The sequence below is a fragment of the Diorhabda sublineata genome, chromosome 3 (genome assembly GCF_026230105.1).
Source record: "Diorhabda sublineata isolate icDioSubl1.1 chromosome 3, icDioSubl1.1, whole genome shotgun sequence".
Taxonomy (NCBI): Eukaryota; Metazoa; Arthropoda; class Insecta; order Coleoptera; family Chrysomelidae; genus Diorhabda; species Diorhabda sublineata.
This window is the reverse complement of record NC_079476.1, coordinates 20,917,881-21,936,921: the sequence shown is the minus strand read 5'-3', so window position 1 is coordinate 21,936,921 and position 1,019,041 is coordinate 20,917,881. Positions and strand designations below refer to the sequence as shown.

The window sequence follows — 1,019,041 nt, the reverse complement described above, 5'->3', positions numbered from 1 at the left end:
ATAATGTATACTAGTATTTTATGCATGTTGTGGCATTCCACATCTTGTTTAATAAGTAATTAGGAAATCAACGTAACTCTCACTAATAATATTTGTTGTTGTTTTGACATCAATTTTGAAGACAATATCTTGTTGATGTGATTGAGTGCGACCAATTAAAAATTACGAGCTAATCTATATATTCTATAATGACAACAGTTCTTCAACGCTTTTACCATTGTACCATTCAACCATGAGTAACATAAGTCACAATTAATGCAGCTAAATGTTTTAATTCATCTAGTATAACAAAAACAACTGCTTAGCATCACTCATTTTAAAAGGATTATTTTTCTTGAAACTTCTTTCTCTATTTGGGTATAGTTTGCAATGATATGGTGGACATATAACCACCGTCATTCGACGATTTTATGCAATTTCATATTTTTTGAATTCCTCTTTTTGAAGTTCAAAGAATACATTCCCTTTCTTACTGAATCAGGATGGAATTTAATAATAAAAAATATTTCTTGTTTGGTGTCTCATTTCTTTTATCTTTCCTAGGTAATTTCTTCTTCATACTACAATATCGTTTCTTTCTATTAAAATATGCTTTCTGGTATGCTTTTTCCAGCGAAAAACTGTTTCTCATTCTTTCAAATGTTTTTCTATTTGAAATTTTGGTTTGCTTTGAGCTCTACGTTCTGTTTGAAACTCACAACATCTTTCTTCTTAAATAATTCCCTGAATCGTAGATTTCTCAACACCAAGCGTGCTACTAACTAATTTCACAGTGTCACCAACACTTTTACATCAATATTTGTCTCTAAATTATTTAAAACATTTCAATATTATTGTTTTTTTTTTCAATAAATTTATCAAGAAAGAAAAAACCAAGGTCTATAGAAAGTTAAGGTCTTTGGGAATGTGTTGCGCTTAAATTTGCTGATATTTTCGACAAATAATATCCTGGTTTACATTCTCCAGTATATTTTGTTAACTTTTTCACATCGGCAAAGTTGATGTATGAACTTACATAATTTTAGAACAGGAACAATTAGAGAGAACAGAACTATGAAACGTAAATTAGTCGATTCAATAATAACGAAAAAAGGGATACGAGGCAGACAATTTTCATCTTAGATTTCACTAACCAAAAATTCCTGAACCAAAAAGGGCTAATTTGTGGACAGGCGAGAAGAAGACGCTCCCTGTGTTATCTTTATTTCCATAAGTACCCAGGAGATCGTTAACGACCCACGATAAACATTATAAACTACAATTCAAATGTTTTTGAACATTTACTCTACAACATATAATCATGGATTGGATTCTTAACAAAGCAGAGGAACAGAAGTTAGATATACAGGAAAGAAAAATACTTAGAAGGATACTAGGCGGTAAAAGAAAATGCCAGATTTTAGAGTAACAAAAAACAAGATTAAAAGGAAGACCAAGGAATAGATGGAACGCAAAGATGATGGAAGACCTAAAAGAGAGAGAGAAATTCAGGAATGGAAAACGAAAGGAAAAAATAGGAAAGAGTGGAAGGGAATCACTTCCATGCTATGGGCCTAAAAGGTCTGCGGGAAGCACCTATATATATGAACATATAATCGAGGAAAAAATATTCATTTCTGAGTGGTTTAAGAAATATGTATTAACGTTACTCGTTTTCTTTGCTAAAAATAAGGATTTTAAACCATTCTAGGTGAAAATAATCAAGGCTGAAATGTAACTTATATGATTGTGAGCTAATTTCAGAGTTTAGTAAAAGCAGCAAAAGATGAATAGCCTACAGACGGCAAATCTGTAAATCCACCACTGATAGAGTGCAATTCTGCTGGAATAGAAGCGATCATTTCATCATCTACAAATTTTATAACGAACGGTTTTTTTGACATTTTGAAACATTTGAGAAAATTTTCAGAACAATCACGATAATTTTATATTTACAGATTGTAAGTAGATGTAGGTCAGAGAGTTATCAATGTTTTTGTATGTGTAGAAAAACTAACGTTATACTAAGTACTGTTCAGGTTTAATGAAGTATAAAATAGATACACAGACACATGTCAGGGAATAATCTCAAGGCTTTTTTTCTAATTATATCAATAATGAGTATGAAAATATGTTATAGGTTATATTGCTTACTTCTGTTTATTTATAAGGTGGGTCCAAATAATTCAAAATAATTTCGAAAGCTGACAGTACAATAAAAGTACTGCAACATATTTTCGTTTGTCTATTGCGATCTGCACTTTATTTATTCAAGTACAAATCAGAGTTTTGTTTGTTTATTATTCATATGCATAGAATTTCTACTTATTTTCGGACCAGTATTTTTGAGATTTTTAGAACAGTATACATCTAGAGCCTAATAAACATTATACACCTTTTGTCTATAAAAGGTACAACCCTAGAAGGATCAATTGAAGACCTTTTTTATCAAACATCCACTAAACCGTTTTAATTACAGCGTTATTATGTAACATTGGTTTGACACACACGCCGTATCCATTAAAAACATTTCCTAATCCTGTCCGGATTACCACAAAGATGCGACTATGGAATCTTTTAAAAAATTGTTCACCTATCAGATCCTACCAAGCATTCCGCCAAATTTAGTCAAAATTTTCAAAACCAATTTTGAAAAAGATGAGATATTAATATTTATGAAACATAAGAGTAAATATTCCTAAAAAGATTCCCACAACAAAGAAGTTGCTTCAAATTACCAAAAGCTAGAATTTTAAAAATGAATATGTTGTTAATAGTATTTGCAATACTCAAGTACATACTTGAATAAGACTGTCACTGTATAATTGTGTTCAATCCTATAGAAATGGTGCATTAAAAAAAATAACGTAAATCTAATTGTGTGCGATAGATTTAAAACAAGAGTGAAGTTCAAAGTATAGGAAATGAAAATTCGAGGTTTGCGTGGATTTGCAAAGCCGGAAAAATGTTTAAAGAATTTAATTATTAAAAAAATCGAGTCAAGCAAGCCTTTTTTAAAGTGTGTGATGACGTACGTAACATGATTCTTTTTATTTTGTTCGTTTTAATGTCTACTTTAAGATTAACTTGGTTTACGGGTTGAGAAACGGCCGGAAATATCCAACAAATAAGTTGGAACTCGTGTTCGAGAAATAGAATTATAGTCAATGAATATAATCTAATCTAATCTATTTTACATTCATCACTCCATTGTCCTATTCATATAAGCACGTGTTGGAATGACAATTCCAGCCACGGTGAAATTGGTTTCTGTAGCTACCAAAATTATAGTAAAATTTCACTTTAGTTAAAGATGACATGATTGGAAAAGAATAAACAGAATGTAGACCAGCTCTATTTAATATTTTAACTTAATTTTACTATCTTTGGTTAATAATTTACTAATATAGTATATTTTTGAAGAATAAACATTACTTCTCTTACAGAGTAATATACCATCACTAAGGAATCAGTCACGATTCATACCACCAGAAGTCCAATAACAAACTAAAGAGAAACAATAGAAACTACTTACTATCAAATATATTATAATGCTATTTTAATAATAAACTCTGGTAATAGAAATAGAAACGAGGCTGACGGTATACGATTTTTCTATAAAATCAATCATTATTCTGTCAACGTTTTTCCGACATCATGGTTTCCGAAAAGCCCTTAAGAGTGATCTTATAGTAGCAGTTTTCGGAAACTATGATCGGGTTAACTCGATCTGAATGTTTGTAGATTAACCCGGATTACTTTCGCTGTGGTTCTGAAACTGGGTTATGGAAACACGTGTCAGACAGTGTAATTGTGAGTGTTGGTGTAAACAGTGTATTTAGTATCAAAATTGCGGACTCACAACAAACAATGACGCAAAGTTAAGAAAAGAATGTATTCACCTGTCACGTAATACAATAAAATAATTATAATTATAAAAAAACTTGTAATTATAAGTAGAAACTTAATAAAAAACCATACTTAGTCTCTGTATATTTTCCTTTCTTGTGTGAATTAAACTTATTCAATAGGATGTCAAGGTTTACAGTTCAAAAGTTATCATTTTTTAATCTATTAAGAAGGTATCTAGAGATACAATGTATCCAGTTACTTTTCTGTGTCAATATAATGAATAGAGATATGGAATTCATATGCCACATTTTGATAATACATATTATCAAAACTATTATACTTAGCGATATTAGAAATGTTACACCCACAAAGAATAACTGGTCATCCTTAATTATTTGGTAGTGCGGTGAATCTATAGCTTCTTTCAAAAGTGTGGCAATAAAAATTTTGTTTTAAATAATCCCATAGTGGAAAATCATTTGGATATAAATTTGGGATACAACTTGATCACACATAATCCAATTATTAAAAGTTTTTTTAAAGAATTTTGAACATCACGTTTACCTATTGTTAGCAGGAAAAGTGACTTTTTTTTGGAAATTTGATTTTGTATAAGTTCCAAATATCTATATACCATCAATCCAGAAGAATTACTCGTCCAAACTTAATTTTTTGAGAATATTCACTCCTTATAGCAATTCTCAAATATTTATTTTATATCTTGAGAGACATCTTAAATGCACAATATATTACAAACATAAATTCATTTATATACAATGTTTGTCACAAAATGTTCGTTTTTCATTTGATTTTCAATAAAAATTTCATATAAATCAAGATTTGTTGGTATGTTAAAGTGATGGTAACCATTATTCCAAGCAGTTCTATTACTTAACGACACATTTCTCTTTAGCCAAATTTTATTAGTGTCACCTATGACCTATAATAGATTACTAATTTTGCATTTTGTACATTTTTGAATACAATTACATTTTCAAATTTTTGAATGATGCGACTAATAGTAGATTGTGTAGGAAAAGGCCTTTCTGCATAAGCACAAAGAAAAAAATTAAACACTCATACCAATGAATGATTAATTTTTTTCTATGATTATATGTATGTACCAGGTGGACATACATATAATCCGTTTCTAAAAACGGCCGTCTGCAATATCTCAGTAACGGATTATATTACAACTTCAAATTATAATAAAAGTGGTCCACATGGAAATCATTTTCATAATTTTGATCCCACATCTAGAGGTATATGAAAATATAAAACTGAAAAAGAAATAATAGTGTTTATAATAATGTAATAAAATTATCCAACTTTCTGTTTACTATTCAGACAATAAATCTTAATATAATGGGGGTATTTCTCATGAGATTTAATTTTAATACTTTATTAATAAATTAAATGTTGAAAGTATTATTACTTCCAATTTTAAAAAAGTATTTTATATTTATACCATCAAATTTCTATTTACATTTTCCATAATTATAAATTCTGGATTAAATTATTTTTTAATACTTATCAATCTTGAAATTTAATTTTTTTATTAGGGGCTGGTACATTTTCACCATCTTTGTGACTAATTCCATGTTTTATGAATCTCCCGGCCACTGCTTGATTTAATTTAGGTCTAATAGTATTTCTTTCGTTCGCCTATAACATAAGATTTAGAAATATATAAATTCTCATTATACTCAACTGATAAAAAATATGAATATAATGAAATAATTCATACCATGTAGGTATCATTGATAGTATAAAGAATAGAAAATTAATGGTTCAATTTCAAATACCTGTTTGGCTTTAAGCATGTATTCCTTAACCCTATTTAATTGATTTTTTACGTCATTTTTATTTGGATCTTCATTTTTAATTCGCAAATAGAGCCAATACAATGTATTTAAGGTGTATGCTATAAAGAGATCATAATCAACTTTTTGTTTTAGAGATAACTGTTCATATATGTCTGCAGTGCGAAGTTTTTCAAGCATTATTTCAATTTTTTCCACACTATTGTGAAGATTTGACAATTTTTCTTGGATATTTTTATCATTATCCAAATCGCCAAAATCTATTGACATTTTTTAGAATTCTTTTTAAAGTACACTAAAATCCAAATACAAATCATGCAAGTGAATTAGTGAGAAGATAGTGAAAGATAATTTAGGTTATGTTTAAATTATGACAATTGACAACTACCAAAGACTAACTACCGATATTGACATGCCACTCGTATGTGTGCTCCATGGTATTCCATAAAAATTAAGCTTCAACATATTTCATTGCTCAAGTGTTAGGTTGAATTCTACAATATTTCTGAGTTTCTTTCACATTTTTGTTCTCTAATTTGGTTCACATAATTGGATATGAGATAAGATTGTCTCAGTTATGGAGTGTAGAGAAGGAGTAACATCTCTTATGGACGGTACGTTTAAAATATAGTCTGAATTCTGTAGGGATAATACGTGGCGCTGATTGTACTATGGGATTGAGATCTGATGTTAAACACTTACTGTATAAGAAATTATCAAAGTTGTGACTAATGTTTGATTATATTCATGTGAAAAGCTGTACAATCCTTAATATCTTATTAGATTTTTATTTTTTATTAAGAACTTGATATATTTCTGTACCTGCTTGCATAAGCTAATTACCAATAATATTTTAACAAAACTATAATTATTATATTTGTTGCGGATAGAGTTCAATATTTTATTTCTATGAACCAAAATGTTTTATTTTCAATTATTTTATTATTCTTATTGATATTTTTATATGACTATAACTATTATATTAGTTGCTAATGAAGTTCAATATTTTATTTTAATCAACCAAAATGTTTTTTTTATACTATTTCATTATTGTTACATGATTCTATTTTTTTTCATATTAGAATATATGTATTATCTAAACCAAATAAATAGCTAAATAATAAAGTTAATTTAACGAGATTCTGTTTTGTTAATCGTTTCATTATTTTAATACTACTAGTTTCATTATCACGGTGCATTATTTAAAGCATTACTATACAGTTATTTTCAAATCAGCGCGTAAAATTCAAACGAATACCCTCTATAATCAGCGCCACCTATTTACCCACCAAAAATCAGCTCACATTTTTTAACCCAGAGAGTCTCTGGCAGAGACGTTCCTCCTTCTCTACACTCCATAGTCTCAGTAATGATATTTTGAAATATTGTTCCATAGATATTTATTTGACAAATCGTTGGTTAAAGATATAGAGGGCTCTCTAGATTATGTCATAATTGTCAATGCAATGGAAATTGTGAGAAACTGTTTATGTTTTATAAAAACAAAGTTTTAATAAGTTTAGATAGGCATTGACAGAAGGTATTGGAATGGCTGATAAAGACAAAACCAAAACACCTCAAACTAAACATATACCGAAAGATGGACAAGTTATAATGGCGATAATGAAGGAAATGGGTATCACTGATTACGAGCCTAAAACAATAGTTCAACTCACAGAATTTGTTTACAGGTAGTACAAGAAAACATTTTCTATGAAAAATAGTTTTTTTTTTATTTCAAAATCATTTCTATTAACAGGTATGCCACTTCTATTTTAGAAGAAGCTCGTATGTATACAAATAATTCGAAACAGAAATTTCTGGGTGTTGATGATGTTCGTTTGGCTTTGCAATTAACCTGCGAATCTACATTCACTACTCCTCCACCAAGGGAAGTCTTGATGGAATTGGCACATGTTAAAAATTACTCTGTCTTACCACAAGTCAAACCCCACTGTGGTTTGCGATTGCCACCTGATAGATATTGTTTATCATCATGCAATTATACCCTAAGAAGTATGAAGAAATCTTCAAGGCCTAATTTTGGAATGCCTGGTACTCCAACATTGAAAATTACTCCAAAAACAAACATTCAATTTCTCAAACGGTCAACTCCAACTATTGCAAAACAAACAGTTACAATACCAAAAGCAGTGACTAAAGTCATTACTAACCAACCTCAGAAAACCATACTAAAACCAAAAATAGAGATTACACAAAATTTGCAATTGACTCCTTCAAATAATAGTAATGAAATGGACTTTGAAATATTAGGGAGTTTGAAACGTAAAAGAGAAGATGAACATGAACCCATGCAAATGTAAAATAGTTAGTCAAAAGTGTGTTAATTTTTTTGCTATATTTTTACTCAGTTTAATAATTTTTGTTTTAAATAAAATTGAATTGCAAATTGTTCTTAGGTTAATAAATAAACTGTAATGCTTATAGTTTTTTATTGTGAGTTTAATAACAGAAATTATTAGAAATGTCGACACCGAAAAAATGGAATATAATGCAATTAGTTTGACAAGATATGAGGATAAAACTTTACAAATAAAAATGATAACTTTCTCCTGATTACTTGTAAAATACTTGATTCAAAATTTACACGTTACTGCAAGCTAATTCCATTATCAATTTTTATAGAAGATAGAATGAGTTTAATAAGCTTTCTTTAAAAGATGAAGTAATCAACCTATGAGGAACTCTGTAAAAAAATTTATAGCAGCTAGTGCTCTCACATGGCCGGACCATTTGTGTAAAACGTCCATAAAATAGGTAGTTTGTGAGTTCGTTGCTCAGTCACAAGGGAAACCAAAAAATCCTGAGAGTACGATTGAATTTTTAGCTAGATGATAAAACTTTCTCACAAAAATTATGATTAAAATCGAGTTCAGCACAATAAACCTCATAAAGTTCAAACTATGGAAGTTAGGCTAAGGTAAGCTTTCTTCCAAAGTTACAGAGAAGTGTCCATTCGAATATATCAAGATGAGGAAAAAACAATTTTTGATATTCAAACAGGTGATAATCCTAATACCACCATGCATTATTTTGGTTACACCATTATATTTCAACCAATTTATCCAAAACCTCAATAAACCAGATAGTACTTAAGTGTTTTTATGAATCACTATATTTTTTATAACTCCATTAGAATCGGTGCTTGGGAGAACTTTGGTTTATTTTATAAAGTAGTAATATCAGTATAAGCTATATGATTAGAAGTTATTTTACAATAATCAAGATTTCAGAGATTGTTACCTGTCACTTTGACAATCAAAAATATTAGTTACATTATCAATTAATGAAATTTAGGAATAAGAGGTAAGTGAATATTAGATACCTTTTTTAAATGCCAATATGAATGTATAACTGAAAATTTTGCTGCAGTCATTAGATTTCTATATTGTTAAAATCAATGAAATAATTCTTCTATTAATTTAGAGCAGAATACACTAACCTAAAAGTGTTGTGTAGAAATACTCTATTACGTCACATTTATTCCTTCAAACAAATATTTTCTGTCATATACCCCACTTGAATTTCGTCATCTCGTACTTAACGTCCACTAACTCGTTTCAAATTTTGTTAAAATGTCTAGTGGAAAGTGCAAACAAAGTTATGATCGTTTTTATTATGTTTGTGCAGAGTGTATATTTGCAAATACCCATCGTAGATTCTTTAAAAAATGCAATTTTCATCATTGTGGATTTCCTATTGCAAACCAAGATTAAAATTGGATACCACAGATATTTCGTGAAAGCTGTAGAATTGTTTTACTGAAATAATCAGCCGGAGAAAATAATAACTTTCATTACCAGGTGGAATTACCAAAATACTCTTGTTTCTTTTGTCAATGGCACAGCATGGTCGGATAGTATCATTATGTAAAAAAGCATGGCCTATTCGAAACGAGTATTCTCCAAGCCAAATCACCATAAATCGTTAATAGATCCAAAAAACATTATTCAACTTCCATTACATATTAAACTGGGGCATATATAAAGTTTTTGAAGGTCTTATTTGTTGCAAGGAAAATAATTATCACCATATCTTCTGTAAACTCCGTTCTGAGGTACAGAAACCAAATTTGGACTCGTTCGTGAAAATTACATTACCTCAATTTACATTCCTGTTCGTATGTTCTCCTTCTGATCTTAGCCTAGTTACACGGTGTTTCCTGGTCAATTGAAGAGCAGTGTCAGTTAATCAGGATCTAACTCTAGCATTTCTTAAAAAGTTTTTCACGGTTTGTAAAGTTACTGTTACATTTCGCGCTTCAGGTAAATCTTTTCGAAGCTGTCTTGTCGTTACATGTCTTCTTCGTAAAGCTTGCTGTTTCAAAATTCTATGATCTGCAGATGTAGTTGCCGAAGGTCGACCATGCACTGGCCTTTTATAATATCTCTCGATATCTCGCAACTACCTGGGACACAGTTGAGTGATTTATTGATTAATTTCCAGTATAATGGTAATCTCTCTGTACCCTCTTCAATAAGAGACATTATTCTAATAATTTATTCCTTTGTTCAATTTAAATGTCTGTTTACACGCTCCCCTATAGTCAATATTAGTTTAAAAATGCCCAATAAAACACAAACCGTGTACTGTGTACTCTCGATCTGTGCTGAGCAAAAACTGATAAGCAAAATCCAATTAACATTTCTTTAATTTTTTTTTTTTGAAAATTAAACTAATTGATACTTCTCTTGCCTTATTTTTTCTATTTTTGTTAGTTTGTAGAAGTGTAACAATTTTAACATTCCACTGACGCTGATTTTGTAAGCAATGTGGCCATTTTTAAGAGTGATGCGATATATTTTTGGTGGAATTTATTACAGAAGAAGGAATATCTTTTGGCCCATAGATCCTTAAAGTTAAAAAAGATCTTTAGTTTGAAAGTATTTTATTTGTCGATAAAAAAGCTGATATCAGAAATAAGTTCATATAAAAAAAATATATGTAACTGTAAGGTGAAGATTGGCAACGTCGAAGCTATTAGTAATCTAAGCATGCACCAATTTCTTTGTAAAATCTTCGGTTTTATAGGAATTTACACCCGACTTTCATAAATGTCCTGCATGCTACTTATGTTAATTTTTGTAGATATTCTCCCTATTTTTAAATACGTTCCATTATTTATAATTTTTTCTAGTTTTAATTTTTCGGTAGATATAAACACCCACCAAAAATTTAATTAAAGAGTAGATTCGTAATGTATTTTTGCAAAAATTATGAATTATATTTACTTTGATCGAAGTTTTTTTTAGATAAAATGAAAATTTCGGTTATCTTTCAGTAGCAACCATCCTCATACAGTTTTCTACGGTTGTTTTGAAGAATAATTAATATAATTATTATTAAACTACTTCGTTAAAATTTTTCACTTGTACTCTTATTCATCCAATAGCATTCAATAGGCAATGATACTGTGCAGCCTTCCGTTTATTGATTGAATCTCAAATTTACCAAAAAATTCATTTTACTATTATCGAGGATTTGAACAGGTAGCAATACATACGAGGGAGTTTCTTTTGCTTCTAAAAGTAGAATGCGTGGTGATAGGAAGCTGATTTACGATTAGTGAACTTTCCACAGAATATTTAGACATTTCACGATCTTCCCTATATAAAAATGTGATCACTGAGCTAATACGAACCTAATCTCAGTGAAGTTGACTTAACTAGGAAATCTTTTAAACCACTTTCGATTCAACCAAATTAAAACACATCACTATTTTATTGTCTAGCCTTTTCAGGTGCTTACTGCTTCTGTTCGTCTTGATTTACTATCAATTAAAGTTTGGCAATAATGTGGGACAACTGTTTTAAATATCTGGGTGTCCTCTTTATATTATGCCACAAGTTTCAATCAATTGAAGATCTGAACTATTGGTCATCCATTTTAAAACAAATATTGTTTTTATTTATTACTCGAAGGATCCAAGCAGGCTACCATAAATTCCGGCTTCTAATGCTATGTAGAAAAATCAGTAGACGTACTAAAATGAGAATCTACAGAACAGCAATAAGGCCAACAGTAATCTATGGAGGAGAAACTATGAATCTAACAAAACTTGATTAAGATAAACTCAACACCTTGGAGAGAAAAATGAATATATAGTCCAAAAAAGGTAGGTGACGGACAATCCTAGAATTGGAGAAATTTTTAATAAAGATACTATTACCAGATTTGGAAAATCGTAGCGAAAAAACCAAAACATTCAAGGAACTTTTGTTTAAAAAAAGGAAAATGATTAGAATGTGGATTGACTCACCACAAGAAAAGAGTTTCTTGATCAGCGATTACTATTTCGTTTGGGGTGTTATTTTGAAGCTCATCAAGGTACTTTTCAGCATTAATCATACCTTCCACGATGTGGTGATATGGATTTCCAAATCATAACAGAAGAAACTCAACTTTCGTTTAGAGACAGTAATTTTGAAACGCATATTGTTTATTTCTTATGATACGACTTCTGCTATCACGAACGCATACTTCAAATATGGATTCATCATTCCAAATAATGGAGTTTGATTGATTCCGAGATCATAATTTTTGTTATTTGGTTCACTTTAGACTTTTTTCTTCTGAATTTTTATTAGTAAAGCTTTTCTTTTGCGTATGAAATACTAATTCCAACAGAAAGAACCATGTAACAAATTTGTTGTGGTGATGGCCGTGATTTGAGTCCCCCTATTACTTTTTGTTTCTATACGTAAATTAATATCTTGGTAAAAGTCGTTTTCCCATCAAAAATCCCTCGTATATTTGGCATACTTAAAAAACACCACCTTTAGTGAGAACTATCGAAAAATTTAATGCATTTTATAAAAATCTAAGATCAAGGGATATTTCAGAGGATTTATCAACGTTTCTTTCCATATTATCATTTTAGGTGGCGGTTTGGATTTGTGTCGTCCTCGGAAGCGGTGGTGGAGAGTTCGGGCGCCGTCGTTACATCAACCCCCCATACTTCGCCTATCACAAGTCACATAATCGATAGAAGTTTCGCTGGTGCCTTTAGTGGAGTTGATGGCGACGTCGGGAGTTTCAGCTACGACGACGGAAGTTGTAGTGAACGCGTTGTGAATGATTGCCCTTCGAAATTGTGTAACACGGAGCAAACGATGCAGCCGCCACCAAGAAAGGTTGGCCTTATTTATTTCTATTCATTACATTGCTCAGATTAAGGGTTGATAAATTGCTTCTCACATTTGGGTTATGTGCTATAAGCGTTTGGTTCATACAATTATAGTGTTTTATATACTAGCACAAATGCACACCATTCTATGCGAAAGTATGTCAAATAACAGTCACTATTTATAGGTTATAATTTTTATATTAAACTTTCTTTTAAAGTCTTTTTCGAATCTTTTTTCACATGCTTTTCTCACCCAGTTCCAGGGGCAAAACTTTGCCATGCTTTTTTTTTAAACTACTATCTAATATTTAACGTACTATTTATCATCTAACTTCATGATACTGATTTTAATTTTTAACTTGTTTCATAGTTTTTATTTAAACTACCAATTATGGGAAACTATTTCAATTTATATCTTATCAAATCAATATCAGACTTTTATGGACTTACGATTAATTGAGATGGAAACGTTATAATTAATGTTCAAAATCATGTCAGTAGTCTGTTATCTTTTTTTCACACTTGGTGGCGATGAATTTGGAGATTTAAAGTAATAACTACAGTAAATAACTTTGAATTTTGCAAATTGTTTGTTCAAACTCCTTCTCAATTGAGTATCTGGAACTCGCTTAAATTTTATAACCACAAGAGGCAGATTTTCAATATTTATCGTTCATTTTTATTTCTTCCTCGCCCCACTGTCAACGAAGTCTCAAATGGAGCCTCAGAAGATCGAATAGAGCCAAAGTCTGTCATCAAATTGTGTTTAGTAATAGATTTTGCTTTTGGGCCAATGATGATCATAAGAGGGTCAAAAGAACTTACTAAATAAGTGATGGTATGTTATAGTAGAAAATCATCTTGGTTTTCATTAAGATAACGTTCGTTTGTTTAGATTTAGATATCATTTGAGAGACTCAAAACTGAAGTATTAGCAGTTTCTTGAATAAATTTAAGAAGACAGAAGAAGAAACGATTAGAATTTTTCATTATTTTCATCTTTTTAAAATCAGTCTCATCTATCGCAAATTGGAAAAAATGGATGAAGGTAGACTGAAAACTGCAATAACAATACTCAGATGCTCGAAAGGACATAAGGAGTTCTAGAAAAGAAGAAAATATTCATCATAATACTCTGCGTCCTTAAACGTGTCTATTCACTGATTTGATTACTACCTATCGGACAATTTTAGTACTTGCCTTCTTCCAATCCGATTAAGTTAAGAAAAAACGATTCGCTTTGATTTTTAGAATTCTTTTGACATATTCTGTGGTAGATCCACTGGATATTTGTCTTTGCCCTTTATATTATTTGTCTCGATGTTAACCGTTTGGATACAGCCGTAGAATTTTTTCGGCCCTGTGCAGCTTTGGAAATGAGACAGATTTTTAAAATCTGAATTAACTAGAAATCATTTGATGAGAAGTATAATACCTAGAATGTCAATGTCATCTTTTTCTCGTTCATTTTTATATCTTTTATGTTCCTTACTCCACCGTTGAGTAGTCTAAAATGGAGCCACGGAAGAGCGAATTGGGCAGATTAAACACGCGGTGTATATAAAGTATATCTAATAGAGTAAACTAATTAACTTTCCTGTTCAATCCAAAAATTTCTAGAAGTTTCTCGAACATTCTAAATCGATCATAATAAATTGCACTCATTTTGGAACTTTTTAGATCATTTGGGAAATTTCTAGAACTTTTTAGAACGTTCTAAATCGATTATAATAGTTTAGAATTTTCTAAACCATTCCAGAAATTTTGAGATCTATTTAGACGTCCTCATGCGCTGGAAAAGAGCAGAAATATATGTTTTCACTGTTTCGCTACCCATAATCACCCATTTCCACACACCGCGACCCAACTCTCTTACTATAACCTGGAGACAATGGTGTATTTACCAGTTGGTTGGGGCTGGTGGTGATAGAGAAAACCGCGTCCTTACGTGTTAAGCATTTTATATACATAATTTTAAATTATAGCTTAAAAAATTAGTATTATTACTATAAATGTTACAAGGCATTACTAAAAAATCATGAAATAAACTTTAAGACAACAAACGAAAATGTTTTGTTGAGTTTTTTTACTTGCAAATATAGAAAAAAAAATATAAAACAATCCTACCAAATTAACCAGAACATTCTGACAATTTTGACGAAAATATAAAAAACGCTGGTAACGTAAATTGAAAAATGTACAAAACTAATTGAAAATCGGCATCTTAGAAATAAAATAGGTTAGATAGACATAAGAGTTTCTCGACTCTCTGTATATTTCGATCATAAATGATTATTGGAAAGTAATCACGATTAATCGAGAATAATAGGAAACTATTTATCAGTTTATCTTCGACTGAAGATGTCCGATAAGATTCATTTATCTGAATTAAAGATTATTTTTCATAAGCTGGTATAATAGAACAGATTTTTTTTAGTGCGATAAACATTTTTCTCTCATGGCGCATCAAATGGTATGTTTAGGATTAGTTCATATCCATAACAGAGGAAAATGCAAAAGTTTGCGTTATAGAACCCATTGCTACCATGTATGTAAAGTTTTAATAACTATTTATTTTGTTACAGGGCAATTACGCGAAATTTTTGAAGAATCTCCACTCGGAACAAATCAACAAACTGATTTTAAAGAATCAACACGAGTGCGATCTATTGGAAGATATTAGAACATTTATTATAAAAAGATCGGCAATAGAAAAGTCCTATTCGGAAGTAAGAATTTGTTTAATATGACGATTTATAAATATTAATTGATTGAGAGAAATTTTTCTTTTAGGCACTACTTAAAATATCGTCAGCTTATTTGAATAAAAAGATTCCTAATATTCCTGATATAAAATTAGAGGGGGGAGAGGAAAAATGGTGAGTGTTTATATTTTTTCTTTTATTATTCAACTTTGGTTTTACAGACTTTGGTGGCGATTCATCAATTGACATTCTAGTAATTAAATTTTTTTTCAAACTAAGTAAGTTGCCATCTTATCCGACACATCAGTTTCAGATGGCCATATTATTTCTTCATCCTTTTTCCTTTTCATTTCCTCTTTTTTTTTCATTTTCCACATGTAATTGGGATTCATAAGAAAATTATGTCATTGATAAGTTGTTAATTTATCTTCTATTGCTAGTCTGTATATTAGTAAACTCATTTCTGAAATATTTATACCATCTATTTGTTGCTGTATGTTACATAGATAGCCTAGTTGCAAAAGCCTGTAAGTGCGAAAACTAAAAATGTCCAGGAGGCTAATAAAACTGCATATTTTATAAACTTAACATTTTATGTTCTATTTTTATTGCAAGCTCAAGACTAAGATGGAATGTTTTAAGTAAAATTTTTGGTTTTTACTTCTGTGAAATAAGATTTAAACCCAATTTCACAACAGGTACTTACCTATGACTTACATGGTTCTTACAGGCTTTTGTCCTCATAGGAAAATGGGGAGTAGTTATGTAAAACTTTGTCTGCTTTTTCCAGCCTCTTTGCGATTTCGCAGATTTGCTGGTTTGTCAACATCTACCAATTACGAAACTAGCGTTCTTTTAGCTTTCAATGTTTTCCAAAATATTGAATGGATTCTCTCCCGGAATTTCCCGTCACTGAAGAGTTTTCCCCACTAAACTCATTTTTCGAAAGCAGGGAAGTTTTAATTGTTGTGATGGTCTTTCAATGCTGTAGTTCCATTTACCACTCTCATCTTTATTTCGCTTGATACCGAGGTAAGCCTCTCCGATTTCTCGTTTTCTTTTTTGACTCAACCTCATGTATTCAGTTTCTTTGAAAATTCTCCTCTTCTTGTACGTTTTCCCCCTGATAATCCATTCTCAGTGCACTCAACTTCATTTCCATTCCTTTATTCTTCATATCTTATCGGCTCACCGTCTCTTTAATTTTGGATAACTTTTTCAGTTGGTTCTTCTCTATTTTGAATGATTTCATTCCCTGAAATTTAATTGATTTCTCCTACCTCTTCAATGTACGAATCGTTACTCTCACTGCCAGGGAAATATTCATCATCGTCTTGACCATCCATCATATCGGAATCGTCCTCAGCAAACTTTACGGTTTCATCACTGGATGGTGCACCCTTGATGGTAAGATGTGAAGAATTTTCACCACTATAGCCGTCAAAAATCATTTCTTCGATGTTCCAAATACCTTCAATGGGTAGGTTTATAAAATTCTACTTACGGGCTTTAGCAGTGTGGCTGTCGATATATAATATTCTAGATATACTTTATATTGTATGATAATATATATTTCTACAATCTTAGAATAATATTAAACAAGCTTATCCACTGTTACAGGAATATGTGGAACGTATGGAGAACCGTGTTGGAGGAAAACGAGAAATTAGCGAGAGCAAGACTGGCGGCCGTCGAAATATTCCAGCAACAAATTGCTGACGATGCCAAAATACTCCGGGCGCATAAATTACAAACAGCGAAAAAGGTGGGAATTAAATGTTCGTTATTATATAATGCGTTTATAGGAAAATTTCGATTGATACGATTCTTTTAGAAGATGAAAAATTCTCGATGTAAATTTCCATGTTTATAGTACGGCCCTGCTTGGTTACAGACTAATTTTATGTTTAACATATTAAGTAATTGGAAAATTTTAAAATGCCTATTTTTCTTCGCAATAAGTGCCTGTTCTGGGGCAAATACAACAAAAACTTATTGATATGTTCTAAATAATCAAAATGCTAAATGTGGAGCGTCGCGGAAACCAACTAGAATTGATATACGGGATGAGGCAGTCGCATTTCAGTCGTCATGTGGTCCAAACTAAATCGAGCGTTTTACCGAACCCGTAGGCTATGTAGCTACGTACTCATTTTGAAGTTAATCGCAGAACGAGATACATTTGAACTTCTGAGAATGTTGAACGCGTGAGAGTTGCTGTAGGAAGAAGCCCGCGAAGGTCGTTGCGTCGACAAGTCTGTCCGAAGGATCTTTTATGGTCAGATTTCCACCATCACCTTTACAACATTCAAATGATTCAGGCATGGAACGATTTTGCTGTCCGAACGGCAATTCTGCGAAACGTTTTTGGGCATGGTTGAAGAAAATGAGGAGCTTGTTCGCAACCAATGGATTAGTAACGAGGAATTTGTGAAAAAACAAGGTCTCAGGTCCAAATTCCTCAGAGTATGCTTCATGACGTGATGGGTAATTTCAGAAATCACCTGCAAGACTGCAATAATCAGAAAGGACCTCATCTGGTCGATGTTATTTCCAAATTTTGATTAATTAAACTTCCTTAAAGCAGGACTGACTGCTGCAGCCTGTATTAGATAATAGGAAGAAAAAATAGTCCTATAATGTTTCCAGTTTTAGGGGTGGAAGAAGCGTCTACAGATTTTCAAAATTGTGAAAAAAACAGTGACATGGAAATACTCGAGCGCGTCATATTTTGATATTTTTCATGCTCCAACATGTCGAGGGATATACCTAAACTGGCATTTTTGCATGGAATGTAGCACTGAAGTGTGAAAATATACGTTTTCATACTTAACTACAATCATGAGGCCTCAAAGGCTGTAAATAGGCCACGAGAAAATGGCTTGAATGGTATTCATGGCCTTTAAGAAAAAATAACTAAATCATTTGAATGGAACGAAGCTCTTCGTTATATTATAATACGTCGAATCGTAGAATGTAGTTGAATTAAATATTTTTCTATTATTATGTCAATTTTTGTGATAAGTTTGTAGAAACAATATAATATTAATGGTATTTTTGGTCGTAACCATTTTTTTCGTATCACAACAAACTGAACCGTGGTACATATAACAAAAAAATTTGTCCAAAATGTAGAGCTTTCTTACTTGCCAAGTGTTCGTTCGAAGTCTCCTCAAAAATATGTTTTTTCTTCACAAAATGTCGAAAACTGCTTTCAAACACATTTCTGGTTTTGAGTTTGTGCAAAGGCGTTTAAGATCCAAACTATTCGAAGCGATTCATTCCTATTTTAATACGTTTTTGAAAAACTTCCTCAATCGCTTATGTATAAGCGTAACCATATGAATAATTCGTGATTTCTATTGACTAGTTTTGCCATGAATTATATAATCGCAATTATAGGTGAATTAGCCTGTAACAAATTACAGTGTTCAGCATTCTATTATTCTCTAATAGAAACTAGAAAAAGGTCGTGCATACTATAAATCAGACTTATAAGTTTCATGGATATTGTTCAATGTTTTTTCATGATCGGATATAATATTGAGTTAATAACCTTAAAATGAGGGGCTATTTTAATTTTAAATTAGTGTGATTGAATTATAGTGCATAGAGATAAATTGTTTCATATGTAGTAATAATTGTATATTGCATCGATATACGAATGTATTTAAATATAATTACATCGTTTGCCTCTGATATGAGAAAACAACTACTTTTGTAGTTAATGTTGCGATGAATATTAAATTACATCTCCTCCGAAGAACGTGACGTCTATCGACCTTCTTGTCAACCGGTTTCGATGTTATTGCACCTCAACATCGGAGTCTCTAGTCTAATTGATTACAGTTTATTCAGAATTTTAGCGCTTTCATTTATTTTTAAGTATTGAGCGATATCAGAACAAAGAATTTTTTCGAACACAGTCGTTTTAAACGTTGCCTCACAAGAATCCACAAGTGTTTATTATGTTCAGAGTGCAAATAAATGCAATCTATCGCCAACTAGTTGAGGTCGAGTGAATATTACATCATATAGGTCGAACACGAAGAGCCACAGACACAGGACGAGTGAGCAGGGCAACACAAAGGTAATATCGTCGCCTGAGGTTATTAAATCTAAGACATATATCAACAAGTGTAAGATCGACTCATTAGTTTGCAAAACACAGCAGGGTCCATAAAATGCGAGCAGTATATAGACACATAAAAAAGTTTGGATTTTTTCGTACCAACTTCAGTTGGTTTTCTTAGTAGAACCGAGTAAATCCACAATGGAGTTAATAATGACGTGAAATCAGGAATTAAACAAGATTGTCTCCATAGATCAATCTTGGTTATGTTTAGACATACATGATGGTCGAAATGAGATGAGACGCAAGTTATAATCCCCTATATTTGTTAACGATATGTACATTGCAATGTTGGAATTATGGCATGGGCTGCCATTCCTCATAACTTAACGTCTTCTGTAGGGATAATATGAATGCACATCAGTACATTCAAGAAATATTGGAACCTTATCCTTTCCTCGCCTCAGAACACTTTTGGACTACATACAGCCAAACAAATCTACAACTTCAACAACAACTTCCGTCAGGCTCAGATTCATCTACCTTTGTTTCCAAGATTCTCGAATTCATCAATTGAACATATTTGTGACATAACCGGGGTTAATAAATTTGCAGCACCCTAGTACAACTCTGTCGACTTTTCGAGATGAGATAGGATAGAGGTGGTACGGAATGAGATAACAGAGAATATGTTTAGAGATCGCAAACAATTAAGTGCTGCACCACAACTACACGTTGAGTGTGAAGCAGTTTCTAGTTTCCAGAAACATTCCAGTGTCACCATAGCTACTCTTTTTGCTGGATCTACCACCCTGATCTTTTTCAAAACTACCAACACTATAAAAGGAAAATATATTGATTCGATTGAGGACATCCGAACAACTTTGAGTTTTTTCGAAGGTTCCAGTCAAAGATTATTTAAATTTCTACAAAAGCTGGAAATACCTCGTATTAACTTACAATGAAATTCCAGTGAGCCAAATGTTGTGTTTATTAACCAGATATTTTAATTGCAAAATCATATTCATACTGAATAATGTGTTTCATATAATTTGTATGTACGAATACAAATTGTTTTACATAACTTTGGCAAAAAAGACGTGTGCCAATGATATATTTAGGTTTATTACAAAATATAATATAATGAATTGAATTTATTATGTACAGACATTACTTTTTCTTTTTGATGGGTTCCAAACAATATATGCAACTAATGTCAATTTTTCAGTGTGTGGATCAATTAGCGCTGGTACAAAAAGAATTACAATTGTGTGTACAGGATGTAGATAAAACGAAAAAATTATATTTCGATGAAGAACATGGAGCTCATGAAGTTAGAGATAAAGCTAGGGACATTGAAGAGAAGTAAGTAAAATATAATAAATTGCAAGAAAAATACCGAAAAGAAACAGATTTCATAATACATACTTCTATGCGAAATCACATACTTGTCTATGTCGCCAAGCCACCCCTGTTTAATAGCACAATAATGTTTTTTAAGAGGGTTCTTAAATTGAATGTTTTAGATTAAAGTTCATAATGAGGGTTGCTACTCAGGTTTTGAGATATGGCCACACTGATGTGAATAACTAAATTTTGACATTTTTAATGGTGAACGTACTTCAGAATCGGCTGTTGTACAAGATAACAATGATTCCGTGCGTAACCAATCGACAGTATGGGTCTTTTAAGACGAACTAAATCCAACAAAAGTTGTTAGCAGACGAAGCACTTCAGTACACCAGAATTTGTTTGCAAAAATGTTCGAGAAAATCAGGGGAACCAATCACAGAAAGCGAATCATTCTCCACCGCGACAATGCGAGTTCTTGCACATCAATTCGAAAAAAAAAACGTTATTAAAAAGTCAAAACATTGAATTGATGGGTCATCCACTATATAGTCCTTGTTTGACACCCCATGAATTCTTCCTATTCCCGCAGATCAAAAATTAATTGCGAGGTCAACATTTTCTTCACCTGAAGAAGCAATTGATGCGATAAAATCACATGTTTTGGAGGTACCTTAATCGGAATGGAAAAAATATCTACTTTCTGTATTACTAGTAATTCTGCCTTTTTCTCTTGCAACGTATTGAAATCTTAACGTTTACTGGAAAGTGGAAGATGAATTTTTAATTTAACAGTGATTTGTAAGTGAGCTTGTTCCATATTTGCGTCTACAATCATCGTTTTTGTTGATTGTAAAAAATTAAATAATTCTGATTATAAAAAATATACACCTATTGAGACATTAAGAATATATTTAAAAATCTCTATATTTGGAACCAAATTGATTCATTTGAAATTATTGAATGAAATCAGTGGAAAAACAATGGGGATTTTTATTTTAGTATTGCTTTTATTGCTAGTATGCTTTAGTATTGCTATAGATTTTTTTTATTTGATTTTTTGGATCTGTGATAAACATACTCCCTTCAGAATTGCTTATTTTTATTTCTATAAGAATATTGAAGGAGTGTACAGAATTTGATTGATTTTAATAATTCCAAGAAGAAAATTACCTATCACCTACCTATCAAAAAGTCTTAAAGGACTATAGGATTCGAGAACACTGAAACTGTTGCCGAAAGATGAAGAACTGCAGAGTAACAACCGTCGTTATCTGGAATTTGCGGCTCGGAGAAATACCTACGGAATTTTGGGCAGAAGATTTTTTTATTACTGTATCAATTCAAGATTCAGGCGTCTTTTAAGGACTTTTAAAGAAAGTACTACCTGCGCAACAAAGATAAACTAGAGGATTGGAACACCAACGATCTTTAAAATGAGTCTAGTTACGGATTGCTTTCAAAAAGTAGAAGAGAACGAATTTAGATAAATCCAGCGCCTTTACATTAACGATCTGTCTAAGAAATTCATCCCTTTGGTGAAGATAAAAATATAACTTGGGTAGGATTTTATTCTAATGAATCGGTGACTTAGATACTTTCACAATTTCAAACCGCTGTAGGCCCTCAGTTCATTTTGATTGATGATAACGCGAGACCATATCAAGCTGCAAAATATTCATGAAAAATAGAAATCAATGTTTTATTCATCTATAGTTTCTACCCAGGTCGCCAAATCTAAATTCCATTGACTGTGTTTCCGATCAGTTGTTGTTTATTATTTATTAAATTAAATTACTGGGTTTCATTACATATTGACACTTTATTTAATTTTCAGTGCTCTAAGATAAGAAAAAAAAATTTATGATTCGTTTTTGGCATTTAACAGTTGACACAGTTAGGAAACGCTATTAAATTTTTTGTTCGAGCTTTTAAAAGAGAATTTAATCAATATCCGTGGTATCAATAACCTTCAAGTTTGAATAGCTGTTTATTTACTAGAAAAATCAAATTATAGTTGTTTCAATGATTCTTGTCGTCTTCTAGAAAATTCAATCCAACAAAATTCGATTTACATGTTGTTAGTTAATCTACAATTTCTTTATTGGGTGTTATACTGTCTAATAAATTGTTGAGCTTGATGGAAATGTTCACAACCTGCTAGTTTCTTGAAAGTACCAACCTCCAGCTCAAATATAATTTGAGAATTCTGATGGGTGCAAATGGTTCATATAAATATTTGCACCTGTGCTGTCGAGACACTTTACACTGAATAAAAAACTAATTAGAATTTAAGTTTATTTCCTAAATGCCCATCATATAATATAAGTTCCGGTTATTTTCTCTGGTATTCATGAATCTTAGTTGTTATAAATTCATAAAGGTTGGGATTGTTTTCAGTTTGTTCCAATTAATGCAATCATTTTACTTTAACTGACGCCGCTTCTTCAAGAGTATTTGACAGCTGGGGACCTTTAAGTTTACCATTGTCAACTTTTTATAAATTCCTTCAGCGTTACTATCATGTCAGTTATAGAGTTACGGAAAACAAAATTTGACAAATTTACGTGAAGACATACGACACAAACGGTCTGGTATGTCGAATGAAAGTGCCATAATCATGCGAGACAATATAAGACCCATACTGATAGAGTTATTAGAGAAATTTTAGGTGAGATATCATCCATACAGCCAACATTGTACACCCAGTGACCATTTTCTGTTTCTAAGCTGAAAGAGTACTTAGTCAATACACATTTGTCAGCTCACATTGTTGTGCGAACTCTTTCGAATCCTGGCTCAATGGATTTGGTCCTGATTTCTTTGTTTTGCTTTTTTTGATAATCCCTTCTATTGAACTTCTATTTTTGCCATTTCAACAAGGGTTGAATCACAAAGTATTGAATATGTTAACATGGAATTTATTTTTTATTAATTTAATAATCGAAAATCAGAACAACGAAAAAATAAACATTAAATGAACTACCCTTTTGTACTTGTAATTCTGTTTACATGGGACTAAAAATCCATCAATACATACATTACCTCATTTCAACGTTTTTCTTTTGATCTTTCTTTATATATTGCATTTTCAGACTCAAAAAGAAAAAAGGTTCATTTTTCCAGTCAATCACCTCATTACAGAAGAATAGCGCTAAGGTATCTTCAAAACGGGATCAGCTGGAAGAAAAGTCAACAGGAGCAAGGAACGATTACCTTTTGTGCCTCGCTGCCGCAAACGCACACCAAAACAGGTTAATATAAATGAAATCAAATAACAGTAATTATTTTCATCACTATTTACATAAAATATGTATACTAATCGCATTTTTTCTTTATAGATATTTCGTAGTTGACCTTCAACTCTGCATGACAACAATGGAGAGCGGAGTTTACGATAAAGTTGCTGAATATTTGTCATTGATGGGTCGAACTGAACTATTAACATGTTCAGCTATGCAGAATTCGTTCAGGTATTTATAATCCAATATAAAGAATTGAGAAAATTCCAGTTAGAGCTCACTACATCAACATTGTCTGACTCGCGTTGTTTCAATAACCAAGTTATCGTCCTCAGAGACCGAAGGAAATGTGTTTAGTTTACCTTCGATAAAATTTTGTTATTTTTATGGCTATTTTTATGTGGTGTATAAAATTGTACATAATAAACATCAAATTTGTATCCTTTATCAATTTCGATTGAAAAAAAAATGTTAAATAGTTATTTTCCAAACAAGTGCGGAAAGTGATATTTTCCCGCACGCGACTGCAGTTGTCCCGAACGACGCGGAGCGGAGTTCGGGCAAGCGGTCAAGCGGAAAGACACTTTACGCATTAGTTAGGAACATTATTTTTTCTACGACCGTATATACAACGAACCATTTTTCAAAAACTATTTTATTCCAACAAACATAATAATATACAAAACTTTAACTAAAAACTACTAATTATTATAAATATTAATATTGAAAACACAATTTGTTGTATTCTATAGACTAGTAAGAATTGCCGGTCCAGTGGAGTTATTTGGTTTAATTTAGAAGAAGGTTGTACTTCGGTCACTTCCAAGACGTTTTGAATAACTTTGACGTTTAACAACAATTACACGCCTGGGTTGTCATAGCAACTGCTATCAAACCCGGGTGGTTTGATAGTTGTTTTGTGACACTCCTTTGAAGAATGTACAAGGTTATATGAAAAATATCTTTATTATTTTATATTTTCGAAAAATTAAAAATGCTACAAAAAGCTAGAAAAGGTTTAAATTTTATTTCATGGACTATTTCGTAAATATTTATTTACCTGTACATGTACAATATTTATAACCTCCGAAGTAAAAAGGCCAAAATTTGCATAATTCTACTTTCCCGCACTAGTGCGGGAAAGTGACACTTTCAAAACTAAAATGCGTGCGGGAAAGTGAGTTAAAACGCACGGTCGTAGAAAAATAGTTTTTTTACCTATTAGCAGAGTCGGTTCTTTTGAAAAAATCGTTTAATCAACAGAATTGCACAACATCGAGGGTTTATAAATTATTGAATATAGAAATAGAGCTAGAATGAAACAGGGTAAAGCATTTATTCAGAAAAAAATCTCAAAGTTGTGTAAGTAAAATAAAAATACGATGAAAAAAATTTGGGTAAATAAATAAACATCCAGGAGGATATTATAGAATCAATATTCTTCAATAAAGCTCAATATTTTGAATTCTTGCAATACATGCCCTGAATAGAGATATCTAGTTTATACAGGGAATATATAGAAACGACAACAATTAATTGATAGAATTATACTTTTCTGTAATACAATGTCTTGATTAGACATATTGTTAATATATCAATTTCATTGTTACTGGAAAAAAAAACATTTTTTCACTTTCAGTACTATCCGTGACCAAGCTAAGCAACTTACTCGCGACTACAATCTCCAATGCTGTTATCTGTATTATCCCGTATTAAAGCAGCATATACACTACGAATTCGATCCGTGTGACAATGATCCTGTGGATCAAATAACCGCCGATCACGATTCGTCAGCGGCGACTTTAAGTAAAGAAGCGCGTCGATGGGCCACTAAAATAGCCAGAGAAAATAATAACGTAAGAGAAAGCGTTAGAAAGCTGCAGTTATATCACGCCCTTAAAGAGTCGGGACAGAAGGTGAGAAAAATAGACAATATTCAATTTGTGTCTTTATTTAGTTATTATTATGTTTGTTTTTTTGTTCTTACAAGCTTTTGTCTACAAATTGTATCAATTTTTTGACAATAGAGAATTTCTCTCTCTCTCTCACACCAATGTCTAAAACGCATTTCAAAACGCTTCTCCCGATATGTCATTTCGTAACTCGCATATTGAGCAATCTAACGAATTGTCAAAATCAGATGATGCTCATTTAAAAACGCCTGTCGTGGGGTAAACAAATGCTTCTACTATAAATTTTTGTATGGTTTGTGAATTCACTACATGGAATTTAGACCTTATTATTTCCATTTCGATTGCGAAATATCTTCTTGAAGAGCTGCTATCTAAAGAAGGATTAATTTTTTTACCGGGAACGTGGTTTTATCGGTTTTTTTTCCGCTAAGCAGTGTTATGCTTAGTGTAGGTAAGCGTTATCTAAAATCCGAAAAGTAAGTTTATTGGAAACTTGTGGAAAATGAGCAGGATTCGTACTAAATCCATTTTTATTGAGGTTAACTTCACTTAACGCTTGAGTTTGCCCTTGTATTTATTTCGAAAATTGCTTGAAAACTTACTTGCAGACTGACTAAAAAACTGCAAAAATATTTAGTTTCACTGAAACAGATCAAAGAAGTATCTTTGAACTCCTGTTAACGCCAAAGCAAGAAATGCTAGCATACGAGAAAATCAATTGCTTACCCCACGGCCACCATTTCGACGTGGATCAACTGTTTTTTTTAAATTTCCTATTTCAATAAAAAAATTAAGACACTTCTATAAATATTACTAAAAAGATTTTCAAATATGCAGAACACGTTATCCGTACAAATATGATATTGGATAAATCTCTATCAAATGTTGTTTATCTTGGAATATTTCTTTTCTTTTAGGTAGATCCAAATGATCCGAACGGTCATGATTTGGAAACGAAAATAGAAGAAATGAAGCAAGCCATTAGACGAGCTGAAACTTCCAAAGCAAAAGCAGAGGCGAGAATCGAATGTTTACGAGCAGGTGGCGTCAACGTCGATGAATGGTTACAAGAAGCGGAAACTCTGAACGTACAAGATATTCAAAGATCTACTAGTTCGTTATCGGTAAGAAAAATAGCTCTTTTTAGATTTTTTGGTTTTAAATTCTATTATTTTGTTTAAGGACCATCCTAGTTCGGATTCTTTCTACGATAGCGATTTTGCTGAGGGCGAACCGACGTCAGGTCCGATAGAAACAAGAGTGGAAATGGAAAGTAAAGACGAAGAACGGAGGGAGAGCCAGTCGGATCATTACGAAGCCGCTGAAGTCGACGGTGAGTGGAGTAGGCAGGAAATATGCAAAAGAATATGCAATAGAAAAACGAACTCACGAAGATTTGTTAACAATATTAACGTCTAAAGACTTTTCACCTTCGATTCGTTCATAATATCTGCGATTACTTTCAGTAATTCCTTCATTTCCCTACAGCTATTTAAAACTAACTAACTGCGTTTACAAAAATCATTTATATACCTAAATAAGCTACGAAGCTCTAAAGCAAAAAGAAATAGACTTTCCTAGAAATTATTTAAAAGAAATACTGTAACCGCCCGCTATAATAAAAAGTTCTAAAAGGAAACATCAAAAGCCGCCGCCATTTATAAAAAATGTGAAAGACACCGCGCGAATTCGCCGAATTTTTAAAATTCCATAACAGCTGGACAGTGCCGGCGTAAGGAACTATTTTGCGAACTTGTTCGTAACAATATATTCGAGTCACTTCCTTGTCAATTATTGTTTTGTTCAAAGTCGTTTATTTTTTCTCAAAAAATTATAAGCTACCAAATAATATACAATAATTTCCGAAAACTAAATCAGAGATCAAAAAAAAATTACCATTGTAATAATTATAAACATTTTTGTTAATTTTGTTAATTTTTTAATTGTACAATGCGAATATTTTCAAATCAGAGCCACTAAAAGATTTGTTACATTGACCTAACCTTATTTTGTTGATACCTAGGAAAAATATAAATCGTGGATGAATTTATAAACGGGTCACACAACTCTCATGTTTACCGTTAGTAGTTTCTGGATAAAGATCAATTTGATCGACTGTAGGTATCAATAAAACCTATATTTTGAATTGATATTTCATTTTAGGCAATAAAAATAATTTTCAAAATTATGTAGTGTTTCTTTTGAGATGGTATCAACGACGTCTATAAGTCAATTTTCTTTGCAGTCATGCTAGAGCAGGAACGACAAAGAATAGAACAGTTGACTGCTGGATGGGATGACCCGATTCAGGTTGATTGGGGTACTGAGGAAAACGTCGAGGAGGGCGAAGGATTTGTCAGGCAGGAAAAAACTCCTTCAGTGCCGTTGCTCAAGTGTACCGCTTTGTATTCCTATACGGTATGTTTTTACTTTTTGATTTCAAGCAATGAGTTTAGTTATTTATTTAAATGAGAGTGGAAATATGAAGAATTTGTGTTATAATTTATTTAGAATTCACACTTACATCTTATAGCTTTTTCTATACTTATCTTTTTTAATTATTTTAAGGAAAGATACTCGAAAGTTCGAAATTTAATAAATTTATTTTATACATAATTAAGAAGGTCACTTTTTATAATTTGGAATGAATTCAATAATGCAGAGGGTTTAAATGACAACTAATTTTGGTTATTTTTATAGGTTATGTAAAATTGTACAAAACTACCAATTATTAGAAGTGGCAAAGTTATGAAAATATATTATCAATTGAATTTGATCAATTAATTTATCAAGCAAATAGTGAGTTTTAAGTTAAAACCATCAATAATTTACAAAAACATAAACCCGATAGAAATTCCTTTATAACATGAAAAACGAAATGAATATACTCATTTCTTAACCTCAAAATTTTTCGGTTTTATCATAAAAACTTTTGTTCTCATGTACCCGCATTAAAAGTCCGAAGGCTGAGATCTGGAGATCCAGATTGCCATTCAATAGGTCCTCTCTGCATATTAATCATATTGTCTGGAAATACAGCCTCGAATTATCGCGAAATAGCTAGATATCTCCAATCAGAACCTCGATTTGTAATTCTTGTAAGAATTCCAAATACGAGGTGTATCTAAAAAGTTCGGTTAATGAACCGACATCTCGAAGATGTGCTTCGCTTGACGATTCACAGTCTAATCGTGCGATAGAACGTTAAGTTTTATTACAAATTGAGAAAAACTGCTACGGAGACACATGAAATGTTGGTGAATGCGTACGGACGGATGCCGTCACCAGAAAATGTGTTTGCTTCAAACTTCAAACGGCGGAAAGGAAACAATTGAGGATGAGCTAATGTCGGGTCGACCGTTAACAAATAGAAAACCAGACATAACTGAACGTTAACAAAAACACGATTCGCACCATCGTCCACGAAGACGATCATGAAGCAAAAAGGATAAAGACCGTTGGATCTTTCAGGAACACGCGTTATCGTGATTCATCCGTTCCACGAACCATCTCCACAGGAGATAAGACCTAGTGCTACCAGTTAATCCTAACCTATGCTTTCAACATCTTTCATCAAGCCTTCATCGACCAAGGAAAAATTTCAGGTGTAAGAAGAGATGAAAGCAAGGTTCTACGGAGGATGATCAAACACGTCTTTGCCAAATTCCTGTGGGATTTTTTTAGCTTCGCAGTGGGAGCTCATGCATTATAATGGAAAAATAAACAACACCTTTTGATAGTAATCCTCGGCGCTTGTTCCGCGCGATGCTATTCCTTAATAATCTCGCAGTAAACAAGTACATTAAATGTTTCAATCAATCAGCAAAAAATAGTACACGATTTTGAGGTGTTAAGATTTACTTAGGATTAACTTTCGTTAGGGACGAATTGTACTTCCATTCCATTGATTGCCGTTTAGTTTCTGGGATGTCGTAGAATATCTAAAAAAGAAAATCATCACTGTCTTCAATATAGCGTGTCAAAAACTGAAGTGTCTTATCCATCCGTCGTTTTTTGTGTTGTTCAGAAAAAATTTTTAATAACCAACTAACAATATATTCGAAATTTCAGTGTTTCAGTAACAATTTCTTGATCGTGAGTTTGCGAAATTCTATAACAAAAGTACTTATTTTAAACTTACGGTTCCGTTAAGCGTCCTTCAATTGCGTGAGCCAGTTCATCAGTAAGCAACGACAAGCGTCCAAATCGTTCTTCATCGTTCACTTGATCACGTCATTAATTAAACTAGGTGACCAATCTAATCATTGAACCACTCATAGCATTTTGCCGCGGCATTTTCATTTGAGGCTGACATAATAAAGAAGCACTACTAAAAGCACGATGGAAGCAACGATCTGAAAATGACCTACATTGCTTCTGATCGAATCAGAGTAACTGCCGCACATGCTCTGAATTGCTGCTGATAGAAACAAAACCGGAACTTATTTTATGAATATACCTCGTATTCCTACAGTTATTAAAAGTTACAGGTGGTTTTTCTTTGCCATAAGCATTACTTTCTGTGTTAGTTGTACTTGAAGACACTTTGTATGAAACGGCGTTTCTTGTTAATAACTTCTACATTTGTTCTTACTCGTTTAACTTGTTATGTGGGTTGCTGTAGATGTAACCTTAGGCACTGCGATTGATGTTCATCCTACTAGTTTTTCAAAGGAGTTATGTCAGCGCCCCCGCCGACACAAATAGGTAGGTGCCGATATATCGACGAAATGAATTAATGACCCGTGTAAATCTCAGGATATTTACTACTTGCGTCAAAATACTGTATTACGATTTAACAGTGATATGACAATTGAATTATATTATTCCATCCAATTGTCAATATTATCGAGTTGAAATATATTTTAGATGAAAACAAAATACCAATGTTACAGATTTGATATCAATACAATAATAATTTGATAAACACTTTCTTAGTACAACAAATGAAAATCATACTGTTTTATTATATAATCAATAGTGGAATTTTTAACAAGATTGATAACCGTATTTAACACACTCTTTTGACGTTAACTAATTGCAGTTTTTGTTAATAAATCCTGTAAATTCAACCGAGCGAAAATTTCAAAAGGATAAAAGGGTTTTATTCGAATTTCTAACAACGAAATATTTAATGTGCTTTCTCTTGCAGCTTTTTACATATCTTCTATATTTTCACCCGATTTTTTCATCATTTGAATTCTTTTGTTGAGAAGAAGTGTATTCAAAACGTGATAATACATTACTGAGATTAGTTTATTCGAATATAATGTGATTTTCACACAGGAATAGAGAAAAGAAAAGATACAGAAGAAATGCGAGTTGTGGTAAACGATTTTTAGATTTGGTATTCGTAGAAAACGTTTACACAGTTTTTTAAATAGAAAAAGTTGCAACAAGATATGCATTTGTATAAATCCTGATACTGTAATGTAATTTCCTAATTTATTTAAACTGTTTTTCAACGGTAATCTATACACACTGTCTTTTACTGCCTAGAATTATTTGAACATTTACACTACACTTAACTAACAATAAAATAATAATAATAATAATAATATATAATATAATAATATATATAATAATAATAAAATAATAATTAACTTATCGCTTTTCTATTTCGTTTCGTTCACCCTGATTTTTAATTATAAACTAAACACTAGTTGCTAAAGAAACTAGTTTATATACTCAAAACGAATTTCGAAAAAATTCTAGGAAATAATCAAATAAACAATTCCTAGAAATTAGTTTGAAAAAAAGTAATCGTCGCTGTGATAAAAACCATATCAAAGACGCCACCGCATTCGGCGTATTTGCCAAAGTTTTTATTTCTTATAACCCGACAGGACCAACTTCACGGTCCCTGTCGTGGAAAAGTTCGTATTAATAAATTTTAAATGAATATGCACCTTAACCACACACGCAACTATGTTACTTCCCCTTGCTGACCCACCTCAAAAAGTTTTACTACCACCACTTCAAATCCAACTTGACATTAAACAAAGAAGGAAATTGTTGTAAATACTTGTATGAAATATTTTCGAAAATATCAGAGTGCTTTTACTTCCCCTTGCTGACCCACCTCAAAAAGTTTTACTACCACCACTTCAAATCCAACTTGACGTTAAACAAAGAAGGAAATTGTTGTAAATACTTGTATGAAATATTTTCGAAAATATCAGAGTGCTTTCAAAGTGGTAGGAAATGATAAAGATCCAAACTATGTTGAAATCGTTGATTCTGAAAAAGTTTTGTATTCTTGGCTGTAATTTGAAATGGAAATGAAAGCTCAGTCGAACTTAAATCTGCGACTTTTTGACTACACGACGAAGTATATGAAATTTGTCATAATTGTTCGGAATACTGACTCTGATATTTTTTGCAGGCTCAAAATCCAGACGAACTGACAATCGTTGAAAATGAGCAGCTGGAAGTTGTAGGTGAAGGAGATGGTGATGGTTGGTTGAGGGCAAGAAATTATAGAGGGGAAGAAGGTTATGTCCCGCAAAATTACTTAGATATAGGTGAGAATTGCTTTCGTGTAATAATTTGTTATTATATGTCTTCTATTAAAAAGTAGAACGCTAAAGATTGTTCGAACATTTCATTGAAAAGCTAGTAATATCGCACACCGGGATGAATAGTGTCATAACTCAAAAAACAAATTTTACAGGAGAAGCAAAAAATGAATTTCAGTTTTTCTTTCAAACAAATAAGATACCTTTTGCAACCAGAGGTCAATTATTTTTCCGATTTTTTATAAACCGTGTCTTAAAGATACATTCCTGAGTTTTTCATTGAATTCGGCTTTTGGAAAGGTTTAGAAAAATGGTTAGGTTAGGTTAGGTTAAGTTAGGTTAAGTTTTTGCAGTTGCGACACTTTAAGTCGGAATTTATTATGTTTTTTTAGTTATAACATAACCTGCTGTTTCATATTGAAAACAGAGACTGCACTGATCTTTCTTTGGCTTAAAAAAGGATATGTTGAACTCCCGATTAAATATATCACTATACATGTGATAATTGGCAGACGGCATTTTATCTAAAATACATTGGTTTTGGTAGTCTTTGTGCAAACCAGCAAGAGTTTTTCCTCCATCTATAAACTCTTTACTAGTTTGTGCTCGTAAGTAATGGCTTTCCACTTTTGGAATAGAATTTATGTGGTCTCTTACTTAATATTGTCATCAATTCTTCTATGATTTTTGTGTTTTCCTCTTTGATTATCTGTGATCACTCCAAAATCAGTTTTTTTTAATAGTTTGAATATTTCTATCGTTAATATCTAATGTATTTTTGAAAAAACTTTTGCACACTCTAATTTTCGTTTCATTTTTCAACTGAAAATAGAATGCAATATTTAGTCCTCTTTGGCTATCTTGAAACGTCGTATTACCATCAAGTTCTGTTTCATGTTAAAAAAAGTATAAAACCTGTCTATGTTGATTTGTCTTCAGACAGTGGTGTCTGTTTCGTGATAATACGTGCTCGTCGAGTAGACGCGCTTTCACAATAAATAACTGATACAAGTTGAAATATGTTTACCGAATTTCAACAACAATTTCTAAACTCGCCCCTACCAAATCTTTTAACAGAGTGGAAGACGTACCAAAAAATCGGGCTCTGTTGCCGACGCAACGAACTGTCTAGTTCGGTCTTTTTAAACATATATTCTAAGAGAGTTATGAAACGTCGGACGCCTGTTTCTATCTTAAACCGATCTGTTTCGACGTGCTGATATATGTGGCGTAGTATAGCGGTTGTCTATACTATAGCTATAGCTTTAAACAATTCATGGTGTTTTATGCCTTTTCATAGTCGACGAATACTAAGATTATGGGCTTGTTGTATTCTACACTTTGTTCTATTAATGATTGTTATCACCATGAGATGGTCATTTGTTCCATATTCAACTCGGAAGCCGGAAGAAACGATTCCACAATTATTTGTAGCAGTTTTTAGATAAAATTAATAATAGAAGTATAATTGTTATTATTATTTTCAGAACGTGAACAATCAGTTACCACTCCCGGTCTACAAACGCAAATATCCTTTTCTTCCGTTGATTACACAGTTGATAACGAAGAAGAGAATGCACAACAGGCAACTGAAACCACTCAGTCTCCCGAACAAATTTCGGTTATATCTATACCACAAAAAACTCCGGACGGATCTATACCTGAATATTGTATAGCATTGTATGATTACGAAGGTGAAGGTAAGAGTAGTATAAAATATATTAATGAATGTTTCTATGTTCGTGTTGGCAATAAAAAAAACTAAGCATCATTCTTTAATATTTTAAAAATGCTACATACAAATATGAAAAAAATATTACGCAACTTTAAAAAAAATTGTATTATTGAGTCAAATAATGTGTTTTTATAGGTGGTGAAGAATTAACCTTCGAAGAAGGTCAAATAATAAAAATATTGAGTAAATGTGCTCACAGTATAGACGACGGATGGTGGCAAGGTGAATTGGACGGTCACATAGGAAACTTCCCTTCTTTAGTGGTAGAAGAATGCGACGAATACGGAGAACCGCTTATTAACCAATGGGATGAAACACCTCCGCCTTCAGCTCCACCTATTTTCACTCCACCAAACGTGCCCGATTATTTACCAGACAATGAGGAAGGTAATTTCCACATCTAGTATGCGCTACTGAAAACAAATATCTTTGAATGTTCACAAAGAGAATTCAAATGTATTTGTTTTGAGTGAGTAAGTTTTCAATTGAAATTTCACTTAAAACCTAAAACTGGTACCAAAAATCTTCGAGCTCTAGTTACCGCTCGGTATGATCGTATATAATACGAAGGTTGCTACTTAAGTTTTGAAATAGGCAAAGAAAAACAAATATGATAACTGGATATGGCTTTACAGTTTGTCAAAATATTCTCCATCGAGATTCATGAACCTTTGCATGCGTTTGAAACATTTGTCGAGGCATTTTGTCTTCTGTCTTCTGGTGTATAAAAACGTTGACACTGCAAACCTAACCTAACCTAACATAAATTGCTATATTGATTTGTAAGTCTGAAAAGCTTCATATTAACCGTTATTACTTAACAGGCGACGAAGTGACGATATCTTCACCACCTCTCCAGCCTCCTCCAGCTCCGCCTGTAGAAAAACTAGACGAAACAATCAACGAAAACGGTGAATTATACGAAAACGAAACCGTCGAGGAGGAGGGAGACGCAGTAGAAGCAAAAAGCTCTACTAAATCGTGTAAAAAAAACTTTGCAATGTCGCTGTCTCGGGACCAACAATACCAATACGGAAGTCAATTTAACGAATCGTCCGACACTCCTGTACCGAGTAAGTTATTAATAGACAAAAAATCGTGTCCGTTAATTACATTTTTGTCTCGAATTAACGATCATTATTTTCATTGCTGCTTCTAGCGATTGACGTGCCTACGGTTGAAATTTTTGACGAGGTATGATTGCATGCGAAGAAATATTTGAATCAAAAATTAAACTTCTAAGAGACAGAATGCATCACGATTACTATTAATAAATCAATAGAAAAAATATTAGAAATTGGCATTGTAATTTCAATGACAGCTAATTACAAAATGACATTTCATTTATTATTTCCTGATTAAAATTTTTCGTCAAGCTTCGAGTTACTTTTCACAGTTTTCATTGCGGTAATTATATTTGTAGTTTCCGCCATGTTTCTGATGTCATCTGTCAAACTATCACAAAGATTAGTTCTAATACTCACAGTTATCGTTTTCGAGTCAACATGGAGGAACATCCGGGACCGTCTCTAGCTACCCCAGAATTGGTTGATTGAATCCGTGCCAATGTAATTGATGATCGTCAAATGAAAATACGTGAGATAGATAACGGAGTAAACATGTTAATATTCGCATGAAGGGTTACGTAAGAAATAGGAGTTCCGCGATTGCTTAATCCTGATGAAAAGCTCACTATGCCCGATCGATGACATACCTTGGGTAAACTATTATATATCAGAAACAAAATAAAGGCAAATTAATGGGTTTCATCCGAGAAAAACGCTCCCAAGAAAGCAGTAATCGTTTTTTCGGCCAATTAACTCATGTCCACTGTATTTTGGGATTTCCAACGTGGCAGATAATGATAGAGACAACCACGTTTGTGCAATCCACTAGATTTTACGTATCAATAAGACCGTGGTGTGAAAGTGTGAATATTACTATTTGTTATCAAGAAATTTATATGGGAAAGAAAACAATTAAGAACGGGTGTCGTCATGAATAGAATGTCGAACATCTTTCTTCGAACCTGTTATTTCACTACAGCTGATAATAAATCATCAATATACTTACTATATCTAAGTTAAAATCTAATCATTAAGGAAAACTTTAACGTTATCCAAATTGTCATAGTTTATTTGCTAAAAACGAAGCGGTGAAAACGAAGATGAAATAAACAGATTTCTTCGGGACATCCCATAAGTCCAACGTTATGTCATGCACAACCGATTTTCATTGAAAAAACGATTTTATATTATTAAATGTTATTATCAATCAATTTATATTATTTCACATAATCGTGAAGCATTCTAAATAATTTGATAATATATTTTACTTCCCTTTATAATATTACTCAACAAATCTTTAGAATTCCCAAGAGGTATGCCAGGACGAAGGACAAACTGATAGCGATTATGGTTTGTGTGCAGCCCAAATCGTCATAACGGCTGCTACTCCTATGATCGAAGAGGCTGCCACTCCCTTCCCACCTCCAGAAGAATCGACAGATAACCACAAAGATGAGACTGAAGAACCAACGCCGATTCCGGAAGAAGAATCGGACGGATCGAAGCAAGCCACGCAAAATCCATTGTCTGATGAAATAAATTCACGACAAGAAGCAATAGAAGATATGGAGGAGGTGTTCGACGACCACCATGCCGACACTCCTTTTGTTGTAAGTGTACTCATTATTCGATTATGATTCTTATGAGCTTGTTTTGAACAAAGTTACAAAATCTGTGACGACTACGCTATAGTTCTTACTATCTGTGTACAAAAAAAACCATTAAATATGTTTTGTACTCGTGAGCTTTATTCAGCTTCTCTAGGAGGCTAAGCAAGAAAAAATTTTCTGCGTTTTGGAATAATAGGTATGGCTATTAAACATCAAGGATATAAACTATTTCAGTTCTTTCAGGTCGCGTACTGACTTTTCTTTCGCAGCTTCTTCGGATTCAAATCTTTTTCCTCTTAAGGCAGATTTTATCTTAGGAGACAGATTAATATTGCATAGTTCAAGATCTGGTGAATAGGGCGGATGCTTTAGTACTGAGATGCTGAATTTGCTTGTGAAACTGTTGAAAATGATGATGAAATTACCGTAAATAACTCACGATTACGAATTAAGCTAATGAAAATGGTTAAAAACAATGCTTGTCAAAATATTTAAAATGCTCATAGAATATGAAAAATGCTTGTGAAACTATTGAAAATACTTACAAACATTTTGAAAATGCTTCCAGAATAAGTAAAAAGCTATGAACCTATCGGAAATATCTCTAGGTTACCAAAAATGCTTGTGCAAGTATTGAGAATACTCCTAGGATATGGAAAATGCTTGTAAAACTATCTATTGGGCTCGCAAACTTTCTAAAAATGCTCCAAGCTGGAAACCTCTCATCAGGCAATGCGGAATATACGACGGAATGATTTGATGAAGAATCTTATCGAACAGTTTATCTATTCCAGGATTTTGTCGATCTCTGTGTGTGATGAATCCAGAGTTGTCAAATTCAATGTCAGTTTACTAAAAAGTAGAGATGGGTATCGATGGTTCGATGTTATCAAAACATCGATGTTTTTTCAATCGATGATTTTCTTTCGATGTTTTGCAGTTATCGATGGTTTTAAATAAACATCGATGTTGTGGTAATATCAATAATTCCTAGTTGTTGAAAAGCTACTTCAGTTAATAAATTTCAAATTAGCCAAGACTAATTATTTGAATCCCCTCCCATAAATAAAGAAGGTTGTGGAACACGGGTGTACGTTTTGAGTGAATTCAGAACGCACGGCAAAAAAAGAAACAATCGATAGATAAATCAATGCCCGAAGAACTTTCATTATACTCAAATTCCCGAAACGATAATATTCAGCAAAACCCTCTAGCTTTCTGGAGAATTATGAAGGACACTTACCCTACTATTTTTCAAGTAGTATTCAAATATGTGCCTGTAATCGTCACTTCCGTTCCATCTGAGCGTCTATTCTCCCAAGCAGGTCTGACTTTGAACTCTCTCAGAAATCGCCTCGAGAATATGGCTGCGAAACTTATCTTTCTGCATGAACTAGATGACGAATTTTGGGAAATTTAATACCCAATATTTTTATTTCATAATTTTTATCTTTTTAATATCAATTGTTCTATATTGTTTTTTTTTTTGTTTTTAGTTATTATTACGACTTAAATTGTAAAATTTATTTCTTTTTAATAAAGTTTGTTTTGAAGCACATAATCATGTTTTTCTCCTAATTATTTTTGTGTAATAATGAGTGAAAAATTACAGATTTTTAATTGGGTAATATAGCTAAATACACATTAAAAATAACTGGATTTCGTTTTCGACTTTCAGGATTTTATTTACCAATGAATTTTAGAGAAAAAAAACTTGTATTTACCTATCAGCTATTACGCAAAATAAGTTAATTTACAAACAGAAAAATTAGTTTTTTCATATTTTCATGAAAATACGATCTTGATTGTTTTTTATTCCTTTTTGTTCTTTTAGGAAAACATCGATGTTTCAAAACATCGATGATTTTCTTCCGATGATTATCAACCATCGACGTTCATTAAATGAATGAATGGCAAACATCGATGTTTTGACTACCGATACCCATCCCTACTAAGAAGTAACTTGATTCTATTGACTTAAAAGTCTATATCGTAATGAAAATCTGTATTATTAAACTTGACTTGAAAAGACGATGTGGTTTTATTTTTAGGTGAGCAGTAGTACTGGGAGTGACGGTGAAACTACGGGACCGAGTACAGCAGAAAATTCTGTCAGCCAAGCTCCTCCAATCGATACCGAACCGAAACAAGTAGTGGGAGGAAGGGCAAGCATTCCAGACGAATTAGAGCCACACCAGTTGGCTCGACTTCAAGATCTCAAAGAATCCAATGCCTAGATAATATGTTAAGTCAATGCGGTTTTTTTTCGATGAAAAAAATATTTGAGTATCAATTTTTGAGGAAGTCATAGATTTACATGTGCTTCACAATATAAAAACGCAACTCGTTATCGTCATCAGATTCGATCGCATTAAAAATATGTAATTGGATCAAATATATCAAAGTTCAGTGAAAGTGACGATCTATTAATGTAATCAACGTTTCCGTTAATTTTTGTTTGACATTTATCGCTTCCAGTTGATTTCAAAACAGCAAAAAAATATCATCAAAATTTAATATTAGAATATTAACGATTTTTAATTACATATTCTATCGATCAAATAAAATGATTAATGGGACTGTTGAATATAATGAGAAATAGAATTTGGAAAGTGAATTACATATTTTTATTCGACGTTGATTTAATTGTATTTTAGGTATGATGAATCGCGCGTAAATTTGTACCTACTTTGTTACCTATTTGTTAGTGTTGACGATATTTTCCTGTTAGGAAATGATACTATATATTTAACTAGTTGATTCGATTGAGTTCTCCTTTTACATTATGGATCAAATTGATTCGAATTGAGATATCGTTTCTTACATGCATTACTTAACAACTGAGGAGTATTAGGAAGTGACCTAAACCTGGGCAATCACATAAAACTTTCCATCGACTCAACTATTGCGTTAAAATCGAAAGACGTCGACGATTTCACCTGGACTCAACTATTTAGTTGTTAGTACACACAATAAGATCTCGATCATTCCTTATTCTTCTCTTCTTTAACCGGCGCTACGGTCCTTTGAGAACCAGCGTCTCCTCAACAATCGACTCCCAATCCTTTATGTCTTTACCATGGTGCCTCCAACGGCGAACCCCTAGCTGGATCAGGTTCGCCTCTACGTCCCCCAATCAACGAAGGAGCGGTCTTCCTCCAGGAACTTTGTACATAGCTCTGCGCGGGTATCGACCAGAAGGCATTCTCTACACATGTCCCAGCCACTTCAGAGGCGCCACCAAATCTGGCTTACCATGCATCTGTCTCAGCTCAGCATTCCTCCGAATCCTCCACGCAAAAATCTTTCATTATTGAAAATCAGCTCACTTGTCATCGTTGTAGTCCATGTCTCACATCATTTTGTGACTACGGGGCGGATTATCATCTTGTAAATTATTTGCTTTGACCTTCGTGCTCTCTGGACTGCCCAGAAGCATCTGTTTCCCGCAGCAACTCTTGCCTTGATCTCTGTTGTCACTTCATTATCTTCAGTTATCAAGGCACCAAGATATTTGAATTGGTGGAACACAGGGAAGCGATGTTCCCTTTCCTTATTAATATAGCAAAATGATCAATCGAAGAGCTCTGGCTGGTGCTCTCCTTTATATAGAGGATAAAAATAGGAAAAGAAAACGAAGATACTGGGTTCTGTACTAAATGAAAACTTACACACATTACATGGTAACTTGAAGAATTATCATGGAAAAAATTTCAGAGCTTTACAGAATGGGCGGAAGAAGTTTCAACGAAATCATTTCATTATCTATGAAGACAGATCTCGTCATTTCAAGAGTACTTTAGCTTCGTCCAAAAACGTTAAAACACAACTGATCTAAATAGTGAACACACTGTTTACACTACCACTACACCATAATTCACAATTACACTGTCTGACGTACGTAGGTAAACTAAGTTGGTTATCGAAACACGCGTCAGACAGAGTAGTTGTGAATGTCGGTGTAGTGGTAGTGTAAACAGTGTGTTCAGTATGAATAGCAGGTTCCAAAATTTCCAACTTCGTTCGATATGAATAGATCGTCGGACTGTATAGTTGGCTGTATGCGCACTCCTATTTGATTTTATAGACTTTTCACAAACAACTAAATAGTTTTGTATCAGAAGTTGTATGTATGCGCCTAGCCTAATCTCAAAGTTGATTATTATAACTTAATCAATTTCACGGAATGAAAACAATAAAGATTGATTGATGCTTTAAAATTTTTTGTTCTGATCAAATATTTTTGGAAAGTTGGTTAGCTCTTTATTTTGTTTTCTTTGTCTTTGAATCATTTTTATATCTATACGTATTTCTTGCTTCTCTTGTCATCTTCCCAGCACTACACCATAGCACTACATCTAAATTTCCCAATAAATATATGCTTCCACTTCGATGTCACTTATTTGTACCTGTTTTTTTGTACCCTATACAACTGAGAAAGTGCCCATTCTTCCTTCCAGAGATAAAAACGCGGCAGCTTTTTAGGTTTTTTGGAACACTTTAATTTGTACAGTGGAATCTATTTAACCGAGCCTTATATATCTGAGAAACCTCAGTTATTGATAATTATACTAAGGTAGGTAGCGACACTTTTTCATGAAACATTTCTGTAACTGGAAATTTCGAGACGAGACGAAAAACTCAGTGACGACATTATTTCTGAATTTTTAGAAAGCATGCAGAAAACGTTTATTAAGTACTTTAGAGAGAGTGTATTAAAGTGTGACGCATAAAAAGCCTTAGACATCAATGGTTGATGATATATCTGAGCAAATTTATAAACATCTTAAGCAACTAATAATCTAATCAAACTAAAATAACTGATTTTTCAAGATAATAGTTGTTCAATACAACATAGGTATATATTTCCTTTACATATGATTTTTTCGGAAACTGGGTTAATGAAAGACCTCTATAAGTGTGAAATAAGTCCTTTAGAATTCCAGTTAAATAATTTTCACTGAATTTATTTTTGGTTTTGTTCCTTTTTGTATTGTTTTGAGTTTCATTATAATCAATTTGACGTAAGAGACAATTCATTTCAAGGCAATTTGGTTTGTTGTTAGTTTTCGTAAAAATAAATTAGAAAAAATTCGTGATAATTATCAGAATTAATGGTTCCGACAACGTAGCATTGTAAAAAACGACAAATAGATGAAAAATATCAGAAAAACTATTTATAGCGTAAACGCCGTGGTTAGAGGTTTTTGTTGGTATAGACAAAAGAGGGCAGATTATCATTTAAAACGAAAAATATTATTATATATATTATATTCAATAATTTTGGTCGATTTAAAACTAATTTTAAAATATTTGAATTCTACTGTTAAAACTATCACTATCTTATGTTTTCTTTAACATACTGTAACGTTTCTTGGTTAAAAGGTCGTCAATGAAATTGTTCAAGTTAATTTAATACTTCATTTCACCGTACTATCACACTAATTACTTACGATTTAGTAGCTATCTCTTCACTTTATATATCAATTGATACCACCCAGACTGTTTTGTATCATTAACCATTTATAGTATTCACTTTTTTTTCTAAGTAAGTACTAGCATTAAATTTTAGTCCGTCTCGTCTTTGAAAAACAAAAATCAAATTGTTGCTAATCTACATGGTGGTTCGGCTAGAAAAAAAATGATTCCAGATTTTTTTCGATTCTCGAGACATTTTTACAATAAACAATTTTCATAACTATCGCTATTGACCTCTGAGCAATAGATCTCGAGATATATGTGAAAAACTGATTTTTGTGACCTTTTGACCTTTATAATTTTTTTAGCCGGCAGCATATCAATGTCGACTTTTGACATCTTCATTACAACCCCTTAATTAAGGTGCACACAAAAATTAAGCTCATTTTTCTGCAGAAGGGGGTTTAAAATGCCTAAAATGACTGGGCTATATTGTCATACTGGATAAACAACGATTTTCTTTCCTTTTTATATAGAAAATTGATTATTTACAGTGCTTATTCTTTAAAATAAATATATTTCGCCGAAAAAATGAAAATAAAACACCACTACTAATAACAATTTTATTGTAAATAACACAATGTTTGTCCCCAACACAATATGGCGGTTGGTTGTGATTTCATCTCTAAATGACTGAATGAGTTGCTATTAACATGAATATTTTTCTTACTCTAATACAGCACTTTTTGACTGCTCATCGTAGCAATAACTGTGCTCTTTTGGCTAAACCAGTGTGTTTTTAGGAAGGCTTCTCGTTTAATTTAGTCGAATCTACATAGATTTTAGATTATGAAGATAGACTGATGGCAGTTGCAATAATGGGTACCGGTGCATTCCACCATAATTTGTTGATTTCAATGTTTCTTTCGACAAATTACCTAAATTATCTACAGTTGTTTTGTATTTTGTATGTCTATTTATTATAATTTTATTATTTATTGATAGCATGAACAATTGAAATGGCAGCATATCTCAAAAATATAGTTTTTTGACGTAAATTTTATCCAAAAATTTATAAATACAAAAATTGGAATTAAAACGATAGAAATAATATAAGCCGTTAATGAGAAATGGATGTTATAAATTCTATCATATTATTGTTTCATATGTATAAACACGTGTGAAAAATAAAAAAGTCAATGAACTATGAGAAGTTGGTGTAGGTCAGTTTGAATGAATGACTTGCTTTTTTATTGGTCTCTTTTATATTCTAAGAATGACAGAGAGTTAACAAAATATTTTGAAAATAATTTCATTATAAACAAATTTATTCAGTAAACTGTAGACAACTAACAACATCGATTGAAAACATTAAATTTAAATTAAATTAAACGTATTTTTCCAAACTACTAGGTAAATATCATCTTTTGTTTGTATTTACAGCCTTGGGTCTTGAGATAAGAATTAATCTGAATGAAGTAGTTAAATATAAGAAATTCATTTGTATATACACGAAACTACCAAAAAGATGCACAAGAATTTTATTGGCCATATTAATAAGATTTTTAATAACTCGTACATTTGTAACACTACAACTTTTACCCACGTTTTTATTGTTTTCGAAATACACCTTATAGATGTGTGGTTGTTTTATCTTAGAAAAGCATTTTAAACAGGTATATTATTATACTATTCAGATTAAAATTTCGAATAACACTTTTTATTGTTTATAAAACAACAAAACTTGTATTCTGGGTTTATTGTTCACCTCTATTGAAGTTTGAAAGAAAATCAACAGATGTCGCTTACTTCGTAATTTTCGCGAATATCGCACGTTTATATGTATTAGGGGGCGTCTATTAATCACGTCTATTAATCACGTGAGGCGGTTTTGGACATTTTTTTCAGCTAAACCCCTTACGTAAATAATGGCCGCCCCCTTACATATATAGAGAAAAGAAGAAGATTAGGTCATAATATGCACAACTGCTCCGTTTCATTTGTATTGTATACTTTCACCCCATTTAGTTCACGTACTGTTTTATTACGAATTATATTTAAAAAATATTTTAAATAAGTGTTTTTCTTCAATTTAAAAGTGGAATATAAATAATTATGGAGTGTTTTATGTGCGACACTTTGCGTAAAAATGATAATTTTCGTCAGAAAAGAAAGCAAATTAAAATATTTACACAAGAAATTTTCAAATCATGAAAGTCTTAGTTGAGAGCAAGATAGTATCATAGACATAAATACAGCAACGTTGTGCTACACATTAACCAGTTTTTAAACGTCTCAAATTTATTGATAAAAATATTTTCACCTAATCAAAAGTTACCTACTGTGTTTACAATATGCTACCATTTCAAATAATCATTCTATTTGAGTCAGTTCAAAAGAGTTGTTTTCTATTCGATTAACCTCTGGTATTATATTATCTTAGTATCTAATATTTGTATTATCTTTAGCAATAAATGTCATCATTTGTAAATATGTTAATCTATTTAACTAATTTTAAATTATATGTTTTATTAGATGCGTGTATAAACAGCATAAAGTCATTATTAATTTATTTTAGAATTAACATTTCCACCTACTATATTGGGACGTCTAATTGGCCACTAAAAGAGATATTTCATATTATTTTTGTTTTAATGTCTGTAATGGCAAATTTAGAAAGATCTTGAAACATATAAAAAACAAAAATGATTGAATAATATTGTACATACTAGGAATTTTACTTTACTAAAAATTTTGACGCTTCTATAAATTAATCCAATCCTGTTCTTTATAAAAATGGCGCTGATGTAGACAAAGGGAATGGTATGAATGTAGCTCAAGCAGTTCATTATTAAAAATTTTAACGGCTTGCGCTGTACAAAATAATGCAGTAAAAAAATTTACCCTGATGCTAATGTGACACCACCCTTATTTAAGGCATTTCAACGGGCACATTATTACAATGTATACTGCAACAATTTGACTTTTATTTATATTCTTCATTTCTCCTGTAACTTGGCCTTTGAAACCTTACGGGCTGCGGATTATCTATAAAAGTAGTATAAAATAGGAGAAGTTGGCAATTTTTGATAGATTGTAGAAAAACATCAAAATTTTAATAGAAAATTATAAACGTGAATAATATAAATTCCGGCGTAATTGTACAATATTATTTAAAAAAACTGTTGCACGTGAAATAATTTCCAAATCATTAATAACACAGCCACAATTTTACGTTATATTGATTTTTTATGAAACAATATTTCCTTGAGGATGTTAAAAGATGGCACATAAATTGTTCTATAAATTTTATTTTATAATATGCGAGGGAAAAAGTTGAGCCTTAAAAAGGTTCTGGGTAGATTAACCACCTTGTATATAATTAGAAAAAAATATTTTATAACAAATGGCATCAATCCACATATTTCACACAATCAGCAATGAACTGAAGTAAAAAACTCCAAGAAGGTAACACAATCACTATACATATAATTTAAATAATAAAATGAATTAATGAGATTTTGTCTATTGACATTTGAAAATTTATTGATTTGTTGATTCGTTGTTGTTCGTTTAAATTGTTTTTTTTTCATTTATTAATCGCCCCTCACTGCTAAATATCATTATAATCAATCTCTCTACTTTATTGTATTGAGAATTTTTGAATAAATATTTTTTGCTGTTGCATAAATATTGAATACATTTTTTAGTTCAATATCGGTTTTCCCTCCAAGCCACCACGTCTATATAGTTTTTTTTTCAGTTCTAATTACTCCTATTCTCAAGTACTTCTGCTGATATCATCTTACTTTTCATTAGTTGAATGAATATTTGAATTTTTCAAATAATTTAACAGAAATATTTTATGATTCCTGTAAGATGTTTTTAGTGGTCTAGATTCTCCTGTGCTACCAGTTGTTAGAATCAGATTCATAAAATTCCACAAATATCAATGTAATTTGCAGTCCAACTCGATGTGATTCAGCAGCTTTAAATAAATTTATATTCAACATCTTCATTATATTAATTTAGTAAGTACAGTAGGAAGACAAGGATCCGTACAATTTAAACGCAATGATGATTGCTTCGGATTTTCGACGTTCCACTGTATTATAATTATTAGCAACATAAAAAAAGTTTTTATTTGTGGCATTTTTTTAATCAATGTTATCCTAACGTCTGTCGTCAATTTAGAAGACTACAAGCTGTTTTATGCGATTGTATTGAATTTCCCGTCTTCTTTCAGCGGTGCCTTCTCATTATAATCTTCGATCTTTCACCTGTAGATATTATGTGATTATTGTTTAACCCATAAAAAATAACTCAAAAATCGAATATAAATAAATCATCCATTATGTGTAATAAATATATTAAATAAATTTATGCAGCTAACCTTATTGTATTTAATTATCCTTTAATCCCATATCAAACATATTTGCTCTTCTTAGTGATTACTAAGAGAAATATCAATACTCGATGACTTAAAGGTATTGTAACACACTGGAGAGTAAATTTAATAATAAATTTAAAACATTAGCAAACCTACTACTTGAAATTTTAACGTTTTTATAAATTCTGACTATTTCTGTCTGATTTATAAATTAGCTAGAATATTTCCAGAATAACTTGGAAAAAAGGAAAAACATATTAAAACAAAATAGTGACTCAAATGATGAAAAGCGATACTACACTGGTATAGCCATGAACATCAACAAACCACAACATTCTCTTTATAGGATTATTCACTTTTAATTGTTACTATTTACTATGAATTACAAACCTTTTTATATATACAATAAATTAAACTTAAATATAACACGTGGCAGTAAATTAACACCCACGTGGTTTTAAAACCATATGTCACCAGCACCATCTTCGTCTGGGAGAGTTTCTTGATTTTCCTGTGGAATGTTCGTACCTTCGTCATCACTTTCACTAACAGCTAGATCATCATGAATTTTCATAGCAGTTTCTTGTTGAAGTTCACTTTCATCGACTTTGCGAAGAGGAAGACCAGACATTAAAAAGTCTGATGGATCATAATTGGGATCGACATCTATACTTTCCTCTGTAATAAAGGAGTTGAAATAAATATTACATATGACAAACAAATAATGTTTTTAATAAATTATCTTGATTTTAAATTTATTTTAATTAACAACGAAGTTTTTTATAGAAAAAATCTACCCTATCAAATTATTATTTAATACTGATAACTCAGAAACATAAACAGACTTAACTATAAAGGCTACTACTTTAAGTTTCAAGTGTACATACCTTTGTACATAAAGGCTTCTGCATTGTCTGCTTCGGGACCCTCGTTTGGAGGATAATATCCCATTGTTCCTAACTGTACCATAGCTTCAGCAGCCTGCTGACTATCATCATCAGCAACGACACCTTAAAAAAAAGGAATATTAAATAAGAATTAATTTAAACCACTTCGAATGTAGATTTATTGTTGTATTACAACATTCAATCAGAATCTGTCACAACAGTTGATATGGTTATTATTTTATCTAAAAACAATTTTAGATGCAGGCGGATACTACTAAACCAAAGTTAGAGTTTAAACAATCTATGAAAACATAATTTTTATACTGACAAAGACGTATTCAAAGAAGATATACCTTCCATTGGCATCTCCGCTGAAATAAGGATCCCCTTAGTATCATCTTCAAATTCATGTAGAGGAACTTCATCCAGCTCTTCTTCGCTTGAAAATTGAAGGTCTTCCTCCAAAGTATGTATTTCTTCCTTTTTAGGATTTTTCTTTTGCTGTTTCGGAGGAGGAGGTAACAATGAGTTTTCGAGTGCCTGCATTCCTTCTCCTTCAACATCTATGAGGTCGAATTCGTCTACCTGTGATTTTACAGACGATAGATGATCAGGTGAGCTTGTTTGACTCTAAAAGAATATGATCAATGTTATTTAAATATTTTAATGAATAATCAAAATCTCAAAATTTGGAAGTAGTAGACTTATCAAATTTCTCATTATTTACATGAAATTAACAATTTAACTAAAAGAACAAAAACTTCAAATATTCTCCTTGTTTGAAAACACAAATATAAGTATCTAAAACAATGACATATTTTTGTTGCTTTCATTTCAATTATAAACAAATAAAAATATCAGATAATTTAAATAAATTTGAATTGCTAGAACTTACACTTCGATCTGGTTCAGCGATAGTGTAATTTTCTTCGTCTCCACCTATCCAAGATTGATCATCATCCAGCATGGCCCTTTCTTGAGCTAAACTCAATCTACTTTCAAGTTGTGTAAGGTGCTCATCATACTAAAAATGTGATCAATATATTGGCATTGTTTGATATTATACTTTTATTAATTTTTTAATAAAATCAATTAAAATGATATACATCATTTTAAGATTTCAATAACAATTTTGTGTTACGGTACTATGACACTTCAAACCCACTTTAAAAAGTATTATTTTGTGAGAATATTTAGTGCAAGATGTACTTTACCTCATCTAAAGTTTCCTTACAAGCTTTGACTAAAATTTCTGCTTTCTCAGTGAAAGTAGAATCTTTACCATTGTACAAAATGCAGTTTTCTAATATTTGTTCGACATCTAGTAAGTATTCATGCCTACTATGGTATTTATGAGCTAAAAAAGAGTGAAATCATTGTAATAAAAAATTTTTTTCTATCTATAAAACAGACATCTGTACAAAACCAGAAACCACTGAGAAATAGACTAACTCTGACCAAGACTTTTTTCATGATATAGAAATACTGGATGATACGAAAAATGTCATAATATAAGACAATAAAGTAAACGAGAGTGATAAATATCAAAGTTAAAATATAATTAATTACAAACTTCTCTTTCAATTTATTTGTTCGATGTTAATTTCTAAATACTTATAATAATTATATTGAATGAAGTACTACAGGCTCGAAATCTAAAAAGAAAAAATATTCATGGTTACAGTTTACAAATATGCTGTTATTTGACAAAAAGTTTTAATGAAAGAACTTCACGTTTCTCTCATTGTCTCAATTTCATAATGCCCAATATTTTGAATTCTTTTTTTAATATTGATTACAACTTATTAATAATTTTTGCTGCCAAGCAAAACAAATAAACTTATTAGAATATATTTTAAAATCTTCTTGTCTAAATAAGGAAAATTATATTAACCACAACCACACACTTAATTTCAAATTAATGACATCCCTGTGCAGATGTAGAAAAGTATCTAGGAATAAGCCTTGCCATGGGAATATGATGGTCCATGTAATACTAACATATTGTAACCATTTAGGTTATGGGGAGGCAATTTGAATATGAATCAAGTCTTCAAGACTGCACAACTTTCAGCTCAATTACATGGATAATTGGATAGTAATTACATGTTCTAAGAATGAGAGGAGCAAATTCCTTTCTCCAAGTGAGAAGCGTCAAATAAAATAAGGACATGCTGTGTACTTACACAATTTCGGTTTTAAATTTGCATCCAACAAGTTCTAGACTTATTTAGATTTGAATTATAACATAAATAATAATTACCTGCCACTTTCTTTGATATAGTTTCCAAATCCATTGGTCTCTTAACAATACTGTAATAATCCTTAACTAACTTCTTATTTACAGGTTTAAGGAACGGCCATGATTCAGACATTGTTTTCAATTTTGCATTGGTCACATTTTCTAAAATGAATGTCAAAGCTACCTGATCATTATCATCTAGTAATGGGTTGATAGCTTTTTCTAATCTCATAAGTCGATCTTCTTTTTCTCCTAAACGTTCTACGCATTTGTTGAGCATTCTTTGAGCGGCTATTGTGAGACTACTTTTTGCTCCTAAAAGAATACAAATCTATTCAAGTACACTCAGAATGATAGTATTGTTAGATCAAATATCAATGAATAAAAGTAAGACTAAGGAAAGCGAAAAATATAAAAAATGATACAAGATTAAAGAATACAATCTTCCTCTATGCACAAATTAAATCTAACTAAACAAATTTAATATCTTTTTCTTGTTGGCATATTATTTTCAATCAATCATTTACAGGTTCTTACCATTATACATAGTTGAGTTCTCCACAATTTGATTAACATCTGCCAAAAATTCTTCTCTGCTCTGGTATTTTTTCTGTCTCAAATTTTCTCGTATTGTTTGTAAATCCATAGGTCTTTGAACTATCTTATAATAATCTAAAACTAACTACAACAAATATATATTTATTAATAAATCGTACTAGTAATATAAAACGAGAAATGATTGCAAACAACTATTTATTTAACAATAACGGGTTATGCATGATTAAAAGTATTTTAATTCCAGTAAAACCTAAATACACCTTACCAATAGATTCTTTACAAGATACTACTGTCTCGGGATGCACTTGATGAAGTTATATTTAGCAAAAACCGAATGTAGTTTTGTAGAGAAAGGAAAAAACACCAGTTTATATTAAAATGCCTCATAGTTGCAGGCATACAGAAGGGATTTTGCATAAGAAACTTGTAGAATCGAAGCATATGCTCCAATAAAGGGCACAATAATGTAATCCCTAATCCTAAAGCTTACTGAAAGTTTGTCTTCACATATTTTTCTAAGAAAAGTATTGAAATGTGAAATAGATTAAATATTTCATATAGAGAAATTGCAGATGAATACTGAAACTTGAAAATAGACAAAATGCAATAAAAAATCCATATATTGTCAAATTTCAGATTATACTATGATGCCAAATTGTTTAACCAAACGTTAGAAATCAAATTTTGAGTTGAAATATAGCAAAACTACTTACCTTTTGATTAACGGGAAACAAAAATGGCTGTACATCTGGTAAGTTTCTCATTTCATTAAGAATATTTTCTAGTATAGTGGACAGAACGACAACAGGATCAGTTCGCCTTCTATTTGCAGGCCTGTTGTGTCTTTTTAGATAATCACAATGTAAATCTTGAACACCTCTTCGTCTCTTTTTACCGAGTGCATCCTTTGGAACTTTCAACATCAAACTCTTACGTTTGATTTCTTCTGCATGCTGGAAATAATTCTTTGAAATAATACATGAGCAACAATTGAAATAAAATCGAATCTATAAAAAAATGGATATAAAAATATTATACATTCCTCACCAAAATGATTTTGATTTTTTTAAGCTTAAAATTATTGAACGAAATAACTATATAGAAGTGGAATTAAAACTTAACAAACATATATTATATTTTTCAATTTCAACCACCATTGTAAGAAATAGAAATATATCAAAAAATGGTTTAAACAAAACCTAGAAAACCGTGAAAATCAAGAGCATTCCACATGTCAATAAATCTAAGAAATAGAAGGAGGTGTATTGAATAAAGCTCATGAATCCCAAGAAGCAACGTTAATGAAGATAAATATGTAAACAACGTTTGAGTTATAATGTATCATAGATTAAATATAAAAGATCGAAACCTTGGCATTTTAAAAAACTCTTGGATACTTTTATTTTGAGTTTTCAACCCGCAACACCATTTGAAATCACATACTAGAAAGGACAATAATATCTACAATGAAATTATAAATATATGTAAAATTTCAATAACTTACAAACAATAATTGTCATCTAACCAAGCATTATTCAAGATTCCAAAGAATAAACCACTTGATAAGATTTTAAGGACACAAAATATATTGTAGACATTCTTAAAATCAACAAATGGAGAGTTTCCAACAAGTTATATATCAACTTTAGATCATTGAATATCAATCACAGTTTTAATAGTTACTTACTTTCAATAACTTGCCAGATAATTTCACTTTTGTACCATCAACATTAACAAGATCTTCATCATCGGTATTGAGTTGCTTTTCGATATCTTCTTCTTGTTCCTCTGTCATTGCTACATTTATGGGAGGATTTAGTTCTGTTGTATTTTGGTATAAGGGGCAAGCTTTATTTGTCCTAAAAATAATTCAAATATTTTAATTATAAATTGTTTGTCGGAGTAAATTTTGTAATTTTAATTATACATTAAGATTAACATAAAATCCATATTCGTGAATAAATAGTCTTGATTCTATAAATTTTATGTTTCTAAACGAGTAATGTATTTTTTTAGAAGACATTTTTGAAATTAAACAAAATATTATGAGCTTCTGTTATATTTTTATTAAACTATGAAGATATGTAATATAATTAGTTGAAAAGGATTGATTCCATAATACCAACTAACTAAAATAATTATATTACCTCATATGACCAACATTTCCGCAAGCTCCACATTTCAATTTCAAATCTGGTTTGAACTTTGTTTTCCTTCTAGGTTTTGAAGGTGAAGATGTAATTGTCTTATTAGAAGTTGGAGTTATGGGAGTTGAAATAGCTAAAAACAAAAATAATAATAAAACACTACTTTGGATAAATGAAATAAAGAAATAAAATGGAAGTTTTTAAATTCTGAATTTACTTTGTTTATTATGTATGCAGAAAAATAAAAAGAATGTTATGTACTGAGTTTTAAGGAGAAATAAAGATTCATATAGTAAAAACACGTAACAGACTATGAGTTAGAACATGAAAAACGAAGCACCATAGGATGCAGTAGATGGGAAGATAGAAGTAATTCGAGAAAGTAGATTAGCGCCAATACCCATTTCTCTATCTAATACAGTTCTGTGTTTATGAAAGTTCAAAAAAACATCGATTGTTTGATCTATTTACTGCATTGTCTAAATTTCTTAAAGTATAAAAATTAGCGAATGCATCCTAATAATTCTTCTGATTTTTTTAGAAATTGTAATGGTCAATGGTCTTGAAATTTTGTATACTAAGATAAATTTTGAACAGTATCTATTATGAGAAATGTTTAAAAATACTGAATGCGCTAATTTTAAAAAATAATCCTTAGCATTGTGACTTACATTCGCTAGGATTTGGCAACTTTTCAACAGTAGTTCCTGCAGGAGGAACAATGGGAGAACTTTGAATCTGAGAATGACTTCCCCCCATCTTCTCTTTTTCTTGATTCCTTTTTATTCTTCTGAGTTGTTCTTGTATCCTTCTTTTTTCTCTCTTCATTTCTTCTTTTTGTGCCTCATCGAGAGTCGCGAACTGCCTTATGAATTCTTCATCTTTGGTGGTACGGATTTTAACATATGCGTCTATCACAACGGGTTTTCTAACTAATTCAACTCTAGTATATTCTCCACCTTGGGGATTTCTAAATGTTCTAATTATCTTCAATATCCTTCCTAAAATAATGATAAGGTATATTTTTTTATTGTAAATTCATTAGTAGTAATTACCTTGGTTATAATTTTGATCTTCACTTTCATCTTCATTCTTCTTTTTTTCTTTCTCTTTTTTCTCACCTTCTAATATCATCTTTCTTAGCTCTTGTCTTTCTTGTTCTTCCCTTTCTAATGACAACTAAATGATAAAGTATGTATAATAAAAACATTTATAAGAACCTTCAACAAATAATTTACCTGAGAACTAGTTTTCTTATTTGCTAACATGTTTTCAATGTTTTTACCCATTTCTTCAATATCTTCATCACTTTCGTCTTCAGAACTTTCCCCTTCGTCTGTACTTAAAACTTCAGCACTAGCAAGTACTCGATTTTGTAGGTCAAATATTCTTTGACATTCCTCTTTGTATCGTTCTTGATGCTCAGCTATGGAGAACCTGTTTCCTCGAGAAAACTTATCCATGCCTTCTTCTCCAGCTTTTGCCTTTTCTGTAGACAAAGTTCTGACGACATCAATGACTTCCCATCTTGATAGTTTTTTTATCTAAGAATATAAAAAATATATATAATTCCTTATAATCTTTATTGTTTTGTATAATATTTATACACCTGGGTAATAAACAGCAAAACATCAAAAATTTGAGTATTGTTCACAGAGACGAGATACAAGCATTTTTCTGATACCCAGGCCCAAAAATTGGAAAAAAGTACAGAATTGGTGGTGTTTTATGGAAATATTATTGAGCAGATTTACATGCTATAATAATATATATAACATTAACAATGTTATATATATTCACATCTTACAAGAGTATTCGAATAGTCTTTCTTCTTGGTATCCCAGATTTGGCACTGTCCCCTATATCATCTATTGCTATAAGCAACTTAACGATGATATTGAAAAGATGCTGAATATTCACTTTGATAACACTTTTCAGAGCTATTCCAGTTAAGGAGTCATACAATAACAATAAATATAAATATGTGATAACACAGTGGAGGGAATTTCCATTTAGAATTAAAAGAATGTACTGTGAAAATTAAATATTTGTAACAATTTTTATCAATCGAAGCTTTATCATTTAGTAAAATTTTTTTAATGATCATCTTTGATAAGATATTAACTTTGTGCATTATAATACCCAATGAAAAAACAGTACCGATTTAACTAACCTCGTCTTCTGGAACTCCAAATTTTCTTAATAAAGCTTTGGCATTATTTAGAGATAACCTTCTCAAATCTGCATCAGTACCAGTTACAGTTCTCTTGGGTTGTGACTCTTGTTCTTCTTTACTTTGTGTAGGTTTGTTAGGTACGCGAACATAGCTGAAACCTTCTCCACAACCTGTTGGATCTGCAGGACCAGTAAGTTGTAGTAAGCATTTTCCCTTCATAGCTTGGATATATGCTCTTGTTGTATTCCAAGGGGCTACTTTTACTTCGTCGTCCATTTTTAATTGCATTTCTTCGTCATCGTCTTCAGCGGGAGTGAAAAGAAATTTTTCTCCGTATCCAGCATCCTATAAAAAATTATTTCATACAAATAATATGTTTCATTTTATTAAAAATTATTATGTACCTTCAAACGCTGTTCAGCAGCTACCATACTAAAGTAAGCACAACATTGCTCTGGAGATACCATAGCCCTGATTTCTTCTTCTGTTGGTAGACGAAATTCTGGTTTGATAACCCACCAGTTAGAATCCATTCCTAATGTGGAAATACAAGCAATATTTAGTAAGGAGATAAAGGCAACAAAGACCTAATGAATTGAACGAAGGAAAGAAACTATGAATAACAAGTTGTATAATGTATATTGCAGGTGGATTTTGGTACAGAGTGAATGATCAAGAGGACTATGAGTGGTCATTGACAAAACCTAAGATTGAAGATCATGTATAACATAACTGAAAATGAAATAGTAATGACCACAAATATGAGGAGTAAAATCCAAGCGGCAGAATGAAAATAAATGTGGTGAAACGTGGAAATTCAACAAACTCTTAATAGCAAATAGTTTAAATCAAAAAAAGGACTGGTATTTGAAGAACCACCATTTAAATTAAATATACAACTTACAGAAAGTTTTTTATAACTAATTAAAAAAAGCTAATTTGAGAATGTTTTTATAAATTAGAAAAACAAAATTATTCATTATTTTTTGAAAATGAATAGCCTTACCTGTTCTTTTGAAGTCTGCACACAATTTCAAACGTTTCCTTATGCTACTTTCAGAATGAGACGGGAAAGCCTTTTTAATATCGTCCATTTTTATTCGTCTGGGGTTATGCTTACTTTTCCAGAATAAACGATATATGAATACCTAAACAAAAATATTAAAACTGCTATAATTATAACATATTGTTTAACCTATAGAGGAATAAAAATTCTTTGGGTACATCTAATTTTACTACAAGTACCAATAGTGGTACTTGTAGACCACCCTAAGCTACTCTTATATAGTAAATTACTACTTCTCCTTTTACTTACCTGCAGAAAATCCCTAACGAAATTATTAGCCCTTTTGGAATTAGGACCTGGAACTTCGTACAAAGGACACTCTTGACCTGCTACATAAAGGGCATCTACTTCTCTTATATAATATTGACTGCGAGTCCTTATAATGAGGAAATCAGTTTCTGGTGGTGTATGTTCATAAATCGGGGCCCTACAACCATAATGAATTTTCAAGTGTAATAAGATATATTACAATGTTTCACTATCATAATTTCAATTAAGAAATAACTAATTTTTGAACTAATTTGTACATTCTTAGAAAAATTGGTTTGCTGAAGTTCACTTCATATGATGAACCAGTTTGAACAACTTACTAATTGTAGTACAGTGAATAAGTGAACTTGTACTACATATAATATTGATAATTTAACAAAACAAATGTGAACCGAATTTAGAACCTCACTGACACATTTCAATTATACCTGTAAAATGGAATAATTTATTTTACTTTCTATTTAAATTCATTTTGGTAGATTGGAGTTAGATTGGTTAACAATGTCTCATTGATATTCTTAAATAGGTTAAATTCTTTTCAAGTCTGTATATTACTGTTCCCTCTATTGAAGTGCTGTGAATTATTCTAGATGGTGTATAACAATATAAGAGCTAAAGACATAGATGGAAAATAACTTCAGAAAAACATTAAAATTACTAAATGATAAACTATGAGGGTGAAATCCAACCCATTTTCCTTCATTATGAAATTACCCAAAACAACCAAAAGTTTTATATATACCTGTACATATTATTTTCAATTGCTTGAATAGACTGCCCGGGATGCAAAATACCCAAAAATGGCGATGTATGAGCATATGCTGTCTCGCCATATCTATAAGTTGGCGGTCCTGAATCTTTAGCAGCTTTTCGTTTGTAATAGTTCTTTATTTTAGAACACATTCCAACCTTAAATTAAAAAAGAAGTATGTATTACCTTATTAATTAATAAAGGGTTAGAAATATTAACATGCACCTACTTGATTCATCAATGGTGGATGTTCCTCACAAAATTCAACGAGAATTAAGTCTCCATCACGACCAGTTAGATCTTCTGGTGTTCTCATAAAGAAAACATCTCCTCCACCTGACGCCATTCTTTCTGCCTCTCGTTGCTATAAAAAGTATTATACCAGAATAAACAAATAGTCAATCGAATTTTTTGAAAATAGCTCAGATTACATACCTTTGCCTTTTTCTTGATATGTTTTACTAAAGGCATAACACTATTTGGACCAGGCTCAAAAAGAGGACCATGTGAAAATCGTTTTATAGGAGGTCTGTGGAAATTTCTTAATCTCATTTGACCCATATGAGTTTGAATGAATGGAGCTCTTAATTCCACAACTGGCGTTGAATGCTGGATTAAGTTACCACCTCCAACTTTCAACCTCAATGTGGTCTCGGAAGTTCTCGGTTGATAATATCTAAAATAATCACAAATTTTTCATTTCCCCTCAAACTATGTAATTGGCTAGTTAGGTAAGTCAAGACTTACATATCATTTGATATATTGAATGGATCTCTGTCAGGCGATTTTGGTGGAGGAGGAGGTGTATCTTCTTGTAAAACATTAATTACACCAGCTTTGCCAAGTAAAATCTTTGACTTCTTTACATGAGGATGAGGTATTTTAACTTTTACAGGAGTTGCTTGTCCTAAAGTTAAAATATATATAAAACAACAAATTAAAACTTCTCTTCAAGAATAGTCATTTTTATCATTTACAGCCATACTTTAATGTATGTATAAAATTTATGCTCCTTTCACAAATGTTCTACCTACCAGCAATTTGTTTTGATGGATCAATGTCATCTGGAATACCCAAAATAATATTTTCATCGTTTGGATCTAAGGTTAATATAGATGGTTTTGGAATAGATTTCATATTCTCAGTATCCCAAATAACATCATCTTCCCATCTTCCATAAACTAGATCTTCGTTTTCAACTGGAAATATTGAATACCAAGTGTCATCTTGTTCTGGATCTTGCCTGGGTTTCAGCCTAAATCATATTTAAAAGAGTTATTTCTTCAAATTCTCTCTACAATTCATAATCAATTAATCAAATAATTCTTTACTAATGCATTCCAAGGTAAAACGATAATTCATACTGTTTATTGTTTAGTGCCACTATACTATATGCGATTCAATCACCAAATTATTATCTATAAGGGTCAAAGGTGAACTTGCCATATTGTAAGATTGTATCAGGTATCAGACAATGTAATCGTGATTGTATGTTAGAGATAGTTAACAGTATGTTCAACCAAAATTTTCTTCAGATATGAAAATTATCATCATATTTGAACTTAACAAATAATTTGAACAATAATATTACTCACATTTGTGGTTTAGATTTTAATCCAGGGAGAGGGGGATTAGGTACAGGTGGAAGTCTTACAGCTGTTCCCACTTTTCCAGGTTGGCTAAAAGCCTGGGCTGTTCTGTTTCCACTACTAGGCACCCAGCCAGCAGCATTTGTTTTAGAGCTCAATTTTTGTTGTACCTAGAAAAAAAGATCAAATAAAACAGAAATAAAATGTTATATTTCATCTTAGAAAAATTTTCTTATTACAATTTTTATTTTAATTTTGAGGTACTTGAACACCTCAAATTCAATTCAAACTTAAAACACCTACTTAAAATGCATTTTTTATCTTCTAAGCTCCATAATAATTAATTAAAATAAGCACTATAATTTCCATATGAGAATTGATATTTTTGCATAAATACATACTTTCGAGGCTTAATATTAAGTCTTTTACATTTGATATTTAATATTTCATTTAATTTGGATTAATTTAAATTTGTGGTGAATTCAATTTATTTAATTGACATATTGAAAGAAAATAATGTTAAAAAATTCGTTGCTGTCAGTTGATCATCAAAAAAATTTGTTACAAGTTTCACATTGATTATGGGCAACAATGACCTACATTATTTAATAGAGTACAAAAAAAATTAATTCAAAAGTTTTGGTTCACGTTTTTATACTATTTTAGAAATTTTAATACAACTGCATGTAACCAGTCACTCAATATTTTTTTAATATAAATTCCTTAATTTGGTTTTTTGTAAGTGTGACAAAATGTGTCAAGAACAAAAAGTGATTACCATTTATTCTTGTACTTACTTTGTGCTTTATATCATTACCATCCCACACAACATCATCTTCCCAATGTAACTGAGTCACCATTAAAAATGCATCATCTGGAAAGCCTTCTTCTTTATTTTCTTTATTATCTTCCTTCTTATGTAATAAAAAAACAATAAGTAGTTGAAATATTAAATCACTTTTATGTGAAGTTATTTTAATATACCTATTTAAGAGATAGTGGATTTATTTAAGAAGTATTTTAGAGTTATAAATACCATTTACCTCACTCTCAGTATTTTGATTCCCAACCTTGAACCCATAATTGAAGCCATCTCCAGTTTCAGGTACTTCAAGCATATCATACCAAATTTGAGCTGGCCCGAAACGCCAGTCTGCAGCTTTTGGACCAGTCTCATCTTTTTTTTCAGAATCATGTTTATTATCTTCATTAGGAACCTCAGCTGGTTTCAAAAATAACTCCTAAAATTAATTAGATACTTCAATAGTTTACAACATTACACAATTGCTAACCTCATCATCGTGCATAGTATTCTCAGGTTTTGCTTGACCATAGTCAAAGAACCATCCCCTGTTCTTAGGTTTTTCATCATCAGAATTTGAATCAGTGTCATGTTGATTCATACTTTCCTTGTGTTTACGTTTCTTTCTCTTTTTTCTTACATTTTTCCAAATATTTGGCAAACTACTTGGTTTACCGGGCCCAAACAACCTTGAAAACCTTAAAACCTAACGGAAACTATAACATTATCAAATTTTAGGATTTTGATCAACTTACCTTTCCATGCCTAAAATCTGGAAACAATTCAGTAACATCCACATTTGCATATTTTGATGGTAACATAGCAGCCAATGGGGTTTCTAATTTTTTTCTTTCCATCTCCCCCACTTGTTGGTGTACTTCTTGTACTTTTGACTCCTTACTTGCAGGTACAGGAGGAGGAGGCATAAGTTTCTCATCAATTTGTACTCTTTCATCATCAGCATCATATGAATCGTTAGCACCTTGAGACTAAAAATATATTTTTTTGTTATAAACTGTTTGAGCGTATTCCATCAGTAATATATTTAAACTTGTCAGATCGCCTGTTGTTTAGAAAAAAATTAAAATAACTGTTTCTTAACATTCATCTCTAATAATGTTTTCAACATTTCTATTGGATATTGAAATACCTATCTGAATTTTTTAAGGAAGGTAAATTGTAAATAATTTCTGAATTGTGTGGAATATTTTGGAAGTAATTAATTGCTGAACCAATCAAAAGTGCTCTCAAATTCTCACAATAATTTACTACACCAAACATTTTTGTTTGCCTTTAAAGCATTCTGATAAGGATATTAAACGAAAAATATTTAACAGTACTGACACTAGTGCAACCTGAATCATGAACAGCACCTAAGGCACAAAGTCCTAAGCATTATATAAAAATGAGGTGAATAATTGCTGCCCATTTACTGCAATGACCCATTTGGAAAGTGCCTTTTCAACGTTTAATGAGCAAAAATACTTACCCTTATACCAATCTTTAAAGTTCAAATAAGTACACATTTTTTGCAAATTTCAAATTACAATGAAGTACTCACATCTTCTTCAGCTAGTTCATTAATATCAAAGAAATCTTCTGCAGAAGGTGACTTTGTATCAATGTTAAAATTATCAAATTCCTGACTATTTTGAGAATAATAAGCACTATCTTGTGACAGTTTGAGTAATTCTGAAGATTCATTTCTTGAGGAGAAATTTGTGTTTTCAGGATCACTATCAATATCTTCTTTTATGATTTCTTTAACAAATGAACCAAATCCTAACCTAAAATGGAAAAAATCAACTGTAATTTTTATAATGCACATTAAAATGCCGTCTTCTTACTTTCCGAGAGAAGCAAGATGTTTTTGTTCGGAAGAATCGAAAACATCACTTTCCAAGTTCCCACACTCGTCAATATTACCAAAAAGTATTCCTGTAAGGATACCTTCGTCGTCACTCTCACCCATGTTTATTCATCTATTTAATTTTTATAACAACTCAAGTATTGAGATTTAGTACTACTGGTTAGTTCTGATCAATTTATCTGATCTCCTTGTTGATGTAGAATATCAAAGATAACTTAGTAACAATCATTAACAAACGACTACTTAAAGAAAAATCATTTTAAATAAATAACAATGTCTACAACATTCAATGTTTGATATAAATTGTCGAATTTGATATTTATATTTAGAAATTATTACTTTTGGCCACCACTCAACTCGTTCTCCAACTACAACTGACTGTACACAAATATCATAGATAAATGATTAGTTAATGGTTTAGAGGGATACTACGCTGGACATAAAAGAAGAAAATATAAACCGTCAATCCAAAATGGCAACGATTCATATAAATAGCGGGAAAAATAATTTAGATTGTAATAAAAAAAATAGTAATATTCAAAGTTTACCATTTAAAATTCATGCAGATTGTGATGCCAAAGTTGAAAGATATTTCAATAGAAATATCAGCACCAAAAATTATGGAAGTAAGTACTGACTACTAATTTTTGTATTAATAAATTCACATCACCATTGTTTCAGCCTTGCATGCTTCCTTTAGAGGATACCCTTTATCTGGAAAAATAATAGATCTACCAGATGGATATGTCGGAATTGTTTTACACGAAAGTCTACGACCCGAAACTGACAAATGTGAAAGGAAATTTCATGTTACCAACAAGTTTTTACAAATCACTCATTGGAATTGGGATAAAGAGCCTAGCGATAATGATATTATAACTCAAGCACTTCAATGGGTTGATATAGCAGAAGTTGTAAGTTAAATAATTCAAATCTCCAGTAGAATGAATATGATTAAAAATATGAGTAATTGTTTTTCCCAATTTAACATAGAATTTTTATCTCGAACCTTTTATATGATCAATGTACTCAGAAGAAGAATATCATTTTCAGGTTGAATATAAAGCAAAATGAATTAAGCAATTAGTTTAATTTCTAAGTAAATACACTATTCTGTACTTGTTCCAGCTGCACAGCCCAATAATAGAAGAATGAAAGGAAGATGGATCAAAACTAGCTGTTTTGATTCAATTTCAGATTCAAATGTGCCTTAGAAATGTAAATTTTTTTAGATAATCTAGTTTAAAAAAGGTCAAAAATGTAAAATAAACCAAATATAAAAAGTACATTAGGTATCATAAATTAACTTTCTGAATTTATAACTTCCTACTTTATTCATGTTTAATTAATATTCTGTTTAATTGAAAATAAAAAATTTATTAATTAAATAGTCATTTATTATTCTACAAGAGTTGAGAACTTAAGTTCCCAGTAAATCTTAATTCTTTACTCTCAAGTTCTAAATTTATTATTAGTTTATTCTAATATATTTTGTACTTACTCACTTACTTGTAAAAGAAATCTTGTTGGGTTGTTGTACTTACTGATTAAATAGACTTTTAAATTCCTCTGTAATCTATTAGCCTATTGAATAATTCATTATTTAGTTTACCTGGTACCTTATATTATATATAGTTGAACATACAATGTTCTCTAGGAATTTTTGTGTTATCAATAATAAATTGAAATAGAATCATAGCTATTTATTATGCATCAAAATTGTATAAATAGAATATTTATATGACTAGATAGTTTTCAAACACAAATTTATAGGTATATATAAATAATTGTATAATTATTTTCTCACTCATTCAATAATGTGGTAGCAGGATAACCAAATAAAAATATGGTAACCAAATAATAAACAATTCTGTAATAAAATGGGTGGTATAATTAAATTACCATCAGAACACTACAACAATAATCTTGATAACGATAATAACTTTTTGTTTGCTACATTGTTTATTTGAGTCACCTGTAAAACAACTACCAAAAAGCTTTATTTTCCTACCGAAAAACAAATTCTAGGAAGCATAAAAAATTTTATAACCAAACAGTATGTACAAACTGAACCAAAAATTTCATTACATGAAGTTACAAAGGATATATGGTGTAGATTCAGGAGAGTATTAAACTCCAATTCATCTTGTTCTAGAAACCCAAACTCAAAGGGTGCTTTAGCAAGAATGAAGATCTAACTTAATTAAATATAGCGCAGATACTGGAATACAATGGAACTCTGCAACTGGATAGCAATAGATGTCGAAAACAACTCTGATAGAGAGCAAAATGATTCTCAAGATTGCGGTGTAACACCTAGGTAAATCTAAATATCTTTAAAGACCATAGCTTGTTAAATATTTTACAAGCAACTAGTCTAAGCTTCCTGTAATGATACCATATCCAGTTCAGCTAAATTTCCAGTATGGAGAGGAAACATGGAGGTTACAAGAACTTAACAAAAAAATGGAATCTACATGCAGAAAGATAGCAATTAGAGTCTGCAGTGGTATAAAGTGCAGTACATACCGCTTTATCTCCACTGTCAGAATAGGAGTATTTGAAAACACCCTCATGCTTGGATGACAACAGCGGTGGGAAAAAACAAACAATTAGACAAGAACAGTTATTCAAAACTTTCTTGAGGGGATGAACAGAGCAAATTGACTTTTAATAAAGGTACATACCTAAGAATTCAACAGTAACATATTATTAATATATTAGACAACCTGAACTTTTGAAGTAATGCTTATGCGGTCCCAAAGGTTTAGAAAGGTGGAAACAGAAAGAGGTGGGGTTTTAGTAGGTAGGGTGTCCTTAGATAAACGAGGCGAGAGTCTAAAAAATAGTTCCACAACTTTCAAACAAATTAACAGGTCCAATATTCAAGTAACATATTTTAACAGTGGGCAGATGTTAAAACCGAAATATTGGATTTTACGTCAGTTTAAGTTAAATAGAATATTCATTGCCATATTAAAAAGGTAATTTTATAGACAGATATTCACTGCCACAGTAGGAGAAAGGAAAATTACAAAACAGAAGCAAAGAAAACTAAAGAAACTATATGAATTAATATTACACCCGACACCCACAAAGGATATACATGGGTTTAGGATTATATACATAAATCAATATAAGCCAGCATGTTTTAAAAAATAACTCGATTAATCAGTTTTGTCTATTGGGAATACACGAAAACCTACCTATTAAGTAGGTAGTATAGAATATGTTTAGGCTGAACTGTTCAACATGTGGATGTATATTTATCATTGCCTTAACCGATGGCACTTGCATGTCAAGAGTTATAACAAAGCTTGGCACAAACCATGGACTATTTACAATAATTCTTAGGATTCTCTAGGATTTCAATATTGAATTAGGATTATCTTTTAGATTACTATTTTTTTTCACAGATAGAATTTTCTATGTATTAATCAGAATAAATCCTTTAGTTTCAAGCCTAATTGTTTGCGTTTATCATTATCATTAATATGGCTTAATTTTTTAAATGACTTTATTTGGAAGTAATCAAATGAAAGTCGATAATTAGTTCAACAAAATGTATTGATGAAATTTCCAGAGATGCAACTCTAACTGTGAGTTTTTGATTTCTACCGTTTCATATTTTTATTTGATTATTGCTACCAATAAAAAACAAAACATTTTGTAAACAGATCACTGAAATTATGCGTTTAAAAATGGCATCATCACAACATACATGACATTCTAATTCTAGTTTATTGAGTATATCTATTGAAACTATCTTAAAATTTGGCATTATAGAAAATGGCAGGTTTATTCCAGGTTATACATTGAAAAAAATTTGATAAATTTTACACGTATGATATTAAAAAATGGTCAAAAACGATAGTTTTTAGTCAAAAATATATTTATACAGAATCCATTAAAAGTTATGTGTATTTGTACAAATTGGAAATAAGTTGTGCTGTTAGCTATTGTATATATTAATGTTGATTATTGTTGAAAGGTGTTTGCAAAAGGTAAAGTATTTGTTACACTTTTTTACCTCATTCTAAAAAAAGAACAGAGCCTTTTGTATTTATAAATGTTCTTGATTTTAGCTATCTATTAATGATGAATGTATTAATATTTCGAACTAATTCAGTCTTTATTATTATATAATCTGAAAATTTTGTCTTTGGTTGTCACATATATTCCATTTTATTCACATTTTATGCATTCTGTATCTTGACCTTCTTAAATAGTTTAGAATTTTTTAAAGTATAGTCAATTACTGTAATATTAAATGGTCTTACTGTATAAAACTTTGTTTTTGTTTAATTAAAATATCGAATGAATGTTTTTTTTTTCATCAACTTAGTATGAAGAATATTCAGGATGTAAAAATGATATTTTGAGCCATAAAAGAGCACCAGAAACATTCTTAAATATCAATTATTTACATTGGATATACTTATTTTCTAAAAAGTAATTACCCCTTATAAAGTGAGCGTACCTTAGAGATATATTACTATTTTCAAAATCTTACAAAGTAAATTAAATAATAATTATTAATAAAGGTATGTTATGCATCTAATATATTTTTCTATATTAGATGTTTGATATGAATTCACATTGTTGAATAGGAGGAGAAATAGGAGAAAAATATTTTGTCAAATCTAATTTAACTGCACATTTAAGAGTTTAAACGTTTTACAATTATAAAGCATTTTTACCAAATATGAAAAATGTTTCTTGCTATTGTAATATGATGTTCTTTTTGTGATAAAATATTTTGTTAATACAAAATTACAATTTACCTACCTTAATTGATTATAAAATTAGAGACATTGGCTTGGGAGTTTTATTTCTGTAATGCATAATTCAAGAAATGAATTGATGAAAATATAACGAATAGAGTTTTCGATTGTGATGATATATAAAACTTTCGATTATTACAAAAACACCTTTTTTCAAAAAAAGTCCAAGAAAACAAAATAATTTCTTTACCTACGATCCCAATTCACAATATTTAATAACCGTTCTTTCTAAACATCCCTCACAATTAAGGGAACGTTACTTTTGACACTAAGGAAAAAGGTGATTCGTTGTGTGGAGTAGGCAGATTGAGACTATGAAATTGGATCACTTCTTACCAATGAAAGAATAATCGGGTCTCCATCCTTCTCTTGATAATGGCTCCGGGGGCCTAAACGTCGAGAATTTTAAAAATTCAAATGCGGTTCAACCTTTGATCCTTGTTCTTTTGTTCATAATGCCCTTATAGATGTACTATCAACTCTATAAATTAATGTAACCACATATGAGAATAAATAGTATTTTAGATGAAAGTAAGAAATATATTAGTCAACATGTATATCTGATTTAATATGTAAATATAAGACCTTTTCCTAATTAAAAACTTTAAATATCTAAGCAATTGCTTTGAACATTAATTATAATGTATAATAATTAATAAGAAATCGCTGCCATTGAAGAAGTTATAAGAATTAAAAAGTCATACTTAATACATGATATCACCTAATAAATAGTGGCAATAGTAATTTTTTTATTCAAATCTCAGAATAATAATTATTTATAAATTTGTTGTCAACATGTAATAAACGATCTATGTAATGGAATATGCAATTATTGCTTTTGAGATATGTGTTTAATTGAACAATTTCTGGACGTAAATAATCTCCAAGGTACTCATTAATATTAACATACAGGGTATACAGATATCCTCCTAATGATGCTAAGCACTTTAAACATTTTTGGTACAAATAAACCCACTAACTGCTAACATTGTATAAGCCTGCAGTGATAAATTCAATGCTTGGAAATACCTTATAGTTTTCGAAATTACTATAGTTTGTTGAAAAACTTACTTTATCAAAATTATCAGTTAGTGTCATGATTAGAAGGGGATAGCTACCCTCTTTTAAAATTCTAATAAAGGAGATTAAGTGGACATAGAATCACATCAAATATCGGTAATTTGCATTTGACAGGAGAATTTCTGGACGCCCTATATATCACTATACAAGTTTAATATATTGTTTTACAATAATGTGCTATTTACACACGGCAATTTAAAAAATTGGATATGAATAGATTGAGACCAATTTATTAAGAGGTTTTGTATTTACCAGTAAGAATTTTGTCCATTATTTCCCAGATTGGATTTTGTTCTGCAAAAGCCCCTCAGTTACTCCATAATTTCATTACCGAGAAAAAGGGATAGTAAATGATAAAAATGATGAATTTAACTATGAATACAACTTTATCATTGATAACATTTAAATGGTAAATTTTAACGAAAAAAACATTCAGATCTTATTGATTGAGCGTTAAATTTCCTCCAAGAAATAGCTATTCAAATATTTTTAACTACATTTGTTTCAGTGGAAAAAATTAACTGCAAAAATCTCATATTATTTAAATGGGAAATGTATTATGATTTAGGCACGGTTTAATGTGAATATTGAGGGCTGGTTTGAGTCTGATAATTTGTTTAGGTCATAACTTAAAAATTTGAGGGGCCTTTGCAGAACAAAATGCAATTTTGGAAATAACAGACACCCTAATATGCAGGTACAGGTTCCTTATTCTCTAACTACAGCAAAAAAATTTAATATGTTAGCGACAAAAAGAGTAATTATCTGTAATGTGCATTTTTTGGCATGTTTTAATAAAAAAATTCAGATTTAAAACAAAATTTGGAATATTAAATATAAAAATGACTTCCAAAAAGTAAAAAAAGCACAATTAGACAATTTGGAATTGGAAAATAAACATGTAGTGATTTATACGATACTCTTTTTTTCTGAAGGGTTTGTTTTGTTGAAATAAAAAATTATTACATTTTGCAATATCCACAAGATTTTACATATAGTTAACAGTAACATAAGGCAGGTAATTAAAAACTTTCATTTTATGAAGTTTTGTAATTGGAAAAACTAAAAATTGAAATGTTTGAACAAGATGTTCACACTCTTCTGTAGTTACCTTATACATCATAGGTGTAAATTTTATTTATACTATTGCCGATATTGTTTTCCTTGTTATAATAAGAATATTTTAGTTTTCAAATTTTGTATTCTTTTATAAACTGGTCTGTCATGGATTAAAACTAATCTCACATTTTTCCTTAACCTAGTTCATATCTCCTTCCCCCCTTCTTTGTTCGGCCCTAAGTCTTTTCTGATTCTCTTGTTTTATAAACAAGCTCAGTCTATCCAGTAAAAATTGTTTATCGTGTCCTTCAAGAACCAACTGATTTTTTAAAACTGACACCAAATGTCTGTTAGCAGAGTTCACTCCCATGTAATAGTAAAGAATCAGAGTTAAAACTATAATACACGGAACGCCAAACCCTGCAGTACCCAAAAAGAAAATAATACTTTGTATCCATTGGGGTGTTCTTAAAAACAAACTTACAGCTAAATTCCATACAGTGGATCGGTCCCTAAAAGGTCCGCATGACCTCGATGGGTGTAGATCAGAGAAAGAAATACCCAAAGGAAAAGCGGCAAATGCAAAAGAGATCAAAAGAACTAACATAAACATGGAATTGGATCTGGAAGCTCTGTATATTACAGGACTTGGTCTGCAGTTGTAAACGCAAGCGAATTTTTTTATATAGAAGATGAAGAAAAACATTCCTGTACCTATTAGAGATATAAGAGGTGTATAAAATATTCCGAACCATATCAAAGTTTGAGAATATACAACATCCAAAGCATGTCTGGGTAAATCAAAGGTTTGTTCACAGAAAAGCTTAACAAACCTATTACTAATATGACGGGCTATAACAGCTCTAGGTACGTTTATTATAAACGTCATTATTATTTGTATAGCGAAATCGGTAAGCAACAACTTATATATTTGTTGTCCCACATAAGATTCCCAGCAAGTGGGTGCCTTTGGGCAGCGTACGCAAGAAAGTTCATTTTCATTGGTACATTTAATCTTTGACCAAAGAGAGGCATACAAAACAATCAAAGCAGAAAGTCGCAAAAATACCGTACGCATAAGCGAAAATTTGAGAGCTGTAAGAGGTTTATATTTTTCAAAAGTAAGTAAGAATTTAAACAGTATCGGAACGACAATATTCATTCCGACAATAGTCAAAGCCGGTAGAAATTCAAAAAAAAGATTGATATAATTATTTTCGCTCACTTGATCTCTCCCAGTAGAAATCATGAAGACCAAATATATGATATACCCACAACAAGCCAAAATACAAAACACCACCGTATTTACAATGAATCTGCAAAAATAAATTTTGTATTTCTCCTGCGTTGTTCTACTTTGGATTTCTTCATTCAACCTCTCCGTTTCTACGTTTGCTTTGAATTCGTTATAAATCAATTTCTGTTTTATTTTTGCCGATTTCTCATTATCTATACAGAAATCCCAACCGCCAAACACCATGTTGCAGTAATGGTAAAACTGTCCTTCTCCTTCTATGAGACGTTCTCTGAAACCATTGGCCGCTGAGGTGAGTATTGAAAATACAGACAAACCGAAACATATAATTACTACAAACATATATGCAACCGGAACGTTATAGTACAGTCTGATACCCCCAACAGCATATTCAAGAATTTCATTTGTATAAAAACCGTAAAATAATAAAGTTTTTTCTAAAAAACCTGTACCTTGCACAAAATCAATCAGGACGTTATTTTCCGAAGTAGTTTCATTGAAATATTCTTGAGCACAACAAGAAGTATTCGGTGAATTTGTGCAAGTGATATTTTTCTTAAAATCCAATAAAATTGTCGGTAAATTTATAAATAAGAATACCAAACAAAAAATGAACAAATTTAGAATAAACAACCATCTTACAAATAAAAAATATGCTACTACTCCTGTTCCAAAATTTCCCTCGATGTATTTCATAGAACCCCTCCACAGCTCCAAGTTTTGTAATGATTCCTGCAACCGGGATTTAAGCTGATCCCACATTTTTCTCCTTTTCCATTTGAATTGTTCATAACCTTGCAGTCGTAAGTTCGGCTCATTCTAAAAAATACTTAATTACGTAAGTATACATTCAATTTTATTAAGAAGAGTAGAGAAATGGAATTTCAATTTTTTTATTTCTACTGCAATACTTGAACAAAAAAGTTATGGGAGGGGAATAAAAAACATAAAATGTATTTTTAATCCCAATCCATTACCATTGTGATGGAAAAGCGTATTAGGAAGTAAATGGAGGTAAAAAACTTTATGTAGAAAGTAAAAACATTGAAAATAAATATTTTCATTGGTATAAAATATAATCACTTAAACTGTCGATAACTCAAATCAATAACGAATAAAATTAAATTAGCAACAAATTGTTATCAGGAAAATCGAATAGTACTTTCAAAAATAAGAGTTGTGTTTCAAGATAATTTATAAATACTGAATAATAATGTAGATACAACTCTTTACAGGGTTGAATTTAGAACTTTATTTTGTTTAATATAAAATTTCTAATTAAAAAGTGCTCTTATAATGATTGCATAATTATATAGACTATTACAGAACTGCCTTGTATGCATTAAAAAGTTCACATACATTTTAATCTTAAGGCTGGACATATGGAGTTTAAATCTGGGCAACTGCAAGCGAATCTATTATGCGAATATGCAGTCAAAAGTATTAAGGCGGCAAATCTACAATGCCCCTTGATACATTCTTAACAATATATTACATACAGACTGTCAGAACAGACTACAAGACCATCCCAATACACTAGCAAACAATTTTCTAACTCCGCTACAAACCAGAAGTCTAAAAAGACTAGTCACACTGGACTTTAATGTCCTGACGTTGTCTAATGATCATTTGCTATTGTTAGTCTTCCTTTCTTAGTCCTCCTATTTCTTTCTAGTCTTTTCTCTATAACTTGTAGTGCCAACTATATCAATCACCATTATTAAGCAATTATACTTTTTTATATAAAATACATTACAGTAACACAAAATATGAATAAAATCACAACAATTATTGTAATAGTATATTCTCGATCCAAATTATCTCTAGAAAAATATATTCTGTTCTTTTGCAATATGTTGTGGTTAAAGGATAGATGTAGGACCTCTAAACCTAAATCTTATTGATAGCAACACATAAAATCTTGGCGAAGCATCGTAGACAAAATATTCTTTTGTCTCAGCACTTGAAGTTGAAGCTTCAAAGTTACAGTTAATTTATAAGTTAAATTACAGAGGTAGATAACTTTGTTAGTAAATTGTTAGTAAATTTTAATGTTTGCAAAGAGGTGAAAAGTATTGATAAACAATTAACTTTATTTCAGGTAGAATATTGAATAAAATTATGCCTGTAAAAGAAATCTAGAGTTATTCAATCTTTTAACCATATAACAAATGCATAAATTTGGCTAGAAAGTGTAGATCAAAATAAGCTTAAAAATATAACTAATCTAACCATAGATCATTATTACCAATTTCAAGAGAATGTAAACTAAAATTTAGCAGAAATGCAATTTTTTGAGATGATAATGAATATCAAAAAGATATTGCATGTAGGTATCGTATTCACGAATAATCGTCGGGATTCCGTTAAATACAGTTTTTCCTGTCACTTAGAGAATTAGTGTTATCAGTTAATACCCTGTATCATAGACAAATATTGATACAGATAATAAATTACTTATAAACACTCTATACCATTGTGATGAAAAAGTGCATTAGGAAGTAAATGTAGATAAAGAACTTTATATAGAAAATAAAAACATTAAAAATAAAGATTTTCATCAGTTGAAAGAAAACTGATATACATATATCTTAAATCAATAATGAATCAAATTAAATAAAAAAATTGTCATTATCTTTGTTAGAAAAAAAATTGATAGAAACGTTAATTTGAATGAATATACAAGGTGATTCACTATTACTTTTAGAACTAATAGTAAATTCAAAAATAAGGGTACTGTTTTGAGTATATTTTTTTAATACCGAGTAAAAGGTACATTCACAAGGATGAAATGAAAATCTTTCAGGGTTATTATGTAACGTTCTTAACACTTTAGTAAACAGAAAGGTGGTCATCTAGTGATTTGATAATTATCATCACTTTAAATTGATTTGAAAAACATGTATATAGAAAAATGAAAATGATCAGAGGTTTCCAAAGAGCAATAAACAATATTTACTATCCAAGGGTTCCAAATTCATTCAATGTTTTATTCTCATTCGTTTAGTTGAGTAATGATACGTTAAGTTATTTTCTATTTGAATTGAAAAATGGTTATTTAAAAAAATATTTTATATAAGTTGAAAAGTTCATGAATTGTAATCAAAACCATATCACAGATTTATAAAAAAAAATAATGTTTCCAACTCCTTATTCCGTTTTATAAAAACAAAGTTGACATCAATAAATACCCTTATTTTTAGGTATACCATCAGCTCTAGAAATTATGTAAGTACATAATCAAGATCACCTTGTATAATATGCTGGTATATAGCATATCAAAATCTTTTAACCTTTAAAGATGTAACTTCCTGCAGATTATGACTTCCTTGTTTTTAAATAATGCTAATTAGTAACTAAACATTCAAGGTTTATAAAATTTTATAACAAAACAATTAAAACCTTAGTTTTTCAATAAAAAATATTGTTCTTATCAATTCTAAGATTAATAAAAATAAATAATTGAATCTACTTTTTATTAATTATATTCCAAGATACCTTTATCAAAAAAATATAGCCCTAACTATTGGTTTTTTCAATAACTTTGAGGGATTTTAGTAATTATAGGGTGATAAACTTCTATTTTGTTATGCATTAAAAAAATCTTTCCCTTAATAAGCAGCTATAATACTTATTTGAAACTTATAAGTTAAAGATTCAAATTCAAAAATAAATTAAACCTGAAAGAGTTAATTCATTGTGTAGATATCTGAATACTATCAACAAAATTGTGAAAGTAATCAAAAATCTATTCAGTTAAAATTTTCTTAAGTATCATTGATTTTTAACCTAACACAAGGAAAAAAATATTATAAACACATAAGGCAACTAATAGTTGCTACCGACAAGCAAAAACTAGTTTATTGTAGACAATTAACATTAATAGTCATTATATTTGAATATATCATCAAAAATAAAAACTATATAACCCAAGGTATCATTTTAATTTACACAAACAAAATAACTGTTATAGTTTTTATATAATCAACAAAATTTGAAATCTAGTTTTTTAAAAAGATACCAGAATTAAAAAAGTCTTCAACTCTAGTTATACAATTTTGAAATTTCCACACAAATATTTTAATATATTTATTTGAGAATTGCATCGGCTCTGGTCCTGTCCTGATAATGAATCTAATCAAAATTTCTGATTACATGTAAAATATGAAATCCTAATAAACCTACCAAAATTTTAGCCTTCATCTCTTTCTTCTCGGACATTGGAATGGGTAAAGATTTGATCTGCATTATTTCCTCCCAAGCAGTTTGTTCATTCGATCTCATTTCGGATAAATCAGGTAGCATGGAAACCTTTAAAAAATAACAGTAACAAATAGATGTTTACTGCAAAATCGTAATTTGATTTTATTTTGATAATAAATGTAGTGGAAATACTAATATCTGAGACACAAATAATAATATTATTATATAAAGATCAACCTGTACTTCTCCAGCTGTAGAAGTCCTACGATGGACTGTAGATTCCCTCCGAGATCTCGTGGCAGTGTGTCGTCGTATTGTTCTGTTATTTGTTCGGTAGTCATTTGTCTTGATACGAATTGTAGCAGCTGTTCAAAAAATAAAATAACGAAAAAAAAGTCACATTAATGTTCTTAAATAAATTCCATTTTGCATTTGAACATTACAATTCTATGTTATTTTTTTAAATAAAATATGGAACTATATCATAGTAAAAGTCAGAGAAGAGGATTAGTATGGACTAATGGGATAAATTACTAGAAAAACATAAAATCGTCAATAAACTTATAGAAATTGATTGTTATTAAGCGGTGTCAGGAGTTTGTTGTGTCTACACATAAAAGACATAAATGTTCAACAACTTCAAAGTGAAAAATGGTACCACTAGTAGTATTTATGATTGAAAGACATAGTGAAATTATGCAGCCATTCTAAAGAGGTGTCCAACATGGGGGTACATTAGATAATGGAATAATAATCAAGGGGGAAAGGCAATTTGCTTAAAACTCTTTGTAATTATCAAATTATATTTCACTACTTTGTGAAATTATTGAAAAAAATTAACTCACACATTTTTGAAAACTTGAGGACACAGATAAATAATTGTTTTGAAATAGAAATGTAAACTATATGTTTAAAAACATTTATTGGGATAATAGCACCTTACAAATGTTTGGAGTTAAAAGCTCAATTTTGCAACACGTCATTGCGATTAGTTGGATTAAACTAATTGATTAAAATGAAAAATACTATTAATCTTTTCTAATATGGATGAAAGGATTTCCTGTACATGTGATAAATGATATATATTATTTTTGTTATTATCAAAGAATATATTTGGAAAATAGTTGTAACCTCAATTAAATTAAAAAGTATTATGAATGAACATTGAAACTAATCAAAATTTTAGAAGTTGTAGTATTCAAAACAGCAAATTTTTTATAATAATTTTTGTGCAAATTCCACAAGAATTTGCATTTTCTTAATCAAATGCTTTACATTGAAAAACACGACATTATTAATTCAAATGCAACTGATGTTACTGTGGAAGTATTGTATTTGCTAATATTTATCTAAATAATTTTGTTTTATATCTACTTAATATCAGAATAATTGATCTTATCTAAATGATTACTATGTAGAGCATAAGTCTACAAATTCGGGCCAACTATTTAACACGAGCAGATGATTTAATGCCCTGAAGTCAGCACTTCAATTCACATATCTATATGGTAACAGTACTGCACTCTTATAACTGCAATCAGCTGACTTCGTTGCATTAAACATCACCTGAAACTTGTTTTTGTGCTATGCTTTTGGTGTTGAACATGAAAAAATGCAGAAATAATGTTGCAAAATCAATTCAAAGCTTTTTTCTTCTGTTGTGAATGTTATTTTCCACGAACATGGTAGAATCATGACAAATGCTCTCAATATATAATTTGCAGTACTTCATTTTTGATGTAGTATACAATGCCAAGCCATAGGTCCAATTTTTTTTATTCCATGTATGAATAATGATTCATCCCCTATTTGTCTAGATATAAGTGCAAAAAATACCCTAAGAACTTTGCGGTACATTAATGGAAACGTTCTGACCTCATAAAACACGTTCAAAAACTAAAAATGATTTGGAATAAGCCCACCCAATATTATAAATTTAGTTTCTCACATATATTGGTGTAATTATTATTATTATACCTATTTAATTAAACTGCCTGCATTAATGTCACTAGAACATTACATCATTCATAAATTTCAAAATTACATTACATTTTACATTTGAAAGAAGGATATAGCAAATGTGAAAAATATGGTAAAAAACCTACTTCTTAAATTTCTTTGTTTTTCTTTTTTACAATTACTTTTGAGTATGAAGAATAATATAAAACACAAACACATCCTGTGATGGATTACAATTTATTGTTCACTTTTCAAATGATATGTAAAAATAATTCATTCTATAAAATAAGTTATTAAATTGATTTAGAACAATAAGCTATTTAATTTAAAACTTTATCAAAAAATTATTTTAATTAAAAACTTACTATAATTGGATTTGTTCACACTAAACTGATATTTTTTGAAACTTTATAGTAAAAATCCTAACTATATATATATATATATATATATAAAAGAATATCAAATAAATTTAAATTATGCGGATACATTCTTCATATATGTATAATTTCAATAAAATTGTTTTATTTTTTCACCATCTTCATAAAAAAAATTATCAGTATTTAATTTAAAATTAAACAAAAATTTTAAATACTGCATGATTACATTAATTCAGAAAGGTTGTAACTGAATTAAATGAGTAGTAAGATATTATAAACTAAATCGAGAATAATAACTATTATAAACTTACCTCCCCTATTAAGTTTACTAGGTAAAAGAGTATGTAGGTGTTTTGGATCTCTTTGCAAAGCCTCAATTTCCGAATCAGCAGGGTAACTTTCTTGATAAAACTCGGATCCTGCTTCTTCCCAGCCCTGTGAACGGGTAGTTTTTTTTCTGTTTGCGCCCCCAGACATATTAATTGTTCCGGCTTATTTTCTTTGTGGGAGTACAATCATGTCCATAAGTAAAAGAAGACACTCTCTTTAATCACATCTGATAAACTAATGCGGTACTTTTTATCGTTCCAATTATTAGTAAACGTTATCTCTGAACATTATAATAAATTGTTAATCAAGTTACTGATGTTACCGATGTTACTGACTCATGACGACAAACACACGTAAAAATAACAGTATATTTATCGGTATCAAAGAGTGACATCATTCTTCTTCGTTACTCATGTGATAAATTGGAAACAAAGTTTTGGTAATTTAGCATGATTAATTTTACATTTCTTATTTATAGCCATGGTTTAGATATCATGTGCTGTATATCATTAGCATGTTCCAAGATAGAAACTCCATTTACAATAAATCATGATATGGCTAGCGATTGAACAGGGCCAGGTGGTTTTCAATTAATCGATTAACGTTTACCAAAACATAACCTTTGTTTTTAACAAAACGTATGTTTTGGTAAATGTTATCTGCGAACACAAGCTTCTTAACATGCCACCCAATAAACTTAAGCTACATAAAACTACAGGAAAAAATACATCAATATTACAAAAAACTATAGAAAATACACCGGGATATCAAGCCAGCTCATCAAATGTAGAGATATCAAATGAAGAAAAATTCGAGATAGAATTATACTGGTGTGTGCAACAATTGCAAAAAGCTCTAAGTTCTGGAAAATTGAATAATAAACAAGGTATAACTGTTATGTAAATTGACTAAATTAATTTCATGTATAACATTTATGTTTCTAGTTCAAGATCATACCAAATCTTTAAATATTTTAATGAGTAACACAGCACCTGTAATTAAGAAGAGGCAGGTAATGAGGATGGCATTTGGAGATTATAGAGAAAAAATGGCAACAGAGGAAAAAAAATTGTCAAAAAGTGAATATTTAAAGAAATTTGTTAGTCTAATCAATTTATTCTTATTTTACTTGTAGGTGCAACTAATATGAAACTAAAACCTGCTACAGCTAATAAAAAAACAGTATTTTTAAAGAAAAGTGTATTTACATCAAACTTGGACAATAGTTTTAAATTCAATTTTAATATAGATGACAGTAACAGTGAAGAAATAGAAAAAGTTAATGCCAATGGTGAAGAGCAAAAACATATTTCAAATGATAATACTAAAAACTTTCATTTTGTACCTTCAAATAATAGTTTTAGGTTCGGTTTCAATGTTGAAGATGAATTATAATTTTGAAACACAAATGTTTTTTTTCTCATCAATTCATTTAAATAGTTAATTTCAATATGACAAGATTGGGTTTTTATGGCAAAATTTACTTATGCTGCTTCTATATCAACTAGTATGTCACATTACATCTTGTGTTACAAAAAATCAGTGATAAGTTTGCACCTTTTTCTGACTTGTCAGTTTACCCCTATAGCTTCTTTAATGAAATTATGTTTGTGGTGAAACATTGGATTTAAATTATGCTTTAACAATGAATTTGATTTCAAGTTGTAAAACAGTGCAAAAGACATTCATAAAATGTTGACACCTACCTATGGTATAAGATTTTAGAAGTGGAAATAACTCAGTTGAGATAGAGGTATGGTCAGGATTTCTGTCACTATTCCTGAAATCGAGAAGGTCACGACTTCGGGCTTGACAGAAGACCTATGTGCTTAACAATCCTTGGCTGCCTACTATCCTACTGTTGAACCACTGAGACCTTCAGTCATGGATTCAAAGTTGAGATAAGTGCATTGCTAGGCTAGAGCAATGTTTTGGAAGAGATTAATGATAATAATAAGTTTGCTTACCATTTTAAACAATTGTTTTTAATAAAATAATCTACCATATTTTCTATCTAACATTCTATTTTTTTTTAATTAGTTAAACTAGATCATCATTTGATATACCATTCTATGAACTAATAGTCAGTAAAATGAAGTGATGAGAACTGTTTCCACTCTCTGGTTGATTAGAAAAGAGTTTTATTTTCTCCTTATTCTTTGATAACTCCTTCAACAAGTGCTATACCAAGATCTTGCGAAAATTGTCATTTAATATGTATCTTGGCGCATCTGATACCTCTCAGTCGATTTGACTTTTTTGAGAAATGGATGCTTTCAATTTCCTAAAAGATACTAAAAAAACTACCTTCTTCACGTTCTGATTAGTTCCATGTCACCTTTCTTGATTAATACCTTATATAGTTTATATTTCCTTCTAAGGAGAATGAATAATTTTCTAAATCTTAGGTATGTATGTGAATCTAAATGTTGAGTGATGTTAGATGGGTATTCAAGCTTTGTCAATTTCAGTTATAAATAGCAACTTTATCACAAATTCTTGCTCAATTTTTAAAATCTGTTTCTGTTGCTAATGGAGGTTTAAAGAAGACATATGTTTGTTTTAATTCTAGTACTCAATGTCTGTCACTTGGGTATGATTAAAGTTAAATGATAAAAGAAAGGAGATCTTTGTGTCAAGGTTTTCCTCATGTCAAGGAATTTTTTCTCAAGTCGATCTTGCTTACACCTAAATGGAGGTTAATACAACATATTTTTAGAAACGTATCAATTTTTCGGTCACTGAAAATGTAATATATACTTTTCCAGGATCATGCTTGTGAAAATGAAACAATTTTTTGTGTTAGTAAAATATATTATAAAAAATTATTTGTTTGATATAAATTGAATTTTTCTGCTTAATCTATTTGTTATATACGCTGGGTAATACAAATTTAGTACCATTTTAGCCTCTCTTATCATGTGTTCAACTTTTTGGAGAAAAGCTCTGAAACAAAAATTAGAAGTTAATATATATACACATATACAGGTTGTAATCAATACTATGGTGAATTCTTCTATTAAATCCGATATAAAATTTGAATTATTCTTCTTAAAAGTACTGCATTAAGCTAGTAGTGCCCTTATTCCAATGTTGAATCTAAAACCATTTCTAGAAGTGCTGTTTTGGAACGGTATTTATCTTCTCTGTGATGGCCTGCTTAATTGCAAGAATGATCTCAAAACGTTTCCCTTGTGGCATTAAATTTTGTGATTATGAATAAGAAAGCTGTTGGCCAATTTTTCACATGCCATTTCGCAAATTACCCCAATCGCCTATTTTTTCATCACCATTGACAACTTTCAACATTTCAATTTTCTCAACTTTGCTATATATTCATTAAAATGACAATACCTCAACTTACAACCTTCAACTTTGAATTAATAAGAGCAAGTGTACGCTAGCAAAAATCCTCACACATTTTCCCTGCACTGGTAAAGTGGAGTGTGAATACAAATACACCGTTGATTTCATTATAATTAACATGATGTTGTATTAAAATTTACTCTGGTAGACTGGAAGTATAAGTTGGTTACATTGACATTCATATGTTCACCAAATTATTTTTTCCAATCCTGTCTAAATAATAATCACTTTCAAACAATTATTAAAAGCAAAAATATAGTGAATAAAACTACGAGTCAAAAACTTTTAATTATCGAAATAAGCTAAGAAGGTAAAAAAATTTGTAGTTAATGAGCATTTTCTATTTTTCTAAAAAACTTACAACTAAGCTGTCATTTTTGATATACCTTGGTGGAATATCAAAGAATTTTATAACATTTAATACTTTATAATAGATTACATGTATCTTTAACACATGAATAGTGAGGGAATGTTGCTTACTTTAAATTCGTACAATTCTTAGGGTTCCCATTTTGAAGACAGTGCAAAATGGCTAAAGCAGCTTCATAAAGTTTTGTACCAATCCCTCGCGAATTATTACCTCTTCTAGCTTTCTCATTCTCTAACCATAAATGGAAATACTTGAACATATTTTCAGCATTCCCTAAAAAATATAGAAATAATCAAACGTATAAATAATCACATATAATTCAAAATTACCTGATTCTACATAGTAGCTGTAAAGTCTATAGTAAACTTCTTCGAAATCTTTGTGGTGCTTATAAAGTATTTTTTCTCTTATTTTCAAACATTTGATTAAAAGTTCAAGTTGGTTGATATCATCATCTGTAAAAAAATTACTAATTTGAAGCTTTGTTGTGGTTTCAAAATATTTCGTAAGAATCTTAATTTTTTTAATAGCTAACAGGGTAATGAATTATCAAGCATAAAAATAAAATCGCACCTCCGCTCAAATAGTCAAAAAAAACTATCGTTAATGAACATTTTAATTTTATTTTTCAGTTTTCGGATGATAATTCAAACACTGACAGTTACCTCAAACATTTACACAATATTTGAGATAAGAGTTTATTAGCACTAATAAAAGAGATTCCTTCAAAACGGTACGAGCTTAAACAGTCTTATTTAATGTATTCAAAAAAATGTCTTTCAAAACATTCACTATAAAAGTAGATTTTGAGCTCAATATAGTATCACCGGATAATAAAATTTCAAATTTTCATTATAGAGATATGAGCAATTTTTTGACTTATGACACTATTTGAGCGGAGGTACGAAATGTTTGCTTCAAAACGGCACAAGCTTAAACAGCCCTAATTAATGGACTCAAATTCCTTCCAAAACATCTACCATAAAAGTAGATTTTGTGCTCAATCTAGTATCGCTGGAAAGAACTTTCAAATTATATATATATATATATATATATATATATATATATATATATATATATATATATATATATATATATATATATATACTAACCATTACCATTGGTAATGTGAAGATGGGTCCTTATTGCATAAAATCCCCAAAAGGCAATATCGGAACTAACTTGCATTGAATTAAACTAACTAAATGAAATTGCTATAATCCAAAATTCTGATAAAAAACTCTACTTATACAATCTGTATGATTAATTGCAGAACTTTGTAATTTTAGTGTCAAATAGAGGCCCTACTAACCAACCTTAATTTGTTTAAAAGAAATTCCAACAACTCTGGCAAATATGGAAATATTGGTGAAATATTTTAGTAAAAAGCTTAAAGAATCTGAATTAATTTCCTTCAATGACTTATCCGAACCTCAAAAGCGACTTGCAACACAACGGGTTGTCATGATGAAAAACAAATGTGTTTTTCCATGTTTCCGAATTAAAGGTTGTTCCTTTTGCACCGAACTATGAACGTATTACATCCTCACAATGGAAGAAAACCAAAACCTTAAAGCTAATGGACTTTTTCAAATGGAAATAAATAATTGAGTTTACATTGAGAAGTATGAATTTTGTTTCATGGTCATGTAGCTATAAAGCCAACGTCCATCTCCAGGAATAATTTTAGCAATGAAATCCGGTTCTTTCATGCTAATTACAATAGGATTTTCTTTTTGTTCATCGATCAAAAGACTCAAAACAAATTTGGAATTATCTCATTTGCAATGGCAACATTAACCAGTATGTTATTTTTTCAACACTGTATGAAATATTATTAAATTAGTTCTTGGATAACTCAATGAATTGAAACATGAATTCATTTGCCATTTCCCTCTCCTGTAACATTTGAAGTACTACAGTTGGCAGATATTAAACGCATAATGATGATAAGCGAAAAACAAACTCTTACTTTGAAGGTATTTCTGAGCTTCGTTATTTATTTTTCTAAACGGTTTTATGGAATACTTCTCACCACAATTGAGGCAAAAACCAAATGTAGCATTTTGTAATTCTGGAATCAAACCTTTACATTTTGGACATAGATAACTATCCAGCATTTCCTGAAAATCAAAAATTGATATTAGTTGAATCAAACGCAAACTAGGACGCTTTAACCTTTGCACTGCTATTATTATTTCATCAATAACTACTGAAATCCAATAGAATGGGTTTGTGGGCTTATTTTAATCGGTTGCATCAGTCTTTAAGGGTAGTCCGGTATCACGGAACATTCGTTTAGACCTACTGAAATGGGACAAATCAGGGAAAGCTTCACCTACCCAACTATAGGAGTGCGTAGCAGTGAAAAGGTTAATAGGGTTCAAAGTTAAACGAAAAATTTGATCTTACCACTTCTTTCAAAGGATCGCTGCATATTACGCATTTACATTCGAAATGATACAGAGTTCTACAAGCAATTTGCCTTTGCTCCCTGTTCATACCGCGGTAGTCAATACCGTAACAATTAAATACTTCTTCGTTTTCCTTTATATCTTCCAAAGCTTTTACAACAATCGTATCACAGATAAAACTGAAAACCATAAGTTATGAAAAATTAGTAAAAGCAACTTTCAATCAACCAAAACACGTAATTACATTAACTAACTTGCTTTTCGATTACAAAGTTATCATCTTCAGACACCAATTTAAGGTAAAGCAAATTCAACTTTATATGGAGAGCAGACGAAGTTACAGTAGTCTTATCAATACTACAGTGAATAAGGTGAAATAATAAAGACAATGGAATGTACAGAAATCAAATTTAATTTACTTAATTCATCAATTGTTGACGTTGTTTGTATAAGCTAAGCGTACAATCTATCGGGGAATCACAGCAGTATACTTACAAATTCGTTACATTTGGTCGGCACGAGTGATTCATAATACTAACAGACGGAAACATTCCACAAGCAATCGTTATAAGGATATCAGGAAAAAGTAAATCGGTGGACGAATAAGTCCAATGTTCAATAATGCTAGAATTACAGGATAGCTGGGCGATATGTTTGGTAATTAAACCTCCTATGTATTGAACTAGCACACTGAGATCGTTTCGAGGACAATTTTTTTGTTTAAGAAACCACATGAAAAAATCTGTGTACTTCTTTAAATATGTTACTACTATAGCTGCCATCTGAAAAATAAACGTTTATCATTAGTTTTTCATTGGAATATAATATGTATATTGCAACATGCCATTAGGCTTGTTACGTTTTTCTTCAAAAATTTTGAATATACCTTTGTTCGCGTATTGCGGTATAGTAGTCACTTCTAATTTATTTCAATTCTGACATTCGAGTTTTTAAAGAAATTAATTTGCTATCGACCTCAATCGAGAAGTTCGATAAAACCTCGGAATGTATTCTAAATCGTCCTCTATCTGTCTACACTTTAGAAGTATATGTGTGGTGATTGGATTCTTTATATTCGCTGGTGTGTTCAAAAAATTTCAGTTTCCTTTTGTTTAAGAAAATTTTGTATGATAGTTTTCATATAAATTCGTATTTTCTATAGAACAAATAGAATAGAACAAATTCTTATTTGGTCATATTTATAAAAATATAAGTTTTTTCGTAATAATCAGAACTCGCACATGGCTAAATCAGGTGAATAGGGGCCATCCATAAAAAACGTCACACGTTAATGGGGAGGGAGGGTATCACCGAAGTGTGACATCGTGTGACAAGGGGCATGGGGGGTCAATAGTTTTGTGACGTCATATGTTAAAATTTAAAATACTAACACGCAAAGTTTGGATGTGAATTGAAAATTTAAAAAAATTTATGAAATGTTGGACTTTATGTTGATTTTATTAGATTATTATTTAATAAAAATTAGTAAAAAATGAAAATAGCTGTTTTCTCTCGATTATTTTTAAATACATACATAAATTTAAAAAATGTCTGATGTCACATCTGGAGGGGGAGTTATAAAAATGTGACAACCTGTGACAAGGACGGGGGGAGATGTTCAAAAGTCCTAAAATTCGTGTGACGTACTTTATGGATGGCCCCTAATGACGCAAAAACTCAACTGTCTACTGTGCAACATTAACCTGCCAATATTGACAGACCTCATAAAATGTATATTAACAAAAAATATAAATATATGGATAAACATTAAACAATATATACACTTACCAAAATATATGGAGCTGCATTTTTACCCTTATAAATATTAGATACCAATCTATTAAAATATGGATAATTATCAGTTTTATCGCCAAATTTTTTCAAGTCTTCTCCAAAATCACCTTTGATAGTTCGAAAACCAGATTTCACTCCCTTTAAAACCGCTTTGAAGGCGGGAAATGCTATGCCTAAGTCGTACCAAATATTAGCTTGCATACCTTTGCATTCCCATTTGTGACATTCATTCCAGGAGGTCGTCCTACATTTTTCGTTGCAATATACACATAGTGTACAACTAGCACATCTGAAAAATAAGTGGTAAACAATGAACAGTGAAAATCAAATTAAAACAAACAAAGGCGTCTAGCACAATAGTGGTGGTATTACAACGAGGGTCGATTCAGGGAGATCCAAGTCAACCATCTGGGTACGAAAAAAAGAAAAATCAAAGACTCAACCTCAGCTTAAACTAATATTGTTATGTTAATAATATATGATGACCTTTTTTTAAAATTCTTGGCTGTCTCTTTCCTCAACTGGATCTGCAGAATTAGACAAAGAAAACATAAAAAATCTCATCTAGTTTGGAAAGGAAAAAATGAAACGGTGATTAGTTAGTTAACCGAGTTTCCAAATTGTGGAAAATAAAAAGTCGTATGCCTCCAAGTGAAAGACCAATAAATGTATAAAAAATAATATAAAGAAAAGTTATATTCGATTTAGTAGTGAAATTTCTAAAAATATATTTGTAACTTCTACTTACGGAACACTGCTGATGATATCTTTCAAGCAACTGTAACACTTGAACGAATAAAATTCTTTATTTTCTTTAAAAACTGGGGCGAATATAAATGCCTTTTCCACAAAGAGGACGTCGCCTTTACTAATATTTTTTGTTGCTACTACGTGTCTACCTCGAGTTTTGTCATACCTAAACATAACAAATAATGAGATTAATTATTTTATTAGCAACAAGAGAAGTTCAAAAGATAAAAAAACTGATTAGCTATGAAATTTTCTTGTTTTTTCAAGAGAAGAAATTTATTTTTAGTTTACTATTACCCACTGGGTATCGGTTAGCAATATTTATATTGGAATTGCTTTTTTAGTTACTAATTTTTGAAGATATACACTATTTTTTTTTTCAAATTTTATTTTTATTCTATGCCTATGGTTCCCAGATCCTTTATGGCACTGTTTAGTTACCTTTTTCTTGTCCGAAGCAGCACACATTTTATATTACGAATATCTTTGTGTTCCTGCAACCGCTACCCATAAAAATTATAATTTGTTAAATAATAAGTTATAACTAAGGAAATCCAGATATGCAAAGTGCATATTTTACATATTATATATATATATTTTAATATTTCTACCCATAGATCTTTGTAAATAGCATATTTTGCACAATTGTACAATTTTTGAAAGTTGTGCTGCTTGGGCAGGCGTTTCAAGATAAAAAAAATTATAAATCTGCTATTTTGAAACAATTACTTTCATTGTAATTCTTAAGAAACTAATCTTGAAGTGGGTAGTCAGATGGTTTAAAGAAATTGTATTACTAGTTTGTAATTCAAAATAAGTGGTTTTAAAACCCCAGGCTCCAAGATATTTGAATTGGTGACACACGGGGAAGCGGTGTTCTCTGACTTGGAACGTGGTTTGGGAGGTCGGGGTTCCCCTTGAGGTTCTCATGTATTGCAAGTACAACGTACTAAGTGAATCAACACTACGATCAAACGAAGTTAGTTCTTTATATTCGGAGGTAATTGAGGAAACATTTTTACACATCTAATGATGAAATTACAAATGAAATGTCTGTTTATTTTAAAATGAATCAATAAATTGATGTACAAGATTTTTTTTGCATATTTCCATGATGTTTGTTCAAATTTTGACTAAACTATTTGCATAATATTTTGGGGGTATCCATTTGTATATTCGGGTATCTTTAGTTATAACTAAAAAATTTGAACTAACCCCATTTTAATTTTTGAAGAAGCATAGGCAAAACTGCTGTTTTCTCCTTCGCTAAATTCTGGAAGATCATTGAAATTATCTCTTTGTACTTCTACGTTGTTACATTTTATCTTTGACTTCTTTATTTGTTCTAATTTTTCCAAATGCTTATCTGGAAATAAAAACATAAAAAAATACACTACCATGTATAAAGATATTCAATAGTCTTTACTTTTATCACCTTAGGTGTTACACTTCTTAACAAAATAGAAGCCGCAGATTCAAATGTACTCTTATGATCGCGATTAGACGGAAAAGTAATTTTTCAGACTACAGTATTAGAATCCGCTTGGTTCTAACATCATCTGTCAAAATTCTAAATTAATTTTAAGAAAAAACGACCGCATTTATTAAGGAAAAGAGTTTTAAAACAATTGTTCCACCACAACAATGTGCCTGCCCGTATTTTTGCAGAAAAATTAACGAATCGCATTAAGATGTATTGCTGCATCCGCCATATTCACCTGATCTAGTTCCAATCGATTACTCATCCCAATCCCCGAAAACCAATTTTTTAATAGTTTCAAAAAATTGGAAACTTCTTGAATAAAGACATTATGTTGAAAAATAGATTTTTTTTACAATAAAGTTTCTTTTTAATCAAAAAGTCAAATCGCCCTCGTATACTGCTAAGACGGATTTATTTAAGAGCAAGTTACAAGAATATTGGATATACACTACAGGCCAAAAGTTTTTACCCACCCCATAAAATCCATTCTTTATATTTCAAAATAATACACATAATAATAATATCAGTTATTTCTTCAATTTATAGAGGGCATGTTTATATTTTATCGGTGAGTACGACTAGTTAAGACTTGCAAGTACCGGCTGATTTATTTATTATTCTTTAATTGTGAATTATTTCTTCGGTGTAGTTTAGTTTGGAGCAAGACATATTTTTGTGAAATTCGTATACGAATTGTTTTCTTTCTGGTAAATTCAGACTCGTAAGTTTTATAATGGGTAAAACCAAAAAACTATTGGTTGAAACTCGTGCATTAATCGCAAGTCTTTCACAGTCTTAGCAAAAATATCCGTACTTTTGATGAAGAATTAAAAACACTGTGGACTACAACGTGAAAAAAAAATGTCTCCTCCTGTAGTTTTAGCGATAGAAAACGTTCGTGGGACTTCGAAAAACCACAACCGATGAAGATGAAGATAAAACGTATTTTATCGATCAGTAAACATGACCGACAACTCACGGGCCCAGAAATAGCAGCTGAGATCAATGAATATAGAGATTTGCCTTTGAGAAGCTGGCCTTTTTGGAAGGGGGGCTATGAAGAAACTTTTTTTAGACTTCAAAATAAAATTATGAGGTTACAGTGCTCGAACGAACATAAAAATTGGACGCAAGTAGAGTGGGAGAGAAATGTTGCAGAATATCCACAAAGCGGTACTGGATGATCGCATATTAACTGAAAATTTGAACATGAGAAAGCTGGGCGCAAAATGGATGCCGCGTTTGCTCGTGAAGATGTTTTCATCGAGTCGGGAGAACCGGTTGCAAGAAGACAAAAACCGCTCCAACTGCAGGCAATGTCACGGCGTCGGTTTTTTGGGATGCACGAGGGATAATTTTCATTGACTATCTTGAACAAGGAAAACGGCGAACTTATTGCTAAGTTTGAGCGAAGAAATTAAGCAAAAACGGCCGCATTTAGCTAAGAAGAAAGTGTTGTTTCGTCAAGACAATGCACCAACCCACACAACCGTTATTTTAATGGCCAAAATGAATGAATTAAAGTTTGAATTGTACCCTAGTCGCCAGATTTAGCCCTCTCAGATTATTTTCTGTTTTCAGACTTAAAAAAATACCTCGGTGGTAAAAGATTTTCAAACAGTAAAGAGATGATGTCGGCTATTTCTAGGAGCTTAACTATAAAAAGTGTATAGAACTTATTGAACATCGCTGGGGAAAGGATATAGAGCTAAAAGGAGATTACGTTAAGAACTAAATATATTTTTTTCCAATATTTTTGTGTTTTATTTTGTTAGGCCAGGTATTTCTGGAACCATCCTCGTAATAAAAGCAAACGGGGATTACATGGATGAATTAAAAATTAAATATGTAGTAATTACATATGTTCTTTGAAATAAAAATACCAAAATCAATTTGATACACGCTGTATATCGTTGGAAATATGTCCTCTCCTCTTTGTATTGAAATACGAGAATAGGCTCGTCATACTGTACTATAAAATATCTATTTCAGAAGGAGTATAAGTTCTAAAAATAAATATTAATACTCTCAGGAAAAACTAATAAACGAAGAAGCCATGCAATAAGGGGAAACTGTTTATAATTTGTATTAAACTACTTCTTGAAATATGTAGATTGTACTAAAAATACCCGTTTAAAGAAAGATAATTTTTTAATAATATCAAACCTAGCATTTTTTGGTTAAATTAAGAAAAAAACCTTTGATATAGTGAAGGTGTTACGAATCGAAGTCGTCAATTATCGCTGACGAACAAGTAACAGGTGACAACTAAACAGTATGCACAGAATATAATAAAAAACATTATATGTTTTAATTTTTTCGCAATGTACCGGGTGTGCAACTAAAAACGGCCGTCGGCGATATCAAAGACGATGGAATTAAACACGGTGTACGAATATTTTAACTCTAAAGATGCACATATTATTATATCTTGGACCGTACTACGTATTATTTCGATAATTCACACTATTCTATAAATTCTATGAACATTTTTGTAACTTCACTATTATTTTTAGGGCTAATTTGACCTGACTAATTATTTCATGTTCAATTAAAAGTGAACATCAAAAAATTAGTATAAGACAACACTTACCTCTGTCGTCTACTAAAGTTATAGACAGAAATCTTTGAATTTCTTCAATACATTTGTCGAAATCGTCCTTTCGTCCAGATTCATAGTAACAATCTGCTTTTCTAAAGTAAATTTTTGGTATAAGATCAACTGGATAATCTGTGTTAAAACACAGATCGATATCTTTCAAACAGTTCTAAAACATTGATAAATTTTATAGTTAGACCATTTTTTATTAATTTTTTAATTATCGTGTTTATATATGATTTATTTAACACTGAATAGCACATTTTTCATAATCCAAATATAACATCATAGATCAGAGACGGAGAGTTTCTTAAATAAACTGTTTTCCATTATTTGTTTTCCTAAAATTTATGAAAATACTATCGAGTGAAAAAATTTTTATCTAAAAGAAAAAATAAATAAACTGGAACCTTAAACTTAAAACCAAATTTGTTTCAGGTACTACTTTTGTCAATTAGAAAGTACCAAGCAAACTACACAGCGTATGACAAAACAACTCTATTATCTTTTACGCGTACAAACAAAAATTTAATAATTACATAAAACCAGCAGGGTTTACAAATCAATTTGTTTTATTATTGCCAAAAAAACGATAAATTTATTATGAAATTCCATATTATGAACAATAAATTTGTTATTGACTCATTAATTCTTAGACTGGAGCTGTCCTAAGGGGCCTATCTCATAGGCTATGCCAATGATGTGTATGTCAACAATGATGTCAATATGTCGAATTTGACATTGCTGTTATAAAGTTTGACAATTTTAATGGTGAACATACTCAGAATGTGTTGTTATACGATTGCTATTTGAGGCGTTTTATCTTTGTCAAAATATAGAATTAAATCGCTAACGTGCGATGATTTTCTATGACTTTCTATGTGGATTAAAATAACAGCAGTGTGCAGATCAACTCATTTGGACTTTTAGGGATGAAGCACCCTCTCGAGCCACTGTTTTGAACTGGTTTTCGTAAAGGTCATCCAAAATCAGCTATTGTGTCAGAAAACATCGATGCTGTGCGTAAACTGATATTGCAATATCGTCATGTGACATACAGTGATATTGAGACATACTTGGGCATTAGCTCCACTTACAAACATTCAATATTGCATGAACATTTGGCTATCAAAAATATTTGTTCGCATTGCATATCCCAAATTTGATAATCGCTCAAAAAAATCTTGTGTCGATTGTACCTAAGTAACAACTATCGTAGCAAGCTGATCAACATGTGCGTAGAATCTACAATTCGCAATTCACTATAAATTTGTTGTAGTACTTTATTTTCAATCAACAATATAATTTCTTCATTGGTTGTTTTAGACAAATACCCTACCAGGGCGCGCATAAAATTTTAATGTTGAGATAAAAATGGATCAAATTCAGCAAGAAACTCTACTGTTCCTAAAAATTCCCATTACGGGGATATCCAATTCGTTCTTTACTTTTTTCCGCCTCTAAAATTCTGGCATTAAAAAAATTATGCCAGCGTAAGGCCCGGGGATGATAAATTAGTTTGCGTTATTTGTTTGAAGACACAAAAAAGCCGTTGAAAGTAAGTTGAAGTACGGTAACAATTAATGATACGAGTATTTAATATCTACATTATTATATTTTTAAATTTATTATAATAATTTCAATTAATGTATATAAATGAGGGGTAGATATGGACCGTTCATTACGAAAGTTATGTAAGTCTATTTGCTTTTCTTTCGAGGAATTTCAAGGTTAAAATATCTGTTAAATAATAAATTGTATGTCAGTCAATTTTTGCAATGTTTCTACTGGTTGACCAATAGATAATCTGGTTATATGATTTTTTTGGGTCAATTACAATTTTGAAAAATTAAATATTACTCAATGTTAAACCAATTTTGTTTACAAATACGCTTATATATATACTGTGTCGTCAAATACATGAAATGATTCTTGTAACAGATAAATAATCATCGATGTAAATTTTCAAATGTAAGAGTCCAGCCCTGGTTCGTTAAAGACTAATTTCTAATTTTAGTTTTGGAATTTTTTTGTGGCAAATACGACAAAAAGTTACTGAAATAAATATAAATACTGTTGTTTAGAATCAACATTCAGATCGCTATACCAAACTTGTAAATTATTTGCCAACTAAATTTTTTGTTCAATTCACACATCAAATTAATCAGTTGAAATGAACTACTTTTATTAGACGTTTTAAATACAATGTTAACCTAATAGGGAAGTTTTACTTCTGTTTTTAAATAATGCAATGATAAAAAATACTGCTTGGCGTTTGATTTTTTACGTTTTGATTTGGTTTACCCCACGGCCACCATTTTGGCATAGATCAGCGTATACTTTGATTGCCTAATAGAGTACGGGAGTGCTGACGTCACACGCCCGCCATTGTTAGGGCAGGTCAGGGATCAGTTTCCAAAGTTTTAACTGCGTTGACGATCGTATATGTGTTAAGTGATTTGATAAATTTTGCATAAACATATCTTCTGACACAAAACTTCATCGTATACAACAGTAAATTAATTAAACACTTTCTAAATAACTTTAAGAACACACACTACCTCACAAATTTTGTTTGGAAACTGAACTATAACCTAGAGTAACAATATGATTGTCTATGTCACTATCTTATGTCAAGACAAGTGTTACATAACAGACACATCTGCTAAGCCACTTACCTCTGTCAATTGGATTCAAATAATTGATGATGAATTTGACAAAATTAACATTCAACTGAAAATGAATTACACGATACATCATTTTTTCAAAAAAGGACTAGTATCACTTTCAAAATAAACAGTCCATATGTTTTTACAATGACAAAAGTTGATTTCTATTCAATTCGGATATAACAATATACAATATGTCATATCTAGAGATGGAATATGAACGTTTAAATTAGATGGTTTAAAAAATGTACAATTAAAACAGAAAAATGCTGTTAAATAATATAATTAAACTTTGAAGACATATACGATTATTTAAAGACCACTTTGTATAAATAAAACATGCATAAAATTCATGATGATATACAGATAATTCTTAATAAACTACTCTACAAATAGAGTAGGGATCCACCAATACTGATGCTAATCCAATATAAAAAAAATATATTGGATATCAAAATTTTTGTCAGTATTAGTCGATAGTGAAAGTTAGTATTAAATATTTGAGACTTATTTCGTAGAGATAATACTGAAGAGTATTTTTTATTCACAGAATCAGGGTATCGGTTTACTATACATATAAAGTATCTGTATATTCATCTTTTGTATAAATGAAAATGATGCTATAAATAATGATTAATACAATGTTTTAAAAATTATATATATATATATAACACTAAATAAATAAATTTTATCTACTTGTTAACTAGATTTTAAATAATCTATTTTTTTAATAAATTTTATTTTTACGTTAATTTTATTTACCACCGGAACAAACTGATATTCTTCACATAAGTGACATCTACCTAACCAATTTTTTATAAATAAATTCTAGTATTACTATTTAAATAACTGACCAGTACTTCTAATGATCCATGCCTGCTTTCATTATGAGAAATTTTACAAGGTGTCCCAATAAATTTAATAACACAACAGTAAGGAACTACTGAGCATTTTTGTACTTCATAAATTCGTCTAAGAATACCTTAAATCTAATTTTTAACATAATAGTATTAAACTAATATTTTGCACTTTTTGTTGGAGTACTATAAAATTCGTTATGGTGTCAATTTTAAAGCATATATTCTAGTTTGTTGTGATTGTGAAATATGTGCAGTATATTTATCCTAAGTATTTTGCAAATAAAAAGAGATATCAAGCATTATGATATGTTACAAACCAAATAAATTTCAATTTATTATATTTATATATAACAATTAAATGTTAGCCTGGTCATCACATCAATCACAATTATTATTTAGGTATGTTACATGTAGATGCATTTCAATATTTTCCACATAAGAAAAAATGTTATTTAACTATCACAAATATTGAAAAATATCAATCATTCACTGTTTCTAAGAATATTAAATGGCAATTAGGCATGGTTTTTTAATAATCTGTTGAATTTTTTCAATATAAGAGTTAGGTTAGTAAAAAGTAATTAGTATAATAAAATTTGTAGTCACATAAAATTTACTTCAAGGTAATGATAAAAATAAAGTATTGAAACATGAAATATGATTAAAAAATATTGAAATATTTGTTTCATGATACAATCTGCATAATTCATTTTTTTTATTACTTTTAAATGGATTATTGATTAAAAATTAAAAGGTACTATATGTAATTTTATATCCATCTAACCTAATTTATGTTTATCCTAAAGTACTCCAAGTAGGAGCTTTTACCTTTTTAAAAACAACACTGTTAATTCAGTTTTTTAGTCATCACTCAAGAAAATCGTTAATTACAAACTTGATATTTAAGCTTAGAATTTACTATAAACCAGCATTTTTTATTGCCATCACAAGCATTGAAAATGGGATTTGACTTTTTATAAAACTTTTTTCACACAAATTACAACTAAAAAAAAGTACTCATGCTATTATACAGTTTTTAACAAAGATAAATCACTACTAGAGGTTACTCACAATCTTAAGTTTACGCTATTCAAATAAAAAAATTGTATTCATTTTCAGAATTATTTCAAGAGTTAAAAAACTGAAAGGAACAATTTATGTCATGCAACCACTGGTCTTAATATAGATAATATGTTTTAAAATGTAATAATATTCTAATTCTTTCAGAAACAGAAATGAATTATAGAAAAATGATGCATAATAGAGAATTTAAAGAGTACTTTTTTTGAATTGACACTAAAATTTATCAAGAAATTAATACACAAAAAATTCCTGTCTCATATAAAAAGGTTTAAAGTGATTAGTTCATTGTTGCAAACTTAATCAATGTATCAAGTTCATACAGCAGTTTTTTGAGATATATTTAAAAATCTAATGTTTAGCCAGATAATTTTTGCACCCTGTATATAATTTTTGACCTAATTTGGCATAAATTATTTTTCATAAAAGTATAATTTGATATAGAACAATAAATTCGTTTGAACTATGATTTATTTAATAAATTTGATGACCTACATTGAACCAGTCTCACAATTTTTTATAGAAATGATCAGTAGCTCTGAATAATTGACTTGGGACAACCTGCATACACATACTCCCTTCATATATAAAGATTATATAAGAATCTTCAAACCAAGTCATAGTGTAATTTAACTATTTAGAACTAAAAGTATATTAAAAACGCCTAATAGGTCAATATGCTGATATTTCAGCATTCGAATTATCTACATCGACAAAAATTACATCGGTCGATCCCTACAATAGAGTGAAGTATTTTAGATTTTAGACAAGTGTAAATGTAACATTCTAGCACGAATAAACTATCTAACTACTAACTAAGCTATACCAGATGCTGCTGCTGCTTGGATAGTTGATGATGAATCTGTTTCTTGATTTGCAGATGATGCCGAATTTTCTTGGGAATTGCCAGCCAAGTCTGCTCTACCTCTTGGCAACAGAGTACTGTTCAATTGTGGTTGAATATTCAATTCATGTTCGGTGAAATTGAATAAAGGTGGCAAATCATTTCCATTGGGTAAGCGAGTATTTGGCTCCCTAAGTTCGTTGAAAAAAGTATGTGCACAAGCCTGCAATGGGCTAATACGTGAAGAAGGTGTGTATTCTAATAACCTTGCTACCAATTCTATTGCTTCTGGTGGCGTCCGTGCTCTAAAAACTTGTTGCCAAGGATGAGATTTTATTTGTGGAAATTTGAATTCTGTATAATTTGGATTCATCTCTTTAATTTGCTCTTTGGTTGGAGTTCCCAATACTTTGATAATCTCCACTAACTGATCTACTCCAGAGTCTCCAGGAAAAATTGGTTGTCCCAACAAAAGCTCTGCTAAAACACAGCCTGCACTCCATACATCAATTTTGGTAGTGTAATCAATGGCACCAAAAATCAATTCAGGTGCCCTATAATATCTACTGCATATATAAGATACATTGGGTTCACCTTTGACAAGGTGTTTTGCACTTCCAAAATCACATAATTTTAACACACCAGTCTCTGGATCTAACAATAAGTTCTGTGGCTTTATGTCCCTATGACATATACCTAACGAATGAATGTAGGCTAATGAACGGAACAATTGGTACATATATAATTTTATGTAACTGATGGGTATTGTTTGCTTCGACTTACTGTAATGTCTGGCAACTTTATATACTGTCTCAGGGATGTATTCCAAAACCAAATTCAGGTACACCTCGTCTTTTTTATCTCCACTAGAGTAAAAGAAATATTTAAGTTTAACTATATTGCAATGTTCTAGCTTTTGCATAATTTGCAATTCTCGATTTTTAAACCTTTTATCTTGCAATACCTTTTTGATTGCTACTAGTTCTGAAGTCTCACACAATTTAGCTTGATAGACCACACCAAAACTTCCATTTCCAATAACTTTTGTATCTGTATAAGACACTTCTTGAGGTCTGTCTGGTCCTTGGCCAGGTCTTGCCACAACAGTGGTCACTTTACTTCCATCTTTCCCAATGTATCCACCAGAACTAATTTTCATATCTCCTAACGGTGGATTTAAAGCTTGTTTATTACCCTCTGCAAAAGAGGTAGTTCTAGGTCGGCCACTCATATTTTGTCCGACTTTTCAAATAAGAAATTAATTATATCATATTTCTCGTTGATAGACTTTTTCAATTAAATGATCACTTTTTACACTTATATGGTCATCTGTCGGACTAATAATACCTCCTGGTTCAATTAGTTAAGGTCTTCAGAGCGTAAACATTTGTTAGAAATCAAACATAAAGCACTTTTTTTCACAAAATCACTTTGTTACAGCATTTTTTAGTTTGAAATGGGCTTCACCTCACCATTAATTTTCTGATCGACCATCGACCTTTGTCGTCACTGCTACGACTCGCTCAACTCTATATGATTTATCATACTTGCACATATAAACCTTTTCGTGCATTATTTGCTAAATGCACAAATTTGATTATTTATTTGAAATTTTATGTAGTAATTTATAATTAGTACACCTTTTTTCCATTTAGAATTAAAGCATAGAAGGTTAACTGAGTCATCTGAGATCAATTTGCATATTTTTCTTCTTTTTTTAGAATTCTGTCCTCAGATATTTGGCAGGCCGGTCAGGTTATGTCATTAGACAGAACTAAATTTTAGGACTTTTACTTTATCTATTAATTATTTTTATATACTATTTACACCAATTTAATAAACACGATTTAATACAAATAGAAAAACATTTATATATACATAAGTAATGACTGCTTTAATATTCACTTCATAAACAAAAAATCAAGTTATCGCTTTTATAATTATCATCCCAAACAAAATAATTTGGAAAAATTTATAAAATTTATAGATTTATATACTGTTTTAAATAAATCTAATATTTTGAGGAAAATTTTCATTTTACAAATATTGCGCACATGCATCTTTGAGTCTGCGCCATATAAGCTTCGATCGAATGTCTAGTTTCTCCTTTTTTCTTATCTTTCTTGTATTGAAATTGATAGAAAATTTGGAAAATTAAAAATATCGATAAAGCCGAGCAACAAAGTAAATTGTTTATAATAAATTAATGTTTATTCGATTTTTTTAGTAATAATTTAAAGCACACCTTTTGGTTACTGTTTAGTATTCGCCTTTAAAATGCCAGGTGTGTATTAATTTTATTTACACACTTTTCTTTAATTGAAAGTCAATACTTTCTGTTTTTATTTGTGAAATGAATTCGGACATTGTAATAGTACAAAAAAATAAAACCATTATCAGTTAAAACATGTTTTATTGAAAAGAGGTTTTTTTCTTTATATTATAGAAATCAGGCGAATGTAGGAAACTTTTTCTGCGATCGGATAATAATAATTGTATGGCAAAAAAATATTTAAAACGTCTTGTGTCATTTTAAAGATAATTGAAAAAAGGCATGGGAAGAGTAATTTACAGGATGGGTCAAAGTATGTGCCATATATATATTTTTGGAATTATAATACATCCATAGAAACAATCTTAAATGATTATGAAGAAAATATAGTTGATAAAAATAACCATTATGTCCAAAATTTAAATAAACTAACATGGATGGAAGAGAAAACGTGAGAAAAGGAGAAATGCTCAAGAGATTCACAAAATGACGGGAATTGAAAACTTTTTGTAAGACATTCTTGATTCCCTTTTAAATCCAATTCCAGATGATAACAGGGAATAAAAAGTCTAAAACCAAGAAATTTTAAAGGAAAAGACGAAATGATTTTTCATTTAACAAATAAATTGTTTCAGAAATGTTCATTAGAAAAATATTAGAATTAGGAAAATTTGATAATGTATGTATAACAGGGGAAATAATTTGCACCTTCTCATAAAAAAATATTTACATTAATACTTATATCTATAATAAGATCATGACACAGATAGAAAATATGTCATTTAATTTAAAATTACTCATATTGGTGTTATCTACATGATGTTCCCAAGTGTGCCTTATGTTCAGTTGACTTTGCTATCTTGTCCTTTGACTTATTAGGTGATTCGTAAATCAAGATAGTCAAATGACATACCTCTTCTATAATTTGTTCCCTGGAGCACATTAAGCACAAGTTATTTGAAATGACGAGGGTTTGGATTTATGTCAAAGAAGATAATCATCTAGAATTGCCTACCAAGCATACTAGGATTTGAAATAATGGGCTCTGTCTCAATATTATGCTACAGTTTTTTAATTTTCTCTAAAATTTTGATGGATATAAGAAATTATTTCAAGATTTTTATTTTAAATTTATATTTAGGGTTATTTAAAAATAAGATTTTTTGCAAAGATTATGCACCACAATAATAAAAGATTGGAGTATTGCTACGGAGTACGAAGTAATTTTTTAAATGATACATACTGTCTAATATCTTCCCAGTAACGTAGTGGCCAATCAGGAGCTTTGGCTTGAACCTTTTGATTTCATTAGGTAATAATTTGGAATTTCATTCTCCTCCAGAGACACTCCGGATCGTCTATGATGGCTATGGTATGGAGATGGCATCTTAGATAAATGTATCCAGTTAAAAGTTCAGTCAGTAGTTGTAGCAGAAAGGCTATCTATGTGTGCCTTCTTTTGTCTTATTCCCAGTGTCTCTATTGTTCTCTGCCGATGCCGCTTTTCAAGCAGACTGTTGACAAGACGCAATAGCAAAACTTTTTGCTAGACCAAAAATAGGTTCTGGGCCCATTGGTGAGTTTGCCGGTCCCAGTAGGGCTTCGTCATTGCTCGAGTGATCAGGTACCCAAACGATCTGGATCTTGCAGCTATCATTCACCAGTTCTTGTAGGACTGTCTTACGTCCCAGCACTATACTAGAGCACATGGTCATTATGGCTTATATGGCAGCTCTGCCATCTGAGTCTATTGAGATTAGGGTGTTCCTGTGGTGTTGATTGATAATCGAGTGTCCACATTCCATCACAGAGAATCCTCAGCTTGGAAGACGGTAGTGTTTCCAAGTAAAAAAAATTGGATCATTTTGACATGACCTACATAGAAACTTGCTCCGACCAAGCCATTCATCTTAGAGTGTCTAATATCTTATGATGCTACTTTTACTATTTCTCAATGTTTCAATTTTCATTAATAAGTTTGTATTTATATCAAAATCTTATTAACTTATATAAAAATATTTACTAGTATTAATATCTTATTTCTAGAGAATTTGATTCATTAGTATGAAGTTATTTATTATCTTTACTCAATTTACCAATAACATACCAATAGACAATTACATTTATTTTTGTACTATTTTTATGAAATTGTACCTATACTAGAAATCTATGAGTAGTTTATTGATCTACAGTAGTGATGACATAGTTGAAATTCAAGTAAATTTAAAAACTGATAGAATTTTATTGCATTTTAATGTTCCAATTATGTCATTTGACCTACTTCAAAGTGCAAGTTATTCATAAATAAATTTTCACATTTAGATATGCTATCTTGACCCGACATTAAAATATTTTGATAATCTGGCTATGCTCCTCTGTAAAGTAAAGACCTAATATAAGGCCATAATATTTTTGTGGTACAGAGTACCCTCATTTAATAACTTCAAATGATATATATAAAATTTTATCAATATTTTACTAAATACCATTGTTATTATGTCTTATTAACTATTAATTTCAGTCAATCTTAGTTAGATAACAATTGTTAGGATTATAATTCATATTCAAGTCACATGAGTACATGTAATAATTTGTTTTCAATAAATTTAAATATATTAATATTAAATGAATGTGCCTACCTCATATTCTTTCATTTCAAAAGTAACTGCTGATCTGTTGGCCAAAGCAAGGCCATACTCCCTACTTCCAGGCGTGGCAGTACACAAACTCTTTGTGTAAAACTCCAAACTTTTGAGCAAATTTTTTTGGGCATAGCACTTGTTCCCTTCTTTCCTGTAAAATAATGAAAGTCCATCATCTTTCACAACCTTGTTTTTAAATTGATTCTCTAGCCAAGAGTGCACAGGAGTTCTAAAAATAAATTCTATCATTTATGAACCTATGGTTTTTTTTTATATAATTCTCACAGATCAAGATTGTAAAACTTTGCGAAAACTTCGAAGATATTTCCATCTATTTTTGTGAATTTTTCATTATAGTATGCAAGCAAACAGTCCATTGTTGATGCCTATAAAAAAAGACGACAGTCAGAATAAACAGCCAAATATAATAAAAAAATTTGAAAACAAATTAATTGCTTCAAGAGACATATTATCGAATTGAATTATACACACCTCTATGATGAATCATAAAGCTCTATTTTATTGTGATTCCATTATTTAAAAGAAAATTGACAATTTTATTTAATAAACTAGGTTAGACAGCATAGACACATATAAATGACAAATCGCCTCTATCCTTGAATCTGTTTATGGCATGAATTTAGAGCTACCGCACATCTGTATATCTAACCTACAGTGCATTCGACCTATTAACTTTTCTTGAGGGTATTTATTGTATGATCAATCCAGATTGGATAGAGTTGATATTCCAACTGTAACATTACTAGGAATACGAAATTTGACAACTATTTAAAGATGAAGATAAGTTATGTCTTTTTCTTCAAATAGTAATACTCATGTAGACGAAACAATGAATTGCCCATGTGCTGCATGCAATAACAGGATGTGGCAGTGTATCAACTACCTTTGAACAAGGAAAAATTAAAATATCAAATAATTTCAAAGAAAACTAGGATTCAATACCGCATGCACAAAAATTGTGAGAACGTGAGTTATCTATTGACGAATGAGTTGAAAATGGTTGTCAACAAGACTTCCAATCTTTCCATTATTTTTGTCTTTTCTGTTAAAATTCTACCATTCTCATCCTTTATGTATATTTAGTTTTGTTTTCTACTCTTTATTAAAGATTTTGTTGTTTGTTTTGTGGTTACCTTTGCCATCTTTTTCCAGTTTGTTACCAAAGTCTGTCAAACTCAATTTCTTTGCTTTAGCTACCACATATTTTACTTTCTTTGTTCCTTGTATTTTTTATAATTTTCTATTCTTCTGCTTGCAAGGGTAATTTTTACTTATTAAACTTATTGTTTTTTGTTGTAATTATAAGCAATTGTAGTAAAAAAAGCATTTGTTAAAATCCATTTATTTAAAAGAAAAAATTATAAAATATGCTAAAAAATAGTAGAACACATATGCAAAAAGTTCAGTAAAACTATAGTGCACAAAATTGTGTTTTTTTACAGATTGAATATTTTTTGGCAAATTTAACAAAATTTTAATCAAATTATTAAAATATTCAAACTTTTATATATCAATTGGTATTTTTGCTAAATCTCTATCAACGGAAAAATGTTTTCGAAATTTTTACAAGGTATAATAAAAACAACACGAAAAGAGGAAGAAATGGAGTTATAAACAAAAATCTAGCTTGCAATTTATAAAACTTAAAATTTATTAATACTATTATAAATTTTGGATAGCACTGTTCTACTTAATTAATTCTTGTAAATAAAATTAGGTTGTAAGAATAGAAACAGAACTTTTTATTTATCCCAAACTCCAATATTCGTTAATAGAGATTTACAACTCCTCACCATATATTAGAATAATTTACAAACTATTCAAACTGTTTGTACATCAATCCATACACTCTCACTTTTATTATTTTTATCACTAGCTACTTTAATATCAAAATTACTATTATTAATATTGTCCAAGCTACAACTTTGTAAAAACACAGCCATGGATCGGTAGTACCCTTGTAGAAGCCAAGTTTCGTTGTGGGTACCTGCAGGTACTTGAAGAAGTTGTTTCCTAGCGCTACCGCATCTATTATGGAGTTCTGCCATCATTCGGGGAGGGACTAAAGAGTCTGCTGTTCCTGATATGAATAAAGTTGGAATTCGAAGATTTTTCACTTTTTGATATGATAAAAACTGAAATAAAAAAAGGAATAAATCCATCTACATTAATAATTGAAGTTAATTTTTTCCAATATTTGATTGCCTAACAAGGCAAACAAATAAACTAAAAAACACTACCTACTATATAAAACAATACTGGAACATAAAAATATAGATATAAACGTGGAAATGAAAATATGTAACACAATAATAGAATACAGCAGTCTGAAACTTACTTTATTCTTATAGAAAAATAATGGAAAATACTGAAGTATTCTCCATCCAAGTAAAACTTTTCCCATATCAGGTATACTTGTGAAAGTATTTTCTACAATTAAACACCAAATTTTTCCTAAATATTCCTCTCTTGTTGCTAAATCTACAGCAACAGCACCACCTGTAAAAAAAGGTAATTCTTAATGACTACTTTAAAGACTTTAATTTGTCCTGGTTCCTTTCAATCCTGTTTGTCTGGTAAGAGTAGTATCTATGAAATAAGCTATAGTGATTATGACAGGAAGTATGTTGGGCAGACTAAGATATCTGTTAATGTATGGTTTAAAGAGCACATAGCTCATTTTAATAACCAAGCATGTTGCCAGTCATAATCATGAAATAAATATAAATAATGTACAATGGTTAAAAAACATCAGATAATAAAGTTAGATGTATTCGTAAGCATTGACATTATTAAATGCAAGAATAGTTTAAATAGAGTTAAGGGGCCTATTTCTTACAGCTCACTCTAGAGTTTAGTGGTTAAGGAACTAGGTTTTCCTGCTGGGATTCTTAAAGCACATCAGACAGTGTAATTGTAATGTAAATTGTTTGTTCAGTAAGGAAATAAATAACATTATTTTCCTTCATATTTTGAATACTTATTAGCTTAATATAAATTTCAACTTACCCAAAGATCTTCCAAAAATTATAATTTGTGAATGATTTATATCATTCCTACTAATTAAATAATCAAGGCTTGTTTTAGCATCAATGTAAAGACCTTCTTCTGATGGTACTCCTTCAGATAATCCATATCCCCTATATTCAACTAATAAGATATTACAATGTAAATTATGGTATAAGCCTACACAATTTTGTAAACGATGACCTATGTTTCCTGCATTTCCATGAAAAAATAATATTGTTGGTGAGTTCTTCCCTTTTTCTTTTGGTTGGTAGATGAAATACATATGAATTTGTATCCCATCTGAAGTATTTGTTGTAATACTTTCGTAAGGAAGATTAAATGTAGATGGGATCGGTACATAGACTCGTGAATGTGTAGGCAATTCTGAATTATATAATAAACTGTCTTGAATATGATATAATATACCTTAAAAAACAAGATAGTTGAAGCAGTGTAATTCATTGAAATTACCTTACCTGTGACGGCAAAAAATAATAATATAACAGCAAACATTCCTCCATACATATAATAAATCAAACAACAAAATACTAGAACAAGTCCAGAATATGCCCAGACTCTTAAAAGCATCTTAAATAATATTGTTGTTATTCTCGCAAATGGTACATAACCTCCCATGATTGTATATTTGAAATTTAATTGTAAATTATTGATAGCAAAGAAAACAAACTAAAACTTTACATTTTTGAATAAACTGTAATATAGAAATTCTTGGTTACTTTAATAAACAAGGTTTAAAACAAACATGACATATTTATCATTGTTATAATGACATTACAGGTTTGTTCCAACCTGCTAATCTGGACCGTTCTCGGAACGGTTATTAGAATCGTTTAAATTATATTATCTGCGCCATCTCCAGTTATGTACTATTCTTGTATCAGTACTTGCTATCAACCAAGGCACAACCGATAGTCAAGCCGGTTCGAACATAAAACAGAATCATTCATATAACGGTAATAGCCTTGTTGGAACACGTAATCTCTATTGTGCAGAATCGTCACCGTACCAAGGACGGTTTTTTGATGGGTTGTAACAAGATTATATACATCTACTTTCCACATTGGTTACAAATCGCTTAAATAGGTGGATGAAAAAATGAACTAACGCTGTAGTTCTTTTGCAATTTCCCTAATAGAGAAACACAGACGATTTCAGTTTTTGGTATAATGAAATAGTGTATTCTCCTGATAAGAATAATTTATTAAAAGCATTGACGATCAGTTTATATAGCTGATAAACCTATTAGCAAAGAAAAAAGTATATCTAATTTAAATACAATATTTTTTAAATGTTTTCACTAAATCAGTACTAAATGGAGAGTAAGTAATCAAAATATAAAATATCTATTTTTTTTATATCTTTAATGTCTTTTTTAGCACAACTTAAGGTGGAACTTTGCATCTTATTTATAATATTGGTAATTGCAAGACTACTCTTTTTAATTCACAAAATTACAACAGGTCACAGCAAATATGCTTCTAATAAGAGAATAGAACCTTGTAAAACAATAATATGTATTGGATCTGGGGGGCACACAACTGAAATGATATCTTTATTATCTACATTAGATTTCAGGAAGTATTCTCCTAGATACTATATTATTGCTACAACTGACACTACTAGTTTAACAAAAGTTGAATCACTTGAAACAAGTAAATCTACACAACTTAGGGAGAAGGATTATTTCATTAAAAAAATTCCGAGAAGCAGAGTTGTACAGCAATCATACTTTACTTCAATTTTCACAACAATATTTTCAATACTCTATAGCATTCCACTTGTATTAAAAATTAGGCCTGATCTTGTATTGTGTAATGGCCCTGGTACTTGTATTCCTATATGTGTTATAGGATTTCTGCTCAAATCTTTTTTTATTACTGATACCAAGATCGTTTTTATCGAAAGTTTTTGTCGAACAAAAACATTATCTTTAACTGGTAAAATTTTAGTTTATTTAGCCGATAATTTCATAGTTCAGTGGCCAAATTTGAGAAAAAAGCTGAAAAGAGCTGATTACATTGGTCAGTTAATGTAAAAAATTATGGATGCCTAAGAAGTACCTAATAAATTTCAGTTTTTTTTTTGAAAGAATATTCTGGAACTGATTGACATAATAGTTCTATTTGAACATTTCTAACTGAAGAATATTTTCTTATTCATACCATGCCACTAAATTAACATATTCTAAAAATGGAAAGAAATCTTTATAATTACTTTCAAACGGATGCCAATGAGGCAAAAGGATTATTATATAGCTAGAATCTTGTAAACAATTATGATACATTATTTAATCCTGTGTATTGCCTCTCCTTTCTTAGATTACTATTTCACATCCTCAGTGCATCATGTTTCTAATTGTATCTTGATCTTTCTGATCCCATATCTTTTCAAACTTTCATGAAAGGTTACTTAGGCTTCCAGGTCAAGGCAGTAACAATATAAACCTACAATCCTTGTCATCTTGCAAGTGTTCAATCAGGACTTCTTGTGGACTAAGTTATAGTTGCAATTACCACTTCCTCTAGGTAATAATTCTGTACCACTCTAGCCATAAGCAGGAGTCCATCTGTTATGTGTCCAGCAGATGGGAGATGAACTCTCAATTAAAACTACCTCTGCGCTAGCCTCAAATAAATGCCAGCCCAATTCGTGACACATCTCCTATAATAACATAATATTCCAATAATTTTTTATTAGAGATATTACTCTCCAGGATGTCGATAGATTAACATGGGGAGGTTGCTTCACAAGTTTTGATGTTCTTGAGCAAATTGAGGATATAGCCTTCGATGATCTGGAGTTAAAAGAGAGTCAGTTTCTGTTCAATGTGGTGTAAGTTTGACTTCTATCAACTTCCTTTGCACTGTATCTTGACTAAATTGTTACTTATACCTACAGGATAATTATTTCTGTACTGCTTGTAACAAAGATATTTGCATAATGAATTATAAATATTAACAAACTGTGAAATTTTGTTGAATAATAAAACGGTCTCTGTGTATTAATTTTTTTGTAAATTTCATTTGCATATGGAAATAATTGAAATGAATAGGCATACATTAGATTATTGGTTTGGATTAATTTACAATACACCTTTGAAGCTGCCTTCTAAGGTATAAACCTGGCTTTTGACAAAATCTGCCACCGGTACCTGCTGTATAAACTAATAAAAAAGAACTACCTTATACAGTATATTTTGATTTACTATAATCCACCAAAAAATCAAGAAACTGTTTTTAAGAGTCCTTGCTAAAAAATTGATTAATGATACTTAAAGCAGAAGTCTTGTAGGGTAATGTATTCATACAGTCATTATCTTTTATATTAAACACGTCATCGTGAGCAATGAAAATATTCTATATTATTCAAATCCAAACAAATATTGTACAACCGAATATACAAATCCCATTAGACAACAGAATTGAAAAATATAAATAAATCCTTACAAATATTTCTTATAACATATAGACAGTATTTCTAAATGAGACAAGTTTCTTAATTACATGGTCAGATATTTACATAAACAACGTACACTCAATAATTTCTTTCTAATTTATTAAACATTTTGTGCACGAAACCATAGATGAACCACCACGAAACCCATCCATGAGCCTGGCACATAAGAATCAATTGGAACAAATTTCAGTGGGTGCATTTCAATAAGCGTTCACGGCGGCTGAAATACTCTTTTGGGCGTTCCACATTGCGACTACGATCGTTGTGGTCTCAGCGAGAACGTCACTCAAAACGTTATGAGTAACGTTCACGACGACTCTTGTCAAGAGGTGGGTCGAAGTGAGCATTGAAAGAATTAACGGAATAATCAAGACTCAAGCAACGCAGATTGCAACCATAAGAATATATCTCATTATTTGATGGTATGGTATATTATAAGCACTTTCGAAGCATTCTTGTGACGCACCACCAAATATTTTACTAACGCCACAGAAGATATTTTGATTTTACTTCAATGTAAATCAGTTAACCACTTCACTAAAAAATTCAATATCTTACGAATTATAACATAATCTTTTAAAGCTTTCGCTTTGTTTTTTGTTTTGAAATTCATTATTATTAATCTCATAGCTCAAAACACCTCGTAATCTATTCCATTTGGGTTTACCATTATAACGCTCGGAACTAAGTAGAACGGGAAAGTTCGTGAATGTGATTATCGTAAGTGCTTAGTGGAATGCACCAGCCGTCATCTATAATTTATTTAAATATACCCTTTGATTTACTTGTCTATCCCGTGATCAGGATGAATCGTTTATACACACTTTAATCATGAGAATGTTCGAAAAATCTAATTTGTCGTGAACATTTGAAAATGCTTTATTTGAAATAGATTCTATAAAAACATAAAATAAGTTTATAAAACAATGTGAAGAAATTGCCTATGGTCCTTCTGGAAATTGTACTATGCGCATCCGCCAAACTTTAATTTCTATCAACATAATAGAACAGGGCCTGCTTCACTGTTTACGTTAGTGGACGAGTTCGTGACTTATATGAAACAATTTCATCTTTGAGAGAGAAATATCAACTTAAGATTAAATTTAATTTCGATAACATATTATCAATGATATTTAATATTCAGTTTTGATTGTAAGTGCATAAAATTTCAATGGGCAACCTAAACTAACCAAAACTGTAAATGAAACAAGAACATAATTTGTTGTCCCCAATAAAATTTTTAACGTTTTATATAGAATATAATAATGCAATACCAGGGGTGAGTACCCCTTATTGGAAAATTTCTGTTACTTAATAATTACGCTTTTCTGCATTTATTTTCAAAATAACTAAGTACTTGCCAAACTTATGAAAATAGTTATTGTTGAAAAAACACTGATAACAGTAAAAACGTTTATTACAAATAGTTGTAGATAAAAATTTATTAGCACAATAAGTAATTCAAATTAATTTTCACATTTAAAATCCATATTTAGCCCTACTGGCAAATTTATTATTTTTACTAATAGCCCATTGATTCTTCAGTTCTTGTTCATTAGCTTTAGCTTGTTGAGCTAAATACGTAATATGGTGCTTCTTTCTTCTAGTTGGATCCACCGGGTTCTCTATTACAGGTTTTGGAGCTAATTCAGGATCTGTAAGACTCTTTGCCATCCAAATATCTTTATCAGGTAAAATTTCTTCTTCGTTTATATCAATTAATTTGATGTTACCTATAGGCCTTCGCGATTTTCCAACTAAGTGTTTGAATGCTTGATTATCAAGACCTTCATATGGTTTTTCTGGTTCTGGAGCTATATCAATTATCTCTTGTGTTTGTGGTTCTTCTATTTCTTTAATAATTGGTTTATTTTTAGGTCTCCCACATATCTTTTCCCACATCTCATCATCATATGTTTCTGGTACATCTAAATCATCGTCACTCTCTGCATCACTCAAAACTACCTTATTTTTTTCATTAATCACTTTGGTTTTAATGTTTCTCTTACTTTCCGCCTGCTTTCTAATAACATTAGGTACCAAGGTATTAGAGGTTGAATTTGACATTGGTTTAGTTTGATTAACCACTACTTTAGGAATAAAACTAGTATTAGTCTTAACACTTCCTTTGACTGGTGGTAATAAAGCTAACAGTCCACTACTTTTAACAGTTGATTTGATTTTTTTTGCTTCAGGTTCTTCGGTATCATCTTCAAACTGTGATAATGATGGAATAGTTATTTTTACCTTTTGTTTTTCCTTTTTCGTAGAAATAGGCGCAGGTTTTGGAATAAAGTCTTCAATCTTATCCTCTACAACTTCTTGAATAATCTTTTTGGTTTCGGGAAGAATAGAGAACAAACTTTTCTGTTTTGTATCATTTTCAATATTTGAATGGGATTTTAAATACCCAACGTTTAGTTCCACTTCTTCATCCGAAATATCAGTATCATTTTTCTCTAATTTAGAATCTTCTGAAGTATTTATTTTTATAGAATTTCGTTTACTGACATCAGCTGAATTCGTGCAGTCCTCTTCTTCATTTTCACTGGCACTGTCGTAATCATACGCTACAAGCGCCATTCCTAAAAATTTAATCTACATTAACCTCATTCATATTAATGAGCGTTTTTTAGGTTTGTAAATATGATAATTCAAATATAACCTTTAAACCTTTTATGCCAATGCTTTCGTTCAACAAACTAGTGTAATCAGCAGACGTATTAATAGCCAGTAACTTGAATGGAAACAAGTATATTTCGTATTTCATACAAACAAGTTAAACCATATATAAGTTTACTATGATCAAGGTAAGTTTATGTCGAACACTATATATTTTAAGTTTTGTTTTTACACAAAATAACTAAAATTTAATGTTTTATGAATGTTTTGGATTTTATTCTTTTCATTACAGTAAAAATATGAAATATTTAGATTTTAAAACTAATATGATTATCAAAGTACTTAGTACAATTTTCATAATGGTTGTTACTAAGCAACCAATGTGTCGGTAACTAAAATCTGGAACCTAAGATGTTCCTAAAAAATGATTTTATTAGATTATTGATGAGTTAGTATTCAGCAAATTATGAACATATTTTTAGTTATAATAGTCATTTATTTAAGGGAGCAGTTAGTTTGGTAACTGGGGGTGCATCTGGATTGGGGAAGGCGACAGTGGAACGTTTAGTTCAGCAAGGTTCTAGAGTTGTACTTTGTGACTTACCTGCTTCTAAAGGCAAAGAAATAGCAAGTACTTATGGTGAAGATAAAGTGCTATTCACACCAGTAAACGTAAATTATTGTATATGTTTCTGTTATAAAAAAAAAATAAATTGCTTGTTTGTTTTGTAGGTAACTTCAGAAGATGATGTTAAAAATGCCCTAACAGCAGCTAAAGACAAATTTGGAAAATTGAATAATGTTATTAATTGTGCTGGTATTGGTGTAGCTTTTAAGACTTACAATTTTAAGAAAAAATTACCTCATTCTTTAGAAGACTTTACTAAAGTTTTAAGTGTAAGTATATTTAAGAGATGTAACAAATTTAAAAAATTCAATTAAGTATAGGATCAACTTAATTTTTTTAATATGTTGAATAAGTTTTAAATAATGATTACCAGTGGTGGATTCATCGAAAGGCTGGAGTAGGCTGTAGCCTGTAGCGACAGCTTTCAAGATGCAGCAAATTTTCCTTAAAATTTTTTTGTTTCGATTTACAGAATTACAAAAAATTGATTGTTCACACAGAGAGGAAAGTAATTTAACAAGTAGTGTAGTATTATATGCAGTATACTAAATAATTAAACGTCATTCATGAACAATTGCTTAAGACTTTATAAAATATACTACTAGGATGATGAATATTCAGAATATTGCAATAGTAACCTGATATTACAATTGAAATTAAGCTACTTTTAAAACTTATTTATTTTTAACTTTGACTAATTTTTCTTTATATCCTATACCCCTAATATCCCTGACAAATATCCCAAGCAATCTACAATCTCTCAAATAATCAAGGAGCTCACATAAAACCTTAGTTTTCATAATTTTGAACTAAGGTATCGAATTTCAAAGGTGAATAGAGGCGGCTAATCTGTAAATCCGCCACTGATGATTACATTAATAATTGTGTGAATAATTAATCTTTTAATGTACACAATTTTTCATATTGAAGAATTATTTAGATAGAAATGGAATTTTAGGTGAATACTATTGGAACTTTTAACGTAATCAGGTTAGCCGTAGGACTAATAGGTGAAAACGAACCAGACGATAACGGTTGCAGGGGTGTAATTGTTAATACAGCTAGTATAGCAGCATTCGATGGTCAAATGGGTCAAGCAGCTTATGCGGCTAGTAAAGGAGGAATTGTTGGAATGACTTTGCCCCTAGCAAGAGATTTTTCAAGTCAGGGAATACGTGTTGTGACTATTGCTCCAGGTAAAATTATTTCTTCAACCATTAATTTGGTTTTTGTTTGTTGAATATTTCCTTTTTTAGGTTTATTCAAAACACCCCTGTTTGATGCTTTACCAGATAAAGTAGTCCAGTTTCTATCTAAATCTGTTCCTTTTCCGCAAAGGTTGGGTAATCCAAATGAATTTGCACAACTGGTTGAAAGTATAATTGAAAATCCTATGTTAAATGGGGAAGTAATAAGACTCGATGGAGCTCTAAGGATGCAACCTTAATTTTTCCCAATATTCATTTTTATTCTATTTAATGTAGTGCCTTCTAATAATAATAATTTCAAAATATAATTGTTTTTCTTGGACACTGTTTGAAATACGTAGAAAAACATCCAACGGCCGACTATACACATTTTTCAATAAAACCAAGTCCAATAAGTGTCTTTGATTTTTTACCCATGCAGTGCATGCTCATGTTAATAAAAGCGTTAAAAGGCGTTTCACTCCAATTTTTCAGCAAAATGAAATTTAAAAATAATAGTTTTTGAGTAAATATAAAATTATTAATCGATATTTCAATATATACAGGAGTTGAGGAAAACGTTAAACGGCTATTTAGACACTGCTAAGTTCACTAAAACAAAATTGAATAATGTCCGTAATTTAAATTTAGAATTAATAATTTAATTTAGTTTGTGAATTGGAATTTACAACTTAAATTCTATTTATTATTACATGAAAAATACATACAAAACTGGTATCTGGCTGGATGAGAAACTGGTAAGAGTCCACTGTTACCTACAGGCAGAATAAGAATTTGACTGGCAATGGTGGGTCTGGTAGGACACATAGACCTATTAAAGGGTACGGATCCGCCTTACCTATTTTTTCACAAGTAGTTCCGAGGTGCCAACATTATTAAAAGAAGGTCGAGATAGAACCAAAGAGGACAAAAAGTCATGCTATTATGTAAAATATAAATAGGACTATCAGAAATACTATATTTGATTTAAAATGACACTGTCAAAAATTTTAGATTGAATATTAATTAACACTTAATATTCTTCGCAAGTGATATTTTAATTGGTTTAATTAATGAGTGATATATAAATAAAATAATCTATGAGTAGAAGAAATTTGAAATAGATTGAAGAGACGAGGTAACAAGATATTCTTATATCTAATATTACCACTATACAGGGTGGTTTACAACAATAATAAAAACTTATTTTCTTTAACGATAATGACTTTATACTCAATGATAATAGTGTATATAAGATGACTAAATCTAATACTGTAATCAAAAACAGAAAGAACTTTTCCTGCTTTTAAAACCCTATTCCCTAGTAGATTAAATTCAAAGTCTTTCTTGATGAATTGTTATTCACAAATCACTGTATAGTCACTTGGCTTAAAATTGTCTCTTCTTATAGGCAATAGCCATTTATTCCTAGGGTCGGAGTATTTTGGTTACTTAAAATAAAGATTCATAATCATTTTGGATTACAATGATTAGAAAAGTTTAATTTCTATTGGGAGAAAAAGAATTATTACTGATGTTAAGATTCTTATTTGAAAATTTTCAGACAAGAGTACTTAAAAGATCCTTTAGGAACTCAAAGATGAAGTATCGTAATTAAACATAGACAAACGTAATAAACTCCAAATATAAATTTCTTTTATTTTGGCTTCTTTAGCTCCATCCTTTTTATGCTGTCCCTCTTATACTAACATCGATTTATATCGTTTGGGCTAGTTCATAACCTCTAATTAGTCTAATATAAACGTATAAGAGCCAATTATATACTTCCATTCATCGCTAAAACAAAACTCAATAATAAGTCACGCAAATTTGATTTTAGTATTACTAATAAAATTTAATTCAGTTTGAAACTGTTTATTGAAAACTACAATCAAATTTCATCTGTTATTACAAGAATACTAATTTTAATAACTGGTAGTTGGCTGAATGACAAACCAGTGAGAGCCTATTGTTCCGAATAGACAGAATAAGAATTTGATTTGTAAAAGTGTATGCACAAAACCATAGACCACTTAGTTATCTGTGGGTATGTTTTGCATTTGTATATAAGATTATTAATATTTGTATAAAAACAGCATTTTGTCCATTGTTTGGGTATCTGACAATCTTACAAAAAGATAGTTTAATCTATTATAATGTCTGAAGGTACTAGTAAGGAACCACAAAAAACTCCAATGGTTTACATTTGTGGAGGTTTGTAAAAATTAACTTTTTCAACAATTTTCGGCCAATAATAATAATTGTTATTTTAGAGTGCCACAATGAAAACGAAATTAGACCTAGAGATCCAATTAGGTGCAGAGAATGTGGTTACAGAATAATGTATAAAAAACGAACCAAAAGATGTATCCTTTTGTATCAAACATGTGTTAAATTTAATCTGACTAATTCTAGTTTATACATTGGTCCTTCCAAATTGTTAATTCACTTATGAAATTAAAATTTATTCTATATTGCAGTTTATATTACAATTTTTGTGCTCTTTGATATAAAAATTGTTTGATATTAAAAATTGGTGTTGAATCTTTGTTGAAAAATTGCAGCTACCTGTCCAACAAAAATTATTTAACACCTAAAATTTATGGTTAGGGACCCTAATAAGTTAATTGCTTTTCTATCTGATCTAGAAATATAGTTTTTAATGCAAACTATTATTTACACTTGTATTACTCCAATGGAACCATATGATGAAATATTTACAATAAAGTTTAAAATTATTTCAACACATTTTCCTTAATATGATACAGTGGTGGTCTTTGATGCAAGATGAACATCCCCATAAAACACATGTATATAGTTATTAGTTGACTTATTTAGTATTTTTTAACAAATATAAATTGGATTGTTTGATTGCCATTCCTTTATAATAAAAAATTTACAACTAACATTTTTGTTTATTTTTTCAAGTATTAAGAGTTTATTATATTATGAAAGAATCTAAAAAGTGAAATCTAAGAAAAATATGTACACATTGAATTGGCATTACACTGAATTATAATGAGATTTAAGGAAATAGTATCATAAGAATTAGTAGTTTTGCTTTTATTCATGTACAACTACTGGTTCATGAAGTGATTGTTTTGTTTAGGTCATAAACAAAATAAAGTGGAGAACAAGTACAGAAATTGGATGATTCATACTTACATTACAAACTAATAAATCATGCACTGCAGATAAATTTAGAGTACAAGACCTGCCAAAACTGCATAATTCATTTTTTTGCTACAAGGTGATAAACCAGAAACTACAGATGAGTGGTTCATTATCTTGTTACACAAGAATGAATCTTGTTTTCACTTTGTCATATTGCTATGGAATTACAACACAATTTTATTTTTCTGTATATACTTTATATAATTAACTGAAAGGATGCATTATCATTCAATTCTTTAATATAAACAACAACAAATAAAGCTCAAAATCAAACTTCCAAGATATTATATTCAATTGATAGAAGAGGCCAAAGAAAATTTTCTGTTAATACTAAAGCCGATTTCTGAAATTCCACTTTGAATGTTGAAGAAATGAATTATTAATTATTGTAAGAGGTTCATTCTTGTATTCATTACAGTATTCATTAACTTAAAGGAGGAGACAATAAATTTGTATGAATACTACATATTCTGTCTTCTATTGTTCATTTCCGGTAATTGTTAACATAATAGTCAGTGACGGATTTACAGATTCGCTACCTATTCATCCTTTGTCGCCTCTACTGACCTCTGAAATTCAATAAGTTCAGAATTATTAAGATTATATTTTTTATCAATAAAATTACAATTTTACGATTTGAGAACTAAGGTTATGTATAAGGTACCTGACTATTTTCAGGTCAAAGAATTGTTGAAAGACAGGAAATAGAACATTACAATATATTTTGTAGACCTTTGATTTAGCGAAATCATTAATTATATCGTATGAAATTTTATTAATTAGTTCTGACTCTATGTATAAAATACGTATAGCGTTTGGCTTTTCTTGATTTCTAAGTCGATCTTGAATGGTTCTTTACTCTTTTTAAGCAAAAAAATCTCTCTCGCCTGACGCCTCACAATTTTTCACTAGACATACCGAGTGATACGAAGAGCTATATCAAAGTTTGAATAAATGTTCCCTAATTTTTTTACTAGAACTTGGTTTCATTAAAATTATTTCCGATAAAAGGTAGATTTGAAAGCGTATGCATTCTTAAACTAATTCTTCTTCTAAATCATTAGGGTACATTTGTTCCAGGTAACTAGCTTTTTTCATTAGACCTGATGGTAACAACTAAACTTTTGAACAAAACTTGTCGCCCTAGACTACAGCCTGCTGGTTAATCCACCCCTGATAATAATATACAACAAACACATGTATCAACCAAAAAGATGAAAAATATAAAAATGAAATTACACAGAAATAGTTGATCAAAGAACAATGTGAGCCATAAAATAAGAAAAATAAAAATTCTGAAATCCATTACACCAGATGATATTTTGGGGTATCTATTAATTATATTAATATTATTTTAAATAATATTAATTGCTTGGTCATAGTTTAACACTAGCTCTCCTGTCTGGATCTGTCTGGAGAATCGATACATCGGCAACTGGCCAGTACTCTTTGTCGCAAGGTCCGGGACCTCCAATTTTCAAGGTTGATGCGCAAGGGCGCTGTTTGGAATTACAAGGAGGCTCGTCTTTAGTATGAAATTTTCAAGGTCGCACATTTATAATCGATAAAACTACCTTATGTTGATGTTTGACACTGCGTACGCGCAACTCAAACTATATACGTGCATCACCAAGATATCTATTGGGAGATGACGGGTCCAGGTAAATAAAACGCATTTAAAACAAGAATTGAACTTTATTACTGTGACATTGTCATATTTGGACTAAGTGTCAAATGATTTTTCGTTGATGTTTTCTCTTCTGAACTCTGTGCACCACGTGTTTGTGAGTGAAGAGAAAGCAGTCTGCAAGTTGAGAGATTATTGCGTATGCAATTGGCGGGAGACAGGGTAATGTATGTAAATTCATGTGTTACAGCAACTAAAATATGATTGTACACTGTTAGTACGAATGTCAAATTTTATTTAAACGCTATTCACGGAGATAAGTAATAATGTTTTTATGTTATTTGTACATATTTTTAAGTGTGATTAATTATTTAATCCATATTCAGTTTTTAAAGTAAATGCAGTTCAACTGAATTTAAATATTATAGGTGAGTACGCAGGTTGGATCGTTTAAACTTGGCAGTTTTCTTTATAATACAAACGAATTTATAACCTGGGATATTAAATATTTGATAATCTGTAATAAGATTTTAACTTTCATCTTCTAGAAAATAATAAATAACGTAGTTACCAATTGTCTATCGATCCCGTTTTGAATCAAATAAATTTCAAAATTATGTCATTACTGTGTTTACTTACTTCCAATCGATTTACTTTGATTAGAGTGATATTATGCGTCGTTTAATGTGTTTATTTGAAAGGTAATAAATACATATAAATTCTTAAAAGAGTGATAGATGATTTCACACTAGTTTCAATGTACAAAAATTTCATAGAATATTGTTCTTGGTAATTCAAAGACAAAAATTAAATTCTCTTATAAAAACTATTTAGTAGCAAACGTTTTTTATAAATCCACCAAAAGTTTGATCTTTTTAAAAAAAATAAGATTTAGACTTTAACATTTAAATTGTGCTGCTTTAAAGAATTAACATGAAAGTAATAACCTAACCTAATTATGATGAAAAAGTGAAACATTTCAAATGAATTGTACTGATAAACAATGAAAATAAATTAAAAAGTAACTTACGTCAAATAAAAGATATTTGATAATAAAATCAGATTCTGGCTACATCGAAGGGTCTACCAAATAGAGCAGTACAATCTAGTTTGCTTTAATTTCGAAATGTATATTAATATACTGGTCAGTGGTAATGACGTTATGAATCCGCCATTATTTCGTACTGGTATGCAGCCATGCTGTACTGTTCAGAAAAGTGCAAAATAGCGACTTGCCGAGCTTTTCAATATACTTTTTGTATTATTAATTATTTGAATTAATGGCATATTAACAAATTATTTAATTACTTGTTGTAATTGGGTTAGTTGTATTCTAATGGAACATCCCTTCGCCAGTATTTTTTTTCAATAACATAACCTAACCTAATCAGACACCTTCATATATCACTCTCAATCTACAGCTACGGCTGTAGTATTTCCTATCGAGGGTCGTTTGGCTGGTGAACGGGTACACTAGTTTACAGAAAAACCGCTGAAAACCTGCAACACTCTCGATAACATTTATCTAGAATTTATATCTCTTTATATTATTACGCCTTCCTCCCCAGTTCCAAGTTCAGTCAGTATACTTATTTCGAATCAACAGAAAGGCATCCTTACCACCAGCCAGTATATTTGAATAGGAGCTTGATTTAATACATTTATCGGTAGATGTACGTCCAATTGGACCAATTTATAAACTCAATACAACAGCGTAGTACTTTCAGATTTTCGACGTTGTCGAGCATTTTTTTGATAGAAAACTTCTCACACATACCTCGTAGTTTAGGTTTCAAAAGTTTCTATATTTCTAATTTTTTGTTCAAATTAATAATAGTTGCAAAACATTATACAATTTGAAATCACTTATAGCAGACGTTTTTAAAATTAAAATAAATACAGACGGTAACCTGCTAATTTAATTTTACGAGAGTATAGGATTTAAAATCACTGCTAAAACAAGTTATTGTTCATGAAATGTTAAGCAAACTAAGTATACTACTCAGTATTTTTAAATTTACGCTCGTTAACCTTTAATTATGGTGGAATTGTAAACGTTAATATTTTTTCTGATTGCAGTCATCAGCCTTTACAAAAATAATTTCAAGGCTACCTGTAGAATGGTTTTTATAGGTGGATATTTCGTGTTCGACCATGACCATCGTCTTAAAATGAAAACAGGTGGTCTACTCCATCAGTGACGATAGACACGTGTCTTATAGCCGAACGCGGCATTGCCAACAATATGAGAAAATTAAATAATAAAACAAACTATCCCCATGAATATATCAGCAAGTGAGGGGAACAGATACCAAAATAAAATAATTCCTTTTCGCAATAGACTGGAAGGAAAAAGAAACATCAGTAAATTTTAAATGGTTGAATTTCACGAACAATAACACACAATACATTGATAAAATAATTTCATTTACTACATATCAAAAGTAATACATTTATCTAGATTCGTATTCTACACGTGTATAATTGTTCTATATTTTTAAAATATATGCAATTCTAAAGAGCGTAAACTTGGCAACAGTGATTAAATATGTTTGAAATCATACGAAATGCATAATAATAGTCTAGGGTTTTATCGAACATTTTTACATTTTTTTTAGAGCTTATCTTGATTGAAAATAAAATGTTTGGGATAGTTATCGTTTTAAATACTCTAAATACTTTAAATTTATATAACAAATACTCATGTGCAATATTTGAAATAACGATGAGATTTGGGAAAAACTAAAAAATATCGTTTAACACTGACGAAAAGACCTTATTGCATTAGAGAGTAACCAAAAATAAGAAGCCTGATCCTCTCTAACCAAGTACATTCCATAGGTGAAGTTTTCCAATAGAGAAACAAGAAAAAGCCCAATACCACTGTGATGTAGGAAACTATAAGAAAATTTAATCAATTTGTATCTGTAGAAGTCTTACAGATTTATTCAGATGATATATTTTGTAGAGATTATTTGCTGCTGGGTAGCTGGTCTTTCAGTGGTTGCAACATCCAGTTGGACCTGTTTTTTAGAAATTTTAAAGTATACACACACACACACACATCTATAATTTTTTAAAGGATTTAAGAGAGTAAAATTATTTCACCTTTATTGGTTTATGTCGTATAATTTTACAATAAAAAGTAAACAAGTAAAAAAGTCGTGGCACTCTCAGTGCGAGATTCTATAGTAAGTTTTTTTACCGTTAGCAATCCGTGAATATTAAGCAAAATCTTCATTCATAAAACGAAGTTTCCATGAAAAGTAAAACCGCGGGTAACTTACGCATGCATTTTTCTTCAGTTTATGGCAAATGTGCTCTTTTAATATGCCTATATCCTCTTCTATCTCTCAAACCTTAATTCTAGGGGTGAACATTTTCGTTGATATCGCTAGTTGTCTCTAATTTTGGCCGTCGCTAACGCTTTTCGTTAGTCAAGCGGATATGGACACATGTGAATTCAGCTACCTACAATTTTACTCACTCATATGATTCTCAAATTGATTGAAATTTTACTCCCTCAACGCATGCGCTAATATATTACCGAATTAAATTGATATGTGTTACAATTTTAAGTTGAGGTAGGAAAGTTTTTAGACGACCACACTAGAAGTTAAAGTAGACAATTGAACAGAACCACTCCGAACTGTCAGCGATATTCCTATGCGTTTCCTGTCAACTGTCAATTTGTGCATCTTTCTGTATCATAATATCTATACTTGGAAAATAATTTTAGTTTTCAGTTATTGGAAAATCTTCTTTTCAAAAACTGAATGATTTCAATCATTTAATTACTCGGATGCTAGACAACCCATTAAAATTTTTTGGTGCAAATAGTACCCTAGTTCAATAGAGCTGCGTTTATATAGCTTAGTCCCTTTACTGCAAATATTTGTGAAAACAAACCTTGTGGTTGTCATAAATTGTGGATTATATGAATGATGTGACTAGATTTTATTAATGCATTCATATTTATAGTCCTAGAAGGAGGCGACTAGATTTATTCATGTTTATACTATACTTTCACTCATTCTACAGCAAAGAAATCTATAAATATAAATCGTTCTGTAATTATGAAAAGTTATAGAAAACATATTGTGTATATTCAATGAAATTTTTATTCCCCCTTCACTCACATTTATCGCTAAATGAATTTGTTTATTAATCTCCTATACTAATGCGCAAGCGCGTTGACAATATTGCAAAAAATCCAAGACCGATTGTTATCCAAACAAGATCAGTGCGACATTCATATAAATTTCGTGTTTTGAAAACAATGTAAAAGTGACATGAACTCAATTTTTTTATGGTAGTGTTGTTTCGCCGTAGTTATCCCTAATTGTCTATTGTGTTTGTGAAGTAAATATTAAAAGTTGTGTAGATACGTAGTTTATTATAAAGTACCATGATATTTTCCCGGTAGATAACCTTGAATTATTCCAAGATTTGTTATCCTAGGACCGAATTTTTAGTTGTAATAAAATTGTAAGTAATACACGTATAATTTTCGCTTTGAAAAATATTTTTTTATTTGGTTAAATGTTGATATGACATACTAATGTAAAAATATTTTTTATTAATTAAGCTGATATGAAAAATGAGGAACTAAGTTCGATATAAAGAATTTTTTAAACTGATAATTCATTTTCCTGGAAATAATTGCGGTCTTGGGGGGTTTATCTATTTAACGGTAGGTTTCATTTTTTTGATAACAACATATCCATTATAACATTTATAAAGGATATCTACCTTACATGATAATCTTTTATATCGTCTTACCAGGCCCTTAATTTGATTAATATATACATAATTAAAAAATTATCAATATAAACATGCTATTTATATAACTATGCAACTAATACGTTTCCAATGTAAGGAAGTTGCTCTAACCTGTAGTACCATAAACTCAAATAGATACCTAAAATTAAAATATAAAATACTAGGCCTTTTATTATTACTTCATAAATTTGGAGTATTTTTATTTGTGAAAGAGGAATATTCTCATGTAGGGTACGGTTTATCCCAAAAATCACCCAGCCATGGGGAAAATTTTTTCCCTGCAGAGCTAGAGTTGTGATAAATTTTTGGAAAGGGTTATTTCCGTGGTTATCAGCTCACTGCATGCATGACAGTGCATACTGTCCAGCGTGAAATTAGTTTTGATAGTAACTAAAAAGTTGTCTCGACGAACCAAACGGCTTTCGGAAAGTGTGCTGCGGCTGTTGAATGAATTCACCAAGCTACATGGAAACCGCAGAGAACCTGCAACATCGACGAGCTCTCGTTCATATATCAAAAACCGTTTATAGTACATCTGCGTAAAAAGTGAAAACAATTGTGGTATCGAAAGAAACCTGAAAGTTATTTTTAAATTTGTATGTCTACCGGTAGGGGGCGTAAACAAACGAATTTGAAAATTTTCTGAAATTAACCTGATTAACGGACAACAAAAATAATAATCATATTTTATTTAAATTTTGCATATTGGAAATAACAAGTTTCAGTCTATCTGTGGTAGAAATAATTTGAAGCCAGACTTATTTTGAAATCCTCGTAGACCATGTAATTGTTTTTTTTTCTCTATATAACAATTACCAAAAAACACACATGATCCTAAGAATAGTATGCAACAAAGATTGAATTACGTAAAAATACGAGGATGGTCCCAGAAGTACCTATCCCAATAAAGAAAACACAAAAATTTCGGGAGAAAATATATTTTTCAACGTAATCTCCTTTTCCCAGTTCAACAAGTTCAAGGTTAAGAGTCATGTTGACAGAAAATATATTTATCAATGAACAGGTTGAGTGTGTTTAAAGATGTCGAGAAGAGAAAGAGGACATTGCGTTTACTGTGTTCACACTAGACTTTCATCTTTGCTTTATTCATCAAGAAATTAATATCATTACGCGGGTATATTTTGCTTCTTCTTTTGCGGAAATTCTTAGTCGTTTCCACGAGCTATGACAGGGATTCTCAACCTTTTCAACACTGCGATCCTCTTTTGAAGTTGAGAATTCTGGCGACCCTCTTGTACAGTCTATTTTTATGAATGAGATAATAATAAAATAATAAAGCATTCGTAATCAAGTAAAAAAAAATGATAAAAAAACTAATTCGTTTCAAATATTTCGAGTAGTTTCGACGCGCATGTACCCACTTGTTTTGATACTCGATTTCGATTCTAATAAGTGAGGTACTCAAGTGAAGTAGGAATCTAGTGAAACGGTTTAGTTTTATTTATATGTTACTGATTTTTGGTTTCAATTTGGCAAAAATTCATATTTACACTTTTAGAGTTAGTTGTACTAAATTAAAAAATAAATAATAGTATAGAAAACTTTAGCTATTATAAAACTGAAAAGTAAAAGATAATTATTGAGATAATAGCTCGTTGCGCACAACGTAACTACTGCAATGGAAAGATATTCAACCTCAGATAGCAGAGCACAATTGAGCACATACTGTAACAATTGAAAATATTTCTTTCCTATTCCATCAATTGGTCTCAAAAGACATATATATGTCTCGACGAACCAAACGGCTTTCGGAAAGTGTGCTGCGGCTGTTGAATGAATTCACCAAGCTACATGGAAACCGCAGAGAACCTGCAACATCGACGAGCTCTCGTTCATATATCAAAAACCGTTTATAGTACATCTGCGTAAAAAGTGAAAACAATTGTGGTATCGAAAGAAACCTGAAAGTTATTTTTAAATTTGTATGTCTACCGGTAGGGGGCGTAAACAAACGAATTTGAAAATTTTCTGAAATTAACCTGATTAACGGACAACAAAAATAATAATCATATTTTATTTAAATTTTGCATATTGGAAATAACAAGTTTCAGTCTATCTGTGGTAGAAATAATTTGAAGCCAGACTTATTTTGAAATCCTCGTAGACCATGTAATTGTTTTTTTTTCTCTATATAACAATTACCAAAAAACACACATGATCCTAAGAATAGTATGCAACAAAGATTGAATTACGTAAAAATACGAGGATGGTCCCAGAAGTACCTATCCCAATAAAGAAAACACAAAAATTTCGGGAGAAAATATATTTTTCAACGTAATCTCCTTTTCCCAGTTCAACAAGTTCAAGGTTAAGAGTCATGTTGACAGAAAATATATTTATCAATGAACAGGTTGAGTGTGTTTAAAGATGTCGAGAAGAGAAAGAGGACATTGCGTTTACTGTGTTCACACTAGACTTTCATCTTTGCTTTATTCATCAAGAAATTAATATCATTACGCGGGTATATTTTGCTTCTTCTTTTGCGGAAATTCTTAGTCGTTTCCACGAGCTATGACAGGGATTCTCAACCTTTTCAACACTGCGATCCTCTTTTGAAGTTGAGAATTCTGGCGACCCTCTTGTACAGTCTATTTTTATGAATGAGATAATAATAAAATAATAAAGCATTCGTAATCAAGTAAAAAAAAATGATAAAAAAACTAATTCGTTTCAAATATTTCGAGTAGTTTCGACGCGCATGTACCCACTTGTTTTGATACTCGATTTCGATTCTAATAAGTGAGGTACTCAAGTGAAGTAGGAATCTAGTGAAACGGTTTAGTTTTATTTATATGTTACTGATTTTTGGTTTCAATTTGGCAAAAATTCATATTTACACTTTTAGAGTTAGTTGTACTAAATTAAAAAATAAATAATAGTATAGAAAACTTTAGCTATTATAAAACTGAAAAGTAAAAGATAATTATTGAGATAATAGCTCGTTGCGCACAACGTAACTACTGCAATGGAAAGATATTCAACCTCAGATAGCAGAGCACAATTGAGCACATACTGTAACAATTGAAAATATTTCTTTCCTATTCCATCAATTGGTCTCAAAAGACATATATATGTCTTTTGAGACCAATTGATGGAATAGGAAAGAAATATTTATATATATATATATATATATATATATATATATATATATATATATATATATATATATATATATATATATATATATATATATATATATGTTGAGCAAAGACGAGCCAAAAGAGTTACTGGTATGTTTATTGGACATTCTCCAGTGGACCGGAGACTACGGTACTTATAATCAAGCTTTTTGAAGCCAGAAGAGGTAAACCGTATAGACCCCGTACTGGTAGCTCCCTTTACAAAGTCCTTATTACCTGACTGGTGAATAGTCGAGTCTATACAATAGATCAATAGGTCAAATTGTTAGCGAGGTGGATTCGCGTCTTTACGCCCTAGCTCATCTGATCTAATCTACTATCGAGTTTGATTATTATTCAAAACGTGTTTTCATTTTCCAAGTGAATTATTTAAAATGAGCGAAAGTACCTGGATCAAACGGTCTTGAACTAATGAAATATTTATTATTCTCTCTCTAGCGACGTTCTCTTAGTAGATTGTTGTATCTTAATTGACAAACATTAGTTGTCGTTTATGAGTGTTAGGTTAGGTTAGGTTCTGGAGTATACATGTTAATGTTGAATGTGAAACCAATTAAATAACCTTTGAAATTTTCTTAAAGGTACATGAACCATGTCTGCGGAGACTGAGCTGACAATGCAGACAGGGCTCTCGCCAGTCCTACTGCCAGATATGACAGCTCTTAGTCTTATCGGTCATAGAACACAGGCAACGCATCTTGCAGCTCATCCACAACCTCCACAACATCCCAGTATGCAGCAAAATCCCAACCGTAAGTTAAAACTAGTTTAAACATTCTTAATTGATATAAATATTGAGTTTTACGAGCCAGAAATACTATTGAAGAAAATAAAATTCGTAAATGACGGTCCCGGACGATCCGCAACATCCTTGTTCATATGGCCACTTTTAAAGCAGAAGATTACTTCGAAGCATTCCACGGGACGTAGCACTTTCAGAATAATGTTGACGTAACTTTTTTTCGGTTTTTTTGTTATATCACATAAATAATGTTTGAACAACATTCGAAATTCTTTTTTCACCATATTTACCCAACTACTCAAAAACTATTATTATATGAGATTGAAACTAAAATATCTGTATAATAGAGATACATATTTTCGTTATTAGAATCAATCCGCATATTTAAATGAAGTTTTTCATTTTAAAAACATTGGATGAGATGATATCATCATGACGTAATCATGACGTCATCATAAATGAATTTACACTTGGACGAATCTCTTCATTTTTTGTCTTCCCTCTACTTCTTGGATTCTCTGTTATAAACATTGTTGTAATATCAATTTGTATTATTATAAAATATAATTATTAGTGTTTTTTAAAAATTTATATACAAAAAATAAATCCAATATTATTCTAAGATAGTGGATTTAGTCAAGCTATAAACTTACTTTGGTTATTATTTTTCTTATTGGGCAACCATGAACTAAGTTAGGTATTGTGATTGAAAATAGAAATGCTTTAATACATTTCTAGCCTGTTAGAGCTTGTTTTATCAATGAAAATATAATTATAAAATATACTGATGATGTCATTGAATGACATCATCAGTATATTTTATAATTGAATGATTCTTAAATATAGAATGCATAGTATGTATAATTTAAAAATTCCATATTATCTATGTATCATAACGATATTATTTTGATTACAAAACAAATCAAGAATCTTATCTAATTAATAAGATTTATTAAACATTTTAAGCTGAGGTAAACAATTTTAGGTTTTATATATGACTTCCTTAAAAAAATCGACGCCTCCGCCCGTGATTGGCATTTTGTTGCTTCTCCAGCATACCATGTCACGGAATCGATCGCGTCGTTTAAAAATACAACGTTGTCAAGTTATAATTTAATCTGTAAAAAAAACAAATTTAGTAATTTGTTTTTAAAATATGTAGCAATAACCTGAATTAAATCGAGTATCTAATTAATTAATGATTTTGATCTTATAATACATATTTTAAAAACAGATCTTTCTACTTTTTACTGATCTAATATTATAGCAACAACATATTTATATAGTTTTAAAAATATTTATTAAATAATTGTAATGAGCCGAATCGTTTTTTTTTTGTAACTATTGAAAATACTTATCTCGTAAATATTTTTTTATAAGAACATCACATTGTTATTAGTGTGATGGCTTTATTGTTTCTCAGAATATTCTCTTCCCAATTTTTTGGACCCATTTTTAAAATGCTTTTTCCACTTGAATAGGAATGAAAAGGAACGCAAAATCAGAACTGAACTGTGAGTTGTTTGATCAACAGTTATAGGAGAATGGTTGAAAATGTCAAACTTTCATAATAAAACATTAGAAGACGGTAACATTAATGGTTACCTAGACAAAAAAATTAAGTGAAAACTCTATTACTTTTAGGATAGTTTATTGTCTATATTTGACAACGTTGTCCGTTGTCCAACACGGAGCACTCGCAGCTCATGTTGACGTCATGATTGCAAATGGCTGTCGTCTTTTGTAACTAGATAGACAATCTCTTCAAACAAATAATAGTGGTGTGTTTAGTGTGCTTGTGTATTTAATTTATTTACAATATATAGAATAAAAAATGTATCCCGGATCTGGAGGCCGTAAGTAAAATTCAATATTTTAATAATATAAATAGTAATTCTAAGCGTTAGTGTTTGTTGTCATAAACGAGGTCTACATAGACTAAATTCTTTGTTTGAATGTTTTATCGTAAATTTCTGCTATATTTTCTTGAATTTTCCGTAATTTTACCTACTTTCCACTGGAATAAAATAACTTCTAGGGAGAAAATTCGTTGGAATTAAGCGAGTTAGATATTTAACTTAACCTATCAAACCAGGCTCTTTAATATCGAGTTTGAAATAAGGTCATTGAATTTTTCTAATTCGATTATATAGTGGAAGTTAGGTAAAAAATTCCGTCGTAGTTGCGATTGCGACCTTTCTAATACTAATTCAAAACGGAAATCGACCTGATATTCTATTTATTTTTGGAAATTTGGTTCAACAAACATAAACAAAACATTTTTTATTATTATAATCAAGTAAAATATATAATCTTTGAATTTATAGACCTCTTCAAATATATGTTACTGCGTTATAACTTGAATCATTTAATTTATGTATCATATTGATAAAAATATAGTTAAATATTCAACTAATGGCTATTGAAATGATTCATCAGTAATTTCTAATTACTTTATTTTTTATACATTCCAAACAGGAAATTTTTAGTTGCTATTACAAAGTTAAATCACTAATTCTTTAAAATCCAAGTGCATGTAAGGTCGTTGACCTTATAGCGCATAGAGTTCTTGAGACTATTGATTAGGATCTAGTTATTGCAAGATGAAGAAATTATGTAATTTATTTATTTTGCTTTGTTATTAGATATAATTCTTCACTATCCTTTGTTCTTAAAATACTTTCCAATTTGAGTTATGCCTACTAATTTATTATATTGTTAAAATATAACAAATTTAATGGATTGTGCGCTGTAAGTTCTGGTTTTTCTGTTGTAAATCATTATATACTTTTTGTAAAATAGACTGAACTCCTATTCAATACAAATTTCCTATTTCACATTGCCATTGACATTCCCATTAAAATTCCAGGAATTGTGAAATCCAGATGTCTCAAAATGCACATTTGAATGAATTTTTGCTAAGAAAGGTTCATTTTTTTTGTGAATGTTGGCTTAATATGCCTGTTACAGGTTGTCATAAAAGAAAATTGACAATTTTAGTAGCTAAAACCTCATTTTTGTATTTGATAATGTTTCTTTTGATATGCAATTCAAATATAGCATATTCTAAACCAATGGATAATATGAAGGATTTTTATAATTTTGGTATGCATTACAAAAAGTGCAATGTAAGTTCTATGAAGTTTACATTTTTTTAGGGACGTGATCCTTGAATTAGTCGGTAATGACAAATTTGACTTGGACCCTACTCCTTGATATTAATAGTATTGCATATGCAGTATTTATATTGTTGTGTTTGTTTTATTTGCATTGGTCAACAAATATTATACACATCTATTGACAAAGATCTGCGATCCTGTCGACCCTTATGGTAATACTGGATGATGATATTCATTTTTTTTAATACACATATATTTTACCATACCGAAATTACCATTTATTTTAGATGAATTTTCTTAAATAAGTAAACTTGCAATTTTGGTAAAAAGTCCTGTATCTTGAAGGGCGCTTTCAAGATTGAGGTATAGAGATGATATGAGGTAAAATTAGAACAATGTTGGTGGGCTTTCATAATAGTATGAAGATTGAGGAAATATGAAACAATCTTATGTTCATATTTAATATCATGAAAATATGTTGCATTTAATTCATATATTCCAGATTTGGATATATTAAAATTGTTCCACTCATTTTAAATCATTTCTTTTAGAATGTATACATAATGAACTTATTTCCTCTGTTTTTATCAACAAATAACAAATTTATGAAGTTTTATTTCATTTAACATTCATGAATATCTACAAAATAGATAATGTAGCATATTGCAACTTTTTACTCCTATACAAAAAGTTTAGTTATTATATATAGGCAATCAGTTTGTTCTTAAAAGAGCAACTTTAACAATGCAACAAAATTAAACTGAGTGTAAACAAAACCAATTTTACATTGTCTGACAAACACACACAAAATTGTTAATTCAAGTATCTAAGGAGTAGGTGACACTTATATATCTTTAAAAATTAAAATAACTGTGTAAAGTATTTATATATATTACATACAAGTGTTCATTGTGTCCAAAATAATATAGAAATTGTACTCTTCAACAAGTAATTGAACTAATAGTTTGAAATTCTGAAAGTATACATATTGAACGTGAATCTGCAGAATAGAAGGGTTACTGTTGGTATATAGTTTATAAACTATTATCATAAATATGCTAATTCAAAACCATAACTTTTTTATGGATTTTTAACTGATTCTAGATACACTATAAAACTACACTGATCATTTTTTCAAACTGGAATTTTCAAGAAAACTAAAAAAATACATTGCTTCAAAAAATCATTCCATTTTTTAAAAATAGTCTCAAAAATATTACATTAACACGGAAACAAAAAATACAGAAAGTTTCTGGTTGCTTTAATAAAAATTAAATGGTTTAGTTGAAGCAGTGTATATTGGAAAATCTGGTACTTTTCGAATCTGTACATGGTGTGCATGACATAATAAAAGTTGATTCAGTTGATGGACATTTTTAAGAACAAAAATCCAATAAAAAGTTTTTTCATAGAAGCTTGGCAGACCAGTCCTCCTAGACAGACAAGCCCTACCTCACAAACCACATTTGCAGAATCATTGGCAGGTAAATTTTGTGTTTTGAGTAGATTTTTTTGTAGTCTTGTTTATTTTTCGGGAGTCTTGTGTGGTTTGCATTTAAATTATTACAATTTTGGCGTTAAAAGTGGCCATATTTGGCGAACCAGAATATATTGAAGGACGGCCGCTACTTGATTCATTTAAATTAATAGTATTCGACATATAACAAATTTTTAATAAAAAATAGTCACAACGTACTGTACAATTTCTCTTATTCTTCTTGATTAACTTGATGTGGTTTGGGCATTGTATGTTTTTTCAAGAAGGAAAAGGGGAGATACATTCCATATTTAAGAATTATCTGATGGTACAAAAGTTAAAATCGTCATATTTAGGAAATACAATTCATAAAAATTCACTTAATATTTATCACCCTGATTTAAAATACATCATAATCTTTGTAACCAATGAATTAAGTTGCTGAGTGAAGTTAACTTCTGTATATTGCCTTTTGATAAAGGTTTTCTTAAAATTTTTAGCAATTTGTCAGGATAATTCCCTTGTTGTTTATAATGGTTTACAGCTCCATAACTGATGATTTTTGTTATAGCGGGTGCATCAGGAACCTCTTTGGGCGCCACAAGTACTGCTGTTGCAGTTCCTGGCACAACCGGAGCTGTTGCTGCAGTATCACCGCCAGTAGAGCCCCCGGTCTTTCAATGTCCGAGAAGGCCAAATTTAGGACGAGAAGGTCGACCTATAGGACTCAAGGCCAACCATTTTCAAATCACAATGCCTAGGGGCTTCGTACATCACTATGACGTTAATATTCAACCTGACAAATGTCCTCGAAAGGTCAGTAAATTAAACCATCCAACTAACACATACAACATGGTAATCAATACTCTGGACCTAAAATATACTTTTACAAAAATCAAGTTCATAGTATGTAACATACTTATAATTATTTCAGGTAAATAGAGAAATAATTGAAACCATGGTAAAAGCATACGGCAAGATATTCGGCAACCTCAAACCAGTATTTGATGGTCGAAATAATCTATATACAAGAGATCCATTACCTATCGGTAACTCGCGTGAAGAACTGGAGGTAACCCTACCAGGCGAAGGTAAAGACAGACTTTTTCGGGTGTCCATCAAATGGGTTGCTCAAGTGTCTCTTTATGGTTTGGAGGAAGCTCTAGAAGGCAGAACGAGGCAGATACCATTTGAAGCTATTTTGGCTTTGGATGTAGTTATGAGGCATTTACCTTCAATGAGCTATACACCTGTAGGGAGAAGTTTCTTTAGTAGTCCTGAAGGATATTACCATCCTTTAGGTAAGCAAATTAAGAACTAAACAGATATTCAAGAGATATGTTTTCAATGCAGATTTGTAACTATATGTTTAATATGTATATTGTTATGTAGGTGGTGGTAGAGAGGTCTGGTTTGGATTCCATCAATCAGTGAGACCTAGTCAATGGAAAATGATGCTCAATATTGACGGTAAGTGTATTTATGTATCATGATCGATTTATTTGATCTGTTTAGCCATACTTATGACAACTTTTTCATGTAATTGAATTAGGAAATGTATCAGCTAATGAAATATTTCCTTAGTCAAACTCTATTTATGATCTGTCATTGAATATATTTGTTGATTATTATATTTTTTTTAGTATCTGCAACTGCATTTTATAAAGCGCAACCTGTGATAGAATTTATGTGTGAGGTTCTCGATATACGAGATATAAACGAACAAAGAAAACCTCTCACCGATAGCCAACGCGTTAAATTCACAAAAGAAATTAAAGGATTAAAAATCGAAATAACCCATTGTGGAGCTATGAGGAGAAAATATAGGGTGTGTAACGTTACTAGGAGGCCTGCACAAATGCAATCGTAAGTAGAAACATAATAATACAGATATCTTATCTTATAAAGCCGAATTTAATTTTGTTTTGAAGCCAAAAAGTACCAAAGCTGCAAATCTCAGCATACTGTCAATTATGATTTTCATAACAATTAAGTTTATATGTGGAATTAATGTTGAAAGTTCAAAGAATTAAAAACAAATATACCATTAGGTGATCATATTTATCCACTGATATTACTGGACCATTCACTTTGTTCAGTTTTCGAACGCTAATGAAAATGATGTGGATTACTTTCCAAATGTTCAGATCATAATCGGATCAAGTCAATCATAGTTTTGGAAAGCCTTTTAATAACAGTAGTTTGTTTGCCAAAGAAGGTTTTGGCTTTTTCTATACAGAATGCCTCTGCGTTTTGTGGTACTTGATTCTGTTATATCTATTATATCCTGAAAATCACAATAATTTTGTCTCTTACTGATACCTGTAATGACATGTCGCTTTTTACTCCATGCTAATTTTAAATTGGAGATACAGTAGAGACGCAGAAGAACCAAAAAGCCTTTTGGTTGATTCCAAGGCCTCAATCTGCCTACTTCCTGTAATATTGTATATATGTATTATATGTAAATTTTATCATTAGTAAGAAGGGAATTGAATAATGATCAAACAGTTCTGAGTAAAGGAAAATCCTCGTGTAAATAAAGGTAGACATCCATTCAACTGAGTGCCAGAGAATTGGGTTTTCACTGTAAGTTGAATTAATGTGTGAGTTTTTGTTATTTTTTCAGTTTTCCACTTCAGTTAGAAAATGGTCAAACTGTAGAATGTACAGTGGCTAAATATTTCTTGGACAAATATAAAATGAAATTGAGATATCCACATTTGCCATGCCTCCAGGTTGGCCAAGAACACAAGCACACATACTTACCATTAGAGGTATGCAACATTGTTGCTGGACAAAGGTGTATAAAAAAATTAACGGACATGCAAACGTCAACAATGATCAAGGCAACCGCTAGGTAATTGTTACAAAAATTTGTAGTTCTATAAACGGGATATGTTTTTTTTTGTTAATTTTCAGATCTGCACCAGATAGAGAACGAGAAATAAACAACTTGGTTCGTCGAGCTGATTTTAATAACGACGAGTACGTACAAGAATTCGGCCTGACCATCAGCAACAACATGATGGAGGTCAGAGGGAGGGTTTTACCTCCGCCAAAATTACAATATGGCGGTAGGGTAGCCTCCCTCAGCGGACAGGTGGGCTGGCACGTTAGTTTCCAGTTGTATTTTATTTTATTTTTAGCTTAGCTTGTTTTGAGGGAGATTGCAGGCAATCCTGAAAAGAGGAAACAAACAATCTACAATTGTTTTTAGTTCTGTATCACTAGTTTTCAAAATGTGTCAATTTTATTATTGATCAATTGATATAGGATTCTCCTTATTTCAATTAAAGAGTTCCGTACAAGTAAGTAGTCTGATACTGACATAATCTACCCACACAAAAATAATACAATTTTTTGTTGTATCAAGTGGAATAATATTCTGGTATACATTTCAAGTTTCGAAAATAGCTCTTCACAAAAATGTCTAAAAGAAATTGTTAAAGCCGAAAACAACCTGTAATGTTAAAATTTAAATAACCATAATTATTAATCAAGTAAACTTTTATGATTCCAAAGAAGCTCCAACTAAAATTTGTTTGAGAAAAACGTACAGTGTTGTTTTTAATTAATTTTATATTGTAAATGAAAACCTTTGTTTGGGTTATGTTAGTACAGCTTTATTCATAAATAACATAAGTAGATGAAATTTTAAAGCACATTTTTCAATAAACCTGCAATCTTCAAATTGTTCACCTTAATTTGCCTTTTTACAAGTAGTGATAAATTGGGGTTGCACAATTGTGTATTTTTTAAATTATTTTCTGCCTGAGATGTTGGTAGCACATTTTCCTCTCATATTTTGCAAAATAAATAAAAAATACTGTGTTCTCTTGTAATGATTGTTCTAGTTGATTGTCAAAGCATTAAACCTCACACTATTTATAAAATATTTATAAGTTATAGACAGAAATGGATAAAAAACAGTTTTATTTTCATCTTTTTGATGTCCAATGAATTTGCCACGTTTGTTAAATTTTCATTGAGACATCTTCATTTTGAATGCAATTTTACAATACAATAATTTTATATAACTTTAAATATGAAAAATTCGATACCTGCAGAATATTTTCTAATTTGTATTATGAACTCGGAGAGGGTTAATGCTGAATAAAAGTTTTCGTATTTATGAATTGTAGTATTTGTAGCATGTTTGATGTGTATCGTGTATGTTTATTAAAACGAGAAATCAATACGCATCAAAATTATTTCAAATATTTGAACCAGAAGCACAGTAGTTTAATATGCTACCGATCAGGGAGATTAATACATTTCACTTTATCCTCGAAAGTTCTTTCCCTGAGTACTTTCATTATTTATTTGCTGAGATTTACAATATATTCTATTTAAATGGTATTTTATGAATAAACTAGGAATAAATATAATCATCATTCATATGTGTCTAGTTAATATCATTTTCCTCTTGTAAACTAATTTTTTGTCGAGTCTTGGTGTAAGCTCAAGGATGTATTTCTTTTGAACAGTAAATTACATAAAATAGATTTGATATTTTTCCTTTTTCTTGAATCTATTGTATTTTACTTCACTAAAAATCTATATATTCACAACTGCAATTTTGAGGTCCAATTTTTATCAGTATTTCATGTGCTAATATGTTATTTTCCAAACTGGTTTAAATTTTAATTACACATTTTTTTAATTGTGCAGTTTGTTGATTGGGTTTTATATTTTTATTAAGATTAGATTGTAAAATATGCTTATTTATAATTTTGCCAAATGTAGGAATGTGTGTTATTCGCCATATTATTTCAGTTAATTGTTACAGAGCAAACAGCAAGCAATGCCAAATCAAGGTGTATGGGATATGCGCGGTAAGCAATTCTTTACTGGTGTTGAAATAAGAGTTTGGGCTATTGCCTGCTTCGCCCCTCAACGTACCGTCCGGGAGGATGCCTTAAGGTAAGTAATGATGAATGACATGTTCACATTTTACCTGCACTGTCTGTAATATATCATTAATTATCAAATATCAATCCAAAACCATAAACAATTTGATTTAATCTACCATTGTAAATTTCAATTAATGTCTCATCACTGTTTTACAAATTTTAAAAAATAATCTGCCTCTAAACAATATCCAAATCTATTACACAGAGATAGATTCCTTCATTTTGAGCTGCATCGACCATAAAGTTGAATTACTTTTTCTTTACTTCACTGTTTGTAAACATTTAATAAACAGGAAATGTGCAACATCTCTTAGTTTTATAATTTGTATATTTTAGTGCTGTTTGATCCAAGTATGCACAATTTAGTTTTTCTCCTGTACAGAAACCAACCCTAGTATTTTTTTTATTGATTTATTTCAGAAATTTTACTCAACAACTCCAAAAGATATCAAATGATGCAGGTATGCCTATAATTGGTCAGCCATGTTTCTGTAAATATGCTACAGGACCAGATCAAGTTGAACCAATGTTCCGTTATTTAAAGTCCACCTTCCAGTCATTGCAGCTTGTTGTAGTAGTTCTGCCAGGAAAGACACCAGTATATGGTAAGTTAATAAATGTAGATAACATTTCGAAAACTTCAATTATTTTCTGTTTAATGATATATTTTGTGTTATTGTGTTCATTTGCTTTAGAGCAGTGATATTGTTTTCTATTTTTTTCACAATTTTGGTTGTAGATCTTTGTAGTAAATATTCCATACTCTAAGTTACGATTATTGAGAGTATTAGCATCACCATCTGCAGATTCTTAGCGTTCTGTTTAGTATCAGCATTAACTGCTACTAGGCAAAATAGGGCAAGAGATCAAAAGCCAATCCAATATCACAAGATTTGGATTGCACAGCATATAAGCTGTGCTGAAAATGTATTAAAAACAAATAAAAAAATTACAAACTACTTCAATAATTTAATAATAGTGCAGAAATAATTGAATACGATTTAATAATTCCTCAATTTATCTCAATTATAAATTTTTTATTAAGTATATAGAGCAGTAGCCGTGACACAAATCCAAAATTTATAGATTTATTGGAATCTTTCAAGAACAGCACATGAGAATCAAACTAGTATAATTTGTTTTGAACCAACAATGTATTACTGATCTGATAAAATCAGCATTTAGTGGTTCAGTAATCATTTGTCATTATTAAATGACAGATCAAAAAATAAAATGAGTTTATAAAAATAAAGTGTACTGATTTTTTAAATACAAACATAGAAGTTCAAAGACAAAAATTCAATAACCTATCATTTATTTCTAGTACATATGCTACATCCCATTAAATATTAATTATGTGATAACATGAATATTTATTATAAAATAAATACATAACTTGATATAAAAGATTTCCAAAAATTAACGCCAGATTTGAACTTAAAAATCATTATGTAATAAAATGTTGGCAACATCATTACATCAAATAGCACGGAGTCCTATTTTTAGGTTAATCACATAATTGTACCCTAATTTTAAAGGATGAAACTAGCCAACCAATATTCTCTCTAAATAGAATCATCTTTGTAGGGGAAGATCAAACACTGGTTTTAAAATAAAAAAATGAATTTCTGTCTGTAATGTTTCATTCCGCTATAAGAAAAATCGTAATATAAGGGTACAGATGTACGAAACCAAATTTCAGATACCAATTCCTTGTGGATTATTACATGACATGTAATAACATTGTGTGAATATGTATTTACAGTCTTAATAAAAAATAATTTTTAATTAATTCAAATGTATAAATAATTTAATATTTGAAAGTGATAATAACTGTTCAAACATTACATTTTGTTTAAAGCTGAAGTAAAGAGAGTGGGTGATACTGTATTAGGGATGGCCACCCAATGTGTTCAAGCCAAAAATGTCAATAAAACTTCTCCACAAACACTGTCCAATTTATGCCTGAAGATTAATGTTAAGTTGGGAGGTATTAACAGTATTTTAGTGCCATCGATTAGACCAAAGGTAAGATATATTCATTGAAAATAATATGACTATTACAATATATTCGTTAGTATATTAAATATAGGAATTACCATATATTTGAAATTTCTAGTTCATTGAGAAGAAAGAAATAAGAAATTTGAAAAAATTACAAATATATAGATTCTAAAAAATGTTCATATGTTTCGTTTAGATTTTTAACGAACCCGTCATTTTCCTTGGCGCCGACGTCACTCATCCGCCTGCTGGTGACAACAAAAAGCCATCGATTGCAGCTGTTGTTGGTTCTATGGATGCCCACCCATCAAGGTATGCAGCTACAGTAAGAGTGCAGCAGCATCGACAAGAAATTATACAAGAATTGAGTTCGATGGTCAGAGAGCTCCTTATTATGTTTTATAAATCGACAGGTGTGTAATCATTATCACATAACACATTGATATCATAGATGATTTTTTTGTTTAGATAAGAAATATGTGCACTTTCAACAACTCTAGTTAATTTAAATAAAATTTAGTAATAGCAATAAGTATACAAGTGAAGATAATGTTAATTATTGTTTGTAAATATTAGCTATCACTTAATGATGACTTTTCAAAACGAATTATGATTTTTTAAATTATTTGCAGGTGGTTATAAACCGCATCGTATTATTTTATATAGAGATGGTGTTTCCGAAGGACAATTCCTGCAACTATTGCAACATGAACTTACTGCTATTCGAGAGGTAAGTGTTGTTTCTATTTTCAATAATACATGAGATGAAAGGAAATATAAACAATAACTTGAAACAACTTAAAAATAATGTATATAAGACATTAAGATAGAACTGGAAAAAAACATTTTACAAAAAGGGCTAGAAACCACATACATTTCAATAAAACTTCCAAAATACGAAAAAGTGAAAATAAATGTTCCAAAGAACTTTAAACCACAAACAGTGGCAAAAAATGTCATCTAAATCAATTACAAGATAGAAAAATTAATGGCTCTAAAATCTTAATATAACATTAACTTAAATCTGTTTTGTACAACAGTTTTGAAAATAAAATTAGCTTTAACAGCATTCCTAATAAAATATTTATATTTGTTTTAGGCTTGTATAAAATTAGAATCGGATTATAAACCAGGTATAACGTTCATTGTAGTACAAAAAAGGCATCACACAAGACTTTTCTGTTCGGACAAAAAGGAACAGAGTGGCAAGAGTGGTAACATTCCTGCAGGAACAACTGTCGATGTCGGTATTACACATCCAACAGAATTTGATTTTTACCTTTGTAGTCACCAAGGTATCCAGGTAAGACTGATAAATTACATTTTTATTAACGAATGTCTCATTTTTGGAATGTCTCATTTTTTTCCGATTTAAAAAATATTATGAATGTCGAAAAAACAAAGTGTAATGAATATTTTCTAATGCAGGGTACATCAAGGCCGTCACATTACCACGTCTTATGGGATGATTCCCATTTAGACTCTGATGAGTTACAATGTTTGACATATCAGTTATGTCATACATACGTTAGATGTACTAGATCAGTATCAATTCCCGCACCTGCTTATTACGCACACTTGGTAGCGTTTAGAGCACGTTATCATCTAGTGGAAAAGGAACACGACAGGTATGTAAATATTTTTTTTTTCTTGTATTTAAGTAATTAAAAATGCAATATAATATTTATAAATCTTATTGAGTGAGAACCTATTTTATTTTTCTCAAATTACTCTTTGCTGTAATTCTTGTGCTAAATCAAACATTGGCCTTTGTGTTTGATAATGATTGAAGAGAACAAATAAATGTTTATATGCATGTGATGAATTATTTTTCTTCCTCCATATGGTTTATCAGGCGTTGGATTGAGGTTCCACGTCCTCTTCTACGTTTATTCACGGCAAATACTTCCATTTCCTCCAGAATTTTCGTACTGTTTTTTAGCCCATACCAACTTAGGCTTCAAAGTGGCTATAAAAGAAGGGCAAGACAGGAGATGACGAACTTTTAGAAAAAAACGTAAAACATCTATGTAGAATGTAACAAAAATCAGTCATTGAAACCGTAGTGCTGCCCTATGATCATGCGATTTTTATGCTCTAAACTATGTTTTTTTTATGCAAATAGGAAGAAAATGTGCACCTGCACCATCAGAGGCTATACGAGAGTAACAGGTGTGTGGGGCGGTACTTGTACGACCCAATAACACCTTTCCTCTTTAATCTAAACCTCTTTGAGGTTCCCATCCTGGACCCGCGTTATCATTCCACAGAATGGATATTCTTCACTTTGTGTTTGCTATGTTCCTTCATTGTGTTGTAATATTTTCAGCTGTTGATTGGTGTGATTTGGTCATCGACGAAACTGTCCCAGTTCTCTTCTTTCACGATCATAATCACTACGATATTCTCGGGAGTGAATTTTCCGATCTTTTTTTCAGTATTACGCGTTGTAATTGAAAATGAAACCATTTTTATTATACAAACTCACTCCGTTTTTCTCGATAAAAAACTTTTATTGATTAATGCCTGACATTATTCAAATCAAATGAAAAATTCCACTTTTGTTCATTATCATGATTTTAAGTGTTGATAGTTAATAGATTGTTTAATAAGACAAAAATTACTGAATGGCTTCTCTTAAGATAATGTATTATTCTGCAGGTAGTTTCTTGAATAGTTCTGCTTATTTTACTATTTGTTAATTGCATATTTTTCAATCGTGTTATTCCTTTATATTATTGTTTTTTTTTTATTAATAGAGAGAGTGTTTGTTGCAGCGGTGAAGGGTCTCATCAGTCAGGTTCATCTGAAGACAGAACGCCAGGGGCGATGGCGAGAGCCATAACGGTACATGCAGATACCAAAAAAGTTATGTATTTTGCCTAGAGAGGTGATCCATGCCAAATTTTCGAATAGTGTAATTTATGTATTCAAACCACATTGAATTGATTTTTTTTACCAAATCGTATTGTATGTATTAAGTGTGGTAATCAAACGGAGGGTTACAAATATTTACGTAATATTTATATATTTCTTTTTTCATCATTGTTTCAACTTCCATCTAATTAATAGTGTTCCAAATTTTCTCCATAAGTTTTAAAATTTTGATCATTTTTATTATTTATATATATTTATCTAAAATTGTGAGAGAATAGAGCATTAACTTGAAGTACTGTTTTATCATTTTAATTATATCAGATGTACCATACTTTGATCTATTACCTTTGATCCAACCAGTGACAATAGATATCAAATTCACTGGTTAACACAATATTTATTCAAGAAATGAGACCAAAATGATACACCAATATTGGATCACTTTTTTATAATTTTATTCAAAGGTAATAAATATCAAGAATTTATGGAGTATTTGGTACGTATCTGAAATTTGAGCTTTTTTTATAATTAAATTTGGAACACTTTCTATCTACTTATAGAATTGTGTTGATGTAATTGATTTTGCTAATGCAGCACTAAACAGCAGCTTGTTAATCAAGGGTAATCTTTAATCGAACAAATAAGAATATATTTAAAATGTGATTTTTTTATCACTTCCTCATTTTTAATAAATACTTTCTAATTTGTTAGATTAATAGTTGTATGTGTGTGCTTACATTCACCGAATGTATTTTATAAATATTATGGATTCACCTATGATTTTTTTCCTTTTTACATGTTTATGTATCATGTATATTCCAGTAATACCAAAGCTGTTGGTAACTCTTGTTTTTACCAAAAAAAACCTGGTGTGAAAACATTTCAATCGTTAATTGTTCAATTATATTTATAATTAGTATTAATATTTTTTTCTAGGTCCAATCATTCTAGAATTGATAATACTTTTCACATCTCAGCATTAAAGAAAAAAATTGCTTTTATTATAAGATTCCAAAATACTGCACAGTTTTATTAAATATGCTAAATTACCATTTTTGGTAGCAATTTGAATCGTTCCAAAAGATCTACTTTGTAATTATTTCACTGTACATGTCGAAATTAAAAAAATTCGTTGAATATAGTTGAATTTCGTTCCATAACTTCATAATAATTGTCTAAAATTATCTTATTCAAACCGCTTCATAAGAAAATTTGTATAATATACTCTCTTTTGAAAAAATTTCTAGGAATAATACAATTTTAGTCAAATTTCAAGAGAAACACTAATTTGCTTGTAGTTCAGAAAACCAGAAGTAAGAAATAAAATCTATATAATTTAATAGGTCTTATTGTAGAAGCGCTTGATCTTCAACTCTAACAAAATGACTTTCATCTCTGTTTGAATTTTCAGCTCCATCAGAGTATAAAGATTCTCTTAGTCTTGATGTCTAAAATTGTCCGATGTCCGATAAGGATCAATTTTTTATTCACAATCGCTCAACCTTTGTGTTTTCTCCTTAACTCATTTATATTTACTGATTGATATAAGTCGCCTTAGCAAAAGTTTTTTCTTGTGAAAAATTCTAGATAGATTGGTCTGTGCGAGCTATCTCTTAATACACTCAACAATAATTCCAAAACGGCAGGTGAACTGCTTGTCAAATGAAGCTTTAAACTTAGTTAAGTCTTTCAAGTTACTTCTGCAAACAGAAACTTGGTAATGGGCTCTTTGGATGTCAAAAATAATTATCAGGGTGCCGTAAAAAGACTGGAGGGTTGAAGAAAGCACAAAATATTATTTATTAAAGATTAGCTATCGGGCAGCTGTGAAAATCGTGAACCAATAATGTGCCTTTTTAAAAAATACTTAGCAAAGGGAAAAAACAAAATAAATTTTTTAGTTACTCGATTTACTTTTTTGGAAAATTTCAGTACTTTATATAATCATAACAAATTTTATTTGTTCTTGCGATTACCAAATACTGTTTGTAGATTTTAACATTGTTGCAGCCAATCATAAGCTGTTATAGCATAGGTTATAATATTCGTGTGTAAATTTTATTCCAAGAAAAAAATTTCCCTATAAATATTAACCAAGATCACAAAATAATATCGAAGTTAAATACCTATTTTTTAGTGACATGACAATGAATAAATTATAAAATGATACATTTCCATAGAACGTGTTCATTATTACATATATATGACTATACATTCCCCATGACAACTGTATGTAGGCTCAACCTCTCTTTAATCCTTTTGTTGTATAGGAATCAATCATTTATCTAGATCCTAATTTGGATTAGTTTTTTCTGCTATTATCTGCCACAACCATTTGTGTTTTACTTTCCTCTTTGTATTTGTTTTTTACGCTGGTGTTAATTCTGTTATTTCAATAGTGTATTCTCTTTACTTTTCATATTAACGTGGCTGTACCAGCCCAGTATGAGTATTTTTATGAACTTCCTCTGCATGATTTTTTGCACATGTTTATAATTCATTATTCACATTTCTCCCTCTCCTGATTTTGCCAGTAGTACCTATATCTTTCTCTCGAATGTACTTAATTTGTTTTCTTTTTCTTATTGGATTCGAAATCTCAGCGCTATAAGTCACCACTACTTTATATATTTTTGTTTTTTTGTGCCAACTTTTTTATCGTATTTTGCATGTTTTATTTGTATATGAATTCTATCCTTATTTCATTTTTAAAAGATTCCTATATACCTGAAACTTTCTCTTGATAAAATCGTTTCTTATGTAACTCTTAATTCTGATTAACTCTTTTCAGCTTAAAGGGGGCTTCATACGCTACGATAAATCAAAACAATGTGATTAGTCGATTTATTTCTCTAACAAATCGTAAGTCTCGAGCTCTGTTTACACGCTACGATGAATTGTAATGATTTTTTGTCACTTTCAACTTTCAAAAGTTCTTTCTTATACACTGTAACATATTATTTTTTTTTCACAACAGTGTTTTTATCTCCCGACTGATCAAACTCCTTGAACTTTTTAACTAGATCAATAGGTCTTTTTTATTCTTCGATCTTAACGAGCCACAAACATGTAAAACTTCTATAGAGTTCATAAAATTTCGAGAAGTTGTAACAATCTTTCACAACGATAAATTGTAACAATCTTATCTTTACGATAAGTTGCTACAGCTTATCATAGCGTGTAAAGCCTCCTTTAAATATCAAAGTGTTGAAAATGTCTTTGACCTGTTTTTTATTAGCTAAAATTTGTATTAGTTTTATTATTGTGGCTCCTTTTAAACCATTAACTCAGATCTAATGGTACATTAAAAGAGTTATATTAATTTTTAAATTCATATTCTTTTGCTTGCCCTTCCTTTTTTTTTCATTAGTTTTCTATTGATTTCTTGAGCCCCTTCTATTAAGAAAATTTCAGTTATTGCCAAATATGGTAACTATGAAAACTGCCCGGTAGGAAGATTTTCGAAAACATTGAGAAGTAACTCAGGTATTCTTTTAAAGAACTTGGTATTCTGCCATTTTATAATTTAAAAATTTTTCAGATTAAACAAAAATTACTTGTCAACTTTGATAGGTTTCTCATAAGAAAAATATTGGAGAAAATTTAATGTACTATTAAATGGGTACTTTATTTTGTTCTGTATAGTCTCAAAATCTGGTTATTATTTATGGGGATGGTTACGTTTTTCTAATAGAAAATTGTGTGCAGTTGTTGATTGATGTATATTTCTTTTTAAGTGACAACAAATCTTAGTCCCTAATATCAAATAATGATGAATATTTGGTGCTTAAACACATTACTTGAGGTAATTCTCGAAAGAGTCATTCAAATTTATTAAGAAAATCTCGATATTACATATTATTTATTCATATCGTTATCAATTCAAGTACTTTGAAAGAAAAAAAAATAATTAAACAATAACTGTTAGTAATAGAGAAAAAATATACAGAATCTTTCCTGGATTTTATTACAAATTAACGCGGACCTAAATAACTTGAGATTGTCTATATTTTTGTACTAAACCGAATTTATATTTTTAAAAAAGTATACAAATTTAGATTTATCTAAAGTCTGTCTTACAAATTTTATGAGAGCTAACTGTAGACGTCTTTTTTCTTTATTATTTACACAAAAAAAATTAAACTAAATCTACTGTTGGTTCTTTCCTTATTATTAGAAGACAAACATTTCGGGCTTTAAGTTACCAAATCTTGGACGGATTCAGTATATTTCAGACAGTCTAGACAATAATCAAACTAAAAAAGTTTAGACGACATTCCAAAAGCACAATAAAAGCAGAAATGTTTTTTCTTTATATATTATCTCAATCCTTTGTAAATTGATCTCATGACTTAGCCATCAACTTTTATATCAAAGACAGGTAGATTTCACAACATGGTCTGATTGCGATGTTGCATCGATGCATATTCACGTGAAACATAAAGCAACAATAATTAGGTTTAAAACTTACCTGTTTTGTTAGTTGAAGTTAGCACCAACATTTACAAATTAAATTTCTCAAAATACGAAAGTTGTGACCTATGACATATTCTCTGAATATTAAAAATTCAAACTAATCATGTATTTTTATGGGACGTTATGCGAAGTCTAAGGTCTATTATATTCCTTTCTACCTCTAGCTCGCCTACCATTTCTAAATATCCAATAAACGCCAGTATAAGTGCTGTCAAAAACGTTGTTTGCGTGTACTTGCAATGGTGAGGAACTTCACAATTAGATGATTAGGAGTTTCTGCTTCTTCCTCACATCACTTAAATCGTCAGTTACTGCTAGATCATCATAAATTCACTGAGAATTTTCAGACTTCAAATCATATATACGATAGACTTAACAATATTCAAGTTTCAAATTCTCTTCCCTTCTAAAAGTCTTTTAGGTGCATGCTACCATAAATGTATTTCCAGATCAGATTTGAACCGATGATGTAGGAGATGCTTTGATAATAGTATGACCTTCAATATGGCCTATTTCTAGGTTTATTCTTCCTTAAAAGTCAGGATGAATAAACATATAAAGAATATTGATTAAGAGTTTGAATTAGAAATCTGACGTTAGAGTTCAAAAATCAAATATTTTTTAGTGCTCATTGATACCTGTTACCTTCTTCTGATAATAATTAAACTGCGGCTCAGTGAAAATCTATGATGATGAGAAATTTCCAATTTCCAATTATTAAAAGCATGTTTGACATTGTAATATATAATGTTTCAATATGTGGATAATTGTGATAATATATATCGAAAAAACATTTTCTGTTAATTTTAATAAACCACATTGTACTATAACTGTTGTAAAGTGGATCTTAATAATTTATTGTATTAAGTTTAGAAAGGCATACCTACCTAAATAACAAAGATGTTAGTATATAGGCGTCCTTGGTCGATGACGTCGTGTTAACATTTTAAAAGATAAAATGAAATTCATTTGTTTAGTCAGTACGTAGTTGATGAATTCCATTTTTTAAAAGAATGATAGCACGCGAATTACTTTATTATAAGATTTTACTATTACAAATTTATCGAATTTATTCTTCGATTGCAACAAATTTTTTTATGGGTTGAGAAAAATGGGACGTCGATTTTGTAAATTAAATTGTTGCTAATGGGCGCAGTGAACTTCAAAGTATCATGCATTATCGATTAAATTGTTTATTTTTAAAAATATTACTAAACAAAATTTCTGTCAAAATAAATTGAAAATATTCTGGATACACACCGTTAATGGGGTTTTGTTCAATATATTATCTAGTACAAAATTAACCCACAGATACTCTAGCAACCGTGATGCAAAGATTTTAAACAACTTTGAAGCCAGTTTGTTGTTTATATAATCTGTGCATCTTCTTATTCAGTCTTGATGCGAAGTGGTTAAAGAAGGTATTTCCAAGTTGCCTGTAATCTCTGGTTATTGTCCCTTATGTTCAAACAGTTTGGATGTTTATAAATGATCTGATCAATATGAAAAGTATAAACAGATGATCTTTATATATTTACACAGAAATTTAACCAGTAGTTTTCATTATTATTTTTGGCTTCGCATAGTTCTCTAAAGGGTTGGAAAATATATAATTGTGAAGTTCACTGTACTTTTTAAGCCTTTTTGTGGAGAAATGATAAAGTTTAATCCTTATATCGACAGCCTATTTTCATAATCTGTCAATATTGATGCGATACTGGTTTATATATTCAAGTGTGATGTTGCCAAATAATATTAAAAATCATTGTGAGGGAACATTTGTGTAGAAATTTTCACACTTATTCCGTCGAAATACGCTTAATTACACCTAAAATGGGGATAGGGTGATGAATTGTTCTTGAATGATCTCGAATCTTATAATTTTCCTCTATCTCACAAAATTCTCTATGATATTTATGCAATTTTTTATTGTTTTTTTTTGTGACCGTCATTGACATAGGATATGAATAATGCCGAGAATGTATCTAGTTTTTAAGAAAAAAAATAAGCCGGGATAACCTTATGTGGAGGAAATATAACGGAAAAATTTTACGTATCATAAGCATATTAGATAATAATATTTTAGCAATGCGATGGTAATTTGAATGGATTTTTTAAATTGAATTTTCGAGTAACACTTGTTATGTCATTTTTCATTTTAATGATGTTTCATTAAATTTTTTTAAGAAATCAACATCAAAACAACCACATACATCTATTATTGTTTATGGTATTAATTTTCTAAATATCACTTTTTACACATATTTTTTATTATATACAATTTACATATAATTATTATGTAATTGATAACTTTTTATTATATTCAGTTATATACACAATTGCAACTATAATAAGAATAAAATTATTTTTTATTTTAATTTTTCCCCTGAAGAGTACAAAAATGTGTTAGTTGTTTGAATGTTTTCTCAACTATTTATGTTTTTACCAACGTTCGAATACCTACAAAATCAAATAACCGACGTGTTCTTTCTTGGTCAAACAGAATGATGTCTGCTAACCAAGACGATCTGAGTTCAATCTCTAATCAGTTCAACATCGAAAAGAAAAAATCAGAAAGTAAGGCAATCATCGACAGGCTATTCCCATCACGCCTAAGCAGAAGGATAACCACATAGTAGTTGGCCAATACTAAAGAAGATACATGAGAATAAAATAGAACAAGCCCTCTTCTTATACCACGCGATACTCCATTGAAATTTGTTTCCATTCGTCGTTCTCCTCTTAATATTTATGTGGTTACCATAAAGTAATAAAGTAATCCAGAAAACTTGTACATAAATTGTTGAAATCATATCATGTACATCGTACGTCAAAGCTTTGATAAGTCAAAATGTGTGGGTTTAAATTAATTTGCTGATTCTGTGAAATTATATATTCTATTATTTTCTTGATAATCTAGTCAACAAGTTGATTTTTTTTATAATGTAATCCAGTGAAATGGATTTATGAACATTTCTATCTATCTACAAAAAAAATATCTGAAATGTGCTATTACGAGTCCAATTTATAAAACTAGTCAATGTTTTTGTTTTCATTTTTTAATTATAATTTTGAAAAGTGACGAAACAAATACGCTCAAATGATTCCCGATGCCCTTTAAAACCAAACCAAACGAATTGCCATTATTAGATATAAGTTTTTAATTTTTTTGAAAAATCCATTTATTACATTCGACTTGCGATAGTAACAAACAATTGTAATTAGACCTTTATAAAATTATTATAATTTCATTCATTAAAAACACCTGTACATTATTCTGTCGAGCATGAAATTTAGCTGCAGAACTTCTACATTATGTGGAGTAGACGTAAACGAACTATGTTTATAAGTGTATATAAAAATACCAGTAGCGAAACGTTTAATTAAGATAAAATATATATAAGGACCAATAATACCAAAAGTAAATAAAAGTAGGATAGTTGTTTTTAGTTTACCGCCCAAACCAATTCAAGTGTCCAGGAAACTTTCTTTTTTTTTACTATATTCGTTGTTTTTTGCAAATGAAATATAACAAATATTTTTAAAGATTGGAAATTGAATATTTTTCAAAAATAGGGTGAATGAAAGAGGTAAATTTCTAGTCAAAATTAATTGGAACCGTTAACATTTTTAATACGCTTTTATTAGCTTTACCTGTATGTGGGTTTGTTTGTAACTGTTCTTTGAACTAAGAGTAATTGGCTTATTACCGTTACTATATCCTACCACTTTAATTGCGTCGTCCGTGTATATTCTGTTGGAGATTTACAATACTAATGACTAGATCTTGAAGAAATATTTTATTTTTGACTATAAGTCAAACTAAATAGTGGAAATTAAATATGGTTTAAGGGGATATTCTGATCTAGAACATTAAATTTTAGGCATTTTTGAAAATAACGTGAAAAAAATGAGAAACATTTTTACTATCCATTTTTTAATATGATATGTATTGACTTTTTAAGAATATAAAAAAAAAAATGTAAAAGAAAATCAGAATTTCAATAAATTACAGGCCAGTAAAATGAGGGCTACAAAACAACGGTGCACCCTTAACATGATTCCAGCTCTTGTAGTGATCTGGAATAAAAAAAATTGAAAAATTCTTAATCTGTAAGGATGTAGCTATCGCATTTACCTTAGCAAAAAAATCACAAAATGGCGTCGATATGAAATATCAATTATTCTTTGACCATTTCGAATTTTTTAAAAATATTCCAACTTGAGATATCATGTCAACCACTTTTCCAGTAGAATAACTTCAAATTACTGCAACTCTAGACTTGCTCGAATTGTTTAACAAATATATTTTGTTGGATTCATATATTTATGACAATCTGTAAACTATTTTAAAATAATATATATGGTTGTACAAATTATTTTACAATTGTTTGTTACTATAAATTTAGTATAGGAAATATTTTTGCCAACTATTTTAGCTAGTTGTTATTAAGTGGTATTATGTTTTTATTATTAATTTTTGTTACGGTACACTCCATAAGTTGGTGCAAAAAAATTATAAAAAGATTCGCAAACATAGGTTATAAATATATTTAGTCGTCTTTTCTGCATATCATAAAATAAAACGGGGTAATTTTAATAATTTCATTGGTATCCTAGTTTGCTGCTTGTGTTTTCGAATTACTTTTTTACTCTTAGAAATCAATTAATATTGAGAATATTTATATTAGATTTTTTGTTAGGGCTTTATAATTCAAGATTGTATTTTAATTAAATTATTAATTAGTTATCCGTTACATGTCTGTTTTATTTTTATTTACCCTCATCAACCGATTTATCAAACAATATCATTGTTTCAAATCTATTTATACTATAAAAACTTTTTTTAACAACTCTATAGGCAAAGGATGCGTTGGTCACAAATTCGTATAACAATTTTCGAATTTATGAAATTTTAATTTATATTTTCCGCCCTCTTATATTGACAAAATAATATTATTAATGAAGATAGGAATCAGATTTTTTATTTTTAATTGAAAAGAAATTGTAAAATTACCATTAGAGTTAAAAATAATTTTTATCTATAGTTTGACGTTGCTAGTTAATGGGGTTGGAAATGACGTTTGGATTATTTTTTTATAGAAAGTTACAATTTCTATCTCAAATTTACCATTTTAGATGATAGGATATTTGACAGTGGTGGAAAATAACCTGACGCTAAAAGTCTCAAAAATTCGAGATTATCTGTGGGAGGTTAACATTTTCGCAGTCCCAACTTTGGCGTCTTCTATAATATGATGTTGAAAAAAAAATTGAAAAAATCTTTTATGTAATACTTTATTATCAAAAAATAATAAAACAAAAGTTTTATATGGAATTATAATAAACAAAACAAGAAAAAAATCTTTAAGTATGCGTCATTTTTTACCCTTATAACCGGTACTAGTCCCTTAAGAGTATACAAGAGAAACTTAGGAATCCCTACCTAAAAAAATCCACTCAGCAGTACGATATTGCATATACCAATTTCCTAGCCTGGTGTAAATTGAAAAGTGTAAAAGGGAACTGTAGTGAACCTTAGAGTTTTTACAAGAATCCAAAAATTTATATTTATTCATTGATTATTATTAACAGCGTGCTCGCCAATTCTTATTTTTCTGTTGGTACTTTCTAAACCGAAAATTATTCGACCTCCTAGTTTACCCAGTATACTTTCTGTCACAATTATTACGGCTAACTCTATGAGTACCACTGTTTTCCAAATCTAGTATTTTATCCTTGGGATTACCTAACAACTGTTTTGAATTTTTGTTGCATTTATAAACTACTTATATAAAAGGATTAGATAATATTTTTAACAAACGAGATCTCTTCTGTTTTTCGTTTTGATTTTGGAAAGAGGTTTAATGGAGATATTTCATAACTGTTTCACTATTAATCAACTCATCTACAATTTTCCCGTAATGATCATAAGTACAGCTCCATTTTCAATCAAGTATTTTTCTCATTCTAGTTTTTCTAGGTTAGAATTTGAAGTATTAATAATAAACACCGTTACATGTAGGCACACGACGATATCCAACACAAAATAGCCGGTATCAATTTTTCTGATGAATCTTTTTATTAATTACCCACTTAAAATTGAAAGGAAAATACTTAGATTGAATATATAGCTGTATTTGACGGTTATGATAGGAAAAATGAGGTTAAGTTCATAGAGAGGTTTCGTCAAACCACCATTTCCCAAAATCAAAGCGAAAACAGTAGAAATTTGTATTGTGACATTCTAATCCTGTTTATAAGCAAGGACCAGAAAATATTTTTGAGTACATTTGAAAATATATACATAAATCCATCAATACGTACTTTAAAACAAATTTTGGTAATCCTAAGGATAAAATATTGGTTTGGAAACTGTTAAGGTACATGAGTAATCAAATAAATCACTCGTAATAAAAAAGGCTTTATTGCCTGTTAATAAAAACAATAAAAGAGGCATCTGTACGATACAACATCTCACATAGAACTGGGGCCTGTATATAATCTTAGCCTGTTAAGGCACACGTCGTGCGGATAAACTCTTCCTCACATGCGCTCTCCGTACAACGTGACACGTACAAATATAGATGTAGTACTCTCAATAGAGACATTAGATTTTTAATAAATCAAAAACAGTTATGAGAGCAATTTTGAAATAATTTAACATTTTTGAAAATACGTCGTCACCTATATTTATATGTATAAACTAATTAACCCAATATCTTAAATTTACTCCCAGAATATGAATTCCGTTATTAAATCATTTGGCAGAAATTTGATAATAAAGTTTACCCCTTCGTACCTTGTATACTAAACGTTTTATTTCAATTGACAATCTTATTCTAAAAATAACAAAATAAAAATACTCATTCGCGAAACAAACAAAACTTTCGTTGCGTCGTAATGTGATCTTATTAATTTTGACAACGCCATCCATTACTTATCTAGACTCTGCAGAGTTCGCGGTAGAACCGTCTTCGGGGCATTCTTTTGGTGAAACCTGATGGTGTTTGGGGGGACAACTTGACCCACAATCAATGTCGCGCCAATAGGCATCTCAAACCCCAGTCCGAGTCTTGACTCAAACGCGTCAACATTGAAGCACGTCGAACTTTCTATTTGTAAAGATCGCTGACGTATCTACGGTCAATATTTTTCAAAACTGCATCGACCCAATGTTATCCTATTAAGTGACTTGATAAATTGTGGAAAAAAGTGATTGTACCATAAAATTTCTATTTTAAATTTATTTTGACTATAAGGTAAGATAATATGCTAGCAGTATTTTGATCGGGGCCTACTTTTCGCGAGTTCTACTTTAGATTAAAGATAACTGTAAATTATTTAATGAGTGAAGTTAAAAAAAATTGTAAATTTAAGTAATTTTTTCTTTAAAAACAAGTTTAAATCAGTAGGATTCATTGAAACCAGATTCAGTTCTTATTTCATTATTTAGAAGAGTAGTTAAGTTAGTTTTAAAAATATAACGGTTTATTTATTTTTGCAATGTTTATAAACTAACGAACATATACGAAATAGTTTACAACAGCAGTTTTGCATTATTATATAAAAGGAATATGAATCTAATCAAGTATAGTTTTTATTAAAACAAGAAATAGTCCTCTATATTAATTGAGATAGTCCGAGAAATTTTAAATTAACTAGAGGAGTGGAAAGATGTTTCTCGTTGAAATATATTATTTAAACATGAGTTTGAAGATTCCTTAAAGTAACTGTCAAGAAATGAACAATAGAAAATGCGCGGTCACTGACTCTATTATTTCGAATGTTTGTGTAGAATAAATACAATCTTCCTTTTCAAGAAATACCACTTTTAACACATATGAAGAAGAGTTTAACAAAAAAAATGATTTATAAAAACGCAGCTATATAATAATAATTATATTTTCAATTTTGATATTGCCCTTATATGAGTATTATCTAATTTCATAATTAGTGAAATATACGAATTAATTATACATATTGAGCCAGGGACGTCTCTCCAACTTTGAAGATATTTTAATAAATAACAAAGAAATGTTTCACGTAACTTCATTGCGGTATCTAAAGATTGCAGCTCGAAATTAATTTTAATAATAAATAATTTTCACATTTTCCAGTCCCCAAAACTTGAGAATCTTTTTGAATGACTTTCAAGTAACTTCTCCGTTAAGAGACTTTCAAACTGAGGATCTTTTATAACTTTACGGATCTCTGGGATTACAAATATTCCCTCTTTTAGTTTTCCTTCTGTACTAATTAGCATGCATCACAATTCTTGTTTAGCGTCTTCACAGAGCTTTTCATCTTTATTGTAGCCATTCTTTTTCCACATAATTATGTTCTCTGATCCTGCTGTCCCACAATGGAAAAAATAATATTTGGTACATCTACATTGTAAACCAATAATAAATAATGATATATGACTCTCCCGAATTGGGGCTTCTACTGTAGCTACACTAAAATAGATTCAAACTCGTTAGTTATAATGTCACGTAAAGATAAAGAATCAGATCAGAGTTGGTACGTTTTATGTGCGCTAGTCTGAGTGTCGAGGGTAGTCGAGAGACCGTACAATAAACAAAGTTCGATAACTTAATTTTACAACAAAATATTAACAAATTTTTATACATCGAAAGATTAAACTAAGTCGCGGTCTTAAGACAGAATGAATTTCTGCACGATTCTAAACGCCTCGCCTGGGTTCGTGTAAGTATGGAACGAAAAGCAGGTTTTCCCAAAGTCAGGTATATTGGGGAGGATGAATTTAATTGTATGCTATTTGGAAATTAAGAAGGTTACTTGGAATTTCCTGGGTCAAGTATTGACTAGTCAGGTGTGGACAGATTATCGTTTTATTGAGAAAATTTGTTCTGTACTATATCAAGTGATTATAAATGCAAAGTCACATGGCGTGGTCGCCACAATTTATTGCATGAGAGAAGTAAAACATTGTGTGTTCCATGCGCATGTAGCGGGTGGTATATTTCACTGATTATGTTTCAAAATTTGACTATACTATTTCAAAATTTAACTAACCGGGCGTTGGCATCTACGTAGAAGTTCCCAATATATTGACATTTTCTTAGGTCTAAGCAAGTAGTAAGCATTATCGGCAATAGTTAATAATAACTTGCAGTTGTAAGGAATTTAGTTACGTAGTATCTAGTTCACATCTTCAAAGTCCTATCCTCCACTCTTTTCTTTCTTTACCCTTCTTGGTCAAATCATCTTAACTACGCTTCTTCTACTTTATTATCTATATTATGTCTCCTCTTTCCTTCTATATTCCTTAGATACCTCATCTCCATGCTCTGTTTCTTATTTCTTTGTCTTTGCAATGTACCTCATGTTGCTTCTCTGAAAACGAGTAGAAGAGTGACTACTTTTTTGAAAATTTGTGTTTTTATTTCTTTCAATATCTCTTTCTTTACCAGGAATGTATTTTCAATGCTTTCAAAGAGTCTTCCTGCTGCCTTGGTTTACTCCTTTATTTCCTCTTCGATTTTTCCATCTTCCGTTATTTTTAGGTGCCTAGGTGCTCAAAGCTTATAATCAACGTCTTTGTTTTCTTCTCATTTATCGTCATACTTTCAAAACTTGCATAACATTCTTCAGTTTTTGTTAATGGTTCTTTCGTCCTTAGCCTTTACTACCAAATCATCTCCAAAGGCTATTTCCAATATCAAAAACAACCGAGAAGAGCATTGGGCTTAGTTCACATCCTTGTATCAATCCTCTCGTTGTCTTGAATGTTTTTGATATTTCGTATCTTGTTGATTATCGTTGTTTCGTTTTCTTCTTTATTTTTTAGGATCCTCCATATGACGTAACATCTATAATAACAGTAAATATCAAATTTCTTAAGTGCAATCTGGCCTTGATCTCCTTGATCGAATCAAAAGGAGAAATACTAATTATCTACCAGTCTTTTTGACTAAAGGTGAAACGGGGTCAAAAGTACTATTAAAGAACTATCTTATTGAATTTTGAACATGTTTCGCATGCATTATAATTGTTTACAGTTACGTATATTATATTTCTAAACGAAAATATTGGTTAGTATAACTAAACATTAAAAAATATTAATTAACAATATTTAGCAAATTATGTAACGTGATATCTGGTGTCTAAATAAAGAAAGTAGTTTTAGAAGAATCTATATTCACTGATAACACGCAATTTATATTGTATAGATTGCTCGAAAAATGTTTAGATTAATTTCGATTTGATTTGTGTTATATTGGTAAAGAAACCTTGTTTATAATGGAATTTATATTTTTTGTCTACTATTGAAACACATATTTAAAATAGGAGTAAAGTAGTCATAGAATATCTAGAGTAAAGTTTTTAATCAATTTGGACCGTTAATCCGATGACCTAGATAAAAAATCCAAAGAAAATATGCAAAGTCGTTTGAAAAAATATGTATATTGAGATTCCATCCTATGCGAAAAACCTTGAAATATAGACTGCAACTTGGTCTTAGCCGTATCAGATCACGAAAGCTATTCGGGACAGTTCAAGAAAATTAGAAATCTGTAAAGTTGAAATAAATAACTAAAACAAATAATTACCATTTGCTTAGATTTCGGAGAATGGTTTGAAAGCAAGACATGAATAATATGGATAGATTAGATATTATATATAGATTATAATGTTCTTAAGTGCACCGGAATATCTGCGAATAAATACAATTGAAACACTTTAGTTAACGTACTATCCCCATTAAGCTAGGTAGCTTAAGAAAAGTTAAATTTAAGGAAAGTACCAACGAATATGATTCTTACTAAATGTTTATTAAAAATCATGTTGATATCTCCTTTCTCCAGTTTTTCATAACTTAAGTACAATTAACGAATCAAATGGTCCTAATTCAAAACCATTAGCTTACAACTTAATTATTGATTTGTTTTTTATTATTTCTTTTGTTTTACAAAGTACGATCATTTTTCATATTTTTACATAAAAGTTCAATTACTTCTACTAATATGTTTAATTTTTTCATTTAAAAGAATTGAGTAGACTTTGTTGTATTTCGGGCACAATACATGAAATTATCATTTCAAAAATCCTAACTAAAATTAAAAATCTACGGGTATGAACTATTTTATGAACACACTGTATCCTCCAGAAACCTGTACCAATTATAAAGTGTAAACCACAGGCGGTAGATAATTTTTTTTTTGTTATTGTCACATATTGTACACGAGAGGCCTCCTGATGATTTGAAAAAGGCTTTTCTACACATATCATCAACTGGAAACATCTTTCACTGTGTACGGAGTATTACTTTTTGAATTCGTTACTAACCTTTATGGTTTAGTGACCACTTTTAAAACGTAACAGTCCGAATCACATTTTACACATCTTGTTTTTCTCAAGATTGTTATGAATATTCCCTTTCCATATCCAGGAAAGTTTGCAAGAAATATTCTTTTAGGCTGCAGTCAAGTTCCAGGGAGACTTCGAATAAGAATAAAAACTTTGTGGGAATATATAATTTGATCATTTTAAAAGGTGATTATCAGGAAAATGCCGTCCCATGCTTTACCGTCATCATCTATTATGTAAACAGTGAATGGATGATCTACGATTCCAATGCTTTTGTAGTTGTCCGGGGTCACTGGTCTTCCATTACGGGTGGTATCAGAAATATCGAAAACGGGCGAACTACTCGTACACACGATGATCATTGCTTGATCCTTATAAATATGTACTAACATCACATGCATTTCTTCCAGTGTATTAATTGGAAACCCACGCACCAAATAAGCACTTCATTAAACTTACATAGAACGCAAACTACGCATTCTACTTTCATTATTTGAAATTTATAGTTAGAAGCTGTATAATGTTATGGAAATTTCATATTTTTAAAATATTTAATATAAAGAAGGTTGATCTCAGAAACGTAATTGTAATTTCAGCATCCGTGGATTGTTTTTCATAACAGTATCAGTATTAAATCGATGCTGATTATTATTAGACGAAAAGAGTTATATCTCAAGCTCAATATATCAATTTCTAGATATAGATCACATAAACAACAATTATGTTCAAAAATAAATCAAAATCATATCAACATATCATAGATATGAAATAAAAAATAAAAACAAGACTGATATATTTTATTTCAGTAACTTAATATCGATATCTGCTGATATTGTTCTGAAAGAATCAGCAACAACATCCGTTGATACAGTGGAAACCTGAATTACCGATAACCCTGATACACCGTCAAGTATAGAACCGAATTGAATCCACTTTTGTGAATTCTAAGTGCTCTTATAAACTTAATACGTAAAGATGAAAAAACAAATAATTTGAATAAGAAAACACCAACATTTAAATACGGATGCTACTATACGAGAATGTAAAGTATGACGCATAAGGAAAACCCACTAAACGAGATCGAAGGTGTCCTTATTTTAAGTAGATACGTTGTACTCTTCAATAAACATAACAACAATGTTATTTTAGCGAGAGTCGTACTTTCTAACTTACCATCACTCAGGTTGTATACCATTTCAATTTTATAGAAAATATTCCGTTTTGTATCCATCGGAATCGCTTTTTAGAGTTTATTAGAATGACATTTCAGAAGTTCTGTGTGCATTGCGATTGCCAGAACGCGTTGTGGCTGTTTAACATGACCAGAACCCGAATGAAATTATTTTATATTTAGAAGATGTCAGCTCACATAATATAATGCTGCTTATTAATAATCATTGGGTAACAAAATAGAACAACACTCATTATTTGAATAAATGATTAATTACAACGTTTTTATATCCATATAGTCAATAGTTAATATAAGTTTATACAGTCGATTTAATATTAAAAAGTATATTACTAAAATCAATCTTCACTGCAGTCCACCTATTTGTTTTTGCATGAGAAATTGTGGTGGCATTTTGAGGTTAGGTTAGGTTAGTTGTATTAACTATTGACCATAGGACCATAAAACATATATGAAAACGTTGTCATTAAACATTTATTCAAATAATTAGTGTTGTACTAATTTGTTACAAAATGATTATTAATAAGCAGCATTATATTGAGTGACCTGACGTCTTCTAAATCTAAAATAATTTCATTCGGGTCCTGGTTAAATCAGAATAGCCACTGGCCGTTTTCGGTCTTTGAGCTTAACTCAGGCAGAAGAAGTTGTTATTCATCAAATGAGTAATGACTATTACAGCAAATTGAATAATATATTTTATCTGCGATTATAAAAATGATACTAAGATATAAATACAGATACAAAACTTTATTCATAAATTCTGTTAATTACCCAAATCAATGTTATAAAAATTTCAAATGCAATTACTCATTTTCTTTATTAATAAACATTGAATAAACATTACACTGAATATGTGGGATTGAATTGAGAACGTTTATTGGTGCTTTTTGAGTTTTTGCCTATATTTTGATATACTAACTGTTTATATTATTTACAGTATCTGTCTCATTCTTCTCGGAATCACCCTAAGGTACAGTAGTTGATCGCCACAAGATGGCATTTCAGTGCAGTTACCATTACCCAATAAGTCGTGTGACTAACTCAGAAAAACACTTTTTTGCCAAAAATCTCCTTCGTTAGTAATACAATCATTCCAACGCTTCTCTAACTTCTCGATGCCGTGCTTGTCTTTTGCTTCAAAATAGACTTCAGTTTCATCAATTGCTTCTTCATTTGAGCTGGAGTCAAGATCTGAACTATACTGTGGATGTGAGTGCAATTCGAAGTGTAATTCGTTCAATTTAATCATAGTTACCATCGATTTGTGTATCAATTCATAGTCTTGGTGAAACTGTTTCGTATTTTCGTATTTCGTTTACTTTTTCGCTACTTTGATTCCATAATTTCAAGACCACAGTCCAATAATAAATTAAATTGAGCAATACCCCTATTTCCAACTATTATTAAGAACCAGGAATTTAAAAAAAAAATACTCTATATTTTTAAGACGATGGTTATAATTTATGAATATTAACCTTAGTTTTATTGCTTTCATTCAAGTAAAATTATTTTGCAAACTAAATGAATGAAATTTGCTTCACGCTGATTCGAATCACCAATTTCCTATTTATAAGATTTAAATCATACGACAATTTTTATATACCATGTATGTATATCAATGAGTTTATTCTAAGAAATACTAAAGTTAATTACGATAATTTAATGTCAAAGTTTATAAAGTTTATTGTTTCTAGTCTCTTTTCTCCCTCTCAGAAATCTCATCAGATGGTATCGTTATTGCTAGATACAAGGTAAAACTTAATTAGAATGAAATAAAGTTCTGTTACTTCCTGGCAATTTAATTCAGTTTATTAAATTGTGAGTATAAAGGCGAGGTATATAACAAACCGACTTAATACCGAATACGTTCATGAGTCATATTAGGTAACAGTAATTTTTACTGTGAGTATGAAGAAGCACTTCCGCTTTTTGATTTGTATAACTGGAAAATGAGCCACATGTATATCGTAAATATAATAATTGTTCTGTGAGAATTCAAATTGCTCAAGTTTCCATAACTGAATCGATTACTTTGATAAGAAAATTACAAAACAAATTGAGACTCTTAACAAAAAGTATACAAATAAACATGGGAAATCTGAAAAGAATTGAAACAATTTTTGTTAATTTGCCTAACAGAATTCAATATCGAATACGTAGGTATATTAGATTAAGTTGGTTTTATCATCAATGAAAATTGTGAAACTTAAATATTTAACTAATTCCACTTTGTTCAGAGATAGGTTTGATAACAAAGTAATTCGAATGATATACCGTTTAAATAAATTAAAGAAAAAATAACCAGTAACTCCAAGTGAAAACTACACAGAAATAAAATTGACAGAAATAAAAACGGGTGGTTAGCGAACGTTCTACAAGTAGAAAGTGCGCATGCGATAGTTTCCTTAACTGATTCGAATCAGACTCGCAAACAGCTATTGATACTAGTACTATGTCTATGATTGAATCCAATAAGTTTTAGGCAACACCTTAAACACCAAAGTCAACCCGATGTCTAACTATAGATTAAGACAGGGCTTCTTAAACTGTGGGTCGCGAGACTACTGAAAAAGGGTCGCAAAGATCTGAAACTTTTCAATCATTATAAATAAAATTTTAAAATTAGTATACACACTACGTACAAATATAAATACAAATAAAAATCATACAAAATACTATTGCAGTTTTATTATAACTATTTTTTGAAAAAAGTGGCAATGCAAAACTGTTATGTAGGGCCTATAAATGAAAATATGGAAGTAGCATTTAAAATAATAAATACAACGCGCTCCTCGATTTTCAACTGAGCGTTTATATGGAGGAGGGGGTCGTTTAAAATTTCCTAAGCTTGAAGGGGGTCGCTCTATATAAAAAAGTTTAAGAAGCCCTGGATTAGGATACAAGTTACACGATTTATTAGAAGAAAATTGATAACGTGATATTTATGGACTGTAAAGGTAAAAAGAGTGTATAAAAAAGTTTTCGTTGAAAGGAAGGAAATTAAGTTGGTGATTTATTAGCAAGTGGAAAAATTTTAAAAACAGCGTGAGAAATAGCAGGATAGTAAATTAAATTCTTATTTGAAAGTCTCTAACTATTTTAACAACAATAAAGTCTATAATGATGAATAATTTTAATTTATCTAATATTTTCATAAAATAACAATGCTTATGCTATAGAAACCGGTCAAAGTTGTCCATAATTTCATGCGGAAAGCATCGAATTAAATTCAAGAATAAATTCTGTGGAAAGGTTAAAAAAATTACTACTTTAACATTCTCTTCTCTTAGTTAAGTGAATTAAATTCGCTCCAAAATAAAACTAGCCCTAATTAATGTGAGGTGTTTAAATACCACAAAATTCAAATAAAAATTGTGATCAGCGATCGCGGATTCACTCAAAACAAGCAACGGAGCAAAGTCAAGGATAAAATGTGAATTAGCATTTGTATATATACTGTTAATAATTACAGTTATCAAAAACAGAAAAAAATATTGTCAAAAGCCATTTGAACATCGATTAAATGCATTCTATGCAAATTGTTATAAAGAAAAGAGGTTTTGTTAAATAGAAAATAATGTTTGTTAGTTTCTTACGAGCATTGCATCAATGTGGAATGAGGAAACACTGTTTTTATAAATTATATCACGCATATATGTCGATAATGTATTTACGAAACAGTTAGACAACTTTCCTTATAAATGTTAGTCTTTGTTTTTAGTGCGTCGATTTAGAATTGCTTATAAGTACATTGACGCAAGCATTTTTTTAAATATAAACTCTATTAACGATATGAATTATTCATTCATGCAGAATTTATAGTGTGTTTAGTATATCTATTCAGACCTTTCAGATACTGATAGAAGAAATAATTTACTTACTCACTTAATCATCAGCCTTTTTACCCTTGCGGGTATAAGGCGCAAGAAATAATTATGAATCTATTTAAGTATACTTACCTAAGTAGGAAAATCTGCTATGTAGAGGACGAAATCTCTTAACACATTCTTTAGAAATGTGAAAAACTACGGAACTCCAAAGCACTACACATAGGGACGTATGAAATAGAAAATGAATAACCTTTGGCAGATGAAGCCATACCACATCTTGTTGTTGTTGAGTTGTAACCTCTGAACATCCCCAGTGCCACAGCAAGAAAAGAGAATAGATCTTTTGGGGTATATGAGACCCTAAACTACATATACAAAGGAGGTTTCAGAAAATGGGCTGTATTAGACGTCTCTTATACTTATATTTATGTATATTTTCTAAATTATACATTCGAATATTATGAATTTTTAATGGATGATTACGTATGTCCAAGCAGCGTGACGGAATAAATAATTCTACACTACTATCTGAATGCCAGGGAGAATTTGTACAATCTAAAGATAACAAAAACACATTTTTTAATCGATTTTTTAACAAAAAGGTACTCTTTATTCAACTAGATAAAATTTATGGCTTAAGAGATGTGTAGATTTTTAGATCTTTGTACATGCCAACGAAACCAACCGTTCGTTATAAAAAGACATTCTGAAAAAATTATCATAAAAAGTAATTATTTATTAAAAAAACTGACAGGAGGTATTAAAACACAATTAAAGATCTCTTGGAGAACTAATAAATAAATAAATAAACATTTGTACTTCAAACTATGGAAAATCATCAACAACGAACTATACAAACACCAGCTTTGGAGCAAAATGCTTTAAATGTAGTTGATGCCGATCCCACAACTAGCGTACGCAAAATGTTACTACAATTTAAGGCATCAATGACAACTATTTATAGGATTCTCCAGGAGAAACTTCTTCACACCTTTCTCAGAAAGTGCATACCATGCCATGGAAATAGAGGATTATCCAGCAAGACTGACTTACGCTCGTTAGATAAACAACGAGTTGATAATACATATGTTGGAAAAATACTGTTAACTGATGAAGCTGGTTTCACACGAGATTTATTAATTCCTCTAATTTACATTTATGGGCAGATGGAAATCCTCATGGTACAATTCAAACAATGAATTAGCATCGATTTTGTGTTAATGTGTGGGCAGGAATAGCGGGTAATAATTCATTAGATCCATATTTTTTTGATAATAACCTAAATGGTTAGCGATATTTAAACTTTCTCCATAATGATTTCCCACCCATGTTAAGTGATATTCCTCTAAAAATTCGCAGATAAATGTGATTCATGCACGATGGAGGCCTCTCTACTTCCAAAATGATGTAGAAAATCATCCTAATAAAATTTTTACTAATGAGTGGATTGCTCGGGGAGGTCCACTCACATGGCCACCATGTTCCTTGAATTAAATATGATGGATTAATTTTTTTGGGGATACCTTGAAAGCTTGGTATGTATATGCAACAGTGATGAATACAAGAAACGAAAAAATGATCGATAAAATGAACTTGAGATGCTATAGGGCATCTTGGAATACTTTTCCAAGTTCAAAGAAATATCCTCCGTAGATTCCGGAAGTGTGTAGAAGTGTAAGGTGCCCACTTCAAACGTTAATTATAATTTTTTCTTTATTTGGCAAGTTATAGGTTAACCAACTAAATTTTTCTACATTTAAATTTTTTCCTTATGTAAGTAACACGATGTTCGACAGTAGACAGTTGTTAGAAATGTTTAATTACTGTATTTTCAATGAATAATTTTCTTTAGAATGTCTCTTTATGGCGAACGGTTCCCTTGTTCCCTACAACCATCTAAAAATCTACATATCTCTTGAACCATTAATTTGATCGAGTTAATCAAAGAGTACCTTTTTCTTAAAAAACGATTGAAAATAGTCGAATGTATAATTTAGAAAATATACTTAAATAAAAGCTCTAATTTAGCAGCTTTAAAGGTCTATAACTCAGAAATGAGAGGTCGTATGAGAAAATTTTTTATGTCACAGATTTTCAATTATCTACTCACTCCGAACACCCTGTATACATTTGTGGTATCCTAATTGTCAAATGAACAAGCCTCAAAAGTATGTATTTGTGCAAAAACTATTCATTTTTAAGTGGAAATTATATTGCTTTTGTTAATTGATCTTTGTGTCTAAAAAATCAGCATTTTTCTTCAAAATAGTACATTAGAAACCAAGAAATAGAAGGAGTTTTTTAAGTTTGACAGTGAGAAAAGAATGTACCACAATCACTTATAGTGAAACATTTATTTCAAAATTTACCTGTTATTGTTATAAAAATTATTAAGCATGTGTCTATCATCTTCTTGTACAAATTTGTACGTACTTCTAAATTTAAAACTTGGATCATTTCAGGCGTTATTTATATTTTCCAAAATAAGGGAACGAACAGCTTTATTACATAATAAGTTGTTTTCACACATGTGCATTAGCACTTAGTTTTTATTTGAACCTTTTTTCGTGATGAGGATTTTTTATTGACATACAGACACGTGTTCATAATTTCTTAATAACATAATTTAAGATGTGACCCTGTTCATGGACGTTTTCAATTCGGTCGGTAGCCACATATTTACGCTACAACCAGCCCAGCTTTTCACTTTTATTTACGTTTCAAGGTTTTAAATCTCACCGATGCAATGACATCTTGCACTTGGAAGGTTGAAGAAAACTATGATGAGTTCAATACTGAACACAAAGACGTACGGATTTTTTCCAAAGTAATAACTGATGATATAAAATATTTTATTCCAATATTCCAATAATATGTTAATTATTTATTTTCATCTTCAAAATATATCTCTTCCCTATCCCTAAATTTCTCGCATACGAATATTCCATTATTCGAAACAGTGTAGGAAGTCTTTTTTTGTCAGTTCCTTCAGAATTCGCGACGCTTTTTCTTTCACAGCTGCAACAAACTCAAATCTTGTTCTTTTAAACGCCGATTTGACCTTAGGAAAGATGAAAGAATTCGCACGGTGCAAGATCCGGCGAATAAGGTGGGCGGTATAGCACTGAGATGTTGTACTTGGCAAGAAATCTCTTGAAGGACAGTGTGGAATGAGGCATAACTTTGCACACACTTTTCGCATGTTAAATGATGTTCAGATCGAACAAGATCGATATTTTCAGCCGTTTTTGATATAGAAGGGCGACCTGAACGTGAATCATCTTCAACATCTTCTCGCTTAAACCACTCAAAAAGTTTCATGTGAAACATTGACGAAGGTTGCGGCTACACTGGTTCGTCTATAGACACAATAGATATCTTATTCGAGTAGGTTTCAGGCTAAACAGTTGACAGTCGTTAATCTTTGGTGCATGCGTACTTTTTCTGTAATTAGTCTGGTTACTTAATAGCCACACCTCGTATATAAAATTATTACATAAATTTTGAAAATAACAACAATTTGTCTCGTGATATGAAAATACCTATCAGGGAATGAAACGTTGCAAAATATGTCTGTCGACATTGTTTATAATAGTTCGATAATTTAGAATATTGAAATAACATTATCGAACTTTTTGATTTGATATGAAATAATTTCATCTAATATTACGGCGGTAAAACAATCAGTTGCTACGGAGGCCGGTTTTTTGAAGCAAAAAACGACAATAAGAATCTTGATAATCCCTAACATGACTTTATACGAGGGTTGTTCATAAAATAAGGTTTTCATGGAGCTGTGGATAGTAGGAACGCTGTTAGGCGGGATTTGGCGAGACTGGCGTGAAGCTTGATTCCAATTCCTACCCTAGCGAGCTATCTACAATGTCCATTTTTGTCTTCGTTGCCTTTAAAGATGGAGCTTCTATTTGATTCTCATGCCAGGTAAGAATTACGCTATGTGATTCGTTTTTTGTGTGCAAAAAACGTTCCTCCGATAGACATTCATTCCTAACAAGATGAAATGATCATCATTTTGGCCGGCCATCGTTTTAGGACGAAATAATTTCGAAAGTTGAAGAAGCAATGCAAGAAGATCAAAGGGTGATGGTTCGTTACCTCAGTGAGGTAGTCCTTGATGTCATCAAGTCCTCAACATTTTGAGAAACCGTTTGGGATATCACAACCGACGAAAAACTGAGAGAAGACGATTGAAGCAATTCTACGACTCAGGCAAAAACGGCAATTATGTAGAAAAATAGAGGGAAATCTAAGCTTTCCAAACATGTTTCATTCAATACCAATTAACATGTAGAAATATAACCTAAGTGTTATATTTCTACGTCTCTGAAAAAAAAATATTTACACGTATCTACAGTTTTAAAAGGCATTCAAGATGTAATAAATTGTTTGGAAACTTTCACATGCATTGAGAGTTGAAAGAATTCGGTAATAACCTCTAGGCAACACGTCTGAATGGCGCTTAGAAAATGCATATCCGCCTGATCATTAATTTAGGAATCCTATAATTAAATCGAATTTATTATCGATGGGTTTGCGTATAAAAAAAAATTAATTACTTTTCAGAAGCTCGTTACGCGAGTATATAAATTTCTGCTACATATATTTTTTTTATATCAGTAACAGATTTTTTGTTAATGAGATTACTTGCAATTCCAATATATGAAACATTCTACAACTATCGAAGTTTAAAAATTGGTATAAAATTAATACATTCTTCGCAAATAATAATATATGAAGATAATAATGCATGTATCAGCATAGCAAATAATCCAGCAAATCAAAATGACAAAACATATTGATCTTAAGTACCATTAATCATTTAGTAGCCTGCCTCGTCTCCTGCTGGACATAGCTCTTAACCTAAACCATTTTGTTCAGTTCGGGTCATCTCGGATCCAGTTGGAAGTTGGGATGCGATTCTAGTATTCTATTCGTCCAACTTGCTACATGGCCAACCCAGTTCCATTTTAAATGTTTGACCCTTTCAATTGCATCCGTCATTTTTGTTCTTTGTATCTGTTTTTATCTTCAAATGTCACTACTAACGTGAACCACTCCATCACTACTGAGAGGACGCATTGGTCAAACACTTTTAGTTTGAGATGTTATATCGGACTTTAATACATGTCCCAGCTCACCAAATGCAGCCAATGTCTGTCCCATCCTCCTTTTTAGTCTCTTCCAATTCGCATCTCATGTCCCAGATATTTATAGGATGTTTCTTTCCATTCTGATGTCATTTCCCACATTCGATTTCTTTTCTTTCTTAGGTTAAAACTGGGTACTTACTTTCTGAGTGCTATTTTGGGATCTGCATCTATTGAATTCAAAGTAACGGTTCCATCGGAAGCTTTCATATATTTTTTCTGGTAATGAATGTGTAGTAAGGAATCTTTTGATCGAACGCCAAGCCATACTTTAATTCTTTACAGTATTTGGATACCTTGCACTGGATAAAGCAATAACCATATTTATTGATCATTCGCCGGTTCCATAATACTGAATCGCATAAACTTTTTCCTCTAACCTTAACATCGTATTTAAACACATTTTGAATTTAATGAAATGTGTTTGACATTCTACAAACTCGTCCGTGAACCGTGAAGCCGGTCCTGGTCGGTTATGGTGGAGTCTAAAATTGATGAGGCGCGCAAAATTTCTCGGAAAGCGTTTGGTTTTGTTTTCCTACATCTTTTTATGTATACAGTGGCGATTTTTTCATATTATTTTTAGAACCAATTTCTAGAAAGGCTTTTTTACTTTTTTACGTATATTTTTCTTCGTTTACTTTATAGAATCGAGAATTTCTTTTGTGTATAAATAGTGCATTTTTAGTAGCGGTATCGTGTCATCCCGAACACATCGGGATAGACAAGTGAACAGTGTGTTTACATAAATTAATATGTTAAGTATTTGATAAGTGTAGTAAGAATTTTTAGTGTATAGTTTAGTGATTAGTAAATAGTTTAAGTGTAAGCGTACAATTACATTAAGTAACTAAGTAAGAAACATTGTGTATAAATCCACCGTTAAAAGCAGTTAAATCAAATAAATGAGAAAAACTTTTCATTTTAAGAGATTAATAATGTTGTAGATAGAACTTAGTTTTACAAAGGCAGGCTTTGTTGAAAATATTAGTATTTGTGGAATACACTGAAGGTTTAAAAAAAAATATCCAAAGATTTCATTTTTCAAAACTAAAATTTCATAAGAGTCGTAATAGTTTTTTGCCTCTCAATGGTTCATCTAGACGTAGCATGATTTTGTGCTCACAAAATCCATAGAGTGATTTCAAATTTCTTATTTAGGTATAAAACATTTCGTTGTTCACTTCTGTGCAAGTTCTCCATCGTACCGTGGTCTTCAAATTTATGGAAGTATGATGTAAAATATGAGGTTTGTAGCTTAGTAGCTGAAGTCTCATGGTAAAAAAGGTTGTTTCGGCGTTTTTTCTTGAGTTACCGATCAAACAATAATTGTTTAAACCCACCAGCATAGTTTTATCTTTCGGCGAATAAAAAAACGCAATGAAGTTGGTGTGTATTTTGTTAAAAATGAAAATACAGTTAAAAGAATAAATTGAAATTAAAATATTAGAATAACGTTGATCAATCTATTGTATTCTTATCAAATATTATGAGAGTAAATAATGATAATTTTGGTTTATAAATATACAATTTCACAATGCTCGCAGTTATTTTAAACTCTTTATTAGACAAATTACTAAATTACTATAGACTTTTTGCGCACAACGCATGTGTAGATGAATGTTAGAAGTAAATAAATTGAGTCGTTCGGTCAAAATAATTCGATAGCTTTTTAATTTATTTAAATTCCGGTTTGTGGCCGGTCATTTGCGGACATTAATTTCGGGTCGTATCATAATTTGTGTTAATAGATAGTTTTTTTAATCGTGAAATTGTTTCAAGAAAAAGTGTCGATATTGTGAGTATTTTAATTAGATTTATAATTTTTGTTAAAAAAATTTATAAAATCTATTCTAAGTTTTGTGATATAAAGGCGTAGGGGTATATAATTTGTTTATAATAGAACTACTAAAAGAATGATCTGTTATATTTATAAGTTTTAAATGATTTAAAATTGGTTAGATACAATACTTTTATTATATAGCCAAAACAATGCCATTAATTACTTTCAATCTCACAAAATAACATTTTTTAATTGCTTATTTCATCCTGCTAAAAATCCACGTTTCTTGTGTTTTTATAAGACATATACAGAAGAAAAAAGATTTTTTGGTATTTCACTTCCAGGCGGAAAAATTGTGTTTTTTAAATAGAAAATTCAACTTAGACAAAGGAAAATATTTATTTCATCTAGGCCTGCAAAAACTACACTGTGTTTTTTCATGTACGTTACATATAGTCTTGTTATGCTTGGTGGTGCTGTGCTAGGCTAGCTTTCCTTGTAAACGGTTCCGTGATGGTTCACCGAAGACATCTGGTTGGATATCTTTGCGGTTCACTAATATATAGACGCGTATCAGAAGGTTCACATGTTGTTGGAATCGTTCCGTATCCGTGTTGCGACCGTGGAAGTCGACAGGGTTTGGAATTTCCGTTAAGGCGGCCTATCGCACACTAGAATATTATGTTCTTCCAATATCAATTACAGAAGACAGATAGGCGAGGAACAATCAATATTTCACAAATTCGCACGACACTCATACCAAATTAAGAAATGAAAAATAATGTTAACTCTCCGTATAAAATTCGGTAAACATCTAACAAACCTTCAGTCCACGTGGATTCATCATCTCCACTGTTTACCAATGAAAACATCGAATCGTAAACATAAATGCAGTGGCGTGGCTAGGTGAGATTTGTGTAATACATAATTAATAAATAAAGACAAAATTTAATAATAAATATTTAGATATTCGTGTGAAACATCGACATCCGTATAAACGGCAACCGTCGATGTGTGAAGAGTGCCTAACGCAGAACGCTTTCCTGTTTACACAGACCGTCAGTCGTAGAAAAATTGGAAAAAGTAATTTGATTGAAATTTCAGATGGTTTGTGGAAAAATTCTCATGTATTTTTTTGGAAACGAAAGTTACATAATTCAGATATATTGATCTAGTTTTTTAACTACTAGTAATATATGTCAGTTCACTAAAATCTCAATAATAGGTGCTTAAAACTACATTAATGTTAAGATGCACATAACCTTAATTACTTTTAAACTTTTCCAGATCATACTAAATTATTACTCATATTAGGTGAACTGAAAAGTTCTTACGGTGACAGATAGATGGACCCACGAATATTAAACTTTTTAAAAGACACGCTTATAAATTTGACAGTTGTCGTACTATTAGTTTGTAAGTTGTAGCATTTGGAAGGAAGTAACTTTTGTTAGTTTGAAATAATTGATAAAAAGGAATGTCGTGTGTTAATAAAGCATTGCTTTGACAGGAAACAATACTATTGAAGACAATGCTTGGCTTGATAAACGTTATTTAGGCTTTGCCCCAGAACAATCCATAGCAGAGCTAGTAAGGTTGTGTTATCATTATTTTGGGATACGTATGCTACATTATTCATCGATTGTGTTAAACAGCGACTATTAAGTAGCTTTATTGGAGCATTTGAACGACGAAATCGTGTTCTATTTGAAGAAGAACGAAATGCTGCTATCTTAAACTAAGAGTGTAGAGGAGGTGGAAGCTTATGTCAAAATGCGCGCTGGTCTGTACAAAGTTGTGTACCTGTGACAGACTTTCATTCCACCAAACCACCCTCCTCGTTTTATAGGAGCAAGTTGAAAAAAAGTTTGTCTTCGTATGTCGACGGTTTTGGTTCGCCCAGGATTCCTCCGGTACCTACCACTAATAGCTGAGAGGCGTTTCCCTATCCGCCACCTGGGGAAATTCCTAGTATTAGACCAGTAGTTCACTCTATCACCTAACGTAACCTAACCCAAATTAATTTGAACTAATATAACCGTACATAACCTAACCTTATTTGTACTGATCCCTTCTCTGAGACGTTTTTGATTTTCTCCATAATCTCGCAAGAAAGCTATGACCGGTTAGCAATGTTTTATGCAGTTATTATCTGTTTCTTTCCAAAAGTTTACGCTCTCGAATGAGAAAGTTCAGCTCACATTCTAATGCGTCTTTTAGCATTATAAGGGCTCCCAAGATAAACATACGAACTCAAGAAGTGATCGAAACGAGTTTTGGGGATCTAATCTTCGATAGAGGAAGAGTCGCTACGAGACTGACGATATTAAAAGAATACGGACAAATTGAGTAGCAACCGCTCAGAGCCGAGAAAACTGGAAGCATTTGGAGGAGGCCTATGTCCAGCAGTGGACGAGATAAAGCTGAATAATGATGATGAATATATAACATTTTCGCAAGCTGACATATTTTTGTCAAGCAAGCAATCTCCGGATGTACAAAGAAGGGCATCCTCAAGAGAATCGGTTGTTGGTATTTTTGCGAAGATTAGACGTTTCCTCCAAATATAATATGTTTCTCTTTTAATATTTCGGATATATTCTTGTTAAAGTTCGACGATACGACGTGATTCCGTTCCAGGTATTAAGGTTTTTACGTTTAAAATCATCTATTAAAACACAGGGATGTATTTCTAAACATTAATAGTCATAAGCAGCGCACGTGAGAAGTTTGCTCTAAATCATGTCCAATGTTGCCACTAAATTGGATTTACAAAAGTAATAAACTCGTCTTATATTATATTTAATATATATTAATTAATATATAATAAACGTTTACCTCAAAGGGTCGCCATAAAGTCTAGATGAATTCAAATGTTTAATCATTTTGAAAACAAAATACCAAAATCGCAAGCTGAACTAAGGTCCGAAAAATAAATTAAAATAATTATAGCATGCATTGTTTACTTCCTTCGAGCAAATGGTTGCTATAAGCGCTTTTTCATAACATGCCCCGGTATATCAATTTTGCGATCTGAGCTCTTTGATACATTCTATAGACCTTCAAGTAAGGCGCTAAAACTCTTCCTGCCTGGCCACATCAATCTTATATACCAGATTTAGTACTACGCGACTATATGTATTACAAGAAAAAGTTTTGGATAATATTCCTCACAATATTCAACATTTTGAACAGTTATAATTAAAAAACGTTGACAAAGTGATTTTTACTTTTGCGTACATTTTATTTATAAGGATGCTCCAAACATTCGTACTAATTCTGAGGTTAATAGGAATTGTTTTAAATCTATTTTCACGTATTAGATGACCATATTATATGGTTTTGTAAAATTAATATTAAAAGAAAGTCTTTCTGGACTCTCTATAAATATGTTGTAAATTGATATCCTCGACAATTTCACTACAATTCACTACGAAATGAAATAACAGCTACGCGTGAAATTCCTTCTTCTTTCAATTAATAAAATATAAAAAGCGAAATAATTGACAGAGAAATCATAAATTGTGTTTTGATAATGTCGTGTACGATAGCTATTTATCAGTATTTGCGTATCGCAGGCGGTATAATAATGAAAAGAAAGTACTTTTCTATGTACATACAATAATGAGTTGGTAATAAATAACAATTACCTGGCTACACTATAATATTCTAGAAATCATTTTTTCAGTGTGTATTTTTTCATTTTGAATGATTTTTTAGTGGAAAATACAATTTTTTTCCGTAATTGTCTATCCTGAATATTTTCTTTAAAAATGTTTTTTTATGGAGGTGTCTTCATTTATATTTTACATTTTTCAAGTTACAAAAAATTTCTATTGAATTAATAAAAGGTGAAACTATTATATTAATTTACATATTTTCAAGAAAGAGTACTATCAAAATAATTTGGTAGACTATTCAAACAAAACTTTAGAAAAATGGTAAATTGAATTAAAAAAATCTGGTTCTATTTAAAACAAAGACATGCTCGACAGCGTCCGATTGAAAATGAAATTATTGAAGTAGTTATTCTTGGTAATTTTCTTATGCATAATATGCAATCATTGACAAAAATCGCTGATGTATCTGAAGTATCAAAAGATTATCCGGATCAAATTTACAGTTTTGCGAGAAATTCACTCGGCAGATGATGAAGCAGGTTCACTTTACAAAATGTTACTTTACAGGCTTGTCTTTCGGATGGTAATTTAAATCCTCATTTAATTGGACTAAACCTAAGACATAGTCGCAACGCAGATTATCGTTTAACTTATAATCCATGCTGTACTGCAGATGCAATACGTGTGTGTGACCGCCTCATTAATAACAACCTAACCAAATTTGATTATACGATGAAAGTATGTACAAACGCCCCAAAAATTAAACGCTAAGACCAATTTTTTTAGATGGGAATTTGATTGGTTACATTTACTTGGACTTATTAAAATGTATCCTGCAATAAACATTGAAAAATGAATTTAATCTTCACAAAAATCTACATTTCTCAACAAGATGAAGGACCTTTGCAATTTGCATTACAACTTCACAACTTAGATGCTTGTTTTCATGGGCAATAGATAGATCATGAAGGTATCCAATATGGATTTGTTTGAGGGCTAGTTTGAAGTTTATTTGAATTCAAATGAAGAGAAAAAACGAAACAATACGCCGCAATTAGAGGTGAAATCCTGTCGCCATTTTTAAATATCTGGGTTTCAAACAATTCAACAATATTATTAATTTCCATTTAATGATAGAAGAATGTACGAACCCATTTTTGATAACTTCTTCAGTAATTAGTCTCATTTAATGACAAATTCTATTTCACAAGTCTGTAATGGTGTATTCTGTATTTTTTCCAAAAAAACTTATCTCAGGAAAGGTTTGTCCTATTTGTCAAATTTCCTCTTTATCGGGTTCGGCACTGGATTGTTTTTATTATACTACAGAGATCGGCATAAGTCAGGCAACGAGACGAAAATACAGCGTTAAAATGAACTTCTTAAAAGAAATTCCAAAAGGTCTTCCAAGAAGGGTTACTGTAAGCGATCAAATTGATGCCCATCTTGATCAATGCATTTATGGCAACGTTTCTCAACGAATAGACATGCTTTCGGCAAAAACGCGCTTTTTGAGAAGGCCCCACAAAAAGAAATTTCACTGTGCGGGCCACCTAACAAATCTTTAGCGCCTATTCATTTTCCAAAATGAACATTAAGGTACTTTCGTATACATGTTCGCGAGTGTAATCCTCAAAAAAGTAAGGACTCATGAGACCTCCCTGATTTATGCCCATCTCTGTATATTAATAAAACTTAAACAGATTTAACACTACCAGTAAATTGAACTTGTTGAGAAATGGTTGGTTGGTTGATCCTAATGACACTTATTCTATCCAATCATAAGATAAATTATAAAGTTCAAAAAATTAATTCCGATTTAAAATGTGTTCTATATAAAGATCTTTATATCATAAGCATTTTCAGTCAGATCTAACGCAAGTTACTATTTCATGTTGAAATAATTGACAACAATGAATTGGCGTAAACTAGAACTTTATGATTGGCGCAAATATTATTATCTATCTTTATGTCCACCATATTCGTATGAATATTCATAAAATTTCTTGATATTTATTAAAAGCAACTTACATACTGCACAAAATACCACAGACTCTAATATATTTTATTGCTATTCAGTCCACATCGTCACAAAGATCTAGAGAGTTCGGAAGTTCCCAAAAAAAGCCATTTTCTTAGTACAATTGTTAAATAGTTTAATCACGCCAATATTATAGACCACCGGGATTATAACGTGGGTCATTTTAGAGAATGGAAAGACTTCAACAGCGAGAATCGGAAAGTAACTAATAAGCCAATAATTCTCCAAAATGTATTCTTACTAGGAATGAAAAACGTTGAACAAATATCTTTCTAATAATAATAGAACTATCAACATCGAACACACTATGTTTCACGTTCCATGGGACTTATGCTGGTTGAAAACACAACAAAAGAGTATTACATATCATTGTTTGATAATAAAGAAAGAAATTGCAAAAAAACAACTGCATTGAAAGAAAAAGAAAGTGATTTTTTTATCTAAATTTCTCAATCTAAGCTCACAATCAACCACAATTTAACTTAATTGTCTGCAATTGCTGGCCAAATTCGCGGTAAGAATCGAAGTATTAGTTTTCGTGCAGTGAATATTTTATTTCAGATTGCACCTGTTTATAATATTATTATTATAAACAGGTGCAGATTTTAAGAACATAATTAGTTTTTTAAGTATTGATGTTTTCTTCTTCTAATTTGAATCACATTATGTAGATGCACCCATTTGAACCCACAAGGTCAAAAAATTCGGCAATGTGGTACCGAAATGTTATTACAAAACTAATGTGTATTAATCTGCCGTTTGTTGAAATATTTTTTGGAAAGAATACAGATAAGACTGATAGAAATAAAAAAAAGATTCAATTAAATTTAACAAATATTTTAGAAACTTTTAAAAATAGCTTAGTCATTCATATCAAAAGGAATGAAATTTGGTTGTTTGGATAATATGATTTCAAAATTGAAAAAAAAAATTAATTGAATCATAAAACATATTGAAAAATTAAACGTATAATTCATAAAAATATACAGAAGAAACTATGAAAACACATTTCTATTGACAACAGGTTGGAAAGAAAAGAGATTCAATTTGAAAAATTTCCGAATGCCCTGATGTGGAGCAAAAAAATGTATAATGTAATGATATCAACCTGTTCACGAAATAAACAAAATGAAATAAGGAAAAACTTACTTTATAATGCACTAAAATGGAATTTTCTAACTTAAATCTTGATACAATTGGTCTTAAACATTAAAAAAGAATATATATATGTACCGAAATGTAAAGGAAAGTTGACCATAAAGGAAATATTGCTTTATAATAATTAGCAGCAATATCTGCTGTTGAGTGAAGTTAAAATTCCTTATCAAGGATAATAACGTTCAATGTGATGAAGATCAAATTATTAAAAATCATTTCACTGATCCCTAACTCACTGTATACATCAAACTTTCGTTCCATGTAGATTAATTTGATTAGTAATTAATTATTTTAACATTATAGAAGGAAAATGCATGCAAAACACACAAGCATGCGTGTCAAAATGATATGAAAAATCAAGTTAGGTTCATTCATTCTGAACAGAAAAAAGATGTTGAGTATGGGAAATATTTAATAACATATTTTTACCTATATGACAGATACCTCGAGTGCTATTTCTGGGACAGTAATATCACCCGAAGCTTTCAAAATCATCTAACATTCCAAGGATTTTTAATAAAACTAAAGGAAGAGTTAAGGAAGAACTTTGCTAATCAACCAACAGCAATGAAATTTCTCTGACAGAAGATTTAATAAATCTGTCTCAAAGACCTAATAAATTTCCATAGCAATAATACGAGAAAGTGCTATAATAGAGGGCTTCATAATCGATATAAAAGCAAATAAGAAAAGCTTTTTCTCAGAACAAGCTTTAACAACTAGAAGGACCATTAGGATCCACTGTCAAAGCAAAGAGACCGCATTACCTAGCTAAGGCAGTGCTGAACATCCAAAAAGAAAAAAATATAAAATTTTTCCAGCAAGCAACTAAATATTTTCTCTAAAAACATTCTACTTTTGAAATTGATTTGGAAATTATTATATTCAATAATTTTCGTGGAGAAAATAAATATTTATGATTTTTATTTAGATTAAAATAAAACTCCAAAAATTTGGGTGAAATTGATTGGCTTCATTAGTTACTGGGATGCTATATTTCTTATCAGCAGTTGAAATAATGATAAACGGAGTTAAACATTCTAGAAATAGATCGACCGTTGCGTAATATTGCGAAATTTACTTGAGTAGATTTATAGTTTTGCGTTTTATTAAGCTTTGGTATTTATTATAATCTATTGGAAAAAGCCAATTAAGCAGCTCGAATTTTTTCGGAGACGAGCTCGTCAACGCAATTCTGCAACGAAAAATCGATCCAACTGCAAAATCAGGACGTGGACAAAAGTACCTACGTAAGTGAATGAATGCAAATTTGGTGGTTATGTTGGAAAATTAAGGTGATGACGATTTGGTGATACAGTTGGCGCTTGAAAGTAATGATTGGAATACTTTCAAAAAAATATAAGACGAAGGTATTTACGAGATATTAGTTTTAAAAAAATTGTTGGCAATTAAGGGTAGCCACTATAAACCATGAACTCATAAGATCCTTCCGCTTACTTTCGATGTGTAGTGTTTATACTAGCGAACTATACAGCATCCTTCAAGCATCTACCAAACATTCATTGCTCATGATATAACTGTCTTTCTAATATGGATACATTCAAAGAAGCCACCAAAAACAAATCCTAGTTAAACTTGATAATGATCTCAAGACTTAGGTACTCATCAACCTCATCCAAAAATCTTGAGTGGTATATGTACGACAGCAATATACAACAACCGTGCTTCTACTTCACACCTACCCCTAAATTTTTTGAATAGAAGAGAAGATGTGACAATCAGAAGACTCCGTATTAACCACAAAAACCTTAAGGTTGTTTAATTTTGTCAGAGAATCTTACTGTCTCTGAAAATTGTCACGTTCCTATGTGCATCAAACACATCCTCAACGATTGCAGACAAAACTCTACCGTATACAAGAAGTTTAAATTGAAACCTAATCTTACACTTAAGATAAACATCATGGAAGTCTTGGAGTTTCTGAAAGTTACCAAGCTGTATCAGAAAATATAATTAATGTATTTGTGTCTTGTAATAGATTTTGTAAAGACCTCTATGTGATTTTTATAAAGAAAAAATTAAGAAATTCTTTCGCTTAACATTCTATTTATTTAAGGAACTAAATTAAAAACAAGATATAGACAAACAACTTCTTACAAATAACTTAAGCCCATATTACTAGAAGAAAAACTGTATTTAACATTTAGCTGAGAGCAGAATTGATTAGTATGGGTGTGTTGGAATACTGGGAATAATTTTCAAGCATATCTTTACCAATGTCTGTTACTTGTGACATTGAAATGTTTTAGGTTGCTGTAGTCAATCAAACGTTCATCCTTTACTGAAAATGACAACTTACAGTTTCAAAAGCATTTTAGTATCTTTATATATTTGTTAACTACACACCAAACAAAAACTGTCACAAAATATTCTAGTGTAATTCCCACGGAATTCCTTCAAAGGATCATCGTGTCCACTCGAGAAATTTCAGGCCGAAGTTCAATAGAACCTATGCTCTATAGATCAAATACGAACGAAATCGTCGTCAAAAAATCGTGCTACCGGAATTTTCGGTAATGGAATTTAATAAAAACCAAAACTATACCTACAAGGTTCGAACCGTACTGATCCTAGGATGTAAAGGAAGCCGTACGGGGTTTGAAACGACTTGTTGAAGTGTTGATCTAAAATTAGAATTTAAGACTTTGTAATTGAAGATGTTGTTCGAAGTATTTGTTTCACAATTCTATTTGTTTTCGTTAGCTTGAGCCAACAGTCAATCAAAATTATATGTTTTCTATTTGTTTCAGATTTATTATGTTGAAGTTGCTACTACTGACAATATGTACAATAGGCAATATAATTTCCATACAAGGTAAGTAATTTTTATAAGCTTCAAATTAGTTTCACTTGTATTAGTCTATCTAACGGAATCGTTTTCACCCACTTGAACATATTTGAACGACTTGTATACTTGTGAATGAAAATTGACAATACAATCATTTCATAAATTTGCACTAGATACTGATAGATACTAAATATAGTGCTAGTTGTTACTTACACAGTATGAAATTATCAATTATAATTACAATGATTCAATATTGATAGTATACAGGGTGGACCAAACTTCTTTATATGGGTTATTCTATGAGACATCAAAAATGTCACTGAGGGAAATAATAGATATGTTTAAGGGCAAATTTATGATAATTCACGAAGAATGCAATATGTTGTCTGATAATGAATGTTTCTCGCCGCGCAAATGCAGTTCTAGACACTGCCGAAACCACACCACGATTCTCTATAATCAAATTGCAAAGTCAAAACTCGATCCTAAACAGAAACCTAGACTGTCATCAATGATGTTGATGAAGATTATAATATCATCTTATCGCATAACCATCACCTTCGAATTTAGAAAATGAAATTGATCTAGCCGCCGTACTGAATAGGTATCAGTATCAAACCAGCATCTGTTGTCCATTTACTTAAACATGAATATGTTTTTGCTACACCACAATTTCGCGATTCCGCATGATTGATGGCTATATTTCCGCAAATTTACGGAATTGAGATTTCATTTCAGCATTGGATTTTCTGTTCGAAACCATTGAAGCCCCACAATACTTGATGTGTTGGAGATTATTTATCATTACAGAAATATAATATGATCAACATACCAGGATTGTTTTTTATCAACCCTCGATGGGCTGTCAAAAAGGATGGGTTAATATACAAAAAACATTTTATTACAAAAAGTGATGCTTTTCAATACCTTGTTCAACACATATAGCCGCCAATGATTGAAAGTAAGTTATGACGGTTTCTTGGAATTCCACATCAGTTTGGAAGCGCCTTCCTCCAAGCTACTGCTTGAGTTCAGTTCACTCGGTTACATATCGGGACTGTATGGTGGGTGTTCAAAAATGTCTTATTAAAATTGCTGAAGCAGTCGTTGGGTTATACAAGCTCTATGGGGACGAGCATTGTCATGGATTAAAACAATTTCAGATGTCAGCATGCCTTTTTGTTTTGAGTAGCTTTCAAAAAATGAACCTGTATTAACTAGAATGCGTACGCTCCATAAGCAACATACCTTTTTGGTCAAAAAAAAACGTTCGTTTGAATTTGTATGTATCGTTATTCAGAAACCATATCTCATCATCTGTCCCAATGGATTTCAAAAAATCTTCTTCATCAATAATGTAACTGTCAAGGAACTTCTACTTTCGGCGATTTTTGTGGTTATCAGTCGACGTATTTGGGAACCAGCGAGTGCAAACTTTTCTGTAGCGCATTGTTCAATAACGATAGAATACAGGATAGATATTGAAAATTCTGGAAATTTTATCGATAATTCACTTATGGTGAACTTTCTATTCACCATTTAGCACCCACTCCATCAAAGGTTTTTCCGTACACTTGACTCATTCTTCAATGAATTTCCCTTACAAGAAACGAATAATAATAATAATAATAATAATTCACACTTGGTGGCAGAAATTGAGTTTTAATTTTTTTTAGCTTTTCCATACGTAAGAAAACAATCGAATATTTTCACAATAACAGCGGACGATCCCGACCCAGATACGGAAGAATTATACACGGACGATTGGGATTATAAATTAAAGCAAAACCGAATACCAATTTTGACAAATTTGTACAGGAATCATACACTCCCACCGACAGCCAATGGCAGTGTAAGTATGTATTCCATTTTGTCAATTTTTATAATGGCGATTAAAATATATTTATGAATTAGAAACAAATAATTCAGAAATAGGGAGAAAATTGATACTAATGATTTAGCTGTTCAGAAAATATTTGTGATAATTTCAATGATACTTCCTATAATGAGAATTTGACAATCGAGATCGACTCGTATTTTACGGAACGTCAATGTCAATGGCGTCTTTGGAATGATACGACAAAATTCAAAACTTTCCCATTGCAACGGGGATCTGTAATTGGGTGCGTCATCCTGATGCAAGATGCACTCCCTGATTTTTTCCTTTATTGCCTCACGTGATTTCGGAACTAAATTGGTATGTTAACCACTCACACATGTGGATCTCTTTTGCAGGTAACATAATAAAATTACACCTTCAGTATACCAAAATATGGTTAGCATCACCTTCCCTGCTGAAAGTTGCATCTTGAATTTATTCGTTGCTCAGTTCGACATGTGATGGACCATTATCTTCATCTTCCTCCTTTTGAAGAGAAACATCTCTGTTATAATAATTTATGCCACTCATGTCCTCCAAACACAACACGATAAGTTTTTCATTATCTATGGTGAAGGGCCATATTGTATGAAAGAGAATTGGTTTAAAAGCTCAAATAGTTCGATTCTGTCGACGTCATGCATGTTCTGAAGTACTCTCAATCGAAAACAAGCATTTTATTATTACGAGGAATTCGTCAGAACTTGCCCGAACATATTTTCGTTAGAATTCAAATAAACTTATTAATCCTTGTTTCATACCTCGTACAAATTAGTCTTATCTGTCTATTGTTTGTTTCTTTTTGCTTTTACTATGATTAACTGTTGATATCTCACTGTATTTAATAGACTTTTTCATACAGGGCCGTCTTCTGTGGGAATTGGACCAAGAAAAATCCACGCATCTGCCGCAATTCTTTGACAAAGCGTTAAAGTTGCTGAATTTAAAACAAGTAGCGTATGAAATTGAAAATTCTGTTATGAGTAAAGTTTCGTGTACAGCTTGTAAAGCAGGTACGTTTAAATTTTCATTCAATTTACATTTTTGTAATCTAATAAATTGATTTTAATACAGGAGCAGGTTTGTTACAACATTATATTAAAACAGGAAGATCCGAGAAGGATATTAAAAAAACCATTTACCATTTTTGTGTGAATTTGAAGATACAATCACCTAGGGTGTGTGAAGGAATCACAGAGTTATTTGCAGGAGAAGTAATTTACGTACTGGGGAAAGTAAAGATGGGTAAGTGAATAATCATGATAATATTCAAAAACTAGAAGAAGATAACCAATAATTATTGATTTATGAACAGGATTACTTAAAATATGGTAAATTCAGTACCAGGACGATTTTTTCATATGTCTGGTACTTAAAAAGTAATTTCAATGATCTCTGCCTTCGATATTTCTATTTTGATTCCTTGGGCCAATTGTATTCATTCTAATATTTCATTTTCAGGTCCTGACGAAGTGTGCAGTTTCGTTATAGGCGACGCTTGTGGAGATATATATAATCCTTACCATGAATGGGAAGTTCTATTTCCTCCTGTACCAAAACCAACAGTAGCTGAAACAAAGATACCTGAGGTATGAATCTCAAACTTTACTTGGGATTTTGATTTAATTTTCTATTGGTTTTATTCAGGCTAATGCTCCTACTTTCAAAGTTCTACATCTTTCGGATACCCATTATGATCCTTATTATATGGAAGGAAGTAATGCAGATTGCGCCGAGCCTCTTTGTTGTAGACTAACAAATGGATTAGCTTCTTCGAAGGAAACGGCGGCTGGAAAGTGAGTAATGAGAATATTTATAAAGTAAGTTTGCTGATGACGTGATGAAATCATTTCTCACAAATTCTCTATAGTTAGAAGAATGTAATGAATACAATTTACATAGCAAGAGCTGCATTGAAGAGATTTCGGCTAGTTGAGATTTCAAGTTTTTCAAAATCAGTTTGCCAAGTTGTTTTGGCAAGAAGGGTTTGATTCCAAGTCTTCCAGCATTCACTTGTTTGACTCACAGTTTTCATTTTTGTTTAGATCATGTGTTTCAGTAAAAATGTGTAAATGATACTTACTTTTTAGTAATTTATTTTCCATAGCTTATAGATATGAAACTACGTGAATATTTGTAAGAGTACAAATTGTGAATAGACGGTATTACGAACGTAGATATCATAAAGAAAATGGTTCGCAATACTTCTTTGATAATATCTATTCTATAAACGATTCCTTCTCCTTTTCAATTTATGTCCGTCATAGAAAGCAAAATATTATAGAGTTCTTAGTTGCATAAAGAATGGAACTTTTTAAAAAAGAATTGGTGAGGTAAAGAACATGAATTCTCAATTGGATTATAGCAAGAACGAACCAAAGTTGCTCTTGATCAACCAGGAAAAAATTTATGGAAGGAATATGTCTCGTAGAAAAAGAGCATCTTTACTGAGAAAACTAAGTTAATGATTCAGGCAGACAACCAGTCAGTCAACTTTCCAGATGCGAATGAAAAATAGCATTTTAAAACGTATACCTTACATAGCTAAAAATTAGATGAATGAATAAAAAAGTTATAATTCTTCCTTTTATTTTTAGGTGGGGAGACTACAGAAAATGTGATACCCCGAAAATAACAGTAGATAACATGTTACAGCATATTCAAGAAACGCACTCGGTAAGTTGAGTTTCCTTGTCTATAGGGCTCACAATTACGGATTTTATATATTTACAGGACATAGATTACATTCTTTGGACTGGAGACTTACCCCCACACGATATCTGGAATCAAACAAGAGAAGAGAATTTGAAAACTTTGAAAGATACGGTAAATCAAATGTCAAGTATGTTTCCGGGAATACCAATATTTCCAGCATTAGGCAATCATGAATCTGCTCCTGTTAATAGGTAATTTAGAAAAACAATAATTTTCATTTATAAAAGAAATAATAACTAATAACTTCAGAAATTTATGAAAAGTCCAAATCTTGGGGTCTAGGGCTCAATCAGATGCTGCAGAACGGAGAGAGCCAGTCAGCATCTCTTATTACGAATGAAGGTTAATGGCTGCAAAGCTTAACGATTCTTATTATAAAAAGGGTATCGAACTTATTGAACATCGTTGGAAAAAGTCTAAAAGTATTATAGACTTCTAAAATGAGATTAAGAATTTGTTTCAAGATCAACTCTGTTTGCAATTGGCACTTTTATATATTAGCACTCATTATTCCATACACAAATAATACACCGAACAACAAAATACAAACTGAATATGATGTGGCGTTTGGCACGTTCTGGCCACGCGCTGGATGCGGAATTCAGTGACGCCTTGTGAAGGTGTTAATTGGCTCCCACCTATAATAGTGACGCACGTCATTCCTCATCGTCTGATTGAACCCTAATGGTATTGAAACATAAACAATAAAAGCAAATTAGTAGTATGTATTAAATTAATATAATCTACAACGATAAATTCTCGGATTTTTGAGTTTAGAAATTAGAATTTGCCGTGGTTGCTTTCGTTTATATATTACAATCGGGTACTTTGTTTTCCGTCGTATGTAATATTTAACTAATTTCAGTCTTTCAGCAGTCACTTCTGTTGTGTAGTTACTTTCAATACTGAAAACAGATTCGTCCACATCATTTTGAATATTTTTAAATAACATCATAAAATTTCAAATATTTGTCTAAATTAGTATTTTGAAATATTTTCTGACACGTGCTACTCTACTGCTGCTAGATTACGGCAAAATTTCATATCGATTGGGTCTGGGAGAAACTTAAGATTAAAAATTTTATTAATCTAACGGTCACTTTAAGTAGTAAGCTGATAAATCTCGAATGAAGATTGATAATAAACAAGGTAACGGTTGCTAATGTCACCTCCTAATAATGTAATAGGAATAATCAAGAAGTACCGGTGGTTAGTGGTGGTTATTTTTAGACAAATTTACAAAAAAATAAAACCCCGAAGTCAGTGAGCTAAAACACATTTTATTATAGGAAACATATAATTCTTTTCCCGTTTGAATAGATTCATATTCAATAAACATAACATTTCTAAAACTTTTGATTCCAGGATTGATTCTGAAACTTGTTACAAAGTCAATTCATTTTCCAGCTTTTTCACTTTATTACAGAGGAATATCAGTTGTGTATACTTTAACTAAATCGATTACCACTCTCCAATTCCAATTTTTAGTAAATTTTAACATTCACTTCTGTGAAAATTTAACTATAGAATTCATTATAATTTTAGTTTTCCTCCACCATATGTAACCACACCAGAAAGTTCTATATCTTGGCTGTATGACGAATTGGATGTACACTGGAGGAAATGGCTACCTAGTTCAGTTAGTAACACAGTCAGAAGAGGAGCTTTTTATTCAGTTCTTATTAGACCAGGATTTCGACTTATCTCCTTAAATATGAACTATTGTAATAACAAAAATTGGTAAGGATATATTTATTTCACTCGTTGTTACTGATAATGCAGAAATATACTTTTCGATTTTTAGTATTTTGGTCTTTGAGGATCTAGTGCAAATAATTTTTATACCATAGTAAGCAGAATCAAAGTACCTTGAAAGCCCCTCTGTTCTAAAGAATGAATGTAAATTGATCCTAATCAAATTTGAAATCTTAATCGCTTAACTTATTGCAATATGCAGTATGAAAAAAGGTATTGAGGAAAAATTAGTACATCACTAAACAAAACTGCACAATTATGTTTGTTGCTCAACTAAAACCGTTCAAAATGGCTTCTCGTTATTTAGTACAGAAAGAAAAAATGATAATTATCCAATATTATGCTGATTTGCTCTCATGTTTTGAAATGTTTGTCATTTCAAAGATAATAAACCCATGATATCTGTTTTCGTTTGAATTATTTATAAATTTTTACAAAACTCTGGAACATTCAGATACGGTTTTAAGCTACTTGGCTCATACAAGACACTTTCATTTTTTCCTATATATTACAATTTTTAGCAATGTTTTGTATGAAATCCTATAGCTGCGACCGAGCTTTCCAATATTCCCTCTTGATGTAATTTTTGATGCATTTTTATTTTAAATTGCTGCTTGACCAATATTTTACAGCGTTTGGAAGTTCTAGTACTTTATTACCTTTAGAATTTTCCAGGTGGTTACTACTGAACAGCACAGATCCAGCAACGGAACTTCAATGGTTCATATACGAACTTCAGTCAGCGGAATTCAATGGAGAAAAGGTGCATGTAATAGGTAAGTGATTACAGCAGAAATGAATAAAGAAAACAAAAGAATTACAGTTTTTGTTATTAATAAGTGATGGAGAATCTGTTTAAACCTAAAAATTATTGTTTAATAATGTATAAATACGAAAAATGTGTACACTAACTGTCTTGGAGTTAGTCCAATTTCTTCAGTTAATACCTTTAGATAATTTAAAATTTAAATGTTATGACTTAACTACGATTATATGAAAATTAACTCGAAAAATACTCGCAGCATAGTTTTAGATACGAAAATACTGGAAGCAAACGCCTTGGACAGGTGACAGGTGGACATACATTAGACGAATTTGAAATTGATCAAGTCATCAGTCATTGTATTTGTTAAACACGTGTAATCTAAAAATGAGTGATATCAGATTCAGCTTCAGGCACAGTACAACAGGTTTTGCAGGTCTACAGAGAGAATGTTTTAGGAAGTACCCAAGTATTTTGGTGGCTTAAGATATTTTCAAAAAGAAAAGAGTCGGACTTCAGATATTCTTCAAATATTTAGAATATTCCTTTGTTTATTTATTTTGGCACAGTAGAGTAACTTCTATTTTAACTATAACGTTCAAATTTTCGAGGAAATTAATTTGTTATTGACCTTCCACGCCATTCGTAGTTTTAATGAAATCTCGGTATCTATTGTATTCTAAATCCTCCTTTATCTACATATAGTCGCTGGTAAGTTTTTCAAATATTAGATATTCATCATTTCAGAAATCATACGTTGTGATTCCACACGAAATAGTCTGAAACCATACTTTCCTATTTATCTTTTGGAAACATATAATAATGAGATACTACATGTGAGGTGGAACTTAATATTACTACAGCCAAACATTGTTCAAACTGGCCGGCAACAGTATGGACCCAGTACACGTCTTTATTCACAGTAGTAGCCACAGATGGCAATAGAAGAGGGCAAAAAATAATCGATAAATATTGTCGATAGTTTGATTAAACTTCGTATTATTTATGAATTTCACTTTTTGTCGTGATATTTTGCTCAGATAATGTATAAATGAATTGATTGATTCAAACCAGAAAATGCGAGCTTTATCATAAGTGCTGATAATAAAAAAACACGAGACCTATTTTTTTTCTTGGTCCCTTACACGAAGCAAATTAAGTGACGTTAAGCTTAACGATTCTTATTTCAAACTTGTTTTCCCGAGAGACGTATCAAATAAATCTATTGACCAGTGCCTGTTAAAGATGTTTTACTAAAATAAATCGACGAAATACTTTCTCTCTGAAACCAACATTTTTCTCAGTAATTACAATATTAGAACCATAGTGCTAACGTCTTCAGTTTATGCCTTCAATTAACGTGTCACATACACGCTCTGAGCAAAAACATAGAGGACGTGATTTTCCAGAATCTAGGCAATTCAAAAAGCAAAACCTAATTAGTCAATGATTTGATTTATATGAAATATTATCTCTCAGCACAAATAGAGCAGAAGTTATAGTGGTGTGCCTGATGAACTTTTGAACTACTTGTCGATTACTAGTAGAAATAAAATCTTATCCAATAGAGTTCTGGACGAATTGTGGGCATTTTAAGCCGATTCTATCTAAGATCGCTTTGAAGTATTTGAACTGACATATATAATACACACATAATATCGAAACGATTTATGTTTTTCTTTCTTCCTAGACTACTTGAACTCCAAGTGCCGTAGATGGCACTTGGAGTTTAAGTATTTAGCGTTACAGGTAATTTATACTTAGAATATAAAGTAGTACTGTATGTTCTGAGAATTAATAACAATCAATATATTATTTAATTTCAGGTCATATTCCACCTGGTCATTCCGATTGCCTGAAAGTCTGGTCAAGGAATTATTATGCTATCGTCAACAGATACGAAACAACTATAACTGCCCAATTTTTCGGGCACACCCATTATGATGAATTCGAAGTGTTTTACGATAAAAAAGATTTATGTAAGATTGATTTTCACCTGATAATTGAGATGATTAATTGCATACGTATGAATTTTTGCAGCTAGAGCAATCAGTATTGCCTATGTAGGACCATCGGTTACTCCTTATTATGATTTGAATCCAGGGTACAGAATATATTACGTAGATGGTGATCATGATAAATCTACTAGAGTAAGAAATTTGTTATTTAGTTATTCTAATGGTTTTAGCATTAAAAATGGAGCGATAAAAATTGTACTTCTCTCAGACATCCGTAGCTTTTTGTTGTCATCAAAGGTCTGCGTAAATACCCAGCTCTTCATTATTGTGAATAAATGAAAATTAGTAGGTGCAACTTCCTTTTCAAATAAATTGAATACGCCATTTCCCGCGTGAGGTTGGTTATTGTCATGCAATCACACAACTTTCGTCGGCGTTTGATTTGGTCAGTTCACAAAAGGTGGCACCAAGTTTGCAGTACTGCGTAAAGTTTATTATAGCAACCACGAGAAAAGAGAAGTACATCATAAAAAAGCTTATTTTGGAATTTTCTTTGCCCTCACTTCATTGACTTTTGTCACGCAATTAACATGTCTCGTTAGTTATGATCAAATGTCAAAATTGCTACTATTCGCTCATCTTTATCGCGGTCTGTAAGTAATGTTAGCACCCATTTTGTATATACGAATATATGTTGATAATTTCAAAGAAAAAAGTCCCTGGAACTTTTGGAAAAATAAGCAAAAACTCCGTTATCGTCAAATGGCAGTTGTCACGAATCGTTTCACAAATTTTAGAAACCAGTTCGGGTATCAACTCCTCTCTTTATCTTGAACGTTATTTCGGCACTTTTAAAACACATTATTTGCGGATGAAATTTCCATTTATTACGTTGACAATAAATTTCCGTTTTTCCACCAAGAAACTGAGAGAATTTCCAATTACAGCGCACAATCTAAGATTGGTATTGTTTCCGTTGTGGTAGCTGGCCGCCAACTGAGAAAGTTTTTTGATTGATTCTTATCTAAATTTGACAACGTCTAATTATTTTTTGTTTGTAATTTTGTTTTTTATTTTTTATTTGTTTTTTATCCCACATCTGGGATAGCAGAGAATTAATAAATGTGATAGTATTGAGGGAAATGTGTAACGAATAACATAAGTAGAACATCTGGTAGTACAAAAATGCTTTAAATCCGTCTCTGTGATAAGAGATAAGAATATTTGTTTCATAAATGAAGAATTTTTCCAAGTACAATGTATCACTGTTTCAAACAAACATCTATGTTTGTATGACATGAAGAAAGAATTAAAAAATATTACTTTAAAAGCTAGGATATGGGAAAATATTTGAATGTAAATAAATTTATTACTTACTCTTACAAACTTTCTACGACTATTGGTCGTAATTATTAATTGTGCATTTTTCACAATTATTACTGTAGCTGTTACTAAACGTGCTATTTCTAACAAGTAGGCTGAAAAGTTCGTCGGTTAGCATACAAAAACTTTTTTTAATAGAATTTGGTTTTATTAATCAATATAGTTACCCTACGAGAGTAATACAATAATTATAGCGGTTATACAATTTTTCGATATCACTTTTACAGTACGATTTGTCTTTAGTTTCAAAATAGGATTCATTTTCGGCGATTATTTCCTAATCGTCGCAAAATTTCTATCCAGTGAAAATTCTCAGCAATCAGTTTTAGTTTATGGTTATTCAAAATTATTTTGTAGACTTTTTTTATGTTTTCGTCGGTGCTTTAATAACACACGAAATTCCTTTTCAAAATTTGCTTTGCTCCAAATGCTATACCAACTATTAGTATGTTGTTTGTTGGATGGTGATATTATTCTTGATGCTTATTTTGTTTAAAAAATTGTTCAATTTCGTTTTTATTAAGGCTGTTGTGGACCACGAAACGTGGACAATGAATCTTCGTGAAGCGAATGTTTATGGATATCCACTGTGGTTTAAGCTTTACACTGCAAGACAAGCTTTTGGTTTAGATGCGTTAAGACCCCAAGATTGGGACGAACTTGTTACCAAAATGACCAATGATCCTAAGTTATTTGAATTATTTTATAAGTAAGTATGTTCAAATGATTTTTACTACGACAGAATCTCGCTTAATTAGGATTATTGTGTAATTGCCGGTTTTATCTGTATGTTTTTTGAAAAATACGTTATAAAAAATGTAATCTTAAATATTACGACAGTTTTGTATGAATATGACCAATTTTGAAATTAGAGAGAACCATGCACAATTCATTCAATGGAACGTAGAACTTCCAGGATGAAATTTACGTAAATTTTCTTCGGTTTCTTTAATTGTAAAAAATAATTTAAAATTAACAGAAATTCTTTGTTCTCTATATTCAACCAACTAGGCACACATCTGTCATATAAATATATGAAGAAACATTTATTTATCAGAAAATTGAAATATGAACAAATTACAAATCAAATTGAAAATAAATTTCTTTCTCCATACTTATAAACGAAAAACATCCAAATTTAAAATAACCTAATCTCAATATTTTCATATTGATTCAATTTATATTTAATCGTGAGCCATCAAGACAATATTTAGAGTAATTATCTAATATATATATAAAAACAAGAGGTAATTAAAATGCTATTTTGTTTGGTTCCCGGACATTTAAAAATTTCGATGTGATCACTAATGCGAAGTATTAAACTGTACGCCTATTGTTGTTTACATTTCAAAGAGATCAGCTCTACTCTTTCTTACAACATTTTCAAAACAATAAGAGTCCTCAATGTTCTGAAAAGAATATTGGGTCTCTATGTATAAATATTTTTGTAATAAAATCCTTCCTTAAATCGTCAATCTTCTAAAACATTTAACACTGATATTTCATTATTCGATTTACGCGAAGCTTTAGTTCTCTCTCCACTTAAATTTTTGTCATTATATTAGCTTTCCAATCATTTTTTCAGGTATTATTACAAAGCAAGTCCGGTAAGACCGAGTTGTGATATCGCGTGTAAAAAGAAAATATTATGTGATCTACATTCGGGTCGATCACATGATAGAAAAAATTTGTGTGAAAATATTGAGTCAAGAATAGATTCTACCTCCAACGTTAGCTGGAGGGAATGGTTCTATAACACCATATCAGTTTCGTGAGTATAAGATTTTGTAAATGCATTTATTCAAGGTGGTAGGATGTGTAAATATTATGAAACTAACAAAAAAAATAGAAATCGCACTATTCTACCATAGTACTAGATTTCAAAATTTTACCAAAGCTAGTAGTGTATGTAGTAAGTGTAGTCTTATTAATTAGGAACTCAATATAAATAAAATAGTTATATAAATTATATAAATAATTTCAGTTTACTAAAGATATTTAATTGAATTTCTTAGAAAGAAAGTTCTCTTGGAACTACATAATTTTCAATAAATCAATTTTTCTTCGATGGTTCTTTTTATTCTTCTTAAACTAATCATAACTGTAAGTTAATTTAAAAATGTAACACTCTCTATAGAAATACAATAGAAAGACAAAATAATTTCGTTCTAAAGAGTTATACAGTTTCCAATGCCAAAATCCAGTAATTTCAGACATATTTGCATCAGTTTATCTAGTACAAAGATCGATAACTGTTAATTTTCTAAATTGAAGAAAAGGGCTTATTTGGTATACGGATGAATCCAAAACACAATTAGTAGAAGAAGAGGAGCAGTTTATTGTACCGACGGGTATATGCAATTTGGGCCTCTCCTGGATACTTAATTAAGCAGTCACTCGCGACGGCAGTTATCACAGGTGGCGGAAACCACCGATATCCGATACACCAGAATGCATGCATTCAACCCGAAAGAACTCAGCTCAAGATCAATGTCCAAAAACCTTGTACCCTCATTGAAAATATAGAAGGAAAATACTGGTTTTTTGGATGGCTGAGGTACAATGGACAAAAGATCCAGGACAATTTTTCCCCCAACCGCACCTCGTCTCTTTTATTAATATTATTCATGCCATATTAATGGATGGATGGATGAATTTATATCAGCATTCATTAGATACCACTAGTTGAATCCAAATCTGGCTTTATAAATATTTCACAACTATGCCAATCAAATTATTACACCATCTCCTCATCAATAGACAAATTATTGATATTAATTTTTGACACGGAACTATACCTAGAAAATATAAAGGTGAGTATGAATGAAGTAGAAACAAATCAACGCAAGATAACATGGGATTTGTTAGAATTAAAAAAATAGTTGCAGGAGACAACAACAATTATGAAAAAGTCCGTGATAATGGCCCATGAGTACGCGTATCTATTAACCAATAACTTTGTTAAGAGGTGGAAGTTGGTATTGATATATTTTCTTCATATTGTGTTTGATTTCTATTCAGACTCATGATCTTTAATTTTAATAATCTAACAATAACTGTTGGTTGTAATTCAAGGAGTATTGCTTGGTGGTGGTAGATAGTTATTATTTCTTCAAACTCTTCTTTTTCATTTTATATTGCATAGGAAATGGGTTTCGAGAATTTTTCCATGGATTTGAAGAATTGCAGTAGACATTTCTACATCTGGATATCAGGTACATCGACAATAATTGAAAGACGTGTATGTTGTTCTTATTGTCAATTATCTAAGAATAATAATTGAGATTTGTTAGGATCTAAAACGTGTTATGTTCAAAATTACCATTAAGTGGAATTATGAAAAAAAATTTTATAATGAATTATAAATAAGGACTCCTCGGTATTTATCGATTACTTCAAAACATTTTATTCAAAGATAATTACGCCTTACAAAAAAAGTATTAAACCTTAAAGAAAAACCAGATTATTGTACCGCACGTTATATTGTTTTAAAAATTTCAGCTCTTGCATAATATCTCATTTGGTTGCTCGGTATTTGACAGTCACCTAATAACGTACTTATTGAATTGTTGGCAAACATGGAACACGTGTTTGCATTATAAAATTGTCGGTTGTTGGAGAGATTCGACAGCCATCATCGCCAAAGCAAGTCTAGTTGAACCCGAAGAAAACATTTCGCATATTTTCATCATTTTTTGAGATAGGAGGATTTTCCCACCTTTATACGTCCTAAATCGACTTATTTCTACTTTTAAAATACTGATACTATTTGTAAAGTCTTTAAAGTCACTATATTTTCACCATAGACAAATTTTATTAATTCGAGAACGTCTTTAGAACTTTTTTCAACAACAGCCGGGATGGGTGATTGTGGTGATGAATTTATCAATTCTTAAAATAGAATCCTGTTGAATTTAAGTGATTTTTTTTTGAAAATTATCAATTACAATTGATTAATTGAAGCGTATAGGTTATTTAATTGACATTACTTCAAGTTTATTACTAGTGTTATCAGAAAAATACCCAATCGATCAAAAAAGAGAGACTTTTTTTTATAATTATTTTTATAATAGCCTCCTTGAGTCATGAGGATCACCGAAGTGTGAGAAGCTGCATTGTCCTGGCCGAAAAATACTTTTTCCTTCATTAAAGGCGTCTCCCTTTACCCTTTAAAACTATAATGCGCAATCTTCTCTTTTTGAAGATAGTTGTTGAACACAACCCCATTACTATCCCAAAAAACCGTCGCCATCACTTTTCCGGATATCCGACTCATTTTGCTATTTTGCTTAAACCGAGTGAATAAGGCTTGCAAATTGTTCATTCAAATGCGCTTTTGGTCCAAAGTGTTCTTTTGATATGCCGATAGCTTCTTCTATTCCTTTAACCTTGATACGACGATCATCCAGTCACATTTGGTGAAAATTTTTGATACCGCTGGTTGTTGCAGTTTTTAACTGTCCCGAATGCTCGTCATTAGTCAAATTGATACGGCTATGTTTGAATTCAGCTGACATTTTAAGGTTTTTATTGATGGTGAATTGTCTCACAGTGTCATTTGCATAGGCGTATTGTCTTAAAAAAATTCATGACAGTTCGATACTCAATTTTTAGGAAAATGTTCACTTATACGATTGTCAGGAACTAAACGTTCAAAATGGCTGAAATTTTGATGATAATCTCGCATGTGCAAGTATATTTCTTAATGATATGGATAAGTAATAAAGATAAGATAACTTTCCAGAAAACTCTCGTATTTACAAAAAACAATCTCCTTTAAAATGAAATTATTACAATAATCATGTTTATATGGCTCTTTGAAATATTTGAGAGAGAATAGTTTCACTAAAAACTCTTTATGACGAATCAAATCTGATTTTTTCATTTATAGTTTTGCCTGTAATTAGTAATAAACATTTTTCTAAACTGTAGATATTTTTAGTTAGAGAAATGGAAAATTGATTTTTCCGAATATACTTATGGTAAATATAGTTGTGTAAATAGTTGTACTATAAAATTATTTTCTGCAATTACGAAAGCATATCAAATTTGACATTACACACATACTAACTCATACAAAGTACATTAGTATTGCAGAAGTATTTTTAGTGCAAATAAGTGGTTGTGGAAAGAAATAAATGTATTTATATGTTTTTCTTGTAGAGAGGTATAAGGGTGGAACAAACTACTAAGAGCATTTGTATATAACTTATAGGTAGGTAATTTTCTTTTCTTTACTATTTAATTTATTAAAATAAAACTTCAAGAAATCAACTTCTTACCATTTCCAAAAATATTCAATTAACCTGAAAATTCATTAGTAAATTGTATAAAATATGTACATTATTCTTAGTTTTTGATTTAATAACAGCGTTATAAATACACATGTATACAGAATTTGCAACCTGTAATTTATAGACCAGGAGTGATAATTTTTTAAGCCAAAAAAATAATAGTAGGATGCAACCCATTGGAAAAGAGGAGAATATGATAAAAATAATAGGAGAAATAATTTACGGGTGTTCTAAGGTCGGGAAGGAAAAAGGGGTGAGTTTTTAAGGGTAAAAAATGTTTATCTCGATTTCCAGCAAAACTACAGGTCTTATGAAAAAAAGTCAAATAGCAAAGTTGTAGGTTATGAGAAGATCTACAACTTTTGTATATACATTTTTTTCACATAACCTCAAAATTCATGAGAAAAATTCAAAAAACTAAGTTTTTCGTTTGTAATTTTCATCTTTTACAAAAAAAAATTGGTGGGTTTTTTTTTCGTTGAAATCTCTACTTCCTATTGGTGGAAAAAATATTAACATCACCTTGGTAAATTTTCTCAGAAAAGGCAAAAAATAAGACAAAAAAACTCGCATTCGATTTTTTTAATCATTATGTACAATTTTTAGTTATTCATTAAATTTTTTCACTCTCATTACACGAAAACTTTGATAAACATAATTAAGTAACTAGTAATTATAGTCTAAAATTTTAATAAATATCTAAAAAATTTTACATAAAGAAATTTTCGGATGCGAATTTTTTTTCTTTTTTTGCCTTTTCTGAGAAAGTTTACCGTGGAAATGGTATTTTTTCACATTATCGAAAAGTAAAGATTTCAATGAATAGAAATCTAACCGACTTTTTAGAAGAAGATGATATTTTAACGGGAGAATTTTCTTTCTAAAATTGGGGTACTTTTACGATATTATTTCAAAATAGCGTAAAAAAATAAATATTTCAATTGAAATGAATTACAGTATATTTGGGACATAAGAACATAAGTTTTCATCAAATTTCGTGAAAAAAAATCTTGTTCGTAAAAGATCAAAATTAAAATCTTGGTTTTTTGAATTTTTCACACGAATTTTGAGTTTATGTGAAAACAGTGAAAATACAAAAGTTGTAGATCTTCTTATTACCTACAACTTTACTATTTGCCTTTTTTTCCATAGGACTTGTAGTTTTGCTAGAAATCGAGATAAACCCTTAAAAACTCACCTCCTTTCCCTTCCTGACATCAGATCTCCCGTAAACTATTTTTCCTTTCATTTTTATTATAGTCTTCCCCTTTCCATTCTACTATAATTTTTTTTTCACTCATAAAGATCATTATTTATAATGAGAAAAGATTTTTAATAATATATATTGTTTCTTTTTATATTTTCACAGCGTGTCAATGTTGATGTCTATCCCAAGACTAACCATACAACTACCAAAATACGTGTTGGGACTCGGATAAAATGGTTAAACTAGTTTTTAAATGGATTTCTAAAAGTGATTCAAGTCGTGGTGGAATGAGTGAAAAACAAAAAGAAATTATTTATTATTATAATTATTTACTTAGATAATGTTGAAGAAGTTAAAGCTTAAGGTATAATTCAGTTAGTTACACTGTTTTATTTGTTTTTATTGTGACAACAGTCGACACTCTTTCACTTTTTCAAACATATAAAGGCGGTTCAGTAAGTTTTTTTTCAACCTATGAGCTCTACTAAGGGCGGTTCAGTAAGTTTTTTTCAACCTTTGGGCTCTACATATATCAAATGTCTGTCTAACTGTATAATAAAAAAAACAGATTTGTTGAAATCATCAAATTAGGTATTATTATTAGGTATTATTTGATTGTAACATAATTTTTTTGTAAGTCTTCAGATTTGTAGACAAGTAATAATCGGGGCTGAGTCCTATTCGAATGGAAGACGACCTAATTTTTTGCTTAATACAACGCCTTTTAATATAAAAACTGCACGTGTATGCACCTTTGCATTCCACCTGTACGAACTTTTTTTGCCAAATGCAGTTATTAGGTATCTGGATCAAAGCAAAACAATTCAAGATGCCACATGATTGCGTTTCTTGTCGATCATGATCAAACGCAGAAAGATTTATCGAATCCAAGTCATTACTCAAAATTTGAACCACTGAGTAATGTCGTCGTAATGGCTTCCATAATTTCTTGTACTTGTCTGATCGGTCAATACCATATCGTATTTTTTTAAATAGTTGTGAGTTAACTGGACATTTGAATTGAACACAGAAAACCAAGCTTAGGTTTTGGGCAATGGTTTATTTTTACAAACAAAATGAGTACACGAAAGTTACTTCTTTCCACTATCTCCTCAAATCACGATGTAAGTCTACTAACACTAATATTGATACTGTTGCTTATGTAATGTTCATCTGTCTGTAAATGTTTATAAGAACGAATTGATATGAATTTTTAATGTTGGACGGATCAGATTAACTCGACAATGATTGAAAATACAGTTGCAATAACCAATTGAATTTCTGAATTAAATAGTTTGCTTTTAAAGTCTTCAATAAAATTATCTGCCATGAGCTGATTCAATCATAAAATGAAAATGTGTAGATATTGAAAACTAGCCGTTATTTCAATCAGAATAATATAGGAATGCTTGTTTTTTCAGTAAACTTTATCATGAACTTAAAAAATATAAATCATATAACATAATGTTTCGGACACTATCCCGATTGCAAGATATTAAAATCTGAGTGTAAAGGATTGAAAATTATGCGGATAAATTCTAATCAAGGGGGGAAATAGTTTTTGATAAATAATTTTTTTTATAATAAATTGTGAGAGGTTTAATATACTTCAAAGTACATTTTTAATATCTGAACTATACCTTAGGCTAAAATTCTGTAATAAGTGGTCTATAAACATTCAAATTACATCTGACTCATAATTTTTTGTTTTTATAAGTTGATTCTCACAATACTATTGTCCTAATGCTTCAAGGTACGTCCGGAGCAAAGTGCTAAAGCAAACATTGACTTTATTCATCATCGTAGTTTTCATTAATTATTCCTATCCAATGTATGAGATCTACAAATAACATGAATAATAAATATTTTTTTACTGTTATTATGTATCACTTTATACAATCTAATGTTTCTCAACGAAAAGGGGCCCCATAATTCTGGGTGGATGGCACCAGGTCTTCTAAATGAGAAAAACTATAATTACCATGAACATAATTTGTGTGGTCCCCTTGGATAAGTTCCGTCCTGAATTTTTTATGAAAATGTCTCGTTAAAAATCACTAAGGGACATTTTGTAGTCATCTCGACGACGAAATGTAATTATTAACAGAATTGATTTCTCAGAAATGTTATTTCTATTGCATGCGAAAAGCAAAAAAACACCGTTTTGATAATGAGACGATGTGCATAGGTTGACGTATTTTGACCTTTAGTGGTCAAAGTTCCTCAGGAAGGATCTAAAATGCTTATGACCGGATAAGATAACGTTTGGAGCGTTATGAAAGTTTAGATGTTATAGTTTTAAATTGTAAAGACCACTTAGTACGTCACTAATACATTTCACTTAAATATATTCTATATTTCTATATTTAAGTTCAATATTACTTCAGAAACAATAAGTTTACACTGAAAGATCGCTGGTATAATCCTTAAAAAATTGTGTTATCCGGAAAAAAATTCTACAAATTATCTCAATGTTTATTACGACCACCTGTTAAGGTAACAGCTGATCTAGCATTAAACTGATTTTTATACCACTCGCTAATTTTGTAGTACAATATTAAAAAATATTATCTTTAAATATAATACCCCCTAGGGGTGAACATTGATCATGCTATCTCCTTAGAATTACAGATAACAACTACTAACCTTGATGTTAGATTTCTATTGAGAGGATTTTATACAGGAAGATTGTTTTTTCATCTTGGGATCATAATCACAGACCTAACTGTCATTTCCATTGATTTTTGAGTATTTTCCTTTGTATATCTTTTTGGAACCGTTCTAATATCCCGTAGGGGTGAACATTGATTATGCTATCCACACAGAATATCATAAAACAACCACTAAGACCATGATGTTAAATTTTTATTAACAGGAGTTCTTAGAGGAAGATTGGGCATTGGTTTTCTATCTTAGGGTCATAATCATACACCCAACTGTCCTAATTTCGAAAATAACTACTTCATAAGATATTTTAAGTTCTTTAATATGAGTTTTATGAGCTTCTATGACCCTTTTTTCAACTTGAAACATAATTTAATGTCAATATGTATATCAATCCATGTTTCACTGCACTATAGTACCTATATTAACAGTCCTACAAGCCAAAATCAGTACAATCTGCTTGTCTTAACACTTCTTTTGCCTTTTTTACATCTTGGAATAAAATTTAGTGTTGATACATGTTTCAAAACTTATTTTATTGTAGAAACTGTGTTAAAATGGCTGCATTAGCAAATTCACAACTTGGAATAGGTTTTAGCACATTTTATGAGCTGCTTTCAACGTGGGACATAATTTAATGTCAATATGTATGTTAATCCAAGCTTCATTGTCCTAAAGTAGCCATATTATTAGCAGACCTGCAAGCATATGTCACTGACGAAACTTCCACTAAGCTTCAGACATGAAATAAATACAGATGAGCTGAATGACAATTGTGGGATTCATTGATGTAATGAGAAGATTCAAAAGAATTTCAAAGTCCGAGTTTATTACTGAAGTGCCACACTGAACCAAAACTGTATAATTCAACCTAGTACTCGTGACTTTCACATTGATTTTGTATTTGAATAATGAATAAACTTTGTGACCAAACCAAACTGCTTGGATCTTTAGCTCAAGCCTCTTCTATATAGATTGTTTTTTTACCCAATATCATATCTAGTTTTCGTCTATCTAAATCTTACTCTTTATTATTCAGTGGTCTTCTTACTATAATTCTAGCTTAATAAATTAATTTATATTCTTCCTTTTACCGCATATTTACATTTCGTCTCTGTACTCAGTATTTCAATTCAAGGTTTTTATATAATTTATGTTTCTGTCAGTATTTATTATGGAGATAGTGAAATTTTTTTTGGTACATACGTTTTTGCTTTAAAATACGTTTTTTTCTACAGAAGAGATTTGTATTTACTTTTATAAATAAATAATCGGTCTTTCAGTGTATCAATTTTATTTAAATTTCTAAAGGTTATGTAAATTGTGTGAACATTGAAGGCTGTGTATTTTTGACATGATCAAAATACCAACATATATGTCTGATATTTTTCTGAATAAAGACACAATTATTTATTTTTCTTATAATTATAGTGAATAGTAGAAGTAGAGCATTTCACTACTAATTTTTGATCTGACAATCATTTCGGTGCTGAGTAGTAAATGTTGACTTTCAACTATTTCTTAGTTAAAACATGTACATATTATTCTACAAATAAACATTAAAAATATCATTGTATTGTTTTTTTATAAATGTACCTAAATTTTCAATTCCAAACGAATAGCACTTTCTTTTTCGACTTGCATAATAATATGAGAAGTTTCGTATTTCGAGGTTAAGAATTTGATACATTTCACGCACTTATCGTTTTGTTTACTTAAAGTTACTGTGGATTGATCAAATTGACAGTTGACCCGACCTATCCCAACCTTGACCCTATACTTACCTCACACTATTTTGTTTTATATTGAGTAAAAGCTGGTAACCATGTTCATATTAATTTTAATTTAGTTAAGTTGGCAGATGATATGGCACTTTTTGATATGTTCAAGTGACAGTGAAAAAGGGAAATGAAATGGCGACAGGCAAGCGTGCTCCAATTTGTAATCTCAAGAATTGTTAAGTATTAAGAAACAATCCGACGATTGTTTAGCAAGAGTTTTGTTAATCAAAACGAGTATTGTCGGTTAAAAAGGTACTTTTGAAAACTCTGTTCAATAAACTGAACATTTTGTTAACTTTGGACTTCATAATTTCTTAACAAAGAACCCAAGCCCACTGAAAATAACAACAGTTACAGATCGTCCTTGGCGGTTTTTCTTGTGTTGAATTCTAAACATAAATTAAAAATTTTAAAATTTGCAACATCGACTTATCATTTATTCCTCGTTTCTCACTAGATGACTATAAAAAGTTTTTCAAAATATTGCTTAATTGTTATAGAGGTTGTTGGGTCGCTTTGGTGACTTTGGTCCTTTGTAACTTATCCTATCGTACAATTGGTCTAACTGTAATCGAGAATATTCGATAAAATCATATTAGCTACAATAGGAAAAAACAATAAAAATTTTAAGCAGAAAATTATTAACCGCGATGTCTGGTAATAAAATACTTAATGCTTTGTCTTTAAGAGCAAGAAACTGAAAGAATTCTTGATGGCGGAGCTCAATTAGGGGCTGGAAAAGAAGGAAGTATTTGATGAACATGGATTGTAAGAAATTAGGTTATTGAACCAATATTCTTTGATTAAACTTAATTATGTAATTAAGTATGTTACTTGGTAGGTATTGTAGAAAAAAAATTGAAATGATTCCTTAAAATATCCCGAATAGACTCTTCCAATAGATCATAACGATTAATATAGTGAAGTACTTGATTTCAATTGATCTCAACAAAATAAAAAATACATTAAACGTGAATTTTATGTTATTTTTATGGTGAAATTTAATTAAGATGAAGTGAAAAATATTACCAAATGAAAAAATGAACGAAATGCATAAATACTAAAAAAACAAATCGGAGAAAAAATTTATAAAACTAATATAATTACTAAAATTACAGAAACAAATATCAAAATTTTGTCATTTATAGTAGTATTATATTATTATTTTTTACATAAGAACATTCATTTTATTGAACACTAGAAAATATTAGATTTCAATAGACGATTCATTACTTATAGATAATCTTTTGTATTAGATTTTGCGAGTCACTCTCAATTTACTGGATAATAATGTATTTGTATATGGCCAACACAAAAATCGTGAATTGACCATTTATCATTTCCCTTTCTATGAAAATTATGATCATCGATTCGGTTAGTTAGTCGTTGTTTTTAAAAAGCTATAGAGAACACTCTGTTAAATTGTCATACATAAATCATCAATAATCTAGCGCGAATTCGTGGTTTTTATGGCAGGAATCTCTGCAAGCCATCAGTCAGAATATGTATAGATTTAATACCATATACCATAGGTGGGGAACCTTTTTACCATTAGAGGCCACATTTAAATTAGGCAGCAATAAGAGAGGCCGCATAAGCTGATTGACCCAAGAAAGTGACTTTTGTGAAATTATTATAGTTTTTCTATAGATTTAACAATTTATTGCATTATATAGAAAAAATAAAATATAATACTACAAAATTCTAAATATAATATACATATAAAATAATAGAAAAATATTATAAAAAAATACAATAAAAGATATTTTTTTATTCACTAAGTTAGTTGGCTTTGCTTTTTGTTTGACAGTAATTGTATATTTGGATCAAGCTTCGTAACACACAGCTTTAATTATTGATCCTCTAAATGTGCATCTATAATTTGCGTTCTTAAATTTGTTTTTATTTTTGATATGAGAGAAAAAGTTGTCTCGCAACAGTAGGTACTTCCGAAGCAGGAAAGTAAACGGCGAGCATATTCTCGAAGGCATGGATATTCAACAGCATTTTTCCAGATTTCTATGAGATCCTTTTTAGCGTTAAAAAGGGATTTGATGATACTATCTTCCCCTAAATCAATTAACTCCATATGTAGTTCTGCAGGAGCCTCGGATATATCTATTAAATGTGGTTCAAATGTCAGTTTCATAGCAGGAGTGTGCTCGTCAAAATCAGAAAATCTATTAGTATATTTTTTATTTTCACAGTTATGCTCATTTAACATTTTAGCTAGCTCCGGGAAGTGTTCTGCAGATATTTCCGATCGACAAAAAAAAATGATAAATTTTTTCTAAACGTTTGGATCTTTTGCCACATTTCATAAATATACCTCGTTTCACCTTGCAGGCAAATATTTAAATTGTTTTGTTTAGTCATCATATCAGACAAAAATGCAAGGTTTCTGAGAAATACTTCATCTCATAGATCACAATGTTTTCCTTGTTGATGATAAAAGTTTGTCAAAGACAAAACCTGACCTGTTGATAGCCAGCGAACCTTGCAGTAGTACTGTAGGTCAACACTATAAGTTTCCTCATCTAAAGAGAGCGTCTGCCGAAATTCACGATGACGCATTGCAATTACGCGAATATAGTTGACAATGGCAATGGTTCTATCCAGAGTGTCTTGCAAAATGGTAGATTTTGCGCAAAGATTTTGCTGATGCAAAATGCAGTGAGTTTAAATGAAGTTTAAATTTTCCTTTTTTAACAAAGCAACGAATCCTTCTTTTTTGCCTCTCATGGAAGGTGCGCCATCGGTGCAGACACTGACTAAATTACTGACATTCAATTGTAATTTATTACATACTTCTTTGAAGTTTTCGAAAATATCGGCTCCGCGAGTGGTTCCAGTTAGTGTACCCAACGCAAGTAGTTCTTCGTAACATTGAAAATCTTCAGTTATAGCAGGAATAAAATATAAAACTTGTGCCGAATCTGTTTTATCAGTGCTTTCATCTGAAGCAATTGAAAAATAAACATCTTCATTTTGTATAATTGTATGAAGTTGCTGTATTACATTTTGCGCTAATTCGAGCTGTCGATCTGTTACAGTCTTTCTGGAAAGAGGTAATTGTTTGTATTTGTCGACATTTCTTGGATCTAGCATACTCACTGCTTCAACAATGTCACTAAATTGTTTACCCCTTTTTCCAAGTATATGTGATATTTTATACGTAACAGTAACTGCAGCGGAATTTTGATTTACAAAGGCACTAAAAGATGCCTGCTGATGATGCTTCTCATTTTTCAACTTTTGAAGAGCAGCTTTTCGTGATTCACCTTCTAAATTGAAATATTTATATTCTTTACGAGTCATGTAGTGTTTATTTGCATTCGCTTTTTTCAAAGTACTTAAAACTGTATTGCACAACAAACCCATCATTTTATCTTTCTCAGCAGTAAAGAAAAAATCTAACTCCTATTCTACATTAAATGTTCTGTTTTCATCACCTAATTTTCTTCTCTTGATATTTGACATGATGGATAAAAAAACGAATATCAAATAATATCCTTAACAAAGTGTATACTTTCTAGAAATACAATAAAACCGTGTAACTGTTATAAGCACGCACTGTTAACTACAGTTTGCTGAAGATCGCAACAGGGAAGCGTTGAGAGATGTGAGTCAGAGAAGCCAAAGCAAAGTGTGACACTCAAATGGGAGATCTGAAACCGAGTTTTGTTTACTTCTTAGACAAGGTAGTTGGCGCTGCTACATAGAACATCATTAGTTTCTTTTAGATATGCAATTTGCATAAACAATGTGGAATTTTCAGTAAAGTGAAAAATTATTTATTTTGATATAAAACCAACATTTCGAAAAAAGCATAATTGATTTCTGAAATTCTGAAATCTCCGAATAAATAATTTTTCAATTACCTCACAATTCTACAATTTTTTAATTTCTTTTTAATATTCCTTCTAAATAAAAAAAGAAAAAAATAAGAAAAAACACACACACACACACATAAGCCGGCTTTTTTTTCATTTAGTTCATTCTTAACATTGAGTGTCCAAGTCTGAAATGGATGGTCTGTGAGCCAGAGCTTCGTTCATGCGTGTTAGCATCCGTTTCAGACTAGTACGCCATCTTACAATATGACTGTCTTTGGCGGGATTTTTCGCGCAACTGTTATGGCGTTGATGTGCAATAATTGTTTGAAACGAACTCTACCATTTTGTACTAGGTGGCACCTATGCCATATACTCTTCAAATAATGCAATAACGACAACCCCGTGGAAACATTTCATGTAATTATCTTAGCTTAAGAAAACAAATGTTTTATTACAATTAGATTGCCTTACTTTGTTAGTTATTCAACAAATGACATGACATATTCCATCAAACCAATCCATAACAGACCTCACAGAATCCATTACAGCACCGTTTGGTATTGTTCAAAAATGGTAGCATCATTCAGCCTTATTTTTTCAAAAATAAAACCAACGCTTGTGTCACGGTTAATGCAGATGATTGCCGCTTCATGCTTAATGATTTTTTGTTTGACAATATGTATGGCATTGATCCGGTTGTCATACGATTTCAAATTGGAGAAATTTTGTCAGTTTGCTTTGAAGGTCGAATGATATGACAACTCATTTCATCGGGACCACGTGAAGCCGAATGTTTACACAACAATTCATGTTATTCGTGATATATGACCAAGAAAAAGGCCATAATGCGGTTCTTTAAAAACAGCCGTGATAGCCATATGGTCGACAAGGTTTTTGATTGTTATGCTCGCTCTAGATTCTCGCGATATTTCTACCGGAAACGCATATAAATGATGTTTTTTTCTTCCTCAGATGCCCTCTAAAAGTCATTCCACAAGAAGTAGAAAATCTCTACCCAACCATGTGTTATTCACTTTATTTTCATCCTTATGTCCTTTGTAACACGCCCGAAAAGTGACACGTATCGGAGCGACAGAGAAAAGAGCCAAGAGAAGGCGAGATAATACGAGCGCATCGTCCACTTTACTCACTCGCGTTCCCTCGTATAGCATTGTGTAGATTTGGATCAGACTCAAATGCTATTTATGTATTAAACTATTTATTATTATAATTCCATTGTTGCTATATTTTTCACAATTTTGACTTTCACTGGTCGGTAGCATTCATATTCAGTTTCTTAAAGGGTCAATCATTGTACTGGTTTCAGCAATTTTTTATGAATATGTAAAAGATGATTAATATTATCATATTTTCGGTACAGTTTTATTTTTTTCGTTTGCATTAAAATGAAAATTGATTAATATTACAGTTTCAGTGATAATTTCTAAAACGCATTTAATTTCTCATATTCTATCGAATTAATTGAGAACGAAGTTGTTGTGTCGCCCATCATTGAAATCCTACCAAACCGGAAATGATACAAACACCAGTCTTCAACCCTTTCTAATTAACCGCCAAAAACTGAAGGGGAGTCCAATGTCAAAGAAACACAAATACAAACAAAATGCCCTCCTCGAGTACTTTCATTCAAAAAATAAGCAAAAATGATCGCAGTGTGTGTCATACGGTATACAGATCTACTGCTACGACCTCCAACCAATAGTAAGTAATTTTTACGTCCAGCCGACTCAACGGGTTTCCACCGTGAAATCAATGACGTAGAGGAAAGTTGGCAGTCAGGATATTTTTATATTTCATAGGTACTAGTAATTTATGTACTTTTATTAATTGATTTCTAGTCTAATGACAGAAATTCTTAACAGGACTATTGAAATGGAAAGACACTTTAAGATTGGTATCGTTCAAATAAATTTATAAATTAACAACAGTATTATCCCATCAAAATTCTTTATTAAATATTTACTTATAACAGTGTACTTCATCCAGTTTTCAATCTAAAACAAGCTATTAACCAATTCTGACATATACAAGCATTCTGCTCAGTTTTTGAAACTTCATCAAACCAAATGTACCAATAAAATCTAACAAATTAAAAACAAAATTAGTCAGTGGCATTATCAGCCCATGAAGCGTCAGCAGCAGGGGAATCGGAACTATTATAGTAGGAGTATATAGGAATGTTTGGGAGTTTGATATTTTGGTATTTCATTATTTGAGAGTTGAGGGTTAATTTTCGATTATTGATTGCCAAGTGCTGATTTTCGATCATGTATTGTCGAATGTTGATTGTTGATTTTTGATAATATCACTACATCAACATTCATAAGATTGTGTAATTGTGAATGTTGTTGTAATGGCAGTGTAGACAGTGTATTAAATATGAACATCATCAACTGTTCCAGAAATTCCAACTTAATCAAATGGTTGGTATCAATAAATTTGAATCATGTCTTTGAGATATGCGTTTCGGTGTACATCCGCTACCAATATGGCTACCAGCTATTGCGGCTGGTGAAGTTGAAGAAGCCATTAGCAATAAGTGGAATATTTCAGTAAAGTATAAAAAATACAGTACCGACTGTATTTTTCACATGAACAAAAATTGTAACAAAAGTACTGAATGCACTCAATAGTTAACGGGAACAAAATTTCAAAATTTTTGTTCGACAACTACACGTGTCTCCAGATTATACCAATCTTTGTTAGAAAAGAACATTAACCTAAAACAAAATTATTGTTTACAAATATTGTTATAAACATTTCCGAAATATAAGCGGGACATGAATGATAAACACAAAAGGTCAAAAACCATGATGTAATTGATGGAAACATTATATTAAACTGTCGGTAGATAAATGATAAAAATATTTATAAATTTTTGAGGATTTAAGGTTATTATATCATGATATCAATGATATGCACTTTGAAGTTTTCATGTGAGAAAAACGTTCGCAATTGTATAGAGAATTATCTATCGTATATTTTGGACAAAAGACTCATTTGCCAAAATCAACTGATACTTCAGACCCCCATAGCAAAATTACATTTATAATCGTATCTCGTATCGATTGATATAAAATACTTATACAATTTAAAAATCTTACAGTTTGATTCCACGAAAGAAACTCCAAATTTCAACATCAGAATGTAACGAAATAAATATACAACATCTCATACAAAAACTTACAATTCTTACCTGCAAAATCCTGCAACACTATAAAATACCAGATAGATGGCGAACCAGTACAAGTATACTCATGTTTCAAAAAAAGAGATAAACAAGAAACGGCTAACGACAGAATTAACTTGATCACAACAATAGAAGACAACCAACAAGGATTCAGATAAGGAACATCCTGCGTAGATGTAGTATTTATCCTACAAGTAGTTGAGAAATCCATAGAAAATAACAAATCAGCATTCCTATGCTTTATTGACCTAACAAAAGCGCTTAACTGTATTAACTCGAAGATGTTTTTTAACTATTTTACAAGGAAAACATACCAATATACTCAGAATATCGAGTACATATACTCGGTCAATGAAGTTGAGACTAGCATTAATAGTAAATCTGAAATCAAAAAAAAAGGCGACGACTGCGGACTACAGAAAAATCAATAAACAGTGCTATGTCGATGACGCCATGATATGTGCCGTATATTACGATGATCTACAAAGATTAGTAAATCTACATTGGATGGAAATTAGAGCTAGGAGGTCAAATAATACAACCGAGTAGTTATGAAGACGAGGTAAGAGGTTATGCAGCCAGAACAAATAATGTCGCGCATGCGTTCAGAGCGTAGTATGGCAACTTTATCACCTAAGGCCAGAAAAATCAAATACGAAACAACAATTGGAGGCCACAGATATGAAAATTCATGAATCGATCATGTGACATAGATAATATTAACAAATGGGTACCATAGCGTAAGAAATTGAAATCAACATATGATTCGAAGGACGGGCAATAGATTGGTAAAAATAGAGATGGAGTGACAACCTAGAGCCAGGATGAGGAATGATGTCAAAAAACGAAAAGACGATTGAGCTATTATATAAAAAGGAAGGAGAATAATAGAGAAAAATAGACATAAAATTCAATAAATTTTAAATGAACCTAATGACTATTACTCGAAAAAAAATGTTTTTCTTCAATTTCAGTTTAACTTGCGTCGACAGCGCTGATCATTGTCACAGAAACAGAAAATATTAACTTTACATAAAGGGATAAAATATATTACTACATAAATTTCATATATGAGTTTTAGATACAACTTGGTTACTTTGAGGAAATTCATGACTTTCTTGATTTCTATGGTGTAAACAAGTGTCTTCGTTGAACTTCCTCATAGTGGACGGCTAAGGAACGTTGTGTCTGATAAGCCCGTTATGCCCCATTCAAAAATACCAAAGATAGATGTCCTTTTAAAAAGAAAATTCGCGTCTTAAACCTTTTAACTTCACTAGCCCAACTCTAAGGTTTGAAGCTCGAATACTGGACCATCAGCGATGACGTGGTCTGCAATTTCTCTCTCTTCCTTGCAAACCGTATCTTCTGTGATTCTTATAGTATTGATATCGAGTCTTTGATGACGGCATACGGTTAAAAGGCCTGTCACCAGTCGAGTTTCTAGACTTTGCAGCCATCACTCGTCAGGTCTTGCAGGACTTTTTTGCAGTAAGCCGTTATGGATTTTATAGCAGCTTGGACGTCTGAGCAATTGGAAATGACTGCGTTCCTATGGCGCCAATTAAGTTTAAGGCTTGGAAGACGGTAAACATGTTCGAGGTGTCCTCCGGAGAAACCAGCTTCGGCAAAGCCATTTATCCTGAAACCATCTTTATACGAGGCTTCACACTTATTTAGTATTGCGGCCTCAGAGTTACCATTTAATCTTAACTTTTTTTCATACATTACAACTAATTTGTAGTTTTGTACGTTGTAATTATTAGAAATTAGCTGTCACCAGATTTTTTGACATTTCTAATTTTTTTCGTTGGATTAAAGAAAATTTAATAGTTGCGCTAGTGTCTGGAGCACGCTCACCGTAAACTGACTCGGTTCTGAATTTTCAGCCGTTCAGTGCTTCAGTTTACCTTGAACGCTGATTCGAACGCGGTGCGTTTGTAAGGAAGTAGTAAGAGTTGACGGTTACCTGTTAGTTTGGCGTGTAACGGCGTATGTGTTGTCATCCGATTTTGGCGGTTTGTTTTTGAATATTTTGGTGTTTAAAAGTGTCCAAAAAGGATTTATTGCCATCAAACACGATTCTAATGTAGGTATTCATTAATTTAAAGTTAATTGATTCAATATAATTTTTTGTTTTGGTTGTGTAAGGTGCAACTAATGATTCTGAATTATTACAAATTTCTATTATGTAAACTTAGTTATTGGTTACTGACACTGGTCATTTATTTAACCAGAATTGTCTATCTGTATTTTTTCCTAAAAAAATGAGTTATTATATAATTTTCAGTTCATTTTAAATATTACAACATAGCGTTTGGTGATAGATACCAAATTTTGTGATCTTAAACTTCCGGTAATTGTTAAGAAATATGTGATAAAACTTATAAACAATATTCTACTCACAATGTACTATGGATGGGCTTAGGCTTTAACTTTGTGCTTATTTTTATATTTTGTATACATAAACATTACTAAATACAAATTTTGTTTCCTATTGAATAAAATTATGGTGCTATAGCATTTGAGGTTGGGAATTGATTAATATACTTTTCATTTTTTGAATTGAATATCCGCGATGTGCTGCCTTTTGAAATTATTCACAAAAATTAATTTACCCCCTTTAATCATATTTGTAATCCTTGAAAAGTTTACTCCTGAGCATTATTTGATCTTATATAGGGTGAGTGTGAAAGCTAACTAATGACATATTCATTTTTTTCCTGAAAAATCATCTTGATAGCTCTCTATAGAAAATTATTAAAAATTGACGTTTCGAGCGAATTCGGTCTGTACCAATTTACATAATTATATTAATCAATAGATTACCTAAAACATGAATATCAAAATAATAATCAATTCTATCCATAGAATATAATTTTTCCTTATTTGTTATGTGACGAAAATATGTACCTACAGCCATAATTTAAATTATTCCTAGTTGTATCAAAATGATTTCCATAAAAAATATGATATTAGTCATAAAGGACATAATTCATTATCCAAATATATTCTCTAAACTAAAATCTAAAACACCCAAAAACAAAAGATTTATATATTATTGTGACGCCGTTTACATAGGCCAGACATCTGAGTATTTGGAAAATAGATTAAAAGATCATCAATACGAGCAAAAAAAATTAAACTGCATTAATTAACCAAGAGATATCAAAAAAACCTACATTCAATTATAAAAATTGAACAATTTTAGAAACTGAATCAAATATAAGGAAACGAGAATTTTTAGAATCTGTTCACATACATAGGAACAAGAAAGCTGTCGGTAGTAAAAAAGACCTAAATAATTTGAATAAAATTTTATTTTAGAAGTTTTGATGCAATTACTAATAATTTAATATCTGCTACATATTTTTGAAATGTAACAACTGAAGAAAAATTATTTCTTAAGGTTAAAACGGATTTTTATTATGTCTTTATCATATATTATATTAAATATTCATGTGGGAGGTGATCTATTATGGATTAAAAATAATTTTGAAAGTTGTCAATTCCAAGTCTTCTTTGATAAAGACCGAAACAAGTTGAAACGTGAATTTTTATCTGTTGGTGAAATTATTTTCCTATAATAAGAGATATAAAATCAAAACTATTTATCAAGAAACATATAAGAATATCAAAAAAGTAAAACGTAGAAGCAAAAAATATTGATTTTGCGAGTTTCCAATTTTTTCAAACCATTGAAAATATGATCGTTCCAATGACTCAAGTTTAATATCAAAAGTGTTAGCAAATCGGTATAATATTGATGATAACACGATTTCACATTTCACATTTCCTACCTGATGTTCTGTTCTAGTTGGGTTAAATTGATTGATGTATCCTCATAAAAAATCAAGAGGTCTAAGGTCCTGGCTTCTGGAAGGCTATCTGGAGTTATTTAAATGTAAAATAACCTTTTCAGAAGATAAGTTGATGACAATTGTTTGATTTGATATATGCCAAGTGACCGGTACTTCTCCATTGTGACTAAATCTCCTCAAAAATGATACCCTCCCCATGTCCCACCGCCATTCCGAATCAGTTTTAGCGCTAAAACAAATATCCGATACATTCTTTAGGTAAAAGTCTGACACAACCGAGTTAATATTTTTTCTTTATCCAACTACTATTGGTTTTATTAGTTTAATAATAATGATTTTCATCATACAATAAGAGTATTTTGAATAGATGTGCATGTTATTATACGCACCTGCTGGCCTTTCAAGACTAACGTATAAACCTGTTCCGTTAATTCACCATACAAAACACGCAACACGCATTCGGATTAAATTTGAAATCATCTACATTTATTAACAGCAAAAATTGACCAGGCAATAGCAATTGAAACTCGTTTTATCCGTTATTTTTTTTTCTGAGTGACATAAAAGGAAAGTGTTGTGGGTGTCATTTAAACAAACTCCCATTTAACACTTAAAATTATTGACGTTTCAATCTTAATGTATTTGTTTTTTTCTTTTGATTTTCTCAAATCTCAATTTTCGACCACTTCGACCTTCGACTTGTCATTTGAGCGCATTCGAATTATCATTTCCCGAGCCTTATTGACGCTATTATAGCAAAATGAGTCGGATACTTCGCATAATAATTGTAGATGAAACCAGGATCCACCATACACTCTTGAAACGGAAAAATAGTGGACTGCAAAAGGTTTCTCACACTTCGGTGATTGCCATGGTTGTCCCCTCATTATATGACCGAAGCACTGTAATTTGCGGGCTTCTATGGTAGTCAATAATTCTCATTGTGTTGCCATTATGCGTAAAGCTTCTTTATTTGTGATTCTATCTGTCCATGATATTCGTAGTATTCTTCTCAATATCCACATTTCAAAGGCTTCCAGTTTTTTTATTATTGCTTTGTTTAAACCAGCTTTGTCCATTCCGTACAGAAGAATCAAGTATATATAACATTTTATCATTCTCTTTTTCAATTCGTTATTCAAGGTTTCACATTGAAAGAAGTTTTTCATTTTATAATATGCGAGCAATTTCAATTCTTACTTTTATCTCTTCAGTGCTGTAATTTTACGAATTAATCATCAAATCATTTTCAATCTGTAACTGTGCATTCTGATCTTGCATTTTTGAGAAAGGCATGTATTTAGTTTTATTTAAATTCATGTGTAGCCCTTACTGCTCACTGACTCTTCTTACCTTTTCTGTAATTATTTGAAGGTCTTCTATATTAAGACAGTGTCATCAGCGTATCTTATGTTATTAAGAATTATTAAGGTATAGTGTTCAATTTATAGTGCTTAATTTATGGAATGTTTTGTCGTTTAATGAGCAAAATCGTTAGCATATTGTGTGTGAAGGTATTCAGAAGCATTACAAATCCTTAGTTGGTCATGGTAGTAGCACCAGGTACCAGAAATACAGAATAAAGTACTCACCTTGTTTAAATATGGAAACTTCTATATTTTTTCATATTCATCCATATCATTACAAGAAATTTCATTTTTGATTTGTATTTACAGTTGTAAAATAATTTCGCTTCTTTATTATACATAAATAATTACTTGTATCCTTGAATAATAATTTCAAAAGGGTTATATTCGGCACAATATAAACATCAAACAAAATATTGTGTTTCTACGCTTGAATAACCCGGAATGGTTGTGATGTAAAAGATAAAACTTTTGTTGGTTCACCTGCAAAGTATCTTTAGTAAGATATATAATCTACCTGTTACCTTTTCCCGAGTTTATATTGAATATTTAAAATATATGTATACCTTCTAAAATAAATGTATTATAAATTTGACCTTTAAATATAATACCTTGTTGAAATTTAATGAATATTATAAATACTCATTCATTAATATTCACTACGTTTTTTACATATATTATGTATATTTATCAACGTTTAATACAGGTTGTCCAAAAACACTTTTGCTGAATATAAAATACCGTTGCTAGTTGTGATTTTACGAGTATGTCCATATAACCTCATTTATCTTTATTAAAAAAGTCTTCCAATGAAATTAGCATCGTGATAACATTGTTTAATCAGTATTTTGAAAATATCCCAATAATGTTGTAGATTAGAGATAAGTGAGATTAATTAACTCCAATTGAATCAATAAATATACCAGGACATGTTAAATAGAAAGATATTCGAAATTGAATATTCGAAATGACCTGAAACACCAGATTTTGCAGCCTCTTCTACTTCAAAAGATTTTCACCTTGTCTTCAATCATCTCTATTTCTAGTTCTATCCTGTCGAATTTTCTTCCAGTTTTTGTCCTGGCATCTTTTTTTATATATTCATTACTGCCAGTATTCCGTATTTACAAATTTACAGGATACATCCTCAGATCATCTAACCATCGCCATTTTTAACACTGGTTGTTTATTTCACTTGTTTCAACGCACCGCACAATCAATTTAGTGGATAAAGTAAGCCTAATATATGGGTTCAAACTACTCAATAACAACAAGTTAACAAATTAATTTATAAAAACGTCCAACGTTTTGTAAATTTTTAAATCTATAAACAAATAGTTTATTACCATTTATTAGTGTGAGGTTGTTTTTAGAAGTTATGGAATCAAGGGAATTATTGATTACGTAGCTCAGAACTGAAAGAGCGAGAATTGGAGCAAAGTATGTGATGTCCCGTTGATACTTTCGGGCGTATTAGTTGCATAAGACCAATCTCCTTAGAGGTATGTGGACGAAACTTAATCCGATTGTCGTCTAGCACCGTTTAGTTTAGTGAACCTTTTCATTGTTATCAGTTACCCAAAATTCGTAAAAAGGTCGTAAATGATAGAGCAGAGTCTCCGTACAAAGTGTCTAACTCCTTTTTTAATGGTTGGCGTGTTTCCGTTCAAAACAAATACTTACTGACATATCGATACTAACTTTTTCCATTTTCAAACTAAACATCCAAACTGGCTGAAATTTCAGAGAAAATCTGTCAACGTATGCGCAAATGTTATTCACAAGGTTGAGGTCGGAAATTTTTGAAACAACCCTCGTATACTAAAATTTATTTGTGGCAATTTCTCAGTTAAGTCAAATTCATTTTGATACTAAACGGTTTTTTTGTTGGTAATCAGTTATCAAGGCTTAATAATTGGACAAACTTCACTTCAATTACTAGAAGTGAAGTAATTTTGAACGTTGTATTATTTTCTATATTTTTAAATGGTGATGGTGTAAGTACCGCATCAAAATTCGTTTTGTTTTTATTTCTTCAGATGCCATTCACTGGTTTCGTTACCGCATTAGAAAGCTTTCATCCCAACGCTATAATAATAACTTGTAGACTCATTTTTGTATTTCAAGCGTACTAAAAATAACATTTCTCTATAGATTACGGTGTTGAATTCGGTTAATAAATATCGGTGATTTCAGATCAGGAATTGTAGGTATTCCGTTCAATTTGTTTTAACTGTGTTAGAGCAATCGTGACTATTAGGTATGTGGTTGTTGTAGACTTATAAATATTCCTTCAAGTTTTATAAATAGAAAATAACTTTTGTTGTTTTTTTGAATATCTTATATTAATCGCTATTTAAATCTTCAAACTGGATTAAGAGTGAAAAAAAATCACATGCATATAGTTTGGCATATCTAGACTTTTCTCCATATTTATACTATAGAGCAACCATGAAATCCTGGATTTGTGCAAAATTCCAATCGTCTACAGATTTTTCTAATTTCGACCTGTAGGAGCAGTTTCGTTGAAATTCAAATTTCTCATGGACTAGGAGCTTCCCACTTAAAGAACACGTAACACGGTTGTAGACTGAAATTTGCAAAAGTTTACTTATTGTTAAATGAAACTTTCTTTTTACAAAATGGGGGCTCTGGAAAATGGCTACCAGGTAAAGGAAATGCAAATTGATGCAACGTATTTGCGCACGAAGCACTTTGAAGCAAAAGATTGGAATAACTAGACATCCATTCCGTTAAAGCAAAGTAAAACGGTGAATTCTGAAGTGTCCAGTAGCATTTGTTGGTCAGAAATATTCGAAAAAATTAGGGAAACTAATCGCAGAAGACGAATCATTCTAATCTGTGGTGGGATCAGTTCCAACAAAAAAGTTTTTGAAGAGTCAAAGTATTGACTTGATGAGCCATCCGCCGTACAGTCCTAGTTTGGCACCCAATGATTTCTTCTTGTTCTCTAAGAAAATAAATTTCGATGTAAACTTTTTTCTCTGCCTGAAGTACCGGTTGGTTAGGTAAAATCACATGTTTTGTCTTATCCTATCTCAAAACTTAAGTATCCACCTTCTTACTTGATAGAATCACGTAAAAAAGCTTTTTCAAACTATGCAATAGCTTCAAATCTACGAACAGTTTCATTGAACTCAGCCAATTTAAAATACTACTTCCGTATATTTGTTAGTTAATAATTGATTAATCAGTTTTGTATTTCCGAAACAATGGTACAAGTTACGTGCAAATTGAAGGTTTCCTTTTTGGCAAAAATACATACATTTCATAATATATTATCAAAATATAACAAAATATCTAGATATAGCGACAGTTTCTTTTCTTGGCATCACGTCAGTTTTTATGATAAAATCCAGATTGAATAGTTGTGAAACTTGATATAACAAAAACTAGTTTTCTGTTGATATAATTACGTGTACTTTTATTTTTGGATCCAATATAAAACGAGCATAAACTTTCAATGTTTGTAAAGTTATTTGCATCAACAATTTTTCTTAAAACAATAAATATATGACAAACAAGCTATTGTGGAAACCGTAATATTTCTCAACTTTCGCAAGTTCGCAGAATAGACTTAAAACAAACCTAAATTCGATCCTCAAGCTGTCTCTGCAACAAGAGTGAACTAGACTTTTAGAGAATATGTATCAACAACAAATGAACATTTAAGACAATATTTTCAGTCTAAATTTAATTAGATAAACTCATTAATTGAATATTAAGAATAATTAACAACTGTATATTAACAAATTTCATTTTTATATTGTATTAGTATTACGATCCATGTGCATTTCTACCGTAAGTTGTTTTCACTCACTGTTACTGATCCGTAAATATAAGTGGAACATTCCATAATTCAATTTTCTTGGGCTGGAGGAAGATTCAAGAGATCGTGGACTAGACCGCCAGGAGAAGATTCGATAAACTGAGGATCCTCCTCGACATCCAGCTGAAGGAGCTGATATATTATGCAAGGAATCCAAACTCGAGCTGGACCACAACTAGCAGAGATCACAATAACAAAAATAAAGAAGACATATCAGTTATTATAGGGCCCACTAGTTGGAAAATGGATTAATTCGTTTTTACTGGTAATAGGTCAACTTTGTTTTTGAATTTACCAAATATTGTATTAGCAACTTATATAAAAGCAACTTTCCGTCCATGTAGGGTTTCCAATATTTGGCAATAACCTTGAAAACGCGGGATGACAGTTTGGTTCCTGACCAGTTGATTGTCAGGCATTTAGTTGAGATTTCATTTGCTTTCAATCCATTGTGAAATGACACACAACATTACCTTCCTTTCCAACTGAGACACACACGTTACAAAGCCGATTTATCGTTCACTTGCATGAAAAAGTAATCGCTTTCCTAATCTGCATGAGAATGATATGTTTTTGACTTGAATAAACCATACCAAAAGCCAAAAAAAGAGCTTAAACGTGAACGTATTAATTGAACACACACGGCATGGACATAACCTCACTCGATACAACCATAACTGTGGGTACAGCCAGATCACCAGGAACTTGGAGTTGCCAACACGAACGAAGCCGTAGCTACCCAAAATTACCGATAGCTTAATCGACTGTTTGACTATATAGTATGTTGTAAATGATATTTTGATGCTGTAAAAATATAAATTAACAAATTAGTGTAGGAAAATTTAATACTATGTCTTCTTTTTATGCACTATGTACATTGTTTTTTTGAAAGAAATTGCTCTTGTTCAATATTATCTAAATGACTCGCAGATTTGAATTATAGTTATTTGCATTATTGCCAGATGTTTTTGTATAATTTTTTATTCGCTGTCTAAGATTTAGTGATAATTACTACTTATGAATGTGAAATATATTCGAAATTACGTAATATGAATCAGCTACCGGCGCCACAGACAAATGAACTACGCTTTCGTGCATCTACAGCCATTCTTTTGTTTGTAGAATCCTATATTTATCCGGATCATAACCCTTTTAACATTACACAACGTTAAAATGTTTTTTACAGTTTCGAGATTTCAACATTATATACAGATATTTAGAGACTAACGAAAGATGTTATTTTTAATTACATTAAAGTTTTCTACCACCTGTTCTTTTCTTTCCCTATTCTTTAGTTCGTTTCATTTTTTATAACAAGAGCTTATATAGCGTGAGAAGACTTTCGTGAACGAAAGTTTATATTTCTCGAACTTTTTTAATATCTCTTCTGAAACCTGTTTACCTGTGAGGTAACTTATTTCATTTTGTTAACAGTGGCGTGGAATAGAACAGGGTATAATACATTGAAAGTTTACCAGGAGCTTCTTTCAATTAAAATATTTTCAATTTTCTACACCTTTCCGGTATACCGGAATTGATTTAAATTGCATATTCGGATTTACGATTTAATATAACTTCATATATGTAAAAGGTTCCAGTTTCAGATTATTCCAAGTTTTTTGTAAATTTAAACAGATGCAGCCTTTCAACAAATATTTTCTATGGAACTTCTTAAATGTTTAAACACTTTCCCAAACAATACGTTGTAGTTGAGGTTATGTTGAACATTATACAATTTATGCCGGAAGTGACAATGACAGTCTGAATTACTCAGTGTTGCCAAGTGAAGAATTTAAATAGCAACCTCTATTATTAGTACTCTAGCGAGTAGTTATTCTAAATCATAAATTTTACAATAAATAAGTAAAGTAATTATAAAAAGTAAGAACAAGTTTAGTTTCAAATAATTCCCATTCTCAAAGTACGCCAATGAACATCAATTATGATTCGCATGATTTTGAAAAATAGTAGTCTTATTACCGAATCACTGAGGTAAATTCGCCATTACGTTTATAATAACATCGACATATAATTCATAATTTAGTCATTTTCTTATTTAATTGTCGTTGACCTCAACCTTGGACTTAACTAATTCGCTCTTTATGTTTATAAATGTAGTAATTTAAGAAGGTATTTGCAATGTACGTCACGTACATATTAATTTATAAATACTGTAAAATTCAGTGAAATTTTATACAAGGATCGCCTCTTTGAAAATCAAATTCATCAATTTCTACAGAACCACAGAGAACCTATATTTAGAGCAGTATTTCTCAACCTTTTTGATGTAATGCCCGACCCAATCCCTTTTTATTTTATTTAGTGCGCATAGAGCTTTATGTTAGGTTCCATTTTGGTTAGCTACAGTCAGAAGTTTCTGCGTTATGTTAGATCTAGGGGATTCCTTTTTTTTCACCAGCATTTCAGCTGAATATGAAGATGGAAACATTTTCTTGAACATTGAACAATAAGTTTTAACTGACTCATCATTTTGCATTTCTGTAGATTCTTTTTGATGCTGTATATTATATAAATATATAAGACAAATCCATTAATATTGACTGCAATATCTCTGCGAACTTCTTTTTGTTATAGGCATCATCGGGCTTCAGATTTTTAACGAGTCGCCTAGCTTACCTTCTTTGATTCAGATGGAAACAACTGTTGATATTTTGATCTCGTAAAACGAATTTATAATATTTATTAACCGCAATTATTTGAGAATTGAGAATAAAGGGAGAATATATTGAAAAATAATCCAAGCTTTTTTTATTTACGGCTTTTCTTTTTATGTTGGGCTAAGAACTCAAGGACCGCACTACGTACTTGACTTACAACATATTCAGAAATATTCACAGTACTTCACAAGTACTTGTGAAGTATTTTTTGAGTGATTAAATACTTGATATAGATAGACTATTAATATACTTTCAAGACCTCACTCGACGATGAATTTAATTGTTGAGCTTTAATTCAAAGAATAAAAAACTGCAATGATAATGGAACTCTCTCTTTTTTTGTTCTCAGATCACAAGAGTATATCACTTGAAACTCGTTCCTTTCTGTCAACTGAACTAATTTCTACAAATTGCACTCAGTACTGTTATGCATTTTACGTATTTCATACTTTGCAGATATATTTATAAAGTACGGGGGTCATCCTGAGAACTTATGGGTACACTACAAGATTATTTTGCAAAAAAGATTATTTTTCAACATGAATTTATCGGTTAATAAATGGCACCCATTATGCGTGCTGTTGCCGATTCAATCCATTAAGACTTCTCGATTTCGTCATTTGATATTCGCTGTGTCCTTACATCCTTAATATTTTCTATGAAAATGTGTCAATAAAGTTTGTTAATCAAGAAGAAATGAGAGAAAGTTCAGACTCATAGGCGAAGGATTAAATGATAAAAAATGGTCTACGAAACAAATTAAGAACTGAACGGCGTATATATCGATATATATATTCTTCTTCTTCCATTTTAACACAAAATTCATCAAATTCCGTTTGTAAATCAAGATCTTATCCCGAATATAAATTTCCAGCTCGACCCTCGTAACGTATGGGTTCAAGTAGCATGAAGTCGTTTACGAAAAAAGTAATTGCGCACTGTTTGCACCAAGAATCAAGTTATTAGACTGTTTCTAATGAAGTTTACGTTTTCAATAAAGAATTTTGCGAAAAATGTCAAATTTAAATTAGATTTTACAATATCAATAGAAAAAATTAATTGGTAAATGAATCACAAGTATAAAATTTAAGTTAAATTTCATTGCTTCACTTATTTATGTTGGAAATTAGCATAAAATTCACAATTTTGTTATTTTTAAAATATTTGTTTCATAGAGAATGAAACATTCTGTTATACAAAATGGTAATCCTTCACAGAAATTAATAATACCCTATATTATTATTAGTATTATTATGAGTGGTAATGTAGGTTCTAACTTACGCAAATGAAGAACTCATCTGCGTGCAATATGACAATTACTGTAAGTTGATTATTATTATTATAAGTTATATTCTTGTTGTTAAATCGTAGCCGATGCCATGTAAATGTATTCTTTCAATATTTCTGGTATCTTTTCAGAGAAAAAATAAGTTTTGACATGCTTAAGTATTGCTCTTGCTATTTCCAATGTCTGGGGCGTAAAACATTAAGCTTAGAAGTTGATGGCAGCTGGCATATTCAGCGACATCTGACACCTGTCTCGACAGCACGAGTACATAAAGGGCAAAAGAGTGTGTAGTAAATTATAATGCAATTTATAAAAAACACATGGGGGTTAATTTATTTTTTAGCTGGAATTATACTTGGACATTATTGTGATTAAATCTCTGAAATTACCTATGCATAATATCGAATTATAGGATTATTCAATGTTTACGTTTTCTAAATAATTTCAAATTCTACTCAATACAGTAAAAAAGTCCAGTTACATCTAAATTTTTGAACACAATTAACGCACCACTTATATTTGTGTTTTCACTCTTTATTTAACGTTGAATACCTGTACCACAAAAAGGTCATGAACCTTGTTTAACAGTTGTTATTGCATTACCTATGACAATAAATAATTCGTGGTAAATGTTTTTTAAATTTGAAACTTCAAATAATTTCTCAAATAGGGATGATTATAGCAAAAATGTATATAACATATGAACATTTAATTTTATTTGATCTTGATACAGCTTCATTTGTGAGTATGCCAAAGAAGAATAATGAATCGTCAGGAAATTTTGTTATTGGAGGAGGTCTCGCGAACATCGACTCACTTAAAAAAAGCACATTCATTACGATAGGTTGCTCCTAGCATCAGCCGTAAAGAATTTTGTACGAATCAAATTAAAAATCATGCTCTCCAGAAATCTGCTATTCATGAAGCAAAAATGACAGGCTAAAATGCCTTAATTTACTCTTTGCCTCTTGCTGTGCTTCTCGTTGCTTACGCCGATGATGTGATAGTTGTTATTACCGAAAAATCTGCAGAAGTAGCTGATGTTACTAACACGGAGTGACCTTGGATACGATTATGTCTTTCTGGCCCCATATACAGACGACAGCTGAAAAGGCGACCGAGAGGACAGCATATTTGAGCCGCTTAATGGCTGCTGATGGCGACAACTCACTCAATTCTTCAAGCGGAGGTCTGGTCAGATGCCCTGAGAATAAAGAAATACTTGAAAGCGATAACGATTTTACAGAAACAAGATGCACTGAGACTTTCTCTGCTCAGGCTGTCATAGTGGTGGTGGTTATAATCATTGTGAACCTCCTGGCTTTCGAGCGTAAAAGGATAAAAGGATACATACAGAAGCAGCTCAGATATATCACGACATTAAGCAGCAACCATCGAACGCACTAGAACAATACAGATGTGACAAGAACAATGGACATAATGAAAATTAGGTGCATTCGGAGTCGGAAGTCGGTAACACCACAAAATGAAGAATGTACAAACACCTAAGTGTAGGTATTGCGAACACGACTCAGATAACGACGAACACACGTTCTTCGTGTGTAACCACTGGAGGGGCTTGAGAGAGGAAGTAGAGAAGACTGTCGGCATCATAAACACTGAAAATATCGTCCAGGTGATGCTCCACAAGGTAGAATGGTAATCGGTTGCTACCTACACAAAAAAATGTAGACTGTTGCCTGATATAACGACTTTATAGTAACGTAACAACATACACGGACAGACCCGCCAAGCACAATAGTTACTGTTTGGGCTGAAATGACAGAAGATGGCGGTTTAGTGGATAGGCTACGGGAGTCGTAAATATCCAATAGCTCTCCTGGGAAAATCCTTTACTTGTATCCCGCATCCTCTTGGAAAAATATCTAGAATCTATTATAAAACTAAATAGATATCATAGAAGAATTAACTCACAAAAACAGTAATAAAAACTAAAAGTTCTTGTAGATTATGTTTTAAATTTGAAATTTCCACAGGAAATCGAACGCGACGTTCGGAAACTGTGATAGGTGATCTACCTGAACCCAGGTTTTAGTTTCGGAGGGAATAACATTCATACAAACATAGCATACATCTTATTTTTATGTAGTCAAAACAGCGAAAATGGGCACGATTATCATCTCACATTATATGTTCTAAACTATTAGAATATTTGTAAATTAAACAACTGATATACCTGATACATTTCTACCTGTTACTAGGGAAGTAATAACGTTTCAGTATCGATATAATAGATAACGAAGAATTTTATCGCACTGGAATGTAAATAAAATCAATTTTTGTTTACTTCATTTATTATTTTGTGATTATGAATTTTATTGATTAGATTGATTCTTTGTTCCTTATCTTTAGCTAGGTACCTATATTGAATCATTAGATATCGACATGTGGTGAAAAGTCAGCTATAAGCATTAAATGCAATTAACAGGTTTGAACTTTTCTTTTATTTATGTTTTTATTTGAAAAATTCACCATAATCTTGATGCCACCCTCGTGGATAAATAACTAGTTTGTGGACATACACAGTTGTCATTTCTTGTAATAGATTTTTGACTTCAACTGATCGATTGCGAACTTACCCAATTTTTTGAAATGCTGAGCATGCTGTTGAATAAGGTTATTGAAAAGTGCGAAAAAAATGGAAACTAACTATGCTCTAATTTTTCTTTAATAGGAAAATGGAAAAAAATCTTATTAATCAAAAAAATTACAAATATTTCCTTCACTATTGATATCGACAGATGAATTAACAGATGTTTGAAAATATCTCATACACTTCTCTGAAAAGCTTGGAATTTCGAACAGCTTCAGTCGCTTTGTTACTTGATTCCACTCTAATTCTGTTTTTTAGATCTTGATTATTAGTTAGCCTATTTTGAGAAATTTTTTTGTCCAATTCAGTGTCCGACAAACATTTTATCGAGATATATTATGAAAATAATACATGTAGGACAACATAACACCAAAATAAATTACTAATTGAAGTTCAGTTATGAGGCCGCTCTTTATACGCTTTAAATATCCAGCGTGGAATCTCCTATAGTATATAGTCATCTTCCAAAAGCTCTTGGATTTAATATGCCTTATATGGGTGGAATTCTATTTGCAAAAACTTCCCACTGACAACGTGAGTTTTTTTACAGAGATAAGGAAATATCCAACATTTTATCTTCGTCTAAAATATATGTCACTTCTGGACAAGGCCACTACTAATTCATCTTACTAATAGAATCTTGTGAAATGTGATTTTTCGGATATTTTGCATTAAAAAAACTTTGGTAAAATTAGATTTTCGTGAACTTTCCAATTATCCTACACACGACAATCATTTCCATTTAAAAAAAAGTTGAATAAACTTTCAGCTGAGGTAGTATGTGTTTCAGCTTTTTTTAAGTTGCAGGATGAACAATAATAAGCTTATTCCAACAACTCTTTATAATTAATCATAGTCGAAATAATTGAATTTTCAAGAAATAATGAATGACCAAAATTATAGCTCCATCGTAAATTTATTACAATTTATAAAATAATAATTCATAAAATGCTGGGTTTATGGTATTATGAAGTTATCGTATATTAAAATGGTAAATTTAATTTCACATGCAATAAATCAGTTGAGGATACTCCAAATAATGAAAGCACCATCTAAGTGAAAACTCGAAACACTCCAAAAAATAGTTTGTAAGCAAAATAACACTTGAATGTCAATAGCTATAAGCATTACTACCTTGTATAGGTGCTTAACCTTGTTCTGAACGTGAAACCTTTGTATTTAAAATAGGAAATCTTTTTTTCATAGTCGAACAGATTGTAAAACGTATAATGAAACTTTTCATACGAAAATGAAATCGACTAATAACTACATACAGTGTGAGTTGCCAGTATTTATTGCAATTAATTACCGCGACGACCAAAATTATTTACATCCATAGAGGATGTTCCAAAAGTAGTTGAATATACGAATTATGTGTGAAATATAATGAAAATGGCGACGTTAGGCTCATTGGCCTGAGCTACACCCGTTTAATTCATCCTCGGAATATCAAAGACATTATTTTTGATAGTTATGTCAAGGTTTTTGTTGTATATTCCAAAAATTGAGCTTCGGAATTTAAAGCAATTTTGTGTATTCAAGTGTTAAACTTGGTGAACCCACGAGTAGGATTTATGAAGAATTTAAACAAGCCTATGAGGAAAATTGTTCATTAAGAGCAAAAGTCTACCGCGGGTACAAATAATTACTGGGAGAATCTGAAAGATGTGAACCTGTGGAAGACTTCGGAAAACTGACGAAAACGATAAACTAATTAAAGCTCTTATGAGAGTAGATTATCGTTCAACAATAGTGATAATCAGTATAATTGAAAATCTTTCACCAAAAATCAATAGATCAATTTATAGAAGATTTGAACGTGCGAACATTTGTGTCAAAATTATCTCTAAAAATAATAAGAGAAATGTGTGCGTAGATGTTCTGGAGACAATTCTTATTGACTTCTTATTGAATCCTTAATTGAGTTCTTATTAGTATTCTTGAAATTGAAACATGTTTTTGAACAAAGTCATTTTGTAAATCTGGAGCGCATTCGAAACACTGTAACCGAACACTCAAAAGTCATACCAATTGGAGACTTCCAGCGTTGCTCATTATTTATCTCACACTCTTTATAAACACGGTCAACTAATTTGTATATTCTCAGTAGTATTTTTGGTACGATGGAAGAAAGTGATGAAAGCAGCGCTTACTTATGGAAATCAAAAGACCACTCGCATTGAAAAATAAATGGAATGTTTGGATATCTTCAAACCCAGGAGGAACGTGCTTCTAAGGAAGTTTTTCCGGTCGATCAGCTGATAGTCACAATATTTTGGAATTTTAAACGTATAGATTATTGGAGACAAAAAATAACTAGTCAATATCATGCTGACTTGCTGTCACCTCGTATCAAATTTTACGATGTTTGACAAAATTTCCTTTTTACATAGTAATTCTATGAAAAAGTTTTTGTGGAAATGACGAGTTGAAGTAAAAGCTTAATTCCGATGAATCTAGTGGCTCATGAACTTTGAGGAAGAGTATTTCATATGGGAGGAAAGTTGAAAAAGTGTCCGGCTGTATACGATAAATAACAGTTCAAAAACTTTCCAAAATGGCGCTGGTGTAGATAAATGGTATGGTATGAATGTAGCAGTTATGGATGAGTCTAGTTGTACAAAAGTGTGAGAAGTTGTCGAGGGCGTAAATATTATTTGGCGCTTCCTTTAAAATTTAATCTGACACAACAAAATACTAATGGAATGCACCTCGAAACTGGCATTGACCATTGACATTGACAATTGATGTAAGTATCATAAAAATGTGTCCCCATTAGAAAAAAATCTATCACGTGTTCCAGCATTTTCTTAAAATCAAATGAATACTGCTAAATATCGGGGTTGACTGCTTTCCATGACTCATTTTATCCAATACAGGAAGATCTAGAAATATGTGCATTGAGTTTAGTGCAAATGCGATTGTTGTTTTTTTGAAAGAGGTTTTTCTAATCATATTTAAGGTCTTTGTTTGATGGGCGTAAAGATAATTGAGGAATTTTTCTTTCTATATGAATTGTTATTTTTATGACAAAAAAAATCTCTGTTCCTATGGTGTATTTGTATACTATTAATATAATTTACTTCAGTACCATGACGAGATTGCTGATTCTGGATATTTGATATAAAAACATTATATTGAGTAATATACAATGTTGCCAAGATTCGACTATAAAATATTCTTGGCAAAATATACACCCAGACGAACAAAAAACAACGTTCGAAATTATAAATTCACTAATGCGTGAATTCAATTATTATTAAAAGTAAATTGAATCTAGATCAAATACAAAACAATCAGGACTCTCTATTTATCCATAGACCCGACAACAATGTATCAATGTGTTTTATATAATGAGATTTAGATCCCTGCTTCTAAATGCAAGCTTTTTATACCGCGTCACACAAAGGAATCCACTTAATTCAGGCAATTTGCGTATTTTCAAAGGAAGTCAAGTTGAGAGAAAAAAAATGAAGAATATTAGCGGCGTGTCTTTAACATAACAGATAATAAGCAACTGCTGGTTTCACAGAGTGTATCTTAAAAGAGAATAATCAAAAATAATCTATAAGAAAGACAGGAGCAGCTTGTCTGTAGTTTATTTTTCTCAAATTGAATTATTCATATTTTGTTTGGATTTCATACCCTCTTTGGTTTATTTGGATATGCATTAATTTTTCTATTAAGACTTTGATGTTTTTTTATTGAAAAATATGTTCTATATTATTTTCAATCTTATTATTAAGAGGAAGTCCACCGATATAGACCGTGAAGCCGGTCCTGTTCCAAGATGTAATTAGTTAAAGTATGGCGGGTACATTTTATTTTTATGTACTATTTACTTCACCTTTTTAGTAACCAGTTTACATCATTTTATGACTGTTTTTATAAAAACAATTTCTAACAAAGCCTTTTTATTTGTTTATGGCAAATTAAAGATTTCCAGGAAATTGAAGATTCTATAATGTGATGATAGTAAATATAAAATAAGACTTCAGTACCAGGAACAATTTGATGTCTTCGATATAGTGAAAAGTGTTAGTGAATGGTTCAGTGTGTTAAGTGTTAGTTGATAATTAAGTGTGTAAGTATGAATAATTAATTGTAATTGTAAAAATAAAAAGAACATTTCATCATCAATATATTCATCTATGACGTGTTTATTACTTTTAATTCCAAATATTAAGATGCTCGCACTTTTCAAGAAGTAAAATAAAATGGGAATTTTCAGGAAACATTGTTTTTCCAAGTTCATTTTTTTTTAAATTGAGCACACAACCGTAATGTAATATAATCCTGGAAATCTTCTTTCTATGTTGTATAGATAAGGGAGTAAGTGTAAATAAAAGATAATAAAATACCATGAACCAAACCCAAATTTATTGACTTCCGAAGGATATTTAGGTCATACTCTGATTAGATAATAAATTATTCGTCTGAATAGCTGAGAATGCACTTTTGATTTAATTTTTTAATAAAGTTTTCATGGAAAACTTTTCAATTCCAGTTGTCTCCTTATATTAAGCTGCATTTTGAATCATCACATCGGAATCAGCAGATGATGCTAATAGATTACATCAATAAAACATTTCAAATTGTTGTTTTGTATTTTTAAATGACAATGCATTTGTTAACACCAAAACATTGGCCTATAATAATTTATTTATTCTTTTAAAAACATCATTCGAGTTAATAGAGAAAAAGGCAACGTTCACTGCACAGCTATATCAATCGTCTTGCATAATTAACGACTGAAATTGGTCAGCTTTATATTACACGAAGACTTGTAGTTCGGTTTGCGAAGAAATATTAGAACGGAAATGTTTTCAGGACACTGACTCGTTTAGTCCATATTAGAAAAAAACTAAATACTCTCAATAGTTGAAAATAAAATGACTAGAAATTATTAGTTTTTTGACACTAGTTTTTATACTGAATATAGTTCAATAAAATATTTTTTACTGGATTAACATAAAAAAAAATAGTATATCACTAGTATTAGAAAGGAAGCACATTAGGTTTATTCCAGCGGACTGTAGGAACTTTATATGGAATTTCCTCACCCTTCCAATAATATTTGTCTAGTCTTTTACATTCTTAAGAATCTCTTGATTTATTAGATTCTGGGGGTCCAAATTTTTGTTTTAACATCGTATATTTGTTTCACTGCTTTCTATAATAAAAAACAAATTTGTAAATATCAGTTTATAGTTTGTAATGACTAATTTATTCTAGGAACTTAGGTCGGATTATAGACGTGCGTGTCTGGTATGTATAGTTGTTTTGTGTAAGGAAGTTAACACAAAAATTGTTACGGTTATAACATTCCAATTAAACGGAAGATTAACAGTCTCGTAAATTCACGTAATGCATATTTAACCCGGAATAGATAGCAAATTTATTTATAATATCAAAAGAATGTTTAATAACAAATAATATAAGAGTAGGAATAGTTTTGATTAAATTCGTTCAATATGGTTTTGCTAAATTACAAACCATTTAATCAGCAAAAACTATAATAATCACGGCCTCGTAGGTTTATTTAAATGCGATGCCATCGAACTTAGAATCTCCGTTCATTTTTAAATTAAATTAACCAATTAAATCAATCCAAAAGCATTCTTCCCTCCTTGTGGTTGTCATAATTTGGAATATTATTTTATTAGATGCAGCCCATCACACCATCCATTACTAAAGTGTTTGCCTTCAAAAAATATATGTCCGTTTTTCCAAATCCAGCAATAGATGGAAGTTAGTACAAGAAATGTCGATTTGCTTCAGTTTTATATTTATTTTCTTCATTGTATTCATTATATTCATCATTCTTCATGCTTCATTTATATTATTTGATGATATTATCGATTGAATGAATAATTTGCAAAATCAATCTTATGTTATAGATACTCTCTGCGGTTGCCAAGCAAAAATTTGTACAATTTTTGTAACTGGATCCACAAATTTCGAGAAACATGCTGTAATGAGTATACTGAAAAAGCTTACGATTCTTAGAAAATAGGAGTTGTGACATTTCAATGACTATTAAAGAGAAAAGGTCTCACAAAAAAAATCTTTAATTATGAAGCTATAATCGTAGATGAGACTATTAATTCTGCTGAAAGTAGATTCAGAATGGTTGACGGCGATACAAGACATTAACACAAGATTCACTAAACAATTATTATGTACGACATAAATAATTTAAAATCTTTGCATAATATACAGCTTTTGAAGCACTGTAATGATTTAGGTCTAGTTCTTCAAGATGAAGAAAGCAAACACAAAGAATCTTATGAGTTTTACGAAGAACTACAACTTTTAGTGGCTAATCTACCAAACTCCATAAAATACCCCAGTTAAATGATTCAATAAATAATTACAAATGAACTGCAAGATATTTATCCTAATATTTATATTGCTATTAGAATTATGTTGACCATGCCTGTAAGTACAGTTTCCACAGAAAGAAGTTTTTCTAAGTTAAAAATTCTTAAAAACCATTTAAAAAACAATATAAAACAGTAGCGATTATCTGGTTTAGTAATACTCTCAATTGAAGTAAATTTAACAGCAAAAATTAAATACAAATCCTTGTTAGAGGAATTCAGTAAAGCAAAAAGACGAAGAACATTATTTGTAAAAAATTCACTCAAGTTAAAAAATAAAACCTTTTATCCAATCTATATGCTTTTCTATAAGTTCTATATAAAGTTCTGTGAGAGAATAGAGAGACTCCTATTAGGGAAAAGGATTTGAAAAAAAACAAGTTACTCATCGATAAACTGCCCTTAGGGAAGTTATAAAAATTAATGTACAATTATTTGATCGGAAAAATCGTTATATTTCTACTAGGCAAATATCTAATTTAATGAGCATAAGATTAAAACTTTACAAATTAATAATACTTGAAAAAGTACTGGAGAATGATCACGTTATGACAACAAACTGTTAGAAAAGAAATTTTAGTAGAGATCGTTCTAAGTTCTGAGATTCCACGTGTAAAAGTTTCTATACTCGCTAGATAAGGGAAGTCGATACTCAATGACCAGGAAAAATTTATTCTTGTACAGAAATTTTTAAGTATCTTAAAAAAATAAAAAAGTAATGATCATTCAGTTTTTCCATCATGTAATAAAATACAAACCGACCCTTATAGATCTCAAAAATTGCGTGTCACTTTGAAGAATGCACGTCCGTCTTAACTAAATTTCTCCATTTGATCCAGTCCTGTGGCTCCCCTTCACTTCTTTCTTGTTATTCGGTTTCAATCACTGTTGATTCTCATATACTTTTTCACTATTATTTCAATCCTTTTCAACAATAATAATCTTGATGATGATTAATATACTCTATCGAAGTAATAAATGATACTTGTAAATGAAAGAAAGTTTTTAATGTTCACCATATTGCAAGTGGGAATACCTTTATAAAGAAACACGACTATAAATTTATTGATCTCTATCGCGGTATTATATTAGAGCAAGATGGTAAGATGGTAATGAAAGTTTTACATCCTATTTATAAATCAAACAAACTTGAATAATAACACCTACGGGGGAATGAAGTAGTGAAATCGTAGAAGTAATTATTAGTCATATTTATTCAGTTGTTCCAATTTTACGAAAGGTAGAAATAGCCAAAACATTGGTTAGTATGTTGAATAAAAATGATATACTACTCCATAAATTCGATAAATATCATACTATGACATTATCAGATTGTTCTAGAAAGAATAATGATAGGAAATGAGTGAAAATCTGAAGTTTTCGACAGCATACAGTTCAGAAATAACTATAGCAATTTTATTGCTAATTTCCGGCATATTCCTGTTGTCATCTGACAAGTTTCAATATTCATATTAGGTCGTTTCATGAACCAGCTGAAGAAACCGACGAAAAATTCCGTAAATATTATACTATTTGAATTTTTATGGTAAACAAATTTTACCAAAAAAAATCAAGCAATAATTGTGGACCATAAGATTATTTACAACTGTTCTCATACTTGTTTATCTCACAATCACATTTTTGAGTTGTCTAAATTTTTAAAAAGTTACTTTATACATAATAGGCTTACATTTGCACGCTGGTAGGTTATGGTAAAATGTTATGGTATATTATACTTTAATTTATATTATAATCTATAGGTCATCCGAAGTATAACTGGTAATAATCACTCTTTTCTGGTAATCAAAAATTTTCTTAATCGCGGTATTGACGGCCAATTTTATCCCCAGTGTTGGACTTCAGAGAGAATTTAGAGCTATTGCCATGATATTTAGCATTAGCAGTACCTCAATCGTACTGAAAATCAAAGCGTGTTCCAACAACTTTTACCTCGTCATTGAAACAAGCTTGAGCCTCTATCAAAATTGTTTATTTGAAAGAAAAAGTAATAAAAGTTTCCATCTCATAGCATTATATGAAAATAATAATTATTATTATTTGGATGGTTTGGATTTCTGGATATTTTTTATATTAAATTAACCTTTTCAATAAAGAAATAATCTTTCGTCAAATATCTCTCGTATAACCAGAAATGTGCAATAATTTGAAAGTACAACTTTTCAATGAAATTCTTTGATTTCAAATATAAACTTAGATTATGGTTAACGAGTTCATAGTTTAGGATTCTTATAATGATAATGTTTAAATTTTATTGCTGCAAACAAGTTAAATGTTTGTTGGCAGGATATCAAGAGTTCGGTAATTACAAAATTTTATTTCTTTCTGCTTCAGAAATAGATTAGTATGTGGAATGTCAAACAATAGAAAAGAAATAGTCTTTGATTTATTGACAGGTTTTTAAAGTTTTAACATTTCCTGTTTAAAAAAATCGCAGACATACAATTTCCTTAATAATTTTCTTCATTCCAAAACCTCACGAATGTACGTATCAACCTTTTTTGAAAAGATAACACCTGAGTTCTACTGGTAAAGATTTGTTTTTGAAGTAATTTTCTACACAAAATGCAAATAAATTCTGAAATCGCAAACTGTATTAAGAAAATCTTTTGTTTTTTCGTCGCTCAAATTTTGTTACCTAGAAATTTTGTTGCAGCTTATGTCCCAATTGACAAGGTTGCTGTTCGATGTTGTTTTGAGGTCTGCGGACTTCTTGGTTTGATGTTGTCTTAGGATATACATGGGCTTAGTAATTGTGGATTTTCAATACAATTATTTGTTTTATAGCTTCAAGAGAAAAAACCAAAAGAAAAAATGCTTGCTTTTGTTGTAGTTTTATATAGACGAATAGATTTGCGCTTGGGCTGGATTTAGATTGAGTTCTTTAATATACTAAAGGTTAAGGTCCAAGACAATGCTACTTGTGGTTTCATCAAGTTCACTATTTCGAATAAATTTCGATACTAAATAATGAGTTTCCACAAAAATTTGCTTTTTTACTTCACTCTTTACTTTCATAATTATCAGTCAAACTAAAATATGAATATTATTTTGTATAAGAAAATCTCATTCTTCTTTTGTATGCCCTAAAGAGTTTTGTCCAGTTGTTTCTATAGGTATTGTCTGGCTTTTGGAAATATATCTGAATTTCAAAAGTATTATTTCCACAAAAAGTTCTTTTGGTACAGCATTTTAGTCGTATTAAGATCAACAAAATCGTATAGATTGAAAACTTTCTAACAAATTGACTGCCTCCTTTCATCCAATCCTTCGTTTTCCATAAGTTTTGTAAATAATTGACTAATTACTTAACCAATTAAGCATGATGACCATTTAGTTCCGTGAGACTAGACGAACGTTATCCATTGAGTTTATTGAGCTGCTTCCAAGCAACCAAACGGTCAATTCTGTTTAATGTCAACAATTAATGAATCTGGATGAAGCAATCAAACAAAAATGGCCAGAATTGTCAAATCGAACTTTAGTGTTCGACCATGACATTGCAAGCCTTACATATCTTTGGCAACTCGTGGGAAACTATTGGAGCTTGGCTGTGAAGTGACGCCACATTTCCAATACAGCCCTGATATGGCACCATCTTATTACCATTTATTTAGTAGAATTCTTTGAATAGTCAAACGTTCACAAATGACGTTGATCTTGAATCGCACCTGGTTCAGTTTTTTGCTGATAAGAACCAGAAATTTTAAGAGCGCGGGATCATGAAGCTGAAAGAAAAATGGCAAAAGGTAATTGAGCAAGATGAAAAGTATATAATTGCTTAAAAACTATTCTTTGTTAAAAAAGTGTTTTAATTTATACTACCGAAATTACTTTGTCGTCAACCCAATAATAGGTAGCGGTTTTTCTAATATATGACGAGCTATTTTGGAAGAACGCCAATTTCATTAGCGGCTTAGGGGATGAGGAGAATTAGAATGTGCTTAGCGTCTATAAGGTAGATTACGTTTGACATTTGGCATGGAACGTAAACAAAAGTATTACTTCAACTTCAAAACAAACAAATAATTCACCACATATAAACCACAAGAAATTTTTCAATTGGGTTATGTTGTATTTTGCACACATGTGCTAGAGAAACAACTCACAACTATAATAGCGCCCTCAACTGATGAAGGGAGTACTAACCAAAATATTTGGTCTTGGTTTTGAAATTCAACGTTTTGGTTTATATCGTTAATATGAGTATGATAATTTTATCTTGGTATTAATATTGATTTTTTATATTAACATTTAGAACATTTAATATGTGTGTAATCAACAATTTTAAATAATATTCCTGTACTATTAGTGCAAGAGTCAATAAAATGATTATTCATCCACCTGTCTCCATCCTATATATCATTAATCCACGACTTCCCTACTAGTCACAAACCGAAGACTTGCAAGAACACATCGAAAGGCTTCTGCCATCGTTTAATCGACTTTACGACTATCTTTTAGTTCAATGACTCTTCAATTGAGTTATGATATTAATAGTATTTCTAAAGCCGATTATTAGATCGAATTTGGATATGTCATAATATTAACGGAAATATCATGTAAATTAACTTGAACATTCCTGTATTGTGTCTCTTCTATCTTTCTAGCTTAATAACTATTTTAATTAATTCTTATCAAATTAAGTTACTTGGTCATCGCTTCAAGCAATTGTCACAATTCTTTCCAACAGAAAGTCGTGATAAATTGCAAAGAACTTATCGCTTCTTCTGTATTCCAAATTCACTATTTAAGAATCTAAATAGATCAACATCATAACAAGAGCGGGGTGGAGTATATAGAAAACTGCTCTGAATATTTTTATGGAAAAAACGAGAGAATATTTGGTAGAGATACAAATCTCGACGGATTTTTCTAGCCTGGTCCAATTGGACCCAAAAATGGTCAAAAATAACGTCCCATAGAGGTGAATTTTAGTGAAGACCTCGAGTTTACCATTAGGAAAAATTATCACAAATCTCTATCGGTAAAAGATAGATTGGGGTTTCTTTAGATCATAAACTTATCAATCAAAACTGTTATTTTCGCTATTAATGACCATTTCTTTATCGTGATGCTAAAAATATTACATTGTATCCTAATGTATTAAACAAAGTTTGGTTTCTTTGAACACATTGTTGTATCGCTCTCCGTCTCGATAGCTATCACAAGAATGGAAAATTGACTTAAAAATAAAAGAAAAAAACAAAAGGTTCATGGGTTTCACAACTCAAAAATTTAATATTCTTTCCATCGATACGGCGAACTCCATTTTCCAAACTAAAAAACAGATTGAAATAAAGGTTTCGAATCTACAGTATTTGTATAATGGCGTATTTCATATTTTTAAATATTAAATGACAGTAAAGAAAAAATGATTTATTTTTCCTGGATGAGTTTAATGGAACTGAAAATTGAAACATTGAAACATGTAACATTGCAAAACATTCTGCAAAAGAAATTTTTTGTTATTTGACATATCTACTTTGAACGGACTAATATCTGTATTTGAATATTGTTTGGCTAGAAGGGTGGATTATTTGGGATCTTATTGCGATATCTTTTATTTCATATAGATTTTTACCTTAATTTAATTCATTTTTTTGGAATTCAAAACAAAGAAACCTGAAATCCCATATCTTTTACTCATATATCTACTGTTATTTAAATTGCTCTATTTTTTTAATTCTTCATAAGGTCAATATTTACAATATTTTACAAATGTTCATCTCTCGTAAAATTTCTATTACAAATGGAACCTCGATTTATGAAAAAGTGTATAAGTATTGAAGTGAATTCTAAAGCGGTGGAGGATCTGCCTCTCTGGTAGATAGCTGTCCACTATACACCTCGGAATTTATAGCTAGACCATCTGAAATGATTCTCCATGCTCCATTTTGCATCGTAAGTAACAATGCTTCTAATAACACGATCATCTTCCGGTTGAACACACTTCTACTCGATGTTTCGCTTTAATCTCAGTTAGTTCATTTGGCACAATTCGACTAGGTACTGTAATAGATTTTAACTTTGATTTTAAATGGTGAAGTATAGTATCTTGAGAATGTTTTAGGAAGTCAGGTACTAGGTTGATTTTCTACCGTTCCAAAACGATTAAATCAACATTGTGCTTTCGTTCCCAATAACACCTTGACAATCCACGAATTTCATATTTATTACATACCATGCTATTTATTATAAAAGTGGCATTAAACAAAGAAATATTGATTTGGAAGAAGTAAAGCAATTGTACTCTCCATAAAATTGTAATCTAGTTTTAACAAGTTCAATTGATGCGTAGAAAAAAACCGAAAGTACTTATAGACCTCCTTTGTACAATGGATGTAATTTATAAATTAAGAATGAAGGGTAGCTACCACAGGAATGTCAAATAAAATACTGCTATTCGAAGCAGTTTTTTTTAATAAGTTGGATAATATTGCCTTTATACGTATATCCAACACAATCTTACCTGTACTATCTATATAATTATATACAAGGTCATCAGGTACCAATCAACCTGATCTACAAAGATTTTTTTTTTCATTGCAATACGCGTACGTAGCTCAACAGTGCATGTAAAGTAACTTTCTTAAAACAAAAACAAAACTACGGATATTTAGATGAAAGAGTGAAGTAATGACTGTAATAACAAGACTTGTATTATTTTAATTATCTGTATAACGTCCTGCGGATATTCCTGTAACGTGTAATTTTCTTTAGGTTTCCAGAAATTATCATATTTTTTTAAATCTGCGTTATGTTTTCTATTTGTTGACGTTATTATCACATCCTGTTCAAAGTATTAGATTTAAAGAAAATCAAGAATTATATGTAACAACAAAATAATTAGACTACTAACTACTCTTCTGGGACGAAAAAAAAAACATTTATGACAGTGGATTGCAAAGGATAAATCTGCTCCAAAAAAGGCAGAGATGGTTTCATCGGCAAAGAAAGGGATGGCAACCGTTTTTTGGGATAATCATCGATTTTGTTAATCGATTATCTTCAAAAAGATAAAACAATAATAAAATAATAGTACGCTTTATTTCTAAATAAGGGTGAAATTGTACACACGCGGCCGCATTGAAATAAAAAGAACCACCAGGACAAAGCTTCTTGTCACACTTCGGTGACTAAAATTCACGAATTGCACACCGAATTGGTTGACCACCATCGTATTCATCAGATATAGTTCCTAGCGACTTTTTCCTGTTTTCTAACTGTTGGTTGGTTTAAATAAGTGGACTGTATACGATTGTTTATTTTATATAAGCAAAACTGAATTTTAAATTTTAAAAAAATTTCTACTAAATATAACAACCGTTTCTCGTCTGGTTTTTCTCGCTAACATTCGTCTCTTGCGCCGGCGCCGTTGAATCTCCACTCTATGACAGAGCCGGAATAACGAGAGAGTAAATTTTCACTTGATTTTAAACGAGGACGTACTACGTATACACGAGACAACACGGTACGAAAGACGACACCTATTATTTGAAAAAGTTGCAAAGCTTAGAGCGTCACTGAAAAAAATTATTAGACTTACAAGAAGACTATATTGAAAAATAAAAATGATTATCGATAAAAAAATGTCTTGTTTCTTTGCGAGGTCGAAAAATTTTCAGACCACCCTCGAATATCGTCGATAGTCAACAACTTCGACATTTCTTGGAAACCTTAAAAAAATATTACTTCTGTTCTGTACAAGTGCGATATCAGTGGAGATGGTTTTTGAACTGGAATAAACATTTTTCTATTTTGCAAAAAGAAAATCGAAGTGGAATAAACATCAAATTCATCAAAAGTATTATGATTTTGACAGAAATAGAGACTTTGTAGATGGTAGAGGCAGCCGACAAGATTTGAGCATAACCTAAAAATTTCAGCTGTCATTGTGAACTTTTTCGTGCGTGTATGATAAGTTATTGTAAATTTCGAAGCAAATTATTTATGGTCTCTTCTGTCACGTAATTATGGACGTGTGCAATTAAATTCTTAACCTCGTTTTTAACCCATTTTCTTGTAATTTTGAGAAAAACATGGAATTATTTATATGTCAACAAATAAAAATTTAAAACTTCGGATTGTTCATATAGTTTTTTTTATCAGTGTTACCACCTAATTTTAAATACCACAATTTTCCTAGAAGATTGTTCAAACAACTTCCAAACAATTCAAAATAGAAAATAGGTGTAAAACAGAAAGAAATTGTACTACACTTGATTTATAAAACAATCGTACTCGTTGCTTGATAGCACTTTTCGCAGCCTCGTCGTACTCTAAAAAACGCGCACGACAAAATATTTATAATTCGCCTAGGTGGGATACACCATAGTTTAGTTGGGGCTTTGCCCAACCTGCCCCTCCCTTAGCTACTCGCCCTTGTTTCAATACTGATCGATTTCGATTCTAATACGTAAGGTACTCAAAGAGTAAAGTTCAATGACATGTGTACATTATAAAAAGAAGCGTTAAGATACAATTATTTCTTCAAACTCGAATCTTTTTTAGAATATTAACGTTACGTTGTAAATATACTACAAGATATACATTTGTCGACAACTTAGTTATCTCACAAATTAAAGAGAAAGTGGAAGAATATGAAATTAATATAACACCTCGTAAATCACCGAATATCTCAAGCGTGTGTCTACGAAATATGTGAACACTTTTTTATCACTACAGCGTTCGTTGACAAGAAAAAAGATCCATGTAGATGTGAATAAATTTCTTGAGTAAACGTCGTTATATGCATGAGAAAGAATATAAAACAGAGACGGCTTCAATATATATGTTTTAGTGTATTGCAGAAAAGAAAAATGAACTTTTAATCTAATTACACCGTTGAAACTCCCATTTACTTTGCGATGTAGACGTTTGGCATAGAATTAATCAACTTGTATTGTCGATTTGATGATTTCTTTCTTGAATATGATAACATGCTGAAGTTGCCAGATAGCACTAACCATGTTGTTGAGCTCGGCATCTTTTTCTTCTTCTGCTACCTCCAAGCTTGATCATAAACGATCTCTCCAATTACTACTGATAGAAAGGACCGTATTATGTTGAAAGGTTATCTATTCATTATTCTTATCGGTGGTTTGTCATTGGCTTCCAAGTGGCACACCAAATTTTTAATTGTAGATGTTGTTTGGACCCGGATTTGAACCCCGGACGACTTAGCACCATTCCACCATTTTACTGCTCCATCCTCATGTTTTTATTAGTCTTTCCATTTTCCTCGATACCTCAATGGTACAGTTATCAAAAGGTTGTTCAAAGTCTAAAAATAGTATTATATATATATTGACTTTCGTTTCCAAAATAAATTCTGATAATTGAGTATTTATCTCCCTTATTTCTTATCCTTTTATTTGAAGAAGTTTGTTCAAAATTCTATTCATCTAATAACGAGCGTGTTTGTTTGCCATTTATCATGCATATTTTCTTTTTTTTCATTTTCTTTCTGTAATTTGAAAACGGTTTCCTCGTTTCTTTATAAACTCTTTATTAACTTCATTACCTCCTGAAGTTTATCATCTTTCATATTGTATTCATCATCTTTGTGATGAATACACTTGTCTTATTTTTTTTGCTAGTGTTTTGGTTTTACTGTGTACCACATATTCGTCAAATGATCAACTCGTAAATTTATCAACTCAATTTTGGATGAAACAGCCATCCCGAACGTTTGTCGTTATTCAAGCTGATGTGATCACGTTTGAATTCAACTGCCTAAAATTTTTTGTTTTGTGCTCCAACCAACTTAGGTATCGTTTGGGAACCGTTTTCGGGACGGTCATTTTGCTACTTGGTTGATAGCAAGTAATGTTACAAGAACCGTGCATAGCCGGAGATTGCACAGAAAATATCGGTCAAACGCTTCCAATAACTGAACCATCCAGATTAGCAAGTTGGAACAAAACTTATATGTTTTCACATTCTTCGCCAAACTAGTCATATTAATCAATATTTTATGTAGTCAATAAAAATTTCAAAGTACATCGTAACAGTCGTGATAAATATTTTAATACATCGTATAAAACATTCTTGCGTATTTTTCCAAGTTATATTATTTAGAGCTGATATAAGGGTAAGAATGTAGAGGCTGCAAACTGTCGAAGAGAAATCCCTAGGGCCATTCAAGGTCGATACGAAAACGGCGAGACGCGACGCCATAAAAATTCATATCTTTTCTCCTCTTATTTTAACGAAATATCGGAGAATGTGAACCGAGGGATGTTTTCTGTCGAGTAGGGTGAGAAAATATTGGTCAAGTTTTTATTGGAAAATGATTTATGAGGGTGTGTGTAGCAAAGTGGATAAAAGTTTTAGAAATGCCGCTGTAGTTTCACACTGGGAATTACTGGTTTCACTGATAAACAAAGTAAATCACTTCTGTGTTTTATTATTTAATTAAAAACAGCACTAAAAAGAAACTAAATATCAGTAGAAATATCAGAGATTATGTCCAACCTTTCCAATTGCTAATATTGAACCGAAAAACATTTTTTTTTCAAACTGCGTGTTAGATGCTAGCGAATATTTTATGTATAAAATAGAATCTGCAGATTCTGATTTAATTACAGCAAAACCAAGCACTTTGAGAACTACTTTATCCAATTGATAATACTGCTTTCAAATAAGGAAAAGTCCTAAAATCTGCAGAATACAAACAGAGAACTCAGCTGTTTAAATGATAACAGTACCCCATTATTTTTGTAGAGTCGGTGACACAAGTTAGGTGATCAGTCAGATTTCGGTGCTACCGAAATTTTATCAACAATTTTATGGTGTCAAAATACGTCTAAGATTTTTTTTGTTAATATAGTGGTAAAGTGGACTATTATTCTGTGTTCTGAAATAGACAAAAAAGACCACTAGAGCACAGAACCAAAACTAAAACGAACGTAAAAATAACTGATTCTAATATTTTTTATCTGTCATTGAAGAACAATTTTGATTTTTTCTCAGCGTTTTTTAAAGAGGAAAGTTTGTACGAAACAAATTCGTTTATTCAAACAGTAAAATGATTTGATGAACATTTAATCAAATTATTAACAATTTTTTCAATACAAATTAGAATGTAAATTGATTAAAAAACATTGAAATCAAAATCAAGTTAAGATAATGACAAAAAATTTGAAGGGCAATAGGGAAGGGGGTTGTTGAAAAGATCAACACTTCGAGAAGTATTATTAGACTACAGCAGTAATTCAATCAATTTAAAAATTGTTAACAATAATTATCAATTGCTTGTTAATTTTAAATATTAAATAACAGAATCCAGTGGTAATATAACAAAACAAATTATTGAAACCGCATTTTAGTCAAAATTCTATGAGTTCTTCCATCATTTGTAAATGGATACCTCTTCAATAACCGATAAATCACAATATTCATCAAATCTTCAATATATATTGTCAATCATTGGTCCGTTTTCCATAAATTTTTGTTCAAACCGTTTCGTGTGATCACAAGTTTTTTCATTTTTTCTACTTTTCTTCAGCGAATTACTTAAAAAAATTATCAAAAACCTTACAAGTGAAAAGATCATCAATTTTAAAGTCTTGTACTTTTCATGAGGGCGTATAGTTCTGGTTTGTACTTTTTTAACTATACCTGCATAATAGTTTTTCTTGTTGCCGAGTGTAGTAACATCTCTTTTAATTTATTAAGTATTATTAATTACTACAATTCCGGTTTGTGAACTAGGTATTAATTTTTCAATTACCTATTTTTTGTTGTTATTGGAATTCATATCATTGTGATAATCGCCAGTTCTACAGCTTGAATCCAACCTACCCTATGATTTTGGTATGAAACCTGTGTCACCTCCAGCAACAACTAAAGTTGGTATGTACTTTTTTGTAGTGTGAAAATATATGATTATTCATCAAAAGCAACTTCCAATTTTCTCTAGTTCCTGTTTTTATTTATTAGTTGTTATAAACATCTCCATCTCACCTTCACCATCAACCTTGTTGTCTCCAAATTTAATTCCCTAAATAGTTTTAATATGCACACTAGTGGCCGTAGCAACACCTTCAAGAACCTTAAAAACATTTAAATTTTATATACTGAAATATTAAGAAGTGAAGCCTTAGGGTTAATAAAAGGTTTAGAACTAAATATAGAAACTGAACATACCTTAGGGATTTTAAATTGTTTATAATTTCACGACTTTAACCTGTTAAAATACATTTTTCTTTGAAACGTCAATTTGTTTGGCAGAATATTATTTCGAATTTCTACGACGCACACAATTATAAGGAAGAGTTTTTGTAATTACACCTAGCATTCAAACTTGATAAAGAAACAATATACTATTCACAATGACTACACTCAAAACAAATTACAACTCTTTGCAGGAATAGACAGAGGCTTTCACGAAAATTAGAAAGGAACAGATCTCGACACGCAAAATACCGATTCACATCACTTTAAGGTAATCTCTGACTGTAAATTCTAACTAGAGAAAAGAGACAATCCATGGATGGTAGAAAAATATGATAAATGGAGTGTATAAAATTCTAGAAAACTTAAATTTTACACTTATAGATATTTCAAATTATACTTACCAAGTCAATGCTATTTTGTAATTGGCAAAAAGGTATGTCGGAACAAGAACTTGTTGAAATAAAAGCAATTTCATCGAATTTCCCTCACAATTAATGAAGAAAACAAAATATAAAAAGATTATTTTGAATGGCGTCAAATTCAGAAATTATCTTAACATTGTTGAATATATATAGTTGATAGCTCAAACTCATCGTCTACAGCCATTAGTTAACAGTCAACAGTCCACAGTTGGCAATTGGTAGTAAACAATTATAAGCCAATAGACATCAGTCAACAGACAATAGCCAACACTCAATAGTCTACAGTAAATAGACAACATTCGATCGTCTTCTGTTAACAGTAAACTGTCAACGGTCAACTCAACACTAAATAAATGATGTATTATTGTAAGTCATTCATTATTTATAATAGTAGAGATTACAAGTTTTGAAGTAATCACTACGGGCTACAGTCTCCTAATTTTTCGCAGATTACGTTTCATTACCTCATTACTACTCATGAAATAATAGTTTCTTTCCGAAGCTCTTATGATATCATAACTAATATGACGATTTTGATATCAATAAAATTGTTAAGTCACTTTATAGAAAGCTGTCAGACCTGGTTATCATATTAAAACAGAATAGAAAACTTCTCCAATATCTTGACTTGATTAGTATCATAAAGAATACAAAACTGTTACTCAAGCTAACTTAGCTTGGTTATTAACAACTTCTACCATTCTGAAATTTTGGTCATCTTATGAACAGATTGCTCCAAGACATATCTAGGAGAAGGAACGCTTTTATAGCTACTGGCCGACAACGGAAGAGACTCGGTCCATCGGCTACAATCTTTCAAGCAATAATTTCTGCAATTTAGACAGGAATGAACACGTCTATACCTGGGTGGTATTCATTGGGACGGTGTCGGTGATTGACTATGTTTAGCTTGTGTGAAGCCTTGGATACTCTGGTGATCAAAAAGTATTAATACTGGTCTCCGTAATTACCTTACCCGTAAGTTTCATCAAAATTCTAATATACAGAAAAGCTGGAGACAGTTTTTTGAATAGGTGGCTGGAGATTATTGCCATAAGACATACCAAAACCCTCGTCGGAGAGCAATCCAAGGCACTAGGAGGGAATCTAATCTAACTAGAAAAAAATCTGTGGGCTGATTACCGGCAAATGAGGAGGAACTCGGGAGAATACATTGAAATCAATATATATATATATATATATATATATATATATATATATATATATATATATATATATATATACATATATAGAACCCGAATACAATGACTGAATTACTGAGCGTCAGCTCAAACAGAATACAGTTGCAATTATTTCTGGGAGAAGGCTTACGGAGAGATCAGTTTGCAAGAGCTCTGTAAAGATAGTTATAAATACATTTCTGTCAGATTACTACAACAAGAATACATCAAAAACACATATCCCTTTGTACGAATCGTAAAAGGACTCCTTAGAAAACTATCTTTAACTATTGTTTTACTCTGTTTTCATCAACTTTCGACTTCATTATCCACCAGCTTAATTAAGATTCGAGTTTTGGTTCCATGTTTTAGTGGAAAGCTGGATAAATCTTGTTCTCTAATTTTTTCGTATTATCATATATATTAATATATATAATGCCTTTGAGAAAAAGAAACAATAAAAATTAAGAAATATGGATTCTTTTAAGTCTCCAATAACAAAGGGGAACGATACGCACACTTTATTCCACCTGCGTCGACAGGAAGAGCCGAAGAGTTGTTTCCGTTTATACTCTGTGGAAAGAAGATAATGAAATTCTTTTGTTTAGTCATTGTAAGATGTTTGCGCAGTCATTCGTGAGGGTAAAACGAAACATAATACATATCTACCGTCTGCTTATAACGTAAATTGGAGTGATGTCGGTTATAGCCACTATACATAATATGTAAATATATAACTGCGGAGGTTTCATGGAAAATGTCTTTATGTGATTTTATAACAAGTATATATTAATACATTTTATAATAAAATAAGTAATTCAGAATTATATTTATTTAAAACGTAATTTCCTGGAAAATATATAAAGGGTTTTTTTATTTAAATCCATATCCAATGTAGTTATTCATCATGACTGAACTAAGCGACAATATTGTGCCGGTTGGTTGCCTCGAACCCTCGTAAGTTTCAATTTGTATGAACAAAGACATTTACCTGTTCATTCTACACGCATTTTCATACATTGAGAATGATAAAATTTGAAATATTTCATATATGAAATGGCAACTGCCTCAACATCTCCTCTGAAGAGAGTGATGTCAATCTATTTTTTTAACGATGTTAATATCCGCAATGGGCAAGGAGAGGTTGTAATTATTGACTAGTTTCAACTTGATCACATCTCATCAGAGCAGTTTAACAAGCCTCGTTCGGGCTTGAGGCCCGAACTGAGATAACGTCAAAAGCGTCGCCATTTGGTTCTTATGGTAAAACATTCCCCAGCGAACGCTAATTGGCGCCATCTTTCAACTGCGAACCACTGGTTAGGTGGATAATATTGATTCCGATGGTAAATGAGGTGTGTGAAATGTATCAAAATAAACGATTGCAACTATCAACCTATGAAATAATTTCGAAATTTAATATTTCGAAAATATATTCTGCCGTTCTTTAAAGGAGAAATCAACTACTTTCCTGACTAATACCTCGACGAATATTGAATTATATCTCCTCTGAAGAGCGTGATGTCCATATTAACATCACCAATGGCTCGCAGTTACAAGGAGGGGTTTGTAACCACTGACTAGTTTCGACGTTATTACGTCTGATCAGAGTGGTTTAACAACCCTTGTTCTGGCTTAAGATCCGAACTGAAGACAACGTCAAAGAGCGTCCCTATTTGACAAGCTGGTACCTACTTATTGAAAAAATCTTAAGAAACGTCTATTTAATCTTTAATACGCTAGACTTTTTGGCATTTAAAAACCTTCTTCTATTGGTCGGTACAGCTTATTTGAAAAGATCAATAAAAGACGGAAAATTTGTATTAGTTCAGGTACATTCATGAAAATTTCAGGAAATATTTGGATCATTCAGTAATAATATTCTGACGCAGGTTTCGATAACTAAGTTAACGTCTTCAGAGACTGAGGGTAAACAACGTAATTGTGAGTGTTGATGTAGCCTAAATAATGTGTTCAGTATAAATATCCTCAATGGCTTCAGGTATTATAGATAAGTCTAATAAAGTAACATATTAAAATTTGAATTAGTTTGGAATTATGGATTATTATGTCAAAATTATAGTATTATTGTGATAAAAATTACGAAATGGTCATATATAAACGAATACAAAGTACGTTACTGAATTTCATCTTCATGACCGACATACTTACCATCGCCATTGATGCTGATTTACGAACCGAGATCCGTTAACATGACATTCACCTACCTAAAGATGAAACGACTGCCAAACGCCCTAAGGGTACAACGACGGAATTATTTTGAATGTTTAATTATAAAAAATCGATTGTATTTGGATAGAAACAGCGAAAAAGTAAAGTTATCCAATAGTAGGTTGTTGCCAAATTTATTTACGCCTTATTTGATATTAAATCTAGTGTATTTTGGTAATTTTCGTTTAATTATACAACATCTATTTTATATGAAGGTATATTAGCGAAAATTCAGATTTATCTTAATTAATACTAAATAGTTGGTAACTACATTTTGTCATATTTATTTGTAGCCCAATTTTATATTGAATTTGTCGTATTTTGGTAATTTTCGAACCTATTTTCAATATAATATAATGATAGAGCTAATGGTGAAGTTTCAAGTAAATTACCAGCTAGCAGTGGTGTACCTTAGGGTTCAGTTTTGGGTCTAGTTCTTTTTTTTTCTTCTTCGCAGTGTAACCTGGAGTGGTCCAAATATACAAGCTTTACGTTCTACAATAGGCAAAGATCTCATTACTATTAAGTCCTGGTCTCTGTTTAAACACTGAAAGTATCCTATAAAGGAGCGTTATCAGCTTTAAAACTCAACAGTGACTTAATACGATCGTCGAATTCTCGTACAGCTCGATTCTCGTACAACTCCAACAACTTACTACTCGTTGTTCGAATCGTATCTTTGCTATGGTTTGCCTTTCTGGAGGTCTTGTAGTTTGCACCTCTTCGAATCTATCTTCAAATTACAAAAAAGAGCTATTCGTTAATTTTTTTCAGTGTGAACGGGATTTGAACCCACGACTAGGCGGATTCGGAGGCTGACGTTTTAGCCCGCTCGGCTAACGAACGCAAATAAAGTGTTGGAGTACAGTAATAAGCCATAAAGGAGAGTTAGAAGCAAACATGCTCACGAACAAACCTAAATATAGTAGAAGCTGACATAAGCGTATCATAGAAAAAGCTTCTCGAATATGAAGAAAAAATCCTGGTATCAATTATAAACAAAAACAGGTTTTCATTCTATTCTAATAACATTTCTCCTAAAGTCGATATTGAAATATTTGTGGTGGTTTGTCTCGTTTTAAAGCAATCTGACTGAGAAAATTTGATCAATATATGATTTGAACCAGAAATGAGGGCAAAATTGAATCTAAATACATGCACACACTATTCAATTGGTTCTAGTTGAATAAATCAGATTTATTAACGGATATTTACACTGTAGAAATTCTCTCAAACTGTGAAGAAATGTATGTACACTCAATGCGCTGCTTTTCGTCGTTGTTTCTGATAAAAGTATAAGAGTTCCTGATTTAGTATTAATCACTAAAGATGCAAAGACTATGAACAAAAATTTAGAACATATAATACAAGCTTTGAAAACATCAACAATTAACATGAAGATAAGTAAGAAGGGAACAGAGCCAGTAGGAAGATTCTTTGAAAGTATCAAAAATACTTTTTTGTCAAAGAATAAGATGCCGAAATAAATAAAAACACAAATTTCTAAAAAAGTGGTAACTCCCATACTCACTTTCGGACCACAACGCAAAAATAAAGAAATAAGATACAGAGCTTAGAGATGAGATATCTAAGGTAGATGGTTTGAACAAGTTACAAAAATGGGAAAAAGGAACACAAAGAAAACCATGGAATGAGAAAGCTAATGGCCGAAAAATAATAGATAGAAAAGAATGGAGGAGACTTTGGAAGGAAGCTTAGGATTAAGTAGGTATAAAATAAATGTTCTACTACAGTCGAAATTTTCGCGGTCATGAGCGAACTTTTTGAAGAAAGAAGCTACGTAAAGTAAACGGTTTACACAAGTAACGATATGGATTATTGATACTAAGAGAGTTTTCGAATCCCAGAATTATTTACAGTACCTGCTACGATGTATCAATATTTTTTAAACAGCTATAATTATCAATTTTTAATCGATATTGTTAGTTGAAAATACATCGATTTATCTATGAATTACTATCATTCATCTAAACAAGGGAGTTTAGCTTGTTTGAAATTTAGTTTTCTATTTTTCAAAATCGTAGTGTTCCACGGAGATTCCTTGCCACCTTTTTTATTTTCATAAACATCTACGGCTTCACTAGATAATAACTGGACGACAGAGAGGCCATCCGGTTATCGATTGAAAAGAGATAAATCATTTAAATGCATGGATGGCTTTTGTTTTGTCGCTCCATGGCTTGTGGCGTGGTTCCTTAGTTCATGGTTCCCCTTTCTCTCGTGTCGTGGTTTTTTGTTTGGTGGGTATTCACTGATTTTCGTCAAAATAAAATAATTGTTTCATAATTGATTGAGAAATTGTATGTCTAATGCATTTTGTTGTTTTATCTGTATCTGTAAAATTACTGTGGAAACTGTCACTTTCATAAGCTCAAGCTACAATTCGAGATATTGGCACTGTGAAAGCCAGTACCTACGTATGTATCTAATAGCTTTGTACTTTGGAATGCTCCACGTGTATAACCGTTTTCTGGAACTACAACATCTGACAATAAAGTTGGAGAAATCAGAACGGCTACTCTGGTAACATCGGCCAAACAAGACACTGCACGTGCAGTAATGTAATACAGTTGAGCGTTGATAGTATTTCTGATGTAACCATTAGTGTAAAGGGCGGGTTGATATTGTTAAGGAGTTTATTTTCTTTGATTTAGCTTGATAAAATGGCACTCAATATTTTATATTAAGAATGAAGACACTGGATTTTAATTTATTATGGTTGGGTAATGGTTGTACCACATTAAGATAGACCCAATCCGACAGCTAGTTCTGATTCTGGAACAAACAATTTACAAGAAAAAGTAGAAAATTCTCGGAAAACAGAATTTTTGATAAATATGGTAAATTAAAATATTATTTAAACCGATATGTACCTAACTGCATTCATTTATTTAAATATCATAAATAGAAAGAATAAACGGCATACGTACTTAAGTAGTTAACGGTTTCTTGTGCGCAATTTTTTATAAAATGACTTTTTTGGGAAGGAGAACTGAGAATATATCGACAATTTATCAATGGAAAACATAATCAGTACCGCACTAGGCTAAAATTCAACAATATTTAGTGTATTACAAAATATTGAATATCCGAATGTTCTTATTTATATAAACAGCATTTAGGTACTCACAAAACATGGGGGAGAGGAGGAATTTGTACATACGGTCAATGTACTAAGACTAAAATGACATGTTTTCTATTGCTACTTGCGATCTGGAAACTACCGGGCTAGAGCGAAAAAGTTTTCTAAAACTCGAATTGCACACTAAATTTACAGAAAGTACAGTTTTTTTCGCATACTTCAAAACTCTTAAAACAATACTCACATCTTTTTGTAATAATTTGATTAATACACTATTTATTTCAACAAAATAATAACAGGAAATAACAAAATATTTTTCTGAATTTAATCGCAGCATCAACTGTCGGGATAAACTGAGAATTAAAGAAAATATTTTTGAATATTCGAAAATGCGTTCGTAGTGCAGTCTACCGGATCCAATTCTAAGATCAACAACAATTTATTATTAATTAAATAAATAAACATAATCGATTGGACCGAATTGTGAATCTAAACTATTTTAACATCCTCTGGAGTAGACACAAAAAATTTCATTAAAATCTCTTCAGCTGCTTAGAAGTTTAGTTACCTAAACAAAGATTTATAAATATAAAGATATATAATTTTTTATTTAGGGATTGAAATATGATGAACTTAATAATAATCATATTTTATAATATAAAACGTTATTATTTACTGTGATTTCAATTCAAATTGTGTATAATCTTATTTTCTAATAACAGATCGTGAATCATAACAAATATCTGTCCTCATTTGCTGAATAATATCATGTTCTGAAGTAGAATTTGGTTTACTTACATCAAATATATCCTACCTATAAAAAATAATTAATTCTTCTAATAGAAAAACGAGAATTTCTGGTTTAAATAATTTGAGTAGTCCGTACGGTTCTGTTATTTAAAAGTGTGTCGTTAGAACGTGCTAGAGATGGTCACAGAATGCAAAATTCAAAATAAATTATTACCCATTTTGGACATTAAATATGATATTCTATAAACCAGCACTATTAGAATTCTTTGAAATAATTTAGTACTGAAACAGAACAAAGACAATCTTCTAAATTTTATATCACTGTGGTTCAAGAAGACCATAGGTTAAAGTTATAAAACGTCGCAGATTTGAAATTATTAACATATTTTAAAACAAAAATTAATGAACTTGATTATCTTTGGAATATTTAAACTATATTCTATATAGATTACGTCGAAGCAAGGATATAAAACTTGATTAAGGAAGGTTCTGCAAACTGTTGTACTATAAAAACTGTTCAGCTATTCAACGATGATGGTTCCAGAAGTACCTGGCCTAACCTAGAGATCGAAAATACCACTGTATTAGAAAGGGCGCAAACTATACAGCATACGTTTCAAGGTTGAAGACGCCACATTGTATACTATTTGTTCGACAGCTGTCAATAGTGAAAGTTTTTAGTGAATTTGTAAACATGGAAAAAATTGGTCAACGTTATGAGGTACAATTCTTTTATTTGAAGACCTTAGCCCAACCAATATAAAAGCTGAACTAGATTCTACTTTTTGTGAGACTATTCCTTCGTTATCAACAGTAAAATATTGGGTAGGAGAGTTTAAATGAGTTTGTATGACCTGCAAAGACCAGCATCGCAGTGGTCGACCAAATGAGTTGACGACTCCAGAAATGTTGAAGAAACCGGTACTGGATGATGGTCGACTGGGAGTGCGCGAGCTAGCAGTTCAATATAAACAAAAATAATTTTTGAATTTCTTGATGTCTCAGCGTGTTTAGTTCCAGGAATTTGTGGAATCTTCAATTCGTGCTTGTAAATTAGGGAATGCTATACCGCTTAATCGAATTTAATCAACGCATAAATCCCAATGTGAATCTATTTTATCTAAATTTTACTCAATAAGTTTTACGTATTTGAGTTTTTTGTTAAACACAATCAAAAAATGGTTGTTTTGGATTATCTAATTATTGTTTCTGACATGGGAAGATTCTCAAAATTTTGTACATTTGTTTTTTATCCAACCTAAAAAAGCCCAGAAGCTTCTTCTCTGTTTCACGACAAAATGTATTTTTCTTTGACAAATTTTTTATGTTAAATCTTTTGCGGATGTTTGTTTAGTGTTTCATATATCTCGATATATTTTATCTTTTTATCTAGATATGACTTTGTTTATTAAACTTCAGAATGATAAAAGAAATCTTTCCTTCTAACATTAGTAAAGTAACAAAATCTATTTTTATTTGTGAAATCTTTTTATATAAATTTGAGATGTATTTTAGTTTTCAATATTCAATATTCTTGATATTTAGTGCTTCGTTCATTTCACAATGTTTTGACTTTTTATTAAGATTTCCTCTGGAAGTTAAGGATTTTCAACGTTTTATACGTTTGGCATTGTGTCATGCGATTGTATTAAACTTAAAAGTGATCTAGAAACCTTCTTTCAACATTAAAAACAATTTTTTGTCAAATGTTTTAGTACAAATTAAGGTTGTTCCTTTGGTTTTTAGTAAATTGTTTAAAAATTTTTAGTATTCTCCTTTTTGTTTAAATTAAAATTACCAAGCAATATTTTTCTTTCAAAATTAGCAACCAGAATCATTAAACTTCCATTAAAATTCTTCTTAATTAGTTTTCTTGTGTTGTAGATTTGGAATTGGATTTTTTGTAAATTTTGTAAATATATATTGTACAATGCATTTCTATATCATTTAAAAGTAATTCAAATTTTCTTTTTTGTCAAATTTCGTCATATTTCACTTCCAATTTAAAATTTTTCGATGTTTTTCAGTTTCTCTTTCAACAATTGTAACTATTGGAAACTCTTTAATGGTTTTCAATAATCAAATATTGAAATTTTATAAAACTTTAAGAGAGTGAATCTCATATTTTTAATAGGACCTTGAAGGAAATGTATCTTAGTGGGCTTCATTCTGCGTGATTTAAGAAAACTACTATTCTAATTTGTCCATGTTTCAGGTGAGTTATACTCTTCAAGGTTATCCAAATATGGGTTCCTTTGTACGACAGTGAATCATTAAACTAAATGGATGCAAAAAATTTGCAACACGTGAAATATGATCCAAAATATAAAATAAAACATTGCAAAAGAAGAAAAAGTCAAAACAAGTTAGATTGTAGGCACGATTTATGTGTGTAATATGATTCATGGATTATAGTAATTTGACTACAAGGTATTCTAGATGTGTAAACAGACTCACTTTATATGAAAAATAGTTTAAATAATACGAGGTACGACACACAAATCAGCAAAAAGAATAGATATTATAATTTGTCCAATTTCAGTTTGTCACTGATACGCACAAACAAAAAGGTGACCTTAATAATAGTATATTACACTACATGGAACGAAAGTTAATTTTCAGCCCTTCGTCATTATTCCCGTGTAGTATATACAATTTTTCTTCGTAGCCGGTCGAAAGAACGTTGTTAATTTTATATTTTTCAAGTTACAGGGAGTCCCTTCTACTAGGGACAAACGTACGTATTTTCGAGGTATGATGGTCTAAAAATGAATTCGAAGGAGCTTTTCTCAAGCCTTATTGACGCGGTTTAAGCAAAATGCGTCGGACTTTTGTGTCGATTGATAACTGTAGATGATACCTGGATTCACCACTACAATTCTGAAATGAAAAAAAACAGTTTTTTTGGGATAGATAACCTTCTAATACATCGTTGGTCGCAATTACTAACATTAACAAATTGTTTGACCACCCATTATAGTGATCAGATATGGCCCAGCGACTTAGAAGCGTGGACTATGTTGAACAATTAACATTTGTTAGGTCGGAAACTTTCAAATATCTTTTGAGTATTCTAATTTCAATATTTTCAATTAAAAAACCTGAGAATAAATGGATAAATATATCTATTTTTATAATAATTATATGTCATATTTTTGAAACTTTATAACTGAAAGTTGGTATGAATTAGAGTAGCCGTCTTCTTAAAGCCTATGAATATTCAAATCATTTGTCTGTAATGAAAAAAGTCGAAGCATTTTTTGAAATTTATAGATGAGAAATCTAAATCATATGAAAAGCAATTAGATTGTTCATTACAAAAATAATATCCTATAATATTATTTCGTTCGGTCGATGCAAAAGGGTTTGTTTTAAAAGGTTTAACATGACTGCTGTTTATAAAACGATTCGTACAACCTATCGTTAAATGGTGGCAGAATTGTTAGCCACAAATTTAGTTACCTAAAAAACTATTAAAAAAAGAAAAAGAGTCGTAGTCATAACATTTAAGGCATTTTGGTACATACAAATATTTGTACGTTGTTTTCTGAATGAATAAAACATATAAAATAAGACTGTTGGTTATAAATCAATCCATAGAACCTATCCTTAAAAGATATAGAACTGTTATCTATAAATTTAGTGCCCTCTGTAGGTTATAGAAAAAACAGAAGAGGAAGTTAATTGTAGTTATAACGTTCAACGAACGTTATAGTTATCTAGTTATCCTAGACCAGTTCCATGCATAAACAAAATATTGCGTTACCATAACAACAAACAATAACTTATTAGAAGTGTCAGTGTGAAGTTTGACGTCAAAAAAGTAAACCAGAGTTTACATCATCAAGTACTACCTGTATTTTAAAAGGTTAAGAGGTAAGCAGATTTACGAAGATATGCTTAATACCCTTGGTGATCAATGTCCTTTGTATGCGACCGTGAAAAATTCGACTGCAAGCTTCAAAAGAGGCAAATTTTCCATTGAAGATGATGACCAATCAGGAAGACCAGTTTCTGTGTCAGTCCCTGAAAATATCGATGCAGTTCATGACATGATTTTATCAGTCCATCGAAATGGGCTAAAACGAACGCGTTCATCATATAGTTCACGTCAATTTGGAAAAATTGCTGCAAAATGGATCCCCAAATGTTTGAATGTTGACCAAAAGTGTACAAGGGTAGAAGCATTGCGTTCGATCTGTGCTCGATTTAAAAACGATGTAGACTTCTTAAACCGAATTGTTACTATGGATTAGAATTGGGCACATTTCCACGATCCATAAACAGAGCAACAATCGATGGAATGGCGACACTCTGGTTCTCCAAGACCTAAGAAGTTCCGTGTCCAAAAATCTGCTGGAAAAGTTCTTGCTTCAGTTATTTGGGATTGCCATGAAATAATCATGATCAATTTTTTGGATAAGGGTAGAAAAATAACTGGAGATCACTATTCGACATTACTGACCACTCTACGGGAAAAATTAAGGAAAAAAGACGCGGAAAGCTATCCAAAGATGTTTTGTCATGCAAAAAATTCGTGATTTAGGGTTTGAATTACTAGAACACCCCCCTTATTCACCAGATTTGGCTCCGTCCGACTATCATCTCTTACCTCAACTGAAAAAAGTTTAAAAGGTCGTAAATTTTCTTCCAACGAGGAGGTAATAAAAGCTGTGGAGGTCTGGTTTGCAGAGCAAGAAGAAACATTTTTTTGGAAGGGTCTAGAGACGTTGTAGATTCGCTGTAATAAATGTTTCCAATTAAGAGAAGAATATGTTGAGTGATAAAATATTTTGACATTGAAATTTTGTTTGGTTTTGTAGTAGGCTAAGAATTTTTTAATATATCCTCGTACATTCAATTTCTATAAATTAACATAAGTTGATTGTTTTCACTCTCAGAAATTACTAAATTATCATGAAGTAGGTACTGGATGTGTATAAACCGGTAGGGTACTTGTACTATACACTGTCTTTTAATTTCTAGATGTATTTAACATTGACTATTTTTTCAATCTATCAATAAAGAACTATTTAATTGCATATAACAAACAGCAAGACATATTACTATGCAAAAGACACCGTTATTGTTTTCATTTGATATTACGCGGTACTCATATGCTTATATTCAAGGTATTTCTTGTGTGTTAATGAATCAGTGTATTTACAGTGACGTACTTAAAATTTTAAAATACAACAAACTCAGTAATATAACTTATGAACAAAAAAATTATTGGGTACCCAACCTAACCTACCATATTTATAAGATTTGGCGTGATGGCTGATTCCGACGACAGATTTGATTTATGCTCCTTCTGTTCACTTAAACAAAATTATATTGAACTTTTCCTATTCATAATTCGGAGTATCCTTGAACACAATATGACTTGTGAAACTATTTCACATTTGAGGCTTCAATTGATTGTAGAATCATATAAATGATTTATTTTAGGATGATTTAGTTAAAAATATTATATTATATAACAACAAAAACTCAATCATAAACCAATAAACTTGAAATTATTGTGATAAAAACAAGCAAATAAAGTTCCACACAAAAGTTTATTATCGATCTTCACTATATTGTCCATTAACCTTTTCACTACTAGTATTATTTTATCGAGAATTTTTTGCAATCCATAAAAATGTGTTTATAGGCCTATTTTAGTCGGTAGTAGAAATCAAATGTTGAAAATCTTGCACCCGACTTTAGGGGTGATCCGAAAGTATGAAATATTCGTCTAGATTCATAACAGATCTAGATCAGAATTATCTTTAATTGACATCTTAGCTTTTGTTGAAAGTTTCCCACCCATTTCTAGTTACTGGCTCGGGTCAAACACAAATGTTCACTTCTGATCTAAATTAATGATCTGTTTTCTCCAGCTTATATCATCGCTCTGAATACAGCACAATAAATTCTTGCAAAAGAAATTGTTTGGTTCAGGAGTAAAAACTTTTAGCACACTTTTTCTCATGTTTAAATCGGCTTGTGATGATTAGACGCCAGCCGACATTCGCGTAGTATGAGTGGTAAATTTTCATTCGTATCGTCTTCTACCAATGATTTAACAACTTCCGTTGACACAATCGTGTTTTTACATTTATTTGTCTTCACGAATTAACTGCAATTTGCGTATTATTTTCGAGGGGTTTTTTGAACATATTTCCGTACAAATTGAATCCCCACACGTTGCTTGTTATTCTCACGACACAGTGCTATCAACGTCAGGCTTGGACTAAAACAGGCAGGATTCTGTAATCGTCATATTTTTACATAAAAACATTGTTTCCCCTCCACAATTGAGGACTTGGCGAATGCTATTCCAAACAACGGACCATAGTAAAATCATTCAATTCTAAACTATCGATTAGGAAATTATCTTCAGATTGAAGTTTTAATTACATACTTGATAAATGCATTCACAGAAAATGTGATTTTAGTTAATTATGCAGCATAATGATGATAATCCATCCAAGTGTGTTATAATTATGCAGTTGCATACAATACTTCTTCGACAAGGTAAAGTATATCACCAAGTTACTATTTTATAAACTGTTTGGGTAACACAGTACCAGTTCTTCTCTTTACTCTTTGCTCCTGAAAAACATCACTATCTCCATTACACTTTATTTGCCGCTCCGATTTTCTCCGCCACGTCTATAGTTCTATTATTTGCCTCGCTTATTGTCACCCAAATACTTTACATCTTACACTCTTTGTAATTGGTATCCTCCCAGAATAATTTCCCATTTACCACTTTGAACTAAATGGTTTGAAGAGTTGCGTCCGTTTGATTAGGGCATAATTTGACGTCCATGAAATTGGAAGGTTCAAATGGGCAAAATTTTTCGATTATTGATAAGTAAACTAATAACAAATAATAGACGTAAATATTTATTATTATTTTGAAGTATGTTTTTGGACCAAATGAATTAAATATTTCACGAAAAAGTTATTATATCGCATTGCTCGATTAAGCAATACCCTGAAGATGAATATACAGTTATTCGGAAGCTTGGAATATATATTAAAAAAAGCATTGATGTTATTCGGTGTTTGATTTTCACGTCCCACATCACACAACAATCATGTGAAAATTAACAACGAATCAATAGCAACCAGAATCAATAAGTTTAATATTTATATTGAAGCGTGAATTTGAATATTAATTTTTTTGAATTTACCTAATAATATATAATCAAATAAAACATTGTTCGCCGACAATGGAATCCTCCTTCCCGTATAGTTAACGACGACAGACTACGCAACCCAGGTGAGAATTCGCGGGCGGATGATGAGTCACGTCAAGAATTTTATTCTCACTGCATTAAAACTAAAACTTTGCTATATCAAATTTGTCGCGAATACCTTCACCAATAAAGCGCAAATAGCTTTTCCTATGACGCGATTCAATTTAAAAGGTAGCAAGTGTAATAATACTGTAATAATCCTTTTAAAGATATCTTGCGTACAATTTATTTTTTCACACTTTTTGGTTTGAAAGAAAATCATCTATTTGAAAAAACTGAAACAATTCGCTTTATCAGAAAACCGAATCGAAAAATGTACTTAACACATTTTCCTGCCATGTTTATAATATATTAGTTTCATTATTTACATAGTAAGAAGTTTGGCGGTATAAGGAAAACCATTTGAAGGAAGGGAGGTTAAGTTACGTAAATGATAATCCTAAACGTGCAAGAATGAAAAATTCATTGGATTCTACTCATGAGTTAAGTTTTCATTGGATATTTGACAGTTGACGAAACTTGAGTACAGTCAAAACCATGGATTTCACTCGATAAACGTGTAACGTGTAACCAATAAGGTCATTTTTCGTCGAAAACTCACTCTTCCATCAAACCTCCCTGGTAATAAGTAAAAAAAGCCAACAAAAGTAATCTATTTCCAACGGATATTTGTTAATTTATCATTATATAGAATAACAATCGAAAATTTGATAATATCCTTTTTCACTTAATAGAAACAATTGCATTAAGCAAGTTCCGATTTATTGTAGTCACACGACATGTCTCGAATCAATTTAAGTACCAGCTAAACAATAATACATTTTCTTAATATTATCTCATAAACTTCCATTCTAATTAGTGTTTTTTTTTTGTTACAGATTAAATCCAAATCGCTAAAACCAATAAAAAAACTGTAGTAAAAACAATTTGAAACTGATGTCACCTATCAAACAAGAATTAAATTTCTGCACGTGTTAAAAACTACAAAATCATCAGTGCAATAGTAATGAAATTCTTGTATACAATCGTAGTACATTAGGCAACACAGTTTGCATGCGTGAGTTCGAGTCGCGGAGCGCTAACGACATCGGTCGCGATGAAATGGTGTCGGTATCGCCCTCTCGCGTCGGGATGACCGATTGGGAGGGAATGTGGATTAGATCTCTAGCTAAACCACCGACATGCAGATCTCTACAAGATCTACAAGTTATTTATTACGGACTTAGCGGCTTGGAGGCGTTGCAAACATTGAGAGATTCAAGTTTGCGCGCTTTATGTAAAATTGTTCGTTACGAAAAACATTTGGCCAATGATGTGCTCTATTAGTAAGTTAATTCATATAATAATATAATTCAGCGACCAACTATAGATTATTTAACATGAAATTACAACAAATGGAATTTTGAAATTTGTTTCTCAACTATATTAGTAGATTTTAACATCTTTGTTTTTGTAATTAGGTATCAACTATGTACAATGAATCGTTTAAAAATTGTTTTCTATTCTCCTTAAACAGGAAATGTTTAAATTGATATAGTTAGGTGCATTATTTTCTAGTTGTAGGTTTGATTAAAGTTTCATTTAAACGACCTTGCGGGGAAATGTAATTGATACAGATGATGATCACGCATTGTTGTACTCAAAACATAGTTGCCATTCTTGCAACTTTTAGATTTATAATTCAATCATTTTCTAACTTGTTGCTAAATAATTGTAATAAGGACAATGATGATTCGGTGAAAAGAATAATGATGAAATTTATTTTCAAAAAATTGTACCGAACATACTAATAGGGTTAAAAATTTTTGACCCTTCAGTATTCGATATAATCATAAATGGAAAATAGAATTTTGAAAAATTAATGGGGAAAATCCCCACTGGATTCATTCAGAACACACCAAGCGCGAGGAAGATTTATTGGTCCTTATTTCTTTCGTAGGAATTTATCAACATTCCGGATCTAAATAATAGGGAAAACTTGGATCCTAGAATTTGGTTCCAACTAGACGGTCCACCACCACTTTATTGTCTTAATGTTCCAAGGTTTCAAGGTAACCAATTCGAAGGAAGGTGGATTGAAAGATGTGGCCACCTAGTTCACCTGATCTTATCCTTCCTCAGTTTTTTGTGGAGTGGGGTCTACGTCTATCGACCAGACAATTTAGAAGACTTGGCAGACAAATATTTAGAATACTTCTGCTTAAATCAAAAATTTTCAATAATATTAGTAGGGAATGGTTAGAGGAAATATTAGATCTAAACGACATGAAAGTATTGTTTGAATGTACCGTATCTAACTAATGGAGTTGTTTTACCTCGGAATGACAGTCGTAAACTCCTTATATACTTTTAATTTGGCATTTTATGAAATGAAATGTGAAATTATCTCACATATCTCATAAACTTTTGGGTTTGCTTCGTAAGTTAATTGTGATTAATAAAATAAAATAAAATCTCTACTCACTAACTTAATATAATATATTGTTCATGGTTGATCTTACATTTGAAAACTGATTGGAAATTTAGTATTATTAACTTCAGTTTTATAATGTTCATTATGTTAACTTTGATTTCAATCAACATATTTTTTAGCACTGGCGAGCTATCAACATGCTGGTATATTCTGTTATCCGGATCGGTCTTCATCGATGGATCCATGTTTTTGCCACGATCAAGGTGAGTTTTTCCACAAATATACTAAACATATAGTTTATATACCCAGTGGCTCTGATTGATACGAGTATAATATTACTTTTCATCAAGGAATGAGACAAATGTGGGTAATTTTAGCATGCTTCAGTTTTGACACTAATTTTCTGTCATCCAAGTTGTTGGTTTGCTTGAGTAGCAAAAGTCGGAATACATTTTGACCTTGTTTTACACAGTCCCTAAAGCTGTAAATTCTTTATCATGGGAAGGTTCGGTTTTGACTGTACGTTCTTGTCTGATTCTCATATACATTTGCTTCTGATTGTTTTTAATAGTTCATTAAAGCTTTCTGTGAATTAAGGAATCTATTATTATGTATTACGAATCTTTGATGTTCAAAATTTTGGAAAAGTGAACAACAATTTCTTTATTATTTTCCGCCAAAATAAGTAAACTGTGTTTACTTTTGTGTCAGTCAGGTTTTGGTCACGATTGAGTCTGCTGTGTGTGCAGACACATGTCACTAATCATTTGGCAACCAATTGGTGACTTCAGTCACTTTTCATTTGCTCTGTTTGTATTGGGATTCAAAATCTTAGATATATGTATGTTTGAATGGACTCATATAATCAAAAATGCGGGCTTACATTTCAAATGATCAATTTTAATCTATATTTGGACCGAAAGAGTTGGTTATGATTTTTAATGCCGCTTATTTGTTCACTATTCTTCATCATACGTGTAAATATGATTGTGTGGATATAATGACTATTAAATGACGGATTACTAATCAATTTACCACCCATGCTAATTTTCTCGACCTGTTTTTAGCTAAGTTGTATTTTACTTTGTAATATCGCAATGATTATTATCAACTATACCAATAAGTAAACGGTCGTCTAATTAAGGAAATTTAAACCCACTTCAATAACTGGTATGTTTTTATTTTCAAGAAACAGAAGCCTACTTAAAGAGCGCGAAGCCATAAAAGTCGTCGAGCACGTGGGATTCGGTTTACGACATTTTATTTTGTGGGAAAAAGTTAATTTTCTAAATGTTGCACGAGACTCTGATCAATAATATATTGTGGTAAAAGTCTCTAAATGTTATTTCGTCTCATTTTATACATTTCCTAGTTAAAGACAATAAAAAACTGAGGTGATGAAGAACAGCTACACTCGATCTACCCCGACAAATCAAAAGTAGTCCCCTTTACAAGGATAAAAAAGCAAATATACGCGAACTTACTCTTAAATAACTCAATTAACACTTTCTAATGAAGAAAACTATCTAGGAGTCAACGTGGATCAAGGTCTTAGTCAATCATCTAGATAAGATAATCTCAAAAGCCACTGCGGTTATATGGACTTGTAGCAAGTTTTTTGGCATGTGATGGGGAGTAAGATGGTATACTGGGTATACCAAACAGTCATATATATATATATATATATATATATATATATATATATATATATATATATATATTAATCGGGTTAAAACGTTCTTCGCCGTCTTCCGATTCCCAGTTTCCATTTTTCCCGATCTTCCCAAAGATCTTCTTCCAATCCTCTCTCTCGAATATCCTTCTCGATACCTTCTCTCCAACTTAATCTTGGTCTTCCTCTCTTTCTTCTTCCTTGTGGTGCCCAATTTAAAATTTGTTTGGGTATGCGGTCTTCAGGCATTCTTTGGACATGTCCGTACCATCTTAACTGATTCACCCTAATGTCTTCCGTAATCGTGTGTTGCACCTTCATGATCTCCCTGATTCTGTCGTTTCTTATTTTTTCCAGTCTTGATATTCCTGCCGCACGTCTCCAATAATCCATTTCTGTGGCTTCAAGCATTTTGACTGTTTTTTCTTTTAGAGGCCAGACTTCGCTACTATATGTTGTCATACTTTTTATTATGCTATTGTATATTCGATGTTTGTTTTGCTTGGATATTTATTTGTCCCACAATACACTATTTAGTTGTCTTATTGGTTGTCTTCCTTGGTTATTTCTTTGTGCTATTGCTTCATCTAATCTTCCATCATTCCATCACTTGTTTGGGGGTCGAAAACTGAACAAATAAACAACAGATTGAAAAATTAAAGCCAGGTAATTTGACAGGTTACCTTGAAATTCTAGAATTGATAAAGCTAGAAAGCAGGGACAAACCAATGGACCAAATATATAGAATGATAAATACAGATATCGCAACATAAGTGGTAATCAATGACGGACAATTATGGGTCAATAATGGTTGAAACGGGTTATTTTGACATTCATCTTGTACGAGTAGTAAGTTGTCAATGTTGAATCATATTTTGATAAAGAACGAAATAGGTAGAAACGTTAATTTTCTTAAATGTTTTAAAATCTAATATATGATTATCATATTTATAATTAAATAACTTATCTAGCCAACATGTAAATATTATAACAGAAGTTTTTACTTTTCATATTTCTTGTTTATGTTTTTATCACACGCTTCATGAAGAATTATTAATATAATATGCACCTTCATATTCAATTATATACGGTTACACCATATAAATAAATAATCAAAAAATATGAATCTCGTACAGCGAACATTCATTTACTACTTTCAAAATAGTATGGTAACTTACTTTATATTTTCCTATTCATAATGAAGTCAAAACAGATTTAAAATAAACAAATTAATTATTTTTCTGCAATATATTCAGATAATATTGTAGTAGTAAAATAATTTTTTATTTGTAACCAAATTTTATAATTCTTTTCCTCATTAACGACCGTTAGACCAGGGTTGATATTTTTGAAACAAAAACAAAATATTAGTAGGATGAAATTCATTGGAAAGAGAAGATAATGTAATAAAAATTAAAGGAAAAATAATTTACGAGCGATGTGAGGTCAAAAAATTGAAGAGGATAAAGATTTAGAACTTTTATAAGAACACTTTTTTCATATAACTTCAAAATTTATATAAATAATTCTCATGAACAACTTTTTGTTTTTTTTTATTTTCATCTTCTACAAATAAATATTTTTTCACAACATTCGGTGCAAACTTACCTTTTCAAGTGCCAAACATACCGTATTTTTTTAAATTGAAATATTTTTTTATATTATTTTGACTTAATATCGAAAAACCACCCTAATATTGAATCGAAAATTCTCTCGTCAAAATATAGACTTTATGAAAAAATCTATACAATACGAAAATTGCACAGAAATGCGAATATAATTGTTCAAAATAATAAAGACACGGTTTAAAGGGGATTTCATCTAAAACATGTGACGGCTGCAATTTTCTTGGTGGATATATTAAATTATGTTATATAAAATCACGTTAATACATGTAAATCATGTTATTAAATTCAAAACTTTATAGTGATTACAGTATTCATTATAATATTTTTAAAAGTATTGTTATTTACAAATACCTTATATTGATTTCTAATCACTTATTCATTCGTTTGTCTCTTTGATGGCATTTCTTTTTCTTCAGATTCGGCAAATCTTCCAGTATATCTTCGAATTTTTCAAGACGAATACCGTCTTCGTCTCCAATATTATTTCCAATCTCCATTGATTTTGCATTTTCAATTTCATCTGAATTATTAACTTCCTCATAGGTTTTTTCTCTTCCTTATTGGAGCAATCTTCAGAACCATGACGGTTTTAGCATAAATTTGTGCATTTTCAAATTTTAAAAGGTTACATCGAGTTTCACGGCTGGAGTAAATAGTTTTGTGCAATATTTCCTTTTTTGTAAATTTGTTTTCAGCATCTATCTTTTGTTGTACATTTTTATTTGCAGTTTTTATTTTTATTGATACATGGAATCTCACGTTTTTTGTCAAAGTGTAAAATTTGAATAAAAGTGTACATAATGTTAAGGAAAATTTTTCGGATTGGAGTTTTTTAACATTTCCTGAATAAATGTACCATAGTAATGTAGATTTTTTGACACCTTCAGAAAGTAAAGATTTCAACGAACATAAAACAATCCGACTTTTTCGAAAAAACCAATATTTTCGATTGAAAATTAGGGCGGTTTTTCGATATTAAGTCCAACTAAAAATAAATATTTTCTGTCAAAAAAACTCCAGGGCATTTGGGAATAAAATGGTGAATTTTCATTGAATGTCGTGAAAACATATATATTTTTTCAGAACATAAAAATGAAAAACTTTGAATTTTTTAATTTTTCACATAAATTTTGAGTTTCTGTAAAAACCGTCTAAATACAAAAGTCGAACGTCTTTCTATTACCTATAACTTTTTTCCATAGTTTCGCCGAAAATTGTCACTATTTTCACCATTTTAAAATTTAGCACAGGTCTATATTTAATATCAGCCTTTTAAAACGTTGTACAATCGCCCGTCCTATAAAGGCCGAATGGTGAAATTCCTCTTCCGAAGTGTAGCCGATCGGTCTGATCTTATCTTGTTACCCTCTAGTTCTTGTGTTGTTTGCATTCTCCGTCGGCGCGCTGTTGTCGTTTTGTAACAAATTGCTGCATTCGTGTCTGTTGAATGGACGTATATCGTAGACGATTCATTCTGATTTTCATTCGCTGTCAAATCTAGGACGTTGTTTATGTTTTTATCGAAATTTGCGGAAGTAACTTCATAAGATTAGTGATTGTGTGAATAATGTTTTCGAAAGTGATTAGAGATCTCTATTTTGATATGATTTAATGGTTTATAGTGAAATATGTCGTCAAAAAACTGAACTTTCCCCAGTTACCTGTGACTAGACTTAACCACAATCTTGTGAGTGAGCTGTAAAAGATTTTTGTGTTGACCCGAGGTCGCGTTCTGTGTCTTTATTTTGTTTTTTGTGACTCATTACGCTATTTCAATTTTTTGTTTTGGATTTTTTTTCTCATACAATGGGTAGGTACTATCTACATTTTAGGTTAATATGTTTTCGAAATAGTCGCGCTTGCTAATTTATTCGATTTTAATGGAAAATCTAAAGTAATTACACTATTGTTGGGTATTTAAAAGTTAGTACTGGTTAATTAGTATGATGAATTCAATGTTTTATGTAGTTATTTTTTGTACTGAAAATAATTGTGTTTCTTAAAGTCTATGTTTTCAAATAAGACACGTTCACCATTATTATTAGGTAGGTATGTATTAAATAAGCATCGCAACATTCGCAACACTTTTCAATTGAATATTTTTGTTATGGGGAAATTTTCATTATATAAATTCCAAGGTTTTCTTTCAAGTTGACATCAAAATAAAACTAGAACTAAACATAAATATTCACAACTTATTGATAAGGTGTATTATTCCTATGATTGGATCCTTTTCTGTGGTTATATCGATTTCACTTCCCTCCTGCTGAGTGGTTTAAATTTCTTTCTTAGAATATGGATTAGAAATCTTTGCGAAACTTTAAAATTCAAGAATAATATTTATCACAAATTGCCTTGTACGTTATCAAATTTCATTTCCATTATTATCTTTTAATTTATAATTTCAGTCAATGACTTATTGCATGAATGGAATTCGCTGTTGTTACAGTAATTTTCCCTGTGACCTTACCTGTATCTACAGTGGGGTCACACCAATGTTGACCTTCACAAATATATTTATTCATCCAAATTTACCCACGTAATTGCCATGGTAAATTAATTCCCTGACACACCTGATGATGATGTTTGCGTTTCAGCTTTTATTTATGTTGATGGTTGATCTTATTTAAGCAAAAATAATTCGGTTGACGTTTATATACCTGTCTGACGTAACAGTAAACTATAGTCCATTCATTTGGCTGCTAACCTGACTGAAAGCAATAACAATAAGTCTCTGTAGTGTGTCCTTTAAAATGAATGTATACTCGCTGACAAGACAACCCGCTTGTATTAATTTGTAAGCATGGAGTGAAAAATATCAAAATGATTAAAACAACTTCAGTTTTTGAGTAACAACTTTATTTTAATATTAAAAGTCTAAAATGCAGAATGTCAGTTTGACCATTTTCAAAAATTTGTTGCATACCAAAGTTTTTCGCATGCATTTCACTACATTTCTTATTGTTTGATAATTATTATAAATTACAAATAAGATAAATTACCTTAACACAATATCAATCAGACATAATGGTAGTATCCTCCAGGAAATCATCAAATTGCATCGAGACAGTGTTTAACCTCTTCGTCTGCTATTATTAATAATTATGATTTTAAATGAACTGAATCTAATTATACATATTTATTTCAATTTTCTGAGTAATCTCATTTGGTTTTTTGTTGTAGAATGGATTTTTTTAATTGAATGACCCTCAAACATGGATAAATGCTCAATAATTTCATAACAACTTTCTCAAGCTTGTTGCCTATAGGACAACAAGCTTTCGAAATCTGTTATAAAATATTTTCGAACAATTATCAATGCCCTTGGGTTACTACAACTAATAACAAACCAGGTTCTGAAGAAAGCTCTATACAGCAAAAAACAAGATATGGAACATTTCAGTCTTTGGGTACATATGTAATCATGCCAAATATAAGTTGTACTCTGAAGATTAATTTATTGGTAGATATCGAGTGAATTTCAAGTTTAACTTCTTCACACCTTCTCTTAGTATTTCAAATGTCTTGACCTCATGTTCAAGCTAAACATGTATCTCCTTCTAAGCTCTATGGTACCTATAATTTTGATTTATTTCCTGGATATTTTATCATTTTTATTCGTGTTTATTACCACTTTGTTGGTTTTCCAACATGATTTTCACTCCTTTTTCAAGTTTTTTGTTGTAACGGTCTTTTTTGAACGTCCTGTTCGGACTCATTGATCTGTGGTATGTTTATATGAAGTATTTACTTACCTTGTTCTACATTTGTTTTATTTCATACCTCTAATTCACCAACCATCTTTCTATCGATTTGATCCGTTTGTGATCAGTAGATTGTGAGTTTAAATGGCGGTTAGTAACGTTCGGTTGTTGTTCAACGAACTGAAATAGTCCATCGGCTTGAAAATGTTGTCCCTCATGACAAATTCTCAAAGGCAATTATGGAAATTTATACATAAAATTGTGGTTTAGGATCAAAGCGAAACTGACTTCATGTATCGGTTGATCACATAAACAGATGCCGTCATTAATTTTAACGGTATATCGTTGCCTAAGTCGTGTTAATATATAAGGTGTTGCAATTAAATTCAGGGAAATGGCGTGAAGGAATCTTCATTTCAGATTTACTTCAAACCTAACGTTTATAGCACATTTGCCTTGTAGGTATTTTCCTGAAGAAACTGTTTAGTGTCTCATATTACAAGTCGTGTGTCAGGGTTCAATTTTTATTGAAATACTTCGCGAATTACAGTTTCTTTGTGACAGACAAGTATACGTCTAAAGCAAATGACTTTTGATGATCGTACTGGTTCAAATATGTCCAAGTTGCCACAGCAGGCTATGTTCATCGTTCATCTTTTCTGCCGTGAATATGTTAAAGCTGACTTACAAGCTTATATCTTATTGTACAAGGGCATACGTTTTGTCTAGTATATACATATCACGCGTTTACTCTTTCGTTGTTGTCTTGGTCCATTTTTCACTTACTACAAACACTTTTATATATTCCAAAGAAAATCGTGGATGCGTTTTGACGTTAAGTTTTTTGGGTAACAAAGATGCGAACTGGTGCTGAACATAAGTCTACATGTTTCTTTATATCCTATCAGTTCTCGCAAAATGATGCTTCTTCAATCAGTTCTTCGACGTACGTTTTGCTGTTTACACGTTAAGTTTTATAGGATAGAATTTGTCATGTCCCACATAATATACGTAGCGTGTAAACCGACTTGGGGTCTCATATACACTGCGACTCAAAGAATCTAATGTGTCCCCCTTTCTTGCTGCTATACTGGAGAACCCAGTATAGCAGCTGATCCATCAAACCCACTACTTTTAAAAAGTCTAGAATGTGGGATGGCTTTAATTGACTTTCGTCTTCGTGCATCCGGGTGTAGTGTTCTGGAGTTTCTCAGTGTTTCACTAATATGGATAGAGGTTTCGTCCTCTGTGCCCCGATAGAACTCCTATTAGTATTTATAGATTGTTCTTACTTAGATTGATATATTCAGCAGATCTACTCTAGTTATAGTTTCCCAGAAGAGTATTTGCTTCTCTCAGCCCCTGTAGGTTGTCACAATAATTGGTTTTGCTTCTATCTACCTTATTTTCCAATGCTTTTTCGATTGTTCTGTATTTGATACCACAGAAGGGTTCGGATCCCGTGAAGTTTTGATTTCATGATATTGAAGCTGAGAGCTCTAACGATTGCTTGACTATCGGACATAATGATGATGATCTCCCGTTTGCGATAATTCCTTTTTAGATTGAACTGAATATATTTTTCAATTGCATAGGCTTTCAGAGTATTTGGTTTTGGGCCCGTACATTTCAAGTCACACGCTGTATCTTGCCACATTGGTTTGTTACAGCCAGTGTGACTACATGAGAGTGGCGGTCATGTTTAACCCAAACTACGACACAAAATAAATTGATAAGTTGAAAAGTTTTCGATCGAGTACTTGAGAATATAAATAACGATTTTATAAGAGTTTTATGTGGCCAGATTGTCTATCAAGTTACTGTAGATCTTGCAACACAATTTTTTTTCCGAAAATGAAATCACATCTCAAAGGAAGTCGTAATGGTGGTTTAGAGGTGGTTAAAAAAGCTGCAATTTTTTAATTCAGAAGTTTACCAATAATACTTGGATTCGTGGATGTAACTTTCTAAACTTCAATGGAAACTTTATTTACTCATTTTATATTTAAAAATTCCAGATCTGTAGAAATCTAAATCTACGTTTAGCGAACTATTCAACCAACTTTTTTTAGTGAGCTACCAAAAAATCACTTTTCATTTCAACACCGGTATAATAATAAAATTCTAGTTCGACTGTTGTAACATCATGCTATTAAAAAATTCAGACATTTGTCTTTGGTTTACTTTTTTTCTAATCCAAAATAAATGTTATGACTTGGTTGCACGTGTTTCTCATTGAAGCGAAAACTGTTCCGCAGGGGCAGATAGTAAAGATTCCCGACAAAAACTGAACGTGCTCTTTAATACACGGGGGAATTGTTCCAATTATAAAGCTGGAATTTGCGATAAAAAACAAGAATTCTGAAATGAAAATATTCCTTTGTTAGCACGTTGTTTGAGAAAAAATCAGAATGTAATAATAATTTCGTGTTAGACTCTGTTTTCAGTCCCCATAGGACATTTGCGATCTCTCTACCCGTTTTGTCTTATTCAGTTACTATTGAACGAACGTCTATTTTAAAAGACTAAACTACATGTATCACTATCGGTATTTTGCCGATGCATTGCGGCAGGTATTGTTCAGTTCATTCTAAAAAATATCTCTATCTCAAGTGATTTTTGAAATGTTCCGTTCCACTTTTACGTTAAATGTTATATTACTGGATTGAAGTACGGAATATTTGTTGGGTCATACCAGCACTCCAAGAAAAACATATTTCGTCAACAACCTTGAAGACATAACCACCAATGCTTACCGTACTTTCTTGTTGGTTGGGAATCGTGTTGCTAGTAGTTTTCATGTACTATTACACTAATTATCGTTAATTACTAATCTCATTCTTGCTGCTTGTGCTATAAAGTTGTCAAACGATTCTTCAATTGCTTTTTGAGTACGTCCGTCGAGGTATCATCTGCAAAGCCCATTAATTCAACTAAAACCTTCACGCTGCGTTGTTTCAATCCGTTATTGAAAGCAAATCAAACTCATCCTGCACCTTAATACGACATCTAGCACCGTCGAGTGTCGCTCTTAGCAATACGATAAATTTCTTTCGTTTGTTACTTCGCCTAAAATAATTCTTTACGTTTGGTCTGATCATACGCCTACTTAAGGTCTATACAAATATGGAATATCTATATTGAGCATTAGACGACCATTGAATATTTGATCAGATGTAGAGCAGTTTCGAAATGCGAAGTCTAGTGGTAGAGCACTTCAACAAACATTTTATAAACAGTGTATATTTTCAAAACTAGTTGGAAAGCACACCAGCTATTTTCCTACTTCTAATTTCCAGCAATTAAGCTGGTATGGACCTGTTGCGTTGTTGATTTTGAATAACACTCGAGACTTCTCTATGAGTTGGAGGCGACATCAGTTTCTTGAATCGGTTCATACATCCTGCTGAAGTTTTGACGCTGGTTGCAAATGTTCTAGGACTTGCAGGTGTTAGTACATCGCAGTTTTTAGAGCTCAAGCAGCGACCAGTTTTGAAGCTTCTTTTTTTGTTCGTGAGACTATTTTTCTTTCTTGTAGAGTGTTTTGTAGCGTTCCGTTGCTGTTTGCTTTTGATTTCTCGTTTTTATCATTTATGCGATGACCTAACCAAATAAAAGATAGTACCACGACATCACGAAAGCAATGTCCGGCAGTGCCTTATTTCTAAAACAGTAGATGAAGAGGCGACGATCAATATAATCACCATCGTGATTACCTGATCTTCAGATCTCACTTTTATCTTATATTTGTATAACTATTAGGTTAATTTTTCACGTTTTATTTATTTCATTCAAGTATTATACTTTTATATAGAATTGTCCTAACCTTTCTTAAATTTACAAACGGAATACCAGATATCTTAAGATAACGTCTTCGGTTGCATATAAGAATGCAAAATAAAATAAAAACTATAAATAAGTAGAACATTCTCAGTACAATCCTTTGGAGGTTTGCCGACAATCCGAGCGCTTATTCGACCGTGCAATTTGCATAAAATAAGTACATTCGCAGGGATGTACTCCGTACATTTCTAAAAAATCTTCAACTCATTTTTGTCGCTGAACTGAACTAATAGAGTGTAATTGATCGAGATAGGAAATATAAAAGTTATTTACCGATTTTAACCATTTTTTTTTCACATTTTCTATACGGCACACTATGATACTTTACCGAAGTCGAAAATAGGAAATTAATATTAATAATTACGACATAACGTTAAAGGTAATGGGGATCTTTAGAAATAAATGCTTAAAAAACAAATTAAAAGTATTTTATTCATTGAATATGTTGGACACATCTGACATGAAACACTGTCATCCAAGAGGAAGAAACTGCTGCAGAGCATGCTATAGGTGAGTGCCTAGCACCCACACGTGCGAGGTTTAGATACATGGGCAAGCTTTGTAGTTTGACCGGTGAGGTTTTGGAAGATTCATATCAAGAGAGTTTCTGACCCATTCTGCGAATTAATGAGATAATCATTTCTTAAAAGACAACAGTCAACCTCGATATTATGAAAACCGGGCGCTTAGAGATGAAGCTGAAAATTGACACACTTACAGTGGATTAAATGCATTTTTGGGAAAAAGGCGTTAAGAGAAAAGTCCTCCCAGTCCTGACTTATGGCGCGGAGACCCTGACATTAACTAGAAGATCAATACTTAAATTGCAAATTACACAGCGTAAAATGGAAAGGTCTATTCTCGGCATATGAGGGATGGAATAAGGAATGACGAATTGCGCAGACGATCTGAAGATATCATAGAAAATACTGAGATGGGCGGTGGGCAGGACATGTTGCAAGGATACAAGATAACCAATGGACAAAAAGAATTTTAGATTGGAGACCAAGAACAGACAGACGAAATCCAGGAGGACCTCCTACGAGATGGACTGACGATATTAAAAGAATACGGACAAATTGGGTAGCAACCGCTCAGAGCAGAGAAAACTGGAAGCATTTGAAGGAGGCCTATGTCCAGCAGAGGTCGAGATAAGGCTGAATGATGATGGGAAAAATTATTATCGAAAAAGGTTAGCGGATCACAATAAAATTTTGATGCAAAATAAGAAAATGCATTTTTGATTATATTTTGAAAATATGAATACTTGAAAAGAAACTGTTCTTACAGAATGTAAATGTATTAAATTTGCTTCAAAAATCATTTTTTGCACTTTTCGCGTACAGTTAGTCGTTTTCTCACAAAACGTGATTAAAAGGAAAAAAATAAAACTTATCCGGAAACGCCACCTTAGACCTGGTTTTAACCAGAGTTTCCTACATTTTGAAACTAATACTACAATTATTATTATAGAACGTACCTATGAAAAGTTACATGAGAAGGAGCTTTATTTATTATAGTACTATCACTAAAAATAAATATTGAACCATTTTTATATTGAAAACTGAAAATTAAATGTCTTTACAATATATTACCATAAGTTAACCATTTTCAGGCTTTGTCAATCTACGGTTCAAGTGCTTCCATTCTCTCATACTTCCATGTATAATTAAAATAAAGTTAAATTAGTGTTGTGACATCAGTATACCTCTCATTGTCTTGAAAATTGAAACAAATAATTACGAATATTAACAATACTTTCTCACACTTTTCTACATCATTACTAGACAACGTTAGTTTGTATAATAAAGCAGTCTTCTGTTGTACTCATGTGCATCCAGCTGAATTTAACAAAAACGTCCCTTCGTTTACATCCGGTCATTCGAAGAAAAATTAATTTAAATATACCCTACTTCGTTATTGTTTTTATTTCTGTGATAATATCTAACGTCATAGTCCTCGCAAACTAGAATACATTAAAGTGGTCTACAAATTTTTTGTTAATACGAGGTGTGGTAAAAAAATTTAGTGAATAAGCTTTTATAGAGATACTGTGATAACTATAAATACTGATTACAAGATGTAAGGGGAACATGGTTAAATAATAAACAGTCCTTCGATAAAAAAAATATGAAAATGTGTAGATAGCTGATTGACTATGCGGGAAATTCGCTAAACGATGTGCGAAGATCGGTTTTCTTCTTTATCGTGATAACGAGCTTCCAATTCGCACATTCAGCCTCTTCTCAAAAGAAATAAGTGTTGAAGGGGAAACGACGATATGTCTATCATTAAGAAACTACGACAGAATACATGAAATGCTATCACGGATTATCTTTTCACTTTATTTTGATATATTCACTATATGTTTCTTGTATTATAACAAAAATCACAAAAAGCTATAAATATGTTTGTCATAGAAATACGGAAACCTACTTTAAAAGGATCCCTTCGGGTAGCAAAGCTGAACTCCCAGGTTGATTCGGATAGACGCGATAAAAATTTTCAGACAAGGCAACGTTTTGTGTAAGTAATGCAGTAAATCGACACATTTGTCGCTAGTGGGGTCGGGAAATCCCCATTGGATCCAGGCAAAACCCCCATAAAATATTTAGGTAGGAATCGTTTAGCAGAAGTTTCATTGTTCCTTCTTCCTTTCGCAGAAATTTAACAGCAGATTAATATTTTTAACACCTTTTTAAAGCAGTGATTGCGACATTTCCGAATCCAAATAATCAGGAAAACTTTGATCCCAGTGTTTGGTTTCAACAAGAAGGTACACCACCACATTATGGTCTTAACGTTTCTGGATAATCAGTGTGAAGGAAAGCGATTTGGAAGACATGGATCAATGGAGTGGCCACTAGGTCACCCTCTTTTTTTTCTACGCAGTATTTAAAAAGTCGGGTCTATGTTAACCGACCAGACTATTTAGAAGTCTTATCAGGAAAACTCTGTAAAGTCTACAATCGTCTTAGCCTGTCAGATAATGAACGGGACACAGAGCCAATTGAAATTAGAAGGGAAGGGATCTGGAATATGATTGTAAATAAAACTTAACAAATTATTTTCTTTGTTGGCGCGCGTTATTGAATTCTTCTCTTGAACCTGTAAGTGATTACGAATTTTATGAGATCGAAATACCGCATCGATACATGCATTATTTCATATTAATTGTATATGTGCGTTTAATATAATGGGCAATTATGATTTCGTTTTCTGTTGAGCCATCATGTTTATCAATGTATGCAACCATACAGAACAGTCTACATAACGGATTTCGTAGTTCGTTATCCAGTCAGATGTTATGTACTTGTTCATTTGTCATGGTTAATGGCTACCATAAAGAAAGTAATCGAAGCTACACTTTATACTTTCTATACCTTGTTAATAATATTGATAACATGTATACAAGGCGTTTAAAGTAAATTTCGCACCGCACAACCTAGATTTCAGATTCAGGGAAAAATTATATTTTTAAGAAGATTAGATTATTGTAAACAAAATTACAGTAGATCAAGCATTCTAATTTTATCGAGTGCGAACTTTCATACAATTGTACTGCATATTTTCAAATGCTTCTCTTACTTTTCGCATTATTTTTGGAATTAAATAGCATTGTGTGATGATTTTATATCGAAGATATTCAAATGGTGCTACATAAATTCACATAATCTATCAGTGTTTGGATCAACAAGGTTTTCTAATGAGTCCCAAGTTAATATTACTAGTCAAATTGACATTATGAAACAGTGCTCATTCTGACTATCTGCTCAAACATTCAATTTTTGGAGCTTTTGTTATGATGTTTTGACCTGTATGGGTTAACATTGCTCCAATAATAACTATGCCTGTTGCTTTCATAGTTCAATGTAAAAACAAATATAATGCTCTGCATGAATTTTTCGCAAAAATGTATACGTACTTGGAATTTCTGGAAACATCAACTAGCTTCGAGTTTTGTTGATGAAGCACTATCTGGTGGCACCGTATTTCGCTGGTTTTCTAAATTAAATCGTGGTCGCACTTCACTACAGGATGAATTCTAAAGTCGGCTAGTGTGCTAGAACACATTGATGCTATGCGTAAACTGATGTTGCGAGATCCTCATGTGACATTCCGTGAGATTAAGGCATACTTAGGCATTAATTCCATTCGCATACATTATTATTACATGAACATTTGGCTGTCAAAAAAATCTGCCCGCGTTGGATCCCGCATAATTTGACAATCGCTCGAAAAAAGCTAGTTTCGATTGGTGTAAAGAAATGCTCGAAAAATTCAATTGCGGTGCTTCAAAAGGCATCTATAAGATAATCGACTGTATGGGTCTTTCAAAACGAACCAAATCCAACAAAACTTGTTCGTGTACGAAGCTCTTTGAGCTGTCAATTCTGAATGGTTTACCAGCATTTGTTTGCCAGAAGTGTTCCGTAGTAAGTCTGTAAGGGATGGAGCAAAAATATAATGACTTCATTAGATACTGGCAATTTCTAAGTAAGTCTCATTTCAATGATATAGGACATCGTAAGTACTTACCTGTACTAGTTTATATTTACTTTTCGACATTTAAACTTCCGTTCAAATATTGCCAATATATCTATCGATTGGTATGTTTACTTATCGTTTTTCTTGAAGGTGATTCAGGGTCGTATAAAACAAAAACGACGTTAGGTATTGCAAGAATATTTCTTCGTGAATTTTTTTGAATATATAAAGAGGGAATTTCAATTCTTTGTTTCGAGCTAAAACATCGACAACATCCTAGGAAATCACCTTATCAATATTTTGTGAAATTGTTACTATTCGTGAAAAATTATCACCACTTCTTCTTCTTCCTCTTTCAATAGGACCAGGTCCTGTTCAATCCTGTACGTTTGGCCCTCTTCCTGGGTCTTCCTGAGAAGCTGAACTCCAGCTCTCGTACTACCTCTTTGGTGGTCTGCCTACAGGTCTGCGTGTGTTCTATCTCTGAGGTTTAGCCCACTTTACCCATCTGTCTTCTGGCATTCTTTCTACGTGGCCCCTCCAGAATCTTTTTCGTGCTCTCACCCACCTCACTACATCCTTTACGCCCAATTCTTCCCTTAAGTCATCACTCCTTATTCGGTCCCCGAGGCTCTGGTTTCTGAGGCATATGTGAGAATAGGTCTCACACACGTTTTATAGATTCTGGTCTTGCTCTGTGAGCTCATCGCTTTGTTTCTCCACACTATTTCTCTCAGACAGCCGCTGACTTTTGATGCTTTCATCGCTTGTGTTCGTGCCTCCTCTGTTCTGTTTCCGAGCCCAAAGTATCGGTTCTTTGAGCAGTGTAGGATTTTCTAAAAGGCAGGTTGTTAACCTCACCCTCTTCCTTTATACGGGCTTGGGACCGGGAACGGAGCCTTCGGACTACTCGATCCATCCAACGACTCTGTAGGCGGAGTTAATGATCACTTAATTTTTAAAATGAACAGTTTCCCTGAAATAAATTTATGAGTACGCCATAGATCGAGATCTTTAGGTTGGTTAATCATTAGATGTGTTCAACAGAGTCGCAGTCCAGAGAAACCTTTCCAATTTATCTATGCTAAATGCTATCAGAATTTGTGCTGACGCAAGTACATTGAGACAATCTATTTCTGTACTGTAATGGAAACATTTAAATTGCTTCAGTTGGCAGCTATTGTAACTGTAACGAGCTCCAATTGGGGACAGTGTAATTGTGAAGTTAGAAATAGAAAACAAACTAACATACCCTAAAATAAAATGGTCAAGTTTAGGTATGAATGTGTCTGAGCTCTGATTAAATATGGACAAGTATTTTTCGGCCCTTGATACCATGAATTAACTGTAGGAAAATAATTAGACAAATATGTCGACGACACCGTCCCCAGCTCGTTCTAACATAAACCGATCACTAAAATTCTAGAGAGCTTTCTATCCAAACACTCCTAAGTACATATGCTCATTACTAGCAATTCTACCTGGAAAATAGAGAGTTATTTTCATAGTTATATAGAGAGCTTACATTTTGATCCAAAAATGTCCATTCCAGCTCCTCGCGCTAGCTTCGAATCATATGAATACCAGATAGATGCATTTCGAGCTTTATTGATCCATGATACGTATTCAGTCCGTATATTGCTCACTCCTTTCTAGTTTTATCAATTCTAGAATCCTTAGGTGACTCAAAAATGGTTACACAAGAAGCGTTAAGAACGTGGCATGATTATTATCGAGTAGCCATTCGTGACATACATTTCATATAATTTCTTTATTCGTTTGTTAATTAAGCAACTAAGGAATTCTAAAGGAAATTATATAATATATTTTTCAATTTATGGTATTTAGCAATTAAAACGATAACTGTTCCCGTTTTGCAATTAATTGATTTATGGATGTTTTACATGTCTATATCCTCTTAAAACTAAAACTAACCTAGTTACTTTTAGTTACTACTTTTGTTTATTCGTTCTTACTTTGTACACCATAATATTTATAGCAGTGGCGACCCGTGATTTTAATAGAAGGTTGTGCCAAAAATCTAATAAGATACAAAACCGATCTACATTTTTTATCTTTGAAAAATGTCTAGTATATGGTGACCGATTAAGCAGAATTGACGAGAAGCAACTGACCTATTATTATTTGAAAGTAGCTTGTATCATAGACAAAAGCTTCCAGACAATAAGTACCTCAAATTTTCGGTTTTGAAATTCTCATCGATTTCCTCAAGGAAGGTTTAATTTCTACTTATCGAGAAACAGCATTGAATCTTTGATGTGACTGAAAATTGTGTGAGTTTCAATGTCTTTTGGACAATAATACAAGTTTCGTAATGAAAAGGCAAGGGTAAAAACGAAAAGACAACAGAAACATCTCCGATATCTCTTTCATACCTAATTTTAAATTCTGTTTTTTGTCCATTTTAACAAAAAGTGGATAACATTTTATTCCAATCAACATATCATCTAGATTTTTTTGTCATATTCTGTAAATGTCTGAATGTTAAATATGTTGGTAACTACCAGGTGTCCTGTAAAAAAGAATTTCAATCGTATTTGTACATTAATAGTATCACAAACTTCTTTCTAAAGATTAAAACTTCTTCAGCACGCTTGACTTGAGGTGTCAGCTGGTGAATGTGTGACGCGAACTTTATGAAAAGTGTGATCTGGCGAGGCGAACGGAAGTTGAAAAGTAGATATAAAGCTGGGTTCAGAGAGTAATTTTGTCAGGTAACGAGTAATTAAGTTAAGTTGTTAGTATCTACTAATCATTTTTCATTTAGACTAGTTTAGTGCAAGCGTTAAATAGTGGTCCAGGTGTGACTAGAATTTTCAAGGAGAGTGAAAAAGAAATATCTGAACAATCAAAGCGCGTGCTCAGACTGGACTTAGTGACAGTTTAGTAGTCAACTGCAGGAGCAGGGAGGCTGTATTCGATCGTAAAAATAGAATCCAATCTATCCATTTGATTAAGCTACTATACTAAACTATTCTACTAATTTTAACTGTTCACACGCACTAAATTCTTCCCATCCTACTAAATTACTCAGCTGTAGTGCCTGGAACCATCAATGCTGTGCGTAAACTGATATTGCAAGATCGTCAAGTGACATACCGTAAGATTGAGGCACACTTGGGCATTAATTCCACTCACATACCAATATTCATGAAAATTTGGATGTCAAAAATATTTGTTCGCGTTGGATATCGCTTAATTTAACAATGGCTCGATTGGTGCAAAGAAATCTTGAAAAAATTAAATCGCAGTGCTTCGTGAAAGGCGACGAATCGTGGGTCTTTGCATACAAACAATCTACTGAAAGGGTCTTTCAACAAAAGTTGTTCGCGTATGAAGCATTTCGTAGCAATTGGTCGCCTATTTTTCGAAATAACTGGATATGTCGCCACCGTTCCATTAGAGCAACGTAGAACGGTCAATTCTGAAAGGTACACCAGCTTTTTTTTGCCAGAAGTATTCGGAATAATCTGGGATATCAATCGCAGAAGACGAATCATTCTACACCACGACAATGCGAGCTGTTTCACATCAGTTCAAACAAAAACGTTTTTGGAAAGTCAAAATATCGAATTAATGGGTCATCCGCCGTACAGTCTCTTGTTTGGCACCCAATGATTTTTTCTTATTTCCGCAGATCAAAAATAAATTGCGAGGTCTACATTTTTATACACATGAAGAAGCGGTTGATAGTACTATGGAAATCAATACAGTCATATCCAATTGTAAATTTTTCTTGAGTTTTGTTCTGACGAATAAATGAAAATTTTGAAATTTTTCATATGATAGATGTGGTTATATATTCGCGCCAATAATTATAACAATCGATATGATATCTAACTGTGGTTGACTAACGTTTAACTACCGATAGGTGGCCTATAAACTAATTCGTGTCAACTCTGAGCTAGCCCGAACTTAATTTATTTTGATTGCTTAGAATACGAAATAATAATGTGAATATAAGTAAAATCACTGTTTTAAATTGTTAATTATAAAAGTCTAGTGATATTTTCGCAGGTAAAAATGTCCAAAAATAAGAAGAAGCAAAATATATATTTTAATTTTTGGAATAATGGTAGTACTGCACTTAACAAGCCGCCACTGATTTATAGAGTATCCAAATGGATACAGACCTATCAAACGTTTTTCTCTTTTAACACAGTTTTTATGTTAGCGTGAAAGGGATCTATAAAATTAAATTGTTACTATAAAACCCGGTCCAGATCGTCATTATGAGAGAGTATTGCGAACACACGTGAAATTTATTACCGTTTAATTCTAAACGTTGAAATATTTGCTCTACAAACTCGACATTTTTTGGCTTTCATTTGATAGCGTAACTTATTAATAACCACGTTATCGTTTATTTGAAAATGCATAATAGCACTGTTTTCTGACAAAGGATTGTACGACAAAGAAAAAAGTAAACATTGATACCCTCTTATCTGAATCTCCACTAGATTTTAGCAACACTACCCTGATAAACCTCGACTCAGCGTGTTTAATACAATATAAAATGTAAATTAACTAACTCTAAGGTATTAAATAATAATATACCTTACTGAAAGGGAATTTAAAACGATGTTAGTGAACTGTCAAGTATTAGTCGAAGAAATATAGCAACAAAAAAGGGAAAACCTAGGAATTTATGAGTGGTAAGACGGATCAAGATGCAACAAATTGCATTCGATTCGGGAGAGCCTCAGGAAACTTTTTAAACAAAAATTATTAATAAGACATTTGTGTTTTGAAGGTTGCTGACCACTAATTTTACCACACAAGATCTGCGAGGTACCTGGTCGCTGAAGACGAATATAGACGAAAAATAGTGAAAAAACAATTCAATCGTCATTTTTCTGCTGAATTATAGCTCTGTGTCTTCATTTCCATCATGTCTCATTCCATTTCCTTTGTCTGCTCAGCTTCAGTTAGATTACGAGCGTTTTCGTGGTGGGATTGTGGCAAAATTAAACACCAAAGTGTACTAAGTCTAATATATTTCCCAAATTTCAAATACGTATATATTTATCGTCTGGGCAATGATTAGTTATTATTGAGGTTATTGATATTGATCCATATTTTATCGTGCTTTTTATCATGGTGAAATATTCTCATTTTCCTTTGTGTGTCTCTGTACTCCATATAATTTTACAAAATAATTTTAATATCTGTGTTTTCGTCTTGTTTATTCTCGATTTCATTTCGACGTCATCCGTCCCATCTTTATTAAAATTTATGCCTAAATATTGATTGCTATTACATTTTTTCATTACTGGCGACCGTTTTTGGTAGTTGAGTATTCTAGGTATATATCTTTAAAAGTAATCTTGACACGTGTTTTACACTAATACAGTTTCGTCGTAAAGCTAAACTGTTTTTTAGGGACCACCCATTGAAATGTTACATCAGTGATAAGGAAAAAGTTCAGCCTAAATTATTTATTTCCTGTATGACTTCTTTCATCTACTCTATTTACTTTGAATACAAAAGGGCTTAAACTCATAAAAAATTTTATCACTACAAGATATAAATGAAAGAAAATTGTGTGTGTTCTAAAAATCTGATAAAATCAGTATTTTGTGCGTGGCTTGGCAACCTTACAAAGGTTATATGATATGGAAAATTATTGTCCCCTGTAATAACTTCCTGGATTAGCATAACGTTTAATTTGGTACAGGAGTGGATTTCAAATTTTGTATTGTAAGGTTTAATTATAAAAATTAAATAGTTATTAGATAATAAATCAATTGTAGGATTGTGGCAATCAACCTCAAAGTGTATTCTTGTTAATATATATTCCGAGCTTTCGAAAACTTATATATTTATCATCGGAGACTGAATATATGGTACAATTTTGTATAAATTATTTAATTATGAGATTCAAAATACAAACATTCGAAATACTTGATTGATGATTGATTTAAATATGGAGTTTGTTGCTTCTTGTTGCCATTACGTCGTCCCGGATGATGTTGAATTTTTATATGTTAGATTACGAATAACATTAAACATTTATATTTATATGAGGTTAGGTCGTTTCGAAGGAATTTTTATAGTTTAGGAAGTTGCTGATAACATATTTTTTATAGACTTTGTCTTTTTAAAATCTGAAAAATACGCAAAGATCACATTAGGTTATTTAAATAAGTTTTTTCATTAATACAATGATTATTTTGAGCTGAGTTATTTTCAGTTGTCAACATTTTGGTAACTTTATAATCCATAGAATTACCTTTATGATAAACGAGCTTTGCAAGTGAGCATCTGTCAGGGTATATTTTGCTGTTACGTTTCAAAGAGGTGAGCGACCTCTTAGATTGACCAAAATAATTTTTATCATAATTTAATGAAGGGATTTCATAAACTATATCAGTCAACCTATTGTTCACAATGTTCACTTGAATATTTCTCCAACAGCTCTCCAACACAAATGTAGTTATATAAGTATAAACTGTAAACAAGAAACTCTATGAGAATTAATAACATTTACCAACAAATCTTTGGAACACTAATGGGCTCATCAATATCCCCTATACTAGCAGATTTTGAAATCGGTTGTTTTCTGCTTTGTTATATCTATTATATTTTAAATTTTTGCCTTTACTTTGGGTAGTAGTGGAAAAGAAACGGGATATAATCTCGGTCCTCGGTCAATAATAACAGTCTTCACCATCTTGGTGGTCGGTCAGTAATAATAGTCTTCACCATCTTGGTGTATAATATACTTTTAATGGACACAGACAAGAGGAAATAATATAATATAATATGTTTAGATACACGGTCCAAACTCCTGTTTGAAAGCATAAAATCTAAAATTAGACATTATACATGTACATTACAGGAAAATTTTCACAATCGACGATGAATTCGCACTGATTTGTTTGATTTTCTTGTTTAGACGTAGTTATATAACATTTCGATTGCTTACAAATGAATTTTAGTTTACAAATTCAATTAAACTTTTGTATTGAATATATATTACGTAATTAGAACGTTGTGTTTCTAGTATTTTGGTTTGATCATTTTTAAAAATGCTTTAATCACCTTATTGTTTTCGTGATGGAAATTTACAATCAAAACCAAATTCCAATTAATTTATTCTATATGAGATATTCACAAAACAATCGATTATTTATTGATAATTGATCAACTATTGTGTCAAGTTTGTTTACTTTACCAACAGCCGCGAAATAGTATTTCTATTAGGGGATATTTTTTGTCCTCTTTTGTGAAACTGGCTGACAGATCCTTCGTCGTCCTCCTCTTTCCCTCTTGATGTTATAGAATCGGTATCTTTCTCATACGCGGAAAGAAGTAAAAGTTACACGGAGACAAGAATGATTAATTTGACATCGCACAATCGAAGCTAGATGAAATTTGGACATTAAGTTTCTTTCACAACTTTAAATCCCGCTAAGAAAGGGTAGAGGGGTGAAAATGTCAATTTTAAATCTAGAATCTTCCAATTTAACTAAAATTAATACGTATATCATGATTTTTAATGATTTTAGCCCCTGAGTTACCTAAATTGTATATGAAGTCACTCAATTTTAATTTATTAATGACACGACATTAATTTAGCTCATGATTGAATATTTCTCTTTGTACTTTATAGTTACGCCTGTATCACTTACGCAGAGCGTCGAGGGCTTAGTCAAAACAGTTTTTCATATATTAATCAGTATATTTACTTCCACTGAATTTAGTAACATAATGGTGAATGTTGGAAACTTAAGGAAAAAGTATAAAATGTACAGAAATGTTCTTCAAATTCTTTTCCAGAACAGTCGGCTACTTCTTAGTGATTATTTAGGTGTAGGAATATGATTTTTGTATATAGAAATTATGTGACAAAAAATTTTCAATAAAATTTATAATTAACTAATGTTTTTTTGTTTCAGGTAGGTAATTCTGATCTTTTTTGGATAATCCTGTTGGTGAGTTCTTGCATATGCGAATAATTGTAATGTTTCCAGCTTTCACTATCTCCTGTATCTCCAAGGCCGTCTCGTTATTTTCAGTTATGAGAGAGCCAAGGTATTCGAAGTTTCCAATACGCCCTAAGGTGTAGTTATCTACCGTAAACGCTGCCGTGTCTACGTGGTTTCGACTGCGCGACATGAGCATATATTTCGTTTTAGCTTCGTTCATACTGAGACCTGTTCGTTTGGATACATCACTGAATGTCCGGAAGACCTCTTTAAGCTTATTTCCACTCTGCTTAGCAGGTCAACATTATCTGAGTACTCCACTTTCTGTCTTAATCAGTTGAGTAAAGCTGCTAAATATTCTTCCCAAGGTCAGGTCGAACAGAATACAAGAAAGAGCATCCCGTTACTTCAGACCTCTTCGGATGTTTGTGATGTATAGGGTCATGACCACCAGTCTTATTAGCTTGTCTGTACACCAAGTATATTCAGCGTTTCATAAATTTAGCTTCTGTTTACGCTGTCATAAGCCTGCCGGTAGTTTTGAAAGTTCTATCAAAATCTATCAAAATGTATAATGTTATAACCGCAAAAAATTGGTTAGATTATGGAGAAATAATTTATGTGTTAAGCGAAGAAACCTTCAGCACTTGGATGTTTCGAGACAAACCTGCGAGCCACGGATAGCGTTGATGGCAAATTTATACTAGCTCTAAAATTTAAAAAGCGCGTACTGAGGATTAGATTCAAATACTGCCTATTTAGAAAGAGATTAAAGGCTTGATCTGCAATAAGCAACTATTAAATGACAGTTTAATACATATCAAATTCAATATCTACAGTCTCCGATGCCAAGCCATCTCTGTTACGCTGTTTTATACTGATAGACCGACTATTCAATTATTTTGAATGTTTCTCATCTCCGTTAGCTCCATTGTATTTGGTTGCCATTGTATTCAACTTTCCCGATTCAAAACTAAATTTGAAATTCGAGCAACATCTGCTTATGATAACCCTAACTTATTTCCGGATATACTGATATTCCTCTTTCCCTGTATATATCCATTCTTCGTATACCACGTTGATATACGTGAAGTTCTATTCAGCGAGGCAGATCGGGCGGAAAATTGTAAATTTGTTACGGAATTTTTTTGTTATATTTATAGCCTCGATGTTTGGGTGATTATCGATTTTGAAACGTTTTTATATTCATTAAAATTTGGGAAAATGATTTACTTAAGTACTCAAATTTTGAAGGGAGAACTAATGGATATAAAGGGATATTATTAGGGTCACAATTAATATAACAAAAAGTATTCATGCGATTCATTGATGTTTTGATTGCTTATATAAAATTATGATAAATCTTTCATGTAATAAAATTTCCTCTGCCTCTTGATGTAATTAATTATATTATGAAATGAAATTATTATTTCAAATTCCAGAACCAATATTGAATTATTTCTCCTTCGAACAACGTGGCGACATTTTTGTCGACATCTACATTTCCAATGGCTCGTAATTGGAACGAGAGAGGCGTAATTTGCTAACCGGTTACGATGATGTTGTAGCATCTCATCAGACTGATGTAACACCTTCTCGTTCGAAGTCTCTCTGACGCTATTCTCAGTTCTAATTGCGAACCATCAGTCATGTAAAAACAAACAAAACCCGCTGTATACTTAGAGTTCAAAATATCATCAATATCATAAGTCTTGTCCCTAGGTTTATGTTCTCCTATAAGGGCGTATGCTTATAGTTCCTTCATTTCTTAATCGAATAGAATGTTTAAAGACATTAACTATTCCTGCAAAATGGTTTTTTTTTGTCGCAAAGGTTGGTAATGTTTCTTACAATTTATTCTGATAAGGCACATTATCACTAATAACTACACCAGTTTGTAAATTAAATGAGAAAGGAAAGGATGTGAATGATGGAAAGAGAAAAGAAAATAAATAATTTACAATAAATCATTTGTTTATTTAAAAAATTCATCACACTGCTGTTGGTTTAATCCACGTCGAAAGTTCTAGGAATTTAATTCCATATTTAGACCAACATGAATGTTTCAAGTATTTGTAAACAAATCAAATAGCACTCGTATGATAACACGTTCTGAGGACATTCACCATTAAAAATGTCAAAATTTATGTTGACAATGTCAGATTTGACATATTCACATCTGTGTTGCCATATCTCAAAACTTAGGTAATAAAATATTGTGTATCGTGGTTGTGTGCTAGTATAGCAGATCAAAAAAATCTGACCGCGAACTTTCATATCTTTGGGAAGTCGAGCAGTTCTGGGAGTATGTCTAATATGATATATACAATTTTACCTTTGGAAATAAATTGAAATTAAATTGAAAACATGATTACCCTTGAACTGTATATAGATAGAATTGGAGTGTGAACTGTATTTGAAAGATTCACAATTGATCGAATGCTGTTGGTGATAATGTACTAGGTAAATTAGTTCAATGTTAGTAGTTGCGTCATCGCAAATAATTAGTAGGTTATATATTATTGAATGGACGTCAATGTCGGAGCTAGAATATATACATCGTGATTTGATATTCAATTTAAATAACAACAAACATTCCAAGTAAACAAATATCCATTTTGAGCCTTTTATTCAACTGTTTTCATTTTCTCTATTCTTAAAACTGAAATAGTTATTTGCGGAAAGTGCGGAAAGTGATACTTTCCCGCACGCGACTGCAGTTGTCCCGAACGACGCGGAGCGGAGTTCGGGCAAGTGGTCAAGTGCGGGAAAGATACTTTACGCATGAGTTAGGAACATGATTTTTTCTACGGCCGTATATAGAAAAAAAGTATACCAATCCCTTTTTCTAGAATTATTTTATTCCAAAAAACATAATAATATACAAAACTTTAACTAAAATCCACTAATTATTATAAATATTAATATTGAAAACACAATTTGTTGTATTCTGTAGACTAGTAAGAATTGCCGATTCAGTGGAGTTATTTGGTTTTAACTGGAAGGTAGATGGCAGGGAACAGCTCGGAATTAGTTTCATTTGCAGCCTTCAAAATGGCTTCGGGAAGTTCTTCGTCGGATGAATCCATCAATATTATTGTATCGGATTCGGTTTAATGTGGTTTAATATAGAAGAAGATTGCACTTATTCGGTCACTTCCAAGACGCTTTGAACAACTTTGACGTTTTAGTAACAATTACATGGTGATATAAAAAACATCTGTATTATTTTATATTTTGAAAAAATTAAGAATGCTACAAAAAGCTAGAAAAGGTTTAAATTTTATTTGATGGACTATTTCGTAAATATTTATTTACCTGTAGTAACAATAGTTATAATCTCAGAAGTAAAAAACTATCTAATAAAGTCAAAATTTGCACAATTTTACAAGTGACACTTTCAAAACTAAAATGCGTGCGGGAAAGTGGGTTAAAACGCACGGTCGTAGAAAAAATATTTTCAATTAATAATAGTTCCAGAGACGTCACAATTGAAAACCCTGTGTTGGTAGAATTGAAAAAATTTTATGCAGACCGTCCATAAAGTAACGCATAAATTATTAGTTAATATTAAAAAGTACTGAGATAAATCGATTTTTTATTCTAATTTATCATTTCTACAAATTATAATCTAATATATAATGTGAACCGGATTTCCCTTGATGTATAACACATTGCTTCAAATTGGGACATGGAAAGCAAAAATACAAAAGGAATTTTGAATCATTATTCCGTTACGGATTGTAATTAGTAGTTCTAGTCTTTAACTTGGCATCTTCAGCAGCTTCCCATTGTTAAAATAACTGAGTTGTCCACACTCGCTTTGGTCATAAAGAAATGAAATGTTTGGAAGTTTCTTACTTTCCGAGAAATCAACTGAACATCAAATTTTATCGCGAAGTACTATTATAGATTACAAAAAAGGGTTAATAAAGTGCGACCATACATCGCGAACAATTGGGTGCTGTATGGACTCTACCACTTCTCGTTTTTCGTCTTCAGAAATATTACAGTATCACCATCACCGCCGAATTCATCGGATCTATCTCCCTGAGATTGTTTCCTCTTTCCTAAAGTAAAAAAAGTGTTAAAAAGAACGAATTTGGATTGGTTGAGAACATCCAAACAACTGTGACAGAGGTGTTGTGAGAAGTTCGACATCATTGGAATGCTCATGCTTGAAACAAGGGAAACTGCTATAACTGATTCGTAATCAGTTTAGAAGTTGGTATAGACAAAAATTCATAAAAACTGTTGATTTCTGTTCTGCCTATATAATCTACTATTTTCCAAATTTGTTTTTTTATCCTTTATCATTTGGTATTTTATCAAGGATATTTTGACCGAATTATTGCATTTTCGTTAATCTTTGACTAGTATACGTATAAGTTTAAATTAAATTTGATCGCTCAAAGTATAGCAAAATCAAGGATAAAAAATAATTTACAAACATACAGGGGAAATTAATAGAATCTTTTCAACAGTCGTTTTCTTTGTTTTTCGTCTTACGTATGAACTATATATTTTTGTTTAAACATTTCTTTAGTTTTTCTTTGTCATTATAATGTAAATTCTTAATCTTGTCATTGTTGTATACCTTTTCATATGACTTTCACTGTAGTAATGACTTATTATTGAAATTATTATTAAATTGATAGTACGTTTTTCTGATTTGCGTATTGTACTCCTCCAAGGTACTAATTAACAAGAAATTAATCTTTTCATTCCATTTCAGGCAGTAGTGAATAATTTCCTATATGAAAGATTCCAGGATCATTACTTAAATTACCCATAATTATAATCAGAAATAATTGAGGTTCTTCATCTACAATAGAAAGTAATTAATGATGAGATCTAACATTCTTTCCTCACTACCGAAATCAAAAACATTATTTAGTATCGTTATTAATGAATATTCAGTGTAAATACAGGGCGCGTCAGGTCAATAATTTATATCGCAAAGGTTTAAATACAAATTTTCTGTAACCTTCTAACTTTGCGAAATACTAAGAAAATCTTATTAAAAAATCCTGGTTATTAAAAATAAATTAAGATCAGTGAACGTACGATCGAGTTTTCAAATTTGAATATAAAATATTTGTTATAAACTACGGGGACCACAATTTATTTCTAAAACGAAAATTTTATTAAATAATAGATTATCTAATAAGTATTTTACTATTTTTACAATGAAAGCTTTTGGTGATGCTGTTTAGACAACCGCCAGTCCGAGTGAACCAACTTTATGCGCGATTAATATGCAGAATTTTAAATTATATTTTTTGCAGAAACTTTTATGATAACTATTTGAAAACGAGTGAAATTTCTTAAGAAATACTCTTTGATACTTTTCACTATTAAAAAGGCTTACTGTGTCACAAAAATGCAGAGAAATTTGATATGTTTATGGTGAGGATGCTTTAGCTTAGAAGTTCTAATTTTTTTTCTTTTCAAATTATTACTGACTCTGTAGACTACTACAATCAGTGCCGATCCTATATGGTCAGCCGCGAATTATTTTATCAATATTCTTTTTACGAGTGTATTTTTCTCAATTTTTCCCAGCATTGTTGTTTAACAGAAAAATTAAGACATCACAATGTCAACTTAATTATCGTATCTCTTTTTCTGTTATCATAAGTATAACAAGAACTTTATAGTTGGTCTGGTGTCATCCGTAGGTCCACATTTGCTCTAAGGTCAAGGTTAGTAACAAACTTTGTATATTTCTCATATATTTTTGATTTTTTTATTACTATTTAATCCAATTATACAGATAATTTCAACGTTGTCAATTAATTAAACTTGACTTCTCTCCATAAGGAATATTGCGGCCCTAATTTAAAACATATCGACCTACGGTCATTTTCATAAATTTTCTAATAAATTCCGCTGGAACTTGCGACGCAGATGCAAGTACAGCTTAGCGCAATCGAAAATCTACTCTTTCGCTGATGACTCTTTCATTTTTGCTCGCGAAAAAAAATGTAGACAACAAAATTATAGGAAACCTTATACCCTATAACAGTAAATAAGTAGATTTCGAAAAAAAAAATTCAACCCTTGATTTTACCAAAATTGTTACAGTTTATTTTATGTAGGAGACATGACTAAAACCTAATTTCTAATTTAAATAATAATCTAAATATTTCGTAAAATTTTCATGAATGTACCTGTATTTTCGGTATTTTATAACCATAAGCTGTACAGGACAATAGAAATAGGTTTGGACAGGCCAGATGTCCTGTGTATTAGAGATTACATAGCCGTATCGTAAAAATTTGTTTCAATAAGTACCTATTTGCCAATAAAAGTTTTGTTTTATTTTAATTCGAAGAATCTATTCCCGAAAAATTTCTCCGAAATTACGATTTTATGTATTTTGTGCAATGGTGCAAGATAACTTGCAAGAAATTGCATACAGTTTCTTAAGTCCACTTAACATAATGCAATACAACGTGCAAGAAATTGCATGCAAGTCTCAGTAAAAGTAAACAAATTCCTAACCGCAAATTTTATCTAATATTTTGTACCTAGCTTAACAATGAAAATAACAAAGTCAAGTTTCATGACAGTCAGCTGATCTGTAGTAACTCGATGGCAACTTGCATGCAATAAAAATGCCACAAAACCGATAATGTCAAGATCTTGCAGGAAACAATCAGAGGAACTACATCTGCGCATGCTTTTGATCAAGAAATATTGCGTCGTGCATTGCATTGCATCATGTCAAGCGGCCTTTACAATATTTCTTAACATTATGCGAGTCTGTTGCCATTGCATCACGGTTGCCACTAACAAAAATTCAATTAGAAAAACTAAACATATACCTAACCTCAAATTTTGTTTAATATTTTGTGACGGGTTTAAAAATAAGAATAACAAACCTAAGTAAGTAAATGTGTAAAGTAAACAGAAAAAAGTTATCATTCGATCATTGTTAATAATTAAACCGATAATGCTGCAAGTTAGAGATCTTGCATGAAAAAATCAGATCAACTTTATCTGCGCACGCTTTTTATAAATAAATATTGCGTCTTGCATAGCCCTTTATATTGCATCATATCAAGTGGCCTTAACAGTTTAGTTGCAACTTGCAAGGTGCAGTCTGCAATCTATTGTGTATTGTATAGTGATTATGGGGAATTTGGAAGGGCAGTATAAACGTCCGAAAGTCGGTTCATGTAAAGATCTTGTGCATACAAACATTTATGTAACAGTGTTGATGACACAGCGTCAACCGAAGTTTGTTCACGTTGATCATCTTCGATTAATTCGCGTCTCTTAATCACTAGTGATTTTGTAATATACCGACGGTAGTTTGCGAAGGATTTCCGAAGATTTTTCGCCAGATTGCACTAAACAGTTTCTTTAGTACGTTTTTTATTTTTCATTTACATTCATTACTACGAAAAAAATACTTTAGGCGGTTCACTGTATATGTCTACGTAACTATAAAACCATTTTTGAAAACAAAATATTTACAAGGCGCCTATTCTATCAACTGAATATAGTTTACACAATTGACAAGTTTCAGATGTTCTGAAGATAATAAAAATTTGAGACTAATAACAATAGAGGAAAAATAAACATGACGTTGTTGCACGTAAAATAATGGAAATGTGATACAGGGTGGTTTCCTGTACAACAGATTAGCCGATAATTCGTTGAATACGATGAAATTCGAAATAATAGTTTCTATTGCTCATTTTATCACCAAACAGTGCAAATTTTGATAAGTAGTAGATTTTGTTCTAAATATTCTTTTGTCATCATTTTACCATTCTTCTATCGTGCGAGTTCTTTCTTCCTGTGCTATTCTCACCCCAAATACTTCATCCCGAATACTTCAGCCTTTCTCAGGTCTATTGCTAATTTTACCAAAGAGAAAAGTTTCACCAGAATGACTCCCGGGCCGCTTTTCTCTGCATCTGTGCTAGTTTTTTTTTTTTCAATACTTCTGTATTCTCATATTATCATTAGTTCCGTTTACTATCGATAGTTATTCGAAGATATTTGGCAGTACCTTTTGTTTTAAGTTGCTCATCCTCTACTCGAATAGAATAGATGTTATTGATCATCTTTTTTGTAAGAATGAAAACCTCGGTCTTGTTCAGGGCCAACGACATTTAACAACATTTTCTCCTAATTCTCTCATAAGTGGAGATTCTTCTTATGTATTGGTGGTCGCTAACGGTGTTTTCCTCGAATACGTGCCATCATTCCACACGTTGTGTCAGTGTCTCTGACACAAAGGAAATATCCTAAATCGTATCTGTATATCCTGGCCGCCGTAAAGATATGCTATTCTAAACATTGAGGACTCATAAACCACTTCTGAAAACCATGTCCATTACATACCTACCTCGAGAATTTAGATGATGCATTCTACAGCTCGTGCGTTGAAGTCACCAGCCTGGAGTATCCGACCTCCGGAGAATCTATATTCGACCGCAATGCCTGAATACTTTCGATGAGTGTGAGATAACAATTGAGGAATGTATTATCATTGCACTCAATCCAAACGAAGCCAGCATGTTTTCATTATTCGCTCATAAATATACTGCGAGAATGAGGGGCCACTGCCGCTGCCGTACCAAGAGGGTCGGAATACCAAGGAGACGAATCCCTTTACCGATACTATTAGATGAGCAAAATGAAGACATCGTTTTTCTCATGGATAATCTGCTCGAATACATCACTGGCTATTTAACAACTGCTTACATTTGCTTGTAAGAGAGGTAACATTTTCGATTTCCACGTGCCTTTCCTAGAACGTCCTTCATCACACGCACCTAAAAATTTAGTGCTATTGACCTCATGGGTCTTGAAAATTGTGCTATCATTCATATTCAAATGAACTATACCATATATCGCTTTCTCTAATTAATCTACATGTTTGATTAATTGAATAGAAGCTGTCCATAACTATTATTGAATTCGATACGTCGGTAATGACGAATCAATTTAATATGATGTTGTCTTGTCTCTGTTTATCGTATTACCGAGACATATCATCATCATAGCATGTTGTATATATATCTAATTATCGATTTATGTAAATAAAATATTTGAATAATTACTTATTAGTATAAAGTTGTACAAATAACCTTGAACAACGTTTATTTTTTTCACTTGAGAATGTTGAAAAGTCTCAACACCCTCTTGTGAATTAATGTAATAGTAATTCCTTTGTTGACAATTTTCCTCACAGCACGAAATTCATCTAATTAGTAAAGTTGTTTAATGTCGAGTGTACACGGGAGCCCCAATTAACATTTTTCTAACATATATTTTCATCTAGCGATAGGATAAGTATAATATTTGAGGGGAAAAGTATACGGGAGTTGATTATGCAAAGATAAACGGCAATAAATGGAGATGTTCGATATAAAACACGGGAATTCAATATACCATAAAACATGTGTATCATCATTAAAATTAAAAGAATCGAAAACTACAGGAATGTCTCATGAGTCGGGGAAAATGGTATATATTTGTCAGCCGAATGTATGAAAGACAAGACAATGCAGTGGTATTGAAGTCCTACTACATCCAGCATCTAGTCCGGACCTTGCACCGTCTGATTACTATTCATTCAGATCCATAGTGAAATTTTTACGTGGGAAAAAATTGAATCCAAAGGAGATGTCGAAAATGGAGTGCGACAATTTTTTGCATCTAATTCCAAAGAATGGTTTTACCAAGGTTTCAAAGGATTTGCTGAGCGTTGAAACTATAGAATACGAAGATATTTCAAATATCAAGACTTTCTTTTTGTATGGATTATGATAATCAAATTAAATGTTGGAAATCGACATTTTTCATGAGACACTCTTTATAGAATCATTGGAAACGCTTTTGGATTCATTTGGAGTCATTAGACGCAACCAAGGGAATATAGAATCGTGCTTAGTCGTCCAGGATCCTCTTAACGGTAGTCCTCTTAGAAATTACGACATTCTCTACTACAAAGTAGCTTCCGCATCCGTAATAATCAGTGTCGATGTACCACACTTTGCGAGACTTCTGTAGGTGACAGTTAAAGAGAATTTACGATGTCAAGGGCCGCATCGTCTTATCTCTGAAAAATTATCAAAAATCAATGCATCCAAAAGAGATAAGTTTATTCGAAAGCTTGAGTAAAAAAAGCAATTATTTATAACAAAGAGCACAGTAGGCCTTAAAGGCCCGTGGATTGAAGTATCTTCACTGCTTTTCTTCAACTCCTTTTGTTCACAGCTGCATTGTGCCAGTTCGATCTCCCTAACTTCTGTAAGTCTTTCTTCATGCATCTAACCATTTTTTACGTGGACGCTCTCTTCAATTTCGTCCCCGCATCTGTTATCGTCACTTGCAGATATTCAAACTCTTGTACTCTATCAAACCATATAATTTCATCATAAAAAAGTATTAATTAGTTTTCTGGTACTATCCTGGAGGCATTGTTTAAGCGATTCTACCGACGAAAAAACAAAAAATGGTGAAGATCCCAACTCAAGTCAACGCGTAGGTATATTACTTTTTATTAACTATAATACTCCAATTTTCAACTTAGTTTATTAAATAATTAATAAAAATTTCGAAAACAGGATGTTATTATTTTATTTCTGCACTCGTATAAAAGATTTTAACTTCACCAACAGTTGTGAGCCTTCACAAATCCACAATCGCATCCGCGGATGGGAAAAAGTATGTATATTTTCCCTTCGATCCCCCAAACGTCAGTGTTAAAAATATGAGTCAATTCATACAATGTTTTGAAAAAGAGCCAAGTAGAATTTATTCCACTTCTTCCATATATAGGGATACAAAATATACTATTGTAAAGTTGAATGGACTAGCCTGACACAATGGAAACACCATTAAAAGGTATTTCTAAACTGCTCGTCGTCTGTCTCTCATTATTTGATTAAAGCATTGAAGAGGTTCCATAATAGAATAATTCTTTCTAAATTCAATTACGAAGTGTCAGCGGAAAACTTTTTCGGAACGAAAATGGATCGAGATTTATGAGATTCGAGCACGCGAAATCTTTTTCTTTAATTATTATTTTCGGTTATTCGTAATGTTTCTCGAATTGAAACGAATGTATTCAAAGAAAATGGAGTGGAGATTTTTTATTATCATTATTTTGAACAATGTATGATGGAGTGTATTTATAAGGGCATAATAGCATAGTAAAAGTTTTATATACAGGATTATAAAGTAGAAAACAAGTAAAAACTGACACCTTGTTAATGAATTTTCACTTGATTTTACTATAACCACTCCGAAAATTCTCCCGAAAATTTTATTATTTCTATGCTCAATTTTGGCATTTTTTGTATTCCAAAGATATGTAGGACACTGCTTTCGATTTCCCTGTCCAATTTGTCTTACAACTCAATCGGGTTGGAGTTAGGTTAAGTTAGGTTTTGAATTCTTTCAAATACTCCTTGCACAGCTTTGAAGAAAGCTTGTAATCATTGACATGCTAGAATACAAATTTACTGTCGATAAGGTACAGGCAAGAAAATACTACATCTAATATACCTAAAAAGAAAGAAAATAATATTGAAAAGCAAGTACCCTTGTAATGATTAAAACGCTGTTTACATAGAACAAACATCTCAGTATTTAGAGAATAGATTAAAAGGTTGTCAATACGAGAAAAAAATAAAATCATTAAAAAACCGTGAATTATCAAAAAAATATATATTCAATTATAAAACTTATTTAAACGGAATCAAATACAAGAAAAGATAATTTTTAGATATTGTTCATATACATAAGAACGAAAAAGCTGCCAATAATAAAATAGATCTCAATAATTTGTTTAAAGTTCTGTATTAGAAATTTTAATGAAACTACGAATATTTCAATTGAAGACAGCTACATATTTTTGCAAAGTAACTACTAAAGAAATTTTTTTTCTGTGTTGATTAATATAATTACGCAAATTGTCAAATTTTGAAAAAGACTGAAATAGGTCGAACCGTCAATTTTTACTAGAGTTCTGAAACTAATTTTCTATCACCAGATACCTAAAATCAAAATATTTATGAAGAAAAACATATACAAAGGTCAAAGAAGTAAGAAGTTGAAGAAAAATATAAATATAAATTAGAAAATTATAATTCCGGTCTTCCTAATATATTTTTCCAAAAAAATATGTATACAACCCAAGATCTCTTGATCCCTGGAAGGATATCATCTATATATGGAGTAGATAACAAAATATTTTCTTTATATTATGCCAGAAAAAAATTAATGTTTACGCACTCGCCTTGTTTACGCACTTACCCCACCTCACCACTTGCAGTTAAATATCAATCAATAACACGGTTGGTTCGCTCGTAGACCCTAACAAAATTTAATTAAAATCCTCATTCTTCACCTCATAAATTCTCTCCCTTGTAATTTGTAGAATTAGTTTTTTTTTAATATCATTCCTAATTCTAGTATAAGCCGTTTTCTTGCAATTAGGTTTCCATTTCCAGTTCTCCGAATAATTACATCTACTTAATTACCCCTATTAAACTTTCTGTTCATTTTATCATCTTTCCCTTTTCTATTCGAATTGATATATAGATATTGATTTATGCAAGTTGTGGATCTACAAATGAGATGTTGAAAACAATGAAAACAAAACTAGAAAATATCAAAAGCTTGTATACGGCATATATTTAATTATAACCATAAAATGTAAGTGAGCAAACCCCAAGGCATCATCTAATAATTACCTTAGTGCTAGGAACATGACATTACTTAATTAATATTTACATACATACAATATAAAAATAATTCCGAATCCTGTTTACAACCGGCATAAGGAAAACATCTTTCGATCAACCCTCGTTGAAGTGCAAAAACTTGTCCAACATTAACGATCTTTTAAGATCTAACTTTTCTTGAAATTCTATTTAGAAGGAGGAAACTTTTCCCATAACATGTTATTCCCAGGGGTAGTTTTTTGACGCGCTGGTAAAACTTCGGTCACATAAAAAAATGTTTGTTTTCCGATGTAGACAAAAGAAATTCACCCTTGTCCTTGAGAAGATTTGTTGAAGTATAAAAAGAATATTGGGGAAAATAGATTAAAAAAAAAAGATTATTTTATACAACTCCTGGCATAGAAATTAGATCTGAATTGTTTTTTTCATCAATATTCGTAAACCATGGCATTTTTCATCCATTTTTCAACCTAAAAGTTTGATTTTTATAACAGATATTATAGATAATGATAAGAACAAATATGAAGCTGCAAGCAACGAAATGTTACAACGGAGTTCTTATCAATTTACCTGTCGCCAAAACAAAGACGTCTAGTTTGCTTAACGTATCACGTTAATTTTATATACAGAGGTCATTTCGTCGTTTATCGACAACTTGTGCTAGTAGGGGGGTGGTGACATCACAGTTGTGAAATAACTGGAAGGTGGAAATCATTAGCAGATAACATTAACATCGAAGACATCATAAACAACAAGTTCGAATATAGAAGAAAAATTGAGGTGATTAACTAGAAAAACTGTATTAGTTAAGTGTTAATAATATTACTAGTACAAGTACCATAGGAAGTACTACTCTTTGCCTGTAGGGCTCACTTAACACCCCATCTAAAAATCTAGCGGGTTGAGTTAATTTTTATCATTTTCCTCCTCTCCCGAATAACCACCGCTACGAAAAATGAAAAATATCAAAATCTGACGAGCTCGAGTAGTTCCATGTCAGTATTTTTCGAAAATTTGTAGACAGTTTCCCCACCGCTAAATTGGAAACATTATGGCAAGATTTCTACGACGTTCTAGTAAATCCTTATTATAATGTTGAAAAAATTATGAATATATTCTGTTTTGTTATAGATAAAATATAGTATTCTATCCATTAGTAATGACTATTACTCATCCAGACTCGCTATGCTTCAGGTGCACAAATCATCCTCATCAGTAATAGAAATCAATACTTGGTGAATAACTTACTATTATTAACGCGGAGAGCGTTAGTAAAAATGATTACAGTCCCTTTACGTTCCTTAATTCCGTATTATAATTTCTATACCTTCACAAATTAAATTAAGAAACAAACCCTAAGAACAAATTCTAATCAAATTTCCCCATCCCTCGACATATTGAACTAATGTGTACAGCTCCTTCAAAAGTTGGGGCTGCTCCCTTTTTTTCGTGCTTTTCTAATGCAACATCAATACCCCACACACGCACCAATGACGAATAATCCTGTAAGTGCAAAAGGGCATTTATTTTACGAGAATATTTGAGAAGAGTTCTTTTTTATTATAGTTTATTGGTATTCGTATTCTGATCATAAGTACTAGGTTTAAAAAAAATAATTATCCTCAACTTTTTACTTGTTTTTCTTGATAAATCGTCTGGATTTTAGGTCATTTTTAATAGGAAACAAATGCCGTATTTTTGAAACTATTTTTCTATCTAAAGAGATTTAAATCAAGACGATTTATCAAGAAAAAAAATTAAATACAGTGCCAGTATCATCGTTGATTCTAGAAACATTAAACACATTACACATTCTACACAGACACATTCTAGACACATATTTTAGATTACTTCTGTATATGATTGACAACTAACGTTAGGCAGTCGTGTGGTGTAAAACCAAATTTCTTGGAATTATTAATTTTGGAACGTTTTTTTGGGGGATTTGGTCTCATTGAGTCAGTAAATTTTAATCGGCGATTGATCTGACATCCAATCTTTTCCTTTTTAAACCGTAAGACAAGCAGCACTATATTCTTGGAAAATACATTTTTGAAACGAATGTCTTCAATTTTAGATATTCAATTATTTCATAACTAATAATATCTTCTACGAAATATTGCATGTTTTCTGCGGTTTCGATAGAGAATAGTGCAACCGCAGCTGTACCCGCCAGCCCCTTCATTTAAGATTTTAAAAAAGCAAACCAAAAAAAATCCCCAAACCGAGGAAAACCGTTTCTACTTGCAATAGCTCTCTTTTCGTTTTCTTCTGGCAAATGTCGCTCGCTTTTTCTCATTTCTAGCCAGGACAGCAAACACAACCCCAGCCCTGCAAAGGAGCAACTCCTACATCAAGGCTAACTTCAACAAACCTTCCTCTCATAAGAAATTTATCAAATCAGATCCTCAAATCATAAAAGACTTTTTAAGACAGTCATTTTTATTAGCTTCTTTAGTTCTTATAACACGATTCCTACAAACACCAATGCATAGTCTATTTCCATCTGAATTTTTGCCAATGAAGAAATAAAATAAAAATACTTTCAAATGTCGAAGACAATATCATAAGAGCCCATTAACTGCAAATTAGAATTAAAAGGTTCCATTTTACAACATAGAAAGATATTTAAATACCTTGGAAATTTATAGAGACGTAGAAAACTGGCTAGAGAGCAATTAAGGCCGCGGATGTCATCAGAACGTAATATGACGAAACAAACATCTAAGCCAGTAACTCAAGAAACTCTTTATCACCGATACAAAAATCTCAGGGAATCACTACTAGACCGAGAAAGTAACGAAAACATCAGACGTTCATTTGATGTAGATAACATTAACTAATGAGTACCACAGTGTAGAAACAATGGAACCAACATATATAATATCAAGTTATATGGACCATAGACTGGTAAAAATAGTAAGCGATACATGTCCAATTGGAATACGAAATAGAGATCGACTACGAAAGAATTGGAAAGACAACCTAGAGCCAGGATGACGAAAAATATCGAAAAAGGAACAGGCGTTTTCGAACTCAACTTTGTGGCTGCTCTGTATTGTTGCTTTTGCAAAAAAGGTTTGTGGTTGCATAATTCCATAATTCCTTTTGATAATCGAACCGATATTCCTTGATAACCGTTGTTAACGTTCAAGATGATTTTGAGATCATCTTCTAGTTCTTGGTTATTGAACTATCCATCCCGTATTTTTTTATAATGTTTCGAACGGTATATCTCGACTTATAACACTGATTTGGGAAACCTATTTATTTTTAAAATGCAAACGAATAATCAATTCATTTATTTCATCAAAAAAATATTTACCAAGTGACAGTCAAATATTTGTTTTATACAGCATAGCTCGCTTAGTGGTAATGAAAGAATATGATGGAACCCACGTTACTATGAATTGTGATAGAAATAATAGCTACAGAATAGAATAAGGTGTTTCAACAAGTGCCTTTATAAAACACCGCACTCTGTAAAGCTGAAGAGTTCTTCTTTGGTTATTCAGAGTAAGTAAGCTAAGTTTAGTATAAATAGTATTAGTCCCAGAATACCACAAGTAACAATTTTTTTAATTGCTGACTTTTTCGTTTACACTGACAGATTGTTTCCCTAGCATTCAAATAGCTTATATATAATACATAGTGAAGAATGGTTTACGGTATCAAATGCCTTCGATAGATCTAGGAATATGTACAGGAAAGACTTTCCCTCTTCTATCGCACATTGGAGTTTTGATTTTATGTCTTATTCTGGGTGGATATTGTCAAATTCCAATTGTGTGTCAGAAATCAGTTTCCAAAAAGTTGGTTAGCCAATTCACAACAATTTTTTCAAATGTAGGTAATTTCCTGGTCTCTTCCCAATTACCAACTCGGGGAACCAAAAGTATTAAATTACAATTATAATTTGTTTTTTTTTTAATAAATTCCAAAATATTATATTTTGGTAAAACAGAACCGTACTTAATATTTTTATACAACAAAAAGCGAGAAATCGAATACTAGTGAAATATCTTTAATTTCATATGGAATGTGATACTTTTTTGAAGGAGTGTACCGATATATTGTGAATGTTTCCACCCTTATGAAAGTAATTTATCAAAACAGTACTCTGACAGTTACTGTAACGGCTTATGAAAACAAGAAACTTTATACGGGATACCAATCAAATATAAATTGAACAGTCATCCTTGAGTCTATAGAAACTTGGTGGTAATTGACTTTATTTTTGATATAATCGTGAGAACGAACGATATTTGTGTGGAAGGTTCAGATCTTTAAGGGGTAGATTTTTTACACCAAAAGTCGACAATATCAGTAATTTACTCAATTTATACCAAAGTTATGAAAGTTTCCTACCAGTCAAATAATCTATTAATGGGCTATAGATACAACGTGAATTATTTTGATTTTTTTATGTGTCGCTAATTAAAGAATGAGACATTTCTATCATAGAATAGTTTTTTTGAAAGAGTATTTTTAATTATTATTATTACATATGTCAAAAGTTGCAATTTGTTTTTCATTATTCGTTTCATTGTTTAAATGTTTAATAAATTAAGTTATTACTTTCGTCTTTAAATATAAATTGCGATATACCACACTAATTATCTTAATTAGTTAGTAGTTCAAGCATTCTTACTATCCAAAAGTAACACCAGGCGACTTAGTAAAACGTTGCTCAATACTCCTACGTCTTTTTTCGCAAAAAAATAAATATCTTAAGAACCGCAAAACTTAGGTATATGAATCCTCAATCAAAGTTGATCTAATTTTCCATCTAGAACTCGCCCACTGGTATAAACCGTGAAGCCGGTCCTGTTCTAATATTTTATTAAAACTTAAGCTCGGCAAACTATTTGTGACTTCTCTATTTCAGTTTTTATGCCGGTTGTATAGAGAAAATTTCTGATAAGGTATTTTTATTTATTTACGGTGATCTCGAGGCTTCGAAAGTTCTAGAAAAGATTTTAATATATAAAGCAGAACTTTAGCAACTGCAATTTTATGTCATAGTAAAATCACCGGGACAGTGACATGTGAACTGAAATGTGTATTTAGAGCAAATGTTAAATTTGTACATAAATATGAGTTAATAATTAACCGTGTAAGTATCCGTAATAGTATAAATAAATTACGTAAATAAAATACAGTGTGTAATAGTGTTTATAAATTCATCCCATTGTTTTTTTTTATTGAAAAATGATACATAAATAAGAAGATTCGATCAACCACTTTTGGCACATCTTATAAAGCTGGTGAAAAAGGTAGCCGAAATTGATGTGGATATAGCTACGAAAAAAAAGGAAAAATGTCGCTTACTAAGACTATATAAATACTCACCACTATATAAACAGTGATCTAATGAACAGTAATGTTGACTATCCATATACGTATTGAAGAAAGCGATAGTCCATGTAGAAAAGTAAGTCAAAATACAAAATATTTCTTAATCGACCGATCAAAATGTACAAACGTAAGTTTTAATGCATTAATTGGCTTTTCTTTTCATTTTATCAGGCTCGAAGTTTTCTATAGTCATTGACTATGATTATAAAAAGTTTGATAAGAAAATGTTTTTTTTAGCTACATTTTCAATATTAAAAATTGAATTATTAGTTTCTGATGATACATCGAACTATTTATTCCCACACAGAACTATCGAAATATTGTTAACGACCTCCCAATTTGCTAATATTTATAGCCACTCATAAACACAAACGATATTAGGGTTGTTCGAACCTCCCCGTTTGTGGTATCATAAATAATATTGTCACTACTGGTATAAATTTTTCAGTTTAACGTGGCTGGTGTGTGTTGAGCAACGCGGTTGTGGAATTGCGATTTCGGTCCCTCCTCTCTGTAGAATTATGAGCTTTAGTTTATAATATCGCGAATTCCCTTACGAATATAACGATTGTTGTATAAATTGAACTAAAATTAAGTTCGGTGTTTCCTGCTTTAACTGAGATTCATTTCAAATCTTACTAGCAATCGAAACATGAATTTAAAATGAGTTCATACTGCACTGCCGCTAAAACAAAAGCCAAAGGACAAAGAAGTTGTTTATCTGAATACTTCCCAACGTGAAAAAAAGCGAATTTTAGTTTTGTTGCCAATTCGTTTGTTGGGTGTTGAGGTTGGAAGCAATACGTCTTGCCAGTCACGTGACCGATTTACCCAAGGCAGCTTTACAAAAACTTGGAGCCCTCTTTAGAATATTGCTCGCATATTTGGAGCTCGGCTCCCAAGCATACCCTGAGGAGGCTGGACTCAATACAGAAGAGAGCATTTCGACTTATAAGCGATCCAGAGTTGACCAGAAACTTGATCATAGAAGAAAGATCGCCGACTTGACACGCAAATGCTCTTTCAGCTGTCTAGCAAAGTCCCGTATCTCTATATAGAATCAAATTTCATATTTTTTCATCTATTTCTCAAAAAAGGAAAAAATTGACAATTCAGGAAGCTCCAGCATCAAGTTTAGCGAAATCGAACCAAAAAGTTCAGCCCGAGTTTGTACGGAAAAAACAATTGAATTTGTAAGCGTGAAGTTTTGTTTTGTTTTCCATGTGTTTTGTTTGGTAGCGAAGTAATGAGGCCTGACTAGATTTAAGACAATCTAAGAAAAAAAGGAAAGTCCTGAAAGATCGGAACAACACATAAATAATGTATTTAATTACTCAATATTGAGAAAAAATTTTGACACCTTTAACAGGTGGGCTGGAAAGTTCGTAGGCTAGCATAGCAAAAATATTTTTTGTTAGAGTTTTATTATTCAATATAGTTGGTTTCAATGACCGAACAACGATTATAGTGGTCACACAATTGTTCGATAACATTTCTTGAGGTATGAGAACAGGAAAAAATCGCTATGGGCCATATCTGGAGAATAAGGGAAATGCGAAAGTAATTTTTTCATCGTTTTCATTGATTTGTGACACGGTGCATAGTGTTGATGGAACAGCACTTTCTGTTTCTTCAAGTGGCGTGATATAAATGTCTGTTTCCTCAATTATATGATGCATGCCTATTTGAAATCAAAACTGTATCAATAGTAGCTGTAATGTGAATTGAGTGTTACCAATTTGAACAAGTCACACTGTATAACACAAGTGAAGGATATGATAATAATTCTCTCTTTGAATGCTTGATCCAGGACGTCAATTTAAGAAGGATCCCAAAGGACAGTAAACGTAATAAAACTTTTCCAGTGTATATACAAAAGTAAACAGTTTCGAAGCGTTGTACTTTTTACGTCTATTTTACTACCGTCAACGCAGGTGCTCCTGTCAAAAAATGCTATAAAACCGAAAGTGTCGACCTTCACGTAAGACTTAAAACCCAACTTGTGTTCTCGAATAACTCACCCTTAATTTTTAAAAAAGCAACTATCCCTAATCCCCGACCATAAACTTGATTTAGAGGTCTCTAAGAGCAACAGCACTGAGTCTCCCTACAAACTTCACCCTCTGTTGAACATATGTGGGCAAAACATCCATTTTACTCTAATGGTGGTAATAGTTTAGGTAGATCTATTGATGCAGGACGGTAATCAGGAGTTGTTTTTAATTAATTAACCCAAACGAAAGATTCGAAACTAAGTGTTTCCAAATTGTTCATATTTTCACGATATTATAAAGGGTTTTTGGTATAATAAAGAAAAATTCGACGAAGATAATGAAGAAATTATCAATATTGTCGACGCACCGAAAAACAAAAAGTTATTCGTCCCTGAGCAAATCTTCAAATTATCCCACTTATTTTTTAATTTTTTTTTGCTTCTATCCAAAAACGTTTCTTTGTGTTTCTTCGCAAGGTTAACCAAAAGCGCTACTTTATTGTTAGAGAAATTGCAATTGCAAATTATTCTTTGTTCATTTTTATTTATACAAATTTCTTATTCAAATCAACTTTAAAACCAATATCTCCTATATCACCCTAGGTTGAAAAATGGACCCTGATTGGCTACATATTGCAAATATGTACAATTTTAGGTACAAAATTTGTCGAAAGAGCATGTATTCATACCTAAAGATCTATTTTCTTTCCAATTTTCCTAACGAAATATATTTAAAAACGAACTAGTAAGAACTATTAAACTACAAATAGTATAAAACACAATTCATTGATACAAATAGTAATTTCAAAAATATAATTTTTGAAATAGGTTTGATTTAGTGATTTCCAATACTCACACCTCGTATTGTTGTCCCTTTAGCTATAAATAAAAAATTAGGGTAGGGAAAACCACGCGACGTTTTCAAATTAGTTCTACTCTGCAGGGGGTTTCACCGCAAAAGTGCGCTAGTAATAGCCATACATAATTTTCAGTATGCTTTCTCCAGGGAGTCATAGTAAACTATTAACCAACCCCATCAACGAGATAAATGTTCAACTTTATAGTAATGAATAGCAAAATGGTGAATGGTAAAGTGATTTGTCTAAGGGGGTGGTTGAGTTTCGAAAAGTCGACATCTGCGATAACAATAAACGAAATTAGTGGTAAACGTTTTGTGTTTCTGAATACTTTGGAAACGTTCTAAATTTTGGAATGGTTAAACTTTTATTAGATTGAACTAAATAGTGATACGAGAGTTCCAACTTTCAATAGAAGCAAAAGCATTTAAATTTCCAACTTATCTCAATCGATTACTTTCAAAGTTTTTCAAAATCCCGTGTGTATGTGAACAGTCTAAGGACCATTCAAGATTCAAAGGGCGGTATCTAGTCAGAAATTTCCAACTTAACGCTTGCTATGCTTGAAAGAACAAAACATTAGATATATACCTACATTGTACCAAACTTTCTAATTTATGCTATAGCAACTACTATATACATATCTTTTGATCCTTGTATTGAGTTTGTAGAGAATTGTACAAAAGATTGTTTCAGTTATTATTGGTTTTAAAAAATCACGCATACTTTTCAGAAAACTATGCAACAATCGTCCGCAGCAAAAGGGTAAGGATTGTTAAATAAAACTTCACTATTAAATATCAAATTACAATTGTTCATTCATCATTATCATTCATCGTCATAGAGTTCACAGTGGAGCAAAGGACACCTGTAGGTGTTTCTGCAGTACACACTTCAACCAGTAAACTATGCGCGTGCAAACGAAGCCTGTAGTGTAGTGAAGGGTATTAAATATTTAAATAACTTACTTATCTAAGAAGATAGATGAGATGAGAAGAAGCTTAATTTATTATTGCACTATTACTAAAACACATCAAAACTGTAACTTACAAGAAATGATCTGTACGAACACTTGATCAAGTCTAATACGCTTAGTTATATCTCACCATAAGTTAACCATACTTCAGGCTTCTCTACAGTTGAAGTACTTGTTCCTCTCCATTCATATTATGTTTACGATAATAATAACTATGACGACCCTATACTTATGCTGGTAATTGACTGTAGTAGTATAATTTATTTTTACGTAATTAGTGTTTGTATTGAAGTAATTGAATATTACAAAATAAACTTTCAACATTATAAATTCGGACAAGTGGAATTCGAATATTCTTAATTAGATTTATGTAGTATGTTCAACCGTCCAAATTAGATAACCTTGTTGAACGTCATGTTACCGCGAACAAATTATATAAATTTAATAAACGAAATATGCCTGGCTGAATTCATATCACTTTCAGTAAAAGTGAAATTGCATCATGTAGGTCATCAATTTTTTTATTGCGATAATTTGAACTGCAAATTTATAAGATATTTTAAATTTTTGATTCAAAGCAGTCAAAAGAACGAGGTATAGCCGGGAAGGAAGGTTTCTGTCGATGAGAACGAAGTAGTTAGTTGAGTAAACAAACTTTGGTAGCAAATGTAATAGATAAAAATCATGATTCAGTAATCAGTAAACTAATCAGTCAATATAAAGACCTAAATAGGTCGATACATCATATTTTAATAATTTTAAGAAGAAGAAGGGATCTAAAATTTAGATAATTAAGCAACGAAAACATATGAAAGGATCTAATAAATAAGAAACGGAAGAAATTGCTTTACTTGTATTGATATAAACCGCCTTGATCAGTGTTTTTGAGACATACAATTGCATAACGTCAAAAACATTCAAGAAGGTGAGATAAATCTGCATCAGAAAGATATCATGAAGAATTTGCAAACCTGGTGGCTGATAAAGGATACAAATTTGACAAAATCAAAATCATCAAACCACTAATACTTTGAGGATCGTTGAATCCTCGTACTTTAAAAAAATGACAAACATGGACGATTTGGCGAGCTGATAAGAAACTGTAGGTAACAAGTTCTATTTTTTGTGACTACTTCCGAAATTGTTTCTGAATAGATCTTATTTTGAGAAAAAATGGACTTTAAAGCAGTTCTAGTCTTGGACTGCACCAGATCATCTTCGTGAACTTGAAACTATATATCTAAATATAAAAGTGAAATTTTCACCTCCCAACAAGACATACTTTAAGCTATTAGACGAACCGTCACACAATTTGACATAGCAGAATTGTTATAATTTCCAGTCGATTGTACTACATTGCTAACGATTTCCACCGCTCATTAAATCGTTTGTACCTTCAGGGGGTAGAAAACATGGAGGTCTAAAAATATTGTCACCAACACTTTCAACTGGAAGAGAATCGTTTATACTAGATTTTACCAGAAACTCGTGAAACAATGGATTGTTTGAAAAGTTTCCGACCTCAATCTGAAGATGTCAAAACTCATCAATATATGTTGAGAAATATATTTTCGAATATGTAGAGAGGTTCTCACTAGAATTTCGGCCATTTTTGACGCTTAATTTTTGTTTGACTATCATATAAATGAGACGTTGTGGAAGTTTTTTTGAAAATGCAAAAATTGAGTATTGAGCTGTTATTAAATATTTGTGTCTGAAATAAACGAGCAGCTAGACACTGTGTACGGAGACTCGCACAATCATTCAAGACTCCAAAATTTCGTGCAGGTGATTTCAAACGTGCTTGATTGTTGATGAGCGTTCGAGACGGCAAAAAACTGCGACAACCAGCGATATCATTGAGAAATTTCACCAAATAATAATGGACGACCGTCGAATTAGAGAGCTAGAAAAGGCTATAGACAAATTATCTTATTCACTAAATTTTGTTCTCAGCCCCGTTTCCCTGTTTCCCTAACCCAGGAGATTCACGTCCAGAAGAGAGGATTTTGAGTGGAAAGATGGCAACTATTACTTGGAATTGGTCAAATGGTTAGGTAGGAAACTTTATAGACAACTCTCTAGAATCATCAAACTAGTAAAAAAATGAATTTCTAAGTGATTTTAATGTCCCTGAAACCGAGGTAAGAACGAAATACTTGGGTACAAACAACTAGAAACTAATTCGTATTCGCAAAGTTCCCTTAAATTGTGGAATAGTCTAGAAAATTGAAAATTATGTATGGTAATTGATCAAATGAGTGCCCAGAAGACGAATATCTCCCAGGAATCCATTTACAATCCAGATACAAACCGATTTATATTCATAAAAACCGGTATAAATCTCGTACATATCAATGGAAGTCATGAACATCATTGTTTACCGACATAGGTCCTGTTGAGACTGAAAAATGACGAGGAATCTTTGCAAATTAAACTTAACAGTAAATGTTGCCAATATTAATTGAATAGAATGGGATGGTTTCGAATAGATTACAACAAGTGCAATCCAGGAGTTACTTGAAACCCAAGAAGATTTAACTTGGAGGAAATGGTAAATTTTAACAAACTATCGTCTTCAGAGACGTGTTAGTGTAGTGCATTTGGTATTCTAAAATTCTGGTTTAAATGTTAATTCTTGCGATATATACCCGATTCGATATGTTTAGTAAAATCAATTGGATTCTCGTTGAAATTCCTTTTTGTGACCGCATATTGGGAAATCACGCAAATCCCTATCTGTCCTAGGTTGAGCAATACCGATTCGACTCTAATCGGTATTTCCTATACTTACACTATAATATTCTAAAATCACATTAATCTCAATAGTAACCAGCAATGAATAAAAAAATATAGGAAAATTAAACCTAATCGTGCGTTCCGAATCTTTAGGAACAACGTAGTTCTTCTGAGATCTAGGCGTTTCAGATGTTGCTCGCTTCGCTGTCCAGTGAAAAGTTTTTTACAGTTCGATCCACTGTACTATCTGGGTTTGTGTAGATAGATAGAAACAGCGTGGAGGGTATAAGGACGTAGATATGCTGGTTTTCCCTTAAAAACTTCCTACCAGATTTATCGAAGAGGATTAAGTTAATTGCATGCTATTAGGAGATTTAAGAAGGTTAAAAAAGTTGAGAAGGTAAAAGAAAGGGGACTTGGAATCCACAAACGAACGTAGCTTGAAATTCCCTAGGTCGCAACAGACCAATCGCGAAAAGTTACTTTTTTTTATTTTATTTGGTTGAACGTGGGTTCCAATTGAAAAATCTAATCATAATTGATTTTTTCTTCGGCTGGGATCCTACTTGGGTTTAGCATGTGGGGCAAATCTAATTTAGTCACAATAAGATGTAAATGTATATTCTGGGTAATCCCACACGAATTACTTTGATTATTGAACTATTGAATTTTTTCAATTTAATACTACCTTCTATTTATAATACGAACCAATAAAAAATGAATGAATTCTTATTTAATTGTATCTACGCAATACGCCTCCCACCGTCCTCTTTTAAATTTGGTTACATCCTGTACATTCATTGAACAACATTAGCTTCCGTTGTTTAACAAATAATTTTTTTGGTAGTCGGTAATAATTGGCGTCGTTATCTAAATATATGCATTTTCATCGCAAATGTCATTGTCAAGGTCGAATAGAAGCAGCAGCTACATAAAAGGTGACATGACACTACCATTAATTTATTGGTAATCAAATTCTGACCTTGCTCACGAGACCAACGGAGACGTTTGCGCTCATGTGGTACATGTGCACGCGCTATCCGAACGCGACTTTCTTAAAAAGGAAACTGGAAACTTAAACTAATAAAAGGTACCTACTTTAGAAGTGAAAATTTTACAGTCATACTGTATTTGACAGAAAGTTGCTATCAAGGTCGCAAAGATTCAAATCAAATGCAATATTAAATTTGAGAAAAAAAACAATTTTCTACAATAATAGACTAATCAAACAGCGCTTAAAAAAATAAACATCTCTGCAAGGAGAAATTGTCTGTTCTAAAATTTTGTTTTTCTGGTAGTTATGTTTCTCTTGACATATCATATATTAGAAAAAAACTATTCAATAGCCATGATGTTTTGAAATAACGCGCAAAAATTAAGATAACGTAAGTAAGTAAAGTCTCTTCTGTATCAAAATTAGTTTTTTTAAATAAGTTTTGAAAGATAGATAAAAAATCTAATTTTGAAATGGAAGAGACCAAAAATCAAGAATATTTAGAAACATAAACATATCAAAAGGTCTAAGAAATAAGAAATTAAAGAAATTTATATTGTACATTTAATAAAGTAAGAAATAAAAATTTTATTTAAACGCGTGTAATAAACTGTAGGATCCAGTAAAAGCAAAATTGCAAAATCCAACGTATATCCTGATCTTCTTCGGCTCCTCCAATCGCTCATAGCTTACAATTTCCAGAACCTGAACCTCAGAGTTCAATTACATATATTGAGATGAAGAATTTGTACTGTTACAGAAACCACAAAAATTCGCATAAGAGTAAAGCAGAGGTTTTGGATTCTCGTTTGAAGCAATGAAATTTGTTTATTAGTTGGACAAAATTAAGTGGAAGAAATTTATACTTGTGTTTTTACAAAATGTTGTCCGATGTCCAATTGCCACTCTTTCTTGCCGCTGCAGTTCGTATCGTTCATACTTCGTACACTTATTGAATTTCTTATTTCATTTATCCATGGTAATCTTGGTCTTCCTCTCCTTTTGTTCTCATGTGGGATCCATTTCATTATATTTATTGGCAATCTTTCTTTCCTCATCCACAGCATGTATTCGAATCAAATCAACTGTTCTATCATTGTTTTTTCATGTTCATTTGCTCTTTATTGTGTCTCTTCGGACCTATTTTATTTGCTTTTCTTAAGGCGTCAATTTTTAACTACCAAAAATAGACAGGATATCCATGACAACATCAAAAGAGTTTCTTAGATTTCAATTAGAACTAGAAAGTCAAATAGTGCAACGAAGAATGAAATTCAAGTACATTGGAAGAGTCATAACCAGTTATGGAGACGTAAAGGTAAAAGGACAAGTATCTAGAGCAAATAAGGTCGCAGGATGTCGTCAAAATGTAGTATGGCGAAACAAACACCTAAGACAAGAAACTAAGACACAAGTTTACAAAGTAACAGACCTATACTTATAACTGTAACCTAACGTTGAAAAAAAGGTTGGACTTTTGTGATAGCACGAAATTTACAAACATAGTTTCTATCTTTACATAAATGTGAGAATGATAAATAAGAACTCAGTTTCACTGATCAACTTGTGGAAATGCAGAGATAAAGAAATTTTATTATAGAAAAAACCATAACAAGATTATAATTTCATAAGGACAATCATCTTTTGAATTTTGTTGCATAAAATCACAAACACCTTGTATATTTTCACAATTATGTGATTATTACATCGCTTTATCATACCAAAACGTAAACAAAAAAATTTCGCTTCCATATAATAAGCCCCGTACATTCACGAAAATCTGGAAATAAACTTCCTGACGCCACCATTTTGGTAATTAAAAAAATGTTCGATCAGGTATCGAATGCGAATCAACATATACTGCCATAACTTCAACAATTATTAATTTTTTTGTTTCAACTTTCAGTGTAGTCAAAAAACATGATGTAATAAAGCTATATTTTCACTTTTGGATAATAAAATAATTTGGTGGCAAAAATATTTTTTCATGTTTCTGAATCACCCTAACCTCTTAATGCACATTTATAATGAAAAGTCAAATCTACTCGATTCTAAATATTTCAACATTTTCCATTAGTAGTAACGCTTCATTTATCTAATTCCGTATTAACGTAATTCTGTCACAAGGTCATTCAATAAATCTCCTTGAGGATTATGCGTTACAAAGACTGAAATCTGCTGCATTGACCCTGGCCTGTTAAGCTTAGATACTTGGCACTCAAATCAGACAAAAGGGCGGGCTAGTGTTATTATTGTAAGAGATCGAAATCCTCAGTTCGTTCTCTCTTGTTTTATTTCGGGCTTTGAAATCCAGAAGGGAACGATGCGGAATTTTGCGTGTTGAATTTGATCGTGAATGCGGATGTTTTTTCGATTTAGGTTGTGATACTGGCAACTAACTATTCTTCTACACGGTCGATCAGTTTTTAACTAGAAAAAAAGTTTCCAATAAAAGCAAAGCAACTCTTAAATGTTAACTAAGGACTTGATCTAGCGTCCCATGCTTATTGCGAATTCCGAACTGATGGTCTGGTATTATTTTCTTTTATTATCTTGTTGAATCTATTAACATAAAGTTTCCAGATGTTTTTGAGCGAAATAGAAGTAAACTTATGGGTAGATACTCTTAGGACTTTTCTCCGGTTTGAGATCATTTTTATTCGTGCAACTTTCGAAAGAAGTTATTCTCAACTTGGTATCAAGGATGTAAAATATAACTAATAAGTATAATATAATTTTTTATAATAATTTTCATTAGAATTCAACCACAAACATAGGAAATACCTTTAATTTTTCATTTCAATCACAACATAAAACTGACAAGCTTAAGCTTTGGTGTAAAATTAAAATATCCGCTTGTTAATTTATTATTTCAAAGCGGTATTCACCTACTTAACAAATATAACGAGAAAAATAACTCGACGATAGGCACGGGTTACAAATACCATGATCCTGAGGTAATTGTGACCGATATATTTTATTATTAAATCTTTCGTTCTGTATTAACATAATATCTTACTAAAATATCATATCATTGGTTAGAAAATCTTTTCATCCGTTATATTTCACGAAATCTTATCTAACCGATTCATCCCAATAACAGCCATCATCAGTAAACTGTACTTCACCAAACACTAACAGAAAATTACGGTTTTCTGATAAAGAATTCTCTACACGTCTAATAATTTCTCTGGAATCCAATATACAGTTAGTTATTTGGAGATTGGAGGCAGAAATCAGAAATAGTTGGTAGTATTCGACTGTGAAAGGCAAGCATTCAAACACGACTTGAATGTTGATGATCGTGAACATATCTAAGGAAAATTCAAACACCGTGTCATTGATAATTCAAAATATATTTATGCACTATTATATAACTAGATGCAAATAGTTTTAAATTAAATTAAATAAAATTGATGAATAATATATTTAAAAAAAATAAATTTATGTTTTTTAATTATCGCTTAAATTTAGAAACCTCTTGAAATGAATATTTTATTTTATTTATCAAAAATTTTAATAAAATAAATTCAAACTTTTTGTCATGTGATTAGAAACACACTTCGCACCCTTAATCTGCGAAAGAAAATATAGGATATGCCACAGAACATATCCTAGGAAGAAATGTAAACTTAGTTGTTATTCAGTACAAACAACATGGCGGATTTTCGATTCCAGCGCCATTGATGGTACGTGACAGAACTAATTTATTTTCGCGGTTCATTTAAATTTACAACACAGAATATCTACTGTATTCTGTTTTTCATTTCCATCCAGTTGGCTGGGAACCGGGTTCGCTCACTTCAGACCAAAAGCGCAATCGAATAGGCATGGCATTAGAGTCATATCTTCATCGCAAAAAAGCGATGGCATGGAAGGAAAAATTGAGTGCCTTTAAACCACTGGAAGGAAAAATGTATCCAAACGAAGACGTTACAACATACGTAATCGCCTATTTGGAGTGAAAAATTGGCAACTATTAATTAGAATTGCTAAAGAGGTTAGAGCTTCACTATATATTGTATGGACTTTAAAGGAAACTATTCACATATCCCTCGTACTTATACAAATATATTAGAATCCATTTTCTTTTATTATCGCTATCGCTAGACAGGATTCAATGATTCAACATGATAGTGTTCAATAAAGAAACGAAACAATAGATAACCGCAATCCTAAGAAAAAGAAAATCGTGCGTGTTCCATCAATATAAACATACTGTAGAGAATGCACAAAGGTGTGGCACAGACGTACAGGTCACGTTAATTGATATACAGTACGGTTCGACGCAGTAACGTTTATTTAATTCATTAATATTACTTAGTTTTTCTTTTTTGTTACTAATAAAAATTTTGCAATTTTTTCTAAATATTGAAAAAAATAACTCTTTCACTTCTCGACAAGGTAATTTTTTGTTATTTGGGAAAAGAAACTGATCAGAGGGAACCATATCAGTGAATATGGCGTATGGTGTAATAAATCGTAACGTAGCTAGACTAATTTTTGTACAGCAATAGAGGGCGATTGAGGAAATGCATTGTCGTATTGGAATATAACTCTTTTCTCCAACAAATGTGGTAGTGTCTCTTAATATTGTCATCAAAACGTGTCAGCAAATATTACTTCTTAGAAATCTGAAATCTTGTTTTCTTCGTAACGCGCTTCAATTTCCGATTTTATGAATTCACTCCCACCAGCTTTTATATTGTTTTGTACTAATGATATTGTTCCACGTACTTCTTTCAGTACGTTTTGCAGAATTTAGATGTAAAAAAGAGAACTTTTGAAAAATTACTGCATTATTTTTGAGAATGGAGAGGTGTTGTCGATTATTTTTGCTTGTACGCCACAACGCATGTAGGGAGAACCGCCAAACAACCGACAGACCGAATCAGCATCTCTGTGTCTATGATAATAGAGTTACTGTTGCGCTTTGGAAAGGCCTATGTCTTTGCCTTTTCTTTACTCACCTATATTATCGTAGTCTAAGGGACTTGTCACAAAATGAATGAAATGAAAAGTTTATTATCATTGCAGCCAAACCACTGAACGTATGTCAATATTTTTTATCTTCTCCAAACTTGGCCGTGTATTCGACAATTTCATTGCTCTCGAGCCATAGCAGCCAACTCGACAATCTTGTAGCATTCCTTAATCAGCTTTGATTCGATGGACATGCAATGTTATTAATGCCGCTGCACTGTCTATGCAGATGTTTTCAATATAATTGTTGTAGAAGTATTAGTGGTTATTTAAAAAATAAATGCTTTGAATTTGTAGCAGTTAAATGAATCTTACCAAAAAAAAAATAGAAATAATTTTTGTTTTGGTCCAATTCATTCATATACGTCTGGTTGAGTATTCTTTCTATATAGAAACAATAATTAGAAATCCACTTTCGTTAATGCTCTTGTAAATTACGACTCAAATGGTTTTCGGTCGGCATTAAAATCAGACGTAATTAAGATTGATGTTTTGCGGAGATCGTTATTTCAAAAAGTACATTCAAGAAAGTAAGCCTAAAAAACAATTGCCACATTATGGTAGATTAATTTAACCGCAAGAGGAGCTTATTTAAAATTTCTGCTGTTTCAAGTAACGTAATAGTTGTATAAGAATAATCTTAGTAATGATTTAAAGTTAATTCCTAAAATTGACTTATTCAGTTACTAATCAAAAATCAATATGAAAAATTTCATATATTCAAATAAATACTAGAAAAAGAAAACCATAAATTTATATAGGTTCTAATTTTACGACAAAGGTCGGTATATTGATTATATAAAAAATATTATCAAGAAAAATATATGTGGGATCTATACAATTCGTTAACAACCTAACATGATTTTTTTCTATGAAAAAGCCAATTCTAAGGATTTTTAATGCTATGGAGAGAGTCCTTTAAGAGATATGGCCCCATATGTACAATTATTTAGAATTGGATATCTTCAAAGGAGTAGAAAATGATAACAGAAGGTCATCATAAAACGAGGTGTGCTGTTTATGATTTTTTTCCTATGCCCGTAACATCACTTTAATTTAACTAATCCTCTCCTGATGAAAAAATCTAGCACTTTTCCCGTCGCTTTAATAGTCCCTTTTTTTTCATCTTCATCCATTCAGATGATGGGTTCATTCCAGAATCATCCTGAAATAGTTGTTTTAAACGCGTGTAATAAACTGTAGGATCCAGTAAAAGCAAAATTGCAAAATCCAACGTATATCCTGATCTTCTTCGGCTCCAATCGCTCATAGCTTACAATTTCCAGAACCTGAACCTCAGAGTTCAATTACATATATTGAGATGAAGAATTTGTACTGTTACAGAAACCACAAAAATTTGCCTAAGAGTAAAGCAGAGGTTTTGGATTCTCGTTTGAAGCAATGAAATTTGTTTATTAGTTAGACAAAATTAAGTGGAAGAAATTTATACTTGTGTTTTTACAAAATGGGAGATGTATCAACACTTGATCAAGGATAATACGCTCTATTAAATCTTACCATAAGTTAGCCAAAGTCTTCTCTTTATTGGAGTTCGACATTGTCCGATGTCGAATTGCCACTCTTTCTTGCCGCTGCAGTTCTTATCGTTCAGACTTCGTACACTTATTGAATTTCTTATTTCATTTATCCATGGTAATCTTGGTCTTCCTCTCCTTTTGTTCTCATGTGGGATCCATTTCATTATATTTACTGGCAATCTTTCTTTCCTCATCCACAGCATGTATTCGAATCAAATCAACTGTTCTATCATTGTTTTTTCATGTTCATTTGCTCTTTATTGTGTCTCTTCGGACCTATTTTATTTGCTTTTCTTAAGGCGTCAATTTTTAACTACCAAAAATAGACAGGATATCCATGACAACATCAAAAGAGTTTCTTAGATTTCAATTAGAACTAGAAAGTCAAATAGTCCCTTTTTTTTCATCTTCATCCATTCAGATGATAGGTTCATTCCAGAATCATCCTGAAATAGTTGTTTTGTATAATCTGCAGAAATGTTTTGTTACGGCAGTCAATATGGGCATCGTTGCAGTTTTGCTTTTAATTTCTCTTTAGATGCACTCTCGAACCCGACATGCTTCTATTCACATCGCTCTGATGTATTATGTTGAATACGTAATCCACCAATATATCCTCGTATAATTAAAAATTAGGATGGATTTTTCTCACGTTTACGTTCCAAACAGTTACGGCCATTCGAATTAACACGACAGTGTACATTATTACTTCACGTGAAGTAAATTCACAATAGATGCAATACAGTTAAATAAACAGTTATTGAAAAAAATCAAACCCAGATCGATACTGAAATGCTGTTTATCGATTTCCAACAAGAAGTCAAATCAATAGAAAAAAGATAACTAAAGGATGCGAATGAAATTGAGGTGACTTCGTGAATCAAAAGCAAGTCTACTGCCAGTAAAAGAGAAAGTGAAGCATTTCTAATTAATAAAGGACTAAGACCATATGACTCACTATCTGCAACATTATTCAATCTATCATTGAAGCATGTACTAAGACATATAAAGGATTCTTGAAAAACAGCGGGATCCAATAATAGTATTTGAAGACGACATGGTCCTGAATACAAAAAGGAGAAACATAATAGAAAGTATGCTGAAGAAATTGATAACATAGGAGAAGAAATAGTTTAAGAATAAATGAAGCTGAAACAAAAATTATGAGGGATGGCAAGCAATGTGGAAAAAAGATCCAGAAGAAAAGAAAAAATAATAGCAACTAATAGAGCATATCATGAAAATAAGAGGACCAATATTAAATAACAGTGCAAAAACAATTGGCGCAAAAGGGAATTGAGAATAGCAGAAAAAAATAATAAAAGCAATATTAAAACCATACTAGATGAAAATGAAAGCAGATAACTTAGATGAAATAAAGGAGGAACTTTAAAGAGAAGATATAGTTGAAATCACAAAAAAAGAATCACTTGGTGGAGAGCAATTTAAATTATAACAAATAATATACCCGGACAGATGTTCTGTTAAACACGTATTTTATTGAAGGCATTCATGGGATTATAAATCTACCATAGAAAATTACAACCAAAAACCAATGTTTATATTTTTACATCATATTTTAACAATAATTTCAGTCCCTGATGATGAATACATAGTCATTCGAAATCTTATTATGATTAGTTTTAAAGAATAAATCCGTAAGAACCTTCTTTTGATCGACATAAATTAAAATACGTCATAAAATATTTCTAATCGAATTAATTTACTGAAAAAAGCTTCATAACGAAATGCATACTGCGTTTGACATAAATAAACATTATTTATATTTCGTCACATAGCTCCATTGTATTTCAAATATCTACCACATTCAAATTTGCAAGTAGGGGAAACTGGGTATTTATATTATACATCGAAAGTACGACCAAGAGTTCAAGGTCTCTGTTTTCCGGGACCTAAATACGTTGAAACCGGTTGCACTTCTTCTTGCTGTAGCAGCCACCTACTATATACATACATCATATTTATAACTATCCTTCACAATCGATGGATAGCATCTGCAGGTATGAACCTGAGTTGACTGTTCTTGTCTTAAGATAACAGATGTCGAAATTGGTTGCATTTCGTCTTGCTGTCGATCGATGTTAGTAAGGGCATATCATTTTTATATTTAACAACAACTCTATATCTGCCTTTCGTATTTGCCACATAGGATCTGCTGGTACGATTGTTATTGTTTTCAGATGAGAATCCTGTTCTAACAGGGACCAAATAGACCAAAACTTGTCAACAGAATATGCATATTTGCTCTAATTTTTATGAGGTATAGGAATGTCGATATCGGAAAAAATTCGATCGATGTTACATTCTTCGAAGATGTGATTCAATATTTGTGGCGGCAAATTATTATTGTGGGACAACAACTCGTTGTCAACGAATTCTGGATATTTTGTTACACATTAGTGATATCGAAAATTTTCGTTACTAAATCCGCGTTTTCAATTTTTTTATTATTGTGATGTATACACTTTTTAATTTGATGTCTATTGTGAATTGCGAAGATCTAAATTGCAATTTTTGATGTAGTAGAAACGATGAATCGAATATCTTCTGGGCTATGCCAGTTTTGTTACTAATAACGTCTTCTATATATCCTTATGCAACATTAAAGCTTTTCCAGCCACCACGTCGTTTCAATTGGATTAAATTAGCGCCTGAATTGAAAGAGTAGCTGATGTTCGTCTGAAGTAGTGACCAGGGTATAATTCAGGGTTTGTTTCATTTAGATATGTAGATGTCTGTGCGAATTTTTGCAATAGAATTCATCTCTACAACTTGATTATGGCAAAGACCTTTTATATATTTTAGAAAAAAATGGCGTGTGGCTGAAGTCGGTGAACTTTGTAGTTGCAATATTTTCTATACTTTGATCAATAACTATAGAATCAGTTTTAGTTGATCTATCATCTACAGCATTAGCTCTCCTCTATCAACATTTGATTCATCGTCTAATCGATAGAGATAAAGGCATACCTGAGATAATAACAATGACTTTTGGCGAATTAATAAAGCTTATAAAAATGAATAAGTATAAATTAAGCATTATCTGGTGACTTCTAAATTTAATGAAATGAGCGAGTGAAAAAGATTTTCTTCTAGAGCGTAAAGTAACAATTCTTGGAAATTAGCGACTTTACGATATCATTTGAATATAGTAATCAGTCAATTTACAGGCGTGTAGAAGTAAAATCAATGTACGCAAAAAATAATTTATTGATTTACGCTACTTATCCCTAGCAACACCTTTGAGAGTATCAACCATACGCGCTTTTAGCGGAAGTAATTGACTTATCGAGAGAAAATGGTGCAGTTCCTTTTAAAGGAAAGTGATAGACGGGCAGACGTTGTAACAGGTAAACTCTCTCTTTGCTTCTCTCGTGTATCGGAAACAAACGTAATTTAATATTAGCCTGATTAGCACAACCTAATGACCTAGAAAATATTCTGTAGCAATGTTTTTGTCATCCAATATACAAGTTTCTCTTGAAATTTTTATTTACTTACCGAAAGGGGATATTGATATGAATTACAAGTATTTTAAATAAATCTACAAATTTACAAAAACCTAATACCAATAACTTATCCACTTGTTCGATAAATGAAAATGTTAGCAATTCTGATATTATGTTATATACGACGATGGTCCCAGAAGTATCTGGTCTGATGTAGAGATGGAGGTGATGAAACTTAGGAAATCAATTTTACAAGGCATTCCTGACAGCAATCTCCAATATACCACATACACAACCAACTTTCACAATTTTTGCAAAAATAACGTGTTTTGCGCCTCTTCCAATATTTTAAATTTCCTCTTTTGCCTGGGAGGGGATATGGAGTATCTTCTTCAGTGACACCAGTAAACCGTATAGAGGAAGCTTTTGAGCGCTCTTTTTTTTAGATTCTCCTGTAGTAATTTTAGCGCCATTTTTTGCTTGGTTATAGAATATAATGATTTCAGGTTTTCTCATATGATCAGTCTCAACATCATTATTATCGTCTTGGTACAAAGAAGAAACGAGAATTACATTTCTTCCAGAACCATTTTACAAACAGCAAGAATCCGTTCCGACGTCTGGCATATATGTTGTAACCTTGAGCATATTTTTTGTTAGAATTTCGTACGGGTGGGGCTTATCAGGACAACATATTAATTGTTTTTACTAATCTATGTTGCACATTACCAATTCATAAGTTTTAATTGATCTGAAAGGTATTTTTTATGGATTTTTGTTATGACATGGACTGGTAAACCACAGTCGTGGAACGGAGTGTTAATATAAAGTTTAGTTTTTAGTTTTGGTTTGGCCGATAACGTGCCAACGACGTACCACGAGCCTGCTTTTGCTTTCCTCGTATCTATCTTCGAAATAAATAGACTAAATAAATGTTAGTACTTAACCTTATAAATATTGAAATTCGTGATTTTCACAATGTCCTTAATGTGAATGGTATCGAGTAAGACACGAAAACCGAGATTAAAACACATCACTTTCTGTACATGAGAAGGCGTATCCCATGCAAAGAACTTTATTATCATCTCTCGTGGGAAAGTCGGCATGATATCCGTATGATTTTATATAAAAACATACTTGATAAGTGATGGTCAAAAGTAACAACCATTTAATGAGTGTGAGAACATACACGGTGGTTACTAAAATAATTTAGTGTTTTTACACATATAATCTTGTACTATAACTATGTTTCTGATATCCTTCAAAACATCTTTTGAAATTTTTATTATTTCATTTTAACTTTTGTGAAAATATTTATATAAATAAAAATATCCCTTGATTGAATAAATTTGAGACGAAAAAGACCTTTTATTGCTACCAAACAGGTGCTGTAGCAGAGAGCTAATCAAACATTCAGTGCCAGTGATACCAAGCTGTTTATTCAGGCTTGCTCATCCCATAATAAATTTCAAAATAATAAACACAAATTTCTCTCTTATTTTGTAGTTGTTTTCGTTCTCGTAAATTCAGACTTGTAAGATTCAAAATGAGTAAAACCAAGGAAATATCGTTTGGAATTAGTGTCAAGTCTTCATAACCTAGGCAAAAGTAATAGTACCATTGCGATAAAATTAGAAATACCTCTATGACCTTGGGCTGCAACGTAAAAATAGTAACGTAAATATGGATCCACCAAAAGCGTTCGCGGCCTCAAAAAACCGTAACCGCTGAAAATAAACGTCTCGTATCGATCAGAGAGTGAGAAAAATTTATGTAATGTTGAGTCAACGTATGGTATGGGGATGATTTGGAGGAAGGGCGACTGGAGACCTGGTTAAAATTGAAGGGATTAATCGTTCAGCATGACAACGATCCCAAGCATTCCTCGGAAGAGTATTAGAAATAATAGGAAAGGAAAAATGTACTGGAAGTAATAATTTAGCCGTTATAGTCGCCAGACCTAAACCTTATTCAGTTGTTGTGGAACAAATAGAACAGGGAAGTCAAAAAGCAGTGTCCTATTTCCACTTCCCATCCTTGGAATATCCTGATTGGAACCAAATAGACGACGAATATTTGTTGAAATTGTATTTCAAATATAACTATATTCTTATCTTCATATTTCTTTATAATATAAACATCAAAATTGATCTAGGTTGGACAAAAACTTCAGGGAAGGATCGTATTTTAGAGTAATTGTTATATTTAATTGTCTACATAAAGTTCATACACCCATCGATACTCTTTTTCGAATACAAAACGGCTAGAAATAAAATTGCATGCAACACGATACAAAAGTGATTTCATGGCATATGCAGAAAGTTCCGAGTCATCATTATCGGGATCTGTTACCTAACTTATTATTTTTTAATTCGACCAATCTTGAATTTCTACAAAAATAGTTTTTCTTAAAGAATCACGCTGTAAATAAATTGTTTCCATTCGAAAGAGAAAGCATCTTAAATTTATAAAAGTACTAGAAAGGTGATTAGTAAATCATTGTACATTTTTCGATACTGTTAACTTCGTTTAACGTAAATATCAAGATAAAGAATAATTGTTGTCTTCAGGCTGATTCGTTAATAAAGGAGAAAGTAATTTTTATTTAGACAGATGTTTAAATGTAATTCATTTTAATGAATTAAAAAAAAACTTCTTTTTCATGTGAAAGCGAAATTGTTTTGAATTTAATCATAACATTCCGATGGCAATATGTTTTCTGAAGAGTATGAAATCATCACTAGGTAACGGTCCGAAGATGCTTTTCACATATTTTTAATCCGTTGAGATAAGAATGCGCCATCTCGGAACGAAGATATTTCAGGTAAACGAAAAGGTAGTCCGACTACATAATACAACTTATGATGGAATCATTAATAGTATTACGTTAGATTAGGTTACCTAAATTAAATTCATAATTTCATGAAAATACACATCTTTTAAAAACTGACTGAAGAGAATATTTTCTATTGGACAATGGTTCATCTAATAACATAATTACATTTGGATCTGAAATGAATTGTTTCAAAAACTCAGCAACATTTTACATAATTTGCACTTTTAAATACTGTCCAAAGTACTTTTTCCAGTTGTTCATCATGGCGTTTACAGTGAATATTATATTCCGTTAATCTTTTGCCTTTTACCAAATAAACTTCCATCAACGTACATAATTAAAATCCCGAACTGCATAATCTTCTGTCATGAGTTGTCTAATCTTCATGACAACCAAGATCACGAATTAGCACATTGTAACAGAAGGTAACATTTTTTAGAGGGTATTAAAATCACGAGTTGGCGTACGCCCGTTTGGATATCTTAGTAGCATGAAATCAGTTTACTAGTCAAGCTTAATAATGAAAGGGTAGAAATATTACAAAAAAAATCTAGATAATAGAAACGTGAATCACTAACTAATGATAATTTTTTTGGATTGATTTATCTCAAGATGGCGGCTGTGCAGAGTTTTTGCGATTACGTCTCCTATTTTTCATGGTCTACGGCTGAACTAACAGCATCTGTAATTTTTGAAATCATGAGACAATGAAGTTTTTTGATTATCGATATTAACAACTATAGAAGTATGTAGAATTGCGTTATATTGATTTTGTACTAAATGGTGAAATTCTAAATTGTAAGTGAAAAAATGCCTAAAAATCGTTAGATAATTGTTAATAACAAATGAAATAAGCAATGTAGGAAAAAAATCTTTGTACTTTCAAAAGTAACGTATTTTCCAAAGTATATGGAAAATTTCAATTCAATCGGTAGAAAATTGTCTGAGATGAGTCCCACCAAACTAAAAAATCCATTATTAAGATAAACACACAAAAACTGAGTACTTAAAGGTTTTTCTCGATCAAAATCTTTTGAGTGATAATTTTTGAGGTCATTTAAAATAAAAAAATTGGGATCGATTTTCATTAATTTATTCATGGTCATTCAACAGCGAACGTCAAGTAGCAATAATACTTGCAATGGGTTCATATAGTTGAAAGATTACACAAAGATTAAACTTTACCTTTCGAGAATACCAAATAAAAATAAAGAATAAAAATAATTTAATAGAGGATACTGGACCGAAGGTTTCTGGTACTACATAGCTGAACTTTCCGAAGAGACCTCGTATAGAAAATACTGTTATATGCAAGAAGTTTCACAACTATGGTTGTTTATAACTTAATCTGAAACATTGATAGGTAAGGAGCAAGACTTGCTTTTCCTAATAACCATCAATTTGTTTATTTTTCTAAAATCGCTGAAGAATGTTTACTTTATCTGTGCAACTTCAAGCCTCATAATACGCTATTCTATAAATACGACGATAAACCCACATTTAAAACGCTTCTAAATGTTTGAGCAGATAATGAGCGTCCTGGCCTATAGGCTTTAAAAGAGCACAAGGAAGAGCTAACATAGTTCCATCCTCATTACGCAGATCAAGGATAAGGTCATGGCTACAAAGGATATTTTTTTTAGTTTTTTGAAATTCTTGCTTTGTTTATTCTTGTTCATATCTCTACGCTAAGATCCCATTCATTTTTTACCCCAGTTTCCAGGTACGTTAATTTTTCTACTTGATCTATTTGTACATTATCAATCGTGATTTCTCCTTTTGGTACATTTTTCTGTTTAATTCTGACCATATATTTACCTTCATGCGTTCCCGAGGTATAGAATTCTCAAAAAATACATATTTAGTCTATTTATTTAAATCAAATAAAACTAAATTATATATAAAAATGAGTTTAAGTAATAAAATGTTCAATAACTATCGTAAGTGGGTGCTTTGGCATATTTTTTTTCTTTGGTTCTTTCGCCATTAAAATATTGTCGATGCCGTTCGTTCCTCATAGCTTTCATCCGCTTAAATTGCTTGGTTCTCAAAGAGCATTCTCTAAAATCTTCAATAAGTAAATGGCATTTCTTTAATCCTCGATCCAGACCGTAAGCTTCCAAACAATCCAAAACTTTTAATTCGAGATTGGCACATACTCCATACCATTGATGATTAACAAGAGATCCTGTTAAATCAGTAAAAGGCGATTTTAACCAAGGTGATAAGGACATTGTTTATCTACGACAAAAAATATTTAAGATGAATCATCGTAAACGTTTAGGATATTCAATATAAAATGGTCTCAATTTCAAAATTATACCTTTGAATTTTTATATATCAAATCATATAAATGACAGTTTAGATGACGGTTAGCTATTCCTATTATTGAAAAATTGTCAACGTCATTTTATATATTTTCATCTTTTATATATACCAATAATTAAATCTCGCGATCTCGCTGTATTTAAACTAATGATTCAGAGGGGTCTGTATTACGCATTTTATTGAATAAATTTCTTGAGCACTTCTCTTTTTTGCCATTACAAGTGAAGACCCAAAAATCACCGGAATTATTTTGAAAAAATATATTTAATTTCAAATTTTCCATAAAACAACATAAATACTTTGCATAACAACAAATATTTACCACTCATACTACATTTTTCATAATACTAACAAGGAAATGGCTGACAACTTTTTACTCGTTTTTTTTCTTAACTTCTTCAATGTTGTGTATTCGATGTCCCTTCATGTCCTTTTTCAGTTGTAGAAATAAGGAAAACTCAAACGAGGCTAGGTCAGGTGCGTGGGGCGGCGTTACCATGTCATGTTTAACCAAAAATAGTTGAACGGAGATAGCTGTATGCGCAGGTTCATTGTCATGATAGAAGAACCAGTCTTCTGTCTGCCACAACATTTTATGAAGAGAGCTCCAAGATAACCTACTTACTCGATGATGGTTGATGTATTCTCACTCGATGGTTAGTGAGCACAAAATATCGAATTTTTTCAATAGATCAATTTTTTTCTTCGAATAAGATAGTTGATATGCACCCACAATAAGTCTTGTCTCCATTTTTAAACCGTGTAACCTCTCGAGCTTTATCTTATACCGTCATCTTTGTATTTTGGTTTCAATATTGAAAAGTTTCGGTAGCTTCAACAGTAGAAAACAAAATTTCATAGGCACACTCTATTTACTTAAACTCATTATTATAAAAAAAGGAAACCCGGGCAAAGTAGTACTAGCAAAAAATCACTACAGATGAACAGAACTAGACACTTCGATATTATAGACTAAATTGACAATGACATTCCGATTATTATTGCATCCTCGAATTATATCAAAAATTCTCAAATAAACACTAATGTCCTAATCTTTATCCACACCCACAAACGCCATGTAGGATCATGTGGTCTAGAAAGAATTATTCCGTCAATTCTGTTTTGATTGCATTTTAGAAACAAACAAATACCTCTTTAACTTATTCTAGTTTCCTTCTAAACCCTGAACATACCTGACCAAAAATTTGGTAGGTTGCAACAAATTTTAGGGCAACACTACACAGTTCTTCACATTCATTGAGCGAGGAATTCTTATTGAATGCGTGAGATATACCAATAGAGTCGGTAATTTAAATATCAAATATTCCCTACCAATTATAAGACAATGAAACAAATAAATGAATTTTGTTTAAAATTTTCCCATTGATTATCACTCTTAGCAAAAAGATGAAGGATTAGGATCTAGAGTACCCATCTACCTATCCATCTGGACCTGGAAACTAGTCTGTATTGAAATTAGCACAAATGATTCGTACAAAAATGCGAAATATTGTTCGTCAAAGAATATTGGTTCTTTGTATAAATACTGACTATTTGTGGTCGTTGATTATGATCTCATCTCATAAAGGCTTGTTTATGATCCGTCCAAGATTGACAATTTTTACTATTTTATCATAAACGTAGATTCATTCATTTTTCGTGTCTATTTAATCCTCAATATATAAAAAACTCAGCAGGCTTCTATTTAAATAAACTTATATTGAATACTCAGTATCTTTAAAATGGAAAATTTTAAGCAAAAATCATATAGTTGATCCTTCATTTAAAGATTATGACCAAAAAATATGGACGTCAATAGTTTTACACACTTTATCTTAGCCTACCTACTATTAATGTTTTTTTTTTCTAACAGAACCAAAAAAATTACGATATGATTGGAAATAGGTGAGTCATGAAAGATTAGAGGACTCAATTAGAAATTAACGTTTCTATGTTAATAACATAATTGTGTAATTAGTAAAATCGATGGAATGCTTTAAAGTTTTAGATAAGAACTTCTTTGTGTTTTTCACATTTCTCTTACGTTGTTTTTTACATATTCTGACCTCAGATTTTATTCAAATTCGCAACAGCCGGCTTTATTTCAAAATTCCCGTACGAAAGGTTTTTTGCGACGTTAATAATATTCCTCTTTCCACGTTTCTACCTCCATTGAAATTGCTGCATATTCTAACAATAGAAAATGGAGCTGAACTTTCATGACGAAACAAAAGTCAAACATCAAAATTTTAAACACGGCTACGTGAGTGCAGTACGGATACATAAAAAGGTTCTGCATAATTTTCTTTTTACATTAACTAATCGTTTTTGGTGTAATTATAGTAATAAGAAATATGATTATCAAATGTTAAGACATTCTGTAAAACGTACTATTTTGGTATAAACAATTTTTATTCATTGTCTATCACCTTTTATATACCTACTTTAGTACGTTAGTGATTTTCTCTCGTATTCTTCAAAACGTGTGCTACTTTCTCTTTCACACTTTCTGTGGGCCCAAATCCCCTTTTTGGTGCTGATTACACTTTGGGAAACAGTGAATAGCCATAACGTGCAAGATATGGCAGAAACTTTTTGAATTCTCTAATTGGAAAACGTTTATTTAACATAAAGTTTAATTAGTAATTCTTATTTACAACAAAGTTTAAAACCTAAGTATGTATTCACTACTAGTTTAAACAGGGCACCAGACAGAAATTGAGCTCTTTTGGTACCTGTTCAATTTTTTTATTTGTTCTAAAGGAAAGCAAAATCCATAAACCTCTACATAAAATCTCTAATATTTTGTGTTACTCTGATTTTTTAATAAGTAAGCTCCATACTATTTCTATTAGCGGCAGTGCTGCGATCGCAGTTCCAATCATGCGCGGCAGTTACTCTAAATCGAGCAGAAGAAATTTATGCCATTTCCAGATCGCTTTTTATGGTGTCAGTCGTAAATGAAAATTCCGCCGTTTGTGAAAACAGATCTGTGATTCGTTTTCGAAATGCAAAGAAAGTTGAACCAACGGAAATTTATCGAAAAATTTGCAAGGTTTACGGTCACAATGCTATGAGTGAATCAATGGTTCAGACAGTTCAATGTAGGATGTGATCGTGTGTACGATGAACAGCGATGTGGAAGCTAAAGCAATTCCATAAGCTAACAATTGGTGCTCTTTTTATGGAATTCCCAGTAAATCGTTTTTATTGTACGGAAAAACTGAAATTTCGAAAACTGCTCACGCTAATTACTCAAAATTATTACTCAGCAACACATAAAACAATTTATGGAATAGGCAATGCACTAAATGGCAATCAATGCAATGCAAAACAATTCGACTTCAACGAAAGTTGAGTCTAAGCAAAACTTGACACATCGAAAACGCATGGAGTAGAAAAAGAATGCTGTTGATTGATTTCTTACCACAAAGCCCAATAATCAATGCAAATGTTTACTGCAAGATCATTAAGAAATTGAACCGCGCAATACAGAATAAGCGCCGAGGATTACTATCAAAAGGTTTTGTTACTTTCTACGATAATGCTCGATCTCATACTGCGAACGTGCCAAAAAATCTTCTACAGGGATTTGGCTAGGATGTAATTGATCATACAGCCAGGACCTCCCCCTACTTGTTACATACTCAAATAAACTTTTGTGATGAATGTGGTAGTGGTTAATATAACACAATGCGTTTCAAAACTGAAAAATGTGAAATTATTATTTTCCAGTATGTGGCTTAGAATTGTCTTAACACCTAACATTAACATCCGCTGTCCACTATATACCTCGTCATTGATATCTCGACTATATGAAATGATTTCGAAGGACAATAAACCTTCATAATTTCACCAGATATACAACAATACTTCCCGTTTGAATTTACCTCTCTTAGCTACGGATTCTGGTAACTGTCCTTTTGTATAGATGAATCTATTTTTCATTGTAAGTAACAATGCGTGTGATAAAACGATCATCTCAGCTCTACTCGACTTTTCGATAGAATCTGTGTGATAGAATTCGTGTAGCAGTATTCGACAACCTTCATAGATCTTACTTAATAACTTCAAGTGGCGATTTATGATCCAAGGGAATCAGTTAGCCGGCGAGTACTGGTGCTAACTAAGTGCCACGTAGACCTGAGCGCAAACGATCTTTAAACGTGCGTTAAATCTTCAAAATTAAAACTATTAAACCAACGCTATGCAGTTTATTCATTAACTGTACCTTCAATTTCACTTATTTTCCTTCCTGTAAAGGTTGCTTTAATCTTTTGTTTCCAATAATATTTTAACATTACAAGTATATTCTCCTTAATATTTATAACTACTAGTTCGTTAATAAACAAATAGAGATTGATTATATTCCAAAAAAATAATTATTTGAAGTCAAAACATATCAATTTCAAAGGTTGTTTTATTTTTAAAACATTGTCAGATATAAGTCATAATCAAGTGTTACTTTTAAATTTAATTATTTCTCTTAACCTTACAGTTAAGTGCTTTTTTGTCCAGTTTATTCTTCAACATAGTTTAATTAAACTTCATATCACTTATTTAGAACGTCTATGCAAAAACGTATACAATAAAGAAAAGATATCTGCTCCAGACAACACAAGTGTAGCTCTCGATTTGTGTCTACAAAACAATTAACGTTGCTGTTCGATTATCCAATCAGTTCTCACACTTCCATGTCAGTGAGAAACTCTGTGAAGAAAATAGTTTATGATATCATCAATAACATTAACATTAATTCAGTAGAAAGTTAGTAATAGTGACGCTGTCGAGAACAAAAGATGTCTCACGATCGGTTTATTCGATTTGACATTTGTTCCGATTACAAAACAAAAACAAAAACTGTATTATTTTAGTTATTAGAACATTTCAATATCACTTTTTATTAATTACGTAGTGCGGTAATTCTCGACCTAACGTAGAAAAAAATGTCACAAATAAAGAAAAACTGTGATTATTTTTCAATATATTCTCATTTTATTCCTACACTCTTGTCAGAACGTCTGACTAAAGTTTCTATTCCACTGTAAAAATATGATGCATCTTTAGAATCAAAATGTCGACAAAAAATAATCGGACAGGGACAGATCAGGGCTATATGGTGGGTATTCAATCTCTGCGAAGCTAGATTCGTGTAGAGTAACCGTGGAAAACGAAGCAGTGTAGATTGGAGTATCGAAATGAAGCAAAACCACACCTCGGATAATTTTTCCGCACCTTTTTTGATAATTTTCTGTCTTACTAAGTCAGAGTAATATACCGAATTTGTATTTGATTCCTTATCAACCAAAAGCATACCCTCGTAGCCCCAAAATATAGAACCGTTACTTTTTAGGTGCTTTTCGTAACCTTTGTTTTTTGTGGCACGAACTCTAATTTCCGATATTATTCCACAGAATCTCTTTTTAGATCTCTTATCGCAGCACAAGTTCGTAGTTTCATCACTCGTTATGGCGGCTGTACAATCTCGAGTGAGTGCTCTCGCCAATTCTAGTCGAGCTCCCCCACCCAAGAGGCTCATCCACGATAACTACCATGTTCACACTCGTCTTTTCAATTGCAGTTGCGAACGCCGAGAGGATGAACACAGTAGCTTCCGGTGTTACGCTATGCGCTATCATCCACAGAGTATTTAGTCTGTTCCTATATCCCAATCCAGCCATAATGAAACTTTTTTTTGTCTATGAAATTTATGACTTGGATCTCATAGTACGACCTTTCATTGTTCCACATATTTCCACATGTATTCCGCACGTGAGCCAACTTCTAATGGTGCTGCTCGTCCTCAGCGAAACAATTTACACCAATTTTTAATTGTTTAAAATGATGGACACAAGTTACTGTAAACAACGTCCATTTGTGTTGGTGTTAATCTTTCTTTAGATAACATTTGCGGAAGCTGTAATTTGTAAAATTCAATATAACATAATAATCCACACTTGCAAGTGGTTAGAATTCTACCCCCATCATTGCCACCACATTTTGTCAAATTAAAATAATAAATCCCTTGCTCCATTCTTCATTTCTCAAAGAGATAACGTGGTATGGGTTAGGTTAGGTTCATATTTGAAATCTCTAGCTACATAATCTTCCGTCACGAGTTGTCTAATCTTCATGACAACCACTATCACGAGTTGGCACATTGTAATAGAAGTTAAAAAGCGGGTATTAAAATCACTAAAGGACTTACGCCCCTACTTACATAATTCTATATAAAATCGTGATAATTGGTTATATTTCTCTTTAAGCTTTGTTAAATGGAAATATTATAAATAAATTCCCCATAAAACCTTATTTCTATGACTCAAACTAAATATGCTCAACGTTGTAGATTGCCCAGTTTTTTATTATCTTTTCTCCAATCTATATTTTCATATTATCGACACACTTTGGATTAAATATTCAACATCACATTTAACAATTGAAATATCTCTTTAAACACAAATGCAATTCTATTCATTTGTGGTGGTTTCAAATGTTTGGTTTTATCACGTTCTTCTCAATAACACTCGACATTTTTTGCTATCGAACGTAACGGTATTCGGCCAATTAGTGCATATAAGTTCGACATGACAAGGTCGATTGTTGTAATAATTTTCCTCACTTCTATTTTAATCTGAAACAACAATTATTAACTTGTAACATTTATTATATTAGTTATGGTAATTATGGGGTAATTTGTTGATGATTAAATTTGAAAAAATGAGATCTGCGAAAGGTAGCAATTATTTCTACATGAATAATGTCGTAATTCCTACGATAATTTTATTGATTCGTTATTAATTATGTGACCGATACCTTGAATAACTATGAGAAATCTTTTAATGAGTTGTATGAAATATCAAGATGCTATTCCCAGTATCTCACTTCACAAATTGATTAAAACTTTCCAAATATTTTTTCCTGTGTTTTACAATGATCATATCATCGGTGTTACAGGTTTTCAAAAGTTTTCCCTTAACCTTGTTAACTCATTCATCTACCAAATGGCCAACGATAGGGATTAATACAGTTGGACATACTTACACCCCAGATTATATATTACAGATATATCACTATCCGTTATGTTCAGCGTTGCATCTTTCTCATAATTTCGTTTCTCCTTCTTTGTGAAACATCTGTAGTATTTAATTTCGGCTTGAAGGGAAAAATTTTGCTATACTACCTAAAAGCTTCTTAGTTCTTCGTGCCCACGCATTTAGATTATGGCCACGAAAAGAAGCCTCCTCCTAAAATCACTATAATCTCAGCCCTTTTTACATCAGGGCCAATCCTAAAGTGTACCTTATCCCATATTAAAATGTCGCTACAACACCAAAAAAAAAACAATCCAAACAATTTCTTATAAATCCTGGAAAAGTTTGATCATTTGGAAGGTGAAGTGAAACCAGTTCTGAAATATAAATGAATAATTGATTTAGTTCTTTGTTACACAGTTCAAAATCTTCAAGTTCTGTTTTGTCGTTCTTCCTCTACGCTTTTTACGTTTAAGTTCCCACTCAAATCTGATATTACCTCTCCTACTCATTTCTTTTTTCCTAAATCCTTTGCCTTCCATTTGTGTTCTCTTGACAATTTTGTTTGCATTCATTCTGCACAATGTCTCAACCACCTGACTTTTTGGGGTTTGACTATTTGCGTTATATATTTCTTCTAGTTAGTATTTGTTCTTCTTCTCCATGACTCTTGGTTTATTTTCAACCACCCCCCACCCCCCCTCCAGTATTTTTTGGACTACTTTCCCATATTTCTATTTTTTCAAAAGTCTTCTTGGTTAGCACCCAGGAGTTCCCATACAGTACAAGTCGACCTGATAATTGTATTGTATAATCTTATTTTTGTTGTTTTGGTGATTGCTATTGCATAATTTGTATCATTAAAATAATCATCAGTCTTTCATGTCTACAGACATTGAACAGTTAAAATTTTCTACTAATCACAATGTTGTCTACTGAGTACGATCACCATTACTTATAACCTCACTGTTTTGGTAGAGCTTTTTTTAATAAAATGCTCCCAAATCCAATTTCTTTGGCGAAATTATTATATAGAAACTATAAAAATTTGGTCAGAAACGCATCACGGCAGTTATAGTAAACAAAACTGAACAAATGAAGGTTTGTTATAACGAGAATATGACCCTAATTGCAAGCCAAAATAAGATAATAGTATTATCATTTTTGTAATTATTAGTATTCAAATAAAAGCAACAAATATATTTCTTTACATTGTTATTATTATATTTACATTTAAAATCGGTCATTCCGTAAATATATCAGCTCTCAATAGACAAAATGGTTTTTTCCCAGAAAGTAGATACCCTCTTATCTATTTCGAAAATAATATTGCAGTAGTAAATGGGAATTTAAAGGAAGGGCTCTTTCACAACCAGACGCTCTCATCATTTTGACATTATTCCTGTTCATTCTGCTCGATTTCGTTTTATTCAAATAATAGGAGAGATACTGTGAAACAATTTAAGCATATAAAGCGATTCACATTATAGACCTATTTGTTATTCTAGACAGTAATATTAATTAGTAACAGACTGAGAAATCCACTCCATAGCGTTCATATAAAAGTTTCGGTTTGAAAACAGCTGTTGTTCACTCTGGTTTTACTAATGATTTTTGAATCGTCAAAAGCGAATATTTTTCCTGTCAGTTCTCGAAAGCATAGACAGGAGAAAAAATTAAGAATTTGTTCACAGTATAAATCATCTAGTTGTGGAATATATTTTAAGAGTTACTAGAATTAAAATAAGTGATTTTAAGTCATTCGTCGATTCTGATATGTTCGATTTTACTAATCGCGGATCTGAGACTGAATGTTATTCCGACTAAGATCTACCCTACAAGACCCTCACCTACATTAGAAAGAAAAAACTGTTCCTTATCTTAAGCCCATCAATCTGGATGGGCGAGCCGTTGAGTGAAAGACAACGAAGTAATTTCTCTAAATTCATATGGAACAAATATGGAAATCCTAGGAGTTCAGAAATTTCTAAGGAATGAATTGAGATGTACACGGTGATAGTGAGACTAATGATCACTTATGGGACTGTGGTCTGAGACACTGGCACTAGTCTAAACATTACAAAATTCAATAGGTCGAAGACTGGTTTGTATATAGATACAAACATGGCCCAACAGTTGCAGTAGAAGTTATGATAAATATCTCACCTCTCTGTGTATTATTTAGAGAACATTTAGAGAAGGAGCTATTAGGGATAAATAGATACTTTCTTCGGAAGGTGTTCAAATTTGTAACATACCACATAACGAAATAACCGAACCATACCACATAACGAAAATATATATTGTGTCCAATGGACAAGCTGCCAACCACAATGTAGTTAGTTCCCTGCTGGGCTGAGAATACTTGGACAAGTTATACGAGCTAGGCAAAAAGAATAAAGTCCAATTAGTTATGGGACAAACTAAAATAAAGAGTAATAAAATAGCAAATAGAAGTGTTACAGTAGGACTTGAACCAATATGTGGTATCAGCTACAGGTCTATAGAGAAACACTAGAAAAGGAAGTAGATAGGAAAACATCAGCTATTGGGATAATCTAAAGGAGTCTTTTCGGGGCGTCCACGTGTCAATGGACACCTGAAGTTACGAGGTTTAGCAGTGAATGCAACGTGGAGATTCTCGTGAGAGACTACGAAACTCCAGAACATTACAATAGGGAGCGTATAGAATAGAAAATGAAGGTCTCTGGAAGTTAGAATAATCCCAATCCTTTCTAAAAGCAGTGGTTTTAAAATATAAGCTGTAAACACTGAACATCCTTATTGCAGCTGCAAGAAAAAATATCAAAAACTATCTGTTTTTTAACAATGAAATAGAAGGGGGTTTCAGTTTTCAAATGAGACCAGAATATACTTCTATTATAGCGGCAGAAGAAGTAAGTGATGTAAGAGAAGATTGTGTATTGCAGGGGTTTTTTCATGACCTCACGGGAGAGGAGGTTTAATGGGTGCCACTTAAATCGAGTAAATCTGGTACCTTACAGCGAGTACATTCAGGGCAGATATTATTATTATATTATAGCAAATATTTATGGGATGTTTAAGGCGAATAATTAATGCCATAACCTCAATCGCCGAACTGACGTAGTAGAAGAAGAGTGTCTTAACATTCCAAAAAAATACAAAAAAACAATTTCAATTTAGAGTAAATCAATGTCTAATGCTATGAAAGATGATATTAAAGCTAAATGACGTTATTAAAAATTAAATTAGATAATTAATTTTAAACATAAGAAACCGCAAAGAATTTTAATAAATTAAAACTACTATAAAAACATATTTCATTTGAACAGTATCTATTTTTTGTGTTGTTCTACTGAATAGTATCTAGTATCAAAAACTCACATCTACTAAACTGTATTAAACAAAAGAGACAAATTTTGGTATATTTTCAATATACACGCTGTATACAATGCAAGCCTACGTATTATAATGTATGTAAATCACCTAAACATCGGGATTAGTTTGTGAATAGTTTTAGATTAACGAGATGAAAACATCTCTTGTATTCAAATAGGGTGAAAACCCTTCCAACAACCCACGGTTGCTTGCCTTCCTAACACCCACTGAACAATGCGGGGTTCTCAACTATTACAACATGATATTATTTTAATTACACCAGTAATTAATTCTGCACGAATCATTTCCGTTCTTTTTTTAATTTAATATGTTTATGGTTTAGCCGTAATTCAGTGGTTTCAAATGGTAAAGTTAAAATTCATCTTCATGGATATCACATTGAATATTTTGTACATTTCAACTACTTGGTTTTTAAGAAACAAATTTTCTTATTTCTTTTGCTTTTGATCGAATATCAGACCGTGGTTTTGAACTTTTTATACTATAATTATTTCATGTCATGTTGTGTAATTTTAATAGAATTTTACACATTCCATAACAAAATTACTCATCTCTGTACTGTAATAATTAATTCTGAGATCGTAACATAAAATGGCGATGTAAACGTCTATAAAAAAACGGAAACTTGTTTTTATATGTAGAAATGCGTAAGCTTTTTGTCTGTTTCATGGTCAGTGATTCGTTTCCTGCACCCGCCCGTCTATCATCGCGTGAAAATCACAATTTTCGAGATATGAAGGGCAGTTTCAATTCAGCCAACGATGAACTAATTATAATATATAGGTAGAATCTCGTCGCTCGGTAAATGTAATTAAAAAGATCGATTAGTTAGTATTATCCGGAAAATAATGGTTGTTATAGAACTTTTCGGAAACCATGTTTGGAAATTAACCCGGATTATGTTCATTGTTGTTCGGAAACTAATCAGGTCGTAGTCATATGATATGATCCATTCTACCTTAGTAAACCCGTGGGTAAATGCAGAGCAGCAAGGTGGTCACTATCCGATTTGCATGTTGATAGCATTTGCAAAGTACTATCTTCTATACTTTACCATCACGTGATATTAAATAATATTTTCCAGATAGAATTCTGGATTCATATAGTGCTGAGAATTATGCCTGCCCTAAAACATTTTCCCTCCAAATAAGAGAGATAGTACAATTAGAAAGCCTTTCCTTAGCTCTGCGCCTTACTCTATCACGAACATCTAGAAATTTTAGACTCACTCATTCAAAATTATCTTAGTCCTCACTACATTATCTGTAATGTGAATGGCGGTGCAGTAGCAGATGTTCTACTGGCCAATCCTGCTTCTTTTAGTCTTTCCCTTATCATTAGGACCGAAATCCTTTATGGTTTTAATAGTTTCGAGTTGCTTACTTTACTTTAGACGTGTACACTTTCTGTTTCCTAATACCTTAACCACACATTTTCAATGATTTGTTCCGGTTTTCCTAAATCCTCTAACCATACGCAAACCTCTTTTAATTTATAAAGTTGAGGCTCTTACGTATACATACATAATAAAAATAACACTTAAATAACTAAAATTATAGTTAAACTGCAAAATGTGTGTGTCTGTTGTTGACAGAATAAATTTGTCACCAAAGATTTATTTTTCGGGCATAAATTATGAAAGGTCTGTTCTACATAAATATTTTTACAAACCAACACAGAAATAAAGTTGAATTGGGTTTCTAATGTTTACTTCAGATCTTTTTTGTTTATTTCGAAATTTGAAATTTTGTATATTACATGCATATGTAGAAAGATAATGAGTGTTTTTTCAGTGTTCCCAATAGGGTAGTTTCACAACTGCTTTTAATTATTGAATTCTGTAATCTGGGAAAGTTTTGAAAGCTGATACGCGTTCAATAAAAGCAGTGTCAATCCTAAATGTTGTAAAGTTATTCTTGAAAAAATATATTCAACAGATATAAAAAATAGTTTGGAAACTTTTTTGTCGGTTTTACTGATGAAGCATGGCTCTTTACCATAGATAATAACATAAATTTCACAGTTTGATGCCTATTCTACTATAATATATTCTGGTTCTATGATTCTTATGATCAACTACATGTAGTTCCTTACTTTTCAATACTTTTAATAAAATCCATACATTTGTTGAACTGTCACAATAATTAAAAATACCTCGCAGTTTCTTATGTACATAAAGACTTATTTGCCTTCTTATCGGATAAGTAGTGAATTTGAGTTAGTTTCGTTTGTCTTTGATTTGATCACTTACTTCACCATAACCTAGAGCTGAACTCCATTTTTTCGAGATACGATTTCTACCATAGCCGACTTCTTCATGACAACCAAAATTGTTTTCACAAAAAAAATAGCATGCAACTAAATGATTTTACTCTTTAAATATATTGATTCTGGATTCGAGCTTTAGTCTGCTTGTAGTCTAATAACCTAACCTGCTGAAATACCAGTTATTTGTAGGTTTTCTCGTTCTCCATTACCTGTATGATATCACCGTTGGGTAGTTACACATTTTTGTTTATGACACTGCCTTTCTCGACGTCTAGTGTCTTACACTTGATGATTGATGTGTTATATCGAGAAGGTAATTGATTCGACGCTCATTTACTATGTATAGCTTGATGTCATCCATGTAGAGAAGATGAGAGATGATACAGTTGGTGTTTCTGTTAGCTTTGATGCTAAAACCATACATATTTCGTTAATACTTGTGGAGTTTGGACCGATTTGAGGGTGTAGGATTGTTCGCTACCCCTTCATTATTATTGAAAGTAAGCTTACTATAGTTGGGAGACCTCCAGAAGCCAAGAATGAGGAACACTACCAAACGTTTTCTTATAATCCACGAAAGCAGTGTGTATATTCCGGCGATCATTCTGTGCTTGTCGAAGTATCACAGAGCCCATAACAAGTTGTTCTTTGTACCCTCGGTGATTTCTTCTGCAAGTTCCCCCACTAAGATGTTATTTCCATCGACGTGCCTCTAAATTTTGTTAGTGATACAACCTGTGAGTATCTTTATAAAGTGGGAAGGCATTTGATAGGCCTGTAGTGAGTGGGGTTATCCGTCGGAGAGCTCTTTGGAAGCAAATTAGTGGAACCCAGTGCTAGAAACGTCTGAGTTTTGTATGAGGTGGTAAAACTGCTTCACTAATTCCTTGAGGACGTTTGGGAATTCCTTATACCAAAAGTTTTAGAACTTATCAAATCCTAGTACTTTCTAGTTATAAGTATTATTATTATATACTAATGATTTATCTCGTAGTTATGAGTTTTAACAGCTGCCACTGTCTCCCATTTCTCAATGATGTTCTCTATCTAGCTATACCTATCTTCCAGTCGCTGTCCTCAAGTCTCTCTTCCTCATTGCTTCATCGACATTATCTCGCCAATATTTTCTGGGTCTTTCTCTTTTTCTTCTTCTTCTTCTTGCTCAAGTCTCGTTGATAGATATATATTTATATATATATTTTATATTTATATATATATAGATAGATATATATTTAATACACATTTAATAAACAACAAAAAAGCTGTCTTTCTTCTCACTATCTCAATGTTTTACATTAATTCAATTACATGTTAATTAATTTTAATTAATTAAATAAAGTTTTCACGAAATTATTTGTATTTAATATCTCATTTCAATTCTAACACAACAGGAATGATTTGGTATCCTAGTTCGTAAATAAATATTACGCAGCAATTATTTCGTCTACAATAGGTAATACAAATACAGCGCTTTACCTACCAAGACGTCATTTAAAAATAAAAATTTAAAAATAACAGTTCTTTCTGTTGGTAACAGTTATATTTAGAACTCCATTCAAGCAGCCTTCCATTGTCCTCTCTCTAATTCATCACTCGATTTTCTAAATTCTTTTTTGAATTTTATTTACGTAACGCCGAAGCACAATCTTAATATTTCCTTTCAACGATTGGCAATAATTATGACGTATTATGTTTAATTGAGTAGGAACAAAAAGAATAAATGTGATTGTCACATCCGGAAAAAACAATAACGCATAATTAGAATTGTAGGCATTATAATTTGTACTGTTTTCCGGAATCTTATGTAAAATTACTATGAGGACAAAATTTTTAATCAAAAAAGTGTAGATATTATATTGATCGTTCAAAATAGTTGGTCAATTAATTTGGAAATTTTTTTTTAAATTGATTCAAGAATATAAATTTATATATAAGGACTTTCCGGACACTTTATATTGAACCTCGATTCTTGACTGGAAATCTTATAACCACAGATGTAAATTGAATTTCTGGATATTAATCTAGAAATTTATAAGATACTGACTTAGAACCCCCAAACTGCAAACATAAAGAATAATCCAATTTTGTTCAATCATCTGAAGTTAATACGTAGATTCTTTGACCTCATCTACGTTATAATTATGAGGAATTGGTTCGGCGCGTTATTATGCTGCTGTTAATCGCTTCAGGAACTTTTTGATTGTACTTCTTCCAACGAATCTACCACAGCCCCAAAAATTGAAACCATAGATCCATATTAGATATTCAGTGTTTTTTGCTCGAGTTGTCTTTTTCTATGTCTGGTTGAGTTCATCATCTATGAATGTTAGTTTAGCATGTTTTTTATTTCCATTATTTGGCTTCAAGTTTCAGTCAAAAACGTTTGTTTTCATTAATACATTCTTCACGCTACAAGATTAGTTGGTACTATTCAATGTTTCCTAACTTATTTAAAACCTGCAACTATTCGGTTTAAATGTGTAAATAAACTCTATTATGGCCTCAATATGGTCACATCCTAGCTCCTATATCTTTCCGATCAGAGCATCTTCTGGTTTTAGTCTCTCTAGATTTACTATCTGGTTGGGTAGGTACAATTATATACTTTACACCATAGGTCAATATCAATAGATATTTCATCTCTATTTACCTCTCATTGGCCAAAAAGAACATATTCACAATGAATTATGACTAACATTGCCTTTGGTCGTCATAAGACATCTTCGATTTTGTTTGACGTTCTCCACCCATTTCTACCCACTGTTTACTTTGTTGACGGCTCTCGGAATCATATTCAAACATCCAGGTATCATCTGCAGTAATTATTTGACTCATTTAGCTTCTGTCGTCGTTCTGAATACGGTACACCAAATCCTTGCATATCATTTTTTGTATTTGTTTTTGTTCATGTTTATTAAGAACTTTTGAAATAATCTTTGCGCAAATATTTGCCATCAAGTCCTCGTCTAAGAGTTTATTTTGTTGTTACAAAAATTTTTTATTTAAAACCTTAGTTGTCATTATTTCACTATAAACACATTAGCATGAAAAATATCCCTCTATGACAGAAATTTGAATTCTTGTAAAGTTGCCAAGTCTTGTTAGAATATTTTATCAAATGTTGTCATGAATAGAATAATCATACGACTTAATATTTCAATAAAAATCCCAAAATATTTGTTTTGAAGGGTGTTTGACAGACTGTTAGATATATCTTTGTCGCGGAGGTTCACTGGACTACCAATATTTTATTATAAATATGTATCATCGTTGAAATTCACCTTTCGCCAGTCGTCAACAAACCATGTTCTGTATTTTTTGGTTCCATTCCCTTTTTTGAGTAAGAAATTGTTTTTTCTTTGATTGCCTTGCCTTCCCGTCAGTCCAATAGTTTTTTCCGTACAGTTGAGGTGCTCAATTTAACCCCATAATCCAGCAAATCCCTTCGAATGTCTACGCCTATCAGTAGGGTCTGCTTCCCAACGTGCGGTTATCTAAGAGCGCAGCAGTTAAGTCCCCATACTACCTGTGAGGTAAGGAATTGTAGAAAGGTCTATGAATTCTACTTGGAATCTGGGATTTAGATTGTAATTTCTTATCTATATGTTATCACTTCTTGGAGTTGTTTTTTCTTCGCGCTCATATTCACCTTTCTTTATTGAAGGCAATGATTTGGAATTTAAAAATATCGTAGCTACATCTCTAACAGTCATAGAGCAATTATTTTCAACAAGCGAAAGCAACACGTGTTACAGTAAACACAATATTACATCCATCATAATCACAACTGAAATAATGACACTCTAAAATCAGTCAAACGATATTTTGATATTCTAAATTCCCTGCCTCTAGGTAGATATAACCGGTTTGATGCAGTTAGGACAACACCAGCAATCGCAACCTAGCACAGACCTGAAAAACATGTTAACACTATGACTATGAAGAAGTCTTGAAATTTTTCTCGTACCCTGCTGATGAAATTATTAAAATTACATATTACAACTATATAACAAATTATCGATTAACTAAACTACGCCTCCACTCGTTTGCTACCGTATTTTGTAGTCATTCATTAAGTTCGTAAAATTCACAACCTACACATTGAAACACAATCGTTTCTGTTAAGCTTCAAATTGAGAAAAGAAAACTAATTACTCTCGAAAATTTAAGTGACGTAAATAATTAGCGAAGTTTCTTAAAAGTTCGTTTGTTCTATAAATATATAGCCAGAAAAGGGTACCTAAATTGAAATATATCTGGCATCTGTTGGGTTTTATGCTGACACTTCGCGTAAAACAAAACTAAAATGATCATTTATTATTAAATTGTACCTAATTGTAAAACAGCTAGAGATATTTTCTTGCAATGTTTTCGAAGTGACAGAGAGATGATTATGTAAAAAGTAAATCTTCTGATTCATTACGTTATTTTCGGTAAGTATACTGTCAGATTATTAAAACAATTTCATAGTAAAAAATCTGGTACTTCTTATTAATGTGAATGCTTGTGTTGGATTTCAAAGGTATGATCTGAAATCTATTAAAGAATACGATGCGAAATTATCAATAAACTAAAACCAAGTAAAGTTCTACCAACAGCATTCTTGCTAATGTTTAATTAACACGGTTAATGCTTACAGCCCCTTTACATCATCAGAATGAGATCGTTTTAGGTCTCATCTCCAGTAATTACATATCCTTGCAAATCGTTTTTGCATTGGTTTGTGTTCATGGTTTAAATTTTTTCCGTACCTTTGTGCAAGTCTTGTTATTCAAGTCAACAAACAACATACGAATAGTTAGCTAACAGTCAGGTGTAATCAGCGTCGACATTTTCATTGGAACGATTGATAATGGGTGCTCCAACTGAAATTTTCGAAGTGTTTCCGAGGATTTTTTGCTACACTCCGCTTAAATTTTAATCACGACTTATAAATGAAATCAATTAGATCGTTTATTGTAGAAAAATACGCAAAACATACAAAACAAACGTTGTCGATGCAAAACTGAAAGAAGCAGCTCATTTGTGGACGAATTCACGTAGTATTGTAACGACGACGACCACAGTGGTTTTTAATGATAGTGGATTTTTTTAGAATTATATTTTTTATGCGTATTATCGAGCATGATTTTATGCAACTATCAGGTGTCGGTTTTACTGCCAGTAATAAACACGTACTCATACCATATTATATTTGTTCTTAAAAAACAATCTCCCTTCAATAAACTACCTTTACATGAGGAAACTCTTAGTTACCCCTAACCCGTAGATTTACTTCCACCTATCACATAGTGACGTGTGGCACTTTCTTTCCGTGACACTTTTATCGCCGCTCCACCCTATCACTTATCCCATCTAATTTACCCATAAATTCGTCGTCTTTAATAGAACGCTTTCCCAGGTTTTTTGTCAGTTGAAGTATAGATTTTTCATTACCATTTAATACAAAAAATTTGCACCTGGCCGAAAAGTGTTGGAGTAGTTTTTGAGTTGTTGTATTCTTCATATTGTTTGGGATAATTAATACGAATTTGAGGCAAAAATTACAACAATTACGATAGTTTACAACAATTACCACACTTTATTTGACATCGATTAATTTCTTACTGTCATTAATTCCGAACCGCAAATCGTAATATAAATTTAAATTCAATTATTTCATTTACTTTGAATTTAATGCAATGTAATGTTAATTTATTTATCACTTATTTTATTATTAATCTATACGTTTATTTTCAAAACAAATCATCATATAATCAATCAGAAATTTATTCTCTTTCAATTAATCCATCAAACTGTGAAATTACCTATATATACCTACTATTATGTAGTGGTTTAGATTTTAAATATGACTGTGTTCACCCTACTTACTGCCAATGTCAGGATTAAAGTACACCTTGTACATATTTCGCGTTATGAAAGGACGCCGTTATGTTTTCTACCTCAATTGTTATATTTTTTTACCTGTGGGACAGGTACGTATTCAAATAATTTAGTGTGGGTTTTATGTTTCTTTTCTGTTAATCCGTTTATTTCTTTATTGATCTTTATACATGAATTTTCCAGTGTTGTGTTTATCTTTTTTTGTTAGATATTAAGCAGAAGCGTAATCTGAGATTTATTATTCACCAAATCCATTCTTTGATGAGGTTACTTTGACAATTCGTTTTCCCACTATACTTTATCAATTTTGTCATCATCTTCATCTATTTTTATTTTGCCCTTTTTCTGTTGAAAAGTTTTTAACGAAAAAACAACACAAAAGCATTTGTATACTCCATCGTGGCTGTTTTGAAATTGTAATGAGCTTATTTTGACAATTCGTTAGATTGTTCATTATACTTTTTCAATTTTTTCATCATCCTCATCTATTTTCATTTGGCCTTTTTTCTGTTGAAAAGTTTTTATTGAAAAACCCACTACTTTATTCACTGTCTTAATAAGAGTCGATCTAAATACCAAAGGTTTCTAAAGGTCCTTCACGAACCATTGAATTTTCGAAGCTATTTCATATTTGTAATTTCATTTGGCTAGAGGTTTATGCAATTCGTTACGGAATTTGTAAAATTAAGTTAATTTAATTAAACATACTTTTCCAGAATGAAATAACTGCAAAATTGCACACAAAATGATAAAATCGTAATTGAAACTCAAATCAGACGAAATAAAACACCCATTTTTGCAAAAGACATAATTTTCAGTAGTACAAAATCAATATAACGATACTATAACTACATGCATTGCATTATTATTATTATTATTATTATTATTATTATTATTATTATTATTCAATGACTACAATTAATGTAAAACAATTTTCTGTTAAATGAAGAACATAACCTCTATATCTAACTTCTTCCTAATTATAGCGACCTTAATAACTAATTTCTACTATAACTTTAGTAAATTTATAGCCAACTGTACCTATTAATAGAATAGTATATTAACAAAGTAAACAAAGAATTAGTTATCAGAAAACAATCTGAGGAAAATGTTATTAAAAAGTACATAAAACCAAATATTTGGTTCCTATTCTTCAAAAATTCTCTGACATTCTCTAGAATTATTTCAAATTGGCATGGGTAAATATGAATTAATGTATCTAATACATTAATGAAATCTATATTGATCTAAAGTACATGAATGTATGAATCGTATCTAATGAATGAAATCTATATGAAACAACGAATTGAATCTATACAAATTTATATGAACTGAACATTTAGTTCTGTGTTTCCGCAAATATTTCCCTGAATACGTCCCTAAAACAATCTACACAGCCGCCCTACAGCGGCTCAGTGTCCCTTTTTGAATTCCCTGCAAACGAACACCAGTCGCAATATTCACTTCCCGAAATCAACAACACAGCTTGCGTGGATTCTGTGCGGCCGGCTTTTTCGTTTATAACATCCATGTTATTGGGAGAGAATCGCAAGTGACTGCTTGTATTTTCAGATGTGAAGCGTTGAAAACTAGTGAACATATCAGTTGACGTCGTGTATTTTATTTTCTTGATTTACGATCGAAAAGTTGGTCTCATTTTTTTTGTGTCTACCGTTTGTATTTACTCAATGTCGGGTACGTATGGAATCTTTTAGATTTACAAAAAGTGAAATTGCAAATAGGTTAATTTATTATTTCAAACTTTTTGCATGTAAAGGCTAGTATTAAGTATCGAATTTTCTGTATTTTATTTGGTTGTAATTGTGCAACATATTCCCAAATATACTAAAAACTGGCTCTTTCTAATTTTGATAACACAGATCTACCATTAGATCCGATAATTACCAATGAGAAATTTCATCTTAACTTTTAATTTAGATTAAAATTTTAACTGGGATAAAAACACTTGTGTTGACGTTTTAAGTCGATTCATAAACTTGATTTTTGTTTGCCCTTACCGTTGACGTTTGCTGTTACAAAATTAAAAACATTGAAATGCTTAATACCATTCATAGTTGCCATTTGACGTCGCCGTCTGCCGTTGGTAACGACTTTCAAGAAAAAAAAATTTTATCTTTTACCGTCGACCGTTCGTAGCTACTTTCGTAGCAATAGAAAAGAACCAATCACCTCACCTTGCGTTTGTCACGTTTGTCCCAATAAAAAAAAACTCTTTGTTATTTGCCATAAATACCGGATTACAAATAAAAACACAAGAATATCATGAAAAGAAAAAACACTATACATGTCAAATTTTTAGGTTAACGGCAGAAATGTCAAGTTTATTAATGGGGTCAAACGGCAAACGTCGCCCGCGAAAGGCAACACAAACGGAAAGTCACATTTATGAATCGGCTTACACTTACATCTACACCACCTTCGTTTTTTATCGATGGAATAACTAAAAGGACATCATTCGTCTTATATTTCCCTTATTTCAATTCTGTATTGCTAAGTAGCTGTATGGTTTGAATATTCACGTGCTACTTGTGGCTACTAGGTAATCATTCAACATTATAGACAGAAATCACCATTTCAAATGAGTAAATACATATTTTCCTTCACTTTTCTGCTAAGATTGGGATCTACAGCAATTATCATAACGAACTTTAATCGACCCTCTACAGAATGTCCGCTATTTGCTTTGATATAAATTCATAAACTCTGCAGCCTTATCTATACAACGATATTGTGATCTCTTCATTGATCTTTTTTTATATATCTGATCTGTTGCTTCTTTAAGCAAAATACTTAATTCCATTTTGAATCTTATACTTTACAAATTGTATCAGTTTTGATTTGATTTCTAATCCATGCATTATCTATATGTACTTCTCCATTTTACACTATTTTGGTTGTGAATGTTAATGTTTCCGAAACATACATTAATATAGACAAAATACACAACAACTTTTCTCCTCAAGTAAAGTTGAAGGCCACTTTAAAATAATGTAAAAATCATCTCCAGGCTCGATTAACTTGTTAATTTTTTCACGATATTTCCATTAATAGTAATGATTTTTCAGGTGACCTTTCGGGCTAGTACAATTTTCAATTTACTGAGGTTCAGTTTTCAACCTAACAACCTCGCTTCCTTATTTTATGCTCGCATTTCTGCGAATGAAAAGCAAACAACATAATGTCATCTGCAAATTTTAAATGATTTATGAATTCTCCATTATACCTTTCTCTCCGTTATCTATTCTGTTGAATATTTCTTGTAAAACAGCATTGAATAGCTTTTCATCTTAATGTTATGTTATTAATTAAATATAAAAAATTTAGACGAAATGTGCGGATATATACGAGGATGGTTCCAGAAGTACCTGGTCCGACCTAAAAATAAACCAGTGTTTTAGAAAGTACACAATCTATACAGCATATGTTTCAAGTTTGAAGATGCCACGTTGTTTAACATTTGTTTGGTAGCCATCAATGGTCAACATTTTCAGTGAATTTGTAAACACGGAAAAAATTGGTCATCGTTATGTGATACAATACTTTTATTTGGTGAAAGGCATTAGCCCAAAGACCGTTCCATCTGCAGGCAATGTCATGACGTCGGTTTTTTGGATGCACGTGGGATAAATTTCATTGATTATCTTGAAAAAGGAAAAACTATCCACGGTGAGTATTATGGGAACTTATTGCAACGTTGTAGCGAAGAAATCGAGCAAAATCGGTCGCATTTGGCTAAGAAGAATGCATTAACTCACACATCCGTTATTGCAAATGGCCAAAATTAATGAATTAAAGTTTGAATTACTACCTCATGCACCCTATTCGCCAGATTTAGTTCCCTCGGATTATTTTCTGTTCCCATCTAAGTAATGGCTATTTTGAGGAGCTCGACGGAGAAGTGTATGTAACTATAAGGAAATTTCGCTGATAAATAATTTTTTTTTCCAAAATCTTTGTATTTTCTTTTTTGGGCCAAGTTCTTCTGCGACCATCCTCGTACATAGTATCTATTATTCTTATAAAATGCAAAATATTTATGGAAGGTGGAGATGAAAATAACCTTGTTCACTTTGAATTTCATTTACCTTTCGAATTCTCACGATAGCAAGTGTTCTGATGTTGAAACAATCCAAACAAACCTACAGAATGATTCTTTTTCAATAATAATGAATTGTTTTAACGCTTCAATGAGTAGACTAAACATTTTTTTTCGTCCAATTATTTTTATTTTGCAGAGGACAACGACTTTATTCCTATAAATTTCATTTCTCCAAAATCTTTTTGATAATTTTAGTACTATTATTGCCATAAACAGATGAAAAAGAAAAAATAAAATTTTACAACATGGTGTAATTGAAGTCGATTAGAGATGTGGATAGTGGTATTGCACTAGCGACGTTAAACATTTTATTTTGTCAAGTAGTCAGTCTCTATCATATACTTAGTTTATTGGTATTAACGAACCTACACGATTGTAACAAAGTTCAAACAATTATGTAAAAATACCAATACCTTCCTAATTATAAAAAAATATTCATTAAGCCTTAATACCTACCACTTTTAAATATGTCCTTCCTCTATTGTTCACAGGTAGTAAAATTTATAAGGGGTTATAAATTAGCCGGTATTTATAGGCAGAAAGATTTTATAGATTGGGTTATTAATTTTCTTATTTAGTATACATTTGAGTTCTAGAGTCGTTACGAAAAATTTTTAAACAAAAGTAAAATGTCTTACGTAGTTACGAAATGTCTCCTAGCAAATTATATTATATTTGTGTTGTAATCGGCGACCAAGACAAATAGTGAGCTTCCCATGTGTGCTGTAGTAGCTTTAGCGTATCATTAGTTCAATGAATACTTTTTGCAATCTGTATGGCTGAGACCCACCAACTATTTTCATGATTGCTATTATTTTATGATGAAGACTATAGGTTATTCCAAGAAAGAAAAGCGTAAGATCCAATATCCAAATTTATAATCTGCCATAAGATCTCTTTCTCACATAGTGACTAGATAATATTTTAGGAAATAATGGAGATAATAACGGCTCTTTGGAAAACTTCAAGGAACAGTGTAGTGACCCCTTGTTTCAGTTCTAACAAGCCAAATTTAATTGTTGAAAAAGAGTTGCATAATTTAGGGTTATCAAAGCAACAGTCAAAATTTTTTGGTTCTCATCTTAAGTAGTTAATTGCCAAAAAAAATTAAACTTGTAACTTTTGGAAACAAATGCCGAGTTTTCCTCAACAGATGACTGTTGGTCTGTGACATTTCAGTTTATTCTATATGCGTTCAAGGCCGGGCTATATGATGACCAATACAATATTTGAAAGCAAGCTTTATTTATGTAAGGCCTAGACCGCACTACGGTTTTTTCCCGCGACTGATTTTAAAACCGTGATTTGCTACAAAATGCTCGCGGGTAAAAACCGCGGCAAAATTTGTAATCTATATAACTTGGTTGACGCGCACGCACTGGCGTAAACGCGGGCGGTTTTTTGGTCAGTATTCGGTAACAGACAGGCGCTTCTCTGGTGAAATACATTTGCGAAATTTTGTATCCATGAAGGTGATGTACGGACGCACAATTTGTAAAATCTTATCGAAGCTGGCTACTGACATCCTATAGTAATTAAAAAATTTATCAGGATGGTCTCTTAAGCTTTGATACTGCTTATAAAAGAAACCTTTCTCAAATCTACGCCCAGTAAGTGGATGGATCCAATATTTTCGAAATTTGCGTTGACGTCTTCTTTTTCTATTTCTTATTATCAGAGCAACAACACATACTGCTACCTTGAAATCCATCTTCAACCTGCGGGTCGTTTCGCGATTTTTTATCGTGGTGTGTGCGTCTCAGGCGGTTTCGCGGTTGTAGCGATTAACCGCTTGCTGAAAAAATCGAAGTGCGGCCTCAGCCTAAGGTAAAGTAGAAACAGCAACATTTGGTTATTACAAATCTCATTATCTAATATGATCGACATATGGCAAAACAAAAGTTTTCTCCTGTCCAGTTAATATTCTTTCGAAAACCATTTTTGAAAATTGTGCTGGTTTTCTAATATTATCATTTTTTTGGTTGACCCGTGGACAATCAGTAATTTGAACGGAATTTGACAAGTCTAATTTATTGTTATCTTCTAGCTGCAGTATGGAGCTACCTGTGGATATTGGTCTTGAAATGTTGTAGACCGAGTGTTCAGTAAAGATGTGTTTTACTAGCTAATTTCACATGCTATCGAAAAGGAGGAGTACCAATAAATTGATATTCTTAGCGTCTGCCAGCGAACTCGGTACTCATGAGTCTGCATCTTGCAAATACTGCTCTAAATGAGATAATGTTGGACAACCCAGTTGCCATAGTAATATCTGTGAAACAGAGTCAACTCCAAGTTTCTGGTTAATTTCAATTTTTGGTATTAAGTCGAGCATCATCAGGGTATGCTCGAGGGTCGAACTCCAAATATGCGAACAATACTCCTAGAATGAACGCATCTAGGCCTGTTAGAGGATTAGTTTCATGACAATTTATTGCTTGAAAATCGACTAAATTATATTTTTAACATAGAACGTGTGCTATAAATGTTGAAGATTTCGAAAAATTGATTCTTATCCATTTTCTAGTTACAGTATACAAATTCTATAATTCTGACCGATTAGTCGGATCGTGTGAACCATTACTATAACAAGCCGAAATAAAAACTGTTTACCAGCTGCTGTTGCTCTTTCTCATATCAGTCAGGAAGTTTATTGACGTCATGTTTCGGAAAGAGAATGACATGCCGTGGATCACCGGATGATGGAAGTTAGTATCGATGAAAAGAACAAATGTTTGAATTGCTACTGACGATGGAACGAAATTTGATATATTAGTCGTTGACGATCACTTTCTTGTATATTACACTTTTTATTCGTTTATTGAGTGTGAATGCAACTGCTTGACGTAATGGATGATATATTTTAGCGATGGCGAATGAATGACAAATAAATGTACACGCAAAAAAGATATTTGAAAAGCAGGCGTCGTTGACTAAAGAGCTTCGTTTTGTGAATAAAAACATTGTTTTCATCATTTTGTGGTACTTTCTTACGTACACATAAACAACAAATAATCTGTTGATCAAATTTTGATATACTATTTTCGTATTTCAGTTTTGGCAAAAGAACTGGAGGAAGCGCTCGTCGCCAAAACGAATGTTTCGTTTTGGAGCCATCAGAGATGATCGTGGTATGTATAAATATTCATTTCCTATTTTATTTTTTCAAACAATTTCAACTTTTATTTACCTTCAATTGAAAAAAGGAAAATGTTTTATAATATTGATAAACATGCAGATAGCAGGTACACATTATTGGAGTTTGCAAACTACAAGACTACGGCTAATTAGATTTATTCAAATCTAATTGAAACCTACGACGTAGTAAAGGATATTTTTTGTGCCCACTTTTCGTGCGATTTTTGTTTTTTTCATTTGTAGATAGATTTGAGTAAATATGGATTAAAAAATAATTTCAATTGTTAAACTTTATTTGTCACGCGACAAAACAATAAAACAAATCGAGAAAAAGTTAAATATTAACTTGAAGATGCTTAAGAGACTGTCGATAAACTAATTTTTACCTTGGTTAACGAAAACACTGTGTTTTGGTTAACAACTATATTTTATGCATTTACCAGTAAATCAAATTATAAATATCCCATTTATTGCGGTTTCCTGTAAAAAAAAACGCAGACAACAAGGCAAATAAATTCTTTGAAATTATTATTTTATTCAATGAGATCGTATGGAAATTTTCAATTGCAAAATCGGTTTCAAGTAAATCAGTCACGTTGTATAAAGAAAAAACCTCCTAAATGTATAACAAATCCAGATTTTTGCGAATTATATTTATAAACAATAGGTTATTTTTAATATTTCTTTCATTAAGAATATGTTATTTCATGAATGGTACCTGGAATGAAGAAGAAAATGAAAAAAAAATTGTTTCATCAAGACAATGTGTCAAAAATTGAGAAAATCGTGGTCAAATTGAACGATTAAAGCTACTAGTTACTTGACAACCCAACGTTTACACCAGATCTTGCTCCCAGTGACTAATAGCTCTTATCAGATATCAAACTTAGCGAGCTTGCAGTTTATTTTCTAAGCAAGGGTAAATCTTTCTATTGAAAAGTAGAAAAAGTGTAACTCTATGTTGATGAATAAAGTCGGATTTCAAAGAAGAAAATTATTTTTTGACGAGGGAACTTATTGCAAGGAGAACTGTATATTAAGGCGCAAGCCCAATTTTTGGCTTATCAAATACACCATTTGACTAAATCAAACTATTAGTCTGTCTGAAGAGAGACTTGTAGGATATTTTTTGGGTGCAAGACACATTTCATGTTGATTAAAGTATATTTTAGGATTAGGTACGATAAAGGATAGATTTTCCCGTGCAGGGCTGGAATTGTGGTGATTTTTAGAAGCTTACCATCCGTGTGGTAGTGGTTCAATGTGCACGCGCCCGTCTAGTACCATGTGGGGAATGAAAAATGTAAATGAAAATTGCGATGTTTTGTAAAGTGTACCTCGCTGTTAAGCAGCAAGGTGGAGCTTAGGCGTGGGTTTTACCTGATGGCGAGGGGAGAATTATCAAGGACGTTCTTCGTAGGCCGTCGCTGTGCGATTTTCGGTAAAGGAATTGCTTCATTTGATGGTGCGTCTCACATATCGAGATTGTAGATCATGTAGACAGCCCGGAATTGAATTTTTTGAATATAAACGTGAATGGTATTGCTTTAGCTGAATCGACAGTAGTACCTGCGAATTGACTGCCCGCAAAACAAGAGCCTTTGGAGTTGATAATTACGTGGGGTGTAGTGTATTCTATTACGGGTCGGATGTAGGTTTTATCTGTATAAAGGGCTAGATTCAATCAAATTTTCTTTCTAGTGCCTTTATGAGATGAAAACGCCCCCGTACACTTCTAGAATAGTCAGTCGCCCAATTGAGAGTGTGAGTGAATAGCATTCCAACATAAACAGCTTCTCAAATCATTAAACTACAATTATGTGATAGAAGTCTTGGGCTCAGGGTAATGGGATGGCTTGATTTTTTTGAGAATTGAGTCACTCTCAAATTCCGACACAAATTGGAAAATTGAGTTAGAGATTTTGGGATCGGATATTGGGAGAGCGTATGTCTGGGGCGGGCAACAAGTGGTAGTTTTCACCCTTTAAATAATTAGTTTACATCAGGATGACGTCAATTTTAAAACAGAGGGTGAGATGATCTTAACTTCGAATGTTCACCAGATATTGTAAGATAATACTTAATCGCTGTTAGACCCTTATATTAGAATTCAGGAGGGTAGTTAATCCTTTTATTGTACTAATGGAAAGCGGGTGAGTTTAATTCAATGTAAACTTGTCGAAATTATTTGATTTGAATTTATTATAATAATTGTTGTTTGAACCTATCACATTATATATTATTTATTATGTCAAAAATCAAGATGAAGATGTTGAAAAAATTCTTCCGATTTAGAAAAATCGTAGTTATTCGTTTATGAATCCGATATGAAATGTTAGAAACAGGAACTTCTGGAGTTTTCCACTAAATAAGGATTCTAGCTTCTGTCAGTAGTTGTCAAAAAGATGTCTGCACAACAGAAAGATTTTTGTTTTATATGCGTTGCTAGATGGGAGTTTGTGATTTCAGTGCAACAAAAATTTCGAACAACATAATATGGTATTGACCTTTCTAGAGCCCAGAGCATAAAAATATAGTACAAGCAATTTAGTGATACAGGCTACATCTGCAAGGTAAATAATCAAGATGTTCCCGTATAACCAATGAAGTCGAGGAACGCATCTATCAAAGTTTCGCCTGTAGCTTAAAAAAACCACTCGACGTGCTTCTAGGGAGCTAAACATTTCTTCAACATCTGTCATACGACGTTTGCTTATGAAACTGTACAGATTACAACTACTATAACCTTTGCATGAAGGTCGCAAAGGAGGACTTTTTATCTAAAGCCGGAGGGTAGACAAAGATGTGGAAAATGATTATGGAAATTTTATATTACGGATAGGGTTTTGTGACGAAGCAACTTTCTATTTGAGTAGCAAAGTTAACAGCAATTTGAGCATATGGAGGAGGTTTTCCAGAAGATTATGTTTTCATGCAATCTTATAGTCTCTTGTTTTTTACCCAAAACATTGTTACGGGAACCACATATAAATACAAAAATCATCAGTTATCCTTCAATATAAAAGTAAACTCATGTCTATATGATTTTTAATTTTGATAATATGTACCTAGGGAATCGTTTCTTTACGAAACGCTCTAAGTTTTCTTGAATAGATTTATCATTGTTTCAAAATATATTCAATATACTTTATCCGCTTTCATCAATATCACAACTTCCTCTCTATTTCTGTACAAGAAACCCTCTTATTTTATTGAAGAGAGTAATACCACTTTAGTGTTTTTGACGTTTTCAAATTAGATTAATACCTTCTTTTAAATTTTATGCTGTGAAGAACAGTGGCAAATAAAGAATCATAACTAGAATAATCGTAAGAAAAAGCATGCTGTATATGCTGTATAAAATGGATATCCCTGTTTTCTTTTCTATATTTTTGTATCTGTCTTTTTGATTGAAGGAGAAACCAACAAATTTTTGTTTCTATCATTCGTAAAGATGGAAATACTGGTTTTCCACTCTTTGGATAAGTTCATCTGTGGAACCAATTCTTGCACCATCGTGTATTCTTCAAAGATTGAACTGGACATTTGTGTGCTATTATTTCAACTAATCAATAGAATTTGAACGTATCGGTCTACTTGTAATGATGCTCGCAATTGAAATACTGCTGCCAGAAGGAAAAATTGTCAGAAAATTCAGTGTTTCTTGGAAAATTTCTATATCAAAGTTGAGAAAATTTCAAATCTTCGTCCTATTATGTTCCTCACTCGTCTGCAAGTGTATTAGTAGATCAAGCAATAAATTTTTTTGGTTGAATAACATACTATGACATTGTGTTGTATAATGTCGGTGATAAATTTATTTTACATAATTGAGTCATATTCTTTATCTAATGAATATTTTCCTGTAATGCAAACAGGCGCCAATGTAGTTATGATATTCGATAAAAAATCTTTTTTTATTAAACAAAATGACTAATTTTCACTACAAAATTATGTAGCATAACAAGTACATATTTAAGAACATTATCTAGTATAATACATAATTGTTAATACAGTTTTAGCGAAATATTGGAATTTTTAATTATAATAAATAATAATAACTTCATTCACTATATAAGTATAAATATTTCAACTACAGTTTATAGTTGGGTGCACTACAATCTCGTCACTCGGGGATATTTTAGGTAAACCAAAAGGTAGTCCAAGTATATAATACAACTCCTTTATGTGAGGTTAGGTTAGTTTACCTAATCTAAATTCACAATTTTTTAAGAAATACGGATTTTTAAAATACTGAACTACTTATTTAAAATGTTTAAAAAACTCTCAAGTTTTTGCCTTTACCGAATAAACTCTCAAGAACGTACATAATTAAAACACCGAGCTGTATAATCTTCCATAATGAGTTGTCTAATCTTAATGACAACCCCGATCACAAATTTTAAGACTGGTATTAAAATTACGAGTTGAATAGCAGATGAAATAGCAGACGGATTTACTAAAGTAGGAACCGTCATAGGACCTTCACCTTTTTGTGGAATTGGTTACAGTTGGAAGCTATAACCAGGGAAGACCTGTTTAATGTATCAACCTTGTTAAGAAAAAAGGACACTTCAAATCACAACATACGTACAACCTTTCTCTCAAGTAATATCAATTCAGAAATATATGTACAAACTCCATATGAATCATTTACGTATACGGACGTTTGAAATGTGTTTTGTTTTCGTTGCTATAAATTATACACCCACAATAAAACGTATGCATCAATTGATTTATATCGTATATCGTCCTACAGCATGACGTTTTAATTTTATTTACCAACATCCCTCTTTCAACTGCCCTTCATGGTTTCAACCCTTGTAAAATCACCCTAAAATATGGACCTACTAATTGATTTCCGTGACTTCGTTTTAGATCATATTTCCGACGAAATTGTCAATAACTCACATATTTAGTCACATGTCACGGAATACATTCTCAAAAGAGAATCGCCTTGAAAGTATGGTATTTAAAATAAGATTTACATTCAAAAGATTGAATATTCAACCCAACTCTGCTTATTATAATTGAAAAAAAAAATTAAATCAAACAGTAACTTTGAGTGTGCTTTAGAAACTTCCAAGTTTGACAGAGAGAAAATATTTTCAGCCAACAATAGGTCTCCGGTCTAATTCAATGAGCCTCAGAGGACTAATTGTGTTTGCCGAAGTTGAAAAAGTTTTTTGCAGCTTGTTACATCGCAACCCTCTCCTTCCATAGTTGCAACTTCGGAAAATGAAACATCATCAACACTCGCTTCTTCAAACTTCTCCACGCTCTCTTTCTCCTCTTCTCTACTTAGAATCAGGTGGAATATTCAGAGCCGGAACTAAAACAATTTAAATGTAAATGATCCTTTGTCGGATTAAGGATGATGTACATCATCTTTTCATTAAAAATAAAATTATCGTTATTCGAGATCGAGTAAAATGATGAATCGTTTAGAAAATTTTCGATATAATCTTGTTAGAATAATACGAAACTTTTATTATGTGTGTTGTGTTGTATTTTGTTTTTTGACTTTTTATTTCAAATTTCCACAATTAAGGGAGACCTGTACCTTATATGTGACCTACATATTTTTGAGATACAAAAAACTAGGAAAACGATTGTCTTTATGTTCAAAGTGATGACTACCCATATCTGCATTTTTGTAACCAAATTTTCCACAACTTAAAACCTTTTGGAATACTCTAAAAAAATTGATAAACTGCTTTATCTCTCTCATTCCCTTTCATACATATTTAGCTGATCCATTTTTGTTAGTTTCCAGTTGTGTAACAACAATCAAATCTATCGCTGATTTTGTAAGGAAGTTTTATGTGTGATGCTATAATTTTTGACGGAGTGTACAATAAATGGTTCACGAAATAAGAAAAATATATATTTTTTTCCTGAAACAAATACATCATAAAGTACATATCGAATAGATTCTACGGCGCTGATCCTGTACAAGGGTAAGTTACCTTGGCAACGCTCGAAAAGCGGGGGCGTTGGAGTGTATGATGATGAACCGTCGTGACCTACGACCTTTTAGCCCACATAAATTGAACGTTTTGCATCGTTATGGAGGCAAATTAGGCCGTAATAGTGGTGCTGACATTTTTCTATTTTTCTACACCCTTGAGAGCAACTACTTGTTGATAGGCAAATTCTCAAGGATGAAGAAAATAAGTCGGTGTTATTGAAAAGGGTCGAGAAAATATCTACTAAAACCGATAAGGGTCAGTTGGCAGGTTATTAAATTGATTTGGGAAACATTATTGAATGTTAATAAAAAATAAAATATGAGTTTTTATTTTTATTAATGATTTACCGTAATTTTCCATTTGGTTGTTCATCTAAAGCAGCTGGAAAAACAAAAGGTCTCAGTGGTATGTTAAACTTTAATCTAGTGTATTCAGCAACGGTCCTTCTTTCACATAAGCATACCTGTATTCCTAGAGGCCTCACGATGGGTCGCATGAGAACTTTTTTTTTCGTATCACAGAATTATTTTCAAGTCATCTACTCACTCCCGAAATTTTTTGCATCAAGTCCCCGAATACCCCGTTCGAGTCAATAATAATTAAATTTCTGAAACCTTATTATTTGTTAAATTAAATACTGTTAATCAAAATGTACTATTCTACCTGGAAATTTAAATGGTGATATGTACTTGGATATTTTAAACAATCACTTATTTGAGATATTAAAAGATTTAACGTTAAAGAGCGAATATTTCTATTTTTTATTCATGATGGAGCTCCACCACAATTTGATAGAAGGTGACGTGATTGGTCAGGTAACAATTTTCCGAATTGATAGATAGGTAGAGGTGCAGAAGGTCCGATTCATTGGCCTCCTCGGTCATGCGATTTCAATCCCTTGGATTATACAGTTTGATCGTATCTTAAAGAAAAAGTTTATGCTACGGAGGTAAATTCACCTCAAGAACTGAAAAACAGAATTCAATGTCACTTCAATGACCTCATAGCTGACTCCCAACCGTTTAGAAGATCAATGGATTCTTTAAAAAAAGGGTGGACATGTGTATTCTTGAAAACGAAGGACATTTTGAACACCTACTCTAATTGAATATTCTATTTTATATTATTAGCTTTTTTTTAATTTTTCATTTTGTCATTTTTTTTTTTAATTAATACATTTATCATTACTTCATACCAACATATTCAAATCAAAATATTCCAAAAATGGTACGCAGTATCGAGCTTTATCAAGACTACCTTTTTGGTGTATAATTGAAGTTCAAGTCCAGTTGAAATTTTGTTTTATGAATCCAATATTGAAAAACTTCTGTTCAATACTACTTGGTACCAACCGTGTAACTAGTGTCCTCTATAATCGTGAAAAATGTATATTTTTCAGTTTTCTATCTATCTTTTTTTTGAAACACCCTGTAGATTATTCTGTAATATTTCAAATGACCGAAGTAGAAGTTTTGTATTAGTAAGTTTTATGTTCGATAGTGTATATTCAACAACAACACTAAAATGATATCCATAAGAATTGTTTTACTTTTTAATAATGTTAAATAATATTTCATATCAGTAATTCGAACCACTACCGAAATTCTATTAATCACACCAATTTACGTCACTTCATGCTCAAATAGAAGATATATCATATTTCAGCCGTCATTAAAGACTTTTTGTTTTCATCAGCGAACACCCTCGCGTCAGAAATTCTTCGATGCATAATCCAGAGCAAGAAACACAGGCACACATGTCCCAACAGTAACTATTTTTAATATACCGTACTGTTTTAAAAGCACATGCACATTTTTATCAGTTTGTGTTTGTGATTCTAACAGGAAACGTTTCCTCTTCAGTATCGTAGATTTGTTCACTTAAAAGTGAAGCTTAGTAATGTGTGGAAACGCCTCGATTAAATACGTAAAAACATAAAAATACCAGTAATATTTCCATTTAAATATATTATATTTATATGGGATATATAAGTGGTGCTGCATATATTTTTTAAAATGTTTTGTAATCTTGGTGATTTTGTTTAAAGTGACTTTATTGTATAGAGGATACATTGGATTATTTTGACAGGTTTCTATTTGTAATTATTTTATTTATATTTATATTTATGTACTCTTACGCTAATTTTTCTTTTTTGTACATTAATAATATTTTTAATTCTTTTTATGTTAAAAAATATATATATTTCAATATTTCTGTCTGCCTCGCGTTGAAAAATGAATATTTATTATCTTTATACCTGATTACAAGAATACATTCTTTTTTTAAAGTAAATACCTATTAGGTGTGGTCATTAGAGAAAGTTTAATAGTTTTGAAGTTTCACAAATTTAGTTGCATCAAAAGTTTTCACAACCGATATAAAAAATTGAACGTTAAACTAGGGCTTACTAATTTTATATAAATACATTTTAGATTCATCGCTTAATTTCTCTAATCATTATCAAAACAATTATTTAGTTTGTTACTAATAAATCCGAATATATACTATGATTCCCATGTTCTCGCACGTAGTTCATTATTATGACTTTGGCGGGCTGTGTAAATAATTCCTAGAGATAGAAGCCTAAGATTGTAATATAAGGAGATCTGGATGGTCATTCTAAGGATGAAAAACAAAGGTTATACATCTGTTTGAATAACGTTCATTAGCCATGGTCTCACCGCTTGGGCATTACGAATATCTATTACCTTTTAAGGAATTCTTTTGGCTTTCCAGCTACTCTGCACCTATACCTAAAAAGGTATTCCGTGAATGACTCTGAATCTCATCGTTCTTTTTTTCCTGTGTGTTCAACTTCCCAAAGCCTTTTGCTGATATGGGCAGGATCTTCTGCTGTCTCTACCGCTTACTCGCACAATACCTACCTTCTTAAGGTGTCATAGACCTTTAGTGTTTTTCCAGTAAGACTCTACTTCCAGCTTTTAGCTATCCGTTCAGTTCAGTTAAAGTGTCATATCTTATTTCTATAACCTACTGCTTTTAGAGTTTGTTTCTATTCTATAATAGCTTTAAAGTTCATTAAATAGCTTGCAAGGCCACACATACACATTATCTGGTAACTCACAGATAGTATCCAACGAATCGTTATTTGAAAACTTCGACGGGTTCGTATTTACAAGAATTATTCATTTACACTAGACTTCTATTTTTTACAAATATTGACTTTTGCAGCTTATTATTTACTACCTAGTAACGGCGATTTTGTGATGTTACTACACTGTTTATGATGAACGTAGCTTCTTTGGTAAACATCATAGTTTTTCAAAAATTTTACATATTTATTTTGAGCGCATTATATTTGATTCATCGCTTTTGTCGCAATTTATGTTTTTTTTTATCTTAAACCATACAATCACATGGACTGCTATTCCTCCCAGTTAATGGAAAGTGGCTCTATATCTATTAGGACTAATCTCGAGCAGTAGGGATTTTAGAATCGCTTTCTTAAAAACGGAAATTCAATGTTTTGAAATCTATTCCAATTATTCCTATTCTATTCAAGAGAATATATGCGGATTCTTTTATCAGGAATCAATAATGGATCTGAAAAGAATATAAAACGTTCCTCGATTCTTTTGTAGTCATTAAATGTAACCATGGGAATAAAGAATCATATATAGTCTTGCAAGATCGCTTTGACGTTACTTCTTTTACTTGTATTGGCAAAACAGTTTTGTCATTTTCCCGACTATAGTGGTAGTATGGTGTAAGGTTTTCTCGACGAATATTCAAATTTATATTAGAATGTCTTAAACTGATATGAGGATATGAGTGTCTTTCTTTAACACTAAAACAAAAATTATTATTTTTTAACGCTTATTGCCTTCGCCGTTCCGACTACTTTGTCGGACTATTTATTATTTCATTTATTTGTTAATAAAAATTTAATTTGATTCACTTACCTGTACCATGGGAAAATACTGAAACTATTGGCTAATCTACTTATCAAAGTGACTCATGAATGAATCAGCAATAAACGGTGATAGGTAATAATTGGTCCCTCATGTTGTTGTGAAATTCATTTCTATTTTGGAAATAGTTTGAAACCATACATATTTTTATTAAGCGTAGGCTTTCTTCCGTTATACGGGGTTTAGGTTTCTACAAAAAGTTAAACAAAAACGAACGAGAAACGAAATATTTGCCCTCAAAGTCTATATATCTTTGCATACATTTAAAACGTATGGTTTTGAACATGGTTTTGAAAGTCTTCAACAGCTTCTTGAGGTGATGAAAATCGCTGCCCGCGTATTTTTTGTGTGGGGAACAAGAAAAACTTATTCAGTTGTTTGACGGGTTTTATGTTAACTCCCGATTTCCCGAAAAATAATTTTTGTTCTAACATCGCACTTTCGAGCTATCGTAATTACCACAATTGTTCTGAGTTGTTTCAAATTTGTTCTTAATTGCTTTAGAATATCCCACGACCTAATTAATTCCGAGTCCTGGAGCAACTCAAAATCGCGACGACTTGAAAATGCAGTCTCAACTCAAAAATCGGTTTACTTTTCAAATTTTTTCTAAAAGTTTTATTTTTAACCCTATACCGCTCTAAAAAAAGTAGAATAAACCTAGAACAACTTCGAAAAACCGGTAAAATCTAGAAAAAATCTGAAAACATATAATCAATTTTCTTTATAATTCGTTTTCGAAAGCAGAGCAATTGAAAACAACTGAGAACAATCATTATAATCGCGAAAGTTCGAAAGTCCAGTTCTAGCACAAACATAAATTTGCGCGAAATTTGTGAAAAATATTTTGGAACAATATAGAAAACATACCACAATACTTTAAAAGTGCGGTGCCAGCTCAAAAATTGCTTTTTTAAATATTTTCGAAAAGTTTTAATCCCAGCACTACGTCGTTTTGGAACCAAGTAAAACAAAAGTAGGCCACCCTGGAACAATTGTCAACTTCTTGGGGGTTTGCGGGTACCTAGCAGACTTTGATTTTCGTAATCTTTTTCGTAATTTTCTCAAATTGACTGGTTTTGAAATGTTTATGATTCTTTTGATTGTGATTTTTGAAATTTTGTTATCTAATAAATTACTTCTGTCGATTGCAGCAAACCCCATTTCAAAATAGTTAATGGAATATTAGATTACGCGGCCGCCATTATTAAAAGTCAAAATTTGAGAACGCCAAATTTTTTACAAACAATAATCTTAGATTTCGGTATTCTATTAATTTCATTTTGTTATTTTAAATTAAAGGTTGGAAGAAAAAAAAGGCTTGATATCTACAATTTTTTTACGGGCAAAAATGAAATCTGCAAAACTCTCTAGAGCTTGAATAATTTCCGAATATTTCGAGGAGAGAATTTTTTGAAGAAATAATAAATCAAAAATAGAATTTTTGACATATTAATTAACTTTTATTTTGCTTTGATGTTTGGTGATTCAATAAACTGAGGTGACATGATTTTATCTTTTGACAAAAACGAATTAAACTTAAAATTAAAAGAAAATGTTGCGTTTTGGAAAAGATATTTTGGAAGAAATAAAAGTTGGATTAGACAACTTGATACCAACACGAGAAAATCAAAATAAGAAATATAGAAACATTTTTGGACATTTTGTGAAGGTATGATTACTATTCCTCGTGAAATTATTTAATTTTTTAACCATAACATAGGAACCAAGTCATATCAAAATATTAGTTTTATTGCATGAAGTATAGACAAGAAAATCCTGGGCTTCTCACTTTCTGTGCCGTTGACGAATTAAGAAGTAGAAGTCGAAATTAAAAACATTTGGAATGTTTAATTAACGTTACCAATGAATAACAAAAATTTCAAAAAATTGTTGTTATAGCAACTTTTCGAAGTTAAGGCATCAGATTTTAAAGCAATAATATTTCTCGTGGGAAAAAGTTAATAATGGTTTCCTAATTTCCGCGGACTAATTCGTATGACTTTGTTAAAGCTCCTACTAGAGACGTGATTAGTGCGATTTCAAATATCAATACTATGTAATGATGAATTAATTACAATAATATTTATCAAGATAATATTAGATTCAATTCTAGGAAGATTCTTATAACGAAATGTTAATGACCATATTTATCGAAGAGATAATTGTATTAGTTTTGGATATATTTATTTACTCTTAACTGATCTCTGCATCTGTATACACATTAAAAGTATTATGTAAATTTTAAAAACTTGTGTTTAATTCAGTACCTAGTAATTGAAGTCGGTTTGGGTAAAAGTTTTTTTAACGATAAGTGAGTTTATAGGTAAACAAAATTAAATTAGATCTTGTATTCTCCAAACTTTGTAGTTCCTTTACGGTGATTCCAATTGTTTGATGTTGTTTGGGTGTGCGTTTCGTAAATTTACATAGAACGGAAGTACTTTGACTCTGTAAATGTACAAAGAATTTCTAATATTTTTGAGATTTAATTAGTTATATAAACAAGAGAATATTTGTTTGTATTTAACGAACCATACAATGTTTATACTTTCACAATCTTGTCGATGGTAATTACAACCCCATATCATCTTTAACGTAAAAAGGTTAAGCTTTAAGGACTAAACAAACATCATACAGACGAAGTAACCAATATTGGGGAAGCAAAACATGAAGACCTAACTAATAATAAAGATGATAGAATACCAACAAGACAGAAGTTTCGGGAAGCAATTCAAAGGATCAAAACTAACCAAGCTCCTGGATAAGATGCAATATTGGGAGAACTAAGTTTGGAGAACCAACTTTAGAGAAAAAAATATATGGAAATATTATACCAGTAAATTGTAACATAGGAATCAATTGTCCAAAAGATAAACCCTACTGCGCCAACCATAAAGAAATCACTTTATTGGACACCACTTACAAAATCCTAATCAATCAAAGAATCAAGGAAATTTGAAAGAAAAAAGTCGGTGAATATCAATGTGGATTTAGAGTATCACGTGGCAGTTATGTTCAACTAGTAGACTCTTGCGTGAAATACCGTACATTCAGAGTTAAACAAGAAACGAATATTCAGATCTCCGACTGATTATAGCGGGGGTTCCTCAAGGCAGTGTTTCAAGATCAATACTGTACCTGATATATATTTGTGACATTTCTGCTACAGAAAATGTTAAACTGGTTAAATTTGCAGACTACTCTGCAATACCATCTGTTGGGGAATCAATTGAAGAGGTTGTCAAGAATCTTCAAAATTCTATCAATAAAATAGACGTCTGGACTTACAAATGGCATATTAAAATCAATGAGGGAAAATCATCCCGTATCAATTTTACCTATAAGAAGATAAACAATCTTCCAATTAGACTAAATAATAGGATTATCCCATATAAGAAAACGATCAAATATCTAGGATTACATCTGGATATGAAATTAAAGTGGCAGGAACATGTCAAAAAGAAAACAGAGGCACTGAAACTCAGATATAAAAAACTGTATTGGTCACAACTTACTATTAAAAATGAGGTGCTAGTATACAAACAAACACTCAAACCGATGGTTTACAACTATGGGGATGTAAAAGTAAAACATATTCCTTTAAAATTTCACCCCAATGTAGCCAGTAGTATCGGTAATGTATAAAAATTTACGAACATTGGCATTCAAAATATCCCAATCATTTTTCAGTTTTCTATCTATCCTAAAAACTGGGCCACTTTTTAGCAAACACACTGTTTATCATTTTTGTCGATATCGTATCGTATCATTCAAATTTTTTCATAATAATAATTTTTGAAATATTTGACGGTCATTTCTATGAAGTTTTTTTACCACAATAAAATTTATGTTCTCATCACATTACTAACTACAAATGAACAGGTAAATTAAAAATAAATTACCAACACCTGTTTATTTTAGTTTTGTCACCTTTTTTCTTATTTACACCAAGATGTTTACGAATTTTATAAATTCCAAACTTTCGCGGTGTAATTATTCAAAAGCGACCGTGTTTTGTTTTGATGCAATTTCATTTTATTTCTTCTTCTCGCCGCCAAAACGTAATTTTCCGAGATACATACCTATGCTTGAACGAGGCGTGAGAGTACAGTGTTGTCGGTTTTCCACCAAAAAACAAAAGAATGCAGAGTTTTACCATGTTGCATTTATTAATGAGATACATTCGGCATTTTTAGATAGAAATGTAAATAAACTTTGAGAAAATACTAAAAAACACTTCGTATGGCATTTTGTGTGTTATTTCGTTACCGAAGTTGATATAATTTTATATTTTATCAAATTTTCACATTCATTCTGACAATTTCATTCGAGAGAAATCCTTTTTCTTAATTCTATTATAAATGCATACTTTCGAACACAATTATGTTTGGATATAATATAAAACAATACAGCAGGCCTAATAGATCCATGACTTGAAGTCTATCTACTGCTTTTTTTCCAACTTCTTTTGTTCTCTGTTGCATTGCTTCAATTCACTACCCCTAACTTCTGTAAGTCCTCCTCACATGCGTGTAGCCATTTTCTAAGTGGACGCAATCTTCTTCTTTCTACACCTTCTCCACTGGTTAAGGTTATTTTCACCCACCTTTTTATTCCATTCTGGCTATATGCCCTCAACCAACGCAGTCTTTTTGTCCCTAGTATATAGCCGATCTCTGCCTGACCATATAACCTTTTCATCTCTGCATTCGTTCTTTTTCATGACCAAAAATTCGCACCATGGGTTGTATACTGTCCTGTAAATTCCTGGCTTCGCTACCCTTGAGATATTTTTGGTGTGATGGTGGCTATAACTTTTTGATGTCTTTTCAAATAGTAAAAACATTTTTTGTAGTTATGTTTGAATGAATAACCTAAAAATGTATTACGATTTTGAAAAAGTATTTGGATGTAGTCGCTAAATTTGCCTTATTGTTGGCAATGCTGCCAAAGAGTAAAATGCAATTCAACAACTTTACCGCTGAGTTTTAATCTCCTTCGCTGCAAATAAATATTAACGCTGCTGAAACGTCCCCGCTTTGGTATTTATCATTCAACTACCTGAATCCCTAATACAGGTAAAGTTTAAATGAGTATTTATGATGACTAGACTTTTATTAGACATGTACTTCGACTATTTTTCATTTTTAAAATAAACTATTGTAATGGTTTCACAGAATGTAATCCGAAGAAAATAAAAGAATTCTGTTAAGTAAACAAAATATTTATATAAAACTAAAATAATAATGTATTATTTGAACAAAATGATTTATATTTTGAAATGGATGAACAAATTAGAAACTGACATTTTTCTAGAAACTCGAAAGCATTTCGAACCATTTGTTTGATTTTATTTTTTCGACACCTTGCTTTTATATGTTGTTTCTTCTTTATAGAATAATAAAATTAAAAATATTTGAATAAAATGATGAAAAATCTTTACCAGGAGGGAAAAAACCAGTAAACCAGAGATCCATAGATCCCTGCAAACATATAGAACAAGCGATCAACAATTCACGTTGAAAAGGTTGACCGAATATAAGCATCAGAACATGATGATATAAAGGAAGATCAAATACCCAAATAAAAAATGTAATGAAAGATAATAAGAGTTGAGAATAGAATGACATAATAGTGAAAATATTAAAAGTAGATGGGCGAGAACCTTAATAAAAGGATTTGCAAACTGCAAAAATATGGGATGAAAAGCGGGTACCAGATGATAAGAAGACAGTAACATTCCCTGCCTGAATATCCAAAATGACAAAGATTGTTCAGAGCATAAGAAGCCAGGTAGACATATGCATCAATTGAATTGCTAATGGAAGGAGAGGGAATCGGAAGGAGAAGAAGCAAACGAAAAAAAATTGAATAGAATAAGTAATATTAAGAGTGAAATGAGAGAAAGAACGAGGGGTAGAAACGGATGGAGAGAATAGTAAAGAAAGTGGAGAAGAGAAAAACAACAAACAAAATTTTGATACTAAAAACACGACAAACAACATATTCCAGAGTAGAATAAACAAATACTATAATTAATTAAGAAACAAAAGTTAAACCAAACATTAAAACGTATGATATAAATTATAAAGGATGACGGAATTTTTTTCTGGCACATTACATACTGATGAAATAAGAATAATATTTTTCGGTCTTTTTGACATAATAATATAAAAATATGAACTGATTATTCATTTGGAAGATAAACTTCAAACGTAGTTGGTGACTCTAGAAATTGCCACATATTACATTGCCTAGTATAAAGAACGGATTTAACTTTTAAGTCAGAATTTAACAGATTTGAGAGACTCGGCAAATGCAGATCTAACGGGACATTGGTGATGCTGCATGGTGCTTCCCAGTTGTCTTTTTGATGAGTCAAGGGTATATGTACTTCTTTGCCGGATTGTTCACCAGTAATTTTTGCCTTAATTATGTGTTTGCACAGATTTGTTACCATAAGTCTTACAAAAATGTATAGTTCTTCTGATACGTCTAAATTACGCAACATCTTTATTATTAGTACATTTTTGTTTTTAACTTTTAGTTCGCGAGGTGGCGATTCTGAAATGTTGACACCCTTCGGGTTGATCTTCCTTTGAATCATGGCTATAGTAGGTTTAGTACTCTCCGGGAAGTTTGGCAACTATATCATCAATGATTTCATCTACATCTTTGTTGAGGATCGCGTAATTTATATCGACTAAGCAGTAACCAAATACTTTATCAATAAGATTGTTGCTTGAAATACTCCATATCAATGCGCATGTTTTCTTCAAAGTTGTTTTCAACATTGCAATTTTGTTTATTTCCAAACAATTTCATATATTGATTTCTATCAATGTCGATTTAAATCTTTATCAAAACGTTACACACTCATTGAGCGTATTTGTGTTGTTTTCAAGTTAAAGTACATAGTTTCTAACCATTTATTAACGCCCGCATTATCATTTCGTCGCCATTTCATTCAGTTTCAGTTCCTTCCTCATGATAAATTCAATAATGTTCCCTATCGTTATCTCAATAACCGAGAACGTTTCATTAAGTGAATGTATATTAGAGATTGTTGAAGTTGAATGCTATTTTTTATGGAATAATTTCAATCGTAATAGTGGATTTAATCGACATTTTTTCTTACCGTTTACATTCACTTGTTCATTGATACGATTAAAGTTGTTTGGAATTATAAGATAACTGATTTCGTGCCTATAATTAGTATATTTCAAAATTGAACCATAGTTAATTATTGTGGACTTGTATGTTTATTTTTTATTATTGTTATGTTAATTGTTTAAAATTATTGAATATACAATTTTGAAATTTAAAATAAGTGTTAAAACAACTAAGAATAATCATCGTTTGGTAGTTTTTATTAATTATATCTTTTATTTATGTTTTATGTCTTAATCTTTTGAAACTAAAATAGAGAAAAAATTACCATGATTTAGTTTAGAGGTATTTGAATAATTATTGTTCCAAAATTAATGCACAAAATTCGTATGAATTACAACGTTTATTTTTGAACAAAATGCCAAAACACGTCACATAAGTAAGAACTGAAACAATTATTACAAAACAAAATGAAATTGATGTAGAAATTATGAAAAAAACCTATAGTATATTATTCACCAGTGTATAATGGAGGTTATTATTCACTAGGTGAATAATAACATAACATTATACGCGAGTATAATGTAGTATAATGTAGCGAGATTTTTTTCACATTATTAGAAACACTAAATAACAAATATTTTATACAGTATATCATAATAATGAACACAAAAATCTATGTGTGTATTCAATTCAAAAATATTACGTAACTAATCTTAGAGATGGTGGAATTCATTTATAGTTATTGATAATTGTAATATTTGAATAATTGGTCAAGTTAATCGTAATTATATTGATAGAATTCAAAATATCAACTAATACAACAAAATATACTTCATACAAGCTATTTTTTCAAAATTATTTCATAAGAAGGGTTAGATGCAATATTTTTTTCAAGTATATTTTTTGGTAGTTGTTTTTCTTCTTTTCGAGGAGTATTCAATATTTTCCAAAAAAACAAAAATTGAAACTTACCAAAAGTCATTTAAGTTGAAAACTCCCGAAGGAAGTCTGTCCCTAGGCTCTAGATCGCAACTGTAGTTGCCCGAACCGAATGCTCTTATTAGATCTTGAGTTCGATTAGCCTTTTATTTTGACTAGCAAGGGGTGTTTTTTTAAAGTTTCACAATATGATATTGAATGTATTGTATTCCCATGTGAGAAAAATCAAAACTTTCTTCGCAAAACAGAATACATATTATTTCTCGCCAACAATGATTGTTTAAATCAGAATTTTCCGGTGGACGTCAAAAACGGCAGATATTTAGTATTTAAAAAAAAGTAGTTGAGTTGAAAATCACCCTACAAGCTATTGCTTGTAAAAATAAACTGTGACGTGGTTTTGCAAATTTCCAAATGTTCAATAGAGTCCGAAATATAGAAGGTACCACCTTTTTCTAATAAAATTGACAACTTGCATCGTTTCGTTTCTTTAGCTTGTACACAGTTCATGGTACATTTTTCTAAGGTAGATAAAATAAGAAAACCCATTCAATTCACTGCATTTTCATTTCCATGTATATTTCCATAATTATTTTCACTTTCATGTTGTTGTTGAACAACATATTCAACTAAATTTTCTAAATGGTTGGATTGAATCAACAGTATTCGGGCACCAGTATAAAACTCTTTTAGACTCAGGCAGATTCTTTATTGAGTTTATTGCTGTAGGTTTAGATAAATATGTTGAAACACGCTGCAAGAACTGCAGTAGAACAAGAAAGATTACCACCAGAAAAAAGAATATCTATTGCTAATACCACACTTAGAAGAAGAAGTACAGTTATGGCACCTTATGACAAATCCAAACTTGGCTTAAGAAGAAGTAATTCTCTATCGTGGCCCAATTCGAGTTCTTCGCAGGCAGATTCACAGGTAGTATGTAATAAGGAATTAGAGTTAGTTAATATGACAAACACAAATAGTGTCTAAGAGTGATACAACTTTTACTAGACATTATTCAGAATTCTCTTTAGTTAAATCCAACAAAAAAATTCAATATAACTCATGTTTTTACTGCCATATTAGATCAGAAAAGTACCATGGTCCTAATATATGTGATTGTTTGCGGGATAATATCATTTTTAACTGATGATAAACAAAAAGACAAGCGTCACATAATGCTGGTTCCATGGAAGAAAACAGAACCTTAGTTCATGCGGAAACCTAAGAAAATAAACCTTTTTTAAAAGTAGGCACATTAAAAGAATAGCTCGTTAATTTTTGGGTTAACCAGTCGATTCAAAAAAAACTATTGTAACGAAGAGGTTATTCAAACATAAGTAGAATTGTAGTTCGAATAATTGTTTCCATAATGTGATTAGTATTTCATTCATATCTATCTCGTTCTCAGCCTTGAAACTAAACCGATTAGCATCGGATTAAGCTTGAACGATCGATATATGAAGAAATCAACGCTAGGATTACATAGAATAGAAGTACCAAATTTAAACTTCACCTGTTACATATTTCTTCATAATTATCATCAATCTCGGAACTTCACTCCTCATAACTATAGTCAACAATTTCTTCCTCTGCCTATTAGCCGAAGATATTACAAGCAGTGAAGAAAACAGTGCGGTATAATCTGAATTAATTAACGCTTCAAATTTTCAATTATTTGGAGAATATTGCACTGCACACGATGATCTTCAACTGCTTTATCTTTATGTCTATCGGTATCTGCACTGTGTTACGCATGTCTACAGTAAACAATTTCTTCATCTGGCTATTAGCAAACATTGAAGTAGACAATAGAGAATTCGAATTGATTAGTAATTTATGAGCAAACATTTATAAAATTGAAAATTTTACAGTACAGTAAACAATTTCTTCGTCTGCTTATTAGCCAGTCGGGATACAAGCAGTGAAGAAGACAATAATGTAACATTTAAATTAAACATTTAGTAGATTCAATTCTTGAAAGTTTAAGGGCAAATTTTTCGAAAATTTATAAACTTTTAGTAACATTTATAATAGTTATTAATGAAGATTTAATTACTTTCATATCTGCCATATTCTTTATACGTACTTAATTAAAATTCAATAATAATAAACGAAAAGTCAAACAAGAGTGATATAAATAAAGAAAAATATTATAAACGATTTACAAACGTTTAACCTTACTTTTTATTTGGATTTAAATTAATCATTCTTTGATGACACGAACACACATGTGGGATCATTGTTTTGATTCTTAGTAAAACGATAAACGGTTGCACCCTTCGCAATATTATAGTTTACATGTAAGTGATCGGTTTTATCAGTTGTAGAAATTATAATCATTCATAATTCTTTTCTTATCAAACGGTTTATCACTCGGAAACTCCGATAACGCGCGTTTTATTTCAATTCGCCAGTATCCATGAGTAATAAGAGACACACAAAAATATTAAGAAGATTCTCATTTTTTAATGAAAGATGGAGAATAAAAGAGGTACATTAAAGTTGGAATTGTTTTTATTACTTATATATCAATGTGATGAAATTTTTTTTAACGTATTGGAATACATTTTTTTTAATTATTAACGTTTTCGTTTTCTATCAGATCGATTATCCAGACATAGAACCCAGAAGGATACAGAATTCACCGCTGATGGATCATCCCCAGCATAGAAGCATCAACATCATGTTTGAAGATGCAGTGAGTATTAATTAAACTTTTATTTTTAGAACTTATTGAATTAGACGGGAATCTGGGTAATGTAAAATTTAATATTTATTTTTCAACGTTCATGCAAAAAACAAAATTTTATTGAATTCTGTCTAATGGGAAACTAGTTCTTTATTGCTCTTGTCAGTAGCGTAGCTAAGAGTGGGCGAAATGGGCCCTCGCTTCCGATCATGAGACTTAAATGCTCCAATTATTATTGAATTAAATAATAAAGTTTGTCTTTGTACTGGGGATTCCCCGATCTTTATTTAAGTCACGCTGTCTACTCACGTCCATCATAATTTTGTCGTTTTAAGATTCTAATATTATTTATGTAGCGCGGTCCATGGGCTTTTGATCTCATATAGTGAATAGAATGCGTTCACTGAAATCTTCACGCGTTAATAATAAATCTCAGCACAAAATTCAATTTGCCTCTTTGAACTATTTTATTATAGTAGAGCTCGGACGACCACGCAATCAAGTTCTTCTGAAAAATGTCGCAAATTGAGTTTCACGCAGTTATAAAGTTTTTAACGCCAACAAAAATCAAAAACAGAATGGTGGCTGTTTACTGTAACTTGTGCACATCATTTTCGCTGAGGACGAGATTCATCAGAAGATAACCCACGTACGAGATGTCCTGTGATAGTGACAACTCCAGAAAACATTAAATTAGTGGAAGAAATGGTTTTAAGTGAACAGCGACTAAAAAAAAAAGAAATTGCAGCTCAGATCGATAGTTCCAAAACAAGTGTCCTAGATGAACATTTGAAAGTGAAAAAAACAGCGTCGAGTAAAATGTTGTGATCTTATATCCAAAAGAGGATCCATAGAGTTTAACCCTAATATTGATTGTTTTCATTTTCTTGATAACTTGTCAAAATACACTAATGAATTACACGGGTCAACATGAAATTTGACTTTGATTGCAAAGCATTAAATTTCGGTAGTTTAGGTCGTAATAAGACGGAAAAAAAATATATGGCATGAAAAACTTTGCTTTTGTGCTTAGAAGACTGATTGAACGAAATTTTTAAAAATCTCGGATTTTAATTTTTGATTGAAAATAAAACTATTGGAATAAATTATTTTTATTAAGTTTTACTATCAAATTAGCTTACAGAAAAGTGGAAAATAACTTAAAAGTGCACACTTTTACTTTTTCTTTTATGTTCATAGCTACTTTCTCTCAATAAACCCCAAATATAGTCGCCCATCATGTTTTCATTGTATTGGCCTTGAGAGCGTTGTTCAAAATTCATGATGTCCTGATGGAAACGTTCTCCTTGCTCTTCGGAATAGGCTCCCATATTGTTTTTAAATTTATCCAAATGAGCATGCAGCATATGTACTTTTAATGACATCCTGCAGCCCATGGCTTTAAAATTTGTAAGCATATCCTCAACCAACTTTTCGTAGTTTTCAGCTTTATTATTTCCTAAAAATCCAGAAACTACTGCTTTAAAACTGTTCCAACTTGCTTTTTGAGTACGATTCAGCAACGTTGGAAATTTTTCATCGGCGAAAATCTGTCTTATTTGCGGACCAACAAAAACCCCAGCTTTAACCTTTGCTTCCGATAACTTCGGAAAAAATTTTTTTAAGTATCCAAAAGCTTCTGAAGTTTCATCAAGTTTTTTAACAAATTGTTTCATCAACCCTAACTTAATGTGCAAAGGCGGCATTAACACTTTTTCTGCTTCAACAATCGGCTCAAATTTGACGTTCTGTTTTCCGACACACAATTCTGTTCTTACAGGCCATGACCGTTGAATATAGTGTTTAGAATCCGCTCTGCTATCCCACAAGCACAAATAACACGGATACTTTGTATATCCACCCTGTAGCCCCATTAAAAATCCCACCATTTTAAAATCTCCAATCAGCTCCCAGTTATACTCACGATACTTTACAGATTCAAGCAAAATTTTGACACTTTCATAATTTTCTTTAAGATGTACTGAGTGAGCAATTGGAAGAGACGGAAATTTATTTCCGTTGTGCAATAGAACTGCTTTTAAACTTTTTGTAGAGCTGTCAATGAATAAACGCCATTCGCTAGGGACACAGGGTATGCCAATTGCTGCAAACATACCTTTAATGTCATTACAAAAACAAAGTCCATCTTCCTTCGTGAAAAACGTTGCAAACATTTCATGCCTAGTCCGCTGATCCGTGATCTTAACATCATCAAGCAAATTCCACTGTTTTAACCGAGAGCCTAGAAGCTCTGCTTTATTTTTTGGCAAATTTAAATCTCTAATTAGATCGTTAAAATCTTCTGAAGTAATGAGATAGTGTTTTGGTTGTTCAGGTGTAGGCAAAAACTCCTTATCGGAATTACTTTTATAAGAACTAAAAGATGAGCTACTTTTCTGCGATAATTTTTTTGGTGGCTCAGGTACTGGTCGTGTCAGGTCGTGAGCAATTGGAGCAGAAGAAGATTCGAGGTCAGGATATTCAATAGGTTTTGCATTTTTACCTCTACGTCTTTTACTCGGATTCACCATACAAAAGTAGCAGTCAGTAATATGGTCTTTTGGTTCTCACCAAATCCTTGGTATTGCAAATTTCATAGACCTTTTCTCACCTCGATACCAACCTAAAAATATAAAAATAAAAATTAATATGTCTATTATTTTGGATTCACCGCTTAATTAAATAAAAATTGCTTACCTTCCAAACACCTTTTACAATAACTACAAGCAACATGTGGAGCCCATGGCTTATCTTGATTCCGTACAGGACAGTCAAAATATGCTTCATAGGCTTCACAGAGAACGTGAGATGTCTTTAGTTCATATTTCACGTCTCGAACTTTAATAAATTAACCACATATATAAAACGAAATGCATCAGCATCGTATTTGCACTTTCGTGACGACATTTTAAGTTATTCTGGGCTTGTAAATAACACCCGATGGTTATTTATCTCTCGGGTGCCATCTAGCGACACAGTGTAAACGTTAATACCCCACTCTCACCGCGCGGTCTTTTTAAAAATATTAAAATCAATTAAAATTTATGAAAAAATTGAAAAATGAGTATTATTATTATAACTATCACAAAAGCAAACTTTATACCGAAAAAAGGTATTTTCTTTTCGTTTTTGTGCATAACTAACTGGAAAATAATAGTATAAACTTTAGGACAAAGAACGAAAATTTTTTTGTAGAGTCGTGTTATCTTATGGAATTATTTTCTGTTCATTTATTAATAAATTTTCTGTTTGTGTAAGCCAGCGTTAAATCCATATGGTAATGCAAGTCGGCGTTCTAGCAAAGAACAAAACCTAAAAGTTATCTCGTAGTCGGCAGTCAACGTGTTAATGTGAAACACAACACCAATAAATGATTGTTTTTTTAAGTCTTCCAATTACCCAACCGCTATCTATGTCATGTTATGCTTAATGCAAATTTTCAAACACAATATGATTTCGTAGATGATAGAATGGTTTAAAGAGAGATATTTCTCTAATATAACTAACGGATCTCTAAAACTTAAATGGAACTGACAGATGCATGCAAGGAAACTTACAAAATGTAGACAAGATAATTCCGAAATATATGTTGTTCAGGTTGTCAGGAATCATCTAAAAAAGGTTGGAATCAATACTATGGAATGACTATTCCGTAGATCATACCTAGATCTCTTAAAAAACCTGTGGAATATCCTTAACAAGCAGTTAAGAATTGTTTTGGAAGATGTGACCAAAATAAAACTTTGGTAAAAGTGTATTTCTTCATTATTCACACATTCTGTTAACTCAACCGTATCCAAAGCTGATCAGCCTCGACACTTGAACGATCTCAGATTCAGAAATCAATTCACATGAAACTAATTTCATACAAGGAATGAATTATACACTTTTATTGCATTATTTTTAATAAATTGAAATTCTATTTTCAGTATGCTCAGAACATTCCAAGACAAAATTTATACCATAAATGTTCAAGAGGATCGCATTCTTCAGATACGAGTTCCGCATATAGTGGATCAGACACCATGGCCTCCACCCATTCAGAACTAGAAGGAGATGAGCTCGATCTTACCGGGCTTGTCGAAAGCATCGTCGATAGCGATGAAGAAGATGATTTGACAGAGAGTATGGATGTAAGTTCACACTTTTTATTTAACATTTAACATAATTGAATATTTTAACTTTTTGTAGAGTTTAACAGTAAGAGATAGAGTGAGAGACTGTCTCGAAAAGGAACCAGCAGAACGCACTGAAGATGACATAGAAGCATTATTGGAATTTACTCAACACTTAAAAGCTTTTACAAACATGACATTAGCTGTGCGTAGAGCTTTGTGCGCAGTCATGGTATTTGCCGTTGTTGAAAAATCAAATACAGTAGTTATGAACGATGGCGAAGAACTGGATTCTTGGTCGGTACTAGTTAACGGGTCCGTAGAAGTAGTCATACAAGATGGACCAAGTCAGACTCTATACATGGGAGATGCATTTGGTATATTACCTACTATGGATAAACTTTACCACAAAGGTATAATGATCACTAAATGTGACGATTGCCAATTTGTTTGCATAACTCAGTCGGATTACTACAGAATACTCCATCAAGGCGAAGAAAATACTAGACGACACGAAGAAGATGGTAAATTAGTCATGGTAACTGAACTTAGAGGTTCAATGGATCCAGGTAGTAACAGAAGAGGTCATGTAGTCATACGAGCTACAGCAGAACGACTTATGCAACAATTAATAGAAGAAAATTCCGTAACTGATCCTACTTACGTCGAAGATTTCCTATTAACCCATAGAGTTTTCATCAAAAGTCCTTTATACGTAGCTAATCAACTTCTGGATTGGTTCAAAGATCCCGATGTTCGCGATCGTGTAACAAGAGTGGTACTACTTTGGGTTAATAATCATTTTACGGACTTCGAAACGGATCCTGACATGATAGAATTTTTGGAAACGTTTGAACAAGGCCTCGAAACAGAAAAGATGTCTGGTCAACTAAGGCTTCTTAACATTGCCTGTGCAGCTAAAGCGCGAATTCGAAACGTCGTCCTAGCTAGACCGAATCGAGATGAACCTTTAAGCTTCCAAATCCTCGGAGGATTCGAAAGAAACTTTGGAATATTCATTTCGAAAGTTGACAAAAAATCTAAAGCTGAAGATGTCGGACTGAAACGTGGAGATCAAATTTTAGAAGTTAATAATCACAGTTTCGAACATATGTCATTATCGAGAGCTTTAGAAATTTTAAAAGGAACCACTCATTTGAGTATTACTGTGAAATCGAATCTTTTGAACTTCAAAGAAATGCTGAACATACCTGATAACTCGCCAAGACCTCGTGGCAGAAAAGTTTCAGAAATTACTAAACTTCCTCCTGATCCTAGAGCGAGATTGTCCAGTGTCGACGGAAATATAATACTGAGTCATGATACCCCTGCTTCACAACCAGTGACAATAAACAGTCCAGCTAAAGGAGGGAAAAAGCAGAGTTTTATGACGTTGGGAAGACTGCAGAAGGCATTGATGAAAATGAGTATTTTCCCCAAAAATATGATCAAGTAAGTGTTTATAAAATTTACAATAAAAACAATTTTATCTGTTTGCGCATCCTTCAAATCAATCAAATTTATTCTAGTACTTGAAGAATGACAATGAAAATATTAATCTTCTTCTTCTTCACTGCTTCTTTTTTGTACATTTAGCCTTTGATATCCTGATTTCTGTAACACTTTCTGTTATGGAAATTTAAATCAGTGCATCCAAAACTGAAGGACTCCCTTATTAAGTAGGGCACATTTACGGAAGGGGCGAACATGATAAAGAAACATTCTAATGATTAATAGCACGTCTTCAGGCACATATCTTTATATACCATGTCAGAGATGGCCATTTTGAGTTTATTTCCATATTGAGATTTCAAGGAAGGAAATCTACTTTCATAAAGATAAGACGTGGAAAGAGGCCATAGAATCTGAAGTACTTTAGATCTCGATTCAAAAGTTTGTTGATTATATGTTTAGAAGATTTGACTTCTACGAGGTATTTGATGAAATATCTACCAGATGCTCTTCTTATTCTTCTTATAGTGATAGTTGAACGGGCTTATTTTCAACTTCAAAACCTCAAATTTTCTACAAATAAGTATCGCTTGAAATTATCACTCAAGTGTTTCAGCATCACAGCTTAGTAAATTATCTTTTGATAGAGATAGTGATAAATATTTAAAAACTGTTTTTTTCTCAATTTTTAAAAAGGGCTAAGTGTTTTTTACTCAAATGTAATAGATTTAGATCTCTTTTCCTTACAGCTGAAAACAAAGTATATCAAAGATAAAATAAGAAGGCTTCTATGAAACTCATCTGTTGTAGAAATCTGTTAAATACTTGTTACTTTCCTTCTTCTAAATTTTTTTATTACTTTACCATAGGAAAACATACAATGATTAAAAATAATAAAGATCAGCTCCCTTATCTTCATAATAAAATGAACATCATCGATTTCATTGGTCTGGTATCTATGAAATCAACTTGTCAAATTTTATTTTTGCTGGTGCTTTTCAATGTAGCATTCAGTGGGTCCAGTTAATTTTTTCAGATTACTTTTTTACAAATGCTTGTAAACCGTTGTATTTACTGGACATAGATTTATCTCCATCGATCGGTGTATAGAGGCTTTCTAATTTACTTCAAGCACTACATAATAGATTGATTACCATTTTTTAATCTCAGTTTTTCCTCGAAACAAAATCACACAATTTAGTGTCTAATTATTTGTGTAGATGCCTCTTCGATTTATTTGCAGTCATGCAGTCTATACTTTGAGATTTTTCTTCGCTACATGGAGCAACCAAAATTCAGATATGATTATATTTAGATTTTTCATAGACCTTGAACGGTCTTTACTTCAACCAGTTGATGTACAAGCAACGCCATCCTGAAGTTTTAGATTCAAACTTCATCCGTACCATTTCAACTTATAATAATACTTGCTGCTCAGTGGTAGAACATCCCAGAACTGAGCATGCAAAATCGTGAGGATACTTATCTATCTATAGTTCCTTTACTCATCTTAACAGTTCAAAAAAGTCGGGAAAGTCAGGAATTTTCCGAAAATGTTGCTTAGGGTAATTCCACTTCCTACGTCTACGAACTTTTCAGTTTAATGTTTTATGTTGTTGAGTAGAAATTTTTATTTTGCCCAGGTTGTGAATTATCTAATCTACTACCCCATTACGCCGAGATTATGAACTAATCTGAACTAAAAACTGAATGAAAATTCTGGAGTCTTGCCAAAAATTGTAAAATTAAAAATGTTGGCATTTGGTATCTCTAACTTTAAGTTAACGATATGGAAAGAAATGCCATTGTTTTTTAATCTGTAAACATATCTTTCAACTTTATTCAAATATTTGCTTTTTGCTACATTCTTGTCTTATTCAATTTTTATTTTAGTGTTGGTTTGGGACAGGACGAAGTTGATAGTTTTAACCCCCCATCTACTTTAGGATCAAATCTGTACCAGTCTCAAAGCAACCCCGATCTGATGTCAATATGTTACGATGATTTGAGATGCACAGATTACCCAGAGCATGTTTTGAAGGTAAGTTATTTACTATCATCGTTTATTTATCCGAATAAATATCAATTTATATTTAGTAGTACCAATGACTTTACTGATGATTCTCTTACTTATTTATTATAACCTTATTAAAAATTGCGAAACTCATAACATTAATCTCAAATCTGGGTTTCTACATTAATAAAACTCGTTTTATAACCCATATTTATTTAGTATTTATACTATTTAGGTAGAATTAAGAAATATATTTATGAATCTTACATCATAGTAACATATTGTATTAAAATTACTTATATTTCATCACCTGCAACATTCAATCGATAGTTATTATCAAAACATTCTCTGTATATACATGAATATTTAATATTTAAAACTTAAAATGTCAATTGAAACGTATATTCTAGTTGTTTGACAAGAATACAAAATATCTATTACTCACACCGGCAATAAGAAGCAACCGATTCAATGAAGAGTTGAAACGCATATTTAAATACCTTATTTTAAAGTCCATTGTACTCGGTGTACAAATTGTCCCATCAAAATAGACATTTCAAATAACGAAAATTCCCACAGAGTTTAATTTGGGTAGAGACCTTGGGTTTACTATTAGAAATAAGTTCCCAGAAGTCTCCATCGATTCTAGGTATGCTAAAAAAATTGACTCAATTGTCACAATTCCAAATTTTTTTTTTTCAATTTTTATAATAAACAGTAAGTTTCATCATAAAAATAAATTGAATAAAAATTTCGAAATTTTCTACAAAATTGTTATTATATATTTGACTAGGAATCACCATTTCTAAAATATCGCGATTCTAACTGTTGAAATATTTGAGGTATTTCTCTTAGTTTTATATTTTGAAGTTGCAGTTTTCATAATTTCCCAAACTGTTATTTTATAAATATTTTTGTAACTTGATAGAATCTTATTATATGGGAATTGTGCCAAACAATAACGTTGCAAATGCTGATTATTCTATTACATGAGAGACAATAAACGTCTTGATCAATGAAACTATGACTATTTTTGTCGAATTTAATTTATTAAGAAAAAATTAAACAATTGAAAAAAAAGTTTTTGATCACGAAAGAAATGATTTGTACATCATTCAAAAAATACTTGAAATTATCAAAGTGGTTAAAAAGGCCGCTTGACGTGGTGCAAGAAAATGCACGCAAAGGAACTGTCTTTGATCCGTATCATTGTAGCAGTTGATACCATCAGTTTTTTAGTATTAAGCATTTCTTTAGGAAGATCCATACAATTATAGAAAGTGCTAGCGTGCACAACTTGATATAGTGATTTCTTAGGCACATGGGTTGTCAATTAACTCGATTAGACATTTGGGAACCAACTTTTTAATAATAGAAAAAACACAATTACAAGGTAAAAAGTCTGTCTGAAAGTCCAAAAACATATTAAAATAAATAATAATGTAATAATAAAAAAATGATTCGTCAAACATATCTCTTTTGGTTCAGTTTCTTCTCAAACAACTACTTTATTTGTTGTATTTATAATACGTTTTTTACTTCGTTGTGACGTTCATCCATTTTCCAAACTGAATCGTTTGTACACATACTTGCCAACTGTTTGGTTTTTAACACGTTATGACATGCATATGTTTTGGTTCATAGACACTACAATATTAAGGTTTGGCATCCTTCATGCCTTGCTTTTACTAGTATATTTCCTCTCACTTCCTTTTGAAAGGTATCACGATTTTCTATAATTGATGCCAGTATTTTTTATGCTTTAGGTTTATAAGCCAGATCAAAGCTACAAATACCTCTTGGTGCACAAAGAAACGACAGCTCACGAAGTAGTCATGTTGGCTCTTCAAGAATTCGGCATGACGGATCCTAGCAGTAATTTCAGTTTGTGCGAAGTATCAGTAACGGACAACCAAACTATCAAACAAAAACGACTACAAGACGACCTACAAAATCTAGCTGAAAGGATAGGTTTAAGTAGCAGATATTATCTTAAAACGAACGGCGTTACTGAAACATTGGTACCTGATGAATTAGCGCCAGAGTTAGTACGAGAAAGCGCTGTACATTTCTTGCAATTGAACGCAGTGGAAGTGGCAATACAATTAACTTTGTTAGATTTTAGTATTTTTAGACAAATTGAACCGACGGAATATATTGATGATCTCTTCGAATTAAAATCAAAATACGGAACGCCCATGTTGGAACAGTTCGCGTCTTTGGTAAACAAGGAAACGTTCTGGGTGGTATCAGAAGTCTGTTCGGAACACAATCCAGTAAGAAGAATGAAGATAATTAAACAATTTATCAAAGTAGCGAGTAAGTGAATATCATTTCAACAAAAGAATAAAATTTCTCACCAATTTTGTAGTGTTGAAAACTCACTTGAGTCAAGGGGAAGAAAACACCAAAAGTTTCCTGTCTTCGCTTTATTACTCTCTCACAATAACTTATACATGTTTGAGTCATCACCAAAGTATTTCTAAACTAAGTAAAAAAGTTTAAAAAATCATTTTTAATTTATTATGAACAATGTGTACCCAAACCGTTTGAGTACCATAATTTTTTAAAGAGAAGTTACATTGATTTTATACTTATTATATGATATGAGGATTCAATTATTTAGTTACTTTATGTTTTTCTTTGTCTATGTTGAGACAATGTGAAAAAGAAGGGCAAGGAGGTTGGGGTTTTCCTCAGAATTATTATTTTTTATTATAACTATTATAACTAATGACACAAAACTTATTAAATTTGATATTAAATAAACTTTCTTTCTCAGGGCAATGTAAAGAATGCAAAAACTTCAACTCTATGTTCGCCATAATAAGCGGTTTGGGTCATGGAGCAGTTTCGAGGTTGAGACAGAGTTGGGATAAATTACCAGGAAAATACCAACGAGTGTTTGCTGAATTACAACAACTCATGGATCCTTCAAGAAACATGAGCAAATATCGACAGTTAGTAAGCGCTGAACAGACCCAACCACCAATTGTAAGTGTCTATCATTATTTTTATTAACTTGGCTACTCTACTTAAAAAATTCGAAAGGGTTTTGGTAAAGAGTTTTGTTGAATTAATCTAGATGTATAATACTTGTTATGTTTGTTACAAAACTAATCTAAACTTCCACTAGGTTTAGAAATATGATATGTCAATATAAATTCAATTCAAAATGATATTTCCTCAGTGGTAGTTGCACGTTGATTAATCAAAGCAAATATATTTATTCATTAGTAAAGGGAAGTCACTTATACGAGAATTGCTACTTAAATTTAGAGATATGGCAACACCGATGTGAATATGTCAAATCTGACATTGTCATCGTAATTTGATTGTATTTGATTTTGGACTGCGATTTCAACAAAACTCTCAATACAAAATAACCAAACATTTGACACAAATTTGTTCATTGTTTATTTGTTTTTAGTCCTATCTGCTACTTACGCATACTGTAAGTCTACATGACATGTTATTTGCATTGTGTTTTTCGAAAATATTCACACATCATTTCATTTTTGATATCATTTTATAATATTGACTAAAACAAGCATGGATATAGGGTGACTAGAAGGCAATGGATTCGCACTTCAAAATAAAAATATTATATATTATTAAATAATTTATACATGGTTCTGTATTAAGAAAGAAAGTGTATTTTTTCTTCATATCTCAATATGAAAAATCATTAGAACTGCCACTCATTCAGGCTTGGTTCAGAATCTACTAATTTGGGATTTGCATGAAAGCAAATCTTTTTCTGATTCAGTTTTAATTATTTTTAATGTTTTGTTAATATGTGAAGACTATTTTGTATTTTTAATACCTCTGATCAAATCACAATCTCATATAGATTGAAGTAAAATCCTGTTTTTACATCTATTTAAAAATTATTCAGATTTAAACCTGATATCAACAAAAATCTTTCTTCTTTTCTTGTCGATATAAATATACAAATTATATAAATAAAGGCACAGTAATTCATAAATTTCTAGTAAAAATGTCAGTGTGAAATTTTTAACCAATTTAACCACAATCTACCTGAGTTTCGGTATTTTTTCTTTATATCACAATTTCTTCAATTTCTTATTTCTTAGATCTTTTGATATATTAATGCATCTAATTTACATTTAGATGCATTAATATCACAAATCATTTAGAACTGCCACTCATTCAGGCTTGGTTCAGAGTCTATTAATTTGGTTTTAGCATTAAAGCAATTTTTTTTCGGTACATTCATTATTTTTAATGTTTTGTTAACATGTGAAGACTATTCTTGGGCAAGAAAACTCCTAAAAAAATTAATAAACAAGTATTTCCAATACTTCTGATCAAATTTTGACGTGGATTTGAAAAATTTTATTAAATAGGATATACAATTTCTTTCTACCAGAGTTTCAATAGAATAGTTTATTATAATTTAATGCTACTTTCTATTGAAATTTACACAAGTAGGTTGGAATTAAATTGTTTAACGATTTTATATTGTCCCGTGGAAATTTCTTTTCACCCACAGTCTTCTATCGTCATTTACAAGTGTGGTCTCAATCAACTAGCTCTTCTATAACCTATTTGTGAGATGTAATATAATTCGCTACAATTTTTCCATTTTTAACGATATTGCATGGAAATATCTACTACATTAAACATAAAAATATCATATCTGTTAGCATATCCCAAAATTTCATTCGTTTTCCATGTTAAGATCATTACACTCTGCATCTTGTGTATATTTGGGCATTTATCTACATATTAAGACAATGTTTGATTTGTGAGTATATTTATTTTTCAATAAAAATTATTATTGTGTACACCAACCTTAATTATTCACTCGTGAGAAAAAAATCGACTTAGACAAGCGACACCCCCGTAATAACAAGTCACTGGCGAGAAAACTGAACACGCAATTGAACTTTTCTTAGTAAAATATTAAAGCTAATAGTAATAGCTTCAAAATTATATAAAATATTGTAATGTTTCCAACTCTCACAGTTCAACAATGTGTTATAATCGGCGACTACCCTTTTTATACTCGTTTACAATAGTACTAATTAGAGGAAACTCACCCTTCTCTACTTGACTCACCACTATCAGTTAGCTATCAAACGTCAACCGATAACAACAAAAAAGAATTCTAGTTGAAAATGGACACAACAAGTGATAAAGCTGCTCAAGCGGTCATTTATTGCGACAAGGCCAGAGTCAGCGAGACGTGGTCAGTGGGCTGAACATAAATCAGTCTGCTGTTTCCAGAGTTTACTGTCGTTACCAAGAGACTGGTTACTTTCTTCGTAAATGCATATCCGAGAAGGATGACCGATTCATTGTCAGCATATCTCTGAGAAATCGGGCCAATAAGGGCTCAGAGTGTCTGTGAGTACCTGGACAGTCAAAAGAAGACTTAAGGCAGCTAACCTTGAACCAAAAAAGCCACCTACTAGCTCCAAATTAACCCCAGCCCACCGAGTAGTCCAGAGAACACGTTAATTGGAATGATGAACAATGTGGCTCCGTTCTCTTCTCATACAACAGCAGAGTGTGCCTGTATAGTAACGTTAGAAGAAGACGAGTCTACAGCAGACCTGGAGAAAGATTCGCACAATGTTAGATAAACTAAAACGTGGCTCTTCTCGGGTTGGTTTTTGTTGAAAGTGGCAGTAGAGCACGGGGTAAACAGCGAAGCGATATATAGAAGAAATTTAAGGGGATCACGTCATTCCCTGCGCAAGTTTCATCGTCGAAAACTTTATTTTAATACAGGACAATGCCGGTTCACATACCACAGGTTAGAACTCCAATACCAACCTTTAAATCGGACCTCAAAACGGCGCTTACTGAAGAATGGGAGAGCATCGAACAAGATCGAGCGAAGAAACTTATTCGATCCACGAAGAAGCGATTGGAAGCTGTTATTAGGGCCTGGATTGGGGACACCAAATATTGATGATGAGTTAATTTCAAATGAATTATTATTTTGACGAATTTGAGCTTTTAATCATAATCCTTTTTCATTGTTAAAAATTCCTTTTTGTTTAGTATTCTTTATTTACAAAAAAAATAACTCAATAACAACATAGACCACGCTTTATAAAGCTAAGACTACTGGCTTCGAGATGCTAAAATCAGAAAAAGGATGAAAGCTACAGATTTTTTTGCTAGAGACTTTTGACGGCAAGCGTGCGATTTGAGTCGATTTTTTTGCTCACTAGTGTATATATACCGTTATAAAAAATGTTTTTCTACACATCATAAATTTTTAGCAAATCTTTTATATAATTTATGTGGATGTTATATGTGTTGTATGTAGTAATTTTGAGAATTGGGTGTAGCAAAATGCCAATGACAACTTCTCTACAAATTCAGTCATAGTGTCGACTCGCGATTTATACGATTTTTGTATGTATCCATGGTTATTGTTTAAACACCCATATCTCAAAAACTAGTTGAGCTATAAAGAGATAAATCTAAAATGAGATTGTAGGTAACTTTAAATTGCTGTTTCTCGTCAAGAACTTATAAACAATACTTGCGATAGTACAAAAAACTATTGAATGCTGGTGATGTTCAACTTGATGTAGATGGCACATACATATGGTACCAAAAAATAACTATTATTAAAGTTACTGATTTTGCTGGACTTTTGGTACCCTAAATGAAAAATTGTTTTAGAAAATTTCAGCTTATTATCAAATGATGTTATTGATCGTGGATTTCGCGATGTTGTTAAGTTCTTAAGGAATTATTGTGCTTATGCCGCATTTGAAGGCAGTAAACCTCAACTGATCGTAGAAGAGGCTAAAACATCAAAATCAATAACAAAAATTAGGTTTCACATAATAGTTAACTACTCAAATTACCATACGATAGAATCTGGAGTACCTCAGGGTAGCGTTCTAGACCCATTTCTGTATCTGATATTCATAGAAGACGTTCCAAGCACAGACGATACCTTCATAGCAACCTTTGCAGACGTCACGGCAATCATGACAACCCAATGCCAGTAAATTGATTTTCATTTTGATTTAGTTTTTGAGATAGGACTGGAATAATAATAAGGATAATTATACAAACACACATATCTCTAGATTAAAGTGGAATACGATAGAAAAACCATATAAATCGCGTATGTACATCGAGTCGATAAATTTGGAAAGAAGTTGTCTTTGGATGCCAAATCACAATAACTTATCTTGCTACACCCATCACCATTGTATCCCAGTTACATCTACCACTAATTTCAACAATTTCATACATTTATATGTATATATAAGTGAATAACTGAAATAGGGCTTGAATAGAAAACAAACTTAAATTACACAGTATTCATTGTTCTCTTTATCTTCTTCAATGAAACAAAAATTTATGAAACTGGATTCAGGCAAAATATAAAAAAAATTTAACTAATTAAATATTTTCAATTTACTCTTAACTATATAATTTTTCTATTTTCCAGATACCTTTTTATCCAATAGTCAAAAAAGACTTGACATTCATTCACCTCGGCAACGATTCCAAAGTCGAAGGCCTAATTAATTTCGAAAAATTGAGAATGATAGCTAAGGAAGTTAGATCGTTGAGTAATATGTGTAGTAGTCCGTACGATTTACTCACTATGCTAAAATTGGGCGGTCAACCTGCCAGTAATGCAATGGTAGCCCTTAACCAGTTGACTACTGCATCAACTCATTATCACACCCAAGGTAATATTGTTCAACTAGTACTCTTTTATTTTCCTAATTTTCCTTAACATAGGTCAAGCAACTGTAAAGAGACGGAAGAAGTCAACAGCAGCTCCCAATCCAAAGAAAATGTTTGAAGAATCTCAAATGGTACGCAGAGTTAAGGCCTATTTAAATAACCTCCAAGTAGAGACCGATGAAACGAAGCTACATGAAATGTCTTTGGAATGTGAAGGACCGGTTACTGGAAGTTCTTCTGCACCCGGAATCCAGAGAACTAAAAGACATTCTTCTCCAGCTCCTAGTACAACAAGCAGTACGAGCAGTGCTAGCGATGAGCGAAAACCGACTGCCAAATTCGGTTAGTTTCATTTGTAGTTTTTATTTATAATAGTGGCTAACAAAACTAAAAATCATTATTTACAATATGTTAATAAAAGGATACATATAAAAAATAGTAGATATGGTTGGTTTTATCATAACAGCACCTTTTTTGGATATCATCACCATATTTTTCTAAGCTCTACTGGTATTTGAAAGGTCTTATGAATCTTAATCAACAATTTCTATTTGAAATAAATACCTCTATTCAATATAAAAGTGTATAATTATTTTTTAACTAAATTGAAAACGTATAAAATAAATTCAGTAGCTACATTTGAAAAAGCAGTTGAAAGTACTTTTTACATAGTCGTCAAAAAATGAGGTATTTTTCACAGGAGAACACAAGGTTTGTCGCAGAATTTTGTCGCTAGTGTCAAAGCGTTCAATTGCTGGCCTGTTCTTCATTCTTGAAACTCCAATTTGAATGAATTTAGTAGTTCTTGAGTACGACAGTACTGTTCAGAGTTTATTGTGTCACAATGCTCTAGTGTATAAATCAGAAGCTCATCTTGCATATTTCAAAAAGTTACTCGCAGTATCTTCCTTGGTAACAAACATTTTCTTAATTTTTTACGTCAGTCACGATTTTATCTGGTAATGAATCACTATCTCTGTTTAGACGTCCAAAAATGTCAAAGCTAGTTTACCTTTGGATGGTTTATTAGCAATTATGGCACCCTTTTTGCATAAAATTTTTGGTAGCCTATCTTTTGTTTGACAGTTTTAAACCACAAAATCAGTGAAATGTATGCGGGTTTGTTTGTGAGCTTGTTTGTAATCCTTCTTTTAACTAAGAACAAGTGGCTTATTTAATAAAAATTTCGTTTGATAGAGAATTCGAACCGTGTTGGAAATTAAGCACTTTGACAACCTTACCAACTACACCTATACGGCTCGATATAAGTTTCGATGAGATATTGGTATATAAACAGCGAAGCAATTTTATGTAGGTGGTATCAATTAAGAAACTAAAAAGTGAAAAATATAGTTTGAAAAAACTAAAAAACACGCTTTTCAAGTACATCAAACTAAAAAAGTGAAATTTTTTAAAATAAGCTTAAAACAATAAAGAATGAAAAATACTATTATTATTGTCGTGCCCAACATTTTTTTCACAATAATACCAGTATTTTTCATTCAACATTGTTTTAAGCTTATTTTAAAAATTATTTTTTTCTAACTTTTTAGTTTGATGTCCTTGAGTTTTTTTTTAAACTATATTTATTTTCAGAATATCCCTCGTAGACATCTCATAAATCGCACTTGTATCCGTTATCTCAAAATTCTCTTTCTCAGTTTAAGCTGTACTATTTGAATAATTAAAAAATATGGTGGTATGCCATACATAGAACTGACACGGCAGTGCTTATTAAAATAGATTTTCAATATAATCTAGATGCCATAAATATTTTTGTTATGTATTCTCTATTAGTTTAATATTTTGTAAAACGTTGCTTGACTACCAGTCAATTTATTGTCATTTTTTGTACTAAAACCTTTTTGTTAAATTAATTTTGGGTACACGATAATGCTAATTCGATTTATTTGAACAAAACAAGTTTTTTTTTTAAATTATTGTTTGTCATACTCAGGTTCGGCTTCACCTCAAGCAGTACGGAAATTATTGGCATTATCGGAACCAAATAAAACAAGGCCCCATCAGCCGCGTCTTCCTTCTCATGGTCTCAGTCAACCTAGTCCTGCTGTAAGGAGAGCACCAAGTGCTACAGGTAAGGACACTACAACTGCCAATTGCCTTTTGAAGGTGATCCAAACATTTTAAAAAACATAAAAAGCGACCTTTCATATGGTTATTAACACATAGTGTTTCATTGTAATATTTCTTAGTAAAAATAATCAAATATCATCCTGAAAGTTTTCCTTTACAAAGTTGTAGATGCGTTTTGGGTTTCTTAATCAACATGAGTATGACATTCTTATATATTTTCTAGAAAAACTATATATTTAGTAAATATTCTTATTCATTTTCTTTTATAGGGAGTTATTCAAGTTACGGATCCCACAGCTCAAATAGCTCGGGAAATGGAGGTAGAGCAATGCACGAAAGATCTCATTCCGATACACCTACACCTCTTCCTTCAGTTGCTCTGTCCGCCGAAAGCAGCAGTGTTACCTCACTTAGTAACTTACCTTTGAGAAAAACCGTTACTTCTGGTGAGTATTTTCATCTACCATTTATTTTGATATGTTTTACTGCATGTCTGCGACAACTTTTTTAACTTCATGATGGATAAAACATATGGAAAAATAAAAATTTTTAAAAAATACTTATGATTGCGCTCATGTCAAACTTCTTTCTTCTTCTATAATTGCACATTTTTTAAGCATGTATAATTTGCATCTTGTGAATGTCTAGATCATTAGTGACCACAAAAGTTGTCAATACACCAAATGGAATGTAAAAAGTAAAATTTAATTAAGTTGCTTCAGTACATTTCAAAAATAATGTAATGTTTTTCTTATTTATTTATACGATTTCTATTCGTGGAGTGAATTAATAGCCACTGTCTCTTAATTTATTTAAACACTATATAGTACACTAACTTAATATAATTCACTTATCGCTAACAATCAACTAACCTAACTAATTTATATAAATTCTTCTATTACTTTCTACTTCGGTTTATTCACTACGAGTATTCCAAAACAATTCTCAAAAAATCTAGAAAATAAAAACAAATAAATAATTAGACCTTCCTAGAGATTATCCTAAAAACTTATATAAAAAGGTGCAGCCGCCGAATTTTAGAATTCCACTAAATTTGGACAGGACCGGTTCCAGGGCGGACACGAGCTCGTAAGAGTAAAATAAATACTTTGCTATACCACGTTAAACACATTTGTACTATGTCAGATGCCTTTTAATTTTCTGTTAGATAAAATGTTTTTTTTAATATAAAAGTTTTCATAATTTTGACTATCACCAAAAAAATTAGTAGTAAAGTAAAGAACCACTTTGTTTCCCATTCGCCATTTAAAAGATTATGGCATGTTTCATGTATGCAGGTTCGGTTTCATCTTCGGACTCTGGTCATAGCACGATCAGCCAAGTAACAAGCAGTTCCAATGATTGTCATTCCTACCAACAACGTTGTTCGAGTCCACCCAGGCATCCACCTCCTATCCCAGGTATGTATGTTTCAATGACTAATAAATTAATTGTATTGAATGTGTTAATGGATGAAGTGTGAAAAGGTGTGTGATGAGTAAAACCAACGGAACTAGAAGAGCAATTAACAACGATAATTGAGACGGGGATTAAAAGGGATAAGAAAACAATGAAAGAGCTAAAAAATTCAGTTACACATTACAAAGTGTCAATAGTAAATCTTGTTTCAAACTTTTATATTTTCTGTATGATCTTTTGTATATAAACTTAAATTAATAAATTTAAAAAATAAAATTACCAAATAATAATTTCAAAACCTGTATGGAGGCATGAATGTATGCATTTTGATGTTTTGTTCTATTCTAGATAAAATATTCTATGTAGTTTGACACAAATTATTTTCTTGGTTTTGGAAATTATTGTAAAAGAAATTTTGATTTATATTTTAGCTACTTAGCTTATTTTTTTTGAATCGATATAATAGAAAAGTAATTGCGATTTAATAAAAAAGAAGAAATGCTGAATTTGTTGCAGCATAAAATACTTATTACGAATTAAGAAGACGACATCCCAAAATTATTACAAACTTTTGACAGATATGCCTCAAAGGTATTTCCTCCAAGGGACAAGTACAGGGATAGACCAAAAGTATCCCAGAGATGCCAATTGGTAATAAGAAACATAATCATTGATCAAATCATGTCATTTAAACATCACTTATGCAAAATTACAATCTTTGGGTCCTGAAAATGATGTGAAGAAACTCGTAAACAAAGCCACAGGATTATTACGAGATCGTAATTATCATATGTGGATAAAAGAATAGAATTAAAAGTACAGTCATTAAAGATTGTTATTGAAATAAATTATATATTCATCTTCTGTGGTCGCTCGGGAAAGACGTGCCTTGGTAGCAAACTTCACATATTTGCACTTCTTCAAAGATATAAGTCCCGATAAAGTGAAGTTCTGGATGTCCGCAGGTGAACTCGGTGTTCATGAGCCACGTCTGCTTGTCGAGTAGCTCTTGCAAAATTCCCTAGCCGGGGAGCCCGGAAGAGCATTTGTCGTGGTAGTATCGGTAAAACAGAGTCAGGTAGGACGAATCTGGACCTTGTAGAGGATTAGAAGATGTTGTGGTCTATAGCTATAGAGCTCCATGTTTTTGTGAAGCTACCTTGGCTAAATCTGCCACGTGACTATGCCAGAATATATTACTTTCAACCTCAATACCCAACAAGCGAATTTATGTCCAGACAGGACCAAATCCTGAGCTGCAGTGCCTGCCTTCTTTGTCTAAATAGCCGCCTGGGTCTTTCATGCATTAAACTAAATCATATAGCTTCTAACCCACTCTTACCAAACCCTGTCAAAAGCCTTCGATATATTCAGAGTCATTGCTCTGGATTCCCCATATTTCTCTATAGCTTCAGTATATACGTTGGTGGTATAGGCTAGGTGGTCCCCGGTTGATCTATGTTTACGGAAGCCGTATTTATGGTCGCTGATGATGTTAGCAGACTAAAGATTTCTCGTGTCTTCTAGGAATATGATAATAATTTGATCAGATTCAATACAAGTACATATAAAAGTCAAAGTAGTCTTCCAAATCAAGTTATTCTAAATTGATATACAGTGTTTTAGTAATTTGACTGTAAACACTTCAAAGTATTGTTGTAATTTACATTTTTTTTTAACTTTCGACGAAATTACCTAACACAACTTAACCAAGACTTAAGTATTGGCTTAATTTTTACTTTTTAGTGCAAATCTAAATTTGAAGTAAGTATTTTTGAAGTTTCACTAGTACAAATTATCAAATTTTCTTAAAAAGCTATCTATTTTCTTCCCTTTTTGTCACTTAACTGTTTGATAAAAGTTGTACATTATTATCGAATTAATGCTTATCTACATTTCTTTTGAAAAAGGGAAAATTAATGTTTTATATGATCAAAATTATCCAAAATTTTCGAATGTAATTAGGTTGAATATGAGAATTTTAAGAGTGAAAATAATGGTTTTTGATGTATTTCAACACAAAGGTATTATTCCTAAATTTTCACCATCTCAAATTTGCATAAATTACGTATATATCAATATAAATTATAATGTTATTAACATTCAAAATGCGGTCAATGTACATAGGATATTTTGTCTTAAGAGTGCCATGTAGTTATATTAGTTTATTTGTCATTGGTAATAGGCTGGTTTCCCAATCGTCCTGGTGCTATACCTCCTTGTGCTCTAGCTGTGGCCGTTTTACCTCCTTTACCTATAGCTTTTCGTAATTCCATCGGTAAGTTCTGTAGTCTAGCCACTGTACATGCATGTTATCGACAAAATTTTTTTTATTAGTTACATCTTTGAAAATCATTTTTAAATTAATAATAGTTTTCTTTTTATTAATAGCTTGAACGTGACATTATCTATAATTTAAATGCAGTTTTCACTGTCATATTTTCATTGTTTAGCTGAATATAAGTTGCAAATTTCATTCTTAATTTTCAGTATTAAATGTTTCACATATTTTAGATTTTTGAAATAATTTTCATTTACTTTTAATCATTCAAATTATGGTATTGAGTGATAAGATTAAATTTTACATTTTTGATTGTATGTATAATAAATGTGGCTATAATTTCACCTGCTGCTGCTTTTTGTATATATTAATGCTTTGCAAATTTCATGTTTTACATTTGCGGCTGTACTAATACTCATATTATTGCTAAACATCAATCACTTCATTATATATACTTTGTATAATGACTAACATTTTACATTAGTTTTATGAATATCACCATTAAATCATCATTTTTCCGAATAAACCTATTGTTCTTTGCAACAATAGGTGATCAATATATAAACACTTTAAATTATGAACCAAATTAAATTTTCCACGGAGTAATTGTTGAAGTGAAGAAAATGCCACGAAAATTTTACTAATAATATAGAAAACCAATAGATGATAATCGCTATAGTTTAGACTGATTCATAAACTTGATTAGGTTAGGTAGATAGATAAAAGACCACAATAAACAATCAAACAGAAAAAGAAATAACCTCAATTTTCAGAAAATAACGCTAATTTTTAAATTTCGCGGGTTTCGAAAGTACGAGTAGGTATATATGCCCCTGAAAAGTAACAAAATTGTCAGCGGTATTTTCATTATTTACTTTGTCTGAAAGAATTTGCCTGATATAACATACAATGACGTATGTAAAGTATTAACAAATGCCTATGGTAAGTCTCAGTTAATTTATGATTGGATAGAACCAAGAATAGTTCACCAATATGATTGCTCAATAAACTGAATGTGTCTGCCATGTGCGTGCGAAAAATCGCCATACGTGACGTCACCTGCAGACCTCGACCGGTCTTAACTCTTTGTTGAGCTAGACTATTTGATGAGTTTAAAGGCCAATTTTAACAAAAATACAGTTATTTTTTTAAGTTTTATTCATTATTATGAATTAATATTAATTTAAAATCCAATTTCCAATTATTCAGTTAATTTTAAGTTCCATTTATAATAGGTAGTGGAAGGCTCTGGTACATGCTCTTCAAACTGAATACTTCCAAAAGATTTAGGATTATGGTCTTCGGTATCATCAGAAAAAGTATTAATAGGAGCTGTTAACGTGGCTACTTTTAAAAGTTTGTTCACTTCCTCCTTTGCATTTCGTTTGGCCAGTCTTTCTTCTCTGGAACTGATGCTTGAACTACTAGCTTCACTTGTTGATTTTTTTGAATACAATCCCAAAGTAGGAACAGCGGTTTTTTTCAATATTTTTCGTAGTGGTAAACCTAAAATACATATACATATTATATATATTTATGAACAAATTGAGTTACTAAATTTCATTACCAAAATCATTTTGGGATAGTATAGACTTTGAAAGCTATAAACTATTACACTAAACAATTAAATAATTCACCAACCTAATAATTCATTCTGTAAGTCTCTTTCATAATCCTTTTCTGTGAAATGAACTGAGCAGATGTAGCTAGTATCAGGGTTAAATTTATCTTCCCGTTTGCATCGTAATATCCATTCTTTTCTCATAGTTTGGGAAACAAGATCTTTAGCTTTGGGAAACCGATGAAATATAAAATATTCATGTTCTTGCTGCCTTGTTTTATAGGTATTACCACAACCATACACAGCACAACGTGTACCAGGCATTTTGATTTTTGGACATATACTACATGCACTAAAATCAAACAAACAAAGTTTCATTTAGCAAAAAAAAGTAAAATAAAAATCTAGATTAGTTGCTGGACAAATGCAAACCAACCGACCAAAAACGCTGTTATGATTCGCCCATTTTTTTAATTTTTTATTGTGGTGTATAAAAAATAGAAATTTAAATAAGCCAATTAAATTGTCATTTCTGCTCAGCTGGTTTTCTTTCAGCCAGTAACTGACTTGGATTTTAATTTTTATTTTGCTATTTAAATCCAGCTTTAATATAACAAAACATTTTTACCTACCCTTGAAAGTCTCACAAGATTATTTTGCCTTAAACAATAATATTGTCTTTGTTCACTATTCTCCACATATATAATACACACAAATAATAGTTTTTAAAACGTAGAACTAAGTAAAAAACGAATTTCCAACTCTTCAATCACTTGTACGACCTTTTCGAATTAACAAAAACACAAGCAATACCGCACAGCGTAAATGGTAAACAAGCCGTCGAGGTCTGCAGGTGACGTAAGCATCACTTGACCTTGGCTCAAGAATTGGCGTATGTACGTCTTATGGGATTGATCAATCCTATTGGTGAACTATTCTTGGGATAGAACCAATTTGTGGACTTTTTTCATGTTTTCCGGAGTAACCACCTCAATTAGACGACTAGAACGTTCACCATCAGTTGTGTTTGTAGACCACGTTTAAATTCAACAAACCAATAACCAATGGTTCTTTTCGATGCAGAGTCCGGTTAACACTTTAGAAGCAATTGCTGAGCTTTTACAGTAGTCTTTTGAAAGTTGGTACTTCATAAACGTCATATGTATTTGACAATAGCAGTGCCATCTGTGTGTCAGTCACACGACTTATTGAGTGATGTTATACCTATGTTACGTTCAGTTGGATATATTTTTTTAAACAGTTTTGTATATTCCTTTAATTTTCCTCAATTATAGAATTTACATGGCCCGGTATCTTACCGTAGTACTTTTAATTTGGTAAATTCATTGGAAAATTACCAAAAATATTAAGTATGGTATTTTTACATGTCCCAGCTTTGAAATTCGCTACTTGTAATTTTTTACTTCTAAAAATAAAGTGAATCTCAAAGAGTTGTCGTTTTATGAACATAGATGACGAATCACTGATAGAGCCAAAAACTATCTCAAAGATCCAGTTTAAGAGTGTTTCAGGAAACTGAAAATATCGCTGAGTGCAAAATATGGACTATTTTGGAGTCAATTACATTAATTTATGCAACTTTACAATTATCTTTCCTCAAAACTACTACTAGTTATTTTCTATCCACCTCTCGTATTTAGACGCCAAATATTTAACGAATTTTGCATTATTTGTAGTATATAAAGAGATGATAACATTGTTGATATTCGCTATTTTTTCCTTCGTTTTTAGGCCCTGGCAGAAGACAACCTCCCGCTTACAGTGTTGCCGCGCAAATGGCGAGGTTGCATAGATTAGGTAGAGCGCATTCCCACGAGGGCGTAACACAAGGTTACCACTATCACACAGATCCAGATACGGATCAGGGTAAGATATATTGTAAGATATATAAAGTGACTGACATTTACTAACTGATTTTTACACGAGATATTTTTTTAAATCATTAAGATGTGTAGTTTTGGTCGATTTTATTGTCAAATTTTTGTAAGTTGGATTATTTTATAAATTTTGATCTAATATTCCCAAAAATAATTAATTTTTAGTAAAGGGATCTATGATTCTAGCTTTATAAATATTTGCTCCCTTCTGACTACTTCCTTTAATAAGCTAATATGTATGTTATAACTGATTGATATTTTTAGTTCTCATTATCACTTTTTCCATTTTTTACTTTCCAGTATCGACCCATTTATCATCATATTCTATTAGGAGCCGATGCATATTTTTAATCTGCCTAATAAATAGATCATGGGATTGTCTTATTAGAAATACTCTTACTTGCTTGTAGTTTTTGAAAATTTAAAAATTGGTACTAAATAATATTTTTACATCTTTAAACCATATTATTATGTCACTTAATTCTTTCAGGTGTCTTCATGGTAATATTGAGTTTTATTCAGAAGCTATGGTTATTTTTATAATTAAAAGTATATTAGATTGGGCAAACTCAATTAAAGCAATCGAACAGTTAAATTTATTCAACTTCTTCTAATTTCATCTACCTATCTTAAACATGTTATCGTTGATTGATTTATGAAAATCTAACTTACCGAAATATTTGAAATCGTCCAAAACAACTATACATTTTAAAAAAATAATTAGTTAATATAAAAATACTTGAACCATCAAAGACTGACTAACAGACTCGCTTTATATGTTACATTTTATCATTAATTGTCTTTGAATAATTTTTGGTGAATGGTTAGATCATAGAAAAATAACAGTATTTTATTTAATTAACTAAAAATTGTCATTGTTAATATCCTGTACTAGAATTCAGGAATATCTTTTATATATACATTTGATATTCAAGTATTATTTAATCTCAAGTACAATTTAAGTACTTTCACTTGTATTTTATGTTTTTTCAATAAAAAGGGGACACACTTTATTAATTTATCAAGTAATATTTGAAGCAGCATCAATTTAATGTGATTTTATACATTTAGAGATCATTTAATGATGGATGATTGACCTCTTTCATAGCTCAAAAAATTTAATGCATATGATGTGTGTTGGAAAAATTATGAAAATTTTATTTTTTCTTAATCGTTTACATCAATGTTATCGACACTTTCTTCCAATTCTTGAAATATTACTGAATCTCGTTTTTCCTCACAACTTTTAGTTGTTTTATTTGTAATACGCTTTTAATGTCAATTATGGTTTTAAAATTGATGGTTTTTGGTATTTTTTATGTTTAAACAATCCTAGTGTTGTTCTTATTCAATATTCAAATTTTGTTGCCACGAATTTCATACCCAGAAATTTCATGGTATTATCCACTATCATCAATAACTTCTCTGATTCGCAATCTCTTCTACCATAGATGTAAATATATATGTCTCAAAAGAAAGTTCACATTAATAAAAATTTGAGAAAATTAAGAAGTTTATTGAAAAAACGTTTGTTACATATTGAAGTTTCCTGTTTGCTATTTTATTATTAATTTAGGTAAATTTTTTATTCCTTGTAAATTAATTTGTTGTCGGTCCTGAATTATATTTTTATAATTATACATTTTTAATTGGTAGAATCTCATAAATACTACACATAAGTAATTTTCTTCTTCTTTATCCTTTGAATGATCTAAAATTATACTACTCTTGACACACTAACTCGAAAAGAACATTTGTGTGTGAGACCCAAGACAATTTTATACTAGAAATTGGTTCGTTGTTAACTCCAAAACCTATTGATCCTTATTTTGTTTCTGTAAAAAATTTTTTACACTTTAGTTTCTTTTGGAGTCTTGTAGTAAATGTGTGTCTCACTGCATAACGGTGCTGGGAGGGTTATAAGCAACCTTTTCTATTTATGTACAAATAAATTCGTTTATTATTCAGGTGAAGACATATTTGATTCTTCAGATGAATACGACACTGTCATTATTATGGTCTAACCATCATCAGTCACTATATAAGAGACGAGCACAACTGACAAGTACAAAAATACGCATTTATTATCAGTTGATTTGTGGTAATGAAATATTTTTTTTTTGGTACAGATGATGAAGAGACCCAAGTCTCGGCGGTGTGAACATTTTACCTTTACCAGTGATTTCAAAAAAATGATTGAGAAAATAAAATATTTATCGGTGTTTCTGCATTGCATATCAATACAAAATCAATACTCATTGATCTGTGTCCGTTTATTGTATGTGTGTGAAAAAAGTTTCAGGGTACTGGGGCAAAAACGCGTGTCTCGTTAGATATTTATCACAGTTTTAGTTTAGTATACTAGCGATTCTAGTAAATTTATTGAACTTGACTTAAGCTATAGTTACAAGAAATCAAAAGTATTGTTAATAACCATGGAACAATGAGTTTCATAATACATTTTTATTTAATCATGATTCCAACGTTTTCTTCATTTTTCCATGAGTAAGTTTTTGTGGATTGTAGATACGGTTCTTGTCCCTGTGAAAAGTACCTGATTATTATTTAGATTCAATACATAAGGTTTATAAATTTTAGATTATTTTATTTATATTAGTAAACATATTTGATTAATATAATGTACATATAAATGACAATATGATTTTTCTGTTTGTTTTAATTCATCTGATATCTTATTATTTCAAGTGTATTATATAAGTAGGTGTCAATTTAAGTAATGTGTCAAGTTTCTTTTAAAAAATATCTGTATATGTAGAAATATCATTGATTCAAATATAATGAAACCTCATTAACTAGAAAATATAATTATTATAATTTCTGTTATATATATTGTTATTATTAAAATTATAACCAACTATAGATACACCTCATGTTTTTAAACCACAACTTCTTTACTTGCAAAACGAATGTTGAATTAAATTTTCCTCAAAAATATTGATCAAATTTAGAGTCGATATAAACCACAGTCATAAGCTTTGAAAGAAATTAGTCAGTATTTGTTAATGCATACAAAATAGCAGAATTTGAGAGGTGATAAGATTATTTATCTAGATCTATAAATATATTTACTTATATGACACTAAAACCAAGTTCATTGTGCCTCACATCTACAGAGTATCTTCCAGTATATGTACCAGCTTCAAGATTGTAGATCTTCGCTCCTACAGGTTTCTTGTCCAAAGTATGTTTTGTATATACTAAAAAAGAAGGAGAATTCTAAATCCAGGAGAACTGTACTTTCATTTTTCTTCTCATAAAATATGCACTCATCGGTTTTTTTTACACCACCGAAAGGCTATGTGCCAATAAAATCCGTTATGGCTAGTTTTCTTGAAATTGTATTGGCATTTTCATTTCCTTTGTTTCCTGAGTGACAGGAACCAAGACTAAAGAGAGAATTATTTTTGCCTGTTAGTTCAAGTTTTCTTCAGCACTCCCATGTCATTATATGATATGGAGGCTCGGTGCTGATTGACTATTAAAACGAATTCCTTTGACATATTCTATTTTTCTCCAGTCAGTCACATATCCACGTAACCTTTTGCATTGATGCTTAGTGATTTAATATCCGTTTATTAAATAGAGCACAGCGCTTGTTGGTCAAACTTTTGCAAATACTTTAGTTGAAAAAACAGCAAATTTATTTGAGACTAATCTTCACATATTTATCTAGCAGACATTTTAGACAGCATTAGTATGAAAGAGTAATTTTTTTTATTTCAGTTGAAATTAACCACTGCTGGTCAGTCTTAATTTTTTTGGAACTCTAATTTTGAACAAAATTTACTTTCATTAAGTTTTTATTGGCATTAAGTTGTTACTTGTATATACACTCTTAAAGAAAATGAAAATATTCTTTGTTTACCAATGAGCTGTTTATCGAATAAATAGCACTGTTTGGTTCTAGCTTGTTACATGCCAAGCCTGGTTTGGAATTGGGATTGAAGCAAGCAAGCTGAAACTGGATTGATGCCAAACTAAACATTCAATGTGGTTCTTTGTTTATTGTTTGAATTACGTTTTCTCTACATCTAAAATTTTCGTATCTGCTATCTCCATTTAATAATTTATTAAAAGTAGTTCATTACAGTAACATAATGTAAGCTCCGGAATGTTACCACTATATCTCATTTAGAACTCTCTAATTTCTTAATAGGATAGTGATCTTCTTCTTTAATTTGTCATCGGTAAGATCTAGTTCATACTTTTGAAACGCACTGAGTATTTTTAGCAAATAAATACTTTTTTTAAAATTTTTATTCATATAATTTTACTTGATACAAATCTGGATAATATTAAAAGCATCACAAAGTCTTTGGGGGTCTTATGGGGCTTAATTATGTAACTATTATCGTAGCCGTCTAACCAAGTGACCGAAAGATTGTCAATTGATTAGATGATAAATTGCGAGCGTTATCAGACCCCTCAATTTTTCATTTAAATATTTTTCATTGCTGTCTTGAAAATCTACACATTGAAAAGACTAAAATAATATTGATTTTTCAATTTATGGCTCCTATCCAAATTATTGGCACATTTTCAGAATCTTTATTTTAAATTGACACCAACTGTACCATTTTTAAATCTTAATGCATTCCATATCTTGTAAATACCCTATTTAAATATTATTTGATAATAAAATAGGATTTAGATGTATATTATTGACAAATTATCGAAATTTAAATGTTTAAACGCATTTTAAAAATAAAAAATTGTTGCTAGTTGGGCTGGTATACGTCAGTACTTTAAAATATTTTTACCTTTCTGAAATCTAGTTCCTTGTTTTTTCCTAATGGAACAGGACAAGTCAATACTTTGGCAAGCTCGATACATTTATCTTATGGTTAATAAGGCATTGAATAAATGCAAACTATGTTTCCAAGCATGTAATAACAAGTTTTTGACATCAATTATTTATAACCTGACTCCAACGGATGTGCACGATAGCCCTGAATCAACTCTATTAAGTTTTAGCCTAGTAGTTGCAAAAACTGTGATTTTGTAATTTTTTTTATGATCACTGACATTGGAATCGCAAATTATAAAAAAATAATTTGGATACTTAACATTTTTGCGACATATTTTCCTTCCCACCTTTTTTTATAAAATAAATTTCGAATATTTGATTTAGTATACATCGTAAACTCTATATTAGACTAACTACTAGAATTTTTTTTCTGCTTGATAATTTTAAACTATTGAAAAGTGTTTTTCATATGGAACTTTTAGTCCTTTGTAACTTAACTAGTATTGTATTCCCTTTTATAATGATAATAAGAAGTTTCATGCAGATGCACAATTATATTTAGATGATATAAAGAAAAAAATATCTAGAAACATTTTTATATTGGACTATATACTAGACTGAATTTAACAGTGTTTTTTAAAAGTAATTGTGATTTTGTAAAACACATATGTTGAAAGACAGAGATAATCATTATTGTTTACTATATATTTTCATTTACTTATGTTTTCCATTAATTTTCCTTTCTAGAGCATGCCGGAAAATATAATGCAGTTTTATCCTATTCTATAATTACAAACTGTTGAAGTTACAATCATTTTACTTGCCATATGCTGGGTTTAATTGCAAGTGTATTAATTAATATGAGCGCATGAAAATAATCATTAATAGACTTAATTCACCTGTCCAAATAATCAAAGGTACTGTAGTCGACCCGAATTCCCTCATCTTAGCCACTTATCCAAGGATTGACTTTTGGGACGAACCATATTGTACTATGTTATCATATTGAATTTTCAGAATTCATGAAAAACTATATTTTTTTAACTCATGAGAGCAAATAAATTTTTTTCTTTCGCTTTTTGTCAACTTTCACTAGTTTTTTTACCAACATGTTACTAAACTAATAAAAAAAGTACATTTTTTCTATATAGAAGTTCATTAAAAAAAAACTCGTGTTGCCAAATGACGAAGTTTGGCAAAAAATAATTACAGAGTTCCAAAAATTTTAGTAAAAATAAAAAAAATTAGATTTCCGTATGAAAAATAGGATTGCATTGTAAACAAAGTCCTACATTACACTTTTTACATATTGTCCTCATTATAGAGCAGCATCCTTCACTGCTTTTTTTTTATCTGACACACTTATCAGAATGTGGTCGAGTCTATCGTATCTGATGTCATCGCTTACCCTGTAAAGTGAAGTACTAGGTCTTCCGGAAGATTTAGGGGAAGTTCCATACCTGGTTAAATATACTTGAACCAATCCCAGTTGAGTCATTGTTCTTCAACTCTTTCTGTAAGTTAGCAGGCATTTGTAAAGGGAACATCGATTAACCACCACCATTTTTTTGAACGAATATATGTCGATTGATATTCCCGTCCATTAAATCGGTACCCCACATACCGTCTATCGATATGTATGATTTTTTTCCAGCTTTTGGGTATTGTTTTATAATCGAGGAGTGATGATAGGTATCAAAACAGGTTCTCGATATTGTAACTACGTTGATGTCTAGCCCTTCATCTTTTTGTTGGGCAACGGACATTTCTTTGGGATCTTATTATCGCGGATAGTACCTGTACCCGTAAAACCATTCTTCCTAAGGTAGACTAACAGATTGAAGTTTGTGGCAAGCGTTTCTCGTTTGCTATTTCTGCTAACATTAAAACAATTTTGAAGAAACTGGTCATCTTCAGAACTGCAATTTTTATTTTTACCCTAGTTTTGCTCGGGGACAAAGTGATGGAATTTGGGGGAGGGGGGGTGTGCTGGTGTTCGGGTCACAGTATATGAACAAAAGAAATTTTTATTTTTATTACATACTATATCCTCACATTTTTTCATTCTTCTCGTTATTCTGATAATTGATACTGAAGATATTACTTTGTTGAAAGTTTAATAAGTACATCTCTGTCTATGGTATTTTGAGCTTAAACTTTTTTGCAATGTTTTTTTTTAGGATTTGTGATTAAAACTAGTCGCTCAATTTATAAAATGGAATGGCCATTCGTTTGATTTCTCTTATTTCCTACCAATGAAAATCTGAGAATTGAGACGAATACATCATTTATTTCGAATTTATTTTGATATTAAAAAATACTATTAGTTATATACTATTGTTTTAAGTAGATGTATATCTGTATATTAGTGTACAAATTTATTTCATTCACATTAAATGGCTTTAGAAACAGTACATGTCATTCACTTTTAATGTAATAATTTCCAAATAAATCTTAAACAAAAAAAAATGTTTTTTTTGGTTTCCCTGTATTCTCCACGTCGTTAAATGCTGTAAAATTGATTAACCACGAATGCTGTGTGGCGAGGTAAGAATGAGAGTGTAGAAAGAGAGTGGCAAGGGTTAGAATACGAGGGAGTGTACATTAATTACTCTAGGCCTTTTTACGTATGCCTACTTACAATGTGCATGCACGTTCTTAAGGGCCTGCGCGCCAAAGAGGGTTTATGTGCGGATTTATTGAAGATTGTCGATTCTTGATCGATTGCAGATTGGTGAATATTGACTGTCGATAATCAATAATTAAAACTATCATTAACAATAAACACTATTCAGTTGTATGTTTCATCGAATTGAAAGATATAGTGACATAAATAAAATGATTTAGGAGAATTGAAAACAATGAAAGTGAGAAGAAAAGTTATTTGGACATTAAGACAAAATGTGATAAGAGTCAAACCCTGATTCCAGACGAACAAGAGAAAATAAGAACACTCTGTTGCCGCATGCGCAACAAGTGGAATACAAATCTACTCCAGTCTGTCTTATTCAGTCGCCCGTTGCAACTGCTCCCTATCTTAGTACTGCAGCTCAATCAGGTCACAACCACACTCCTGAACTATCTTCTAATGCATTGATGAGTCACTTTCTTACTATATACCCTCAAAAAAACCTTACTTCATCAAACAATAATTACTAGCAAATGATCCAGTATGTCTCTTCTCTCCTCAAAAAGCCTCAACACATGGCCGGCGCCTTGTTGTCATGACTGCTCAATACATAACGCTCCCATCACCCTACCGGGACCTCGTGCACTCCAAGTATATGTCCGATATCGACAATCAACAACAAAAATTCATTATCGCTATCCAACAATCAACAGATAATTATTAAAAATCGATAATCAATAATCAATGATCAGCAATAAACATCCAAATACACGACCATCTATACAAAAACACTCAAACACAATCAACTAGAAAATCGCGCATGCAGACATGCCACTGGAACGCTGTGTTTACTAATATTCCCTGTTTATTTCTCTCTCTTTCGCCCACCTTACTCTCTATCTCTCTACCGTCCTCTCATTATGTTTCTCTGTCTTTCTACCGACCCCTCACTCTATTCCTCTTCGTCTTTTTCTCTACCACCCTCTTTTCCTCGGACAATAAGGGTAATAAATTAAATACATCAATTATTTGAAGTTTTGTATTGAATGATCCTAACCTATACGATGTTACGAACAGACGCTACTTACAAAGACATTATTAACATCTAAAATATTAATTTCTAGAAGTATTTATATATGTATAATCATTTACTTTATAAATTCAGTACATTTGAGAACGGTATTCAAAATACTACGATCCTAAATGTACAATTTTCAGACCAAACTAGATAACAGGCAATGTGTCACTTTAAAACTAATTGAAATACTAATATTATTTATTAGTAAGGGAAAAAGAAGAAAAATATTTGAGCTTTATCTGTAGTACAACTAATAAACAATATTAACATCAATATTTCAAGTTATTAATAATTATTATTGCCAATAATTGTATATAAAAATGTGAAAATAAAAAATGTAATTGTATTAAAAAATGAATACAAAATATTTTTTTCTTTCTTGATGGTTAAATAAGCCTTTTAAAAAGTGTTATAGAAGATAAGACTGTAATATGGAGCGTCCTTCAAAAAATTTTTTATATGCTTCTACTTTTCATTTATGGTTTTTTTTAATTGATAACAATGAATTTATTGTAATAGAGGTCTTTCATTTTTTATACCCAAAGCTATATAAAAATTGTCTTTTTTGTATTAAACGTACTACAAATGCTCAAAACTATATTTTATTGTCCAATCGAAAAAAAAATATGCCTGATGCTAGCTTGTCTTTACCTAAACAAACTCTAAGCTTTCTTCAACACGAAGGAATTGTTTTAATTTATTTAAACGTTTTGTGTCACCAAGGACGTAATTTTCATTCCTAAAAGATCATTAATACATTAGAAAAAATATTTTTATAATTATGCTTAATATTTTGGAAATAAATAAGTAAATAACATAGTTTATAATGAAAATTAAAGACGGACTTTTCGTAACAGTTCTATTAAGATAAATGTTAACTGACTGGTGAATAGTGGTTATTGTAGTAGAAACGAAAATATGACTCCGATTACAAATGCTCTACCAAGAAGGAAAAGTACATTGAAATAATACTTACTACTCTTTTTTAATGCAGAAATTATTTTCCGCTAAATGAAACAAATTTAAGTGTCAATATATATATTTAAAACTAAACAAAATACAAAATGTAAGAAATAAATGAAGTAATAAAAAACTTTGGAATTTTAATAAAAAAAGGGAGAATTGGAGATTATAACAAGAAATCAGCTTAACCAGATTTGAAATAATTGAAAGAGGAATAAATGAAATATAAATAAACTGACATGTTATTTTATGACTTCATTCTTTACTTAAGCACAGTAAGATATCGAAAATCTAGACGTGAAAAGATTATTTTTTTTAAATCTTTAGGAGACAATATAACAGAAATTGGAAATGTTATAACACACCAACTGCAAACTATTTGGCAAATAGTTAAATACTGACCAGTGATTTTGGTTCTCAACAGAATCATCATGGTAATGATAATTCGAAATTTTCGACTTGATACTGTATCTATCTAATTAAATATATCTTAAGCATAATCTTTATGCAGATTTGTAAGGTAAATTGGAATGAAATATTACGTCTTTTGATTTGACGAGTCGCTCTGTCGTTTTGAAAGAAAACTTTATTTTCAAATTACGTTACATTGCACTTATCCAAAACTTAAAGATATTTTCGTAAAATTAAGCAGTCACAATTTGTTCTTAACTGTCATTTAATTTGTTCATTACGCCCCAAAATGGAATATGGCACAGTTAATCTCTTTAAAACGGGACATAATTAACAAATTTTTCAAAAGTCAGTTGATAATTTGTTCCAAAAATTGATTGTAAACCACCATTCAAACATTGTATTAAAATAAATAGTAGAGATAATATGTAGTCTATAAGGTAGTGAAAATAACAAGGTCAAGAAATGACTGAATGAATAATTAATTGAAGCAAAAACCTTATATGAAAAAAATTAATCAGTTTATAATAATTATGTTTGAATGGTCGTTTGGAGTCATTAAATGCAAAATCCTGAGGGAAGCCAAACATAATGTTCATTTTAAATAGTATAAAATATCACATCTCCTTTCATATTAAAAAAAATTAAACGTAAAACTGAACACAAAAAGCATCTTCCAAAAGAAAATTAGAATGATTTTAACCATATTGATATTTCAAAAAAGTTATTTACATAAGTTTTTTTTTCAACAAAATATTGCAATGTGAAGAAATATTTGCACAATAATAAAGCTATTTAAATTGTAAAAGAAATCTAGAAATGAAATTTTTTCTACAAATGAGCATTTCTCAAATACAAAAATTAAGAAACTTTATTTAGAAATATAACCACGTTTTAGAGCTGCACAAGGCAGATGAGATATGAAAAAATATTAGCAGCATTTTCGAGAATAAAATTTAAAAAATTGATGAAGGTTACATTAGAAATAATTTGCTTTTATTACTTCCATGATTAGTCACTATAGCTGCCTGCCATTTATAACATAGTCCACAAAAAACCAATAAGGTCTTATGTACACAGGAACCTATCTTTCAGTACAATTGGAGAACTTGAGAATAATAATTTTAACTCTTTTTTAAACACTGAGAAATGCTCTCAATACAAAGTAGATAAACAAAAACAAAAATTATTAGGAATTGCTAAACAGATAATCATTCTCACAAAAAATTGTGTATGGCTCGCCACATTTAACAAATAAAATTTAAAAAGTCAAATAAAGCAAATTTTACAAGATAATAAGTTTTCTGATATAACATTTTTGTATGTACATAGTAATTACAATATTTTTGTAGCAATATACATCTTATTTCTAAGTTTCTCAAATTCTGGTAGTTGAAAATAAACTTTTTCATATAATATTGTCACTATTTCCAAAAAAGTTTAGTTAGGTTTGTTCCTAAATCTAGACATATTAATTTAGACACAATAAAAAAGCTAAAGTTTTCCATATATCAACTTAAACCTATTTTTTGAAATGAAATAGTATAATAAAAGTAATGGTTGATTTGAGGTTCTATGGATTGGATCAGGTACCATTTTTGATTTCAAAGAAAACTAGTCTAGATATAGCAACATCCTTTTTCAAACAAAAATTAAACTAAAACATCCATCTAATTTACGAATTTGAGCAAATACATTTGCAAAAAAACAGCAGTAAACTATGTGGCACTGAAGTTATTCACTCATATCAGTTAGATTCAAACAAAAAATCTAGAATAACTAGAAAAACTGAAATTGCACTTTACGAATCAACCAGTATGATAAATTATATGAATGATGCAGCCAAATATTTCCAAAGTTTTAATAAAAAAATATTATTACTGTAATATATGCACATTTTTATATCATTAAAGAGCCTCCGCACAAACTTATATATTTGTAATTCATTAGGTTAAAATAATTTTTTGAATCTTTAATATATTGAAAATTTTCGTTGATATTTAGAATTATTAGTTTTATGAATGTAAAATAACGTCTTCAAAATGTAATACTACAGATAAATGTTGATATGCACAATGAAAATGACCAATAATCTACAATAATTGACAGGTTTCTTGAATTATCATGTTTTCAGTTCACTTTCTTCGTAAATGTTCGTAGAAGCAATAAAATGTATATTACAGATTTTATAATTTTCTCCGTGCGGAAACTCAGCAAAGAAGAGATCACACAAGTACATATTTAAGTACTTTTAAGCTGCATCATCCAAATATGAAAATATATTTAATGAAAGAATAAAATGTCTTATTGATGGAACTCGTATTACTCTAACAAATTTCAATTGCACAAAATATGAAGTCTAAACTAAACAAATTATTATCCCATGTTCCAGTTTATCTTTCTATAACTATTTAGATACAATAAATAGTTTTACAGTCATTAATATATCACTTATTATAATATTCCTATAACAACACTGGATATTCAACAAAAAATGTAAATATGATTTCAATACAAATGAATATTAGAACTTTAAAAAAGAATCAAGTACTAATCTGAAATCATTGATAACGAAGAAGCAGGTAGATCAGTAGCTAGATGAAACAACTCATGAGCCTGATATTTATGGATTTTAAACAACATATAACACTATTCTTAGACCTAAATTGTATGAAGCTGTGGGAGACTTGGAATACCAACAAAAGATTGATTAAAACAACAATGGAGCCAATAATATTTAAAATAACTTTACAGAAAGAGTGCTTGAATTCCTCACATATAATAAAGCACTCAGACATGCTCTGCCATATCTATTATTTAATATTGACTGAATAGTGTGGTAAGTGAAGTGAACGAATATAAGAGGCACCATATCAATAACATCAGTGAAGGCGGACTTATGATTATGATAAAAGAGGAAGAAGAACAATAAATATACCTCCCAGTTTACAAATAAGCATAATGAATATCCTGGGTACTACTACCATACAACTACATCTGGTGCTAGAAGCCTTCCATAGGTCACTGAATCATATTGCGATTGAAGGAAAAGATTGTTTAATTTTAAGTGTTGGCATAGTGGTAGTAAACAGTGTTTTTAATATAAATGTCAGCAATGGTTACAGAAATTCCAATTTAGTCAAGAAACATGAAGGATATTGAGAAGTCAGTGTAAAGGTACTTTTGAAGATCCATTATATTATAGTATTTACTATGTGTATAATACTGTGATTCCTCGTTTCAATTAGTTTGAAAAATCAATCTAAGAAAATCTTGTTATTCTAAAAATAAAATAAATGGATACATCAAACAAGAACTTGGGATCCCAAAGAACTATACAGAGTATCAGAAAATTGATACTAATATAACTTATGAAGCAAAACTGTATGTTTTATTTATAATTTATAAAATGTACGGTTATTTCAATCAATTTATAACAAATCTAAATCAAACCTACAAAAATTATCACGGTATTGTGTTCCATTCAATCTTATTTATTCTTTCACTGTAACAGTCCATATAAATAACTAAAAATATTTAAAAAATCGGAAATTTGTAATATAAATTTCTATATAATATATATAGAGGTGATTTTGGCAAATGACATTTATGTTACATAGTAAAAAAAATTGCAGCACTTAAGTTCCAATTGAGATCATACGTACTGCACGACATTACACATAATTACCCACCATCTCTTTGACAACGCTACAGTTTGTAAAATCACAGGTGGTTTTATATACATCTTTCATCTCAAGCTTAACAACTTTGCTAAATGATATTTTGGACAATTTGAAATTTCTTTGTTAATATATTTAGGGATTTTCAATAATAATAACCATAAATTATTAAATTTGGAATATTTTGTATGAAATGTTTCCAACAAAAACCTATCAAAATAATCTTTACACCAAATTTGATTGGAGATTCATATCAGAAACTTCTTTGTTGTGGAATTTTCAAAAATTTATTCTTAAAAAAAACTTCTTGAAAAATAATTAGTTTTGAATCATGAGAATGAGATATTCTGTATGGACAACTTTGGAAATTCTTTTGATGTCTGTTGAGTTGAATGAGTTCTTCTTCATATTCTTCCTAAGATTAAAGAAGACTGTCCTATATAGTTGAATATAGTTCTTATTTGTATTAATTTTTTGTTAATGTTAGTTGAAAAGTACTAGAACTTATTGATCTATTTAGATTGTACTTTATGTAAAGTATGTTTTTCAAAAGTATATTGAGGAAGAATGATCAAAATGAGTAGTTCTGCTGAAACAAAGCTACTGGTGACGACAAAAAATAATCTAAGTGTGATCATATCGGTATTAAATATTTTGAAAATTTTCACACATAAATAAAAGAGAAAATTTTTTAAAAGATTGTGTTGTCTCATAAATTTATATTTCTTATATAAGAGGTAGAGCATGGTATAAATAAAAAATAGAAATTAGAATAATTCAAATATTAATATCAATTAAATGAATAGCGAGGATTTCAGTTAAATAATTTTTATAATTCCAAGTTGAATTTCTCTAATTAAGATTGTTTGATAAGCATCATCAATTTTTTTTATAAATTAATTTGAACTAATCACAAATAGAAATAGTTTTGTTAAGAATAAATAATTTTTGTTTGAAAAATTCTAAGCAAAAAAGTTTCCTAGGGTAGATACCTTGATGATAAGTCCAATTCAATAAATTCCTCTCCTTGGAGCGGTTAATTTTATTTAAACAATCCCTTTTGTGCAATATACCAACTACATATTTCAAAACGTTCCAAAATATCAATCAGCAAAGTGACCGGGTTAAGAATCCAGATTTTCTTGTTTAATTACTAGAGGCTACGTGACGCTAATAATCGACCGTGTCTCTTTGTTACCGTTGGCATCGGAATTATCGTTTCTAACGCACTGTCCCGTCAACTGATTCACACTCAGTGGATTGTTTATATCGTGGGGGTTAGTCCCTACTGGGTTTCGCGTAGGCTGATGATGATGTGAAACTGGGGGTAGAGGAACTTTGACATCAAACGCTTCATGTGGTGTCAAAGGACTCTGAAGCATATAAGGGCTTGCGACGCTGACTGACGGACTGGCTACGCTCGTCGAAGGACTAGGCATTACCATGCCACCAGGACTTGTTAGGCTGCTCAAGGCGGATAATCCTCCTGGACTTGACATGGACTGGTTCAGGCTCTCGTTGTCGTCGTCTGGTGGCGTATGGGCGTCACCCATGCTTCCGCAGCTGCCTAAATTGTCATCTGATTGGTTACCATCGTTTCCATCTCCTGCCTCCATATATCGTATACACTTTTTCTTTCGCCTGTAAAAAGTAAACTTTTATTATTTTAGAAAACATATTATTAATAACATGCTGGTCAAAATAAAAAACTTCGGCCATGCAGGGCTGTTAAAAAATTAATAAAATGGTTGTATTTTATTAAATATTGTAGACATGCTGGTGATTTCTTGCGAAAAATCAAAAAAAAAAAACTTAAAAAAATCACATCAATATTTTAAGTGAACTATTAATATAAGCAGAGCCAATGTATTATAAGGTTAATCTTTGATACACATAATATATAATGGTGTTACTAAAGACTGCAGTCCCATATAATTAGTTCACGAAAAATTTTGATTCATTAAATATTTCCAACATATTCCAAATTAGCTTGGTGTGAAAAATAATATTGTTAATTTCAATAATATAACGGTCGAAACAAAATGTGATAAAAGACGAAAAAAAGGGGAGTCATATTTTTTTAATTATTTTGTCCAATGTTTATTACAACGGGTTTCCGTCTTCATAATTTTCTAAGCTCAGCTGGTTCAATGTTTTATGTCGTATCGGGTGTATAAACTTTGCAGTGAACGTGGGATTTTGCTCATATTTCTCAAGTCCAGTTCAGCTAATCTTACTTCAATCACTTTAATTTTTTGGGTCCCTTTCTTTCGTTGGGCTTATAATTTTTTTTAAACTTTATTGACTTTATAAATAGAGGTTTACATTAACATGAAATAACCCACATTATTCATTATTATTGTTTGTTTATATTTTATTATAAGATTTGGTTAGGTAGACACAAAGTGTTATTTTGATTTTAATTTCGAACACCAATTATTGGAATAGTCTAGAAAATATCTAATAGTTGTTATGAAACAAATTACAAATAAAAACAAACAAAAAATACAAGAAAATCGGCCAAAAATAATAAGTTCTATCTAACATCGATAAAAACACCAACACTGCTGTTGACTAACCAACGTTTTGCTATAGATTCACGTAAGTTGGTTCCTGAGGTGATTGCGTTGTGGCAGCACTTCCGGGAGTATGCAACAGGTTGCCATGGACAGTTGAACTTCCTCCTCCAACGGAGCTATTTTCGGGACTAAACAATCGTTAAATGTACAAGGGGGCGTTATAAAAATCACAGTAAATATAATAACGTAGATTAACATACATTCACAGTAATGCAAATCATTCGATCTGAGTGTGTGGGATCATTCACAAGGCAAATATACGAGGCGATCTTAAACGTACTTTTTTACTTTTAATGAATTTATTACTACTGATATAGGTTTTTAAGATGAATATTTTTTTTACCAATAATTACTTCTTTTAGCATTATCATGAACATCGACAAAGTATTTTAAGTTTTTTAACATATTGCTGTTGAAAATCAGATAATACCCAACTCTCAATTGAAAAATGGTAGTAATGAACAATACTTGGCTTTACTTATGTTTGTTTCTTGTTACGTTAGTGGTTTTTTCAAAAATCCTTTGATTACTGATGCTTTTATGTAGGTTAATTTCAGGTTCTATATCTGATGCTCTAAAGCGAATAAAAAAACCACCTACTTCTTAGGTTCTTAAGTCTGCTAGTGGTACTCTGCGAGATAAATATTAGTGTACAGATTACAGACTTTTAGGATTATCTTTAACCTCAAATTTTGTGGAAATTACATTGCACTGCAACCGTAACTTTTATTATACCCCTATCAGTTAAATTCGATTGTTTATACAACTACGTATATGTTTAGCAATTGGTAGAAACATACAATTTTCCTTATGTCCTGCTTTGGATTATTAGTGTTTTACATTTATGTCCTGCTTTGGATTATTAGTGTTCTACATTTTAGTCAAAATTTCCTGTACACTTAGACTTTTATATTAATCTTTTGGTAAATATTAATGGTAATCAATAGTTTTGAAACAATAAGGCTGATTTTGTAACATATTTATTAAGTTGTAAAGCCGAACCTATCTATCAATAGAATCAGAAGAATATTTGTTTAATATAGAAACTAATAAATGTATATACATAATTTTATGCTGTTTTCCCATAGTTATAGGATTTTGTATAGAATTCAGTTTATAAAATCGAGTACGTTATGGATCGCACTGTACAATATACAAAATAAACAATTAAAAGTAACATTTATAACCATAACTAAATAGATATCAAGTGCAATGTCAATTATCATCAGAAAATGTGTCTGTTCGTATTCAAAATACTGAAAAATTTAGATTACCTTAAGCCCCTTGCACTTAAAACAATTGTTCTACTCAACAGCAGTGTACAGTGCATTAAAAAACTAAGCCAATTTTGTCCTTTTCTTTGTGGGAAGACACATTTTCTGATGTCACTTAAAGAACACAGCATGTGTCGAAATAGTCACTCCATATGAGAAACTGACATTTATATTTAAACTAATGTATCATATAACACAAATATTTATATCAGTTTCGCATATGAAGGAAAATTTCGGCATACACGGTATTAGAAAAAACATGTAACATAGTGTCTTCCAAATAGAAAGTTACAACAAATATGAAATAATGAAAAAAAAACAACAGTCTTTCCACATAGATAAAGTAACACCAAGAAATGAAGTTTCACATACAGGCTCTAGTTGAAATTTAAACTGTAACTACCTATATGCGGAAATTCCAAAAATTATAACCAAAGTGTAATTTTAAAGGTCAATTTACTTGGTCTCAACTTTTTAGATTTGGAAAATTCAAACTAATTTATTACGCTAGAGGAAAATATGAATTATCGGGAAGAAAAATTTGTAATATGAAGTAAATTCTGCCAAAAGAAAACACTAAACAAGAGACATCATTAAACCCTCAAGGAAATTAGAAATGGACTTTTATAAAATAATCGAAAGCCGGGTATGGTTGTGGAAACATAAGAGAAATTCATGCGGCAAAAGACTCAACTACCGGTTAAGAATGGAATGGTGTGAGCAACAGGACAAAATAATCCCGAGTTACTTTTTATCAAATATATATTCCAACGCACCCAGAAAAATGTAACAAAAATGTAATAGTTTAAATAACTTAACGTGGTTTGAAGAAAAGACTGGAAAGCGAACTGGAGTCCCTCGAAAACAATTACATAATGAATTTTTCTGTATATACTCCTTTTTTGGAAAATGTATTAAAATTGTTCTACCTAATTATATAATTTATTGTGAATCATAAAAGTTTCCTTCATTCCGTTGTTTTGTTTAACTAATGTCTGCTGTAGGGCTAGATATTCCTAATGAATCAAACATAATCCAGTATACTAATTCATACAATAAATACTTCCGACAACACGTTAGTGAAAGCAGTATGGAAGTAAAAAATACTCAAAATTCAATATCTTAAGAAGCTGGTTTGAAATTTCTGATGCTGATTAAGGGTTGGAAGAGGAGTAGTTCGAGTAGAAAAATTGTTGCTATAACTAATTGCATATTGTACCTTATTTTCACTGTAAGATACAGAAAATTGTTTTCTTTTGTATATATTAATTGTGCTGGTTGATGTGATTACATTTACTTACTTAGACGCCAAGAGTATACCATCAGAATGGAAAGAAAAGGGAAAAGAAAGATCCACAAAATTATCGAGGTGTTAGCTTGATGAGTGCAGTACAAAAACTTTTCACTAAATTTTTAGCCGAAGAAGTGATGTCATCTGGTATCTCTGAGGAGCAGTAGGGATTCAGAAAAAACAGGTCTGCTATAGATGCCTATGTGTTCTTCATCGATCTCACCCAAGTAATTGGGTACGATTGAGGGATGTAACAACTCTTCTGAAGAGAACGAAGGTTCAATTACACATATATCAGAATGGAAAATAAACTGAGCAGTAGAATACCTGTGACGGCCGGTATCAGACAAGGAGACGATCTTGTTCAGCATCATAATGGATGAGATTATAAACGAGGTAAAGCAAGCTGGACGAGGATACTGGATTGGAAACAAAGAAATAAAAATAGTATGTTATGCTGATGACGCAGTGATCATCTCAGAAAACGAAGATAACTTACAAAGGCTACTGTACAGGTTTGAACAAATAACGAAAGCTTTTAACATGCAAATGTTCTTGAAGAAAACCAAATCTTTTACAGAATTCAGACAACTGAGAAGATGTAAACTCGCAATATACGATCAGAGTGTAGAACAAATTATGTCATTCAAATATCTAGGAGCGAACATGATAAGTAATAGAAATCTAAAGAGATAAAAGCTCAAATGGAATAAATATATGACTACCAGGAGCAAAATCAGAATATACAAGACCTGTGTGAGACCCGTGTTGACATAGGTGATAGAGACTAGAGTATAGAACACCAAATATTACAAAGGAAGAAAAACCGAATATATCCCGACCACCTACAAGATGGTAAGAAAGCTGGTCTTCCTCATCTCAGCTGCAGCTAGGAAACCATTGATGCAAACACAGCGACCTAGCGTACGATGAAGAAGAAGAAGTAGAAGAAGATGTTTAAAAAGTTTTCTAATGGTTTTAGTTGATTATTTTAAATTTTGGAAACTAGGTTAACAGTTTCTCTAATAGGTTTTGAACAATAAGTATGCAGATGCTAGGTTTTGTTAACATTTTAGCAATATGTACAGGTCAAAGGGTACATGAAGAAGAAAGATACTTGAAAAAAAGGTTCTGATAGCAATTAGGTGAAATTTCAAATTTACAAATTTTAGGTTATGAACTATATTATCATTTTATTTCTATAATTGCGTGTTTTATCTACAATAAAATTTTCAAATAAATTGTTTCAGTGATATAATTTGAAGTAAATAGACCTTTAATTCTATATAAGTTATTTGTAAACACTTCGGTTATAAAGTAGAAATAAAGATACCCACAAAAATAAAGAACAAAAGGCGTGCAAGTCTAAAATACGTATAGTAATGAGAATAAAGTCTCACCTGCATGGTTTACACCATTGACTTTGTTGATCTAATCCATACCTTGCTCGGCATTTCTTCATACTATTACCTAATTTACATAAAATAAACAACAATTATAACTTTTTATATAAAAAATATAAATAGAATACATCTCTTCAATAAATACTTTTAATTACTACACTTGGAAATATGATTATTTCAATAAAGTGCTAAAATTAAAAATATCTTGCAAAGAGATTACTACATGCAAGGCCAGCCAACTAAAATGACTATTCTATAATTATGTAATATAACGTTTTTTCAAAAAGATAATACTGTTCTCATAATAATTAATAGAATATTAGATGTAAAATTTTCTATTTATTTCCAACAGTATCAAATTTGACAATGAGGTTAAGTTTTGATGCAAACAGTTAGGGCGAATAAGATAAATATTTAGATAAAGATTTTTACAATTTTTGCAACTGCAATTTGACTGTAATAAATATTATAAAAAAAACAATGTGTTTGGGTAATTGAAGGAAAAACGATTAATGATTGAAACGAGCAATCAATTAGTGGGATATAAAGAAGTAGAAAATACCAAAGAGAAAAAAAGTGCCTGTACTGGACAAATTAGTGGATCATTAATCGGAAAAGAATTAGTTAAACATTAATTAGATTCGTAGCATGTTTATTTATTGTTTTTTTTAAAAACCCCAACCGAAATAAGCTTAGTTGATACGAATTTGAATAAATAGTTGAAAATAAAATTAAAATATATCAATGTAATTATAAAGTTACTTCTAGTTTATTTCTTAAAAACAATGGGTACATAACTTTTTTCATTAAAAATGTTCTGTAGTATTGATTGATTGTGTGTCAGGTAACTAGAATGCCTTTCAAGTTCATTTCTTCTTTATTGACAATTTCAAAAACCAGAACTATTGTAGGTAAGTATAGGTATTTAAATACAAAAATTTTATTACAGTCTTCAAAATTTTCATAGAACTCCAAAAGAAAAAGAAAGAAAGAAGCATCAATCAGTTGATATAATATTAATAATAAGTAATATTGAGGGGAAGTCGATTTAACACAGCTGACCATGGGACAAATACCAATGCATCTTCCTAATATCCGGAAGGTTTTCATTGACAGATTCTTAAGCAAGGAATGAAAAATGTGAATTATAAATATATATGTTATAGTTATTTTACAATAATCTTGAATTGACAATGTGACAGTGTATCAAAGAGTGTACTCCGAAGAAATGGGGAAGTTAAATGAATGTCAAACTAAGTAGCTTCCATATACTGCTTTTGAAAATCATGTAAAAGATTGTGGAGCCACAAAAAAGCTGGTAATAGATTCCATTCATGGCAATGGGGTCCAATAACTTGACAGTATAGTGTTGGTGACAGTCATGTAGAAGTAAAAATTCAATGAAGATCTTTATACTTACATTTTAGTGGTTTTCGGACAAAAATATTTTATTGCTTTTAGCTTGTTTATATCGAACACGGTAAATTTGGATTTATGGAAATTAATTTTAGTTGGCATGGCTAAAATCAACTAGTTTAAAGAATATACCTATGCAAGAAATTAGTGATTATTAATGAGTAACTTATGTACAGGTATCTTCTTATTAACAGTAAAACATATAGTGTCTGAGTTTTTTAATTTGAATTTCAAAATACTACTTTTATTCAATTTGTTTAGAATTTTACGAGTATTTAAAAACATTGCAACTACCATATTATAATTAAAAATATTTTAACGCACTTGCCAATTGTTATATGACCAATAAAAGTGAATTTACTTAATTATTGTTACGAGACTTTAACAATGCAAATTTTTTTGGTTGGCAAACTAAACATCAATTTAAAAAAGTACCTAGAAACACAACCTTCGGAGTTTTTGTATAACATAATTAACAGTATGTTTTACAAACAATAAAGCCATTCATTGTAAAGTAATTTACATTAAACAAATACTTATCTTTTAATAAAAGCACTATTTTCTATAAAATTCAAGAAACAAAAAGGAATAGAGTGAAATATTTCTGAAATGACTCTGTTGAGAAATTTCTGCTTGCAATTAATTGATTGATTGTATGCCTTAATACTGAAATGACATATTTTCGTTATTGGGTCAACAGTTCTTTAAATTATCCAACAATCAGCTTTACTTGCAATAAGGTTAGGATTGGTTTAGATTTTTTTCCTTAAATTCTTATTTATTATGTTCAAACTGGAGATATGAGAAGTATTATAGGATGAACCTTGAAGAATAGATCAAAAAATAGTAGTTTGAAAAAATTCAGAAAGCTTTCTGAAAAAGATTCTAAGGACGAATAAGTCAACAATTAACAGTAACAAGATAGACTAGAGCAGCCTCGGACTGATAAACACAAGTTTTAACATCTGGTGAAAGTAAGATTTTGTAGGTTAGGAGATAAAAATCAAGGAAGTCAAGAAAAAAATTCTTAATTCATCATGAGGATATAGACATTCGATCTGCAATGATTATGGAGAATAGTACCCTGGAAAAGTAGTATCATCCAATTAGTTCTGGGGATGGTCACAATAATTTATCGTAAGCTTGGAAAAACTAGTGATCTACTTAACTTTAAAAAAAGGAATTGTTTCAGAATTTTTTTGTTACTACCATATTGTCATTTTAATACAATTAAGAAATTTTTTGTTTATAAGACAGATGTGATTAACACAGGGTAATTTTAAGACTGAAATAAACTATATTTTTTCAATTGATCTGGAGCAATGTTTTTAATTTTTTCATAAAAAACTAAAACTACTAGCTAGTACTCAATGTGATCTCAGGTTGAATATAAAATACTCAGTATATATGGTGTTAAATTACTAAATTGAATTAAATAAAATATAGTAACTGGTAAGCTAGTGACATAATATTTTAAAGAAAAGGATTTTCTCATTTTTTGTCGGAATCCATTTAAAAATTGTAGCATGCCAATCGGCCAATTGTCAAATGTCTTTGATTATTATGGCGTGTCTTCATTTTCACATCTAAAAATCTAATTTGACAACTATATCTATTTATATACTTGCTGGTAAGTTAAGTTTTTTATTGTATCTTTTTTTTCACATGTGTGGTACTTGAAAATATTCTAAAATAAAATTTGCAGTGATATTAGGCTTCAGTAAAAAGTTCATTTAACTGATAATGAGGTGTAAACAATTAATATTAGATTGGACGCCACCAGCTTTTTAGTAAAATGAAATTTACAATTAAATTGTGAATAAATTGGAAACCCCTGACAAAAAACATATGTTAATTAAATGGTTGACAAACATCCCAGTAAAACTTATTTTATATATTATATGATAATTTATTTGGGATATAAAAAAATCTTAAAATGAAATATTCCTGCATACATTGCCCCGAATTCAAGTGGGAGATTGGTAAATTATGTTTTTAGTTTTAGAAGTTATTATTTATCTACAATAAATATTGGAATATTTTGATTGAAAACCGATTGGTATGTTACAAAATAATTATACTTCCACGTTAATATAATTAAAAATTTTATTCATATTTATTTTGGTTACATTTTAAGTTAATTTTTTGTAATGAAATTAATCAAAAGTCCGTTTTCTTATTTCAACCTGAGATAGAATGAATAACAGTTTACTAAAAATAAATATTTCACTAAAAGAATTTCCAGTTTAATTTAAAAACATAAGCAAAAATTTATCTTTGATAATGTTATTGTTCATATCATTACTTGTTACGTTTTAGTGAGATACTTTAAAAACTAGTTATTCATTCAAATTGGGGACCTGTTTCTATGCTTTTACTGTCAAACATTCAAATTTTTATTATTTCATATACTATCCATAGAGAAACAATTTTTGAATTAATGATATATATGTAATACGTCTATATGGACAGTTTCTATAAGTGGAAGCTGTTCCGACTAAGTAAGACAGAATGACAAAGATTTCTCTATCTTCCGAGGTTCCAGCTCGGTTCTGCACATTCTCAAGCATGCGCAGTAAAGATAAAGTTTCTCGAACGAGAGGGAAAATGAATAGTGTCGACACCGTAACGTAGGGACGTTTTTTGTCCCACAAACTGTCCATATAGAAGTATTACATGTATGGAATTAATGAAAATATGAAATGAGGAAAATTTGACAGTAAACTGGTGAAGAACCGGCTCATGAAGTAGGGTCTAACATGAAAAGGAATTCTATAAGAAATAAATATGGATAGAAACATGCTTGGGAATCCATTTAGGATTAAATATACTACTCAAAGGGGCATGCAGGCGGCTGACAAACGTGCATACGACGAAGTTCAACCAACAAAAGGTAGGTCCGCTAGACCCTCGGCAGAATAGGTACCGGCCGGCCAAAAAAAACACCGTTTACCCCAATTAACATGCAAATAATAGATATAGATATAATAGGTACGACTCGCAAATTACTTAAGTAGGTACTTCCTCTTATCAACTTGGCAAAAAACCTATTTCACTCATATCACATTTTAGAGATTAATTTGTATAATATCATAATAAATGTGGATGCCAAGATAAAATGAAAAATTCCCTAAAGATTTTTGAGTGAAATAAACCATCTGAACACATTACAAAAAGTTTTAATTAACTGTTCTTAATGGTTTTTGAGAAATATTTTCATAATTTATTACGCCTACAGAAGTCTAACAGTACATTTATAAGCAGGATAGCGTAAAATGCATGCAAATCTAAGTGTTTGAATACATTTCTCAAAAAAACAAAGAGAAATGATTTAAAAACTGACAAACCTTTAGTTAAAAGAAAAATAACACAAATATTGTTTTTTATATATTGTATTATAGTTTAATTACACTATAGAAATAAACTTTTAGATGAGTGCAATTACATATGTTAACAGTAGATACTCATTGTATTAATATTTAAACTTTTAACATATGTTATGTTATTTGACTTTATTTCTCTAATAAATGACAATAATTATAATAACTTAATATTAGCAGTTTTTAATGACCTAATTCAATAGTGAGGTTATGTCATCTTCTGTCTTAGTAGCATCACATTTTAATAACTAGTTATCTTCTCAATGGAACGTTTGTTTAAAAATTATTCTTGAATGCAACTTTAGTATATTTGGTCGGCCAAGTTGATGATTGGAAGTAGTATATTCCCAGCAATAACAACTTACTAAACACTGACATAAAGTTCATAATCCACATATATTTCTATAATATGTATAGTTTATTTAATCAGCATTCAGTGAGTTCTTTTTGACAGGAATTGAAGTAAAATGTAAAAGTAATCAATTATAATATACTAGTAAATTGCGAGGGATGGCTACCTCCATCGGCAGGGTCTTGTTTACGCTTCCTCTTCTTGCCGCGAGTGGCGTTGGCGCGTGATGACCAATCGGGATAGAGCTGCATGTGCAGCTGACGTTCGCGACGAGCCAGCTCATAGTATTTGGCCTGCTCCTCCCTACCCAGCGCATGCCACTAAACAAAACAGAGTCAGCAATTTTTCGTACCGGCAGGGCACCAAGAAGCGCGCCAGAATTTCGCCATGCCGGCCGCCCCTAAGCTATACATAAGTAATTCACGAATTTGACAAAAGTGACATTTTGGCCGCCACCGACCCATTCTGCTCGAGCCCGAAAGTATGCACATCGGTCAGAGCACCGGAGCAAAGGTGGGGTGATATTTCAGATAACATCCGTTTAAGTAACGCCAGCAGCGACATCTGACGAAGTTCGACTGAAGTGCACAACCAGGTATTGCCGTCAAGAACGCCATATTGTTTACATGCACTGTTAGAAGTAGTAGAGTTAATTAATGTAAATTAGAACCTTTGGCACAATTATTTACTACGGGCACTGTTTTATCACTCACAAATTTATTAAAAGTTTTGTAATAATCAGTTTAATATATTATAAAAGAATTGGTTTTTAAACACTTATTTGGAAACCAGTTTACAATGAATTATTTTAGGTAGTTGACAGTATACAAATCATAAAATTTATGTAATGAAAGTAACTGAAATTCAATCTTGAACAACGAAGATAAGGTTGTTTTATTAAGAAAATTCTAAAGGAAAGTGCAGAGTTACTATTACAATGAATATTCAAATTCATATTAGTACTAAAATGATTTGAATTTTTTATTTTATTGTTTTGATGTTCCAAAATAAGATCTACAAAATGATAAAATTTTTCCACTTCAATTTTCTTATTTGATGAGCGATAAAACAATGATATTAAATGGCAAAAACTTCTCGGTACACACAATTTTAAAAACAAAAATTAAATGTAGTTGTTAAACTGAAACGACTAGCTAAGGCACAAAGTTACTTAAAGGTATAGACCCTGTTGTAAAGTCAAAACAAAAAAAAATCATTTGAAGTTAAATATGCGCGTCAACATTTTCTAAAGCTAATTATGAACTATACAACCGGGTCTTAAAAATTTTTATAATTATATTGGTCTAGACAAGAAGAAAAACAATAAACGAATTCAATTATAATAAATTGCAGATAAGAAACACCTCCGAAATATTAATTAATGTAAAGAATACAAAATTGTGATACAAAATGAAAATTTTTATTATATTCGATAAACCAGCTTTTGAAACCAAATGTTGCATGACCATTCTGGTCCCATAGCAAAGATGAAACAGTTGAAGAAATTTAACAATAGTGTCAATGTTATTGTTTCTTTGATAATGCCAATGAACTAAATGTAATAGAAAATATATGTATAAAAAAAATATATGTATTTAGAAGAGGAATAAACTTCATAGAGGTAATAGGGTTGCGTGTAACATAAAACTGGACGAGTATAGCTCTAAAAGATTTAAGCTGTATAAATATTTGGTCATGTTTGTAACAGCGGAATTCTCTAGCCAGCATACATACGAAAAATAGGATATACAGACGACGGACATATGAGTGAATCCTAAAAATAACATAGAAAGAAGCTCTTCTTTCATGAAAAAATCGGTGTATGCCTTGGTCTCCGGCAAAGGAACAATAATAGTAGAGGAATTAAAAAACTAGTAATAAAAAAATAAGTCAAAAGAGAATGTAAAATTAGGATCTATTAGTATCAATACAGGACCTATTTGTCCAAGCCAGTCTATCACACGAACAATGAATTTAAATATCAGCGAGATATTTCGAAACGCAAAACTTTTTGTTTCTAGTTATAAAAGTATCGAAAAAGCTCTCTAAGTATTTAAGTCTTGGGACAACAGAGAACCAGTGAATATCAAGGTCATGTGTATTGTTTTATTCGATGGTGAGGACTTTGAGCTCAGTTGTTTAAAGATCTTTTATTCTACAACTCAACTTTACACATTTAGTCCAGCGAGTTTACAACTACAAAAAATCTTTCCGCCCAATAAGTCTTGTATCGCTTCTTCATTTGTTTGAAATCGTTTTCCAAAAAGCCATTTCTCAAACTTTGGGAACAACAAATGATCAGAGGGAACTAGATCAGGTGATTATGGCGGATGAGACAATAGAACTAAAAGCAGATCGTCTAATTTTTCTGCAACTGTAACGGACGAGTGTATAAAAGCATAATTGTGAAAGAACGATACTTTTATTTACAACAAAAGACCGCATTTTTCATAAATTTGATATGAAAAACTGTCGACAAATCAGTATAATATCATATAATATCGACAAGCTATCGTTATATAATCAATAAGATTACACCTTTGGAATTTCAAAAATACCGTGGCCATGACTTTAAAAAAAGGGTATTTGCTCTCTTGGGAGCACGTTTTTCAAATGAAGTTTATTGTTTCGATTGTATTTTTAATTTTGGGGTACAATGGTGTATCAAAGTTTCAGAATCTGTGTTATATAAACAGAAAAATTTGAGTATCGAGAAAACCAACACAGAGCAGATGAAAGTCATTTCGAAGTGAAACCCACTAAAAATTCACTTCAAAAAAGTGAATTTATAGCCAAAAGAAGTTCTTTGAAGAAGATTGATTCAAGTTTTGTTACCTTTTTATTTTGTTATAAAAAATGATTCACGGTAGTTTTTTTCATACATAGTAACTTCGATAGGTTGCAAAATCTATTTGTTAATTAGTTCTAAATTACCAATCTTCTAAAAATTGTTCTACAATGTTTGTTAATATTTCATTGTTTGAGCAGGTTTAAACGATTTTCTCAATTAGTATTAGTAGAATTTTGTGAAAATTTGAGCACGTTAAACAGAAATTAATTAAATACGATTAATAGGAATCAATATCTAAGGATTTACTGACAGATAAAATTAATGAAATTTGTTTATTAATACAAAAAAATTGACAAAATGATTGGAATAAAATACTTTGTTAATGTTGCCGATTGCAATACTCATACATAAAATTTAATATATATAAATCCCTCCAAAAACAATTTTTTTATTCTCTATATTAAATAAAATTGTTAGTATCGTTATCTGTAATTGTAAACAAATGAATGAACTCGTATATTGTCTTTTTATACGTCTTGACCGCTATATTATATCTTCTACGTTTGTAAACAATAAATGGCAGCCAACAAAGAGTCTGTTCTTGAAAGATAATAAATATTTTTAAATTCCTTCGAGAACAGATCGTTGGGGGAAAACATCTAATCATCTAAACTGACATGTACCTGCGTAAATTGGCATTTTTTTCAACTTGACACATTGATTACCAAGAAAGCACCTCAGGTTCTCAAACGAATGTTAAACTGTGACTAGACCGGTTATAAAAATACCAAAAGAAGGAAATTCGAAACATCGTTTCTCTGATATTTTTAAAAACCAAATCCTATTAGTATTTATGGTAGTCGAGTGCAGTTTTGTTAGTCCCTAGCTTCAAAAATGTTAGTCAGGTATACGGAAATCAAAAAAGAATCGTCCTCAATCACCCAGTTAATATATAAATAATAATTTTTTAGAGCTGAAGATATTGAGCGTTGAGTACGATTCTTTCACTTTTCCGTATACTAGACTGTCAAAAAAATTTGGATGGGCATTCTACAAAGTAGGTTGCGCGTTTGATAACTACCTCCCGACTCGATAGGTGTTCGCTCTTTCTTTCGCTTCTTCTTCTTGGTGCCGTAACCGTAATTGTCTCTAGCGCTCCAGCCCGGGTACAGCTGCATGTGTAATTGGCGCTCCTGGCGCGCCTTTTCATAATACTTGGCTTGTTCTTCTCGGCTCAGCGAGTGCCACTAACATATTCATTCGATTTAACGCACACATGTTACCAACACACTCGCACATTAATACAAACGATAATAATCAAATCTGGAAGTAATGTTTCACTATCATTTTCAGAAATTAGAATTAGTTCCACCAGCTTATTTCAGCCAGAAATTTGTATTTTGACGGAACTTATCTCGTTTTATCTAGAAACACATAGTATATTGATGGTCAACAAAATGTTATATCATTTGATATGTAGGACAATAAAATATTCAAGTGGAATTTGTGATTTTATGAAACGCACTCGGAAAAATTCACAAAGAAAAGGAGAAACTTTGGATACGTTTTCCTTGTATTACATTTTCAGAAACGTTTTAATATATACGAGCCCAGATAGATCAAAATACGAACGTGTTTGAATATCATACAGTAATTTGCCAAATCTATAGGGATAGACACATTTTTTTGGAATACGTCACGTTGTTTTAAATAGTTATTTCGTGATTTAATGAAATAATTACCAATTGAAAGTATTACTTCACTGTTAATAGTAGAAATGTAATATGAGAAGAATGTTAAACCAAAACAAAATATTTTGTCTCAGCATGGTTCTCCAAGATGATAAACTGATATTAAAACCCTTCTTCTGCAGTTATAACCAGAAAAAATTAGCGTTTCTAAGTCTGACGATACTAAAACTAAAATAAATTTGGACTACCCTCGACTGAATGAAAAGATTCTAAATATCAGTTTGCAAATAAGAAAAAAAGTGGAAGGCTTAAATTAACATAGTACGGGAATTTTGAATACCAGTTTCTAAGTGAACCACTGTTGACAGTAACGATGAATAAGAAACGGCTTATCTAGGCATATGAGCATATCCTCAACACTGAAAGAGGCTCATTTTTATTTTATATTATGTCAAAACAAAGATGTTGGGAGCCTTCATATTATCCGAGAAACCATGAGAGAACTAATATAAGAATAGTTTTTATAGAGCTCGTATAGACTGCCGGTACTACCGGACACAAAAAACAATATTTTACTTTGGTGCATATCGTAAAACCCAAATGTTTCGATTTTAATTATTATTTAATGTAAAAACATTAATTTTATAACAAGATAGGTATTTAGGTACTTTCGGAATCATACTTACAGATTTGATTAATGGAATTAGATTCACGCACACTTCTTTAACCAGATTTCCAACTAGTTTCCACATTCATTACGAATGTTAATTTTTCGTAGCTTTTCAAATAAAATACTCACCCCTTTGCATGAAAAGAAATAGAAGAGAATAATTGCTAATAAGAAATAAAGTAAGTAATTAAGTGATATAACAAAAAAAGCTCTAAAAATAAATTAATTATAGGTAGAGAAATCTGGTTATAGAAGTATCATTCACTCAAATAGTAGGTCGAAGACAAGTAATAAAAAATTCTTACCCGTCTTCCTAATATCTGATTAATCGCAGCGCTTTCTTTTAATGTACATTCTGCTACAACTTTGGCTCTCATTTCCTTCATATATAACATGAAGGCGTTGAGGGGTTTCTTTATATGAGGCTTCTTCTTTTCATTACTGTCCTGATTATTCTTACCATCTATATTATTTTTATGATCGACTTGTGACCTACAACCATCAAATTTAGCGTCAGTACCCATTAGATTTCAATTTAACTAAATACGTCTACCATAATTAAATAAAAATAAACGCAATATTGATAAAAATATATATATTTATAAGGTTTCTACATTAATTATCAAGTAAGTAGTATATTTGTTTTAAATTGAATAAGATTCAATCGAATGGCTTCAATTCCATTTTACCAGCAACAAAATTCTGAGGCTGTTTGAGCTGAAAACATATCTTATTTGAAAAACATCATGTTATAATGGCAATGCTACTAAACTAAAATAAAACAACTTTTTCGTTTATATATTTTATTTATTATAAGTAGATTACGAACTTGTCATTCGCAGATTACATACTTGTCAATCATAGATTACATAACTGTCATTCGTACATATTACAAACTTGTTAATCGTAAATTACATACCTGTCATTCGTAGGTTATATACCTGTCATTCGTAGATTACTTACTTGTCATTCGTAGATTACATACCTGTCATTCGTTGAGATACATTTTTTTTATGAACAGATTTCCTTACAAAGATCATGTTCCAGAACATAACGTAAGGCACTGTCCTATTTCCTACCCATTTAAATTTTTCCTGCAAGGGATTTGGTTGAAAATTTTTCAAAACAAATTTTGGGAATCACACATCTTGTATATTATATATTGTACGCCGCGAATATATCTAATTAATAAAGAAAAAATTACCTGTTTTATTTCGTTTCCAACATAAAATATCAAACTCCACTACAGCATTGTTTCACAAAAGACTGAATGTGTATTTGCTGTTATGGATCGAGAAGAACATCCAACTAAGGCGCATGCTCTTTGAGAGTTCGATCAAAGAGGGATACCGCAAGCATATGCCGCCAAGGCCGCCTTTGAAAAGGTTCACAGTGATTTTACTGGCATCCCGTTTTGTTTTCCGTTTACAGAGTGGGAGTTAGCCAATTACTTAATCAGTAGGTACAGTTTCGAAGCAGGATTTACAGTAGATAGTTGAAAATTAAGTATTTCTTGATATTATTAAAATAATGTATGCACAAATACAAGGTGTCAGCACAAAAAAGATACCATAGTATAAAACTTTTCAAACCAATGAGGATAGCGGAAACGACAAGAAAATAGTAAGAAATACAAAAGTACACAGAATAAGAAGATGAAGACACAATAAAGGAAGTAACACTAGAAATTAGTTCACTATAGACGAAGGACAGATTTTAGAAGACTTTGAAAAACAAATTTAGAAAATATCTATTTCAAATTCAGGTGTATTCATTTCGCATGTCCTCTAGTTTTTCTCTCCACTTAGTCATTTCCACTTTTTCCCAAATCTGAAAAGACCTCTTCAACTCGTTTATTTTCGGCCTGCCCCTCCTTTTTCTGATTCCCTCTTTTTGCGTATATTCTACTTTCTTTACTAAACCTCTTCATCCAACTATGTCCTCTTGTTTTTTCCTTCAACTCAATCATTTCCACTGTTTTTAAATATGATGTGACTTCTTTTATTCATTTCTTTTCGGTCTGTCTCTTCTTCTTTTCCCTCCTTTTCTATCGCCATCCATATACGTGTGAATGGGATTCGTGTTACCAAATGATTCTAAATTGATCCGAGAACGAAGTTATTATCGAATTAAATAAGAGAAGCGTCGTATTTTGTTTTCCAAAGAGAGGTGTCATGTTAAAAGTTATAAAATGAATTTTACAATACAGAAGCTGAATACTATAACATCGTTCTTTTATCTTTGATTTTGGAGGGCGTATTGTCTTTCAAAAACATAATTCCAATGAGTATATTTTCACAAAGTTATGAACATATACTTTAGTTGTAAAATTGTGATATCTTTATGTTTGGATCAGAGAGTTTTCAGGTCATCCTCGTACATACGGAAATTTAAACATATCAAATGGTATTGAGTAACTACAAATAAATTTTCTTCTTTTCCTGAACGTCTCTTTGTTCAACGATTTCAATTTGACCCAGTTAGTAGTTCAGTTTAGATATTTTGAATGAAAAAGTACCTTGTACTGAAAATGCGTAACGACTCTCTGGTTTCCGGAATCGTTGCGAACGTTGAAGTTCATTTCTCAACTAATATGTACACATTTAATATTGAGTTTATTCTTTATTGTTCTGACGGTTTCAATTTTTATGATTCTAAATTGTAATAAAAATTTTTAAAAACAAAGTTTATAAAATAACATGTATACGATCTTTGACCTATTTATTCATCAAAACAATTATTTATCATCAACTCACATTCTAACCTATTATGTATAGAATCCAGATAAATAGTGACAAGTTTGAAACTTCTGAAGCATGACTACAATAACAGTCCGATTTCGAGAAAGCCACATCTCAATATCAGAAAGGATGTCGAGCAACGTGTAGTGCTCAAATACTTGCGTTTAAAAGGGTTGAGTGAAAGGGCGTTATCTTGAATATAAATGTGATAGATGATAGATGATAGATGAACATGCAATCGCTGCTACACTTGAAAAAAAAGTACATGATATCGTGTGATGATCTATTAGATAAATTAATCAAGATAGTGGTCTTTCATAGCATGTGGTTCATATTATAATCACTACCAACCTCAACATGGAAAAAATGCACAATGGATAGATGGATAAGTAATGATGTAAACACCAAAATTCAGAGTAAGGAGTGGAAAGATCGAGGTTCACCACCGTTGAAATAATTCAAGATACAACCTTCAGCAAAAGAGGTCATACTAATGATATTTTGTGATTCGGAAGCTGTAATTTGAATATTTATTTGCAAAAGACGATATAAGAAATAGAGTGCAACAAGAGAAAAAAGCTACAAAAATTTTGAACCCATTGTTGTGGTCAGAAAAATTAACCTAAAAACAAAAATGACAATATACAAAGTCATAATGGAACTTGTTTTAACGTATGGATATGAGTGCTGGCTGCGGAAATGGACTCTATATCGTGCAGAAAATCCAGAGCATATACGGAATGAAGATATACGGCAAAGAACAGGTCGAGTATACACGGTTTCAGAGAGAATACAGACAAAGCAACTGCTCTGGTACGGACATATGATGGGGATGGTGATGGCCGAAGAAAGCATTGTTGTATCAACCACAGAATAGAAGAAGATAAGGAAGAAGGAATTGAAGAAAATATGAAAGAGAAAGCTATTACAATTAATTAAATTAGCAAAGGAGCAAAGTATGTCAATTTAGTTCCAAAATTACTGAGGCAATAAAAGAGGCTTGAGGAAATTTCACAAAAGTGTGGGATAACCATCCTAGACCCAGATGCATCATTGCAAGGTGCAATAGCTCAGACAAATTTGGTCCCTAGCGATATATGAGTGTATCCAAAATTAGGAACTAACATATATTGAAAACGATATATTCGCTAAACGTAATAGACTTTTACTTGTGAAAAAGAATTAAATATCTATCAGTTTATAAATAGTTTTTTTATATCAGTTTTATATCAGAATATAAAGCATGCATGTTTTTCTCATATTTTCACGTTTCTTTTGAATTATTTTAGAAAAATACTGATCAATCTTACCTTCTATTTATGTTTTTACCATCACTATCACTTTGCATTTCGTTTTTAATCAATGCATCGAAACTAGATGGAAATTTATATGATGAATCAGTTTTTTTATCTAAAAGATTGTTTAAAATTTTGTTTGAATTAGGATCAGTATTAGGTTTCGGTTGATACGGTCGCGGGGTACTAAAATAAGGATTTTGTTGATTCAAAAACGAATTAATATACCACATCGATAGAAAATTATTGTCCAAATTATTATAAATATCTTGAGGATTGTCTCGGTGAGATAATTTATTATTATAATAATCGTTGAACGTGTTTTTTTCATAAGAATTTCTAGTCCCTTCATTCTTACAGAGATACTTTCTCAGCTGTTCCGTATGATTATTATTCTTTGTTAAATCTAAACACTCTTCGTTATTTTTTTTCAAAGACAAATCCTCAGGCAAATCTTCACATTTATTTAAATCGGGTAAATTAATTTCGTTGTTATTGATAAATTTATTGTTCGTTTCGATAACGGAAAAAGGTGCTACGATCGCGATCGGCATTTTTTTCAGTGTAAGATTCAATGGTTCGTCCGAAATTTCCATAATAAATGGACCGGATATCAAAAAATTGAAGCACTAGATGTTTTCATAACCACTCACTCTTAATTGCAATCATTTCTGGTTTTAACTATTATAAAACAACACCGCGAATAACTGGAATATTACAATATAAGAAACAGTGCGAAAGGGAATATCAACAAGTTTTTATGTAGCACTTTATCACAGAAAATCAATATGAATGGCTGTAGAGAGTCGTCCTTTGTTTGGGTACGAATCAAAATTGCGGACTTGCACGTGGGTATTTCATCCCGGAAAACACGAAAATCGACTGACTAGCACCGTCTTCTGATCCCGGGAAAGGATATCACAGGTCAAATATATGACGATGTTCGTGGAAAATCTCACGAAAATATTTTAACAAACACAGCGACGGAGAGCGTTCGAAATGTCCAATAGGCCCGATAGTGTTGTTACTTGTTAGAATGAGACGGATATAGGTATGCTCGTTAACTGTCGCGTCGTTACATTTTGATGGATTGATCCCGCGATTCATCTGCCGGGGCGTCTCGACGCTCTATGTTTTTCGCAATTTTTCGAACTAAAAAATCGAAATTTTGTATTGAATTCCCTTTTTGTAGGTTCATAAAAGTGAAAATTCAATTTCTTGATTATTTAACGTCATGCTCATACCAAAAAAATGTCATCATACATCAGTTTAACTACTAGAAGAAAAATAACTCACAAATTTTTAATGAAAAAAAGAGTCAAACGAGGAGGCAGTATCAAGCTTAAAAATCTAATAAGAATTCCTCATGCTTTAAACGCCAGCAACCGTGAAATCTTCTGCTACGAATGCAGTACTCCTCGCTATAGTAAACAAATCAGTGTAGCCGAGTCTCATCGTTGTGAAATTAGACGTGACATTAGAGAAAACACAATAAAAGCTATATTGGTATATAGTAGTTATATATTATCCCGCATACGTATTTATGATGATTTGATGAAATGATGGCCGAGAAGACGTTTAAGATTATTTCCGCGCGGTTCGTTCTGGTATGTTAAAAATCGATCAGTAATTATCAAAAAATGGGTAATCTGATTCCATTCTATAGAAGAAGAATTTTTGAAAAATGAAAATTCGTATAGAGCACTGCGGGGGTAGAGAAGGGGTATATATTGAAGGTAATCATCACAAAAGATGAAAAAAATGGACTAATTCTTGATTCCTCACAATAACACAACAATAATTGGATTATTCAGGGAATTGGAATTGAAATTGAATCAACTGAAAGGAATATTTGAAAAAACATCAATAATTAATAAAAGAAACAGTTATATCCCACCAAAAGTGTAAAAGTCAACAAAAAATAATGGAGGTGAATAGATAAAAGAGAAAGCAAAGATAAAGACCTAGAAGATGGATTTCTCATATAGAGGAAGGAAGACGCGAAGTACCAATCCGGCGCCTGAAAAATCATTAAAATAAAGCAAGAAGAACAGGAAAAAGAGTGATGAGATTACATAGGTTTAAATGCGTAAGTAGATGGTATCTATTGTTGTTAATTAGCAAATATTGTTCTCTAAAATATACAAGGTCGCATTCGAAAAGTAAGAATTGTCATTGAAGCAAACCTTCATTGGGTCGCACGGGTTTCGGTCGTTGAAACGAGAATTTAGTAGTGTAAAGTGCTCACAAAACCAGCAGGTAATTCAAAAACATCAGCAAGTTTTTGATAGGAGCATATGGATAGAGAGACAGAGATAGAATATTAGGTTGATTACTGGATGGAATAGGAACATTTCCATGGGCTATAAATTATATTTTAGGATTTTTCCTGATATAGGAAAGAGTTTTCCCTGGAATGCTATATTGTGATGATTTTTAGTTAGTTTCATACGCGCTATCCGTGTTTCCTTTTCCTTATACCGCGTAGGGAAATAATGGAAATAATAGGTGCAAAAAAGCATATGGACATCATTACCAAATAGATGTTGAAATTTTGATTTGTTCAATTATATATTGTTACTACTTTTTGTACTGTTGGTGATTTTCTGTAAAATTTATTGACTTATTATAGACGACTGCATCTTTTAAAGTCCTGAAACGTTTTAGAATTGAATGGGGAGCCTGTTTGGAAGTACATGTACAAAAGAGACATAAATAGTTTCATATATAGATAAATATTGGATTAAGATGTGGTGCATAGTAGCCTAATTAGTGGATGTACATCTAGATAGACACAAAGTGCTATTGGTTGTATAAGGCTTCACCGAGCATCGTGGAAACCCAATGATGATATGTTCAATAATCAAGATCATCAGTTCAAAATGAGTTGCCTACATTTTTTCATCTAATAGAGTATTTATTTTTAAATAAATGGATATATAATTTTTTACTTCATTTGAGAAGATAAATTTTGGTACATTATTTAAACTAATTACTTGAGGAATTGCTCTCGAAATTTGTGAAATGAATCAAATAGTTAATAAATCAATATATGGCGGATTTTCTCCTTACGACTTTGTGACTGCAATAGCAACGTCCATTTTTCAATTTCTTTCTTTCTGTTCCAATTAAACTCAACCTAATTTATGAGCTCGTTATTTTCGCCAACTGAATAACTTTAAAAATCCCAAATGATCTCCGAGACACGTCGAGCTTCTTTATTGGAAAAGTCGACGGTTATTTTTTATAGAAAATGAAAAGACTAAGTGGTTCTTATGTATTTTTTCATGCGCGTATATAATATAATAATTACATTTATTCAATAATTATTTCTTGACAATTCTCATAATAATTGGTTAATTAAATGGAAAATGACCTCCAATGACATGAATTTGACGTCCATTGAAGTCAATTGACGTCTATTGTCATTTGATGTTGATCGATGTCTTATGATGTCTATTGACGTCGATGTTGATTCACGTCATTTGAGTGCATTTGGTCAAAGGGATCACATAGCGGGTTTTTTACAAAAAACCGATCTCAAATCATAAAAAAAAGTGGACCAAATATTTAGTCTGCTTTACTCACCAGATTCAGCACCATGTGATAGAGAAGAATTAAATCAATCCGAAAGAAAACTTTTGGAAATGGTTTGAATCATGAATTCAACGTTGGATTACGATTATTGCTACCCAATAGCAGGACTTTGAAACTTTATGTCTCTGTTCAGTCCGTTTTTAATAATTCTTTTACGCGCATATATTAGGTTGGTATGTATGTAATAGATTTTCTGGGGATGACACTTTAAAACGTCGGACCTATGAAAATATAATAATTTCATAAATTCCTGCTATGATTCTGTTCAGGTTCACCACCTCGTCTACAGATGTATCGTTGGGATATTGAGAAGGGTAAGAGATAAAGAAACGGTTGAATTGAGATATTTCCAGAACAATAAATATTCAAATATTTTATCTATGTTAATGAGACTGATGACTTTGTGCCATTTTTTATGAACAATATCAATTCATTTACATGTATCGATTTGACGTTTCGGATTCCTTTATTCATCATAAACTTGATTTTGTTAAATATGGACCAATCATTTATTTTGCTATGGTTAAATACTACTAAATAGTCATCATCAATTAACATTATCCAATTAATTTCAAAATGATTCATCACTGTGAAAAATTTTTTATAGAATCACCTATCAGCTATAATATTTATAGACGAAAATACTGATTTAAATATATATTTGCAAACTAGTAGTATTTGGTATACAATTTATTGATCCACATAACTCGTACTCTACATTTTTTGTACTTTTTACGTTGAGATATTCGACCCCATTCGGAAGGTAGTAGAATTATAAGGGTTGAAAAAAGATAAACGAAAAAGGGAAACACAGAGAACAGCAAACTACGTTACCGGGATTCGAATTTCCACTTTTCGAATGTAGATGGGATGAGCGTTGTATTTACAGTTGAAATACGAACTTCACTCATATATTTAAGGGGTTATGTTCAATATTTTCTTTGGAATGAAAGGGATGAAACTCTATCAATTATATAAATACGTTAGTGTCTAGTTTACATAGAAAGAAATAATAAAACAGTTATTATTATAAGTGGGATTTTGGATGTCTTACAGAACAAAGAAAAACTATTCAACGTTTTAGTAAATGGCTGCCCGTTCTTGTAATAATGAAAATTATATGTATAAAGTGTAAAGCTTACTTTACTAAAAAATGTCTTGGAAAAATTACAGTTATTCAAAAAAGTCTGTGCAGAGGTACCAATTATGAAAAAATTGACAAAAAAATGCGTTTATCAAACAAAATTCTCTAGGAAAGTTTCTAGCGAGTCTAATACTCAAAAAATGGTTTCAAAAAGTTTCACATATCAGTAAAAGTGATTATAAAAGTTGCATTTGATTAAAAAGTCTGTAAGAAATCTTTAATTAGTATAAAAGCTTGGAAAGGTAAAAATTATCGAAAAACGTGTTTTGGAAAATTGCGTGGAAAGGAAGCACTAATCGAAAAAGTGTCTATCAGATATCAGTCTTCTATATATCAAAAAAAGTATCAGTGTAGAATACTTTAACGTTGAGAGTTAATAATTCTTAATTTCATGTATATACATTTGAACAGATTACAGGTTCGTCTCAGTTGGGTACTGAAACGTATAGTATATTGAAAATAAACACTCAGATATAAAATAAAAAGGAAAACTATTGCATTGAGTTATTTTTTCGGTTCAATAGGGCTGCTAATGAGCCACAGTAATTTGTTGAGAGATGTTTCTGATGGTTTCTAATTTCTCAACAGTAAATATTTTTTGCTAGAAAATAAGAACGATGAGATTACAGATTCACGCCTCAGCTGTGATTAAACATATCTTCTACCGATCGCGGTAAAGAGGTCCAGGAAATTATGAACAAGTGTCTCAATAGTATGTCTTCAAACTGTTGCTTCTTAAATACAGAGCGAAAAGCAAATGTTCGAATCCAATACTTTGTTCCAGAATGGGTAAGTTTGTTTGAAGAGCACCGAATGCAGAGATTTCATCTGTTTATGAAGGCGATTAAGAATAACAAGTTTTGTATATATTAGTCAATGTCTTTAGCAAAATTGAGAATCATCAAGCTACCTCTATGAACCGTTGTTCACAGGAGTTCTGTAGAATTTTAGACGAATTTAATGTTTAACAGCCCAAACAAATATTTTGCATCGGTGTGAGACTTGGTGATGTCATTTGGCCGCCATGATGAGAAAAGATACCGTTGGACTTTTTTTCGGATAATCAAAAGAAAAGGTTACCTCAATTATGTCACCAGAGCCATGATGAGGATTCGCCGATTTTGTTTCACAAGAAAAATAAAGAACTTATTGTTTTATTTACAAATAACATCGTAACTACGAATCACTTTAATGACTCAAAATATCCTTTTTAAGCAAGAAAAAACACGTCCTCAAGTTGGTCCTCGAAACTAAAGTTACTAGGAACGGGATGTCAGCGTACATCGACCACCTTTTCTTGAAGATGCTTAGACGTGTGCAGGAGTGTGTTCAGTTAAGGTGTCAACATGTAATCAATTTTTTCAGTAATAAAATTTATCAATTACACAGTGGAAAGGTTCAAACTATTTTCATTACTTCAATCTACACATTATAGAAAATATTGTTTTGTAATTTCTATCATTTTCCGGTCTATATTTATTTAACGGATCTAATATATTAACCTCGTTACTACAACATGTACAACACTTGTACATTATGTAGGAGTTTCTAAGGTAATTTCCCAGCCTATATTTTGTCCTTATAAAAATATAATTGGTACGAGTGAAATCGTCTCATTTGAATTGATATCTGCCATTTGCAAACAATACAACTATGCATTCGTGAATATTAGGGATTGTCACGTATGCGCATACCTTTAAGATTGTTGCATATTTCTTTAAAATTACTTTGTGAAAGTTACATGAAACTAATATAATGAGAAGTCGCAAAATGAATAAATATATGGCAATGTTATAAATAATATTCAAAACTAGTTTGAGTTAAGGAAATTGTGGAGGTTACATTGTTACAAAATCGTGTGAAATTTGTTAACCGAAAAACAGATATTTAAAAAACGAATCTTTAAGCCCATGTTAAATAAAAAAAACGAATTTACGATTACAAGTAGATCTAATTGATCAGTTGTGTACTATGTCCAATGAAAAGTAAAACTCCTGAAAACATCGCTAGGAATCTAATAGATTATTTTCTTTATTGGTGGCTCGATCTAATCATAATTATTGGTAGGGAATTTGCAATCAAAGTATGGTAAAAAGTTTGTCTCGGAGATAGTTCAATTTCAAAAAGGAACGCTACACAGAAAAAGAATGCTACTAAACAGCATACAATTATGTGAAGATGAAGATGAATGTCAACAATACTGATTTAAAGTTCCATTCCATCCTGGGATATAAACAGCAGAATAATAAGTTTAAAAACTTGACCTATATCGGAAAATAGTTGGATGAATTCAATAAAATCATTGGAAAAGTAACCACAGCAATTTTTCAATGTATAAGCATCGCAGTAATAGCTTCTGTCGGCCCTAACCCACGTTGATATAGTAAAAACGAAAAAAAGTTATAAACGCGCTGGTTAACGTGAATTTTCTACATCAAAAGGACTCATTACTGATTTTCAGAGAAGCAGGCGGAAGTGAACAAAAAAAAATAGAAAATGTATTAGAGAAGTGTGCAGAAGCTGATTCAGTGGCGTCAACCGGAAACAAACGTGAATTGGTTACAGAAAATTGTGTCAATCAGAAGATTGTACTAAAAATTAATGTTATTTGTTATTGTTTTCTTTTATTTGAAATATAATATGGAAACGTATTACTCTTTATAATTGTGAATAATGGTTATCTGGAAATGCTCGAAGATTTACGTGGACAAATGGACGACGATTCAACACTCGCGAATATCCGTCATGTTACGTAGGATGGAGGTTCATGTGAGGAAGTACCTTAATGTTCATTTTTGAGAATGTATAAACAGAAGATGATTCGTGAGTGGCCCGCACAGTCATGTGACCTGACACCCTGTGTCTTCCTGTGGGGCCTTCTCAAGGACAGACAGATAAGAGGACCATGTACCCTTCCTGAACTGTAATTGAAGAAGAATTTGAAAGTTTTTGGGACAGCTTGACATGCCTCTGTTGAGAAACGTTGCCGTATCTGCACTGCACTCAAGATGAGCATCAATTTGAACACTTACAGAAGCCCTTTTCCAAATCCCTTTTGTAATTTCGACATTGCATTTTTTTCTCTTAATGCAAATTTGATGCCAGATCAACTTATTCCGGTCGCTTTAGGGAGCGCAGTCAGAAATATCGCAACATAATAAACAGGAGGATACATTAAAAAAATTTAAAAAACATTTGGAAATAGGGGATTTTGCTTCAGTTTAGTATGAAAGAAAATAAAAAAAAAATCACATTTCAACGGTTATTGATATTATTGGAAACGAACTCCGTTAGATTTGTTTTGAAATTATTGGTTCTCAATACGGTGTGAGAAAGAAATTTGGATACCCGTAGGTATTTGAAAGAGAGAAATAAAAACATAGAAAACATTCACATACAATCAACACTCTGATCTGAACAAATACGAAGCAAATGAAAACCAAACAAAAACGAAGTACGGAATGGAAACAGATCCGTATTCAGAAAATTTGAATTACTAATGAGATAGTCATTCTCTCTTCAGTCGTTAATTGTTTTAAATTCGGGTTTCAAAATAGACTTGGAGTCTTATGAATATTCAAAATATTTATTAATGTTAAGAAATCAAAATACAATTTTAATTTGTTTTTTGGCGCTTTGTTAACTTTACAGAAAATTTTGAAGAAATCTTTTTAGGATTATCATTTTGTTTCAGTGCAAGTCTCTTGAATTCCAAAAATACAACATATGGTAGGTTGGCAGCAATATATATGTAGGGAATTAAATATAATCAAGTATAGTATAAAACTTGCGGTAATGGTAATAATGATAAACTCGTCTGCTTAAACGATGACCGCTCGATTACTAATATACAGTAGCTCTATAAATAATCAATTATTTAATAAATAATTGATTAAAAATGTCACTAGTACTTTATTACCACTATACATAAGATATATATGACTGACAGTGAAGTGTCATATAGTGAAGTGAATAATAAAATTGAGCGCAAATACAAAATCACTAGCATCCGTGCCGTCTCCGTTGTACGAAACGTTTAACTATCAACACGGCGACCGTTGCGGCAACGGTGTTATACCTACGAAATAACGACGAAACGAGATGTGGTTGCCAAGCAACGAGCTGACCAATGGCCGCAACGCCGATAACCAATCTTGGATCTCATTTTTCGCATGGCCGCCCCCGACTAGGATTACCGCCAGGCGGCAATTAGTGCCACCACTACGAGCGGCTACGATTGCTTGCTGCGATGCCGATGCCTTTTTTATTTCGTACGCGTGTGTACGAATTATTGGATTTGTTTTTTTTTTATTTTCGGTGGCAACCAAAGGAAATTAGAAAGCAAAGCGAAATTGGCATTTTCCAAATTACAGTAAGTAACAAAGGGTGTTTCACAAGAAAATGGTGCGATCGTAATTGTATAATCGTTAGACGATGTATGGGCAACGAAACAGAAAATGGAACAGGCAAATTATCGAATAATAAGAAAAGTTTAATTTTACATTTAAGGAGAGTCTAAGAAAAAAGTGCTTCTTCTGTAAACTATTCTCAATTTCTTTTTCATGTGGTTTTTTAGTTTCAATTACCCCATCCAGGTTTTTTAAAAGTTTTTACATTATCTCTTTTTTTATATATTTTAGCTAATTTAGCACGAATAAGTTTATGGTGTAATTAATTCCTTCTACATTTCTTTTACACAATTTAGCTCTGATTTTTTTATTATACAGTGCCGGGCAAAATAGGTGGAGCGTCAAATTTGTGACTTAATCATTAGTTTTATCAAAAATTTACTTATTGTCAACGGATAATTTATTTAAATGCATGATATAATTTTGCTGAGTTTAATGATACCAAGTTTAGTGGGTTCAATAAAATCAAATTCAATTATTAGTACCATATCCAAGTAATTATCGCAGTATGCCGAACAATTTTTTTTCAATTTTGATGTTTGTGTTGAATCACATTTATTTCGAATTTGTCAATCGTTTATTTGAATAACACAATTAAGTTTATCTATTTTGTTTCATCTGTTTTTTTCGAGATTAATACAATATTAATCATATCGGAATTAACTAAACGTGAACGAATAATGTATATACTGACAGAATCTTTCATATTTCCAAGCCTACAGTGTTTCGAAGTTCGAGGAAATTTCACGAAACTGGAGTGGAACGAAAAACAGTCCCAAATGAAGATAATGAACTTTGCAAATCGACATTCGACGAAGTTTGTACATAACTTCCATAAAATCTGTATGTTGGTGTGGAATAGATAGAGGAATAATAATTGGAACCTTTTTTATGAGAGACACATCAAATAGTGATATATATATTTACAACTTTTACGAGATCAGATACTACCAGAATTAATTCGTTTGCTTTCCTATCGAATTGATCATTTACAGTTATCAGAAAACAATTGATTTCAGTAGGATAGTGATCTACAGCATTATGCTGCTAGGGTTAGACAATACCTGAACTGTATTTTTTAGTAGATGAAGTAGAAGATTGAATCAAAACCTATGTAACAACTAAAATGATTCGCTAAGATAATTTTTTGACAGATTAGGATACTGCCATCCAACCGACAGTTTTCACTTTGAACAACTATTGTAAATAAATTTTCTATTATTGTTACCATTACCTTACCATTGAATTTGATGTTGTCAAATCATAATTTCTAAGTCAGAGACTTACTAAAACAATAAATTCTACTTCTACTCAAAAAATTTACAAATATGGGGAAATACATTTAAAATAATACTCGATGACGTCATGTCTCACTAAAATGTCACATAAACAGAAAATTTTCAAACACCATTACATAGAAGTCATAATTAAGCCACAAATTCCACCTATTTTACCCAATTTTGTACAATTAATTAATTTGATTGCACTTACAGGTATTCTTACAGAATTTCATAAAGTAAACACCTATGTTGTATATACTGTAAACTACAAAAACATTAATATTATAATTTACATCAATTCTTACCTGTGATTAAGATCAGGTAGTTCCTGTTTGGGTCCAGGGGTAACGATTGCGGGGTGTGACGTTAAATGAGGCGGGTGGGGTGATAAACCGGGATGTGGTTGTATCAACCCGGTTGGCGAGAATCTGTAGAAATCGCTGGGCAAACTGCTCGTAGAGATGGGTAACGTGCTGGGGTAAGGACTTCGGAATCCCGCACCTGGCGATAAGGAATACATACTGGGAGTGTGCCTAAAATATAAAAAAAAGTTTACATGGGAAGTCAAAAATAACAATAATATATTATGGAAAGAGAAGAGGCAGTGATTACAAACATATCGAAAGAGGTACTGAACTCATGTATAATTTTGATTGCACCTTGTATTTAGTTCCAATACACCTCGATTCTACCGAGAATACAATTTATTATTTTTCGTGACTTTTTCTTAGCAGTAAATAGACGTCTCGAAATTTTTCGTCCCCTAAAGCTTTTTTTCCGAATCAAAACTTCATCACGAATCCACACACTTTTTCAAGAGCGCGATAACACCCCTTTCCCGAGAGATTTTTTCATGGAATAGTGGACTCTTTGTGGCTGGACCAAATCCCATTTGCTCGCAATTAAAGAGTGTACGACAAAGCCGATTACGAAAAAAGGAGCAAACACGGGAAATAGAGACGGGCGATACGAGATTTCCTGATTAAAGGGAACAAATGAAAAGACGGGCTAACAATTTACCACCTGTGACATTACTAGACCGCCGTATTGTCTAGTTGAATTGCGTCTACAGGATGGTGAAGTTCGAAAATTTTAAATTCAGTCTAATTTCATTGGTAATTAGTTGATCCCGATTTTGAAGTTGAAACTTTTTGACTAAAAAGAATGGTTCACTCATTGTTTTAATCGAATTTTGATTATATCAATTCTCATTTTTTTAAAACAATAATACGTTTTCTTACACTCATATAACAATGTTGGTTTGCTTATGAATTATTTTCATATGAATAGGAAAGTGACGATACATGAAGAGTCTTTTTAGGGAAAAGATTTTATTTATGTTCAAAGTCTATCTACATAAATTCACTTTTGAAACCGAAGTACCCGCAAATTTCAGCTTGAAACTAGTCATTGGAATGCTTTCAAAACATTGATCAACTGCTCTATCAAATTGTTTTTTTAGGTTAAAGAATAACCAGAAATTACACATGGCCAAATCAGGCGAATGGAATGAATGTAAAATTAATTATCTACCGTTGAAAAAGGGTAAACACAATAAATAAGAAAAAAATTACAAAAGACACGCCCGTTTTTATGGTAGAATAATCATCATCGCCAAAATCAAACTTATTATTCTTTAAAATTTTGGTGGGAAAACAAATTGTATTGATTACAAACAGAATGTGAGTATATAAAAAAATAAAATGAAATTTTTACTTACCAACTCGCCACCTGTGACATTTCTGGACTGAGCATCGGATATGGGTATTGTCCAGCTGAGAAAGGGTACATAGGGGGTCGTGTGAGCCCTGAAATAAAAAAAGAGCGTTGATTATATTTTGATTTATATAATGAATGTTTTTTTTAATTTATTAACATCATAAGTTAGTTCATAAGTTAAAATTTTGTGGTAAATTTGGCAATAGCCGTATTATCTTGATTATCGTTTTAAAATTTAAGGAACAAAGTTTTTATGAAATATTTTCCTTTTCATGTTTACCAAATATATTTTTTAAGCTACCCCATCCCATGCAGCATATTCGCGTACGTGATATTGACAATATTTGTTTTCGTGAGGTTTTGTATTTCAAAAACGGACTTATAATTTTGTTCTACAGACGTCAAGGAATGGCATTGTTTTCGCATTTATAACAATATGCGAATGAATCTTTTTCTTCATTGTACAATAGGTTACCATGACACAAAATTGTGTGTAAATACGTATTTGCATTTGAAAATTTTTATTCCTAGAAAATCGTTCATTTATTCAAATTCTGTCAAACTTTAATATCATCTAATTTCATCCCCAAAATAGATAATTGAAATTCAACTCGCGATATTTTAGTTTTGTGGGTTGAAAGCAACTGAGGTGGTGATATCACTTGAACACTAAAATTTCCAACATAAAATCTTCCACGTATTCTTTAGCCAAAGACGAAGATTTTTATTAAAATAATTTGAGGTAATAGCATAAGATAGGATGGTTTACAACTGACAAATTTTTCACACCACAGATTTTTTTCTTTAAGTGCAACTATTAAATATCGTCTCTCGAAATTTCCATTATTTTATATTAAAAATATCACTGAAAAAGCGACGCGAATAAAATTTCACTATGAAATAATTGTCCACAACTGCCATTTCATTCTCATCTTATGGTTGAATAAAAAAGGGACAAGAAATTAAAGAGAAAAAAAATGTAAAACAAAAAGTATAATGAAAATAAGGAACTCTGAGAGTGAAGCGAGAAAAGAAAAAAGAAAAAACCAGAAATAGAAAGAGAGATAATGGTAAGTAGAAAGGTACTCTAAAAGATAAACAGAAAAAAAGAAAAAAGGAATACAAATAGAAGAAGAAATAACAAAAAATACATAAATGAATCTAAATGAGTAAAGAGAGAGAAATTGATGAAAACTTTAGTAATTTACTTTAAATGTAATTCGATCTAAAACATCATTCTAAAATAGGTGAAAAGTTTCTTCGCCCACTTGAATGTACATATGATATCCACTTTAGTGGATTGATACATAAATTGACCACAGATCGTTAGCAACAAGACATTGTTGTCTACGTTTGAAATTATTTACTAATAACAATTAACACTAACTATTTGTTTACAAGTCATCTTTAACTAATTAAACAAAAATTTTAATGTATACGTCGACAACAAATACTCCAACACCCTGTATGGCTCCCAACGACCACGTTTCGAGTTCCAACGTGACACTTTCACGTCTCAAAAGGGAGTTTCGACTAATTGAAATGGTTGATTGGCTATTTTTGCAACGGAGGCCGTAAAAGTATACGAAAAACGGTCAGAGTCTTTCTTTTGCACACTGGCAAAGCGGCCGCTCGAAAAAGCGTTGAACCGTACACAGGACCGGGCTAATATTTTAATTAATTCCAAATTGGTGTCTCATGTTACCAATGGATAGAACAAGTTCAGAATGTTAAGGCAATATGCAACATTGGCGATGATCTTGCTAAATAATTCATAACTTTTTGCTTCAAAGAAGAAAAAAATACACTTAAACATCCTTAAAAGTGGATATATAGTTAAGGAGTATGTATATAATACATTAATCACACAACAGAAGTTGCAATACCATAGAGGATTCGTTGTGTGATCAAACTATTGATTTTCATCGATTTATGAAAGAGATTTATAGTTTCTTTTATATTTGAGGACGTTTCACCTGTTTTCCTACACTCATTCGATTAATATTGGTATGTAATATTCAATGTTGATTGTTTTGTCAAATAACGGATGCTATACCTTGCCTAGCGATGTTCGAGTTCTTTGGTCGCTATAGGCGTTTTTTAGGTGACAATATTTGATGAAAGAGTGAAGAATGAATCTATCGATGTGAAAAATTCTGTTCCGAATAAACAGGATGACCAAGCAGGGCAAGATAAAACAAAATTCTTATCTACAAATCTGTCATTAAACCTTCATGGACATATGGAATTAGGCTGTGTGATTGCGATACAAATTCTCCAGAGATCCCAAACGAAGATACTCCATTAACTAGTAGATGCTCAATGCACACCATTTACGTGGACCTGAGAGTGCCCATAGTACATGAATTTATCGAAAACAGAATCATCAAACATCATAAAATCAAAGCGATAAAGGAAAAATTGGCTAATAGACCTAGTATGAGGTATGAGAGGTTACATCACTGGATGCCAATCTCATCAAGATACTATAAATGCTAAATTATCTAGTAAATTAACTAAAAGAATGACTTCTGATATCTCACGCAACTGCTCAAAATCATTTTTTGTACTTTTTTTCATAGTTTCAAAAATACTTTTATAATTTGATCGAGCAGAGAGTCCATCATCTTCATTCGTTTTTCGACCAGGTTTGAAGTGTGCGTATTACCTTTTAAACGTTGTTGCCGAAGAAAGTGGAGTCTTTGCTTTGTCTACACACCAAAAAAAATAGTGTGCAATCAATAAACGAAAATTATTTTAGCAACTATATCGTCACTCTATCTTCAATATTTCGATTTAAACGGTATCAAAATTTGAATTTTTAAAAAGCATAGAAGTAGCTTGGTCTAACGGTGCTTTTATATGCAATGCTCGGAATTTATTCAATGATGTATTTTCTACTTTAAACAGAAGTTGTATAATTGTTTATAAAAAAGTGTTGTTGATTTTTTTAATTTAAATATTAACAACAAAACGATATCAGTTTTTTATTCTATCTATCGTAGTATTATCTCGATTTTGCATTGTTCAATCGGTTATCTTATTCATTTCAACGTTCTTAGATATGCTACAAGCATTTAATAGTTAATTTTGATTTGCCACAAGAAAGTCAAGCGTTATATAATTTTTATATACTATTTTTATAGTACGATAAATCATTAAACTCAATATAAGCTTGAGTTTCGACGACAATCCTCTTCATAGGCGCAAAATTCCTATCCAACGATCATCCTCTTGAAGTTGAGAGCTGTAAAAATATCTAGAGGACAGATCTGGAGAATACGGTGCATGCGGAAACAAATCGAAACCACATTCATGCGATTTTGCCACCGTTTTTATTGAATTGTGACACGGTGCATTGTTTTGATGAAATACCAGTTTCTTTTTACTCAAATGAGACCATTTTTCTACGATTTCGTCCTCCAATTATTCTATATAACAGTCGACGTAGTTTTTCTACTCAAAATCATCAATTCCTTGTTGCTTTTGATCGATTGGGAGCTCGCGCGGCAATCACTTTGGACAGATCTTTTACATACCCAAATAGTCATTCACAATGAGTCCAAAATGTTTCTTTGTTATCTTTAGCTATCTCAAACAGCTTCACTATAAGGTTATCCGAAATTATTTTGTGGACTTTTCGATGTTTTCGTCAGTGACAGCGTCTTTGGGGCGTCCACTGTGTGCATCATTCTCGTTGACCGTTTCGCTCGTTTAAACTAATATTATAGCTGTCAAATTTATACACGTCAAATTTTTTTATCATCGTAATAGGCAGATCATTCACTTTTTGATTCAACCAACAATTTCTGAAAGTTATTTGAGGTTCGATTTGCTTGTGTTAAATTTATTTGAGATTAGAGAGATATGTAGGACATAACAAGCAATTGAAACGAAATAAACTGTACTATAAGGGGTGTAAAGATCAAGTAAGCAGTAAATTTCTTAAACTATAATTTTGTTTATTGTTTTATCTAGGCCAACCCATACCTGTGTTCGAAGAGAACAAGGAAACTTATATGGTCGGTTTTAGATAAATGCAACGGCCAACGGATCAAACACGGCATAATGAACAATTAAATTACAAATGCAATACTACCCAATTAAAGTTTCCTGTGGGGCAATGCGTGTATTCGTATATGAAGACAATACTATAAACGTATCGAAATAGGTAACTTGGGACCTTGAGTCTACCTCATAGATATAAACTATGTGTTTATATGTAAATTTTTACTTTTTAAATAATTATCAGATACAAATAAACGATTTAATTCCAAACTGATAAAGTAGGTATACGATAGATATAGAAAAATCACATTCACCACACAACATCGTCCACTTATACACCAGTTTCCAGTCTTAATAACAGCACCACAAATCATTAAGGGATGTGGTTTTTAACTAGTCAGTCATAGAATTTTCAATGTTCTTCAAAATAACTTCCTATCAAGATATGTTGAAATTTGTAGCAAAGAAAAAGACACAAAGACTCAAATAATAATTTGTTGTCAAGGATATATAAAAGAATAATTAAAAAAAATCATGGACCAGTAAAAATTGGAAAAAATGAGTATCAAGGACTTAACAATGAGTATATAATAAATATAATAATTTAATCAAGAAAATTACGTTGGTTTAAACACGTTGAAAGAATGGAAAAACGACGGGGTGAGGGAAATTATAGATTGAAGACCAAACGAGGAAAGATTTCCAGAAAAACCAAAAAAACTGAAAGAAAGATCAGATTGTACAAGATGTGGAATGTCGTGGAGTAAGTGACTGGAACTATCAGAAAGAAATGGAGAAAAATAGTCAAAGTTACAAAAACTTGTATTAAATTGTTAATAAGTAGTGATAAAATGTAAGCTGACCTCCCAGAAAATATAATATCGAAAGAGCATGTTTATGTTAATAATAAACAAATAAAATTTGATTAATTCAATTATAATAATGTTATACAACTAGAGGATTAAGTGGTATTTTATACGGTCCATTGAGTGGATGAATTCAACTTAATATTCTATCAATAATAGACACAAATAACAGTTTTCATTATACACTCACCATGTATACTTGAATGAATTTAAATGTCAATTAATAAAATATAAAAATTACAAAATAAAAACATACATTTCCTGCTCGGAGATGACACACAACACAATATTAATTTTCCCCGTCTATACATAATAGTCGCATGTTTTGAAAACTGCAAACGTTATGACATGCATTGAAGTAAAATATATGGTATTTAAAAAAGTGGGCGGTCACCAACCCTACAAAGTAGTAATTTTGATATGAATGCGAATACCCGGGAGGCATAACGAAATTCCCATTTCCATTGACTACTATTTAACGTAATCATATATGTATCTGAAAATTATTTTTTGCTCATTTAATACAGGGCATATTTGTTTATTATATTATATCTTTAACTTGGTTTACGTTATTCACTATACAAACACCTAAAGAAATCGATTTATTTACATTTCCGAGAAAGAAACCAATAAGTTAATGCGATCCAAATAATAATAAATATCAAGTTTTGGCACCAAATAACCCTCTAAAACAAATCTTTCGAAATCAACCTTTACCATCCTTCCAAGTAATTATTATTAATTCCATAATTTTTTCATAAACAATTCATTATAAGAGATTGGAAGTGCCGCTCCATGAAACACTTCATATAAAACTTTATCAAAAAGTATTATTTTCCTTTTCCTATTTCATTCGAAAATACATATTTTACATTTGGAGCGTACCTAAGAACTCTGTCTAAGTCTCTTGACTAAACTTTCTTAAATACGCTTGGCGTATTGAATATTCAAGAGTGATCTAGCAATATCGGTCAGATTTCCAGAAGATTATTGGTGACTTTCTATCCGTTGCGTCGTCTACGGTGCCAGTCGTTATTTTATTCGAGTTTTATTGTTAATGTGAGAATTTGCTAGTCCCCCACTCCCACTGTTTTCAAATCTCTTCTGTTACCAGCATAGAAACAACAAGATTTCTTTATATGCATTTTTTATAACCAGTGCCTGGGCAGTACAAGACAAAAACAATTATCCACATGAAACATACAACGACTAATAATGATTTTTGTTAATAACTTTTCTAAATTGGAAGATTTTCAAGTAGCAGAATTCTTGACATAAAAACAATTTTACAAGAACCGTTGTTTTTACTGGTGCACGTCAGTTTTTGAAAGTATTTAAAGCAAAGTAAGAAGTATATAAACCATAAGAGACGTGACCACTTGTTTGGAAAATAAAATTGGTATAGTACTTACAAAGATAAAATATATGCCATCGTGAACTTTACATAAAAAAATAAATATTCCATCATACATTGTTTTATTGTGTCAGGTGATTGAATTTTCTCCGATAATTATAATTATAGGAGGTGGTTCTGAAACGTTACGATTTGACTGTAAACTCTTAACGACTCATTAACCCATATTCGAAATTGTTTTATTAAGTTGATTTTGAGTTAAAAAATCAATCATTTTGCTTACAAATAAAATAGGCTGAATCCATATTCATAATTTTAAACATGACATATTTTACTACTTCAAAATGTCACATTTTGAAGAGGTACTTATTATTTTGTCCTATTCTGCCTACCAATTTTGTATATTTGTATAATTGTCGTAATGAGGTATATCAGTAATTTGATGAGTCTCATTTTAATTATTGAATCATAATTTATAAGCAGACCTCCGATGGTTCAGTACCAATTCTATGCAACAGCACTGACTTCTGGAATAGTACTAATCCCTAGCAACACTTGTCCACACACTGCTGGTGCACCAATAGGCTCTTCGAACAATTTCAATGGTACATGGTCCTTTTTGCTTCCTAACGGCATTGTTAGGAATATGGCGATACCAGCTGAAGAAGACCTTCAAAACAACGTCAATGTTCATTGAATTGGCAGAATTTTTTTAAGACGACATTGGAAAACTTGACCATAGATGAGATAAATAAAAATTTTGGTAATGAGTTTAAAAAGCCAGGCGGAGGTTGATAAAAACGACCACGTAAATGTCGATTTTACAAAATATTCCAAACTGCTTTTGAAAACTAAGAATCTTGACCATAACAACCTATTTTTAAAATCAATAAGGCAATATTACACCATTATTTTTTTATTAAAACGTGGAATGATTCCTTCGTATTCACTATAAAACAAAAATCCTCCCCTACTCTCATGTCTACTCGTCGAGATTGTCATTCTAATCAGTTTCGGATTATGGATTTATGTATGAAGAATCATCATTTAGTAGTTGGCTGTTCATTTAATACTTTTTAACAAAAGCGATTTCTTCGAGCTCAGTCGGTACGATAAAGTGTAGTTTTATTGATTCATAACCTGCGTGTAATTACTGCTTTATTAAAATTTGTCGCTATGGTGAAGTTACACAACCAAAAAAAAATACCAGCATAGGAGCACATGAAGTCTTCTTACTACAGACTTTAAAATAAAAAATTTGAGATACGGTCGATCTTTGATTATGAAGCACTAATTGGAAAAATGAATGTGCGGGAAGGTATGGATGGAAAGAGCAATATAATTAGTTCGCAGTTAGAATTATCAACTCTCCGATTGGGTCGTTGTTGAATAATAATCCATACTGAGTGTTTCGTACATGCTACTTTGGTTAAATTTCTTCAAAGAAACAAATTCTTTCTTTAAAAGATATTCATATTGATTTCGTTATAGTTTTGGCTGCCCTCCGAAGTTTCTACTGGTAACTTAACGAAATATCAAATTTAAAAGAAAACTACTATTAACAGTTATACCATGACTTTCGGAGTTGGTTACATCAACTCTACGTATTTATTAAATGACCACAAAACGTGGAATTAGGAAAGTTGTCACCTCTGTAAATCTGTCGGAATGGAAAGTAGCCATACGCCACATCGTATGGAGCGCGAGAGGAAGAGGCTTGTAACAGATGCAATTGGAGAATATTTTGATCGAAGCAACAAAACAGCTGGATTGGATGAAGACACAGTTAATAGCTTTGTTCGCGGGTCTGATTCAAAATTGTCGTTCGATGACTTACCCCCCACCCGCGAACGACAATTTTGAAAGGTCGTATGCAATCGGTCCCTCAACTGATTCGGAATTAGACCCGCGAACAAAGTTTATATCTAAAATAACTCCATATAACGTTGCCGATATTTTTAATAAAGCTTAAGTACGAGTTGTGAATATAAGTAAAGCAGAATCTGGATTTTGAGCTACCAGAACTCAAATAAATCGGAACAAGTAGCTTATAACCAAGATTCATATGTTCTGGAATTTTAAAGATACGCACTTGGATAGTACCGCCTTAGAGAAATAAATATCAATGCTCTGAATCTGTTTTAACAATTGCTTGTAATAAATAACTCTCGATGGACAAAGGAAATGATAAATCAAGACCAAAAAAGGTTAAAAAAAAGGTGCACAAATATATGAAACAAAAAACCAAAAAAATTTTATACCGGAGTGATCTTTTAAGTTCACTATCGGTTTCATTCGTTTTTTATGTCCTAGCCATCGTATTTGCTGAAGAAGTATAAAGAAAAATCGAAGTTAGTTCAAGCAAAAATCATAAGAAGGGGGGACATAAAACAGCGGAATATAAAAAAAAGATCACGTAAAAGAAAACAATGATAACAAAAGAAATTAACCGGGATCCAAAACTAAACCACAACAAAGAAGTGGAGGGAACACTTTTAGCAGTTCCACTCAATATAAAAAACATCTTATCGCAATTTAGGCGATTGCAGGTGTCGGCTAAGCAAATAGTGGAAAATATTAACAAACGAAACGATATCAGTCGCGATTCTCCAAATAGAAAAAATAGAATATTGATTGAAATACCACTCAAGGTTTGTGTTTGTATTTGGCATGCAAACTATATATTTTTCGGTAGATGCTTTAAGCAAAGTTGTGTTAAAAATTCTCTGGTCTTTTGTGAAATTTCTGGAACAGATTTCTTGTGATATCGATAACCTCAATCACTGCACTGCACTGTACTGTCTTTCAGAAATTATTCAATTAACTTTAGATATCATATGAGCAATAATATAGAAGCAGTGGTAATCGGTGAAAATAAGCTGCCAGATAATAATTACTAGTGGTACAGTGAACAGTAAAAGATCTAATAAAAGAGCTCGATATACAAAAATCAAAGTTCTAAAACAAGCAATTCGTCATTCTAAATTGTTAGAATGTGCATATAATTATAAAGAAAACATCAATTAGCAGACGATAATGTCCCCTATCAGTTTATATTACTGAATTAAATATACTGCCTAAATCGTTGTTCCGCATTTTCTATCCATAATAATATCCGTTGCTCAGATCAACAAGTTCCTGAAGGACTTATTCAAACTAAAATCAATTGGACTATGCCCAGTGAATCTATTGTAATGGACCCCAATAGATATTCGAATAAAAAAGGGCGGAACTAGCAATCGAAAAGGGATAAATCATAATAATTTTCATTTACGTACTTCACGATTTTAGAAAATGGAATAACATAAAACTCAAATTAAAATAAATATATTTTATCAATTTTCTGACGCAATTACTTGCCAAAAACCACTGTGTTTCATTTATATGTGTGTTTAAAGTCAAAGTTTAAAACTGGTTTTATTCGTTTCTTCGAAACTTTAAGACATATGGGCAACTGATTCAAACTTATGAGAAATTCCTCAAGATAAGCAATGTTCGGATATCATTTAGAGCTGCTAGTCGTGTATTTAGAGTTTTATAGTATGATTTATCTGTTATCGTGAGGTTGCATTCAATAAATGTATCAAATAATATAATTAACTGCTTAGAACACAGAGATGTTTTGGTTCAAATATTCATGACCTTATAACATATAGTAGAGGACTTGTTGTTGAACAATTTGAGGTTTGTTCTTACAAAAGTTTTAATTGTCCTCGTAGAACTTCTGATCAAGATTTGGTGAAAGGTAGCAGCCCTCTTCTAACTATTGATTTATAAAACATTACCGAAAGTCTGCATGGATGTTGTGTGTCTCGTGGTCTTTTGAGAGCTAATCCCGTCGCAGTAATCTTAAGCGAGAAATACAGTCGATGTAGGCTCTAAATCGCACCTCAATATTGCACTCCCATACTTGAATAAAACTTCTGAATCGTCTGGCAGTTAAAAATTTTACTGTCTCCAATCTCAACGTGCTTTAAGAACAAGTTTTGTCCTAATTTAGAAAAACATTTCGACCCAATCGGTAGGATCGGTAAAGGGAAACTACCTTTCAGGCAGACTTGACTGTTATTTAGGGTTTTTCCAAGTACAATTACAAAATTTTTTGTAGTGCCTACCCAAATAAACGTCATGTAAAGATTAAGTGTTAGTGTTCTTTAGGGGAAAACTTTCAGACTCTAACAACTAATGTACTACTAACATTAAATATATTCTTTTTATTTTATATTTGAAAATAAATGTTTGTTGCGGAAAAAACGTTGGACGCCTTTGGTATGCATGACCCCTTGTGTTAAAAAAATGTTATCAATTCCTAAATATAGAATGTTGTCGGTTCCTCGCTTTTGAATACTAGAAAGAAATCGATAAATGTCGAAACTCTTTTTGAAATCAACTTTTAGAGATTTGACTCATCAGCTACAATTTATCTCTTTTCCTGACGTGTCTCGATAAATTCTGATGCGAAAATGTTTCAGATAAAAGTGATTTTTCAAACACGAGGGAAGAGATGAAACGTATTAGGGGGTAGAGAAACGAAAATTGGTGAATTCGTTTACAAATGTACGTATTCGCATATAAGAAAATACATTTTAGAGAATATATAATGTGGGCGCGATAATGTGAGTCATTAATTTTCTGGATATTCTGTTTTAAGAAATATAAGTATTATAAAACACAATCATTATTCAATAGAGTAATAAACGAACAACCAACTAAACTAATTTTTAATTCTATTTAATCGTGACAGTCTCCCGTTTCTTTCAATATCAATATCACAAGACGATACGATAAACAAATCCTTACGTACTTCATATTATCAAAACAATTAATCGGCGACTTTTCAAGAAGGTTAAGCCCGCTTTCTACTTGTCAAAATTTTATTCTACCTATTCATCTGACAAAATAAATAATTGTTGGCATAGGAGGTTTTCCGATAGGCAATGTATGGAGGTCACAAAATGATTTTCTTTCTATATAACAGTTGGGTGATTTTTGATGTGTAATGAAATTATGATAAAGAGGAACCAGTTTTCTTATATTCCCTGCTAAAATGCTTTGGTAGGTGTTTATACGTCTTGAAACTCTTGATATTGAATCATTGTTCACTTAACTTCTTTACTCGGTGTGAGAAAAACTGGGCGCTAGGTTAGAACTGAAAGGTGACTGGTCAAAGCTTTTCCACTTGAACGTATGCGCATTGACGCTATGCAGTCGTACATTATCATGAATCAGAATAACACCACTTGAAAGCATGCCTCTTCATTTTGTATCGTTCTCAAGAGTGACGTACAGTCTCACAGTAGATTTAAAAAAATCTAAAGTACGCTGATGGCCCCTTATTGATTTCTGCATTCGTAAAGTTCTCATCACAAAACTCTCACAAACAATATATATTTTACCAACTTTTTTGTATATTTTCAAATAAATTTTTTTTTGGTAAACTGTAGACGATAACCAACGATATTGTATATGCCTAAATACTGTCTGTTACTAATTTAATTAACTAAACTAGATCGAATGACCTTAGAAAAGATTTACAACCACCGAGACCTAATGAAGCGTTTCTTTGTTCGCGCATAAAACAGAATTTATTGACACCAGACACGACACATGAATAAACATCTAAACATATTTGAAAAAATACTACTTTTTCAAAACTTTTTCATCACATCATGAGAAAGAAGGAATAACATTGCGAATTGTGAAGATAGCTATGAAACAATATGTACTTTATTTAATGAATTTAATGGATGAAAACAGTAATGAAATGTGTGTAAAAGTATCAAAATTACGAATGTGATTCAACGAAAGACTGCTTTTCCAATGAAAAAAACACATTCCTAGTTCAGCGAATTTTCAATTTTTTGGAAGCAATACCTGTTTCTCTCTGCCATCGCCTCTTCACTGGTCGCTTTCCATAGTCATTTTTTAAGTATTGTTTCCCATTTTTCTAAATAATCAATAGAGATCCCACCCTTAAAACCCCAAAACCCTAAAATACTGTGGACATGACATTATCGACCAAAAAAATGGTTTTAGCTTAATTGGAGATATATTCCTCAGATGAAATAGGGTCACTCTACACTCAAACCACCCTCGTACATTCTAAAAACGAAACCTCAGCGAATCATATACAGAGTGTCAATTTGAAAACATATCACTCATATCGCACCTCCGCTCAAATAGTGTCATAAGTCAAAAAAGCAACTATCTAGTAATGAGCGTTTGGAATTGATTGTAACTTTATTTTTCATTTTTCGGATGGTTTCTTAAAAACTGATAGTTACCACAATACTAACTATTTAAGTGAAAGTATTAGAGATAATATTTTCAAATAGCAATAGTACAGCAACAGAAGTTTTCTATTTTTCGACTTATGACACTATTTGCGATATATTTTGGTGGTTGTATCCGTCCCCGCTAAGTTTATGTAATTTAAAAACAGTGTGACGTGAATATTCGGTTCACCGTTGTGGCAACGCTGTTTTTGAAATCATTAAGGCACCACGATAAAAATAGAAACCAGTTTTCACCATAAAACGAAGCAGTCAAAAAAACTTCAAACTGAATTTTTACGACCCCTAATGAATTAGACGAATTACCAATAAATTACCTAACTACGAGAATTCGAGAAAGCTTTTCTGGCATGCTTACATGCCTGCGTAAATGTTTTTTGAGGTGAGGTATGCATACTTATTGAGTTGTTAAACATGGTTGGTTCTTTTCAAATGATTTTTTTAGGGAAGCGACAGATGTACTGAATGTCAAGTTTAATTACATAAACCGTAAAAAGGTTTTAACGATACGGTTATTTGCCCAGTTTTTGCGATACGCTATTATTTTCTTTATACGAGGCACTGCAGAATAATTTTTCATAGAGTTCTGTATGGTAGTAGACACTACTCGTTATTCATTTTCAGAATTTCATACAATGTATAAGTTTTGAAAGTCATTTCTTTGCGGCTTTTAACAAACAAACCTTAAAGTCGTATCTATATTTTATACCAACTTAATGGATCATACTTATTTATAATTACTCCCTTGCACTGATAGTGTCCGATAATTGATCGAAATTTTATAATTTGAATTCGTGGTGTGGCTACTAATTAACTCCCACGATAGAAGAATGGCAAAATTCTTGAGAACAAGATCGAAGAGGAAGGTTGACGAAGCGATTAATACCAAGCGTGCAGCCTTCATAGAAAGATACCATGGTTAAGTTGGATATTTCCTTACACAATTTCTATCTGGCCATGAATATTTTGCGCGCTTCTTGTACATGATGGGCAAAAGAGGTTTCGCGGATGTCACTACTGCGATGGAATGCAAGATAATGCTCTGAACAGAGAGGAATTGGACTCGGCGAACTGTCAACTGACACTATCACGATGAAGATATTGAGAGAAGAGGATCCACTGGAATCTGGTTTCTCAGTACATTCAGTTCATCGCACCAAAGAGACTGAATTAGAGACAGCGAGTTAAGTGAAAGAAAGGGAGAAGCGACCCGACCGGAAGACAGTTTCATGTTGGTGTTCGGAAGAAGGGGCAGATATTTTAGTTGGTAAGAGAAGTAATGAACTCCAGAGTTCAACACTCCGTGCGTAAATGCATTTCCTCTATCATTTCGTACAGGACACGTGTCGCTTTCTCTTTTACAGTTTTAATGGATTTTTTTCAGAATCATACGCATATAATATACCATAATTCATTAGATGGAATTGTTTCCAATAAGATATTCAAAGCATTAGTTCATATGTTGCATATGATAGCTTCTTGTTCAAGGTTGAGAATTATCAGTTTTCAGTTTCCGCAATCTGGATTCTTAGCAGACGGGCAGATCGAATCAGATTACCGATTTTGTTACCATTCGTATGGATTTAGAATGACCATTCGATCGGGAATCGTCACTAAAACACTTTACCTAAACCCTTCAAAAACATATGCCTGCGATAAATATTTTGAGTTTTACAAAGTTCCATGTTTCATTTTCACAATAATTCAGTTATGCGAAAGTAAGCTAAGCTAAATTGATTTGTTTACTGTATATGAAATCTATGTATCTAAACAAATATATGGAGAAAATCAAAATGGACGTGTAAATATAACAACAACAGGGACGTCACGACGTGTCTAGTCATGGTACACGGTTGATTTTTTTTGGTATTTTGTTAGGAAAATAGTGTATTACCAACTATCACCCTCAAAAAACTTCCGCTAAATTCGTGGTGTTGGAAATTGGATAATTTTCTTCAGTTTATAACTTAAAAAACGAGCATTCAGCCGAAGTTATTATTTATTTTAAAAACTTTTCCCAAGAACTTGGAAATTGTGGTTTTAATGGTCTACACATCCTACGAGTAGAGTCAAAAGGAATGAAGTTGTAGTGCAATTATTTACCTTTAATTTAATCATAACCGGAACTTTATAGGAGCAATAGTTTCCATGTTATCTGGAAAAATATGAAGAAAATCGGAATTTCCAATAGTCCAGCAGGCATTTATTTTCTCCTGAACGAACAGAAATTTTAAAGTGTTGAAAGCTTCCAAGTGTTCTATGGATTTTATTACGGCCAAACAGTTTAATTATGACATTATAATAGAGTGATTGTAGGCAAAACATTTTAAATATTATAAATCATAAATATGTGATCTTTCATACATTTAAATAAATTTATACTTGATGTATGTTTATGAAAACGAAAGCATATTTGATTCGTGAACAGTATCGATTAACACAAAGGAAAAGTGTCTCTAGTGTTTATTGGTATTATATAACCAACCCTTTTTGCACCTCCATTCGACAATTATTTCATGTTTTATTTTAATGATCTATGTTAGGATATGTGATATTCTTCATCTCCTATAACCTTCCCTATTTGCATATTAATAACGAATCTGGAATTTATATCAAAGTGAAAAAAAATGCTAAAAACGTTTGGTTGGTTTTAAAAAATAAAAAAATGAGTATGGTTCTATAATCTTTTTAAAAATTGAATATCTATACATTATTTTCTACTTTAGTAGCTTTGGAAACTCTAAACAAAAGCTTGAATGACCAAAATGTATCAGTACTTCTATGAATATATTATTATTTACTTTTTGATACACTCCCGATATTATCTTCAAGTTCCCGGACACCCAGTATAGAAGACTAGAATGCATGATCAATGTGCAGAGACAGAATTCTTTCCCCTTATCTTTTCCAAAGTGATATCGTTGTAGTTTGTAATTGGTAAGGACTAACTTGGAGCGGCGTTGTCAATGACTCCGCATGTAAATTATGTTTTCAAGTTCACACAAAAAGAACTACACATCGGAACATTAATTATCGATCTGAAACAATGATTTCCTGCATTAACAGGCATATATGAGAAGCTAGACTATACTTTGGGTTATCAACCTTCGTTAAATATTGGGTAGCAGAGTTTAAACGAGGCCCTACAACTTGCAAAGACCAGCATCGCTCTGGTCGACCAAATGAGGTGACGACTTTAGAAATGTTGAATAAAATCCACAAAGCTGATCAGGTTGATCGTGGACTGAACAGACATAATAGGCATTTCAAAAAGTGCGGTACATCGCATATTAACTGAAAATATGGACATGAGAAAACTGCGCGCAAGATGGTTGCCGCGTTTGCTTATAATGGAACAAAAACAGCGTCGTGAAGATATTACTATAGAGTGTTTTTTGGGTTGCGAGTGGGATACTTTTCATTGATTATCTTGAAAAAGGAAAAACTATCAACGGCGGGCAACGTTTGAGCGAAGAAATCAAGCAAAAAGGCCGCATTTGGCTAAGAAGAAAGTGTTGTTTCATCAAGACGATGCACCAGCTCATACATCGTTATTGCAGTGGCCAAAGTTATTGAAGTTTGAATCGAACTTACTGAATATCACCGGGGAAACTGTATGGAGCTGAAAAGTGAAGTTGTTTCTTCTTGTTGTTGTTTCACAAATTTTTACCAGGTGTAAATTAGAATGTGTTTCAACTGGGTATAAAGGACGTACATCGGTGAAAGAAATGATCGTTAGAAAAATAGTAATTGCAGTTTTGACTATTGGAACATTACACGTATATATATATATATATATATATATATATATATATATATATATATATTTGTATTATTGTCAAGTACAGTGTTTGGTTAGTCATTAAAACCACATGAGTGACTGGTAGGCACGTGCTGTGAATAACGACGACCCCTATTTGCGGCCCTTCGCGACCCCTTTATGCAACCTATTCGAGAGTAAGTATGCGTGCATATTATCCACTAGTTTTTTGGGGGGAAGTAAGAAGACGGGGGGAATTTCATAGCAAATTCGGATTTACTATTAATTATTTGGTGGATTTATTTGAAATTGATACGTTTCCACAAAGACGATGACCATATGCCGATTGATTATTATTGGGGGAGATAAGTGGTGATAATGTCTAAATACACGATGGGTTTACATGTGTACAAGAAGAGTGGATGATGAATTTTTATAGATTCTTTATTTTTAAGAGTTGAGCGTGTGGATTGATTATTTTTAATTTTGCTGAAAATTTATTAGTCGAGTGGAATTCTAAAAATCTGAAAACATTTTTATTTTGAAAAATAGATCAAATCAATTAATTTATTTTTTCATATTTCTTTAAAAAGAGAAGTCACTTCGTAAACAGGGCCGAAAAGCAACTGTCAGTTTTTGGACTTGTGGAATGGTTGGCAAAACGTGGGACCTGAAACCCTTTGTGGTCAGACGGATTTTTACAGGCATCTGGATCCCAAAAATGATCTATGCATCATCTATGTGATGAGTTCATTTGAAAAGGCAAATTAATTTGAAAACTCTAGGTGATATCGACTAGTATTGTTCGGTATTATGGAAGGAATCAAAACTGAATTCCAAACACACAAAAATCCCAATCTTGAAGCTTCGAAATCTTTATGAAGAAAATCTAGAGATGAAATCTATGATTAGGGTGTCATCACAAGAACTCTGAAAAGCATCACAATATGGGTACGTGGCTTTACTACAGTTGACTGTTGTTCCAACTGCTACAACAAAAGTCATTTTACCTTATAGGCTTGATTCCGAAGAGGTTACTGCAAACCAAGACACACACCAAAACCAACCTTGGACGGTAAAGGGAGACAAAACATCTTAAAACAACGAGCCATGAGCAATATGTGCAACGTTCAAAATTAAAAGGTGAGGAGGAAGCTCCAAGCTCTCTCAACTGCGCTTCTTTCTTGATTGCTGACAAAGGCAACAATACAAATAGAAAGAAAAGTGATATTGACGATATTTTATGAACACAGTACATATGCAAAAAATCTGTCGGTGTTATTATCGTTAGTGAAATTACTATAGGAAAATTGTGGATTACATTTTTGAAAACAAGGTAAATCACTCTGATATTAACTCAACAGAACAGAACAATAATATTTGAAATCTTTGTATCTTAACATTTCTTTCCATAATATGTCAGTATAGTCGCAAATTCCATGAAAAAATGTTGATATTTATATCAGACAGATTACTTTTTCGTCATGAAGGGTTAGAGCGCGCAGATTCGTAGTTCTAACTTAAATCAAACCCCTACAGGGTATTGACAATATACAGTCATGATCTTTTACTATAAGGTTGGATGTTTTTCTTGCAGTTATTAGTGAGAGAAATTCTTATGAACTTTATTAAATCCAAGCTGAACTTGTGCAGCATGATGGTGAACTCGTTCCACTAGAAAAATAACTTACTAGATCCAGTTATTTCTTGAAAGTCTTCAAAAAATTCTGTTGAAGATCAAAAGTTCTAAATCCAATGGTATTTACCGATCAAAAACAGAAGAAAATGGCTCTTATATAGTGATGCCAATATTTAAGAATAAACTAATGACAATTTAGAAGATTATTTGATTATATAAGACCAGATGAATTAATATTAAAAGCATCATCAAAAAATAAAAATGATCGGTTAGTATTTGATGCTACAAAAATCCTCGACTCAAAGCAAACAAATAAATTGACACTAGGGTTTACGTAAAGCAATAAACGCATATACGTGGTTTTGAATACAGCACCAATTCATTAACTAGTTTTTATTTTTAGTCGATGTGTATCCCTTTACGTACGAAAATTTTTATCCAAATTGGCGACGGTATACCGCATGGCAGCAGCGTCAATATATCGCCTCTACGCAAGCACGTGTCCAATCGAGAGCTCGTTAATTAAGGACATTGTGCACAATTTTTGTCATTGTTGCATGCTCAACGAAAAATATAATTGGTATACGTCACGTGTCTATTAAAATTAATAATTCGAATGGAATCTGTTCTCGGTTTTTCTATGTTTTTGATAATATTTGTCGCTCGTGTAATGAAAAGACTCAACGCAACGTTTTTGGTATTACCGAGAACTTCATCTTCACACCCTTGTCGAATATATAGCGAATTAAGTTCGAAATGCATCACAGATACAATTTGCACGATTTTCATAATCGTTTGTAAGTTTGTGTCATTTGTACAATTTTTACAATATATCCGCCATAATACATTAAGATGGTTGTGAATTCAACAATAGTAACTTCAAATTTTCGATAAATTATTAATCTTAGAGTTCATTGACATATATATTGGATAGTTTGTCTAAAAAAGAACGGATTGATAATTTAAACTTATTAGAATATGGTTATTTATGAATTAGCCAATAAAAGACATGTGATAATATATATCCTAACCGAAATTCCATAATAAGAATTGGGGGAAAATTTTAACCAAAAAATTTTTATGAAATATTCAAATCTTTAGATTTAGAAGACTTGAGTACTAATTATTTAGAAAACTGATATTTTGCAAATATCCGTAAAGAGAATTTTCTATCCAAACAAATCAAAGTCGAAATGCAAAAGACTGTGTCGATAGATATAGTTAAAATTGTTGAAACAATAATGGAAAAATGTTCTAAATTTCTGAATTTTTCACATAAGGTCATGCTTTCGGAAGAAATAACCTTTTGTATTAATTAATAAGCGCCGTAGTGTAGAGAGATGGCGCTCTGTCTGCTTAAATCTAGGTCCAAGCAACATTAAAATTTAGAAATTTGGACAATGGCAAACCACCAAATCATGGAATAGTCGAAGTTTGAGACGTTTGATACCAAATTTCGTAATATGAAGCACGGAAATTCATATATTTATTAAAAAATTAATAATTTTGTGATTTGTATTGAAACACGGCCTCTTTCCAGTGTTTTTTTGTGTTGTGCATTCCAGTTAAAAAGAGTAAGAGAAGTAGGAAAATGCGCCTATTGCAACCCAAGAGCAGGAGGAGGTAAGTGCTTTTATTTGGCTATACATGCTTTATTTTTCTGATCACATTGCTTACTGAATGAAGAAAATTATCACATATCTTTCCTGGAATTGGTCTTTTACTTTATTTTGTCACTAATTGCAAACTGGTCATTAACATGTCTTTGTCTCATAACTGAAGTATACTGATACCTTCTACAGGTGTTCACAAGGTTCCAATTAGACCCGATGTAGAAGGTACGTAGACTGAATAAATTTATCAAACAAAGATATTCAGTGATAGTATGAGAATCTTCTATTTATGTGGTTCAAAATGGAATATAGACAATGTATTGGAAAATTTTAGAAATCGCTCGTTGGGATGAGACAAACGAACCTTCTTTTAGTTCTAGTGAATATCACCGAATTGTTGTATCACTTGTTTTTAATAATATTACGAATTATATAATAGTTAGATAAATGTTAAGTACAGAAATTGAAGATTCATGGGGTAAAATAATAAAACTAAAAAATATTTTGAAGATCAATGTATTTGTTTTTGTTAATAAACAAAATGATGAAATTAAATAACTTGCATATGTGAATCGTGAACTAATGAAGGTGAAATGTTTTGAGGTGATGTCATAATTATCTTGAAATAAAGTTGTTTGACTAAAAAAACTTCTCATTTTAATACACTGTATCTCATTAATGAGCAGACCCATTTTTCTTGTTAAATTTCAGTTGTTTTTTATATTTGTATTTCCAAGACTGCAGTTGTGTTTTAAATTTTAAATAATTAAGTTAGATAGTTTATAGTTCTTATTATAAATATGTTGATTTACCCCTTATAAAAAAGTATTGTCTATTATTGATTACTTCGAAAAGTTCAGCTGACAACAAGGTTAAATATGTAAGTAATTTTATTACAAAGGATTATGCATGTATGCAACAAATTGGGAAAATAACAGTCCAACAGGAGAACTTGATGACAGATCGGATCGACTAACATACCAGTAGAATGGGCATGTAGCGCCTGTTCGGCCGTATTTACATTTCTAATTGGCACTTTCGAAACACGCGAACATGATTCTGTTGATTGGCTTTCGGAAATAACACAAAATACTTGTAAATAACGTATAACTGTTTTGATATTATCAGATAATAGAAATTTGTTTTGTATCATTATATCCAATTATTATAACTTAAAATTTATAAATATATTTTTGTATTTAATTATATATTCTATTTTTCACCAATTATGAATCAGATTAAATAAATGAAAATCTACTAAATTGTTGATACCTCAACATCCTTCATTTTGTAACATGTATGTACCCACAAAAACACACACACCTAAGAATCTATGTTTCTTCTAATCATCTAATCTAATAATTGGTTAAATCAGTGTTTCCCAACTTTTTTTGTGCCATGCCCCACCTTAGCCATGTTCAATTGAGAAAGTTAATCGTTAGGTTTCAGGAAGAAATCACTATAAAACAGATTCAATACATTGCCTCCGCTAAATTATATATTAAGAGTTATGGATTTCACAGACCTTTCTTTCTTCACTCCATAATTGCACGCATTGATTCGGTGGCGTAAAAAGGTTCGCCGTTTTCTTCAAAACAAGTTTAAAATGATTGAAAAATGCAGCTTTTTGATTATCTCTCTCTTATCAATTTTCTAATGCTTTCTAATTATGTTTTAGATCACATTCATAGGTTACGGTCAGTTCTTATAAAATCTGAAGCACTGGGAAGCGTCCATAGCATTCGAGCTCACAAACAAAGGCAGTGTTTTCATTAGACACGTTAGTTTAAGGACGACAGGGATGGGATTGATTAACGTTATCGGCCTTGTTTAAAGTTGTTACAACTTTCACTCTTGATCATCAAAGGTTAGATTTTCTGAACTTGACAGGAAGTGTGCGTTAAATTTCGTCTAGTTTCTCGTTTTCACAGACGATCGTTTCTCAACACCCACATATATCCTTACCCACTCTATATGATCGTTTATAATTGATTGACCCTACAAGAGATTTCCTATGTACAATTTGAAAAATTCTTCAGATAGTAATGCAACATTTTCCCTTTTTATAGTTGTCTATCACTCTTTTTCCTTCGATATTTGGTTATTCGTTTCTTCGTAAAAAATTACCATTATATTTCTTTAACTATTTTTTTTAAAATACAATTTTCAAAGTAGTTGTGATGAATATGTTCATCATAACGTTCAACTACAGCGAGATAAATTCTAAAATTTTCTTAAAGTAGAAACTATGTTTAATTAGTCCAATCCTGTGTCTTATCACAATTGTTTACTAGAAATAGAATATTTATACTGATCAAAATAGTTTTTTAGATCGAATTTTTATTATTTTTACGATCTCTACGCCTATGGTAAAAATTCAACAAGAAGAAGAGGCAAAACAAAATTAGATTCTGGAAGTTCAAAGGATCCCTGTTCCGAGTGTCGAATTATGAAAACACCTCCGACTCCACGAGTCCTTTGAGAAAGAGCGAGATATGCAAACGACCAAGGATAATTAGGATAATGGCAGCCACTTCAATACCTGCTATGACCTGATGCTACCGCCTCTTCACGAAGGATAAAGCAACTTCTGATGATTTTTTTCTGTAACCTAATTTGTTCTTGGAAGTTTAAGGTTCTTAACAAAGGACACTTGTTGGATTTTATGCGTTTAAATAAGAATTATTTAAAAAATTCTGAATTCACATGTAAAATGATTTTGTACTAAAATTTGTTTAGTACTTTATGCACGTGAAAAAAGAAAGTATCTTTTGACGACTGAAATTAAATGTGAAAATTTTCTATCTGGAATTAGTATTAGAAATTACTGAAGCAATGAAAAATTACAAAAAATTAAGAAATATATTTTAAATTTTCCCAACAAAATTTACAGGCTACTGCCCTCCACCACTAAAATATTACCACCCACGACCAAATAGGAGATGGTGGGAGGTGGTAAGTCTCAAAGATACCTGTGGCGGCGAGCAGCGGCCCGAGTCGTCTCCATTCGGCTGGGCTAAGGGGCTGCGGCTGAGGTGAGCCCCCGTACTCACCCATGGATGCCGCCCCCTTGCTGTCCAACTGGTACGGTGGGATTCCCATGTGCGCTGGTGGCGGTTGCGATAACGGATCCCCATTATGGCAGAAGAAAGGCATGTGACCTGTGGGGCCAAGTCCCATCTTTCCGGCCTGAAACAAAAAAATTATGTTAGATAACAGTAAATCATATTCATTTTATATGTTTATATTTTTCCATGAAAATTCAATATATTTCACTATCTAATTAATGAAAAGTTTGTACATGTTGATTATATGAAATAGTCCAGTCATCAACAGTGTTTGGTTAGCAACTATGAAATTCGGCATAGAAGTAGTAACTAACTCAAGGCTCAGAAAATATATTATTTCGGTGCATTCTTTTAATCTGGGAGTAAATGAGGATGCATTTCACCCTTCCTCAGTGGAAATGCGAAAATGTTGATTGTTTCGATGAACGCTATGACTATACCAAAACCTGTCGCACTTTTCTAGCCGATGAAATCGTCTTTGTTCCTTTTTTGAGCTGGTTCGTCCTTTGCAATGCATTGTCTTAACTAGTGTTTCATCCACAGTTATGCGTTGATGCGAGAAATTAGATTAGTTTTTGCCATGGCAAAAACCGTCATGTGCCAAGCGAAAAAGTTCATCCACCGATCCAGTCTCTTCTGAGCTACGACTGTTGCTTCCTTCCAACTCCCTCGATCTTGCCTTTGAGTATGAACTGTAATGCCTCCGGTTAGTTAATCATCCTGACCTATAGAGTCTCTCCGTACAGTATTACCGACCATACATAGCATTAAACAATGCATTTCCGTAACTTTCCGCAAGTTCAGGTAGTCTTTGTAAAGGCAGGATCTTATATTATTGAAAGTTTCCTGAGCAATCTCTATTCGGCACTTTATCTCGCTGTCTTCTGTACTAATACTCCTAAAGTACTGGAATAATTCAGCATGAAAATAGCTTATAGGTATTGGTACTGTTTTATGATTGTATTGTCAGATTTTAAAGATGGCTATTTTGGGTAAAAGTACGTACGGAACTGTTTCCCTAAATTATGGATAAATATGTATTGAGAGTTTAGATGATTCTGATGGATGATACATTCAACAGCTAGTAAAGAGTTTAATTTCATAACCCAAACCAAACGAAATTGCAATGGGAGCAGATTGGGCATCCACCCTACGGTCCGCATATGTTATACTCTGACTTAAATCTTAAAAACATCCCAAAGTAAAGCGCCTAGACCCAAAGGACGAATTGAGGCGTAGAATTCCAAAACCAGCCAAGTCCAATTCGAAGACTTTTTTTAGGTAAATTAATTTTTTTTTCTCGAAAATTTTGTATTGCTGTTAGAGGACTGGTATATAAGTGGCAAATAAAAAAAAGAAGAGATAACATCAGCTGTTCACTGATAACACAAAAATATATGACCTTTATCGGCCAGCTGTGAAAAATTTTTAAAAATGGACTTGGCTGGTTTTGGAATTCTACGCCTCAATTGTACACAGTAGAAAACTAGTTACAGCAACAGGAATTCTGGGAAGAGGGAACGTTCCATTAAATAGTCAAATGAAATAATTGTTCTTTAGTCATTATGTATGGCAAACAGTCATAGATATAGAGTTTAACAGTATAAATAAAATGACGTTTTTGCTTGGTTTTTATCAAACTAGTATTTCCGACTAGCACATACGACTAATTTCAAGCAAAAGGAAATTTTTACTATTGTTTGAGAATTACTTTTCGATTTTTCACAAACAAAAATTTTATTCTGGAAATTATAGAATAAAAAGCCACTATACAAAGCGAGATGTCAGAAATAAAAAATCCAGCAAGAATTTTCTGTATCCCATTAAAAATAATAACGGTATCTATACTGAAAGAGAAAACTTGTCTTTCATTGTACTTCAGTGTATGAAAAAAAAGTCGGTTCAATAATATAAGATGATTTAGAAGTGGAAACACAAAATGTATACAAGTGCTAAAATAAAAACACTAGTAAATATACGTTCTTAATACAGGCAATTGAAAAACCACATTCTATAACCTAATAGTGAATACAACTATCGATACTATCGTAAAACCAGACATTTATGTCATCTTCGAGGCCGTTTCTGTCAACAAAACACCGTCCTTCAAGTTTTGGCGAAAGCGCGACGAATTGTAATTCATTAAATTGGCGTAAAGAATCTACATGGTGTCCAATTGGACTTCATCCACGTAAATGCAGCAAAGATGCGATAGCTGTACATGTTATACTGTCATGGAGTAAAACCTATGGTAATAGCACGGCTCCAAAGACGGCGGAGGAAGGTACACCTGTTAATATTCAATTATCATCAAAAATCGACGACAATTGACAGTCCCAATGGCAGATTTGAACAAACATTATTAGTCTACGGCCAATCTTGGAATCGACCTGACAAAGAAAGTTTCTTCCGTAGTACCGAGACATATCCATATCAAAAGAAGAGGAAAATGTAGGACAACCTCAAAATCGATACTGATGGAGCCAAGTTAAAGTAATAGTAAAGATAAAGAGAAATCAAAGAATACTTTATACGTCAAACGAAATGTAGAATCACGAGATATGAATGTAGTTTAGTGGTTACTGAATAGTGAAGTGTGTAAATGAATTAGATTTAAAAAAATATACTTCTTGTTTCACCTCAGGATAAATCGTAATTTGTTTCGAACATATCAGTATTAAATAATGTATAGGAAAATTATTATAGATTTTAGGGAAAAATTAATATCTAGAATAACTCAACAGAGGAAATATTGAAAAGAACAAAAGCTTAACTGGTATTCAATTATAGACATGACGCAAATAGAACCGTAGTAAACAGAATAATTAATTTTCATTGGAAAAATTGAATATTTATTTTTACTTAACATAGGTTCTCGTAAAAAACGCAAAGAAATTCTGTCTTCCTTCTATTTGTTGAATAGAACCTAAAGTTTATGCGTTTCAAGAGATCATAGTAGCCAGCAAAAGTTACAGACTAGACGAATCGTTGGGTGACATTGGCAATTCCAGCCGTTAAAAGCGAACTTCAAAGAGAACTCGGATTTTGGAGTGAGAGAGATGAGAGAGACTTTGCAAAGCTTTTCAATTGTTCTGAAACACTTCCACTATTTTGACCGACATTTTCCATGTAAGGAAGCATTGATTATTCCACTAAGTTGTTTTATTAGACAAACAGATATTTTTGGCTGTTGGAAAGATTAATACAATTATTATATCTACTTGTATTCAAATTAATAAAAAAATACATGTTTTTGCAAGAAAAATAAATATAAAAACATCCATTTGCCTCGTTAATTCTAAAAATCAAAAACATCGAATATGTTCTTAAGGAGGAAAACAATATACAAAGGAATGTGAAAAATGGGGTACAAAGATCCCACTGTAGATATAAATTTCAAAAGAGTCGTTAGAAGAATCAAACAAATGTAATCACTATCCATCGACTGGCATTAATTAACACTAACGAATTAGAATATACAGGCAATAAATCCCAACCAGTTCAAAAGAAACGACACTAGAAGAAGCAGCAAATAAGACGACGATTCGGCAAGAGATTCTTGACTGAGTAGTTAGATTGGTTAATTCAGTATAACAGACCAATGAGCTTCAAAAATTTAGGTATTTTTAACATAGAAGAGTTATTAGTAGTATCACGTTCTATAGGAGCCACAAAAGCATATGCGAGGAGAATTGATGGCCACTTTGCTAAAAAAGTAATTTCGCAATCTCTTAAAACTGGCATTTAATTTTTGTTCTATAAAATTCAAAGATAAAGAACTTTTTAGAAGAAAAAAACTCATCAAACAATTCCAATTTGGAGAAAAGACTTTTGGTCACGGTGTTAAGGGGGGTAGTAGTAGGGTGAAGTTTAACTGAAATTTTAAAGTTTTGAGAATGTAAATAAAAACTGTATCAAAAATTCAATTATCAACTAGGTTTCGAATTAATTTAATTGCTCTTTTTCTCTTAAAGTACCTGCAAGGAGAATTAAACAATCAAACATTAAAAAGTTATATAATACAATAAGTATAACACATGTTTTTTATTTCTACTCTTAATAAAGTTTGTTGATCCTGTTGTCAAACAAACTCATACATCGACGCAAACAAAAATAAAAAATTTCATCTAAAACAAATATTTGCATTCATTGGTTTCCGCCCATATTATAATAATACATTCATTTTTGTATCTCGTTTTATCGAAAGTAAGTAAATGTTATTCATACAATATTTCATCAGTCATTCATCATATTGAGATAATACTGTTGTGATAATATGCATAAATTTTACAGAACATCTGTTTGGAAACGGAATCACTTTAAAAATAAATGAAATTTCTTCTTCCGATAAATAAAATAATAAAAATTATAATCCATGATAAAATTAACCATGGTTTAATCGCTAAGGTTTTTAGATGGGTCCAACAAGGTCCAACTTTCTCGAAAAGTGAAGCGATTGGATCTTTAAAGCCCCTGAAGATGCCGAATAAGCTAAAGTGCGCTGTGAAATAATTTTTGGTATTCTTGAAGACTGGGGGTTCAATATGAGCTAATGGCGCCGATTATAAGGAGAGATTTTGATCGTATAAAAAATCCATTTAAACTATTACATGCTACAAGAAAACAGCTACAGGACCTATCATGGGAAATAAAATCCAATTCTGCAGCTCTAACAACTGAAGTAGTCAGCAAAATTTTGGAAAACTCACGAGATGTGTTACAACAGAAGTTCTACAAAATATATATCGTCGAGCTTGTGTAGCATGGCAACGAAACAATCGTATATCTAGTAGAATCTTTCAAGAGAGAAGTCGACATTTATGGTGAATTTCCCCGCATGAATATTCTGTAAAAGTATACAAAACGAAGAAAAACCTACCGCTGCATCTGAATGGTTAATATCGAACAAAAAATCTCAAGCGCCTCGTGCGTCTACTCTAGTAGATGTTATGGAAAAAAGTGAATTGAATATCAAAATTTGGCACTGCATTTGAAACTTACATGTTTGAAGGTAGTTCTAGGTTGTTTTAGGTTTGTTCCACATTGTTCCAAAAATTCATAGGGCTGAGAATGAGACTTATAGACTTCTTTAGGTTAATATCAAAACGAATCGATTGTTCTACTCTAAACTCGGATTGGAATTTGTCTTATGAGTTAACTCAGTGAATAGATATGTTGACAAAGTTGAGAAAATTATAGAAAAAAAACAATATAGCTAACTGAAGCTTATCGAGAAATAAAAATGTTTCAAAAATTAATTACAATAATTGTACTCTTTATATTAATTCAAAATAAATGATTTATTATTTATCTATTTATCATAATATAATTTTAACGAATACCACTCGAGCAATCGAAAATAATCGATTACTATTTTTCACATGTAACTTGACGTAATACTTGAACCAAATAACAATTTATGAAACCGTTGGCGATATTAATAGTGAATACACTGTTTACACTACCACTACACCAACACTCACGATTGTGTGGTGGTGGTGTAAACAGTGTATTCAGTACTTATTAAACCACTCGACATTTACGTTCTTTCAGATACAAAAATCGATGTATTTAAAAATTATTAATCTAAAAGAGATTGTTGGCAAAAGAAATTTATTCTATAACATAACCGTGCAGTCTAAAACATTTAGTTTTAGGATTGTATACATTTTTGTTTTACTTGATTTTACGTTGCTACAACTAAACTTTTGAAACGTAGCATCTGGGTAATACCCTGTTTCTTCTTCTTCCTTCTACACTTTCACTAATTTCAACTTAGATAGTTAAACGATTATTATTATTTTTGTTTATCAATTATTCGACCAGATCTTTACCTATTCTTCAAACTCTTCCTGTATCATTTTTTCCGTGCCTCATTCACCTTTCAGGTTACAGTTACGTTAATTGGAGCATTCTAAATGTAAAAAGGATGTTAGATATTCTTTTGGTTAAATATGGAAGTGGCGCATTTATGAATAAACATTGCTGAAATTTATTTGCTTGGTTCCCGTTCTGTTCGTTTTAACTGCTCGTTTCTGTTTAGAGTTGTGCGAGCTCGACTTCAAACCCCGTTTTCTGTGGAGGCTTTTGTTTATTCATGCAAATGGGAATCTACACAATATAGTCCAGGCAACAAAAGTATTTTTATTCTAAAATTAATTTACAAATTGTAGAAATTAAATTAATACAATAAACTTTAAACTACAGGGTGACAGAAACGGCTGAAATAATACTCAGACAAATGTACAATTAATGAATGTTTATTCACGCAGAATTAAAGCTCATTATTTGCATGTTTAGTTATTTGTAAGAATAATGTCGTCAATGTGATTTTGAATATCCAAATTTCGTGGGTATAGGCACAGCTACGACTCCGCTGGAAAGATATATCTGTTAAGCACGAAGAAAACTGTTCTAATTTGAATACTATGGTTGAATAACATCGTCAAAATAGTCAAAAAAATGTTCGTTCATCCGCAATTGAGTAATCAAATTAACCAAAGTTTTAAGCGTAATACAAAAAGTTCGAAAGGTCAAAAATCAACAGTATGTTAGGGCAAAAATAGTTTGTGGACAAAAAAAGTAGAGGAACTACAAAGCTTAACTAGTCAAGATTAGATGCATCATGCTATGAGAGATCGCGTCAAATTACTAATCTTTTGGTCTATTTTCGTACCATCCACGATTGTTTTCTTTGACGGCGGACCAATATCAACAACGTTTGAGCTGGAGCAGATGAATGTAGGACTAGGAGTGGCATAATATTTTATTCATCGACGAATCACGATTCTATTAGGTGAATAAAACGACCGCAGAAGAATAAGACGCCGCATAGGAAAGCGACGTGACATTGGGTATTAAGAGGCATATGCGAAGGACTGTTGAAGCATACTTGTACATTCTACTTGTTTCATTACGGGGTAGTATGACAGCTGGACATTATGTTGACAAATCATTTTAGCACTCTAGTGCACTTAGTTAATCTTAAAGTAGCCACCGCAGTGACCAGATTTAAAACACACCGAATATATGTGAAATATCATGTAGTTGTTTGCAGAACCTTCCACAGACTCTAGCGCAAAAAATCCAAGAAGTTTTATTGTTTGGTACGAAGTACTACAAGCAGATATCTACCACCTCCTTTCTTAGATGCCTAAACTTGTACAGAAGTGTATTTAGCTACATGGTTGAGAAAAAATATTATTGTTTCATTCTTAATGCGAAGTTAGTGTTAGGTCACTGAATATATTTTCCATTTGCCACTTCTGGTAAAAACTTTAATGTATGTTCTCTTCTCAACATAATGAACATTTTGGATTTGTAGAAGTTGAGTTTAATTTTAAGAAACTATCACGTGAATAAACTTACTTATGCTAACAATTTTGTTAATTAGCAACTTCAAGTACTACTTTCATAAACTTTAAGTGAGCAAGATTCGCAACTTTTTACTTAATTTTCATTTTAAGTTTTGAATAGTAAATCATTCTTGTTACAATGCTCAATATGAAAATACCAAGAAAAGCGATTCATTTACTATTATTTTAGATTGTTACCTACTGAAAGTGAACTATGTTTAAATCACCTACACAAATGCAATAAGAAAATGTTCGTCAGAATATAAACATTTTAATTATAAAGTTCATATCATAAAAAATGTCATAATATTTATTGTTAGTATCATAATGATTGTACGAGTTATAAATATATACATATTCATGTAAGTCATAAAATTCTATTCTATTTTAATGATTGAGAGAGTAATAAAATGTTGAAGCATTTATAATTTTGACAGGTCAAAACATTTTTCTATTGTTCTGCTTATCTTATGGTAATCAAAGTCCAATGAGAGTGCGGAAATTTGTATTTGTTCAGATACATTAATTTTAGTTTTAGATTAGATTTTATCAGTCTCTCGTCCATGAAAATATACTATAAACGAATCTTTTTTGGATCAGATTCTTCATTTATCTCCCTATATTATGAAGAAAAATAGAATTCGGATGTTTTTGTAATTATTGAGTTTAAGACGAAAGCTAAAAATCTAATATACATACAAATTTCTAATAATGAAATATTTTCCAAAATATCTGCATATTTGCTTAAAAAAAGTATATGCATTAGATATCGATTCAAAAAAAATGGGATGCATGATCCTTTAATAATGTAATTTATTCGTTCAAAGCGAATTTTAGCATCCCTCCGATTATTCTCGCAGTTACGAAGATCAAAATGCGTCCTGCCGCCGTCAACGTCAACTATAACTTCATCTACACATGGGCATGGGCGGTGCCGAGCGTCGGGACACTCGAAATACCCGGCGGCGCGTCGTCGGAGAAACATCGACCCAGTTTATTGGTCCAGCTCGATTTTAAGCACATGCGTAAAGAAGGAGTTGAGTCACAGAAGGTTATTAGGAGTTTTATTTCTTTCCATATAGGATTGAGTTTAGTCGTTGTACAACTGACGGGGAAAATGTAACGGAAGCATTACTGGATTTGCACATTAAAAACGCAAACTTTGATAACAAAGAATACAGGGTAGGGCGCACTGAGAAATGAAAACATATCTTTATGATACACGCTTTTACTTTTTTTCAATAAAAAATATCATTTATGTTATAAGTCCGGGAAGTGATTTAGTACGGTACGAGATTGATGTTTATGGACGAGGCAACGAAGGAGCCGAGTCAAGAATATCTAATCAAGTACCAAAATAATAACTTCATGGACGTATATGTCACTAAGGTAACATTGTAAACGAAGACAGACATTGGAAATATAATTAACATTCAAAAATTAAAATAAAAGTTTAGTTATTGATGTTAATTGATTTTTTATTTCTAATTATTTCAAACGAGAATTTAAGAGTACTGTAAAGTACTAGAATACCATAAAGTGCCATTTTCCGGACTAAAAATTAGTACTGCAAAGTCGTCTTTACAGTACAGTATGAAAAAAAGTATTTTAAAGTATAATTGGATATAATATATCTAGAAAACATAGTGAATTTATTTCAAAAAGACCTCCATATTCATTAAAACTTAATGTTGTTTTTATCATCAGTATACCAAACATTGAAATCATACAAGACAACAAGTGGAAATAATAAGAAGTGATAAAATGTTAAAATATAAATAAGAAAGAAGAAAACAGAACATTAAGCATTAACCAATTAACCATAAATTATGTTATGTACAAGACGAAATATAAAAAAAGAGACAAAAATAAAAATATAACAATATACTTTTCAAATAACAAATACGTTAAAATACCTGGAATAATGGTAGACAGGAAAAGAAGTATGAGATAAATGAGAGGATTAAAACAGATGGTTAATTATAGTGGAAACACCAGTCACAATTTAAAGATTGAAATCTCTTTGAGAAATTTTCAAGGTAATAATAATGGTAACACCAACTTATGCAACTGAAGTAATGAGTCTAACACCGAAAGACAAAAGAAAGAGGAAAAACTGTGCATAGTGGAAAGAAAACTACTGAGAAGAATCCTAAAGACAAAGGACTAAGACAATTGTTATAGAACAATTTTGGATTAGGAACGAAATAAAAGGAGTAAATATACATAGTAGCACAGACACTAAGACATGTACAGAAGACTCCTGCCTCTTAAAAAGAAACATATTGTGTAGACCAATAAAAAATAGATCAAAGTTATAACGAAAAGAAAAAATATACGAAGAGCTAGAATTACTGTGTGCTGTGGTTTGGAAAGAAATAGTGAGAGACAGAAAAGTGTGGAAAAAGATGATACATAAGGTAATAAACAATGCCAATCTACAGCAGAAATAACTAAAAAGTGAAAAAGGATAAAAGAGCTTTTCAAAAACGAATGATGCACTTTTCAGGGTGTGTACAGCGAAAATTAATTTTCAATCTTTCAGTCAAAAATGTCCAAGCAGTACAAGGCGTCGATTGTGTTGGCTATCAATTCAAAATTTCAAAGTATGTTGAGGGTGTCAAGTAATTAGCAAGATGGCATATGGTTTTGTTGGTATCAATATATTTCTATCACGTCCCTTGCAAATTATACGTTTTCTTAAATTGTGCGATACTACGAAATATATTTGCTGAAATTTGTTAAAGATAAATTTTTTAACGAACATGATAAATGCTACCAACTCAATTTTATTCCTCTTTTATAGATTAATCCATCTTCTCTTTTAAAGGCTTCTTGTTTCTTTTCAATTATTTAGTTTTGTTCATTGATCAATGTTCGTTACTTTAATTAAACTTTTAAATCTTACAAGTAAAGGCATCGATTCTTGACCTCCCCTCCCAAACTATCTATCCAACTTCCTCTAACCTAATTAAACTTATAGAAAATCAGTCTAACTGAACTTTAAATAAAATAAAAAACATATATTTTGTCAAAATGTTAGCATATATTTTTCATTGTATTCGTGGTCTCGCCGATCTAATTTTGTCATTAAATGGTTTGGAGACATTATAATAAATTGCGCCCATTGTAGACCTGTGAATTTACTTTTTAAATAAATATGGAAACAGAATAATGTCTACTTTCAAAAGATTTAAAAAAAAGTAACACCCCATATATTCTTAACCTTTTTTCAGCGCTGGAATTCATTAGACGTCTCAAATTTCCTATCCCTCCCGGTTGTTGTCAAACACCTGCATGATTACAAAAATAATTAGTAACCGTGTGTATTTCAAAATCAAAAGAGAATGAAGTAGGTAATCAGCGCAGCTACAGGATTGCTAAGTCAAATTCCGTCAGTTTTATAGCATAAAGAAGAAAAACAATACTGTATAGAGATGGAGCTCGATAACGTTAATATTTAACCGTTTCAAACGCTCCTTCCATTGATTTTTTTATTTTTAGGTATTTTTTATTATCAATTAACTAAGTAAATTTCAAGAATGGTATAGTTAGAAATTTCACTAACTTAAATAAAGTTAGGAAGGAACTTCCATACTGATATTGAACGATGTATATTAATTAATAAGATTAAAAATTCTGTGTCAGGATCAGAAACCATTTCTCGGTTCAGAATTCATTTTCGATTCTTTTTTCTCATGATATGTTTAAAAGCGACATCGCCATGTCTCTACATGCTAATTACATGTAGGGTATTATGCTAAAACGTACTACAATCGTATGATCGTAAAAATAAAAGGGAAAACTTGTAGCGTTTTAGGCCAGTCGTTGAATGAAAAACAACTCAAAGTATTGAAGACTTCACTCTCGTATCGCCTCGCTTCCAATACAATCGAAATCTCGACATGCATAATCTTATTCTTTTAATGGATTGACAAAGTCTCAAATATTATCGTATAAGGAAAATATTTTTTTAATAACATTTTTAGTTACATTTTCAAGTCCGCTTGTAGAAATATTCGCCTATTAGACTTACGTGGCATACCAGAATCGAGACCTTACGCACGAGTCTAGAAATGAGACTAATAGAAGTCTCGTCCCCGAGTCTTCATTACTTTCATTATTATTGTAAGTCAAGATACGGTTAATAAATTCTCAGAAACTAAATATTTCATATCTTCTAAGATGATATAGTGCCAATTTAATTGCGTGTTTAATAGTTGCTGTATGGTGCAAAAAGGTGATCTGTCATAATTTCGTATAATTCATTATCCACATTAACTGGTCTTTCTGTAATCGAGTACACAAAGAAGAGAAAGAGAGGAGAGAATGGAAGAGAACACGGTGTAGTGGCATGCATTCCCATTCAATTCATTTCCATATCCTGCCCGAAGCTGTTCCCATGGTAACTGGAGAGGGTGATGTAGAGGCGGACGCCTACCCAGGACCGTCCACAGAAAAACTCATTGCGTCAGATTAAAGAGGAGTCGTTTATTTTTAATTGTAGAGTAATAATTAATTATTTCGTGTATATAGTGATGTGATTTGAAAATAAAACTTCTTTGATGCACCAATCTAAAGTATAAATATATTAAAATACTTTCTTTTTCTTAAATTTTAATAATTCGCTACCTTAATTGACTATCGTGGGACGATACATATTGAATTATATCTGATGATTCGCAATTGAAAGTGAGGATGACGCCAAAAAGCGTCTTTTCAAGCTTACATAGTTAGTCGAATCTATCAGCAGCGTTAGCTGGTACCGACAAATAGTTTCGATAACCATGTAATCGTCTTCAGACCCTACAAATTTCTTTATATGAAGATGTAACAATTTGAATATTGTTCACGTATTGTGACATAGTAGTCACTCCTGATTTATTTCGTTGCGAAAACGTTCTCTATCTACACAGTGTTAAAATCAAAGTAAATTTAGTAAAATCTGTGGTGACATTATTCTTTATATTCGATGGGGAGCTTTTCTTATATCTTTTAACGTTTTTTTTTATATAATGCTCACAAAATTCCATTCCGATTGGTTTTAAGCAAATTTTCTATTTTTAGTGACAATTCGTTTTTTCTTTTTATTTGCTGAACAGAACAAATAGAATAAAACAGATTCCTGTTTGGTTATATTTTAGAAAATATAAATTCAATTTTTTTATATTTTAGAGCATAAGCTCCTTTTTATTCAAATCTATTTTACCTACTCATTCCTTCTTTAGAAATTTCCATCTATTTTCCCCGTTTCCTTTCTTGAAAGCATTGAGATTGTTTAATGTAAGAACAAATAAGGACAAAGGGCTTATCTTACAACCCACTCTATATTTTATTAGTTCCTTAAGACAATAACTTGGTTATCGAAATGCACGTCACGCAGTGTATTTGTGAGTGTTAATATAGTACTAGCATTGAACAGTAGGTTCAGTATGAATAAAACAAACGGTTCCAGAAATTCCATTTAATTCGATAGTACTGGAGTATTAACCGTTCTGAAGGGATTCAATAAGATCAAAATCTGTCTTTATGTAATTGCGAGCTAATGAAGATATCGATATTGACAAAAAGTCCATGTTTTTCAGATTTAACGTCTTATATATAAATACAGACACAAAATATGATCATTTTAAATAAAAAAATATTGAATACTTGAAGATATAAGTTATGTATATAAAGATAAATGTACATTTTTGTTTCCTATGATCAATGACTGGGGCAATTAGGAGTAAAATTAACAATAAAGTGTTGTTCGGGAATGTTTTGATGACACAGGTCATTTAAATGGAATTTAGATCTCAAAAAGTCTGATTATCACGATAAAACTGAATGCGTTTACCGCATTTAGGCTAGAGGATTGAAAAATAAAATATTTATCGAAAAAAAATTCGACTTAAGTAAGAAAAAGTAGCAGAAGCAGATATAGAAATGTTTGAGAAGCTCTGGATAGACTATGGTAATTAAAGGAAACTTTGTTTACAAGCAAAATTTAAATAAAATGATAAAAATATGTTTTACTCATTACCAGATTGTGGTATTTACTAATCGGTATATTTCCATTATAATACAAATTAAACATATCAAGTTCCATGTAAATTTTCGATAACAAGTGAGAATGTAGTTTTTACATATTGATTATGTTTTCATAATGTTAGTAATACTTGGAATAAATTTGTTCGATAAAAATTTGCAGACGTTACCAATAATAGTGTTAACAGGATTAGTACATACAGTTATGATTAAATTTAATCTAATCCAATATCGACATTGTGAAAAACTTAATACTTGATTTCCTTCGAAGGTGATTTTACGATTGCTAATTCAATTAAAAATTAAGTTTGATTTAGCTTTATCATAACTGATAAGGGTAAACAATCAAAATATATAAATTTCGAAAAATTATAATTATTTCAAAATTAACGACAATAATATTGATTCCTATTTGCTATGAGATGGTGTGATATTTAGAATCCCAAAATAATGAAAAAATATGTAAAATGACAATGTTTATTCGAAATTCCTCTAGTCTTATTTTTTTAAGGATTCCATGCCCTCTTTCACTCATTTTCCAGTGCTTTTCTGTTATAAGCACTTTTCAAAATTCAACCCTTTATTTAGTCCTTTTTCCTCTATCCGATCATCTATTTTCTTCTTTTTTCCAAGAATTAAATTCAAAAGCGCTTAACTCAACTTTTAATGCGCTCAGCTCAGATCAGAGCTTTAGTCTAATCTATTAAAAGCACTTAAAGCTACTTTTCAATCACATAGCTCGTTTTAATATATAGATATTATTCTTATACTTATATCGTTTTAGGATAAGTTCTTGGTCTCGTTATGTCCTGTATTTATTTCATCCACTATCATCTAACTCACCTTCCTTATTTCACATTTTTGACCTTAGTTTCTCCATTGATTTCATCCCTTCGTTTTCAAATAGTGTTTCATGTTTCAATTATTTTTCACATTAATCTATCTGTCTTTATTCTTACAAATTCGGCTCAATTTTATTTATTATGGGTTACTTTTTCACTGCCTTCTTTCGTTATCGTTTTATTTAGTTTTTTCCTTATTTTTCAAAGGTGTTTCAATTCTATTTTCTCTCTCATCATTGCTTTTCCTTCATATAATATTGTATTATTTATATTATATATTATTTGTAAGGTATTATTATCATATTTTATTTCTTAATTACAACTGTCTGTCTTATTTTGATCTTTTATTATGTAATAGTATTTAGTTATGTTAACCTGCATATTCTTTATTTTTTCAGTACACAACGAATGCATTAGAATTTATAATTGGAAACAAAGTGCAAAGAGAATCTGTTGCACCTTCTAAGTAATTCACTGTTGTTGCATATAAATAAATAACTATGTTTCTTCCTTCACACAACATATAGAATTTCCGTAAAAACACATTCAAGGAATGGTGATTTTAAACTTCTCATGTGAATCTAATCAATAACCTTTTTTTCTAAATTGTTACAACATCTTTCTATATTGAATGAAACAAAGCATTCACTTAAATCGCTTATCGACCTCTGTAATCAACCGTAACATCAAAAATTATTTTCAAAAAACATACATCTTCTTATGTTTTAGTTAATATTTCGGGTATGAATTAATGCTAGACTCGCAGCAGAAGAGCTTTTGGAAAAGCAAAGTCCAGTAACAAAAGAGATGCTCAACAACGTAGACGTTTTAAGAAACAACATATTTATTACGAAAGTAACATTTCTTTTATAATGAACATAACAGAAAATTTCAGAAGTTTTTTCCAATTACACCACATGCTAGTCTCGATCCGGCATTTCCAGTTTTAAGTGACTCTTCGTTACCACCTTGTCCAAGATCATCAACTGTATTGTGGACAACAACCCCTCTTCCAATAATATCATTGACACCACGTAGAGCTATAACTCTGTCTACAATGTTTACATACGCTATTCCATCATCATTTGCTTTAATATTACCGAGATCTCCAACATGACGTATTTCATTTTGTGGACCAGCGTGGTTCACTTTTTTTGGGTTGAAATGACTTCCCATTGCTGGATTTGGGAACATACAAAGTAATTATGCATACAATATTAGTAAATGTGGAAAATATAAATTTTATGCTTTTAACTGGTAATAAAAATATCAAATTCATCACAATCAACTTTAGTTTGATAAAACATTCATATAAAATCGAGGGTAATTCACAGTTTTTTTTTTTCGAATAATGTTTTTCGATTTTCGAATAATGATCATTTGATCCAAATTTTTTATTGCCTGAAAAAATTAGGATTATTCGTTTCGTTATTGTATTGAGAAACTGATGGTTTTATTTCGAAAAGGAAATTTTAGACATTTAAAGATGTAATTTGAATACAAACGAAGGAAGTGGGTATACTGCTAGTGAAATAAACACATGAAACAGAGAAATGCATGATATGAATGTACAAAAGGTCAAAGATAATAAATAAATTGCAAAAAGGGGGCCGTGACAACATGTAAATAATAACATGAAGGAAAAAATTAGATTCACTTTCTGACACACATATATAGATTATGAATGCGAAAATGAAATCAATATAACGTATAAGTGAAAAATGAGCATTAAATCATTCAAATCATTTTGTCTCTAATTGAATTTATAAACGGATAGTTTGTTTAAATTGAATTGGATGAAGTTACTTCCAACTAATTTTATAACTTAATTTGTTGTTGACATTGAATTTAAATAAACCATTTGTTGTCCAAGTTAAAAGTGGAAAAGGCATTTTTGACAAAATAAAATTTGTAAAAATGTATTTTTTGTCTTAACTGAGTTTTGGAATTATTTGTCCAAATTAAATGTTGTCTAATTAGAATGTGAAAAAGTATTTCTCGAGAGAGTTTTTGTTTTTTTTTTAATAGAATTTGTAAGTAGAAAGTGGAAAATCCATTTCTTCAGAAAATAAAATTTTGAAAAGACATTTTTTGTTTAAATGGAATATGCCATTTGGGACAGATAGAAAATGGAAACGCAATTTTTTGTAAAAAACAATCATTTCTTTGCAAAATTAGTTTCGGGAAAGTATCTCCAGTACACGTCACATATGTGCATTAAAATAAAATACTCGCGAAGAACGGGGAGACAAAATTATGTGGAGTAGCAAAAGAAATGGTGGAATCTAAAATATAACAAAAATAGAAACTTAAAAATTATAAAATTCAATTGGTTCAGGCATATGAAACCAAAAAGATGAATATTGCAAACAGAAAAATTCATAAAATGAAAGTATATTAATTAATTCAATTTATAATTGAATAATTATAACATAAACGTGGAAAAAAGGAGGATGCAATGCATAAGAATAAAGAAAATATAACAAAAACGAGCTAGGTTGAAAAAAGTTTTGTAGTTTTAAATTTCAAAAAAATTCAATGAATAAAAAAGGAAAGCTATATCATTTCGATAGTGAAGGGTTTGATTCCGTGATTAATTAGTATTACAAGAAAACGATTCCTTCTAATTTAGTATCCAAAGGACTAAATTCATAAATTTTACATACATAAAATTTGTGGATGTACTTAGATTATTAATTATGTTTTGTTAATAAAATGTATTTCAATCATATATAAACGTGATGGATGAATTTATTACTTCAAGAACAAGGATAAATCCTTGAAGTCGATAGATTAGACAATACATTTAAATCCATTTAAAATCATTCCCATTGAGTGAAAATTGTCAATTAGAAGTGTGGGTTGTTCAATGAGATGAAAAAACAAAATTATAGACGAGTCACAAGTGTAAAAAAACGATGATTTTCAATACCTAAGCAGCCAGGACTGATATTTCCAAATTCATGTATATGAAAACCATGTTGTCCAGGAGTCAAACCATGTACTTCTCCATTAACTAGAACTCCTAAAGCTGTTTCAGTGAAAGTAATATTTCCAGTAACGCCACTAATTCCATTCGGATCGGTTAAGTAAGCTACAGCACTTTTTTGAGAGTAGGCTACTGTGAGTAAGGCAGCAAATACTAATAACTTCAACATTTTTTCAAAATGAAGTGCAATCTAACGTAATTACTGACTGATATATCTCACTGAATGAATGTTGAATTATCTAAGATGCGCTTTTATATATTTTCAAAAACAAAGTTGATAAAGCAGTTTTTCATGTTTTTAAGATACTGCATCGTACCGGAGCTTGCAAAAATAATTTATTTTTCACATTTCATGATAATAAAAAAACGAATTATATACGAGTAAAGAATATATTACAACATATTCGAAAAATGAAATAAATAAAATTATCTGATATACTATAAGGTAACTAGAAATTAGAATTTTTTCCGACTACACCACACGCGAGGCGCGATCCGGCATTTCCAGTTTTAAGTGATTCTTCGTCACCACCTTTTCCAAGATCATCAGTTGTATTGTGGACAACAACTCCTCTACCAACAATGTCATTGACACCACGTAGTGCTATTACTCGATCCATCATATTTACGAACGCGATGCCGTTGTTGTCTGCTTCGATATTACCAAGATCTCCAACATGACGAATTTTATCATTTGGACCACCGTGAGTCATATTGTAAGGGTTGTAGTGACTTCCCATTGCTAAATACAAAATATACACAATAATTATCCATATGTGATTAATTAAGAAATTTAAAAAAAAGTTATTCTAATCCTAGATTGTATAGAAAATATGAATGACATTCAGAGCAAAACTTTTGATATCGTTTGAAGGTGTAAGATCAAAACCAATAGAATGATGAATGGATTGAAGTTTTAACCACGTTAAAAGTGTAAGGGAGACATACATTCTGTATAGTGGTGTAGGGACTAGTTCTTTAGACTTGTTAATGCAGCCTTGGGGAACGAAATTATTACCGATGTTGGTGCCTATGTTTTTGATGATTTACCTGCAAGTGTCGGTTATCCCAATCATTTACAGCAATTTTCCGTTCTAGAAAACATGATGACAGAATATTTCAAGCCTTTGAAGTTTCTTCTAGTTGCTAGGGATCTTTAGGTTCCTCTAATATCTCACAATCTGGAATTGGATCTCTTTTTCTGGTGCCCAATACAAACAAGCCTTATATTCACTAATTATACTCAAAGATATTATTTAAATCCGCAATGTTTGATGTTTTAATTTCAATTGAGTTCTAATTACTTCAGTCAGAGTGTCAGTTTGAATGATAAGTATAGGTGCTGGAAGATTTATTTATCAGGAGTATCATTGTAGGGGTAGCCTCAAAATCCTTTCTTCAATCATATTTTGTGAACAAAAGACACACAACAAATATCGGTTATTAACTTTGTGAAGTTCGGAGTACGATCCTAATGACTTTATGGCAAATTATTTATTGGATCAGAATACAAATTGGTGCCAGCCCAAGACATTATGGGAAAACAAAAGCTAATATGAAGAACCCAAAAACGTTGAATTTTCTCCAGAAAAGCAGTTTATGAAGTCATAAACCTTATACAAGAAATGTAATGTAACTGATATACAGGGTGTGATTATCGTTTTTCTCAAACATACATCAGAATTGAAATTTTGAAATGTGATTTAATTAAAATTATAATTTAAATAAAAATTATATATCATAACGAATAATTATTGAATTTACAATCATAGATGTAATGTAATAAATTTGATAGAAGTTGATCAATTTTATTTAAATTAATATAGTAAGGGAACGTAACATCAAAAAAATAAGATTCCTAAATTATGAAAATACTTTATATAAAAATATATTTGATCTTATACATATATTATCTTCTATAATGTTATTTCTAGAAGAATTTTCTCGAGTCTTCCTCAAATAATTATTCTGAAAGTATTTTATACCAACTAACTATGGTTTCAAAAACATTGCGTGTGGACTTTAGATGTTAAGAGGCCAAACTTGTGTTTGTATATGTATATGTAAATATCAGAAAAGACTGATATATTTTGAATAGAATAACTGTGTAAATATAATAATTAAACAGATAAAATATTTATACCTTTACAGCCAGGGCTTATATTTCCATACTCGTGAATATGGAAACCATGTTTTCCTGGAGTCAAACCATGAACTTCTCCAACAACAAATACTCCAAATGGGGTTTCATAAAAAGTAATATTACCATTAACTCCACTTTTACCCTCTGGATCAGCTAGGTAAGCAACAGCCTGCCTTTGAGAATAGGCGACAGTGAGTAAGGCAGCAAATACTAATAATTTAAACATTTTTCTGTGACAATGTATTTTCTTTACGATGTATATCACGAAATGAATGTCGATTATTTAGAAATCCTCTATATATATTTTCTAATACAAGGCTAAGTTCTTTGATAAAACGATTTTCGCGTTGTTCGGGCACAGCATCGGACTATAGCTTCTATAATAGGTATTTTCGTAAAAAACTTTTATTCTATAAGAATTCTATACTTCTAATAAATGTAACAAATGTTTATTTCCTTTTGTTTGTAGAATTGGGATATATTTTTAAACCAATAGCTAGAAGTTAAAAATAACGGAAGTGTCAAGCTATTTACAAAAAACTTACCTAAAATCAGTCCCGATGGCACCGACCAAAAACAAAAAAAAGCTCGATAGTCGTTCACAAAAAATAAAAAAAAAAACTTTACGTCGGTTATTGGTTCCACTTTATTCAGTCAACTTTGATTTAGTATTAAGATTTTTCTTCTGAACAATGCCGAGATGTGAACTTACTACAGATTATTCTAATATGGTTATTGGCCTGATTGAAGTTGGTAGACTTCAGAGAGAAGTACTGACAAGCTTCAACTCAGTAAAAGTTTCGGCTTCTTCCTAGCATCTGGATACGTGAAAGAAAGACATGCAGTAATGTTTTTTAAATGTTTCTCGTTCTTCTGTTTCAACTGAAATGGTTCGTTGAAGACTACTGGCAAGTATTTTATTTTGGAGAAGAGTTTCACTAATTCATAGAAGTTCTCTATTGGCTAATGAGTCGAGATATGGACAGTTTGTTGATATCGACGCTCTCTCTTATGTCCAGAAATGGAAAAGCAGTATAGGAGTTCATCCGCCTACAGGTACAGTTGTTCTTTGAAGAAATATATAATTTAATAGACATACAGAATCTTCAGTTCTTAGAGGTAATATGGCTGAGCAGATCTACGTATAACAAGTAGTTAACAATGTAATATTAAATCACCTCTATTTATAAGAGTAGTTAGAAAGCCTGTGGGACATTTAGCACTGCTTCATATCGCTCCATACATCCTATCTAGAATATTTGGAATAAGATACAACTTAAATCCAAACCAAGTATATTTGAGCCATTCTACGATTCCTAATTTAAATATCAAATTTTACATATCTCTAAATAATCGATAGAGATAATAACTTAACAATAAGCTATCTCATTTCTGGTGATAGTGGTAGCAAAAATATACAGAAGCCTACAGAACGTGTAATAGTTTAGAAACCGCGCATTATAGTGGCGAGTTTGGGATGGAATCAATTAAGGTAGCACAAAGGTATTTTACACATTTTTTTCAACGAGAATACTATTGACTTGATTTATTGGAAAGGAATTAATGCTTACGCATGATAATGCTAAGCCATGCAAAAATTGAGCAGTAATATCGTCAGGAGGTTATAATTTCTGACACGGCTGTGCCTGTGATTTTAATCCAATAGAACATGATTGGGAAACCAATACAGAAAATAGATTAGAACAATTGTTTTTACAACATTGGGATTAAATTGATCAAGATCACAAATTAGAACGTTAACTCATAGGTACTCCGAGAGATAGTTTTCAAGCCGTGAAGAATGCCAGTTGAGGTTATTTATTTCATTTTGTCACTATTTTATTTTATATCTTTTAAACTAATACATTTTTTTGAAAATCACAAGGCTCCGTATTTCAGATGTTCTAAAGCTACTCCTAGGAAAACAAAATGGTATAATAAATACGGTGATATTAACTTTATTAACGAAGATGAAGCACTTGGTAAATATTTTTGATAATATATTTGAGGTAATTGGATTTGATTGGATTATTAGTGATAAATATTCGCAAGAAAAATATATATTTTCAATTTGCTAGTTTCTTTTCTTTTCCATTTAGTTATCGTTTTCCGTTTTCTACAATCTCTATTATTTTAACTAAGTACCCAGAATAACGAACGTACCAGATGACGACTACGCAACGAATCCATTTTAAGTTCATATAATACGAGTAATTAGATGAAAAACAGACAAAAACATGAATCAGTTGCTTTAAATATTCTGTAAATCCGAAAGACGTACGGTTTCGAGAAAAGACGTATTTTGTTGACAGACGTAAAGACGACGAATCGCTTAAATTTCAAACTTAAATGTGTGAATAAACCATTATTTTATACCGTTATCTTTGAACTTCCGTAATTATTTTGTTTTGAACTTAATATCATGTTTTTTGTGACTTAAAATTTTCATCTAACTTACTGATTGTTTTATTCCAAATAATACCATAAATTAAAATTAGAATCCTATATATATATATATATATATATATATATATATATATATATATATATATATATATATATATATATATATATATATATCTGTATCCTTCTCATCCTTCTCATTTATTTGTTACATTAAAAAGTAATTTATAACAATTTTTCATCTTTTCTATTTGAAAAATTCTTTTTACACTTTTATTCCTAGATCCAGCTCTGTTAGTTAACAGGAAAAGGTTTTTAATCTTATAAAACATATTTCAAGTGACCATATTGAACAGGAACTCTTACTTTATCCCTAAGTTAGAAAAGTTACGAGCATTTCCGATTCAATTAATAATCTTATCGAAAAACCGTAATTCATAACTCAATACGCAATGTCTTTACGGTTAATACATTCGAATAATCAATAACGATAATATTTTTACAAATAATTTAATATTCCTGTACCATTTTGAATACAACGATGAATTTCTTTTAATTTTACTCTATTTCTAATTGTTTTGTATGCGGTCCTATCATCGGTCTTTTTTTCCATCTCTTGATTTTCATTCTATTTACGTTTTCCTCCTAACCATTTTGTGTTTTCTACCTATATCTTTGCCAAGTTTTGTTATTCCTTATCTAATATTTTTCTTTCTTTCTTTCTTAACTATGCTTCTTTCTTTATCATTGTCATAGTTTCAGCTCCATTAATTAGTATCGATTCTACCATTGTTTTGGTATTCTCCGTTAGTATTTTGCTTACTGAATTCTTCCATTTGATGATTTTTTTTATCATTATTCCAAAATACTGTTTGCCATAATAAACTTGGATATAATATAAACTTGGATATAATAAAAATAAAACATTAAAACTATAATAATTTTTATTAAAATATAAATTAAGAAATTATAAAAATACTCAAAGTGATAGAATTCCAACAACTCCGCAAGCTAATCTTCCACCTGCATTTCCTGTTTTCAGGGACTCTTCGTTTCCGCCCTTTCCAAGATCATCGACCTTTTCGTGAACCACTATTGCTCTACCAATGATATCATTTGTCCCCCATAAACCGATTAGTTTATCCAAGAAATTAAGAGGTGCAATACCATCTTTACCAGCTTCGATATTTCCCAAATCTCCTACGTGACGGACGGTGTCTTCAGGAGCTCCGTGAGTTTTTTTTTCTGGATTGAAATGAGGTCCGGCGCCTGTATTATAAAAAATCTTTAGAAGATATTCCGAAAAATTCAATGTAACGAGATTTAAATTCTGCAGCGCAAAAAACAAAGATGGTTGTGGTGAGTTTGAATTCTTGGAACCTTAGAGATATTCATATTGAACATACTATTTACTGCTACCACTGCACTCACAATTAAACTGTAAGAAGTGCGTTGTGATAATAAAGTTTTTGTTTCCGGAGACTAAAGGCAAACTAATTTACCTTACTGTATAGTGGTAGTGTAATTAGTGTATTCAGTAAATGTATGAAATTTCAATCCAAACGAAAATGTTTCGGAAAATAAAGAATAATTTAAGTGGAAGGAAGGAAAGGGAAAGTAATTAGAAATAGTAACAAACAGGGTTAAGTTAGGGAGATAACTAGAAAATAGGAAACTAATTTTCAAATTTTTTAATCAGATTTAAAAGACTGGTTATTATTTTATTGAAAACAAAAATCTAATCTACTGAGCGTACGATCCTAATCGTGTTGTGGACACTTTCTTAGTATATTATGACTATTCCCTAATATTTATAAGAACAGACACAAACGTCAAATAGAAGTTGCATAGCCAAAAAAAAAGAGAAAATAGAAATTTGATTTTGCTATTGCTGTATGGAAGGTAGCGGACATTATGACCGTTGAGGTCACAACAAAATTCACGATGTGGTGGTTGATCACATATTAAGTGCGAGATATTGTGGAACCTCACATCTTTAATCTTGATTGATCACTTAGGTATGTTTTTCTCAAAGAAGATTGACCAACGCGTCTGACAACGTTTGTCAACATTATGGACGAATTTTTATGCTATTTCGTTACTTTGAATCGAACCACAATACACCAGAGACCAAACAGTAGTTGAAAAATTGGATTGCTCGGAGTGGATCGGCCTTGTCAATCAATAAATTTTTTTAACATGCTCGGTATAACCCACATCGATTGTTTTTGAAACAACGATAAAATTATAGATTTAAGATATTTTGCTAACGCATTATTCGATTAAATGAGGACTTGAACGAAAAGCGATGACATTAGACAACAGAAAAGTTTCAAGATAATGCAGAAATGCTCACATGTGTAGTTTCCGGGACAAAATCTATAAATTTTGTTATTAATTGTTTCTTGAATCGTCTTATTCTACGAATTCAATCCCTTGTTTCCAAACCAACGAATATCTATATTAATGACCGCATAAAATATTATAAATTTGAAAATATAAAAAAATTAGAAAATCCTTGAATAAACACTTCGTTGAAAGATAAAACTTCTCTTTAATTCAAAACCAATTATCCACCCTCATAAGTTAGCTCGACTATTATCACCAAGTTTTCAAGCAATTTGTATTACACCGTAGATTTGATGATTTTTGTTAGCAAAATTTCCATTTATACATTTTCTGCTGATATATAATAAAATTTCAAAAATCATTCTATACATATATTGATAAAAGTTGTTTTGCTGAGAAAAATGTTTATTGCATACTAATATATAACCAAGAGTCAGCATTCTAAGAGATATAAATAGTTGCAAATACATCAATTACTGAATGAGATAAAGAAATTTGAAATTTTTCAAGTATAACGTAAATTTTTATCCTCATTAGATTAAACTATTTTTATTATTAACATTTGTCAGGTAGTATAGTGTAATAATAATTATTAATAAAAGAAAATACATATAATTGTGTGAATGATTAAAATATAGTAGAATAAAAATTTTACGCAACAAACATTTCTGTGTAAATACTTATTAAATTTATGCTATAAGCTGAGATATTTTAATTTGAAAAAAGTACACAAAAAATCACAATAGTATAGATCAATTTCAAGTACTATGAAGTATTGAAAGAAGTATATTTTTTCGAAATAACTGGGTCATTGGAGCAGCGTAGAACGTCCAATTCTGATTCTGGTACAACATTTGTTTGCCAGAAGTGTTTGAAAAAATCATTCACAGAACACGAATCTTGGAAAATGGTTTGTCAAAACATCAAATTGATGGGTCATCCGCCTAACAGTCCTTGTTTAACACCCAATAATTTGTTTTTATTACCGTAGATAAAAAATAAATTGTGACGTCAGTGTTTTTCCGAGAAAGCGATTGATGCGTTCAAATGACATGTTTTGGAGGTACCTGAATCGGAGCGGAAAAAATGCTTCGAAAATTAGTTTAAACGCATGAAAAATGTATTGATGTTAATGGAGAATATTTTGAAAAACTTGAGTAGTAACCCTCGTAAAACAACTAGGGACGATAAATGTTTAGTATGATTTTATTTTAATAATTATGTGGTGTGATCTATCAATTAATTCATAGAATTGTGAAAGTTGTCAACTTCCAATTATATTTTGATAGAATTATTTTTTGAAACAGCCATTAATGAATAGGAGGGATTAATACAATTTTCATAAAATTATTATACAGGGTATTTTGTAGAGGGTTAGAAAAATCGAATAGAGGTGTGAACAAAATCACTAAAGCACATTTGGGTCAATGTTGAGAGTAATTTTTTTACTGTTTTTGAGATATAATTTTCATATAAGTTCGTTTCGTCTAAAAAAAATCACAAGTTATAATTTCTCACCTTTGTCATTTCAAGATTTATTTTGTTGTTAAGAAATTTATGTGAAACTGTTATTGCAGGAATAGAAAAAAGTTGACAATTACGAATTTGTTTATCACGTCAATTTTTTCAAGCTCAAGTTTAGATTTGATGAAAATAATAAGTAAACAACAAACTAATGTTATTAACAACATTTCTGAAGTATGATTCATCTAATGAAGTATAAAAAACAAATAAGCACATTCGAAAAATGTAAGTAATTGACATTATCGCTCATTTGGGAAAACCTCATATCGAAAAGTTTTTACTATGTCTTTGTATGAATTGTGAACAGCCCAATTATTATTGGTGTTTTTTGGTGGCATTTGAAAATCTTTACAGTAGACTTTTATTTTTTTTTCAAATCTAAGCCCAGGTTTAAATAAATAAACTTTTATTATTAAAATATCAGCAATTATAGTTTGATAAATGATAAAGAGTCCAAATTTGCTCAAAATGGATTCACCCTCTGCTTAAATCAAATAATTCCATACAAAATAACGAACACAGATCACTTTCTATCGTGGTGAAAAAGTAAAATTGAAAAATCAAGGGAAAAACTATGTTCAATGATCCACAGACTCCGCATTATCTTGTATCACTAAGTAGTACGATTTCCATAAAATTCGTAGTTTAGGAATGATCTCTATGTGAAATTACACACCAATTCAATTTTTTATGATATTAATTTGACTTATGGTGGACGCTATCTTAAAATTTAGTGTCTATATATCATCTTGACGACGCCGCCAATTGATTAATTTTAAGAATGATGTCGAATATTTTTTTCTTACGCAGCAGAATTTCTTATATTTTTTACCTGTACATCCAGGAGCGATATTTCCTAATTCATGGACGTGGAAACCGTGTTTTCCGGGGGTCAAACCTCGTATTTCTCCGTAAACATGAATTCCATCAGGAGTTTCGGTGAAACTGACATTTCCAGTAACTCCGCTCTTTCCCGAAGGATCGAACAGATAAACCACAGCTGATTTTTCAGCATAACCTGCCGCCGCCAACACACCGATACACAATATTAATTTCAACATATTCCTTTCTGATTGTTGAATGGCTACTGATGCGTTACGAATAATTCAGTGGACTAAATACTTTTACTCTGGTGAAGAGATATTAAGCCAAGGTGACACTTAAACCGGTCTAATATGAAAAACAAGGTTTAATTATATGATAATAGCTTTAACTACCTACTCAAAAGCAGCACCGGACTGTACTGGTAGGAAAAATAACACACTATCTTAAATACAAATAACAATAATTATATTCATTTCATTGTTTCATTTCATACTTGGGATTTACCATAAACCGAACGGAAAATTATTTTATTTATTTATGTTGAACATTGATTACTTATTCATATTCTCAACCAGCGTTACCAAAACTTTTTTTTTTAAACGATAAACGAGAAACTGAACTTACTCATGGTTATTATTGTATGATCCTTTACATTCAAGGTCTGGTTGCATTCTCCAGGAGCTTCAATACCACATGCTAGTCGATTTAATTTTAATTCAGCTTTTAGAGTCCCATTCCAATTATTCTTTATAAAGCTCAAAGATCTTTCAATAGTTAGTATAAACATAAATTCAGTGAAGATAATATTCCATCTTATAATGTGCATCTTCATCCCAACATGCTGTACGCATCTACACTGTCAATAGTCATTGAAAGATTATCCATCCAGGAGAATATCAGCCTAAGGTAGGCAGAGAAATCCCCCCTCTCAACGGTTACTTACCTTTACAAGTGAACCAAAGTAGACGTCCAGTGAAGAAGTCAGCTAAGCTTGACCTTTAAATGTCGTTCCCTTTATTTTTCTGGAAATTTTGATAGAATATTAGATGGGAGGATGATAAAAACCAGAGATTCTAGCGGCACCTTTGTCGAGTTATTGAACAAGTAGACGGTTATTCCAATAAGTGTCAACAGGACGTATCAACCGTATGCCTTAGATCATGAGCAACACCACCAAGAGAAGATTCGTTAAGCTTGAAAGCCTTAATATCTAGATGAAGGAATTGGAAGATTATACGTCGCCATCTAAAACCGAGAAAACAGCTGGCCGAAACCAGCAGACAACAAGAAGAATAAAAAGATCCACCTACCTAAAGATTAGAGGAACGTCTTTAATAAATGAATAAGCTCTTTGGGATCATTTTTAGTCGTAATAATTTCGCTTACAGAACATATACACCTAATGAAGGCATCAACACGGAAAAAGAAAAGAGTGAATTAGAAGTACTAGTTTGAATAAAAGAATGTGGTAACAAAGAGAACTGACTGACTAATAATTGGGAGTTGTAGGAAATTCCTTCTGTAAGATTGTTATTGGAAACGTTATTTACTCTTTTATCATGATTTCATACGTAAATATATAATTAAATCAAACTTTGAATTCAAATACACACCTGATCCGTACCTGAAATGTTTACCAATAGCTAATAAACGTAATTTATAATGTTGGTTATTCTGTATCAGGTGAAGTTGAAAGTAGGTAATTAATTAGTTTTTTATTCAAATTTATGGAATTACCGCATGAGTCAAATTCGTTTTAAAAGAAAAATACATAGAGGCGAATATCCAAGATAGAAATTTTAATTGGTTTGATCTCAATTGCAGATTTAAGGTTTGTTAACTGTTTGTACATGCGCAGAATGAAAATGTGATACAAATCAAATGGTGAATATGATTTAATCACAATATATCAATAATTTTTTTGAAATTCCTGCCGAATTAAGGAAAAATATACGTTTCATACGTCTAAGCTTCAACATAAGGATTGATATTTCAGGTGCAACCACATTAAGGCTGTAAAATTGAAGTATATTACTTGCACATGCTCAAACAGTTCTGGTTTTAATAGGCTCTAAACTCAGTTTATTTAGTCTGTTTTTAGGTAGTTTGTTTAATTATTTACTGACAGATAAAACAAGCCAAACACCCATAAATTATCATCAGAATTCACAAAGTATGAGTTGATACTATTTTTCTTTGAGTATTAGCCAGAAGAAACACCACTAGTGCGAATGAATGAGTAAAAATATCAAAATAAAAAGAGACACAGCTAACAATATAAAAAAATCCAGGCAGTATCAAGAGATATATAACGTGATAGTTATTAAAGTGTTTTTAGTGTTGTTATTACTGTGTTAAAGTTTAAATTGTGAAATTAACTAGTACAACCCTATTACAACATTAATGGATTTTCATATAATTTGAAAACGAAATAAAACTTTTAAAATAAGAAGTCGGTCCTGACGCTGACTGCGCAATATCCGCAATATTCCCGTTTCCCTCTCATCGCATTTTCTTCCCCGAAGCCTCTAGAAGATTACGCTAAGCCATCAGGCAGGACTAATCACCGACCCGATTAAAAATTCACAAATTTTCTAAAGCCGAAATATGCATACACGCCGAGCGCAATTGCTTTTTTAATCAGTCAACGATACAATATGGCCGACGAAATGGACGAACAAAACGAGACGACTGGATGTAGAAAAGATATTCTTGTTTTAATTTTTTTTAAACAGTGGCAGAACTAGTATGTTATCAACATCAATTTCTAGACAACCCTTTAATACACAGAGTAGAATAAAATCAGCGGAGGTGAAAAAACTGAGGGAAACAGCAGGGAAAACAATGATACCCGTGAAAAGAAAAGCTCAAACAGTTGAAAGATGGTATAGACACATACAAACCACAAAGCTTTGTAAGAATAATGACAGAAGCAAAAAAGACATAAGAAAAGAAGGAAAGGAAGATCCAGGAAAACTTGGCAAAGCAAGTAACATGGGAAGAAAGAAGAAACGGTTAAAATGTTTGAAAGGATAATGGAAACTAAAATCCCAATAGTCTCACGCTCGAAAGGACATAAAAGAGAAGAAGAAAACAGTTTAAGAAAGAGTGGATTATTTTTTCAAATATGTGAAAAACGGAGATTTACATTTCCCATGACATCAAAATTTGTAGTGCAATATTATTTTATCTTAAACTAAATGTAAATTTTGAATTAAGTTGTAATTTTATCTATTTCATGTATTGCAGAATGACACTAAGCTACATTAGATTTCAAACGAAACCAAAATGGTTACACAAGCGCTCTTTTTTGTGTATAACGTAACGTATGTCCCAATAGTATTGGCACAAATTATTGTGTGCCTGTGTATCTGAAAGTAAGGATCTCCTTAACTAGGTGTAATTTTCTACGAACATCTCTCATTAGCTCTTGGACGACTTCAATATGTATTTCGCGTATTTTTATAAAAATTGTAATTATAAACATTGTAATTGTTGGAAGGGCTTAATAGGGCAGCAAACAATGTTGGATTAAAGATGATTTGCCGTCAGCAAAACAAAAAGTCATGAGTGATCCAACTGCAGATATAATTACATTACTGAAAATATCAACGAGTATGTCTATCAGGGTAACAATATAAAATTAAGCAAAGAAAATCAAACCAACGAAATGGACAGAAAAACTGGTTCAACTTGGAAAAAAATTGGTAAGCTTTCGTCATATCCCAGTAGCCGAAAAAGAAAAGTATATGAATCGTGTATAGGTCCCGTGGAGATATAAGACCTGGAAACAATGCCATTCAATGGGGAGATCAATGTAAGGAATCCCGCTCAGAGATGGGATCGAAAATAAAGAAATCAGAAGATATAGAGTTGTAGACATCATATCAAGTTAAAATGGCAGTGGATAGATCATGGTAGAAGACAAGACAAGAAAAATGGAACATAAAGATCACAGGGAGACTAGAAGAAAAGTAGAATAGCTTGACGATGTTATGAGAATGGTAGATTGACGCTGAATAAAAACAGAAAGACCTACGTCCAGAAGTGGACGCATTACGGCTGATGAAGAACTAATTTGAATATTATTGTTACATTTCATGAATTCAGAAATATTATTAATTTGTCATTTTTCTTTGAAACTAGAATTTTTACGACAAATATTATAACTTTTGTTTGAAACGTTCAGGTAGTTCATTATTATTATAAAACACTTTCTATGCCCGCCCAGGTGAATTTTGTATGAATGAGTAATAAAATGAATTAAAAAATCATCGTTTATAGGGACTGTGCAGTACAGACACAATACAGAATATTCAGTAAAAGTATTGACCACCTCAGTCGAATGATTTACTTTTTTCTTAATAATTGTTAAAATGAAATTAATAAAATAAAATGAGGATACGCCGCTGCATTCTTGTTTTAATTTTCTACGTGCATAAGTTATTTGGGAACAATGAGGCCGCCGAGCTCCGCGTGCTGCGGATTTTTTTATTGCTTCCTCTCCTCCGGAAGGAAGGAGATTACTTGGAGATTACCGAAAATCGCACACAAAGAAGGTTATCTCAGGCTTAAATTATGTTCTTTTTTTTATGAAGCTCTCTGTTTGATACAGTAATTATTTCCGTCGGTTTCTACTGTTTTGTCATATTATGAATATGTTCATTTCAATACTTGATTCAATTTTCTATAACATCTCATAGTTTGGTAACGTATTAGTCTAATTACTTCAGTTTTGTGATTACAGTCACGCACATAGAGATAGAGAGAGAAAGGTATAGGAGTTTGTTCAAGTGATCCCGAACTGCTGATAGAGAGAAGAAAATCATCGGTATACCAGCTTCTCTATTCTGATTGGATCTTTGATATTAATGTCATGTAAAAAACGTCAATCAGAAGGAGTAACGAGTGATAGATGTTCCATGTCTCTATTCTAATAATATAATTCCACTTTCATTCTGCTCTATCTATCTGTATCGTATGTAACAAAAGTTTTCGGAAAAAATTCGTTAGAATTTAGTTGCCATAGAAAACACAAATTTTATAATGTTTCAATTTTCATATGTTATATTTGTGGGTATTTGTTAATCAGGTTGATACATTTGATTTACTTGGTTTTAAGAACAATACGTAGGATTTAGTTGTAGTGGATATTGTGGCTACATTAATTGCATTTGAAGGGACGGCTCAGGCATCTGTTGATCGATCATCTGCTGGATAGCTCATGAAGATCTGAACTATTGGCGATTGGAAAAAATATTGTTGATGAGATACATTTATTACCTGTTACTCTCTGTTTGACATTATTTGTTTGTGAACAAATGTCATTAATTTTACCACAAGCACCTTCAATTTCTAATCACAATTTATATAAGGCTCACTACTGAACCCGATAAAGACTTGATTGCAATTTAGGATGGAACCGTTGGGTATATTGAAAATGAGCACACATATACGTGTGCGTTTGGGGAACAAAATTGCAAACTTACGTGCCTTTTCGGTGCTTTGACAGGCCCCCAACCTATGTGAACTAAATGTCGTTGAATTGATATGGACGCAAATGAAATAGGCAGTAAAACCTAAGTATTTTATCAAAAAAGATCAAATCAAATGACCTATTTAAATACCATATTAAGAAACTATTACGTAAGCAACTAACTTCTTCTTCTTCTTCCGTGCATTAGGCGTAGTCGCCTGTTTTATCTTTGACATCCTTACCTCCTATCCTGCTTCAAGATTGTCGCTCCACCTTTTTCTGGGTCGAACGGTACTCCTTCGGCCCAATGGGCGCGCTATTTTGACCAGTCTGTTGTTATCCATAAGAATTATGTGATCATTCCATTCTTTCTTTCTTCCTTGACAGAACCCATTCTTTGACTTCATCTATTTTGCACAATCTTCTGATGTTCTCACTTCTTTCCCTGTCCAATAGGGTTTTTCCAGCACTTTCATCTCTGACGTTTCCATAATTCTTTTGATTTTCGCCGTTTCTGGCCGTGTCTCTGCGGTGTAGGTCATTATAGGTCTTACCGTGGCCTTGTATATTCTCGATTTGGCTTCTATTCCGATATGTTTATTTCTCCATATGGTTTCGTTCAAACATGGTGCTATTCTTAAGGCTTTAGTTGTTTGCTCTCTTACTTAGTTCTCTACGTCTCCAAATCCTGTAATCTCGGTTCCTAGGTATTTGAATTTCATTACCTGGTGAATTATCTAGTCGTCTACGAGTAGATTACATCTTATAGGAGTTTTGGATGTGGTCATACACTTTGTTTTGGACGCAGATATTATCATATTGAAAGATTTAGCTGTGTAATTAAACACATGTACAAGCCTTTGAAGATCTTCCCCTTTTTTGCGACTTTAACAGTATCATCAACGTAACATAATATTGTAATATTTCGGTCCCCCATCTGGAAGCCCCTTAGATTTCTTAGGTAACAAACGTTCATAGAAATTAACATTATACTTTCTCCATACATTTATTTTAATATATTTCGAAAAAATTATTCTTTTAAATGTATACTTCGATGAATGCCTTATCATTTAAAAGATTATTTCAGCTGTCAAAACTAGAGGGCGTACCTTTTATACACGCGTACGTTGGAACGTTTCCTTTGATCCATTGGTATGAACATTAGAAATAGCGAGTGGCCCCTCTTACTTGCATTATATAAAGATCACCCTTCGGCAATTGGGTAAATTACATGTCTCTATACACCGTCCCAGATTACGGCCGATATGCCCATATATGTGTTTATGATATAGATAATCTATCTGATACGCTGTACACGCATTACACTTGGTCCTCGTAGACCATAGGGGCACTTATGGATAAGCGATCAACAAGGGTTTTGAACGAAAATTATAGAGTTCCAGTTTTAGAATTAGAGTGCTGTAAAATAGGGTCAATAGATTGGAATATTTTTTTGACCAGATGTTGGTATCTATCAATAAAATCTTTACAAGAGATAAAGACATATTGTTAACCATGAGTAATGAACGCATTAATTATACAAATTCCGGGTTTAGTTAATACCAATATTTCAATCGTTGTATTTTAAAATCAAAATGTTGAGGTTTTACTTAAATCATTTGGTTAGAATATGGTTTCTTACTGGTTACAGAGTAATCTGATTTAAAAATTTTCAAGCTTTCTATTGATTGAAGCCCTGCAGAGGAGCAATTCATGACGTGAACTAGGAGAAACTGTTTTGGTCAGACAATCATCGAAATTTCTGCATGTACCTGGCTAATTTTTCCTCTGGGGCGGGTTTTATTAACTTTTTATATGTCTCTAGAAAAGAAATCTAGAATTGATGGGATCTAGTGAGTCGAAAAGCCCAGCCTACTATTTGAACACACATCTAAATGGAAAAATATAATCATTCATTGAGCCCGGAATATTTTTTTACATGAAAATGAATTATGTTAGTTTCTACAAATTTCTTCACACCTTAGTCAGCATCTTTTAGATGAAAGATTAAACTACAGAATTTTATGTAAAATTCTTGAGCCTTTGAATGTTCTAAACCCGCCTACGCTATTATTTATTGGTTTTCATGTAAATTTATCACAGTATACCCTACCATCAACGAAGCTCAATCCGTTCGAAAGATGAGAAGAACTGGGCGAATCTTTGCATTAAATGATCCGCTTGAACGAAGTTCAAGTATACCTGTCGTTAACTGGGAAAAATACCTAATTCGGCAGTTCATTTGAACGTATGTCTTAACAGTACAGTCGCTGACAACGAAATCCTACTTATTTTATCGATAGGTAACATGAAAAAATCGTATATTTGTTTGTAGTTATTAATTTTTCACTTGTTTCATTTGCTCTGTCTGTCTTACCGTCAACTACTGTACCACTTGGTATCTCTCTTACATTTACTTCCAGCAAGTTTCCAATCTATAGTTTCTACATTTTCTTCTGATATCAGAGGACATTACTCAACTGCTTTGCTTTTTGTTTCTTCTTTTTTTTAAGTAAACAATATCCAGAAAATCTCCTACCAAACGCAAACAAGAGATACTAGATGTCATTTCATATCAATGTATTATTTATTGATTTATTCATTCACATTACCACATACATTAATAAATGAGTGAGAAAAACAAGTTCCAGGAAACCGTTCGTCATATTCATTTTGAACACACTATTCATGCTATACTAGCATTGTGGCGTTTCGATAACCAATTTATCGTCTTCAGAAACTGAAAAACAGTTTAGTGGCAATGTAAAGAATGCGTTCAGTATAAACATGAATAAAATTAAACTAAGTTCATTGGTACAAATAAATAGTAATGAACTCAGATGTAATATTAATATTATAGTGTACCTAAGGATATGATAAAAGTAAGCTTAACAGTTGTAGATAATTTCGTCGTGTGTATGTCGAATACGTTTAAAGAAAAAATTTCATTACAATCACATTAGAGATATTCAAAGATATCTGCATAGGATGATATTGATTCCTTCTATGTACAGTGAAAACTTGAATACATTTTATTTATAAAGAAATATCAAGAGGAATACATCCATTTGGTCCTATAAAATGTCTATAGCTACTATGAAACCAAGGGTTCTAGAAGCTCCACCAAGGATAATATTAACATTCTCAGTGAAGTTCAGTTTACTCCCAAATGTAACACCAAAAGCATATTATTAGAAATGAGATAATACTTCGAATTTAATTACTTTAGATACTTAATCAACAAATTCTGGCCTCCATATAATGAGATAATAAATCTACTGTTTAGAACGTATATTTTAGAATATCGTATATTCCTAAGAATGTTATTATGATATGTCGGAGTATAAAAGATTTTTAAGGAACAAACTTCCGTACTAATGAAAAAAGATTCCCTTCCCGATTTGTAGCTGTCCTCATCATCATCTACCAGCCGAGAAAATTTGCATTTTAAACAGGCACGGGCTTCTTTTAACTCGCTAGTTCTCTCGTTAAATGCAAATGGCCGCCGTAATGAAGCAACCGAAGTGATAGAGGGATGGGAAGAGAAAGGGGAGTTGGTGGTGTCTCGAGGGAAAGTGAAAATTCGGAAGAGTCTTAGTTCAATATCGACAATAGCGCGATTGCATATATGTCGATTGTTTAATTGCTCGTAACAGCGGGTAAATATGATATTACTAACTTACGGACAAACTGTTCGACTGCGCCAAATAGATAAACTATTCAAATGTCATAACTCCAGTATTTAATTGTAAATGAAAATAAATGAAACCTAATGAATTTAGTGATTAATTTTTATTCTTCCAAATCAAAAACTTCCAATATATTTCCCCTTTGACTATGAATGGTATAAAAAGATGGTAAACTGAGATATAGTTGAAGCGGAATTATGAATAAACATGCATAATAGGCTGTATAAAAGCCCTTATTGACAGGACATAATGCCTTAACCTTATGTCAACAGGGGACGTATAAAACACGCGTCATTGTGTCGTACAATGGACTTTACCCTGTGTCCTTTCCTCTCCTGTATATATCAATAATGAAGGATGTTGCGATGAGCTTTTAACAAATTTGTATGGGGAGAGATGATACGAATCGAGAGAGGGCATAATATGATTTATTTATGAAAATTGCGCCATGTTCATCCATTATTAAAATTTTGCTTGCAAATTTCCACTCAGTGGATATTAAATTATATAAATATTAAAATTATCAGTATGTTCTACATAGTAGATTGTCGAAAACTAAGAAGTGGATAATTGTAAGTTTTTAGGAAGTTGCTATACTAAGTAGCACACATTGAAGCCTCGACTTCTTTCAGTAAATACTGCGATTTTAAAAAGAAATTCGTGAAAATTGGTATTCCAGATTACGCCTATTGCGTGCAGCTACATGGCCAAAATAATTTTATATGAACAGTATTGAAAATCACTATATCCAATAAAGAAGAACGTTTCACTGATATTCATTTATTATGAGCTTGTTTACCTGTATATCTGTTATAGCCAAAATTTTATTGTATGTTAAAAATATGATACCCAATGTTTGTTATTTCCATAAATTTTACAGAAATTTGAAATATTTTGTCATCTATTCTTGGTAGTAATGCAAATCCACGAAGATAACGAAATTGCCCATCAGAAAAGCAATAAATTCCAATTTTGTACGCCACTGTAATTCACAGACGACTTTAAAGTTATTTATAACCAAACCATGGTAGACTGGTCCCATTGTATGCTGATTAGGCACTACTGGAAGAAAAAGAAAGCCACTGATTTTCATTGTCGAAATATTAAATCGCATGTCAAGAAGTATGTTCGGATTGCACGTTTTTTTACAGAGTTGAAGAAGCGATGCCACCGTTTGTTGTGGCTAACCTTAGTTTAGGTAGTCAGAGAAAAATATTTCTACCACCCGGTCGTTTTTCATTATTTTTTCCTTTGTTTATATATGGGATATGTCGATGTGAATTGTATGGATGCACGTTTTGTTTGAAGGGTTTGTTGGAAATATTTGAAATACCATGCATTGTTGATATTGTTTTACTATAACATTAAACTATACAGAGAAAAAAGAAAGTCAAAATCAGTTTAAGAAGGAATTAGTCGTCAACCACGTATTTTATCTACTAATCAAAATTCTTTATGAGAAGGCGACCCTCATGTTCTTGGAATTTTGACAAGAACAGACCAACTCTACTTGACTACTATTTCAATCCTCACAGTACCGATTGTATTTCATTCAATCACAGAAGCTGATTGAAGTTCACGAACAAAAGTGTAGTCCAGAGATGAAGATCAATCTTCAGTCTCTGAAGACGATAACTTAGTTATTGAAACGCGCATTAGACAGTTTAATTATGAGAGATGGTGTAGGGGAAGTCTGCAAACAGAACATCGGCAGCATAATTGGGAACCATTGGTAATATTCCCTCTAGAGCCGGAGGAAAATCTTCTAGTGGCAGATTAGAGACGCTGAACGTGATATGGATACATTTCCATTCAGAATAATCCAAATAGATTCATTAATAACATTTATTTATTGACCAAGTCTTTTGATACCAGTTTTTGGAGGTGTTGGTGTATAATTAAAAAAATTGGTCTGCTGGTTGTAGAGTTTTCCCAAATATTGATTGACGATTTTGCAGGATTATCATCAGACCTTTCGATACATCGTGAAAGATCATCAAACGCGACATATCTTTTTAGAAAAGCTGTAATTTTCGTTTCTTCGAAAAATAAGTTTTATTCTTCAAGAGAACCAAGAAGTTCTAACTGTTGCTATGACAAAGCCAAATCACGTACTAAATCACTAAATTTTATTTGAACAATCAAATGTGGTTCATCACATATGAAACGTGGAATGTACACTGTTCATCGGAGGTTTCTGAAGAATTATCTCTATTATCTCCCAAAACATAATGTGTGTGGCCTCTTGACTTGCCACAACAATAACGAATTAAACGAATGGCTAAAGAATCCGATAGAGTCACTGGAGTCTAGGTCTTAGATAATTCAAAAGATTTATAACTGTATCAGAAGTCTAAGGAACTTCCCGTTATGATCAGAAACGACATTAAACTAGTGTCAAATATTACCTGAAGGCTTGGCAGAGGAAGACATTTGCGGGATACTGTGAGCAAGCCATGGAAACTGCTAATGTCCCATCCATTTTATCAAAAGGCTTGAGTACCTCGAAGAAGTAGAACTAATACCTCGGCAAGAGGGAAACAGAAACCCCAGAAAAATAGTCAACGTATTTTGGAAGCAGAACAATAAGATGTAGAGTCTTATACAACACATTTTCATTTCCTAAAACAATAACTTTCTAATCCCAAGGTGTCATCGGTACTGGTAAGTGTACCAGGTGAGTAACGAATCTTATGGCAGATTGCAGATTTGGATGTTTGGATGTACCATTAGAACTCTTCCCTCATGTCATGAGCTCCGAACAAATTTTCAGAAAATGTTCTGGCTTGTAACTTTGCCATAATTTCTATAAAATACAACAAAACTTGTTAAGAGTAACTTTACAGCTGCAACGCATATGACTTGCCATTTTCTTAACTCCTCTGAACGAGTGACTTTAAAAATAAAACAAAATTGAAAAGGGGAATTGAATATCGCCCTATAATCGCACGTATAATCTTTCTGCTTATATTTACAATCCACTTTAATAAACCTTCGTGGTTAGGGCACCACGAATATTTAATTGGAAGATACCTATTAACATTATAAAAATAAATGTTAGATTTATGAATATTGTTATTTACTTCATCACGTTATGGAAACGTACTCCTAGACATGTATATGCAGAATGTTACGTAGAAAATCCATTACATAAAAAAACGAAAGCTTGCATTAACTAATAAGTACTTTCAGAAGTTACAGAGTGTTATTTGGACTGTAAACAGTAAAGCTAAGTAAAGTGAAGAGTGGTTTAACAGCAAATAATAAGGTTTAATAGGGATATCGCGTGTAACGTCGAGGTGTGGCTGAAATAATTAGCGCATTAGGCCACCCCGCCCAACTGATTCACGTTATAACAGCTATAAACAGCACGACTCTCGACATCAAACGGTTAATGCCATATTTTCGGTAACTCTAGAGATGTTTTTAACACACAAAAACTTCCAACAGTTTCCGACGTTGCCAGATCCAATAATATAATAGTAGGAGTGGTCTTGTCTTTGATTCTGTCTTTTTTTCAAAATTTATATTCAAATTTTGGAGGAATGTTAACTGATTGAGTTAAAACCAAACCGCTAATTGGATTGAAAGTATTTATATATTTATCACCCAGTATAGTAGTGTCAGACATAGTCAAAGCCCATTATGAGCCTCATGACAGCCCACAGTTGTCCTCACATATCGCAGAATCTTGTATGTGAAAGTCAAAAGAAGTTTTATATTAGTTCTGCTATGAGTTGAGTTTCCAATCCATATCTAAGGATTTATATGAAAGTTGTCCTCTCCAGAAATACCGACTGAGGTCAAAGTCTTCTATTGATTCTTGGAAGTAATTTTGGTTCTGTTTTCGTTATCATTCCAACCCAGTTCATCTGCTGTTTCGGACTGATTTGGGTGAGTACTAGAAAGCACAACATGAACAATGAATTCCTAAAAGGTTTTTGCCTATTAAATGTAGACACTAACATACGCAAATTTGAAAAATTGTGTGACAAATTCTTCAATATTAGAAGTACAAGTAGAGTTCATAACTGAAATAACATGAAAAACAACAAGGATAAAAGTGGAAATTCGTTGAGCATAGCATCAAACAAAAACTAGAACAAATAGAGATGACTTCAAATGTGATGAGTAAATCCTCAGAAACATATAAAGATGAAAAAACTAAGAATTCCCAGATATTATGAACCTTGATTGATCATTCAATTCATTAAATTCATTTAATAATGAAATGAAAATAAATATAGAATTATTTTCTCTTCTATTCCTGTTTAACCCAAAACATTTTCCCCTGTGATACCAACTATTCAAGTACAACATCTTCTATTCAGATTGAAACGGATATTTCGAGATGTTTGGCAACAGCGTATTGTCAGAGGCAACCACTCAAATTAAGGAAATTATAGTGGATGGGGAATTCCGGACTTTCCGTTTATAATTCGGAAAAAAAATCAGACTAACTTACACCGGGATTGATAATTACAGGATTGGTTAATTTATTGCTACTACTGGTTGTTCGGTGAATTCATAAATGATTTGGAAAATTAAGAGGTGTGGCTATGACGTACGAACATAACGAATGGACAATAATGGTCTTGTTTTTCCTTTTATTTGATTTTTATACAAGAAAAAGGAAAGAATAAAAATGTTGAGTTGCAAATAAATCGAACAGAATGAGATTTATAGATTCTAAAAAAAAAAGTAGGACGAGTACTATGAGTAGAGTACAAAGGGCCCAAGTAAAACCGAAGAAAAAAATTTTTGCAATAAGGCGAAGGAAGAAACAAGTGCAGAAAAAACTAAAAAAGATGAACGTAAATATGGAGAAACATACGAAAGAAAAGAAGCACCAGAGGAATGTAAAACGATGATAAGTATAATGTATAACAAGGCCAATAGAGAAAAAGAAGACAGAACAGACATAAAAGAGCAACAGATTTATGGGACCATAGAGGTTAAAAAGAAATCGAAAAGACAATATAATTTAAATAAAAGCGAGAACAAGAATATAAAAAGAAAAAAAAATGAGGAAAACCGAAAATTAAATAAGAGTGAATGTGAAAAATAAAAAACATATTTAAAAAGAGAAAATATTTGAATGGAATCTGGTACTGAGAAGCAATATAGAAAAAAGTCTTGAAAACAGACCAAATAAGAAAATGAGATAATGTGAAAATAGGAGAAATTGAAAAGACACACAATACGAGAGAATGAAAAGAGGATTCGACTAAAAGAGTAGAAAACAATGAGAAAAAATAATGGTGAGAGATGAAAATATCAAGTTTTATATTCCCTACGAATAGAAAAATCGGAAATAATAAAAACAACAAAAACCAACGATAGTATGAAACCATATTAATTACAATTGAAGAACTGTAAAAAACAAAAAAAAAGATGAGATAGCGTAAAAAGAAAAGTATAACTAAGAGAATATAGAGTGGATAGCAAAGCGAGAACAAAAAAGACAATGAGAAATTGAAGAAAAAATAAAGCTAGAGAGAAATGAAAAAAGGATGGACGAGAAGGAAGAAACGAAATAATGGGAAAAGGGGAAACGAAAGTTCTCTTTGATCATTATCAACGAGGAGTTTTCAATGTAAGAAAAAATATTTACAATGAACGAACTTTGGCCTACATCTTTAAAAGATAAATTTAATGGGGGAAATTAGTTTTTAGATCAAGTTATTAACAGAATTATTATTTTGAAATGGATTGTGTTAGTTTTGAAGCTTATAAACGGAGTGTAATTAAGAGTTTATTAGTGCGCTTGGCAGCAAAATTTCTTTTGATCTCTAATAGACATTAAATGTTAATTAAATAGTGTACATAAAATCGAACAGATTGTTTAGCTGCCATAGACAAGAATTAAGTTTATTTAAATTACACAATTTTTATACAGATAAATTCTAATCTTTATAAGTTTATGGCGTATAAGAGTCTATTAGGTCGAAATAGAAACGACATATTTAATTACTGATGAACTAGAAACTTTAACGCCTATAAATTGAATTTAAAATTAATTTGTTCATAAACGAAGCTAAATCTTACCAGCAGTGGCAAACAAACAAAACCATAGCTCAAATAAAAGAATACGATAGCCCAAAACTGAAACTTGTAGGAATCTAAACATGGTAGATGATCGTGGGGCAGTCTTCGAAAGATCTAAATCTCTGAATAGACTAGAGTAGAGATTGAAAGTTTTGATTTCAGACTTAATGTCATATCTGAGGCAGCGACACATTATCCACGCTAAATAAACTCTACCACGAGATGGAGTGCAGAATTTAACTAGTGATTGCAAACTTGTAAGAGTTGGAAATCGGACTTAATATCTTCGAAATAAGTTTCAGTTTGAATGCTGGAGTTCGGGCGAGCTTCAGTAACAGAACTTTTCACTATAGTTTCCTATCTCTTAATATCGATCAATGATTTAAAGTAATTTAGTGAACAAGAAATTTTACAATCAGCTCGATTTTGATTATCTACTTTCAACTAATATAAGAATAAAGTTTGAAATTTGGAGTAAATTTGTAATTTTTGATTTAGTTTTAGTTGTAAATAAAAAGATAAAAACGTTACTAAGTACGAGGCGTAATAAGAAAATACGGTGACCCAATTTTCATAGCAGTAATTACGTTGCAAGAATTCATATTATTATATCTCAAATCTCCTGATCTGTTGAAACAAGTAATAAAAGTTTGAACCCGTTTTGGCATGTCAGTTTGCTATTATAGCAGCTTTAGTGACATCGTAATTTAAGTATAGATCATACAGCTCGGATCTTGACCGACGCATTCAAATTGAAAATTTAAAAAAAATTATGAAATTTAAAATCCATAATGGTGATAATGGCAGCATCATGTTCATCATAAGTTCGACAACTCATTGTAAGCTCCCTTCACCAGCTACTGATTCATTCGATAGTTTCCAGCTTCCAGTTGGAGTTTTTGTGCCATGTTGAGAAATCATAAACACGCCAAGACTGCCTGAGCTGTAGTAAGGCCTTCTAAGACTTCTATTTTTATTTGCCAGGCTTCTCGGGGCTTTAATCAATTCAGATATAAATCTATGCCTTCATAGTCCGCCTTAAAATCGGTGATATATGTGATGGGTGCCAATATTATTATGTTCTCAGTGTATAAATCATCTGTACTAAACATGAGGGAATATCTTGAAAATTTTATCTAGGAGTGTAATCACTCGGTATTTGGCAGAATCAAATAGTTCTCAATAACTAGTCTGAAATACCACAGTTGCATAGTTGTTGGATGCTTTATGTTGGTGATTTTGTTTCTTCTTGTGTTGTTAATAGAGTTATCATTACATTCCTCCTTACAGACCTTCCTTATTGAGCAATACGTAACTCATCTTCTAAATATGTTTTCCTCGTTATATAATATGTTTTGAATTTTTTTTTTCTATTACTTCAATATATTCTGATTTCTATGTAATTTTAGATCTTGTATACTTTTTGTTTTGCTTTTAATTTGCGTCATCATAGGATAATGTACTAACTTTTAAAACAAGGGGAATGGGCAATTAACAACTAGGAACGGTCAGGACGTTCTTCGACCTGACAAAGAGATGAAAATGTGCAAAAAGTTGACAAACGTGTTTGATCAAACAAGCGATTGATTATTCCACATCTTCGTGAAGCATTTAACATCTCATACGAGTTTTTGACCACCATAAGTCTTACTTTGTCATATATGCTACTTTGGCTCTTCTAGAAAGTAGATTAATTGAAATTTTGAATAACTTTATAATTTGTTTTCAATAAAATTAATCTATATAATTCTCAATTACACCTCGTATTTATTTATAACTTCTCTTTATAAAAGAACATTGAGACAGGGAAGGATTAAGCTAGGGGCTTGGGGGGGCTACAGCCCCGGGCCCCATCATTTGGAAATCATTCTGTATTTTTTCATGTGTTGATACTACAAATCTAACGTATTGATATTATTTTGTGAGTTTTTCCGGGTTTCCGAATTAATTAAGGGGGCCCCGTCATTATTTTAGTCCCGGGCCTTATAAATCTTAATCCGGCCCTGCATTGAGATGAATTAATAAATGGAAAAAATTAGAAACGTTAAAAATAAACATTTCTTGTAGTGAATGGGTAATTTGTCTCTACACATAAATTTAGTCACCCGTCACGTTCTCATTACAATATCTTTGATAACATTGATCATTTCTTGAATTGCATTCACCTTGCTCCTCCGAATTTGCTCCTATTCTCGTCAAATGGATGTAATTGAGCATGTATACTTTAAGGAACGTTCTAAAGCCCATGCGTTTGAAGTTATTTTAAACAATCAGAAATGAACTGATCGCAAATTGAATTTATGTTCAATAGCAATAAAATCATGCGTCATCCACCATTGCAAACAACAAAATTCTAAACATTAAAAAAACGTTTGCTGATAATTGAATGATTTTGAAAAGGTCCGAGGTCCTTCGTTGTGTAACTTATTATCTATAAAATTTTTAGTTTGTTTTTAGAGTAGTGTTCATTGAATCTGATTTTTCAGCTATATAAAATATAAAATCCTTGATAATTTATGTTAATTTCAGGTTTTTTTTTGATAGAAATTAGTTTGAAATAACAGGTAAAAATTTGATGTTTCAACCTAGCTCAATCTTTATCAGAATATAGTTTTAAACAATTTTATATGCTATTTTTAGTAACATAGTTCCATAATTTTCCTCAAGTAATAAATAGTATTAACCAAGCCCTTGGTAAGAGAAATATGATAACAGAAACTCCTGAGGGTATCCTCATTCGAGCAAATAAAGATATGCATCAGTGTACAGTAATGGATTAGCCAATGAAGATATTATTTCGGAAGGAATTTTATATTTCATGGAATGTATTCAATAAAAATTATGAGAAAATGTTTTATACGAAAGTTGTGGGGTGGGAATTCTAAATAAAGAATATAATATTACGGAAGCAGTTGGGGGCAGAGATATTCAAAGTGATTTACTGATCATTATAATGTACTTTGGGTTCATCAAACTCGTAACCACAATAATTTTTTTAAGTGTTCTCAGCATGCTAAAACCGAAAAATGTCTAAAAATGAGAATTATAATAAACTTTTAGTCATGCACTTTGACGTAACACATACATAGCCAAATTGATAAAAGTGCTTGACTCGAATTTAAACTAAAAAAACAATTTTTTAGGTTAGATTGTGTTAGGTTAGGTTGTGTTAAGTTAGGTTAGGTTAAATTAGGATAGGTTAAGGTAGAGTAGGTTAGGTTAAATTAAGTTAGGCTCGTTCTAATTATCGTTTCAAGCTCTCAGAGTTATTTTAAGCAATTTCTTTGCAAATTATATGCCATTTATGCGATTTTCGTTTTTAAATACTCCTATTTGTTCAATTGCAGCTATATACCAAACTTACACTTTCGGCATGATATGGAAGTCTTACCCAAGTTTTTTCAGCACGGTTCAAGAAATTGATGTACAACACACCAAATACAATTGGCAAGCTAAGTACTCAATTATCAAGTGGTAGACTGATAAACGAATTACATTGGTAAATACAAGTAACACAATTGAAATTTGATGAAATATTTTCACACTATCTTAACAACAATAAAAATAAGAAAGCTGCAAGAAGAGAATATAAGGCGTTGCGTCTAGAACCTTCAATTCACTCACTTCTAAATGAAAATAACATTTTTTTTTAATATTTATAGCCATGTGGGGGTCTCAAGAGAATGAAGCATAGGGCCTTTAGTTAATGAAAATCTAGAACTTTTTTTTTATTGAAAACATCACATGAGTTGTTTAAAAATTCACATGGCTCTGAAAAATATCTGGTATAGGTCAATCAAATCCATCAATATTGTGTCAACATATGCCGCAATTACGACCCTTATCCATTTCGAATATGGATAAATAAATTATTCTCCATAGCAGTAGTTTTCAGTAGAAAAATGGAGATTTCAAACCACATATTATCCAATAGCTTGTGTTCACAATTCAATAATACTTACAAACAATATATGTAGTGAAGCAATAATCTTTGAAGCGATATAGTAAACAAGTTGTAATATTCATACCGATATTTATAATTCAACAAACAGTTTTCCGGGCAAGTCCGTTGCTACATTAGCATCGCATTCGGTCATGGAGAACGATTATAAACGTAGCCGGAATGTCTAAATGAGCATTGAGATGTTGTAATGGCGCCCACCCCCCGGCCCGATCTGATTTCGGGGGCGGTTTCCTTTGATCTCGCCGCCTTCTCTCTCAATTCCCCGCGTCGCGACGACTCACCCCTCCACCCACTGTGACTCCCTCCATCCCTCATCATTGCACATCTTCTATTTTGCAAGTGACTCATCAATTTTGTTCAATTGCTCACGCCTTGGATTTTAATTTAGGGCCGATGCTGATACTTTTTTTAGTTGAAAGAACGGTGCAAATATTTGATTTCGGATGGAAATCATTTGATCGTTTTTTCAGGAAATACAGATCACGTCGACTGAAACTTTGGTATTTACTCGTAGAATTTAATTGTCAATTTACTACAAGGGTTGTCTGATAAGTTTCCGACCCCAATCTCAATATATAGGGCTGTTAACAAATATTTGCTTTTGGAAAGTTATTTACAGTATACCATAATTTATGATTATGAATTCAAATGTGGCCGTGTGGGATTTACCGACGATAAGCTCTAGGAACGGCCAAAAATTGCTATAACCAAAGATATAATCTGGAGTTCACATAAATGATATTTGAAGACTGTTGGATGAAGGTTAGATATATGAAAAAGGATATCGGCACATACACCATATACACCAGATCTGGCAGACTTTTTAACAGGAATATTTCAAAGAAATTTTGTACATACGCCTTACGACAGCTTCGGCCAATAGAAATGCATTTATATCTATTTCGATTCGATGTTTTCATTGGTAAACAGTGGAGATGATGCATCCACGTGGACTGACGGTATGTTAGATGTTTAACGAATTTTATACGGGGAGTAAACAATATTTTTCATTTCTTAATTTGGTATAAGTATTCGTATTTATGAAATATTGATTGTACCTTGCATAGCTGTTTTCGGCAATTGATATTGAAAGAACTATAAATAAACATTAACAGGGTCGTACCTTAAAAATACATTTATTTTATCCCTCTATCGTATTGCAATAGGAGTCAAATGAATTTAATTACACTAAGGCGAAACAGTTCTTTTTTGGGATTACCAACTACCTACTCAGGGATTATTTTTTTTATAATGAAACGACTGTTTTGATATGTAATTGATATGTTGGTCGAAAATAAATTTTTAATCAAAATAACTTTCGATCTTTTATTTGAGATACCTTTTCAATTGCGTGGTTTCCACAAAAATGGTTTTTTAGAGTAAGTAATCAGTTAGCAATTGTTTAAATTCAGAAGAAGAATTTTTTTCACAGTATGCAAAAGTCTATTTGAGTCACTTTATATCAGATATTTTTGTATTTACAAAATTTGAAACATTCAGATATATCGTAGTAGATTTTGAACAAATGAATTAAATTTTATAGCAGTTAAGTTCCTACAAAAACTTGTATTGCGCATTTTACAATAGTCAGTTATTGTCGAGTTACGCAAAAATGAAATTTGTCTTGAAATAATCTAACTTAAATCCTCAATATAATGGAAATGGTGAGATTTACGGAAAAAATATAAGATACCTTTCCTGTAGAGCATTAAATTTCCTACAAAATGCTTCAATAATTTTTTTCTATACAATCAATCAATGATGAGATATGAATCGTTTTCTATTGGACTGAGAAAAAAATAAAAATCTTTTTATTAAAATTAATGTGTCTAGAAACCCATAGTCAAGTCAGTTGCGTGAAAAATAAATAATTGATTGTTTTTATCCCCCTATCAATTAAAAATCTTCGTTATAAAAATTGACTTATTATTCCATATAAATACATTTTTTATCGCATATTAAATTTAATTGACATCATATAGTTTTGAATGCATTTTATAATTAACTGATATTTAACAGTGGATCTTTCTTCTAAACTACATGCTTTTTTGTTCGTTTTTAAAATAAGACCACTTGTGTCTTTCAAAAAATTCATATTGATGATTTTGCACTGGAATAACGTTATTTCTTATTTCCAAAAATTAATTAACGTTTGGTATACAAAGCGCCCTTTGATAGCTGTCGAAAGGAAGAATTGCGTGCATTCACTGTTACATCAACAAGTAGAGGAGGACAGAAGACGCTTTTCTGTGGCTGCTTCAAGCGTAATAATGAGACGAAAATGAACAGAAGTTCAATTATGAGCAATAAGACTTACCGCATCATTAGTGGAAATGAAAATGTCCACACGAAGAAGACTATTGAAACCATATAGTTGTATTTTGATATTGATGTTGGAGGAATGACTAGTTTATAATATTTTTTCATTTTAAACGTATGATCACAAAATTTATTTTTAAAATTATCGATGTAGTAGAATTTGTGAGAAGTAAAACAGCAAAAAAACAGATATGACATGAATACTTAAATAATAAAAATTGCAAGAATAAATATGTAAAAACAAACTCGGCAATAATAGAAATAGATGTATATAATAATAGAAAACAATATTAAATATATTCTCATCCTAATAGGGGTTCAAATAGTCGAACACCTTTAGCTCAATTTCTAAATCTATGATAGTTGGTTTTATATCTCTCAGCTGATTATCTCTAATTCTACCACAAAATTTGATCATTTTTTTTTCAATTAGTTTAAATTTGTAGCTCTCAAAGCTAGTCGATAAATAATCCCGCAGAGAAAAAAATCATTTAGAAATAAATCTGGTGATTTGGGATTTACTTGATCACAACATGTGAAAAAATAATTTTATTATGAAAAGTATTGTTTGAAATAATTTCCAACCTCATATTTTTGTTGTGAGCTTGAAATGAAGCAAAACAACGTGCAATTAAATGCCAGATCTCGTACTTTTAGATAATTTTGGCTTAACAACCAACCAAATATCAGTCTTAGATCAGCGGAATTTCGTAAAACTAATCATTTCGAACGTCAAGAACATAATCGGAATAAGGTTAAATTTACTACATTTTACCAATCATAATTAGTGGTTTCATTCATTATATTCCGAGCAATTATTGACTCATATCTCCTCGCTATTGTTTTGATACTGATCGCTTTCGATCCTAATAAATAGGGTTCTAAATGAAAAGAAGTTAAAAATTAGTTGAGATATATTTAATCCAACCACAATTTTCTCATTATAGTAATCATAAATAAAAGCGAATTCAACGTTTTTTTTTAATATTCGTGTTAGAACCTACGATAATTAATATCATTGTTATTAGTAGCAAAATTGGTATATACTATTATCGTTAAATGATATAATTAGTAGCACGTTTGTAATTTCTAAGTTGCGGGCCTCGCCAACATACTTGTCAAACAGAATGGTAAATTCACAAGGACCACCGCCACCGTCGTTACCGCCACCAAACTAGTATGTTTCCTCTGCGCGTTAACGATACGTAACGAAATGTATAAATAAAAGTGGCGAATGTACAGAGTCAGTTTAAGGACTTTTTCAGGTTATCTTATACACAAAATTTGAGAAAAAAGCATAATAATCAGGGCAATTAACAATCAAGATAATTTACAGCATAAGAATAGTTTTTCGGGCTATCTAGAGATGCAGGTGCTCTCATTAAGTAATAATCTTATTAATACAGTAATTAAAAGTTACAATGGGCTTCATATTATAAGTAGTTCTTTCCGTGGTAATTGTACTTATATTGTTAACATTTCGTATGCTACAGTTATTCCTATTAATCATTCCCATAAATTTTCTTTTTCGTTCTAACTTACTATTTATGTTGTCGTTGATGTAACCTTCGGCAAATACAGTGATTTATCACTTTCCTATTTTTTCATTATTGCTGATGATTAAAGGACTATGTAAAGTTTAGTGTCTTTAAATTTTAGAAACATACCGATTTGTTTGACCACAGCAGTTGATTAACTACTTCATTCATAAAATTAAATTTAAATGTCTTTTTTTGGATGACAAATATATTGAAACTCAAGCAATGATTCAATCAAACCCATGAAATGGATGATCTGGTGGTTGTTAGAATAATTTTGATGTGATTTTTGACAATACTTGTCAAAATTATAATCCATAAACTGTATGATAGTTGCAGATATTAAAATATGTATGTCAAGTCGTACATCGCAAACAGGAATTTATCAACTTATCCTATAGTCAAGTAGCTGATAAAGCTCTGAGCTTCAATGTCATGAAATACAATCTGGTCTAGGAATAGCTAGATAAGTTAAATGATCTAGGTAAAAAGAATGAAGTGGGATGAATGGATGTTCAAAGCACACAAGCCCAAAAGAAAGTAGATAGAGAAAGAACCAGTTACTGGAACAATCTACAGGTGTTGAAATAAGCAAAGATACCATTAGGAACCTATAGCAAAAGTAGATCTATTGAATGAATCAACTTGAGCAGGAAAAATCAATGAATATTATCGCAGCCTTTCGAAAGATTAATGGTAAGTTTAGCAGTGAATGGAACGTGTAGATTCGGCTAAGTAGACGGTTAAACCTCTATTCACTTTGTATCGAAATTTGAGAGACTACGGAACTCCAGAGCATTAGATCTGGGAAGGTATGAAATAGAAGGTATTTTACAGATTAGAACCATCCCACATCCTGAACTTTCTGAAAGGAGTGGGATTAGTAAATCAGTTGTAAACACTGAGCACAGGTCATATCCCTTAGATCCTTTGGATTGCAGTGTACATGACACTTAGTTGGATACAGAGATGTTTTATTTTTGTCAGAAGTAAACTTACCGTCACTGAAAAAGTTTACCTGCTAACTACCCGTCTTCTATTTTGTTAACTATTAGTATTTTTACAATTTATATAAAAAAAAAAATTGTAAAGATAATTTCACAAATAAATTTCATAATTCGTGAAAGCCGGTCCTAGTAAATAACGCGAACGATAGCGGAGAGATTCGATCGGGTGCTTCAAAGCAAAGCGGACAGATAGAGACGTGTATAATTGGTCTAGTTTAGGCATGCAAATCAAAGGAAGGCGCGTGACTAAAAGTATCGCCTTACTCGTTGTCATTGTACGATCCTTTTTGCGAGATTTCAGTTTCGTAAGGATATTAATTATCGGTTTGCTTCTTTTTCATTATCGATGCGAAGCACCGTTGTTATTTTCATAACTTGTATATGGGAAAACTTTGTCGCTATTGCTTTCACTATCATTAGTATGCCTAACCTAAATAATCGGAGGTATAAATATTTTGCAACAATTAATGGAACGTTTTAAAACATATGAATAAATTTGGTGTGTTGAGAAAAGTATTTAACTATGAATGTACGTTCCCAATCTATATTTTCATATACAATAACAGAACAATAACTGGAGATACTATTCAACATTACTGATGAGTCTAAGGAAAAAATTAAAGATAAAGACGCGGAAAGCTATTCAAAGGTGTTTTGTATTTGCAGGACAACGCCCCTGCACACAAATCTCATGTTGCCATGCAAACAATTCGTGATTTAGGGTTTGAATTACTAGAACACCCCCTTATTTACGAAACTTGGCTCCGTCGACTGTCATCTCTTTCTTCAACTCAAAAAAAGTTTGAAAGGTCGTAAATTTTCTTTCAACGAGGAGGTAATAAAAGTTGTGGTCGTCTGATTTGCAGAGCAAGAAGAAATATTTTTTTTGAAAGGTCTAGAGACATTGCAGGTTCGCTGTAATAAATGTATCCAATTAAGAGGAGAATAAGTTGAGTAATAAAATATTTTGACATTGAAATTTTGTTTTTATAGTAGGCTAAGAATTTTTCAATATATCCTCGTATGTATAAAACAATAGTCATAGTCATGCTTAGAACGGATAAGACCTCTATAAACTTGATTAAAATCTGTCTCTAACGTCAAGTGGGGCACGACGGGCCTATCTGAAGGCCTATGTTCTCAACGGCTTTGAGGCCGTCCACACCTACGAACTATGAACTAATCTGTCTCCACCTCTATTAAGGATTTGTCTCTGTCAGTATCCTTTAAATCTTGTTGATTTCTTATCACAATGACTAGCCTTCCTTTCAACTAAAACTACAAATTCCATTCCTTAATTGTTCGTCCCTTCTTTCAGAGGTATTAACCTTTCGTAACATCCCCCTTTCTGTAGCTTCCCCTTCTACTTGACCCAAAAATATGATTATAACTGATACCTTACTAACCGTCCACTATAATAATGAAACTCCTTGTAAACAAAGCATTTCTAGAACTTCTACAATAAAAATTCATCCTCTATACTGATTCTTCCACAACAAGCTACGGTATATATGAAACTCTCTGCAGGTGATCCAACAGTCTCCCTCATGTGGTTTTGGTGTAGTTCTCCATGACAAAGACGCCTTCGGGAAGCATAATCCAGCAAGCTCCTTTTTACTCGAACTATGGAGCAACCGAATCACACAACATCCATCCATTTTGTTTATTTTGTGATGTTTCTGATGGTTATTTTTGTTCTTGGGCGAAAAACCAACGCTGTCGATGAATATTGAATTGAAATAAAGAAAAACAACCGGACCCATGGAATTCCAACTTACCTTTTTTTATAATCTTCTGATTATCTAATAGGAACCATGAATATTACATCTGATCTGTTAATCCCCTTCCCTCATAATCGTAGTATAGAGTGGCGCTTGAAGTTAATACTTGCACATAAAATCAGTGCAATTGTAGATCACGAATGTAAAAATGAGAAATGATCTACTACTATCCGTGTTTTTTATTTGGGAGTGATGCAACATCAGAATGGACAAAATCTAGCGTTAAACATTTAAAACGAATCAAAGTTTTCTTTAGTACAATAGGTGGAAATGTTATCTATTGAGCACCAAATGATCAAAGATATCCTAAATTTTAGTATGAATTAACCCCGAAAAAGATGAAAATATTGTTTCCAATTTGAAACATGTTTGTGAAGTATAAAAACTATTATTCTCGTATCTGTAAAGACGGTTTTTTTGGTTAAAGGTTAGTTTTTTAAAAAGCTAATTTGCTAACTCAAATTGACGGTTAGATAGCACTGCAATAATATTCTTGGACGTGATAATTTGGTTACTATTTTATGACTCTAAAGTTGTGCATATTCAAAATATTGAACCATGAGCCGACGCTGGTAGAAAAGCGCTTGATAATGCAGGTATCTTGTGTGGAGCTAGGGAAATTAGATCTCTCCTCCAATTTATATTGAGAAAAACCCTACGTACCATTAAGGAAAGGCGGAACGGGTTTCTTACGACTAGAACGCGGCGTAATAGTTTAAGCGCTTTCCTGTCTGTATTGGGTGTTGCATCATCCGTTGATTGAATGGAACTGATCCAAGAGCACGATTTCGTAATAAATTTGAAAAACCTTGAATTAAATTACTACATTATTTATGATAGAAAAATATCTTAAAATCAAATGAAAAAAGATGAGTTTTGAATTAATTATGGAAAGTTAAAGACACTGCCACTAGTATCGATTTTTCTAATTACCACAGTTTTTAATAATCCCATTTGCAGGAAAAGAATTAATCCGTGGTGCATAGCGTAAAAAGGGGACATTACAGTCGTCATAAGAGCTATGCCGTCGAGTGGGGTCTGTAAGGCATCGTGTAATGAATTCAGTTAAGTCATTAGAAAAAGTGAGTGAGGTAAATTCTACAACACACTCGAGTTGAAGACTTGTTCTTTTAAAATATAACCCTCTCGACAATGCGCCCTAATTAGAGCCCCGCTTTGTTGTAGTGCACGTCGGGGATGAAATTTTTTTCTTTTCTATTTTTTTTCTCGTTTTTTGAGTATTGTTCTCGGGCCGTAGAAATTAGCGAGAACGACGCGTCGCTTATCATTTTGTGTAGCGCTGAATACATCGCGCTTTTTAATTAGTCACCCAAACATCTGTGTTCTGTTAGTGTTGCCCAGGAAACAAATAAAAGATGATGTAGACTGGAGAATAATAGGGGACAGCGTGCCAACCGAGACATTTTAACAGAAAACCGATGTTTTTACAATCAGGACCGGCTGAAACGTTTTTGCGAACTTCATATTGAAATCATCTTTAAATCAATGTGGTCTTATGGTATACAACTTTGGGGACACGCTAATTGCTTTAACATCGATAACATTCAGATATATCAAAACAAGATGCTAAACATGATAGTGAACACGCCATAGTACGTAAGCTTCCGCTTGTTACAGTACCAAAAATTTACTATCAAAAGTTACAAGACGACGGAAAAAGTTAAAACAATCCAACCTCATCGGGTTTTAACTAGATTATTAGATTTTTTAAATAGACTTAATAGACAATTTTTGTTTTGTATTCTAAAAAAGAGTTTTCATAGGAGTCAGTTGGTTAACTTGTGTATTAACCTCTAATAACTAAAAAAACACTTATTGTTACTTAAATAATCGCGTGATTAAAGAAAAAGAAAAAATAGACAGAATTACATGCTATCTTGGTGAACGATGCAAGTATAATGATAGGAATTTTTGAAATTATTGTTCTGTCATTGGTCCTCAATAAGAGTCCAAAATTTCCAATTAATCCGACGTTTTGTAGTGAAAGAAAATTTTTTTCATAAGACAAATTTTATATCGAAACTATCATAAGAAAAAGGCTGTATTATCCACTCGAGGGTGTGCTTCTTACGAGTATAAATATTATTTATCCAGCTAAACTGTTTCCATTAAATGCGTTGTCATTACGATGAATGTCATTAAATTTAATATTAGAAAGTTTAGTTAAAATTGCAGTTTAATGAGATGGTCGGATGAAAAAAAACTTCTGGCATCTTATTGAGAATCAAGAGTTAAGTATAATAATCAATATCGATTGAATTATTTTCTAATATAATGGACATAATCCTGCATCATAAAATAATTTGAAAAAATTATTATAGTAGTACGAAGTTGTTCTACGGTTCCAATCATGGTTTTTATAATCAAACTTTTTCTGTTGCATTTTGAACAGTATTGAACACTCAGCATCTTTTTGTTGGCTTTCCCTCACTATTTTCACATTTATATATGGGTCTTAACCATCTTTTAATGATAGTTTTTTCATTAATTTCCTCTTCTGCTTCTTTATTCCTTTTGCATTCGTTACTATTATGGTTCTAGTAATTTTTCTTTTCAGACCCTTTTCTTCTTGTTGTTTATAGACCACACTCTTCAAATACAGAATTATTACACGAGGTGTGGTTATTAAGTAACTAGCGCCGCTACAGAGAAAGTACGCATGCTCCAAAGTTAATGACTGTTGTAGACAAAACAGTATAGCCGTCGCATGTTTCGAACATGCGAAAAGTACCTAAAATCCTCAAATTAGAACAACAAGAAGTTCGTAAAAATATTTGTATTGACACTTTGAATGCGATTGAAATTGATTAAAACTTATTAGAAGAGGTAATAACATGTAACGAATCAAATCTGATTTAAAAAGAATATCCAAATAAACTGTTTTATATTACTAGTCTCGTTATTTAATAGACATACCTCGTACTATAGATTGAGAGCAGAACCAAAATATGTCGAAATATATAGTTTAGGAATTATTTACCATTGAAATACCGTTGAAAAGGAAGACATATTTGTTAACACAATGGGCACGTCCGGTTATGATCTTATGAATACTCGATTCTGTGCTCTGGTTAAAACAAGAATTATTACAATCTGTCACGAGTAGGACGGTTCTCATTTGTCCACACGTTTAATTTGACAAGATCACAAGTGTGATATTGGAAATTTTATGGTCAAACATTAAATTTACTGGCATGTCTTGCGGTATTACAACTTCCATAAGTTTGCACATTCGAATAGTCATAAGTTCAAATATAGGTTCCTTTTTGTTCATTTTTCATTCAATTGCATAATGAATATTGCGTTGGAAATTAGAAAAATTTTGGTAGTTTTTATAAATAATCTAATAATATCTAAACGAGGTGTATGATATTTTTACAACAGCAACTAGTATAAACTACACCTTTCTATTATTACACAAGTAATTAAAACTTTGAACCCATTTGGAGAATGGAGAAGTATCTAAACGATACCTAAAACTTCCCCGTCTACTAGAAGATGATGAATTTTTTCCGTATCCGGTATCTTAGTATCATAGTTATGATCAAGTAGGTACAATTTTTTTGAAAGTGGGACGACCTCTTCTATAGAGCTCTAGACAATTATACTGATTGAAATTATGAAAAAATTAACTATCACAACCGAATTTTAGATAAATAAAGTCATTGTAGATCACTTTCAGTGCACATATGTTGATATTGAATGGTTAAAAATTATAATCTAACCAACTTGGATCATGAAGCTATAATATATCTTCATAGTTTATAGGTATTAAAACACATATTTGAGTCTGTATCTGTGAATCAATTATAGGTTGGTATTGGGAATAAATACCATGAAGTAGACAAAACGTTATCTTTACTTTGCCAACATTCACCACAATGTATTATTGAGAAATAATTCATCATTATACAATAAACGAGATTGAATATCATCCCAGATATACGTATAAAACCTTTGGAACGGAAAACTGAACTATAAAGCGATAAAACAGTGACATATTTCCATTCTTTTCATTAAAAGTTCAAATTAAAAATACTGTTTACAGTTTTGAAATATTTCTAACGAAAGGAAATAATACTCGTATATTTGAGAAAATAAAGATGCAAATTTAATCAATTTTTTGTAGTGTACTAGATAAAAATAAAAACATTTCGACTGAAAATATCTATTTTGTCCCTTTCCCTTTTTCAAACAAACATTTTCAAATTCAGTAAAGGAACAATTCGTGTAAACTTTAACCCCAATATTTGCTATTGAGATCATCTGAGGTCAATATCATTGAAGTGATCGAAAGTGATTGGCAAAGGTAAACACTCGCGACCCTTTCCTTCTGACCACATCCCGGTTCGCTTTCCCGATATTTCCCGCTTTCCTCCTCAAATCTAGGATAAGTGTCCGGCCCATTATCCCGATTGCTCGTCCTTACGCTCACTGCTCTAATCCATTTAAGGTCCTCGGCTGGACAAATCTCCTTATTTCCTTTTCCGACATATCCTGCCGGGTATGTGCCCTCGAATCCTTCGGAAAAATAGATTTTTACACGAGTGAAGGATCTTTGATAACTTTTCGAATCTTAATCTTCTTGAGTGTTTTTTTCTTTGCTAGTTGACTTTTATGGATTTTGGCTCTATTATCATTAAAATGAAACAATTATTTGTCGATTTCAAGTTGCTATTAAAGTTTTAGTTATCATCGCAAAGGTCAAAATAGATTAAATCTGTCGAAAAGAATTGAAATTGTAGTTTTTCTTTCTTTTTTGTTATTGTTTATAATGTTAAACGAATCAAAGTTGCTGAAGTCTTACCGTAAATATAAATTATTTTTGCCGACTTACCTGAAAAAGAAAAAAATAATTAGTGAAATTCTTAGGAAACTTTCAAGAAATTAAAATTAAAAGTACTACCTATACAACGTGTGAGAATTTAACATTCTGACATTCACGACAGCAGCTAAAATAAGATATTTCATTTTATAATTAATCTACAGAAAGTTATCTATCATAGAGGTATTTTCAGTATATCTTCATTGTTGAACACTTTTCATTTAATGAAAAGGCATGTTAACTAATTTCAAACATCAAAAACTGTCATAACAAATTTTGAACAATCAAATTTCCCAATTAACCAACTCTGATTAAAACTTTTCGACATGGATATTTATAAGTTAAACCTCCGAAAATATCTAGAGGCGTCTTCTACTTCTCTTTTTCCTTTTCTATCTCCGTTCCTCCGCTTTATTCATTCCATATAAAATATTGTACAATACGTGCGCAACAGCAACTCGAGATATTGAAAATTTATTCGTAATTGGATGGTCAAACCGAACAAATCTGTCAACAATTCGGCCAGGAGACATTTATGGAAAAATATCGATAAATGTGGTAGTTGCACTAGACTGTAGATTATATAAGTAAGAAATCCCACGACGACCTAATCTTATTTGATTTTGTCGAAGACTATTTATAGCTCACCGTCTAGTTCCAAAGTTCTAATGAACCTTAGTACCTGGAATGGCTTCAAGGAGGTCACATCCTTGCTCCACAAATTTCCGGTTCAAAGTAGTTTTTTGCTTCCAACAGAGTCAGCACTATTCAATATCCTACAGATTCTGTTTTATCTAATGATGTCCTATGATAGGTCAGTGAGAAAAAAAAGAAATTTTTGGAGTGATCCAGTCCTGGAAACATTCGCTCTTTCAAATTCTACTTTTCTTGTGACTTTTTATTGTGGATGCACTTTTCTAAACAAATTTCCGATCCAATGAAAGATTTTTATTGTATCGATGATTTGATATGAGACTATTTTGATTTCTATACAAGTCTCAGTTGTTGTGAGCAGTACCAAATACTGGTGTACCAGTTTCTATTATGGTTTTCAAATCATCTGTAATCATTTGATAATATATAAAAGTTTAAGTGATGAATTTTCTTTCCCACTTTTTTTTCTGCTAAAAATTGTTACCAAACCCTTTATATTCCTTTATTATCGTGAGAATGGGGTAATTTATCTGTCACTAACTATAGCTATGATTTTAAATGTGCTAGTTGTGTGAGTTCTCAAAGTCCCAGTTATATGAATATAACTAGTACAATCACATAATTGATTACGTATGTACATTTACCGAAGTATTTTAGGGTAAAAGCTCCAGTTTCTACCAGCCTTCAACAGAGTATTTATTGCTTCACTAACAGCAATTTCAATGTTTATTTTGGAGAAACTTATTATCCAGGGTTATTCCCAAATATTTGACTCGCCTATATCAAAATGACTCATGATTATTATCGAGAAGAAGTTCAGAAATGAAAAACTTACACATAATATCTATTTTACAGCTTAAATGGACCTGAAAAGAGAAGTACTGAATTGGTGAAATGTACACAAAAAATATTGATAGACATTCATTTCCAAAGGATTTATCTACAGTATTTGTAATATTCATTATAACTGGGAAAACTCGTTTTCCTGTTGAAACCATACTCGTCGTACAGTCGGCATTGGAGGCAAAGGAAAACGACGCCATGGACGCCCCCGGCGTCCGAACTTCAAAGAGAATCTGCAACTGACAGTTTTCGTATACTGCTCCGAGACAAACAAGAACTACGGGCTACCTGATCTGTCTAATTCACTACCTCTATGTTATAATAATTATTATATTTCTAAAATAGAATGACGATGAAGAGGTTGGCTCACTGGAAATTTCGGGACTATTAACGGTAATTTCCTCCAGCGGTTTACGGCTTTACTTTATTGTAAGATATAATTGACTTTTCATTGCACCTGTTTAAAATAAATAATCCTCCTTTGAATCGTTTAACACCAAAGAATACTTAGGAATACAAAGAAAATGGGTTAGTATATTGTGAATAATGTATAAATAATGTTGTTATAATTACATTATAAAATCTAAAGATTTTTCGCTATTATTCATAAGTGATTGGCCATTATACAAGTGAGATAAGTTATTAATTAGAAGATGGTTTCTTGTTGAATATAATAGGACAAAAACACAGAATGAATAATTGATGTATTCGTGTTCATTAATCGTGGAAAAGAAAATTTTTTGCGAGCTTTTTTCATAAAAAGATATCAGAGAAACTTATACAAAAGCGGGTTTTAAGAAAGAAACTATGGAATCATGATACGAAATCTTGTACTTTTAGGTTTAATGCTTGTTAGAGATATCCAAGGTTTTGGTCATTCCAATTTAATTATATTTACCATTATTTTAAAAGGGTCTAAATAAGAGGAATTTCATTTGTGGCTCTAGCCAGTATTCCACTTTGCGAACAGCTGTTTTTAATTGGGATACAAAATTTAAGGTAGAAAGGATAACAATTTACCGACCAAGGACACCCCAGAAAATATTGAAGTTGTAGGAAATCTACTGACCAAAGACTTATCACGGCATCAATAAGACGTTAGACAATAGACCGGCAACCATTCAGACAGATGTTCGGAATGGGTGCCTCACGCAAAAGATATAATTGAAAAATTTGAGAACCGACAATTTGTGAACTAATTTTGAAACCAAAAATCAGTCGACGGTTTGTTGATAGAATTGATAGAAAAATTCAATGCTCACGCATTCTTCTCGAGAATCGGTTACCCCAGAAAACTAAAGATCGATTTACTGATTGATATATCACGGTAGTTTTTGATAAAATTAAAAAACAATGTACAAAAATAGGTATGCAATACTTTATGATTTCTTCTGTTCACACTTTTGCAAGATCTATGAATTATTTGACGTTTTTTGTTAAATTTCGGACCATTAGGAAAAGGCAACGTGATGATATAACAACAATGAAGCATCAACAGTCTATGTAGCGAAAATTCAAAGAATGTTGAAAGATTGTTGGTCAAAAGTGGTCGATAAATGGTTTTTTTCAAGTGCATAGAACCATTTATCAAATATCTTGGTATTTTAAATGAACTTCCAATTTGATTTTAGATTTTATAATGTAATAGATATCGTTAGTTATAACCAGCACTATCATAAAGTAGAAGTCTCAGTTCCAGAACTACTTGATATGGCCCTGATTATATGTTAAATGTGATGTCGAGATGCATCTGTCGTCGCTGCTTCAAATTCAAGATATAGTAACCTTTTAGAGGATCCTCCACCCATTAGACACTACATAGCCGCCCTCTTAGCGTTGGCTACAATGGACAATTAGTTTTCATTGCAGTGGAGATACTTGTTATTCTTGATAAATCCAGCGACAACAGGCGTATGGTGAGGACCAGGATTTGCAACGCGACGAAGAAATCTAGCTAGAGAAGATTTTACTTTCCAGGAAGGGACAGAGATATTATGTACGATCGTCGGTTATATACCACAGACGTTGGATCCGATTGAGAACGTATGGGATATGATTTACAGAGCAATATGTCGAAGATCAAAAATCACTCAGCAGGAGTTGATTATAGCACTATAGCAGAAGAGCTAATAATTTATTTTATTCTTCCAGTGGCGTTCAAAAAAAAGTGAAATACGAGAGGAACCAGATTTGCTTTTTTGAATTAAATCAAATGAATAAATTTAATTTGTTTTATTTTTGTAATCAATAATGTAATCACATCCGTTATCAATAACACTTTGCCATCTAGAATGCTATTGTTCAATGTCAGACTGATAAAAATCGATTGGTTTTTGAATAAAATATATGGAGATGGCATTGCGGACTTTATCCAAATCTTTTTCCCTTGGAAAAATGTTGTAGCTATCGAATTAATTGTAAATACGTGTAGGTATGATGAGTGAGAAAGTACCTCCCATCCCATTTTATTATCGTTTTGCACAGTGCGATCTTGCATTATCGAATGGTTTTATTTGATTCAATCGTCCACAGTAAAGATCTGCATTAACAATTTGTTTAATTATCAGCATTTCAAAATGAACAATTCCGTGTATCAAACACTTATGTGAAGCCCGCTTCGAGGTACTTTGTAGTGATCCATTTGGCCGTCAAAACTGGTACCTTTGAAGCGATATATTGCATGGGATAAGTCAGTTGAATAGTTTCTAGATTGTCTAACATGGGCTTGTCTTCAATTCTGTACTTGCCATGACGTTGATGGTTTTCTTGAGAGATACGGGATCTGAATTTAGAGAACTATCTTTGGAATTTACAAACATCTAATGCACCTTTGATCGTAAAAGTTATATATTCACCTAAATTTCAAAAATGTCTGATATTTAATTATTTAGAAGTGAACAAGTCACAATAACCTTAAAATATCTTTAATATGACACTATCAGCAGACAAAAGATAATCAAATATTGGGAAGCTTAGCCACGACATAACTTTTCCTTCCCCTTTGAAAAATTCATATCTAGTTGCCTGGTTTCATTAGTTAAATGTTCATACTTAGTCAGTTGACGCTTGAAGCATTATTATATAATTATACAAAAGGGTTGTAGAAGAATACATTTCTATGTTATGTGTTCTGGGTATTCGTGAATGTTGTACATAAATCCCAACTGAATATTTTTAAAAATTTCTTCAATACGAAATGATTTTTCAATGTTTTGCATTTTATTTGCAACTAAATAAATTAAATTAAAAAACATGACATATCAAAAAACCGTTACTACAGAAAGCAATTCAGATAAATATCTATTACAAAACGAGATTATTTAATACGAATGTCTGCTCTTAACATTATTTTTCGGTAATTCTCTCGAGATAAGATAGTAGTGGTCAGATAAGCTATCAGAATAATTCAGATTAAACATCTCATATTAGGTACGTTAAATGTAAACAAAAGATCAATCAATCAAAACAATCTGGTTGTCACATTGTATGCGTAAATAAATATTTAAAAAGTTTCACTTTATCTATCTAATTTTCCTGTTAGGCAGTCAACGTCGTCTATGAAATAATTTAGTATATAAAAAATTTACTATTAAATAACATTTCTACCTTTTCGAGTCTGTGACGTTACATATTGAACGTTATAATATTTTGTATTAATAAGCACAAAGTTTCTGTTCATATTCATATGCATAACAACGTGCAACGCAATTCAAGACGCAATATTTCTTGATCAAAAGCATGCGCAGCTAAATTTCAGCTGAATTTTTTCATGCTTGCATGCTTTTTTTGCTTGCAGTTTACAATCCTAGGGAGAAATGGGTTTGTGATCTGGTGAGAGTACGTCTGTTGATAAGAATTTTTTTAATTATGTTTTATTTTAGTTTTTCTTCGTTCATTCGAATTCTCACTAGATATTTTCAATTGCATGTCTACAAACTCTAACTGACTCAACATCTCCTATAAGTAGACCATGAGCAGCGAAGAGAATTCAGCAATTAAAACTGTCATATTTGGGGCTTAGAAAATCCACGAATGATTCGTCAGAAAGCAATGCATCGACAACGGGTCACTTTATGGTCTGAACGGTGCCACATGTCATACCGCCCATGAAACATTGACGATCTTAGACGAGTTTGTCTTTACAACTCTCTCGAGTTTGATTGGTAGTGTTTAGTGAATGATTTTCGATTTTGCTTCAAACTGGAGCGTTTCATTCACTAACATGTCCTCACTGACGTAACAGAGTAAGTGCCCAACACAATTTTTACTGAAGCAATTCTCTAAAAGTTATTTTTTTAGTTACTCTTTTGCAACTTTTTATTAAAATAATTGTTACATGAAAATTTGTATGCAATTTTGATCATAAATATTATATTAAACGATAAGATTCTCTATTATGATCAAGATAAAAAACTTTTTTTGTACAGTGTAATCTAAGAATGTTTTCTTGTTATTTCTTCGCCATTGTTCAATCGAGTCCTTCTTAGTGTGCCACCAGCAGCCAATAAAGCAATGCACATCAATTTCCAACAATAAAATAAACTTAACGACTGTTAGAATTGTCTCGAATTCCGTGAATCATTCTAAGAAGCATTAAATCTCGGGAAAATGTAACTATTACTGCCCAACGATGGGATATATACTACTAATGAAATCTCCTTCAATGATTTGACGAAGAAGACATCTTGGACAACAACCAAGGGAATTATAGAAAACAAAATTCATTAGCGTCACGTTAAAAGTAAAATACAAATAATATACATTATTTCTAACAAAATATGTGATGTTTATTTTGTTCTTTTGAACTTCTTTAGAATTATTTTCATTTGATCCTTACTACCATCATGAATTTTTAGATTCGAAATTGTAGTTTTGCGGAAATTTTTCCATTTGTAGTACAAGAATTTATTTTGTTTAAAAAACATTTTTCTGTTATTTTCATAGTTTTCTTTTCTATTTTATTTTCATAATACAAAGTTGGTTGATGATAATAAAAATACTTTGACCTGGGTGATACCAATGCGTGAGATATAACCTCAAAAATGGAATGTATCTGTAATAACATTTTTGTATTCTTTTCAGATTTGAAGTCAAAATTCTAGATATATATATAAAGCAAATCGTATATGAATTCTATGAGATCTCTGAAATAGTGATTTAGTAATGAAATCAACATGAAATATTTAAAAAAATATATTCTTTAACCATGTCTTATCAATCGCTGAACTCGATTAATAAATTTATAAATATCTTTTCAAATATAGCGGCAATACGATATAAGTTGTCTTAGAAAAAGCTTAGTTTTTCTAAGATAAATTGATTTAAACTTTTCCCAAACCATGTTAATTAATTACCAACTTAAAATATAAATAAGAATACCAGAAATAAACACTCGTTGATATTTCTGATTTTTGAGAAGTAAATCAATTTAAAACCGACTGCTTTCAGAGAAGTTCAAGAAGTATCAATATAGTACTTGTGATATAAGCAGTAATTGACTTAGTAGCATGTTAAACAATTTTTTTTGGGGCTCCTTACAAATTATTTATTCAACAAATTCCAACAACAGTCTTCAGAAGACATAGAGAAGCGATAACTTGCTATTGAAACCATCGTATTAGTAGATTTGATATCATTTGCCACGAAGAATATACTGAGATAACAAGCCCAAAATGCTTCATTGAAAACATTAATATTATTTGTTTAAAGAAAAATAATATGAGTTTTTGTTCATTCTGTCTATAAAATGCATTTCCACACAATTTTATTGTGAAAAATTAGATACACATTATATTGTAGAAAATGTTCTCCCTTTCCCTTTTTCCCTTTTAGAATTTTTCTCTCTCGTGAATTGTGGCCTACTTTTTCATCATCTCTCGATCATAATTATTTGTAGTTTCCTAATTAGCAGAAACTTTGTATTTAAACAGCAAAAATTTAAATTAACAATAACATATCTTTTTCCTTGGCTTGATATGAATGTTTTTATCTTTGTTTTGAACAAAATTTTATATTTTTTGCTCATAATCTCGCATTATACAACCTTTATTTCTGAACAACAGCTACAAAAATAAAGGTAGCAAGTTGAAAATTATTATTCTTGTTTTTCATGCAAAGAATGATTAATGTCAAAATATTCCGAAATAAGCTGGAGTCAAAGTTACAAAGCTTTTGGGTTAAGGTGCGTTCAGTAGATGAAGTCTCATTGGTCTGGCAATACTTGATTCATAAAGCGCTAGGCTCAGGCATAGTCCACTCGATTCAGCATCAAATCTAATTGTTTTCTCTATTTTATCCACTAGTATTGACCTTAGACTATAGACCTGTAAGACTTTCAGTACCTATTTCTTTTTTAATTTGTTGTATAGCCGATATGCGCGTGATCATCACATCGGATCTAAGCACTTCTGTAGTTGTTATAGTCCAACAAGTTTTTTAAGACAGAATTTTATTATAAAGCAAATAAGCTTCTTTAGCATATGATAGCAAGACATCCACTGACGCCAACATCAAGCTATACTAGTGCAGGTGTTACGGGTTAAAAGGTCGCGGATAATGGTAAGAAAAGACTCCATTCGCTCCAGTTGTAACAGCTTGCATGTGGCGTTCACTAAAATACTCGCCAAATTGAAAGAAGGCAAATCAAATAGTGTGGCACTCACTGCACTTCGTGGTACTTTGCCTCGATCAACTTCCGATCATTGTCGTTTTTTGACGGAATCAAAGTATCTGATGTGTGACAAAGTTTAAAAATAATGAGTTAAATCCTTGCAAAATATGTAGTCATTGAGTCAGAACTTCGTCGAAGCGACGGAGCGAATGTTGAGTTGAGTCGTTAGACTGACACGAAAAAGTTTTCACAACAGTAAAATACCGAGTTGACAGGGTACGGACCACGGAGAAAGATGTGTGTTCAAACAGATTTATAGCTACTTAATAACAAAGTCATTTTTTAGAAAGGTAAACGTGTAATTTATTGTATTAAAGTCGTATGGACAAGGACAAGATAAGAAATATATAGAATCTTGGGATAACTGTAGACAAAAATTATAAATTTCTGCTTTATATTTGAAAACTATTAACGTACTTCACTGACAGAATTGTTAGTTTTAGTAGATCGACGGTAAAACAGACCAATTGAATTTTATTCATCTCTTACGACTGATTTTCTCTTACTGCAAACGATAATGGTGTGGTAGGTTTCTCACTAATTATCACTGTTTGTGTTGCATTACCATTAAGCCAAATAAAGTAAACTTTTACAACTGAGAAATGAAAGAAAAAATCCGCTGAACATTTGCTACTGATACGAGTAGCGTATCAAGATATATTTTTTCTTAGAAAAAAAAAATTAACAAATCAATAAATAGTTACTTCTGTAATAATTATACTTAAAAATCTAATGAAGAATACGACAGAAATATGAAAAATTAATTATCGAAGATTAACTATTGAGATTATCATTTTTCCAATTATATTTGTTGTATAACATACGAGATCTACAAAAAAACGCATGTGCTAAAACCAACGAAGGACAGCTATTTAGCATGAAGCCTTCTTCTTCGAAAACAGTGAGTTGGATGCACACAAAAACAATTTTTTAGTATTAGATCTTGTCAGATCTTGTATTGGTGTGGAAACAGCATTATAAAAATATGTTGAAAATGCAAAATATAAAACGCTGAACATTCTGAAGAAGCTGGTGTTTAGAGCACAATATTACACCACTCGACAAGGCTACACGAGAGAACGCGAAGACGAGAGTGAAGATGATACATTCGCGATACCTCGTCTTTCCTCGGTACGTTGCGCTATCGCTCCGGTTCGACACGAATCAAGGTAGGCGAGAGGGTGAGGCGAGGCTCAGTTTTATGTTAATTGCTGTAGAGTAAGGACGTTCGCAATTTTTATACCAAATAAGACCAATCATTTGGAATTCAAAAAACCCTTATCTGCTTCTATAAAGCAGCTAACACAGTTATATGAAACTGAATAAATCGAGAGTGTGGATGGGTAGCACTCATGCCACATTCACTCGTCAACACTCATATCGAGAGTTTCTCTAGACTTCGGCGAGGCGCCTCTCTAAAATTTTTGACACGCGTCTAGCGAGTGGAGACCGTAGGAGTGCTAACGATCCACACTCTCAATTTATTCAGTTTCTCACTACATCTCCAATATGATTAATTATTGTACATCGTTACTATGGAGCAATAAACAGAAAAAAGCGCGAGAGTGTGGTTGATTGTATCTTCTCTTTGCGCTCTTTGACTCGCGGTTGAAAAACTGACACAAGTCGAGGTCAGGAAAGACAAGCAGACACATGCGCACCAACCACACTCTCACACTTGCGTTTCCTTGTGTAGCCTTGTGGAGAGCCTGGATCGGGCTTATGACGCCCCTCGCGGGTATCTGGAGTTGGTAGTAGAGTTAACATCTCTCATAACTTGAAATAAACGTAATTTGTATTAGAATATTCAAATTTATTTTATATTTCAATGGAGCTTTTCAATTCAATTAATCTCTGTTATATAAATCTAAATATTTGCTTTTATAGTTCTGCAAGCTGGAGAAATAATAAATCATTCAATAAATGAGAGCCACTTTTTATATTTTGAAATGTCACAAAACTAGTTAGAGCTGGCAACAATGCGTTTGAATACCGCCATTCTTAATTAGTAAAATCTGACTGCAGTTGGTTCGTTGTTATCACAAAGTAAATAATGGTACAAACGATTTGCCAAAATATGGATTTATCAAAAGAACAGCGCTTAGAGATGGGGCTCTCTTCTCCAGTCACTGTTGAAAATATTGAGAGAGTGACGAGGTATGTTTGAAAAAGATTCAAGATGCACTTATCAAGTCATTTAGATAACTATTGATGTTGGATCCGCAACAGTAAATTCAATTTTTTATCATAATCTTCATGTGAAAAAACCCGTCTTTCGTGGGTACAAAAAAAGTGAATAGCTTAAAGTTTTCAAGTTGTGGAAGCTTCAGTTACCAAAATGCATTGATGATGATTATGGTTTTGTTATATATAGCGTCACATATGTGTAAAAATTGATCATGAATAATGATAATGAACGTTTCTGATATTTCACAAATTATTCTTTTCAATACCTTTTGGCAATTCAATTACGTAAAGAGCGCAAATAAAAATTTATTCAATTTTCTCTGAATAACATGGATCCAGTCCTGCAACGAGTTAGGGTAGCATTTCGGTAGCTGGAGCTGATGAAATTCCGTCCGATCGCCCCGCCCGAATAGTTACGACTTCCAGGAATTCAAATACCCCCGATATTACACATTGCGCGAATTGTTTACCCGATCCAGGGACTATATCCATCCCATATAACAGGCCGGATTACAACATAGCGGCGTACAAAACTCACTGGGAGGTGTTTGAATATAGGAATATTATTTATTCGTCAATGATACTAATATGCATTTAGGTATGTGCAATTCCGTTATGGAATATGATGCACGGATACACAATTAAAATTATTTCTCTCAGGTCATCTGTTTTTCGGTAATTGCACCGATGGAGGAATGAAATATTATATGTAACTCTGTATTGGATTCAAAAATAAATTAATAGTTTTTATTAGCAAAAAGTACAAAATGATTCTTGGCATGACAATACAAGTTTTGTATGACGTTTTGTAACCTATGCAGTAAGACTTCCCTCTCCATTATTCCTTTCTTCTTCTTTGGGAAACAATTCCCCTCTCTACTAGTTTTAAGAGATGAATTTCGATAAATTGATATGGTTCATTTGAAACAAACAATTTTGGATGAGATTATCCACAATGATTAATGCAAATTTTCCTCAATGATATCGCGCAATATTTACTTGAAAATATATTATGATTGAACCTGGCATTCTGCACTTCTGCCATCTTGCCCGGGATCTCTAAAAGACATTTTATTGGTTCGAGTACCTAATAATTTACTAGTGATAATACAATCGATGAAAATATAGATGTTGAGTGATACTTCTCCTATTATTTCATATTTTATCAATAGTATCAATTATCAATAGCAATTAAGAATTTTCTTAGAAACGAGAACAAAAAACTTGCAGTAAATTATTATATTTTAATGTCATTATAGTTTTGTGTGTTTTGCTTTCTGTTGCATTTATTGATCAGAACTATAACGTGTACACAGTCAAAAGCTTTAGAATAGTTAATAGTAGTTAGCCAGCCAGCATCCAATGCATTCATTTTCCGATGTTATAATGATCCGACTGATTTGACGAAGCCGTACCACCTTGATGTTTGATTTATTTCAAGTCTTTCCGATATCTCACTGTTTTCAACATCATTATGTTGTTTTTTTAACATAATATTAAACCTTTGAGGTTATGAAATCGTTCTGTTTTCTTTATATTCGGATCTAATCGACCGCATGTGTAGCATATGCCACGAAATATAGTTTGTTTTTGGAATAGTGTCACCGTCAAACGGATACATGAAACTACTGGATTATTCCGGTGGAAAAGGGTTCAATTCATTCTGATATTATTTGCAATATGTACATATTATATTAGAATAAAGGGCAACGAGATTATGCAAACCCCTTGACATGAATATATATTGGGCAATTCCACACTAGGCAGGGTCTAATAAACAATAAGTTATGTTACTACATCTATTACTTGTACGGGTTTCAAGATAAGCAAACCAAGGTTTCTTTGGACAGCATTACCATATATTTGATGATAATTAAGTTTGAATTGTGCAGAAAGCATTTCAGAAACTCTGCCGTCATTATCATGGTATCTGATGTCAGTTTGCCAATTTATGCTATCTTATTGCTACGCTGAGTTTTTTGTTTCGATGTATGTTATTTTCTGTGCATGATACAAAACATGGTAATTCCTTTATTGTTTGCGTTTTGTCTTTATTTAATTTTATTAAACAGACCTTTAAACTCCTTGTATGAAAGCTAATCTACTGGTTATTTGAATTGTTTCCACAATTATATTTCTTCTTATGATATGGTCTCAATACGTATTCATAGGTGATAGACTTGCGTTTTCTTTTATGTTCCCTCTACTTTTTTCTTTAATTTGAGTTTGAGTTTATGACAGAATTTTTTGTTAAGAATAGTAGGGATCAAAATTGAGATAAATAAGATGGTAATCAATTTATGGAAGAAGGGAATACAATAATCAAGGAATTAAAAAGATGTTTTACCATAATACCTTGTCATAATATGGATATGATATTTAGAAATGATGTTTGAACATATTTAATTCGACTTGTAATACAACAAAGCCGGTCATAATGCGGGGGTTTGTACTACAACTACATACGAGCCTAGTAAGTCATTGTTCCTATCAGTGACATGTTTATCTTATCTGTTGGTGATCTACGATCACCCCTTCGATGGCCCGATATTCCCACAATTGCGACAATGGACCTACTTTACAATGGAACTGCTCTATAATGGACATACTCTATGTTTAAAAAGCGTAATTACGGATAATCTCCCGGTACAAAGGGAACGACATATGGGACATCGCACGGGGAGATTTTTTAATCAGACGTGTGTTTGACGTACACTGAAAAACGGGTTTAACGGTTTCTCTTTTAATTAATAGGTTCAAAATCAAGTCTTTCAAACTCAAGTTATGTCAACAGCAAATTTTTATAATTCATTGCCAATTATTTTCCATTAGCAAATGGCTTGTCGCTTTCATGGAAGCCCATAATTTCGAAAACTTATTACAAGTATTCAAAATAAACATATACTTTATAAAAAGAAATCAAGGAACTAGAAGAAGGTTAAATAAAATCTTACTTAGAAAATTTAACAGCATTAATAGACATGGAAAGAAAACAAAAAAGATTAAAAATATAGTTTAACATCCATTATAGGTATACAGGGATAATTTGCAGGTGAATGACCAATTATTTAATAACTTGGAGGCACACATCAAGCACATATAACAGTCATATGATACACGGATTGCTCCCGGATCAATGGCCTAGCTGGAACAGGTTTCAGTAGAGAAAACAAAATAATATTTTTCGCTTGTGGAATATGCTACCGTCATTCAAGTCATAGTTTCAATCTGCTTAGTCAGCAGAGATGCAATAAAAGCTATCATGGCTGAAACAGTCTAGTCCAGCACAAGCACTAGCTTGTGCTGTAGTACGAGAGACTCCTAGAAAAACTGAAAAGTGTCGGATGCAAGTTTGGATACCCAGTCACACAGTGAGGATTTACTCATCAGATTGGGATCAACAAAATAACCAATGAGCCAACAAGCGAAACGTGTAAGTAGTCTGCTCGCAAGATTTGCGAAATAGATGGAAACATCTAGCTTGAGACAAATGAAGACACACCTACATGGTTATTCTACCTCTCTTATCAATAAAATGCTCTACTCCGATTATTACAACGGTCATCTAAAACGCAATTTTCACCATTTTGGCATCACAGACGTACAGGAAGTGTGTAGAGGATAAAGAAACACAGATCATGTCATGGGTGAGTGTCCAGCACGTATGAGATTCAAACACTTGGACAAGCCTCACAGTTTGCCTAGAGACCGAAGGTTGAAGACAAGATGCTTCTCTTTTTCAGTAGGATACGCCCTTTGTAAGCAACTGTCTCTGATCTTTCATTAACTTAACTATGAACTGTTTGCAAAATATTTAAGTACAAACAATACGTTGGAAATAATATAAATAACGAATCAGAAGTCACGGTAAAAGAAGTAGTATAGAAAATATGAACAAATATATATTCGAAGGAAGCATTTATATTTCATATAATTATAAAAGAAATTATCAAAAATAATTATTACCGCCGTCTGAAAGTTGAAACTTCCAAATGGAAAATAGCTGAAATAATCATGGTCCTTAAACTAGAAAACAAAAACTATACTAAAAACAGTAAAATTTATTATAAAACGATTTAGAAATTGATAATTTTTACTGGGTAATATTATTGAACAATCGTTAGAAAAAAAGAAGTTTGCATAGTTCTGTTCATAGAGTATAAAGTGGATAAGCTCAATTAAAAAATACGCAGAGATATCAATTTCACATATCTCAGACTATTTTCAATCAAACAAGATGATTTAGACTCTGGAATAAAAGAGCTAAAGAAAAAAGTACCTCAAGTAAGGGTTCTGGGATATAGAATAAATAGAACTAGTCACCATGGCTATATTTGCAGAGGATACAACAACATATCTTACGTAAAACTTATTAAAAAGAAATAAAATAAATCTGAAATACAGACAATTCGGTAGGAACTCCAACACACAATGATATTTTACAATACAACCAAGTGTTCAGACCAGTTTATGAAAATGTTGTAATTGTATAGAACAAAGGAAGGAATACTTTCTTTAACTTCTTTGCTGAATGGAATAAAGCTTTTGTTAGATGCTCCTTAGTATTTTATTACCTGATTCAGAAAAAAATGAGAAAAATATCTATAATCATCATTTCTTAAGCTCCGACCACCTTAACTTGTGTGAATAGCGATTAACTTCAAAGAATCATTTTTGTGAAAAACTAAAAGATCTGCAACTTTTAGTTTTATATCAAAGGTTTACCATTTATTTTAAAAATCTGTGTTCTACGACGATATTTGTACCAGTTAATGAAGTAAATCTAACTTAATTTATAACCAACTTTGTCTCGACTATTCAATTAGACGCGCAACTTTCTCAGATTACATATTAATAATTTTTTCATCGTTTTCGTAAAGTTCAGTGCAAATATTTTCAAAGACATAACATATTATCTATTTCTAGCGGTTGAGAAACTTGATAACCAGTTTTGATTGGTCTATTGACACGCGACCAAGCCAACGTTGCATTTTAATAATTTTATCATTGTTACAATTAAGTTCAAAGGGATATTTTCAAGCAGAAAATCCACATAATCTAATTTCAAGACTGATCTAATCGGCCGATAATTTCCTAGAAATTTTTGCCAGTAGTTGTTTTGGCAAGAGTTCTTGCTTTGTAATAATTAACTTCATCCTACTCCAATTAGTTTCGAATCCCTCTGGAGTAAAAAGAAGTAGTAATAACATTTATCTATTATTTCAACGTTTGGATCATAAGTAACCGATTGACATTCCAAAATTGTAAATATACCAATAAGAAGATTTCGCTTTTTCCGATTTTTTTTCTGGAAATTTGAATTTTTACGTTATTGACCTGCCATAAATAATTTAGACGAATATTCTATTTTTGAGGGACCTGTCTTTTCACATCCGAGCAAAAATAGTATCACTGCCAAAATATATTCCAACGCCCACTAAATTTCATAATTATCGTGTAAGCAATTTTAGATAGTTGAAACTTATTAGGCCACACCCTGTAATAATGAAATTATGATTCAGGTCAATACCACATTCCAATATATCTGTGCCTTTAGGGTTCATCCACAAAATGATGGTACATACATAGAGGATGTCGCATAGTTCTGATATCGAACGAGTATGATGATGAAAAGTATAATCGGAAAAGATTGTATCAGCAACTTAAAAAATGTATCTATTTTATTCTAATATAATAAATAATACCAAGATTATTTTAAACCCTAATTGATTCTATTTAAAACTGACTGGCAATAAGTTCGAATATGAATTCTTTAGAGCAAGAAAATATGGAGATGTATTCATCTCAAATGCACGACGCATAAAAATTAGAGCCTGTACATTTGATCAAAATTTATATATAATAAAATAAAACTATGATCCGACATCTAAAACAGATTTCAGGGAGTGGTATCAGAAATAAAAACATATCATGAAAAGCACAAAGTTATGGTTACAATATTTGTCTTCGCATAGATTGAACTGAAAGTTTATAAATTAACCTTTGTTCTAAAGTATTTTGTTCATATTTTAATGAATCACTAATATGATAATTTCTCATTGGTTAGAAATTTAACAATGTTAAGAATGGTACAAAATAATTCCTCAATGGATATAGGTTCGGGAATATGTTTCAGAACCACCTCAAATACAATGTATATTAGAAATATGTTAACAAACATGTTTTGCAGTGTACCTCATTGGTAAGAGAAACTTATCCCTGTAGTTGATGGTTCATTCTGTCTTGTATGTATATTTACTGTAAGTTCGTTCCGGCTTTTGTCTCCCTCATTTTGTTTGTTTGTTTGGATTAAAAGCAGCGATAACACGATACACATGTAACGTGTACACAACTTCGTATATTACACTGCCATCGTTAACGTCCTTTGTTTGGTTAACACAAACTGACGAAGCCGTATTCCTTCCTTCAACGATATTTGTTGCCCTTTCGCCACGTCCTACTTTCAAATTTGTCCGGTTCGTTCAATGGTTTCGGTAAATAAAAACGATTTTTTGTATTGTTCCAGGGCTGCAACTTACATTTTATTACAACTTTTAGCTGAGCTAACCATAATTATATCAACAACAAAATCAGAAATTGTAAGGAAATACGCCTTTTGCTTGATATTCGTAGGTATGTAGCTCATTAATAACTGCACTCAAACTAGAAATAAAATCAATTTAAACTAACTGTTTCAAAACCGTTTTGCTCGGTCTTGGACGTCTTGAATCCACCTATAATTAAAAGATATTTTGTTCAATACTCCTACGAAATATTCAACCTTTTTAATGAAGTATGCAGCGGTTTCCATAGCTTGCTCGAAAAATTTGCAGTTGTCGCCCTCTGTCATACCTATGGCCCCAATGTCATTTTTGGTCATCAAGAGAAATTCCTCAGACTTCTTAGTTGACATGGTTATGATTCGGATCGTCTTAGACGTAGAGTGAGACTTCAATCTGATTCTTTAGCTATTCGTTAAGATCGTTTTGACTGGCATTCATGAGGCCACAGTGAAATATTGGGTAGCAGAGTTTAAACGAGGCTGCATGACCTGCGAAGACCAGCATCGCAGTAGTCGACCAATAATGTGAGGACTCCTGAAATATTGAAGTAAATCCATAAAGCGGTACTGGATGATCTTCGACTGAAGGTACGCGAGCTAGGAGACATAGAAGTCATTTAAAAAAATACGTTACATCGCATATTAACTATATTGGACATGAGAAATCTGAGCGCAAGATGGATGCCGCGTTTACACAATGGAACGAAAACAGCGCCTTGAAGATGTTTCCATCTAGTGTTGGCTATGTTTCACAGAAATAAAGCCAAATTTTTCCGCTGTTTCATAACAATGGATAAAACGTGGGTCCATCAACTCACACCAGAAATAAAAGGACAATCAAAAGAATGAAATGAAAGGGAGAACTGGCTTCAAAGAAGGCAAGGTCGTAACGTCGGTTTTTTGGGATGCGCGTGGGATAGTTTTCATTGACTATCTTGAAAAATGAGAAACTATCAACTGCGAGTATTATTCGAACGTTTGAACGAAGAAATAAGTTTTGTATAAAAAGAAAGTGTTGTTTCATCAAGACAATGCACCCGCTCACATATCCGTTATTGCAATGGTCAAAATTAATGAATTAAAGTTTGAATTGTCACCTCGTGCACCCTATGCGTCACATTTAGTCCCCTCGGATTATTTTCTGTTCCCAGACTTGAAAAAATGAATAGGTCATGTCGGCTGTTAATGGCTATTTTGAGAAGCTTGACGATTCTTATTATAAAAAGTGTATCGAAATTTTCGAATATCGCTTGGAAAATTGTATGGAGCTAAGAGGAGAATAGATTTTTTTCCAAAATTTTTGTGTTTTTTTTATTGGGCGCGGTACTTCTGAGACCATCCTCGTACCAAAATGGATGTTAGTTTATTTGAATAGTTGACGAACCTTTCTAGCATTGAATAAGTTTGTTCTACATACTGTAGGGATAATTTGTTCAACTATTATGTCCATTGCCCTTCCTCGATTCTTAAGAGATAAAATAATCATATTTCATCATTACAACCACGAGAGATCAATGGCGTGTTCGGTATCGCTCTATTAAACATTAACTAAAACGTGTTTAATCGATGTCGCTAAACGATCATTTTTCGATGTTCAATTATAAAATATTTTCCCCAAGGTAGACTAGTTCAAGCTCGATTAAACAAACACAACAACATGTAAAATCACGGCGGGAACGAACGGAAGTGAACAAGATGGCGTTGGATCCGACTCGACGGATGCTGTTAACAGGTACGGAATAAGAATTTGATGCGCTTCAGGTATTAGTTTGTATGAAGTCCTTGTTATTCTCAACTATTGACAATTTTTCGTTTTCCCAGAAAATATATATGTAACAAAAATCGTGAAAGGTACAACTTTATGAGGGATACTACGTGTTCAAAAGCATTGAAATGCCACGATATAGGATTGTTCCATTCACGGAAACATTTGATGGAATGTTTCAATCCGATTTGGTCCCAAGTCAAAACTGGTTCAAATGTTTATCCTAGAAAAAAATGAAATATGTTTGATTGGCCTCTTAGTTCACCATACCTTAATCCAATTAAGAGTATTCTCAAGAAACGTTTAGCGAAATATGTCAATAATAATAAATTACAGCAATCGTGATGTTCTACCAAAAGCATATCTACTTCATACTAATATATAGATTCTTCAATCTAATTATGGTAAATAAATGAGGAAAAGCTAGGGTTCTATAAGGAAATATCGTAGGCTTACAAAGCTATTAAATCAGACACTCCTTCGTAAATGCATTTTTTTGTAAATATGCAAATATTTGTCACTTTCTTCTCTTTAAAACTTGACTAGATCAAAATGAAATTCAGTACAAAATAGTCAAAAATGAACTTCAAATTCTAAAACTAAAATTCGAATTCTACTCCGAATCACTTTCATAAATGGATGGTTCTTGAACCATAGGTTTGTTTCCGTATCAAATAAGATTTATTTTTAACAGTTTAATAGAACGCTGTTATCTTTTTCTATGGTATTGACAACAGACTGGTTTACGATGATCGTGTTTTCGTGGAATATCAGCTCTTTCATAAAATCGGAGAACATTATCTGCAGCATCTGCATAGTTGTAATTGAAGGGAAATCAGCCTAGTATGTTTTTTTCTAACGCATGACTTACATTTTCAGCCACGACACTTTATAGCCAGAATCGTTCGTATTTCTGCTAATGCCAACGATACTAAGTCTTTAAAATAGGCAAATTTCTATTTTTCCACATGATAAAAACTTCGTGCCATTTTGAATATATTTGATGATTCATCTTTTGCTGTAATTGCTGTTCGTAGACTTCATTGGAAATGGTTTTACCTTTGAACTTATTTCAGGCGGCGCACTAAACTTTCTTTGTAAAGAAAAATGCCATGTTATACAGCAATGAAAGAGAGTATCAATTAGATATATATCGGACGGCAGAAAAATTGATTTTAGAGGATTGGGCTGTGAACATGAGAGGAAAAGATGGTAAAGCGTTTAAAGAAACTAATGTCAAAACCATGTGGAACCTAATAAGAGAAATATTATGAAGAAAGTGCGATTCTATACGACGAAAACTGCAATCAAATAAGTAGAAGGATCTGTAAAAGGAAACAAAGTTCGACGGCATTAAATTCCGAAGAAATAAAGAAAATGATAAATTTAAGGAATGAAAATACCTCTGAAGAGCAACAACGGAAATTCTATCACATAATCACATAGCCGCGGTATAATTAGAAAATATCATTCGATTTTTTTTTCTTGTGAAACATATTTTTAGAATTTTTTTTACAACTTCATTTAAAACAAAAATTTCAAATATCGGACGAATTCTAGCATCTGTGCGATTCTATCTTTTGTCTCTTTCCATCCCGTAACATTAATGAACGGGGGAACGGGGAAAAGGGGGCTATAAACGGGGACGACACGGCTCTTTGCCAGTTCAACGAGCAGAAATTGATAGGATAAATTCTGGCTATGAATTGGTCTCGACCAAGCGTAAATTCTGTCTGGAACGAACTCTCTCCGCTCCATATACGACATAGATTAGGCGACTGCTGTCATCGTACTGCTGATATCACGTCAAATATATTAAAATAGACATTCAAATTCGAATAGCAGTTATATGATACTTCACTAACTTTCGAATTCCGTGGATAACTATGAAGAATATGAAAATGAAGTAGAATTCATACAGAGTCATTCGCGATGTTGATTTGAACCCAAAAGCTTTGAACTACAATTTATTTGCTAATCTTGACAAGACTTTGTATTATTTTATGTATTTGAATGTATGTGTTCTTCTTAATGGATTTTTAAGCACAGTTTTTGGACTAGAATAGATATCTATTCATGACGTTATAGTAATTGTTTTGATACGAATTTCATACAAACTTTCATATCAAAAATAAATTTTTTGTTGCAAATGGGCATTATTTTACAAGAATATATTCAAACACGAGATTTATATAATAGCTTGGAAGTGGGATAAGAGCTTATTCTGTTGATCAAAATTTCATAAATTTTGGTTTTCATAACTTTCTTACGGTGATTGAGATTGAAGTATATTACTAGATAATTTTACAAATTATTATTCCACCCTGAAAGATTGATTCATTTCATAAATGTTATCTGAAATTTACATCATTCGATTAAAGTTTCATAATTACTTATTGAAATATGTGATGTTAGTTTATATTTAAAGATTGAATTTAATTTATTTGTACAAGAACTTCATAGAATTTCATGAATCTGCTTATAAACTATTGAAGACTTAAAAGAAAATAGGAAAAATTATACAAATACTTCCAATATAGTCTCTTTCTAGTTCGATCTACTTGACCCGATTAAACAATACATTTTCTCGCGGTCTGCAAAGTAGGCCCCCGTGACGACGATGTCCTCCTTCTTCGAATCAAATTTCTGCCCAATATTTCGCACGTGGCTAAATCTTGCGAATGTGATGGATAAGGCAGCCGTTCGTAGCCCAATTAAAACCAATAAAATGCGAAGCTATCGCACTACACACTCTGCCATTGTTGATATTCAGGCGTCAGTCGGCGTTGTGCTACAGCCAAGTAAACATGTCCGCCGTTATTGATGCCAAGTGTGAATTGCGGAGTGTGATTCGGTTTCTACAGGCTGAAGGCTATAGTGCTGCAGAAATTCATCGGAGAATGAGTCGTTTGTATGGGGAAAACTTCATGAGTGATGGTGTTAAAGATGGCCGTAATTATGTGCATGATGAAGGGGGCCAAGGATGCAAAAAGGAACAGACAGATTTATTGATAAAATATTTGAACGAGTAACTCACACGTTAAGCTATTTCCGAAGCGGTCTCATGTGGTACTGAATAATGTTCGCAAATACCCGGCGCATCAAAGTTAACGCAATTTTAACAAAACTGAAATCACGTAAGCCGTTTCTTATTTCAATTAATTTTTTTCCTTTAAAATGAACCACTATTAGCAAGAAAATAAGGAGGCCTGGTCAATGTCGTAGAAGAATTATAACTCCCGATCAAGATCGTACACTCACAAAAGTTTGTTATCAGAATTTCTCTATAAAACGAAAACGCTCTGAAAATGCATACACTGGCTCAGTATTGACCGGAGAGTATAAGAAATCTCGTTAGTGGTAATGTCTTGCGATATAATGGGGATTGGGAAGAATATAGTTCTCCCATGAAAACCAGTCTCTACCAATGGAGGAGATTTTAGTTATTGGAGGGAGACAACCCAACCCACCAAACACATTAGATGTTTCTGCGAATGTTGAAATTTGGGATCAATATGAAATAACGAGATTTCTAGTTTTCTTTAAAACTAATTTTATATTTTTGGTCAATAATACTTTTGGTTTACTTCGAATGTTTCCTTTTTCAATATTATTCAAATTAATTAGAATTCAAGAAGGTATTTCCTTTATTACATTAATCATTTCTTCACCCTATTATATCCTGATGTTTTTTTTATAAATCCACAAAACCACCGCGTTCCCAACTATACAAACCTGTCGTTCTTTCACTAAACTGAAGTGCATTAAACAATAATTCTACACAATAGCCGAACCATTAAATATATTTACAGCAACCACTTGTGCATCTGACTTTACCAACCCCAACAATCCATAATTCCTAGTCGCCCACATAACATTAATAATTCCACATATACAAAAAATTAGGCATTATTTCGGTGGTCGACTATATACCGGTTATGATATAATAATTCCTAAGTACACATATTCATCGGCTACATGTGACCGATCTCGCAACGATAGTAGTGGGCCCGAAACAGCCCTAGCTATTAGCAACCCTTAATAGGGGCAACCCTTGGACCGAAATCAATTTGTGCAATTGGTAAGGGGTTGATGATAGGACAGATGAATTCAGTAGCGTGCAAGAGGTTGTAATATTAAAGATGTTGGTTCATAGATAACTATAACGTTCATGCCAATTTCCTAACTTTTCTACTTGCCCTGTAAGATTTTGAATTTGTTCTGTTGTTTATTTTTATTCCCGACAATATTCTAAACATATTAAACTAATTTGACAATTATAAAAAAGAACTAAAAACGTGGCTATATACTTTTGAAACATCTAAATAGAATTTTCTCTATATAATTATTTACAAGAAAAATGAATGAAAGGGAAATAATCATAATATATCGATAGTTCGGTATTAGCGACGCCTATGCCTACAGAGATCGGCTGATTAAAAACTCGTCAACGAGGGACATGAAGATTTGGCGATATATACTCGAAATTTTACGGGTAAAGGATCATGATGACGGGAGACAATGTTATAGGGATTCGATGCGTGTACAGTTTATGCTGGGGTGAGTTTTGATTTGGTTCTTTTGTAGAAACCGTTTTTTTTCTGTTGATCATTTTCATACGCATTCAAAACATAATGCGTTATTAATGTTTTTATTCTCATAATACAATTTGGCAATAATGTAGTTATTTTGATTCAATTGATCGATATTTGGGTAGAAATACATCGAAAATCCAGTAGAAACTAAATCTCGATAAGCTTCGGCATAAGATATAGAAGGTAAATTTTTAGAAAATAAATGTATTCATAGAAAATATTGAACTATTGATTAAATAAGAGCTAATATCATGTTCATTTTAACGCATTTTGAGTTTGATTACAAAAATTATCACTAACAAAATTTACTGGATAACAATACCAGAAGACGAGCAGCAAGGATTCAGACCAGGAAAATCCTGCGTAGATGCAGTATTTATCTGGTTGAAAAATCCATATGTTTCATTGACCTCACAAATGCGTATGACCGTATTAAACTAGAAGATTTTATTCACTTATTGCACAATAGAAATATACCTATCAATATAACCCAGAACAACGAAAACATATACACAGAAAATAAGGCTCACATTAATGGTAAACAAACAAAACCCATACCAGTAATAGTGGATGATATTATTAGAAAGGTTACGAAATGGGAGATAGAGAAATCAAAATCCTGGGTTATGCTGTGAATGCCATGATATATGAAAATTAAATACACAAGAAAACAGTATAATATACACTATCTTGACTGAAAAAAACATTGGCTTGGCAACATCAAAAGAGCCCATTAGATGCAAATTAGAACTGAAAGGTCAAATGATACAACAGAGAACGAAATTCGAATACAACAAATTGACATAACCAGTTATGGAGGCGTAGGAGACGAGGTAAGAGGTAGTATGGTAAAACAAACACCTGAAACAAGAAACAAACGCACGATTTTACAAAGCAACAATCATACCTAAAATGACCATCAGAAACATCATCAACAACGAAACAGCTTTTGAAGACCACAGTAATGAAAATTTTAATGGAAATCTCTGGAAAAACACTACTAGAGAAAGAAGGGAAAGCATCAGACGATCATGTGACGTAAATAACATTAGCAAATGGCGAAGAAAAAAACAATGGAAGCAAATCGAATGATAGATGATGGACTGGTAAAAATAGCAAGGGATAAACTCCAATTGGAACAGAGAGTAGAATTCTACCAACAAAAGAGGTGGAGTAACAACCTCTAGCTAAGATAAAGAAATATATCGAAGATGGAGCTGATGTTTGACCTATTAAGGAGAAAAGAAGAAAGACACTGTTACCAACAATTAAGATGTCTGTCGCAAGTTTCGATATCCAAATGATCGTCTTCAATGACCGAAGGTAAATTCAAATTCGGTCTTCTGGTGTGTATTCAACATAATTCCTCAGTGTTCGGTTGTAATATATTTTTTCACTATTCGCGCCAAAATGCTAACAGGTGTAGCGGCGTCTGTTGGGACGTTGTTACTGTATAACAACAGTAAACGTTAAATAGCGTCTTCGAATATGAATAGTAAAGTGTGTACGTGGTGTGTGGTCCCTCTGTGTGATAAAACAGTAAAACTATCATGTCATATTTATTCTATTCTTCTTTGTTTTACCTACCACAGACATATACATATTGCTTACATTTAACTTCAAATATGGTGCAGATTGGTACGGGAAGATGCGCCTCAACAATATCTCGACAGGTTTATAAGATTCAACCCTTTCATACAATTACAGTTTTTTTAAACTAATGGTTGTACTTGATGACGATTATTGTTCCAACTTAAATAAATACATTGCTATATCCTTATTGATGTTCATTTTAGAGATACATAAACAGTTATAACTTATAAATACGAGAGATCATTGCAATTTATCTAAATCATGCTAACAACTGTTAAAATGTCTTACATTCGAAGCATAAAAGATCAAAATAGATCGTGTCAAGTAGAACGCGGTGATTAAATACCTATCCAAATTTAAAAAGTGTTATCGAACATTATGGTAGTCTGCAGTATCATATTACCTAAATAAAAGGTGATATCGTGAGTTTAGAAGGGGTGCACAAAGGCAAACTCGAAAAGATATTTGCAGACGACTTTTAACATAGAAGAGACAAGACAAGGAAAATTTTCTCACAAGATTTACTACCGCCGAAAAACGCAACCGTATTTTAGCGCAGTTGAAGGCGTTACTTTAATAAAGGACCTGGTAAAAAAGCTAAATTTCAGGTGTTTATTAAGTCAATTTCGTGCAAAAGTCACTTATAGCGATAAAAGAAACACGCCAGATGAAGTGCATTTACCGATGTCTCGTATACTTTTATTGTTACCTAATTATTTTCCTTTTTATCGTACAATTTAACGGCTTCCCATTAATATACAAATGAATCCACGTTTTTTTATAAACAAAGAAGAAAACATTATTGTGATGAGTACACAACCACACGCCATCAGATGGCGCCGGTCATAATTTAATGTAGTGGAAGTTATAAAAGATGATGAATTGGATCCATTGGATAACTATTGTTCTAGATAGATTGAACATGTTTAATACCTTCAAATACAAATAAACGACATATTCCACCATTTTTACGATGCTTTATCCAATGTCTTCTTTAGACAAATCAGGATGCATTTCTAGTTCACACTTATAAACAACAACGTAACAATAGTCATTCATATGCCGGTACTGCTGTGTTGTAAATTTAAAGAGTAGTTAAATATCATAAACAATAATAATTAATGATACGTTCAGCATAAAACTTATTCCAACCCTTAAACTGATACATCGACAACAAGTGTCCGGCGTTGTCAACTTTTACGAACCGAAGACCAATAAGCGGCAGTCTACATGGGGATGACCAGCTCCGAATATTTATATCATGTCTACATTCAAAACAAATATATAAATTCCATTATGTGGTAAAAACTACTTCAAGTTTATTTTTTTTATAAAATTTTTTATAAACAAGAAACATGTTTAGTAAAAATACTTAAAAGACGTTCATTGATTATTACTTACGCAAGTAATTGTGGTAATTATATTTTTTCATCTTATGGTAGCTACTAACATATTTCAACATTATTTTCCATCTTTAAGATCTCTATCTATTGCAATAACGTCATTTTTCAAACAAACTTTTAAAAAACCATAAACATCAACCGCATTATTTTCATAGAAAAAGAAATCAATAATCTCTAATAGATAAATTGTTTTTTTTTTTCTTAAAATAAGTATGAGATTCTTTCAGGATATAAACGGTCGTGTATTATGATAGGCATTTCAACCAGAGTTATTAATAAATGCCTTTAATTCAACGACGTACAGAAACTCTCACAAAAACTGGTTATAATAAAATACGAAACAGCGTCACGGACACCGTTCGTTAGTTTTCAATTTTTTCTTAGAGGATATCGATCATTATATAAAGTGATTTATGAAATGACAGAATTTTATTTTGTTGATCATTTAAAATATTGTCAATTTTGTGAGAAATATACGTCTATGACAATTAGTCATAGACGTATATTAGTCAACTTGAGGGTACAGTATTGGCACGATTCCATTAACGTTTTGTTGATAAAAAAATCGACAAGCCTCGGGTACATACATTAACACCATAACACGAAAGTTATCTTGCAGTGGGAAATCACATTAGCATACTTATTTGTTTACCATCTTCGACTTTATCTATTATTTTCAACAATGTTTCAACAATGCCTATTCTGGATAAGTTCGGTTTGCAATTCGTCTCCATCTTGCTCCCATAAACTCAATTATCTCAATCCTCCAGGCACGTGTCTTAGTTTCAAGTATTTGTAAACAACTCAAATAGCACATGTTCAACGAGTTCACTATTAAAAATTTCAAACTTTCTGACGAAAATGTCAGATTCGTCATATTCTCTTCATTATTGCCATATCTCAAAACTTAAGTAGCAACCCTCGTAGTATAGCTCTCTTAATTTGAAATTTGCTGAGATTCAATATCAACGACTTTACCTCATTTTTGAGAAATCTTCAAATTAGAAAGCAACTAATATAACGCAAAATTCAACTGATTTATTTTGTTCAATATTTCTTACAAATTTGCATCGAACAGTTTGGGAGAAATTAAGTGTGTTTTATACCTCTTTTGATTTCAAATTTAGCTTCTGTTTCTTAATATTTCAATTAATACGTATAATATTATCTTGATACGGAATCAAACGTCCTTTCACACTACTCGTTATTGCTACCAATTATGTATTTATTGTAATATAATGGATGATAATTCTTTCAAAATCGGGTTTTATCTGTAGATTTGTGTCGGGCTTTTTTATTCGCTACTAGTTTCCCCTTCAATATTTCCCTCCGATCGTCGAAACTCCACCTATTATTAGAAAGTTACATTTTAAATCCGTTTCAGTTTTTATGTGCTGTGATAATAATGAAGTTACAGTCATCCAGTACGTTCGCGAACTTTCTATTAGACGCACAACCGTCAAAAGCGATTCGGCGGATTCAACTGGCTTTGATTGACACTTTACTGCGTTACATCTGATATAACGAAACCGGCGTTAAATTCGTCACCATGTACTTAATTTTCCGAAAAAAGCTAGTGGAAGTTTCAAAGAGATAATTCACAATAATAATGAATAAAAATGATATCGACATTAAAGGTTATATTATTTCAACGTGGCTCAATTTTATAAAATAATTTAGTTTAGCATAAAATGATATGACCTTTTATAGCTTCAATTTACTTCAATTTTATGTGATCACGCATTAATTAAACCAAATACTAATCTGTATTTATAGGTTAAATTAATAAGTTTTTTTCGTAATCGACACATTTTACAGAGATAAAATCTCAATATTTGACAAACGTTAACCAAATAAGTCACTTTCTTCCGAACGTAGAGATTCTGTTTGTCATTGCTTCCCGATAGATGACGCGCCGAATGTTTAATTTTTTATGTTTCCCATAAACAAGTTTTAATTTATTTGTAGATTTTTATATTGCTCCACAACGATGGTCACTCCATCATCCATAAGTAATTTGTTTTTCATTTAAAACGTTCGGTATCAAAATGCATTATCCAGTAAATTGTCTTCTTTTCGTGTATAATTTTATGCTAAAGTTAGCAATAATTCTATTGCTTTAATCCCTCTCCTTACTTTAGTATTATTCACTTATTTGTTGTGATTCAGATCTATAATTTTTGGTCACAAAACAGTCTCAAAAATGGCAACCTAACACACGTTTTCAACTAGGTTTTGAAAAATGATGAACGCACCTTAAACGATATATGTTAGTTATAATATCCTCGGCGCTATTAAGTCGGAAAATCTTTTGACATCAGTGATGTTCTTTTGGACTAAAGCCCTTTAATACCTGACATAACTATCCTATATTGAACCTTTGGTTTGGAAATAAGTTGCAAGACTTAGTTAAATCTCTTAAGAGTTATTTTCGATAGTTCTGATGAAACTTTGGAGCACAACAGCTAAAAACTGTTCATTATTTCCAGTGTAATGGTAAAGTAATTTAAATTACATCAAAATATATTAGGTTGATTTTGGATGTGATATGAAAAAGTAAATCACAACTTTTCTTTTCAGTACGAGTATATTATTTTTACTGGATAATTATTCCTAAAAATTACGAATTGACCACTAAGTGAAATGGATTATACTGAGGAGCTGCTTGAAAAAAGATTGAAAATAAGTAAACAACTCAGGTAAAAACATCAACAGTAATGGTTTTATTTTTATACTTTCGCGGTCCCCTCGTTTTTTTGGCTCTATAAAATCTCGAAATCATCATACGATTTCGATGATTTTTTTTAAATCTTCATTTTTACGGCGGATTTACGAAAAAGGTTATGGAAATAAAAAAATGGAAATTTAAATTGGTTCTAGGATTTTAAATGTTCATGAAAATGCACCCATTCATGTATAATTGTTGATAACTTTTTTCTAAATAATCAAATGAAGTTGTTATATTTTTTTTCATAATCTACACAAAAAAACGAACAAAAATTATACAAAAATGTTGAATTATCATATTTTTATAATTAAAAATAATAACCATTCATCTTAAAATTGACCTCTTCTCACATATAATCGTTTGTAACAACTTTTTTATTAAGTAATCATTAAAGTTATATGACCAAAAACATTATTAAAATCACTTATTATAATCAAGTGTACAATATTGAAAGTAACCTTAAAAAAATTGAAAATTTTCACCATTAAAAAAATGGTATCTGACTAAGGTAGAGATAAAAATGAATAAACAAAAATTTTTCAATTTATTTTTTCCAGAATGTTCGTTTTTTGTGTAGATTAACAAAAAAATATATGAACTGCGTTTGACGCTTTGTAAAAAAGTTATGAACGATTATATGCGAAGAAGTGCGTTTATGATCACATTTTTAAAGTCGTAAAACTGTATTTTTTTTATAAATCCGCCATGAAAACGAAGATTTGAAAAAAAAATTCATTAAAATCGGGTTTTTCGATTTTCTTGAGCCAAAAAACGAGGGGACCGCGAAAGTATAAAATTACCACAGTTATTTTCAGGTACTACAATTTTGTATTTACGATAATCAGCAAACAAAGTTACTGACTCTATTCTGTAGTCACATTACGCATTCCAAATTTAATTTAAATAAAACTTCACATTATTATGAATACAACAGATCGTGTACTATAACCGGAGATTAATGACGATTTACATACGCCCACAGAATGAAAAAAATGTAAACGTGAATTTCCTAATTTTATTTATATTCTTTCTGGAATAAATCAAAATCTCACATTCGAATTCCAGCTCTCACATACGCCTACACACTGGTACTAAATCGTATTTCTCATCGGTGGTAAGGGAAAAAGATGCCGCCCTTTTCTCTATCGTTTAACATAAACAAATAACGTCGCCATCTTGACACGCGTTAGCCGAGTTCGTCACCCTGTAAAATAACCTCCAACTTAGAAAATACATTCGCAAAGGGAGAAAGAGCAGAAGTAATGCAGGGAGACGACACAATAGTCCGGTTTAGGAGAGTACAAGATTTGTATTGGAAAATATGTCATCAAAATGGAAAAATGTTCAACCGAATACATTTCGAACTTTAACAAAATAATATTATATATGCAGTTTTAATTATATCATGAAACGGTTTCCTGGAGAACTGGATTTTTATTATTGCAATTGAAAATTCGATAGAAAATAAGGAGAATTGATATCTAGAAGACAGGCCTAAAAACTGCCGGAATACACTGAAGGGAAGATTTCTCCAGTTTATTTTGTTTCTTGCGACTTTTTGGAGAATATCGGGGGCAGGCAAGCAAACGTTATTTTAGAATTTTCGGGTCGAATGACTCGACGTATAAGTGCAGTGCTCCTTCTATACCGGCAGAGAGTTAGACGAGGCCAACGGAAAGATCAAGAGCTATGAAAAGTTTTCCTTGGAGGTAGAATTTAAAATGAAAATGCCATTTTCAGTTTTCGCAATAAATGATGCAGTTGTCGACAATAATTTGAAAAAGACATGGTTTTCTTATTTTTGAATTTCGGAATCTTAAGGTTATAGTTATAATTGAAAAAGTATTTTACTTATAATTCAATTATATATAATTTTCATGAAATTACGATATGCAAAAATTATATTTATTCTGATAATAATTTTATACTGAAATTGTAATTGTTCTCAGAATTCTCCTATGAAAATTAAATTTTTAGTTCTCTCCATAATTATATAATGTTTATTTCCAATGTGGCCATAATATGCAATAAAGTATAAAAACGATGATACATCAAATTTGAAAATACTACTTATACCAATACATTTATTTTGTAAAACTGCATATGCATATATCAAAATAAAATCAAAATAGAAATCTATTGTAACAAAAAAAATTTCTTTATATATTTCAAATATATGTAGCCGCCATCAATCGAATTATTTGTAGTTGCATTATGTATATGAAAAATTCTCTTTTTTTTCGTATATTTGATTCCATTTCAACAATTTTTAAATATTTTTTTGATATTTCGTGATTCTTTGATACATTTTTATTTTTTTATCGTATTGATGACCTTTTAATCTATTTTCTAAATACTGAGATGTCTGTCCTATGTAAACATCGCTACAATCATCACAAAGTACTGTATATATAATATTATTTCTTTTATTTTTGAATGTTTTAGGTTTTAGTTTAGTGAAATATTTAGATAATATATTATGTTTTTTTTATTTATATATAATTTCATATTAATTGAAATATTTCGATAGTTGGATCTGGAGGTAAAAGATATCAGATAACCATGGATGAGTTTTATGTGGCCAATTCTTATGCTTATTGTTTTGAGAAGTCTGAGATGTTACTTGGTTGAGGGTAACCTAACAAGTGTTGGGGTAAGAAAGTATTAAACGTCATTTATAGTGATACACAGGCAGTGAAAGAAATAACTAATTTCTCTCATCTCAATGGAAGAAAGAAGATTATTAATAACTAATAAAATGAAATAACGATGTTACGATTTTTCACTTACAGGCACTATTAAATGTATTTTCTACGGAACTCAGATGCTACAATCACAGCAGCCGCAGAAAAACCATGAGCAGCTATATTCAAAATGTCTTGGAAGAAAGTTTGCACTTATTGCTTCATGTGTCTTATTTTTATTATTAAATTGCACACCCTGATTGAACATTTCACTATGTATATTTTTATTGTTTGTATTTTTTTTATTTACTCAAATAAATTTTTTAATTGAATTTCGCGAATAAATTGAAAGAAAAAATATTGGACATAGATCTCGCCGGTTCTAATAAAGCCATTAATAATAACCATTAACATCTTGTACAGTAAGTTGAACCAGATTCAGGTTATGAAAGCTGGCAGCTTCCATTTTCATGACTATGTCCAGCTTTTGTTACTTTTATGAATAACAATCATTTATTTATATTGAATGAATAAGAGTTTCTATGAAAACAGATCATTTGCAAATAAATAATTCATATGAGCTTTTGTTGAAAATAACGTAGAGTAAATAGGATATCGAATCCAGTAATTTATTATATCAACGCTACAAAGAAACCTTGTTAGTTCTGAGAAGACCGCCATGAGGCATTTGAATTTTCTTTAAACCGAATTCAGTGACGTATCAGATGGTTTTTGGATTAGGTTCGTTAATGGCGATAAAGGAATGTTCTAATACAATTTTTTTTTTCAATTGATTGCAGCCAATTATGAACAAATGATGTTAAACAACTGGAGACTGTTGGCTTTACTTATTACAAAATAAAAGTTGTCAAATTGTTCAAGGGTGCCAAAAAAAGGTAACGAAATAATAGTTTGTGAATGATCTGATCGAATAATAGTAATAATCTACTTTCTCTAAAATACAAATTTTCATACTAGAAATTGAAAATTATGAAAATATTGATAGTACGTTAATTCTAATGTGGTTTAGAAAGTTGCGTAGATTTAAATGTAAATTTATATAATTTGCTTTAGTGTTTCAAATCTATCTGTGACCTCAACTCGCGAAATAAGTCAAATGGTCCATACACAGTATAAGAAATACATCCCACACACAGGAAAACATGGACGTAGGTCACTCAGGAACCCAATAGAAAACTATAATTTGTTTATTCAGCATCGAAATTTTGCACGTTAAATCGAATCAAGGAAAATCAAAATACTAATTTATGTACAGACAGATTGTATTTTTGAATACAAAATTTATTTATTATTTAACAAAATGAAATTCAAATTTAGAGCAGGTAGGTGGGTTTTAATCATATAATTGTCACGTTTATTTTACAGCAAGGCAGTTTGTAGGCTGGAGATGGACGCAACTCCTAAAATATTCAATCAGAAATGAGAATTGAGTGATACCCTATTTTATGTATTAATTTTTTTGTAATAAAACAGAACAAAATAATGAAATTGAAAGTCTGAGCTCATTCACTTCTCTAATTAATATTTCGAAGAACTTCGACAAGCTGCTGTTATTCTTTCCCCCAAATAACAAGGCTCTTTAAACAATCGAGTAAATAACTAAGTCGGACGATTGTATTGACAAATCTCTTGTTTCTCTTCGAACAATCTAGAATCTATCTTTCGACCACTGTCTAACTGGAAGAAAGACATGTGGTCTTGATTCTAAACTAGTTGTTATTTAAGAGTCAATTATTTATTCAAGAAATTTAGAAAATAAGTCCACTTTAGACGGTGGATCGACTTTCCCTAGAAAGTCGTCAGTTTTCATCGCGCCTCTAGTGACCATATATACTTCTTGACATTCTCATAAAAAACGAGCACCCTCAGTAAAATCAATCTTGTGCAAAATATTTTGGTTTACAACTATAAAAGCTGTTTATTGCTAAATTAAATCGTTGTGTTGAAATCGTCTCCAAAAAGTGGTTGAAGTACTTTCATTTCGTACAAGTGAAATTTTTTTGACATGAAATGGTTAGGATAAGATATTTTAGACTTTTTTAAATTCTTTTCTTCATTATGCGTTCTTATTTGTCAAATCTGGCACTACCATAATAAAGTTTGCCATTTAAACTCAGAACGTGTTGACATACTAGTACTATTTGAGTTGTTTACTGATACTTGAAACATTCATCTTGGTCAGAAAATGTAATCAAGTTTTCTATGACATACCGTGATATGAGGCATACTTAGGCATTATTTACACTCGCATACAATCAATATTGCATGAACATTTGGCTGTTAAAAAGATTAGTTTGCATTAGATACAGCATAATTTGACAATCGCTCTTGTCGACTGGGGCAACGAAATGTTGAAAAAATTCGTACGTCTGTATGGATCTTTCAAGACAAGCCAAATTCAACAAAATATATCAACCCAGTTGTTAATATTGGACTGGATATTGTAAAACTGCGAGATAATTTGGTTATTTTTCGGAAATATATAATATTTTGAAGAGAACAATATGTTGGAACTCATCCAATAGAACCTAATAATAAAAAAATTTAAATCATCAAGCATCTTTCTTGTCACGCCTCTGCGAGGTCAGTTTCTAAAATAAAAAATGGACCGTATAAAGATGGTTTTCGTCTCTTTCCACGCTTCCGTTCGGACCTATAATTATCAAAACCCACACAACAACAAAATACATGTTCTAATATTAAGAAACGAACTGGAACCGGCTCTAACGAGATGAAAAGGCCTCTGAGAGCCTTATTATTATGGACTGTTGGATTTATTGTTTCATTTACACGCCTTTGAAATACGTAACAAAGGCACTAGCTACTCTATTAAAGTAAAAAAATTTCGGGTATCAACGAATAAGCTTGAAGCCATTTATGACACGATTTTTCATTCAATAAGTGTTGAATGAGGTGTCTAAGTTTAGGTAACAACATAGTTGTTTCGTATTATGAATGAAAATTGGGATAATTGGTTGTAAACCGGATACCCGTTATTTGAGTATATAAACAGTCATAAGAAAATGCACAGTATTCTCAGAATTCTCAAATTTCCGAAAGTCCAAGAACTGACAGTTATAATACAGAACAATTTCATTCAGACTTTTCTTCTCCTCTTTCCAGAGATTGATATTTTTAAAGAACAAAGACTTCACCTTAAAAACAATACAGAGTAATAATCAAGACCAAAGAACTACGTCTTTTCTTCGTCTGTTCTTAGATTATAATCCAGCTTGCGATATGAGTTGTATGAGAATTTATAGGGACCGCAAAAAAACTAATGATAATTGGGAGATCGACTCTGGATAGAAATGAAATTAAAGAGAAGAGAATAAGAGAAAGTATACAAAAGACTGGGACAGGATTCACACTCAAGATAAATGGCGAAAAGACTAAATAAAACGGCAAAGGAAGAATTAGACGTTTAAGAATGGAAAAGGAGGAATTTCATTTTAAAAAACTCTACTACCGGGAAGTGCTGATAATGGATAAGGATGACGAGATGAAAGAGTTAGAAAATTGGATAGCAAAGGGTTGTAAAGCAGTAAAGATATGATTATACAAACCTATTATTAAACCGACTGTACAGTATGGGTGGGAGTCCTGGGCACTTACCAAAAGAGTGCTAAAAAAATAGAATTGTGGAAGAAGAAAGTGGTTATGGTTAGGACATGTCGCAAAAGAGTACAAATGGAAGGAGAGGAAATAAGAATAAGATGAAGCAAAAAGAAATAGATAGAATTACTAACTAACTACATTTTTGATGAAACTCAATTCTTCAAGTGGGTTTATGTTAACCAAAAATAGAAATAATTATTTTTATTTTTTAACTTGAAGAGGAGAGGTTTTGCTTTGTTTAGATTGTTTTTTTATAATGTTATAAATTTGTAGTCGTTTTTTGCAATTATTCGTAAGTTGAAAATACATCTTCAAATAGAGAATAAAGAGTCTTTTCAAAAGATTAAAAAAACGAGGGTAAATATCACTGAAGGGGAATAAAGATATAGATAAAACTTTTTAGTTCATTAAAACTTATAGTTGTTCATTAAACATTACTTTTCCCACATTCGAGTAATAATTTTTCGATTTCGATCTATAGCGTTTTTTAATTTCAATAGGAAACTTCTACTGTAATACGTAGCATTCGCTCAAAATGAGCAAATTCGAATGTTAAATAACTTTTTTGTTTTTGTACAAATAATTTTTTAAGCCTCTGGACTACCTGAAGTGGAAATACGGAGATTAAGACAGATTAACTTTGTAGATCGGATCATTGTCTACATTTTTGTTTTCAATTCAAAGATCATGATACTTATATCCAGAAAAACTCAATTTTGATTCAAATGATGATAACTACAAAGATGGTCCAATCGATTAAAATATAAATTGGCATCACGATATTCTCCATAAATATTATTATAGTACTTGAAATTTTCAAATAAAGGGATCTAATTGGATGGAACAATATAATTTATTCGGTCAAGAATATCACAATAAAATATATGGTAATAAATAGACAGATATATGCCTTTTGGTTTTCGTCCGAGAAACGACAATTAAAAAAACCCACACAAATCGAACACCGAACTAATATAAAAAAATACAAATGAAATCGGCCGTAACTACCGTGCTACAGCTAATTATTATGGACATTTAATGCTGGTATGTTTCCAAAGCCGTCGACGAATGCCTCCTCATAAGATTTACTTATTTATTATGGACTAATTAATAGTGAAAAATTGGTACGGATGTATCGAGTTCGAAATCAAAGCATTGCCACTGCCAATTGGCACGGGATTTCAACAAAGATCGCTGGGAAAACAAACGTCGGAATATAGTGATGAATGAGGTATTTAATCGTTAGTTACAGGTGCCGCGATGCATTTTATCAAGTTACGTTTAAAAGAACTGACAAAGGAGCTATTTAAAACATTTTTGAATCATCATTTATTGCGATAGGAAAACAGAAAGTGAATAAAATAACGATTACAGTCGAGCAACTAAGTAGAAATTGTGCTCGCCAAGTTTTTCTAATCTTACCAAGTTTGAATCAGATGAAACAAAAAATTTTCAACAGAAATCCTCTAGAGATTTACTCAAAATGAAAAGCGTATTTGTTAACTATTCAAAGTTATAATTTAGGAGCTTTTATATAAAATGAATTCTAACTTGTCAAGTTGTTTAAATAAATATTCATACTATAATAAATAAAACCCCGCCGCTGGTGGAATTATCTGAAGATTTGAAATCAATCGGAGAGAATTACAAAAAATATTAGATTTGTTATAAGCGCCGCTGCAGAATAATACAAAAAGTTTTAATAAAAGAATCCCGAACATTCTATTAGGTAAAAAAATTTAAATGGAATCGATGGTGAAATAATATATCACCCTTGATATATTATACGAGGCATATCTGGGAGTTCCCGACCTAACAAAGGAATAAGACTTTTTTTTTCATCATTTTTATTTTTAATAGTATCCTTTCAATTGTATACACTTTTTCCAGAGATATTCTAGCAAATTCGCTCTTTGCAATCCACTGTCTTCATTTTTTTTTCCTTTCTATTTATAAATGGGCACAAAAAATCCGACTTATTTTGCTTAAATCGCGTTAATAAGGCCAATTGAGCAAACGCGACAGTCCCGGATATCTGAGGCGTGCTAACCGATTGTCTCTTCTATCTCTCTAACCTTATTCCGCGGTCGTTCAGTACCATTTGGTACTGAATGATATCACTGATTGTGACAGTTTTTGATCGTCTCAAACACTCGCCGTCAGTCAAGCTGATACGAAAAATGAAAGAACAATCTTCATTACTAATCATACGAAAGTCAAACAGAAACTAAGCATTCAAAATGGCTGTAATTTATATTGATAATTGCATCACCATATTGAGGTGGGAAACTTTTCAGACAATTCCCGTAAAAGAGATTTGTATATATGTGAGTTAGTTTTTATTATTGCCGTGTTGAAATCAAAATGTATAGTGAATGAATGAGTTTAAAAATTGATGATAAATTAATAAATAATGTCATTAGTTTAAAAGTAGTTTTTGAATAGATATAAATATATGAGGGTACATTAAAAATTCCATTACACAGTAGTTAATTTTAATGGAGCACAGAAACGAATATTTTCGGCAAATTTCCCTTTTTTATTTCCGTAGAGGAAAGAAAGCTGCTTTCATCGGAAAGGTTTAGTGTTCCACCATACAGCCATGATCTAGCACCATCTGATTATCATTTATTTCGAAGTTTGCAGAATTCTTTGAATGGTCAGACTTTCACATATGACGATGACCTTCAATAGCACCTGGTTTAGTTTTTAGCTGATAAGGACCAGAAAATTTATGAGCGCGAAATCATGAAGCTGAAAGAAAGAGGGCAAAAGGTCATTAACAAAATGGAAAATATGTAGTTCATTAAAACTTCTTTGTTGAAGAAAAATTTTATTTTATACTACAAAACCGAAATTACTTTGTCGCCAACCCAATATAAGAACTATTATTTTGTAATATAAATTTTCAAGTACGCCACTGAATATATTTCACAGTCCTATCATTATAAAAGTGAACACTAAACTGTCTTAGCGGTACTAAATCAAATATTTTATAATTCGTTTTGACGGAACACCCATATACACAACTAAAAATAACTCGAAATACTTGTTTGTTGTTATAGTTGAAACGCGTTTCCGTTCTTCGGGAATTCTTATAGCAGAGTTGCTAACAATCTGTGAAATATGCGATGAAATTTCTTTTTATTCATCAACCGTGATTTATGAGCCAAAATTCGAGTGAAATCTAAATTTTACATTGCCATTTTAACCAAATAATTGCTATGACTTCCTTTCTAAAATTATTCATCAATCGCTTTTCTTAAATATTTCTCAAATTGATTAAATACATAAAAAAAGATTTGCAAGAGTAGAATCAAAATAAAAAATTTGGAGATACCCACGTATAAACTGAATAATTCGTTCTAGTATTTAATTATTTGTGAAAATATCAACATTTCATAATATTTTTGTTCTTGCAATGAAGAGTAATTGTGAAAGCTAATTTTGGCTCTTGTTATTGGGTGTCTGCTTCAAAGTCACTAAATTTGGAATTGAAAAAAATTGAGCTCTCAAATCCTAGCTCCTCAAACTAGCAGGCTAAGACGATTAAAGGTTCGGGAGTAGAAGACCCAACTACTAAAACAAAATGAATCATATGATATTGCGGAGAGAAAAATACTTTCCGTGGACAATAAAAGTGTTACTTTGAGATGACATTACACGTATTCGACAGAAAACATAACCTCCAATTGGTCGTGACATGATTCCGTATCTGCATAAAAAATCAGTTATGGATAGTCCGATTAAATGAATAAAGAATAGATTTAATAAGAGAAAGAGTCGACATAGCCGGAAAAATTGGTCGATGTTTTTGGTTAGACCTGATATAGGATCCTCTTCAGAACCCTAGTTATTGGGTCGTGTGTCGTTGTCAATTGTGAGTTGGCAAGTAGAGTTATGGCTATCTTGAATAAAATCAACTCGAGTTGCAAATTTATATATTTATCTTATTACAAATTGGCAGTAACAATTACGATTAGCTTGCTAACAATTTGGTTGGTGATCTGATGGTTCTAGATCATTGGTTTCTCAAACTTTTTTGTTTCATAGATCACTTTCAAAATTTTTCTGGATCCGGAGGATCTGCAGCTACATTTATACCAATTTCCAAATGTCAAAAAAAGTGAAGTTCAGATCTATCTATGGAAACTTGCGTTGTGGATGAGTATCAACGACAAATTAACATAAAAAAAGGTTAAACTTGCTTCCTTATTATATATATATATATAGAGAGAGAAAGATTTTTGATTAAATTTTAATTGATTGAGCTGTGCGTGAATATCGAAAAAAGGCAATGTAGACCAATCGAAAGTGACTCCATCCAACTTCACTTTTTTGAAATCTACTCTTACAGTCGCTGAGATTCGTAAAATATTATCTGTATAATATTATTGATAGACAAAGTTTAGTCAACATTTTAGTTCTTCCCTATCGAAAACAAATAAATTTTCATGGACCCCCCCTTAGCTCCATTTTTTGTTACGTCCAATGTAGACCCCGTCGAGTCCTCCATGGACCACTTTAGGAACCACGGTTCTAGATAATCAGCATAAATATCGTAATATGTTTTTTTTAAGAGTAAATTTGCAAAAAATATATTTTACAACTATAACAGATTCATCAAAAAGATCCACAGCGACAAGTAACGATAACGACGAAACGAAACGAAAACAAAATTCAAATATGTTATTTCAGTTTACTTTAGATGTTAAACATTTTTACTTCAATATTATGATTTTTAAAAACAAAAGACTTTGATCTTTCACATAATTTACAGTTTTCCAAAACTTAAACCTAAAAGTAAACTTCGAATCAACACAATTTTGTATTGAATCGATGCTGGCACCGTTACGAGAAAACGCCGTGCGCCTCCTGGAGTTCCAGTTTTTCGTCGCAGCGGCGTATTTCAAAGGCTTTATAAATAACATAATATAATCCACTAGCGACACATCTGTGGAAATTTTATTAGTTGACGAAGAGAAGCTCTCACTGCATTCGCCCTTATTGTTTTATTTCTTTTCCATTAACGGTATATGAAAAAGACAATGAAAAACGAATAGGTGCCAAATAAAATGTACTATCTGTCGGTATTACCGTTGACATATTTTTGTTCCATATAAACTTTTTTAAACTTCATTAAAATAAATATTTTCTCTGAATCCTCATATAATTTTTCTATTCCCATAAAGCTTCAATGAACTAGCATTGAAGCCTGTTGATGCCCCAAATTGATTGTCTCATTCTAATCTGGAGGCATGGCTCTCCAAAATTAGCCAATGGAAACGTTAGGCCACCACGTACCTTTTTTGAAGTGCTTAGATTAGATTAAAAGAGCAATGGCGTTGGAAAAACAAATACCTTTATCTGGATGTCTAAAGTGTAACACCGCTATTTATCAATCAGGCTACAAGAGCTCAATAAATCTCACACCTTTCATTAGTGTTATTAAGAATTTAATCTGGACCCATTTCCATGTTTCGTAAAACACAATTGTAGATATGTATATGTATACTTCAAATTTTATCGACTTCTTCAATATTCTCAACCTCCTGATGTCATAAAAACCTGAAATATGGTAATTTTAGTAAATCACCTCCACCTTTTAAATTAAGAGATGTAATCAACTGCGCGTAAAACGTCTAATTTTTCACCCGCTATGATAGATAAAGCATCTTATCTGAATCAAATAGAAACGATTGTTGCCAGAAGTCAATATCAGGGAGTTATTAACCCAAAATTGGGCACATAAGATTCAAATCAAACTTGATGATTATAAAAATTGACGTTAATAGTATTTACAGTCAACTATAGTCGAATACGAGGCATCGCTATTTAATAACGGGACTGACAGGGATACCTTATATTATGCATTCAGTGCCTATTATAACTATAAACAGTTTAGTATTGTTATACCTTTCATTTGAACCAAAGTTATTTTTGAAAAAATGCGATGAAGTAATTTAACCCTTTTCAACATAATCGAGAAGACGGTGTAATTGATTCCCGTTTGGGTCCCCTTTTCAAGTAAAGAATGAAAAACAATATCGAAAAAATTGGTAATTTGATTCCATGTAACCATCGCGTCGGTTAAATATCCCTTCGATTGCTATGGTTGATTTCACATAACACGTAAAGAGTCACTAAAAGTGCAAATCAAAGTTTGAAGCAATGATGATGATTTCTTTTTATATTCATAGAATTGCGTATCTTCTTTGGGTTCCTGAAGGTTAAATGCTCTATGAATATTACTACTTTATTCGTCGGATCTAGGGCCATGCGATTTCTATTTGTAGGTAAGATTTACATTAAGCGGAAGAAGATTTGAGACAGGTAAACATGCATCCAAAAGGAATTAGAAGAAAACATCTAACACTGTTATAAACAATATATGGTCGGCATGGAGTATTGTAGGGAAAAAGGAGGGTGATATAAAGAAATAAACCAGTTAAGGGAGATTGAGAGAGGGATTCGTTGGATAGAATTTGGTAGGATAAGTGAAATTTAAACAGAAGGAGGTTTTGTTGGAGTGGGCCCTGATATAGGAATTGCTTCTCTGCAGGTATAAACCGGTTATGAAAAAAGATGTGAAAAAGAGAGTTGACTATACTATAACTTCGACGTACAAGAATTATATCGCCAAAACATGAAGAAATAATGAGAAAATAAACAAGTAACAAAAAGTTATTTCTATGCAGAATATTCTTGTGTCATAAAGTTGTCATGATTTTTTACGCCACAACTTCACTAACCCACACCTAAGTGAAAATATGTGGCTTTATTGCTACAAAAATTAATTTATAACAGAATATCATTGAGTGAATGAATTTTTCACCTTACATTCACGTGACGGTAGTGGAACAGTCGAGTCAAATATTTTTCGCTAACGTGTAGAGTATGTCACGAAGGGTTTTGTGAATTTAGAACATAAGAACCGATAAGTTGTTTTCATTACGAGAAACATGATCCGCAACAACTTTTAGATAAAAATATTATTGGTAGAATTCACTCATTTTTTCAGTAAATTTCGAATTATTCATTTGTATACAATTACAATAATTTTATAAACATTAAATAATATTAAAAGTTCACTGACTCTTTCCCGGTCCCTTTACCGACATTTTATTATATTTCATGAATGAAATGCTGCGACTGACGCTGATTTCCTTTGATCTCGTGCTACTGTTTTTCTGAAAGTCTTTAATTTACCGTAAGCCTAAAGTACACATACAAAAGTTGCCTAATGTGTGTACAAAAGCGCCAGAAAGTTGAAAATGTGTGAGAAGAAACATAAATAATCCCTAAGATTTACAACGCTGTTATTAATATTATGTTTGTTTAGATTTAAGTTAGTGCGCGGTGCCGCGCTTTTATTAAATTTATCATTTTTATTAAAATTCAGTTTACGTTGTAGGTAAAAGTGTGTAATTCTTTCTTATGCAATCAATGTGAGCGATGAGATTATAAAATTTTTAAATTCTTACTCGCTGAAGTTGAAATAATGAAGCTGCAAGGCAAAACATTGAGTATTACACTAATTGACAGTATAAGTCATGTCGAAAAAATATTTGCTGTTTCTGACTGCATATGACATGTAGTTCAATATAATTAGATTATTCTTATCAGCTCTAGTTTCTCAGTTTTAGTGATGTAGGTATAAAACAGAAAGAAACACGTATTTTTTAAGAAAAACTACTACAAGTAAATCGTCGAGTATTAATGCTTTTCTTTGGTGTGTAAACTTTGGAAAATGACGTATCACAAAACAAAAATAGTCAAGCATCATATTTGTATCCCAGAAACCCTGGTAGCGTTCTTCCATGAGGTGTAAATCCTGATGCATACGCTTTCCCTGCTCTTCACTCATATCTCCTAAATTTTCCGGAATATGGAGAAAGTGAAATTAACTTAAGATGTCCTATTATTTTCCCATATTTAGCAACTAACACATTATATCAGATGTTGAAAAGAAAATCAACAAATTGAAAGAAAAATGTGTAAAGTTATTTACCTTGTATTGAAAATCAATTTTTCAAAAACAGTAAATACGACCTGCTTCGGGATTTTAGCTAATAGACGCACTGTATAGCAGTTTAAACCATCCTCATCTTCCTCCAAAATTAAACCGTCTCTTCCTTACAAATATAAAATGCTCCTTGATGCAAAATACGATCCTTGCAAATCTTATTGTAAGATTCTGAGAAGGTTTTTCGTTACACGGGATCTTAAGAGCATAAAGACCCCGAGACGGTAGGGAGAGGGGTCCTAAGGGAAAGCGAATATACGGAATGGGGCGGGTCAGCCTCGAACTCTCATTCGGTCCGGGGTCCGATAGTATTTCATTATCCAGGGAACGCAATAACCAGCCATTCCAGAGTTATTGCATGCAAATTCCAACGTCGAGTGATCCTTGGAATATGGATGGACCGGACGGCGACGTCTTTTTGATGAAATAAAAAGAAAATTTCGATCCGAGAAGAATTTCATACAAATTTTTAATGGTATATCGTTAGTCTATTCGTTTCCCAAAAATGACTATAACGATGCGACGTACAGCGAAAAACCGTCCAATAAAAAACGTACATTTGGACCACTAGATTATTTCCGTTTTATATGATAGTTTGATTTCTTTCTTTTGTGCGATCATTCTTTGTTTATATGAATTTATTATTTATACTTTCAAGAGATAATACAATGTACTTTTTATACAGGGTATTACAATAAAAGATTATTACGTCAGTCAGATAGATTGAGGTTTGCTAAGGAAAAAAATTGGATAAGACAAGCAAAAACGACTTTAACTACTTGTAGGATACTTAAAAAGCAGCAGTTACATCTTTACTACCACAGACAAGTCCAGACAAGTCCAAAAGCTATTTATAGACGATCTACGGTTAGAATGAATTTTTGTCAAACATCACAAGAAAGGACAACACTCAATCCAAATTCTGTAAACGAGACTGTCTTGTTACTTGCAGGTGTTTTCTCCTATAATACACACTACTAGTGTAGTCAGAATTAACAAGTCAAAAGTGTATCATATGACCTACAGTCATTTAAAGTCAGCCAATTAATAGATCATCTTTTAACTGAAAATTTATATGGTGATAGGTACCTGGATTTTTTCAGTAATCACATATTCGATTTATTAGAAGATTTAACGCCAAACGATTGATTGAGTAACCATTTTCCAAATCTGTAGATTGGTAAAGATGCTGAAACTCCGATTCATCGACCTCCTCGGTGATGGACTTCACATTTTGTTTTGAAAATCTCTTTTATAGGAAAATATGAGAAAATTATGTATGTTTCATTGAGTAATAATGCTGTCTTGCTTTTTCATGAAAATTCGATGTTAATTATGTGACATTTGAAATTTGGACGGTTTCATTAGTTAGGCGGACAGTCCGATAAGTACTAAACTGATAGAAAAATGAAAAAGTAGTATTATCCATCTTTATTTTTCAAACAGCGTTTGGTGTATGGTGACTCTTCTTCTTTTAAATGTGATCACACATCGTTTTTTTAATTAGACACGTCCAGGTGTAGAGACAGAAAGCATTTGAAAAGATCGGGTGAGTTATATACTGTATGAGAAGGCTCTAGTTATTAATTGCATTGTGAAGGCACTTTTGAGCAATTTTTGAAGCTGTATAAGCGGAATCCTAATGAGTTTTTGCATTATTTCCTGACAGTCGACTGACTAAGTTTACCTTCAGTCTTTGAAGACGATAACTTTGTTATCGAAACGCGCGTTAGATAGTGTAATTTCAAGTGTTGGTGTAGTTGTAGTGTGAACAGAGTATTCAGTGTTCCCATTGTGACAGTTGCCTGAAAAAAACGTTGGAACGTGAATCGAAAATGTCAACAAAGAAGAATTTGTAATGAACTAGTTGAATAGGTTATTTTTAACGTCAATAATTATTCTTTATTCAAGTTTGAAGCTTCCTGTATCCTTATTTTAGTTTTGTAATCGTCACGATGTATTATTCCGCAGAATTTATGAATGAGTTATTATCTGTACTATGTTGTGATTAAAACAACATATTTGATATCAGATGAACTTTTCTATAAATATAATCAACAAAATACTGTTTTATCTTCGTGATACGTTTCACATAATGTTACTAAAAAACAATGTTGAATTCTTTGTTCATGTTAAAGTTTTAGTAAAAACATTTGAAAAATATAATGTGAGGATCACTAAATTTTTCTGTATGTTCAGATATTATAAACACATAATCTTTCATTACCCAACTTCAACACTTTCCGTTCCATTTGACAGCAGACAAATTGTCATAGAAAGCGACGTTAATGAAATCTGAACAAAAAAAACAGTGAAGTTACATGATAACTAAACTAAAAAACACACAAAAACTTTTTTCATATTCTTTGATTTCAAACACTTTCAGTATCGTTGAAAGAAATGTCAAAAGTTCCTATGAATCCTTAAAAACATTTATCAAACTGATTTAAAAACAACAAAGTAAATATTAAAATTAATTCATAACAGTTTAATCAAATAATAATTCAAGAAGATTCTATTTCCATTTCTACTACGTTTAAAAGTTTACAATAAGCAGTTAGCTTTAATGAGGATCTTAAAAGAGATAACAGCAGAGTAAACAGGAAGTGATGTTATTGGATTTTATATAACACCTATTACCGTGGCTTAAAACAATACCGAAACTGTATATTTTCATTCCTTCCATTATCTCATTTATTTCAATAGAAAATATATATCAGAGTGGTAATGAGACGTAATAACGTCGAAACTAGTCATTGATTACAAACCCCTCCTTGCAACTGCGAGCCATTGGGGATGTTAATATCGACAAAAAGGTCGACGAAATATTAAATTTCGAAATTATTTCAGAGTGAGAGCAACTCATACGTCAAAATATAGTTTTTGTGTGCACTTTCACCACATTACATTAAATTAATTTGAAAATCGAACCGATACGACTTATAATCCACTGTGTCCCTCCTTGTTACAGCTAGACATGTATAATATAGTATTAAATGTCATTTTTTGAGACGACTTCAGAGATGTTGATTCTCTACTTACCCAAATACTACATTCGACGGTATGTTTCTTTCTTATGCTAAAGTGTGATCGTTTAGTTGTTTAGAAACCCCCGTAAGAGGTTGTATTTAGTCTCTACGTGGTCATAGTATACGAGTAACAGTATGGTTGACCGAGTACATGTAAATACAACTCGGAAAGCGTAATATCGTTTTCAGAGACGAATGACGTCCATAGAAGGATAAAACGTCGTTTTAAAGTGATATCGGGTTTGCTGTTAAAAGTTACGTTCATGGGACTTATAAGAAATGGTTTTAAGGCTATTGCTTGGTAGCTTGTGTCTATTCAAAGCAGTACGACAACTGGGTGCTATGTTGATAATGCCCCTACTTTAGTGCTTTATATAAATTGAACCCTTCCAATTCTTCCTTTGACAAGAAGCTGAGCTAATTTTCGGCAGAGTTATTTATTCGAATTGGCGTTTTTTCAAGTGCTGAAAAACGGTTTCAATATAATTTCACTACGTATTCTTATGAGTTCTAATTCTATTTCCATAGTATTGAAATATTTTTGCTTTTAATTATATACATAATACCAAAAAAGTTGAACTTTTAACATGAAAAAAATACCGGAACAACTTACTTTGGACGTAACTATAACCAATAAAATATTTTTTTTCCAATGACGACGAAAAATGATGTTGCGTTGTCAGATTTAAACATGTAAGTTGAGTAGGGTTGTAGCTAAGTAGTAAAAGATGTAGGAAAAGATTTTACATTGATTGGTAACAAATATTTCCAATACAGGTACAATTCACCTATTTTTTTTTAATTTACTTATCGAACATTCTATTCCTTAGCGCAGCTCTGTATATGCTTTAATAATGTTTTTTACATTAGTAATATTATCGACCATACACAGCTATCAAAACGGGTTTTTCTAAATCTAGTTCGTAATAGGAAAATGTTGTTTATAATTGCAAAATAAATGGCATGCAGCCAATCTCCCATTCCTGTCATTTTAAAACTGATTCAATTATCGTATCTCACCAAGAGTCATTCTGTCGTTCTATCTCGTGTAACAGATAAAGAGGAACTCGAGGATTGATTAATAACCTGTAATTGCAATGGATGCATCTGTGTGGGACACAGGATTTATGAATGCGTTCTGTATTTATCATCGGGAGGTACTGTTGTAGGTTAGTTTAGTCACTGAGCAGCTCGAAGTCCGTTTAATTATAACGTACACGTATAACGTTTTATGGGATTTCAGATCATATTTTCGTAAATTTCGTAAACTTTTTGGTTACATTAACATGAGTATATATGGAGTTTAAACTTTGAATTGTTTACATTTTCTACAAGTAGTTTTGTTTTGCTCGTATTCAGAAGCTGTTGTACTTTATATTTCCAGCGATGAACTGGTGCATCAATCCCTAATCTATAGACTTTTTCTGCTTTCTCTTTCTTCATTTTGTCGATTCGACCGAACAGGTCTGGAGGATTTAGTAGACAATAATCCATTTACTTAAGCTCTCATTTATTAATATATTGTTGATCCTCTTTGGTGTTCCAATTCAGTCCATATGTATGACCTAACTGTAGCATAATTTAATTTATTTTCTGTACTACCATCTGCACTGTACGTTTACTATGATGACTATTCATTATACATTTCCAGTTACTTTATACATTACTTTAAATCATTGAATTAAGTAAAATGTGTAATATACGTATCATATTATTTAACTAAAATATCATTGTTTATAACCTCAAAGTAAATTGTGGAGAGTAATAATAAAGAAGAACTGAAATCTGAATTATCTATTATGGAAAGTAAGAATGAAGGGGAATTGAAGACTGTATTATTTAAGCAGAACACCTGCTTTTAAGCCTTGCAACCATTCACCCTCCAAATATCTATGATAAATAAAATATAGACGAAGGCAAGAAATTTGCCACTGCACAAAGTGAACAAGGAGGAACGGACCTGTTTGACATTAATTCACTCGTCTTTATACTTACAATATGGATAAAAATGTTTTGTATCTTTAATTATGACGTTCGTTTTAAATTAAATTAGTTGATATGGGTTATCAGTATGTCCACATTGTGTAAAAACGTATCAGATGAATAACATTTACATTTAGACCTCTTCTATACCTTACAGATTTTGTCTGACATCCTGTTTGGAGGACGCTTTCATATTGTTCCAAGATGTATTACCTTACGATGGAATAATCCTATTAGTCATCAATACTTTCTCAAACCAAAAAAAAATGTACAAAAAAATCTTACAACGTGGTTTCTTCAAAACGTACGCAAAAGAACAAAAACTGAACAGTAAAACGTGGGACGGTGAGTTAAGGTTAATCGCCGGTAATCAACATATGCCTTGATTTCGTTTGAATTTACACAACACTGTACAAGTCGCCCTTTGTATTATAAACCACTTAAATGTTATTAATATATAAAACTCATTTTAAAAAAAAATATCTTTACATTACACCCAATCTTGGTCTTATGTTGGTTGGAACAGTTCAGCTGGAATCACATTAGGACATCGTATATATACAAACTGAACTATTTTTATAATAACAATGATTTTTTTGGAAAAATATATAGAGGAAACCTACAAGAAAATAAGTGGGATTATTTGAATGGTTACAAGAGCTACTACAGAAACAATATATTAAAAACACCCTCAGTTGAAGTGTCAAACTCCCACTTTCCTATGTTAACCGTGCTAACAACAAACATTTGAATTTATATCAAAACGTTGTACTTTTGCAAGCTGTCCGCCGTAAACCAAGAAACCTTCGTAGGTTTTTAATCGTATTCAGTAGCTACCAATTCACAATGTACAAAGAAATTTTTCCCTTTGGTGTTTGAGCGCGGACGAAGGAGAAGTTGTTCAGGGTAGGACTCACATATTATTTCAAAATATATGAAACTTACATGAGAAATGACAAAAATGCTATTATTTAACGCACACCTTTTTTAACTCCCGTATAGAGTTTTAATATAGTTTACTTTCAAATATTGTAAATGGTCGAACGACTTGAATTTCCAATTGATACATTTTAATGTTACAGAAGACTGGAACCCAATCCTGGAGGCAATGATAATATGAGAAACAATCGAAAGCGATAACTCCGAGTTGCGACAGAAAGCAGGAAGACCAGTAGGCGTTATTGTTATAGCGAGAAAGGATAAATATGACGAATGTGATCGGCCTATAGGCGTGACACACGGTTTAGCAGCAAACGGAGGCTTGAATTTAATTAACAGGCCATATTTAAACCAGGTGTTCGAAAAATTATATAAAGCGTTTTGTTCTACATGAAACAGTGCAGGAAATAAGCGATAAAAATATTACAAATTTATTGGAATCGTATATTATGAAGGATGGTGATACAAAGTTTGTCTACTGGGAATTGTTTTTGTATGGAAATTAGCTGCAATTTACAAGGTTTTTCAGTATAAATTAACCCATTTTTAACAGTTTTACAAATAAAAATAATAAAGGATAGTTACATCAAATAAATATTTTTAATTAAATATCTTTCAATATTCATGTTATATAATATGGGGGTGAAATTAGCGACTTTAAATCATTGTCTACACGACAGCCATCGTTGATATCAATTTTGGTTAGACATGTTTCTTTCCAGCATTTATTATGAATTATATTACATTTTACAGCTTTACTGTTTTCCACTCAATTTATTAAAAAAATTATAAATTATGGTGTTTATTTTTTTTCTGGAGATATTTTAGTCACCATCTTAAGAGTGATATCTTGGAAAAGGGTGGACTGAGTATCACAGTATATAAAACTATTTTACCCCAGAAACAAAAATGCAGTGCGACTCCATTCGATAAACGTATTCCCAAGAAAGCAAAAACCGTTTCTGCAGCCAATGAGGTTATGGTTTTGTATATAGAAAATTTATTTGGTTATTTAAAGGACTCCCGCTTATACATGTTATTGTAAATATTATTTTATTTATAAAATGTACCGTAGTGATTGGAGGGACCAGCAAAAAAGGATACAGTACTTTGAACTTTGAAATTACAAAGATTTTATTGATTATTTAGAAAAAACGAAAATGATAATTGCACAATATGGTGCCTAATTGCACGTTTTGATACCAAATTTGTAAAAAACGGCAATGTGCCAGCTCATTCGTTCTCGATTGTTTCATAGAAATTAGCCAAACTGCGCTTTATTCACCCTATTCACTTGATTTAGCTCACTTGGATTACCTTTTGAGCTTAAAATAATCGTTTGGTGAGAAGTTTAAGTCTACGTTTGTGTTTCTTATTTAGAGATCTACGTTGTTTCAAATTTCAAGCAATTATAAACAATAATCAAACAAAATAACAAAAAATGAGTATGTTTTCTAAAGCTTTCTGAGCCTTTCTAAAAAAAACGATTAAAAAAATGATAACAATTTCTATAGTTTTGGAATCTGGAAACTTTATGTATCGAAGCGTAGCTTGAATTGTCAATTTATCTTTCTCAGAAAGGAAAATGATCGCTCACATAATTACAAAAAATAAAATACTTTTCTATATTTAGAGTACGACAACCAAGTTAAGAAACAAGTTTAATAAAAGAAGTCCAGGATACAGTCTATTATAGCATAAAGGATCTAGACGTTTAGGAGTAAATCAAATCTATAGTTCAAGGCTGCAAATATCTCAAGTTCTAAACTTTAGGCAAACTTATATTTTTCTTATTCTCTTTCAGGTATCAGATGCGTATTCCTGACCCTTTTAGTACTTATTTCTTATTCTGTTTTGTCGAGGTATTATCAAAATATAACGAGAAACATAAATTTTCTTCGCAAATAATGCTCATTTTTTTCAAAATAATATCTATCAATTGTTTGCAGACCTAAGCAAACAGATTATATGTAGAAAGGTGAAAGTACTTCCAATCTACCAGCGTGAAATTTTAATACAACGTCGCTCAAATTAAAACTTTTCAGTTCTACTGGATTCTTAATTTACTTTGACACATTAAAGTGGAAATGTAGGAATGAAGTTTTGTTTGTTTTCGCCAAAAAATCTATGATGTTTACAACACATGAGAAAAGGATGTTACTTTAAAAACAAACAAAAGGTTCATAGATAGATTTTTGTTTAAAAATTTTCGGAGGGACCCCGCACTGATAATGACTTAAAAATTAATAGATTTCAAGAAATGTATTTGAAGAGGGAAATGAAAATCCATTGTAACATAATATGATTTTATTTTGAATAATCTTCCCCTAAGAACAATGAAAAATAAATCAACTCCTAACACTATGTGATGGATTGTCAAGCAAAGCAGTATAAAAAATGTTTGGACGTCCCGTATAGAGCTGTGATTCGTTCTTGTCTCAATAATTCCGAATGCACTAATGAGAAGAATTACCAGCTATTTAACGAACCCAAAGGAACTTGAGGTATGACGGATAAAAGGAAAATATCGATCATTAAAATCCCAATAAAATATGTTCTAATTATGCACTTAATGAGAACTGGTAACACATTAGCGGAGTTGAGGACTTTTTTCGGGGGTTTTATTCATAATAAAGTAGAGAATGATTTAAAGATAACCTAAAAAACTTTATAATATTGATATCTACTATCACTATACAAACTCTTATAATTAGTTAAACGCGCGTTTTGATAAAAAAGTTGTCGTCTTCTTTTTATTCCTCTGCTATTCAGTTTGTGATCACTTCTGACCAGTTTATTCTTTCACTGGTAGTATGAATCAATTCTCCTATGGTTCTCATCTCTGTTCAATTTTTGTATTGTGGAGCCATGACATCCTGTCCAACCCCCTTCTTCCTTCTTTACTTCTATTAACAGTTGAAACAAATGGTACATTTCCCACCGTATCACACGTATACTATTTTCCTACGTTTTATCATGCCCAGCAGTTAACGTTCTCTCCTTATTCTCCTCAGAATTTCTTCGTTAGGTTTTCTAACCTTCCACTCCCAAAATTCTTCGGCAGATCTATAATTCAAATGCACCCATTATGTTCATTGTGTTAACTTTTATTGTCCTGTCTTCCATACCATACAATAGCATGCATTTTGTGAATCTTATTCAAAGTGAGAGTTCGTTTTTGAACTTCATGAATGAGCTTCTTGCTTTTTCTATCCGACTCTACGTCTAATGACCAGTCTTCACATAACCAAGTTAAACATTGTTATCCGTTCAATCTCTTCGTTTAGTCTTCAGAGACTGTAAAAAAAATCTACAAGGATAAGGTTCATAATTGATATGAAAAGTTGTCAATATTAATTTCAACGAGATAATTACTAATTTTCGTTATGCACCAAAGATGCTGAACGTTGTAGACGCCTATTTGAGGTTTTTACAGCCAAAACAATCAGGATGCAGTGCTGATCGATTGAAGATTTAAAGTGTGAGATATTATGAAAGCCATAGACATCAAACATAGTTTACTGCAGTCATACGGTGCTATAAAACTAAGGTGAGTGTGACATCCAATAGAGTTAGAGCGACCAATTTCATAGTATTATCTTTCGAAACAGAAAAAATTAATGTTTTATAGATATGGATGCTCTACAAAGCCCGTTTGACAAAAGATTGGGAAAATTATTTCATTCTTTAACACTTTTCAAGCAATAATTTTTTATTTCTGTCATTACCTCTTTATTATTCTGAAATCGCTTTCCAAAAGCATTTATTTTTATATTGCATAGAACTATTATTCATGGAAATATGTGCTATTTAAGTTACTTCATCATAGAAAAAGTTCATTTTTTATCATATTCTCTTTCTAAATCCATAAATTTAATCCAGCGAGTTTCTAATTTTTTTAAAACCATCCAATCTTTCGGAACTTCCTCAAACTATGCGTTTGCCAGGAATCAGTCTAAAGGTGTTATGACAAATGAGACAGTAAATATAAGTATAAGTATATAGTAATAATATTGGCCAGTATTTCTTTTTTTTACTTAAATATCATCTCCTGTGACATCTCGACGATTCACTTGGATTAAATTTGAAGATATATAAACATTCTTTTTAATTTTTAATGTGAACGAGCTTTTGATAAGTATTAAGCGACACCCACTTTCATTGAACGAGCGATAAATACAGCAGCGGACATTTTATGAACCATTTGTGAAGTCGTCACAATAAATGACGATCCCGGGCGTTCTGTGTCATACGTGTTCATATGTGTATATTCACACTTGAAATTCTTTTCTTTTCTAACGAAAACAACAGTTTTCTTCATACGAAAACTAATCTATCAGAACTAATACAGTTGTACGAAAGTGCGTGAAACTGTGAAAAGTGACTTTTCCTTTAAAAGGTTCTTGTAGTTCTGCAGTAGAATGAAACTACATAAACTTGCCGATAACTCCTCAACTTGAAGGTTTACAGGCAACTCAAATTAGAAGTAATTTGTTCATAAAATATACACAACAGAAGACGTGGCATATATTTTCTCAATGGAACATGAAAACTGATAATTAAAAGAGATTGTAACCATTACCATCACATGTCATGAATACTGTGTCTAATCTAACCATTTATAACTAAGTTGGAGTTTCTGCAACCATTGGTTCAGTCTGGGAAGACGTGAAGTGAGTGTTGGTGAAGGAGTAGTGTAAACTGTCTACTATGTACTGTACTGAAAATATTTGCAATATTATCAAATTAATCAGTAAAATTAATATAATAATTGATTAAAATATTCTTCTTATTCTCTAAGCAGTTGAAATATGATTTCATTCATTATTCTTTTAGTTTTTTAGCGGTTTGGCAATTATGTTGGGATTTGCCTTTTGAGTAATTTGAATTTCAAAACACGGCATCACTTTACATGATAAAAGGCTTATGGAATATATCCGCATGTATCTACTTAAACTCATATTTATTCACAAAGCTTCCAAATGGGTTATTATTCGGAAAATGTCCCGCAAAGACATTAAATTTCTTAATGATAACTATCAAAAACAATTTTAATAGTGACAGTAAAATCCATATCGATAAATGACAGGAAAACTCTTTGATCTTATTTTTTAATATTTTACTTGAGTATTCGTTTAACCAATATAAAAGGGAATGACTAATGATTGAAAATATGAATTATAAACTTATTGGAAAATTATCCGCCGCGGGAGAAATGATATCATTTATTAGTATCAATAAATGAGACAAGATGGAATAATAATTTTCATTCATTTAATCTTAATAAAATAGAAAAAAAAATTAATTGAGTAGAACACTTTTTGGAATAAGTACTTCCCAATATATTATCACTCTATAGTTGAATGACACATAGATGGCGCTGCCATTGTCAAATCCATATGACGTTAATGAAGTAACAGCTTTCAAAAGACTATATGTGAAATTTCATGATATTTCGGTTAGTCAGAAAAAAGTGACAGCCATTTAAGTGAAGCTACTTTTGTTATTTTCAAAACAATGGATTCAAAATATTTCGTGTATTAATTTATCATTACTTCTTTATGAAGAAAATACTGTACTAGCTTAGCAATGGCTTCATATCATCCGGTCTCTGCTCCTACGAAAAGAACTATTTGTTATTGGTTTTCTGAATTTAAACGTGGTCGTACAGACACCGATGATGGTGAACGTTCTGTTTGTCCAATTGAGGTAGTTACTCCAAAAAACTCCACTAATTGGCTATGTCTAATCGTAAGAAAGAGTTGTTGGGTCGTTGGAATGCAAAAATCATGGAAAAACGGCATCATATGTCGAAGAAAAAACCACTGTTTCACCAAAACAATGCATCGATTCACAAGTCGATGGCAACGATGGTTAAATTGAACGAATTACACTTCGAATTGCTTCCTCATCCACCAAACAGTCCAGATCTGGTCCCCAGTGACCACTGGCTATTTGCTGATCTCAAAAAATGTAAGTAATTCAGCTCATGTGATTAAGAAATTTCTGAAAGTGAAGTCTATTTTCAGGCAAAAGACTAATAGAAGTAAAGTCGTTGACTGCCACAAGAAATAATGTTGGCCTTCGGAAAGATCCTTGAGGAATTCCATTCTTTTGTTTCTGGTCACTAGACATTGCACCATTTGCTTTGATTACAAGATCAAAAAAATTTCTAGGAATATCGATGAATTTCCAATCTATAAAAGTTTGTAGGATTTTACGTTTCCAAGTTAGATTGTAAGATTTTTCGAGACCTAAAAATGCACATAGTATTTGCATAACATTTGCAAATGCATCGTGAATATTGATTTATTTTTTATTTATCATGGTAATTTTTCCATGTGCCATGTTAAACTACAGTTCAATATTTTCTCCACATTTTACTTGTTCGAGATATTGGTCTATAAGACTTTGGTCCGTCTTTACCTTGTTTAAACATTGCAAACCACATGTTGTTGATATTCCTGGGGCAAAATCAGAATAATGTTTATAGAACCAAGCCTTGTCTTTAATAATATTTTTTGCCAAAGAGGAATGCTTTATTAACAAACGGAATTCCTTTTTATCCAATTTTCAAAACAAAAAAAAAAGTTGCTCCACACAAAATGCTATAATTTACAAATTAATGGAACATTTTTCAAATTTTCATACATCTTTTTGAAGGTTAGGACCAACTGAAAATTATATGTATTTAATACTAGTAGCGCCATCTATATGCTAGACTACAAACTTTTCGGTCCACTTAATAAAATTCAACTCAATTCAAGAATTCAAGAATTCTTTTCCCAAAATCTTGTGTTTTAACAAAGTCGCTATTAGCCCGGCCTCGTAAATATATTGAAATTCATATTCATATCACAGATTAGATGTAATTTGACTACAACTAACACTGATACTTATTAACAAAATTATCTTATCTGAGAAAAATTACCATGTTTCTGTAATATTAGCGATCTGGTTAATCCCATAACATTTTTTAATCCAAAGGTTTGCACGAAGCAATCGGCTTCGGATGATGTTTTTTAATACATCGTAAATCGAGATCCAGTTACGAGGAAAAGAAAGTGAAAAAGTATAAGTTAAAGCATGACGATTTAGAAATTCTCCCCGAAGCGAATAGGGGCTTCACTAAGGTTTCTTTCCGACGGGGAATCTAAGCTGATATTCGAGATTTCTTTCAGTGGCAACACAAAATCCCAGGAAATTTCTTCAGTATTAATCTGTGGGTATTATCGTGTCAGTGTCAGATTTTTTCGTCTTAAAACGTGATAATTTCATGAAATTATAGATTAATCACTCACTTATTTAGAAGTAAGATTTGTATTAAATGTAAGCTTTCTCTAGAAAATTAAAACAAATACCTAGACTAGTTTTCAAAATTAGGCAAACTAACGATAAGACAAAAGATAATCCGTGTTCTATTAGTGTATGATTTACGAGAAAAAAATATAAAAACCCCTACAGTAAAAATTACTTAAAAATGGAAATGTGACCATATAGTTTAACTGCTTGATAAGAAGTTACATTTACCAACGAAAACTAAACAAATTTGAAACATTAAGATTTAAAAAAATTATTATTTGACTGAAATATATTCTATATCAATCCATGTATATATCTAAATATCCATCTAGTTTTGTTCATAACAACTTTCACTTTCTGTATTCAAATTAACAAATATTTGATCCATAGAAAAAATCATTAGTCACATATTTTTGATTCAATCTTTTCTTATATCATCTAAACATTTTACCATTTATGTACATCAGCAACAAAATACTACTTTTTTCGAAAAATAGTTTGCCCACCAATATAATTCTGATTAAAGAAAGGATTATACAAATAATTTCCCTAGTGGGAAATACTAGTCCATTTTTAGAGGATCTGACTTTATTAGTAGAATATATTTTTAAAATTATTTAAACATTCTTCTTGAACCCGTATTCAAAGCGTTTTATCTCGACGCCTTCTTGCAACTTGTGTTGGTTTAAAAGGTTCAATGGTATTTGTTTCGGCAAATAGTTTCTTTCATTCATCCATGTTTCATCCAAATAAAAAATTACTTAGTTTACCTCTCAAATATTGCCTCCCCAAACAAATAATATCATCTTTGTCTAGGACTGCAGATGTTGTATCGATCTTCTTCCAAAAAAGTCCGATCCGTGTTGTTGTTCACAATTTTTCTCTTTTAATTTTTCGCAGTTTACCACATCATAAAAATTGTGCTATCGTCTATTTCCAATTAAACTATACTATAGTTTTCTTTATGAGAAAATAAAACACTTTTCATTTATTTTACTTTGTCTACAATGTTTCCGACCTTACTATGAAGAGTTTTTTCCAGCTGTCATTAAATATTTGTTTTCGAAAGGTAATACGCAAATTAAAAAGGGTGTAAACATTGTGTATGGAAGCTCTATGCCATCATTTACGACCGCCATATTTTGAGAACATGACCATATCAGCTTGACTGACGACAGACAATCGTTTGGAACCGTCGAAAACTACGATATCATCGTTAAAGTTCACCAAATGATACTTGATTATTGTAACAGTAAAATACATGTTTCGGTTTCTTAACATAGCCTTTTTGACCCATTTAAGTCTTTACTCTTTTGGGACATGAACCTTTACAGACCTTTCAAAAATTCTGATGACTTAAATTTACTTCCAGTCCAAGTTTTTTGTAAACCAGCAGCTAATGACCTATTGCGAACGTATATAGCCGTATTCGCCACCTCTGTACAAGAATACTTGCATGAATAAGCGTCACGGTATTCACTAGATTTGGCTCCTAGGAACTTGTCCCTGTTTCCTAACCTTAAAGTTTCATTTGCAGGATAGTAGGGTTGCTATAAAAAGTATGTAGACTTAAAAGGATATTAAGGTTTAAAAATAGAGATTATTATAAAAAAAATGTACATTTCCTTGTTAGGTCTCGGAAACTTTTCGGACCCAGTGTAGTGGAAATATTTACATTTGAAATTTGAAGTAAATGTTTCATTAATTGACATTAAATATTTAGTCACCCTACATAGTTTTCCAAAAGAAGATGATTACGCTACATACCTCACAGTCCCCAACATTTTTTCCCACGATCTACCACCAAGATTGTGGTGTCCGTAGTCATAGTTGTAAGACAATTTAAATCCTGCTCGTAATATTGTAATACAAATTGTAATAAGATGCTTCCAACTATCAGAATTGTATCAAATAACGAATTAGAATGAAGAAACAAATTTTTCATAGATGAAGAGACACTTTGAATATATACTTTGGAGCACTGTAAACAGATTATCAACTCATAAATTGTTAGCGCTCCCCAAATCCCAAATAGCGTCATAGATTAACAGTAATTCACTTAATTACCTTTATATATTGCTACTAAAGTTCATTAAAAAAATGGTAATAAAACTTAATTATATTTAAACTTTTTATAACACCTCTGTATAATTTAATTATGAATAATAAATTCGAGATTGTGTAATGGATCAATCAGAAGCAATTATATGCCAATTTGAATTGTTTATTGTGTATCGCAATCTTTCTGAAAATTGCGAGAAATGAACAAAAACGACATAAAGAAACAAATTGAGTTAACAAGCGAGAAAAAAAGCAACAAAACGGTCTCGTCGAGCTGTGAACAATAACAACCATCAAAATCAGTATCCGTGACGAGAAAAGTATCAATTTCGTCCTGTTGCCAAATTGCCCATAGCGCCTCGAAACCAGATATTATTGGACCATGATTGGCGTGATGAGAGCTATTCGTGGGTCACGTCTCTATCGGTCTCCATTGCTGACCGATTGGCTAATCATCCGTACACATTTGTACACTATCGGATCACTTTCGCACCCTTGAATCCAGTGCTTGACGGCGAATCGCATTGTTATCTAGCCGACCGCATTGCTTTTCTTTCGTCCTCATTATTCTACAGGACCGTATCTCTAAACTCTCATAAATTATATCTCATTATTAAATTTCAATTTTTAACTGTGTTATATATTTGGGACACTTTATATGGTGGAAGCTGCTATCTTATTGAGGTTAATGCAGCAAAACTGTAGTAATTTTTTCCACTATCTCTGTCAACGCTATTAATTTGATATATCTGTATACAGTAATGAACCGCAGTCAATTCCGTCTGGAAACTTGTGGTATCCTGAGTTAGTTTTACTACCTTGTTTTAGTCCCACTATTACTGATGCTATATCAAGTTGATTCCATCTCTAGCGCTACATTTCCCTTCCAGTCTCCTTTAGATGCTGCAAGATATAAATTCCATTGTGGGGATATATCTTGCAAGCTAACCTTATCTGTCACTTTATACTGTCACTTTATATCCATATATGTCTTGCACCAAGTAGTAAGAGAATGATGACTGTCAGCTATATCTTCCTGGAAATACTTTTAGAAGTCCCTTGACTGAAAATCAGATATAGCTGAGTTCATGGTAAGAAGATAAACTAGCTCAATAGAAATCACTATATTTACGTATGTGTAGAGACGCTATTTCAACCTAATTAAACCTAGTCTAATGTTGTAATTCGTTCCATCTTTTGTCCACCACATCACCGATCCATTGGTCTAACTGTGTGTGTGTATAATGGAAGGGTTATCTTATAATTGAGTCCACAGTTCTTTCTACACATTCTTCTGCATCTGATCAATGACGTGGCAGCTTTTGCTTAATATCAAAATGTAACTCAAGGTATTCCATTTCATGTATCGTCTAAATATTGACTATTTCTCTTGTTTAACCTAGTTGCCAACAATATTAATGTCTAACTGTATTTTTCCAAACACCACCTCTTCAAACCGTTATTTTGTATCCAAGTGAATAAAAATTCGCCGTGGATAATTTAGCGAGGAGATCATAAATCAATGTTTACCAGAGTAACGACGACTGAGCTCATTCTAGTAGGCAGCTTGCTTATTATATTAAGATAATGTTTGATGGATACTACAATGAAAGCTACATATCTGCTGTAAACGCTTCTTTAGGTATATTAATTTCAACATACCCAAATTTGTGTATTTACTGTACACATACAACTACTAGAAAATTATTAAACCTAGTCCATATAAAGAGAACTTGTGATTAATTCGTTTCATTCAATCGGAATTATCTGTTTATTTAAACGGTTATCTTAATCTTAAAGTAATTCTCCTGAACAAACAGAATAACTCCCAAGTGGATATTCTGAAAATCCTTATCTTCATTCCAACTAATCTCAGTAATCAACCTTATCAATTATGAATAATCTGTTCTTTATTTTTTTATTGGTATTTTCATCATGGTATGCGTGTTTTGAATTAGTTCCAGTTTCATAATACTTTCACAGTTCCTTTCGTCATGTTTACTGCTCAACTGTATGATTAAAACCGTAATTCCGTAATTTTATAGTGGACGAAAGCATAGACGTTGAGTCGGGGTTTTCGTCACATTTTTTTAGGGGGTTAAATTAAATAATCTTTACTCAACTTTTGCGACTCTTATAATGCTTCCTAACCAATCGCGACCTCAGCATTTTTAGTTCTACTGCATAGACTCTCGAAGTTAATTCTGTTAACGTGGTGGTTCTACTGGCATATTTTCCAATATCTTGATTGAAATAGTACCTTGCTTAACAAATATTTCGTATTCTATTATGTTTTAAATTTTTGTTGCATCTACTTGAAGTTCTCTTCTTTACCTGAATGACGTAGAAAAACTGAGTTATATTTATTACCAATTTTGTGTACAGTTTTAAAGGGATCCGAAATGCATAGTTGAGATGAAGACCTATGAATAGTTCTCTATCCCATAGGTTACAATCGTTTGGATTGTTTTACTATTACTAACGATTTAGAAGTTGATATATTACTTTGAATTTGAATTTGAAAGAATTTGTTCGTTATTTTCATCGTCCTCTAGGATTGAGCACAATCTTCTGCGTAACAAAGTATTTTGTTGAAACCCTTTATACGATTTCCACTTTTTTTACTTCTTGAATGATTTTATGAATTACTACTACCATTGAAGGGATCATGTCGATTCTAATTGCCAGGATTGTCTTCTAGGCGTATTTCAGATTGTATCTATAATTAACAATTTTGAGGGTGGCAAAGACAAAATACAGTTTGAATTTATAAAATTGTTCGAGTAGAGTTACTGATTCAACGAAGATATTGTTTGTCAATATACTTTTCTAAATCCCATCGTCACGCTACTGATTAGTTGTTTGCATAGTCCCGAAGAATAATAATGAAATAATAGATGACGTGTGTACGGGGACGATAGGTGGACATTGTTTGGAATTATGCTAATTGCTTGCCTATTCGCTTATCTGATGATTTTTTTTCGTGATTCCGCGTCGTTTTTGTATTATTATTGGAGAAATTTACAGACCAAATCTGAATATTTTATTTAATTAGTTAGAAAATAGGATATATTCTTTCGTAAATAATCATTTTCCAATAATTTACGAGACAAAGACATGTCAATATAAAAGACTTTGAAATAAACTTGAAGTTTTTATCAAAATTCTATACAGTCAATAATTTATGAAACTGTCCTTAGTGGAAATTACGAAATGAGTATAGAAGTATTTGTACAATTTTTGAGGCACATAAATTGCATCCTTACAAACATTCAATCCTCCTGGGATGGTTGAAAGACAATCTTGATAGAAACTTGCAATTTTGTGAATAAATGATAGATCAACTAGAAACTTACGATAAATGTAGGTTTATAATAAATTATAAGACAAATCGCAGAAATTGTTGATATGAAAATTCACGAAAATCAGCAATGTCCTTTAGACGACAGAACACTAACAGACAGTGTCAAAAGATGTCCACATTTGTATAACAAAAAGGACCCATACAGTAAATTTCTATTGGTTTACCAGTAATTTATAATTATCCTTAATTAACTGCATAAACCAGCTTAATAGTCGGTCCAGTGGGCTGCATGTGGAGAACCGACTCCAAAACGTGGAAAGACGCAAAAATCGTATGGTAAGGTTATGGTATCAATATTTTGGGATGCTTATGAAGCTATTAGAGCTTTTGTAGAATGGAATCGTCGAAAAACGGCTTCATTTGAAGAAGTGCTGTTTCATCAAGGTAATGCAACGTGTTACAAATCAATGTAAACAATAGCAAAATTACATGAATTGGACTTCGAATTGCTTTCACAGCCACCGTATTCTAGATACCTCCAAAGACTTTTTCCTATTCCCAGACTTCAGCTTTTTTTCAGCTAGAAAAGGATTTGAACCCGCGACCGACGAATACGAAGGTTGACGCCTTAGCCCGCTCGGCTAACGAAAGCAATTAAAGCGGTGGGATATACTAACAGTAATAATTTCAAATGAATTGCAAAAAAGTTATTGAACTGAAGTATTTGAAGATACTAATGTTGTGCTTAGAAATAATAACTTATAACCTTTTTATAACAGAAATTACTTTACTTAAAATTGTGATACGGTTTAGGAATGGTTTTGATTATTTTATTGTAAGCGGACTCCTGAAAAGTGGCGAGTTAATCTGTTTTTCATTAGAGTCAGTGAACTTGTAGGACCAATATTCTTTGACTAAACTCTCAATTAACTACAATATTTGGAATTTGTACAATAATTAATTCGGTTCCTAAAATACATGCCAATGTATTTGGTTCCAAGAAGATGGTACACATTTTCTAAGTATCTCGATTTGTATAATCGGGAGTTCTTAAGATCAAATCGGCAAATGTTGATAGCAAATGCCCAAATTAATAAAAATTTGTTTTTAATCTACTGACAGCCAAACTACAGACTTTTCCAGTTATTTGTTGTTCTATACATTGTTTCTTATCTGATTTTTTCATTTAATATAATTTCTGTAATTAGTGACAGAAAATTTATTGATGACAATCAACAAAATTATTTCAAATCTCGTTTCACAATTAAAAAAAAAGATGGGACGTAAGAACTATAATCAGCTTATCCCAAATCATTTCAAAAATAGATTTCAACGATCGTAAATCTCATCGTCATCTAATTGGGTTTAAGACCATCATCTTACCAGATGAGAAAGCAGAAAAAAAATATAAAGACAAATGAGATGTACTGATGTCAGATTAAAATTCTTGTTGGCATCTCTGTTTTATTTCATTTCATTTTTCAACACTCCTAATAACACAGAAATATCCAAGAAGTAGTTGAATTTTCATAATATCTGACAATTTTTCAATGAAGAAATGACAACTTTAACTATTATTTTTTCTTTTAATTTAGCAAGAAAATTAAACAGTATTAAAATAAATTTATTGATGAATTTTTGTATAATTTCCGTATTATTTAATAAAATAGTACAATGGTCATAGTACAAACAGAAAGAGTGTTTCAGCAACTTTATTCTAAATAAAATTTATCATTCAGCTTTTTCCGTTTTCATAGTTGAAAGAAAATTAATTAAATTTAGTAGAAAAGAAAGATATCTAACTAAAATTAATTGTATGTCGAATGGGAAAGGTTTAATAGCAAGCCTCAGAAGTGTGAAAAATATTTTTTTTCACGTGAATTTGTGTCAAAAGTGATCAAGATATAATATACTTCCATCTGTTCTTGGCTTCCTACAATAAAGAGTCCGTTCGCAAAAATCTTTAAATACAGGTTAAAAACAAGTCTCAAAAACCTAGACTATACACAAATTTTCAACTTGCTGCTTCGATCCCTTTTATTATAATAGAGCTCGAACGACCAGTCAGTTAATATTTGACTAACTAATGATTAATACGAACATAAATCAAAAACAAATTCAAAGCTGTTTACGGTAACTTGTGTCCATCATTTTCAAAAATTAAAAATTGAGAGAAGCATTAGATGACCCCGTGCGGGAGGTCCGGTGACGGTGAATACTCCAGGAAACATTAAATTAGTGGAAGAGATTGAAAAAAAGTGCCCGGCGCAGCACCTTAAAACAAAACAGATAATAGAACAAACCTGAATTTCCAGAACAAGTGTTCTAAGGATCCTATATGAAAATTTATATATGACAAACAATTAGTGCAAGATGGGTGCCTCGATTCTCAGCGCAAAGCAAAAGCAGCGTCGAGTAAAGGACCAAGAAAGGACCATACGATGAATTTTGTTCTTTTACTATGATCCGACATCCATTGAGATTCCATGGAGTGGCATAGAAAAAGGAGAGACTTCGCCAAAAAAGCAAAAGCCACACCACAAGAGTGTTGGCTGCAATATTTTGAGACCACGAGGGTATCGTTCTGATTAACTTTAAGGGATCAAATAAAAGAGTGACCGCGGCATATTACTAAGGACTACGTCAAAAAATTATGAAAATGAAGCGCATCAAAATCAGCCGAGGTGTGCGCTTGCTTCAGGACAATGTTCTAGTCTACGCGATGTACGAACATTTTGACAATGCTCCAGTCCACACTTTTGGTATAAACAGACCCCTTAGACCTTATGACGTTGGTTGAAAATTTTTTAAAAACATACCTATAATAATTGCTATTTTCTTGATTTTTCGATTTTAATATTGATAATGGTTAAAAGGCCGATTAAAATTTTTGCTAGTTAGAAAACCATGGTATAAAGATAGTTCTAAATATCCCGGTTTAATCCTGAAAGAGTGACAAAACAATTGTTGCGTTGTTGTGAATGTAAGGGGGTAAAAAACTGCGTCAACTGTATTTTTAACTAAAATCTAAAATAGTTGTTAAGTTCCGACCCTAATGTACTGGTTATGTAGGTAGATATTTTCAGACGATCATTAAAATGGCCATTTTTGAGTGAATAGCAAAGCTGTGTCGTGTCTGACCACATATAAGGAGCGCGTGGGTGGCCAAAGTGTCTTTAAGTTTCCGTATTATGTCATTTTGTATTAGTGGACAAGCCTCGTATTGTAAAATTACCCTGCTTCACCCTGAGTATATAGAGGTGGAAGCCGAAATCTCAAAATGGAACGAACATAATTCATTACAATTTTTTTACTCCCAAAGAAAATATTTATGAAGTATATCTGAAATTATCTCCATCATACTAAGGTTGTTTCTAAATTAAAATCAACATATAGCCCATTAGAACTTCCATAGAGATAACTATCGGTATGAATATATTCAAAGAACGGCGAAAAAAGGGTGAGGAGTATTTACAACTTAATTTTCTACATAATAAATGTAAGAAAAAATGTAAACAAAAAGCAACAGTTGATAATTGCATCTACAAAAAACAGTTAGTTAAAGGAAGTAAAAAAAACAGCAAATAAATCCTTTGTGGCACGGTGTCAACCAGTGAAGTAAGCAAAATTCATATTTTAATTATAGATTTTTGAAACCTTTTTTTTACTACACACTTTTGAGTGCATAATACATTCCTTTACACACAAGTGCTTGAAATAACATACTTTGAATAGTAGTGCGCAAAAAACGTATTATTAAGGTCTCAGTAGTGTAGTGGCTAGGAGTACGAGGCTCACATACGGGAAGTCCCAGGTTCAAGTCGCACTGATGCCATTTTATATTTTTCTACTTATGTAGTAACAATAATTTTTAAGACTTTATTTAATAATACAAATTCGTCTGTTGTTTTGTTAATTTGTTCTATTCTTGATTAAAATGTTCCAAATAATATATGAACAATGAATTTCCGTTGTTATATAAATAATTATTTTTATAGCAAAAGCCGATACATTTCTAAATTTCATATGGGAAATAAAAGTTATAGATGATTCTTTATTCAATTGAAGAAAGATAATAAAAATAATAGCGTTGAATTTCAATCAATTGTTTGTTTGTCGTTTTTGGGAATATATCTAATATTAAGGAAGCCATCCTGGGAGTACTGTTCAAATGATGTCCTTTTTGTAATCGGCTAAGCTGATACCATCAATAAACCCAGTACAAAACAGATCTTTTGTATCATCTACATTACTAATCTAAAATAGGATTATCAAAGCAAGCTTGATCTAAATAAACTATATCATTTTGATTCGCAAATTCATTTATCATACGTAAATAGTCCTTTCTGTAAGGAACAATGGGTGGTCTTACATTTTCACTTGTTTTCGTTTCAGTTTTAAGGTAAGATAATCAAAAATATCCAAAATTAGTCTTTAACTTTATACATGCAATTGATAATAATCCTTATTTTCAAATTCTTATGAGCTGTCGTTGGAATGTAAATGGACTAGCTACAAAGAATGGACGCTAAGGCAAAAAAGATTTTGGAGTGGAGACCATATCAAGACGTTCCATAGTAGGAAAAGTCCGCCAACGATCTTAGGACATCCAATCAAATATAGCACAAAGTGACAGATAGATTCAATTACGGCAGAATTATGTCCAGCGCAGAGGACATAGATGAGCTGAATGATGATAAGTTGTCGCGTTTTTGTTTGTCCATTTGAAATTGTAGTTTTTTCAATATACCATAATTATGAAAAGTATTAAAACTGAATTGAAATAACTTTGGAATATTTTTTTTACGCTAATTAGATAATCAACCAAATAGACGTCTTGTTTAAGCAGGAATACCATTAAAAATTATTTACGTGACGAGATCTTCAATAGTGGACGTTATTAGGCAATGGACAAACTGAATAATGGATTAATTCAATAGATACAAATTGACATCAAATGTACAGACAGTAACAATGTTGTAATTGAAATCAAATGAGCAAATTCTGAAACAAATGCCTAGATGTTTCCAATAGTGGATGAAAAAGGTTTCAATGATTAATTTTTGATTTATCTGTTTTACGAAAAACTTGCGTATAACAACAATGAATATTTCAAAAATGTACCCTTTATAAAAAATTGTGACAATTCTAGGATTATCGAAATTATGTGGAAAAACGGTTAGAAAAAATAACTCGGTAAAACCCATCTCTATTTTCTAAAAATATTGAGGCTAAATCTTTATCGTCTTATTTATCGCCATAGCCGAGTTTAGACTTCCAAATAGGTTCTTTTAAACACGAGATAGACTATTACGGAGATAATCGTATTGGTACCGGTAGACAGAAAACAAGTAGATTAACAAATGACTGGGAAGAACTGACGCCAACCGACTGATTTTTTCGGTGCGGATGTAGCCATTCATCCAAAGCTTATTTTCATGTTTAGTTGCTTTTTTTGTAAATTTAAAAGGATAATATTGGGGATTTTTTTTTATAGTTTGATAGTTTTTTTATGAATTCGTTGTAATTTTCAACAATCGCAACCATTACACATAAATATCGATTTGTCAAAATGTAGATTTATAGTCAATTTTAATAAATATTTGTACTAACTAGCCCGCTGATATAAACCGTAACGCCGGCCCCGTTCTAATACTTCTAATAGATGTTAATCGAATCTAAAATTTGGTGGATGCGGCGGTTATTCGTTTTTAGGAGGCGGCTATTTGTTTGTATTTGATTACAGGTTAAAGTTTTTGTGCCCTGTTTTTATATTGATTATTTTTAAGAACGCCTTTTTGTCTGTTTACGGCAAATTACAAATTTCCAGGTAAGTAGTATATGAAACGAGTCTCTAGCAGCCGAAGGGAGTCAATAAAAATTTAATGTCATAGTGAACACATGACGATAGTGAAAAAATTAGTAGTTAAGTGTTGGTGAATAGTTTAATGTGTAAGTGATAGTGAATAAATGAATTCCACCGGTTTTGTGACTGAAAACTGTTCATATAAATAATAAGAACAGTTCAATATGGTGTAATACATAAGAAGTTGAATGGTACGTGATATCTAGGTGAGCAGTGGCAAAAGAAAGCGGGTTATCTATATATTTTGGCACTTTGTAACTTTTCCAATCCCACGTGGAAAAGGTAGATTTAATTTTTGACAGAAATATAGTTTTATCGCGATGTAGAAATTGTCTTTCGTATTACATATATATAGTTATTAAAATTGGTTTTGAACATGAAGAAAAAAGTTTTGAGAGGCTTAAGTAGAAAAACTCTAAACTGAGAACTTACTTTATATTGAAACAATGAATTCATAATAATATTTACAACGATAACATAATAAGAGATAAATAATTGTTCATACAATTCTAGGTGCTCGCAGGTGTTAAAGCCGGTATTAGCAAGAGAAGCTACATTAGAATTGAAAAAGAAAGAGTTGATAACATTTAACTACGGCAATTTGGCATACCAAAGGGGTTAAAAATAAAAAAAAGTCGATTGTTATGAACGATACTGACGAGTGCATATGTTTAGAATATTAATATCCCTCAAAATAAGTATCAAGTACCAACCCTGAGAAAAGTTCATCAGAAAGATACTGTGAGAAGTTATTATGTAACGAAAACCTTAAGAATAATGAAGAAAACATGTTTCAAAAATCCAAAATATTGTAAATATGGACGAAATTTACATACGTGATTGTCAAACCCAATAGGCGATCCAGAGTTAACCAGAAACGTGGACAGCATAAAGCATGGAAGAAAAGTTTTACCGATAATACCACAAAAATTGCTCTTCCGAACTGTCCAACATAATTCCACCTAGAGCAGTATCTGTGAGACCTACTCGAAAGGCAAACGTGCAACGAGTTCGCCTGACAACTCATTGAACGTCGACTTATGAGGACTCCTTTCTTTGGAGAAGTAGTATATGGTACATATTTCTCGAACACTACAACCTACAGTAGTTCAAGATCAATATCCACAGATAAACAAACTACGGTATAGAATATTAAAAATTGACTTTTTGATTCAGATTTTAGTATAGCCTCCTCCCCATCCTGATAATAATCACATTTTGGTATAGATGGTGATGTTGCAGCTAGAAACAACCGGCTAAATATGAATAACGTAATAAAGCCCGTGGAGCAGTGGACATTACGTTGAGAGGAAGAGAAACACTATGAAAGGGAATTCATAGAGAAGGAACCTATGATATATATAGTGGTTAATGAACTGATTGCAAAGAACAGTGACAGTGATGATACTGATGATTTCGATTCTTCTGAAGATGAATTTAGTTATAGCGAGAAATATTCGGTAAAAATATTCTCATTTATTATTATTTTAGTTCATCACATAAACAAACTGACTTATATTAATAGTACTTTTCAAAATTTTGATATGAATAACTAAAAAATTAACGATTTACTCAATAATAATTATAATCATTTGAGCGAGACCGATTCTCCTTATTATCGCCCCAGCTACTCTCATCCCCATTCCATAATACATCTCTTTCCCTCTTCTTCGCAACTTCTGATGTACTGTACTGTATCTTGAGTATATTTTCATCAACTTGGAATTACTCCATTAATATTTTTCCAGTTACAAGATTCTATTAGATTTAGAGATTTAATATTTCATCATTGCGAATTATTTCTTACCAGAAATTCTCCATAATGTGATAAAAAGACACTTACCTGAAAAAGAAAAGAATACGAATTAATAATATGTCTAGAGATGATACAATATCTAAATGAAGAATTCAATTTCTCATTTCATAACAACTGAGACCATTACAATCGACGGGCGAACTTTAGACCCAGTGTAAGATTAATTGAATGACTTTGAAGATGAATCAATACCTGACGAGACCGCAGTAATATTTCACGAAAAAGATTCGGATCCAAGCGATATAGAAAGTGATCCATAAAGTTAATTTTACAGATAGATAGAATGTCAATAATAGAGCTCCGAAAGGAAAGACAAAGAAAGATTCGTTGGTTAAATTTGGAATTTTATAAGGAGGTTTTGTTCAAGTGGTCCCTGATATAGGAATTGCTCTTCTGCAGGGACCTCCGAAAGGTTAATAATACTGAGATAGAAAATTCTCAATATTAATGTCCAGAGTGCATGTCAAATTGTCGATAATTTAATTTTCTCGAGTGCGCGAATGCGCACGAGAGGAAATTATGAGACAATTTTACATGCACGAGAGGGCATTTTGGCAGACTATTTCCTGAGAAAAATTTAATTTAAAATAAACAATAATTGTTCCGTTTCTTAAAATATAAAATTAAAACCAAATGATATTTATTAATCCTAGACGAAAATTTGGCACTAGTGCAAATTATCGATAATTTGCACTAGTGCAGTATTATCGCTGAAATTTGATCGTTGCTAGGTAAACATAAAATATTACAGCTTTTTGGTTGGCTTAAATTTTTCGAAGGAAGGTCAATATTATTGGGTGTCCCGCTTTTTGCCCACAGATTTGGCAATCTAGCAACCCTAAGCAGGGCTGTTATTAACGATCATCAATAACAGAGTTTCGTGATGTTGATTCTTTTTACTTATCTTATTATATAACTTTTTGTTATACTCTGTATATTATCAACCATGGTAAATGTATTCGTTTCGTTCATCCTTTTTATCTCTACTTTTTCAAATTACATACTATCATTCGATTAATTTTTTACTTAAAAAAAGAGAAAAAAGGCGAAAGTAATCGATTCTACGTTATTGAAATTGGACATTGTTAACAAAAAATAAAACAAAAGATCAATTTTCTTAACGACACTAAATAAAAACTGGTACTCGAGTCAAAAACCTCATTTATTTAACAATTTACTTAACCACAAATATCTAAAACAAGAAGTCGATTAATTTGGTTTTATACCGTACCAAACAAAGCCATCCTCCGCCCAAATGAAAACAACAAAAGACCCTATTGGCCTTTGTCAAAATAAAGATAGTTTAAGAACAGTGTTGGATTAAGCGACGGATCTTCAATAGAAATAAGTTAAGACAAAAAATAAAATTGCAATCATACTTTTAGACGCAACTTTCCATCTTCATATCTGATCTCAAGTATTTTGTAGAATTTTGGGAATATGATAGAAAGTTAAAAAGCAGTTGGATCTATACATATCCATTGAATATCTACGAGAAAAGAGATTGAGACCTCTGATTTGAAGTATTAACAAAATCAACGAATGAAGGAAATATAGAATTGTTGTTTGACACATTTTGTAACAAATAACTTTGAAATATCCGAGGCAGACCAGATTAGATGTCGTTTCTGTGCATGTAGATTTTTGATTTTCATTCCAAGTTATTGATACTTTTAAATGATTGAAAATTACATATTTTTTCATAATATCTATGCGATAATTACATGTTTGTAAATTCCAAGGATAATTGTTCAATTCTAGATCCGGTAATTTTGATTTCTCTGTCGCAGACAATAGGAGAACATTCAAATACCTTTAGCCAACCATATTCGACCATCTAAAAATATATGCAGCAGATACAGGATACGCAACGCATTGCTCCAACATTGCATGGATCTTTCATATGACTCTCTTCTAATGAATAACAACGAAGTATCGCAAAAGTTTTGAATGAAGACCGAGAGACGATGTCCTTAGAAGTAAAGTGCGCCCACTGATACGCTAGTCTAAAAATATTAAGAGGATGGTTCCCAGTTGGATGACAGTTGCTACGGACGCGATTAGCTGCTTGATAATGATGATTATTGCGAAACCAGGTATAAATCCACGTCCTAGATCATATAAGTTTCCCGTCTAGAGCATGGCACGATATTCTGTAACTTATGGCACGATATTCTGTAACTTATGGCACGATATTCTGTAACTTATGATATAGAGATTCTTTATTTTTCACAGATCTTGCATTCTTCATTTTATGCTAAATCTAAAGTCATTAGTTGCTTCCCGAAATGACAATGTCCTGTAATAAATCCAGTGAGAAGGTATTTTCACTAAGATCCAGATGTTTCTTAGATCCATCAGTATCAAAGTTCCGAATGATTTTTTTGGATTTCTGGAGTCATTCTCCTGAATGATTCATTACCAGCTAAAGACTTTTGCGCTCTTTTTTGAATATACATGATTTCCTTAATTTTCATCTTGCGGCGTTCAAAAAATATTTCATTATTCCTGTCAACGTGATTGGATTTTTCGCTGCAAACACTTCAATACAATAGTCAGTTTTAAATAACTAAATTCAGCAAAGAATGACTAATTTTCAAATATTTAATTAGTTGTGTATATTCATTAAGCTGTTCTTTATATTTATAGTTACAACTTTGGCTTTCTCCTACTTATTTTTTTTTAACCTTCTGTTTCATTCTAGTCCGTCTTACAATTCACAATTGTGTTGTCTCATATCAGCCTCTTATGACTGCTTTTTTCCCTCTTTTCATATATTTGGATCTCCAGTTAAATCTTCGTGATTTTACTACTACTTGTTTTAATTTTAATCTGATTATATTTAACTCGATAACTTCCGTGTTTTATATCGTTAGTGTTTTTACTTTCTATATTTTTCGTGTTATCGAATCTTGATTTTTCTATAAAATGAAACTTTCCTACCCTGTATTATACTGTATTAATATTCGATCAACTTGATGCTGCGTCATTCTACCCTCATTTGTAAAATCAGTTATGCTGGCAGTGGATTCTGACCATTATTGAAAACCATTTTAGTAGATTTGTATTTACAAAATACATTTACGAAATTCTATAGAAAAAGGGACTGACAATAGAGTATACCTGCACATTTTTAAAATAAACAACCCTCCCTAACCAAATGTTGCGTTATTCACATAATAACGAATATTGTATGGCTGATGAAACTATTTATACAACAGTCAAACAAAGTTATTCAAGAATAATTTTTGATTGGCTGCTACTCAACAGTTTTGCGCGGAACTAATTCTTTCCGTATTTATTTAAGATCATATGGATGGAAAAAATATTAATAATAAACAAAATCAATAAAAAAAGATTATTTTTCTCTCAAATGATATAGCTGTTTCTGAAAGATTGTTGATTCTATTTTCTTAGAACTTTAGTATTTTTTATATGCATTTTTTGCACTTTCACTTTATTTTCTGTCTATTTAGTAAGTTGAGGCCGAGTTGTCTTTCAACCTCAAAAACAGATGAAAATATACAATAACATTGTCAAACTTCTTTTTTTTTGGGGTACTGGAATCTTTGCGAAACGAAGTACTAAAAAAAGAGCGGAAAAATGAGATCATGGCTTTCTTTTTCATCATAATAACGCAAAGTACCACAAGTCAGTTTTTTTTTATTAATAAGTTTTTGGTCAATGAAATTGTCCTACTGTCGTCTAATTTGCTAGTTTTAACACCGTGTCTCTTCCCATTAATAAAAAATGTGCCAAAAGATTTGATACTATACCACGAATAGATAGATGAAATACTTTCCGAAAGACGCCTCTCAAAATTGCTTCCAGTTATTAATTCCAAGTCGGAACAAGTCTATTAATAGAAGGAGATTAATTCAAATTCCATATATATTACAGTAGCCTTAGAAAAAAACAGAAGGTTTAGTTCTTGGAAACGAAGGAGCCAAGGAATCAGGCTCAGTATCGTCTATGTGGATCTATAAGGATTTTTTTAAATAATAATAATTCTGGAGCAATGTTTGTTGTTTAGATCTTCAGAATTAAATGTTCAGTTAATTGAGTACAAAATAGTTTTACTATAAAGAATTCGGTGATACATCATTGAAAAGCTCACAGGCCAAACAAACCCTGATCCTTCAATGTGACAGTGGAAGCAAGCGTACACCACCAAAAACCACGTCTAGCTGTTGACTAGAAACATTTGACTTAGTGTATTGATTAGTGTTACTAATAACTAATACATCAAGGGATTAAAGCTTACCGGTGCCGTGCTGATCGTCTCTGTTTGCCTTCTCTCTCATATTTGAAAAAGTTTTGCAATATTATACCCAATTTGGAAATATAAAAATATAAATACACAATGCTGTACGTTCCAGATATACATTGAAATTGATAATCTTCTAGTATGAGCTCCCAGTTGCGACTAAGTATGATTCTATAATTCTCCTGTTTCTATCATGTAATATAATCCTAGAGCTTATGTCTGTCGGTATAAATCTGGAACGAAATTCTGTAGTCTTGTAGGTTGTTTGATGAATTATAATAGTTGGTTTATATACCAAGTTGCTCTTAGAAGCATATCTATCATCAGAATGTATATGGCAACAGCAATACAATGATAATCATAGTTCATGTTTCAACATTAACATTACAAATTAGAATTGTATTTATTATATTATATATACATGTATTAAATCACTTCTTTTAACAAATCGTATTATTCACAATAAACAATTTGATTTGCAGGTAAGAAAATGTGTCCATTTTTTGTCAATAACTAACCTAACCTAACCTAACCTAACCTAACCTAACCTATCCCAACCTAATCTAACCTAACAGGACCCAAACTTTTTTGTGTCTTGTCTATGCCATAAACCGGGTAGAATGGTACTTTTGTCAGAAAATTATAAACTATTATTTCAGTTACACGTACAAAAGCTTGTGACTTGGATATTCTATAATAAATGAGAAGAGAAGGGAGTTGAAAATAATTGATTTTTCACGTAGCGACCTCCCTTTCCTGTTTATGTCATAAACTTAAAATGCATTGGAGTACGACTTAGAATGAATGGTACATTCGTTTTTACGTACATTACGTGATATGGTACTATATTCTATTAGTAGCATTCTACTACAACTTAATAAAGTTGAATGGAACTACTCGTAAAATAAATCGTGATTGAGCGAAAGTAAATTACCAACCTTGGTAGGATAGTTCAAAAAAGCCGAACTTTTCTATGTACAAGTTCAAGAATGTCGAGTAGCTTCATGGAAGGTTGTTGTGAAAGTATCGATACTATTATAGTTTTTATATATTTTTTATTTACTTTGTGGTGTGCTTTCTCGCCTTAAAAAGTAAATGAAATAGATCTGTGGAATGGGTGTGGGTGAAAAAAATGTACGCCTTCTGACATAAAAATAACTTTTACTATATTTGTTGTACCAACTCCGGTATAATTTTGGAATGAACAGAAATCTGCAACTGTTTCATTCTTTCCGTGTCGTTAAAGAATAATGTTCATAAAAATTGTCTCAATTTTTTGTGGAAATTTATTATGCTTCACAAAAGAAACAGTTTTTTAGAAGAAAATTTGAAAAATGTTTTGTAATGTCCGTTTTCTCGGGTTTTCATGGAAATAATTCTTTTCATTTACCGGAAGGGTTAAATTATTGGAAATCAAGATTAAAAATTTTCAGTTCAAACTTCCCGCTCAAACGGTCATTACCAATATGGCGGTGCAGTGACATCATTACATAGTAAGTTCGTAAACAGTTAACAGATATTGGTGTTTTTTGTTTAGAGTTATAATACTTATAAGTGATATAAAGTACCTCGACATAGTAACAAATCCTTAAAAATAACTGAAACTGTCTACAGCAATAAAAGAACGAAAAGATATTTTAAAATTGATTCACTTTTCCGTGTAGTTGATTGTATGTTTTTTTGATATTTTGTGGTCCGTTAATACAGTTTAATTTTTTTTATCTTATTTATGACCTTTTAGTCTGTTTTTTAAATATTGAGATGTCTGCCCTATGTAGAGAGCGTCACAATCATTACATGGTACTTTATATATAATATAGTATTTTCACATACGTAAAGACGAGAAAGTTATCAATAATCATCATGAATCAATTGAGTAAAATTTACAGATCTATTTTATACATTTTAATAAAACTACGAATAATTTGATAAATATCTGCTACATATTTTACATATGTCAAAAACTAAGAAAAAATTAAGTTTTCTTGTTAAAATAAATTTCCATTTGGAATTTATTTTGATATTCATAAGATGGTGATCTATTGATTAACATAAATACGTAAAATGTCAATGTCAAATCATATTATGATAATTTTTGAAGACTGAAAGTAATGGAAACGTCAAATTTTTAACTGTCTTTCAAAATTTATAAAAAAACTAATTTTAAAACAGAATATATATATATATATATATATATATATATATATATATATATATATATATATATATATATAGAAGCTTTTTAGAAACTTATAATTATGTACCTAGAATTAATGAAGTGATAAACGATTATATACCTACGTAGACGGTTAATGTCGGCTTTCATTCATACATTCAAGATGTGAAAGACTACGAAACAGTATGTGCAATTTAACAGCCTCAAAGAGAAGAGTGGGTTGTATATAAAGTTGTATATAATAATCGAATTAGTGACATAATTACAAAGGATCACGTTCTTTTTCAAGGAAACAATTTTACATTGTTAAAATTTTAGGTCGGTTATAAGGTTTAGTAATAAATATTGTGACAGATTTGTACTGGTTTCTTTTTTATGAGATTTCCTGCGATTATATTCATTGTACTATATTTGAATTATCGTTACGTTTATTGCACACTTTACATGTTCATACGAGGGCATACGAGTAGAAGAATGATATTTCTGACATAATCTGTCAAAATTTTACATAAATCTGACAGATAGATTAAGTTTGATTCAAATAAGAAGAAAACTGTTTTCGTTGTTAGGTAAATATAGAGCAAAAAGAAAGTCGAGTGTAAATTGAACGTAAAACAAAATCTTACGTGAAAAACCAAATAGAGAAACCGAAGAAAACTTAAGTATATATTATTCTATAGTAAAATTTGTCTGTTGCAATACGAACACGGATGATACTAAAAAGGTCAGTTACTGTAACTTCCCCAGTAATGGTTAATGAAATTAGAAGGTTATGAATAAAAAAAACTATTTGCAAGGTAGGCGTCGCGATAACTTAATGATGATGAAAAGCTCGCAATATTATGCTGGTTTCTTGATATTATCAATTAATGTTGTTCTTTACGAAAGATAATTTCCTAGGTGGTGTGAAAAAATTGGAAACTAGTTGGACTCAATGTGTAGAGTTAAAAGGAGATAATGTTGAGAGATAAAAGATTTTATTTTTTACAGTAATGTAACTTTTTAAATATTGTAATCTATGTATATTGCACAATGAAAAAGTTCAATGCAATTGTTTTCTCATTTGGACAATGCTCCTTCTCATACGCCATGACTGAAATTCATGAACTAAAGTTTGAATTGCTACTTCATGCACCCTATTTTCCAGATTTAGCCTGTCGGATTGTTTTCTCTTCCCAGACTTGAAAAAATGGCTCGGTGTTCAAAGATTTTCAACAAAGAGGTGATGTCTGCAGTTAATGACTATTTTGACGATTGTTATTATAAAAAAAGGTATCGAACTTATTGAAATAACTGGGAAAAATGTATGGTGCTAAAAGGAGATTAAGTTCAAAAATATATATATTTTTTCAGATATTTTGTATTTTCTTTGTTGGGACCATCCTAGTATGTAGTCTTTTTTTTTAATTTTAGCATAAACACAACGTATGAAGATCCTAACTTGAAATTGACAGACTTTAACTCCGGTAGTAATGAAAAATTCAAATATCCCATATTACGTTTCAAAATAAATCTATATTTATGATTTCTCAATTGTATTGTTGATAGTTTTGGCTGTGTGTTGATGCCAATCTATAAGTTTGGACATGTGTCTTTACAAACTTTATAACAAACCTATTCTCAAGTACCGAATAACAATATAAAACTACTGGCCTAATAATACGAACGAAACGCATGCATAGTTTTAATAAGCCGTTTCATTTGGTATTGTTTACTTGTTGTCTACTATTAATTTATTCAAATAGTATCTTGATTGATGTTGAAAGTAGGAGTAATATAAATACAGTTAAGTTAGTTTTTTTGTGGCATTGGTTGCGCTTAAATGATATATTTATCTATATCCGAGGCGAAGCTGTTGGATTCAAGATTATCTCACCTATGGATTATGCTAAAAACAAAAATATATTTTCAAAATTGACACTCAATATGTGGTATACTAATTTTGATTTATTTTAAATACAACATTCGATCCCTGGTTGCAGGACACAAAAACAAGTCTAATTGCCAAATTTCCTATCAATCATCAAAATCATTTTCTTCAAGGATGATAAAATTATTTTTTCAACTCATTCGTGCCATAACACAAACCGATTTTTTTCCGCTATAAAATATTGAGGTAATTATTTAGAATTGGGGCTTGTTTTTTAGTGCTCCGAAAGTACTTTAAGGGTGGCGGGGGCTTCACATATTTTTCGTCATAAAAATCATTATCTTATGCATACTGAATGTCAATAATTATCCACTCATATCAGAATACGCGGTAATCTAGAGCAATAGCACATAAGGTTAGGTTACGTTAAGTTAGGTTGGGTTAGGATAGGTTAGGTTAGGTTAGATAAGCTTAGGTTAAATTAGGTTAGGTCAATCGTTGGAAGCTCATCGTGAAATATTTATGTATTTCTTCCATTTAATATTATGAGTATCAAGGACGTGACAGTTAATCATACTTATAATTTCGTGGATGATATTAAATGTAATTGTTGATCATTCATATAATAAATAAAATAAGTTTTTATTGATGTATAAACAAATTATGATATAATAAACTGAAATTATGTTGAAAATGTTGAAAAAATATTACCTCCCCCTTAACATAACTTATTTTATCAGCTAAAAGGATCTGAAGTGGAGCAAAAAATTTTTTGAGTAAGTTTGGGATGGAGCCCACTTCTTAATATATACCAAATATTGATTAATAGTGCTGATAAATTTTTATAAAACTATACGTCGGAATGTGTCGACTCGACTATCTTTACCAACACAGATAAGCCGGTACTACACGATTCACACATTCACTTTCCAACGTTGGCTGAACATTGGACGATAGCTGCAACCTTACCTAAACTTACTTGAAGAAATCAAGACATGACAATAAAGTGATTAACAGCATACAACAGATATAAATTCTTTTAAAATAAACTGGGTGATAATGTTGAACTTTAGTTTTTCATACAAAACACGTAGCATTCACGCGTAAGAAGACAAGTAGTTATACCAATCATACCAATGTTGGAAGCATTGAACGTATTGTGTGGTACCGGCTATAGCATTACGTCCACACATTGGGACGAATGTTGAATTTGCAAAATAGAAGTTCTCGTAGAATGACTGGTACCAAACAGAGTGAATGCCAACCAATTTGCTGTATATAGGTCAGTTGTCGATGCACTGGTTCGATTATATTCCTTTGTTTGTTGGTGTGTAGTCTCTAAATCAATTACTCTCCCCTTAGTTCGATAATTGCAAACTGACAGTTCATGGCAACTTGTATGTGATCACGGCCTTCATATTTTTTTGTTGGCAATTTCAGGTGCTCCATAAAATCGGTTCAGTTTGATACAGTTCTAGAAATTCCAAAACAAGTTCTTTTGTCTAACACTGAGCCGTTTTCAATAATAATTTATTTACATGATTAAACGTCTTGAGGTCTAATGACTGAATATCAAACAGGCAAATCCCTTTGATCTTCTTCAAAAAACCGACGACGGACGGTTAACTCCCAGCACGAGCGCCAACGCTTTACAACATTGGCGTCAACCTACAATAGCTGTTGGCATCAATTTATACATTAAGATATTAACATGTTACTTGTTTAAGTACAACTTTAAACAAAGCAGTTTTATTCACAGTTAACTTACACGAATGTTGGGACATTTTATTTCAATATGCAACTTTCAGTAGGTTCATGGTAACCGTATTTTAGGAGACACAATTGCAAATGCTCATTATGCCAATTTAGTTGAAAAGCCCTTACGTGAAAAACACATTAAATATGCTGGAACAACGATGTGAATAAGGTGTTAATAGTCTCATTAGAGATTAATTTAAAAAAATAAAAATGATTTCTTGCCATTTTTTTATTCTAAGTAGGCTAGAGGCAGAAAAAAGGAATCATCCATCGTAATAACAATTAAAGTACATATTCATCTTTGCATAAGTACGTTTGTTCACAACAAATTATACTTTTTAAATGTATAGACACGCATCTTAACGTAGACCAATGTGAATGAAATTTTGAAGGTGATGATTTTCCTCAGTAGATAAGTTTTTAAATGCGTTTAAAATTTATCTTGATACACCAAAAAATCACTTTGACGACACGTAAATTATTAGGTTGTTAAAAGAGAGACCAGTAATTACGCAAAAGGTAGAACAACTCTGTTGACCACACAACGATGTTTGTTATTTTTAACATCAAAGGAAAAGATGAAACAATACAAATTATTAGTCATCGATTTAAAAAATAACAAAGAAAATATTGAATAACTGTGAGGTAATAAAATAAAAAAAGTTTCTTAAATGAGTTAATTGGTTTTGTTAGTTTTTCGATATTTTTGAAATATTTTGACGGTTGTTAAAGGTTGTGCTTGTGTGTTCAAAAAAAATTATTTTGTTATTTGTTATTTGTATGCCAAGGACTGAAAGTGCTACTTTCCAACAAAGTCGTATTTTAGCCGCGGCGTGCACAACATTTTTTAGACGACGCATAAGATCCAAAACTTTTTCATTTACACTGAAGAAAGAAAATAAATAATAGAGAATTATAAACATTTTATTTATTGAACAATATAATGTACTCAATGATATATGCAATGTCAATTTAATTTATTATTTATTTGCAAAAAGTAATGTTATTGTACCTTATACCTTATTGTACAATTATTAATATTTATTGGATTGGATGCAGATGAAATATGTATATCTCTACTAGATGTTGTTGGAATCTCTGTAGATTTCCACACAATTTGTAATGTGTGGGTGTCTTCGATAGAATTTGTTGATTGATTTGTATTTGTGGTGGTAGAAAGTATTCTGTTAGCAAATTCAATTTTATTTGTTATTGAGTCATCTATATAAGCTTCAAGGTTATGCAAAATCATCGAAGTGAAACTGTCAACTGTCAACATTGAAGTGGCTAAAGTCATATTTAAGGCAGTTAAAGTTGTCTACTCCAGAGCATCCCGAAAGTGGTTTCCAATACGAAACTGTCACTTTCACTACATGGAACACTCAAAACGCAACTTTCAGTATGTAAATTAATACAGAACGAACAACTTCCAGATGGCGTTGTCTAATAAAATTATTTTTCACGAGGTTTGCGAAAAATATTTTTGGACAGGCACCGTATTTTCGAGATATCGTGCTTTTGATGGTTGTTCCGATTTGTTCTAAGGTTGTTCTTGTATGATTGTTCGATGATCTAATTCTAGAATTCCAGCACAACTCAGATCAACTTTTATTTTTGCGATTAAAAATTCCAGTCGTAAATGAGAAACCGTTAAATAATTGTCCCGTCAAATATACGAAATTATCGAATCTCAACATTGAAATATCATTTTGAATGCATTTTTTAATAATACAAAATTTATGCTGAATCCAATTTTTTGACAGGCGCTATCGGGGTGCAAAACTAAAGAACATCACCAATTTCTTATGGAATATTATATGTTTGATAGAGCCTAAGGAGATTAGTAAAAACTGATAAGCTATCAATGAAGATGCAAATTAACAATCAATTTTCCTCCAACGCAATTGTTTGGAACGATTTAGGGCAATCTTAGAACAACCATTACTATCATGATAGCTCGTAAATGCGGTGTCTACCAAAAAATAATTTTTCGCACGCTACCTTCAACACAATCGAAGAAATACAATATAGGCTATTTATTTGAAATTGAGAAGTATGTTGAAAGTGAACCGAGGGGTTATTTTTGAAAGTGAATTATGAAGAAAGTTGCGGAAATTATTTTTGAAATATTCGCTGCTTCTCGGAAAAATATTTGTTCAAATTACTAATATATTATATAAACATTTTACAAAATCTTTTTGTTCTTGAAATTCAGAACATTTGTAATAAATAAAATCACGAAGACTGTCGTGAATAAAAAATAAATGAGTATTTATTATAAATAGGACATTTGTATGTGAGATCGTTGGCGTAACAACTATAGCACGCCTTGTACTTGTAGTAGTGTACACGAATATATTGGAATTGATGAGATGCCTTATTTATATTTTTACACTCAGTATAGTCTAACAAGCAATCTTTTCCTAATATACCGATGAATCCATGACTGAAATGCTTAGAATGCTCCCAATTTGAATTTTCAATGAGTAAACGAGCAAATAAAGTCCAAATAAGTAAAAATTTCTGAGCGTAAATGAACGTACGAGTTCTTTGTTGGTATTTCTGACGAAAAAAACTAACAACTTGTTAGAATCGACATTGCAAACAAGTGTAGACCTGTAAACGGATACAAGATACTACAATAGAAATAATATGCTTTAAATCAAGTCATAATTCGAGGAATGAATCTTTTCGCAGCACTCTACAATGGTCATACCAAGTCAATTGATGTTTGAACAGGTTTTGGAAAGTATAATTCAGTCAAAAATGGTTATTTAGAATATTTTAGCGCACGTTCTGTGAATTAAATACTCATTGCATAGAGAAAAATAAAAAGATTGAAGAAAGAGACCAATTTTGAATAATCAACTGCAGCAAATTTCAAGAATGCAATCAACCTGGATGAATGCCGCATTGAATAGACACAGATGGATTAGATTATTTGAGGTTTATACCCAACAATAGCCTCAGAAGAGCTGATGCCAGAAAGTCAGAGATCCCCAATAAATTATCAAAATGTTTCAATGGATGCCATATGATAGCTTTAAAAAAAACATGACCGTTTCATATTATTTTTGACATTATCTTTTGACTCTTTTCCATCATTTTCACCTAAGTAGCGTTTTAAGTGAAAAATAAATACAAATATTAAGGATGAACTTAAATATCTCAAGAATTTCCTCAACGAAGTTCATTTTTGAAGCTTATTTAACCAAATTTTCAGAAACAATAAGGTAAAACACTTCTAAAACGACTAGGTCGAATCCGAAATAGATTATTGTATGCGTTTGACCGAAAAAGTTGATTAAATCTTCAATCAGAGGGCGAACTTGAAATTGGACGAAGACAAAGTAGTCATTCCGATAAGAGATTGCATATTCACCTTTGACTGCAAGATATATTCTAAGCAGATTCAATTTTAGTGTTCCCAAACTAAAGACGTTGCTTACAATGCTTTACGTTAAAAAGAGCTCTTTATATAGGCGCCGTATATTTACTTAACTATAAACAGATTCTTGGTGTAATGCGGTACTTGCTTTGGAACCATTTCGTAGAACCTGCATTTTCAAAAATTCATACGGAACACAATATGAAGACTATAACTTGGTTGTGTGGCACTTGAAGTACTCTTAGGTCATCACATTCTTTATCTGATAGAATCTTTTCGCAATGCATCACTCTTAATAGCGTTAGAAATAACGAAAAATATTATCATTGAATGTGATCAGTGAAATTATGTATTCAAAAATTGTTGTGTTTTTTAGTTTAGTATTGAGGTTCAGTTCAAAATTACAATTTTAATTTCATTGCTTGCAATCAAATATTCTTCTCAAGTATATTTTCCCATTTCACAAAGTACACGTTAATTCTGAGGAGCAGTATGTTAGTACAAAAATATCTCTAATAGAAAAAGTAAGACTTATTATTATATTAAACTAAGTTTTTTATGATTTTTCTTTCGAGAAAAATTGAACGTTATTTTTTATTACATTTCGTTAATCACCTCGTAGAGCATTTTCTTCTTAATTCAAATATTTTTGTTGAGTTCACTTTTTTAAAATCTTTAATGGATGATCCAAAATCCGACCGCCAAATCCCATCGAACATCATTAGGTGTCACAACACCTGTAAAAAATCCACAAAAGGGTACCCAAGACTTTTTGTTTTCGACATATCTTTACTGCCCACCTATTTCATTTAGATCAATAGCGATAATCTGCATTCTATTCGTTCAGGTATACTTTTTTTCGAAACGTCTTTTAGTCAGAGATATCGGATAATATGAAGGTTGAGTATACTGAAACCGAAATAAATATTGAAAACATCGATGTCGAGAAATAAGCAAATTGATCGCTTCCTATATTATATTATATTATATACATTCCAACTGTTTTTTGTACCTAGATAATTGTCTCTACTTAACTGTAAATTCAATTCAATCTATATTATTAATCTTATCGATTGTCCAACTATAAAATAAAATTTTAGGTTTTCTTCACCGAGATCTCTACTATATCTTTTACCACACTTGGTTTGTTTTTAAAGAAATATCACAGCTTTTTGGTTGAAAGTCCAATAATTTTTGGCATAAATATGTTGAACATTTTTTTTTGTAGCTTATTCCCTTACTTACAACAATCAATGTGGTAATAGTCGTTCGCTGTCTTGTAAGAAACAACTTTCATATTGCACAAAATCAGACCCATTCTATTATAGTATATTGTTATTCGATGTAAATTGTTCTAAAGAACTAGACGGTTAGGTAGGTTTTCTCAGAACCTAACAAACATATTACGCGTTGCGATTGATTGAATCCAACGAATTTTTCCAATTAAATCATACAACTTTTTCAAACCCCCTGTATTATAAAGAGGAAATACCGCGCAGAATAGGTTCGATTATCCCAGAAAAGGTTTCATCTCCCGAAAGAGTAACGAATTCGTTAACAAGCCACCGTATTCACCAGATCTGGTTCTCAACGACTTTTTCCTGTTTCCTAACCTTGAATTTCACTAACAACAGAGAGATTTTCATCAAACGATAGACGTTATTACATACGTAAACGCCTATGAAACATATAGCAACTATAGGAGACTAAATGAAAAAAAGGAAATGAGTTATGAAAAAAAAATGCTTTTTTCTTTGTTAGACTTTTCAGACAATCCTTAGCACGTTTTTCACCGGCAAATCGCCATTTTGATTTTCAATGTATAGCTTTGTTCGCGGTATATATCCTGAACATATTCTGTCATTGCACTGATTTAGATATAAAAATAAATCTCCCATCACCCAGTCCATTGGAATTATTTGTTTTGTAATCAATACCATTGATCAATGGTTTTATTCTAATATTTTGTTTACTAACAATGATTGTTGATTAAAAACTATTTCTATAGCTAATATTTTAATATATGGTATGTTCATGTAATCTATTTAAAAATTTTCTATTTATTTTACAAAATTATATATGATTAGCTTCGTTATTATTATTATAAACAATTATTTTGCCTTCCAATGTAGTGTTGAAAACATTCCAATAATATTTCATCTCATATTTTTAAATTGAATAACGAGAATTTTTTAATTAAATTTTCATAAATTTGATGTTTGATTCTATTATAAACAGTTTGACAAAATAATATACAAAATTAATAAAACATACATAATTTTCAAAAATAATATAATGTCACATAAGAAGGGACTGACAGATTTAATAGAAAACAAAATAAACTCAATTTTCAATTGAGTTTTCCATTGGAAGTCTTACACGCAACTACAACAGAAGGTACCTTACAACAAAATGTTAGTCGCTTGTAGTGAAGTTTGTAAAGAAAAACTGCACCCATACAAAGCTCAGGTTGTTCACGAAATCTCAAGATAGGCGTTTGACTTTTTTGAAATCTTGCCCATCGCTCCTGAAAAATTAATCATCGGGGTCTTTTTCATTTGGCAGAAATTCGAAAGCTGTGCAATATTTGCAATGATTTCATAACGCAATAATTCTGGACCTAATTGGGGCATTTCCGGATTCAAATAACAGGGAAACTATGATCCTAGTATTTGATTCCAGCAATATGCTGCACCACCACAATATGATCTTAATTTCGACTTTTTTTGATAACCAGTTTACAGAAGGGTGGACTGGAGGAAGAGGTTTAATGGAGTGGCCACCTAGCTCACCTGTTCTTACCACCCTTGATTTTTTTCTATTTTGGTTTCGTATATTGTTTAGTTGATTTAAAAATTATGACTAAAATCCAGTTTATTATGATTTTTCTAAATTTTCTCATTTTTGTTATGTGACCCCCATAGAAATTATATTGATGACGTCATAACTTTGACAAACGTGACTTTGTCACAGTGTCAATCAGATTCTGTTAATCTCATAGTTGCCTGCAATTTTTTTAAAATTAGTAGCAATAGATTTTGATTGAGCAAGTTTCATAATACAGGTATTTGGGGGTCTGAATATCGTAGATAGGTTTTCCATTTGGTATCAACTATTCAAGGTGGGTTTTCTATAATTAAAACGTTAAATAAACCAAAAATTCAGATCGCTACGATTGGGAGAATTGGTGGAGGCTCGATTTTTTGCGGTGTGTATGAAATTTTTTTATAGCATCCTAAATGACCCCCGTTTTATGAAACTACAAAGCTCCGATGAATCTTCGCCGATTGATTCATAATCGACTGATAGTTGTATAGTAAGTGGAATTGTCTCTCAATAAATGATGACTCGAATATGCGTACTCATTATGTTCAAATAACGTACTATATAGTAAAATTATAGAATTGCTTTAAATCGCAACCTATAATAAAACATATTGGTGGTCTTTCCTCACCTTAACCATATAGTTAACAAGAAGAATAACAAGAATGTTAAGCATTATTTATCCAGGAACCTATAATTATTGTTCGAATATTTTACGTAACCGCAGAACGCCTTTCTAAGAAACGAAATAATACGTCTAATTTGGGTGCAAAAAAAACCATAACGAGTCCCAAAAATAAATCAAATACGGTTACAATGTGAACAACTGAAATATGTTAAAGATGTTATCGGCTTCCTTTGAAGTAATCAGCAACTCGTGCGGGCGTCAAAACCGGAAGAAACGTCGTATCCGGTATAATAGAGATGTTTCTAATTGAAATACACTTTGCACTTCAATTTTTGTGAAAATTAATTATCCTTTATGACTCCGAGAAAATATAACATACAGTTTATCAAACGTAATATCATTTTATGAAAAAGAAATGATATGTTTGAAGATAAGTTTAAAATGGAGACTAGTAATCATAATGAAATTGTATTTCTAGCTTTAAATATATTTTCTTCAAATGTAATTTCTAATTTTTTCCTTTATAATCGATTATTGTGTTTGAGAGAACCCAATATTTCTATCTAGATCATTCATAAAGCTACTGTGTCTTCGACTGCTCTTCACAGATGGTCTAGCCATCATATTCTTCGTGTTTTAATTATTTTTATACATGTCTTACATTCTATATTTCATATTACATACATTTTTTGTTGTAAAACAAGCAGGCCCAACACAACGCTGAGACAATCATTCAATGTCACTGGACAACAAGAAACAAGTAACTAGACGGAGGGGCCATCGTTTGGTGGCCCTGCAATCGTCTTGCGTGCCTCAGTATCGCAGGATCCATGCATACGGCATAGGGCTTTTGAGGTCTTACTAGACCTTCCACCTCTGGATCTTCGAACCATTAACATCCACAAAGAACTGCGGGCTGGGTCGATTGGCCATATAAAAATCTGAGCACAGGCCACAGAATGCAATATCATTTCGATGGGCAACGATCAAATAACACCTTAGACCGTTGAAAATAAGGGTTTGGAGGCACCATCACTGATCGTGAGCAGTAGAATGGAGATTCCAAGCCTGCTATATTGAATAATTGAGCCACTTGGTACACAGACCGTTCTAGCAGGAATGGCGCAGGTTTTTACGGGGCACACCCCAAAAAAAGCGAATCTTTTTCGCTTGGGGAACACGCCACCGTCTTCCAAGCCGAGGTATTGGCTGTGATGGAATGTGGACGTGCAATACGTAAGCTCTAGGCTAGTGCTGGAAAGTAAGAGAGTCCTTCAATATCTGGTGAGTGATGGTTGCAAGATCCAGATTGTTTGGGTCACTCGGGCAACAAAGGCAACGACGAAGCGGACTCATTCGCCAGACTGGGATCGGTGAACCCACCAATGGACCCAGAAGCCATTCTTGGTGTAGCCAAAAGCGCTGTCATCACGTCTCTCAAGAGGCTTCTCGCAAGACGGGCTCGACAGATATGGATGGAGGCGCCTGGCATGAGTCAAGTGAAGGCCCATATAGATGGACCCCGTTCGTCTCTCACCAAACAACTGCTCCTGCTAAATAGACGTGAAATCAGACTTGTGACCGGACTTTTAACAGGACACTACCATCTAAGACGTCACCTTAACACCATGGGCATCACGGATGATCTGGAGTGCCGCTGGTGCATGGAAGAGGACGAAACTGTATACCACGTTATCTGTGAGTGCCTTGCGGCGCGGTTTCAACACCTGGGAAAACCCTACAACCTGCTTAACGACATCAAAGGGTTCAAGCCAAAGCGCTTGATCGACTTCTCAAAGGACATCGGACTTTGGTAACGTCAAGTGGGGCACGACGGGTCTACGCCCACACCTATGAATTATGAACTATACGGCGAAACAGGACCGCAAAAAATATTGGACATCATGAACATCGTGATTAATTTTACGTGAGACTACATAAAAACGATGAGTCCAGAAGGCTGAGAAAAGTAGAAAATGTTGGAGAACGTCATCACACAGAATGACAATTGTTGAACAAGACAGTGCAGACCGACACTATAAAAGAAGCGTTGGTGAACTTCCAAAAGATAATTGGGGATACTAGCCAAATAGAGAAGAATGAAAAATAAGCTCATATGCAGAAATAAATTACTTGAGGTAATAATAATTAATAGGTATAGTTCATACTATAAGTATCTTTCTGCCCTCATTATTTTATTTGCTAAATTAGATACATTAAAACGAAGTGCAGTATACATTTTCAAAAAGTTAGTATTAAAAACCATTATTATATTCTTTTTAGTTGCTAGCATCCAGATAATATATATATTTTTCATAATTTCTGGTGACTAAAAGAAAAAATTGAGCCTTGGAGATTTAAATGGCTCTTCACATGACCCAATGAAGAAATAGAAAGCAACCAACCCTATAACGTAGATAAAAAAAGTTAGGAAATGGAATTACCTCCGCTAGTTAGGTGATTCAATTTGGAAAACGAAATAAAAGGAATAGCCAATTTATCGGTAGTTTTACGTTGTTTTCCATTGCATTTTTCCATCTGATTGTAACTAACCGAACGGAAATATCAGATAAACCATCGAATTTCCTCTCCAAATAATTGCTCTGAAAAGTTTTTTTTCATACCTTTGATGATAATATTGGGAAATAGTACAAAAGATGATGAAAGTTTCGATAAGATTGGGGGATATACTAGAAACTTCCAAATGTACTCACTGAATAGGTCAAGCCAGAGCTGAATTATTGGCTAAACACATACATTACGACACGTCAAACTTCATAATAGTAAAATTAACAACCCACACTTTTCAAAGTTTCCCCTCAATTACTTTAACGAAGTAAAATAAAAAATAAACAATATTTTTATGTAAATTAGAACTGTTTCTCCAAGTAAATTGATTATGTACTAAATGGATACCACTACAAAAAAATGTTTATTTTAGAAAAACATAAGCATGAATGAATCAAATTAACATATTTTTTCTTCAAGTATATGGTCACACTCGATTTCCTGGTAAAATTAAAATGCAAACAAGTGTTCTACCACTTCGTATGCTCGAGACAGAGACGGAGATATTAAGTCAGATTGATTGACGGTCGTACCAACAAAATTCTTGGAAGGACTTGTCTACCAACAGAAAAGACTCAAGTCTCTCCATGTGGTTGGTTTCACGAAATATTTTTGTAGCTAACTGTGCGGATTTCTAATCTTTTGTTAGATCATAGCCGTATCAAGTAAATATATTTTGAGGGGCTAATATAAATAATACAGAAATAGTCCTGTTGAAAGCGATGAAAATATTGGAACAAAAACAGAAGTGACGATTTCTAACGTTGAGCGGCTTTGGAACGTTTTTTTTAACATCAAAACTATACAAAGGAACATTTCATAGCTTCTTAAAACGACTGACATACTGACAGCAAGATTCTCAGCATTTATTTGACCTCTTGGTTATTTGCTGTGCTATGTCAAATTAACGATGATGTCTTTACTTTAGACTAAAGAAGATGGTTGGTTATCAAGAGGTTATTGAGGTTATGTTATGTTAGGTTAGGTTATTGTGACGTGTTATGTGACGAGTTTTTATAAGGAGATTCGAATTTGAAAGAAAATATGAAACAATTGTAAAATAAATACTTTTTACTTTACATAAATATCTTTTGTATTTTTAACAGAATTGATTAGCAGCTGAACCGATCTGAAATCGATTAAAACTGAATCAACAATGCCGTCTTTTGTGGGCACCCAATTAAAGTAAAAAGAGCTCAAAGGCAATGTTTTATCATATCAAGAGGTTTGAAGATCTATTAAACGAAAAAGCTGATGTGATTATTGCAAGAAGAGTTGATGATCATCAATATAGTCGGGCAGTTAGGCTATCAGGGGTTCTGATTGCAGGGTATTATTGAAACGCATAATCCTCATTGGTTAAAAATTGCTGAAAAATACCAATTCGCTTTTCATCATTATATATAACTAGTAAAAAAGGCTGCAGCATGGTCACAAAAGTTTTGACATAACCTAAAAATCGTTTGAAAATCATCAAATGCGAAGGAATGTTCAATATTGAACCAGATTTAGCTATAGTGATAGTAAGTTACCAGGTTAATCTATCACAATGAATATTTTGTTATAGAGGACACATCTACAACTGTCTTAACACACGAAGGAAAATCCTATGATTTGACCTGATGGGTCTTACTTCAAAGCAAGCGACTTACAGAGAATTATTCAATTGTGAAGAGTCTCTACTGTCTAGGGCAATAATGGACATTGGGACTGCAAAAAGAAATTTCTCGACAAGGGTCAAAATGTGAAAGAAATAAAGCATTAAGAAAAGATAAGAGTGAAAACCAAAAACGAGAAAATAAAAACAAGAACCCAAAATAACGAATACGTTTGAACATATAAGAAAAAATACAGAGACCTAAACAAATGAAAATTCAATACGACGACAGAAGAAAGAAAATCGGTTGGACCAATCATGGGAAATAGGTTTAAAAAGGGAAAGATGTTGGACATGAACCGGAACTGGATATATTTCATACTTCATTTCAAATGTTTGAACCTGAAAAAGCATCTTTTGATTGTAGATGTATTTGTATGTACATATATTTACTTAGTTAACATTCTTTTCTATTGAATTGAATTAATTTTCTTTTTTCTACTAACAAAAATGCTTCATAATAACCAATACTATACAATCAAGCTTTTTCATGCCTGTATGGAAAAAAATTTTGTCTGTCAATTCGAATATTCTGCTTGCACAACCAACATTGAAGAAACTGATGAGTTCGTGGTACTTTCCTAGACGCATCAGCGAGCCTACTTATTACTTGATATTTTAGTTTGGTTTAGGAGACTAATTCCTTAAACAGTGATTTTCTAACAATGTAAAAATTAAATCTAATTTATTTACTGAAGTATCAAAAGAGAAGATTTTATTTGTTTTCTTTGTCAACACTATAACAACATTCGAGGGTTTTTAGAGATATAACGTTGGAGTATAAAACTTAGATGTACGTCTATGTATTTGTCCCAGCTGAATCATAATGTTATTGTTATAGGTTTCTCGAAAAAAATATGCTAGTTGATGTAGTTTTCGTAAAGGCAGTATTAGACATTTATGGCAGAGGCATAATTTATGTCGAATCTTTGGATTCCGTTACACAAACAAAAGTATCTGAGAAGGAAAAGAAAAGGCTTCGCCAGCTAAATTATGTTTGTTTTAAATAATACGTCTATGAAATCTAAAGATATTGGTGGTCGAATTTCGTTACAGATTCTTATGAAATTAGGTCAGTGTTTTGGAATAGAATATTTTCAAGGTTCGTACCAAAATGTCGGTTAATTTTATATATATCACGTATCCTTAATAATGAAATGAATAATTGAGTGTGATTTTTTTTATGCTTCATTTTCATATATCAATATCTGGGTACTGTTAAACTTAGATTAATTTAAGATTTTATATATCTTTTAAAGACAGTACAATAATTTCATAAATTCATACCAATATTATTGTCAGGTCGCGTTCGCCCTGATATAGGATTGTGGTGATGAGTTTGTGATTGCGCTGCTTCAGGCTAAAAATGATAAAAAACGGACGAGACCAAACGTTGTTCGATGAAAAAAATAAATGTTCAGTCAAAAAAAGGTTCCTTTCAGTTTGGGGATATATTTTGTAGTTTTTTTTTGTTGCTTGTTTCTTTTTCGATTTTTTTTTTGTTTCAGAGAAACGTAGTTTTTGGAAGGAATGAAAAAATCATTCGTTATGTTAATAAATGGAAATTATGATTCTACTAACAAATTTCAGATGCGTCGTATTATTTCGAATCTAATATTATAACAAATATTTATGATGATACTATCGATTATTTAGTGAAAAAATTGTCTCGTCTTTGAAGACCAATTTACTGGTTTCAATTTATTTCCGTTCCGGTCTGATGATACCGAAAATGCAACCACATATAATGATCCAAAACTCGGTGTCCACGTTTTGAATATTTAAAAAAGCTAGACCGGCCGACTATCGAAAACAGTTTACATGGGCATCAATTATTCAATAAGCACGAATTTAATTATTGAAAGATTAAGTGCACGTCATGATATAGTTTAGCAAAATAAAATAGATCATCAATTAATTATATGGGAGAAATTCGGTAATGTATGATGAATCATTTGATATAAATATTTCTAAATGCTCGGACTCATATTTCCAATCGCGATTTCACATATACAATAATATATGTATATAAGGTGTATTTCTGTTAGATGATATACATAATTTTGATGGCTATTTTTATTTGGTTCTTTTAGACAAATATGGTTTAATCAACTGGAATGAATTAGTTCAAATTTAGATATAGAGATAAACCGGAGTAGTTGCACTTAGACCTGTCACCTATTATCACTAATAATTTTATTGTACTTCATAATTATCATGTTTAAGAATTATTTCATTCCTCTTTTCTGACAATGTTTTAGATCGTGCCAGAAAAAACACGGAGATTACTAATAAATATTTTGAGGTTCATCAGCCGATCACAATAATTGAAAAAATTGAATTTTGGGCAATTTGAATGATTCGAAAATATTTAAAACTTACTACAAGTCCGTTTGATTAATTTTCTACTAAATATCGAGAGGTATAAGAGACAAAAAATTGATTTCCAAAGTCTAAATGAAAAACAGAAGAAACTTGTTCTAGTAGTTTCCAATCCTATTTAATATCTTCAATAGAGTAAGCTTGAAGATTAATTTATAAATCAATCAACAATCTATAACAATTCTATCTAACGATGTATTAATCGGTTAGGAAAACAGTGGTATTCACGAAATGTGGTATTCACGAAATAAACTGAAATGATTGACGGAAAGTGTGTAGGACAAACTAATAGATTTAGGGATGTACGGATAAAGGAGCATCTAGCTCATTTAAAATATGATACGATAGAAAATTACGATATTGCCGATTACGCTATTAGTAATTGAAAAGTAGAGGTATAAACAATTAAGAAGTTTGAATAATTGGAAATTGCTTTTCTTCATAGTCCACTTCAATGTTTGAAGATGATTACTTTGTTATGAAAACTAGCGTCGGATAGTTTAATTGTGAGTGTTGGTAGGTGTAACGGTTCGTTTTGACTTCCTAACCTCCTAACTTCCTTCCTAATCCTCATTTATTTCATATGTTTGTTGGCTATGTCGTCAAGAAAATTTGATGGAACGTAAATTAGTAGTTCGAGATTGCATCATTAAATAAAAATGACAGTGGTTATGTTATTTATCTGATATATTATGATTGTTTTAATCTTTGTTAATAAATAATGAAAACTTGCGTTTATTTCAATATGTTTTGTACTTTCCAAAGGAATATTAAGAAATTTAATTTTAGATTAGTCAAGTTCTGCGGTAGCTACCTATTGACTGAATTGTACAAACAATTGGATCAATAATACAGAGCTTTTATAAGAAAGACATGAAAGTTAAATAAATTTTAATTGGATCAAAATTACTCCAAAAGTTACTGGACCTTTGACTTTCTTCATGTCTCCTCCGCCACTGTATTCTACACAGCTGGTTTCTTGTATTATGAACCTCCGAGTTGAAGGTAATGAATGAATGGTTCATGGTATTCAAAGAAAAGAAACTCGGGACCTTGTCTTTCGACTCAATTACACGTGAGGAGTTTTTTGTTTAACTATGTCGGGACAGTAATTGCACAGAATAATGGTAAATCGTCGCAAATGCTTATTTTAATTTGTCACGGTGATTTTTATCACGAGAATTAGACTTGATGCTGACAAATTTTAATGACAACTTATAAACCATTACTGAATGCTTATCACTCAAAGGAAAAATATACATTGGTTTGGAATAGTCAGTATACTTTTTGGAACATTGTGAGAGCAAGTCTGTATATATATATATATATATATATATATATATATATATATATATATATATATATATATATATATCAGTCGAGTGCTTTTCTATCTTACCATCTTACCTCATGCAATCTTCATTAAGAAACCAAACCCTACAATCCTGATCACAATCCAACTTTCTTCCATACGGTTTTTGAGCCTTTAGGTAGAGTCTAAATCCATGTTGTCTCTAAATTTTCGAGTGAATCTATAAAATGCGAAAAATAGCAAATAAATGTAACCCAACGCCGGATCTGCGTCCAACTATGAGAAGACCACAAATTTCTAAAAATAGTGTCAAACTTTTCCTATTCATCGCATATCTGGAAAGAAGTGCATGATGCTATATCTGACAAGAAAAAGCAGATATAAACAGAGAAAAAAACTTTCAGCAACTGTTTCACCTCCAGAGATGACACTATTTGTTTCCCTTCTAGCACATTTTTCATATTCTGGAACAACTGGAAAAGCGTAGTGCTAAATTTGGTGAGTAAGACAAATTTGGACTTCAAGCGATCCAAATCTAGTGAATCAAAAACAACTTGTGGCATTATGAAGAAAAAAGCTGTTAGTAAATTTTTCTCGTTTCAAACCGGAAAAGATGCTCAATTCATTACTAATATCTCGTATATCTCTTGTTTGAATGAACTAGTTTGTCTACTCTACATTTTCTGCTGGTTCTGAGCTCGATTCGACCGTTCCTAGTCTTCAACTGAGTCGTTTCCACTTTAAATCATGCATAGTAAGTGTATATATTCATTATAGAAAAATTTGGAGAGTTAGTGAGCGCTTCTTTGGCAAGTTTTTTCAACTTGAAACAATACTTAATGTTACGTAGGCAACAAGTAGCATAAATATTGATATTAAATCATTAGTTTCCTTTTTCAAATTATAATTGCAGTAGATGTCAAGTATTTGTAGTGCTGTTACAAAAGAAGGGGAAGATTGTAGTAGACAATGTGAATTATCTTGGACCAAAGACTGGCATTGAAGGACCACGATGGCTACCCTTTCGCCGCAAGAAGCTCCAACCCAACAAAATATCAGTCTGAGGGACCTATGAACGCCACTAGGTGCAATAGGATCTAGTAGATCGATTTAGAATTGGACCAAAAGTCGAATGGATATCATGAACAAGATTTCAAGAACTGAGGACCCACCCCAACTTAGGTGAGCTGGTGAACTATTCGAGCTAAGGCAGGCTTCTAACGCAAAGAAAATGATAGCAGTGAAGACTAATAGAAAAAATAATGAAGATATAAGAGGAACCACCTATCACAGATTCTGTCAAATCCAGGATTGGGAAGATCTCGAGGAGGGACAGCTTCAAAAAGTTGTCAATTTTAATCACGATAAGTCAGCTAAGACTTTGCACACACGCAACGCGAACTTTAGATCCGAATAAAGAAAGAGTGTGCTTGGCACTATCTTGAAGAAAAGAGGTAAATATCCCGACATTTCCACTATGGAGATGGAAGTACTGAGGAAAGCGAATAGCGTGGAAGACCGACGACGAAATAGAAAGAGATGTGAATGGTGGATGAAAGCTCTTCCCCGATTGTATCGTTCTTTGAGGGGTGCATTTTGGGATGAACGCGTTTGGCCTATGTGTAAGTGTGTGGTTTAATATAGGTAACGTTAATATTTGTTTCAGGGATTTTCACAATTTTCTTAATAGCATATTGGCATAAGATAATGGCAGTTTCAAGATAAGGTTTTCGTTTTCTTTAAGCGGTTCGTCGTTTTTTCGAACCACCCTCATAACTTGGGTTTGGATTATACCAGATAAACAAAGTACTTACACGAGATTAAATGATAGTGATCTAGTTGGAAATATACTATTTTAATTTCTGTAGTTCTTATATTTCTAACTAATTGATGATCATCAAATTTCCCATATTCATGCTCGAATATTATAATTTACGAAATAGAACAAACAACAACATTTATTATAGCAAACACGTTTTGTTCGATATTTCCATTATTATTCGTGTCTACCAAAAATGAATAATTAACTTTCGGATTTACTGGTTTTCCAGCAATTATCCAATCATTTTTATTAACCTGTCCAACAAAATAATCATCTTCGAATTGTTGTGAAAATTGATGGTTCCACTATATTTGATTAATCGTCGCCTCATTCATTCTTATAAGATATTATGGGCTCAAATACAAACCATGAGTATGAAGGTACTGATACATTTTCCATTAATGCAATCAATCAATGTCAATTCTTAAATAAATCAACAATACAAAGAAGTCAATCTATCCGGCCAAAAAGAAATAACACAATTCACTCGAGTCAGTTACTAATAAATAATGTGAGAACGGGCGAAAGAAAAAATATTTAAGAGTTCTCGCGATTATGGAAAAAGGAAATTAGACAAAGTTCAATGATTTACTACAATAGATACAAAATTAGAGTATCAACAATAAAAGCGATAAACTGAATTTCGCTATTGCCATATTTTCAAATTATTTATATAAGGAATGACAGAAATCGTTAGTTGTTGTTATCAAGTCCTCTTTCGTATATAAGAGGGTGGTTCAAATATAAACTGGATTTTTTAAATAAATGCGCGATTAATTTCGTGTCGTGAAAGTAGCTGCACTGGATGTTGGACAGGTCTGTTACAAAGCTTAGAGAACAGCCGTAGCGTAGCCTCGCTTTTTTAGTGTACTCATAGTCATGAGTGTGAAGGATGTACCAGTGTCTATTGAGCAACGCATCATTATTCGTTTTTTGGTCGAATATAACCTCCTAAATTATTCCAATACTTAGTGCGATATTGCTACAAGACAACGCCACACCGCATACATTTCGGCTTATGATGGAAACGTTGAACGAATTGGATTGGGAAACACTGGAAGACCGACCCTCAGACTATTATTTATTTGCTCTATTGACAGAGATGAGTGCCTCGTCAAGGCTCAAGTGAATGAATGGTGTTTTGCTTTCCAAATGGCACCTGATGATGAAACAGATGATTTCAGCCATATAGGTGACTGAATTTTTAGCAGAAAATCACACACTGGGACGCACGTGACTCCGTGAATTGGATTGGAAAATACTAGAACCCCCCTTTCTATAGTCTCGATTTGTTGCCACATGACATTATTTATTGAAAGAAGCACTTAGCGAACTATTTGTATAACCAATAAAACCAATAACCAATAAAATTTTAGTTTTGGATTGGTAAGTAGGTTTTATTAATATGTTTCTCTTAAAAACAGACTATAATTTAGAATTGGTTAAAAAAATCCGTTGTCTTTTTATCGATCTTCGAATAAAAGTACGGGAGACAGCTAATGAAGTAAATATTAGATATTTCTAAGGTGAGGCCGTGATTGTTTAATGCTGATTGAAAGTTCGCTCGCATTAAAAATATCATAATAAATAAACTAAATCCCAGTGTCTCAGTAGGTGAAACTAAGGTATGCCATTACATCCCAACTAAAAATACAGTCCAAAGAATGTACTTCATCTAAGGAGCATGCTCCAAAGGTAGCAATATCTGGTTTTTCGACCAAAGAGGTATTTTGAGATTCTGAGGGTACAATATTTAGAAAAAGGGAAAATGCTGCAGACTGGCTCACTTTATGTTGATTTACTAACACTTTCTAATGCTGAACCTAAGAAAAATTGATCCCATTTTCTGAATAAAAAGTTGTGTTTCCTCACAATTATACGCCTGCCTGTACCTTTTCAAATAATGCTGAAAAATTAGCCTAATGTGCACCTAATATGGTTTCTTCTGACTACTATCTGTTCTCACCGGAAAAGGAAGGAAAAGGAAGAAGCAACGCGTATTTTATGGAGTTCAATGAAGATTATTTTAAGATGCATTGAGATAACTAATAACTAGCTATACTCTGTCGTGTATGCTAGACAAACAGTACCTATATTTATAGTTAGAAAACTAAGTGCAAGAAAAGTAGAAGATGAAAAAGAAATATTTTCAATATATGTTAATATATGAGCAGCTTTTGACATAAAGGTGTTTGAAGATGTTGGAGGAGATGGAAATTCCTAGTGGACTTAAATGGGGCTATCAAAAGCACCGTAAAGGATAAATAATTAATAGTTGGAATGAAATCATAAAAAGAGGGATAAAATTGAAAATAAAACACATAAATGAACAGTATAGTTTGTAGACTAAAAACGCGATTATTCGCGAATTCTTTTCCCAGTAAAATAACCTTTAAATTGAGAAGTAATATTTGTGCCAAACTACCCTCGTATGTAGAAAACATAAGATTAAATGTGAAAAATTGTAAAAAACTAAACAATCTCTTTAGTTTTTTTATTACATCAAAAATATATTTGAATGACTAAAGATGAAACACTCCATTAATCGTAAAGATCTGTGTTTTGACGCGACTATCTTTGGTTTCAGCCATGTGGACATCAATAAAACTTTTCGTGTGTCAACGGGTAATGCCCATATGACACATTCTTAAAAAGCAGCAACATTAATGCTAGAGACGTCCGGCAAAATGGTAGTATAAAAACGCAATTTATGAAACATTAAGCAGATATATAAGAGGGGGAGGGGATGTGAGTAATAAGCAAGGTCATTCATTAAATTGTCGTTTAATATTTAGCGACGTTGCCAAAACTAGTAAGAAACAAGGAGAAGTATGTTTAAATAGTTTTTCCCTTCAAAATAATTACTGCAAACTCTAAAGTACGATTTTTTATAATATGAATTAAGTACAAAAAAGTGTGGTACAAGCGAAGTAAAAATGTTACAAAAAGTTAATATGCATACCAAATAATGGAAGAAATGAAAAAGACATACTGAAAAGAATATTTCCCAAAGTTATCTAATTTTTACATCCAAACAAATAAAAACACTGAAGAACAACCAGAAATTGGGATTAAATCCGGAGATATGGAAATCAAAAGATAGACAAACTAAAATATGGAGAAGCATCACGATAAAATTGCAACAAAAATGATTCAAGAATTTGGGATATAATAGATTATAAATCAAGTCTGACAGAAGGCAATGAAAACCGAAAACTATGCCAAAACTATAGTTAAAATTTTACTGAATGTAACTGGGAAGATAATATAATAAAATTGTAAAAGTACAGATACTTCTACAGAGAACCGACTGTCAGAGGTACACATTGAATGTATACTAAGAAGAAACTCCCAAAATCATTTCTTCACAATAAAACAACTAGAAGATGTTTATATAACTAAATATCTAATATTCGAAGGTCTTCAGGAAGCATTTGGTACATAAAAAAAATGTAAAAAAACTGAGAGAAAGAATAAAATAATACGAAGCATATATGAAAGAAAGATTTCTTTAATTCTTTATTTCTTACATCATATTATATGTTTTTGTTGCTAAATTTTCTTACTTTAAAGTTTCTTCTGATTGATAATTAGTTTCTAAATTATTATAATTTGATAATTTTCAAATATATTGAGACCCTAAGTTGGGATTTCTTCAACAGTAGTTGATATTCATACTGAACACACTATTTGCACTACCACTACCCAACACTGTCAGTTTAATTGTGAAAGTTGATGAAGTGGGGATATAACCAGTGTGTTGAGTATTTAAAACCAAAATAGGATTAAGACAAAGATGAAGACCAATCCCAGTAGTTGTTCATCGTATATGGATATCACCAAAAAAGTAAACAGAAAATGTAAGCTAAAAACAGTCGAAAAAAGCTGAGGGGGTTTTGCAGAACAACAACTTAGCTGATGAAGAACTACAATATACTGTTTGAGGTATATAAATTTTTTTAGGATTTAGTGCAATGTTACTTGTTGTGTTGAACTATTTATTTCAATTCCTTGAGAATGTAATTAATTAATCCTACGACATATTAGTTAAAAGTTAAAATTTTCAATTTGTCAATTTAGCTCTTTGCTCTGTCTTGTTATCTACGAAGTGATTTTGATCCTATAAGATTTCTCTAATCTTGTGATTTCGTTATAACAATATTTGTTATTAAAATAACAAGAAAACAATGCAAATACATTTAGTCAGAATACACACGTATAAAAGTCTCAGATATCAAAATCTTTGTTTCTGAGTCTACAGAGAATCTAATTTTTGTTAATTATATCAAATGATAAACGTGTGATAAATTTGATTGCTTCAAACAAGTTTTGTGCAGCGGTAGAACCAAGGAAATATCTTCGTACCTATCTATAATTTTACATATATGTACTTAATTATACAAAACGAAATATATTACTCATTATACATACTGTTTCGTTATAATAAGAACTATTCTTATCACCTATATAAACAAGATAAAGAATTGAGTTGTGTACAAAGTTTTAGTATCTTTATTTACCATCTTATTTTCAAGAAGATCTTATGAAGATGATGCTGTAGCTAAATTTATATTTGGCAATTAGATACTTGTATTTTACATAATCAAAAATAAAATTATCTAAAACGATTCTATAATTATATTTGTAGTTTTGTTTTCATAAGAAAGTAGTGGTACTTAATATCAATGTTACTACTAACGATTTTTAGCACTTTCTCATTATTCATGTACTTTTTTGCGAACTTAATGAAGTACTTTTGCAAATAAGCACGGCAGAGCATTTGTGAGAATCCGTATGGAGATGTTTGATACAGTTTTGTTTTTTTCATTTGTTTTTAGTGTAACTCCAGCTTCGGGGACAATGTCAATTGAAGAAGAGCTTCTTCTTCTCCTTTATAATAGTGTAATTTAAAAATTTCTCTTTCAGGTATAATTTTCATCAAGCCGAGCTTTTTATGAAGCGATGGTAAAAATATGTCGTTTGGGTTCACTAAAGGATTAATTTTAACATTCTTCTGCCCTAGAGTAAATGGTTACACTTTCTTTGTGTAGCCCAAGCAAAATCACTCAACTTTTTGCATCCAACGTACCAAGCATCCCATTATGATATTATTTCTAAAAAGTAGGAACAGATCAAGTATTACTGATATTAAGAGATTTGTTTATCGGTTTGTGAAGTAGGTTATAGTTACGTGATAGTTTGGAGCTTTTCAGAGTAAATTATTTTCATTCACAATTTTTGTTATTCGGAGTTTTAATCAATTCCAATTTTGTAATAAAACGGAAGAATTGTTGATCGCTTCTACCATCCCTGTTATATCTAGTTCGAATGATATAAAACGTTTTCTATCATATATTTGGCATCGTTGGATAATATAGCAAGAGCAGGCATGTGGGAGCATACCAGGCGTAATTCACAAATCACCAGTCAGAGACGGAGAAAATGTGATATAACAAAAACAACATCCGTTCTTATTCAATAAAGAATTCTATTCATATACTTGTGAGACTATAAACTTATTTGGCCAAGTTTTGTCCCGTTTTATTAGAAAAGTTTACGAATTTCGTTGGTGTTGATATATTAGCAGTCAACACAATTTGATAGTTGCGGGCATTAATTTCAGCAGTTATGATGCATATTAGAAATCATATCATTTGTTTAGTTGTGGAATTATTCACAAATAATGAAGTACAAATTGAATATTATTGTTAAAATTTTTCCGAGCAATAATAATTACAACAATTTCATTTTGGTTTTTATACGCTATAATATTCTCGACGAACATTATTTTTAGAAATGACACGAAGTTTCCATTTACATTTACTTTTTTGATAAGTCATCATTATTTTTCTCTCTACACGGTGATTCATAAATAGAAATATTTGAACCGAAGCATTGTTTTGCCGCTGTTCTGAGACACAGGCTGCTCAGACGTATCAACAAATCACCCTGTATATAGTAAGAAAAGTATTAATATTAATAGTCCATTGAAATATGTTTGGAAACAAAGGCACTTCCGTATCTGCGAGATTTAGGATCATAATAAAATTAAGTTAGTTCATTTATCAAGGTTGGAAATTAGTATTTACCGGTTTACCAATATTTGGATTGGTTGACTTCTGATTCGACTTTTTGAACTGTATTTGTAAATTAAACGAAAAGTTTTATGTTGTGGGTCCTATTTTTAGGAGAGGGTAGGTTGGACGAAGAGGGTAGACAGGTATAGTGGAAAAAAGTCAGAAATTATTGTTGTTAACCTGAACTTCGATTGGGCTAGGAAAAAGATATCTATGAAATCCGATATATTGTCTAACATACTTAAACCGATAGTAATTGATAAATCAATAATATTGTTGTTGATTTGTGATATATATTTAAGCAAATATCAATGTTCAACCCTATGTCCTACTCTTTGTACAATTAAACTTAGCGTATCAGATAATTTATCCAATTTATATGATCTCTAAAACGAGAATTTGCAAGTAAATAGTATTGGGAAAATATAGTAAAAGGTAAATAGAAAATGATACGTGGAAAATCGTCACAAATAATGATGTGTTGGGAAGTTTTATTGCTGATTTGAAACAAAGCAAAATTCTTCAAGTACTGCTCTCGACTAGAAAAGCACGTATCCATGTTGAGTCATTGACTGGAAGCATTTCTAGTAGGCTTCTTTCAAAATGGTGCGGCTTTGTCTTTACTATTATTGTAAGGAATGGGATTCGTTTATTCTCACAAAAATCTGGATGTTTTATAGTGCTATATTTGATGAGTAAGGTGGATGTGGCGACATCTTGCAGGGCGTGTTTTCATTATGAAGGAGAAAGAAGTTTTTCTTATTTTGGTATAATGCATACCACTTGTATATAATCTTAAGTCGCTACATTAAACCTTAACCAGAAATTTGTAAATTATTTGAATACCAACATGCCATGTAATTCTTAAGTGATTAAACAGTTTCCTTATCTTCCATTTTCGAATTTTTAACAAAGTTTAGACAGACAATGGAAATTAAAATCAGTATATCCCGCAACTGCCAAACGCCACTTTTCTGTTAGTGTTAGTTTTTTTTTCATTATATATAATGGCTACTCCGCCGATAAGAGTGGGTTAAGGGGATTAAAACTTTGAAGAAAATGTGACACAATGTTTTGATGAAGCCGAAGATGATGCATGTGATATAGACGAAATCCTAGAAGATAAGTATTTGCAATCCGAAAATAACAGTTTGCGAAAACGAGAAAACGAACATTTCTAGTTAAAAAAGGGCATCAAAAAATTTAGAAAAGGAAAATGGGGAATGTCAAGAAGAGAACGATGTTAGCACAGTTAGGAAGAAATTTGCTAACTACGTGTACGGTAGAAACAAGCTTAGATGGTGCTGAACGAAATTTCGTCCTTAATCTCGCACCAGAAAACATAATATTGTAATTAAAATTTTGATTCTCAAAGGTAAAGCACTGATATTGACAAAGCTATTCATATTAAGATCAGTTTCAAAATTAAATAATGGAAATTACAAACTCTTTTTGCGACAGATGGCTTGGATCTGACATATTTCGAGCCAAAAATCATTTTCGTGCTTTGAGGTTCGCAATCTCGATACTAGAGGTACTCGCAATTTTTAATAAATTTATAAACGATTGTCAAAATACCCCAGAACTTGTGTCAATATGAAAAATATATACTCGTGCTTTCAAAATGTAGTTTTTTTCCTAGCACCTATCCATAGTATCTCTCAGACGCCACCATTTCGATGGTATACTAAAAGTCCCACCTTTCCGTTTTAGACATATTTTTACATTTCCAACTTTTTATATCTTAAAACGTAAATATTCAAGACCCATACTTTGAAAATGCATAACTCGTCATGATTTGCAAATTATATAAAGAAACTCACAACTACCAATAAATAAAGATCGTGTTAATTGATATGGGCAAAACCAAAAAGACGCGAAAACGTATACGTATTCACGCATATGGTTCACATTACACGACTATTTATATATTTATGTTAGGTATTCAACAACTCCTTAATTACAAGACACGAATTTTCACTTAAAATTCATAATATCAGTCAAGAATAACTGCAAATGCAAAGTAGAAAGTGTAGGTTCAAGATAAATTTTATTATAACTCAGGAATATTATTTTAGGAGAATATTAAGACATCGAATTTAAAAGTTCATTTCAACATGATTCTATTTATCTCTTTTTACCAATAAAACAAATTAAACAGCTTAGAGCAATAGAGAACAGAATTTAGCATTTCGATAAAAGTCGGCAACTGTTGTTACATCGAGAAGACTAAACATCCATTGTATCCATACAATGTCACTGCTAAAACTCCCCAATACACCGTCTAACGTACATTTTAATGACCAACTTAACATATTCAGAGAATGAAAGATGTTGGTAGCAGTAAACAGTATGTTCAGTATGAATACCACCTACGAGACGCTTCCAGAAATTTCAGCTGTATGGTTGTAATGTACGAATCTTTACTTTTCAAATGAAATTCTACGGAATATTCACTGATCTGTTACAGATACGAACATAGTGTAACATTCATAACCATACTTCATTAATTTCAAGCAATTACGTTTAAATTTCAAGAACTATTGGTAATAGTCATTGACTTTACTGTTCACACTAATACAATTACACTAACACGCGTTTCGATAATTGCCTTCAGACAATGAATGTACGTTTAAGGATTGATTTGAGCAAATAACAAATTTTATTACTAAATGTTTTGTATGACAATTTCGGCTATTCTTAATATTATAAACTAAATCCAATGAAAATACGGAGCTAGTCCATGAAATAAGGTTCCCAACGAATTTTCCCATTGATTAACATGTTTATTGGCATTGAATAATACATGTTGGTAAAGCTTAGAAAGCTCTATTTTTCGACATAATTGCTGGTTGAATCAATGCACCTTTATATGCGGTGTGCCATCCTCTTTATGCCTGAGTCGCGAAGATAGCTTACAAACTCTTCTTCCAGCTCTTTGTCAGTTCCGAAACGCTTCCCTCCCAAGTCTTTCTTTAATTCAAGGAAGAAATGTTAATCACTGGGAGCTAAGTCCTTTTGTACACAAAAAACGATTCACAACATAATTCGCACCTGACGTGACAATCGAATCGAATGTTCATCTTTCACGGCTACTAAGACACAAATGAACGTTCTAGATAATTCCCCGGGGTGAGAACTTGGGAACCTCAATTTATGGACAACCCTCGTAATCTGGCATCAAAGACGATGTGGAAGAAATATTATAAGTATTATTCACATCATTAATTATTCTTCCACTGAGTCTGATGCAGTCTAACAATCTTGATTGTAGTTTTTCTGGTTATTTATTCTCAGTACTAGTTGTCTCATATCTAGATTATTTTCAGCCTAAAGTCTTTATAATATTATAGTATATTTAATACATAGTTTTTTGGGATTATAATTAGAAAATCCGTGCTTCAGTTTATCTGTAGCTTAATATGAATTCCAATTTTCATATTCAATGTTAAAAAAAAGTTATGTTGTTTTTATATGATACGCTAAAACACTTTCTGTCTCAAAATTTCCAGCACAGGCAAGAACTCATGAAGGATATAACTGTTACGTTCTGGATGCGCTACTAAGGACTTACTTAATCGGAAGTCAACAGTAAAGGATAGAGTGGGGATTCACAGGGCTTTGAAAACAAGTTTTCATTATTAAAATTATTATATTTCGTCACAACCTCTCGTTCAGCTGTTATTCTCCAAATCATCAATCCCTGCCCTTAGGCGACGATGATTCAAACGGAGAGCAACGCTGCGGTTATGTCCATTTTATATATCTACATTAAAACTAATTGTGTCTTGTTTGTTCTATTGTAAAAAGAAAGAAATTCAATCTAAAATTAATTCATCCGTATTGATAATTTGAAATTAGTAGGCTTTATTAGATACATTTATAAATCAATATTTAGGTCAAGTAGTCATTTTTCATTTGGATAGTAGTTTAAATTTGAAATCCTTGTAACGGTATGACAGACCGATATCGTCATATTTTCTTTTGAATAACAAAAAAATATTTTTTCTTTTCACTTTTTCCATCATCGCTGTAAAATGATGCAGATTATCGTAAGAAGCACGGAGAGTATATATACAGAAAGCAACCGTAGCTACTTTCCTTAGGGAATCCTCATCGCCTATTCCCTTTGATCTCGACTGGTTGCGACCACATTCGTACTACCTCTGCAGATTAGCGGTGACACAGTGCGAAGCGTCCCTAGGGAGCCCTTCTGCTTTGCGTTGCCCAAATGCCCACTTTTCCGAATATACCACTCTTCGTTGTCCATCAAAAGCAGAAACTCTCTTGAATTATTTAGAAGGATTTTGTTCTGTTAAAAATATATTTTTAAATATTGGTAAATACGTTTTCACTTGATTTAATGAATAAACTTTTTCTGTTTTTTTTTATCGACAGTTCACATTATAGTCGACTGTTATCTATTATTTATATACACACATAAACGTAATGAAACGGAAAAAAATTCAAGTTTAAGTTTTCTCTATTATCATTTTTTTGTTTATATCACAATCAAGATTTAAATCAAACAAAATCCAGTTTTCCAAGTAACATAGATGAATGAATGGTCTTTTTAGCATCATACAAAACTCCCAAAACTTATAGCAAAGAGAAAGAGCCAGGCAAAATCTATTCCTAAAAATTAGATATATGGAAGTTAATACAAATAAAAACTAAATAGAATGGAAGCATGATGAACAAAATTTAAGCAGGATCATACAATTTGTAATTTATTTCCAATATTATAAGTATCAACATTAATTGTAATAAAACATACTCTGAATAACTATTTGCCAGAGGCAAGCATTCAAGAAATGATTATCCAGTTCTAGTAGTGCCCTTTTTTCACGACGAACCTGATTGAATACTACGAGGATTACTACTTAAGTTTTGAAATATGATACTCATGTAATTATGTCAAATTTGACATTGCAAACATAAAGTTTGAAGTTTTGAATAGTTAACGTAATCAGAACTTGTTATCATGTGAGTGCTATTTGAGTTGTTTACATTTTTACAGACACTTGGAAGATTTATCTTGATCAAAAATGGTTTGAGCCATTAGCAGTATGCCGATCAACTCGCTTTGACTTTTGGAGGTGAAGCACCATCACGAGCCATCGTGTTATGCCAGTTTTCCGAATTCAATCGTGGTCGTACTTTGCTACAAAATGAATTTCGTGTAGGTCGTCCAAAATCGGCTGTGCGTAAACTGATATTGCAAGATCGTCATTTTTATATTAGAGTTATTAATTATTAACGTAAGGTTATGTAAAAATAAATCCTCACTCCTCTTCATATTTCGTGGAAATATGAAATTTTTTAGAAAAAACTGCACTTTTTTTACTATCAGCTGTTTGGAAGTTATAAGTAGGTTAATTAGATGAAAATATGACCATACACCCGATATACGATTCATTATATCTAAACAAATGTTATTTCATAATCAAATTTTCCAGGTATAACTTAAAAAATATTCTAACTGTCTATTAAGAAGTGATACACCTATGGATTACGTATGCTTCATCATTTTATTACTCTCATAATACATAAGAATAGACTATATATTCGAGAGTAAAATATTTTTTATTTGAAATTGATATTATTGGAAATACCTATATGACTTGCACTACAGTGATTGTTTCTTTAGGAATGTCTTTTATAATTACAACTTTGATACTCGTTTTTCACTTTCTTATTATTAAGTAATTTAGACAAAATTCATAGAATAGAATTCATAGATAAAGACATGCACGTATATATTAAGCACCTGTAGTGGTCACCGTCTTTCGTGTGTTAGTTACATTAATTTCAATCCAAGTGTTCAATCAAAGTAATAAATTTTCAATGAAAAATACATTAAGGTAACCTTAATGACAATCGAAGAGAGATTAATAGGACTTTTGGCTGTATTGACCGTTTCGGTTTCTTAAGGGTGCAACTAAGGGTGGAATACTAAATATTTGATTTATTACTTTTTTTAGAGATGTCTATGGACAGAAGTCATATTTTCCCACGACAAAGAAATTAATTTTTTTGTCTATGAATAGGTTCAGCTGAAGTTTGGTACATAAAACATTTTAAGGTTAAAAGGTTAATATATTTATTAACCTTATACAATTGAAAGTGACCTTTAGTTATATTCCGATTGACAAAAATCAAATTTAAGTAGAGGTATTAGTTTAGAGCAAATAATCAGCTACAAAAGGGAGCTTAAAGCTCAAAAGTGTCACTTAATCTGCTTGAAGGTACGCTTACTTTTGATTTTAAAAAAGTTTTTACTATTTTAACCGTATTTGATTTACTTAAAATGAACCTTGCGAATCTTTCTTCACTAAATATGTGTCTGCGTATTTGCTAAACAAACTGACAATAGAAAAATCATGTGATAAACCAACAAATAAACAGTTTCATCATCAACACAGAACTTAAACAAGGATATTCTTTACCATACTGTTTGATATTGTACTATAATTATTAAAGACATTACAAACAATACCAGATACATACGTGTGCAATTTTCATGGTAAAAATTCCGAAATTAGGCTACGAATTACTCCTTAATTTTTTCTATAATCCAGAGTTAGACACGAGTGACTGTTTTTTGTTTTCAAATCTGAAGAAATGGATCGGCGACAAGGGATCAAGCAATGGAATATGTTCACAAGAAATACCTATTTTGATGACCAAATAATCTTATTTTTTGAGACGAAAAAACAAATTTATGATTATTATTTACAACATTTATGAGTTAATTTCAGACTATTATATAAATCACAAAAGCGTTTTTTGTTGGTACTGTGAATGATTTTATTAAAAACCAAGCTATAACTATAACATTACTGACATGAGTGGACGACATAAAAGGATTCCATAGAAAAAGCAAAGAATCGTCAAAGTTAACATCAAATTTATAAAAATTACTGTAGAGAAAATGGAACAATGGCGAGTTTGCCAATGCAATAGAAAAAACAACAACATAAAACAACACCGACGAAGGAGAATCAAGGCTGATCAGGAGGAGTAAATAGCAAGGAATACAATAAAATAATAAATTTAAAGATTATCTTCAGAAAGCTGCATCTATAGACAAATAGTGAATGAGTACAGCTAGTACAGCCTGTTCATATATACCCTTCAAGATGTTTCGATTATAGTATGTATTTACAAATATTTACCTGGTATTTAAAAAAAAGAGCCCACAAATATACAAGTACAATATTATTTTCGGAAGTAGAAAATCAGCCGTGGTATTCACAAGTAAAATTACGAAAATTTAATAGGTCGTTTCTTCTGGAAAAACGTATTCTGTGTTGTTCCACCTTAGTGACTTCCAACCAGCAACGATAGAAAATATCTTGGGTTTCTGATCATTGCATAAAGTACAAAGATCTTACATTAAGACCTGTACTTATTTCTAGTTACTTTTATTTTTTTCGATTCGGTTACGAAATTTTCTTCCGCAATAGATTTATTTCTATTTTAACAAAGTTACCCTCTAATGGGTTCCGGGACACACTGGCGAGGGAGGAAATGAAACAGCAGATCGACTTCCTGGCGGATAAACACTTTATATGTTCTGATCCTTTCAGTGGAATCGGCCACAGGACAACAGAAAAAACAGTATTAAAGTATTAATATTAAGTTCTACTAAATGTGAAAACAATTCACGAATATAAACAACAGTCTTGTGGTATTTCCATTCAAGGAAGACTTGAAGATATGCTAGGTTTAGCAGTGGATCAATGTGCAGATACTCCTACGTGGGAACGAACCCTTCATCCATTCTCTACAGATATGAAAGACTACTAAGCTCCATAGTATACATCTGAAAATAGGAAATGAAGATCTTTGGCACTTGGAACTATCCCACATTCTGGACTTTTTGAAAAGAGTGGAATTAATCAGCTGGTAAGACTGAGCTCCCCAGAACCACACCAAGAGAATAGAACACTTTGGCTTGTTTGTATGATATAAACTATACGTGCATATTTGATAATAAAGAATATTTTTTCTCTGTTTTGTGGAATAATGAATGGATTTATGTCGAGTTAACAAACTAAAATAAAAACATTTATATACTTCTAAATTTTCAAGTAATTTTACTATGTAAGATTTAATTTTGGAAAAAAGTCGTTGTACGAAATGAGTGTACTTAAGAATAGTTGGGTAATTAAATTTTACGAGTACTGAAAAAGAAACAACTATTCGAATTTGCAATTAAATATTCTATTTCTTTTAAACTTAAAAATAAAGTCCGAGGTAATTGGTTCCTTTGTTTACATACTTACACCATGAAATATGTATTCCCATGAAATAAAGATATTAACAAAAACATAAAAATGTGATACAAAAAAGTGGAAATATTAATACAGAACCTACCACACAAGTAGAGAATATATAAAAAAAGCACAACATTATGAATACCTTCACATCATTCATGAGCATACATTATTCAGAATATTAAAATCGATGAAATCAGGCAAGGCAACACCATCTCTTAAAAATAATTCCCATTGGTCCTGGAAGAGGAAACTACCATGACCAGAAACGGTAATCAAATAGTATTTAGTCGGGTGTATGTAGTATGAGGCTTGCTGATGTAGCTGAAGAAGATTTTCTGATCCCTTATAAGACCAAAGGGGAAGTTGCAAATTTTGCTTTTTCTTTTAATAAGACCCTATCCTGTTTAATGGCTCGCTAAGTCCCAGCATCATATTTTTGGTGTTGAGCATTGTGTTCTCCGTGTGTTTGATTTCTTGATTTAGACCCATCTGTTTTCTAGCATTCTTCGGACATGATCTGACCCTTCGTATTATAATCTCTGGAATAAGGTGACGAGATTGTTCTTTAGTTTCTTCTTTAGTATTGAAAGTTCCTTAGGAAGTCGTAAACCAGTGTTTAACTCAGGGCAATAAAAGGAAAATAGATTTTTCGGACTAACATTAAGGAAACTACGAAGTCTTGCATTTGAACTTGCAGAGCGGAACAACCTACCGCACAATTTCAACAGAGGCAAACAGATGGCTGGAAAGTGTTAACTGTTCTCATTTCTTAAGCGTAATCCTGAACTGAGGCTTAGATTGTTTCAAAGAAACAATTTAAAGTTCTCGCCCTGCGAGGTAAACGTCAGGTTTGTAATGAACTATTCTCTAATTCGAAATCCTGTGAAGGTTGGGTAATGTGTGTGTTATAAAAACGATGGGCACATAGAATATGTGCCGGGATTGACGAAAATGATGAGCAATACGAATGTGATTTTTGTATATAATGTCCGTAATATACGAGTTTTGAAAACTTTTTATTTTTTAAATATACAATGTAATATTAATTCGGTTTAATAGGAGGTACCCCATTTTACAGTACCCACTACCTCATTTTAGCATACCAGTTCGATAAAATGGGGTATTAATAGTTATTAATCCACTCATATAACTGTGTACCTTGATATTAGAAACATGAATGTATTCTCACTACTTTTTAAATTAACAAGCAAGATATAAGTACCGCATTTTATCCAACACTTCCCTAATTCTTAATTTATTGTTCTAAATGAAACTACAAGAGATTAAATTCACATATCTCAGGATATTTCAAAATGACCTACTGTTTATGCAAATAAGGCTTTATTCCATGTTGTCATAGCTACTCGTTTAAACTATCAAATTTCCTTTCAAAGTTGATAACGATGTTATTTGTCTAGACTGTTTTAATGGAGCATAAAACTGTACATAATCCCAACAAGAATGCATATAGTGAAGAAAACTTGATATACTTGCCGCGAATTATTTATTTATCACGATGGTATGTGATATGCTATGATGTGTAGACATACAGAATATGGTCATGCTAAATGGATTAAAGCTAATTCGCCTTCTATAATGAATGAAGAGATTTTGTTCAGCATTGGATTAGCTCAAAGAGCATTATGTAAATTATTAGTCCTCAGAGACTACGAGAAACGCCAACGTTGATTTAAATATATTTAATAGTGATTTAAATGTGAGTATTGTGAAAATATGAAAAGAGTCTATGTTATGCTGGCGATGCGATCATATCTGAAGGCAAAAATATTCTTACGAAGCAACAAATATGTGCAGAGAAAATGGTATCCAAATACACGATATATGATCAAAGGGTAGAACGAGTGTCGTTTAAGGAGTTTAGAGGAGGAAATGAAACAATACACAATACAGACATAATTATATTTAGAATTATTTGAAAAAACAAAATAGGACGACTTTGGAAAGATTGGTTATTATAAGTTTCATATAAACTATAATGTAAAATACAAAGAGGCTTTTAAGGACAATAGAAATGTGCAAAATCAGATCAATTAGATGATGTAGCTTACTGTTCCGAAAAGGCAGTGAAAAAATAAAGAGAAAAATGTAAAATACAGGACGCAGTATCAGCAGAAGAGAGTGTAGAGATCATATGGACAGAATACCAAATAACCGGTTAATAAAAATTGCTAAAGGCACCTCCACCACTTAGTTGAACACTTATAAGATGGTATGAAAACTGATCTTCAACATCTCAATCATTCCTAGTAAAAGAAAGTACGAAACTTCATCCTAAAGGATGAAGAAAAATAATAAGGACTATCGAAATGCGCTCCAGACGGTGAAAGTGATGAGGACTTTTCAGAAACTTTTCAGAAATTATTATTGAACATCTGGAATCTATTTTTTACAATTAAATAAATATCATAGAAGAATTAACGCATAAAATAGTAATAAAAATCAAAAGTTCCTGTAGACCATGGTTTAAATTAGAAATTCATACCGAAAATTGAACATAACGTTTAGAAATTGTGTTTTGAACTCTGGGTTAGGATTAGTAATCTGCTCATGGGTTATATATCTGAAGCTGGGTTCTTGCGTCCGAAAACTCTTTTGTGTTGGTGTTATTGTAGCAGTGAATTAAGAGTTTAATATAAATATCTACATCGATTTCAGAAATTCCAACGTAACAGATCCCAGATCTAAACTCAAGAGGCTCTGCTTTAAAATGAACTTTTCTAAATAACGGCTAAGTACTGTTTCTACAGAAGAAATTGAAAGAGCGAAAAAATGGTTCAATTGATATCAGATCAATTCTAAATAAACAGGGTTTTCGAAGGAAAGGATAACAAAAAGTTAGATGAAATAGCCAAAAAAGCATGGCTGAAATGTAACTCTTGGTGATAGGCAAACGTCACTACTATTATGAGCTCAATAGATATCTCAAATTGATGAATAGATAAGGGGAGTTATTATGTAGATTCTGTCATTATGAAGCAAAGCTTTTCTAATGTACTGGTCTCGATACTTGGCATAGAAAACTCATTACACAAAAAAGTACATCAAAGGTTTCATTCTCTAAGCTAACTGACTAATCGAAATTTAGAGGACCACAATAATGCTAATGTGATAAGTAGTACTAATCATGGAAGACGGAAGATCGGAGGAGACCTGGAGGCACAAATGATACGACAACGAAAAATCTTTTCAAGATCACAGAACGTTAAACAGAGCAGAGGAAAAACCAATCTTCGCGAAGATTGGACTCGCATGTTATGGCAATCCTCTCGTCCTGGATAAAATTCTATGGAAATATCAAGCATGTGAAGATGTGTGAAAAAGACAATGTCCCAAAAAAAATCAGTATAATATATAATAGGATGATTTTCCAATATGAGAATGGGTAAGAGATGAAAACAATATATGATGCAAGTCAAAGAGGTCCCTCCACTGAGAATATCAATATAAGGTTAGGAAGAGTCTATATACTGATAAATCATGATCCAATATGAGTGAAAAGAGACACAGTTAGTTGTCCTATCAGACTTTTACAATGTGCAAAGTCATTCAGACTCACGCTGTGTCTATCATATTCTATCACCAACTTTTAGTCGACAAATATTTTCAAAATTCGAATCAAATCTAAAATATTAAAAGTTTATATATAGAATTATAAATTGCAGTTGTGATTACATATTTTCTGCATAATGGTAAACTATTTAACTGAAAATGATATTCATGATAATAAATGATAAAACACATAAAATTTAATTGTCTCATTTATATCAAAAATAATTAGTATCTTGTACGATTAGATACGATCGGAGTCATTAGATTCCTAGAATCCTGTTTGCAAACCTCTCAGTATGGTTAAATGTCCGTTTCAACTTTCAATTAATAATTATTTGAAAAGAGAGGCTATGCAATTAAAGGATAGTTGTCGGTTTGGAAGATATACGTTATGTGTGTGTGTGTGGTAAATCGGACGGTGTTGCCAAATCCTCATTATTCATTTCTAACTTTTTTAGATAGTCTCATATATAGATATTTGTATATTCTATCACTTTCTACAGCTGAGAAGAACAAATAATAAATCTATTTGGGGAAACGGAACTGAGCAAAATAATAAGATCCAAAAGAATGATGGGCGTAGAACAAGGAGAAACAAGAAAAAAAGGAAGACCAACGAAAAGATAGTACGCAGAAATTATGGAAGACTAAGAGAGGGAGGAATTCAGGACTGGAAAACGAAAGCAAAAAATAGGAAAGAATGGAAGGGAATCACTTCTATGCTATGGACCTAAAAGGCCTGCGTGAAGATTTCTAAATATAATTATGTTAACTTCTTTGAAACATACTACCTGTAATGTAACCCGGAGGAACGAGAAGGATGATTAAGAATGGATTAGTCCACCTCCTACAATCTGTTATGTGAAATTAGATGAAATATTGCGACGGGTACACAGCCATATGAAATATGACGTCTCCGGTCGTATTTTATGTAATGGAAAGTATAAAAAAAGGTAGATGTCTCCATCTATTATTGAATAACTATTGTTCTAGATGTTTGTGAACTCTGTAAGTTTCTACAATGATCTGAAGTTATTGCAATAGTATATATAGACCAAGAGCTAACATTAGAGAAAGAAAATGATATCTGAAGGTAAGTGATAGTCAACAAAGTGTTAGTAATGTTGTTTTGTAATTAGTATTATGTGGTGTAATACATTTTCAAGTATGGAATTAATTTGTACAATTTTAGCCATGAGCCTTTTATCCCCGGAAGGTTACAGTACATTTTTACGATGCTGACTCTAAACATTTTGAAATACAAGTCTTTTTGCGAAAATTATTTTATTCATGTGCAAAGTAATCACCATATGTCTAACTCCCTCAGTATTTCCAACATTAATTGAAGACAAAGGCCCAACAGCATCACCCAGGGATAGACTTTCATCAACAAATGCGTTATGATCGTTCAAAACTTTGTTGTTTAACCGACCTTGGAATTATAGTAATCCATTACGCGTCTTTCTTTCTATTGAAATTTGAAATGATTTTAAAAAGGTATTTGAGATATTGACTAATATCTATTTCAATTTTTAGCGAAGAAAAAAATGTCATTTGGAAATGGAAATTTAGTATAGACTTTTTTTATAACTTAACACGGATTCAACTTTTTGATTGTACCTATATACCTTCAAATTTATTTCCTGATTATTGATTATAATATGATATGCATTATGGTAATATGTAACTGATAACTAAAGTCTCAAATAGTACAACTTTGAGCAGGTGATTGTTCTTTGATAGTATTTAGAATAATTACTTTATTTATTTCTGTAATGAGTCGACATCTTGCAATTACCTCTGAAGGTTTTCTTTTGAATACTACAAACAACGGGAGTAATGTCTGGGGACCTCAAATATCACTGGAACTGCATGTACCACTTGCACCATTAAAAATAAAAAGGAAAAGTCAAATTTTTAAGGTTGAATTCTTTTTCAATGAAGACGTGAGGATGCTTGTCGTTCCAGTACATGTTATACCGTTCAGCTTGAAGGTTGCTTCTTCCGAAATGCCGGATCAAACTCTTTCTTGAAGCGTGAACTTGTATCGGTTATTCATTCTGAAAACGCGTCTGCTTGACGAGCACGTGTTATCATGACACAGACACAACTGTCTGAAGTATGAACATGCTTCGTTTAATTACTTTTCGACATCGTTGCCAGATTTATAAGCGTTGCCGAACTTATGCCTAACTAACTTCAAACAAAAATACAAGAGACGTAAAATAAATATGAAAATTTGATTAAAAAAATAAACAATAACACTCAATAGTGACACTGAAATATGATTTGGTGATTTGGCAACACCGATGTATTTTAATAAATGAACGGCAGACTAGTGGGTCCATTCCCGTCTATGCTGATAAATGCACCTAGTAGCTAATAAGAAATCCTCGACTTCGCAGATAGTTAATATAGTATATATAGTAGCCGTGTGGCAATTACTGGCAGATTAAGAATAGGATCTTCTGCGTGGTCGCGGCACTACCAATAGACAGGTTTTAATTATTCAAGAGCATTTCTTTAATTCATGGTCGGTTACCAACAACGGGTTAACGAGCTCTCCAGTGGCGCGTTATCATTTTAATTCACAATGTATCACACGCACGAAAGAACTAATAAGAATTAGTACATGATACATTACAAGATTGTCTTAAAATTCATTAAACTAACCTCAACAGTGGGTACCTAACTTGTGTAAATATTATTGAATGATCTAATTTGTAGTTCTAGAGAAAGCAGCACTTTCTTCTTGGCCAGGATGGATTGTGTCTGTTTGAAGTTGTAACCTTATCGATCTAAACGACTATGCAATACTGGTTTTATTCTTCATGTTATATTTTTAATCAACACTTTAGCTTCATTTGAGTACCAATTTGAGAGCTGACAGTTTCTCAGTGGTTAGTTTTATTACAGTTGGTACCAAGACTCAACTGGGTGCAGAAGCAGCTTTTTGTAGCGACAGGTCTATAACAAAGGAAACTATGAAGCTCGACTCGATAGCCACAATCAATATGCAATTATTGCATGAACAAACACATCCTCATCTGCTGCGATAGTCGACAAAAGACAGTTTTCTGTGTAGAAAGCTGAAAACCACCTGCATACGCGATACCAAACACCCTCTTCAGAGCACCTTTCAAGATACTTGACGACAGACTCATAAATCTCGACAAAAATCAGACGATGGGCATACGCAACATGTTTAATATCCAATATGCCAAGATGAAGAGGAGAGTCCACTCCATTGTTCAGCTGCTCTTCCTCAGGGGAAGAGAAGATATCCTTGGAATGAGTACGGAAAAACACCCATATGTAGGTTTCTTTGCTTTGCACGCGACGTACGTTTCAATAATCTTTACCCCAACCTATAAATTGTTCGTTCATTAGATCATTAGATCCGGGTATGCTGGGTCAGTAATAACATTCTTAGTTTTGGAAGGTGTAATACCAAATTAAATTTACAAACGATTACTAGTGCATAAGGACTCTTTATCCTTAATTCGAACGAACGAAAGAGGGGTTGCTGCCTCTTAAAGATGATGCACATTGACGATGTTTTATATGTTCGTTGACGACATAAAAAATACCGAAAATATACTATATAATTATGCAAGATAGTCCATTTATAACTGCAGATGAGATATGAGTATATTTCCATTATCCTAAATGAAAACGAGAGGTGAAGGAGTAATGTGGACCCAGTATTTCGGCTCTAAAGTAAGTTAGGGCTCAGAAAATTATTAGCATCAGTTTTTTCTAACTGAAAAAGGAATTTTGCTTGTCGATTACCGTTACACTGATAAAATAATAAACTGAGCATTGAAAAAAATATTGGTTGCTGAATAAGATACAGGAATACCGAGCCCAAAGAATTCCAATATTCTATGCGAAAAAAAAATTTCTAGGGGTTAGAACTTAAGCATATGTGAAATGAACAATGAATTGAAGAGCACCCTGTATATGGAAATGTGATTTTATCGTACGCCACTGAATATTTTTATACCAACAGTAAAGAGGGTTTCGTTGCGGTTCAACTATATATCGAACTGATTATTAAAATAATGACACAAGTCTGATAATGATACCCTCCCGCCTTTTACGAACTCGTTCATCTTTTCATCTGTACGTCCTCACTAATTGCCCGCACAACCCTTTTCTTACTAATAACATACTTTTCCCGACTTTCCGTGTTTTATGTGTCTGTTCTTCTCTTTTTCTAACCCTTTTCCGAACCCTTTTCCCAGTAGGAAATATGCGTAATTACGTCTTTAACGAAAGCTATACTTTTCTCTTTTTGGTAGTACGTATTTCGAATAATGGGAACCGTAATTATTGGTAAAGTGTGTTGTGTCACCAGCATATTTTACGAATCATCAATTCTTAATTATCTTGAATTCGATCAGTCACAACATTCACATCAGAAAAAAATATTAAAATCGTTTTTCTTTTCTGAAATGTTGTAGCAAGAATGCTTGCAGTTTTTCTAATCATTCATCCAAGCCCATTTTGAGAAATTATTTGCGAACCTTACGCAACGTTTTGATGTTAGCTCATTCTTTATAAATGATAATTTCGGTTCGATTCACATTTAAAGTGATACGAAATAATAGTATGCTGTTCAGAATTTAACAGGTATGTTTGTATGTCACGTTTTACAAATAACAATGCAAATATGTTTGCCATTTGCATTTTTCTTTTTTTAATCAGACGTATATGTATTTAAAATTTTACAAAGCACTTCTAAAATTCTATATATTAAAAAAGCAACATTGTTTTTTATGTGATAAGGCGATAATCTCGCGAAGTTTGAATATAAAAACATAACAATCTTTTCATAACGACATGATGAAGATAAACCTTTCACGTGCTCATACTTTCATTCCAACCAAAAGTTTCTATTTGTTGTTGTTGTTGAAAAAACCAATTTCATTTAGTTTCTGCATCGCCACTGAGATTAGGTGAATCTTCACATCGTCTTGAAACTCTAACTGTATTAGCAAGCAAGCTAACCACTCCTAATTTCTCGACAAAGGTCACTGGATGCTGCATAAGGACTCTAAGGTAGATTGTTAAAGAGTTTCCATTCAAACTTTTAAGGGTTTTTTAATAAAATGGCACTGCGATGGTACCTAGTTGTGAATCAGAGCCAAACAAGATGAAAGCATGCATCTTCGGTAAAACACTGTTGGAATTTTCTTAATTTGTATGGGGGTTGACTGTTCGGTTGACTGTTCTTTGGCTTCTGGGTGCTCATGCAGGACCCAATTATCTTCTCAAGAAGTTTTTAATAAACTATTTCAATGTTATAAACTGTGAGAAACGTTAAGGCCTATCGCTACATTATGTAACTATCGCCCACCTTTTTTCCTAGTCACAAATTTATACAACGAAGACTTTAACACCTGGAAATTCTGTAGACATTCACTAATAATAAATCTCCGGTTCCTATGAGTTATTTGCTTCCTTGACAAAAGCATTGATTGTAGTTGCTGAATAAATGGAAGTTTCTCATGCACCTTCTATAAATTTTCTAAATCATTTCCTTTTCTAAACACTAATTTCCTGTCCTCACTTTCTTTTTAAGTTCTTTTCAGTACAAAACCTTCACAATACATTTTTATAACTGATTCGAACTTTGTCTTTTTATTGATAGTGGATCCCCTTTCCTTCATTTTCACATAATTCTTGTGTTTATTTCATGATTTGATTGTCTATATTCGAAAAACTAACAAAAAATATTATACCTATCCTGACCACGAATATGTCAGAAGATACTGAGAAATAAGGAGGCAACAAACAAAACATAAATTTTATCGGGGAAGGCTATGCTAGGTTGGAACAGGCAATATTGGTCGTATTTTTCTCGGAGGTGTAAGTCCCATTATGTTACCCTTTATTTTCGACATTTTGAAAACTACCTTTCCATGTTTTTTTCCTTTTGCAGCTTATCAATAGGCATTAACAACCCAAAAAGCTTTTGTCTATTTATAATTCTGCCTTTTCTTCGATACAATCTTGGTCCCAGCATTTGAAGTCGATTTCCGTCCAACACCGGCAGAGCAGATGCTCAATCGACTTTTCTTCTTCGTTTGATTTCACAATAATTATCCGTTGTCATTACACTTTACTGAAATCTTCAATTTCTAGATCAATAGAATTTTTCAACAATTCCATTGATATTAGTTCTGTAAAAGTCTTTTTGGAATCTCCTTCTGTCCTCGTCATTTTTGCAAAGCTGCTTTAGAAATCCACTGTACTTCATAGGAGGAATAAAAAATTGAAGAAACATTGGAAAAGTGAACTACGAAGGTTTATGATCAGCAATGAACAAATTACGAATTTGATGATAACATATTGGGAAATTTCCTCATTATGATATGATGTAATTTTTCATTTTAAATATGTTTGACTTTCGGGAATTTTTTTTGACGATTCTGTCTATTAAATGCACAACAAAATAGGTAGTTCATGTTTTATGTACTGAACAATCATAAATGTTGGCATTCCCAGGCACATAACGTCTATAGATCAAACTTACCGATTTCGATAGTTTAAAACAAAAATGACTCACCTGAAACAAAAAACATCAAATTAGAAAACATATTTCGGAAATGAAACAAACATTTAAAACTTTTTATTTATAATTAATCGACGGATTTGTTGGCGTTCCATTTATTCATACACATGAGCTCCCCTACGTATTTAAAATCGAACACGCCGAGTTTTCATCTTATCCATTATCAATGCCAAATTGAATTATCCTGAAGACGGAACACAAACGAAAGAAACTCTCGCTTCGTATATTTAAGTATGTCGCGTACGTTAAAACGAGACGTATGTATGAAGATAAGTGCATCATGCATTTTATATTTCTTTCAAACTAACAGGTTCGTAGAAAAAGGGATTACGGAAATCGGTGGAGAATTTGTTAATGGTTGTGGTGAGTTTAAGCTTTTTTCTATATAAATGATTAGATTTAAATAATAGGATCTATGTTCCACGAGATGGTAAAATTTTACTGGAAATATGACAATCAGTATTGCCAATGCCAAAAACATATGTAGCAACCTTCGTACGTCTGTGGACGCTACACCCGTACAGATACAGACTGGAGATTTAGATCTAAACGCCCACTTAAAATCCCTTTTGAAATATTCAAAGTATTTCGGTGTCTTGACTTTCGATAAAGTCTTTAAGTCTTTTCGTTTGTTTCAATTATTAAAAAAAAATCACGGGGAAAATCTTTTGATGTTTTGAGGTTGAGGATTTGAATTTGGTAAATAAGCTACTTTAGGGGAAAACGTAGATGTTATATATTTATAACGTTCAGCTACTGAATGCTAAAGTTTATTGATCAATCTGCAGCGCGTTAATAAAAAAAGGAAATATAACCAAAATAATCGAGCTTAAATGAATAGCACGTAGAAATTTTTAATGAAATTGAATCTCAACAGGAAACTGTACTTTGAACTTCTTTCATGTTCTGCTACTTCTATCTAATAAACTGTTTTAAAAACCTATTACTTATTTTCATTTCCACTTCAGCGTATTTCAATTATTTCTTTTCGCCGTTTTCTCTACTTGGATTATTTTTTTATAAAAACATCCACCCTTTTGTTTAACGTAACAAACACTGAATTTAATAGCAAATATTTTGCATAAAACAATTATTTTATAAACATGGAATTTTTCAATTGTAATTCAATTTTTTTCGACTAAATTCTAGTACCTACAGGAGGAGCCTGCACCAAAATTATTATTGGTTCGATACAAGGATTGGCGACCTGCCACTCGTGAGCCACATGCGGCTCTTTGGAAGTGAAGCTGCGGCTCTTTAGTTCCATACGCAAATATTATTGATTTTATATAGAAAAAATGATAGTTCTGAAGCTGTTAATGAGCATTAGACATGAAATCTATCTCTCAGCGAATTGTACCCGCTTTTTTAAAAAACTATTTCGTTATTTCAAAAATAAACCAGAAATTTTGGAAAAGATCACAGATTAGCCATGGAATTCATCGATTTAAAAAGTGGAGTGGAAAATTTACAGAGTTGAAATGCACAAGTTAGAAGAGTTCGAGGTTCAGAAACGTATATTCGTAATACAACAAAATTGGACAGCTCTGACAGAAATGCCGTGAGTTGAGGATCTTAGAAGAGCAGAAGTTGGCATTTGGAGTGCTGACTATCTTCGGATCGACATATTCGTGCTAGCAAGCATTTTCTTGCATGTATATAATAAAAGTAAAGTTAAAAGTAAACTATCAAATAAAAATTCATGTTTGAAACTTGAAACAACAAGTTATGAGCCAAACTTACGAGTTAGGGTTGTGAGTAAATGTTTAATTGTTTTATTTTTTTTAATTAAATTATAGGTAATTATCCATAATTCTATATAATTATGCATGTATATTATCTAATTTGTTGTGAGAACACTACAAATCTATGAATAAATAGATATTTTTTTATGAATATATGATTAGTTTTTTTTACAGAAAAAAACTTTATTTATGCGAGTACTATTCATTATTAACAACAAAAAATTTTGTGGATCTTTTAAAAATTTTTGAATGTTGTAAATTATAATTTTTGGCTCTCCTGACTGAAAAGGTTGCCAACACCTAGCTTAGTTAGTTAGTTGACAAAAATACACAGATTCCGAAAGATAAAAGATTCTTTTTTTCCTTTTTTCTTCTTTTGAAAAATCGGATAAATATTTTGGTTCATATTGTACCCAACTATTCCACACTCTTTTATCTCTTCCTAAGTGTTTTTCCTCTCTAATCTCCCTTATTTGGTCTGTCAGTTTTCTTTTCGGTCTAATCCTTCTATTAATAGTACTTTCTACCTTTTCTACTTGTTTTCCTTATTAAACTACTTAGTTGTTTCATTCAGTTATGTTCATCTTAGCTTGATCATCAAATTTCAGTCCCCATTTTTACTTGTGTATGTTATTGTGAGTATCTTTATTTTATTGTGTTTCTTCCTTTCAGTATTATTTCCACCTTTCTTTTTCTTCGCGTGCCTTAACTGTTATAGATTGATAACTTCCATGTTTGCTATTATATTGACTATCATTAATACATTTACTGTTTTTTGTCTTGTATTACCAAAGGAAGAAGATCGTACTTTACAGGGTTGCGCGGCAATAAACCCACATCTCAACCACTTCAAAACGTTTGAATAGGTGAGTGCTATGACATCCTCATACACATATCAAAAAGAAAATAATGGCTGTAAAGGTTTTTTTTAGATTTCTTAAACTTGCCTTCTTTTAGATATCCTGCTCGTACCTTTACCCTGCGATCCCATGTATTGTTTATTACGGTTCCCATATGCGTTAATTTTTTATTTATGGTATATTATTTAGTTATGACCATATATCTGACTTCATCTTTCTGTTATACGTCAATATCCCAAGTATTCATACATCGTTACTTTTACCAGTGTCTTATGAATGATTTGTTGAACTAAGTTGAATAAAGATGTTTAGTTAGAAGAACTACCCTCCAAAGTTATTTTACTTTCGAATTTTGGGATCTTCACTTCCGCTATTCTTCTCAATTGATCATCTAGTATATTCAATCTTTCTTTCCATTTCTTTATAGTTTTTTTTTCACTCGATGGTACCTGTAATCGACGAATAGGATATGTATTCTACGATTTTATGCCTAAGTTGTTTCATAATAAAAATTTGGTCTAATGTCGATTTTCCTTCTTTAAAACCTCAAAAAGAAATTTGTATGTTACAACTAAAAGTGCCATTCCTCTTTAGTTCGTTGGAGCCTTTTTTGTGAATTGTTTTTAATATCCTGTATCCCCATCTCTATTCCAGATGACAGCTTGAAAGCGACAATCCATTCTCAATAAAAGTGATTCTATATCTTTTTAACTCAGTTCATTCTCTACATTTCAATGGTGTTTTCTAGGTTATTAGGTTGGTGTGAGATATCGCTTGAGCGTGTACCCCTGTCAATAGGATTGAGATTTGGGCTTCGTGCTGGCCACTCCACAGTATTGATTTCAACATTTTCTGCCACTTGAGCTCTGCACTCCAGCAAATAATGTAGTACCTACAACATTTCATGGAGCGTTTGCCGTTTGTATATACAAAATATTTATAGTACAGACAGTATAGACAAAATTTGGAGTCTTCTGCAAAGAAAGCACGATTCAAACTCTCTTCTAACCAATGTACGCGGGTTCTTCCAAAATTTAAGCAAACTCTATGATGACCTGCTATTAAAAATTGACCTCGGGCTGGAATTAGCAAGGCTGAATTAGCTTTGCCGTTGATATACTTTAAATATCTGTCCTGTATTGGGTTCATTTTTTATATGCATTTGTATCATTTGAAATTTATATCTAACATCTAACTTCTTCATACACTTTCAAAACTTCAGCCTTTTCTCTGGATTCACGAATCAAGTTTAAAAATTATCTGTAATTTTTTGATTTTAACTCAATTTCACAAGACTGCCATAATAAATAATAAGTTTTAAAAATAACTATGTGATGCCTGTATGTCTGAGCACAGTGTATACATGATCACTACTTATTTAAAATGAATTCAAGTAATATTTTATACAGATTTACTTCTAGAAATCGGATGGAATATCTGATTTTCTCAATCTTTGTTGATTTTTTTTCCTAAGTTCATTCACTTACAACGCTTTACACAGATATATGCTTTATCGACATCTCATTTGAAAATATAGAAGCTATAGAAGTCATGAAATCAAGTTGAGTTCAAATAGCAACGTGTCTGACTGACCAGCAGTAGCGGCAGTAGTATAGACACGAACTGATACATTATGTTTTGCATATAACATACGTTGAAGTAGATTGTCTGTATCACTTTCTATCTACCTTTGTGTGGGAATCCATCGAATACTACCTATTACACTGATGGTATTTTTTTTTTCGACTATAATAGTAACTTATAATCGCTTGAACTAGGTAGTTCAGATATTAATAATTAGATAACTATAAGAAATAAATTTGATGAAATGTAAAACTTAAATATGGATATCACACCAATAACTAATATGTATTTGCAAAATTTCATGAGCACTTCAAAGTTTTCGAATGTGTTTTTGTCACAGTCATAGTGGTTTTTATAGGATCCTATTTTAGGTAGATAATGAAAGGATAATGTTGTCATTAACATAACATAAATATTTGTGTGTGATAAAGTTTGTTTTCTAAGACGACGCCTCCCTTTGTTGATAATATGACAATATTGCTTGTAGGTCTTCCTACCTACGACTTGAAGTTTTTATTTTATTTTATAATCTTCATTATCATATGAAAGATCCATTCTATACAATTATTTGTTAATGATAATTTCTTTTAAATGTAGTCCGCGACTACGGTAATCAAGATTCATTCTTTATTATATTGTCCTCAGTCGTAGCCGACTTATCCGTGTAAACTTTGAATCAAGCCGAAAGTCAAAAAAAGTGGAATGTCACATGATCTAGCCGGCTAATTCACTAGTTCAAATTATTTGTTAGTCGAATTATTGCTCTCTCATTTAAGTTTTGTTTCATGGGCTGTATATAAAGTAGTGCTGTCTTGTTCAGACCAAATATCGTTGAGACCACGAGCTTCAATTTCGAGTATCACCACGCGATAAAGGTCAGAATAACATTCCGGCCAGCCTCTGTGTTGATGAAAAATGTTTATTCCATCAGCCCATAGATTACACCAAACCGTTGTTTTGTCTAGATCTAACCAAAACTCATAGGTTGTTAATCACCCCAAATATGCGTATTTTGTTTATTCAAAAACACGTGCTCAAAATTTTTGTCAAAAATATTGTCAAAACCAAACGACTAAAATGGAAACGATTCGGAAGGACGGTCGGCTTCAGTTATTGCACTAGTTGTATTTTGTATGATGGTAGAGCCCATTGTGCGTTCGATAGGTCGTTGAGATCTGCGTTAACTACAGTAATTTATACGTGATTCTTTGTAAACTTTACACAGTAACTCTATTAGTACTTTATAGCATTAAATCTCTTTTACAGTGGGTAGAGTGCTAGCTTTGTCCACCAACTCTTCTCCTTTCTCCGGGTTTGAGACCGTTTACAGTGCCCTTGAAGCTACTCAATCCACATTCACCAGTAATGCAATGTACAGATCACAAGTGCCAGAAACTTAAAAGAGGTACGAACCCAAGTAAATAAGAATCTCTGGCTATCTGCGGGACCTCATAAGGAAAAACAAATATATGTCCATCGATAGTACGCATATACAAAACAATCATAAGACCAAGGGAAAGCAAGGGAAACTCGAGCGGACATAAAAAACAAAGAACATGATGAGGACAGCAGATATAAGAAAACATTGAGAACTATTAACGAGGTCTAAAAGATCAAAGAAGAAGCAAATCTATAAGAGAAGATGTGAAAATTCAGTATGTAGTACGGTTCATGAGATCGAGATAACGATATTGGAGAGACAGATGGAAGATCGATGGACTAAATGGGCAAAGAATGAAAAATTCAAGGAGACCTCCCGGTGGACCTCAAAAAAGCCGGCATGAAAGCAGGTCATCTATTTCTCGAAAGGCTGAAAAGTAAAAGAAACAAGACAAGTATTAAGAAAAGAGAAAGAAGTTAGTAGCTATTTCCACGTAAATGCAAACCGGCCTAACACCATCTGAATGATGGACATAAAAACAAACAATTCAACTTAATTTTTAGATACATGAGATTGAAAATGAAATATAAACTGAAGTATTGAGATCAATGAAATCATATATAATATATTTGAGATTAAATAGAATCAACAAACCCTCTAGTTGATTCTATTAAATATTAAGATAAAATATATTATTGCAGCAAAATTCTATAAAGAATCAAATTGAACGAGTATTATGTTTTAAAATTTAATGAATAATGGAAACTCACAAGACAATCGACCAAAGATGTTAAAACCCTATGTTTACTTTAACCTGAATGATATGTGAGTTCCTTGAGATCGTCGAAACAATTTCAAGATGTAATCTTGAATACGTCCATTACTTTAGTTTGTTCTGGTATAAAATAAACAAAGAAGTAGCAGTTTAAGCGTCAAGTTGATGCGCAACGCCAGCTACCGATTTGTCAAAGTTGAGAAAAGCACCAGTGACAAATAGATTGCCTTGCCGTTTTAGAAGCTGACGTTCCAAATCAACCATTTATTTTATTCAATAGACATTTATTATGTAAATCTTTTTTATATCATTGAAATATCTATAAATACGTTTATTTTTATGAAACGAAATGGTGATTAAAATCTAACCAGTTGTTGGAAAAATCGTTAATCGATAATTTACAGATCTGTATTTATTGATTGGTTTGAAAAGTATTATTTGCTCGTAGGTTTTTATATTTTCTTATTTTCGAAAACTGGAGACGAGAGACCTAAAAACAGTCTCGATAATCAAAATTATACCTACAAAGGTGGTCCAAATATAAAGCCCACTGTAAATTGAACCCAGTCCACGCACAACACACGCGTAGCACACGCATGGATTATTTTGTAGAACGTTGTTTCAAATGGAGTGGCGCATATTGAACCCATCCCACGGCCAGCTCCGACCCAACCTGGTTCGCGTGGTACCGAGTTGTACTTGCAACACAGTTTCGTGGGTCGTGGGTAGCTACTTTTAAATAAACCATCCATTACCAAACAGTTTTCTTTTGACTCAAAAATGGGAAAATTAATCGAAATTGTGAGATCCTTTCCTGTACTCTATGATTCTACTCATGAAGATTATATGAGAGCAAAACTGAAGGATGATTTGTGGGAGAACATAGCAAAAGAATTAAATTTCTTACTGTTTTACTTTTTTTTTTGTTGGTAGTTGCAACATAATAAATCTTTTGTCATCCTCAGATTCAGACTCCAGATCGAAGAAGCTGCTGGCTCGCATCTTGTATACTAATGGAGATTTGGGTACAAATCGGGGGCGTGAGCTGTGTTCAATTTGCGTTACTATTAAAAAACGTGGACATGGGCTGGGTCTAGCCCTCGCGTGTGCTGTGCGTGGGCTGGGTTCAATTTGTGGCGGGCCTAAAAGTGGCTTCGCTGTATGTTAGACTGGGCTATTACGAAGCGTACTGCGTAACCTCGCTTTTTAATGTACTTACTGTTGCGCAACGCATCATTATTCGTTTATATCATATATTATTTAAAATCCGCTAAAATTTATGGAATATCACACGAGAAATTCGGGGATGAGTGCCTCTCCTAAATTCAAATGTATGAATGGCGTTCTGCTTCCCAAACAGGCCACATGCGTAGAACAATAATGATGATTCCAGCCATATGGGTTCCAAGACTGAATTTTTAGCAGAAATTCACACGATGTGAAAGTTGCACGCGTCTCCGCGAATTGGATTGCGAATCACTGGAACACCCTCCCTATAGTCCCGATTCGACTATTATTCATTGGGTCCATTGAAAAAGCATCCGAAAACTTCGGAAGAGGTGGCAAAAGTCTGACAAAACCTAGTCTAGAAAAACTGTAATTTAATGATAAAATTCATAGCAAAATTCCGTTTTATATTTTAATCAACCTGGTATACAGTGTTTTAAACACCAGTTTTTGGTTTTTGTTTTTTTCGTTTAATGATAAATTTCAGTAACTAAATCTTTCAGTATATAAATTTGCAAATCTTTCAGAACTTGAAAACAATACCACGTGAGTGTCTCCAGATCTGTTTTATAGCTTTACTTGTTACTTTCTTATTTATTTCCATCCGATTCCTGTTTTTCAAATTTTTTCCGAAAATGTGCAGCTCCTAGTATAAAAAAAAGTAAAAAGTAGTAGTACAAGTAAAAAAAGAAAAACTGCTAGACCAACGGCTACATCAGCACCAATCTTAGACCGCAGTTAAGATCTGCAAAAACCTTGTAAATCTTGTATTATTTGTGTGTAAAAAGCTGGCTATCTTAATACCAGCTATAAATGCCTCAGCTCGGACCAAATATTACTTTCCGAAGAAGAGTATCCAATCGGATTAGATTAGATTGTTAACAAATACATCCGTTTCTAGTTAATCCAATAACTGATCAGATAAAGGGTAATTCAAATTTTACATTTAATCTCATCGTTCTTAATGAAAATATTTGTAGTGTAGTAAATTTTTTCTAATTCTAATTACGTTTTTGTGCAACCCTGCGTGGTATTTATATATCTACGTTTAGTTTAGTCCGATGTAGTATTGTTAATTATGTTTATATATCTTGTTTGTTAGACGGACCAAGTACACTATGGAATGTTAAATGTTAGTTAACCCATGTATATAATAGATTCCTATATAAATGCAATTCATATAGAGTGGTCGATTTTATCAATCCCGCGCACATTTGGAATTCTAATTGAAGGTCAGCGTATTTCAAGTTTATTGACATTGTTTTAGTCAGACATACGAGATATACTAATTTATCTATAACATAAAAAAATTATTGGGCATTGTTTGTTATTAATTTTCTATTTTAGGGCCGAATTAGACATTTATCCAAAAGGTAAGATAGAAGCATAAATTTACGTCGAGCATTGAAAGTTCCATAACTACAAACTAAACAAATCCCTTGATTTGAAGTGATTCTTCTCTGATAAGTTTATAACGTTTTTCTTTGCAAAATTTTCAAATTATACCATATTAACCTTAGTCTACTTACTGTACTTATCGAAATAGCAGTTTTTTTACCAAATTTCGCCATTTTCTGTTGATAAAATTCGAAAATAGTCAGTGACATTTGAAAAAATGTCAAAGTAGATATAAAGCACGGTGAATATTTATCAGTTATTGGAAATGCCCAATGGAAGGCAAGAATATGGTGAGAAGACCCAAATGAAAGAAGTGAGACATTAGAAACCGGTTAAATAATAAAACAGAATAGATCAGAATAGCCAAAAGAGCTAAAAGCCATAGGAAGAAAAATATAAGAGTCAAACAGCTAAAAATAGTTGTGATTTTAGTCTTCTATCCAGATGGACTCCTAGATATTAGGTTTCGTTTCTCTGTAGAATTTCTCTATAAGCAAAGTAGAGTTGATTTGATCCAATATCTATATACAAACAAAGTAATTAAATATTTTTTATAGCACATTCTAAATGTTTGACGGAGCACTTATATTTATATAAACAACTAGAATTATATTTTTTTGGAAATAAAAAACAGTAAAAGAGAATTACAGAGCTTTTTGTGTTGGAGTATGTCATCTGTCTTTAATAACCCGCGTCATATGACACGTATGTCATCTGTCTGCACAACGCGAACATGAGCAGGTTCGCTATAGAATATAACTTTTAATTGCATGTATATAAAGAAATTTAGACGATCATGGAGGATTTCCAATGATTAATAATGTATTATATACTTACTTCACTGTGAAGTCAACAATTTGAACAGAAATATCTGCAGTCATTCTATTACAACATATCTTAAAATTAAATAGATAGATCCAGACGAATTTTTTTAATATACACCCTGTGATTTCTTCCTGTAGGACCTTCTTAAGGACCACGCTTTTGCAAGAGGACCACGCACCCTGCTGCATTTTTTTCTTTTAATGCAAAGTTGTTATTCTACTTATGCCGACCTCTATATGATAAACTTCTTATCTTCTTTTTTAAAACTTGTCTGTCTAATATATAAGAAAACCTATATCAATTTTGAATTTGTAACTTTTCTTATGTAAAGTTTATTATTCAAATTCCTTAATTCTTATGCCTATTTGATCCTTGATGTCCTCGGGGCTGTATTATCCCTTATCTAATATATAATTTAAGAGACGAACACACTTCGCTGATCGTAAACGATAATAACGCCGTTTAGGTTGATTGATCTTCGAAAACCGGCTGGAGTGCATCGCCAGCACTGCACTGGCGCAATAAGAGCGCATTCACTACTCATTACTATACATTAATTACCTTAACGTTGATGGTTGGCCAAATTACACCTAGCGTCAAGTCAAAGGGTACAATTATCGCCCCGTGACCGTAGACTCATCGCTTATGCACGTCGGTTCTGAACCGAAGAGTATACAGAAAGAGGGGGACATTTAGTCGACATACACATTTCGAATTTAATTTACTGTCCTTAATAACTGTATCTCATATGAGAAGAAATTATAAATGCGGATGAGGAAAACTTTGATTAATAAGATTGCTTATTAAGTACTAGATGAAACTGACTACAAATTCTGTATTAAATTTTTTGGTTCTCTATTTTGACATGCTAACTAATCATGTAGAAGTGATGTAAGAAGTTATTCATCTAAGAAAAAGTAACTTGTCCTCGTAAGCATATTATATTCAATTTGTCATTTTGTATGTCATTTTGTATTAGTTTTTTATTACTCAATTGTGGGCAATAAACCTTAATAATTGATTTTCCTTTAGAATATATAAGACAAAAAGTATTACGGTTCTGTCTCGTCATGATATGCGAGTACCCAATGAAAAATTCCTGAAAGTTTGGACCCTTAATATTTAAGTTCTCGATTGAGTGGTGTAAAGATTTCCCCTTAAAAAAACATAGAAACTCTGTTTTTTTATTTTTAAATTTCTAAACTTCTTTGAAAACTGAATGATCTACAAAAGCGTCCTGTGTGACCAATCCGTAACTCCGGGGAGGTAGTACAAGCCTCTAAACTTGATTTTTTGATTTGATTCGATAAAGTTTGCGTAATTTCAATAATTAGATCAAATTATAAAAAAGCGTTTTACACTTATAGATAAATTGACAGATTAGAAATTTTTGTAGTTTATAAGATGTTAACTAAAATTGAAATATGTAACGTAAAGACATGAAATGTATGTGTGTGACTGTTTATTAATAAAATTTTTATATTTGACATATTTCTGTTTATTTATATTTTTTTTACCGTTACTTTTTTTATAAAATATCTTCGGGAATATTGATTTTAGTGACTTGCTTCGGAACTTTTTCAGAGAAAATTCTATTATCTAAAAGTTTGTTGTTCACATTTTCCTGTAGCTCTTGTCATTCACGGGATGAATGCAAAAAAACGCGAATTCCATTGAAAATTCAGGTTTAGAGGCCTGTACTACATCGCCAGTTCGAGTTGGACTTGGCCGCAATGAACACTTTTAAAGATTCTGAATTCTGAAAAAAACCTCTCCATGGTCGAAGCGATGCTATAATTAACCACTGAACTATAGAAATTTAAAAATAAGAAGTCAAGAGTTTTTCACAGAAAAATTTTTACACCCCTCAGTGGAGGACTCAATATTAATACGGCCCAAATTTTCAGTTTTTATGAGTACAAAATTCCCCGAGAAGACAGAAAAAAAAATAGTTGTTAAAGCACCCTAAGAAACTATATATAATTCAATGTAACCAAACCAAAAATAACTTCTATTCTTCTTGAGACAATTGGAATCAAATTTGAACAATTGTATGTGCATCCGCATATCAGTAGCAGATATTTACATTCGTATTCTTCACAATATGACATTAGTTGTATGGCTACCTCGAAGTATAAGATGGTTACTACAATTCCCTCATACAAATGTCTAGACAACAAAATAGAAAGAACGGCTACAACAATACAATAGAAGATTCTAGCCTTCCAACAATCAACATTAGAAGTATTTGTATACATAGCAAATATTTTAAAGAAATAAGGGTGGAACATTCCTAATCAAAGCGGTACATTTTAGAAAGCATTTGTCTTTTTTTTTCAACAACTAGTATGCAATTAACGTTTAGATATATCTTCGAGAGACTACTAATGATTGCAAATTACCTGTTTTCCCAAAATAGGCAATTAACTACAAATACAACACCAGTTCGAATCAAACAAATACACACTAATACACACAAGGCGTGGGAATGATCATTGGTTACAGCGAAGTAGGCAGTGGTTTTCTATTTATCAACAAATAAGACTTTTCCTTATTTATAAAAAAAATCCGTTAAGCAACAAGAATTTGTATTTGCCTTGATAGAAACCAATTTTTTTTATTAAATCAGAATTTATAAAATAAAGAGGTTGCCTCATGAATAATGTGAGTTTCCAAAAGTCACTTTGTTTATTGAATAATCAAAAAAAAGACGAAGTATAGCCATCGCATTCTATGGTTTTAACTCAACGTTCAGTAAGCTGTTTGAGACCGTCGAAACCATTCTTTGTACTTAGATGCAAAAAATTGTCACACTGCATTTTCAACATCTCCATTGGATTGTTCCCATGCAAGAATTTCGCCATGAATCTGAATAAATAGTAATCTATGTGGTTTACCATTGTCTTGTTATAAGAGAACTCGCTTTCGACCTGAGTGCCAACAATCTTCAAGCGTCCAATCTGCACGAGTACACCAACTAACATTTTTTCTTGCAGCCTCGGCTGCTTTAAATTTTTGTCTTCAGTACAACAATACACGAATTTAATACTTATCGAAAACCAATACTATTCACTATAAAAACAACTGAGTTATCAATAAACCATGAGAGAAAGATTGAGAGAAAGTAAAATAAACGTATTCTTCATAGAATTAGACTAGTCTTAAAAAGTTTTAATGTTTGAATTTAGGTGTAAGGATTTTTCACATAAGAAGACCGAAATAACTTATGAGGTACCCTCTGTGAAATGTCTACTAATATTTACATTCTTTACAAATAAATTTTCACTCACTTCACGTACAAATTCCTCACATTGCTGATATTATTTATTCCCTCTAGGCGAGATCTTGTTATTAACTGACTATAGGTGTCCGATCATCAACTTTTCATTAAGACGAAGCCATGAGGAAAATAATTATAATGAAGTTGACATACACGATGTTGATTTATTACAAGATCATTGAAGAATACATTAAGAAGAGAGAAGGAAATTCATTACGCATTTATAGTAATAACTAAACAAATCCTACTGTGCATTTCTTTGTTTTTATTAGTATCATGTTTATTATCTTCAGATATTATTCTTGAAAAATAAATGAGTACTTTAGATGTATACTCAATTATCCCCTATTGATAACGTTGCTTATCAGTATTTTTGATAAAATCTAGCAGAAAATTTCCATCAGCTAAAATTTTTAACACGTGCTTATTAAATTTATACATTTTTCGAAATTTCTATTGGAAACAAAAAGAATATAAAAATTTGGTAATTGAAATTTCTGAATGTGTTATTATATATAAATGTGGTCAAATTATTTGTTCTAACGTAAACGATTTGAAACTTGGTAACAGGCATTAAAACTGAGAGAAATGAATAAAATAACAACAGTTACAAATAATGGTAATCAGATAAGAAGAATGAAAACAAATTAGAAGAAATACTATTGGCATAAGTAAAATTTTAAATATTTAGACGTAGACACATAATATGGCCATTCAATAACCTTATTCTACGGATGCAGTGGCTTTCGCTATTGTAAATAAATCAGTAAGTCCCTAGCTTTTATTCGCACCAAAGTTGTTTTGTGTGTGTTAAATGTGATAGTAGATCTTGAGGAAGTGCTTTTTAGAGGTTACAGCGTTTTTAAAATTGCACACACTTTCTAGATGATTCCCATGCGGGCTCTCTTACGATAAAAACGGGAAACCGACAATATATACAGTATAATGTAAATTGACCGGAACACCGAACTTGTGACAGTTGCGACTTAATATTAAATCATTTGATTCGATAATAAAGTTCTTGGAGAGGTTAAGATGAATCGTTATAGAATAGAGACTTCAGATAGCCTTAAAGAGAAAACATCAGTGCTTTAAAATCCAATGATCTTGCCGGTCACTCGAATAAAACCTCTTCGGCACCTTTATCTCAGCGAAAATACAATATTTTTATGCACATTTCTTTTGCTAATTGTGAATGATTAAGAGGATTGGGAGGTAAACGAAGTAATTTCATAATTTATTTTCGCTCTCATAAAAAATAAGTTCCACTTTTGTTGATATTACTTATGACTTTGTTCCATTCTATGAAAATTCGTAAGAGATTTGACATCTTTCTGAATTATAATATATAAACATCTAGGTTGATTGAAAAAAATTGCTTGCTCCAGTTACTACTTTCTCTTGGTATAGAAATCGTAAGGTTGAAAATTTGTAAGATATGCAAAAAAGAACCACTTGTGTAGTGTACTGCCAAGAAGTGTATGTACTAGTCACTCGCCTTGGAGTTCCGAGGTACGCACCTTCTGTTGAATCTGTTTAGAAATCCAACAATACATTGAAAAAATTGTTGGGATAAAATACCAAATTAGGAAAAAAGGCAAACTAAGAGATCCGTTAATGTCCGGTTTAAAGAGCACAGAGCTCATTTGAAATATAGACGGATCGAAAAATCGAGTATTGCCGATCACGCTGCCAGTAATATTCATTACATAAATATAAATAATGTAAAATTGTATCGAATAATAAATTTTTGAATAAATTTGAAAGAATTGAAATAGAAATAGAAAATATGAGAAAAGTTTAAATAGGGAAAAAGGGCCTATTCCTTACAACCCTCTCTATTGTTCAGTAGTTAAGGAACAAATGTAAATAGTCCCGCCAAGGAGGTTTTCCTTTTGGAATTATTTTTCGCAGGAGAGGGGTTATTGGCGGGATTTTTAGTATAAAATAGTTTTAGTTTAGTTTCAGTCCCTGAAGACTATAACTTAGTTATCGAAATGCGCGTCAGACAGTGTGACGCATAGGTTATGTAAACAATGTTCACTATAAGAGAAAATTGTTTTAAAAATTTGGGTGAAAGAAATTATACATAAATTTCTGGGAAATTTTCAGGACTATGTTGAGATCGTTGAAAATATGCTAAACAAATTCTTGGTTGTAAAATAATCTAAAAATGTTCATTTCCATTTGGAGTATTTCCTAGAAAATTATATTATATATAATTATAGTGACGTGACTGAGAAGCAAGGTGAAAGATTCCATCAAAATATTCAGAAGATGGAAAAGAATACCAAAAGCTCTAGCTCACAAAAATGATATCCCACACTAGACATTATCTAGAGATCTTTTATCAGCTGAATATGACAGAAAAACAGCCAAAATGAAGTAAATGTTTTTTTAAGGAGCCTAAAGAATAAATAATAGTATTTTTAGAATTTTTGTATTTTTTCTTATAAATAAAATAAATCGTGATTTTTTGTATATTTTCGAGTAGAGATTTCAATTTTGAAAATAACCTTACGTGATACAAAAAAATTAAAAGCAATTGAAATTTTTAAATCCACTCAATAATGCAGATCTGCGTTATTATTGTTTATGTTTGTGACCCCTATATTTAAAAGTTAACATACTACGGTCATGTATATCTAATCTGACAGTTATAATAAGGAACGGAATAGCCTTTACCATTTTCAAATTACTCATCCGATGCTAAATACGTAATTTCTGGCGGTAAACATTAAAGAACTGGGGAAACTGCCGATAAGATTGTCAATTAAATACACGGCATCTATCCATCAGAGTAAAGATTGAATGAAGTGAGTGCCACCAGTAAAGTGTGTGTTATGTGTTGTTGACCAACACTCGTGTAAACACCACAACAGACCGATAATTATATAATTAGCAGGCATTAAAAAAAAGCCGGTAAAGTTATATAGTATAAACCTACACCGTCGAAACAACTTATCAAATCAGAGACGGACTACGGAATTGATACGTATCTCATTTCTGATAGTTGTTTAAATTTAATTTCGATAAAAGAACTCAAAATTTCAATTAATTAAGTAATTGCTATTACTCAGATAAGTGATAAGAATATTTGTAGTAAGCAAGGAATACAAGCTGTCTACAAAAAGAGATTGTTGCAGTCCAAAATTTCAGTCTATCCAAAATCAAATCAAGATTTTAAATCCACGTGGATATTACTTTGATCAGCGACACTATATTTGCAATAAGAAATAACTAAATATAATAAAAATATAAAATTAATTTTAATTCAAAATATAAATATTCAATACAATTATTTCTTCGGTGTTAATGATTGTAGTTTAGATTGTAAACGTTCAAAGCGGCTTCGAAAAACCATAACCTCTAAAGATAAAATCATTGTATTGATCGAGGACTCATGGGTCCAGAGAGTCCATCTCAGACAAGGAATCTAGGAATCTGCCTTTCAGTACATCTACATTGGAAATGAGATTGAGACAAGCTGGTCTTATTGAAAGGGTGGCAGTGAAGAAATACGTCAAAATAAAATTACGAGGTTGCCGTTGGCTAAAAAACATAAACATTGTACATATGAAGAGTGGAAAAGAGTTTTATGGAGCGATGAATCAAAGTTAGAGGTTTTTTGTTTTAAGAAAAGAGTTTTTGTGTCCAGTTTAAAGGAATATGTTAGATCCAAGTGTAATCTCGACTGTAAATTACGGCAGAGGTTCGGAGATGGTTTGGGAATGTTTTATAGGGAACGTAACTGGAGGCCTCCCTCCCACACCTTTTCTTGTATGCATATTTGTTTAAAGATTTGAGTTATATTTGGTACATGATGATGTAGCAATATCAACTTTGACCTCATTTACAAAATATTACGAACATCTAAAAGTAAAGTCACGCATTACTCTCTAATAAATGTTCCTATCTTAAACATTTCAGCAAGTTTGTACAGATACCCACCCGTTAAATTTGATATAATGTTAAATAGTTTGAACATCACTCTGTAAATTAATTATATCTTTACCATCCTGTAGAGTTAATATAATCGAATAAAAACCTACTCGACTACGACTGCGGAGTCGCATTTCATTAATAACCAATTCAGATTATACCGACGTTAGCTCAATATGGTATCGTTGGTCTTTCCTCAGTAACATCCTCTTAGACTTCCTGCCTACATGATAGTCTTCTGGTCGACGGTACATAGTAGAGGTTCATTTTTTATCGTACCGTCACTACACACGGAAGAAGAAAAAATGTCGGTGCTTTGTTCGTAGTACCATACAAGTACGACGAGTATCTCACAAAGAGTTCGATTTCCACCGTTATATCATGCCTATTGATCGACTTCTACTACTGTTGGAAACTACCATATTTGAGAGGTGTATGTTGAGACACGTATGATTTTTTAATGTGAGAAGAGAACGGGATAAACTCCTTCGCATATATACGTTAGTTTTTACTTCACTGATCTATGTGAAAAATTTAATGAATTAATCGAAATCATAGAATAACATCTGAAGATGATCGTATCTCGGCTTTATTCTTAAGTGTCTGTTTTCTGCATTTAAATATTCCTGAAGTTGTAAATCACTCAAACACTTTACGTTATTAATTATCAAAAAACTTTTCGCCTAACTATAATTCTTTCGTCGCTCTTAGGTAGAAACGAACCCTATTGACCCTTAAGATGATACTTCACTTTCTTAAATACCGAGCAGAACCGTTCTTTGGAAATATTCAAAATTGTTCGTTAAATTAGTACAATGGAATTTAATTCACATTGAACTTTTATATATCAAACTTAAATAGCTAGTTCTGATTTGTTAATGTTGATTTTCAAATATCTGGGAAGCATAATTTTCAGCAGATATAAATAAGAAATAGAATGCAACAAAGAAAAAAAGCTACACCAGTTGTAAACTCTCTACTTTGGTCAGAAATTAACCTAAATACAAAAATGACGATTATGTGGAAAAAAGTGGTTCCTTAACTGGGAAAAAAGGTTTACGCTTGCCAAATACACAAAAAATCAAGGGGAAGCCTCACGCAATTGCAGTTTAAACAAGACATTTTCATCCGAAAACGTTTGGCTTGCTTCCAAAGGGTGCTAGACAAGTGTCAGCATAGACATCTTCATTCAGATAGAGCTTCTGATTGTCAGGCAGATCAAAGTTTCAAAAGTGTTAAATCTGCATTTGTATACAAAAAATAACTTTTTTCATTCACATTACTGAATTTATTTTAATTTTGGTGCCTAAAATCAATAAAAAAGATTCAAGAATTATTGATAGGGTTCACACCAGCAATGAAAATTTAGTGGTCCAAAAGGACCACGTAAGTTATGATTTAGTGGTCCAAAAATATAACGTGGTAGACAAAAGTAAAAAAATTAACATGCATGCTACACACACTTTTATACATATTTTTACGGCATATATAAATTCTTTTATGCAAAAACAGCACAGTAAATATAAAACAGGTTTTTTTAAAAATATTTTGGCGTGAACCCTAATTATTGATATATATATATATATATATATATATATATATATATATATATATATATATATATTTTGAAAAATAGTACCTAGTCAAAGCACTGAGCTTTACCATATGATAAAATCCTGTATTTTGAGAAATTAAGAATATAAAAGAATCAATTTTCTTGTTGCAATAGTTTCTAAAAGTAAAAAAAAATTTTTTATTGTCTACTAACTCATCGACAGATACCTTGGCATCTTCCACAACACACATAATCTGAAGTTTATTGATACCATAGTCAACTGGCATTAATTTCGATGCACCCCTAACCCACCCATCCAATACAATAGATTTGTCACTCTTCTTAGTTTTACATACAGTATTGTACTGGATTTTGCAATTAGTTCTGGCTTTTTGGATTTCCTTTCACCGTAATTTTTCAATCTTCCTTCCCGAATCTGCTTATCGCATCTTCGTTATCAGAAGCGAATAAATCTACATCATCATCATCATCATCATCATCGTTACCAGAAGCTGTAGTAGATGGAGCTGAATAAGATTTTACATGATGGTACCAGCTTCAGGTATGTGGTAAAGCCCAGGAGCTATTGAATCTTTTCCTTTATTCCTTTTTCATCTTTCAAGTCTCCAAAAACCATTTTAAATATTTATTTAATCAATTATAAATTTTTTCCTGTTTACCTGTTTTTTCTTTATAATTTTGCAACGATGAAATGTATTTTTAATAAAATGAACTTTATTGGTAATTATTTTATAGATATCTTGTAGAATAATACGGAATTTTATTACAGGACATCGTTTTTTGATCATTATTATCTATCTTCTGGGTGGTTCTGGACGAAAAAGATGACAGTAATTGAACAGAAGGTAGATGTTATCTATTACTAGACACTTTAGAAAGTGTGTACAATTATTTAGTTATTTGAATATTGATCCACAAGGAACGATCCAATCAATTCGGATGGTAAAGAAGTGATATCAAAAGTGAAGTGTTATTAAGTGTTGTGATTAGTGTAATAAAGCTTTGAGTATGAAATTATCGTCGGTGTTGCAGGTTTTCTGCGGTTTTCCTGTAATCTGGTGAACCGGTTCACCAACCAAATGGCCGACGATAGGGAATAATTTTACCGTATCTGCACCTGCCCACCGAACTCCATGCTTACCTCTGATATAATGAACAAAACAAATAAAAAAACACCAGAAAATAGAAAAGAATAATTTTATTTTTTGCTTTTTTTGCCTAAATCATTACACATGACTCTACTATCTACCACAACTCCAGCTCCGCAAAGAGTAAATTCCTATATTAGCGCCAAACCCCATAAATCCACTATCCTCGAACTTTTTAACTACGAAACGGTACATACACTGGATTTTTTTTATATTCTAGTCCGTCCTGTATTGAAAAAGAACCCAAGGCGCCTATTTTCTAATTTGTTCCTCTTATCGTAAGCATCTATCGGTACCTGGAACTAGGTCGAGTCTGCCCTTCTCACACAAAAACATACCTCAGATTAAGATAATGTCATTTTAAGACCTCGCAATAAGGGGAGTACGCTTTATCTGTTTTCATGTAGATAAAGTAAAAGCATATGTTGATAGAAGTCGATTCCAGTCACGTCTACAATAATTGTTACGTGATCTTTTAAATCTTTCATGGAAACATGGTCTCTTATTTATACAGGGTGGTCCAGTATGGCTAAATTTCTAGAATGTTATAATAGTGATTAGATTCCTTAATAACCCATTTTTATATCAAGGTAGAAACTGAATCTGTGGAATCTCTAATTCGAATTGGTTACAACACATTATTGGCCTAAACGCGAATTCACATAGATTTAATGGAAACATTAGGGGTATGTGCAGTGGTATAGTAAAAAAATAAAGATTTTGCAGGTAGAAACCCCAAAACTGCTAACACATTCGAAAACTAGCTAGTCCATGATCTCGTGTTGCTATAAGAGAAATAGAGGTAATGGTCTCTTTTACCATGTGGTACATAATATAGTTATTGCCAATCAGAAAAAAATATCTGCACGATGGGTGCACTACCATGGGTGGCGAAAATTCAAGTCAAACAAAATATAAATTGCCTTTATTCCCACATAAATGAAGAATAATCGTTAATTATTTGGTCTACAAAAAATTTTAGAAACTTCATGGGAGTAGAATAAAAAATATTCTTATAATTGGAAGAATATGGAAAAAAGAATTCATAGGAATAATTTAACATCATTTCTATCGTTGAAAAGGAATAAATAAGATAAGGAAACGTTACATAAATATCCAGAAAGTGTTCCGCCTCATGGAATGATTTGTAAGTGTTTATCAGCTTTGGCCATATAGACACGGATGGTATGGAACAGAAATAGTTAATAAATATTCGTGCCGTTGTACTTAAGGATGCCTCAATCGCTTAATGCTGATCAAAAGCTCGCTAGTATTAAAAATTCAAACGGTTGTTCGAAACATAAAGTTTTGTTTTTCTATCGATATATTATAGTAGATTATACCATTATATAACAGAAACAAACTCGAATTTTTCAAAAAAAGGATCAAAATATGGAAGTCGCTAGACTAGACTAATTGAGATTTGTATACATATTCCAACTAAGGGAAAATAATCATTTTATAGTCATCATCTTCTCATTTCTTTTCAACATTTTAGTAAATTACACGATATACATTCTGAATTGAATTGCCAAGTCGTAACGATTTCCGCCTTTAGCTCTTACTCTGTCATTTACATATAAAAACTCTAATTTTATTATTATATATTATCAACTATCATTATTATCATCTAACTCGGTTATATATATTTTTTCATTGATCTTGAGAATTCCCAGTAATTTTTAACATTGTGTTTTCCTTTGATTTTCTATTAAGTAATTCCGGGGAACATCTCTAATTTTACGGATGCCTGCAACTTTTTGCGTAAAAAATAATTTTCTATGTATCTAAATAATTAGCATGTAACTTCTTTCAATTGGATATTTACATAGATAGAAGAGATAGAATAGATTTGGTGAAACATGAAACATGTCATAGCAGAGGAAGAGAAATTTTTAAAACGTATTAAAGAAAATTATATATTTGCTAAGACCAGAAAGATATATTATACCCCCTCCTCCACTCACTTTATAATGACTATCTCCAAAACTCCAAAATTTTTAAATATCCTATCCAATATGCTTCTAGATCTAGAGCTCCGAAATTCTGTTACTACTTTGCATTCAGAAATCCTGTGAAGGATATTTCCTTTTTCAATATGTTCGGAAAGATTACGGCGGTCACGATTATGAACAAAACATTGATTCGGAATGGTAACAACAAATCCTAAATTTCTAGAAGCATCCACAAATTTTCATCTCAAACTCCTCCATCCTCCTCCACTGGTTTGAAAGATCAACAGAGGGTATACCTTCCTTACATCAAAGGTATCACAGACAAAATTTGCAGAATCTTCAAACACCATGAATGAACACCATGGAGTGTAAGAAATCCTCTGCTCAGATTGCTCCTGTTTCTATATTGGCCAGACGAATTGACGTATTTCCGTCAGAGCCAAGGAACACTTGTTGTCTGTCCGTTTTATACTTTAAAACATATTTTTTTTTTTCATTTTTAGTACATCATCGACGTTGACAACATGTATTTTCAAATAAACTGAAGATACGTCTTTAAAAGCTTTTTATTTTAAAATTTTAGATATTATTGTTGTTTCGCACAAATTAATTATAAATTATTGATTAAATAAACAGAATAACGATCCCATTAGCAAATGTTACTTCAATTAGAGGTCTACGACTCCTACATATATTACTATTTACGTAACTGTTAAGTTGGTGCTCGAACACTTCATCATTAAAATTCTCGTATAATGAAATTAACGCGATCACTTGCTTGGCCGATCATTTTTTTAATGTAGCGTACAGCCTATAATTACCGAGCTATAAGTGATTTGAAAGCTGCAATTAAATGTTATTATATCTCCGACGTATTTTTCATGTTGCTAATTCCTCGGTTCTTAAAACGTGTAGGAAACGAGATAATCGATAATTTAGAAGATGATTTACATGAAAAAATACAATTAATAATTATAATTGATACACACCACCTTATATCAATCAATTTTAATTAATTAACAAAAATTAAACACGGGCTAATAACTACAAAGAGAAATCCGGTTTTCTAGAGCATTCTATTGAAGATTTTTTTTTAAATTACAAATTTCATTAAGGAAAACAAGAAAGTAATATTTCTGCGCATGTCAATATTTGTAATTTATCAGTTCATTGTATATAAAGAACAGTAAAATATTACTTTATTCGTATGGGTAGTACGTGTTCACTGCGACTCAACTTGCGCCTGGCCTTAGATGGCAAGCAGAAAATGTTAGTAGCACAGTCACCTTCATTTAATTTAAGTTATGAACTTAGTTACTAACTAATTAATAATGACAAATAATAAAAGTTTCTTCAAAGTTACTTATAAATATTGAGACATACGTTATTAAACTTTTTATTAAGGTGTATACGAACACAACAGTGAAATTGGATGAACACTGACTTTATTGACAGTAGTTTTTATATACCTGACACAATGTTAGATAACTTGAAAAAAAAGTGAAGTACTAAAAAGTCACTGCAAACTGGGTCACTGGGTCTTTAATTTCACGATGACACTGCTTTTATCTCCCACGCTTATTAAGACGTTATATAGTCTTTCAAGTAAGAGCGCGCTTTGCGAGGACGATTGGAACGTCTGACATTAGTAGTGGGAGGCTCTGGAGCGGCCCCTACAACTGGAGCCTCTGGTGTTGGAGTCTGACTCAGGCCGGAACTTGAAGGTCTCCCCCGTTGAGTACGGTAAGAATCTGGATCATGAATAGGTTGAAAGTCATGTAGGTTTGAAGGAGGTTGCAAATCATCTCCCTCTGGTTCAGGGGCAAAGTGAATCTTCTTCTTTGGAATTTCTGAACGCCAAAGCTGGTCAATTATCTCCACTTGTTGATCGTCGAGCTGAACGATGTGGTTAAGTCTTCCGAGTTTCTTGAGAATGGTGCCAAATTTCCACTGATTCCGGTTGTTGGCATAGTACCTCGACAACACGCGACACCATGACAGTCACAACACTTTCTCTTCAATTCATTTCTAATGTATGATAAATGTTTTCTTCAGTTTTTCATTTCTTAGTCCCTTTTTATGTATTTGTCGCTAGTATCCTGATTTTAAGTTTCTTCTGATTGAAAACTAGTTTTTGACCTATTTTGATTAATCAATTTGAAATTTAATAAATAAGATAATTCATCAACTAAAAAGTGCAGTTTTGTTTTACTTTCATTTAATGGCTTAAGGTGTATGACTATTTTACTGTTTATAGCTTAATCTGATATTTTCAAGCACAAACTTATAAATATTAAATTAACATTATTCACGTTATTTTCAACAAATGCTAATACTTAAGCTGGAACGAATGAATAAGAATTTCAAACCGTACCTCGTACCTCGTATATATATATATATATATATATATATATATATATATATATATATATATATATATATATATATATCATTCTTCCTTCCGATACTGCACGTAAGATTAATACGTTGATTAACAACCATAAATATCAACAATGTTGAAAACACGATCACTGATGTTATGTTAATGGACTAAGTACATTCTTTAACTTGATTTATGGTGGCATTAAGTCGTACTTAAGATGTTACAGTAATGTCTACCTAGACTAGGCTAGTTTGCAAGATATTTTAGCACTCAGTTATCATATTTATCGATAAGTGTTAACGATTTACAATTTCTTGATGGTCTTGTATGTAAAGGAGATAGACTGTATTCGAATTAAATAAAAGAAGAAGAAAATAAAAGAAGTATCAGTAAAAGTTACCAATTTCACTCATTAGAACAAAACTTTTCAAAAATACATACAGACATTTTTACGAGAAAATCAATAATTAAGAAAACAAGACTTTTGCCTATCGGTCTGTATCAATAGATAGAGTAATTTGAGGAAGGTTCAGATATTTAGTTTCTAAAAGTTTTGTGTGAATTAGTTGAAATATAACGATAGAAATTGAGAAGCGAATTGTTATAGCAAATTGAATGGAAAATACACAGGTTATGTAAATAGATTGTACTTGTTGAAACTAAATCGAATAATAATAATATGACAGTGACAGAATGGATGACTGCTTGATTAGCTTGATTAGAATGAATACCTGTCGATACAAGAGATTTCCTTCAGTAATATGAAAAATCTTCATTGGACATAGTCTTTGATTTAGCCTGATCTTTTTGTTGCAGATGGAACAGCGCACAGAAATATATTATGGATCCTCGTAGGCAGCGGCTGCTCTTCTTGAGATTATTCTTCTTGGGTTGCTGGCTGCTGTTAGAACGGTAATTGAACTGGACAATGACTCTCAGGAGTAGGGTTTTGAGGACGACCTTGAGGAATTTCACAATTGGAGGATAGGCGACTATCATTTCTTTCATCAATCGGTGTTTCAGTTGAACTGCTAGGGCTTGGCATTTTCAAGAAAAATTGATTTTCATGTCCCTAATTAAATTCCATCTATTAACTATTCGATTGTAAATCTTCTTAGTAAACTATAGCTGTTGAAGCTATTTTACTTTTAATGTATCACTGCATGGATGTGTACTAATTGCACATCAAACAACAGTACTAAGGCAGTGATTATATTTTATCCGATATATCTTAAAGATTTATACAATCATACTAATCTTATCGATATAAAAAATTCTGTTCAATACATTTGTACTATTTATTAACGAAAGTAATAAAGTGGAATCTAAATTTTCTTGTACACTATGATGGAAAAAGTCAAGAAAATGAAATGTAAGAATTTTAAGTAGACACGCTCGAACTTTCTCGTGTGTCGCATTTCCTCAACAATTTTGTGCGACTATTGTCACGGGAGGCGGCGAATTTATTGGACTCGATTGTAATAAAGATATAGAGACCGGATCTGAGTGTAGCAAAATACGATGCCAACGACTTCTGCGGTTAGCTTTCAGTTGGGTGATTTGAAAACAAAGAATTATATCAATTCAATGAAATTGAAAATTCAACAAATAGAAATGTATCAATTTAGATTTACATCGTTAGATTATGATACAAACAATTAAATTTACCGAGCTCTTAAAACATTATAAGAAATAAGAAATATGTATATCCCATGAAAATTGATGAGGTTAATAGAAATGACTATGACAAACTCAACAGCTGAATGAAAAACAACAATAACCAACATTAAAAGGAGAGTCGGACAAGGAGACACATTATCAACAGTACTATCAACTCTATAATTAGAAGCAGTGATAAACAGAGGAATTAACAAAATAATCGCACAAAGTATAACACAAATAATAGGATTGCTTGATGGCAATAAATGAGGAGGGCGTGGAAAGAATCCTAACAAATAAGGAAGCAGTTCGATACAAAAGATAGAAGTATGGAGTGGAATGAAAGACTAAAAGTAGGTAATATAATAAATTATACTAGAAATACCGACAAATATTAAAAGTCAGTAATACTAGAATAAACGTTTAGAATAACTTATACAGCTGAAACAGAAGAATCCTAGGTCAAAAATACTACAAGAAAATAGATAAAGATAACCTATGAACTACGAAATAAGGAACCAGACTGAATGAGAAGACATAGTAAAGTACGTCAAAGTATACAGATTATGATGATTTGGACATACACAAAGAAGACTCGTTCCTATTAAGAAAAATCATAAAATGAAGACCAATAGATAATAGACCGAGAAAAAGATCAAAATCGAGATGAGAAAACTAAATATGAAACTAATAGAAGAAATACTGAGAGATAGAATAGTGAGGAAATATGGTATACAAGGTAAAATACCACGCCATTTTCTAGCCGAAATAAATATATTCTAACGAGAAAATCAGATTAGAACTCTTTAAAAGCTGATACACCTGATAATGAGATTAAAATTATAAATATATGACATTGCGAAAGACCAGTCATACCTCATATAGTTCATTGGTTTTCATTCTGAATGATCAATTAGTTATCAGAAAGCTTTCCGTAAGATGGATGACGCATTTGGTCACAGTCGACTACAAACAACTTTGACTTGTTCAATATATTCTGGACGAGTTTTTCCGCAGTTCCGTATTCGTGGATGAAGCTTGGAGATACTACATCATAGTGATTGAACAGCAGTCAAAATAATGGATTTCTCAGAATAAATCTACGAAAAACACTACTAAGGTGGGTTCATCAAGCAATTAAATATGGACTACCGTTGTTACGAATGAATTTAATGAGAATTTAGATGAAACGAAGGCTTACGGCCAAGAAAAAAGTTATTTTACACCTGGCAAAAATTGATAAATCAGAATACGATTTACTCCGTCATCTTCACTATTTTCCTATTCTCCCCAATTTTTGCTTCCAAATCTCAAAAAATAATTTGGCGAAAAGGAAATTTGACTTCCTTAAGCAAATACTTATTTTGATAGCCACCATAAATTGTTTATTCGAAATAAATAAAGCATTGAGAAACTTTTGAGCGTAGATTTTCATGTGTTTTAGCCGATAACTTGAAAGCAATCGAATGCTTGATGAAAATATGAGATAATGGATCAAAAACTATCAATTTTTAATATCAGATCAACTACCGGACTAGTTAAAAATTAAATCTTACACAATGGTAGTTATCACGGTTCAATTCTGACGACGATTTATATAGAAATAATCGGTTATTTCATTTTAATAATTAGGGGAGATGTAGAAACAAATAATTCAAATTGAGAGTATCATAAATCGATTTGTTAATTGTAGAATCAATTCAATGGGAAAAAGAAATTCTTAGGATTTACGGGTATACGTCGAGCATATATATTGTATACCTTATATGCATATTGAAATTTACATTTGAATTTGGTATACACATTAACCCTTTAGTGAGCAACTGAAACTCAAGTTGCATGATTTAGAATTTTATAAGAATAAAATATTTTCAGTTCTCAGACAAACTTTAATGTTAAAAGGGTAAAGATGAAAAATGAACAGGTGGATTAGTAGGTGAAATTTATGACTTTCTTTTACCATGTTCAAGTTTTGATGTAACTGAGGTTTCTTTTTGGATATATTGGAGATATAACTTGTATCAATATAACAAAAAAATTGTGTGGGAATAGGGACATTACGTGGAAATAAAGTCAATTATAAAAAACTAACCTCTACTGGATATAAACATTCATTTTCTTGAGAAGTATGAGGTAAATGTCAAATAAGTTCTAATAGGATATTGACAATAATGTCTTTTCAGTTTTGATAAATTGGGTTCTAGGGCCCCAAAATCAGCAAATTGATATTCCAAAAAGAATGTCGATTTAAATAACCGCAGTTCATACTCACATATAGGATTGGAAAAGATCTGAAAAATAGGTGGCCTTATCTGTTCCTGATCATAAATGTTGCCAAAAATGGGTATTGCGTCGGCAGTTTGGTTTCAACATAGACCTTTTACAATTCCAGAGGGAATGTATTCTGTACATTCTTCAGAATTATGGTTATGGTTTGGATTAGTTCGATCATTTAATTGTGTGTATCATAAAAAATCTAATAATTATATCAATTATAAAATATAAATTGTTGACGTTTGAAAAAACCCCAAAAAAAATGAGTAAACAAATATATGATGTCATCCTAATTTAAATCCTGAATTATTTGATAGAAATTACTTCTAAGTAATCCGGAGCAACTTAGTTGCTTGGGCATAATTTTATTGATAATGAGTTATTTGTTCAAGATCCTTCAAGATGAGGGAAGGTAAAATTTCTACTCCCATGGGATTAATGGTAATGCCGTGCGCATTCCTCTTTTTTCTGTTTCTACTTTCTCGTTGGTTTTATATTTTTCGACTTTCTGGAAGTGGCAAATTGTTTTAGCAAATTTATTGCGACTGAATAATATTTAAAGTGTCGATCTACTTGTTTGAATTAAAGTATTATAATTTCTCAATAACAACAAACTTCGAATCTTAACCCACCGTGTAATAACTATTATAATCTACAAATTACCTAAACAGTAGTAAATAAATGTAGGTAAGAGTGAATTGATTTACGATGAAAAGTCATCGTCTGGTCAAGCAGGCCGCGTCTACAAATTGCTGGTGTTTCACTCGATGGCGTCTTTAGTTAGCACGCGACTGTTTTACTACTTTATTTTTACTATTCCGGTCTCTTTCTAACTATTAAACATCTACGAGAAACAGTTTAAAATTACTATTCTATGATAATTTATAGAAATAGGTTTTTAATCGGAATTGGATAGTCTCTTCTTAATGTATTACAATAAATTAGAATCGCTCTTATTTACTGGGTACAATGATTCTGTATTATGGGTTTTGAAACTAGTCATAAAAAATTTACTAATATGATATTGTGGTAGTCGAAACACCCAATCAAATCATTTTATTTTGAATATACTTCTATACATCATCATCCCGACTAGAATTTTCTTGAAACATCATAAGGACCTTACCAGATTAAAACGAGGTTAACCTCCTGACCAGATCCAGGCCAATCATATCTTATAGGCAAGCATATTCATCAAAACAGTAACATGACTAACGGCTTTTAGTAAAACAAAAGTCATAGGTATCAAAAGCAATCTAAAATTATCAAAACAAAGGCTTCGAAATATGTCATATGTCCGCTAGCTACTGTACTTATAGTTGTACAGGGTGGGCCAGAACAGGCGTACGATTTTACAAATTCTCTTGCGTTTGAACGTTATGAGAAGGAGCTGCGGGTGGTGGGGGTTCTCGGAAATTTAGTCGCAATGAATCACCTCACCCGAGCTCAACGTGCATTCTGCATTAAACATTAAACTAATGTTCGGCATTTGTTTCGACGTGAGTTTGGTTCGACTCTCATTCAGAAGCCCACGGGACGCCCAAGATCAACAAGAACAGAAGACACAATTCAACAAGTTAGAGCTTCACTTCAACGTAATCCTGGTCTATCAACTACGTAATCAGCCGAACTTGTGATATCCAAAACATCTTTGCATCGCATTTTGTTGAAAGATCTGAAATTGTGAAAGTATAAATTCTGAACGATACATGGCCAAGTTAAGAGATGTTTTCTTTCCACAACTGCAACAATTTGAAGCCTATAATCGTACGACATGGTTACAACAAGTTGGCGCGACATGTCATACTTCTTATGCCTCTTTGGCGGTAGTAAACCAGGTTTGCTGGGAAACTGATATCTCGCCGAGATAGAAGTCCGGATCTTTTTTTATTATTATTTCCTTAAATTCGCAAAACTTTCTGGCCCACCCTGTGTTTGAGCTGTACAGAGTATATAAAGACCATACAATTACATGGACTGCTACTTTGGCCGATAAAGTGAGACAACATCTAAGAAGACTAACGTTTAAACGATGGAGAATGCGCAACTTTATTTTCCCTTAGTTGTTTTTAATGACTCCAAGAGAATAGAAGACTGTTTTCATTGTTTAATGGCTCAAAAATGGTTTATGATTCTTTTACAAGTATTGAAAACAATTTCAATTGTGTTAGAAGAATCAGAAATACTATTCTTGCCAAAGATTCAAGATCGTCTATTGATTTCTTAGAATAGAATTAGAAAATAATATTTTTATTCTCTTTAACGATAACGAAATGCGAAAGGAAAATGAGTGCAAGAATTGAAATAGATTTTTGAGAAACCAAACTCCGCGAATCGAAACTCAAAACCCATTGGTTTACGTTTGTCTCAATACATGTTTTATCACTTTGGGTTTACTGAGGAGGAGATGAATTTTGAATTTTAGAGGGAGTAATCATTTCAATCTGGAGCAAATAATTTCTTTGTTACTTGTATTTTTTTGCAGACTTCTTTCTTGAGTAATAAACTAATGGTAGATTAAGTTTGCTTCCTTGTAAGAGCGTATGGATTGAAAAGTTCCATAGATTACTAAAATTGGAAAAGTGTTTTCTCGGTCTTAATCCAAACATACATGATTTATCACTCTATTTTTACTAGAAAGATTAGAAGGAGGAACAGTACATGTAACTGCATGGAATAATATCAAGGTGTCCAAAAATGTTCTGAATCTTGTAGGGTCAAATTACGTCGATTTTGTTGTGTTTGTCCGAAGATTATTTTGTATAATTTTTCTTAAGTAAAGAATCAAGATGTAAGATTATGGTATGTTTCCTTTAGATCCCAGGAAATGATTTTGCCCATAATAATTTCTACAGTTTGTTTTGTTTCTCTTTTTCTTGGTCATGAAATTTAAAATAAGAATATCATCACTCTCATCCTATAACCTTGTTCTGCTCATTTTGGGATAATTTATTTCCGTCTCAGGATCACTTCTATTAGTAGAGGTGCATCCGGTGTATGTATAACACTAACAATGACGTAATAAAATAATCACTGTAGAGGTTGATTCATAAACATGATGTTTTGTTCGCTATCCACCATAAGGCTTACTGAGTGTAGATAGAAAGTGCCTTTCATAAAATTTCCATCGTATTCAAATAAACAAAAAATAAAATTGGTTCTTTATATTATTTGTATCGATATTTTCTATGAAAATTTTCAGATGAAAAAAAAGATTTTAATATTTTATTGGTGATTTGGGTCGTCTCTTTATGTCTCCATTTTATTTTAAAATATTTACTACGAACAACCGACGGCAACGGATAAAATAGGGTTTATGTTAGATCCGCAGTTTCAACGTAGTGGTAACGGTATTTCTGAAAGCTTCTACATATTTCTAATTTTCTTGAGCAAAAGATGTGTATTGTAAATAACGAAGCACGGGACGTCAAATTTTGCAATAGCTGTAACTTTTATTAATATTATATTATTATATTAATATTAACACCGACTAAATGCTATTTTAAACGGTCATTAAAACTACATTCAAAGCCATACTATTTGTGACCAAAGGTACATTAGTGAGGAAAAACTATTCATCAAGCCAGTGTGGTATTAAATAAATTACCTAATTTGAACATCAAGTAAGTACATAATTTGAAGTCATTTACGTCGCCATGAGTCTACGGATCCTTTAAATTATTACCGAATAAACCAAAATATTTATCTACACACACGAATCGTGACGTGAAGTACAATTTATCCTAAATTAGAGTATTCATTGGCGTTTCCCAAGTTTTCTCATTGTAGAGAAATACTCAACAAGCTTTACACAAAGTTTCAATTTGCTGCATCGATCCATTTTATTATAGTAAAGTTCGATCGACAACTCAGTAAAGTTATTTTGAAAAATGTCTTAAATTGATTTTCTCGATGTTATAAAATTTTTAATTAAAGCAAGATTAACACCAACCCAAATCAAAAACTGAATGGAGGCTGTTTACAGTGACATGTCCATTATTTTCAACAATTAGAAATTAGTCTAAGTTGTTTCGCTGGGGAAGGTAATCAGAAGATTATCCCTGTGACGGTAAATACTCCAGAAAATATTGAATAAATGGAAGAAATAAATTTTCAAAAGCAGAGCTGCGTCAAACAATTATCGAAAAAAGGCGAAGCAAAATCAACCGAGGTGTGCGCTTGCTTTATGACAATTCTTCAGTCCATACTGCTTAAATTTTCCAAGGTATTTGTACACAAATGTGGCATTACAGAGATTGAACACGCACCATACAGCACTGATCTGGCCCTGCCTGACTTTATTTGTTCGTAAAGCTAAAAGCCAAGTTAAGGAGCGAAAAATATTACAGATGGAATTAAATATATAATAAATATATAAAGAAAATTTTGATTCTAAACATGCATTATATTTTTATAGGAGCTTTCTTTATATGTTAGGCTAAGAACTCATGGACCGTACTACGTATATTGGAAAAGGTGCGTAGTTAAAAATGATACTTTTTGGATGCGAGTCTAACTTTTGACTAAATCCCTCAAAAGTTCAAGATCTTGATTGAAAAACTTCTTTCTATTTCTATTTACCTATTTTACTAAATCAAATAAACAATGAAATTTCAAATACCCGCATAAAAACACAATGTAGCCATATAAAAAATACAGTTAGATATTTTGAAGGAGATTGCAATTTAACATTAACTTTTAATAAGAATTTTGTGAGAATTTCCCTAGCACCTCTAAATAATCCAGCTTTTTGTTAGAATCGAACTACTAGTCTACGAAAATAACCTTTTGAAACAGGTATTATATTTAGAAACCTCTATTTACCCCAATAGTACGCCCACAATTATTTTATGTGGAACTTTAGTATGCCACGCGGTTTTTTACATAACGACTTGTACGTGACCCTAAGAAACCGACGTTGACTTAACTAAAATTGGGTCCAAACACGAAGTTGTTAGGCACACGATTTATTAAATTTATTCTTATTTAGATAATATTTATTTTCCCACAAAACGGTAAATGTAAACGTCGACTAAGAAATTCATGCAAATATTTCCAACAAAAAAAAGTATTTACAATTGGCAGATTCAGCGATTAAAAATAAAAGTTGACTTACCTGTTTAACAAAGAGGGCCGGAAAGTAACGTCGCTTTCATAAATTCCAAAAAAATTATTTTTCAAATAATCTTGAAATTTCTTTAACGCGACTAAACCGACAAATGACATTCGTTTTCGGTCCCCCTAATATATTATTTTTAATAATTCTTCTAAAAAAATAATCAATTAAAATTCTAAAATTAAAAAAATATCTTAAATTATTTTAAAAATACTACTTATAAGAAAACTGATATTATTTCTTCGTTTCATATTTTGGAAAAAGTTTTACAGTATATGTTTAGTATGCAGAGTAGTTTAAAGTTATTGAAATCCATATTATGATCACTATGGAACCATAATATTACGAAAAATACGAAAGCAAAGTTTAATAAAGAAATAAAATTGAATTAACTGAAAGGAACTTCTAGAGAAGTTGCAGGAGATCAGAACTGAACAGAATTATAAAAGACGAAATGACTGCGGAGAGACGATATAAAGACCATAAAAAGAGATTTTAAAGAAGATACATGTTATGATAAAAGGATGCAGAAGCAGTTATAGCAACAAAAAAACCGTTTTAAAAAGCATGTGGTACTAGAGTACTTGGCTCAGTATCTGAAGACAATAACTTTTTTTGTCGAAACACGTGAAAGTTTATGTGGCAATTTAGAAATTAACGGAGGTGTTGTTGATAGTGAACATTTAAAAGAAGCAAGTTTGTGTAAAAATGGAAATCACCAGTAAAAGCTTATGTTGGATGATTTTTTATGATTTTAAAGAAGACCAACAATCCATAGAATCGCTTCGTGCAACATTTAGTAATGAAGCACCATTAGAGAACACTGTTTACATTTGGTTTACAGAATTTCGTCACGGACGTGCGCTCGTAAATGATGAATGACGAGAAGGTTAGCCAGAATCGGTTGTCATTCCTAGAAATATCGATGCTGTGCGCAACATGATTAAAGAAGATCGTCATGCATGAAAATTTAGGTATGAAAAAGATATGTTTCGGATAGATTCCGCATGCCAGCTCCTATAAAGTACGTGAAACAACTGCATATCTGAAGGAGAAAAACATCGAATCAATGTCTTCATCAGATTGATCGCCTAATGAATTCTCCTTGTTTTCCTCTTCCAAACAATAGATGAACGACCTCTATCACCTCAAGAAGCTGTTAAAGACACTTGCAAATCAATGTTTCTACGATATCAGCTTTAGAGTGGATGAAATAGTTTGAGCGCATGCAGTTAAACACTTTGTTTTGAACTTTTTCGTTTCTGTTTTTCACTTTTCGTAAGTAAAAAAATTTTTTAGTATAGACACATCTTTTAATGCTGATGTATTCGATTTTTTTTGCTTTGGGTATTGAAATCACAAATTTCATAATAAACTAACCTTCCAGACCTCTAGTCCAGTCAAAATGTCAGTGGTAAAGGAAAAAGTATTTCCAACTTGTTGGTGGACGTTCACAATAAACGAGGGCTATTCAGTGGAACGTTTCCAGTTGTTGTTATGTAGAGTTAGTCATTTTACCTTCTAGCATTGGTCAACAATAAGTCACTTTTATATACAATAAGCGAAGTGACCAGAAAGGGAGAAGAATTTAGGTTAAAAACAACTTAAAATGACAAAATATGGTAACAAATTTAAGAGATTATGAAACAGAAACAATGGTAATGACGAAAAGAGGAGTAAAGAATGGCGGACCAGAAGAATAATAAACGAAAATGAAGACAGTGCATATGAAATAAAAAAGGTACTTAAAGAGAAAGATATAATTAAAAGAATCAAGTGACTAGCCTTGTCAATATTACATTTGGACTGGAGATTGAACAAGAAAGAAGAGGCCCAGATGAAAGTGGTTGAAAGTAGTAAAAGAAGATTTGAGTAGAACGAGAATTCCACAATAAAAAAATCAATAGAATGGAAAATAATCAGTCGAGTAGAATTAAAAGAAAATGGAGATGAATATCTTTTCTAGCTAGGCAGAATGCCATAGCTACGTGACTTTTAAAATGAGAACTGAAAATCCTTCGATGGCTTTTAATCTACAGAGTATTTTTTGATATAACTCAATATCAAATAATTAAGTATCCACCTCAATATCAACACATTTTATTTACTTTCGGACTAGTCTTAAACTTTCTTATTTTTTGCATCGTTTGTCGACAACTTCTTATAAAAATTCTTTCAGTTCTGTGAATGAGGAGGTATGTGGTCCATTATGGAGTTAATGGCGGACATTGTGCAATACTTTATCTTTTAAAAGTACCGCGGATACTTATAAAATTTACATCTAGCGTTGGTTCACACATAACATTATCTCGGAAATACACACCAACAAACACAACGGTTTTTATGGGATTCATCTGAAAACAGACAATCGGCGTTGTTATCGTTAACAAAGTTTTATTAATAATTGAAAGTCCTTTTTTTTTTCTAGTAACAATATATATGTAATATCATGAACAATATCTATGTAAGATATGTATCGCAGGAAAAAAATACAACCGACACTTTGAAGAAAAATCTAAAAGTAGACAACAAACATTTAAAAAAATAAGATGTTTGTATAAATAGCTTGGTAATCTTTGTCCATTTAACTTATAATATAGTTAGATTTTTCTATTTTTCGGTCATTCCAGCCCTCTTCTTCTCTCCTTCAGATTTGCCTCAGGTTATTTCCTTTACGAATGAAATACTTCTTAATAAAGAAGAGGAAGATTTGGAAATACAAGATGGAGAGAATCTACAACGAGAAAATGATGAAAACTAACAACTGATATAAATAGAAAGATTACATAACCCAAAAAGGGGTAAAGCAGCAGGTTACGACAATATTAAATCAGAAATACTACAAAATTTGGGAGAAAGAAGTCTACGAAAGCTGACAAAGTTGTTACAGCGAATATCAAAGAGAAGAAATGACAAAATAGGCTGTAATAATTATAAAAGCATAACATTACTAAGGTTGGTATATATTGAAAGTTCACAGGAGTATCTTAGAGAACCCATTGAGGAAAATAAAAAAACTATTGTAGAGGAATCGCAAAGCGACAAATCAACAAGTATATGTCGGACATTAGAAAAGCATTTGACTGTGTCCCGATAAATCAAATATGGACTAATTTATAATGCTGACTTGTACATACAGGTATATGAAGCAATGAAGAACCGGGTGAGGAAAAATATTCACCAATCAGAGAAAACACGAAGAAGAAATGGATAAAAGAATCGGCTAGGCAATTAAACCTTATCACGCGTTAAACCTCAATTTTCTAGGAAGAAAAGAAATAATAATAAGACCAAAATGAACGTGCATAAATCAATATCTCGACCAGTTCTTATATATGGTAGTAAAAGCTGTGTACTCACAAACTCACTAAAAAGCAAAATTCAAGCATAAGAAATGAAGCACTAACGTAGAGTTAGAGGTGTCAACAGAAAAGATCAAATAAAAAAACCAAACAAGAGAGAATAGAGAATCTCTAATTGAAAAAAAAAGCTCTGATAGTTTGGATACCTTTGTAAAATGGAAAGCAATCGATAGACAAAAAGGATTTGGCACGTTGGAAAATGGTAAAGAGGAAACCAGGACGCTAAAAGAAAACTTGGGAGAACACATTTACCTAAATTTTAAAAGAAAAATAAATAACATGGATGGATACTATAAACACAGCTACAAATAGAAAAAATTTATATAAATTTATGCATAAATAAAGACACATAAGAATTTGAAGAATTCGAAAATGTGGTCTGTAGTAATCGTTTTTTTCCTCCGAAAGTCTCATATTTTGATTCCATACATTACAGTGGAGTGGGCCGTATAAATGATTTCTATATCGTTATTTTCGGAACCTAAGTTTTACTATGTAGTACATAAATTGCATGTAGTTGGTGTAAAATCGATTTCAAGTTCTTCGTAATATGCGTCATTATTTTCTACAAATATTTTCTCTTCTTTCCTTCTGTGAATTCGTTTCTTATTCGTGTGTTCAAAAAAATGATAACATTAAAAATAGAATATCTCATTACGGGATATTCATTCAAAATAAGGAACAATATCTTTATCAAGTGGAAGAATTGAGATTTTGCGAGTTTATTAATTTTAAATTTTTTGTTATGAGACGCGGGGAAAAAGGAAACTGTATTTTTCACAAAAATCAGTGAATATAGAATATTATTCAACTAAAAATACGAAAGCAGTGAAACTTTCGAAGAAATAATCAAAAGATCAAAGACTAAAGAGTTGAAAAAGCGTATACTCCTTATTCACACAAACTAAACATAAATATTGACACGATTTCGCTTCTACAATTTATCATACAATGATAATTCGTGACAGAAAATTTCGTTCTTAATAAGATAATAATTAAAATAAACAGACTTAAGCATGTTAATGTCTAATAAGATAAAATTTTGTAATAACGAAAATATGATTGCAAAATTGAAAAAAAAATAAACACACTTCTTTTGATACGACGCATTTCTGGAATTCTTTCATCTATTACGAACGCGTCTCCGCCCTGGAGCCGGCCCTGTCTGGATTTAGTGGAATTCTAAAATTCGACAGACGTGCCGCGCTGCCTTTGATGTTTGTTTTTTATATAACTTTTTATCATAGCAGGCTATTTATTCAAATTGTTTCTTTTGAATTATTTCTATGAAGGTCTATTTATAAATTTGTTTTGTTTCTTCATTTTCTAAAACTTTTATAATTCTTTTGAGATATATATATATATATATATATATATATATTGTTATGGTATTAATAGTGTGATGATGTTTATTTTTATAAATTTTATTTTAAATAAAATCAGATTTTAATTTGGGCGCCATTAATAATTATTTGAATTTCTTTATTTTATTATGTTATTATTATTTTTTTTATTCTCAGGGTATTATATTGTGAGGTCAAATTAAAAAAATTTATTGCGATAAATTATTATGGTTATAAGGTCAGATTATAATAGTTTTAAGACCGGGTCTGTTCTTTATAATGAATAAAATATTCAAAATATACAATTTCTTAACTAGCTATTACAATTATTTTATTTTACAAACATTCATTCATTCATTCATACTCATAATTACATTCATAAAACTAAATTATATGGAAATGTGAACTCAAATATTATATACTAAAAGAAATACTTAAACTTAATAGAACAGTACCTTAAGTGTTTGTTATGTTGTATTTTTTAATTTTTTTTTTTAATTGGAAATTGTTACGGCCTTGCAGAATAAACAGATATTCCGCTATAGTTCCACTCCTGTTCTTTTCCTTTTCACAACTTCTTTATCTTGGAAATTGTCCCTTTGTGAGTATTCTCACTTATTTCACTTTATTTAATTGTTTTCACTAATTTCTTATTACTACACTTATACAATTATTAATTATCAATCCTTTGAATATGTTATGCCTTTTTTATCAAGATTTTAATTTCTTTAAATTTCAATTAAAATTATTTTACTCTTTTTTCTCTTGCCAAAAAAAATTTTTTTTCTCGTTGTTGATTTTTTTCTTCATTCTTTTTTTTTTAAACAAACTTTTTTTTTTTTTAACCAATGATATTTATTTTAAAAGTTAGTTACTAAATTGTCATTTCTAAATTTTTAAATTATTGTGACTTTATTCAAATAATATTATTCTATAATTTCTTTGTTGTATTTATTTCATTCCTATGTTATTAATTTTATCATTGCAGTTGTCAAAATTTTTATATTTTATCATTTATAACCTTAAAATTTATGTTGGTATGTCACACAAATTTTTGAAGTTGGTGCTCCTGTTTTTATCTGTCAATTTATGGATTAAATTCTTTGATTATACAGGATTTGTCAAAATTAAATAATAATTTAGAATATAGTATTGGCCAAAACTTAATATAAAGAATGTTATTTATTTTATTGTGATAAACTGCTCTAAGTAACCGAATAACAGAACTGAACTTATTGCTTTATTTATATCTTATTATTATTTAATAATTTATTTTGAATATATTCATACCATAACAATATATATATATATATATATATATATATATATATATATATATATATATATATACATAAGGAGGTTCGGTAGCGCAGTTTAGTTAGTTAAGTGATAGTGATTAGTGAATTATATTATAAGTTAGTGTAGTGTAAAGTATTTAAATAAATTAAGAACGTAAGAGACAGTGTTTATCAATTCAACTCACGAATAAAATCATATAAATAAGTGAGAGAATTTAATATAAGATTTGAAAATGAGACGAGTGTATGCTAATTGCCAAATTTGTTCATTTGAAACGTAAAATCATTGCCTCATGTCATGGTTATTGTATTTTTTTTTGGTCGGAAGGTTCTAGTTAAACTCTGTCCATAGTATACAGAAAAAACAATAAGCAATTATAAACTTGTGTGATCTCGGGTCTAAATAATTAAGTGCTCTAATAATGCTCATTAGGACCTAGCAAGGCCACACTTCCCTATAAGTTTTCAATAATGATGGTGTGCTACTGAGAAAACTCAGAAAAATTCGTTTTTTTATACATCTGCGACAAACTCATTGTTTCCGCAGTTCTAAATTCTAAATATAATTATACAGGCCCTAACGGTTCCAGATGAGTCTATAATTCCTGGTCAATGATAGTTTTATGCTGAAGAAACTCGCAAAAAGTCATTCTTTCCATTAGTCATCATTCAGGCCCTAAGAGGGCGACATAACTCTTAGTTTTTTCTAAAGTTAGCAGAGCAGTCAATTTCTCAGAAACTTGCACAGTAGAAAATTTCATAATATGGCACTTAATATTCCGCTTATTGCTTTTTCTGTTTGCTAAAATTGGCTGCGCTTAAAAGGAAACATTCGCATATCTTTCCTGGCAATGAGAGCTGATGAAAACAAATCAAAAAAAACCTTTCATAAATATATCTAGCGAGTTATTTCTTGGTTAACATTAAAATAATTCACCGTCTAATTTAATATAACATTTTGTAAATCACAGTTTTGAGGAAAATAGGATACTAATGTCAAATTTTATTGTAGTAGATAGGTAAGTTTGAAGAGTAATAGATTTATCTTCCGGTTTTAAATTCACGGATTTCATTAATTATCTTTTGGGTAACATACGGATCAGACAAAATAATTAATTTTGTGCATTATTCACGTTCTCTTCGATTCACTCATCCCGTAATTTGTCTTTCAGACGTGACGTTGAGTATCCATACCTCAGAGCGCAATTGCTTCGTGAAGTTATGCACAGACCGGTGTTTATGGATAAGATAGTTACACGATGAAGGCATCCTCTTGAACTCAAAAAAAATGTAAAAAGCGCGCGCCAATACATCCTTGTGACGTACTTTATTAATTAACAGACTAACCTAAGTTCTGCTGTTGACGTTTTACCTATTTTGAACAAAGAAGATTTTTTACAAGGAAAATCCTTCTGTGCAGTCCGCGATCTTTAGTTTAGAAATTAGAGAATTGATATAATACTATGTTTTATTTTAATATTCAGAATTGTTTAAAACTTAATTATTATCGTATTCAGTTCGTAAACACTGTGCGACAATTGAAGTGGATATATTTTATTCTTTTACATTGTTTCATCTGAGGATCTGAAAATTCGATTCACGAGATCGAGACGACAATATTGGAGACAGAATGATGGAAGATCGGTAGGCTAAATGAGTAAAGGATGAAAAACAAACTTCAAGGGGAGCTTCCGGGCGACCTCCGAAAGGATGTTACGAAAGTTCTTCTCAAGAGGTTGAATAGTAGAAGAAACAAAACTAAGTTTAAACAAAAGAGAAAGAAGAAGAAGACACTTTTCATCCAAAAATATTCTTCATTACCGTTATTGTTGATAATAACGCAGTTTATTTGTAAAAATTATGCCTTTCCAACAATAAGAAATGGCGCAGCTAGAGCAATTAGTACGTTGGAAACATGAATAATCACTATGATTGAATGTGACGTTAAGTCGAGCTTGGTATGTAGAGACCACATTTGCAGCCTACTCAAACGGGGAGGTCAAGAAAGCGCGACAATTCATTTTCAAGATCGTTTAATAATCCTGAATGCAAAAAGAAACAGAAGATAGACTGGGTCTTCAGACAAGCTACAGGACAGGTGATTTCTAGTCAAATTGGCATGCGCGTAATTTGAGAGCAAGAAGACACATTCACGGTTGTGCAGCGTACATGCAGATATCGTTAGGCAATTGAACACAGGCAATGGAATTATCAAGATTGGAAGTATTCATTATTATATTTTTGACGAATCAAGATTTACAATAAGGGGTAGGGAGATCAACCTGTAGAGTGTATGAGTGAATGGTTCAAATCTTGGTCAAGTGAATCTCTAGATATAGAGTAATATAGAGTGCTTAGGCAATGTTGATTACAGTTAAAGATGTAGATGTAAAGCTACTTGATGCAACCATTCAAGGAATGCTGTAATTAAGTGCCAACGTCAATTGTGCGAATTTCGTTACAGAAATAATTTCGAAAAGGCTTCTATTTGAATTTACTAATGAAATATATGCATATGTTATGTCGTTTGAAATATTGATGATCAATCCCTTGGATATAGACTCCTAAAAGTTGGATTAACAATAATATTTTATGATTGCAAATAAATTTTTTCTGTAATGTGCCTTACACGTCAAGCGAATAAAGTATGATTCTTCTCATTTTATTGCGAATTTTACGGTTGTACATTTCATAAACGAATTTTTAATAGCAGTTTTTTATAAAAAGACTTTTTCTCAGTATTATCATAAAATTATACGCCCCATAATTATTTCGCACCTGTATGTATTAAATCTTATTTACAACGTATCTATAGCTTAGGTAAAAACATTGCAGTAGCAACACTTAATTAAAATAGAATATTTCAATTTTTTTCTTCAAAGAGATAAAAGAAAACGAGACAGACACTTCTATTAACATCAAGAATCGCAACTCGTAGAACTAGATTGCGTCGGCAATAAAAATCTTCATTTTTATAACGACCATCGTTCATTGGTCAATTTAAATGCTTTTTCGGATTTTATAGCCTCATTACTAGCTTCTGACCCTCTTTCATGTCTTTTATTGTCCCATTCAATTACTGAAATTGTTAATGTTCTTCACGTAGTTGTCGGCGCCAAGGTAGTATCTAACAGTACCTATGTATTTCGTCTCTATGTAAATACCAAAGCACGCGAGGTACTTTCCACTGTTGCAATATCCGTTCCGAAGTTCCGAAAATACGACTTATATTTTAGGAACTAGTTATTAGTGTACTATCTAGTTATTTTTACCTCCCCATTCCCCTCTTTGAAGATAATTTCCCAATTTGCAGTTGAAAGTAGGATCAGTTGTCATCATGCTGCGTAAAATTAATCAACCTCGACTATGCAATGAAACAAGATTGGCTGTGAAAAAGATGATGAATAATAATAGTTTATAAGTAAGCTTTAAATTGATTAATAGACAGTATCATAACTGTATTTGTCTGTGAAAGCTTCATTCATTTGGCGAGCATTTTTTTATTTGTTTAAGTAAAAAAACGGATTCCTTTTATTTATTTTATACAAAAGTTTAAGTCTTTTAATTATAGATATAGGCAGTCCGAAGTGTGCCTCGTGAGCTAGTTCTTAGTAAAATTCCCTCATTATGTAATTTTTTACAAAACATGTGAAAACTATCGATATTGTTGATCAAATAAATAAAGTTGGTAAACTGAATAGTCTCAAGAATGATAAAAACAGTGGCTATTAAGAGACGAGCGCTGCTACAAAAAAGTACGCATGCGCCAATGGTAAGCGACTGTCAGCTGTTTAGCCTGAAGCCTATTCTTTCGTATGCGATGTTTAGTGTGTCTGACAGACTGACAGACCAGTTTAGCCGTGGCCTTCTTTTGTATAGGACCTAACCAATAGGCAGACCACCAAAAAGTGGATGTTATTATAAATCCCTATACAGACGAAAATTTACATATTTGAAAATGAAAAATATTCATATATTAAAAGAATTCAACTGTTTGAAATTAAAAAAAAAACAAATACAAAAACCAAACACATACGACTAATATAAAGGTACCCATTAAATGTCAGAAGACGTATCTCGTAAAAAATGAAATACTAGACAACGTCGCTCTTTACGTCTGGTAATTTTGAACCGTGAATCATGTAATTTTATTGTCTTCTCATGGTGCATTAGCACCTAAGAATGTGGTAACATAAAATTATAAGTATCTTATATACGAACAAGAGGAACCACTTGTTAAATTGAACTTCTTGCGCCTGTCAGATTAAGAGGAGGTTCGGTTGAGCTCTACTCGTCTGATGGGTTATTATCTGGTAATGCCGTTCAGAATGGCACTATCAAGTTAAAAGATTAATCATTGTTTTAAATTAACATTACATAATATTATGAAAGAAGAATCAATACAAAAAGGACTAACTAAGCCGGAATACTTTTTCGATACTTTGTATCATTTGCCCCCAATCTGCAGATATTGTGATAAGTGCGAAATTTGGTATTAAAAAATATTTAATCAGTTTTTACTGTTTACTTTTTATGCTTTATGTTACTGTTTTTTTTTCATAACGGCTTTATTCCTTCTGCACTGTAGAGGAAATTTTTCCTATATCAGGACCATTCATGAAATCCTCAAATTCCATCACTCGTCTAAATAAACGTTAATGGGGATAGTAAAAATTATGTGGATGATTACTATCTGTAGGTTATCCATATTCTGAATTCATTTCGAATCCCTTTTTTCTCAATATACTACTCTAGATCTCTAGAAAATGCTAAGCTTGTAATTAAGGTATTATTCAACTTACTCATCCTAGTGATTGATTTATATCGTTCATGTTCCCGACATACCTTGCCTTTATTGATGTTATTATTTGTTATTAAATTCATCATTAATGTGTTGTTCAAAGAAATTTTAAAGAATTATTGTATGAAATCCTTGAACATGTTTATTTTGATCACTGGTTTTCTCAGTAAACTGTTTAATCCCTGTTTTAATCATGTTTCATAGAAAAATGAAAAATCTATTCTGGTGATAAATTTTACGGAAACAAGTTTAAAATTACAAAACGAATAATTGTTAATTAAATAGATCGTGCCATTAAATACTTTTTTACCCTACGCCCTTGACTTCAAGTCGTTGAACGAACCAAGCGTGCAGTTAACTGTTTTAACAGATAATTTAACATTAAGGCGATCATATGAGTAATGCTTAATCACTTAGTGTAGATTGTGAGTACTTATAATCTACGAGAATCTAAAATCATGTCAAGTATTTTATATTTACTATTCAAAAGTTGTAAACCCAACAGATGGTATATTGAATTCGCATTTGCTTATGGAATAACATCTATAAAATTAGGTACGTAACAAGAAAAGTTGAGATAAGCGTTCAGCTTTAGCTAACCTGGGTATAAGTTGTCTAATAAAAGGTGCAAAAAAATCTTTTTAACAAAATTATAGAGAATCGAACGTTTCACTTTTTGTTAATCACATACAAATAGATAAAGTACACAAATTAACGTACCTGGAAAACGTAATAAACATTAAATGGGATACTAGTGCTAAGATTGATCAAAAATAGCGGAAGCCATGAATTGGGTCAATAAAGTTACAAAGACCGAGTTTCTTGGGCGCTAGGATAAAACTTTATAAATAGTCAATGACGTAAATTAGAATACTGTAGTCATGATATGCGCAACCCTATACAGAACATCATCACTTAGTAGTAATGGAGAAGCGTAAGTCGGCACAACATGGTGGTTAGAAAAGCTCCGTCAGTGTTTCTTCTTCTTCTTTTTCATTCTTTAATGTAAGCAAAATGGTTGTTTTTCCTCGTATCCCGTTTAATTATTAGAGAGGTTGTCGCTCCATCTATTGCGGGGTCTTCCAACGCTTCGGTGCCCTAAGGCATGTCTCTAGCTATTTTGACCATTCTGTCGTCATTCACTCGATATATTCCACTCTTTCTTTCTTCCCGATATCCTTTCGTTTACGTTGTCAATCTTACATGTTCTTCTAATGTCCTCGCTTCTCTCCCTGTCAAAAAGTGTTTTTCCAGCGATCCTGTGCACTTTTTTCATTTCGGTGGTTTCTAATATTCTTTTTGTGTTCGATGTTTCTGGCCTGGTTTCCGCTGTGTATGTTAATATAGGACGGATGACAGCCTTGTAGAATCGGGATTTGGCCCCGAATGCGATATATTTGTTTATTGTTATTTTTAATCTTTTTGACGTTGTATTGATTTTGAATAGTAATCTCTGTAGGTCATCTTCGTTTTCTGCAATCAGAACAGCATCATCGTTATAGCATAGGATCTTGACGTCTTTGTTCCCCATTTTATACCCTTTCATGTTACAAGTGCTTTTTATACTTCGTCCATAACGATGTTGAACAATACTGGGCTAAGAGAATCCTCCTTGTCGAATACCATTTCATACAGGAATTTCTTCGCTAGTTATGCCATTGATTTTGGCCTGTATTTTGTTTCTCTGGTAAATGTTTTCGATGGTTTTTATGATATTATATGGGATTTGCCTATTGTAGTGTTTTGGGAAATCAAAAACTCAGCAATTATAGCAAGGGTCGATAATGGTCAATGCAAGGAAGAAGAGTATATAGGGCGGTTCGTGAGATCGCTATATATCTATTTCAAATAACTTGTCAATAGTAAATCGGATCGTGTTCATTTGCCAAACTGAACTAATCATAGACATATAATAGGAAGCTATCAGTTGACGGGTTGTTTCATCGGTTTTTGTTCTTTTAAAAAATTTTTCGAAAAATTTTTTAGGTAGGATAAATGAAAGTTGTTATAGGAGGGAGGTTTGTTAGAGTTGACCCTGATATAGGAGTTGCTCCTCTGCATGATTGGGGTTGTGAAGATTGCGCAAGGTTGTGTTTGCTATCCTGGCTGGAAAAGAGAAAAGGCGAACAACATATGCCAGAAGAAAATGAAAATAAAGCTCTACTACTTAAAAATGGTTCTTTTTGGTTTAAGGATTTTTTTGTAGGTTTTTTTTTGTTTGTTTTTTGAAAAAATTTATGATTTTTTTGGAGATATAAATGAGAGGCAGGCGGGTACAGCTAACGCTGCATTATTCCTTATCCTCGACCATTTGGCTGGTGAATCGATTTACCAGGTTACAGGAAAACCGTAGAAAACTGCAACACTCACGATCGAAGAAGTGATGATAAAGAGTTTTATCTTATTGATAAGGGAGATTGGTCAAGGAATTTGAGGTTGAGTTCAGGGAGGTTTTCGTATACTGTTGCTAGCACCCGGATAGGGGAGTTTCCTCTTGTGCTTTGAGCCGTATATTGTTGAGCAAGGGGGTAAGAAAGGTTTCTTTAGCAGCGGTGTTGTTTGATTCGATTGTACAAATTACATAGCGGGCTTTGAAGTCATCGAGACGGCTTGGGATGTCTTATTGACATAAACGGTGTTACTGGGGCTAAATCTACACTTGTATTGGCAGTACATGAGAATGGGCTGCTCGCAGGTGAGAAGTTAGGAGACGGATGTATTTTTTGACCGTATGAAGAAAGGTGAGCGGGTGGGTACGACCAAATTTCTCTCCGAGCGTACAAGGTTATCTTGGATTTATTCTTATGAGTAGCATGACCGCTTGCTGAATGAGGGTCTAAACACACAGATAAATTAAAAGCTTTAGACATAAAAATTATGTAAAAATTCTCAGACGAAACTGAAGTTTCTTAGGATTTCTAAGGTTTCATCTTTAAATTTCTGTCGAAAACAGAAAGTAATGTTCGATCTTGGTTAGTATCCGCAATCAACTAATAGGAAACCTCCCTTATCCAGGATCGTAGATTTAGAAAACACCTAATATGAAAGTTACGAGTATATTCCTCATTTGTTTGGAATAATTCATTTATCGTTATTTTCAAAGAAAATTGTGATGATGTGGCAACAAAGGCAGCTGACCACGATCAACGACGGATTAAAAAGATGGTTAAGGACGGCCGTGAGAAAATTATCGACTAGCCGCGACGTGTTGGTCGCTTCAGTACTACCAGTACTCGGAATCGTGATTTATAACAGCGAGGGTACCTACTTACGGGCGTTTTTGTTTTGAAATATTAGCCGGACTATGTATAATCAGTTCGAATCGGTCGTTGTTTATCCAGTCAAACGGAACTTTTCAGCATTTGATTTGCTTATTTAAATAAAAATTATCGTTTTTAACACTTTTACGGTTGATGAAATATGAAAATAGGTTATGTAACAGAATAAAATTTTATTGGTTTTGGAAACTGATATGAAACTAATCAATAACGAAGGGTCATTAAAAAAGATTAATACTAAATTATGAATAACTACAATAAGACATAGATCAAATCATCTAAAAAAATAAAAGTTGTTTTACATGATTTTTTCTTCAATTGAGTTTTATAGAAATTATCAACAAAGTCTATTACATTTTGTTTCTAATTTATTCTTTATTTAATATAATGTCAGTTCTTATTCTCGTGAAATAAATAATATCGACATGTCGATTGAATAATATTGAATCATCATGTCCAAAGTGAGTGAGTCAAAATTGGTATTATGCTGTATTATGGCGCAACTAGGAGGTACAAGGCTGCTATATAGCTAGTGCTACGAAACTATCGTTATCAAGTAATGATTGAATCCACGGGAACTCGACTTTTTTCATAAGAGTCTAGAATCATCACCATACTGGATCTAAGAGTCAAGAAAGATGGAGTCCGAAATGCGAATCTGGTTTTTGGTTTTCTAGAGCAGGAACTGATCATTTAGTCAAAGCTATGAGTGCAAATCAAGAAGCTGAAGGAAGTTAAGCAGTTGTGTTAAATAATTCTACTAAATCAGATTTTTTTGGATTTATGGTTGCAAAAATGCAGCAAAAAACCAGCAAATTATGTTGCTAATACAATTTGATAGGATACAATTAGTAGGAAGGACATAATCTGCCTGCGGATGGTGATGCAGTATTATTTTGGATTTGGTAAATCATTTCAATCAGATAATCCTTATGTTTCTTGTTTCTGGGTCAATAATAATTTTTCAGACGATACATTATTTAATAACTTTAAAAACGAAACTGAGATTAAGCCTGCTATCAAATCTGTTCAGCTTTATACTAAACAGTTATGCTAGAGTTTAAGCTATCAGCGATGATGTAACTTCACAGCTTAAAAATGACTTATACTTTTTCTTGTAGCTTTATGTATAATATAATTTATACAGCCATTTTTGTGGGAAAAAATTGATAGGATTAACTACAGATAAAGCTTCTGCAATAGAAGGCGATGCGGAGGTTTTTATTGCCTTGTGTCGTAAAGACAGTGACATACCAAAATTTATTATTTACAATTGTATATTATACTAGCAGTTATTGTTTGGAGAGTACTTAAAATAGTAATCAAAATAGTAGATAACATAAGATCGCATTCACTTCAAACACGACTGTTTGTAGAGCTGACAAAAGAGTTCGAATGCCAGTATGGTCATTTACATAGAGGTTCATCGGCTTAGCAGAGGGAGAGTTTTCCAATGTTTTATATAGTTGCTCCAAGTGAGATTCTTTGAAGAACGGTTTGAGCATTTCACTGAACTCGAAGATGGGGCTACAAAATTTTGCCTATTTCACGGATATAACCGAAAAATTGAATGGTTAGTACTTGCTGCTTCGAAGCAAGCATAAAGGAATTTGAGGAACGATTTCAGATATAATATATTCCAAAAAGTTTGGGGCTGTGAGAAAAAATGATACTTAATTTAAATATAAGCATTTTTCTAATATGAAGAAGATCGTTGACAAACAAAATTCTCCACATGACGCCAACAATGACCCAAAATATCTCAAAATTCTTTTAGTGTTAATTCAAAAACTCGATTTAAGATTCCAAAATTTTACAAACATATTGATTGTGGAGCAGTTCGTCAATTTTCCTTCTGTAGAAATCGATGAAGAATATTTCTAAGCTTGTGTTGTATCGTCCTGTATATATATATATATATATATATATATATATATATATATATATATATATAAGAAGTTTTTAGAGATTGTTTCCCAAGAGATGTATCTAGTTTTTCATCAAAGAAAATTTGTAGTATTGTCCATCTCAAACTATGCCCCTAATATGGTAAATTATATGCAAACGTACCAATATAGATTATGTATTAATAGGGTAGAAAAAAATAAATACAATGAGAAGTTTTTAACTCAGATAATGATAAGATCTGCAGGTTTCTTCATCCTCTATATCATGATATAGATATATGATACTGAATATATACGATGAATATTTTATCATTTAAATGCAAATAAATTTGAAAATCCACTTTTCCTCTAATCAAGTTGACCAAATAAAAATCGTAATAGGGATAAAATGATCCTCTAATCCCTTGTAAATAGTCCGATTAAGTTCAACAATGGAGCCCACTAACATACCCATTTAATAACCCATCTAACAATTTGACACCCCGCTGGATGAGGGCTTAGCAGAAGAAGAGAATAGCATGTGGTATATTTTTCATATCCCTCATTGTGGGTATTGAGATATTAATATGCGGATTTATGATTATTAGTGGGGTGGGTTTTTTACTGGTGAAAGAGTTGGTGTAAAATGAGACAAGATAACTTTTTTATAAAGAGGGATGCTTTAAAAAAACCCTTATGGTGGATTTGATAATAATTACTTTGACACCTTATATAATATAGTCAATTTGGTTTATTTACATTATGGAACATTTGGAATACCCATAAGTGCATAGTACAATATATAGATCATCTATTAACTAAATTATGTTGATAACATATTCCCAACAACATTTATATAAATGAATGATTATTTTTAACCCATCCAAGCCTTTTTCTGTAATATCTGGCCGTATCGGATGAATTTAACGAGATTGGTAGAAGATATCTTTCACTGTGACCATTTCGTTCCACATTTAACATAAATGCAATTTGCAATATGTTTCAAAAGTTGAAATATATGAATTTTACACTACTACCTACAAAATCAAAGGGAAAATAAAAAAAAAATGAAAATTTAACAAGAAGTAGAGTTGTCCCACTTTGGGATTTTATCTCAATACCAAAAATTACCTTATTCACTATAAAATCCATCTGGAAAATGAACTTTCTGAATCGAGAGTCCATCGATTGACAAAGTAACCTAACCTAACCAAAGTAAAATCAAAATGTTGCTAAAGTTGCTTTAATCATGGAATATAATGGGAGCCTGTCGCACGAATAAGTTATATTACATAGAAATTGGAGATAAGATTATAACAAAGCTCATAGTCAATATATACTTGTCACCAAAACATGCATAAATGGGTAAACAGGATGTGCAAACAAACTGAAAGGTTCTGAACTTTACACAAGGTATTCATTATTTGACTAAGAGGAGTAATGACATCACAGCTGTGAAAAAACTATGAGGGTGAAAATTAACCCGAAGTACTTAAGGTTGCATCGACGATTACATAAATAACAAGGTAAAACAAGGACAAAATGTTAAGATACGACTTGAGAGAACATGTGAAAACTTTTGAATTCCTCGTTTGCATACTGAGAACATTATATTCGATCATTCATGGTCTTTCCAGTCCAAATGAACTCTTATCAAGTTCTTCAAAGTACTGGGGTTAACGGAGGTACAGTTCCTTTGGTCCCTTTGGACCTCGAATCGAGTTCTCTAAGACATTTTTCCATAATATTTCTTATTAATAACGATAAAAATTTTTGTTAAAGTGAAGTAGACTTAAGAAACCTTCGGTTTATCACTTGAATCTGTGAAAACAGTTTTCATTTGCATAAGTTACATCACCACGGTATGATTAATAAGAAGCCCTACTACTTGGAAGAAAAGAAATAGTTTTTAGTCCTTTTTGTGTGTAAATTTTTCAAAAATACTAAATATAATATAACCAAAAAAATGATATAAGTAAAATAATATTTTATTACGCACTTCCCGGTTAGTAACAATAAATTTCGTTTATATTTTCTTTTATTAGCAATTAAATAAATTAAATGTATTTGAAAAACAAAATTTAACTAAACGTCAAACACAAAAAGCTCACTAATGGTTCAAAAAGTACTACGTTAATTTTAGTGTGACTCAGCAAATGTCAATAGAATAATTATGTTCATTGACAAAAACTCATTCTTACTTAGAATTTTTCCCGCTATTCTTGCACCGATCTAGTTTTAATCTGATTCTCCTCGTAAATCTAGACTTAATCTAAACTGGTATTAGTACTTTGACTTACCTGTAATAAAAAAAAAACAAAATAAATACAATATAAAAAATATTGGTGGAAATATAAAAAAGTAGCAATTTTGCAAAAAAATAAATAATTTTGAGTAATAATGAGATAATAGAATGAATATGTTCTTATAAAATAAATATGTATAATACCGACACCTAAAGTCATTGAAAAATAATTTTCATTGAAAAAAAAAGATGCTGTAATATGTACACATAGATTCATAGGTTGTTTTGAAGCAAACGTCTCGAATTATATTAAAAACTTTTTATTTAACATATTTTCGTAATTCTAATTGTAAATATTCACTTGTAATAAAATACTCCGAACTAACCAAACGCGCTGTATCAAATTCGTCTAATCAGTACTTTACGCCGAACCGAACAGAGCGCGGAAAACATTTTCGAAGATTTGTCGGTGTTCAGTAGATACGGCGGTTTTGAATATTCGTTGCGTTTGTGGTATGCTAACTACTGAGTGGAACATGGAATAGTGTTTAAGAGTTAATTGATGAGTTTAAAAGGCAGCCTATTTCATGAGATTCGACAAGTGGGACATATTATAACAAAGAAGCATGATGCTTGGATGACAATTGCTAGTAATAAACGGTACACCGCATCGGACGTGAACGAAAAAGTCTTCTATCAAGTTTAAAAAGAGAGAAAGCAAAAGGGAGAAAATCCATAGAAACATGCAAATGTAGAAGTTGAAACTATTTATTTGAATTCTTATTTATTTCAAAAAATTTGATTATTGTTGGTAGGAGGTAAATTAATAATGTAGACTACTGTTATTATAGGACCAACAAAACATATCGCATTCTCGAAATCTTCTGCAGCCATCTTGTAAAATTTTTCATATGCATATAATCTAGATCACTAAGTAGGCCCATATTTTGACGGCGCAAAAATAGACGTCTTGCCCGCATTTTTCTTTCACATGGTTTGATTACAGGCGGGAACGCAGCCAACACCGAAACGCTCCGCGCAAAATGTTGCAAGTTGTTTAGACCACGCGCGAAAATGATTGTTTGGAGTGCGCGGGGCGTTTGGTTCATTCGTGGTGTTTTGTTGAAAGTGAATACTCACCTTAAGGAAGGCAATTGATTATTAGTAAGTTCTGTATGTTTATACAATCTATTTACGATATAAAAAAATGTCAGTTTTGTGATGACGATATTTTTAACTATAAATTGAAGCATCAAACGACGAGTGTTTCACTATTGATTGATTCATAATATGATTCCTTTTATTTAATATTTCTGCATACAAAAATACTATAAAGCAAATCACCCAGTGTGTCGATTTTGGTGCACATAAACGAAAATATGGAAATTATCTACATAATAAAGAACTATTACGAAACATGCTTTAAGGACCTCTAAAGCTTTTTCTAAATCCATGAGGTTGTTAAGTACTTTCTTAAGTTAAGTGTGTAACTATGTTTGTGTGGTTAATACAGTCTTCTTATTGTCCGAGCTGCTGTTTTAATAAAAAATTCAGGAAAAGACGAGGTATAGATTAATGAATGTTTGGTAGTGCTGTCGTACTATCCCATGTAGGAGTCCCCAAGCTTGAGCCAACGCCGGGAAATCCAATAATGGCCCAAGCCTGGTTGAAGTATGGGTAACCCGACCTTCGTCATTCTTCAGTCAGTCAGGCTTGGCTCCGAATAACTAAATAAAGTTTTTTTTCTGATATCTTATCCATAAAAAGAGTGTCACTCCTTTATATATTTAATTATTTAACTAATATTTTTATGTACATTAATTAGTAGAGTGCATTAAAAGAAATTTGTTATAAAACTATAATTTTATTAACAATATATTAAAAATCTATTTTACAAGCAACCTGCCTCGCCCAGAGATGCAGACCAGTCTTGGGTTTATCTAGGCAACCTGGTCCAAGCTTGCAGACCAAGCGAGGGACATTGTTATCATCCCAGAGTCCCACCAAGTCTGGGCCCATAATGGCTTCCAAGCTGTATATACTTGGCCCAAGTCTTGGACTATACTGAGCCCATCGTAAAATCCTATATGGGATTGTTCCCACAGATCACATTAACAATCTTAGATGAGATCTTTAAATTAAGCTTTAGATCAGTAAGCTGGATTAGGGATTATTAAAGACTAATTTGACGCAGAGTTTAGTTTCCAGTGATTCCAATGTACTATGTAAACCAGTTGATAGAGATAACAATGATAGTTTGGTAGAATAGATGGCATTCATGTTTTGTTTTGGAGGAACCAGTTTTAAGGATTAAGTCGAAAAATTTTTGGAAATGATTTCTTTGCAAGTACGCTAGAAGATTTTGAATTTATTGCAAATGGTAAGTAACGTGCCGCTTATACGAATATTTTCGGTCCAAAATGGAAAAAAAGATTAATATTTTTTATTTCTGTTAGTTTGTGGGGATGAAAATGGTAATAGGAAGTAACCAGGATTGAGAGTATTAGAAGATACTAAAGCAGCATACGAAACAAAAGATGTGTCCCAGCTTCTACAAAAAGGTTGGCAGTTAACTACAGTGGAAGGCTGCCAGGTATTGTAAATACTTAGAAGCAGACATATAGAAAGAGTTTGTGTAAACTCACACCCTCACAAAAAATTCATCATACAATTTTTACCTCAACGTTTCATCAAAAAGTATTTAAGCGCACGTCAATGATTTATATGCTAGGTGAAAACAACGTCAATTCAATTAGAATTACAAGGAAAAAACGTAGTAACGGTAAAATGATTTCCATAATAATTGGTATCTGGTGGCGGTGATGATAGTATAATACAAATTATTCATTAAAATCTACTATTGTTAACATGGATCGAAACGCTTAGCAGCAGTTAGCGTGTGTTATACTTCGATATTATTAAGTAACTTTCTGCCGGGAAGAAGATTAATTCAAATTAAACAAGCATCATAGTATAGTAAATGTGAAAAATGAAATATTCATAGAGAAAAAATAAGTGAAAATAAATATTATATCCTAATTTTATATTTAAATGAATTTAATCAAAAATAAGAAATGAGCAGGATCATAACATCGAATTTAAAATATCCTGATTACATATTTATTAAATACAGAACTTTGCTTCACATTTCTCCTATTTACGTAGCATTTGATGCTCGAAGGACAAGGACAAGAGTGTGAAATTTTATGTCACTTATTTTAGCGGTTGAACTCAAATCACTGCACAAACTACAGACAATTTGATCAGAGAAGGGCAATTTTGTATTAATATTAATATATTAAAATTGTATTTTAAAAAACTATTCTTCCAATTACCGAATTGGGCACTTAAAAGGACTGGAATTGGCCGGCTGGCCGGAGGTTGCCCACTTTAGAGTATTAAGAGGGTTGCTGTTTAAAAATTAACATAAAGTAAAGCAGAAACGAACAAGTTCGAAACAAAGTGTCTACACATTTCTGTAGACGTTCAAACCAATTCTAGAAATATATTTTACATTCTGGAGTTGACACCATAGAAACATGGTTTTGAAAGTCTTAAACAGCTTTTTAAGTTGATAGAAATCGTGCATTTTTTGTTTGGGAAGCACGAAAAGAGTGAATATGAGGAATGAGACATTAATTGGAGATTTTTCCCTTTAGTTGTTTTCTGTGCTTTATGTGACTTTGTCTTGATGAAGAATTATGCGACATTTCTGGTTCATCTTCATACAGAATCGATTGTATAGGAGTCTGCGATATTCTAAGAAACGCTTTATCTGTATGTAAGTCTTATACCGATATTATTTAATCATGTTTCTCGGAATCACAACCGATTCCTATCGACATTCATCACTGACAAACTCACGATCATAACGAAATGCTGCAAACCAATTGTAAACAGTCTTTTTTGATAGTTCTTTATTACTGCAAGTTACACGAAGCGATTTTTTGCGTTGTTGTTGAGTGAGACCTTTTTTACAATCACCAAAAATGGTCCTACGTAAGCATTCACGCGTTATTTCCATTTTTGCACAAATTTTCTTTATTTAAATGTTCACTATCAACAACTTGCTCCTTTAATTTCTAAATTCCCACGTAATAACAAAACGCCATCAACTGGATGATTGTAAAAACTTAAAAAGCAATCCTCGTATTATAAATATAGTTAATCACATCATACCTTTATTTCGAGCCATAAATGATTGTTGTAAAATCAATTGACAATTGATTTCTTTCGTAAAAAGTTTCATACTTCTGAATGGAAACTCACAATTTTCATTTAGAATTTAGAATATAGGATAGATAAATAGCCATACGCCATTAAAACAGAAAATGCACTTAAGATAACAACCTACAAAAATGAGTTATTAGACTTTTGTTTTTAATACGGTAGAGCTGCTTTGTGCGAATCGTGTAACTAGCGATCTCTCTGAGTCAGATTTAAAATCAAATTCAGCTTTGACAACAAATACGTATAAACTTTCATTACAACGTTACCACTAGTTTCGATAAAATCTTAATAAATGTGTATAAACTTTTTATATTTATATGAGCAAACCCCAATTATTTTTATTTTTATCTCTTCTAAATACGGAGTCAACTTTGTATTAAGTTTCAAATGTTAGAGGCCTAATATAAAGAATATAATAATAATATTAAATATATAAAAAGTAATATAAAGAAAAGTGAACCATTTAAATCAGCTTGAAAAGGATTTTAATTTCCTCAAAATTATAATTATGCCGTGACATTACAAATTCACTAACAAACATACAAACAATTCAGCAAATGGAAGAAAAATGCAATAAAAAAGGTCATTCCATTTAAAAACAAAATGACGTTTTATTTAACACACCTTTTTGTTGCACTCTGTATAATTACAAAGATAAGACTTGACGCCATTAACACCTACAAATTTTATGCAACATTTTCCAAATAATTAACTTTTTACGAACATGGAATGAAAAAACTCCACGCTAGTATATTACTATTGAAAAAGTTGTTAAGTAATGAGAATTTTTTTTTTCTCAAATTTATATGAAAGGTCGTGATTACACAATTTCAAAATACATCTAAAACAAATATTTATAATATGCGCAACACCTTTTATCGTTTTAAATTATTAGGTCAAATTATATACAAACTAGTGTACAAAGCAAAAGAAAACATTAACAAAAATCAAAAGTCGGCGTTAAATATATTTTAGCATCAAACAAAGGAAAGTGAATTTTGCAAAATACGAAAATATCCGATTTGAACTTCGTCCAACTTTGTTGATATAATTTATAAGCGAAATGTTACCATTTGCCGATATTTCTGTCAACAGCGACTAATGCAATAATACATTAACGAAAAATTCAAAGAAAAGTCATTTTCCAAACAATTCCACACGCCGTTGGCGGATGCATGGACGAAAAAGTACATTCTAAACGACAAGAGTTTTTATTAATATTCATACAACGATATTTGATTGTGAAGTTATTTCATATTTATAAATGGTATCGTTAATTTAGAGCTGGATTAACCGAGATATTACATTAACAAAGCAAACTTTTTAAATTTGTACAAACGATTTGTACAAAAAGCTTTTCCAGTTTCGCATGAAATTTCTGTTGTCACTGTCACATTAAATAGTAAGTAGTCGTTACAAAATGTGAATCAGTCGAAAATACATACATTTCTGCATACACATTTTCGGTATACAGTGATGCCAGAGCGGAAAAAATTCTAGGATCTAGGATTTGTTTCAAGGGTATTCCCAAAAATTGGACCTACCACTAACAGAATAATGAAGTTTGACCAAATTTCACATCACTATAAATGATATATAATTGTAAAAGAAGGAAACGTGTTAAAGTAAAGATGAGAACAAAAATAATCTACCTTTATTTGCCTATCTGATCACACCGCAAAGAAAGGAAAGGATTAGAGTACGCCGTTGTTTGTTGTACCACCTTGTTCACCGAATTGGTTTAAATAGTACATTTCTACCATACTGGAATTCATGAATAGAAATACAATGATCGACCTAGTGAAATTCCAGTAGAGATGGTATAGTATACCACCCACGGTGTATAAAATTTTCTTGCATGGTGTTGAAATATTGTGATGTTGGTCCTACGTAAATGACGTCACAATCATTATAATGAAATTTCATGCAATAATAATGTAAATATAGATACTGCTGCAGCACCACGTACAACATTTCAATTTATTATGTTGAACATAATCATCAACTTTGCAGTAACTTTATGTAGTCCTGTTGAAGCAAAAATGTCAATATGTGTAAAGTACACTTAAACCACAACCACAACCTTTGTCTACATCAAGGGAATTACCTAAAAATCGAACACCATCTTAAGAAAAACGATCACTTCGAGACCGTATAGCATAAAAGTTGGAGATTTTCCTTTCTTGCATTTTTCCTTAATCCATTTATTTTATTACAATTTGGTTTATATCAAATATTGAGGAAATTAAATAAAGTTCTCCGAATTATGGCACTTTAGCAATACGTATAGCAGCATCGTGGAACAATTATTCTATTTTCTCACTAAAATCTTATTTAACTCAAGATTAAACAATACATAATATATATAATCGCTGTTCAATAAATACTTGACTGAACAGAAATGTGAGGTTACTGCTCTATTTTATTTATATTCAACTACAAAAAGGCACTGGCGCCACAAGAAATTTTATTAGTACGTAAAAGACGCTGTGCATGTATCGTTTTAATTACAACCTATGTTTTTCCATAACAATTTCAAAATGCGTTTAAAATTATCAAAAGATCGCAATAAAATACGCCTCGCTTTGTGTGCTCTTTTTCATCATAGCGATATTAAACTTTAAATCACAATTTCGTTATGGAAAACGACTTTCTTCAAAATATTTTATACAGCTCTAATATATTTGTTATATATGGGGTTATGATAAAATAATGCACAAAATTCAACAAACGTACAACGTTAATTTTTGAAAAAAATTTAAAAACACGCCAAACAGTTCATTTTAATTCGGATCAGAAAAATTGAAATGTGAAAGTTGTCCAAGTTAAGAGGTCATTAATATTTTTGAAACAGGAACCTAGTTTTTTACATTCTTTGATAAAGTTTTTCTGCATTATGAAAAAATTATTCAAGTTGGGTTCAAGAGAAGAAATGAAACAAACTATTAAAGCAAAATTATTTCTACAGAAATTGTTCATACTAGGTCCCTTCACTATCCGAAATTACTAAGTTGGAATTTCTGACTGAAGGTAGCTTTGAAGACGATAGCTTGGTTATCGAAACACGCGTCTGAGAGTGTAATTGTGATTGTTGGTGTAGTGGTGGTGTACACAGTGTATCCGATATTGACCAAAACAATGTTAGACCTGATCGATTATCTTCGAAGTTATATGAATCATTTCATATCTAATTCGTTCCAGTATTTTGAATTTTGGTCGGTTGAGGTAGATTAGAGTTATCGTTTCCACATAAAAATCATGTGAGATAGATAGCCACTACATTGATCCACGTCTGGCAATCCATCTTCATTCAAATTGGTTATCTAGTAACCTTTGAACAGTAAAACCAGAATATGATTTTTGTTTGTTGGAACCAAATACCGGGATCCAAATTTTACCAATTATTTGGATCCAGAAATGCTGCTATTAGGACCATACGGAAATATTCCAAATATCGCTCAGATATTAAATTCCTGCGAAAGGAATAAGGACCAATAAATCTTCTTCAGACGATTCCTATGTAAATAGATATTTTTTTTGTGCGCTGAGCGTCATTTGTCTGAATCCAGTGGGGACATTCCCGAACCTAGTAGCGACAATTGTGTCGATTGATTGTACCTTTTAAACAAAACGTTGCCTCATCTGAAAATACTACACTATTAAGAAAATTTGTACTAGGAGCTTAAGGAAACATCTGTCCGAATTATCTCATAAGAGTTCTTGAACAACTAGAATTTTATATGGATACTTTTTCTTTGTTAAAAAATATACTGCAAACGACTGACTAATATTTTGTTATAAGACAATTTCTGTTGTATTTGCGTTAGGGTCGTCTTTCAAAATATCTAACTTTTCATCGTCGATTTTTTCTGGTCTTCGAGATTTTGAAGCATTCCTCACACTTCTCATTTTTGTAAATATAGCAACAATACTGCTTAATATGCTTTTATAAATAGAAGTTCTTTCAAAATTATACTAAATAAAGAGCATTTCATTAGGTAACTTCAAGTTTCAATTATTCAATTATTTTAATTATGTAATTTTATTTTCATCAATTCAAAAGTAAGTACATTTTCTTTTTTAATTATTTCTTCTTATGTAACGTGATTTACACAAATTTAAAGCGATTTGTAGCACTATGTGTACTTTCATTACGGAATTGTAGTAGTTCATTTTTCAGGTGACTTTATTTGCATAGAATTTCGTAAACGTCTAGTACTTTGTAGAAACGTTTACGGTTTTTATCCTTGGTTCGAACTCTTATCGCATTGTGCCTTCACAGTTAAAGGATACGATGAAAATGATTGAATTTGACAAACGAGCCTTTTTACTGCAAGCTAATCGCTGGTTTTAGTTGAGTGCTCTCGAGTTTCCATTGTCATTTTCCAATTTTCATCTTCGGCAACAGTGGGATTAGAACAACAATCCTGATTGGCACAGAACCATTTGCCAGAAGTCACAGGGGAAATTTGAAATGCGTCAAAAAGGTGGCGAATCAGTCATCCACCATACAGCCCTGATTTGGCATCCAACCACTCCTTAGTACAGATATTTGATGAAAAATGTAAAGATCCCATTGATATGTTACACTTTCTTGAAAAAACATGTGATATTTTTGTAACTGTACTTATTCTTAAAACAGTTATTTAAGTTTTTTCTAAACTACACTAGAAAATTGACATAACGAATGTTTGTAGGAAATGAACCCATTTATATAAGCGACTTACCAAATCTACTTGTTTACGAATCTTTAATAGCCAAAAATCCACTAAATCGATCCTCGAACTCGTGTTTCCTCACGAATCAGAAAATCTTAAAATGTAAAATGACCTCTGCATCTGTTCAACTGTGATCGGTGATGTTTTCAATTTTCAGTATATGGCCAATAGACGAGGATTTAACGTCAAAATAAGAAAGAGTTAATGCCGAGAATGTTGACATTTATGGATTCTCGTTGGCTATTTACTCTTTAATGTCATGGTACATAAATACCAGCATGAAATATGTTATTTTGGTCGACGTATAATTAATTTATATATTGTACAGGGTATACAAATATATAATAAATATAAAATTTACATTAAATCGTTCATTTACTGTATAAATTTCTTTCATTTCTTATACCTTTTGATATGTTCATATTTCTAAATTGTCTTGATTTTAGGTCTCTTTTTATTTAAAGTAGACAGAAGAAAATTTGACGTTTTGATCTGTTGCGGTCTTTACCAAAATTTGTTTAATCGTCTCCGTACAATGTGTGAACAAATAATTCAAGCTACTTCTATATATAATTGGTTAAAATTATCGAATTATCGTAACATATTCATTTGACGATATATATATAAGTATCCACCTTTAATAACTTTTGTAATACTGGTATTTAGAAAAAATCCAAAAACACGTCAATTTATGTTGGAAGGGGTAAGCATTATGGTTTATTTAAACTTACTGGAAAAGCCACCCCCTCACCCCTAGCAGCATCCCCTTTATTTTTTTAAATTACTTTTCATATTTTTTATGTAAAATTTGGATACTCCTCTTTGAGCTGATTTCAAAAATGTATAATACTTGTAGGTTAAAGTGGTTAGTTTATGAGATAAACAATTTTTCTTTTAAGAGCACAAATTTTACTTATTATTTACTTTCACCTTATTTGCCTGTACTAAAATGGGTTGTACAACAGTTCAAACTCTTTAATCTTTTTAACTGTGCTATTTATTCTACTTAAAAAATCCAAACAACAAAAAACTCTACTTTTTATTAAAGTTTGACATTGTCAACTAGAATTTGTAGTCACTATTTATAGTGTAATTTGATACATTATTTATTTTGTTTCTTTGAAATGGTTTACTCTTTGCAAGAAAGAATTGAAATTGTAGGTTTATACTACCAAAATAATAATTGTGCAAGAGCTGCTGCTAGAATATTTAACGAATTACATGACGGAAGACATGCAACTCATAAGTATGTAATTCAACTGATGGAGAAATTTACCGCAACAGGGTCTGTTTGCAATAAAGTGCATAAGCGAGAGGGACTCGTAAATAACGAAGCAATCCAAGTGGCAATTTTAGGGCAAGTCAGCTTAGAGGCTCAACAACCCCAATCGTTGTCAACAATAAGTAGAGCGATCGGTGTTTCATCTTCTACAGTTTTCCGAGTTCTACATAAATTCAAGTACCACCCATACAAAGTTAAGTTGGTGCACGAGTTGATTGAAGATGATTTTGATCGTCGTCTAGAGTTTTGCGAATCAATGACGTAAATTATCAATAACAATCCACAATTGTTAAACAATATTTGCTTTTCTGATGAATGCTCATGGTCATTAAATGGCTTAGTAAGTAGGCATAATTGTAGATATTGGGCTGAAAGTGATCCACATATTATGCGTGAATTCCATACACAACATCCCCAAAAGTTAAACGTTTGGTGTGGTATCCTAGGTGACCACATTGTCGGACCTTTCTTCATCAACGGAAATTTAAATGGTGAATCATATCTTGAGTTACTCAGGGAAGGGGTTGACCCACGTATTACAACAATAATAGAAAATGATGATAACCTTTCCGAAGATTTACTGGTATTTCAACAAGACGGAGCTCCCCCACACTATGCTATGCCTGTCCGACAATTTTTAAACGAAACATTCCCCGCTCGTTGGATAGGTAGAAGGGGGCAGATGATGGAGTGGCCACCTAGGTCACCGGATTTAACACCCCTAGACTTCTTTTTATGGGGGTATTTAAAAACAAAAGTTTATGCTACCCAACCAGAATCTTTGGATGATTTACGAGAGAGGATAGAAAATGAATGTCGACAATTAAATCCAGCCGTATTAAGCAATGTCAGAGAGGCATTTCAAAATAGATTATACCATTGTATGGAAGTGAATGGTACTCATTTTGAACACTTATTGTAACTTCATAATAAATAGCACAGTTAAAAAGATTTTGAACTGTTGTACAACCCATTTTAGTACAGGCAAATAAGGTGAAAGTAAATAATAAGTAAAATTTGTGCTCTTAAAAGAAAAATTGTTTATCTCATAAACCAACCACTTTAACCTACAAGTATTATACATTTTTGAAATCAGCTCAAAGAGGAGTATCCAAATTTTACATAAAAAATATGAAAAGTAATTTAAAAAAATAAAGGGGATGCTGCTAGGGGTGAGGGGGTGGCTTTTCCAGTAAGTTTAAATAAGCCATAATGCTTGCCCCTTCTATAAATTGGATACTTTTATCTTTTTATCTGAAAAGCACGTATATATATATATATATATATATATATATATAAATCTTGTTCTCGCATGAAATATAAATTCATAGAGTTGTTGCTTCAAATTACTGAGAGCAATTGCTAATTAAAACTTACCAACAGACCAGTAATTTGTCATAAACAATTTACTTTCAAGTCATGTTTCCTTTTAACGAAAATAAAGGTATCACGTGATGTTCCGTTCCTAAATGATACTAATTATTACCAACTGAATTATGTTTTCCTTTTAACGAAAATATTACTGAATTATGTTTACATAGAAAAATAGAGTCTATGAAACGTATATCCGGGTTAATTGATTTTTCTTATAAACTAAAATATAATTGAATAAGGTTCACATCTAATCTCGTTTTCAAAATGAATCATGTCGAGCTAGGTGCGGTGATTGAAAATTTGCGTTAAAATAAAGTGATTCCAAGGCAAATTTACGAAGATTTGATGGATAAATTATGGGAATCTTTAGTGAATTATGGCATAGTGAAAAAATAGTTTGCATTATCCCACGCGCATTCCAAATAACCGACGCCATATTGGGATCCGGCAGGTACTTCTGGGACTATCCTCGTATACTGTAATATACTAATTCTGTCCGACTCAAAACTTAAGCGAATGGTGTTTAAAATAAAGGATCTTTGTTTTGTTCCACCAGAACATTTCTTATGATTCCAATTCCATCTGTTACACAACATTTTGTCGATTTTTGTTTTATCCTTCCAATCAAAATAATTTGCTCCCAATTCGTTTAATGTTTTGTATAACTTACTCTCTCAAAGAATTACTTATAATCAATTAATATTATGTAATTTTTTCGTGGCGAATTTTTCTAGGTCGAAACATCAACTTATATATATGAATTTAAACTTATTTTCACAGAAAAGTGACCTAAAATCAAGAGAAATCATCACGAAAAACCAATATAAATGTCTAAAAAGAAAGTTGTAGAAAAATATTATGTAATGTTTTTTTTTGAAAGGCATCTCTGTCTGGATTTGTCAATATCAATTATGAATCTACTGTGAGTTATCTATCTATTTCCTCTGTAGTTTCAACAAACACGATTTATTAGTCTTATTTCATCCAGTGCATTTTTTCCTGTTTCTATTTCTTTATGTGTTTTATCAACTCCCTTATGTATTAAATCAAATGTCGTCAGAGAGTCATCCGGTCTGCCAAAATTGTCATGTTCCTGTTTTCTTTCAGCACATTCTCACTAACTGTAGTACTTCACCATAAACTATCTGAAATCTAATCAGTTTTTCATATAGAGATAAACCAAAATAAAAAAACTAAATGTGAATCGCCATATTCAAACATTTCAGTTGATTCAGCATTTGTTGTTGAAAAGGTGATTGAATACTAAGATTTATTACATTGTTACCATTTTTTTTCGACATACAGCCCTGTTTATTCACTTGCTAAAACCACGAATAAATATATGAATTGAATGTCAAGTTGAGTGACGTACCCCAGATGACTTACTGGCAAAATATTAATACACATATATCTCGCCCCTATATAATTTATCCAACCCTCTCTAAAACGTCATGAGTTTATTATTTTATATGATAAATAATGTGTTTGGTTACGAGTAATACGCGCCGATTTGCAGGTACCTTTCATATTTAATTGCCCTCGAAATTGTTTCATGGGTTTGTATACCCCCATATAATCTCCTTAATATTTACGATGCGGGAAAATTGAGGAAGAGAATATGATTTCTGATATTATATAAAAATAATATTTACATTATAACGATATACATCATACTAAATAATTTATTGTTAATAAAACTTGCCTTTCTTAGAATTTAGAATTTGTACCATTAAATCAAGTAGTACCGATGGTATTTCATTTAAATCGAGGTTGTTTCTTTTCATTCAATGAGTAGAGAGAGTAGGTTATATTTAATTACTCCAAAGAGTAATTTTACCTTTGCGTGAAAGATTTACCATTTTGATTTCAACAGAAAAGAGGTGAATAATCTGTAAAAAAAAAGTGGTTTCCAAAATGCATTCGAAGAAATGCTTGACTATTCGCTGTTCAGCTCACTGTGGTTTTTCGTAACCTCTAAAAGGGGCAAACTCCTAGGTTATACCGACAAAATGTATGCACTTGCTAAAGCTATCCCTACTCAAGATCCTCTAAATATTCATATTCCACTTCTTTCTTTGTTCTTTTCTTTTTTTTTGTCTTCACCGCTGATCGTTATCCAAATATTTTTTGCAGCCTTGGATGCCTGTTGTAGTCCGTCAATTCCCTTTGTTAGATTTTGAGCTGGGTCGTCAGTTTTTCTTTATGATGCCTTCAATTTCTTTTTGATACAAGAGTCAAAAAAACTTCCAGATGTATCCCTGTTTGATTCCAATTATAGCTTGGTGGCCCCCTTAACTTTCTCAGTTATCTACTAAGTGATCGATTTGTCGATATTGTCAGGCGTTTAAGTTCAAGAATGGAGCCCCTGGATACTGTCAAGTGAAATTGATGCAATTGGTACCACCACCCCTGCATACATTGGTTTCTAAAAATGGAACATACTCTAAAAATGTTTTGAATCATACCCAATAGAAGAAAAAGAGTAATGCAATAAACAGTTTATGCCAACTTTCATCTCGAAGCAGACTGATTTCATAATATTGATTATTTATTTACTTTATTACATAATTATATTTGTGCCATGTTTAATTATAATAAATACTGTATTTGATTGGTATCTATTCACAGATTAATCTTTTTCCAATGAGCTATTTTAATTAGAGACTGGTTTCAACTTGTATCCGCATTTATTCAAATATTACACTGAATTATCTTCTTCACGTGTATCAATTTTTAGAGATATTGAAAATAAACCAGAATTTTTATTATGAGTTACAAATTTTTTATCTCAAAGATCGCTATCTAGAGCGCAGAGCTTTTTATTAGTTGTTACTCCCTGCAGATCTGCAGACCTATCCTCTATTTTCATTCCATCATTATTAACAATGTGTTGTAGCAGCAGTATTAAATGCTGGTCAATAAATGCTTCTATATCTTCCAATTATCCTCCAATAACTCCACGACAAACCAACGTGCTTTTTGAAAGTTGTCGAGAAGACCTTTCGAAAACGATTAATGACATTTCTACAATAATTGTCTTTGTCCCTGATCTTGTTAATATGAGATCTAAAATTTATTTTCACTGGTTTCCATAATATACAGTAACCAGTCCACCTCACTATATTTTCTACCAAACGAAATGATTTCCAATTGTTTGCCAATTCAGAGAATTCCGTTTGAATTAGCTTGTTCATATATCAGTAAATCTAATAGAACACCCCCTATAATCACAAAAGGTCCCGAAGAAATGTCATTCCACTGCTATAGATATCGACAATGCTCGTCCCATTTATTTACCTACTACCTCCCACCTGTTTCTTTTTTTCTCAGCTATATTTATTGTTATAAGGGTCTTGGTGCGCTCTTTATGTGTCAATACATTGTAATCTGATTTCTCTATTTAAGTTGAAACGTACCTACAATATAGTGTACGTCAATTTTAGGCCCTTTCATAAATTTTTTTTTGGAAAATGAAACCGGAAATGAATTCATTTTTTCGAGATTCTTTCTACCTCTTACTTTTTTTGTCGACGACCATTGGTAAAAGAAGTTTAGCCGTTTTCAATTCATAAGTACTCGTTTCAGATTATCATTTATAGTTCTAAAAGCCGCTTGACATGATGCAATACAACGAGTAATGCAATGCAAGACGCAATATTTCTTGATCAAAAGCATGCGCAAATGAAGTTCATCTGATTGTTTCATGCAAGATCTTGACATTATCGGTTTTGTGCCGTTTTCATTGCATGCAAGTTGCAATCTAGTTACTTTTGGCTTAACAGATCAGCTGACTTTCGTAAAACTTAGCTTCGTTATTTTCATTGGTAACACTTCAAGTACACACGATCCCTAATGTAGCAAACCTAGTCGCTTGTCATCTGTCAGATGACTCTGTCTTTTTATTGGGTAATACATACCAAATACCATTTATGGTTTAAACTATAAACAAAATATTAGGTAAAATTTGAGGTTAGGAATTTGTTTACTTTTGCAGTTTACAGATATTTGCATGCAATTTTTTGCACGTTGTATTGCATTATGCCTTTAAAGATTATATAGAGAAAACAAGTGTTTTTGAAAAGTTTCCAACCTAACAGAGAAACAAGACTTTTTTCTGTCAATGCATGCGTATTATATATCCCAACTTATAGGTACGTAGTTTAATAGAGTATATTAGGTCTCGTAGTGTAAATTACAATTCCAAGAGAAACTGAAATGCAACGTCCCGTACTAATAGTGAAAAGATCAAAATTGCAAATATAAACTTAATAGTTTAAATGTAAAACCGGTTATGCAGATTGATGCTCGTATACAAAATTAATTTATAACCGTTAATGTTTATTTAAACAACATAGGTAATCATTAGAAGATAATAACTAAATGACGTGACGAAACTGTGATGAGAAGCGAATGAAATTTTATAAAAAAATTGATTGAATACAAACTAAGAGGTTTTTAAAGCATAATTAATGTCGTGTGTTTTGTTATATAAACAAACATATGCAAAATAAGAGTTCCCATTTTAGAAAATAATGTTGATGAGTAACAAGTAGTAACATTGATAAATTAGGAAGGTAAATGGATAATAATAATACGAGGTCTAACTATTAAATAACGAGACTGGTTAAGAAAAAGGGTTTTATTATAAAAATTATTTTACATTCGAATGCTCCCCTTCAACATCATTACTCGCGAATAGAATACTATGGTTTGTCTAAACTATCAAGAAAAAAGTAAAATATATTATTAATTTTGGCCAACATGATAATAATAATTAATAGTGGGTTGGGACGAAGTAATTTCGGTTTTGTAGTATAAAATAAAACACTTTTTTTTACAAAGAATAGTTTTTAATCAATTATATATTTCCAATTTCCTAAATGACCTTTTGTTTTCTTTTAGCTTCATGATTCCGCACTCATAAAATTTCTTGTCAGCTAAAAACTGAACCAGGTGCGATTGAAGGCCATCGTCATTTGGAAAAGTTTGACCATCAGATGGTGCTACATCAGGACTGTATAGGGGATGTGGCATCACTTCCCAGTCAATCTCCAATAGTTTCCCACGAGTTGCCAAAGATGTGTGAGGCCTTGCATTATTAGATGGAACACTAAACTTTTCCGGTTTGACAATTCTGATTTACTTTTTCATCCAGTTTCATTAATTGTTGACAGTAGACATCAGAATTGATCATTTGGTTCCTTGGAAGCAGCTCAAAAAGCGCAACACCTTTGGAATCCCACCAAACTGACAGCATGAGGTTTTTCTGTTGTTTTACAGCTTTCGATGTTGTTTGTGCTGGTTCATCGATTTCGAACTATGTTACTAACTGTATTATAGTGTGGAATATAAAGAAAAAGCAAAATTCGCAGATAATGTTCTGGTCTGGTATGCGAATGCGATCCAGACCTCATTAAATCAGTTGATTTTGTACGTCAAAATCATGATGGGGATAAAATAATGTTAGGGCAGGACAGGCAAATAAGAAAAGTTTCATTAAGGATAATTATGACAAAAAAATTTGCTCCAAAACTATAGGACACTTATTACTTTAACAAGAGGAAATTCTTTGTAAGAAAAATATTCATCTATTGAATGAGCTTTGGTAGTGAGCTTCTTTTTCAATCCTGGTTCAACAGCTTTTCTATTCTTTGTACCGGCTCGAATAGAAGCAGCCAATTTCAATGTGACTATTTACTTTTTCTAATTTTTTATTAACCATGTAATAAGAGAATAGTAATAGCTGTACTTATAGTTTTCATACGTAATAATAATAATAAGCATTTTTTGATAGATATTTCATTAGTTTTTTATTTATTTCTGGTCAATAAAACGAAAAAAAAATGTTTTTCTTTAAATCAGTTTTTTTTTGAAAAGGGCTATAAAGATTATTTTGGAAATAGATTTTTTATGACCTATAAGTAATCTACTTTCGATATCTGAAGCAAGTTCCAAAGTGTTGAGCCATTTCATTTAACTTTGGTTCAGACACACCGTGGCAGGTATCCACTAAATTTGCAAAGAATCACGAGCAGCGGGCTCTTAAAATATGTGAACATCAAGGCAATCTAGCACTTACCTAGAGAGAAAACTGAAGAGGACGAAGCCTTTTGAGTTAGTTATCTAATTGCCTATTGTAAAAGCAGAACAATTTTACATATTAGTATTAGTTAAATTATAATAATTGTAGTTGTAATAATTGAAGGAGCTTTTACTGAGTAAGACACTTAGTTTCCGGACATTTATAGTAATTTAGGATAAAAAAAAATTGTTCATCGGTGATAATGATCTGATCACTATTATAGGGAAACCTTTTCATATAACTTATATTATTATTGACATTATACTAAAAAAACTTGGCAACGTTGCTTTGCTGCGGATTTAGGTGTCGAAAACCGAAGTTAAAAAAGAAGAAAGAAAAAAAAATAAGAAAACGAAAACTAACCAGTTCGAGGACCATGTACAACTGTTGGCATCACAAGTGAGACGAAGAAGAGATGCTTTAGGCCCAAAAAGACCGGTTTTGAATTAACGGGGCTGATTATTTATCGGACGGTTGTTAACCGATCACGATTATAGCTGTTTTTACACGTTCGTGTGGTGCGCTCGTTCAATTTTATGGACAGAAGTAAATTAATATATTCAGTCATATGAACGTAAATAATGTAGCAAATATGTCTCGAAGATTTTCAAAGATTCAAAACGGTTAACAAGAATGTTCACAGATTTAGTTACTAAAGCAAAAAATTTTGAATCATTAGTTTTATAGGAAGTCGACAAGAAACTACCGACGATTTATTTATCCTTTGATTATGGAATTTTAAGCGCACTCTTGAATGAAATACTGTTTTATTATTTATTACAATTTATATGCTACTTGAATTGGAATTAATCGCATGGATTGTTTTTATACGGTTTTAAATAGAAATAAAAGTAAGGTGTACCTTTTATAGATCACGAAACATATCAAATTATTGTTACATTCAAGCTTTCATGAATGGACTAACCATCGGTAAAATTTCATTAGGTGACTTATGACCATAACCGCAAGTTGTATACTGTACTTTCTCTACAACCATAAAAATATGTGTGGTGCAAGAAGCGCACACGTATCGAGCGCACAGGCATATTTAAAAATCATTTCGTGCATCTAGCGCACACGACCTGTGCCGAATCCGAAAGATCTTTCGACGAACTCACAAGAAAATTTGATCCGCCGAAGTGAGTCCTAGAGATGAGCAAACATACGACCTTTTGAATCATTAAGACAAAACGAAAAACCATCAGCAACATCTAAGATTTTCCCTAATGAACAAATGTTTAATATTATGTAAAATATTGAACAAAAATTGATAGAAAAAATTATTGCGTATTTTGAATTTTCCACAAAACAGATTTTTAATTTAAAAATGATTAGGTTAGGTTATGTTAGGTTATGAGAGCTAAGCTAAATACAATATACACACATAAATACATATCTGCACTGGATGCATGCATTCATAATAAAATAATAATTAAAAAAAACAAAAAACCCGCCTGCATCGATAACTACAATTAAAAATCAACTGAAAAGACTGAAACAAGATGGAAATTCAATGATAAGGTATTTTAAAAAAATAATGATTTGGTACTTAAAACCAGAAACATAAATTGAAACAGTACCAAACCAATGTCCCCGCATATTGTACACTTGGAAATATCAGCACGGTAGTTTTTTCACTTTTTTGCAACATTATAAACTGAATTACGTTCGGAGGCATGCACAAAGAGATAATAATTTATCATAGCATTCAATTTCATGCCTCCGACTGCAATTCTGTTTATAATGTTGCAAAAAAGTGAAAAAACTACCGTGCTGATATTTCTAAGTGTACAATATGCGGGGACATTGGTTTGGTACTGTTTCAATTTATGTTTCTGGTTTTAAGTACCAAATCTTTATTTTTTTAAAATACCTTATCATTGAATTTTAATCTTGTTTCAGTCTTTTCAGTAGATTTTTAATTGTAGTTATCCATGCAGGCGGGTTTTTTGTTTTTTTTAATTATTATTTTATTTATGCCTTTTTAGTTAAGATTACGTAACCGGATGAATTCCTTGATTGAGTTTATGTTGTGTGGTTGATTAAGCAATTTATTAGGGTCAAGAGAACTGAAAGCAAGTCCGGAGAGAGTCTTCACTCTGCTCAAAGCAACGTAAGCTTGACCTTTTGCAAATAAGTTTCTACTTAAATCTACAACTGCTTGGTCTAAAGTTGTGCCCTGTAATTTATGCATCGTCACTGCCCAGCATAAAATTAAGGGAAGCATTCGTCGCTCGATCTTGTCTTTACCACGTAAAGCATCAAATTCTGTAGCACAAGGCTCTATCCGGACTCCAATACCAGGTCGGTTCCCTGTTATATTTGCGTCATTGAACTCCACAAATCTATACGTCGGATAACACCCATAGCACCGTTAACCAGCCCATGGTTAACATTGATGTTCCGTCTTAGCATGGCTCGAGAGCCTACACCTAATTTGAGGTGGCTTGGTATACCACCTGTTTTATTGGGATCTTCAGGTAAGTATTCGTGGAATATGTATTAGGATCCAATGAGATGTCTAGAGCACTAACGGTGTATACTTTTGTGAGCTTTTCCAACTTTTCTGTCATAGTCGCGTTATATGCATCAACCAGTCTAGTTGTTGGGAAAATTCTGACAGCTTCTCCATCGTCAAATGGCCCTATCCAGTACCAATACCTAACTAGAATTTGTATAACGCTCCCTGGGGAAGTAAAATTCAAAACTAAACCTAACCTAACTCGATAAGTATTTACATTTTACAACTTAAACTAATTCAATCGAACGAAACGAATGCCAATAAAATATAAAACTAAGTACAAGGTCTTAGTGAACCTATAATAATTTATTATGATATTACAACTTACTACCAAATAATGAAGATATTTAAATCGCACAAGACAATTATAATTATAGTAACAACGTAGGTCCGTCCTCGTAGTAAATATATTAGTCTTAGATAACAAGAAGTCACAACGATAGCGCGTTTTAAAAACCTAGTGGCGCCATCTATCCGAATTGTTTGTTGCGCGCTGACCGATGCTCCATAATAAGTAATATTAAGAAAACACAACGATGCCGCGTTTTAAAAACCTAGTGGTGCCATCTATCCGCACAGGTCTGAACTATTTTAATTAGCTATTTTTTTATCGTTCCATTTAATATTAAAACTGCAAAAAGTTATATACATATTTACAATCAGTGTTTAAAATCCTTCATTTTGATACCCAGCTCGATATGCCAAAATCCGCCATTTTGGTTTTTTTTAAATGTCTCCTATCTAAGAACATTTGGACTAATGAAACGAATCTAACGATACCTCAAATGTGAAAATCCGTTTAGCAGTTCTGGAGATACAAGGTAATAAAGAATATTACATACATACAAGATACGCGTTAAAAACATAACCCCTCCTGGCAGTCGGGTAAAAATAAATACAAATATATACTTATAATTAAAGAACTTAGTTCATAGATGTTGAATAATTACTTGTAATTTGAGGAACCGAATTTTTGAGACTGATTCATTCAAGTCTATTGTCTATTTTTGTATTTGTTACATGTATATAAACAACAAAAGTACAATTAGACCACGAGAAATATAAAAAAGGAAAAACAGAAGTTGAAAGATTAGATTAGGAACAAAAACAAGACATGCGCCTACAAGGAACATCCAAAACCATTATTTGGAACCATTAAAACACAAAGAAACAAGTAAGAATTCAGTCATAAATATAAAAGACGCAAAAGAGAATATAATAATCGAAGATATCATGAAAAGATGCGTACAATTCTTTAGAAGGAAAAGACATAACCGCAAAAAAACTAAAGGACAAGTATGAATAGCAGAATCGCAAACAAAGTAAGATGACACAACAGACATGGTAAAAACGGCATAAATGGAAAAAATAGGCACTAAAAATGTTAATGAACAAAATGTATGATGCAAGAGAAGCGCACGAAGATTGACAGTCAAAAAGAGATATAAAGGTATAATAGTAAACAGACGAACTAGAAAAAATCAAAGAAGACTCACAACAAGGATTTAGTGCAAACAAAGGAACAATAACAAGATACAAATTTCATAATTGGGAAAATAGCTAAAAAGCAAATATGGATGCCTACGGAGGAAATCATGTAAAAAAATGCGCCTGGATTTTTACCTCGTAGGTGGTGAGAAAATTGGGAAATATGAAGATTATAAATATGATAATACCCTGTAAATACAGATCAATAGGAAGACGGTATGAATGGTATGAATGACATATTCTGTTAAGTTTACCTGCTTAAAGTAGGAAAGGATAAAAAAATTGAGCAAAAATTCCTGAAAGGTCTACAATAATTGAGGAAACGGAACAATGAGATTTCTGAAATACAGATTAGTCCAATGAGTTTTATGTTCTTGTTAATGATCAATTCTTTGTAAATCAAATCTTTGATGGTTGTATTTTCATTGGATAGCAAATAATCTGCGGCATTACCTCCAACGAACACTTTCTTCTAAAAATAGACGCTACATGATCCTTCTGTAACTACTGCGGGTGTTAAATATACACATAAAAGTTTAAAAATAAACAATGAAATCCGGTAGCCGGTTTAAAAAGAGACATGATATACATATAAAATTTAAAAATAAACTAAGAAGAAGCACTTTAGTTTTATAATCTGGATTATTCTTAATTCGAATAGGTAAATGTTTTAGACAATATTTGTTGACAGAAATAGGGGTTTTCGACGTACAGAAGTATAAAGTTGAAAAATAAAAAAAAAACTGGTTATATCTAGAGTTCCTTTTTCCATTTTTGGCTCAAATCTATTTTTATTTGTCTAGTGCTTTCAAATTGAAGCAACTTTAAAATCTCAACAAAAATCATCTTCAAAATATTGAAGGAAATATTTGCAACTGTTTCCTATTAAGTTCTTAAATATCAATTATAATATTGCACGGTATAGAAGTAGAAAATCTTCAGTAAACAAGGATAAATCGGTATACGTTAAATTTACAAATAAAAATGAACATTGTGTATCAAATAAAAAGACGACGAACATATGCTATATGCTAATACGGCGAAATATTTGGGACAAACTGTAGATTGGTACTTACTAAAAAGCTCACGTCAAAAGAAACAAGAGTATTGATTGCTTGGGAAAAATCCACTCATTCAATATATAATAAACTATTTTTTTTGATAAATCGTCTTGATTAGAGGTCTTAATTATTGATTAAAAAAAAACCAAAAAACATCTAAAAAGTTTGGTCTTTACCAAAATATAATAATGATATACAGGGTTTCTCCCATAAGAACTATAAGAACGTGCTATTATTTATACTTTTTGGACAAAGATATTTTTTGTGGAGTCCATATACGACTTGTTTTCGTTCTCGCAAATTCAGACTTGAAAGTTTTAAAATGGGTAAAACCAAAGAAATATCGGTTGAAATTGGTGCATTAATTATAGTCTTCATAATATAGACAAAAGTACGAGGCATATTTTTTAAATAAGTACCGTTTTGGAATTAAAAAAAAGAAGTGCAAAGATATCGCAATAATTTTATTTTTACATGAAAGACTGTACCTTAATCTACTTTTCTACATAATTTCCGTGAATATTGAGGTACTTGTCATAACGTGGCACCAGTTTTTGAATACCCTCCTCATAAAATTCTGCCGCCTGACTTGTTAACCACTGTATCACAACTGTTTTGACTTTGTTATCTTCTTGAAGACGCTGACCGCCCAGGTGTTTCTTTAAGTGCGGGAACAAATGGTAGTCGCTGGGCGCCAGATCAGGGCTGTAGGGAGAATGATCTAGAGTTTTCCATTGAAAAGATTTGATGAGATCTTTGGTCCGATTGGACACATGTGGACGGGCATTGTCATGCAGCAAAACGATACCCTTACTCAACTTGCCACGTCTTTTGTTCTGGATTGCACGACGCAGATTGTTCAAAGTCTCACAATAAGACGCTGCATTGATTGTCTCATTACGATTCCGAAACTCCAGTAGCAATACTCCTTTTCTGTCCCAAAAAACTGTGCACATGATTATCCGGGCAGATATTGTTTGCTTAAACTTCACTTTTTTGGGTGATGATGAATGTCGCCATCCCATGGATTGTTGTTTCGATTCTGGTGTGACGTAGGCCACCCATGTTTCGTCACCAATAACAATTTGGTTTAAAAAACCTTCACCTTCATTGTGGTACCGCTCAAGGAAAGTCGATGCACTGCCTAAACGTTGGGTTTTGTGCAAATCCGTCAACATTTTTGGAACCCAACGTCAACACAATTTCCGGTATTTCAAATTCTCGGTCATAATGCGATACAAAACACTACGAGAATATTTTCTCCTCACCATTCCATCACTCATAATGTTTTGTCCGTAAACTTCACAGATCTCACGATGAATATCGATCGGTTTTACGCCTTTAGCACTAAGGAATCGTATAACAGCCCGTACTTCACAATCGGCGGGACTCACGATTGTGGGAGGCATTTTAAACACTCAGTAAACAACGTATACAATGAAGAATCAGACTGTAATGGTGTCAGTGCGTAGACAAGAGATGTAGATAACCAGTGCGCATGTGCGGAACGCCGGCCTTGGGATTGCGGCGGCGGAATCGCAAAACGGTACTTAATTAAAAAATATGTCTCGTATCATTGTCGCTGAATTAAAAATACCTCGACGTACCGTGGACTACAACATGGAAAAAAAAATATGCATCCGCCATGAGCTTTGGCGATAGGAAACGTTCAGGTCGGCATCGAAAAACCACAACTTCTGAAGATAAACGTATTTTATTGATCAGTAAACGTGAATGACGACTCACATGTCCAGAGATACCAGTTCAGATCAATAATTCTAAGGGTCTACAAATTCTTTTAAGACGATAAAATAAAGGTTGTTAAAAAACATAAAAATTAGACACATGAAAAGTGGAAGGGAGTTTCATGGAGTGATGGTCAAAGTTGGTGTGAGTGTTGGTGCGCAGGTCAAAGGAAAGAAGAATGTTAGATCCATGTGTTATCCCGACTATAATACACAGCGGAGGGTCGGTAATGGTTTGGGAATGTTTTGGAGGAAAGGCGACTGGAGACCTAGTAAAAATTGAATGGATTTTCAAGAAAGAATGCTATAAAAAATATAAAAGCAACATGTAGTACGTGCTGATCAGCGCCTAATCAGCAGAAAATTTAACTTCTAGCATGAAAAATATCCGAGGCATTTCTCAAAGCTGTGCAAAGAGTATTTGAAAAAATTGGAAAGGAAGAATGAGCTAAAAGTAATGATTTGGTCGTCCCCATCGCCAGACCTCAACCCGATTGAGTTGTTGTGGGACAAATTGAAGTCAGAAAGACGTGCCCAATTTCCACTTCACATCTTTGGAATATCCTGGAAACCGAAAATTGTTAATAGAATGCCAAAATTCTGCACCGAAATAATAAAAGCAAAAAGAGATTACATCCATTAATCAAAAATTTAAATATGCAACAGACTGTGTGTGGTTTTATTATTACTATATTATTTATGTTCTTTAGAATATAAATATCAAAATCGATTGTATTGTTTTTATTTGTTATGTATCGCGCAAAATATGGGGTGGGCAAAACTTTTGACCGGTAGTGTGTATATATGTTATTGGTGTTAGGTTTTGTGAAGGAATCTGTCGAAGAAGCGTGAATGAAATTGTCAAATTTAATGTATAAATTCATATCAATATTTTGACTTTTCGTATATTCTTAAATAACATTGATAGGGGAAAACTTTTATGATAATTTTTTTTTAATCAACTGACAGTCTCGTCTCGCAATAAAAGTCTCGTTTTGTTCATATCTTGAGTAAGAGTCTCGCAGAGGTCTCGAAAATTTTTGTTATTTTTTCTTATCTAAATAAAATAAAATTTTCATTATAATGAACAGAAGATAAATAGTAATAAAAACGATCATACATACACACAATATAAAAAATTATAAAATTCTTCTTTAATTTCAACCAACAAAAGGAAAATGTTGAGAAAAAAAATCTTATATGAATATATTTTTCTTATATCTCTCTCTATATCTCTGGCGTACGGTGGGGGAGAGGTTGTGAAAATAGGATAGATTTTTACCCAACATAGGTAGATGGAAAGATTCCTGAGAACTGTATTCAGCTAATGTATCGAATGATGTTTTTATTTTTAATCCAGTCATTTAAAATTATTATGCCCACTAGCAATATTAAAGTAAATATTAAAAAAAGTGAATAATCACAAACTAAACGGCTGCTAGCTTTAAAAAATACGAGGATATATTGAAAAATTCTTAGCCTACTCTAGAACTAAACAAAATTTCAATGTTAAAATAATTTATTACTCAACATATTCTCCTCTTAATTGGATACATTTATTCCAGCGAACCAGCAACGTCTCTAGACCTTTAAAAAAATACTACTTCTTGCTCTGCAAACCAGATTATCTCCTCGTTCGAAGAAAACCTTTTAAACTTTTTTTTAGTTGAGGAAAGAGACGGAGGGAGCAAAATCTGGTTAATAAGGGGTAATTCAAACCATAAATCACGAATTTTTTGCATGGCATTATGAGATTTGTATGCAGGGGCGTTGTTTTGCAAAAACAAAACAACTTTGGATAGCTTTCCGCGTCTTTTCTCTTTAATTTTTCCCGTAGTCAGTAATGTCGAAAGTAATCTCCAATCTCCAATCTCCAATTCTAACCTTATCTAAAAAATCCATCACGATTACTCCATGACAATCCCAAAAAACTGAATCAGATTTTTGGACACGAAACTTCTTAGGTCTTGGAGAACCAAAGTGTTGCCATTCCATCGAATGTTGCTTTGTTTCTGGATCGTGGAAATGTACCCAAGTCTCATCGTTTTCAAATCGAGCACAGATCGAACGCGATGCTTCTATCTTTGCATGCTTATGGTCAACTTTCAAACATTTGGGGATCCATTTAGCAGCAATTTTTCTCATGTCCAAATTGACGTAAACTATATAATGAAATATTCAGAAATCCTTTTTAGCCCAATTCGATGGTCTGATAAAATCATGTTATGAACTGCATTGATATTTTCGGGGCTGACACAGAAACTGGCCTTCCCGATTGGTCATCATCTTTAATGGAAAATTTGCCTCTTTTAAAGCTTACAGTCCAATTTTTCACGGTCGCAAACAAAGGACATTGATCACCAAGGATATTAAGCATATCTTCGTAAATCTGCTTACCTCTTAACCCTTTTAAATACAGGTACTTGATGATGGCTGGATACTCCAATTTTCGATTTCGGTGGATATCTTTTTTCTTTTAATTTATTGAGTAACTCTGATTTACTATGGTAACGCAATATTTTGTTTATGCTTGGAGCTGGTCAGGCCTCTAGGCTAACTAGATATCAATACATCATCGTATTATCAATAATAATAATCCGCAATAATTACAATACTTAATCAAGATTTGCCTTTTTTATCTGTGATACTTCTAAACTTTGCCAGACTCTCGTTAATTTGAAATATCGTCTCGAGTCTCGTCTCGAAAGCGAGACAATACTTGCACAAACTTTTTCCAAGTGACAGGGAAACTGCAAAAAACATCTTTACTTTAAAAAGTCGATTTCATTTTTGTGTGCATACCACTACACAGTATCTTACGAAAACAATTATCATTGAATGAGGAGAGTAAAGGAAAAGCTTTGTTTCAATGAAACATAATGGTAGTAAAATCGTACAAATTACCAAAAACGATAATAATGTAGCGTTTATTCGTCTTTTATATCTTGCTGTAAATGAACAAATGTAGTCTCTTGTAGAATGGAGTGTGCAGAAAATCATTCGACGAATATTTAACCAAATAATTAAGGTTAGATTGGCCCTATTGAACACAGTGTGTCCTCTTTTGTAATAAAAAATTACACTATCGTGCATTTTGATAACTAAGTTCGAATTTATTTAAAAAACGCGTATCTAACAGTCTAATTCTATAATTTTGTAAATGTAGTGATATTAGTGAATGAATATTACCATCGATTGTAACTTGATTTTTGATGGTAGTATCATCAGAAAGATAATTTTAAAAAAAGTTTAAAATGAAATAATATTAACTTAACAAGTTTTATAATAAAATTTTATCTCACTTTGAGGATATTAAATTGAAAAACAAATGGGTATTAAACTAATTAATTGTTTCAATTACGTATTCCGAAGATTGATAACAGAGATAAGGAGACGATAAATAATTTGAAACAACGATAAAACTTGTATATTTATGATTCGATAAGTTCAAATAGAGATTTATGTTAAATGGTATCGTACTTGTGATAAACTGACTTGATATTTCCTATTGAATCAGTTTTAAATATTAATTATTACGTACATTATTTCATGAAAAAAAAAACTATGTATTTAGAAATAAAAAAACATTCAAAAAACTAAAATCGCTTTGAAAATAAATTAAAAAATATTTTAAACTACCATTCATATCTCAATGTAATAATTCTATAGATATATACTTAATCCGCTTTAAATAATGTTTCAAAATGACAGGATACATTAAACTTTCAACCGTGAATATGTGCAATGAGCCTTGAGAACAGAATACAGCAACATATTTACCAGATTTGGTGCGATCGTATTATTTGAGCTCAAAGTAGTGAAAAAATAAGGGATGAAATGGTAGAAGAAAAGATAAGTATGTTTTAGAGTAGATTCCGATATGGCGGATAAAAAGATGGAAAGATGCAATGAAATATAGATAATCAGAAACAAATAATTGAAGATTGAAATGTTGATATACCATACTGGTATAAATATAATGTACTAGATTTATTTTATCTGCGTCCTCAACCTAAACTCTATCAATTTGCTTTCATCTAGATTTTATGGTGTAATATCCTAAATTCTTGAATTCAATATGCAGTTTGAGTACGAATCGTCTGTTTTCTATACTGTCAAGCAATCATATTACAAAAAATATAATAATGTATGCTATTAAATAGTGTCATATTTAATTAAAAATAATGACGAAACTATTAAAGTGGAAACGAATTATACACAAAAGAATGATCTCATAATTTATTTTCAAAAATTAATTTAACCAATTCTCACTCTTCGGACTACATCACAAAAACTACAACCAACTGCTTGTCAAAACTGTAAGGCAGTAAAAAAAATTTAAAGACAGGGACAAGATGCATTAAAACCAGGACCGTATCGAATTTATATGCAAAACATTTAATAGTAAAAAAGGTAAGAAAAAGGGTAAAAGATTTTTATTTTTCATACTTCTTATACTTATACTTCTGCATAACTCTATGGTGAAAAGTCTGTCGACAAAGTATGAGAAAGAGGTATTGGATTCAAGAAGATATTATGTACGGGATAAGCTCCTCATCAAGTGATTTTGTGCAGAATTGATTCATTTTAATTCGAAAATGTTTAATGAGAAGCCGGGTTACTAGTTTATTATAATTAAAAAGAAACAAACATCTTATAGTTCATGTAGTAGTGAACATGTATAGGTAAAAAAAGCTTTTTGTAGTTAAAATTGGAGAAATATGGAGTAAATTTATCAAGAGTTTAAAGAGTGCGAGGGTGATTTAACGAATACTTAATGGTTTACAAAGATTTTTAAAGATTGAAGATATTCGACTGGTGTTTTAAAGATTTGCATATCTTTCCAGATTTTTCCAGTGAATATGATTTTTTTTGTTGGATGAATTATACAAAGATTTCTAAAATCATTCAAGGCTGCACTAGTTCTGTTGATTTTACATTAATGCTTAGATTTTGTAAAGAGATCTCAAGATTTATAAGAAGATTCCTTAAAAAATGGAATTACTAAGATTATTGGAAGGAATTTTCCAATTATTGGGGGATTATTTTAGCGCCTGTACGAAGATTTCAATAGTGATTTACTCCTTGGTTCAGATTTGTCCTTCTTCTGTGGGAGCAGAAACCAGTTGTATTATGATGATCGTGTTACGTCGGAGTTTAGAAAAAGAAAAAGTGTAATGAAGAAGAAAAATGAGAACTTAAAAAGTTATTATAAATAAAACACTTGTCTTTCCTATTCAATAAAATTGTAATTAAAATTATAAAATACATTTAAGGATAATAAATTGGATATAACAGCAAATTAGAAGAAAAACATATCAACCGATATCAGTCCAAGAGCTAATAATAATGATGAAAGTTTGATAAAATCCAATAAATATTAGGATGTATTTAAAATATCTATTTTTATATTCATTCGGATTTGTGTCGTTTAAATACGTCTCTGTGTGGTGGACCAAGCAGGTAGAAGAGCGATCCCTTCTCCATGAAGGTCATCTTACAATGGTCAGGTCAGAAAACACAACTCAGAATGAAATTTATGTTGGTCGTTAATATTCATGTAAATGGGACTGTAAATAGACGTTTCTCCTCTAGAAATGCCATAAAAAATCTCTATATTTACTTTTTTATTTTATTTATTTTTGAAACGTTCTGGGTCTGCCTCAAAGCAGAAGTGTTTGGCTATTGCAAGATGCAAAATTTCTATTTTATTTGGACTGCAACAAAAATCAATAATATAGTCAAATATCACAACGTTATAGAAAATTGACTTCCTTTAGGACTGACAGGCAAATCAGCGGGAATTGAGATTAACTAGCTTCCTCTAATTTCATCTTGACCATGTAATTTATTCTCCATATCATTTGTCTTCTAGTATTTTTTTGTTATTGTATTGTACTATTCTGTTTTTTGAATTGGAACTAGAATTAAAATTTTGCATATTAGTAAACGCGAAAAGTATAATATATAAAATACGAATCTACTCCGTCCAATGCGATAATGTCTAAATGATTTTGTGCTTTCAAAAGTGGCCGAATGTACATACGTCCAGGCATTAATATTTCAACCGAATGGGTATGCAATATTTTGCACTAAAGATACATAACATGTCTTTATTGATTATTGCTGATCAAGAGCTCGCTCGGAAACTTTTTTTGACTTTTTTAAATTAATGTCCGTAAAAAGGAACTTAGGAATGGTTTGTGCTTATTTTCTCAATATTTAGAGCTAAATGGGAAATAAGTATTGAGTGTAATGTAGGATTTTTGTGAAATAAAATAATTTTTTTAATGTTAATTTTTTTTAATAAAAACAATTAACATTTCCGAAACAGTTAAAGATAGATATGTATAGGATATTGTACATGACTTGTACTAGAATTTTGTGAAGAATCAAAAAAACAAATAAATCATAGGGGATTGCATTTGGAATAAAAAAGTTGGTATTGCCACCTTCACAGCTTATTTAGCGTTAATTTGTTTATATTTTACAAAAATTAGTTCTATATTCAACACATGACAAAATCTAAAGTGAGTTGTTTGGTATTCATATCACTTCTAAGAAATAAACCCAAGATTTTATTGATCATCAGTAGACGGGGTCTTCTTATATGTGAGAATCGATTGGTTCTTTTGCTGTGAGTCACTGTAGATTTCAAGTAAAGTTGGATGAAGTCACATTTTCAAGTGGCCAACTTTGTTTTTTTATATCCACGCACAGCGCAATCAATTAAAATTTAATTAAAAATTTGTTTAGTTGATTTTATTCAATATTATCAAGCTATCAATACTAACCTTTTTTTTTTCGAAAATTGTTAATTCGTCGTTACCGCAACGCAAATTTCCAAAGATAGATCTAATCCTCACTTCTTTTCAAAATTTGGAAATTGGCAGTAATGTAGCATATTTCAATTAAAAAAAGGGTTTCGTCTAATCGACAAGACTAATCCCCAAGCTTGAGATCGAGTCTCAATAGAGCGCAGCGTGGAAACTACTCTACAAGGTACAACACAATGATTATCTTATCCATATTAATTTATGTTGTACATAGCAAGGATCGATCCCACCGCCGACAAATGATCTCTAATAGAAATAGGGCTCATGCGACGACCGCAGCAAAGCTACGATGGCCTAGTAAAGTTTTGAGCCTTTTGACTCTCGGAACTTCAAGAGATATCATTGCCACTTTTGACTAGAAAGGCGGTGTCCACCAGATCCAGCAAAATTTTGAAAGTGGTGTATGAAACAAAACATTTTGGGAACCATTGGTGTACATGAACACTCAGTTAATAGTTAAACCGACGAGTATATGTAAATATGAATAAATTACTGAAAATTTTGACAATCTAGAATAATCGATATATTTTCTAAATATTTAAAAGGCAAATATTGAAAGAAAAAAGGTGTTGTTTCAAAGTAAAATAACTTTTTCATTAAAAAACTACTCTTTCGTGTACCCGGATTATTATTTTTCTCCGCCACTGAGTAAATCGATCATTATAAACAGCGATCGCCTCTCATACATAGACACACATATATACACAGATGGTCGTTATTTAAATAGGTGTATTATCAGAAATTATACACATGAAATTTGCTTCAATTAAAACATTTATAAAAACGCATCGTAAGAAACACATCTGCTTGTTTTGTAATAACAGCCAATCTACAGAAAAAGTTAATACTGTTGGTTTTGTATTATTAGATAGTAATTTTTGTTAAAGCTCCTATTACAAATGAAGCGATTAGACTAAATTGGAATTACTGTTATTAGTACTAGTTTTTTTTAAAGTTATCTTTTCCACAATGAGTCGTTACATTCGAGACGTGTAGAGCTTTTATTCACAGCAGGTTTCAGTTTATTATTATGTTAATTTTATCATTAGAATGTTTGTACAAGACTGGATGTAATTATATATCTCTACTCTATCTGAGCTTGAAGAAAAACTTGTGTCTATAAACCATTGTTGATAAGCACTTCGGTTCTTTAATAATATATTTTTTACCCACATTCTTTCATCTCAATAATATTTTATTATCTACTCACTTGATAATAATACAAAACGCACTGACAATTTGGTCAGGTTCCTACCAGTGAATTAAATCAATTTAATTAATTAAGAGCAAAGATATTTTTTCAAATTATTACTGTTAGAGACACTGCTACTACTATTAACATTAACATTCAAATAAACCTCAAAAAATATAGTACCAACACATCTCAAAATATAATATTTTATGTTAAAAATTGAAAATAGACCAAGTAAGATATTTAAATTACCAACGCTTTCAGTTAGTATAGATGTGTCCGAAATTCGGTTATACGAACTCGCCTTATTCAAAATTTAATGTAAAAGGATGGTCCCAGAAGGACCTAGCTTGACCGAGAGATGACCCTAGTTGCTTGAAAAACACCACTATATTAGAAAGTAAATAATCTATACAGCATGTGTTCCAAGTTTGAAAACGACACGTTGTTTAATTTTTTTTTTTTTGGCAGCCATCAATAGTGTACGTTTTCAGTGAATAGTAAACATGGAAAAAATTGGTCATCGTTTTGTGAGGTCTAACTCAACTAATATATAAGCTGAACTAGGTTCTACTCTGGTTCAAACTGCTACGTCGTTATCAACAATAAAATATTGGCTAGCAGAGTTTAAACATGGCCGTACGGCCAGCATCGCAGTGGTCTACCAAATGAGGTGACGATTCCAGAAATGTTGAAGAAAATCCACAAAGCAGTACTGGATGATCGACGACTGAAAGTGTGCGAGCTAGCAGACATAGTACGTATTTCAAAAAATGCGAATACATCACATATAAACTGAAAATTTGGGCATAAAAAAGCTGAGCGCAAGATGAGTGCCACGATTGCTCACAATGGAACAAAATAAAAACAGCGACGTGAAGATGTTTCCATCCAGTTTTTGGTTGAATTTTTGCGAATATCTAGAAAAAGGAAAAACTTATTGCAACGTTTGAGCGAAGAAATCAAGTATTTGTCTAAAAAGAAAAGATAATGAACCAGCTCACACATCCGTTATTGCAAAGGCCAATATCAATGAATTAAAGTTTGAATTGCTACCTCATGCACCCCATTCGCCAGATGTATTCCCATCGGATTATTTTCTATTCCCAGACTTGAAAAAATGGCTCGGTAGTCAAAAATATCCCAACAATGAAGAGGTGATGTCTGCAATTAATGTTTATTTTGAGGAGCTTGACGATTCTTGATATAAAAAGGGTATCGAATTTATTGAACATCGCTGGGAAAAGTGTATGGAGCTAAAAGAACATTTCCTTGAAAAATAAATGTATTTTTTCCAATACTTTATTTGGTGGGCCAGGTACTTCTGGGACCATCCTCGTAGGATAGTCGAAAAAAGGAGTCTGCTAAAATTTTTAGGTGTAAGGTCGGTAGAATTAGCAAAAATCACGAATCAATAACATCTTCCTATAACTTTATAAGGAGTTAATGATGATTTTTTTGTTGTTGGGGAAAATTATTTGGTAATGCAATATAAGAGATGAAATACTTTCCGAAATCATCATCTCATATCGTTTGTAATACTTCACTTGACGCTAATTCAGTTTCCTTATTTTCAATAGTATTAAACAATAAATCAATAGATCGTATATGAATCGAATAAAACCCAACGAATGGATCATATCAAATTGAACGTGACAAAATATGTAGAATTAATTTCGACCGACGCATTTCATTGAAATAGTTTTCACTATTTTGATCATTCGAAACGTTTGGACAATTAAAATCTTGTCATTAATTAACGATTCATTTGTAAAATAATGTAACGAAATCGGATAATTGCTATAAAATTGAGCTAATTATTTTCATTTTGTCGGTCGATGTCGTTTACACCATAGTAAATGTTTAATCGTGTTTGCCGGTCAATTGATCATCCATTGTTATTTGTTGACAATAAAATTGTGGTTAGATATTATATTACCGATACGGTTTATTTGCATTTTCTATTTGTAGGTTAACCTCGAGACTCTCGATGGTACATGCAAACATTTCAGTTCGTATCCGGAGTGTGTATATATACTCTTTAATATTAATGTATTGGGAAATTATTAAACTCTATATGAAAAGTAATTTCAAGGTTTTATATTAAAATTTTCAGTAGTAATAACCCAAGAGACATTGACAAAAAAATTTAACAGATTTCGAAAGCAACAGCAACAGAAATACACGACCAAAATCCTCTTAAGAGATAATTATTAGAATGCATCAGATAGTTTTATAATAAAGCCTAGTGAACGTCAGCTGCGGCTCGGTGGTTGTGATGAGATGAGAAAAAAAAAAAAAGAAATTTAGTCCTTTCCTTCCGACTAAAAATTCTCAAGAAAACAAAATAATTAGCTGGCTATATTGTAGTGTATTATACATCAGTTGGCGACTCGAACATGAAAAAAATATAAAGTGATTTCCTCTCAGTGGAAAAACTGTCAGCTCATACTTTGGAAGTTATTACGTAGGAGTTAAGCGGAAGCATCAATTGCATCAGCTGACCAGGTTTTCTCGACTCACTGCTAGCTGATTTTTTTATATATCACAGCTGTATATTAATAATCAGCTTACAAATTTTCAGCTGGGAGAAAATGACTGAATTTTTTTTCCCACCCACCGAGCTGCAGCTGATGTTCACTAGGCTTTATTACATAACTCTCTGATGCATGTTACCAATTATCTTACTTGCACTATGCAAGCGACAGGTGAATACTAAATAAAACATAGAGGAAACTACTTAGGAAGCTAGTAGGGAGGGAAAAAGGAGGAAGACATATGGAGAAGAAGGGCAATCTAGGAAATATAAAACCTGTATGATGAACAAGCCAAATTATGAAATCCAGAAGACTAAGATTGCTGGGGAACCCGAAATCAAGAAAGACAAAGAAAATGACTCGTATGGAAGAAGATTATTACCACGCTGTGGGTCTAGATTTATATCGTAACGCATGCTGATATTTTTTGTCAAAAACATAACCATTTGCACTCAAATTCATGTGATTCAAAAAACTACTTCTTCCAAATTGACAAGGAACATAAATAATGAACGATTTCTTTTGTTGTTGAAATTCAAATCATTCTAAATGAAGGTCGTTACAAATGACGTTTAATTTTAATAAATTGAGCGTATGAAAAATCAACGTTATTCGTTGATTTATAAAGACCTAGAGATGAAATGAACGGATTTCTATTTCAAAAACAAAAGAAATCCACTAAATATAACAAGCTTAATATTTATGTTCCTTTTTAATTTGAAAGTTGTTTTTTTGTATCACATGAATACAAAAATTTAAGACAAAGTTATTCTCAGTTAATTATTGTAATTTGAAATTTTCTAATATATATTCTTCTAATTAAAAATAGTTTTCAAAACAGATAAAATTATGACCTATTTCGGTTTTTATCAAAATATAATTCGACATTGACAATTTGTATAATTATGTAATTACATTAACAAATAGGTCACCTACAACATGAATATCAAAAAAAATGATATTTTTAGCACACTAATTTTTTTTTCTTGGGTCTCATATATCACAAATAGCAGCCCCAATTAAATTATTTATCGTTGCATTGAAACTTATAAAATAAAATTATCAACATTATTCGAAATTTTTCATTAATAACATAATGTATTATCAAATTCGTACGTAAAGTAGTTTCAATTTTAAAAATTATATTGAATAACTAGTGAAATTGAAATTGTGAAAAAGCAGCACCAGGAAAAGACCATTTATGCTAGAAAGAACAAATTCAAAAGAATATGGACGAGTTAAAAACCGAAATAACTAATAACTGTATATTATACGTCTGGCTATTGAAAAGATTTCCGTTCCGACATAAATTAAGCGGCTCCTAATCTATTGTCTTGGTCCCACAAGAAGATCTTTTATAGTACCACAACCTTTCGTAGGTTTCCGAAATATCATAAAAGTGGAAAACAAAAGAAAATCAGAAACGTGGAGTGAGACCTCAGTTCTGAAACAATTGGAGAGATTTCTTCCCTATCTACTAAGTGAACCTTCGTCAATCAAAGATAATCTACACTAGACACTGCCCGCCGAACGACCATTTCAAAATTCCGAAAAGTCTTGTCATTTTTGCAAGGAAACATAGGAAAGCAGAGCCGCATAGTTCTCTTACAATAAATCAAAGTCTTGCTGAAGTCGATTTACTGCCTATACGAACTAGTTCATTTTAACCTGATAGCATCAAACAACCAGTCATATTGCTCAATCTGTAATTGGGCACATCATTCAGTACGTAGTTGGAAGAAAGATAGTATCTCAACCTCCAAGCAAATATATAATGCATCGACGTCTTCCAATTTTTAAAGATATCCTGCTGTATCAAAAAATCTAACATCTACTTAATTTATTTGTTCATATAACTATGCCTCTGTCTGTATGAGTCTTCCTGCTATCTTTTAAAAGGTCTTTCAATTGGCTTACGCTCTTCAAAATTAAATTTAAATTCGTTCATCGATGGCCTGTTTAAGGCAGTCTGTCTACTGTGACCAATTCCGAAATCTGTAGGTTCTTGTATTTTTGATATAACTCATCTGGATCTGGATTTCCATGCTCGTTTAGACCAATATATTTCTCTTAATATCTCCCTTTAATATGCACTACGGACCCAAAGGAAATATTATATTCCCTTTTCTTGTTGCGGCATTGGGTATGCTCAATATTTACAACTGATTTATTAATTCCACTCCATTCAGAACGTTCAGGATGTAGTATGACTCTAACTGCTAAAGATTTTCATCTGATATCAGGAGTTCCGTATTCTCTTAGACACAGAATGTGGATAGAGATAGAAATACTAGAAATTAATTTAGTGAATTTTTCTACTTTACTGATTTAGAATTATTACGATGACTGATATCGCAGGACCAAGACTAGTATCCAAGCAAGTGCCCTAGTCACTATTGAAAACATTCAAACTTACCCGTGTTGATTATTTTCAAGATAAATATGAAATATTCAGCTTACCTAAAACAAAAAAAAAATAGTTAGTTTGTAAAATCTTGTTTGTTTGGATAAAAATATTAAAGAGTCTCATAAATCAATAAATTTTTGCTTGTATTTGTTCTCTAAACTAAAACTACCGTCTCAACCCACGGATGACACCAAAAAAATTCGCAGATAGAGCAGAGACTCATTCTGTGATGTTATTTGATAATTCTATAAATATAGATGAACGTTTCGGTACATGTTTATCACAGATATCCTTAGTTATCTCTTGTCTATTATTACGTTTGGAAATATTTCCTTGTATTTCTATTTCATTTCTAAAATATAATTTCATATTAATTCATATTAAATAGAAAAAAAAAACACTTTCGTAATGAGTTGTAAAAGAGACTTTATCATTTCCCCTACCTCGCAATCAATATTCATATGTACTCACTACCGCGGACAATATTTGCTTTTGAACATAAAAAAGAGATGATTTCAATGCAGCCTCATTTTCTGTACTGATTGTGCCTTGCATATTGTATAATAAGTGATGGGTTTTGAATGCAGTGTAAATGTGCAAAAGTCCATATTAAGTAACAGTACTATTGGAAGTAAACCTTGGAAACAGAAAGTAGAATATGACATCAAAACAATACAAGAAAAGACAGAGAATGATGTATAAAAAGAATTAAATGACGGGGAATAATAGACGGTAGAAGACGCAGGATATTAAAATAGCGACATAAGATAACTTGTGAAAGAAATTAAGACGATATTGACGAAAAAGTCATACCGAAGACAACTGAAAGTAAAGAAGACACGGTGAAAATAATAGAGAAAAAACTGAAGATTGGGAGAATTTGGAAGAGAGATAACAGAAATACACCTGTTACATAAGCAAGAAGGAAATAAATTTATAGACAATAACTGAAGAAATTAGAATGGGAGATGAACAATTAATAAGTAACATATGTGAAGATCGAAAAAAACAAGAAAGGAAGATCGAGGAGAAGCTGAACAGAATAGATTAAGATGAGATTAAACAAAATACACAGTATAGGAGAGAATGTGCTATGCTGCTATGAAAGAGGGAGCCCACGTAATGACTCAAAGCTTCAGGATTAAGTACAGTAAGTAAGTAAGGAAAGTAAACACACACACAGCTTGTCCTGACAAAAAAATACCAAATTACAAGAAAGGAGAGAGAGAGCAACAAGAAATGACCATACAGAGCATCAAAGTAGGAAAATATAACGGGGAATCACACCAGAACTGATTTAGTGGTTGATAAAAACAGGTGAAGGTTGCAGATTGGTAAAATCATGGGAAATATGGAAGCTGTCAAAGTGATGATAAAACAGGTAAATACTGGAGATTGCAAGTGGAAATTGTCAAAGAATCGGGGAAAAACCAAAGGTGTCAAAGTAATGGGAGAAAGGGGTAAAAAATGGAAACTGAATGTTAAAAATTTTCTAAGAATCATGGAAAAACCTAAAGTGCCGAAGTAATGGTGGAAACAAGTAAAGGAGAATTTACTTGAAAAACTGTCAAAGAATCATGAAAAACAGAAACAGTTAAAAAATGATGGAACAGAAAATTGGACCAGTAAGAGAAAAGTCAAAATGCACGCAATAGAAATCACGTAGCTAAGAAGAATAATGGAAAAAATGAAAAGATAAGAAAAATATTCGATAAGTAATAAAATGGGAATCGATAATAGAGAAAATAAACAAGAAAGGATGAATTGGTATGGATTTAAGATGAAAACTAACGAGAAAATAATAGAGGTCAGTAACTTCCAAAAAAAAAAAAGAGAAGACCGAGAAAGCTAATTAAAATAAAGAAACTAAAAGAGGCACCGATCAGATGTAAGCTTGTGGCGGATAACAAAATAATACACCAGGAAATAAAATTTAAATATCTGGGAATCGACATATGGACACGGGGACGTGGAGACGGAAGTAAGAAACCAAGCTACTAGAGCCTTAAGAGCAGCAGCATACCTAAATGACACAATCTGGCGAAATAAATACATTCGAACTGAAGCAAAAGCCCGCATTTACAAGACCGCAATCAGACCTATATTATCCTATGCAGCAGAGACCCGACCTGAGACCTCTAAAACGAAACGGATGTTGGAGACTACAGAAATTAAAATAGTTCGAAGAATAGCGGGAAGAACACTACTGGATAGAGAAAGGAGTGAAAACATAAGACGAACATGCGGAATATATAATATCAATGACTGGGTACTGGATAGAAAGATAAAATGGAATGAGCACATTGACCGCATGACGGAAGAACGAATTGTGAAAATATCAAGGGACAAATCACCAGCAGGACAAAGAAGCATTGGAAGACCTAGGAAACGATGGAGTGACAACCTCCCAGGTGACTGAGCAGAGGCAATGACGTGAAGAAAAACAGGCAATGATGCCTATACACAGCAGGAAGAAGAAAACTAAAAGAAATAGTTTAGAGGAATTGAGAAAGATGATAAAAGACAGAAATTAGCGGAAAAAATATATACAAAAGAAATTGGAGTTCGAAAGGATATAAAGAAAAGACAAAAAGATGAAATTTACTAACAATAGTTTTTCATAATGGCCCGTATTAAATCCTTGTACAGCAGCACTTTGAGATACTATCAAAGATGAAATCATTTATTTGATAATTAATTTAAATAACTTTATAACTTTGTTTTTATTTCTTCAACAAGAAAGAACTGAAACAAAAAATAATTTGTATGTTTATGCCAAGACGCTCTTGCTTTATATTATAGACGAATAATTTTTTTCGCACACGAGAATTACGAAGAGATTTTTTTCACATGCCTCTTCCGCGGTTGAGATTTTATAAATACCATTATTCGTATACGCGCACAGACATCCGGTTTCAAATTGCTGCTTGATTGTGTTTTGTTTCGTCAGGTCATTATTATTATTTAAGGGAAATTATCGTGATAATAGGTTCCAAGGAAATAATTGTTAAGGACAGAACAACACTTGATACCTTCAGGTACCAACAAAACTAATATGGTTATGATCGTGACAAGCCTATCAACCATGTAATGATATCAGTTAATTAAACCTCCTTTATAAGCTTGATTTTGAAAATAAAAACAAAAATCATTTAATATCAATGATTATGTTACGAGAAAGAAGTTTTATTAAAACCGGATCATTTTAGCGATGAAAAAAAATTGGTCAGTTGAGAATTTTTACTACGAAAAGTATGTAGATAATACAAATTGGAAATGGAACAAAAATATCATACAGAATCTATACTTGTTACTGGAAAACATACAAACATGATAGTAATAACAAAAAAGAATAATAAAAGAAAAACCTCATCTTAGAGGCATACATATGCAGGTTAAAGGACAAACATCACAATATTTAGTTAATAGATTTCAAAGTCATCAAATAGTAAGAAGTGAAAAAATACGAAGTTGAGACAAAAAATATATTCAAACACATTCCAAGTGGAAATTTATGCTATTGGGAAATGCGATCAGTTTAAGACAAATAGAAGGCAGAGATAGCTAGGTATCAAAGCCCTGAGCTTTATAGTTATCAGCCTCAAAATTATTTGAAAATGTGGAAGCATACCTAACGAATGAGGCAGGAATAATCGTTGCTATGTTATGGATTCTAAAGTACAAGGAATAGAGTAAAGTACCAAGTAAAACAGCCCAAGAACCATTCTGGGGATTAGAAAACTTTTATAAAATCTGCACCGATTTTATATTGGAAAAAATTGAAAAACATACGCATAAGACAACTAATGAAAAACACGACCAGAAACATGTTTTAGTCAGATCAAGCTTACACTAAGAGCTTTGACAACATAACAATATTTTTTTAATGTACAGCTCGAGAAAAAGACGGATGCAGATTCTATGGGTTAGAAGAGGAAGCATTCCATCCATATATTTGCAGAATGCAAGAAACTACAGAATCTCAGAGATGTGTATGTAAAAGACATAATATCAAGTATGTGAAAACACTTCATATTTCAAGTGGAAGATCATGTTTTTATTTCTCTTATTGTGAATATGACCCAATGAATCGATTTGTTTCAATTTGTTATGGAATTATGGAATATTATTCGATAACTAAATTGAATTAGAAATTATACAAATGAATATTTGATCATTGTTGTTAACAGGGCACAAAAACATATGCACGCTTTAAAACAATTTAATATCAATAATATTTTCTGGAAAAATAATTTTGGAAATCATTTTCAATTAGAAAAATTGTTTAAATTTGAATTCACAGCTGTTTGATACAGGTTCATGCTGTGCAAATTAACTATAAGAAAAAAATAGTTCAATTATCAAATTTTTTCGCGCCAATTTTCTGTATCTAATTTGGGAAAACAACAATTTCAAGGTTTGTTCTTTGTTATCTCAATAATCTGTTATTGATTATGGTTTCAAGGAACTTTTTTTTACCTGACCTATTCCTCGTTGAACGCATTAACAAGTACATATTTGTAAACAGGAAACGAGAGAATAGAATATACTTGGAAATCCTCAAATTGTTTTGTATACATTATCAAAATATGAAGATAACTAGGGTCTGTGAGTCATTTCTACCTGATGGTTATTGTCTTGTATTTGACAGTTAATTGGTTTTGCTTCAATAAGGGTGTAGTTTAAATTTTGTAAATAACATGGTTATGGTCGTATTTTGCTGACGCCCCAGACAACTAATACCTTAAATGGGTGCCCGTCGTATTTCTATTTTAACAGTTCAGTTTTAGCAGTTCAATACCAATATAGAAATACATACAAGCGAGGTTTTCTTGAATTTTTCGAATGGATTGGGAGGTCGATAACAAATTAATTTCTTGAAAAACACGAATGTTAGAATAATTAAATTAGAAGTGACTACTGTGCCTCAATACGTGAACAAAGGAATATTCAAAATGTAACCAACTGAATGGCATTACAATGTCTGTTTAAGTGATATTCTTGCATGCTTTTCACGTTTATCCATAAATTAAATTAATAGTGTCATAAGTAAAAAAAAAACAATCTATCGACTAAAAAGCGTTTGAAATTAATTCAAACTTCGATTTTCACCTTTCAAATGATAAATCAAAAGGTTACCACAGTAATAATTATTTATATGACATTATTCAAGATGAAGTTTTAAGTTTTTTAGCACCATGAGTGGAGGTGTTACATATACGAAGAAATGGGTATAATTTTGTCGTACATTTTTTCGATTAAAGCTTAAACCATACTTTCACACTAAACTGCTATTTTTACCAAAAAAGTGTCAAAATATCTAAAATGATTGAGATCAAAACGATTTTATATTCTCCTGGGTGCTTCCAATTACTCCAAAAGAATCGAAAAAAGGGATGCTCAATGTTTTGTAATTCGCGTAGAGTTTTCGACATTTACAAAAAATTAAAACAATTTCAATTTATTCAGAAGAAACGATTACTATTATGTTCCAGGGATCGAGAGCGATCTGATAATAAAAAGAAATAGAAAATATTTGCCTATACCTTCATATTAACGGAAACAACACACCAAGTATAACGAACTGTGATTTACAGTGGTACGTTGTTAAACTTGTAACTGAGTGTATCTTAGGTTCCGTTGAATTTTAAGATTCAAACGAATTGAGACATTTGTTCAGAACGTCGAAATAAGTAACATATCGTCTTCTTAGGTCGCAAACCACTTAACATGTTCTTTTTCTAATATTAACACATAGAAACTTGCAGATAAAAAAATCCCACACAATTGAATAAAATATAAAAGCTCACAGCTCCAGACCTCCATCAAGTTTGAAGCTAATACCAATCCTGTTAGCTTACTTCTACTGTTTTTCTTTAATTATTTTCCCGAAATTTCATATCTGTCAATTATTGAAAAAAAAAACATAAGTCCAATCTTCATTCAATTTTTTCCAACGTTAAGTTTTTTGTCATAAGGATTTACAAGGTTTGTGACTTAAGCCGACGATATCCAAAATGCAGCCAAATTAATCGAAACCGCGTTTCTCCTAGAAGCGTTCCAAAATTTTAGAAAGGAGAGCAAATGTTTGGAACAAATAATCAAAATATTGTATTTTAGAAATTCTTCTTCACCGATATAGGATGTTATATTGGAATTTACTTTCTGGATTATAACAATTGCAGTTACGTTCGGGGAAGGGTGAAGTCATCGATTCGCGAACGACAATTTTGCGTTTGCAATCTGTTCTAAACTGATTTGAAATTTGACTCTCGAATAATGCTAATACATATCTAATTTGGTTTAAAAAGCATTCAATAAATATGATTATATTAGATACAATAAAGAATTTCATTGTTCTGACTCGGTCTCGTAGCTTATGCATATCGAAAAAATTTAAGAATTATAAAAACAACACACGTCAGTTTTATTAATGATATTTTAATCTATTTTTGTATGTCGTTCTATGTTTAAAACTTCACTATATAATATCTCACGTTATCTCTACTGCTTAATCCGTTACTGACATTGTAAATATGATAATCTGAAATGGATATTTACTCAACTCTATATTATATGTATATGTACGATGAAGAATCTTAGATAAAACAAAGTTTAATTATAGAAATAGTATGATATTCACAGTTCAAAGTATACAATTTTGGTTGAGAAGCCTCTTAAAAAACCAGTTTATCTCCACATGAGGTGAGTGAAGCTACCAAACTTGGAATTTCAACAAAAAAAATTTATAAAAGTATACATGCAATGCTGACACTCGAAGTAGCTACTGGTTTTTAAAATCAATATGCATACGACCTGTCAGAATGAGCTAGGGCAACTCCATATATATTTTTGGTTTCAAATTGATGATTGTAGTCTTTCATTAAGCGGTGACACCACTTGTACCAAAAGTTTTTTTTCTAATGCTAATTTCACAGTTATAAATAATTTAGTTAACCATTGGCTTGAATGAAAGAATGACTAGTTTCAATAACAGTTGGTGTTTATAAACATAAAATTAAAGATAAAATTGCTGTTTTACACATTTTGCGGTCTTTGGAAAATGTAAACTAACTTCTCCCGATAGAATGATCGCTCTGATATTGGCTAGGATAGCCTCAGAACCGTACCATGAACCCTAAGCAATGTTTGAAATCGGGAAGATGCTAAATTCTGTTTCAATATAAAAAAGACCGGTAACGAATAAAAATTTATTCATTTCAGATATAATCCAGTTCACCAAAATTTCAGAGCTTTGTTAACCATTAGCCGTTTTTTTTTTCATATAACACGAAACTGTTAAAAACTACGAAATCTATTAACGTTTTAAAAGTGCTCCTAGCCGTTCAGGTGTCAAAGCCAAAATTTACTTCTATTAATCGCGAACATACAAATAATATCTTATATGGAATAGAATTTATTGTTTTGATTGTCCATCTCGCAGGAAAATAATCAAAATTTTATGTATTTAAATAGTTACACACACGTTCAAGATTGTGTTCTAAAACGGCGTCAACAATTTTTTCATCTTGTTTTTTAATATAAGCTTTCCGCGTTGTTTTTGTACACTTTCATCGTCCCCACGTTATCTAAAATCATAGAGAGATTGGTACGTGTGGTGCGACTCAATTTGAACGAATCTTCAAAGTACAAAAGTGAACTGTTGATATTTACTCAGACTAAACTGCTGGGTCTTCTTTAAAAGATTAAAAATTCTGACTTTTCCTTCCTTATTCATCTTTGAACCCGTTTGCCTAATTCGTAAACACGCTTCTCCAATTTCAGAATATTCGGAACACGGAGCGCAACCTTTACGTTTTCTTCTGTATATTGAAATTTTATTTTATTTGTATCTTTATTTAGTTATTTTTATATTTGTTTTTTAGTTTTTACTTAACATTTTTAACATATTTAGAACCACGGAATCTGACTGCATTTTTAATACAATTTTTTCAAAGGTAAATCGATAACTAAAATGTTGGGAATGAAATTTAGAAAAATATTTTTTGTCATAAAATTTCAACCAATTACTTTAAATTCATCACCATCCATGGTAGTTATCCCAACATGAGAGGGGGTGCTATGATTAATAAGTTGGTAATATGTATTTTACTTAAGCTCCAGGTAAGAAAATGGTTTAACCAGAATTCAATATTCAGATATTGATAATTCTGCGAAGTATAATTAATTTACAGAATTATTTAGCATTTGTTGGAAGGTCTTCGGGATGCAATTCATATACGACCCTTACAGTAACCCTGAATGTAATTCGTATACAAGCATTTAAATAGAATATAAAATGTTTGATAGTCAATTTTTCAAAATATAGTGCCACAAGGACAAATATTCTATATCCAGGGAATACTTTTATATATCCTATATAAACTTTATTAAAGATTCCATAGAAAATCATTTAATTGGGAAAATCCATAAGAAATTAATTCCAAAATCTTGACATCTGATTTTCAATTTTATAATAACACCAAATAGAAACTTTCTTTTGTAAAAACTTTTCTTTTAAATCAGATCTGTGATATATTTTGTTTATGGACTTTGGCTACTGAGATATCATTGAAAACAAGTAAAATTTCTTCAAGACGGAACGTGATTCAAACCATTCATCAATAGGTATTATATATTTCGGATGATAATCTGAAGCCAAACTGATTGATAGTTCCCTACGGATTACTCATCTTAAATCTAACACGTTTTTGAAAATCTAAGACTGCCAGAATGCAGCATAAAATTGTGTGTATTTGTGTGGTCTCAATGTAAATATTTACAAATTATGTGTGTATCACCATTCATTTACTTCTCTTCGAGTGTAGAAGCGAACTGACGTTCAATTAGTAAACAGGTTTTCAATAATAAACAATACAGCTGATTTGGAAACACAATACGGTACTGTTGGGCGCTTTTAAAGAATGTAGATATTCGATGCACCTATAAGGTATTATTGGAAGTATATACAATAGAAATTTTGCTTTTAGTTAACTAATATTTTTTATATAAGAACGCTGATCGTTTTGCTCTACTTACAATGATATTTTATTTTGCAATATAGTTTCCATTCAGGTTTGTCCCATTGATATACAGCACTTTTAATGAGCCTTGAAAGAAAGGTAAAGATTTACCGCAAATTTGACTTCATTTGAAGGGCCACGGGGAAGAACGATCACAGTCCCGAAAACATAAATTTTCAGCATTGCGTTATTTAAGTTTGAGGTCGAATAAAAAGCTTAAAAATGAAGGTAATTAAATTTTTCTTGGTGCTGTCATACATTATTTATTACAAACTCGACGTTATCTTCTTCCTCAACATGGGCGGGGACCAGTGAGTCGTAGAATCTTTGTGCACCTGGATTGGTCAGGAACTGCTTTAAATGAAGGAGGTTCTTTAATTTAATGGCCAGTTTCCCATTGTACAGATTTTCAAGTTGGCCTACTTCTCGTACAAACTTTCTAACCGAAAAATATAGAGGTAAGTGTAATTAATGTCTATACATAGCCTATATATAAGAAAATGGTCAACCAGGACGCAGCTAGTATAGATATTATGCGTTATCCTGAGCAGTTAATCTATTAAAATTACATTATTATTCCAAGAAACGTTTAATAGGACCTTTCCTGTTGAAGATTGCATCTTTAATTGTATCCCCCCTCTTCACAATGCATTTTGGTCTCTAAATAAATATATTGTTACTAATCTTTTTTTGCTTGCTTTAAGAAATTACTGTTTGCTTGTGTGCATCTCTTGACATTCGTGGAATTCACGATCCACTTTGATACTGAAAAGATACTCTCTCGAATTAGAGCTCTACAGAAGTTCGAACAGGTACAAACATCAATTTCTGATGTGTATTTATACATAATGGGTGATACTGTGAAGTGATGATAAATGGGTCAGAGCTGGTTCAAATGTATCAGTCTAAGTACATAGATGCACACCAAAGGAAAAAAAATGAATGCCAATCCTTATAACATTGAAAATTGAAGTTCAAAATACTAATTACACTAGTTTACACAAATTAACTGTGACTTAAGTTTAATATATTGACTCTAAGACCAATGTCAAATTCATTAAGAATGTTGACTAGAAATTGCGGACAAAGTTTTGATCGTTGTGGACAGTTTATATTTCGAGAGAAAAAGAAAAACCCTCTCGAATTCTTTAAAAACTGCAGAAATTCATTATTATAAATTCCCTTCTTCGAACTAAGATAAAAAGTAGGTAACAAATGTATTTTTTGAAAGCTGTAAGCCAGAAATTACTAATAAAGAGTGTAATTGATGTTACAGAAAAACAAATTGGTACACAATCACATATTCTTTTTTTGATGTTGAAATGATCAATTATTTTACTTCGTCAGAACAAAGTTTCAGATTTTTTTTAGTTTTTGTTTTGTGAATTTATTTGTTTAAAACTTCAATATCCATGACAACATGACAAACACCTTCTTTTCAATCATCACCATTTGATTTATTTATATTACATAATAATAGATTACCGTGAAACATTTCGAATTTGATGAATCCTGTCTAGTGCGATGAAGTTTAACATACCGACGCTGTGAAATTAAACAGCAATTAGGCGTAAAGACGCCGCCTTTAGACTTTCTGACCCCGCAACTAGACTTTAAATACAACTAATCTTAAAATAGCACCGAAATGTGTATCTGCTATGTTTGCGTATGCTTCTCTCTATAAAAGTCGGCATCCGCTCATTTTGAATACCAACAAAAATCGGAAATGGTCGAAGCGCACATACATGGAGTATATTTTTATAAAAATATTCACAAAAATCAAATCAATATCTTTTTTCGAAAAAAGCTAGTGGTAAATTTATTTATGGAATAATCACAAAACTCGTGGACTTGAGACCCATAGTATAAGAGATATCTTTAACCAAGCCCGTTTGCCGATATAATTAGCTGCATTTCCTATGAGATGAGTTGTGCACAACAGGACACTAAGAAGTACGACGTTGTAGATTACGTGAAGCAGTCAAAAGAAGACAATCACAACTTCCAATACACGCAATCATTTAACATTATGCAGCAATATTTAACCAAGTTGTAAAGCTTTGAATCCGTACAATCTCTACCTCGCTGCACGTAACTCTTAGTGCATTTCTAGATCAAACATACTGTTCAAAGTACACTGGATTGATGAAAGAAAGTCGGTTGAAACTGACTTTCACGGCTTCAGGAAGTGGAAACACTGATAGAATAATCATATAAACTTTTAAGAATGTTCTCGGATTATTAAAATTAGCATGAATTTATGAAGCGTATTCAATGTTATAGAAGACGAGAAAAGTACCAGAACGTAGGGCCAACTTAAGGTAAGGATCCATGGACTCAAGGAAAGTATGGAAAGTCCATTCCAGAAGAATAGAAGCACATCACTCAACTGCCCTATCTATAAAAAGGGTTCAAAACTAAACAAAACCAACTACAGAGGCATTTCCCTACTGAACGTCACCTACAAAGTAATGGCCAGTATACTGTTAAGAAGGCTGGAGGTGTACGCAGAGCGAGTGATTTCATAATACTGAAGGGAAACCGCAGAAAACCAAGTGATAATGCAATGAGTAACGTGGATGAGTTTTTTTTCACATGAAGATGATCATATAAAATTGAATTTATTGTTAGAAATCCGTCACAAAAAATTCCTTCAATGTTGAAATCATAATAGACCATAGCGCTCACTACTTGAGGATGGTAGAATTTAGAAATGCAGTCTTGCCAGCTTCAACTTCTCTAGTTTCGTGACATTTCAAAATATGCCGACTTTATATTATTGGAATAGAAAATTTCGAGTAATAACAAAAATTGTACTAAAACAGTTAATTCTACCATTGACGTAAAGTTTGGAATACGCCAACCCAACCATACAGTTCATTCCACATAATTTAGTGCTATATTGTATCTAGTTTAGTTTTCAAACCCGTAAATCTGTCTGGATTTATTTGAATGATTTAGTTTGTTTCCAAGTTTTTTGGGCTTAAAAATCAACAGTTAACATAAACTCAATTATAAACGAAACATCCTGTATTATTCGCGTTGTCACAAACTTCAGTCAATGAAACCATTACCATAATTGGTTCTATGACATTGAATTTGTCGTATTTAATTTCACAGCCAGTAAAAATGATAATGATGAAAATATAAAGAGCCACGACAGATTCATAACAATCGTTAATTCGATGTTTATTTGAACAATCAACTTTAAATGAGGAATAATAAAATTTAAATTCCAAACAAAACAGCCGTCTTTTAATCAACTAAAACCTCATTAGATGTTTTTTTTTAATTATAAAATATTAATGAGACAACAAAATTAATGTTTTTGACTTAATATACTGCGTTATATATATTTTGAAATTAATCCAGTGATAAGTTCTACAAGACATAACACCCGTAAATATGGTTTAGAATAAATTTTTGTGAGGTTTATAATTTACTTTACTATCAACATCACACATTACATTATTATCTGGTTTTCTACGGTTTCCCTGAAAATTGCCGAACTCTTTCAACAGTCAAATTGTTGACGATAACCTAACCTAACCAAAAGATTTATCCAGTAACACTTATTTTTCGATAAAGTCAACATGAAAATTGATTTAACGAGAAACCAACGTTCCAATACCTTCCTGTGTATAAATCTCCCGCTATTATCTGATGTATGTCCTTACAACATCTTGAATTTCTTGGTTGGTAGCAAAGCATTGTCCACTCCATTACTTACAGCGAGTGCTAGATCAGATGGGCGGTCGAATACTTTTTCTCTTGGAGCTTTGGAGAAATTCTTTTGTTACATTAACATTCTGCAGCCGTTGAAAGAAAACCTTTTCATTTATCTTGTATCGGCGAATCAGGGAATCAACAGAACTCGTAACTCTTAACCGGAAAGGTCGTACTTTTAGTACACGATCGGAAAGGTGGTCTATTGTCGCTGAGTGCCACAGTCCATAAGCATTATGACAATTGTCTTTGAATTTATTAAAAATTGTACCCGACATTACGCTTTTTCTTTGTCTAAATGTTTGGACGCCCTGTTTCCACTAGCAGTGCCTCTTCCTCGTTTTCAGTCATTTTCGGATTGTTGATCTTCTAGGATTTCATCTATATCAATCTTAGACTTAATCAAACCACTGCATCACAGTTTCTCCAAAGTTTTAATCTCCGAAACACTTTCTTCTTTAAGGTGCAGCCATTATTTATAATGAAAAAAAAACAGATAGGTGGCGTTTGGTAAAACGGAATACACTTATTCTAATTTCCATTGTTCATCTAAATTTCACTATAAATACGAAAGTGGGTGATAAGGAAGCTGCCCAATCTTTTAATGATTATATGGCGTGACTGGGCCTTTGGCTGTTGGTTTGTAAATAATTTTCAAATCATCGCGCGCAGTAATCTGCCAGATACCAACTTTCCTGTGAAGGGTTAATCAAACTCTGAGTTTTTTGGTTTGTTTGCATACAGTGTTATGGATATATTTTTGATTCTGGATTGTCTAAAAGGATTCAAATCCCATCTCTGGGATCAAAAGTTTTTAAGAAACTGTTTCTTTTATTGTAATATCATGTCATTTGTTTTATTTTTTAGCTTTTACTCAACATTTTTGGAAGTTTCTGAGATTCTTCTATTCTCTAATAATCATAAACTTTTACCCGTATCACTTGGTTAAATGGGTCAACCAACACTGCATCCTTCAGTTTGTAGTACATACATCAACTCACAAGAACATAATGGCCATCGTTCTTTGCCCGTAGCTCGGTGAAAACTAGAGATTTGAGTTAGTACTAAAGCTTCCATCAACTGCGCAATTATCTTTTAGAAACAAACGAAACTTGAGAAGAAGTAACGTATGTTTAGTATACAGGCTGGATTTGAGTATGATTCTTTTGCACATGAATAAGCATGTAGTTATATAACTATACAGTTATTGAATATTTTGGAAAGATTAAAAACAGTAAGTCTTAATGTTTGAAAAATGGTTCCCTAGGCCGGAATGGGCGAACTCTTTTTTTTTGTTTTTTTTAGTACAAGGCGGTTTATTTACAGTATTTCTTCTAAATTGTATGTGTGACCGCAGTTAGTTAGTTGCAAGAAAATAGTCGTAGTGAAAAGAGCGAATTAGTGAAATTAAGCGCAAAAATTGTTTATAAGTAAATTATTATAAGCTAAGTGTATTGTATAGTGTGTAAATAAACTAAGAACGATAGAGTCGGCGTTCATTAATTCATCTCACGAAGAGAAAGAGTGTAAATAAAAACGAAAAACGTTACATTAACTTATATACCTTGATAGCATTTTCAGAAGGGATAATCAAATATTTCTGGCAACTTAGTTGTGACGACTTCTCTAAAGAATATCTACGATAAAACTTGGAAACAAAAAAAAATAGCAAACAAACAAAGTATTGAAAAGACCCATGTAAAAAAGCATAAAAAAATTGTCTCAAGACTAGAAGAAGTCTAACCGGACTAAAAACAGGTAAAAATTAACATAACTTCAAGTAATCACTGCCAAGACCTGAAAATGTAAGAAAAAAACGCGAAACTCAAACATTATTTATTTCATGATTGGTTTATACAGATCATTCGTAATAATTATTATTAATCGATTATGGTAATAGGTTTCTCGATTATAGAGATCGCGCCACCTATAAATAATCGGCCACCTTGCTAATTCGATATATCTTCGCTTAAGTGTAATTTTATGGTCAACTTAATTGTAGTTGTCTCAATAATCGTTAATTTAATGTTACGCGCTTACCGTTAGGCGACTTCCTCAATTTCTTATTCTAGTATATAACTACAATGATTATTGTTTGTTTTAGTTATAGCGATTATGATCTTTAGTTTATTTTCAATGGATTTTTTACAACAATTTCAATAATATCTTACGTAGAAATTCGAACACGTGGACAAGATTTTAATAAAATGTGGTCTGTTACATTATTTACTTTTTACAGTTTGTTTTTAAAAATGTTATGTCCACTAGAGTAGCCGAAGCCATAGATATTGATTATCCGAAATAATGGTAAATGCTGCAACCAGCACTGTTTTGGTTTCTGCTTTCCGACACCATATTATAGAGCTCTAAAGATGCAGTTCTGGACCTATTTCCAAAATATCAACATGATTCTATCTAAAAGGGACAGGTGTGACCATTTAGTTCCCAAAATGCTTTCGGCCGGCTTCAATTGGTTGCTCGAGACATCCAAGCCATACTTTAACCCTTTTCAGATATTTGTTTTCATTAAACAAAGAATGCTTGTACAAGAAATTGGAGTGAAGGCTTTGGAGTGACTAATTTGGCCAATTTAAGACGTAATACCTAGCCGTTAGGTATCAAAAAGTATAACCAATAACTTCTCATTTCATTCTCAAAGTTAATAAGATGTAGAAAATGAAAATTATTCTTGATCTAAGACACGTCTAATACTATGCAATTTTCATGTTTTGTTAGGTTTTGTATTCTTAAATAACATAGGCGCCCATATTATTAGAATATAGGCTATGGGGTAACTGTGAACTACGACTTACCATCTTTCTTGATTTCTATGAAGTTTCAGAATGAGACACATTAAACTCGAGATTTTGAGGTAAGAATTGAGCTAGCAATTGACAGACCAATCGTGGTTTTTGTAGGGAAGCCAACGTCAGAGTTTGAAACTCATGCGTAATGCTCCAGCAGTAAACGATGGCATCTGCCTACAGAGAAGAAGATACGTAGAAGTTTTCCAACCATAAGCAAAACAACAGCTCTCATAATAGTTCTTTATTTACAATTCAGATGCTTTCTCATATTATATTCAAATGCGCAAGGGATACAAGAAGCTTGAAATACAAATTCTTGTAATATATTAGTTTTAGTTTTGGGCCCTACTGTTGCCATTTTTGTTGTATGTACAAAAATATGATCCCAATCTTAATTTCATACACAAAAGAGTTGTTGATGAAAAAAATGTTTCTTGGTCGATTCCATCAATCCATATTGTAAAAATATTTAACTGCCTATTACGCTACGTTTTAGCAAAACTGATGTTACTCAACAGGTCCCCATTCATACGACTACTCTTTTTATAAGAATTTCAGGAAATTTATTCAATCTGCTACAAATGTACTCGGTATAAATTCGTGTTTTGTAATATACACTCAATGGGATTCGTTTCAATCTAAAATAGTAACCACAAAATCATATTTAAATAGTGGTGAACATAATTGTGTGTGGTTGTCGAGGTTATTATTATTATTATTATTATTATATGTATTGTAATAACAACAAATGAACCATGAAAACCTATGAAACAAGTTCAGTTCTGAAAGTGGAAACACTATTTAGATCCTTTGACTCATTTTATCTGTGCTTGGGCGTACGACATTTCAATAATTTTGTTGATAAATCTAAATAAAGTTTTACTTAAAAAAGACGATAGTCTTCATTCAACTTTAAACCATTCCAACGTTGTTTCCATGATTAAAAGTATCCTTGGTAAACCTTTGAAGTTAACCTATCAGAACCACGCTACCTCGATAGTCCTAATAAGATGTAGCTTCGTTTTGAGAAAGGAAAAATGTGTAAAAGGACAATATCGGAAATATATAGAACGCAACAATATTGACATGTCTTTTCGCCTAAATCTCTTAGACAATCAATGAGAACTGGTCCGGTGTGTTGTCGAGTAGCTAGATCCTGCCTTTTTGGCCCCAGGAAACTAACGATCAACAATAAGAAAAAAAAACATTGCCTCTAGTCGCAACTTACACATCTTTGTTTTTATTTGACGTTTTCCACCTGTTTCTATCTATTATTATTACCTCACTTTCTGAATACATGAATCCTTGCATATAGCATTTGATGTTTGTGAAAACTTTGGCACTATATTTGAGCAAATATTTCGTATAAATTTCTTTTAAATGTTCGGCAGACTCATTTCTTTCATCATTACGTTTGCCTTGCTAAGACAACTAATTTTGAAATCTAGTATATGATCCTGCATTTTAATTCTAAACAACTTTTGTCAATAACGTTTTCTATATTTGCTGCATATAAGATATTTTACAACAGAAAAGAAGGGTTTTTGTGGAAAATTGCCGATTCATACTTGACTTTTCAGAGCTTAAATTAAACAAAAATTAAAACTGAAATCAAGAGATTTTTCATCTATTATAAGAGTTTAATCTATCTGGGGACACATAGGGGCATATTCAGAAGGGCCAGGAAAAGGCTTTTACAAATATGTGATGAAATTTAAGACAAACAGAATGAGAAAAATATCGGGTAAATGCATTTGGGAACTAAAGAAACAAAAAATTTGAAAAAAAAACATTAGTTTTAAAAGAATTTATTCCAACAAAAAAAATAATCATGAAGAAATCTTCACTTAACAAATAATTATAACTTTAGTCCTGGTACTAGTAGCCCTAGAAAAAAGCTGTATTAGGTAAAAATATGTTTTATTCCATTTGTTCTTAAAATTTCTCAAAATTTATGTTTAGTCACACACTGAAATCCATTAGCTTTACTTAATCCATTCAATAAGTTAACTTGTGGTAACACAAAGTGTATGCATAATTTTCTCTAAAATATATTTCAATCAACATCGATGTGGCAAAACCTATTGTCATCGATTCGACTAATACATTCTGCTATAAAGACTTATAGCGGAATGCACTTTGTGTTCCACAAGCACCCATCTTTCTAAAAGCCTCCGCGGCGAAATGATTTCGAAAAAAATATCGTTTTTCAAAGGGGTAAAAGCATCATCCCCCGTCACACAATGCTCCGTAGGTGTGTTTCATACTCGATGACTAAAACGATCCCGCAATTACTGTAAAATACTAAATGTATGCACCGCAACATCACAGATGGAACACTTAAATCACTAATGCTATAAGTACAGGGATGGACTAGAACAGAAGAAGCATACATACATTTTGGTAGTATTTATAGCATTAAATATATTGTTTATTCTTCCATAAAGAAATGAATTTAGAACTTTTTTTTGTAATGTTCCTTTTCTAAAATGTACCGCCCGCTTCAAAGTGCACGAGGCTACACGAGGGATTGTGAGTGCAAGGGCGAGGACGGTGCACTCGTGTCTTATCTCGTCTCAGGGGTGTATCTAATCAATAATTTGGAGTTAAAAAATCCTCATCACAAGAATGAAAATGAAGTTAACACCACGTGAAATCCAGTAAGAAAAGAATTGAATATACAACTACAAATATAGTACTAGCTTTAGTTTTGTGCCCTACTGTTACCATTTTTGTTGTATGTACAAAAATATGATCCCAACGTGCATAATCCATATAATTAGCAAACTTAACTGTGTCAAATCGCACGAAAAAATTGATTAACTAGAGCAATAGCAATAAGGTCCTACAGGGTGGATCTCCTTACCGATGTATGTATGTGTAACCAATAATAAAATGATTTTATTATTTATTTTTAAGAAGGTCGGTTATAGTTGAGGAATATTACCATTATTTCTTTCTTTCTTCCAAGTTTTCGATCTGTTTAAATTTTAAGAAATATGCATACAATTAAACTATTTAACACAGTCAAAAAATTTTGTTCATGAATATTTCGAAAACCAAATTTATTTTTGATTAACACGCGTAAATTCGCGCACCGAAAACGGATTATTTTCTTTGAAGTTGAACTTTAAATTATATAGTGTGGGTCTAAACATAGAATGAGAAGTTGTTAGACTTGTATTTTAACTAGTAAAAATGCGTTACTACAAACTTCATATACTCAATATTGATAGAATGTGAAATTGTTTCGAAGACTTATGTTATTTTAATAATGACACCTTTTACAGTACAGATTCAAAAGAAATGATTTTTCGCACTCGCCAGATTTAAATAAAAAAACAGTTAAATATAACAGATGACAGAAAATAAATGACTATCTAAAAATTAATATATTATTGTAGATTCATATTTCCATGATACTGAACACACTGTTAACACTAACATTACACCAACACTACACTGTCTGACGCACGATGACCAAGTTATCGTCTTTAAAGACTGACGGTAACCTGTCAACAACACTCATAATTACACTGTCTAACATGTCAGATAATAGAGATAATGGAATTGCCAGTGTCAGTGTAGTGCTAATATAAATAGTGTGTTCATTATGAATATCATCAATGGTTCCAAAAATTCCAGCTTAGTTATTAAATGCTATTGAATATAAATAGTTTTTTGAATTCTACTTTTAATTTTGATAAAAGGGTTTTATGGCAAATATGGAATTGTACTTGGACTTGCTCTAAAATCAACAGCAGTTCAATTTATTTAACAATGTCACCGTGTGCTATGGAAATGATATATTTCTATATATACTAAATATTTTGACAAGATTACAAAATCCTGAAACATACGCGGGTTTCAGGTTTTCAGAGAAGTTCTGCCACGCTGCTTGCTAATACTGGGACTGATATGTCAATTCTTAAACTTCTCGGTGGATAAAAGTCCACGACAGTAGCGGAAGGATATATAGAAGACTCTATCGAAAATAAGAAGCAAATTTCTAACTCAATTTCTGTCGATATAGTATCTGGTTTGAATGTAGGCAATAACCATTATTCAGAAACACTAGATGTAGTTGCTTTAACTTCTGGAGTAAATACAATTACTGTTAATATTCATCCAAAATAATACAAGAACTTATGTATTTGTTGATATTCGATAAAAAATAATCCTTGTCTATGTGGTATTTTAGAAATGTCACATTTGGAAGTGACGTTTGGTTTAGCGGACTGTGCTGAGAACGCGTGCAATTACACGAAAATAATTTTTTTTATGATTCAGTCGATAGTTCCTGAGTCGGGCTCTGTATATTCTACATACAGGGAGTATTAATTAAAAGCTTTTTGCTTTGTACTTTAATGTTAAAATCACTTGATGCATATGCTTTATATATGATCTATATGAAGGTTGTTGTCAAAGAAGATTTATTTGTAAATTAATGCAGTATCTTCTTTATGCTTTTCGAAATAACTTACATTATATATAGTGTTTCGATATCGTTACTACCTTACCGAAAAGAATTTCTTTTCGGTTTTGTATATAGACAAATTTGATTTTGTTTATTTATAATCCTTGAACATAATAATATGAAACATGGGTATTATATGTCTAACTAAAGGGGAAACGTGAATGTGAAAATTACTGAGAAATTATCCTCTAACAAAATCTTGATATACATTATCAATAGCATAATAAAGGAAGTCATAAGAAACAAAATCGGGAAAGATTAGTACGGCTTTATAGTGGTAAGAGATATCAGTGTGTGATTATATATTTTAATATACTTTTTATTGACTTCAAACAAGCTTTCGAATAGAATAGAATAGAGCATACAGTTAAAATATGCAATAAGTGAACTAGAAATTACTACAAAGTTAATAAGTACGGTCATACTTTGTATGCAAACAACAAAAGTATAAAACAAAATAAGTATTTAAAGAGCAAAAATTGTTTGTTTGGAGTGGGAATAAGCATTTTTGTTTGTACTTTGAAAAGCAAAACACTTAGGCTACCATTATACATGCAGTTTGATCAGAGTTATGACTAGTTTTTCTTCGGATGAAATTGGTCTGAGGAATCTTGTATCTTGTTTAGAGATGTCGCTTTGGATGTAGCCTAGAAGCTCTTTGAAAGAAGGAAGTGACATTCTAAAGTAATTAAAAAAATCTTGTTTCACTATTGCACAGTTCATCAAACAATGTAAAATACAGGCTTTTAACACGACGGACAGCTAAAAAGGGGTCCACACTAAACTTCCTAGCATCCTAGTATAATGGTAGCTTTAGAACTGAACATATAAATAGCATGTAAGTTTATTGAATTTCCAACATTTTGAATTAAATTTTCATTAGTTTTAATTAACCTTTTCGTGGTTTTCCAGGTCCTTTCTTAGAATCGAGGAAATTCTTAAGTTATATTTAACACTTCTAATGACAACTAAATCATTTCCCTTACCGCACATCCTGGATTTCAATCGTGTTTCAAGAGAAAACGACTAATTTCAAAACAAAAAGGAAAAAATCATTTTTGTTTCAAATTCAATAAACTTTCATTCTGTAAGAACAGTTAAGCCCTAATTGTTTCGGAATGAGAGAAGAGAGAGAGAAATGCTTTATTGCCAAAAAATTGTTTACAATTTGTGGAAAAAAGCTTATAAAAAACTAATAAACAAACATACAAATAACTGAATAAAGACACAAATAAAATAATAAAATTTTGTTTGCCTTCCGCCACCCCTTTTTCAGCAAACAATTTTTTCTCCAAATACATCTTATCAAGAGAGTGTATGTGTCATTCAAGGAAGTTTAAATATATTGTTGAGGTTGTAGACAACACAGGAAAAACTGAAGGAGGTACCAAGCATATTTTGTAAATGAAAATTTCCTCAAAAGTAAGTTGATTATAAGGAAAACTACAATGATAATCTATAAAACAATCATCAGACCAATGACTAATGGTAGCTGTACTCTTACCAAGGTAGATCAGGAAAAAATCAGAATATCTGAAAGAAAACTGATGGAAAGGATTTATAGACACAATAAAATGAAAAAAAAAATAGCTTTTTGGCGCTCAGCCTCATGGCTATTTGTAGATGTTGGAGGAATCTGGCAATATACGCCATTGAACCTAGAAGGAACCCAAGATCAATGTGGTGGCATAACTGAAATTCAAGGGAACGTATTATCTACAACGGACGGATTTTTATGCTGAAATTTTAAATTAGAAACTCCTTGTAAAATCAGAGAAAACCAATGTAACTGTTGATAACCAGAAAAAAAACTATTGAACAAACTGTTTACTGCTACTACACCAACGCTCCCATAAGTCTCTGAAGACCATGACTCATCCACTGTTTCTAAAATTATAAAAAAAATTTTTTGTCCTCCTTAATTATACTGTAAAGTTTGCTTGTGCGCATCTTTTTATATTCGTTGTACTTAAAGTGCAGTACACATCGATTTAATATATTATGTTCCACATGGTATGAACCACTGTCCACTACATTTATACTCACGACATCACATAATTCTGTCATATAATACTGCATATTTTCCTAGTGCATCCATCAGATTTTTCCCAATTTCCAATTAGGTCAACTTCTTTAAACGTATATATTTAATAACGGCGCGGTGCTTGACATGATTCATTTTGATACTAAGTCGTGGGTCTATACATAATAGGTTAGAATGAAACGTGATCATTGTTTTGATGTATAAATGGATGATGATCTGAGCCTAGGTACTTTTAAGTGTCGTAAAATTTCACTTGAATATTTTTTTTGCAAAAACACTAGGATAAAACTATCAAAGCTTCACTCAAATGAAGTTATAAGTCAAAAAAAACTATCGAGTAATTTATCATAGAATAATTCAAAAACTGACAAAGGTTACCTCAATAAGAATTATTTCCATTACACCAATAATCCATGAAGCAAATTTCCTAATTTTTTTACTTATGACATATTTCAGCGATATATAAACAAATTCAAGTTAATTTATCAGACCTGGAGCAAAAGTTTAAATTTATCTAGAGGCAGCAGATTTACATACTAATTGAGATTAATAATGAATTTTTTCAATCATAATTTATAATTTTTATCATATATCATTTATTCCTTCAATAAACAAAAGATGAAAATATTATTTCCTCTATTCCAATCATATCTTAAATTTATTGAATACTTTATGACTCTAAAATTTTATGATATCTTGTTTGCTGGCCACGATCCAAACATTAGGTGTAAATCACGATTGTGCTCAGGGATGGTATTGTTAAACACCGGAAGTGTTGCAGCGGAACATCCCCTTCGATTCCGTTCTATTTTGTACCATTGTGTCACCGAGTGAGAACGAGGACGTGTCTTTAAGTTCAAATCACTTCTCACTGCAGTTACACGCTTGGAATTATAATCACTGGATAACAGACAAAGTTATCGATTATTGCTTGTGTGTACACAAAGAAATGTATTTTTAGATTTTGAAGCATCATAAAAAAATTTGGTATTTTGAGATACGGGGTTATTCACAATAATTCGACTATACATCATTTTGTAATAGTCCAATCAAATTAGATGAAAAAATAATAGTGAAGTCACATAAATTTCCATCAAGCTGAAAATCAGTAAAATTGTTCAAATATAATTTGAAATAAAATTGGAATGTTTCCCATCATTTCCCTGTAGGGAAAAAATTTTTTTCAAGATCAAAGGTAAAAAAATGAGTTTTTCGCGATTATCAGCAAAACGGTAAGTTTTATCCTAAAAATACCTTAGACAAAAATTGTAGATCATAAAATTATCTACAAAAAACGTATTGATACATTTTTTTGGTGAGCCACCGTTTCTGGGATATAACGATGCAAAAAGTTGTAAAAGTTATAATGTTTCAGGCTATAATGATTGCACAAGAAATACCAAAGCTGCAGAAAAACATCGTGGAACTTTAGCAACATCTTCGTCCATTGATAATTTATTTGATGAGCTTATGGCAGTTCCAACCAGTCAACAGAAATTTTTTACAAATACTCACAAGTCTCTGTTCATTTCAATGTTGTAAGAAAAGTTTACTGCGGAAAATATATTGGTGAAACCATTAAATACGACAACTTTTACAACTCATTATATCTCAGAAACAGTGGCTTGTAGGAAAAAAGGATTAATACGTTTTTTTGTAGATAATTTTATGATCTACAATTTTCGTCTAAGGTATTTTTATGATAAAACTCACCGTTTTACTAAAAATTACGAAAAATTAATTTTTTGACTTTTGATCTTGAATAAAATTTTTTCCATACACCGAAATGATGGGGAACATTCAAATTTTATGTTCAATTGTATTTTAAACAATTTTACTGATTTTGAGCTTGATGGGAATTTATGTAACCTCGAATGTCTAAATAGACCGGATTATAATAGAGATATCAATTTTTTCATAGATTTTGGGAAACAAGTTGGAATTTTTGGAACCGTTCATACTAAATACACTGTTAACACTACCACTATACTAACATTCACACATAACATTTCCGTCTTCAGGGACTAAAGTAAACTTAAGACAGTGTAATTATGAGTGTTAGTGTACTTGTAGTGTAAACAGTGTGTGTATTGTTATAAAATTAGAATATAACAAAAAAAAATCAAACATCTTATACCATTATGTATAAGAAATTATTTTTCTACTTTTTTCTTTTGATTTTCAAATGTTACGTTACGTGTATTTTTCTTATTTCAAATTTTATGGTACATGATGTGACTTTTTCATGAAAAATTTCTATTTATCTTTATTTCTAACAAAATCCGAATAGTTAAAATTACGCAGAACGTTTTAACGTCATATCGCATTTCGTTTTGTTGTTGTAATTTACAGATGAACAAAAAAACCCTCACTGTGTGCACACGAATTGAAATAAAGAAAAGAATATAATGCAATATGCATACACACAAACGACCGAACAAACCAACAAACACTATCAAGAATTGAAAATTGTTGACCATTCGAACTCGACACCCTGGAATCCGACATCATCGCCCACAAATCAGCTGGACGTAAATCGAGCATTATACAGGGTAGACCAAACAAATATTAAATCACGAATAGGATGGTGTTTTGACTATGGTTTGCAAAGTTCAATCATGAAACATATTTAGAATCAGTTACTTTAACCATAAAACAAGAGAACAAGTGAGTCGTTATAAAGATTTTTCTCAAAATGGAAAATATTGAGTATCGAAGTTATCAATGAATAATTGTTGTCGAAAGAAAAGACGCTAGTAACAGAGGAGTTACTACTGTGTATAGAGACTCTGCACCATCATTTAAAATCGTAAAATTTTGGCCAGCTGAATTCAAACGTGACCATATCAGCTACTGACCACGATCCTCGGAACAACTAAAAATTTCAACAACTTGCGATATCTACAAGGTTTACTAAATGGTATTAGGCGACTGTTGTATTATTACAGGTATATATATCAAAAGATACTGACTGAAGAAGTTATATACGCGTTGGGTTCCGCATTTGCCCACTTTGGACCAAAAGCGCATTCTAAATAACAGGTTTATTTCAACCCATCAAAAGTCCATCCTTGATACGATGTTGATCCTGCACAATAGAGATTACGTGTTCCTACCTGACAGTTTCCGGGACTCGGTTGATAGTAGGTGCTGTTAACAGAATCGTGCATACCCGGAGATTGCGCAAGAGATATCATTCAAACGTTTCCATTACCTGCTCCAGGAACAGTCCATATAGGCAAGTTGAAGCAAACCTAATATTTTCCAGGTCTTATTGACGCGATTTAAGTAAAATGATTGGAACTTTTTTTGTTGATTCATAGCTGTAGTTAAAACCTTGATTCGACACTACGAGACATGGGATTGCAAAGAGCGAACCTGATCCGAAAAAGAGAAAAATGATTTCATCGGCAGAAAAAGTGATTGTGATCGTTTTTATGGATAATCATGGGACTGAATTCATGGTATATCTATTGAAAAACGGAAACAATAACAGGAGAGTATTAAATAAAGTGCTTTTCCATCAGGCTAACGTATCTTCTCATACATTGGAGGTACCTCATAGGTAAACGCCTCTTATGAGGAGAAAAATGAAAAATATCATTTTGAAGGGTTAAAATGTTGCTAGAAGAAATGTTGTTCACGCCAGAATTAATTCAAAACTCATGAAAACTGGCAACGCTGTCCGACCAACCGACTACTGAGCGAATGGGAGAAATGAGATAATATAATAAGTTCTGTTGTTAAAGCTATGTAAAAATTTTCTTACAAATAAATGTTAATGTGAACGTGTTAATAATAACTATAATACAAAAAATGGTCCTTACGAGCGGATTATAAACAAAACCAGTGAAAATTCGCAATAAACAATATATTATTAACAACTATAACCCAAAAACAATTTACCACGTGCTGCAAGCAACTATCAACGAGTGCAAAGTGATCGACCAAACAAGTAGTCGATACAATATCACGGCGACCAGACATCAACTCAACTGGCCGACTAGTTCAATTGCAAGAATCAGGCAGTTCGACCGAAATCAGAGTGAGTTTGTTCCAAATTATTTATTTCCGAATTTTTCTTTCCATTTGCGATTTCAAAGCTTCTCTGTTTGTGCTTGAACAATTTGACAATATAAAATGGCAGAACTTGGCAAACTAATAAAGAAAAGAGGTGTAATTAAAGCTCAGTTAACTATTTTCACAAAAGCGGTAAATGAATTTGCAACTATATCTAATTTAAGCCAAACAGAAGTTACAAAATTAAAAGATAGGTTACGTGATGCCGAAAATTATCTTGACGAATTCAAATCATATCAATTAGAAATAGAGTTACAGGATGATATAAATTTAGATGAGCAATTAATCGAACGAGAGAGATTTGAAAATTCATATTATGATGCAATCGCTGTTGCTAAAAACATTTTACAAAGCTACAATAATCACGATAATGATACAAATCTTAGCGTGATTTCAGACAAAGCTTGTTGTAAAAACGAGGGTATAAAGCTTCCGGATATATCACTTCCTAAATTCAGTGGAAACTTTGAAGATTGGTTAGAATTCAGGGACACATATAAAAGCCTTATTCATGATAGTAAAAAATTAGATAATATTCAAAAATTTTATTACTTGCGAAGTGCACTAGGAGGAACAGCAGCGGCGTCCATTTCCAAAATCAAATATACGGCCGACAATTATGAAGTGGCATGGGCCACAATTTCAAAAAGATTTGACAATACTAAAAAATTAATATATGAACATATTAGAGCTATTTTTTCATTAGAAAATATACAAAAACCGACAGCTGAAAAACTACAAAATTTAGCTGACGATATTCACAAACATTTGGGATCTATTGAACAATTGGGGCAAAATATAACTAATTGGGATCCTCTACTAATTTTTTGGATTACTAATAAATTAGATACTAGCTCAAACCTTGAATGGGAAAGGGAAAATAGAGATCAGGAAGAATTGCCAAAGTTAGATAAATTCCTACAATTTTTACAAAAACGTTCCAATTTTCTTAATATGTTAGAATCAAAGAACAGTCTCAGTTTAAATAAATCAGATTCAAAATTTAGTAATGAGGAAAATAAATTCAATAAACAAAGTAGAGTAAGGTCATTGACCTCAAGTACATATACATGCTCCTATTGCAAGAAAGAGCATTCAATATATCGTTGTGCAGAGTTTCTCGGATTAACAATAACACAAAAAAAAGATTTTGTCAAAAAATCAAATCTTTGCCATAACTGTTTGCGTTCGGGTCACTCTGTCAAACAGTGTAAATTAGGGCCTTGCAAAGTGTGTAAAGCTTGGCACAATACAATTTTGCATGAAAAACTCGAGATAGCGGACAACGCGAGCTCAAGTTCCGCAGCACTAAGCAGTGGCGTAGTGGTACCAGCGGCGGGGCAGGTGCTATTATCTACCGCCTGTTTACTCATTTCAGACAATTTCAATAATTTTCACAAAGCAAGAGCGTTATTAGATTGTGGTTCTCAAACTTCCTTTATAACGGAGGATTTGCAAAAGCGTTTGAATATTGCGACACATAAAACAGATCTTTCAATTTTCGGAATTTCAAACAATATTTCAAAGGTCAGTAAAAGGTGTAAGGTTTCATTTAAATCTATACATACCAATTTTAAAGCGCATGGCAATTGTTATATTCTAAAAGAGATTACAAGTGTGATGCCGTGTTGTCGAATCAACACGCAATCTTGGGCGATTCCAGGTGATCTAAAGCTAGCTGATCCACAATTCAATATTCCCGGACCAGTAGACATGCTCATTGGCGCGGACCTATTTTGGACAATTTTAAGCAATAACAAAATTTCGTTAGGAAAAAATATGCCGCTATTAATTGATACAGTGCTAGGTTGGGTTGTATCTGGGCAAATAAGTACTAACAACGTTGAAAAGGCTTCTTGTAATTTAAGTATAAACCAGGAATTATTAAATTCAATAGCCAAATTTTGGGAAATCGAGGAAATATCTAGCACGCGACAACTTTCTCCAGATGAACAATTTTGCGAGGACAATTTCATCAAAACTACTACCAGAGACGCGAACGGACGTTTTACAGTCACTATACCTTTGAAGCAACAACCTTCTAGTTTAGGTGAGTCGAAAGCTCAAGCCGAAAAACGTTTCTATGCATTAGAACGAAAATTCAGGAGAGATCCAATGCTGCACAGCAGATATATACAATTTATGAACGAGTATAAAGAGCTAGGCCATATGACAATTTGTAACGGCAATGATTCAAGCTTCGAATATTTCATGCCGCATCACGGAGTTTTGAGAGAAGAGAGTTTGACCACAAAACTACGGGTAGTTTTCGATGCATCAGCGCCCTCTAGCAACGGTCTATCCTTCAACAATATTCAAGTCATTGGACCCGTTTTACAAGACGATTTACTATCAATAGTCTTAAGGTTTAGGAAATATAACTATGTAGTTTCGGCAGACATAGTTAAAATGTACCGGCAAATTTCAATAACGCCCGAGCAAAGGCATTTGCAAAAAATTGTATGGCGCGAAAATCCGAGTGATAACCTGGAAGTCTACCAGCTAAATACCGTTACATACGGGCAAGCCTCTGCCAGTTATCTTGCAATACGCTGTTTAGCTAAACTCGCTGAGGATATTCAAGAAATGAACCCGGAAATAGCCGAAATCATTAAGCACGACTTTTATGTAGATGACCTGTTAACAGGTGCACCTACACTTGAGCATGCGCAATACATATGTAAAGCGATAAGTGACACTCTTAAATCGGGATGTTTCGCACTCCGAAAATGGTGCTCTAACGACACCAACGCGCTCAAAAATATAAGTTCAAATGATTTAAAATCCGATATACTAGAATTTGCGCATGATGGCAAAACAAAAACATTAGGCTTGATATGGGTTTGCAATAACGACAAGCTTCAATATAAAATTCATACCAATCCTATAGGTACAAAGGTCACAAAACGCACAATTTTATCTACTATATCAAAAATATTCGACATCCTTGGTTTACTAAGCCCATGTACTATTATCGCAAAAATGATAATGCAAAAATTATGGGAAAATAAATTAGCTTGGGATGACGCTATTCCAAAAGCTATATCTGAAAATTGGGTAAGGTTGGAGAAGGAGCTTCTTATTTTGAACGATCTTGAGTTAAACAGACAAGCTATTTGCAAGAATGCTGTTGAATTACAACTGCATGGTTTCGCTGACGCTTCGGAAAAGGCTTACGGAGCCTGTGTTTATTTGAGAAGTATTGATTCCGATCAAAAGGTTCATGTATCCCTGTTATGCGCCAAAGCAAAGGTGGCACCTATAAAAACAATACCAATCCCGCGGTTGGAATTATGCGCAGCATTGCTTCTAGCCCGCCTAACAGATAAAGCTAAAACTGCTTTGAAAATTCAATTCAAATCTTTCACACTTTGGTCGGACTCAACTATAACTCTAGCTTGGGTACGCACAAGCCCGAATCTGCTAAAAACATTCACGGCCCATAGAGTGGCAGAAATTCAGTCTCTCACTAAACACGCCGATTGGAGGCACATCCCCACCCACGATAATCCAGCATATATTGCTTCAAGGGGAATATATCCTAGTCAAATTTTAAACTCTGATTTGTGGTGGCGCGGCCCTACTTGGCTAGCTAAGGACCCAAGTTTTTGGCCCAATGACAAGCTGGAGGTGCTTCATGATTTACCTGAACTTAAATCCAGTCTTCTGACCAATGTTGCGCCCCCTACTCTGAGTTTTCCCTTTGAACGTTTTTCAAATTTCTCAAGAATGCAACGAACAATGGCATACATTTTACGATTTAAGGATAATTGTCTTCAGAGAAATCGCAGAAGAGGCGGTTCTCTTACAGTACAGGAGTTAAGTGATTCTCTAAAATGTCTCATTCGAATTTGTCAATCTCAATCGTATTCTACCGAAATTGAAACATTGAAAAATAACAAGCCTTTGAGCTCCCATAGTAATCTATTAAGTCTTAGTCCCTTTCTAGAACCCGATGGTTTGCTACGCGTAGGAGGGCGACTAAAACATTCAAATTACTCCTTTGACAAAAGGCATCCAATTTTGATCAATTCAAAGCATCATTTTTCAAAGCTACTATTTTTACAAGAACATGAACGCCTATTGCATGGCGGCCCTCAGCTGCTCTTAAGCACTATAAGAGAAAATTACTGGGTTATATCCGGTAGAAATCTTGCACGAAAGACTGTTAAGAATTGTGTGAAATGCTTCAAATTCAATGCTAAAACCATACAGCCAATTATGGCCAACTTACCGCGCGATAGAACTAATCCTTCTAGTGCATTTTCAATAGTGGGAGTTGATTACGCGGGGCCATTTATGATTAACGATAAGAAAGGTAGAGGTTGTCGTTTAAGTAAATGTTATATTGGCGTATTTATTTGTTTATCAACTAAAGCAGTCCATTTGGAATTGATTTCTAGCCTTTCTTCAGAATCATTTATTCAAGCGCTATATCGTTTTGTCTCTAGACGAGGCAAACCATCAAAAATATTGTCCGACAATGGAACAAGCTTCGTCGGGGCACAGCGAGAGCTAAAGGATTTTCTAAAACATGGCAGCAACACTATAATCGAGAAATGTAGCTCTCAGAATATAGAGTGGAGTTTTATACCACCCTACTCTCCTCATTTCGGAGGTTTGTGGGAAGCAGCTGTCAAAAGCGTAAAGCATCATTTAAGGCGCGTTTTGACCCAAGTTCATTTATCATTTGAAGAATTTGCCACAGTTCTCGCACAGATCGAGGCGATTTTGAATTCGCGTCCTTTATGCCCACTGAGCTCTGATCCCAACGATTTTGGACCTCTTACCCCAGCTCACTTCTTGATTGGAAGACCAATAATTGCAGCACCTGATCAAGATGTCACCGACATAAAAATGAATCGACTTTCCAGATTTCAGCTCGTACAACAATTAGCACAGCACTTCTGGAACAGATGGAAATCTGAGTACATTGCGGAGCTCCAAAGACGCACCAAATGGAAGTCCAACCAAGGCCATCTAGTAGAAGATTCTCTCGTTTTAGTGAAAGGCGAGAACACTATGCCCACTCAGTGGTTATTAGGTAGAATCAGCAAGCTCCATAGAGGCCCTGACGGTATCGCTAGGGTCGCTTCTATAAGAACTCCCTCTGGAGAAATCATCAAAAGAAGCTTTCAAAAAATCTGCCCCCTTCCAGTTGACCTTTGAAAGCCATCCTTATGCTTTCAACGCGGGGAGTATGTTCACGCCAGAATTAATTCAAAACTCATGAAAACTGGCAACGCTGTCCGACCAACCGACTACTGAGCGAATGGGAGAAATGAGATAATATAATAAGTTCTGTTGTTAAAGCTATGTAAAAATTTTCTTACAAATAAATGTTAATGTGAACGTGTTAATAATAACTATAATACAAATGTATAGAATTAATTTAAAAATAAAAATAATAGAAAAATAATGTCTGGTTTGTTGAAATTATATTTTAAGGATAAAATCATACGAGGTGTGGGAACTAAGTGCTGAGACTGATTTTTAAAATTAATAGTATGTTATCTTTGTCAAAATAATTCTCTTGAGATGCCACCCAGCATGGGAGAAGATCAGGATTAGAATTTGAATACTGGGATGGTTGTGTGAAAATAAAATCCCTTCAATAATTTTTTAATTTAGTAGAAAAGAAAGAATCGGGATAACTCATAAGTTGACTGAGGAGCGATAGAAACTAGCGTTTGATCATGTTTTATTGAGTGGCTTTGTTTTGATTTGGTATCTGGTGCTTCATTTAATGTTCTGGTACAGAAGAGTTTTTTTTCGGATCAAATGAAAAACTGGTAAAAAACAGTTGCTAGAAATTGTTTAACTAACAAACCCTTTTTCGCTATTCACGCTAAGAAGCTAAATGTTAAAAAAAATTAAAAAGGTATAATTTAATCCAAACAAAACATTTTTCCTGTATCACGTAAGACAACAAGGCTCCTTCAGATAAAAGAACGACAGCATGAAAATGTAAAAAGCTACAAATTTTGTCCATTATGTCAAAAAGTTGGACTTATGCTAGGATGGAGTTTACCATTAGTAACCATTTAGGGAGGAAAGAAGAAAGAAAAAAACTTATTGAAGAAAACGGAGAATTTTCGGGTCCTGACCCCAAAACCGGGTTGTTTCTTGAAACAGCGTTTTTGGAAAGTAATTTTACCATTAAGATGAAGACAAATGCCTGGGAAAAACATTATGTCTTCATAGCTAAGAATCCACGTACAAAAAAAGATCTCTTTGGTGCACTCTAATTTACATTTCAATACAGGAATAGGTTAAATTTTTTGGATAATTTTAAAACTTTCCAAATTTTGTAATATTAGTACATTTTTGAAAATATAAGTTTACCTATACTTATCTCACAGTTATATACATGAGTTTTTTTACTTATTGAAATATTTTTATAATATGTAATTCAGTTTCTTCGATTTTACAATAGCACCCTAAAATTTGGGCGAGTTTACATGTACAATTGGATTACAAATATCTCTGCTCGAATTTATGACACCAAAAAGGTCATCTACCTGCTATATGGCCGAATTTACTACCGCCCGTGTAGGAGTACTCCTCCTAACAATAAGCACAACAATAAATCTACAAAATCAAATCAAAGTATTATTGAAAATTAGTTACTTCAGTGATTTGCTGAATTCGAAGTAAAAGTCTACCTCACTGTGGATTTTATAGTAGATTCTTAAAAGTAAGAAACAAATAATTTTTGTTACTAAGTACCAGATCATTCATTTATTCTGATCAGTTATCAGAAACGAAATTTTAAATAGTGGAAAAATCAAATAGCCATCTTTACTCATTTATTTGATAAACTACTATTATTCAACATTCTTTGTATACCTCAGTTATAAGTTATAATTATTTTATTAACACACTGTATAAGCAAATAAGTATAAAACACTTTTTTTCGTATTCACGAAAATTATATAAAACAATTGATGTCAGTTTGTCACTAGTTTTTATTTGGGTTATATATTATTTGGTTCACACTATACATTGTGGCGATATATCTACAGTACGAGAAAATATTACTGCTCTTTGAAGATGATGAGCTTTAGACTGGTTTCGACCAATTTGGTTCAATGACATCCGTCCTCGGGCTATGATGTGTATATGATAGCACGACGTGAACGACGGATATTGTACACTAACAATAAAAAAAATATAAAGAATGCCAACATAAATTACTAGGCAATGGCATTGAAATTATTGTATGGTTTATACGTTGATAAAATCTTTAAATTGGAATCAATTAATATAATATCAACCGGTTTTTTACATTGCATCGAAAAATAGTTGAAAATTGTTTATTGTAGATAAAATTCGGAAAAGGAAGTATCTACTAAACACTAAATAAAACAATAGTGATATTATACACAGTGTGCCACAGAATATATAGTTTTCACTTCCTCACTTACTTATTATTAAGTATTTGAGGCAAACCAAGAAAAAGGCATTCAGATGATGTTATCAAATATAGGAATACACTGTTTTCTATGACTCACTTTGTAATTATAAGCCAAAGAACGACGGTATAAGACTATTTAGGTACTATTATACAGGGTCATTCATGGGAACCGGATGTTTTAAAAATCATCATAAAAAATTGAATATTTACTTTAAAAAAGTTTTATTGGTACAGAAACACTTGTTGAATCATAGCATTTGTTACTCACTCACTTACGAAAAATTATGTCCGGCAAGTGATGTCCATTTTGGGCAATACATTGTTGTAGCTTTTGACGGAAACTGGCTTCAATTCTTTACAGCATATCTACGTCAATCTGGGTGACTGGTCGACGAATTGCGATCTTTAGGTCCTCCAAAGTACATTCAGATGAAAATGGGCTTCGTCACTCATTAACAATATCAAATTTTCATTTTTTTCAAAAATGGTAAGCATTTGTCTACTAAATTGTAATCGCTGCTGGGAATCTTGCTCTTTTAACTGCCGCACGATGGTTATATTGTATGTAAGGATGGAAATTTAGATCTGTATGCAGAATTCGTCTTACCGTACTAGTGCTCATTTGAAGTGCTGCTGAATGTCTCTGAATAGAGCGGCGAGGGCTTCTGTCAAAGGCATCCCTTACTCGTTCAATGTTCTTCAATTTTGATCCATTTGTTCGAAGGTTGTTTACCCATCGCAATATTGTGTTACGAGAAGGGACACTTGCATTACGATGGATATTGAACTGACAGCGGAAATCTCGTTGAACGGCAGTAACAGATGCGTCAAAGTCAAAGAAAAGTGCACCATTTGTTGTTGTTTTTATTTCCGATAGCACCCCCTGACGAAGTATGTAACGACCACAATAGTACAGAGTAAAATATTTTAAAACCTTTTGATGGCTGCTATGTTGGTTGTAAAAATACAGTTCGAAACATATTTTCATTTTTTTTATATGCATTTATTCTCAGTTCAAGTCACTCCCAGATATTTTGCAGATTAACGAGAAATATAATGAACGCCATTAGAAACGAAGAGGGAGGAAGGAACTGGAAGAACAAATTATAGAACCAGAGGTAAAGAGACAGAATACAGCGGAAAAAATGATTACAAAAGAAAAAAAGAAACTTTTTTGTGGTTAATAGCCTACGCTGACGATATTGCGTTATTGACTAGACCAGCAACGTTTTGAAATTGGAGAATTCCCCGTTTTTTAGAATAAACAAAAATATGATATTTCCTTATGTATACTTTCAATTTTTGATTTAAAATAAAAAGCTTTCAATATGGAACAATATTTATTTATATAAAGACATAAATATAGATAGTTGTATCATTAAGATCATTGTCTGTTTTTTTTAAAGTTTTATTAAATATAGTTCGTTCCTTGTTTTAAATTTAAAGCACGATTATAAGATTTGTATTTATTATTTTAAAGATTGTCAACAGTCTATATCCTCACTTTAACATTCTGGAAGACTAGTTCAAGCTTTTAATAAGAGGGTATCAATTCACAAAATTTACTTTAGAGCTATCTCTTGTGCTCTGCTATGTGCACGCATTTATAGACCTCCAACTATTCCAACATGGTTTGGAATTCTATGAACTTGCTACTTCACAAGTCTTTGGTTTTCAAATCTGGCAATTGCATTTAAAGCAATCAAGCATCAAAAATAGTTCTATGTTGATCTCAATTATATTTGTGTATTAACAAAATAATAGTTCAAATTTATTTTGTTGCGCGTTGGCAAGTATAAATATAAAGTATAAATATTGATTACACCATATATTTTTTGGATTAAATTTTCAGTTGTTGCATCTGGTAGGTAATGTAAGAGAAGAACACTTTTAGAACCCGAGGCTGATATGTCAAACTATTTGAATTGAGTAATACGTTGACAAGAAATTAATTTCTTTCTGATATTGAAAAAATAGGAAAATTGTTATGTTACGTAGTCATTATTGAATTTATAAATGAGATAATTGCAAACATTTAGCGATGACGTATCTAGCGAAGTTATTTCATTGTTGCAAGCTGTAATTAATTTTCAGTCAATATAATCAATAGGATATATGCTATGTTACGAATATTTACCTGATTTAAATAATATAGGTATTCAAGGATACTATAATAAGAGCTGCATAGAAGAAAATACCATTACCCAAAGAAAATTGATTAAAGCTGGTGAATTGGTATTTGTAGTAATAAAATTTGTCGTTAATTGACAAAATAGTAATGATTCTATTTAAGAGTTAAGAATTAAGTCACCTGACCTGGCGTGAACAAATTAAAAAATAACATTCAACATTGTTAACTGATAAATATATAAATACATATAATTAAAATCAATTACCACAACGCAATTGGGTCGAATAATTAGCTGTATTTGTGGTATTTACAAAGAAATTTATTGAACAAATTTATCAAATTCTCATTATCAATCAACATATGAATTGATGTATATCGTAATTTCTATTAACATTCATATTTATGGAATTGTTAACCGGTTACGGTCGTTGCGTTTTGTTGCTGTCTAATGTTCTCAAAATCAATTATCAATTAAAATGATAAACATTTCCTTCTTAAATAAAATAAAAATAATCAATTAAAAATCTATTATCCATGCCAAATCTAATTTTATATCTCTTTATTATATTTCTTGATCAAGATCGATCAAAAAAAATCTGTTTATGTGTCTTAAATTCTTTTAAAGGTGTAAACGAAACGTTTAAACCCTGACCTACAATACCTGAAAACTAATACGAAACATAAACATATTATTCTCTCGCGCATCTTAATCGCATTTCTTAAAATAAATAAAGCGAATTGGTAGGTAACCTTGCACCAAATCTAAGCTTCACTTCAAAAATATGAGACCCTAAAAGCTTCAGGGGAATCCCAAAACCGTGTCAATATCAGGCGACGTTAGTTAGGCAACCATACGTGAGCCCTAGAAATCAATCACCGTTTTTTGGCCATCGCCTTAGTGTTTTGGGATTCTTAAAATGTAATATCTGTTGATTATTTTGGAAAATTCGATACGATAATTAGCTAAAATTAGGCTACTTTGCTTTTTGAAACCTAAACCGTAAAAATCGACCGCATTTGTTGAAGAAACGATGTTTGTTCCATCAGAAAAAACTTATCCTTATCTACCTTATAAACCTGATTTGTTCCTTTCCGTTACTTGCTCTGTTCCAACCCTAAATTTTTTTTCAAAACCTCCGATAAATTAATTATTGAACAAAAATTTAAACTGAAACTCTGAAATGTGTGTAGAGTATTTAAAAACCAACCTGGTACTTAGTATATTTTAGGACAACATATATATGAAAAAAAAAAATATAGTATCAATCAATGTTAAAAATATTAATATACGTTCAAGTATGATAATGTTTCTAGTTTGTCTTTTTATATATAAAATATTCATCTGTCACCTTTTAGATGTTGAAGAATTCCTTTATATGATAAAAATTGTTAAGAAATTCTTGTTAGAAAAGTAGTGTTGCTTTAAACATGGATTAAACGCGCTTTTAATGGTTTCATAGTTAAATTTAATTGAGACATTTGATTTAAATTATGGGAAGTCATTTCTTCGGACGGCTGATAATTGTTATTTTATTCATTATACATAGAAATCAAAGCTTAAAGTGTCAAGCTAATTGATTAAATAAATTGATGTTTATTTGATTGTGGTTGTCATTATTTTCATTTTACTAGCAATAAATCGTCAACTGATGTATTAAAAATATCCTAATCTAGATCATTTACAAGGAAACGCGTTTCATTTTCTTGTTTTGATATGATTTAAAATTAAATTATCAGAATTAACACTTGACTGATAAAAGAAGAAAAGTTTAATATCCTTAAAAGTACGTATTTAAATAGGTTTTTGTGACTAAAGTGAGCTTTTTTGAACAATATAATCTATTAAAACAAAAAATACATGCATACATGGTAATGTACAAAATTTCTAGTTCGAAATCTTACTAAATTGGACAGCTGCAGTGGAATTCAAAATTTCATATATATAGAATATTCTATAAATTTTTAGAACAATCTACAAAGTTCTACACTGACCAAAATTATTATTTTAAACGTTTTAATATATTTCAAAGATCAATTTTTTATTCTGATAAATTACTAAAAATAATTTTCTCTATTGCAGGTATTTGGATACATTTTTTTCGATATTTCTTTAATTTTCAAAAAAATTTTAGAAGATGCTGGATAAACTAAAGTGACACAGTTTCGTTGATTATTTCAAAAATGTGAAAGTACCGTTTTATTCTGGTAGAATCTAGAATATTATAAAACATTCTGGGAAATGTTCTAAACATAGTCACTCGTTTAAGTCATTCAACACTATCTTGAGCTTATGTAACTTGCAGAATGTGTGTATTCCTTCGCTGGTTTTTAGGTGGAGCCACTCTGTAGAAAGAAGTTAAGTATTTTCTATTTTCTTCGGATCCCGTAACAAAAAATTGATTGTCATCTCACATATATTTTGTAACAATTTTTTATCATCAGAAAATTTTCACTTATAATCTCCTTAAACTTTGAGATCAGGCTCGGGAAATTTTCAAAAAATTCACAACCGAGAAATAATTTTGCGGAAATTAATACAAACTCGTGGGGATATACGATAAGAAAGTTTGATACAAAAAATAATCAATAAAAAAAACATTTTTTTTTGACATACTGATAAGCGTTTATTTTTATTTGATGTTTGGTGACGTAATAAACTAATGTGGCGATGACATGATCTTTCCTTTTGACCCGTGTGAAGATTACTGCTACGAATGTTTCTTTACAAATTAAACTGAACTTTGAAAAAGTTAATAGAGGAGACATATAATGACATTATAACAGGCTACATAAATGGATAATAAAATTTTTAAACACACGTTTTTGTACACATTTCACGATTCTGAACCGAAGATCCAAAAAATAAAAAGAAAAGTTCATCTAATTGGAAAGCAAATAAGAAAAAATTGGGATGTAAGTATTTTTTATAACACCAAAATACTTTATTAGAATTCGCTTCTTCGATAGGTTAGTGCTCCAAGTTTAATATATGACGTTACTTTACCAATCCTGTGTTTTTTGTCAAGAATTCAGATTAAAATAAATATTGATGTTTTGTTAAAACGTGCTTTAAATAGTTGTTCAACAGGAACCAGTATTTCATCGAAAAAGTTCGTAGGATATTTGGTACTATAACTATCAATTTTATAAAAATATGTCATAAAAAACAGCCGATCCCAGGAAGTTTAATGAGAATATTTTTAGAAGCGTGTCGCCGTTATTTTTATTTTTAGATTTGTTTTGGTTTCGTGTACAGCAAATGGATGGAATACAGCTTTCACCATCGGTTGAAATGAAATTGTCGATGATATATTTGGTCATTTGGTACTGGTATTTGATTAGTACATTATTAACTAGAAGTTATCAAAAATGTCTCATAATCATAATCAGCTTTATAAGGATATTAAGCTATGGGGTTAAACTGCCTCCATACAAGATGCAATTATAATAAGAATCGAAAGAATGTGACTTCAGAGAAAGGCTCTCATTTGCTAATGAAATGCTTAATTCATTTTCCAATTTTGCAATAATCAGTAGAAATCATCATTACTGCAACAGTGAGAATCCCAAACTCAAACACCAGAAACCACTCCATTGTCCGAAAGTGACAGTACCTGGTAGAAAAATAATTGGTTCTTCTTTCTTAAAAAATGAACGATGGCAAAAACGTCACTGTTAATACCAAACGTTGCGTTGCGATGTAGGAAGGTTTTTTGGCTCCAGAACTTGAAATTTCAAAACTAGTAAAGTCTAGGACTTGCTTTCAACAAAAAGGAACTACCAGTCACACGTCAAATGCGTCCGTGGTAGTTATAAAACAGATGTTTTCGGGCAGATGGATTTGGAAAAGGGATGATATTCCATGGTCTCCTCGTAGTCTAGATTTGTCGCTAGACTTTGTGGAAATACCTTAAACACATAGTCTACAAGGTAATCCGAAAAACGGTGATCAACTCAAGAAGAATACCCTAGATGAAATGGCAGCAATTATCTCAGCATTACTGGAGAATGTCATCATTTAGATGGTGTTTATTATTATTACTTTACAATTCCTCAGTTTCTGTAATACTTGGTTGAGTGTAGCTGTAACATTATATCATTGATGTGTACAATAATCATCATAACATTTTGATTATGTATTCAGATATGATGCATCCTAGCACACGATGCGTCCAACGCTGGTATGATTGGAAGCATCGTGTGGTCGTAGTACGCATGTCATTCGACGAATGTTTTACTTCCAACGTTGGAAATGGAAAGTCGGGGTTTTCAAACAATGTCAAAGGTGTACCCAGCATTGGAACGAAGTTGGAACCGACACTTGTGGCGCAACTACACATTTTTCTTGTTTTTTTGAGCGTGAATGTTACGTGAATTTTGTATGAAAAACTAAAGATCTTGCTTTCTTATACAGTCTCGGTTCTTCACAAAATTTTTTTTCGCCAATTGCAAATAATCGGTTTTCCATACTTACTATGAGATAAAAGCTGATCTTCCCCAAAAAATTGTTTGTTGATGAAGAATAAAAATTTATATATTTGAGTAACATAAATGTGTTTCAGTAACTTGAAACCATTTCAAATAGTTTTACGTGAAAATTCGTTACGTACAGTGAACCCAGTGAAAAAAGTTTTGACCTACTATGAGTTAAGTTACCAACTGGACATATACATTAAAGAAAAAATATTAATGAACATAGGAACAAAGCTCTCTATACGAAAAATTTGTTAGTAAAAAAGAATTTTAGCGATGTATTTTAGATTTATTATTATATCTGGTATGTATAGGAGGTTTGTTTAAAATTCTTCGATTTCTGAACTCGCCAGTCCCAATTAAGTTTCAACACTAAAAAATGAAATTATTTTCAAAATAATCGAATCCTATCCAAATTTCGGATATAGAATATGAAAAAAAAAATCGAAATTTCATGTGTCATTACAACTCACGGCAAAAAAAACGCCCGGAAGATATAAGTGTAGACTCGAATTTTTTGATACCAACTTCGTAGACCCACAAACTTCTTTGGAATGGATGATAACATAAATAAACATCTAGAGGCAAAACTACTAAACTATTTATACACCTTGCCTTTCTTTGTCTATACCTGTAAGCTTCAAGTCAATTCTTATTCTTCTTTTCAGACTCATTTGTGTCCAGTTTGTTGATATCACAGATTACTGGTTACGTATCTACCGAACTCATTTAAATCAATCTTCTTTCTACATTGTCGGCCAGATCGCCGGCAACTGTGCGATCTCCAGTTGATGGCTCATTGAAGGCGAATTCGTCAGTCGTACTCGATTAGGATTCGATTAAAGAATCGGTAAGACTGTTGTTAATGAGGGCTGTAAATTCGGATACAATCAAAGTGATCGAAAGATATCCTTATTTTAAATCGATAATGCGAGTAGTTAAAAAGGTTGTGGACCATTTGTCATTATAATACTTTACTACGATCATAGCATACCAAGTAATCTCTAAAACGAAGTTTAAAGTTTTTATAAAAACATTTTTATTATTTAGGTAGGAGGATTTTGTTAGAAAAGTGGTTGTATTTCGATATAAGGTATCAAAAAGTTTCGGAAAATTCCCACTAGATTCAATCAAAACAAACTCAGCGTCCCCAAAAGATTAATGTTTGGGTAGGAATCGTCAGGAGAAGATTTGGTCCTTATTTCCTTCGCGAGAACGATATTTAGAACATCTTTCTCGCGTGGCAGTGTTTACTAAATTACGCAATTTTTCGGATCCAAATAATAGGGAAAACTTGAATCCCTTATTTGATTCCAACAAGTTGGTGCACCATGGCATTATATTCTCAATTAACATACAATTATTCAAGATTTTAATAAAGTGAAGTAGTTTTCATACAAAAACTGAATAGGAAGAAGCTGATTTATTTACAAATATTTCCGAAAATATTCACGACAATATAAATAAATAATATTAAAAGAAGATATTCAAAAAAAGATCGGAATTGGAATGTATAACTGATAAATGGAAGGTTTGTTTGAGGGGGTATCCTGGTATAGATGGCTCAAAAAATTGATATTTTTGTGCATAAATCGAAAGAATAACGTTTCAAAAATATGCTGTTAAAATTTTAGAGTCAATGAGAGTTTCAACTCCGTTCTTTGGCGTCTGGCTCAGAAGCATCTGCACAGTGGCCCAAAAACTGTTGAAATTGCCGCTTACATCTCGAGTGTGGCTTTCAACGATGGGTCCAAAGGAATTCTGAATATGATGAGGGTCCTGGAATTGGAAATGGGCGGAACAACGTTTGCTTACTCCGAGATCGTAGACAAAGTGCGCGTAAAGCGGCAGGATACTCGGACCGAAAGTTGCACGAAAGAGGCACGGACCTTTATTCTCCAGGAATAGCCTACTAACTGAAAAAAATTATGTGACACGTAAGTATAGACTGAAAGCTTATTTTCTTGTACCGCAAACTTTAAACGCGTCCCATTTGCGCCATGAATCATTCAGCGAGTTTTGGTCGTAAAAAAAGCATTTTAAAGGAGATTTAATTATATAATCCATGAACTAAAAGGATAAAGGATAAAAAATTGTTTAACTATCTTTTTGTAAGAATAATAAAAAACTTTTTCCAAAATTTTTTCAAAAGTGTGCCATTTTTTTGCAAAACATTCATATAATGTTAAATTTAATTTATGGACGAGATTTTGATGTGACAATAACAAAACAATTGGAGTTTTATGTTTCAGATACGCACAGCAGCCGTAATTCATGGCGCAAATCAAGACGAAAAAAAATGATTGTCTTAAAGTAGTTTTAACTGTTTAATTATTTATATTATTTGTAATTTTTATATTATAATAATTAATATTAATAATTTTTTTCATTTTTTTTTAAATAACAAAAGAGCATGTATCCAAATTTCAAATGAAAATATTAAATAGTTTTTGAGAAAAAATTCCCAAAGTTTCCGTCATTTTTTCGCCATCTATACCAGGATATCCCCTTGAGTCACTTATTGAAAACATAGCAAAATGTCAGATGAGTTATTTGATATTCTGGTTACAAGTTTACCTTAATTTTCATTCTGTACAGAAATTTTTATAACCTGATTATGGACCATTAAATATTAAGTATCAAAACATCACTAATGACAAAGCCTCAACTGTCACAAATAGCTTCTGATACTTCTTGATAATACATAAATCAAAAACTTTATTACTTTGTTTTCAATTCCCATGTATACAGATTCTTCCTCAAAATAAACAGTTTGACGTGTTTTTTCAAAAATAAACATTTTGCTTTTTATAAATCTTGTTTATAATAACCCTACATATCTCCATTAATTTCTAATTCGTTTGCAAAAAAACTACTCAATACCATTCCAAATAGAATTATAATAAAAAGATACTTAATTGAATACTAAGATAATCTTCACGGACTTATTATTTCATCTTTCAAAACGTCAAAGTGAACGTGAAGGTGTGAGCCCGTAAACCTTCATCATCGATTCAGAAACTGTAAGAATGTAGAAAATTACTCCGAGAAGCCGTCTAGAAGTCGTTAATGAATCAAAATGATCATGTAGACTACTTAATGTCAGATCACATAAGACGAACGTAAACTGTTCTATCCAGATGGTACGTTACGAATTGGACTGGTACACTAAAGTAAAACAGATTATTAAAAGAAAATGAGCATCGTATTTTGAAAATAGTAAAATCAACTACATCAAGAACTGAACTCAGGATGGTCCCGATAGTGAAATGCAGTTTGTTCATTAATTTAATTATTAAAATCACATTTTACCTGTATGGTATAATGAATAGACAAAATTTCAGGTATTGGAGTCAAGATAACCGAGGGATACATACAAGTGAAAAAAAGCGATCACTCACCCTTTTTTCTTCAAATAAAATATAAAAGTAGATCGTTAATTAGTTGAGAAATGGATTTACACCTGTCTTTGCAAACATTCAAAATACAAATTAACAACTAACCATATTTTATGAAGCTCCTCCGCAGTTTCTGGGGGATGGATCGGTGGATAAAGTTATATAGAATGTCGTGGAAATAAGTCAGGAATGATTAAATGATAAGAAATGGATTTTCCCCGTTTTACCCCAGATGACATCGAGCCCCGAAGTCGACATGATTTTCTTCAACGGCAGCCCAAGCAACAATTATCTATTATAGTTATTGTATCTTGATACTCAAGTCAGCGGGCTACCTATTATTTTTAAAAATAATTTTGGGAATTTCACGGTAGTTTTTGAGCTTGTCAGAATTTACTTTTTTATAAGTTGGCCCGCTATTTAGACAGACCTGAAAAAAAGGTGCAGTATCGAATCCTCTAGATACACACGAAAAAATAATTAATGAATAGAAAAGCATTTATTAATAGATGTCATTATTCAATAATTTTTACAACTTCAACAATCGTATATTTCTTTTCTTGAATGAATGTTCCTCATTTTTATAGAAAAAAATTTCGGCTGGTATTATTGTATTCAGGGCCGGTCCTGCTGATCCGACAACCTATTCAACCTTCTACCGAAATTAATTTACACAACCAGTTCTCTCTCGTGTGTGTGTGTGTGTGTTTGTTGCTCCTTTGTTTTAAGTTGGGCTGTATTTTCTGTTTTGTTCTCTTCAGTTTAAACGGCTCTTGTTTATTATTTCTCCAACTAAAACAAGTGCGCCCGAACGAACAGTCGAGTTGCTTCCACGTACGAATAGTCGTTGTTTACAATCGTCGAAGGCATTTCGTCCGATTTTCACATTTAACTAGAACGACTTTCATTTCTTTGGACGATTTTGGCTATGTAGTTGTCTCGTTTTTGGAACTGAAAAGGCGTAATGTTGTCTTCGTCGCTTATTTAGCGTGCACGAAGCAGTGACGGCTCTAAAAATTATATAGGATCATCACAAAAAAACTATGAGTATTTTGGAAACTTTTATCATACCCCACCTCTATCATTTAATGTTTAAAGTGGTATGTGATAACTTATTCAGATAATATAATAGTATTTTATAAAACGAGCGTCTAATAATAGCTATTATTCACGTGAAGATGAAAATTACGACACGAGCCGCAGGTAAAAAGCTTTTGAAGCATGTTGTGACTTGCTGCTAATTCTTTTAGGTACAATACACAATCAAAGAGGACCGGGACAGAGTAGAAACTCTTGGTTACAAAATATCAAATATAGTTTGTATTAATTAAAAATAATTGGAAAAGACTTATCTCAGACAGCAGCCAACAAAGTTATAATTACAATTTTAATCAACAAACTTTCGGACCAGATAGAAGAGGTTGAAAAAGTTCCTTTTATTCAAATGCTTCGAAATAGTTAGGAGTTGAGACCTAAATCTTTATCGGTTGTTTTGTGATTCCAATTCAGCGTGCCTATTGAAAGTGCTTTGATTCAAGCCTGTCGGCTCCTGATTCCCAGCCGGAAATCAATTGTCATATGGGTTACTACGTGCAAAAACGACTGGAGTCCCTGAGAGAGCATTAGACAGTAAGAGCTTCTATGTTGTGATCACCATGGCAGTCTATGCAAAAACAAGCACCTGCCATTGAAGTTTCCTATATTTCTAAAAGACTCACATTTCCAACCATACAAGATGGCGATTGTGGAGGAACAGTCCGAACGTGACTACAATTCTAGGATGTGTGGTAATCACTTCAAATCAATTTAGTTGGTTAATTCTGTATTAGTTTTGCAGGGGTTCCGAAGATTTATTACTCCACTACGATGACGCGAAACTGTATAGTGATCTTTTACAGAAGCTATTCGTCGCCTAAAAGAGCGATAGAAAATGTTATTTTTAGGAATAGTCAAGACAAGACTGAAAATATTTTCAGAATTTGAAGATGATTAACTTCTATTTTAACCTCTAAAGCTTTACTCGAGTAAATCCTACTCAACACATCAATTAAAATGAAGTGAGGGAAGAACTTCTTATAAAATTTCTACTTAAATTTTATCCAGAACAATTGCATCTTCTCGAGGTTGAATATTATTTGTTTTAAAATGAACATAACATGAAGTCGATATAAATGACAATTAGATCCTTGGACCGACCGGCGTATTACATACCAAACCACAACAGTAAAACTAGTTGGGTCAAAGAGATCGAAGGTTGTCGGTTCAATACCCGATTTGTGACTTTGTAATGTGTGTACATGTAATATTCTATCTGTCGTATCAGCTATTACAGAATTAATTGATATTAAGAGATGCTCTTGCACATTTACTAATCTCTTAACAGATTTATGTTCGTTATACAGGATGTTTTCCAAAAGGAACATTTCAATAAATACTTCTACATGACAAAGTTGAGTTTCCTATTTTTATTATTATGCTCGCATAAAAAATTATTGTTTTGTCATCAAATAGATTGAATTCTTATTCTATTCTGTATTTATTGATTTGAAAATGACCGCTGGGTACCTATATCTGTTTGGAAGCCATTACGGAAACATCTGATAGACTTAACATTTGTTTTCATTTCAAACCGCCGACACCTATTGAAAATCCCGTCTATTCAAAGTACTTAAGTGCTTCAATGCAGCTAACATTCAATCAACTTAGTAATATCCACAATATCAGTATTACGATTGTTGGATTTATGCAGAAATAATCATATCTGCCCATTTATAGCAAATCGAAAACATAACTTTATCACTTTCGGCTAGGAACAATTGGACCAACCACCATACTGGAAGGACTTAGCTCCGAGCGACTACCATTTGTTTATGCACTTATCTAATGAGGTGACAACCTTCTTTGAGTATAAAATAGAAAATCTTGTTTCATGGTATCATAAATACCTCAATCTTAATCTGAAATGCGAACGCTGAGATCTATAGCGGGACACACATTATTTGACCACAAGAGAAATTATTAAATAAGGGAAGTTATGCGATATCCAGGATGTAGTGCTATGGGCTAGAAAGGGAATGGAGAGACCACGTGGACAGAATGTCAGATGACAGGTTGGCAAAGATTGCAAAGGAAGAACAACCGATTACGTCCCGACCACCAGGACGACCAACTACAAGATGATATGAAAGCTGATGATGAATTACTGCCGAATATCATTAATTTCGTTAATCAAAACATATGGTAGAAGGCTGATATTTAAAACCCTTGTGGGACAAGAGCTCTTTCAGACGCCATATTTTTTTTATTTTTTTTTCCTATTCTCAATAGGTAGAATGTGATTCTGAACTATGTTACATATACCACAATTTTTGTACATTAATTTAGTACAAACATGTTAATCAATAGAGATTAATGACTCAGAAAATCATTATATCACCAATCTGTAGTTAGTTCTCCTGTGATCTCTGATCTTCCTGTAGGTGTGAAAAGCGTCCATTTCTTTTTATTTTCATTCTTTGCTCATATTCTTTCTCCATTAGTTTGGAGCATAGAATGTTGTAAATTGTATATATTTATATTGAATAATCATTAATTTGACACAAATATATTTTTATTATCTCTCTTATATAGTGATTCTCGTAGTCTAGGGAGAAATGTCACATATGCTCCTAATCAATATTTTGATGGTGATCTATGACCAAAAAACTTTCCGTTGATCGTTTCCGTTTTTTTTGAATGACATTATAACTAAATAATAAAAATAAAAATAAGTAACATTAATTTCGAGAGAATACGATTCATATTATGAATTGTTCATTCGTAAAAAATTATAATACAATAAAACAAACTCTCATTTAATAAGCATTAACAGTTTCCCAAAAAAATCACTTGATAATCCGAGTGGTTTTTGAATTATGAAAGTAATTTATGAAATTGTTTGATGTTTTCAACATAAAAATAATAAAAATCGAAAAAAAAATTACTATTCAAATATCCACAACCTATCTTATATTTTTTGTTGTCTTTTTCTTACATCTCGTTAATATTATCAACAAAAATTTCTCGTAAACGTGACCGAGCACTTACCACAAAATTTCTTTAATAAGTACCATTGGTACTTGGTAATATAGGTTTTGAGTGCTTCGAGGGTAATTATAATTCCTCCAACCGTACGATATCTCGTTATGCAACCGGACGAACAAACAACAGACAATCAAGATGGACCCTCGAGGCATTTTCTTACAGTGATTGCAGGTCCCTTTCGACTCGGGCTCTTCCAAAAATTAACACGATCACCAATTTAAAAAGTCATTTTCTAATTTGGTATGCGAGAAATTGGTTTGGCTTTTTTCTTCGATGGTTTTTCGTCGTCAGATATGTACTTCGTGATTTATGTCTATAGTACAGTCAAATATAAACACGATAAAATGAAAAAAATATTGAAAAATTAGAAGAAAAAATCGGATCAATCAATAAATGAAATTGTTAAGAAAAAAGAGAGTTGTACAAAACATAATTGAAATAGAATTTTTACATAAAAAATAAGAGATTAACCTACTTTTTGACAATACTACACAAACTGCAACTAACAAATTCTGACCTAAAGACACGCGTGGAGCATCGCGTGCCTTCCATCGTGATATTCGAAACGATTGTTTATACTTTGCTGGTTTCTCATATTTGCCATTCTAAGGAATGCAAAGGAAATGTGTGAAATATAGACAGTTTCATATATTGCTTTAGCCATTCAATTCGTAAACATTTAACAGATTCCCGGATTTCAAATTTTGTCGGTAACATATACACAAAGTTTCGAGAACGGTTTTGACTGATGAGTGCCATTTCCAATTAATTTTTGACTTTCCTCTAAGTTATTTTTCAATTCTGGTAACAGAAAGCGAAATATAGCGAATGAAGCTAATTTTTCTACTTTCTTCGAGCGCATTCCTCGGATGAAATCCCTTATCGACGGAAAAAGAATTGCGTCTGAAAACATCCAACCAGTCGTTTTTGAATGCGAGTTTTTGATCAGCATTAAACAATCGCGGCATAGCTTTTCTATGTCTACACTTTCATGCAAAATATTGCATATGCCTTAGGGAATATTCGCTTTATTAGTTGTTACTCGTACTTTTATTAGACGATTTTAAGCACGGGCATAGATTTTACTAACCGCTCTCGGACTTAAAACATTATTTGTCTTCGTATAGCCATTTTCAAAAGTAGAGCACCATTTAAAAATGATTCCATGAAAAGAAATATTTTCAGGAAAATATTGACGTAACTTTTTCTCGGTTTCTTTAACTGTTTTTTCATTTGAAAAGTTATATTTGAGTAACCTTCTTATTTAGTCAGCATCATTAGTATTAAAACTAATTTAATCACGAAATCGGAGAGGTCAATCTCTGACTCGATTGTTTTTTATTAATTTCACATTTATAGTGATCTAAAGAGATATTTTGACAGAAAAATTGATTGCCTTTTATTTAGGACGTTTTGCTTTATAATAAGTGGACTAACTTTACAAGAATAAAAAAGAAATAGCAAAATATATAGGTAGAAAGAGATCAATTGAGACTACTTTGACAAATATTTAATTCGGAAAGACACAGACTCATTGATCCACGCTCATTGGTGGTAAAAAATAAACTTTGCACCCTTATCTTCCCTTTAGTTCACAAAATTAATAAGGGTGACGAAAATATCTTAACGATAGGCCATTATCATGGATAAAGTTAGACGAACTTTCTCAGATACCGATCCATCCAGGTTGGCTATCGATGGACACATTTCAGAAGAGTTTGAGGTCAACTCTGGTATTCCATAGAAATGCATCTTGTCATCTACCCTCTTCTAGGAAATCATCCCAGTAAACTCCGCTTCCAATCTTGTAGACAACCACAGATCACAACCATTCGAGCTATCCAACATAATTCCACCAAGAGCAGTATTTGCAACTTTTACTCGACAGGCACACGTGGATCATAAATACCGAGTTCACCGGCAAACGCCCAGAACTTCAAATTGTCAGAACTTTTTGTTTTGGAGTCCAAACTTGTGGAAGCAGATACCAAGGCACTTACACATGTTCAAGACTACAAAAAAGTTTATAAATGCTAGTGGGACGTTATAAAAATGAAATCAATTTTCTCGTACTATAAAATGTTAACCCACCACCAACTCCACACGCTGTAATAATATTAGCATCGTGAAATGAAATTTGAATATTCAGGTAACTAATTATTTATGCATAACGAGTTATACAACGAAACGAATTGACACGTACGTCCACCTGAAACCTTGATTCCTATGTGCATGTGCATCGGGGGTAGGTAAGTCGTAAATCTGACGAGTAAAAAAGGGCCCTTTCAGACGAGAAATAGTACCTACAGAATTATTCATACGGTATTAATATTAATGGATTCTTATTTATGTTCGAGACTAAAGAAGAATAAATAGAAAGTTGTGTAACAAAAATTATGAAAAACTTTTTGTTTAGATTACAGGTGAATGTATAAGTAAGTAGAGGGGATTGAATCATTTTTATAACAGGTATTATTCAGACAGTTGGTAAAACAAACTTATGAGTTATATATGGACTTTAAAGGATAGGATACATTTAAATATATGAGTCTATTTTCCTACAATTTTTTTTTGTATTTGTATTGTGAATGCTATCGACCTCCCACTTCATTCGAGAAATTCAATAAAACCTCGGAATGTATTCAAAATCGTCCTCTATATATCTACAGTGTTCAAATAAAAGTAAATTTTAGTAAATTTTTTATGACATTATTCTTTATCTTCGCCGGTAAGTCTTTCAAATATCTTTTTAACTTTGCTTTTTTATTATAATGCTCAAAAAAACTTCCAGTCGATTAATTTCCTTTTGTTTTAAGCAAATTTTGTATAATAGTAAAAATATGAATTTATTTTTTATATGGTAGAGCATAAGCTCCTTTTTATTCAAATCTGTTCTACTTACTCGTTTTTTCAATAATTTCCATCTGTGCTCCTGTGTCCACTCTCATTTTATTTTAATTAATTTCTTCCAAAATTGTAGTTATAATTAACATAGAAGTGATTACTGAGCCTCGATACGTGAACAAAGGAATATTCAAAATATTTGAAAAAAAACGTAACAAATCGAATGGCATGTTGCAACCAAGACCAACTTTACGTCCGCAAGACCGAGCAGAGCAAGTCCAAGATCGAGAATGCAAGAATCTTGCTGTTTTGAGGTTTTTTGTTGTGTTTTGTAACTGTATGCGTTTTTCTAAGAATTAGTACAAACTATTTAGTTGTTTTTTTGTCAAATATTGTGATTAAAATGTTCACACGAGCTATATTATTGTAATTGTGGCCGAACCTATCCTATATCTTTACATACATACATATTCAAATCAAATTAGCATCTAAAATGGAAGTTTTTCTGTCCAATATGTCTAAAAAACTATCTTTCGCATTATTTTTATTTTTGGAACATTTTACTTTCTGTATGGTTTGTTCCGCACATGAGTGAGGAAAAATGCACTTAACAATTCGGGAGTAGGTGAATTTTCTGGCAAATTTTTCATTTTCTGTGTTCATATCTGTGCTAATGGACGTGCTAAGAATTTATTTTATCTCGCTTAACAAGTCTACTGCCTTCCATTCTTTTTTTAAATGTTGGTTCTACAATTTTCATCTCTAACTCACCCTGCTTCGTATGTGCTCTAGGTATTCCATTTCGCTGTTTAATATCTTTCGTTTTCTGTCTTGTAGAATTTTGCCTTGTATACTTCTTAGTATTTTCATTTCGACTGTTCTCATCGTCTGTATTGTCCTACTCGTATCTGATCTCGTTTCTGCTTCCATTATGCGACCTCTTCGTTAAAAAGGTTTCCACCACTCGTTATTTCAGCTCGCTTGATCCATAATTTTTGAATCTATTTCCAGCTTACATCGTATCGGTTCTTGGACTATTACAACATTAAATAGTCATGGAAGCTGGATTTTTTCTCAAGTAGCGGAATGAAATATAGAAAATCTTCACAAACCCGAAGAAATATATAGGCGATTTAAAAATTTAAAAAGTGGATAGGTAGTAGATGACCCATACCTATCCCCTTTAATTGAATACCCTATATATGAGAAAACACGACCAAATTAATGCCGACACATATAATAATGTCATTATCAGATACTAATTTACCCTCGGGTACTTATAAACATACCAGCTAATAAAAACTTATCCTTCATACTGTATAACATCAACAGCGCTGACTCTAGCTTATTACTGCTTTTTCGAGTACCATCCATAGGGCTTTGCACGGGACTCTAGACTAGTTGATAACCTCTCTTATGTTTTAAGATGAACTAAGTATCCGAGTAGGGCGCGTATGTAGAAATGACAACAGCGCATTGTACGTGTACACGTAGTGTACGTCAAAATTCTTTTGTTATAAGAGAAACTATATCACCAACGTTTCGTGTATTATAACCGTTTAAAGCAAACAGGGAAATGTTGAAGAAATAATTAAAATGGTAAACATTGGAAAATATTCATAAAAAATTGGATAAACCCACTCCAATAACATTGAAATTTTTTATAATGTAATAAACCGGCATCGGTGTTCTATAGATATGGAAGAAGCTTTCGACAGAGTCAATAGAAATTGAAAATTGTAGAATACATAGCGATAAAAGAAAAACTAATAAACGTTTTATATAAAGAAACAAGAAGAGAAGCAATTCAAAACAAAATCGGTGGAAAATATGAGAATGGGAGAACAACGATTCAAACGGAAGATATGTTAAACACCAACAAAACAGGTGGAGCTGAGCTGAAGATATAAAAATGAGAAAAAAACGAGGAATAAGATGGTAGGAAATAGAACATATGACATGTGATAAAATAGAATGGAAGCAGCAGTGGAACAAGGAATCAACGCAATGAGTTGATACTTACGTTTGAAAAGAGATAAAGGCTCCAAGATTAAATAGACTACGTCTAAAATCGAAGAAATATTTATGTAAAATAAGTTATTTTAAGGACGGTTTTTCATATTAATATAATTCAAAATGAATATAATATTTTTTGGGAAATGTTTTATGTATTTGCAATACCATCACAAACCACCTACTTTATAAACGTTTAACACAGATGGCACAAGGTTGAATCATATTTGTAATTAAAATTCAGAACCCTAGATGGATCTGCCAGCAAAACTATATATTAAGTTGGCAAATTTGACACAAAACTGCATAATTTATTTCGAATCTATTAATGTTATTACATTTATTACCAAATCCTCAAAAGGAGTTAGAATGTTTTAATAAATGGATGCTGGATATATACAAATACTAAATTAACTGCAAGGTATTTGTTATGAAGTTCAAATGATAATATTTATTAAAATTAGGTTAGGTTATTCAATATCTCACTTTACAAATTTTAGAGTTTGCTATTCCAAAAACTTATTTAAATTACTCACTACTGAGGTGGGTACAAATATAAGGTATACATTTGTTTCTGAGAAATATCAATTTAACATCTATCCCTCAGAGAACGAGGTAAATATAAAGAAAGAATATAGTCGGTTCCATATATACCACATAGTGGTGTGTAGTCTAACTTTACAGTTATGTTTCATATACAAATTTACTCCTTTCTTTTTCGTTAAGGCGGTTATTGTTGCTTCTTTCCATGTTGTGCCTTTTATATATATTATATATTTTAAGTATATTACCTATTGCTTTGTCTCAAATCGCTTTATGTCTCCCTTTTTTTTGTTTTTACCTACTTTTACTTCCCACACTCTCTTCACTGACTCCACCATTCTTTGTAAATGACCCCCACCAACTCAACTGTCTTTGATCAATAAATTCCATAAGTGACATAGATTTTTTCTTATTTGTTCATTTGTTGACCTATAATTTTTTGTAACACCTCTCACAAACTCTAATATTTCATATCTGCTGCTTGCAATGCAATTTTTTGTCTACTTGTGAGAGTCCCTGTTTCACAGCCAGAAATGTAAAATGAAAAGAATATATTTCCGAATTTTAGCGGGAAATGTGAACAAAGATTTTATTTAGCATTTGAAGTACATATGTGTTTATGTTTACTCCAATAACAAAAACACAAAATTTTATTCCAGAAAATAATTTATTTCAAAAAGTTCAAAGCCTACAAAAATCTCCTAATAGTAAAAACTTATCTAGCATTAAAAAATTCTGAAAAATTTCTTAAATGCAAGAAAAATAATTTTTTCATTAACCTCTACTACTTCAGGGAATATGTGAACCAAATTCCTATCCTTAGGCCCTATAGATGGTGGGTAGGTAGGTTTTAATCATGAAACTTCTACTATAAAGGACATTATTTATACTTTTCATACCTGTAACCATAAATTGTTTATTTTTTAAGAGTTAAACACAAGCATAATAAGTTTTAATTCTGTTTCCCCCAAGAAAAACCACCAAAATATATGTCAGGATCCTCATAATACAATTTATCGATATTTTAAATATCTATTAGAATTCTTCTTGTTATCGCTATCTGACGAATTTCCTTCAATGCAGTCTTTTTTGGTGTCCTCGCTTCTACGATTTTTGTCAGCAGGGAGTTTTTCTCTGTTCTTGCTTTACTTTTTTTTTCCTTTAGCGTTTTTGTTTTCTTTTTTTTTTGTTGGGCTTCATTCAGTCTTTGTAACACTTCCGTAGCTGTTAATACTTCGTCATAATTATACTTTGATAAATACCAAAATAGTTAATATTTTTATCTGTTTTAAAAACAAATTTCCAATTAAAAGACCCCAAAAATCAACATTATATATCAATATATTTATTGTTTCATTCTATAAAAAGTACAGTTTTGAAAAGTCTGGCCCGACATCGATCGCAAATACGATTAGTCGTAAATCCAAACCTGTTTTTCACTGTATTCTTTTATTTATTTTTTTCTCAACGAGTACGTCCGTTCGAACGAGAAACACCTTTGGGCCTTCGCCATCCATTATGATTAGGTACCTCTGCTTGACCGGCTAGTTGGCTAGTATACGCTTGAATGGTACCTTCGAAATAGGTATTTGGGTACTTACACGGGGCAGAGAGAAAACAACTAACCACATTCCAAAGGTCGTTGTACAACAAGGCAACTGTCAGGTGTTTCAACCCTTATAACAAGACGTGCAGAGAGGAACTACCATTTTTTTTAATATTAGAATAAATTATCTAAAATGTTTTAATCGCGGTTTAAGTACCAAGTCCAAAAATTATTTTCTCTCTTAATTGTAGAATCCGATGAGTAACTGGTGATTGAACATATTTTTTGTGAAAACTAACTTTCGGTAATTTTTTATTATGTTTAACTTGCAACCTTTACAAAAAGTTTCCACCGGTATTTTTCACCATAATCTTTGTTAGAAAAGTATTACAGTTTGAAAATTGTTCAACAAAGATTATTTATTGGGTGAAGCGATACGTATTTACTAATAGTTAAAAAATTTTCTTGCTGAATAGCATACTATAACAGAGAAAACCTATATAAATACAAAAACGTAAGATTATTTTGTTAACTGAAATTATGAAATAATGAATCTGGCGTTTGCCCAAGTAAAATCAAAATTTTACATGTGTAGTAGTTTCCCAATCTTCAAAAAATACGTTTCGTTTCGAATTTCGTCAAAACCGTTCATTGGCCTCAGTTGAGATACATTAGTAACAATCCTAGATTTTTTAGTACCTACACCCTTATATTAAAAAAATCAAACTTAGGATAGTTATATTTAATATTTATCTAAAGAATAACTTTATAGGTTCTTTCTGGTTGAGATTCGGATCATTTTAGTCTAAATTTTTTTCTTATAGTGTTCATTCACTTTACAACTCTCCTACAAACAAAGAAAACAGCGATTTTTCGTAAGCTCCCCCTTTGAAATACAACTAAAATTGGGATAACTGGCAACTAGCATATATGATTTCAATTTTCCATTATGTATAATGCAGTTTTTTAACTATATTTTGATTAGTCTATGCCATTCACAAGGAGAATACTTGATATCGAGTTTCTTCCATAATTCAAAACTTAAAAAACACAATTTTTGCTAAAAGTTGTAATTTTTATTACTGTGGCAAGCAAGCTCCATTACTCGAACTGGAATCAAGAAATTCTATTGCTTTGACCTTTGTAAACAATGTAAAAACTATTATTTCCTAAAACAATATCTTGTAATCCAAAGGCACCTTCAGTACTGGCAATCATTAAAATTATTGGCGTGATTTTGCCATACTATTGGAATTAATAAAGACATATTTCTTCTCTTCCCTTCTATCCAGTGAAAGATTGACATGGTACAGCTAATACAGCCCACTGTTGTTTTGATTTCCGACTTGTTTTCAACTGCAGCGGTTATGAATTACTATTATTGTCATTAAAAAAGTTTAAATAATCCCACAGACCATCAACTTTAACACAAACATACACTGAATAAGAAAATAAACAACCCACTCTATAAAATATTTATGCCTATTTGATAGCAGCTTATAAAATTTACCACTCGCCAACAAAGAATTAAGACTTTACGAATATTTTGTCTATTATTTGAAAAGTATTAGAATTATAAAAATAACTGTATGTGTAGGCCAGTATATTCATCTGAAAATTAATGACAACACAAGTTTTGTGACCCAGAAGGTAAACCATTCTATTATCATAAATCAGTGAAGGAGAATATATGAAATAAAAACTTCAGAAATGGGAAAACATTCTATAAAAAATACTTCCTTCAGTCCAAAAGAAGAAATAATTATCAACAAATTAGTTTAGTTATTTAGATTTTGTTGAATACTAAATACCTTTAATAATAGTAGGGTAAAAAATTCACTTACCATTGAGACAGGGATTGGTCCACCTGCTCCATTGGCGTAACTATATGGCGACACGAGGTATCCCATGTTGAATGAAGATGTGTGGGGAACAGGTTCCACCTTGCCTGAAAGTTGAAATAAAACGATACAATATGTTTTTAACACACGGAAATACTACAGACTTTCAGCCTTTTCCACTTTCCACACATAGGAATTAATAAATTGAATATGATGTGAATAAACTAACGTAATGAGAAAAGACGCAATGTAAAGCAAATATGGAATTCTTTCTGAAGGCGCAAGTTTTACAAAATTGGTTAATAAATATACTCGATAATAGAAGAACAAGGAAGTCTTTCGGGAGCTATAATCTACCTTTTATAACAGAATTAAACCAAATCACTGCATCTACTCTTGCAGTTGATTGGTGAAATGTTCTTATAGACGCATTAGCATATACGAATTTCAATGGAAAACTTTCAAGTCTGTTACAATATTCAAGCATTTGAAAGCCTAACTAATCGTGGGATTGAAATATATATAATAGAAGAAGAGTAGCAAGGAAGGTTACTTTTCATTTAAAAGGTAGTTTTTGAATAAATCTAACGTTCATTAAGCTGTCAACATAGCGGAATCAAATTTAGAACATTTCAAAAATGGTTTCTAATTATTTACAGCAAAATTAATTTTGATGCTGCAACCATTTAAAAAAAACAATTAAATTAAAAAAAATTAAAAAAAAGTTGGCATTGTGACATAAATTTTCCATATAAAGATTTTTGCTAACCTTTCAAATAGTGGGAATGGTGAAAAATTGAAAAAAATTCGAAATTTTCTAATCATTGAAAAATCAGATACAGAAGACGTAAGGACTGAAAATAATCAAACCGTTAAGGAATACGAGGATGGTTCCAGAAGTTTGTTCAAATCTGGGAACAGAAAATAATCCGAGGGGGCTACATCTGGCGAATACCATGCATTAATTTCGGCCATTGCTATATGGGATGTGTGAGCTGCTGCATTGTCTTGATGGAACAACACATTCTTCGCTCAAACGTTGCAATAAGTTCGCATAATACCGCCGTTGATAGTTTTTCCTTTTTCATGATAGTCAATAAAAATTATCCCACGCGCATCTCAAAAAACCTGACCTGACCATGACCTTGCCTGTAGATAGAACGGTTTTTGCCTTCTTTGGAGCCGGTTCTCCTTTTTCAGTCCATTGTCCATTGATTGTTTTTTTGTTTCGGGTGTGAAGTGATGAACCCAAGTTTCATCCATGATTATGAAACGGCGTAAAAATTCGGCTTTATTTTTGTGGAACATTGACATTAACTCGTTGGAAACATCTTCACGACGTTATTTCTGTTCCATTGTGAGCAACCGCGGCACCCATCTTGTTCTTATGTTCAAATTTTCAGTTAATAGGCGATGTACCGCATTTTTTAAAATATCTACTATGTCTGCTAGCTCACGCACTTTCCGTCGATGATCATTCAGTACTTTGTGGATTTTTTCAATTTCTGGAGTCTGTTTATCCAATATAATTGATAACGATCACGTAAAACACATCAAAAAATAATTTCCAGTTCATTTAAAATAGTACGTTTAAATTGTAATGTATATTTCCGCGGATTGTAATGTCCACATTAGCTGCGTATGACGAAAATGACCAAATTCAAAATTGATGGAAATCGACTTATATACAGAGTAATGCGTAAAATATACAAGGTTTACTATTGAAAAACCTGCAAAAATCGTTCACTTGAAGTCATGAAAAAGCATGAGCGACGATTAGATATTTTGCAATCATTAGAAGACAATCCTCACGCAACTACAACAGGAATGCTAGTCGTTTGAGGAAAAGTTTTTAAAGAAATAAAAACTGGACCCCCATAAAGTTCAACTTGTTCACGAACTCTCAGGAAGTGATCCGGACAGACGTTTGAAATTTTGTAAAATATTCATTTTCAAAATACAAATTCCAGTGGTCTCTTTTCAGGCGAAGCAAAATTTTGTTTAAGAGGTACATTAAATCGACACATTTATCGCTACTAAGCTCGGGAAAATCCTCAATGGTTTCAGAGGAAACACACTAAGCGCTCCCAGAAAATTCATATTTGAATAAGAATCATCGGGAGAAGATTTGGTCCTTATTTCTTGTGATTTCGCACCTAATTGAGCCATTTCCGGATCCAAGTAATAGGTAAAACTTGGTTCCCAGTATTTGGTTTCAACGAGATGGTGCGACTTATATAGAAGGAATTTCATTCACATTAAAACAGAACCTCTGAACATACTGTATACTAAAAATGTGTAAATAACTAAAAAATCAAATTTTTGAACATGGAGAAACCTGAGAATTGCTTAAATTATCATAAAGACAAAACTGATAGAAGGAAATTAGAAAAATCGTAAAAGATTAAGGCTACTTCCTCGTGGGCGAGAGGCGGCGCTTTGGCAACGTGCATTATGAACGTATTTTGAAATATCAAATCATTTGTATTTTTCTGTTGTTTTTACTCGCTGCAACTGATGTTGCCAGAATCATTTACATGGGACGTGTTTTTAAGAAAAACAATCAAATATTTGGTATTTCTTAAATATAATTAAGCCCTGGAATTGTATGAAGTATATATGTTTTTTACTCAATAAACAACTAGCAGATCAATTAGGAGTCCACTATTTATAGGCCTGTTCACTAGAAATTCCTGTTCATTATAAATAGTGACACTATTCACAGTAAACTGAGAATTTATTCTATATAAGTATTGTTGACTGAATTGTTCTCTTGTAATTATTAAAAATGTTTGTCAAATTCCAATATGTTATGACATCATATTGTACTTATGATCTACATTAATTTTATACCCAAATTATAATTGTTAGAATCATCATTGTGAGACATTTTTATATAAAATGGCCTGGTCGTTGTAATAATAAAGAAATACCCCGAAAGTATGAATCTATGCAAAGATTCCTATTCAAATTTATAATATAAAAATGTTTTTGTGAATTAATATCAAGAAGTTAATTGGAAGGATATTAATTTCTTGAATTTTTTCTTTTTGGACACTGGAGTGAAACTGATTTTTTTAAGAATTATTGACGTCCATATCGCCCACAACGCAGATCCATGTAGGATACAAAATTTACAACATTCTCTCGAATCAAGCCGTCCGCCGGTATCGTTTTTATCGTGTCCCACTTAAAAAGGGCCCTAGTGTACTGTCCAATCGCATAATTTCCCCCTTTGCCGGTTTAGAAATTCAAATATGATGATTTTTATGAATAACAGATATCCTTAAATACTTTATCGCTTCTGGAAACCAATTGAGCACAAGGTCAAATTAAAAATGGAGTTTTATAAACTCGTACTTGATAAGATGCTCCTCGGAAATCCAAGTAGAGAACAAATATTGCTAATGAGTCCTCTTGATTAAAAAGATTATTCGTTTTCAAAACATGTGGTACGCCAATGAACCGAACTCTTTTTAATGAATCATGTGAGAATGTAATGGAAGGTTAGTCTCGTATTCTACACGTATTATTTTATAATTTGTACGAGAGCGTGAGCGCTGTGGATATAGGTAGGTAATATAAGGGAATTTATCAAGATGGTTGTTCACACACTTAGTACCCTGCTTAAACCTGATAACAGAGAGAAAAAAGGCAGTCATTTTTAAGAAATTCTTGATAATAATCTACAAACACTGCGAGGGCAATCGCAAATTTGGTGTTATTTAATAGATTATTATATTTTTCGCTAATTATAATAATAAAATTACGAGATGCATCTTGTATATAAGTGCAATGCAATGCAAGACGCAATATTTTTCGATGAAAAGTATACGTAGATTTAGTTCAGCTGATTGTTTCATGCAATATCTCGCACTTGCCAAGGATTTCTTAGTTATCTTATGTTTTATTTTTTTTTTGGGAATTTATCAAATGTTTCTTCATTCATTCTCAAATATAATTTTGTATGTTTTCTCGACTAATTCTATAGCTGAGTTTATGTTTTCCCTTATTCTATTTGGCCAGGGCTTGGCCCACCATCGCATAGGTGCTATTTTCTGCCCATCAAATTCCAAAAGCAAGGTGTTAACTATTAACTAACCACAAAATATAAAATAAAATTTGAGGTTAGGAAATTGTTTCCTTTTTCCTATGGAATTTTGATTAGTGACAACCATGATGCAATGGGAAGAGACTTGCGTAATGTTAAGCAGCGTGCAATATTCGTCTATGCAAGAAATTGCAGGAAACAACAACCTTCTTTTTTTAAAAATACTATTGTGTCTATTCATTAATATACACAAATTGCCGTATACGTTGTTATTTTCTGAGTATATGTCACTGCCTTATATGAATATTTAACAGAAAAATCTTAAATTCATCAATGATCATTGTTGTTCTTGTACAAGTATATTGTTATCTTATGAATAAAAGATGTGGCGTAATTTTCTCGGGACTTTAAGGAATAAAAATGCCTGCTTGATGTTATTCAACAGATATGCTAATATTTTGAATTACCTCCGGGCGAAATGTTTCTCATAGTTGAACCTTATTGACAGTATGTTGGCGTTTTCATATTCTCTAATTTGTATTATTTTAATACAGCTAACTGTATATATTCTGATCCTCTGATCCTCGTTTTGTCTGGGACGAAGGCATGAAGGAATTTTTCCCATAAAATGGGAATATTTTGAAAATAGAATGGAAAAGTTATTTAAGAGAAGATATTGAAGTATCCAGAAGTACCTGGCCCAACAGAAAAAACACAAAAATTTTGGAAAAAAAATATTATCTTTTCAACGTACACTTTTCCTTGTAATGTTCAATAAATTTGATACCCTTTTTATATTAAGAAACGTCATCTCTTCATTGTTGGGAAATCTTTGACCGCCGAGCCATTTTTTCAAGTCTGGGAACAGGAAATAATCCGAGGGGGTTACATCTAACGAATAGGGTGCACTAGGTAACAATTCAAACTTTAATTTATCAATTTTGGCCTTTGCAATAATGCATGTGTGAGCTGATGCATTGTCTTGATGAAACAACACTTTCTTCTTAGCCAGATCCGGCCGTTTTTACTTGATTTCTTCGCTCAAACGTTGCAATAAGCTCGCATAATACTCGACGTTGATAGTTTTTCTTTTTTTAAGATAGTCAATGAAAATTATCCCACGCGCATCTCAAAAAACCGACGCCATTACCTTGCCTGCAGATGGAACGGTCTTTGCCTTCTTTGAAGCTAGTTCTCTCTTTTCAGACCATTATTTTGATTGTTCTTTTGTGAAGTGATGGATCCAAATTTCATCCAGGATTATGAGACTGCGCAAAAATTCGGCTTTATTTTTGTGAAACATTGACATTCACTCGTTGGAAACATCTTCACGACGTTGTTTTTGTCCCATTGTGAGCAATCGCGGCACTCATCTTGCGCTCAGTTTTCTTATGTTCAAATTTTCAGTCAATATGTATTCGAACTTTTTGAAATGCCTACTATGCCTACTAGCTCGCGCACTTTCAGTCGATGAACATCCAATACTAGTTTGTGAATTTTCTTCAACATTTCTGGAGTCGTCACTTCATTTGGTCGATCACTGAGATTCTGGTCTTCGCTCGTTTAAACTCTGCCAACCCATATTCTACTGTTGATAATGAAGGAGCAATCTCACCCAGAGTAGAATCTAGTTCAGTTTTTATATTGGATGGACTAAAGCCTTTCAATTACAAGTATTGTATCACCAATTTAATTAGAATTCATATTATTCCATATGCTATTAAGTTGACGTAAGAGCTTTCAACTCTCAGTGACATGATTAGGTCTTCTCCAGTGAGAAGTTCTCTTTAACATTCCATCAGATCTCTATTATTATGGGTGGAGTACTCCATTTATATGATTCTTGATTTTGTTCTGGTGTTTGTTGGTTTTTTCTTTAATGATGTCCTCAATGTAAGGTAGATCTTCGTTTGATATATATCAGGGTGCATTTGTTATTATTATTCTTCGTCTTGTCCATATGCATCCCTAGGTATTCTGAGGTTGATGACTCTGGTAGTTATATTGTTAATATATTCAGGGCTTACAAAACTTTCCATCTGAGACAAATTCGAAGATTTAGATCCTTTTTAATGAGCAATTGAACTGTCTCAAGAAAACAATCAATCTCAACCAAGCTCAACTTCGAAAAGCGGGGAAACAATCGATGGGATTGAAAACCGCCTCACAAATAAATGGTCGAGTTTCTTTCTGTCGTCAAGGTTGTATATTAATTGTTATTTGAGGTTTTCATTATGAATCAAAAAGATAATTTGAAATTTCATATTATAGATTCTTGTAGGAAAGAGTTTAGAATGTTAAAGTTAAAACTATATTCCTTGGATATGTATATAGACAAATGGATGTCGCTTTAATGAGCAAGGAACTTTGGATAATACAATAGACGATGACAATGAAGCAAAAATTCGTCTTCACTATATATTAATCAAAGTTCAATTGTCATTAGGGAACTAGAAATATTCAAAGAAAGATTTCTTGTTTGTATATTCAGATAGAATGGTCTAATCAAATTTGCACTAACTTTTAATAAACCCATTTAGCATACTTTCACGCTTTTATATTAAACAAAATGTTATATTAACAAATAAATTATTTTTCTAAACTTACCGAACACGGGGCTGTGGTCGGGTCGTTGCACATTTTTGCTGCTAGAATTGTAGTTTCCACTTCCGGATTTTTCCTGTAGCATAAAAAAATGTATTGTTAATAAAGGCATTTACTATATTTTCTAAAATTTGAACAAGTTTTGCATTAAGAGAAAAAAATGCAACGTCAAAATGAAATTATTATAAGAAAATACAAAATGGATTCCAAAAAGGGTTAGTGTGAGTGTTCAAATTGATGCTCATCGTGATCAATCCATTTACGGCAAGTTTTATCAACGGAGAGACAGATCAGACGAAGCATGTTAAGTTGTACGCGAAGAGTTTTAAATTTTTTTTTCAATTACAGTTCACGATCTTCGACGAACCGGAAGGGTGCGTTGTGAAGCAACATTCGTCTACAGTAGTCTTGGAATGCCAAGCAATGTGGACTGGAGCATTGTCATAAATCAAATGTACACGTACAGCTGATTTTGCCGCGCCATTTTTCGATAATTTTGGCCTGAAAATAGTTGTGCAAAAAGGGTCAACGAAGAAGAGGGAGACCAAGTAAAAATGTTGGATGCAGTGTTGATATAAAGATATTAGAGAGGTAGAACCGAATTGGAGAGCAAAAGTCCAGAATTGCAACTTGTGAAAAAGAATTGTAAAAACAATTGATCGGATCGATGGGAAAAGGAAAATAACGCTGAACAATTCTTCAAAAATAACGGGCTCAAGAATTTGACATCACCAGCAAATGTAACCGCGGTACTAAAAGGGTTAACTTCAGACGATTGCCATTATCTGAATAGCAAGAATGAAATTGTTGAATGGAGACTGTTGTCGATGAAATTATAGAACTTAAATAACACACATGTAAAAATAATTAGTGATAGAGGGTTAAAAAAATTACATAAAATTGCAACGAGTCAACATCCCTATTACAAATACGAATTTATGTTCTCATTTAGACCCAATTTTAGAAGTGAAGTTTCTAAGCTCTAGCTTAAGATACAGTTTTTCTCAAGTTTTATAAATTAAACTTCAATTTAACATGGAACGGAAGATCCAGACCTAACTTTTTTATATTTTTTACATGTTTAAAATATTATAGAGGGATTTGGTAAAATGATTGAAGATTTGTACTTTATATTTGATGAACTAGTCGATGGTGATGAAGAAATTATCAACAATGTCGACGAGCCAAGAAAATAAAAAGTTATTTTTGCGGTTCTATCGAAAACATGACCGTTTGTGTTATTTTCATCACAAAATTGCCCTGCCAATTCCTCACAATTTTTTGGATTTTATTGTTTCTGTGTATTTCACGAGGTTAATAAAAAGTATATTGCACAATTTTTTTGTTATTTGTTCATTTTTGCTAAAGCAACTTTCTTAAACATTTCAACTTTAAAACAAATATGACAACTGGTAGATCTTGTTGATTCTTGGTTTAAACTAGAGTTCAAACCATAGTTTCCTTTCGATGTTATAATTTTAGTTCTTTTTACATATGTAAAAGGTGAAATATTTTTATCTGATATACCTATTAGCTTCATCTACAACAACTATCATTTAGTGCTTTGCTTTTAGATGCTTTGAAAGATATTGAGGCTGTGTCAGAATTTGTATATTCTAACGATGAGTTGAGCTTAATTCAGCTGGTATGCTTTATAACACCTACTTAAATTTTTTCAGAAGTTTATTCTATAGAAAAATTGAACTTACTTCAAATGATAACACAAATAACATCTGCGACATATAAGCTAAATAACATCCTAGGAAAATATTTTAGAATAAGAACAATGTCACACCAAGCTAACAAAACCATTAAAATCAACAAATGCTTTAAACAAATAAAGAATAATTTAAATATGAGCCAAATACTGCACAGCTAAATAGGATCCTGATGTTATTCATGTCTCTTTTAAAACATATTTACTTCGATATATATTATGAATAACAATAATTTAAAGAAGAAACCCTGGGTACAATAACTTTTATAACTTTTTTCAAGTGAAAAAGCAGCAAAAACACATGTCAAGTTTAGTCTGTTTGGATAAATACATGAGAGAAATAATTAGTTTACTTTTAGCAAGGGATAATATTACTCCTCAATTTTAGTTTTTGTGAACATATTCATTATAATTAAACAATATCAAAATGCAGCACAGTAATTTACAAGTACAGAAAATATTGAGCTAAGTCGGAATGTTGTAAATAATTTTATAATTATGGACCTAAAAGCAGAGTCACACAACAGAATCGTACAGAACAGCAACCATAGCTTCCAATTCCATTGAAACTGCTACAAAAACTAGTTGTTACAGTTACAGTGTTATCTACTTTTAAATACCTCTTCTAATGGAAACAGATTTGCATTTGGTATTAAAAGGAATGGTATTGTAAGGTATTTTTAATATGAAAATGAATTTGGAACATACAATTATCATTTCCATGGTTTGGAAACAGAAAAACGTTATCTTAGCTGTCTGCTAACTATGAGGATCGATTTCATATTATGATAATAATAATTAAACAGTAGTATTTAAAAAGACATTTTTCAACTCTAGTTGCACGTATACTGTGAATGTCAATATTCTTAGGAAGTAACTGCCTTATTCTCTTTATCTGAATATCATATGAATTTGAATATTTGGAGGAATTTCTTTTTCACAAAGTGTATGAAGTGAGCATACAATATGAAACCAAATAGGACTGAATTAAAAGTATTCAAAAAGCTTTAGCATTAATATCCAACTCACAATTAATTATTAGATGATTACATATAGGTACATAATCATTGTTTTACACAAACAAATACAAATACCTCAAGAACTAATAATTTTAGGGACTCAAATAAAATTCATTTGAAAATAAATAATTTTCCATAATTTTTACTTCGATTGCTTTGGCAGCAACAGATTTTCATTCTTAAATTTCTCTTGTACAGGGTATTGAACTTGTTACAATTTTTATAGAATATTGCTTATTACTTTTTAAACACCCCTTATAACACATCACAAACCTATATTATAGTAATCGAGAAGGCATGCTGATTCCAAATATGCAATAAAATATAGGGTATTCAATTTAAAGAAATGTAACTTTGGCGATTCTGGAATACCCTGTAAGATTGTGAATAATTTTGAAATGTGAAGACTAATGACGGCTATAATCCCTCAGATTTTCACATTGATATCTCATCGGACAAATGAGGCACTGAACTTTATCACACTAATCACCTGTATATGAAAAATCGAGGTTTTGGAGTCTCAATTCAAATCTTAAATTTGTCTCAATTATAGATGTCTTTCAGTCTGTTACTAGATCACGATAACGACAAAGATTACTTCTATTTAAAGTTTATATATAATTGCAAGTGAATCTTGGTTAAAGCAGCAAACATTAAATTGAAATTAACAGTAAACTAAACTTTATTGGTGGTAATATTTTGGTTTAAGCAGTAAATTAGGGATAATTATAAATTACTGGTGAACCAATAGACATTCCCTCTGTTGGTCCTCTTTGTTATATAAATGTGGAAAGTTCATGACACTATCTATGCGTGTTCCATACTCTAAAGGACTTTGCTGACTTTCAAACAATGCTTTGACCTATTTTCTTTATATCAGTTTTAAAAATAAAATATTTTCATAAACAAAGAACAAGCATGTTGTTAACAAAACAAAAACAATGCCACCAATACATACAGACTAATCTAACATATTCTGTGCTCATAACCTCTCAAAATTAAGGAATTGTACTAAGTTAAAAGTTAGCGAACTCTTAATTTAATTTGAATTCACTGCATGAACTACAAGTACCATTTCAGTGTCTTTCAACTGGTAATTTAATTTGTTAGATTAATGGTAATTTTTAATTTTGGATGCATAAACCAAGCTTTAATTTTAGCTAATGGAAAATTATGGGAACGGTAATTTTAATAAAATCGACTTTATTTGTGAGATATCTGACTGGTACGCACGCGCACAAGGCACCATTAATAAATTGTTACTGCAGACTTTCAATCAAGGCAGATATTAACTTTTTGAAAATCAGCTTTATGGTTCTTCTTACATACATATACAATACAAAAGAATATCGGCTTTAATACATAATCAAATTCTCGTTGTTTGCTTTATACCTAATTTCTTTTTTTTTTTTCAATTTTAATTTGTACACGATGTCCAAATCTAACAAAAGATTTCGTTTCCGCTATGCGGACACTATTCTATGTAAAATAACTCTGTAGTTAACCCTTATAATTGGTAAATAATCTAAAACAATTTGGATAATTATTACGTTATAATATAGTAAAAAAATACTTTTGTTTACGTTACACTTGTCTATTAGGAAAAATGATCTTTTGGTAGGTAATCTGTTGATGAATTTGTAAAGTAGGTGGTATGAAGTATAGGTTTATAGGTCGCATTTTAAATAATTTATTATATTATACGAGTATATCTTTATTAGAAGTAAAAGCAAGCAAAATCGGCTTTAATAAAATCGCAATTATTCCGATAAATTTCTAGTAACTTCACTAGACTTGATTTTTGATATAAAGTGGGTTTTTTATATTTTTTACATTTATCTTTAATTTTTTTCTCTATAATCCATTTTTCCAAACCGCCCTCACATATTCTTATCCTTTTATCATTAGTATATTTGTATTTATATTTATTCTCATATGAAAAATACAGTGAAAACACCGAAAACAACATTTTACTAGTGTAATTATTCCATTTAAACCGGATAAAATTAATTTAAATTGTGTTTTCCGTTACTTTCTCGAAAGCTAAAATCATTTGTACCAAGTAAATCATATAAAATTAGGTTATGTCCAAGTCAATAATGGCAGAATATATATATTCTCCTTACACTTTTGTAGAAGGTCTTTTCGCCTGAGTAAAGTTTACAATCACCTTATTCAGCAACTGCTTCAATGAATATCAATCTTGTTCCAGCGTTTGATTGACACTATATATTTTTTGATAATAAACATGATACTTATCAGAGTTATATATCTAAACCTATTTCTAGTGATTCTTTATAATCGATATAGTAATATAAAATCAATCTGACTAGAATATGGTATCCATAAAATCCAATTTTATCCTAAATAAACAATTGAGAAATGTTGAATCTTTCGTAAGATTGAATGTTTTTCATAAATAACTTTGTAATTTCTAATTTTATGTGGGATTCTTATTCAGAATGAGCTGACGCCAATTTTGAGACAACATATATTTAAATATAGTACTTATCAATCTCTTGTTTGCAGTAGATCAAATGGTTCGATAATTTTGTCCCAGGTACTTTTCCTAATATTTTCCTGTCTATTCAACCTGAGAATTTATTGTTTATTATGTGTACTAATATTAATAGGAAGTAGATAAATCCCTATTAAGAATTTAGTTTATTTAGTCATTCCTAACATTCTCATAACCTCAACCAATAAGCAGGTACAAATAGATTATGTTGAAGTTCGAGCAAAAATTTGAAAGACAACTAAGTACAAAAGAAAATATAGAAACAGAACTATTGATTAATTACTCGTAGCTTGATACTGATTGAATTATAACTTTAATAGTTCAAATAATGAATAACGTTATTTGGAGTATAAACATACTAAAAAAATCTTAGCTGTTATTGTGTAGTGTAGTATATTCTATAATTGCTTTCGAGAATCTGTAGATCAAACTGAACAACTGAGGAATTTGATAAAGAAAAATGTTACCAAAATGCAAGAAATAATAACTGAAACTAGAGTTGTTGCCTTTTTTTCTGTAATTAAAATATATTAATTGTTATCGGTAAGAAAAAGTACTTAGTATCAATCAAAGTACAATTTATTATTATGTTTAAAAATATATTTTTTGCCGCTTTTTGCGGTTAGTATTAAATTAGTATCTCTACTGAACAATCCCGGAGTACCTTTATAGTATATTTAAAGTAAATAAGTAATTCATTTTATCAAATTCAGAGACACGTTATTTCTATTTGCTATTCATCACAGAAAAGACTCTTTTAGTGAATGACGTGGCGATCTTTGACAATATAAAGGAGATCGCTTTATATAAAAAATTACCAGCACTTGGTGCCATTTTTATGCAATTCGTAGTTCTACAAACCCCTTGAACGTACATATATGAATATAAAGTTGATTTAATAAAGCGATTTCTCCACAAAAATGCAAAATAGAGTATTTCGTAATTATTTGTCTTGATTTTAGGTCTCCTTTAATTGAGATTTTCTTTAAAAATAGATAAAATATTGACTTTTCGACCCACTTGGGTCTTTACTTCATCTATTTAAATTTGCACGAAATATATATATATATATATATATATATATATATATATATATATATATATATAAAAGGGTCTAAGAAGTTAAAGAAAATAAAATATTTTTGAATACTTTATTGTTCTCGTAAAGTATACAATTACCTAAAATAACGTACATTACTTTATTATAAAGTAGGGGTGGCAACTTTAACTGAAAAAAAATTGGCTATGTGGATAATAATGTGTAGTAATATATTTTGCGACGGAATCCATCCTTGGAAAAAAGAAACAAGTATTTCTATCAAAGTCGAAGTAATCCAATCAGGCTCAAGATATCGTTTATGTTATTCAACCGAATTTTTTTTATTTTGGCAAAATTTTAGAAATAAATGATTTGATACACGCAAAGGAAAAAACTGAGATCCTTAACCATTAAAACGTTATTTATTTGCAATAAAAAACTAAGAGTACTAAAATTTCGAATAGATTTAAAAAATATTCTTTTGTACATATCATTTCGAGCAAGAAATACCACTACAGATAACGAGTTTTTGAATTGGAAACCTAACCAGGTCTATAACCGTCGCTTCCCGCCCACAGATAAAATGGATCCATTAAAAGCATAAAAACTGTAACATCATAAAAGCCTCGTACAGGAATTGAAAATTCACATTTCAATTCACTAAATACACCTATTTATTCATCAGTCTACTTAAAAGTATTAACTCCGTTTTTCATGTGTTGGGACAATATTACTCGTTCCTAAGTTGGCTACACACTTTTTCCTATTTGTAAATGTTCTAGGCGTATTAGGCGTATACTTGAAAATTAAAATAAAACCATGCGCACGTTTCCAGTGAGTGTATAATAAAAACTAACAACATACTTATCTTTTTCAAATAAAAACAACAGGAATTTATAAACTCGATAAATACAAGTATTTATATTTCATTTGATTTATAACAGATATTTCACAAAGTCAACAGATATATGATTTGAAATAAGAGAAACATCTCATCGAATCAAGCGCTAGTAAAAAGTTGTGCAGTTCAAAAACATTTGCAAAGGGCGGTAAAAATCGAGAGTCAGAATTACCTCAGACTCTGTGAGGTCAATAAGGCTACTTTTCTCCTCGGTGAGGTTCTCTGAGGACCTCTTTTCGTCCTCCCCGTCACCCTCGTCCTTGAACACCTTAACCTCATCGGTGCTGCCGAGATCATCGCCGCCACTGGATGAGACGTGTGGCATGGTTCACTCGAACTCACTGTACAGCGGCATATCACAGCCACACTACATAGCACCACTATCTGCATTCGTACGTTTTCATAGCGATCATAGTCGTCGGCATACTACAACTGTCACCCGGTCACTAACAACAAAAACGTCGGCGATCTCGACACTGTTCACTAACACGTGTTCGCGTAGATCTACTCTGCGCTAACTAAGCACGAACTGACAAGCGGTGTGCGGCCAAGCAAGCGCGTTCCGATCGTCTCTGTCGGCACCGACCAATCACCGGCCGCTTTGATCCACCGAGGCGGCTCGCTGTAAATATGGCAGCCCAGACGACTGCGCACGACTACCACCGAAACCAGAGCTCTCTCTAGCTATATACAGAGACGCACTTACCCATGTTTATCAATTTTGATTAACACCAAAATCTTGGTTAATGTTGTTATGTAATAATCTCACTTTTAATTGTGTTATCAAATCACGAAATTATGGTAACAGTAGTTAACTTAAGTTACGGGAAGAACCGTAATATCTGTATATGTCTTGTGGACGGTTGTGGAAGTTGATGGGTATGAATCTTAAAAATAAGTGGGACCAATTGGAGATGATCTTTTCTTGTATTTGTTTAGAAACACGAGAATTGTTGAGTTTTGGTCCTTTTTTTCACCAACAAATAAAGTGAATATTATTTGATGTTCCGGAAAATTGAGACATATATTTTGTAATTGAGAATAAACTCTTCATTCACGAATGTCCTATCAATTCTTGATGTAAATAATATATATTTAGTATAATGAAATATGTAGTCGCTATAAGTTATTAATTAGATTGGAAACTTCAACCAAACAAGATAATCCGTAGTATTAACTATTAGTGTATTCAAAACAATAATAATTAAAAAATACATATTGATTATCGAATAACCATGTAGTCATAATTATTATCAAAAAACCCAAAGAATATTGAACATTGTTCACACCAGCACCGACCCTGTCTACATCATTATGTTTGTGATTAATTTCTCCTCCAGACATTTATTTTACTAATTTATGGACTGTTGTTTGCAGTGATATACGGGGAACAATATTCCTTCACTTTTTCTCCCACTTGCTATTCACTCAACGTGGAGACAGATGTAATATTAAAAGTGGAAATGGAAAAATGCATTAGTATATAGTAGGATTGGGAGGTAGTGGTCGTTCGTTGATCTAAACACGCGAAAGATGTCGATGAGTGTGGAGATTCTTATAATCAGCGTTGCCACGTTCCTTGAACGAATATAGTTTAACGAATGACTGATTGGGAATTGTACACAGTTGACAATGATACAGGGTGTACTTATCGATTATGAATAGCAAGATTTAAAAAATCAAACGAAAAGATAATAAATATTTTTTCTTTGCTATCAAATTATTAATAGAAAACGTTAGAAGCAAATTATGGTATGAGAATGTTACTTAATTCTATACTATGGCAGTCTCTTCATTTTTTGACTGTAGAAAATCAGACTTCGGTAAATTTTTTTTCAAACCTTGGTTTTTACTGCGGACTTACGAAAAATTTATGGGAATAAATAAAATGAAAACTATTAGTTTCGGGGCTTTGAATGTTCATGCAAAAACGTATTCCTTCACGTATAATTCTTGATAACTTCACAAATAATTGTTTATTTTTTTTTCAAACTATTTTATGTATTCACGGCTTAAAATAATAACACTACATCTCAAAATTCACCTTATCTTATCAAGTAATCATCAAAGAAATATAAATTAAGAAATAACATAAAGATGATCTAACGGCCCCAACTAGGGCTCTTGAGGTCTTACTAGACCTTTCATACCTTGGATCTTGCGATACAATTCGAAGCCATGAGAACAGCCTACAGGCTGAACATCCACAAAGAACTGTGGGCTGGAGCAATTGTCCATGCAAAAATCTGGGCGCAGACCACAGGTGGATGCCTAATCATTTCGATAGCAGCGACCAAATGACGCCTTCTACCGTTGATACTAAGGGCTTGGAGGCACCCATCACTGACCGACACCCCAAAAATCTTTTTCGCTTGGGGAACACGCTACCGTCGATTTTTTAGATAACTAAAACGATGTAACCGCAATTATATACAATTACCGAAAAAAATACCAATTTAAAATATTTATTATTGACTCACGAATCGTTTTTTGTTATTTGTGAGCTCTACGAGAGTTGTCCGAGAAGTTTCCTATATAGGAGAGAAAAACGACATTTTTTCTTGTCTTTTCCAGCCGATGAAACCGTATTTGCCTTCGGAGCAGGCCTGTCATTTTCAATTCACCATCTTGACTTCTTTTTTGTTTCATCTATTCAAAAATCCAACTCAATGCTCAGCTAGCTTACGCATCCATTATTCTTCTGTCAATATATGGCATATGCGTTCTTTTGATATACCGATAGCCTCTTTTATCTTTTAACCATATTACGATGATCATCCAATACATTTCGGAAAGTTTTTCGGTGATATCGCTAGATGTCGCAACTTTTAGCCCTCCCAAACGCACATCGTCCGTTAGCTGCCCAAAATTTTACGGAATTTAATGTACAACCCCCTTTTAATTGGACTAGACTAATTCCAGAGACGTTGCTCAAAACTGCAGAAAGCAGAAAGCGATTCGTTATAATCAATAAGAAGATGGTACTTTATCTAAATCCGGATGTTCCTAAGTTTTATTTTATAATACAAACACAAAGTTATACACAAAAAACTTAATCCTTATCCAAAACGTGGTTTAAATTGTCGAGCTGCAAGTCGATTAGCAATACCGACCGCTTATTTTTTATATACAGTTCTTATTCATTTGTGATGTTTTATTCCACTTCCAAGTTTTTGTGATACCCTCGTATAGTAATGATTCACTAGTAGTAGTAGCATAGTTGTAAGATAAATAACGAAAACATCAACATTGCTTTGAGACAAATTGAGAAGGAACGATTTAGTATGATAATATTGAACGTCTGACAACGTTGTTTCTGACGTCATTAAAATAATCGCTTCATGTGAAGGAAGCTTTCGGCATTTTACCTTGACCTCTATGCTGTAATATTATACGCCTTATATTGTTTAGTTTAATGCACCTTTAACCATATCTCGTCATAGTTCACTCATTTATTAATGAAAGCTCCTTCGCCAAAAGTTTAAATAGATAATTTTATTACCAAAAGTGTGAAACACAAGGTCAAAGTTGTGTTCATTTTTATAAAGCATTTACTGGGACATGTTGATTGTTAATGAGGGTCACTAATGAAGACACACTCTTAAAAGAGCTTAATAGACGACATATACAGAGTGAGTTTTAAGTCATTTTTGTTTTTAAATGCAGCATTAAATCAAGAAATACTGAATATGGCGCTTGTCGGATTTTGGTCGAATTTTTGTACTTGAATCCTTCATGTGTAGTTGCTTCCCAGCCTTCAAAATTTACGTTTCCTTTCACGAAAAACGTTCGATTGGCGTAAGCTTCCACTACGTCCTTTGCATAATAAACAGTTGCTATAACTAGCCAAATCACATTTCCTTCAGGATGCTTTTTTTTTATGAATTACATTAATTTAAATCTAACGCACTTTTTTCATATATTTTGACGGTCACAGAATTTCCAGAAGGACGAATGTATTCTGAAGAACGATCACGCGAAGATATCGCCAACAATACCAACACTTTTGAGTTGAACACTTTTGAATTTACTTTCTGACAATAAGTTTTCTTATTCGTTGTTTCACTCCCGTCAAGTAAAATATGGCTTGTCGTCGATAATGATTTCCAAATCTTTAGCGGGCGAAAATTTTTTATTGAGACTTCAAAGTTTTTATTTTTATTCAAGTTGCCGCTTCTCAGAATTCTCCTGATTTCTAAACTACATTTTGTTTTCTCAAATTGACTCCTAGTTTTCCGTGATCCGCTTCAACCAAAGCTTGTCTCTTTTTTTGGCATTTTTTTGCTCTTCTGTCTGATCCTGACTTTCTTTGAATCGAAATACCTCTCTCAACTTGCCGACAGATATCGTAAATTGTTTGTCTGGCTATTCCCATTCTTACGAAGTGATTAACCGTGAACGGTTTCTTCAGAACTTGATTTTGTTCATAAAACTTGGCAATTATTTCGTTTTCTTTTAAATTTTCCATATTCGAAACTAAACTTCTAACAGAGACGTAATGTTTATATTTGGGGACAGTGGACAACTGCCAAATTATTTGTACTTACACATTTTTTGTTCCTTAAGCTGGTTTTACAAACTCTTACGTTCGCGTTGGCGTTCTCGTGCGCGTTACGTTCGAAATCGAGTTTCCGTTGGAAACTATTTATAAAATTGTTGAGTGTTCTTTATCGCTGAGGATTTAAATGGCTAGCCCTTTAATACCAACGTATGCTACTTGGATACTTTTTTTACTGTCTATGCTCTGGAGCCCGAGAGCCGATCATAATAATTAGCCAACTTCCAGCGCGAACTTAAACGCGTTTGTGTTCATAAATCACACTTTGTAAACGTAAAAATTTATAAATTGTTTTTGTATATCTTCACCATAGAGTATGGAAGAAGGGAATAATCACTTGAACCGTAGGGAGAAGCCTGAAGTATGGTTAATTTATGGTAAGATAAAACAGAGCGTATTAGTATAGTATCTTGTCAAAAGACATTTATAGTTCAATTTTCAATTTAAAATGACTCTGTGTTCAGTTTTAGTGTATTTCTATCTATCGATAAAAAATGAAATGAGTATATTGAATGCTAAATCTTTTTTTGATAGGATCTTTTCTTCTTATTCTTGATATTTATTTAAAGTATCTCTCATACAACACTCATCTAAAATCGACTATAACTTCACTGCTTTTCTTTTTAACAGCTTTCACCTCTAATTAGACATTTATTATATTCTTTCCACCTATGGAGTATACACTTTTTAATCAGCATATGTCTTGTTTCTTCTTAACTAGAAGATAATAAGGTACCACAACTTCCTTTCCAATTAATATTTTATACAAGCAAGCTTCGATAATTAATCATATCTTGATTGTTATGTCCCCAAATTTCACTAGAACACCCTGTATAATTGGACGGCTTCGTTTTATTCATCAGTTCCTTTTATTTGTACGAATCCATAGTGTAGCTAACTAAAAAAACATTACCCATTGAAAAAATGTTTTTACCTACAAACCGTATAACCCTGTATCAGTATCCATTCGAAATTCCATTTCAATATCGACCCAAGTCATAATGTCGAAAAGTAAATACCCAAAACCGATTGTGAATGCTCAAATTTCAATGCGGGTAAACAATTTGTGAAAGGCAAGAAACAGGCATGTAATTTTTTGACAATAACCTTTCCCAATTCTAAGTAAAATGTCTTAAAATATTTTGAGATCGGTAGGGGTTCAGAGGCTGTTCGCTTCAGAGAAGCTCGAGACAGGAGCCATACCGTGTCAACTGACTCTTGTGAGAAGTGCTCTTGTTTATGAATACATAACTTCCGCTAATCTTTAGTCGAAAGAAAAGAAATTTTAGTGCACGTCTCAAAATTTAATATACAAAACAAAATTTACATGGAATCACCCCCCGTATTACGACTTTTTAAGAATTTTACAATGAAAAAACAAAATAATTTATTTTCCATCAATTTTTGTTTATTTTATTTATTTTAACTTGATACATGTCAAAAGTATCAAAAATTTTCGACTGCGAACTTGATATACTGGGCGAGTTTTAAAAAACCGCTCTTAGAACCGTTCAGATAAAGAAAGTTCATTTTTTTAAAGAAATTGTGCCATTATTTAATGTAAGTTACAATTGTTTTAATCTGTATTTTGAATCTTAATGTAGTTTGTGATCTATGTAATTAATTTTAGTGTATTATTTTTACTATTAACTATTTGAATTAATTAATTTAATCATTTTTTGGCGAGTAGACAAAATTTTGGGGCGAGTCGAAGGCGAGTCCGAAGAAAACACTGTGGACACCAACATACTGAATCGAACCTTTCTCTTTTCTATAATTTATAAATAATCTGTAGAATGGAGTATGGGATGACTGCAATGACAAAAATTTCCTTAATAATATGAAATTCTCTTGACCAAATGTTTTTTCAATTTGTGTTTTCGAATCTGATATTTTCATAAGCAGAAAATCTTCCTTATCGTTTATACCCGAGATTCTCATAGTGGTCCAGGTAGACCACCAAGGGTCCATGGGGGTCCACAATAGTAAGCGCGAGGGTCCATGAAAATTCGTTTGATTTCGATAGTCATTTATTGTCGAAAAAAGTTTTAGTGCCGTTACAAATTTAACAAAAAAAAAAAGAGATTGAATATTACAGAACGGGGAGATTAATGGTTATTCCTTGCAAAACTCAAGCAAATATTGATAATTGGCTGTCAATCAATATTTCAACTGTTATAACAATAATAATTAATGGTACAACACAATTAGTTGGATAGAGTTGCTTTATTGATTGGCCAACTTTGCTTTTTTGATATCCACACCCAGCATAATTACCTAATTGAAATTTATTAAAACTTTTTTTTCGAAAACTGTTAATTCGTCGTTGTAACTCAGCAACAACGCAAGTTTCTATAGATAGTTTCAATCTACACTTTTTTTCGAGATTTGGGAATTAATACCGATGTCTTCCGGACCCAGCAGATTTTTGAAAATTTACACCTTAGTTAGTTCCTTCCGTCTACTTGAATGTAAAAATAAATTTTTTCATCTCATTGCGTTTTTTTATTAAATCACCTTTAGCTTTAGGTAGTTTCCATTGTCGAATTTCCTAATAAATTTGTTGTTTTGGTTTCTGCTGAAGACTTTGATGTCTTTGCTTTATATCCAACGTTCTTCCCTTTAAGAAATGCGATAACCTTCGGAAATGTGACTATGTTCACAAATTTGATCATAAATACAAATTAAAAAACCAAAAAATCGATCCAGCTATTCTCGAACTAAAAGTGTTCGAACAAAACGCAATTAAATTTGTTCTCATTTGATTATTTGGCAGTGTAAACAAGACCTCACACTCCACGACCCGCATCTGCTTAAAGCAGGCTTTCAAATCGTGAGTCGAGATGACTTAACAAGATACAGCGGGTGGAATTCCAAAAACTCTTTCTCTTTCTGGCCCAACGATCGTCCTGTACAACTCGCTCTACCTCATTATCTCACCTTTAGTCTACCTAACCATTCAGAGGTGGATAGTGAGGGCGGCGTTGCCAGTTAGCCATTGTACAGATTTTAACATTTAGATTCAAGGTGGTTCGGTATATCCGGTGATCGATATCGATTCAAGCTTTGAGTCATTATATTATTTACTGATTTGTTTGTGGGAAAAAATTAACTAACCACTACTGTAATGAATTATTTAATATTGATGGGAGAACGTTATTTTTTTGAATTGATTGAGATTTTATATTTATGTAGATTCTTTTTAACACTAAGGGTATGTGGAAAGTGAGACAATAAATGACTGATTAAACGATATATGTCATTCGACCCTTTCAAATTTTCTAATACAAAAAAATTCGAAATTGTCGTTAGAGGGCGCAATAGAATTAAAGTAATTTCAATCTGCTTGGACAGTAGAACTGCTATAAAACCCCTAACAGCCGAACAGCTAGGTTGCAAAAAGTCCTAAATGAACTTGTGAGTGATAGATGCAAGTTATAGCTGGTTTGCGTGCACGCTGATTCGGTTTGCGATTGTTTGTTAAACTAGAGTCAATATTATATTAGATATTCCAATTACCGAAGTGGTATCATCGAAGCGTCAACCGATATTCAATCGTTTCAATATGTTATCTCAAAAAATAAGCTCCATAATCCAAAAAATTTCGTTTTCGTTTTAGAAGTTGAATCCCTTATAACACAGTTATATAAAAAAGTGTATGTATAAAGAAATAATCTGATTTTGGATACATAAATGGCGATGTACATTCTGGAACCGCCTTGTATGATTGAGATGTGACCAAATATAGTAGTACTTTTTTTTAAATTAGGCAACGCTGTTGGCTGATTGTCAAACTGGCTGTGGACCTTGCCCGGGCCAAGTTTCGACTTAAGAACGCATCATCTTGCGATTCCTACCTCTTTGGATAAATATTTACATACCAGACCAAACTACCAGCCTTTATTTGTAATCATGCACATATTAACACCACCCTGAATTACTGAAAGACAAGCTGAAAAATATTAAAGTAAAAAAGGTATTAAAAATAAATGAGGTGTTGGTCCGTTGACATGGGCGCGCACTTTTTTTATTTATTAACGAAAAATTGCATCAATATCGTTTGTTTTTTTTCAATACATACTACAGTTTCAACGTCAACATTCTATTTACTAATTTTTGCATATAATTTGTTAAATTGACAATAAATTTTATACTATCTGCATTTATTTTTATTTTACTGTCTTGTTCATGACGTTTTTACTGTTAGTATTTCACTTTCTTCTCTTTCTCTTTCTTCTAAACATTTCCAGATTTCTTCTTTACCTATATTGTCAAAAGCCACGGTTAGATCTATATCTAGGACTTTTCAAAAACCCGATCATGATCTGAATGTACCAAAAATAACCCGGATCACGTTCATTGTTGTTCGGAACCTGATCAAATTCCTCGTAGAAATTGATATGATCCTTTCTACAATGGTTGACCAATGGATAAATGCGATCAGCTGTTGTTTCATTTGTCTATGGTTTTTTGAACTTTAAAAAGTTTTTACTCCCCATAAATAGCTATGTACTATTAATTCTAATGAGCACCGAAATTGATAAGTTACCGGGGGTTATGGTCTTAGATATACGTCTGGTACAAGAGTTGCTACTTACGATATGAGATATGGCAACACTGATGTGAATATGTCAAATCCGACATTGCCATAGAACTAAAAATTCTGAATTGTACACCAGCGATTGTTTGCAAGAAGTGTTCGAAGAAATCAGAAACACCAATCGCAGAAGACGAATCATTTTCCAGCATTCAATTGCGAGCTCTCACACATCAGTTAAAACCAAAACGGTTTTGGGCAGTCAAAATATCGAATTTATGGTTAATCCGCCGTACAGTTATTGTTTGACACCCGATGATTTCTTATTCTAGCAGTTTTAAAATAAATTACGAAGTCGACGTTTTTCTACACCTGATGCGTTCAAACCACATGTTTTGGAGGTAACTCAAACGGAATGGAAAAAGCGCTTCGAGAATTGGTTCAAACGCATGCACAAGTGTATTGATCTTAATGGAGAAGATTTTGGATAACAATAAATTTTTGTCTATTTCAAAACTTAAGTAGCAGCCCTTGTATTGTACCCTTTATGTACAATCTTGTTTAAATATTTCAAAAGTTATATCCATTTAGTACCGCCAATGGAAACGTTTTTACCTGTCACGCGCATTTAGGGTCGAAAATACCATCGAATCTGACGCCTATTAGTTGGTGGATTGTTAGTTTAGGACCATTTTGGCTTTTAATGATAATGATTATTGCCTTCGTGAAAAATTGGGTAAATTGTGATAGAAAACCAGTCGCACTCGTCGTATTATAATTTTTGTATCGCAGACCCACTATAATTTCGTTCAAATCAACGCATAGATGTTCACTGAATAATTTTCTTAAATTAAGATTTTGGAAAACAAAACAGTCAGTTGGTTAATCTAGGAAATATGAGAGAAACAACACCCGCTAAAGTTGTATAAATGAGAAAAACATAGTAATATAAATAATTATTTAATTAAAAAATTCTGAGAATTTCCTAAAACTCATTTTTTCGTATCGGTGTTTGATAAAATTACTTTGTCATTCATCAGATCACCTGGCGCCCACATAATTTCTTCTAGTGAACAAATGATTTGTTTGCAAGTTGCACCCCTAGCAAACATAATAATAACACCCCAGGACTAAATGGTGAATTTCCTAGAAAAATAGACATATACTCCCTATGGGTTTATATTTATGGGCTACGACCACTTGATACTTACAGAACCAACAGGTTGTCAGAACAGGACCGTATTTATATTCAGAAAATAAAAATAAGATGGAAAATGATGTAAATCCTTGATAATAATATTATTGCATAGATAAATTTTACAGCAGCTTTATAAAAATTTTCATTTGAATATAAGAAAGAAAAGAAAATCTATCCGTCAAATGTATGTGAAATTTTGATAGATAATTTCAGCTACATGGCGGAAACTAACGGTATAAGTTATGTCAAACCGTTCTTGCGTTAAGTTGTGAGCATGGTTTATTATTGAAAAGCTTCTAGTTCAAAGCCTCACCTATAGTATGGGATCAGAATAACTCGGAGATCTTTTGGGTTGCTTTGGAAATAGTAAAGAGGATTTTCAAGTAATGCATGTTGCTGTTTTTCAATATAGGTTTGCAACCAGAGCGTCTGATTGCTGTTGTTGAACTTCTTGTTTTTGTTTGTACTATGATGTTGCATCATCACACTAATTTTTTTATAACAGTAATAATATACAGATATATTATTCATAAAGGATTTTGTAAATCAAAATACTCGTAACTCTTATATTAAAATAACATCATAGTAAAACACGTTCAACAATTGTAAGAAATGGGGAAGCTTCAAATATTGTATTCTGCATGAATTTTATCTATCAACGATAAATTGTCGTCTTCGCGAGTGCTTCGTTATAGGACATGACTCACTTTTTTTAGCTAATATGGATTCAAACCTCTTGGGGTTGTGAGCAATGCCACTTGCTCTTGTCTCCATTCTAACTAAAGAGTCATCTGGTGAAGGAGTTAGTGTAAAGATGATATCTGACTTTTAATGAGCTCAATTCGAGAAAATTCTCGTTCGACGGGGTGAACCAGACTGCCTGGGGATCGATTCGGTCGCATATTTATGCTATTCCGCCACTCTGGCTTCCTGACCGAACCAACCAATGGCTCGACAAAGTCTACCTACAAATACCGATGTTACAGACTTTTTTATAATCAAGTTGCGATCCACACCCTACACCATTATATGTTCAATGGCATTCAGTTAACAATGATATGGGAATAGTCGAAGCAGCGATATGCCAAGTATATTTGCCATTTCATCCAGAACATACACTTTAAATTTGAAATTTTTAAAATAATTCAATAAGGATGTAATGATTTAACCCAACAACTTTTTGTTATTTCAACCCTGAATGGTTATCCACTGCAGTATTGGTACTTTCAGGATCTAATATTTTTTTTGTTTTGTTCATTCGCAAACACAATAGTTGCGTTCGGTAATGTTCGCGTAACATAATGAGCAGAGAGCGGTTTGTCGAACAAAAATCTAACCTAAAATAATTGTTCGGCTGGTCAGAACAGTAACTAGTTAAGTGTAGAGTCTTATGAAAATACACAAACTGACTTTTTAAATGCTTATTTGCTGGATAGTTGTGGAGAGTGACCTCTCGAAAAATCAGTACTTTGTCAAAGAAAACGCATCCGAAAAATAGGTACTTCCGGAATATTATAATATAATTATCCTGAAAAAATGATGAATAACATATTCAAGAGAAGTGTAAACAGTTACTATAATCGATTAAGAAATAAAACAGAAAGTAAATATCAAAACGTAAAACAATTTTCAATACTTTTTCAATAATTATATAATCATTTCAATTAATATGATATTAGTATAAGGCACTAAACTAAAAGCTAAAAACCCAAAAACAAATTGCGTAATACCTTAGTACCTTGTAATGATTGTGACGCACATAGGACATACATCTCAATATTTCGAACAAATATTGAAAGGTCATGAATATAAGAAAAAAAAAATAAAACTGCATCAACGAATCAAAGCATATAATATTCAATTATGAAATGTAAAAAATTCTTAAAATGGAATCGAATAGAAGAAATTTTAGAAATGGTTCACATACATAGGAACAAGAAAGCTGTAGAATCTATTGAATGAAATCATTATGAAAGTTGTCAATTTGATAAAAACCAAAATAAATTGAAACGTCAATTTTTTACCTGCTCACAAAAATAATTTTAATTAAGAAGAGACCTAAAATTAAGATAAATTTACAACAAAAACATAAAAAACGGCCATAGAAACCAAAAACTGTAGAATTTTGTATTTCAAATAGTATACTGATTTTTTTTATTTCAAATATCGATGATTAAAAAAAAACGCTTTCTTTCAAACATAAATGATCCACAATTTCAGTTCTACTCTGTTTAAAAAATTTTAAAAATCTCTACAAAGTAAATTTGTTTATCCAGATTTAACAGAAAACCAGTAGGTAGGTCAAAATAGCTTGTTTTTAGCACCAGAATCGACTGCTTGCGGCAATGTTTGTTTTTTTTTAGAAGAAATAAACGTGTTAATGGTACCCTTTTCCCGTTGAACACGAGAAGGTAGAAACTATTATTAGGCAGATACGCGCTCACATGTTGAAATTAGTTAAACAAATAATCAGGGAACCTTATTCTCAGATTGTTGAAGAATCTGTTGAAGAATGGAGTTTCGATTTGTTGTTTTAATAGTAAAAATTATTGTTTTTACCACACTTTATTTAACTTATTCTGTTAGTTTATCTGTTTACATGTAATTTTCTAATTAAATTTTTAGTACTCAGCTTTTAATCAATCTATTAACTATTTGAAATGTACTAATTAATACAAAATAAAATTGATGGCTTAAATCCTGGTATAGTCTTATTTAAATAATTCTTAAAGACCAATTGTACCAAGATTCACGCCAAAAATCTTATTTTTTTATTGCATTTCAGTGGTTTGAAAAATTTAAATAAACTAGATCCCAATCCATTTTGGTGAGAGTGATTTGTATTAGTTCTCATTACAAACTGCACAGATTCCATCCTAATCTAATAATCATTTTATTATTTAAGGTCGATACATTTCAGTGGGGATTTTATAAAAGTGAAACTCTCCGCATTGCTTGTTATTGTCCTTTTTCTTTGTTTCTATAATTTTAGTGGGTTTTAGCATCTTCTAGTTGCTCTAGTCCATTTTTTCTTGTGTCTATTCAAGTATTCTCGTTTCTTATTTCTTCTCTCACGTGATTCAACCATCTTGTTCTTGATCGTCTTCTTGATTTCCCCTCCATCTTTTTAATTTGATCCTACGAAAACCGTAAATAACGCTGAAAGCTGAAAAAGGTCCGAAAAGCTTTCCTAATTTGTATCCATTCCGATTCAGGCTATGTTGATGTAATAAAGATTCGAAGGGCCGTAGTCAGCCCTTCAGAGTAGTATTTATCTAGGATATTGTTAGATTTCACAAGGTTAGGTTATGTTTGTATGTTTGTACCTCGTCCTATCCGTCGCTTTCTTTAGGTAATATATCGGTAATATATCACTCTCCGAAGCAAACTATTGGTGGCACGTATCTTCTTTTCCCAGTAAAAGACTTCAAAATCGAACTTCCGAATGTAGGCATTTTTGCCGAATCTAATTTCATCAATCACTTCTTCATTCCATGTGCTTTATGTATATGAAAATTCATCAGGATCAGACGTGAATTGTATACTGAAATTTCACCTTTACTTTCTTTCTTATAGAATCCGGCAGCCGTCTTTATATATGTTCATGGCCTTTAAACTTCAGAAAATTTTATGGTTTCAACTATTTCCCGTCCTTCCATTATCTTTTTTAATTCCTTATTCCCTAGACTACTATATTCATTCTGTTTTATTTTCTTTGGCGCTAATATCCTTCTTACCATTTATTTCTTCTATCTTCGTAAGATACATCTAATCCTCTTTTTTCGTTCTTCCCATTATCCTCTAGTGTGTTGATTACACCATCTTCAATTGCTCCTTCGAGAACTATACTAAATAATGTTATGAAAACTTCTATGGTTAGTACTCGTGCGTATTCTCTTCCCATTTTCATCTGTGTTAATTTGATTAGTTTTGTCGGTATATCTCGGTCGGTCTTCCATGAGCAGAAACCATAAAGTTCTTTGAAATAATTGTTGAATAATGTACGCAGCTCTAGGTCCTATTTGAAGCAATTTTTGTGTCATGTATTGCAACTACTGTTGCTCTTCCTCTTTTAAAGTCATATTGGTCATTCTTGAGTTTCTCTTCCACGTGTTTCGTTATAATTATCTCTTGGTTTTATTTGTGGTGTTCAAAATCATGGTCCACAGTTCTACATTTCAGGTTATCCTCCTTTTAAGTATTGACTTTTGCTCTCATATTTGTTTAATAAGGTCTATACCTTCACCAATATCCTCTTTTTTATGAGTTCGTTGCTTATTTCGGCTATACATGTCTTCGGTGTTTCTTCCAAATTTCTTTGTTTTAGTTTATATAAATATCTTTTAGATCTGTTCTATATCTACATGAATTTAACTTCCTATTGTCCCTGTTACCATACTGTATTTATTGCATTGTTTTATTTACCCAAAGTTTCTTCGTTTTCTTTATATATTTTTTTTAGTTTTTGCTCTTCTTGTTTTCTCGTTTTATTATACATCCTTAAAGAATATTATGTAAATATTAATAAATTGAAATGTACTGTATAAGCGTATGCAACACATCATACAGCAGCAATGTATTAAAAGTAATCTATAGTACAGTACCATGAGATATCGTTGAAAACTTAGTTAGTTGGAAATTTTCTAGTTAGATGAGCAAAAATTATGGTGATTCACAACAATCAATTTATAAATATATGAGTTAATAACGTTGTACAACGTGTTATAATTTCTTCATAAGCCACAGACGTTTTATTTGTTACCAAAGTGTTAGATGGAATTTTAATCATATTTATTATGAATCTTTTTACTATAAATACATGTACTTGAGTTATATGAGAATATGGGTAAATATTGACAAAGTTAAAATGCATTACTATTAATACTATACAATACTTGTTATTATGAAAATTTGAGCGGACATAATAACAAAATGGAGCATTACAGAAATGCATAGAGTTAGATCAGTCACAGGAAATGCAGTATTTGGCAAGAGAAATGAAGAATTACATGGAATGCAGGAAGTAGTAAGACTGACAAATATCAAAAAGAGTTTCTCTTCCTTTGATTGCTAAATACTCGGTTATGGTAATTGCTGAAGAGAAACGATAAAAAAAACATAGAATATTGATTCTTGTGCAAAATTAACGAACCACAATATAATAGAATCAATCTTATACAGTAAATAATCCAAGATCCTGTAATCTTCTTTATAGGGTGTTTCGGGACTTGATGCACAAATTCGGGAGTGAGTAGATGATGTGAAAATAATGCTGTGACATGAAAACACATTTTTCATACGCCGCATAGTTTCTGAATTATAGGGTTTTTAGGTTGCGAAATCGGAAGTTATATTTAAGTATATTTTCTAAATTATACATTCGAAACTTATGAATTTTTAATTGATGATTACGTATGTCCATGTGTTTGATGGAATAAATAATTCTACTTGATGCTTTTGGGACAAACCTCGTTGAATAATTGCAAAAATCAGTCAAGAAGTTTTAATAATATTCCATACAAAAAAATACAGTTTAGTCATTAATAATTTTTATAAAACTTAATGTAATATATATAACAAGTTCTGGTTCGTTTATTTCTTGTAAACATAACTTTCTGCTCCACCACGTCCAAAGCCACCAGGTCCAAAGAGTGCGGAGTAGCAAGGGTTATGGCAATAAGGTTTCCCTTCACGTTCGGCGTGATTTCCAGGAGTGAGGGTTTTGTTACATTTTTCACACCGCAAGCATCCTGAGTGCCAGTCTTTTCCTAGGGATGTTTTTCGTTCAGCTAGAAGAAAAAATTAAATTAGGATCTAAGCATATAACTCCTTTGTATAAAAGAAAAATTCAATTTACTTTTATTTGTTAAAGTTAATATAACTAAAAATCTTATGATCCCCTGTTATAAAATGTTTGTACTAGTACAGAATGAAATTTGATGATAAGTTTTTTCGCCATTCACTATTTAGAAGTATACACTCGTGAAGAAATGTCAATTTTTGTTTCAAATTAGTATATTTATCATAATTATCATATTTAGTTTATTGACATCAGTACACCGCGTAGGCTTTAGATCATATGAAAATTTTTGAATGCATTTTTTATAGTAGCACCACCTATCGCGCTAGCTAGAAATCATATCGCATTACATGATAATGTAAACAGAGGGAGAGGTATGCATAAAATATAATAAAATCGCGTTCAATATTGCACAAAAACACATTTATAAAATAGTAATAATAAAAAGATTAAAACAGCAGTTAGAATATGATCGCGCCATCCAGTATCAAATATAGAAACTAAAAATTACGATGCGGACGTATCGTGCCCCATATACATGTATTTTTTGCTTTATCCACAAATTTACTAAGAAACTTTTCTATGTCTACTTCAACGTAGTTAATAAAACATATCATCGGCGTCAAAAAATTCATTTTGACGGGAATTTTGATATGATGATTGAATACTATATATTATGTGACAGTTTATATTCCTGTAATTTCTTATTTCTTACACCAGACAGATAACAATTGACGTTTCGACTCATTTAAGACTGTATCAAAATATTTTTATATATTTCAATACAAAATAGAGTCTATATCGTACCACTATTAACACCGGCTAGATTCATATGGAATTTTTTTATCAGCTTACCAGGAATTTGATCATTTCGGCAGATCTACATTTAAATAAGCGTTTTATTCGCCTATACATGAACATTTTTGACGTTATTTTTCATTTATTAGGTGACAAATTATCAGTTATTTAATTTTATTATTGGGGAATTTGTATTCGTATTAATACATTTTATGATTATTCAATTTATTATCGGTTGATAGCGCGCTTCCTTTGAAAATATTATGAAAAAAACTAGATAAAGACACGAAAAAATAAACATATCATTATATTTAGCCTCGCGCGGAATTTGTAATTAAAAAAACACGTCATTCGTTTGATATGGTACATTAGAAGATTAGGCGGTAATTATTATACGACGTTCCTTTATTCCATTGTTTTTACTTTCCTTTAGAATGTGTTTGTCATTTGTTTTCGTGTCGCTGTTACTTGGCGACGTGTTTTCATGATAAACAAACGAGAACTACTAATGACTACACATGTCTTTTTCTCTTTGAGATGCTAATGGGTAAGTAGGTAGTTTTCGGTTTCCAGAAAAAATAAATACAGCTATACACAGTGCGAAACAGAAGAATGAAATTCGCAATTTCAGTATTTGTGCTTATTCACATAGTGTTTTGAAACATATAATATTTTTAGAATATGAAATAATATAGACATTAGCACATAACATACCCGATAAGAAGGTCGACTTGCATCTAAATTTCAGCAACACAAATTTAAACATTTATTCCTATTTAATAATCATACATATTGTTTAAACAATATAACTAATTATTGCCCCCCTTTAAAAGGTTTCTGATTTTAATTAATATAAAAAAACAAGAATTTGACAATAATTATCAAAATCGGAGCTGTTTCTGAGTTTTCGAAGATTGCCTTTTTTACGACTTCATTGACGCGACTATATATATAATAAATAAAATAATAGTCCGGTCAAATTAGACAAAAAATAAGAATGAAGCTATATAAATTCCAATCAAGCTGAAAATCAGTAAAATTGTTTAAAATAAAATTTGAATGTTCCCCATCATTTCCGTGTATGGAAAAAATTTTTATTCAAGGTCAAAGGTCAAAAAAAGAGTTTTTCGCGATTATCAGCAAAACGGTAAGTTTTATCATAAAAATACCTTAGACAAAAATTGTAGATGATAAAATTATTTACAAAAAATATTTTTGTTTCCTGCGAGCCACCGTTTCTGAGATATAACGATTCAAATAGTTATCGTGCTTAATGGATATAATGATTGCACGAGAAATACCAGAGCTGCATACCAATATCGTCGAACTTCAGCAACATCTTCGTCAATTGATAATTTATTTCATGAACTTATGACAGTTCCAACCAGTCAACAGAAATTTCTTATAAATACTCACAATAAGTCTCTGTTAATTTCAATGTTGTAAGAAAAGTTTATTGCTGAAAATATATTGGTGAAACCATTAAATACAACTTTTACAACTTTTTGAATCATTATATCTCAGAAACAGTGTTTTGTAGGAAAAAAATATTGATACGTTTTTTGTAGGTAATTCTTTGATCTACAATTTTCGTGTAAGGTATTTTTATGATAAAACTCACCGTTTGCTGAAAATTGAGAAAAACTCATTTCTTTGACCTTTGACCTTGAATAAAAATTTTTTTCATACACGGAAATGATGGGAAACATTCAAATTCTATGTTCAATTGTTATTTTAAACAATTTTACCAATTTTCAGCTTGATGGGAATTTATATAACTTCGAATGTCTAAATTGACTGGATTATAAATGAAATATAAACATTGTTACATCATTTCCTCTAAATTTGAACATACTATCACGTTCTAATGTTTCTTATTTTGCATATTAACGAAGTGAAAAAATAAACGTTAGATTACTGGAATATACAGGAAATTGATATGATAATTCACAGTTGTATATTAATACAGAGGAAACAAATCAACTTCAATTGAGAATGGAAAGTGAATAAATATAATTAGTGAAAAGGAATAATATCTTCACCGGGATTTTTTTAGAGCGTTCTTGTGATAAACTAATACAGAAGATAGGAATTTAGATTGAAGGATAGAAAAAGAAAGCCTGTATATAGCTAGCACTTCTGGTAATTAAAGTGTCTTAGTACGAATTAAAATTTTTTTAAACTATTCGATACAACTTAACTTAGAGAATTCGAAATGGTAGTCAAAATGCTGTTTAATTTATTAGGACGCTTGGTGATTGAGCATGTAGTTTCTCCTTCTAAGATAGTTATGTGTCACAGTGGCAACGGTGTTTTGTATGGGACTCTAACAAAAAAGATACGGCGAGACGATGTAAGATAAAAACAATGGGTCCCGGTAGCATATAAGCACAACGTACATGTATTTGACAAACACAGTGTGATAGAATTATTTTATTGGTCATTGCCAAATAACAGTACACATTGCTATGCAGGCGCCAAATAAATATATATTTTGCCACCGAATTTCCTCTCGCCAAATAACAGTGCGAATTGCTCTGCATATCTCAAATGAATGTACATTTTGCCATCTCAGCAGCTGTATACCCCCAGGCCTTTGTTTTTGCTTCCTCGCCACGTGTTGTTTTAAGCAAGCAAGCACACGTTGATGAGTTGAACTTGATTTTAATACTGTATTACATAATAATGTGCGCAAATGTTACCCCAATCTTTTAAATACAAAACGAAATAGCCATATTATAATAATTTAAGCAAATTTACACAATCTAGAAGAATGTGATATGTGAATTCAAGAATATTCTAGATTAAATAACATGAAATGGATTGTTCGTGATAGCGCCCCCAACTTACAATTTTTTGTGTGTTCGTAAGTATACAGCTAGATCGATTAATATTTCATTACCTTATAACTTATCATATACCTTTACTACAACTGTGCTGAAGTTGTTAGTTCGCAACAAATGCAGACATGAACTTCGGTGTCAAAAAATTATTCATGTGAACAACAAACTCACGCAGAACTATATAATGAAAATAGAAATTACTCTATATCCATAAGTCAAACGCCATACAATAACACTGAGTCATCATCATCTGAAGCACTGTACAAAAAAGTTTAGCTCGACTCCAGAAGGTCAGCACCAGAAATACATGGGACAGTTTTTTATGCACGGCAGGATCCAGTATCCCTTTAAGGCGTTGTCGTAGAGCAATTCGAGTACAACCAACAACCATTGCCAGAAGAAGACCTGATATTACAAGAGGCAGTAAGAGAATGCCTAATGGAAGACCAGCCGTAACGAAAAAAAAAACAATAATATTAAAGAGAAAGCGGAATTTATATGTAAATGTGGAAAATAACTTAGCAAATGCAAAATCGAATGGCAGTGGACACTAGCAACTAATAATTTATACTTAGTCTTTTAGGTCCTACTTTATATGCCATTTAGTTTGTGTTAATGTGCTTAGTTTTCGTAGTTTTTGTATTGCAATATGGTAATAAATATTTAAATATATTCTGAGGAGCTTTTAATTTTCTGGCATAACGTACAATACGTACAGTTATCTGGCATACTCATGCATTTTAAACTCACTTGCAAAACGTACATTACTCTGACTTTACAATGGCAGAACGTACTGATACCTGGCCGCAACTAATCAGAAAGCGTTCGCCAAAATCATGTACGTTGTCCGGGTAAAGACTGCTGACACAAATAATATTGTTTTAGTTTTAGAGTTGAGTTGCTAGTAAGAATTATTGTGTAACATACGTCTGACTGTTAGTAGTACCTTTATTAAATAAAACGAAATTAAAAATATTCGATTGTAGTAATTTCGTAGTAGTTGGTGATATAATCCAAACTGAGCTTGGTATATGGAAATAAATTTCGACTATAAAATTCATGACATTAGTACGAAAGCCCATGACTTTTTGAGGTACTTAAATATAAACTGTTTAAATATACTTGTACTTGTATCATTAACCTCAATTCACTACCAATTTTTGCTTGAATTTCCTTTTTTAGATCCAATTTCTGAATCCATTTATATGCAATGTCATGCCGTTCCCCGCGATTACGTAACTTATTTAAACGAATTATTGATTCAGACTAGTAAGAGGATTCTCACAAAAAGTAATGAATCATCCGTGTAGTTAATTTGGTTTTTGTGTTCACCGCTATATTATCATCGTTGTTAAATTAATCAGCCACCCAGTTTATTATATGTTGATGATGTGGTTCTTTTAACCGATACATGAAGAATGAAACAATGATGAATATCTGAGTAAAAAATAATAATTTTAAATACTCATAAGTAAATAACAAAAATTGACAAAAATCAGGCGAAAAACGAAATGATTGTAAAAATAGAAATGAAAGTGAAACAACGTAACATTTAGAATTATTGAACGGTATGTTTAGACATATCATTTTGATGTCTATAATATAAATTCACAACATAAAACTGTACAGATTTCAATTGAACCTTTTTCGTTGATACGAGGGCCAATCTGTAGATTTTGAGATGCTACGAGACGAAAGCTTTAATCTACGGTCTGTTCTTCACTTAGGCAAGGATTTGATTGGCAGTTAGCGACTAGCAGGCATAAAAAAATGTCTGATATTTTTGATGCCTGATTTAAATACTGAATCAGAATCGGATGATGATGAGATGGAAATGTTGTTTTATTCCTTGATGAGGAAGAAATCTTTTGCAATATAACCCTAAATCTCGTCTTCATATAATCACCAGTTTTTGTAGCTTTATTAACTTCTCTTTTGCCATTGTGCGTGCTGCGTCACCTCACACTTGTTAGACGTATCTCTATTTGCGCCTTGCCTTACTGTTGGAAACATTGAAATTGTGAGACGTATAAATCAAGTTGCACCTATTAATCAAATGAGGTAACACTTGGTGTTAGATCCACAACAGTAAATTTAATTTTACGTGTTCATCTTCATGTGAAAACAATTCCTACCTGCCAGGAGAGCCGACAGTGGTGTGTCAAGCAAATTAAGAAGGCAGCATTCTGTCGAATTGAAAGATTAGTGGAAGCAATTAAGCTTTAACATCAACGTACAATTACAGCAAACATTCATTGAATATCCACCCTATTTGTCGGATTTGGAAATGTGTCATTTCTGGTTATTCTTTTATTCAAACAAACATTGAATTGGACAATGTTTAATGATGCCAGTCGTTAATATAATTGTGAGTAAAGTTTTTGATTTGTGGAGCTTCGCTTACAAAAACGCCTTAATGTAGATGGTTATTATTTTGTTCAAAATATTTGCAACTTTCTTGTGTTTCAAAACATATAACGCCACACTCGTAATATTATTTTGTCTGACCTTTCTATTGCCAAGGGTGTTTGTGCGCAGGTCAAAGGAAGAAAGGAAGTCCGAAATCATTGCCCACTTCATATATTTGGAATATACCAAATGGAACCAAATAGACCACGATTATTTGTTGAAATCGATCGTGTTGTTTTTATTGTTGTGTATGACGCAAACTAGGCAAAAACTTCTGATAGGTAGTGTATATTCTTCTACTATAATAATAAATGAAGTCATAATCTAGTCACTGAACGTGTAAAGCTATTAAATAAATAGTAACAAGTGTTTGCTACTATTAATGTAAAAAAATTTATCGGTTAATTATTTGATTAAATAGAACAAACCAGAATACATAGATAAGAAGAATATTTTATACATACAACATTGTTATACTTTCACCTATATATTTAACAAAAAATAATCATAAACAAGATAAGTATATTATGATATATTTAGTCATCAACAAAAATAGAATTGATTCAATTGTACTACGTTTGAAAATTGAGTAATGAATGTTTGCTTTAGTGGAAAAGATACATGAATTAAAATGACGTTCCTACGTTTATTCAGAAACCAAATTAAAGATGGGAGGAGATGGAATCTGCTTTAGTCTAAAGGACGATTCATAAACTTGACTTCCGTTTGCCCTTACCGTTGACGTTTGCTGTTACAAAATTAAAAACATTGAAATGCATGAGATCATTCATAGATGCCGTTTGAGGTCGCTGTCTGCCATTGGTGGCTTTCAACATAAACGAATTTTATTTTTTCCCATCGGATGTGCGTAGCAATAGAAAAAAGCTAATCATATCATGTTTAATAATGCCGTCCATAAATATCGATTAGAAACAAAAACATAAAAATATCCTCAAAACGAAACGCAGTACACACGTCAAAAAGAATAACAAACTTTTTAGGTTAATGGCAGCATCGTCAAGTTTATGAATGAATTTGCTACGAACGTCAAAGGGCAAACTTCACACATATTGACGTATAGACCGGTGATATAGATACAAAATAGTACATCACGCCCTTAGGGAGAAACGTCTTGCGTACGACAATATCGTGTGCAAGGATGCTCCACTTTTTTCCCTTGGTGCGTATACTATTTTTTCTTCCACCGAGAAAAAAATAGTTATTTATCCTATAAGAGATATAAGTGAGAATCATTTTTAGACCGAGCGATTACTGGGCTGGCAATTAAGTTCGAAAGTACTAAATATACCCACATTCCTTAAAGTATAAATGTTTTTTTCTCTTTCCCGTAGTATTTGGATTTTTATTTCAATTCGATACTTTTTGCATGAAATTATGGACAACTTTGACCGGTTTCTTAAGTATTATTATGTTTCTAGATCGTTTTGATTTTAGGTCTTTTCTGATTGAAAATTAGTTTTTTTAATAATATAATTTTAATAATAAGAAATAAAAAAATTGTTATGTTATCAATAACGTCAAGCTGAATTTTATTATCAAAAACTGAGAGAAATTGAAATGATTGATTTGTATAACAGCTGAATGGATATCAATACTGCAAAAAATGACTGCTACTGCAGTTTTAGAAAGATGTCGTTAGGAGTTAGATCTGGAGAATATAGTGAGTCTGAGGGGAAAGAAGTAGTTTATTGAATTTGACCGTTGTTTTCATCGATTTGTGGCAATGTGAAATCAAATCTTTTTCTTATGTATATTAAGCTCTTTATAAATTTAATTTCCTTGATAAATCCGCCCAATAATGTACAGTTACAGTCACTGTTAATTGTTTCTTCCTTGTCCAAATATTCGATTAATCATATACGGTGTGTATATCAAAATACTTGAGCAAAACCTTAGCAGTCGATTGATGCGTTTTTACTTCTTTCTGATTACACTAGGATCAATCTACTGAAATGATTGAGCAATTTCTCCATCTGTTTCATCGACTCGTGATGAGGTGCATCGACTTCATATAAAGCGCTTTATTTGTTATTTCTTTCTTAAATATGTTGAATATTATACAGTAATAGTCACTGTTTATTCTTTTTCCCTTTTTCATATAGTCGTTGACCAATATTGTGTATGTGTTCAAAAGGCATAAATTTGCACGCCAATGGGTGGGTTCTTTAAGGGTCAACTCAAATGATTGCCGTGGTGAAAACAAACCATTTCAGTAAATGAGTTCAAAATTTAACAGCAGTAGTTTGAAAGATAGAATTCAATAGAATATCCAAACAGTTTTCTGACGCGATATCTGTATCTTCTATCAAAATCATAATATTGATTCCCTTAAATTAAGTGTTTCGAACACTGTAGATAATCCTTCTTCGTCAATTTTTTTTTGATAGTTTGTAATACGTAGACGCTTTGAAATTTTACGATTGATTGTATCATTCAAAAAAACTCCCAAAACTTGTTGAAATAAATTTAATGTCACTCAGGGCTGCTGTGTATATTAACTATTTAAGTAACGATATAAAATATAAATGACTTTTCCTATAACTGCGGATTTAGATACCTTAATGTAACTCCGTGGAACAGAATTATCAATTATTTGATTTAAAAAAAAAAAAATGCAATTCCAAATTTCAATGGAATTTTACGAACCATTGCAAATTTAATATGTGATTACATACCAAAGTAAACTGGTTTCTCGCATTTCGGACAGTTAGGCATGTTGATATATTCTTCAAGAGATATTTCCCTTTATATAGACAATCACAAAACCACACTTGTACTGAGAGCTTTTCCACACGACCCAACTGAAATAGTTATTATTTAACTTTTTGTCGAACATACACGATGCCATCGCAGTCAGTTGTCGGTTAGATATGGATGTCAAGGTTAGCTCTGTAAAAGGTAATTCCACTACCGACGTAAATGGTATAGTCCAACGAAATAAGGATTCAAATAACCATCCGAAAGAAAAGTCCGCATTTTCAGTATACGAGAGATGATTTTAGCATACATTTGAAACAAAGGTGTTAGTTAAAATTGAAAAACAATTAAAAAAAATACAATATACGAGGATGGTCCCAGAAGTACCTCGTCTGATCTAGAGATGACGGTAGCTGCTTGAAAAGTACTACTGTATTGGAAAGTACATAATCTATACAGAATATTTTTCAAGTTTGAAGACGTCAGGTTGTAAATATGGAAAAAATTTGTCGTCGTTATGTGATACAATACTTTTATTTGAAAAGTGTGAGCCCAACCAATATAATAGATGAACTGACTTTAATGAAAAGTTTGAATTGCTACCTCATGCGCCCTATTCGCCAACAATGAAGAGGTGATGTCGGCAGTTAATGGCCATTTTGAGGTGCTTGACAATTGTTTGTCACAGTTGGGTTTTTTCCGCACTTGGAGTACAACCAGACATAGGATAGCTTCGTTTCCACCTTACGTGTGCTCGATGGCAAATATTTAGTAGAACTTTCTTTATAAGCCATCCAGTGAGTTTCAATATAGTTTCCCACCATGTTACTGATTACTCCAGGTGTCAGTGCTTCAGAATTTATTTTCTTGTTTATGGAAACGCTAACTTTGTTTTTATGGCTGTATATACGTTTATGGCATCCTCAGTGTCAAATCTGTATATGCTTGTGAACATACATACTTTTTTGAAAACAGATATTTGATACTGGTAGCTTTCACCTTATCAAATGAACATAAAGAGAAATCGATGTGAGTAAGTGCTGCAAAAGCAGCAAGTACTTTTTTATCTTGTTCATTCATGAAGTCTAAAATTTTGCCATACATCAATCCATTCTTAAACCTGTTTTCTATCACATTCGTGGAAATTGAGCGTTTTAAGCATAAATAATCCTTTATCCACATTTTTTCCAAGTTGTGCTCTTCTACTCAGTTCCATGCTAATATTTTCTATAATATTGTTTGAAAGTCTCGTATAACATCTTGATCTATGGATTGTAATAGTGAAGCCACGTCGTAACACCGACAGGGTCGTCGAGGAAACAACGATACAGTTCTTCTCTAACTGTTAAGTTCTTACTAACACATGGAGAAAAATCTCAGAATTTGACCTAGCGAAGTCTAACTTTAAGACTAGCGAAATTCGAAAGGATGATCAATTCTTGGGCTATTATAGAGGTAACAAAGAATTTTGTGTGGCAAATCTTTCTAATTGAATTCGATTTAATCTGTCTTTTAAACGTTTTCATAATTTTATTTGAAGCTCATGAATGTCAAGTTTGAATTCTCGATTTAAACTTTTCGAACTAGCTTGTATTGTAAAATAATTTGTCCCCCAATTATTTCAATAAATTGAACGTAACGGCTTTAGCACACAGGTTTTTCCTTAGATCTATTTCAAGTAAACCACTTCTATATTCTATATTCATATTCATTGGATGACTTGTTGCAGATTTGGTTTATTCTAACCCTTTATTAGTTCCATGGTTGAGACATTTTAAATCCAGAGTTTAATTTCAAGCAGCAAAATTTACTTGATACCCTAACAGTTACCAGAAAGAAACAAATAAGTATAAGAAGAAAAAAAGATATGGTTCAAATACGGAAGAATTTGGATTTGAATACTTGCACGAATTTGTTGAAAATGTGCCTGCACTAATACAAACATGTGTTTAATGATTAATTTTAATAAACTTCAACAATCAGGTAATGTTTATAAATATGCACTTGAAAAATTTCGTAATCTACTGATTCATAGCTGATTCAAATTCTTACCAGCTGTCACAAATTTACTTTTATCAATTTAGATAAGATGTACGATAATCCTCATACTTATTTAAATAGATAAATTGCACAACGTGTAGATGATAGTAGAAGTTTTTTTATTTCACATTATCAAAAGTTAGTTTGAGTACACGCTTCTTGAATTTTAAATCCCACAACACATATTTTTATTTCTATCAAACATTTCCTTGTTACTAAGAGAAAGATACATTCTGCATGAGAGAGGTTGATTTTTTGGGTGGGTTGAGTAAATTTTTCATGTTGAGGAAGAGATTATTGGGTTTGGCCCTGATACAGGAATTACTCCTCTGCAGGGCATTTTAAGCTTACTGCCCGTAATTTAACTTCATCTGGTAGGGAAATGTTTGATGATATATAAATATAATATTTTTGAGACAAACGCGACCTTGTTTCTAAATTGTGGCCACAGAAATATTCTGTTCTTTTTTAGTTGATTCTAATATATAACAAATAGCGAACTATTCAATTTCATAATCCAAACCAATCGAAATTTCAATATAAACAATAATTACGGCTACTATCAGATTATTTTCAGTCAGACAGATTGTCCCTGAAGTAGTTGAACCAATCAAACATATTATGGTTTCTTGGATATATTTGATCACATTTTTTTAATTCTACATGGAAAATTGGGCCAACTTTGAATAATTGTGATGTTTACAACAGTTACTTAGTATACCTTGAACTATAATTCGTGATATTCGTTGTTCCATTATTTCATAATACGGTGTTCAAATATTAAAGTTGAGTTTGTCAAATTAAAACAGCTTTTTTAGTTATACCTTTAGTTCTTTATACCTATTTCTAACCGTTTCGAATTTATAAACACTATCAAAATGTATTTTTCTTATTAGTAATGTTTCATCTAGGTACCTTTTGTCCATTCTGGTACATTGAATTATACATTATAGCAAATATTATTAATCATTGACTAAAGGTCTTTCCACTTAATGTCACTCTACCTAAAAAAGCATTGAGTGTGTCCTGATACCATTCAGATGTCACTGTAACTTAAAAAGTACTCAATCATCATTGAGAAACATGAACCTAAAACTGAAAATTAATTCCCAAAAGAAACTAAGCTTCTAAATTTTGTGAAGTATTTGAAAGCTTAGTTTTTAGTTTAAAAAAACTTTAAAAATATGCAGTTCCAGCTGTGTTACTGAAAAAGAAAACCAATAACAGCTAACACGGGGACATATAAAAAGCCGATTGTTTACCCCACGGCCGTCATTTTGACGTAGATCAGCTGTTTTCTTAGATGGCCTAGTATTATATCTTGTCAAATGTTATTAGGTGAATTGAAAATGTCAAAACAATAAGATGAACTAGACAGATACTTCTAGAGTTATGAAAACTGAACATTTAGATAACTCTATTGAGAGTTTACAGAAAGACGAAAATAGAAAAAAATTCTGGTTGAGTATTATTTCATTGCCAGATTTAGTCCCGTGGAATGTGAGTATTTTATTTACTCAACCCAATAACCTTAATATGATCTATATTTTGATACAAAAAATTATTAACACAAGGACGTACATTTTTAAAAACAAAACTTTATTATTTTCAACGTGTTTACTTGAATCAACTTTGTAATAATAACGTTTTTATAAGACAAAACTGCAAAGCACTCAACTTCTTTCATCTTTTCATGCGTCGTGAAGAAGGACTGAGATAACCCACGTAAGTACATAACAGTTTTAGCATGACGTGTCATAATAAACAGGAGTGACATTTTCTTTCACATTTTCGGGAAAATATCTCATAGCTTCAGTTTCACCCCATTTTTTTAAATGAAGATACTTTTTAAGCAAAATGAAACAACATCAGATCTGGGAAATATAACAAAAACTCTTTGCCGTGGTAGCTTCTAGTATTAAATACATTCGCTTTCGTGTCTGCCTGTATATAGACTAATATCATGTATAAACTTTTCTTAAGAGATGTTTTTAGCTGAATTTTCGTCAGATTTTCTCTTGTACATTAAAAAAATTTCTAATTATGACATATGATCACAATGTAGTCATTTAGACACTCGTTTATACAAAAAACTTTCTACGTCTTTTGTCAAATGATTAAGTAAGAAAAAATCATTTATAAACAAAAATTGGAATATGAGCATTTTTTCACAATTATCGTTAACATTATAAAGTCGTTTTACCCGCTTTTGTATTTTCGAGGAGCTCTGTCGCTGTCATTACGTCTTAAGAGCTCCAAGGTCCAAGAGTGTACGTCCAAACTATTGTGGGAATGTAAACAATGTAAAAAAGCACTAGCTAACAAAAACAAAGTAACCCTAATGTGGTTTCCAGGCCACCAGGGTATACAGCAGCAGAAAGCCATGCCAAAAAAGAGGCAATGACTCCATACCAGAACACTACATTAATAACGAACTGAATAAATGCTAAAGAAACAGATGGAATCTTACTAGAGAATCACTCCAGGCCTAAGATAATAGAAAATATTCAAAACCATATCAGCTAAGAAGCATGAAGAACTTCTCATGATGACCAGAAACGATATGAAACTGGTGGTCGGTCTTCTGACAGGTTACTGTCCTCTCAAATACCATTTTAAGACGATGTGAATGGCAGAGAACGACAACTGCAGATTCTGCGAGCAAGCCATGGAAACAGCACAGCAACTACTCTGCGAACGTCCTACCCATTTCGCTAGAAGGCTTAATGTATAGGTGCAGAATGGTTGAAAAGCCATAAGGACTCCCCAAAACAATCTACAACCTAAGCGACGAATTCTTCGGTTAAAATCAGATGTCCAGTCTCTTAATCATAAACGTTATTTTGGGCATTTTGAAAGGAATGCACCATGGTTTCTGTGCATAAGTTTTAAATTTTTTAACAAAGCAAACTGTATCACAGACCTCACCTTATAGCTGATATTAAAAATACGGCAAATACGGTATGGACGTCGACTGATATACCGCACATGCAGGCTCAAAAAAATACGGGATTAGCGTCCCACCCAAATATTATTCGCCTTTCCCTGCTTCTTTGCTATGATACCCTTTTGATATAATTTCGAATTTTCTACTTTTCGCCACAAAGCTGATTAAATTTTCCTTCCAGACCCCTTACCCGCAAATTCAATCTAGATCATAAATTTTTTCGCATTGTTCGCTATAACTTTTATTTAAAATTTCGTTTATGGATCTCAAATGTGGTTGAACTCACCATCAGATATCATAAATTTGGTCCTTGAGCCCCTGCAAGCTGGACACCCTTGTTTTAGAACATCGGTAATTGGGTTTAGCTGTGTCATTGCCGACAATTGTCTCAAGTTATCGCTTTCCGAGACCGAAGGTAAAATGTAAACAGTGTGTTGGACTTATGGTATGGTGTGACATTGCTGCAACTTTAGCTCTTCGACATGTGTATTCCTAGACGCATTTTGGAATGTGTAGGGATTTGTGAATCCATTATTAAAAGTAGTGAGCAGAAAGTTAGCTCATCTCCATCTGATTTATATTACGTAATTGATTTATTCACTAACACTTACACCAATACTAAACACAGTAAACTATTCACTAATATCAAATTTATTATAAAAACCGTTTAACTCATTTGTCATTATCTCGATGGGTTCATTATGACATCAAATTGTATTACTCACTTCCTTACTGCTAGAGACTCGTTTTATATACACTGTCATCAAAATCTAGAATCTTCGATTTCCTGGAAATCTCTAATTTGCCGTTAGCAAACATAAAGGCCTTGTCTTCATAAAAACAGTTGCAAAAGCTAATAAATCTTTAGTTCGATTAACGTATTAGAACAAGATCGTTTTCACGGTCTTTATTAGTTCCTAGCTATATTGTAATTCTTTGTACTTCGTTTCAGGTTTTTATTTTGATTACAACAATTCTCAACTACATTTTGGTAACGATAAATATCAGTTTCTATGAAGATGAAGACTTGAATTTTTTACCGTTTTATTTGATATTTGATACTATTTACTTAGCTAACTGCATCATGTTGATCGCTCATAGAATTTTAAAAATTCCACATGTAACGTATACAAAAACGATTGTTCCCATTATTGCAATAGATATGTTGTCAATATTGCTGCAAGTATCACTTCTATTGCCGTTTATCGATTCAAATTATAGGTATTTAGTACCTTTAATTAGAATCAGTACATTCTCAAGACTTAGGCATTTGGATATTTTTAATAAAGTTGCAAAAAGGATAATAGACCATCGTATAGTCTGGTTCATCATTCAATATATAGTTTATTTTGGTCTTATAATGCATAGTATAATTTGTATGTGGTATTTAACAGATTATGAGGGTAATTACGCTTTAAAGGTAAGATAAGAATTTAGTTAAGTGAGGTTGTCTCAATGTACAATGTCATTCCACTAATTTCAGCCGTTAAATTTGTATTTATATTACGTATATAGTTCTATTCAAATATTACTCAATATTGGTTATGGCGACGTGTTTCCAATGAAATTCGAACATCTGCATGTGTTTTTTATTATGTTTATAATTGGACAGATACTCATCATTTGGCTGATTACCAATGTAGCATGGTTGATTATCAATAATAATTTCTACCAATTTGATTCATTTCGAAGCGTGAGTACTATTTCATCTATATCTTATTAACTGCAGCTAAAAGTGATATCAAGTATTTAACTTCAAACTATCCACCCTGTATAACTCTAAAGGCGTTATTTTATATAAAAAAATGAGATACGTCAAAAATCGTATAAAAGGGTAAGTATCTTGTTTGTACGTATTGCATTTACTTTTTTTTGATAAAATAAAAACTACAATCGAGATTGAAAAGTTTTTTCCACATTCTGTAATGTGTGTCATGTGACAGAGACTACTACCAACTATTTTATTTTAAATGGGTCCTTCGCCGTATTGTTCTTGTTTGGCAACGAATAATTTCTTCACCTGAAGAAGCACTTGATGCTTTTAAATTACATATTTTGGTATCAGTGCTATTCTTTTTCAAATTTCGTTAACTGTACGTAATAATATCAGAAAAATGGTTCATTCAACAGAAATGGACAAAATAAGCATTTTCCAAATGATTGGTTGTGGAGTTAACATTTGGAGAAATAAAAATTGCGAGCTTAATTTACGAAAAAATTCCAAATTTGCCGCCCATTTCCCAAAAAACAATTAGCAAAATTGCAGTTCCGTGAGCTTGGTCATGTACTCGTAAGACTGATAAGAAAAGTAGCTGCCAATTCAGTTGGTGATGGTACGAAATTGGATAAGCTTGTGTTTCAAGAAAACCCACATAATTCTTGTCGAAAATGAGTCTAACAGTTCAACTTTAGCCACACATTAATTAGAGCATGGAGAAAAACAAATGCAATATCCTGAAACAGTTAATGTTTGAGCAGAAATTGTTGATCAATTTTTCATTGATGGCAACTTGAATGGAGACAAATATTTAGAACTGTTCCAAAATAATTTCGTCAGCTTATATCCTGATCTAACAAACCCACCAGTTAAAATGGTCAGTACGATCTTCTGATCTGAGACCTTTAGACTTCTATTTGTAGGGATATTTAAAAAATATTTCTGATACAATTGAAGATAGGTATTGTAAATATTATACATGTTTTTAATTTTATGAAGAATCTCAATAATAAATAATATGCAGGGAATAGTATTTAAAATAAGAAAATTGGTATTGGCCACTGTCACATGACACAACCTGTATAATTTTTTTATTAAAATGCGTGGCTGAAAATACATATCAACAGGTTTAAAGGCAACTTGACATAATACAACGTGCAAGAAATTACATAAATTATTATTGGACGTTGCTTGACATTATGGAAGTCTCTTGCCAGTTCATCATCGCTGCCAGAAACAAAAATTAATAAGTAGATTAAACAAAAATTTTATTCAATATTTTGTGACCAGTTTAAAACTTAAAATAACTAAGCTAAGTAAAATGAACACAAAAAAGTGGTTAGTGAAAAATTTACAGGAACAGGATGCTGCCTCGCTATTGGAGCCTGGTTGACAGATTGGTTGTTACGCCAAAAGTAACTGCGCATGCTTTTCATCAAGAAATATTGCGTGTTGTATTACATTGCACTTTGTATTGCATCATGTCATGCAGTCTTAAGTGATTTAACGGACTTATTACATCCGGCTTTTCGACGCCGTTTATTCTTATAATCATTTTACTAACATTGAGCCTTATCTGCCTCTTTAACCACCAAGCTTTGTTCATAAGTTCGCACAGTAACTTTTCAGATTACTATGGTATAACAACATTTAAGTAAATGTATTTTCAGAGCTTCTTTAAACAAAAATTACATCTCGTAGATAGAGAACGTGAAAAAATATGTCAATGATAGCGATGAAATTACAAAATGGATTACTGTCCGATATTACACATTGAAACAGAGCAAGTTCTTGGAAAATATTACGCTTTTAAAATGTCTGCCTCCTTCTTTATCACAAGACATCGATTACGATTTGAATTGTGGACTATTACATAGATCCCTATTACTTAACAATCTACCAGAATATGTACTGAGGAAGATCTCTTCAGCTATGAAAACAATTATATTGCCTGCCGGTGAAAGCGTTTATTACCAATTTGTTGTGAAAAGTTGTATGGTCTGTATAGAAAATGGAATTTTAAAAGTTCTCAGTAATGAGGACGAAGAAAGTCCTATAGTTTACTTTCGGAAAGGGACAATTTTAGGTGAGCTAGTTTATATATTTTCAGAGCAGTCAATGCTGCAACATTTTTTGTGAAAGTACCGCTCTTTTAATTATCGTACTACAAGTATCGGGTCTTAATAGTAGAAATACAAGAAAAAAAATTTGTTGAGATGTTTCTGTTTCTGTTTCTTAAGATAAAAAGATATTACGATCAAATATGCCGATATCTAGGTTGATTCATAACTGCGTGACAAAGGAAACATACGTTTTTTGATATACCATACCCAGTATATTTTCTCATATTTAGATTTCTTATATATAAGGGATATAAAAAGATATAATCATTTTTATATCAAAATCGCTATAAACACTCTGTACTTACGTTAGTATCCATGATAAAGAATTTCATGTTTATTCAATAGAGGATCAATTTTCCCACACATTTCCATTTCGATATATTTTTAATATACTTTTATACCTTTGTCATCTTCATATTATGAAAATCATTTTTAAAAACCATTTATATCAAGATTCACGGCAAAAGTTTCATTTTTTGTGTCATAAATAAGCACGAACTATTGATTGGTGAAAATTGAGCTGGAGATAGAGGAAGAAGGAAGAAAGGAACAGAATGATTGTTGTAAGAAAAATAAAATTAAAGGAAATGCCGAAATCCACAGTAAATATTGTGAATTAGAACAAAAGGTAACGCTAGCAGAACAGTTTTGAAGGAAAATAGAGTGAACAAGCTGAGCTGAGTAAATTTGTGGAAAAAGGATGATGAAAAGATAGAAACACAAAAGCAGATGGTAGACAGAAGAAATATGGAAAATCTTTTAGCACAAAAAACAGCATGGAATTATTAGTTTAAAAAGAAAAGTGATGAAAGTATATAAAACCATAAGGAACAAAGTCGAAAAAGGAATCTAGAAGAGACCGTGGTTGAGTCAATTTCGACAAACTTGTGATACTCATAGTTACCCTTCATTACATGTTTTTGACTTCAATCGGACAAACGCGAGTATTTCTAATGATAATTCTTTCACTATATTAATCTTTAATAAATACCAAAATCTCCTTTATTAAATTTATTCAATTTGTAGGAGAAACAGCTTTATTTTTAAATATACCGTCGAAAGCAACGGTAACGGCAGCAGAAAACACTGAATTAAGAGTTTTAGAAAAGCAAGATTTCATGAATGTTATGTCGCATTTCCCATACTATCTCAAACAATTACAAACTATTATAAAACTACGACTATTTGCAATAAATCAACGAGGAAAGAATTCGAAAAATCGTATTTCCAGTTTAAAAAAAATTAAAGAACAGCTTTATGACTATGCAAATAATGAGAATTTTGGATGTTTCCATGAATTATATAAATTGCATTCGCCTATTTACCGAAATGTTATTTCGGACGAAACAGTTCTGTGGGTAAGTAAATTTAAAAATAACCGTGAAAAGTAAATTCTGTCTTTATCAAGACAATAAGAATTCGGTATGACTAATGACAAAGAGAAGAGTTATCCACTGATATCGCTTCTAAATATAAACATCATAACATATAACTTATTGTCTATTGAAGATCTAATCAAGATTGTACAAAATTCGAAACCAAACGGACTCCATCTCAAACGATTTTTGGTGATTTTCTATAGTGGGCTGGTGCTTCTGAATAACAGTTTCATTTTGGCAGCTGACTGGACGATGCATAATATTCAACAATGACTTAAACATGGAACAAGCCTTCCACATTATTGAGCATTTTCAACTTTTATTCATGGCATAAAAAATTAACATATTTTCTGTGATAATCTTGGCCCTTTTATCGGAAAACTAGAGCCAGAGTTTTTTTTAACTCAAGCAAACAAAGCCAACTGCCAAACATAAATCAGTAAGATAACCAGCTAACCACGGTGCAACGAAAGTATAATAATTGATCGTGTAAACTTCTGGATTCTGATGTGAAATATGTAGACACTGTTTATTGAGCCTACACCATTTTATCTGATCGATTCATTGGCCGTATTTAGATTTCAGCCAGCATTCAAAATAATAACCAACACATCAAGTTGCTTTTTATATTGTTATGTTTATTATTAATAGATTTAAATCTATTATTGGCATCAACCTAAAACATGATTACTTATGTTGGACAATCTGTTGATTGAGAAGCTCAAGAGCTCACAACAGATTGTACTGTTTAACCCCTGGCAAAAGTATTCCTAAACGTTTCCACATCGAAATATGACTTGGTAACTGCTGGAGAGAAGTTCTGTATTTGCGTGGTTCAAAAAATACTCTTCGTTGACTTAGCACGACTACCAACAGCGTCTGAAGCTTGCCATCAACACTTCATAAAAAACATGGGAGTTTGAAACCAGTTACAATAATCAAACCATTAGCTGCCGATGAACTGTTGAATCAATTATCATGTTATCACAAAAAGTTAAAACTTGCAAGTACCGGTTGATTTTTTCGAGTTAGCACTGTGAGTTCCAAGGAAGAGGTGTGATTTATATTTTTTTGACCAAGGCGATCTTTTGTGAAGTTCGTATATGAATTCTTTTCGTTATCACAAATTCGGACTTGAAAGTTTTAAAATGGGCAAAACCAAAAAACTATCGGTTGAAACTAGTTTATTAATCGCAAGTCTTCCTAGTCTAGGCAAAAGTAACCGTAACATTGCCGCCGAATTTAAAATACCTCGATGTACAGTGTACTACAACGTGACAAAAAAATGCATCCACCAGGAGCTTTGGCGATAGAAAACGTTCAAGACGTATCAATGAATTTTGGAATCTGCATTTGAGTACTTCTACAGTGAAAAGGAAATTAAAAGAAACTTTTTTAGAAGGGTGTAAGTGAAAAAACCTGTTTTAAGACGTCAAAATAAAATTAAGAGGCTGCAGTGGGCTAAAGAACATGAAAATTAGACCCATGAAGACTGGGAGAGAGGATTATGGAGTGATGAGTCGGAGTTTGATGTTTTTGTGTCTAAGAGAATAGTTTGTGCGCAGGTCATAGGAAAAACTGATGTTAGATATATGTATAATCCCAACTGTAAATAACGGTGGAGGCTCGGTAATGGTTTAGGAATGTTTTGGAGAAAAAGCGACTGAATCTTCCAGCATGACAACGAACCCAACTGTTCCTCCCAAGCTATTCACAGAGAATTTGGAAGAATTGGAAAAAAAGAATGTACTAAAACTAATGATTTGGCCATCACGTTACCCGATAGCAGAGTCCTTCTTCTACTTCACATCTTTGGAATTTTCTGAAAAAAGAATGGAACAGAATGGACGAACAGTATTTGTGGGAACTTTTACAGAGAATGCAAAAATTGCAAAAGCAAAAGGGGTTTTGATCGATAAATCAAAAATTTTAATATATACACTAACAATTACAGATTGTAGTTTTATTAGTACTATATTCTTGTCTATGTATATTCATTAAAATATGAATATCAAAATTAATCATATTGTTTTTATTTGTTGTGTATCACGCAAACTATAGGGTGGATAAAAACTGTTGACCAGTAGTGGATTTTTAGAAAAATATCAAGAATGTGAAGAGAAATATTTGCATGTCATTGATTCAGTTATCCTAATGTCGGATATCAGTAATTTCGAAAACAAGCTCATTTCTAGAAGAAGTTGTTTTTCAATACATGCTCATAAGCAAACTCCAAAATATTTGCAGTAGTCTTTGAACGTAGAATAGACAAGACAAAAAAATTTCTTGTAAGATTAGTAAAAAGTATAATAATTAGAAATTCTTCAACCCCTTTTTAGCTCAAGATTTGGAGATTATTCAACAGTATGGTTCAAGTAACATTTTGTAGTGTGTATCCATACTATGTAGTTTTTGAAAAAAATGTACCTTCCTCCATTTCGACGTTTGGTATTTGTGGTGATATTGCATGTTTAATAGATGTTATGATTAATTGTAAATTTCACACGAATATTGACGTAAGTTTTATTCTTTTTTATGGGCATTATTTAAGCAGTATGTAGGACAAAAAATATATCTTCTAGTACAAGAGATATGAACATTTCATATGTGTTATGTGATGTCATGCTTTTGAGGTATTTATTGTATCTAAATAATCGTTGGGGTTTCATGATAAAATGCGAAGATAAGCTGTTGGATGTGGAATATTTCATATATTCAATAACACTTTTTTATTATGAATAAGACGATTTTTATTCAAAATTAAAGATAGTAATATTGAACAGAATCCTTTTTTTGATAATTTATTATTACTTAATGTTGAATACTGCATATATTATTTCAAGTTTTTTGTAACAAAATATCGATATAAACAGGTATGAAAATTAAATGACAAATATTAGTTTCCTTATAATTATCATGATTTTCATTTATTCTGTAACTAAGACTTGGTTACTTCTTAATTACTCCTTGATTCAAATAAACCCACAAATCGCATATATACAAGTTCAGTATCATTCGCAGAATGAGCAGAGTAATCTGGAGATAACCACTGTTGCCAGATTTCCATGAATGCTTGTCGCCAAACTTGCTGCCAGATGTCGCCCAATATCGCAATGCCAGGTTTAGAAAAATATGAAGGTTTGATCGCTTAAATTTAGGTGTGTTGTGAAAACGTCCACTATCTTGAGTTGTTTTTACTCATATTATTTGTTTTAACTCACCTGTGAAAAAAAATTAAGGGTTCCAATATTCTCGGAACAAAAAGAAACAGCATGTACATAATCTCACGGGAGAGATAGTGATAAATTTTGATGATTTTGATTGATTTTTAATTTTTAATATTTGTCAAAGATGCCTAATCAATATAAACGGAATGCAGCTGGTAGTCGAGGTGTCTGGAGTGAAGACGATTTATAAAATTCCATAGAAGAAGTACAAAATGGCGAGATGACTGTTTATAGGGCCTTTTTAATTCACAATATTCCACTATAAAAAAAAGAAGATTAAAACATAAAGGCCATCATCAACCTTTGGTGTAGACATCGACAAGACATTAAGTAAGCATATAAAGCATGCAGCCACGAGGTTTTCCTTCGACTATTAACGATGTAATAACTGTTGCGATCAAGTGTGCTGAGCCATTAATTAACCACAGATTTATTAAGACAGCAGAGAAGGCGGGCTATGATTAGTTGCAAATGTATTCGAGAAGAAATTACGAAATGTCATTGAGGAAAAAGAGGAAAGCTCCTATTTTGAAATGCTTTAGAGGACTCTTGGTGACAATGACTTAATAAATAAACCTGGCCATATTTACAACATGAACGAGTCTGGGTGGCAATTGAAGAATCGACCAGATCATGTTTCAGCTGAAAAATGTTCCAAAGCTGTAGTTATGTCAACTTCCAATAAAAAGCTGAAATATTCAGGGTAAATGTTTGTTGTAACACTGAAGTTAAATTTATGCTTCCCGCGTGCATAACTAAAGTACAATGAAAATAACCTGAATCCGAAAATGGACCGCTCCTAGGATATATGTCCTAAAAACCCGCTTACATAACCTCCGATATGTTTCTTGAATTGATGAAATCCTATTTTTTGTCTCGATAATTGCACAGAGTTTCAGGATATATGTTCTCACAGCGGTAATAAGAGAAAAAAGGAGTTAAATGATCTTAAGGGCAAAGGGAAAGGCAAAATAACTACTAGCCATCTCTCTTAGACTACTATGGCCACTCCCGGATACCCTGGGAGAGATTGCCAGTTCTAATGTTTTATCGTTGATTTCTGATAAAAGTTATAAATAAAGTTTATATTTGAATTCAATAAGATTCATTAAAATTGCTAGGGTCATCTTCCCTGGAATTATCCTATATACTTACTGTTGTTCCATCTTGTCCATCCTATTTCACATATCTGAAAATAATTTCATACAACTTTTTAAAAATTTACACTCCATGTGAAAATATAAAGATTCGGTGGTTGGTGGTATACAACCAAGTGGTATTGCAGCTTGTCTAGCTCGATAGCTACTAATTATATAAGGGGATAGAAATTGAGCAGCAAATGCTAAGTGGACAGATGAAGATGGAGTTTCGTAAATTGGCATTTGGAGAATTCTTGGGCAGCTGATATTATATAAAATTAAAGAATATTTATTCTATTGAATCGAAATATAGGTGATATCGAAATAAAAGTTAAGTGGACATCGAAGCAAATTAGCAATAATATAAACGACAAGAAGAGGTGATAAATTGTTGGTTAAATAATACATAAAGAAACTAACAAAAAATAAGAAAAACAAGTGGAGAGAATAGATATTGGCATTTATGTATCAAATTTTCAGTTATTAATATTTTTAGGAAGGAGAAAATAACAGTTTATTACTTATTTTGGATAAACAACTTGATAATTGGAAATTCAATTTTGATATATTCTCTTTATTTCCTATGGGTGAGTTTGACAACTAATTATAATGTTGAAGATATAAGAGATATGACTCTTCCAGAAATATGGTCAAATGTATTTTCAAATCAAGTAAAAGCGGACAGATTTTACGATTTGCTAAAATTCAATCGTTTACTTAGATTGCATAGGCTATCTGATATAAACGAAATTTTATTTGGACATGTTCACTCCTCTTTGGTGAGTTTTTTTATTACTTTCAATCTTGTTTATACGATAATTTGCATATTATTGGAATTGAACAAGTCCGTGCAAATTTTTGAGTATTGATTTTTTTAAAAACTCACGACTTTCTCTAGAATTTTATGCAATAGTTTATATTATACAAATTATCTTTTAATTTGTTGTTAAAATGAGCTTTTCCAAACGCATAATAGGATAGTGACAATTAACATCATTACTTCATACTCAAATCAACATCCAGTTTCGTAAAATTCAGCTTAAAATGGTTGATTTTGACCACACTGATTTTTGTTATTATGTAAATAATTAATTTCTCATTGAAAGACAATTATTGAATGCTATATTCTTTCTTCTACGAACTCAACATATTTGATACTGATTTTTGGCTACTGTCAATGTAAGTCAGATGGAAAGTTCTTTATCGTATGTGGCCTAAGAAATATATTTTTTACTTCCTGTTAACAAAACTTTATTCTCGATAATTATATATTATATAATAATAAACCGATATATAATAAAGGAAGCAAAGGAGAAAAATAGCCAGAAATGTAAAAAGTAGTGTAACAAGAATAAACCTTCGTGATAAGATGCATTTTGAGAGAAAACATTGTTGAAAATCTATTTTTCATCATACTTCGAATACCGAAACATACTCCTACATAAAAGAAGTAACACAAAAAAACTATTATCATAGATTTATTTAATATTATTTAATATTATAAAAAAATTTCTTGCCCTTTTGCATACAATAAGTAGTTTTTTGTTGAGGATAATCGTAGAAACCGGGTTCAAAGTTTGTTGTGTTTTTCAAGATCTCCAATTTATTCTTCAATGAAGGTTTTTTGCACCGTAAAACTGATTTTTATTGGTTTTAAATAAGAAAGGGAAGGATACTGAAAATCCGGTCCAAAAGAATTGCATTTATGTTGTATCCCATTACTATATTGAGATAATCTCTGCATGGAAAAGGAAAATAAATTCATCTATTTTCGCACAATGTCCTGGAATTTTGAAGAAACGACGAAACAATAAAATTTTGAATTGGGCAGCAAAAACGTATTTTTGAAATACGAATATAATCGGTTATACTTTCCAAAAAGAATAGTAACCGCTTAATCAAGGGCTTTTTGACTCTTTCTTTTGGTGAGTCAATCCACGTTCTATTTATTTTTTCCAACTAGAGTTCCTCGCATATTTTGGCTTCTTCCTCTATTTCTCTCCATTTTTTTCTGTTTGGGTATTACTCCACCATTTACGGACCTCCATATTGCTCAGATTTTTTGTTACATGACTTTCGCATTGGATTTTCGGTATTCATTTCGAGCGGTTTCCTGAGGGCTACCATATTAATCTTTTAACTTTGCTGTTATTTTATTTTTCCCACCCATCATATTCGTTGCGATTTTATAAATCTGGTGATATTGTATCCATTTAAGATTTCTCAATTCCAACGTTCATAAGGATTCTATATTGTCTGCCACCTAACTTTTTTGGTCCATATATTCTTCATATCATTTTAGGTGTGCTTCTACTGTTGACCTTATGGTTGTTCCATATAATTCCGTTTTAGTATGTCTACTGATTTTTTTGCTTAACATTAGAGGCCGGATTTTATGGTATGCTCGGTGGCTTGTGTGGATGCTTTGAGTGATTTCCTCGATCTTCAAAAAAATTTTTTTTATGTTCTTTACACTTCTCATTATTATCGCCAGATCATCTGCGTACGCCATTATTTGGACGTCTTTAGTAATAATTGTACCTCTCAACTTGCAGTCTTCTATTATTCCATCTAATAAATCTCTCGGGTCTAAATTCATATTAACATTCTCGAAGATGAGTTTTCGTACACTTTCTTAATTTTGTATTAACGATGGAATTAAGAATCTTGTAGACCAATATCTTCATTTATAGTCACGCTATCAAAAAGCTAAGACCTAAAGTTTGAAATTGACTTCTCAATTTTTTATGTAAAACGCATATTAAATGTTATTTGTAACTTTTACTGTGGGTTTCTGGGAAGTTTGTTCGAGTTAAGAAAATAGGGATCCGTCAAAGTTTTTTGTCATATTGGAGAATGATATAATTGTCTTTGGAAGATGTATCTATAGCTTGATAAAGAATTTCATCAATTTTAAGAAGACAACTGGATTTTTTAGTTGAAACTAATAAAAAACCAGTTGTACGGTGGACTTTTTGGAAACACAAAATACGTTGATGCTTGTCTACGATAATTTGAGCTTCCAATTTCGTTTTTTGAGTTAATGACTTACTGTACGCAAAGAGAGGAAGATATCATCTATGTGGGAAATTTAAGATACTTTCATTCTATTAGAACAACTTCTTTTATCTTTTGGTATTGGAAGTATAAATAACAAATATATTGTCTTATTTTGAATTTTAAATTTGGTGGCTTCCGCTACCCAAAGTAAATAATTTTGTTTCCTCAAATACATGAAAATGTGTGCCAATTTTAAGTGCGCTACAACATTTTTTCGGATTAAAATCTTATTTTACTGTACTATATAATTAATTCTACCGTATTTTAGGCAAAGAAAGCAGTCAATACTTTGTTATATATGATAGGGGCTTCATATTATTCTTGCTGTATACTTGATATCAGTTCATGTATTTATGTCACTTGTGATGATAATGGCTGGTATATTGTGAGTATTAAACAAATTAAATAGCTTTAAAGATATAGGTAACCTGTATCTCAGAAATTATTTATTGCAGAACTCAATTTGGATAGCATTGCGGGATCATGCTCCCTAGTGCCAAAACAATTGATGCTATTCCGTTTGATGTATCATTTATATTTTTAAGTTAGATGAATTATGAAGCGTTATAACCCCCAACATTGAATTTCCTTCCAAAAGGCCATACAAAACTTATAACTTTTCAGGGAACAGCTTATCCATTTACCCTCAAAACTTCAAAACTACCAGTTATTTTACGAGCTTTAAAGCAAACTTACGTCAAATATTAATCTACACATTACGAAGATCTAAATTTATCTTCTATGTATTTATCATAGAAAAATAATATTTCAGCCATCTCTAGGTCAGGCCAGGTACTTCTGTGACCACTCTCGTGAACTGTTTTCACTAATATAAGTTGTAGGATACAGATATAAATACCCGGTACTTTACACCCACACCAACAAAACAATTTTTTTTATCTGATAAGCTTTTCGTTATCAATATCAGATAACCAAGTTTAACCATCTATGAAGACGATATATAATCATGATACATGCACTAAAGGATCTTCTTTTTTTTTAGTTAAATTCTACAGAGTCTTACCCCGATATTCAGGATCCTAGAAGAGCTCTAATTTTATCATTTTATTTCGCTATAAGTACAGTTTTCTATACAGGCACAGGAGATTTTCTACCTAAGGCTCCAAGTGACTTCATATTTATCACTATCATCGTAGTAATATTTTTGTTTTTAAAATGTTATTGGTTAGGACAATTAATTGCTCTCGGATTTTTAAATACCGTCTGCAATGGATACATCGAGACGAAGTGGTTTCTAAAAAAGTAAGTTCTTTTGACAGTCGAATTTCATAAACTTTACCAAAAATTTCTGAAAGTAATCTCTGATTTAAATAATAAATATATTGGCCTATCATCCACTGCGGATGATAACCGCTCTTTCGGGCTCTGTGGATTCATATTTGCGCTTTGAGTTTTCTGTCACAGTTTCTTGTTCGCTTTTCTCACTATCCTGCATTTCTTATTCTTCCCAGAGTGCTGTAGGTGGACCTTTCGGCCATCTTAATTGTTGGCTTCCAATCTTGTTACCTTCCGTATCGAGTGTTTCGGCTCTCTTCTTCATATATGTCCAAACTATTTACGCATTTGGATCTTTATCACCGTCACTATATCACTTTCTTTTACGTCGTTATGTATCTCGTGGTTCATTAACCTTCTTTGCCGGTCCCAGTATCTTATTCTATATTTCTTTTCAATATTCGAATACGCTTTTCGTTTTTTCCTGGCAGGCACATGATTTTACTTCTCAGAAATTCTATATACCTCCAGTAACCTCTCAACTTCACAAAAATGCCCAATGCCCCGATAAGACCCCTGTTAGTATTCGTAAATTGTTCCTACTTTGATTGATACATTCAATCATTTCTTTTCACTATAGTGTGTCTGGACCTCATTGAAGGGTCACTTTTTCCCTAGTCCATTAAACTTTCTCTTTAATGGTCGCTTGGACAAGATAATAATCTCCTGTTTGCGATAATTCCTTTCCAATTTAAGCTGAAATGCATTTTTTAATTGCACGTATTTCTGTTTGAGAACTGCTTGGTTTATTGCCCAAGCTATCATAGCCTTTTATCCTGGATCCGATCACTATTCCAGTTCTGTCTGCTGCTTTGGAGCCGTCCATGTACCATTTAATGGTATTTATGCTCATTTATAATATGTTATTAGTTCCGATTTACTTCTACGGCGTTGTTTTGAGATAATTGTTTCCTGAAGGTAGATTCATATCCCAGATTTCATAACGTTTCGAAAGAGATGTCAAACATTTTGACCGTTTTCCGAGCTTTCCGATAGATGATTGATCTAACATATACAGCATGATGTATTTTTCCCTGTGAAGTCTTATACTTCGTCTCATTTCGTTTTCCACTCAATGGCTTTATCGTTCATATCGAGATTGAGTTTTTTCTTATACTACCAACTATCAAAATGGACCGAAGACCGCGGCCCAATCTGTTTAATGTAATATATAGCTACGAACAATTTTTAAAGGAATAAAATAGTTTTTCAGATTTTTATCACATCAGAAGCAACACGAAAAAGAAAATCATCAGCTATTTAAAGATAAACCCATGGTTTTATAGAGAGAAAACTAAAAAGTACATTCAAGAATCTGCGATAAATTCTTTAGATACGCTCATTCAAATATCTGGCGTGAGCGCATTACACGATAGTTCGTTTTTTAAAAATATGGATAGTTATTTTCTTGCAGTAAGTAAAAAGTATTGGTATCCAAAACGTTCTGTGTACTGATTGCATTCTAAGAATAATTGCTGCAGTCCATGTACCTAGCATCAGTAATTATATTAATGTACTGAATTCACTTTTCTCTTGCTGTTATAGATGGATACTTTGTGACATCTTTAGCGTTACAACGAAACGAAGTAATATTTAAAAGTGAAAATAATTCAATTTACTTCGTATTGTTAAACAACATTACAAAATATCGAAATCAACAATCTATTTAAGTCAGATAAATTTATATTATGTAGTTTTGCACTCATATACCTAGAGAGCTCATTCTGGATTGTGATTTATGCGAATCAACTATTTTCATTTCACAAATGCGGTCGTTATTTCTTAAAATCAGTTCAGTATCAAAACGTGTCAGTATAATATTGGCCAGTTAACTTTTTCCATCCTTCTAAATGCGTGCTTGCTTTTTATCAGCATTAAGAAATCGCATCACACCGGCAGCTCTAAAAGCCGAGAACCACTTGGCAATAATTCCATGAAATGGAGCACTTTTAGTAGAATATTTACGTAACTTTTCCTCTGCTTTTTTTTCTATTTGTTATTCCACGTTAAAAGAAATGTTCAATTAACCGCAAAAGTTTTCTTCTCTTTACATTTAGCCAACAACTTTTGTATGAGCAATAGAACTAATCTTTCTGTCAACTGTACGTGAAACTTTGATTTCGAATGACATTAGAAACATGACGGAAGCTAATAGTATAATAACCGCAATGTATTGTCAACGTCTGAAAGGTCAAACCGGTAGTCAGAAAAAGAAAGTTGCGTGATGTGCATCACATACTCGGTATAAGTGCTGAATGTCAATCATCTATAATTTTTTGTTTGCATTCTAGTTAGTGAGTTGGATATTTTAGATTAGAAATGAAAATGCCTTTGGCATTTTTAAATTCTCTAAATTTTGAATTAGATGTTCTTCTGAGGTTTAATTTGCGCATTAGCTACAAAATATCGAAAATTTTACATCAAGGCTGTAATTTCTTGCCTGTCCTAACTTGTTTTTCTTTGAAAATCTAATTCCCTGTTCCTGTAGCCTGGTCAATTTGTCCACCAGTCAAATGGCCGACGATAGAAAATAATACATTGATAATTCTCATTCTTAGACGCACAGTAAGGGATTTACCAAAAATTTTTCCTATATTAGAGCCATTCCATGTCTCATATGAAAATGACCCAGTCTCCCTTAACAAAATTACCACTACTAGCTTCTCTCTTTGCTTTTCAAAAATATAACTGTAATCGTATGTGATGGTATTGATCTCAATACCATCTACTCCGCATGTTTTTGTTCTGTTGAAATTACAAAGTTGGAATTTCTGGAACCGTTGGCAATAGTCTCTGAAGACGATACTTGGTTATCGAAACGTGCGTTAGACAGTATAATTGTTAGTGTTGGTGTAGTTGTGGTGTAAACAGTATATTCAATACTGTTGAAATTAGTTAACGAAACATGGTTTATTTCATGAATTGCTATTTCACCATATGTTTTGGTACTTGAATGGCAAAACAACGCTGTTTGGTACTTTTCAAAGGTCAATCGTCTAAAAGTGAGCTTGTTGCCAAATCTAACTGGTTTCATTTATATAGAAACCATCTCTGTAGATGTGGTTCAATATCAAGACCAGTAAATACGGTCCAAAGTTTGTTTAACAAGCCATATAATCCACCAGGTATTTGTCAGAACCTCTGCTTGATGTTATTGACCTTGTAATCGATCGGAATGGTTTTTCGCTCAGACAGAACACTTACTGTTAACCATTACTCAATATAACAAGAGAGCTCAGACTTGGATAAGAATTCTGGAGACAATACGAAAGGGAAAATAGTGAGAACATTTACGAGTCCAAAAATTTAACTTTAATAAGCAAGAATACTTTCCCTGAGTGGACCTCCCATTCCCAATTCACAAACACATTGAATGGTGTGTAAAGCTCACAATGAAAGTCTCAGAAGAGAAGTTTTGTGAAACTGTCTATGTCTATACCAACATCCAAATAATGATGAAGAGGTTGTTGTTGAAGAATCCGATTATCGTATATAAAATGCCGAATAATTTAGAAAATTTTTAAAAATTTTGTGTTTCTAATTCTACATTTTCAAATAGGCTTTCTAGTATGAAACTTTCCTCTTAAATGCACACTGTAATTGTCTAATCCTTTATCATGTTGTAGTTGATTGAAAAAGAAGTAAAATGTTGGCTGCTTCCAAATAACGAGATATTATACCCATACGGCGATCCAACAAGAACAATGTTCATAATACAAGAAGGTTTCTGCAAAATGTATGACTCAAACCATACATTAGAATGTACTGTAGGTCCTGGTAAACATTTAGGACTTTTGGAAACGATCTATTGTTTACCAAAGAAACATACAGTTATCGCATCCACCGATTGTAAATTGATATGCATAGAGTATGCAATATTAGATCGAATCTTAAGGATTTTTCCCAAAGAATTATATTTTTTGGAGAAAACAAAATATGATAACCAGATTATAGAAAGAGTAGAAAAATTAGAATTGATCGAAGTCGAGCCCCAAGTGATTGAAGAAACAGAAGTAGAAGAGTAAGTTTGTTACAAATCCAATAAGTGAAAAAGTAGATTTCTACAAATTATTTTTCTATATAATTCCCCTCTTTTCTTATACATAGTATATATGTATATATATTATATATGTATAGTATTTTGGTAATTTTAGCATTCCTCTCCCAATAATTAAGTTGGTATCTAACCAGTTGCGCATGAATGTTTCCACTTGATGGTTGGTCTTAAATCTCTCTCATGTAAGTGCTTCTTTGAGAGGTTCAAATGTAGAAATCATAAGTCTGGACATTAAGGTTGATGATCAAGTGTTTTCCAGTTCATTCTCACCAGTTTCTGCTCCCTTATTTTTGCAGTACGGTGCCTGGAGATATTCTGTAAGAGAAACCATACGCGGAAGTGACAATCTCGTCATTTACGTCGATTCTGAAGCTTAACTTGATCGTCGTAGGTTGCGCTGTACTAAAATTTTGCCCTTTGCCGGTTTTGATGTGAGTCTGAAGGAATTGAGAAATATGATTTTCTGCAAATTCTTAATCATCATTAAAACCCAACGTACTGAGATGTTTCTGAAGGCCATCTGCTTACTGATGATTAATTGGGCATTAGGTCCTTTCGAAATTTGAAATACTGTGGAACGTCGATCCTCTTAAATAAGTGCAATTTTTCTATTAGTCACACTGATCCAAGGACGTTCTTCACTAATTTCTAATGAAATACCTTTCTAATAACAACTTTAATTTAACAGTGGATGTAAATTTCAATAAATAAAGCACGTAGTAATAAAATTAACGAAATTTTCTTGATACGTTCACACCGAGCACCTTCTCGCTTGCTGTTTTCTACTAGTTTTTCCATTTATCCCGTAGAGGACGCAACCCTGCAAAAAAGTTTAGTCAAACTGCAGAAGCAATTTGCGTTGAATTAATATATTCCAATGAGCACGCACCTTTAGCGTTATAGTACTTTTCGGATCAAGTTTATTGTTGTTTCGAAACCGATCGAGTTAATCGGGTGGTAGTCATTTGATATGATCGATCCTTTCTACTCTGGTAGATGAACGGGTAAATGCGATTAGATGATGTGTTGTTTCATTTAAAACTTTGAAAATAATTTATTCATACTGATAGATGAACTACCTGACCTTAAATTATAGTTTCCGAAAAACCTTTGTACTGATTTTAATTGGTAGGTGTCTGTTGCTGCAGTGTCTTATTAGCTTTTTACTTTCACTGGATCTCTTTTCGTGCAAAGTAGGCAGATTTATTGACGATGTCTTGATCAACACCTCTAAAATTGAGCTGATATATATAGGGCGTTAACTGATACTAAATCAACATACCTACTCACTTCATTAGCTACTTCTACTTTTTAAAGAGAAAAAACAGATCATACTGAAGTCAATTTCGTAAACTAATGATCAATAGTTTCATTATTATTGGAATTCTCAATATTCATTTGGAATCAGTAGTACATTGTATTAATTTCTGTTCTAATTAGAGATGGTTTTTTCAACATAACGAAAATATGGCCTGACTATTTTGAAGTATACAGAAGCAAACTGGGTCCATTTTGGTTTCTAAGCTTCATATTTTTGCCAGCTACAATCAATCCTGAAGGACTTTTTATTAAAGTGTGGTGCGTTTTAAGAGCTGTACTGATCAGTTTACAAGCAGTTGTTCTGATATTGGTAATCAGTTTGCCTCCCTTTGCTTACGAAATTAATTGGATTGAATTTGCTTCTCAACTATCATTATATCTTGATATGTACTTGAGCCTTCACATGGGATACTACGACGGCAATGGAATGCTAAAAGTACATCCAGCTTATACAGCCTGGTAAGTTTTAAGTTCTGTTTCATGGTAGAATAATCATATTTACACTGTTTGACATGTTTACCGAAGATTAACAATTCACTTTCGGTCTCTGAAGATGATAAGTTCGTTAAACGTGATTATTGATTAATAAACAATCACTATACAAGATCTATCGGGCAAAGTTGGAATTTCAAATCTATTTAGAGATGATTTACCGTTTAAATATCTTTATGATATGTCGGAACAAAACGATTGTCCCAAAAAGAATGAGGGAGAATAGATGGTTCCATGCATCCCAATGAATGATTACGGCGACGTTTCTTTGATGAACAAAAAAACTATGGAACTAATGCAGACAAACGTCTTTTATCAGCAGCAAAAACAGACATTGGAAACTTGACTAAATGAAGAGGTCAAGAAATTTGTTTGGTTTGCCTGAGCTAATTTAATGTAAAACCTGAGTTTGATTGGTCGGAACTTCACGACCTTGCCAGATTCGATGGTTCCCTGGAAAAACTTTTCCCCTCTTCTTGATAATTGATGAGACTTCATTGCGGGTGCCAAATATGGTACGAAAAACAATTTGTAGAACATATATGCAAATAATTTGGACAAGTCATTAGATATCAGCTGTATAGGTTATTTTCTCTCTTCTATAACTTGGCCTCTTCCTTTATGACTAAGGATCCATCGAATATGCAGGAATTATTCTGAAAAACGAGAATATTCTATGATTGAAAGAGCACACAAGTGGATGAACGGGAGAGAAATTGACAGATCAATTTTAAAGAAACTTTAAACATAAATATAAAATTATAATTCAGTACCACAATGTGTGTTGAATGATTACATTTTTCGAAAACTACTTGATACCTGAAAATTTCAGTGGCGATATTACTAGAAATAACAGCTATCAGAAGAGGTCAAAATAAATCTTACAAATACAAGCTTATTATTGTCATTTCTCCTTTTTAACTTTATGGGATGCTGATAAGGTATTTAAAAAAGCTTACATCGTAACTTAAAGGCAAATTTTCACCATTGTTATAAAGTTTGTATTATTTGTATTATTTCACAAGAAAAGTTACGTTTTCACTGTGTAATTTTATTACTATTGACCATATTTTAGGCACTATCTAAGCAACGCTTTTCTACTGGATCTGATAGCGGCGATTCCGTGGCAAATTATTATGTTTCATATTTATCCAGACCGTTATGAAAATAACCATACCGACAATATATTTCCTCACTACTCGTACTGTTCGTGGAATCTCGTTAAACTGATTCAATTCTATAAAGTCCTCAAGTGTTTGAACTATTTTCAAAATCGAAACTTTATGTCCATCACTGCAGTAAAAATTTTCAAATTTTTGTTTTGTGAAATTGTCGTTATACTTTTATTGAGCAGTGTTGGAATAAGTTATATATGTCAATATAAATTGGATCAAAATATTTCAAATACAATATTCGTGAATGAAGATGGAGTTCCTATCACAGGCATTATTCATTGTCATTCTGGATTTTTGAAAGAAGCTTGGATGAACGATACGTTCCCAGGTAAAAGTTTTTCAAACCAAAAAGTATATCTGTAATCTCTTCTTCAAATCCTACCACATGGTAATCTCTGTTTAAATATCTTTATCAAACTGAACATTATATTTTGATAGAGACCGCAATAAGCCGTAACGTCAAGGTTTTATGCTTTTAAACGAAAGTTTAATTAAAAGAGACCTAAAATCAAGATAATTTATAAATAAAACTGAAAATATACTGGGTGTTCCTATAACAAAATTTTATCAGCCCACCCCTTGCCGAGATATCATCCTTAAAAAGTGATTACCAATTTTAAGTGCATTATACAGGGGTGAAAGAAGCAACTCTTATATCTTTTTCTCAAAATGAAGTTTTATGAAATAGCATTGTAACTTGAAATCCATAAAATTCATAGTAAATGTTGGTATGACTTCATTCTTTTTTTGATTTTAGAATAGTAAGCTGTTGTCACTTCGACAAATCATTTACGGTGTTAATGTTTATTCAAATTGTAGTAGACTGATGTCGAACGCTGCAATGGTTGACATGCATTTTGAGTATGGTATGTCAAATGCAAATTCTCGACAAGCTAGGAGTCTTTATGCTGCAAAATATCCGCAACAAATGACGCCTCATCTTTCTATATATGCGCGTATTCACAATCGCTTATCCGAAACTGGAACGAACAAGATCTCCAGAGCTACATCTTCTTGATTTCTGTTTATGGGATTAAATCATTAGTCAACATGATACCCATAATTCCTATCAACGATTTTAAGAATCGTATTCAAATAGCGTGTGACACCATAAGAAATACACTTCAGGCTACGTTAATCTATTTTCGCTAGAGGTGGTTATTTCTAGCATTTATTATGAATCGTAATACATTTAACATTTTTACTATTTTCCACTCACTTTATTAGAAAAACTAGAAATTAAGGTGTTTATTTTTGTTGTAACTATTGTAAATTGTGATTAGTCCTTCGCGAGTGTACTAAAATTACAGAATTTTAACTTTTTGCTCCACTGAAATTATAGAAAAAAAGTAACTAAATTTTAGTTACCACCTTTTAAAGGTGGTATCTGGAAAAGGCTTAGGAAAGATCCATCTTAAATTCATACAAGCAATCACCTCCTGAATTATCGCGTGAATTTAGAAACACCTTGTGTATTGTTATTTTGCTGGGTCTTCTTCTAGTTATTATTTGATAATGATAACAATTTTTATCGTGAAAACAACATAGAGTTGACCAGATATTATTGTATAAGCAAAATAAATATTTAATACTCGATAATTATGTCAATAATTATTTCAATAAAATGAAATGTATTATATAAAAAATATATCGACGAGAAAATAAATTATGAAGGTCCTTTGCAATACATATCGTATTACTTAAGTGAAGCAAGTAAATTATATAAATCTAATTTTTAACTATGATTTTTCGCATAACAACTTGTGACCTATTTAAACAGGGTAATACAAAAAATGATTACTTTCTAACATCTTTAAATTACATTTTTCTGTCTTTATCTATCTCATGCTGTTATCAGGGAAGTAATTTCAGCAGTTGTCGTTGTCACCATTCATATTTCAGAGTTACAGATAAAAATTGGAAAGCATACTTTCTTTATGTTGGCGCAAGCTCTGTAATTTCTTCCATCTCCAAGGTTTCATCATTATATTGAATAACTTGTTGCTGTTGACCTTCCTTCCAATTTTTTATCCTACCATCCACCTGTATTTTTACTTTGACTCTTGTTGGGTTGTTGGGATTGGGAGCAAGTAATTTTATGTTTTTCAAAAAACTGAATTTATAATTATATCTATGTTCACAAATCACAATTTAATTTGAAATTTCGTGTTTTAGATGTAAACGAAATCTACACAACTGGAATTTACTTTATTACGAACTTAGTAACAAGCACTGGTATTGGTGATATCATAGCTACTACACATTTTATGAAAATTGGGACGAGCTTTATCATAATAATTGGATTCTTTTTATTTACGATTATCACAGTTGTGATATGCGTTGTTGTAATGACCGAAGCAGAAGAAACTCTAAACTTTCGTGAAAATGTGAATAACTTGTCTAGGTTTTTGGACAAAAATAATATTCATTTTGCATTGAAGACACAGGTAAGGTGAAATACGTGAGAGATATGACGGAAGGGTGACTTTTCAATGTAAAATTTATACAATTAATCCGGCGAGTTTTCAGCTTTCTCAAACCATCAACTCTCCATTTACATCAAGCCATTTTTAAAAGTTTTGCAACAGAAAGTAATTGAATCAATAAACTGAAACGAAGTTTGGCAAAACTCTTTTCGTCAACAAACGCCTTTTTCTGAGGTTGCTATCGAAATGTATCAACAAACCAGCATAGTATTAGCCTATTATCGTTTTCCGTTTTTCTAAATTATCAATAAAAATTACACCTTCGGCATGCCAAAAGACCCTATACCCATATCAGCCGGTTTTTGCTTTTTTGGAATCACATTGCTCATATGAAGTCCTTTATGTTTGTTTCTGGGGAATAAAGATGTTTCATCTACTGTAACATTTCGATAGAAAAATTAATTTGAATGACGTTAGAAAATATCCAAACATTCGTTTGAATTTTTGATACGAAATAGCCTTTGATCAGTATTAACAATCGCGGTACCCTCCAGGTAGCATTTTTCATATATAACCTTTGAATATCAATTCAGCGGAAATGTTTACTTCATTAGCTATATCACGTACTTTTATTAGAGGCTCGCTAAGTACAAAGGTACGGATTTTTTTAACCTTTCTGGAGTATTTTCTCTAAATGACGGTTATGAACGTTCAGCACCATCCTTTTAAAAGTTAAAAACTCCTTACAAATCATTCTATGGGGATGAGTACTTTCAGGAAAATATTCACGTAACTTTTCCTTGGCTTCTTTACTTCCTTGTCTACAAAATAGTGGTTATTAATTAGTCATTCGAAATCCTTTTTTATCTATCTTTATCCGACAGTTTCTTTATATGAGTATTAAAATCAATCTATCAGGTAGGTTTTATATAAAAAGTTGACCCACCCTCGTATATAATTTCTAAGATAATAAATTTGTTGAAAATATTTTTCGATTATAGAAAATTAAAAACGATAATTCTTAAAAACATACTAATATATGCCTTTGCTCTTATTAAGTTAAATCAAAACTTAAATGAGGTTTGTTAAAAAATATGTTTTTAGTTCAAAATTAAATTGCACCATGTCATAAATTATTATAACATATGTTTAAGATTAAAAATAATTTTTTTCAATACATTTAATAATTTAAATTTGATAAAACAATATTAAAGATTTTTTTTATTTTGTTTTAAAGGTAATGAATCAATTTGATTTGATTTGGAATCGGTCAAAAGGTTTTAATATAAATGCTCACGAAAATGTCTACAACGAGGCATATTTTGGAGACGTACTTTTAATGCAAAGGAATAGAGTACTACAAAACAGCATACCCATTTTTCCTAATTTGGGTGAGAACTATTTGAAGATTATATTCGGACATTTTAAAGTGATTTTCATTCAAAAAGGTTAGTGTTCAATTAATAAAAACAATGCGATTGTTTGTAACTGATACTTAGATGGGGTTGAACAATTAATATTAAATCGGACGCCCCCACATTTTTAACGAAACGAAATTGAAAGTAAAGAAAAAGCCATACACACAGTTGAACACCTACTTCGTGATTGAGTAGCTGTCCATAGGAAAATGATGTGAAACCTCATGTTTCTTAAAATCCGAAGAAATAATAATCGTAGCATTTAGGAAGATAGTACACAATAGATCCTTACGTTAAGATGTTTTCTATCCTCCTCTTATCTAATATAGTATAAATTTCAATTATATTCTTTTCAAATAATCTCTTGTTTTTTATTTCAGGTGATTCAATTATCAGGTACAAAGACATCATTTCTGATATATTCATAATCGTTTCTGGTCAAGTAGACATTTTTGATAAAAATTACGAACATATCGAAACTCTTGGTTCCGCCGGCGTATTCGGAAATATCCGCAAATCTATTTATAGTTTAAGTACGGTACATGTAGAAGCTAGAAGAAACGTTGAACTATGGATTTTTAATACGGAAAAGTTTTTACATACCGTAAAGTACTATCCAATAATAAGGCAAGATCTGGAAACTTATTTCAACAATGTTCCCAGTTATTTGGCACCGACACCTTCGCGCCAGTTCGAGTTTTTTAGTGAGTTCTCGAAAAATCGTATTAGTTCTATTAGTAAGAAAAGGAACATCATAACTGATTCTACTAAAATATGTTATGAATATTGCATTTCATCAAACCAGCTCTTCAAATATGGAATCATAATTTTACTCATTAACTGCCTTCTGTTGATAATCTACATCTAGAAGTCCGTGCTGTCCTCCAATAATTCTAGAATGCAATCTTCAACCTTAAATCCCTCACCCTATATTGCCGGTGGACTACCGGAAGTAGTTATAGATTCTCTACAGTAATTTGGGCTAGGACTTTTCTATATGAAAACGTGAAAGAAATTTGTCTTAATCAATTTCTATAGTGCCTACAATTACCCGAATACTTCTCTTGGTGTATTTACTCGTTTTTGACATAGAAGAGGAACCAGAACGATTTCATCTAGAGCTTCTCGATCACCTTAAGGCACTCAAATATACGAGCCCTTATCAACGTTCACTGTCACAGACTCGTTCGATGAATAACAAGTTTCAATTGCGGTTTTTCCGAGTTGCACCTTAAATTTCAAAATAATTCACTTCCATTCTGTTACACTGTTATCAATTAGGGAAACGACTATATTTATTTGTTGGCAGTGAGGAGAGAAATTTTAACAGTAATAGCTATTTATTAGACTTATGTTCACTCAAACCATATGCTTTCATCCTTTCGATCCTACTAAATTCATGGATAGATAGAAAATTTGTTTATTTAATTCAGGTGCTGCCAAAGAAGACATCGATGAATTAGAATCTGACGAAGAATCATCCATGAGACGACCTTCAAGCATGTTTTTGTCCAAGTACACAGCTTTTCAACTACTTATTCCAACTAAATGGATGAAATTCACGATTCAAACAGATCATAAAATTTTTAAAGTATGTTATATAATATAATTGACTTTGATCTAAAAAAAATGTGATACAAGCCAATTTGTTTATGTTTATTGATTATCTTTATTGTATAGATATTTTACCGGCAAAGACCGATACCAGAATAAACTAGTTTTGCCTAGGGTAAACTAGATCTTCCTATACACGATAGGATCAACCAGTTCAGCCTACGCCAAACAATGAGGTTAGGTTAGGTTAGGCAATGATACTCTGCAATTCTACTTGCCACCAAAGTACACTATAAAAAATAAATAACAACTTTAAAAATAAAAATTGTGATATGATTATAGCCTCTACTAAAAAAAACTTATTATTTGTTATATTATGATGGTTTATATTACTAATTATCAATAGATTTTAACAACGAAGCATGTGTAGACTAGGCCGTACTAGTTTATTATAGAGTGTGCGTATTTAATATCAGGATCAACTAGTTTGGCCTAGGCTAAACTGGTTTATACAATCGGGTTTAATACAAATTAGTTTGGATTAGGCTATACTAGTTAATGCTAGCTTTTCCTAGGCAAAACTAGTTTGTCCTGAAATCGGGTTCATATGCTAACAACTTTATTAAAAACAAAGTGAAAAGTTGGCTTCACATTGGGTATCAATATAATCCCAACGTACAATCTATCAATGGAAGAATTTTGGGAAGGTTTCTTCGGAATGGCTGCCATCTGTTCAGTTGTTGATTCTCTTGTGTTTATATCTGATCACACCATGCCTTTACAATTGAATACAACAATGAAACTGCCTGATTTCGTCTTTAAGGCAATATAAGTCCGTGAAAGAGATAGATTCAGGTTCCTTTGCAAGGATCTGTACAAGATATCAACCTCTTTACCAAGCAATATAATATCTTATTATTTTTCAAAGTTATACATTATCTCCATTGCACTATTTCATGAAAATATAACGATTGAACTACTAAAATATACTACTACGACTCGATAATAACTAGAATAACCTTAACGGAGGCGGAGCTTTTGCGAAGGCTACATTCTATTTACGTTTTTTCTTCTACTCACTATGGTTAGGATCGAGAGCTCAATTCAATGAAAGAAGCCATCATCAACCAATGTCCCCCGAATTTAAATATTTGTTATTTGAAAGTGTAAAAAGGATTGCGTAGCAGTGTTCGTTAAAAAGATACAATTGGTGGCATGCCTGGTATGTGCCTGAAAATAGCAAAGTTACAATACCCAATGTTCCTTACTCCCTGAGACTTATTCTTATTTCCACTCACTTCCAGTTATTTTTGGATCCTTATTCGTACTTTATTAGTAAAAGAAATATTTTTCTTGATAATAACATATATTTTCTTGATTTCAGGTAACGGATTTCCTCACTTTTATTGCAAGTTTAATAAATATTTATATCATCCCCTTCATATTCACCACACAGTATAACGGGGCTTTAGGATACATTTACATGGGCTTGGAACCAATATTTATTTTTCGAATTTTCCTAAAACTTCATAAAGCTCACATCAACTATTACGGAAACCTAATATCGACTAACTCAAAAATTTGGCAGAAATATTTGAACAAACCAATGGATATGTTCTGGGATATTGTTCCCAACCTACCTGTGGAGTTAATTTGGTTCACTTTTCCAATAGAGGATAGGCTGTTTTATTTCAGCTGCTTCAGGCTTTTCCATTTATTGCGGTTTTATTATATCACTAAATATTTAAATTCGGTAAGAAGTGTACCACTTATTGGACAAAATAGGTCATTTTTGCATTATTATGCATATAGGAAATTAGAGTAAATTTAACAGAAAGCATAAATTTATAAAGATTTTGAATAACTTTCGTCGAACATATTTCCAATCGTATTTTTGACATACAATAATAATGTATACTTTCATTTGGAGCCGAAACCATGTGCCTGTCGTGAAAAGATGAGGAGGATCTTCGGATAATAGTGAGAAATATCTTAAGGAAGAAATTGGAATCTGTAAAGACAGTGGCAGTGATAAAGACCCAGAGGCTTAAATGATTTGGACATTTACAAAGAAGAGGTCCGAAAGAACTGATAATAAAGATAAAAGAGTGGAAGCTAACCATAGAACGGCCAAGAAATCGACCAAAAGCGCGCTGGATATTGCAGCGAGGAATTGGAGAAAAGTCGTGATAGAGAAAAGTGGAATAGGATAATCATGGAAGCGAGCAAAAAGCTGTAACAGGCTGGAGAGTAGGCCTAGAAAACTCAAAGTGCAGTGATTCACTGCAAAAAATGAAACCACATAACCCAAAAGGGTGGCAATCATCCACAAGGGATGAAAAGCCAATACAACTCTCAAATGCAGTATACTTTGATTATATATTGTTTAAAATTCTTTTCAACGAGATTCTGTAGGTCATTGTTCTGCTTCAAGTATAAGTAGCCCCTAGAAGGAGGCCATTTTCTGGGGTTTTTATGTCCCATTTCCCAACGTTTCAGTACCTTCGAAGTATCTAATCCTTTTAATAAAATGAGCAGGATATTCGCAGAGTAGATGATCTGCTGCCTATATGGTTTGTTCGCCTATTGTCTTTAGTAGCATATGACCTACTAGAAGATCGACAACCAGTTCAATGTTGTCTCTGGATATCTCCAGAAGTTTCTCAGCGTTTTTGCTTTAGATAACTTGTTTCTGAAGACGGGTAATATCATACTAGTTACAACACTACTAAGCACTTAGTAACTATTGCTTTATTTTATATTTTACTTGGTACCGCCCGGATAACTTGTATTGTTGTATGCTGCGTGTCTTCGATAAAATCTCGCAAGACGTAATAAAAATATTTTTTATTATATTGCGAACAGAATAAACGGACTTCATTTTAAACTCACATAATATCTCAATTTTTAGCATCTCAAAAAGTTTAGAAGGAAAACGTGCTGGTATTTAATAAATCTGTTGATTCATTACAGTATTTTAGTACACTATTTGGCTTGTATATGGTTTATGTTGGCCTGTCCCTTTAATAAATGCAGTAATAACTCATGGCTGAAACATTTTAAGTAAGTATCATACAAATTATAATCGAATCTTAATACTTAAATGCCTTCGCATGTGAGTTCAAAATTTCGGCACATCCGATCAAACGACAAAGACTGCTTGGCCAAAAAAAACGATCATAAATAATGGTTTACGATATTATTTCGTTCCGATACCTGCATTTTGATGATTTACAAAGCTAAACCAAATAAAAAGGTTCTGTTTCGCAGCTCGATACGTAAGATAAAGACCAAGAGAAACGTTAAATACTTTAAGTTATAGAGTTTTTTACTTACTAAGGGTTTAAGTTGAAGATTTGTTATTGGTTGATATTTTTACTTACAGAGGTCCGATTATTTAAATATTTATGTTTTGTCAGGAAGCCATTTGAAAATCGTTTCGTAAACGTTAAAACCATGAATGGGGTCGTATCCATTCAATAAACTCTCCAATTGACTTTACTTCTGCACTTTCACCGCAAACTTTTTTGAAGGCCGGATCATTTCGTTTCTTGAAATTTTCCAACCAACCATTGCTAGCTTTAAAATTATGGATTCACGGTGACTTTGCTTGCAGATTCATCAGCTTCTTCCTTTAGTATGGGTCGCTGGCATCGATGTTTTTATTTCTCCACTGTTCAAACCATGTAAATAAACATTGTTCAAAATTAGAGAATTAAGCAATTCTTCGACTTTTACATAGAATAATTTCTCCCGATTCTTGCTTCTTCAATAATTCAGCTTCGTTTTTAAATATGATGGATAATATACTTTCATGTATTCCAAACTGGACTGCAATGTCTTTTCTTTTTGAATCACATTTTACAGCTTCGATCGCTTTTATCTTATATGTTATCGTTTTCAGTTTTCGTTTTGCTAATAGCTACTGATATATACGTGTATGCAATTGACAATAACATCGGGAAACTTTTTTGTTACAACTTTGAGTTACTGAGATGCACAAATTATTTGTTCCAGTTATAGAGGATTCTTATTTTAAGTAGAAAAGATTCGAGGAGAAGGAAATATAACATTTTATTAATTCATAGAGGTATATATTTTTGTTTTAGTCAAGAGAACTTCGAACAATATAAGTTACTATTATCTTACTACTATGTACTTAATATTCTCACTACAACTGGTATTGGAGATGTAAGTCCGGTAACTTACTGGGAAATGGTCTTCACCTTGATAACTTTACTGATAGGGAAAATTGCATTAGCATTGGCTATAGGTAAGTAATTTCCTCTTCAAATTTGATATAATTTCAGTCGTATGAATATTTTCAAAATAACTATTTGATTGATGAATTTGTTCGTGTGTTGAATGTTATAGCTATTGAATTTTCTAAGGAACTGTAAAATCCTATCAAAATTAGAAGCTCTTTTAAGTCAAAATATGAATGAGAAATAGAACATTTATACAATTTATAAAGACGTTTGCAGCATATAAAAAATTTCTATGTATGCAACTGAATTTTAATCCACAAGCTTCAATTTAAATAGAACCTGGCTATAAATTATCAATTCGCTCTTTGATTAACATACGCATTAGAACCGAAATGAATCAGTACCAAAACAAGAACGATAAAGTGTAGGTCGAGTCCAAAAGAATGCTGTATATTGTACTATACTGTCCGAAAACAATATAATTTCGTGATATTATAATGAAACATCAAAATGAAAACTTTCGATTTTCATATTTTTTATCATTTGTTTTTCCATTTACTACATAAAATAATCAATCAACTTTTCCCACTTTTTCTTTTATTTCCTGCTTCAGACTACTAGCACCTTCTACTATTCATTACTCCTGGGTACTCATATTTGTTTACTTGCTCAATTTGGTTTAACTGAACACACTGTTGTGTTGATTGAAGTTGATAGGCCTCCAATCAGATGGAACTTAATGAAACCATATCTTCAAAATCATTAGTATATTTTTACAACTGTCTCTTCTCGTTTATTTTGCTGAATTAGATATTTGTACAAAATATTAGGTACCTTGAAGTAACTCAACCGAATATTATAGTTGCAAGGTTTGTTACATTTTAGCATCTCGTTTCTAATGGTACGTGTTTGTTAATCAATAAGAATCACACATTTATTTTTTGGGTCCAACAACCGTCATATTGTTCACATTACCTCTACACCAACACTCACAAATACACTTTCTGACGCTCGCTTCGATAACCAAGTTATCGTTTTCAGAGACTGAAGGTAAACAGTGTATTCACAAAAAATTCCAGAAATTTCAAATTACTTGCAATTTATTTTCCCTGTCTTTGAATATTATGTACTTCACCTTCTTTTGCTATTTTCAAGCTCTTAGTTTTTTTTTTCATCAATAAATTGTATATTTTGGTTCTATTATCCAAGCCCCTATACTATCTTTTTTATCTTACTTTTTGCACTTTTTATTGGTTATTTTATTACTGTTGGGGAAAGTAGTCGCCTTAGTAAACATTTTTGTTTAACACCTATCGTTGTGGTATATTCATTTGATTCTTTTCATCCATAGATTTCATCATTTTAGCAGTTATATTGCCTCTTCCTGATTCTTTTCCTAGCTTTAATGATTTACTTGCTCCTACTACTTTTTTCCTTATCTTCTTAAAATTTTGTTAATGCCATTTTCTATAGTCTCTTTCTCAATTTCCACATTCGTAAGCTCCTCGAAGTACCTTTCTATAACATTATGTTCCTCCGTGAATATAGTTTTTTACTTTTCTTTTATATTCATTGGATTCAGAGGTTTTTTGTTTTCCTTCACATCAATTGATACTTCTTTTCATATTGATTCATATATTTTCATTATCTTCCTTATTCTACCTATTTAAATATTTCAATTCTTTTTCCTTTTTATCTTTAATTAACTTTCATTTCTCATCCGTCCACCACTCTGTCCTCTTTATGTTTTTATTAGGTTTTTTTAATCCCGCTACTCTCTCTTCTTCCAACTTAGTATTTAGTATTGTAATCAACTTCCTTTACATTATATCATTTCATTTTTTCTGTTACTATCTTTCTTCTGAAACTGTTAATTTATTAGTTTTTTCCATTATGATATTTCTATATGAGTCAACAAATATTTAGGTTGTGTGTGTTTATTTTATTTATGAATAATTTGGGCAATATTTTCAGGTACAGTTCTGAAGATGATTTATATTTCAGAAAGAAGTCTTCTCACATTTAATACGAAATATAATTTACTTAAAACTTTCTTAAAAGATAAAGATGTTTCAGGTAATTTCGATCCGTTTTCTATATTTACATAAACAATAAAAAATCAATTAATAAAATTAGTTATGTCCAAGTTCTATATCTCTAGAAAAGAGGACAGTCGAGGTGCACCGCCAAGATCATATATTAACGTTTCGAATTATATCAATGTCCTACTAGCCCTCTATGAAAACTTTCAGACCAAAATTATATTGAATTATAAACTCTTTCGATGTCTTCTGGGCGTAGTTTTCATCCGTCAATACGGCAACTAACAATTCGATGTATTTTCAGATTATCCTTTGAAAAAAACATGTTTATACCTAAGAAATTTGTGGAGTTATTCCGAAGGGTACATTGAATGGAAAATTTTGGAGAATTTGTCATTTCCTTTACAACAAGACCTTACCGGTGCTCTTTATGGTAGGCAATTGAGGGAAACATTTCTATTCAAGGTATTAGCAATGTTAAATATGTTTTTAAATACATAAATATCAGTAACACGAAAGTTAGTTTGCAATTTTTTTCAATTTCAGGATGTAGACCAAAGTCTTTTGTTACAAATTTGCACCAAATTAAAACGAACTATATACTTCAAAGATGATTACATTGTTAAAACAGGTGAAGTTAATTCCACCATGTACTTTATCTGCAAAGGCGATGTTAGTGTTATTTCAAAACATGGAGATCACTTAGAAACAAAACATATTGAACTTCATACTAAAGATATATTTGGCGTGTCTCAAGGATTGAACCTCGAGGAATACCACAATTTCTCTTATAGAACATTAACTCCAGTAGCAGAAGTACTAACTTTAAAATATGATGATTGGTCGTATTTGTTGCAATTTTTTCCACGCGAGAAAAAACAGATATTTAATAGAGTGAATAAAGAGTATAAGTTTAAATAAATATAAAACCATACTTTGAGATTCTCGTGGCGCGAACAAATAACAAAAAGGAACAGTTTTAATAACATATAAATAAGTAGACCACACTAATTAGCTCTTCTACATTAATGAATGACTGAAGATATTCTTAACCTAATGGGTTACTATTATTATAATTTAATTATTGTAAATATAGAATCAAAATACCTAGACAAATTTGTATACTATAGCACATACAATTAGTTAAATAAATGTAAACAGCGGCGTATTCAGGATCTAACGCAAAGTGAAATAAAAAATTGATTGAATAATAAGATTTTAAAACGTTTAAAAATAGTATACTATCACTCAATAAGTCACGTGACTGACATACAGATGGCGCTGCTATTGTCAAATCTATATGACGTTTATGAAGTACCAACTTACAAAATACTATGTGTAAAATTTCCTGACATTTCGATTAGTCAGAAAAAAGTAACAACCAATTGAGTGAAGCAACTTTTGTCATTTTTACAACAATTTTGTGAGCTAATTTATCAGTGCTAGTGCTAGTGTACAAACTCACTAATGACTTCAAAAGTGTTATCCGGACTCTGCTTCATCGAAAAGAATCATTTGTGATTGTGATTTGCTAAATTTAAACGTGGTCGTACAGACACCATGACCATGACCATGGCCATGAGAAAGCTTTTTTTAAAGTGGGTGCCGCATGGGAGTGTTTGGCCATGTTCACACGTAATAAATTAGATTTTTTGCGTCGATATGTGACAATAGATGAAACATGGAAACATCACTTCACTCCGAAATCAAAACGATCATCATCTGAGTGGACTGCAGCTGGTGGACTACGTCGGAAGCGTTCAAAGGCACAATAGTCAGTTGGGAAGGTTATGGCTTCAGTATTCAGTATGGTAAGTCGCTGATGTCAAAAAAATACTCGCCGGTAAGAAATTCAACTCACATAAAGAAGCAATTACTGCCACTTCTACAAGCACGGCGTCGAGAAGTTAGAAACGCGCTGGAATGATTGTATTGCTCTTGAAGGAGATCAAATAAAGTTGATTTTTGGAAAAAAAATGTCTTTTAAGTAAGTCACACGACTTATTGAGTGATGTGTTAGGTACTGAATTTTATTTTAACTTAACATAAAGTTAAGTTAAAATGACTTGCGGGTATTCCAAATAAACCTTTATTTTCTCAAATTTATTCCTTGATTCCATAACCCTTTTTGACGAACACTCAACATGCAAAGGTCAGCAATTTGTTCTTCCTTAATTTTTGACCGAGTGAAACTCGTAGCTCGTAGTGCTTATTTTATAGCTGAAAAGAAGACTCGCGATTCCTCAACTTTTTTTCTTTTTCCACTGACTGTACCATAACTCCGCTTCGGAGAAAAAACCTTTTAAATCATTATTAGTGAATCTAAGTACGGTATAATCAACAATTTCTACTACTGCTCGCGAGGAGTATCTTCTGGATGATTTGCCTGATGTGTTTGTCGATTTGAAATTCGCGGCATCCTTAAATTTCTGCAATTGCTGTTAAATTACTGCTTGAACCATCAGCCTTATGTCGATACTTTTCAAACCTTCTCTTATTATTTTTTTGTCTGTAGAATATTTACTACAGTTTGCGAAAGTGCATAAGACACAAACAGACACTGGAAACGAATTCTTAATTTATAGCCACTCAATACATTTGAAAAGGAACTTTCCAAGTTGCAACAGTTTCACAAACTATTGGTATGTTTAGATATTAATTTTGACGGGAGTTAAATAAGCCAAAGATTTTCTTAAAAAAATTGTATAATATATTTGATGAAAATAGAAATGAATACAAAAGAGGTACTAAAAAATATTATCTGCAGCTGACCAAAGAAATTCCACTACATCTGGAACTCGGCTTAGATTCCTTATCGCATTCACATATAACCCTATGCGATCCATTACTCTTGCTGCTGCGTACACTTGGAAGATCCCGTATGTCTTCTTCGCCTTTTACTGATCGTCTAGAGGGAGTAGTAATTTTTTTAGTGACTGAAACTTTATCGTCCGAAATAACTTTTCCTAGTTTTAGCGGCATATTCCATATAAATATACATCCAGATGCGTCACATGTAACTAAGTATTTTCCGTCGGCGCTGAAACATGAAGCTGTTATTACGCCGGTATGGCCAACGCCAATGTGGGTAGTAATTCCTGAAAAAATATGTTTTGTAGTAAAAGAGTGTATTAGTTTTAGGAAGAAGTTATTCTTTATAAAAAGTTTAACGTGTCTTAGAATCTAAAACACTATAATCAGATATCTTGCAGACGTATACGAAGGTTTTTCGTTATTCGTTCTAATCTAGCACCTACATTCTCTTTTAAAAATTGAAAGCATGGTCTAATGAACAACGGAGAGCTATAACGATCTATTCGAGATCATTCTCTACAGACTCCTGTTGTGATAAAGCCTCAACATTCATGTAGAAATATAAATATGACTATAAATCTATTTTATCCACCTAGAAATATCCATTATTCAATTAATGGAGCAGTGGGCTACCAGCCCGTGAGTCAGCTTCAACCCACGTGAGTTTACTCTGGTTCTTGAGACGTTCTTTAAAATCAATACGTTTCTAATTTAAAACTATCGTAGCTTGAAAAAAATTTCCATCATATAATATCAATTCTGATACAATGTAATGTTTGCTTTAATCCTATTCATTCAAAATTTATGTTCTTGCTTTTTATCCTAACCTGTGACATGTTAATTTTTGGTAAAACGTGTGTCTTCCAAAATAATTGTTGATCATATACTGCAATTTCTGATACGTACCTTCTTGATATGTCCAAAGTTTGATTATTTGATCATTACCACCGCTTACGAAATATTCACCATCCGGAGATATATCTAACGTATTTATGGTACCCGTTGGAGATCCTTCCAATTCTCTTACAAGACTTCCATCTAATACTTCCCAATAAGAAAGTTTTCTATCCGATCCACCTAGAAATATTCATTATTCAATTAGTGGAGAGGTAGGCTACCTTCAGCCCTCGAGCCAGCCAATTAGAAATTATTAACTAACGTAACTAATGTAATTTGTCTTGTTTACATAGAACAAATATATCAAATTTTTTATTTATAATTAACAAATGCAGTTCTAATGCTATGATTATGTCTAATGAAAGTTCACATTTATATTACAACCGACTACCCTTTTTTATACGCTTAAAACTTAAAACACCGTATTGGAGACAAAGAAATTGAAATAAATAAAGTCCGTTATTTTACGTTCAACCTATACTAACCTATGGTTCAAAATACACATGAAATAACAATTGCGACGAACCTTCTTCTAATTCTGGTATGGAAAGCAACTTGAATTTAAGTACCGGTTATTGAATTGCTATCGAAATCTGTACAGTACCAGAGGTGATATTAATTAAAATTTATTTTCACTTATACTTATTATTTTGTAATAATTTATGATTATTCAAAGTAATTGACAATTACATTTCCAATTACTGGCAAGTTAACGCAAGTATATTATAGACTTAGGGTCGATTCATAAACTTCACTTTCCGTTAGCCGTTGCCATTCGCAGATGACATTTGTCGTTTGACGTCTATTGACCCCTTTCATACACTTGACGCTACTGCAGTTAACCTAAAAATGTTTTTATTCTTTTTGACGTGTGTATAGCTTTCTGTTTTTTTTTTAACAGCAAACGTCAACGGTAACTGCAAACAGAAAGTCAAAATTTTGAATTGGCCTTTAATGTCACAATTCTTAAACTAGGTTCTAGATATATATGTATATATGTACATACAATATATATATATATATATATATATATATATATATATATATATATATATATATATATATATATATATATATATATATATGTGAAACTTGATTAACTTGAAATAAATAATTAAAAATTAAAATTAGTTTTTTGAGTTAGTTCCTCTTATTATATCCCCTAATACATTTATTTCCATTTCAAAATCTCCAATGACGTTCTTCACAAATTTTTAAATCTTGATAAAAACGCTTATTACTCATACTTCCTAAATTGTTAGGTAAAAAATTCAAATGTGAATGTTAGAGATTAATCTTCAATGATTTATTCACTTCTATCTATTCAAAAGTATTAATAAGTCAGCCTCAATATCTATCTCATTTAGTTTTCCTTCTGTAATGTTTGCCAATACCTAAATGAATCACCATTCCTGTTCAGTCCCAGTTTAATGTGTCAGTGGAGTGAAATAATGTTTTTCTTCTTCTTTTCTTAAATAATGATACTGTCTGCCCCTGCTGACTTGCAGATAATAAGAGAATTTGCTAAATATTCTTTATACACAAATATTCCTTATAAACTCATTAAAAAACTGATGACTGATGAAATTGTTACGCAAATACGCACTTTGTAAGGTGCCCTCCATAACATTGATTAACCAAGTGGAAAGTACTTACTGTACTCTGACTCTACAGCTTTCACAAAACACACTTTTTAGCGTGGTTCGCACTAGGAAATCCAAAACAATGAAGATGCCCACTTTTTAAATTATTCACGATAGGTCTGCACTTCTTGTAAAATATACACTATCTACTACATAACAAAGACGATCCGGACTTTTTATGCACTTTCTACTCGACATTTCAATTAAATTTTAAACAAGATATTAAATGTTAAGTGATAATATTAAAGGGCAGTTGAAGAAAATTATTTAGTTCAAGAAAAAAATGCTTCGTAAAGGAGTATTCCTGCTAAAACTTTTAGGTTTAAGGAAAATAGGCTACCACATGTATAAATGTTTGTTAGGGAGTACATAAACAAGTCAAAATGTGTTGTCATTTTTACCTGTCAATATTTGTACTCCGCTTGGAAAATACTTAACACACATAAACAGAGTATTGGCAAATAAGATTTGTCTTCTACGTTGTCTTTGTAAATCCCATATAATAACTGTACCGTCTGTACTGGCACTGGCAGCTTCATTATCAAACTTGTTCACATCAATAGCCGATACAGGACCTTTATGTTCTTTCAACGTACAAGTTAATTGTTGCTTAAACGGTGAGATTTCCCATAACCTTAAAAATGATGTTTATTATGTGGATACAAAAGAGGTGAAGACACAATTTTCGGCTGAAAAAGTAGTACGCGCTCTAAATTGATGAATTAGCTTCGACAATCAACTCAATCTGAAGTCTAAGTGGTGTAATTTAAAATTTGATATAATTGCAAAAAATTATTGTTAGGAAACAATTCTGAAAAGTGAGAAGTCTGCATTTGCATAAAAAATTCCACAAAATACAATAGTGAAAATACAGAAGTATGTAACATGTTATTTATGCATTATTATAACTATAGATATAATACAGTTTGGTTTTACCGAGGGAAAATCAACTATCGATGCGGTAAACCTGGTTATAAGTAGGGCAAAGACTGCTAAAAGCTTCGCATATAATAATCAGAAGCTCTGTCTCTTGATAACACTTAAGGTAAACATTTGATTCAGTTTCATGGCTGTGGGTTCTACATGCGTTTCGAGATAAGAGATTATCACCATATTTAGAACGTTTGGTAAAAAGCTATCTTCATAATAGAGAGCTCTTTATTGGGCGGGAATATCACATGTGGAGTACCACAAGCATAAATCTTAGGTCCCCTGTGGAACTATATAAGTTTTTCATACTTTTTTATGCTTGATTGTAAATTTGCAAATACTTTATCTATAAAGATGGTGTTGTAATAAAAACTTGACCTACTCTTGAACCAAGAGTTTCATTAAAATGTAAAAAGTTTGAATCTTATTGGGAAGTAAATGGTAAAAAAATAAAAAATTCCGGCCGCCCTAATTTTTCCAAATACTTGAGTGGTTGAATGACTCATCTTTTGATAGGTTAAACCGCCGTGGCAATTTTTTAATTTCAAGATACTTTGGTTAAACTAATTCATTTGTTTAATATCAGTGATAACACAAAAAACACTTTTTGATATGGTATGATTTCAATTTACTTCCAATTTGGGAACACGGTTGCGAAAATCAGTGTTCAAAGGCTACGATAAAAAGGTTTAATACTAACCATCGGGAAAATTGAGGTCACCAATACACTAAGCAATTCATAGATAAGTTTGGAACTATAGATGCAATGAAGCTTGAAGTAGGTACAACGTCCAATGAAGCTGTTGAAGTAGCGGGACTGGATCATATACAGTATAGGATCATTTACGATCGACAGACTATTAAACAATAAGCTCGAAAATATGATATATTTAGTACATGAATTATACAGAGATAATCCTTATTGTCCGCTTTATTTTGTGAATACGAGTAATTTAGTAGCATCGGTTGTAAAATAGAGTGGCTGGACAAGTAACCATCTTGGGACTCCTTCTTAAGGGACACCTCAAATCACAAATATACGTGACGCCGCCTGCAGAAAATTGAGACAGATTACCGATTATTGACAACATAGGTATTTGAAAATGTAAGGAGAGCCTTTGAAAATAGGTTGGGTGATTGTATGAAGATCTTTGAAAATCATTCCTAACAATTTGGTGAAATTACCCGTTTCATATAATTTGCAGAATCTTCTGAGTTTCGGATGTAGGGAGTCAAGTTTTAGTTTTTAGTTACAACACTGTATATATATATATATATATATATATATATATATATATATATATATATGTATATATATATATATACTCTGTATACAAAAAGTGTAAGCTTCGTTTTTGAACTGGTTGTATTTGAGACAGTCTGACTGAAAACTGGATAGAACTTTGAAGTAGAATGTTTGTGGTCATTACAAAGTTAGTAATAGTGGGGTTCCCAATTGTCCATGGTGGTGACAGGCTTCATAAAAGTTGGTTTGATATAAACCCTTTTGAATTTTGTATCTGAAAAAGCACATTTTTTAAACTCACCGAACTTGTCCTTCGCAACCACCGCTAATCAACGTTTTTCCATGCGACGTCGTAGTCAGCGCTGATACACCTTTGTTGTGGGCGTTTAAGATGGCAAAAATCAGTCTTCCAGTTAGCGGGGTAAATGAGCGGATAATACCATCACTCCAACCTGATAAAATAGATTTTCCATCGTACGAAAACACGACGCTAGAACACGTAAAATTTTGTACTCTGATACGTAGAAACTCTTGCATTGTCCTCATAGACCAAACGCGGATGTCATGGCTTCCTGCCGTAGCAAAAACTTCGGAATAATTTCTAAAAAAAAATTGTTTTCGAAAATATACATTAAGTTAAAATCGAGATAATGTTTATTCTGTATTTTTGTCAAATTATGTGTTTGATAAAACGCAGAGATAAAACGAAATGTGTAATGCATCCTGTAAGCTATTAGACAAACTATGATATTGAAAACAATTATGGATTTAACGGGTTTATATATTGATAAAGATTGGTAAAATTCTTAGTACCAAATGATGGATAGATCGTTACAATAAAATTTCCCGATGAAGGAATCATCAAAAATTGTGTAAATTTCCAAGCAACAATGTAAACACACAAGCACGTAATAATCGTACACTGTCGATATAATTTAAGCTTATCTTTAAATATAATTGTTAAATTGTTTAAATTCATCAAACTATCGAAGTATAATGAACTACTTAACAGTGAATTCATAACATTATCCGTTATTTTCTCCTCGGAAATGAACAATTCCAGAAGCTACACAAGGTAATAGTAATGAGGGAAAACATGGTAGATTCGAAGTACTAACACCAAGAGCTAGCAGAATATAGAGTAGTGACTCTTCTCCATTGGCAACTACCTTGAAGTAACATCGGCAGACTATAAGCATCTCAAAACATCCCTTGGATCATTCTGTAGTTGTTAAAGTGACGGTATTGGGTCATTTACAAATGGACAACCGACAATCTATTAGACAATTATCTCGGACATATAGTATAGCAGCATCAAATCCTGATTGTCGGTTTTAGTTGTGAATGATTTAGTGACTTTAACAGATAGTACGCATTTCAAAAGATCGCATCAACAAGGAATTTTGTTCATGAGAAAGCTGTCGGCGCAATATTTGAAACGTTTGTTCATTCCGGACAACAAGCTCAACCGTGGGACCTCTTGAGAGCAGTATTTGATAAGGTTTGAACGCAATCCGAATAAATTTATGGATTGTTTTGTGAAAGCCGGCGAAATATGGATCCACTGGTACATACCAGAGACCAGAACAATGGATTTCGCCCGACGAACGTGCTCCAAACAAGTCGAATGCTGTCCTGGAATTCACGAGGTTTCAACTGGAATTTCGAATTATTAGAATGATTATTCGACACGAAATTAAAATAAAAAAGCGAAAAAAATGCTATTCCACTATGATAACGCACCGGGTCACACCATTGCTGTTCCTCTACCTGAATTCGTCGAATTAGGCACCGAATTTTTGAGATTTGGTGTCGTGCGACTTCTTTTCATTACAAACGTTAGAAAAGTCTTTTGCTTGTCAGTACTTACTTATACTTTGCAAACCTAAAGATAACGTATTTTTCTAACGGGCTAAAGAAGTTGGAACATCGCTGGTTCAAGTGTATCGAAAAATAATTTTTCTTCTTAAGGTAAGTACTTATCGAATCACCCTAGTAAAAACTAAATGATAGTACTGCTTGATAATGCTTACTGTGGGAAGGCTATATCGTGTATAGTGGAAGTATGGCAGGTTACAACCAATCTGGCTTTAAATTCTGTAAGGTTGATGGTAAAAATTTCAGAATTATGAGTGCCAACCAAAATATTTTCTTCGTCCATTAACTGAATCGCTGATACTGCAGAGTTAACGTGAGTAGCTTTGTGAACTTTTAAAGCCGGTATCGATGGCATTTTGATATTTACATCGAATTTATGATTGGGTTTAATACACTCTTCAACCAATTCAATATTTCCGTCTCCATCTCCAATAACTAATTTACCACCAACAAGTAATTTAATAGCTCTAATACCTGAAAATAAAGAAAACTTTTAATTACAACTTGAATGGAAATTTTTGATTGAGAGAGAAATTCGAACATCCACATTCACAACTATCCTTACCATTTTGGTATAAATCCACTACTCCACGTGGCAATTTCTTTTTTGATATTTTCGCAAAACATCCAATAATAGATGGTTGTTTAGTCGGTTCTAGTATGTCTACATCATTGTGGAAATATAATCTAACTTTTAATACATCTCCAGTAGTAGTACCACAGAAGCAAACCTAAAAATTTCATATAATAAAGGTAACATGGATTTAGGTATACTGAATGTCTCTGAAGACGATAACTTGGTCATCGAAACGCACGTCAAACAGTGTAATTGCGAGTGTTGGTGTAGTGGTGGTGTAAACAATGTAGTCAGTATGAATATCGCCAACGGTTCCAGAAATTCCAACTTAATGTATTTAGGTATTTTTTAGTTGAATAGATTTGCTAATTTCATCGTCGAATATATTTTAGTTTGGAAATATAGTTTTCGAATACTTTATATTATTTTGATAAATTAGTGCTGCAACTGCTGCGAAGAAATGATTATTCCTATTCTATACCTTATGTTAAAGACTTATTGAGCATTTATTCTTACATGGTAATGAAACAACTTCCATATTCATGTAAATCAAAGAAAGCAACATGCGGCTGCCGAGTGGTAAGAAATCCAAGTTTGTCCAGAGAAGTGTTCAGTTCAAACGAGCCCGGTAATTATTTGAAATAAGCTGTCTCATTATTTGTATTAAATAAAATTTATTGTATTTTCGACTGTTGATAATGGCGGTTTGCAGTGTTACATGCTGTAATTATTATTATTTGTACTTAGGATCTTAGTTTAATTTGCAATTTTTGTATTTAATTTTTGAGTTGAGTATTTCTTGTTATTAACTATTTATTGGGTATGACGGCTCTCTGGCGACCATTGAAGGTAGACGATTATATTATTTATTTCACAACTAGATTAAATGAGGAAGAAAATAACCTAAATTTAGACCGTACATAAGAAATATTTCTTTCTTTAAACCATTCATGTTAAAAAAAACTTGCAATTAAAGTCGTTTCAAAACAATTAGAGAAGTGGGAAGAAAGTGGACAAAATATGGAACATTTCATTTCATTTTATTTGAATAAAAAGAACATATATCAAAATTCACTCAAAGCAATTATTGGTAGCGATTAACATGGAAAATATAATTTTTACATATTTTTAACAACATTTCAACCCTTACGATTATGCATTGATACACCCAAATAAACGTCGGAATTCGACTTGAGATTCCAAAGAAAACACCACTCTATCATCAATTTAAGTATTAAGTTATGAATATATTAGATTAAATATCAAAAAATATAGATTAATTAAAAAAAATATAGTAGAAAAATGTGTTTGTAAGTACCTCATCTCTTTCGTTTATTTCGGCACATAAAATATATCTTTTAAGTTTAGTCATTTTCAGATTGAATTCGACCATACTCCTCGCTTTGTGATTGATAACCCAAACAGCCAAATGATTATCTCCCACAGTAAGAAAACATGGAGCTCTTGTAGTCATCGAATTAACAAAAGACACTTCGCCAGCCACTCCTTTGGCAACCTACAATTAATATATCAACGCTAAAAGTACCATAATATTTTTTAAAATTTCATCATCATTTGCAATGCTCTCAAAAAATGGTTAAGCTGCTTCATCTATCTCATCCTTCGTCAAGAAACGCCGACCACGACGAATATTGACTGGCTCAAGGTAAATATTTTGTTTTGAGCCAGTTTTTTCTACCTGTAGATTGATCTTCAAGCTAAATTACTTTCGGTAATCTTGTAATAAGAAAAAAAAACTGCGTACAAACATTTTTAACAGACCTTTGCATTTTTACCCTTATGGATATTGATGAATATAGATACACATACATATATTATAAAGAATACGATGCACAACACAATATTTTTAACGTTTTCCACGCGATTTTTACTCACTCAGCTCTTTGGAAATCATTAAACGTACTTGGCAGTCAAAACTGAGTGCCTCTCTAATGTCAATTGTTTCTTTCGCCTCTGATGTTTTTATTTTGAAATGCTGAAGATCCATTTGATATGGTGCATCTAAATATTGTCTTCTTTCACTTTCTTCTTCGTTTGGCTTATCTCGCGAGTAGGGTTGGAACACTTGTTGCAGCTGAGTTACTAAATAATTTGCCATCTTTTTTATTTCTTGTCAATTTATTCTGGCTATCCTTGATTGTGGGATTATGTTGTGAGGTTTTCCCATATCTGTCCTTGTGTCTACTGTTGGTGTTAATTTCTTCGGATAGTTTTAAATATATTGATTTTTATGTTTCAGTAGTAGTTCCTTCAGCTCTCTTGTTGTTTATTTTACATGAATGTGACTATAACGTTGATTTTACTGTTGCATATCCACACAAAGAGCTACTTGCCTTAATCGCTTGATAGATTCATCTTGAATATTCTTCGATCATACGTTTTCAACAGTAACTGAAGATTAGAGCCTACCAGAACAATACTTCCCTCTCATATTCTCCCATAAGTGGTTCATTTTATTTTTATTATTATGCTTATCAGGTATTTGGTCTTTTTTTCGTACACAGAAACATATCCAGAAGTTCACCAAGTCAACTGGTTAATTTCAGTCATCAATCAAGCCTATTTTAATACCAAAGGAAAATGTATAATGGAAAGCGTTTGACTGATCCCTGTCGAAGAAAATCTTTCGATGGAGACGAAATTTGGCTAAAAGACTTGTTTATTGAATACTAAACCAGAGAATTCTTGATAAATGTGTTATATAAGATATGTCCGCGATACTCAAAGTTAACTCTCTCTAAAAATATTCAGAACAGTGATTAAATATACCTGGTTGCCACAAATAACTTGATGAGCTTCTGTATCCCAAACAACAGCCGATCCACAATCTCTTCCACCTAAACTAATAACATATTTATCGTTACTAGAGAAAACAAGGGCTTCTACTCGAACCTTATGGTGTTCATGCTCAGACAATATTTCCTTTTTTTCAAAGTCCCATACAATCATTTTTGCCTGAAATTATAAAAACAATTAATTACTTCCCACATATGTTTTATCATAAACAATAACATCAAGTATCAAAATAATTGGTTTGGACAAATAGGGTACAAAAAGATCTCCCATGAACAAATCAAATGTAGAGAAATGCGATTTGCAAGGTTTTTTTGTGCCCATTCAGTGCAAGGGCAAAAGCCAGCCAAACAATTACTCACTCCAGAACATGCATAAAGACCCATTCCTCATTGACAATTCAAGAGTTTTCGGCAAAAATATATTCCAATAATTTTTTTATTCCTCACGATAAAGCCTTACCCTCAATGAATTCATTGTAGTAGTAACTTAAAGAAGCTGTAACCGTGGATCTAACAAGTGTTCAATCAATACTTACCTAGAGCTAAATACTCACCCTAAATCCAATATGATTAATTTGTCCACTGGCAATAAATTTTCCTGATCGAGATAATGCTACACACGATACAATATTTGTATGACCGACCAAAAATTGTTGTTTCTTCGTAGCCCATTCCATGATGGCCACTTTGTTTCCAAGGGCGTATACAATGTGTTTTCCATCTGGATGCGTGACAAGACTATTAGTGTTCCCACCTTAAAGAGAAGTGTTAACACTTTAAACTAAATAATAGTATAGAAAACTAAACGGTGGATAATAATGGAGAGCGAAAAGGAAATCACGAAAGAAGATATAAACAAATCCTTAAAAAAGGCAGACAACAACAAAACAGCCGGGTCAGAAAGTGATAAACACATTGTTTACACAGTTCAGTATGAATGTCACCAAAGGTTCCAAAAATTCCAACTTACTTTACTCAGTTGCTGTTAAATAAAGATGAACAAGAGGGAAGGTTCAAATAGACGGAAAAAGATCGACAAAGCTGACGATAAAGATGAGGGCGAGACAAGGAGACAGATTTAGTACTCTTCTATTTATATTAATCATGGACAGAATAATAGAAAAAATTAAAGAGAAGAACTATAAAGTGGAGATAATAATTGGCTACAGAAACCTAGAACTGGTGAAAAAAGACGGATTAGGATATAAGCAGACGATGTAATAATCGTAACAAATACATTTAAGAAAATGGAAGAAAAAGTAGACAATAGAAAACCTGAGAATGAAAGTAAATATGTATCAAGAAATGCAAAAGGATGGTAGTAAATCAAAAAAGAGGACATGGAAAAAAATAAAAAAATTAAACAATAGATAGTCATCACATTTGAATACCATTGAGTCATTTGCGCAGAAAATAGAGAAAGTAGACATGTGCATAGTGTGCTCTAAATAAGATAATCTCCAGAAAAAGGCGAATACATAAAAATAAAAGGTAAACAATTTGATAGCAGTACCTACCTTAATATATGGAAGTGAAACTTGTGTAATGAACAAAAAAACAGAATAGAATAATAGTAGCAGAGACGAAGCAACTAAGGAAAATAACAGACAATTATAGGAAAGGTTTAACAGGAACCAATATTTAAACTGGGTTTAACTGGTACGGATACATAAAGAGAAGAACAAAACAGAAAGAAATTGATAAACTAAATATATTAAGTTTTCTAATCTCATAATATAATTATAATATGATGTGCTTTTTTAAAAAAAAGTCGTTAACTTTAAGAACCACCTATTAGGAACGTTTTTCTTGCTTCAAACGCCAGGCCCGAGATCAAAATACGGTCCTAATTATAACATCGAGAGCTTTGATTGTAGACCTGATTCCGAACCAGCTCAGTAACTGGTCGCATGCCCACTTTCATATGGTTCGCGGTTCGTTCGGTTCTGATTATTTAGTAAAAGTTGAGTATTGGATGGATATATGGAGGGTAAAATGTGTCCGTAGTATTGTGATACACAGTATCAAAATTCAAAGTTTCGTAATGAAGCATTGTAAGTTGTTGGAATATGACAAAATTAAAAACAGAGGAAACATATTTCTGTTGCTTGCAAGCGCACTGTGGAAAATTATTGAACTATACTATTTTTCGCTTTCAGACGGACAAATTTCAGAGTTATGTCCTAGTTCTTCTCAGCTTTACCCTCTACAGATGCATATCACAACGATTCTGAAATGGTTATCAACTAATTGGGAATCGATTCTGTCACTAGTGAACAAAAGGTTTGTTCTTGGTAGCTGCACTGGCAGAGCTAGTTCAGGAAGTGTATACTAAAGCGTTCTTTGTAGCAGAGCCCGCGCTAGTGTCGCTGTTCTTAGTAGCAGTGCAAGAGAACTATTCACCCAGTTTACTATACTGCTTGCACTGTCTAAAGTCAGTTCAGCCAGTGCAGTGCAAGCATGCAATTCAAGTTATTCAAATGATTCAAAAAGAGTAATTTGGAAAAGTAAGATTATTTCTACACTCCTAATAATAATGTTTATTTGAATAAAACATACAATAAAAACTTCCTCACCATCAAATCCAATAATAGCTTCAACGGATAACTCTTTCACATCTTCCACTTCATCTTCGGCCATTATAATTCTAATATATACAAATATTTATTTACTTCAATCACGCTGACTTACAAATTGATAAAACTACCAAAAAAGACGTCAAGCTATTCTATCATTTCTATGGTAGCGATTGTATCGTTACCATAGAAATAGGAAACGAAAAGAATTCGTTAATAATTTTTCAGTTTTCAATTTATTTCAGTACAAACTGATAATTGCGAAACTACGATTATGTTTTTCAATAGCGAAATATCAGAATTAGCGGTTATGTCACACATAGACACTCCAAAATCATGATGAAGTTGTCTTGAAACCAGACTATCAGAAGTTTGTTTTTATTAAGGTTTAATAACATAAGTTTATTAGTCGCTGATATATGTGGGAAAGATACACATTACCAGCGACTGTTTCCTCTTCCCTTCAATGAAGATGTTCCATATGCCCAAGCTGATGGAGCCAACCTTAGACAAAGAAAGACTAATATAGACACGTAATATTGGATCATGTGCTTGCTAAGTATCTGTGATCAAATTTGAACTACCACCATTTGTAGGAGCCAATATTTTTAATATAGTGTGTGTTTAATTTTGTGATTATTATCAACAAAATTTTATTTTATTAATGTTAATAATATTACATATGTTTTATCAAACTGTTTTCCATGCAGTTAATATTTTCTTTTACAAATTATACTAATAACTTTAAACGTGAATAATATCATCTTTTATATGTGATGTATTTTTGATTCATAAATAATAGACATGCTGAAAACCTAGGAGAAAATAATTTCTGTGATTATTTTTATAGCAATATATTTACCTATCTTTTTACAAAATTATTCATTTTTAAACAAAAAATTTTGAAAAAAAATTAAGAGTATACAAACTCTACCACTGGTTGTAGATGATTGAAGCCAGTTGGTAACAGAATATGACGTTTGCCCTAGGTTTGCACTGGAACTGTACTGAACTGGACCAGTGAAAGCTAGTTCATGACTGTATAGAATTAGTTCAATCGGATACAAAGAACGATATAATGCAGAGAGCAATGGAGCATTTGTTGATTGTTGTATTTGAGGTTATTTGGTGTGATTCAGGCCTTGTAATATTAACAATAATGGAAAACTATTTAGTACTTTTTGATATTTTACATTCGTCCGATGACGAAGATGTAGTGCCACCGTTTCCAGATTACACTTATTGCACTGCGCTGGCTGATCTGCCTCTAGACCTAGTGCAAGCAGTACAGTGAACTGGGTGATCTAGTTCTCTTGCACTGCTACTAAGAAGTCTAAGAACAGCTACACCACATATATCAACTGATATTTCATTTTTCTACGACCGTGCGTTTTAACCCACTTTCCCGCACGCATTTTAGTTTTGAAAATTTTGACCTTATTAGATAGTTTTTTACTCCTGAGATTATAACTATTGTTACTACAGGTAAATAAATATTTACGAAATAGTCCATCAAATAAAATTTAAACCGAATATGTGGAATCTTCTTCTAAATTAAACCACATTAAACCGAATCCGATACAATAATATTAATGTTTTCATCCGACGAAGAACTTCCCGAAGCCATTTTGAAGGCTGCAAATGAAACTAATTCCGAGCTGTTACCTGCCAAATGACTTAAAACCGTTGCCGTCATCGTCATCTTTATGCGACCTGCAACCGATGCCATCCTCATCGTCCTCATCTACCTTCCAGTTGAAACCAAATAACTCCACTGGACCGGCAATTCTTACTAGTCCACAGAATACAAAAAATTGTGTTTTCAATATTAATATTTATAATAATTAGTAGTTTTTAGTTAAAGTTTTGTATATTATTATGTTTGTTGGAATAAAATAATTTTTGAAAAACGGGTTGGTATACTTTTTTGTATATACGGTCGTAGAAAAAATAATGTTCCTAACTCATGCGTAAAGTGTCTTTCCCGCACTTGACCGCTTGCCCGAACTCCGCTCCGCGTCGTTCGGGACAACTGCAGTCGCACGTCATTATTGGACAGTTTTGTTGCATTACTATTGTTTTGATGGTTACATCTGAATAATTATGCAAAAAGGGTATAAAAATAATTACAAAATTTAGAAGATATCAACCACCTCCACACTGATCAGAAATAGTCCGCAATGTCATGGCTCACGGACTTTTAAAAACAAGATATTATTGTAAAATTTAGTGCTATTTCCCGAAGACGCATATGAAAAACTATGAAAAGAGTTTTATAATTGGATATTTCTCTGTGGAGAAATAAATGGAGCCTTTATTATATCAGATTCATCAAAGTGTAATTAGTATCAATAAACATTTAGTATGAATAAACACGAATACGATCAGGTATCAATGGATAACGTTTTTCAATACCTTCAAACAGATGTCACTTGTCATAAGATCCTATTTAAATTTATAGATCATTCTGACCCATGGTCTTATGTGTTTGAAATAGCCATTTTGTACGGATGATTCAATGAAAGTAGTTGTTTCTAAAATATTATTTATGCTGAATTTTTATCTGCTTTATGTTTTTCTTTATCAGATCTAGATTTTGTACAATTTCATAATCAAATTTCACTCAACTATGATATGTATTTTACATCACGTTTTTTCACACATCAACAATATAAATTTAGTTGTCAATATTAGTTTACGTGTTCAGGGATGTATGAATGAGAATGAATAGTTGACAAAGGATGAATTTTTAATTAATTTTTGAAAAAACTCATGAAGGAATTTTGAAGTATGTGAAATTAGATAAGATAAAAAGTACTTATTTTAGCTTTTGAACTTTCGTTTTTTTTATTTCCTGCACATCTCCTGGGTGTCTTTGCAATCCCTCTTGAGATTCCAGTAGGAGTGAGCCATCATATTTTTATTCCACCTACCTTGGTTAGTCTAAGATCCCCCTGCAAAATTATGACATGAAGAATGTACACAATCAAAATCTGATTTGGAGGTATTTTTACAAGTAGGAGAATGTATTTTTCATAAGGTGCCAATTAAAAATTACCCACGAGTAATTAATTAATTGAATTTTATTAATACATTTTGTTTACATCTTATGGAAATTCAACCTATAGCACTTTAAAACAGTGTATTTGAAAGATTTGAAAAGTCACAGTTGCTGCTGACTGCTTAGCCGCAACCTCTACGCAGCCAGGTGTAAACAGGTATGATTTTGTAAAAACTTCTCGTTCATTATGTATATTAATTTCATTTACACCAAATTAAAGCTAATTTTTTCTGTATGTAATTTTATAAAGGTGATTGTAAAAAGAAAACCGCAAATTGAAGTTTCCTTAATTTAAAGATGCCAGGTATTGGAAATAAAGTGACAAAGAGTGAGTGCACGACGTTTCTGGTTAGACAATGACGCTAAATGCCAGCTGTACGCGTTTTTTGAGCTATTGCGCATGCCTCGATAAATAGGGTTCTCAACTAGCGGTCTAAATAGTCAAAACGACTCTAATTAAATGCTCTGAAAAAAATAATTAGATAAAATATTAATAACATTAAAAAAATAATATTAAATAATTAAATAATCATAATAATAAAGTTAGATACATAATCAGAAAAAAATTGGATTTTATGAAGTTTTGTTTAGTAATTTCCAAAACCATATTAAGTAACAAAACTTTTATTTTAAAGTAAAAAATCTAATTCATTAAAAGAAATCACAAGAGCATACTTATCAAAAATAAAATCTTGATCATTCATCTGAAAGAAAATTTTAATATATAAGTTTTGTTTAAGCTCTAAGATTTTATTTATATTTTTACTGCAGTCACAAATGACAAATTATTGACACTCAATATCAGATGATTGTAGAGTTTTAATAATAAGTTACAGAATAATCAACATTTTGTACAGATAAAACAGAAGTATCAGAAAGAAAAAATAGGTTAATTTTTTTAATAAATTATGAAATCTCATTCCTTGTCATTTATTCAAAGTTAGATTCCTCGCTGCTTTCACTATCATCGCACATAAACAATAATAATATTTATTAAACAACAACAATAAAAGCAATACGTATTACGAGCAACAAAAGAGTATAGTTAGGATTTATAATCAATATAAACCTTAGCTCAGCTACTTGAATGAGAACCCTATTTATCGAAGCATGCGCAATAGCTCAAAAAACGCGTACAGCTGGCATTTAGCGTCTTTGTCTAACCAGTAACGTCGTGCACTCACTCTTTGTGACTTTATTTTCAACACCTGGCATCTTTAAATTAAGGAAACTTCAATTTGCGGTTTTCTTTTTACAAGCACCTTTATAAAATTAAATACAGAAAAAACACACAAAAATATTTAAAAAATTGAAAATATACATTAACATATTCAAAAAAGTATATGGTAACATTTCTAGAACTAAAAACAAAATTAAATGTATACATATGATCAGTTGCAATGCAATGCAATAGCAATATAAGATAAATTCTTGTGCACGCCTTGTGACCTTATAGTTAAAAATACTTAATACAAGTAAACATTTCTCTGAACAAATAAAAGGATAATATGTCCACACCTGACCCAGGAAATTCCGAGTAACCTTCTTAATGTCCTAATAGCATACAATTAAATTAATCCTTCTTGATATACCTTTTTGGGAAAAACCAATACATATACAAGGTAGGAGGCAGTTACCTTCTCATTGTTCCATACTAACACGAACTCTAGCTAGATGTTTAGAATCGAGGAGAAGTTCAATATGTCTTGAGACAGACATCGAACGCCGAAGTTTCAGTGAAGCTACACCGTTTCCACAGATTCAGCTCGTCTGGGTTCATGTAAGTATGTAACAATGGAAAGATAGAAGGTAGGTGGTTTTTCCTAAAAAGTGAATCAGGTATATCGAGGAGGATTAATTTGATTGTATACTAGTAGGGCATTAAAAAGGTTACTTGGAATTTCCAGGGTCAGGTATCAGTCAGTCAGGTGTGGACAGATTTTCGTTTTATTGACGAATTTTGTTTGGAGAAATGTACACCTGTATTAAGTATTTTTAGCTGCAAGGTCACATGACATGGTCGCCACATGTTGAAGGGAATTTTTTTATACAGTTGAAAATTAAAATCAAGTTTAAAACTGATCAAAATATTTTAACTGATAAAAGTTAAAATAATATTAATAAATTAATGGAATTTGATAAATAGGAAATACTATAAACACATAACGACAACGTATTTTCATTATTTCAAAATTTTTTCTGTTAATTGTATTGGTTATTGATTAGTCATACCATTTTGTATAATTCAAAATGTTTTAGCAAAAGCAACTGAAAATGTATATCAACCAGTGTGATCAAATATTACAACATGTTCATGTAATAAGTGATGTATTTTTATATAACAAACTACAAGAAACAAATCAAACAAACAATTTCTTACTTACGATTTAAGTAATGTTGATTAAAAAAAGAATATAAGGGAAGTCCATTTAGGATTCCAAAAATTTACTTCATCAAAATCCAACTAATTTTACCGATGCTCCCAAGTTAATTGCAAACTTACAGGGATTTATCAAAATTAAGACATTTCTCACAAAAATAAAATTATTTGATCCAAAAATGACAATATATCCATGAAGTAACCCAGTAAACGATTTTTACAACACATTCTTAGTTTAAAGTTATAAAACAATAAACTTTCTGCTGTTGGCTTAAAACTCTGGATAAAGAGATAAAAGAAAAGACATCAATAATTTTACTGTTCCTAACTTGGAAAATATAGAAATAAAGTACTTGCCTCCAACTATCACTCCGAAACTACAACTCCTGGACAAAGGTACCATTCAAAGCTTTAAGAAAATAACTTGTCAGACAACGTCTTAATGATATTGAACGCCAAACGTCAACTATAATTAATGTTTCATAAACCACGTGGGTAATCACCAAAGCTTGGAATCTATTCACTAAAAAAACCATTGCAAACTGCTTAAAAAAATGGGGTCAAAGTAACATGCGAAGATGACCAACGAATTTCCATATGCCGAACTTGATAGGACGTGGCAAGATGAATTACATTTTCATGAGACTGAGTTCGATTAAATCGTTACCTTTGATAATGATTTAGCCGTCTGTGGAGAACTAACTAATGCTGATTAGTCACATTTGTTTTGCCATTTACTGATGTATGAAGGCGAAGAATAAGAGTGAAATTGATTAACCTGACTTTACAATAAAAGATGCTTATAATACTTTAAATATAATAAAATCCGTGTTTTTCAAAAGGGTAGGTTTGAGCGACGATGTAGTCAAATACAGCACAAAATTGATTGTTTGAATATTATTCATTCATATAAGGCTGAAAATGCTAGTATATATGAAATTAGGACACAATAGTAGATTTAAAAAAAAACGAGTCAAACACTAAATCTGAAAAGATCAATTAAAATTGAGAAAAAACAATTATGGATGTGGAAAATGAGCAAGAATTATGAAATTTTGTTAAAATATGTTGAATATGTTCATCTTTCCATGTGAATAGAAAAATTAAGGTAAACATTTTATAACAAAAATTCATGCAAAGTAAATCATGAAAGATTGAACTTATCAGATCTACAAATTATAGCTTAGTTTTGTAATAATTAGAGGCAGATAGTTAATTTGAAGTCGAAGTGGTCTTAGTTTTCCTAGTATTTATATTTGAAATGCATTTTCAATAAATACTTCACATTCACCTGGGCGACATCGTATACAATATATCTGGAAAAAATGTTAAGGAAAAACATATCAATAGACAGGTAGATTTAGAGGTAACATTACACTACTCCTCAAAAGAACTGTTTATCAACATTATCTACATCATTTGTTCTGCAATTTTATTCAAAACATTTTTTGAGCATGCACTGATAAGATATTCCAGAAATATTCATAAATAGTTTTATCCTCCTCCACATAGAATCTCGTCCATCTTTACTAGTCATTATCTCATCAGATACTCCCTGTCACTGTATTATGGAGGTATAGTGAGTATCTGATTTTCACTAAGATACTGCCAGGGTGTTTCTTCTCCCAAAACTGTTTTTTAAAGGAAAGTATCAATGTGACAAATTACAGATTTGTAAAAAGAAAATAGGGGAAAGACAGCTGATAAATATTCCATATTAAATTTTATATAGTGAATATGGATAAGACTATAAAAAGGATACTCGTTGTATAAAAGAGAAGAAGATTGTTTGGAAGGTACTCCTTTACCAACAGGAACTTCTACATCTCCAATTTTCTTCACTACAGATGGATCTGGATGTGTTCTTCCTACACCTTTGCAACTGTGCATTCCTTTTGGTAATTTGGTTATGTAATCGGCTTTCAATCTCTCATACATCTACAATTGAAATTTTTTAAATTATTTTCTATGTACCTAGACAATTAATGTGATAAATGAATCACATTCATTGATGATATTGGGGTTAAACAAATAGTTAAATTTAGGTGAAAATCATGTATACTTACGTTTCCTAGAGCTACATCACATAATAACATAAGACCTTTAGGATTAGTTGAATCCGTACAACAATAATTAGCAGACTTGGAGACCATATCGGCAAAGTAGATACCTTTACCAAACATGTAACCAGTAACAGGAGCCTCTGGAGGAGCAATTCGAAGACCTTGAGATAATATACCAGCATAATTTGTTACCCTAGAACCGTGCCATAATAATTTTCTATTAGGCAGCTTACGGAATGGCTTGTATCGTTTGTCTTCACCTGGAAAATTCAAACTTATATTGGAGAGACTGATTTAGGTATTTCCCAAACTTTTAGTCAGACACTGCTTTTGGTAAGCTTTTCAGTACCAGTGAAAAAAATCAAATATCCACACAAATTTACCTTGACGTTTAACAGTGAAGACTTCGTCAATAATTAGTTCATAGTTGTCATGAGTAGCTGCATGAGTATTTTGAACATATTCATTAATGATGCTAAATTCCTCAGTGCCACGTTCCAAAACTTGTAATTCAGTATTTAGTTGATTGTAATAACTGTCTACTGTGTGTTCTGAACCAGATGATTTCATCAAATTGTATGCAACTTCCAATTCCGTTAAACTGTCCAACATTAAAATTTTTTGCTGAACAAATAAAAATTAATACCAATTAGTAGGTATTGTGATAGTAAACAAGTTTTGAATATATTGTTTACGACCACTACACTAATAATCAAGTTATTATCTTCAGAGACTGAAGGTAAACTTTAATCTCTGAAGACAATAATTTGGTCTTCTAGTGTTGGTGTAGTATGCTTATCACAAAGTTTCATAAATATAAACCTAGATGCTTTGGGTGTTCGACCTATTAGTTTATCTGGAATGACAGTGACAAAATTTTAAAAAATTTAAAATAGACAACAAACTAAGTGACTAAGTGACCACTCTTTATAGTAGTTACAGAGTGAAATTGTATATAAAAAAGGTTAAGTCGGGCTAGATTGATTTGGGTCAAGTTAGGCTAGGTTAGCTTGGGTTAAATTAGCTGAATATTTTCACTTGATCTTCAGACATGTCATTATGTTAATGATATAACCTTGAATAAAGCAAAAACTAATTGGGTTACTTAAAAAAACCTGGATTGAAAGCAAAATATTTGTGACTTGGTGAATTTATGAGGGTCTTTGCATGGCTTGGGTTGAGACATTTTTGAACGAATTTTTTTCGTATGGTTCGGTTCTATGCATGTCGTGTTGTAGAAAGTACTATTCTGAGTCGTTTTGTTTTGTGCGGGATTACTTATAAGTAAAACCCTAAACTTACTAACATTAGAAGAAAATGAATAACCTATCAACAATCTAACAAACCTAAAAATCAGGCTATAATACTGTTAAATGATTGAAATTATTTTAAATATTAAATTAAATTTATACCTTTATTACTTCGGGATCGTCTAGAATTGGTGGATCTTCAATACCAAAAGAATGTGGTATAAACGTGTAGAATCTATTAGAAGCATCTATAAATCTGGATTTTTCTGCTTTTTCATTGATCAAAGTTTGTAGTTCACTAAGAACACCAAACGCCTTTTGTATTTGAGATTTGCTCAACTTACCTAAAATTAATATTCATTTATATTAAAATCTAGAATTCGATTTCATCTAATACCTAAGGGCATTTTTTCTGTATCCAATTCAAATTCCATCATAAGTTTTTTCATTGAATTAATATCGAAGATCATTCTAACAAGATCTTGAACTTGTACTGGCAATTTTGATTCAGAATCTGTAATGTCTAATTTTAGAGCCTCTTCTTCGCCATAATCCATTTCAATAGGATATAATTTTCCAGGCATTTTTTTGAAATTGTCTCTATTGTCCCAATCATTGCCTGTTTTCTCCTTGTACAAATCTCTGAACTGCATTAGTGCTTCTTGCAAAGTTCCCATAGATTCTAATTTATGATCTGAAATGGATTTGAGTTATTTAAAAAAAAAACAATATTTATATGAACAAATAAAATCAGCGAATACTATATAGACCTTAGGAATCGTTTCAACCTTTTTTAATGTACATGTTCCTTTTCTTTTAGAAGTATCTGATAGAAATATTCATTCAACAGATAGTTTTTCTCAAGTTATTCAATTCATCTTAATAGGTAAAAATATTACAATCCTATTGGTGCTTAGTTATACAAGAATCAAAAGATAGAAAGATTTTATTTGCCTGTAGCCTTTCTATAAGATTTTTGGAAGAAGACGGAAACTACTAATTTCTTTCAAGGCATTACCATCTCAAGAATCACCTGATGATATTAGGTCTAGCAAAAACTGATGAAATGAATAGAGTACGTAATGAAATTCATCAGAACTATGGAGCTATAAGACGAATTATAAATGTTGAAAACAGCTCTAATAAGGGACACAATAAACCATGAGGTTGCAGTACAAGTCTTACTTTGTCTTTGTCTAGTATAACTGAATAAATTTGTATCAAATTTTCTTATTAAGGCACAGCCTTCTACAAAATCAATTTTCAATATTTCTAAACAAAGGTTGTGGGGTGAGTAATACTACATTCTTAAATAAGTATTAACAATTTCTGTGAAGGATAACATAGATCACATTTATTTCTTAAAAAACGCCAAAATCAGCAGATAATTGTTGTGTTGAGAATTCAAAGTAAATACAGTAAAAAAATAATGTTGAATTTTTTCAAATTTCCCTTAAACTTAGCCAGCCACTTCTTCTACAGACTCAGATTCTATGTTACAATTATTAGGGCATTACGTAACTGAAACTTCAAGAAATGAAATACTATAGACATAAAAAAAAATTAGTAGGTTAAAAGTAGCAAAATAACTGTAAAAACTTACTTCCAATAGTAGTACCTATTCTTCCCCAAGATCTGAACAACCAGTAAGCGTTTTTTTTATCATGTTCCAGAACTTGCAACTTGTAATAACTGTTTTTACCAGATTGAATATCAGTTAAGCCAAGAATAGCATTAAATTTGTCACTTTTATTTTGGTATACATGAGCCGTATCTTCCAGTCCCGAATCAGGATCGACGGCAGTACCTCCCTTCAATTTCATTTTTACTGATTTCGGTACAGATTTGGTGTAAATGCTTTGAGATTTTGATTTTCGACTTGTAGATGGTTCCTCAGGAAGACGAACGGTTGGCTAAATACAAACCAAATTTACGAGGTATTACAAAACTTTCAATAGAATAACAAATAAGAGTTTCTAATTTGATATTTTTCTGGATAGATTATTCTTGATTAGGATAATTTTTTACAGTATTGAAAAATACTCAGTAGAATATAGAAATTTCAGTCTAAAATCTTCTATCAGCTTAATTACAATCTACCAACGGAAGTTTGAATAAAACATCGCAATAAAGTAGAATAAAATCAACTGTTCCGCTGTATCAGAGCAAAGTTATAATATTGATCTATTAAGATTTTAAAAAGATTAGGGAAATATTTAGGAAAGTAGAGTGATAATTCAGCAATTTATAACAATTTAACGCATCTTTCTATTTAAATATTCACTGATATATTGGAAATACATTGGTCGAAAATTTGCTAATAAAATTCCATATTCACTACAGAAAATTGCAAAATCAGGGATCAACTGGGGATCAGGCATACTGGTTGAAACACGTTAACCTCAACTGAAGTCGGCGGATACTCTGAAATTTATTGTTGGACAAATGGCAAAATTATTTTACTGGACACACCTTGAGAGATGGTATAAGATATGGATGTAATGAAAGCAGATAATTCAAGAAGTTTACTGGACTAATGAGGAGAATCAAAGAGGGCATATATCAAAAATTAGACTATTCATGCTGATAAGTCATAGAGATGTAATGAATTTCATTGTATGTAGGATACTTACGTCCGATCCCCAATTGCAAATACTCTTCTTAATAATTAAATCAGGAATTTTTCCAGTATTACTCTTAGCTTCATCTAAAAAATCATCGGAAACGACGTGTATTTGTTCACTTTCAGCTTCTGACATTCTACTACTCATTTTTTCAACTTCTTCAGATGTGGAGATTACAGCCAGAACAGTTTTATCTATTTTAGTTACAACTTTTCCTCCTAGGGAAGTTATAAGTTTTTTTATCTCATCTTTACCCTTTGGCGGTTTCCCCAAGATAACGAATTTCATTTCATACAGTGGGGGAGTTTCCCTCTTAACACGAGGCCTTAAATTCATGAAATTAATAACAAAATATTTCAATAGAAAATAAAACTGATGGTGCTAATCTCTTAGATAATCTAGCACCAGTGAAAGAGTGGTGCTAGGTAATCATAACATACTGATTGCAATTGAAAAATATGACATCGAAAACAACATTGCCCTATATTTTTAAAAATAAAAATACTCAGTGTGATCTAAAAATAAATGCACTTTTAATTGATACTAGATGGCTCAAAAGTTATCACTTAATGTTTGATGACTATTATTTTTCGAGAAATTTTCATTGTCAATTTCACCTGAAAAAAAAAACCCTTGGGAACAACATCAAAATCCATAAAACTCTATCAACATTGTCTGGAGTCTTAACTTCTAAAAGATTATTTTTTTAGATTTTGGTTTCCATTCTTAAGATAATTTTCAGGATTATATTTTATGCACCACTTTCCATCATTATTTAATATAAAAAAATTATTTTAAACTTCTCACTTTAAATCTGTTTTCTCAAATATACTGTTTATATTTTTAAAAAACTACAAAGTGTAAAATATTTTTTGTTAGTGATATTAAATAACTTACTCCACATTTTCTTCTACTTTTTCTTTCTTCACACCATTAGTTGGAGTTTTAATTTTAATAATTCTAGTTCTAGGTATGTATTTATACTTCTTAAGGAAAGGGTATTCTTCTTTCAATTCTTTTTGTACCTTAAATGACTTGCGTTTTGGCTCTTTTACTGTTTTATTACATTTTGTCCACTCTGTAAGGTCTCCAGTGCAAATGTAACCGCTGTTTGTGTACTCAAACTGGCCTTTGCAACTATCACATGGTTCTAATGCTCCAAAGGTCATTGCATCTGCTACTTGATCCAGCATCTAAAATTTAAACATAAAAGCATCCATTAAAGTATATTCTGAAATTGTGCTACTGACAAGTATTTTCATTTTGTACGTTGTTATTTTCTGCTTCAATTTGTTGTTTAGCACCCAGGATTCGCAACCATAAATCAGCTAATTTGTAGATTCTAGTTTTTGTACATTTTGTTACCTATTTTTCCATCAGGTCTTACCAGTGTCCCTAGATATTTTATCTTGTTAACGCTCTCTTTTCCAGTTCTTGTATTTACACAGTTATTTCTTCTGGTTTGTTCAATGTTTTAATTATCTCTGTCTTTTGTAAACTTTTTCGTATTTTTCCATTCCAATACTCCACTTTTGCCTTCCATTTTGTAGCTCTTCTTTATATTAATGTTTCAAGAGAGTTTTATCTTCTAGAAATGTATACTCTTTCTTGCATTGGTGGTAAAAACGAGCATATGTTAGTTAAGTATAGACCAGGACTGGGACCATTTGGGGCCCTCAACTAAAAACGTAAAGTAGCCCTCTATCATGGGCTCTGGGTGATATGGAATACCTCCAAAAAATTTAGGGTCCTGGCTCCCTCTATTTGAAAAATTAGGTGCTTGAAAAAGTGTTTGCCACTTAAAAGCATAAGGTTTTTATACAAATACATATTATAATTTTCAACTTTTACTGAATTTATTATTTCAAAATAAAATGCAATAGAAGCTTAATTTAACTGAGATGATTCGACATTCTACATTCCCACTTTTAAAGCAACAGCTTTTCTCTCACTTGTTCAAGTTACTTCAACTAGTATACTATTTTTGTCTAAATAATGAAACAAATCCCTCTAAATATTAATAAAAAGCAGACTGAACATAAGGTCTTGGTCTAAAAACGACCAAAGTCGATTTTTTATTATTAAGCTTAGAAAAAAGTCGTTCACATGTGACTTCGGCATAAATTTCTATGCTATAAGTTGGTAAATAGCAAGTTTGCACATATCAAACACTGGAAACATTGCCTATTGTTAGAGCGGTAAATGTTAGAATTTTTCTACTTCTTCTGGTGGATCCCAATATTTTTTTTTGTGACTACATCTGGGTCCATAGTTTTCAGTGGATTGTACAGCTACAAAATTGTTGTAGTACTGTGCGAACTGTTACAGAAGCCGACGTTTTCCAATTTTACACAGGTTAGAAACATTAGAAATACTGTGAAGGGCTTCTAGGAGAAATGTTTGGAGTTACAAGGTAGAGGAAAACTAAAATATACAATTTTGTAATGTTAAACTGGTGAAATAGATTGACCATCATCTTTTGATTTTTCACTAAACACCAATTTTATCGTTAATGTTCTTTCTCTCTTAAAGTTCAACTCTACCTGGAGCTCAATGTCATTTTTGTCTAGCCTAAGATTAATTGTACTTTCATGTTTTTGTTTATGTATACAATACTTCAAAATGAGAGTCATTCCTTTTGTCCTTAACTTAACGGAGTAATGTTTGTTCCAAGCTGAGACATAGTTAATGGTTTTACTTTGCACATACTTGCCAAAAATTTTTCAAATTTGGACGATTGACTAATCAGGTTTTTAGTTGTGTTCAGATTTCCAGTCAAAACTTCCAATCAAAATTTGTTTAAAAAATTTATCTGAAAATGTCTTGACATGAAAATGACATGAAAAAATAATGACTTGTAATATATTCTCATTTATAGATAATAAAATGTTTTCTTTTTTCATAGAATTAAAATAACATATTTGGAAAAAAAAATCCTTTTATTAAACTAGAAGATTTTTCAAGTAACTAACAATTTATTTATTCAACTTTTACTCTTTTATCATGTGAAATTAGATTTGAAAACTAAAAGAACATACCCTATCTTTTCCTGTAAATGGTTTTTGATTATTATATTCAAGTAGTTGTACTAAAACTGTTTTTGTTTTTGATCCTAACTCATCAAGAGAATCTCTATATTTATACATAAGTTTATTTTGCTCCCTGTATTCATTATCTTTTTTATCAACATCATCTTCAGTTTTCATTTTCTTTACTGGAGGTACATCTTCCTGTTTAATTGCACTATAAACATAGAATCATAGAATCTTAATCACCAAGTTTTGAAATCAAATCAAAACTGATTCAAATTTTGAAATAGAATCATGATTGTTAAGTTTTTCAAGTACTCACACTATCTGTTTCTTAACATTTTCCTGGTCATCTTTTGAGAGTCCTTTAAAGCCCGGTAGTTTATCACCAGATTCAAAATACCCAAGATCACTTCTGAGTTGAGCAAAACAACTCACATGATGCCACATATCTTGTCCACCATATTTTTTACCAACCTCAGTTTCAAAATCTTTTTTGGAGATACGTAACTGAAACAAAGAAATATATAACATCTTGTAATAAATTGTTTTTAAGTCCTCAAATTGTAATTAGAGATTTCTCATATTAAATTAAAAACTGTTGAACAAAACTTAAACTACTGCCTTGCAAATAGAAACCTATATTTTTCATAAATAAGCTTACTTCATCTTTAAGAATTTTCTGTTCACATCCTCTGCATCCAGCTCTACCAGATTTAGCATACTCAATACGGAAATCCTTCATTGCTTCCTTTTTTAATGTAGAAGCCCCTCCATCATTACCCCTTTTTTTTCCTTTTTTATCAGGAATAATTTTCACTTCAGATAATGTAACTTTTTCTTTTATTTTGTCTTGATCTTCTACTCTTAGTGCTTCGAAATGTTCAATGTCATCAATACTTTTTGGTCTTTGCTTTTGAAAAAAGCATGAGAAATGAAACCAACGTGGTTGCTTCCCATCAAAATGTGGAGACTGGAAAAAAATTTCAATTATTCAGAACTAAAACATTAAAGATTCTGATTTTAGCTCCATTGACTGGTTCCACGAAATTTTTTTTTCAAAATAGTATATGTAAACAATTGATTTAGCAATATTTACCTAACTTTCATGTCATTTGTATGTATTAATAACATAAGTAAATTATAAACTCAGTTTTTCTAATAAGTTGTATAATAAGTGTCTAAAATAAGTTTTATTTGAATTGTTGAGGCATTGAACTAAATCATGCATTACTCTGTTAGGGGAATAAAGGTATTTCACTCTATTAAGGTTTTATATATGATTGTCTTAATGCAATTCTAATTTATTAGTAAGTATTGAAGTCTTCAACTATTTATATTTCATCTCATCTATTTATGCATATTCAGCCTTTTTACCTGCACCATAACAGCAAGACGCAAAGAACCTTGATTAATTGATGTTTTGCAGCCTTTGCAGCTGGAACGGCCGGATTTGGCATATTCTGCCAAATACGGCAGATCTGTTTTACTCATTTCCAAAAAATTAGAAAAATTACAACTTCCTATAAATAACCAAACGTTTTATTTAAACAAACAACCAGTTAATCCAACCTGTTTCAATTAACTGACCAACGTTGCCAACGTTATAACTTGGAAATAGGTAGATTGTTTGAAATCTAATGAGTGTTTTTCGGGAACTATGATGCTAGAGAGATCAGAGAGATCACCTATCAACTATTGGGGTCATAACTCGGAAAAGTTTCCAAACGTTACGTTTTTTCATAATTTTACATGTTAGTATCTTTATATATAGAAAACTATATACGGGACATTAATAACCAGTGCACTTCATAAAAACAAATGAAACACTAAATAAATGTCTATAAAGACAGAAAAACTATATGAATAATAACACAAAATATAAAAATTATACCCCAAACTAAAGTAATAAAAATCAAAGGTTCTTGAAGGTTGAATATCAAATTTGAAATTTCTACCAATAATCGAACGCGATGTTTGAATCCAAAATTAGCTGATAGGTGATCTATCTGATCAAGTATCATAGATTTCAAGAATCCAAATGGAACCAGGATAATTTACCATTAGTTAATACCAAGTTATTAGCTAAATTTCAACTCGAGAGAATTTTTCAAAAATCCGTAGACTTGGCAAGACTGCAATAGTCAATTTATCCACCGCGTTCCCGGGTTGTCAATCATAAAACGTCACAAGAGTAGTATTAAACAGATAAATTTTTTGAAAAAGTTGATTTAAATAACAAATAACAATAAACCACTGAACAAAAATCGGCCATTAACGTTTTTCGTTTTACTTATGGACTACATATAATAATTCTCTTCTCTACAAATATAACAGAAACTTTTTATATTATTTTTTACATTATCCTACGAATAATATTTTTATTCATACGATTATATTTTTTTACATATACATATACATTAAATATTATATTATATGATTATTTTTTAATAATATCAAAATTCGTATGATTAGCCACAGACTTCGAATTCAAACCTAACCTTTAAATGAGTCTTCTTCTTTTATCTGGTGGTTTTGAATTTTTATTTTAGGTTATATTTAAAAAATTCAATTTTAAATGTCTCTGTGTGAAGCAGAAAAAACATTTATTTTACATGGAGTTGAGGTAAAATTAATTGATTATCGTATTGAACAATAAATTTACAATTATAAACTTTATAGGAGAATTTTCGAGTGGATGGTCGGGAACGTGAGGATTACAGAACTATGGAATTAGAAACAGATATAGTTGCACATGCTTTTGGTTCTGCTAGACTTAGACTAGCAGATACAGATGTTCTCGTAGCTGTTAAAATAGAAGTTGATGTTCCTTTTCCCGAATCGCCTCACCATGGAAAGATTGAATTTTTTGTTGATTGGTAATAAACAACATAATATTTATAAAATGCATGAATTTATCAATAAATTATATACTTCATTTATTTAACATAATATGTGCTGACACCTTCTTCTAGTTCAGCAAATGCAACACCAGATTTTGAGGGTAGAGGAGGAGAAGATTTGGCCATAAACCTCTCAAGTACATTGAGTTCAGCTTATTCCTCCCCTTTGGCATTTGACTTAACAAAATTGTGTATCCTACATGGAAAGAAATGTTGGAAGTTATATGTGGATATTTTGGTAATTTATAGAATTTTCATCTCATTAGTTCTTACAGAGCATTACAATTTAAATCTATTATCATCGATTATGCAATTTATCACCTGTAAATGTATGTTTTAGATTCTTGAATGTGGTGGTAATTTATTTGATGCAGTTTCTCTAGCTGTAAAGGCAGCACTCTGGAATACACAAGTACCTTTGGTTAAAAATGTTAATATTGACGGTAATACTGTGGAGATCAATGTATCAGATGAATTGTATAACTGTACTAGATTGGATGTGCAAAAAGCTCCTATAATGGTAAGTTTTTGCAATTCAAATTTGTATTAAATCCATATTTTTAGAATCATCATATGTAAATTCTGTAGATGAACCAAAATAAAATATCACTTGAACGTTGGAATGATTAATTAATGTGTAATATAATTGTAGTGAATTATATTTTGTTTTCTCTTATCTCTATTTTTTGAACTTCAACTAAGTACCCAAGTAGTTTTTAAAGAGAAACATGTAATAATAAGGGAAAAAGCATGCCAGTTAGTTAGTTGCTTAAAAGTCGTGAGCACTGTTATTTTAAGATATTTTGTGAATCCAAAGACTTACGGTTTTCAGAAAAGACATACTATTTTGTTCAAAGATGTAAATATAATGGATTACTTAAATCTGAGACTTGAAATGTGGATGAACCATTGTTTTATTTCATTACCTTTATATTTCTATTATTCTTTCTTTTGTTTTAAACTCTGTATTGTTAACATTTTTTTGCGAATAAACTTTCCATTTAACCTACCAACTGTTTCATTCTAAATAATACACTAGACAACAGGAACTAAATTAGAACCCTACATAATCAAATATAATAATTGTATTAACCATATTACTTAGTATATGACATCACACATTGGTGGCATTCAGCAGACTACAGTCTACTGTTAAAGATAGTGATCTGGAATGTGTTTTGCAAGAGTGTTGTCTAGTTTCTTTTTAAAAAATTATGATGTGTATCCAGCACACACTCACATTTCTATATGTATTAAAAACGGACATAATTCAAAATGAAATTATTCATTGATTTTATCTGCTCCTGTTTTCATTCATGGAGCTCCACTTCATTTTTCTCATCCTCATGACCGAATTTAATCATTTTTCTTCTGTGAAGGCTACAACTTAACGTTTGATCACAGAGCACAGTTAATTTAACAAATTTCTGGTTTGGCTCTGTCTCGGTGTTTTTCACTTTTCTTACATTTCAGTCTTCAGAAAGTGTTGAGTTTGTAGCATATGTGCCAGCAAAAGATTCTGCAAGGGTTTTACAACAATTGCACAATGATTTCGTTCCCTGAATGCAACCATTATCTTATCGTACAACTGCTGATTTTTATTGGTTTTATAGAAAGTGATTCCATAGTAATTTGAAATATTATGATTGTATCTTTTTTCATCCCAAGATAAAAACTTTTAGTAATATTATATAAAGGAGTAGATGTATATTTTTTTTGATGCTAGTGAAACTGAATCTAGAAATAAAATATGAAAATATTAGTAAAAAATATGAGCAGGAAGTTAATAAATAAATGTTATGGCTTCCATTGAAATAATGAAAACATTATACCTTATTAAGACTTATCACATAACAATAACCCTCTATTAGCTGTATGTAATTAAAAATGAGAAAACTTTTTAGGTAACAGTGTGTAAAATAGGAGAAAAATGTATTGTAGACCCTAATGCAGCAGAAGAACAATGCTCAGTCGGTTCTGTAGTAGTAGCAGTATCTGGGAACAAATTAAGCACTGTGTATCAAACTGGTACAGGATCACTCCACCCAACTACATTTTTAGAAAGTATTAATTTAGGTTTTCGAGTTGCCCAAAGATTAGATGAAGCTTTATGGGAAAGCCTCGATCAAATCAAACCTAACCAAGATGTAGGATTTCTTAAATAATCAAACCAAATAAATGAAATGGTTTTATTTCTTAATAATAATACTTGTAATTTGCATTTGTTATCTTTTATATTGATATGTACTTCATTAATATAATGTTTTTGTTTGAGTTTGGTGAGTTTAATCAAAAGTCTAAATTAAATTTATTGTGGAAACACATCCATGTGGATGAGAGAGGGAAAGTATAGAGATGTAGATGTGATCATGAATGATCTTGATGAATACTTTGATTTTATCATCCCGGATGCGATAAAGTTTTCATAGAAGTTATTTCCAAAACAGAAATTTTGTGCACTAGGTGCATCTAACCCATTCAACTGTCCAAAACTCTGATTTTAGTTACAAATTTCTAATGAACTCCTACAGTTTTTGTGTTTTTTGTGTTTGTTTACAATTGAGACATTCTAAAACTAGATGAACCTCCTCCCTACAGAATCAAAGCTCTTCAGTTTATGCTAGATGTAATATCATTGGGTTCAATTTAATGATAGTTAAAATACTTTTAAACTTGGTTGTATAAATGGTGCAATTCAAAAGACAGTATTTAGTCAGTGTTAAAATGTAAACCATTGTTAACTTTGTCCAACATCTTCAATGCCAAAAAATTATTCTATCAGCTACTTACTAAAACTAATAATCTATGTACGGACTTCGGAAATGAAAACAAAATATCGATGTATCGATATTGATTAAAATATCAATATTAGCATCGATGTATCTGTTAAATTAAAAAAAAATAATGTTTTAAAATACTTAGGTATATAATTCAGTCTAGCTCAATAATATCAACAGTAATTTTCTTAAAAATGTACATTATCTCAATAAACTCGAAGATATTGATGATTTTTATGTTTGAACTTAATCAAACTTAGACCGACACAAGTTATGGTTTTGTAGTTTTATTTAATTGATAAAATAAATTCAAATTACAAGCGAACTCAAATATACGAAGTAAAATAAAAGTCAACATGGCAGCAATTAAAAATGTCATTAACAGGACCGACAACCATTCATAATGAAAAACCGCAGTTTCCGCAGACAGTCCCTACAAAAATAATTGTAGAGTCGGGATTTTTCAACAGATATTTTATACGTATTTCTTTTTATTAGACAAAATTAAAAAAAATATCAAAAAGTAAAAGGCTATCTTCTAACTTTGAAAGCTTTTATATAAAGCAAATCAGTATTTGTCGCGTAGAGAGAGTAGAAAAACTCTACATGCTACGCCTAAGATTATATACTCGATGCTCCGCTGTCAGCCGGCTTCTATTGTTAGGAACCGCCAGATTTACAAAGAAACCGTAAGTGTCTAGTATTTAAGCTCCAAATTCGAAAGAACTGAAGTAAAATGTCTTGTGTCGATCCAAAATTTTATCGAGTTTTCTTTACGGGATATATTTGGAGCATCTAGAAATCGCTTCAACTCGACCTGTATTCTGTTACTTTGAGAGGCAACGGCAGTTTCATAATTAAAAAAATATATCGTTTTCGATACTGATTCTGTATCGATGTTTCAATTCATCGGATCAAAATATATCGCTTAAAAATATCGATATTTTTTTACCAACCCTAACTATATTGCTCAATCGATGCCGCTCTTATTCTGTAGTAACAAATTATTTTCTTGGGATATAATTTTTAAAGAACAGTTTTTATTATCATTATTCTAAATAAAGATAATATTATCAATGATTGATTAGATTATGGGATGAATCAAAACCAGTTGTAATGACTGATATCAAGGAGATAATAGTTGAAATAAATTTAACAATTTATAACTATGGAAACTAATGTAGTTTTTATTTTACTTTTGTTGATTTTGTGTATTCAAAATACTACTGGTAAGTAGTGGTAATATTAAAAAAATATTATTATTATTATATTATATATTAGGTAATTCTGAGATGTTTTCAAAGTCAATTCCACAATATAAACAACAATCGAAAGTTAATCTCTACGAGCGCGCTATTCCATGATAGAATTCAGGGCTAAAAAATGTTACTGTTTCACATAACTTACTTTTTATTTATTTCATTTAATCTTTATGATTTGGTCATAATTATTAACTACTTGTTTATCTATTACTATATCGAAAAATGTCTCCAGTAATACTTTTATTAGGTTGGCTGCAAAGTAATATTGTAAACTAATAATAGCTTCGTTCGCGGTAGATAACTGAGACACATTCCGAATTATTTCTGAATAGCACCGCGAACGCTCAATTTCAAACTGCGCATGAATCTGATGACAGAACATGTTCAGGATATCTACCGTGGACAAAGCTAATGTAAAAATTTATTTGAATTGGCTCATTTTTCAATATTTTCTATTTTTTAAAAATCTTATTTGTTCAATAATTGTAAAGTGACATATTTCGGCAATTCCAGTCGATTTTGATAAGATGGACAGAATTGTTTGTGTGGTGTAGGCTCATGATATGGTGGCTGTGCGAAATGAATATTCCGCATGGACTGGGGTAAAATTTGAATCAACATGGATCCTATAAATTTATTTTTTCTACGACCGTTCGTTTTGCAGCCATTTTGAAGGCTGCAAATGAAACTAATTCCGAGCTGTTACCTGCCAAATGACTTAAAACCGTAGCCGTCATCTTTATGCGACCTGCAACCGATGCCATCCTCATCGTCGTCATCTACCTTCCAGTTGAAACCAAATAACTCCACTGGACCGGCAATTCTTACTAGTCTACAGAATACAAAAAATTGTGTTTTCAATATTAATATTTATAATAATTAGTAGTTTTTAGTTAAAGTTTTGTATATTATTATGTTTGTTGGAATAAAATAATTTTTGAAAAATGGGTTGGTATACTTTTTTGTATATACGGTCATAGAAAAAATAATGTTCCTAACTCATGCGTAAAGTGTCTTCCCGCACTTGACCGCTTGCCCGAACTTCGCTCCGCGTTGTTCGGGACAACTGCAGTCGCGTGCGGGAAAGTATCACTTTCCGCACTTGTTAGGAAAATAACTATTTGCATTTTTAAAATCTGATTACATTTCCCTGCCGTTACCGGATTGTTTATTTCGTAAGAAAGAGTATTACAATAATTATGGGTGTTGAGTTGAATGTATTCAAAAGGATTCCTAAACTATAGATAGGTATACTACAACTACTACTACTACCATTTAGTCTTTTTATAGGTTTTCTAAAATGTTATGTATGTTCACAAACTGAAGATGATTCAGATACTCATTGCTTAGACAGCCCTGGTTCTCAGGATAGTGACATATTGGAGTGTGATAAAAAATATTGTTATGTTGTTAGACAAGATTATAAAGTAAGTTTGGAACACATCAATATTACCAAAAATTTAAATTGGTTTGTTGAATTTCTTTGTGTGCTTTTAGACAAAGTAAATATAACTAACTAACGTTAAAATGAATGACTTGAGCAACCTTTTAAATACAAATATTTCTAAAATCAACTGTCAAACATGAATCAGTGCTACCAACCGATCCCTATATTACGGTTTAATTATTTTTAACAATTTTTCTTTAAATAAATTATGTGAATACAAGCCGATATAGAGACAATAGTATAAAACACTCGTAACAGGCTATTCCAGCCACTGGCGCCGTTAACTATATATTTAGCAAAAACCATATTGTAAAAAGTTTGGAGCGCTATAATTAAAAACCGATGCGTTATACAAAAAAAAGTTTATAATAAAAAAGATGGCAAAAATTATCGTCTATAAAAATAATCTCCGCTATTTTTGTCATACGATACGCGGTTCGAGAGATATGCGATAAATTGTGTTTTTGAAGATGGTGGCTGACGCGGGCGCCCCCTCATGACGCCCAATTGGATTTACATTCAGGGGTGTTTATTGGGTTATTTAAGTAGAATACTTGTATTTATAAGAAAATAATTCATATTTGCCACATAAAAGGCACTTCACTGAAGACAACGATAGGTTTTTTTAAAAATTTCTAAATATGCAGTTTCAAAACTATTATGTTAGAAATTAGTGTTCACTTCAAATCGAGATTTCTTATCTTTTACCTTATCCAAGAACACAGTATATAATCAATCATGATTTGAGAGCTTGAATTAATGTTTATTATAATTTGAATCAATTCCAGGACCCCAGGGGTAAACTTGCCTCCATATTGAGGACTTGTTTGGACAAACCTACATACACAAATGAAGTAATTGAAGATGAAACGCACAGAGCTTACTATAGGGCTTGTAAATCTGATTTATGTAATGGTGGGAATGGAAGAACTGACGAAAGCACTGGAGAGAGTGGAGCTTTTGGAGATAAATCCACAATTTACGTTCCTGGTACTGGTACAAACAATGCGGATATTGTTAAAGTTTTATTTGTAGTTCATATAATTTCGTTTTTAATACTGTATCTTTTAAAATGAGGTATAATATCTATATAGTTTTAATAAATTTATAAAACGTTATATATTGATAATTATGGGCTTTTTTGTTTATCTCCACAATTGATTGTCAAAGAAAAAACAATATTTTTGAATCATTTGATCCTACAGATCCAGATGCAGCAGCTACACACCTAAATAAATATCTGTTAGGCATTCTTGAATATTCTACTGTGCATAATCTAAACTCAAATAAGTTTTACTGTTACCGTTAAGCATATACGCCGTACTTGGAATTTCCAAAGGCGTTTTGGTTTGAATCTTTTAACGAAATTAGGATATGATTCCTAACCAGTTGAAGAGGGAGAAAATACAGCGGATTGGTTCTGCTACCGTGTGGAGACTGCATGATGGTCAATGAAATCCAGAAACTTTTTTTAGTGAAGCCAGAATCACGTTGTCCTGCTCATTTCACAGCCGGCTGCAGATTCGACATTCCTCCTCCTAACATTTTGCGTAGTTACCTACTGGGTGTTCAGTTTTACAGATTTTGGGGCTAACTCGTTTGATGGGCGTAGAACCTGGGGTTTTTGGCCCCTTAACAAGCTTTACCTGGATCACCACAGCCTCGACATCTGTAAAAGCTGATACTTTGAAAATAGTACCCATTTGCTCAGAGCCCTCAGAGGAGGAGGATTTGTTATGGTCCTTGCTTTTGCAGGGTTCTTGGAGAGTTTTCCCTTATAAATGAGCTGTTATGTCCACTTACACGCACCTGAGGAAAGCGGCTATTACTTCAACTTCAAGATTTAACAGCTCCTTGATGAGGCCTACTGGTGATCTATTTCCTCCAAGTTAACTTGCTTTCAGCACTAGTAAAATTAGAATATAATGCTGAATGTTCAGCATAGCCCCTGGTTTACCCTCAATTTCTGAAGAATCATAATGAAATACAGTATTATTCAGTATTTTCTCAAAAAATTTTAATGAATTTTGATACGATTGAATAAAGTTTTTGAACCTTTTACAAGGTGTTACAGAAAACTAGAATATCTATCTAGAATTTCTGTAGGTTTCTACTTGACTCAAACAGTATACTTTCTATTGAGAGTAATGCAAAAAATAAACACACTTAATACATAAAATAAACTTAATTACTTTAAAACGTCACTCAGAATACATTTGACACTACTGGTAAATAACAAAAGAAACATAATATCAAGATATTCTAAACCTTCACAAGAATGTTGATTCATTCACAATTTGACGCCTATATTTAAGATTTTTTTATCTGCACTTTAGCTTTTTTAAGTGTATTTGTCAATTCATTGTCTATATCATTGAAATGAGCATTGAGTATGTTGATTAAATAGTCCCTTCTCAGTTTAAGAGCTTGATCCAATGTTATATTATTTTGAGATGTTTCTAGTTTTGCAAATGAGCAATTTGGTGCATGTTTTAAATGCTCTTTCCAAGGATTATCTGTCGACTCCCAACCATCAAGATGTTTGTTGCAAAAAAAGCACTTCACAGCATCCCGTTCATCTTCATCTCCAACAAAAATGAATCCTGCTTCTGCCATCTACAAATAGGTTCTTTTCATCTTGAAAGAAATTGAAAAATATGTATTGTTTTAATTACCTTTTCAACATTACAATCGGAACTATCATCAAAAATCCAGTTTTTATATGTATTCACTCTAACTTCTTCATAAAAGTACAGTAGAGATTCTTCAAACAACTACAAAACAAAAGTCACGTGGAATATTTGTTTTCAAAATCTAATATAGACAAAATTACCTTTAAAGTATCCATTTCTATTACTATAAAAATTCGTTATCAACAAATTTTTCTTGTAATTTATCACTATTTAATTCAAAAGTTTTAACGGTTATTTATTTTGATAGCTGTCATAAACGTCAACTCTAAATTACAAATATGAACTCTAATAGATAGTCGATGGTTTACAATGATTTATTTGAACTACTATTTCTTAAAAAAACCGAGCGAAATAAGTATCCATGTGAATCTCGTATTATTCATAACTTGAAATTATAGAGAAAAACGTTTTAGATTTTCTACATCAAATTTCGGTGTTGTCCCTACGTGACGGTGTCGACAATATTCATTTTCTCTCTCGTTCGATACACTTTATCTATATTGCGTATGCTTGAGAATTGTTGCCATTCTGTCATCCTTATTCGGAACAGCTTCCACTTATAGAAACTGTCCATATAGAAGTATTATATATATTATATCTCTGGTGAAATTAGACCACGGTCATGAATGTGAATCAGATATATATTTTTGTGCTGGTAGCATTGGTTGTCTATAAAAGTTACTAATTATAAATATATTTCAACTTTACTCTAAGATTATAACTTTGGTGTTAGGTGGGATTTTAGCTGTATCTTTTTAAATATTTAATTACATGAACTTAATTTAAGTGTTGTCATTCTGATTATGTAGAACATTAAACAAATAAAGCTGCTCAATATGACTGAAGTCGATTATCAGCTGGCTCTGCTTTTACAAAACAAATATGAACAAGAAAGAAGAGATTGCGATTTAGCAAAGTCATTACAAAAACAACTTCAGCCAGAAAATATTGAAAAAACCCACGGGACAATTGATTTATCCGATTCCGTAATTGCCAAAACTTTGCAGGAGCAGTTTCAAAGAGAAATAGAAGTCGAACAACCTGGACATAATTTAGCCTATGGAGTTAACAAGCAGGAGAAATGTAAAGATTCCTCAAAATCTCTTACAGATCCATCTTGGGAAGTTATAGATCCAACTCCTGACATTCATAATCTGTTTATTGCGTTTAATGAAAGATTTTTTTGGAACCAGTTAGGATCAGTATGTGTTTGTTGGAGTAAAAGAATGACAACTTGTGCTGGAGTTTGTTCTTACCAAGGTAACTAGAGTACATTATTGACGTAATTTTCTATGTACTAATTTTTCCTTATAGGAAGAGGAGGACTCTGTACAATATCTCTCAGTGAACCACTTTTAAAACTTAGGCCTCGAAAAGATTTAGTGGAAACACTTTTACATGAAATGATCCATGCCTATCTCTTTATTACCAACAATAATAGGGATAGAGATGGTCATGGACCAGAATTTCTTAGACATATGAAGAGAATTAATGATGAAGCAGGTAAGTCCTTTAATTACAAAAATAAAAATTTTTTGTAAGTAGATATATTTGTTATCTCTACCATGAATAATCTGTGATTCAACTAATTGTCAGCACAATGTGTTTGTTAATTTTAAAGATAAGGGTTCAATGGGATGTCAGTTGACACTGGGTTTTACATAATACGGGGCGTTACAAATTTCAGCTCATGAATTTACGTCTTAGATTATGCTTAAATTTACTACTGAATAGAAATGACTGATTTAGCATTGTTACTATGAAATAAATATATAATTTAATAAAACAAAACATCAAAATCAAATGAGCAGGTCGAGAGGAAACTAACTTGAGGCTAGTAAGTGGCCAGTTTTTTGCTAGGAAGTGTATAATCACATTTATTAATTTTTTATGAATATACCTATTTGTTTACAGGTACCAATATCACAATTTATCATAACTTTCACAATGAAATGAGGTATTACCAACAGCATGCATGGTGGTACGATCAAAGTTATCATCGTATTGAACCTCGAATCCCAAAATGGAAATCTCAGTTGGATAAAATATTCGATAAATTTAAAGGGCCTCGTCGATATAGTGTAGTATGGATAGCAGAACCTTTTATTTGATTCTTTTATGAATTTTGAGTCAAACTATATATATATATATATATATATATATATATATATATATATATATATTTAAATATTTGTTTATAAAGTTTTAAATAATTTGAATTGAATACAGTTTTCCAGTGGCTCTGCAGAAACAGTTTTGTATATATATGAAACAAAATATTTCCAGCTTAAATTGGAACCGAATTAGTCTTTCAAATTCAAAGTCTAGTGTTTATCCACCTATCTACATGATTTATGTAACATAAATTGTAAGCTTGTGGAGTTTAATAATTCTTGTTGCAAATCCAACTCATTTTGCAGTAAAGTCGCAAAGAAAAAAGGAAAATCAACTTGGAAATAAACACCGAAGATTCAGTTCTTATCATAAAAAACTCATAATTGAAATTGAACAAAATAATTATAATTTTATCAACATTTATAATAACAATAACATAAAAACAGGATGGTATACAAAACCTAGTTTGTTCTTTGAGCCTTTTGAACTCAATTTATGTCATACTATATTAAAAAATTAGTTTTTATCAGTACATCGCTCTGATGAGATGCAATAACATCAAAACCGCTCACCTGATTACAAACAAACACATGTCCTTGTAATAGCGAGCTTTCAGGAATGTCGATCACAAAAGATTGGAGAACACTGCCGACTTATATTTTAAATAAGTATTATGTGGTTTCAAATTGTCAATATTTATTTGCACTTTTAAACAAACATATAACTCAATAACTGTATCTACTTTGAAAAATTTAACCATCTTCTATACTCTACAATTAATTTATAATAATTTACTTATAACTATCACTTGAATAACTTCTTCGATTAATTTGTTACATCGTTTTTTTTCACTAAATCTATTTTAAACTGACTAAATGCGCTACATAAAAATAAATAGACCTTTCTAGAAATTATTCATAAGAAACAATGTAAATAAACCGCTTGCTATTGTTTATACACAAACCTCAAACGAATTCCGCCATTTATAAAAAATATGCATCTTCACCGAATTTTAGAATTCCATTGTAGTTGGACAGGGCCGGCCTAGGGCCCCATATCGCGAACTTGTTCGTAACATTATGGAACGTACAGTTAATTTTAGAGTATTATTTAGCATAACTTATTGAAATTTCAATTGGCAGGTCGATTTATGCTCATAAATACGATACCTCATCAAATTTAACCAATTAATAATATTTATAAGAAAATTGATACATAATTATTGTTTTGTTTTTGAAATATGATATATTTTATGAGAAATAAAAAATCTATTTTAGTAATTTTATGGTACATTTAATTCATATTCTACCTATTGTTAATGAGTGATTATCAGGTTTCAAACAAATTAGAGTGGAAATCGTTTATAAACAAAGCAAAAAAATTAATGGAAAATATAGATACTTTTCGGTTGCTTTTAAATAAAATTGATTATTGATTTTCACCAGTGATATTTCAAAGAAAATATGTTATTTTTAATAGTGTATTTTCCTTTATAATATTCGTTAATGTTATGCCGTATAGTCCGGACAATTTAGACGTAAAAATATTGGCCAAAGAATAAAAATTCCCGGAAAGCCAAATATTGGTGGAGAGCTGGGGTTTACCATTGCAAATAAAGTTTTGAAAATCCCCATCGATCCTATCTGTGTTACAAAAGTTATTCAGGGTCAAAGGTCAAAATTTGAGGTTTTATGGATTTTTCACGACAAAAAAAACCTTAAACCAATCTTGAAATTTTCTACAAAAATGGTCTCAATGATTATTTTCCTGAGATTTCGTGATTCTAGGAGTCACATTGTAAATGATATGGACGTATAAGCCACGTATACGAGGTTTGGCTATTAAATAACGAGACTGGTTACGAAAACGAGATTCATTTTGAAAATTATTCCACATTAGAATGCTCTCCTTCAATATACTGCCTTTCATACGTTTTTCCATTGATCGAAGCAGTGCTGGAAGTCTTTGATGAGGCCCTTTATGAGGTATGCTATTTTTTGCTTTACCGCTTCCATTGACTAAAATCGGGTCTCTTTCAAAGCAGATTTTATCTTCGGAAACGTACTCTGGTGAGTACGGCGGGTTTTCGAGCACTGGAGTGTGCTTACTGGCCAAATACAATTGAAATAATAAGTGTGGTTGACAGTCTGACCCTCTGGAACCCATTCAGTCAGAGATAGAGAATTGTCTCCATAGGCCTCTTGCACTCGGAGTCGGTTTTTTTTCAATTTAACGAGAAATTTGAGATTGATACGTTGCTCCTGGTTTTCGGTACGAGAAAAAAACACGTTCGTTTCAAACCGCTACATCCTCTGCATCGAACTACAAAAACATCATTGGGTACCGAGATTATCTTGGATGAATTTATGATAGTTTCCAGCGAATCAACAACAATTAACAGCTCTGAATATTGCAGTGAAACAAGCTCAAAATGACGCAGATGTCCTCATAATTGAAACAGCAATAGAAAAATTTAATGCAACATACACAGCAATTGTAGTTGGTGATTCAACATCTCAAACAATATTTACGGAAGTAATTCGTTTTCTTCTTGCGGTTTATGGAGCTCCAAAAAAATTACTTGAATTAATAAATACACCGATTCTCAACTTTTCTAAAAAATTCGCGAAAAAAGAAACAAGTACAACTATATTGTCTTCCTTCAACACCGGCATCTGCTAATCAACACTTGTATCGAGAATACTCAAGTTCAAACATGGCTAGGCAATCAACTGAACCCAGAAGACTGAGGTTGGAAATTGATATATAATACTCTGGAACCGATTACAACTTCACTCCCATCTGCTCCAGAAAAACTCATCAACACTATTTTTGCAATTAGTGCTAAATGAGTCTGTAGAAAAGTCCGCTTGCTGTGTTTTCCAGTTTGTATCAATTGCCAAGGTCAATCTTGCTCAACTGTCCAGTTGAGTACAATAGAGGAAGATTCCTTTGATATTAATGAAGAGACCATGTGTATGAATCTGATTAAAATATCTAAAGAAATCAAAACAATAGTTAACCTAATAATCAATAGCAATATCAAAAATAAGATAATATCTAGAACTTGCGGGTATTGTTTCCTTAATTTATCCTAAAATTGTCATATCAGTTAGTTTATTAGGCCTATGGGGGAAACCACGGTACAAAAAGCGCTACTGAGTACATTACCTCACAGGTGGCGTGGAAATGTATGCATATAATGTATAATGTGACTCTTAGAATCGCGATATCTCAGAAATGGTATTCTTACAAAAAAGATCATGGAAACCATTTTTGTAGATAATTTCAAGATTTACAGCTTTGGTTGGAGTTTGGTTGGTTTTTTTTATAGAACTCGCCGTTTTCAAGAAAAATACAAAAAACCCCAGTAGCACGCATTTATTGGGATTTTTAAAACTTTATTTGTAATGGTAAACACTAGCTCTTCATCAATATTTGTCTTTTCGGGAATTTTTGATATCTTAAATGTCTATATTGATCGAATCAGTCCTATTTTAATTTCAATTTTTTGTCAATAGGCACGAATATAACGGTATATCATGATTTCCACGATGAGGTAAATTTATATAAACAACATTGGTGGAGATGCAATGGACCTTGTAATAAACGTAAACCTTTCTTCGGATTAGTACGTCGAGCTATGAATAGACCTCCGGGACCAAACGATTTTTGGTGGGCGGAACATTCCAGAACTTGTAACGGACAATTTATAAAAGTAAGATACATCCATATTTAAAGATAGCTCGGTTAGCCGCTATCTAGATTGGTCCTGGTTCACTCGGAGACCTGAGGACTCTTTATTTTCCAAGATTTGGAAAATTTTCCGTCCCATAAGATTTTTACTTCCTCTTTTTCTAATTTTAATTTTCACTCTCAATTTTAGAAGTCTTGTGCTTATAGTACAATGTTCACTCCAATGGTTTACTGGAGATTGAGTGTTTCTTGAATCTTATTATTTTTGTTGTTTGATCCTTTGCCAAATCCCTCTGGATATCATTCTATCACTTCTGTTTGACGATATATCCTGATGTTTGAATATGATTCCTGTTGCAATAGCATCTTTGAACAAATCCATCGGTAGTAGAGCTGTTACTGTCTCTTCGGCATCTTCTCTCGGTTCAATTTTGAGTCATTCTATCTGCCTCATAGTTTTCTTTCTTTTTAAAATGTCCAGGTACCCAGTAGTGTCACGAATCCTGCGAAAAAGGAATGAATGTGTTCATTGTTCAAAGGTGTTTGAAAATCACTTCTTAATACTCATTTAAATCTAATTTCTGTTCAGTTCATTACTTTAGCTACAAATCTTAGCGACGTTTGCAATACTATGTTTCTTTCATTCAAAAGTCTACAATTGCACAAAAGAATCTACGAAACATGAATAAATTACACTAGGATTTGGTGATCCTAATATTTACGAATAAATTTATGCCCTTGAATTTAAAAAAAATTCACTTCGATTCCCATTCTGATAAAAACAATTTACTAGTACTTAATTTTATGTACGTCACATGACGGTCTGATGTTTTCGCTTCTTTCTCAGTCTTTCCCGAGATCCGCCTGAGAATTTTCATCTCTATGGTCTCCAAGAGTTGTTTCTGGCTTTGTTTCTGATATATAGGTCATTATAGGTCTGATTGTTTTTATAAAATCATACCTTTCTTGTCTTGGGTATTTGTTTCTGAAGATTTTATTTGCTTCTTCTACGTCCCCGTAATTGGTTATGTCAATTCCAAGGTACTTGAATTTCATTCTCTGTTGTTTTTAGTTCTAATTTGCAACTAATGGTTTTTTTCCTGTGAGATTAAAGGTATTTAATAATCTTCATTTTCGGCACCTATTATGGCAAGGATTTGCTTTCTTCATTGCCCATTGCGTAACTGTTGCTTAGCCGCCACTTTTTTTATGATATCCATTATTATGTTGGATACTATGAGACTAAGGGTGTCTTCTTATCTTATACCACTGTTGATTGGTATGGGTTTTATTTATTTAGCATTAATGCCAGTCTGAACTTCTAAGTATATGTTTTCGATTGGCTGGATCATATTGATAGGTATAGGTAAAACCTTGATTTTAAATAAAAAAATACTAGGAATGCTTCTTCTTTCCCAATTGTTGAGCTTCGCAAATTATACATAAAATGAATCCACTAAATTTTTATATTCTGGGCTTACCAATATTTTGAGAACGTATTATTATAACATACTTGTTTCTTTGTAGGTAAAGGAGCCTGAGAAAGTACAAAAAGGAACAAAATCAAAAACTCAGACTGATCCTAAATCACCAGATATAAGATCATTTTTTCCATCCAACAAATCAAATTCTACTTCTTCGAATAATATCCAAACAATTATTACTAGTAACCAGCAAAAAGTTAATAAACCCATTCCAAATTCAAATATTTTTGGTTTTAAAAATCTTGATAAAGAGAATATAAATAAAGATGAGAAAAAGAACGTCGACATCCCAAAACCATTACAAAATAAAGATGTGAATACAGGGTATAAATTAATTTCAAATAGTTTATCGAAAGAGAAAGATTACTCTATAGTACGCAATCATTGGATTAACAAATTTCCTAGTAACAACACGAATACTAAAAAACGAATATCTTCAGAACCACTTCCTGCTCCAACTGAAAAATTATCTAGATTATCGGAAAGTTTGATACCGTGTCCTGTGTGTTCAAAAAAAGTAGTTCAAGATGAAATTAACCAGCATTTAGATGAATGTCTCAACAAGAACGAATCAAAACTAACATCAACTCAACCGGATGAACTTTATAACTATATTGAAACCACCATGGAAGATTCTTTTAACGACGACGTATTTAAAATTTCTGTGGTTAAGACTTCGAAAACTAAAAAATGTGATGTTTGTAAAACGGAAGTACCTGAAGATAAATTTGATATGCATCTTAACGACTGTCTTCATACTATGTTTAATAGAATAGAAAACGAACTTACTAAAGATGGAAATCAATCGGTACCATCAACTAGTAACAGTATTTGTGATAAAACTTTTGGTAATGAGGAAAAAGTTGAATGTTTAGCATGTAATAAAAATATATTAAAGTTCCAATTAAATGACCATTTAGAAGATTGCATGAGTCAAATTTTCAGGAATGAGACGGAACCTTTGGAAGGTACAAGCGATATAAAAACTATGTATAATTGTCCATCTTGTATGAAACTGGTTCACGAAATTGAAATGAATGATCACATTGATATTTGTTTGAAAATATAAATTTTATCCTTTTTCATATGTCGCTATTCATTTATTAGATGATTGTAAATAATAATTTTTTATATTAAAATATAATTCTTTTGTATTGCATCGAATTACGAGCAACAGCGTTGTTTCTTTTCTCTCCCCAATACAACAGTTACTACACAAAACATACCAAAAAGAAGGTCAACTTGTATGTTTATCTCAGCAATATAAATTTAATTCCACCACTGAACAATCTGGACGCTAATGTAATAAAAATGTGTCATTACTGTCAATGTCAACATGTGATTCGTCATTAATTTCTGAATTCCTGCTCATTTCTTTCATATTTCGGTACAAAGATAGGTGGTATTATAAGAAATGTAATTTATAAGTATGCTTTCTTATTGAAATCGGTTTGAATGGAGAATATATATTTTTCACCATACGGTCAGATTGTAATTTGAGCTAGGTAGGGAGCATAACAGTAGATGACGAAGGATCTTATAGATGATAGACAGTGTGGCACATGCTTACAAAATTATGGCTTATATTCTCAGATACTTAACTAAAAACTTTTCAAGGGCTCAATAGTATTTTTAACTAAACAAAGATAGGAAAATAATTTATTTTGCGTCATAGTTTGGGTTAAACATGGCGGTAACTATGATGTGGTTACACTGTCTCTATCAAGTCACTGTAGTACATTTAACAACAGTTTAAAGTCTAAAATGGTACACTAAACTATGGATAGAGGAAGTTAGAAAGGTAATAACACTGTTAATAAAAACATCTTTATTATTTAAACACCAAACAAAAAATTCTTATTCATAAATAGACATTAGTAACTTACATTAAAATTTTATTTTTGTCAAAATGGTTCAACTTTTAGTATAAAAAAATACTGAAAGTCAATAAATTGGAATGATACATCCGATACTCTGAAATATTTACATAAATGCAAATATACAAACTTATTTCCTATTATATTTAATATCACATTAAATTTTTAACAGAAATCAGTGAATATTTAAAATTTAATTCAATTCTAAACAATATTCCAGACATATTTCACTCGCCTGTTTTTCTTGCCTTTAATATTTAATGTCTGAATTAATTATCATCATTTACAGTACCCGAAAGACAAACTGCTGAAAAATAAACGTAATTATTTTTGGTCTCAAAATAGTAAGGCTGGTTGTAGAAATAACATTACAATTATTACAGTTATTCAAATTTTTTTCACGTTTCAAGTAACTTGTAAATCGGAAACTATTGGGTTTCTACAAATTTACCACATATTTTAGGTACAATTTGAATATTTTTTGATGACATGCTGTAGTATTTTATTTTATATTTACTAAACTTTTGACCCTTTTTCTTATTACAATAATTCTTTTTCACAATGTTTTTGAAAAGGACATAACCACTGAAAAATATGAAAGTCATAATTAAAAAATATTTATCAATAATCTTGCTGTAATTTTTGCCAATTAATTATTTTGTCCCATCAACATTATCTTGTATAAATTTGTTCTGTTTCTTCAAATCGACGGTGCTCTTTTAAATTTAAAATAAACAATAAACAAAATTTTTTTCCAAAAATAAAATTTTTCAAAAAAACCCAGAGCCAAAAATTCTTAATATTCGATTTTCCTCCTTCAAAAAAGTTAGCAAATACAACCCCAGCCCTGCAGAGGAGCAATTCCTATATCAGGACCGACTCCAACAAACTCTCCTCCTATAAAAATTTTCCTTACTAACCAAATTCTATCCAACGAATCTCTCAGTTCTTCAAATTGTGCTCTTATTCTATAAGTATCTTTTAAATTTGACAAATTTTGGGTTTTTATTTTACCTTAGGATATTTTAGGTACAATTTGAATGTTTTTTGATAACATGCTATAGTACCTTTTTCATTTTATATTTATAGTAAATCTTTGGGCTCATTTCCCAATACAATTAGTCTATAATTCTCATTAAGAATGTTTTTGAATAGATTATGACCACTGAAAAATATGAAGGTCATAAATTAAAAATATGTATGATCAATCTTGCTATACTTTTTGCCAGTTCATTGCCTTGTTCAATTAAAACTATCAAAATTTCTTCAGTTCAGATTTTCATTGATTGACCGACTGACTGACTTCATCAGATATTTCACTCCCAACCAAAAAAAAAGGTCATTGTTCAAGAACTCACCCAACGGGACTGGCACTAAGCATATGTGAAATTCTCACTGTTGATTTGCTTCATGACCCAAGTGATTTGTTTAGTGAGGAGGAGCAAATTCATCTTTTTGGAGTTACAAACAAGTAGAATATGCATTACTGTAGTGGTGCAAAACATGGGGTAGTTGATGAAAAACTATAAACAGTAGGAAAGACACAATTTGGTTTGTAATTTATATTCAAGATTAAATTGATCCTCTTGTCTTTAATTGGGACCATCTATGTATCAACAAAATTTAATAATTTCTTGAATAACAACAAAATAAATTGGGAATAGTATGTTTGCCACAGCACGTAGGTACTGCTAGAAATTCTAGGTGAAATGTTCCCCGGGTAATTGATCTCCCGATTTAATAACATTCCATGGTACACGTGCTCGCCGGATTTAACACGTTGAGCCCCAATGCGGTTCATAGGCCCGCAACTGAACTCTCCTCATAGCCCAGACCGGTCCTATGGACTGCAAGACGTATTTCATTGCAAACCTAATCCACGGCTCAAGAGACCGTATTTAAATGTTTTTCACAGTTTGATTAAACCATCCTGGGTCCTTGAAACATTATCATACACTTGGTCCATTTGATTTTTTTTCATGATCTGCAACTTCATTGTAAAGCAGAAAACCTCACTTTTCATATTTTTTTTGTTTTCTTCAACATAATTCAAATAATATGTGACTAAATCTTTAATTTGTGCTACTTTTACATCACTTTGATCGTATATAATATTTTTCAAAACATATCGTTCATTTTTGTACACTTTACATAAAAGTATAAATCATCGTTCAAGGGATAAAAATGCAAATAAATTTTTTTTTTCATTCTGCGAGTAGGGTGTAACTTCAAGATAATATATTGAATAACTTTATTTTGAATAAAAAGTGCAAAAATGACCTCTTTGGGGCCTGGATGAATTTTTAGCGCTAAACTTTACCTCTGGCCCATAGAGACCCTATGGACCGCACACAAAGAGCATCATTTTCTCGTAATTTTTCTTTCAAATAAATTTTTCCTTGGATACACACCCCATATGGAGTGTAAAAACACAAAAAAATTTTTGGGTCCAGGGGAAGGTTTATCAATTTTGGTTGGGGATCAACGCGTTAACTTTTTGCGATTTTGCATGGGGTGAAAATTGAAATATTTCAATCCCGACCGAAGACTCAAGGAGCATACGTTTTACCTTAAGTTGTAACAAACAACTAACGAACTTCAGAAACAGACTACAGCAGTAAATAGACATTGAGAGACATCACTTGAATGATGTGTTGTTTAAAGAACCTAAAATTTTTATTGAATTAAATTTAAAAATGTTTTAAAAGTTCCTCACAAAGCTAGTAACACTTCGCTGCCCATTTACTTGTATAACAATTAGTAATAAAAAAATATAATATATGAATTAATTCGCTTAAATGATTGAGCTGAATGGAGTTCTAGTGATAAATAAGACGATCAGATTTCAAATCAGAGTCTGAATTATGGAGGGCAGAGATAAGTAGAACTCTTTCTTATTGGGGTTCGTATGAAAGCGAAAATTAGTAGTTTAATAAATGTTCACATTAGCGCTCGCAAGCAATACGGAGACGATCTGAAAAGGAAAATACAAATAGACATTGTAGGAAAACGAAAATTGACAAACGTGGCTTTTTTATTTCTTAAATTAATAAACGAGATGATTTGAAAATGGCGCTTCGACCCTTCATAGAAATTCTCAAATTTTTGAGCGTCATCTTAAGTTTCGCAATAGTCTGAACAACAAAAACTCTATCCGTTACTTTTCGTATAGGCATGAGAAACCCACTGACAATATCCTATCTAGTACAGTCTCTAAAAAGACCTTCGAATCCGTAGCTAAATGTAGTTTTCTTCCATTTCTGGTATTTCTTCTAGTGAAAAATGTACATTTGCAAAAGTAGTTATACAACTATCGTTCTAGCCCAGTCATATTCGTCTTCTTTTTTTTTCTTTATCACATGATGACACAAGGCTTCGTTTCTCGGAAACTTATATAATAAGTATAAAATTACACCCTGTAAGATAATCAAAAGGTTCCTCAGAAATATTCAACAACTTCTTGCTAACATGCAGATTTCTTCATCGGTTGCACACGGCTCGATGCATTTATTAGTCCGTGGATCTATACAAAGAGACGTTTCAGCCTGAAAGGATAAAAAAGTTCGTTTATGTCTTATTAAAAATGTGTTTTTCAAGTCCGATAGAAACTTTAGTTGCACCAAATCGCTTGTCGTTGAAAACCTATTCTCCATATCAACTTTTCCCCAAATACGTCGATGGTTGCGGTGGCATGGCATGACATCCATATTTGAAAAAAAATTCAATAAGCGGTTTTCATTTCCATACGTACCTTCCTTCGATGTGTTGGCATTTTTGCCTTATTATTGTTAAAGAGTATAGATGCTATTCACAATTCCACTGATGGATTGCTCAGAAGGACGATTTTGTGCGCCTATAAGTTGCGTGAATTCATGATTTTCAAAGTAAATTGGTTGATTTCATAGCATCGCTCAAAAGTCAATCTATTTACTAGAGTTTACTGATTAAAAATGTCAAAAAGTGAGCGCAGTATAAAGATGGATTTATACATTCTGACGTTCGCGCCCGCGCTGATGCTCTTCTAGACGTAACGTTCGACTTCACGTTGGGTAGGCGTTGGAATGCTAGCGCGGGCGTTTGCGTTTATAAATATAAATTTGTAATGTGTTGATTTTATGTTAAACGCGAACGAGGACTTCAACGCAGGCGCGAGTGTAAAAGTAAATTGACCTTTGCAATTGACTTATTGTAAGTTCTATCGGGCTTAAAAAACATCCACTTTATGGCCGTTTCCTTACTCGTAGTTATTTAGTTATCTTCAGTTAACAGATAACGGAAACGGAAAATTTTATTAATTTGAATGTCATCTACAGAATTCATCAAAAAAAAAACGCGCGTGCCGTGTACAACGTATAATCAAACACTAGATTGGCCGTTCACACTACTCCAGTAGCACATAGATCTTTTGGGTCGTAGTGTATATGGTACCCCAAAATCCTTACATACATACATACATTCCAGTAGCACTAGAATGGGACAACTGGAATGGAAAATAGACCGTCATTCTAGTCAACTGGACTGGATTGATGCAATGCAGGGTCAAATTATTCAAGTAGCATTCAAGCGCTGGACTGGAATGATGTAAACCAGGAATAACAATAGATTTAAAAGTCAGTAAATACAAATTAATACGACAAGAACCATACAAAAAACCACCAACATAAAAAGAACGAATTGAAATTTAAGTAAACAATACAATTGGGACATTATGTGATGTCAATAACATAACCTCAAATGCGAAACTACTTGGGATAAACATGAAGGGTTTATAATGAAAACAGAAAAAATCGAAATGTATTGACAGGTATTATTGTAAATGAATCAATACCTGACATTTATCTCCCGTAATCGACATATTGTGCTTCGTACCATTCTTTGTAGTTACAGTTTGTTTACTACCGGTGCAGCAATGACCTGTTTAACAAAAAGAAATTTCATTACAGTAGAAAAGAAATTTGAACTTAGAATAAAATATTGAAAAATCATTAATGGTTCCCCTACATAAGTAATAAACTAAAGTTTACATTCAATTCATTTATCTATCCCACATTATTTGATCCATTGTGATAATACAAATTTTCACTCCATAACCTCATTTTGCTTGTTTTCTCAACAATTTACAATAAACATTATAAACAGTGGTCTTTTTTTAAAGTAAATTTAAGATTATTCTATTAATTTTTTTGTCCTCGAGCTCTAGCCCGAGGAACTTTTCTATTTTCTTAAAACAACATACGACAGACATTTCACCTTTCGTATTTTGTTTTAATTAGAAATATAAACAATTTTACTTGAAATGTCTGTATGTCTAAGATGGGCATGGATCTATTAATGCAAAAAAACGAGATATATCAACCAATGAACTTACCTTTACTTTTGTCAGTATATTTAGATTTGCTATTTCTATGGCCGACACCATTAAAGTACATAGAACTATACGATAAAGTCGTGCAAACTGATTGTCTCCCTACTGCTGATCTAAAAAATGTAAAAATGAATACTTCGAAATATATTAACCGCCAAAAACAAACTAATTATAGATTTTTAGGTATTTTTTTTACTTAATCAGTTAATATAGCTTCTTAGTTATTAGGCAATGAGATTAAAATCCACAAACCTTAAAAATTTTTCTCGACAAGGAAAACAAATTCCAAATACTCTATGCGTAGCTAAATAGCTTAAAATATTAAAGATGTGTGGTTTCAGCTCAGTTTTAACCTCTCCATTCATGAAACAGTAGAGCACGGCGACAAATAATCCCTAGAAATATGACATGACGTCAATAAAAATAATATTAATCTGTTTGATGATCATGATAATGTTTCTGGTTTTTTACGAGATAACAGAAAGATATTCCAATAGAATACAGGGAAAATTAGTCTGTTCTTGATAAATTACGTGCTGATCATAAAAACGTATACATTTGAAGACTATTTTCTGATAAACAATAATATGTAGTTATCAAATCCAAAAATAAATTGTTATAACCATAGACGATTCTTATAGAAAATTGAATGCTGAAAGTATATGCTTTATAGTAACTTTAGAAGTGAAAATGGGAAGAGATATTTTAATGAAAAATGTAGGATATCACAGACATTTTACGAAGATTGCTACTTAGCTTTTGAATTAGACAAATAAAAACAAATATTTATAATTGGATATGACTTTATTGTTTTCCAAAATATTCTCCATTAAGATAAATACACTTTTGCATGCGTTTGAACCAATTGTCGATTCCATTCCGATCGAGATACCTCCAAAACATATGATTTGAACGCATCCCCCGTTTCTTCAGGTGTAGGAAAAAGTTGACTTTGCAATTTTGAATGTGCGGGAATAAGAAGAAATCATTTGGTGACATTCAAAGACTGTATGGCGGATGTGTAAGAGCTCGAATTGTCGTGATGGAGAATGATTTGTCTTCTGCGATTGGTTTCTGTTTTGGCAAATAAATGCTGATGTACTATTCATAATCAACCCTTCTACTTTGCTCTAATGGAACGGTGGCGACATGTCCAGTTATTCCGAAAAAAAAGGCCACCATTTACTTTGAGTGCGAACAAATTATTGTTGAACTTGACTCGTCTTGAAATACAAATACAGTCGATTGCTGTTTAGTTTTGTGTTCATATAGTACAGATAAAATAGGATTAAGTCCGAAATTCAATTGGGGGCCTCTGATTCTATAGATTCTCAGAGCTTTTCGGTTACTGAATACGCCTAGCAACTCTTAACAAAATTATGAGCATGGGTTTTCGAAATTTTGGAACTTGTAATTAAAAAAAAAATTTGAAACGCGAATAACTCGAAAACTACGAGGACTTCGAAAAAAAGTGCTTAAACAAAAATGTACAGCACGAAATTCTCTACAGATTTGTCTTTAAGCATTTTTTCCTAACCTCAAAATTTTCACCGCAAAATGGATTCATGTACTCAAAAAATATTTTGAAACGCGAATAACTCGAAAACTACGAGGACTTCGAAAAAAAGTGCTTGAACAAAAATGAACAGCACGAAATTCTCTATAGATTTATCTACAAGCATTTTTTCCTAACCTCAAAATTTTCACCGTAAAAAGGGGTTCATGTGCTCAAAAAAAATTTTGAAACGCGAATAACTTGATGAATTAGGAAAAAACTGCATGAACAAAAAATGTAGGGCACCAAATTTTCTACAAAAAAGGTTTCCAGTCATTTTTTCGTTGGAGTCACTATTTCAGAGTAAATCTCCCTTAAACGCCAAAAGCCCGAACATAAGTGCGAATTCAAGCCAATTTGTCAGATTTGCAATATTTACATCAGTGTTGTCATATCTCAAAACTTAAGTAGCAGCCCATGTTGAGGTTCAGTAAACACAAAAAAAATTTTTGGCAGTAGATTGAGAGCCTCGAGATCGAACAATAATGTTATTGATATACCTGAAAACTTCCAAAAAGTGAATCGCAAATTAACCATATATCCGTTTTTCCAGTAAAATAGAAGATTAACAATATAGCATAATGTACTCCAAACAAGGGTACTAATACCAAAGTGGATCTAGCCCATCTCTGGTATCTTTTCGTGTCTTCGCAAATAGGTGAACGTAGCTTTGTGAAAAGTACTATGGAGATCACTATAAATAGGGCAAAGTTTATCTGAAACAAAAGAAAATGTTATGAAAAAAGATTTGTTTGTTATAAATAATTTGTTAGAAGAAATATTTGACAAACAATAATATTACTATACCACGTCTTTGGTTTCATAATCCTTAATATACCTTTGACCCTTGCAACTTCTGGATCCCATCCGTTTCAACCCAAATCTTTATATCAGATTATATATGTTAAAATCTGTCGATTTTAAAGGATATTTGTCGAAATTAAAATGATGTTTAAAGACATATCTCTACTATAAAATTTGACTCTTAAGTGTTATTTGTAAATAGTATAAACAACTCTAAATGTCCTTCAACGTTATGACCACGGTCTTACATACAGGTCATGAAACGAGGGTATTTCATTTTAAAGTTTTTTAGTTATCTCACTTTGTGGTCGCCAAGTCGGCTTGTGGTCGAGGGATGAATAATTAGCGTATGCATCTTAGCGGTACCAAATTCTGTTAACCTAATAATAGTAATAGTTAAATGACTATGGGAAATATTTGAATACTTACCAGTACTGCTACAATTGTGGGAATTACAATGATTAAATACGCTTTCAAATTATCATTTGTGGTCCAACACATGGTGTCATCAAGAAATATTCTAGCTATTATCCAAGGTATAATTACAGCGATAGGCAAACCTGAAAAATTGTGAGATTTCAATTTTTTAAGCAATAATATCAACGATTATATATATTCAATTCTATAATTCCAAGTCTTTGGTGGACATGATAATGTTGATAACTTTTTTAAATAAACACACTCTTACACATTACAGATCATTTCTTCCAATTTTTTGTTTCACCGGATACCGCTGTTGCCATAGGCGTTGACAGGTTAATTTTGTATATTATTTAAAATAAAAAGTTTTTAGTCTCTTTCAATCAGAATACTTTAAATTTTTCGAATTTTCTAATTTGTATTTATAATCATATAAAATAACCGCATTGGTCAGCTTTGCGAGTTTTTTCTGTATAAATTTTTTTGTAATTTTTTTTGTAAGCTTGTGTACTCACCCCATCCAATACAAATGTAATAAACTAGATTCCTACTTGAATCTGTAAATAATGCTCTCCAAATCAAATTATTCAAATACAGTCCTTCCATTAATATCCACGAATAATTTGCTGTGGTAAAATATTGTACTAAAGATGTAAGTAATTTACATTGATAGTTATTATCCTAGAAATAACAAATCATCTTAAAGTTGTTAAGTTATAATTGTATCTATTTACCGTTATATCTGTTTTGAAATACAAGTCTCCGTTTTTCTCACTAAAATCAATTGACAATCCTACTCCGGCAACAAATAACAATTCCTTTAAAATGTGAAAAAATGCGCGAAAAATAAATGAAGCGAAGAGATTCATGTGGAGGATGTTTCGTGCACAATGTAGCTTTCTACAAGAAAAGAGAAGTATTTTGTATATGATTAACTAAATAGTAAATTTTTATTTTAAAATCATGGTTGCTTAATTCAATATTTTTTAAGAATAAAGCTGAAATTTTTAATCCACTACTACATAAGAAAACTTATTTGATAGATTATAATCAGTATTAAATTAGTAAAACTATATTTTCCTTACTTTATTGAAGACATTATAATAAACGCTGCAATTAATGTTACTAATGATACAGCATATCCTGTTTGTGAAAGTATTTTGATGATTGGTACCAAAGTTTTGTACCTTTCGGAGAGATCAGATTCATGGTGTGCCAGATTGGTAAAAATTGTAGTGATTTTGCCTTCAGAACAATGCGTATAATCTCCCCACGGTTCATGAGTCACATTATTTACAAACCACGTTCCATTTTCTGTACAAGTTCTTGTTGCATTATAATTCTACAATAAATGTCTCCAATAAAAAATTAGATTCATAAATATTTTATTTATATGAATTAAAATGCAAGCATACGAATAGGTAATTCCCTACACGATAATTTAATTAGGTTACATTTAAATCTCGAGCGTTTTGTAATTTGAAACTTTTTTGGTAAAAATATTTAGTCCAGTCCTGTCTTTCTCCCATTGATTTCTTATAATAAATACGCATGTGTAAAAAAAGAAACGTTTGACCTTCTAGTAGCTCTAATGAGCCAACACATTCACAATTTTATTTGTAATCATTACGCTAAGCTATATGTTATCCAGCAATTTTATTTAAAATTTATGCTACGAATATCAGTATAGATTTGTGCTTATCATATAGATTCCAAAATAGAAATTTGATCATTAAAAATCTCCTTACTTTTTGACATTTGTATTCTGACAGGCTAGCAAAAACCACGTGCTTGTTAACCTGTAAATAACGTGGAGTAAACTTTCAACAAAATGCCAAAATCGAAGAGGGATAAAAAGAGTAAGTATATAAATATACAAATCTTAAATACTTATTTATATTAAATCTGATTCCAGTATCTTTAACGAAGACCGACAAAAAAGGTCTTGCATTGAAGCAAAAAATTGTGGAAGATGTGCGAAATTGTGTGGAGAAATATAAAAGTATCTACGTTTTTAAGTACAAAAATATGAGAAACGAAACTATGAAAGCTGTCCGACAGGAATGGAAACCTAGTAGATTTTTCTTTGGAAAAAATAAAGTTATAGCAATAGGATTAGGTAGAACTCCTGAAGAGGAGGTTGAAGATGATTTACATAAGGTACATATGATTTATATTTCTTGTAGAAACTTAAACACCTATCATTTAAATATATTCTTGTGAGATATCTCGTGACAGTTTAATTGCTACATTTTGTCTTTAGACTATTTATGTTTTAGTTTATTTATTGAGTAGGAATTAAATATTCTTTGTATTGTGCAGTTAGCAGGTAGCATGAAAGGACAGTGTGGACTACTTTTTACTGATTGCAAAAAGAAAGAAGTTGTGGAATGGTTTGATAGTTACTCTGTTGATGAATATGCAAGATCAGGCTTTAAAACAACAACATCTATAAAACTAGAGGCAGGGCCTTTAAAACAATTTTCACACTCTATTGAACCATATTTGAGGCAATTGGGAATGCCCACAAAGTTGGACAAAGGTGTTTTTATTTATAAAATTTTTGGAAAACATCACATATTCATAAATTTATATAATTTTGCTGGAATTTACTTAAGAATATTCACTTTAGTTCAATTTTATTTTCACATTTTATATTTTTTTGTTATTTTAGGTGTTGTTACTTTGATTAAAGACTTTGATGTATGCAAGGCAGGTACTGTCTTAACTCCTGAACAAGCAAAAATTTTAGAATTATTAGATCACAGACTGGCTACTTTTAAATTAGTTTTAATTGCAAAATGGACAAAAGGCAAAGGCTTTGAGAAGTTTGACATTGAAGATGAAGAAGATGGAGCAGTTGATGAAGATCAAGATGAAGAAATGGGAGATGAGAGTTAGTGATTTGATTTAGGTTTAAATATGTGTAAATATTTATTTTTCAATTAAAACCATTGTTAATAAAGATTTTTTATAACATAATTTTTTGAATTTTTATTATTATTCTTTCGTCATAAAAATTGTTGCTCTACATAATAAGTAGATTTTCAAAGGGTTCTTTAAATTTAAAGAATAAAAGTTAGCAAGTGTAAAACATATTATACAGGGACTTAAAAAATTGAAAAAGAAACAGTTTAGATTCCAATTTTTTATATTCTCACAAACATGTATTCTATCATGTTCTATCAGCTTAAAATTTGTGATAACATGGAATGAAAAGATGTAGTTCTTTGATCAATTTTACTTGTCCATGTTCGTAACACTATCTGATCTCTCTGTTATGTTTACATTTCATTTTTAATTTGTATTTAATAAAAAAAGTAGTAATTTTTTTTAATACATTCAATATGACTGAATTTTTTAAGATAAATTTTTGGAGTTTCAAAACCAATACAAAAATCCAAAAGTTAAAATTAATATAGTAAATCATAAGAAGACAAAGGTAGGCAGAGAAGATTCGGGCTCATGACAAGGGGTAAAAGTAATCACCATGATAACAATGAAAAGGGGAAGATAGTCATCAGTTTGATCTATCTCAAGTTTCTATTAGTGATGATTTTATTTGTTTCCCTTTTCATTCAGTTTCATTTGTTACTGTGTTTTCTATATCCTTTCCAATTATTTCCCTCTTCAGTCTGTTCATACTATCCTTTGTTTTTTTGATGTTTGGCACCTCCTTCTTCATAACATTATCATAGTCTACATCTGCCCTCTTGAAACTTCGGACATCTTTTATTGTTTTTTCGTGAAATTTCTCTATAAACACACGGCCTATTTGATTTTTATTCCATCAGACAATACCCCAATATTTTGTGTATTTCCTTGTGGTTAAAGCTCATGCTTTTGATTTTTATTTCATTTTATTTAGTCAGAGTGATGGCTATCTTAAGGTGGCGGGTAAAAATAATTTTTTTGGTATTTTAATTGTTCGTCAACTGTTCTTTATGGTTCGATTGAAAAATATTGTTCGTTAAAAAAAAACAAAACATTTAGACCCTCAAGTTGCCGCAAACTAGATTTTCTGTTTTTTATTTTATTCAATACTTTTTAACTATATTCATTGTGCGATCAAAAAAATTTCTAAATGATCTCCAAGCAATTATTATATTTAAATTGAAATCTATTTTTACGTTGAGAGATAAATATATGTAGAAAAATTGATAAATGTAATTAAAATATTTTTGCTGAGAAGAAATTTTTATTAGAATTATTTAGGGTGACCAAATCATTTTCAGAAAAAAACGGGACTCCACCTATAATGTAAACCAACCCCCCGGTCCCATATATCCATGAAAAATAACAAGAATCGCCTCGTAATTATGAATTTTATTTAATAAAAATAAAAACACAAAATATTCGGTTTTCTTAACAATCACTGCCAATAGATGGAGTGGCTCTATCTCTATCTTGAAGGAAAGGGTATATCGTACTGCTTCTGGCCTTCCTAACCATTTCCTTTCCTTTCAAAACATAATTGTAGAACTCTACATAGTCCATTTTATAGTTGTAGAGAATTTGTAAGATTGACTCAAGGGACTCCACTTCCATTTCTTTCATCAGTCCATTGTATAGTCATGAAAGAAAAAATTCTTTCTACGTTTGATTTGTGGGCTGGTATTGCAATTTTTACAATCTCGGAGTATTGGTGAGGACTGTCACAATATTTAAAAACACTCACCCATTTCTCATGACATTGCAATGGGGATTCCTTTTCGTCATTCCACTTTCCAAGGTTTTCTTCAGTAGAATTTTTTAGTATTCCAAACTGATCAAATAGAATGGAATCATCAATTTCAATTTGCTTCTCTTTCAAATAAGCAACTGTATTTTCAAGACTTTCCCATTTCAGCACTTTTTTCAATAACATCCAATCGAAAACTAACAATCGTGAAAATGAAATGCTCCACTTGCTTAAATATTCCATACAGGTGCATAAAACTTGTCAACTTCCTCTTTAAAACTTTGTTCAACTGATTGTGATCCTTCTGCCTTTTTAAGAACTGATTTAACATTAAAAGAGATGAAATTCTCCTCTTTTCTCCTGGTAACAGTTTCAAGAACAGGACTATCTCTATTACGTGCTACCTTCAATTTTCTTTTGTCCATGCTGGAACGTGCTAAGTTGGCTGTGAATAAACCATAAATGAGCTTCACTGATAGGATTGCTAAAAAATTGAACCAATATGTTTGTGGCTTTTTTTTTCATTTAGGAATAATTCTTTTAGGGGTTCAAACAGCTTGAGGACTCGTTCAACTGCTGGAAATAGAGATAACCAGTCTGCATGCAATTTTGTAAAACATGTGCAGGGCAGCCTATTCCCTCAATATTTTGTTGCAATTTTTTCTTTCTAGACCACCGAAATTGGTGTTTTCCGAGAGCTAACCTTTCCATAGTACTTAAAAAAATGCTAAAATTTCATCAGATGTCTAATTTGTTAGGGAATTCACCCTCAACAGTTTGGACTGAATTCCTTCAGTAATATCGACAAACTGAACAACGAATGGAAATATTTTTGCAGCATTATAGTTGCTGGCATCAATGGAAATTCCGTAAAAAGCAGACTTTTTGATACAATCAAGAATTTTCTTTAAACTCTGGGGAATGATAACTACGTTCACTAAAGCTGTTACTCTAGTTCTTGCCGAACTAAACTTTTTTGCAATAGATGAATCATCAAACATGACGCTATTAAGCTTATTAGTACAATCACTAGATCTGAAACTTTGGTGATGTTTTACCGTGTGGTAGGCTAATGTAAGCTTGGCTGCTCGAACTTTGGTGTCTTCACTTGACTGTGGTACAACAAAATAAGTTTGTAACGTCTTACTGCTGCTCGGAGCACTAAATCTGTTAATATTTTTTGACTTGATGTGATCAACTATGTCCGAACGCCTACCATGACTAATACTAATAAAAGAGTTACACACAGTACACTCTGCTTCATAATCGAAACGACCTCTCTTAATAAATTTCCACTCCTTAGAATAATTGTCACTGAATTTGCACGCACGTTTTGGGATTGCGATGATCACTATTAATAAACAAGAAAAACCGGTATTGGTATTACTTTTACCTGACACTTGACTGCACTGGCATAACCTCAACCACTGTTGAACAACATTGTCAGTCGTAATGTCACACACTATTCTTTTGGCTGTAACAGCTATAACAGTAATCGGTGGCGCGACAAGCGGACCATTCGCTGAATACTAGGTTAGTGGGCGTTGTTAGTTCACATGATTGCCAGCAGGTGTAGTGATTGTAGCACCGCAGCCAACCAACTGCAGATGTGAGTCAAAAGTAACCAAGCAAAATCTTTTAAAATTTATAATTTTGAAAACTTATTTCAAAATGCTATATCTACTCTTACACATCATTATTTACTCGTGTAGCAAGTGAATTTCTGCTATTTAATTTAATGTGGTTGTCGTCAAAAAAAACTCAGTTAACACGGAAAATGCTTTTAATAATTAACTTTATCCCAAGAGAACCAAAAGTTTTTTTTTCTGTCACTTGACAACGCACTGAGCAAACATTCAAAACTTAAAAGTTACTAATAAAACATTGGTATTGTAGATTATCTGAAAGAACTAATTGCATACAACCATTAATACACGTTATGATATTCTGCTTTTAACAGTGGCGGCGAGAATAAAATTATTCTGTTACACTCGTACTTTTTATTAATCCACCTGGCTTTAGGGTTATTCACCCTTTTTTATAATTCATATTTTACGTTCACAGGGTGCGAACGCATCAAGATTCTTCTAATAAAATGAAGGTTTGGAATTGCAAGGTTTTCTATTAAGACTTTTGAATTGTAACGGATTTTTTGAGTCTTCATGTGTTTTTCTGTTGGATGCGTTCTGAAATTATCTATCTAATAGTGTTGAAATGCTAATAATAGGAAAAAAAACGGAATTATTTGGTTTACGACTTCAGGCAACATTTGTTTATATTTTACTATAAAGTCTGGCAATGTTATTTAATTTGTGACGTCAGAAGACAGTCTGACCTATTATTTGTGAAATAATCCTTGCTTTTTACCCTCCATATTTCCAGATATTCTATTTGGGTACGCAACTAGCATTCTAACTTCTGTTACAAATAGGAATAAATCAGCAGATAGCTATTTTATAGCGAAAAATTACAGGAATCATTTCGCTCCAGTAAATAGCAATCGAAAAATAATTTTCTTTTCTTTCACGACTTCCTTATAAAGCTTTGTCACAAGCTTTGTGGTTAGTAGTTCCGAATTTTTTATTGAAATCAATGTATACTAATAAATATAAAAATTCTCATTTACCTCTCTGAAGCCTGTAAAGTATGAAGGGCATGGTAAAATAGCTGTTTCTCCTGCAGGTGTGTAAGGCCAACATAAAATGGAATCCCAAAAAGGTTGGCACATCACATCTGAAATAAAAATTCTTATTTATACTTATCATTTTCTAATTTTTCAAAGCAATCATTTTTTTTTCTAAGCACTACAAGAAAATATTTAATTGCAGTTGAAAACTGAACCGAATTTTGATAAAGATGATTTTCTTGTAAAGTGTTAAGTAGACGATAATATTTTGAGTGAGTTACTATTAAAATTAACGACACTAGACCATTGAACCTATTAGTACAGAAGGAATCGGCGCATGAATACCAAAAAGTATTCCACCTTAACGTTTTCATGAGATCCTCTTCAAAATGAATGCATGTTCCCATGAGGCAACCTCGTGCCATATTGTTTAAACCGAAATTGCTTAAACAATTGGAAGGAATTCTCCTGGACTATATGTTAATTAATGTTATCATAGATAATCGCAGTGAAGTTAAAATGAGCAATAAGATAATGACATTTTTGAAGTTCATTGAATATAATGAGAGAATTTGATGTCATAAATGTTCTTAATAATCAACTTCTAATGATCCTCAAAGTCTGTTTGGTATACGACAATATGATACTTCACTGTTTAAGGTTATGAAGGTATAATAATAATATGAAACCATTTGAGTTTCCAACCTACGGTTACTCAAATTACTTACTAACAACTGAGCACCATTAAATCAATTAACGACCTGGTAATGTCTTGTATTGAAACCCATTTGAAAGTTACAACAAATTGGGAATCGCTCATAAGGATGAACCATTTTACTTAAATTTATTTTTAAAAATTGTGGATCCAATATTAGAAATCTTTCTATTATCCCCAATATGTAGCTGATATTATTTTTTTATGTCATTTCAAAGTATAAATATCTTCTAACAACTATTTATTTTCCGAATACTATTTTTAGTTTTCAAATTGAGTCCTTTATCTTAGAACAATTATTATTTATTTGAAATATCGCTTCAAAATAAAAAATTTTATAGTTTATAGAATGATGCAGTGTGGAATAAACTTATTTGTCGATTGATCCTTTGATTTTAAGTTTTGGGGTTACTTTGCTATCCATATCCATTGTCGTATATGATTCTGTCGGTAAAAATTTAAAACATGATCTACAAGAACTTTTATTATTATTTTTTTGCGTGTTAATTCCAGCATGATATTTATTAAGTTGTATAATAGAATCTTCATAATTGTTATTCAGCAGTTATCAACGGCTTATACCTCACACAGATTTTGCAGTTAAGTTTAATACTAATAAGCTGTTTCTATGCTAAAATGCCAAAAAGTATGAAAACTGCAAATCTCAGTAACCTATCAATGACAGCTCATAAGAATCAATTGTAGACAGCCCTTTAAGGGGAATAAATAATTTTTAAAGCTCAAGAAACCATAGACAAATGGGACAACCCATCAGTTGATCGCATTTACCCAACAGATCAACCAAAAACCACCTAATTGGGTGAAAATATCGTATGACTAAAACCCAATTAACTCCATCAGTTTCCGAACAACAATGAATGTGGTCTCGGTTAGTTTTTGAACATTCAGATCAAGATCAGATTAATTCGATTATGGTTTCCGAAAGGTTCAATAAACCATAGAAAAATGGTACAAACCATCAGCTGATCGCATTTACCCAACAGATCAATCAAAAACCACCTAATTGGGTGAACATATCGTATCAGTACAATCCGATTAACTCCATCAGTTTCCGAACAACAATGAATGTGGTCCCGGTTAGTTTTTGAACATTCAGATCCAGAAAAAAGTGCCTACTTCTAGATGATCACAAGAAAAGACTTGGGGTTTTGCGGTGGTAGAGACAGTTTCCGTAAAATCATACTTTATAGGTTTTCGATTGTGCAAAATAGAAGCTAATGATTTTAACAGGATTAAAATTATAGTCGGATTCTGCTCTTTTTTTATTCTCCCAGTTAAAATGAATTTATAAAAGTTGGAAACGTTATTAGTTCAGCTTCACATTGGAGAAAAACTGAATATTTTTTTAGTTTATCCATTACAAAAGAAAATAGAACAAAATATGTTATCTTTGTAATGTTAGTGTAGTGTAGACACATTTTAATTAAAACTAAAAACGTGATCCAGTTAAACAGGAATGCATTTTTAAGATCCTGACAATAATCGTTAAACTAGAAAAATAATTAAATTTTAATTTTTTTCAAAAGGAAAGCTTGATATCAAAAAGTTAATTTAAAATTGTAATTTTATTTTATTTTTCAAAGCAAGTAGATAGAAGCACAAATTAAAAATTAAAGTTGATTCCTGCATAGTATCCCTGATTATTTTACAGAAATAACAATTTAATTCAAATTCAAGCTACCGGGGAGCCATTATATCAGATTAAGCGTTGTATATTAAATGAAATGAAACTATGTTCAAAGCAATAATCTAATATCTTTAGAATCGTTTCTCAAACAATGGCATAATGTCCTTAATTCATTAAAGGGAAGTTATTAGGTTTATTCAGATAATTTCTTTTCTCCACAACTTGAATGAAAAATTGCATTAAAAATCGAATCTTGAAACTCATTCATATACTAAGTATTTGACATTGAATGGGTAATCATAATTATCATATTGCAATAAATTTATAATATATTGCGTTTTTCTGATAGCTATAGATAAAATATAGTATTACATTCACTTATAATGGTTAGTACTCGCTTATTGAATAATATACTATAGCAACATAACACTGTCGACTCTAGTTAATTCGTGGTACTCTTAAAATGTATAACGAATTATCGAAAGGGACTCAAAAGTTTAGAGCTACATTCGTGTAAATACATGTATTCATAATTTGAATTAATTAATGTTATAACTATGTTATACTGGTATGCTTCAAAGCATATTGCTGCTGCTCAACAATTTTTTTTGAAAAAAAGTGCCTAAAATGCTTTTTTATCAATATTGTAGTCAGAAACTTTGTAAGGTATCGAATGAGGATCTTGCTTCCTTAATTGACACCTGCCAAAGGTTCAGATGTATCGTCCACATCTTCATCGTTACTTTTTTCATTCGTATCTGTCGCAGATAAAATTTCGCCATCGGTTAGTGAATCTGAGATCTTCATTCACTTGAACAAAGTCAGAAAAACTCACACCGTTGATGTCAACTAATGGTTCTATTGCTGATTCTTCATCATTCATAAGTATTGGGTGGTCTTCTTTTAAGAAACCGGAGTTTTTGAAGCAGTTAAGAATGGTTAGGGGTGTTACAGCTCTTCATACCTTGTAAATCAGTAAAATAGCTGTTAGAACCGTGATATTTACAGTTAGCTGCTTGTCAAGATATTCTAAAACGAGCTTGATAATTTCTTTGTGACAGAACGTCTTAAAATTATGGATGATCTCTTGATCCAATGGTTGCAATTTGGAAGTTGTGTGAAAGAAGTAGAATTCCATGTTGGACAATGTAGGAGGATTGTTGTGGACAGTTAAATTGTCTAAAAATAGTAAAATTTGTCGTTTTTGTCCCCATAAACTGTTAAAAGTCAATTGTTAAAAAGTTCTGTCGTTATCCAAGCTTTTTTGTTGGAACGATAAACAGTAGGAAACGATTTCACTGTTTTGGAACATCGCGGTTTTATTGCTTTTCCTATCACTAAGGTCTCAAGTTTTTCCTATCCGTCCATATTTACTGCAAGTAAAACTCTGCAAGTCAACCTCTCTTTACTATATTTTTCCCAATACAGTTTTCGTCTTAAAAAGCAAGAGTCTTGTTCGGTAAACATTTGAAAAATAGGTTAGTTTCATCAGTATTAAAAATGAGTCGGACATCATAGCTTCCAATCAAGGTCCTCAATTTACCAATTTAAGCAAAACGGAATCATAAAAACTTCCACTTTCTTCACAAACTTTTGTAAACACAATTCCATTTTTTTTTTGAAATTTGTAAGCCAAGTTTTTCATGGTTAGAGTTGACGCGAATTCTTTTGCTTTTCCATTCAATAAGTTTCCGCTAATAGACATTTTTTGTTCTCTACACTGTCTTAGCCAAATGACCAGGCTTTCTTCCAGACGAGGAAATTCACCTTTAGTAGTTCTTTTCCGTTCTCCAGCAGTTTAAGCAGCATTAATTTCCTCCTTGTGCTTTATTATGGTTGAGAGAGTACTCAGAGTAATCTTAAATGCTTTTGCAACATCACTTTTCATGTCGCCTTCCTTTACTTTTTCAATTAACTTGTTCTTTGCAGCAATTATCAAACATTTACAATTTCTAGAGCTTTTCCTCTCTGCAACTTTGAATTGTCGAGTGATGGATGCCTATGAGTTCGAATTGACGCGTCGTTTTGTTATATATTAATGATTTTTTCATTAGAATTACCAAGTGCATCAGAATGTATAGATTTAGTTCGAAATATCAAGAGATTTTGCAGGGATCTCGTGATAACTTGGAATTATAGAGAGGTTCGAATTATCGCAGGTTTGAATTAACGAGAGTCGACTGTATATGAATATTTATAACAGTTTTTGAGGTTAAATCATAAAAAAGTTAAGAAATACTTATAAACGTATTGTCGGCGTATTAGAAAATTTTTAATACTATGTTTCAATCATTCTCAAACTAAGTCACGTGCCAATTGGATGAAGTCGTTCTTTTTTTACAGATAAACGTATCTTTTTTAGATCAGTTACGTTAAATTAAGATCCCAATCGATCGTAAAGTCTCCAAAATAAACATCCAGTTAGTGTCCTTCATAAAACACCGATTCCTGTGTTACTTAATGGAAGTATTATTTTTTTTGGTCCATATAACGTAACTATCTCTATTTTTCGGCCAATCTTTATTGTCAAAACCTTGATCCCAACCCTACTAACTGATGTTAAGGATAATAGACTCATGTTGGTAAATAGTAACCCTAATAAACTTCAAATATTTGACGTTAAATGATTATTGTTTTTCTCAGCTCATGACTGTTTTTTCTTGTTATACGATTGTAATAAATTTTGTTCCTTTAGTTTTATTACCACAAACCAACATATACCATAACGCAGATAATTTAAAAACTAGATAATTACAATTACTAAATTATATAACAAAGTTATTTGGTTAAAACAAAATATAGTATGTATGGAAAAACCTCAATTTATGAATAATATTACGTATGTAAAATGATATATCGGGTGCCCCACTTAAAATTTGCTACCCTAAATATTTCCACAAGTTTTCAGAAAATGTCGAAAAAGTCAATTTTTGTGACCTTGATGGCCACTGTACTGCACCATCCAAGAAATAGTTCATTTAGTTCACCTTTAATTGATTGATTAGCGTGAGTACGCGCACCATCACGTAAAAACCATACCCTTTGACTTTTGACTTTTGACAAGTGGTACTTCCTCCAATGAAAGAGGTAATTGGTTTACTATGAAATATAAATACACCCAAACGACCATCTAGATTGACTGTGTGTCAATTTGTCTTATGGATCAGTTGATGAAGAATAGAGAAAGTTTTGTCTGTTTAGAAAACCATTTTTATTAATCGTAGCTTTATCTCCAAATGGAACATAGTCGAAAAAGTCTGTTGATTAACTTTTCGTAGGGTTGCAAGTAAATGTAAGGGTGAATTTTGTTTTTATGAAGAAGTCTTTGCGCAATCGTAGTAGGTCTGTTCTTGTTCCTTGGAACTTATAGCAAAACATTGATTTTCTTCTATCACAGAATTTTTTTAAAGTTCATGCTTTTCATAATTAACTCAATCCGTACTATTGATCCGGTACACCAATCTCTCCAAGCTTTTTATTGCATTCTAACAATATCCAAATCATATCAATCATTTTATCACATATTGCAAATTTTTCACAACACGAAGAAATGAATCAAACGGCTAATTAAAAAAAAATAATGTATTGTCATGTTATGTCATTGTCAAATATCAGTTTTTGGTTATATCTATTTAAATGCCCTGTAGAACACATTACAGCCATAGAAAATATAGGGATTTTTGAAAAAAAATGTATCTTTGATATTACACAGCATTCTGGAACACCCTGTAAGATTGTTAATAATTTTCAAATGTGAAGACTAATGATGATTATAATCTTTCAAATTGACATTTCAAAGGACAAACGAGGCACCGAACTTCATCACACTAATATAAATTGAATAGTCAAGAAAAAACTTTACATTGCGATTTTTGGACCTGTATTTTGAATTTCGAACCTTTTTTTCCTCGATAATTTGTCTCTATTATATTTATTATTATTGATAAATTGAGTGATTTAAAAAAAAATCATCTCTTTTATCAAGAATATGTTTCCAAAAAAAGAAGATATAATTATATAATAAACTAACTTACTTCTTGTTGTTTTGTTGAAATAAGGAGACTGATGTTTGTTTTTAACATCTAAACCATATAAAACTGTACAATTTTGTTCCGCCAGCAGTAATTCTCTATCTTGTTTTTCCAAAATTATTTGAATGTGACGATTAGGCATGATATAATCTGTAACAGAAGAAGATACAGATTTTAACTAAACGATGACTAACGCAATCAAAAGAAGTTGAAGCAGAAAAGCAAAAATACTTTGGTTTATCATCATTATATATAATACATGAACAGAAATAGTTGATTACAATAAAGTAAATTAACGTTAAAAAATAGCTCTAATGTGACACTTAGGTGTAGTCACTTGTACAGTGAGTCTTATTCAGAAGACACTTCGATATTTATGTTATGGGAAGGAATTCAATTATGAACTTTTACAAAGTCATACAGTCATTATTAGATTGTGAATGTGTATAATAAACAATGAGTTTTTTTTTAATAATTTTTGAGGGATTGATAAGATATTGACAATTTGCGTATTTATATTAATATCATATTTTGATTGAGACTGAAGTTAAGTCGAAACGTCAATTTCTTATCAATCTCTCAAAAAGTATTAAAAAAAAACTAATTTTAAAACAGAAGAGACCTAAAATTAATAGAATTATAGAAGATTAAAATATTATCATTTATTGAATAGGTGTACAGTCGGATATAGATTTGAGATTTTAGTTGATTATCTTGAAAAATTAGGCTCATCATGTGTAAAACACTCGATTATAATTCGTTTATAATACAGTCCTGTAATTTATTAACATGTTATAGAAGATTATTTTTATTTTTATAACATCTATTCGAATCACATAAAAATTGCAATAACAAGTTCTCTGGATTGTCTAATACTTAATTACATTTTCTTCTAACTTTACACAAACATTTAAAATTCATTTGTTTTCACGTTATGCAGTTTTTCTACTAGCTCAATTCAATCAAAGTTGCTCTTATTATTGCGTTTCATTATGTATTTCACCACATATTAATATAATTGAAATTTAGGATGTTGAAATGTCAATATTGTTACTTTCATAGCTGTACTCCCAGCACCAGTAACACCGTTTATGTTAATACAGATATAACCCCCATCCCAAGCCGTCTAAATGACCTCCAAGCACTAGTAACAGCGTACGAAGACCTCCCTGAAATCTACCTCAATCCTCCCATATACATAACATAAAACCCCTATCTTACCACTTCGTCGATCGTCGGTGTTTCTTACAGGTTTCTGCGGTTTCTAGTGAACTGGTTCATCAGCCAAATGGCCGACGATTACATAATGCAGTCTCAGCTGTACCCACCCGCTTCCCATTCAAAATTTTTCAAAAAAAAAACAAATTTTCAAAAATTAAACTTACAAAAAAATTGTTAGTTTTTCATCTTTTCCAGCCAGGACAGCAAACACAACCACACGCAAACTTTACAACCCCAGACATGCAGAGGAGCAACTCCTATATCAGGGCCAATTCCAACAAACCCTCCTCCTGTAACAAATTTCCCTTATCCTAGCAAAAAATTTTGTCCAACGAATTTCCCTCTCTCTCTAGCTATACTCCATCATGTATTATTTAAGCTGCAACTCAGAATTTATGACAATTAAGTATTTAGAGTTATCTTTTTGATGTCCATCATATTTGTTATATTTTCATAAAAAACACAACAATATGGATACCATCACAATATTCGCCAAAATAAAATACCTTCATTGCTTTTTTGTTATAATTTAGACGTGATATATCCAGAAATCACTCTGTAACTATATATCGATAGGATGGAAAGATACCAAATCCTTATAGTAAATAATAGATAGAAACTGATAGGTAAATAAAACAGATGGTTCTCGCGATAATGAAATTAATGTACAAAGTGAGTGAATGTTAGACGAGAGCTACTCTGTATATTTTGAGATACAAAGAAATTAGAGGAGTTACAGCTGGCAAGACTACATTTCTAAGTATTACCAATAAACTTTGATTGCACAAGAGAAAATTTGTGCATTATGATCTCATATAATTTGAGGGTCGGTTGAAATAACGGAAGTACCGCGCATTTGGTGATGATAGTTGTTTGAGGAGTTTATCTCACATGCACTTATATTGTTTTTTTCCGGTTTTCCATCGCTTATGGTCTCCGTAAATCATAAACGATTCTTGGTGCAGTTTTTTAGTGGTTTAGTGGCTTCAAGCTTGTTTAGATCGTCGGCAATTTCATTGTACCTTAATGTACTTTAATAGATAAAGGTTAACACTTCGATGTTTCATAAACTGTAATTTCACGATGATGGTGTTTTTTATTAACTCACTCTGTATCTAAAAAGATTACACTAGTTTAGCATTAAGACATTAGACTTAATTATACGTTGTTGTGCCTATAAAAAGATATTTTGAGACAATAGTTATCGGTGTTGATAAGAGAACCGTTACCTGTATTTGTATTAATTTAATCTGTCGTCGATAAATAAAATTGGTTTGTTCAAGATAATATTTTCACGAGATGCTTCAACATATGGTATGGGTTATGCTTCTTTGGCGTCTAATAATTTTTCTAAACGACTGTGAGCAGCTATTTTAACATTGGTAAAAATGACAATTGGCACTCGTAATTTGATATATTTCATACTTATTGTTAGTGACAGAGAAACCAGAATCCTCAGTCAAAATTATTTTATTTTAAAGTTTCGCATGAATATCGAAGAGTTCGTGATACGTTGATGATTAACATCAAATTCTAATCAAGTGAGCTTTAAGACGTTGGGCCCCAAACAAAATTGATAAACTTTCCCCTGGACCCAAAAATTCTTTTATGTTTTTACACTGCATATGGGGTTTCGATCCAAGAAAAAATTTATTTGAAAGAAAAAGTACGGTCCATAGGCTCTCTATGGGCCCGAGGTAAAGTACTACCTCAAGGGCCCAGAGAGGTCTTATGGACCATACACAAAAAACATCATTTTTGTACTTTTTATTGGAAATAAATCTTTTCATTACCTATTTGCAAAATGGAAAAACAAAATTTTGTTTGCTTTTTTATCCTTTGAACGATGAATTATACATTTATGTGTACAAAATATATGATTTTTTTGGAAAAATCTTATACATATAAGATCAAGGTAATGTAAAGGTAGCACAAAAAAAATTTAAACAAATATTATTTGATTTATGTTGAGAGAACAAAAAAATATGGAAAGTAAGTGTACTTGAAGATCATGACGATCCAGGACGGTCTAATAAAACTGTGAAAAATATTTAAAAACGGTCCTTTGGGTCGTGGATTAGGTAGGACCGCTCTGGGCTGTGGGGACAGTTTTGTTGCGAGCCTATGAACCGCACCGGGGCTCAACGTGTTAAAAGCGAGAATTAGGTCACGATCATAGTTGGTGAATAAGGTAAACTTGAGGTATAAAATTCGTGCGTATTCTACCACTGAGACAATAAAATTGACGATTCATAGGTTACGAGTAATCGTCGTATTAATCAAAACTTGCATGTGACTAATTTCATTCGTAGTTTGTTACATTATAAGTACATTTAGCAACTAAGAACTGCGATTAGTTAGTGGAATTGTAACATTGTTTTTTGCCGTCTAAAGGGTGCCAACAGATATAAACAAATTTTTTTTGGTGAAAAAATTAGATCTCCAGTTTCAGGATTTTTCGCATAATGTACAACTTCCTCGGGAAAAAATGCTAATGGGTCATTCCTATGTATGAAGGATGAATAATTTATATGAAAATAGAAGTATCTCGTGTACGAAACGTAACGCAAATCGGTCAGTTTAAAAAAATATATGTATTATTCATTTTCCGATTTAATATACTCACGGCAGAAAAAAAATAATGGGAAAGATGATAACTGAAAGTGTCGTTTTTAAATAATTTGTTTACACAATTTGAAAGAAAACAACTCATCTATTATTCATCAAAAAAAGGTGTGGGTCATATACATAGTCTTCCAAATAGTAAATAATTCACACTTTTCTATGTAATTTCACAAAAATAAATATTGTCATACGAACGGAAGTTGGGCGTCTTTTTTAGTCGAAAAAAATAACTTAATGCAGATAATTTTTCTTCTTTTAGCAAATTTTACTTCTTTGTAACGTTGAGAAACAACGTTCGGCCTCAGATGTCGATAGCAAATTATCTGAATATTTTTTGTCATAATTAGCAAACTTTTCGACGTTACCTTAATTAGTAACAACCAGGGGTCCAGATTGGATGTGTAATTTTGCGAGAAATTGTCAAACAAGAAATATTGTCAACTTAATTGAAATCTCTATCATTTAATTCGTTAGCGATACGTGTCTTAATTGAGGATTACACCTATTTCGTAACAATCATGGTTATTACTATTTTACAAAGTATGTAAGTTCTTCGAGAGGATGTTGAGAGAACAGGAAAAACTCCTGATAAGTGTGCAAAAAACAGATTTATTGATGTTAATGATGCAGATAAAAATTAACGTGGTGTATACAACGATGTATATATTTATGTTTCTAAATCTTCTTAATTTTAGGTCTCTTTTGCTTCAAAATTAGTTTTTTTAAATAACTTTTGAAAGATAGATAAAATTGATGTTTTAACTCTTTAGTAAAATATGATATTGACACTGACAATTTGCGTATTTACATTGATCAATAGACCTTCATCATGGATATCAAAATAAGAATAAATGTAAGGATTAGGGAAAAATCAAACCTTCTTACCAGAACAAACTTCCAGTCTGATTCTATTCCCATTTTGATATTCACGATGAAGGCGATTTCAATTTTCAAAATTGTTTTTCTTCTTGATAATTTTTGAAAGATAGATAAAATTGACGTTTCGACTTTTCTTCAAGTCTTTATCAAAATATGATATTAACACTGATAATTTGCGTATTTATATTGATCAATAGATCACCTCCATCGTGAATATCAAAATGGGAATAGAATCAGACTGGAAGTTTGTTCTAGTAAGAAGGATTGATTTTTCCCTAGTCCTTACATCTCCTTATTAGTACAAAATTCTAGTTTGATTTTATTCTTATTCTGATATTCATGATGAAGGTCATGCGCAAATCGTCAGTGTCACTATCATATTTTGATAAATACTTAAGGAAAAGTCGAAACGTCAATTTTATCTATCTTCCAAATATTATTTAAAAAAACTAATTTTGAAATAAAAGAGAACTAAAATCAAGAAGATTTAGAAACATAAACATATCAAAAGGTCCAAGAAATAAGAAATTAAAGAAAACAACGTATATATTTAACATCTGTTTTCCCAATATTTAGTAACATTATTTATATCTTTTTCGATTTTTCATGGGTATGTCTGGAATGTTTTATGCTAATTTTGGTCTACATTACTTCGCAAACAAACGAAATACACGGAAGAAACTTGAAAAATACTTTTTCAATGAACTTTTTCAAAGTTGAACATTCATTCTAATAATTAAAAATAAACTCAAGAGGAAGCCATCTCTATTATTAAAGTGTGTGTTGGACCAGCATCTAACTGGTACCACCGATCGGCTCATACCGAAGCTACACCTTTAAAGATCCCGCCGATACGCATAAACTCAATGTAATTCGTGCAAACTCAGAGCTGGCTTGAGCGCAATTTATTTTCCCTGCTCATAGCAGAAAACGAAGTATCTTTGTATATAGAAGAAAAAAGATTTTTGTAAATTATTCACAACTATTAACAAGTACATAGTAGTAGAACGACATATATATGATGAATGAGTGAAGGAGTACAGACTGAAGATAAAACAAAGTCTGATAGAAGGAAAGTTGATTATAGAAAATGAGAAAAATGTGAAACTAGACGAAGAAACAGACATATAATATTGAATATAGCATATTCCAAATTTGTTTGGGTATTATCTTCTAATAGAACATTGTTATAAACGCATTGGCAAAGGCGATGAAAATTCTTAAAATTTAATCTTCCAGAAAAAACTTTACAATATAAATATTTGACTAGATAGTTTGGCAATAGTTTGTAGCTGCTACTACGACGAAGAAGGACGAAAATCATGAGCAGTGAAAATAAATTAGTTCGATATAGAGGGCTTATATATTTCATCTATCGGGTTGAATTAAAATTATAAAATAAGAAAACATCACACTATTCTAGTCACGTTTCAATAGTACTTATATTCTATTTTATCGAAGGGATGTTCCAATGAAAAGGTATTACAATCTGGATATAATGAGTCTTTATTGAAAAGTAATTCCCACAGGCTTAAGCACAACTATCCACTGTTTACCAAGCCGAAGAATTCGCCGCTTCCAGAATTCCTATGGCTCTGACAAATGCCACTCTTCTACTGTCTCCATCAGTTTTAGTTGAAAATCACTACCTTTAAAATGACGGATTCTTAAGCTAGTCCAATTTGAACTTAACCAATACATTTTGTATGACCTTGGAGACGTGTGGATGAACATTAGGTGGAGTAGAATCACTCCCTCCGTGAGCTAACGGGAAATGTGCTTCTGATGGACTGACGTAGGCTATGGAGTATATCACATTTCAGAAATCTCGTTATTCCTCAATCGTGGAATTTTACAATATGATCGTTATAATGTCCTCACACGTACTGTCGTACAACAATTAGACGGGTCCCACATCTTCTCCTGGTCTTGTATGCTCCCCGCGAATACACACAAATAGACCAGAAACACTATTTACACTACAACTACATCAAAACTCACAATTACACAATGTAACGCGCGTTTGGATAACTAATTATAGTCTTCAGAAACTGAAGGTAAACTAAAATTTTATTTAGCGGTTCCTATAAAACCATTCTATTGTTTTACGTTTCACGAGCTACCCAAATAGAGTTAGGAGAAGATAATTCAATAAATACGTTAAGTAAGGTAAGGGAAATAAGAAGATGAAATGATGAAAATGATCAAATATGTATATTATATTATGATCTACCCAATTATATTAAGATATAACCAACTGAATTGAAGGGAAAATCAACGAATCAATTAATCGATTTGTAGTTGCTGTGATAAAACTTTGAATGAGTTAACAACAGAACTTTTGAGTGAGATTTGTACAAGCGTATTTTGTTTCAAGAAGCTGCTGAATCTATTAATAGAGACAGAAGCACTCGAACAATTATGGGCAAATTAAGGCTTTCAGTGCTATTGTCAATATGAGTTGATAAAACAACGCAAGAGGCAAAATACATAACGAAATTGCAAGTTTAGATTATAACAATCCTGTAATCCTGTAAAATAGAAACGATGTTACGATCCACCCGGCCATATCCTGAGTTTTCCAGCCATATCGCGATATGTCCAATTGAATAATAGAGGCAATTGACAAATAGGTTTCTCCACTTATGAAATAATCGACTATATGCCGGTACATCGTGATGTAAACAGGTAAATCTCGATCGGTTCAGTTAAATGATATCCGTAAAAAATTGTGTGCAATTCATTTTATTATCATAATTGTTATAATTTGTATTTGTTTTATAGCAAATATACGTAATTTCGAGTGTAATGGAAGTATGTTTACATTGTATTTGAGTTCATTATCAAATTGATATAAAAAATTTGTATCACTTAGTTTATATTTCGTGACGGATCTGTATTTTACGGATGGACTCGTTACAAAAGTAAAACTTTCACTCTTAATGAAACGATTTCCTATATTTCTCGGGATATATAAGTAAACATAATCTTGTGAAGCTGGAAAAGAAAACGTTTTTTTTAACTTCATATTGGAAAAAATAAATTTGAACCGAAAATCTTTGTCTGTATCGGTTTGAAAAAAGCACGTATTCACAACAACAATACACAAACAGTGTTTGTCAAAGAAATCATTTCTTAGGGATGAAAAATTGTTAAATTTTAATAACAATAAAATCTAAGACTATGAAAATGTTGGAAGCACATTCGCCCCACACCACGAAATTAATAGTTAAGAACATGTAGTCCAGGCGCTGGATGGAGTTGAGTATGCAAAATGTGAGGACCGGCAACTATGCCCAAATTCTTTTACATGATACCCTAAATAATGGAAAATCCCATGTTGCCGGCAGCTGTGCTGGTCCGTTTCCCTTTCCCCCCCCCCCTTCTCCCTGCTCGGCACGTTGCTAAATCATAGCGCTTGGAGTAGTCAGTAGAAAAGAATTTATAGCCCATAACGGTTTATTTTTGGGTATTTAAGTGATAATATTAAAGTTTTTTCGCAGTCGACTGTTCTATTAGTGTTATTTATTTAAATAAAAGCGCCGACAATGTCACTGCAAGTGATAAATGTGAAGAAGCGAAAGATAAATGAATTGTCGTGTTTGTTTTTTGATAAAACCGGTGATTTAGTGAAGAATCCAAAACCACAAACGTTTATTAGTATTAAAAAAGCAGCGTATCGCAGAAACGATGATATTAGTAAAAAAATACAAAGTGATACAGACGTTACTGCACACAATTGTTCCTGGCCTCGAGCTTGTATTGCAACTTATATTAGTGAAGAGAAAATAAGGCGTCGAGAATTAGCATTACTAAAGCAGGAGAATGCCTCTACTTCCACCTCCTCTACAGAAGCAAATGTTTCAGGTAGCCAACGTGTTCGTCGGTCATCAAGAATTGAATTAAAACTTGATACGAAACAGAAATGTTTAATCTGTGGCAAACAAACAAGAAATAAAACAAAACTCTTTTTTTATGTTCTGAAATTTCAGCAGCGGAACAAATTTTAGATACTGTCCGAAATAAAAAGATGATGTTTTCACAAAAATTGGCAATTGCGAACAACCAGCTGATTTATTTGCAATGGAAGTGAGGTATCACAAATATTGTTATACTTATAGAGGCATTTGAAAAGCTGATTGGTGAACTGAAACATCAATTAACATCTTACTCTTTTGAAGTGTCATTCTTGGCCAAGCGACTAGCTGAACTCACTGAATTAGAAGATGCAATTGTAGAAAATCACATTATGAAATCACTGCTCATTAATAAGTATGGTGAAAATGTTTTATTTTCATATCCGAGTGACAGATCAAAATAATCATTGGTGTTTATGGGCAATATACCACTGGATGAAGTCATTGAAAATATGCGTACCGTAAATTCAAGAAACTACTGTTCAAGTAGCTAAACAACTCCTAAAAGAAATATTAAATACTAAAGTAATACCAGATGGATATTTATGTGATAAAATTTTAATTGAACAAGTTTTACAAAAAGGTCAATTACCGAATACCAAATGTTTATGCAAACATTGTTCAGTGCAAAGAATAATAAATTAAGTGAGAATTATAATCGACGAGCTTTATCAGTGTTTTATGATGTGTATTTCACGATTACTGAAAAACAGACTCCAAAGCATATAGCTTTAGCTCAATCTGTACATCATTTGACTCGATCAAAACAATTAATCGTTATATTGAGTAAATGTGGGCATTGCACCAATTACAAAGCATTAAAAAACTTCGATAAGGAAGTAACAACGTCAATTGTGTGTGAAGATATAGACAAAAAATTGCTTATTCCTAAAAATATAGTTCGAGATTCATTGTCAAAATAAAAAAGATGATAATTATCATTTTTTACTTTATAACATATGAAAATTTGATTTTCTTGAATTAAAAATTTTTTTTTATCAATAATAATTGTTTTTATTTTTAATTTTCCTGTTGTTTTTTACTTGACTAGCTGTAAGTATCTTTAATCATAAAAATCAATTGGATATTCTCACTAAAACAGTCGTTATAATGATATCAAAGTATGTGTTCAGTCCATTTACTAGATGTCTAAGGGGGTGGGATGTAAAAAAAATTGACCAATATTGCTCCTGTCACCATCCAGAAACATAATCTGCATGCTTTTCTGGGTTCCAAACCATACACCGAATGTGGTCCTCACATTTTGCACACTCAACTCCATTCAGTGCCCGGTCTAATGAACATAGATGAAATTGAATCTTCAGAACGTCAATATAAATTTTAAATCTAGAAAAACTTAAATTACCATCAGTAGACAAATTTCAAAGAAAAATAAATATCGATACAAAATAATCGAACTAATTAAAATAAATAATAACAGAAAAAAGTATGTTTTAGCATATCTAAAGGGATTGTTCTGAATCAGAGGGAAACTACTTTAAATAATCATAGCATGATGATCCGGATCAAACTTTTTGTCTAAGTTATTTGGACGAATATATAAATCTCAAAGGGCGATATGGATGTAATTTGTAACTAAAAGATTCAGGCGTACTTGGGCATTAGTTCCACTTCCATATAACATAGACATTTGGCTGTCAAAAAGATTTGACAATCGCTCAAAAAACGCTCATGTCGATTGGTGCAAAGCATTGTTGAGAAAATTCAATTGCAATGCTTCTAAAAATGTCTGGTGACGAACCTTGGATCTATGCTTCTTAATGAATCCAAAATTAATCAAGAATCGATTGTTTGGGTTTTTCAAGATCAGCCAAATCCAACAGAAGTTGTTCGCGCACGAAGCAAATAGTCGCCTGTTTTTTCGGAATAAATGTGGTCACCTTTCCATTAGAGCAACGTAGAACGGTTAATTCTGATTGGTATATCAGTATTTGCCAGAAGATTTCAAAAAAATCAGGCAAACCAATCGCATAAGGCGAATCATTCTTCATCACATCAATTCAGGCTCAGTTCAAACGAAAACGTTTTTGAACAATCAAAATATAGAATTGATGGGTCATACGCCTTGTTTGGTACCCAATGATTTCTTCTCATTCCTGGAGATCAGAAATAAATTCGTTTACACTTGATTTATTATAAATTTCCGTCTAAATCTTAATTCAGAGCGATTCCAATATATTTATAAGATGATTTTCAATATTAATGTCCCGAGTGCATGTCAAATTGTCGATAATTTAATTTTCTCTAGTACGCGAATGCGCACGAGAGGAAATTATGAGACAATTTGACATGCACGAGAGGGCATTTTGGCAGGCTATTTCCTGAGAAAAATTTAATTTAAAATAAACAATAATTGTTCCTTTTCTTAAAATATAAAATTAAAACCAAATGATGTTTATTAATCCTAGACGAAAATTTGGCACTAGTGCAAATTATCGAAAATTTGCACTATCTTATTCTAATCAATCAAAATTGACACTTGTGACAATGACATTTGTGACATCCATGACAGATCTATCATAGACATCACAACCCACAGATAAATAAAGTGAAACAAATTAAAACTAAAGAAATACTATTTCTTTACATCTCCCCCACCCCCAAGTGAGGCAGATCTGAATATAATTTTCTCTTCAACTCTTTACATGTTATCAACTTTTCTTTTATGACTTTTCTTCAGTTATACTTTTGTTATTAGTGTATCTATCTCTGATTTTTGAATATTGTTTAAATGTTCCATTTTTCCGTCAAAATTATCTTTTTTTATGTGCTCATTAAAGGTCACTTTGTATTCTTCTTTGTAACATAACTTTTGAGTTATCAGAAAATTTTCGTTCAGAGTTGAATTAATTTTTTTTATTAAATCCAATCCAATTAGAAAATCATATTTGAAATTCTATTCATCCATCACATATACATATAACGATTTTTCAATGTCAAATATTTTTATATTATATATTTTGTGAAAGAATTTTAGATTTTGTACAACGAAACAACTTACTTGTCTAATAATACAAATTTAAAAATTGCGCCAACAGAAAGTTGACCACTAAACCACAACAAATAAAAATTATTTGTACGCGACGATTCTCGATATAACAAAATTGAAGTGATCCTTAATAATTAGATCATTTGCGATAATCTAAATTGTAAACATTACCGAGTCAAGATATAAAACTGAAATAATTACTGGGACCTATCACGATATATATCCAAATAAATCTTGAAGTTTAATCCCTGTCTTGAGTACAGGGTGTTCAAATAAAAATATTGTTACACATCAAGATTCAATGAGTTATTAACAGATATCAAGAATTAACAGAAACCAAGTATGATATCTTTTGCTGTTTATGAAATGTCTATCTATATATGTTTATTGAGTTCTACCTTCGATTGTTTGCTGCTTTCATGATCAATAGACCTAGAATATGATTATGATTTGCCTAACAGTTGCATTAAAAGTGTTTCTATATCTTCTACTTTCCCATATAATATTAGGGAGCTTGGTAGAAATGTTTAGAGAAGAAGCCACCAAGGAAAAACCATTCTCAAAAAATAAATCTGGGTCATGCCTCAGGATGAGATACCGAAAAATTTAGCTTTGAGAAAAAATGTACCTCATAGAACTGGAATAGGAGTGAAGGACTTTGAACTAAACACTCTGAAAGCCTGAAAATGCAAGTATTTCTACAGAAATATATGCAATTTAAAAATGTGTTTAGTCAATCTAGAAAGGAATTCTGGCAAACAGTAGATTATCATTTTGACCGATAGCCAATCGGCCATTAGAGCTTTAAGCTCCAATGTCATAAACTCCATATTGGTTCGGAAATACCTGGACAAGCTAAATGAGCTTGGAACCCTCCAATGGATTCAGGGACACATCGGAGTGGAGAAGAACGAAATAGCTGGTAAACTCGATACAATAGGAGCGAACAAACCCTTCATAGAACTTCAACCCTTTTGTGGCATCGGCTACAAAATAATAGGAAAAAGCACTGGAAAAGAAGAAGCAAAACCAATTATTGGGACAACCTACATGGGCTAAGACAGACAAAGACATTCTGTGGTAACTATTACCAAGGAAAATCTATTGAATGATTCAACCTAGGAAATAACAGAAGACTTGTCGGAGTAGTGTCGCCTCAATGGACACGATAGGATTAGCAGAGATTCCATCGTGCAGATTCTGTTACGTAGAGGACGTACTCTCTGTCCACATTGTATAGGACTCTATGGAACTCCATAACACTATACCTGGGAGCATTTGAAATAGAAGACCAAAACTTTCTATGTGGAGGAGGATCAATAAATCAAGTGTAAACACTGAGGATACACAGCAAAAAAATGGGACACAATAGATCATTTGGGCCACAGTGCACATATAAGTTCTTTAGATCAATTTAAGAACAATTGTGAGTATTCAAGAGCTCTCAATAGCTGCCTAATCACATAAGCAAAAGCAAAGTCCCAAGGAAAAGGAAATAATCTACCCAGCCTTTTCCTCAGAATAACTCCTCCTGAATTGAGTGTACACCATTATTACAGAGTCTGATCATTTGTTGTATACATCTATTACCTACCGTTACCTTAAATCGCCTGTAATACGGCTCCCAGCACTAGAATGTCACATCATTTATCCTAAGAGAACAAAACCAACCGATCCACAACATGCAATGTATTGCATCAAAGGTACCGTTTCTGATACCTTTTGTTTGTTTGGTGAACTATACGTGAAATTGGCCATTTTGAAGTGCTGAAACCTGAAAAAACTGTTAACGGTTAGTTTTATCACCTCCATATTTATATATTTATTATTTTGATATGTCAGATATAGTAAAATGGCTTAGAAACGTTCATATCGCTAAAATATATTCAGAAATGTATAAAACGGATACTGAAGATGAGGTCTAGATATGCGTGGCATCACCAAGATAGTAAATGATGCTGAAAATATCTAAAATTTATTGCGAAATAAATCCAAGGAACATACGCTAATAAACATTTAATAGAATATTCAGGAAGCATAATAAGTCCAATAAAAACACAATATACATAAAACAAGCAACTCAATAAATGAAACGGTGTTTAGAAAGATAAAACTAGATAATGCTAAAAGTATTGTTTGTGGTTCATTAAGTTTATAATAAGTATACACTTATATGAAACAAAGTCTCCTTTTTATTTGTTTTTGAGCTCATAATTTGGGCTTACTACTTAAGTACTATTAGATAGATTTTTTATTAAAAGTAGTATCGGTTCCGTCGAAGTTTATAACAAATGATTTAATTAAATTTTACACTTATACTAATTAATATTGAGTAATTTGTAGTACCAGTTACAGAACTTGAGGCCCACCTAATTTTTTTGTGCTTTTAAGAACTTATTCTCATTTCACGATAACGTGTAAGTAAACGAAAAAAACGTATGGGGATATTCTGTTTTTTCAAGGACCCTACATATGACATATTTTTGTATTTATAGGTGGGTCCATAAAAGATATAAATTTCTTTGTTGTACGTCACAACTATGTGCAAAAATCTGTACCGGAAAACAAATAATGATAAAACGTAAATTATTGCGTCAAGCATTTCTAATTGATGGCATTATTGAGACTTCGTTGTTTTAATCACATAGAGTTTCTTCGTCCAGCACCATCTCCTCGTGAGACGATAAATAACGCCGAGGGATGTTGCACAAAATCATTCCCTTGCCACAGAATAACGTAAAAACAACATTAGCTTAAGTAGACTTCGAATTGATCGATCGTCCGTCTTAATAACCAGACTTGACCTCCAGCGATTACCATCGATTCCCAAATTTTAGTAATAGATGATTTTCTTCTCGTAATGGAATCGTATATGTGGTAAATCAGTGGTTTGCCGAGGTTGAACAATGTTTCTTTCGAGGAGCTAGGACATCAATAGCAAAAATGTGTTAACCTCAAATGTTGAAAAATAATAATGATATATTTCTTATTGTGTGGGTCAAAAGCAGAGCAAACGGATCAAACCTAGTATGTCACGAAATCTACAGAGGTTGGTTAACAATATTTTCCAAAATATTTCAATAAGTTTTTGCAAAGAATTGGTTCAATTCTGGCGTTTCATTTTCAGATATTAATTTCAAAATGGTTAATAAAACTGTGACCCATATTTTCATTTAGATATATATATATAGAAAATCCCGAAGGTAAAGTGGGGATAATACTTTCTGCATCTGTCTCACGAAGGAAGTTACAGGATTTTCTTGTCAAAAACTTGTGAATATTATTCTCCATATCCTGCTGCGTCTTACTTGGGTCACCTAAAGATAGGTTTATTTCAGAATTCAGTATTTTTGGGAAAATATTAATTTATACTTGTGTACTAAACACCATTGGTGAAATGAGTGATCAAATGTAGACTATTACACAATTGTTTTGTAGTATCTTATCTCTGTTTAATAAGTTACTCATAAATCATTCAACCTAATCAGATTGTTCTTTATGGGTTAATTATAAATTATCGATTAAGGGGATTAATATTTTTTTGTAAATATCTTGATAGGGCCTAGTTTTTATGTGTTGAAGTATAAGCTCTTTTTTATTCAAATCTGTTCTACCTACTCGATATTTCTTTAGTAAATTCCACCTGCGTTTCCGTTCCCTTCCTTATTTTATTTTTTTTTTGGTTGTAGCCCTCAACTGAATTTTCTGCTGTTGGAGTGGATTTGAGTTTGTTGTTTGTGATGCACCGGTTGACCTCCCAACCTGGCAGCTATAGAACTGCGGAAAAAAAGTAAAAAAGCCGAATGGCATGTTACACAGTAATGAAAGTACTGCCCTAAGTCTACTGACTAACCTTCCTGAAATACTTTTATGAAGGAGAGCTTACTCATTGAATGAGTTTCTCTTTAACCTTATTTACGACAATCTTGAGGATTCCATTCGATTATACGCTATTAAGAATGAATGTACAAGGTGATTTATGCGTCAAGGATAATTGTTGACTGTTATAATCATTGCCGCTGCATTAAAGTAAACAAACAGCTGTATCAACAGTTGTCTTGATAAAAGAACCTCTTGTATCGAATAGAGATTTATTCAGTTCATTCGTAGAACGGACATTGGATGCTCCCCAAACATAAATAAGACTTGTTATATAGCCAAAAATATAACAGAATAAAGTGTAATTTTATTTTCCCCTTTTTTATCCAATGAAGCTTTTGATGAATTTATTGCGATCTTGACATATTCTCTCCATAGTATAACTTTTGAGATATTTCCCAGTAGAGGGACAAGATGAAAACTTAGTATTCCCAAGGAAGATAAAAACTAAACTTTTCTTCTGGGAAATATATATCGAACAGTTTGACAACTATTCTGAAAACGTTTGTTGTTAGAAAAAAACAATCCCTTTTTATTGGTTTCAAAAAATATCCTTTCGTTCGTCTTGATCGCAGTATTCGGTCTGTGATTTCAGCAGGCTTAAAAGGTTGCCATATATTCCAAATAAAAGAACAAATTTATTATATTTACAAGTTTATTGCTTGAGAAATGTATATGTTTAGTTTCGAATTCAATAAATATTAGTAACTAAAGCGGAGTTTTCATAGAAATAGAAGACACAGTGAATCTACGAATTAACGTAAAAGAAGCTTATTTAAACAACTAAATCACAAAGAAACAACCAAAAGGACAAAAACCCAAGATAAGCATGTGCAGTCATTTTATTTCACTGTAGCTAAGGATGAGGTGATACTCTATTTTAGTATCAGCATACAACTTTAATCGTATTAATTCATCGAAAATTAATTTCAGCATTATTAGGGAAAAATGTGTTTTTTAACAGGTAAAAATTTGACGTTTCGACTTGTTGCGGTCTTTATCAAAATATTACTTATACTGATTGGATAATTTTTTCCTTTCTTTTTCAGTTGTTATTTGTTAACGTTAAGTAATATTTTGATAATAACAGTAACAGGTCTAAAGTCTAATTTTTCATGAAAATTTCTTTTATAAATTAACGATTTTTTAAATATTTATCAATTGTTAATAGTGAAAAATGCCCTATAGTTTCGACGACATTTTTACTTGCTTATTGCAACTCGTAATTTAATCATATACTTATAGGATGCAAGTCATTTCAATTGAAATAACTCGAATATAATATTAAACTTATAGATATATTTTTTATCTGATCGTGTTTTTCAAAAGCAGAAAGAGTATTGACGACTTCAAAATTGGAGTTTTTTGAATAATGCAAATTATATATATTAGTATTATAATAATTACATTTTTAATTTATTGTATTTGAAATTCTATTAACTATGGTCGCCAAGAAATATTATGGAGTCCATGAAACGCCTTCTTTAAATTTTGACTATCAGCCCAATCAGAATTCAAATAATTGTCGTCGTCATCTTTATCAAGCTTTTTCAGTTCTTCTTGCCTTCTATAAGCGTGGAGCATGAGTTGTTTTCGATCTTCTTCACTCATTACAGGTTCTCTTGCAGGCGCTCCCGAACCTCTTTTTGATATTTTCATTATTACTCTGCATTTTTCGATTTTACCAACGTAATCACCCACAGTTTTATTGTCCCTTAAATAAAAACAATTGTTAAGAAAATTTTCACATTCTTATCCTTGCTAAGACACAGAACATATTTTATTTCATTTAATACTAAGAAGCTGGAGTTCAAATAAATGATTATCTTGTGATCAAATTTGATCCAGACTAAGCAAAAAAAATGTTTACGTATTTCGGTACAAATCTTTATTTCAGCCTTCAAACAAGGCTCCAATTTCCATACATATGTTGTAAGTCTCGATTGGGATGGCTTGCAGAATCGTAAGCGAATTACTTTTTATTGCTTTAGACTTATGGCACGATCCCTGGAGTGGATTTTTGAGTTTCGATAACAGGAAAAAGCACAAGGAGCCAAACCTTAGCGAAAACGTTGCATGAGCGCTACTCTGATTTGGTGCTTGGTCAAAAAAACTATCAAAGTTATAATGGAATATGACAGCGCATTATATAGGTGAAAAATACAAAAATACCTTTTCACACTCTTAAATTAATTCAATTCAAATCGATTTTCAACCGATTTTAACATGTTTTTTTAGACATCAGCTTATTTTAAGAGTGCAATTAGTTAGATTGTTGAGCAGTTTTAACGTTATAATCATAAACGTCTGGTCACCAGTAAAGCTGCGTTGATTTAGACAAGAAAATGTTACCGAAATGGCTTCAAAATAAAATCTGTATCTACATCATTTCGGAAACAATATCAATTATTTCTAAATCTATCGACAAACATTTGGAATAACATCTAATGAAATAAACTACCTGTACATCTCTTTTCCACAAAACCAGAGTTGAGCAGTAACTGGATCTATAACATCCAACGATGCTTGAGTGCCTGAGAGATCTTCTATATTTTCAAACTCCATCCGAATAACATCGTGAGGTGGCAATTTCATGGGATAAACTATAGTTACAGCGCCCTTCAAAATATTTATAGCTTCCTGTACGGTTTTTAGAGTTAAACATTTGTCTAAAATGAAAATGAACACGAATTACGTATTTCGATCGTTTTAGGTAGATAACCCCAAGAAAAATGGATGAAAAAAGTACCTTGTATTACCAACTTTTTTGTTACCATATCTCTAGCTTCTGCAATGGCCTTTTTAAGTACCTCTTGCATATTTTTCTTAGGTTGTTTTCCGTTTCTTCTACCTATGGGATCTTTGTTCGTATCGTAACCGCCACTAGGTATACATTTTTCTCCCCAAGTATCAATCAATTTCATTTCTTCAACTTGATCTTCCGTCAAACCTAATATTTCTGGGGGATACAGAGTTCCGTGTTTCTAGAGTAACGAATTTTGGATATTATATATATATATATATATATATATATATATATATATATATATATATATATATATATATATATATATATATATCAAAAATTTCGTGTAAGTATTTAAAATTGTTTATATATTTATATTTACCGATAATTCTTCCATTTCTCCACAAATTCTTTCTATTTTGAGTCGTCCATTATAAATTGCTACTATGGACGTAACCAGATCCTCCACTTTAGTGTTTAATGTAGTTTCATAGAGAAATTGGCTCTCATCCTTATGTTTCACATGAATTATAACCATTTTTAATCTGAATTAAATATTATACTACTAGTAACTGTCAAGGTATTCAGAAATGTTACGTTGTCAAGACACAGTTTTGTCATTAATTGTTGCCATGGAATCACTTCAAGTCAATATTCACAAAAATAATAATTGTCCTTTTTCTTTAAGCTTATAATAATAGCTATAGTATTTTCGGCAACACCGATCGTAGAAATAAACTATTCTTTTACATATCCGCTTGAAGAAAAAATAGTATGTCACTCAGAGCAGAAGACCCATTATAAAGTTTCGCCCATTTTGCACAGCCTCGCAGTGCAAGAAATCCTTATTTCGGTTTTTATTTGCTTTGTTTAAAGTCCATGATTCCGCTGCGAATTGAACATAGCCTAATGGGCATTAAAATCAAATAGTCTTTCGCTTATTCTAATTTCCTTTCCTTCCAAATTCTCTGATTTTTTCTTGGTTATCCTACAGTCCAGCATTCAGTATAATATGTTGTTTAATTTTTATTGATTATTGATTAAAATCAGCTTGTTCTTATTTCCTACTAAATTTTTTCTTCGATGGTAACAATTTTTTACCAATATATTTGCATCATGTCACTCTGATTTTTCAGTTGCTCGACGTGTCTACGCACAGCGCTTCTAATATGATATACTTACGTTTTTCGTCTTTCTTTTCGTGGGGTGAATTAATAAACTGTCTCTTCGTTCTTAATTTATTTACACACTATACAATACACTTAACTTATAATAATTTACTTATAAATATCACTTACTTTTACTAATTCATTCTTTTCACTACGACTATTTATTTAAAACTAAATGGCGCTACATAACCTTATTCATATACCACAAATAGAATTCTACAAGGTTGTATGACAAAAAGAAACACAAGAAATAAATAAATAGACTTTCCTAGAAATTATTTGAAATAAATACTATAATAAACCGCCTTCTATAATAAAAAGTCGTCCGTCATTTATAAATCACAGATTATAGGCGCCACGCGAATTCGCCCAATTTTAAAATTCCACTGCAGCTCTACAGGGCCGGCCTAAGGACCCATTTTGCGAGCATGTTGGTAACAATATATTTCAGTATCAGTGATAATCAGTCATAGTCTTTCTTTTTGCTTCTATTTATTACTAAAGGATATTTTGAATTCATTTTAATGATGAAGATGAAGTTATATTTGGTTTATTTCCTATGCTTTGATTATCGCAATAGTTAAAGAGACATAGTATAATATCTTTCCGAAAAAATTATCCATATTATCTCAATTCGTAAGTTGTTTTTCCTTCCTCTTGAAATTGGGATTATTTATAATATTGTTAGTATTATAATGAATTTTCTTGTTTGCAGTTGTTGGCTCCCAGTCTGATGTTATCTAACTTTTCTTTTGTCTTACAAGTAATTTGTTCCTAACACCGATTATGTGTTCCAGATTATTTTGTATTTAATTTTTCTAAAAGAGCAGTCGAAACGACTTTCGAAGTAGTTTATTAGTTCCGTATCATTTGGAAATCTTCCGTTTCTAACGAGTAGATTGTCTTTTATCGTAAACGTATTCAGTTCTTATTTTATATCCATGTTTTGCTTGTTTTTGATTCGTATATTGTAATACAATATAAAATATTTCCTATAAAATTTCTCTCTCTGAAAGCACTACTTCAAAAAACACGTATTTTGTTCTCATATTGATCAGTTTTTTATTGTTTGGAAACTGGCTCGTTCACAAAGCTGAAAAAGCACAGAATAAGCACAATGTATAGGTTTTCATACATATTAAAATTATATCGGATTATGTTAATGAGTAGTGTGTTTTCATTTTTCAGCCTTAATCTGTTTAGTTTCCCGTACCGTGCTGCTTTGTACTATTATTCATTTGGAAAGTGCGTGGAGTGATAAATCATAATCTCATTTATAAGGACAAACTTTTTTAACTAGTATAAAAACACTAAAACATTTCAAATACTTAACACTCGACTATAAACCATGAGTATATCTAATTCATGGCATCATTTGTGTTAGCCGACGAAAAGGCTTAAGTACATAGTTCTCAGTTTAGATTCATTGTGATATTACAACCAAATCATCAACTTATTGAAGGATTTAGAATCTACTTTGTGTATAAAGATAAATTGAAACAGGTCGATATTAATTTTTACGATCTCTCATGTGAAAATTCGAAATGTTTGTCGATTGAATCGTTTAGTTCAAACCCTCCAATATTAGTTATGAAAGATTTCATGTCATCGACGATTCCAACATTTCATACCTTAAATCTTTCATCTTAAATGTACTATTTCTTCTAACGACCCCAAATTGAATCTATTGGACTCAATTCAGAGTGATAAGTGGGAAAAGTAATTCTGTGTGTTATGAAAGTGCAGGTATTTTATTTACAATCTTACTCCATAGCTTTATTAGATTTAACTGAAATCGCATCAATTTTCAAAAAAACTTTTTTTAGGCTTATTGAAACGCCCACCTTTAGCGGACGGATATTATAGGCCAGTGCTAAGTCCTACCATGTGGGTTTCTCTGGGAGTTAGTAGTCCTTGCCTACCAATATTTAAATAAGAAGTTTTTAGGCTGGCATTCCGTTTCTTGCCTTTTGTTATAAAAAATATAATACAAGAATATTTCCGTTTTTTGAGAATAGGAAAGATATAACATCGTGTGATCCTCATCATAGTTAAAATCATGAATATAAAGATGTTTTTCAAGTTTCCCACTTACCCATGTAGGAGCCCCCATACCTCTTATCAGAGAACCTATCAATTGGGATCAGAAGGATCACACTTTGAGGTCGTCTTTAGTCCTTATAAGTCATCTAAGAATTTAGAATAGAAACTGATGCCGGGATGCATTGTTCTTTACGTGTGTGTGTGTGTGAGGGTTCATGAAAAAGTACTGGAGATTCGTACTTTTTTGGTAAAGGGCGGAAACTACATGTCAATAAATTGTGATAAATTTTCATAGTCTTGAATCTAACCTACCCTAACCTAACCAAAACGAGCAAAGCCAATATTTATATTTTGACTTAATCTTAATAATTTAGATTCAGCATTTTCTGTATGGAAAGTTTGTACGTTCTTGTTCTTGAGTTACATTTATCATTTTTTTTTACTTAAAACTGAACTTGCCCTTCTGAATATAATTAGTAAGTATTTTTGAGATTGTCTTATATTCAGTAGACATGTTTATTCTATAATATTACTTTATTATTATTAAATTGTCATTTCTGTCTTCGTCGAGTCGTAGACATTACTGAAATAAAAATAACTTCATTTAAACACGAGAAATGTGAGAAGTCAGTCTTTTCTAGGCGAGCTTAAATTGTTCCAGAAGTTTCTGAAGGAAATTTGCTGCTGTTGATTTATCGTAGTTGTTATTAGATTATTATTTTATATGAGGATATAATAGAATGAAAAAAGACGTTGAAAACTTCTATGATCCAATCAAATCAGAGAATCAAGTTTATGGAATACAGTTCAATGATGCGAGAAAGCTGTTCAAGTATTTATTTATTTTATTGGATTTCATTCTATTCGATTCCTTCTTCGAGACTGTCTGGGAACATTGGATTAGTCAGAGTTAGTAGAATTTCATATTTAGAGCCACAGACGAAGATGCGGAGAAGATATATACGAGGGATTATTACTAATTACAATTAATTTATGGATAATTACTTTCTACTGCATTGTAATAATGTTACAATTTGTGAAAAGTGAATTAAATAAGACTGTTCAAAAATAAAAGTACAGCCGGTGTACGAGAAGGAAGTGAAGGTACTTAGGACGATTGAAATTTAAATTGATTTTCAAAGGCAAAGAATATGTCAGTCATATCGCGAAGAAACAAAATCGTTGTCCTATTTTTTAACTAGTTTGACTTGTTGCAGCATTTAATGAAGCTAAAGTGCAAAATATCAAAAAGCAACACGAATCATGTTGAAAAATGAATCAAAACGATTGACAACTGAATTACCATGCGTAGTAGATTACCGTGTAGTTTTTGATGTGTTCTGGTTTTCATATACTCCCAATAGATTTCATGTGCATTATCTGATAAGCAGAAAGCTACACAATTGATATGAAGTTTTACATTTCCTCGATACATCATCTGCCAGTAAAGTTCTTGCAACCATTTTTTCGAATTCATGTGGTGTTATTCTGATCCATTACTTAACCGTGGCTAGACCATCAATACAAATCGTTTACAAGGTTTTGTGAATCAATAAGATGTAGTTGGCCGATAGGAAGGAAGCAAATTTCTGCATGAAAATTCCAGAAACCCAAAAGTGTAGTTATTATTACTTCTTTCTGAAGTTGGACTAAAACTGATACGATACGATTTTTCAGAGAGTAATATGAAAATAAACACCAAAACCAGGTTATCGTTTTCAGAGATTGGAGTTGATCAGTTTCCTTCTGAAGACGATAACTTGGTTATCGAAGCGCGCGTCAGTCGATGTAATTTTGTGTGTTGGTATAAACATTGTATTCAGTATGAATATCACCAACAGTTTCAAAAATTCCACCTCAACTAGATTTCACTCAATACACTCAAGTATTGCGAGAGGACAAACCATCATAACGAAAACATTATTATTGAATTTAATATGCCTTCTGCTATAGAGAATCGTTAATAAAGACATAACATAATATTTGGTTTATTATCAATAGTATCGAATGAAAATAATTATATAAATTAATGATATGTGGAATGATATTACACATAGAGTCAATTTGAAATGGTATCATCACCCTTTAAGCTTTGGTCCATATAGAAAGTTTAAACGTATATTATGTTCTGCATGATCTATGAAATAAGAGAAATATGATTAACAAAATTTATTTCTTTGAGCGAATCATATATAGGTAAATAAACAATCTTTTGAAGCTGGACCCTTTGCATTATATGGAACTACTCTCTTCGAAATGAATGGTACACACAAGCTCTAAAATAACAAATAAATAAGGGGTATATAAATATTTACAACCAGAAATTGTTTTAGTTCAGTATTCTACAAGTGAAACGACGACAACATAAAATAAGTATAATTATTGGAAAAAAATGAGATTTGTGTGTTATTTTGAGATTTACGACATTCGTTCACCACATTTTAAATTAATTTTATCCTCTCGACCACAGGGTTTTATCCACTACTTCGCCAAGTCTTTTTTTTTTTTGGAAAACAAAGTATTTAATACCCATTTCTTTGGTATTTCGATTAGTGTCTCTACATGTAGCGACGGCATTATGATATCATAATAAAAGGTACAATCTTTTAAAAGAAAACAAAAAAACCTATTAAATACGTACAACTCCAAACTAATCTTAATGGCCAAGAAATTCTAATTCCAGTGTGACGTCATGCGCGATGCGTGTCAAATTTGAGCAGACGTTCAGCGTATGTGTATCGTGATTTAAACTTAATAAAGTTCTTTTCAAGCAAATGGAAAGGCGAATTACAAACAGCATCACAAATACTTTTCACAGCTACTTATATTCCTTTTCTTCAAAACGATTTGATAATTTCAAGTCTACTATCCGCATTTTTGCAAATACTTCTCACCTTTATTCAATTCGGTTGACAGCGAACTGAATAGACTTTTAGAGCATTCAATTTTCCAATACCTAATATCGTGAAACGAGTTTGAGTTTTCAATTAATTGTCATATTCACGTTAATGGACATTCTAATTTGAATCTGACAACTTTGTCTTTCTATGCTTAAAGTTTTAATTTGATTGAACTAGAGTTTTTTTTACCATCAAAGATTAGTCAAATCTAATAATTATAGAGGCGTATTCAATGATAACATGTTTTTATTGTACGATGAATTTTCACTTAATAAAAAGGAGTTTTAGAAAAAATTGTGCTAATTTTCAGACTTCTAGCGATATTTGTTTATTGATGTTATTCTGGAATATTTACAAATCTAAACTTCAATTTAAAAGTAACAGGGAACTATGTTTTATTTAAAAATAATGATCAGCTATAAGGACAAGATATTATATTTAACTGTACATGTAAATAGGTTCTGACAAACAATGTGGTTATTCAAATGACAAATTAAACAACAAAAGTTCTTGCCTTGATTTCATTGACCAGATATTGAAACAACTATTGACTTTGTACAAATCCTTTGTCCTAATTATTTGCGTAGAAAACTGCAAATTTTGAATCAACCCTTTGGAAATACTCTGTGTGTAACCCTTCCCTTTAAGTTAAAGGTAACATTATCAACCATTTACGAATTCTTGGATAAGCTATAGACGACAAAAGGAGGTATGTGATTATCATTGAAGACATGTTAACTTACAACTATTCTCTTATGCATAAATTTCGTGACTTCCATCCCCCTATATGCTATTAGTGTACGCAGTCACAAAATGTCTTCCGCCGCAGGAGTCTTCCGAAAGATGTAATATAGAACGGGGTAGTTCTTATCCAGCTCTTTATGTCAAATAGATAGTCAGAAGGTCGCGAAGGTGAAAACATCAAGCGTCTATCTTCGGAGGAAGAGGAGACGAGAAGGATTGAAAGAAAGTGCTGAAGAGGCTCTGCACTCAACTTTAAAATCAATCAAATGATTAGATGATTAAGAGAGTCGAAAATTTCACCTGAATCTTAAGTCCTCATTATGAGCCATGCTACAAAAAGTGGACCCTTCGTATTCTAGTCGTAATCTGCGGAAGAGGTGCTTAAATTCAGGCGCTCTTTAGGTACAAATGTGTCAGAGCATACTTTGTGAAGCTTTATTTTAATAACATGTGTCTCATACCATATTTCGATATATAATCTTACGTCTTTCTTTTCTGGATTTTTCTAATTTAATTTATATAGTCAAATTATTACAAGCGATCACTTGCAATAACCTATTGATCGACAATTTAGAAGTGGAAACCAATACTTTACTAATAATTGATATCTAACTGTTGACATCAAAGTTTTCCCAAATAGTACATGATATCCAGTCCCAGTGTATCAACAATCTTTACGAAGTTTGCAACGAATATCGTTTCAATAATCTTTGGTTAACGTTGTTTACTATTTTGTTTGGAATAAAGGGACAAATTATGCTTTATTCTTAAAGTTCTCGGTCTCTGACCTAAAGTTTCAGATAGTTAGTTCTACGTCTGGGGTATCATAAGAAACCAGCGCGCTTGGGGTTATTTTCGAACTCATACTCTTTAAACACGTTTCGTACGATCGGAACATTCTTGAAATAAAAAAAAAACAGACAAATAATATCACGGCAAAATTTCGTTTAAATTCTAACTGAAAAAATAACATTATTAATTTGATATTCGAAATTAAAACACCCATTTTAATAATGGCTATTTTATATAATGGTTTTCCATAAGAGCGTTTTGATAAACATTATTCTTAGAATCTGGAAATTAATATTCTGTTAAATAGCTATATTACATTATTAAGATTAAGCTATAAACTATGCATTTTTCCGAAATACTTGCAGCTGTTTATTTTACCAATAAGTATAATAGGGAAGATATAGAATTATTTGAGTATGTGGTTTATACATACAAGTAGTTACTGAATCTCACGCACTGAAACGTGTTAAGAAAAATCTTCTAAGTCTGACCTGGGTGCAGAGGTAACCCCGCTGTTTTGAAATGATTTTTACTATGATTTCTGGGTACTTATTTAGGTATATATAACTTTAGACGGCTACTACAGTCTTAGTATAATAAAGTAGTTATATCTCTGTGTTAAGCCAATGATTATTGATCTCTTCTACCAAGAGAACAGTTAACTAATTACTTTTCTCATTGTCAGGTTATTGAAATATAACTAACAAGTGATAAAAAAGGTAAAATTTAATTTAATATGTTCCTAAATAAAGAAGTTTCCATGATAGTAATTTTACGAGCTTTGATTTTTTTAATTGGTTTACAGTATCTCATAAACACATCATGGGAACAAATTCGTCAAAGGTAGGCAAGTCAAGAAGTTTGATATTTTAAATCCATTTTGATATAACTTAACGAAAAATAACTCTTGTGGCTATAGTAAACATCAAATCGGCAAATTTTGGAATCATAACGAGATTATATCAATTTGTTCCTTGTTGACAATTTCTCATTATTATCTCAAACCTTTCGATTCAAATAGCCCAATACAGCCAAATGAAGGTAAAACAAATACATAAAATTAATTAGTATTTGATCTATATCAATCAAATTCAGTCGTAAAGTGCACTCAGTTTATTATACAAAGTGTAATTTGATTGGACTAAAATGTGACTAACGAGAATTAAAAGCGTCATATTGACTCGGAAAGAGATTACGACACGTTAAGTGTTTATGATAGAATTCGGTATAAACGTTATCAGAATTCTTCATTAATTGGATAATATATTAACGTTGCCTGACATCCGAGTAGAATATTAAATTTTCAATTATATCAAACCAAATTTGATTAGATCATGTTTGTTACCTTTTTATTGGTTAGTGATCAATCACTAGAAACTGACAGCAAACATGTAGGTAGCAGAAAAAAAAATTCGTTTGGTGCTAAAATACCAGTTCAGCTGATCTAATATTCTCATTCTATCATTTAATTATTCTATATCCTGAAGTATCACAATGATATTCTCATGAAACTAGCAGCACTGCATTTTGAACTACCACCATGCTTTCGATTCAATTCGATTTACTGTCTCTGAATTTGTCTATATATATATATATATATATATATATATATATATATATATATATATATATATATCATATAAGTTTTCGATTAAGTGAACAATAAGCGCAATTGGCGATGACAGTCCTTCACGAGCAACTGTGTTTCAGCAGTATAGCGAATGTAAAAGAAGACGAATATCGCTTGGTGATGAGGCACTTGCTGGTAGGCTCTGTTCTCTAGTTACTGTTAGAAACATTGGGAAAATAAGACGAAAGAACGATGAAGATCTAAGACGCATTTATCAAGCGTCAAGTTTTAAAGTAACAGAGAATAGAACATACATACCTCTTGATGATATTTCTAGAGCTGTCTGTGGATTCGCAAAGATTTAGCAGCTTACAGTAATAGCAAACTGGTACACAACAAATTTTGATATGTAGCTCTTGAGTTAGTTAATACGAGGGCCGTTTTTTTCAAAAAGCGGTCATGCGCTGTAAGCGATTGCGAGGCTCTCGTACTAGACACTCCGCCATTGTTGAGATTCATTCGTCAGTCGGCGTTGTGCTACAGCCACGTAAACATATCTGCCATTATTGATGCTTCCGCCAAGAGTGAATTTCGAAATTTGATTCGTTATTTACAGGCTGAGGGCCATCGGAGAATGAATCGTGTGTATGGGGAAAACTTCATGAGTGATGGTGTTGTGCGTGAATGTTGTCGAACGTTTAAAGATGACCGTAATGATGTGCCTGATGAAGGGGGCCAAGAACGCAAATCTGTCGTTTGAGATGACCCATCAGTTAACAGAATGGTTAAAGAAAACCGCAGATTCACCATTACTTCTTTGTTTACAGAATTTCCAAAAGTTTCAACGTCGGTTTTGTAGTTTACTGTACTGAACGGTTAGGCTACATTGGTGGCAACTTTATTTGAAGATAATATTGAAAAGCTTGTCCACAAATATGACAAATGTCTCAATCTCTTTGGTGATTATGTCTAAGAGTAATTGTAAGTATACCAATATTTTGGTAATAAAATTATTGTTTTATATGAACTTGTCTTTTATTTATAGCCTCTCGGAAAGAAGACAGTTGATTTTTTTCTATTGCCTGATTTGGTCATGTGTGATATCTGTTTATTTCTCAACACAAAGAAACATTTACGTGGTCGAAGTTTCATAGTAAGACTAAGGTATTCATCAAGCTTTTGTCAGCCTCCCAACATATGAATGGATTCAAGATTTTAAGATGTGGGCTCAACTAAAAATTGCCCCATACTGGCCGATCAAAAATCGTAATTATAAAAAAATCCTTGTACATTCATTCGAATTATTGCATTTCAACTTGATGTGAATAAAGAATTTGTAATACTATTGAAAAAAGAAAGTTCTATCTTCATTAGTATAAGAATAATTTCAAGATTATCGTGGCTACAGGATTGAATTCTGTGAAAACACTGATCCTCATTTTGTAAGTAAGATTTTTTTTTCTGATTAATCCTCGCTTAAGTTGGATGATAGTTAAGTTAGTAAGTGAATTAATGGAGTTAATCGCTACAATTTTAGAAAATAGAGTGATATTAATCCTATACGTACTCGGGAACACGTGGTGGGGACAGGTATTACCGGCAAAACTATAAGATGGACAATACGATATTTAGAGGCTTTCAAAATCAATAAAATTCGATTTCAGTTATTAGAGTTCCTGTCAAAATTACTCAAATAAAGTTTTCGAAAACCGAGGGTATAATGTAATGTCCAGCAAGGTCTTCCGATATATCATCACCTAGACTATTTTTTCTAGGGATATCTAAAAAATATTATTATCCAGACGAAATCTGATAGTCGGGATAATCCGTGAAATGAAATACGATATTAGCTCGTGAAATAACGAATCAACAATTGTGTAATTCCATTCCGACATTTCGTAATAGATTTGGTTAACCCGATCATGATCTGAATTTTCCGGAAGTGAACCGGATCACGTTTCACGATTGTTCGGTAACCGAACGAAATAATTGGGTCATACCCATATAGTAGTATACTTCTTACTCTATTTTGTGGGTAAATACGATCAGCTGACAGGTTGTCTGGATATTGTTTTTTTTTTAAACTGTAAAAGGGATCGATTCTTATGAGCAGCATAAAGTTCCCAGATAAATCATCTGTTTATTATAATTAAACTTAATGTAACGCATCCAGCGCAGCGGTCGCTCGTCGAGATTCAGATTACTGGTTTCGATAAACTAAAAATAAAATGATTCCAAGTTTTTTGGATGTATTATTTTCAAACTTAGTGGATCATCCGTAGAGGATGTTCGTACAAGAGTTAATCATTTCAGTTTTGATCCTTGTCATTCATGGAGACAGTGAGTCTCTATTGTGCAATAGTAAGTTATTATGTTAGCTCAAGACCAGCAGTGAATGAGTTGGTATGAACGGTGTTATCGATGGTAAGCATATTGTTTTTATTTCTATGTTAATCATTTTATTTCTCTTTTGTTATAACTTATCATTTCCTCGGTGAAATTCCTAGAAGTAGGCAGATTGAGTCTTTGGATGATCTTTGGGCGATTCGTTCCGTGGAGCTAGCAGATTGAGACCACGGAATCAAATCACTTCTTACCAATGAACGAATAACCATCCTATCTCCACTCTTTTCTTGATAATGGCTTCAAAGTTGGAGCCGAAACGTCAAGAATTTTCAAAATTCTAACGTGGTCAACATCACGTAATTACCCACTATTGCACAATAGAGACCCATTGTCTTCATTTGTGATAAGGATCAAAACTGAAATGATTTACTCTAGCACGACCCCCCCTCAATAAATCCAAGATGGCACACTTACTTGCGCTCCATTATTCTTACTAAGTACTTGAAGGTGTCGACTTCTTCAAAGGTGAGGTCATTTATCTTTGTGAACTTTCTTCTTTCTTTCAATTGCCATATATTTTGTATTTTTCTCATTTATTTTCAATCCTCTCGTTTGTACGTCTCTTACAATTGTTTCTAATGTGACTTTTTCGGTCTCTTTACTTTAATGTTTAATCTTCTAGTATCTGAACTAAATGTGTTTCTAAAGCTCATTTCACTACAAAGTTGCCAAAAGTTTTGATATAATCGTAAAAATGTATCTTGAAAAGGGTGAATTTTTAATTGAGCAGACCAGCGGAGCCCCTTTTCTTGAAAAACTACACGACAGATTACAGTTATTAAGTTTTTTCACAGTCCATTCTGACATTTTCTAACAATCTATAACAATGGGTTGTAGAATCGCATTTCGATCATCCAGACAATTGGAAAAGTTTTTACTGCAAATGTGTGTGAGACATCATTTCTTACTCTAAAAGATTGCGCTATAAATCGCTTTTATGAAATATCGAATCAAGATTTCATAGTTGTGTAGCGTGGAAAAAAGTATGATAATATATTACATTTTGTGCGCCCATTCTTTTGATAAAAATTTTTGGAGCTGCGTTCTCAGTGAACAATCTTACTGTTATGTATTAAAAATTCCAATATCATAAATATTTCCATCTCTAAAATTGGATTATATTTGTGAAAATTTTGGAGTAGAGTGATTGAATATATACATGGTGATTCAATGACGATAAGAAATATTTTATACAAAACTAGAGGTTGAACTTTGAATACCTAAATCAAAACATTTCAATATTTGGTAATTTAGGTATGTGAATATAAATTAAGTGAGTTGTAGGATAAGCCCTGTATCAAAGGAGTACGGAAGAGCCAGGAGGGGATGCTTTCTTTCCTACATTCTACACCATTGGCAAAATTGTCATTATAATACAATTTTCCAATACTTTTCATTACACTTAATTTAACTTACTCAATTTGTTTGTTTAGATTGAACTTCTTAGTCAAATGTTCACTAAAGAAATTTGTGAAATATTTGATAAAATAGTTTGAATTAATGAACTTATTTTTATGATAAAACAATATATATTCAACAAATGATCAAAACATAAAGACATCAGCATTTTTTATGAATAACTATTATTATTCACATTATTTCATCTCCTTGTCAAGAGTAAATTATACTCCGCAACCATCTGTAACACAGAACAAATAGAGATTTTCTGGTTTATAAGCAAAGTTTGAATTATTCACAGATATAATGTAGACGTAAGTAAGTTTGAGAATAATATTATCCCAATACTTTCGTTATTATGAAAAGGAAATTGAAAATCGAATTATAATTGTAAAACCGACGTCGCGTCGTATTATCAATACGACCGTGAAACTTTCTAATATGTCTTGAATGGGGAAACTTTTTTGTGAAAATGAAGATAGAGGAATTAGAAATTAGCGTGGTATTGAAAATATAAGTAACGTCATAGATAAAGTACAAAAACAAGTAGGTAAAACAAATGCAAATAAAGATAATTAGATAGGTAAACAATTGTTGTTCTGAACGTTTTTCTACAATATTTTAGTTTTATAGAAATTAATTTTATGCCCAGTTTAAACATGATGCCACCTCACACATTTCGAATCCGCCCAATGTCAATAATAATATATTTTTACAAAGACAAAAAGGATAACAAACTTTCCACATGCCAATAGGCTCCCTATAAATACCAGCTGTTTATAAATGACAGTTTAATCTAACATATCTTGTGGACATAGTTCAACTAAACACGAACATCGTTATCCCAGTGAAATTACGGACCATCTTGCTGGTAAATGAAGTTCTGAGGTATATGTTATTCCAATTCCATCTTTGTACTGGATGGTAGCGCAAATATATTATACTGCAACTCCATTACTTACTTAATAGAGACGCCTGGTAAGTGAAGCAAAACACATGGTAGGAAAATATCAACTACTAAGGTAAATCGATTCATGCGGTACGTACCAATAAAAGAATAGTGGATAGTCGAGTTTAGAGGGATTAACACAGATATAAAGAAAAATTCTCAAAACGCCAAAATAAAACTCGTTCATTTTTTACTGGTAGCAAATTTCAATAAATAATTCCAAATAGACTGATTTAGATCCAAATACAGGGCGATATACAAATATCCTAAACTTTCGAATATGTTAGGTGTAGATCTAATGTGTATATTATTTTAGATGCTTATTGAATTGTAATTTTTCATGAAATATAATACATGGTTTAATTTTTTTCTAATTATATCAATACCTTGCTTGTTCCGACCAAAGATCTTTTTTGGAATTGGGAAAGGCCACTGCTGTAAGGACTATTCGAATGGTTTTCATTGGAAATTTTCAATTACCTTGAGATTTATGTGTAGAGAAGAACATTTTTACACTTATAGATGATCGGAAATTCCCTACTCTATCAAATATTATTTGGTTGACTTTATTTATAGCTTTCGAAACTTGTACTTGTAAATTCGATTAATGAATCTACTATTTCATCCTGAAACTTATAAATTGATTATTGAAATGTAAAATTGCTTTCATTTCACATAATGTCGAAAGTTCTAATAAGAAGAATGGAGAAGGATGTTGTAACATATAAATTAGTCTCATACAGCTATCGGTTGATTAAAGAAAAAAGTTGCAGAAAAGAGACCACGATGTCTCTAGAAAACATGAGCTAATGCAATGTGTTAAGCAATATTTCACGACATAACAATCTTTCTGGTTCACACATTTACCGATGTAGTGTGGATTTCTGGTCGTATTGTGTCTCTTTTCCCATTAATAATAATCATAGCTTGTTTTGAGCATTAGTATGATACATTTCCACAATTTTTTTTGGATTTTTCGAGTCACGTAATCAATGTTTGTGTTTATTATTCCTGACAAGAAATAATTTTCTTCATTTGATAAATGTAAGATATGAAGATATTGTATATTAGCATTATATGTAAACCAATTATAGAAAATTTGCGTTAGATCTTGTTTCTCATCACATGGACATGAATTCGAAAATGTAAATAATCCATATAAGCTTTAGTTTTACTATAATGGCAGAATAACGTCTGAAAGTTTTTCCAATATTTACAAGGCCATGAACATTTAAATATAGTTGGAAGAAAGAATATATGAGGTGATGGCAGGTAGCTGATAATTAGATCCATAATTTAACAATATACTTGTCAGATTGATGATATTAATGACTTTTCATTTGATTTTGGTTTCAGTATTACTAAAAAACTGTTCTTCAAAGATAGTTTGATAGTTTGGTTGCTAATATTTACAATAATTATATTCAAACATGAAAATTTCCTTATAAAATCTAAAAGCTTATTATTATTTGTTTGAAAATTTGAAAGTATCGAATGGAAGTTTTATAAGTCAACCGAATCAAATTTTTAATAAAGCGATTTTACCAACAAATAAGAGTGGGTAAACAAGCATAATATATCGAGTAAAAGTTTATTATTCAATGAGCAGGTAATAGTCATTTCTCGCGAATAGATTATTATAATTTATCTGTAACTGCCACGAAAATTACACAATATATTATTAGTTTTTGCCAACATAATAATTATAATTAATGGTCCTTCGAGTAGTAGATGTATTTCTAATATTGTTAATACTTTGTATGTTATTCCGTCAATTACTCAAAATTTTTCTTCCTCGTTGTAAATTGTTATTTATGTTATCGTCGATGTAGTCTACGGAAACTGCTGTTTTTTCACAGACGTGATGTTATCACTCCTGTTCATACACCCGTGTAAAGCTCAGGATCTTTCAGTTCTAGAAACACACTAATTTGTTTGTCCATAGCTGTCAACTCGTTTATCCCAAATTGTTTTATGGTGCATGGTGCTGGTAATCAAACAATTAATAAATAATCGAAAAGTCTTCATTTTGGTCACAAGTATATTGACTGAACTCCGATGAATACTTTGGCAAATACAGGAATGAATATGCGTTACTAGATGATGGTAGTAGGGATTAGTACGGTCCCTCAAGCAGATATACTTGACTACTATTGTCAGTTCTATTGTATCTGTTAGATAGTGAGGAGCACTACGCATTGTTTTTACTGGATACCGAGATAGAATATATATTTTATTCTGTGGTACAGAATTTAGTACTCTGATTATTTACCGTACTTATTCACCAAGCGCATATTACCCTCTTTGTCATACGAATACTTTCTCATTTTAACTTCGTGCCTCTCGTACGTTTCTCGACATTCACTCCTGTATTTGCCAAACTGTAATCTTTTATATCTTGGCTTTGTTTGATAAGAAGCCTTTGGACTAGTGTTTTAGAAGCGCTTGCAGTTTCATATAATTTTTCAGCTGTTATGGTGGATATTCAGGGTACTTTTTATATCGAGTAAAATACCGATAGTAAGGAAGATTTGTACTTGTTGTTCAATTACGTGAAATACACCAGCAAGAAAAAGAGTTTTTTTTATATATATTTTTATATAATTCAGGCTTTATTTCCCCTTTGATGTTGCAGCAGATTTTATGTTTGGCTTGCGACTACCTCCAATAATTAGGATTTCTTGATTGTAATCGAAGGAATTAATATTAAATTGAAAAGGACTGTGTTTGGTTTACATTTTGTTTATTAAGAGTAGTACTTTACTGACCTTGACTAGGAGAAATTCTCTCCTATATCTAAAGTATTATGCAATCCCAATATGTTTGATTTATAAGCATTCGTACTATAATCTGGTCGCTCATTACAGATAGTAATCACGTGCATAGTGCGTGAGAGAGAAATTGTAAGCCTGAATCACACCATACACAGCACTAAAAGGTATTTAGTGGCAAATTTGAACTGAATTTTAAATGCTTTTTTCAAACTAATACTAATACTTTATTTTAATATCATATCATATAAATAATACTTTTATTTATCAATTGTATAGCATTCATACATTAAAATCTTCGTTCACTTGGTAAACTACTAAATGTTATACCTACATATTTCACATGTTGCCTTGATTTTTTTAAAAGTATCTATAAATATATATAATTATTATTTTAATCGTAATTTTGTTTTCCCTAACCTTAAATAGCTAGATGGTTTTTCAAATTTATGGTATATTAAATAAAAATGTAAGGATACCTAATACTGTAAAGTAATATCTAAGAAAGAAATGTGCTATATGTTTTATTCAAATACGTATCAAAGGTTATAAAGTAAATTCATACAAAACGATATAAATAATAATAATAATAATAATAATATTTATAAACAACACAAGGTCCTTTCCTGAATAAATTCTTTGTTTTCAAAAAAGGTGGTTGAGAGGGATATAAGGGCGGATGAATTTTTCTTTTAATCTAAATCGGAATCTGATTCCGACGAGGACGAATCAGCTCTTAAATTTATTATTAGAGGTTCCACTTGTTTTACCATTAAATTATCAATGTCCCACATTTTATTTCGAAAAAAGTGGATATGTTGGATTGCCTTACTCCAATTGGTTTGGGTAACATTATTTAAAGCTTTAGTAAATAAAGTTTGGACATCACTAATTTTAAATGTTGTGTTTTTCCTTGCCACCTCACCCTTGATTTGTGCCCATATGAGTTCAATTGGTTTGAATTCATAATGGTAAGGTGGCTCAGATGCATTTTGTCAAAATTCTAAAAGTATTAAAGCAATGTCGCCTTTAGAAATGATTGTTCTTCAGATTGAATAACGTAAATAGACAGTTTAAATTTAGTTCCATGAATATCACAGCCACTTTTAACAATAAAATTTATTTTAAAATAGAGGATAGTCAATGTATAACATAACTATAATACCACATATTAAGAATAATAAAAATTAAAGTACATGTTTAACATGCGCTATTATACAGTCACATAATTCTTACTGTAAAAGCGCATGTTAGAAATGTAGTTTAATTTTTAATTTTTATCAAAGTAAATAAATAACATAATAAAACAAAAGCTTAAAATTAATAATGAATTAATGTAACGTGCAGCTGTGTGAACTTGACTTTCTCAGACATTGCTTCAGCCAATACGAATCGTTATAAAAGGTACCACTAGCATCCCATGAGCCGATCACGCGTTTTTATCGCTCTCACTACCGACCGGCCAGATTATAGTTGTACGAAAACATATAGAACTCATAACAAAAAAGTTTTTCGTCATAGCTACAGCAGCCTAACACATGATTTAATTTGAAAGCCACTTTTGATGACGATTGAGTAATATTTTTCCAACTAATTATTAATACTTTTCAATTGACAAAAGTGAGCACTGTCATTTCTTGTAGTATTTTGTTAGAAATTCATAGATTACGTGTTGGTTGTAAATAAAAAAAATATTATATTGAAAAAACATAACTACATTGTTTTATATTTTCTTATTGCCAGACTACTTTATATTGTGACCTCGTTGTTCAAATGTGACCTCATACTCGCTTCATTATGTGCTTCAATTTTTCACTATATGAACCGTATTTGTGTGGAATAATATCAGGTTCAATATCTGAATACTTTTTTCGCATCTACATATCTAATTTGCATAACGAAATATTTGGAATACATATTACGTTCAATGATTTTTTTCCAATACGGTTTTATGAACCTTTATCATATTTCAAATTTTCAACAAAAAGTGAGATAAATCAATAATGTATAATCAAGAAATCTCAATCTACCGCATCTCTGTTCAATTTACATTTTCAAGGTATTCTCTCGAACTAAGACCAGTTTGACTTATTAGATTATTAATGTTTAACCACAACGCTTCCCTCGTGATTTCCGTACTGATGAAATTAGATCGTGGTTTTCCATTTATATACCGCTAAACACAATAACAAATTGTCTAAGTATTTCGTCTGCTATAGGTTTTGGTAAATATTTTGAGATTAATAAATAGTGGTTGTAACCGCTTCCCATATTCATACTATTTAGTTTGGTTAATTGTTTTGGCGTATAAGCTTTTGGTAATATTGCTTGCAGCGGAATTATTTTTATCGACAACCATTTTCAAGCATATAAACTTCATGTCCCTCTTCTCACATCTGGATATACTGGTAAATACCACTGCATCTGGAGTTACATTCCCTGATTTGCGATTCGACGACAAAATTATTTTGTTCTTTCGCTCTGTTTAATTTTTTCACAGTGAATCAGAAGTACAGCCGTCGAGTACTGAAAACACTAAAAGACAAAAAAACAATTCTAATTTCAGTACTTACGCTTACGTAAGTCGGTATTAATTTAGATTGGAAATGTTTCTATTCAGAAATGATGATAATTTAAGATAATTGTTTAACTTTATCCATCATTAATTGATTGGACTAACCAAATTGGTTAACTAATGCAACTGCTTTATCCAAAATACTCTTTCGAATTTAATTGAATATAATATGACATTGCGATTGAGATTGGAACAGTGGTTTATGAATGATGGAGTATCACCTCATATCGAGGACAATGTAAAAGATTTTCTAAATCGCCAATATCCAAATAAGTATATTATTATAATTATATTATATTTGTCCTCTAGAGTGGCCTCCCCGCTCAGAGAACCTCAATAAATGTGATCAATTTCTTTGAGGGGCGTTCCAGGGTCTGTTTATTCTTCTCCATTTGATTTCCGAGAAATGTGGATTCGCATTTCTAAAAAATGCTTTCTATGGAATAATGATCATCAGCTACTGGCAAGTGTTATCCTCAATTTTCGACGAAGAAGGATTTTGTGTCTAACATAAAAAGGTGACCATTTTCAGCGGTTTTATCAATTTTTGTGTCTCTTAAATTGTTATTATTGAAAAGAACCTATTTATTTGTTAAATCTAAAATAAAATTCATACCCAATGCTATGTGCAAATAAAAGTTGTTTTTTTTTAAATCAACTAAAATTATTTAAATCAGTTGCAGAATTAAATTATCCATGATATGAAAATAACATTTTCTAAATCGACTGACACATAAAAAAACTGAAATTTGAAGGTTAGGTTCGATCTTCGAATTTTACTATTCCATTACTCAATGTACTTAATAATTAATTTGGTATTTTTGAGTTAAGTTTAAGAAATTAATTGGAAAACAATACATTGCCCCAAATTATCATATTTTGTGCTCCCCTATACTCTGCAATAAGTTGGTTTTTATGTGGAACGCCCCGTATAAGTTGTTATATCTTTACCGCAAAATTCACGCTCGGATTTTCATTGATTCAATTAGATAATTTTCACATCAAATTATGGACAGCATTGTTACTTCATCGTTCAACGTTAAGCTAACAGTTTATTACCAAAAATTGAAAGAAACTGAAATTATTGATTGTTGTAACAACCAGATGGATACAAAACAACCAGTTGCAGCTGCTGGAAAAATCGAGAAATATATGAAATACCCCAAGAAATGGTGCCAAACAAACACTGGTACCACAAATTGGAAGAAAACTAGAAAATATTTAGAAAATTCAAGGCATTTCCTATATAGTCTTCCTTCAGTCTCTGAAGACGATAACTTGATTATCGAAACACGCTTCAGAGAGTGTAGTTGTGAGTGTTGATGTTATGGTAGTGTAAATGACATTTTCTATGTTTTTATTTGAAACTTAGTGAATATAACAATAATAGTTAGTTTATTAAATCATAATTAAATTTGTTATTATCAGCATATATCATTTAAATTATTCTTGAAAACAAATTGTATCAAAATTCACGCCAAAATTTTCATTTTCTATTATTTCGTATGTTGGTGTCAATGTTGGTGACAAAACATCTTATGCAAATCGCGTCTATTTTATGATTCACCCATTAACTTTCCAATTATTTCTGAAATGATTGTCTTAGTAATTGAGTTCAACCTCAGCATATCTTTATCCGTTTCTACGATTCTACGAATTAATACTTTTCTTGATTACCATACCCCTGTGGATATTTTCAAAAACGATCGATATCATCCGGCCTAACGACAATGGGTTTGACATAAAAATAGATGGAGTAGAAAATATTTTTTCATACTAACAACTCAAAAACATTTATGTTGGATATTCGAAACCTCACTGTCATATTTACCGACCACAACATATATATGGAAAGTTTTAACTGATGAATAATAAATCAGAAAATATTGGAAATAGGTAAAAATTTGTTGAATATTGAATTTATTTTGAACAAAATTTTAATAAATGTAGTTTTTTGTTATGACTCAAATATATTTGAAATTGTATAAGCCTAAAATCCTATGTTATGTGAAGACAAATTAATATTGTGAAATAAGTAATGGAGAAGCTGATCAATTGGAGTTTGTTATAACTTATAACAAAACGACATTAACAACAAAATGTACAAATCCTCGTTGATACCCTGGCAAACCGCTGCACGGTTCGTTTTCTCGATTTCGATAGACCAGACGCTATTTTCCAAAAACCACTACATAATGACCGTGTGACAATATGGTGTGTAGTGTCAACACACGTTATGATTGAGTATGATAATAGTAAACCTGTTAATGTTACCCTAGAAAATTATAGAAACTCGTTAGGGATATCATTTGCCTCAGAAGGAACATTCGGATGGAAAACCAGTTCTTTCAGTAGACCAGTGTGACCAGTCACACTCCTTGACAATCACTAGAATTGTTGCAGGAAGACGAAACGTGATTTCCGGAGGTCTTATCTCATTTATCCATCACATTATCCCGATCTTACATCACCGGGTGCCTACCTATGATGTAGGTTGAAGGAGAAAATCTTCAGTGGTACAGACTTACCCAGAACTATCAATGATTTACGTGGGAAGCTTTTTACGTTTTTGAAAATAATCTTTTTTCGAATATTTTTGAAAATCTGGATAGTCGTTATGAATAGTGAGTTATTAGATATTTGAATTATCAGACTAACATACAGTTGAGATATGTGTTGAGAGGAAGTCTTTATAGTAACTGGGCTTGAAATTTTTTGAAATTGGACCAATATATGTAATTTAGAAAAACTCTTATTCCTGGTAGAAGATGGTTAAGCCTTGTTCATTGTTCGTTTTTTTACGTATTTTACGTAAGTATAGGCTGAACAAAAACGTAAAAGTAGCCAATTTATATATAAAAAAAGAAATGTACACTTTAATAAAAAATAACAGTAAACTGTTAAACTTTTTAGCATAGTGATGGCTTAGGTCGTAGATACAGTTAGGTGTGTTACTTTAGATTGTAGATCACCATAAAAAGAAGTCTGTTTGAGAGCATGTGATGATCAATGGGGTTATTCTACTAATTCCTTTTATCCGATTTATAGATAAGTGTTTAGGAATTTACGAAAATGAATATAAATTATACTTTCTGTCTAATTTGATGTGGATCAGTCAATTGGCATCATAGGTGAGCTAACCAATCTTCTTGCTCATTACGTTCGACGTGTTTCCAAAATCAATCATTATTCGAGGTTTATTTATAATGTGAGAATGAAAACAATGGAAGATCTAATTGCTTCCAACATTACTGCTTAATAACACATCGAATCAAATTAATGTACCCTGTACTAAATAAGTGTACAACGAGTGTCATTTCCACAACAAACAAGTCTGATAAACTCCGATTAATGTTATCGCCACATAATAATTATTTGTATTTATGTGACACTTTAGATTTCAGTGTCCTCATTTATATTTCCTATTGGATACATCGATCTGTAACATTATTAGAGCTGCAGCTCTAATAAAGTTACAGATTCATGGATGCGTACAACAAAAATACACGCACACATGAGCTGATTATTGGTTTTTCACTGCATGAAAAACTAGTTCAAATTGTAGTTGATTGTACCACTACCATCAATTTTTTGCATATTCATTTAGATGATATATCGTAGTTATAATATACATTCAAGACCTTTCGATTGGTAAATTTAGGTTGATGAACAACCATTTATCATTTGTTTAATTCAAAATCAGTATCTATCAATTGTTTACATCAAGTTTACTAATTCAGGCCTTGCAAACATTACTGTTGGATCTCCAGTTGTTGATTATTTAATACAATTCGTTTCTTAAAACAAAAGTTTGTAAATCGAGTTACTTAACTGTAGCATAAGTTACCAAGCTGGTCGTTGTCTTTGCTCTCTCTGAATTTATATTCTCTTAATATGTTTACAACGTAATTTTCACATCGTGCAACTCGTTAACCCTTAACCTTATCAGGGAGGATGATATCCTGATCCTAGTGAATATACTTCATTAATGATGGGAGGATAGCGGTGCTCACACGTGTTAGAGTTTGTGAATAAGTAGAATTTCATTTATTTATATCTGCTCTCTAGAAAATTATTTGTTGATTTTGCGCATTTGACTCTGTGGAACATGGGTTATTAAGGGAAAAACTATTCGATGTTGGAGTAAGTACTAAAATTATGAGAATACTAGAATAATTAAAGGTGTTATACAAAAAGATTCCTCCATATTTTGAATTTCTACAGTAGAAAATTCAAACTTGAAATAAATCCGTTTGAAATTAAAATGATTTTCTTAGAAATGTGAATATACCCATATTCACATTTCTACGAAAATCATTTTAATTTTAAAACCACAATTTCATTATGAAAAAGTCATTTATGAGCTTTCTGATATCTATGGATATTTACGAGCTATCTTCAAATTCAATGGAATACTTCAAAATTATCTAAGACAGCTAGAACAAAAAGCGAGACTATCCCAAAAAGCGAATCTTGGAAATAAAAACTCACTCAAATAAATAGAGACTATGAATAATATTATCAATTGATATACTCAACAAAAACATATAAAACTCAGAAAAACCTCCTATTTCCTCAAATCCGTACAGCGGCTATCATTAGGTGTATGTGTAGAATGAGCTAATAAGAAAACAGATTTTACAGTTCCTTCCAAGGATGAAGAATAAAAGTCTCAATAGTCGAGACAAAAAGAAGAAGGATGTCTGTCAATCTGTAATGGCAAGCTCTCGAACAGGGACAGCTTTAGAAAGTGGATAAACACTTACTTACACTTATACCCCTGGGAAAGGGCGTAGCCCTTCTTAGACGAAAAGAAGTCGATAACTGGACTCTTAGATTGAATTCATGAAAGTTGGATGGGAAGCAGGTAGTAAAAACGTCAGATAAGATGAGTGATGGGAGGAAGCTCTCTCCGAAATGCATCACTCTGTGAGTGGGGAATTTTGGAAGAGGCAGGTTAGGAATCCGTAGTGTCTGGTACACCACTACTACTACAATTTCAAACCAACCCTTGAGTTGCGATTTCAGTAATTTTTTATGGTGGAAAAGTTCCTGGAAGAACCTCCTATTTCTTCAAATGCGAATATCAGGCTATCATTAGGTGTATGTGTAAAATGAGCTAATAAGAAAACAGGCTTCAGTATATTTCACTGGCCCATACACATTCCGACAAAAAATAGATTACAGTAAGTTAAGATGTTTCTTGTTATTTCCAGAGGACCCTAATTTTCCTAATGATAATATGAATACATTAGCTAGTGTGATGTTAAATCGAATAATAAGATTTATGTTATATAATTATACAGAACAACAACACCGTCCTGGTTCTTGTTTCAATAGTCAGAAATAAACGACACAAAATTTCCAAATTATAATAATTACACAACAGGAATGTAATTAGCAATAACCCAGAAAATTCCAACTGTCTAACAAAAACACCGCCGCTCTGTTGTTTCAAAAGGGTTGGATTATATCTCCGGTAGAAGGTGTTTATGTAACAAGGTTTTCGTAAAAAATTTATTAGCAGAGAATGGCTGAGTTAATTGCATTTTCTCTAGAGTAATTGAGTTTACTTTAATATTTCCAGGTTAACTCATTTTCCCCTAAGTCTAATTCTTTCGATAAATATTGAATTTAGTTTCTTCTGAGGTGATTAAATGAGATATATACTAACGTGTTAAGTGATAAAAACGTTCGAAGGGAATACGAATCACGAAGTACTTAATACACTCACAACTTGTGTTACTCACTTTATTTATTAACAAGAATCTCTAGAAATTTCAAGCAATAAGTTCTGAATAAAAATGTTAGTTTCGAATTTGGAATTATTTGGTATTTATTTTTATTGGCAATAAATTAATTTATTTATTAATATTATTATTAATATGATATGATTCAAGCCCACATCCACTTTCCATTTAAGTATTATGTTGAAGTTTGAAAAAAATTTGCCTTATATTTTATTTGCAAGACATTTTTTTGAATTTTTTATAGTGAAAGGGGAAATTTTTATATATTTGGGGAATGAGAGAATGACCCTGATATGGGAAAAAAATTTCTCTGCAGGGCTGGCACTAGAACGATTTATTTTCTGTTTGATGGACTTTACTTTGAGGCAGCGTTCGCTTACTGTGTATGCTCGATATTTATCGTGAGTAGAAAAAAAGCAAATGGCATGGAGAATTAAACTATTGAGGTGGATGGACTAGTACATTGGGAATTGACAGCCCCCTTAAATGTTACATTAACTAGCTTTTCATTACATAAAGTGGATTATTTCAAGTAGCAGCTGGTACAAGAAACTAGTACAATTACAAAACCAATGAAAACACTACTTAAGGCATATGTAACCATTTAAATCCTTGTTTTTGGATGTTCCTATTGAATATAATCATTTTGTAGAAAGCTCTCATCTGTTATTCAGAAATATTGTTAATAGTATAAAATAACGAGAGAAGAGACAAATTCATTTTCATGAGAGTGGTATTGTTGTGAATGAGGCACTAGAATAGAAGTGAGGAAGTTACTCAATATAAAATTTTGTAACGCAACGAACACTGATGAATTGCAATTATTTTTGTGAATATCGGCTTCTAATTTTTTACCAATTGATTTGAGTACTAGTGGAGAGAAAATTCAACGCTGATCCACGATTATATCAATTAATTCCTTTTTCCATTTTAGAAAATTTGAGAGTACCACAATTTCAAATCGACACAAAGTATGTAAATTACCACTTGTTTTTCAAGAATTATGTCTTATTTTACTAAAATATGGAATGGCGTTTATTGAATGGAAAAATCTCTATTTAGAATCACTTTATATGAAGTTTATTCGAGATTATGATGCAATTAACAATAGGAATTTAATTGACATCGACATGTCAGTGCATGCTGAGGACAGGATCAATATTATACACATTCTGATTATAACGTGAAGGATTAAAGGACTGATATGTTGTGCCAATCAGGCAATTGGAATTAAATTATATGCTAAACTCTTCTTATTCATTCTACTATTACCTCGTCATGAAAAAAATAGAAAAATCAAGATAATAATCGTCTTAATTTATTGGTCTTGATGGCGTAAGCCAAGCCGTAGCTTTGTAAGTGACTGCTTTGCTTCGTAATCAATTTAGGATCGCTTTAACGCACATGCTTGCTTTTGAATCTACTCAGGATTTACCGCGGACTATGTACAACCGAAACGAATTTTTATTATTCAAAATCCAAGAACTACTATAGCTGTATCGTAATCAATAATTGACGGAATCAATGTGACCTGCAAACATAGACATATTACTGAAGAACTGAGATTTGAGGTGTGACAATTTAAAAGTAAAAAATATAAAAATCTTCTATCCCTCAATATATTTTTAGGGGGTAATGAAAACAATTGACATATGATTATTACCATTTGACGAAGTAAATAAGTATAATTACACTACTAGGTCAGAAAGTTTGAGATTCCCTCTCGATCATCGTCACATGGAGTTCTTAAACTTCTGCTTGTACGATGTATAATATTTTTTTTGCTGGTCGAAAGTAAGTACGCATTTATTTCGAAGTACGAAGGTTGTTCCTTTTATAAACTTGCACATATTATAAAAGTAAAGATTTCTGAATATATTCTGAAAGCATTACGAAGCAGTTCAATTATTCCGATTATCAATTTTTTTTATATGAAAAATACAATAATACTAATTTTATAATGGAGAAAAAAATATTAGCTCTTAGATTTAGGTTTAAACGATATTTCAATATTAGATATATCAAAAACGAAATTTTGAGCTTGATAATTTCAGGACATATGGACTAGAAAAATCATTTTGAATATCATGAATTCGTTGTGTTTTGTTCAGGAACCTATTACAGTGCAATTAGTTTACATAACATCAAACGTGAATTAGTACGACAAAAGTGTGATAATTAAGTTCAATACTACAGTACTGTAAAAGAAGTGAATAAATTGGTCGCCGTACAGCTCTTGTTTGTTACCCAATGATTTCTGCTTATATCTGCAAATCAAAAATAAATTACGAAGTCAAGGTTAATATTTATGTATACTTGAAGGAGCGGTTGATGCTTCCAAATCATATTTTGGTTCAAACGCATGGTATTGATTCCAATGAAGAATATTTTAAAATACAATAAAGCCATATCCAATTATAAATATTTAATTTTTGTTCATCTCAAAACTTAAATAGCAGCCCTCGTAGTAATGGTGAACCGATTATCGAAAAGAAATGTCGAAATTTAACACCCGAAGAAAAAACCATGCAGAAATGTGTTCTAAAGACCTTGAGCCAGAACAAAATATTGATTGTGTTGAGGTAGTTACCTTATGTAGTACTTTGACAAAGAGGCTGAGACAAGAGGAAGAAAACAAAATATATTGGACGATACAACAAAACAGGTCTTTTATCGTACGTTTTTTCACTGAAAAGGAATTATAAACTTTAGAGAAAAGTATTTTCTCTTCTCTTCTACTCAAAAATTTGCGAATATATCAAGATATGATGTGTTACGTACTTTGCGTGAGATGAACTGCGAATATTTAAAGAGAAGAAGCAATATTAACCTTGTTGAAAAGAAGAAAATTATTACATATAAGTAATGGAAAATTCACCACCACCCAATTTTCCAAGTTTATATATGAATGCTAGTAGTTCTATTTACTAGATTTATTTTGTAATTATAAAATTAATAACTCAATAAATCAGCACTTCACGTACCAAGAGAGTAATTGACAGTCGATTAGCAAGTTTATCCATAAAGCTGGTGAACTAAATTCACCTAGTTTATACCATCAAAGCCAGTAAAGTATGAAATTAAAGTTTAGTGAATATGCGAAGGAGAAAATTCACATCTCTTGAAAATTAAAATTTAAACTGGTAAATTACTAACTGGCCTTGAAGTGAATAAAGGCTAGAAAATAAAAAAAAAATAGAAGAATATCCATTTGTTGATTGGTAAAAGAGCATAAATAAAAACAAGACGAGGCCCCATTTGAATGTGAAATCCTGATGACTATTTCCTTCGAAAAATTTAAGCCAACCAAAAAGCTGTAATATTTTATGTTTACCTAGCAACGATCAAATTTCAGCGATAATACTGCACTAGTGCAAATTATCGATAATTTGCACTAGTGCCAAATTTTCGTCTAGGATTAATAAACATCATTTGGTTTTAATTGTATATTTTAAGAAAAGGAACAATTATTGTTTATTTTAAATTAAATTTTTCTCAGGAAATAGTCTGCCAAAATGCCCTCTCGTGCATGTCAAATTGTCTCATAATTTCCTCTCGTGCGCATTCGCGCACTCGAGAAAATTAAATTATCCACAATTTGACACGCACTCGGGACATTAATATTGAATATTCAACTCTATTTTCAAAAAAAGTGTTATACTAGCAATAGAAAAGAGGAATTAGGAATTGCTTTATATCATAATACAAACGTTAGAGTCGAAATGGATCAGATCTTGTATCGTTACTCACTAATCGATCTCCTCTTGTAGTTTCTTTAACATTATTGATGTCGTTTGCGAGATACATAAATGATTGTGAAGAGAGAAACAAGCACTAATTATTTTAACGTATATTGGATTTGCAATCGAAAATATGAACAGAAAACCAGTAAATTCTATTAGCAGAGTAACAACATCAAGTGAGTTGGGCGCATCTCGAAAGAGATAAATTCCACTAGAAAAAAATGTTGTAGGAATGTGATTCAAGAGTTTGTCTTCCCCCATTTGTTCTAAGTGATCTTGTAACATTTTTGACTTTATAAACGCTGATTTTTGGCTTATTGAAAAGTGTGGGAATTTCATAGTTTGATCTTTCTCATTCCAATTCTCTCTGGTTTCCTCCCAAAATTCTTTTTATTTTTCTCTCCCTAGATTTCCAATTTCTGTTTAGTTTTATTCTTCATTACCCAGGTTTTACACGCGTGGGTAAAGCAAAATTTGCTTTATAAATTCGAACTTTCGTAGTTCTGGATATCTTCGTTGTTAATATTTTAAGTTTGCCTGAATAGATTTTACTTTTGGCAATTCTTAGTTAGACTTCCTATTCTTCTTGACATTTATTACCTAGTAGTACACCTAAATACAAGAAATCTTCTACTTCTATTCTACTCGAAACAACCTATTAACGTCCCATCATGTTTATGTATCTTGAAATTGTTATTTGTTTTGCTTCCATGATATGTTGTAAGATTATAACAAAATTTTGTGATTTGAGTTACTATGAAAACATTGAATAGATGGCGCTAGGTACGTCGTTAGTGTTTATGCTTGAGTCTAGAGCACTTAAGCATATTATTTTTTAATAAGTTTAGTAAGTTTTTGAATTGAATCACTCTACTTGAAACATAGGTAACAGCATCTCAGAGAATGGTAGTTTGTTAATTGTATTGCAAATTATAAGATATACTGTTTTTCAAACTGAGTTTAAGTTAATGCCTATAAATATTTTATTTCAAATAAACTGAAACAGAAAAATTATTTGGAGACGATTTGAAAGACCACGAAATTGCACCTCGTGAATGTATAACTCATTATTGAAAATATATTCCAAACAAATCTATTCCTCGAGTTTATTGTGAGTTGTAACTGAATCTTCTTAAATTCAACAAGAAACGAGAAAACTTTAATAAGAATAATTTCACAAATTCCAGTACTTTTTTCCAGTTGAATTTCATTTAATTCGGAAGACCATTATGATGTGGTATCCTACTCATCAGCTGTTTATTTTCAATCCGAAATGTAGATTAATAATTACTTTGTTTCGTTAATTTTGATATTATTATGCTTTAAGCAACGACAACCAGTTCCTCACAAAATAATTAGAACAGTTCTCGACACTATTATTTTGATACGGATCGATTTCTTTTTTATTTTAATTATAAATCCAATGAAACATTTTATAGAAATTTATACTGACGGATTGGGAATGAGTTGATTGAGGTGTTTATTTATTTATATATTTTCCAGCACCATATACTAAATATGATAATTTCATCTTAAATTGGTTTATTTGCAGTGTTAATTGTCTAAAATGATGTGAAATATTGAAGCATTTAAATTAAAGAGGATGTAGCGGTCGTAAAATTTTGTTATGACCGGTGCTTTATTAACTAGTTCTCCTATGAAGAGTTTATGATATGAGAAAGTAATAAAAATGGAATTGAAAACATATATGCAGTTGTTCCAGTAATTGAACATTCAAAAAAATTATCGGATACGGAATCGTAAGGGTTCAAATATTGCTATAAAAATAAATGCAGCTTTTTATACCTCTCGACATACTTCTATACAACTGTACCATTGAGATTCTGGAAGGTTAGGAATATTGGATTTGGATGCAAGTTAACGATTCAGAACAAAATAAGCTTGCAAGGCGTAGATATAATAATCCAAGAATTGCGAAGATTCTTTCCTTTATTAAAATTTGAGTATAAAATCCTAAAGTATTGGAAAAATTCAATGGAATAAGATATCGCATTTGGAGAAAAGTGTTAACTTAAATAAATTATAGAATTACCTATTTTCACTTTCTGATCACAAAAAGAATATAGTGAATGAATTTTTTCATTTTTTTGCAAACGGTTAAAAATTTTTATTTCAAATTTTTTTCTTCAAACAAAAAGTTTCAGTCTCAATGGATAGATAGGCGAATTATTTCTCAACACCCAAAACATCTGTTTAATTATAACATAAACTGCCTATTTTCTCTTACCTTGTGCCATGTCATCAGCGGAAGTTTTTAGTCATATTAGCTATTATAATTTTATCATAATGTAAAGTTTTTCCTATTTTATTTACACTCTTTCTAGTCGTGGGTTAAATTAATAAACACTGTCTCTTACGTTCTTAATATTTATACACTATACAATAAATTTAACTTATAATAATGTACCTATAAATATCACATAAATAACTTCTGGAATTACTTTTACTGATCCGTTCTTTTCACTGCAACTATTTATTTAAAACTAACTTACTGCACTACATTAGTGCAGTAACCTATTTATATACCACAAATAGAATTCTGCAAAGTTCTAGAACCTAAATAAATAAATATTGAAATTAGTTAGAAGATATACTGTGAATAACCCGTCCGTAATAATAAAAAGTTTTAAAAGTACACATCAAAGGTGCTTCCGCCATTTATAAAAAATATTGAAGACTTCTCGCGAATTCGCCGATTTTGAAATTCTATTAGACAGGACCGGCCTAATGACCCATTTCCTCGAACATTGTTGCTCGTTGTATCTAGAACTATATCTAGAGGTAGTAGATCCAAGTGAAAACAGGTTTTATCTATCTATTTTATTTTATACAATCAAGTGGAGGACATTTTCGCATTTTACGAGGTATGACTAATAGATAACTATAATAACTAACATATAAAAAGAGATACTCATGCATTGACAGCTGTTACCGTGAATATATTAGTGGAAAATATTTTTGAGACGTTCACAACCTTGAGTTGGAAACAATGTTTGATTTGGTAACTTATTTACCATTATGAATTGATCCACACCGAAGTAACGTTTGCATATTATTGCGATTTTTTATCAAAATATTCTTCTTCTTCTTCTTACGTTAGGACTAGGTCCTGTATTTTCATCAAGGGTTTGCCAGAAGTAGTTGGGATGCTGAGGACCAGCTTTCATACCACCTTATAGGTGGTCGTCCAGGAGGCCGAGTTGTGTCTGGTTTCTTTTCTTTTGCAATTTTTGCTAACCGTTCATTTGGCATTCTGTCAACATGGTCTCTCCATTCTCTTCTACGGCTCCTTGCCTATCTTACTACATCCTGAATATCGCACATGTCCATTATTTCTTCATTTCTCTTCCGATCGAGTAACGTATGTTCTGTTATTGATCTCAGAGTTCGCATTTCTGTTGTGCTCATGTATTTATTTCGCCAAATTAAATCTCTAAGGTATCCTGATATTAATGCTGCCTTCGTTGTTTGTGCTTTTACTTCTTTCTTTAGATTTCTATCGCTTGTTATGTTTGTCCCTAAATATTTGAAGGACATCACTTGCTCTACACTCTGATCGCAGATCGCTAGTTAACATCTTCTCGGTTCTTTAGATATTGTGAGAGATTTTGTTTTTTTTTTGTGGATATTTGCATGTTGTACGTGTTCGTTATTTGTTGGAATTTATATAGGAGCTTCTGTAGGTTATCTTCGTCTTCCGAGATGATTACTGCGTCATCAGCATAGCATATTATTTTTATCTCTTTGTCTTCCATTCGGTATCCTCTCCCGGCTTGCTTTACTTCGTTGATAATTTCGTCCATTATGATATTGAACAGGATTGGGCTTAGGCTACCCCCTTGTCTGATGCCAGTTGCCACATGTATTTTATTGCCTAATTTGTTTGCCGTTATTACAAAGGTTTAATTATCGGTGTTAAGTTTTTCGATAACTCTTATTATATTGGGGTGAATGTTTTTTTAGTAGAGTTATAATATCAGTTAAGCGTATCCTATCAAACGCTTGGGTGAGATCAATGAAGCACATAAAGGCTGCCTTATTAAACCCTATGGTTTTTTCAGTTATTTGGCACATTATAAATATAGCATCTATAGCAGATCTGTTGTTTCTGAAACCTTGCTGTTCTTCACATATCCCGGTAGACATTGCTTCTTCTGCTAAGATTTTAGTGAATAGTTTAAGAACCGCACTCATCAGGCTAATGCCTCGACAATTTTGGGTATCGGTTTTTTCTCCCTTTTTGAAAATCGGTATCAGAATACTTTCTTTCCATTCAGATGGCACATTTTTGACCTCTAGTATTTTATTGAAGAGGGATTGTAGTTCATCATACAGTGTGTCGCCTCCATATTTGATCATTTCGTTTGTTATTTCGTCGATGCCTGGGGCTTTTCTGTTCTTTATCTTGGCTATCATTTGTTGTATTTTATGCGGGGAAAAAATCCTATTTTGTATTTCATTGATGTTTTCATCTTCGTAGGGTAATTCCTGTGCTGATATGTTAGTTTGTGTTGAACTATAAAGTTTTTCAAAATGTGTTTCTCATACGTCTGCCGTGATTTTTGTGTTTTGTATGTATTCGTTTATAGGTTTTCTCCTTTCCCTCAGAAGATTCCATATTTTTTTCTGACCCCCATATAAGTCATGATCTATATCATTCGAAAACTTCTCCCAGTGATCTCTTTTAATTTTTCGAATATTTTCGTTGACTCTATGTCTTACAGCTTTACAGTCATTATACGTTGTTGCATTGGATCTGTATTGCAGGTACGATTTTCTTTTCTCTTCGGCTAGGATCTTGACTTCTTGTCTAAACCACGGTTTTGTATTTGTTCTTCCCCCTTTTTTTTACAGTCCTTCCACAGCCTTCTTCTGCTGCTTGTAGTATATTATTTCTTAGTTTAGTCCATGCTGTTTCGATATCAAAATATTCTTTGTCTTAATTTGATATTCATTTCGTCCATTGTATGGAACGGCTAATTCGAACAGCAATACATCGTTACCTGATCAAATTCACAGTTAAGGTACAACCCGTGAGATATCTTCTAACAGTGCACTCTGAAGAAGATATAGTTTCTGTAGAGGGAAACATTGAAAAATATCAAAGTCAATCGATTTGCCGACGTTTCCAACAACTGAGGTTGTATACCTCCACTTTATGAAATATTTTGACTTTCATTATTAACTTGTGGATTAATTGAAGCTAATCGTATGCGCGAATGATGACTCACTCATGTGGTTATCAAATAAAAACTAGTTTCCCAAAATGGATGAAATTTTAGTGAGAATCTCTCTACACATGCATCATCAGGTTGAAATCAGAGACTTTTCTGATAACCCTCGTATACTAATTCCAATTGGACATCATATCGCAGCTCTATGTCTATAGAGATGTGTAGACGTATTTGTATTTATAATTAATATCAACATTTGAATCATGAAAATCACTCAACTTCAAGCTGACTTTAAGGAAAATGTAGTAACTTGAAGCCTGCTTCGAAATTGAGTTAGTTTAAAGAAAAGGAGTGGGTTTAACTTAATTCGAATTTTAAGAGAAAAACAAAAGGAGTTTTATAAAGGAGAACATGATAAAAGGAATATTCAGCTAGAGACTTTTAACCAAGATTATTTTTGTTTTTTAAGAGAAGAAATTTCAATAGACTTTGACTGTATGTTTCCCCAATACTTTTTTGGTATTGTTCTAAATATGAATATGTATATTAAGCTATTGTGTTTGATTTCTATATTATCAGATTTCAGAGCATCGATGTGGATGTGATTTCATTTCCATTTTATATTTCCAACGTTACGAATTTTTTTATTATAACAAAAATAAAGCCGAGAGAATTGAATTTAAAATGATGCTCGATATATATCAACTAGCACTATAAACAAATTTCTAAATTTATTAATCTGATTATTTATAAAAGTCATTCTATAGAAAACTTGAATTGTTTATAGAAAATACATTTTTCATTTCTTTAAACCCCAAAATCATCCCAAAATTAGGTTGAAATGTATTTGCAAACAGAAGAAAAATAAAACTGGTGAGTATAATGAGTATTTCATAATTATAAGATCTTTATATAAACATGGAAACAATAACTTTATGAAATAAAATGATGAATATCAATAAATAATACCTTATATTATATACCTTATATTTATAATTTCTCCTTATCTCTCTTATTGGGTTTCTCCACTATCTTCTTTGTCTATCTGTATTTTTTTGATATTGCTTCTTGCTTCTACCACTCTTTCTGTAAGTCTTTTTTACTCTCAGTTCTTTCATTATTGGCTCTTGTTTTGTTATTTGTTCTATACCTTCATTTCTACATTTACCCCGTTATTCTTCTTAGGTGTTTCATGTCAATTGTTTTTTCATCTTGGCCAAAGTTCACTTCCATAAGTTTTTATCGGCATCGTAATTGAATTGTGGATATTCATGCTCACTTCCATTTCCAATTACGGCCCAGTATGATATTGTTTAGTTTGTTACACAATTTCGTTGATTCATTATCCCTATTTCTTATTTCTGTATTCATCTTCTCTGTTCTCCATCAATGTACCATATTTTAATTGATTAGTATCATTTTTTCGCATTTTATTTCATTTACGTTTGAATCTGTTATGTACGAGTACAATTTATGATCATAACTCAGGTGTTATCAGTTTTTTGTCTCATTTTTATGTTTCCTATATCTTCAATCAACGTAATTACTAGTTTCTGGTATTTGCCATTGATACCACTCACTTCAACGATATAACATGTGTTTCTGAAAGCTCCTTTAGGACCCTTCAACTGTATTGAAGGCTACTCTTGGTTGAAAGTTGAACTTTCGGCTTTATGAGTCATTCGAGGTGAAGTATACAGCAGCATGACGCGCAGGACCGAGGTTTCAAGTTTTGGTCCTTGCAGACAGTAAATGTTAAACTTTCGACCTTGTGCGAAAGTATCAACTTTTAAAAAATAGTAAACACTCCACGAGAAAAAAGTTGATATGTCGGTTCTGCGCGTCTTGGTGCCCGTTGTGAAGGCGAAATTTCAACTTTTGGCAATTTCATCTCTTGCATAGTTTCATCGCAATTAAATTGATATTAATATATATTGTCATTAGTTTGTCAGTATTACCTTCCTATTTATATCTTTCTAATCTGTTTATCAAAATCATGGTGTACTTTAAATATCGAAAGATTGTCTTCTTTCAGTGTTTATTGCATATTTTTATGCCGATGGAAGAATAGGTTCAATATTTCTTTCGGCTGAAAATTCTTCACTCAATATATTTGACACATTAATCAAAGTAATAGTCTTTAATTTTAGCTACCACAACTTCTTTTGTTTATTTAAAATCGATTGGGCAATTGCTCTTTGGACTTTATGGGCCGTTGACTTTTATATGATTTTAAGTTGTTTTGAATCGTTGCTTCTCTTTCTAGTTTCAATTAATATTTCTTTGGATGAATCTACCAACAGTTACATTATTTGTTTTTGCTCAATTTTATAATTTCTGAAACTACATCGGGCATGGACTTTTCCCAATATTTTTCAGGAATATATTTGAAACTAGAATTATTTGGTTTAATTAAGAGTCTAGCATAAATCTAACTTGAAGGTGTCGACTTTATTTTTTGTAGACTTGGTTGACAAAGCCTCAAAGCATCAAAGTTTGAGAATTTCATGAGACCTAAAACAAAATCGAATGTATAAGGCTCTTTATCAATTGAATTGTTATTTTATGGAAAAACTGTTACATAATGCTTACTACTTACAGATTTAATATCCAAGGAAACTTCCAGATTGGAACGAATCCACTTCAATATTTTTGAACACCAACACTTTTCCAAAATTATATTTATGAAATAACTATGCAAAAAAAATTTAAATATGCAAAAAGAATATATCATTTGAATTCAAGCCGCAATTATAAATCATCATATTTCAGAAAGGATATTTTTGTTTACTTATTATGAGGGGTCAACTCTCTAGTGGTGGAATATCAAACTTGATAATAGTTTGTAGCAGTTTCTCTTTGGGACTTTGAAGTTTCTCCTAAGTTGTACTAAGAGTAGCGGTCTACCTGTTTTAATCAGACACTCGGTACTATAGGAAATTCTACTATTCATCACAATATTCGGAATTGAATGATTTCAATAGAATATTCAGAGCGTTTACTTCTAAGGGTTCCTATTATATGGTAAAAATGTATTTATTCAGTCTGCTTGTCAATTTGCGCGGAGAATGTGAGTGAATAGAAATCCTTTAGATTCAAAGAACACGCGTTGTGTCCAATTTAGTTATAATGGCTGCGCCGATTACACAGTATTGAATACAAACATAGAATATATCCGTTATTTCCATCACTGTAGATGTTTAGGAGTGTTTCAAAAAATTAACCACATGTATGAGCAAAATGAATATTACAAAATATAAAGGTTGTCTTATAAATCACTTTCCAATGTTCACTTTAAATATTAAATAGTCGTACATAAAGAAAGCCTCAAAATTCGAAGTTTGGCTCATCTTATTCTATGTTTTCAACTCAACGGTGAGCAAGCTATTTGAAAAAACCACTATTTGGGTGTGGACGCAAAAAAATGTCGTTCTGTATTTTCAATAATTTATTTGGAAGCAAATTTTTTCCACGTAAGAATTTCGCTAATGATGTGCTTGAAATGCACTATCATCTGCTTATTCTTCGTAAATTTCGCGGTGGATGGTTTAGCATTACCTAGTTTCAAGTTAATTAAACCTGGGGATTACTCCCAAAAAACATCATACATTCACATCAGCTGACCACTATATACGTCGGAATTAATAGCTCGACCATCTGGAATTATTTAAAAATACACTAAAATTTCATAATTCCACTAGATACAACAACAAGACTTTCTACATCTCTTTGCGACGTATTCTGGTAATTGTCATTTGTCTAATTTCTTAACAAACAAATTAAATTAAACTCCAACAACTAGGAATTCAGTTGCAACAAAATAGGAAGGGAACGGGAAGACAGATAAACATTACTAAGGAATGAGTAGGTGGAACAGATTTGAATAAAAAGGAGCTTATGTTCTAACATATAATAAAACTGAATCCATATTTTTTTGAAATATAACCAACAGGAATCTGTTTTATTCCATTTATTCTGTTTTCCAGATAAATAGAAATTTACATGAAAATTATGATACAAAGTATTGAAGAAAGTTGTGTAAAACGTTTCAACAAATATATGTGATACGCCAAATATTGTTTTGATGGATTGTGTTTTATCTAAGAAAAAATAGAAATTGAACGTTTGTCGAACGAAGCTATGATTGAGTCAACTTAGAGAAATGGTTTAAAGGGTACTGACTTGCCTCAAGATCTAATTACATCATTTGGAACTGGAAAAGATTTGGAAAGATTATTGAATTCAACCAATTAATTAAAAACAAAACTATTGCATTTATAGGAGAACGAAACACGGAGCTCTACGTAAGTATTAACGTAAGTTGAAGCGGTATATATTAATATGTTTCCTTGAAAATGCATTGGAAGGCATGACTTTATGGAATGGCCACAAAGAACACCCTACATGAATCTTTCAGATATTTTATCGGAAAATATTGTTTATAAAACAAAACCTGTAATAAACCAACAATATCTGACGGCATCTGTTGTAACCGCCTTTATTTTTTGTACAACGTTCTAATTTGCTTATATCATGATTTCAGAAAATCTTTTTTTGCGACTAAAGTTGTTTACAACTTACCTTGTTATACGGTGTCATTAAGGGTCTCAAAAAGATACATAAATTCACAGTAATCATTTTATATATAATTAACTTCGTTTACTATGTTTCGAGGAAAACGAAGGACCTCACAATAATGTAAATACAGAAAGGACGACAGAAAACAGGCCCCTCTGAAATAGCGGCATTCATTTGATTTTAAGGAAACGCATGTATTGTGAGTGTATTATGTCAATAAATTATAAGAAATACCGTGTGCTTAAATTTATCCCTCTGGTTAAATAGATAATCTAGAAAGTATTTTTATATTATGAACGTAAATGATGTTGCTGGAGATATTTCGAAAACCACTAGTCAAATTTCGATGCACATTCCATTGGTAAAATTTGGGTTACGTTTTGTAAAAAGGGTTTTGTTAATTATTGTTTCTGTTGAAAGTTATGAACATTTTAAAAGTGTGAAATCATAGCGTGAATACTGTAACTGATCGTATGTGTGTATTAGATTTCCGTGGTAGAAAGTTGGTTGTATTAGCTCCATCAGCCGTTCACCACCTCCCACTGAAAAAAATGATGAACAGTTTGAAATATTTTGGAAACGGCTGACTTTACAATATAACTTAATTTTATTGTGTGTCACATGAAGTGATTCCACGAAATTTAAATACCAAATCGAAAACTGTGATACTGTATGTATGGTTATAAAGGCTGTAAAGGAAATAAATGAGATCTGAAATCTGGTCAAATGATACAGTCCGAATGCTGTACTCATTTTCACCTCAATAGTTTTAGTTCAGTAAATAGAAGTTCTACAGGTAAGAAATGACCCAATTCTATCAATTTAGCAAAATTTGTAGTTTACCTATATGCAGTACTCACCTCACGAGTTTTTTATGTAAATAAAAAATGGATAAGAAACAAATAATTTGTTTAATGAACTACAACTGGATGAATTTTGGGAAATTTCTGTCGCATGGTTGAGGTATAATTATAAAAAGAGAACCGAGCACCCCTAGGGGTTCACCTGGACTACTTTGGGAAACACTTTGATTTGGACAGATGTGGACGGAGGGTGTAAGATATTTTCCTCGTTAAATATTTTTTTTATATTTATAGAGAAAATAAATTGGCCAATCAACTAATTGATATTATGGTAAAAACAAGCGTTGGCAACAAACAGAATCTAATTAAATTTTCATTTCAGTTCAAGTATGCTTTGAACGTATCACCGCATCAGATTGTATAATTAATGGTTAATAATTCATCGTGTCCACACCAATAAAACTTATTTACATGTTTTGATATATTAAAAAAAAGAGGTGGATGATCAACAGAATAATAATGAGCTCTATTGGTAATTTTGTGATGAATATGCTAAATATATTTCTCATTCCCTAAAGCTTCGACCTATGAATAAATTCAATAATTTCCACAAACGATTCTTTAGTTAATTTTGACTAACTTGACAAATGAAATTAAAAGACACTTGATTAAGCAAAGATGTGTTTAAAAATCCGTCACGATTCTAATACGCTTTCATTCATTAGCCCCAATTGTATTCGTGCGAGGCAACTTGGTTATTTAACAAATTCGTTTCCACCCATTATCAGTCATCTGAAAAATATGAAACTCGGCACACTACTATTAATAAAATGGTAAATTCTGAGATTAAAGATGTGACGAGCTATCTAACAAGGTTTTTTAGTAGTGTCGTGTGATTCGTTGAAAGAAATTTCTATTCAATTTACTTTAATTTGAATTGTGAATACATGTTGGATGATTCATTAGTGTGATAAGGTTCAGTCCTTTGAGCTATTATTTTGAAAATTTGAGGGATTATAACCATTATCAATCCTCATATTTTGGAAGTTAAAGAATTATTAGAACTTCTTTAGAACAGAGTAAAGAAAATTCTTCATTTGCTGCACATTAAGAGTTGCGAAGTGTGATATGTATCATAGTTGAGTTGTGTGTTAGTGACAGAGCCGTGAAAAACTTCTCACATAATTACCATTACCGAAAGCTGTGTGCTACTAGGAACCAAAAATTTAGAGCAAGTGCTACAAACTAAAGCGAATAGTACCACATTTTACTTCTTATATTATATTAAAAAAACAAGGTAGACAGTCTCTGAGAGACTATTATTTCTGGACATGAGATTTAGATTTTATATAATTCTAAATAGTGTACACAGAAATGGATGCAAATGCGCTTTCCAACAAGTACAAAATATCTAAGTAGAATTTGATTAAGGAGAAAATGTTTACGGTGTTTTAGATTGGAAAAGTGACGTACATCTTGTACATACTTATAGTGCCAATGTGACAAAAGTTTGAGAAAAACGCCATCCTTGTCACAGTCATGATATAGCACCTCTTTAGAAAACTGAAGACGTGGTTACGTGGTCAAACTACCAATAAAAAGAATATAGGAAATTTGGTGTCTTGTTACGACGAATGATTCAATCTTCCAGGTAACTTTCTGGTGGTGAGATCAACATGTTATTTCAATAAACCTCTTATTTATGATCTTCACAAAGAAACAACGTTGTAATTTAATCAAATTTGACCCGAACAATTTAAGATGTGTTAACCATATATTAAGTTATACCTAATTTCTGTCTTACATTAATATGAATGAGAAGACTCATAAATCTACTTATTTAACTTCTACTTACTATTGTATTCGTTAAAATTTATTGTAAATTGAACGTTCCCTGATGGAGCCAATCCTTAAGCGATTCCATATGTCTCTTAGACACTTGAAGTTCCATTTACTTTTCAAAGTACTTACTCTTATTTTTGTATGTGTTGATGTGACTGTGACGATCATAAATATTTTTAATTACATCTTTTGTATAAAATAGGATTATTATTTAATGGAGCATATACACGCATAGTGAGTTCTTAATAGTCTTGACATCCAACGAGAACAGTCGTCAGATTGTTGAAATCACTTTATTTATTTCTATTTTATGTTAATAAATAGTTTTTACAAAGCTGTAGTTCTTTAACTCGCGCAGAATCGAATCGGTAATTTTTTTTCTTAAATCACTATAACCTTTTTGATGTTCATGTGAAGTTTGAGCGCTATATCTTAAATAATGTGTGTAATAGTGTGTTATTTAGCTGTTTGCTTACGAGGACAGTTTTTTTGCAATATTGACTGAGAGAAAAAAAGCTGAGCAACGAGTTTGTTTGAAATTTTACCTTTCCAATTATGATTATAAAATTGTTGAAAATGATGCAGACGTGTTATAAGAAGTTTACTTTATCGCGATTGATATTGAGTGAGACAAAACATTCAGTAGAGGTCGTGAGGTTGTCAAAAAAACCTGTAAGTCGCCCATTCGCCTGTGATGAGAACGATAATATCAAAAAATTTGAGAAAATCGTACTGTCGCATTCAAGATATATCGGAGGCTCGTTTAAAAAACCAGAATGTATATATGAATATGATATATGGACTGTACAAAAATTTAGCCAATGGTGGTCCAAAAATGAGCCTAAGCCTAATAAATCAAAGTGATGCTCATCGATTACTTCGAATAACGTAGTGTAGTTCACTATAAATTCATTTTAGTGTGTGAAAGTTATCGTAAAGGACTGGATTTGTAGGCAGATATTTCACTGATTTTTCACAATAATGCAGCATCACATTCCTGGATGATTGTGACTGATTGTTTAATCAAACACGAAACGAGAGTCAGAGCTGTTTGTGATTTTTTTCTTTTCTTGGAAACCTAATGTTCGCTAGAAGAAGCGTGCCATAAGTCCATTGAAGCTATAAAAGTAATTCGCTCACGGTACTCTTGGAGATACCAGAGGTTTACAAAAACAGTGTATGAAAAATTGAAGGTTGGCATGCAGTATTGGTTGAAAAGAAGACTATTTTCCTAGGTATCAATATTAATTTTGCATCCTTTCATTCATGAGGAACGTTAATGTTTAGATATAGATCTTAATAATAAGTTTGTATAATAAGATGTATGAATAGTCGTGAAATATTAGTCACAGGGTGATTTAATAATAAGAAGTAGTACAATATAAACAACATTGTTAGTAGCTTCTTTGCTTTGAAATCGTCTGCTATTTCTAGTTTATTATTGGCACAGGACTACAATCTCCATGAGGAAATAGCGGTTTGTTTGTAACTTTAATTAATTACTCAACACTTTTTCGCATTCAGTATAATTATGCTGACAATCATTATATATTTAATTCGCTAGGGAATATTTGGTCGCTTCGAGCAATATCGATAAACGTTAGTCCATGTGTTTTATTAATTGTGACAGTTTTTATTGGTGTGAGTATATTGAAGGCATTAATGAAGTAAATTAAAAAATGATTGATTTTAAATTAGTGTAATAATATTTATATACATCAACAACTCAAATATTTTCAAAGTTTGCTTATTATTTTAAGGTGAAGGGATAATAATATTGATAGAAATATATTATATCCAATGAATCATCATTATATAAACTGAAGTGCTTATAATAATTTTCATATTCCCACATTTATCTATATTGACTCAACTATAATTAGAATGTGTAGGATAAGTATACGTAAAAAATGTAAATAATAACGCAGGGTTAATTATATCCTCAGTAATCGATTTAACAGTAGCTCAATTTTTTTATTCATGCTAACTCTAATCGTTAAGGTTATGATCATGAAAAAAATTCTCAAAATTATCATCGTTTTGTTAATAATATATTGTATTAGACAACATATGTTAGTAGAAATTTTTTATTTTATTTATTTCAGAATACACAGTATCAAAATTATGTCACAAACTAACACGCAGCTTTAGGTGATAAATTATGGGAAAAAGTGAACAACTGAGCAATATCCTAAAATAAATCAAATGAAGAAAAAATTGATAAAACAGATTTCCATTAAAGTGCAATCAAAAATTAAAATTTTTGGCTCAAATCTTGTTTCGATTAGCATTTTAGAATTGTTAAAATAATAGATTTGGTAATTATTTAGTTTAGGCCCGATTTCCTTGAAATTTTAGTATGTTGTGGAGAAAATTTTACTGATTAATTTAATATATATAGGGCGCGGAAATTATTCCTTCAAATACTGTTTCGAGGTTGAAAATTTAGATAGGTTAGGTTAGGTTAGGTTGATAGATATTGAGCAACTTTGGCGAGATATTCGTTATGGAAGACCTAGATCTCATTACCGTCAGTATTTTGGGGATTTCTATTTGAAAGACATTATTCATATTCAAATAGAATTGAAGCATTTATTGAAAAAATGTCATGAATGTATTTGTATTTTGTATTTGTACGTGTAAATAAATGATTATTGTTATTTTTGGGTCATTACATTAATCGTAACTAAGTATATTTAATGTTGGAGAGGATAGGGGGCGGAAAAGGACTGGCGTTAAAAGATAGTCTAAATTTTTAACATACCCTTCCGTCACTAATTGTCTCCAACATAAAGTATTTGCAAAATATCAATTATTCAAGATAGTGTACATTTTCCAATGTTCAAACCATAAAAACTATGTGAAGAAATGTTTTCCGCGCCCAGCATATATATATTTTGTTTTCCAGCATAAAAAACTGTATAACATACTAAAATTTCAGGAAAGTCGGGCGTATGCAGCCTAAACTAAATAATTACCATAGATTTTAATGATGTCAAAGTCAAAACAGTATATTGTGAACATATAGGTACATAAATGTAAAATAATGTTGGTCATATAGTCATATAGCTATAATTAGCTGAAAAATCTGCTATTGAGCAAGCATTCCACTGCTCCCAAACTCAACGCGAACAATTTATGCTATTATGTTCATTCAATTTGACTAATTCTTACACATTACAATCATTTTTATCCATTTTCACTTTTTCACGTTTTTTTATCATCCATAACTGAATTTTAACTTTACTCAATAGCGGAATTATTAGAATGTAATGGTTCCTATAACACCAACTTTCGTATCGATTTTGGTACCTATATATTAACATTATATTTTTCCAAATCCGTTATTATCAGAATCATAGAACCTAACATTTTCATTACGAAACAAAAATTTTTGTATGAAAGTAAGAAAACATCAGAATTCCAACAAAAATAATTCCTCAAATTTAATAAAGTACCGCAAAAATCCTAAGAATTATACAAAAGAAAATCATGTTATTACAATTCAATATCTGCTAACTCCGCATTCATTTTCAGTAATAGTTGTTTACTATTATTGGAAATAGTTCGATACTTTCATTATCACTCCCTCTAGTAATCTTTAAGCATCAAATAATAAAGAAATGATAGTCTTTACCTTAAAAACGTTTTAAAAACTTGGAAACACTGTGATTGAAATACAACTTCATCAAATGAACGTTGGATATTGGTGCAAAAATAATTATTGGTATTTTACAAATGAATTTCGACTATTTTATCTACGAATTATCTCACCACTCCTGATGGGAGCCATTAGGATCTGTTTATTTAATTTCTGTATTATATTAATGTGACTGTGAAGAGTCATAAATCCACCTACTCAACTTCTACTCACTATTGTATTGGTTAAGATTCATTTCTTAGGGCAAGTTGTTCGCTGACCACTCCTAATGGGAATTAACCTCATAGTTAAGTGATTCCAAGTGTCCCTTAAACACTTGAAGTTACATTAACGTATCAAATTACTTTATTTTATTTTAATGTGATTCTAACGACTATGAATATCCATTTCTATAATTAGTTATACATTTTTTAGATGGTAGGATTTAGTATTTAAGACGGCTTGTACACGGATACTGGGTTCTTAGTAGTTTGTAGTAGCTATAGGGTAGGTTAGTCGAATTATTGAAACAAAGTTTAATTAATTATTTTTTTGCTTAATAGATAGTTGTTTGAATTCAACTTACGAATAACGATAGATGGGTCTCAAAATGCGATCTAGGCGTTTGAAGAAATTCATCTTTATATTGTATTATTGTCAAATCTGATTTTGATTCTTTCAATGCTGTTGTTTCAATGTTATGTGCTATGTAATTTTTATAGTTTTTGTATAAATTGGCCTTATTGCTATTGTTTTTTTCTAGAAATCAGTTGTTTCAGTTATTTGACTTTTTTACGATTTAATTTTTTTTACAAAAGCATATGCACTGTTAAGATTGCTGTCATCGAAGCAATTATAAAATATAATATTTTTTCAATAAATAACACAGAATGTTATATATTAATGTGTATTTACGTAAAAACTTCATTCGAATCCAAGATAACTTAGAGTAGATTTCCACTCATATTCGTAATAAGAAAATCAACTGAAATGGCAGACCTGGAGGTTATTTATATTTGGCACTTATCTCTGTTTTTAACCAATAAAAATATTTGGTCGTAATTTATGAAGATATTTTCATACTTCTTAATAAAACAGTTGTATATTTATAAACATATGGGTCACAGAAACATTTTTGATTTTAAAATTTCATTCATGCATTCGGCTCAAGTTTTAATTATATCCGAGGTCTGTAAATAAAATGTCTGGAACAACCTCTCAACAATTTATGAATGAAAGTATCAATAAATCAATAAATGACTCAATTAGAAAGTGTGTTGGTCTCATTTACATAATTACGTCATCTTCCTCATTTAACCCTTATAAATGGAGTAGATATAGGAATTCAACAAATATTCATGTAATATACGTTAGAAATTTTTATAAAAAATAGTTTTTTGCAAGACAACTACTTACGTACGAATTTGAATAATAAAAATACGAAAACGATAAAATTCGTTAAAATCTGTATCAATTTTTGGATGAGTTTGCGTTTTCTCTTTAGTTACATTTCGTCTCTGAGAACTAAAGGACTCTTTGCTACGTTTTAGAAGACACTATTTGGCTACATTAATCTACCTGCAACCTTATTGGTTGGAGGATAACGAAATGGCTATGAAAATTTGGCATTTTCCTGTGCTTGTTCAAGGCAAATTTTGTACGAGGGCTGATTTGTGAATATGTGTGTGTGAATACTCAGTACATCTTATCATACAAGTTCTATTTGAGTTATTTACAGGTACTTGAAATATTCACCTTGATTTTCCACGTGCAGTAAACCAACCTCACCTAATCTAACCTAACCAACATTCATGTATCAATAAAGTCGCTTTGACTTTTGGTGGTAAAGCACTATCTCAATCCACCGCATTTCGCTGGTTTTACGAATTCAAGTGTGGTCGCACTTAGCTACAGAATGAATTTTGTAAAGGTCGACCAAAATCGGCGGTTGTTCTGGAAAACATCGATGATGAGCGTGAACTGATTTTGCAAGATCGTTATGTAACATACCGTGAGATTGAGGTGTACTTGAGCATTAGTTCCACTCGCATACATTCAATATTGCATGAACATCTGGCTGTTAAAAAATTTGTTTCCGCTGGAAACCGCTCAATTTGAAAAAACTGAACAGTCAAAACATTGAATTGATGGATCATCCACCGTATAGTCTTTGATTTTTTCCCATTCTCGCAGATCAACAATAAATTGCAAGGTCAACGTTTCTACACCTGAAGAAGCAGTTAAAGCGTTAAAATAACATGTTTTAGTTCTATATAGTGAAGGGATACATCTTATATATAGATAATTGGTATACAAGCTTGTCGACTGTCACTTCATATCGATTAATATCTTCTGATGTCTATTGAGGTCGAATTACATAAATTCATATATGTTCGGGTGAATTCTACTTTTATCAGACCTTGTTGATTAACAGTTCATTAAAGCCGATTGAAGTTGACTGTCATTTCATTAATTATTTAGTAATTTCAATAATTATAATAATAATAAACATAACTTCATGTATGTTCAGGTGAATTGATTGATTTAATTGATAAAGTCATATACAATTATAAACATTTGTTGTAATTTATCTATCTCAAAACTCAGGTAGTAAACCTCGTATTTATCTGAAAAAAGTGAGATATATGTTGACAAAAAAATATTCTTATAGCTTGAGATAGATTTCATTGTTCTGTTATTTTACTGAAGAGATAATCTTTTATCTTTAACTCATTTCTCGGTTTTTTCAATTCATGATCCAACTCTCTAGTTAGGTATAATGTTTATGAACTATTTTTATATAGTATTCGTTTCCAATATATAACTTTGTACTATTTAAAAGTTTATTTATAATCAATCTTAACACTATGATTTACTAAAACATTCAGTGAATTAATGAACTGGTATTATTTATCAGTGATTCATAATTATAAATCTAAACCGTTTATTTACACCATTTTAATTTTGTTCTAAGGTATCGTCTATAAGTTTGAAGACACTGTTTTGATAAATTGCTTATAAATAAAAAGTAATTATTGTTAGAGATTTATTTTTTATGATTCGTTGAATTTGGATTTTTTTTTAGTTACATTTCGTAAATTTGATGAAGAAAACTTAGAGTGATTCAAAGTCAGGACAGTTTGTGAGTGATTTCAATGGAGTTCATGAAAAATATTTTCTTATTACAAAATTCGCATCAACCATATCCTGGTTATTAGCTATTGAATTTTTTTGGAAGTACAAGTTAAGTATTACTATTCAATATATGATGATAGATGGACACTCTGCGATTATTTGTTTTATAGTCAATATGCAATTGCAGTTGTCACATTTAGGTTCAGGTTTAGCATCAAATAAATAGCTATGGATCAGACGCGTAAGGCTTAGATGGTGCCAGGGAATACATGGTGTTAACTTTTTGAAGAGTTTAAATCGAGTTATATTCATAGTTTCACTTTTAGGTGATCGTTCAAAATTGTTTGCGACGCCCCCTAAAAAACTTCTTTTTGATTAAAAGTCACTGGAAACATTTTTTTTTTCACTACAAAATAAACGTGACTCTACACGATCGAAGTTAACTTTTCGGTATCATCAATTTTTTGGGAATTTTTTAGAAAAAACATACAATTTTATTCGGAATATAAAAAATTATAGAGCTCATATCAACAAAAATAACAATATTTGATCAAAATAACAATAAACATAAATTTTAATTCAAAACTTTGCCAAGTTCATTTTGTCTATTGAATGAAAAAATAAAAGATATTCAAATTGATATTTTAATTTTAGAATTACATCAGTATAAACTGTTTTAATATTTAGTCACTCAAAGCCTTAAGCAAGCTTTCTTTCGTATTTTAATGCCTTTTCCTCTAAGATTTGAATAGGGATTGTTTCTGTTCTTCATCTTATGTAAACAAATCGTTGTACTCTTAAATTAGTTTAATGCCTCGATCTGTAACATCATTCAATACTGACAAGCTTTCAACAGCAGCTAAACAGTCTTGATACTTAGATTCTCCTAACCAGTTCTCACTATATTTATATAACCAGCTTTTATTTAGTCCAAGTTTATGAAAAAATTGATAGAAGTTACAACAACTGTTCTAACCATTTCTTGAGTAATTTTTTAAGGCATTATCATGAGAATAGCTCATACGAAATTCTTCACATACGTATAAAAAGCCCAAAAATAGAATAAAAATTGAAACATGAGCTTGAATGACGAAGTATATTAAGCTTCTCACAAAGTTCTTACGCGACTAATGTGAAGCGCTTTATAAATTTTTATAAATTAATCTTTTCCAAAAACACGCCATCAATATTCTTATTATTCTGTTTGTTTTTAATTATCCAGAAAATGGAAATTTTGAAAGTTGAGACATTTCCCACCGGTTCTTTTTAATTGCTGTTATCTCGAACGTACGAGCTTTTAAGAAGACGGAAATATCTTTGAAAAACTAGTCGAGCATATCTTCCACTCATTCGTTATTCCCCAAGGCCGACGAATTCAAGTGAAAACAGAATTTTCTAAAGAGCTTCGACTATTTCATTATATCTAAAAGTGTATACCTTCGAGATTTGTATGCGGTAACCATTTTTTATATAATTATGTCGTCACACTTTGGTAATGGGAAAGTTTCCTTTTTATCACAAAAAATGATAAGAATTCTTTATTGGATTACTGACCTTTCGGAACTCTATGTCAATTTGTGAATGAACGGGTTTTGAAATGGGTTTATGCATATATATTCACTAATATAAAATTCTGTTCTACATTTTTCCTAGAATAATAACTAGGTAATTGTATGAGTACATCCGACATTTATTATAGTACTACAAGTAGACAGAAGGGTGCAGATTTCGTTAAAAATGAGGTGTTTCTAAACTATGATGGGCCTCTCACGGAGGCCTAACTAGCTGCAATCATCTACATCACCGTTGCCTTATAATAATAATAATTTTTGATTTCTCAGAAGTATTGAAAGTGGAATCTCTTTCCCAATTTCGAAGAAAGGTACAGAAATGACAAGAAGAGGAAAATTAGGCAAAATGTTCCTTGATATCTTCTTCTCCGACTCTTTGGATCTCTTCTGGAATCGTCGTTATATCACATTTTTTTTTATTTTTGAAAAGGTCCAGTACGATAGGGTTGAACAAGGTAAGTACAGCGAATATGGACAAAGAGTAATATTTCAAAAGTCAAAAGATTGCGAGTCAACAGGACGGTTCGTTATTATAATGGAAGAGAAAGTCTTCTTTCAGTTCCAGTTCTCTCTTGTAAAGGTCGGAGATAAGAGCTTGAGGTGAAATCTGGCCGATAAAATAATGACTATTACCTTAATGTTCTAAGTACCATTTGCGAGGTCTCCAAAGTTACTACAGTATCCCCCTAGATAAATTTAAACATTTAGTACGCTTGTTTGGCTCTTGATTTGTAACTTTATACTAAAATGACTGCTAATGGGATACCTTTAATACATTCGTGAACAAAAAATCGACTCAAGTCGCATTCTCGAAGTCAAAAACTAGAAACAAATTTGTGTCTCCCATTCCTTTTTTGATTTTGGCATCTTAAATCCCTTAGTTTTAGTTGTTATTCAGTTATTTCTCCATGTAAAGAAATAATAATGATTAACAGTGAGAAAATACAAGCTCAAATTAGTCAAAATAATAATATATTTGAAATTAACCTATAAATAACATCTTTCAATCGCTTTTTCATGGATCAGATAAGTTTTTATACTAGATCTTGTTCGATGCTATTTTATTCTTTAGTGGGAAAGATATTCAATTACGATTTTGTGGCGTTATTTCTAGCCCGAACTTTGTTTTAAGCTCATCCCATATATGCTCGATAGGATCTAAGTTCAGGCTACTCGCTGGCCAATCTATAGCGGCAATTTCAACATCCTGTTAATACTTCTGAATTACCTGAAGATACGCGATGAAACTGGTGTAGGGAAACAAGTGATTTCTTCTATGTATAGGTTCGCCATTAAGCTCCGTCTACTGCGCAAATCTTTCCCAAGGTCGTAGACTTGTTCTCTTCTATCATTAACATACAGGCAACGTAGGCTAGGGTTATTTTTGGCTCAAAGTTAGTTACCTTAAGCTTTCTTCTTACTGTCCAGCCACATATAGCCATTTTTTGGGTATGTCTGAGCTCTTGTTGAACTTGAACACCAGTGAGGGCCCGATTTCTTTGCGATATGCTGAAAGTGAAACGGTTATTTCTCTCGAATGTGCACTTTTTTCTTTCAGAACCGCATCCAACTGATACAGTTTTTTGCCTTGCGATTGCTAGAGTGCCGTCTGAGTCGATTTTTTCCCACGAATATATTAACAATACACCAAAGTGGTCGAATTTGGTAGGGTGCCCTTTTCATATTGGAATATGGATTGGATAAGTAACCAAACCAATACATGGGTTTGAAATATATTTCCAATATTCTTCAAATTTGGAATTTCACTGTTAGATAATTTTGATCCCATCAAGTCGTTCACGTCTATTGTTGCGTGTAACTCTATTTGATTTGATTCGTATTCTGAACGATGAATAAGAATTTTCAATAAGCTTTTGAAACCTGCATTCTCTTTTTTATCTTATTAGATTTCGTGTGTCTGTTTTATTCGGAGAAATTTTCGCACCTGAATACTCACCGGCGATATTCGAAAGCATGGAATTTCATTTATGCCAATTATCCGCGAGACAAAAAATTTACATCTACATAACTAGAATAAAAAATCACAAGATCGAATTTATCATTTCGTGATGACAATCGATAATTGAATGGCTTCAATCAGTTTTCCCCACATAAATAGTTTTTTTTCAAAATTTGATAAGGGTAACAATATATCAAATATAAGAATATCAACATACGAGGAATAATAATACATGAAGTCATTTTATGAATGAAATATGATGTACAACAATGCTGTAATTGACTTCTTCAAAGTACTGTGCTGGACGACAATACGGATATTCTCAGATTAAATATAATAATGGGTTCACTTATATAAGGCTTCTGTCATAATGGCTTTCATTTGCTCCATTGTGGGCTTCCCAATGTGAGGAAAGTATGTTGAAAGTTGGGAAGTTGGGAAGAATCGAAGAAGTCGCATAGAGCTAATCTGTTCCGCGAGGTAAATGTAGACAAACAGGAAAACTTCTGACAACCAAAAACTGACAAATTAAAAGCTAACTTTGGTACCCACTTGTTTCATGTGCTGAAGTACTTATTAAGAGACATGCGAGCTCTTAAGTTTTCCAAATTATAGAAGCATCAACCTAATACCATTCAACAAGAGACCTAAAAGAAACGCTACTAGAACTTCAAGGCGTTTAAAGCTACCTGACAAAACTCACACAAACAAAGGAAACAAAATATTAACAATATCATTCCCCAGTTATGTAAAGTCAAAATAAAAGGACAATACATGCGAGATAAACTGGATTAAGTACATGATAAAAGATAATCTTCATATGCACAGTTTCAAATGGATCTAGCGCATCACAAAATTAAAACAATTAATGTAAAAGGAGCAATCAAAACAGAAATTGACACTAGGTTTGATTTAAACACTGGTAATATACAGCAAGATTGTTATAAATAATTCACATTTTGGTTTGATGTAATATCTCGCATTTATTAGAATTATATTTGGAAAATAATCCAGAAAATTGTGATCTCATTATAACGGAAGCATCAACATATGGCCACATCTATTAGCTTGCATAGCACAATTTATTATCATTATTATACTAAAAAATAGAAAATTTTCACCCTATTATCATTAAGTTATACGTTGTGTGTCTTGTATAACATTTATATTCTCTGTTTTTCTCACTCTATCATACTTTCTGGTACTGGCAATGTTTCTTCTCAAGTTCTTGGTTATGTTTCTTCTTCTTAGGCTCTTCCATAATATACTCCTTGGTATTTTGATTATCGCTGTTTCCAAATTGCTACCTCGCTTCATGAGCAGCATGTTCCCATGAACATCTGGTTCCCTCTTTATTTTTTCTTCTGAGCTTAATACATTTGGAGAAGGTATCAGTTATTGGTAAGCCGGATCACATGCTGTATTTCGATTCAAATATTTTCCTAAAGAATCGCTCACTTCGTTTTTAGTTATTTATCAAGATACTGATCGTTTTACATCCTCCGAAGATTCAACAGATTGATACATAACCTTTAAGCTCACATTGTTAAAGTAAAATTACCCACAACGGTAGAGAGTCTGTTAACACTGTAGTGGCACTGCAGTGAAATATAATGAGTTTGGGAGTGATACCCATTATTTTCGTGGATTTTTTATAGGGATGAAACCGTTTTTGCATCAACTCATTACAGTTTCGTGAGGAACATGCATAGATTCAAAATCCACTGCTACCTTTAAGCTGGAAAAAATTTACGTTCAAATTTACCGTGTTCACCCCAACAAAACTTCACAGTTAGTTACACAAGAGCCTCAATTACTTTCGACGTTGGTATCTAAGTTTTGCTTCAATCCAGATGATTAATGATATAACTTAGTACGTCTACATAAAAAGGGCGGCTTATTTAATCCTTTTGATGTAAGCGCTTCTTGATAGGGTTAATAGTTCGCAGTTTGTTTGATGAAGTTTAATAGTTTCCACAGCTAATTACACTAATCCTTTCGGTACTGGAGTACACTATAGTGTACGGAAAATGAAATATATCCTTTTACTTGATAATAATATTACAATACTTGTGATGCGTTTCATTTTAAGAACTGCTTTAATTATTAATTGTTTTGTTTTATTAAGCTATTTTTTTACAGATTACAAACTTGATATGAGAATAAAATTACTGATGAGAAAATTAATATCACTATTATAAGAGTGTGGTGTAGTTTCTATTTCGCACAAAGCACTCTACGCTTTTTATAATAGTGACATTAATGTTTTTATCAGTAATTTTATCTTTATGTCAAGAATTATTTTTCTGCTATTAGTTTGATTATTACTTAAATTTTTATTCACTATCATTTGTAAAAATTAAACTATAGACGTTTGAATATTAGAATTAGTGATTCACTATGGATAAATTTGATTATTGCCTTGTTTAGCGAAAAGTATAAATATTGCAATAAACAAAAGTACAGCTTAAATTGAAATCGTTCCTTCTGTCCGTGGACACATTTGTAGATGCTATAGTAGTTGTATGAGGCTCAGTAGCTTGTACCGTCAAACCGAAAATCACTTGCTAACAAATATAGCGGACAACTATGTTATTGGTGAGACAAAGAAAGATTTGTTGAGGAGAAATTTCCAAAACATATTTTGTGGATTACACTGGAAGAAAGAAAGGAGATACAGTGTTAAGTTTGACTCCTTATTTTTGCGTACTTAATTCTTTTAGAAGCGTAAACGCCTGTAAATTAAATTAGAAACGTGGCTGTCGATAAAAATTGTAGCAAGAATGCATTCGATACGTGGTTAACATTGAAAATGTTATTATCAAACCGACAGTACCTGAATGATTAATTACAAGTAGCGGAAAGGACAGCGAAAAAGAAATGGAGAAGTTTTTCACTGTTGCTAGACTGAATGTGAAATTCTGTACATTTAACATAATTATGATGATTATTATTAATAAAAGAAATAAGTCAGACTCAGAATTGGTTTGTATCTGAGGTATTGAAACAGATACATCTTGTATCGCTGTATGATGAGGATTTTTGATAACATAGACTATTAAAATAATATATCCCCGGATGTATTCACATATTATGAGCCTTCCTATCTGAGTATTTGTCAACAAGCTTATAAATTCAAAATTGAAATTAGTAAACTTGGTGTTGACTACTTTTACTTAAAAGATGGTCCTGCATTTTTTAAAGTATCATATTCGAATTTTCCTGTTTTTAGCACAGTTATACAGAATTAAATTGAAACATCTGATAGATCAATTTATATACTGGAAGTGTTCCCTTTGATTCATTAAACGAAATTGGTATTGTGAGAAAAGCAGAGTATCGAAGTTTTGATATTGTTGGAATGTGGATATAGAATCCGAAGTCAAAGTGAAGTGGGTACTTTATTTAACACAAAATGTATTGTTGACTGAAGTATCACTTTCATACAGAGATTATTCGTTTTATGGAATATGACGATTAAAGAATAAATGTACGAATATGTGGGCAGATTGGAGATTCATATCCATTGGAAAGTTGTTTGAAATTCATGTTTTCAAGTTGGATTTTGGTTAATAAGATACAAAGCATTTGCATTGATGAATAAATGAAGGTGCATATCTGACGCAATTTTTCCACCGTTTTATCTAAAATAACAAACAAAACGGGTGCTATCACTTTCAGCAATGCGTCATTATTGCTATCCGTTGCTTTGTCAAGCTGAGTAGAAAATTCAACACCAAATTTTTCAAAGATTTGATGCTGTATGTTTTTGGCTATATCATCAATTCGACGGGCAACATTATTATTGGAAAGAGGTAGAGATTGTGATTATTTAACAGAATTATCTCCAAATATAGTATTTTCACAGCAGTCGAGACATTCAACAACGGTGTTGGCCTGACTATTTTGAAAGATACTTTGTTTGTGGATTGAATATTTATTATTAGGTTTTATGCTGTCTGATGCCAAAATATCTTTCTCCTCATTAGCTTTTGCGAATAATTTCTTGTATTCATCTTTGAAATCACAGTGGACTGTATACTTGATTCTTCACTATTGTCTTATTCTCGCGGTAATACGTTAACGAAACATCTACAAATAAAGCGTATTTAATTACGATATGAAAAAGAAAAGTCGGATGATGCTATACAAATAGTTATTGATATTTGGGCCTAAATACTGATAGGGTTCATCACTGCATTTCCTGTATTTCATATATTCCACAAAAGTTTTTGCTCTTCCCATAATTCATTCATAAAATGTGAAAATAATTAATTTTAACAAATTTTTCTTTCATATTGTCAAGAAAAGGTCGAAACAGTGTCTTACAAACCAAAAATAATAGTGTCCGTCATTTGTTGACTTTATACTATCGTTACTTATATTTTATCAGTGAGATCGATAAAGTAAAACTTTGTGTTTATGATTGTAGTTAAGTCCCAGTTAGTCCTGTAAGACGCAATAACGGGCTGTGATTTGTATTTTTTGGACCAAGACATCTTTTTGTGAAGTTCGTATACGAATTGTTTTCTTCCTCACAAATGTAAGTGTTGATAAAACCAAGGAACAATCGGTTAAAACTCATGGATTGATCGCAAGTCTTCACAGTCTAGGCGAAAATAACCGAGCCGTGTCACCGAATTAAACATATCTCGACGTACCGTGGACTATAACATGAAATAATATGCATCTACCTTGAGATTGATTTAACATTTATTAATACCAAGCTCAGGTATAAACTTAAGAAATATTCCGTGATGTTAGCCCAGTTCAACGCATCATATCTTTAGCTCGAATGAGTAACCAAGTAAATCAAACAAACATTTCAAGCCAGAAATAAATAATTCAACGTTCTGGAAATATTCATTTTATCATTTGCAGTTTATTCCTTCCAGATATACGATCTCTTTCATCTTCTGCAGTAATCGCACAAAAATGGAAATAATTTATCCAAGAAACCTAATTAATTTTCTTTAACGCAAACATTGTTCGCTCATGGTTGAAGAAATAAGAATATTTTTCAAATTTCCTTGTTGGGTAAACAGACCCATAAATCTTTGGTTATTTATACACACATCTACTATCTTCAGATTTATGTGAAGTGATATTACTGATATCCACAGGGTGATTCATCGATGAGTTTAAATACTTTACAAAGAATATCCTGAGAAAAAAAAATTTAAACCAAAGCACTTAGATTAGCTTTCCACGACACTGGAGGAAGTTTCGTTACAGTAGAATTTCCCTACTTTTCAATACTTTTGATGTCACCAACATACTTGTTTGTGGTGTTCTTGGTGTTGCAAGATCGCTTATTTTTATATCTTGAAAACTATTCGTTGGAGGATTTATTTGTCATCATGAAATTACATCTTCTCACCCAAATAAATGATGTAATTTGCGGTTTATGATTAGACATCATCAAATACAACTTATTACATCCGGTATTTGCTATTGCATGCTTATTTTAGACCGTGTATACTTTGACAAATTTTTATTTGGAGAAATTCTAAGCATGAAAATTGCCAAAGGAAACTTAAATTAGAATATTGAAGGTTCCATTTATCTGTTACTTTGTTTCTAAAATTAAATAGTGGGCCAGTAAAAGCAAAAGGAATTGTGTATTTGAACGGATCGTAATCAACTTGTTTGTACGTACACACGGAATTGCGCTCTAAGAATATTCAACCACATCTAAATGGTTTGACCACTTTGTCCACTGTCTCCTTGATTATCGGAAATGTGGAGGTATAATTAGAGCTGTATTTGAAATGAGTTATTGGCAACAACGAAAGAAATTGTCGGTTAACAGCAAACATTTAAGAATAAATTGGCGGAAGAAGGTAGATAGCTGTACTTGCAAATTTAATAAAGAAATAAAAAATTGAAAACTTAATATACATTTTTTTACACTCAGTTTATTAGTTGCAATTCCATTTTCGATAGATAACCAGCTTTCGGCGTCAAAAACTTTGTACGTAGGTCTTAAAATGGAAGAAGCTGTTCATGAGAGGCTTTCAAAATAAAAACTGAAGACTAAGATCATTTGTTCCTTTCCAGAACTAGCTGCAATTTCATTTTAGAAGGACGTGACTAAGAAAATTCAAAAAGCAGTCGTTCGAAAGAAAAAAAAAATTGAAAATGGTAGATATTCACAAAGATTATTAATTCAAATGTACAACAACTATTATTGAGAATACAAAGAAAGAATAATTGAAGAGTGGACGGGTCATTTTCTTATTTTCAGGGCCTCTTCATCAGTTGCAATACCATTGTTGAGAGATCAACATCATCAACGGTTTTAAAATAATTTGACAAAATAATACCAATCACAATCATTAATGGCTGCTTTTCCTTGAGAAGAGTCACAATAATATCTTTAACAGTATATCTTCATTTCAAAATAATGTATTAAACGAAACTTTCAAGAAAATGGGCTGAAAGTTTGATAGCTTTAAGACAAAAATATTGTTTGGAGCTTAATTAAAACATGAAGATAGAATTTATTGGTTCGATTGAATGTTACGCATACATTTAAGACACAATTCTTGACATAGCACACCGAGGCGTTGGTATGGTTGTTTAATTATGATTACGGCAACGTAATCCACGATCCTTTCGATACTGACATTTGACTCTCTTGAATCCAAGCTTCTACTCTTGACGCGTTTAATAGTTTCTAACAAGAATCTATACAATTTACAAGGTGACGATAAATTATAAATTACCCTTACTCGTAAGTAAGTGAAATATTTTATTGAAGATATGTCAAGATTTTTTAATTAATCTCCTCCAAATTACTGCCCTTGGCGAGCAATGGACTAATTATCTAATAGCATTCTTCAAATTTTTTTCATGATGTAACTTGATACCAGTGAATATTGTATTAGAAAATCTACCCAAATATAAGCGCGCTCCGTTTATAAAATGTAATAGACATGACATTTTTCTAACCCATTAGATTTTTTTTTGGAAAACTAAATGTCAAAGCAAAAACAATATATCAAAATGAAATCTTTGCAAAAAATATTGTAAATATTGAACTTAAGAAACAGATCTGAATGAAATTCCAAATTTGAAAGAATGTTTATATTCAATTATAACAATATTGAGACTCGTATGAATTCGAAACATTTATTAATTTTATAATGGGTTGGACAGACAGGAAAATCACATACTCATTTTTCTTTTAAAAACATATTTGGTACAATATTTAAAAATCGCCTTAGATTTCCTCGAACCTATCTACTTAGTTTTGGAGTTTGATCACATTTTAAGTTTGCCTTTATTAACTCTATCTGGATAATTCAAAAGGGAGTTCGCCAAAGTTGCATTCTTTCTCTACAACTATTTAATCTATATTCTTAGTTTGTTTTTCAGAAAGTGCTAGAGGAGAGACATGAGGAACATCAACAACTTAAGATTCGCCGATGATACTACCGATGATACTGAAGATCTTCAAATCCTATAAGAGAGAATCAATCGAGAATGTGAAAGTGTAGGACTCACTAGAAATATTGAGAAAACTAAATTCACGGTTATAAGTGAAAACCAATATATTACACTCAACGCTTAAATGGATTCAGACGAAGAAATGAAGATCAGAATTGAAATGGTTCGAAAGGCATTTGTCAAGTACTCTTCAATGTTTTCAAATAGAAGTCTAAAATTCCACGTCAGAATAGGATTCATGAAATGTTATGTGGGGTCAGTATTGCTGTACGGAGTGAAAACTTGGACTTGAAAGCCCAAACTATCAAAAAACTTGATGTATTTGAGATGTGGCTCTATAGACGCATTCTGAAGATACCCTGGACTGACAGAATCACCAACGACGAAGTACTTACTACTAGTACTAGTACTACTTACGCAACGATAAATACCTACTACTACAGAGCATAATGCAGGGCAGAGTAAAGGGAAAGAAAGGCATCGACAGGAAGTAGAAATTCTGGCTTCAGCCTTCAAGAGAAGACGGCATGAAAAGAAGAAGATCTGGATAAATTCTATAGATAAACCTCTATAGAAATCATAATTTTTTTGTCATTTTTGTTTTTATTTGTTTGATTGATTTATGGAATTATTTTCTATTCAGCTGCACTCTTGCATCCTTTGCAATATTAGAAATAGTGACATAATGACACGTTTGGCATATTTTCTATTTTCAGGAAAAGCAAGAGGTAACATGATGCTATTACCAGTGAGTAAAGTGGTTGGAAATATTATGCTCCGCTAATCAAACATATATTTTTGATATACGACACGTCTTTTTAAGACAAGAAAGTCTTCCTATTTTGTCACAATAGAAATCGTAGTGTAGTGAGATGTTTCTCTGCGAAAAGTCAAACCATTGTCCATATATTGTATAGTGCCTAGTAAAGCCTCTCTCACAATGACTTTCGGATTCAGCGTTGAGTTAATCAGTTGTATACACAAGTAGAAGTTACGGATATGACACAAGAGAAGAAAAACAGTGTTCAAAGTTACTGCATTATCACCATGAACACATTTCAATCATTGGTGCGCTTTTTTGACAGATTTTTCAACTTGAAACAAGTACGTTGTTCAATATTCGTATTTCACGACAGATACTGGACAGACGACTTCACATGTGAGTTGAAATAGATTATTGCTATTATAGAAAATATTAAAGAAATAAAATTCATCCATCGTATTTTTATTATTTTATATTGGGCTACAAACGTGCTTACATATTTTCTACTGGTTAATTATCAATCTCAATCGTGGATTTACATCACGTCGCTTTGATGTCATCACTTATCGAATTAAATGACTTCTACAGATTGTACAATAAACACCAAGCTAAAAATACAGCCGCGGTTGAGTAGATTTTAGAGAATATGTTTTATATACTCCTTAATATCGTTTGCAACGATAAATGATTACAAGCATTAATATAAAATCAGGTTTATACTTTATTTATATAAACGAATGGTTTTAAAAAAAGAGTCGTACACAAATTATATTTCATCTATTCCATCTTTTCTATTCGATAAGTGTATGGATTAAGTTTGATTTTGATTTGATTATCCTTAAAATTATTACATGTCTGTATAACGTTCTTTATTATTATGTCTAACCAAACGTATATTTATGTAAACATAAAGGAGTATCAAGATATGTTCATTTAAGATACAAATAATGAATCAAAAAAACAAAATGCTTAAACGAATCCGCTTATGCTTTGAAGAGAAAAATGATAACAAATGCACCTTAAAACAAAAAATATTCTCAAGTACGTATTTTCAATATGAGCAAAGTCTATCATTTCATAATATAGAGGGGTTTTCAAATGACATATCCCAATTAGGTTGGAGAAAATATATCAAAGGAATCACTGTTTTTATCTTATAACTTTATTTAAGAGATTTTGCTTTATCATCTTCTGTTTAGTGGGACGAATATGTACATGTAGATGAAAAAATTAATTCCAATCTATTCTACTATGTACTCTACGTAATCAATAATATCACTTTTTTATTTGCCCAAATCTCTTTCCAAATGTCTATGAGTAATTGTTCATTATGTAAGTTCTTAAAGCAATCATGCTGCTTAAGTGCGAGGATGGTCCCAGAAGTACCCCCCGGCCTGACCTAGAGTTGTAAAAAGTATTTGCTAAAAAATGTATCGCCAAATTGGGAGTAAAATATTATTTGTTCAATCTACCTTCCAGAATTTTTCCTAATACTCTAGTTAAGCTTGTTATAAATGAAATTGTTTAGTGAGTTTCCATACTATTTCAATCTTCAGCTTCAGAAATCGGTATGTTACTTTTGCTTTTGGAAATTGTTCTGTTTTCAGTGAAGTGTTTATTGTTGCAGTGGGTGCAGCACTTCTTATCGAAGGAATTTTTCTTTTTTTTACCCTTCAAATATTCCATTTTCAAAATATGATTGTTAAAATCGTTATTTAATTCTACTTATGAATTATTTTTCTGACTAACAGATTTGGTTAGTGATGGGGTTATTCATGCTTTTTTATGTTTTATCTTTGAGTAAATAACAAATTATTTCTGTTTCCTCTTGTTTAAGATTTATTAATTTTTCCTTGTCAAGAACCCGCGCCTTTTTATCCATTCTCCTAAATGGTAAGTATTAAGGTACTTTCGCATAGATGTTCGTGAGTGTGCGAAAAAGTATGGACCCTCGAGCATGTATATCTGCCGATTTTTCGAGAGTGTTTTTGTGCTAACCTTTGTAGATAAAGCTAATATTTTGATTATATGTCGAACAATATTAATTGAAAAGTCCGTCAATGTCATTCAAGGTAATTAGTGGCATTCTCAAATGAAGTATTTCAGCATTGATAGGAAATATGGAACGCAATTGTTCCTACAGAAATTTACTATGCCTTTTATATTTCTATTCGTACAGCCTTCTCACTAATAACTATATTTCTTTGTATTGTTTTGAGATCGTTCGTAATTTATAATGGATCTGGTCTACGTCTATCCATCTAAGGTACAAAAGTAATACCTTACAAAACTATTGTATCGGTTTGAACAAAAACACAATCACAATGAATATTCCATCGAACCTAGCATTCAGTGAACGGAAATATTTTCGAACGGATACTGGAGCTGTAATTGCTTTCCAATGTCTTTACACTGCAACTTTTCCAACTTGTTTGTATATAAATATTATTTATTATATAGTTATTACGACTATCCTCGCCCGGAGAAAAACAAATTCCGCTTTATTTCTTTCTCAAGTCTCTCAAGATGTTTGTATTTGTTATAATTTCATTTGAGACTATCTTATCAATTTCAACTACACTCGTATGTATGTATCCGTATTCATACTTTGTTAGAAATTAAAATAAGATCAGATGTATACTATAGAGATTAAAGTCATTTTTAGTGAGCTAGGTTTGTCCGAAAACATCGACATTTCTAGGTGAGAACTTTCAAAGAAATCCTCACAAACTGTTTTGATCGGTTACCTATTGAATAAACTATTTCGTCATATGTTGTTAATCTCAAAAATTAGATCAATAAACTTGCGTAAAAAAATTTATAACAAATTTTGAAATTTAGAATTTGAAAAATAGATATTATCAAAACTGCCGTTTCTACCGTTTTTTGTTATGACTATCTTGTCAGTATTAAAAGGAATTGAAAGATCATTTACTGTTTTATTATCAATTTATTGGGAATTGATATAATTCAGAGGAAATACAAATGTGAATGTAATAAGTGAATTTTGAATAACTTTTCGACACCCCATGACTTTGTACAGTTGGCAAGCTCCTCCATTGGAGTTTTATGCATCCCCATCCAAGTTGATAATTCCTTTCGATTTAGATTTCCTTCAAAAGTGAGTCGATCATCACTTTCATGATTCGCGGTTCAATTAAAGTGCTTTCTTCAAAATTAGCTTCAATTATGAAAACAGTTTTTTTCAATATTCAACCTCTTCATCTTCTTTATCCATAGCCTTCGACACATTTAAATTTAATGATGAGCGGTTGCAGTAGAGCTTTTCCCTATTCAATTTGATTAATAAAAATATTCTCATCCACCATCCTTCTTTCATTAAATGATGTTATGTTTTTATAAAAACAAACACATACCTAACCTTACATTCTCCTATATTACATTTGTTTCTCGTGTTTCCACTTAATCTATAAACGGGAATTTTTACTTTTTGTTCCAATAAGCACAGATACAAATGAGGAATTAAATTCATTTTAACGAATGAATTGTGGTTCAATCGAATTCTCGGATTCAAAGGATTTTTTTTAAAGATATTTAGTCAATTTTTTTTTAATTCATTTGGTTGGTATCACTGTCGCTTAGTGGTGCAGATGGTATACAAGGAACAAGGATATTTAATTTAATGTAATTGCTTTTCGGAATATGTTAGACAAAATAAACAAAACGGATTTGTAGGTTTCAGCCAACTAGGAATGAAAAATGATATAGAGCTTATGTTAACTTTTATCCGGTTCACATTATAGCCACATTACTAACACAGCAATTGTGACCTAACTATCATCTTGGTCACCAAATTTGTACCCAAAACACAGAAGATAAGCTTTCATAACTTTTAGTGATAAATATGGGCTTTGTGAGTTTAATATAAAAAGTCCACAAATGTAAAGTAGTTTCTACACTTAGAACTCGCCATTTTATATATTAACTCTTATTGAAGTACAAAACCATGCTCGACAACAAATTTTTTCACTTTTGAAAAACGAAAAAGACATTCATTTTTCATATACACTTTCTATATTATAAATATTAGTGTCAAGAACGGTGATCATTTATGGGTTTGATGATATGATACAAAAAAGAAAACGACTGTTAACGCTTTCTGAATCGCTACGGCAGAATGTGACTGTACAGCGAAAACAATATGGTCGCATTCACACCGACTACAGAGAAGGCAAAGACCATTCCATCTGCAGTTAAGGTCATGGGGTCGGTTTTTTGAGATGCGCGTGGGATAATTTTTGACTATCTTGAAAAACTATCAACGTCGAGTATTATGCGAACTGTTGCAATGTTCAAACAAAAGCAAAACGACCGTATGTGGCTGAAAAGAAAGTGTTGTTTTATCAAGACCAATGCACTAGCTCACACGTCCGTTACTTTAATGGCCCAAAAAAATTAATGAAGGTTAATATTCATTTTATATAGACCAAAAACAGCAATTTGAGTTCAGGGTTTCCTCATCTTCTACCATCATTACCATGTCATGTATGGAAAGGGTCTTTGATATTTTAATGTTTATCATTTTTCAGTGTTCGACTTTCAATTATTTTCTTTGTCTTAGTATACATACTTGCTTTATTTCTTTTGTTGATTCATTGTTGAACATATTTAATACTTTTTGCCAAACTCTGACATGATCTTTCGTATATTTATTCGTTTTTTGATTTGATAACGGAAAAATTATGTTGAATAATCAACAAAGAAAGAAAATGAATATTCTATTTCCGAACAGTCTTACTTTTCAAATTAATACGATCGAAGGTTTCTATTTTTGGTATAGATTTACAAAAGAAATTATATAGTATATATATATATATATATATATATATATATATATATATATATATAGTAGTTTTGATGCTGTGAAGTTACTTTATTCAATGGTTACGATGAAATGTGAATAGTATGAATTCTCTTCTCTCTAACAAAGGTTGTTGATGACAAAAAAGCTTTTAAATTTTTAAATTAAGGTAATAATCTACATGGAATTCAAATAGAAAAATACTTTATATGATTGCCTTTTATAATAAAACTTCTTCGTTTATCAATCAGACGCCGATAAAAAAAGCAAAACCCATTTGACTTTTTTGTTTAACTAAATTGTTTGCTTCTTATAAAAAAAATTCTCTACAAGGAAAGAGAGATTAATTTATAATGGAAAAAATAAGATGAAATGTAACAGTTAATCTGAAAAGGTTGGAATTGGTTAATTCTCTCCTATCAATCGTCCATTCTTTCTAACTTAGTCTAGATACGATATAAATTGGAGGGTATTTTATACTAAGTCCTTCCTTGATGATCGAACCAATTCTTAATTTAAGCATTTAATTTAGCTGTGTCCTTCTTCTTATCGATTTATTTGTAAGAATCGTGCAGCAGTCGATTCTTAATTAATTTCCGATTCTTTTTGTGACGACATTTTGGTAATCCAATCAATCCATCTTATAAATGAACATATTGACATTGGAAGTGTTATAAGATATAATTCATCGACCGTATTTTGTCTTTTTTTACTTGTATATTTGCCTTTGGCGTCACAGGAAGAATATGATCGAGAAATATTGGTTTACTCTGCCATAAAATTGTACATCTTCTTCTGTACTGGAATGCTAGTCAAGCGTGTGTGACCAGAAGAAGCTCTATATTGTAATATAAAATCGACGCTTTCAAGGAAAACTTATGACACCAAAGTGACTAAATTGTATCTATGGATATATAAAAGACACCTTGTTTTGGTTTGTTTTTATAAAGACCTGAAGGAGGCATTTCCAGAACAGCATCTGAAATAATATACTTGAAAACATCCCTAAACTAGACTTTTTTCATTAGGTTAGGTGAGGTTGTTATATTTCTATGAATTTGTACATTTCTAAAAATATTCACGTAAATCTTTGACACTTTTATACATCTACAAATTAGGTAATTCTTTTATTTTAACTAAGAGAAGTTTTATAATTATGTACGATATACGTGTTAAAAGTGATTTTATTTTGTATTTCCACGAACTTCTAATGCTTATATTATAAATAAATATTTCCGTAAAATTAATAATAAAAAATTTGCCATATGCTGTGAGAAATAAGGGCGATAAGAAGTAATGCTCATTGAGTTTTATTGGATTAGTAAATTCTTTAATGTTGGATGGGTTTGATTAAGGTGACCTTAATAAATATTTTTCAACAGCTACGTATGATATGTTGAGGTTTACAAATAGAGAAATCATTTTTAAAATACGCAATATCTTCCTCTGTCCTAATAATAAAGCGATTCCCTTCTAAAACCTTTAAAACTAACGAATTTCCATTTACAACTAATTAGTTTTTTTCCGGCATTGAGATCAAGAAAAATCAAGAACGTGATCAATCATTCCAATCATAATAGAATACTCAAATTTACTTTATTGCTGACATTTTATTAATTGTAATTTCACATGTCTATAATTACGATTTTTTATCAATTGGATCACTGTTCGAAAAAGTACACACAAATTACATAAAGGGACACATCCATTAATCCTACCTTAACAAAGTTTCTCTAAAACCCCGGTAACCTGTTGAATGTAGGGAATTAATGAGCACGGCTGTGCTCGACGGAATAACTTCCGCACTCACCTAACTTTATCCCGAGAGATACCGCGTCGCACTGTTACCAAAAGAAATTCAGCATCGGATATGAGAGAGCGTCATGACGCTGAGTCTATACAAACGCAGCGACAATGATGGCCAAGCGCACTCCGGGAGAAAAGACGCCGTCGACAATATGACGGGAAACGACCACCGACACCGCAGGAAAAAGTTGAGTGAACTTGAGTAATTTGGTAGAGAAAAATGCAGGAAGCTTATTACATTATGTAGTAATACGGAAAAATACGAGCGCCCTATATATTTTGGAATATATTATTTTCCAATAAATCGATGTAGTTTTGAAATAAGTTCATTATTTAAGTAAATATTAGATAACAACCAACTTAAAAATAACGGTTATAGGATGTATACATTAACTAGTCTCGAATTTTCTTAGCAAGAAAAATATTCCATCAGGTTATCGTTTCTTGATTGTTCTCAAAGCATTGGATCGATAAAGTACAAAAAAAACGATAGTGATAAATTAAGTACCTAGATAAAAATTGCTCATTATTTTTTCGAAACGAAATCAAACAAGATGAGGGTTGATAAAGATGAAGTTAATAGAGACAACTTAAACTTTTTCCACATAAAAAACAGTGTAATTGATTTTAATATCAAACACTTCATTATTTTATTATGGAACAATGAACGTGGGATTCCAAGCCTGAAATATTGAATAATAGAGCCAACTGGTACTCGACCAGAGAAGACTTCTGCTTAGAACACCAAAAATAAGCAGGGTGATCACACTACCTCCTTTCAAACCTAAGTATTCGCTATAGTGGAATATAGTGACCAAATAAACACAGTAATTCAATATACATAGTCAGCATATGTGCTATAAAAAGCATAACAGCCGAAGTAGTCTAGTCTTGTACCAGCTTCTCGAAAGTTCTACATGAACTAATGAGTAATGATGTAGACTGGGATCAGCAACATCACCAGTGGGCCCAGAACTCAATCTTGGTGTATCCAACGAAAATATAAGAAGTATGCTCGCAAAATTCTTTAGAGAAGTAAATGGACATGATACAAGTTACAAGTTAAGGCACACATATTTGGCCCTTCTGCTTCGCTTTAACGGCATCAGATAAAACTGATCACTAGTTTTTTAATAAGACACTCACACATAAAAATCAGGAAATCCCCATGCAGGAGAAAGAAACTGCATCCCAGCATTCACACTTGTTAGGTCCAATTATACAGGACTCGTTCAAAGTTTCAAGCCAAGGCGCCTCGTAGCTTTAGTGTGTTTTGTATAAGACCTATGTACTCAAATATTCTTGAAGGCTCACTCTCATTCTGGATTTGCCGGAGAATACACTTTTTGAAAGATTTTCATTCACAAGATGTATTTTTGTAAATTCCAGGTAATAGAAATTATAGAAACTTTATTTACAACAATATGATTTCAGATAAGATTTAGTTTTTACAATAATTAAGCTTTGAAAGAAAAGCATAAAACATGTTTGTACCATCAAGTCATCTCTCATTTGTCAACTTCCTCAAACCTATTATTTTAAATGGGGAATATACCCATTGGAAAGACATTCAGTTGGAGTATATCATAGTTTTTCGATATTTTCATCGACTTTGTGAAAAGTTTTTAGTAAAAGTGCAACAAATCTACGTTTATATAAGAATGGTGATATGCATCGAAAATTTGTCAATATTCATTTCTTTAGGTACTTTGCCGTATACCAGTGGTCAGTAATCAATCCTGTTATCATCCTCAGCTAATTTTTTGAGTTGGAGAAGATTATCTTCTATGAATCTTTGAATAGGGTTTGGGCGTGTCGCATGTCGTTGATTTCCAACCGCATGTTAACGGCTCAATAGCTTTTTGTTAAATATACTTTTGAGTAAACCATCGGGTACGTCGATTGGAGAGATCAGATGATCCATCCAGACTCATAAGAGCTTGAAATAGTTTTTGATCACAGCTTTCCAAGCACTAAATACAAACTTGTACCATCCTAGAGGTGATAACCTAAGTGATTCGAAAGCTAGGCGGTAAAACAGACGATATGGGTGCTTTTGTTTCTAGGTACAGTTGTTGATTATATGTCATGTACAGGTCTAAATTGGGAGCTGTTAAAAAAATTTTGCCTATGGTTATAGGATATCGGCCTATCACTACAACAAGCTGTTTTAGTTATGTCTTTAAATCATCTGTATACCAAACAAGTTCAAGAAAAAATATTGACATATAGACGGAGCGTTTTCCAAGATCTGGTCGTGGATATGATACTATATTTCAAGACAGATGTATAAGTAGAAGGGAGCCTACCGAGAAAAATTATATACCTCTGTAATTCAATAAAATAAACATGAAATTCATCAATTATTCCGTAATTTCTGTATCTTGTGGAATTAATCATTTATGCAGAAAATTGCGGTTACTATTTAATCTTAATCCTCATTCTCCTACTGTCTTTGTAATGAATGCCAATAAACTGAAACGACAAGGATAGTGATGATACTCCGAATGAAAATAGGATTAAGCGAAGCACGCAAATGTCATAAAAATCAGATTAGATGAACCAGCTTGAAATCACAATCACAGATGTCGTATACACGTTTGAATGAGTAAGCGTTTCTAAATGACTGGAAGCAGCGATAATCGTCTAATTCAAGAAGGGTAAATTAAAGATATTTAATAATAGTTAAACATTTATTTCAGTTGAAATAGTGAAGAAAAAACTGATAATGAAAGATGGTTTCCAGCATTAAAGGTCCCTGCGCTTAAAACTTCGTTACTTTGTATTTACATCTTGGAATAAGGATCAAATTTTTGATTCTCAAAAAACAACAATAAAAGCTGGTAATAAGGATCGTTCAGTGCATTCAGGACATGTTATTCAATATTTACTGTTTACATATCTACAGATATCTATTTTCAATATATTTCAAATTTAGAATATTTGATGTACCAGGGTTTTTTGAAAAGTTTCCAAGAAAAGTAATTTTTTACTTTTTATACAGCAGCGAGTTGTTTATATTAATTTCTAGGAAGGTATTTTTATCTATTTGTTTTTTTCTGTTACCTAGATTTATAGAAATATCCTTTTTAGTATATATTGTTTAGCAGGGAGAGTTAGTTTAT

The 1,019,041-nt window shown here is 31.6% G+C and overlaps 33 protein-coding genes and 1 long non-coding RNA gene across 76 annotated transcripts; 15 read left to right on the top strand and 19 right to left on the bottom strand.

Moving 5' to 3' along the window:
• Window positions 1-3,855: 3,855 nt before the first annotated feature.
• LOC130441082 (nuclear nucleic acid-binding protein C1D-like) lies at window positions 3,856-6,043 on the bottom strand. Its single transcript, XM_056774602.1, has 2 exons — window positions 5,637-6,043; window positions 3,856-5,496 (listed from the first exon to the last, which is right to left on the bottom strand). The coding sequence occupies exons 1-2, from the start codon at window positions 5,922-5,924 to the stop codon at window positions 5,365-5,367; spliced, it is 420 nt and encodes a 139-aa protein (XP_056630580.1). The 5' UTR covers window positions 5,925-6,043; the 3' UTR covers window positions 3,856-5,364.
• A 1,002-nt stretch (window positions 6,044-7,045) lies between these two features.
• Window positions 7,046-8,109, top strand: LOC130441081 (transcription initiation factor TFIID subunit 9). The gene is made up of 2 exons (XM_056774601.1): window positions 7,046-7,345; window positions 7,414-8,109. Exons 1-2 carry the CDS (start codon window positions 7,203-7,205, stop codon window positions 7,976-7,978), a joined length of 708 nt encoding a protein of 235 aa, XP_056630579.1. The 5' UTR covers window positions 7,046-7,202; the 3' UTR covers window positions 7,979-8,109.
• Window positions 8,110-11,756: 3,647 nt separating this feature from the next.
• Window positions 11,757-41,723, top strand: LOC130441079 (protein nervous wreck). Its single transcript, XM_056774600.1, has 19 exons — window positions 11,757-11,790; window positions 12,556-12,808; window positions 15,387-15,530; window positions 15,595-15,680; window positions 17,127-17,271; window positions 20,807-20,943; window positions 24,024-24,182; window positions 24,270-24,401; window positions 25,810-26,086; window positions 27,001-27,207; window positions 27,266-27,416; window positions 28,329-28,501; window positions 32,469-32,607; window positions 34,089-34,301; window positions 34,472-34,723; window positions 35,161-35,409; window positions 35,496-35,530; window positions 36,705-37,013; window positions 39,065-41,723. Exons 2-19 carry the CDS (start codon window positions 12,788-12,790, stop codon window positions 39,248-39,250), a joined length of 3,015 nt encoding a protein of 1,004 aa, XP_056630578.1. The 5' UTR covers window positions 11,757-11,790; window positions 12,556-12,787; the 3' UTR covers window positions 39,251-41,723.
• A 1,317-nt stretch (window positions 41,724-43,040) lies between these two features.
• LOC130441078 (transcription initiation factor TFIID subunit 1) lies at window positions 43,041-61,551 on the bottom strand. Of its 3 annotated transcripts, none has more exons than XM_056774597.1 (29): window positions 61,157-61,551; window positions 60,871-61,096; window positions 60,065-60,298; window positions 59,800-60,015; window positions 59,551-59,748; window positions 59,305-59,421; window positions 58,514-58,677; window positions 57,953-58,173; window positions 57,666-57,825; window positions 57,354-57,594; window positions 57,148-57,282; window positions 56,910-57,076; window positions 56,147-56,324; window positions 55,838-55,979; window positions 55,236-55,366; window positions 54,829-55,176; window positions 53,894-54,199; window positions 53,711-53,834; window positions 53,327-53,656; window positions 52,656-52,788; window positions 52,196-52,367; window positions 51,222-51,473; window positions 50,488-50,632; window positions 49,972-50,265; window positions 48,923-49,065; window positions 48,604-48,732; window positions 48,062-48,338; window positions 47,709-47,831; window positions 43,041-47,499 (listed from the first exon to the last, which is right to left on the bottom strand). In XM_056774597.1, the coding sequence occupies exons 1-29, from the start codon at window positions 61,279-61,281 to the stop codon at window positions 47,279-47,281; spliced, it is 5,652 nt and encodes a 1,883-aa protein (XP_056630575.1). In that variant the 5' UTR covers window positions 61,282-61,551; the 3' UTR covers window positions 43,041-47,278. The 3 variants fall into 3 exon arrangements, with proteins under 3 accessions (XP_056630575.1, XP_056630576.1, XP_056630577.1); XM_056774598.1 differs by having other exon boundaries at window positions 59,305-59,418; XM_056774599.1 differs by having other exon boundaries at window positions 51,222-51,461; window positions 61,157-61,455.
• Window positions 61,552-61,633: 82 nt separating this feature from the next.
• On the top strand, window positions 61,634-66,657 carry LOC130441077 (ribonuclease H2 subunit C). Its single transcript, XM_056774596.1, has 3 exons — window positions 61,634-61,805; window positions 61,861-62,093; window positions 62,308-66,657. The coding sequence occupies exons 1-3, from the start codon at window positions 61,652-61,654 to the stop codon at window positions 62,332-62,334; spliced, it is 414 nt and encodes a 137-aa protein (XP_056630574.1). The 5' UTR covers window positions 61,634-61,651; the 3' UTR covers window positions 62,335-66,657.
• On the bottom strand, window positions 62,868-76,621 carry LOC130441076 (transmembrane channel-like protein 7). Its single transcript, XM_056774595.1, has 4 exons — window positions 76,208-76,621; window positions 73,798-73,925; window positions 73,543-73,668; window positions 62,868-70,176 (listed from the first exon to the last, which is right to left on the bottom strand). Exons 1-4 carry the CDS (start codon window positions 76,371-76,373, stop codon window positions 68,302-68,304), a joined length of 2,295 nt encoding a protein of 764 aa, XP_056630573.1. The 5' UTR covers window positions 76,374-76,621; the 3' UTR covers window positions 62,868-68,301.
• A 226-nt stretch (window positions 76,622-76,847) lies between these two features.
• LOC130441075 (UPF0488 protein CG14286) lies at window positions 76,848-77,635 on the top strand. The gene is made up of 3 exons (XM_056774594.1): window positions 76,848-77,112; window positions 77,171-77,305; window positions 77,362-77,635. Exons 1-3 carry the CDS (start codon window positions 76,908-76,910, stop codon window positions 77,619-77,621), a joined length of 600 nt encoding a protein of 199 aa, XP_056630572.1. The 5' UTR covers window positions 76,848-76,907; the 3' UTR covers window positions 77,622-77,635.
• A 1,384-nt stretch (window positions 77,636-79,019) lies between these two features.
• On the bottom strand, window positions 79,020-100,060 carry LOC130441073 (SET and MYND domain-containing protein 4-like). The gene is made up of 13 exons (XM_056774593.1): window positions 99,862-100,060; window positions 99,655-99,755; window positions 99,367-99,598; window positions 88,997-89,171; window positions 86,136-86,286; window positions 84,919-85,086; window positions 84,165-84,459; window positions 82,872-83,158; window positions 82,375-82,555; window positions 81,935-82,085; window positions 80,292-80,417; window positions 80,073-80,235; window positions 79,020-79,172 (listed from the first exon to the last, which is right to left on the bottom strand). Exons 2-13 carry the CDS (start codon window positions 99,744-99,746, stop codon window positions 79,052-79,054), a joined length of 2,142 nt encoding a protein of 713 aa, XP_056630571.1. The 5' UTR covers window positions 99,747-99,755; window positions 99,862-100,060; the 3' UTR covers window positions 79,020-79,051.
• Window positions 100,061-100,716: 656 nt separating this feature from the next.
• Window positions 100,717-103,378, bottom strand: LOC130441071 (protein ABHD13). Its single transcript, XM_056774590.1, has 4 exons — window positions 102,876-103,378; window positions 102,400-102,825; window positions 101,729-101,889; window positions 100,717-101,525 (listed from the first exon to the last, which is right to left on the bottom strand). Exons 1-4 carry the CDS (start codon window positions 103,033-103,035, stop codon window positions 101,211-101,213), a joined length of 1,062 nt encoding a protein of 353 aa, XP_056630568.1. The 5' UTR covers window positions 103,036-103,378; the 3' UTR covers window positions 100,717-101,210.
• Window positions 103,307-105,605, top strand: LOC130441072 (UDP-N-acetylglucosamine transferase subunit ALG14 homolog). Its single transcript, XM_056774591.1, has 2 exons — window positions 103,307-103,739; window positions 103,797-105,605. Exons 1-2 carry the CDS (start codon window positions 103,733-103,735, stop codon window positions 104,453-104,455), a joined length of 666 nt encoding a protein of 221 aa, XP_056630569.1. The 5' UTR covers window positions 103,307-103,732; the 3' UTR covers window positions 104,456-105,605.
• A 1,670-nt stretch (window positions 105,606-107,275) lies between these two features.
• On the bottom strand, window positions 107,276-108,859 carry LOC130441068 (uncharacterized). 2 transcript variants are annotated; one of them, XM_056774587.1, is made up of 2 exons: window positions 108,550-108,859; window positions 107,276-108,461 (listed from the first exon to the last, which is right to left on the bottom strand). In XM_056774587.1, the coding sequence occupies exons 1-2, from the start codon at window positions 108,644-108,646 to the stop codon at window positions 107,356-107,358; spliced, it is 1,203 nt and encodes a 400-aa protein (XP_056630565.1). In that variant the 5' UTR covers window positions 108,647-108,859; the 3' UTR covers window positions 107,276-107,355. The 2 variants fall into 2 exon arrangements, with proteins under 2 accessions (XP_056630565.1, XP_056630566.1); XM_056774588.1 differs by having other exon boundaries at window positions 108,542-108,661.
• On the top strand, window positions 108,457-110,730 carry LOC130441070 (3-hydroxyacyl-CoA dehydrogenase type-2). Its single transcript, XM_056774589.1, has 5 exons — window positions 108,457-108,686; window positions 109,003-109,170; window positions 109,231-109,395; window positions 110,085-110,322; window positions 110,383-110,730. The coding sequence occupies exons 1-5, from the start codon at window positions 108,678-108,680 to the stop codon at window positions 110,571-110,573; spliced, it is 771 nt and encodes a 256-aa protein (XP_056630567.1). The 5' UTR covers window positions 108,457-108,677; the 3' UTR covers window positions 110,574-110,730.
• Window positions 110,731-112,321: 1,591 nt separating this feature from the next.
• Window positions 112,322-113,238, top strand: LOC130441067 (DNA-directed RNA polymerases I, II, and III subunit RPABC4). The gene is made up of 3 exons (XM_056774586.1): window positions 112,322-112,527; window positions 112,587-112,679; window positions 113,082-113,238. Exons 1-3 carry the CDS (start codon window positions 112,470-112,472, stop codon window positions 113,102-113,104), a joined length of 174 nt encoding a protein of 57 aa, XP_056630564.1. The 5' UTR covers window positions 112,322-112,469; the 3' UTR covers window positions 113,105-113,238.
• A 1,838-nt stretch (window positions 113,239-115,076) lies between these two features.
• LOC130441064 (protein argonaute-2) lies at window positions 115,077-147,425 on the top strand. 18 transcript variants are annotated; one of them, XM_056774568.1, is made up of 17 exons: window positions 115,080-115,341; window positions 123,639-123,809; window positions 128,331-128,402; window positions 128,967-129,211; window positions 129,330-129,696; window positions 129,788-129,865; window positions 130,039-130,261; window positions 131,025-131,255; window positions 131,318-131,510; window positions 133,188-133,321; window positions 133,732-133,916; window positions 135,173-135,339; window positions 135,512-135,728; window positions 135,948-136,045; window positions 136,415-136,618; window positions 136,744-136,943; window positions 138,075-147,425. In XM_056774568.1, the coding sequence occupies exons 2-17, from the start codon at window positions 123,650-123,652 to the stop codon at window positions 138,199-138,201; spliced, it is 2,901 nt and encodes a 966-aa protein (XP_056630546.1). In that variant the 5' UTR covers window positions 115,080-115,341; window positions 123,639-123,649; the 3' UTR covers window positions 138,202-147,425. The 18 variants fall into 18 exon arrangements, with proteins under 18 accessions (XP_056630559.1, XP_056630554.1, XP_056630546.1 ...); XM_056774570.1 differs by having other exon boundaries at window positions 115,095-115,148; XM_056774567.1 differs by having other exon boundaries at window positions 115,098-115,336.
• LOC130441066 (uncharacterized) lies at window positions 115,163-116,289 on the bottom strand. The gene is made up of 2 exons (XR_008909587.1): window positions 116,145-116,289; window positions 115,163-115,367 (listed from the first exon to the last, which is right to left on the bottom strand). It is a non-coding gene; the product is annotated as an uncharacterized LOC130441066 (long non-coding RNA).
• A 2,154-nt stretch (window positions 147,426-149,579) lies between the features above and the next one.
• On the top strand, window positions 149,580-196,792 carry LOC130441063 (sphingomyelin phosphodiesterase). 5 transcript variants are annotated; one of them, XR_008909585.1, is made up of 18 exons: window positions 149,580-149,930; window positions 175,566-175,630; window positions 177,280-177,455; window positions 178,345-178,495; window positions 178,557-178,727; window positions 178,944-179,071; window positions 179,130-179,278; window positions 180,080-180,158; window positions 180,216-180,388; window positions 181,743-181,937; window positions 182,628-182,728; window positions 184,542-184,694; window positions 184,756-184,865; window positions 186,581-186,765; window positions 187,642-187,827; window positions 189,202-189,271; window positions 191,220-191,271; window positions 192,720-196,786. XR_008909585.1 is itself a non-coding variant. In XM_056774564.1 (17 exons), exons 2-16 carry the CDS (start codon window positions 175,573-175,575, stop codon window positions 191,227-191,229), a joined length of 2,025 nt encoding a protein of 674 aa, XP_056630542.1. In that variant the 5' UTR covers window positions 165,777-165,990; window positions 175,566-175,572; the 3' UTR covers window positions 191,230-191,271; window positions 192,720-196,792. The 5 variants fall into 5 exon arrangements, 2 of the variants coding, with proteins under 2 accessions (XP_056630542.1, XP_056630544.1); XR_008909584.1 differs by lacking the exon at window positions 149,580-149,930 and adding an exon at window positions 165,771-165,990; XM_056774564.1 differs by lacking the exons at window positions 149,580-149,930; window positions 189,202-189,271 and adding an exon at window positions 165,777-165,990 and having other exon boundaries at window positions 192,720-196,792.
• Window positions 196,793-205,952: 9,160 nt separating this feature from the next.
• On the top strand, window positions 205,953-397,524 carry LOC130441054 (rap guanine nucleotide exchange factor 2). Of its 7 annotated transcripts, XM_056774542.1 has the most exons (18): window positions 205,953-206,138; window positions 254,071-254,517; window positions 255,785-255,868; window positions 345,422-345,497; window positions 366,069-366,164; window positions 370,085-370,288; window positions 370,347-371,722; window positions 373,616-373,763; window positions 375,503-376,055; window positions 376,519-376,730; window positions 381,190-381,436; window positions 381,489-381,776; window positions 383,392-383,529; window positions 383,798-383,974; window positions 384,827-384,949; window positions 387,133-387,225; window positions 390,542-390,676; window positions 392,817-397,524. In XM_056774542.1, exons 2-18 carry the CDS (start codon window positions 254,246-254,248, stop codon window positions 392,846-392,848), a joined length of 4,254 nt encoding a protein of 1,417 aa, XP_056630520.1. In that variant the 5' UTR covers window positions 205,953-206,138; window positions 254,071-254,245; the 3' UTR covers window positions 392,849-397,524. The 7 variants fall into 7 exon arrangements, with proteins under 7 accessions (XP_056630520.1, XP_056630522.1, XP_056630521.1 ...); XM_056774544.1 differs by lacking the exon at window positions 383,392-383,529 and having other exon boundaries at window positions 205,973-206,138; XM_056774543.1 differs by lacking the exon at window positions 387,133-387,225 and having other exon boundaries at window positions 205,973-206,138.
• LOC130441062 (uncharacterized) lies at window positions 319,281-319,586 on the bottom strand. The gene has a single exon (XM_056774563.1). The coding sequence runs from the start codon at window positions 319,584-319,586 to the stop codon at window positions 319,281-319,283; it is 306 nt and encodes a 101-aa protein (XP_056630541.1).
• Window positions 387,688-389,748, bottom strand: LOC130441057 (THAP domain-containing protein 3-like). 2 transcript variants are annotated; one of them, XM_056774559.1, is made up of 3 exons: window positions 389,422-389,748; window positions 388,870-389,141; window positions 387,688-388,734 (listed from the first exon to the last, which is right to left on the bottom strand). In XM_056774559.1, the coding sequence occupies exons 2-3, from the start codon at window positions 389,111-389,113 to the stop codon at window positions 388,430-388,432; spliced, it is 549 nt and encodes a 182-aa protein (XP_056630537.1). In that variant the 5' UTR covers window positions 389,114-389,141; window positions 389,422-389,748; the 3' UTR covers window positions 387,688-388,429. The 2 variants fall into 2 exon arrangements, with proteins under 2 accessions (XP_056630537.1, XP_056630536.1); XM_056774558.1 differs by having other exon boundaries at window positions 388,138-388,734; window positions 388,870-389,747.
• Window positions 397,525-399,109: 1,585 nt separating the features above from the next.
• On the bottom strand, window positions 399,110-797,501 carry LOC130441056 (protein pangolin, isoforms A/H/I/S). 8 transcript variants are annotated; one of them, XM_056774556.1, is made up of 11 exons: window positions 797,071-797,478; window positions 789,708-789,780; window positions 783,053-783,156; window positions 459,754-459,970; window positions 437,250-437,337; window positions 435,835-436,062; window positions 421,369-421,555; window positions 419,784-419,949; window positions 410,761-410,830; window positions 406,796-406,923; window positions 405,719-405,857 (listed from the first exon to the last, which is right to left on the bottom strand). In XM_056774556.1, exons 1-10 carry the CDS (start codon window positions 797,221-797,223, stop codon window positions 406,806-406,808), a joined length of 1,404 nt encoding a protein of 467 aa, XP_056630534.1. In that variant the 5' UTR covers window positions 797,224-797,478; the 3' UTR covers window positions 405,719-405,857; window positions 406,796-406,805. The 8 variants fall into 8 exon arrangements, with proteins under 8 accessions (XP_056630527.1, XP_056630529.1, XP_056630530.1 ...); XM_056774557.1 differs by lacking the exon at window positions 419,784-419,949 and adding an exon at window positions 416,078-416,231; XM_056774549.1 differs by lacking the exon at window positions 406,796-406,923 and having other exon boundaries at window positions 399,110-405,857; window positions 797,071-797,501.
• LOC130441060 (uncharacterized) lies at window positions 474,903-477,368 on the bottom strand. Its single transcript, XM_056774562.1, has 2 exons — window positions 477,009-477,368; window positions 474,903-475,254 (listed from the first exon to the last, which is right to left on the bottom strand). The coding sequence occupies exons 1-2, from the start codon at window positions 477,232-477,234 to the stop codon at window positions 474,968-474,970; spliced, it is 513 nt and encodes a 170-aa protein (XP_056630540.1). The 5' UTR covers window positions 477,235-477,368; the 3' UTR covers window positions 474,903-474,967.
• LOC130441058 (superoxide dismutase [Cu-Zn]-like) lies at window positions 476,084-479,487 on the bottom strand. Its single transcript, XM_056774560.1, has 2 exons — window positions 479,209-479,487; window positions 476,084-477,807 (listed from the first exon to the last, which is right to left on the bottom strand). The coding sequence occupies exons 1-2, from the start codon at window positions 479,432-479,434 to the stop codon at window positions 477,515-477,517; spliced, it is 519 nt and encodes a 172-aa protein (XP_056630538.1). The 5' UTR covers window positions 479,435-479,487; the 3' UTR covers window positions 476,084-477,514.
• LOC130441059 (superoxide dismutase [Cu-Zn]-like) lies at window positions 482,538-486,811 on the bottom strand. Its single transcript, XM_056774561.1, has 2 exons — window positions 486,317-486,811; window positions 482,538-482,880 (listed from the first exon to the last, which is right to left on the bottom strand). The coding sequence occupies exons 1-2, from the start codon at window positions 486,543-486,545 to the stop codon at window positions 482,591-482,593; spliced, it is 519 nt and encodes a 172-aa protein (XP_056630539.1). The 5' UTR covers window positions 486,546-486,811; the 3' UTR covers window positions 482,538-482,590.
• Window positions 797,502-812,680: 15,179 nt separating the features above from the next.
• LOC130441895 (cysteine-rich protein 1-like) lies at window positions 812,681-821,894 on the bottom strand. Its single transcript, XM_056775742.1, has 2 exons — window positions 821,738-821,894; window positions 812,681-812,980 (listed from the first exon to the last, which is right to left on the bottom strand). Exons 1-2 carry the CDS (start codon window positions 821,775-821,777, stop codon window positions 812,784-812,786), a joined length of 237 nt encoding a protein of 78 aa, XP_056631720.1. The 5' UTR covers window positions 821,778-821,894; the 3' UTR covers window positions 812,681-812,783.
• Window positions 821,895-828,106: 6,212 nt separating this feature from the next.
• Window positions 828,107-860,300, top strand: LOC130441699 (uncharacterized). Its single transcript, XM_056775482.1, has 14 exons — window positions 828,107-828,166; window positions 830,165-830,549; window positions 831,613-831,944; window positions 844,314-844,708; window positions 846,335-846,523; window positions 847,911-848,059; window positions 849,907-850,178; window positions 851,395-851,605; window positions 853,009-853,166; window positions 854,514-854,882; window positions 856,041-856,192; window positions 857,239-857,402; window positions 859,684-859,844; window positions 859,926-860,300. Exons 1-14 carry the CDS (start codon window positions 828,107-828,109, stop codon window positions 860,298-860,300), a joined length of 3,372 nt encoding a protein of 1,123 aa, XP_056631460.1.
• Window positions 860,301-862,066: 1,766 nt separating this feature from the next.
• Window positions 862,067-877,660, bottom strand: LOC130441281 (cilia- and flagella-associated protein 52). Its single transcript, XM_056774885.1, has 10 exons — window positions 876,422-877,660; window positions 872,735-872,934; window positions 872,155-872,340; window positions 870,683-870,880; window positions 869,353-869,518; window positions 868,943-869,261; window positions 867,211-867,510; window positions 865,135-865,367; window positions 863,100-863,270; window positions 862,067-862,477 (listed from the first exon to the last, which is right to left on the bottom strand). The coding sequence occupies exons 1-10, from the start codon at window positions 876,498-876,500 to the stop codon at window positions 862,137-862,139; spliced, it is 2,193 nt and encodes a 730-aa protein (XP_056630863.1). The 5' UTR covers window positions 876,501-877,660; the 3' UTR covers window positions 862,067-862,136.
• A 1,497-nt stretch (window positions 877,661-879,157) lies between these two features.
• Window positions 879,158-890,766, bottom strand: LOC130441809 (poly [ADP-ribose] polymerase). Its single transcript, XM_056775606.1, has 13 exons — window positions 890,541-890,766; window positions 889,828-890,136; window positions 889,486-889,673; window positions 889,173-889,377; window positions 887,032-887,327; window positions 886,144-886,459; window positions 885,114-885,423; window positions 883,908-884,204; window positions 883,673-883,854; window positions 882,644-882,884; window positions 882,264-882,520; window positions 881,960-882,135; window positions 879,158-881,513 (listed from the first exon to the last, which is right to left on the bottom strand). Exons 1-13 carry the CDS (start codon window positions 890,655-890,657, stop codon window positions 881,441-881,443), a joined length of 2,967 nt encoding a protein of 988 aa, XP_056631584.1. The 5' UTR covers window positions 890,658-890,766; the 3' UTR covers window positions 879,158-881,440.
• Window positions 890,767-891,342: 576 nt separating this feature from the next.
• Window positions 891,343-895,357, top strand: LOC130441461 (exosome complex component RRP42). The gene is made up of 5 exons (XM_056775161.1): window positions 891,343-891,789; window positions 891,846-892,042; window positions 892,139-892,304; window positions 892,407-892,586; window positions 893,971-895,357. Exons 1-5 carry the CDS (start codon window positions 891,742-891,744, stop codon window positions 894,229-894,231), a joined length of 852 nt encoding a protein of 283 aa, XP_056631139.1. The 5' UTR covers window positions 891,343-891,741; the 3' UTR covers window positions 894,232-895,357.
• A 599-nt stretch (window positions 895,358-895,956) lies between these two features.
• On the top strand, window positions 895,957-898,628 carry LOC130441459 (uncharacterized). The gene is made up of 3 exons (XM_056775158.1): window positions 895,957-896,072; window positions 897,396-897,532; window positions 898,341-898,628. Exons 1-3 carry the CDS (start codon window positions 896,012-896,014, stop codon window positions 898,626-898,628), a joined length of 486 nt encoding a protein of 161 aa, XP_056631136.1. The 5' UTR covers window positions 895,957-896,011.
• LOC130441460 (baculoviral IAP repeat-containing protein 5-like) lies at window positions 898,565-900,527 on the bottom strand. Its single transcript, XM_056775160.1, has 3 exons — window positions 900,386-900,527; window positions 900,228-900,326; window positions 898,565-900,168 (listed from the first exon to the last, which is right to left on the bottom strand). The coding sequence occupies exons 1-3, from the start codon at window positions 900,398-900,400 to the stop codon at window positions 899,863-899,865; spliced, it is 420 nt and encodes a 139-aa protein (XP_056631138.1). The 5' UTR covers window positions 900,401-900,527; the 3' UTR covers window positions 898,565-899,862.
• A 65-nt stretch (window positions 900,528-900,592) lies between these two features.
• Window positions 900,593-908,716, top strand: LOC130441458 (DNA-dependent metalloprotease dvc-1). Its single transcript, XM_056775157.1, has 4 exons — window positions 900,593-901,505; window positions 901,560-901,748; window positions 905,882-906,078; window positions 907,584-908,716. The coding sequence occupies exons 1-4, from the start codon at window positions 901,082-901,084 to the stop codon at window positions 908,607-908,609; spliced, it is 1,836 nt and encodes a 611-aa protein (XP_056631135.1). The 5' UTR covers window positions 900,593-901,081; the 3' UTR covers window positions 908,610-908,716.
• A 637-nt stretch (window positions 908,717-909,353) lies between these two features.
• On the bottom strand, window positions 909,354-1,015,953 carry LOC130441806 (vasoactive intestinal polypeptide receptor 2-like). Of its 5 annotated transcripts, XR_008909637.1 has the most exons (13): window positions 942,927-942,971; window positions 931,266-931,412; window positions 924,869-924,975; window positions 918,647-918,903; window positions 918,296-918,461; window positions 918,077-918,242; window positions 917,571-917,701; window positions 916,838-917,053; window positions 915,035-915,177; window positions 914,786-914,895; window positions 914,246-914,331; window positions 912,605-912,962; window positions 909,354-909,721 (listed from the first exon to the last, which is right to left on the bottom strand). XR_008909637.1 is itself a non-coding variant. In XM_056775601.1 (12 exons), the coding sequence occupies exons 2-12, from the start codon at window positions 931,402-931,404 to the stop codon at window positions 912,867-912,869; spliced, it is 1,617 nt and encodes a 538-aa protein (XP_056631579.1). In that variant the 5' UTR covers window positions 931,405-931,412; window positions 1,015,829-1,015,953; the 3' UTR covers window positions 909,354-912,866. The 5 variants fall into 5 exon arrangements, 4 of the variants coding, with proteins under 4 accessions (XP_056631579.1, XP_056631578.1, XP_056631580.1 ...); XM_056775601.1 differs by lacking the exon at window positions 942,927-942,971 and adding an exon at window positions 1,015,829-1,015,953 and having other exon boundaries at window positions 909,354-912,962; XM_056775600.1 differs by having other exon boundaries at window positions 909,354-912,962.
• Window positions 919,124-920,544, top strand: LOC130441808 (mRNA turnover protein 4 homolog). The gene is made up of 4 exons (XM_056775605.1): window positions 919,124-919,420; window positions 919,477-919,721; window positions 919,884-920,103; window positions 920,236-920,544. The coding sequence occupies exons 1-4, from the start codon at window positions 919,393-919,395 to the stop codon at window positions 920,460-920,462; spliced, it is 720 nt and encodes a 239-aa protein (XP_056631583.1). The 5' UTR covers window positions 919,124-919,392; the 3' UTR covers window positions 920,463-920,544.
• On the bottom strand, window positions 948,234-950,077 carry LOC130441807 (cilia- and flagella-associated protein 298). Its single transcript, XM_056775604.1, has 4 exons — window positions 949,922-950,077; window positions 949,543-949,777; window positions 949,255-949,462; window positions 948,234-948,507 (listed from the first exon to the last, which is right to left on the bottom strand). The coding sequence occupies exons 1-4, from the start codon at window positions 950,075-950,077 to the stop codon at window positions 948,234-948,236; spliced, it is 873 nt and encodes a 290-aa protein (XP_056631582.1).
• Window positions 1,015,954-1,019,041: the final 3,088 nt, after the last annotated feature.

Bases quoted from the DNA above. Each gene is read 5' to 3' on its own strand.
- LOC130441082 (XM_056774602.1), bottom strand. From the start codon at position 5,924: ATGTCAATAGATTTTGGCGATTTGGATAATGATAAAAATATCCAAGAA. The intron at 5,497-5,636 runs GTATTTGAAATT...CTTATGTTATAG, and splicing joins ACATGCTTAAAGCCAAACAG to GCGAACGAAAGAAATACTAT.
- LOC130441081 (XM_056774601.1), top strand. From the start codon at position 7,203: ATGGCTGATAAAGACAAAACCAAAACACCTCAAACTAAACATATACCG. The intron at 7,346-7,413 runs GTAGTACAAGAA...TTCTATTAACAG, and splicing joins CTCACAGAATTTGTTTACAG to GTATGCCACTTCTATTTTAG.
- LOC130441079 (XM_056774600.1), top strand. From the start codon at position 12,788: ATGCAGCCGCCACCAAGAAAG. The intron at 35,531-36,704 runs GTATGATTGCAT...ACAAATCTTTAG, and splicing joins CGGTTGAAATTTTTGACGAG to AATTCCCAAGAGGTATGCCA. The intron at 37,014-39,064 runs GTAAGTGTACTC...TTTTATTTTTAG, and splicing joins ATGCCGACACTCCTTTTGTT to GTGAGCAGTAGTACTGGGAG.
- LOC130441078 (XM_056774597.1), bottom strand. From the start codon at position 61,281: ATGGGTGAGAGTGACGACGAAGGTATCCTTACAGGAATACTTTTTGGT. The intron at 53,657-53,710 runs GTAATTACTACT...TCATTATTTTAG, and splicing joins AGATCAAAATTATAACCAAG to GAAGGATATTGAAGATAATT. The intron at 49,066-49,971 runs GTAATTATTATT...ACTCTTTTTTAG, and splicing joins TATATCAAAGAAAGTGGCAG to CTCATAAATACCATAGTAGG.
- LOC130441077 (XM_056774596.1), top strand. From the start codon at position 61,652: ATGGCAACGATTCATATAAATAGCGGGAAAAATAATTTAGATTGTAAT. The intron at 61,806-61,860 runs GTAAGTACTGAC...CCATTGTTTCAG, and splicing joins CAGCACCAAAAATTATGGAA to CCTTGCATGCTTCCTTTAGA. The intron at 62,094-62,307 runs GTAAGTTAAATA...TACTTGTTCCAG, and splicing joins GGGTTGATATAGCAGAAGTT to CTGCACAGCCCAATAATAGA.
- LOC130441076 (XM_056774595.1), bottom strand. From the start codon at position 76,373: ATGTCTGGGGGCGCAAACAGAAAAAAAACTACCCGTTCACAGGGCTGG. The intron at 73,926-76,207 runs GTAAGTTTATAA...TTTTTTGAACAG, and splicing joins TAGTAAACTTAATAGGGGAG to CTGCTACAATTCGTATCAAG. The intron at 70,177-73,542 runs GTAGGTTTATTA...AGTATTTTTTAG, and splicing joins AGATGAAGGCTAAAATTTTG to AATGAGCCGAACTTACGACT.
- LOC130441075 (XM_056774594.1), top strand. From the start codon at position 76,908: ATGCCACCCAATAAACTTAAGCTACATAAAACTACAGGAAAAAATACA. The intron at 77,113-77,170 runs GTATAACTGTTA...TTATGTTTCTAG, and splicing joins AAAATTGAATAATAAACAAG to TTCAAGATCATACCAAATCT. The intron at 77,306-77,361 runs GTGAATATTTAA...TTTTACTTGTAG, and splicing joins GGAAAAAAAATTGTCAAAAA to GTGCAACTAATATGAAACTA.
- LOC130441073 (XM_056774593.1), bottom strand. From the start codon at position 99,746: ATGGACTGTTTGCTTGCATACTATAATGAAAAATTCACAAAAATAGAT. The intron at 85,087-86,135 runs GTTAGTTCAAAT...TGTTATGTTTAG, and splicing joins TCTTCAAAAATTAAAATGGG to GTATGACAAAACTCGAGGTA. The intron at 82,556-82,871 runs GTAAGTATACTG...TATGGTTTTCAG, and splicing joins CGACCAAATGTAACGAATTT to TTTTATCTGTGATACGATTG.
- LOC130441071 (XM_056774590.1), bottom strand. From the start codon at position 103,035: ATGGGAGGTTATGTACCATTTGCGAGAATAACAACAATATTATTTAAG. The intron at 102,826-102,875 runs GTAAGGTAATTT...TTGTTTTTTAAG, and splicing joins ATTATTTTTTGCCGTCACAG to GTATATTATATCATATTCAA. The intron at 101,890-102,399 runs GTAAGTTGAAAT...CTTTTTTTACAG, and splicing joins AATTTTTGGAAGATCTTTGG to GTGGTGCTGTTGCTGTAGAT.
- LOC130441068 (XM_056774587.1), bottom strand. From the start codon at position 108,646: ATGAAATACGAAATATACTTGTTTCCATTCAAGTTACTGGCTATTAAT. The intron at 108,462-108,549 runs GTTTAAAGGTTA...TTAAATTTTTAG, and splicing joins CGAAAGCATTGGCATAAAAG to GAATGGCGCTTGTAGCGTAT.
- LOC130441070 (XM_056774589.1), top strand. The intron at 109,171-109,230 runs GTAAATTATTGT...TTTGTTTTGTAG, and splicing joins TGCTATTCACACCAGTAAAC to GTAACTTCAGAAGATGATGT. The intron at 109,396-110,084 runs GTAAGTATATTT...ATGGAATTTTAG, and splicing joins ACTTTACTAAAGTTTTAAGT to GTGAATACTATTGGAACTTT.
- LOC130441067 (XM_056774586.1), top strand. From the start codon at position 112,470: ATGTCTGAAGGTACTAGTAAGGAACCACAAAAAACTCCAATGGTTTAC. The intron at 112,528-112,586 runs GTTTGTAAAAAT...TTGTTATTTTAG, and splicing joins AATGGTTTACATTTGTGGAG to AGTGCCACAATGAAAACGAA. The intron at 112,680-113,081 runs GTATCCTTTTGT...AATATGATACAG, and splicing joins TAAAAAACGAACCAAAAGAT to TGGTGGTCTTTGATGCAAGA.
- LOC130441064 (XM_056774568.1), top strand. From the start codon at position 123,650: ATGTCTGCGGAGACTGAGCTGACAATGCAGACAGGGCTCTCGCCAGTC. The intron at 129,697-129,787 runs GTAAGCAAATTA...ATTGTTATGTAG, and splicing joins AGGATATTACCATCCTTTAG to GTGGTGGTAGAGAGGTCTGG. The intron at 136,944-138,074 runs GTATGTAAATAT...TTTTATTAATAG, and splicing joins GTGGAAAAGGAACACGACAG to AGAGAGTGTTTGTTGCAGCG.
- LOC130441063 (XM_056774564.1), top strand. From the start codon at position 175,573: ATGTTGAAGTTGCTACTACTGACAATATGTACAATAGGCAATATAATT. The intron at 184,695-184,755 runs GTAAGATTGATT...GAATTTTTGCAG, and splicing joins TTACGATAAAAAAGATTTAT to CTAGAGCAATCAGTATTGCC. The intron at 186,766-187,641 runs GTAAGTATGTTC...TCATTTTTTCAG, and splicing joins TTATTTGAATTATTTTATAA to GTATTATTACAAAGCAAGTC.
- LOC130441054 (XM_056774542.1), top strand. From the start codon at position 254,246: ATGCGTGAGTTCGAGTCGCGGAGCGCTAACGACATCGGTCGCGATGAA. The intron at 254,518-255,784 runs GTAAGTTAATTC...CATATTTTTTAG, and splicing joins GCCAATGATGTGCTCTATTA to CACTGGCGAGCTATCAACAT. The intron at 381,437-381,488 runs GTAATATTGTTC...TCCTTAACATAG, and splicing joins AACTCATTATCACACCCAAG to GTCAAGCAACTGTAAAGAGA.
- LOC130441062 (XM_056774563.1), bottom strand. From the start codon at position 319,586: ATGTCCTTATCACCTTGGTTAAAATCGCCTTTTACTGATTTAACAGGA.
- LOC130441057 (XM_056774558.1), bottom strand. From the start codon at position 389,167: ATGAAACTTTGTTTGTTTGATTTTAGTGCATGTAGTATATGTCCAAAA. The intron at 388,735-388,869 runs GTTGGTGAATTA...TATGTATTTTAG, and splicing joins CTTACAGAATGAATTATTAG to GTTTACCACTACGAAAAATA.
- LOC130441060 (XM_056774562.1), bottom strand. From the start codon at position 477,234: ATGTTGAAGTTATTAGTATTTGCTGCCTTACTCACAGTAGCCTACTCT. The intron at 475,255-477,008 runs GTATTGAAAATC...TCCCAAATCCAG, and splicing joins TATCAGTCCTGGCTGCTTAG to CAATGGGAAGTCATTTCAAC.
- LOC130441058 (XM_056774560.1), bottom strand. From the start codon at position 479,434: ATGTTTAAATTATTAGTATTTGCTGCCTTACTCACTGTCGCCTATTCT. The intron at 477,808-479,208 runs GTATAAATATTT...TTTTGTATTTAG, and splicing joins TATAAGCCCTGGCTGTAAAG to CAATGGGAAGTCACTACAAC.
- LOC130441059 (XM_056774561.1), bottom strand. From the start codon at position 486,545: ATGTTGAAATTAATATTGTGTATCGGTGTGTTGGCGGCGGCAGGTTAT. The intron at 482,881-486,316 runs GTAAAAAATATA...TTTATAATACAG, and splicing joins TATCGCTCCTGGATGTACAG to GCGCCGGACCTCATTTCAAT.
- LOC130441056 (XM_056774549.1), bottom strand. From the start codon at position 797,223: ATGCCACACGTCTCATCCAGTGGCGGCGATGATCTCGGCAGCACCGAT. The intron at 437,338-459,753 runs GTATCTTTGAGA...TTTTTATTTCAG, and splicing joins GCCGCTGCTCGCCGCCACAG to GGCTCACACGACCCCCTATG. The intron at 436,063-437,249 runs GTAAGTAAAAAT...TTTATATTTTAG, and splicing joins ATGTCACAGGTGGCGAGTTG to GCACACTCCCAGTATGTATT.
- LOC130441895 (XM_056775742.1), bottom strand. From the start codon at position 821,777: ATGCCTAACTGTCCGAAATGCGAGAAACCAGTTTACTTTG. The intron at 812,981-821,737 runs GTATGTAATCAC...TTTTTCTTCTAG, and splicing joins CGAGAAACCAGTTTACTTTG to CTGAACGAAAAACATCCCTA.
- LOC130441699 (XM_056775482.1), top strand. From the start codon at position 828,107: ATGCATAGTATAATTTGTATGTGGTATTTAACAGATTATGAGGGTAAT. The intron at 846,524-847,910 runs GTAAGTTTTAAG...TTTATTGAGCAG, and splicing joins CATCCAGCTTATACAGCCTG to TGTTGGAATAAGTTATATAT. The intron at 851,606-853,008 runs GTTAGTGTTCAA...TATTTAATTCAG, and splicing joins AGTGATTTTCATTCAAAAAG to GTGCTGCCAAAGAAGACATC.
- LOC130441281 (XM_056774885.1), bottom strand. From the start codon at position 876,500: ATGAGGACGATGAGGATGGCATCGGTTGCAGGTCGCATAAAGATGACG. The intron at 867,511-868,942 runs GTAAGCATTATC...ATTTTTTTTTAG, and splicing joins CACGATATAGCCTTCCCACA to AAATTATTCCGAAGTTTTTG. The intron at 862,478-863,099 runs GTACGTATCAGA...ATATTTTTTCAG, and splicing joins ACTTTGGACATATCAAGAAG to GAATTACTACCCACATTGGC.
- LOC130441809 (XM_056775606.1), bottom strand. From the start codon at position 890,657: ATGAGTAAAACAGATCTGCCGTATTTGGCAGAATATGCCAAATCCGGC. The intron at 882,885-883,672 runs GTATAAATTTAA...TTATTTGTTCAG, and splicing joins ACGATCCCGAAGTAATAAAG to CAAAAAATTTTAATGTTGGA. The intron at 882,136-882,263 runs GTAAGTATACAT...TTTCAATTGTAG, and splicing joins GTGATGTAGCTCTAGGAAAC to ATGTATGAGAGATTGAAAGC.
- LOC130441461 (XM_056775161.1), top strand. From the start codon at position 891,742: ATGTCTCTGTGTGAAGCAGAAAAAACATTTATTTTACATGGAGTTGAG. The intron at 892,043-892,138 runs GTAATAAACAAC...ACCTTCTTCTAG, and splicing joins ATTGAATTTTTTGTTGATTG to TTCAGCAAATGCAACACCAG. The intron at 892,305-892,406 runs GTAATTTATAGA...TGTATGTTTTAG, and splicing joins AGTTATATGTGGATATTTTG to ATTCTTGAATGTGGTGGTAA.
- LOC130441459 (XM_056775158.1), top strand. From the start codon at position 896,012: ATGGAAACTAATGTAGTTTTTATTTTACTTTTGTTGATTTTGTGTATT. The intron at 896,073-897,395 runs GTAAGTAGTGGT...GTCTTTTTATAG, and splicing joins GTGTATTCAAAATACTACTG to GTTTTCTAAAATGTTATGTA. The intron at 897,533-898,340 runs GTAAGTTTGGAA...AATCAATTCCAG, and splicing joins TTGTTAGACAAGATTATAAA to GACCCCAGGGGTAAACTTGC.
- LOC130441460 (XM_056775160.1), bottom strand. The intron at 900,169-900,227 runs GTAATTAAAACA...ACCTATTTGTAG, and splicing joins CCGATTGTAATGTTGAAAAG to ATGGCAGAAGCAGGATTCAT.
- LOC130441458 (XM_056775157.1), top strand. From the start codon at position 901,082: ATGACTGAAGTCGATTATCAGCTGGCTCTGCTTTTACAAAACAAATAT. The intron at 901,749-905,881 runs GTAAGTCCTTTA...TTTTGTCAATAG, and splicing joins GAGAATTAATGATGAAGCAG to GCACGAATATAACGGTATAT. The intron at 906,079-907,583 runs GTAAGATACATC...GTTTCTTTGTAG, and splicing joins GTAACGGACAATTTATAAAA to GTAAAGGAGCCTGAGAAAGT.
- LOC130441808 (XM_056775605.1), top strand. From the start codon at position 919,393: ATGCCAAAATCGAAGAGGGATAAAAAGA. The intron at 919,722-919,883 runs GTACATATGATT...TGTATTGTGCAG, and splicing joins TTGAAGATGATTTACATAAG to TTAGCAGGTAGCATGAAAGG. The intron at 920,104-920,235 runs GTGTTTTTATTT...TTGTTATTTTAG, and splicing joins GCCCACAAAGTTGGACAAAG to GTGTTGTTACTTTGATTAAA.
- LOC130441806 (XM_056775601.1), bottom strand. From the start codon at position 931,404: ATGCCTAATCGTCACATTCAAATAATTTTGGAAAAACAAGATAGAGAA. The intron at 915,178-916,837 runs GTATATCAATAA...TCATATTTCTAG, and splicing joins CACTTTTTGGAAGTTTTCAG to GGATTATTTGTCGCCGTGCT. The intron at 912,963-914,245 runs GTATTGATTCAT...TTATCCTTTCAG, and splicing joins TTACGGGAGATAAATGTCAG to GCTGAAACGTCTCTTTGTAT.
- LOC130441807 (XM_056775604.1), bottom strand. From the start codon at position 950,077: ATGGTTATAATTCATGTGAAACATAAGGATGAGAGCCAATTTCTCTAT. The intron at 949,778-949,921 runs GTAAATATAAAT...TCGTTACTCTAG, and splicing joins GAGAAATGGAAGAATTATCG to AAACACGGAACTCTGTATCC. The intron at 948,508-949,254 runs GTAGTTTATTTC...TTTTTATTTAAG, and splicing joins TGTGGAAAAGAGATGTACAG to GGACAATAAAACTGTGGGTG.